Source organism: Amblyraja radiata, chromosome 2 (assembly GCF_010909765.2).
Source record: "Amblyraja radiata isolate CabotCenter1 chromosome 2, sAmbRad1.1.pri, whole genome shotgun sequence".
In the NCBI taxonomy this organism is placed as follows: Eukaryota; Metazoa; Chordata; class Chondrichthyes; order Rajiformes; family Rajidae; genus Amblyraja; species Amblyraja radiata.
In genome coordinates this window covers 20,205,431-21,331,823 of record NC_045957.1, presented here as the reverse complement: position 1 = coordinate 21,331,823, position 1,126,393 = coordinate 20,205,431, and the positions used below count along the sequence as shown (strand labels likewise).

Sequence of the window (1,126,393 nt, the reverse complement as noted above, 5' to 3'; positions counted from 1 at the left end):
TTGTTTGGAATAGAAAATTGGTGGGGTGGAATTTTCAGTCCATGTGCAAAGAGCACTCTGAGTATATTGTGGCTGAAGTATGCAAGTCCTAGGACATGTTATCAAATTCCTGCTTGATCCATTTTGTATCTGGCTATTTGCAAAAAAAAAGCTTATGTGCCAACACTGTTGGACAACTTTTCATTGGCTTTTTTTTTGTTTTGAGGGGGAACAAAGTTGCATAAATAGCAAAAAATTATTTGTAAGTACATGTGCAATCTATTACATGCCTATGACCTGATAACTGATCAACATATTCATGGGTGAATGTGAGGCCAGCCACTTTCAACTTAATTAGGATTGAATGGGATGATTATTGAGCTGCAATAAACATGAGGCAGTGAAAGTTCAGAGACTTGGTGATTTATACTTTGTTTAAGAAAAATGGATGAAGGGGTGCCAGTGGATGTACCTACCTCGGAGTGACCCTTGACAGGACCCTATCCTTCAAGGAACATCTCAAAAAAACAGCAGCTAAGGTGAAGTCCAGAAACAATCTCCTCAGTAAGCTGTTCAAAAGGGAACTGCAGATGCTGGAATATCGAAGGTACACACAATTGCTGGGGAAACTCAGCGGGAGCAGCATCTATGGAGCGAAGGAAATAGGCGACGTTTCGGGCCGAAACCCTTCTTCAGACTGATGGGGGGTGGGGAAAGAAAGAAGGGAAAGGGGAGGAGGAGGAGGAGCCCGAGGGCGGGCGGATGGGAGGGTGGGAGGAGGGTTAAGGAAGGGGAGGAGACAGCACGGGCTAGCCAAATTGGGAGAATTCAATGTTAATGCCATAAGGACGCAAGGACCCCAGACGGAATATGAGGTGCTGTTCCTCCAATTTCCGCTGTTGCTCACTCTGGCAATGGAGGAGACCCAGGACAGAGAGGTCGGATAGGGAATGGGAGGGGGAAATGAAGTGCTGAGCCACCGGGAGGTCAGGTAGGTTATTGCGGACTGAGCGGAGGTGTTCGGCGAAACGATCGCCCAACCTACGCTTGGTCTCACCGATGTAAATGAGCTGACATCTAGAGCAGCGGATGCAGTAGATGAGGTTGGAGGAGATACAGGTGAACCTTTGTCGCACCTGGAACGACTGCTTGGGACCTTGAATGGAGTAGAGGGGGGAGGTGAAGGGACAGGTGTTGCATTTCTTGCGGTTGCAACGGAAAGTGCCCGGGGAGGGGGTGGTGCGGGAGGGAAGGGAAGAATTGACGAGGGAGTTGCGGAGGGAGCGGTCTTTGCGGAAGGCAGACATTGGGGGAGATGGGAAGATGTGGCGAGTGGTGGGGTCACGTTGGAGGTGGCGGAAATGGCAGAGGATTATGTGTTGTATTTGCCGGCTGGTGGGGTGAAAGGTGAGGACCAGAGGGACTCTGCCCTTGTTGCGTGTGCGGGGATGGGGAGAGAGAGCAGTGTTGCGGGTATGGATGAGACCCTGGTGTGAGCCTCATCTATGGTGGCGCAGGGGAATCCCCGTTCCCTGAAGAACGAGGACATTTCCGATGCCCTGGTATGAAATGTCTCGTCCTGGGAACAGATGCGGCGTAGGCGGAGGAATTGGGAGTAGGGGATGGAGTCTTTGCAGGGGGCAGGGTGGGAAGACGTGTAGTCCAGATAGCCATGTGAGTCAGTGGGTTTGTAATGTATGTCGGGGGCAGCAGCCCCCACACTGCGCATTTCAGCACTAGCCCTTGCATTTTCTTCAGCTGAATATTGTGCCCCTGTTTGGTCCAGGTCATCCCACACACACCATGTGGACACCCAATTGAACTCAACAATGAGGATCATCACAGGAACAATCCGCTCAACACCACTCCCCTGGCTCCCTGTCCTATCCAACATAGCCCCTCCACACATCCGGCGAGTAGTCCTCACTCAAAGGATGCTCCAAAAGACCAAAAACTCCCCTCACCTGCCAATTCACATGGACATCTTCAACCCACCCACTGCTCGACTTCCATCTAGACGAACAATTTGGAACAACCCACCACCAGCTGATTTCACCATCCAATCAGCTTGGAAAAAGGAATGGGAGTCCAAGGACGTCCCAAATAAACATCTGGTGTCAGACTCCACCCTACCGGTCCCTGGCACCAATCTCCCAAGGAAGCAGTGGACGACGCTGAATAGATTCAGGACTGGACATGGCCCCTGCTTGGCCAGCCTTCACAAATGGGGCAGCAGCCCAACCCCACGGTGTGCTTGTGGAGAGCAGCAAACAATGCAACGCATCATTGAAGCATGCCCTCAACAAAGACTCAAAGGAGGACTTGTCACCCTTCATACAGCAGATCAAGAGGCAACTGCTTGGCTAAAGGACATCGCATTCGCTAAATAAATAAATAAGTGGATGTAGTGTATCTAGACTTTCAGAAAGCCTTTGATAAGGTCCCGCACGGGAGACTGGTGACTAAAATTAGAGCACATGGTATTGGGGGTAGGGTTTTGACATGGATAGAAAATTGGTTGGCAGACCGGAAGCAAAGAGTAGGAGTGAACGGGTCCTTTTCAGAATGGCAGGCAGTGGCGAGTGGAGTGCCGCAAGGTTCGGTGTTGGGGCTGCAACTGTTTACCATGTATATTAATGATTTGGAAGAGGGAATTAGGAGCAACACTAACAAGTTTGCGGATGACATAAAGCTGGGTGGCAGTGTGAACTGTGAAGAGGAGGTTGCAGGGTGACCTGGACAGGTTGAATGAGTGGACAGATGCAGTATATTATAGATAAATGTGAGGTTATCCATTTTGGCGGCAAAAACAAGGGGGCAGATTATTATCTCAACGGGGTTAGGTTGGGTAAGGGGGAGGTACAGCGAGACCTGGGTGTCCTTGTACACCGGTCACTGAAAGTTGGTGTGCAGGTACTGCAGGCAGTGAAGAAAGCTAATGGAATGTTGGCCTTCATAACAAGAGGATTTCAGTATAGGAGTAGAGAGGTTCTTCTGCAGTTGTATAGGGCTCTGGTGAGACCACATCTGGAGTATTGTGTACAGTTTTGGTCTCCTAATTTGAGGAAGGTCATCCTTGTGATTGAGGCAGTGCAGCGTAGGTTCACGAGATTGATCCCTGGGATGGCGGGACTGTCATATGAGGAAAGATTGAAAAGACTAGTCTTGTATTCACTGGAGTTTTGAAGGATGAGGGGGAGATCTTATAGAAACATATAAAAGGACTGGACAAGCTAGATGCAGGAAAAATGTTCCCAATGTTGGACGAGTCCAGAACCAGGGGCCACAATCTTAGAATAAATGGGAGGTCATTTAAGACTGAGGTGAGAAAAAACTTTTTCTCCCAGAGAGTTGTGAATTTATGGAATTCCCTGCCACAGAGGGCAGTGGAGGCTAAATCACTAGATGGATTTAAGAGAGAGTTAGGTGGAGCTCTAGGGGCTAGTGGAGTCAAGGGATATCGGGAGAAGGCAGGCACGGGTTATTGATAGGGGACGATCAGCCATGATCACAATGAATGGCGGTGCTGGCTCAAAGGGCCGAATGGCCTCCCCCTGCACCTATTTTCTATGTTTCTATGGAAAGAACTGCAGATGCTGGAAAAATTGAAGGTAGACAAAAAAGATGGAGAAACTCAGCGGGTGAGGCAGCATCTATGGAGCGAAGGAATAGGCGACATTTTGGAAGAAAGGGTCACGACCTGAAACGTCGCCTATTCCTTCGCTCCATAGATGCTGCCTCACGCACTGAGTTTCTCCAGCTTTTTTGTCTACCTGGTGATTTATACTTGGAGCATTTTAATATTATTTTATATCAAAATGACTGGGCTGCAAACGAATAGAAGTTTTAACTCAGATATATGAACATCCTGTTAGACAGCACTCATGGTATCGTGAACGGTTCTGGTCATCATATCTTTGGAAAGATACATTGGCCATGAAGAAATTGTAACCCAGATATACCAGAATGGCTCCTGAATTTCAAATGTTAAACTCCAAGAGGAGATGCCAGGAAAGGATTTTAACTTTAAGGTGTCAAGATCACTGACAGATATCTTGGGATAAATTATTTTTGCTGGTTGGTCATCAAAGGGGTCGAAAGGAGGCACTGATAGGTGGCTAGCAATATCAAGGACCCACATACCACTGGCAATTCCATATCAATGATTTGAATGAGGGAGCCTTATGTAGTATTTTTAAGTTGGGCAAAATGACACTGGGTAGGATTGTGAGGAGGAGACAAAACACTTCAAGGAAATTATCTGAGGGGCTTTGCGATTTATTTCATGGCAGTTACATGCTGATCAGCTCCATTCTGATTGTTCCATCGTGCACCAATGTGATAAATTTTTAAAACATCGGGTGACCTAGTACAGAGCAGTGAGGCCTGTGATAAATCAACCATGAACAGCATTTACAAAGGCCATTCAGCCCAACACATCCATGCTGACCAAGCGAGTCCCACTTTCCTGCACCTGGCCCATATCCCTCGAAGTTTGCCATCTACGTACCTAAACCTAACGGCTCAAAACAAAACTGCTGGTCTACAGAGCAGTTGTCCTCTCCACCATGTTGTATGGAGCCGAGTCATGGACCACCTGCAGCAGGCACCTGAGAGCCCTGGAACAATACCATCAAAGATCCTTACAAAAGATTCTGAGGATCAGCTGGGAGGACAAATGCCCCAACATCAGTGTTTTGGAGGAAGCCAACATGACCAGCATCACCACCACAATAATGCAGCACCAACTTCAATGGACTGGCCATGTCATCCGCATGTCTAACACGCATCTCCCTAAACAATTCCTATACTCTCAATTGAAGGAAGGTCGGCGAGCCCCCGGTTGGCCAAAGGACAACATCAAGAACAGTCTGAAGAAATTCCACATCACATCAAGCAATTGGGAGCACATTGCACTGGACAGGCGCTCCTGGAGGAAATCCGTGCAGGAAGGAGCTACACTTTACGAAATGGAACTACGCCGTGTCGCAGAGACTAAGCGACAGCACCGTAAGGAGAGAGTGAGAAAGGGGCTCGATGACTACCAACCACCGCCAGTCTCCAAGGTGTGTGGATCGCGGATCGGCCTCTGCAGACCCACAAGTAGACGACCCTATGGGGAGGAGAGGACAGTAATACTTATTTCGAGTGACCGCCGATGACCTGTCCAATTATCTTTTAAATGTTATAAAGGGCCTGTCCCACTTGCTGCGAGTATGAGTCAAGGGCAAACTCGGCAGAGGTCGTGAAAGTGGGACAGGCCCTTAATTTTGCATGCCTCTACCACTTCCTCTGGCAGCTCGTTTCATATACTCTACCATCTGTGTGAAAAACAGGTCAGGTCCCTTTTAAATCTCCCCCCCCCCCCTTTCACCTTAAACCTTTGCCCTCTCCCCTAGCCTGAGGCAAAGGCTTATCCGTGCCCCTTCTGATTTTATATCATTATTCAGTCACCCTTTGACCTTGTTTGTTCTGGAGAAAACAACCAGGCAAACCAGTTTCTCCTTATAACTCTAACCTTCTAATCCCTGTAACATTGGTGTAAACCCTTTTTGCGCCCTTTCCACCAAAGATCATAGAGCGGATCTTTGATCTTTGCTTTCACACATATTTGAATCGCCTGAGGATCTAGGTGGCTGCACCCTGCATCTTTTTTTTTCTTCATACACTAAAGGTATCTTATAGTAGCTATTTAACATACCAGTACAGCAGGTCTTTCATGCTGGGAGAAAAGCAGAGGGGAATTATGTGTGGTCACATATGCAAACTATGCAGTCAGAATTGAAACAGAGTTGCGGTAGCTGTGAGGCAACAGTTCTACCTGCTGTGGTATTGCTGCCAAGGTCCAAGAAAGCAAATATGCTGGCCTTCATGGCGAAAGGATTGTACAGGGACTCGGTGAGACTATAACTGCAGTATCGTGTGTAGTGCTGCAGTTATCGGTTGAGAACTGCAGCACACCGCCCGCTGCTGAAAGACTCATCCATGCCTCCATCTCCTCCCGACTGGACTATTGCAACTCACTTCTCCTTGGCATCAGCTCCACCTACATCAACCGACTCCAACTGGTCCAGATCGCAGCCGCCCGACTCATCACCCATACCAAATCCTGGCATCACATCACTGCAGTCCTCAAACAACTTCACTGGCTTCCCATCTCCCACCGGATCACCTACAAAATCCTGATCCTCACCTACAAAGCCCTCCACCATCTGGCCCCCCCATATCTCATTGACCTCCTCTCCCCCTACCAACCCTCACGGTCCCTCAGATCCACATCAGCCGGTCTCCTCTCCATCCACAAGTCCAACCTCCGCAGTTTTGGGGACAGAGCCTTCTCCAGGGCAGCCCCCAGGCTCTGGAACTCCCTCCCCCAACTGATCCGCAATTCCGTGTCCCTCACCATCTTCCAGTCCCGCCTCAAGACCCATCTCTTCACCTCTGCCTATCCTTAGCCCCACGTCCCCGTCCCTTTTCATCTGTGCATTAATTGCCTCATACTGTGTTTTGTATTGAATTCTGTCTTTACTTTGTGTACTAGTCATGTCTCTACTATTTATTTCATTCCCCTTACATGTTTTTCCTCTACCTGCTCAATATTTGTAAGGTGTCCTTGAGACTCTTGAAAGGCGCCCATAAATAAAATTTATTATTATTATTATTATCACAGGATATGGGGTAAAGCCCGAGTCCCACTTTCACAACCTAATTGGCGACCTCTGACGAGTTTGCCCGTGACTCGTACTCGCAGCATGGTCGCCACGAGGTTGCAGGAGGACTTTGTAACTCTTCCTCATGCTTGTGAGTGGTCTCCGGGTACTCGTGGCCTCAAGTAGGTTGCGCCGTTTTTTCCAGCCTGATAATAAATGTCCACGAGTAAAAAAAGGTCGGCATTGAAAAAATTGATACTTTTTACTCGTAGGTAGGTCGTAGTAGGCTGTGATGGTAGTCGTAGATCGGTAATTGGCCCGAGGAAAAAAATGCAAACATGACATCATTTTATCATGTGATCATTTCCACTCGTAGATAGTCGTAGTTGGTCTTAGGTGTGGAGGACTGAGGTCGGGGGGGGTCGTAGACATGGTCGTAGGAGGTAGTAGACATAGTCATAGGAGGTCGTAGGAGGTCATTTACTTCCGCGAGTCAATACGACCATAACTACTCGTCTAGGGTCTTCTAAACTCATGGATTAGGTCGTCCAAGTGGGACAGGCCCTTAAGGCTTTTAGACTGAGATTAAGTGAAATTTCTTTACTCAGCGGTTGGTATATCTGGAATTCTGTATCAGGAAATCACAGAGGTCAAGTTGCCAACATTGTGTAAGAAAGGAGAGGATTGATTTCTATGATCATCAAGAGTTTTAAGGAGAGGGCAGGACTGGTATTCAGATGGAGGCTCAACCATGCTCATTTTGGATGGTGAGGCACGTTCAAATGGGCAAATTGTCTATTCCTGCTGCTGAGTATTTCTCAATCTTGAAGGTAACATTATAGTATGTAACTGGAAATACTACTGGATTTGTTTTACTTTGGGTGTAGGAGACGGAGTGGGGAATCTGATAGAAGTGTACAAAGTTATGAGAGGCAAAGTTGGGATAGAAAGTAAAATACTATTCCCTATGGCAGAGATGTCTGAGACCAGAAGGCATGGGTTTAAGGTAATGCATAAAAAGTTTAGAAGGGATGTGAAGAATTTTTGCACACAATGGTTTCAATCTGAAATGCACCACCTGAGAAGGTGGTGGGGACAAGTACTCTTACAATATTAATGAAGTACCTGGATGAGCACTTGAATCGTCAAGGCATAATAGGCTGTGGACCAAGTATATGCGATTATACTTAATGGCAGATGTGCATATGATGGGTTGAAGGGCCAGTTTCTTTGCGGTATAACTCCCCTTCACACACAGTTGGAAATATGTGGGATTAATAGGTGTTGTGGAGGACACCAGCACAACAGCTGCCAGTGTCATTCTATCGTTGCTCCATAGAGAGTGTCCAAGTTCAAGTGAGTTTATTGTCATGTGTCCCTGTATAGGACAATGAAATTCTTGCTTTGCTTCAGCACACAGAACATAGTAGGCATTTACTACAAAACAGATAAGTGTGTCCATATACCATGATATAAATATATACACATGAATAAATAAACTGATAAAGTGCAAATAACAGAAAATGGTTATTAATAATCAGAGTTTTGTCCGAGCCAGGTTTAATAGCCTGATAGCTGTGGGGAAGTAGCTATTCCTGAACCTGGTTGTTGCAGTCTTCAGGCTCCTGTACCTTCTACCTGAAGGTAGCAGGGAGATGAGTGTGTGGCCAGTCCTGACACATGCCACCCTGGTGTGGTATGGCAACAGTTCTGCGGCTGACAAGAAGGCTCTGCAAAGCCCAGAAGATCACCAACACACATCTGCCTGTCCTGGAAGAGATCTAGAGCTCTCGTTGCCTGCGAAAGGCATCACTCATCCTAAAGGACTCATCTCATCCCGCACATCACTTGTTTGCCCTTCTGCCCTCAGGAAAGCGTTACAGGTCCATCAAATCACACACCACAAGATTAACAAACAGTTAACAAGATTATCAAACAAGGCCATCACCACTCTGAACTCTGCACAGAATACACAATATGTATACAATAAAAATATTGTATACATCATACCTGAAACTCGTCAAGAGCAAAACCGTCACATTTAAAAAATATATGACAAATCTCCAAATTTTCAGAGTAGTAATTGTCCAATCAATGCACGTTTGACATTGTGGTCGGGCGCTTTGTTTTATGGTCGCTAGGCAGCGGCGACCCTGGGATCAAGGCTGCCTCCTCATTACATCAATAGCAATAGCAAGGTTTCCAAGGAATAAAGGTAATGCTAACCTTGCTGATAATTTTGTTTTTCAATTATCTTTATATTATCAATTATTATCAATTATATTTATAAAGTTATGATGTGAACTGTTAAATAAAAATGATAAATAACAAATGTAGAGTTGGGATCAGGGTTAGGGTCAGTCAGTCGGTCGGTCGGTCGGTCGGTCGGTCGGTCGGGCTGGCTGGCTGTCGGTCGGGCTGTCGGTAGGCCAAAGGATGCTGTGGAGGATCGGTCGGGCAGTCGGTAGGCCAAAGGATGCTGTGGAGGATCGGTCAGGCTGTCGGTAGGCCGAAGGATGCTGTGGAAGATCTGTCGGGCCGTCAGTGGGTGGTGAGAGTGGCCGGACCGCCGGTGGATGGTGAGAGTGGTCGGTCTGCCGGTGGGTGGGTGGTGCGAGGGGTCGGCTGGGCTGTTGGATGGCCGGTGTTGCAGCGAGCGGGCTGTCTGACGGAGCTGGTGTTATGCTGAAGGCGGCCCAAGCGGCGTACAGGGCAGTGCTGCTCCCCACCATCATCACCACGATGATCAAGGAGGGCAAACTGGTCGAGTTGGACGCGTTGCGGGGCCACACTTATGGAGCCCGTAGCCTGTCCCAAAGCGGCTCCAGCTCCTTCCGTGGGCAGGGGGGTGAGGGGGTGAGGGTTAAGGTCAGGCATTTTCCTGTCAGTGGAAGATGCCTGGCACTTCCCCCAGCCTGGCACTTCCCCAGTCTCACGATGGCCGTGACCCCCATTCTGCACACTGGCAGTCAGTGGGGTTCAGAAAACGGGGGAACCCACAGGAACTGCCCTCACCCATTAATTAGGTTGGTTCAGAAGCCGGACCTCTGCAGCAGTCTCTTTCAAAAAACACTCACAATTATATTATTTTTATATAATATAATTATACATAATTATGTATGATTAGTCATATTCATGTCATATATATATATATATATATATATATATATATATAGCATAATAATATATGGTTTAAATAGACTGCAACAATAGACGGCTCCCCATAGTGTAATATGGGTATTGGACACTAGATGGCGCTTTTCGATCTAATTTTCTAATTAATTTAATTAATTAATGTGCAACTTTTGGCACTGACGAGTTATGACTTCCTTCTCAATTATATTTTATCTAAACCTGCAAAATTTCATGTAGTTCCGAGACATGGGTCACAAAGGTTGATTTCTAGACACATTTTTGATGCTCGGCCCACAGCCGATTACTTACTGAGATTTTAATCATGGATGATTGATAACATTGTCCTACGGAACCACTAATGGTTTAACAATTACAAACTTCTGAATTATTTCGTTCAGGCAAGGGATCAGGACTCAGGGATAAGTTAGAATTCATGACAACTTTTACATTTGAAGGCTTAAGGAAGAAGAACTTGTTTGTTTCATTCAATTTCTTCATCAAACTCTGAACACATTTTAAAGAGAATTACCAACTGCTTGTTTTCTCTCTTTTCATTTGTGTTTAGTACTCACTATTTTTGTATCTTGTGTGGTCTTACTGCTTGTATAAAGCTTACCTGTGATCTCACCATGCAGTTTGGCCTATAAACATTGATCTGCCTGCATCTTATTTCTACCAAAAGAACTGGAGAATTTCATTCCATTTACTTACTGCTGTCCAATATATATTAGTTAGAATGCCATCATGAACACAGCTTGTTTTGGGGGCTAGTCCCCTTCAGTTTTCTCTTCAGCATATAAAAGGCATGCTCAATTGGGTTCAGATCGGACTTGGCCATTCAAGAATTGACCATTTTTGAAAAACTCCGTTATTGCTTTAGCAGCATGTTTGGGATCATTGTCTTGCTGTAGAATGAACCGCCGGCCAATGGGTTTTGAGGCATTTGTTTGAACTAGAGCAGATAGGATGTGTCTATACACTTCAGAATTCATTATCCTACTACCATCAGCAGATGAATCATCAATGAAGTTAAGCGAGCCAGTACCTTCAGCAGCCATACATGCCCAGGCCATAACACCCCCACCACCGTGTTTCACAGATGAGGTGGTAGGCTTTGGATCTTGGGCAGTTCCTTCTCTCCTCCATTATTTGCTCTTGCCATCACTCTGATATAAGTTAATCTTTGTCTCATCTGTCCACAAGACCTTTTTCCAGAACTGTGGGTGCTCTTTTAAGTACTTAAATACCGGAAGTGGCGGCGCTGGGAACGGCTGCGGCTCGCCTGCAGTCTGTTTGTATTTACTTTTTTGTGTTGTTTTTTTTTTCTTTCGTTTTGTCTAGTTGCGTTTTTGGTTTTTAGGTTGTGTTTATGTGGGGGGGGGGTGGGGGGTTGAAACGGGGTTTGCTGTCTCTCCCTTGGGGGGAATACGACTTTTTCGTCGTATCCCCCCTCTCTGCCTCCGTCTGCGCTGAGGCCTAATGGCGGAGCTGGCGACCTCGGGACTCCGGAGGCAGCCTGTCAGGATTCGCCCTGGGTTCGCTCCCGTGAGGGCGGCCCAGCTCGGGGCTGGAACTGCGCTCCCGTGAGGACGGCCTGGCGAGGGGCCGAGACTCTCCCGTGAGGGGCTGTGGCACTCCCGTCGGAGTGGCCCAGCCCGAGGGAGGAACGGCACTCCCGTCGGAGTGGCCCAGCCCGAGGGTGGAACGGCACTCCCGTCGGAGTGGCCCAGCCCGAGGGAGGAACGGCACTCCCGTCGGAGTGGCCCAGCTCGAGGGAGGAACGGCACTCACGTGAGGGCGATCCGGCTCGGGGCTGGAATGGTGCTCCGGTGGCTGGGACGGCGTTCTGGCGGCGGTGACCTGAGTCCTGGGTTCAGCTGCGGGCCAGTGGCTGCGTACGCTGGACTGGAGGGCGGCAGCTTCGACCACCCCGGGCCGCGGTGTTTGAGCCGGCCCGTTGCGGGGTTCGGTGAGCCGCGGGACTGATTTACCATCGCCCGGTGGGGTATCGCCTCAGCGCAGAGGGAGAAGAGGAGGGAAGAGACTGCAGCCCTAAGATTTTTGCCTCCACCACAGTGAGGTGCTTGGAGGACGCACTGTGGTGGTGTTAATTTGTGTTTATTGTTGTTATTATTGTATGATTGTATGTATGACTGCAGGCACGAAATTTCGTTCAGACCATAAGGTCTGAATGACAATAAAGGCATTCAATTCAATTCAATTCAAACTGTAACCTGACCATCCTATTTTTGCGGCTAACCAGTGGTTTGCATCTTGCAATGTAGCCTCTGTATTTCTGTTCATGAAGTCTGCTGCGGACAGTGGTCATTGACAAATTCGCACCTGACTCCTGAAGAGTGTTTTTGATCTGTCGGACAGGTGTTTGGGGTTTTTCTTTATTATAGAGAGAATTATTCTGTCATCTGCTGTGGAGGTCTTCCTTGGACTGCCAGTCCCTTTGGAGTTAGTAAGCTCACTAGTGCTCTCTTTCTACTTAATGATGTTCCAAACAGCTGATTTTAGTAAGCCTAAGGTTTGGCTGATGCCTCTAACAGTTTTATTCTTGTTTCTCACTCATAATGGCTTATTTGACTTTCATTGGCACAACTTTGGTCCTCGTGTGATAATCAGCAATAAAAGTTTCCAAAAGTGATGGAATAACTGGAGCAAAAACTATGTGCTGCAAGCTCTCTTATACCTGCATTAAGGAGGCATTTAAACACCTGTGCAATTACAAACACCTGTGCAGCCATCTGTCCCAAACATTATGGTGCCCTGAAATGGGGGGAACTATGCATACAGCTGTGATTTCTACCTGATTAAATCAAAATGTATAAAAATGGCCTTTAATAAAATCTGACAATGTGCACTTTAACCACATATGATTTTTTTCTATTACAAATCTCAAATTGTGGAGTAAATAAATAAATGATGGGTCATTGTCCCAAATATTATGGAGGGCACTGTACTTCTCTTCATGACAACTGGCACTGTAAATGGTTTCCTCTTCAGAAACTCTTACCCAACTCCTCCCTCACACCTTACAAAAGTGATGTTATTACTCCCTATATCAAAAAAAATGACACAATCTCTAATCATAAAAATATTTTGCTTTGAAGTCATGAGAGTTATGAAGACTTTTGGCACAGTTGGTAGATTTAAAAAAATCACTTGCAGGAAAATCAATATCCAAAGGATACAAATTTTAAATAATTTACAATATATAATAATAATAATAATAATAATAATAATAAACTTTATTACGGACTTGAGGTCCAGACAAGGGGCAACATTACATTAAAAAAAAAAAATGCATTGCATATTAAAAAAATATCATAAAGTACATATATATCACTTATAAAAGCATCATAAATTATATATTTTTTAAAACACAATACCTAAGTTAAAAATCCAGATTAAAAGAATGATCAATGTCCTACAACGAGACGATACCAGTGTCTCCACAACTGGGATTCGTAACGCTAACCCTTATGTTTGACAAGGCCACAATAATTACATTTTTAGAGTAATTTATCCTGCAAATGAATTTATACATGTGATTTCTTAGGATTGCTTCTAAAGTACTGACTCCTGCAGCCACAAACATATTACTGGCACTACACCATCTAGGTTTCCTTAACAGTGTTCTCATGGCATCGTTATATGCCACCTTTAGTCTCTGCAAACTTGTCTTTCCATAGTTCGACCACAGGTGCGCAGTGTAGAGTGGTGTGCAGTATGCTCTAAATAGCGACAGCTTCACCACATCTGCACACGCACCAATATAACCTGATCCAGCACATTAATGTACATGGCATCTGTTGCGACTGTGATTTAGCTACATGGGGGACTGAATCTGGTCTGTATTCTTCATATGAAGCAGGCATTCTCTTCCAAAAGCAGAGAATGCCATGAGTTAAATCCCTGAAAACTCAAAGTACGTGTAGTTTTTATACTCTGAAGAACAAAGATAAGATCAGGTGCTACAGTCTCATTATTACTTACTTTAATATTCTTGGCTGACATGGCATTCACATTGAATTACATATTACTGTGGGAGTACTCTGCAACGAGACATCTCTGAATATTCAAACTTCTTTGCTGGGTCAAAGTAATGTCTGGGTCAAAGTTGCTGCTGGGACGCAAGTCGGGGCTTGATCAACCCCTGGGCGAGGGTGTCTGATGTTGTGAGACCCGAAACACCCGATGACCCCAGGTCACATCACTGAGGATGCGTCCCAGTGCATCTAGAAGATGTATCTTTCACACATGGATGGTCTGAAAGGTTCTGAGTTCAGAGAATCTAGACACCCATAATTAGTCACAAAGTGCTGGAGTAACTCAGCGGGTCAGGCAGCATCTTTGGAGAACATGGATAGGTGACCTTTCAGGTCAGGACTCTTCTTCAGACTGGTTGTGGTGGGGATGTGGGGAAAAAGCTGCAACAGAAGAGGGCCAAAACAAATTTGCAAGTGATGTATGAAAACATAGTGAAAATGAATCTATAAGTAAATATATTAATTGGTTACACAATAATAAACTCAGAAATTGATTACAAATATGTAAAGAGCAAAAGGCCACTCTTCGTAAGTAAAATTAATTTAAATTTTGAAAGTTAATAACAGCCACACAATTTTGCAATCTCACTAAAGATAATCCCCCTTTCCCCCGCCCTCCACCTCTCTCTCCCCATCCCCTCCCTCTCTCTCAACCCCCCCTTTCTCCCTCTCACATTCCCCCCCCCTCTCTCTCCCTCCCGCGCAGCGAGGCTCCAACTCCGCGCCGCAGACACCGCAGCCCCCCCCCCCCCCCACTCCCGCAACGCAATATTCCACTACTTACCCGAAGTAGACACCGAAGATCTTTGGTAGGCACGAGGCATCGAGGTGATTGTGTGGAGTGCAAATGGAGATCTGAACCCGCCCTGGCTCACTGCGCACGCGTGGAGAGACAGCGTCATTTTGCGTCGTTACTGCGTCACCGGCTTCCCCCAACTGCGCAGGCGCGGATGGTTGCAATTTTCTTCCCTAAAACTTCCAGCGGGCCGGAACCAGAATTTCGGGTAATTTCCGTCAAAGTGGAAACGCTGATAGCGGTCCAATTTTTATTTTCTCTGGGAAAAAAACACCTTGGCCGGAGGCCCCCTAGATTTTGAGGCCCTAGGCTTCAGCCTATAGGTAAATCCGGCCCTGCCGAGGCCCCCCTAGATCTTGAGGCCCTAAGCTTAAACTTGTGAAGCTTATACGTAAATCTGGCCCTGATCTGGAAGCGGTTCACCACCTCTACTGTGTATTGGGCCTGTAGATTTGGTCGTGAGGAAAACAGCTTCCAGTCCACTTTTTCCTTGGGGCCTGTAGGCTTAGGCTGCTTCAGGTTAAACCTCACTCGCATTGTCACCACTGTGATCCGAGCTTAAGGTCTCAAAAGTGCTGTGCACTTCAGTGTCCATGACACTGTTGTGCCATTTGTGTCGCACCTGGATGTAATCTGGCTGGCGCTTTTCTTCTGTGCACCGGTCCTGATGTGTCGCTTCTTGAACATGGTGTTGGCAGCTAGGAGACTATACTCCTGGAGAAAGCTGGCTAGGTGTTGACCATTCCGGTTAGTGTTACCAGTGTGATACGTGTAACAGACATCCTCCGGTCCGAGGCGGGCATTGAAGTCCCCAAGCACATCCAGAAAATTGTGCGCAAGTACTCGCTCCATCACAACTTGGAGGACAGAGTAAAATTGTTCCACTTCGGCCACAGGGCTGCTGTTGTGAGGGGAGTAGTATACTATGACAGTGGTGACAGGGTTACCACTAAACTCAAGGACTCGAGGATTGACAGAGTGGACACCCTGTAGCGCGCTCCTTGCTCTCCGACTCAATAGCAGACCCACTCCTCCATGAGCAGAGTTGTTTACAGGACCTCTCCACGCTGACGATGTGATGAGGTCCATGCCACCCGCATTGTCAAACCCGATCTCCACGTCCCGGTGGACACAACGATGCTCTTGAATGCCCAGGACATCAACCCTGCATCTCCAACTGTCACTGAGGAAGATGAGGAGATGGAGACTGTCCTCAGGGATGTACAGATCCACGACGGCCCCTTCACCATGGTGGAGCTGCGAAAAGTGAGGACCTCGCTGAAGCAAGGGAAGAGTCCAGGCCCTGATAACATCCTTCCAGAGGTGTTGAAAAACTGTGAGGTCGAGGACAATATACGCACCACAGCACTAATGACGAATGACAAGCCAGCACAGTGGTCACAATCCAACATCCTCCCCACCCCCAAATCTGGGAGCCTTAACAGGATTGACAACTATCGTGGCATCAGCTTGACATGTGTCTTGGCCAAGGTCTACAACCACTTGATTCTCAACCGGATTAGGGCTGCTATCGACCCGAAGGTACGTTACAATCAGAATGGTTTCAGAGAGAAGAGGAACACGATCACACAGATCCTTGCCCTCCAAAGAATCAATGAGGAGGTGAAGAATAACAACCTTCCGGCCGTCCTAACCTTCATAGACTTCAAGAAGGCGTTTGACTCGATTCATCGATGCAAAATGATGAGGATTTTGAAGGCTTACGGTATCCCTCCTCGTCTCCAGAGAGCCATTGAGGATATGTACTTGGGCACCACGGCCAAGGTTGTCATCCCGGATGGCGAGAGCAAAGTGTTTGAGATCCTCGCGGGGGTCTTACAGGTAGACACACTGGTATCCTTTCTCTTCGTCATTGTCCTTGATTATGCCATGTGGCAGGCGCTCAACGAACATGAGGACCTCGGCTTCACAATCACCCCAAGGCGTTCGAGAAGAATCAGGCCAGTCAACTTGTCAGACCTTGACTTCGCTGATGACATTGCCCTGCTGTCAGTCCAGATTAGGGAGGCACAGGAGCTGCTTGGCAGGGTCGAGACGGAGTGCGAGAAAGTGTGCCTCCACCTCAATGCCAAGAAGACATGGCGTTCAACATTGGTGACCATGAGCCTCTCAAGACCAGTGGCGGTGCATCGCTCAAGAAAGTGTTGGACTTCAAATACCTGGGAGCGAGGATGCAGAGCTCGCATGGAAAGCGCTCGCATGGAAAGTCCTCAATAACATGGGGAAAATCTGGACGTCTCTGATGTCTAAGAGTCTCAAACTGAGATTTTTCCATGCAACTGGAGAGACCATATTATTGTACGGGTGTGAAGCATGGACTCTCACTCGAGCACTGTCCAGGTCTCTCGATGGTACCTACACCCGAATGCTCAGAAAAGTTCAAAATGTCAGTTGGAGGGACCACATCACCAACGCCCAGCTCTATGGGGAGAATCCACCTCTGACCAAGATCAGGTGGAGAAGGATGAGGCTCGCTGGTCACTGCCACCGCCACCCAGAAATGGCAGCAAACAAGGTTGTGTTTTGGGAACCCACCCATGGAAGACGTGACCCGGGACGGCCAATCAAGACGATGCTGAAGACGTTGATGGGAGAGGCTTGTGTAGAGACAAAAGAGGAGCTCGCCAGCTGCATGGAGGACAGAGATGTATGGTGCGTCCGTCACCGTGCCCGTCGGAAACCAGCACCACCCTGTCACCAATTAATCTTTGGAATAGGCTCATAGTAAATACGTCATCTCTTCCCTTGGGCAGTTTCTTGTGTGCTAGGATAATTGCTGCCAGTGTATTCTGTAGTGATTTAATGGTCCTATGTAGGATCAACAAACTCGGCCACAGATGTAATAGATAAAACTTGACGGAGAAGGTGGATGACTTATTGTATGCCATGCTGTGAATGTAACCTCAGTACAAGGACAGTTGAACGAAAGTAAGAAATTCAACAATTTGGAATTTTAAATGGTTGCACAAAAATTAGCAATTGGAATGAGAATGTTAATTGTGTTGGAGCAGTCAGTATGAAAACACAGGCTGCATTATATAAATCCCATCCATTATTATTATTATTATGAAAATCCTGATTTAGGAATTTGATGAAATTTTTCTGATTAATGCGATAGATATATATAGTGAATATAATATCAGCCATTTGGAAGAAATGGACACCCACCATAGTTGCATTTTTATATATTCACGTTTAATATCTGGGCATCAGTGGAAAAGTCAGCATTATTGCCCATCCTGAATAGTTCTTGACAAGATGGTGGTGATCCACCTACATGAGCTTATACTGTACTTGTTTGTTGAGTGGCCTTCCAGGCCACTTTAAATGCCATTTAAAAGTGAACCACACAGGGTAGTCTGGAGTCACATGCAGGCCAGACCAGTGGATCTCGTAGAAAATGTCCTCCTCTGTAGGGCATTAATAAATCAATCTGGTTTTCATAGTCACATTATGAAAGTTTGATAGTTTTTTTTGAAATTCCAGATGTTTAATTGAATTTTTCGTGCAGTTGGTGGTGTTTGAGCTGGGGTCGCGCAAGATTATTAATGATCAAGATTTCTGGTAATTTAGCTAATGTACCTTTTCCAGTATCCGTAGCCATGAATATGGTCAGAGCGTTGATACTGGGGATGTCAGCTTGGGAGCGAACATTGATGTTGGCTGATATGGTGTCAATGGATTTGGAGGCTTTTGCAGAGACAGGATTAGCAGCAATTTCCCAATGCTTCTTGTCATGCCTATTGAAAATAGTCCATGACCCCAGCTCGTCAAGGATTACTGTGAAGGTACACAAAATTGCTGGGGAAACTCAGCGGGTGCAGCAGCATCTATGGAGCGAAGGAAATAGGCGACGTTTCGGGCCGAAACCCTTCTTCAGAAGGATTACTGTGAGTTTGGTGCCAGGGGACATACGAGTGAGAAGAGGTAACAGAAAAGTAATGGGGGGGATGGCAATCCTCTGAGAGCTGGCATAGTCGGAGTGTGCTGAATGGATTCTTTCTGGACCATTGAGAAGTACAAAGTGCCAAACAATAGCTCCAATTCCTTTTGAGGTTTGCTATGGTCGAGGGGCAACGTTGAAGCAACAATGAGCAAACACACAGGGCCCGTCCATTCCCTCCGTAGCTGCTGCCTGACCAGCTGAGTTCCTCCAGCACTTTGTGTCTTTTTTGTTGTTGGGAAACCAGTACCTCCTGCAGTTGCTTGCTTCCTCAAGTCCGTCCCCTCTGCAGCCATTCGGCAGCTGGGCCCCGCCCGCCCGCCCCGTGTCCGGGTGACGTTGATGGCCGCGGGCGGTTGGAAATATATCCGCCCGCCCGCCCGCCCGCTGTGACAAGGGAAACGGTCAGGTCAGCCCAGCCCGCCGCCCCCTCTCCCCGTGACAAGGGAAACGGTCAGGTCAGCCCAGCCCAGCCCGCCGCCCCCTCTCCCCGTGACAAGGGAAACGGTCAGCCCAGCTCAGCCCCCTCCCCGTGACAAGGGAAACGGCCAGCCCGACGCCCCCTCCCCGTGACCGTGACAAGGGCAACCAAAGCCCCGCGACCCCACTCCTACTTCCGCGCCGCCCCCTCCCCGTGACAAGGGCGACGCGCCGCGCCGCGCAACCCCGCTCCCACTCCAGCCCCAGCGGCCTGAAGTCCCAGCCTTTCGCTCCGCAGCCCCGGTGAGTGGAGCCTGTGTCGACTGGCCGGCCCGAGGCCCTTCTACAGAGGACGACGATGCTGGGTCGGCGGCGGTGGCATGTCAGGCCGCTCCTGCTGGTCTGCTGCGGAATGATCGCCGTGGGCTTCGTGATCCTGACCTGGAGCGCACGGGGGGAGGAGGAGTTGGACGGGGAAGGAGTGGGTCATCAAGTCGGGGGTCGCGCCGCCGCCGCCGCAGGTGGAGACGGCCGTGTGGACCCAGACGCCGAGTACGAACAGCTGAAGAGACCCGTTTACGAGAAGCCTCCGCTGGACGTGAACGCGTTGGGAGAGTTGGGCAAAGCCGTGCAACTGAACCTGCAAGGCGAGGAGAAGAAGAAGGAGGAGGAGGCGATCAACAAACATCAGATCAATATATATGTGAGCGACAGGATCTCCCTGCGCCGCCGGCTGCCGGAGAGGTGGAACCCGCTGTGAGTAACGATCGGCCGGGGCTTCATCTACACCGGCTTTCACCTCCTCTTTTCCCAACATCCTCACTTCCCTCACCCCCATCCCCACTCTCCTAACCCATCCTCACCCCCACGTCCCAGTCCCTCCCTCCCTCCAAGGGGTTTGTAGTGGAGAAGTTGGGGAAATACTTTCCTGACTATTCTCCGTCCAGAGTCAAAAATCTTCCTCTGAAACGTGAAGCTTCTTATTACCTGGTCGTTCAATGTTGTTATTTCGAAGGTGTTCGAATAGCTTTTCAGGACTTTAACTAAATTGTTGACCTTTGCAAAGCATGATTTGCAGTAAAATCTTATGAGGGTGCTATGGACTCAATGTGGCGAAATAGGTTCCTATATTGGGCCATTCTTTGGAAAGTGAACCAACATGTCACACACGTGACCAGATGGCATCACATAAAGTAATACATTAAAACATTCTTGTAAGAGATTAATCTTATTCATTACTATTTTCCTATCTACAGAACTATAATGCATCTGCTAAAATATGAACATTCTAGCTTTTTTTAAATTCACTGAGTTTGTCAGATAAAACTGAGTTATGAAAAAAAATGCTTCTGTGTGAGTTCACACACGTGACCACTCACATTTGACCTCTGACCCTAAACCAACTCAGCATAACAACATTTTCACTTGATAAAATTCGGAAAAAAAAGAATCATATTTACAGTACAAAACAATATACCTGTAATTCTTTCAGAATTAGAAGAGATGTATTCCACAATTTTTCATATTTTTGGTCACACACATGACTATGGGCCTATTGCAAATGAATTTGAATATATTTACCACAGATATCAATGCAGGGGCCTTTAACAATTTAACATGTTAAAATGTTAATTTTTAAAACCATTTTGTATCAGATTTGGATAAATATATGGAAGATACATACGCAGATAGGAACGTAAATTGTGAGTGGGAAAGAGGGGTGTGTGTATTTGTAGGTATGTGACCTAAAATTTGAAGAATTGACCTACAAATAACCTTCCCTGCCCCCTCTCCTCAATTTCCATTTATCTTCTTTGTGCCCACCTGGATGCTTCCTATTTCCTTCCATCTATATTCCTTCCTCTGTATTCACAATTTGTACTTTTCCTTTCCTTGTCTTACTTTTTGTCTTTTCATCTATGGCCATTGTCCACCCATCTGCCAATTAAAAACACTCACCAATATTCACCTCTTACTTGTCAGAGGTAGTCTCGCCCCCATCCCTCATCTAGATTTCTCCCCACACCCGTTCTCTCCCATTACCATCAGTCTGAAGGTAGATCCCTACCTGAAATCTTGCCTATCCATGTTCCCCAGCGATGCTGCCTGACCTGCTGAGTTGCTTACACACTTTTTTTTTGTAAGCCAATATTTGCAGTTCCCAGTGTCTTCATTTTACCCATCATCCATTGATTCAAGTTAGAATACATCAAGTAAATTTTATGGGACTGCACAGAGGAAGGCGTATTTGTACTTTGCAGTGTGAACAGCTGCAAGGACAATTTATTTTATCTAACAATTGTCAGTTCCGGCTTGGACGTACGTGGCATTTGTGCACATAATAGCACCTTTCAAGGTCTGCAAAACTGAATGTTGTTGCCTACTAGTAAACATTGTGCATAATTCTGCTCAACAGTAATACCACATATTTAGCATAACAATGTTGTCGCAGATTTGATAATAGAACCAGATGCAAGATGAAGTAAACCTGATGGATGATAATATGGAAAGAATAGTTAGTTTCTGAAGACACAAGCAAGAGTTATGATACAATACAATAGAACTTTATTTATCCCAGGAGGGAAATTGATCTGCCAACAGTCATACAAAATACATGAAATTAAAGTGATGAGTGGAAAGGCTTGGGGATGTGCAAAGATTGGGGGGGGGGGGGGGGGGGGGGGGGGGGAAGAGTCGGCCTCGGTCTACCCCAAGTCAAAAAGGAAGAGGAGTTTTAAAGTTTGATAGCCACAGAGAAGAAGGATCTCCTTTGGTGTTTTGTCCTGCATCTTGGTGGAACCAGCCTATTGCTGAAGGTACTCCTCAGGTTGAGCAGTGTGTCATGGAGGAGGTGAGCTGTATTGTCCAGGGGACAATTCTTCAGACTAGTTATTCGCTGAAGTTGAATTCTCAGCAACTGAAAGGAAGTTTAGTGAATCGGGCCACTTCTGCATGTGAACCACGTCTGCGTGAGGAACTGAGTTCCAGGTGAGCAGTTTACAAGCCAGGAAAGTGGAATATTAAGTTTGTTAGAGTGAAGGACAAGGACGGTAGGCGTAAAAAAAGCTTGGATGATGAGGGAAATTGAGGCTCTGGTCAAGAGTAACAAGGAGGCATGGGGCTGGTATAGGCAGCTGTGATCAAAGGTATCCTTGGAGGCGTTTTGGTAACAACAAGCTAAAAAAGGAAAGGTAATGCAAGCTAAAAAAGGAAATCAGGAGGGCAAAAAAGGGGACAGGAGATAGTTCTGGCAGATTATATTAAGGATAATCACATGAGATTTTATAAGTACATTAAGGGAAAAAGTGGTAACCAGAGAGAGAAAGGGACCCCTCGGGAATCAAAGCGGTCAACTCTGTGGAGCCACAGGATATGGGTAAGGTCTTCAATGAGTATTTCTCCTCTATTTTTACTGGAGCAAGACATGAGAACTGGGCAACGTGGGGCAGTCAATGCAAATGTCTTGAGGGTGGTCAGTATTGCGGTCATGGAGGTGTTGAAGGTCCCAACATGTATGAAGGTAGACAAATCTCCTAGGCCTGCTCAAATATATCCCAGGACACTGTGGGAAGCTAGAGATGAAATTGCAGGTGCCCTGGCTGATTGGAGAGTGGCAAATAGTGTGCCTCTATTTAAGAAGGGCTGCAGGGAAATGTCTGGGAATTACAGGCGGTGAGTCTAATATCTGTGGTCAGAAAGTTACTGAAGCATATTCTATGTGATAAGTTATACATGCATTTAGATGGACAAGAGCTGATTAGGGATAGTCAGCACAGTTTTGTACATGGAAGATCTTGTCTCATAAATCTGATTGAGTTTTTTGAAGATGTGACCAAAAAGGTCGGTGAGGACAGAGCTATAGATGTTGTACATATGGATTTCAGCGAGGCATTTGATAAGCCTCCACGTGGTAGGCTGCTCCAGAAGGTTAGATGGGATCCAAGGAGAGATAGTCAAATGGATAGAAAGAAAATTGCCTTCATGGAAGGAAGCAGAGGGCAATAGTGGAAGATACATTTTTGGACTCAGCATGGAAACAGGCTCTGTGGCCCATGTTGACCAACATGCCACATCTACACATCTGAACTAAGCTGTCATCATCAGTAGAGATCTAATTATTTTTAATGTACCCACACTTTGCCAGAAGGGCAATAAGACAAGGGTTGATCCCTTTACATGAATTGTACTAATCAAGATGATTCGTACAAGATATGATTGCATATTGAAATGCATTAACTTTGCTTAAAATAAATAAGTACAATTATAAAAAATGAAAAAAAAGTAAGTAACCTGACCTGCGGATAAGATTGAAGTTTACCAGAATTGATATATGGCACTGGAGGGCAGTAGTAGTATTTTTGACACAAGTGTAGTCACTTTAATTGCAGATACATAACTGAGCACAGTCTGTCAAAACTCAGTAATAATTATTCCCTGAATAAATACTCCTATGCAGGTCTGGTTTGTTGGATTTGTCTTTGTGGATGCCTGAATTATTTAAAAAATCACCTCAACACAACAACTTTCCATGTCTCCTTAACATTTTGCACTGATACCTGATTAAAAATAGTTTTTTTCCCCAAATGGCTGGATTGTTTATAAAGTATGCATCCACAGTTTATCAAGTGTGCATACAAAGAAGTTGTTTATTGAAGGTCGGTAATGTCGGATTGGGGGAATAAATTTAATTTCACAACTTGAAGACTGCTGATATAAAATGCGATAGAACTCGTGGGTGTATCCACACCTTTCAGTGAGTTCTTTGTTTCTTTTGTCCTTGATATTAAATCTTAGATAATTGCTTCATCCTCTTTACAGTAATCCTTATTACAAGATATTTGGCAGTGCAGGTGCTAATGATAATGCTTCAGTTAGAATGCCTGGGTCTTTTCCCCAGGATATGGAAATCAAGGACTAAAGGGCACATGTTTAAGATGAGAGGGGGACAATTTAAAAGGGATCTGAGGTGCAGCAGTTTCTGCACAAAGGGTGATGGGTATGTGGAATGTGTTCCCGGATAAAGTAGTTGTGGCAGGTACAACAGCAACATGTAAAATACACTTGGACAGGTGCATGGATAGGAAAGGTTTGGAGGGATGTGGGACTTATTGAGGCAACTTGGCATTGATAGGTTGGGCCGAAGGGCATGTTTCCATGCTGAAAAGTTGCAATATGTATATGTATACTATGGCTATCTGACTAAAGAATGTTTGCTGATATGAGGATGGCTATATTTCTAAAGGTTTGTATTAATCTACTTAGTCTCTGTTTAAAAACGTCAAATTTATTTTGAGTTCTGTGATTCTATGAAATGTTCAATTCGGTCATCACAAGGATATGACTGGTTTCATAGCATCATTTGTGACAGGTACTCTTTTGATTCCTACAGAATTTGCAGATTGCAATAGAAGAATGTGGTTTAATTCAGCTTAGAAGAAAAAAATATCATAAATAGTTAAAAGTCAGGAAAAGGTTTTGAAAACAATTCAAACTTTAAAGGAGAAATTGTCAGTTTGCTGGTAATTAAACCTTTTAGTTTGATAGTGATTGGGTCTGGTGTTTTGGTAGGAAACAGACAAAAAATTGGACTGTGTCTAGACATTTCCCTCAGAGATAAAATAGCATTGCTTCTTCAGATTATATCTGAAAACCTAGTAAAAAAACAAGTTTGAAATAATTATTCATTGTCCAAGGGTGAAATACTTTTATTGTTGAATGTAAGGGTGGCTGGAAGAATGGAATGCAAAAGGTGGTAATATTTATGTAGTATTGGAGCTAGGAGTTGGCATGATTTACAGCTTGTGATGGAAGGATGATCTTGAGCCATGCAAATTTTGGGCTGACGAAGAAGTTGTTAATGGACTGTGCATGATGTTAAAATCTGTGCACACAATAAACCGTGTTTGCTGGGTTTTGGCAATCTGCAAGATTTTCAGAGATATTGCTTCAAGTAATTTGCAAGACACATTGATTTATAATTAAGGTGCAATGACATGAAAATGACAGTAACATATGGTGAATAAATAATTGTTTCCCATTACATTATACTTAGTGATTTGTTGGTTGAATCCCACAACTCCATTGTTCCATGAAAACTAAATAATCAGGCTGGGTTTTGTTTCTACATGTATTCCATACACATTTTGATTATACTTTTCCTACCTTAGTCTTGTAACTCATATCAAGCTTCCTCCCTATTTTCTCTGATTATAAGCCATGGAAGCACAATCTAAAAATAAGAACAAAAACATTTCTTTATCGGGCAAATAACAGTAGGAGTTTGTCCCAATCAGTACCCCATATCCCCTGACTCCGCTATCTTTAAGAGCTCTATCTAGCTCTCTCTTGAAAGTATCCAAAGAACCGGCCTCCACTGCTCTCTGAGGCAGAGAATTCAACAGACTCACAACTCTCTGTGAGAAAAATTGTTTCCTCGTCTCCGTTCTAAATGACTTGCCCCTTATTCTTAAACTGTGGCCCTTGGTTCTGAACATCGGGAACATGTTTCCTTTAGTGTGTCCAAACCCTTAATAATCTTATATGTTTCAATAAGATATCCTCTCATCCTTATAAACTCCAGAGTATACAAGCCCAGCCGCTCCATTCTCTCAGCATATGACAGTCCCGCCATCCCGGGAATTAACCTTGTAAACCTACGCTGCACTCCCACAATAGCAAGAATGTCCTTCCTCAAATTAGGGGATCAAAACTGCACACAATACTCCAGGCGTGGTCTCACTCATTGATGTATATTGTAAATAGCTGCGGTCCTAGCACTGAGCGCCAGCACCAGTGACGTTTCGGGTCGAGACCCTTCTGTGCAGTCATTTGGGAATTCCAGTGCAAAACTACTTGGAAGCATCCTGATCCAATTAGCAAGAGTACTTGCATACTTGTCCACCTGGACCATTTGACTTGCAGCAGAGCAATTCGATCGGTGTAATTCCTCCAAGTTTTTTCCAGTAGCACCACAATTTGTTCTGTCCGTTGATTCTTTTGTCTCTTGCCTACAGTAAAAGGTAATTTACTGTGGTCTGTCAACCTGTCAGCATCTGGTTGATGTGGTAGGTAACCAGAGCACGTGCACCATCTCAATGGCCACGAGGAAAATATTCAAACTATTAGACGCAATACCCAAGATTTGAATTTGAGAGGTTTGATAGGGATTAGTGTTATTTAGTTTGGAATTAAACACTATTGGAGGCTGATGTAATTTTAGTTTTCTTTAGTTATTTAAACATGTTTGTGGACCAGAGCATGGAAGTGTAAAATTGGTACCTTTAACAGAACTAGAAATGACCAGAAATCGTGTCCCCATAACTCAAAGATAATGATGTAATTGTTGTTTAATGTGTGATTTGCAGTCATTCAGATTCCAATAGTATAGTTTCACACAGTTCAAAATTAATAAGGTCAAAGTTCACTCTTGACAGAATTTATGTTTTCATTTGAGATGTTGACTTAAATCTTGTATAGGGATTTATTTTATCAAATTTGAATAATTTACTTTAGACAGAACAAGGTTGAAGCTCGAACCACCTTGGTCTCTGTAACTCAGTTATGAACTACATTAATTTGTTGGCAAAAAATTATTTCTAGCTAAAGATGCGATAATTAAATTATTGGTGTTGTATCTGAGATCTGGAGTAATAAACTATTGCACAAGAATATACCAACATAGTAATTTGCAGATCTGAGTTTATTAAAAAAAATATATACTGTTTGTACAAGTTGACCATAGAGTTTTCAGATTGTTTTGGCAAAAGTCATCAAGTTTAGGTTTCCCTTGGAGAAGGAATGCTCCATCTACAACAATTTAGCTTAACTGATTGCAGTTCCAAAGCAATACAGATGACTTTTAACTGTTCGCTGGTGCCATATTCTTGGAGCAATGAGGGTTGTCTATTCATTCGAAGCTGGCAAGGGTGTCATTATTTGGGGGGGAGTGAGCAGGGTGGGAGCAGAATAACCTGTATGCGATTACTTAATGAAGAAGAGCTATTGATTTCAGATTATCAGTAATCTTTTGAAAGGGAAATTTTGCCCTCATGTTATTATGAATCCTGAAACCTTATTACTGCACTTGACCAATAAATTAAAAACTTGAGATAAGGTGTTTGTGAACTCGTGTGGTTTCTGGGAAAGAACTTCATTCACTGAAGTCATTGACTCTTTTGAAGGAAAAATAGGGAATCGTTTTGCTTTCCCTGAAGAATACACCAAACCAAACTAGATTTGTATTGTGCTTGATCTTAAAATAATCTGTATGCGCTGAACATAGTCACACTAGGTAAATGTATGATCTTGTGCACTTGTGAATTCCTTGAGATAATTTATTTTGACATTTGTTGAGTTTATTTTTCAATTATTGTTTCCTTAAGTCACATTTTTAAAATAACTTTTGAATCAATTTTTAAAAAATATTGTTGAACGATTTATCCCTTGGAAATTAAAATTGGCAATAGTTAGCTTTTTTGAGTTTTTTCCCATAATATTGACATATTAAGTAAGAAAAATAATTTACACAAGTGAGTGTATCAAGCTTCAACAATGTTCGCATGTCTATTGCAAATGATTGCACTTAACGTTTGTTATATTGCATCTTCAGATGTAAAGAGAAGAAATATGACTATCGAAACCTTCCAACCACCTCTGTGGTGATAGCATTTTATAACGAGGCCTGGTCAACGCTCCTGCGGACACTTCACAGTGTTCTTGACACTTCACCTGACATCCTATTGAAGGAGATTATCATAGTGGATGATTACAGTGAGCGAGGTAGATATAACTTTCATCAATTACATTGTCTGGATGGTATGTTAAAGTATGTACATGTGGGACATGTTTGGTTTCAGCTTTTCAAGCACTTTAAAAAATAAACTGCTTAACTGCCCAGTTGAAGATGAATGATGACATATCTCAATCGAGTCCATAAATATTCAACTACGTGATTGATATTGCTAAAAGTGATATCCTTCTGTTGGTGTTTTCATCCAGGTGCAGAACATGCCAATAAAGTTCTCCATCTTCCTTAGATTTTATTTCCTATAAGAAGAAATTATGTTGTAGAGATGTGTGTAGCTCCACCTCTTCTCTGCAAGTCTACTTGCAGTCAGTTTTTCTTGTAGCCCTGTTTTCTCAGTAAATTCTGGCTTTTTTTCAAAACTGACTGTATTTGAACCCTATTTGTTGTTACATTGCATGACGTATCTCCCTTACTCCGCCCCGATAAATCTGGCGCTTTTATTTGCAATTGGTTGATTTAAAATGACACTTTTGACATTTTAAAATGCAGCTCTCATTTTCCATTGCTTTTGGATTTATTGTACTTGAAAACAGAATGTAGTACCAAAGCCTTCAACCTCTAGTGTATAACTACTCAGTTTACAATGTTCTCTGTCAATTCTCAATAGCCTTGAATTCTCTCATCTTTTCAAGAGTTATCTTTAAATATCCTGAGTGATAGTCACCACAACGATCCAAGGGAGACAATTAGAGAGGTTCAATTTACATCTCAGTTTTGAATAACTTCCCCATATCCTGCAACTATATATCTTCAGTCTGAAGAATGTTCCTGTCCAAAATGCTGTCTACCTATTCCATCTACAATTGCTGCCTGACCTGCTGAATTTCTCCAGTATTGTGCTTTGTATTTTGCTCAAGCTTCCAGCATTGCAAGATTGCTTGTCTCTATACCTTTGTATGATATATAGACGCAAAATGCTGGAGTAACTCAGCGGGACAGGCAGAACCGTAGAGAAGGAATGGATGGCGTTTTGGGTCGAGACCCTTCAGACTGATGTCGGGAGTGGGCAGTACAATGATAAGGAAGTGTATAGATGAGGAAGTGTAAGGTTTGAAAATGGGACAAAGGGAATGGAGATCAAGATCGAGATCAAGTTAGTTGGGAGAAGCAAACAAAGCAAACAGATAAAATGTAGTCAGAGACAATAAGACTGGTCGGAGAAGGGGGAGGGTACAGAGAGAGAGAGAGAGAGAGAGATGGAAAGCAAGGGGTACTTGAAGTTAGAGAAGTCAATGTTCATTCCGCAGGGGTGTAAGCCCAAGCGAAATATGAGGTGCTGTTCCTCCAATTTGCGCTCTGAAAACGGAGGAGGCCCAGGACAGAAAGGTCAGTGTGGGATGGGAGGGGGAGTAAAAATGTTGAGCAACCGGGAGATCAGATCAGCGAAACAATATTTAAAATGATATTTTATATATTTTCACCTGGAAGAAAATGTCATTGTCTATCCTAAGAAATTTGTATGTTTTAATAAGATCACCCCTCATTCTTCTGATCTCTTTGGAAGTATAGAGATCTAATTCCTTTAGCCATTTGCGATAGGACAATATGCTAATTCCAGATATTAGTATACCCTATTTTGAATAAGGGGAACAAAACTGCTGTAATCTAGGTTTGGCCTCATCAGCACCTGTATGCAGTGCCCTCCATAATGTTTGGGACAAAGACCCTTCATTTATTTATTTGCCTCTGTACTCCACAATTTGAGATTTGTAATTGAAAAAATCACATGTGCACATTGTCAGATTTTATTAAAGGGTAATATTTTTAATTTTGGTTTCACCATGTAGAAATTACAGCTGTATTTATACATAGTCCTGCCCTTTGTTTGGGAGACATGGCTTCACAGGTGTTTATAATTGCTTAGGTGTGTTTAATTGCCTCCTTAATGCAGGTATAAGAGAGCTCTCAGCACCTAGTCTTTCCTCTAGTCTTTCTATCACCTTTGGAAACTTTTATTGCCGTTTATCAACACGAAGACCATTGTTGTGCCAATGAAAGGCAAAGAAGCCATTATGAGACTGAGAAACAAGAATAAAATTGTTAGAGACATCAGCCAAACCTTAGGCTTACCAAAATCAACTGTTTGCAACATCATTAAGAAGAAAGAGAGCACTGCACTGGCGAGCTTACTAATCACAATGGGACTGGCAGGCCAAGGAAGACCTCCACAGCTGATGACAGAAGAATTATCTCTATAATAAAGAAAAATCCCCAAACACCTGTCCGACAGATCAGAAACACTCTTCAGGAGTCAGGTGTGGCTTTGTCAATGACCACTGTCAGCAGAAGTCTTCATGAACAGAAATACAGAGGCTACAATGCAAGATACAAACCACTGGTTAGCTTCATAAATAGGATGGCCAGGTTACAGTTTGCCAAGAAGTACTTAAAAGAGCAACCACAGTTCTGGAAAAAGGTCTTGTGGACAGATGAGACGAAGATTAACTTATATAAGAGTGATGGCAAGAGCAAAGTATGGAGGAGAGAAGGAACTGCCCAAGAGCCAAAGCTAACCACTTCATCTGTGAAACACGGTGGTGGGGGTGTTATGGCCTGGGCATGTATGGCTGCTGAAGGTACTGGCGCACTTATCTACATTGATGATACAACTGCTAATGGTAGTAGCATAATAAATTCTGAAGTGTATAGGCATATCCTATTTGCTCAAGTTCAAACAAATGCCTCAAAACTCATTGGCCGACAGTTCATTCTACAGCAAGACAATGATCCCAAACATACTGCTAAAGCAACAAAGGAGTTTCTCAAAGCTCAAAAATTGTAAATTCTCGAGTGACCAAGCCTTTTATATGCTGGAGAAAACTGAAGGGGACTAGTCCCAAAAACAAGTATAAGCTAAAGATGGCTGCAATACATTCCTGGCAGAGCATCACCAGAGAAGACACCCAGCAACTGGTGATGTCCATGCAGTCATTGCATGCAAAGGATATGCAACAAAATCCTAAACACGACTACTTTCATTTACATTACATTGCTGTGTTCCAAACATTATGGTGCCCTGAAATGGGGGGACTATATATAAACACTGCTGTAATTTCTACATGGTGAATCCCAAATGTATAAAAATTGCCTTTATTAAAATCTGACAATGTGCACTTTAACCACGTGTGATTTTTTTTTTTTCTAAAACACATCTCAAATTGTGGAGGACAGAGGCAAATAAATAAATGATGGGTCTTTGTCCCAAACATTATGGAGGGCACTGTATTCTTAATAATATTTTCCTCATTCAAAACTACAGTTCCCGTACGTAATGACCAATGTTTCATTTGCCTTCCCAACTTGTTTACTGGTGGCAATTGCAAATTGTGCATAAGAACACCTTCATCTCTGGACTCGTATTCCTCCTTTTAGATAATCGTCTGCTTTATGTTCCTCTTACTGAAGTCCACAACCTCACACTTTCCCACATGAAACATCATTTGACAAGTTTTCGCCCACTCATTCAACACTTCTTTATCCAGTTGTAGAGTCCCTATAATCTCCTCGCACCATGTTTTACCACCAATAGGAAACTAATAGTTTCCATGGAACTAACTAAATAAGCACACGTTTGGATCCCAAAGGGCATTATACTTTTGTGCCAAAGACTAGACTATAAGCTAGTATTCATCTTTACTGTTCTTGAAGGTAACTTTTCATTGGTGTTATTTTTCATTCTGTGCCAAACTGAATTGAATTGTAGTGGCTATGACCACAAAACCTTCACATACATCTATCGAAACTGAAATCACAGACTTCTGCACATTTTAGAGAGTACTTCAATGGGATTATTAGGAGCAAGGATTTAGGAAGTAGTGGGGATTCCAAGGTATAATATTATTTTGCTATGTATGGAATCGAACATCCGGAAGTGGCGGCTCGCCTGCAGTCCGTCTGTCTTTACTTTTTTCTGTTTTTTTTGTCTTGTTTTGGTTAAGTTTTAGTTTGTTGGGTTGTGTGGGGGGGGGGTGAAACATGTTCTCTGTCTCTTCCTTCGGGGGAATACGACTTTTTCGTGTCGTATCCCCCTTCTCTGCCTCCGTCTGCGCTGAGGCCTAATGGCGGAGCTGTCGGCCTCCAGCCTGCGACTGACCCCGAGGCTCCGGAGGCAGAGCCAGCCATGACTCACCAACGAGAGGCTGGCCGTCTTCGGGGCTGAGGCAGCGGTGGCCCGACTTGCTGGTGCGGCGTTCTGGCTTTCGGCGACGGCTTGGAGCTGATGCAGCGGGGCTCGGAGCGGAGACTGCGGGACCGGAGCTGGGGCAGCGGCCCGGAGCGGAGACTGCGGGACCCGGAGTTGGGGCGGCGGCCCGGAGCGGAGACTGCGGGACCCGGAGCTGGGGCAGCGGCCTGGAGCGGAGACTGTGGGACCCGGAGCTGGGGCGGTGGCCTGGAGCTGGGGCAGCGGCCCGAAGCGGAGACTGCGGGACCCGGAGCTGGGGGCAGCGGCCCGGAGTGGAGACTGCGGGACCCGGAGCTGGGGCGGCGGCCTGGAGCTGGGGCGGCTGCACGGAGCTGATGTTGTGGCTGGCCGTCTCGGAGCGGAGACGGCGTTCCGGCTTTCGGCGGCGGCGACATCACCACGGAGGTCCGCTGGACTGGAGGGCGGCATCTCCGGCCTGGATCGATCGCCTCAGCGCAGAGGGAGAACAAGGAGGGAAGAGACGGAGACTAAGACTTTGCCTCCATCACAGTGAGGATGTGCTTGGTGAACTCACTGTGGTGGATGTTTAATTTGTGTTTATTGTATGTTTTGTTTTTATTGGTTCTGTGTATGACTGCAGGCAACATAATTTCGTTCAGACCGAAAGGTCTGAATGACAATAAAGGAATCTAATTCTAATTCTAATTAGCAGAATTTTTACCTTCCTGCACAAATTGTGAGAAATATATGAATGTAAATTTGTTTGCCACAAATTGGCGTAATTGTACAATGGAAAAGAAAGAATTAATGGAAGAGTTTTTCAAAAAGAATTATGTATGATTGTGTGAAGCTTGTCATGATCCTTGATTACTTAAATCCTCTTCATAGGTTTTAGGTTTATGCAAAATATTAAACAAAAACATGCTAACGAGTTTAATACTTTTTCTTTTTGCAGAGCACCTAAAGAAGCCTTTGGAGGATTATGTGGCTGATCTTCGCAAAGTCCGATTGATACGTGCTCGAAAGAGAGAAGGCTTGGTTCGTGCACGATTGCTGGGCGCATCAATAGCTACTGGTGATGTTTTGACTTTCTTAGATTGCCACTGTGAGTGCCACATAGGTTGGCTGGAACCATTACTTGAGAGGTAAATTGATGTCTCATGATTGGATATCGCTATGCAAAAGTACTGTCATACTTTTGGATTGATAATGATTTAAAATTGCAAAGCATATACATCAATAAAATTGGCTTTTTGGCAGGATCATCCTAAAATGGCACTCAAGGCACTTCTTGTTTTTTTTGTTTAAAACAATAACCATATAATTTTGCAAAAATAATCCAGATAATGGAAGCAAGAGATGGCCATTCAGCTACTTGTGCCAGCTCCACTCTTCAGTAATGTCACTTCTACCGTATAAATGCAGTGCATATCCTTTCATTCAAGTCCAAAAACCTATCAATGTACTTGTAACTGGAGATTCCAAATCCCTCTCATGCGGAAAATCTCAAGGATTTACTGTTCTCTGGGTGAACTGATTTCAATCTGTCCTGAATGGCCAAGTCACTATTGTGTTGTTGAAACCTTTGATTCGTTACACCCAGCCAAGGGAAACAATATTCTCGCATCAATGGCATCAATCTCCAAGAATTTTGTATATTTCAATGGGACTACTTCTCGTCTCACCAGTGCTCTATCTATTTGCATTAATTGCTCTTCTTGGAAATTAACTTTCAGTATTTACTGTCCAAGATACGCAGCCCCCTTTCCACACTAACACTTTTCAATATCTTGACAATTTAAAGGAAAAATCCATCCTTTTGCATTTACTTTCTCCATGGGATATTTCATCTGGCCTGTTTCTATCCATTAATTTAGTGTGACTGCGTCTCCCTGTAGCCCCTGTATTTCCCTCACAACCCATACTCTCACCCAGTCTTGCCTCGTCCAAACTGATCTAAATTATTGTTATAGCTTGTGATCCCTGTGATACTTATGAAATCTCAGCCTCCCAAGCCAAAAAAAATCCCCCTCTCCGTTTTTGTCTTAAAAATCCTCAGTCTTGCATGAGAATGGGATGGATCAGACTAGGGTGGCACTCAAGCCGCCTCACGTTTTTCATTTAAAACCATAACCATATTCCTTTTTCTTGTGTTCCCTCTGCCGTTTTGGACTTTGAGAACCAATTTTTGGTTGAAGTGAAGTCGTCGAGAAGCCAGGTGCAGATGGAGGCTGCAAAGTCCAGAAGTTTAGGAATTATCTTATTTAGTATTATGGTGTTGAAGGTTGAGTTGTAGTTGATGATCAGTATCCTGAGATAGATGTTCTTATTGTCGAGGTGATCCAGGCTGAATGTAGTGCAAGAGAGATGGGTTCTGCTATAAACCCATTTTTCCTGGATGCGCACTGCTGAGGTTCTAGATTATCTGGAAGACTGGTGCCATTACTAGTCTTTCAAAGCATTTCATTATGCTCATTGTTAGACATACAAGGCAGTAGTCATTGAGGCAGTCACTTTATTTTTCTTGGGGCACTGGAATGATGGAGGCTTCCATTAAACAGATGGAGAAGACGACTGTTGAAGTGAGAGATTGAAGATATTATTGAAGATTGGCACACAATTTTGGATTCTTTGCATTCCAGGAATTCTTATTTCACTTTCCGAGAGAGTTCTTTAGTGAGAACAGATTTGACCTGCCCTTGAGATGAAAGGGAGGAGATGGAGGGTAGGGGGGTTCCTAGGTGGAGCTTTATTTGGCTTTTCAAAATGGGGATAAAAGATAATGAGCTCATCTGCTAGATCTGATGGATATCAACCCCGAACTAGGCTTGCAGCTGATGATAATATTCAGGCCAAGCACCAGTTGAATAGCATCTGCTTGCTTAAGCTGAGCCTCCAGCTTGTTTTGGAAGTCTCTCTTGGTATTCCTGATTGCTTGTGGGGAAAACACTGGATGCCTTGTCTAGTGTGGTATCATCCTTTAAAGCTTGAATCTGGACTTCAGCAGAGAGTGAAGCTTCTTCTTCATCCAAGTTTTCTGGTTAGGATAGACTTTAGTTGTCTTTGTCAATGCAGTCGTCAACACATTCTTCGCAAATTGCTAGCCATCTGTCCTCGGCAAATTTGGCACCTGTGCACTCTGTCCCTTCATCCAAGTATTAATGAAAGTTATAAATAGTTGAGGCCACAATACTGATCCATGTGACACGAGTTACTAGTTGCCAATCCAAAAATGATCTATTTATCGGACTGCTTACTAGTAACCAATCCCTAAACTTTGCTGATAGGTGCATGTGTATACTTGTCTCAGTATACTTGTCCTGTAACTATTTGTGTGGTTTTAACAAATGCCTTCTGGAAAACCAAATTTACAACTACCTGTTCTCCGTTATCCATATTTGCTTGTAACATCAAACTTCAAGCAAATTAGCTAAACGCAATCTCCCCTTGCATAAATAGCACATTGAATTTACCTGATTCTGAAGATTTTTTAATGTCCTGATATCATCTCCTTTATGGATTTGTTTTGTTTTGGCTGAACTAACTGGCCCATAGTTTTCTGCATTTTGTTTTTCTTCTGTCTTGAATTATGGTATTATGTTTCTGCAGAACAAAACTGATTACAGATTTGTTGGGTATTGATTTACACACATTCTACTCCTCCACATCCTCTGTATCTGTAATGAACAGTATACAGGAACATGTATCAAAATTCTATTACTTTAAAATGTCCCGAAGACAACAAAAAATAATGTCAATTATTTCAGATAAACAAGGACAACCTGTTCATTGCATTGTTCTTAACATTGAGAGCCATCTAATTTTGCCTTGGTTGAACTAATGTTTCACAAAAGTTTTATTGTATCCCAAAAAGTTGCATCTTCATTACCTGACACTATTTGAGTTGGCACCAAACAATGCCATTTTTTAAATACATTGACTTATATAGGTAGTGGTCATGGAGTAGTTGTTGGGAAGGTTCATTCTTAACATTAATTTCAGATAGTGATTGGGTGAATATGTTTTTTTTTTGCCCAGCTGCAAAGCTTTCTCTCTCTTGAAGGACCATACAGTAAACCCTTGTTTTAACAGACCGCTTTATTACAAATTTTGGTTTTAGCAGACAGACCTGCCGACCAACCCCCTGCTCATACCCGCCTACCCAGCCTTGCCTTAGATCCCCAGCTTGCAAGGTGCACCAGTAAACTCCTCTTCACCCACTGCACGGTCTGGTTGTTGTGGCTCACATTGTAGCCCCTGAAGACAGGGCTTTCTTTAGGCCTTTGCCACCGTCAGGATGCACTCGTTACTGTGGGGTTCCCTCCTCCTTTAGGGGTAGTTGGTGAGAGGGGCTACAATGTGAGCCGCAACAATAGCCGTTTCAACCGGACCGTGTAACAGCTGGTGAAGATGAGTTTGCTGGTGGAGACCTGTGGAATCGGCTCCTTGTGTTAAGGTGAAACGACACAAGCGCTGGAGTATTCAACAGACTCAGTCAGTCTGAAAAAATGTTCCGAAGTCACCTATTCATGTTCTCCAGAGATGCTGCCTGACCTGTAGATTTCCTCCAGTCCCCAGACCTTCTGTGTATTAACTATCATCTGCAGTTCTTTGTGTCAACTACAGACAATAATGCCGTTCTCGGATATAGTGGACAGTTGGCAATAACGGACACTATCTTCCCCCCCCGCCCCCCCCTCCCATGGTCTGTTATAACAAATGTGTATTGTATATCAAATCTGACGTGGTTCTAATTGTTACATAAGAAATAGTAGCAGAAGTAGATCACTAGCCTGCAGCTATTTGATCAAATTCATGGCTGATCTTCCACATCATTGTAATGTTATTTGGCACTATTGTAACATAAAGAATGCTTGCAACGTTTGAATTATTTTCAAACCAATTTTGGGACACGTAGTTTGTTTTTTCTTTCCTGTCAGAATTAAAGAAGACGAGTCTGCTGTGGTCTGTCCTGTGATTGATGTCATTACATGGAATACCTTTGAATTCCTGGGAAATTCTGGAGAGCCTCAGATTGGAGGGTTTGATTGGAGACTAGTTTTCACCTGGCACACGATTCCTGATCATGAACGAAAACGAAGGCGATCCTCAATTGATGTTATTAGGTGCGTTATTGATTACTGATCAACAAAGTTAAATGTCTGATTAATTCAGTACTTACTGTACAAATCTATATGTAACATTGTGCTCAAACAAATGAATGAGGATTCATTTTGTTCGATCTTTTCTAAAAAAAAAGGTAGTTTTTGTGAAATTCTAAGAAATCTAAAGTTGCCATCCTGATGAGAGCCAGTAAGTTCCAAATGCAAACACATGCACTTCAACACTAATTGTGCTGGGTTGCAAAGATTACAATAGCACTGGAAGTTTTGCTTTATAGATCCAAAGGGTAAGGCTTTATTAAGCCTGCGCCATCCTTAAACAGAAATCTTTATGCACATGACTGAGCTTTTGTAGACTCAAGGCCATTCCAGACTAATTTGGAGAGTTTCATTGACAAACTAAATTTCTGCTGATGGGTGAATAACTTGATGAATGCAATTGTAAAAAAAAAAGTGTTCTTGGCACATTTGTTGATCCTAGCTCAAGCACAATGAAGGTTTATAGTGGGAGTTCATCCATTATTTTCTACAGGATTAATAGCTTGATTCTAACATGGCAAATAGATATGAAATGATTTTAAGCAGATCCTTTTCTGCGATGACGTGCAAAGACTCACCATTCTATGTTTCTATTCTGGTACCATTGTGCATTTATGAAAATTCTCAAAATGTACATATCTGGAGGCTTTCTCCCTACCACCACAACCACAAACTTCTCCAGAGATGTTGCTCGGCCCACAAAATTCTCATCTTGCCACAAGGAGATATGCATTTTTCTTATTTTTTTTACTTTACAGTTCAATGTTGTGGTGGCACTGAATCGATGATGCAGGGTCTAACTAGCCCAGCATAATGCCGTCAGCTCCTTCCACCACCACTCCATGCAGCTGCTGCAGCTTCTCGCACTTTGCTCACTCATCTGGCTGCCGTGGGACTTTTAGTGACCGCTTTCACCAACACCACAACCCATGACCACCACAACCTGGCTCTCCATTACCCCCCCCCCCCCCCCCTACAGCCCCCCTTCTTCCTGAGCTGAGGTCATCAAGATTCCCATTGCCCAAATTGTCGATGGACGTAATGGTACTTTCTGAGTGCATGGAACGTCAGCCTGCAGACCATTCACAGCCACCGTTTTAGCTTTTTGCTGCTACCAGGAGTACAGGAGGTCCTTCACCTCCAGGTTCAAGAACAGCTTCTTCCCATTAACCATCAGTTCTTCATTCACACTACAATCCTAACCACAATCCTACCTCACCACTGAACAACAGACTTTGCACTACTCTGGTTGCTCTACATACTTTGCTTTTTTGCACCATGGTATGATTTGGTTTTACTAGGAATAACTGATAATTGGTTGTGTATTTATTGTTGTGTCTAGTGTGCATGTAAAGTTGCAGCAAGAACATGCTTCATTATTCCAATCCAGTGCATGTGACAAACACACTGGAACATTGTAAGTACTTAAAACAGAAGACACAAGGAACTGCAGATGCTGGCTTGCGAAAAAGGCACAGTGTTGGACTAACTCCGTGGGTCAGGCAGCATCTCTGCAGAGCATGGATAGGTGATATTTCGAGTCTGGACCCTTTTTCAGACTGATGTAGTAGAAGGGAGAAAGCTGGGAGAGGCAAGGATGGGACAAATTTTGCAAGTGATACAAAGTGCTGGAGTAACTCAGCGGGTCAGGCATTGGCCTTGGAGAACATGGATAGATGACGTTTCTGGTCGGGATCCTGGCAACTGATAGCTGGATGCTGTGGGGTGGGTTGGACAAAGGCCAGAGATGAAAAGATTAAAAAGTGTAAAATAAACTAAGGATAGAAGAGGCCTGAAATATGAAACCAGAGGAAGGAATACAGATGGATGGGGATGAGGTTTGGGTCAGGGGAAAGGAAAAAAGGGGACATAGCAAAGAGTGAGATTGGGGGGGGGGGGGGGGGCAGAGGAAGAGGGTGGAGGGGCTTTACATTTCACACCTCTTCTATCCATATCTCACCTTACACTTTTTGCCTTTTCATCTCTGGCCTTTGTCCAACCGTCTGCCAATCCAAAAAACCCTCACCTACAGTGCCCTTCATAATGTTTGGGACAAAGACCCATTTTATTTATTTGCCTCTGTACTCCACAATTTGAGATTTGTAAAATAAAAAAATCACATGTGGTTAAAGTGCACATTGTCAGATTTTATTGGAGGCCATATTTATACATTTTGGTTTCACCATGTTGAAATTACAGCTGTGTTTATACATTTTCCCCTCATTTCAGGGCACCATAATGTTTGGGACACATGGCTTCACAGGTGTTTATAATTGCACAGGTGTGTTTAATTGCCTCCTTAATGCAGGTATAAGTGACCTCTCAGCACCTAGTCTTTCCTCCAGTCTTTCCATCACCTTTGGAAACGTTTATTACTGTTTATCAATATGAGGACCAATGTTGTGCCAATGAAAGGCAAAAAAGCCATTATGAGACTGAGAAACAAGAATAAAATTGTTAAGACACATCAGCCAAACCTTAGGCTTGCCAAAATCAACTGTTTGGAACATCATTAAGAAGAACGAGTACACTGGGGAGTTTACTAATCGCAAAGGGACTGGCAGTCCAAGGAAAACCTCCACAGCTGATGACAGAAGAATTATCTCAATAAATAAAAATCCACAAACACCTGTCTGACAAATGAGAAACTTTCTTCAGGAGTCAGGTGTGGATTTGTCAATGACCACTGTCCACAGAAGACTGCATGAATAGAAAATACAGAGGCTACACTGCAAGATTCAAACCACTGGTTAGCCGCAAAAACAGGATGGCCGGGTTACAATTTGCCAAGAAGTACTTAAAAGAGCAAGGCAATGATCCCAAACATACTGCTAAAGCAACAAACGAGTTTTTCAAAGCTAAAAAATGGTCAATTCTTGCGTGGTCAAGTCAATGAACCCAATTGAGCATGCTTTTTATATGCTGAAGAGAAAACTGAAAGGGACTAGTCACCAAAACAAGCATACGCTAAAGACAGCAGCAATACAGGCATGGCAGAGCATCACCAGAGAAGACACCCAGCAACTGGTGATATCCATGAATTGCAGACTTCAAGCAGTCATTGCATGCAAAGGATATTCAACAAAATACTAAACATGACTACTTTCATTCACATGACATTGCTGTGTCCCAAACATTATGGAGGGCATTGTATATCTACCTATCACTTGCCAGGATTTGTCCTGTTCCTACCTCTCTACCAGCCTTCTCCCCTCAGCTACAATCAACCTGAAAAAGGGTCCTGATCCAAAATGTCACCTATCCATGTTCTGCACAGATGCTGCCTGACTCACTGAGCTAGTCCAGCACTTTGTCTCTCAAATGGAACAAAAGCTAACAACTGGAAAATTCAAGCTTAATCCATAGCAATTTTTAAAAACAAATAATGATGCTGAATATCCTTGTGCAATATTGACTATGTGGGTGAGTAACATTAACTAAGCCATTATTTGTTTTAGGAATGTTTGATTTAGTAATATTTGCTGTAAAGACATTGATGTTTTGGGATACAGGTCCTTGATTTCCAAAGCAATTTCCAGTTTAATGAATAATGTGTCACTCTGCACACATAGGTATACACTGTACTAAAATACCCATCATGCATCTTGTCTAGGTTTCTTAATTTACAAAATTCCACTTAACAAAATATTTTCCTGGAATACTTTTTGGTTAATCAAGGAATTATTGTAGCTGTTGTTTCAATACCCTTTGAAAAGTCTGAAAATGAGTGATTTCGGACTTTTGTCTTCTGTGCAACCTATTTATTTAGTCCATTGTGGCCAAGGATAGCTCATAGAAATTCTTATGCACATCACCTTTTCCTTACTTGTGCCTTGTTGCCATTTTTGGTTACTACAATAGTGGTTCTTCCTGTGAATTCTGTTTAGTTTATTGTAAAGAAAGGCACACAACGAGTCAGGTAACATCCCTGGAGAATATGGATGGGAGGGGGAGAGGGTGGAGGTGAAAGTTGGAAAAGAAGAGGGGCAGGATAGTGCATGGTAGTAATAGGTGAACATGGGTCGAGAGGGATTTTTGATAGGTGGATTGATGGACAAATACAAGAATGAAAAGACTGGTATGAGCCTGAAAAGGATAAAGAGTTGCAAAATGTTCAGCTCAAGGTTAGAATAGTCGTGAATTGTGTAGCCATTATAGAACTATTAACAAATACTCCAAGTAATGATCCAACCAATTTATTAGCATATAGTAAAGTTACACAGCAAGTTGTCACCACTGTGACTACATCCCGACTAACCACCAGCGTGTTGAAGCGTTAGTAATAAATGGTGACGGTATGGTAAAACCCCGACTGGATTATAGATCCGAGTGGTGTATAGCATAGCATGTGTGTTAGTATTAGGTAAGACAGATCTACATCTTTCCTCTTGAGAAAATAATGTAACAATGAATATATATGCGAGTACAACTAATCAAGTTTAACTGGGGTCTATAAGAATAGGCAGTTGCTCCAGCACTGGAGCAGGTTAAGCATAGTCCCCGTATCTAAGGGTGGTTTTGCAAATGCGACCCGCACACTTATGGTACAAGCTCGCATCTCCATCCTTCACCGGCGAGAACTGTGGCACCCGGGGGCTGTTGGAGCACTGGAGATCCGAGAGAAGGGGATTGAGACTGGAGTACCGACCGTGGTGACGAGAAGGCAGGATACATGCTGGGTGCAGACCCGACAAACGGACGGCGGGCTGGGGAGGAGAGAATATCGGTCATGCGGTGATACAGTCCAGGAACATCCGGATACGGGATCGTGGGTTGCGGTTCCTTCACTGGTAGAAGGTGTTTACGGTTTCGCTGGTCAGTCCCTCCGTTTGAATCGACAATGTACGAACGTGGTTCTGGTGCAGCGCTGCGGATTAAACCAAGGAATTCATGACCCTTGTTGGTTTGAAGTCGTACAACTTGACCACTTGCCAGCGGCTTGAGTGGCCTGCTTGTTTTGTCGTACGAGTGTTTCTGGATTTCGCGCTTATGCTGGAGTTATGGTTGAATTACCGTTGGCTTGCGAACCTGTGGCTGTAGTAGTTGCTTGGGTACGGGCAACGTGGTGCGGGTGTGCCTGGACATGAGGCGTTGGACAGGAGACCCTAACGCTGGGTCGTGGGCAATGTTTCTTAAGTTGAGCAAGTTCCGGAAGTGGCGGCGCTGGGAACGGCTGCGGCTCGCCTGCAGTCCGTTTGTCTTTTACTCTTTTGTGTTGTTTTTTTTCGTTTTGTCTAGTTACGTTTTTGGTTTTTAGGTTGTGTTTATGTGGGGGGGGGGGGGGAGGGGGGGGTGAAACGGGGCTTGCTGTCTCTCCCTTCGGGGGAATACGACCTTTTTTGTCGTATACCCCTTCTCTGCCTCCGTCTACGCTGAGGCCTAATGGCGGAGCTGGCGACCTCGGGACTCTGGAGGCAGCTGACAGGACTCGCCCTGAGCTCGCTCCCGTGAGGGTGGCCCAGCCCGGGGCTGGAACTGCGCTCTCGTGAGAGCGGCCTGGCGAGGGGCTGAGAGACTCTCCCGTGAGGGGCTGTGGCCCGTCGGAGTGGCCCAGCCCAAGGGAGAGCGGCACTCCCGTCGGAGTGGCCCAGCCCGAGGGAGAACGGCACTCCCGTCGGAGTGGCCCAGCCCGAGGGAGAACGGCACTCCCGTCGGAGTGGCCCAGCCCGAGGGAGAACGGCACTCCCGTCGGAGTGGCCCAGCCCGAGGGAGGAACGGCACTCCCGTCGGAGTGGCCCAGCCCGAGGGAGAACGGCACTCCCGTCGGAGTGGCCCAGCCCGAGGGAGAACGGCACTCCCGTCGGAGTGGCCCAGCTCGAGGGAGAACGGCACTCCCGTCGGAGTGGCCCAGCCCAAGGGAGAACGGTACTCACGTGAGGGCGATCCGGCTCGGGGCTGGAACGGTGCTCCGGTGGCTGGGACGGCGTTCTGGCGGCGGTGACCTGAGTCCGGGGTTCAGCCGCGGGCCAGCGGCTGCGTGTGCTGGACTGGAGGGCGGCAGCTTCGACCACCCCCGGGCCGCGGTGTTCGGTGAGCAGGGGGACTGTTGTGCCATCGCCCGGTGGGGTATCGCCTCAGCGCAGAGGGAGAAGAGGAGGGAAGAGACAGTAACCCTAAGATTTTTGCCTCCACCACAGTGAGGAGGTGCTTGGAGGACTCACTGTGGTGGTGTTAATTTGTGTTTATTGTTGTTTATTATTGTATGATTGTATGTATGACTGCAGGCACGAAATTTCGTTCAGACCGTAAGGTCTGAATGACAATAAAGGTATTCAATTCAATTCAATTCAATTCAGGTAAACATCAGATTTTGCCAAATGGGATCTTTCCATTACCTGTTTGGCACTCCGGACTGCCCGTTCGGCCAGTCCGTTCGATTGAGGGAATTTGGGACTGCTGGTAATGTGACGAAAATCTGAACAATGGGCGAAATTCTTGAAGCACTAGCTGGTGAGCTGGCTTCCGTTGTCGGACAGTAGTTTCACGGGCGCTCCGTGACTTAAAGTGTTGCACTAGTTTTTGAACCACCACGGCTGAAGTGGTACTGGGAAGCAGATCGATCACAAACCAGCCCGAGTATGTCAACTAGAACCAGGTATTGTTTACCATGTTTGAATCGAACACTCAAAAGTCTGTTGCCAATGTGGACCATGATAGGGCAGGAACTGGGTGAGAGAGAAGCGGCTGCTTGGGTTGATGGGATACCAGGCTATTGCAGATCGCGCAGGCTTCCACCTTCTCCCGTATGAACTCGGTCATTCTGGGCCACAAAAACATGTTCTTGGCTTGAAGAATGGTTGCCTCGATGCCAGGATGTTCCCCGTGGACTGAGTCGAAATATTTATCTTGTAAAGCTGGTGAATGACTGCCGTGTGTCCCTTGATAATCACACCGATCTGGAGCACAAGTTCATCGCGGACCAGGAAGTATGGGCGAATGACAACGGGTACCTTGTACTGTTTATCCGGCCGGCCATGCCGGATGATCGAGGACAGGGACTGTAGGGTGTCATCGGCTGCTGTCCGGGCACTCTGTAGGAAGGTAGGGGACCACCACAGTGTAGGTGTCGTTGTCTGACGGTTGTTGCTCGCAGGTCTTGCGTGGAGCTCTGGATAGTGTTGGCTAGGTGCATGTCTTTTCCTGGTTTGTAAACAAGTTTGAAATGGTACCTTTGAAGCTGCATCATCATCCGCTGCAGCCGGGCAGGAGCAGCATGGATTGGCTTGTTCAAAATGCTGATCAGGGGCTGATGGCCTGTTTCAATAGTCACAGTCTTTCTAAAAGTTAAGTCTTTGAATTTTACACAGGCGAAAACCACTGCCAGTAATTCCTTTTCAATCTGAGCATTGCATTGCTCGGTTTCAGGCATTGTACAAGAGGCATATGCCACGGGTCTGTCACCTTCAATGGTGCTCTGAAGACAGGCAGCACCCAATCCGTACTGGGAGGCATCGCAGGTTAACATTACAGGCCGTTTTATATCAAAGTAACCCAGTCGGGGCACAGGACAAGAGGCTGTGTTAGGGTATCGAATGCTGTCTGGTGCTGCGTGTACCAGGACCACGTTGCGTCCTTGTGTGTTAGCTGCCGCAGTGGTGCTGACAGTTAACTGAAGTTCGGAATGAACTTACCCAGGTAATTCACCATGCCTAGGACTCTTTGTAAGCTGGTTACGTCTATGGGAGCTGGCAGTTTGTTGATGGCAATGGTCTTGGAAGGATCTGGTTTGAGTCCATCACTGGTGAAACCGTGTACCACATACTTCACTTCCTTGATACTAAATCTGCATTTTAGGGGCTTGAGGTTTATGTCTTTGGCACGATCCAATACTTCCTTTAAATTGGCAACGTGCTCTGACATGTCGCGGCCAGTAACGAGGATGTTATCGACAATAATGGCACAAGAGTATCTTGCGAACAGCTGTTCCATCATGCGCTGGAAGGCTTAACTGATGGAGTTGATGCCAAAGGGCATTCGCAGAAACTTGTAGCGGCCAAAGGTGTGCCAAAAGTGGTTAGTTCAGTTTGTGGTCTTAACGGGATTTGCCAGAATGAACTTTTGGCAACAGAGAACACAGTCGCTTTGCTTAAGTGTGCTGCCACCTCTTCTACTGTGCGCATTGGATAATACGGGCGTTTGATTGCAGTATTCAGATCTCTGGGGTTGATACAGATTTGTATTTTGTCTTTGTTTTTCTTGATGGTCACTAGCATGGTTGAGACCAGGTCGGATGAGTCGTTGACTGCAGCGATGACGCCTAGGGATTCCATTCTTTGAAGATCGTTTTCTACCCGGTCCCGCATGGTATGCGGAATTCTATGAGGAGCTCGGACAACGGGCATTGTGTCAGGGTCAGTTACGATAGAGTAAGGAAGGTGGCATTGTTGACGGCAGTCAGAGCAGGTCGAGCATCGGTTCTGGCCGGCTGCGACAGCCATTTTGGCAGTCGACTGTGGCGGATGTGGTAGTAGGTCGCGGTGGCCATTTTGGCAGCTGACCGAGGCGGCCTTTACTGGCAGCGAACCGAGGCGATTCCCGGTTGCGTGCGGGGCGGCCGGCATCGACGGGCCTTGCCCCACCGCTGCAGGTAGGAACTCCACCCACTGTCGCCGGTGTAATCGGAGACCGGCTGTGCTGCCGTGCCCTCGGTGAAGACTGGAAGCGGCCGAGGGATCCGTCGCGGGACCGCCGACTTATGACCGACCGAGGTTCCATCCCGCTGCTGGACCGACCACAGTCCGACCGGACGGGCTGCCAGTTGCCAGGGATATTCGGAAAACGCGCTGGCGAGGAGCAAAATGACGTCTTCGGGCAGCCGCCCCAGGTAGGCCCGCTCTCACCCCGGGGTGGGCGGCGATGCAGGTGATGATGGGGGCAGGGGGCTGACATACTCGCCCCTGCAGCAGCTGGTGTGGGAGCGGCGGCAGCCGCGGCCTCTCAGCTCCGGGCGGGTCATGCGGGAGAGATTGGCGGCCGTCAAACAAGGCCCGGACTGCGCCCATCGACCCGGACATCCTGCGGCTGCTGAGACCCGTCTCAGGAGCGCGTTGAGGCGGTCGTCGGCAGCATACATTACGGTAGGGCCGGGTTGGCGACAGTTAGGAATGACACATAAAACATTGAACATTAATAATAAAACATTAATTAAACGTGAATACCAGAGCAAAATGAGGGTACAGATTTTTGGTTAATGAGTAGAGCTACTACTTATGGGGAAAAAAGCTGTTTTTATGTCTGGTATTTGACAGTCCAGAGTAGTCTTCCAGAGGGAAGTGATTCAAAGAGTTTGTGGCCAGGGTGAGAGGGGTCAGAGATGAGCTTACCCACTTGCTTCCTGGCTCTTGCAGTTCATCAATGGAGGGAAGGTTGTAGCCAATAACCTTCTCAGCTGATCAGACGATTCGCTGCAGCCTCTGGTGGCTGAGCCAAACCAGACCATGATGGAGAAGGTGAGGACAGACTACAACGGCCGTGTAGAATTGGACCATCATTGCTTGTGGCAGATTTTGCTTCCTCAGCTGCCGTGGGAGGTACATCCTCTGTCGTGCCTTTTTGACTGTGGAGTGTATAGTGGCCCCCCATTTAAGGTTCTTGGAGATGATGGTTCCCAGGAACTTAAAGGACTTCACAGATGTGACTGTGGTGTTGTTGATGGTGAGTGGGGTGAGGGGAGATGAAACTCTCCTAAAGTCTGAACAATATGAATTGTTTATATGGAATTATTTTTCATTACACCTACTGTTTTCCTGAATTACATCTACTTAAAAGTGGAGCACAGTTAAGTGTTGTTTGAAGTTTTTAAAGATATAAAAAGCAAAAACATTTTGTTCCTCTCATGAAAAGAAACGTGTTGTTTATTGCCTGAAAGGAAGATGATGGTGTGACTGCAGTCACTTCCAGTTGTGTGTATTGGCAGAACACTCAGCCACTGGAAATGTCACATTGTGTCGGTTCCTGTGCCCAAGTTCAATTTGCACTTGAGTAGTTCTCACAAGATTGCAATCTGCATTGAAAATGTGGCTTGACTTTTTGTCTTCAGCAGCTCTCTTAAAGGGCTTTCTCACTGTGCGACCTGAAGCAAGACTTAACAAGATTTAACATTGTGGGAACCTTCTGCGATAGCAGTACGGCATTCGTGGACCACCGAGGACCTCCGTGGCGCTAACGGCAGGTAGTCGTGTGACTTGGTAAGGTCGGGAGAAAATTCAAACATTTTTGAATTTCTCCAAGAGTGACTTGAGCAGCGTTGCAACATTGTATGAACGCAGTGGCCCGTGCGATATCCGTAATAACTCTTGCGGGTACCGTGGGAACTCCTGCGAACGGTGAGTAACTGAGCAGTTTGATTGTCAGTGCTTGTTTTACCTCATTGTTAAATAAATATGTTTTTTACTATCAGATTGATGTCTGCAATTCTTCATTAACACATCACTACAAGATGAATGTCTATAATGTTATAATCCCTCTCACGCTGAAACACAAAATAGTTGAAGGGAGGTGAAATAATCACATTTTCATTCTTTTTCATTTTTGAGTGTTCAGGTACCTCACTTGCTGAGCTATTTTACTCCAGCAGTTTGTTTCTCTTTTTGTCTAAAGCAGTTTCTAAGACTGGAGGAACTCCGCGGGCCAGGCAGCATCTACGGAGGGAAATGGACATGCGACCCTTTCTTCAGGCTGCCTTATCTCTCTCCCCCCCCCCCCCCCCCCCCCCCCCCAACTCCCACCCCCACACACAAATATGCTGGAGAAACTCAGCGGGTGCAGCAGCATCTATGGAACAAAGGAAATAGGCAACGTTTCGGCCCGAAAAGTTGCCTATTTCTTGTGCATGTGTCGGAAGGAACAGCAGATGCCAGTTTAAAGAGAATGCTGGAGTAACTCGACGGCAGGCAGCATCTCTGGGGAGAAGGAATGGGTGACATTTCGGGTCGAGACCCTTCTGATATGCTGCTTGTCCCGCTGAGCTACATGTTGTGTCTATCTTCGTTTTAATCCAGCATCTGCAGTTCCTTCCTGGCCGAACCCGATTGAAAGATGAGAGGCTGGGCGATAGAGCACTGGGTCTGACAAGGATCAGGCTTCAGTAAGCAAAGTAAAGAGAGGTGGCAACGTTTTGGAAATGAAGCGGGTAATCCGAGTGATGGCGAGACGGTATCCTCTAATCATAATGTGTCGGAAAGAACTGTAGATGTTGGTTTGCGCCGATGATAGACACAGTAATACTGGAGACAGACATAACATCATGGACGGGCAGCATCTGGATAAAAGGAATGGGTGACGTTTCGGGACGAGACTCTGAAGAAGGGTCTCTAACCGAAACGTCACACATTCCTTCTCTCCAGAGATGCTGCCCGTCCCGCTGTGTTTCTTCAGCATTTCGTGTCTATCTTCCGTATGCTCTGTGATGGTCATCTCGGAGTCAAGTGGCAACTCTGGTCTGTAGACACGAGGAACTGCAGATGGAGGAATCACGAGCAAAACACAGAGCGTTGGACGAGCCTGACCCTTTGAGTTCCTCCATCACTTTGTGTTGAAGTCAGGTCTGGACATTGCTTGGCTCAGTCTCCGGCGCCGGCTAACTAGGAAGGTCGAGTCAAAGTCCAGCACTAACACTCAAGAAATAACGTTTGCGGCCTGATGTTACCAATATTTAATTGAAATCATTAATAAAGTAAATAACTAGATACCGGTCTGATCCGTATCTACGGGATTGGACAGGCTAGATGCAGGAAGAATGTTCCCGATGTTGGGGGAGTCCAGAACCAGGGCCCCAGTTTTACAGTCTACCGTGGGAACTCTTTAATTACAGCGGGCAGGCAACTCCCTTCAGTTTCCCAGGGGGTCGGGACGGGACTGGAGTTGGGAGGGAAAGGTGGGGGAGTCGAGGGAGAGGAGGGGGAGACAGATGGGGGTGTCTTCATTTACTGGCGGTGGGTGTCTGTCACTGAAACAGGCAGGTGAGATTTCACATCCACCTTGTGTGTGACTCTCTCTCTCTCTCTCTCTCTCTCTCTCTCTCTCTCTCTCTCTCTCTCTCTCTCTCTCTCTCTCCATCCCTCCCTCTCACACAGGCATGACTGGAGGAACTCCGCGGGCCAGGCAGCATCTACGGAGGGAAATGGACAGGCGACCCTTTCTTTAGGCTGCCTTATCTCTCTTCCCCCCCCCCCCCTCCCTCCCCCCAACTCCCACCCACACACACGAATGCTGGCGAAACTCAGCGGGTGCAGCAGCATCTATGGAACGAAGGAAATAGGCAACGTTTCGGCCCGAAACATTGCCTATTTCCTTCGTTCCATAGATGCTGCTGCACCCGCTGAGTTTCTCCAGCATTATTGTGTACCTTCGATTTTCCAGCATCTGCAGTTCCTTCTTAAACACAAATGCACCGAGTTCCTCCAGCACTTCGTGTTTTGCTCAGTATTCCAGCATCCGCTGTCTCCCGCGTCTCCAATAAAACAAAACTACTGTCAAAAGGGTGAAGAATAGGGGCAGAGATAGATACATTCCAGATTAGTGCGGCTGTCAGGAGGTTATGGGGAGAAGGCAAGAGAATGTGGTTGAGAGGGAGTGCCCATCTGTTACTATTAATTGGACAGTTCGGTCTGTGAAACGCAACACGCCAGCCCCGACATCCAGCCCGGTGGTCAGTCCTTTGAAGATAGACACCAGTTGCTTGGAGCAACTCAGCGGGACAGGCAGCATCTCTGGAGAGAAGGAACAGGTGGCGTTTCGGGTCGAGAGCCTTCTTCAGACTGAAAGTTTCACCTCTCAGTAGATAATAAAATAAGACAATCATCACGGTCAATGTGAGACACAGTCTTTATTCCTATTTGACAAAATAAAAAGACGACTTCTTGCACATATTGAGAGAAGGTGCATCACACCAAACAACATTTGTCTAAAAAAAAACAGATTATTCTTCAGCTCATTAAAGAGCTCGGGTGAAAAAAAACAATATAGTGTGTGAAAAAAAGTAACATCATTTGTGCCACGTGATTAACAACACTACAGTCCACGATGTTAATTCAAGATTAACGGGAAAGATCGGTAGACGGACAAGTCACTCGCACAAATAACAGAAATGCCGAGTACCGTGGGAACTCTTTATCTTATCGTGCGGAACTCGTGCTGGACCACGACCTCTTCACTCGGGTGACATCTTGCTTCAGGTCGCACCGTGAGAACTGGCCATTAAGAGTTGTACTGCTGAGGGCCTACTTGGATAAATTAGTAACTGCTTACTAAAGATTAAGTCATAGCGTCAGAGTCATGCTGTGTGGAAACTGGCCCAACTTGCCCACGCAGACCAACATTCTCCATCTCCATCCTACCTGCGTGCGTTTGGCCCAATTCCCATATCCCTCTAAACATATCCTACCCATGTACCTGCCTTTATGTATCTTCAACGTTGTGATAATACTTGCCTCACAGATACTACCTCTCTGGCAGCTTGTGCCATATACCCACTACCCTTTGTGTAAGAAAAGTTGCCCCTTGGGTTCCTATTAAAGGGCCTGTCCCACTGTACGAGGTAAATCAAGAGTTTTCTTGAGTTTTCCCCAGATTCGAACTCGGAGAATGTCCATAGCAGGTCCATAGGAGTTTGTGAATGTCCCCTAGCGGCTCGTATGAGTAACGGTAGGTACTCGGGAATTCCGGTAAACTCGTGATGTTTTTTCAATACTGTGAAAAATGCCTACGAGTAAAAAAAATACTTGTGATGACATTTTAAAAAACTTTTTACTCATACGAGCCGCTACGAGACATCCACAAACTCCTACGGGCATTCTCCAAGTTCGAATCGGGAAAACTCGGGAGAACTCTTGAATTACCTCGTACAGTAGGACAGGTCTTTTAATCATTCCCTCCTCACTTTAAACCTATCTCCTCTGGTTCTCGATTCCCTTACTCTGGGTAAAAGACCATGCATTTACCCTATCCATTCATCTCATGATCTTGTACACCTCTGTAAGATCACCCCTCATCCTCCTCTGCCCCAAGGAATAAAGTCCTCGTGTGCTCAACCTCTCCCTATAGCTCAGGCCCTCGAGTCCTGACAACATCCTCATAAATCTTTTATGCACCCTTTCCGGCTTAACAACATCTTCCCTATAACAGGGTGACCAAAACTGAACACAATACTCTAAATATGGCCTCACCAGTGCCTGTCTGTAAAACAATCATGGTATATGGACTGTGTATATGTGTAAAACAATCATGGTATATGGACACATTTATCTGTTTTGTAGTAAATGCCTACTATTTTCTGTGTGCTTAAGCAAAGCAAGAATTTCATTGTCCTATACAGGGACACATGACAATAAACTCACTTGAACTTGAACTTGAACATTGTGTGAAAATTTAATATATCACACTAATCTGTGCTGAATTGCTTTTGTCAATTTACCTGCTATTCTAAGATTTCACCTACCCCAACCTAAATTTGTTGCAGTCTTCAAAAGTATCTTAGTATTGATAATAACTGAACAATTAGTAACATCCATGAACTGTGCTAATAAGAAGCTATGTACATTGGTGGTCAGAACATTATAAGACCCACTTCCCAATAACTAATTGAATAAATATTGTTCATCTGCTTCCTGCTTTTGATTTTGCAGCTGTTAATTCTGCTACGTGCCCTGACTTGGCATGCTCCAACCATCATCAGGATATTGTGCTACCATACATATTAACATTGCTTAAAATCTTATTAACCACTCAACCTTTGTCTGCATATATTTGCTCTTATCTGTTAAATATGACCATAAATTAACTAGGATATTAATATTTAACAAAAATATTTAAGTACTGGATAATAATCAGCAAAATCAATTCTTTCAAGGACTGGAATTTTTGAACTTGCTACTCAGAGCTTGTATAAACAAGATCAGCGCAGTTGACACTTGGAGTCATTGTTACCTTGTTTCTCTGTTTTACCATCAAGACCAAAAGTTCAGCCTAAAATTAAAATAATTCTGTCTTAACAGGTCTCCAACTATGGCAGGTGGGCTATTCGCTGTTAGTAAGAGGTACTTTGAATATCTGGGTACTTATGATACTGGAATGGAGGTCTGGGGAGGAGAGAACCTGGAGATTTCTTTCAGGGTGAGACTTTATTCTTAAATTTTGTGTTGAATGTCAAATTAAAGATTTCTCCTTTTGGTACGCTCTATAAATGTTTGGGTTGACAGATTAGTTCCTTGGAATTTAAAAAAAAATCATGAAAAATACTACTTGATAATTCTCATATTATGAATGTTATTGGTCTCTACAGTGCTGTGTCAGGTGATGGGGGAAAATAAATGTGGTGTTTTGATTCATCATAATGGCAGGTTAAACTTGAAGGCTAAAGTTGTGATTATTTTTTAAAACACAAAATTAAACACAACAAGATTTCTGTAAATTCATTGCAGTATAACTTTAATTCATTTAACAGTTGTCCTGCTCAATACCAAAGAACTGAAGTTGATCTATCGAGATTAGGCTTCAGGCTAACTAACCATATTTAATTAAACTGTTTTTATTAAGCAATCTCTTAAAAATAAACTACTGCTTGTATATCAATGCCTATAACATGTTATAAATTACCGACTGTTTTTAGTGTGATGATGTGAAGCATCTCTTTACAAATTGTCCTGCAATCTTTTAATGGTTCGTGTGATAGGCAGTTGTAACTCACCTGCTGGTTAGATGCATTTACCCACTGTTTAATCCTTTGACGCCTTTCACCGCTGCAAGTTTAAGGAGAAGCATGGGGCCCAGCTATGCCTGCTTTTTTGTCAGTTGCATTGAACATTCCTCGTTTCAGGCGTACACTGGCCCAATCCCCCAACTCTCTCCACTGCATTGATGACTGCATGGAGCAGCCTTCTGCACTTGTGCAAAACTCGTGGATTTTGTTAACTCCACACTAACTTTCATCCTGTCCTCAATTTTACCTGAACTATCTTTGATACCTCTCTCCCCTTTCTTTATCTCTCTGTCTCTATCACAGGGGACAGACTATTGGACGACGGCTGCTATAAACCGACAAACACTCACAGATATCTGGACTACACTTTCTCCCACCTTGACACTTGCAAAGACGATATTCCCTCCTTTCGATTCCTCTGTCACCGCCGCTGAATGAGACTTTCCATTCTAGGACATCCGAGATGTAATCTTTCTTTAGTAAACATTTTTTCCCGTTCTGTCTAAGATGAATCCCTCACCTGCATCTCCCATGTGTGTCCCATAGTTCTGCCCTCGCTCCATCCTCACCCCATCTGTCCCACCCCCCTCCCAACACGGAACATGGATAGAGTTCCCCTTGTTCCCTCCTTTCACCCCACCGACCGCTTACATCACATCATTCCTTTTTCTGCTTTCTGCAGAGACTGCTCCCTCCACAAATCCTTGGCTAACTCATCTCTTCCCACTCAAACCACCCCCTCGCCAGGTGCTTTTTCCTGCAACTACAGCAAATGCAACACCTTTCACTATATCTCCTCCCTCGTCTCCAGCCAGGGACCCCAGCAGTCCTTCCAAGTGAGACAGAGATTCACATGCACCTTATCTACTGCATCTAATGTTCCCGATGTAGCCTCCTGTGCTTTGGCGAGACTAAGTGTGGACTCGGCGACTGTTTTGTTGAACACTTGCGCTCGCTCCGCCAAGGCCTACTGGATCTCCAGTTTGCTAATCCTTTTAACTCCCCTTCCCACACTGATCTTTCTGTCCCGGGCAGCTTCTATTGCCACAGTGAGGCCTCATGTAAAGTGGAGGAACAGCACCTCGTATTCCGCTTGGGTAGCCTACAACCCAACGGTATGAATGTTAAATTCTCCAATTTTTGGTTACCGTTAACGACCCACATCCCCTTCCTTTCTCCCCCACACGCCGCCCCACTTTTACCCCACCTTCCCTCCCTGGACTCCCACCTATTTCTCCCCTTTACCAACCCCTCCCTCACCTCCGCAACTTTCCTCCCTCTGGATTCGCAATCTTCAACTCTTCAAACCTACTGTTTTTATCTCTGACCTTTGTTCCAACCATCTGTCTATCTAAAGTCTCCTTTACCTGTGTTGACTTACTACCTGTAGTGCTTTGTCCTGCTTCTCCCCTTTTCCAGCTATATTCTCCCCACCGCTACAATCAGTCTCAAGAAGGCTCTTGACCCGAAATGTCACCATGTTCTCCAAAAATACTGCCTGACCTGTTGAGCTACTCCAGCATTTTGTGTTATTTTGTGTATGACCCAGCATTTGCATTTCTATGTTTCTTAATGGTTTTATTGATCTTGGTCACTGTAGTTAGTTGAAGTTGGTCAGCATCCAGAGTAGAAATTGGGAACATTGGTCAATTTTTAAAATAATGTTTATTATTAGTTCTGTACCTGTCACCTCTCTGTTACCACTTACAATCAGAATTGTTTGTGTTTAAAGGGCCATGTATTAGTTTTAATTAAGTCCCAAAAATCGTGAAATGTACTTGATTTAAGGAATGAAAGATTATAATACTGATCAACTTGTACTGTGAAAACAACTTGTTTCTTCTACTTCCCAGATTTGGCAGTGTGGGGGTTCCTTAGAAATACATCCTTGTTCTCATGTGGGGCATGTTTTCCCTAAACAAGCTCCTTACTCGAGAAGTAAAGCGCTGGCAAACAGTGTACGTGCTGCGGAAGTCTGGATGGATGAGTATAAAACTCTGTACTACCACAGGAATCCACATGCTCGTTTGGTGAGTCATAATCATCAGCAGAATTCCAAAGTGAAGAACGTACATTACGTAATATTTTAAAACCGAAGCATTGTAATATTATTTGTTCAGAGAACTACTTTCTGATTTTGGATGTTAATTTCATCTTTAAAATACAGAAACAAGGATCAACACTGATCAACAAGGGAATATTTTGGTTTACTACACCATACTTTGAAAGGTGTGTTGTCAGCATTAATTAGTGAATCAGTGGTCAAAATTGTATCCAAATAACATTTTAAAAAAGATTAAGAAGCTTAAAACCGAAAAAGCAAGTTTCAACACAAAACTGAGTTTGCTGTGTATGTGCCTTCCCTGGCAGTGTGCTCCAGGCACCTACTATTCTCTGCATAAAAAAACATTTGTAAGCGGAAACCTTTGATGAACTGCGAGGTCCGCTTTATACGTCAAACGCTCCCAAGCGGTACAAGTAGGCCCACGATGATGTACACAATGCTATCAAGGATGCCAAGAGACAATACCGGGTCAAGCTTGAGTCCCAATATAATCACTCATACACACCCACGGAGAATGTGACAAGGTCAAAATTCGATAACTGGCTGTAGAGCGAGGTCAGGGAACATCACCCTACCTGATGAACTGAATGCTTTCTATGCTCGCTTCGAGCAGAAGGCCACCAGGCCGGTGTCACCTGGCCCTTCAGACTCGAGTGTGCCTCTCCCCAGGGTTAGAGGTTAGATCGGCCTTCCTGAGGGTATACCCACAAAAAGCAACTGGACCAGACGGTGTTCCTTGCCCTGTCCTTAATAGCTGCGCGGGCGTATACGTGGACATTTATAATTTATCCCTACTCCGTTCTGAGGTATCCACCTGCTTCAAGAAGACTACCGTCATCCTGGTGCTGAAGAAAAGCTAGATCTCATGCCTAAATGACTACCATCCAGTGGCTTTGACATCCACCATTTTGAGAGACTAGTTATGGAATGCATTAAATCCATTCTACCACGTGGTCTTGACCCAATGTAGTTCGCCCACTGCCACAACTGTTCCAAGGACGATGCCATTGCCCTAGTCCTACACTCATCCCTGGAACATCTGGATAAGAGACACCTACGTCGGATCCCTAGTCACAGACTACATCTCTGCTTTTAACACCATTATACCATCCAAGTTTATTACCAAACTCTACGCTCCTCCCACTTGCCTGTGTATGGCCCATATCCCTTTAAACCTTTAATATCCATGTACCTGCTCAAATGTATTTTTCTGGTAGCTCATTCCCGATACTTACCATCCTCTGTGGGAAAAGGTGCTCCTTGGGTTCCTATTAAATCTTTCTCTGAACTTACACCTATGCAGAGCTGCCAAGTAGTACGGCTTTTCCATATTTTGTATGGAAATGCGATACGAATACGGATGTACGGATTTGCTTTGTAAAATACGGATTTTTAGACTTCCTGTTTCAACTTGCTGCTTAAAAAATGCAAGGATATAAAAAGTCATACTGTAACTTTAAAATTATAGCAGATTAAATCTATTAGTATTTTAAATTTCAAGATCTGGATGATTATTTTTGTAAGCTTTGATCTGCCTGTCCCGCTACAGGTTTAAACAGTGTTATCAGTTTAGCGCGTGGGAATTTGAACCAACAGCGCTATGGGTTCGCTATGGGAGCACTATTGCCTTTACAGATAGTGCTATGGGCTTTACACATTACATTGTACCCTCCTCGTGCCATTCTGCTGTCTGCAGGGACCCCTCACTATGACTCCCTGTTTTGCTCATCCTTCCCTTTCACTTCCCCCTGCAACCGTAAGAATTATAAAACCTGAAGTAGACACAAAATGCTGCAGTAGCTTGCGGGTCGGCAGCATTTCTGGTGAGAAGGGATGGGTGACGTTTCGGGTCGAGACCCTTCTTCTGACTAATGTCAGGGGAGGAGGCGGGACAAAGATAAAATGTAGTCGGAGACAGTAAGACTGGTGGGAGAGCTGGGAAGGGGAAGGCGATAGAGATGGAAAGCAAGAGCTATCTGAAGTTAGAGAAGTCAATGTTCATACCGCTGGTGTGAAAACTACCTAAGCGAAATATGAGGTGCTGTTCCTCCAATTTTCGCTGGGCCTCACTCTGATAATGGAGGAGGCCCAGGACAGAAAGGTCAGATTGGAAATCGGAAGGGGAGTTGAAGTGCTGAGCCACCGCAAGATCACGTAGGTTAAAACGGACTGAGCGGAGGTGTTCAGCAAAATGATCGTCGAGCCTGTGCTTGGTCTCTCTGATGTAGAGAAGTTGAAACCTGTCTGTTCACCACCTCCCTCTCCTATATCCAGAGACTTAAATGCCCCTTCCAGGTTAGACAGAAATTCACCCACACCACCTCTGACCTCATCTACTGCATTTGGTGTCCTCTCCTCTTTGGTGTCCTCTCCTCTTATCAGTGAGTCTAAACACAGATGAGGTAATTGCTTTGCTGATCACCTTTGCTCTATCTGCCAGGCTACCTGGAGTTCCTGGTTGCCAATTCCCCTTCTCATTCCCACACCGACTGGCCTGTCATCGGTCTTCTCGACTGCTAGGGTGAGGCCAAACACATATGAGAGGAACAGCATTTTATATTCTGCCTTGATAGTCTCCATTCCAATGGCATGATTGTTTAATTTTCCCACTTCAGGTAACCTACAGCCCCTTTGTCCCTTTCTTTCTCTGATACCTTACTCTCAATTTTTCCGTCTCCGCGGTAACTGCTCCCAAGATTAGTTTTTCCACTCCAGGAAAAACAAGGTCCTCTTTCTTCAGTAAAAGTGGTTTTCTCCCCGTGGATGGATCCTCACTGTGTTTCCTGTCCTTTAGTTCTGGTCTTGCTTCCTCTCCCCTCCCCTAGATGGAACAAGGATAGAATCCCCTGAACCTCACCTTTCATGTCACCTTTCACGTCACCTGACTGCATCCAACACAACATGCTCTGACTTTTCCGAAATGATTCCACCAGTTACATCTTCCCGTCTCTGCCACTTTCTGCAGAGACCACTCCGTTTGCAGCTCCTTAGTTCAGTCATCCTTTCCCTCCCTTCCTGACGTACTTTCCCCTGCAACTACAGGAAATGTAATACCTGCAATCTGAGTAAACTTGTTAAAAATAAGTTATAGAACAGAGATTTTGCTTTCAGTGAAATTTCTCTTACTTTGAAGTTACTTTGAAATGGTTTTAGTGTTCTTTCAACTTTTTCTTGTTTACAGGAGGCATATGGTGATGTAACAGAGAGAAGAAAACTAAAAGAGAAATTGCAGTGTAAAAACTTCAAATGGTTTTTGGAAAATATTTACCCAGATATACATGTACCTGAAGACCGAGCAGGTTTCTTTGGAATGGTAAATATGTCGTGCTATATTTGAGATAACTCCATCACTAAATACCAGATGGTTTTCACCATCTGCTGGTTATTTTGTGTGATTCCCAAGACCTCACTTTTGTAGTGAAATATTTTCAAGGATGGACTGCATCATACTCTGATGGAGACTGTTGTCAACATTTACACAGCTGGGGCTGCACTGTCCAAGCTAAGATCTTTGTGTACGTCATTTAGTGCTGAGATATGCCAGAAATGCCTCCATTTCAGGCAATCTAAGTTGTGAATTCAGGTGATCACAATTGATTGAATTTTACTGAAATGTGATTATTTGATAATGATGCTACCCTAAAAACCCTATTCCACCTCTGAAATATCCTTGCAGTGCCATTTTTGGATTACTGTTAGTTGATTTGGTGGAATTAAGGATAAAATAAACCGTATGAAACTTGATACACCACACACCAGGACAATAGTGAGTAAGGTGGACCAAAAATTGTAGTGCTATCGTGTACCGTTTTGGCATAATTTCAGGAACCACGCACAGACAGACACACAGACACAATAACAAACAAGATGAGAGTTTTTGTAATATATAGATATTACTAGATTAAGTGGGAACAGTTGGGTCCCATGTTCACACGGGAGGGTAGGTCCCCAACGCAATATTCCACCTCTCCATCAATTCCAATATTGGTGGCCAGTGGGAGTGGGGGGGGGGGCTTTCTGGAGAGCTAGTATGGGTGTTGTGGGTTGAAGGGACTGGTTTTCAGAGGGCTAGTATGGACATGGTGGGCCTAATGGATTCTTGGCCTGGCAGCTCCGTCACTCAGGCCTGGTGTGCTGGCAGCTCGGTCACTCGGGCCTGGTGGGCTGGCAGCTCGGTCACTCGGACCTGGTGGGCTGGCAGCTCAGTCACTCAGGCCTGCTGGGCTGGCAGCTCAGTCACTCAGGGCTGGTGTGCTGGCAGATCCGTCACTCAGGGCTGGTGGGCTGGCAGTTCACTCACGGCTATTCCTTGAAATTCCATTTCAGGCAGAGTGCAGGCCACCAAATTCAATGTCATAGCATTTCAAGTAGAGTGCAGGCCACCAAATTCAATTTCATAGCATTTTAAGCAGAGTGCACTCACTCTCTCACCCTTCCTCCCTTCATAACTCCTCTCCCCTCTTAGAAACATAGAAAATATGTTTTCTTCTCCCTCTATCCCCTCCTTTCCCCCACTCTCCCTACTCGCAGCACAGGAGAATGGTGAGTGAGCTGATGAAAAATCGTAGCGCTATCACGTACCGTTTTTGCGCAAATAGAAAAAGCGCCCAAACTGGAAGAGCACAAGATCAGTTTTAGTTATGTATATATAGGTAGATCCTATAACTACAATTTTCTGTAATTAACCATATACTGTGTGTTTGGTTACAATTGCAGATTTTTTGTAAAAACTAGATTATCTTCAACGTTTGCAGTTATGTTGGAAAAATCTGCAACTATGTATGTCCTGCTCTCTACCACTTTGCCATAGAGCATAGTACACAGAACATTACAGCACAGGAACACTATACTGGGCATGATGCAAATTAAAGTAATCTCTGGCTGCATGTGATCCAAAGCCTCCCATTCCCTGTACATCTAGGTGCCCACATAAAAGCCTCTTAAAACAACACAATCGTATCGGCCTTCACCACGCAGTGTGTTCCAGGCACCCATCATTCTGTGTACAAAAACATCTCATCTTCGCCCCTTTCTGCCTTCCACAGAGTCTGCTCCCTCTACAATTCCTTGGTTCACTCATCCCAAACAACCCCCTCCTCAGCTACTTTTCCCTGTAACGACAGGAGATGTGATATCTGTCCTTGTATCTCCTCTCTCAATGCCATCCAGGGACCCCAGCATTCTTCCAGGTTAGACAGAGGTTCACATGCACCTCCGCTAATCTCATTTACTGCATCCAGTGTTCTCAATGTGGGCATCTGTAATTTGGTAAGACCATGTATAGACTCAAGCTCAACTGGATCTCCTGGTTGCTAACTAGTTTAACTCTCTTTCCCATTCCCAAATGACCTTTTTGTGTTCCGCCTCCTCCATTGCCAGAATTAGGCTACATGTGAATTGGATGTGCAGCACCTTGTATTTCGCTTGGGAAGCATTGAATTCTCCAATTTTAAGTAACTTCTACAAACACCTCCCTTCCCTCCCTCTTCACCCCCATTCACACTCCCTCCTATACTAAAAGTCCATGAACCAACTACATATCCCCAACTACATTGGGGTCTCTATCCAACAATCAGCCGATCATGGAATCTGTTTTCTATCAGAACTCATCTGTTGCTGGCCCTGGTTTGTCCTGTTTATTTTCACTTTCTTTCCCCCCTTTACTACACAGTCTGAAAAAGGGTCCTGACCCAAAACTCCACCTATCCATTTTCTCCAGAGATGCTGCCTGACCGCGTGTCCTTTCTTAATATCTTCAGATTCTAAACATGTTCCCTCCTTTATCCTCATGTGGCCCTTCTCCCTGGTTATCCTCATGTTTTTAATGTATATATATGAAATCTTGTGATTTTCTTTAATCCTTTGCAAATAATGCCATGGCCCCTTTTAATTGCCCACTTGAGTTTTTTTCCTGCATTTTTTTCTCAAAGGCCTTGTCTGATTTCATCTTTCATTGTGGTCTTTGGATAGTGGAAATCACATATTTCTGACTGGAGATGCGATTAAACATCAACTTAACAAAGAACATTGTAATTTTCATTGCAATAGAACAGTTTTCTTTGAAAAGATCTGTTATCAATGTAGGGTGCTTAATTTTAATATCTAGTATCCGCTGCAATATAATATAATAACTATGTTTTGTTTTCTTCAGCTGAAGAACAAGGGGATGTTGAAATATTGCTTTGATTACAATCCACCAAGTGAACACAATGTTGCAGGAGAGAAAATCACCCTGTACCAGTGTCATGGTATGGGACAAAATCAAGTATGTATTCTGCGATGAAGGGTTTCAGCCTGAAATAATTTAATTTTTTTCCCCCCACAGATGTGGCCTGACCTGTGTATTTTCAGTGTGCTTCTCTTTCATATGTAATAGCTGACTTTGTTTATTTACTGGGTAGGTGGATGGATATGATTATTGTCCACCCAATAGTCTAAGGCCATGGCATTGTACCCTTTGGGGAAATGTGCACACAAGCATGTGAATATCCACTGGTTCAGATATGATGTTATTCAGAGTCTTAGGGTCTATATATGTGGATTACGGAATGTTGGACAGTATGCAGGCTTTTACTTTTTATATGAATTTGATGAAGTCTGCTTCATTTATAGATGATTGAATTTTTAAATGAAGGTTTTATTTCCGTTTTTTTGGATGGGAAGTGCTGGGTCAGGAGAGTATTCTGCATATGATGAGGATTTTTAATTCGAAACACTGGGGAAGTGGGAGCGTGATTGGAGATAAGCAAGCCAGTGAGAAGAAGGATGAAGGACAAGCGGACTCTTGTGGTGTACAAAGAGAAATTGGTGCAATGCTTTATGATCTACAGAAAGTCAAAATTAAAATATAGCCAGTAATTAAGTAAGCACATCCTAATTGTACATTGACCTGTAATGCAAAGAGGTTGGGGTAAACAGAGATTGTACAGAGATTTGATGAAACCACATTGGGAATACCATGCATAGTTTTATTTTGTGTTACAAAAGAAGGATATTATGATTTGTAGTCAGGATAGTGTTGATTCCAGGTATGATAGTTGATCCATGGGATGATGTTGGCCAATGATCTACGCTTGAGTTTAGAAGATTAAGAGATGGTGTAATTGAAGCATAAGACTTAGAAAAGGATTGATAGGGGAGATATCAAAAGATAAAGGGGGCTAAAGGGATATGGGGGAAAAAGCAGGAACTGATTTTAGATGATCAGCCATGATCATATTGAATGGCGGTGCTGGCTCGAAGGGCCGAATGGCCTACTCCTGCACCTATTTTTCTATCTTTCTAACACTACACAGAGACCTACCAGTCACGGCGTACGTTCTGCCCTTGCTAGATTGCCCAAAATGCAGCACCTCATATTTCTCTGTATTAAATTTAATCAAGCATTCCTCAGTCCACCTGCCCAACCGATCAAGGTACTGCTGCAATGTCTGACGACCATCTTCACGATCCACAATATCACCCACTTTAGTGTCTTGTGCAAACTTGCTAATCATGTCTTGTACATTCTCATCCACATCATTGATATAGATGACAAACAGCAATGGGCCACGCTGAAGCACACCACTAGTCACAGGCCGCCAGTCTAACAACCTTCAGCAACCTTCCATCATCACCCTCTGCTTCCTTCCATGAAGCCAATATTCTATCAATTCAGCTATATCTCCTTGGATCAAATGCAATCTAACCTTCCAGAGCAGTCTACCTTGTGGAACCTTGTCAAATGCGTGTCGGCCACAATGAAGTACGATTTAGTTCCCTAGACGAAAGCTGCGTAGGACTTTAATGGAAGAAAGTGATACAGGTTTCAGGATGCTGTTGACTTGGGGAAAGTGGAAGATGTGACCATTCAGCTTGTCCATGGAAATACAGCAGTAGACTTGTTGCCTTACAATGTTTGCAGCGCCGGAGACCCAGGTTCGATCCCGACTGCAGGTGCTGTCTGTAAGGAGTTTGTCCAATCGGCACTTTACCGCGTGGGTTTTTTCCGAGATCTTCGGTTACTTCCCAAACTACAAGACATACAGGTATGTAGGTAAATTGGCTTGGTATAATTGTCCCTAGTGTGTAGGATAGTGTTAGTGCGGGTATCGCTGGTCGGTGCGGACTCAGTGGGCTGAAGGGCCTGTCTTTGTGCTTTGTCTCAAAGCTAAACTAAAATGACAATTAAATCCTTTGTGTTTTGGCTACTGACTTCTCTCTTCGATCATTTTTTAATGGAATTATTTGGGACTATTTGACTATTCTAAAGCCTTTAGTGCACAATGAGACAGATTACATTGTATGGGCTTTCTTTACAATAAGGTATGATTTACCTTTACCAGGTTTAGTTTAGAGATACAGCATGGAAACAGGCCGTTCGGCCCACCAAGTCTGCACCGACCAATGATCTACGCACTAACACAAGCCTACACACACTAAGGACAATTTACACATATACCAAGTTTCCAAACCCAATCCAATTAACCTACTAACCTGTACGTCTTTGGAGTGTGGGGGAAAACCGAAGATCTTGGGAAAAACCCAGGCAGTCACGGGGAGAACGTACAAACGCTATACAGACAGCACCCGTATTTGGGATCAAACCCCGGTCTCTGGCGCTGCAAGTGCTGTAGTGCATCAACTCTACCGCTGCGCCACCGTGCTGCCCATAAAAGGTGATAAGAGTTTTATCAGTGAATTTAAGTGTCAGTCAAGGCAATGCGATTCTTATTGGCATTCCAGTGTGGTTTTTTTTTAAATGGTATTTATTTTTATTGGTTGCATATTTGCATTATTTTAAATATTTTTTCCAATCAATTTGATAAAAAATAATAATTTACAGTTTTTCATGTGTTTTGGTTCATTATGACTTGCCATAGTCCTTGAATGAGAAGGTACTAATTAATTGAAGAACCCTTACCTTGAATAATCATTGACAGCAGTTTAAATTTCTGCAGTGTCATCCAAGAATAGCTATGAATTTCCTTGTTATCACAAATTAGCTGAGTCTTTTTCTTATTGTGTTACTAGTTTTTTGAATACTCTTCACACAATGAAATTCGTTATAATACTCGTCAGCCTGAGGCCTGTATTGCAGCAGATGCTGGCAGTGACTTCCTGACAATGTACCTTTGCCGAGAGAATAACCAGCCTGTGCCTGAAAACCAACAATTCATTTTTAAAGAGGTAACGTTCATAAAGTACTATTAGTGCTTTTTTTTTTTTTTGTAAGTATAAAGTTGAAGATGCAGCCATGTAATTATTGGCGCATCTTCAAAATTATAATCATCCATTTATTTTCATTTATAAAACCTGGTATGTAAATTACAGGTGTGTATATAAATACATGTTAAATAAACAGAGTTTATTTATTACATTATTACATTACATAGAATTACATTGCTATGTAATCCAAAGTTTATTATCAAATATTTATTTGAGTTATGGTTTTCTATTTTTATACAGAATATATACAGTACAGAATAATGTGCTGCAGGTCTTTCCCCTGGAATACAACTTAATCTGTTATCAGTCTTTGACTTTTAAGAGTCACATTTTAAGATTTCAGTTACTCTGTTTATTTATGAGTTTTGAGCATTTCTAGTGTAAGACTCTATTTTGTCTGAACTATTTTAATTAGCTTCTGATCTTGATTATTTTTGTTTTTAAATGTTCTTTTGTCAGGATGGTTCGATCTACCATATCCTTTCGCAGAGGTGTATAGAGGCTGTAGCCAATGGATTCAATAATGGTCGGCCGGGACCATTACTGCGGCCATGTTCAGATACCGATCATCAGAAATGGTACTTTCAAGAAAGAAAATGATCTCCACGTTTACATAAATCTTTTAACAGCCAGATGAACGACTCCAATGTCTTCTCGTATTTTCAGAGAGCAACCGTGACCAAAAAATCTAACAGATTTTTCATATGAAAATGGGATCTTAATGTTTTGTACATTGACTATAGAATATTTAGTGTTGGCATGATATCATGGCGTCTTTGTACCATTTTTTTCACTGAAGGCAGTTTAACTTTAATGATAATGCCTCAAATTTATATATAAAAAAAACTCTAATTTTTCAATGGATAATTTTAAGTGTGGGCTTTTCTTAAGTAATTGATAAGGTACCAGATTGTAAATGTTTGTGTTGAATTTATAAGATGAAGATTTATAAGATACTTTGTGAAAGGCTTCAATGAAATAAGGTTTGAAAACTACATTTGGACTTAATACATGCTATTGCTGTTAGTGATTTGTGACGTCACAGCTACACGAAGAGAGCGAATTGACACTGACTCAGTTAGAATATGACCAGAGAACTTTTCTTCCACCAGCGCTGAAGATAAGTAAAGAGTTAGAATTTTAGGTGGGTTATGCAAAAATTTGCAGTTTTGATCCTTTCAACTTTGATTGGTGCACTTTTGGGAATATTATGTTTTGATGTGGGTTTCCATTTCTTCTGTTCCACAACACTGCCTTGTGTTATTAAAACTGATGCAGACTGTAAACAATGTTTAGCCTAAAAGGATGTATATTCTGAAAGTTCATGCAAGATTTATTTAAAAGGATGACCTGAAGCAATAAACATATCATGAAAATATATATGAGGTATACAAGGGAGTGTAAGGTGAAAGAAAAATCTAATTTCTAAATGGTGGGGACATGTTTTTACATCCAAATTTAACTGTGGGTGTGGGTGGGGGTGGGGGGGGGGGGGGGGGTGCAAGATTTGTCTTTTTACATGAATAAAAAAATTGAGACCATGTAATCAGGTATGGGACCAAAGTGAGCCCAGGAAATATTTGATCTGGTTTTGTACGCTGGGTGAAAGTTACATTTATATTTTTATATTGTGCCTCATGATGAGAATTATTCAAGCATTAGAGTTGGATGACCTCTTTGTTTTGCGATTGAGTGGAGGATAAAAATTGGTCGGGGTGTTGGGAAAACTGCCAATCTCTTCCAAACAGCCAAGTGGTTCATTAATCTCCAGCTGAACAGGTGGTTAAGGCTTTGATTTAATGCCCTGTCTGAAAGTAGTGTTCTTTGTTGCACACAAATTTCAGTGTAAATTTCATGTTCCGTTCTTGGCTGAACTTGAAATCTTGACTCAAAGGCAAGAGTCTGGCAATTGAAACAAACCAGCACTCCTGCATGCATGGGACTAAGCATGCTCCCAGGTCTTTCAATGCTAATTTTTAACCTTTTGAAATAGAGGATCCTAAACTAAATTATGGTGGGTTGGTGGCCCAGTTAGTAGAGATGCTACCTCAGTTTTAGCAACCTGGATTCTATTTCCACCTGTGTTTTCTGTGTGCAGCTTATATGTGCTCGCTGTGACTGCGGTTTCACCTGGGTGCTCCAGTTTCCTCCCACATTCCAAAACATTGCCAGTTAGTAGATTCAATGACCACTATAAATTGCTGTTGGAAATGCTGGTGAATGATAGAATTTAGGAGAGTTGATGAAAATATGGGCAGAATAAAATGCATTGGGGTAAGTCTAGTGTCAATGGTTGATTGGTGTGGTATGGTAGGCCAGAGGTCATGTTTCCATGCTGTGTGGCTTTGAGTCATTCAGATGTTAGATGGGGACATGATATGTAATCATTATCTTTGGATTCCCATACATTGCTAAATTTTACTCCACCAATGTGTCCTTGATTTAGAACTGACTATGCAAATGGGCATGGTGCCAACATTTCAGTAGTAGACAAACGAATGAAGAACTTAAATGTTATATTTTTAAATGATTCTATACCCAATTGGGGATATAGAATATGGTTTACCAGATGTGAACACATCTTTTTTAAATGCTTTGAAAAATATTTGGACAATGAGTTAATGTTGTTTTAAAATCGTATTGGGTTAAGTTATTTCTATGCCCTCTCCTTTTGTATTGGCTCATTCCTGCCAATGTAGCTGTGATATCCTATGTTGGAAATGAAAAGCAAATGTACAATGGATCACTTGAATACAGAAGTCTTTTATTTTGATATAAGATTTGAAGGCACTCTATTTTTGCACACCAAACGCATCGTGCAAAATGTGATTATCTTGTAGCATTCTGCTATTGAGGATTGCAATTCAGAAAGTGTGGTCTGCTTTTTTTTCTTCCTATTAAAAAATAACTACAGGATGTGTATAATATTTGCAAATGCTGCATATATGTCTACATTAACCTAACTATAGCAATACAGAAAATAGATGAGCTAGATGGTTTGATGGCTTCCCTCATCTGTAAATTGGACATGAAACCTGAATGTTGGGGAATGTAATGTATAATTTAAAATTATTTTTGTAGATCCAGGCAGCTAATCACTGGAAATGACTAAAGGGCTTTGACTTGTATAAATATAATTATCTCTGGGCTTCCATAATGTGTAATATTTTGATTTAAACTATTTTTGCATTCGTATTGAGGGACCATTTTTAATCGTGCATGGTCATGCACTGACTTGACTTTATAAGCAATTTTAAGCGGTTTCTGATGTTGAGGTGAAAGATTGTAAACAATTTGGTTGTTCCTTCTACTAAGCAGTTATGTCAACATATAATTGCATCTGATCCCAATTGTTGAGATATGACTGCTAAAGAAAAAACAACTTTGGATATCAACTCAAATATGTAATGATTTGTTTTCTAAAATTAAAAAATGGGTATTATTTTTGACTAACAAACTAATTTTATAATTAATCTTTTTGTAAAATATTGCAGCATTGCTGTTCTGCAGCTTCTTTCCTGAGTCTCAACATAGCAAATGAGTAGCCTGTTAGGGGTGAATTGTATATTGCCTAGTTGCCCACAGAAGCTGCAACATCAGTGCAATAAAACAGGATATTTTTTGTTCTCCAATTGCTAGCTCGCTGGCGGGCTAGCCATTGTTAAAAGCTACTCAGAGGAAAAACATTGATTGACATTGATTTCTTAAAACAAGATTTTTTTAGGAACATTGTGAGCAGTCACAACATCATTATCTGCTTCACGTATGTTGGCAAGATTCAAGAGGACACTTGGATTTTTCCTACCTACATTTGTTTTTCAATAATGTGTTGCATGCACTTTACAAAATCCGATACTCCTGAATCTATTCTTTGTGATGCTTTTAGGTATTTCTGTTGGACATTGTTATGGAAATTATTGTAATCAACTTGTGTAAACTCCTTATTGTAATAACCTCCTAGTGTTTTTCATCAGCAATAAAAGTATTGCAGGGAATTGCATCAAAGCTTCAAAGTTGTGAGTTTTTTTATTTACCTGGTTTATTGTGTGATCATGGGGATGCTTTGATGAACTTGTATTAAGACCTTTGGTTAACCATAGCTTAAATACACTGAGTTTGAATTATGGAGCAATTGACCCAGAGTTTGGTATTCTGAAAAACGCAAGGAATCATGGGATTTGTCAAAGGTCACTCCCTATAAAGAAAAAGCAAACGAAGCACTGACTGTATAAACTGTATACATTCTTATCTTTATTAATTATTTTTGTGCAAAAATATATTTAAACTGAGGTCCGGGGGTGCCAGGTAATGGGAGAGCGGGGTGTAACAGTGAGATAGAGGGGGCAGATGCGAGTGTGGGGGGGCGGGGGGGGGGGGGGTAGACTGGCGGAGAGACATCCTCGGCAGCTGTACGCACACAGACCAGCGCCTGATCGGCAGCCAGGATTGAACCCGGGTTCCCGGCATCACAAGTGCTGAGAAACCGCCACTGGACTGTCCCCCCCCCTGTCCCCCGGGTGTCTCATCCCCGTCCGGGGGGTGGCCGGAGTTGTCCGGACCGATGAGACACTGGTCCGGAGCAGCGGCCCTCAGCCAAAGCGGAGAAGGATCGCCAACTCCAGCCCAACCTCGCTCCAGCTCCCGAGGAATCCACCAGCTGCACCTCCCGCCCCACCCAGTGGCCGCCGGCCAACCACCCCCCCTCCCCGCCGGTGCCGGCTGCAAGCCTGGGGCTGCCACCGCTCCAGGCCTGCGCCCCGGCTGCCGAGCTGGAGCCAGCGCCTCCCTCCCTCCCACGCAAGCCCAGGGCCACCTCGCACACCCCCGGACGGGGACGGCCCCCAACACACAACGCAGCACCACAGCTGCCAAGAATGTTTATAGCGAGTGACCTATGGCCTGGGCATGCGCAGTCGGAATACCGAACTCACTTATTACAAACATTGGTTTGGCAAAGAAATTAGGCTTGCATGTTAAAAAGGCTTCAAGCAATTCCCAAAACAAAAGGCTCTGTCACAGGATGATATGACTTGCGGGACAAGGGAAAATATTAAAGGATGTTCTCAAAACCTTGTTGAAAAAGTGCAGCACCCCCACTAATCTGTAAATCCATGAGCATGACTAAGTAAGTGAAGAAGGAACATTCAGAATGGCAGTGACAACCTGGAAAACACAGAAGCCTTGCATAAATAGTGGAAGGTGTGTACACCCTCCTACTCAAACAATTTATCCTGTACTTCCCGGGGCACAGGGGGTGCCTCATCTCTCACTGCTGGAGCATCTTCCGTCCTATCTATGTTTGTGGTTGATGTTGAAATTCCTATATTAGTTGCATAACCCACAGATATGGAGTGGAAGAAGGTCACCATTAATCCTGAGGGATTGCCTTAAGAAGGAACAGAAATAATTGTCAGTATTACTCATTTACAGAAAGTGAAAATTAGATGGAGGTAGAGTGATTCCAACACCAAATGCACCTTAAAGTCTGTCTATTGAAACAAAATACAGTTTTTAGAGATATTTGCACCTTAAGTGTTGGATTGATCATGTTCTTTGAGTGTGATAGAAATTCCAAGGATCACATAGTTCGGTTGACAGAAATGTCATAGATTTAATACTTTAGCACTTCTCTGCCCTAGGAAGTTGAAGTCTTGACTGTGCGGTGCTTGCTCGAAGGGCCGAATGGCCTCCTCCTGCACCTATTTTCTATGTTTGACCAAAACAAAAGTAGTTACTTGATGTTCCCTGAATTTTGCAGACAGCTGCTTTTAACACCCTTTCTAACTATGTCGCCCATTTCAGGGATTCATGTACTTGTCCTCTTTGACACATCTGCTCTACAACACTCTCTGGGCCCTTACCATTCACCATGAAGGTCCTTCACTGGTGTAATATCCCAAAATACAACACGTTTTACTAATCTGAATTAAACTCAATTTGCCATTCCCTGTCACATCTGTTCAGCTGATCAAGAGTCTGCTATAATTCTTGATAACTCTTCTGCTTATGATACCACTACTTTAGTTTCATCTGCAAAAGTACTAATCATATTTTGTACATTCTCAAACAAATCGTTGATACAGATGACAAATAGCAATGGGCCCAGCATTGATCCGTGAGCCACACTGCCAGTCGCAGCCCTCTAGTCCGATAAACAACCTTTCACCATCTCCCTCTGTTTACTACCATAAAGCCAATCTGTATCCAGTTGCCGCTCGCCATGGAGCCCATGTGATTTGACCTTCCAGAACAGCCTAACATGCAGAACCTTATCAAAGGCTTTTCTTGAGCCCATTTGGACTATGTACAGAGACCCTCTTCATCGAACGTCTTGTTTACTTCAAAAAACACATCAAATTTGTGAGACACGATCTCCCACGCAAACTATGCTGACACTCCTCAGATTCCTCTATAGTATCCTACTTACCACAGATGTTAGGCCAGGTTTCTCTTTGCATCCTTAAATAGAGGTACAATGATAGCCACCCTTCAGTCTTCCAACACCTTGCCTGTGGCTAATGATGAGTGTTAAAAGGAGTTGTTCTAGCATTATATATAGAAAATTGCTTTATTTATAGCATTGCTTTATCGGGAACAGTGCAAACTGCTGCCATCCCTGCTGTATGTCCGGGAGACTGCACATTATGAACCTGGATTGGGCCACTGCCCTCTCCACTGGTTCTACAGCAATGAATAAAGTCAGTGTCATCCACAAACTTTGGGATGTTACATTTAATTCCTTTGTCTAAATCGTTAATATATATTGTAAATAACTGGGGTTCTTTGGTTGCATTGTTCCTTTAGGTAACAGGTTTGGAAGATCTTGTTTATGAAGCCCTAATGAGTGGACAGACTGCATCCTGAACTTGATCCAGACTGCAGCTAAGTTGTTTCAGAAATGGAACAAATTAATATTCAAGTAGACGGATGTGGTGCCAACTAATCTGATGTTTAGTGTTGGATTGTATTAAACAGCTTTAGTATTGAAACAATACAAGCAACTGGAGCATATTTCTTCACATGCCTGATTTGTGTCTTGTAGATAATGGGAAGAGTTTGTGGAAATTGCTTGGCAATGGCAAGGCATTTTTTATTGATAGCATTCTCTTCTATTTACATTTGGTCATACATGAAGCTTTCACCCAGATGCACCAAAATCTGTACAACATAAAAGCTGAGATGAATATTATTTTCAGCTGTTTTAAGAGCTTACTTTCAACAATGAAAAGGCTCAGTCATCTAAGACAAAACAGCCTCGTTCTCGTGGCAACCTATTTTAAGTCATTCATTCCCTCCTGGGTAAATAAACGTCTCAGGCCCTGGAAATCTGTAGTAAAAGCAGTTATCTTCCCATAGATGCTGACTGACCTGTTTATTTTTTTTATTCAGCACTTTCTGCAAGTGCTCCCTACTGCTTGACCACAATGTGGCTGCGGTGTGTACCATGTACAAGGTCATAGAACTTCATCAGACCACTGAACCATATCTCTATCACCACATCAAACAAGGGCAGCAGGTGCATGAGTCATCACATTCCCCTTATAGACACACACACCTGCTGACGTGGAACTATATTGCCACTCCTTCATTGCCACGGAGTCATAATGCTGTTGTCTGCTGGGGCAACAGCATTAGTGCAAAAAACAACATGAAGCTGGTCAAACTGGTTAAACGAGCTAGCTCAGTGCTGGAGGGGAGAGTAGAATCTGGGATGGATGTGCTTGAGAGGCGTATGAGGCACAAGGTGCAGGTCATCCTGAAAAACCCTGGGCATCCCCTTGATGTAATTCTGGAGAGTCAAAAGAGCACTCGGAACAACAACCGGCTCCTCTCCCTGCCCTGTAGAACGGAGCGGTTCAGGAGATCCTTCACCCCTGCAGCCATTAGATTTTATAATTCGGACCGCTAGGCTGTAGGGGGATGCATTTTGCAATTTTGAATTTTTAACTGTTAATTATTGGTCTTTTTAAGTATTTATTGCTCTCAGGTAGTGTCCACATTGTATTCTATGTATTTTCTGTCTGCGTTCGTTTTGAATCTGTGGGTTTGTTGGTTGGGGGCTTCTGGACATCTGAATTTCCCTGAGGGGATCAATAAAGTATTTATTATTATTATTATTATTATTATTATAATCCAGCAATTTGCAACCTACAGAAATGATGGGAGGAACTCGACTGCAAGTACGGAAGTGGTTGAAAAAGGTGGCATTGCGTAGTTAATTCTAATTAGGGATGAGCAATTAATGTTGACTTAAACGTGAATGATTAAAAATAAACACCCATATTCTGCTGGATGCAAGGAACTGCTGTTGCTGGTTTACAAAAAAAAGACACAAAGTGCTGGAGTAACCTTGCGGGAGATTCCAGTCTATATATGATTCCAGACCATACCAATGTACTCTTCACCCCCTCCCCAGGTACCTTCCCTTGCAACGGCAGGAGATGCATCACCTGTCCCTATACCTCCCCCTTCGACTCTGTCCAGGGAGTCATTTCAGGTTAGGCAGTGGTTCCCTTGCATCTCTTCCAACCTCATCTACTGTATCCGTTGTTCAAGGTGTGGGCTCATACACATCGGCGAGACTAAACGTAGACTGGGCGATCGTTTTGATGAACACCTATGCTCAGTTTGCCTGGACCTACCTGATCTCCAGGCTGGTTGCCAAACACTTTAATTCTCTTTCCCATACTGACCTTTCTGTCCTTGGCCTCCCCCATTGTCAGAGTGAGGCCAAATGCAAATTCGAGGAGCAGCATCTCATATTTGGCATGGTCAGCTTACAACCCAGTGGTATGACTTTTGATTTCTCTAACTTCAAGTAACCCTTGCGTCCCTCTTCTCTCTTCATCCCTCCCCCACCGAAGTCGTCCTAGCTTCAAAGTCGTATTGTTGAGTCTCATTGTCTGTAACTCGTTCTCACTTAACACACAGCTAACAATGGCCCTTTTCCTTTATCATCGCTACCTGTTTTGCATATCTTTCATTCATTTGTTCTATATCTCTACATCACCATCTATATCTCTCATTTCCCTTTCCCCTGATTTTCAGTCTGAAGAAGGGGCATGACCCGAAACGTCACCTATTCCTTTTCTCCAGAGCTGCTGTCTGACCTGCTGAGTTACACCAGCTTTTTGTGTCTATGTTCGGTGCAAACCAGCATCTGCCGTTTCTTTCAACATTACTCTTCACTGCTCCTTAGTTCAATGGTAAACAGGATAGGGCAATGGCCACATCATGTGAATTAATAACTTCAAATATGCAAAAGGATACAAAGTGCTGGAGTAACTCAGCAGGTTTGAAGAAAGGTCTCGACCTGAAACGTCACCTATCCATGTTTTCCAGAGATGCTGTTTGACCTGCTGAGTTACACGAGCAATTTGTGTATTTTTCTTTATCTTTTTGGCAGTTTTGGATTTATTTAGTGGGCTAGTTTGAAAAGTTAGTTATTTGTTTGAAACAAAGCATTACAATTGAATCTAATCTGCCCCTCATCTAATCAAGTAGGCAGATTGAATGCACACCCACTGCAGGAACTCAAGTCTAATTTATTTTAGTACTAACTGTAGCACTCTTGTCAATCTTTGAGCTCAATGCCGACTAAAGCAACCTGCATCTGAGCTCCTTTGTTTTAAGATGCTTCAAATACATCCAATGAATGGTGGAGCCATGCAGGTTGAATGTGCTTTGGACACAGTTCCTGATCTCCACAAAGTAGTTAACTGATAACAGCTAGCATTGCAGCTCTGCACTTGATCTGCATTGAATTGATACATTTTATTAGCTGAATATGTATACATACAAGGAATTTGCCTTGGTGCTTTGCTCGCATGTTATACAGCAGACAATTAAAAATAAAACATTATGATTTATTCAATCATGTGAAGAATGAAACAAAATATCAGAGCAAACGGAGGCAACAGACTTTTGGCTGTTGAGTAGAGCTACTGCTTGTGGAAAAAGGCTGTTTTTATGTCTGGCTGTGGCCGCTTTGACAGTCCTGAGTCGCCTTCCAGAGGAAAGTGCTTCAAAGAATTTGTGGCTAGGGTGAGAGGGGTCAGAGATGATCTTACCCGCCCGCTTCCTGGCCCTTGCAGTGTACAGTTTGTCGATGGAGGGAAGGTTGCAGCCAATAACCTTCTCGGCTGATCGAACGATGCGCTGCAGCCTCCGGGTGTCGTGCTTGGTGGCTGAGCCAAACCAGACCATGATGGAGAAGGTGAGGACAGACTCTACAATGGCCGTATAGAATTGGACCATCATTGCCTGTGGTAGATTGTGCTTCCTCAGCTGCTGCAGGAAGTACATCCTCTGTTGGGCCTTTTTGACTGTGGAGTCGATGGTGGCCTCTCATTTAAGGTCCCTGGAGATGATGGTTCCAATGAACTTAAATGACTCCACAGTTGTTGTTAATGAGCAGGGGAGGGGAGGGGGAGCTCTCCTAAAATCTACAATCAATTCCATCTTCTTAAGAGCATTGAACTCCAGGTTGTTGCGATGGCACCAGCACGCTAGCTGTGTCACTTCCTGTCTGTAGGCAGATTCCTCCCCATCCTGGATCAGTCCAATCAGGGTTGTGTCGTCCGTAAAACTTGAGAAGCTTGATAAGAGGAGTCTGTGGAGATGCAGTCGTTGGTGCAGAGAGAGTTATGTCCTTGGTTGAGCATAAGAGAAGGAAGAAGCTTCGCTCCTGTTGATTTCAGTGACTATACAGAGACCCCTGCTGGAGATGTATATGTTCATGATAGATAAAGATTGTCTTTGGCATGGTTGTTTATTGTAATAAAACAGTCTAATGATGTTAACTTGGCAAACATAGGTAGGGTGACTGAAATTAAACCCCATTCAACCCACCAAACCCCCAGGGCAAGTAGCAGGGGAAAATAGATGGAAGATTTGACTAGGATTCTGAGAGTAAAGTACATTTTAGCCTCAAGTAAATGTGACAACATCCAATTGCAAAAACTCACTAATTATTGTTATTATTGAAAGATTGCCTTCTGAGTGTCTTAAGTGTGAATATTGCAATTCCATTTAAAATACTTGAATTTTCAGAGGGATTATTTTCTGTGACTGGTACAATGCAGCATTTTTGCACATAGATATAACAAAAAGAACTTTGTCTAGTAAATCATCATGTTTAATCTGCAGACCAGGTGACTTGCATATATGTTAAGATATTAAAAGCATAAAATTTATTGGTGAATTGATACGTCAGTCAATGACGCCGGCAGTTGCCGAAAAAAATCGGCAAGTGGGACAGGCCCTTTAAGAGCTCTTTCACAAAACCAGATCATTTGAAAACAATTAATTCTTCTCGTCATATTTTTTTTCAGTCGTAAATATAATTTCTCATCTTTATTTTTATTCAAAATAATTCATTTTTTTGTGCATGTATGTTTATCACATTTATGGTACCAAGCTAATTGTTCATTCATTATATTTCTCAGAATCCCTTCAATAGATTGCTCCATTCTGTTGCTCAGCCTTTGGTAGTTTAGTTTAGTTTAGAGGTACAGCATGGAAACAGGTCCTTTGGCCCACCGAATCCTCGCACACCAGCGATCCCCACACATTAACACTATCCTACACACACACACACACACACACACACACACACACACACACACACACACACACACACACACGCCAATTTACAATTTTACCAAAGCCAATTAATCTACAAACCTGTACATCTTTGGAGTGCGGGAAGAAACCGGAGCACCTGGAGAAAACCCATGTGGTCACGGGGAGAATGTACAAACTCTGTGTAGACAGCACCTGTGGTCAGGATCAAACCCGGGTCACTGGCGCTGTAAGGCAGCAACTCTATCACTGTGCCACCAGATTCTGATGCTTGGGATCCTGCTGTGCACATTGTATGTGTAGTTTCCCTCTGGCATTTTCTTCATGATGCACATCCAAAGCCTATAATAAAAATAACTTTAGGCGACAGCTGAGCTAAGATCTTAAATATGCTCGTCAAAGTTTTATTAATCTCAATTTATATCAGTCAAAAGTCATGCACTCAAGCAAATGAATCATTTTTTAGTGTAAAATATTGTATTTGCTCAAGGCTAAAATATTAAATCGTTCTTTAATACTAATAGTGAAAAGTTGTTTCGAATAATGTAATTTTCACAAAAGGTACACGCTTTTAATACTGACAACGTAATATAAATAGTTGGCAGTTGAATAATCCAATAACAAATAGGCACAATGATGTTAACAAGAGGGGATTGTGGAGGTAGATCTTATTCATTATACTGGAAGCTTCCTGTCAAAATAAAACTTAAAGGTGACACAGTGGTGCAGCTGGTAGAACTGCTGCCTCACGCTGCCTCACGCTGCCAGAGACCTGGGTTTGATCTTAACCACAGCTACTGCCTGTGTGAAATTTGCATGTTTTCTATGACTGCATGGGATTCCTCTGGGTGCTCTGGTTTCCTTCCACGTCCCAAAGATGTGCGGGTTTGTTGGTTAAATGGTCTCTGCAAATTGCCCTCAGAGTGTAGAGCAAAGATCATAGAAGGCCGATCTTTAGTGTAGAGAGTGAATGCGAAAATCGGATAGCATAGAATTAGTATGAACGGTTGATCAATGGTCGGCCTGGACTCTATGACAAAGCCTTATGATATAGGCCGTAATAATATAAATGACTGAATATTTTATTGTGATATATTTCATGTTCTGACGATCCCAAAGCGCTTCACAGTTTTGAAGAGCTTCGCAAATAAAATCGGAAAATACTGTAAATATTTAGGTCAGCTAGCACCTGTAATGGGAGAATTAATGCTTTAGCTTCAGAATCTTTCACCAGAGTAGGATTTGAAATTCAGTCATTGTTGTTCTGTAAGTAACGGCAACAGTTGATCAGATGGGGAAAAGGGGTCCCACAGGGGCAATGATATAATAACCCAGATAATCACCTTTCATGTTGCTACTTGAAGGGAGTTTGCCAGGAGTCCCCTTTCATTATAATGTTTACAGACTTAAAAAGAAGGATTATGAGGATTGAGCAGAGTATATAGAGATGATGTCCTCTTTTATTACATTATATAAAAGTAAAGCGGATTGAGCGGATACTTTGTACAACATGTCTGTTGCAGGGATGACCCTAAACTTCTAGGCGCTGTTTCTTTAAATCTCCCTCCCCCTCACACTCTGATCTCTCTGCATTTGACCCCCTGAACTCTTCAAATTCTGCTCAACATAAGCCCAAGGAGCAGCTGAGATAGGTGAATGCAGAGCTTTTCCTAAGGTTGGAGAACTAGAAGGTATAAGTCTAGGGTGAAAGAGGAAATATTTAATAGGGATCTGAGGGGTACGTTTTTCCACACAGAAGGTGGTACAAACAGCAAAAGGAAGTGTGTGAAGCAGGTACAATAAAAATAATTTAAAATACATTTGGACAGGCACATGGATAGGAAAGGTTTAGCGGGATATGGGCCAAATGCAGGTAAATGGGACGAATATTTGGGCATATTGGTCTGCATGGCCAAACTGGGATGAAGGGTCCTTTCTGGTGCTGCATACAGCACCTATCCTTCTGACTAGCACAGTGCAGATTGGAATGTAATTTTGAATGCAATAATGTAATTTTGAATGCAATAATCGGTCGGTGGGGGATCTGCAAGCCGGCAGCCCTGTCAGCAGCAGTCTTTTCAACTTTTTTGTGGGTGGTGTGGGGGGGTGAGGGGGAAACCGTTTCAGTCGCCTCTTCCATGGAGAGGCGACTTTTTCCAGGTCGCCTCTCCCGTGGTCTAACAGCAAGGATCCGTGCGGCCTTTCCTGGAGACGCGCCCGGGGCTTCAGCGGCGGGCGCATCATGGTTTCTCGGCGTGGAGCGGGTAAGCCCCCGCCGGGGTCGCTGGAGGGGAGTGCTCTGTTTCGCTGGCACGCGGCAGCCGGCAGCCTGAAGTTGCGGTCTGCAGAGCTCCAGCTGGCGCGGCATCCGCAGCCTGGGATCCCTCGTGGGGACCCGGGAGGAGAAGAAGCTCTGACCGTCAGCCCGCGGTCTTCTTCTACCGCGGGCCCGGCATGGACTTACCATCACCCCTGGAGGGGAGCTTCGACCGCCGGCCCTGCGGTCTGCAGTGCTTCTGGTTGCGGCGCGGTGGGGGCTTTAAATCTTCGACCACCATCCTGTGACCTACACCAACCTGAAGCCGCGGTCTCCGGTGGGGAAGAGCCGATTCTGGACTTACCTGGACTTTTACCTGTCTGTACATCTGGACGCCCGCAGCGATGGCTGCGGAGGGTTGAGGTCCCGACCTCGGGGGGAAATGGAGGAGGACTGGCTAAATTTTGTGATGCTTTGGTGGATGTTTGTGTTAAATTGTTAGTGTGTTTTGGGTGTTCTTTATTATTGTACCGCTGCTGGCAAATTCTTTTCACTTGCAATTTACGTGCAATGTGACAAATAAAACTGACTGTATTGTATTGCATTGTTAGTTGATCATTTGTTTGTCTTGCATTTCACAATTTCAGTATTCTTTATTTTATCTCCTCTTCTAGTATTTATTTGATTTACCTTTTCCCATTTACACAGTGTCCACTCATACCTTGATCACCTTATTTCACCTGATATTTAACCTTTTTCTCATCATTCCAACGGACACCCTTCCTTTTTCTTCACCTTGTCATTTCTGTCTTTAGTGCAACTTAAAACTTGTTTCATTTATCTACTTTCCCAGTAGAGAATAAGGTGATTTTATCTCAATCTGTATTTCAGATTTATGGCTGCTTTTGGGTTGCGGTTGATTTTGCCCAAGGTCATTTGAACACAGTCATATGACTGTGGAGTATTGCCAAAGAGAAGTGAAAGTATGGCATTCATTGTGCTCCATTAGTGTACTTCCCTGGTCAGCAACTGTTGGTGGCAGATACATTCACTTTCCCAGATTGTCGTAGATTACTCCGTAGGTGTGGACTTCATGCTCAAATGTGTGATTCATCCTATGATATTTCCTACGAGCTTTCCAATAAAAGCACTGCAGCAACATTCATATTGATGTCGGCTTGCATGATTAGATTTAGTAATATTATTTATATTCCACAAGCAGGGGTTAAGTAAAATATTCTCAGCAAAAATGGATCAGTTTCTTCCCAAGAAAGATTTGGTTGATTTGGTTTCTATTTGCTGGAGTTTAGAATAATAAAAAGTGATCTCATAGCAAAAAAACCTGCATAAAACTAACAAGACTGGGCAGACCAAATAATGAGATGTCTTGTGTGCAAGAAGGAACAGCAGAAAGGGCAATGACCCAAAACGTCACCCATTCCTTTTCTCCAGAGATGCTGCTGTCTCGTTGATTTAGTCCAGCTTTTTGTTTCTATCTTCAAGGAGGATGTCTTGATGGTTGGGAAAGGAAAAAGGGTTATTGTCTAAAAACTATGTAGGACTGAGATGAGGAGAAATGTCTTCATCCTGAAAGTGGTGAATCTAACTACCATGTAAAGCATTTTTAATAATAATAATAATACATTTTATTTGTGGGCGCCTTTCAAAAGTCTCAAGGACACCTTACAGAATTTAACAAGAGTAAAAAATATATAATCGGAGTAAAATAAATAATAAAGACATCACCAATACACAAATTAATGACAGAATTCGATCCAAAGACAAAAAAAATCAAAAACACAATGTGAAGAGAGAGCAGCGGCAGCTAAACCACGCCAGCGTACACTCTCCCTTCCGACAGCCATCTTGGACACAAACTAAAATAATCACTTACACACAAAAATCATCCCCCCACAACGGTTATCACTGTGGAGGAAGGCACAATGTCCAGTCCCCATCCCCAGTTCTCCCAAAGTCAGGCCTATTGAGGCCTCCGCTATAGCCTCTACAGAGGCCCGATGTTCCTGGCCGTTCTCGCCGGGTGCTGTTGTCCCGGCGTCGGGAGAGTCCTCTCAGCGGCTGGGCCACCTGGAACGGCCGCTTCCTTACCGGAGACCGCGGTTCGGCACGGACTTGTAGGGCCGAGATGGCCTGTTTCCGTGCTGTAATTGTTATATGGTTATATATGGTTATAAGGCCGCGCCGGTTTGGAGCTCCCAGGCTCCCGATGTTGAAGTCGGCGCCGCCCTCTCCGCTCCGCAGACCCGCAGCCCGGAGGTGTTGAACTCGGCGGTCACAGCTCACCGGAGCTCCAGCGCGTCGATCCAGCGCGGCGACCCAGGCAAGGCATCGCCCGCTCCGCTCCACGATAGCGCTCCAGCGCTGTGCCGCCACCGAAGCCGAGGTGCTGTGCGGTCCCCGCCAGGAAACGGCGCTCCACGCCCGCTGGTAGGCCACTAGGACGGGCCGACGGGGCAGCCCGGAGAAAAAGCTGCCTCACCGACCAGGTAGGGACCTAGAAATATTGTTACCCCCTACCCCCCACATTAAAAAGTCTATCTCTCCCACAAACAAAACACAGGACTCACTAGAACTACAAAAAAAAAGTGAATTAAACGGACGGCTGCTGGTTAGCAGCCGTTCCCCAAGCCGTAAGCACCGTATGTCAAAGCACCGATTTTTATGTCAAATCATTAAATATATTCAAGAAGGAGTTAGATATAATAGTTCAAGAAATATGGGAATATGCAGGATATTGAATATGGATAAAAAGCCACAATCACGTGTTGAAAGGCCAACTCTTGATCTTATTTTTTATTCTCTTAATAATGCCATTCCTTCAGTTTTACATGTTCAATGTCCTTGAATTCCAAATATAACACCATTCTATAAATAGTAGGTATGTTGCAAAACCTACCTTCAGCGGGGCTGCAGATCTGTCCCAGCCCGTGCGCGTTATTTTGGCGCCGTTGAGAGGGGGGCGGGTTTAAACATGATTTTCCCTAGGCTATTCAAATCGAGGTTGTTCAGCCTACTTAGTTGCTGACTAAAAATCGCTGCGAGGTTCCTTCGCTGCAGGTACTTTTAAACTAAATTGGTTAATTTAATTGTTATAGTAGGTTAAAAATTATCCTCTAAACCCGCGACCGCCGACAACGGGACGGATCTCATACAGGGGACAACGGAAGGTAGGTTGTTTATTTTTACATTAAAAAGGGCTTCTTAAGATCCCTTTATACAAAATTTTATGTTGCGAGTAGCTAATTTGGGGCCCCATTAAATCCCGTAGTATTTTTCTGGGCATATGGGGTACAAATCTACCGCAATGGGAACGTTCCAAACCAGCGCGTTCCACAGAGTTCCACAGGATCCCACTCGAAAGCTAATTTAAATGGCCATTAATTTACAGCAATTGAACACTAAATTCCTTCCATTTGGCCTATAAATTAATGTAAATGAGATTTAAAAATCATGTTTTATCGTGAATTCTTTGTGAATGTTATTTGGACACTTAGGCTATTTAAAAATGTTAATCTTTTCTTAAGAAATGGATAGATGTTTAGATCTAGTAATTGAAGTTTGGAATTAGCTACAATTAGGTAAATAACTAATTATATGCCTTAATTTCAAGTCATCTAAGTAAGATTGTTTCATATTTGTTTCAGAATGCTTCAATCTATAATAACTGAAAATTTCTTTCAGTTCTCTTAAATTTTAAGAAAGTTATGGGCTTTTAAATGTTCTTGATCACAGCTTTTGTGGTAAGTGAATGAAAAAGCAATAGGGAACAAGATGCCAATTTCCGAGTATGAAAATGGCCATAGCTTTTTTAATACTGAAGATATGAAAGTGAATTATGTGTTAAATTAAACTTCTTTTTATGCTTTATCTGATGGGATAAATTAAAGACTTGATTTTTTAAATCTCAAAATGTTGTAACATTGCTACTATGAATGCAATTGAACAACAACAAGCATCTCCACTCTTAACTCAGTTTCCCTCTTCAATACAATGCCCTGGTTTGGAGCAAAGTTCTAACGTGTTATTTAACTGAGTGGTTAAAAATGTAATTTTAATGATGTTTTCAAGTCTTCCTGCATTTGCATTCCCTGATGTTTGTGCCCTTTCAATTTGATCTGAGGCAACTGCTTGGAGTCCCTGGATCACACAAGTGGATTTAAAGTTCAGATTTTAACCGAACATCAACATTGTTGTTCAATTGTACTTCTTTTGTACTTGTATTCATCTAACAGCTACCTGTTCTTACCACTGCAGTGAAGATTTGAATAGGAAGATAGGACAGATGCATGCATGGCTGAGGAGTTGGTGTAGGGGGCAGCAATTTAGATTATTGGACCATCTGGATTTCTTCTGGGGCAGAGACAACCCTTACAAGATGGATGGGTTGTCCCTAAACTAAAGAGGGAACAAGATCCTGGCAGGCAAGTTTGAAAGTGCTGCTAGGGAGGGTTTAAACCAGGATGGCAGCAGGAAGAGGATCCAGAACAGGTGTGAGGCAGGTGGCAGGCTGGACATTGATATAGAAGTCAATGACAGCAGGTTCAGTAGACAGAACAGGTAGGGGCCGAGCAGGGTGGGAGGAAAGATTGTTGGATTAAATTGCATTTCTTTCAATGCTAGAGATCGGACAGGTAAGGAGGATGAACAGGATCAGAAGGAGACACAAAATGCTGGAGTAACTCAACGGGACAGGCAGGATCCCTGGAGAGAAGGAATGGGTGACGTTTCGGGTCAAGTCTCAACCCGAATTTAAACCTTTGTGCTGAGTTGCTCCAGCATTCTGTGCCTATCTATGAAGAGGACTGGCAGCTTAATGCTCATTAATACTCATGAAAATGGTAGCAGGATCTTGATCGCAAGTGGGCTGAGGAATGGCTGCAAGGAGTTGTAATTTGAGTAGTCAGACCAAAACAAGAGCTTCAGAGTGAATGGTAGGGCGCTGGAGAGTGTTATAGAACAGAGTGAGTACAAGAATATAGTTCCCTGAAAGTGGTGTTGCAGTTTAATAAAGTATGAAGAAGACTTTTGGCTGATCTTCATCAACCAAGGAATTGTGTACAGATGGTATGTTACAGTTGTACAAGATATTGCTAAAGGCCATGGTTGGAATACTGTGTTCAGTTTTGTTCATCCTGCTGTAGGAAAGATACCATAATGCTGGAATTAATGCAAAAAAAGATTTACAAGGATTGAGGACCTGACCTATAGGGAGAAATTAGGCAGGTTAGGATTATATTCCTGGGAGTGAGGGGTGATCTTAAAGAAGTGTATAAAATCACTCTACTTCCTTAGAAGGCTTAGAAAGTTTGGGATATCTCCAACAACTCTCACCAACTTCTACATATGCGCCATAGAAAGCATTTTATCGGTATGCTTCACGGCTTGTTTTGGGAACAGCTCCATCCAAGACCGCAAGAAATTGCAGCGAATTGTGGACGCAGTCCAGACCTCAGCTAGGCCAGCTGCATAATCAAGGACAAATTGTGCCCTGGCCACTCCCTCTTCTATCCTCTCCCATCGGGCAAAAGGTGTAGAAGTGTGAAAATGCATACCTCCAGATTCAGGGACATTTTCTTCCCAGATGTTATCAGGCAACTGAATCATCCTACCACAACCAGAGAGCCGTGCTGAACAACTATCTACCTCATTAGTGACCCTCGAACTATCTTTGATCGGACTTTACTGGGTTTACCTTGCACTAAACATTATTCCCTTTTCATGTATCTATACACTGTAAATGGCTCGATTATAATCATGTATTGCCTTTCAGCAGACTGGTTAGCACGCAATAAAAGCTTTTCACTGTACCTCAATACACATGACAATAAACTCAACTGAAAATCATGACAGGAATTGATAGGGTGAATGCGCAGTCTTTTTCCCTTCAGCCATGACTGAATGGTGGAGTCGACTTGATGAGCCAAATGACCTAATTCTACTCCTATTCCTTATGACTAGAGCCATGACCTGGGTGTCATGGTACACCAGTCATTGAAAGTAGGCATGCAGGTGCAGCAGGCAGTGAAGAAAGCGAATGGTATGTTAGCATTCATAGCAAAAGGATTTGAGTATAGGAGCAGGGAGGTTCTACTGCAGTTGTACAGGGTCTTGGTGAGACCATACCTGGAGTATTGCGTACAGTTTTGGTCTCCAAATCTGAGGAAAGACATTCTTGCCATAGAGGGAGTACAGAGAAAGTTCACCAGACTGATTCCTGGGATGTCAGGACTTTCATATGAAGAAAGACTGGATAGACTCGGCTTGTACTCGCTAGAATTTAGAAGTTTGAGGGGAGATCTTATAGAAACTTACAAAATTCTTAAGGGGTTGGACAGGCTAGATGCAGGAAGATTGTTCCCGATGTTGGGGAAGTCCAGGACAAGGGGTCACAGTTTAAGGATAAAGGGGAAATCCTTTAGGACTGAGATGAGAAAAACATTTTTCACACAGAGAGTGGTGAATCTCTGGAACTCTCTGCCACAGAAGGTAGTTGAGGCCAGTTCATTGGCTATATTTAAGAGAGAGTTAGATGTGGCCCTTGTGGCTAAAGGGATCAGGGGGTATGGAGAGAAAGCAGGTACAGGATACTGAGTTGGATGATCAGCCATGATCATATTGAATGGCGGTGCAGGCTTGAAGGGCCGAATGGCCTACTCCTGCACCTATTTTCTATGTTTCTATGATATTTAGGTGCTAAAAATCTCTGAAATAGGCAGGCAAAATGGCAAAATAAAATTACAAAAAAGGCACGAAAAAGGCATTTATTTACAAAAAAGGCATAAAAAGGCATTTATTTCCTCCACTAAAATATGGTTAAAAATGATAACCTAACCCTTCATCCTACACCCTAACTCCATTCTCCTGCCTTCTCCCAATAACCTCTGACACCTGTGCTATGTGGACACAGTACGCTTGGTTTGGACAAGTTGGGCCAAAGGGCTTGTTTTCATGCTGCATGACTCTATGATTCTAATACAACCTTGAGATCAGTACTGAGCAATTTAATATTGGATATTAATAATTCCTTTCATTACCTGCCCTGATCTTTTTCTCCTGGCTGTGCACTAGATGGTGCTGCACCATGTTATAAAATTGGAACAATTTAGGGAGGCCTGGGGATTAATTTCAGGCATTGATGCTCGTGTGTACGTCCCTGTAAGCAATAGCAATTTCAAGTTTGCAATTCAATACACTTCCTTTTGTAGACGTTGCTGGCAGTATCAGGCATCAAAACATTTTTTTTTCCTGGATGTATTTAGAAGGAGAAATCTACTGCACTTTAGAATGTCATTACAGCTTGACAAATTGTAATATTATAAAGAATGTAGCACTAAAATATTTAAATGGATGTGATCCATCTGCAGTCTCTTTGGGGAATTATACCCGATTCACTTCCAATTGTTCCAGCTGATCTACAGAAGGAAACTCTGAATCAATGAATGAAGTAGATTTTGCTTCATTCTCAGTTTCTCCTCTCTGGTACTCAAGCTGGTTTACTGTTCCAGCATTCTGGTAACTTGCCCAATTGACCATTTAAACTGAAACAAAATCGATAGCAAGTGTCAGCTGGCTGGTCATCAGGTCCTCAAGGTGTTTGTTGCCAAGCTCACCGCTGACCTCAGCAAACATCTAGTCTAATGCATCCTTCAGCATAATTTACTTCAACACAAACTCAAGTTTAACCCTGCCTGCTTTGGCTTCCTATTCCTCTTGGGTTACTGAAATCAGAGTTGAGTTCATTTTAACATTGTCTTTGCATGTTTACTTGTAGTGTAGTTTAGAGATACAGCGCAGAAACAGGCCCTTCCGCCCACCCGAGTCTGCACTGACCAGTCGTTCCCGCACACTGGCACTATCTTGCACGCTAGGGACAATTTACAATTTAACCAAAGCCAAAGCTGCACATCTTTGGATTGTGGGAGTATACTGCTGCACCCGGAGAAAACCCACACGGTCCCAGGGAGAACGTACAAACCCTGTACCGACAGCACCCATAGTCAGGATCGGACCCGGGTCTCTGGCGCTGTAAGGCCGCAACTCCAGCGCTGCAGCCCGGTGCCGCCCCGTTTAAGAGATAAGAAGCTTGAACGCTGAGAAATATCCCACGGATTCTCAGCAACATAATCGCACACTCAGCACACAAATGAATTAATAAGAGGGGGCAACAGAAAGCTTGAGCAAAAGGAAGGGTTTTGACAAGGAGTGTGAAGGTAGAGATGTGCAGGGTTTTAGGAAAGGGATCCATGAGATGTGGTATAGGCAGCCAAAATCATTGATGCCAATGGTGGGGGCAAGAGAGGGATTATTGCATGGGTACAGAGTCAGAGAAGGAAGGTGGAGGAAATTGCAGGCCATTATCTTCCTCACACTTTAACTTGAAGGTGTGGAAGATCCAGGAGGCAAAGCAAGTCAGCAAAGACAAAGATGAGAAGATACGGCTTTGGATAAGGGTCACAAAACTTTGGCTTTGCTCAAGATTGGAATCAATCAGAAATCAACAGGAATAGTCCATTCCGTCAGTAACACAAGTCACAGTAAGTGGACTGAGACCACATGGAAATTGTGATGCCATGTGTAGGAGCCATTAAGCTTAAGTCAGTATATTATAACCATATAATCATATAACAATTACAGCACGGAAACAGGCCATCTCGACCCTTCTAGTCCGTGCCGAACACGTATTCTCCCCTAGTCCCATATACCTGCGCTCAGCCCATAACCCTCCATTCCTTTCCCGTCCATATAACTATCCAATTTATTTTTAAATGATAAAAACGAACCTGCCTCCACCACCTTCACTGGAAGCTCATTCCACACAGCCACCACTCTCTGAGTAAAGAAGTTCCCCCTCATGTTACCCCTAAACTTCTGTCCCTTAATTTTCAAGTCATGTCCCCTTGTTTGAATCTTCCCTACTCTCAGTGGGAAAAGCTTATCCACGTCAACTCTGTCTATCCCTCTCATCATTTTAAAGACCTCTATCAAGTCCCCCCTTAACCTTCTGCGCTCCAAAGAATAAAGCCGTAACTTGTTCAACCTTTCTCTGTAACTTAGTTGCTGAAACCCTGGCAACATTCTAGTAAATCTCCTCTGTACTCTCTCTATTTTGTTGACATCCTTCCTATAATTAGGCGACCAAAATTATACACCATACTCCAGAATTGGCCTCACCAATGCCTTGTACAATTTTAACATTACATCCCAACTTCTGTACTCAATGCTCTGATTTATAAAGGCCAGCACACCAAAAGCTTTCTTTACCACCCTATCTACATGAGATTCCACTTTCAGGGAACTGTGCACAGTTATTCCCAGATCCCTCTGTTCACCTGCATTCTTCAATTCCCTACCATTTACCATGTACGTCCTATTTTGATTTGTCCTGCCAAGATGTAGCACCTCACACTTATCAGCATTAAACTCCATCTGCCATCTTTCAGCCCACTCTTCCAACTGGCATAAATCTCACTGTAGACTTTGAAAATCTACTTCATTATCCACAACCCCACCTATCTTAGTATCATCTGCATACTTACTAATCCAATTTACCACACCATCATCCAGATCATTGATGTACATGACAAACAACAGTGGACCGAACACAGATCCCTGTGGCACCCCACTAGTCACTGGCCTCCAACCTGACAAACAACCATCCACCATTACTCTCTGGCATCTCCCATTCAGCCACTGTTGAATCCATCTTGCTACTCCACCATTAATACCCAACAATTGAACCTTCTTAACCAACCTTCCGTGGGGAACCTTGTCAAAGGCCTTACTGAAGTCCATATATACAACATCCACTGCTTTACCCTCATCAATTTCCCGAGCAACCTCTTCAAAAAATTCAAGAAGATTAGTCAAACATGACCTTCCAGGCACAAATCCATGTTGACTGTTCCTAATCAGACCCTGTTTATCCAGATGCTTATATATATTATCTCCAAGTATCCTTTCCATTAATTTGCCCACCACTGACGTCAAATAACAGGTCTATAATTGCTAGGTTTACTCTTAGACCCCTTTTTAAACAATGGAACAACATGCGCAGTACGCCAATCCTCCGGCACTATTCCCGTTTCTAATGACATTTGAAATATTTCTGTCATAGCCCCTGCTATTTCTACACTAACTTCCCTCAATGTCCTAGGGAATATCCTGTCCGGACCTGGAGACTTATCCACTTTTATATTTCTCAAAAGTGTCAGTACTTCCTCTTCTTTGAATCTCATAGTTTCCATAGCTACTCTACTTGTTTCCCTTACCTCACATAATTCAATATCCTTCTCCTTGGTGAATACCGAAGAAAAGAAATTGTTCAATATCTCCCCCATCTCTTTTGGCTCTGCAGATAGCTGTCCACTCTAACTCTCTAATGGACCAATTTTATCCCTCGTTATCCTTTTGCTATTAATATAGCTGTAGAAACCCTTTGGATTTACTTTCACCTTACTTGCCAAAGCAACCTCATATCTTCTTTTAGCTTTTCTAATTTATTTCTTAAGATTCTTTTTACATTCTTTATACTCCTCAAGCACCTCATTTACTCCATGCTGCCTATAATTATTGTAGATCTCTCTCTTTTTCCGAACCGTGTCCAATTTCCCTTGAAAACCATGGCTCTTTCCAATTTTTACTATTTCCTTTCAACCGAACAGGGACATACAGATTCTGTACTCTTAAAATTTCACCTTTAAATGTCCTCCATTTCTCTTCCACATCTTTCCCATAAAACAAACTGTCCCAATTTCCTCCTTTTAAATCCTTTCGCATCTCCTCAAAGTTAGCCTTTCTCCAATCAAAAATCTCAACCCTAGGTCCAGTTCTGACCCTCTCCATAATTATATTGAAACTAATGGTATTGTGATCACTGGTCCCAAACTGTTCCCCAACGCATACCTCTGCCACCTGACCCGTCTCATTTCCTAACAGGAGGTCCAGCACCGTCTCTTCTCTAGTAGGTACTTCTATGTATTGCTGCAAAAAACTATCCTGCACACATTTTACAAACTCCAACCCATCCAGCCCATTTACCATGTCTAACATTTTTAATATTTTAGTTTTTATCTGCCTGTACTTTTGTGGGTGGGATTTGATACATAGAAGGGGTGTGTCTATTTCTAGAGGAGACTGGTGCAGACTCATAGAATGGAGTCAGTTGGGTCTCGGAAGGATGGTGAGAATACAGTTTTTTGCCATTCACACACACGTTAATGAGATGACATACTTTCATAAGAAGAAACTTTCATGTGATTTATATGACATGAATGGAACAGCGATTAAGAATGGAAAGTGACGGATTATTTCATTGCTATGTACTACTTCAATAAAAGGCCAATTAATCAAGAAACAACGTTTGGAAGATTTGTTTTTACTATCTTAAGTGTGTCGTGAGTGGGTAAAATAAAACTCCTAACCATCCCCTAGGAGTAATGGCTATCGAAAGTTGGACTTTGAGAAAGTCGTAAAGACTGCCATTATATCATGGATATAGAATCTGCAAATACATTGATTTAAATTCATTATTGCTTCAGGTGTTCCAAAGTCTTAGAATGAACATGATAATATGAACATAGTTCTCAGGTGGCCTGCAACCAACTTGTACATGCTTTCAAGATTCCGGTCTCACTTCAATATTGAATATTCTGTTTTTGATGAAAGCTTTCGATCTGAAGCATTAATTTTTTTCTCTTTCCACAAATACTGTCTGACCTGCCGAGTGTATCCAATTTTTTTTTTGCTATTTATTTTAAAATATTCAATATTCAGCTCAGAAACTTAAATTGCTGGAGGATTATAGTGGAGCTGGAAGGAGGCAAAGACAGTTGAGGGAGTCAGAGAATGAAACGCGAGGAGAGGTAGGCAGTAGGATTCTTACTCAAGAGTAGATTTATGGGGATAATGTTAATCATGTCATTACAGAAACGTGTTGCACTGCGGTATTCATTACATGAATCAAATCAAAAGTAGGAACTGATCCGATGCTGAGGCTCAAATATGCAGAGAATTAATCAGAGCTATCATACTGCTATAAGATTAAATAAACAGGATAAATTCAGAAAAGAGAGAGACATTTTTTAATTTTCCTAGCTCATACAGTGATAATGTAAGCAGGGAGAGTGCAGAGCAGATTTACGAGAATGTTGACAGGACATGAGGGGCTGAGCTATAGGGAGAGGTTGGGCAGGCTAGTACTTTATTCCTTGGAGCACAGGAAGGATGAGAGAGAGGTGATCTTATGGGGGTGTATAAGATCATGAGGGGAATAGATAGGGTGAGTACACAGAGTCTTTTGCCCAGCATAAGAGAAACAAAAACCAGAGGATATAGGTTTAAGGTGAGGGGGGAAAGATTTAATGAGAACCTGCAGGGCAACCTTTTCACACACAGGGTGGTGGGCATATGGAATGAGCTGCCAGAGGAGGTAGTTGAGGCAGGTATTATAAAAATATTTAAAAGGCATTTGGACAGGTACATGGATGTGAAAGGTTTTGAGGGATATGGGCCAAATGTGGGTTGGTGGGACCGGTGACGATAGAGCATCTTGGTTCACATGGGCCTGTTTCCATCCTGTATGACTCAATGACTCTAAAATCGCTTATCAAATTGGGCAAAGGGATTGCGGTATTTTTCGTCATCGTTGGACATATTTTTTGGCATTTGAGGCTCATTATCCTGGAGAAGTTTGTGGAAAATAACTGTTTACATTGCACTTTCCGATCATGTACAAGAACACAAACAAAAATGAGGAAATTGTGAAATATCTTTATTAGATAAATATGAGGATATAGAGATAAATACTGCTGCAATTGTTTGGTTGATGGACTTGGCTTGTTCGTAGCTCATGACCATCCATCAATGAATTACACACTGTAGTAGTTTTGGCTATGGAATTAGGCAAGCCAACTACAAACTGGCATCTGACCAGGCTACTTAAATAACAATTATGCTCAATTCTGCTCATTATATTGCTTTTATGCAGCTTAATGACACAATTTAGTGTTAAAAATTTGATACAACAAACTAAAGGGCTGAGTATATGCAATCCTTGGATACATATTTCTGGTTGGACGAATTCCTGAAATCTTGATCCCACGACTTGAACGTGACTGAAGTCAAGATCAATGAAGTTGAGTCTAGCTGATCACGTGTCTTTGACAAACTTAAATAGATTTTCCTGATAATGGTTACATCCAGGGGGGGTGAGAATGTTCTATCCTGGTATTGCAGCAACAGCTGTTGTACAACGTGGAACTTGTGCCATTATGTTTGGGTTCTAAATGCCTATAAAAGTTGTGCATGGTTTATATGTTTAATCAGTGCTAATGGACATCTTTCCCCAAAGGCACGCAATAATGCCCAGTGATTTCAGAAGTCTGCACCTGTTGAAGTTATTCCTGCATCTCTTCCAGAGGAGCAGCTCGCCACATACATCTTATCGAGGTCCTTGCTCAGCCTGAGCATCTCTCAGAGGAACAATATCTGACCACCTGTTCCCCTCTATTGAGAAGATCTTGAAATTCATATGGAGATGGTTGACTTCAGTGCACTGAGGCTCAAGAAATTACTCGGGCAACAATGGGAGAAGGTATCCAGTGAAATCAACGGCAGTGCTCCAAGAAGTGCTCAGAGTTAGTGAAACATAAATGTACCGCTCAATGTACCACATACCTGAGCCGATACAATAAAACTATCAATTACTACTCCTGTAACATATGGACGCAAACAAACACTCAAACACATATGCACATCTGCTGCTTCTCTAATATTGACAAGTCACACAGACACTTTGCAACATGCCTTCTACTCTTTTTCCATCTCTCTTACTGGAGACGATGGCACCAACTCCCCCTCCTGCAGAAACAGACTACTCGGGCACCCTACCTTCTGTACAAGCATGGTTCATCCTGAGGAGAGGGTGCTTTCAACCCATGAGGTTGCTCACCATAAAGACTATGGCCAGTGGAGATTGTGGGCTGTAAGCTCATTTCAAATCTGCCTTCTTCCTCTATCCATATGTCCCAACTTTACTTCTGTTCCTTTCCAATGCTCGACTGTTCCCGACTTGCCTGTGCTGGTTTGACTGATGGCCTTCTTGATCTCTTCCAAAGATGGGTGGAGGTCATGATCGTCAGGTGTTGGCTTTTGTGGGATCTGGTCAAGAGTGACTGGTTCAATGGCAGAGGGTCTATTGAGGAGGTTGGCGAAGTGTTCTTTCCATCTGTCTGAGATGCTGCTTTTATCCTTGAGCAGGGTTTTGTTGTCAGCTGCAAGGAGGGGGAGGAGGTCAGCTTGGGTGGATCATACACAGCCTTGATCAAGCTGAAAAACTGCTTAGAGTTGTTCATGTCTGTGTAATGTTGAACTTTGTTAGCTTTACTCGCCCACCAGCTGTCTTGCATCTATCGTAGCTCCTTCTGTGCCTTGCTCTGCAGGTGTTTGAAGTGATTCTTTTTGGAGATGGAGGATACATCGTTCTGCCACTCAATGAATGCCTTGTGTTTCTCCTCCGGGAGTTTGGTTATTTCATCATTGTTTACATCAAACCAGTCCTGGTGCACTCGCTGTTTGCGTCCAAGCACTTCCTTAGCTGACTGTCATCAACTCCATGAACTGATTCCACTTTTCAGTTGGGTTGCATGTCAATGGTCCATGAACAATCAGCTTGTTGTCCAACTGGGACTGGTACTTCTCAGTGACATCTGGTCGTTTGAGCATCTTTGCAGGCATGGACGGAATCCCTATTGAACTCTACAAGGCAGCAGGTCTTGAGACACTAGACGCCTTCCACAACATCTTGTCCAGCATCTGGGAGACAGAAAGTATGCCCGATAAATTGAGGGATGCCACTGTTGTCTCCTTGTTCAAAAACAAAGGTAGAAAAGCTGACTGTGCCAACTACCGAGGCATCTCATTGTTGTCTGTAACTGGAAAGATACTGACCCGTGTCATCCTCAACCGCCTAATCAATAAGGTCGTGGATCCAAGCTTGCCGGAGTCTCAGTGTGGTTTCACACCTGATCGCAGCACTGCTGATATGATCTGCACGGTGAGACAGATACAGGAAAAACACATCGAGCAGAAGATGGACCTCTACACAGTCATCATCGACTTGACAAAGACCTTTGACATGGTCAACCAGGAGGCTCTGTGGTTGATACTTCACAAGCTCGGCTGCCACAGAAAGTTCATCCAGATCATCCACATCTTCCATGATGGCATGGCAGGGACAGTTCTGGTCAACGGCAAAACTTCAGCACCTTTCGACATCTCCAATGGAGTGAAGCAAGGTTGCGTTCTGGCCCCTGTACTCTTTTTAGAATAGAATACCTTTATTGTCATTCAGACCTTACGGTCTGAACGAAATTTCGTGCCTGCAGTCATACATACAATCATACAATAATAAACAACAATAAACACAAATTAACACCACCACAGTGTATCCTCCAAGCACCTCCTCACTGTGGTGGAGGCAAAAATCTTAGGGTTACTGTCTCTTCCCTCCTCTTCTCCCTCTGCGCTGAGGAGATTCCCCACCGGGCGATGGTACCAACAGTCCCGCGGCCCGGGGGTGGTCGAAGCTGCCGCCCTCCAGTCCAGCACACGCAGCCGCTGACCCGCGGCTCAACCCAGGACTCAGGTCACCGCCTCAGAACGCCGTCCCAGCCACCGGAGCACCGTTCCAGCCCCGAGCCGGATCGCCCTCACGTGAGTACCGTTCTCCCTCGGGCTGGGCCACTCCGACGTGAGTGCCGTTCTCCCTCGGGCTGGGCCACTCCGACATGAGTGCCGTTCTCCCTCGGGCTGGGCCACTCCGACGTGAGTGCCGTTCTCCCTTGGGCTGGGCCACTCCGACGTGAGTGCCGTTCTCCCTCGGGCTGGGCCACTCCGACGTGAGTGCCGTTCTCCCTCGGGCTGGGCCACTCCGACGGGCCACAGCCCCTCACGGGAAAGTCTCTCAGCCCCTCGCCAGGCCGCTCTCACAAGAGCGCAGTTCCAGCCCCAGGCTGGGCCACCCTCACGGGAGCTCAGGGCGAGTCCTGTCAGCTGCCTCCATAGTCCCGAGGTCGCCAGCTCCGCCATTAGGCCTCAGTGTAGACGGAGGCAGAGAAGGGGGATACGACAAAAAGGTCGTATTCCCCCGTAGGGAGAGACAGCAAGCCCCGTTTCACCCCCCCACCCCCACCCCACATAAACACGACCTAAAAACCAAAAACGTAACTAGACAAAACGAAAAAAATACAACACAAAAAAGTAAAAGACAAACGGACTGCAGGCGAGCCGCAGCCGTTCCCGGCGCCGCCACTTCCGGAAGAGAAGGTCATCTTCAATCTCTTCTTCGACTGCGTCCTGAGTCACTCACTCCAGGACCTTGACCGTGGCGTGTACCTGACGTACCGTCTGGACGGATCTCAGTTTGACCTTCGACGACTGAACGCCAAAACCAAGATGCACGAACGGCTCATTCTCAAAACCCTTTTTGCGGATGACTGTGCCCTCAAGGCTCAAGAGGAGTCTGACCTCCAGTTTATTGTGACCACATTTGCGGAAGCAGCAAAGGCTTTTGGTCTCACAATCAGCCTCAGCAAAACGGATGTCATCCAACAGCCGGCTCCAGACTCTGCAACACCGCCCCCAAGTGTGCACATTGACAGCACACAGCTGAAAGCCGTTGACTCCTTCAAACACTTGGGAAGTGTAATATCATCTGATGGCTCCCTGGACAAGGAAATCTCAACGAGAACCAACAAAGCCTGTCAAGCACTTGGACGACTGCGTACACGAGTGTTGAACCACCACAACATCAAGCTGTCAACTAAACTCAAAGTCTACAAAGCTGTTGTGCTTTCCCGCCTGCTCTCTGACTGAGAAACGTGGACCTTGTATAGGAATCACACCCGTCAACTTGAGAAGTTCCATATGCGCTCGTTACAGTCCATCATGGGCATTCGCTGGAAGGACAAAGTGCCCAACCTAGAAGTATTGGACTGATCCAGCTTCACAGGCATCGAGGCAATGATCATCAAAGCACAGCTCCGACGGACTGGGCACGTCATCAGGATGGATGAAACCCACATGCCTCGACAGATCTTCTACGGCGTGCTCTCCCAGGGACAAAGGAACTGTGGGCGTCCCAGGAAGCGGCACAAAGATTGCATCAAGGACCATATCCACTAATGTGGTCTTGTGCCCAAGCAACTGGTAGCCTGCGCCAGCGCCAGAACACGTTGGCACGCAGCAGTGCGAACAGCAGCCAGCAGCTTCGAGGAGCGCCGCCTAGAGCGACTTACCAAAGCCAGGGAGAGGAGGAAGGCTGCCGCCCAGAACCCGCCAGTGATGACCTTCATCTGCCCCACTGCCCTTGACTGTGCGGTTCATGAATTGGACTCGTGAGCCATGTCAGAACTCACCAGAATTGAGACTGAACAACCCCTGCCATCTTCGTTACCGACGAGCCACCACCACGAGCTGATTGATAAACTATGAGAAAGAAAAGAAGGCAACCTAACACCCCATCTGACCGACTCAGCTCAAATACTGACACACCATGGAAGAAGAGATAATGTTCCACCACCTGGGGTGGATGGTAGCCAGGCCAAGGAGGGGCTTGTTCACATGCCACCTCCTCAGAGGGTGAGGTCGCACTCAAATATGCCCCAAGGGATTCAGTTGAAGGCTGCAGTGGCCCAGCCTACAGATAAGAAGTGAAGTGTAATGAGATGCTTGAGGATTTGCCAAGCCTTGCTTAAAATGAAAAGCATGAAGTGTGGCCAGACCTAACCTTGCTGAGTGATGACACCTTTAATTTGACAAGCATATATCCAGCAAGGGAATCATCAGAGAGGTTTGTATCTCCAAAGCATAGAAAGCGATTTAAAATCATTCTCTTTCTTCATCTATAATGGTAATGTGTCACAGCCAGCAAACAAATTGAACCAACCTTTCTCAAATCTGCATTTTAATGTTTAAAGGGTGAATTACTGCCACCTTTTTGAGGGTAATACAAATAAACAATAAATATTGGCTTTTCCAGCAACACCACAACTTGACAGTGAATAAATATAAAATCTGAAACATTTTATTTGGAAGATAGAACTGTACACACAGGAGCAGGCCATTCGCCCATCATGTGTGTGCTGACCATACCAATCAAACTAATTCTACCTGCCTACACGTGTTCATATCTATGTGTTCTTCTGGATCAACGAGAATGGCATTGGAATTTAAGGTGTTTGATGTTGAGGTGTTGTATGTTGGTAGGGACAAACCACACAATAAATGATGGGAGTGATGCAAAGCTGAGTGACTGAGTGGTGTATGGTGGACATAGTTCCATGAAGGTGGCAACACTGGTGGAGAGAATGGTGAAGTAGGCATTTGGCACACTTGCCTTTATTGGAAAGAGATTTGAGTACAAAAGTCAGGACATCTTACTGCAGCTGTACTAGATAGATATTGGTGTGACTACATTTGGAGCATTATTTAGTACTATATAGCATTTTCACCCAGAGACCTACCAATCCTTATCCATAACTATCTTAAAACTTGCAAAATTATTATCACTGGGGGTAGAAGAGGGAATGGCTGGAACAAAAATGGTCCTTGATTATGTTGGTCGCTTACCCAAGGCAGCATGAAATGTAGGTGGAGTCAGTGCACCCTAATACATCCCCAGCTCTGAAGTCTCTTTTGATTATGTTGGACACAACGCAATGTTCACATGTCTGATACCAGCCTCCCCAGTTGGACACTCTATTCTGAGTTTGTTGGGAGAGGAGATTATCAGATAGACAGAGAAAATAGATTCAAGAATGTGCTCAAAGGTTCCTTGAAAAGGTGCAACATCCCCACTAACTTCTGGGAACATCTGGCCTGTGATCGTATAAAATGGAGCATCCAACCCTGTAAAAGCAGCAAAACCTGTCCATGTCCTCACAAACTGCCCCGTCAGGCACTTGTCCCATCTGTGGAAGAGTTTGCAGTTCCCATGTTGGTGGTACGTGCTTTCATCAGTGTCATTAGTAACCGCAACACCCACAGAGCCAGAGTGGAAGCAAGTTACCTTTGATTCTAAGGGTTCTTCTTGTAGCACAGAAATAATGCATTTAGTTTTGAATTTCCTCGTAAATTCACAAACAATTCTCAAGAAGTGCAACCAAAATAGTTAGATGCATGCTTTGGTGATCTAACGTTAACCTTTTTACCTTGGGAGCACCACAGATGTTCAGAGATTCTAAAATCACGTGTCAATTATCATTGACACATGTGCCAAGATATCAGCGGAAATGCTTTGTCTTATGTGCAATCAATGCAAATCACATCACACATGAATGCAGTCGAACCACAGCAAACTACGGCAGGTGCAAAAAGAGAAAGGAAACATGGTGCAGAATTTAGTGTTGCTGCTGCAGAGAAAGTGCAGATTAATAAAATTGCAAGGGCTGCAACAAGGTAGATTGGGAGATCATGAATATATCCTTAGTTTATCGGAGGATCAATAGACTGATGACAGTGGGGAAGTTGTTTTTCAATCTGGTGGCACATGTTGTTAAGCTGTTGTATCTTCCGCCTGATGTTCGAGGGGAGAAGTGGGAATGACTGAGGTGTAAGTGGCCCATGACTATATTGGCAGGGCTATGTGGGGACAGTATATTTAAGAATATGTAGAAATGAAAACACTGGGAAGTAACATTTAAAGATGAAGCAAACAAATGAGAACCAGAAAATGGAGCCCACCATCATTTGATCTCCTGGTGTCTATAATTAAGGTTGACTTCAATGTAGATTAAATTTAGTAGTGAATTACAATGTGAATCCATTACTAGGGTGATAGTAATGCAGCAGTAGAGTTGCTGCCTTACAGCGCCAAGGACCAGGGCTCGTTCTTGACTATGGGTGCTGTGCGTACAGAGTTTAAACGTTCTCCCTGTGACCAGGCGCGTTTTCTCCGAGTGTTCTGGTTTCCTCCCACACTCCAAAGATCTACAGGTTTGTAATTTAATTGGTTTCGTAAAAATTGTAAATTGTCCCAAGTGTGTAGGATAGTGCTAGTGTACTGGTCAGCGTGGACTCGGTGAGTTGAAGGGCCCGGTTCCACGCTGTATCTCTAGAGTAAAGTAAACTAAAGTACTATGTAAAAGTAATAATTACAGAAAATACTGAAAACACAAAACCGATCGGGGGGCAGTATCCATGGAGAGAGTCAATGATCTATCATTGGAATTTGTAAAGTTTGGAAGTTAAACAAGTTTTAAGCTGTGGAAGAGGGTTGGAGTTGGTTGAAAATAGGTGAGAGTAGAAGGAAAATTCTGTGCTGTTGGAAATCGAGCAGAGATGAAATGAAACAAATGGTGGTTGTGATGGTAGCATGGTATACAGGTGCTGAGTTTTGCAACCCATGATGAATTATACCAGCTTATTTTCCTCCTCTTGAAATTAAAAGTGAATTTATTAGGGATAGTTATTTTGATTCTCTAATCATGCTGAAATAATTTCCAGATTAATACATCATGTCTGGAATGTAGTTTGGCTCAATTTGCACTATAACTTAGCTGTATTTGCATTTGGTAACTTGGATGTTATTTGATTAGTCTAGAATTTTTTACTTTTCAGTTACCTTTAGCCGAATACATTTTAAACAAACAGAAGATGTTACTGCAGATTGTGTTATGAATTGTTTTTTTTAAAATTATTTGTTCGATCAGAGAACTGTTCTGCTTTCAAAACAATTACTGGATTGAAAAGCGGACGCAACATTAAACTTTGCCAAAAATATCAGCCATCATATTTCATGCAATGTTGAAGATTCCTCCTCAAGTTAACTAGAGTATTCCTTGTCCTTCTGGCCTCATGTGGCCCGTGGTCTAAAGAAGGATCCTGACCTGAAACGTTGCCTGTCTATTCCCTCTACAGATGCTGTCTGATCTGCTGAGTTTCTCTATGCTTTGTGTTTTGCTCAAGATCCCTGCATCTGTAGTTCCTTATCTCTCTGTTGAATTTGTTACCATGCTGGCTTTGCTTGGAAGCATGGACCAAAGTGCTGCAGGTCCAATTATACATTCATTTCTGACTAAAGTGCAGAATCAATGGAAATGGAGCAAGAAATAACATTGCTTTATTTTACCTTCACCCTGTTCCTTTCATTCAGTGGGAAATGTAACTTATTTGCTGCAGACCTGGTTATACCATCTCATGGTAATCTGTTGGGTAATAATTGATCCACTACTTAGTTTTGTCAGAGGATATGTTTCATAATAACATCAAACAGATGAACAAGTTTTAAAATCAAGTATAATCTTAGTCTGACTACATTTAATTAGCTTTGGGAATGATCCATAAAGCCTCACTTTCATATCATTCTAATCTGTTAATAAATTGAACAATTTGCTTTTGGGAATTTCTCCCCTTACTTCTCTTCCATGAATGCTTTAAGAATGGATGTATTTAATATTAGCCTTTCAATTAATAATACATACAGATTTTATAATAACTCCTTTGGTGTCGAATGAGATCAGGAGGAGCCTTAATTAAATCTCCTCACAATGGCAAGCAGATAGAATACAAGGTTTCACATTAAAGAGGTGGAGACAGTCAGAGTGATAGCCAACGCCTCTATCAACATTGAGAAAGGCATTTCAGCCCATCTCAATTCATCAGTCCAGAACATTACTTTCCTCCACCATATGAATATCAACTATTTGTTCCTCAAATTATTTTGTGGATTTAGATACCACCATTCAATTTAAAACATTGATGTCTAAATTATTCCACACATCATTACAAAGAACTTACAAAAATCAGACTTTTTGTTTTACATTTATGTTGTGGATTTGGGACATACGGTTGAGGATGCATTCATCCATTTGGTAGGGAATGTTGTAAGGGAGCTTGTTCTTAATCCTCAGTGATGCTTCTGCAGAATTTCACTGCAGCATTCAACACATCTCCTTCGATTGATCTTCCAAAACTTGAAGGACACAACAGCGGGCACAATGGAATGTCACTGCAGGTTCCAGTCAATCCCATTCAATCCTGATTTAGAGATGTATCACTATTTCTTTATTGTTGCCGGATCGGACTTTCTCCTCAACGTCACTGTGGGAGGCTTCCACCAGAGAGGCTGCAACCACAGCCCTCATGTGAGTGGTTGTCATGAAATATTGGCATTTCCAGCAATGTCCACATCTTATAAATGAACAAAATGAATAGCATTTTGAAGGGGGGACTTGATGTATTGATGCCACCACAGCACTTCCATCGTAAGCTAAAGTAATGACAAAGGAATAACTCATCTCAGTGAGTAGTTTCAGAGCATCCTGTGACGTGGAGGGGCTAATGAGTTGACTCTTGTAGGATTCACTGAAGTTAACAGCACTGTCAAGGGTAAAGACCAAAGATACTATGCTCTAGTGTCTTTTGTATAGACAAAGCCTGGCAAATGACAGATGAGGGGGGGGGGGAGGTTAATAAATATAGTAAACCCCTTTTTATAATGGACCTCTTTCTAACAGATTTCAGTTTTAGTGGCTAGACCTACCGACGGCTGCCCGCGCCATCCCTGGCTCACATTGCATCCTCTGTCACTTGTTCCTTGTCACTGTCCTTCTCCCACCACCGCCGGCCCATAGAGGTTCCTCGGCCACTTCCATGCTGTGCCTTCCTCCGGCACTGCCAACCCGTACCTGCACTCTGGCCGCTCGTGGGCCGTGGCCATTGACTCCGCTAATCCTCGCCTCTATCCTGGCCGCTAGCACATCAGGGCTGTCAACTCACTTGGATTCCAGGCCCAGTTAGGTCCGAGAATCTGAAGAAGGGTCTTGACCTGAAATGTCACCTAACCATGTTCTTTGTGGATGCTACCTGACCTGTTGGGTCATTCCAGCACTTTGTGTCCTTTTGTGTATTAACCAGTAACTGCATTTCTTTGTTTCTACTACTTATTCGATGATAATACCTTATTTGCTTATAGCTGACAATTGGCAATAACGGACACCATTCGGCAATAATGGACACCACCTTTGGTCGGTTGTAATGAGAGTTTTGTAGATGGTTGAGCAAAGGGCAGAGATTACAAAACAAAAGGTGTGAGGGTGGCGCAGTGGTAGAGTTGCTGACTTACAGCGCCACAGACCCGAGTTTGATCCTGACTACGGGTGCTTGTATGGAGGTAGGTGGAATAGGAATAGGAATAGAAACATAGAAACATAGAAATTAGGTGCAGGAGTAGGCCATTTGGCCCTTCGAGCCTGCACCGCCATTCAATATGATCATGGCTGATCATCCAACTCAGTATCCCGTACCTGCCTTCTCTCCATACCCTCTGATCCCTTTAGCCACAAGAATGTATCCACCCACCTTGGTGATATGGGCCCTCTTCTTTGCAGCTCCTCCAGATCGCTCCACTTCGCAAGATAGTTCAAACCTGGGGGCTTCGATTGATGAGTTACACGCATGGTTTATTCCAGGACTCGTTTTCCAGAATCGTTTTCAATCATCTCCATTCTGTTATTTTGTTAAATTAAAATTAAAATAAGGAAGACAAAAGCTTGCAATTTGAAAGCTGCTTTCAATTGGTTCCACAGCACATTAACAACCCATGAAGTTTTGATTTGTAGGCACTATTGGAATATTTGAGTTGCAGCACACAATTTGCGCAGTTAATTTTCACAGACAACAAGGTGATAGTGACCAGCTAATTTGTTCCTTGAATGATATGCCTGTTAGCTGGAATCATTCTCAATAGCAGGCTCTTACAATTGTAGGCCATGACTGCACTTAAATTGTTTGATGGGTTTCGATGATCCCACATATTTGGGACTAAAAATAATGTAGTACATTTGTGGAATCAAAATTACCCGATGTAAAGCACCTGCAGTCTTAAACCAATCATTCAATAAATTCTAAGACATTCCACAAAGATATTTAGTATTAAATATCATCACATTTTTAATTAGCATTTTGAACTTGCATTCTTCTGGTTTGTGAAACTGAAACCCACATGCTCACAGTGAAATATTTAACCCATCGCAGATGATACAAACCTTTTAATTTATACTTTGGACATGGTGGCGCAGCAGTAGAGTTACAGCCTTACAGCGCTTGCAGCACCGGAGACTCGGGTTCGGTCTGACTACGGGTGCTGTCTGTACTGAGTTTGTACGTTCTCCTTGTGACCACATGCGTTTCCTCCCACACTCCAAAAACGTACAGGTTTGAGGGTTAATTGGCTTGGTATAAGTGTAAATTATCCCCAGTGTGTGTAGGATGGTGTTAATGTGTGGGTATCGCTGGTCGGTGCGGACTTGGTGGGCCGAAGGGCCGGTTTCCACGCTGTATTCCATTGTTCCTTCAATCAACTCTTTTCAAACCTGTTCAACATATGCATTATTTAAGACTTACCTGCCTTTTCAATAATTCTGACCACACGGTGAACAAATTGTTTAACCTGCTCTACACATAGCTATGATAAAAGGTTGGACTTTCTTACACTAGTCCCAGTTGAAATCTGATAGATCCTATTTTAATTTCCATTGCAGGAAACAGCAAGAAATCATTAATGTCGTAGTTGTGACAATGGTTCAACAGTAAAGGCAGGGTTTGAATACTCGGTAAAGCCTTTACACAAGTGAACTAAAAACATCCATTATGCCAGTTACTGTGCGGGAGATCCAATTACATTTAATAATATTGCAATTCCAGAATCTCATCTGGAATTATAAGCGACACTCTGACCAGGCTTTGATTTAATGTTGAATGAGTGAAGTCAGTGCAGTCAAAGTGAATGTTAATTATGAAGCACAATGCGAGAGAGAAAGACCATGCTCAATTACCTATGTGGATAGAACGATGGCAAATGAAATTTGATGCACAGAGATCGGATGAATAGGCACCATCGATGTGAAATGCATTTGAAGACAAAGCTGAAATAGATCTAGGAGACTTAATGGACACAATGCCAAGTATGGCCAAACAGTGCTTCATCACAATGAAACCAGACTAACAGAATGCTGTCCTGTCTGATCAGTCTGCACTTTGAATTGTATGTCTAGCTCAGGCTATCAAGCGACAAGACAGAGATTCAATCTTAGATATTGGTGATGGAAAGCTAATTCCCAAAGTGGTGTAGAAACAAGGAACTGCAGATGCTGGTTTACACAAAAGGCCACAAAGTGCTGGAGTAACTCAGCGGGTCAGGCAGTATCACTGCAGAACATGGATAGGTGATGTTTCGGGTCAGGACCCTTTTTCAGCCTGAAGATAACTCTGCCGTGAGATTGCATGTAAATCCCTGACATCAGGAGTTTCATCACCACGGTCCAAGGTAATCAATCTCAATTCAGAATAGGTAGGCTGTTGTTAGAACATTTAAAAATGGTTAAAAACAGATGATGCTTCTTTGTTTATATAATCTGTTTCTAGATAATGTCAAAAGAAAAGGAAAAAAACAAACCAAAATAATGACAGGCAAAACTCAGTAATTTTCGTACATACAGAAAGAAAGATTGTTTTATCTAAAGTGGTAGAATTTGACATTAAGTCTTCATGGCAGTAACATACCCAGACGAGCAGCTGCTCCTCAAGCTATATGGAGTTTGTACCTTGTAGATTAGTGGCTCATGCTATGAGTCATGCTATGAGTCATGCATTTGTAGTTACGCCCACTAGCTTGTCTCGAACAGGGAAGAAAGGTCGGACTGGCAATGGAACGTTGTAGTGCTTGTCTGGCCAGCCGCGCTTAATGACACAAGTTAGCGACCGTAGGGTCTTGTCGGCGGCAGTGTGGGCAACCAGGTCCTCAATCCATGATGGATAGATGAAGGATACAGTCATCATGATAAAGTCATCATCCTGTGAGGGCAGATCCTCGCAGCTCCTCCTTGGTGTCAGAAATATTAGCCCCATTGGGCCATCTCACACACAAAGACTCTGCTTGGACCTAGCATGAGCATCAACAGACAGCATTTGACACTCTTAAACGGCAGGTGTCGGCCACCCCTACTCTAGCGTACTTTGATCCTAGACTGTCTATTACACTTACATGCGACGCCTCACAACACGGTCTGGGCGCTGCATGCCTTCAGAATGATGGCCATGGCAATAAGCCTGTCGCCTATGCCTCGCGTACCATGTCTGACACAGAACAACGATAGACCCAAATCGAAAAAGAGTTGTTAGCGGTTGTGTTCTCCTGCAAAAAGTTCAACGATTTCAGCTTTGGTCGCACTATTACAATTGAAACTGACCACCAACCTCTTATCAGCATTTTCAATAAACCCATTCATAGATCTCCAGTGCGCCTACAACGGATGTTACTACAACTTCAAAAATATGACATCATCCTGACCCACAAACGTAGAAAGAATATGTGCCTGGCGGACATTCTTTCACGTGCACCACGGAGGAGCTGCGAGGATCTACCCTCGCAGGATGATGACTTTATCGTGATGTTCGTATCCTTCATCCATTCATCTTGGATGGAGGACCTGGTTGCCCACACTGCCACCGACAAGACCCTACGGTCGCTAACTTGTGTCATTAATGCTGGCCAGACAAGCACTACAACGTTCCATTGCCAGTCCGACCTTTCTTCCCTGTTCGAGACAAGCTAGTGGGCATAACTACAAATGCATGACTCATAGCATGAGCCACTAATCTACATACCTCCTCCCTGTGACCGTATGGGCTGTCCCTAGGTGCTCCAGTTTCCTCCCACATTCCAAAGACGTGCAGGTTTGCAGGTTAATTGGCTTTGGTAAATTGTCCTTATGGTATTGGATAGAACTAGTGTATGGGGGGGGGGGGGAGTTGGCAGAACCATTCCCATAGCCGACTTCCAAGGCCGACATTGTGGGCTGGTATCTCGGCACTTTTGCGGCCTAGGTGGCCATACCGTTGGACAATTCTCTGACTCAATTCTCAATTCCCAGCCTCTCTGAGGCTGTGACCTCTGTTGGATAATCCAAATGGATAATCCAGGGAGGTTCTGGAACCAAGGATGCCAGAAAATCTGTGGTGGGCCTGTATGTGTCTGGTGGTAGAATTTTAATAGAATAATTATAAATGATCAACCTTGTATTAAGTAATAAACAAAACCAGCAGATGTTGGTTTACACAGAAGGAAACAAAGTGCTGGAGCAAATCAGCAGGTCAGGCAGCATCTGCAGAACATGGGTGGGTGACATTTCAGGTCGGGACTCTTCTTCCGACTCACGAGTTACTTCAGCACTATGTGGCCGTGATTTGTGTTACTTTGGCCCTTCCATTGCTTACATTCAGGTACCAAACAAGGGAATTGAAATGCAGAAACATGTGGCACTCCATGGCCTATCTTACTGTCGATGGACAACTGAAAGGCCTTGGTGATCAAAGTCTGACCATCAGCCAGATTGATGCGCAGGTCAGGAGATCCCCACAGCCGAATCACCTTAAATAATTCAGGCAGAGGTGAAATTACCACTGACCTGGCCATCCCCTGGCACAGGTCAGGTCAGTGATCAGAAATTGAGCTCAATGTGAAAATAAACAAAGGGAACTTGGTTTTTAAAAATATCTTCTTGGGCCCATGTGCAGGGCAGCCACCTTGCTTTTGGCCTGCAGACTTTCATCTCTAATACCCCATGCCCGCCACATTTTTCCAATCCCTCTGTCCAAAGGTACAGAACAGGATAATCTTTGGAGAAATTCATGACCAGAGTTATTTTGGAACAGCTATTCCCTGGCAGATTTCCTGATACAAAGAATTTTGAAAAATTACAATTAGTACCTGTGCCATCATGAACCAAGAAAACTAATTGCTGTTTACAATGAGCAACATCATACAAATAATGCTTTCCTAATACCTAATGTGTTAAGGTTATTTTTGTTGTTTTGCACTGTTAGAAAAGTTAATTCAGGGCTTGGCAGGAAGATTCGGGATCAGATACAAAGCAATATCTGCCAAATCAAAGTAGATAGGAGGCAATGAGAAGCAGTAAATCAGAACAAGCAGGTTGACAATCTGTACCTCCGTCATTTATAGAACTTTGCCCCTGAGTGATTATTTTCAGTTTCTGATGATGTGATCCATTCAACTTGATTTGAAAGCAGCTGCTGATTTCTCTCTGATGATGTTCAAGAGCCATCACTGATGACACAAATAATTTTCCCCTTTATTGTTTTGCAAGTGTAGATGAAAGAATACTGAACATTCCATTCCATTTAATGTCCGTCTATCCACCTATTAGGGGCGGCATGGTGGCACAGCGGTAAAGCTGCTGCCTTACAGCGCCAGGGACCAAGATTTGATGCTGACTATGGGTGCTGTCTGTATGCAGTTTGTACCTTCTCTCTGTGATTGTGTGGGTTTTTTCCGGGTGCTCTAGTTTACAACCATGAATTGTAGCTTATATGGCAAATTTAGCCTTACAAATTGGGATTGTTGGACATAGATAAGTGTAATTATAAGATCAAAAGATCAGAAGATCAGAAGGGATAGGAGTAGAATTAGGCCAATTGGCCCATCATTCAGGCCACCAGGGCGGCCACGGTGGTGCAGTGCTAGGGTTGCTGCCTTACAGCTCTTGCCGTGCCGGAGACCCGGGTTCAGTCCAGACTAAGGATGCTGTCTATACGGAGTTTGTACGTTCTCCATGTGACTGCATGGGTTTTCTCCAAGATCTTCGATTTCCTCCCACACTCCAAAGTTGTACAAGTATATAGGTTAATTGGCTTGGTGTATGTGTAAAATTGTCCCTAGTGTGTGTAGTATAGTGTTAGTGTGCGGGGATCGCTGGTTGGTGCGTACTTGGTGGGCCGAAGGGCCTGTTTCCGCGCTGTTTTTCTAAACTAAACTGAAACAAAAAAAAGGTCTACTCCGCCATCAGCCAATGATCTTTCCCTCCTAACCCCATTCTCCTGCCTTTTCCTAATAAACTCTGACACCTGTGCTAATCGAGAATCTCTCTATCTCTGCCTTAAATATATCCACAGCCTTCAGTGGCAAAGAATTCGACAGATTCACCACCCTCTGACTAAAGAAATGTCTCCTCATCTCCTACCTAAAAGTCCTTTAATTCTGAGGACCTCTAGTCCTAGACTCTCCCATTAGTGGAAGCATCCACATCCACTCTATTGTATGTGTTGCACCCATTGCATGTACAGTAATGATATGGTCCTGCTTCCCATAAGATAGAACTTTAGGAATAGGAATACTTTATTGTCACATGTGACTCGGCACAGTGAAATTATTTGTTTGCATGCACAACGTAACTTTATTTATCCCAGGAGGGAAAATTATTTGCCAACAGTCATAGCAAACAGAAAATACATGAAACATGAAATTAAAGTGACGAGTGGAAAGGCTTTGGGGATGTGCAAAAATTGAGGGGGTTGGGGGACGGGGGGGTTGAGTGAGGAGCATCCTCCCCTCCCAGACCACCTCCCAAATATCCAACTCCACCCCAGGCTGAGTTGTTCCTTTGTTCCATCTCACTGAATTAATGCTTATATGTGCGTATTCATATGTCGTGATTATGCAAATATATGAGTTAACAGCATATTCTGAGTCAGGTAATGTGCATGTCAAACAAATTCTTATATAAATGAGCATCTTTTGCAGAATGTAGATGATTAGTTGCTTCATCTTAGAGACATACAGACTCACGCATGAAGAATACTCTAAATGTGTTTAACAGGAGTGAGTATTTAGTTGGGGTGAGGGTTATTTGCAATAAAACTGAAGAGTTATTTGCAATAAAATTTTGAAAAAACGAATCATCAAAACTCCAACCACCTCCTCCTCCTCCTCCTCCTCATCCCACAGCTCCTAATCATGGGCCCTGATCACAGCAGTGCTTGTTGGCTGTCTCTGCCCTCTGAAGATTGAGCATGTCTGGATGTCGCTCTCATCTCCAAACAAGAACTGCCTGCAAGCTGCAACCTGGTTTCCAGCTTGCTGTCTACCTGCCATATCAAGATGTGACTTTAACCTTGCTCTGTGTGTAATGACATTCACCTAACTGTACCGAGATTTATAAAAGCAAGTACCTACAGGGGAGACAGTGAGCTCAAGGCTGAATAAACTTTATATAAATGCTTTGGCCTAGATATTGTGGGAAGCAGAATAGCTGAAATAGGTTTCATTTTCCGTTCCCTTGTATTAAATAAAACTTGCTTACGTTATTGCGTAGAAATTGAGCCCAGGCGGGCTATGCTGAACAGGCTATACAGGGTGGCACGGTGGCGCAGCGTAGAGTTGCTTCCTTGCAACGCCAGAGACCCGGGTTTGATCCTGACTACGGGTGCTGTCTGTATGGAGTTTGTGCGTTCTCCCCGCGACCTACATGGACTCTCTCAGAGATATTCGGTTTCCTCCTACACTCCAAAGACATACAGGTATGTAGATTGTTTATCTTGGTATAAAAGTAAAAAAATGTCCCTAGTGTGTGTAGGGTAGTGTTAATGTACGGCCAAAGGGCCTGTTTCTGCGCTATATCTCTAAACTAAACTAAAGAAGAACAAAGCAAGCTGCTGGAGGAATTGGCTGGTCAGGCAGCATCTGTGGGGCAAAGGCCTGGTAGACGTTTTGGGTCATGATCCTGCATCAGCACCGACAGGGTAGAGGGGGGATAGCCAATATAAAGAGATGACAGAAGGGGAGAGGTAGAGGTGGCAGGTGAGACCGGGTGAGTCAGTATGGATAGAACTAAGGAATTGTAAGGGTAAAAAGACCCCAATGGGACTAATCTACAGGCCCCCAAACAGTAGCCTGGACATAGGGTGCAAGTTGAATCAGGAGTTAAAATTGGCAAGTAGTAAAAGTAATGCTGTGGTTGTTATGGGAAATTTCAACATGCAGGTGGACTGGGAAAATCAGGTTGGTACTGGACCCCAAGAAAGGGACTTTGTAGAGTGCCTTTGTGATGGATTCTTAGAACAGCTTGTATTGGAGCCTACCAGGGAGAAGGCAATTCTGGATTTAGTGTTATGTAATGAACCGGATTTGATAAAGGATCTCGAGGTTAATGAGCCATTGGGAGGCCGTGACCATAACATGGTCAGGTTTAATCTACAATTGGAGAGGGAGAAGAGTAGATCGGAGGTGTCAGTGTTACAGTTGAATAAAGGGGCTATGGGGCCATGACGGAGGAGCTGGCCAAAGCTGACTGGAAAGATACACTAGCAGGGATGACAGTGGAACAAAAATGGCAGGTGTTTCTAGGAATAATACAGAAGTTGCAGGATCCGTTCATTCCTAGGAGGAAGAAAGATTCCAAGGGGAGACGGGGACGACCGTGGCTGACAAGGGACGTCAGGGACAGTATAAACATTAAAGCAAAGAAGTACAACGTAGCAAAGATGAGCGGGAAGCAAGAGGATTGGGTAATGTTTAAAGAACAACAGAAGATAACTAAAAAGACAATACGGGGAGAAAAGATGAGGTACGAAGGTAAGCTAGCCAAGAATATAAAGCAGGATAGTAAAAGCTTCTTTAGGTATGTGAAGGGGAAAAAATTAGTTAAGACCAAAGTTGGACCCTTGAAGACCGAAAAAGGGGAATTTATTATGGGGAACAAGGAAATGGCAGATGAGTTGAACAGGTACTTTGGATCTGTCTTCACTAAGGAGGACACAAACAATCTTCCTGATATAGTAGTGGCCAGAGGATCTGGGGTGACGGAGGATCTGAAGGAAATCCACATTAGGCAGGAAATGGTGTTGCGTAGACTGATGGGACTGACGGCTGATAAATCTCCAGGGCTTGATGGTATGTATCCCAGGGTACTTAAGGAAGTGACTCTAGAAATCATGGATGCATTGGTGATAATTTTCCAATGTTCTATAGATTCAGGATCAGTTCCTATGGATTGGAGGGTAGCTAATGTTATCCCACTTTTTAAGAAAGGTGGGAGAGAGAAAACAGGGAATTATAGACCAGTTACCCTAGGTGGGGAAGATGCTGGAGTCAATTATAAAATATGAAATAGCCGCACATTTGGATAGCAGTAACAGGATCGGTTCAAGTCAGCATGGATTTACGAATGGGAAATCATGCTTGACTAATTTTCTGGAATTTTTTGAGATGTAACTAGGAAAATGGACAAGGGAGACAAGGGAGACAAGGGATGTAGTGTACCTGGACTTTCAGAAAGCATTTGATAAGGTCCCACATAGGAAATTAGTGGCAAAATTAAGGCACATGGTATTGGGGGTAGAGTGCTGACATGGATTAAAAGGTCCCTTTCAGAATGGCAGTGTCTAGTGGGGTACCGCAAGGCTCGGTGCTGGGACCGCAGCTATTTACAATATACATCAATGATTTGGATGAAGGGATTCAAAGTAACATTAGAAAATTTGCAGATGACACAAAGCTGGGTGGCAGTGTGAACTGTGAGGAGGATGTTATGAGAATGCAGGGTGACTTGGACAGGTTGGGGGAGTGGACAGATGCATGGCAGATGATGTTTAATGCGGATAAATGTGAGCTTATCCACTTTGGTAGCAAAAACAGGATGGCAGATTACTAACTAAATGGTGTCAAGTTGGGAAAATGGGAAGTACAACGGGATCTGGGGGTCCTTGTTCATCAATCTATGAAAGTAAGCATGGAGGTACAGCAGGCAGTAAAGAAAGCAAATGGCATGTTGGTCTTCATAACAAGAGTAGTCGAATATAGGAGCAAAGAGGTCCTTCTGCAGTTGTACAGAGCCCTAGTGAGACCACACCTGTAGTATTGTGTGCAGTTTTGGTCCCCTAATTTGAGGAAGGGCATTCTTGCTATTGAGGGATTGCAGCGTAGGTTTACAAGGTTAAGTTCCGGGATGGTGGGACTGTCATATGCTGGGAGAATGGAGCAGCTGGGCTTGTACACTCTGGAGTTTAGAAGGATGAGAGGGCATCTAATTGAAACATATAAGATTGTTAAGGGTTTGGACACGCTAGAGGCAGGAAACATGTTCCCGATGTCGGGGGAGTCCAGAACCAGGGGCCACAGTTTAAGAATAAGGAGTAAGCCATTTAGAACGGAGACGAGGAAACACTTTTTCTCACAGAGAGTGGTGAGTGTGGAATTCTCTGCCTCAGGCAGAGGCAGGTTCTCTGGATGCTTTCAAGCGAGAGCTAGATAGGGCTTTTAAAGATAACGGAGTCAGGGGATATGGGGAGAAGGCAGGAACGGGGTACTGATTGGGGATGATCAGCCATGATCACATTAAATGACAGTGCTGGCTCGAAGGGCTGAATGGCCTACTCCTGCACCTATTGTCTATTGTCTATTGTGAGGAGGAGCTGGTGGGTGGTATTTGGAGACTGATGGTGGTGGGAGATAGGTTGAGACAGATAAGGACTAAAAGAGTGCAGGCAAGTCTGCAGAGGTAAGGGTGGAGCAGAGGCAGAGGCTGGAAGGTGAGAAGTGGAAAGGCTCTGCATGCTGGAATCTGGAAAGCAAAGAAGAGAATGCGGAACCAAATAGGAGAGGGAAGATGGACAGATTAAACCAGTATGGGGAGAGGGTAGAAGACTCAGTGGATAAAGTGTGTCAGTGATAGGCTGATGGTAGCAGATGATGGGTGGTGGGGAGCGGGGATCAAAACAGGGTGACTGGGAGGTGGAGGAGCAATGCTGGGGGAGTGAGTGGGAGAACCTGCATGGATCAGAAGGAGGAAGAAATTAGTGCAGGGAGAGTGGGTTTCTTAAGATGGTAAAAGTCAGTGTTTACACCATGGGGAGTGGACGACACAGGGCGAAACATGAAGTTTTCTTCTACAAATTTACGTTTGGCCTCACCCTGGCAGTGGAGAAAGCCAAGGACTGACAGGCCAGTGTAGGAATGGGATGGGGAGTTGGAATGAGAAGGGGAGTTGGAATGGGAAGGGGAGTTGCAATGGGAAGGGGAGTTGCAATGGGAAGGGGAGTTGGAATGGGAAGGGGAATTGCAATGGGAAGGGGAGTTAGAATGGGAAGGGGAGTTGGAATGGGAAGGGGAGTTGGAATGGGAAGGGGAGTTGGAATGGGAAGGGGAGTTGGAATGGGAAGGGGAGTTGGAATGGGAAGGGGAGTTAGAATGGGAAGGGGAGTTGGAATGGGAAGGGGAGTTGGAATGGGAAGGGGAGTTAGAATGGGAAGGGGAGTTAGAATGGGAAGGGAGTTGCAATGGGAAGGGGAGTTAGAATGGGAAGGGGAGTTGGAATGGGAAGGGAGTTGCAATGGGAAGGGAGTTGCAATGGGAAGGGGAGTTAGAATGGGAAGGGGAGTTGGAATGGGAAGGGGAGTTGCAATGGGAAGGGGAGTTGCAATGGCATGCAACCGGGAGGTCGGGGCGGCCACAGCAGAAAAAGTGCAGGTGTTTGACAAATCAGTTTTCTAGTTTATGCTTGGTCTCGCTGATGTATGAATGACCACATCGAGAACACTATATGCACTAGATAAGGTCAGAAGGAAGTGCAGGTGATTACTAAAGGCTACCCCCCTTCCCATTCCCACACTGGCCTGTGCTTGGCGTTCTTCACTGCCAGGGTGAGGCCAAACGTAAACCTTGGTCATCCACAAGCCTATGGTATAAACACTGAATTTTTCCATTTCAGGTAACCTACCCTCCCTGTACTACTTTCTCCCTCCTTCTGATCCAACCAGGTTCTCCCCCAGCAATGAGGAGGGATGAGGACAGCAGGCAAACGAGAACACCATCACTCGTAGCTTCTCCTCCATGTCACATACCAGCCTGACTTGTAACATATGAATATGTTACTGTTCCCCCAATGCTTAAATCCTGTCCAGCAGCTTGGGTGAGAAGTCACCCAGCATGGACTGGCATAGGGCATTGATAAGAAATTCAATACAAATTGGTTAGATCAGCATTGCTAGAAATATGGCTGTACTTGAAGAGATTTAATATATTTTTTCTGCTGCCATCGGTACAGTGGGAGTATCTTCGGTGGAAACTCTGTGGTAACTTGGGAAGGTGGATTATCACACTTTGCAAATGTAAGTAGGGATGGGCACTAAATATGTCAGCAATCTTACCAGCAATGCTCAGATTCTTATATATTCAGTTCATAACAACTTCTTGTGTAAGAAAGTCTTTCTGCAAACAAGGTTATTAAATTAGAGTCAGTTGCACATTGTGTTTAGTTCCAGTCAAGATGTGTCCAGAAGGATGACAAAATGAATTACTGTATGTTTATGTTCTCTGACTCATCTGTTAGTGGAGACAGTCTGCTCTTTTGTTTAAAAAAAAAACATGGTTTTGAGACTATCCTATAACTTTCCGCAGAACTGAAATCCCTAATCCTCACAACAATTCTACTAAGTCTCCAAAAAAATTATTCCAAAACTTGTGCTGCCCAAGACTACATCAGTCTTGGCTGAAGCCTGGTCTACAGGCTATGAAGGACAAGCACAACTTTCTTGTTTTTGTGTAAGAAAGAACTGCAGATGTTGGTTTAATTCGAAGGTAGACGCAAAATGCTGGAGTAACTCAACGGGTGATGCAGCATCTCTGGAGAGAAGGAATGGGCGATGTTTCAGGTCGAGACCCTTCTTCAGACTCTATCCCCCTTCTAATAAGGAAAAAGACCCTATGCCTTCCCAACTTGGTTTTCAAAAGTCTATTCTCCCATGCCCAGATTTCTCTCTTTCTTTTTTAATTTAAGGTTGTACCATTTAATTATATTGTCTCTTTTCAGTCCTTTCTTTTTAACCAAAATGCATCTTTTAAAACGTCTCTGCAGTAAATATAATTAGCCACATTGGACTTTTCGGTAGTGTTTAGTTTAGTTTAGTTGAGAGATACAGTGCGGAAATAGGCCCTTTGGCCCACCGAGCCCGCGCATTAACACTATCTGACACACACTAGGGACAATTTACAATTCTACCAAGCCATTTAGCCTACAAACCGCTATGCTTTTGGAGTGTGTGAGGAAACTGGAGATCCTGGAGAAAACCCACACAGGTCACAGGGAGAACGTACAAACTCTGTACAGATAGCACCTGTAGTCAGGATGGAACATGGGTCTCTGGCGCTGTAAAGCAGCAACTCTGGCGCTGTAAGGCAGCAACTCTACTGCTGCGCCACCATGCCGCCCTCTCTTACAGGTTATTCCTTTTCTAAGTTATACAAAATCTGTAAACTTTGAAGCTAATCTAGATGTCGTGGATTTGTTGTTACTGTACAACAAAAGGACAGTACTACAACTACCCATTGTCTACCTCCCACTATTTGAGAGTTGTCCGTTCAGCATTACTCCCTATTTTCTGTGCTTTTTCCGGTTTTCCTTTAATTACATGGTCTTTAATTTTTGTAATTCATATAATGTGGCCGTTTTAAAAGGCCAGATATTCATCGACTGCTCTACCTTCATTAATCCCTTAATTATTGATACACTGGTAGATCAGATGAAGTTGGAACAAGTGGAGCAGAAACTGCCGGGTTACTGCTTGGCTGCTAGTTTCAGGTAATTAGATCTATCATCCTGAAAAGCACCCATAACAAATTGTGTCATCTCAGTTTCTCAAGCCAAGTCTGCCTCAATGTCCAATACTGTTATGTGAACTTTTAGTTGCAGCCTCATCTTGAAATTGTCTCTAAAGTCAATTACGTTTAACCTGAACTGATTAAAATTATTAATAATAAGCTCAACCTTGCGGAGGAAAGCTTAAGCACGTTTCTTCAGCTGCTTCAGAGCTACTACAATCTTACCCTCTCTGAACGTACGCACACATGCACATGAAGGCACACACATGCACGCATAGATGCACACACACACACACACACACACACACACACACACACACGCACACACGCACACACGCACACACGCACACACGCACACACACACACACACACACACACACACACACACACACACACACACACACACACACACGCACACACACACACACACACACACACACACACACACACACACACGCACACGCACACGCACACGCACACACACACACACACACACACACACACACACACACACACACGCACACGCACACGCACACGCACACACACACACACACACACACACACACACACACACACACACACACACACACACACACACACACACACACACACACACACACACACACACACTGCTCTCTAGTATTTGATAGTTCCATCCTGGGAAAAAGATTGTTACTCTCTACCCTATCTGCGCCTCTCATAATTTTATAAACTTCTATCAGGTCTCCCCTCAACCGCCAGCAGAGAAAATAAGTCTGTCCAAACTCCCCTGATAGCTAACACATTCTAATCCAGGCAGCATCCTGGTAAAGTTTATCTGCTTCTCTCCAAAGCATTCACATCCGTCTTGTCAAGGGTGACAGAATTGTACACAATATTCCAAATGTAGCCTAACCAAATTCATATAAACCTGCAACTTGATTTCATGACTCTTATACCTGATGCCCCAACCAATGAAGAGAGGCATACCATAAGCCTTCTTCACCACTTTATCTTCTTATGTTGCTACTTCTAGGGAGTAACAGACTTGGACCCCAAGACCCGTCTGTACATCAATGCCGTGAAGGATTCTACCATAAACTGTATACTTTCCCCATACATCTTTCCTCTCAAAGTGCACCATTTTCCCACTCATATCTGTAACTGATCTATACCTTGCTGTATCTTTTGGAAATCTTCTTCACTGTTTACAACTCCACCAATTTTTGTGCCATTTGCAAACTTACTAACTTTGACATATCAATATTTTTTCAAGTAATTCAAATGTATCACAGACATCACAGATCCCTATGCAACTCCACTGGTCACAAACCTCCAACCTGAATAATATACTTCCACCAACAATCACTTCTGTGGAGAAGCTAGTTCTGAATCCAAACTACCATCACAATGGATCTCATGCATCTTAACCTTGAAAATCATCCTGTGAATTATTTACATAGACTAATAAAGTCCATGCAGATGATTTCCACAGCCTTACCTCATCAATTACCTTCGTCACCTCATAAAACTCAGTCAAGTTTGTAAGACATGACCTGCCCCACACGAGCCATGCAAACTATAATTAGCCCATTTTTCTCCAAATGCCTGTAAATCCCATCCTTAATAATTCTCTCCAATAGGTTCCTAACCTTGATGTGAGACTCACTGGCCTTTCATTTCCGACATTATCCTTATTTCCCTTCTTAAACCGTGATGAGTTTAATGAACTGCAGGCAGACACATGAAATCAACTGGAAACATATTCCTTTCTTTTTATTATTCAGTGTGAACCGGATTCAGAAAAAAACGTAACAGCAAGACTCAACGCGCAATGGTGCAGCAGTTATTGATTTTGCTTTTCAATTAATTCAGTGCTATCTCCAGGCTTACCTGAAAACAACTGACGATCATTTCGAGTCACTTCAAACCTTTGATTATTTTTGGGTGATTTAATCTCATGTTGTCAAAATGTATCACTTTGTACATTGGATCCATGAAACCCAACTGCTGCAGAACTGCAGTAATTCTGAACAACAATCATCCCAAACAAATTGATTGTTGTTTCAGTGTGGGTCAATCTATCTGAAGGTTTCACATGAGGGAGATTACATCTTTGATTTTTCAGCCAGATAGCAGTAGGAATCTAATCCTTGCACAGTGGGAGTGGAAGGCTGTTTTGATCTTAGATCCCTGTTGGTTGGATGCAATTACTCAATGGTCAGAAATTCGAAGCCCGTGTATTTTTTGCACAGAAATGCATTTTGTCTCTAATCACTTTGTGTCAAAATTGATGAACAAATGTTGGACATGTAGAAGTAAATAACAAACTAAGGAAATTCAAAGGGGGAAAAAAAGGAGTGTTGGCCAAAAGTGGGGTTTTTAGCTTGGTTTTTGAAAGCTCATTTGTTTTGTTGCAAAATGTCCAGTTTTTACAAAGAGGGAAGATGATTATTTATTGGATTTCTAATCATGTGTTGACTCTCCAGATTTCTGGAGATTTCTACCTATGCACACATCCTTGATCAATATATTTTTGTTTGTTTTAATACAACCAAGTTTTCCCCTTCTCATTTCTATGGAAACACATTCATGGCAGCACAGTGGCCTCACAGCTCATGGGACCCGGGTTCGATCCTGATCTCTGATGCGGTCCATGTGGAGTTTACACATTCTCCTTGTGACTCCGAAGGTTTCTTAGGATGCTCCGGTTTCCTCCCACATCTCAAAGACATGCGGGTTTGTAAATTAATTGGCCCATTTAAATTGCCCCTAGTGTGTAAGGAAGTGGATGAGAAAGTGGGATAAAATAGAAATAATGAGAATGGTTAATTGATGGTCGGTGTGGGCTGAAGGGCCTGTTTCCATATCTTTTCTCTATACTAAACATATTGGCTACATCAATACTAAAGAGTAATCATCTACTAACCTGCAAACTTCTTTAGTTCAGATTTTATTCTGCCTGAACTGATACCCATTGGTTAAGTAGCCAATTTTATTTTGTTTGTGTTACTTTTAGGCTACGTAATAGAGTCATAGAGTTATGGGGTTGTATGGAATGGAAGCGGGCTCTTTGGCTCAACTTGTCCATACTGAACATGATGCCTATCTACGCTAATTCTAATTTCCTCCATTCGGCCCATTTTTTCTCTCCTTGCCTATCCAAGTGCCCGTTCAAGTGCCTTTCAATGCTGTAATTGTATCTGCCTCTCCCACTTTCTCTGGCAGCTCGTTCCATTTACTGACTGCCCTCTGTGTAAAAAAATCTTGCTCCTCAGATCTTCTTTAAAGTTTTCCTCTCTCACCTTAACCCTGTGCCCTCTAGTTTCAGACTTCCTCAACCTAGCATAAAAGCCTCTGAGGTCATCCTTCAACCACCGAGTTTCCTGTGAAACCTTGACATGTCAGCCTAGTTATTCTCTCTGTATAGCTACACCCCTCCATTTCAGACAACTCCCTGGTGAATATTTTCTCCACTCTTTCTCATGCTACCGCATCCTTCCTATCATGTGTCGGTCAGAACTGCACACTATACTCCAAGTGCAGCCTGGCCAGCACTTTGAATAGCTGCAATATAACCTTCAACTCTTATACTCAATGCCTCGGCCCATGAAGGCAAGCATGTCAATACCACCTTCACTACCCTATCCACCAGTGTTACCATTTTCAAATAGGTATGAACTTGAACCCAAAGGTCTCTTTGAAAAATCAGATCTACTGAGGTCCCTGCCATTTACCATATAGGTCCTGTTAGTATTTGACGTCCCAAAATGAGAAAGGATTTTGGGTGATCAGTCCATTATAATCTATCTTTGGTACACTGGTGTCGGCACACTCAGTTTGCAGCTGAGGCAGGGAGAATCAAAATTTGGAACAAATAGTTTTGCTAGCCGTATATCAAACCATGGGAATTAGCTGCCATCTCCACAAGCCAAGCTGGTGTCTGGATCAATTAACTCCACTCCTGAGTCTGAAGAAGAGTTTCGGCCCGAAACGATGCCTATTTCCTTTGCTCCATAGATGCTGCTGCACCCGCTGAGTTTCTCCAGCATTTTTGTCTACCTTCGATTTTCCAGCATCTGCAGTTCCTTCTTAAACATTTCCACTTAAAACCTTATGGCTGCTTTTGGCCAGAGTCAGTTAAAACCCCTCACAAGGATATCTGGAGGACCAATTTGTTTAAAAATAACATTTCATTTTAATATGAGTTAGCTTAGACCCAATGAACACCGCTGGGATGTTGCAAAGATTCTGGGAAGTTCTTAAAATGCCGTTTGACCACCTGACATGTAATCCAATTGTGCAAATTCATTGAAATTACTCTCCCACTTGAAACTTAATAGAAGAAAAAAAATTAAATCCCATTGTAACTTTTCAAATTTTGTTTGACCATATGAGGAATGTATTTCAGAATTATGATTCTGTGACATTACAGGTCGTATCAACTGACATGGACACCAGAGAGGTGAGGGAAAAAGAGCTGATGTCTGTTTGATCCTGTCTGGAATGTGAAGTGTGAAACCTGTTCAGATCATGCAGTAAGTTGCAATAAGAGCTGTTAATAGCAAATGCGTTTAACCTTGGAAAAAAACACCTTGCAGTCACTACAGTCAGGAAGGACAGCCCATTCAGTCACCAGAGGTCGTGAATTGAGTAGATTGATCCAAGGTATAGTCACGACAATGTGCAGGTTTCCGCTCATAGAATTGAGGGGTGGTACATTGCCTGGTACTTGAGTAGCGCAAATGTTACATTAGGGTGCAGTAATATCTCATCCTCATGCATTTCACCACAAAATAAAACTTAATTTCTTATCCCCAGTCAGGATTTCTGCACAGTTGGCAATAATTCAATAACTGGCCGGTTGTAAACATTGGTACGCAGGTGTCGACTCTGGTCCTGCACTGACTAGCCTGCCATTGATTGCCCATCAATGTCCTTCTTAATAAAGGACGCCACAAGGTCATTGTGAAATAAATCTGAGATTTAAACGCAATGTCAAAGAAGAGATGGTGGTACATTACAAGTCATGATGGTGTGTAACTTGGAAGGGAGCCTGCGGTTGGTGGTGTTCCCATGCATCTGCAGCCTTGTTCTTCATGGTGGTAGAAGTCATGTGTTTGGGAAGTGCTGGAGGGCGAGCTTTTTTTTTCAATTATTAAAAATAATATTAACAGTACAATATAAAACAAACCAAAACCCACCACCATAATACATGTCAAAGAAATATACAAAATAAACTATACAACTATATTACAATCCCCATCGAGGATGACTTCCACCCCCTGCGGTGCCCAACGGTCCTGGAAATCCCCCAGGATGCCCGTGAACAGCGCATGGTCCCTCTCAAGTACCATTTGGGCGCGGGCATAACCCCGGAAAAGGGGCAGGCAGCCGGCTCAGGCAGAGCCCTCCACCGCCTGGCGCCGTGACGCGCGGATGGCCAGCTTGGCCAGGACTAGGAGCAATCCAACCAGGACATCTTCAGCTCTCCCCTCTCCCCTATGTACAGGTTGCCCAAAGATGAGGATGGCCGGTGAGAAATTCAGCCAGAAGGCAAGGAGCAGCCCCTTTAGATATTGTAACGGTGGCTGCAACCTCACACACTTCACATACACGTGGTAAACGGACTCTTCCAGCCCGCAAAACTGGCAGGCGGCTGGCGAGTCTGTGAACCATGAGAGAAACAGGTTGCAAAGGACTCCTCGGTGCAGTACCCTCCTCCCCAGATCCTCGATGTAGAGGGGGAGAGGACTAGGCTTGTTATGCAGCTGTGCTCAGTTGATGGTGCTCAGTCTAGCCTGACTTTTGACTTGTGGATAACCAAATTAATTTGGAATGTCAGCAGGTGAGTCACTTATTGAAGATACAAAGTGTCTGATCTGCTCTTATAGCTACAGTGTTGAATTGAATTGAATTCAATTGAAAGATACAGCATGGAAACAGGCCCTTTGGTCCACCAAGACCGTGCCGACTACCAATCCCCTGTTCACACTACTTTAGTTTAGAGATAAAGATGTTTATTTTAGTTTAGTTTAGAGACACACCAGGGAAATAGGCCCTTTAGCCCACCTAGTCTGCGCCAACCAGCAATCCCCGCACACTAATGCTATCCGACACATAATAGAGCCAATTTACAATGATACCAAGTCAATTAACCTACAAACCTGTATGTCTTTGGAGTGTGGGAGGAAACCGGATATCCCAGTGGTCACAGAGAGAACATACAAACTTTGTACATAGAGCACCTGTAGTCAGGATCGAACCGGTGTCTCTTGCGTTGTAAGGCTGAAACTCTACTGCTGCGCCATCAAGCCACCTATGCCCATGCCGTTCAATGCGTTCACAGTTTTGCATCCACTCCCAACGCACTAAGGTCAATTTACATGGCCAAATAACCTACAAACCCACATATCGTTGGGATGTGGGAGGAAACCGGAGCACCCGGAGGAAACGCACGTGGTCACAGGGAGAACCTACAAATTCCACACAGACGGCACCTGAGATAAGGATGGAACCTGGGTCTCTGGTGTGAGTCAGCAGTTCTACAGCTGCGCCACCATGTCGCCCCAAAATGTGGATGGTCCAGATAATTTTCAAATATAACCACCTTGGGATATTGATGAGTCAGGGGTTGACGATGAAAGTTGCTGTCAAATGTCGAGACTTGAATTGCTTGGACTTGAGTAGTGCAAATGTTATTTTCCACTTCTCAGCCATTCCCTGAATATTATTTAGATCCCATCGCATACACAGATCTCCCCACTTGCTGAGGTGTAGTGAACAGACTTGAACAGTGTGCAAACATCAGCAAACTTGCGCAGTTCTAGCTTTATGTTGGAGCAGTTGAATGTTATTGTGGCTAATATTGACTTGAGGAGCTCTTAAAGTGGCATTTTGGGTTTGATTGGTTTCCAGCAGCCATGATTCCTATTGACTTCCGATCTCCTTGATGCGATCAAATGTTGCCCTGATACCTCATTTCATGCCTGGAGTTCAGCATGTTTGAACCAAGGTTGTAATGTAAATTGCTGGCAAGTGGTCCTGGTGAAATCCAAAGTCAGCACTGGTGAGCAAGTGCCTCGTGATATCACTACTGACCATACCTCCCTTCACTCTGCTGAGGGACAGGTAATTAGCCGATTGCATTTGTTCTCACCGCTGTGATTTGGACATTCTTAAACTATCCTTCACACTGTGTAGCAAGTAACTACAGATGCTGGTTTACACTGAAGTTAGACACAAAATACTGGAGTAACTCAGCAGGACAGGCAACATCTCTGTGGAAAAGTAATAGGTGACATTTCAGGTCGAGACCCTTCTTCAGACTGAGGCAGGGGAGAGGGAAACTAGAGGTATGAAAACGTGCTAACAACAAATGAATGAAAGGTATGAAATGAACTAATCAAGGCTAGTAATGGTGATCAAGGATAGGTGGAGATCACAGTGTTTGATTGTTGGCTGTGGAAAGGGTGATAATGAGTGGATACAAACAGTGAAACCTTCATACTGTTGCACGGGTTGTAATTTACTGGAACAGTTTGGTTGGAGCAAAGCTAGTTCTTGAGCACAAGTGTTTAGGTAGGATGTTGACTAATGTCTTGTCTCTGGAGCCGGTCTGTCAGCCACAACCTGACCTGCAGACAAGGGACTGACACATGGCTGTAATGGAGGGAAAACAGTGGGTAACTCATTCAGGCTTCCTTCCTGCAGCACCCCATCATACATAACATCACGTGAGAAGGGACAGGCAGCATCTCTGGAGAGAAGGAATGGGTGATGTTTCGGGTCGAGACCCTTCTTTAGACAGAGATGCTGCCTGTCCCACTGAGTTACTCCAGCATTTTGTGTCTATCTTTGGTTTACACCAGCATCTGCAGTTCCTTCCTCCACATCACGTGAGAAGGATTTGATCAGATGGGCAAAGTTAGAGTGAGACTGATAAAATCTCTTTTCTGTCACCTTGAAGCAATATCAAATATTTCTGGCAATTTGAGTAACTGGAATAGATTTGCTTACGGCTGTGGTTACTTTGTGAATTTGAGTTGTGAAAATGGGTATTTTGAGATGTTACCAGGAAACTGAAAGTCCTTCTGCAGTGTAAGGCAATTCATTGTAAACTATCTCAGCACAACTCGTCTCTGATAAAGACTATTTTTGAGTCTGAATGGAGAAAGGAGCACAGTTCTCTGGATACTCATCTTGGTACGAAGAAGCAAAAAGCATGGAGCATGCAGTTAACCAGAAACTCTTTGCTGAACAGGCGTGTGAATTACAGGACACTAATTTGAAATCAATGTACATACGATTATTTCATATTTACTCCCTTTACGATAATCACCTGTGGCTTTAAAATGCAAGGAAATATTTCATACTGATGGGCTAAACATACATAAACAAAACTACTCGGGTCAATCCCACGTCTCAGCTGAATGGGATCTCATATTAACAGCGAGCCTGAAGTTATGTATCAATTAAAGTTTGTAATAAAGGACTGTCATTTAAAATGGTAAGATTAAACGAGAACTTACCAGTTTGAAGTTTGATCTGTATTTTATGAGGAGTTACGATGAGGGATTACGTGAAGAGCCCGCTCAGCACGCATGCGCAGCATACTTCAAAGAAGCGGTGTGGAATCACAGATAGACACAGTTATTGAAGTAAACATAGTAAAGAAAAGGAGACATCAGTTTATCAGTTTGACCCATATTATTGAGGGTGGGAGCGGAGGGCACGTAATCCCTCATCGTAACTCCTCATAAAATACAGATCAAACTTCAAACTGGTAAGTTCTCGTTTAATCTTACTATTTTACTTCGGAGTCACGTGAGTGACTACGTGAAGACTTCAAAGCTCTGTGATTTCAAACCGTGTAACAGGTATTACTTCACGCACTGCCGAAGTCCTTGAGGGAGGAAGTGTGTTATCGTAATCAACCAATGAATCTGTTTGTAGAAAAACACAATGGTATTTTTTAACAATAACAACAAAGAAATTAAATTGCTCCCCTGGGCTTAAATTATATATTTGCAGTCTGTAAAAACTTTTCTGCAAATAAAACAGGTTTTGCCAACGGCTTATTATAACATTTCTGAACGGTCTTTCCCCCGACCATCCTGCTGTAGCCAGGATGTAGTCTATAGGCACGTCCATTCTTTTAGCCGTCGACGTGGATGCTGCCCTGGTGGAATGAGATTTGTACATGTTAGTGTTTATCCCAGCAGGTTTTAGCACCTGCTTGAGCCATCTCGCAATGGTTTGGCTCGTCACCCGACCATAAGGTTTTTTATGACTGACCCACAAGGCTTTTCATCTCCCTCGAATATTTTTGGTTGTGTCTATGTAGGATAGTAGGTGGGTCATGGCACATAACCGTGGTTCTGGCGGGTAAGCCCGGAATTCCACGACTAGATTAGGTGTTCCTGGTCTGCTCTGTTTGATCAGTCCCTGGATAACTACAGAGATCTGGTCTGGAGCTGTGAGCATGCTGTCCAGTCACAATAGGTGTAGTGACTGGACCCTCTGTGCAGATACAAGTGCCATCAACATGAGTGTTTGAGCATAGATTGTTCCAGGTTGAGGGATCTGGCTGGTGGCCATCCCCTGAGGTATGTCAGGACCACACTGACATCCCATATATGGGTGTACCTTGGTCTAGGGGGTTAGAGTTGTAAATACCCTCCATTAGTTTGACCATCAGCGGGTGGGACCCCATGGCCTGTTGTCCTGGAGCTGGTTTTAAATAGACAGGCAGGGCACTTCTAGCTGTGTTGATGGCTCTGTAGCTGAGTCCTTCATCGTGGTGAAGGTTCGCCAGGAATTCCAGTACGTTGGTAACTGTAGCAGTTGAGTAGGTGGTCCCTGTATCCAAGCAGTACTTCTCCCATTTTTTGATGCTGGACAAGTGCTGTTTTTTAGTGGATGGTCGGAGGGATGCTGACATGGTGTCGACGGTTTGTTCTGATAATCCCAGTCTGAGAAGTGGTTTATGCAGAATCTGCAAACCAGGAGTTTGATTTTTTCATGGCACGGGTGGCTTGTGCCCAACACTGGGTGTTAATAACTCTGGGTCACTGGGGAATACCATCGGAGTTTCAACAACCATGTCATGGAGTATTGGGAACCATGGCTGCGTAGGCCAGTCGGGTACTATCAAAATACCTGAAGCAGAGTCCATTTGTATTGTGCGTAGTCCCCGACTGATGAGGCAGAAGGGAGGAAATGCATAGAAGAAGAATTTCCCCAATCCAGCGCGAACGCATCTACCGCTGCTGCCTCAGGGTCTGGTTCCCAAGCGACATACATAGGTACCTGGTGATTTAGCCTTGATGCAAATAAATCGATATCTGGCGTGCCATATTGCTTGATAACTTTTGCAAATTTTTTGGGGTTTAACATCCATTCGATGTTGTCATTAAATTTACGTGACCTGGTGTCTGCCACTGTATTTAGCTTAGCTGGCAGGTAAGTTGCTGATAGCCAAATATGTCTTTCGACACACCATTGCCAAATTGTGTTGACCAACTTGTCGCATGATGCCGATTTTATGCCGCCCATATGGTTATTGTAGGCCACCACCGTAGTATTATCTATTTGTAACCGTACATGCAAGTGATGCATATTTGTGCATATGCTTTTAAACCATAAATGTCACCCAACATCTCTAGATAATTAATGCCCAGTGTAAGTGGTAATGATGACTCTGGGTTAGTCCATCTACTACCTGTGGTGGATATAGAGTTAGTTGCTCCCCAGCCTTGAGCACTGGCATCTTTGGATAACTAACGTAGGGTTAGTGATGATAATAGGGCTGAAAACTATGCCAAACTTTTTTTGCCCATCATTGTAGTTCTGATATTGTTTCAGTGGGTAACTTCATGACACAATCATAATGACCTGTATGTCGTTTTGGTGCCTGTACCTTTGCTCTTTGTAAGTTTTGACAGTGCAAAGGTCCAAATTGTGTAGCCGGAAATGCTGCTACCATTTTCCCAATTACTCTGTTACTTGTCGAATAGTTGGTCGTTCGTTGACCATTAATTTGTTGCATGATTGTGCCAATTCAACTGTTTTGTCTCTTGGCAATGTTACAGTCATGTAGACTGAATTAATTGTGAAGCCCAAGTAGTCCATGATTGTGGATGGCTTCAACTTAGATTTATCTGGATGTAAGACAATCCCAGGGTTTCGAACAACTGTTTGGTAGCTGATACAGCTAACATAGTCAATTCCATGGTCTTGCCTACTATTAAGATATCATCAAGATATGCCATGACAATATGTTTTTGTCTTCTTAATATTGCCAAAGCTGGTTTTAGTATCTTGGTGAATAATCTTGGCCTGATGTGAACCAATTGGGTAACGTTTTAAACTGCCATAGCTGCCCAATCCAGGTAAATTTCAGGTATCTGCGACGATTCTTGTGAACGGTACTTAATAGTAAACATCTTTAAGATCAATGCTTGCCATGAAGTATCCTTTGGAAATTAGTTGTTTGGCAGTAACAACTGTTTCCATTTTGAAATGTATATACTTAACAAACATATTTAGTGAAGTTAAGTCAATGATGATGCGACATCCACCATCTTTTTTGGGTTTAGTGAATATATTTGATACGAATTCCAAGGGTTCATGTTTTCCCATGATACCCTTTGTAATTAGTCTCACCAGTTCAGCTTGTCCCTCTCGTTTCTTTAACTGAGAGGGAAAATACCCTCTGGGGTGAATGTTGAACTGGTGGCAATTTTCCTAGTATGAATTGTATTTTGTATCCACTAATGCCATTGAATAAATACTGATCACTCATGATATACTCCCGTGCTTCTTTAAACAGGTGTAATCTCCCCCTTGTTAGTATTAAGCCCCTATTTTCTATACGCTGGTAGGAACCAGACCCACCTACCTCCATGGTTATGGGTATTCTTCTGTTTCCTGCCGGTCCAACGAGTCTTGCACGTTGTCTGACGTGGCGGTGATGTTGGGGGGTGGCGCATTTTCCATGGGGTCCGCGCTGGGCCCTGGTCTAAAGAAGACGTCCGGGGATAGAATGCGGACCCCGAGCTTTCATCAGTCCCATATGGTAGACGTCGACTGATGGACGCGATGGTGTGCTGCTGCTTAGGGATTATTGTTTTTGGTTTGCTCATCCCGGGGCCTGCCCTCATGAGACCGAAAGCTTGTTAAAGCCTCTCCATATCCTTCATATGCTTTGTGAGGTTTTTGCCAAAGAGCAGTGGGTCTGGCTCAGTGGTTGGGGTTTTGCACAACCCCGCAAATTTAGGATTTTATGGCAGGTCTTATGATTTGTTTACGAAGGTTGTGGTCATCTCCGTATTTGTCCATGGAACAAGCAGACGATGTGATGGCTGACGTCAGGAGCCTGAGGATCCGCTGCAGTTTTAGCTCCTGGTTCCGAATGTTTGCCCCAACGTGCCCCCACTTTTGGCTGTTTACAGCCGGCACTTTGAGGGACTCACAGTTCTCTGGAGCTGTATATGCCTCATTGATCACCTCTCCTGTAGGGCCTTTAACGGCCTCCTGCACGTGGGGTTGACATGTAGCGGTCCACCACACCTAGCAGCTCTTCCTGTTCCTGCACCCCTTGCATACTCCCGACATCTTCAGCCAGCGTCCCCTCTTCTTGACCAGCCCATCCTGGTCACCAAAGCTACCCTCAGGTAAGGAGGAAGCAATGGACAGTGCACTAGACACTGTGGAGGGAGTGCCTGAACTCCCCCTGCGAGAGCGCCCCTCGCAAGCGCGTCTCGCTGGAGCTCCTGCTCCAGGATCCGCTCCATGCGGCTCAGGCGGCTGTCTCCCTTCCCCATGCGGGTGGAGAGACATCCCCGTCCGACAAGTCGGAAGCCACCGACCGGACGCCTCTTCCGTGGCTTTACATCCAGCCCGCTGCTCAGGCGCTAGCGGGCTGGGCTCGGCACGGTGTCCTTCATCGTGGTGAAGGTTCGCCAGGAATTCCAGTACGTTGGTAACTGTAGCAGTTGAGTAGGTGGTCCCTGTATCCAAGCAGTACTTCTCCCATTTTTTGATGCTGGACAAGTGCTGTTTTTTAGTGGATGTTCGGATGTCGGGAAATAGCGGAGCGCCCGGTAAGCGGTCCTACCACCTTGTTGCTGCCCCCCCCCCAGATGGAACGCTCCTCCGTGGAGTCGAGCGGGGGACAGGTCTTTTCTGTTGCTGCCCCCCCCCCCCCCCAGATGGAACGCTCCTCCGTGGAGTCGAGGGGAACAGGTTTGTCCAAGAGCCTTTCTTCTCTGCCTGAAAGCAGAAGGCTCCCTGTGAAAGAAAACCCTACCTCAGAGCTTACCTAACGGTCCGTTCGTTCACCCCGTAGCGGGAGCGCCTGACTCCCGATGCGCCACTGTTGCACTGCTGGCATAATGCCGCGCATGCGTGCTGAGCGGGCTCTTCACGTAGTCACTCACGTGACTCCGAAGTAAAATCACACGTCTTTGGCAAACTTACGAACAAGGTATGGAATATCTTTAAAGCAAATTATCTTTAATACTTGCAAATAATAAAGAAGAATGTTAAAAAAAAACTATTCATATAACATCATTCACGGCTTTTGTGTACACCATAGACAATTAATTATTTTAAAAACATAATCGCTAAGGAAGTTAATACAGCAATTAGCTAGTCCACAAGCAGGTCCCACAAATTACTGAGATATATATCCATTATTTTGTTTTAGCAACTTTGATTGTGGAATTATGTTTGATCAGTGCATCAAGAGAACTCTGCCTAGCGTCAAAGTGAAGCGCTCATATATTTTGCACCCAAATAATCAGGTGTATGATGCTTTGGTTGAACAACTCATTTAAAATGGAGTTAGAACTGGCAATTTTCCAACTGCAAGATGCATGGTAAAGGTTTACCACTGAAAATGTACGCATTGACCAAACGTACGCTGCCTTTAATGAGTTGGACTCCAAGATCCCTCTGCACATTAAAGCTGCTAAGGGTGTTGCCATTAATGGTATACCCGCTCCTTACATTCAGTCTCCCAAAGGACAACACCTCGCACTTACTCGGGTTAAACTCCATCTACCATTTCTCTGGCCATTTCTGCAGCTGATCTTTTTCCTGCTGTATCTTCTGAGAGCATTACTCACTGTCTGCAAGACCTCCAATTTTGGTGTCATCAGCAAACTTACTCACCAACCCATCTACGTTTGCATCTAGGTCATTTAAGTTTGAAGTTTGAATACGTTTATTGGCCAAGTATGCTCCAATCGCAAGTAACAACATGACATACAGTAACAATTAAGAATAACACATTAAACATTAATAATAAAACATTATAGATTAAACATGTGATTGAAATAAAATACCAGAGCAAAAGGAGGCTACAGACTTTTGGTTATTGAGTAGAGGTACTACTTGTGGGAAAAAAGCTGTTTTTATGGCTGGCTGTGGCAGCTTTGACAGTCCGGAGTCGCCTTCCAGAGGGAAGTGCTTTGAAGAGTTTGTGGCCAGGATGAGAGGGGTCAGAGATTATCTTACCCGCTCGCTTTCTGGCCCTTGCAGTGTACAGTTCGTCAATGGGGGGGGGGGAAGGTTGCAGCCAACAACCTTCTCAGCTGATTAGACGATTCACTGCAGCCTCCAGATGTCATTATTGGTGGCTGAGCCAAACCAGACCATGATGGAGAAGGTGAGGACAGACTCTACGACGGTAGTATAGAATTGGACCATCATTGCCTGTGGCATATTGTGTTTCTTCAGCTGCCACAGGAGGTACATCCTCTGTTGGACTTTTCCTTCATCAAGCTCCTTTGTCATCTCCTCAAAATCTCAGTGAGACACACCCTGCCATGTAAAAGCCGTGCTGGCTATGCGTTCTCAGCCTCCATCTTTACTCCTTATACACCCATGATTGTGCAGCAAAATCCAAATCCAACTCAATTTACAAATTTGAAGACCATGCCACCATAGTGGGCCAGATATGAAATAATGATGAGATGGGTACAGGGAAGGAGATTGAGAACCTCATAACCTGGTGCCAAGACAACAACCTTTCCCTCAATGTAAGCAAGACAAAGGAGATTATGATCAACTTCAGGAAGTGATGTGAAACCAACATAGATTAGTTATGATCATGTCCAATGGCGTGGCAGGCTTGATGGGCTGAGTGGCCTTCTCTGAACCTATGTTCCTCTGTTCTTGGGGAGGAACCTGGAACTAAAGACATTTCAGAGTAGGAAGATTAATTTTGATGAGGAGGATTTTTTTTCTCTCAAATAGCTATTAATTTTTGAAAATCTCTCCCCTGGATATCTGTTTAGTCCAACTTATTAACAATTAATGATGAGTTAGATGGATTTTAAGACTTCATGAAGATGAAGAGTTAGGGAAATAACCACAATAGATAGAGCAAGCTCAGGTGGCATAAGGCACATTCTAGCTCTTATTTCTCTTTTCTTATGTTCCTATAATGCTCTTTCCTATCATGTAATACAGGGTTTACAGAAAAATCAACTACCTGACAAATATAGGAATACACATTTATCTTCTTCCAACAAACGCTGGTGCAAGGAAATACAGTATCGGTAAATAAAAATAAGCTACTTAAAATCCAAGTGAACAACATCACTGTTTGTGCAATATTGCTCCTTTGCAGAATATTAAATTCATATCACAAACCTGAAGCCACCCTGAAATATTACACATTCAATCATTTGGAAATGCAGTAGTATTACAAAAAATGTGTAAACTTAAAACAAACAATGTAAAGGATTTTCCCATGAAGTCAGTGGTTGTGTCATTGCAGATGGCAGTTTTTGGTGAGTTTCAACTCGGAACAAATTATCTTTTAATGAGTAAATGTGATAATTGTGACCTATGATGCAATCGTGAGAGTGGAACAGCTTGTGGATGCACACATAAACCATCTAGATAAAACAAGAAAAAATGAATTAGTTGTTTGAGGAGAATTGACACAACTCCACCGAGCAGTATCATCTTAAAGACACTCTGCCTCGTCTGAGATTCAACTCCAATCAGCTTCTTCAAACCATTAAGTCAAGATAAAAATGTTCCTGGTTCTCAATCAAATTTGGACCTTTCATTGCATCTAAATAATTCATGCTGACCATATGTTTTGAGGATCCACACACTGCGTACCTTTGAAGGGAATGTCATTGCTAAGCTTGTAAAAAAGTGCGTGTCTGTTAGAGTCAAAGTCATGCGACAGGGAAACAGTTCCTTTGACCCTCTAAATTTCTCCTATCCATGATTTTTCTTTCCTTCTATGAATGAAGGCAACTTATCCGAATTCCTACGCATCTTTGACCGCAGTTTGTGGTAGACTCACCAAGGCAGAAAGAGGAGCTGGTTCATAAATAATAGAGGAAACACAGTTCGTGGATGATTTATCATTCAAATATTTATTCTAAGTGGTTGTTTAGTCATAGATGAGATTATCTGTAACAGGTGCTGGGGAAAACGCGCTAAAATACCAGGTCAAGTATGAAAGAATGACCTTCTGAAGAGGGGTCTCGACCTAAAACTTCACCTATTCCTTTTCTCCAGAGATGCTGTCTGACCCGCTGTGTTACTCCAGCTTTTTGTGTCGATCTTCTGAAAGGGAAAAAAATAGGTCCTTGAGATTAATGACCTAAACCACCAAAGAATGGCTGTGTTTTTTAGGAGGGGCTTAGAGCATTAGGGTCTGAGCAATGCTGATTTACATCAACTAATGCAAGTGGATTAAGAAGATTTTGTCCAGATCCAGATCAGAATGAAGTTTCTGTATTGGTGTGGAAAACAAACACACTGTATGTTCTCAGATGCTTTGAGAAAGGGGTGGCTTTATTGCGAAAGACAAGCTGATTACAGATAACATCGATGCAAACTTAATCTTCAAAACAAAACTTAGAAAAATGTCATCAGTTAAGTATTCCCTGTATTGGTAATGTAAGTCACTCAGCACAAGGATACAGAAAGTGGTGGATGTTAAAGCAAAACCATTGTGCTGAATGACAGAAAAGCAAAATAAACTGAAGAGAGCAATCTTGTGACGAACACAGAATGGAGTTACTTTCTCTCACATCCTCAGTGTTGAACTTGCAATCAGGTTTATCTTGGAATTGATGTGTCAATTATTTGCAGTAATTCAATTCTGTGCACTGGAGACCATTTTGAAATGTTGAGAAAGATGGATTATTGAATTTAGCCACATGTGTCATAATCAATTTAGCTTTCTGCCTAGTTACCAAGCATCTGTTCTCCTTATAGAAATTAATAATCATTGCAATTTAAAAATAAATTATAGCTGAAATAACAATTAGGAACCTAATTCTTAGTCCCTAAAGTGTTCAGTGACCTGATCCACCAGGAACTTGCACACATTTTGTTAAGAATGCTCAGCGAAACATCAAGAAATGTTTTCAAAGTATCATACATACTGTTTACAATCAAAAGCTGAGCTGAACTTCCTGCTTTGAATCTTGTGAGACCTTGCTAACATGCATAACAGATGCCTGATTTGTTTGCATTCTGGAAGAATTGCATTGCAAAGCAGCAGTGTCAAAAAAAGCAACAGATGGGGTCCTATAAGTCAGGTTGACAAGTTTTTGGAAGATAACAAATGTGATTTTTCATGCTGGTGAGTTAGATGTCCTCAGCATGATTGAATGTTCCACCTGACATTCAACTGAATAAATGTGATCCACTTCTTGCTATTCTTTTGATGGCTCTTTTTTCCTTATTCAAATCCCACTTTTCCAATGCCCTGTTATTGATGAATCCAGATCACAATTCCAGATCGCAATTTTACGATAATTGCCAACACATAGATGAATCAGTGGCCTCTGTAAAGTCAGTGAAGTGCTATATGAAAATCTGAAAAATGCCTCCAATGATGAAAGTCTGATGTATTACATATTAATTACATTAATTGAGAAATGCTCATATCTGTTATTTAAGAAATTGATTTTTAAGTCACTAGTTAATGTCTTTGTACGATAACAGAAAATAATTTAATGCAATCGTATAAATCTGAACGTTGCTATTACACAGATAAGTGCTTTTTAATCTATGTTTCTGATATTCATAGTTCCACTTCCTCTCCAAAATATATTATGTCTTCCTTCTTCTGATGATCATCATCACATATGCTGTGAAATGGTATCAGTAAAATCAATTTATGCTTTTATTGTCATTTTAGGATATTAAATGTCATAAAACAATTAACAGGATTGAATACTCATACCAAATAATTGTAAGAGAAAACTAGGAGAGTACTCCTAAAATATGTATGTTTTTGAAGAGTTTTTTAAAGGTGAATGAAGAAAATATGTAAAGAGATTTTGAGCTAGTTTTCAGACTATAAGATTTCCGGAGGCTCTGCATCAGTGGGAACATAGCCCATGAGTGCCAGAAGCATTAACCCCCCCCCCCCCCCCCCTGCCCCTCCCCCCACCCCCCACCCAGGGCAAAGAGTGTCACAGAAAGGAGGCAGTAATAAAGCAATGTAATTATTCATTTTCTTCCATTCTTGCTCTTTAGCTCTTCAAAGGTTTCATCTTCAAGCCTGATTCAGCCAGCACTTGAAAATTATTTTTATACCCACTTCTAACACAGGAGACACAAAAGACCATAGATGCTGGAATCTAAAATAAGTTGCTGGAGAAAATCAGTGGGTCATAGAATCATGGAGTCATACAGCATGGAAACAACCCTATCGTCTCAACTCATCCCTGTTGACTAAGGTGCCCAAATAAGCTGGTCCTATTTACCTGCATTTGACCCATAGTCCTCTGAACCTTTCTTATTCATGTACAGGTCCAAATGTTTTTCATATGTTCTTATGGTACCTGCTTCAACCACATCCTCTGGCAGCTTCTTCATAAGTTCATGTCATAGAAGCAGAAAGACTCCATTTGACCCATCGAGTCTACTCTGTCATTCAGTTATGGCTGATCCATCTTTCTCTCTCAACCCCTTCACCTGCCTTCTCCCAGTAACATTTGACACACTTACTAATCAAGGACATGTCAATCTCTGCTTTAAAAATTCTCAATGATTTGGCCTCCACTGAATTCCGCAATATATTCCACAGATTCCACGGACTAAAGAGATTCCTCCTCATCTCCTTTATAAAGGTATGTCCTTTTATTCTAACACCGTGCCCTCTGGTCCTAGACTCTCCCACTAGCGGAAACATCTTCTTCACATCTACCCTTACTCCAGTACAGGCCCAAAGCTATGAAATGAACTCAATCATCCCTGGATTCATTCTCGTAAATGCTCCATACATGTACCACTCTCTGTGATGAAAAATTGCCTTTCAGGCAGCATCTGTGGAAGGAAATGTATTGTCCAGAGGAATGGGCTCGGCCTGAAATGTTGACTGCCCATTGCCTGCTACAGAAGCTGCTGACCTGCTGAGCTCCTCCAACAGTTTGTTTTTTACCCTTGTTTACAGTGTATTCTAGATGGTAAAGACAAACTGCCAAAAAGAAAGAAATTATTGAGGAAAGTAGATAGGGAGAATGCACAGTCATTTACTCAGTCAGGGAATCAACAATCAGAGGACATAGGTTGAAGGTGAACGGGGTAAGATTTAATATGAATTTGAGTGGCCACCTTTTCATTCAAAGAGTGGTGGGTGTATGGAATGAACTGCCAGAGGAGGTAGTTGAGGCAGGTACTATAACAGCATTTAAAAGACACTTGGACGTATATGGATAGGAAATGTTTAGAGGAATATGGGCCAAAAGCAGTTATATGGGTCCAGCTTAGATGGGCTATCTTGGTCGGCATGGGCATGTTGGGCAGACGTGCCTGTTTCTGTGTTATATGAGCCTATGACTCTTCTCCTCTTACCTTATATTCTTTTGAGATATATTTTCAATGTCTTCTATTCACTGACTTTCTGCCACAGCAAATAGTTTATCCTTAAATACTCTGACAAATCTTTCATTATTTTGAACATTTTCTTTCAAATCTCCATTTAATCGTCCCAACAACAGGAACTAGTGCCATATTTTCCCATCTCCACATATCTAAATTCCTTTACCACTGTTATCCTTCCAGTAAATCTCCATGGGATTCCTTCCAACATCTTAATTTCCATCCTCTGTATGGTGCCCAGAATTGAAAACATTACACGTTGGAAAGAACCATTGGTGTATAAGGCTTAGCCTGACTTAAGCTTTTCTATTCTTTAAAGATAAGGATTTATAAGGACATGGATCTCATGAGCTATTTTTTACAGCCTTCTCAACTTAGCTTGTCTTCCGCAGAGGACATTGTAAGCAGACCAAGGTCTTTTATAATATGCCTATTAAAAATGAACAAATTGGTTGATGTTACCTGGAATGCATGAACCTGAGCAGAATTTTATATTCCACAAAATTATATAGTTTCTAAATGTTTGGTTGAATTAAATTGGGCAGTAATGCAAAATATATGTCAGTGAATTAGCAGACTGTTTACCATCTCAATGCAAAACAATTATTGAGTGGAGTGTAAAGTGAGTTAGCAATTTGCTATCGGCCTACTTTATATTGGTCTTTATAAGCAGTTTCAAACTCAGTGGTTGCATTTTCAACAATTCTGATCAACATAAGGTCTAGAAGGGAACTATTTTCTTCAGAAATAAGTTTAGGGAAATAGGTCAGATGTTTTATGCCTTTAGTCCCCCATAAACATTCACTGCTTTACAGAGAACAGTTTCTCTAGACTCTCTACATAATTCACATATTCATCACTGATATTATTCGAGTTAATCTCTTTTGAATTCTCATTAATGCTTTGTTGACTTTTCTAAAGTACATGTCCGGAGCTAGCTGTAATATTCCAGATAGGACCTAATCAATGTTAGTGCCGCAGGTAGTAACTTCATAATAAGCTTTATTAATATAAAACCACATCCACAGATTATAGATTGCTTCTGCAACTGGTGCTGTGATTATGCAGAATGTGGAAACCTTGCCTTATTAGCCTTCCCTGGATAGAGATAAGAATTTATGCAGCAGGTGTTAAATAAGTTAAGAATGCGGAGTTACGATAATTGTGCGTAAATAAACGTGTTTTCAATGCTCTGGGAGGAGGTAGGCAGGGTATGAATAGGCGGTTACCCGTGGTATGCTCAAAGTTTAGACGCTCTGAGCGGGCTGCGACCTGTAGAGGGGAAGCCGCTGCGCAGGCCCTTGCCCGAGCCCTGCGGCCGGACGTGGGCCGTGTTTGGTGGGGGGAAGCCACCGAGCAGGCCCTTGCCCGAGCCCTGCGGCCGGACGTGGGCCGTGTTTGGTGGGGGGAAGCCACTGAGCAGGCTCCGCTTGGACCCCGAAGAACAGAGACTGGAAGAATGGAGTCGCCTGTGGTTGAGGTTCAAGGCCTGTAGGAGGGGGTCTGGCCTACCATGTCCTCAAGTTCGGCTGCGGGAGGCACACAGGTGAACGGGCGAGGAGAGGGACATCGGTTCGCTGGTTGATCCACATGTCCAAGGACAGCGATGGCTGGAAGTCCTGCAGCCGCCTGGGGCTTGCCTGGATCGGGCGCCTCTCATAATACTTATAACGCACACTGGACATTGGAAATAGTGCCAAATCCTGTGCCCTCTTCCATGCATGCTCAGCGGGATTTTTCTGTACACTTTATTAATGGGGGATTGCATGGCAATACTTTACTGGACTGTATGTAGGAAAATAATTTCACTGTGCGTTTGCACATGTGACAATAAAGAACCATTGAACCAAGTGTAAAAAGTAACCTTAGGCAGAAGGGGCAGGGAAACAAATGGTAGCAACCTCTACTGATTAGTTTATGCTAGTGCTCAATAAGCTGATTCACCAACTTGCAATATAACTGTCTCCCCGCTAATAGAAAATGCCAGTTGACATCTTTTGGCTGCAAATTTTTGTCACAGATTCATTTGAACAATGCTGTTAAGGACCTGTCCCACTGACGAGACTTTACAGCGACTGTCTTTGACCTTCAAGCTCAAGGGCACTCGACTGGAAAACCTCGAGCTGGATCGACCGTCAGCGATGAAACTGCGAGCTGGATCGACCGACCGACCGCACGCACACACACACACACACACACACACACACACACACACACACACACACACACACACACACACACACACACACACACACACACACACACACACAAACACATTGCAAAGGCGGGGGCCAGGGAAAGAGGGGGAGTGCTGTCTGAAATTCACACCCGCGATGAACAGTTATGTAAAAGACGGCTGCACAGTGTATGGCAAGTCCTTCAGAGAGCGTGGGGGGGGGGGGGAGGGAGGGAGAGAAGAGGGGACAGAGGGAAGGGGGGAGAGAGATGGAAGGGGAGAGAGAAGGGGGGGAGAGAGATGGAAGGGGAGAGAGAGAAGGGAGAGGGAGAAGGGGGGGAGAGAAGGGGGTGGAGAGAAGGAGGGGTAGAGAAGGGGGGCAAGAAGGGGGGGAGAGAGTAGGGGGGAGAGAGAAGGGGAGAGAGAGAGTGTAGGGAGAGAGAGAGAGAGCAGGGGGGAAGAAGGGGAGAGTGGAGGGAGAGAGAGAAGGGGAGAGAGAGAAGGGGGAGAGAGAAGGGGGGGAGAGAGAGAGGGGGGTGAGAGTAGGGGGGGTGAGTAGGAGGAGAAGAGGGGGGAGAGAGAAGGGGGGGGAGAGGGGGGGGAGAGAGAAGGGGGGGAGAGAGAAGGGGGGGAGAGAGAAGGAGGGGGGAGAGAGAAGGGGAGAGAGAGAAGGGGGGGAGATGGGGGGAGACACTTTTAAGAAGCCAGACAACTTATAATAAATTTTAGCGGGCATTTAACTTACGGTTTTCCTTGGTTCTCAAAACTCCAATGAGCCAATTATAATGCCCGGTCAGCGAAAGAGATTGCCTATGGCTGACCTTGACTGCCTATAACTACATAGCGACCCCATTCCACTGCACTACGAGTTCAAACGAACCATGCCGACCAATTTTTACTTGCGAAAAATGTTTCAAGATGCTGAAAAATTTTCCTCGATCCAAAAAGAGGCCGCGAGTATGCGGGAACTTCCCTCGAGCATGAAGGAAAGTTCCAGTGACCTCCTAGGACCGCGTGTCGACCATGCTGCGAGTTTCAGTCAAGGGCCAACTCTTTTAAACTCGCAGATTAGGTCGCCGCAGTGGGACAGCCCTTTTAAAGTTTAACTTTCCAGGCCTAGAAATTATGGTATATTTGTCTTCAGTCCATTGAAAGAGCATTTACCATCCTGAGGCATAATGGTGATATGAATAAAATACCAGACCAGTGCGTAAATTCATTTAACTTGACGAAGCAGTTTTAAATAATTACATGTTTGGCAGTTATATTATTTTACTCATTTTGAATTTAGTTTCAGAATAAAGATTCAAAGTCATATAGCTTTTTAGATATAATGGTGATGGAATGCAAGCCTTGGATTTGTACAGTCCCTTTCACGCCTCAGGATTTCCTGAAGCACATTATAACCTGTGAAATGGTTTTGAAGTGTAGTTCCTGTTGTAACATAGGAAATAAGGCCGCGAGTTTGTACTCAGCAACTTTGTAATATTCTGACCAACAGTCGTGTGATAATGACCAGATTTTCTGTTTTTAGTAACTGAGGGATAATGTTCCCTGAGATACTTCTACTTGTTCTTCTTGCGTATGGCATGCACAGCCTAAAGTTGTAGGACAACTTGTTCTATTTGATCTTATTTGATTGTGCACGCCGGGTTGATTGCATTCGTCGAAACAGGGCGGACCACGTGAAGGTTGCACTCTTCCACCCCCCCTGTGATACTGAGTTCAGCTCACTTGGTGTACCACAGAATAGTGCAAGGGATCTTTTATATTCCACTTCAGAAAGCAAAGTGGTACACACACCATGGTCTACATTAATGACACCGAAGTAGAGATGGTTGAAGGCTTCAGATTCCTGTGAGTAAATATCACAAAATAACATGTCGTGACCAGCCATAGCCAAGAAAGCACACTTCTTCTACACTTCTTTAGAAGGCCTAGGAAGTTTGGGCGGCGCCATCAGTGATGGCAGCCTCGCCAACAGTCTGCCTGTCTTTTCGTCTTTTAGTGTTTTAAAAAAAATATGTGTTAATGTTCTCTGGTTTGTTTTATGTGGGGGGTGCGGCAGGGGGGTTGGGGGAAACTTTTTTCAATCTCTTACCTTGCCGGAGATGCGATTGTTTTCCGGATCGTATCTCCGGTTGCTCTGCAGACTAACATCATGGAGCTGGAGGCCTTGCTCGAGACTGACTTTGAGCCCCACCGTGGGGCCGTGGACTTACCATCAGAGCCTGCAATCCCTTGCCTGGGATCGACGCTCCAACTTGCAGATTTCAACATCGAGGAGCTCGCAGTCTCGGGTAGAGACTGATTTCGGGAAGCTCCAAGCCACACGAGGTTTGACTAGCCCTGACCCGGGGTCTGTTCACCCGGCACGGGGAAACAAAGATCCCCCTGATGCAGGAGCTTGATTACCCCGACGCGGTGGGCTCGACCGCCTGCTACGGGAGCCAAGAACATCCTGTCAACGCAAAGCTCGAGTGCCCCGATCGCAGAACAAAGAAGGGAAGAAGATTGAACTTTTTTTTGCCTTCCATCACAGTGAGGAATGTGGGGGAGTCTCTGTGGTGGATGTTCATGTTAAACATTTATTTAGGTGTCTTGTTGCTCTTTATTGGAATGACTGTATGGCAAATCAAATTCCTCGTTTGTTGCAAAACATACTTGGCTAATAAAGTACTATTATGATTATTATTATAATTATGATTAAGTTCAGCATGTCCCAACCACTCTCACCAACCTCTACAGATATGCCATAGAAAGCATTTTATTGGGATGCATTCCAGCATGGTTTTGGAACAGCTCCATCCAAGACTGCAAGAAATTGCAGAGAATTGTGGACGGAGCACAAACCATCACGCAAACCAACGTCACTTCTATTGACTCCATCTACACTTCACACTGACGTGGCAAGGCCAGCCATGTTCAATGGTTCAAATATTCAATGGTGCTTTATTGTGCACTGCACGGCAAGGACGAGTTTCACCCCGGACCCTCCCTCTTCTCCCCTCTCCCATCAGGCAAGAGGTATAGAAGTGTGAAAACGGATGTCTTCAGATTTAAAGACAGTTTCCTCCCAGCTGTTATCAGGCAACTGAAACATCCTATCACCAACTAGAGAGCGGTCATGATAACAATGATAACTTTGGGTCTGTTTGGTAAGAGTGACTCAACAGTTTTCAGCCAATGGAGTATTATTCAATGCAATGGTTCAAGTACAGTGACATAAAAAACAGCATTTTTTTCAAAATGGGCCGAAGCAGGCAATGAGATAAATATACCATGCTAATAATATTATGCTAATATATTATTAGTAAGCAGGAAGCAGCGTTTTTCTGAGGATGTACTTGTTCCCCTGAATTTCAGTCGCTTGTCATTTTTATTCAAGTACAAATTTATTCCATTCATGGTACACATTAATTTATTCCCTTCTCAAAAGTACTACTCTTTGCTAAAGAAACTGATTCTGGCTGCCATATCCCTTCTTGATTGCCATGCAACATAACTAACTCTTCTCAAGCGGACACAAAATGCTGGAGTAACTCAGCGGGACAGGCAGCATCTCTGGAGAGAAGGAATGGGTGACGTTTCGGGTCGAGACCCTTCTCAAGTGGGCATTTGGTAACAACAGCTAGATTTTTATAGTATAATTCACCCACCCATTACAACAGTGACTGTGCTTCACTTCACTTGCTGCCTATAATACAATTTGGGACATCTGATAATCATGAAAAATCTGACACAAATACAAGTTTGTAGTTTTATAATGTAGAAGGAATTCAGCTGTTGCAACACGGACATGCAAAAAGAAATTGCCAGCACGATAACATATAACCATATAACATAGAATATAACAATTACAGCACGGAAACAGGCCATCTCGGCCCTTCTAGTCTGTGCCAAACACTTACCCTCACCTAGTCCCATCTACCTGCACTCAGACCATAACCCTCCATTCCTTTCCCGTCCATATACCTATCCAATTTACTTTAAATGATAAAATCGAACCTGCCTCCACCACTTCCACTGAAAGCTCATTCCACACAGCTACCACTGTATAACAACAGTGGGGTCTGACAAGCTTGGCTATAGGCTTAGGTCTTATTGTGGATACTGAGTTGAAGAAGAACTTGGGCTAGGGACAGATCTTAGTGAAGACCTCAGACATTGGGATCCAGGTCGCATAGTGATGATTACAATAGTTTAGGAAGGAACTACAGATGCTTGTTTAAATCGAAGATAGATACAAAATGCTGGAGTAACCCCAATCTGAAGAAGGGTCTCGACCCAAAACGACACCCATTCCTCCTCCCCAGAGATGCTGCCTGTCCTGCTGAGTTACTCCAGCATTCTGTGTCTATTACAATAGTTTAGTTTAGTTTAGGAAAAACTAAAGCATGGAAACAGGCCATTCAGCCCACCAGGTCCACATTGATTACCTGTTCACGCTTGTTCTATGTAATTCTACTTCCTCATCCACTCCCTTCCATACTAGGGGAAGTTTAGAGACCAATTAACCTACAGACTTGCATTTCTTTGGAATGTGGGAGGAGACTGGAGCACTTGGAAGAAACCTAGGCGGTCACAGGGAGAACTTGTAAACTCCACACGGTCAGGCTTGAACCTAGGTTTCTGGTGCTGTGAGGCAGCAGCTCTACTTGCTATGCCACTGTGCTGCCCTGAATAGTGGAACACGATGGTGCTTAGACATGAAAGAGGTAGCATTGATGATTTGAAGACTTGAAACAAGATAAAAAGATGGAGAAGGACAATGGTATGAAAGTATTTCAACAAATGGATCAGAATTATACATTGTCAAAAGTGGGTAAATAAACGATGAAAGCGTTAATGGGTGGGCGGACATAGTATGGGATTGAAGATGAGCAGTGGAACTTTAGGTGAATGGAAGCAAAGGAACAAAAACAAACATGTTCCTGACACTCTCCAGGTCTGGTGGCATCGATGTGGGGAGAAATAAAGGAAATGGTTCAGGCCTCAGTCCTTTCATCAACACAGTTCTGATGAAAGGTTGTTGACCCGAAACCTTAACTCTGTTTCTCTTTCCATGGGCGTTGCCTGGCCTGCAGCGTGTTTCCAGCATTTTCAGTTTTTTCATCACATTTTGACAGAGGGTTGGAAGACGTTTCCAAGTGCAGATGTCCTGGGGTAAATTTGGAGGCAGCCGTGTTATGTCAGTGGAAGTATTCAATATTGTAATCAGCGTTCCGCCCGGTATACACCATGATGCAACATCATTGAGCAAATTAAATGGATTGTCCCTTCTTTGTTACATCTGAGATGTAGCTGTGGACAGATTGGCTATTGCATTGGCCTACATAGCAACTGGAACTGCACTTGAAAAACATCCTCGTGAATGCGCAAAGATGTTTCTCAGAGATAAAGTGTGGTACTCCTATAATTAAAGTTCTGATTTATCACATTCTTCATTGAGATACTCAAAAATGTGCAATTCCCGATAAGGGTCACAGTAATTCAGACAGCAGTGGAAACTTGAATAATTATTTCCTTGCTTAGCCAGAGGTCAGTTGTATCTCCACCACCATACTCTGACTGCGATTAATAAACCAAGACACAGTTCAGCATTAAATCCAAGACCATGTAAATCTTATTCTTATTAACCTAAAATACAGAAAAAATCGTAACTTTAAGTCTAGTTCCTCTTTTAAATCTCATTTCCGCTTGTTGTTTGTGCTGTATAGCAAGTTAAATGATAGGCAGTGATCTGACTTGTAAATGACATGTTTCCATTTCTTTTGAATAGAAAAATGATGAAATAATGTTGAGGGAAGTGTGGCTGAAGCTATGGGTGTAACCATTTGAATCGCATTGGCTGCCTAACAGATTTGTTGATAAAATTGAGGCACCTGATGAATGGTTAATTTTCAGGAAGGAATATAAAGTTGTCATCCTTGAGTTTAGCCCTTTGTTCTTTTTGATCGACATGGACCAGGCTATGCAGGGAATAAGTCTGCAGAAGATCCAATACTCAAAAAAGCAGGAGAACAATGGAAACAGATCTCTAGTGGTTCAAACAAATGTTTATGATAAGGTAGGCATGTGACGGATGAAATGATGCAGAGAAGAATGAAATGATACATGTTGGGAAAAAGAATAAACAGATGTAATTTAAATGAAATGTCACAACACTGGTCAGGATGCCCGACCCACAGTCATCAGCTTATGCCACAATGGTCGGTACTGCCCTGCTTTTAGATTGGAGCATGGGTGGCTTGGCAGAGGAAATCACTGAACTGCCAAACTTCCCGTTGCCCACTCAGTGTTGAAATTGGATGCTCACCAGGAGTTGGGAAGTACACAACCTTTGCATTATTGGATGGCCACTTCTGCCAATGATCCATTGGACTTATATTCACTGGAATTTAGAAGGATGAGAGGGTACCTTATAGAAACATATAAAATTCTTAAGGGATTGGACAGGTAGATGCTCCCGGAAAATGTTCCTGATGTTGGGGGAGTCCAGAACCAGGGGTCATAATTTAAGAATAAGGGGTGGGCCATCTGTGGGACGACAGATGGCACAATGGGCTAAGTGTTCGGCTGGCAACCGGAAGGTAGCCGGTTCGAATCCCGCTTGGAGTGCATACTGTTGTTGTGTCCTTGGGCAAGACACTTCACCCACCTTTGCCTGTGTGTGAATGTGTGTGAGTGATTGGTGGTGGTCGGAGGGGCCGTAGGCGCAGAATGGCAGCCACGCTTCCGTCAGTCTGCCCCAGGGCAGCTGTGGCTACAGAAGTAGCTTACCACCCCCGAGTGTGACTGAGGAGTGAATGAATAATGCGATGTAAAGCGCCTTGAGTATTAGAAAGGCGCTATATAAATCCCATCCATTATTATTATTATTATTTAGGATTGAGATGAGGGAAAACATTTTCACCCAGAAAGTTGTGAATCTGTGGAATTCTCTGCCACAGAAGGCAGTGGAGGCCAATTATATAGATATAGGGCTAACGGAATCATGGGATATGGGGAGAAAGCAGGAACTGGGTACTGATTTAGGCTGATCAGCCATGATCACATTGAATGGCGATGCTGGCCTGAATGGCCCGAATGGCCTCCTCCTGCACCTATTTGTCTATGTTTTCTGTTTCTCGAATGAAGGAGGAAGTGGTGAATGTCACTATTGATTCTGCCTTGGGTCCTGAGATTATGGATAGTGATTCACACAAGTTTTTGTCATGGACCTTTATTGACGGGTCACACCGTTGTATAACCGGACTACATTCTCAGCAAATTTTTCTCTTGTGGTTGTTTAAGGCTGTTACTCCTCATAGTTTTCAGTAAATAGGTCAAAATTCGTGGAGCTTGAAAAGTGTGCAAATGTAAGCATTATCTACATGTGGTAGCTTGATGACTGGTGTTTGGGCGATCCTGGTTCTAGAGTGTAGGAACAGGAATTGAACAATTTCCCATTCATCTGTATATTAAGTTCTTTCCATCAGGATGCTTCTCCGATGTAATATTGCAGAGAGAAAATTTAAGAATAATAATAATGATAATAATGGATGGGATTTATATAGCGCCTTTCTAATACTCAAGGCGCTTTACATCGCATTATTCATTCACTCCTCAGTCACACTCGGTGGTGGTAAGCTACTTCTGTAGCCACAGCTGCCCTGGGGCAGACTGACGGAAGCGTGGCTGCCAATCTGCGCCTACGGCCCCTCCGACCACCACCAATCACTCACACACATTCACACACATTCACACACAGGCAAAGGTGGGTGAAGTGTCTTGCCCAAGGACACAACGACAGTATGCACTCCAAGCGGGATTCGAACCGGCTACCTTCCGGTTGCCAGCCGAACATTTAGCCCATTGTGCCATCTGTCGTCCCAGAATGTCTGTAATGAGCCAGCTTTGCTTGGCACCAGTCTATACCAGGATTGGATTTATGCTGGACCTGTTGGGTTGGATTAACAATTTGGATGCCATCATGTAATAGATGTGGAAAGGAGGTAAATTTCTGTGGAGAGCCAAAGTTGCAAAGGATTCTCCACAGTCCATCTCAGTTGATGGAGCAGAAGGCTTTTGTAAGATTGATAAAAGCCATGCATAATAGATGAAGCTGCTCTCTCCTTTTTTTGGAGATGTTGCATTGGAGTGAGCACTGACAATATCCCAGTTTACAAGAACTGGTTATGTGATAAGACTGGGGAACTGTAGGGTTTGCTGGTGGAAAATACCAAATTGCAGCTGGTGTGCTACTGGGTCAGCAAGGGTTTGCGGAGTAGTGTTCATTGCTTAGACGCCAGCGAGCAGTAGCTTTGGTGTCACAACACATTAGGGAGACCCAAACGTTTGAATACTATCATTTGCAGCTAGTGGCACCGTTTGAGATTATTTTTAGCGAACAATGAGGACTTTGTCTTTATTAAGTTGCATAGCAGAGAATGGCTGGGAAATAGAACTAACATTTTGGAAAACTTTGGGGAAGATTCAGCTGGAAAATTGCTTCCTTATTTTGATGCCCCATGCTTTATCAGGGTGTTTTTCATGACAGGCACCAGCATTGAGCAATTGGACTTACATTGAGGAGCTGAACCTATTCTTCTTAAAGCAGTTTTTCAAAACTGGAATTAATATGTTGCTCTTTTGGTGGAGAAAACAAAGGTGAGACAATTTTCAGTAGAGTGAGAAGCTCTGCAACCAGATGAGAGAATATTCTCATTTTAAACTGTCCTGCTTACGTTTCAACATGAAGTTATTACAGTCGTGCAGGAATACTGCAGACCAAAGCTATGTTAATGGCACAGTTGAAGGATCACTTGCTCCCACAATATCTTGTTCAATTTAAATGGCAGTATGCCCAACAAATGTAAAATATGTTTGGCATAACAGACAGTAATGATAGGTTTAATGCCAAGCTATGCACACTTTGCTTGAGATGATTTGCTGCTGATTTTATATGCAAAGTTCATCTTGTTTTTCACTCCAAGTTTAAGTAATAATTAAGATACACAAAAGCTAAATTAAAATATTCCAATACAAGTGGGTGGGTCTGTGGGACTCTCATAGCAGTGAACTGAGCAACTGCTCTTCCGAGCTGATTATGATCCCAATTACAGGTATCTGGCCAAGTTTAGTTTAGTTTAGTTTAGATTAGAGATACAGTGCAGAGTGAGGCCCTTTGATCCACTGAGTCTGCACCAACAATCATGTTCAGGATGTCTTCTCAGGAAGGAGAGCGCTGATAGAATCAGTATCAAATGAGGGAGATGCCTCACCGGCAGTGTGCTGTGCTGTCGACTTGGCCATTGGTGCTCCCACAGCAAGAATCTCACCCCATGGTTCGGTTTGGAGTGGAACCGGTGATGGTTGCCTCAGGGGAATGGTGGCCAGTCAGTGCTGTGCTGTGGGACTTGGGGATTCACCACGGCAGGCACGGTCTGCATGGGCTGTTGCTGAGGACAGATCACGGCTGCTCCATATGTGGACAGACCACACTACAGACCAGTGGAGGGAAGGAAAATAAAATAGTGTTTGTGGGTTTGTTACCTAAAATTGGAGAATTCAATGTTCACAACGTAAGTTGCTCTATTGGAATAGGAGGTGCTGTTCCTCCGGTGAAAGTGTAGCCTCCCTCTGGCAATGGAGGAGGCCCAGGAAGGAAAGGCCAGCATGGGAATGGGAAGGGGAGTTAAAATGGTTGGCAACCAGGAGATCCAGCAAGCCTTGAGGACTGAAACAGTTGGAGAGCCTACGCTCGGACTTGTCGATGTAAAGGAGGCCAGATCAGGAACATCAACTGCAGTAGACGAGGTTAGAGGAGCTGCATGTGGACCACTGTCTCTCCTGGAACCAGTGATCCCTGTATGGATATGAGGGAAGAGGTTCAGGGATAAGTGTTGCATCTCCTGCTTTTGCAGGGGAAAGTACCTGGGAGGAGGAGGAAGGGGGTGGTTTGCACCTGTGCTGAAATTGTGGATTTCATTAACTTTACCACTAAATTCCACCCTACCCACAAATTCACTTAGACTTTCTTTGTCACCTATCTCCCTTTTCTTGATCTTTCCTTTTTCCATTACAGGGGACAGTCTATCAACTGAGGTCTACTACAAACCCACCAACTCTGAAATTAATATGGACTTCACCTCTTGCAAAGTCACTATCCACCACTAATTTTCTGCTGTATCTACTCCCAAGATGAGGCTTTCCATTCTAGTACATCCAAAATGTCCTCTAGCTTTCGTAAATGTGGTTTCCCCCCTACTGTCATAGATGGATACCTCGCCTGTGTCTCCTCTGAGTCCTGGATTTCTGCTCTTGCACTCCCTCCCCCTAGACGGAACAAGGAGAGAGTTCCTTTGGTCCTTATCTTTCACCCACTGGCCTCTGCACCTAACACATAATTCTCTGACATTTCTGCCACCTTCAACGTGATCCCACCACCCACATACAACCTCTCTTTCGCTACCTTACCCTTCCCCTTCCCCTCATCTTCCCTGTTCCCCACCTGGGCTCATGCCCATTTCTCCCCTCCCCTCTCCCATCCATACATATTCCTTCCTCTGGCTTTACAATTCACACATCTTTCATCCTTGTCTCACAACTTGTGTCTTGTCATCTCTTGCCTTTGTCCAATCATTTGCCTATCAAAACCCCCTCACCTGTATCTGCCCATCACTTACCAGGCTTTGCCCTTCCCCTCCTCTCTTCCAGCTTTCTCCTCTCCCCACCACGATCAGTCTGAAGAAGGCTCCCTACCCAAAACTTCACCTATTCGTGTTCTCCTGAGATGCTGCCGGACCCGCTGAGTTACTCCAGCATTTTGTATCTTCTTTTTCCATGTGTCGCCACATTGTTCAGATCCTCTTCCTGGAAGCCGCTGCCCTCCCCTTCTCTTTGTTTGAATGCACGATTCCCTCTAGCCCATGAAGTTTCTCTGAAGAAACTGACTTATAGGTCAGTGGACCCCATGCAGCACTATTAAACCTAGACAGTGTGCTATGGTGACCATTGCCCATACTGTACTCTGACATACTGTACGCCTTCATGAATTGCTTTGAGAGACTGGTGATGCTGCAGATTAACTTCAGCCTCCCAACCAGCCTTGATCCACTGCCGTTTGCTTACCGTAACAGGACACCCTCTCCCTAGTCCTAAACATATCTCTGGAACACTTAAGCGGCCTTTTCACGGGGCGAGTTGACGCAAGATGTCACCAGAGTGAAGAGGTCGTGGTCCAGCACGAGTCTCGCACGATATAACGGGGGGTATATAAAGAGTTCCCACGGTACTCGGCATTTCTGCTATTTGTGCGAGTGCCTTGTCCGTTTCCCGAGCTTTCCCGTTAAATCTTGAATGAACATCGTGAACTACACGTGACACAAATGATGTAACTTTTTTTTTCACACACTATATATATCCTCCCTTGGTTGAATTGGCTCATTTGGAGACATATTTTACTGTGTATGTGGGAGACACAGATGGACTGAGCACAGTACCTCGGTCTTACTGTGTGTGGGAGAGGGGGAGAAAGAGACGTACACTCACAGAGGCAGAGTCTCTCAGCCTGTGTAAGAGGGAGGGAGAGAGAGAGAGAGGCACACACAAGGTGGATGTGAAATCTCACCTGCCTGTTTCAGTGACAGACACCCGCCATCAGTAAATGAAGACACCCCCATCTGTCTCCCCCTCCTCTCCCTCGACTCCCCCACCTTTCTCTCCCAACTCCAGTCCCGTCCCGACCCCCTGGGAAACTGAATAGAGCAACAGTCAACTGCTGCCTGTGCGCTGATATGACAATAAAGGCTACTTTACTTTACTGAGTTAAAGAGTTCCCACGGTAGACTGTAAAACTGGGACCCTGGTTCTGGACTCCCCCAACACCGGAACCCTTCTTCAGACAGCCTAATCGGAATTGAGTCTGAAGATGTGTCTCGTCCCGAAACATCAGCTTTTTTTCTCCAGAGATGCTGCTTGACTCGCTGAGTTACTCCAGCTTTTTGTGTCTGTCTTCGGTTTAAACCAGCATGTGCAGTTCACTCCTTACACGGGTCTCTGTACAACATTGATTGGTAGCGTTCCGGACCCCTGGACCCGAGGACTCCGACCTGTATCTCTCAAAGAAGTACATGTGAAAAATTTCTCACGGACCATAAAAATGCGTAACCTTTCAGTAAAGTCCCTTTTAAACTCCCTTTTAAAGATTATAGTTATTTTCTTGAATCTCATTAACATAACTCATGAATAAGTTGATGTCCATATGCGGATGCAAATCTTTATTTTTATTTATTTTTTAAATTCAATCCCACATAAGATAATTTTCCCTCTGTCCAGCTTCCGGGTTCACCGTTCGCAGGAGTTCCCACGGTACCCGCAAGAGTTATTACGGATATCGCACTGGCCACTACGTTCATATAATGTTGCAATACTCAACCACAAGTGTACAAGTCACTCTTGGAGAAATTCAAACTTTCTTGAATTTTCTCCCGAGTGACCAAGTTACACGATGACCTGCCGTTAGCGCTACGGTGGTCCACGGTGGTCCACGGTGGTCCACGAATGCCGCACTGTTATCGCACGAGGTTCCCACGATGTTAAACTCCGGTTAACTCTTGCGTCAAGTCGCCCCGTGAAAAGGCCGCTTTAGGCACCAAGGATTCCAACACTAGACTCCTATTTATCAATTATAGCTCTGCCTTCAACACCATAATCCCATCCAAACTCTGGGGCCCTAGGAATCAGCTCCTCCCTCTGCCATTGGATCCTCAACTTTCTGTCCCACAGACCTCAAACAGTGAAGGTAGGTGACAGGACAGCTCCACAATAACTCTCAATACTGGTACCATGCGAGGATGTATCCTCAGCCCCCCAACTATTGTCCTTTTACACGAATGACGATATGGCCAAATTCAGCTCTAATTCCATCTACAAGTTTGCAGAAAACACCACTGTGGTGGGCCGAATCACAAACAATGACGAGATGGAGTACAGGAAAGTGATAGAGAAAATAGTGACATTGTGTCAGGACAATATCCTCTCCCTGATGATGAAGGAGCTAGTTGTTGCCTTCAGGAAACATGGTGGTGTACATGCCCCAATCAACATATTTGGTGTGAATGTGAAAATGATTGAGAGCTTCAAGTACCTTGGTGTTAATATTATCAATGATCTTTCGTGATTCAAACACATTGATGCAACAGCCAAGAAGGTGGACCAACACCTTTACTTCCTGAGGAGACTGGAGCAATTCGACATGTCTCCAGTGACTCTTACAAACTTCTACAAATGCACTGTAGAAAATATGCTGCCAGATTGCATCACAGATTGAGTAGGAAGGAACTGCAGATGCTGGCTTAAACTGAAGATAGACACAAATAGCTGGAGTAACACATCGGGACAGGCAGCATCTCTGGAGAGCAGGAATGGGTGACTTTTCTTCAGACTGGAGAAGGGTCTAGACCTGAAACATCACCCATTCCTTCTCTCTTGAGATGCTGCCTGTCCCGCTGAGTTACTTACATAGAAACGTAGAAACATAGAAACATAGAAAATAGGTGCAGGAGTAGCCATTCGGCCCTTCGAGCCTGCACCGCCATTCAATATGATCATGGCTGATCATCCAACTCAGTATCCTGTACCTGCCTTCTCTCCATACCCCCTGATCCCTTTAGCCACAAGGGCCACATCTAACTCCCTCTTAAATATAGCCAATGAACTGGCCTCAACTACCTTCTGTGGCAGAGAATTCCAGAGATTCACCACTCTGTGTGAAAAATGTTTTCCTCATCTCGGTCCTAAATGATTTCCCCCTTATCTTAAACCGTGACCCCTTGTTCTGGACTTCCCCAACATTGGGAACAATCTTCCTGCATCTAAACTGTCCAACCCCTTAAGAATTTTGTACGTTTCTATAAGATCCCCCCTCAATCTTCTAAATTCTAGCGAGTACAAGCCGAGTCTATCCAGTCTTTCTTCATATGAAAGTCCTGACATCCCAGGAATCAGTCTGGTGAACCTTCTCTGTATTCCCTCTATGGCAAGAATGTCTTTCCTCAGAATAGGAGACCAAAACTGTACGCAATACTCCAGGTGTGGTCTCACCAAGATCCTGTACAACTTGAGCTTTTTGTGTCTATTTTCAGATTGCCTCACAGCTGTGCCCAAAACCACAAGAAATTACAGAGAGTTGTGAATGTAGCCGAGTCCATCATATGGACCAGACTTCCCAGCATTGACTCCATCTACACTTCACGCTGCCTTAGAAAAGCAACCAATATTAACCAAAGACTTGTCCCACTCCGGTCATTCCTTCTTCTCCCTGCTCCCATCTGGCTGAACGTGCAGAAGCATGAAAGTGCGCACCACCTGATTCGGGATCAGCTTCTTCCCTTCTGTTATCAGGCTTCTGAACAGTCCTTCCATAAACTCGGGTACTGTCAAATTCGCCTCTACCCCATTGAAGATATTTGACTTTGTCCATGGAACTCTTGCACGACAATGTGCTACATTGCTGAGAACTATATTCTGAACTTTGTCTCTTCCCCTTTGCTCTCTCTATTGTACTTGAGTTTGACTTGATTTAATTTATGTATGGTATGTCTGATCAGTGTGGATAGCATGCAAAACAAAGCTGGGAATGCTCGCTCTCCTTCACTGTCCCCTCTGCAGCATATCTGTCACCAAGACTGAAATTACATAGGAATATTTGGACTGTGTGCATACAGAAGTAAAATAACATTTATCTCAATAATGCACTCACTATTTAATCTGTGATGGAACAACAGATAAACATGAAGCAGCAGAGAATTCAAGAGTAAAATCCAGCATGTGCTCACCTTTGGCCCGACCACTTTCTCTGCCCGGATTCTCCAGAAAAATGAATAACACTGAATGAAGATGACAGAATGTCAAAACTACCAACAGCTTTGAGGCAAAAGAGGATGTCAGGAGGGAACGAGTCTGAACCACAATTTCAGGTTATTTATCTCAATGTCGTGTTGTGCTGGTGCATTCCTTAATTCACTTTTGAAGAAGATTTGATTTTAACGTATTGAAAAGATTCAAAGGGTGGGAAAAGCATTGTTAAACATAGCTACTCTTGCATTTGCATGAACTTATTCTGCATCAAAGTAATTTAAGTATTTGGTTAGCATGAGATTTCAATTTGTTGATGACTGAAAGTCTTATTAGAGTCTTGTATTGCCTGTATGCTTGTCTGAATACTTTATACCCTAATGATTACAAAACACATTTCAGGAATGTTTTGGGCCATTTAAATTACCTCACCACTTAATTAATTCACAGGAATAATGAAGTAATTGTAACAACAAATGCTTCTGGTTTATGACCTTGCAATGTTGCAAATTTTTTATGAGAAGTTAAAGTGTGGATCCAAACTATTTCAAATTTCAAATTTGTATTTCAAATAAACTTATGCACGATCGTGCAAGACTGACAAAAAATAATGTTTCCCTCTATGAAGCAATCTTACTCATTGAAATTCATTGGTGCATTGAACTTATTCATTCTGGCCTATTTACTCCTCCTTTTTGATCTTTTCAGAAATTATCCAGCAAAAACAAAATGCTTTGCACATAAATAACTAGGGAACAGCACGTGCACTCAAGCAGCACTTGTCAGCTATTATTTCCCTTCGATCAAAAGGATATTTTGGAATACATATCTTCATGTTTTTATAATTTGACATCAATGCAACTTCAACAGCCATTTGTTGATGTGGAAGAGAAACTGTGATTAGAACAGTATTAGTAATGAAGGTTTGAAACAAAGTTGAAAAGACTGTGCATGTACTGGCTGGTGTTCACCATGTACAAATACTGTGTTTTTAATGCAGATGTTCTTGATTAGTATGGATGTCAGGGATTACAGGGAGAAGGCAGGAGAATGGGGTTGAGAGGGAAAGATAGACCAGCCATGATTGAATGGTGAAGTAAACTTGATGGACCGAATGGCCTTATCCTGCTCCTACAACATGTTAACTGGTTTATCTTATGGATATATGGATGTATGTACAAGGAGAGATCTAGTGCACTTAAGGCTAGGAATATGGCTCAACTTTATGTATATTACAATGGCAAATTGAAAATCAATGTTAACCTTTTTTGGAGCAGTTTTCTTCGTGCTTGATCACTGGATCAAGAATGCTCATTAGATTGATTAGCCATAGTGTTTTAGTGGATTAAACAAGACCATTGGATTTTCTGGGTTCTCTAGATCAACTGGCTGTGGTGAATATTATAAAGTTGGCTAGGTCAGTTCCCGTCAAAGAGCCAGGGAAATATGTCCTAAGTATGATTTATACTGTTGCCACACCTTTCAAACAAAAGTGTTGGTTTCACATTTAACCTTGAGAGTGAAATATATATAAGTTTCATGTGGATTCACATTTACATTACTTGTAAAATAAGCTTTGGTTAGAGCTATTGTATAACTGACATGAGCTGCATAATCTTTTTATTCATGCACCAGACTGTTTTTGACAGTTTCACAGGGGACAAACAAATCTGGTTGTAAACCGCACTGACAGAGTTCAATCCAAACCTTCTCTGCTGTCTGTGTGTGCATTTTTCCCTGTGACCATGTGGGTTTCCTCCTGCATCCAGGGATGTCCTGCTTAGTCGGCTAATTGACCACTTTGAATTACCCTTTATATGTCAATGAGTGGTAGAATCTGGGCGGAGTTGAGGTGAAGGTGAGGAAATGAATTAGGATTAGTGTAAATATATGGTTCAGGATCAACGCAGAGAAGGTGGGCTGAAGGGTCTGTTTCTGTACTCAATGACTCTCCATAAACAAAATACTGCAGAATACCTGGATATAGAAAACAAGAGAAATATTCAGTTCGACTGAAGAGAAGAAAACAAGATTAGATCTCAGACATTTTCCCACCTGATGAGCAGTCATCGATCTTTATCAAGGAAGAAAATGCTGCTGGAACTGAGTTATTTAAAAGGGTGCTGAATAAATACTTGAAGGAAAATACTTTGCAGGTCAATGGAGTGAAGGCAGAGGATTTGCAGGTCTATGGAGAGGGGTTGGGTTGCTCTTACATGGACCTTACATAGGCCAAAGTGTCACCTCTTCGATATGGACTTGGTGGGCTGCTCTGTGCGTACTGCACTAACTTGGGCAATTATATTTATGTATGGGGATAGTCTTGTGGATGTATGCAAAAAATGTATTTCACTGTACCTGATACACGTGACAATAAGAAACCATGGTAACCAAGTATAAACTGAATGACCCACTTCCATGCTGCAACTCTTCAACATGCGATAAATCTTTCCATTTGGGAAGAGAGGTTTCTTGCAACGTGGAGGGGAAGCTGAGTTACCAAATACCTAATGGTTCCGGGACCAAAGGGCACTGGGCGATCTATTTGTTTATAGTTATGTAGATAAATCATGATGTCAGAGAGTGTGCTGATGGCATCACAATTGATGTAAGAGTTAAAATAGGCTTTTGAATGGATAACATGCGAAACAAAGCTTTTCATTGTACATCGGTACATGTAACAATAATATACCTAAACCTAAACCAAAACATTTCAACATCCATCTTGTAAAAATCCTTTTGGAGATTATATGTTAGGCTAAGGCCACCCCTCATTCTTCTAATCTCTAAGGAATACAGAAGCAAACTATTGGACCCTCATCCCTAGGAATTAGCCAGAGGAATTTATTTTAGATATTCACAACAACTCTTACTATTTGTTTCGATAATTCAATCAAGTTTTGTCGCCAAAGCAAGTTCCTCCCTTCTTATGAGCTTTTTAATTCTTCGCTGTTGGTTCCGAAACACATCTGTGAGGAAAGAGTTAACAGACATGATTGATTTAGACTAGGGATAGAAAAATAACTTAGAAAGAAATAAGGTGTCAGCAGAAGCCAGACTGCTAGTAGAATAGAAAGTAACGATATAAAGAACAGAGAGAAATTCTAGATAAAAAGTAGCAATAGAAAGACTTCAGCAGGGGATAGCAGAGAAATGAGAACAAAGGGGAGAGGGACACGAAGTCACGCTCAACTACGCATGCTTGATGAGATTACATGAATATGTACACACACCCACTATGACAAGATGCCTAATTTAAATGCACATGCGATGCATGATAGGGGAGGTGTCTTTGACGTTGGGTGGGCGTTCCACGACGTTCTCGTGGGAATCTGGGCTTTATGTTATGATTGGAAGAAGCTCAATGGGGAGAGATGAGAATGTGATAATAATGAAAAGAAATGTATAAAGATAGAAGACATCCCGATCCTCGGTGTTCCTCTACGGGACATCAGAGGAGAGGCACCTATTCTGCAGAATATGAAATTAATAAAAACACTTCTTTGCCTGAATTTGTCTCAAGAGCGTTTGTGATTTTGAATCTCACAACTTGGGGGCTCGTCCGGGATCCAATACTCTGGACAGCTGACGGGAGTAGACGGACGAAGGGAAGGTGCACCCTGCTGAGTTCAGCGGTCTCAGACTCCTTGCTTGCCGTCAGCTGTTTAAGCAGTAGTATCCGGACCACACAGAGACTCGACAAAGAAGTGGGAGTAGTTGGAAATTGCGAAAAATCAATCGAGCAATTCCAGTGCATGGAACGCAGGTAGGAAAATGATTATTAAGTACTTCCTGGGCTATTGAGAATGATGAACACGGTACGATGAACACGGTATTAAGAATATAAGACCTTGTGGTTAATGCCCTGAAGGATTCAGGGGGCTGCAAGGCAAACCCAGAAGGGAGGGGAAAAGGCTGTGGGCCAAATCCCCGCATTCTGCCCAATAGTCTGTTGGGGCAAATGCTGGACCCTGGAGGACAGGAAATACCCAGGGGTTGGAGAAGCCAACAATGATAAGTTATAGTCAGTTGGGGAAAATGCAGAGCTGCATATGAGCAGGAAGTACCCACAGAAAATGCAGAGCCGGAGGGGGCCAAAATACCCAAGGGAAAGAGAAGACAGGGGCCGGGGTGGACGAAGATCACCCGGCCACCAGGATGGGGAGTCAAAGGGCAGAAGGGGAAGATAAGAAGTTCGGTAGAAATTAGACCCCTGAGGGAGGTACCTAGGAGAGGACCCTGAGAGGGAAGGGAGTTTGCCTCCTTGAAGATTCATTAGGTCTGACGATAACAGTTAGATCAATTCCTGAGAGACAGGAAAATTCCTGAGACAGGATGATAAGGGATTTACTCCCAAAAGTAGCAGATAAGAAGACGGCAGAGGCCGCGAAAGGGGGATGTGATAGAAGACGGCAAAGGCCGGGGACAATAGTGCAGGCAGGGAGAAAATATAAATTGAATAACCTATTTGAAGTAAGAATGAAACGAAGTGATTTGTTTGAAAACTGGTTTGGAACAAATGGTTGAAATGAGCAAGTTGTAAAATTGAACACAGACGCCCCCGTGGCGGAGGTTGGAATTCCCACTGTGTTTGGGCCGTAGGGGATTGCGAACAAGCTGCAAAAATTAACTCTTTGTATCCTGGTAACCTGAAAAAGAGAAGTTGTAAAAATCGTTTCTTGATGTTCTTTTAGATTTCTTGTCAGTAAAGTTAACTGGAAATAAGTTAATTGATGAAACATGACCAGCTTTTATGTTGTTTTATGGTAGACATACAAATTGAGAAACACAGACAGAGAGAGAGAGAGAGAGAGAGAGAGAGAGACACACTGAGAGAGCCAGATACAGAGAGAGAGAGAGAGAGACAGACACAGAGACACAGAGAGAGCCAGATACAGAGAGAGAGAGAGAGAGAGAGAGACAGACACAGAGACACAGAGAGAGCCAGATACAGAGAGAGAGAGAGAGAGAGAGAGAGAGAGAGACAGACACAGAGACAGAGAGAGAGAGATTTTATTTATTTAGCGAATGCAAAGTCCTTTAGCCAAGCAGTTGCCTCTTGATCTGCTGTATGAAGGGTGACAGGTCCTCCTTTGAGTCTTTGTTGAAGGCATGCTTCAATGATGTGTTATAAGGGAGTGCCACAAGCACACCGTGGGGTTGGGCTGCTGCCCCATTTGTGAAGGCTGGCCAAGCAGGGCCATGTCCAGTCCAGAATCTATTCAGCGTCGAGAAAGAGAGAGAGAGAGAGAGAGAGACAGAGAGAGAGAGAGAGAGAGACACAGACACAGTACGAGTAAGACAGTACCCCATTTCGACCGAGGGACGAAAAGGCTTACAACCAATCATTGAGAATTTATTAGAGGACGGGTTATTGGAACCATGTATGTCCCCCTACAATACTCCGATCCTACCAGTCAGAAAGACCGACGGGACATTTAGACTCGTACAGGACTTGAGGGAACTGAACAAGGTGGTCCAAGCCCGACACCCGGTAGTGCCTAACCCTTACACCATCATGGGACGGATACCCCCAAGCCACAAATGGTTTAGTGTGGTAGATTTAAAGGATGCCTTCTGGAGCTGTCCGCTGGCAACAGAGAGTAGAGACTTATTCGCCTTTGAGTGGGAAAACCTAAAAACCGGGCGAAAGCAACAATTCCGGTGGGCGGTGCTCCCTCAAGGTTTTACAGAATCACCAAATTTATTCGGCCAAATTTTAGAGCAGGTATTGGAGGATTTCCCAGGACACGGGGAAACGCAACTATTACAGTATGTGGATGACCTCCTTTTGTCAGGAGAGAGAGAAGATGAAGTAAGGGACGCCACAATAAGCCTGTTAAACTTCTTGGGAAGGAAGGGGTTAAGAGTGTCTCGTAACAAGCTTCAATTTGTGAAACAAGAGGTAAAATATCTGGGACATTTGATAAGTGGAGGAAAGAGACGAATCAACCCTGAAAGGATAGCTGGGATCACGGGAGTACCACTACCAAAGAATAAGAAAGAGAACCGAAAATTCCTGGGATTGATAGGATACTGTCGACTGTGGATAGATGATTACTCCAGACAAGTAAGATTCCAGTATGACAAATTGGGAGAAGAAAAAGACAAAGTTCAGTGGACCCCAGAACAGGAGTTGGAATTTGGGAAATTAAAGAACAGTTTGATTACTGCTCCCGTGTTGGCTCTGCCCTCAGTAGAACAACCTTTCCACCTGTTTGTAAATTCAAACAAGTGGGTGGCAATAGGGGTACTCACCCAGAAAAGAGGGGGAAATCGACAGCCAGTGGCCTTCCTCTCGAAAATATTAGATCCAGTCTCCAGGGGATGGCCGGGATGCATACAAGCAGTAGCAGCTACCGCAATATTGGTGGAAGAGAGTAGGAAATTAACCTTTGGAGGCACTCTGGTTGTTTCTACACCACACACAGTAAGAACCATACTCACTCAGAAATCCAACAGATGGTTAACAGACTCTAGACTTTTGAAGTATGAGGCCATCCTGATGGAAAAAGACGATTTGATGATAATTACGGATAAGAACCTTAACCCGTCCCAATTCCTGTATCCAGCGGAGAAACAGGGTGACAAGGAAGAGGGCCCAGTACACTGCTGTAGTGAAATAATAGATTTACAGACAAAAAGTAGAGAAGACTTAGAAGAGCAACCTCTGGCTGAGGGCAGCCGGTGGTTTATAGATGGATCCTCCAGGTGCATAGGTGGAAAAGACATAGTGGGTACGGTATAGTGAACGGGGAAACGATGGAGGAAATTGAAAGCGGCAGGCTGCCTGGTAGTTGGTCAGCTCAATCTTGTGAATTATATGCATTAATGAGAGCTTTAGAATTATTGGAGGGGAAGGAAGGAACAGTATATACCGATTCAAAATACGCTTTTGGAGTAGTACACACCTTTGGGAAGATCTGGAAAGAGCGAGGAATGATAACAACTCGAGGTAAAGAATTAGCGCATGAGCAATTGGTAGGACAGACACTGGAAGCCTTGCAAAAAACAGAACGAATAGCCATAGCATATGTGGCAGGGCATCAGAAGGGTAACACCCTGGAGTCCAGAGGAAATAGGGCAGTGGATGAGGTTGCAAAAAGAGCAGCCACATAACAGATGGTAGAAATGAAGTCGCTAATACCTTTAAGGGAACCAGAGGAAAAGATACCTATCTTTAGTGAGAAAGAACAGGAAAACATGAAAGAAATGGGGGCTCAGCGTACTTCAAATGGGAAATGGTGGACACCAAATGGAAAGCAGCTATTGAACAAAGAAATAATGAGGGAGTTATTAGGGAGATTACATGGACAAAGCCATTGGGGAATACAAGCCCTCTGTGACACCCTCCTCAGAACCTACGCTTGCTGTGGGATGTTTACCATGGCCAAACAAGTCATAAGGGGCTGTGTAATATGTCAGCGAATAAATAAGAAAATCATGAGAGCAGTCCCAGGAGGAAGACAACCATTAGCAGTTAGGCCCTTCCAAAGAATACAGATAGATTTTACCGAGCTGCCCCGGGTACGAACATGGAAGTACCTGTTAGTGGTAGTGGACCATTTCACCAGATGGGTAGAGGCATTCCCCACGGTAACTGCCACCTCACAGGCGGTAGCCAAGATATAACTGCTAATGGTTGTCTTCCTCCTGGGACTGCTCTCATGATTTTCTTATTTATTCGCTGACATATTACACAGCCCCTTATGACTTGTTTGGCCATGGTAAACATCCCACAGCAAGCGTAGGTTCCGGTAGGCGGCGCGGCTCTCGCCAGCAGCGGCCTCTGCAGTCCGTCTGCGTTTTTATTATTTTATGTCTATGTTTTAATGTAGTTTTTGTTATTTTTGTTGGGGTATGTGTGTGCGGGGGTGGGGGTGGTGTGGGGGGGAGGGGGAAACCTTTTAAATCTCTCCCTGCACGGGAGACCCGGCCTTTTCTTTGTCGGGTCTCCGTTGTCGTTGGGGCTGCAACGAGGAGCGGCCTCCAACAGGAAAACCGGGGGCTCCAGTGCCGACACTCACCTCACCGTCGCGGAGCTGGCCGAGTCCAGAGCGGGTGGAGCTGTGGTGGACGCTGCTGCGGCCCGACCCCCGGAGATTCGGTGGCTGCAACTGCGGGTTTGGCGGACAGTGACACCGGGAGCCCGCGGGTCCCTGGAGGGAGACCGCTTTTCGGGGCTTCCGCAACGGCGACTTCTCCCGCCCGAGTTGCGGGGTTGAAGAGCTCCTGGAGCGGGGCCTTACAGCACCGCCCCGCGCGGCTTGGAATGGCGGCGGGCTGCGAGCGCGCACCGGGGGCTCTAACACCAAGACCTGGTGCGCGAACTTGCATTACCCGGCGTGGTTTAATGGCCACGGGACAATTCGCCATCGCCCGCCGGGGGCTTTGACTTTGACTCTGACATGGGGGGGGAGAGTGCAGTGGAGAGAGAAGTTTTTTTGGCCTTCCATCACAGCAATGTGATGGATGTTTATGTAAAATATGTTGTGTCTTGGGTCTATTTGTTGTAATGTATGGCTGCAGAAACGGCATTTCGTTTGGACCTCACGGGGTCCAAATGACAATAAATTGAATTGTATTGTATGTATTGTATATTGTATATTATTAGAACAAATTATACCCAGATATGGGATTGTGGAAACAATAGACTCAGATAGAGGGACCCATTTTGCCTCCAAAACACATGAAATGATATGTGAAGCACTGGGAATAGAATGGAAATTGCATACACCATGGCATCCCCAGAGCTCAGGAAAGGTGGAAAGAATGAATGGCACCTTAAAGACCCAAATCACCAAGTTGATAGAGGAAACGAGACTCCCCTGGACTAAGTGCCTTCCGATAGCCCTGTTGAGAATCCGAACGGCACCTCGAAAAGACATAGGGATATCACCATATGAAATGTTATTCGGGCTCCCATACTTAGGGAAGGTAGAAGGAGTCCCAACAATACAAGGGAACGATGTGTTCCTGAGGAACTATTTACTGGCAGTGTCCCAATCTCTTGCAGAACTAAAAATTAAAGGATTGCTGGCCCAGAGCCCACCACTGGACTTCCCGATTCACTCAGTCAAGGCTGGAGGCTGGGTATTAATAAAAATGTGGAAAGAAGAAAAGCTGCAACCTAAGTGGACTGGACTGGACCCTACTTGGTATTACTAAACACGGAGACAGCAGTACGAACAAAAGAGAAAGGGTGGACTCATGCAAGTCGAGTTAAGGGTCCTGTGGAGGCCCCACCAGACGATATCAGCCCGTGGACTGTGCGCAAAGGAGAGGAACCATTGACTTTAATATTTACCAAGAACCCGCAGGAAAAATGAAGATTTTGTGTTGGTGGGTCGTGTGTTGGGTGGTACCCAACTTGTAAGTAATGTAACATGCATAAAAATCACAATACCACAGAATAGGTCCACCACCATCCCATTTAATGTATGTAAAGGAAAATGGTGGTGCGGCTATAGAATGTATGTATGCACCCATCCCTGTAAAGATTGGCACGCGGTGTTTACTTCATCAAAATATGGGTGGCATCAGACCACCTATCAAACTGATAGGTGGAGAGTATATCAAAACCCGAACGAGAAATTGCCAGGACGCGTATATGTGAGCATACAGAGTGTCCAAATACAGGAAAGTGGTAGGTATTGGATATGTGCAGATAAAACAGGGAAGGACGCATGTCTGAAGTTTGAGATAGAAGTAAAGTGAGATGGGAAGATGGGAAGATACGAGGATAGGGGAGAGGTGTTCAAGATAGATGACAGTCAGAATAGGGATCCCGGGGCAACACCAGCACCACCATCAGCAATGTCACCAGGGAAAATGAGTCTAAGGATCTGAAGATAATGATAGTAGCAGGAGAAACAGGATTAAGGCAGTTATATAAGAAAGGAATACCAACAGGGGGAAAAGGAGCCAACACCTGGCTTGCCTGGATGATGTACACAGCCAGAAGTATGCAACGAACCAATTGTTACGCCTGCGCCGGAGCTAGGCCTCAGCTGGTCCTAGTACCATTTCCCCTGAATTGGGATAGAACACCTAGGACTATGACATGTATACTACAGCTATTCACGAATCCCCTCTTACCAAAGAATGTGATATGCCAGAGTTATCATTACCTATTTCCGGCCAGCAACAACAATACGAAGGGCCGAAGGGAAGACCCTCGACCTCCTCCATTTACCATTCCTTTTGGGGAGGAGGGGTTTGAGTGCTATACAAGAAATAACCCAGAGGGACAGGACATGGGGAAGGTGTTCAACTGCAATCAGACGTATAACATAACGGCTGAGGAACAGGGGCCACTGTTCAATAGCTCCTGGCTGAAAAAGCAGATAGTCAGTAGAGCCGATGTCTGGTGGTGGTGCGGGGAGAATACCCTGTGGCCCCGGTTACCAGGGTCATGGACGGGAACCTGTACCCTCATACAACTGATGATGCCCTTCACCATAGCAGTAGAACATGCTGTAGAACTCGATAAAGGAAGCCGACGACAAAAGAGAAAGGTGAGAGGATCATTCGACACACACATCTATATAGATGCGATAGGGGTGCCAAGAGGGGTACCCGATGAATTTAAAGCCAGAAATCAGATAGCTGCGGGCTTTGAGTCCACACTCTTCTGGTGGTCCACAGTTAATAAAAATGTGGACTGGATCAACTACTTATACTACAATCAACAACGCTTTATAAATTACACTCGAGATGCAGTTGAAGGATTAGCGGAACAACTAACAGCTACCAGCCAAATGGCCTGGCAAAATCGCATGGCCTTGGACATGCTACTGGCTGAGAAGGGAGGGGTGTGTGTAATGTTGGGCGAACAATGTTGCACATTCATCCCCAACAACACTGCTGCGGATGGGTCAGTATCAAGAGCCCTAGCAGGTCTCACCTCTCTGTCTATCGAATTGGCTGAGAACTCTGGAGTAGACACCTCCTGGACCGGGTTTCTAGACTCCTGGTTTGGGAAATGGAAGCACATCTTTACATCTGCACTAACATCAGTAATAGTCATGGTAGGGTTATTGTGTTTGTTCGGATGTTGTATCATTCCCTGCGTACGGGGATTGGCTCAGCGATTGATAGAAACAGCCCTGACAAAGAACAGTGCTGCCACCATAATGGCCTTCAGAACACAGTATGACCAACATGAGGAGGATAGGGAGGTGAAGAATCTTCTGCTAGCATTAGAAAAGGAGGAGATAGTGTAAATCAAGGGTGCGTAGCAAAAAATAAAAGGATGGATTGTGAGGAAAGAGTTAACAGACATGATTGATTTAGACTAGGGATAGAAAAATAACTTAGAAAGAAATAAGGTGTCAGCAGAAGCCAGACTGCTAGTAGAATAGAAAGTAACGATATAAAGAACAGAGAGAAATTCTAGATAAAAAGTAGCAATAGAAAGACTTCAGCAGGGGATAGCAGAGAAATTAGAACAAAGGGGAGAGGGACACGAAGTCACGCTCAACTACGCATGCTTGATGAGATTACATGAATATGTACACACACCCACTATGACAAGATGCCTAATTTAAATGCACATGCGATGCATGATAGGGGAGGTGTCTTTGACGTTGGGTGGGCGTTCCACGACGTTCTCGTGGGAATCTGGGCTTTATGTTATGATTGGAAGAAGCTCAATGGGGAGAGATGAGAATGTGATAATAATGAAAAGAAATGTATAAAGATAGAAGACATCCCGATCCTCGGTGTGCCTCTACGGGACATCAGAGGAGAGGCACCTATTCTGCAGAATATGAAATTAATAAAAACACTTCTTTGCCTGAATTTGTCTCAAGAGCGTTTGTGATTTTGAATCTCACACATCCTAGGCCCCTGGCCTACCACCAACAAGTGCCATTTTGTATGCCCTCCTATTCAATTTAATTCAATTTAATTCCAATTTCTATTTCTATTCAATTCAATTCAACTGAATTCAATTTAACAGTATCCGTGACTTCCTTTAATAACCACAGATTTCTCATGAATCCCTCTTTCCAATTGGGATAAATTGCTGCTAAGCACCATCAGCCAGCCTTTTAGAATATCTGCCACAGTTTTCTATTGACCTGTCTCAGAGCTTATTTTCCCAGTCCACCTTAGACAATTCCACTATCATACCATTACAATAGCCCTTTTACATAAGTTGAAGGCAATGGGCCTGAGCAATGAATGTTTGAAGGTCCTGAGTTGTTCACCCTCAAAATAAATCTGGAATTCTATCACATTGGGGTTATTCCTTTCTCAGTGATCTCGTAACCACGAGATATGTGATTAATGTGTGATTAATCCTTTTCCTATGCTGATACAGGTTGCCCTAGAATCATGCAATCATACAATATAGAAACAGGTCTTGTGACCCATCATGTAAATGCTGACTGTCAAATATACTGCACTTGGCTTACAGGTTTATTTTGCTTGTCTGCTTCACATGCTCATTTAGATTGTACTAAGATGCTGTGAAAGTACTTGGATTCATCATCCTCTCAGTTTCAAACCATTCTATGTGTGAAAAGAATTTGTTCTCAGATCCCTTCTGCACCTCTTCCCCTTGTTTTCTAAACCCATGATCAAGTGTCCAGTTTTAGACACCTCTGCTATGGGCAAAGGTTTATTATTATCTACACCATCTATGACCCTTATAATTTTTTAGATCTCTGTCAGGACCCCCCTTACCTTCCTCCACTCCAAGGTAAACAAACCCAGACCATTGGTCCTTCCTCCAGGTGAAATGTTCCATCCCAGGAGTCATCCTGGTGACACTCCTCCACCCTCTCCGATGCAACCATGTCTTTCCTGTAGTACGGTGACTAAACCTGCATTCTGTACTCTAGCTGTGTAAGTTTGCGAAGTAACTTTTAAAATTTAATTATCCAATAGATCACCATAATAACAAAACACAAATGCTAGAAGATTCTGGTGTGAAATGTGCTTAATATATTTCAGAAGTGCAAATCGTACTAATTGTTGAGAATTTTTATTCAGCTGCTATAAAAAGTAACGTGTAAGAAGGAACTGCAAGTGCTGGTTTAAACCGAAGACAGACACAAAACGCTGGAGTAATTTAGCGGGACAGGCAGCATCTCTGGAGAGAAGGAAAGGGTGATGTTTTGGGTCGAGATCCTTCTTCAGACTGGTTAGGGATAAGGGAAACAAAAGATATAGACGGTGATGTAGAGAGATAAAGAACAATAAACGAAAGATATGCAAAAATGTAACGATGATAAAGCAAACAGACCATTGGAAGCTGTTTGTTGGGTGAAAATGAAAAGCGAGTGCGACTTGGGTGGGGGAGGGATAGAGAGGGAGAGAGAGGGAATGCCGGGGCTACCTGAAGTGAGAGAAATCAATATTCATACCACTGGGCTATAAACTTCCCAAGCAAAATATGAGATGCTCTTCCTCCACTCTGACAATGGAGGAGACCTAGGACAGAAAGGTCAGTGTAGGAATGGAAAGGAGAATTAACGTGTTCAGCAACCGGGAGATACAAGGATACAAAGGATACAAAGGACATTTATTATCACATACACCAATTGGTGTAGTGAAATTTGACTTGCTATTGCAGCACACGAATAAAGATAAGACACAACATTAAAGAATTTAACAGAACTTAACAATAAACATAAAAACAATGGTTCCCACTGTGGGGGAAGGCAGCAAAAGTCCAGTCCCGTCCCCTGTTCACCCATGGTCGGGCCTGTTGGGGCCTCCGCAGTTGCCGCTACGGCAGCCCGATGCTTCAGGCCCCCTCACCTGTTGATGGAGTTCTGGCGTCGGGTGAACACTCTCAGCGGCTTGGAGTGTCTGTAGCGGCCGCTTCCTCCCCGGAGACCGCAGCTCCCGAAGTCCACGGGGTTTTTTAAATGTTATTTCCTTAAATGCTCTATGTTGTTGTGAAATGTGAAATTATAACACGTATCTGTGAATTCCGACTTTCGTACTTTGTGAGTTAAATGTTAATTTGCTTGGAGTATTGTAGCAGATGTGAAACATATTTAGTTTCTTACATTAACTTATATCTTCATTTGAGATGATTGTAAACCTGTGGTGACAAGGTTGCAGTTGTCAACTTTAAATTACTTGAATATAAAAGCCTGGAAGCATACAGTATTTCTTAATTTTCTGTTTCAGCAATTATTAATAGGAATCTTCTTTAAATATTTATTCCTTTATATGCTCTTTGGAGGTAATCCATGGATATGTGACACTAGCTGTTCTCACAACTCCACAATGAGCTTTTGTAGCTGCAGACATATGAAATAAAGAGAGTACATTTCCAAAATGTAGGACTTTATCGTTAATTAAAGTTTTACATTTCCCAGCAAAACACTGACACGACCAACATACAGGTGTAAGTCTCCAAGACTCTGCTGATGATGCGTTAAAATGAAAATTATTTTCAGCAAATTGGTATTGTGAGCCACATGTTGGAAAACACAATTTGAAAACTATGTAAAGAATTCAATGTTATTGTTAATGGCTTCCAGCTAAAGGCAGAAACATGGCGTGTCATGGTATTGGAGATAAGATGCAGAGACTATGTGCACATTAATAAGGAAAAAGCAGATGATATACTGTTTTATTGTTGGACCATGACTTTTATTGTAATCACTCCGGCCTGTATCAATGAACAGTGCCATCATGACAACACTTGAAATTGAAGTATTAAATGATCTACTATCATAGTCAGAAAAGGATATTGATAAGCCATTAGATATTTGCCATGGCTGATTGAAATTCCCAGACTATGAACTAAAATAATCCCTCAGTCTGAAGAAGGGTCTCGACCCGAAACGTCACCATTTTCTTCTTTCCAGAGATGCTGCCTTTCCCGCTGAATTGCTCCAGCAATTTATGTCTGTCATTGGTGTAAACCAGCATCTGCAATTCCCTCTGACACAAAATATGTTTTGTTCTATTCAGGCAGATAGGAAAGTAAAAAGCAGTTAAAAGTAAAATGTATTTTTCCAGCAGAAGTGGTACAACAGGACTACACCATCATCTGAATGCAAATTACCGCAAAAGATGGAGATCTGTGATAAAACAGAAAATGATGGAAACTCTCAGCAGGTTAGATAGCACCAGGGGAAGGAGATGAGTCAGTGAGTTTTCATTACAACTCTGGAGTATACAGTAATGAAAGATCATCAACCTGAAACATGGGTGTGCTGGGAATGGGAGGATATGGATCATGAACAGGCAGAAGAGATTAGTTTAACCTGGCATCATGTTTGCAACAACATTCTGTTCCTGTGCTATAATATTCTGTATTGTTTTATGTAATCATGGGGATTTTAAGAACTGGTGACCAGTGCGGCAAGAAGTTTAACAATATGATTCAAGCAGTCCGATTTGTCCCTCAAGTATATGAGTGATGTACCTTGTTATTACAAAGTAATGACTATTAAAACTTCACACTTCACACTTTGTATCTGGTATCCAGGAGCCATGCCAACAGTACCCAACTGTCTTAGTCAACATTCAATGTCTGGCTGTTTGAAACAGACGGGCGATTGTAGCTGTTGTTTCCTTCAGCCTCCCTCAAGGCTTATCAAAATCTCAACCTAATGCAGCCCAGCTAAGGTCTTTTCAGGATGAGCATCAAACCTTCTAAAAACAGAAAACCTGTACGGTCTGCAAGAAGTCGCTACATTTCTGCTCACCACTGAGGATGCAATGTCACTGATCTGAGTAAAGGAGCAAGGCTTCAGCACTCCAATCCCCTCTCCACAACAGTGTGGGCATGTAGATATGCCTGGATGTAGCTTTGCTGTACTCTGACAGGGCACCAGAAGTCACATTGGCCAACATTTGTGGTGGGGCCAAAATTAGAAAGATTGTTTTGATATAATCATTTAATTTTAAATAGGAGATAATCCAGCTATGCTGGACACAAGTGAAAATACTCATGTTCATCTGGAGTTATCAGTCCAAGTTATTTGTACTAATTAAATGCAAGAGGTCCCCAAACACCATTACCCACATCTCACCAATGTGAAAAACTTCCAACAATGTATTCTTCCTGGATTCTGGCCACAACCTTCCTATTATCTACTTAGTACCAACTTCTACCATGAGGCAGATTTTGTGGGGAATATTCTCTAGGAAAAATGCTCGAAGAAGTTGGTACAGGGAATTATTCTCCATTGAAATCAGGAGAGGCCAAGGGCTGCCATGCTTAGTTTAGTTCAGTCTATAGTTGTCAGGTCTCACGTTTGATCTAGTTTCTGTTTCTTATTGTTTTTATTATTATTGTTTGCATTCTTGTTTTATTTTGGTATCTCACATCTCCTCTCATTTCAGGTCCCATTTCCTGTCATGTCGTTTCCCCTCGTGTGATTGTTGGCCCCGCCCTGATGTGTTTCACCTGTGTCTCGTTATCCCCTGTTAGTCTGTGTATTTGCGTTGCATATACGTATTTGCGTATATGAGTGGGGAGCACTTCGGGTCCAGTGATCACAATACCATTAGTTTCAATATAATTATGGAGAAGGTCAGAACTGGACCTAGGGTTGAGATTTTTGATTGGAGAAAGGCTAACTTTGATGAGATGCGAGATGATTTAAAAGGAGTGGACTGGGACATTTTGTTTTATGGGAAAGATGTAGAAGAGAAATGGTGGACATTTAAAGGGGAAATTTTAAGAGTACAGAATCTTTATGTTCCTGTTCGGTTGAAATGAAACAGTAAAAATTGGAAAGAGCCCTGGTTTTCAAGGGAAATTGGACATCTTGTTCGGAAAAAGAGGGAGATCTACAATAATTATAGGCAGCATGAAGTAAATGAGGTGCTTGTGGAGTATAAGGAATGTAAAAAGAATCTTAAGAAAGAAATTAGAAAAGCTAAAAGAAGATATGAGGTTGCTTTGGCAAGTAAGGTGAAAGTAAATCCAAAGGGTTTCTACAGCTATATTAATAGCAAAAGGATAACGAGGGATAAAATTGGTCCATTGGAGAAACAGAGTGGGCAGCTATCTGCAGAGCCAAAAGAGATGGGGGAGATATTGAACAATTTCTTTTCTTCGGTATTCACCAAGGAGAAGGATATTGAATTATGTGAGGTAAGGGAAACGAGTAGAGTAGTTATGGATACTATGAGTTTCAAAGTAAAAGAAGTACTGACACTTTTGAAAAATATAAAAGTGGATAAGTCTCCAGGTCCTGACAGGATATTCCCTAGGACATTGAGGGAAGTTAGTGTAGAAATAGCCGGGGCTATGACAGAAATATTTCAAATGTCATTAGAAACGGGAATAGTCCCCGAGGATTGGCGTACTGCGCATGTTGTTCCATTGTTTAAAAAGGGTTCTAAGAGTAAACCTAGCAATTATAGACCTGTTAGTTTGACTTCAGTGGTGGACAAATTAATGGAAAAGATACTTAGAGATAATATATATAAGCATCTGGATAAACAGGGTCTGATTAGGAACAGTCAACATGGATTTGTGCCTGGGTCATGTTTGACTAATCTTCTTGAATTTTTTGAAGAGGTTACTAGGGAAATTGACGAGGGTAAAGCAGTGGATGTTGTCTATATGGACTTTAGTAAGGCCTTTGACAAGGTTCCTCATGGAAGGTTGGTTAAGAAGGTTAAACTGTTGGGTATAAATGCAGGAATAGCAAGATGGATTCAGCAGTGGCTGAATGGGAGAAGCCAGAGGGTAATAGTGGATGGCTGTTTGTCGGGTTGGAGGCAGGTGACTAGTGGGGTGCCTCAGGGATCTGTGTTGGGTCCTTTGTTGTTTGTCATGTACATCAATGATCTGGATGAAGGGGTGGTAAATTGGATTAGTAAGTATGCAGATGATACCAAGATAGGGGGTGTTGTGGATAATGAAGAGGATTTCCAAAGTCTACAGAGTGATTTAGGCCATTTGGAAAAGTGGGCTGAAAGATGGCAGATGGAGTTTAATGCTGATAAATGTGAGGTGTTACACCTTGGCAGGACAAATCAAAATAGGACGTACAAGATAAATGGTAGGGAATTGAAGAATACAGTTGAACAGAGGGATCTGGGAATAACCGTGCATAGTTCCTTGAAGGTGGAATCTCATATAGATAGGGTGGTAAAGCTTTTGGTATGCTAGCCTTTATAAATCAGAGCATTGAGTATAGAAGCTGGGATGTAATGTTAAAATTGTACAAGGCATTGGTGAGACCAAATCTGGAGTATGGTGTACAATTTTGGTCGCCCAATTATAGGAAGGATGTCAACAAAATAGAGAGAGTACAGAGGAGATTTACTAGAATGTTGCCTGGGTTTCAACAACTAAGTTACAGAGATAGGTTGAATAAGTTAAGTCTTTATTCTCTGGAGCGCAGAAGGTTAAGGGGGGACTTGATAGAGGTCTTTAAAATGATGAGAGGGATAGACAGAGTTGATGTGATCAAGCTTTTCCCTTTGAGAATAGGGAAAATTCAAACAAGAGGACATGACTTCAGAATTAAGGGACAGAAGTTTAGGGGTAACATGAGGGGGAACTTCGTTACTCAGAGAGTGGTAGCGGTGTGGAATGAGCTTCCAGTGGAAGTGGTGGCGGCAGGTTCGTTGGTATCATTTAAAAATAAATTGGATAGGCATATGGATGAGAAGGGAATGGAGGGTTATGGTATGAGTGCAGGCAGGTGGGACTAAGGGAAAAAAGTTGTTCGGCATGGACTTGTAGGGTCGAGATGGCCTGTTTCCGTGCTGTAATTGTTATATGGTTATATGGTTATATGGTATTTAAGCCCTTTGTGTTTTAGTTCTCATTGCCAGTTCGTTGTGTATGTTACTTTGTATCACCTCGTGCCAGCTCTGGAAATCTTTTGACCTTGTTATCTCGACCATTGCCTGTTTTTCGACCACTGTTTTTGCCTGCTCCTTGATTGTACTGTTGCCTCCGTTTTTTGCTTACCTGTGTACCGACTTGGACTGATTAAACTCTGAAAACTGATCTGCCCTGTGTCTGAGCCTGCATTTGTGTCCTCCTCCTCGTTCAGTTCTGACATTACGAACTGGCCAACAATGGACTCAGCGGGCTCTGATCCTTTTCGTGCAGCGCTCCAGAAGCAAGAGGAGCGCATCTCGCATTACGAGGGTCAACTCTCCTCGATCATCGCCGGGTTCCGGGATCTCGGCGAGCGTCAGCAGGGGTTCCAGGTGGACATCGGCTCACAGGTGAACACTTTAAGTTCCCGGTTTGAACACCTGGTTGCTCGGCTGGATTCTTTGTTTCCTGCTGCGGCTCCCGTGCCTGCCGAGTCTGTTTCCTTGTCTGTGTGTCCAGGAGCTCCGATGGCCACGGCTGCTGCAGCATCTCCATTCGTCCACCTGGCAAGAACGGAACACTTCTCGGGGGAATCGGAGAAGTGTAGACCTTTTTTGATTCGGTGTGGACTGCATTTCGAACTTCAAGCGGCTTCCTTTTCATCAGAACGCTCAAGGGTAGCCTTTATCATCACGCACCTGTCGGGTAGGGCGGAGGCTTGGGCCACGGCGGAGTGGTCTCGGAATTCTCCTGTTTGCCAGACATCGGTCCTGTTCATGGAAGCTCTGTCCCGCACGTTTGATCACTCCAATCCTGGCCGAGAGGCTTCACAGAACCTGGTCTCCATGAAACAAGGTAATCGCTCAGTTATGGATTTTGCTATTGACTTTCGAACTGTTGCTGCTAAGAGTGGATGGAATGAGGCTGCTTTGTTGGATGCTTTTCGTAATGGATTGTCTGAAGCTATCAAAGATCAGTTGGCTCCACTAACCCTGCCTTCCGACTTCGAGTCTATGATTTCCCTTGCTGTCCAAATTGACGCTAGGCTCAGAGAAAGAGAGCGAGAGAGGAGATCGGCTGCAGTTCGGTCCTCCTCCCAGCAGTGGCGGCAGCATCGCCCTTCGCCTTCCGGTTGGGACTTCTTCCCTCTCGGCCGGTCCAGTCAGCTTACAGCGCCACCTGTCTCTTCGGAGGAGCCCATGCAGGTGGGACGAGCCAAACTCAGCCCGGAGGAACGGCAGCTGTAGGGAGGGGAGGTGTTTTTACTGTGGTGAACTGGGACATTTGTTGAACAGCTGTTCAGTAAAAGACAAAGCTCACCAATGAAAGAGAGCACATTGGTGAGTTGTACCGCTCCTATGAGCCTTTCCTCTCGTCAACTCACGGCTGTACATGTTGGCGCATTCCCAGCGTCACTCCCTGCAGGCTTTGGTTGATTCTGGGGCAGATGAGAACTTCTTGGACATTCGCTTGGCTGATGAATTCAAGCTGGAACGTGAACAGCCTCAAAATCCTCTGGAGGCTAGTGCACTGGATGGGCGCCTACTGTGCAGGGTAACTCACCGAACTCAACCTGTTCAACTCATCGTGGCAGGTAATCACATTGAGACCATCAGTTTTCACCTCCTCGACTCTTCTCTTCATCCTCTGGTTTTGGGGCTCCCTTGGCTGTCTGACCATAATCCTCACATGAACTGGGGTACTGGGGAAGTAATTTCCTGGGGGAATAACTGTAAGCTCACCTGTCTGGTGCATGATTCTTCTCCTGAGCCTATGAAGGATCCGTCGAGGAGCAGTTTGCCGGGATCTTCCAGGACCACCCTCCGGCAGCCTCCCCGTTCAAGGGAGGGGGACTTTCCAGATCTCACCAATGTTCCCTCGTGTTATCTGGACCTGAAGGAGGTGTTCAACAGGGCCAAGGCCACATCTCTTCCACCGCATAGACCGTACGACTGCTGCATCAACCTTCTGCCAGGTACAGCGCCTCCTAAGGGTCATCTCTACTCCTTGTCTTCACCTGAGCGGCTCGCCATGGAAAGGTACATTGACGACGCCCTTGCTGCTGGGATCATAATAATAATAATAATACATTTTATTTAATGGGCGCCTTTCAGACATCTCAAGGACACCTTACATAGATTAATAGGAATAAAAACATATAATCAGAATAAAATAAATAATAAAGACATCACAGAGACACAAATTAAAAACAGAATTCAGTCCAAAAACAGAAAATCAAAAACACAGTGTGAAGAGAGAGCAGCGGCAGCCAAAGCGCGCCAGCGTCCACTCTCTCTTCACGGCAGCCATCTTGGACGAAGACTAACAGGATTACATTACAGACAAAAAATCATCCCCCCACAGTGGATACCACTGTGGGGGAAGGCACAATGTCCAGTCCCCACCCCAAGTTCACCCCAAAGTCAGGCCTATTGAGGCCACCCAATTGCCTCTACGGAGGCCCGATGTTCCTGGCCGTTCTCACCGGGTGGTGTTGACCCGGCGTCGGGAGAGTCCACTCAGCGGCTGGGCCACCTGGAACGGCCGCTTTCTAGTTGGAGACCGCGGCTTCCGAAGCCGACAAGGCCGCACCGGTTTGGAGCTCCCAGGCTCCCGATGATGAAGTCGGCGCCGCCCGCTCCGCTCCGCAGACCCGCAGCCCGGAGGTGTTGCTCTCGGTGGTCCAGCTCACCGGAGCTCCAGCGCGTCGATCCTGCGTGGCGACCCAGGCAAGGCATCGCCCGCTCCGCTCCGCGATAGCGCTCCAGCGCTGTGCCGCCACCGAGGCCGAGGTGCTGGGCGGTCCCCGCCAGGAAACGGTGCTCCAAGCCCGCTGGTAGGCTACGAGTACGGGTCGACGGGCAGCCCGGAGAAAGAGCTGCCCCACCATCATCAGACCTTCCTCTTCACCGGCAGGAGCTGGATTCTTCTTTGTGGATAAAAAGGATAAAACATTTCGGCCCTGCATTGACTACAATGACATTACTGTTAAAAACAGGTACCCTCTTCCTCTTATCTCCTCTGCATTTGAACTGTTAAAAGACGCTAAAGTATTCACTAAGTTAGATCTTAGAAATGCTTATCATCTGGTGAGGATAAGGGAGGGGGATGAATGGAAAACTGCGTTTAACACACCCAGTGGTCATTATGAATATCTGGTCATGCCGTTTGGTCTTACTAATGCTCCAGCAGTTTTTCAAGGCCTGGTTAATGATGTATTACGTGACATGCTGAACAAATTTGTGTTTGTGTACCTTGATGACATTTTGATCTTTTCTCCAGACGAGACTTCCCATGTGCAGCATGTACACCAGGTGCTGGAACGTTTGCTCCTGAATGATCTGTTTGTGAAAGCTGAGAAATTTGAATTTCATGCTAACTCTGTTCTATTCCTTGGTTATGTTGTATCACCTGCTGGTATACAGATGGACCCTGTAAAGAGGTGTTGTAACACACGATGTCTTCACAACTGGTTTTATTACTAACATTTATATTGATACACATTCGTGCCCTAGCTGTCCGTGGTCTGTCACTGGAGCTAGAGAGAGAGCTGGAGGCGGGGAGGTTACAATTATACTGAAGATAATGGGGAGTGGTTAGTAGTGGTGAGGTCACTATGTTAAAGGAACATGCACTGACCTACATCCTTCCCCTTGGAAAACAAAGCATTACAATAATGACAGTGCGACCACGACTCATACGCTAGGAACAGACAAACGCGTACACCGGCAGGAAACAGTTAAAACGGCTAAGCAAATTCCCCGTAACGTACAGGCGGCTTGACCAACCGCCCGGACCGGGTACGCAGCCCGCCCTCCCCCTCCTCCGCAGGAACAGCAGGGACAGGAGCAGGAGCGGAGGCAGGTGAACGACCCGGAGAATGCGCAGGAGAGGGAGGATGAGGTGACCGGGGAGGGGAAATGGGGACAGCAGCGGGCAAGCGAGCGGGCAAGGCAGGCGAGGGTGGAAGAGCAACAGGAGACCGGGGCACAAAGAGTTGAGAAGGCAGAGTCCTGGGCATGCGAGGAGCGGTGGGCAGTGAGGAAGGAACCGGAGGGGCAAAAGGGGCTGCAGGAGGCGGAGCGGGCTCGCTGACCAGCAGCAAGTGCTGGCGGGATCGGCGGTAGATGGTACCCTCGTAGTCAACGTGGTAAGACCGCGGAGAGCCGGCAGAGCTGACGACAACAACCAGCCGGGAGTGCCCGGAGGGGGACTGCATCCGGACCACCTGGCCAGGGAATAGACGTGGAAGGGGACGGCAGGACTTGTCATGCGAGCGCTTCTGGATATCTTGCTTTTGGGCAATGCGCTCCTGGACGGCAGCAGGGCTGAGGACCACAGGCTTCAGGGAGCGCTGGGATACTGGGATCAGAGGGCGCGTGGTGCGGGACATGAGCCACTGAGCAGGCCCATGATGCAGGGCAGGATCTTTGGCAGTGTGCTGGACCAGGGACTGCATCTGCTGTGAAGGCACAATATTATCGTTTAACACCATCAGGTCAGCCGATTTGTACGGGTGTCGGGCAGTGGACGCCAGCGGTGCGCGGGACAGTGTGTCGGCCACGAACATGTCCTTGCACTTGCGGTACACGATTCGAAACGTGAAGCGCTGGAGCTGCAGCATCATTCGCTGCAAACGGGAAGAGGCAACGTGGATCGGTCTATTCAGGATAGTGACCAGCGGCTGGTGATCGGTTTCGACAGTGAAGGTGTTGCCCAGGATGTCATCTTTAAACTTCGAGCAGGCAAACACCACGGCGAGGAGCTCCTTCTCGATCTGAGCATAACGCTGCTCAGCGGGGGTCATGGTGCGAGAAGCATAGGAGACAGGCAGCTGCAGGCCATCGTAGAGCTGCAGGCAGGCGGCACCAAGACCGAACTTCGAGGCGTCGCAGGTGAGGACGATGGGACGCTTCAAGTCGAAGAACTTGAGGGTGGGGGTGCGAACCAGTCTGGACTTCAGGACATCGAAAGCCGTCTGGTGCTTCGGGAACCAAGCCCAGGCAGTGTCCTTCTTGATCAGTTCCCTCAGGGGCGCACTCAGCTCGCTGAGGTCGGGAATGAACTTTCCCAGATAGTTCACCATGCCCAGAAAGCGCTGCAGGCTGGGCACGTCGGCGGGTGCGGACATCTCAGAGACCGCAGCTGTCTTCTGCAGGTCTGGCTTCAGACCCTCATCCGTGAAGACGTGGCCTACGTACGTGACCTCCGGAACGCGGAAACGGCACTTCTTGGAGTTAAGTTTGAGGTTGATCTCACGAGCCCTGTCCAGGACTTGGCGGAGGTGGAGGTCGTGCTCAGCGATGTCCCTTCCGTACACCAGGATGTCGTCGACAATGATAGCACACGGCAGACCGGCAAACAGCTGCTCCATGGTGCGCTGGAAAACTTCATGGGATCACTCACCTCCTTGAGGATGCCCACGGCCACCATGTGGCGCAGAGTCGACTCCACCTTGTCCTTCATGGCAAAGGAGACACGGTGAGGTGGGCGGATCACCGGATCGACACCCGGGTCCACAGCGATCTTGTAATTGCAGGGCAGCTTGCCCAGCTCGTCATCAAAATGATTAGGGTACTCACTCATGGGGTCCAGGGGGGTCTGCACCAGGTGGATACCGCGGTGGAAGGAAACCAAACCGAGTTCCTGGCACGCACGGGCACCCAACAGTGTGACATTTTCAGATTGCAGCAGGTGAAAAGTGAGGGGCCGAGAGGTCTCCAGGACTGTGCAGATAAGAGTAGCCTTCCCGACTGGTACGAGCACGCCTCCCCCATAGGCATGAAGACGGGAGTCGTTGGGAGTAACCTTCTCCCCAGACCTTATCTGCTTGAAGAGGCTCACTGACATAACATTGGAAGACGCCCCCGTGTCGACCTTTGCCGGAAAGGTCGTCCCATTCACAGTAACACGCACTGAGGGATCAGCTATCAGTGCAGGTGCACCCAACAGTGAAAAAATACTTGATTCGTCATGGGAGGAACTGGTATCAGAATTGGGGAGTTTGTCTGACTGGTACAGGGAACCGGCTGCGCTATCAGCCTCAGCAAGGTTGTTTAGACTTCTCCTGGGAGCAGGAACAGGCTTTCCAAGGGAGCGACATGCAGCAGAAAAATGATTTAGCTTCCTGCAGAAATTGCAAGTCTTTCCCAGCGCAGGGCAAACATTAAATTGATGGGAGGCAAAGTTGCAGTTGGGGCAACGACGCGGGCTGTCCCTCGTGGGGGCGCGTGAGCCACGCTAGCGGGGCGGGCCATCGATCCGCCGGCGGCCAGCAGCACCGGCATAGTTAATGTCCTGAGCCGCAGGTGATGCCACGGAGGCGACAGCAGCAGCCATGCGAGAGGCGTGCAAAGCCTCATTCAAAGTCAGATCGGGCTTCCTCAAAAGCTCAGCCCTTAGTTTCTCGTCCAGGAGACCGTAAACCAGGACATCCCGGGTCATTTGATCGGGGGTCACCGCGTCGAGGCGACAACGCCGTGCTAGGTGATGCAACGAGGCAATGTAGGTGTCAATGTGCTCCCCAGGGTTCTGGCGCCCGGTGAAAAACTTAAACCGTTCTAGGATGCAGTTGGTAGGAATGTCACAAAGTGCAGTGAACTTAGCCATAAGACATACCGGGTCCCGAGCCTCTTCACCAACGCCGTACTCGAACGATTCATAACGTTCCATGGCCTCCGGGCCAGCCAGGTTGAGGAGCAGGTGGGCCTCCACCGCAGGGGTGGCAGCAGGATGAGCAATCGCAATGTAATGCTCGAAGTCGCGCCGGAAGACAGCCCACCGATGGACGATGTCGGAGTCAAACACCAGGACTTCAGGTTTACGACAAGAGTTTGACATTGCAAGGCAAGGGTTAAAAACAACGAAAGGTGTGGAACAGGGAGACAAGCAAATAAAAACCCGATAAACAGGAGGCGCAAAGTTCAACTATGACACCATGTAAAGAGGAGTTGAAACACACGATGTCTTCACAACTGGTTTTATTACTAACATTTATATTGATACACATTCGTGCCCTAGCTGTCCGTGGTCTGTCACTGGAGCTAGAGAGAGAGCTGGAGGTGGGGACGTTACAATTATACTGAAGATAATGGGGAGTGGTTAGTAGTGGTGAGGTCACTATGTTAAAGGAACATGCACTGATCTACAGACCCGAGCAAGGTCAGTGCTGTGGCCAACTGGCCTACACCCTCCAGTCGTAAGCGACTTCAGGGGTTCCTTGGGTTTGCTCATTTTTATAGGAAGTTTATCCGGAACTTTAGTGTCACTGCTGCACCACTTCATGCTCTCACCTCACCCCACGTGCCTTTCTCTTGGTCCCTTCAAGCAGAAACTTCATTTATGAGACTCAAGAGGAGCTTCACCTCAGCCCCCATCCTGGTTCACCCTGACCCGTCACTCCAGTTCGTGGTTGAGGTGGACGCCTCGGGTGTGGGCACCGGGGCCGTACTCTCCCAGAAATCCCCCACAGATGGTCGACTGCATCCCTGCGCTTTCCTCTCAAGAAAGCTTTCTCCTGCTGAGAGAAATTACGATGTGGGTAACCGTGAACTGTTAAAACAGCCTTGGAGGAATGGAGACACTGGTTGGAGGGCACCGAGCAGCCGTTTCTAGTTTGGACAGACCACAAGAACCTGGAATACATCAAGTCAGCCAAACGCCTCAACTCACGCCAAGCAAGGTGGGCTCTCTTCTTTAATCGGTTTGATTTTGTACTGTCTTACCGCCCTGGTGCCAAAAATGGCAAACCTGATGCTCTCTCCAGACAGTTTGATCCTGACCAGGCCCCTAAGGTTTCAACTCCCATTCTGCCTGCTTCCTGGTTTGTTGGGGCGGTTACTTGGGAGATTGAGAAGAGAGTTTCCGAGGCTACTGCTGGTATTCAGACCCCGCTAGGGTGTCCCTCTAATCGTCTGTTTGTTCCCGAGTCTCTTCGCTCACAGGTGATTCACTGGGCTCGTACGTCTCGGATCTCCTGTCATCCCGGTGTCCGCCGAACCCTGTTTGTGGCCAAACAGCGGTTTTGGTGGCCTTCCATGGAGAGGGGGATTAAGGAGTATGTCGCCGCCTGCAGTATTTGTGCTCAGAACAAGACCTCGCGTCGGCCTGTCTTTGGCCTCCTGAGTCCGCTGCCTGTCCCCTCACGCCCCTGGTCAGACATCTCCATGGACTTTGTCACGGGCCTGCCCTCTTCTGAAGGTAACACCACAGTGATGACTGTAGTGGACAGATTTTCTAAGATGGTCCATTTCATTGCGTTGCACAAGCTTCCCTCCGCCAAGAATACGGCAGAGGTCATGCTGTCTCATGTTTTTCGCATTCATGGATTTCCCAGAGACATTGTGTCTGACCGGGGGCCTCAGTTCGTGTCCAGGTTTTGGAAGGAGTTTTGTTCTCTGTTGGACGCCACGGTCAGCCTTACATCTGGTTATCACCCGGAATCCAATGGACAGACTGGACGCCTTAACCAGGAATTGGAGACAGCACTGCGGTGCTTGGTGGCACAGAACCCTTCAACTTGGAGCAAACACCTTATTTGGGTGGAGTATGCACACAACACACTTCCTTGCTCATCCTCTGGTCTCTCTCCATTCCAGTGTGCCTATGGTTATCAACCGCCATTGTTCCCTGCTGTGGAGAAGGAGTCCAGTGTGCCCTCCGCTCAGGCTCTCGTCCGTTGCTGTTGCAAGGTTTGGAATGGGGCTCGTCAGATGCTGTTGCGCAGTTCTGCGCGTTACAAGAGGATGGCTGACCGTGGAAGAACGCCGGCTCCAGTATACTCGCCTGGCCAAAAGGTGTGGCTCTCCACTCGAGACTTACCTCTGAGGGTGGAATCCCGGAAGCTGGCTCCTCGTTTTGTTGGTCCTTTCCCCATATCGAAGGTCATCAATCCTGTGGCGGTTCGTCTCCAATTCCCCCGTGCCATGAGGGTCCACCCTACTTTCCATGTCTCCCGACTGAAGCCATTTAAGGAGAGTCCTCTGGTCCCTGCCTCCAAACCCCCTCCGCCTCCACGGCTCCTTGATGGGGGTCCAGTGTTTACGGTCAGCCGGTTGCTGGGGATGCGCCGGCGTGGTCGTGGTCATCAGTATCTTGTGGATGGGGAGGGGTATGGACCTGAGGAGCGGTCTTGGGTGCCGGCTCGCAACATATGCGACCCTGAACTTATCAGGGAATATTGGCGGCAACATCCTGAAGCCCCTGGGCCGTCAGGAGCCGACCGTGGAGGGGGAGAGGGGGGGTACTGTCAGGTCTCACGTTTGATCTAGTTTCTGTTTCTTATTGTTTTTATTATTATTGTTTGCATTCTTGTTTTATTTTGGTGTCTCACATCTCCTCTCGTTTCAGGTCCCATTTCCTGTCATGTCGTTTCCCCTCGTGTGATTCTTGGCCCCGCCATGATGTGTTTCACCTGTGTCTCGTTATCCCCTGTTAGTCTGTGTATTTAAGCCCTTTGTGTTTTAGTTCTCATTGCCAGTTCGTTGTGTATGTTACTTTGTATCACCTCGTGCCAGCTCTGGAAATCTTTTGACCTTGTTCTCTCGACCATTGCCTGTTTTTCGACCACTGTTTTTGCCTGCTCCTTGATTGTACTCTTGCCTCCGTTTTTTGCTTACCTGTGTACCGACTTGGACCGATTAAACTCTGAAAACTGATCTGCCCTGTGTCTGAGCCTGCATTTGAGTCCTCCTCCTCGTTCAGTTCTGATAATAGTCACGTGTACTGCGGTACAGTGAAAAGCTTATCTGTTCCTCCGTACACGTGACAATAGACTAAATTAAAGTAAACTAAAGTAAACTAAACTCAACTAAAATAAACTAAACTCAACAAGGCAGCCCTTGTCAATTGGAGGTAGACAAAAATGCTGGAGAAACTCAGCGGGTGAGGCAGCATCTATGGAGTGAAGGAAATAGGCAACGTTCTGGGTCGAAACCCTTCTTCAGACTGATGTAAGGGTGCGGGTGGGGGGGCGGAAGGGAGAAAGGAAGAGGTGGAGCCAGAGGGCTGAGGGAGAGCTGAGAAGGAGAGGAGAAAATAAGGACTACCTGAAATTAGAGAAGTCAATGTTCATACCGCTGGGGTGCAAACTGCCCAAGCCCTTGTCAATTGCTGATTTCAGTGGATCTCCTGCACCAACGTCTCCGAGCATATTTCCCAGAGAATTCCCAGGTATTAAGGTGCTGCTATTTTTAGATTTTATACATTGCTTAAGCATAATTAAACAGTCTGAATTTCTAATTTAATTAATCTTAAGCTTTTTAAAATATTTTGATTATGTTGTTAATAGATTTAGAAATAATCTGAAACATTTGCAGCTGCGATTTAGTAGTGTGTCAAAGTTGTGGGCAGAGACTGCCCGGCCCCTGGCATGTAATGGGATTAATGAGCTGATTTATAAGCTGAAAGCCTGATCTCAGCACAGGACATCTCCACAAATGCGGAGCCAGCAATTTGCCACAGCTTTTTAAAGGGCCTGTCCCACTTTGTGATTTTTTTCGGCGACTGCGGAGCGTCATGACTAACGCCCGTAAAATCGTCACGTTGCACGACATACACGCTGCCGTATGCTGTCCTGCAGGTGATGCCCGGTTAGGGGTTTGTTAAGGTTAGGGTTAGGATTAGGGACCACAGATGGGCTGTAAAATATTGTTCCTTCACTGCATGGATTTTAAACATGGATATATAAAAATTAATACAATAAAATCAAATGTGCAAATGAAAAGATGTCTGAGTCGTTCAGTTTTATTTACAGATGTATTGGTTTGCTTCCAGATCCAACCACCACCTCTAACTTTTCACAGGGATGGATTCAGTGAGTGTAGACTCAACTCCCCTCTCCCCTCCACCCCCCTCGTCCCCCTCCCACCCCCATCCGTCCTTCTCCACCCCCTACCCTTCTCCCCTCCCCTCTCCCCACTTCTTCCCTTCCCCCCCCTCTTCCTCCCTTCTCCCCGCTCCACTCTTCTCCCCATTCTCCACTACCCCCCCCCCCCCCTCCCCTCACATGCATTGGTGACCCTTGGATTATCCTTGATCGGACTTTGCTGGCTTTAAGCCCCTGTCCCACTTTCACGACCTAATTGCTGGCCTCTGCCGAGTTTGCCCTCGACTCATACCCACAGCATGGTCGCCACGAGGTCGTAGGAGGTCTTTGTAACTCTTCCTCATGCTCGTGAGTGGTCTCCGCGTACTCGCGGCCTCAAGTAGGTCGCGGCGTTTTTTCCAGCCTGATAAAAAATGTCCACGATGACATAATTTTATCATGTGATGATTTTCCACTCGTAGCTAGACGTGGTTGGTCTTAGGTGTGGAAGACTGAGGTCGAGGGGGGTCGTAGGGGGTTGTAGACATAGTCGTAGGAGGTCTTTTACTTTGGTGAGTCAACACGACCTTGACATTTTTTTCAACTCATCTAGGGTCTTCTAAACTCGTGGATTAGGTCGTCCAAGTGGGACAGCCCTTTTACGTTGCAGTAAATGTTATTCATTTATCACGTATCTATGCACTGTAAATGACTCAATTGTAATCATGTATTGTCTTTCCACTGACTGGATAGCATGCAACAAAAGCTTTTCACTGCACCTCGGTACATGTGACAATAAACTAAATTAAATTGATTCTGGCGAAGCTGTGCAAATTAATAGTCGCCCTTTATTCACAGTTCAGTAGTGGGCAGAAGCAGCCTGCCATTGATGGCAAATTCTGGATCAATATGCCCGTGTCTGACATCACACAGAACAAGAGAGCTTACGTTTTAAGCATGCATTTCACAACCTCAGAAAATTTGAAAGTGCTATGAAGTCAATGAAGTGCTTTTGAAATGTATTCGGTTTTAAATGTGCGGCCAAAAGAGTCAGCGCACTTTTTCACTGCATGAAGCAGATAGGTGGACAGCTTCACACACAACCACCATCTCATCTTTCATCAAGCACAGTTTAGATTCACCACTTTAATGGCTTCCTGAGGAGAAGAATACTATCAATGTTTTCTTGAGCTATTTGTATGCCTTTCAAGAACCCACTGTACATTTAACAGGAAGAGACTCTTATTCCCAAAAAGCATAAATGGTATATGTTCTATGCCAGAAAATAATGTATTTCATTTCATGCTTCCTGGGGAATACGTCTGATGCTATTATTCTGAATGAAACTAACATCACAGAGCACTTTGTCGAGAAGTGAATAGTTCCCCTAGGAGAGATATGACTCGTGCATAACATCCTCACACAACACTGATCTCATGAGAGAAACGGGTAAACCAGAATTCTCATTGAGCAGAGATTTGAGGTGATATTGGGGTTGGAAATGTTCACTTATAACATGCTCCGGGAAAAGTTGTTAAAAATAAGCATATGTCACATCCAATATAGTGATCCTTTTACTTAAGGCAAACATGCTTTTGTGGTATTAGCCTAGCTTTCACCTAATATTTTCAGATTTAGATAACTCGGCCAAGAAAAAAAACCCCATCAAAAACATACGTGTATTGGAATACAATTCCGGAGACAGAATTGAAAAATCTTGCATATGGTTGGATTTCACACTTGTGAATGGTTCTGGTCTCCATCTATGAACATAAGAAATTAGAGCAGGTGTAGGTCGTTCATTCAGCCTCTCAGATGATTAATTACTCAGTACAGTATCTCTCGATTATCTTAATATCTAAAAATGCATCAATCCCTATATTGAATATACTCAGCAACTGCGCCATGATCCCTTTGGGTAGTAAATCTCAAAGATTCATTGCCCTCTGGGGTGAAGACATTTCTTCTTACCTCTAACACCTGATTTTGAATCAGTGACAACTGCTTTTATTACATCCCAGTCCAAGATAACGTAAGCTCTATATTCAATGTGATCACTTCTCATGCTTATACGTATAACAGGAGGATTTGAATGCAAAAATAGAGGTGTTTTTCTCGAAATTATATATTACTTTCGTGAGGCTATCTTTGGAATATCACAGACGGGTCTGATCTCCGCACTGAAGGAAGGGTGTAGTTTTTGATAGATGGAGAATAGCAAAGGATCACCAGATGGATTCTTGATGGAAAATCTACCACAATAAATGGTTTGCCTTTATCTATTCTGCAACATCAGAAAATTCTAAAGGAGTTATGGAACATAATTTCCCTTTCATAAATCCACATTGACTCTGCCCAGTCCTATAAGTATTTCCATGTATATAATAGAAAGGATATAGAAGCACAAAGAAGGTGTAAAGAAAAAAAGTTATGAGAATAATATTGGAAAGCAGTTTGGATTCTTCCTTTCCATTGATGAATACATATCGATGCTTGCAGCTTGGCAGCATCAAGGTCTCTCTCCAGTCTGTGCTTAAGTTTGAGCATCGAGTAGACCAGAAAGTACTGATTTGCTTTTTGATGCAGAGACAGGTCTTAGATTTGGTGGAATATCACCGATGGGTATTAATCTATCCAGTTCAGTAGATAGGAAGCTTATGGCCTTCCAGGTGATCTACCCCACCCCTGGCTGACAGGAAGCTGCTGAGTTGCCCTACTGTTCATCGCCATCCAGTGTCAGCATCCCCAAGTCATGCAAGCCATATTTCCTCACAGGCGGTTTCAGGTCTAGTGTTGACAACCCTTGTCATTAGCAAGTTTAACTTCAGGCTTATCTGGTGTGACTGTGTGGAGGGTGCCTGCTGCTTACCTGCAGCTTGGCCATCCACAAATTCTCCTGTTGGCTGTTTGCACTATTCCAGCTGTTATTGATGTGGCTTAGGAGGCCTTTGGTAATTCTACAGCTTCTTCTTCTTATCGAGTCCACACACAAGATTAGAATTTGTTCAGCCAGAGCTGAACACACTTCTCGGCATCTGCATACAATGGCGTGTGTCTTGCGCTTCTTGTGCTTCTTGTGCTTGGTGGTGGAAAAGTTGGTGAAAACAGGGCCGCGACGTGAATGCTCTTTCCTTGACCCCATTCTACAGCTGTCCACCTAGATGGATGCTTTTTCTTAGGTATGAACAGGCACAGTGGCACAGCTGGTAGAGCTGCTGCCTCACAGCGCCAGAGACTGAGATTTGATTCTGACCTTGGGTGCTGTCTGTGTGGAGTTTGCACATTCTCTCTGTGACTGCGTGTGTTCCTTCCAGTTTATCTGGTTCCCTCCCACAGACATTGGGGTTGCTCTGTTAATTGGCCTCTGTAAATTGTCCCTCGTGTGTCGGGGGTGAATGAGTAAGTGGGATAACATAGAACTAGTGTGAATGGGTGATCGATGGTCAGTGAGCCATAGGGCCTGTTTCCATGCTGTATCTCTAAACTTGACAGAACATTGCCATTGCAGGTGAATGTACACAGGACCAGAATAGTATAGGTTGAGCACAGAAATACTGATTATAACTAGGTGTGCCCCCATTTTGATGTGGAAAATTTGGGAACTAATATTTTTACAGGGAGTTTCACCAGTATTTCTTGGGTGGATTTACATGAGAATGGCTACTGGGTAAGAACCAGAGCAGCAGGTCAGGGCAAGGGACTTGGGGGAAGGTAGAGGTTCTGACCAGTATGTGACAAAGGAAAAACAAACAGGGAAAGGTTAATGAACACGGTGAAACAAATGGGCTGAAGTGTATTTATTTCAATGCAAGTTGTGTTATGGGTAAAGCAGATGAACAGACAAGGGCTGATTAGGGATGGTCAGCATGGTTTTTGATGTGGGAGATCATAACTCACAAATCTGATTGAGTTTTTTGAAGATGTGACCAAAAAGGTTGATGAAGGCAGAGCTGTAGACGTTGTATATATGGATTTCTGCAAGCCATTCGACAAGATTCCATATGATAGGCTGCTCTGTAAAGTTAGATCGCATGGGATTCAAGGAGAGATAGCTGAATGGATAAATTATTGGCTTAATGGAAGGAAACAGATGGGGGAAGGTTGCTTCACAGACTGGAGGCCTGTGACTAGTGGTGTGCCTCAAGGTTCAGTGTTGGGCCCATTGCTGCTTGTCATCTATATCAATGATTTGGAGGAAAACGTACATAGCATGATTAGCAAGTTTGCTGATGACACTAAAGTGGGCGGTATTGTAGGTAGTGAAGATAGTTGTCAGAAATTGCATCAGGATCTGGATTGGTTGGTCAGATAGGTGGAGGAATGGTTGATGGAATTTAATACAGAGAAATGTGAGTTGCAATTTGGGAAGTCTAACATGGGCAGGACCTACACAGTGAATGGTAGAGTGGGGAGTGTTGTGGAGAAGGGGGATCTACGGGAACCTCCGCTGATTTCCTTCCAATCAGCTGTACTGTTTAGGAAAGATATTGCCGTTTTTTCATTCTCATCGGGCCAAAGCAATTTGACTCCCAACCGAAGAGCATCGTGGGTAAGCCATCACCAAAGGGATTGGATCAGTTGAGAAAGGTGGCTCATCACCATTACCATCTTTGCATGGGTATTTACAGATGGGCAATCAGTGTTGCCCACATTCAAAAAATGTAAATGTAACAAGTTGGCATTCTTTCAAAGTGACTAAGAGCTGCTTCAGGATGATAAACTTGTAACGCTGGAGGAGGTGGTAAAGAAATTAAAGTAGAAAGAAGAGTTCTTACCCAGCTTCAAAAATAAACAGCACGTGTTTGTGTCCAGATATTAGGTATTCTGTCTGTCCCATGTAAAATTTCAGGCTCAAATATCAGCCCTGAGCTTCTCTGAATTTCTGTATCGGTTCATTTCAGCTCTTGACCGAGTCTGTGGCTTTGACAGTCTATGTTCTTCAAGACTTTTTCCATTTTAGTTCTTGTACTTTGTTCATCGTAATGGTCCAATCCTTGATGCTGCGGCTGCTGTTGTAGTTTCCTTTTGTCCTTCTGCCAAGTCTGTGCCTTGAATCAGGTTCTATGCCAACGAAGGCGTTGTGCTTCTGAAGCACGTTCCACACCACTTGGTTTTGTTTATTGAAACAGGCCATCTCGACCCCTCTAGTCCGTGCCGAACACATAATCTCCCCTAGTCCCATATACCTGCGCTCAGACCATAACCCTCCATTCCTTTCCCATCCATATAACTATCCAATTTATTTTTAAATGATAAAAACGAACCTGCCTCCACCACCTTCACTGGAAGCTCATTCCACACAGCTACCACTCTCTGAGTAAAGAAGTTCCCCCTCATGTTACCCCTAAACTTCAGTCCCTTAATTCTCAAGTCATGTCCCCTTGTTTGAATCTTCCCTACTCTCAGTGGGAAAAGCTTTTCCACGTCAACTCTGTCTATCCCTCTCATCATTTTAAAAACCTCTATCAAGTCCCCCCTTAACCTTCTGCGCTCCAAAGAATAAAGCCCTAACTTGTTCAACCTTTCTCTGTAACTTAGTTGCTGAAACCCAGGCAACATTCTAGTAAATCTCCTCTGTACTCTCTCTATTTTGTATTCTTTGGAATGGGCAGAGAGTATCTTTTGAATACATATGTTCACTAATCCTTTTGGGCTTTTCAGTATTATTACGTGAAGTAGTGAGCTAAAGTGAATAAATGTAGGCATTTTGAGATAACACACAGGGAACATTAGAGCTTCTTATATGTCTACTATCCATCAGCTGGAAAGTCCAAGATGGTACATAAAACATAGAAGATAGAATAGGTTCTTCAGCCCACAGTGTTGGTGCTGATCAAGATGCCAAATTAAATTACTAATCCATTTTCCCTGCACGTGATGCAGTATATACAGTATCCCCCATTCTCTGCATATTCATGTGCCTATCTAAAGGATCTTAAATGCCCATTCTATCTGCTTCTGCCACTACCCCTGCTAGCGAATTTCAGGTACTTGCACTCTTTAACAAAAAACTTACTCTGCACATCTCATTTAAATTTTCCCCTTCTGTCCATAAAGCCTTTCCCTCCTAGTGTTTCACATTTCCACCCTGGGAAAAAGATTCTGATTGTCAACCCTATCTATGCCTCTCATAATCTTATAAACTTTCATCGCATCAGGGAAAAGCCACTCTTTAAAGTGAATAACCTCTAATTCAGGCAGCATCCTGGTAAAGATCTACTGCACCCTCTCCAAAGCTTCCACATCCTTCCTGTAATGGGCTATCCAGAACTGTGCGCAATACTCCAAATTTGACCGATGAATGCACACCTTCTTTACCGTGTTTTCTCTGTTCCCATGGTTCATGACTTTTCCTGTATCTTCTTTCCTTCAATATCCCACCCAGCCTATCCGAAATCTTCCAAGTATTCATTTTTGAATGTTGTCTAACCAACTCCAACACCCTTTCAGTCCGACTACCCTGATCGCTTTTCCCTTCTTCCTGGACTCTGGATATCCTATCCAGTCTTAACCAAAAAGTGAAAGGTGAAGTATTGGAGACAGATATTGTGCCCATGTTCTAGATCACTGTCTGGCTGTGATCACCTACTGCAAGGAGCTACTGGAAGGACATGCCAGGTGGTTTGGAGTACTGCTGAACAAAGTTAAACAGCATAAGGTCACAAGGTCATAATGAATAGGAGTAGAATTAGGTCATTCGGCCCATCAAGTCTACTCCATCATTCAATATTGGCTGATCTATCTCTCCCTCCTAACCCCATTCTCCTGCCTTCTCCCCATAACCTCTGACTTAATGTGCGGGGATCGCTGGTCGGTGCAGACTCGGTGGGCCAAAGGGCCTGTTTCCGCGCAGTATCTCTCAAACTGAAAAAGAACCTAAAACCTGTACTAATCAAGAATCTATCTCTGCCTTAAAAATTATCCACTGACTTGGCCCTTACAGCCTTCTGTGGCAAAGAATTCCACAGATTCACCACCCTCTGACTAAATTAATTTCTCCTCATCACCTCCCTAAGGAAATGTCCTTTCGTTCTGAGGCTATGCCTCTAGTCCTAGATTCTCCCACTAATGGAAACATCGTTGGGTAGGATTGGGACTGGAATTTTGTTGCGATGTCTACTCCAAGTAAGTTAATATCGATAGTCGTCCTAGTTTGGAACATCTCCTGAAGGTGAGAAATAAATCATTAACAAAGTACCTCTGTTGAATTCTTAGCTAAATGTCAGAATTATTTTCCCAATAAGACTGCTTTATGAAAACGGCTGCACAGATATTCACTGTTTCATCTTGCTGCAATTAGTTATTTTCACAACCATGCCAATCTACCCCACTCCACCTCTGTATACAGTTACATGTTACAGTGGAAACACTTCCTTCATGGATAAACACTCGACACACTTTGGCCTTGCAGTTGTTTCTCCATGGGGACGTCTCTTCATTGCAAAGTTACTTCTCTACCCATCGGTCACCTGGATAGCAACACTGTAAACAGATCAGAGACGGGCTTTTCAATGAAGAACTGAATTGCCAAGGCACTGGCTGGGGAGTGGTGCATTACTGCAGTCAATGTAGACCTTTCAGCACCTTGGAAATGGGACATGCTTAGTGAACTGTTTTTTTTTGCGCTAGGGCTGACTGTCTCTTTTTAACTGTTTAGTCATTTTGCCTCCTGGGTCATTTGCTTTGTACAAAGATCCATCCCCAGGGGACATGCTGTTAATTAGCTTGACCTGGTCAGGAATCATTTGTGTGCAATTTTCACCATAGGCTGCCCTTTCCTAGGAGGTTTCAGTATTTCCATTATTACCTTGAATGTTATTTAATTATCTCTGTTCGGGGGAGCAAAGTAATTCTGAGGCTTCAATCTGCTTTGTGCTGAGACGGTGCCACTGCCTGTGCTTTACTGATGGCTCAGACTTTCACTATGGTGGATCTGTTTCAGCTATGTTGATAGAATGGAGCGGCTGGGCTCGTATACTCTGGAATTTAGAAGGTTGAGAGGGGATCTTATTGAAACATTTAAAATTATTAAGGGTTTTGACACGGTTGAGGCAGGAAACATGTTCCCGATGTTGGGGGAGTCCAGAACCAAGGGCCACAGTTTAAGAATAAGGGGTAACCCATTTAGAAACGGAGATGAGGAAAAACTTTTTCACACAGAGAGTGGTGAGTCTGTGGAATTCTCTGCCTCAGAGGGCAGTGGTTCTCTGGATGCTTTCAAGAGAGAGCTAGACAGTGCTCTTAAAGATAGCGGAGTCAAGGGTGATGGGGAGAAGGCAGGAACAGGGTACTGATTGTGCATGATCAGCCATGATCACATTGAATGATGGTGCTGCTCGAGGGGCCGAATGGCCAACTCGTGCACCTATTATCTATTGTCTATTGTCTAATGTGGTTTCTTAATTCCAAGAATTGTGGAATTGGCTGGAGAGTTTTCCTCTATTCAATGCTTATAAATGGGATTTGAGGTTAATCCTGGGTAGTGAAAGTAAATTACCAGTGTGTAGCTAACCTTCTTTTAATATTAGTGGGATAATCTTTGATATTTCTGTTGGAAGACAATATTATCTTTTACCCACAACATAACTAATGAACTGGAGCTAATTGGTTATGGAACAAATAGAGATTTCATCTATTGTTTCATCTATTTCAAAGACAATAAAAGCAAAACAGAAAGCAGATAATAATGGTAATATTTCTTTCCCTCTTACTTGCACAGAGTATTTTTGGCCCATTTTGATGTGGTGTTTATGTAATTTGATGTGGCTTTGGTTATTGGAAGGTTGGGTAGATAGGCCACTGTCAATCCTTTCAGAATTTGATCAATACATCTCTGGCAGGCTATCACCTACATTTTTACTGCTCATACCTAAAAATTGATCACTTCTTTGTATCTTGGGATCCAATGACCTCTGTTCAATAATCTTCCATGAGGTCAATTATCTTATTGGATTTTGCAATGATCACTGTCAGACTTATTGACGCATCTTTGGTCGTGGAGTGAAAAGCTTAATCGCTAAAGGCAGGGACAGAGGTTTTTGTACAATAGTCTGAGCAAATATCCAAAGTTTGTTTGTGTGTTTTATTGGGAGGGGGTGCAGACTAAGGATATGCGATTAAGTTTTTTTGCAGGAGGAAAATACTGTTTTTCAAAACCCAATGAATGACTAATTAAACTGTTGGACTATAGATACGTATCTGCAGGAAAAAGAGAAAGCTCTGTACACTACAGACTAATAAGCAGGGTGCTGATTTAATCAACAGATAATCTATTTGTAGAACCAGCAAGGTTTAAAAGCAAATGAGGCTGAGTGTAAAGCCTCTGTGAAAATGTTTTGAATGAATGTTAAACATATAGCTACGAGGAATGGACGTTTGTGGAGTCAAAGTGAATACTTTTCAGATGTTTGATTGCCATATTTATTGATGTGGGCTTGACACTTTATGTCATGAGTAATGTTCTGCAATTATGTCTTCCTCGTGAAGAAACAAATTAGACATTGCTGACTTCTGAGAAATGATTGGTATTGGTTCATTATATAGAGATACAGTGAAAACCCTTATTTGTGTGTTAACCAGTCAAATCATATGATACATGAGTACAATCAAGCTATACACAACTGTAGCAGGTAATGCGAAGAGAATAAATACCATAGTGTAGAATATAATTACCGAGCTATAGCATTAGAGTTACATAGAAAGTGTAACAAAAACAAAGACTCAAGGTCAGCATTGAAGTAGGTTGGGAAATTGGGACTATACCCATAACTTACTGGAGGACCCTTCAGTAGTCTGATAACAGCAGGGATGAAGCAGTTCCTCAATCTAGTATCATTAAATGTTTGTGTCTTCTGCCCAATGGGATAGGGGAGAAGAGGGAATGACCGGTCCGTGTTAGCTGCTTTCCTGTAACAAGGTGGAATTGTACACGGAGTCGATGGGGGAGGAGGCTGGTTTTGTGACAGGCCGATTGCAATATACCCCTACAGGCTTAATAAAAAAATCCCAGCTTCTTATTATAGTTTGTGCAGAAAACATTACTGTGAGGAGTGTCAGTTATTGTTGTTGACCAAGTCATCAGCCACAAACAACATCTATACAATACCTCGGCCCATGGGATAGATTTCCAACGGAGAGGATCCAACAGATTAGCATCCTCTGGGGCTGATGCGAAGTTGAGGAGGATCGAAACGGTTTGAAGCAAGTTATTCAATAACATGAAGCTCGCCACCACGAGGCATGTTAAGCCAACTGCATGACTGGGCATTTCGGCAACGTCAGTCTGGAGATGGGTAAATGGGGAGGAGATAAATTTGGAGAATGAGTTTCCTCACACAGTTACCTAATGCCGCTAAAATGTACAGAATGTGTGCACTTGTCACTCATTTTGGCCTCACAATTAAAATCAGATTATTTGCCAAGCTTTGCCCCACCCCACCTCTCTTTACCAGCGTTCTCCCCCCATTACAATCAGTCTGAAGGAGGATCTATTTCTTCCACCAATGCTGCCTGACCTGCAGAGTTACTCCAACACCTGCTTAGGTTTTACAGGTGGCTTCCTACCCCTTTCATCCTCATTCAAATCTTGACAGGATAGTAAGTGAATCAGTGATGCTGAGAGTCTTTTGCTGCTATCTATATGAAAATGTGAAGACGTATCATTGACTTTGACCATTTGTTAAATGTCATTATAGTTATCTTGCATTGATTATACATTGGAATTATACGCTGGGTGTTCAACCTCTTCATCAAAGGAAAAACATATTTGTCTTAGAAAAGATGCACGGAAGGATCATTTGTTTAATTCCCACAATGAAAATGCAGTCCTGTGGGGGAGAGGCTGAGTGGATTGGCAGATATTTTCAGGGCAATTAGACCTGATTCTGGATAATGTAATTGTGGGAAGTGTTTTCCTGGTTGAAGAGTCTAGAACTAGTGGTCAAAGGCTTAGCAGAAAAATTAGGATGGAGACATGGAAAGACTTGTTCATCCAAAGGTTGGGAATCTTATGTACTCCCTTCCTGAGAGGCTGGGATTGCTTAATTGATGAGTATTTTGGATAGTACAACAAAAAGTTTTATTCCAGTATTAAGGGAATGAAAGGAAAGAGAAGGCAGGAAAATGGACTGGGTGAAGTTTGACCACAACCAGATTGAACACCAGGGTACAGTTCGTTCCTGGTTTTATTCCATTCTGCCATGTTTGTCATGTCCTCCAGTCCAGTAATCTGTTATCTTTGTAGGAACAAACTGCAGATGCTGGTTTAAACTTAAGATAGACACAAAATGCTGGAGTAACTCAGCGGGACAGGCAGCATCTCTGGAGAGAAGAAAGGGGGCAGTCTGAAGAGGGTCTCAACCCGAATCATCACCCTTCCTTCTCTCCAGAGATACTGCTTGTCCCGCTGAGTTACTCCAGCATTTTGTGTCTAAAATCTGTTATCTGTGATGGTTTGCTCATCCAGGAATAAAATGCTTTGATTTTCCTTTGCAATATCTGAATACTTGCACTTACTTGGGAAATCCATTCACATACGAAATACAAAATTGTGGATAGAAATTCATTCATGGTTGGATACAACAAAAAGAGAGAAAACAAGTCAAGAGTGTTTAATTGCCAGCTGCACCAGGAATGGGACAATGACATTCTCACTTGCTGCAGCTTTACACACTGCATGGTAAAGACTGTACATTTAACTCCATGTCCTAATTCACTTCCATCCACCTTAATGGAAAAACAATGTTGAATGTGGAGTACAAATACGGCTGTTTTGGATTATAATTTCCTTAAGTATTTTTTTCCAGTGTAATGCGACCAAAAATCACTAAAACATCTAGGTAATTTCATGTCATGTTGGATAGTCAACTAGTTACTAGTTTGAATCAAACCATGTGACTCTGATGTAATATCTGAGACATTCATTGTGTAATATAGAACATAGAACATACAATAGCACAGACACAAAAAGTTGGAGTAAATCAGCAGGACAGGCAGCATCTCTGGAGAGAATGAATGGGTGACATTTTTGCATATCTTTCATTCATTGTTCTTTATCTCTCTACATTATCGTCTATATCTCTTGTTTCCGTTATCCCTAGGCAGTATGAAGAAGGGCCTCGACATGAAAAGTCACCCATTCCTTCTCTCCAGAGCTGCTGCCCGTCCCTTTTAGTTACTCCAGCTTTTTGTGTCTATCTTCGGTTTAAACCAGCATCTGCAGTTCTTTCCTACACATACAACAGTACAGCAGGAGCAGGCCATTTTCCTTCAATGTCCGTGTTGACATGATGCCAGGTTAAACTAATCTCTTCTGCCTATACATAATCCATATCCCTCCATTCCTTACATATCCACGCGTCTATGTAAAAGTTTCTTAAATGCCAGTATTTTATCTACATCCATCACCACCCCAGCTCATTCCAGGTACTCCCCGCATATCTCCTTTAATATGCCCCTCTCACCTTAAAGCCATGCCCTCTATTCTTTGATATTTCCATACGATAGTGGTGTTTAAGAGGCTTAAGATTGCATTACACTGGAATAAAATACATGGAGTTTTTAAACAAACAGCATTTGGACAGGCACATGGAAATGCAGAGAATAGAGGAAATTGGATTATCTACAGGCAGATGAGATCAGTTTAACGGCATCATGTTCGGCACAGACATAGTGGGCCAACGGGCCCGTTCCTGTGCTGTATGTTCCATCCTGGGAAAAAGGATTTGACTGTCTACCCTATCTATGCCTCCAAAATCTATATTACTAAAAGTCTGTTCTTGACCGGTTTTGGCCATCTGTGCTGCGATTTCCGAGAGAACGCCGCCACCTACGGCCGTCATTTTTAGCCACCTTTCTCAGAGCCTCCCTCCGCTGCATGTATGCCGAGGATTTTTCCCGTTGATTAAAAATGACAGAGATATTAATGTGTTTACAAAATTCCCCATTCTCTCTGCTGCCCCCGCTGGCGGCAGGGGGAGGGACTATAAAACCAGGAAGTTGTGTGCCACACAGTCTCTTCAAGATGGAGGAAGGCAGAGGGTCACGTTTCTCTGAGCTGTGAATAACACTGAACACATGTCTGCTCAAATGTAAGTGTCCTTAGTGGTTCTAAAATGCTTGCAGAATGTGTCTATTGGTTCTAAAATGTTTGCAAAAAGTGTCTATTGGTTCTAAAATGTTTGCAAAAAGTGTCTCTTTTGGTTCTACAATGCTTGCACAATGTGTCTATTGGTTCTAAAGCTTGCAAAAAAAGTCTATTGGTTCTAAAGCTTGCAAAAGTCTATTGGTTCTAAAGCTTTTAAAAAATGTCTATTGGTTCTAAAGCTTGCAAAAAGTGTCTATTGGTTCTAAAACTTGCAAAAAATGTCTCTATTGTTTCTAAAGCTTGCAAAAAATGTCTATTGGTTGTAAAGCTTGCAAAAAGGTGTCTATTGGTTCTAAAGCGTGCAAAAAAGTGTATTGGTTCTAAAGCTTGCAAAACAATGACTATTGGTTCTAAAGCTTGCAAAACAATGACAATTGGTTCTAAAGCTTGCAAAAAAATGTCTATTGGTTCTAAAGCTTGCAAAAAGTGTCTCTATATTGGTTCTAAAGCTTGCAAAAAGTGTCTCTATTGGTTCTAAAGCTTGCAAAAGTCTATTGGTTCTAAAGCTTTTAAAAAATGTCTATTGGTTCTAAAGCTTGCAAAAAGTGTCTATTGGTTCTAAAACTTGCAAAAAATGTCTCTATTGTTTCTAAAGCTTGCAAAGAATGTCTATTGGTTGTAAAGCTTGCAAAAAGGTGTCTATTGGTTCTAAAGCGTGCAAAAAAGTGTATTGGTTCTAAAGCTTGCAAAACAATGACTATTGGTTCTAAAGCTTGCAAAACAATGACAATTGGTTCTAAAGCTTGCAAAAAAATGTCTATTGGTTCTAAAGCTTGCAAAAAGTGTCTCTATATTGGTTCTAAAGCTTGCAAAAAGTGTCTCTATTGGTTCTAAAGCTTGCAAAAAATGTCTCTATTGGTTCTAAAGCTTGCAAAAAGTGTCTCTATTGGTTCTAAAGCTTGCAAAAAGTGTCTCTATTGGTTCTAAAGCTTGCAAAAAATGTCTATTGGTTCTAAAGCTTGCAAAAAAATGTCTATTGGTTCTAAGCTTGCAAAAATATGTCTATTGGTTCTAAAGCTTGCAAAAAAGTGTATTGGTTCTAAAGCTTGCAAAACAATGACTATTGGTTCTAAAGCTTGCAAAAAAAGTGTATTGGTTCTAAAGCTTGCAAAAAGTGTCTCTATTGGTTCTAAAGCTTGCAAAAAGTGTCTCTATTGGTTCTAAAGCTTGCAAAACGTGTCTCTATTGGTTCTAAAGCTTGCAAAAGGTGTCTCTATTGGTTCTAAAGCTTGCAAAAAGTGTCTCTATTGGTTCTAAATCTTGCAAAAAATGTCTATTGGTTCTAAAGCTTGCAAATAAATGTCTATTGTTTCCAAGCTTGCAAAAATATGTCTATTGGTTCTAAAGCTTGCAAAAATATGTCTATTGGTTCTAAAGCTGGCAAAAATATGTCTATTGGTTCTAAAGCTGGCAAAAATATGCCTATTGGTTCTAAAGCTGGCAAAAATATGTCCATTGGTTCTAAGCTTGCAAAAATATGTCTATTGGTTCTAAAGCTGGCAAAAATATGTCTATTGGTTCTAAAGCTGGCAAAAATATGTTTATTTGTTCTAAAGCTGGCAAAAATATGTCTATTGGTTCTAAAGCTTGCAAAAAGTGTCTCTATTGGTTCTAAAGCTTGCAAAAAGTGTCTCTATTGGTTCTAAAGCTTGCAAAAAGTGTCTCTATTGGTTCTAAAGCTTGCAAAAAAAAGTCTATTGGTTCTAAAGTTTGCAAAAAATGTCTATTGGTTCTAAAGCTTGCATAAAAAGTCTATTGGTTCTAAAACTTGCAAAAAAAGTGTCTATTGGTTCTAAAGCTTGCAAAAAAATGTCTATTGGTTCTAAAGCTTGCAAAAAATGTCTATTGGTTCTAAAGCTTGCAAAAAGTGTCTCTATTGGTTCTAAAGCTTGCAAAAAAATGTATCTATTGTTTCTAAAGCTTGCAAAAAATGTCTATTGATTGTAAAGCTTGCAAAAAGGTGTCTATGGTTCTAAAGCTTGCAAAAAAGTGTATTGGTTCTAAAGCTTGCAAAACAATGACTATTGGTTCTAAAGCTTGCAAAAAAGTGTCTATTGGTTCTAAAGCTTGCAAAAAGTGTCTCTATTGGTTCTAAAGCTTGCAAAAAGTGTCTCTATTGGTTCTAAAGCTTGAAACAAGTGTCTCTATTGGTTCTAAAGCTTGCAAAAAATGTCTCTATTGGTTCTAAAGCTTGCAAAAAATGTCTATTGGTTCTAAGCTTGCAAAAATATGTCTATTGGTTCTAAAGCTTGCAAAAATATGTCTATTGGTTCTAAAGCTGGCAAAAATATGTCTATTGGTTCTAAAGCTGGCAAAAATATGTCTATTGGTTCTAAACCTGGCAAAAATATGTCCATTGGTTCTAAAGCTGGCAAAAATATGTCTATTGGTTCTAAAGCTGGCAAAAATATGTCTATTGGTTCTAAAGCTGGCAAAAATATGTCTATTGGTTCTAAAGCTGGCAAAAATATGTCTATTGGTTCCAAAGCTGGCAAAAATATGTCTATTTGTCCTAAAGCTGGAAAAAATATGTTTATTGGTTCTAAAGCTGGCAAAAATATGTCTATTGGTTCTAAAGCTTGCAAAAAGTGTCTCTATTGGTTCTAAAGCTTGCAAAAAGAGTCTCTATTGGTTCTAAAGCTTGCAAAAAGTGTATTGGTTCTAAAGCTTGCAAAAAATGTCTCTATTGGTTCTAAGCATGCAAAAATATGTCTATTGGTTCTAAAGCTTGCAAAAAAAGTGTATTGGTTCCAAAGCTTGCAAAACAAGTGTCTATTGGTTGTAAAGCTTGCAAAAATATGTCTATTGGTTCTAAAGCTTGCAAAAATGTCTATTGGTTCTAAAGCTTGCAAAAAGTGTCTCTATTGGTTCTAAAGCTTGCAAAAAAATGTCTCTATTGGTTCTAAAGCTTGCAAAAAAATGTCTCTATTGGTTCTAAGCTTGCAAAAATATGTCTATTGGTTCTAAAGCTGGCAAAAATATGCCTCTATTGGTTCTAAGCTGGCAAAAATATGTCTATTGGTTCTAAAGCTTGCAAAGATATGTCTATTTGTTCTAAAGCTTGCAAAAATATGTCTATAGGATTTAAAGTTGGCAAAAATATGTCTATTGGTTCTAAAGCTGGCAAAAATATGTTTATTGGTTCTAAAGCTTGGGTGTGGCTTGAAGTTGAAAGGCACTACTTACTGCAGATGGTGGCTTGGGTGCAATGGCTTGAAGTTAAAATGCATTACTTACTGCAAATGGGGGCGTGTGTGCATTGGCTTGAAGTTGAAAGGCGCTACTTACTGCAAATTGTGGCTTGAAGTTGAAAGGCACTACTTACTGCAAATGGTGGCATGAAGTTGAAAGGCACTACTTACTGCAAATGGTGGCTTGGGAGCTTTGGCTTGAAGTTGAAAGGCACTATTACTGCAAATGGTGGCTTGGTTGCTTTGGCTTGAAGTTGAAAGGCACTACTTACTGCAAATGGTGGCTTGGTTGCTTTGGCTTGAAGTTGAAAGGCACTACTTACTGCAAATGGTGGCTTGGGTGTGGCTTGATGTTGAAAGACACCACACTGCAAATGGTGGCATGAAGTTGAAAGGCACTACTTACTGCAAATGGTGGCTTGGATGCTATGGCGAAGTTAAAAGGCAATACTTACTGCAAATGGTGGCTTGGGTGCATTGGCGAAGTTGAAAGGCACTATTTACTGCTAATGTTAGCATGAAGTTGAAAGGCACTACTTACTGCAAATGGTGGCTTGGTTGCTTTGACGTGAAGTTGAAAGGCATCTCTTACTGCTAATGGTGGATTGGGTGTGGCTTGGGTGTGGTTTGAAGTTGAAAGCCACTACATACTGCAAATGGTGGCGTGGGTGCATTGGCTTGAAGTTGAAAGGCACTACTTACTGCAAATGGTGGCTTGGGTGCTTTGGCTTGAAGTTAAAAGGCACTATTGTAAATGCACTTACTTCCTGTTTGCACTGTATATTGATTTTAGATAAAATGCTACCACTTACGGCTGTGATTTTTGGCCATCTTACTCAGTCCCCTCCACTGAGCAGGTGCAGAGAATTCTTCCCATCAATGAAAAATAAAAGTGTTATTAGTTTTTTTTTAAATGTTGAGAATCTCTCTCCTGTCAATCACTCCATGAAAGCCACACCTTTTCCAGTGGGGGGGGGGGGGGGGGTGGGGTTATAAAACCCGGAAATGTGGGTGTGGCTCAGTCTCTGCAAGATGGAGGAGGGAGAGATCACGACTCACTGTCTTTAGTGGCTTTGCACCCTACTTCAAATGGTATGAAACTGCACTTGAATTTGGTGGCCTTGCACCCTGCTAGAAGTGGTAAGAAACTGCACTTGAATTTGGTGGCCTTATACCCTGCTTGAAATAGAATTACAAGGATTAGCCGTGAGTCAGCTACCAGCCCACCAGCCGTGAGTGAGTGAGTTGCCAGCACAACAGGCTTGATTGACTGAGACGCCAGCCCAAGAATCCATTTGGCGCACAATTTGCATACTAGCCCTCTGGAAACCAGTCCCTTCAGCCCACAACACCCATACTAGCGCTCCAGAAAGCCCATCCCCCCCCAACTGGCCACCAATATTAGAATTGGTGGAGAGGTGGAATATTGCGTTGGATGACCAGCCCTCCTGTGTGTTGCTGGGACCCAACGGGTCCCACTTAGTCTAGTGTTATATACTTCTTGGATATAAAGTAATGCAATATTTGGATTGGGCCTGTGCCTGCTCATCTCCTAAGATCAGCCTCAGGAAGAGGAGAGCAGAGCGTCGTGTTTTTAGTCTAGTTTAGAGTTACAGTGTGGAAACGGGCCCTTCAGCCTACCGATCCTGCGCCGACCAGTGATCCCTGCATACTAACACTATCCGACACAACTAGGGACAATTTACAATTTTACCCATCCCCCAATTAGCCCACAAACCTGTACGTCTTTGGAGTGTGGGAGGAATCCAGTGCTCCTGGCGAAAACTCACCCAGAGCGCATACAAATTCTGTACGGACAGCACCAATGGTCAGGGTCGAACCCGGGTCTCTGACGCTGTAAGGCAGCAAATCTGCCGCTGCGCCACTGTGCCGTCCCAGCTGTTCCCTCTGGACAGTGACGGCCAGGCATTGCCCTGCTATTCCACTTTAGATGCACGGACATTCTAATCCAAAGCAATTCATGCTGTGCTTGCACCCAGTGTGATTAAAATGAAAAAGAAATGCTTAAAATTGAGAAACCAATCATTGTATTTTCTGGAGTGATCCAGGATTGCTCATTTAAACGTAGAAATGAATTAAAAATAATTGGCACAGTATATATCCTGAGGAAAAACTCTCTTGAATTGCTGTGTTAATTGTACATTTTCCAAGTAGATATTAGACTGAATATGAATTGTTGTTTTAGTAACTCTACTGTTCTATAATTTAAACAATAAAAGCTAATTTAACAAAAGGGCATGCATCAAGCCAGAGTCATGAAGTATGGATTTTGCTGAAAGATCTGCTCCAAGAGTTGAATTCGTCAGCATTGAGATTTGGCACATTGAGGACGAATGTCTCCTATTGCAACATCATCCTGGGAAATGTTCTGTGCAGATGGTGCAGAAGCTTTCTGGTTCTAAAAGCAATTAGGTTCTCTTCTCATATTTCCATTTTAACCAACATTATTGGGATGATTCTGGCCATGAAGTAAGGAGTTTGCTCTACCTTCTGCACTTGTGTTTGGCTGCACTGCATTTGTGTATTGTATCATCTGATTGGACTAGATAGTACGCAAACAAAAGATTTTCACTATAATAATAATCCCAAGCTTATCCGATATGCTGTTCATTGCACCAAAAAGCATCAACCTTCCATAACTTAACGGCTGTAACAAACCGATGGGTAAATAGAACTTAAGAAAGGAGACATATTTAGCTTGTATAAATTAAATTGCATATAATTTTACTCAATCCATCAATTGGATGAGTGCAGGCCCAACGACAGACAGGAAATTCAGTAACATTAAGATATAAGACAACCTGATTTATTGACTCATTCTAAACATTCATCCCCTCCACCAAACACCGGCTGTAATAGCTAAATAGCTAACGAGATGCAGAACTGGCTTCATGGTAAGAAGCAGTGGGAAGTAGACTGGAGGCCTGTGACGAGTGGTGCGCTTCAAGGATTGGTGCTGGGACTATTGCTGTTTGCCATCCCTGTCAATGATTCGGATGACACAAAAATAATATCATAGTCAATGCAGATGGTCATCAAGAATTACAGTGGGAACTTGACCAACTGGGCAAGTAGGCTGAGGAATGGCGAATGGAATTTAATGCAGGCAAGTGTGAAATCTTGAGAAAATATTTAATATGAAACTGAGGGGTGATTTTTTCATACCAAGGGTGGTGAGTTTATGGAACAAGCTACCAGAGTAGGCAGATGAGGCAGGCACAACAACAACATTTAAAAGATATCTAGATGCGTACATGGATAGGAAAGGTTTAGAGAGATATGGGCCAAATGTGGGCCAATGGGACTAGATTGATGGGACATTGGTTGGCATGGACGAGTTGAGCCAAAGATGCTGCTGAGAAAGTATCAAGCAGACGGCAACTTCAGTTTTGTCCAGCCATCTCTAAGCTGCAACAGAAGAAAATTCAATTACACTACAAACATTTAACACCGTGCATTGGTCCAACTAAGCTAGACATGGGTAAGCAGATAGTGGGACAGAAGATGGGAGTGTACGTTAAAGACTCTCTTTAGGTTTAGGTCTGATCATTTGCACTTCAGCTTCGTTAATTATGCACTCTTAAGTTTTCATAGGTTACATTTTGAGATTAATTTAATTAAATATTAGTTTTCATGAAATGAGGGGGTCCATGCTTGTGGATTTATAGGCACACTATTGTACTGTATGATTTCTGCCACACTTGTCGAAAGTTATATTTTCATCTTATTTAAATACAGCTTTGACACACTCCATATAAAGACAATCTGTTCGACAGGAGCCAACATGGTTGGGTGCCACATTACTCAAACGTACAAATGCTGAGGAACTGAGGGAGCACAAAAAAACAGAAGCTTCAGTTATGCTAATTGATGAATGGAAGTGAAAATGCATGATTATTAATTCAAGGTTCTTACATAGTAAGTGCTGTACTTCTTAGATAAGCACTGTCAATGTGTTCTTACTCAATTGTTTCACTTTGCTGCACCTGCTGAATCCTCATGGTTTGCAAAGTAACAAAAATAATAACTTTTCCAGACTATTACCACCAGATACCATTAATCGAATAATGTACATTTTGTCACTCATTTGTGGGTGTAGGCTGTTGAATAATTTCTGCTTTTACAACCATCTGTGCTTTGAATGCTGCCAGTTCTCGAGTTTCTAACAGGATTCCAATGGCCACCTGACTTCAAATTTCAACAACGCATCTACTTTAATCATAATGCAAAGGTAATTAGTGTTGTGTCTCGATTTTTTCAGTAAAGTGGAGCAGATGTGCTCATTAGCATTGTCATCACTGATCATTAATGATTGAAGTCCAATAAATACTGAGCAGAATTTGATAGCCGCAATAAAAGGCAACTCAGCTCTCAGTATGAAGAAGGGTCTCGACCTGAAACGTCGCCTATTCCTTTTCCCCAGAGATGCTGCCTGACCTGCTGAGTTACTCCAGCATTTGTGTCTATCTTCAGTGCAAACCAGCACCTGCAGTTCCTTCCTACACAAGATCTCAATGTGTCATGCAGAATTAAGCTGCTCAACTCCTGCGGGAAGTTGTCAGTACCCCAATTTCATGATGCCTGCTAATTATAATGAATAAGCCGGTGCTGATGGTGCTATTTGTTGGCTGGATTCTTCAAGAGTAGACAATTAAATAAAGAAAAAGTAAGCACTTGTTAAAACCAGCCTGCACCTCTTAAAGGGCAAGTTCCGTGTGACTGGAGCAGGTGCAGGGAAATGTTCCACAAGCGAAGCTGATCTGGGAAATGTGAATACGAAAGGCACAACACTGAAAAGTTTCACACAGATCCTTTTGCTTTGCAGGACCATCTGGGAAGGTGCAGCAAGCCAGTCTGTGCAGAAGACAGTTGAAGTCAATAACATGGGAATTCAAAGTTCAGAATGAAGGGCCAGGGACCTGGTTTTAGTACCGCAGGTGATTGGAGGTCAGTATCCACAAGCTGCAAAAATAAATCCCACAACACGCAGAAATATTTTCTCTCAAACTAATTCAGTTTTAGGTTTTGTTTTATTATTGTCATGTTTACTTACCAACGTACAGTGAAAGGCTTTGCTTTGCATTCTATCCAATCAGATCATATTGGAGAGTAAGAATAATAGGGAGAGCAAAGGGGGAGATACAGAGTGCAGAACATAATTCTCAGCATTGTAGCGTGATCGTTCCATAAACAAAGTCAATGTCCGTAACTGAGTAGAAGTGAATCGCACAGTGCCCTAGCTTATGGAAGGACCATTCAGAAGCCTGATAGTGGAGGGGAAGGCATTGTATGTTCCAAAGTGTGCACTTTCAAGTTTATGTACCTTCTGCTGTCGGGAGTAAGGAGAAGAAGGAATGACCAGGATGGACCAAGTCTTTGATTATGTTGTTCAAGAAGGAACTGCAGATGCTGGAAGATCGAAGGTACACAAAATGCTGGAGAAACTCAGCGGGTGCAGCAGCATCTATGGAGCGAAGGAAATAGGCGACGTTTCGGGCCGAAACGTCGCCTATTTCCTTCGCTCCATAGATGCTGCTGCACCTGCTGAGTTTCTCCAGCATTTTGTGTACCTTTGATTATGTTGGCTGCTTTTCTGAGGCAGCTTAAAGTGTAGATGGAGTCAATGGTAGGAAGACTGATCTGTGTGGAAGATGACATCTACAACTCTCTGTAATTTCTTGTGGTCTTGGGCAAAACTGTTCCCAAACCCAACTGTGATATAACCTGACAATATGGTGTATCTGGTGTATCTGTATCGTTTGTAAGAGTCATTGAAGACATGCCAAATTTGCTCAGTCTTCTTCGGAATTATAGACGTTGATGTGCCTTCTGGGCTGTCACTTTAATGCGGTTGACCCACAATAGATCTCTGGTGTTATCTCACCGAGAAACTTGAAGCTCTCAACCATTTCCACTTCAGCATCATTCATGGTAATTGGGGTATGTACTCCACCACGCTTCCTGCAGTTGATAATTAGCTCCTAGGTCTTGCACTCATTGAGGGAGAGTTATTGCCCTGACACCATGTTACTAAGTTTTCTATCCCCTTGCTGTGCTCCTCTCATCATTGTTCATGATCCAGCCCACCATGATAAATAGACAGTAGACAATAGGTGCAGGAGTAGGCCATTTGGCCCTCCGAGCCAGCACCGCCATTCAATGTGATCATGGCTGATCATCCCCAATCAGTACCCCGTTCCTGCCTTCTCCCCATATCCCCTGACTCTGCTATTTTTAAGAGCCCTATCTAGCTCTCTCTTGAAAGCATCCAGAGAACCTGCCTCCACCGCCCTCTGAGGCAGAGAATTCCACAGACTCACCACTCTCTGTGAGAAAAAGTGTTTCCTCGTCTCCGTTCTAAATGGCTTACTCCTTATTCTTAAACTGTGTCCCCTGGTTCTGGACTCCCCCAACATCGGGAACATGTTTCCTGCCTCTAGCGTGTCCAAGGCCTTAACAATCATATGTTTCAATGAGATCTCCTCTCATCCTTCTAAACTCCAGAGTGTACAAGCCCAGCTGCCCCATTCTCTCAGCATATGACAGTCCCGCCATCCCAGGAATTAACCTTGTAAACCTACGCTGCACTCCCTCAATAACAAGAATGTCCTTCCTCAAATTAGGGACCAAAACTGCACACAATACTCCAGGTGTGGTCTCACTAGGGCTCTGTACAACTGCAGAAGGACCTCTATATTCGATTCCTCTTGTTATAAAGGCCAACATGCCATTCGCTTTCTTCAGTGCTTGCTGTACTTGCATGCTTACTTTCATAGACTGATGTACAAGGACCCCCAGATCCCATTGTATTTCCCCTTTTCCCAACTTGACGCCATTTAGATAGTAATCTGCCTTCCTGTTTTTTATACCAATGTGGATAACCTCACATTTATCCGCATTAAACTTCATCTGCCATGCATCTGCCCACTCCTCCAACCTGTCCAAGTCACCCTGCTTTCTCATAGCATCCTCCTCATAGTTCACACTGCCACCCAGATTTGTGCCATCTGCAAATTTGCTAATGTTACTTTGAATCCCTTCATCCAAATCATTGATGTATATTGTAAATAGCTGCGGTCCCAGCACCGAGCCTTGCGGTACCCCACTAGTCACTGCCTGCCATTCTGAAAGGGACCCGTTAATCCCTACTCTTTGTTTCCTGTCTGCCAACCACTTCTCCATCCATGTCAGCACTCTACCCCCAATACCATGTGCCCTAATTTTGCCCACTAATCTCCTATGTGGGACCTTCGTATTAAATATTCCCCCCCTCACCTTAAACCAATGTCTTCTGTTCTTGTTTCCCATTTACTGGATAAAAGACCATGTGCATTTACCCCCCTATTCCTCTCATGATCCTAGACACCTCTATATGATCACCTTTCATCCTCCCGTGCTCCAGGGAATAAAGTGCTAGCTCCCTATAGCCCAGGGCCTCGAGTTCTGGCAACATCCTTTTAATCTTCTTAACACAATTTTCAGCTTAACAACATTTTTCCTATAACAGGGTGACTAAAACTGAACACAATCCTCTAAATGTGGCCTCACCAATGTCTTGTACAACTGCAACATGATCTCCCAACTTTTATTCTCAATATGAAGGCCAATGTGCCAAAAGCCTTTTTGACCTGTGCCATCACTTTCAATGAACTATGTACATGCACTCCTTGATCCCTCTGTTCTACAACACTCCCCAGAGCCCTTCCATTCACTGTGTAGGTCCTGCCCTGATTGGACTTCCCAAAATACAACACCTCGCTCTTCTCTGCATTGCCTTCCATCAACCATTCCTCAGCCCATCTGCCCAACCAATCAAGATCCTGCTGCAATTTTTGACAACCATCTTCACTATCTACAATTCCACCCACCTTAGTGTCATCTGCAAACTTACTAATTATGCCTTGTACTGTCTCATCCAAATCATTGATATAGATGATGAACAACAATGGGCCCAGCACTGAACTCACTTGGTGTTGAGAATGACTGTAGAGGAGGTGTTGTCACCACCCTCACTGATTGTGATCTGTGTGTCAGAACATTGAGCATGTAGTGCTAGAAGTAGATTGTCATATCATTTTTTGCATTTTAACCCATGGAGTTTAGGTGTATTTTCCATTGGTGCTGTGGAAAGATTGTTCATTGTTCAGGTTTGGTCCAACTAAATGTTGCGATGGATGTAGCATAACTTTTATTCTTTAGTCTAACAGTAGTATGTTAGACAAAAAGATAGCATTTAACTAACCTTTTGATTTTTTTTTTCTTTAACTGTCCATGAAATTTCAATGATCTCTAAACATTATGTCTGTGTAAATTGTGTTGTGTCTTGGGTCTTTTTCTTTTTGTATGTATGACTGCAGAAACAACATTTCATTTGGACCTCAACGAGGTTCAAATGACAAATAAAATTGTATTGTATTGTATTGTATTGTACATTAACTTTTAAACTTCTCTGTATTATCCTTGAGGTTCATGTAGTTTGGCATTACTTTTGAATATGCTTAAATCCATTTGCCACATTTCTATTAATTTGCTTAAACTATTAAATCTTCTTTGTATTTTAACACCACCATCTGCACCTCTTACAACGCCAACCTCTGTTTATGTCATTGGCAATGTTTTGCGTTGAATGTTTTATAGTGGGACTTAATTGGCTTTTGCTTTACAGGCATAGATACGAGGGATTGCTTTTGTACCTCTGCATTAAACTGAACAACAAGTTCAGGAATAAAATATTAGAATGCAGAGGAATAGCCTGGGGATAATTCCTGTATTAACTGGATCATTTTAAGATGATTATATTTTGGGTGCCCTAGTTTTGGTTTGCGAGGTTGTAGGATTAGTTAAAACTAGACGAAGTGGGACCCGTTGTGTCCAAGTCACACAAGAGGCCTGGTCCCCCAACGCAACCCATTCACCAATGCAATATTCCACCATGGTGTGGGAGAGGGGGTGGTGTGGGGGATGGTGTGGGGGAGGGGGGGTGGTGTGGGGGGGGGAGGATGGTGTGGGGGGGGGAGGGGGAGGGGTGGTGTGGGGGGGAGGTGTGGTGGTGTGGGGGGGGAGGGACACCACTCAGCGGCCACCGGCCACGGCACCACACAGCGACTTTCCCGACTCTGCACAGCGGCTTACCCGACTCCAAACAGCAACATTTCCGACTCCACTCTTGTGGACTCAATCAGCACTTGTGGACTCAGCACCAATTTTGTGATAGCAATCTATCATAACTAAATTTCTGATCTCAGACCTGCAACAGTGGGAGTGTTAAACAGGAAAATAGGGTTGCAGACCACTGAAACGAAGAATAGGAAGGATCAAAGAGAGATACAGCATGGAGCCAGGCCCTTCTGCCCAACTAGTCCCTGCCAACCATCAACCCCTCATACTATTACTAAAACTTTCATCTTGACTAATAATAACACTCCCACTGTTGCAGGTCTGAGATCAGAAACTTAGTTATGAAAGATTGCTATCTCAAAATTGGTGCTCCATCACCACTTGGTCGCATATTGTATTAGTGTATTACACACCTTGAGTATTAGAAAGGCGCTATATAAATCCCATCCATTATTATTATTATTATTATTGTACCATTATTTCAATGCACTGTGGCAAAATGCCACCTGCAGCAAATGTCCAGCCTCTCTTGCTCATTAGGGAAGGGACAGTTGCCCTACATTCTTGCAAACCGAAACCATGGCACCCAAAAGATAATCATCTTAAAATCCTCCAATTAATATAGCAATTATCCCCAGGCTATTCCTCAGCATTCTGAACTTCATTCCAGATCTTGTGTCCAGTTTAATGCAGAGGTACAAAATCAATCCCTCCTATCTATGCCTACAAAGCAATTGATAATTAAATTCCACTACAAAACATTCAACGCAAATGATACTTCTGGTTTCATTTCAGGCAGTGTTGATGAACACTGCGCACCTGAGGATATGTTTATCCGTGAATGTGAAGTGTAATATTGAGACAACCCTTCTTGGGAAAAGTTACATGACAAATGACTACTTACCCTAGATACTACAACATGCTGATCACCCATGAAAATGCCCGGCAGCAATGACTTCAAGAGGGGAAGCAAAAGATCAAAGTTGAGAAAAAAGATTTCAAGCAATGCAAAGCTGATAATTTTTGACAAATATTCTGAAAATACATGTCATACTCCTGGCCTAGAAAATATAGTTATCTTGTAATTGCTGTCTTGACAGAATTAACATATTAGTTTCAAAAAGTTGTCCATCAATGAAATTAGATCCAGTCATTATTTTCATGTGAACTTAGTTAAATATTTTTTTGCCACTTTCTGCTTCTGTTTCTCCATCTCTCAAAGATACACAGATCAAGAGGAAATAATAATTGGCCTCATTCCATTTACTGTCGGATTCTTAATATTGTAAAATTATCTTCAGGGTTCTGTGATTTACACATTCCAGTTAATGTAGATAATACATTTTACAGTGTTCTGGACATAGCTGGCTGTAAGTTCATCCTCAGTGATTGGTGCTCTTTGCACTATTCAGTAGCGTCAGCACATTGTACACCAGTGAAGTTCAATTTATTGACTTCAGTTGAATGAATTTCAAAGGCAGGGCTTAACTGTTGCGTTAATATAGAGTGCATTAAATGCTACCAACTTAGGAAGTAGTTCAAGATAAATGCACCTTTTATTTACTGCTCCAGTTATTTGCAAATGTTTCCAATGTTATCAAAATTGATTATCAAATACTTTTGTCAGTGGGATGTGTATTTAAGGAGTGCCTAAAAGGGAAAAATGAAGAGGAAGCAAAATGGAAGGCATTATGTCTATTGATTATAAAAATGTTTTGTTTCTCGATGTTTGCCATTATTATTTTCCATTTAACAAGCATGAAATTAGATTTATGGGGGATACTGATTTAGATTTTAGTTTAGTTTAGAGATACAGTGTGGAAGCAGACCCTTCAGCCCGCCGAGTCCGTGCCGACCAGCGATCACCCCATACACTTGCACTACCCTGCAAATTAGGGACAATTTACAATCTTTACCAAAGCCAATTAACCTACAAAACCCAGAAGTCCTTTGGATTATGGGAGGAAACCGGTGGAAATCCACGCAGTCACGGGGAGTACTTGCAATCCCCGTACAGACAGCACCCGAAGTCAGGATCGAGCCCAGGTCGTTGGTGCTGTAAGGCAGCAACTCTACTGCTGCCCCACCATGCCGCCCTCTATTGTACCATTGTTTAATGGACTGCTTCTGCCATGCTAACCGTGAGCTAAGGCTGGCAAACATCTGTATCCCAGTCTCAGTCTGAAGAAGGGTTTCGGCCCGATACGTCGCCTATTTCCTCCGCTCCATAGATGCTGCTGCACCCGCTGAGTTTCTCCAGCACTTTTGTGTACATTCTGTATCCCAGATCTTGGTCCTGTAATGAGAATGCTATAGATGGCTCATAATGTGGAGCTCCAGTGTGATGAGAAACTGCCCATATTTCTGTATATATTACAATATAGAGCACACGATAAAGATAATTTATTTTTGCTCCCCAGCTTGACGAGCAGAAATGTAAGTGCCCAGCAGATGAAGACACCAGGAACCTTCCTCCTTCAACATTCCTCCTCAGTAATATTTGCATCTCTGCCTCTCTTTTAATCTGTATTATAATCTGAACTCCTTCCTCATTACCCACAGTTTTGTTCTTCTGTCCAAGATCCCCTGTTGTAGCATGATGTCAAATATCTTTGCTAATCGACAGTGTGTTATAGCACGATGCGATATGTACTGCTCATGTATAAACCCACAACTCTCAAACCCCATGGTTGAGGCTCGATCATCGTGGGTATTTAAAGAAGAAGTAGAAATAGTTTTGAAAAATCGGGCAATTGGAGGCCAAGGTCAGATCAGCCATGATCACGTTGAATGGCAGGGCTGATCTACTCCTGCTCCTGTTTTATTATGTTGTAATGCCAAGGTAATACTTGTTGTTTGTTTCTCAAGTTGCCATGGTCATCTGGTTTAAAGTATTGAATTGCATTTTTTTGTTCTGAAGGTGAGGAATCATTTTCAGGAAACTGGAAAATGTACTTCTGATTTATTCCAACCCCACCTCCCTGCCACTGCTGCCCTTAGCCAGAGTGCAGGAGTAGGGACTGTGCAGCGCTTCATTTTAGTGAGCGAGGAATGTAGTGCCCAGGGTTGCCAATGAAGAAAATGACAAGCAGCTTGTATTTACATTGAGTGGGGATGGGTTGTGATCATGAATTTCAACATCTTGTTGGACTGTAATACACTGCTTATGGTCAGTGCTAGTGCCAGAACAAGAACTGTGAAAGGCCTGGATAGAGTGGATGTGGAGAGGATGTTTCCGCTAGTGGGAGAGTCTAGGACCAGAGGTCATAGCCTCAGAATTAAAGGGCGTTCCTTTAGGAAAGAGAGGAGGAGGAATTTCTTTAGTCAGAGGGTGGTGAATCTGTGGAATTCATTGCCACCGAAGGCTGTAGAGGCCATATCAGTGGATAATTTTAAGGCAGAGATAGATAGATTCTTGATTAGTCAGAAGTCACGTGTTATGGGGAGAAGGCAGGTGAATGGGGTTAGGTGGGCGAGATAGATCAGCCATGATTGAATGGCAGAGTAGACTTGATGGGGTGAATGGCCTAATTCTGGCCTAATTCTGCCCCTATCACTAGACCTTATGAACATGAACTTTGAGTTTGCCAGTCATTCAGGCCCAACCAAGCATCTTTCTTCCTTGCTGTATTCCACGGCAGGGTTCTGCAAGTAAGAATTTAATTGTTCTGTTCTGCGATATATGATGATAATACACACTTGACTCTCTTGACTCTTGACTCTTGACATATCTGTGAGAATGTAACTTCTTCTCTGGGGTTCTTTGTTTTGGCTTTGACCTTTTTTTCTGCCGTCACTGTCAGATTATACAGTGGAAGACATTCTTTAAAAGGAGGATGTCCAGCGCATCCACCTGATCGACATCTCAATGAGTCAAGCAATTTAATCAGACTTGGCTGAATGACAGGCAGTAGCAGACTCTGATATCATTCTGTCAAGGTAGGGGAAAAGGTTTTCAAGTTGTGCGTGATTACAATTGGTGGTAGAATGAGATAGCTGCACATCTTATACGGTTAACATTTTCTTTAAGCAGAATACAATGTAAAAAGATAGTTGGGCAGTTCATAATTTCAGAAGATTGTCACAAAATGCTGGAGTAACTGGTGGGACAGACAGCATCTCTGGAGAGAAGGAATGGGTGACGTTTTGGATCGAGACCTTTCTTCAGACTGATGTCAGGGGAGTGGGCTGGACATAGATGGGGAAGTGTATGGATAAGGAAGTGTAAGGTGTGAAAATGGGACAAAGGGAATGCAGGAAAATGTAGAATAGATCATTGTTAATTGGGAGAAGGTAGCAAGAAAGCAAACAGAGATAAAATATTCAGCGAAACGATCGACGAGCCTGCGCTTGGTCTCGCCGATATGCAGGAGTTCACACCTGGAATAGTAGATCCTGTAGATGAGGTTGGAGGAGGTGCAAATGAATATCTGCATCACCTGGAAAGACTGCCGGGGTCCTTGGAGGAGTCGAAGGGGGAGGTATAGGGACGGGTATTGTTTTTTTAAATTCTTAATTTCAGAAGATGTATTCTCATGGGGAAAAGGAGAACTAAATGGGCATTAGATTACCTTGGCTAGACACAAAAAGCTGGAGTAACTCAGTGGGTCAGGCAGCATCTCTGGAGAAAGGGAATAGGTGACGTTTCAGGTCGAGACCCTTCTTCAGACGCGAAACAAACCAGACCCGAAATGTCACCTATTTCTTTTCTCCAGAGATGCTGCCTGACCCGCTGAGTTACACCAGCCTTTTAAACCGGCATCTGCAGTTCCTTCCTACACAGATTAACTTGGCTGCTTGGTTAAACAGTTGAACATCTTGAGTAACCTGTGTGCAGTTGAGTGCACGACAGAGTGAGCTGGCTGTGCTACTTCCCTTTATTTGCCATAAACCTGCATTTCTGCAGCAAATAGTCAGCTTCTCCTGAGCTTTGTCTGCTGAAGAAGGTTTAAACCTGAAATTATCAGCACTTCGCTTGTTGATTGACTGAATCAATTGATTGAATGATGCTGCATGGGAAAAGGCCTTTTGGTCCACCAAGTCCACAGTGTTCATCGATCACCTGTCCTCTTGTTGACTAAGATCTCTTGTTGATCTTGATTATTCCCTTGCATTTTTGGTGTGTGTCAAAATCTCAAATGAAAGATAATGTTGTAAGATGGTACATGATACATCCTGTTTAGTTTAGAGATACAGCGCGGAAACAGGCCCTTTGGCCCACCATGTCCGCGCCGACCAGCAATGACCTCACACACTAACACTATCCTACACACTAGGGACAATTTACAATTTTACCAAAGCCAATGAACCTACAAACCTGTACGTCTTTGGAGTGTGGGAGGAAACCAGAGCACCTGGAGATAACCCACACAGGTCACGGGGAGAACGTACAAACTCCATACAGGCAGCACCCACGGTCAGGATCGAACCCGGGACTCTTCTGCTGTAAGGCAGCAAATCTACTGCTGCGCCACCATGCCACCCATTATATCTGAGAGCGAATGGAATGATCCAATTTTCCCCTTCGTAAGTACTATTGCAGCAGCCGTAGTTACAGTACTACGTTAGGGTAGCTTTGTTAAAGGCAATGCAGACTATCCATCTGTAGCGGTAGGTTACTGTTCTAATTTAGTATTCTGCCAGTATTCTCAAATGTATATTCAAATAGGCAAACAATCTAAGTTCTGCAGATTAAACGTGGTAGAGTTTGGCACAATTCTGCACAACGCGCCATGCAAGGATTCAAGGGCATACTTTCAGAAATGTTGGCACATGTTTCCTATGAAGCTTCCTTGCACAGAACATTTTTCTGAAGTGAAATCACAAGCTTAGCACATCACCACAACAAGTATTATAATATTGATATCAATATCTCCATGAGAATCAAGTCAAGAGTGTGTAGTTGTCATATGTACTGACAATGGAACAATGAATATTTTACTTGCCGCAGCATAACAGGCCTGTAAACACAGTACTCAATGATAACATCAAACAAAAAATCAATATTAAAATCCCAATATTAGTGAAACAAGACCAAAGTTGTTCGTGCAATCAAGACAGTTCACAATTCATTGTGGTGTTTAAAAGCCTGATGGTTGTTGGGAAAAAGCTGTTCTTAAACTGGGAAGTCACGATTTTCAGACTCCTTGTTGATGCAGGAGTGAAATAAGGGTGTGGTATGGGTCCTTGATGATGCTGGCTGTCTTCTTCAGGCAGTATCTCTTGTAGATCCCTTCGATAGTGTGGTGGTCAGTACCTGTGATGGAGTGGGCAGTGTCCACCACTTCTCCTAATCTCATTATTTCCTGGGCGTTTGAGTTGCCAAATCGGGCTGTGGTGCAACCAGTCAATATGCTCTCTGCTGTACAACTGTGGAAGTTCAAGAGAGTAATTGTCAACGTACCGAATATCCTCAACCTTCCAAGAAGTAGAGGTATTGATGGGCTTTTTTTTAACAATTGCATCATGTGCTGGGTCTAGAACAAATCTTCATAGATATGCACACCTAGGAACTTGAAGTTGTGGTCTGTCTCCTCCACCGATGTTGACGGTCAATAGAAACAGATATCTGAAACCGTGACTTCCCTCTTCTAAGGTTAGCCATCAGCTCCTTGGTTTGGCTGATGTTGAGAGCAAGATAGTTGTTCTGGAGCCATTCAATCAAACAATCGATCTCACTCCTACACTCTACTTATCATCATCTGTAATTAATCCAGCAATGGTGGTGTCATCGGCGAATTAAAAAAACCTGTGTCTGACAACGCAGTCATGGGTGTAGAGTGAGTGGCGCATGGGACTGAGCACACAACCCTCAGGTGTTTCAGTCCCTTTAAACAGAAAGGGAATCAGCAGGTGCTGGAAATTAGAAGTAAAAACTGAAAATGCTGGAAAAATGTAGCATGTCTGATGGTTATCGAGGAGGAAATGTTGTTGCCAATTCATAGCAATTGTGGTCTGTTGATGAGGAAGTCAAGGATCTAGTTGCACGGAGATAGGCAGAGATAGGCAGAGACCCAGTTGCTTTTAATGCATGCATAGATCAAATTGAGCTCATCTGGGAGTGATGCCTCAGTGTTACTTCAGCTGCCACTTGGTTTCATCTTGTAGGAAATTATGACGTGCAAGCCCTGTCACAACTGTCAAACAACTGCCTCACCCTCCAATTTTGAGCGAAAGTGTCTATCTTTGCCTATTCATTGCCTTCTCAAAGTCATACCTGCACTTCTGGCATAATCTGCAATAATACAATTGATGACATGTCAGTTTGTGTGGAATTGGACAGGAATAAATGTAGAAAATGTTGGTGATATTCAATGGCCAGGCATTATCTGTGGAGAGAGAAACCAAGCTAACATTTCTAAATCAATAATCGTTCTCTCACTACAGTTGTCGTCTGACTCGCTAAGTTTTCCAGCATTTTGTTTTTATTTCTCATTTCCAGCACCTGCAGATATATTTTCTGTTTAAAGAGACAGGAAACAGCTCTGCTGATCCTTTATAGAATTGTGGATTTTAACACTCAGTTTATGTGGCTGTGAATGTACATTTTATGTTTTTCCCACACTTTGATGCTCTTTTATTCAAACCACTCAAGACAGCTTTAATGACTTCACTTGGTACATTAACACTCAGTATTAATTACTTCATCTGTATTTTACCACTTTATGCATAGACATTAATTCACTCATTAACACCAAGTAAAACTGTAAGGGATTATGTCAATGCCTGTGAGCAGTGTATTTAGCAAACTGTTATAGCACAATGTGAAGAAATGCACTTTACCAGAAAAAATGAAACAAGGTGTTCCTCATGACAAACGGCATGTACAGTTTATAATCTGTGTCATCTAGCAAAACTTGCGATAAAGACATTTACTGCTTTTTCTTTCTTTTGGACATCAGAGAAGTTCTTACTCAAAAAAAATCCCTTGCATTTGACGTTGGGTAGTGCTGATTAATGGCATGTCACAGTCATGCTCAGTCTTGCTCAAATTCATGATCTAAGGCCATCCACACTCCAGCATGAGAGCAAAGGATAAAAGTTGTCTCAATTTCTCCTCATTAACCAAATCCATCTTGTTTGAGGAGACCATAAATTCTTTGATGTATGAAAATGGGCAATTGAAAAACCTGGAAGACAAATAGGTCAGTTCCTACATTAATTTTGTGTGATCATTAGTATAACATTGTTTTTTTGAGGTTTCATTTATTTCATTTACACTATCTATATAAATCTTCATGGCAGTACATCAAGATCAAAGATGAGACACAAAGTAACTCGACGGGTCAGGCAGCATCTGTGGAGTACATGGATACGTTTTGGGCTTGGGACCCTGCTTCAGACTCTGAGTCTGAAAAAGGATCCTGACCTGAAACATCATCTATGTATGTTCTTCAGAGATGCTGCTTGACCTGCTGAGTAACTCCGGCGCTTTGTGTCCCATTTTCCAGGATCAATGATGATTTCTGTTCATTCCAATTTCGTGGATTATGAGGTAGCAATTGTTTGCCTTTGTGGGAAGTAAAAGTCAAGTCTAGCCATGGTGAAGGTGTTGTCTCTGAAACTGATGTGCGACAATGCTGAGAACTATATTCTGCACTCTGCATCTTTCCCTTTGCTCTATTTATTGTTCTTGCGTTTGACTTGATTGTATTGTGTATAATATATCTGATCTATTTGGATAGCATGCAAAATAAAGCTTTTCACTGCACCTTGGTACATGTGACAATAATAAACCAAAACCTAAACCCCCACAAATCACACAGCCTGATTCTACTGTAGATCATAAGTTAGGTCATAGGTCATACCGTAAGAATAAGGAGTAAGCCATTTAGAACGGAGACGAGGAAACAATTTTTCTCACAGAGAGTGGTGAGTCTGTGGAATTCTCTCCCTCAGAGGGCGGTGGAGGCAGGTTCTCTGGATGCTTTCGAGAACTAGATAGGGCTCTTAAAAGTAGCGGAATCAGGGGATATGGGGAGAAGGCAGGAATGGGGTACTAATTGGGGATGATCAGCCATGATCACATTGAATGACTGTGCTGGCTCAAAGGGCTGCATAGCCTACTCCTGCACCTATTGTCTATTGTCTATTATCTATTGTCAGTGAGGAGCTGGAAGACACATGAGCTAAGATCGACCGCTTTGTCTGGATTTGTAAATTTAATTCCTCTAATCAGGTTTTGATTTGGATCTCAATGTCAAAGTCACTGGTAACTTTGGTATGCTATTCGTATTGGTTTATTATTGCCTCGTGTACTGAGATACAGTGAAAATGTTAGTTTTGTGATCTATTCAGACAAATCATACCAGACATGTGTACAATCCAGCATTACACAAGGATAACTGTTAGTGCAAAAACACCAGAGTGTAGAATTCTTGTTAAACTTGCCTACACTATTTGACATGGTGACTGCCACCCTCCTTCAATGCTCTTTAAGTATTTAGTTGGGAGTGACGTCATTCACCTGCTTCCATTCTTAGCTGTGGTGCTGCATCCTGGAATGCCTTCTTGGCTGCCTCAATTTCCTGTTAACCCCTCTTCCTTAAATATGCTCTTTAAAGCTAAATGTTTTATGAAGATTTCAGTTACCTGCATGTCTTCTTCTTTGGCTCTTTGTCAAATCTCTTGTATAACTTTCCAACTAAGTACCTTGAAATGTCTTGGGTTTTGAGGCAGGATAGGGTAATCAGAAGAATGAAACATTCTAGTGATCTTTATCTATCTGTCTATCTGTTAGTCAGTCTGTCTGTCTGTCTGTCTGTCTGTCTGTCTGTCTGTCTGTCTGTCTGTCTGTCTGTCTGTCTGTCTGTCTGTCTGTCTGTCTGTCTGTCTGTCTGTCTGTCCATAGATAGGAGGGGGAAGTGGGGGAGATGAAGAGGGAGAGTGGGGGAGGGGGGGGGGGGGTGAGGAGTGGGAGAGCAGGGGATAGAGGGAGAGGAGGGGGTTAGGGAGAGAGGGGTTATGGAGGGAGGGAGTGTGAGGGTATGGGACAAAGGAGGGAGGGTGAGGGAGGGAGTGAGGAGGTGTGGAGGAGAGGGGAAAGAGGGAGGGTGAAGAGGAGAGGGAGGGAGTGCTGGGGATGAGGGGGAATGGATGAGGATGGGGGTAGGAAGCGGGATGGTGAGGTAATGGTGGAGGAGAGGGGGAAGAGGGAGGAAGGGAGGGAGGGGGTGAGGGTAGGAAGCAGATGAGGGTTGGTGGAGGTTGGGGAGCTGGAGGATAATGGAGGAGAGCAACAGGGGACTGAAGAGGGAGAGTGAGATGTGTTCACATTGATCTTATATTTTACAGATTATCGCCATTTTGAAAATTAAAAACATCGCAGTCGCGCTCCCACTTGCCAGCCGCGCCTGCGCAGTTGGGGAGGGTTGCAGTGACTCGCGTTACAACGGGAACCTGTCAGCCGCACTGTTCAGTTTGGTGCAATATTGCTTTGGGGGATCGGGGCCCAACGAGTCCCACTTGGTCTAGTTATTTATAAAATGTCTACATCATGAGAGTAACGACACAATAACACATCTCCCTCCGACCCTCCGCTCACCTCGTAATGTTAAGTATCCAGCAAATTGCAATATAATTTAAATGTTATTGAACCTCCCTATAAATGGTGTATATACAGGTTGGTTGTTGTTGTTGGAAGCTTTGGTAATTAGTCACATCAAAAAAATACTGAAAGAAAAGCTTAAAATGAAACAGATATGATTCCTGAATGGAAATAAATATTGGAATCACTATTTACAACATATCGTTGCCAAGTAGCATATGAGCTTATTTTGTGTTTGCTCTGGCTAGAAGGAGAAGTTGACATTAACAATAACAGCATTTGACACTTCACCTAGTCTCTGAATATTGTAGCTGCTTCCAAAGTAACTGTGCTTTAGTTTTCTATTGTTCTACTATGTTATGAAATAATAAAACTGCCAGCTCAAATCATGGAAGACCACATGGAACACTGATATCACTTGAAGGAAAGCTGCTATATGCTAATACTAATCTCCACCAGACAGAAGGTCACGTAAAGAGACTTAAAAGTGACCACAGGTTAATAGCAGCAAGAATTTTGCCTGAAAGCTTTGCCTGTACATGTGAAGCTTTATCCAACTTTGATATTGAAAGCATCCATCTGATTATAATTTAATATGTTTGCTAATTAGGGCAACTTTACAGCCACAATTTTGAAATAAATCTTATCCTTAATCAATTATTAAAGTCAGAGTCTGTATACCCAGTGATTAGTTTTAGAAACACAGTGCGGAAACAAGCCCTTCATGGTTTCAAGGTCAAGGCCAGTTTATTGTCACATGTACCAGTTAAGGTACAGTGAAATTTGAGTTACCATACAGCCATACAAAGTGAAAAGCAACAAGACACACAAGCACATAAAAGTTAACATAAACACCCACCACAGTGGATTCCACATTCCTCACTGTGATGGAAGGCAATAAAGTTCAATCTTCTTCCTCTTTGTTCTCCCTTGGTCGGGGCAGTCAAACCATCCACAGTCGGGGGGAACAAAGCCCCCACAGCCGACGATCGAAGCCCCCATCGTGATAATCGAAACTCCCGCGTCGGGGCGGTTGAAACTCTCCGCGGCATGGAGCTCCCGAGTCGGCTTCTTCTTACCAGAGACCGCGATGTTCACGATGTTAACGTCCACAGGCCCTGCAGCTGGAGCTTCGATCCCGGCAAAGGGATCGCAAGCTCCGCGATGTTAAAGTCCAGCAGTCCTCCTCAGCTTGGAGCACCGGGTCGCTCTCCAGGAAAGGCCGCCAACTCCACGATGTGAGGTTGCAATGGGGACGGAGATACCATATGGAAAAAAATCGCATCTCCATCGAGGTAAGTGATTGAAAAAAAGTTTCTCCCAACTCCCCCCTCCACCCCTCACATAAAACAAAGCAAGGAACACTAAAACATACTTTTAACACATACTAAAAATAACAAAAAAGAAGAAAAGACAGACAGACTGTTGGCGAGGCAGCCACCAAGTCCGTGCCAACCAGGAATCTCTGCTTCTTCTTCTTTAATGTCCATCATCCATGTTTCAAATGTTCGGCCAGGCTCTAGCACAGTGGACAGCCTTCTCGTTTGCCACCACTACATCTTCCAGGCTGCATTGTTCACCAAGAAGTGGACATCTTAGTAGGTGTGGCAAGGACTGTACAGATGTTCCACATTCACATTCTGTGTCTGCCGCATCTACATAGCCCCATTTGTTCACATTGGTCTTGCATTGGCCCATCCCTGTACGAAGCCTATTGAGGGACTTCCAGTCACCCCCTGTGACCAGGTGGTTGGTAGCTGTTCCTTGGTTGGGATTTGCATCTTTACGTGGTGGTGGTTTTCACCGTGGTTCTTTTTCCACAAGGCTAGTCTGATTGCTTGAGGAGACTGTGATAGTGGCTGGACTGTGTGAAGGAAGCTCTTCCTCCACTTCAGCCGTTTTGGGGCTGGGTGATGGGAGTGACAGGAACAGCGGGTGTTCCCAACTTGCCTACTACGTTCAATTATACCGGCAACTGATCTGTGGATTCCTGGTGGAGCAATACCGGCCAAGACATGCAAGCTATCCCCATCTGTTGGTTTTAGGCAGCCAATGATACATCTGCGGCTATCATTAATCCCTGCACACTTACACTATCCTACATACACTAGGGACAATTTACACTTATACCAAGCCAATTAACCTACAAACCTACTCGTGGTCACGGGGAGAACATACAAATCTGTACACACAGCATGATCCCTGAATACCAAGGAATAAAGTCCTAGCCTGTCCTATGTTTCCTGATAACTCAGGCCCTCGGGTCCTGACAACATCCTTGTAAATCTTCTTTGCACTCTTCCATACTTGCTTTATTTAAGATTGCTTTGCACATTTCAAAGGGAAAATGTAGCTGCAGCAGTTGATGGGAGGAAATCCAATCCATCCAAATAGACAGCACTAGTAGTCGACATCCAAATAGACAGCACTAGGTTCCGGCACTGTAAGGCAGCAACTCTACCGCTGAGCCCTGGAATCATGATAACCATGATGTGAAACTCATCTTCTTTTTTTAAATTTAAAAATTTATTTTTTATTTTTATTAGAAGTACAGTAAATTACAGTAATACACATCACATATATCTTATTACATTTTGTTGTACCACTTCGTTTTTCGAGCTTTAAAAAAGGTAGAAATAAAAGAAGTAAGGAAAGTGAGCAAGAATCGTGAAGGTGCAGGAAAGTGTTGGGAGAAGAAAGCCCCTTAGGGAAGAAATTAGAGAAGGAAGTAAAGAAAGGAAATAAGACCCTAGAAAGAAAAGAAAAAAAAAGGAAAAACAGTCGCTCTATTGTAACACAAAACTCCGCAAAAAAGGATATACCAACCGTGTTTACAAAAAAAATTATTTTATACCCCCCGTTACCAGATCCTGGTACCATTTATATTTTAAATTACTATTGCACCTTATGCTTGTAATAGTTCTGTAAATGCAGACCACGTCTTTTGGAAGTGGTCTGCTTTGCCTGCAAGGAGGAGTCTCATCTCTTCCAAGTGAAGTGTTTCGAACATGTTTGAAATCCACATTTTTATTGTTGGTATTGGAGCATTTTTCCAAAATTTGAGTATAAGCTTTTCCCCCATTATTAGCCCGTAATTAAGTAAGTTCTTTTGAAACATTTAATTCGGGGTTACCTTCCGATATTCCAAAAATGATCCATTCTGCTTTTGGCACAAGTTTTATTTTAAATAATTTTGTGAAGATTTCAAACATTTCGTTCCAGAATTTTTGAATTTTTATACAGAAAACAAAAGAGTGCGCTATGTTAGCTTCTTGTGACTGACATTTATCACAAATGGGTGAAACATTGGGGAAAAGTTTATTTATTTTATTTTTTGAATAATATAGTCTATGTAATGTTTTATATTGAATTAGAGTATGTCGTACATTGATCGAGCATTTATGCACATATAGTAAGTGTTTATCCCAGCTCTCTTTTGAAATTTTTATAGCTAGCTCTTGTTCCCAGTCTCTTCTAATACCATCGGTTGTAGGTATTTCTATATTTAAAATAATGTTGTATAAGTACGACAGATGGCACAATGGGCTAAGTGTTCGGCTGGCAACCGGAAGGTAGCTGGTTCGAATCCCGCTTGGAGTGCATACTGTCGTTGTGTCCTTGGGCAAGATACTTCACCCACCTTTGCCTGTGTGTGTGGATGTAATTATGTGAAGCACTTTGGGGTCAATGCAAGTTGACTAAAAATGTGCTATATAAATAAAGAAATTAAGTATGATATTAGATTTGCTGATTCAGCCTTTGTCTTCATGGCTTCATCCAATAAGTCTGGGGGCATGTTATGATAGTCTTTTGTGTATTTTTTCAGATAGTCACGGATTTGAAGATATTTAAAATATTGATTATTTTTCAAATTATATTTCAGTTGTAATTTTTGAAATGATAATAATTTTCTTAATTCATACAAGTCTCCGAGCGTTTTGATTCCCATTCTTTCCCATTGTGTAAATGATTTATCTATAATTGAAGGTTTAAACGACGGGTTATTGACTATTGGCATTAAAAGAGATAGATTTCTTAATTTTAGATTCTGTTTTATTTGTTTCCAAGTTCTAATTGTGCTATGTATCATTGGATTTTTATTATAATTTTTGTTATTCAGATTCATTGGTGAGAGGAGAGTCGCTCCTGTATTACACGGAGAGCAGTCCTCTCTCTCCATTACAATCCAGTCCACCTGCTGGGCAGAGTTGTCCAGCAGGTGAATCATATTTTTAATATTTACTGCCCAATTATAGTACATAAAGTTAGGGAGCGCTAGACCACCCATCTCTTTTGGTTTACTAAGGTGTGCTCTTTGTATTCTGTGGGATTTGTAATCCCATATAAAATTTGTAATGTCTGAGTAGTTTTTTGAAAAGCTTTTTTGGAAGATATATTGGAATTGATTGAAATAAATATAGGATTTGTGGTAAAAAGATCATTTTTATAGCATTTATTCGACCTATTAAAGACATCGGGAGCGTTTTCCAGAATTTGATTAGATTATTTAGTTTCTTAAGGGGCTATAATTGGCATTAAACATAGCGTGATAATTTCTAGTGATTTCAATTCCTAAATATTAAAATTTTTCTGTGGCTATTTTAAAGGGGAATTTCAAGAGATGTGTTGAGTCTTTTGGTTTTATCGACATAATTTCACTTTTGTTCCAGTTTATTCTGTATCCTGAGAAAGATCCAAAGTCCTCAATTAGATTTAATATGTTTGGTACACTGATTTGGGGTTTTGTGATATACAGTAATAGATCGTCTGCGTATAAGGATATTTTGTTATTTGAATATTTTGTATTATAACCGTAAATATCCGGGTGTGTTCTAATTTTTTCAGCTAAAGGTTCAATTACCAGAGCGAATAACAGCGGTGATAATGAACATCCTTGTCTATTGCCCCTTGTTATTTGGAATTTCGTAGATAGTATATTATTAGTTAATATTCTAGCCGTGGGTTTGTTATATAATAATTTTATCCATGCAATGAAGTTCTCTCCCATTTGAAATTTTTGCAATACTTTAATCATATAATCCCATTCTACTTGATCAAACGCTTTTTCTGCGTCCAATGAAATGATAGATAACTTGTTCTTGAGGTTTGTGAGAGTGCATTATGTTAAACAGACGTCTCAGGTTATTAAATGAATGTCTCTTAGGTATAAATCCCGTTTGATCCTCATTTATTAATTTACTAACATATTGACTTAGTCTTCTAGCTAGTGTTTTCGCTAATATTTTTTGATCCGTATTTAACAAAGCAATAGCTCTATATGAGCCTGGTTCTTCTATATCTTTATCTTTTTTAAGTATTAATGTGATCGTTGATTCTGCTAGTGTTTCAGGTAAGATTTGTTCTTTAATAGCGTATGTATACATTTTCTGTAGACGTGGTGTAACTATGTCATAAAAACATTTATAAAATTCATTACTGAATCCGTCTGGTCCTGGTGTTTTTCCATTCTTAAGTGTGTTTATTGTGTCTTCTATTTCCTTAGATGTAATTTGTGCTCCCAGTTCCTCTTGTTCCTTCAATTCTAGTTTTGGAAGGTTACAATTGTCTAAAAATTCTGAAACTTTATTATTGTCTATTAGCGTTTTCGATGTGTATAAATTCTTATAAAATTGAGCAAATCTTTTATTGATATCATTAGGTAGTGTTAATAATTCCCCTCTATCTGATTTAATCTGTAAAATTGCATGATCTTTTTCCCGTTTTTTCAGTTGGCGTGCCAAAAGTTTATGGGGTTTATCCCCAAATTCGAAATGTTCTTGTTTTGTAATTTGGAATAATCTTATAATCTTCTCTGATAATTTATTTATTGTATTGTATTGTATTGTATTCAAATTTATTGTCATTGTCACAGTTAGAGACAACGAAATGAATTTCCCTTACAGGCAGTATCATAAAAATAAAAATATATAAATAATAATAAATAATAAAACATATTAAAAATAAAATAGAATTTAAAAAAAAGCACAAACAGTGAAAGTCCACGACACAACATAACACAGTGGCACCAAGGTGAGGAAGGCACCATAGTCCAGCCAGCCTCCACTCCGTTCTTCCCAGATGTTCACTCGTGGTCAAGGCCTTCCTAGCACCCGCAGTCGCCGCCCTGGGTGGCCCGATGTTCAGGCCCTCACGCCGGGCTGGTGGAACGCCGACGCCGAACCCTGACGGTGAACATCCTCCTCCTCAGCGGCCCGGACCTCCTGATCAGCCGCCTCCCGCAGCCGGAGGCGGCTGATTTAGCTTAAATTTCAGTATTAAAATGTTATTATGTTTATTCATAGTTGGGTCTTTAGCATTATCTATATCTAGTTGTCTGATTTGTTCTTCTAATTGTCTTTGTTCATTCTTATTTTTTTTTGTTTTGAAAAGCTTGATACGAGATAATGACTCCTCTAATAAATGCTTTGAAGGATTCCCATAATAAAGTGGGCGATATATCTGGTGTATCGTTTGTCTCAAAAAATAGGTCCATCTGTTTCTTTAGATATATACTCCCTTGTGGGTCTTTCAGAATTTGCGAGTTAAACCTCCAGAACGATTTGTTCGTAGACATTCCTTCTAATTTTAAAACGAAAGTTAGCGGGGAGTGATCTGAAATCGTATTGGTGTGATATTTAGGGTTGATAGTATAAGGGATTAGTTTTGTATCCACTAGGAAGTAGTCTATACGTGAGTATGTTTTATGTACCATTGAATAAAACGAGTATTCCCTTCCAGTCGGATTCGCGATCCTCCAGACGTCTGCTATATTTGTATTTTTTATATATGTATTTAAGAGTTCACTAGTTTTAGATTTCATATTACCTCTTTGTTTTTGCATCGATTTATCTAAGTACGGATCTAAAACACAGTTGAAGTCTCCTCCAATTATAACATTTTGGTAATTAAATTCTGCGATTGTATTCAGGATTTTATTAAAAAATTGAGGATTATCAAAATTGGGCGCATATATGTTTACCAAGGTGATTGGCGTAGCATGGATCTCTCCTGTAACTATAAGATATCTCCCTTCCTTATCTGATATAATGTTCTTTGATTTGAATGGTATTCCTTTGCGAATAATATTTGCGGTGCCTCTGGATTTCGAAGTATATGAGGAGTGAAATGTTTGGCCTATCCAATTCGTCCTCAATCTCATCTGATCTTGATGTTTAAGGTGCGTTTCTTGTAGAAAAGTAATGTCCGTGTTATATGATTTCAACTGAGCTAGTATTTTGCCCCTTTTAATTGGTTCATTAATACCCCTTATATTCCAGCTACACAGTGTGATTCCTCCCATTTTCTTCTGTTTATCATCTTGCATTTTCTCTGATTTTAATACCCTTATTTATTACGGTGCATCCATACCTCAGGACTCTGGATATTTGGGGGGCGTTTATATTACTAACTTCCTTGGTAGATCCCTTTTGCGATTTTCCTTGAAAAAAAAACACATAGTAGTGACATATTGTGATTTAAAAAAAAATTGAACAAGTAAAATTACAGTGTCTGAAGTATTCGACACTGTAGTGCGTGTCCCACGCATCTGTGGGATTCGACATCTATTCGACTTCCGAAGTTGATGTTGTACAATTAGCTCCGCTCCTTTTATTACTCTAAACCTAGGAAGGCGGTGCCATTTCAAAATCATTTATATTTCACCCAATTACACTATATATATAGTATAGTATATGCTAACAGCTTACTATTATCAAAGGTATAACTAATTATAAATAATTAGTAGATGAAAGTGTTAGATAAATACATTTCACAGTAGCTGAACACAGATCTGATAAGTCTGAATGAAATATATATATATATATATATTTCATTCAGACTTATCAGATCTGTGTTCAGCTACTGTGAAATGTATTTATCTAACACTTTCATCTACTAATTATTTATAATTAGTTATACCTTTGATAATAGTAAGCTGTTAGCTGTAAGGGTTAACCAGAAACAGGCTCCTGGAATTATGCCAGGTGCCTGAGTCTCCTCCCTTCTCCACACGAACTACATAACACTTAACCTTTCAGTATTATCTACTTTAATTCTAAAATTTGTTATCTCTATATACGAGCTAGTCAGTCTTATTAGCAGGTTATTACATTTTGCCCATTATATAGTTAAGGTTAGTTTCCATTTATATTTCTATATTAGTATTGTTAATTATTATTAATTCTCTATATTTTGTAAAGCTGTTTTAAGATCTTAAACCGCCATTTGTCCTTGTGGTGTTTTCCACATTCGGCTCTGCTGTTCATCTCTGCGTTGCTTATCAGTCTTTCCTTCATTTTGAACAAAGAATGTCCTTGAGTTGAATTCCAAAACGTCCAAAGGAGATAGGGTGTCTAGACCAGCGCACGTGGAAATGCTCTTCCATTTAAAACTTTTAGAGAATGGTGTTTCTTCCTTTATCTTCAGGTGTTCTCTGTGAAGTAATAAAAGGAAAGAAACTGTCCATATCGTCCCGCTGCCGTGATTAATCTTCTGTTTCTGCCACAATCTCTTGGGCATATTTATAAGATGCGTCCGAATTAGTGAAAGTTTTCTCTTTTCCCTTGAAAGTAATGCGCATCCTGGCCGGATAAAAAACGCCACATCTGACATCTTTAACTCCATGGAGAATCTGTCTTGTCTGTGCGAACTTTCTTCTCTTTTGCACGATCTCATAGGGATAATCCCGGAGGAGTTTGATAGAGTCGTTTCCAAAGGTCATCTTCACTCCATATTTGATTTTTTTCATCAGCTCTTCAAGTGCTGAAATGTCCCGAAGTTTGACTATGATCTGTCGTGGGTGGGCTGGATCTGCTTGTGATCTTGGCTTAAATCTGGGTATTCGATGTGCCACTTCAATTTCCGGTTCCACTGGTAAATTGAGTACATGTTTGATTAAGTTGGCAGTGAACTCACGGGCGTTGTTCCCCTCTGCCCCTTCTGTTACTCCCAGTATTCGTAGATTTTGGCGTCGTGAGCGAGCTTCGAGATCAAGACATTTATCTGAGACTTTCGCCAGTTGACTCTTGAGGCTGTCTAGTTCTAGCTTCATTCCCTGCATATCTTCAGCTATTTGATCAACAATTGTTTCCATGTCTTTTATTTCAGTTACATGTGAAGAAACAATTACATGCACAGCCTCAAGCTTCTTCTTAGTTTCTACTTCCCCTTTATTAATTCTCCCCATTAGCTCTTCATGCACATCCTCAATTCGTTTTAGTATAATGCCAATGCAGTCAATAACTTTTTGATTACCAGCATTAATGTTCGACATATTTTCCATCAATTTAACATTAATATTTTCCATCATTTTTGAGTTTCCAGCCTCAATATCCTTTCTCAGTTCTCTTACCGAGTTCTTTATCTCCTCCATTTCATTTTTCTCCTTAGTAGCCATCTCAGTCTTGGCCCTTGTAGCCATTCCAGAATCCACTTCAGAGGTCTGTTCTTCAGTTTTCTGTGTTTTCAGCAGTTTTGAGATTGTTCTCTGAGGGCTCTGAGCTGAAGACGGTTTTTTCATTTAAAATCCTTTATCCTCCGTTTTAAATCACAGCGCTTACTGATGACGTCATCAGCGCGACGTCCCGGGGCTCCGGTGAGTTTTTGAATTGGTCCCGACCTCCAGACCCGATTTTAACGCGAAAAATCGCGATTTTACAGCAGCGGAGCTAAAAGTTGCGACTGCTAGTCCAGCATGGCACCACCGGAAGTCCTCGTGAAACTCATCTTCAATAGATATGATTTTTTCTTGAAATAAAGACAAAAAAAAAGGTCAGCCAGCAACTATAGAGAGGAAAACAGTCCCAATACCCTTTAGCCCATGATCTTCGTGATATTTAATTGCAACTTTTAACTATTTGTGGAGCAGACTTGAAGGGCTGGGGTTGAATGGTTTAATTCTGCTCCTATGTCTTTTGGTCTTAACAATTTATTCTATCCAATTCACATCTTCTGTTATTTGACTGGTAAGCCCCAATCTCTGCAGAGATATTATTTTGGTCTCCACACGCTTGTTCAGCTAATAAAACAAAAGATATGCACAGTTAATTTATAAAAGCCTCTCAGGGGAGCATTTCCATAGATCATGTGTTATAGTCTGATCTGTATTCATGTAGGGCTTATCAAATTGAAGGGAAAATACATATTTTTCAGGATTAATGAAACAAATGAAATTGAAGGAATGTGTTTGTTAGAAATGCTAGTATACATGAAAAAGCAATTTTCTCAGTAATGATGAGAAAATCTAATCTAATCGCAATGCTTCAATAATAATCATTTGGGGCTTTGTAATCAGCTGATGAATTACATAGCAAATACCAATGACAAAATATATAAATACAGGTTTTGAATGGCAATTGTGGCTGAGAATCTACTTTTAGAATATCATAATGGAATGTGTCTGGGAAAAGATGCACGTAATGCAGAGTGAAAAATAATTCCAGTTAACAGCGCTCAATAAAGAGTTCATCAGACATCCACGGAGAGAGACATGATGAGCTGGGTAGCATCAGATTCAGAATGTCAAATTGAAACAATGTACCTAGTATCAAAGGAATTCAATTCTGAGGAAGTAATATGCATGAGATTTATATAAGTTAAGGTGATGATACAACTCGAGGCTTGAACAGTGTACACTGTCCTCCCAAAAGTGATGATTCAAACAAATAGATCCTGAACGGTCCTTCACAGAGCGGGTGTGGAGAGGATAATTCCTCTTGCAGGAGGATCTTAGAACAAGAATCCACTGTTTAAAAATATGATGTGGCACAGTGGTGCTGCTGGTAGAGGCACTGCCTCACTGCGCCAGACCCGGGTTTGTTCCTGACCTCGGATGCTATCTGTGTGCTTTTCCTTGTGACCATGTGGGTTTCCTCCAGGTGCTCTGGTTTCCTTGCACATCCTAAAGATGGCTTTTAATGGGATTCATAATTTTCTTACAGTATTTCGCATGGGATCTTACCTTGTGGACTTCAAAGTTAAGCTTATGGTCTTCAGTTGGGAAACATTCGTAGTGTCTTCTTTGGCATGCATTCCTTACACATTTCATGATGTAGCCTGTAACTTCATTGGCATTCTCATTTACATTGGCCACAGAGCCCTTGCATATGGATCATTCTACTGACTCAAAACAGATCTCATCCGTTTCCTGGGATCATCTCTGCAGGACCTATAACGGATCCTCCTGCTTCAATTCCTGCTTGTAAGCTGGAAGAAGCACAGCCAGGTGATCAGAATCAGCAGAAATACAATGCATGAATACAATCGTCACATTTACAGTGTATAGATACATGATAAAGTAACGCCAGCAAAGTCCGATCAAGGATAGTCCAAAGGTGTCCAATGAGGTCAATAGTAGTTCAGCACTGCTCTCTGGTTGTGGTAGAATGATTCTGTTGCTTGATAACAGCTGGGAAGAAACTGTCCCTGAATCTAAGGGTGTGCGTTTTCACACTTCTACCTTTTGCCTGTTGGGAGAGGGGAGAAGAGGGAGTGGCCAGGATGCGACGTCCTTGATTATGCGGCTGGCCTTGCCGAAGCACCGTGAGGTATAAATACCTCCCAACCGTTGATGGTTGTGTAAGAGCCCAGTGAGTCAACCAGCATCTGTAGAAGAAAAGGAATGGTTGATATTTTAGGTCATGACCCCGCATCATGACTGAGAGTGTGGAAACGTTGATAATCCCTTTGCCTCATAAGGTCATAAGTGATAGGAGTAGAATTGGGCCATTTGGCCATTTGGCTACAGAACTGTGTCTCGGACATGGTAATAAGCAACACTGGGTCCCCACGGGGGACGGTCCTCTCTCCCTTCCTGTTCAATCTGAGGAGTACCTTCAGCAACAGACTGGTTCCACCAAGATGCAGTACAGACACCACCTAAGATCCTTCTTCTCTGTGGCTGTCAACTGTTGTGGGGTGGACTGACTCCCCTCCTTCCCCCACCCTCCCCAATCTTTGTACATCCCCAATTCTTTCCACTCCTCACTTTAATTTCATATTTATGACTGTTGGCAGTTTATCCCAATTTCTCTCCTGGGGTAAATATCGTTTCGTATCATTATCATATCGTCTACTCTGCCATTCAATCATGGCTGATCTAACTCTCCCTCCTAACCCCTCCACACATGCACTTTGATCTATTGAGTTCTTCCAGCAGCTATCTTTTGGCTCCATGTTCACTCATTATTTGTTCATTCAACGAATTATTTAGATGAGAATACAATATCAATGCAACTTTCATGTGGAAAAGTGCAAAGAGAAAGAGGAACGTCATCATCCACTGAAGAGTCTTTTTACCATCCTCTGTTCTGCACTCCCAGCACATGAGTCAGGCAGCAGCTCAGCTTCTTTCACCTCCAGCAGAGGAAGTGCTGACATTCAAGAGAATTACACAGATAACAAGGTTTGATGGTGGAGGGTATCAATGATATTGAGGAAAGAGCCAGTTGGCAGCAGGCCAAGTCTGACTTGCCAAGTCCTTAAAGATTTTAATATGATTGTTTTGAAACAAAGGTCAGTACAGGCACACTATTGTATTAAGCAGTGGTTGCGTCTGCACATTTGAAGGTGATTGTGGGGGTACTGGGTTTGGATTAGTACTGCCATCCTACAAACGGACACACAGTGCCGTGTAACACAGCAGTACAGGCAGCATCTCTGGAGAACACGGATAGAAACATAGAAACATAGCAAATAGGTGCAGGAGTAGGCCATTCAGCCCTTCGATCCAGCACCGGCATTCAATATGATCATGGCTGATCATCCAAAATCAGTACCCTGTACCTGCTTTCTCCCCATATCCCTTGACTCCGCTATCTTTAAGAGCTCTATCTAACTCTCTCTTGAAAACATCCAATGAATTGGCCTCCACTGCCTTCTGTGGCAGAGAATTCCACAGATTCACAGCTTTCTGAGTGAAAAAGCTTTTTGTCATCTCAGTCCTGAATGGCCTACCCCTTATTCTTAAACTGTGACCCCTGGTTCTGGACTTCCCCAACATGGGCCTGGACTCCCCCAACATGGGGAACAATTTTTCTGCATCTAGCCTGTCCAATCCCTTAAGAATTTTATATGCTTCTGTAAGATCCCTTCTCATCTTTCTAAATTCCAGTGAAGACAAGACCAGTCGATCCATTCTTTCATTATATGTCAGTCCCCCCCATCCCGGATGCTCTATATTTTGAAGCGTTACCCACCTACTTTGGTATTTGAGAAATGTTCTCGAATTCGTTGAGTATGTGAAAAGGAGAATTGTTGGAGGGCAATCTGTAGATGTAATGAGTTTAGATTTTGAAAAAGGCATTTGACAATATGCCACATAAGATGTTGGCACATAAATTAAGAGTATTAATTCGGATTTAGATTCAGATCCAGATTAGTTTGTTGTCATATACACTTGAGTGCAATGGTATGGAATGGAATACTTTATTGTCACATGACAAGTCACTGTGAAATTCTTTAGCCATAGTTGCCAGATACGGTGCTGACAAAGTTGTTCTCTCCCCCCCCCTCCCAGCAGTCCCATCCACGCCAGGGTCCTCCATTGTTCTTCCCACTCCTTCCTTGTCACTTGAATCCCACAGAGTTTATTGTATACATGGCAATATAGATACAACAATAAATATTGGAGGAAGTTGAGTGAAAGATACATCATGCCTGCGTCGACCATTGTTTATTCTGGTTGCATGTTATCCCACTTTTCCGTCCACTCTTTTTACACTGGGGGCAATTTACAGAGTCCAATTAACCTACAAACCTGCACGTCTTTGGGATGTAGGAAGAAACCGAAGCACCTAGAGAAAACCCATGCAGTCACAGTTAGAACATACAAATTCCACACACACAGAACCAGAGGTCAAGGTCGAACCCAGTCTCTGGTGCTGTCAGACAGCAGCTCTATCAACTGTGCTTCTGTGTTGCCCACCTATTAGCATGTCATCAGTGTGTTAGCATGGATTGAAAACTGGCTATTATAGAAATCTAACAGTTGGAATAAATGGGATATTTTTAAGTTGGAAGGATGTGACTGAATTGTTTCTTACTTACAATAGTGATGTAGAGGAGGGAACAAAATGTAAGGTTTTCAAATTTGCTGATGATATCAAGGAAGGAGTGGGAAGAACAATGGACCCCAGTCTGTTAGGGTCAACAACCTCACCTCCTCCACTATAACACTGAACCACAGGCGTGCCACAGGGCTGTGTGCTCAGCCCTCTCCTCTATTCCCTCTTCACCCATGACTGCATCCCTAAGTATGGCTCCAACGCCATCATTAAATTTGCCGACGACACCACGGTGGTAGGGCTGATCAGTAACAACGACGAGTCAGCCTACAGGGAGGAGGTCCAGCACCTGGCAGCCTGGTGTGCCAACAATAACCTCGTCCTCAACTCCAAGAAGATGAAGGAAATTATTGTTGACTTCAGGAAGAACAGAGGGGGCAGACATACCCCCATCCATATAAACGGGACTGAGGTGGAGCACGTCTCCAACTACAAATTCCTCTGGGTACACATCTCAATACCGCCAAACTGATCAAAAAGGCGCAGCAGCGCCTTTACTTCCTGAGGAGGCTCAAGAAAGCTCACCTGTCCCCCCAGATCCTGACCAACTTTTACCGCTGTACCATCGAAAGCATCCTGACCACCTGCTTCACGGTATGGTACAGCAGTTGCACCGCAGCGGATAGGAAGGCACTACAACGGGTGGTGAAAACCTATCAGCACATCATCGGTGCCCCGCTCCCTGCCATGGATGCCCTCCACCGAAAACGGTGTCTGAGACGGGCCAGGAAGATCATCAAGGGTTGACGGTGGATATGCAATGGAAGGCATTTAAAGACTGCATGGATGAACTACAACAATTGTTCATCCCAGTTTGGCAAAAAAATAAATCAGGGAAGGTAGTGCATCCGTGGATAACAAGGAAAATCAGGGATAGTATCAAAACAAAAGATGAAGCGTACAAATTAGCCAGAAAAAGCAGCCTACCAGAGGACTGGGAGAAATTCAGAGACCAGCAGAAGAGGACAAAGGGCTTAATTAGGAAAGGGAAAATAGATTATGAAAGAAAACTGGCAGGGAACATAAAAACTGACTGCAAAAGCTTTTATAGATATGTGAAGAGAAAAAGATTAGTTAAAACAAATGTAGGTCCCTTGCAGTCAGAAACGGGTGAATTGATCATGGGGAACAAGGACATGGCAGACCAATTGAATAATTACTTTGGTTCTGTCATCACTAAGGAAGACATAAATAATCTGCCGGAAATTGCAGGGGACCGGGGGTCAAATGAGATGGAGGAACTGAGTGAAGTCCAGGTTAGCCGGGAAGTGGTGTTAGGTAAATTGAATGGATTAAAGGCCGATAAATCCCCAGGGCCAGATAGGCTGCATCCCAGAGTACTTAAGGAAGTAGCCCCAGAAATAGTGGATGCATTAGTGATAATTTTTCAAAACTCTTTAGATTCTGGAGTAGTTCCTGAGGATTGGAGGGTAGCTAATGTAACACCACTTTTTAAAAAGGGAGGGAGAGAGAAAACGGGGAATTACAGACCAGTTAGTCTAACGTCGGTAGTGGGGAAACTGCTAGAATCAGTTATTAAAGATGGGATAGCAGCACATTTGGAAAGTGGTGAAATCATTGGACAAAGTCAGCATGGATTTATGAAGGGTAAATCATGTCTGGCGAATCTTATAGAATTTTTCGAGGATGTAACTAGTAGAGTGGATAAGGGAGAACCAGTGGATGTGTTATATCTGGACTTTCAGAAGGCTTTCGACAAGGTCCCACATAAGAGATTAGTATACAAACTTAAAGCACACGGTATTGGGGGTTCAGTATTGATGTGGATAGAGAACTGGCTGGCAGACAGGAAGCAAAGAGTAGGAGTAAGCGGGTCCTTTTCAGAATGGCAGGCAGTGACTAGTGGGGTACCGCAAGGCTCAGTTCTGGGACCCCAGCTATTTACGATATATATTAATGATTTGGACGAGGGAATTGAATGCAACATCTCCAAGTTTGTGGATGACACGAAGCTGGGGGGCAGTGATAGCTGTGAGGAGGATGCTAGGAGGCTGCAAGGTGACTTGGATAGGCTGGATGAGTGGGCAAATGCATGGCAGATGCAGTATAATGTGGATAAATGTGAGGTTATCCACTTTGGTGGCAAAAACAGGAAAGTAGATTATTATCTGAATGGTGGCCGATTAGGAAAGGGGGAGATGCAACGAGACCTGGGTGCCATGGTACACCAGTCATTAAAAGTAGGCATGCAGGTGCAGCAGGCAGTGAAGAAGGCGAATGGTATGTTAGCATTCATAGCAAAAGGATTTGAGTATAGGAGCAGGGAGGTTCTACTGCAGTTGTACAGGGTCTTGGTGAGACCACACCTGGAGTATTGCGTACAGTTTTGGTCTCCTAATCTGAGGAAAGACATTCTTGCCATAGAGGGAGTACAGAGAAGGTTTACCAGACTGATTCATGGGATGTCAGGACTTTCATATGAAGAAAGACTGGATAGACTCGGTTTGTACTTGCTAGAATTTAGAAGATTGAGGGGGGATCTTATAGAAACTTACAAAATTCTTAAGGGGTTGGACAGGCTAGATGCAGGAAGATTGTTCCCGATGTTGGGGAAGTCCAGAACAAGGGGTCACAGTTTAAGGATAAGGGGGAAATCTTTTAGGACCGAGATGAGGAAAACTTTTTTCACACAGAGAGTGGTGAATCTCTGGAATTCTCTGCCGCAGAAGGTAGTTGAGGCCAGTTCATTGGCTATATTTAAGAGGGAGTTAGATGTGGCCCTTGTGGCTAAAGGGATCAGGGGGTATGGAGAGAAGGCAGGTACAGGATACTGAGTTGGATGATCAGCCATGATCATATTGAATGGCGGTGCAGGCTCGAAGGGCCGAATGGCCTACTCCTGCACCTATTTTCTATGTTTCTATGTTTCTAAGGACCTCTCTCACCCTAACCATGGACTGTTTGCCCTCCTCCCATCAGGGAGGCGGTACAGGAGCCTCAGGTCTCGAACTAGCAGGATGAGGAACAGCTTTTTCAACAACACACTTACATTGCTGAACTCAGAGTTCCGTCGCTAGATATCTTTGGTCTCTCCATCCACATTGTTAACCAGTACACTTCTTACTCTAATGTATGCTTGTTCTGTATTTTTTTTAAAAATTCCTATCTTGCACTATGACTATGACCAGACGCTGAACTGCATTTCGTTGTACCTATACTTGTACTGTGCAATGACAATAAAGTTGAATTGAATTGAATTGAATTGAATATGAAAATAGATGGACGGGCATGTTGTAGTCAGGATATTGTGATTTTGCAATGGGATTCAGATAGATTGAGTAATTGGTGAAAACTGGCAAATGGAGAAGAGTACGTTTGTACATTTCAGTAAGTGGCATCAAAAGTGGAATTATTATCTCACCGGAGAGATACTGCAATTGAGTGAAGTTCGGAGGGATTGAGGGATTCAAGCACATGAATCACCAAAAGTTATCAGGCAAGTCCAACACGTAGTTAAGAAGGCAAATGGTATTTTGGCCTTGATTGAAATGGAGTTGGAAGTTAAGAATAGGGAAGCTTTATTACAGCTGTTCAGGGTGTTACTAAGGGGGTGTTATCATCCCCCTGTCCCACTCTCACGACCTAAATCACGACCTCTGCCGAGTTTGCCCTTGACTCATACTCGCAGCATGGTCGTCACAAGGTCGTAGAGGTCGTAGGTAGGTCGTGATGCTAGTCGTAGGTACTCGTAGCATCAAGTAGGTCAGGACGTTTTTTCAACATGATGAAAAATGTCCACGAGTAAAAAAGATCGCGAATTAGGTCGTGAAAGTGTTACAGGCCCATTAGGGAAAGTGTTGATTAGCAGGCTCCCTAGCTTCCAATTCTTGTAGGCTGGCCACAGATTAAAGTCTGATTTTGGTAATATTAGGTACACACACTTTTACTTATAGTAGGTAGCTTGTTCATTTAGCGTACCTATTTTCCCTCAAATGTTTGAGGAAGTAATGCTCTTACATACTGTATGTGGTGAGATATATTTTTTAGTGTCTTTCTCCTCACCATCATCTTAATTGTTCGAATTATATTTGGTAAGGAAGAACTTCACACTCCCCTGCTCGGTTTACACAGGTTATCTTCACAATTCCCTCTATCATGACCTGTACTCCCCCTCTTTCTGTTATGGACATGCAGAAGAGGTGAATAAAAGTGGAGAATGAAGAATAGAATCTGTGGAACTGGAACCGTAGCAGAATGTGAACCGTGGCAGTGCACTGACTGCTTAACAGATATATCAGGCAATTGTCTGCCCTGTTGCCTAACCTGCCCCACCTGTCTTCCATGGGACGAACAAATTACATGCACTCTGAGCTAATGCAGCTCTCCCGTCTCCAGTAATCACTTTGCCTCTCACAGCCAACTTCTTCTTCTTCTTATCGAGTCCACACACAAGATTAGAAGTTGTTCAGCCAGAGCTGAACACACTTCTCGGCATCTGCTGCACAATGGTGTCTGTCTTGCGCTTCTTGTGCTTCTTGCGCGTGGTGGTGGAAAGATTGGTTGAAACAGGGCCGCGACGTGAACGCTCTTTCCTTGGCCCCACAGCCAACTAACACAACCTTTTCCATTTTAAGGTTTAGTGAGCTGGCAGGCTGGTATTTGATGAATTGCTTCCAAGTGGCAGCATATAACTGAAGTAATATTTTGAAAGGTGTCACATAGGTAATGAGGGGGGGGGGGGGTTTCAAGATGCAGCATACATGTAATTGACATTAAGGAAGAGGATCATTATATTGTATTTAGATATCTTAACCTCATAACTATTGTGTTGTTTAAAGATCAACAAAGTTTAGATGATGAGCCCGAAATGGCCATATGATATCTAGTGTGCTCGTTTCAGGTTATTTTCTTTGACATTGGTCTATAGATGATATGCTGGGGATGAAATTTGAGGCAGTACACAGCATGTGACACATTTTATGCCGCTTCCTCCACATTACAGCCATCACTCTTGTTTATTGCTGCAGCTCAGTATTAGAGTGGGCTCTTGTTTTCTGCCTCCTTCTCGTCCATTGAAATAGCATTCTTAGCCATTTTATTGTGTTCTTATGATTTGTAGAATAACAGAGCCAATTTAATGATTAATCTGATTTTGTCTAGTCTACAGATTTCACAGCATAATTTGCCAACTTTTACAAATACTGTAAATGGTGTGTAATAAAGTGTTCCGAATATTGAAATGCTAGTCCTGTTAAAATGCTGATGACAGCACTTGTGCCTGAAATATTTCTCTCCTTGTTGTGATAACTAACCTGTTGCATATTTCCATGTAAAATGATCACTGAAATAATTAAAAGCATCAAATTCCACTGCATCTTGTATGCCAAGATATTAGTAAACAAGCTATCATAGAACTCGACTAGACAGAGTCAATGATTCATTTTTCTCCCCCAATTAATCTGCTTTGCACAGTGGGTTTAAAATAAAGAGATCTCAGAAAATAGTGGAACTTTTTCCCACACAAAGGGTTGTGGAACAAGCTACCAGAGGAGGTAGTTGAGGCTGGGACTATCCCAACGTTTTAGAAACAGTTAGATAGGTACATCGATAGGACAGGTTTAGAGGGATATGGGCCAAACACGGGCAGGTTGGTCTAGTAGAGCTGGGACATGTTGGCCGGTGTGGGTAAGTTGGGCCGAATGGCCTGTTTCCACATTGTATCACTCTATGACTCTTAACCACTCATCAGATCAGGCAGCATCTGTAGAGAGAGAGAAACAGAATTAGATTTTGGGCAGCAAATCTTATGGAGCACCATCTAGATGTTTGTATTAATTACTTTGTCTGATTTCAAATAGCATATCATGAAAGAAAATACTTTCAGTGAATGAGAAAACATATTCTACAATATAATCATTGAGATCTTTATATGTCTTTGGTAATGTTCCCAATAGCTATTTTAGCAACTGATACAAATAATTCCACATTTTAACATAGTCTGCCAAATTTACGAGAAATAAAAGTGGTAACGGAAGAGTTACATCTACTTGTTAGCAAGAACAATTGTTTAATTCCTTGTATAGCCCTATTGATTTTGCAAATTATTTAATTAGTTTTTACTTTATAACTTCCTTTGTTTTCCTCCTGCTCTTTTCCTATTATTTCAAGGCTCACTGAAACCTGATTTCATTATATGGAATAACGTCTCTTCCTAATACTCAGATATGAAATGGGATGATATTGGTTTGGATGTGACATCACGTAGGCCAGCAACATCGTTACAGTATCTTCCTAGAGTATCATCCATATGGAATGATTCAAGAATACTTTTATAGTCCTGCATTTCCAGGATTGGAATCATCATAGATTTATGGATATTGAGGTGTTTACGAAACGATACGATAGAACTTTATTCCAGGAGGGAAATTGATCTGCCAACAGTCATAAAAACACAAAATACATGAAACATGAAATTAAAGTGATGAGTTGAAATGATTGGGTATGTGCATAAGATTGGGGAGGGGGTGAGTCAGTCCCAGCCTCAGTCTACCTCACGACAGAAGGGGGAGGAGTTTGATAGCTACATGGAAAACGGAATTCCTGTGGCGTTCTGTCCTGCATCTTGGTGGAATCAGTCTGTTGCTGAAGGTACTCCTCAGGTTGACCAGTGTGTCATGGAGGGGGTGAGCTGTATTGTCCAGGATGCTCCGCAGTTTGAGGAGCATCCTCCCCTCCAAGACCACCTCCCAAATATCCAACTCCACCCCCAGGACGGAGCCAGCCTTCCTGATGAGTTTGTTAATTCTATTGGCATCTGCGGCCTTCGGCCTGCTGCCCCAGCACACGGCAGCGAAGAAGATGGCACTGGCTACCACCGATTGGTAGAACATCTGCAGCATCTTATTGCAGGCATTGAAGGAGCGGAGCCTTCTCAAAACGTACAGCCAGCTCTGTCTCTTCTTGACAAGGGCCTCAGCATTCCTGAACCAGTCCAGTTTACTGTCCAGGTACACTCCATTCTCCTGCCTTCTCCCCATAACCCCTGACACCCATACTAATCAACAATCTATCGATCGCTGCCTTAAAAATATCAATTGACTTGGCCTCCACAGCCTTTCTTGACCTTTGCATGCAGGGAATAGGCATTTTATTCAATGGTCACTGAAGAAAGAAACTTTGGCCTTTCAATTTCCATTCAGCATGGACTATACAAAGACATCTGCAATCAAACAGTCTGGGCCCTCTGTTGCAAACCTTCTCCTCCAGGTGGCTGGATAAGCCATCTGCAGAGCTACTTCATTAGCGGGCTCAAGCATCCACAAATGCCGCAGGAGCTCAGACCAATCAACAAAGTAATATTTACAAATGTCCTTTGCCTAAAATTTTCTACCTGCTATTAACCAGTAACAATTGATCACAGCTACGGGGACTTAGGGGAAAACCTCTGGATTGAAAAAGTGACTAAATGCAGGACAAATGCTTTGTTCAATTTGGAACATGTTTTCTTCTGTTTGAAAGGTCAAGAATAAAAACCAGATAGTGCGCTGCTGAGAAATTGGGTGATTAATGGACGACCTCACAGAATAGCAGCAGGAACTGTGAGAATAGCCCTTTTGTATCAATGGATAGTAAATGGACTTTAAAATAGCTTTGTGAGGTTCAAAAAGAAGGAAAGATAAAGTACTGAACAAATAGGCCATAAAAATCAATTGGTTTGGGGCATCTTAAATGCTGGGATCAGGGAAAAGTTCCATCACTTTATTTTTCTATGTGGTGACATCCATAAAGAAAGTTGTTCTGAATAAAGCAATGATTTATACCTCAAGCTGCTTGAAGGTTGAAGAAATTTTGAACATAATGAATTTTGTTAACAATTGATAGATTACTCAAAATGTTATGAACATTGAATTCTCCAATTCCAGGTAATCCCCTCCATCTTTGTTCCCACACTTTTCCCTGTGTCCCACCCTGCAGCACACCCATTTCTCCCACTAACCCAACCCCTCTTTCCAATCCCCCCCCCCAGTTCCATTCCATTCCTTTGGTTTATTTTTCCCATCTCTTCTCCCCATCATTAGACATCCTTTGTCTCATTTTCATATCCAGCTTTTGTGCACCCATCTGCTATTCAACCCCATCCTCTCCTGCATCCACCTATCACTCGCTAGGCTTTATTCCGCCCTATCTCCTTCCCAGCTTTCTCCTCCCCCCCTTCAGTCTGAAATAGAGTCCCGACCCAAAATGTCGCCTAACAAATGTCTTCCAGATGCTGCCTGACCCACTGAGTTACTCCAGCACTTTGGGTTTCTTTTTCTAAACACATTGGTCAACACAACCCCTATCTGAAGGAGGCTGTGTGGGTAAAAAGTAATTCTACAAACATATTATGCATTATTTAGCCTTTGGGTTCCAGGATGAAAATGAGTCTCTCTGAATGCAGCTCAAAGATTATCTAGCGCATTTCCACTGGGTGGCGCCGTCAGCGATGGCAGCCTCGCCAACAGTCTGTCTGTCTTTTTGTCTTTTTTGTTATTTTTAGTGTGTTTTAAAAGTATGTGTTAACGATCTCTGATTTGTTTTATGTGGGGGGTAGGGGAGGGAGTCGGGGGTTGGGGGAAACTTTTTTCCAATCTCTTACCTTGCCGGAGATGCGATTGTTTTCCGGATCGTATCTCCGGTTGCTCTGCGGCTAAACATCATGGGGCTGGCGGCCTTGCTCGAGACTGACTTTGAGCCATGGGCTTACCATTTGAGCCTGTGATCCCTTGCCTGGGATCGACGCTCCAACTGCGGCCTGCGGATTTCACCATCGAGGAGTTTGCAGTCTCGGGTAGAGGCTGATGTCGGGAAGCTCCAAAGTCTCAAGAGGCTCGACCAGCCCCAACCTGGTGTCCGATCGCCTGGCGCGGGGAGCTGAGATCCTCCCCGATGCGGGAACTTGATCGCCCTGATGTGAAGGGCCCAACTGCCGGCTGTGGGAGCCAAGATCATCCCAACAACGGATGGTTCGATAGCACCGACCGTGGGAGAACAAAGAAGGGAAGAGATTTAACTTTTTCTGCCTTCCATCACAGTGAGGAATGTGGGGGAGTCTCTGTGGTGGATGTTCATGTTAAACATTTATTTGGGTGTCTTATTGCTCTTTATTGGAAAGACTTTTTGACAAATCAAATTCCTCGTATGTTGCAAAACATACTTGGCTAATAAAGTACTATTATGATAAAGTACTATTATGATTTCAAAGTTTCTTTGTGGAAAGACTTCAGAAAATGAGTCACAAGTAAGACGTTTTAATGTGAAGTGAATTCCACATTTTTACAAAGTGCAGGAATTGAGCATTGTTATTTAAAGTTGAAAGGCCTTTTTAGGACCACCAGAAACCGTCGTGGTAGAACTGTTCAAACTGAGCTGCTTAGGAACATTCAGTGTAGGAAGGAACCACAGATGCTGGTTTAAACTGAAGATAGTCACAAAATGCAGGAATAACTCAGTGGGACAGGCAGCATCTCTGGTGAACATGGATAGGTGATGTTTCGGGTCGGGATCTTCCTGCAGACTGAAGATAGACACAAAATGCTGGAGTAACTCAACAGGACTGGCAGCACCTCTGGAGAGAAGGAATCGGTGACGTTTTGGGTCGAGACTCTTCATCAGATTTTGTATTTGTATTCAGTATTTGACCCTCATTTACTGGATTTATTTAAAAGGGACTCTGCAAGGCCACATGTGGAGATTGTTCCCTGCATCCGACTTGCAGGAACAACTTAATTTCAAGGTATAGATTTGCTTAAAAAGGTTGGATAGAGGAACTAAAAACATAGCAACACCAAGTCTAATTTACAGGCAGCATATTAATGAAATATAATAAATTTGCCCTTAATTATCATGTCATTGTCCTTGTGCGTGCATTGATTCCTGCGTATAGATTGTTCTCTGCAAAGGCATGAATGTCTGCAAATGTGTTTATCTATGCATGTATGTGAAGAATGTTGAAAATTCCTCCTATCTTGGGGCTTTATTTTTACATTTTTCTTTAAGTAAAATTAAAATAGATCCTGCCACTTTTGTTAAGCATATCTGATGGTTTCAGGCAACACCCTGTCTGTATACCAGGCTGTCAAGTTTGGTTTCAAATAGTGCTTTGATGTGGTAATTGTTTAAGATGATGGCTCCGATATAAATTTATGGATAACAGAAGAGATAGCTGGTGAGCAACTGCAACCGGGTTGCAGACAAACAAATACTGTAGATGTCTCTGATGAAGGTACATACCAGGGTACTACAGCTGACATTTTTACATGATTGCTTTTTTAAATTATTGATGCTAGTAAGAAATTCATGGTATTGTACATTTAAGAGTCCATATTCCTATAAAAATAGATGTCAAAGTTCTTTGGTTTCTGTTAGTGTTCTGCTTTATTTCAGAGGGTTTCATTTAGTTTCAAATTACAGCATGGAAACAGGCTGTTTGGCCCATTGAGTCCACGTTGACAATCGATCAGCCATTCACACTAGTTCTGTGTTATTTACTCTCTACACACCGGGGGCAATTTACAGAGGGTGCCATTTACAGAGGCTAATTAACCTACAAACCCACAAGTGGAGGAAACTGGAGCACTTGTGTTGTACTTCCGGTGGCGCTGGTGCCAGCAGCCTCCACCTTCAGCCCGGTATCTTTTTGTTTTTTTGTTTTTTTAGTTATGTTAAAGTGTGTTTTTTATGTTTTTTTAAATGTCTTTATGTGGGGGAAGAGGGCACGGTAAGGGGGATACCGTCCTTTGGTCGCTTCCTGGAGAAGACGCGACTATTATTCGAGTCACGTCCTCACCCCCCCCAGCGGCCTAACTACTGGATTGGCGCGGCCTTTCCTGCCGGGATCGACCAGAGCTCCAGCAGCGGCGGGACAGCGCTGTAACATCGCGGGGCTGGCGATGCCTTACCGGGGATCGCCGTCTGGAGCCCGGAGTGCTGGGCCTGCTGCACCGACATCATGGAGCTGCGGTTTGCGGAGCTCCCAACGCGGGCGGCGCTGATCAACAACGCGGGGTCCTGCGACTCCGCCCGGCTCGGCCTGCGGACTCGGGAGCTGCGGACTCCAGCTGCGGGAGGCGGCTGATCAGGAGGTCCGGGCCGCTGAGGAGGATGTTCACCGTCGGGGATCGGCGTCGGCGTTCCACCAGCCCGGCGTGAGGGCCTGAACATCGGGCCGCCCGGTGCGGCGACTGCGGGTGCTCGGAAGGCCCAGACCACGGATGAACATCTGGGAAGATCGGAGAGGAGGCTGGCTGGACTATGGTGCCTTCCTCACCTTGGTACCACTGTGTTATGTTGTGTCGTGGACTTTCTGTGTTTGTGCTTTTCTTTTTTTTAATTCAATTTTATTTTTAATATGTTTTATTATTTATTATTTATTTATTTTTATGATACTGCCTGTAAGGAAAATTCATTTCGTTGTCTCTAATTGAGACAATGACAACAAATTTGAATACAATACAATACAATTACAGGAAACCTATGGAGTCATGGGGAGAAAGTGAAAACTCCTCCCAGACAACACTGGAGATTAGAATTGAACCCGGGTATCTGTACTGTGAGGCAGCAGGTTACCAACTGTGCCAATGAGCTACCCTTAGGGTAGGTCACTAAAACCCAGGGAAAAACAGTAGGCAACTGATTGTTTTGGAGTTTCTGGGAGACAGTGATTTCTCTTGAAATTGTTGGCTGAATATATTTTCTTACATACACTGGTACCTGCTGAGTCCTATCCCTTAGTGCACTGATTTGTTACAATGCTCTTAGTTCCCCAATCCAAAAGTTCTCTATATCACCATCTGTATCTCTGATTTCCCTTTCCTCTGACTCTCAGCCTGAAGAAGGGTCTTGACCTGAAACGTCACTTATTCCTTTTCTCCAGAGATGCTGTCCGACCCACTGAGTTACCAGCTTTTTGTGTCTACTTTCCATTATATTCACTGTATACTCGAGAAAAGACATCTGATCAGGCTGCCTGCTGCTGTGTAGCTTTGCAGGGAACCTGCCATTCTCACAGCGACGAAATGTGAATCTCATTACTGCATGGTTTGGTGTGGAATGAACCATGGAGGCAATGTGCATAGCTTGCATTGGGAGCTGGGTTTGGACGGCTGGGCCTGCAGACCATTGCTTGCATTTCCAGTGGTTGCCCCGAGTGTTTAGCAACCCACATGGACTTGTGTTCTCCATCTGTCAGAGAAAGTTCAGCATTTGCGGGCAATACAGGGAGAACTGGGTCAGTAATGGCCCATGGTCACTGTGCCGACCAGGATGCGGCACCGATCCCCACCTCACAACTCTAGACCCTCGCCTCAGGTGGTGCAGAACTGGCCCTCACAGACAGACATTGCATGTTGGTTTGTAATCTCATTCCTCACCAAGATATGTGGCAACGAGATCATAGATTCATCGAGTCATCAACATGGAAACAGACCCATTGGTCCAATTATTCCACGCCAAACAAAAAGCCCATCTAAGATATTCATACTTGCATGCATATGACCCATATCTCTCTAAATCTTTCTATCCATGTAACTGTCCAAATGTCTTTTAAATGTTGTTATTTTCCCTGCCTCAATGACTTCCTCTCGTGTCCCAAGACGCAAGAAACTACTGGTGCTGGAATCTTGAGCAAAACATAAAGTGCTAGAGTAAATTACTGGATCAGGCAATGTTCAAAAATGTATTTTCACCAGTGACTTGTATGACCCAACTTCTATATTCAATGCCTGACTGATGATTGCCAATGTGCCAAAGCCTTCTTGACCACTCTATCCACCTGTGATGCCACTCACAGGGAATTGTGTGCATATACTCCTTTACAGCACTCCCCACTACCATTCACCGCAAAAGTCATACCCTGGCTTGACTTCCCATAATGAAACACCTCACACGTCTGATTTGAACTCAATTTTCTGTTCCTCCATCCAATTGCTCAGCTGATCAAGATCCGCTGTAATTGTTAATAACCTTCTCGACGGTCTTCCTACTTTGGTGTCATCTGCAAACATACTAATCATGCCTTGTACATTCTCACTCAAATCTTTAGTTTAGTTTAGTTTAGAGATACATCGCGGAAACAGGCCCTTCAGCTCACCGAGTCCGCACTGACCAGCGATCCCCGCACTTTAGGACTATCCTATGCACACCAGGGGCAATGTTATACATTTATACCAAGCCAATTAACCTACAAACCTGTACGTCTATGGAGTGTAGGAGGAATCCTGCATCCCGCACATCACTTGTTTTCCCTTCTGCCCTCAGGAAAGCGTTACAAGTCCATCAAATCACACACCACAAGATTAATGACCAGTTTCTACCCCAAGGCCATCACCACTCTGAACTCTGCACTGAACACACAGCCCCCATAGCCAATATTTTGTACTGCCACAACACTATACTATGAAATATTGCACGTTCTGACTTGACTTGACGTTTTCTTGACATTTTTGTTATTCGTTATTGGTTATTATTTATCTGTTACATTGGAGTTCCACTTGGGCAGTGCGCCTGATATTTTGTTGTATGTATTTACAATGACAATAAGGTTATTATTATTATTATTATTATTATTATTATTATTATTATTATTATTATTATTATTATTATTATTATTATTATTATTGATATTATCATTATTATTATTAAACTGAAGATCTCAGAGAAAACCCATGCAGATCATGGGGAGAACATACAAACTCCATACAGACAGCACCCGTAGTCAGGATCGAACCCGAGTCCCTGGCACTGCAAGGCAGCAACTCTACCCTGCTGTGTCGCTATGTTGATATAAATCACAAACATCAAGGATCCCAGCACTGCCCCTGGGGCATACCACAACTCATAGACATCCAGTCTGAAAAACAGTCTTCTATGATTGCCCTCTGCTTCCTACCATCAAGCCAATTATGTATCCAATTAGTTAGCTCTCCCTGGATCCCATATGATCTAACTTTCCAGAGCAACCCCCGATGCGGAACATTGCCAAAGGTTTTATTTTTGAGGGCGGATTGAGCACTCAACCAGGTTTCTGGACATGTTGGGTATAAATGTACTGGAAAAAAACCAGAAGCAATTTACCCGCACATGCGCCAGATTTTAACCACTGTGCATGTTTCAATGCATCAATGTCTGTTCGTAGCTCCCTGAAGATTAGTTGTATCTTGTGGAAATACAGATCATTAGCAATTAAACTTAATAAAACCAGATGTCATGACCTCTTTCAACCCTTAATATTAATAGCAACAAATAAATCATGTTGCAAAATAAGGGCTTGGGATTATATGGCCACACTTAGGCCATCAGGTGGGATAACGAGCAAATGAAATCCTTTTGAGGTATGTTACTTGTTGTAATTTCATTACCATAATGTAGGAAATATGCATGTCACTCTGTACCTTAGCGGTAACATGCATTGGTCATTAAATATCTGAGGAAGTGTAAAGAAAAATTCAAGCTTACAATTGATTTGTTAGAGTGTTTTTAAAATAAATTTTACATCTCTTATGTTAGGATATAGTATACATTTGGAATATGCAGTTTGATGTGAAATCTGCCCTATAACAACAATCATGTCATCTGCAAAATGACAGTAATTGCACTTCAAAAGCAATTAATTTTGCGGTGTGATTTGGTGCACAAATTCTTGAGATGAATAACAGGAAATAGCACACATCTCAGTCTCTTTTGTAATGGGTACAGCAAAAACCAGTTTGTGCACAAGATCTCTCAAATAGCAGTAAGGTAATTACACCTTTTACACAGCACTGAAGGAGGTTATTTGATCCATCTAATTTGTCATCACCCATTCGGTTTAAGCTGTTGCAGCTTTTGCCCATGTGATTGAGTTAGCTTCTGTTTAAGTCACGAGAATGGGATTTGAATCATACAACGGCACCACGGAGGCGCGAAGTGGGGCGTCAACAGCGGTGAGACCTCGGCGGCAGCAGCGGTAAAGCCTCATGACAACGAGGCCTCAGCGGTGGTTAAGCTTCGCAGCGGTGGTGCCTCGTGGGTCGACGGTCGATGAGAGCGTGGAGGACCACCGCGAAGGGGGAGGAGAAAGACAGTGCAGGCCTCGGAGTGGGGGGACCGCCTTGAGGGAGGGAGGGGAAGAACAATGGAAGACCCAGCATGGGGAAACCATTGTGGTGGGGGGGGGGGGGGGGCAACAAAAGGAGGAGCCAGCGTGCTTTGTGACGTTGTCAGTGGTGTAGGTGGCTGCTATTTATATACATTAGGTATGCAAGCAAAGAATTTCACTGTGTCCAGTCACATGTGATGATAAAGTATTCCGTTCCATTCCATTAATTGTCATGAAAATATTTATTTTTCTCTGAACATGGCAACATGAGTAGAGAGAGTAGTAAAGAGATTGTACGGTGTGTTTGCCTTCATCAGTCAGCCATTGAGTATAAGAGTCAGGAAGTCATGTTGCACTTTTATAAAGCTTTGATAAGGCAGCATTTGAAGAATTGTGCGCTGTTCTGGCTGCCCCAATATAGGAAGGATGTGGGGACTTCAGAGACGAGGTTTATTAGGATATTGCCTGGATTAGAGGGTGTTAGTTGTAAGGAGTGATTGGACAAACTTGCACATATTTACTCTGGAGTGTGGGAGGCTGAGGGGAAACCTGATAAAAGTATTTCAAATTTTAAGAGGCATAAATAGATAGAGTAGGCAGTGAAAATATTTATCCCAGGATGGAAATATCATAGAGTGGGGGGCACAGCTTTAAGGTGAGAGGGGAAACATTTGAAGGAGATGTGCGGGGTGCATTTTTTCACATCTGCTACATTTCTTTGCTCACACAGTCTGTCAATATCCCCTTGAAGCCTCTTTACATCCTCCTCTGTACTCACAATCTATCTAATTTTGAATCAGCATCAAACTTGGAAATATGACCTTTGGTCCCATCAGCCGAACTGTTGATATATTGCTGCATGGCCAAGGCCAAACTCCAAACACTGCACTACAACACCAGTCACTCTGAAGAAAGCTGTGTTTATTGCCTTTTAGCTGAAAACAAAGTCTCAATCCATGTCAGTTTATTACCCCCCCAAACCTATGATGTGCTCCAACCAGCTATGCGGGACATCATTGAGAGCCTGCTCAAATTGAAAATATACTACTCTCAATGGTTCTCTCACATTTATTCCATTCACCACATCCACAAAGAACTCTGGCATTTGTGAGAATGCCTCCAGAATTAAAAGACATTTGGAGATGGAATTCTCTGTCCTGGGCAGCTGTGGGAGCTTAGATTTAGAATTCACTCAAAGCAAAGAGATTAATAGAATTAAGGGAGAACCAAGGAAAATGACGTTGAGATAGAAGATCAACCTTGATTTTGATGAATAGTGGTGCAAGCTTTAAGGCCAATTGGCCTCTCCTATTTCATATGACCTCGACACCCTTTGTAACACTGATTGTAACATGGTGTACCCAGAGCTAGTTGTAATTGTCCAAATGGAACAAGTGTTTTATGAGGTGTCAAGATATCTTCTCTCTTTCTCTACATGCTTCTATTTATAAAGTCAAGGGACTCTTCTTTCCACTTACTTCATTTTCATTGTGACTTGCATGCTTACAAAACTTCTGTATATAGATATTCAGAAATTAACCTTCTTGTATCTCCTTAAGTATTCAGCCACACGTATTGTCACGTGTACTGAAATACTGAATATGAGAAAAGTTTTTATTTGTGTGCTAGCCAGTCAAATAAAATGCAATACATGAGTACAGCAAAGCCATACAGCAAAGAGTACTGCCAGCCAGTACAACGAGAAAAACACCAGAATGCAAAACGTAGTGTTAAAGTATTATAATGTTACAGTTGCAGAGATAAAGGCCAAAGTGCAAAAAGTAGGATAACATAGAACTAATGTGAACAGGTGATCAATGGTCTGCATTAGTTCTGTGGGCCAAATGGCATGTTTCCATGCTGCATTTTTCAACCAATCAATCAATCAATCAAAAGGTCTCCAGTGAGGTAGGATGAACGATTGAGGCTTCATCCTAGTTTACGGGTGGTCTTTCCGTAGTCTGATAACTGCAAGAAAGAACCGGTTCCTGAATCTGGTGGTACACGCTTTCAAGCTTTTGTATCCTCTGTCTGATCGGAGCGGGGAGAAGAGAGAATGACTGGGATGATAAAAGTCTTTGATTTTGTTGGCTTCTTTCGCAAGACGGTGTGAAGTGTAGAAGGAGTCGATAGTGAGGAGACTGGTCTGTGTGATGAACTGGGCTATAGCCATTTTTTACGATCTTGGTTACAAAACCAAGTTGTGTCGCATCCCTTTAGGATGTTTTCTATGGTGCATCTGCAGAAGTTGGTAAGAGTCATGCCAAATTTCCTTACTTTCTTGATCATAACTTCAATGTGGTTGCTCTTGATATTTATGTCTTGGAACTGAATCTGTACTCATCTATTTTAAAGTTTGTCAAATACAAATGCAGTTCAAGTGATGACATTTTGATGCCACATCAACTTCCTTGTATACATTTATAATGGAGGTAAATGCTACAGAGAAACATAAGTAAGTAAAGGACTTTAAAATTAGGAGACAGATTGTCACAAAGTGCTCTCCATCAGGTATATTATATCAAGGGATCATTAAATACTTCCAGGCAAATAATGAATGATTTCTATTGAATTTGCCTTAATTTCAACTTGAATTGGAGCTTCTCAACTGCATTATCATTATTGAGGTCGATAGGGCATGCTGTTGCAATTGTTAAAGACATTAGTCTTTCCATGATTCCCACAATAACCAGTTGTTCTCAGATATCTGAAGAAGGATCTCGACCCGAAACGTCACTCATTCCTTCACTCCAGGGATGCTGCCTATCGCTAGAATTTAGAAGATTGAGGGGGGATCTTATAGAAACTTACAAAATTCTTAAGGGGTTGGACAGGCTAGATGCAGGAAGATTGTTCCCGATGTTGGGGAAGTCCAGAACAAGGGTTCACAGTTTAAGGATAAGGGGGAAGTCTTTTAGGACTGAGATGAGAAAAAACATTTCACACGGAGATTGGTGAATCTGTGGAATTCTCTTCCACAGAAAATAGTCGAGGCCAGTTAATTGACTATATTTAAGAGGGAGTTAGATGTGGCCCTTGTGGCTAAAAGTATCAGGGGGTATGGAGAGAAGGCAGGTACAGGATACTGAGTTGGATGATCAACCATGATCATATTGAATGGCGGTGCAGGCTCGAAGGGCTGAATGGCCTACTCCTGCACCTATTTTCTATGTTTCTATGTTTCTATGTTTCTATCCCACTGAGTTACTCCAGCGTTTTGTGTCTATCTTCGATTTAAACCAGCATCTGCAGTTCCTTCCTACACATGTTCTCAGATATAACTACAGATGCTGGTTTAAACCAAAGATAGACTCAAAAAGCTGGAGTAACTCAAGGGGTCAGACAGCATCTCTGGAAAAAGGTCCCGAGTATACAAGTGACGTGTCGGGTCGAGACCCTTCTTCAGCATAAAAGGGTCTCGAGCCGAAACGTCACCAATTCCTTTTCTCCAGAAATGCTGTCTGAACCGCTGCGTTACTCCAGCTTTTGGTGTGTATCTGTTTAAATATCATTCCTCCAAGTACTAAAAAAAATGACGGGGAGGAGGAGTAGATGGACCCAGAGCAAAACAATTTGCTGGATGCAAAGAGAGGAAGCAATGGTGAAAGAGGCCCCATCCACTGATGGGAATCAAGCCCCTCACCCAATGTGCACAATGTGGACAAATACACAAGGCAACTGTGCTTCAAAAAATCTGTCTTCACTAAAGTACTTTGCATCCAGTTCAGATCTGAGTGAAGTCTGATGTAGCTATGAAACGCCATGGTCGCTCTGAACTTCTTTCTATCTGTAGGGATCCTTGCCGTCTCGAACACCAAATGCCCATTCTTCAGCAATTCCATTTTACATTCCTTTACATCGCCACAGTTTCTGCTGGATTGCCTCAGAAATAAAAGTTAGCACAAAAATCCACCTTCCAGCAAGCTAAATTTACAAGTTAGCCTTAGTCAGCTGCCATAGAAGTGTTAACTAATCCCCTCTGTTTATCCCCTTAGTGTAAAACGCAAACATTTTACGTGCCACTCACAAGAAGCGCTTTTTTCCTTTTGTCTAAGTCATTCAGGAAAGTACTATGTTTTTATTTAAAACCTAGCTTTTCACACCATTCAAGGCAAATACTTCCAACTCACCTGAGTCAAGGAGCTGACCATGTTTCCTTCCTGTACACTTTCAATAGTCATTTTATTTCAAATTTATGTGCCCAACCCTAACCAGAGGGAAAACCAGGAGAGAGACTATGGCAGCAATGGAAATTCAAATTAATGTACATTGTACCTGTACTAATTAATTGAAATTGCAGTTGGCACCTACAAAAGACCCTTGACCATCTTTCTGTACCCTAAGGTGATTGACCTATGCCAACTGACATTGTACCCCTGTGATGCACAGTAACCGATCCATGCCCATCAGTACAGTACATGTGCAACAAGAGTTTGACATGCACCTGCATTTGAATGCTTGGACTAGCTCAGAGCTTGTCAGAAGGTCTGAGGTCCGTGGGACCAGGGCCAGCCTGAATGTGTCTTGTTAGGTTATCAGGCGTAGATGGGGCCTGGCATAGTACAGAGTGGCCCCGGGTATATAGGACAACAGGCTTGAGTGTAAAGAGAAGATCTGAGCCTTACCTCCAATCTCTGGCCTCAAGCATGCTCTCTGGTCTCCATACGGTTGCACTGGATGTTTCACTGAACTGGGACTTTTCTATCATTGGTAACCATTGGAAGCCAGCACCCAAAGCAGCCAGATGCAATCGAAATGGACCTTGTGGGGCTCCTGCAATGAGAAGTCCTCCTGGAGTGAAGAGAAGGTTCACCACGAGGAGCTGGGCTATAGGGAGAGTGTTGGCAGGCTTGGACTTTATTTCTTGGAGCGCATGAGGCTGAGAGGTGTTTAGTTTAGTTGTCTAGTCATTGTGTCATGGAGTCGTACAGCGTGGAAACACTGTGTCCACATCGACCAGCGATCCCCACACATTAACACTATCCGACACACACTAGGGACAATTTACATTTATACCAAGCCAATTACCCAACAAACCTGTACGTCTTTGGAGGACGGGAGAAAACCATAGACCTCGGAGAAAACCCATGGAGGTCACGGGGAGAAGGGACAAACTCCATACAGATAGCACCGGTAGTCAGGATCGAATCTTGTTCTCTTGCGCTGAAAGCGGGAAATCTACCGCTGCACCATCGTGCCGTGATCTTATAAAGGAATATAAAATTTGGGAGAAACATGGTTTTGGTCTCTTGCTTCTGGGGGAAACGACTTTTTCTTGTCGTATCCCCCTTCTCCATCTCCACCTGCGCTGAGGCCTAATGGCGGAGCTGGCGGCCTCCAACTGCGACCGACCTCGAGGCTCCGGAGGCAGAGCCAGCCAGGACTTATCAGTGCGAGGCTGGCCGACTTCGGGGCTGTGGCGGCGTTCCGGCGGCGGCCCAACTTCGGGGCTGTGGCGGCGTTCTGGCGGCGTTCTGTCGGCGGCGACCAGGCTGCGGGGCTGTGGAGGCGTTCTGGCGGCGTTCTGTCGGCGGTGACCGGGCTGTGGCGGCGTTCTGGTGGCGTTCTGTCGGCGGCGACCGGGCTGTGGCGGCGTTCTGGCGGCGGCGACCTGAATTCGGGACCTCGGCCGCGGGCCCAGTGGACGATATCGTCGGGAGCTTGCAGGTCACAGGTTGGTGACCTGTTTTTCCGGAGCTCCCGCAACGACAGCTGCGCACCGCTGGACTGGAGGGCGGCAGCTTCGGCAGCTTCGTCCACCTGGGCCGCGGGACTGACTTACCATCACCCGGTGGGGTCACAACAACGGAAGCCTGGATCGCCACAACGCAGAGGGAGAACAAGGAGGGTAGAGACAGAGACTTTAAGACTTTTGCCTTTCATCACAGTGAGGAGGTGCCTGGTGAATTCACTGTGGTGGATGTTAAATTTGTGTTTATTGTGTGTTTTTGTTATTTTATTATATGTATGACTGCAAGACACGAAATTTCGTTCAGACCGAAAGGTCTGAATGACAATAAAGGATAATTCAATTCAATTCAATTATGAGGAGAATCATTGCTGTGCATGCACAGAGTCTTTATGCAGGGTCGAGGAATCAAAAAACAGAAGAAATAGGTTTAAGGAGAGATGGGCAAGATTTAATATGAACCTGAGGGGCAACTTGTACACTCAGAGGATGGGGTGTATATTCAATGAGTGGCCAGTTGAGGCAGGTAATTTAACAGCATTTAAAAGACACTTGGACGGGTACATTGATCGGAAAGGTTTACAGTGATATGGGTCAAATTCAGGCAAATGGTGCTAGTTTATATGGGGCATTTTGGTCAGCATGGATGCGTTGGTCCGAAAGGCTAATTTCTTTGCTGTACCACTCAATGGCACTATGACTCTTCGACTGCACAGACCCATCCCATTCACCAGATCTGGTTGCTGCCCTACATTGTGCACTGCAGTACTGGTGATATCTTTAGAAGGTAGACAAAAATGCTGGAGAAACTCAGCGGGTGAGGCAGCATCTATGGAGCGAAGGAAATGGGCAACGTTTTGGGCCGAAACCCTTCTTCAGACATATCTAGGATATCTTCATATGTTTTCACTTGTCCACAGTGCTTCCTCAGTGGTTGCTGTTGGAGGAACACTGACATGGAGCGGAACAGGCTGCAGATTACCTCAGAGGGTAATCTGCAGGAGCTGTGGGCTTTGATGGATGACTTTGGGCTTCACCCTTGCATCTTAATAGGAGCACTTTGGTCTAGCTGCACAATGTACAAAAACCAGTGCTGTGCAAAAAGGCAAGTATGGGATCACAGGAAGGATTATGAAACAGATGTGGTATAACTAATTATAAAAGATAGAACAGTAGAGCACAGGACTAGGCCCCTCAGCCCCTATTGCCCGTTCTAAACATGATGCCAAGTTAAACTAATCTTCTCTGGTTGCGTGTGATCCATAAACCTTTATTCCATGTATGTGCATATCTAAAAACTTCTTAAATGTCCCTATCATATCTGCCTCCACCACCACTCCTGGCAGTGCATTCCTGGCACCCACCAGTCTATTTGTAATAAAAAACTTGCCCTAAAAAATTGATTGTCTGTAGGACCAAGGAATATATGGGATGTAAACGATGCCCTAACCTTGAAGGAATCCAAACATTTATAAAAAACATAATTGGTGGCATTTCAGGCAGAAATGAATGAAATTCAGCCAATAAATTATCTATTGGTTTTGTGTCGCAACTGGGCACTGCAGGTTATGGGATTTGACAGACAGCTTCTGCATCAGGTAATATGGATTACTTGAACTTGATACCAATGTGCACTGACGGCAACAACTTTCCCAACATTAGACAATACTGTAATCATCAAATCTTGTCCTTAGAGTATTATTTAATTGAACCAACATGAATAATGTGCAGGTTAAATAAGTACTTTACAGCTCCATGTTCTTAAACTTGTAAATGTTTGCTTTCCATGCTGATGTTGCAAGTTGCCAAGAATTGAATCTCAGAAATGAAATATTCACAATTTGTGGATGAATCTGTAATGGGCCTGTCCCACTTACGTAACTTTTTCGGCGACTGCCAGCACCCGTCATAGGTCGTTACAGGTCGGCGAAAATATTCAACGTTGAAAATCCAGCAGTGACCAGAACAAAGTACAACTCTTTGGGCGGCTACTCACGACCATACAGGCTTCACCCCGCGACATGTGGCCAGGGTGTCGACTGTATGGTCGTGAGCAGTCTCCTCAGTCGCCCAAAGAGTCGTAGCGTCTTTCTGGTTGCCGCTGAATTTTCAACATGTTGAAACTTTTCGCCGACCTGCAACATCCTATGACGGGTGCCGTCTGTCGCCGAAAAAGTCGCGTAAGTGGGACAGGCCCATTAGTATTACTGAATGAAATGTATCTATAAGCAAAGACATGATTCATTTTGTCGCTCTGAACTGGGTCTTATCCCAGAACAATGGAGGACCCGGGGTGGGGGGACCGCTGTGAGGGATGGTGGGAGAACAAAGGGAGACCCGGTGTGGGGGAGGGGGGGGGGGGGCTCTAGTTTAGAATCCTCTGCTGAGGGGATATGCCTGTGTTTGTTTGTTTGTTTGTTCATTCGTTCGTTCACACAGCAGCTTGTCTTTTTCTTTTTTTCACTTAATTTAATTATAATTTCAAGTTTTCATGTACCTTGTTGTGTGTTATGAGTGTTGGCAGACCAATTTACATCCGGGGATGAATAAAGTTCTATCGCATCATATCGCATCCCATTTGCAGAAGCTAAAGACAGTAGAATTATTCTCCTGACTTGACTGATTGCCACAATTTGGTAGCATGACATATTGGAACTTCAGGTCATGGCATCATAGACCACAGACGTGTGTCTGAGTTTACTATATGTGCTCCTGATGGGAAATTCATGTTGGAAAATGATCCTTAATTTGTTAACCTGGGACCTTAATTACCAATATAATTGAATCCACTGTTCCCATCTTTACTTATTAATTCTCTGGAACTTTTGAATATTGTGGATGAAATGAGCTAGACGTCTAATATCACCAGAAAGCTGGGGTCAAGGAAAGAGCGTTCACGTTGCGGTCCTGTTTCCACCAATCTTTCCACCACCACGCACAAGAAGCATAAGAAGCGCAAGACAGACACCATTGTATGCAGATGCCGAGAAGTGTGTTCAGTTCTGCCTGAACAACTTCTAATCTTGTGTGTGGACTCAATAGGAAGAAGACCAGAAAGCTAAATTTCATCCAAATTCTCTCTTCCCCTTTAATATTGAATTGATTGGGATTCTGGCATATAAAAACAATGTGCTCATCTGAAAATTCTCCCTCTGCCGCTGTCAAACTGGCACCTAGTATTTCCCAAGTATTGGTCAGGAGCCATCATTTACTGAGTGAAGAAATGTTCTGTTTATTTTTGTAGTATTGTGGTCCTGGCCGAAGCTGTAAACGGCCTGTCCCATGAGCATGCGACTCCATGCGGCAAGCGCGACCTAACATGGTCACTTGAGCCGTACGGCCTCGCGGGGCCGGTCCCACTTCGATCGCCGGAGCCATATGGAGTTGTGCGGAGCTGGTCCCAACATCGCGCGGGGTTCCGAAAAACTGACCGTGTTCAAAAATTCCGCACGGCAACGGCCTGCCGGCCCGCAGCTGCCTCAACGCCGTACGTACTACCTCGACGCCGTACACACTGCCTCAACGCCATACGCACCGCCTCGACGGGCATGCGCAACGTCTCGACGCCGTACGCAGCGTCTTGATGCCATACGTCATGCACGAACATCCCGCGGACTTCGCTCGAACTTCACGTCACTCACTCGACCTCTGCGCAGCCCCTGCTTCCGGTGTGGTCGCGCTCACCGCATGCAGGCGCATGCTGGTGGGACCGGCCCTGTACGGGGATCACTCGACCTCCGCGCGGCCCCCGCTTCCGGTTTGGTCGCGCTTGCCTCATGCAGGTCGCATGCTCGTGGGACAGGCCCTTTACACATTGCATGCTTCAAATTGTTGTTTTTAATACCTCGGGATCTGTGTGGTATGGTAGAATAATGACGATGAATTGCAAATACAGCACTTTTCTCTGTGCTTTGTGTCAAAAGCATAGCCTGTTGGCACCGTTTAAGACTTTTAATTAATGACATCCTTTTTTGTCATTGAGGTGTTTCTACACCTCAGTGGCATTGATTACCATGGATGCTTCTTTCCCTTGTTCCTCATCCTTCCATCTTGAAGACACATGATCAGTCTAAATCGCCACTCTTGGACAGAATTGGGCTTTCAAATGGGTCACAGAGGAAGCAGAGATGCAAGATTTAGTTGAGCATTGTTGAGCATTGTTGCCAAGGCATTCATAAAACAGCGTTGAAGTGGAAGCTAAAGGAATAATGGGTAAGCTGTGGGGATCAGGCAGTGGAAGGGAAATAAGTTTGAAGAATGGGAATGTGCTCAGGAGAGGATCTAAATCATTAATGCTGAGTGTTTCAAAGGCCAACGATATTAGTAACAGATCATGGAAGTGTAGGGCCTGGTGAGATTGTAGAGGATGTCTTTATAATGGTCAGCCGGGGTTAAAATGGATACTCAAGCTACAAAATAGCCTAATTCAATTACTAACGTGAGAACTTGTAACCAAACCAGACTTCAAGACGGGTACCAAAAAATGGCAACTCTTATCCTTCTATTTGCCGGTAGTTAACGGAATCAAGGGATATGGGGAAAAAGCAGGAACAGGGTACTGATTCTGGATGATCAGCTATGATCATATTAAATGGTGGCGCTGGCTCGAAGGGCCGAATGGCCTCCTCCTGTACCTACTTTCTACGTTCCTATGTTTTTATGATGTCACCAGAGGTCAGAGGGTAGAGCTGGAAACCAGGCTGGAGGCATTCAACCAATGAATTGTGGGATAAATGAGCTGGACACAACAGTCCTGATGGCACGGTGTACTCGCTGAAGAACTGGAAAGGAGGAACTGAAACATTGCTGCTCCATTCTACATAATACCAAAACATTCCAAAGAAACGCTTGGGCCAAAAGCATCTTTACAAATACACATTTTGCCCTGACTATTTAGCATCCAAGGAGAGCAGGAACTGTGGGCATATTCCTGTTGCATGCCGACTATCATAATTGCTCTGCATCCCATTTATCAAGGAGAAAGAAACAACTGCCTGAAGAAACATCTTATGTGCGGGATTGATATTACTCCCTGTGAGACAGCAACCCAGAACAAGGCTACCTGATAAATATTTGTCAAGGAAGGAGCGATGACCTTTTAACATCACACAACACCAGTAGTCTAAGGATCAATCTCTTCATTCACCCTGTGAAAATGATCTGCTGCTGATGGTGAATTGATTTCCACATTACATAATGTAAGTGCTGCTAACACGGTTTGCTTGGCTGACGTACCATCAGTTCCCATCCACAGGATTATGAGTGAACTCCTCTAAGATAGAATTCTCTGATTAGTGCCCACACACAAAAGCGGCATGGTGGCGCAGGGGTAGAGTTGCTACCTTACAGCGCCAGAGACCCGGGTTCCATCCTGACCACGGGTGCTGTCTGTATGGAGTTTGCACGTTCTCATCGTGACCTGCGAGGGTTTTCTGTGGTTTACTCCCACATTCCAAAGATGTACAGGTTAGTAGGCTAATTGGATTGGTGAAATTGTAAATTGTCCCGAGTGTGTAGGATAGTGTGAATGTGCGGGGGGTCGCTGGTTGGTGCAGATTCAGTGGGTAGAAGGGCTTGTTTCCGCGCTGTATCTCTAAACTAAATAAACTAAGATGGTTGGTCTGAGGGTGAGAAATGGTGGGGAAGTCTTGGCTCATCTTTGTTCTTGTCTCTAAATTTTGCCAGCATGTTCTTCCATTGATCCTGAGTCAATCTCACATATATGCTGATGCAGATAAGGATTGGGGGTTATTTACTCATTCGCATCGCTGTACATTTGATGGAGGGGATTACCTGGACAAAGCAAGCAGGAATCATTTAATGACTGAAATGCCCATGTTTTGCTCAACTCTAAATGTACTTCCAGGATATATTCAGTCACAGAACCTGAGAGAAACAAGGCATATGTCCAGATAAAATCATCCTTGTTATTGATCTGGGTTCACAGTCTCTCACCCTGGATATACTTTCAGCAGTCCTTTCTGAACAGGCATGTTCACATGACACAAAATTCTGGAGTAACTCAGTGGGACAGGCAGCATCTCGGGAGAGAAGGACTGGGTGACGTTTCGGGTCGAGACCTGTCTCAACCCGAAACGTCACCCATTCCTTCTCACCAGAGATGCTGCCTGTCCCACTGAGTCACTCCAGATTTTGGTGTCTATCTTCGGTTTAAACCAGCATCTGCAGTTCCCTCCTACACATGTTTACATGGCATCTGCCACAGTTTCTAACAATACCAGCAACTGACTGCTATTGAACGTGGCCAAACATGGTTGTATGTTGTAACCAGGTTGCTTCAGTTGGAAGAGAAGAGCAAGTCAGAAGAGACCCACAGAGGTAACTCGTTTTTAAAAGAGGGCTTGAGGAGGCTTATGCCGATTCAGCAGCAACTTCTTCTGTTTTTAAATATGATTGTTTCATTGAAAGCTAGAGCATGGAAACAGGCCCACTGAATCCAAGCAGCCGATCGATCCCCTGTTCATATAAGTTCTATGTTATTCCACTTTTGCATCCAATGCCTACACACTAGGGGAAATTTACAGCGGCCAATTAATGTACAAACATGCACGTCTTTGGGATTTGGGAAGAAACTGTAGCACCTATAGAAAACCCACGCAGTCACAGGGAAAACGTGCAAACTCCACTCAGGTGAGTATCGCAAACTTGGTCTCTGGCATTGTGAGGCAGCAGCTCTACTAGGTCAAACTATATTTGTTACTTAATACTTCTTTCTTTTTGACAGTCCCTCAAGATCAAGGATGAGGTGCTTTAACTTTGCTCCATAATTTCTGAGATGGTTGATGAGGCCATTGTGGAATTACCAGACTCTGCCATGGATTTGACGGGGGATGATTGAAGAAGTGTGTAGGTGGGTATTTTGGGAGGTGGCACATTCCTTCTGCCATTTCAGATGGGCTTTTGCATGTCTTGAATGAAGAGACTCAAGGTTCTTTATGCTATCCTTAATTTTCCTTCTGCATTTGGAATGGACATGGACCAGGGATTCCCATGAGCATCCCAGGGGATGTGACGTTCTTTTTCAATGAGCTTTGAGAACATCGGTGAATCATTTAGAATGCAATCCTGATAATCTCTTGCCAGGAGAGAGCTCGGAATACAGTGTCCATCTCACGATCCTGGAGTCAGGTAAATGAACAAATGATCCATCAGAACAAAATGAGTATAATTAGGGCACAGTGTTAAGGTGTTGGTCTGGAAGAGAACATTGACATTAGTTCTTCTGTCCAGTCAATATGGAAAAATTGGCAGTGAGTATTAGTTCTCTTCAATGATTTGAGAAGCTTGCTGTAGTTAGCCCATGTCTCAGAAGAGCACTGGAAGGTAACAATTGCCCCTGTCTTGTAGAGCATGAGCCTTGTGGTCTTAAACTTTGAACTCCTTTTTCCTGGAATGATCAAAGGTTGTAGTGATGCTGTGTGAACATTCTGATGAATTTCATCACCACTATCTGCCTTCACTGGGACATGGGCTCTGAGATCACACGATTGATCCATGAATTCCAGTCTCATCATGGACTTCGATGGTTGGCATAGGGTCAGTGCCATTGGTGCGGTTAGGTAGGACTTTTACTTTGCGGATGTTTAGTATCAAGCCCATTCTCTTGTTTGCATCACTGAGTGTGTTGATAGTGGCTGTGAACCAATCTTTACACCAACAATACATATCATTTGGTATTGACATTAAGCCAGTTCTTGGAGCACATATCACAAAGATGTTCTAATTTAATTTAGAGATACGGCGCAGAAAAAGTCCCTTCAGCCCACGAGTCCGCGCCGACCAGCCTAAAGGGCCTGTCCCACTTACGTGTCCTTGCACGCAAATTACGTGACCTAGTGGTCATGTTGAGGCGTATGGGCATCGTATGGCCGTGCGGGGCCGGTCTCACTTAGAAGCGCGGAGGGGTATGTAGTTGTGCGCGACATCGCGCGGAGTTCCGAAATTTTTGTAGTGAATTAAATCTCAGGGCGCCAACGGCCTGTCGTGTAACTGACGGCCAAAGTGGGACAGGCCCAAGACCCTGGCGCGACGCAACGTCTCTCCTCCAACAGCAGCAGAAGCAGGCAAACGATCGCCGAACTCGGCCTGGGGCTCACGGCCGTTGCGGTCCGGATCCGCCCCCACTTCTACTCCCGGAGTCGGGTCAAGAAAATTGAAGAAGGACATAAAATGCAGGAGTAACTCAGCGGGCCTGGCAGCATCTCTGGAGAGAAGCAATGGGTGACGTTTCAGGTCACGACCCTTCTTTTCAGACTGAAGAAGAGTCTCGACACGAAACGTCACCCATTGCTTCTCTCCAGAGATGCTGCCGGTCCCGCTGAGTTACTCTAGCTTTGTGTCCATCTTCAAATGACGTCACACGCTCCAGACGGCTGTGCGCCCGACCTTTGCCGGACCATCGCGGCTCAACACGACCACGAGGTTGCGTAATTTGCGTGCCAAGGACACGTAAGTGGGACAGGCCCTTAACACTATTGGCTTGGTTAAATGTAAATTGGCCCTATTGTGTGTAGGATAGTGTTAATGTGCAGAGATTGCTGGTTGGTGCGGGCTCACTGGGCCAAAGGGCCTGTTTCTGCGCTGTACCTCTAAAACTAAAACTATTCTACACACACTAGGGATAATTTACAATTATACCAAGCTAATTAACCTGCAAACCCGTACGTCTTCGGAGTGTGGGTGGAAACCGGAGTTCTTGGGGAAAACCTACGCAGGTCACGGGGAGAACGTACAAACTCCATACAAGCAACACCCATAGTCAAGATCGAACCCGGATCCCTAGCGCTGTGAGGCAGCAATTCTACCACTGTGCCACCGTGCTGCTCACTGTGCCATCATGCTGCCCACTAGTACTAATTGAATATACTGCCAAAAAGTCCAATCAATGAGATTGCATCTGAAATTCTGAATGATAAGACTTCTGTCTGGTGAATGCAGCATGGGTTTGATCACTTTTTGGTGCAACTTATTGCAGATGTTTAAAATAACGATGACAACTAGTGGCATAATTAAAATAATTTGCATCCATTGATACTTTTCTGTGTGTCATACCTGGAAACATAGTCCCAGAGATCTCCCACCAGGCTATCAAAATCTTGGCATGTCCTTTGGGACAAGATTTGATGATTGACAAAAATGATGTCTGATCCTGTTAAGGTGTCATTTCAATATCAAACTGATGAACATGAAGTAATTAAAAGCAATAGAACGCATCTGGAGAATACAAATAAAAAATAAATGATTTCAGATCAATGAGATTTCACAATTTTTTTCTCAAAGCCATCAGTCAGATCTGCCAAATAGTCAACAAAATCTGTCCTGTTTTCTGTGACTATATAAAAAATTTAATGAGCCAAATATGTATCTATCTATGTCAGAAACATCTAAGTTCCATAACACAGAAACCATATAAAATCAATTTGGAATAAAATGTGGATTTATTTAAAATTCCTAAACAATTTTGCAAATTTCCAAGAAGAGCTTACTCAGCATGGAGAGTCTTGGGCTCAATATGGAGCAGTTGGCCAGGAATTTAACTTTTGGGTTGGGATATGTAGTCTGAATTTTTTGAAGGCCCTTGATTGTCCATTCTCAGTCTAGGTTTTCTCCTTCACTTTAATTTATCTCCTCCATTAGCTTTATTTTTCCTTGTTCTCATGCTGAAGTAGGCAAAGCCTCACTTGTGCAAGCAGACAGACAAAGAAGTGCTAGCAATGATCAGATATGAAGGTCTTCAAGGCAGGTAAACCAGTGAATGGGAAACTGATAATTAAAAAAGTTGGAAATGTTCAGCTGGCCAGCCAGCATCTGTGGATAAAGAAGCAGTTATTTTGTCAGGTCTGTGATCATCGTGGTGTGTGCTTGTGAGTCCAGGCTACCACCTCAGCTGAGGTTCCTTTCATCTGACTTTCTCTTTATGCTTGTTCCTTAGCCTGAGTGATTCATGGATCCCATACCATTCCTTGTCCACCACTTAACTGCCAGTCTTGTCCTTCTCAGCAACTCCCTCACCTCCAATGTCTGCCTATTTTCTGCCTGAACTGTCACCTCCTCCAAGTGCTTCATTAATTCTTCCTGCTTGGCCAGCTAAATATCCGTGACACCACCTGGTTGCTGTCTCAGCTCTGTGCCTTCCTTACCTCATTTGATTCACAAGCATCCATCACCAAGATCAGGGACCCGGAGCATTAACGTTATTTCTTTACCCACAGATGCTGAATGGCCAGCTGGATATTTCCAACTTTTTGTGTTATCATTTTGTTCACTCACTGGTTTGCCTGACTTGAAGGCCTTCAAACCTGATCATTGCCAATACTTCTTTGCCTGCCTGAATGCATGACTGAGGCTTTGCCGACCTCAGCATGAGAACAATAACTAATGGAGTAGATAAAACAAAATGAAGGAGAAAACCTAGAGACTGAGAAGCTATGATCAAGAAATGGAGTAAAAGAGAACAAATGTCTATACAGATGCTGGTTCAATCATGGTCTGGAAGGGAAATGTCAATGCTCAGAAACACGGGAGGCTGCAGAGAGTGATGGACTCAACCTGCCATTTCATCTGCACTGCCCTCCCCACCACTGAAAGCATCTGTATGAGGCACTGCCTCAAGAAGGCAGCATGCATCATCAAGGATCCCCATCCTCTGGGACATACCCTCTTCTCGCTGTTCCCATCGGAGCAGAGGTACAGAAGCCCATAATCCCATAATCCCACACCACCAGGTTCAGAAACAGCTACTTTCCTGCAACCATCAGGTTCTTGAACCAGCTTACACAACCCTAATGCTATCTCAACATGGGAACATAATGAAACACCTCTTCCACCGCTATGAACTTGTTTTCCAATTATATTTCGCAATAATGACCAGGGTTTTTTTGCAATCTTTTCTTTTCGCTGCCTTGCTGAATTTATGTGTCATTTATGTATAATTGATGTCTTTGTGTGTGGTGTATGTGTAGGATCTGTGATGCTGCTGCAAGCAAGATTTTCATTGTAAACGCACCTCACCATAGTTGCACATGTGATGATAAACTTGACTTGATTTGAGATTTAAAAGTTCAGATAATTGATCGTGCAAATTAGGACTGAGGATGTGACTGAGAGTTACCAGGGTGAGGATGCGTTGTCAAGCATGTTTTACAGAGCTATCGCTCCAGAGCCTCTAGGTAATGACGATATCAAACTGACCACAGGATTCAACCTCATTCTGTCAAGTTAATTGTTCCTCTCATTGAGAGGGAACTTGGATATGACTTTATGGCAACTGTAGATCTGGAGCAACACACTGATTAAACAGTGCTCCTTTTATTTCACCTTGAGCATCATAGCCTTTATTGTTTTGACCAGTTAAAGTAACTAGAAGAATGCTGCAAGAAAGCAGTGCAGCCTGGGCTGATTTTCTGGTATTGGCATCTTAATAGTGCCAGAGAAATAATCATTAAACTTAGGGGAATTGGTGCTAATCCTTTATCCCCAGCACAGGCTATCTCCATGTTACAGCCCTTCGGGTAAAGGAAATTCACCCTTATAGAATTCATAAATCACTACCCAAAAAATAGAGATATGGAATAAAATTTACTCCCTCATAATTTAGGATGAAAAGAGTAAATAAATAAACACAATTTTTTAATGAACTTGTGTTTGCGGTTGATGTGATTAGTATTGCAGAAAATAGCATGATTGACTATTTTCTGGGATTACAGAGGCTGCCTGTATTATCATATTCTCTCAATGCCTGCTTCAATCCCATTGTGGAAATATCTCCACCCAACAACTCATCCACCAGCGATAAGTTGATCATGGAGTCTGTGGCCTGTTCAACAGCAGCAAAACTTATCTGTTGTGGTAGAGAAGACATATTTGGAATTTGTGAGCAGTTTGGGCTTCACAACTGAGGAAAATATGCTGCCGTTGGAGAGGGTCCAGAGGTGGCTTACAAGAATGATTCCAGGGATGCTTAGGTTAACATATGAGGAACATTTGCTGGCTCTGAGCCTCTACTCACTGGAGTTTAGAAGGATGAGAGGGAATCTCATTGAAAGCTACCGAATAATGATAGGCCTACTTAGAGCGGACGTGGAAAGGATGTTTCCAGTAACGGGAGGATCTAGAGTCAGAGGCCACAGCCTCAGAATAAAAGGATGTGCCTTTAGAATGGAGATGAGGAGGAATATCTTTAGCCAGAAGGTGGTGAATCTGTGGAATTAATTGCCACAGACAGCTGCGGCGGCCAAGACATTGGGTATTTTAAAACGGAGATTGATTGGTTCTTGATTTGGAAGGGCCACGAAGGTTATAGGGGAAGGCAGAAGAATGGGGTTAAGAGAGGAAAATAGATTAGCCATGATCGAATGGCAGATTAGAATCGATGGGCCAAATGGCCTAAGTCTGCTCCTACGTCTTATGGTCTTATGGTATTAAATCTCTTCTGCACCCTTCTCCAAAGCCTCCACATCCTTCCTTTAAACGGGCAACCAGAACTGCATACACTGTAATACTTCCTTGTAATGCAGCCTAACCAAAGTTCTATAAAGCTGCATCCCGACTTTCTGGCTGTTACAGTAAGTGTCTCTACCTATGAAGGCCAGCCTAACATTTTTCTACTTTACCACTTTATCTACTTGTGCTACCACTTTCAGGGACCTTAGGATTTGGACCCAAAATCCCTTTATCATTATCAATGTAATTAAAATCCCTCATTCCTGGACTGATTGTAATGAATTTATTTTGTGCCCTCTGTTAGGGTGTCCCAGTATTACTAAATTATAGTGTTCAAAATGGGCATCTATACTACTGTTGTGGCTGTAGCAGTGTTTTATGCAAGTTTATCATGACTTCTGTACCTGCTTTAGAATTATGTCTTCTAATTTATAGTGCTTCTCCTCATTCTTCAACTGAAATTTTGTATTTATCTCAGTTAAACTTCAAGTCTGTATCCTCTTGAAACCTATTACTTTGGAATTTACAGTTATTTTGTGACCTCTGCAAAGTTGGAAATTGCGCCCGTATAGGCAGATCTAAGTGATTAACACATAATAGAAATACAGGGACCCTACACCAACCCTTAGGGAACAAAACATAGTTGTTTATCACTGCACTCAGTTTCCTGACAGAGCCAATTTTCTACCCATGCTTTTTTATTCCAGGGGCATCAATTTTGATGACAAGCCTATTATGTGGCACTTCATCAAATGGCTTTTGAATGCCTATATACACTTCATCAAACACAATTTCACCATTATTCCTCCCTGTTACCTTATCAAAATAACTCCACCAAACTAGTTAAACATGATTGGGCTTTAATAAATCCACGGTGTTTTTTTCTTATCAACCCACACTTATCCAAGTTGCTGCTAATTTTATCACTGGCTGCTGTTTCTTGAAGTTCCACCAGCACTGTGGTTAAACTGGCTGGCCAGTAGTTGTTGAGTTCATTTTCACTCCCTTTTTTGAAAAAGGGTGTAACACTTGCAGTTTTACAGACATCACCTCTGTATTTGCATATCAGTGGAAGGTTATGGCCTGAGGATCTGAAATATCTTTCCTTTCCTTTGTGTAACATAAGGTGTATCCCATCTGCATCAGACAATTTCTCCATTTGGAGGAACAGCATCTCATATTTTGCTTAGGCAGCTTACAGCCCAGTGGTATGAAATGGTTTCTCTCACTTCAGGTAGTCCTGGCATTCCCTCTCTCTCTATCCCTCCCCCACCCAAGTTGCACCAGCTTCTAGTTTTCACCCAACAAACAGCTAACAGCCTGTTTCCTTTATCATCATTACTATTTAGCTTACCTTTTATTCATTGTTCTTTATCTCTCTGCATCATCGTCTATCTCTCGTTTCCCGTATCTTGTTCGCGCAAAAATGTTCAAACCTTTCTGGTTCCATCATCTACAGATTTGTTCTTCCCATGGTCAGATCCACACCTGCAGTATCCTTCCTTTGTCATATGTATCTCTAGGCTCAGTAAGGGGACCCCGTGTGCCTTATTCTGGTGACTGCTAGACTGCTTCTTTCAAGCTTTCATTTTTTGAAACTTCCATCAGTGCCATCTTTGCTGAGAAAGGCATCTTATTCAAGACTTACACCTCAAAGTATCAATTCCTGAATTCCTCAGAAAGGAAGCAAATTCATCTCCTGGTGAGGTGTTTTATTTCCAACTTCACAACACTTGTGTTCAATGTGTTGGATGGAGAACACCAACTCTCCCAATGGGATGTGGTCTTTCAGTTCAAGTTCAAATTTATTTGGTCACATACACCTTTGGGTGTAGTGAAATTCTTTTTGCCATGCAACACATAAAAAAAAAGAATACAACATGACAGTAATAGATAGTTTCAACATCAAAACATCCCCCCACAATGGTTCCCATTGTGGGGAAAGGCACAAAGTCCAGTCCCATCCCCCTGTCCACCCATAGTCGGGCCTCCTTACTCGAGACCGTGGCTTCCGGAGCCGACAGGGCCGCGCTGAATGGAGCTCAACTGGCGATCTCATCAAGAGATCCCAGGCTCCCGATGGAAAGTTCAGCGCAGCCGCCCGCAGCCGCTCCACAGACCCGCAGCTCCGCAACGGACCCAGCTCCAGTTACCGGAGTTTCAGCGAAGTCACTGCCAGCCCCGCAATGGCGCTCCAGCGCTGCACCGCCGTCCTCCAACCCGCAGCTCCGCCGCTGCCGATGCCGAGCCGGTACCGCTGCCGCCGGTGCCGTCGCTGCTGAGCCGATGCCGTCGCCGCTGCTGAGCCGGTGCCGCCGCCGCCGCTGCTGAGTCGGTGCCGCCGCCGCTGAGCCTGTGCTGCCGCCGCCGCCGATGCCGAAGCTCCAGGCGGTCCCCTCAGGAGACACCGCTCCAGGCCCGCTGGTAGGCCGCGGGGACGGGTCGAAGCTGCAGCCCGGAGAAAAGCTGCATCTCCGACCAGGTAGGGACCCTGAAAATTAGTTTCCCCCTCCCCCCCCCCTCCCCCACACATAAAAAAGCTAGAACTCCTCTAAACAAAACACTAAACTAACTAAAAATAAGAAAAAGAGATGAAAAAAAACAGACAGCTGCAGGCTAGGCAGCCATACCCCCTACAGGACGGCGCCAGTAATAACAATAACAATTTTGCAGTTGCAGTTTTGCAGTCTATTGCAGTTCTCCTTTTACCATCGGAAAATAACATTGATAAGATACTGAGAATTGACTTTGATGGGGCCATGTCAGAAGTCAGGCTAGTAAGAGTTTTTTCACACATAAGGAGGTTGGTAGTTTGGGCGAATCTGACAGTGGGCATACTCATGCTGCCAGAATGAGAAGGTCAAGAAATTAAGACAGAGAGTGTTCGGGACACCTGCTAAAGCAAATGTGAGGTACAGGAAGAACTGAGGCAGATTCACAAATCACTTGAGGCAGAGGTAACAGAAGACTGGAGGGTGGCTGATGTTATGTCTTCATTTAAGAAAGTCTGCAAGGGCAGCCTGTGAACTACAAACAGTGAGTCTAACATTAGTGGGAAAATTACTGGAGGGGATTTTGATAGATGGGATCTCATAGGGTTTGGAAAGGCAAGGTCTGGCCAGGGAAAGTCAGCTCAGCTTTGTATGCGGGAAAGTGAGTGTCACCAATTTGATTGAGTTTTTTTTAATAGTGATCAAGAGGTTTGATAAGGGCAACATAGTGGATGTTGTCTACATGGACTTAAGCAATGCCTTAGACAATGTACTACATGTTAGGCTAGCCTGGAAGGTTAGATCGTATGACATTCTTGATAATCTAACCAATTGGAAACACATTAGCCTAGTGTTAAGAGTCAGAGGGTGGTGGTGGAAAGTTGTTACTCAGATTGGATGTTGTGTGACCAAGTAGTACAATGCCAAATCAGTTTTTAAGTCTAACAATGATACTGCTGTTGTCAGTCAGATCAATAACAATGATGGAACAAAGTACAGGAAAGAGTTTGGGAATCTTGTGTCATAATATAAGGACAATAACCTAGCCGTGAACATCAGCAAGATGAAAGAGTTGGTTGTGGCCCAAGTAATCAAGGGGGTGAACACAACCCTGACCTTACCAATGGAGCTGCCATAGAGATGGTCGATGTTCCTTCACATCCATATCACTAGCAACCTAATCTAGTCCTTTCCCACTGATGGGTGATCAATAAAGCATATCAGAGTAATTACTTTCTTAGGTGTCTGAGAAGATTTGAAAAGTTGACAAGGGCTCTCTTGAACTTCTGCAGATGTACTACAGAAAGCATCCTGTTAGGATGGCAACTGCCCTGCTCTTGACCGCATGAACCTGTGGAGAATGGTGAACACCAGCCCAGTCCATCACAGGCCCATCACCCACTTCCATCAAGTTCATCGGGAAGGATAGAAGTATTGTCAGGGATGCTTATCATATTGGCTATTTCCTTTTCTCTCTTCTACCATCTGGGAGAAGATACAGGACCATGAAATCCCAGGTATCTGTACAGCGTCTTCTCCATGGCTATTAGATTCCTCAATCAACCACCTCTTAAGGGCCTGTCCCACTGTACGAGGTAATTCAAGAGTTCTCCCGAGTTTTCCCCTGATTCAAACTCGGAGAATGTCCGTAGCGGGTCCGTAGGAGTTTGTGGATGTCTCGTAACGGCTCGTATGAGTAAAAAGTATCAATTTTTTTACTCGTGGACATTTTTCACAGTGTTAAAAAAACGTCATGAGTTTACCGGATTTCCCGAGTACCTACCGTTACTCGTACGAGGACGCTATGAGACATCCACAAACTCCTACGGACCCGTTACGGACATTCTCTGAATTCGAATCAGGGGAAAACTCGGGAGAACTCTTGAATTACCTCGTACAGTGGGACAGGCCCTTTACTCTTAACTCTACCTCATTTGGTTATTCCATTATTGTACTTTAATATTTGCTACATTATTTGGATTTACATGACAATCTTGCACCATTCTGCGATTTTGCACTTGCTGTTGTAAAATTATTATATGTATACTATTTACTCTGCAAACTTGTGTAACTTAGGAATGTCATTGTGCCCTGGTTTATATGACAATAAACTAAACTTAACCTGAATATCAATTGGAATCTGGTTGGCATGGGTAGGTTGGGCTGAAGGGCCTGTTTGCATTCTACATAACACTATCACTCTGTATCATGCATTCAACTTTCCCACTTTGAAAGTATTTGTGAACCTCGGCATTGGAACAAGGTTCAACTCCATTGTTGCTGCTGTCAGGCTCTCTGTCCGAGTACATTGGAAATCAGCAAAGGAAATGTATGTGCTAGGTCAGGTGCTATTTTTTTTTTTTAAAGTGAGCCCTTTAGTTATTGTTAAAATGAACAAGAGCAATCAAAATAACCAGTCACCTTCACCCAGGAGCCCCAGAAATGGTGAAGAATGAATCTGCAAGACTTATGTGTGTTAAAGCCTGGCGCTCATCCAAACTACCTGACATCTGGCCTCTGTCCTCCATTATGTGCTCTGCTTTATGCTTAGCCTGGTTTCTCTGCTCTAATTAGGATGATCAAGAAATCCAAGCGCTCAAAGATAATTCTTAAGGTGCCCTGCACCAACACTCCCTTCATTCCTGATTCCGGTCCTGGTTCATCAATCACTGAAAGTAGGCATGCAGGTACTGCAGGCAGTGAAGAAAGCGAATGGCATGTTGGCCTTCATAACACGAGGATTTGAGTATAGGAGCAAAGAGGTCCTGCTGCAGTTGTACAGGGCTCTAGTATTCTACACCTAGCACCTGGAGTATATTGTGCAGTTTTGGTCTCCAAAATTGAGGAAGGACATTCTTGCTATTGAGGGAGTGCAGCGTAGGGCTCATGAGGTTAATTCCCGGGATGGCGGGACTGTCATATGTTGATGGATTGGAGCGGCTGGGCTTGTATACTCTGGAATTTAGGATGAGAGGAGATTTAAGATTGAAACATATAAGATTATTAAGGGTGTGGACACACTCGAGGCAGGAAATATGTTCCCAATGTTGGGGGAGTCCAGAAACAGGGACCATAGTTTAAGAATAAGTGGTAAGCCATTTAGAATGGAGATGAGGAAAAACTTTTTCACACAGAGAATTGTAAGTGTGTGGAATTCTCTGCCTCAGAGGGCAGTGGAGGCTGGTTCTCTGGATGCTTTCAAGAGAGAGTTAGATAGAGCTCTTAGGGATAGCGGAGTTAAGGGATATGGAGAGAAGGCAGGAACGGGGTACTAATTGTGGATGATCAGCCATGATCACATTGAATGGGGTGCTGGCTCAAAGGGCCGAATGGCCTACTCCTGCACCTATTGTCTATTGTCTATTTGGCACGTATCCAGTAAAACTTGTTCTATTATAGACACAAAAAGCTGGAGTAACTCAGTGGCTCAGGCAGCATCTCTGGAGAAAAGTAATAGGTGACGTTTCGTGTCAAGACCCTTCTTCCATCTGCAATAGACACAACAAGCTAGAGTAACTCAACGGGTCAGGCAGCATCTCTGCAGCATCTCTACCTGACTTGCTGAGTTACTCCAGATTGTGTCTATCTTCAGTTTAAACGAGCATCTGCAGTTCCTTCCTACACAAAGCTTGTTCTATTGTCTTGTTCTTGGTGAATGCAGTTTATGGGGTTTCATAGAACATGTGAAACTGTTCATTGGAAGGAGCAGTTTATCACTGCAGCATGGTTCCAGTCCCCCTCCCCGGTCACTAGCCCTGTCCATGCCGCCCTTTGCTCCATCTTGCGTATCACATCCACCAACTTCCTAGTCCCCCCCGGGAGCTTGAAGCTCCACTCTAAGCTCCAAGCGACCACTGTATTTTAATATATGTATTAAAATACAAGCATTTTCTTCTGTTTTTTTAAACAACAGATGGTTTGTTAAATTGTGTTAGATACAATTATTAGATTGCAGTACAATAGCAGACATATCAGCAGTGTGTGATCACATCACAGCCTGGAATTACTTCTCTCTTGCCAATTGCTGCTATGCAGTTGTGGGGATGGCACTGTTCAGTTGAATCTGAAAGACCAGTGGGGAATTTGGGCTTTTAATTTTATTGTCTGGATATGGAATTAAATATTCATTCTTGTCTCATGAATAATTCACGACAGGAGTAATACCTGAAGCCAAAATGGCCCTGTAAATCTAATATATCATTTCCACTTTGGTGACAGACTGCCACAATGCTGAGATCAATCAGATAGTGACATAATGGAATTTTACTAAATTATTAACAGAGATTTTACATTTTACAATTATCACTACACAGATTAAAATCTTTGTAAGCTTGGATCTCTTGCTTTTATCAATCATTATCAATGCATTTTATTAAGGAAGTCGGAATCCAGTGGCTACTGAAAGTTAACTCAAACACATGAATTTAAAAGTCCAACTTTGCTGCAAGTGGCCATCCAGACTCTGGGTCTCACATTGCATGTACCTGCGGCTGCCTATCCAGGTACAGGCACAGTGTAACATTGGTGCTGGTTTCTATTTGTAATGGTCAAGGGGGCAACCAATAAGCAGCACAACCTATGGCGGGGCAAGAAACGGAGTACTTCTGTCATCAATAAGCACAAAGGAGAGGTGGCCTCCAGCTACAGACAGGAGGGATGGTGTGTGAGTGGAAGGGCTGCACAGTAACACAGTGGTAAAGTTACTACCTTACAGCACCAGAGACCAGGGTTAGATCCTGACTGCGGCTGATGTCTATATGGAGTTTGTATATTCTTCCCGTGACCTGCGTGGGTTTTCGGTGTGGACTCGGGGGGGGGGGGGGGGGGGGGGGGGGGCGAAGGTCTTGGTTCCGCCCTGTATCTCTAAACTAAACAAAGAATGGTTGCAAAACCTGCATCTTGGGGCCTTAAATTATCTGATAGTGAATAGAAGACCCCAGTCCAGTCAGTGAAAAGAAAGAGGACATTCCTGTTTATCCAGAGGCAAAAACCCCTCCAGGCGATACCTCTGCCTCTGAGTAGGGAAGGTGACTTAAGGTCTTGTCCCACTTGGCTGTCATTCGCGCGCCATTTACGCAACCTGCTAGCGTGTGGCTAGCGTGTGGGTAGTGTGTGGGTAGCGTGTGGGTATCGCGTGGGTAGTGCAGGTCGGGCGTGTGGAGTGGTGTGGAGTGGTGTGGAGGAGTATGGACTTCGTCCTGGATAAAATCTACGCGCGCCACAGGCCTGTCGCGTAACTGACGGCCAAAGTGGGACAGGCCGAAGACCCTGGCGCGGCGCAACGTCTCACCTCCAACAGCAGCAGAAGCAGGCAAGCGATCGCCGAACCCGGCCTGGGGCTCACAGCCGTTGCGGATCCGGATCCGCCCCCACTCCTACTCCCAGAAGCAATGGGTGACGTTTCGGGTCGAGACCCTTCTTCAGACTGAAGAAGGGTCTCGACCCGAAACATCATCCATTCCTTCTCTCCAGAGATGCTGCCGGTCCCGCTGAGTTACTCCTGCATTTTGTGTCCATCTTCAAATGACGTCACGCGCTCCAGACGGCTGTGCGGACGCATGATGACGCGCGCGACCGTCGCACGTCAGGCACTACCGGCCTGTCGTGTAAATGACGGCCCAAGTGGGACAGGCCCTTTATGTGCATCTCATGCATGAAGCTGAGATACGGCTAAAGACCTGAAACCAGCTGCCAAAGCAAGGATCTATCCCGCCACCTCAACCTGCACTTCCACCGCTCCCAATGTTCTTCACTCTTCAATTCTCACTGCATTGGACTTTATTCCACTTTCTGCTCACACCTTCAGCACCTTCTGTTGGAATTCCTGCATTCCCAAAACATGCTTCTTGCTGGCAGCAGCCATAACATTCCAACACAGCAGGCATATCCTCAGAATAGTTCTCAAGGGTTTCAGTAGCTGATTCCTGACTTCTTTCTGAGTATCAAACGGTGAGCAAGTTGACAAATGGGCAGTAAAGGCAGTGGTGATCAATTGCTGCTTTTGAGATAATGGTGTTCTCCATCTGGACAGTTTAAGAACCGTTGGTTTTCTCATTAAACTCGAGGATGGACCTTACAAATTAAAATTGGCGCAATACATAAGGTAGTCATTACAATCTCACCCATCTGGCAGAATCGTAATGAGGTAGGGAGTTTAATTTGGCCATGCTATAAAACAGCCAATGTCCTGCCTGCAATTCTTTATCTCTGTACATCAGGTGTTTTTCAGAAAAAATTGTAAAGACACTTGACCTAAGCCCACTTTAACTATGTATACCTCTCTGGTTTTGAAGACTGTGCCTATCCTCGTCACAGAGTCATACAGCATCACAACAGGCACTTCAACCTAACTCGTCCCCATTGACAAAGGTGCCTCGTCTAAGCTTATACCATTTACCTACATTTGCCAAATATAACTCTGAACTTCCTAACAATACACCTGTCCAAATGTCTTTACAATGTTGTTATTGTACCGAAGATCTCAGAGAAAACCCATGCAGGTCAAGGGGAGAATGTATAAGCTCTGTCCAAACAAGCATCCGTAGCCAGGATCAAACCTGGGTCTCTGGCACTGTCAGGCAGTAACGCCACTGTGCTGCCAAGGTATAACATCCTAGCCTGTCCAACTTCTCCCTAAGGCCAATGCCCTCTGAACCTGGCAACATTCTCATAAATCTACTCTGCAGCATCTCTGGAGGACATGAATAGGTGACATTTTCTTCAGACTGGTTATAGTAGGGGGAAGAAAGTTGGGAGAGGGGCAGTGCTGGGACAAAGTCTGGCAAGTGATGAGGTGGGGATGAGGGGGTGGTTGGTTGGCAGATGGTTGGATAATAGCCAGAGGTAAAAAGACAAAAAGTGTGTGATAAGGTGAGTTGTGAAATAGGAAGCCAGAGGAAGGAAAGTGGGTGGCAGGGGAAAGGGAGAAATTAGTGCATATCCAATGGGGCACAGGGAAGATAGAGGGGAAAGGGGGGGGGGGTTGTAGGTTAGTAACCTAACGTTTTTGGAGAATTCAATGTTCTTTCTGTTGGGTTGTCAGTTTTCCTAGTAGAATATGAAACGCTCTCTTACTTGCCCCAAACCCCTTGCATCTGAAAAAATTCAAATTTGGCAACCAGTCAAAACCCACTGCATGCACTGAAATATAGTTAATTATCTGCTTCCAGATGTTAATCTCATCCTGATAATATGTTGGCTAAAAGTAATTTAATTTAAAAAATCTTACTAATTGTAATATTCTCAGATCGTGATTGCTACTGTAATACATACAATCCACATCAACATTAATATAGACTGGCATACTGAATAGACTGGCATACTGAATAGACTGGCATACTGAATAGACTGGCATACTGAAATGCCTGTATTATCTCTATTATTCATTTAGAAACTGTCTATTACATTTTCAAAGTGGAAAGGAAACTTGATTACATTTAGCCTGTGCATATACAGCAAACAATTGACCTTAAATTGTAGATAGACACAAAAATCTGGAGTAACTCAGCGGGTCAGGCAGTATCTCTTGAGAAAAGGTTTTGGGTCTAAACCTTAAATTGCGATTGTTGAAATGAATAAATGATTGCAAGCACATAACTTTGCCTGATTTAATTTTGATGAGATGGGAAAGTAAAGCTAAATAAATTACTTATTAACTTATGTGCATCTTCATTAGGAACTGGATAGAAAGCTTCAAATTTGATCTGAATTGGTTAAGGATTTGAATGCATCAACATTTTTTTCTTTTAATTTCTCTCTCCACAGATGCATCCTAAGCTGCTGAGAGATTTCAGCATTTGTCATTTTATTGTAAACAATCATCACCCACTGAGAAATATACGCTGGGCTAGAGTTTTGTTTGAAGTTTTAAAACTCTGTTCGTGACCTGATTTTACTGAATGCCTCATTTATTTCTGATGTATTGCTTCACGTGTGACCTCAAAATGGCCCGTCGGATTACTTGACAAGCGTTGGATTAGAGATGTCATGTTGTGTGGCCAGTTTCACGCCTGCCAGCAGCCAGGCAACACAGTGCTGATGAAGGTCTGCAGATTTCTCTTCAGAGTAATAATGAAAACATTGAACATTTTTTTTGGTGAGAAGGTGCTGACAAATGATTCGTATTTTAATGAGAAATGTTCCACCATCCATTTAAAAATAGATCAAGTGACATACTTATCTGCAACAAGAGGATAAATGACAAGACTGATTATTCTAAGGCCATGAGATTTGGAGCTAAATATAAGTTTTAAAATTTGATGAATGGTTCTGGCTCTGGTTGATGTTTTTGAAGCAGCTCTTTCAAGATTGTTCTGCTGCAGAAGGTACAGAAGGTCGTCAAGATTGGAATGAATAATTCTAATATCAAAAGATTGATAGAAGTTGAAAGTAATTGTGAAATAACATGACAATATCAGATATTGAAAATATTTGTTGTTATTACAGATTATTATTAGTACTGAACGGCCAACATTTCAACTTTATGCTTGGTAATGGTGTATTTAATTCCATTTTTTTGCATCATTATTAGATTTTTGTTCATTTGCTTCTTAAGTTGAGGTCCTGTTGTGCAGACACCAAGTAACAATCTTAGTTATATGACTTCTTTGTTTATAGATATTCAGGCAAATTTGAACTGCTTTATGCACTTTTTGGCAAAAGTTCTTACAGGTTTTACAGCACCTCTGGAGCAAAGGAATAGGTGACTTTTCGGGTCGAGACCCTTGTTCAGTCATCTATTCCTTTTCTCCAGACATGCTGTCTCATCCGCTGAGTTACTCCAGTTTTTTGTGTCTATCTTCGGTTTAAACCAGCATCTGCAGTTCCTTCCTACACATTCTTACATGTTAACTTCTTACAATTAGATATTAGTTGCTGCATATTTATTTTCTTCTTCTCTTGGTTACAATTCCAAAGGTCTTTGATGCTTTCTGGTTGTACAATTACGTATATAGGGATTAGCGTGCTTGACTTGTTTTGAAAGACTTGTTAACTTCCAGCTGTTACTCAGACCATTTTTCAATATGGATGTAATTCATTCCCTTCACAATATGATCAACTGGGTGAGTGATCAACAGGGCAGCTTATTGGTAGAAGGAGAGGAAGAATTGATCTCAAGAGTAGGTCATATCTGCTCTTGTCTGAATAACTCTATGAATGAGATATCTTTGCATCCAGATGTCAGAAATGTGATGCGTCACTGAAAATGTGACTGGAATATTAGATATGGATAATGATATAATTATTAATGATAGTCAGTGTGACTGTCACTGAACTTCATGTATCTGGCTCCTTCTAGACAGGAGATGGAAATATTTGGAACTGTTCACAGTATGACAAATACCAGTCCAAAAAGGGGGTTCCTGGCATTCTTTATTTAATGTCAAAGATATATAATTCTTGCTGGTGAATGGCAGACAAGAGAGTAAATGTCATTACAATGATTGCAGGCTTCCCTATGGAAGTGGTATTATTACTTATTTATTCAGTTGCCTTGGGATGTGAATATCATAATTGATTTATTGTTCATCCATAATTGCTCTTGATAGGTTGCCCTCATGAACCGTTGCGTTCTTGCTGGTGAAGGAGTTTCCTCAATACTGTTGGGTAGGAGGTGTCCCGATTCAGTACAATGAAAGAATAGCAATATATTTCCATGCTCACACAGAGAGGACATGAATGGAGTGAACCAAGACAGAGCCAATGTGGAAAATGGGTCAATGTGGGAAATCAGTGTCCCGGAGGAAGAGAGGAATAGGAGCAAGTGTAGGTGACCTCGGCCCTTATGCCTTCATTCCATATGATCATGGCTAATCACAGTTCTCTTTTTAGGCCTCCGATATATAGTGCTATGTGAGTCTCAGGCAGTATTATTTAAAATTTTGTCTGGTGCTTAGTACTAGTTTGCAAATATTTTTTAATGCAAGTTTGCATTTATATTTTAAAATAACTTATACTGATTGTAGGATGGATGCATTCTTTTGCATTAAGGTAAGATGCATTATCGTGATAGAAAATAACTGCTTCTTGAGGAACGTTGACGCAGTGATTCTGGGCTGTGTCTGAATAACAGATACTGTGATACATCAGGATAAAGAAGGCCAGTTGACCTAGGTACCCTCTTATGTTGGACAAATGGCAGTGAACAGGGTCCAGAGGATGTGACATCAAGTTCGGCAGCAGCAGGAACCCAGTATGTAGTCATGCAAAGGGCTCAGGCTCTGACCTTGTCCAACAGGTATGAGACACTTGCTACCTGTACAAATACAAACAAAGATTCCAAGGAGGATGGGCCACCTAACTATGGCACGTTGGTACGAAGGACTATTTAAAGCGCATTAGAGAAAATTAACTTGTCAGTAGTTAGGGGGAAAATATAGCCAAGGGAAGTCATGACTGGGAGTTCCAAAGACAATGTTATTAGTTGCTCTATACTAGGGTTAAGAATATGTCCTCAGAACTGAATAAAAACTTGGACTTGAAAGGTGAAGGAGAATCTGACTGTAATGGTCCATGTAATAATGACTGATATAAGAAGGACGAGAACTGAGCTGCTCCTGACAGATATTGTGGAACTAGCCTCCAGATCTATCCATCTGATCCTACAGACTTCTGAATGAGTGTCAAGAGAGGCCTCTGGCCTAATGTAGATTCAAGATTTCTCCCTTCCACCCCAATCCCTCATCAACCCAAACCCTGCTCCCACTACCCCCCACCTGCCTTTGGTACTGGTGCTCCACAATGTTGAGAACTACATTCTGTACTCTGTATCATTCCTTTTTACTCTGCCTATTGTACTTGAGTTTGGCTTGATTGTATTTATGTATAATATTATCTGATTTGATCAGATAGCATGCAAAACAAAGTTTTTTCACTGTACCTCGGTACACATGACAATAATAGACCCATATATAATCCTAAACAGGCTTCCACATCAATCAACACCAACAAAGGCCTCCTATACATCATAAGAAAACATATGAAACATCTCTCCCATGCAGGTCTTAGGTCAGAAAGCTTCAGAAGGCCTTATCCAAGCCACAATGTGTACATTGCACTGTCCCTTTAAGGTATGCAGACAATCATTAAGCAGTCCAGGATAGTTTTAACTAGTACTAGAAAGCAGACTATTATCTAAATGGTGGCCGACTAGGAAAAGGGGAGATGCAGCGAGACCTGGGTGTCATGGTACACCAGTCATTGAAAGTAGGCATGCAGGTGCAGCAGGCAGTGAAGAAAGCGAATGGTATGTTAGCTTTCATAGCAAAAGGATTTGAGTATAGGAGCAGGGAGGTTCTACTGCAGTTGTACAGGGTCTTGGAGAGACCACACCTGGAGTATTGCGTACAGTTTTGGTCTCCAAATCTGAGGAAGGACATTATTGCCCTAGAGGGAGTGCAGAGAAGGTTCACCAGACTGATTCCTGGGATGTCAGGACTGTCTTATGAAGAAAGACTGGATAGACTTGGTTTATACTCTCTAGAATTTAGGAGATTGAGAGGGGATCTTATAGAAACTTATAAAATTCTTAAGGGGTTGGACAGGCTAGATGCAGGAAGATTGCTCCCGATGTTGGGGAAGTCCAGGACAAGGGGTCACAGCTTAAGGATAAGGGGGAAATCCTTTAAAACCGAGATGAGAAGAACTTTTTTCACACAGAGAGTGGTGAATCTCTGGAACTCTCTGCCACAGAGGGTAGTCGAGGCCAGTTCATTGGCTATATTTAAGAGGGAGTTAGATGTGGCCCTTGTGGCTAAGGGGATCAGAGGGTATGGAGAGAAGGCAGGTACGGGATACTGAGTTGGATGATCAGCAATGATCATATTGAATGGCGGTGCAGGCTCGAAGGGCCGAATGGCCTACTCCTGCACCTAATTTCTATGTTTCTATGTTTCTATGTTGAAGCATTCAGCCTGGGAATAACATGGTGGATGGTGCTGGCTGGACACTGCAGCCAATATAATGAGGAAGCAGCATGAAGCCGTCTTGCTTTCAGCATCACATTGAACAAGTATGGGTTAATATTGCTTTATAATCATAGAATCCATTTTTGTGGATATCTCATTTAGCCATCAAGGCTTTGATTTCACCTTAGTTTTACTTTTGGTTTTCATGTTAATTGTATTGCTTACTGTCGTAACGTTTTGTTACTGTCCTTGTTAAAATTACAGGCAGCTGGCAAGCTTTCCAATGCCTATACTATTTTTAAGCTAATGATTCTGAAGTTTGATGAGAAAGGTCCAGGAGGTCTCAGCAGTGATAGTCATTCCTTTCAAGAGAAAAACATTGAGCTTCTGTTTAATTCTACTGTTGATGATTTATACTAGAAATCTTGAATTGCAAAATTATTATTTCAAGTTTTCACAATGTCAGATAGACTACAACACCCAGGAGGCTCGGGTAACATAAGCTACATAGATCTTTTATATCATCAGGACTGGTTAATAAATCATCTGCTGGGAAATGCATTTCTGCAAGAAGCATTGAATTGATTCTGAGGGATAGGTTTTTACAGGCATTTGGATGGGCAAGGACTGATTAGGGACAGTCAGCATGGTTTTGTACGTGGGAGGACATCTCACAATCTGATTAATTTTTTTGAAGAAGTGACCAAAAAGATTGATGAGGGCAGAGCTGTAGATGTTGTATACATGGACTTCAATAAGGCATTCGACAAGGTTCCACATGGTAGGCTGCTCTGGAAGGTAGATTGCATGGGAACCAAGGAGAGATAGCTAAATGGATAGCAAATTGGCTTCATGGAAGGAAGCAGAGGGTGATGGTGGAAGGTTGCTTCTCGAACTGGAGGCCTGTGACTAGTGGCGTGCCTCAGGATTTGGTGCTGGGCCCGTTCCTGTTTGTTGTCTATAACTCTATATCAATGATTTGGATGAGAACATACAGGGCAAGTTTGCTGATGATACAAAAGTTAGTGGTTTTGCAGATAGTGAAGATGGTTGCGAAAGATTGCAGCAGGATCTGGATCGATTGGCCAGGTGGGCGGAAGAATGGTTGATGGAATTTAATACAGAAAAGTGTGAGGTGTTGCATTTTGGGACATCGAACAAGAGCAGGATCTACACAGTAAATGGTAGGCCTCTGGGTAGTGTTGTAGAGCAGAAGGATCTAGGAGTATGGTTCACGGTTCCTTGAAGGTCGACTCGCAGGTAGATAAAGTGGTCAAAAAGGCCTTTGGTACTTTGGCCTTCATCAGTCAGAGTATTGAGTATAAAAGTTGGGAGGTCATGTTGCAGTTGTATAAGACGTTGGAGAGACTGCATTTTGAATATTGTGTTCAATTCTGGGCACCATGTTATAGGAAATATATTGTCAAGCTTGAAAGGGTTCAGAAAAGATTTACGAGGACGTTGCCAGAACTAGAGGCTGTGAGCTATAGGGAGAGGTTGAGTAGGCTGGGCCTCTATTTTAAGGAGCGCAGGAGCATGAGGGGAGGTCTTATAGAGGTATACAAAATCATGAGAGGAATAGATCGGGTAGATGCAGAGTCTTTTGCCCAGAGTAGGAGAATCGAGGAACAGAGGACAAAGGTTCAAGTTGAAGGGGAAAAGATTTAATAGGAATCCAAGGGGTAACTTTTTCACACAAAGGGTGGTGGGTGTAAGGAACAAGCTGCCAGGGGAGGTAGTTGAGGCTGGGACTATCCCATTGTTTGAGAAACAGTTAGACAGGTACATGGATAGAACAGGTTTGGAGGGATATGGATCAAGCTCAGGCAAGTGGGACTAGTGTAGCTGGGACATTGTTGGCTGGTGTGGGCAAGTTGGGCCGAAGGGCCTGTTTCCACACTGTTTCACTCTATGACTCTATGATGCAATCTTTTCTGACCTGAATTTAGTTTCCTAATTAATTTGGCAGCAACTATTGGAAATGAGTTGAAACCCATTGCTGCTGAAGGTACCCTGCAGGGTGGAGATTAGAATTTGTAATTGGCTTTTCGTGCTGTGTGTGCCAATGTTACCCATCTTTATAATTAATGATAATGAGGAGAAAACAGGGAGAAAATTAAAAGGTGTTCCTGTAGTATAAAATAATTACTTGAAAGTTGCTGAAAATTTCAGAATTATTTGTTTTAGGATATAGTGGTTGTTTTAAAAAATAAAATAATATTATGTATCTCTCCAATTTAATAAGGCGAGGTTTGTAATGAGTAGCTAATTTAGAGGGCCCGTTTTGCATCTTAAGCCAAAAATTAAAAAGACCCCATCAGAATTCATCAGTTATACTGAAGTGTCAGTTTCTCCAGGTTCACTCTCCACAGGGTTAAATTCTTCCCTGAATCTGCATAGCATTAAATTATCTCTATTGTGTAATTGCAGCTTGAATGCATTGGCATTTGTTTTTTGAGCAGTTGAGTATCTAATCTATAGTATCACTGAACCTCAATCTCCATCCAACTGCTGTGAACAAGGATTGATCCGCTGTAGAGGCCCTCCTGCTGCTGATAGGATCCTTACTTGGATTGCGATATTGAGGCATTTTGTGAAGGACGTGAGTTAGCTGCTGCTTAATTTTGCAGAGAGATTTTAGGCAATTAGTAGGGATTGGTGGTGCTGCTTCAAGAGGCAAAAGTGAAAGTCACCCAAACTAGCATATCATTACCGCCTAGGCCACAGATAACAATGGCCTGTCTGCTTTATCATCATTATTTTTTGCATATCTTTCATTAATTTGTTCTATATCTCTCTACATCAGTGACTATATCTCTTGTTTCCCTTTCCCCTGACTCTCAGTGTGAAGAAGGGGCTCGACACAAAACATCACCTATTCCTTTTATCCAAAGATGCTGTCTGACCTACTGAGTTACTCCAGCTTTTTGTGTCTATCTTTAGCGTATCATTAAATCTATCTGCTGAACTTTGGAAGGCGGGGTGTGTCACGTATTTTGATCCTTGAACTACATTGATTCCACCATAGATTATAGAATATATATTAAGCGTGTACTCACAGACAGAGGTACAGTAGCATGAATAGGACCAAATGAGAAGTGTGCCTTAACGTTTAGCCTGCTGAAACATTCTAAATAACGGACAAAGATGCAAAAAGCGGTCAGGCTCAAAATGTTTGGGATAGCATCACAGGGGGCCTTAACTTTTTCAGAGATAAAGTATGAGAAAGGAGATTTAGTGTAGTTTAGAAATACAGCGAGCAAACAGGCCATTCGGCCCACCGAGTCCGCGCCGACAGTGATCCCTGCACACCAACACTATCCGACACACACGAGGGACAATTTGAATTTTACCAAACCAATTACCTTACAAACCTGGACAACTTCGGAGTGTGGGAGGAAACCGGAGCACCTGGAGAAAACCCACGCAGGTCACGGGGATTTTCCATACATATACACATACAACACCCGTAGTCAAGATCGAACCCGGGTCTCTGGTGCTGTAAGGCAGCAATTACTGCTGCATCACTGTGCCGCCCTGTTGATGAGCTATTAAAACTTGGGAAACACTTGGTGGAATCCATCACCTAACATAGAACATGGAACAGTACAGAACATGAACAGGCGCTTTGGCCCACAATGCTGAACATAACGCTAAATTATACAAATCTCCTTTGCCCGCACATGATCCAGATCCCTCCATGCCCTGAATATCCATGTGCCTATCCAAAAGCCTCTTAAACATCATTACCAAATCCTGAGACGTCACTTAACTTCCAAATCTCACCTGTGTAAGAACAGAAAGATACTAAAAGGAAACATGAGAACTAAAATAAAGGCACTGGAGACTGCAGTTGCTGGAATCTTAAGTAGGCTTCAAATTCCTGGACGTGCATATTTACGAGATCTTTCCTGGACCCAGCCACTGATGTGTGCTCAGCCTCTACTTCCTGAGAACATTGCGTAGATTCTGTGTATCATATAGAATTCTCTTGCACTTCTACAGGTGTACAGTAGAGAGCATACTGACTGGTTCTGAAACTTGAATGGCCAGGAGCAAAGAAGACTGCAACAAATGGTGAACACTGCCCAGTCCATCACCGGTTCTGACCTCCATCAAAGGGATTTACCAGAGCTCAAAAAGGCAGCCAGCATCATCAGGGACCCACACCACCCTGGCCACACAATCATATGTCCTGCCCGTGGCATCGAGAAGAAGGTACAGGAGTCTGAAAACTGTAACGTCCAGGTTCAGGAACAACTTCTTCACTATGGCCATTCAGCTATTAAACACTACAACCTCAAATAAGCTCCGAACTAATTAGGCAATTATTATTATTGTTATTGTACTTTTGTTTGTTTTTTGTGTGTGCATGTGTGTTTGACCTATATATATGTGTAGTTGTGAGTATGTGTACATATACACACACTGAACGTTTTTTTCTCTCTCGTTTATTATATTCTTTACAGTGTACTATGTTTACATATTCTGTTGTGCTGCTGCAACTAAGAGTTTCATTGTTCTATCTCGGACATATAACAATAAAACACTCTCGACTGTCTTGACAAGAGGAGCTGCTGGAGGAACTCAATGGATCAGGGAGCATCTGTGGAGGGAAATGGAAGTTTTGGGTCAAGACCCTTCATCTGGGCTCATTAAAATTAACATTGGCATTGCATCATATGGAATCATAAAAATGTGGGAGGGAGCTCTGATCTTATGCAGGGTTATTTGCACTGAAGTAGATTTATGTTTAATGTCCGCTTGAATATTGCAATTATGTAGCACATTGCACACTGCTATCACTTTAGGTGCCCTTATTAATGGTGTCACTGCTTTGGAAAGTCTGCGCTGAGCTCTGATTTTATCATTCTAGCTGTACCTGCTTTTGTGTATTTTCTGTCAGCTGTGGTCTGTGAATTTCAGACTAGCATCATGAACCATATGGTACCTTGCTCCCCTGGGAGCTATGCATCTAATCAAGATATTCCAGGGACACATACCAATTAATTTAGAATAAATGCAGTGCAGTAGTTTCAAGGACGTCTGGCATCCAACCAGTGATGTGGCCACAATACTGACTGCAATTACTTACTCTTCATTAACGATGTTGCAGTGATGGAAGTAACCTAATGGACAGATGTTTTCCAGGGATTGCAATGCAACCACTTTCATTCCTGATAGCCAACCTTTACGAAAAAAAACCCAGTGGCTCCAGTAAACAAGGCATCAGTGACCTGATGTGTTCAGAGATCCTCGGTATATGTGCTAGTCTGACTGGTATCACTTCGGGTGACTTGAAAGGAAAAATCTGCAAAAAAAAATCTCAGTGCAATTGTATCTTTCAGCACCGTGTTAATGTTCGTCTAAATCAGGACAAAGTTTGCTAATTGGATTACAGCTGTTCACAAACCTCGATTATTGTTCTCCAGATGAACTGTCTAAAGGGCCTGTCCCACTTACGCAACTTTTTTGCTCTTGCATTTCCCTCTTTAACATCACGCCATCTCTTCCTTTCTCGCCTCTTTTAGTTCAGCTTTAAGAATGTTTTGAATAAACGTTTTGTCACTTGTCTAAATATCCTCTGATGTAACCAGTTGTAATTATCTTTATTTGAGCTACTCCAGGATGTGTTGAAGAGCAAAGTAGTATGGTCTGCAACTTTCCGCAGAGGTTGTCAGCATCCATTTTCTCCTTGAGCTCAGCCATATGCAGACTCACACACAACATCAGTTATATACAGTATGAAGTCCATTGTCAGGATTCTGCTTTTCTAAAATGAATGACTTTGTAAATATGCCTGTTCAAAGAAGCTTTCATTTCAATGAGCACAGATTAGTAACATGCTGGTTAGAGTTTCCCATCCTAATTGACACTCCTAATAAGGTTCACAAACACCAGCAGCATGAGCTTCCAATACAGCCCAGCCAGCAAAGGTCTTGATGTGTGGAAATATGCTCGGTACAAGAAGGTGATTTTTGTGGGCATCAAAAATTGGGCTGGTGGTGTATGTGGACTGAAACATCCTCTTCATGACGTGTACATCCAAGGACACTGCAGAGAAGCCAAAAAAGAAACTGAAGGAGTCCTAGCTGAGACAGATAAATCATCGTTAGACACAGCTGAGTTCTCAGAAGACTGGAGGGTGGCTAATGTTATGTTTCAATTTGAGAAGGGTTGCAAAGAAAAATCTAGGAGCTGTAAAAAACCAACATCCATGGTAAAAAAAATGAGGGATAAGATAGATAAGCATTTGGTAGGACATGGTTGATTCAGGATACTCAACTGGTTTTGTGCGTGGGTGATCGTCACAAATTGAATTAAATGTTTTGAAGAAGTAGCCGAGAAGGTTAATGAATGCAGGGCCATTGACGTAGTCCATAGGGACATTAGCAAGGTCTTTGTTAGTTTAATTTAGAGGTACAGTGCGGAAACAGGCCCTTTAGCCAACCGAGTCCACGCTGACCAGCGATCCCCGTACACTAGCACTATCCTAAACACTTGGGATGATTTACAATTTTTACCAAAACCAATTAACTTCCAAAGCTGTACGTCTTTGGAAGGTGGGAGGAAATCGGAGCATCCGGGGAAAACCGACGTGGTCACGTGAATAACATATAAACTCCGTACAGACAGCACCCACAGTCAGGGTCGAACCCGGGTCTCTGGAGCTGTTAAGCAGCAATTCAACCCCTGCACCACCGTACAGCCTATGCCACTCTGCTGCTCTGGAAGATTTGACTGCCTGGATGCAGAATTTATCAAATTGTAAAAAGCAGAAGATGCTGGTGGAAGTTTGTTTATGGGAAAGGAGGCCTGTGTCTAGTGGTGACCCTCAGTGTTTCGCCCATTGCTGCATGTCATTTTTTATCAACCATTTGGATGGGAATATATAAGGCATGATTAGTAAATTTGCAGTTGACACTAGCATAGGTGGTAGCTTAGATGTCAAGATGATTATCAACAATGACAGTGGGATCTTGATTAGCTCAGCAGGTGGTTGAGGAATGGCAAATGGAGTTTAATTCAGGTAAGTGTCAAGTATTGCATTTTGCGAGTGCACCGCAGAGGAAAATCGGGGGGAGGGTTGTGGAGCAGAGGGATCCAAGATACACATAGTTTCCTGAATATGGTGTGGCATACAAATAGGTTGGTGAAGAAGGCTTTTGGCACGCTGGCCTTCATCTGTCAGGAAGTTCAACTTGCAACGTTATGTTACAGTTGTACGAGATGTTGGTGAGGCTGCATTTGGAGTATTGTGTTCAATGCTGGCCCCCCTGCTATAGGAAATACTTCATTAAGCTGGAAAGATTGCAGAGAAGATTTACGGGGATGTTACCAGAACTCGAGGTTCTGAGCTTTCATGAGAGGTTGGGCAGACTTGGACTTCATTCCATGAGGTGCAGGAGCTGAAGGACGATCTTATAGGGATGCACAACATCATGCGGGTTAGATAGGGTGAATGAACATAGTCTTTTTTCAAGAGCTACAGGGCATAGAATTTAATGTCAGAGAGGAAAGATTTAATAGGAATCTGAGAGGCAACTTTTTCACACAGAGGGTAGCGTGTATATGGAATGAGCTGCCAGTGGAAGTGGTTGAGAAAGGTACAATAAAAATATTTGAAAGACATTTAGACAGGTACAGTACATGGATAGGAATAGTTTCAAGGGAAATGGCCATATATGAACAAATGGAGCAAGCTTTGATGGAGCATGTAGAAACAAGGGACTGCATATGCTGGTTTATACTAAAAGACACAAAGTGCTGGAATACCTCAGCAGATTAGGTACATCGCTGGAGAACATAGACAGGTGACGAATTTCCTTCGCTCCACAGATGCTGCTGCACCCGCTGAGTTTCTCCAGCATTTTTGTGTACCTATAGACAGGTGACGTTTTGGGTTGGATCCTTTTGGACCTTTTTTTAACATTTTGGACCTGATTCTCTTGGCATCTTAGTCAGCGTGGATGAGTTGAGTCAAAAGACCTGTTTCCATGTTCTGTGTATCGGTAATAATAATAATGGATGGTATTTATATAGCGCCTTTCTAATACTCAAGGCGCTTTACATCGCATTGTTCATTCACTCCTCAGTCACACTCGGTGGTGGTAAGCTACTTCTGTAGCCACAGCTGCCCTGGGGCAGACTGACGGAAGCGTGGCTGCCAATCTGCGCCTACGGCCCCTCCGACCACCACCAATCACTCACACACATTCACACACATTCACACACAGGCAAAGGTGGGTGAAGTGTCTTGCCCAAGGACACAACGACAGTATGCACTCCAAGCGGGATTCGAACCGGCTACCTTCCGGTTGCCAGCCGAACACTTAGCCCATTGTGCCATCTGTCGTAATGTTCATTCATCTTGGTGGATGACTTATCCAAACAATCCTAATTATTCTGTTAACTGGCAGCTGGTTATTTTAGGGCTGAACATCCAGCAGAGAAATGGAAGGCAGGTGATTAATCACCAGAATGTCAGGTTCTTCACGAGGACAAAAGGTCTGTCTTTAAAAACAGATGGCAACTTCCACAACACCAAATTATTACAGATCCAGATGTCTGAAATAAAGGCAGGACATGCTAGAGCTACCTTGAAAGAACTAAACAACACTTGACCTGAAATGCTATGTTTCACCAATAGTTTATACTTTTCATTTATCTAATGAAATAAACGCTTTGAAATAAATTCTTTGTTAGATAGAACTGTCACTCGGGAACAGAGAGATGCAGAGTACATTTTCGATTCTTGACATTAATCTTTATTAATCATGTAAAATCGATTAAACATTTGCCTATGCTCTCTCTTTCATCATACAATGTGTATGGCCAATTACTTTCAAAACTTGGTTTGTTCATCTGAACTGTCTTTATTTTCCATACTTGAATTAACGTGTTGGTTTTCCATATCCACAACCCAAACGTTTCTCTTAAATTCCACCAGAAATTTTGGCAGATCTCAGTAAACTTAACTTCCTTGAGTGCTCCATCATCTTTTCCTTTCCGTTCATTTCCACACCTCTGATCAGTTACATTGGGTTTGTCAATATTCTGCCCAGAGTACGTGTCCAGCAGTTCACTAAACAACCATTGATTCTGTCACGCGTTCCACGGTCAAAGTTCCAGTTTGATCCTATTCAGTTTGTTGTTTATTTCAACTGTAGTTCAATTTCTTAATAGCTCGAGTAAGTTCATGGAAAAAAAAACCTTACATTCGACTTTATAAACAATTTGCTGTAAACAGTTCTTGTTTCTTGGCGCTGTACCTCAGTACACGTGACAATAATAATCTAAACTAAACTAAACTAATCCATCAGAACCCTTCCCTCTCATTTGGCTCATATTCAAGTGTAATTTCAATACTTTCTGAGTTAGTAGTCAGTTGAACTGTCACAGTTATCAACAGTGATAACTCTTCATCCATCTCATTATTCTCTGTTGCATACATTTCAAGTATTAGCTCATGGCCTTTATTTTATTCATATGTCAGGTAAAGGGCCTGGCTCACTGACGCGACCTTCGAGTGACTGTCTTCGACCTTCAAGCTCGAGGGCACTCGCCTGAAAAACCTCGAGCTAGATTGACCGTCAGCGATGGAACCGTGAGCTGGATCGACCGATCTCACACACACACGCACACGCACACGCACACGCACACGCACACGCACACGCACACACAAACACATCGCAAAGGCGGGGGCCAGGGAAAATGGGGAAGCGCTGTCTGAAATTCACACCCGCGATAACAGGAAGGTAAATGACGGCTGCACAGTGTACGGTAATTCCTTTAGAGAGCGCGGGGCAGGGGGGGGGGGGGTCCTGAAAACTCCAATGAGCCAAATAAAATGCCCGGTCAGCGAAGGAGATTGTCTACAGCTGCCTCGACTGCCTGTAACTACATAGCGACCCCACTCCACTGCACTACGAGTTCAAAGGAACCATGCTGACCAATTTTTACTCACGGAAAATTTTTCAACATGCTGAAAGATTTTCCTCGACCAAACTGAGGCCGCGAGTATTCGGGAACTTCCCTCGAGCATGAAGGAGAGTTCCAGTGACTTCATAAGACCGTGTCGACCATGCTGCGAATTTGAGTCGAGGGCAAATTCTTCTAAACTCGCAGATTAGGTCGCCGCAGTGGGACAGCCCCTTAAATTTTGAATCTGTTGCTTTGTTAAATATTTTATAACTTTTCTCAGTAAAACAGTTTGAATGCATCCAAATAGTGATTTGCTCCATCAGATTTTGCTGTTCCATTTGTCATTGTTATTTGTATAATAAGTTTGGTTCTTCTCTATATTTCCCGTGTCTATAACATGAACTCTTAGCACAAACTGAGATTTTCTTCAAGCTGAAGATTAGTAATTCATATTTCTTCAGCTGCTTTATGTGGATTTGCAGACATTTACACTTTCTACCAGTATTTTATGTATTGCCCAGGGTCCATCTTTTTTTAGAGATACAGCATGGAAACAGGGTCTTTGACCGATCGAGTCCACTCCGACCATCGATCACCCATTCACACTGGTTCCATGTTATCCCATTTTGTGATCCACTCCCTGCATACTAGAGGCTATTTACAGGGCCCAATCAACCTACAAATCTGCACACCTTTTGGATGTGGGAGGAAACTACAGCACCCGGAGGAACCCCACGTGGTTACAAGGCAAATGCGCAAATTCCACACAAGCAACATCTGAGGTCAGGATTGAGCCTGGGCCACTGGCGCTGTGGGGCAGCAGCTTTACTAGCTGTGCTACAGAATCAGCACTGTTCTACCAGCTGCACTATAGAAGAATCAATCTTCTAATAATTGATTTCGAAGTCAGATTTACAGTAGTTCTGCATTCAGTAAATTTGGTAATTATGCATCATTATTTTGATAGTGGACTTTTAGACTTCAATTTATTTTTTAAAGGGAATTTTTATTTTTCATTTTCACGATGCAAAGCCACAATTTTTTAATTTCATTCCGGACCATTTTGAGTCCATTGTCAGGATTCTGCTTTTCAAAAATTAGACTGTATGCCTCCAAAAGACGACAGAGGTTCTTTAATGTATGGATAGATATTTCCTAACATCCGCTGAAAGATTGTGGTGTTTTTTTAAGAGGTCTCTTTTCTACTCTTCATGACGTATTTGCTTTATCTTTACTCAGCTGCACCACAGATAATGAACCTGAGTCATGTGTCGTGTATTTTCAATACAAAGATTGAGCCACACTCGACTTGTAGCACCAAGGAAAAGCTGTGGTGTCAGGGGTCCCAGTTTTCAAACCAGATGTGCATCCAAAGCCCTCCCACAGGTGAATGTAAAGAACCACAAGGTGGTATATTGAAGAAAGGTAGGTCAGTTATCCATAGTTTTGGATGGAATTTATCTCTCAATCAACATTTTGAAAATTGATTATCTGATGTTGCAGGCATTTGTTACATATATATTGGTTGCCACATTTCCTACATTACCATAGTAATTAATAATATAAAACATGTACTTAATTATCTGTAAAAGTGCTTTGGAATAACCTGAGAAAGTGAAATGGAACACTTGCTCTTTTTCTTTCTCACCCCTTTCTTTTGTTTTTTTTTTCCCACACGCTGGCTCTCATTCCCCCCCTCCCCTCTCCCTCTCGTCCGCCCCCCACCCCCCTAAACCCTGGGGAGTTACTTTCAAATTACAATTAAATGGTCATTCTTTAGGATTGGTTACGGTGCAAAATGAGAGTTGATTGCTCAATTTGTTTTTCTAGAGGATCTACTCACTACTGGCAAGACCAACATTTTTGGCCATCCCTAATTGGCGTTGATGAGCTGCCTTCTTGCACCTCCATAGTCATTCTGGTGAACGTGCTGCCACGGTTTTGCCGGGTAGGAAGTTATGGGATTTAGACCCAGTGACAATTATGGACCAACAACATAGTTCTAGGTCGTGACGGTGTGAAACATGGAAGACAGCCTTGTCTTCCTTCGTGCTGGAGCTTTGGGGTTGGTTCAGCCTAGGTAAATAACTGCAATATGTTTTGTAGATAGTACACACTGCAGTGTGCGGGAAAGTGAGGGAAAGTTTAGGATGGTGGAAGGAGTGCCAATTAAGCTTGAAGTTTTGGCCTGGATGATGTCTGGTTTCTTCAGTGTTGTTTGAGCTGCACTCAACCAGGCAAGTGAAGAATATTCTATTACTTTCTTGACGTGCTGTGTAGATTTCTGGCTGGATATTGTTGCAAATGCTTTAGACTTTAGGCTGACAGGCTGCACTCTGTCATCTTTGCAGCTGGGTAACTTTTTGAAGACTACTCCTGTTAGCTGCTTAATTAACCACCAACAGCTTAATTAGGCTCTTCAAGCCTAAATCTGATCCAAAAAGTGCTGGAGTAACTCAGTGGGCGAGGCAAAATCTCTGGAAACATAGATAGGTGTCTGAATGAGACTGACTTCACTTTGAAGAAGGGTCATGATCTGAAATATCACCTATCCATGTTCTCGAACTCACTGTTCTCTGAGATGCTGCCAGACTCGCTGAGTTACTCCAGCACTTTGTGTCCTTTAGTACAAACCTGCATTTGCCATTCCCTGTCTCTAGATCTGAGCCAATAGTTTTCAGGGTGGTGTGCCTGTTGTATGGCTTTTTTGCTATTTGGACCAGTCGAGGTAAATAACTGCAATATGTTTTATAGATGGTTCACACTGCAGCCACTGTGTGCAGGTAGAGGGGGAAAGTTTACTTTGGCAGGAAGAGGCATATGTACAATTTACAAGCTTATATAAGATGGGGTTCAGTGGAGATTCACCAGACTGGTTTCTGGGATGGCAGGTCAGTCATATGAAGAGAGATACTGTAGAATGAAGACAAGACAAGAATGGAGTAACTCAACAGGTCAGAAAGCATCTGTGGAGGGAAATGGACAGACAATGTTGGGGAAGGGAGCCGACCTGAAACGTTGCCTATTCATTCCCTCCACAGATACTGCTGGACCTGCTGAGTTACTCCAAAATGATGTGTTTTGCTCATGATTCAGTTGGCTAGGCCTCTATTCTCTAGGATTTGGAAGAATGACCTCATTGAAACTTGAGGGAGGTCAACAGGGCAATGCACCATGGATGTTTTCTGATATTTAGAATCCACTACCCAAACTGCTCTGAAACTCAGTCATTCAGCTCATTCCAAACTGAGATCGATAATTTTTTATATATTAAAAAATATTAAAAGAATCATGGGGATAGGGCAGGAAAATGCTGTTGAGGTAGAAGATTCGCCATGATCTTGTTGAATGGAGTATCAAGCTTGAAGGCCACAATGACTTACTGCTAACCAGTGTCTTATGTTCTTGTGCTTTGTTGCAATGTCACTAGCTTTGCACATTCTTTTTAGGTAAGCCTTGGGCTGTTCTCAATAAGCCTTTCCACATGCCACGATAAATCAGAGTTGATTTAAATGACCCTGGCTTGATAGTGATTGGAGAGAGGATGTGATGACATAATTTGCCACCTGTCTGAATTTTTTAATTAATTACCATCTTTTTAACAACTTAAAGAAAATATTCATTTTATTGAAAGTGAGATTGAATCAGAATAAACCAGATTGAAGAAGGGTCTCGATCTGAAAAGTCACCTATCCATGTTTTCCAGGCATGCTGCCTGACCTGCTGAGTTACTCCAGCACTTGGTGCCCCTATGTGAAGATGTTTGTAGTTGAAGGCCGATAGCTTTGAGAGACATTGAATGTTGATAGTCTTGAACAAATCTGGAGAATATGAAAGATTTTCAATTTCAAAGAAAGTGGAGATGGATTTGAGTGAATAGAAGGCAAGTTCTGCGACAGAACAGACACTAGGAAAGATTAAAACAATACAAGTGAATGTGGTGTCATCCAGAACAGGGTGGTAACATCTGGTGGATAACCAATGGTATGACTGGAAGATGTACAAACTGAAGGCAATGAACTTATTCTGAACAGAAGAGAGAATGGGAACAGAATGTTGGGAATGTGTGGCGCGGCCTTAAATGGCCGTGGGACTTACCATCGCCCGCCTGGGGCTTCGACATCGGGAGAGAAATGGTGCAGGGGAGAGAAAAGACTTTGCCTTCCATCACAGTGAGGAGGAGATTCACTGTGATGGATGTTTGTGTAAATTGAATTGTTTGTATGTCTTGTAGGAATTGTCTTTGTTTGTATGGCTGTGGAGTTTCGTTTGAGCCTCACTGAGGTTCAAACGACATGGAATAAATATTGTATTGTATTGTATTGTAACAGACAAGTATGGAATTCTGCGCAGGTGTGAGATGATGAAATTAGAAAGGTCAAATATAAGGGAAAACTATATAGATAATGGCAGAACTCTTCACAGCATTGATGTACAGAGGGATTTTTCAGACTGCAGAAGGGTCTCAACCTGAAACGTCACCCATTCCTTCTCTCCAGTTGAATTACTCCAGCATTTTCTGTCTGTATTTGGTGTAAACCAGCATCTGCAGTTCCTTCCTGCACATAGAAAGCATGATGTCGGGTTGTCAGGTTGCATCGCAGCTTTATTTGGTAACAGCTCTGCACAAGACCGCAAGAAATTGCAGAGAATTGTAGATGTAGCCCAGCCCATTCCACAGACCAGATCTTCCAACCATCGACTCCATCTACTCTTCATACTGCCTCGGTATAGCGGCCAACATAATCAAAGTCTTGTCCTTCCCCGGTCGTTCCCCTTCTCCCTTCTCCCAACCGGCAGAAGATACAGAAGCATGAAAGTGCGCACCACCAGACTCAGGAATAGCTTCTCCTCCTCCGTAAACCGTCTACTGAACAGTCCTTCCATAATTCTGTAGAAGGGTCTCGACCCAGAATCATAATCATACAACGTGGAAACAGGCCCATCAGCCCAACTCGTCCATGATGACCAAGATACCAGCTGCCTATCAAAACCACCATCACTCGCCTAATTCGACCTGTTACCTGGCATGTGGGCCTTGCCTCTCCCCTTTTCCAGCCTTCTCCTCCCCTCCCTCAACTCCCTCTGAAAAACGTATCCATGATTTTCAGGGATGCTGCCTGACCTGCTGAGTTATTCCAACACTTTGTGTCCTTTTTTAGTTAGTTTAGTTTATTGCCACGTGTACTGAGATACAGTGAAACGACAATACATGATTACAATTGAGCCATTGACAGTGAACAGATATATGATGAAAGGAATAACATGAATAACGTTTAGTGCAAGATAAAGTCCAGATAAAGTCTGGTCAAAGATAGTCCAAGGGTCTCCAAATGAGTTAGATAGTAGCTCAGGACTGCTCGCCAGTTGTTGGTGGGATGGTTCAGCTGGGAAGAAACTGTCCCTGAATCTGAAGGTGTGCGTTTTCACACCTCTCTATCTTTTGCCCGAGAAGAGAGGGGAGAAGAGGGAGTGGCCGGGGTGCGATTCATCCTTGATTATGCTGGTGGCCGTACTGAGGCAGCGTGAGGTGTAAATGGAGTCAATGAAAGGGAAGTTGGTTTGTTTGATGGTCTGGGCTGTGAATACATTTCCCATCAATTTCTTGTGGTCTTGCCCCATCTAAGCCAATCCCATTTTCCTGCATCTGGCCTATACACTTCTAAATATTTCCTATTCCATGTACCTGTCCAGGTGTATTTTAAATGCTGTTATACTTTCTGCCTCAACTACCGTCTCTGGCCTCTCATTCCATATACCCACCACCCTCTGAGTTCTGCATTAACAATCACCAATCTATTTCTACTATACTGACTCCCATGGCTATCTGGACTACACTTCTTCCCACCCTGCTTCCTGTAAGGACTCTATCCCCTACTCCCAATTCCTCTGTCTACGCCGCATCTGCATCCAGGATGAGGTGTTCCACACCAGGGCATCAGATGTCCTTATTCTTTAGGGGTTCACCTCTTCGACTAAATATGAGGCTCTCACCAGGGTCTCTTCTATACCCCGTAACTCTGCTCTCATTCCCCACCCCCCCACTCGTAACAAGGACAGAGTCCCCCTTGTCCTCACCTTCCACCCTACTAGCCATCACTAACAACAGATAATCCTCTGACATTTTCACCACCTACAACAGGATCCCACCGCTGGCCGCATCTTCCAATCTCCTCCCCTTTCGGCTTTCCGCAGAGACCACTCCCTCCGTAACTCCCTGGTCAATTTATCCCTTCCCACCCAAACCATCCCCTCCCCTGGTACTTTCCCTTGCAACCGCAGGAAATGCTACATTTGCCGCTTTACCTCCCCCCTTGACTCCATCCAAGGACCTAAGCAGTTTTTCCAGGTGCGGCAAAGGTTCACCTGCACCTCCTCCAACCTCATCTATTGCATCCGCTGCTCTAGGTGTCAGCTGCTCTACATCGGTGAGACCAAGCGCAGGCTTGGTGATTGCTTCGCCCAACACCTTCGCTCAGTTCACAATAACCAACCTGGTCTCCCGGTGGCTCAGCACTTCAACTTCAGCTTTCTCCCTCTTCCCCTCTTCTTCCCAGCTCTCCCACAGCCTACTGTCTCCACCGCTTTCTTTCTTCTTCCCGCCCCCACCACCCCCACATCAGTCTGAAGAAAGGTCGTGACCCGAAACGTCACCGATTCCTTCGCTGCATAGATGCTGCCTCACCCGCTGAGGTTCTCCTGCATTTTTATCTACCTTCAATTTTTCCAGCATCTGCAGTTCCTTCTTAAACATTTTTATCTACCTTCTTAAACATTTTTATCTACCTTCCATTTTTCCAGCACCTGCAGTTCGTTCTTAAACTAATCTACCTCTGGTTTTCCTAATGCAGCGGATTGTACCCCATGAGCCAATAAGTAAGTAAGAGGAAATAAAAGGCTGTTTCAGCTAGAAAAATGGTGGGGCCCAGCCTGGCAGGTGGGGAAGAGTGAAGGGGCAGGCGTTGCATCTCCTGCAGTTCCTTGGAAAGGCGCCATGGGAAGGAAAGTGGGAAGAATTACTGAAAAAAATGTTGAAAATCGGAAATATAAAGCAACATAAATATCAAGGCTGCATTTCCTGTTATTTCAGATTCCCAGCATCTACAATACTTTTATTTTATATGTGTATTGAAGGTGGCTTTAAATGACTTAATTAAGAACTACAAAAAAACAACTTACAAAGAAACGATAATTACATTTTAGTCACTTGGGATGATAGTTAACATAAACATAAAAAAGATCTTGTTAACGAGTCAATATATTCAAGAACAAAATGGAAGAAAATAATTATGACCAGTAGTTACTTAGTCTAAGGTTGACAAGGAAGCTTTCCACAGTAACATTTGTGGGCAAAAACTTCAAGACGGTCATTATTTTCAAGGCAGTTTCAACCACAATTATAAAGGAACATGAAGCTGTGAAACGTGAATGACATTAGAATAGAAATTGGTATGAGTGCTTATGCATTTGTAGCATATTAAAGTAGGTTGATCCCAATTACTGTAAGGTTAGAATAATGGATGTCAGTGGAGAATTCATTAATCTGGCAGCTAAGAGACTACTTCCCCTAGATCCATGAACAAATATTGAATTTTCATTGTTAAAGATTATTTTAAACTGCAACTGTTGATAAACTAATCACAGGACTAAAATTGCTTGCTGATTCTGCTGCCGTTTTAATCAGTGTTTTGATCGTTCTAATGGCAATAGTTGGTGGAGAAGGTGCAGCTGATGGAGGGAAAGTATTGTACTTGATACCATCTAGAAATAACAGTTACAGGAAAACAAATGAACCAGACATTGATTGGTTTATTTTAGTTTACCAAGGCCATCAAGGGATAGAGAACCAGTGCTGAAAGTGACTTTGAGGTGAAAAATTAGTCCTTATCTTATTAAAGAGTGAAGCAAACACAGAAAGCCAGGCCTGCTCCTATTTCATGTTATTACATTGCTATTCAATTTGTGAATTCCTCTAACTGTGCCAAGCTTGTACTAACCATTTGCAAAGTAAAAGACCACTCCATTTTTTCCAGTAAATTCCAATTAGATGAGAAAAGTTTAGTAAGTACATTTCCCAAACCACTGAGTCTGATTACTGATTTGCTGTGAATTCAATGTTACTGGCTGGATTACTGTGGACCAAGCACTCTGCTCAGACCTGCCTCAGTGATTAGCCCCACCCCTCACCACTGCTACACTTACTTGGAAAATGGGAAATAAAAATTGATGGTTGAACTCTAAGACTTACAAATCAGAGCCAGTCAGAGGCATTTAAAAATAATTCAGCTACATATATGCAAGTAAATGTCAAAAAAACCCTCATAATTAAATTCATAAAGAATAAATAAAGCACTTTCATGCAATTACTTTTTTACACAGAGCTGCCAACCCCATTCAAATCGGGTGTATAAAGTGTAATTATGCTCCTAAAGCTTACCCCCCTTAGTCTAGTTCAGTAAAACACTGAGTCAAGCACTGGACAACTAAACTTTATTTTTTTGAATAAACAACGAATCCCCTATATGCTACCTAACCACCGCGGGTTTAATCCTTGTCTCTGCCTGGCCAAGCCCTTCAGCCTCGTGCAAGCAGACACTTCCAAAAGGTCACGCAGTCCCAAGTGCCCTTCCGGAAGATCGACAAAGATCCTAGTGGGGGCTACCTTTTATAGATCACGAACCCTGCGGGGCCGAACTACATAGGGGTGGCACCCCTTACAAGCCAATCACACATATCGATTACACCAAAGTATTATTGACAGTTCCCCAACCCAATTACAAAGAGTGCTAATACAATGTTTCTACAGAAGCTTCTGGAAAGTAGTCAGCTAACTGAATAATGCAACATTTCCCCTGGCAGTATAAACAATCTAGCCAGGGCTTCACACTTCAGCCAATCATTAAACAGCAGTACAACTGTCCTGCAACAATATTAACATTATTTACAATCCCTTTGCAGCAATCCAATCAAGACAATGCACCTCCAACATGTTGGAGTTTCTTTACAGAATCCTCATACATTCTAACAATTGGGAGGACATCTGGACCTCACCTTATCTGATATATCGGTCTGGGACCTAGACTTCCTGGCACCAGCTCGCAGCTTGTGGCTTCTTACAGAAAAGGGCTAACAGGCCTTGTAGATGCATAAATCCTTTACTTTATTTTGACTCTGTTTTGGCCAGGAGTTACATCCCCCCCCCCCTCCCCCTTTATCATATGATAATCTATCATCAATGATAATCAAAGTACAATAGTGACTGTTTCATTCTAACAAATATCTTAACAAAAAGATGCTGATGTATTTTCCCAGAATTTCATCAAGCTTCCCGAGTTTTCGTGGGCGTAGCTTCATCATTTCCGTCTGATGAGTCTTCAACTCTCGAGTTTTCATGGGCACAAATCCCCTCCATCCATATTGATAATTCATCTGTGCTTGATCCATAGTAGAGTATGAAGTTTCTAAAAGAGTTTGGAATAAAGTAAGTTAGCAGTCCATTCTTCCACTGATACTCCTACAGTGGTGGGGATATACCCATGCATTATTTTCCCTTAACAGAAGGCCTCTCTCTGTATACTGCTCCTACTCTACAATATAATTCTTCCAACACTAGAATCAAAGCTAGAATGTGGTTGGTCATTTCTGCAGTCACACAATGGAAGTTGATCATTTCCATTGTACTTTTGATTAGGGTATTCACAGGGGTTTCTCATAAGGATTTCAGCTGGGTTCAGTCCCGATTTCCCTACAGGCATGATTTTCATTCAAAATAACTATGGGGAATAATTTAATCCAGCCAAATTCAGTCTCTGCCTTTAATTTAGTTAATTTATTTTTCAGGGTCTGATCTGGCCTTTCTACAAGTCCAGCAGCTTGTGGTCGATATTCACAATACAATTGCTGCTGGATCCCTAGCTGTTCGCATAATTTCCATTCATTTGTTCTAATTTGATGTGGATCACTATTGTGGATCACTACTGTCAAATAGGGATGCCAAATCCTAGGGATAATTTTCTTTAACTCCTTAATAATAGTAGCTGCTTTATTATCAAAGGTCGGATAAGTTTTGATCCACCAGTCAATTGCATCGACTCTGACAACAAGTACCCACTACCCTGGCACTTCCTCTAATATGATGTATTTCTTCTCATAGTATATTGAACAGATTCACAGACAATAGGGGTTCTCTCTCATCATTGGTCTTCTCCTGCCACTGAGTAACTTTCTGGATGGTTAGCATCGACCTCTCCGAGGGGAACTTGTTATTTAAACTTTTAGTCTACCTCATCATTTTATACCACCACCTTACGTTCCCAGGGCATTTCTTTCACTTTCAAATCAACACCGCAATTCCTGATATTTGCTAGGGTCTGTCCTTGATGATCACTAAACATTCCCGTCCCATTTCCAACTGTTTTCCTAGGGGTGAGACAAGAAAAGATATCAAGTCAATAATCAAAATTTTCACCTACTTCTGAAACAGATCCCATTCTATTCTGATAAGCCGTCCTTAAATTCCAGATTTTAAAGTCATTCCAATAACACTGCCATGGACATGAATCATGACTTACGATTTAAGAGCTCAAATTTACAATTGGTGATAAATTATTATGTATGGTAGTTAGAATTTAGGTGCAAAGTGGGTGTCCCCGAAACACAGAGTAATGTCCATTCCCATGTTTCTGTATTTAATTTGAGATCATCCTTCCAGACAAAGTAGTTTAGTACAATGGTCCCTTCAAGTTGGAGCTTCCCTCAAGGCTTCTTGTACTTTTTTAGTTCCAGGAGACTTAGTTCATCTTCTTCGCTGGTATGAAGTGTTGGGTTCTTAATTGTCCTAAATTCTGATGTTTGAAGGGTTTGGCACTAGTGTATGTGTAAAGCAGCTCTACCACCAAGCTAATTACTGTTGAATTTCGTATTAGTATATAGGTCTTCTTCTTCCTAATTTTGGATCCGCAAGAGTAGGAATACCACTGTGAGGAGCAACCTTTATTGTATCCTGGCATTTCCCAAATCGTTAATGTTGTTGGTGACCTATGAGCTTCTTGGACATTGGAGGAACACTGTTACCCTTCTCTGGGGAGTTACTTGGATGGAATTGATGGTTACACATCCTACCTGAGCTTTGTCCTCTGCCCGTTCTTGAGGGTTCACATGCTCGTATACCTCACTCCCCAGATGATGACGTAGGCAGGCAACACTGTCCTAAAGGCCTAATAAAACTCAACACCACCTTAATTAAATATGTTTGACATTTGTTTGGGTCTGCCGTAATGATTGCTCCTTTCATTATTACTCCTGCATCTCTTGCACTTGCTGATATCTTAGTGTAGTTTATAGCTTCCTCCTCTTCCTTAACTAGTGCCAAATCTGATTCCCATCAAGTTCCTCTTATATTACCACCAGCTACTTTGTCTCCCTCCTTAGTTTCTTTATTGCTCCTTGATTTCTCTTACACTCTGCTATATTTTGTCTTCTGGATGGGCACTCTTTACTCCAATGACCTAATTGTTTACAATTATGACAAGCTCCCGAGATTACAGTGTTCTTTGCTTTAAGGTATTACTCTGCTGGTTAAGAAGGTTCAATTGTTGGGTATTAATGGTGGAGTAGCAAGCTGGCCGAATGGGAGATGCCAGAGAGTAATGGTGGATGGCGGTTTGTCAGGTTGGAGGCCGGTGACTAGTGGGGTGCCTCAGGGATCTGTGTTGGGTCCACTGTTGTTTGTCATATACATCAATGATCTGGATGATGGTGTGGTCAATTGGATTAGTAAGTATGCAGATTATACCAAAATAGGTGGTGTTGTGGATAATGAAGTAGATTTTCAAAGTCTACAGAGAGATTTAGCCATTTGGGAGAGTGGGCTGAAAGATGGCAGATGGAGTTTAATGCTGATAAGTGTGAGGTGCTACATCTTGGCTGGACAAATCAAAATAGGACGTACATGGTAAATGGTAGCGAATTGAGGAATGCAGTTGAACAGAAGGATCTAGGAGTAACTGTGCATTGTTCCCTGAAGGTGGAATCTCATGTAGATAGAGTGGTAAAGAAAGCTTTTGGTGTGCTGGCCTTTATAAATCAGAGCATTGAGTACAGAAGTTGGGATGTAATGTTAAAATTGTACAAGGCATTCTGGAGTATGGTGTACAGTTTTGGTCGCCAAATTATAGGAAAGATGTCAACAAGATAGAGAGAGTACAGAGGAGATTTACTAGAATGTTGCCTGTGTTTCAGCAACTAAGTTACAGAGAAAGGCTGAACAAGTTAGGTATTTATTCTTTGGAGCGCAGAAGGTTAAGGGGGGACTTGATAGAGGTCTTTAAAATGATGAGAGGGATGGACAGAGTTGACGTGGATAAGCTTTTTCCATTGAGAGTAGGGAAGATTCAAACAAGAGGACATGATTTGAGAATTAAGGGACAGAAGTTTAGGGGTAACATGAGGGGGAACTTCTTTACTCAGAGAGTGGTAGCTGTGTGGAATGAGCTCCCAGTGGAAGTGGTGCAGGTTCGATTTTATCATTTAAAAATAAATTGGATAGGTTTATGGACGGGAAAGGAATGGAGGATTATGGTCTGAGTGCAGGTAGATGGGACTAGGTGAGAATAAATGTTTGGCATGGACTGGAAGGGCCGAGATGGCCTGTTTCCGTGCTGTAATTGTTATATGGTTAACTACAGCGAACAAAACTAGGATCCATATTCCTGGCTGTATTAAAGCACAGTTCGAGTAGCAACAATCTGGTGTAGGGTCTATCATGAAAACTTATCCGCTGAAGTTATTTTCAGCATGCACATCATAAGTACTACTTGTTCTTAGTGACACGAGCAAATTAATTCCAGTTTAATTAATAAAAATGTTCTCTTCTTGTCCAAGAAAAATGATCATTAGTTTCAGGTACGTTTATTTATTTAAATGTTTATAGCTGATAATGAAAGGCTCAGATAGAGGGGATGTGGAGAGGATGTTTCCACTAGTGGGAGAGTCTAGGACTAGAGGTCATAGCCTCAGAATTAAAAGACATTCTTTTAGGAAGGAGATGAGGAGAAATGTCTTAAGTCTGTGAATCTGTGGAATTCTGGTGAATCTGTGGAATTCTTTGCCACAGAAGGCTGTGGAGACCAAGTCAGTGGATATTATTTAAGATAAATAGATTCTTGATTAGTACAGGTGTTAGCGGTTATGGGGAGAAGGCAGGTTAATGTGGTTCGGAGGGAGAGATAGATCAGCCATGATTGAATGGCGTAGACTTGATGGGCCGAATGGCCTAATTCCACTCCTATTCCTTATAAACTTATGATCAGTAATTCATCTCTTGATGCCATAGACACTTGGAAAATGAGTTTGTTGGCTAACAAATAGATAATTTCACCTTACAGTAGAGAACATGTTGAATACATATAAAAATTCCTATTCATTTTTAGTTATTTGTTTTTAGTATATTCTAGCTGAATTTCTAATTGCTTAACTCATTTGACTTTTTGACCAATAATCTCCTATTTCTCTTCAACTTTAGGAGGAACTGAGGACCATGGCCAAGCAAGCAAAGAATGGTAAGCTCGTTCAGTCTCCTCCATCTCTGGATGGCTATGGACAATTATTTTTGAACACAAGACCTAGGAGCAGGAGTAGATCATTCACTCTTTCACATTCTTCATCTTGGATTTACACCTTTCGATTCCAGCATAAACCCACAGGTTGCTAGAAATACAGTATTAGGACTGGATGATAAATTAAAAAATAAAGTTAATGAAAATGCATCTGTATTCAATTAATGATGCTTATTCTATAGAGTGTAACTTCATATATGCCATCAAATTGCATTAGTAACTTTAAAGACCCTTAAACGTGCTGATGATTGTTCATTTTACTTGAATTTTAAAAATTGAGATAGAATTCTAGTAGTGAAGCAGGTAGCACAACAAGTTGGAAAACATCATGTGAAGCATAACCATACCATTTTTTTCTGGTTTGTTGTAATAGCAAATTTTCAAAGTGAAACCATATTCAAAACAGTAAACTGATGGTTAACTTCCGTATATGATCTGAATTGATCATGATCTGATATCCAATATAAAACTACATTTACTTGCCAAAATCAGTATTTTAAGTAGTTTTAAGATATTTCTTGGCTGCAGCTTTCTTTACTTTTTGTTGAAACTCTTAATGTTTTCCAAATGAACTGTAACAATTTCTGTAGACAATATATTTTTTAATGACGTTCCGAAAATAAACAATTCTCACAGTTAAAACGAAGATTATTGTGCTCATTTATTGTGATTTGCAAAGTTATATTTAATATTCATTGCAAAAGTGGGATAATAGCTAGTAGTTCTTAAATAAATTAATGGAACCATTTGGTGGATCTGAATGCCAGCTTTGCCTCAATGATTTATGCAACTTGCTTTCAAAGAGACATTTACTTATGTGTCTGTGAACGACTTAGAACTTTATTGAAAAGGATTCACATCTTTCTTTTTGTAAAGCTAGGCTTCCTATTTCAACATCCACCAATTTGTGTGTGCATCAGTGGAGTTTTGAAAAGGTGTAACTTCTCAAAAGTCTTACTTTAAAAACAATATCTATATTACTAAAAGTCTGTTCTTGACCGGTTTTGGCCATCTGTGCTGCGATTTCCGAGAGAACGCCGCCACCTATGGCCATCATTTTTGGCCACCTTGCTCAGAGCCCCCCTCCGCCGCATGTGTGCCGAGAATTTTTCCCGTCGATTAAAAATGACTGAGATATTAATGTTTTCACAAAATTCCCCATTCTCTCTGCTGCCCCCGCTGGTTTAAGGGGGGAGGGACTATAAAACCAGGAAGTGGTGTGCCACACAGTCTCTTCAAGATGGAGGAAGGCAGAGGGTCACGTTTCTCTGAGCTGTGAATAACACTGAACACATGTCTACTCAAATGTAAGTGTCCTTAGTGGTTCTAAAATGCTTGCAGAATGTGTCTATTGGTTCTAAAATGTTTGCAAAAAGTGTCTATTGGTTCTAAAATGTTTGCAAAAAGTGTCTCTTTTGGTTCTACAATGCTTGCAAAAAAAATGTCTATTGGTTCTAAAGCTTGCAAAAATATGTCTATTGGTTCTAAAGCTTTCAAAAAATGTCTATTGGTTCTAAAGCTTGCAAAAAGTGTCTCAATTGCTTCTAAAGCTTGCAAAAAATGTCTCTATTGGTTCTAAAGCTTGCAAAAAAATGTCTATTGGTTCTAAAGCTTGCAAAAAAGTGTATTGGTTCTAAAGCTTGCAAAAAAATGTCTATTGGTTCTAAAGCTTGCAAAAAGTGTCTATTGGTTCTAAAGCTTGCAAAAAGTGTCTATTGGTTCTAAAGCTTGCAAAAAAAGTCTATTGGTTCTAAAGCTTGCAAAAAAATGTCTCTATTGGTTCTAAGCTTGCAAAAATATGTCTTTTGGTTCTAAGCTTGCAAAAATATGTCTTTTGGTTCTAAGCTTGCAAAAATATGTCTATTGGTTCTAAAGCTGGCAAAAAATATGTCTATTGGTTCTAATGCTGGCAAAAAATATGTCTATTGGTTCTAAAGCTTGCAAAACGTGTCTCTATTGGTTCTAAAGCTTGCAAAAAAATGACTATTGGTTCTAAAGCTTGGGTGTGGCTTGACGTTGAAAGGCACTACTTACTGCAGATGGTGGCTTGGGTGCAATGGCTTGAAGTTAAAATGCATTACTTACTGCGAATGGGGGCGTGGGTGCATTGGCTTGAAGTTGAAAGGCACTACTTACTGCAAATTGTGGCTTGAAGTTGAAAGGCACTACTTACTGCAAATGGTGGCATGTAGTTGAAAGGCACTACTTACTGCAAATGGTGGCTTGGTTGCTTTGGCTTGAAGTTGAAAGGCACTACTTACTGCAAATGGTGGCTTGGGTGTGGCTTGAAGTTGAAAGACACCACTTACTGCAAATGGTGGCATGAAGTTGAAGGGCACTACTTACTGCAAATGGTGGATTGGTTGCTTTGGCTTGAAGTTCAAAGGCACTACTTACTGCAAATGGTGGCATGGGTGCTTTGGCTTGAAGTTGAAAGCACTACTTACTGCAAATGGTGGCTTGGGAGCTTTGGTTTGAAGTTGAAAGGCACTACTTACTGCAAATGGTGGCTTGGATGCAATGGCTTGAAGTTAAAAGGCATTACTTACTGCAAATGGTGGCGGGTGCATTGGTTTGAAGTTGAAAGGCACCACTTACTGCAAATGGTGGCATGAAGTTGAAAGGTACTACTTACTGCAAATGGTGGCTTGGGTGCTTTGGCTTGAAGTTAAAAGGCACTACTGTAAATGCACTTACTTCCTGTTTGCACTCTATATTGATTTTAGATAAAACGCTACCACTTACGGCTGTGATTTTTGGCCATCTTACTCAGTCCCCCTCCGCTGAGCAGGTGCAGATAATTCTTCCCATCAATGAAAAATAAAAGTGTTATTAGTTTTTAAAAAAATGTTGAGAATCTCTCTCCTGTCAATCACTCCATGAAAGCCACACCTTTTCCGGTGGGGGGGGGGGGGGGGGGGGGGGTGGTGTTATAAAACCCGGAAATGTGGGTGTGGCTCAGTCTCTGCAAGATGGAGGAGGGAGAGGTCACGACTCACTGTCTTTAGTGGCTTTGCACCCTACTTCAAATGGTATGAAACTGCACTTGAATTTGGTGGCCTTATACCCTGCTTGAAATAGAATTTCAAGGATTAGCCATGAGTCAACTACCAGCCCACCAGCCGTGAGTGAGTGAGTTGCCAGCACAACAGGCTTGATTGACTGAGACGCCAGCCCAAGAATCCATTTGGCGCACAATTTGCATACTAGCCCTCTGGAAACCAGTCCCTTCAGCCCACAACACCCATACTAGCGCTCCAGAAAGCCCCCCTCCCCCAACTGGCCACCAATATTAGAATTGGTGGAGAGGTGGAATATTGCGTTGGATGACCAGCCCTCCTGTGTGATGCTGGGACCCAACGGGTCCCACTTAGTCTAGTATATTTCAAAACTGTGGCAACTTTCTTAATTGATAGAAAGTTGTAACAATTGTGGAAGGCTCTTTTAAACATATTTTCAAAGGAATATCAGTGTGGGCGACATTGATGTTAGTGGCATAATGGCAGTCTTAAGAGAGAAATAATTGGGCATCAGAAAATCCAGTCCAGCGTTGACAATTAAAAAGTGCAATACTTTGTAAGCAGTCAAGGACAAGAAGCTTTTTATCCTGAATGTGAATGGAGCCATCAATCTACGGGAGTTAGATTTTAGAGACCAAGTGAATTTTCACAGCCTTCATGATTCCATTCATGCCCAACAGTAGAAGAGGATAGAAACGTGGGAATTTTAACCCCAAATTTGGTGGGAAGTTAAAATGAAAAAATAATTAAACCCACACTTACTGTATTTTCAACCCAGTTGTTTTCATTTGCAACACAGTTTGGGTTGGGGAGAAGCAGTGAGAGGTGGGGCCTGGGCAGGGTAGCATGGCCAGCAGGGTTGTAAAGGTTGGGAGGGATGTCTACAAAATCCACGCCACATCCCACCAACAGATTTCCAGCCGCACACACATTTTAATGTACTACACCCTCTACACCCAGCTCCCAACAGTTTTTACTGATGAGGACTCGCACCCAACATTGATGTGATCCACCACACCCTCACACACGTCACATTGCCATTACACATGTGTGCTGAATCCTGCACGCATGTCACTTCATTAATCATGCCAGGCAGGTGACACAAACAGTTGCCCGGCATTCCCTGATACACTCCCCTCTCCCCTGCCCTCCTTATTGCTGAGTAAAGTGTGCACCGTCATTGTGACAGCTTTTTATGGCAAGTGGCTTGTCTAAGCCCTGACATGATGGATTACAAACTCCTAACACCAAGTCTGTTTTCACACAGTTCCCTTGTGTGGGTGGGTGGGTTAGTGGGAGTGGAGGAGCGAGGAAGGGATAGAGGAAGGGAGGGAGTTTCTAATATTGGGTTTAATTAGTGCTGGTTAATTGGTGCAAACCACATGCAAACTTACTTCATTAGACGGGTATTGAAATCTGCAGAAGCCTGGTAGCCACTGTAATTAAAAGTCAGAGGATGCCCCACAAAATATGCGTGTGATCTACATATTCCAAGGTGGTGCAGGTTAAGGTGCATTGCAATCCCTATGCTATTTTCCAGCTGTGCAATTTAGCCCTCCATGTTTTATTCAGTCACCCATGGGCTGTAAATATAGAAGATGTGGTCATAATTTGTCACCCATTCTTAAATATCATTAAGAAAATGTTGAAGACCTGCCATTTTGAAATGATGTTCTTGCTGGTGGTGGTGTTCCTTGCTCCTGCTGTCCTGATCTTGCTTGGTAATGATGGAGGTTACAAATGTGGTTGAAATAACCTTGATAGTTTGGGCAGTGACCTTTGAAGCCACAGGGCCTTGGGGAAGGAATTGGTGTATGTTTAGGATGTGGATGTTGAACCCATAAGGTGAATTTCTTCATTTTGCTGGTGTAAAGCTTCTGACTACACTCATCCAAGTAATTGGAGACTAATTCTTTACATTCTGACAGAATATTCAGCCTCTGACTTGCTCTTGCCTTCATAATATATATGTTGCAGCTTTAGAATATGCTTCCCAATATGTTGATGGGGGATTTGATGGTAGACTTGGTGATTGTAATACATTTGAAAATCTAAGGGACGCTAGGAATCTCTCCTTTTGGAGATGGACAGTGTTTGGTATTTGATGAAGCAAATGTCACTTGTCCCTTTCCCGCTTCTGCCTGAATGTTTTCCAGGTCTTACTGCATGAAAATAAGAGCTGTATCATTTTGTCAGGAGTTGCGAATGGAATTGCACAATGTGCGACTGTCAGCAAACATCGCACCTATAAATCTCTCATCTCTCCTCTCAGCATTAGTAGCAAACGTCAAGGCCTGTATTTCTGACAAGTACTGCACAGACCATCAGGGGATCACAGAAAAGCTGTGTGGACTCTGACACTTCATCAGTTGTGGCATTATCAGCTGTGACTCCAAAGCTTGGGCTGTATTTACAACCAAATTCAGAAATTCCTGTCAAAGGCATGTTCCTTATTTTCAGTTCATAATTATTTTGTGGACTAAAGATAAATAACATTCCCGCTGAGTAGGCCTGGCCCATTCTTGCAGAGAAAGTTTGAAGCAAGAGGCCAAGCAGGAGAGAAGAAGAAAGCTGTATTAATTTAGCCCAGGCAAGGTTACTTAATGCAGCCAAGCAACACATCATACTGGAATCAAGCAGAACCGTGTTGCAGACACTAAACACTGTAGGTGCTGGAGTCTTGAACAGAAATGCTGTCTGTTCAAGGTAGCGTCTGTGGGAGAACGGACAGATGACGTTTCAGGTCAGGACCCTTCTTCAGACTGATTGGAGTAGTGGGGAGAAAGCTGGAAAAGCGGTGGGAGTGGTACAAAGCCTAAGTGACTGAGGCTGGTATGGTGAATAGTCATAGAGTATTACAATGTGGAAACAGGCCCTTTGGCCCAACTTGCCCGCACAGACCAATATCCCGTCTACACTAGTCCTACCTGCCTGCATTTGGCCCATATCCCTCTATATCTGCCTTATCCATGTACCTGTCTGAATGTTTCTTAAAATAGCAAATGGGTGGAGAAGGGCTGGAGATGAAAAGAGCAGTCCTTGGCGGACTGAGAACAGTGTTTGCTGAAATGGTCGTCTAGTTTATACTTGGTCTCGCTGATGTAAAGGAAGCACCAAATGAACTACAGTAATTCTTCCAGGTGAGACAGATGTTCACATGCACCTCTTCCAACCTTGTCTATTGCATTTGATGCTTCCAATGTGCCCTCCTTTATAATAGTGAGACTGGGTGAGTATTTTGCAAACACTTGTGCTCCGAACACTTACCCACCGAGACCTGCTGGAGCTCTCGGTTGTAAACCATGGGAAATGTGGGAGCTGGGTAATAGGAGATGGGTGTACAGAGCGGAGAGGAATAGGGTGACTGGGGTGGTGGGAGATGGTGGTCCATCGCCCTCCTCCCTTGTGTGAGGGCTGGGATGGGGCCAGGGGGAAAAGAGGGATAATACTTAAAATTGGAGAATTCAATGTTCACATCGGTGGGTTGTACGTTATCCAAGTGGATTATGAGGTGCTGTCCTTCCAGTTTGAGTGTGTTGTCCTCCACGACTGTTTTTTTTAGGATGGAAGTGTAATCAGATGACTTTCTGCAGACTCCATGTTGGTACAGCTGTACAAAGCCGCCTTGAATTTAGTTTTTAATTTACTCTACTTTCAGGCTACCTGTTACTGAATTTATATTTAACAAAGATCTTTATAGTTCTCATGTAAAACACTTTACATCCGGTTAAACTGTGAAGTGCGGAAGACCTGAAAAGTCTACCGCATCTTTTCTAGACACTGTGAGCTTCATGTCAACAAGTAATTTCATTGCAGCCTGGTAGGTACGACATTAATCTAATGTGAATTGGAATCGGAATATACTTGAGGAACTTGAGGGGTTAAATAAATAAACTTAAGGTGTAAAAGTGTTAAATATATTATCCAACAATGTCAACATTGGATTCCTTGTCCTCAGAGATTAGTTTGTCAGTCCTATAATATTTTACGTGGCCCATTTTTCACAAAATAATAGTTTCTGAAACAATCTTTTTTCTTAAATATCAAACACGTCCAATACTTGTATTCACATAATTCATTGGTAAATGCCCTTCTTCGACTCTTTTGTTAGTTTTAGATCATAGAAGAGTACATCACAGGAACAGGCCCGTTGTCCCACAATGTCCATGCCAAACACGATGCCAAGTTAAACTAATCTCCTCTGCTTGCATGTCCCTCCATTCCCTGCATATCCGTGCTGATGCTGTTCCCTACTAATCTCACGGTTTCCTTCCCTCTTTTGGTTTAGTATTTTGATTCTGCTTATTTCATCCCATTAGTCATTCAGGCAATCTGTTTTATTTTCGGTGCTTTTTGTCCCCCTTCATTGTGTCTTAATTTGCTGCCCTTGTGTGATGTTCTTCAACGTTTCTTTTACCCTGTTGTTCCACGTTCTTGCTGCCCAAACCACAAGGTACGTGGCGGGCATTCATAATCAAAAACGACCACCCAGATTCTGGAAGAAATGCATAACGTTTCCGAAGCTCAGAGAATCTGGCCAACTATTCATAGTTCCCACAGAACCTGCAACTCAATTTCCTACCTGGAACACAATGAAAAATTTGAATCATCACAGAGGTGACAACAGTGTAAATACGAGCTTGCATCGTGTAAGTCTGTTTCAATAGATTCTTGCTGTTCTTAAGAATGATTTACTGAGGGGATTAATTTGGCACAATTCCAAACTGGAATGTGGTTGCTTTTTTTTTTAATGCATTACAGATCCTTTTATGCTCTTTAACCTCCATTCAGTGGCCTCTCAGTTTCACCAGCAAGCTGTACACCAGACGGTAAAATTCAAACTTATTTCCTTATGAGCTTAGAAAAATCATCAGAGCAAAACTGAACAAAAAGGTTTTCATCTCAGATGTTGCAAAGGGTGCAAAGATTATTACAATGATAAATAAGGAGGAGCCCCTTCAGCGACAGACTGGTTCCACCAAGATGCAGGACAGAACGCCACTGGAGATCCTTCTTCCCTGTGGCTATCAAACTGTACAACCTCCCCTTCTGTCATGGGGTCAGCTGAGACTGATTCCTCCGCCCCCCCCCCCTCCACTCCCCCGCCCCCCCCACCCCTCGGCAATCTTTGCGCATACCCAATCTTCCTCTCGTCACTTTAATTTCATATTTCATGTATTTTGTGTTTTTATGACTGTTGGCAGATCAATTTCCCTCCTGGGGTAAATAGTTCTATCGTATTGTAACAGATAAAACCATAACAAACAACTTGGTGAAAACATAGAAACATAGAAAATAGGTGCCATTCGGCCCTTCGAGCCTGCACCGCCATTCAATATGATCATGGCTGATCATCCAACTCAGTATCCTGTACCTGCCTTCTCTCCATACCCACTGATCCCTTTAGCTACAAGGGCCACATCTAACTCCCTCTTAAATACAGCCAATGAACTGGCCTCAACTACCTTCTGTGGCAGAGAATTCCAGAGATTCACCACTGTGTGTGAAAAATGTTTTCCTCATCTCGGTCCTAAAAGATTTCCCCCTTAAACTGTGACCCCTTGTTCTGGACTTCCCCGTGTGGGCGACATTGATGTTAGTGGCATAACACTTTCCCCGTTTCGGCGTCTGGTTTCACACGCACACACACACACACGCACACGCACACGCACACGCACACGCACACGCACACGCACCTGCACCTGCACACGCGCACACACACATACAGTTTTAATAGATATATGATGATTATGGAATCATTGGTCTTGATTCCCATCACCCACCCTCTTCTCATCAGCATTTGCCCACCGCCCATCTCTCTGTCTCCTCTCACAGTCTCCCAGCTATCAGTGGGCATTGCTGGCTACCGAAAGGTGACTGGACATTGTAATGTGTGACCAGTCACTCAGGTGGCAGGAAACCCACAGCTATACATTCAATCAAATTTATTTATTTTTTTGTCAAAGTTGAAGCATTTCCTCAGGTCACAAATTGTCTAATCTTGTCAGAAATGTTTATATTGAAGTTTACAGCTGCTCACTGTACAACCTTGAGGCCATGATGAAAAATTGAAGATATAATGCAAAAAAAACATATCACTGAGAATATCTCAGGAAAAATTGTCGAATTACATAGATTGTAAATATTTATTGTTTTTATACCTGAGTTTCTGAATAAGACTTCTGTTCTTATGAATAAGACTCCAGTGAGTCTTCATACATTTCATACTTCATACATTTTCTGTGAAGCTGGGGAAGATAGTCAACAGTAAATTATTTATGTAATGACAACGTTGTTGGGAATGAACGCAATCAATAAATGCATCTCAAAGGAAACTTGTCTTGCTGCAGCTATTAGATCAATGAATGGCTGGGAAATACATTCAGATCTAAAGGATAATTGGAAGCAAAGTTATTGATATATATTTTGCAAAGGGAGCCCATCACAAAAGGAGCAGCAATTCTGCGTAACCAGAGGTTCACTGGATGCTAAAGCGGAAAGCGTTGGACAATGGATGCAGGCGTCATCATACCCACTTTAGCACATCATAGGATGCACAGCAAATTCATACAAAACTACCCTTTGTATCAGATCAGTAATCATCCAGTTTCAATTGCACCTTTGCAGACATTATTCCAGAAACACGCAGCCAAGATTCACAATGCCTTGCACCAGCTCAAGTTAGCCAGCAATGATTCAAGCCATGCCCCTGGCTCCTACAGGAGAGCTGCTTCATTACTGCAGCTGAAGGTGGAAGAAAACATTCCACAGGTGCTGAAGGCTTACTTGAAGGGAATGATTGAAAACAGGTCAGAGCAGAAATTCAGATATTCCGACCCTGAGAGGAGTCATGGTGAAGAGGCAATGGGAGGAGGCAACGGTTCAAGTAAATATAATGAGTCAAACCCTGTGGATATAGATGCAACACTGCAGGAATTTTAATGCACATTCACACCACTCACACAACTCACACACTGTTATATGCAATACATCAGTATCACTCAGCTATCAACAATCTCTACCAATCTGGCTTAGGACCAAACCCAAAACTCCACTGCATCCTCATACACTCTAGACTTTACCACTAACTTCTCACATGACCTTTCTGTTATTCTACTTTGGAATAATAGCATGTGGTGCTCACCAGCCTAGTCCCCTCTCCCTTTCAGGAGATATAGGACTCAATAAAGGCCAGGAGGACAAGCATAGCTCCAAATGACACATGGATAAGTGACATTTCAGGTCGGGTCCCTTCTCGATGGTCTGAAGAATGTTCCTGACCTGAAACATCACCTATCCATGGTCTCCAGGACGCTGCCTGACCCACTGAGTTATTCCAGCACTTTGTGTCGGTTTTGTAAACCACCATCTGCAGCTACTTGTTTCTACAAGCATGACTCAGCTCTTTCTCACCTCTTCTCTATCGCAAGCCAAACGAGTCATTATTTTTGAATTAGTAGTTGATGGACTCCTTGAAAAAATTTATTTGGTGTGTGAAAAAAAGGGACACAAAGTGATGGCGTAACTCAATGGGTCAGGCAGCTTCTCTGAAGAACATGGCTAGGTGATATTTCGTGTTGGGAGCCTTCTTCAGAGCTATTGTGCTGGGGAAGTGAAATCTGGAGGTGGGGACAATGCCTGGCAGGTAATAGGTTGATATATGTGAGGGGTTTTCTGATAGGCACATGGGACTTGGGCATCACACAACTATGCGAATGGTGTGGGCAGGAAAGGCTGAGACGGAGATAACGAGATTATCTTGGAAACACAAAGGAAGGTACCGAGCCTCAGCAGACGGTGGTAAACAGGCCAGCATCAAGTACAATCACCATCGTGGATGACCCATCCATCGGGACAATGGGAGCCCATCCAGGCGATGGGATAACGATCAGGCTGAGGGATCAGGACATCAGCAAACCCCTTATCATCGGAAGCCTATTGTTCATGCCAGATCGAAACTGGGAATCATCAAAAGAACCCTTTTGTCCAGAGGACCACCTGGGGGGTTTCAAAGGAAACTCAGGTATAAAAGCCGGAGTCAAGCCAGAACTCGCTCTCTTTCTGCTCTGCTGGACGGCTCGTGACCCTGCATCGACCTAGCTGTAAGTACCCCAGTGACCTGGTGAAGTTCCCGAAATAGGATAGAGGTTGAGAGGAGAAAGGGAAAGGGGGAGTATACTTGCAAGTAAAATTGTGTAAAGTAAGTTTTACGACGTGCCCGATAGTTTTCCGTCCATAGTCTTAGTTTAAAGCATAATAAGTTTAGCCACATATTATGTAGTGTTGGTGAGATTCGATTTCTCATTGTTTAATAAAGCCTGTAAATTTTAGACTTGCTTTGAGTCCATCTTGGTTTCTGTTTTCTCTCATCAGCACACTCTGGTCAATTCAACCTTTTATCATATCCCACCATAATTCCGAGGTCTAGAACCTAGGGGAATCCCTTTTGTTGTATTCTCTCTCTTGGAAACCGCTCGAGTGGAGTGGTGGCCGTTTGACCCTCTGACAAGGGAGAGAATAACTCGGGCAGTTGGGCCCGAAGTGGAGTAAAGGGAAACAAAACCCCTACACTAGATAGGCCTCTTAAATATAGCAGAGTCAGGGGATATGGGGAGAAGGCAGGAACGGGGTACTGATTGGGGATGATCAGCCATGATCACATTGAAGGGCCGAATAGCCTACTCCTGCATCTATTGTCTATTGTCTATTTACCTGCTTTTATGCACTTTCTGCAAGTTCTTCTCCATTTCAGATAAATTAGAAATATTTGCAACTCATTCACAGTGTTATTCCACATGCATGTTAACACTAATGTTTAGGGCAAAAGAGTTTAAACATAAATTGGGTAATGAGAAGTTCAGCTTCTGGATGGGTATAAAATAAAATGTTATTGAAGGCAAGAAAGAAAAGTTTAAATTGAGTATGGGCAGAAAACCAGCAATCTGGTCCACTATTCCTCCAAATGACTGCAAATCAAATTGTTGTGTAATAGGGGTCTATGCCTGAGCCAGAGAATTGAATGAACTTAAGGTAGATACATAAACCTGAAGTAACTCAGCGGGTCAGACAGCATCTCTGGAGAAAAGGAATAGGTGACATTTCGGGTTGAGACCCTTCTTCAGACTGAGAGCCAGAAATGAAAGATATAGACGGTGATATACAGAGATATAGAACAAATGAATGAAAGATATGCAAAAAAAGTAATGATGGTAAAGGAAACAGGCCATTGTTAGCTGTGGGCAAGGTGAAAATTAGTTAGGGACAATGTGACTCAACAAGACGACTTTGAAGCTAGAACAACGACATGTGTCTAACCGGTTTAAAGCAATATCTGCAGTCCTTTCGTGCACAGTTGAATAAACTGTGTGTGTATAACAGCAATAAAAAATGGCAGCACAGGTGTGAGTGAGTATCAGGTAGTTGCTGGACACACAATTTGCTGGCAAGAATCATGACCACATGAAAAATCAATTCTATACTCCACAAGATTTCAGTCGCCATATTTGGATGGCCAAATCTATTCTTTCTTTATAAAGGAAGAGCAGTTGGTTTTCTTGCCTGCTGAGTAGTAGTGCATTGATTTGCATGGCTTAACTTCCTGTATCACACCCCTGAAATGGGTTCACACCTTTAGTACAAGAATTGTGAAGACAATTCTTGGACTCAAATAAGTGAAATAAGTCATTTTGAAACTTGTCTTCAATGACAATTACTACTTTGTGGTTTTTAATTTTTTTATCTTAATTCATTCTTAGAATATTGCTCTTAGACCAGCACGACTGCAGTTATCGGCCATTCCTGCTTGCCCTGTGAGAATGAAATTTGATTGCCTTAAGAGCCTGTCCCACTTGGGAATCATTTGCTCGTCATTTACGCGACATCCTAAAAATTGGTTGGCGTGTCGTGACGAGCAAATGGCGCGCGGTGGTGTATACAGTGACGTGCGGTAATGCGCAGCGCCCCAGGATTTTGTGAGGCTCAAAGTCCTCGTGCGCCACCTGCATGACGTATCCCTTGCGCACGCTGACGTACTGATGGCGTACGTGTAGCGCGTGGTGATGCATGGCTATGCCCGGTGACGCACGAACGTTGCCTATGCTGATTTATTATGCGTCACCGTACGTCAACGTCCGTAACCATGCACCGCCCGTATGCCGTTGGCGCGCCATTTGCGTGTCATTTGAGCTCCGCACCACGTGACCACCCGGGTATAAAGCGCGCGTAGTTTTGAAAATTTTTCACCATAGTATCTTTGATTTTCACTGGGAAAATCCTTGCCACGGAGATCGGACTAAGTACAAACGACATTGCAGATGGCTCCCAAAAGAAGCAGGGCCCTCAAGAGCACTTGGCGCGCGACTGTTGTACTGCTAGACGATTTTCGCGCGACAGTCACTACCGGCCTGTCGCATAAATGACGCGCAAATGACGCCCAAGTGGGACAGCCCCTTTACTGAGTGGATTATTGGTACCAATGCAGGACAATCTAATTGCTTGTTGGATCATTTTGGAGGGAAGATAAGAATCAACCTGTTTAATTTAAGATGGGTCTTACAGGAAGAGATATTGAGCTTACCTGGGCAAATACATGCTGGAGTTTAGAAAAATTAGAAATGGGTGGCAGAGCGGTAGAGTTGCTGTCTGTATGGTGTTTGCATGTTCTCCCCGTGAACGAGTGAGCAGGCTTTCTCAGGAATCCTTGGTTTCCTCCCACACACCAAAGATGTACAGGTTTGTAGGATAATCGACTTGGTATAAATATAAAATTGCCCCTAGCGTGTGCAGGATAGTGTTGGTGTGTTAGGATCGCTGGTCAGTTCGGATCCAGTGGGCTGAAGGGCCTGTTTCCGCGCTGTATCTCTAAACTGAACTAAAAACCAAACCTCATTGAGGCTTACAAAAGTCCTAGGGGCTTTACAGGGTAGATGTATGGAGGATTGTTCCCCCTAGCATTGGGATTGGCCCATTCAGTATCGATGAGCAATTCTTTCACACGGATTGTACCCCAGAGGGCTGTCATGTATAACCGAATATATTTAAAACAGCAATTGTTAGGTTTTTGAATATCAAGGGAATGGAGGGACATGGTGTAAGGGCAATGAAGTGATGCTGAACTAATGTATCAGCCAAGGACTTTTGCATGGAGTTAAATGACTTCATCTTGATTCAATGCCTTGTGTTCCGTTGTGCAGGTCAGTGTCTAAATAATCCTGCCTCAACAGTGAATTATTTTATTGTTATCTTTGAACTCCTCAGAAAGTGCATTTGTGGATTTTAGATTGCAACAATTGGTATGGTATCAGAGATGCTTAAGCATCCTTATTGATTTGTCAGCACTAATTGAAAGATAAATCGATACACAGAAGTGGCAGAAATTTCCCTTCTCCTTGGCACCTACCCTCAAAGGGGATATGGAAGCTTGATTTGTTTGTATGATTCACTGAAGGCTACTCTGGAAAAAATCTCAGTTTAAAATATTCACCTGCCACAAAATACCACAAGGGAAACTTGTGATTGAATTATGTGTAATGTGAAGCTGAGCATCTGAAGTACTTGTCTACCATGACGTCCACAATTTTACAACACCTTCATCACTTGTGGACATGAGGAAGTTGCACAAGTTCTTTACTGTTTGTGTTACCACTGGGTGTGTGCAAGGACAACTATCATCTGTGTACTGCAGCTCATTCACAAAGCTTCAGGTTACCTTGGTTCTGGAGTGTAACTGCCAGAGCTTGGACTGGTTTACTCCTGCAGGAAGTTCTTTGGCACTGAAACGTAACATTGGAAAACATTATTGGTGCAGGGATGTTCATAAGTTCTAGGAACAGAATTAGGCCATACGGTCCATCAAGTTCACTCCACCATTCAATCATGACTGATCTATCTTTCCCTCTCAACCCCATTCTCCTGCCTTCTCCCCATAACCTCTGAAACCCTTACTAATCAAGAATCTGCCAATCTCCACCTTAAAAATATCCAATGAATATCCAATAAAAATGTGGATATCAAATATGTTTGAAACATTACATCTGGAAGAGATGAGATTCCTCTTAGCAGGTAAAGCAGACCAATTCCAAAAGACGTGGTCTACGTTTATGGACCTATTACAAGCATGAGGTGCAATAGTAATTTAAAAAATAAATAAATAAATAAATGGTATCAGGACCTGGCAATGGGAGGTAAAACAACAAAAACAGACTTGGTTGGTAGTCCCCTTTCTGCGGAGTTTAATGTTATAATAGAGCGATTGTCCCTACTTTCTTTTTCTTTCTTTTCTAGGGTCTACTTTCTTACTTTACTTCCTTCTCTAACTTCTTTTCTAAGGGGCTTTCTTTTCCCAACACTCTCTTGCACTTCACGACTCTTGCGCACTTTCTTTACTTTCCTTACTTCTATCTTTTTCTTAAAGCTCAAAAAAATGAAGCGGTACAAAAAATGTATTAAGATATATGTGTTGTGTATTATTGTAATTTACCGTACTTCTAATAAAAATAATAAAAAAATAAATTAAAAAAAAAATCCAATGACTTTGCCTTCACAGCAGTCTGTGGCAACGGATTCCACAGATTCCCCACCCTCTGACTAAAGAAATTCCTCCTCCTCTCCTTTCTGAAGGTACATCCTTTTATTCTGAAGCTATGGCCTCCGGTCCTGGAATCTCCCACTTTCCCAACATCCTCTCCACATTCATTCTATCCAGGCCTTTCCCTGTTTGGTAAGTTTCAATGAGGTCCTCCCTCATTCTTCTAAACTCCAGCGAGTACAGGCCCAGTGCCTTCAGACGCTGTCCAAGTTCTTCTTTGACGCGAGGCTTCACTGAGATTGGTTGGGATGGTGGCATGCAAGTTATCGTGCAGCAGATGTCAATTTGATGAAGGTCCTTTCTGATTGATGGATTTTAAGGCTTTGGTGAAAGTTATGTATCATGGGTAGTTCTGCCTCTTGCATTTCTCTTGTAGTCTTTGTGTGCTGAAGGTGCATCCGTTGTGACTCCAGGTGTACAGGATCCACTCTCCAATCTTGGGAGCAGCTCTTTGGACACTGGGATCAGGAGGTCCACAGAAACTACTATTATGGTGATACAGTGGATGGCATGACAAGCCCTTTGTAGTTACCAAAGGCAGACTCGTCTCCTTACTTGAAAATGTTCACAATAATAACGTCTCAGGTCCCCAGGAATATAGTTCCTTGTTGTGGATGATGAGATCTTGTGCTTATGACTGAAGCTCTTCAAGTTCTAGAGGTTCAGGGGATACCGTCTATTCCCCAGCCTTGGAATTTTTGACTTGGGATACAGACGTCTTGACTTATCGGTGAGGAGTGATGCCATAGCTGGCCTGGGTGGACTGCAGTAGGATGGAGTCAACTGCACTGGTGTCAATGACAGAAACAGATCCCGTCACGGTCACTATTCTGTCAGCTGGTAAAATGGCAGGCGGTGATAGTTTTAATAATCCAGAAAATAAACTTTATTAGAAACAAAACACTACTTGTTGGATCAAAAATATATATTTTGTGGTTAAGTACTAAAATACAAGCCAGAGAGACAAGGGACTGGATTGCACTGATATCATCCCACACCTTGTCTTGGCCCATGTGGTTATCTGTAGTTGCTCCAAGCATTAGAGTAAGTACGAGAAAGGATAGATAGGGTGAATCATTTATCCAAGGTAGGGGAATCAAAAACCAAAGGACATGGGTTTAAGGTAAGATTTAACTTACTCCCATCAAATCCCTCAGTTTCACATAATTTTCCCCCCATTGACCTGCCTTGAATATACTCAGTGATGATAGCTCCACAACCCTGTAGAGTAGGGAATTCCAAAGATTCACAACCCCAGTTTAATCCTGAATGGATGACTTATGGCAAGTCCATGACCCCTGTTTGTAGGTATGTTGCAAAGCCTACCTGAAGATCGCTGAAAATCTGTCCCAGCCCGTGTGCGTGATTTTGGCGCCGTTTAGAGGGGGGCGGGTTTAAAACGCAATTTTCCCTAGGCTTTTCAAATCGAGGTTTTTCAGCCTAGTTAATTATTAACGAAAAATCGCTGGAAGATTCCGTAGCTGGAGCTATTTTTAGTTTTAAGGGCTTTCTTTACTTGTTATAGTAGGTTAAAAATTAACCTCTAAACCCGCGACCGCCGACAACGGGTCGGATCTCATACAGGGGAAAACGGAAGGTAGGCTGTTTATTTTTACGTTAAAAAAGGCTTCTTAAGATCCCTTTATACAAAGTTTAATGTTGCGAGTAGTTAATTTGGGCCCCATTATATCCCGCAGTATTTCTCTGGGCATTTGAGGGCACAAATCTACCGCAATGTGAACGTTCTAAACCAGCGCGTTCACAGGATCCCACTAGAAAGCTGATTTAAATGGACTTTAATTTACAGCAATTGAACACTAAATTCCTTCCATTTGGCCTTTAAATTAATGTAAATGAGATGTAATAATCATGTTTTATTGTGAATTATTTGTGAATATTATTTGGACACTTAGGCTATTTAAAAATATTAATCATTTATTAAGAAATGGATAGTTGTTTAGATCTAGTAATTGAAGTTTGAAATTAGCTACAATTGGGTAACTAACTAATTATATGCTTTAATTTCAGGTCATCCAAGTAAGATTATTTTATATTTGTTTCAGAATGCTTCAATCTATGATAACTGAAAATTTCATTCAGTTCTCTTAATTTTTAAGAAAGTTATGTGCTTTTGACTGTCCACGATCACAGCTTTTTTGTTATGTCCATAGAAAATCAATAGGGAACAAGATGCTAATTTCCGAGTATGAAAATGGCCATAACTTTTTAAATACTTGAGATATGAAAGTGAATTAGGTGTCAAATTAAACTTCTTTTTATGCTTTATCTGATGGGATAAATTACAGACTTGATTTTTTAAATCTCAAAATTTTGTAACATTGCTACTGTTTGTGCCGTCCCCAGCCAATGAAACATTAACTGGTGGCACAGTGGCGCAGCAGTAGAATTGCTGCCTTACAGCGCTTGCAGCACCACAGACGCGGGTTCGATCCCAACTACGGGTGCTGTCTGTACGGAGTTTGTACGCTTTCCCCGTGACCACGTGGGTTTTCTCCGAGATCTTCAGTTTCCTCCCACACTCCAAAGACGTACAGGTTTGTAGATAAATTGGCTTGATAAATGTAAAAATTGTCCCTAGTGTGTGTGGGATAGTATTAATGTACGGGGATCGCTGGTCGGAGTGGATTCGGTGGGCCGAAGGGCCAGATTCTGCGCGAGTTTCTGTTGGTAGGGCAGGGCAAGCAGTGAGAGGTGGTGGGCCCCATATGATGTAAACCAAGTCCCTGCTAGTGGACGGAGCCTTCTGTCTGCTCCTGCTGTTCAAAAGTCTCTTCCATTCTCTGTCACTGATCAGAGGACTTTAGACATGGTACAGAGGTCCTGGTACAGAGGTCCAGTGCCCTATACATACTTGGAACAATTTACATTTATACCAAGCTAATTAAACTACAAACCTGTACATCTTCGGAGTGTGGAAGGAAACCGAAGATCTCAGAGAAAACCCACGGGGTCACGGGGAGAACGTACAAACTCTGTACAGACAACACCCGCAGTCGGGATCGAACCCAGGTCTTTGGTGCTGTAAGGCAGCAACTCTACCGCTGTGCTACTGTTAAAAATCATCTCAATACATAAAATAATGAAGTGATATTAATAAATAATTAAAACTGTTTAAAAAAGTAAAATTTAGTTAAAACCAGATTCTAGTTGGGTAAATGAGTGCACAACATTAATATTAATGAGAATAGAGTTTTAGAAGTGTCCTTATTTAAGTGCTGTTAATTTATCATCAACCTTCAGATGATCAGCAGTTCCTTCTCAGGGGCAATGCAGTTCTGAATATGTCAGCCATGGTTTGCATTAAGCCAAGGGGCCACATAGGAAATCTGTTCTGACAAGGCGTCACAGTTTTTATTTTACGTCAGACGTTTACCATTGCTTTGCAGAGCTGCAGCAGATATTGCCCAGAGGCAGAGAGGTAGCAATTATATGCTAATCCATCAGGTGACAGCCGATTTAGAGATACAGCATGGAAACAGGCCCTTCGTCCACACCAACCAGCGATCCCCGCATATTAGCACTGTTCTGCACACACTAGGGACAATATATGCACACACCAAGCCAATTAACCTACATACCTGTACGTCTTTGGAGTGTGGGATCTTGGAGAAAACCTATGCAGGTCACGGGGGAACGTACAAACTTCGTACAGACAGCACCTGTAGTCGGGATTGAACCCAGGTCTCCAGTGCTGCAAGCGCTGTAAGACAGCAACTCTACCACTGCGCCTCCGTGGCCGCCTGTTGTTGTATTTTATTTTGTTTAGGGGGCTCGGCATACTGCTGTAAGTAAACAAATTGTCCTAAATCCCTTGAAGAAGGATCCCGTCCCGAAACGTCACCTATCTATGTTCTCCAGAGATACTATCTGACTTGTTGAGTTGCTCCAGCACTTGGTGTCCCTTTGTGTAAACCAGCATCTGCAGTTCCTTGTTTCTTCCATTCTTTGTTCTAAATTCCCGACAGCCATGGAATGCATTGCAACAGCATAGCGACAATTATCCTGTCTTTGTCATTCGGCCAAAAAAAGAGAAATTATGTGCAGCTGGCTTTGATAGGTACTGAATCTAAAATTTTCACTAGAAATTACTCGTTAAATGTTGAATAGTCATTTGGAGTGAAATTTGGATGCTGTGTGCATGCTGTATAAATGCTGCTGGTGTGTTTCAACTTGCAAGACTTGTCGTCATTCATGAACATGTTGGGGTGGGTGTGGGGGTTGTGGGAGAGCGGGTGAATGGTACCTGATGCTATTCTAAAGTCCCACAGAGTACAGCGTGAGTGGGAGAAGGAACAATGGAGGACAATTAGCTGGAAGAGGGGACAAGGGATGATGTGGCGGGCTTTGTGTAAAGGCTCCCGGTAGGAGGTTGCATCTGCTATGGTGCTTAGGAAGTCTGAAGCTCGGTGAGAATAATGTTAATACACCTTCACTTCACAGAGTCTGGCTCCAGCTCTGGGCTAAACTATAATTAATTTCAGAGCAGGTCAGCGACTCCACTCGCAGTGCTTATTGATGTGACTGTGAGTATTTGTCCATCGTCCACCCAAGCCAAGCTTAGAGTAGGAGATATTTTTAGTGTTATACATTTTGCTATTCATTATTGCATAAGACAAGTCATTTAGGCAAACCACTTTCCATTCCCTTTTGCCAGCGACCAGCAGATGGAGAGAGAGCACATGGCTTCCCCATGGTGCAGAGCAGCAATTAACTGTGCACACATTGCTTAGTGTGCACCACATGTTAACTCTGCCCCATATCAGAAGCAAAAGGAATTTCCCTCCCTCCCTTGCAGTGCAGCTGGTGTGTGATCAAAGACGGTGAATTACACCGGTGATGGCTGCTTATGAAAACTCTCCTGAGTGTGATGCTAATAATCACAGTTCTCCATTTAACAGTCAGATTTTGAACCTTTCCTCTGTCCATTGTAAACCCTGGATTTGTCATAGTTTTAAACCAAAATTGGACAACTCAAATTCTAAACGATATCAGGCCGCGTAATAAATAGAATTCATTTTTGTGTATTACCTTTGTTCCAGTTCTGGGCTCCCACGCAATGCTATCCAGGAAACACCAGCACAACTGCACGCAGGCTGCTGACTTTTGGTGGACACGTCTTCAAATTACCTTGGAGAATGATCTTGAATAGATTTTAGCCCAAAAGACTTGGCTCAAGGTTGCACCAAGATGGCAGCAGTAAGGATTAACTTGGCTGAAAGGTCATCAGGGGAACTATTGGATGGTATGATCAAATGCTGTTAGTCATAGAGTAATAGCCTAGCTTGCCCACACTGACCAACATGTCCCATCTACACTAGTCCCACCTGCCGGCATTTGGCCCATATCCCACCAAGCTATCCTATCCCTGTACCTATTTAGATGTTTCGTAAACCTTGCAATAGTACCTGCCTCAACTACCTCCTCCGGCAGATCATTCCATACAACCACAACCCTTTGTGTAAAAGAGTTACTTTTCAGGTTCCTATTAAATCTTTCCCCCTTCACTTTAAACCTCTGTCCTCTGGTTCTTCATTCGCCTACTCTGGGCACTAGACTCTGTTCATTTACAGGATCTATTCCTCTCACAATTGTGTACACCTCTTTAGGATCACCCCTCATCCTCCTGTGCTCCAAGGAATCCTAGAATCCTAGCCTGCTCAACCTTTCCCCAACCCCAGACCCTCGTCAGTCTTCTATCCATCCTTTCCAGCTTGACAACATCTTTCATATAAAATGGTGCCCAAAACTGAAGACAATACTCTAAATGTGGCCTCACCTACATCTTATATAACTGCAACATAACCTTCCAACTTTTATACTCAACACTCTGCTGATGCAGGCCTATGTGCCAAAAGCCTTTTTGACCACCCTATCTACCTGCGATGCTACTTTCAAGGAACTATGTATCTGCACTCCTGGATTTTTTTGCTGCACAATGCTGCCCAGAAACCTACCATTCACTATACAGGGCATACCCATGTTAGACTTCCCAAAATACAGCACCTTGCATTTCTCTGTATTAAATTCCATCACCGATCAAGATACTGCTGCAATTTTTGACAACCATCTTTACTATCTATAATACCACCCACTTTTGAGTCCTGCAAACTTGCTAATCATGCCATGTACATTTCCATTCAAATTATTGCTATAGATGACAAACAGCGATGGACCCAGCACCGAACCTTGAGACACACCACTATGTTGATAGAATGGAGTGGCTGGGCTAGTATACTCTGGCATTTAGAAGGATAAGAGGGGATCTTATTGAAACATATAAGATTATTAAGGGTTTGGACACGCTAGAGGCAGGAAACATGTTCCCGATATTGGGGGAGTCCAGAACCAGGGGCCACAGTTTAAGAATAAGGGGTAAGCCATTTAGAACGGAGATGAGGAAAAACTTTTTCACACAGAGGGTTGTGAATCTGTGGAATTCTCTGCCTCAGAAGGTAGTGGAGGTCAATTCTCTGGATGCTTTTAAGAGAGAGTTAGATAGTGCTCTTAAAGATAGTGGAGTTGGGGGATATGGGGAGAAGGCAGGAATGGGGTACTGATTGTGGATGATCAGCCATGATCACAGTAGCTGGCGGTGCTGGCTTGAAGGGCCGAATGGTCTACTCCTGCACCTATTGCTATTGTCAATTGTCTTTTGTCACAGATATGCAGTCTAAAAATCCACCATCATCCTCTGCTTCCTTCCATGAAGTCAATTTTTTATCCATTCAGCTATCTCTCCTTTGATCCCATAGGCCCTAACCTTCCAGAGCAGTCTACCATGCGGCACCTTGTCAAATGCCTTGCTGAAATCCATATATACGTCTACAACTCTGTACTCATCAACCTTTTAGGTCACATCTTCAAAAAACTCAATCAGATTCGTGAGACACGACCTCCCGCATACAAAACCATGCTGACTATCCCTAATGCATGTATTGTCCTGAGAGAGGGCACCAGGTTCCTGCACTGCCAATCTTCTGAGACTTCAGTAAACTGCTCAATGACACAGTTCTAGATTCCAAGTTCTTTTACCAGCAGATCTATCCCCATGTGTAGCACTTAAGATGTTGCGTTGGCTGTTTGTGCTCCAGTAGATGCTTTGACGTTGGCCAAATTCAGCGAGAGTTGATCCATGACAGTAGAACTGGGAGGCTGAAAGCTTGGGCTTCAAGCTCCGTGCAAGGTCCTGTGAAAGATCAGTGCCCCTTGACATGGCAAACATGCTTTCTGGTGGGCAACTCAGTACACCGAGCACTTCATCAGCTCATTTCTCTAGGTTGTCTGAACAAAGTTCCCCTTTTGACCTCGCTGGAGCAGAACATTGCTTGGATTGTACTATCCTTACTCTCTCCCTTGGCTGCATTAAGCCAGGCACCTTATTGTGGCCAAATCTCACATCCAAATAGTCCTCTGATTTATGGCAGTGTTTGATCTGCTGGATGTGTCGGTGAATGGCCAACTAAAGCTTGATAATAACCAAGACAAATCGATCTGTTGTGAATATATTTTTGGACCTCTCTGCACAGTACTTAATTGGGCTCCCCCTTCTGGGTTTAATTAGCAAATGATAAAGGTACATGATATAGTTATTAGTTCACACAATACTTTATGGCTGTAGAATCAACACATTATGCAGTAGAAATTGGCTGGGCCATTTCTGGGGGAATTAATGGAAATGTAGTGAAAAGTAGAAAACGGGATTAATGTAGGATAAGTGTAAATGGGTGAGTGATGGTCCATGCAGCCTTCATAAACAACGCGCCAGTTTATTCTGCATCTTTCAATGATAATGGCACCAAAAGAGAAATGTATAGGGTAAGGATATTGGGGATAGATAATAGATTGATAAAGTGAATCACAGACATCGTATCATCCTGTTTATTGGTTTATTGTCATATGCACACGTACAGTGTGGTACTGTTGAAATCAAAATGTTGCCTGCATCGACACTAACTCAGACAACACACAAGTAATGAGCTGCCAGAAAAAGTGGTTGATGCAGGTACAAAGCAACACAAAATACATTTGGACAGATACCTGAATATGGAATTTCTAGAGGGATATGGGCCAAATGGGACTGTCTTTGATGGGGCAGTGGTTGTTGCTCAAGCTGCAACTTCAGGGTCCTGTTCCTCTTGCCTGGTGGTAGCAGTGAACCGAGGGCATATATGGATGATGGGGATCATTAATGAGAGATGCCACTGCCTTGAGGAGATGCTTTCATTGGAGGGAAGGGCTGAATCCATCGATGTCTTCAATCTCTTGCATTGACATTGTTGTACCAGGCCATGATGCAATCAGTCGGGATGCCTGCTACAGTATATCTTTACAAGATATGAGAGTACTGGGTGACATGCTAAATTACTTTTTACTTCTTGGAAAGTAGAGGTGATGATGTACTGCCGACTAGATTACATTTATATGCTGCTAGGCGGTGTATCTAAGAAGTTAATGCCCCAAGATTTGGAATTCTCAACGCACACTTCCAGATTCAGGGACAATTACTTCCAAACTATTATAAGGCAACTGAACCATCCTACCAACAACTAGAGAGCAGTCCTGAACTACTATCTACCTCTTTTGAGACCCTCTGTCTATCTTTGATCGGACTTTACTGGATTTATCTTGCACTAACCATTATTCATACTATTCCCTTTACAAATATCTGTACACTGTGGATGGCTCGATTGTAATTGTCTTTCCGCTGACAGGTTAGCACGCAACAAAAAACTTTTCACTGTACCTCAGTACAATTGACAATAAAACTAAACTCAAAGAAACTCACCAACCCACCAATGAAAACTTGATCTCTCGAGTTCCGTTTCAGGAATATTTTGGAATTGGCGTGGCTACCTGCAGAGGAGCAATGATTAATATAAAGGCATAGCAGAAATGGGGACAGTAAGGAGCAGACAGGTAATGAGTGCAATATTCAGACAAAAAGAGCCGCAGAAAAACAGGAAATGACAGAAATTGCTCATGTAGAGAAAGTATTTACCAGAGCTAAATTAGTAAAAGATGACATGGAGATGTGGGGGCAGAGGAGAAGTGGAGAATAGAGGGAGCAAGGGAAGGACCAGATGATAGCTGGACTCCTGGGGAAATGGGAGTAGCTAAAGTTCCAGCAGATATTGAGCAGAAAATGCTGAAGCTATATCATGGGTGATGTGTTGTCCTAGTTTAGAGATACAGTGTGGAAACAGGCCCTCAGCCCAACAAGTTCATGCCAACCAGCCAGCAATGGTGGTGGCCCATCGGTAACGACGATGGCGGGTTGTGCAGTCTCAATTCTGGCTCACGAGTCTAGAGAAGAGGGCTGCACAAAAACCTGTGTATGAATGAGTTTAAGGTGGAGAAGCTGTTGCACTGTAACAGCCCCACCCTCTCGGCCGCAGAAGTCAGAGTCTAGTGGTATGAAAAATCACCACGACTGGAGACTTCTTGGCTGCAGTAGATGGCCATGTCGTCTTTAGTGCTCTGATTAGCCCTTCGCATTCCACAGTGCGTTGCTGCGTCACCTTTCCAGCCATTGGTTCATAAAGATCTCTTCCGCCTGGTCCGCCAAAGCAGACTTTCCATGAAGGATGAGCATGTCCCACAGGTTGAACTGGACTACATGGTACCAGTTGCAAGGCTACACCTTGACCAGACAGCAATACATTAGTTCTATCCAACACACTAGCGACAATTTATGGAAGTCAATTAACCTACGAATTTGCACGTCTTTGGAATGTGGGAGGAAACCGGAGCACCCGGAGAGAACCAGCACGATCACAGAGAGAATATGCAAACCTCATAGAGAAATCACCTGAGATCAGAATTGAACCCGGGTCTCTGACTCTATAAGGCAGCAATTCTACCGCTGTGTCATCATGTCAGTCCAAATCTATTGCCAATGCATGAGGAAATAAGGTTCAGGCAGCATTTGTGTAGGGAATAGACAGCTAACTTTTCGAGTTGTGACACTTCTTTAGCCTCGCTAACTCAAGTTATGTTTATTGTTTGGCGCAGCGGTAGAAGTGGAAGGGGTGATTGCTGGTTGGCGTGGACACAATAACCAAAGGGTCTGTTTTCATGCTGTATCTCTAGGGTCTAAAGTCTAAAATGTTGTATGCTGCAGCAACACAGTCACACAGACAATATACAAAAACAAGTTATTATGTATAATATTACACATAAAGGAGAAGGAAATAATTGAAATTTTTATTGATATTTAAGCTGAAAGTTACCTGTTCCTGATTAAAAAGAATAAAAGCAGCTGAGGCTTATGGTACTATTTTACAATCCTTTCTAAATATACAATGAGGTCCCAGGGGTTTAGAAATGTTACTTGCTGTTTAAAAAGAAAGATTCATTCGTTTATCACTGGTGTAAGGAAGCTCTTCCAAATAATATTGTGTCAGAAAAATCGATCCTTGCAAATTATAGTCTGATAAATGAAAGTCAGCATGATTTGTCAAAGAAAAATTATGTTTGACTATTTCTATTGAGTTACTTGATGAAGTAGTAGAATGTGTTGATGAGGTGTGGATGATGCTGCATATTTCAGAAGGTAATTGTCAATGTCGCACAATATGGACTAGTAACAAAATTAAACCCAATTAACTTAAAATAGCTGTGTGCATGTGAAATTGTCTCAAGGTTAAAATGCAGGCGGTAGACATTTGTCAAATTGGAAAGATGTGTACGCATTGCAGGACCACTTTCTTATGTATCTGTTAACTTGCACCAGGGTGTAAAAGGGATATTATTTTAAAGTTTGCCGTGAAACATGGAAATGCAGTGGCCAATCTGCAGGAGGGCGGCCCAGCCGATGTGGTTTTGCATTTTCATGGTTCACAGAGCGTAGCATGAAGTGCAGACATGAGAAATAAAACCAGGATTAGGCCAGCCATCCCCTCCAGTCTGCTCTACTTTTCAATCTAATCACGTCTGACCCTTCTTCCATTTTCCAGCTCAAAGTCCCTATATCATTGGACTCCCTGAGGCTGAGAAATTCTACCACATAGAGCAATAATTTTGTGTGCCGCATGATCCAACTGTATCTGAAATTCTGTCTCTTACTCTGTACTTAGTGCACAAGCAGCATGTTTCCTGAAATGGTCATGTGGCCCATCGTGAGGGTGCAGAGACACTCACGGACATTACTGAGGTCGCTTGAACAAAGGTTCGCTGCACAATACCGTTTTGTGAATGGCCTGAGCTTTAACTGCGCAGGTGGGCCTTGCATTGGGCTGCAGGTGATGGGTGCAGTTGTGAAAGATTCTTCCAGGAAACCCCCTGTGCCTCCCATGGCTATCTGGACTACACTTCTTCCCACCCTGGTTCCTGCAAGGACTCCATCTCCTATTCACAATTCCTCCGTCTACGCCGCATCTGCACCCAGGATGAGGTGTTCCACACCAGGGCATCAGAGATGTCCTCATTCTTCAGAGTACTGGTGTTCCCCTCTTCTACTATAGATGAGGCACTCACCAGGATCTCTTCTATACCCCGTGACTCTACTCTCACTCTCCATCCCCCTCCCCACTCGTAACAAGGGCAGAGTCCCCCTTGTCCTCATCTTCCACCCTACCAGCCATCACGTACATAATAATCCTCCATCATTTTCGCCACCTCCAACGTGACCCCACCACTTGCCGCATCTTTCCATCTCCTCCCCTGTCTGCTCTCCGCAGAGACCGCTCCCTGCGTAACTCCCTGGTCAATTCGTCCCTTCCCACCTGTGCCACCCTCTCTCCGGGCACTTTCCCTTGCAACCGCAGGAAATGCTACACTTATCGCTTTACCTTCCCCCTTGACTCCATTCAAGGACCCAAGCAGTCTTTCCGGGTGTGGCAGAGGTTCACCTGCGCCTCCTCCAACCTCATCTATTGCATCCGCTGCTCTAGATGTCAGCTGCTCTACATCAGTGAGACCAAGCGTAGGTTTGGCGATCGCTTCGCCGAACACCTCCGCTCGGTCCGCAATAACCAACCTGATCTCCCGGTGGCTCAGCACTTCAACTCCCCCTCCCACTCCGTATCCGACCTTTCTGTCCTGTGCCTCCTCAATGGCCAGTGAGGCCCATCGTAAATTGGAGGAGCAGCACCTCATCTTTCGCTTGGGCAGTTTACACCCCATCACATTTTATCTTCAGATATTGTTAGCGTTTTACATCCAGGTTTCTAAAATATATTCTCAGATGCCATCATCTGCATCTGGTATTAATGTTTGAACATCATTACCAGCTTTGCAATGCAACTGAGATTCTTGATTTGGACATGAACTCAAATCTTCTGGTTGGAACTGGGTGGTGCAGCTGCCTACAGTCAGAATCTCTGACTCGGCCTTGAATGACAGCTGCAGCATCATCACTGGTTGCTTTAGGCAACGAATGTGACAGTTTGTACATCCTCACGGGAGTAATGTCTGTATAACTATGGTCAGACAAGGAGAAAGGGAACACTAAGTGTGCCAAATACATGCTTATACAATTGCAGAAAAAGAATTACCTGACGTCACGTGGGATTCACAGTAAGAATTTGCAATGCAATGTGGATGTCTCCTGAAATTCGCAGCAATGATGAAATCAAATGGTCCTGCCCTGGTATTCCTTCAAGGTCATTCTAGCATGGGTGAATTGCACATTTCTTCTGAGATTGTTTCAGTGACTCCACATACACAGGCTTGCGTTTTGCAGAAGGCCCTAGCTACAGCTTGGAAAAAGCCAATGGCACTTGACACCCTTTGCAACCCAGGCTGCTTACCTGATCTAGAGATAGACACAACATGCTGGGGTAACTCAATGGGTCAGGCAGCATCTCTGGAGAAAATAATACATTACGTTTCGAGTCGAGACCTTCAGACTGAGAGTCAGTGGAGAGGGAAACTAGAGGTATGAAAAGGTACAAGTATATGACCTTATCTACAGGTCACAACAGCAGGAGGTCCAAAGTGATATTAAATTAGAAGCTGCTGGAAGCACTCAATCAGTCAGGTAGCATCGATGGCAAGAGAAACAGTGTTAATGTTTTCTCACTTTTCCATTCGGATAGAAAAGTGTGAAAATAAATTAGTCTTAAGTTAAAGATAAGGTGGGAGATGAATGGATTGGACATGAATCTGATGAGACAGTGGCAAAACTAAAAGAAGGATGCTGGAAATGGCTAATGCATTGGGTGGTATGAATGGGAAGGAAAAATTTAGTTAAACCGGAGAAAAGGATAACCTCACAGCAAAATTGGTCAGTTCTGATACAGAAAGTGAGTAACCTGAAATTGTTTAATTTGGTCCCATGCCCCTGAATGGAAATTCAAAATTGCTCCTGTCGACTGTGCTCCTGTAGTCCTCTATTCACTCTGAATGACTTATCTATACACTGTAAATGACAATAGACAATAGGTGCAAGAGTAGGCCATTCGGCCCTTCGAGCCAGCACCACCATTCAGTGTGATCATGGTTGATCATCTTCAATCAGTACCCCGTTCCTACCTTCTCCCCATATCCCCTGACTCCGCTATTTTAAGAGCCTTATCTAGCTCTCTCTTGAAAGCATCCAGAGAACCTGCCTCCACCGCCCTCTGAGGCAGAGAATTCCACAGACTCACCACTCTCTGTGAGAAAAAGTGTTTCCTCGTCTCCGTTCTAAAAGGCTTACTCCTTATTCTTAAACTGTGGCCCCTGGTTCTGGATTCCCCCAACATCGGGAACATGTTTCCTGCCTCTAGCGTGTCCAAACCCTTAACAATCTTATATGTTTCAATGAGATGCCCGCTCATCCTTCTAAATTCCAGAATGTACAAGCCCAGCTGCTCCATTCTCTCAACATATGACTTAATCATGGCTTAATCATGTATTGCATGGCGTGAGAATCACTCATTGGAACAAATTCTCACGCTCTCATGCTGATCACAAATTTCTCACGCTCTGTCGAGAGAAATTCTGTGATCAACGAAAATTTCAAAACTCAGATAAACTGCATGGGCCGCGGGTGTTGGAGAGATGGGGCTGGCGAGTGTTTGCCGGGCTGGCGAGTGTTTGCCGGGCTGGCGAGTGTTTGCGGGGCTGGCAAGTCGCTCGCTGCAGCTCCGGCCATGGAGCAGCCTCAGTGCAAGAGTCCCGGGCCGTCGGAGGCGCCGGAAGCGTTGTGCCACTACCGTGAGAGTCTCTGGGCCGAAGGGACAGAGACTCTCAAAGGGAGGCGGGAAGAGAGAGAGGGGAAGGAGACAGGGAGACAGGGGGGTGAGAGGAGAGAGAGGGGGAGAGACAGAGGGGGAGAGAAGGGGGATAGAGAGGTGGGAGCGGGAGAGGGGGAGAGAGAGAGGAGAGAGAGAGGGAGGGAGAGAGAGGTAGGGGAGAGAGATAGGGAGAGAGAGGAGAGAGGGGGAGGAGAGTGAGGTGGGAGAGGGTGGGAAGAGAGAGAGGGGTGAGAAGGAAGGGGAGGGAGAGAGGGGGAGAGAGAGGGGAAAGAGTGGGGGAAAGAGGAAGAGAGAGAAGAGAGGGGGGGGGGCGGAGGGGGTGGAGAGGGAAGATAGCTTCCTGCTTATGCAGGGATGCAAACAGTCCTTTCAGGAGAAGCAATGATGTAATCTAGGGTGCTGCATTTGGTGCAAATGATGTGGTCACCTCTCCGACGGAGAAACCAAATGCTGACTGGGTGATTGTTTTGCAGAACTCTTCCATTCAGTCTGCAAGTTTTCCATTTGCCTGTTATTTTCACTCTCCATCCACATCCTAACTTATGTTTGTGTCCTGTTGCACTGTGAGTTAACCCAAAGCAAGCTTGAGGAACAGCACTTCATCTTCCATCTGTGCATGGTGCAGCCTTTCTAAACCAACAATTACAGGTAATTCACTGTAACTGTCTGTAGCAGAAGCAGCCAGTTCTGCCATAGATTATTCATCTGTGGTCTAACTTTCATTTTCTATAATCTGAATATAGAACTATATTCTGCAGATAGACACAATACGCTGGAATAACTCAGCAGGTCAGAGAGCATCTCTGCAGAAAATGAATAGGTGACGTTTGAGGTCGAGACACTTCTTCTTGCACCCCTTACCATATTCTGCTCACTGTGTCTTTCTTTTCAATCTACCTATTGTACTTAAGTTTGGCTTGATTGTATTCAAGTATTATATTATCTGATTGGTTGGATAGCATGCCTTTCATTGTACCTTGGCACAAGAGACAATAAAAAACCTAAACCGACTTTTGTTCCCACCAAAGACATCTGGCAATTCTATTTCTTTCCATTAGCTCTGCCCTGTATTTCACAGTTTTGACGTCCCTTTCTTTGTTCTTTTTTGCAGTTCCGAATGCTCTCATTAATCGAGCAATCGGAAGGCCTCATAAATTGTATATCACCATGTCAATGCTGGCCTTGCCCTATCAGAGATATCCCCTTAGTCTTATCCATCCTAAAATATTGCTCTGCATTTAAAAACAAATTGTTTTCTCATTCCCAGTTCAGGTGAAGGGTCGTTGACCAGAATTATTAATCCTGTTTCACTTTCTACACATGCTGTCTGATATAATGAGTGTTCCCTACATTTTCTGTTCTTATCTCTGATTTCCAGCATCTGCAGTGTTTTAGATGATTGACATAGTCAGTTGTCACACTGAGCCAAAAGCCAGCAAAGACTGTGTGCTGTCTCTCATGCCTAGGGATATCTTGTAGGGATAATAGCAGGCTTCCTTTCCTCCAGCTGTTCATTTCTCCTTTCTTCATCAGGATTGCAAGGTGGGCTTTTGGCATGATGGGCTCCCTGTGGTTCATCCATTGCTGAAAAGAAAAGTTGAGATTTGCATGTGGGCAGAGGAATTCTTGTTGTGTCAGTGTGAGGTGCAGCTAAGGAACTCCTTCAAGCAAAATGAATGAATGAATGAATGATCTTTATTGTCACATCTACCTCGGGTACCTAGGTACAGTGAAATGCTTTATTTTGCATACAACCTAGGCAGTACACAAGTGTTGACACTGACAAAGTTACAAAAGTACCGAACAGTCCAATCCACTGCCTGCCATGTGGCAGCAGGCCCACACCACAATACAATATTTAGCAAACTATATATTTGTCACAGAGGCAATGTTCATCTTAAATGACAGCTTGCTTACCGGATTTATTTTGGATGCTCAGCATGTTTATTAAAATTCATTGCAAATATGGTTTTGTATAAATGGAAATCAGAAAGAAAATGGTGCAGGAAATTATAAATAAAAATAGAACATATTGGTAGCACTCAGCAGGTCAGGAAGCAACTGTGTAATGAATAAACCTGAGTTAAAATGTCAGGTCAGAGACCCTTCATCAGAGCCACCTTCAATCTGAAACATTGGCCCTGTTTCTCTGTCCACAAGTGCTGCCTAACCTGCTGAGTGTTTCTATTTTTATTTATGCTTTTGTCTGTTTGACAATCTTATTCAATCCTCTTTTATAAGTCTTTGTGATTGTCCTTTAACTTTCTTCCAGCTCAGAGGAAGTAGCTGGGACAGGTAAAATAACAACATTTGGACAGGCATAAGGATGGAAAAGGTTCAGAGTGATACGGCCTTAACACAAGCAAAGGGAGTAGCATGGATGAGGCATTTTGGTCAGCATGGACAACTTAGCTGAAGTGCCCTGTTTCCATGCTTCATGACTCTATGACTGTCCTTGCCATCCTTACCTTGTTTATTTTATAACTTTCTCTGGTCTAAGTTTGCACTCTTGCACAATACGAGCCATTTTCACAGCACTGACACAGGCTCCTGCCTTGTTGAGATACTCCTGCCTTGTGGTTGTTATCCACCTTTTAGTTTTGTTCCCAGGAATCAGTCCCAGTAGCTCAGGAAACTGTACCTTTTTGACTTGCACCATTTTCCAGCGGCATATTTAATACCTCTTCCCACAACTTTACTGACTGCTGCATCACACCAGAACTAATTCTAAGATAGTTGTCAACATCCTTAAGTCATATCCCAATTGCTAGAACTCTTCTTCCAAGAATATAGTTTCCCTGTACACTTATCCTTCATCCAAAGGTTGCATTTAGCTGAAGAAAATCTTTCATGTCTTCCAGATTACATTGGTTCCCATTGGTTGAAGAAATGTTCTCCTTCGGAAATCTTTACTGTGGAGATGTGTTCTCCTTCCCTTCCACAGCCCTTGGCCTCCTAACCCTTGCAACAGCTTAAAAAAAAGTGCAAATTTATTGACAAATGAAGACACCAGAGAAAAGAAAGACTGTAGGTCAAATATAATCAATACTGCCTGGTAATCTCTAAACAGCTGAAGAACAACAGCTGATCCCTGAGACTGTCAGACTCAGTAGTATCTTCTGACACATAACATATTATTCACAATTGTTTCAGCAGACTGCGCATAAATTCTTCTCTACTTCCGTATTCTCTAGTGTTCCTGCTGGCACGGTAACAAACGTGGATGGATCAAATTCCGTGCACAAACCTATGAGCACTTTTCAGATGAGGAAACTAAATGTCCACCAAGAAAGGTTTAATTGAAAGTCTTTTGAAGTTAAAACAGAAAAAACTATTTTGTATTCTCTATTCTTCATCACATTAATGTATGTGCACGAGATGAGAATGAGTTGGTGCGGCGGCGCCTAACGGCAGCGGCTCGACTACAGTCCGTCTGTCTTTTAAAAATTTGTTGTCCTGTTAAATATATGTCTTGACTAGCTTTTATTATTTTTCTTTAGCTGTGTATGGGGGGGGTGGGGGGGGAGGGGGTGGGGAAACAGTTAGTATCTTCCCTGTACGGGGACCCGACTTTATCTCTGTCGGGTGTCTGATGTAGTTGGGCCTAACATCGTGGAGCCGGTGGCGGCCTCCTGCCAGGACCAACCTGAGGGCTCTTATGCGGAACCTGCGGACCTGACATCACGGAGCTGGCCATCTTCAGAGCGGGAAGAGCGGTGGTGGCGCGCGGCTGCGACCCAACTTTGGAGCTTCGGAGGCTCCAGCCACAGGCCCGATGGACAGGAACATTGGGAGCTCGCAGATCCCTGGTGGGAGACCGCTTTTCGGAGCTCCCACAACGGCAACTTCCCCTGCTGGAATCGTGGGGTTTAAAGGACTCGGAGCGGGGCCTAACATCGCCCGGCGCGGCTTAAACGGCCATGGGATTACCATTGCCCACCGTGGGCTTTAACATCGGGAGCCCCAGTTCGCCTCGACGCTGCAGTTGGACTGCCGGACCGCGGGAGAAGAACATAGGGAAGAGATACGACTTTTGCCTTCCATCACAGTGAGGAGGTGATGGAGATTCACTGTGATGGATGTTTGTGTAAACTGTGTTAAGTGTGGGTCTTGGGTTTTTTATAATGTAAGTAGGTATGTTACAAAACTTACCTTCAGCGGCGCTGTAATTCTGCCACTGGCCGTGTGCGCGATTTTGCCATGTTTGAGGGGGGGGGGGGGGGGGGGGGGGGTTAAAACAAGGTTTTTTCCCAACCTGGTCCTGAATTATATTTGTTGGAGTGCAAGATGTTGCTAAAGAATCGTTCCTATGGTTGTTCTGTGTGTGTTTTTTTTTTTAATTCACCCGACAAGTTAATCGCTGGAATGATTTTAAAAGCAGCTTCTGAAACCGTCAATGCCGACAACTGGGACGGATTTTATGGAGGACCAGGTAAAAGAAAGTCGTTTATTTTTATGTATAAAAGTGTTTCTTAAGATGTATTTAATTCACATTTTAAGTTGCGAAACGGTGATGTTTCCCCCCCGAAGAACCGGCAGTGTTTTTGCTGCAGATATAGGGGACTAAAAAATTGGCAACCTCAGCATTCTAAATGGTCCCGTTCCAGAAAATCCCACTCGCAAGCTGATTTAAATGGCCATTAATTTACAGGTATTAAACATTAAATCCCTTCCATTTTGCCTATAAACCCATGACAATGAGATTTAAAAATTATGCTATATTCTGAATTCTTGTGTGAATGTTATTTGGACACTTAGGCTATTTAAAAATGTTAATCTATTCTTAAGAAATGGATAGATGTTTAGATCTAGTAATTGAATTTTGTAATTAGCTACAATTAGGTAACTAACTAATTATATGCTTTAATTTCAAGTCATCTAAGTAAGATTGTTTCATATTTGTTTCAGAATGCTTCAATCTATAATAACTGAAAAAAAATTTCAGTTCTCTTAAATTTTAAGAAAGTTATCGGCTTTTAAATGTTCTCGATCACAGCTTTTGTGTTAAGTCAATGAAAAAGCAATAGGGAACAAGATGCCAATTTCCGAGTATGAAAATGGCCATAACTTTTTTAATACTGAAGATATGAAAGTGAATTAGGTGTCAAATTAAACTTATTTTTATGCTTTATCTGATGGGATAAATTAAAGACTTGATCTTTAAAATCTCAACATTTTGTAACATTGCTAATGTAAGACTGTAGAAAATGCAATTTCGTTCAAACCAAGCTGTTTGAATGACAATAAAAGACATTCTAATTCTAATTCTAATTCTATTATAACTTTGATGTAAGATGTGGAAATGTTTAGCTATGTTTTTATCTGAAGAAGGGTCTCAACCTGAAATGTCACCTATTCCATTTCTCCAGAGATGCTATCTGACCCGCTGTGTTACTCCAGCTTTTTGTGTCTTTTGTTTTTGACTAGATATACTTTCTGAACATTTTCTTTTTCATTTTTCAGGATCTAGGCCTTGTTGACCGATAAAACCGATTTATTTAAAAATAAAACAAATTCTTCTGTCTTCCTTCAAATGTATCTACAGCACAGAACTAACATATCCACATTTTCAACTAAAGCAGAAAATATAATCCTTTTTTTTTTTGCTTCATGACCAAACAGATTTATTAACAAATATCATGCAGAAAATGATTATTAGACGTGGGCTATTCATATGTTTCTCAATGATAGTCGATATTTTTGCATAGATTTCATTAATTTGCTTTTTGTACCTTTTCATATCTCTTAGTTCCCTCTCCCCTGACCCTCAGTCTGAAGAAGTGTCTCGACCCAAGACATCACCAATATTCCTTTTCTCCAAAGACATTGCCCGCCCCACTGAGTTACTCCAGCTTTTTGTGTCTATCTGCCGAGTCAAATTTGTCTGGAAAAGGCCACTATTGCAAAGAAAATTAAATTGGTAAATATTTACAGGGCTGTCATTATTTAAAACACAACATAACAATTTTAAATAATTGAATAAAGAAATAGATTGGGGTTCTGGTCATTAAATTTTTCAGAGAGAGTCCTAGAATTCCTGGAGGAAAAGGAAACAAACAATTTAGGGCACAAAGCTGAAGATTGAAGCTTGCAGGACAATGATTGTTATTACAGTTCGCAGACCAATATTGAAAGATGAATTAAGAAATTATAGACCATTAAATCTGACATTAATTACAGAAAAGTGCTGCAGAGCGTTTGTGGGGCGGAATTGAACTTTATCTGAGCAATACTAGAACAGTTGGTATAAGTTGGGAGGCAATAAGGATTGCATTTTTTTTTTCTGGGTTCAGTGATCACATGGGATTTTGGCACAATATTTTTTCTCTCTGCAGAATGGCTTTTGTAGTTTCTTTTCAGCTGATTGTGTCTCTCCAAACATGAAGGGAACATGTTCACCAACGGTGATGAAACAAAATACAGAGCGGAGGTGCAGAACCTGGCGGACTGGTGTGCACGTAACAACTTTTCACTAAACACCTCCAAGACCAAGGAGCTGATTATTGACTTCAGGAGGTCACATAATGGAGAATACGCCCCAATCTCCATCTACGGGGACAGTGTGGAGAGAGTGTCCAGCTTTAAGTTTCTGGGCACTCACATTTCAGAAGACCTCACATGGTCCACCAACACCGCTGTGCTGGTCAAGAAGACACAGCAACGACTGTTCTTCCTGAGAACATTAAAAAAGACTGGTCTGCCTCAACAGCTGCTGACAACCTTCTACCGCTGCACCACAGAGAGCATATTAACGTATGGCATCTCTGTGTGGTATCTCAGCTGCACGGAGGCGGAGAGGAGAGCTCTTCAGCGCGTCGTCCATAGAGCGCAGAAGATTATTGGGACACAGCTACCAGCCTTGGAGGGCATCGACCACACACGATGCCTCAGGAAGGCCATCAGCACCCATAAAGACCCCTCACACCCTTGAAATGGACTGTTCGAACTACTTCCCTCCGGCAGACGCTACAAGGCCTTCTACGCCCGAACCTCCAGACTCAGGAACAGCTTCATTCCCAGAGCTTGAGCGGCTCTGAACTGGCCCTGCTGAGTGCCCCCCCATCCCCCCTGGACTGTCTCCCTCGGATGGTCACGTCGCACAGACGCATCTGCACTTTAGTCTGTTTGAACTGTTTTGACTATTTTACTGTTATGACATCGGATGGAAGCTGCATACCAAATCTCGTTGCGCTTATGTGCAATGACAATAAAATATATTATTATTATTATTATTATTATTATTATTATTATTATTATTATTATTATTATTATTATTATTATTATTATTATTATCCATGAACACAAGGTAGCTCTGTACACAGACTACCTGTATTATTATAAAGTGAAAATTATGGACAGGTAAATTCCTGAAAAAAAAGCTCCTGTCCTGTTTGCAGTAGTATTACTTAATTGATAATTGTGTAAATAGAGAGGTTGATTTTGTTAGCAAGTAATTCATTCTGATGTTTTGATCTAATAATTGATTTTTACCAGAGTACTTTTATACTTTTATTCTTTTATACAAAGCACTGTTTAATACTGGGACACCCTTTCACCCGTCTGTGATTATAATGTATGTCGATAGAAGTGAATGGAAACAACCACAAGCCTCCCCTACGATTTTATTATTCAACTAACAGGGTGGTGATATGTAACAATTCCGCTCCCACCACATCACAACCTCATTCGTTCCACAATCAGCTACCCCTGCTTTTCCTGCCTGATTATTTCTCCTCCTCAGGTGTGTTTTGTTGTTTCCCACTACTACTGCTTGGACCAGCTGTTGTATTTGATCTCTGTAGTCAAAGTGACTTCAATTGCATTGTCAACATGTGCACATGATTGTTGATCACCTGGGGAAGCACCACTGAAAATGTACAGAAATAGAGTCATACAGCGTGGAAACAGGCCCTTCAGCACAACTTACCCATAGTGACCAGCATGTCCCATCTACACTTGTCCTACCTGCCTGAATTTGGTCCATACCCCTCAAAACCTGTCCTATCCATGTACCTGTCTGATTGCTTCTTAAACGTTGCGATAGTCCCTGCCTCAACTACCTCCTCCGGCAGCTCGTTCCATACATCCACCACCCTTTGCATGAAAAAGTTACTTCTCAGATTCCTATGAAATCTTTCTCCCTTCAACTTAAACCTATGTCCACCGGTTCTCGATTCCCCCACTCTGGGCAAGTGGCTCTGTACGTCCATGCGATCTATTCCTCTCATGATTTTATACACCTCTCTAAGATCACCCCTCATCCTCCTGCGCTCCAGGGAATAGAGTCCCAGCCTGCTCAACCACTCCCTATAGCTCAGATTTTCGAGTCCTGGCAACATCCTTGTAAATCTTCTCAGCACCCTTTCCAACTGTACAACATGATTTCCTATAACATGGTGTCCAGAACTGAACACAATCCTCTAAATGCAGCCTCACCAATGTCTTAAATCACCACAACATGACCTCCCGACTTCTATACTCAAAACTCGGACTGATGAAGGCCAATGTGCTAAAAGCCTTTTTGACTGCTCTATCAACCTGTGATGCCACCTCCAGGGACCTATGTACCTGCACTCCTAGATCCCTCTGCTCTTCCTAGAGCCCTACCATTCACTGTGTACACTTTGAAGAAAGACACAAAATGCTGGAGTAACTCAGCGGGACAGGCAGCATCTCTGGAGAGAAGGACTGTGTGACGTTTCAGGTCGACAACCTTCTTCGGAGGTTATTCCAGCATTTTGTGTCTATTTTTGATTTAAACCAGCATCTGCAGTTCTTTCCTACACACTGTGTATACATTCTTAGACTTGCCAGACCTGCCCATGTTAGACTTTCCAAAATGTGACACCTCGCTTTTCTCTGTATTAAATTCTGCTACAGAAAGATCAATCCTCTCAGTAACGGAGAAATAGAAAGAGACAAATGACAAGCATAAAAATAATGGATGAGGACTATCTAATAGGTTAATTCCGCTGATTTTTTTTCCAATAACACTTGAACTTATGCATGTAAGGCTTTTACAGAAAACCAAAGGTCATTAATTAATTGCAGATTAAATGAATTGAAAGTTTGCTTGGCAATAATAATAGATGATAATTAATGAGAAAGGCTCTGAATGAGAGATTGACAATTGCAGCCACTTCCATGCCTGGTCTAAACACTTTGCTGTTAATAACATTGATAACAATGCAGAAAAAAATAGTGTTTTAATATAAAAATATTGTTCATATGAACATATGTCTGGAACAAAATTGATACTGTTAAATTGATCTGGAGAATCAGATGGGGAAACAAATGGGTATTAATGCAGAGGAATGAAAACAATTGTTGCAGAAATGTGGAACACACATGATGAATGGGAATTTAATTCAGTAACATCAATTGACCAACCATCTATGCAAGGACTAGCTTGCTAATTAAAACAATATAAATGTAACACTCAAGTATGTATATAAAGTAGAGTGAAGGAAGAAAGAAATGGATGATGATGAAGGAATCAGCTTTATTCAGGGTGAATGGTAACTTTTACAAGGTGCTCTATATACCCAAGCACATTGATTCTTAAAACAAATTATAAGAGGCGAGCGAACTGAAACATGTATAATTGGGACAGGGCTGGACAAATTGGTTGCTGAGCGGATGTTTTTCCTGTAATAAATTAGGACTGTGGCAATAACAAATTGCTTCATTCAGAGCTGTGATCATTCACTACCACTGAGGGCTGTCGTGATCAATTAGCCAAGTACATTTTGGAAGACGATAGATAGGTTTCTAGATGCAATTGTGATTTGGGGAGAGAGCATGAATATGACATTCAGATGGATAATCAACCATGATCATGTTGAATGCTGGAGAAGGCTCGAAGGAGCAATGGTCTACTCCTGCTCTTACTTTCTATATTTCCATGTTTCGATTTGCAAATATTTTTAAAGGCTTTGCTTTAATTGTAAAGTTGTTAACCTTGCACTTCTTGCAAGTAGCCACTTTTTGAAGAGCATGAATCGTGGATTCTTGTTATAGCACTATCACAATTGTAGCCCCTTAAAATCTCTTCCACTGAAATTGTTGAATTTACCAAGCAAACTTAATTCTAGCATTTATTTCAAGAGGGCTTGTATGCAAAAACAGGGATGTTTGTTGAGGTTCTATAAGGTGCTGGTAAGGCCGCATTTGGAATAATGTGAGCAATTAGACAGATGGCACAATGGGCTAAGTGTTCGGCTGGCAAACTGAAGGTGGCCGGTTCGAATCCTGCTTGGAGTGTGTACTGTCGTTGTGTCCTTGGGCAAGACACTTCGCCTACCTTTGCCTGGGACTAGAGACGGAAATTAGCTCCTGATTGGCTACAATCTCGCATATTTATATGCAAATGTTCATTAATATGCACTGTCCCTATAAACAAATTATTATTATTATTATTATTATTAATTATGGGCACCATATCTGTAGGATGTGCTGGCTCAAGAGGGTCCAGAGGAGATTTACAAGAATGATCCCAGGAATGAGTAGGTTAACCTATGCTGAGCGTTTGTCGTCATTGGGCCTGTACTCGCTGGAGTTCAGAAGAAAGAGGGAGAACCTAATTGAAACATACAGAATAGTGAAAGGCTTGGATAGAGTGGATGTGGAGTGGATGTGTCCACTAGTGGAAGAGTCTAGGACTAGAGGTCATAGCCTCAGAATTAAAGGACATTCTTTTTGGAAGGAGATGAGAAGAAATTTGTTTTGTCAGAGGGTGGTGAATCTGTGGAATTCTTAGCCACAGAAGGCTGCAGAGGCCAAGTCAGTGGATATTTTCTATTTTCAAGGCGGAGATAGATAGATTCTTGATTAATCCAGGTGTCAGAGGTTATGGGGACAAGGCAGGAGAATGGGGTTCAGAGGGAGAGATAGATCAGGGAGGATTGAATGGCAGAGTAGACTTGATGGGCCGAATGGACCATTATAATATCAAAATAATTTTACAGTGTCAGTCTGATAAATATTTTGTGTCTATTTCTGTCCATGGAAAAAAAAAAGAGAGAGAGAGAGAGAGAGAGAGAGAGAGAGCGGGAGAGGGAGAGGGAGAGAGAGAGAGTATATAATAAGAAACAATATAATAAAAATGTCAGGTTGTTGTGTTAATCCTAGCCAGATTGGAAAGATTAGGACTTTAAAATCGGGTAAAGACTTCAGGGCTGCTGGGATATTTGGTCAATTTGAATGTGCTCTTTGTGGAACTGGAATAAGCTGCAGAGTGGTGCCAGTCTGTCCAGAGCCCAAGCTGCAGGAAGGGAATAGGAACTTCTGAAGACCCTGTCAATTAGGTGTTCGAGTTAGATATTTGTAATTGTTTAGAGTGTAGTACTGTGAGAATCTTAGTTGTGGTTCGATCAGGGACTGTGCTCTTTCGGAATGGAAATGGGAACTGCTGCAGACCCTGTCAATTAGGTGCAAAATGCATAGAATGGATTGGATGACTGCAAACCATACTACATAGCCATTCAATATGATCATGGCTGATCATCCAACACAGTATCCTGTACCTGCCTTCTCTCCATACCCCCTGATCCCTTTAGCCACAAGGGCCACATCTAACTCCCTCTTAAATATAGCCAATGAACTGGCCTCAACTACCTTCTGTGGCCGAGAATTCCACAGATTCACCACTCTCTGAGTGAAAAATGTTTTCCTCATCTCGGTCCTAAAAGATTTCCCCCTTATCCTTAAACTGTGACCCCTTGTTCTGGACTTCCCCAACATCGGGAACAATCTTCCTGCATCTAGCCTGTCCAACCCCTTAAGAATTTTGTAAGTTTCTATAAGATCCCCCCTCAATCTTCTAAATTCTAGTGAGTACAAACCAAGTCTATCCAGTCTTTCTTCATATGAAAGTTCTGACATCCCAGGAATCAGTTTGGTGAATCTTCTCTGTACTCCCTCTATGGCAAGAATGTCTTTCCTCAGATTAGACCAAAACTGTATGCAATACTCCAGGTGTGGTCTCACCAAGACCCGGAACAACTGCAGTAGAACCTCCCTGCTCCTATACTCAAATCCTTTTGCTATGAATGCTAACATGCCATTCGCCTTCTTCACTGCCTGCTGCACCTGCATGCCTACTTTTAATGGCTGGTGTATCACTTTTAATGACTGGTGTACCATGACACCCAGGTCTCGTTGCATCTCCCCTTTTCCTAATCGGCCACCATTCAGATAACAGTCTACTTTCCTGTTTTTGCCACCAAAGTGGATAACCTCACATTTATCCGCATTATACTGCATCTGCCATGCATTTTCCCACTCATTCAGCCTATCCAAGTCACCTTGCAGCCTCCTAGCATCCTCCTCACAGCTATCACTGCCCCCCAGCTTCTTGTCATCCGCAAACTTGGAGATGTTGAATTCAATTCCCTCGTCCAAATCATTAATATATATCGTAAATAGCTGGGGTCCCAGCACTGAGCCTTGCGGTACCCCACTAGTCACTGCCTGCCATTGTGAAAAGGACCCGTTTACTCCTACTCTTTGCTTCCTGTCTGCCAGCCAGTTCTCTATCCACATCAATACTAAACCCCCAATACCGTGTGCTTTAAGTTTGTATACTAATCTCTTATGTGGGACCTTGTCAAAAGCCTTCTGAAAGTCCAGATATAACACATCCACTGGTTCTCCTTTATCCACTCTACTAGTTACATCCCCGAAAAATTCTATAAGATTCGTCAGACATGATTTACCTTTCATAAATCCATGCTGACTTTGTCCAATGATTTCATCACTTTCCAAATGTGCTGCTATCCCATCTTTAATAACTGATTCTAGCAGTTTCCCCACTACCGACGTTAGACTAACTGGTCTGTCATTCCCCGTTTTCTCTCTCCCTCCCTTTTTAAAAAGTGGGGTTACATTAGCTACCCTCCAATCCTCAGGAACTACTCCAGAATCTAAAGAGTTTTGAAAAATTATCACTAATGCATCCACTATTTCTGGGGCTACTTCCTTAAGTACTCTGGGATGCAGTCTATCTGGCCCTGGGGATTTATCGGCCTTTAATCCATTCAATTTACCTAACACCACTTCCTGGCTAACCTGGATTTCACTCAGTTCCTCCATCTCATTTGACCCCCGGTCCCCTGCTATTTCCGGAAGATTATTTATGTCTTCCTTAGTGAAGACAAAACCAAAGTAGTTATTCAATTGGTCTGCCATGTCCTTGTTCCCCATGATCAATTCACCTGTTTCTGAATGCAAGGGACCTACATTTGTTTTAACTAATCTTTTTCTCTTCACATATCTATAAACACTTTTGCAGTCAGTTTTTATGTTCCCTGCCAGTTTTCTTTCATAATCTATTTTCCCTTTCCTAATTAAGCCCTTTGTCCTCCTCTGCTGGTCTCTGAATTTCTCCCAGTCCTCTGGTTGGCTGCTTTTCTGGCTAATTTGTATGCTTCATCTTTTGTTTTGATACTATCCCTGATTTCCCTTGATATCCATGGATGCACTACCTTCCCTGATTTATTTTTTTGCCAAACTGGGATGAACAATTGTTGTAGTTCATCCATGCAGTCATTAAATGCCTTCCATTGCATATCCACCGTCAACCCATTAAGAATCAATTGCCAGTCAATCTTGGCCAATTCACGTCTCATACCCTCAAAGTTACCTTTCTTTAAGTTCAGGACCCTTGTTTCTGAATTAACAATGTCACTCTCCATCCTAATGAAGAACTCAACCATATTATGGTCACCTTGTCCTTGTACATTGCACCTTGTACTACACCTTGTAAATAATGTTGCAAAGCTTTATGTTATTGAATGTTGATTGGATGAGGTATTGAGTCTTGTCTGGTTTTCTTGTAGATCAGGGTAAATGTTGCAAGGTTCGATTCCTCCGAGAAACACTGTTTGAATACAATGTATTAGCCACTGTATTATTGGGTTAGGGAAATGTCTGTTATGTATGGGGTTAATCGATATCAGTAATTGTATTGTAAAGAGACCACCCCCATGTGGTTCGGCCCCTCGAGGTCCAGGAACCTATAAAAGTAAGCTACCACGAGGTCCAGCGTCGATCTTCTGGGAGAGCGCTTAGGACTGCGTGACCTTCTGGAGTGTTTCTGTTTGAGCGAGGCCTAGAGGACTTGATCAGGCAGATACAAGGATCAAACCCGCGGTGGTTAGGTATAGTAATTGAACTGTAATTGTGTTTTGTCAAAATAAAGATTAGTTGCGCAAGTGCTTGGTTCAGTGATTTTTGGCTGAAACTAGACTGGGGGGGAAGCTTAGAACGAGCTATTTACAGTTGGAACATATGCTACAAGGATACCAAAATTAAAGGAATAGATAGTGGTTTGAGGAAGTGCCGAGGTAGTTGTGGAAATTGGTGTATTGATAGCTGAAAGGTCTGGTGTTCTGTTGCATTATACAACTTTACATGCCCACAGCTGACCCAAGGTCACTTTCATGTCTATCTTTTCATCACCAATCATTGCTGCGTTGTCAGCTATTTATATGTACCTGCGCCTCAGTTGCTTTTGCTGGGGTATCCTTTGAAAAGTATTACGCAGTTAATGCCTATTGATCTTATCCATTCTTTGTCCATAATGCACCACTTTACAACATAAAGACATCTAATCTATTCTGAGTGTAGGCAATTCCACGGAGAGTATCGGCGTACTACTAATAACGCAGGGATTAGTGGCATTTGTTCCCTTTTCCATAAGAATCCTGTTTAGAGTTAACCTCTGTGACGTTAATTACACCAAGCCCAGATACACCCAGTAGGGGGGCACGAGCCCCATGCTAGTATTTGTCTGCTTGATTTTTAACCTGAGAAAAACTCACTGCTGATATTTAAAATCATTAACACAAACATCGCTGCATACTTTCAGCTTAATTTAACTGCAGAATGTGCCTTAGGTGGAAAGTCTCGATTGCAATACCATTCCAAATGGGCAGAAACATATAGAATGATATATTTTTCCCTTTTTTGGGTTTCAGAAGGTTTCTGCTAAAATATCACTATGTTGGTGACATTATATTACATGGTACTGCAGGAATGATTTAAATATTCAGATGTATTTGCTCGTTGTTGAAAGAAGAAGAATCAAAGCTTCTGTTACCTAGGAAATAAAGGATCAGCTGATGTCAATTGGGCAAGCTGTTTCTTCCATTGACGTTTGTACATAAGCTTAATTTAGCTCATTAGATCTTTATTAATTAGCACTACCTCACGCACAATGGAGCATCTATCCCCTTCACTTAAGTTGAGCAAATTTCATGCTGGATAAAAGGCTGGTTTTGCGATGATGGAGAGAATCAGTCGCATCAAGCATACCGATTGAAGCAGCATCAAACCATTCATGCAGTCTTTCATCTTTTTATTTTAAACAGGAGTGAAGAGCAATATAAGAGAAAAATGTAGTCAACAAATGCTGGAAGCCTCTTCCACACTTCTGGCATCAATATGTACAAAACAAAGATATGCACATTCGCATAGGAACCCAGCATAGCAAACTGTGGCAGAGCAGGGCACTTTATAAAATATATATAAGAGCAGAATTAGGCCATTCGGCTCATCGAGTCTACTCAACCATTCAATCATGGCTGATCTATTTTTCCCTCTCAACCCCATTCTCCAGCCTTCTTCCCATAATGTTTGACACCCTTACTAATTAAGAACCTATCAATCTCCACTTTAAAAAAACATAATGTCTTGGACTCCACAGCTAACTGTGGCAATGAATTCCACAGATTCACCACCCTCTCATTACAGAAATTCATTATAATCTCCATTCTAAGGGTACATCCTGTTATTCCGAGGCTGTGTCCTCTGGTTCGAGACTCTCCTGTTACTGGAAACATATTTCCATGTCCACTATATCTAGGCCTTTCATGGATATTGTCTTTGTGGTGTATTTTAATTCTCATATTTCCTCCTGACATAGAAAGAGGGTGTTCCATGTTACCTACTCTATCTTGTATACCATCAATACCCCCTTGATTGTCCTACCAGTCACCGACACAAGGGGTCTAATTAACCTAACCAGGAAACCAGTCCTTCTTCAGGATGTGGGAAGAAGCTGGAGCACCTTTAGTCAGAACTGAAACTGGATTACTGGAACTTTGAGACAACAGAACTACCTGAACTATTAAGCTGTCCTAAATGTGAAGTCAACTGTGAAGAGGTTCACCGATGACACCAAAATCGTCAGTGCAGTTAATAGGGAAGAATGTTATAGGCAGCAAGAAGATATTAATAGACTGATCACATGAGCACAAAAGTGCCAAATGGAACTCAAGGATATGTGAAATGATGCATTTGGCCAGTGTATGAAAAACACAGGGATAAATGATATTGATACATGATATACCAAGGTACACATCTTGGATTCCAATTTCCATAGATCCCTGAAGAGAGCAGAACTGTTAGAAAAGTTTGCTACAAAAGCACATGGGATACTTGCCCAATGGACAAAACTAGTACGGTCATGCTGGAACTTTGTAAAACATAAACAATAACAGAAAACAACACTCAGCATGCCATTCAGTGTCTGCCTTCAGATGTGTCAGTTGAAATTGCAGTCATTCATTAGTTTAGCTTAGTTTAGAGATACAGCGCAGAAACAGGCCCCTTTCCGCACCGACCAGCGATCCCTGCACAATAACATTTTCCCACACACACTAGGGACAATTTACATTTATACCAAGCCAATTAACCTTCAAACCTGGACGTCTTTGGAGTGTGGGAGGAAACCAAAGATCTCGGAGAAAACCCATGCAGGTCAAGGGGAGAACGTACAAACTCCGTACAAACAGCACCCATCGTCAGGATCGAACCCGGGTCTCTGGTGCTGTAAGGCAGTAGCTCACTGCTGTTCCACCGTGCCACAGTCTCACCTTTTCAGAAACATTCTCTTTGTTCTATCCATCCCTCCACTGTCTTCTCTGGTATCTGTTGCCTAAAACTAATTTTTTTTTTCTTTAACAGTTTTAATGAAGAGCCTTTGATCTGAAAAGTTATCTTTTTTTTCTCTTTCCATTGACCTCCTGAGTGTTTCCAGCAGTTGTGTAAGAAGGAACTGCAGATGCTGGTTTACACCGAAGATAGACACAAAATGCTGGAGTAACTCAACAGGTCAGGCAGCATCTTTGGAGAAAAGGCATTTTGGGTCGAGATGCTTCACCAGATTGAGAGTCATGGAGGAGGAAACTAGAGGTATGGGAAGGTAGAGAACAAAGCAGAGGCTGCATCGATGGCACAGGAAATGTGGAGCCCACAATGGTCCATTGTTGGCTGGGGACAAGGTGATAATGAAGGAATACAAACGGTGAAATTAACAAGAGGACTATGGTGAGGGAGGAATGGAGAGAGAGAGGGAATGTAAGAGTTACTTTCCTGGATATTCTGTTTTCATTTCAGATTTGCAGCATCTGAGTTTTGATTTTCAGTTACTGTGTTAAACAGTGTTAGGCCACAGCCAGAGAACAGTGTAAAGTTCTGTTTGTCATAATATAGGAATACTGTGATAACTTTTTAGATGGTACAGAGGAGGTTAACACAGAGGTTTCCAGACATGGAGAATTAAGTTATTGGGAGAGATTTAGCAATTAGATTTAGGTCATTTTCTTTGGGATAAAGAGGCCAAAGGAGGAGTGATGTGTAAACAATTATGAAAGACCTCAACAGGGTGAACAGGAATGATCTATTTCTTTCAGCAGAAATATTTATAAATAAGAGACATAGAAAGTATTAATTGGTGGAAGGATTAAAGGTCGAGTTACCTTTTTCCCCACTCAGTGAGTAATGGGACTTTGAATGTAATGTTTGAAAGTGTGGTAAAGGCAGATGCATCAAACAAATGTAAAAGATGGCTGGATTAAACTTGAAAAGACATAACTTAAATTGTCTTTGAGCAAGAGTAGGGTAGTAAGAATAGTCTAAATGTCTTCTGGTATATTGGCACAAAAATGATCGTTTAAATAGCCATCTGTGCTGTAAATGTTTTATGATTCTCGGCATTATATTGACATTATGATAGAGGTAATGTATTCCAGCAACATTAAATGTCCAGCATCATTTGAAGAAATGTCCAGCTTAGTCTGAAAAAGGGTCTCGACCCACAACGTCACCCATTCCTTCTCTCCAGAGATGCTGCTGTCCTGCTAAGTTACTCCAGCATTTTGTATCTACCTTCGGATTAAACCAGCAGCTGCAGTTCCTTCCTATACATAATTTGAGACCTACCTTGGCTTAAAATATATTAGTTAGGGGACATTTCTGTGTCTCCACGAGACGTTTGTCCATGTTAAACAATTTGATAACTACACCTAGCAGGTGACAAATGCTATACTTCACCACATTGAGACTTGTAATACTTCAACCCAAAGCAGAAAAAAAACAGATGGAGTTACAAATGCATTTCTTTGGAAATTACCACTGCCCAGGATACACGATTGTATTAACTGCATCAACAATACTTTTTGAACTGATGTCATAAAGGACCATTTTATGAAATTCATCATGATATATGTGAATCAATAGATCTATAATCACAGTGTGAAGATCACATATCCATGTTTCCCATGGAATGTGCATGATTCTTTAATCCTTCACAATTCAAACTCCAGGGGAAAAAACACTGAAAGGTTGGCTTCCAATTGTTTCATAGCATGAATCATTCATGTTTTTTTTTTTTTACAAAGCAAATCTACAAGGTGTTGCAAATATGTACAGGTCAATTTATGAACAAACTCTTATTTCAACAAAGATCAAATTAAGATATATTATGATTCAATGACCTATGTCATAAATGCTCTGGTGAAATTATCTTAATAGCTACATTAATAACTACATTAATAGCTACCTTTCTCATCTGATCTCATCTTGATGTTAGATATGTATACACACTTTTGATATGGTTAGCAGGCCTAACCCTACACTGAAGCCTCGTCAACTGGGTGGAATATTTCAGAAGAACTGGATTAGTTAAACAACAAACAATAGACCACACGAATAAGCAGATTATTTTTGTGTTTAAAGTCTATAATGAATGTATTATTGCAAGCATCAGTCTTGGGATATAGACCTTTTAAGTAATTGAGTAAGTAAAGGTAAATTAAATGTAATGTGGAGAAATGTGTAGTAATCGTTTGGTAAGGAAAGAGAAAACCTTGTAAAGTCTGGAAATGTTGATGTTCAGGTGTTTTATTTCTGGTACAGGGGTGACAGAATTAACAAGTAGGCATAGAAAATAAAGAATGAGTGAACCTTTCTAATGAAAAGGTTTTCTCCAGAAATGCTGACCCACTGAGTTACTCCAGCTTTTTCTGTCTATTTTCGGTTTAAACCAGCATCTGCAGTTCCTTCCTAAACATGATTACAATCAAGCTGTCCACAGTGTACAGATAACGGATAAAGGGTATAATATTTATCTGATAGTCAGATAGAGTCCGATTAAAGATAGTTCAAAGGTTTCCATTGAGGAAGATGGGAGGTCAGGACTGCCCTCTAGCTGGTGAGAGAGGACCTTTCAGCTGCCTGGTGGCAGTTGGGAAGAAACTGTCCCTGAATCTGAAGTTATGTCTTTTCAAACTTCTGTACCTCTTTCCTGATGGGAGAGGGGAGAAGAGTGAGTGACCAGCGTGAGTCTGGTCCTTCATTATTCTGGTGGCCTTGCCAAAGCAGCATGAAATGTAGATTGAGTCAATGGTAAGGAGGTTGCTTTGGGTGATGGTCTGATCTACGTCATAACTGTCTGCAATTTATTTTGGCCTTGCATGCAGCTGTTTCCAAACCAGGCTGGAACGTATCCCATAAGATGCTTTTTACGACGCATCTGTAGAAGTTGGAGGGGGATGTTGGGGACTACAAGACTAACGCCTGGAACAGAGGATTCTTCCAGGGAAAAAAATGACTTGAACAGCTCTATTTCCCCTGATAAATGGGAGGTAACCCCAATGAAGCATATACATTTGATTGATCAATAGAAAGATACGGCCCTTTGGGCCTTAGAATCCACAATGATCAATGATCATCTGTTCACACTAATTCTATATTATAATACTTTTGTATCCACTCTTTACCCACTAGGGCCAATTTACAGGGGCCAATTAACCTACAAATCCATATGTCTTTTGGGTATGGGAGAAAACCGGAGGAAACTTGCATGATCATAGGGAGAGCGTGCAAAGTCTATGCAGACCGCATCTGAGCTCAAAATTTAACATGGGTCTCTGGTGCCGTGAGACAGCTGCTTTTCCATCTGTACCATTGTGCTGACAATTTTCAAAAAGTAGATGCCATATTTTTTGCAAAATACATTCTTCAAGGATTTTACCCTTATAGGAGAGTCCGGAACACAGAATAAGGGATGGATTAATTCTTTGGATGCTCCGGTTTCCATCCAGGGACGTATAGGTTTGTAGGTTAATAGGTTTGGTATAAATGTAATGAAAGAAAAAATGTAAGTTGGACTGAAATTAGAAGAAGTTTCTTCATCCACTAGGTTGAGAATCTTTGAAATTCTCGATGCTGAGATGTATGGATCTTGACGTTAGGCAAGTGAAGGAAGGAAATAAAGATTTGTGAAGATTCAGTGCGAGAAGATAAACTGAAGTTGGAGATCAGAGATACTTTCATTGATGCAGAGAAAGCCTGATGAATGGAATGGCGCACTCTACCTCCTAATTCAAGTCCTTAGATTCTTGTATCTGCTCTGCATAATTAATGCACATTGATCTTCATTGCTCTTTTTTTTGCCTCACTTTGAGACACAAAGGTACACCAACTACTCAAAGTAAAATTAACTCCATGAAGTCAGTGTTGATATTTATGCAGGGTTCACCAGCGAGTGTGCTTTCTCCCCTTTTTACATTGAAGATATGGCAGTAAAAAAAATCATACAAAATATCTCAAGCCGATTCTGCTGATTTTCCCAAGTTTTTTTTAACCAAATCTTTGATACTCCCAAGCAAAAAGAATGAGCATTATTTCAGACCACCTACTGCAGCTTATTTTACTCTAGATCAAGGGCTCCCAACCTGGGCTAAATTTACCCAGGAGGTAAACTTCACCTACCAGGGGGTAAATGTGTTGATTCTGGATTTGCACATATTTCTTTCTCATTGACTGACTGTGTTTGGTTCTGGTATACCAATATCTGCTCATCATTAGTTGTTCATAAATATGTGAAATAACATTGTTATGTGCTAACAAAAGTTGCCAGGGGTAAACAGGATGAAAAAGGTTGGGAACCCCTGCTCTAGATGCTTTGACTCTTTTCCCTACCCTCTGTTTATCATTTGATTAATTATTTTCCTTTCTCCCAATCGATCACTGCATAGGTTTCCAATATCTTGAAGTATCTGCCAGTAAGAGGTGTTATATATACAGTATATTATACGTCCCTGTATTGTAAGGGTCTAATAGACCATGTTAGCTAAACTTGAGTTGTTAGCTAAATTAGCAGCATAGCATTCCAAACCCTTCGAAAACAAGTAGATGTTTTCGAAGATGTTCCCAAACAAGTCTGGGAATGTCTGGCTTTGCTGAGCAAAACACTGCAATAGTTGGGCGGACCACCTGCCACAAGAAGTGCAGAAATGGTGCGCACAACCAGCTAAGTGTGGCACGGCATGATTAGATGGGCCAATGATTGGCTCACGGAGGGGGGTATGGCATGGTCTGAATAGGTGAGAAACACCATAAAGGACCATGCCTGGTGCCCAACCAGAGCGGGGAGAACCCCATCCCCGGACGATGTGGGCGAACGGTGCCAGGAGATCGACAACAGGTTGACACCTGGGGGCGCGCTTTGCTGTGTACTCGGGGTTTCGAGAGTGCATACGCAGACACGCGAGTCTATGTTCTTTATTAGGTAGTGTAATAAAATATTTAGTGCTACAAACTCTGTTGTCCGAATCCGGTGATTTATTGAACACAACAATCCCCAACACCACCCTCTTGCCAGGACATTTCTATCTTTAATATGGAACAATCTCTATATTATTTGTGGAATTTTATCTAAAACCATATTATTGTCAAGTTTTTTTCTGGCTCTTTTGTACCATTTACCTGTTTTGACTTGGACTCTACGATATACCGACAGCCCTTTGAGAAGAATATCCCCGTTGTGTTTCTGGCTAGTATTCAATGTGATTGATCATTCTCTCAGTAAGGTACTTGAGGTCTTAGAACATAGACCACAGAACAGTACAGGAACTTCAGCCCACAATGGTTGTGCCAAACATGATGCCAAGTTAAACTGAACTCTTCTGCTTGTACTAAAGCTCATATGTTATAGGAGCAGGATTAGGCCATTCAATTATGGCTGATCTATCCTTCTCACTCAACCCCATTCTCCTGCCTTCTCCCAATAATCCTTGACACCCTTACTAATCAGGAATCTGTCAACCTCAGCCTGATGGCCAATAAATGCTGATATTGATGGCCACTTTCACTCACCCGAAATAAGTTCAAAATAACTGTGCGCTTTTGATGCCTTGGTCTCAGCTTAATTGCCACAGCATGCATCCTGTGCCTATTAGAACAGGTGATATTGCAAATAAGCAGAGTTGTCATATTTTCGGTCCGGTTTAAACTTTGCACCGCACACGCTTTGGTCCAGGTGCCTTCATAACAGGCAATTAAAATTCTTCTCGTTTTTCCTCATCCTTCTCCCAATCTAATGTTCACACGTCTCAAGGATTCGCGCAATCGCAATATTGTCTATGGCTTAACCTCGTTTAAAAACAACCGCTGATCACCGGATCCAAGCACTGCGTTACCAGGTCTGGCTACATTTATTTATGGGTCGAAAACCAGCTGGACTCGGAGGCATGATCTGCAATGTATACTCGCGCCGTTGCAACGTGCAGAATTGTCAGATTTACAAATATTCTCTACCAGGCACTGAATCATTGCGCGCATCTTCCGTGTGTTGATTTCCAGTTGGACTACACATTGCAAAATTGTACATGGTATTCAAATAAAATGCACGCAGTTGTGTTTCTGAGATGCACAGTTGACTCCACAGAAATGAACAATTGTCACCTGGTTAAAAGATAGATCGGCGCGATGAATGAAGAATGCATTTGCTCGTGGCAGTAAGCCATCGTTTGATACAAAGCAAAAGCCTCGCCTGGATGCCAGCGGATGTAACTTGGTGGTCCTCTCAAAAGCAAGTAGCTGATGCAGATTGTGGCGCTTGACAGGATTAAAGTGCCGCTAAATTAATCGGGTAAACGCAACAGCCAGTGGAATACTGATTACGAATCCAAGTAGTTCTCCATAGGTAATAGCCGTAACGCTTTTTAATATTCCGCTTGACCAGGCAAACCCAAGTGAGAATGGCTCTACACACGGAGTAAACAGGCCACCAGAACGGAGTTTAATGTTAAACTCGAAAGGAACGAGATACATTAAAATTGGGAGATAAATACGATTGTACAAGTTTAGACTGACTTCCAGCTGGCCCGTGCCTTCAGAACTTTGTTTCTATTATTTTAAAGTGTTAATTTTTTTAACATAAAATGCTCCCGCAAACTTGAATCGCCCCTCCAAATTTCGGTTAAGTTCAAGTGATCAAGTTGGACATTCCATAATACAATACTCACCTAAAAAGCGGGGTGTAATCATTAAAATGTCTTAAAGTGGTTGTTAAGGAAGACTCGAGCAAAAACGAGCCTCGAATGGGGGTTTCAATTTTTTACAGGTTAGATGCCATCTAATCCCGTAATTGAACTCCCGTGCTTTGTTTGTCGGCGGTGCACAAGGAACAGATGCTTTCGTTTATTCAATAGATGGAAGGTGCAAATGAATTCAGTGATTGGCAGTAGAAACCAAGGTGATGTGGTTTAGTTAATGGCCCGTGATCAACTCTCCCTGGTACAACGCGCTCTTGATTTAAAGCGGACTGCGATTTGTTTAAAATAATGCAAAAGTAATTTTTTTTTGGGTGCTCACGGTCTGTCACTCCCTCCCCCCTCCCCCCCCATTGGAGACATACCAACGCGACCGGGATCTACAACTCTAAAGTCTGCCTTTTTGCTTTTTCCTGCACTAGGGAGATGAGCTCAATGCGGCTACAACCGAATGTCCGATTTGCGTTGCGCCCGAGTCTCACTGGTGTAAAGGCGCTAGGATTGTGAACACTAGCCAGCCCATAAAGACGAATCGCCGAGAGAGTTCGCACCTGGAAACCCAGACGAGAGCACGGAAGCTGGCATCTGCAGTCTGCAGCCTGACAGCGGCCGTGGAGATGAGAGGGGGGGATGCCTGCCCCAGTTGCACTTGCTCTCCAGGGATCTGGTTCCTCAGCTCCCTTTCTGCCTCTGTGAGATGGTATTTTGGCGGCGGGGGGATTTCCTGGTATCCATGCTCGTGTTTCCATGGGTTGGATACGATGTGTTAGACGCAGTCGCTGCAAGGACGGGGTAGATGCTGAGATATTTCCCATATTAACTCCCAGAGCAACACACTGTGGATAGACGGCGCTGCTCTGCGAGATCTCTCATACCGTGCCGAACTGGTTCCTTCCTTTGAATTGCTGCCAAAAAAAATCCATCCGAAGGAAACGAGGAAAGCAAATGCATGTGTTTTTCTTAAGTCTTTCTATATGCGTATACATATATTAAGAGAGAGGGGCGCCAATCGCCGTTGACAGACGTTATCGGGACCCCTGAAGGAGAGAAAGGAGCGAGAGGAATGCACTGAACTCGACTCAGTCCCTGGACTACAAGGCAGCAGCACCTCAGAGCGTCCAGCGAGAGCCCATCTCGGGAGAGAGCGGGGTAGAGAGAGAACAAGCGAGCGAGCGGGTGGCTCCAATGCCAGCCTTCTGATCTCGCCCAGTCGCCACCAGTCCTGCTGCGTGTTTGTGTGCGTTTTTACCCTTCCAGGATGGATCCTGCCCTCCGGACTTACCGATCTGGACTGTTCGTCTGGGTGTTTTGGTGTTCTCTAGGCCGGCTTGGGATGCCGCTGCTGTTGCTACTGTGGGGCTGGTGCCCCTTCTCGGCTCCGGCGTTCAAGAATACCGGCATCAGGCTGGAAGCCGACTCCAAGCTGCCTATCATGGGACTGATGCCCATCAACAAGGCGCTGGCGGCGGAGAGTATCTCGGAAGGCATCTTACCTGCCGTTCAGCTCGCCACAGAGCACGTCCACAGCAAATTCTTGCCAAACACCAGCAGACTGGTCTTGGAATGGTACGACTCCGAGGTATTTAACACGGTTATTTTATTTGCGAAGCTGTCGTTTAAAAAAATAAAAAAATCGTTCTCTGATTTCTCCAATCTGTTTACAAATTTCCACGTAGAATATTCCAAATTATCTGGGCTGTGGTTCCTGTTTTGGAAATGTGAATGCCGACGTGTACGCTTATCTTTAACGTATTCACACAGTGCCAAGTATTAATTGTGAATTGAATTGTGGTGTTTTGCACAATGCGCAATGTGTGAATGATTTAACCCTTTAACGGGTGTCGGTGGGGTTTATTGTGGCTGTTCGGTTCGTTTGACAGGTCGTGGCGTGATTGGGGTTTAATGTTCCGTGACCCACTTTGCCAATGTGCCGGGACCTGTGGAGAATCCTTGTGCATTAAGTGCGAGGAATGGGACTAGCTGCGTGTGTTTGTGTGTTCTCTCCCCCCACCTCCCCATGCGCCGAACAGGAGCGGGTCCCTGAAGCCATTGCATGTATCTGGTCGCTCTCTCTCTCTCTCTCTGTGTCTGTCGAACTGCTGGAGACCTGTTCCCGCTGTGAACGGCTCCCTCGGTGAAGCGACATAGCGATGGAGCCGTCACCATTCACTGTCACAAGCCCACGGAGCGGGGTAGCCGCACATGGTTGATCCAAGCCCCCGCTGTAGCTCTCTCTCTGTCGCCGAGATATGGGGCATAGGTGACAACTTACCACGCATCATACATAGAGAGGAAAAAATATCCACGACTACTTTGAGACCTTGTTCAAATAGTACACTTTTTTTTAAATCAATCCTAAAGCGGGTTGACGCTCATTGTCGCTCCGTTCTCTGGAAGTTTTGTTTATCTATTTGTTTGTCATCTCCTTTATTAATCGCACGCAATGCCTATTTGTTTGCCACTGTGGAATGAACGGGGCGGGGACGGATCGGGGACTGACTGAAGAAATACCTGAAGATGGCAGCAGTTTCACATCGAGCGCCGCTCATGTTTCCCGAGGCACTTTGTGTGCGGAGCTGGGGCGGGGGGGGCAGGCAGGCAGTAACCCGTCCCTGCCACAGGCATTGGGCACAGAGCCATCTCTCAGCATCAGCCAGCGGTCTCCCTCCCCGCACTGACGGCCAGCGAGCGGGCCGGGAGGAGGGCTAGACGTTTGGAAAATAAATGTTTACTAAATTAATTCTAGCATTCTTTTCTGAATGGGTTTTTGTGTTTTTGATGTATTCGGGGAGGTTGATGTACAAATTCATCTTGTGTAGTTGGAAGCAAGGGTGTTTGCCAATGATTCCGAATGGCAGCGTTGCCAGTAAACTAACTCTCCTGAATGGGCATCCTGAAGGTCACATGGAAAAGGGTGCAGGTTGTTCCTCTAAATGTTGATAGCGACAGGTAGTTGACAGAAGTCCCGCTCCCACGGGCTATCCAGATAGTTCATTGATGGTGGAAGTGAAAGGCTATTGGGCCCCTCTTAGTTCCTGCATCCAGAGTTTTCCTAATAGCCCCACAAAAGCACCCACTCGCTACATTCATTAGAACTCCGCCATCCGTGATTGAATGGTGGAGTAGACTTGATGGGCCGAATGGCTTAATTTGCTCCTAGAAATTATGAATTTATGAATGGATGTCTCTTAGACATTCATAATGTCAGGTTGTACACTTGCTTGTGCCACTTAACAGCTCATTCTGAGTGGTAATTGCTTAAAAAATAAATAAATAAATAAACCAGTGATCTGGTAATGGCTTAAACCTATGTTACTTGTTCAGCTTTGAGTTTCAAATGTAATGGGTTAACTTTCTTGATACCACCAACTGTTTTCTAAGATCTTTATTGATTAAGATGGAGGTGAAAAATAAACAAGATTTCCTAATATTTCTGCAAAACTCAGCTAAGATTCAAAGGATCATCCTTGTCATTTCTCTCAGCCCTACAAAGCTTGAATGACTCTTGGTGAGCATGAATGGGCCGATTATCATTTTGATGTTTGACCATACAGTTTAATAATTTCTTCTATTTTTGCGCTCTAGTTTAGCATCTTATTAGCTTTGTTCGAAAAGGATTAATGCAGGGTCTCGACCCAAAATTTGGACCATTATTTTGCCTCCAGAGATGCAGCTTGGCCCACTGCTTTCATCCAGCAACTCTATTTGCTCAAGTTTCCAGTACCTGTGGTTTCTTAGGTCTCCATTATGTTAGAGTTGCTGATTGATATTCCTCTTTGATTATCTGTATTTCAAATTCAATTCACAATGGTTCTTTGACCTCTTTCACTTTATCCATGTCAAAGGAAATAAGTAAATGCTGCATTCAAAAATGCAGAGGGATTAAATTCTTCCGGCATTAGCATTACCCATGCAGTAACGTCTTGGACGGTATTCATCATAATGTAGCATATGTCCAGTTTTAACATTTCTTCAATGTTTCCTTATGATAGTTGGTCCAAGGCAGGAAACTAAAGTGGCTAGACAAACCCACACAATGAGAGGGAGAACACTCAAACCTTGCATGTCAGCACCAGGGATCAACTTAGAGACAGCAACTCTACGACTACATGGACCTGACATGGAGCGTGAACACCTCTGCGCTGCTGAAAAAGGTCCAGCAGAGACTGCACTTCCTGAGGGTGCTCAGGAAGAACAACATCAACCAGAGACTGCTGCTGTCCTTTTATCGGTGCTCCATAGAGAGCATCCTAACATACTTTGTATGCGTGTGGTACACCAGCTGCACAGCGGCTAAGAGGAAAGCGCTCCAGAGGGCTATTGACAATGCCCAGAAGATTGTCGGCTGCCCTCTCCTCACCTTGGAGGACCTACACAGTTCCCACTGTCTCAAGAAATCCCAGAACATTATAAAGGACATTTCCCACCCCGGACACTCCCTGTTTGAACTGTTGCCGTCAGGCAGACGGTACAGATCAATGAGGACAAGGACAAACAGACTCAAAAACAGTTTTTATCCCACAGCAATAACTACACTTAATATAGCCACCAAATGAGCGCAGGTGCGCTACATACCAAAGGGATCGTGCAATCGACAGAAGAATGTATGGTTGTGTGTTTATGCTTGGTTTTTTCATGTTATTTCTTTTAGTTGTTTATTTCAGATATTTCTCTTTTACGTATCGTTAGCTTTTAGATAATGTGTGAATGGTGCACTGACTGGTTGGCATTTTTAATTTTGTTGTACATGTTTACATGTTATAATGACAATAACCTATTATTATGCTATTATTATTACACCACTGTGTTACTCTGCCAGTTTTCTAACTATATATTTAATTTTCTGCTTTTTGCATAATTGTTGTCTGCTACCATCTTGAATTTGAAACAAAGAATTTTCAGCCGATCAGGCAGCATATGTGGAGAAAGATAAACACTATTTTTCAAATCTATAATCTTTCATTCAAAGTGAGAAAGGGTAGAAATTGAACCTGTTAATTTGTTGAGAAGGTGTAAACAAACTGATTGTCTGTGCTAGGGTACAGATCGAAAAAGTTTAAATGCTGCAATTTAAGGACAGCACAATGACGCGTTTGATAGAGCTGCTGCCTCACAGGACCAGAACTGGAAGCAATCCTGAACTGGGATGTTGACTGTGTGAAGTTTGCACATTCCCTCTGTGACCAGGTGGGTTTCATCTAGATGCTCCAGTTTCCCCCCCACATCCCAAAACCGGGGTTAGTAGGTTAATTGCCCCCAGTGTGTAGGGAGTGGATGCCAAAGTGGGATAACATAGAAATGTTGTGAATGGGTGGCCAATGTTCAGCATGGACTCAATGGGCTGAAGGGCTTGTTTCCATGTTGTATCTTTCAATCAATGAATTAGTGGTGGTGCTGGCTGAGCGAGGGTGGGGTATGTTCACGTGGAGCTTCCTCCAATACTACTAACTTAATTTGGAAGGCATCGGGTTTTCTGCAGACACATAATCTGGATATGAATTTAATTGTTTTGTTTCAGGACATATGACAGTAAAAGACTATTGGAATGTCATGTCATACTCGTGTAAACCTAGACAACTTATGGGGATTTAATGATGGGACTTAGCATGGGCAAGTAAAATACAGTAGATTGCCATTCTGCTGATTACCATTGCATATTCTTTGCTGACATGGTCAATGTGACCAATTGTTGTAGAACATGTTGGCTGCAGATAATGATGTCAAAAGGCAGCTATGTGATCGCCATCTCCAACTCGATTGATTGGACACCATTGATCTCTATCTGCTATCAGATTGAATGTATATTCCCTCCTCTAATGGTCCCTGCTCACTCTCCCTGTAGGAGAATGGCCAGATCTTAAGTGACTGAAATAAAAGCTACACATTTGAGGAAACTGACAGGGAAGAAGAATCTGATTGTTTGAGGAATAGTGGTATTTGGGGAAATAGTGACGAGGATTTCGTAGCTATATCTAAGCACTGTTGCCATTACGAGGCAAGAGGTTTGTGAGTAATGGAGACCAGAAACTGCAGATGCACGATCAGCAGGTCAGGAACATCTGTGGAGGGAAATGGACAGATGACATTTTGTGTTGGGAACCTTGCTGAGTCTGAATTTTGAGTTGTTGCATGAAAGAATAAGTCTAACACAGCAACATTGGTGTGGTTGAGTTTATTACGACCATGGTCAACTTTTCTGAATTTCACTGGACCACTAAAGCATTTCCCGTACTGAATCTAGAAGGCTCAAAGCTTGAATTGCTGTTCCCATCCACTTCAGACATGCCACCTTTGTCAAATCAGCAGATGTGTTCTCTTTTATTCCACTAGAAGTGTACTTGTATGCCATTTCTCACTGCACTGACAGATTGCTGGTGAATCTTGCTGCAGCAGTGCCCAATCATCAAAGCACTTGATCTTCAGAACAATGTAACTTCTAATGTAATTCTGCATCAACATTAGAGACTGACTGTGTGATACTAGACCGCAGTAGCTCTGATTAGCGGCATTCAAGATCAAACATATTACTATTTCAATGGAGAGGTTCTGTGGTAGTTGTACAATGCAACTTACTATTGTAGAGCCATAGAGTCTTGCAGTGTGGAAACGGACCCTTCGGCCAAACTTGCCCACTCTGGTCAATATGTCCCATCTACACAAGTCGCACCTTCCTGCATTTGGCCCATATCCCTCTAAACCATGTACCTGTCTAATTGTTCTTAAACGCTGCAATAGTCCCTGCCTCAGCTACCTCCTCTGGCGGCTGGTTCCATACACCTACCTCCCTTTGCATGGAGAAAGTTACCCCTTGGGTTCCTATTGAATCTTTCTCCCCTTACCTCAAACTTATGTACATTCATTATTTCCCCTACTCTGCACATCTACCCAACCCATTCCTCTTATTAGTACATTGAGTTTCATCATCAAACTTCCACTTGCCTGGGGGTCATTGTGGAGGAAATTGACTCCAATCTTTCCTGCAAACTAACTACACATAATAAGCAGTGCTTTCACACCATGGCAAATGTGAATATCAAGGCCCAGTCTAACAAAATTGCATTGTAGGAAACATGTTTATGAATAAAAAGATCAACATTATTTGATATAAACCTCGCAGATCAATTATAGTTGTGATTTATGGAGCAAGTACATTGTCCTGCAGAACATGGATGGGGTGTTTAAGCAGGATAATTGAAAAGAACAAAAATGCTTGGAAATATATTGAATGAGCCATCACGTGATTTATTCTAATGCCAATAAATGCACTTTTGATTCATTGTGCTTGGTTAATGCTTAATGCTTTGACAGTTTGGAGCCAACCAGAATTGCAAGATAGCACCAACATTTAGTGCAAATATATGAAACCTTTGTAATTAAAAGTATAATGTTGTTTAGTACTAAGGTTTGGAACCTAGTCATATTATTTCAACCAGAGGAAAAGTATGTATTTTTAAATTATTTTCAAATTATACATGTAAATTTAACATAATAAGATTGTGTACAAGTCCATCATTGAAAGGTATACTTGGGATGGAGAGAGAGTAATGAAGGTTCAGAGGATTCATTGCTGGAATAAAATGTTTGTGATATGAAGAGAAATTAAGCAGACTTGGTATATGCTCAGCTCAATGGAAGAGGCAAGATGTGGGCTGTGGCTATTCAATAAAATCCCTGAGTATATTCAATACAGATTTCTGGATACACAAGAAACTGCAGATGTTGGAATATTAAGCAAAGCGAAAAGTGCTTGAGGAACTCAACACACCAGCCAGCACCTGAAGAAGGGTCCTGAGCCAAAACATTGTTTGTCCATTCCCTCTACAGATTTATGAATATGTATTAAGGAAATCATATAGGATTAGTGCAGGAAACAGCAATGAAGTAGAATATCAGCATTTATCTTATTTAGAATATATATGGGCTCAAATGGCCCTCTCCTGTCCGTGTTACAGTTTAATCAAGATTCAAAAATATGGATATCATTTTAGGAAGCAGTCTCTAGTTTATAATTGGAGCAAGGTTTATCTGTAGAGTTAATCTAATATGCTATTTAATTGTCAGTTTTGCAGAATTTCACAAATGTAGGATCTACAGGGAGGAGAGCTTTCCTTCATTTTAAATTTCAATCAAAAGCATAAATACAATGTAAAGATAACTTTTACAGATTTGCCACAGGTAGTGAGTGGAGGAAATCCATAATGCTCGAGTTATCCGAGTGGAAGGACGTGTACATTACGTGTTATATTCGTGCAGTCCGTTTATTTACTTAATGGTTTGATAAATATAATTCTATGAAAAAATTCCTTCATCATCCAATTAAATAAACATGTAAACCATTTTGTGGAAGCTATGAAAGTAATTTCAATCCTTCACAACGGGTGATTTGGATGAGAGTGAAAGTAAAATTGAAACAAAAATAGAAAGTGTAGATTGGTTATTGCATGTGAACCAATCAGAGTAGAATACATCAACAACCCCACCTTACTGTAGGATTCATACTAACAGCCACTTCCTACACTGGTCAGTCTTGGAAGCGGTAACGATGAACTAACAACTAACTACCTGTTGTACCGCTATAATATGGGTACTGAGTAAAGATGATCTTGAACTCCAGATTGTGCAGTTTGCTTATTTACATGGTGTCTGAAGTGAGATGTGTGTTCGGCTAGACGGCGCGATCGTTCCGTAGGAACAAAGTCAATGCTAAGAACCGTAAATTCGTCCCGTTCATAGGGGTGTCGTTCGTTGGATGCCCGTGGTGTGCGAGAGAGGGCGTCAGCAACGAGCATGTCTTTACCCATTTTGTAAACAATTTTGAAGTCGAATCGCTCGAGCTGCATCATCATACGCTGCAGACGTGCAGGTGCTGCGTGGATATGTTTATTGAGGATTCAGAACAGAAGGATCGAGAATCTTACCAGCTATGTGAAGGAGTAAATGCACAGTTGACTCCTCATATGAGTTAATTGGATCATCCTCGGGGGCAGAGTTGAGCTGGTCTTGAGAAGCAGGAATTGTTTGGTTTTGATGCAACAGGTGCAGATTAGATGCTGAACTGGTCAGAAGAGGGATGTGTGTTCGGTTAGACGGGGCAATCGTTCCGTAGGTACAAAGTCAATGCTGAGAACCGTAAATTTGTCCCGTTCGTAGGGGTGTCGTACGTTGGATGTCTGTGATACACGAGAGAGGGAGTCAGCAGCGAGCATGTCTTTACTGTACGAACAACCTCCACCAGCACTGCCCTGGACATCGCTGGTGGCAGACATTTTCGAGTACCATTATCTAGTCCAGGTCGACTCCTATTCTAACTGGTTCGAACATGATTTACTGCCCTCTATCACATCAGAGATGGTCATTCTAAAGCTACAGAAACACTTCTCCACATTCGGCGCACCTGTCTGCTTGCAGACAGACAACGGAAGACAGTTTACCAGTCGTGCCTTCAAACACTTTGCTAACCGATTTTGCTAGCATTTTGTGTTTATCTTTAGTGAGGGATTTTTATTCTACTGAGATTGGAGTTTGAAATAATTTAGGATTAAAATTAGCCATTAGAATAATTTGTGAGTAAGTAGAACTGTGGCACAGAGGGCAGTTGTTGGGCCCATCCATTTGTATGAGTTGAAACAGAGCTATCCAACTAACCCCACTTTCTTGAAGAAAGGTCTCGACATGAAACATCAATTATTTTCTCCAGGGATGCTGCTTGAACCGCTGGGTTACTCCAGCATTTTGTGTCCCACTTACCAGCTCTGCTCCATTTGCCTTGTTGCTCATGCAACTACAGGTGCATATCTCCGCACATTTTCAATGCAGAGTTTTTGTCTGTACTCTCCTTTTACAGAGGCAGAACCATAGAGGGATGAAAAACCCACCCAAACCTGCAATAATCATTTAATTAAATAGTTAAAATCTTTCTTCCTTGATTATACACCTCTTTGCTTATGGAACAAAGTCCTCCATGTTAGCTCTCTCTCCAGTCTCCTTGTAATTCTATATATTTCCATTAAATGTCTCTGAAATCTTCATATCAAAAGGAAAGCCTCAGTTTGTCTATATTTTCCTTGTGGCTTAATTCACTGAATATCCATTTGTTGAATAATGAATGAAGTGAACACTCTTATGGTCACATATGGAAGAAGTGACATTTGGAGAATGATTCACTGCTTTGTGAATCTTCTGACAGACTCATCAAGGATGGAATTGCACAACAGCTTGGGTTAGATAAAAGGTACTTACTCATTTATCCATACTGCAAGGCATGGGACTTGTTTAAAGATGGTAGAATACCATTGTAATGTGATTTGTCTCCAAATGTCTATGTATGTAAAGGATTACTTTTAAAATAGATTTTTATGTTTCACTCTGCACTGCCTTAAAATAAACCCACCTTTCTGTTCTGTTTTCAGCTGAATATGACATTAATGAGACATTGGTGCTGGCAGCAAATATTAGACAATGCTAGTTCACAATCCACATGTGAATACCAATGAAGTCCCAAAGTAGGGCACAAATAATAGGAAACTGGGACACCAATTTGCCCTTGATGCATGTAACAATGTATCCAAAGGCTGTAACAGAATTAATGTATTTTATTAAAAAGTTGAATATTTCCACCATTCAAAATAATAAATGTAGTATTTTTGTCATTAAAACAGATTTATTCAATTTATTCAAACTGCACTAGCTTTAAAGTCTCACTCAGTTGAGCCAGTTACTAAGCGGAGTGAGGAGCACAGATATGGGACCTTTTAACCCACCATGCCCATCATCGACCGCCTTTCCACACTAATCTCATGCACCAGCACTCAGTCTATAGCTTACTAGGCTTTGGGGAGTTTGCACCATGAATTAAAATTGTTTATCTCCCTGCATTTGTGAAAGTTTCCAATGATTTGATTACATAGCAGTATCAATATTCGATACCACAATTACTTCAAGAGTGCTGGTTTCAGAGTCATTTTGCAGCTCGCCATTCAGGCCTTCACATGATGAATAGCTTGGTCTCGGTATGTTTTGTGTTGAAATGTAAAGCGCAAGCTTTGTTTTCCGCTCGAGAGGACGAGCCACGTTCCATGCCACCTAATGAAGGTTGCTACATCAAAGTTATCATTTCCTCGGCCCTGGATCCAGCCTCGGCGCAAGACCCTCTTTGTTTGTGCACAAAATAAAGCATTCACTTCAAACATCAAGGGCACATAATATGTATGGTTCAAAGTCGAAAATAAACGACAAGTCTTCGGATTTAGTGATATGCAGTACACATTGTAAGGGATAGACACAAAATGAAGTTGCTCCAGCATTTTGTGTCTATCTTTGGTTTAAACCAGCATCTACAGTTCCTCCCTACATACATTGTAAGAGGATTGCTCCACTCGGGCTTCTAGTTGGTCTCAGCTGCCACTACAGTTTGTTGTGCCAGGCCCAAAACCAAAGCAATTGTTCGAGTTTAGCGCTGCAGTACCCAACCTTCTCCAGGTTCTGTACACTTACTTCCATCTCTGGCTTTTGGTCCTTTCAGACATTAAAAAAAAACTTTGTTACATTTTTGAACTTTTGAACAACTGATTACAGAACTCTTTCTATATTGGGAGTAGGAAATAATGCTCTGAACCTTATTTTATTGATGAGCACAAATTTATATCCACCAAGTGCCACGTCATCACCAACAAAGGCTCTGACTTTTCCAATTGGGATTTCAGAGTTCTTGTACAGTTCCTCACCTCTGCCAGTTTTTTTCTTTGCCTTTCTAGCAAAGAGAGATCTAGTTTCCCCAGACACTCCTCAGAATTATGACTCTGCTATGCTCTTTTGCCATTCCGTTAATGACTTTCCGAGAGTAGAATATTCAGAACTCCAGGGCATTCTGAATGCAGATTGACTAAGGATTTTGTACTGATTTAACATGTCTTTAGTTTGGCATTCAATGTGCTTCTTTCTAATGCCCAGGGTCCAGCAGTCAGCTTCCAAATAATAAACATTATCAACTTGCCCTTCTGCTTCTGAAGGTTTCTCTATTCCTATTTAAATTTTCTCCACTGTGCGCATTTTCCCTAACTAAGAAGCTGTTGCTTTTGATTTTCAATTCTGAAAAAGCACCATATGCCACCCACTAATATACAGATTGAACTCCTCATCAGTAGCTGACTGCAATTTTAATTGTGTGCAATTGTGTCAATTTTGAGCTGCTACTTCGTAGTGCCAGAAATCCTGCTACTATAAATTGTCAGTAGTGTGCAGCTATAAAATAGTACCAAATAGTTGATGGGGACATGGAATAAAAAAATGAGGCTTGGTGTAATGGGTGGATGGTGGTCAACATGGACATGGTGGATTCCTTGTTCCATTGCCTTAGTTTAGAGATGCAGCGTGGAAACAGGCGTCCCCGCCGACAAATGATCGCCCGTATACTCGTCTAACCTACATACAAGGGACAATTTACAGAAGTCAATCAACTTACAAACCTGCACGTTTTAGAATGTGGGAAGAAACCGGAGCACCCAGAGAAAATCCACGTAGTCAAAGGGAGAAGGTACAAACTCCGTACAGACAGCACCCATTATCAGGATTGAATCCGGGACTCTGGTGCTGTAAGGCAGCAAAGCTACCGCTGTGTCACTGTTCCATCCTTATTTCTCTGTGACTTGAACAGAGAAAAGTTAGGATCATGCTACTGAAATGGAAATGATAGAAAGAGGATGCAGAACCTGTGAAGGGCCAAATGGACGTGTAATTTATTTCCCTGAAAGGCCAGAAATGGTGTTCTCGTGTCTCGACCATAAGTCCGAGTGAGATACACTCATTGCTACTTGTGCTGTTTGTACTGTGGACGGGAGCGTGCTGTGCGTTCAAATACTGCTCTTTCTGCTGGAACTGGATATTGTCGACATATGATGCTAATGCTGTGTTTTCTGTATGGAGGAAGGGTAATGTCTTTAGCAACAATAACCTTTGGTGCATTGAGATTTGGCAGCGCTTTTTTATTCATGTGTTTTGGTCGTACTCGTACTCTTCACTTTTATTTTCCTTCTGACACTTAAGGACAGCCTTCAGCCCATTGAGTCTAGATGGGTTCTCACCCCATATCCATATGTCCCATCTCTCCCTTTACTTCCTTGCAACTTGTACGGCATATATTAATATCCAGAAGCCCATTGCTTATTCTGTTCTCCCTCAACTTGGGCGGCAGGCAGAGTGGCGCAGCCGTAGAGTTGCTGCCTTCCAGCGCTTGCAACGGCGGAGACCCGAGTTTGATCCAAACTACGGGATGCTGTCTGTATGGAGTTTGTACGTTCTCCCGTGATGGCGTGGGTTTTCTCCTTGATTTTCGGTTTCATCCCACACTCCAAAGATGTATATATATATATATAGGTTAATTGATTTGGTGTACAGTATGTGTAAATTGTCCCTAGTGTGTGTAAGATAGAGTTATTGGAAACATAGAAACATAGAAAATAGGTGCAGGAGGAGGCCATTTGGCCCTTTGAGCCTGCACTGCCATTCATTGTGATCTTGGCTGATTATCCACAATCAATAACCCATGCCTGCCTTCTCCCCATATCCCTTGATTCCTCTAGCCCCTAGAGCTCTATTTAACTCTCTTTTAAATTCATCCAGTGAATTGGCCTCTACTGCCTTATGTGGCAAAGAATTCCACAAATTCACAACTCTCTGGGTGAAAAAGTATTTTCTCACCTCAGTTTTAAATGGCCTCCCCTTTATCCTTAGACTGTGGCCCCTGGTTCTGGACTCCCCCAGCATTGGGAACATTTTTCCTGCATCTAGCTTGTCCAGTCCTTATCTAATTGTATATGTTTCTATCAGATTCCCTCTCATCCTTCTAAATTCCAGTGAATACAAGCCCAGTCTTTCTAATCTTTCCTCATATGACAGTCGTCATCCTAGGGATAAACCTCGAACCTACGCTGCACTGCCTCAATAGCAAGGATGTCCTTCCTCAAATTAGCAGACCAAAACTGCACACAATACTCCAGATGTGGTCTCACCAGGGCCCTGTACAACTCCAGAAGGACCTCGTTACTCCTATACACTATATTGTGCGGGGATCGCTGGTCAGCATGTACTCGGTGGGCCGAAGGGCCTGTTTCCATGCTGTATCTCTAAACTAAACTAAACCAAACCATATCTCATCCCAATTCTCCTGCCACCCACTTATTTCAGTGGCCATCTATAGTTGCCATTAAACCTATCAATAGTTATTTGGAATGTGTGATAAAACACATTCCTGGGGCAAACCACATGGGAACACAGTGAATGTATGAACTCCATACAGCATCCAAGCTGAGGACCAAACCCTGAATGCTGCTGGGGCTATGTGGTAGCAGACTAATTGGTGCATTGTTTTTGCTGAACAATTGCTTTCCTACATGTACATTAACATCTATAAGCTGGTGGCTGACATCTCCAGCAATGAACAAAACTATGTTAAATTGATAACAGCAGTGAAAGGCTGCATAGAGAGTTGTGAAACTGCAGGGAATAGAGAAGGATGCTATCAGTGTGTGCTGGTAACTCTGGAAATATTGCTTTGATGCCAAGTGCTTATCAGATGTGAGAGGTGAATGTAATTTTACACACCAATCATGTCACAGGGGGACTATTAGGGTTTGTCTTCAGGATACTGAGGTTTAGACAAACAGTAGGATCTTGGAGTATATGTCAGCAAATCGTCGAATAAAGCAGGGCAGACGAGAAAGGTGAATCAGAAGGCATATGGGATACTTGCCTTTATTAGAGGGATGATTCGATTGGGTATAAAATTGTGAGAGGCCAAGGTAAAATGAATATACATATTCTCGCACATGTCAGAACTAGACTTGGATGAATTGGTGCAAGAGCTGAGAGAAACAAAAAAATTACCCTATGAGTTGTGTGGATTAGGAACTCAATCTTTAAAGGAGGGGTAGGGTCAGAAACCCTCATTTCATTTTCCTGCAGAACGACAATGCAGAAAGCTGGGAAGTGAGATTAATGTAAGGTTCGTTTTTGGCAACCATCAATGTAATAATCCGAATGACTTTCTTTTGTGTCATGGTTCTATAATTTGTCATGAGGCTGTTCAATTGCAGATCAATTGTGGTGTCTTTCCCAGGTGAGATATCCCACATGTACATGAGGCAGAGGAAGGAGCATGGGTGTAATGTCTATCTACAACTGAAGCAACAGGGGAAAACAATAACCTTTACAGCTAAGGAAAATAAATAATTGCTTGAGGAATTGAATAGGTCAGGCAACATCTGCGGAGAGAAATGGATGGTCGGCGTTTCAGGTTGAGGGACGCTTCATCTATACTGAAGCAGTAGAGGGGAATTTACTAGTGTATGGCGGTGTGGCAAGTGTGGCAAGGTGGCAAGGTGGATGCATATGAGGAGGGGTTGATTGGCAATCTATCGATTGCTCTTGCCCCACTCCTCCCCTCCATTCTTTGAGTTCCTCCAGCAGCTGTCCATTTTGTTGCGACAGATTCCAGTATCTGCTGTCTCTGTAAATCTCTTCCAAGATGTGCAGCTCAACAGTTGGAGTTTTCAGTGCCATGAAACACAAATAATCCAATTCCATGCAGTGTTACATGTTAATTAAGATGCAGCAATGCAAATTCCCGTGAATGATACATTTCATTATTTTGAAAGACCAAAGTTTAATGAATAACCTTATCCACTCTATAACGCAGCATTTTAATTCAGTGAAAATCTCTGATTATTTTACATGGATGTGCTAGTTTGAATCTTGTACTCCCTGGACGAAATTCCTATAAAAAATAAAAAATAAATCTGGAAATCTGATCATCGAACTTAGGTCTTCAAAGTACTTCTCTCCCATAAGCCCTCATTTAATCTTCCCCTATTTTCTCAGTCAGTGTCCCGATTGAAAACTGTCTGACAATGCATTTGAGATGGGGCTACTTGTCTGACTCGTGGCAGTTAATGCAGCAAACAAAGAATGCTGAGTCTGTTTAAAGAGAGCAGCAAATAAAACTTGTGATCTAAGTACAGCACTTTCCACCAATAAATATCTTTGGAAAGCTGCAATGAAGGCTGCATAAAATCAGTTTCAGACACTTACAGCCATAATAGGGGAATTACCCACTTATTCCCATTCTGACTTGGAATAACATTATGACCATTTACAACTTTTATCAATGTAACCATAGCAACTCTGAATATGTTTTGATTTCTCATCCCATCTTCAAATGCACACTTCCTCCTTCATTCGTATGGAATGAGGAATGGGGAATATTATAATCGGGAACAAAATAATGCAGAATAATTAAACACATACGTTTGTCTCCAGAAAGGTCTAAATTCTCCTGGATGTGTTAGTGAACCAATAGTTAGTTGAGAGCGGGAGAGAGTACACAGTTTTATTGGCTTATCTCAGGAAGAGTGTTCTTGCCATAGAGCATGTAAAGTAGATTTCCACAACTCAATCTTGGGATGGCATGACTGACGTATGAATTGGGATTGGGTCCATTGGGCGGGGTCTCATAGAAACCCATTCTAACAGGACTGGACATACTAGGTGCAGAGGAGATATTCCCAGTGTTGGGAATACAGAACCAGGGTCAGATCTTGGGTCATGGGTTATGTCGTTTAGAAATAAGATCAAGGAAAGATTTCCTTACTCAGTGGGTGGTGAGCCGTAATAATCATAATCATAATAATCATAATCATAGTTTATTAGCCAAGTATGTTCTGCAACATATGAGGAATTTGGAATTCAATGGAATTCCCTGTCACGGAAGGCTTCAAATATTTTCAAGAAAGATGTAAATGTATTTCATAATGCAAAAGGGACATGGGCGGTGGGAAGGCATGACTGGAATAATCAGCCATAATCAAGTTGAATAGTGGAGAAGGCTTGAAGGGTCAGATGGATGAATCCTGTTCCTATCTTTCATGCTTCTATATTTAAATTCTCAGGATTTCATTTCATGTGCGAGGGATGTTAATGAACATTATAATAATGCAGTATTGATGCAATCATGAAGAAACTGCAAAAGTAATTTCTTGAAGCATGAAATGTTATAGCCAGAATATAATGTATTTTTTGAAGCCCTCTTTTCAATTGCACTTATAATATCTGTTCCAAGAGACGACATTACCTGGAGAAAATGTCTAATATAATTTACAAAGTAGCAGGGGCATGAATAGAAAGGGCACACGAAACACATGATCAGTGTTCTATCTTAATGTACAAAGGTATGAATGTTACCGTTATCTCATTCTCCTTCAGTTGCGATTGCACCACATCATCCTTGAACCAAGTGTTCTGGCTGGCGGAGCAACCTGTTCCCAGGTTGTTGCCAGCATCACACTTTAACCATCTGCCAAGAGCTCTGTGAGTGTCACTATTGATTTGTCTTCAGGGTTTAATTCTTTTTTCTTTTCCACCCACCTTATTTTCGAATTGTTGGAGCAGATCGTTTCATGTGCGTATTGCAGTCCAGGGACATAAAAGCTTTATTAGAAGGTGAACAGTTGTTGATACAGTGGAAGTGGCATCTTTGTATTCTGGGCTGTTGCACCTTGGAATTATTGGTGCAGATTTGCCTTTGACTGTGCAGTGAGCATCTAACAGCAGTTACACATCTGGTGAATGACATTAAATCTTGGAGCTGGAGTTTATATATGACATGAATGACATTGGAAGGCTATGTTTCTGAAAATAATAAATACTCAACCAAGAGCGATTGGACAGCAGGTGTATAAGCTGTTGGACTGAACAAAATAGGTTGCAAGGAAGCTAAACTGTCTTTCTGATTTCTAATTCAATTTATTGAACACACTTTGTTCATCAGATATCTCCTTTAAAAAGTGCCTTTTTAGCATGAAGAAGGCTCCCGACCCAAAACATCACATTTCCTCCTCAGATGCTGCCTGACTCACTGAGTTATTCCAGTACTCTATTATTTTGTCTTTTGCACAAGATTCCAAAATTTGCAGTTCCTTGTGTGTCCTTATGTGGGTACGATTACATTTGTGCTCTTGTCTAAGAATGAATCTTTGCAATGTGTAACTGGGTCACAAAGGTCTGAGGTTTCATCTAAGGTGATCACTGTAGAGATGCCACAGTTGGTCCAAAATTAGCATTCAGAATGCACCCTGGGTGTGAATAGTTGGTGTGATGCCTTTTGCAAACAAGTAGTTTCCATTTGCTGTTGAGTCATTGAACATATGCAAGGTTGACAATGGTTTTGATCCTTGGGGGAATTAGGGGTTTGGGAAAGGGCAGAAAATTGGAGTTGAGGCCAAGTCAGATCAGGCATAATCTTACTGATTTACTGCTTACGGCAGTACTTGGCTTACTCCTGCCCCCTGTTTTTTTGTGTTCCTATTTTTTTTCAATGAAAATTGCTCGTGGGGCAACTGCCACTTAGTCGGAAATCACTGCAGAAATACCATCGAGAGAGCAGGGGGAGAAGAAAATTGGTAACATACAAATAATTCACTGTATGTCATGATCACTGTGACAAAGGGACTGAGCCATAATGAGAGATTGGACAAAGTTGTGGTGGACGTCCTGAAAATGAATGTGGTTACAGTGCGGTTTGAGTAAATTGTAAAAAAGTTACAAGTTAATTGAGGAATTTATGACCAGCCGGAAAGGAGTCCCTGCACTAGGGGTTGTAAAGCAAGAAGGTGTAATTTAAAATGGACCAGGTAAAAAAGAATATAGAAAGAAAAAGTCACACAAGGGGGCGTGAGAGTGTGAGAGATTCTTTATCCGATTAAAATGCTCAGATGGGACGGATGGGAATTAGGCATTATGGAATAATAATGAGTGGTTTATGTGTTAGTTAGGGACATCAAATTTAAATGTTCTTTTTAAGATCTTTTGGGACTGATTTCTGAAACAATTTTAGAGGACAATTTAAGAAGTTTTATAAAAATTATCTTCAGAAATGTTGATAACCTTAACCATCCTGATCTGTTTCAAACAGCTGCGATAAATTAAAACCATCTTTTTGAGTACCTCTCATCAAGTTTTAAAACCAGAAAGGACTCAAGAGACATAATATATAGACATTTTGGAATATTTGCAAGTATGTGGTAGTTTGGATTTAATTAATTTCCCTTTGAGCAACATAGTGAAACTTGTACTAAGATTGTACTGAATTAAAGGGGCAGTGCAAGTCTAAAAAATGCATGTTTCTTTGGCAAACAGTGTGAGAAAGTTAACTTTGCACTCTTCAGCACTGATGTTGTTGAGATGAGAAATTATATTTTAATTGAAGACCTGCTGTGTCTAATAGTTAATTGCTTTTTGGAGGCAGGGACAACTTTTGTGTTTCTGTTCCCTGACCACTGTTTAGTTTAAGTATATAGTGTGGGAACAGGCCCTTCGGCCCACCAAGTACATACCAACCAACGATCCCCATACACTAGCACTGTCCTACACACTAGGTACAATTTACAATCTTTACCAAAGCCAATTAACCTACAAACCTGTACGCCTTTGGAATGTGGGAGGAAATTGGAGCACCCAGGAAAAACCCACGTGGTCACGGGGAGAAAGTGCAAACTCTGTACAAACAGCACTCGTAATTATGATCAAACTGGTTCTCTAGTGCTGTAAAGGGGCTGTTCCACTTGGGCGACGTAATTGGTGAGTTTAGAAGAGTTTGAAAAAATGACATGTTGAAGACCTCCTGTAGAAGACCAGCTTCGCCTAACTTCGACTAGCTTCAACTAACGGGAAAATTGGACATCGAATAGCGGAGAGTGAAGACGACCTCCTTCGATCTCATTCGACTATGATGAAGACTATCTACGACTACCTTCGACTACCCTCGATTACCTACGAATAACATGCCGACCTACTACGACCTACTTCGACTAAACCTACGAGTAAAAAAAGTATCGATTTTTCCATGGCGACCTTTTTTTACTTGCGGGCATTTTTTTACATATTGAAAAAAACGGCACGACCTAGCTGAGGCCTCGAGTACGCGGAGACCACTCTGGAGCATGAAGGAGAGTTACAAAGACCTCCTACGATCTCGTGCCAACCATGCTGCGAGTATGAGTCAAGGGCAAACTCGCCAGAACTCGCGGATTAGGTCGCCCAAGTGGGACAGACCCTTAAGGCAGAAACTCTACAGCTGTGCCACCATGCCATCCCCTGCACCACCGTTAATGTAGTTTATGTTTTCTTAATGACAGATAATGATAGAGACATAATGCCAGTTTATCACCTTTTAATGTAGATGCATGCTTAGCCAGGTAGCAATTGATCCAGAGAGCTGAGTAAAACTTAGTTAAATTCTCCTAAATGAGAGAATTGAAGCTGTGTGTGAAATCAACATGTCTTAAAATTAGCAGTGAATCAGTGGTGAAGTGTTTGCCACATGAGGTGTCAGGCCACCTGTCAACTGTTTGCAATTGACCTCCATATTTCTGGCAGGAGCAGAGAAAAATCAGCCAAAGTTTCCATTTCTATTTTGTGTCACTTTCCATCCTTCCAAAGGAGTGTCTGTATCCAGAGCTCAGCTGTGAATAAGACTGGGTTCAGTTACTAAGTCCTCAGTAAATAGAAACATAGAAAAATAGGTGCAGGAGTAGGCCATTCGAGCCAGCACCACCATTCAATATGACCATGGCTGATCATCTTAAATCAGAAACCCCGTTCCTGCTTTCCCCCCCATATCGCTTGATTCTGTTTGCCTTAAGAGCTACATCTAACTCTCTCTTGAAAACATCCAGTGAATTAGCCTCCACTGCCTTCTGTGGCAGAGAATTCCACAGATTCATAACTTTGGGTGAAGGCGTTTTTCCTCATCTCAGTCCCAAATGCCCCACCCCTTATTCTTAAACTGTAACCCCTGGTTCTGGACTCCCCCAACATCGGGAACATTTTTCCTGCATCCAGCCTGTCCAATCCTTTAAGAATGGTATATGTTTCTATAAGATCCCCTCTTAAATCCTTCTAAATTCCAGTGAATATAAGCCCAGTTAACCCATTCTTTCATCATATGTCAGTCCTGCCATCCCGGGAATTAACCTTGTGAACCTACGCTGCACTCCCTCAATAGCAATAATGTCCTCCTCAAATGAGGAGACCAAAATTGCACACAATTCTCCAGGTGTGGTCTCACCAGGGCCCTGTACAACTGCAGTAGGACCTATTTGCTCCTATACTCAACTCCTCTTGTTATCAAGGCCAACATGCCATTGGCTTTCTTCACTGCCTGCTGTACCTGCATACTTACTTTCAGTGACTGATGTACAAACACACCCAGGTCACGTTGCACCTCCCCTTTCCCTAATCTGACACCATTCAGATAATAATCCACCTTGCTGTCTTTGCCACCAAAGTGGATAACCTCACATTTATCCACATTATACTGCATCTGCCATGCATCTGCCCACTCACCCGACCTATCCAAGTCACAGTCCAACCTCATAGCATCCTCATCGCAGATCACACAGCCACCAAGGTTTGTGTCATCTGCAAACTTGGAGATGTCGCATTTAATTCCCTTGTTAAATCGTTAATGTATATTGTAAATAACTGGGGTCCCAGCACCAAGCCTTGCGGCACCCCACTAGTCACTGCCTGCCATTCTGAAAAGGACCTGTTAATTCCTACTCTTTGCTTCCTGTCTGCCAACCTGTTCTCTGTCCATGTCAATACCATACTCCCAATTCTATGTGCTCTAATTTTGCACACTAATCTCTTGTGTGGGACCTTGTCAAAGGCATTTTGAAAGTTCAGATACAGTACATCCACTGGCTCTCCCTTATCCATTCTACTTGTTACATCCTCAAAAAATTCCAGAAGATTAGTCAAGCATGATTTCTCCTTCATAAATCCATGCTAACTTTGACCAATCCTGTCACGGCTTTCCAAATGCGCTGCTATTACATCTTTAACAATCAACTCGAGCATCTTCCCCACTACCGATGTAAGACTAACTGGTCTATAATTCCCTGTTTTCTCTCTCCCTCCTTTCTTAAACAGTGGGGTTACATTGGCTACCCGCCAATCCATAGGAACTGATCCAGAGTCAACAGGGCATTGGAAAATGATCACCAATGCACCCACGATTTTTAGGGCCACCTCCTTGATTACTCTGGGATGCAGATCATCAGGCCCTGGGGATTTATCTGCCTACAGTCCCAACAGTTTACCTAACACAATTTCCTGATTAATGTGGATTCCCTACAGTTCCTCCCTCCCACTAAATTCTCTGTTCTCCAAGTATTTCTGGGAAATTGTTTGTATCTCCCTAAGTGAAGACAGAACCAAAGTACTTGTTTAACTGTTCTGCCATTTCTTTGTTTCCCATTATAAATTCACCTCTCTGATTGTAAGGGACCTACTACTTCACTAATCTTTTCCTTTTTACATATCTAAAGAAGCTTTTAGAGTCAGTTTTTATATTCCTGCAAGTTTTTCTTTTTTCAAATGTTCTTTTTTATCCCTCTTAAGTAACCCCTTTGACCTCCTCTGGTGAGTTCTAAATTTCTCACAGTCCTCCGTTTTGCTGCTTCCTCTGGCCAATTTATTTGCCTTTTCCTTGGATTTAACACTATCCTTGATTTCCCTCGTTAGCCACGGTTGAGCTGCCTTCCTCGTTTTATTTTTTCGCCAGACAGGGATAAACAATTTTTGGAGTTCATCCATGCGATCTTTAAATCTTTGTCATTGCATCTCCACCGTCAACCCTTTAAATATAATTTGCCAGTCTATCCTTGCCATTTCCCGTCTCATAGCTTCAAAGTCTCCTTTCTTTAAGTTCAGGACCTTAATCTCTGAATTAACCGTGTCGCTCTCCATCCTAATGCAGAATTCCACCATATTATGGCCACTGTTGCTCAAAGTACGTTGCACAACAAGATCGCTAACTAATCCTTCATCATTACACAATAACCAGTCCAGGATGGTTTGTCCTCCAGTCGTTTCTTCTACATATTGATTTAAAAACGCATCCCGTATACATTCCAGGAAATCCTCCTCAGCACTGCTACCAATTTGGTTGGCCCAATCTATATGTAGGTTAAAGTCACCATGATAACTGCTGTACTTTTGCTACACGCATCCCTAATTTCCTGCTTGATGCTATCCCCAACCTTCTTACTGCTGTTTGGTGTTCTGTATATAACTCCAACAAGTGTTTTCTGTCATTGGCTATTTTGCAGTTCTACCCATACCAATTCTACAGCATCCAAGCTCTCTCCTTGCTATTGCATTAATCTCCTCTTTATCCAGTAATGTCACCCCACCTCCTCTCCCTGTCTGTCTATCCTTCCTGAATATTGAAGCATGTTTAGCTCCCAGCCATGTTTCCTTAATTCCAACTATATCATATTCCTTAACTACTAACTGCTCATTCAATTCATTCACCTTATTACGAAATCAATAACTTGCCGATCCACTCTGCTTTGGCTTGTACGAGGAATAGTTTCTCAAACTGATGGAGGATGTGAGCTACCATGGAACCTTTGCAAGGAGTTGGAGAGAGAACTGCTCAATAAAAGAAAATTGCCCTGTGATACTCTCTGTTATTTAGTCAACTACTTTAGATTAAGTAACTCAACGGGACAGGCAGCATCTCTGGACAGAAGGAATGGGTGACGTTTCGGGTCGAGATCCTTCTTCAGAGCGGTCTCGACCAGAAACTTCACCCATTCCTTCTATCCAGAGATGCTGCCTGTCCCGCTGAGTTACTCCAGCATTTTGTGTCTCTCTTCGGTGTAAACCAGTACCTGCAGTTCCTTCCTACATATACTAAGTAGTATGCCTTTCAAATGATAGCCTGTGCAAGCAGATGATTTTTGCTCACTTCAACATTTTCAGAACTGGAGTGAGTATAATAAGATCAGTTTACTGGAAGGACTAAAATTCAGATTGGAGCCATGTGTACGAAAACAGTGAGGAACTTTCCAGCTTCGGAAATAATATCTTATTTCCAAAGCTTAATTTATAACAAACTGTTATTCAATAAAAATGTCCAAACTTGCATTACTTTTTAAAATTCAAAGCTTAATTTTTGATAATCATGTCAACATCAGGTAGAACTGCTTTGTTGAAATAAAACTGAGCAGGACTGAGATTTAATAATGACATTAATTTAAAACCAAATATTTGCAAGTAATTTAGGAAGTATATAGAGTAATGTAATTACTGGGGATTGGATTGTGAATGATCAGTGCCTGTCTCTGAGCGTGCTATAAGTGGCCCAGTATACTGATCTCTTCAGGAGAGATGGGATTTATTGGGTAGGTTTGATGAGCAGATTGCGATAATCTGCAGAGGACGGTTCTTTATCCCTTATGACATTCTGCTGATTACTTGAGAGATAAAGCAGGTCCCTGGAAAAAGAAACCTGGAAAAAGGCAGGTGGACCAAATTGGTGAACATGGCAGCTTGGGACAGGAGACTTGTGAGGATTCTGTATCTCTTTACTTCACTTGTTCATGGAGCGTTGGGAGAGCTGCCATTCATTCCAATCCTGGGACTTCTGCCTGTGACCTGCACTTCAGAATCCACCAACATCACAGCAGCTATTCTCCCAGCTATTAACTTGGGTCTGGCCTCTGTAAATAAACACTCATTTGTTCTGGAGGAATATAAGCTTCAGATGCTGATGAAAGATACTCAGGTAACATTTCTTTTTGGGATATTTTGCAAAGGATGTGAATGATTTAAAATATTGACTCTGAGAAAATGTGCATAAGCTCCACATGAACAGAATTACGTAACATATGTCAATTATGTGTTTGTTAGTAAGTGCTTACATTTAGGCATTTTTGAAAGGAACCAATATAGGATTGCTACTTTCTTTAATTTAGTTTTGTTGATATGTCATGGATAAGGCTGATGAAAATTGCAGAGCTGTTAATCCATTAAATAATATATCTCTTGCATTTGTTCTTCCAGAAATGTATAGAGGTAGTTATAATAGTAGCAATGTTACTACATTTTGAGATTTTAAAAATCAAGTCTGCAATTTACCCATCAGATAAAGCATAAAAAGAAGTTTAATTTGACACCTAATTCACTTTCATATCTTCAGTATTAATAAAGTTATGGCTATTTTCATACTTGGAAATTAGCATCTTCTTCCCTATTGCTTTTCCATTGACTTAACTCAAAAGCTGTGATCGAGGACAGTCAAAAGCCCATAACTTTCTTAAAAATTTAGAGAACTGAATGAAATTTTCAGTTATTATAGATTGAAGCATTCTGAAACAAATATGAAACAATCTTACTTGGATGACCTGAAATTAAAGCATATAATTAGTTAGTTACCTAATTGTAGCTAATTACAAAATTCAATTACTAGATCTAAACATCTATCCATTTCTTAAGAAAAGGTTATCATTTTTAAATAGCCTGTGCCCAAATAACATTCACACAAGAATTCACAATATAACATGATTTTTAAATCTCTTTGTCATGAATTTATAGGCCAAATGGAAGGAATTTAGTGTTTAATTCCCGTAAATTAATGGCCATTTAAATAATATTGCGAGTGAGATTTTGTGGAACGCGATAGTTTGGAACGTTGTGGTTACGGTGAATTTAAACCGCATATCGGCAGGAAAAACACTGCCGGTTCGTATATTTACATAATCACATTTTCGCCGATGAAATTTTGATTAAAGCAATCCTAAGAAGCAAGTTTATATGTAAAATAGACGACTTACCTTATGTTTTGTCCCATACGTGAGATCCATCCCGTTGTCGGCGTTAACAGCGTTAGAAGTAGATTTTTATTTTACTCCAGCAATTTAATTGTATTTTTAAAAAACTTCAGAGAACGGCAGTCGGAACGATTTTTCAACATCAGGTAGTAGCCCGAGAAAATATATCTCGGACAGGCAGGCGAAAACGACATTTTAATCCCGCCCCCCCCGCTCAAAGGTGCCAAAGTCGTGCACACGGCCAGCGACAGAACTGCAGCGCCGCCGAAGGTAAGTTTTGTAACAAACCTAATAATAGGCGATGCAAACATTTGTTGTATAGTCATTGAAAGTTATCTAAAGGGCCTGTCCCACTTAGGCGATTTTTTGGGTGACTACAGGCGACTGCCACAAAATTTTCAACATGTTGAAAAATTTTCGGCGACAGTGGTGACAATTTTTGCTGTCGTAGGTTGACATAGGTGTTGTCGTAGGTTGTCACCAGATGTCGTAGGTGAATTCCATTAAAACTAGTCCCTGGCAGTCGCCTAAGTGCGACAGGCCCATATTAGGATCCAGATCAACTGGGAAAGTGGGCAAGGAGATGGCAGATGGAATTTAACTTGGACAGGGGTCAAAGATGCATTTGGGGAAATTAAACAAGGCAGGGCATATGCTATTGGAAATACACTATTGGAAAGATGTGATCAAGCTAGAGAGGGTGCAGAAAAGATTCATATGAATTTTGCCTACACTGGAGGTTTTGAGTTATAAGAGATATTGGATAAGCTTTGTTTCTGGAGCTGAGGAATGACCTACCTCATAAAGACTAATAAAATTATGAAGGCATAAATAGTGTAGACAGTCGTAGTCTTTTCCCAGGATAGGGAATTCTAAGCCTAGAGATCATTGGGGCAATTTATTACACAATGACAGCAGATGCACGGAATAAGTTGCCAGAGGGTGGCATGGTGGCATAGTAGTAGAGTTGCTGCCTTACAGCACCAGAGACACGGGTTCAATCCTGACTATGGGTGCTATCTATACGGAGTTTGTTCATTCTCTCTGACCTGCGTGAGTTTTCTCCAGGAGCTCTGGTTTCCTCCCACACTCCAAAGACATTCAGGTTTATAGGTTAATTGGCTTGGTAAAATTGTAAATTGTCCCTAGTGTGTCAGGTAGTGTTAGTGTGCAGGAATCGCAGATCGGCGCAGACTTGGTGGGCTGAAGGGCCTGTTTCCACACTGTATCTCTAAGCTAAACTAAAGGAGGTGGAGGAGGCAAGAGAATAAAATCATTTAAAAGGCTTTTCGGCATGTACATGGATAAGAAAAATTTTGAGGAATATGGACTAGATTAGCATAGATTGGTCTCTTGTTTGAGGCATGGATGAGTTGTTTATAAATCAGAATTCATATATTAGGTTTCTGTATGGGGAAACTCAATGCAAAAAAGAATTCATTCCTGAAGACTTGACTTGTTAAAACTGTCTGTAAAAGTACCGTTTATAAGACTGCGCAGTAACAGGAAAAACTAAAAAGAGAGATTTAAGGAATCGGTTGAGCCCATTGATTCTGAGCTCCTTGGAGATGAACGCTAATGTTCTTTTGAAAACTGAATTATGCCAACATTTTCTCCAACTATTGCAAACTTGTATCAGGGACCAATTAAAAGAATTATCATGGGTAAAGTTGAAATTTATTTTTGAGTTGCACAATGCATAGGCCTCTAGAATTGAAACCAATATTACTGATTTGTCTGTGTTTACTGTGAACTCCTACTACAACAGCAAGAGGTTATGACTAAACATTGGGAAACTAGCATGTGTCGGGCCTTGAGATCCTGTGTTACCAATTAGAAATGGAGAGGAAACTTGTCAGTTTAAATTGGCCTGCAGTGCTCACTCTTATGGGACTCATAATGATGTTATTGACTGTATCACGATGGACATGCCGTGAAAAGAATGATATGAATTCTCTGTTTAATCCAATTAGGTCTTGAGTGGTGTATTTTAACAATGATCAAAATGTTCTTTATGATCTCTCAGGATACTCTAGTTACCAAGAGGGCAGCATGCAAGAGAGTAGTGGATATTTCTGAATGAGGTAGACAGATTTTGTATTTCTTCTTTCACCCAAAGAGCACATTATTGGGATCTGATGGTGCATAATATTGTGCTGCAATTTAAAAAATGATTTGATACATTTTCCTTCTTGGTCAGTACAACTGCGTTGAGAATGGCTAACTTGCACTTCAGTACTTTGAGCTGCCCATGTATGATTCCTTTTATCATTTGGGGGCAGCTTTATAACATCTACAGCAACAGAAAAAAACTTAAAAGAAAGAATGAGACCCAGATAAATGATGAGGAGAATTTTTGTGTAGCATTTTTGTGTACCTTTGATTTTCCAGCATCTGCAGTTCCTTCTTAAAAACTAAATGACGAGGAGATCTAAGAGAATTGGAGAACAAGCTCATACATGTCAATGAACACCAACAGGGACATCAGCATAACTATTCACACACACACACACACACACACACACACACACACACACACACACACACACACACACACACACACACACACACACACACACACACACACACACACACACACACACACTGACCGCACACTCATGGGCACAAACTTACATGCTTGTGACCACATCTTCTTGACTGTTCCTACCCATATCCTCTCTCTCCTTCAGTTTCTTCCTTGGATCCTCCATCACCCTCCTCCTCAGTCACTATTCATGCTATTCCCCAAACTCCTTCCTCCATTCATCCTCCAATTTTCCAATACATCTACCCAACAACCCTACCCCTCCTCCATTAAATGCTTTTTTACTCACTCCATCCACCCCTCTATATTCCCACCTCCTTTGCTCACTTTTCCTCTCCATAAGCTGGATGCATCCACCCTTTCTTCCACGCCTTTCACACTCCTAAGTTTGGATATCTTGCAGTGGTTTAGAATCAATTAACTACTTTTGACAGGTAGTCCCTGTTGTCATGTAGCAAACACAGCAGAAAATATACACTGCAACAAGCTCTCACAAAGAACAATGTAAAGAGCACATTTTATTGACGAGACTGTGACATATTTTATGAAGCAGCACTGGTTTCCTTTACACAGATGAAACGTCTTCTAACCCTGGAATAAACTCCTCTCCCTTGTTACCAATTGCCTCTATCTCCTGGGAACTGTCTGAGGTTGAGCCAGACCATACTGTATAAATATGGTATACAGTATGTTGTATTTGATTCTGAAAATGAACTTTGAGTCAAAAATCAGCAACCCTTGCAGGTTTGTGATTTCTTCAGTTCTGTCCTCATTTAAATTGTTCCACCATTCGCAAGCATGCCTTCAGAAACAAAGGCATCGATTACTGAAGTCCTACTTTAAACTGCTTTGAATCTATTTTTCTCTCTCACTGTTCCTTAAGACACTATTAGGCCAAGGTTTTGGTCAAGAAAGAAGGTTTTAAGCCATAAAATGTCTGCTGGTATCAAATCCTGTTTGATAATGTTCTTGTGAAGAGTCTGGAGATGATATACTACCATAAAGATGCCATAGAAATACCAGGTGGTGATGTTGATGATGTGAGAGGTAGATGTAAGTTTTTTTTATTAGCAGGACTGTTGTATATCAACCAGAACAGTCAGATGCGTTGATTATCTTATAGCTCTGAAGCAACTAATCCTGTTCATTACTATAACCATATAACCATATAACAATTACAGCACGGAAACAGGCCATCTCGGCCCTACAAGTCCGTACCGAACAACTTTTTTCCCTTAGTCCCACCTGCCTGCACTCATACCATAACCCTCCATTCCCTTCTCATCCATATGCCTATCCAATTTATTTCTAAATAATACCAACAAACCTGCCGCCACCACTTCCACTGGAAGCTCATTCCACACCGCTACCACTCTCTGAGTAAAGAAGTTCCCCCTCATGTTACCCCTAAACTTCTGTCCCTTAATTCTGAAGTCATGTCCTCTTGTTTGAATCTTCCCTATTCTCAAAGGGAAAAGCTTGATCACATCAACTCTGTCTATCCCTCTCATCATTTTAAAGACCTCTATCAAGTCCCCCCTTAACCTTCTGCGCTCCAGAGCATAAAGACCTAACTTATTCAACCTATCTCTGTAACTTAGTTGTTGAAACCCAGGCAACATTCTAGTAAATCTCCTCTGTACTCTCTCTATGAAAGTTTCTTGATTTTGTTTTACTGTTTCAGAATTATGTGAAGAACATGTTGATATTGCTATACGAGGTTGAAGCATTTGTGAAAACAGGTTTACAGATGGTAAAATTGCTTTTATCGCAAAGGCATTTTTTGGAGGACAAGTGATATTAATAAAGTGGTTTCGGACATTTTCCCTTCTTTTGCACCTTATGGCAACGTCAGGCATTCTTGGGTTGGGATTAGTATTAACCAGATGGAGATTTAAGCCTCCTCCTCCCCACCCCTCCTCCACACCGAGCCTTAATCCCATCTACAAACAAAAAACAAAATACAATTCTTGGCATACGCCAGCATTTCATATACCATACTATCTATTTTATATCAGTGAATATTGGGTCACATTAGTTGGTGGTTAAGTACTAACTTTCACACGGAATTGCACTGAGAACTAGTGATACCTTTGCTTGGTTTGCCTATAGCCATAGCAATATAGTGACTCCCAACCCATTAAACTGAAGAAACTGCTGCTGTTAAAACAACAATGCCTGAACACAATGTTCTATTTAATTTCTTATTAAAGAGAAATAATCGGTTCCTGTAACAAACATTGTAGTGTAAGGGCATTAATAAGAGCTGTGCAGCCATAATTACACTCCCAAAACATGGAGAACAGAGCCCAGCACATAAGGAACAGGCAGAGTCCTGTTAATTTCTGATGTTAGAATAGATTAGGGCGGCCAAGGTGGCACAGTGGTAGAGTTGCTGCCTCACAGCACTTGCAACGCTGGAGACCTGGGTTCAATCCTGACTACGGGTGCTGTCTGTACGCAGTTTGTACGTTCCCCCCGTGACCTGCATGGGTTTTCTCCGAGATCTTCAGTTTCCACCCACACTCCAAAGATGTACAGGTTAATTGGCTTGGTGATGTGTAAATTGTCCCTAGTGCGTGTAGGATAGTGCTAATATGTTGGTGATCGCTTGCTGGTGAGGACTCTGTGCGCCTGAGGGACAGTTCCCGCGCTGTATCTCTAAACTAAACTAAAATTAGTGGGGGAAAAAAAAATCTTTCCATCTTGTTCTTTATACCGACTTTATTGCAAATCTGATTATAATGTGAATGCTGGATATGATTGTCTTGTAACCAAAGTACAAGATCAGAACAATATAATGATTGCAAGTTCCATTCGCCATTATCAGTTGTAGACTCTACAAAACAGCACTCACACAAGAAAACATAATAACCTAACTTTAGGCACACCTGAACCACACATATTAATTAAAAAAATTCCAATCTCTAAAGTTTTAATTTAAACTTTTTTTTAACATAAATTAAAATATTTTATTATTTTTGTCATCACATTGTTTAATATTTTTATAATTAGAACTTTAATAATTAAAGTTTTTCACCAATAAAACACAATTCACCTGAATAGGAAAATACGGTATTATTGCATGTTAATTGAACACTCCTGGCATAATGAAGCCATGCATTTTCCAATTTACACAACCATTGCCGATGGGAATTCTGCTAATTATTAAATTACATTTCATTGTATCCTGAGGAATATTGTCTTCATTTTCTCTCTTGGTTATGAGTAATTAAGAGGTCAGGAAATATGGTGTGAGGAGACTGCTGGAGGGCAACATGCGAGGGATATTGTGTCAGTGACAGGGAATGATTTGTTCCAGTGAGGCCCAGATTGCTATTTAGTCCCGAACGATGCATTTACCTTTACTGAATGTGTGCCAGGATCAGCTCTAATGTTATCAAGTTGAATATCTGCTGCACACCCACGCAACACCCGCAGGCAGTGGAGCTAAAACAAGAGCATAAACAACTACCACTAGTGCTGGTCTTTCCATGTTTCTTCAGGCTGTAGGTGATCAAAGTGCTGGGGTCATCTGTACAGATGAGCAATGCAATTACTAGACTGTGGTTTGCGTGAGCTTTCTCGGGTATCTCCCAGCATTGTTATTTTTGCCATGATTTCTGGATTCCAACTTCTGATGAAAGTATGGTAAATAGACGTACACTGAAATGTCCAAAGATATTTCTCACCTCTAATGTACAATAATTAAAATTTACAATGTGACAGCACAAGTTGGGCATTCTGTCCAGCGGGATCGGTTTGGAAAATGAGTTGACGTTATTATCCTAAGGCCAAGTATAGAGCCTAATATAGATCTGTATGCCTTTCTGAGTATACATGGAGTAAAAAGCAAGCAGAAAGCTAGATCATATGGATTCATTAAGCATTGGACTCTTGACTTAAACCTTTAAATTGCACAATGAAACTCTTCTGTGGAATTCTCTGCCACAGAAGGTAGTTGAGGCCAGTTCATTGGCTATATTTAAGAGGGAGTTAGATGTGGCCCTTGTGGCTAAAGGGACCAGGGGGTATGGAGAGAAAGCAGGGATGGGATACTGAGTTGGATGATCAGCCATGATCATATTGAATGGCGGTGCAGGCTCGAAGGGCCGAATGGCCTACTCCTGCACCTATTTTCTATGTTTTTATGTTTCCTGCAAAAAGGCAACATTCTTTTCATTTTAATAACTTTGGGCTTAGTATTGTTAAGGAAAGACTTTTTAAGTCATTAATTTACATTGTTGGTCTCCTTTTAATTTTTGCCAATGACCGTCCGTAGCTCAATGATATTAATAAGACAATTTAATTTGGAGAATAAACAAAATGATTAACAGCAATGGTATGGAGAGAATAGGATGGTTCTTCCAAGGATTGAGTTTCAACAAACTGTCGGGATTCAAAATGATCTGTTCAGAGTGAGTTGAGAATGTTTAACACAATGTCAAAACAGGGGATTGTTATCTGTGAGTCTTTTCACTTACTTTGTTTGATATACAAAAAGATACTAGACTTAAAATCATATTGAGCAGTAGTCAATAATAATAGTCAATATTGCTTTATTTGTCACGGATGCAACTTCACAGTGAAATTCTCTTTGTATACATTACACATGCGGGCGCCACCATTTTGGGACCATTAGTCAAAGACGAGTATTGTCTGTTGTGTTGTACTGTTCACTTAGAAAGCAATTAGAAAGACAAATTATATTCTGCATTGGATGTTATTACTCTGGGGTTTCAATACAGGAGGAAGAACGTCAAATATAAATGATATGGCGCCATGTTGGGACCATACCAGTTTTGACTCCTTACCTAGAAAGGATTTCTTTGGTATGGAGGAGTACAATGAAGGTTCATTAGATTTGTTCCTGTGATTGTGTGTTTGCCACATGAAGAGAGATTGGATTAACTAGACTTATGATTTATGGAGTTTAGAAGAATAAAAGATAAATCGGATGCAATTCTAAGACTTTGTAAGGCACTGGTAAGGCCGCATTTGGAATATTGTGGGCAGTTTTGGACCCCATATCTGAGGAAGTATTTGCTGGCATTGGAGAGGATCTACAGGAGATTTATGAGAATTATCCTGGTAATGACATTTGAAACATTTGAAAGCTCTGGCCCAGTACTCACTGGGGTTTAGAAGCATGAGGGGGGAATCTCATTGAAACTGACTGGATAATGAAAGGCCTAGATAGAGTGGACATGGAAAGGGTATTTCCAGTAATGGGGGAATCTAGAATCAGAGGGGACAACCTCAGAGTTAAGGGATGCACCTTTAGAATGGAAAGTAGGAGCAATCTCATTAGCCAGAGGTTGGCGAATCTGTGGAATTCATAGCCACTTTTGACTGTAGTCCAAGACATTAGGTATTTTTAAAGTGGATAAAATAGGTTATTATTTATTGAGGACATCAAAGAATATGTGAAGAAGGTTGGATAATGTGGTTGAGAAGGAAAATGGATCAGCCATGATTGAATGGCATAGTAGACACGATGGGCGAAATGGCCTTATTCTCCTCTTATGTATGGTCTTGTGATGTGATTGAGATCCTCCCCGAGACCAGGAGCTTAAAAATGCTCAATATCTGTTAATGATGGTTAAATAAGTGGACACTTTAATATTCATACTTATGGAAAGAAATGTTTGGTATGCCTTCCTGGAACCCAGATTTTGTTTTTACTGCATTGCAGGGATTTTCTTTCTAGATTTCCTTGTTACTTGACACAGATAGAATTAGCGATTTTTTTAACACCAATGCTTTTACAGTATATGCATGTGGGTGTGAATTTGTTGTAATCTATTAATTTTTCTGTTATTCACTACATTGTCTGTGATGGTCTGGTAGTATATTTCATTTTATCTTTTAAGCTCTCTCCCCCCTCTTTCTCCCCCCCCCCCCTCTTTCTCCCCCCCCTCTATCTCCCCCCCTCTATCTCCCCCCCTCTATCTCCCCCCCTCTATCTCCACCCCCTCTATCTCCCCCCCTCTATCTCCCCCCTCTATCTCCCCCCTCTATCTCCCCCCCTCTATCCCCCCCCTCTTTCTTCCCCCCCTCTTTCTTCCCCCCCTCTTTCTTCCCCCCCTCTTTCTTCCCCCCTCCCTCTTTCTCCCCCCTTTCCCCCCCCTTCCCCCCCTTTTCTTCCCCCTCCCTCTTTCTCCCCCCTTCCCCCCCCTTCCTCCCTCTTCCCCCCCCCCTCTCCCCCCCCTCTCCCCCCCTCTCCCCTGCCCCTCTCCACCCTCTCTCTCTCCCCCTGCTCTTTCCCCCACGCCTGAATATATTTCTATTCAGCATCTAAAATCTCCAGCTTTTCTGGTTTGATTCAGTTCATTTGCTGCTGCTCAGGGTTTCTGTTTACATTAACACCCTAGGGTGTATTCTATTACCAAATGCAGATATTGCAGTATGTCTTGCTGAGCTATTACAAATGGTTGGTGTACATGATGCCCAGTCAATCACAGCAGTAAGTAACAGTAAAAGGAATGATATGTGCCAGAGATAACTAGAGATTATTGTAAGATTTGCCAATGCTAATTTTTGTTTTACATTCAAGATTTAATTTAAACTAAATGAACAGATTTGTTCATCAGCATAACAAACCAGTTAGACACACAAATGATTTAATTAGTTGCATTGTCAAAGAAGCAATATTTAGCAAAGGTGCTGGCAGTTCTCTAACCGAACTCTTCTACCCTGCACAATGTCCTCTTGACGGCAGTTCCTCTCCCTCCTGGTCGTGCTCTTTCTTTAATATATTTCCTCTTTGATCTTAAAGTGGTAACAGTAATCAAAGCTATCTTATACAGTAGCATCATTTACATATATTTTTATTTTCTTACACTTTTTGCTGACCTTGCTTAAAGCAAGGCTTTACCTTGCGCTAAATGTTATTCCCTTATCATATATTTACAGACTGTAAATGGATCGATTGGAATTAAGTATAGTCTTTCTGCTGACTGGTTAGCACCACACCAAAAAATATTTTCAATGTACCTGGGTACACATGACAATAAACGTAACTGAAGTGAGACTGAACTGAGACGCAACCATTCTTTTTCTTCTTCCTTTGATCTTTGAGTTTAGTTTAGAGTTACATCACTATCTGACCCTTTGGCCCACCGAGACCACATCGACCAGCGATTCCTGCACAGTAACACTATCCTACACACACGAGGGATAATTTACACATACCCCAAGCCAATTAGCCTACAAACCTGTATATCTTGAGTTAAATGAGTTAGATTGAGCTCTTGGGGCTAACGGAATCAAGGGATATGGGGAGAAGGCAGGCACGGGTTACTGATTGTGGATGATCAGCCATGATCACAATGAATGACGGTGCTGGCTCTTGGGTTGCCAACAGTCCCGTATTAGCCGGGACATCCCGAATATTGGGCTAAATTAGTTTGTCCCAGACGGGACCACCCTTGTCCCACATTTGACTGCTACTACTTGGGTCGAGGGGACCATCGGGTCGGAGTGCTGCATCCGGCCCCGCCTCACTCATCCCGATGTAGTGCAGCCCATGGAGTGCAGCAGCAGCACCCTGCACGTGGCTCTGTCGGTCGGCAGCCTGGCCAGCTGTTTGACCTTCGAACCTCCGCTTACTTCCGACACCACCACTCCTCCTTCTCATGGCCGACCATAGGTTCATGAGTTGGATGGGATGCTGGACTTTACCTGCAGCAGAACACAAAGCCCAGCTGGTCCACCGGCTGGGCTTTGTGTGTAGTCCAGCACCGGGGCCAACTCATCATTCACCCAGCCAAGGCCGAGTCAGTCAACAAATTGCCCCGGACTTGGTGACATGGTTGACGTCCTGTCACTTTCTGTGCATCAGTTGCACCCTGGTTCGTTGAAAAGATCAAAACTCAAAATTCGAAGTATGGTTTCTACTGAATTTGTATCACTTTTGCACCATCGTAAAGTCGAAATATCGTAAGTCGAAGCATCGTAAGTCGAGGAGCATCTGTAGTCTGTAATCATCAGAGGGCACACTTACAGACAGATCCTAGATCTGATACAACAGCGTGCGTGCGTGCGTGTTGCACATGCTGTTAACGCCACACACGAGTGATTCACCTGCCATCTAATCACAGGCGCTGTCCCACTGCGGCGACCCAATCCGCGAGTTCAGACGTGTTTGCCTTCGACTCATACTCGCAGCATGGTCGACACGAGGTCCTAGGAGGTCTTTGTAACTCTCCTTCATGCTCGAGAGTAGTACCCGCGTACTCGAGGCTTCAGCTAGGTCGCCGCGTACTTTTCAACAAATCGATACTTTTTATACTCGTAGGTTTAGTCGAAGTAGTTCGTGGTAGGTCGGCATGTTATTCATAGGTAATCGAGGGTAATCAAAGATAGTCGAAGGTAGTCATAGATAGTCTTCAACATAGCCGAAGGAGGTTGAAGGAGGTCTTCAACATGACATTTTTTCAAACTCTCCTAAACACTTCTAAACTCTCCAATTATGTCGCTGCAGTGGGACTGCCCCTTTATGCGTATCGTTGTACGCTATATTTTGCCAATTTCTGCCAAAACAAAAGGTTTCAGTAACATCTGGTGTTCGGTCGGTTTGGCATGTGCAAATATGGATAAACCTGGAGAAACGGTTAAGACTGTGCAGCTATAACAAGCTTCTTCTTATCGAGTCCTCACACAAGATTAGAAGTTGTTCAGCTGGAGCTGAACACACTTCTCGGCATATGCACAATGGTGTCTGTCTTGTCACTGCTTAAGCTTCTTGTGCGTGGTGGTGGAAAGATTGATGGAAACAGGGCCGCGACGTGAATGCTCTTTCCTTGACCCCATAACAAGCAAAGGGAAGCAAAAAAGAGACGTGGGTCAGCGGTGACTCGACGAAGGCCTTCTGTACTTTATGACGTTGGGAATTCTCAATTGGCCATGGAGGTGAGAATAACCTAACTCAGCATGCTTCCACAGAAGTGCACAAGAAGGCCACACTTGCTAAAGGTGCAAGCAATATTGGTGCATTCTTCATGAAATCTGCTGCGGGAAATGACAGAATCGCAGCAAATGAAGCCTCGTATGTGTTACATATGGTTAAACACCGACTCAGCTACGAGAGCATCGACTGCCTTGCTGAGCTCAACAGTGCTTTGTTTAATGACTCAAATGTTGTGAAGAAGATGCACTTGGAAAGAACGAAAGCTGAGATGATTACAGTGAATGTTTTAGGACCAAAGACTGTCCCCGACCGAAGAAGATGAGCCCGCGGAGCCCGTGTATTTCTTAGATTCCACCGATGCCTCAAACAAGGGAGATAGATAAATGTTTCCAGTGTGCGTGAGATATTTCTCTATGTCTGATGGAGTGCAGCGTAAGTTACTTGACTTTTATGAAGACAGTGATGAAACTGCAAATGGCATACATCAAGCTCTGATGAGCTGTCTGGAAAAGTATGAACTGGATATTAGACACGTCAGCCTATGCAGCAGATAATGCCAATATAAACTTTGGAAAACACCACTCCGTTTACCAGTTATTGAGCAGTGCCAACAATCGCATTCTGAAAGCTAATTGGCCAGCTCACATAGCTCATAATGCCTGCAAGCATGCCTGTGCTCAGCTGTCAGTGGATATTGAGACTATTGTTCTATAGGTCTAAAGCCACTTCTCAATATCTCGCGTCACCTTGCTGTATTTGCTTCAACAATCTTTAAACAATGTTCCATTGCACCAACAATATTAACACTTCAGAAATAGGTCAAAAAGGCATTGTGCATTAAAGTATCACTGTTTAAACTACTTATTAAAATATGGCCGTTGCCCAGCATTTCTGAATAAAATGTGAATTATTGAAATTTGATGAAGCCACATTTCTCAATCTTTATTTCAGACCTTCAGCATTTTGTATGTCGATTTTTATTTCTTCCACACTATGTTCCATAGTCCAAAACAATCTGTTTGAAAAGCCACATGATAGGATCACAAAATTGATAAAGGACATAAAATCAAATTTATCGCTGATTATACACAGTCATTCCTTTGTTGAGCATACAGAAATGTCAAGACCAGGGTATTTCATAAATGTTCTATGACAAACACCATTTTTCTGCCCTGCATGTTATTTGCAATTGAAAGCATGTTTCTCAAGCATCAGGCTTAAAAATAGATGTAGTCTGTTCAAATGTCCTCGACTATTATGTTCCATTCTTGTAAAGAGACAAACAACGTTGATTTCTGTGGGTGGCGCAGAGCAAAGCTAAAGATAGAGGATGAGTGATTATATTTTGTTGGAGGATCGTAGATCTTTGAAACACTCTTCCTCAAAGAACAGTGGAAGCATTGGTAAGGGCAGTTACAATGGCACAGTGGTAGGGTTGCTGCCTTACAACGAATGTAGCGCCAGAGACCTGGGTTCGATCCTGGCTGCTGTCTGTACGGAGTTTGTATGTTCTCCCCGTGACCTGCATGGGTTTTCTCCGAGATCTTCGATTTCCTTCCACATTCCAAAGACGTACAGGTTTGTAGGTTCAATGGCTTGGTAAATGTAAAAATTGTCCCTAGTGGGTGTAGGATAGTGTTAGTGTGCAGGGAACACTGGTCGGCGCGGACCCGGTGGGCCGAAGGGCTTGTTTCCATGCTGTATCTCTAAACTAAACTAAAATATGTAAGCTTTGAAGGCAGAAATATTGTAGATTTTAATAGAGCTAAAGATAACTGCAGAAAGTGGGAATAGGGAATTGAGGTTACAATCTGATCTTGTAAAATGGCAGAGCAGGCCTGAAGAGGCACCAAGGCTTACGTTTGCTCCTTCCTTGGGTATATATGTGTGTACATGTGTCCCTTGGGATATACCATCAGTAACAACAGGGTGGCAAGCCATATCCTGTTCGATCAATACTGAAAAATCTCTCCTAAGATTTCGCGACCAACTTTCTTTTTTGCTTATCTTATTTTTTGTGGAAGAAGCCAAATAAAATACTCTTGGAACATTTGGAATGTCGCGCAATAATGTTCCCAATATGAAAGGAGTCCCTTGGAACTCATAATTCATCTTTATTCGTCTTTATGAACAAACTTCAATCTCAAAACAAAAAATGCCCTGCGATGCCCTGGTTTCTCTTTTTAACCTTGTTTCCTTCTGAAATCCCACCCTTCTCTACACACCAACCCAGGTCCATGGGAGACATTAGTTTCATCTAGTTCCTTATTGCCATATATACTGAGTTACAGTGAAAAGCTTTTTTTGTTGCATGCTATCCAGTCAGCGAAAATACTACACGTGATTACAATCAAGCTGTCCGCAATGTACAGGTAAAGGTTATAACATTTAGTGCAAGGGAAAGTCTGAATAGAGATAGTTTAAAGTTCTCCAATGAGGTACGTGGGGGTGTTAGGACTGTTCTCTAGTTGGTGAGAGGACTGTTCAGATGCTTGATAAAAGCTGGGAAGAAACTGCCCATGAATATGGAGGTATGCAATTTCAAACCTATATACCTCCTGCTTGATGGGAGAGGGAAGAGGAGGGAATGTCCAAGGTGAGACTGGTCCTTAATTATGCTGGTGGCTTTGCCGAGGCAGCGTGAAGTGTAGATGGAGAAAATGGAAGAGAGATTGGATTTTATGATTGACTGGGCTGCGTCCATAATTCTCTACAATTTCTTGCGGTTTTGGATGGAGCTGTTCCCAAACAATGCTATGATGCCATTGCTTCAACATGGGTGGTCCAGGAAAAATTGCTGTTAATATTTATTCCAAATAACTTGACGTATTCAACCATCTCTACTTTGGTGCCATCAATGTGTGTGTCGCTTCACCCCCTGAAGTATATCCCAATCATCTTTGTCTTGCTGACATTGTGGAAGAGATTATAGAAACATAGAAATTAGGTGCAGGAGTAGGCCATTCGGCCCTTCGAGCCTGCACCGCCATTCAATATGATCATGGCTGATCATCCAACTCAGTATCCCGTACCTGCCTTCTCTCCATACCCTCTGATCCCCTTAGCCACAAGGGCCACATCTAACTCAAATGTGTCGGAAGGAACTGTAGATGCTGGTTTAACCCAAAGATAGACATAAAAAGCTGGAGCAACTCAGCAGGATAGGCAGTGTCTCTGGAGAGAAGAAATGGGTGGCGTTTCGGTTCAAGAGTCTCGACCTGTAAATTGAGTTGGATTGGTATTTGGCTGCAGAGTCATGAGTGTATAAGGAGTATAGAAGAGGGCTGAGAATGCATCTCTGCAGAGGATTATCTTGGAAGGTGATTTGACTACTATCCTCACTGATTGGGGTCTGTTGGTTAGGAAGTCAAGGATCCAATTGCAGAGGGGAGTGCGAACTCCCAGTTCCATGAATTTGGATGGGATAATGGTACTGAAGGCAGAACTGTTATCTTAGAAGTCTGACATAGGTGGCTTTCTTATCCAGGTGATCCAGGGATGAGTGTAGGGCCAGGGAGACGGCATCAGCCATGGACCTGTTGTGGTTATGCCAGCTGGAGATAGCAGACGGAGAAGTTAGGTATTCAAAAGTTAACCTGGATTCTAATGAGAGAGTAGGAAGTCACATTTGCAGTCTGAGTGACTAAGAAGCCTTTTCGCTGATGATTGTTTGCTGTACCGTCCAATTAAGTCAGCTGATGATGAAGATGCTCTCCAAAAGGATCTCGATACTATGGTTGAGTGGTCACAACAATGGGGCATGCAGTTCAACCCTTCCAAATGTGAAACTATACCAGAAAGAGGAATCCAGGCGAAACATCTTACAATATACTTGGTGCCACCCTTGAAGAATCCAAACAAACCAAGTATCTTGGCATCAAATTGCAAAATGATCTGCGTTGGAATGGTCAGACTCATCATGCAATGGTGAAAGCAACAGGTGTCCTTTCTGAGGCGCAACTTTCATCATTGTTCAACTTCTGTCAAGGAGAAGCTATACTTCACCCTCGTTAGACCTCATTTGGACTACGCAGTTGCACCATGGGACCCATACACAAATAAAAACATTTCTTCCATTGAACGTGTCCAAAGAGAGGCAGCTCGATTTGTTACTAACACCTATGATAGAGAAGCGAGTGTCACCAAACTTCTGAATTCTTTGGGGTGGAACCCTCTCCAAGACAGACGTGAAGCTCACCGTTTGACCTGTTTTTACAAAATGTTAAATGGTCAGCTAGACATAGATCACAAGACCTACACCAAACCCAAACCAATTAGGAGCAGACGAGGGCATTCGATCCAATTTGTGATCCCAGCTAAAAAAAGACAGATGTATACAGCAATTCGTTCTTCCCCCGCACAATTAAAGCATGGAATAATCTCCACCCTACTATAGTTACCCAACCAGATGCAACTAAATTTAAAGTAGCTCTTTCTTCCCAATAACCCTTTCTGGCTTAAGCCCTCCCTTCAGGACCAAGAAACCAAGAACCAACTGTGTTCTGGGCCATGAGAATGGAGGCAAATGGGAAACAAACCCATGGACTACATTTGCCATTCAGGTTGACCATTTGAAAACAGTTTTGACCAAGTCCAAAATTTTTTGATTGGGATACTCTGATCTGGCTATGAATGACAAAAGTAACTATCCTCCATTTCTATTCTAACTAGATCCTCGGTCCCCTATTATTTCCGAGAGATTGTTTGTGTCTTCCTTCGTGAAGACAGAACCAAAGTACTCGATTAACTGTTCTGTCATTTCCTTGTTTCCCAATATCAATTCAGCTGTCTCTGACTGTAAGCGACCTACATTCGTCTTCACTAATCTTTACCTTTTTACATACCTAAAGAAACTTTTACACTCAGTTTTTAAATTCTCCGCAAGCTTTCATTCATGCTCTTTCCCCCCGTCTTAATTAACCCCTTTGTCCTCCACTGTTCTAAATTTCTCCCAGTCCTCTGCTTTGACACTTCTTCTGGGCAATTTATATGCCTCTTCCTTGGCTTTAACACTATCCTTGACTTCCCTCATCAGCCACGGTTGAGCTGCCTTCCCAGTTTTATTTTGTCGCCAGACAGGGATGAACAATTTCTGGAGTTCATCCATGCAGTCTTTAAATCATCGCCATTGCATCTCCACTGTCAACCCTTTAAGTATAAATACGAGGAGATCGGTTGCTGTGAGAAATTAATAGGATGAAAAATGGGGGTGACGTGGTGAGAGTGGCGGCGCCTAACGGCAGCGGCTCGACTACAGTCGTCTGTCTTTTTTTATTTTTTTGTCTTGTTAAATGTGTGTCTTGAGTTAGTTTTTATTAAATTTTTTTTTAGCTGTGTATATGTGGGGGTTGGTGGGAGTGCTGTGGGGGAAACCGTTTTAAATCTCTTCCCTGTGCGGGGACCCGACTATTCCCTGTCGGGTCTCGGATGTCGTTGGGCCTAACATCGTGGAGCCGGCGGCGACCTCCGGCCGGGACTAACCTGAGGGCTCCAGTTGCAGAGCCTGCGGAACTGACATCGCGGAGCTGGCCAACTTCGGAGCGGGAAGAGCTGTGGTGGCGGGAGGCTGCGACCCGACTTTGGAGTTCGGAGGCACCGGCCGCAGACCCGGTGGACAGGAACATCGGGAGCTCGCAGGTCCCTGGTGGGAGACCGCTTTTCCGAGCTCCGCAACGGCGACTTCTCCCGCTGGAACCGCGGGTTTAAAGGACATGAAGCCGGGGCCTAACATCGCCCGGCGTGGCTTAAACGGCCTCAGGACTTACCATCGCCCGCCGGGGGCTTTAACATCGGAGCCCCAGTTCGCCTCGACACTGCAGTTGGACTGCTGAACCGCGGGAGAAGGAGCAAAGGGAAGAGATAAAGACTTTGCCTTCCATCACAGTGAGGAGATGTTGGAGACTCACTGTGATGGATGTTTATGTAAACTGTGTTAAGTGTGGGTCTTGGATTGTTTTGTAATGTAAAAAACTGTAGAAATGATATTTCGTTCAAACCTAGGTTTGAATGACAATAAATAGCATTCTATTCTATACTTGACAGCAACAGGTATTGTGGCGAATGAAGAGACAAAGTTTTGATTTGTGGAATTATGAAAGTACAGATATAATTGGAAGAGGAATGATGTCGGAGGAAAGTGAGAAGGTAATATAATGTCTGGAGCTCAGCATGGGGTTAAATAAGATGCCAAGAAATTAACAATCCTTTTAACTTTGAGTCAATTCCCAGAAAAAGAGTAATTGTCTAAACAATACTTATCCGCAACCACTTGCTATACAGTTCAATGTTCTTATTGCTATCTCCTCTGTTTATCGTGACAGAAACTAAAAAAGAAAACGCCAGGAGAAGCCTGGGACCATATATTAAAAGAATTACAAGAGATATTTCTTTTAGGATTGCAAAATTAGGAGACATAACAAATTATGCGGGTTAAATTGAATGACGTGGAAAAGCTTTTCCCACTGAGAGTAGGGAAGATTCAAACAAGGGGACATGACTTGAGAATTAAGGGACTGAAGTTTAGGGGTAACATGAGGGGGAACTTCTTTACTCAGAGAGTGGTAGCTGTGTGGAATGAGCTTCCAGTGAAGGTGGTGGAGGCATGTTCGTTTTTATCATTTAAAAATAAATTGGATAGTTATATGGATGGGAAAGGAATGGAGGGTTATGGTCTGAGCGCAGGTATATGGGACTAGGGGAGATTATGTGTTCGGCACGGACTAGAAGGGTCGAGATGGCCTGTTTCCGTGCTGTAATTGTTATATGGTTATATGGTTATATGTCTCAGCCATTTGCTGCAAGCTCTAGATGCCAAAAGTTAACAAAAATAATTTTTCAAATCAATCAAATAGAAGGATAATGTTTTGGAGCCAACATAAATCTTCATTTTGAAAGATCCATATTATCATAGAGTGCTCCATCTAGTTTAGTTTCTTAGTTTAGTTTAGAGATGCAGCGTGGAAGCAGGCCCTTTGGCCCACCGAGTCCGTACTGACCAGCGATCCACACACATTAATACTACCTTGTTAATGTTGTTAACATTAACAAGGGGCAATCATTTTACATTTATACTTAGTCAATTAACCTACAAACCCGTACGTCTTTGGAGTGAGATGGGAAACCGAAGTTCTCGGAGAAAATCCATGCAGATCATGGGGAGAACATACAGACAAGCACCGCAGTCAGGATCGAACCCGAGTCTCTGGTGCTATAGGGCAGTAGCTCTACGGCTCTGCTACCGTGCTGCCCTCTGTCAAATATGGATAGTTTCTGCTATAATATTGCAGATTATCACTAATGCTGTAGAATAAATTGTATTGACATCGCATTCGAGGAAATGTTAGGAACAAATTTTATTGATGAAAACAATTTTGGATTAAAAAAAAAATCTTAACATTAATATTTTATTCCAAACAAGCTAAGACCATTTATAAATAAATGCTTTTCGGCTGCCTCATGCGATTTTCTCCTGCGCTCTAATATTAATGATCCATTGGTAACCAATAATGATCATAGAGCAAAGGTATTTGAGAAATGAATGACAATAAGGTCTGTAAATCCTTACGAGGAGAAGGTGTGAATTTTATTGTGTGTATTTCTACACGTGGCAACATGAATGATGTTATTGGGTGCAAATGGTTTTAGTTTTGAAACAAATGTTGCCTGACAATCCTGTGCAAGATTCTATATATCTATCTATCTATATTACTAAAACTCTGTTCTTGACCGCTTTTGGCAATCTGTGCTGCGATTTCCGAGAGAACGCCGCTACCTACGGCCGTCATTTTTGGCCACCTCGCTCAAAGCCCCCCTCCGACGCATGTGTGCCGAGGATTTTTCCAGTCGATGAAAAATGACAGAGATATTAATGATTTTACAAAATTCCCCATTCTCTCTGCTGCCCCCGCTGGCGGCAGGGGGGAGGGACTATAAAACCAGGAAGTGGTGTGCCTCACTCACTCTTCAAGATGGAGGAAGGCAGAGGGTCACGTTTCTCTCAGGTGTGAATAACACTGAACACATGTCTACTCAAATGTAAGTGCCCTTAGTGGTTCTAAAATGCTTGCAGAATGTGTCTATTGGTTCTAAAGCTTGCAAAAAAAATGTCTATTGGTTCTAAAGCTTGCAAAAAAAGTCTATTGGTTCTAAAGCTTGCAAAAAAAATGTCTATTGGTTCTAAAGCTTGCAAAAAGTGTCTCTTGGTTCTAAAGCTTGCAAAAAATGTCTATTGGTTCTAAAGCTTGCAAAAAAATGTCTATTGGTTCTAAAACTTGCAAAAAAATGTCTATTGTTTCTAAAGCTTGCAAAAAAATGTCTATTGGTTCTAAAGCTTGCAAAAATGTCTATTGGTTCTAAAGCTTGCAAAATGTGTGTCTATTGGTTCTAAAGCTTGCAAAAAAAATGTCTATTGGTTCTAAAGCTTGCAAAAAAATGTCTATTGGTTCTAAAGCTTGCAAAAAAAAATGTCTATTGGTTCTAAAATGATTCATATTAGTGCTCCAGAAAGCCCCCCCCCCCTCCCGGGTTGGCTTGGGTGTGTCTTGAAATTGAAAGGCACTACTTACTGCAAATGGTGGCATGAAGTTGAAAGGCACTACTTACTGCAAATGGTGGCTTGGGAGCTTTGGCTTGAAGTTGAAAGGCACTATTACTGCAAATGGTGGCTTGGTTGCTTTGGCATGAAGTTGAAAGGCACTACTTACTGCAAATGGTGGCTTGGTTGCTTTGGCTTGAAGTTGAAAGGCACTACTTACTGCAAATGGTGGCTTGGGTGTGGCTTGAAGTTGAAAGACACCACTTACTGCAAATGGTGGCATGAAGTTGAAAGGCACTACTTACTGCAAATGGTGGCTTGGTTGCTTTGGCTTGAAGTTGAAAGGCACTACTTACTGCAAATGGTGGCTTGGGAGCTTTGGTTTGAAGTTGAAAGGCACTATTACTGCAAATGGTGGCTTGGGAGCTTTGAAGTTGAAAGGCACTACTTACTGCAAATGATGGCTTGGGTGTGGCTTGAAGTTGATAGACACCACTTACTGCAAATGATGGCTTGGGTTGGGCTTGGGTGTGGCTTGAGGTTGAAATACACCACTTACTGCAAATGGTGGCATGAAGTTGAAAGGCACTACTTACTGCAAATGGTGGTTTGGGTGTGGCTTGAAGTTGAAAGGCATTACTTACTGCAGATGGTGGCTTGGGTGCAATGGCTTGAAGTTAAAATGCATTACTTACTGCAAATGGTGGCATGAAGTTGAAAGGCACTACTTACTGCAAATGGTGGCTTGGGAGCTTTGGTTTGAAGTTGAAAGGCACTACTTATTGCAAATGGTGGCTTGGGAGCTTCGCTTGAAGTAGAAAAGGCACTACTTACTGCAAGTGGCAGCTTGGGTGCTTTGGCTTGAAGTTGAAAGGCACTACTTACTGCAAATGGTGGCGGGTGCATTGGCTTGAAGTTGAAAGGCACTATTTACTGCTAATGGTGGCTTGGTTGCTTTGACTTGAAGTTGAAAGGCACCTCTTACTGCTAATGGTGGCTTGGGTGTGGCTTGGGTGTGGTTTGAAGTTGAAAGCCACTACTTACTGCAAATGGTGGCATGGGTGCTTTGGCTTGAAGTTAAAAGGCTTCATTGATTGTATATTGATTTTAGATAAAACGCTACCACTTGCCGCTGTGATTTTTGGCCATCTTACTCAGTCCCCCTCCGCTGAGCAGATGCAGAGAATTCTTCCCGTCAATGAAAAATAAAAGTGTTATTAGTTTTTTAAAAAATGTTGAGAATCTCTCTCCTGTCAATCACTCCATGAAAGCCACACCTTTTCCGGTGGGGGGGAGGGGTTATAAAACCCGGAAATGTGGGTGTGGCTCAGTCTCTGCAAGATGGAGGAGGGAGAGGTCACGACTCGCTGTCTTTAGTGGCTTTGCACCCTACTTCAAATGGTATGAAACTGCACTTGAATTTGGTGGCCTTGCACCCTGCTAGAAGTGGTAAGAAACTGCACTTGAATTTGGTGGCCTTATACCCTGCTTGAAATAGAATTTCAAGGATTAGCCGTGAGTCAACTACCAGCCCACCAGCCGTGAGTGAGTGAGTTGCCAGCACAACAGGCTTGATTGACTGAGACGCCAGCCCAAGAATCTATTTGGCGCACAATTTGCATACTAGCCCTCTGGAAACCAGTCCCTTCAGCCCACAACACCTATACTAGCGCTCCAGAAACCCCCCCCCCCCCCCCCAACTGGCCACTAATATTACAATTGGTGGAGAAGTGGAATATTGCGTTGGATGACCAGCCCTCCTGTGTGATGCTGGGACCCAACGGGTCCCACTTAGTCTAGTAAGTATATATAGCTCTCTGCTCCACCTCCCCATGTGCTTTAATATTAGCCTCGGGGGAGTTTATCTTTTTAATGATCTCTTCAGGTTAGTCACCAATTAAATGCCCATTTGTATTCTGGTATATTGTCCTCGGGACCCTGAGCTGCATCAGTTTATATTCTCTTCAATAATCGACACCAACTTCACAGTAGGACACAGTGCTGGAGCAACTCAGCGGGCCAGGCAGCATCTCTGGAGAATATGGATAGGTGACGTTTTGGGCCGTGGCCCTTCTTCAGACACGCAACGTCGCCTATCCGTGTTTTTCCGAGATGCTGCCTGACCTTCTGAATTACTCCAGCACTTTATGTCCTTTTGTGTAAACCAGCATCTGCAGTTCTTTTTTTCTTATTCACAGTATTTTTATTTTGGATCAAGAATTGGCAGCGTGGTGTCTGCCTTTGACAGAGGTATAACCTGCCACAGGTAATTGATTAATTCTTTGAAATTCATGATCACTATCTCCTGATGCCTTATCTAGTGCATGTTTTTTCACCTTTGTAGCTCTCCCAGCATCTCTTTTCTATGAATCAGCTCCTGTTGCTAAAAAAACATTTTATCCATTTATTTATTGTGTTCCATAGTCTCCAAACTCTCCCTGAGAGCATTGTCGAGTGATTAAAAAGTGTCATGGGTGGATTAGCAACCTATGGATGGGACTATTTTATACACATAGCCATAACAGTCATTATCAGTTCTGAGGGGTTACCGAGGAGGATAACAGTATAATGGGAAGGTGTTATGGTGCCACATGAACCGTTAGAGAACGTAGTGGTCTGCGGTCTGGAGTCATCGTCCCATCGGGCTGGAGTAACCCAATCGACAATAATCAAAAACATCTCAGCAGAGTTCGAACAGTGAAATTGCCAATTCAGAGACAACGATATGATACGATACTATACGATATAACTTTATTTACCCCAGGAGGGAAATTAATTTGCCAACAGTCATTAAAAAACACAAAATACATGTAACATGAAACATGAAAATAAAGTGACGAGTGTTAAGGCTTTGGGGATGTGCAAAAATTGAGGAGATGGGGGCTCAGTCTCGGTCTACCCCATGACAGAAGGGGGAGGAATTGTAAAGTTTGATAGCCACAGGAAAGAAGGATCTCTAATTCTACAATTTAGGATTTTACACTAATCCTACAATGTAGCGCTTGGGCTTGTCAAGCACTTGGACGACTGCGTACACGAGCGTTGAACCACCACGGCATCAAGCTGTCAACTAAACTCAATGACTACAAAGCTGTTGTGCTTTCCCGCCTGCTCTATGGCCGTGAAACGTGGACCTTGTATAGGAATCACATCCGTCAACTTGAGAAATTCCATATGCGCTCGTTACGGTCCATCATGGCCATTCGCTGGAAGGACAAAGTGCCCAACCCAACAGGACAGATCCAGCTTCACAAACATCGAGACAATGATCATCAAAGCACAGCTCCGATGGACTGGGCACGTCATCAGGATGGATGAAACCCGCATGCCTCGACAGATCTTCTACGACGTGCTCTCCCAGGGACAAAGGAACTGTGGGCGTCCCAGGAAGCGGCACAAAGATTGTGTCAAGGACCATCTCCACTATTGTGGTCTTGTGCCCAAGCAACTGGTAGCCTGCGCCAGCGCCAGAACACGCTGGCACGCAGCAGTGCGAACAGCAGCCAGCAGCTTCGAGGAGCGCCGCCTAGAGCGATTTACCAAAGCCAGGGAGAGGAGGAAGGCTGCCGCCCAGAACCCGCCAGCGATGACCTTCATCTGCCCCACTGCCCTCGACTGTGCGGTTCACGAATTGGACTTGTGAGCCATGTTAGAACTCACCAGAATTGAGACTGAACAACCCCTGCCATTGTCGTTACCGATGGACCACCACCACAATGTTGCTACAGCTCTACCAAAAGGTACAAAGGTGGTCAATAGTGGTCTGAGCTCAATAATTCACAATTAAACCATAAATAATTCAACCAAGCCAATTTTCCAAAGAGCACTATTTTGACTTCAGGAAAGTGACTTGCTTGTTTCCCCATATAGGACACAAATTGTCATTATTTTGTAACCTTTTTAAGCAACAAGTACAGTTGCTTATTCTGATATGACTTCCATGGGTTGCCATGGGAATTTTTTGTCATGTATTCCAATGCATTCAATTTAAGCACTGAATATGTGGCAAAGAAACTGCTGTAATTTGACTTTTATTGCATAATTTAATAATTATGAGTATAAAGTAATAAATAATGGTTGGTAGTTAGAGAGCTAGGCATATCTGGGGTGAGATTGATTTTTTTTTTTACAGCCTTCTATTAATTGTATGAACTTATTATGTGATAGTACTGTGATTTACAATACGTTTTCCTCTTCTCATTTTATTGCAGTAGAATTAAGAACATTGTTCCATTGATAGTTTTGGACCTGGGGAGATACAGCACAGAAACAGGCCGTTAGGCCCACTGAGACCAGGTTGAACATCAACCACCATTTTGCACTAATCCTACGTTAAACTTAAATCTCTCCACTTTCGTTTCCAATCCATCCCCATTCTTCCACTTTCCTACTCACATTAGGACAAATTACCAAAGTTCTTGCCTTGATATCAATGGTGCTTTATTTGTCACATGTGCAACTGCACAGTAAAATTCTTTTTTGCATATTTACACGTGCGGGCGCCGCCATGTTTTGCCGCCAATTCCAATGTCCAAAGACTGGTCCGCCCGTGTGCTCTGTCTACTGGAGCAGTTCCCAATCCAGGTAGGAGCTAGGCTCCTGCAGGGCCTTATTTCTTCGCCCTCGTTTGGATCGGCCCACGAACCAACATCTCTCTCTTCGCTCGGCCATCTGTGTGTCCCGGGCGCGCCTCCTGCAGCCGAATCTGCAGGCACTGGAGGCATTACCCCTGTTAACCCTCCTACTGGCCCTTGCTCCTCGTGTCTGATGTCTCCAGCGGCTCCCTCTCGGTACCGTGGTCTGCCGAGCCTTCAGGTCCTCTGGCCGGGTTCCAGGGCCGCGGCCTAAACTGGTGGCCCCGTCCGACCACCTGCACTCACGCGGCCTCGTCTGACCTCCTGCACCCACTGCTGGCCCGTCCTCAAACCACCGGCCCCTGTCATCGACTGCCGGCGTCCACACACTATCATCGGCCTGTCCTTCTTCAACCGCTAATGCCCGTCCTTACCTCGACCTCCGCCACCCGTCCTTGACTGACAGCGACCATCCACTGGCCTCCGATCCTCAACAGCTGGACCCTTCCTCAACCGCCACCAGGTACTCTCCTGACGGCTTCACGGTGCCGACCCCAAGTCCAGCTGTGGTGACCTGCTGCCCAGCTTCTCCAGTTCATACCCACCTCCTATAATTCTCTCTCTTCCTGCAAATTTTCAAACTCCATCTTGGAACCAGTTAAACCATTAGCTATCCTGCCTTGACACATTCTTTTAAGAACTTATTTGGAATGAATGAGGGAGTGATTTAGGTTCTTGCAGCATTGGGATCACTTCTAGGGCAGAAGTGACCTGTACAAAAGGGATGGATTATACCAATATCTTGGCAGAGACATTTGCTCAAGCTAGTTTGGCAATAATGGGGGACCAAAAGTAATAGTGAGGCGGTGAGGCAGGTATAGAAGAAGGAGCAAGTCGAATAGACAGAAAAGGAACAAGGTCACGTGTACCAAGGTACAGCGGGAAGCTTTTGTTGTGAGCTAACCAGTCAGCAGAAAGACAACATGTGGTTACAATTGAGCCATCCACAGGGTACAGCTCCATGATAAAGGGAATAACGTTTAGTGCAAGATAAAGCCAGTATAGTCTGATCAGAGATAGTCTGAGGTTCCCCAACGAGGTAGGTAGTAGTTCAGGACTGCCTCCAGTTGTTGGTAGGATAGTTCAATTGCCTAATAACAGCTGGGGAACAGCCTGTCCCTGGATCATATGCAAGCAGATGGGATTAGTTTAACTCGGCATCATGCTTGGCACTGACATTGTGAGCCTAAGGGCCTGGTTTCTGTTGAATTGCTCTTCAATCTGTGTTCTAATATATTGAATCAGCTTACTTTGTTTGAGTGAGGATAAGGAACAGAAGAATTAAAGCTTGAGTCAGTTAAGTTAAATGGCTCCATTCAACATGAGCTCGATGAATGCATCATGACATTTTAAAAGGATAAATTATCTGGTTGCAAAGGTAATTGAAATAATCAATCAAAACCTCACCACGAGTGCCTCTTGGTTTTGGTGTTTCTCTCTGTGGTCTTGGAAACCCTATTTCTCAATGTCGCTCCTTCTCCTGTGGCCTGGCTGCTAGAGACAGCATCCCTTCCTGGCCCTGTCATACCCCTGGACGGCCTTGCATCTGAGAGTAGATAGATATTGAGTCTCATGGGTGATAGGCTTCACCCATCTTTTGTAGCCGCAGTGACCAGTCAGACTTTGAGCATATCAAGAATCAAAGCACAAGAACTGCCTCTGATCGTGGAACTCTTCCAAGCCTTCCTAGTCAGCACCACTGCCTGAACTTGATTCCTCTTCTGATGGATTGCAGCCTGGTCCTGCCAGCTGTATCCCGCCACACTCTTCCCATGCACTGCTGGTCTTCTGCAGTAGCAGATACACATAATCATAATCATAATCAACCTTTATTGTTATCTTGCAAAGCAACAGTTGTACAGTTCAAAATGAGAAGACGTTTCCCAGGGAATACCGGAGCAGCGCACATGAAACTTAAAACATTTCACACATAATAACAATAAAAACAATCCAGTCCCTGATGAAACAGTATAAATAGTTAAAAGCAGGTAAAACAGCAACATTAAAATACAGTAAAACCTATCATTAAAATGTCCAGGGCAGCTGATATGAGTGGCCAGTGCCAGAGTTATTAAAATGTCAGTGCAAAGCCGCAGAATCAGTTGACTGTGAGTACAGAGTGACTGTTTAGCAGCCTCACAGCCTGTGGTAGGAAGCTGTTTAGCAGTCTGGTAGTCCGGGCTTTGATGCTACGGTATCTCTTGCCTGATGGCAGGAGATCCAGGTGTGTGTGGAGGGGGTGCAGTTTGTCCTTAGCTATTCTCAGAGCTTTTTTCAGACAGCGGCTCTGGAACAGTTCTTGTACCGAGGGTAGGGAGACGCCAATGATCCTCTCTGGTGCAACAGGGTGCTCACTGACTGCTGCAGTCTGTCCCAGCATATCCTCCTACTCTCCATGTGGCTCCAGGGACAGCTGGGATAGAAAGCTGCAACCCAAAACTCCATCCCCTGCCTCTTTAGGGAGATGTTGAGGATAAAGGAACCATGTTAGCTGGTCATGGAACAATGATGAGCCTCAAATATTACATTTGATCCCTGAGCATGCCTCATATCTACTGTTAAAGCAGGCAGTCTTTTTCTGAAGGTAGGTTGTGTAGTGTATCAGAGAGGTGAACTGATGCATTGATGAATGACTGCCTGAATAGACATGCTTGCAGGAGACAAAAGATTTGGATGAAACCTTAAATGACTTCTACCTAACAAAGGGTGCCAATGTAATGTTTTGAGGATGATGAGAGACTTTATGGGATAGAGATAGCCTAAGTGAATGAACATGGACATGGAAAATGAAATAGAAAACTATGAGGTCATCTATTTTTAAGAAGAGGAAAAAAAAAATGTTGAATGGTGAGTGTTTAAATGGTATTGGTATTCATTGTAGAAAGCAAAGCATTAAGCAAAGCATTAAGAAAACAAATGGTGTATTAGTTTTTATTGCAAGAGGGTTTTAGTGCAATATGAAAGTTACTGTTATGAATTTATATAGGGCCTGGGTAAGACCTAGCCTAGAATTATTGTTTAAAAGTCTAGGCATTCTCGCTGAAGGAAGGATATATAACATAGAATATGTTATCTATATATTGCTAAATCTCTCATCTTGACTGTGTCCTGTCTGCGTTGTAATTAAATTTGCGCAAAAACGATCCCCCTAAGCGCTACGATTTTTCGCCACCTTACTCACCATTACTCACCGCTGCGTCAAATAAGTTTTGTTCCGATCGGTGAAATAGTATGAAGGTTTTGAAGGTTCCCCCTTCCCCCACTCCCCCACCCATCCCCACACCCCCCCCCCCCCCCCCCCCCCACCCCCACACCCCCTCCCCCACCCCCCCCCCCCCCCTCACTGCAAGAAAGTGCAAAAAATTGTGGACTCAGCCCAAACCATCACACAGACCACCTTCCCTTCTGTTGACTCCATCTACACTTCACGCTGCCTCGGCAAGGCCCTCCACATAAACAAGGATGAGTCTCACAACGGACACTCCCTCTTCTCCCCTCTTCTATGAGGCAAGAGGTACAGAAGTGTGAAAATGCATATCCCCAGATTTAGGGACCGTTTATTCCCGGCTTTTATCAGGCAACTGAACCATCCTATCACCAACTAGAGCGGTCCTGGCCTATCATCTACCTCATTGGAGACTCTCGGATTATCTTTAATTGGACTTTACTGGACTTTATCTTATACTAAACATTATTCCCTTTATTCTGTATCTGAACACTGTGGTAGGCTTGACTGTAATCATCTACCGTTTTTCCACTGACCAGATAGCATGCAACAAAATAGATTTTCACTTTTTATCTTGTTACATACAACGATAAACTATAAACTAAACTTAAAAACTAAAATTAAAGGAACAACGTTTGTTACTTTCAGTCCCCAGAGACTTCACTAGAGAGGACATCTTTGTCAAGGCCCCAGGAATCTCCTCTCTCAATAACCTGGATCGATACCATCAGGTGCAAGGGATTTATCCACTTTAATGGCTTTCATGGATCCCAACACCACCTCGTTCTTGATATCAAACTATCGTAGCATATTGTTATATCTCGCATCTCATTCTCCTTGGTGAATACAGATGCATAATACTCACTTAGTACCTCGCCTACATCTGCTGACTCCAAGCATATGTATGTGCTCAAGGCAGAGTCATGAAGGTTTCCCAGATTGGCTTTTGAGATGGGTGATTTTCCGATGAGGAGTGATCATGCAGACTGTGCTTATATTCTGAAATAAAAATAGAATTTGTTGGAAATTGTCTGCAGGACTGATGAAAGAAAAAGTGTTTCAAATCCTAGATCTTTTGACCTATAAGCTCATTGAGGCATATCCATTTCCTTCAGTGCTTGACAGTCAATGCAGGGATGATGTTTCTCTTGGCTAGGATATGTAGAAACACAATCAGTCTCCAAAATGAAGGCACAACCATTCAAGATTGAGATAAGAATGTTTCTCAGCTAGAAGACAGAAAATCTTTGGAAATCACCACCCAAGAGGAATAGATTCAAGATCAGGTCAAATGATATTTGGATCGTGAAGGATTAAGGGATATGAAACAAGTGCAGGAAAGTGGCCCTGAGGTAAAATAATATTCACAATCTTCAGTGAATGACAGCAGGCATGAGGGTCTGATCTGTCTATTCCGTCTACTATTTCTAGTGGTCTAATATTACATATATGCAATCAATTACAGACATGAATGTTGCTTTAACTCTGTTGGTGTCACCTCTAAGTTACTGAAGGAATGTCTGTGGTGGCTTATACACATACGCAACTAGCAGCCTCTCAACTGAGAGTCAAACTTTCTGGGACCTTCATCCCAAGCATATCTCCCTCATGACATTTGCAGTGGTGATGTCTCTGTTAAACATGTTTACGTCATCTTGTATGATTGTAATGATTCGTGCTGAGGTAAGACCTTCTTCCTCTCTTTTCATCCCAAAGGAGAAGAAAGATTCTAAGGGGAGAATGAGGTGACCGTGGCTGACAAGGGAAGTCAAAGACAGCATACCATTAAAAGAGAAAGCATGTAATATTGCAAAGATTAGAGGGAATCTAGAGGATTAGGAAGCTTTAAAAGATCAACAGAAGGAAACTAAAAGAAGGGTCTCAACTCAAAATGTCACATATTCCTTTTCTCCAGAGATGCTGTCACTGATGCTGTCACTGAGTGACTCTAGCATTTTCTGTTTAACTAAAAAGACAATATGATGAAGGAAAGTTATCCAATAATATAAAAGAGGATATCAAAAGTTTCTTCAGATATTTAAAGAGTAAGAGAGAGGCAAGAGTGGACATTGGACCCCAGGAAAATGATGTTGGAGAAGTAATAATGAGGAATAAAGAAATGGCAGAGGATTTTAAAATATTTTTTGCATCAGCCTTCACAGCAAAAGACACCAGCAACCTGACTATCTGAAATTCAAGAGAGTCGGGTGGCAGAAGTTAGTGGAGTGCCTGTTACTAAGGAGAAGGTGCTTGGGACGTTGAAAATGTCTGAAGGTGGATGGATCCATCACCTGGACCAGATGGACTACACCCCAGGGATCTGAAAGAGGTGGCTTTAGAGATGGTGGAGGCATTAGTGGTGATCTTTCAAGAACCACCAGTTAAGAGTGGTTCTGGAGGACTGAAAAACAGCAAAAGTTGCTCTGCTGTTCAAGAAGGCAGCGAAGCAAAAGAGGGGAAATCATAGTCCAGTTAGCCTGACTTCACTGGTGGGTGTGGATTTTAGAGTCCATTATAAAGGATATTATAAAGGATGATAAAATAGGCCAAAGTCAGCATGGTTTGTGTACGATATTTTCTAAATGGGAAGGATTCAGCAATCAGATGTGCAAAGGGAGTGTTGGTACAGGATTCCCAAAAGGTTAATTTGCAAGTTGAATCAGTAGTAATGAAGGCAAATGCAATGTTAACATTTATTTTGAGAGGACTAGAATATAAAAACAGGAATGTAATGTTGAGGCTCTCTAAGGCATTGGCCATACTGCATTTGGAGTATTGTGAGCAGTTTTGGGTCCCAGATCAGGGGAAGGATGTGCTGGCATTGGAGAGGGTCCAGAGGAGGTTTACGAGAATGATCCCAGGGAATGACTGGGTTTACATGTGATGAACATTTGATGGCACTGGGCTTGTATTCGCTGGAGTTTAGAAGAATGAGGGGGGACCTCATTGAAACTTGGTCTGGTGTAAGGTCTGGATAGACTAGATGTGGAGAGGATGTTTCCACTAGTTGGGGAAGTTCAGAACCAGAGGGCATAGCCTCAAAATACATTTGGGAAGGAGACGAGGAGGAATTTCTTTAGTCAGAGTGTGGTGAATCTGTAGAATGCATAGCCTTAGCTGGCTGTAAAGGCTAACTCATTGGGCATTTTTAAGGCGAAGATTGACTGCTACTTGATTAGTAACAATGTCCACGGTTATGGTGAGAAGGCAGGAGAATAGTGTTAGGAGGGAGTGATAGATCAGTCATGATTGAATGGCAGAGTAGACTTCTGCTCCAATGACTTATGAAGATCAGGAATTTGGTAGTTTTTACTTGATCTAAAATACTGCTTGATGATGGATTTGTTGATAAGTGGACATAATGCTGTATGTGAGCAGCCTGACCTTTTGGTGCCTACTTGCCCAAGGTCACTCCATAAAATCTGTCTCGGTCATTGTTTATACTTGTCCAAAGTATTGATTTACGTATGTGTGAGGATCCATTGAGAAAGGTTGGAAACATAACCTCATGGTTATAGATGTAATCCTTACTCTATACGTTTGTGCTGTGGGCAATGAAATCATACTCTGCAGACTCAGATAAGCAATGGTTCTCCCAGAGCCTGGGAAGGCCACTCTCTTCTCCAAGGCATCATATGCAGAGCTGAGTTGGGACATTTGCAGTCTGGACGGGCATCCTCCAATTCTTGGCTGTGATTGCCTTCGACAGAGGATGAATTTGAAGCTGGTTGAGTCGATGTGACACAGTGACCTTTTGTTGATTGGAATATTCTTGGAACGCGCACTAGATATCAAAGGTTTAATGGTGTGAGAGACTAAGTGAACCAGTGTATTTAATAAATCAGCAGAGATGGAGTTGTGGTGAATGTTGAGTGGTGTAGATTCAGATGGGGACAAGTGTTAGGGCAAGAGTAGCTTGTTGACATGTGCGTGAGAGAAGCAGTGTAAAAGGACCTAAAATGGACAGAGAGAAGGACAAGAGAGAGAGAGGGTGCAGGTGAACAGTGAGAATGCTTGTCAAAGAAAGTTTCAGAATTGTAAAATTGCAGATTTGTTACTTTGATTGCTGCTCCTTGCCTCCACCACTCACCTGTCACCCCAGTTTCAGTTTAGTTTATTGTCACGTGTACCAAAAAGCTTTTGTGTGCTAACCAGTCAGCGGAAAGGCGATACATGATTACTAATGAGCCATTTACAATGTATAGATACATAATAAGAGAATGACATTTAGTGCAAGGTAAAGTCAGTAAAGTCCGATCAAAGATAGTGCGAGGGCCACCAATGATGTAGATAGTAGTCCAGGATTGCTCTCTAGTAGTGGTAGAATTATTCAGTTGCCTGATAACAGTTGGGAAGAAACTGACCATGAATCTGGAGGAGACATAGATGCTGCTGCACCCGCTGAGTTTCTCCAGCATTTTTGTGTACCTATGAATCTGGAGGTGTGTGTTTTCACACTTCTGTACCTTTTGCCCGATAGGAGAGGGGAGAAGACGGAGTGTCAGGGTGCGACTCGTCCTTGATTATGCTATTGTACTTGCCGAGTAGTGTGAGGTATAAACGGAGTCAATGGAAGGGAGGTTGGTTTGTGTGATGGTCTATGCTGTGTCCACAATTCGCTGCAATTTCTTGAGGTCTTGGATGGAGCATTTCCCAAATCAAGCTGTGATATATCCCGATAAAATGCTTTCTATGGTGCATCTGTAGAAGTTGGCGAGAGTTGTTGGGGACATGCCGAACTTCCTAAGGAAGTAAAGGCGTTGGTGTGCTTTATTGGTCGTTGCATCAATATGATCCAGGTGAAGTTGTTGGTGATATTGATCTCTACTTCGGCACCGTCAATGCAAACTGGGGTATGTGTACTGCTTCACTTCCTGAAGTCGATCACTAACTCCTTTGCCTTGCTGACGTTGAGAAAAAGGTTGGTGTCTCAACACCAGGACACGAGGTTCCTAATCTTCTTCCTGTACTCCGTCTCATCATTATTTGATACCCGACCCCCCCCCCCCCCCAGCACTCTCCCCTGCTTCTGCTACATGTTCTGTCCACCCTCTCCCCCCTACCAGGCACAGGCATACAGTCATCTCTGTTACAAATGTGCAGAGTATGAGTTCTGAGCTTTCGCTGTTGGCAAAGTTCCAAGAGGAGAGAAATACAATACAATACAATACAATTCAATTTATTGTCATTTGGACCCCTTGAGGTCCAAACGAAATGCCGTTTCTGCAGCCATACATTACAAACAAATAGACCCAAGACACAACATAATTTACATAAACATCCATCACATTGCTGTGATGGAAGGCCAAAAAAACTTCTCTCTCCACTGCACTCTCCCCCCCCCGATGTCAGAGTCAAAGTCAAAGTCAAAGCCCCCGGCGGGCGATGGCGATTGTCCCGTGGCCATTAAAGCCACGCCGGGTGATGCAAGGTCGCACACCGGGTCTTGGTGTTAGAGCCCCCGGCGGGCGCTCGCAGAGACCCGCCGCCATTCCAAGCCGCGCGGGGCGATGGTGTAAGGCCCCGCTCCAGGAGTTCTTCAACCCCGCAACTCGGGCGGGAGAAGTCGCCGCTGCGGAAGCCCCGAAAAGCGGTCTCCCTCCAGGGACCCGCGGGCTCCCGGTGTTACCGTCCGCCAAACCCGCAGTTGCAGCCACCGAATCTCCGGGGGTCGGGTCGCAGCAGCGTCCACCACAGCTCCACCCGCTCTGGACTCGGCCAGCTCCGCGACGGTGAGGTGAGTGTCGGCACTGGAGCCCCCGGTCTTCCTGTTGGAGGCCGCTCCTCGTTGCAGCCCCAACGACAACGGAGACCCGACAAAGAAAAGGTCGGGTCTCCCGTGCAGGGAGAGATTTAAAGGAGCAAAACTGGGTGTAAGAGAAGGAGAGGGGGAGCAATGAATAGAGTGAGAGTGGTAGAGAATAGAGAGAATGACTACGGGTGGTGTCTTCACAGAGTTTGTACGTTTTTCCCATGACCTGCGTGGGTTTTCTCCGAAATCTTCAGTTTCCTCCCACACTCCAAAGACATATAGGTTAATTAGCTTGGTATATAAATGTAAAATTGTCCCTAGTAGGATAATGTAAGTGTGCGGGGATTGCTGGCCGGCACAGACTAGGTGGGCCGAAGGGCCTGTTTCTTTGCTGTATCTCTAAACTAAACTAAGGGACACAAAGGAAGCAAAAGGAAAATGCTGAAAGAAATGTGAATGTAGAGATCGGGAAATAGAAAGAACCATAACAACAGCAGGCACAAGGGAGGGAGATAGATAGGGAGACAGAGAAACAGAGACAGAGGCAGAAGTTGGCATCAAGGTAAAGAAAGAAAGAACCAAAGCAACTGTGAAAGGGACATATACACACAAAGCAGTGGAGAAATGGAGAAGATAGACAAAAATGCTGGAGAAACTCAGCGGGTGAGCGAAGGAAATAGGCAACGTTTTGGGTCAAACCCTTCTTCAGACTGAAAAGGAGAATACGTGGAGATGGGAGAATGCAGATGACTGCATGTGTAAATAGGAGATTGAGTGTGGTGTAAGGAAAGGTGGTAGCGGAATGTGAATGTTGAAGGCCAGAGTTGTCAATGTGTAATAAAAAAGTGTTATGATGTGAGGACTCGCTTTCATCAACCTTGAGATCATTTTTCTTTCCAGCAGTACAGGAATGTTGGTCCCACTGGAGACCTCCAATGCAATCTCCTGCAAGTGTTGTGGTGTTTAAGAAGCATTTGGATGGGCACACAATCAGGCACAGAATGAAGGAATATATATGCAGGCTGATGTGCAGTTTTAATTGGCATCATGATTGGCATGGGCATTGTGGGTCGAAGGGCCTGTTCTATGGTAAAGTTTCTAGGGCTCTCTTGAACAGAGGGCATTCGCCCTGTGGATATTCTGTTTTAACGGACTCTTGTGTTGCTCCTACATTGTAAATCACTGATGCATTCTCCAAAGGCTAGAAGTCTGTATACATTTGTGTCTTTAGAGGCAGAAGTCACAGTTGCGTGGCTAAGTGCTGGCAGCTGTGAGAAATTGGACTCAAGGTTTTTCTGTCATCCCCAACTGTTTCTGAAACAGCGTGGTTTTCCATGAGGAACCTAGCAATATTACTTTTCTAAATGGCACTGTGCAAGACCGTGATCTTAATACTTAATTAAATCTGTATGTGGGAGACATGCAACACTGTTTTAGTGAAAGAGTAAGTCCATTGGTCTTTCTTTGAATGCCTAGTGTAATGTGTAACCCCATGGGTAGAGAATCTCTGGATGACATGGAGTTTGGATTTTGTTCATGTTGCTGTGGTGATTATTTTGTACGCATTCAACACTGTGGCCATTTGTAGTTTTGTGCACATTGAGTGATAAATTTGTATTTGCCTGCCAGACTAATGATAACCTTCATTCACATCCTGTTGGGTAATTGGTGGTGTTTCTGAAATAACAGAGACTTTACAACTTGCAATGCATACTCATCCTTTGGATCAAAATTAATTGTATAGATAGAAGTATTCTTCAGTGTGGAATTCATTGGCAGACCGAGGTGTTTCTAATTATGATAGAAACATTTCCATAATTATACTTTTCCATATATTTCCATATTTCTTTCTGACATGGAAGGGTCCATCATTCACATTGCACCATTTATTTTCCTGTAACCTTTTCTCTCTCACATAACACATTCACATTGTGTTTTTGATTTTTTGTCTTTGGATCGAATTCTGTCTTTAATTTGTGTATTGGTGATGTCTTTATTATTTATTTTATTCCGATTATATGTTTTTTTTACTCTTGTCAATTTCTGTAAGGTGTCCTTGAGACTTTTGAAAGGCGCCCACAAATAAAATTTATTATCATTATTATAACCTTTTCCTATGTTAAAGTGGCATGTCATTTCTACTTTTAAAGGCACCATTTATTTGTTAATACTTCCTGTTGAATCTGTTTTAAATCAATAGTTCTGAATTGTAAGAATTAATTAAAATAGTTTAATAGTAGCATTTCACTCAGTGGTATTTACACAATGTTTTGTCAGTGGTGTGGTGATCAATACAACATACATAAGTAGCGAGCTGCCACATAGCCCACATTGTTACACACACATCTATATATTTCAGCTGACATTTAAAGAAGAGTGGGAGACTTAGAAGGAGGGTGAGAACAGTGTCTAGTTCTAAATCGGCAATGCAAGGTTCTTCAAAGCATACCCCAAAACCAGTGTGCCTTTTAACAGATGTCAGTGAGGTGCTAATGGATGTAGTGAGATGAATTATAACTGCAGGGAGTAGGCACAGAGATGAATGTGTAATCTACTTAAACAGGGGAGTGACAACTCAGTTATAGATTTAAAAAACAGCATGCACTGAGTCAGAAAATTGTGAACATATTCAGCACCCGATGAGACCGAAACAAAGTTAACATTTCAGGTCAATCACCTTCTACCAAAACCAAACCTGAACTTGCTGAATATTAAAATTGCAAAATGCAACTGATTCATTTTAGTTATAAGAATAAAAAAAGACATTGAGGAGATCTCTGGAAATCAATTGAAATAGTCCATTGTATCGGTGGTACCCATTTCTCAGGGACAACATCTTCTCATTATTATCTTATCCCTTCCTTTTGTAGCAGTTTCACTGGCCAACTGTGATGTCGATTTCTGTCCTGAAAGTACATTTGTAAAGAGAAAATGATTAAACTGTAACAGTGGGCTGTGCATGGCTTCAGTTTGATGAGTTGTTGCCAGGTAGAATATTGTGGGTTCTTCTATAACATCTTGTGAGGTCTGCTTTAACTCACTTAGAAACTGAGCACAAAGGAAGCAACTATTAATTGTGGTCGTCAATTCTTTCTGAAGGTGAAATGTAACATAAATATCTTTGCAAAATGTTACAGTCAGGTGACACATCATAAGATAGATGCAACACAATTTTAAGGCAACAGTTAGATATACAGATGGTAGGCTTCACGTTCATTTTACCCACTCATTGGCTCAAAGGCCATAAGAAATAGAAAAAGAAGTAAGTCATTGAGCCCCTCAAGGCTATTTCATCTGCAATAAGATCAGAGTTAATGTAACTCTTCCAATTTTTTGGTCCTCTTCACCAAAGCCCTTGATCCCCATCTTGATCTCTCCACTGAAAATATTGTATTCAGTCCCCACAGCTTACTAGGGAAAGGAATTTCAAATACCCACGATGTCTTGAGCAAGGACATTTTTCTTAAATGAGTAGACCCTTATTAGAAAAGAAAATAGGTGCAGGAGGAGGCCATTCGGCCCTTCAAGCCAACTGAAACAATGTCCACTATTCTTCGAATCCCCGTGTAGGAAACATCCCAGCATTTACCCTGCTGGCTCTCTTACCCACCCTCACTCCCTCAACCCCTACCCTCTCAACCCCCACCCTTACCCCCCTTACCCCAACTTGTGGTTCAATGAGATTGGCTCTCATTCTTCTAAACCCCGAGTCCAGATCTAACTTGGTGGTAGAGCCAGACTCTATTTTCCTGCAGAGTAGAATTGGTGAGTATTGGATAAAATATAGAGGGATATGGGCAAGTGGGACTAGTGTAGATGGGGCTTCTTGGTCCTCATAGGCAACCATTTTTAACTTAACAGTCCAAAAGTAATTTGGTTGAACAAGATACAATGTATCTAAATGATCGGCAAAGTATAGCTTTACGTCTCAGTCGAAATTAACTGAATGCTGATGAAAACATATTTTTATCTGTTGTATAGTGTGGCCCATTACTTATTCTTCAGCCATCAGCCAACCAACTCCCCAGCATCTGACACTCCCACTTTATGAAACAATGATCGTACCTCAAAATAAACAGTTTGTATTTGAAATGTTCATAAGATAAAGTCAAGGACTACATGTGAGTTCTTCCTGTTTCCAGTACATGATCCATTAACATGATGCTCAATGGTGGTGTGAAACACGATTAAACACGCTTCACATCTAAACTGTGATATAATGGAAATGGTCTTTGCATATGTCATTTGATGTAACACTTGAGTGCATGATACCCCAATAAGTAAATTGCTTAGGAATCCATGAGTATGTTCAATTCGATTAATTCTCAAACCTGAGAACATTCTGGTCAGTCTCATTAACCTCAATGTCTTATCAACTGAATTAAAATGCCTGAAAACATTTTCTTATTTTGATTTGATCAGAAAAGTGATTCTGGCAGTCACCAGAAATTCAGGTAATGATACCTGAAGGTTGAACACTGATCCTACAGCTTATCTAATCTTTGATTAGGGTGTAAAAACTGACAATGTTGAAGTTACTCAGCAGGTTGGGCAGCATCTGTTGAGTGTGAAAGGTCATTAGACATGATTCTCTATTTTGTTCTTCAAGATGCTGCCTGAACTGCAGATTTTTTACAGCACTTTGTCTTTATTTCAGTTCCAACATCTGCAGTTTTTAGGCGTTTTAATTAAGGTATGTTCCTGCAGAGTAAAGTGGGTGAGTATTGGACAACTTGTATAATAAAGTATCAATGTTGCTTTGCGAACTCAAAACATCAAAGCTCAGGATCTGTAAGTAGTAGATGTTCAGATTTAAGAATTGCAGAGGTTTGACACTTAGTGCAGCACTGAGGCGCATCAGTAGTGTTGCTGTCTTGCAGCACCACAGACCCAGGTTCGATCCTGACAATGGGTGTTTTTTGTACGGAGTTTGTATGTTCTCCCTGTGACCTGTGTGGGTTGCCCCCGGGAGCGCCGGTTGTCCCTAGTATGTGTAGGATAGTGTTAGTGTTCGGGGATCGCTGGTCGGCGCGGACTCAGTGGGCCGAAGGGACGGTTTCCGCACTGTATCTCTAAACTAAAACCTAAACCAAAGTGACTACTTTTCAGGGATCAGGTGAGAGGGGGTGAAGGTGATACTCCTACTGTGGTTGATAGTCTTAATAAGGATGTGCGTTGAGTGTGTAGAGAAGTTTTATTTGGAGCCCTTCCTTTCAAGGTATCTTTTTTTGCTTTTGAACCACTTATGGGTCTGTTCCTCCTTGGATGATTTTCTGGACAACCAAAACCAATTGTCATATGGTGTTTAGAATTCACAGCCGAGAAGTTGCAATTAATTAATTTTGGTAGTTACCTTGAAAATTATGATTGTTACCTGGTCCTTCAGGAGATCTTGGCAACATCTCCCTTGATTCACTTATTCCCACAATTTCACAGAGTAGAAGGATTGTGTTTCAACAGGAGGTTTTATAGAAAGTTGACAATGGACAGATGATACCAGTTATTAAGGTGTTTAAGAATATTACATTACTTGCAAAGTTAAGTCAAGTTGAGTTTATTGTCAAATGCAGAAGTGTGGTGAGGTGCAGGGAACATGAAAAATTTGCATGCATCAACATCACAGGCACTGTTACGGCAGAATGTACCAGTTGATAGTCACGGCCTACGCGAGTCGTACCAATGTCCCATAAATTCCAGTTATCCACTAGACTCCGTGTTTAAGTTAAACAAACACTGATTTATTTTGTAAGATGTCCAAAACTTACATGCACGGCCAGGAATGTTTAATCACAGTAAAACACGGTCCAACATCATATGACACGGTAAGAAAACCGTTTGACTCCACTGGTTATTTTGTGTGCTTCTTACTCTGTCTCTGAGGCACCATTTTGTCTCTTCAGCACTAAAGCACTAAAGCCAGGAGAACAGCAGCCCCTTCCAGCACATACTAATAGGTTGATCAAACCTGATAAACCAGTCTGTTCTAGACACAACATGAAACAAACACAGCAATTAAACATTATCTCACTATGCTTATTCTGTTTGTTAAGAATAAAAGGAATTACAATATAATTATTGCCCCTTACAGGCAAATAGACTAAGTCAATATACAAAAACATGAACTACTATATATATGAATGACACATACATTCTGCTAGAGATACAAGAAAAGGGCCACTTGCAAATAGATTTCCACCACACTTTATACCTGTGCAATTATCCACTGCAATTGTTTCAGAATCTGTGCTGAAAACCATTCTTTCAAGTTAGACTGCTGGAGAGATATAGATTAAAAGGGAAGTTTTCAGATAAATAAAACAATATTTGTGCCTGATTGAAGGCAAATAATACTCGGCTCAAGATCCACAGCTAGTAACGCAGGAACATTTAATCAAGGCTGAACACTGATTCAGCAAATAAAATACTGCCACTTATAAAGGAAGACATAAAATTCTTGAAAATGAATACATTTTATGGCATTTGAAATATTTAAGCATTGAGTAATGTGGCTCTGGAGAGCAGCAAGATTTCAGAAGAAAAATGGTCAAATTGAGCTACTAAGTATTAATTTTGTGAGCAATGCACAGCGTTTGCGGTTTAAAACTGGCTTCTAGGTGTGCGTGCTGTTTCCTATGGCAATCATCCACGCTGCTTGCTTGGTAAAGTGGTTTGTATGGAAATGGTTGACTGCTTTTGACATCCAGAGCTGGAGGTACTGATACATGCTGACTATAATGGCAGTGAGGGAGGTATTCACAGGTTAGTTGCTGGATTATTTATTCAAATTGCTGGTGAAAATGTTTTGGAGCTTTCTTCATAGCCACTGTTTCACTGTAGAGAATAGTGTGGTTTGTCTCGCAGTCCCTTTTCCATATTACTGCCACGTTGCCTTTGGCGTGGGTGGTTGGGAAGTCTTCCTCTGGGAAATGGACATGACTGCAAGAATGGAGAGAGACCAGAAACTGCAGGACAAAAGGGGGGGGGGGGGGGGTGTAGGAGATCTTTTCAGAGGGGAAAATTTATTAATTTTAACTTTAGAAAAAGCAATGAACACAGAACAAAGAAAAGTACAGGAACAGGCCCTTCGGCCCACAATGCTGAACAGAATGCCAAGATAAAGTAATCTCATCTGCCTACACATAACCCAGTAGAACATAGAAAATCTAATAAAGCAGGGAAAAATGCTCCAGACAAATGCTTCAGGGGTTATGGGGAAAGGCAGGACAATGGGGTTAAGAGGGAAAATGTATTAGCCATGATTGAATAGCGGAGTAGACTTGATGGGCCGAATTCTGCTGCTATAATTTATGAATGCATGACAACATCAGTTTACAAATAAATTTGTGATTGCTTAATTCAGCAATTCTTAAGAGAATCTCAGGGCAGGAAATAGGTCATCTATACGTAACTAAAATTCTGACCTTGTGCTCTTCAGGTTTGCAGGGTTTTTCTATTTGCGCAAAAACGGTACGCGATAGCGCCACAATGTTTCGCCAGGTTACTCACCGTCCTCCTGTGCTGTGAGTGCAGCAAGCTTTGTTCCGATCGGTGGCATCATGCAAAATTGCAGATGTTGCTTTTTAGGGAGGATAGGGGAGAGGGAGAGGTGGGGGAGGTGAGGACAGTGGGAGAGGAGTGGGGAATAGAGGGAGAGAAGGGCAGTGGGGGAGGTCAGGAAGGATAGTGAGGCAGATAGTGGGAGGTGAGGAGTGGGAGGGTAGAGGGATAGGAGGGGGATAGGGAGGGGTGAGGAGTTATGGAGGGAGGGAGTGACTGAAGGTAGAGCCAAGGAGAGGGAGGGAGAGATGAGGGAGGGATTGGGGGAGGGGAGGAGGAGAGGGGAAAGAAGAAGGTGAAGAGGAGGGGGCGAGAGTGCTGGGGATGAGGGGAAATGAGCTATGCCTGCGCAGTTGGCTATGCGTGAGTGGTGGAATATTGTGTTGGGGGGACGGGTTGCATTGGGGGAACGGGTGAGTGGTGGAATATTGCATTTGGGAAGGGGTTGCATTTTGGGGACTAGGCCTCCCGTGTGACAGGGACCCAACAGGTCTCATTTGTTTAGTTTTTCTTATAGCTGTCAAATGACCAATGCATTCTGTAATAAACCTTTTTTTTTTAAACCCAAGTCTTATACCATTGGTGGGTTGCTGGTTGAGATAAAGGCCCCCCACCTCTGAGCCAAGTTTTCACCTCTTTGGTTTGTTTCTCCTCACAGCAATTTGCTCAGAGTGTAGGTAACAATCAGGAAATTATTACCCACGAGGTTAAGAAAAACTGAAGTAATTTAGCTGGTTAGGCAGCATCTCTGGAGGGAATGGATAGATAACAATACCGATGAAGACCCTTCTTCGGTTTAGTTTAGTTTAGAAACGCGGAAACAGACCCTTCGGCCGAGTCCGCGCCGACCAATAATCCCCTTAGTTTGGTTTAGAGATACAGCACGGAAACAGGCCCTTCGGCCCACCGAGTCCGCACCGACCAGCGATCCCCACACATTAACATCACCGTACACACACTAGGGACAATTTACACTTATACCAAGCCAATTAACCTACAAACCTGTACATCTTTGAAGTGTGGGAGGAAGCCAGAGCTCCTGGAAAGAAACCACATGGTCACGTGAGAACGTACAAATTCCGTACAGACCGCACCCGTAGTCAGGATTGAACCCAAGTTTCTGGTGCTGTTAGGCAGCAACTCTACCACTGCGCCACCGTGCCGTCCAATGCTCTGGGATTCTCTTCAGGTTGAAGAGCAGTGAGGTTCTACTGCAGTTGTACAGGGTCTTGGTGAGACCACACCTGGAGTATTGCGTACAGTTTTGGTCTCCTAATCTGAGGAAAGACATTGTTGCCATAGAGGGAGTACAGAGAAGGCTCACCAGACTGATTCCTGGGATGGCAGGACTTTCATATGAAGAAAGACTGGATAGACTCGGCTTGTACTCGCTAGAATTTAGAAGATTGAGGGGGGATCTTGTAGAAACTTACAAAATTCTTAAGGCTAGATGCAGGAAGATTATTCCCGATGTTGGGGAAGTCCAGAACTAGGGGTCACAGTTTAAGGATAAGAGGGAATTCTTTTAGGACCGAGATGAGAAAATCATTTTTTACACAGAGAGTGGTGAATCTGTGGTATTCTCTGCCACAGAAGGTAGTTGAGGCCAGTTCATTGGCTATATTTAAGAGTTATATTTAAGTTAGATGTGGCCCTTGTGGCTAAAGGGATCAGGGGGTATGGAGAGAGGGCAGGGATGGGCTACTGAGTTGGATGATCAGCCATGATCATATCGAATGGCGGTGCAGGCTCGAAGGGCCGAATGGCCTACTGCACCTATTTTCTATGTTTCTATGAAATTAAAAAGCCATTGTTTTAAGCCGGTGGTTTGAAGAAGGGGTACGACCCGAAATGTTGTCTATCCATGTCCTCCAGAGATCCTGTCTTTCCATGTCCTCCAGAGATGCTGCCTGACCCACTGATTTAGTCCAGCACTTTGTTTTTTTTTGTTTAGCCAATATCTGCAATTTCTTGTCTCCTTTACCAATGAATGTCTGCCTTTACATTTTCAACCTTGTTCCTCAAACTCTTTTGGCAGAATTACATTCTTGGTTCTACTTGTACCATTTGCAGTCTGGATTAGAAGAATTAGATATGCGGATACCTTAACACCTGTGGCTGTGGTGAAATTCATCCCTTAGAAATCCCTCTTAATGATGACAAACATCCTTTCTTCTTTAGGGTTTTAAAACTGTGTTTGAGTGGTGAAGTTTATACTTGTGTCTAATGAACGTGATGGGCAGTGTGATTTGATCAGTGGCTGATCCAGTGATGGAGATGAAGAGATCAAGTAGTTAGACAGACATTGTTATGGACAGCCAAACTTGATTTAAAAACTTTCAAGTGTCCTTGTGAATGCAAAAATCTCTGCAAGAGATGAACGTTGCAATGGTGTGACTTCAGTGCCGAAAATTAGCGGCGTGACGCAGACGTGACGCGGCGTGGTGACATATGAAGCGCTTTTTCAAGCGTCGCAAAATCTTTTGTCGCCGCTGGATTTTGAAACGTTCAAAATCTTTTGCCGACCCTAATATGACGCCGGCAGTTGCCGAAAAAATCGCCTTTACAATGCAATGGGAGGATGAGCTCCTTGTGCTTCATGACTCCACAATTAGCTTTTTGATCATACTGGCTGAGGGGTATGTAACAGCTGAAATTCATAGACACCTTTTGACCAATAATCAACAGTTATGACCCGACCACAAAAGTTTAATGTCACGAATACCGAGGTACAGTAAAAAGCTTTTGTTGCATGCAATCCAGTCCGTGGAAAGACATTATTACAATAGAGCCATTTACAGTATATAGATACATGATAAGGGAACAAAGTTTAGTGTAAGGTAAAGCCAGCAAAGTCCGATAATGGATAGTCCGAGGGTCACCAATGAGGTAGATAGTAGTTTGGCACTTCTGTATGGTTGTGGTAGGATGATTCAGTTGCCTGATAACAGCTGGGAAGAAACTGTTCCTGAATCTGGTGGTATGCGTTTTCACACTTCTCTACCTTTTGCCTGATGGGAGAGGGGAGAAGCGGCCAGGGTGCGATCTTGTGAATGAATTTGCGATGTTCAGTGGGTGGAATGATGCTGCTGTTGGTCATTAAATATCAATCTCCATGGATTTACCGACACTTTCCTTTATCTGCTGGCTCTTCGCTGAAATCAATTATTGATAAGAATAAGAAAAAAGGACAATTGTGACCATGGGATATCAATGGACTATAAGATTTAAAAAAGCACAAGCCTTGAGAAGAACTCGGCGACAGTGGAGTGAATGGTCTGTCAACGTTGAGGGACTTCCACAAGGCTGAAACCCTTCCTCAGTCAGAGGAAGGGTCTTAATCCAAAACATTGACTCTGCAATTCCCTCCACAGATGTTGCTTGGCCCATCAAGTTCCTCCAGCAGTTTGGTATTTTCAGGCCATGCTTTCTTCATAGGTTCATGTGATAGGAGCAGAATTAGGCCTTTCAGCCCATCAAATCTACTCTGTCATTCAATCATGGCTGATCTATCTTTACTTCTTAACTCCTTTTTCCTGCCTCCCCCCCCATAACCCCTGATACTTGTACTAATCAAACATCTATCTATCTCTGCCTTAAAAATATCCATTGACGTGGCATCCACAGCCTCCTGCGGCAATGAATTCCACAGATTCTGCTGGCCTCTAGGGGCGCCGTATGAAGACTGCCTCTGTCCATTTTTTCCATCTTTTATTTATTTTTTAGTTTGTTTAAAAGTATGTTGAGGAGGTTTCTTTTCGTTTTTCTATGTAGGGCAGGGGGTAGGGTAAGGGGGAAACCGTCTCCCAGACCCCTCCTGGCGAGGATGCGACTATTCTCCGAGTCGCGTCCTCGCCCCCCGAGTCGCGGCCTACCAACTGGATTGGTGCGGCATTTCCTGCAGGGGACTGGACCAGAGCTCCAGCAGCGGTGGCACAGCACTGGATACATCGCGGAGCGGGCGATGCCTCATCTGGGATCGCCGTTTGAAGCTCCGGAGTGCTGGGCCTGCTGCAACAACATCGCGGGGCTGTGGTTTGAAGAGATTCCAGCGTGGGCAGGGCTGACTTCAACATCGCAGTGCCCTGGGGCCCTTTGCCGAAGGCCGCCTGCGTGGGTCTCCGCTCGGCGCGGCCTGTGGACTTTGGGAGCCACGGACTCCGGTAGGAAGTGGCCGCTTCGGATGTTCAAGCCGCTGAGGTTGTTTTCCCGTTCCGACGTCGGAGTTCCATCATTCCGGCAAGAGGGCCTGAGCATCGGGCCACCCGTAGCGGCGACTACGGAGGGATGCAGAGCAATGAAATGTTTCTCTTTGTAAATCAAAGAAGCAATCAAAATCATAAAACAATGATGGAATGGTTTATATTAATAGGACTTAATTACATTATTAATTGAATACTTGTGAGTTGCATTAAAGTGGAAGTGACAGAGCCCTGTAGGTGTATGTACACTTTAATGGGTAAGTGTTACAAAGTGATGAACACTGGAGCAAAGCCAATTGAGACTTGCACGCATTTCAGTTTGGAATATAAATGTTGTACTGTGCAGGACAAGATTGTTTCAGTCAGGTGCGGTGTCACACGAATGAAGCTCGTGTAGAAAGCATGCATCACTCATGCTTGGAGTGCGTTCATGTGTTCTCCACAGTATCCTAGTGTTATAGAAGAATATAGCACAGAATGGGGTGGCATTTGATAAGGTCCCACATAGGAAATTAACGGGCAAAATTAGGGAACATGGATTTGGGGGTAGAGTGCTGACATGGATAGAAAATTGGTTGGCAGACAGGAAGCAAAGAGTCAGGATTAACGGGTCCCTTTCAGAATGACATGCAGTGACTAGTGGGGTAGCGCAAGGCTCGGTGCTGGGACTGCAGCTATTTACAATATAATATAAATGATTTAGATGAAGGGATTACAAGTAACATTAGGAAATTTGCAGATGACACAAAGCTGGATGGCAGTGTGAACTGTGAAGTGGATGCTGTGAGAATGCAGGGTGATTTGGACAAGTTGAGTGAGTGGTCAGATGCATGGCAGATGCAGTTTAATGTGGATAAATGTGAGGTTATCTATTTTTGTAGCAAAAACAGGAAGGCAGATTATTATCTAAATGGTGTCGTTGGGTAAAGGGGAAGTACAACGGGATCTAGGGGTCCTTGTTCATCGGTCAATGAAAGTAAGAATGCAGGTACAGCAGGCAGTGAAGAAAGCGAATGGCATGTTGGCCTTCATAACAAGAGGATTTTAGTATAGGAGCAAAAAGGTCCTTCTGCAGTTGTACAGGGCCCTAGTGAGACCACACCTGGAATATTGTGTGCAGTTTTGGTTTCCAAATTTGAGGAAGGACATTCTTGCTATTGAGGGAGTGCAGCATAGGTTCCCAAAGTTAATTCCCGGGGTGGTGGGACTGTCATCTGAGAGAATGGAGCGGTTGGGTTTGTGTACTCTGGAATTTAGAAGGATGAGAGGATATCTTATTGAAACATATAAGATTATTAAGGGTTTGGACATGTTAGAGGCAGGAAACATGTTCCTGATGTTGGGGGAGTCCAGAACCAGGGGCCACAGTTTAAGAATAAGAGGTAAGCCATTTAGAACGGAGATGAGGAAACACGTTTTCACACAGAGTTGTGAGTCTGTGGAATTCTCTGCCTCAGAGGGCGGTGTAGGCCGGTTCTCTGGATACTTTCAAGAGAGAGCTAGATAGGGCTCTTAAAGATAGTGGAGTCAGGGGATATAGGGAGAAGGCAGGAACGGGATACAGACTGTGGATGATCAGCCATGATCACATTGCTGGCTCAAAGGGCCGAATGACCTACTCCTGCACCTATTGTCTATTATCACAGTGGCATAGCGGTAGAGTTGCTGCCTTACAGTGTTTGCAGCACCGGAGACCCGGGTTTGATCACGACTACCGGTGCTGTCTGTATGGAGTTTGTACGTTTTCCCCATGACCACGCAAGTTTTCTCCGAGATCAGTGGTTTCCTTCCACACTCCAAAGACGTACAGGTTTGTAGGCTAATTGTCTTGGTGTATGTGGAAATTGTCCCTAGTGTGTGTAGAATAGTACTAATGTGCGGGAATCGCTGGTCGGGACGGACTTAGTGGGCCAAAGGATCTGTTTCCATGCTGTATCTCTAAACTAAAGAATCAGGCCCTTATGGCCCATCTCATCAATGCCAATCAAGGGATGGGATACCTTGAATTAAATTTCCAGACACAATTTTTTGGAATGACCCCAGATTGTATTTTCGAGTGATGTATGCTGCCTTAATCTTGAGATAATATCAGAAAACTCTGGAAACACTCATCAGGTCAGGCAATACCGGTGGGAACAATAAGCGAGTTAACATTTCAGGTCAAATAAAAACAAAACAGCAGGTGAGACAGAAATAAAGTTAATGGAAACAGCCAGTGATCTATTCTCAAAATGATTCTGTGCATACAGACTTCTATTTTACCTCTGCCTATTCCACAACATGCTAAAAATAACTGAATGCTGATCACTATCATAAAAAAAGCTCACACATGGCATTATTCCTCCTGTAAATGCGGGTTGAGAATTGCCTGGCTCCCTCTATCCCGTTGAGCTCGTTACACACTGCTTAAACAAAAATACTGCTGACTGCAATTTAGGAATTCCATGTCCCCTATTTATACTGACTTTATTCCAGCTAATACTAGGGTAACTGAAATCTCCTACTATTTCTGCCTTGGCTCTTGTCAGAAAGTGTTAGTTAGTAGCAAACAAAGTAGCTCTCGAGGCAACTGCACTGTTAATTATGTAGCTAACTGGAACGAGAGAGCAGATAAGGACCATGAATGTTGACTTCTTCTGAATTTCAATAAGAATAAAGAAGGAGGTTTTCTTGATATGTTCAATAAACAGCGGCCACACCGGCTCAGCAGTAGAGTTGCTGCCTTACAGCGCTTGCAGCGCCAAAGGTTTTCTCTAAGATCTTCGATTTCCTCCCACACTCCAAAGGCGTACAGGTTTGTAGGTCAATTGGCTTGGTGTATGGGTAAATTGTCCCGAGTGTGTTAATGTGCTGGGATCGCTGATCATCGCAGACTCAGTGGGCCGAAGGGCCTGTTCCCGTGCTGTATCTCTAAAATAAACTAATTGGAATGGAGCCCCACTCCTTGAAATACTACTTTGGTGGATTAGGAATTTGGAATTTTGGCGAATGGATGATTTGGTTGCGATGAATGGAAGAGGAATAGCCTATTTTCTCCTTTATTGACATTATGAACATTAGAGTTATAACAGGACATCGGATGTGGGGATTACAGCACCTGTGCCACATGCGAATCCTGACTTGCTGCCTGAGCCAGGAAATCTATAACCTATGCAGCTCTGTAGGACTTTGGTTATGCCGTATTTGAAGTAATTAGTACGGTTTAGGTCATTCCAATGCAGGAAGGAGGCATAGGAGAGCATGCAGAAGCGGGTAATGAGAATGCTGCCTGGAATTGAAGATATTAGCTCTAAGGCGAGTTTGGACAAACATGGATTCTTTTCTTTTAAACGCCAGAGGTTGAGGGAAGATCTGATAGAAGTATACAAAATTATGAATGGTATGGATAGGGTAGAGAGTCAGAAATTTGTTATCCCAAGGTAAAGAAAGTCAAAGTCTAGAGGGCATTGCTATAAGGTGAGAGGGGCAGAGTTTAAAGGAGATGTGTGGGGCAAGATTTCTGCACAGGGTGTTGGGTGTTGGGAACACGCTGCCAACGGTAGTGGTGGTGGAAGCAGATATGTAGAGTTTAAGAGGCCATTAGTTAGGCAGATTGACATGTAGAGAATGGTGAAGAAGGGTCTCGACCCGAAACGTCACCCATTCCTTCTCTCCAGAGATGTTGCCTGTCCCACTGAGTTACTCCAGCATTTTGTATCTATCTTCAGAGGAATATGAATCAGCAGCTGAGATTCGTTTAACATGGCATTATGTTCGACATGGATATTGTGGACCAAAGTAAATTTTCTAAGCCCAGATGGATGGCCAATATAAGGATCTTTGAAATTGTTATTATTCACCAGTATAATTAAAAATTCTTCAAAGTTTGTGGCTCAGAGCTTGGACTGTGTTGTACTCATTGTATGTGTGTTGCAGCTGGTGATTTGATTGGAATTGTAGGTTTGATACACACAGGCACATTTTTAACTACCGTACGACAACCCCCATCCCTGTAATGATAACAGTGATGGTCTTTCACACTGGATGCGAGCGGAGCAAGTCAATTGTGATGTGCACCACCGTGTTGAGATCTGAGCTGCAGGCAATAAAGGAGGACCTTTCTTGTTACTTCCCATGCACCTGACTTGGTGTCTGTCCACATTGGAATTCTTGCCTATGTGAAAGGGGAAGGAAACAAGGTGGTTTTGAGGGGGAAGAAGGTATGGCCAAGGCATAACTCTGCATGTTGACAGTGCCCAAAGTTCGTATGCCAGAAGAGACAATGGGTTGAGAGGATCTGGAGAAGTAAGAAAGTCATGAATTGCATCACCGCTGCTTCCATAAACGTCATTTCTGACTCATTCAGAAGTGATCCATTGGACCCACTCACCCCCTGGCTTGCTGCTGCTGTTGGGGCAAATGCGTGCAAACATCAGTTCAGTTTAGTTTATTGACACCTGTACAGTGAAAAGCTTTTGCTGTTTGCAATTCAGTCAGCAGAAAGACAAAACATGATTACAAGCGAGCCATTTACAGTGTATAGATATATGATGATGGAATAATGTTTAGTGCAAGGTAAAGCCAGCAAAGTCCAATCAAGGATAGTAAATGAGTCACCAATGAGATAGATAGTGCCCTCTGGTTATGGTAGGATGATTCAATTTCCTGATAACAGCTGGGAAGAAACTGTCCCTGAATCAGGAGGTGTGCTTTTTCATACTTCTATACCTTTTGCCTGATGGGAGAGGGGAGAAGAGGGAGTGGCCAGCAGGTGAAATGTGTTAATTAATCTTGTTCAATGACTGGGGTGATATACTCTCCCTAATTGAATAACTGGCAATACATGCAAGCTGTGAGATGTGGATGCAAGACTTGAAGTAGTGTGCAATGCCGAAATGGGCATTTGATATTGTGTTCCAGCCCAGAGAGATGAAGTTATTGGTAGATGAGTGAGTACTGCATGGAGTTGTATGCTGGCCAGGTAGGAGCAGATGGGATTTGGTGGACTTGATTATTATACTTTCAATAGCACTGCATCCAAGGCCTTGGAGTTTAATTCCCCCACAGTCACCTCGTTTACTGTCTGCTCCCATTGCTATGTGTCCATATGCCTGGTCTCCTTTAGCGAGAGGATGTCTCCATTCTATGGCCAATTGTTTGTCCTTGCCCATATTCCATCATGTCTTTCAGCAAGCTGGCAACGCTATGTAAAGACTCCTTGGACCAGCTGGAGACACACACTCTTTAATAAATAGAAGCATGGATGTCTGGCTTAAACCGGTGCTAGCACTGATGAGTCAATGGGTTCATGCCAATGATGCAGCATATATAAACGACAGTGAGTAAAATGGACATGGGCTAATCGCACTGCACAATACAAACACCTGCTTTCTTGTGCTATCTATTTGGGACTTCGAAAAATATCTTGATATAATGAAAGATTCAAATTTAGCCATGGAAGTGATTATTAAGATTGATGTGTACTTGTTGAATCATTGTTGATTCTGGGCTGTGGCAGCTATCCTTGACATGCTCAGACTATTTTTTGAATCTCAGTGACTGACCACGACTGTGGCAGTAATAGGAAATGTTCTGTAATTGAATTCATTTGAATTAACTTGCACCTGTTAAATACTATGGCTGTGGTTTATAAAGAACTCTCTGACTCTGCTTGGCAAGACCCATTGGTTAGATATAACAAGACTGAAAACATCGGAAAAGCAGAAGGGCTAAATAATGTGGCTGCTTGATACCTGAAAGAAAATGATTGCTGGCGATATTCAGATGGTCAAACAGCATGGTGGAGAGAGTGAAGTTGGATTATCTCTACAGGCTGGTAGCCTTTCTTCAGGAATCTCCACTGGTCTACCTGAAAATCCATTCCAAGTATTGAACACCTTAGCAATTTTTTGTGGTGCTCGTTCAGAAGGTTAAATAGTTTTGAATGTAAAGGCTCTTGAGATTTTGAGACTCCCATCAGACGAAAACGCCTGCGGGTCAGACTTGTATGGGAGTGACTTACTAAAGGAACTGAATACTATGGGTATCAGAGCAGCAGCATTCTGATTTATTGTGTTTTATTCTAGCATTTGCATAAAATCGGGAGTCACAGGAAGATCAGTCTGCCTCCTGCAGCTCAGAGTGGCGTCATCAGCAAATGAATAGCCATTATAGACTGATGCATTGCAATTTACAGGATTCCAGTAATTTTTAAATCAACATGCTATGAAAAAACACTTGGCGTTTGAAAATGAAAACCATTCAGATAAATGACAGCATGTATGACAAGAGACATTTGGGTGTAGCAAATCTTTTCATTTAGGTTAATTTTCTCCTAACGTCTACCGTCCTAGAGAATGACGTTCTGTGCAAAGCATTTCTGACTTTGAAGGACATTTAAACACGATACCAATGTGAAATGAAAGCCATTTTAGCATATCCTAATGCACACGCGTTCAACAATTATACACTATATTCAGTACTATGGACAAGTGTTATTTAAACGATTCTAAAAACATGTCGTATAACATGGTTATCAGCCTTTCAGCTCATGAAGACAGTTCCATCAACCGAGTGCCCATTTATACAAATCCCATTTTTATGTTCCTCACGTTCCCATGAAACATGACATGAAACTACATGAGAGACAATTTCCAGTGGTTAGTTTAACCTTCAAACCCACTGTCTTTTGCAGTGGCGGACTTACATTTTTGGGGACCCGAAGCTTGAACTGTTATGGCGGTCCCTTCGCAACCAGCAACGAGGTCTGGGTACCCACTGTTATCTTCTTCAATGGGGTTGTTCCACGACAGATCACCACAAATGTTAATTTCTGTCTTAAATGTTAATATTGTTTTAAATTATAACTATTTTATATTAAATATAGTTAGAATCAAATATCCTTAATTTGTTTTTTCGTTTACGGCTAGCCTACATGATACTTTAATATCCTTTCAATTTTTATTTTAACTATTTTGTATTAAATTACCATTATTATATTATTTTTTTTTAAAAACCCCTTCTCATATAGTAGACCCAAATTTTTTAAGCAATGTGGACTAAGCGTGATACTCACCTCCAGTAAAAAAGTAGGAATTATTGGCCGGGGGTCCAGGAGGCTTGCAAGGCCCCCTGGGGCAGCGCAGTGGGGGTTCTGCATTTTCAATAAATTGAAAGTGATTTTCAAGTTTTCTGCTGGTAGTTAGCATAACAGAAGCTTACAATTATTCTAACATACAAGCAGTAAAATAACCCCCAAAACATATATTTAATGAAATAGACAATAGGTGCAGGAGTAGGCCATTCGGCCCTTCAAGCCAGCACCGCCATTCACTGTGATCATGGCTGATCATCCACAATCAGTACCCCATTCCTGCCTTCTCCCCATATCCCTTGACTCTGCTATCTTTAAGATCTCTATCTCTCTCTTGAAAGCCTCAGTGAATTGGCCTTCACTGCTTCTGAGGCAGAGAATTCCACAGATTCACAACTCTGTGTGGAAAAAGTATTTCCTCATCTCCGTTCTAAATGGCCTACCCCTTATTCTTAAACTGTGGCCCCTGGTTCTGGACTCTCCCAGCATTGGAAACATGCTGCCTCTAGCGTGTCCAAACCCTTAATAATCTTATATGTTTCAATAAATGGCCTCGTACAGCTTTAAAAAATCTTTGCAAAAAATATGTTACCTGAAATGTCTCTTTGCCTAGCACTGAGATGAGAAAAAACTTTTTCACCCAGAGTTGTGAATTTGTGGAATTCTCTGCCACAGAAGGCAGTGGTCTTGTCTCCTTCAGCAGCACCTCGGTCTCCCTTCCTGAGCTCAGGCACCCACTTCTCCTCACCTCACCTACGCTCAGTTCCCCTCACATACACATCTACTCCTCAACTAATCCCCTCGCCACACTAAACACCTCGCCTCGACGATACCTCACTACCAGTGTGGATGCGGTGGGCTGAAAGGCCTGTTTCCACACTGTATCTATAAAGTCTATTTTTAAAGACTACACAAGTAATAAACTTAAGGTTCAAATGTCATGCTGCTGCACATCTGCTTTCTTGATCCGGCATGATATTGGTATGGGACCCTAATGTACCACACTTCAATAAACATGTTGATGTTTAGGACAACGTGGTGGCTTAGCGGATAGAGCTACTGCCTTACGGTTCCAGAGACCCAGGTTCAATCCTGACTACAGGTGCTGTCTGTACGTAGTTTGTACGTTCTCCCTGTAACCTGCGTGGGTTTTCTCCGATATCTTCGGTTTCCTCCCACACTCCAAAGACACTCTAAAGATGTAGGTTAATTGGCTTGCTGTAAATGTAAATTCTCCCTAGTGTATGTAGGATAGTGTTAGTATGCATGGATCGCTGGTTGGTGCAGACTCGGTGGACTGAAGGGCCTGTTCCATGCTGTATCTCTAAACTAAACTAAATGTGAGATACAATTTCAGGCCCATGAATTCCAAGTAAAACATGTGCCTTTTTGATTTAGTAGCTCAAATATTTCTCTTGCAAAGAATAGACATATATGGCAGACGTGGACTATTCTGATCTAATATCTTCTCTTATTTTTTTTTAATCTGGACATTAGTACCTGAGTATGCTATGTTACTGAACATAGTCTTTGTCTTCCGGTGAAGATACGCCACCACTGCTTTTGAATAGGATGTTCCATAACTTAGATGCTGTAATGGTAAATAAGGATATTTTTAAAATCAGGATGGTGTGCAGCTTTGAAAGAAACCTGTAAGCAGTGGATTTAAGACATACTGTTGGAGTAGAATGAATGAGTAACTGCCATACAGTTTTGAGTTGGCTCATACTGCAGCCATTGTGTGCTGGTGGTTGGGGGAATGAAGTTCAAGGTTGCTGGTGGGCTGTGAATCTAGCTGGTTACTTTATCTTCCTAAGAGTTGTGTTCATTGAGGCATGTGGAGGATTTTACATCACCCTCCAGACATGTGCCTCGTTGATGATGGAAAGTCTGTGTGAAGTCAGGAGGTGATTCACTCCTCACTGGAAACCGAGTCCCTGCACTATTGCATTTATGTAACTGATCTGTAAAGGGCTTGTCCCACTTGGGCATAATTTGTGCGTCATGCAGGTGGTGTGCAAAGATTTTGTGAATCCCAAAATCCTGGGGTGCCGCGAGCGACCCTGCCTAAGCCACCACGCCTCACCACTCGCCATGCACGCGTCATATAACCATATAATAACCATATAACAATTACAGCACGGAAACAGGCCATCTCGACCTTTCTAGTCCGTGCCGAACACATAATCTCCCCTAGTCCCATATACCTGCGCTCAGACCATAACCCTCCATTCCTTTCCCATCCATATAACTATCCAATTTATTTTTAAATGATAAAAACGAACCTGCCTCCACCACCTTCACTGGAAGCTCATTCCACACAGCTACCACTCTCTGAGTAAAGAAGTTCCCCCTCATGTTACCCCTAAACTTCAGTCCCTTAATTCTCAAGTCATGTCCCCTTGTTTGAATCTTCCCTACTCTCAGTGGGAAAAGCTTTTCCACGTCAACTCTGTCTATCCCTCTCATCATTTTAAAAGCCTCTATCAAGTCCCCCCTTAACCTTCTGCGCTCCAAAGAATAAAGCCCTAACTTGTTCAACCTTTCTCTGTAACTTAGTTGCTGAAACCCAGGCAACATTCTAGTAAATCTCCTCTGTACTCTCTCTATTTTGTTGACATCCTTCCTATAATTAGGCGACCAAAATTGTACACCATACTCCAGAATTGGCCTCACCAATGCCTTGTACAATTTTAACATTACATCCCAACTTCTATACTCAATGCTCTGATTTATAAAGGCCAGCACACCAAAAGCCTTCTTTACCACCCTATCTACATGAGATTCCAGTTTCAGGGAACTGTGCACAGTTATTCCCAGATCCCTCTGTTCACCTACATTCTTCAATTCCCTACCATTTACCATGTACGTCCTATTTTGATTTGTCCTGCCAAGATGTAGCACCTCACACTTATCAGCATTAAACTCCATCTGCCATCTTTCAGCCCACTCTTCCAACTGGCATAAATCTCTCTGTAGACTTTGAAAATCTACTTCATTACCCGCAACCCCACCTATCTTAGTATCATCTGCATACTTACTAATCCAATTTACCACACCATCGTCCAGATCATTGATGTACATGACAAACAACAGTGGACCCAACACAGATCCCTGTGGCACCCCACTCGTCACTGGCCTCCAACCTGACAAACAACCATCCACCATTACTCTCTGGCATCTCCCATTCAGCCACTGTTGAATCCATCTTGCTACTCCACCATTAATACCCAACCATTGAACCTTCTTAACCAACCTTCCATGAGGAACCTTGTCAAAGGCCTTACTGAAGTCCATATACACAACATCCACTGCTTTACCCTCATCAATTTCCCGAGTAACATCTTCAAAAAATTCAAGAAGATTAGTTAAACATGATCTTCCAGGCACAAATCCATGTTGACTGTTCCTAATCAGACCCTGTTTATCCAGATGCTTATATATATTATCTCTAAGTATTCTTTCCATTAATTTGCCCACCACTGACGTCAAACTAACAGGTCTATAATTGCTAGGTTTACTCTTAGACCCCTTTTTAAACAATGGAACAACATGCGCAGTACGCCAATCCTCCGGCACTATTCCCGTTTCTAATGACATTTGAAATATTTCTGCCATAGCCCCTGCTATTTCTACACTAACTTCCCTCAATGTCCTAGGGAATATCCTGTCCGGACCTGGAGACTTATCCACTTTTATATTTCTCAAAAGTGTCAGTACTTCCTCTTCTTTGATCCTCATAGTTTCCATAGCTACTCTACTTGTTTCCCTTACCTCACATAATTCAATATCCTTCTCCTTGGTGAATACCGAAGAAAAGAAACTGTTCAATATCTCCCCCATCTCTTTTGGCTCTGCAGATAGTTGGCCACTCTGACTCTCTAATGGACCAATTTTATCCCTCGTTATCCTTTTGCTATTAATATAGCGGTAGAAACCCTTCGGATTTATTTTTACCTTACTTGCCAAAGCAACCTCATATCTTCTTTTAGCTTTTCTAATTTCTTTCTTAAGATTCTTTTTACATTCTTTATACTCCTCAAGCACCTCATTTACTCCATGCTGCCTATAACTATTGTAGATCTCCCTCTTTTTCCGAACCAAGTGTCCAATTTCCCTTGAAAACCATGGCTCTTTACAATTTTTACGATTTCCTTTCAACCGAACAGGGACATAAAGATTCTGTACTCTTAAAATTTCACCTTTAAATGTACGCCATTTCTCTTCCACATCTTTCCCATAAAACAAACTGTCCCAATTTACTCCTTTTAAATCCTTTCGCATCTCCTCAAAGTTAGCCTTTCTCCAATAAAAAATCTCAACCCTAGGTCCAGTTTTGTCCCTCTCCATAATTATATTGAAACTAATGGACTATTGTGATCACTGGACCCGAACTGTTCCCCAACGCATACCTCTGCCACCTGACCCATCTCATTTCCTAACAGGAGGTCCAGTACCGCCCCTTCTCTAGTAGGTACTTCTATGTATTGTTGCAAAAAACTATCCTGCACACATTTTACAAACTCCAACCCATCCAGCCCATTTACAGAATGTGTTTCCCAGTCTATGTGTGGAAAATTGAAATCTCCCACAATCGCTACCTTGTGCTTACTACTAATATCTGCAATCTCCTTACATATTTGCTCTTCCAATTCTCGCTCCCCATTTGGCGGTCTATAATACACCCCTATAAGTGTTGCTACCCCTTTCCCATTTCTCAGTTCCACCCAAATAGCCTCCCTAGACGAGCCCTCTAATCTATCCTGCCAAAGCACTGCTGTAATATCTTCCCTGATAAGCAATGCAACACCTCCACCTCTTGCCCCTCCAATTCTATCACACCTGAAGCAACGAAATCCTGGAATATTTAGTTTCCAATCACAGCCCTCCTGCACCATGTTTCACTGATCGCCACAACATCATACTTCCAGGTGTCAATCCAGGCTCTAAGTTCATCCACTTTTCTTACAATGCTCCTAGCATTAAAATATACACATTTAAGAAACCCATCCTCTCTTATTCTCTGATTATTTTCTTTTTCTTCTCTCTCCCCTACATTTTGGGTCAGAGTGCTACCATTCTCTGCCCCCTGCTTCACACACTGTCCGCTAGCTTTCCCAATTTGAGTCCCTCCCCCCAACCATACTAGTTTAAAGTCTCCCCAGTAGCCTTTGCAAATCTCCCCGCCAGGATATTGGTCCCCCTTGAGTTCAAGTGCAACCCGTCCTTTCTGTACAGGTCGCACCTTCCCCAAAATAGGTCCCAATGATCCAGAAACTTGAATCCATACCCACTGCACCAGTCCCTCATCCACGCATTTATCCTCCACCTCGCTCCATTCCTACTCTCACTGTCGCGTGGCACAGGCAGTAATCCTGAGATTGTTACCTTTCCAGTCCTTCTCCTTAACTCTCTACCTAACCCCCTAAATTCTTCTTTCAGGACCTCTTCTCTTTTTTTACCTATGTCGTTGGTACCTATATGTACCACAACCTCAGGCTCCTCTCCCTCCCATTTCAGGATTTCTTGGACACGTTCAGACACATCCCTGACCCTGGCACCAGGGAGGCAAACTACCATCCGGGACTCCTGTCTGCGTCCACAGAATCGCCTATCCGACCCCCTGACTATAGAGTCCCCTATTACAATTGCCCTCCCCTTCTTTTCCTTACCCTTCTGAGCAACAGGACTGGTCTTTGTGCCAGAGGCCCGGCCGCTGTCGCTGCCCCCAGGTAGGCTGTCTCCCCCACCCTTACTCGAGCATGAGTACTTATTTTCAAGGTGTACAGCCACCGGGGCACTCACCAGTCCCTGCCTCTGCCCGTTGCCCTTCCTAACTGTGACCCAGTTTTCTGTCTCCCGTGGTCTTGGAGTGACCACCTTCCTGTAACTCCTTTCTATGACCTCCTCGCACTCCCTGAGCAGACAGAGGTCATCGAGTTGCTGTTCCAGGTTCCTGACACGGTCCCTTAGGAGCCCCATCTCGACGCACCTTGCGCAGATGTGGACGTCTGGAGGGCACTCCGACTCCATGACCGCCCACATCTGACATCCAGAACAGTAAACTGCCCTGGCCCTCATTCTCCCCCTTATCCAAATACAATAAAGCCTTACAATTACAATACAAATACAATACAAGCCAATCAGCAGTCATGATACGTAAATAATGTCACGTAAATGACGCACAAATGTCTCACAAGCGGGACAGGCTCTTAACTTTGCTGCAACCTTGGATTGTTCACTCAACATCTAGAGAACCAGCCCGAGAGGACATTTTCAACCTTTGCACAATATCTACAGAGGTACAACAGATATGCTGCAATAAGTAGAAAAATTGCAGGAAAATACTGATTTGATTTTCATTATTTTCTTTTATCCTGGAGTCCTTGCATAATTTATCCTGGTGTCCCTGCTTGTTCCTGCCTTCCTGCAGCCTATTCCACCAGAGAAACTCAGACCTGCAATTGGCAGTATTTCAGAACTGGTCTGTTTTATAAATTATCTTTCTTATGGAGAAATAAATGTGGCTGACATGTTACGTCCCCTGTGAGGCAAACTTTGCAACTGTTACCCATATGTTTAAATCTAATTTACATCATAAAACATATTATTAATTTTATTTTTTCTTTATCATTTAAATAACAAACTTGTACTTTTGTATTGCAATATTCTGTATAAATTAAGATGAATAAAAATGAAAAATAGATGATAGTTAACTGGTGAATGAATGTACTGGTGGGAAAAACAGCTACATTTGAAGGAATGTAGTCAAAAATGCTGGAGGAACTCAACGGGTGATGCAGCATCTATGGAGAGAAGGAATAGGCGACATTTTAGAAACATAGAAAATAGGTGCAAGAGTAGGCCATTCGGCCCTTCGAGCCTGCACTGCCATTCAATATGATCATGGCTGATCATCCAACTCGGTATCCTGTACCTGCCTTCTCTCCATACCCCCTGATCCCTTTAGCCACAAGGGCCACATCTAACTCCCTCTTAAATATAGCCAATGAACTGGCCTCAACTACCTTCTGCGGGAGACAATTCCAGAGATTCACCACTCTCTGTGTGAAAAAAGTTTTCCTCATCTCAGTCCTAAAAGATTTCCCCCTTATCCTTAAACTGTGACCCCTTGTTCTGGACTTCCCCAACATCGGGAACAATCTTCCTGCATCTAGCCTGTCCAACCGCTTAAGAATTTTGTGAGTTTCTATAAGATCCCCCCTCAATCTTCTAAATTCTAGCGAGTACAAACTGAGTCTATCCAGTCTTTCTTCATATGAAAGTCCTGACATCCCAGGAATCAGTCTGGTGAACCTTCTCTGTAGTCCCTCTATGGCAAGAATGTCTTTCCTCAGATTAGGAGACCAAAACTGCACGCAATACTCCAGGTGTGGTCTCACCAAGACCCTGTACAACTGCAGTAGAACCTCCCTGCTCCTATACTCAAATCAAATTTTGGGTCGAGACCCTTCTTCAGATAGAAGCTGAAGCCCGCATATACTTATTCTGGAGTTCCCATAGAATCAATGATGACAAAGGTAGGCTTGTGTAGCGTGTGTAATCCATTTATTTAATGCATTCAGTTCTTGATAACTTAACTCTTCCTTCTGTTGAATAATTGCCCAGTCAATGAAAGGATGGTAGAGTAGGATGCTTGGAGTGGATTTTTCAATGACTAGCCTCATCATGGATTTATTATTTTTTTTTGCTGAAACAATTATGATAAATGGTAAATTGAACTTGTTAATAAGTATTAACAGTTCAACTTCCCTACAAATAATGCATTAGTACTCCTTGCTTCCCCCCACCCCCCTAATCACATGACTGGTGACTTGCCTTGTATGCACTACAGCACTAAATGTACAGATACAAATGGGCACACATTCCCAGATTTGCCTGCTTCCAACATTTGGTTCCATTGAAATTGAGAGGTTTGTTCAAAGGAGTCAGGCTCCGAAACAAACAGAAGATAGCTATTTATTACAGCTTGAAACTGATATCGAAAAGAGCTTTGACTTAATTAACTTTAGAGTGGTGTCCAAACCGTTCATTAGCAGAAAGTTGTTAATTCGACCAGACATGAAATTTACCATCAGAAGAAACTCGACTCCTTCTGAGTTTAGACTATCCACCAGAAATCTTATCCCGTTGCCACTTTTCCAATCAACATGTTCTGACACTTAAGTTGGGGAAGACGGTGGGAGAAATAAATTAGTTGCAACCAGAAATGGTTTAGAATTGCGATCAATTTTTTTCCTTACAGGATTGAACAGATGAATTTAATGATTTTACCTGTGTAATCATACATTTCTTCTTTGTTTGTTTAAATGATACGTATAAATGTATATTATTAATTCATAATTAGACCAGAATATTTTTGTCTGTGGACTTTGCACCTTCTCCATGTGACCGCGTGGGTTTCCTTCGGGTACTCCGGTTTCCTCTCATCCCAAAGATATGCAGGGTTGTAGGTTAATTAGCCTCTGCAACTTGCCCCTAATGCGTAGGGAGTGGATGATAAAGTGGTATAACATAGAATTTGTGTGAAAGGGTGATCGATAGTTAGTGTGCACTCAGTTAGTCAAAGGGCCTGTTTCTGTGCTGTATCTCTAAACTAAACTAAACTAATAAAACCTGAACTAAACATTATAATCCAGTCTCCAATCTGTCAGAGATTATTTAACATTGCTGACGCATAAATACCACTTGCTGGTTGTGAATAATGGGGCATATTGCACTTGATCAGGTTTATGTCTTGAATATGCTCTGTCCATTTTACCTGCTGCCTCACTAACCTTTGTGGCTGACCTTGAGGTCATGCATGCTGCTGCTCTTACTGCTGCTGCTGCCCACTATCCATCGGCATGAGGGCCAAATCTGATCCAGTTTATAACCTGCTGACAGATTTCGTCTCGGCACTAAAGGAATCAAGGGATATGGGGAAAAAGCAGGAATGGGGTACTGATTTTAGATGATCAGCTGGCTCGAAGGGCTGAATGGCGTACTCCTGCATCTATTTTTCTATGTTCCTATGACACTATGTTATCTAAAAATAATTGAAATATATTTGACATTTAAAATGAAAAATCACATTTTATGGTAATTTAATTTAAAAAAAAATATTGGGATGAAATCATTTAACACATTTAGTTTAATTCAAAAATAGAATTAGACCTTTGGTTCCCTTTCTATGCAGGCCAATTACCCCATTCAAATGCTACTTTGGCCAGAGCGAGCAGACATAAGGCTCAGAATGATGTATTCATTCCTCAGCTCGGTTTGACACCAAACCAACCAAGGGCTCAGTGGGTGAGTCATGGGGTGGAACAGGAGGTTGTTGTGCTGACATCTGACCTCCAGTATGTTCCATGGTGCGATACCGCAATCCTCAGGCACAGAAATCAGGAGAGGACAGATTCATAATAAGTGCCTTGCCGACACCACTTCAATCTGCCGGCAAGGCAGGTGCATACTTCAGGCTAATTTTTCCAATATTGTATTCTTCACCACAACCAGAAAATAAAAATACAAGGCATCACAGATTTGAAAATGATAGAGAAAAGGTGAGCTGAAGGAGTCTGAAGAAGGGGTTTGACTGGAAACTTCACCCATTCCTTCTCTGCAGAGATGCTGCCTGTCCTGCTGAGTTACTCCAGCATTTTGTGTTGGTGTAAACCAGCATAATGGTTATTTATCAATACTGGTGATATATGTATTTCCTAACTGTCACCACCACCTATTTACTAGCCCACTTTGGAGCACACATTGGCTTCGATTACTGATTCATAACACTACTACTTCACCCAACTTTGGAAAAGTCTGAAGCAGACATACAAGTTGGAAACTCCGAGTGGAGCAATTCATGCATCATGCCAGACAGCATGTCAAGCAGCAAAGATGTCCAGTGACAAAACTCTCCCAAAAATACAGTGTGGTCATTCATCCTCTATAAAACCTATTTGTAATTCGCAAAACCAACCTTTGTTTTATTAAGCGTAAACCTAAAAAGTTAAAAACAAGTCCACAAAAGGGAATTGCATAGTGGTGCAGTGGTAGAGTTGCTGTCAGAGACCTGGGTTCGATCCTTACTCTAGTGCTGTCTGTGCGGTGTTTGTACATTCTCCCTGAAGTGCAAATAACCCATGTATATACCTGGAGACAAAAGGAACTGCAGATGCTGAAATCTAATGCAAAGTGACTGTATTTCAGCTTGGAGGTGGACATTTGCCCGTGATACTTATCGGCAGAACTATAGCCCAGCACCAGGGCAGTGGTGGTTCCACACTTTGACACATCAGTAATCTCCACCACTGTACAGTGTAGAAGGCCATTTGGCTTCCCGCTGCACTCTTGGTGAGACATCAACTGTTCTTCAGCCAAGCAAATGTGATTAATGTGCATCGCGATTTACCCTTATCGCTGCAGCCACAGATGCCATACAGCCAATTTCCAGCACAAATTAGATCTCTTTTCCTGCAGGAAGAGCTTGCACTTGCTTAGTGTGGGTGACCTTGGGCAAAAAACGTGTGGAGGACTGTGTCCATTTTACTGACGGCAGGTATTAAACCTTTCTGCTTCCACAATCTTAATACCACTAGCGCACAATCTGGCCCATCAGTGACAAACTGGTTGCTGATAGACCAGGGAAATCCCTTCACTAACATGTTTACAACTCCAGTCAGAAATCCACACAGTTTCAGCATTTTAATATAGGCCGGAGGCTCACCACAAGATAGCAGACCATCCGGGGAAAGAAGTGGAGCAAGATGATGGAGAGAATGATGCAGTGAATGAGCATGGCTGTGAAGTACAATCATGACCAGAGTTGTAAGGTTAGCATATTATAGAGGAGTGATTCTCCTGTACCATCCCTCCCTGAACCAGAGCTCCAGCACACCGTAGTTCGACAGTCACTGGAGCAACTCTCAAACAATTCCTGCATACGGTCTTTCACCACAGCACTGAGAACCTGAAGGCTGACACCACAAGAAAACTGAGTAAACGTTAACTTCTATGTTTTACAGAGAACTTTTAACAAATTGCTGCACAGGCATAAAATATCCACATTGGTGATTATGTTCTGCATCAGGCACCCGTACTTATAGTTAAAACATAGAACAATACAGCACAGGAACAGGCCCCTTGGCTGACAATGTTCAAGCTGAACATGATGCCAATTTAAACTAATGCTGTCTGCCTGCACCTGATCCAGATCCCGCTGGGTCCCGTCCCCTCAACGTGCGGTTGCAGAGGGGGGGGGGCTGCGGCTTCACACGCACACTAACCACCTCCCCCACACACGGGGGGGGAGGGGGAGGGGGATGAGGGGAGGGTAGGGGGAGACGTGGTGGGGAGAGGGGAGGGGAGGAGGGGGGAAGAGAGTAGAGGTGAGGGAGGAGGGGGGAAGAGATCTACATTCCCTGCAAAACCATGTGCCCATCTAAGAGCCTCTTAAATGCCACTAACGTATTTGCCTCCACCACCATTCCTGGCAGCATATTTCAGGTACCTACCATAAAATTCTTATTAGCAGCAGCACATCAGGTCTGTAAATATAGTACTCAGTAGGTATGATAAGAAACCACAAAACAAAGTTCGATTTAAAAAAAATATAACAATAGTGCAAAAACAATAACAAACCCAGTCCCTTGTGCAATCAAGGCCTTTCTGAGTTTAGAAACAAAATACTGCAGATGTTGGTTTATACGAAAGATAGACACAAAGTGCTGGAGTAACTCAGTGGGTCAGGCAGCATCTCTGGAGAAAAAGTATGCGTGACATTTTGGGTCGAGGCCCTTCTTCAGACTGAAAGGGAGGTCGGGAAAGCTGAAGAACTGGAGGTGAGAAAAGAACAGGACCAATTAAGGCCGGCCCCAAATTACCTCGGGCAAAGTGTGCCCAGGAAGGTCCAATTTTGGGAAGGAACATCAGATGATGGTTTACTCCAAAGATAGACCAAAATGTTGGAGTAACTCAGCGGGACAGGTAGCATCTCTGGCTAGAAGGAGTTCCAGAGGTGCTGCCTGTCCCGCAAAGTTACTTCAGCATCTTGCGTCTATCCTGGGAGGTAGATTGTTGGTTAGGGAAGTTGTGATCTCCAGAGGAATAACATGTGGTGAACTATGGAACTGGTTAAATCACTAGGGTGGAGGAAGAGGACAAGAGGAGAGGGGATTGCAGGTAGAAGTTACTTAAATTAGAGAATTCAACATTCATATACTGGGTTGTAAACTACCCAAGCAAAATATGAGGTGCTGTTCCTCCAATTTGCATTGGCCTCACTCTGGCAATGGAGTGGCCCAGGACTGAAAGATCAGTGTGGGAATGGGAAGGAGAGTGAAATGGTTGGCAACCGGGAGACCTGTAGGCCTTGGCGGACTGAGCACAAGTGTCCAGCGAAATGGTTGCCAAGCCTACGTTGTGTCTTTTCGATGTACAGGAGCCCACATTGGGAACACCAGAAGCGGTCGATGACATTTGAGGTGGTATACAGTATGTGAATATTTGTCTACCTCAAAGGACTGTCTGGGCCCTTGGATGGAGTTGAGGGAGGAGGTATAAGGACAGATGTTCATCTCTCTGCAGTTGCAGGGGAAAGTACTTTGGGAGGCGGTGGTTTGGGTAGGACAGGATGAGTGAGCCAAGGAGTTGCCGAGAGATTGGTCTCCGTGGAAGGGGAAAGGGCTGGAGATGGGAAGATGTGCTTAGTGGTGGGATCCCTTTTCCTCCAGAGATGCTGCCTGTCCTGCTGAGTTACTCCAGCATTTTGTGTCTACTATAAGATACCAGCAACCTAATTAATTAATTGGTGAATTTCTAGCTTCTTCCTATCGAGTCCACACACAAGATTAGAAGTTGTTCAGCCAGAGCTGAACACGCTTCTCGGCATCTGCACAATGGTGTGCGTCTTGCGCTTCTTGTGCGTGGTGGTGGAAAGATTGGTGGAAACGGGACCGCCACGTGAACGCTCTTTCCTTGACCCCAATTTCTAGCTGGTTTACATGAATTAATGCTTGATGCTAGCAGAACGTATTTCATGTTCACCGGAGCTGTGGTGAGGAGGAGCTGATGAATCGTTGATGTAGAAGAAGTGGACCAAGTAATTCTCAGATGTTGCCGCTTTAGCCCCTCTCGTGCTGAATCATGAGAGGGAAGATGAAGGAATGGGCCCACAGTATACAACAACTTCCTGGGGGAGGAGGGATTCCAAACTGTTGTTCAAATTATTCTGTCAGCAATACTCCTTCATCCACCTCAGCTGAAATGTGTTCCCCAACTGCTTGGCCCAATACAGTGCTTTGCCAATGGTTTTGATCACTCAGCAAAAGCTTTTCTCTGTACCTCAGTACACGTGACAATAAACTAATCTCAACTCAAGGTGCTCCACTTCTGGACATTGTACCCCTTGCAGGTTGGGACTTAAGAAATCTCTTATTGTTTCCCGAGGACCGAGATGAGAAAATCATTTTTTACACAGAGAGTGGTGAATCTGTGGAATTCTCTGCCACAGAAGGCAGTTGAGGCCAGTTCATTGGCTATATTTAAGAGGGAGTTAGATGTGGCCCTTGTGGCTAAAAGGATCAGGGGGTATGGAGAGAAGGCAGGTACAGGATACTGAGTTGGATGATCAGCCATGATCATATTGAATGGCGGTGCAGGCCCGAAGGGCCAAATGGCCTAATCCTGCACCTATTTTCTATGTTTCCTGTTTCCCATCCACAATTGCACAAAGGAGGTTGGAGATACCCTGTGTTCCAATAGGCTTGAACACATGACATTCCTCATTGCCACTAGAAGCAAATGATTACAACAGCATCACCAAGATTGTGGGCTTCTGGGACCACCTGCCTGGGAGGTAATATTGGTTGAACTTGTATAATATACGACCAATATTTGCACAGCTAATATATGTGCAACCAACACATAATATATTACGTCTTTTTCAGCCTCAAGAAGGGTCTTGACCCGAAACGTCACCCATTCCTTCTCTGCAGAGATGCTGCCTGTCCCGTTGAGTTATTCCAGCATTTTGTGGCTATCTTCGATTTAAACCAGCAGCTGCAGTTCTTTCCTACTCTTAATATATTACACTGGCTGCTCGTAGTGGTATGGTACTTTAATTGTGCTGCAGTTTATTATTGAGTCTGAAGAAGGGTCTCAACCTGAAACGTCACCTATTCCTTTTCTCCAGAGATGCTGTCTGATCCGCTGAATTACTCCAGTTTTTTTGTGTTTATCTTTGGTTTAAACCAGCATCTGCAGTTCCTTCCTACATAATTCATTATGCCATTGATAGTTGAGCTTCCAGATCAAACCAAACAGTAACCACTGGTCGACAAGGGATAGCACTTGACCATATGATTCCACTGTTCAACCCATGCACTCACTCACTGGTGGCATCAATTATTCACCACCTTCCACTACAAGAGTGTGTTACTTAGTGTTGCTTAATGTACTCGGCGATATGTCTGTCATGGTTGAAAAACTGGCAGTGATCCAAAACTGAAAGATGTTGCTGCACTCTTTGTGGCATTGTGTATGAGAGCATGAGGTAGTGTACAGATAGCAAATGTGAGCTATTTTTGAAAGAAGAGTGGTCGGTAAGAATGAGAGTACTGATGTACCGGGTAGTACGTATGAGTCAGTGGTGCAGTTGGTTGGAGATGAGATTTGAAAATTAATTCACTGACCTTGAAACTTTTGCACATTGCATTTTGGGCATTTTGGCATTTGACTCTGGGAGGCTCGACACTTCCTTCCATCCATGGCGGTGCTGGCTCGAAGGGCCAAATGGCCTACTCCTGCACCTATTGTCTATCTAGACCATCTACCGAGGGTGTTGCATCAGGCAGGCTGGAAATGTCATCAAGGATGTCTGCCACCCTTGCCACTCCCTTTTCTCCGTTCAACCTCTGGAAGAAGTTGCAGGAGCCAGAAAGCTTAGACATAACAGCTTGTTTCCCATGGCTCTCCGACTCCTGAACCGATCATCTAATCTCCATCCTCGGAGCTGCTGCCACCTTTTCTTGCTCTTAACTCCACCTCTCCGGTCATTCCATTATGGTACTTGAATATTCTATTGTACCACCCAAATCTGCATGACAATCTTCCACCATTCTGCCGCTTGCACTCATATTTGTTGTTGTATTTATCATTATATATACTGTTCATCCTGTGAGCTTCATGTGAATGATGAGTTTCTCCTGCAACAGAAATTGTATGACGTGCCTGGAGAGACTTCTGGCTCCATATGGATGTGTGACATTTATCCTCCTCCCCACCACCACAAGCCATGTGTCAGAAAGAGCAGGCAACTGTTCCGTGGACTTCAGCTTGTTTGAACAAGCCAGACTCGCTGCTATTGCTAATTCCGACCTATTCTTAAACTGAAATGCATTTATTCTCTCAGAGACGCAGCCTGGCCTTCAACAGCATAAATAACATCCAGCTGGCAGTAGCCATATCCAAAATTGTGCCTCCCTGCTGAGATGCCACTCAAATTAACGCTGCTGTTAGTGCTGGCTGGGTTCTATCGTCATGTTAAAGGGCAGCCGGCACTAAGTTTAAATTCTGTGTGTACCCGAACAAATGGGCAGAGATTACTCGAAACCTCTGATCCATGTGTCCTGAATTCCAACCAGTTTTTAGCTCCTTTTCAATTCAATAACCATCCTCAATCCTGCCACCACAATCTGCCACCCCACTTTTTTTAAATTAAAATTAACATTTGGTAATATATTATCTGTGGTTGCTATAAGAATCATTCCAAAATAGAAAATTGAGTGTGATGAGCAAACGTATGTTATGTTTTAATAGTGCCAAAAGTTTATGAATGTTATCTGGTCATCAAAATTGTCAAACATCTTCATCTCCAGTTTTTCCTTCCCTCACTGAATGTGGTTCCTCATAGCTGGCAGACAGTCCTCAGGGCACCAGTCGCCCCTGGTATCAACCACATAACTTAAATGAGAGGTGGGATAGGATGGGGAACTTTAATAATTTATTTAATCAGATTAGGCTTGACCATTATTTTCTGATATGGATTTGTTTTTTTCACAGTAGGATTGTTTTCTAGTGTGTTCATCGGTGAGTTGCTGAAGGGATATCAAATAAGAGGGGTCAAGGAACAGTTTTAAGGGGAGAAATTCAGTTAACCTTCAATTGCAAGACAAGTATCCCACCAACTTCATGCTGCAAGAAGTCTTGTTTCTTTTTCCAAAAATGCTGCTTTACCAAGCTGAGTGTTTGCAGAATGTTTCTATTTTTAGCTTTCCAGCACCAGAGGTTTGTTGATTTTCATTTATTCCCTACAAGATGATGGTGAGGGATTAGTGGGTAGTGTGGCAGTGGTTCATGGTAATTTAAATGAGGCCAGATTATCCTCCTCCTCACTGTGAACTGGCTGTCACTGCACTTATCACCCAGGATATATCAGGAAGCAGTGGAATTGCAGTCTGAACTTGGCAGGCAACCCAGTAATGATTGTTACCTGCAGTGAGCAGCCTATTCACTTGCTGATTAACTTCCATTCATGGATGATTAGAAAGTAGGTGCAGGAGTAGGCCATTCGGCCTTTTGAGCCATCATGGAACACCTGATGACATCACTTGGCAGACCTATTTTGATCAGAGTGTGGTGGAGCACCTACCCACGGCGGCACAGTTGGGCAGTGGTAGAGTGGCTGCCTTACAGCGTCAAAGAACCGGGTTCGATCCTGACTGTGGGTGCTGTCTGCACGTAGTTTGTAAGTTCTCCCCATGACCTGAGTGGGTTTTCTCCAGGAGCTCTGGTTTCTTTCCACACTCCAAAGATGTCCAGGTTTGTAGATTAAATGGCTTGGTAAAATTGTCCCTAGAGTGTAGGATAGTGCGACTGTGCGGGGGTCACTGGTCGGCATGCGCTCGGTGGGCTGAAGAGCCTGTTTCTCTAAACTAAACTAAACTCTGAAACTCAAAAGACATGGCTGAGGAACATCATTGAGGAATCCATTAGTTAAGGAGGAAGCAAGAGTTAAAGTAAAAAAATATTAATAAATAGGGCCAAATTCAATCTTAATTTTTGGCCCAAATTTTGGCCCTTAATTTTTGGCCCAAAGAAAGCCTTCTTGGCTGTTATTTTGACCAAACAGTTAAATGAACACACAATATTTACAAAACCTACTCCCTCTTCTGACTGCCACTCTCCAAGTGGGAGATTGTAACCGTGAACATTATGGTTAACCCCCTGTCCCACTTAGGAAACCTGAACGGAAACCTCTGGAGACTTTGCGCCCCACCCGAGGTTTCCGTGCGGTTCCCGGAGGTTGCAGGTGGTTGCTGGAGGTTGCAGGTAGTGGAAGCAGGTAGGGAGTCTGACAAAATCCTCCGGGAACCGCACGGAAACCTTGGGTGGGGCGCAAAGTCTCCAGAGGTTTCCGTTCAGGTTTCCTAAGTGGGACGGGGCATAAGGCACCTATCTCATTAGCAAACAGGCAGCCAGCGGTTGGTTGCTTGGGAACCAGCAGGCTCCTCCAACACCTGTTGAGAATGTAGATAAACATGGTCAGGTCCTCCTGTAACGGCTGGCCAAGCAGCAGGCAATTTGTCCCAGGATTTGGCCCTTTGCTTGTAGTCCAGACAGAAAATAACTTGGCGGGTTTGATCCACTCCTCTTTATTCCTCGAGTGACACAGCAGTGCCATCAGTACAGTTGTTGCCTCACCAGCTCCAGCGACCCAAGTTCAATCCTGACTTCAGGTGCTGTCTGGGTGGAATTTGCACTATGCCACTGTGGTTTACTTCAATTCCTCCAGTTTCCTCCCACGTCCCAAAGACTTGCTATTAGCATGTCAATTAGCCACACTGTAAATTGTAGACGCATAATATGTAGACGAGAGGTAGAATCTGAGAATTTGAAAGGAATGTGGAGAAAATAAAATAGCACAAGTGTAAAATGATCAGCGTGGCATGATGCATGATGATAAAAAGGCTGGTAATGAGGGCTGTGTTTTATGATGAGGTTCTGCAGACTGAACCTGGAAACATTGCCAAGGAATGCAGAATCTGTGCAAAGAGCAGAAACATTGTTTCAGTGTTCTGTCATGACACTTCTATATTTTGTGGGAGCATCAGTGACCTTTCCTGTGCAGCAGTGATGAGGAAGCTGGTTTGTTGGTGAAGTCGCGTCTGTAAATTGCCCCAATTGTGTCGGGAGTGGATTTGAAAGTGGGATAACATAGATCTAGTGTACAGGTGATCGATGGTCGGCGTAGACTCATTGGGCCAACGGGCCTGTTCCCACACTGTATCTCCCAATTGTAAATATTGTCAATTACTCTGCTTCAGCTACTGTCTTCAGTCCAGGTACTTGCTTCTCCCTGGGTGAAAAAGGTCCCCCTGAGATCCCCTCTAAATCTCCAACCCCTTACTTTAAATCGATGTATTCTGATTTTATTTAACTCTGTGATAGAGAAAGGGATCCCAAAGTCTACTTTATCTACCAATAATTGTATATACCTCCATCATATTGTTGCTAGCCACTGTCTCCAATTCCTGCCTTGCTCTGTTTTCAAGGGGTAGACATCAATGAGGGTGCCCTATTGAGGAAAGGTCATCCTCCACTCTGCTTTTTATTTTGTTTTAGAGATTGGCTCCTTGAATTGTCTGGGTGGTTACTGACTCCCAGGTAAGCTCCTCTCTCTTCACTGTTACAGCAGTTTTCCTTGCTCTGCCCGTACTTACCTTAGTCTCTTCTCCCCATCATATTCTCCTCCAAAGGGAATGCCTGGAGTCAGCTGCTTTGCAAAGACTTCTTGAAGTAATTGAAACATCCTTCAGTTTCAACGACACTGATCCTTGTAGATCTTTGCAAAGGCAAAAGAGATAATTTCATTAAGAGCCAGAAGATAAATCAAAAACTAATGTGTTTACCAATAATGTTCTCTTTAAACTGCACCAGTGAGTATGTGGGGGAGCAGGGGGTGATGATGGTGGATAGCCTTCCTCGTGATGGCTCAGCATATGAACTTAACAAATGCCACAAACGAGAGCTTGAAACTTGGTAACTAGGGTGCTGTCTTTAAATCTTAAATATATGCTGAAAGGTCATGTTCTGCCATCCGCGTCTTTTACACACAAACCCATTGTGTACAGTTCTGCCAACGTGCTACTCAGAACAAAGCACTCATGGGTCACAAGCAACAGATGCTACCAAGCATAATTCCAATCCTTTTGTGCATGATAACATGGAGCACCACAAAGCATTTATGAATGCAATTTTTGTAAAAGATTTTGAATACATAAGTAAAGATGTATTGACGCAAAATATAGGGCTGTGTAGAAACCACATCTGTAATATTCATCGAGGGCCGTGTCCCCATCTAGTGAACAATATACGGTGACAGAACGCAACAAGGGATCACCAGGCTGAGTCCTTCATTGCGGTGGTTCTCTGGGGGAGAGATTAAAGATGGTTGGCTTGTACTCTCTTGTGTTATCAGAATTGCAGGTATTCCCTTTGAAACACAACATTCCTGGAGGGGTTGACAGGGTTTATGAGTGGACAAATTTTCTCCTGGTTAGGATGTCTGGAACTAGGGGTCTCAGCAACTAAGTAAAGTGCCGGGTCTTCAGAAACGAGATGAGAAGACATTTTCTCACCCAGAGCGTTGTGCCTCTTTGGGCATCTCCACTGAAGGGGGCTGTGAAGGATGTATATTGATGAATATATTCAAGGCACAGATTGAGTAATTGTTGGACTTCAAGGAAATCTAAGGAAATTGAGCATGAAAGGGCATGGAAACAAAAGATTAGCCATGATCTTACTGAAAGATGCATTGGACGTGAGGGCTTGAAGGTTGAACTTTGCCTCTGTTTCTTAAGTCAAGTCAAGTCAAGTTTATTTGTCACATACACATACGAGATGTGCAGTGAAATGTAAGTGGCAATGCTCGTGGACTTTTGTGCAAAAAGACAAACAACCAAATAACCAAACAAACTATAAACACAATCATAACACACATATACCTTTGCATAATAAATAATGGAAGGAAAAACGTTCAGTAGAGTTAGTCCCTGGTGAGATAGGCGTTTACAGTCCGAATGGCCTCTGGGAAGAAACTCCTTCTCAACCTCTCTGTTCTCACCGCATGGCAACGGAGGCGTTTGCCTGACCGTAGCAGCTGGAACAGTCCGTTGCAGGGGTGGAAGGGGTCTCTCATGATATTGTTGGCTCTGGAGTTGCACCTCCTGATGTATAGTTCCTGCAGGGGGGCAAGTGAAGTTCCCATAGTGCGTTCGGCCGAACGCACTACTCTCTGCAGAGCCTTCTTGTCCTTGGCAGAGCAATTCCCAAACCAGATGGTAATGTTCCCGGACAAGATGCTTTCCACCGCCGCTGCGTAGAAGCACTGGAGGTTCCTCGGAGACACTCTGAATTTCCTCAATTGCCTGAGGTGGTAAAGGTGCTGCCTTGCCTTACTCACGAGTGCTGAGGCATGTGATGCCCATGTCATATCCTCGGAGATGTGGACTCCCAGATATTTAAAACAGTTCACCCTATCCACAGGATCCCCATTTATCCTCAATGGAGTGTACGTCCTCGGATGATGTGCCCTCCTAAAGTCCATGATCAGCTCCTTCGTTGTTTTGATGTTCAAGAGGAGGTTGTTATCCTGGCACCAGAGTGCTAGATCAGCCACCTCCTCCCGGTAGGCCTTCTCATCGTTGTCTGAGATCAGGCCCACCACCACAGTGTCATCAGCAAACTTAATTATTGAGTTGGAGCTGAACCTAGCCACACAGTCATGTGTGTACAGGGAGTACAATAGGGGGCTGAGGTCGCAACCCTGGGGCGATCCTGTGCTCAGGGTGAGGGACTTCGATGTATTCCCTCCCATTTTGACTACCTGGGGCCTGGCGGTGAGAAAGTCCAGGACCCAGGCACACAGGGAGGTGTTGAGCCCCAATTCCATTAGCTTCCCGGCCAGTCTGGTGGGGACTATCATGTTGAAGGCTGAACTGTAGTCTATGAACAGCATCCTCACGTAGCCCCCCCCTTCTGGCTGTCAAGATGTGAGAGAGCGGTGGGCAAGACTTGGGAGACCGCATCGTCCGTGGATCTGTTCGGACGGTATGCGAACTGCAACGGGTCCATGTTCCGAGGGAGGAAGGCGCACATGTGTTTCTTCACCAGCTTCTCAAAGCATTTCATGACTACTGAGGTAAGGGCCACCGGACGGTAGTCATTCAGATAGGCTGGGGAGGCATTTTTGGTACCGGTACAATGATGGATTTTTTGAAGCAGGCAGGGACCACGGACTTGTCCAGGGAGAGGTTGAATAATGTAGTGAGCACTGGAGCTAGCTGCGTAGCACAGGACTTGAGTACTCGCCCCGAGATGCCATCGGGGCCTGCAGCTTTTCTCGTGTTCACCCGTGTCACCCGTGTCCACCCGTGTCTTATGCAGTATTCTTATGTTCCTGAAGTATCCTTTGTGATCCTTATACTCCTATGTTTTATGTCACACCCTCAAATATTTGTGTAATTTCTGTGATTAATTTACTATGGTTTCTGCAGTTTGTAGCAATCACTGATTTATTAGCCATGTCATCCACACCGCATTGCACCCAAAATTAGTTTACGTCCAGTGACATTTGGCTCTTTCAGTACCAATTACGATGGTTACAGGTCATTCTAAAGCCACACACAAATTATTACAGTTTTTTGATGATTAATGACTTTGTCCTTTCACTCAAGAGTAAATTCGGCCCAGTACAAATCTCAATAAGTCTATGGTTGTTGGACCGTTGTGGGCTTTGGAAAAGTCTACTTGTTCCCTTAGCCATTTCTCCTTTCCCTGAGTCAGTACATCCCAATCACAACCAGCTCCTATTGAAAGATTAATGACACAAAATCCTGTTCCTCAGCCCATTGCTTACTATTTCCAGCATTTTCTGATTTTTGTGTTTATATTCCATGAGATTGTCATCATTTACTCTGTTTCTAGGCTGGTATTTTGATAGTCATAAGGAATTGCTTCTGTTTATATTGACTATCTCCTTAATCCAGGAAAAATGAGGTTGATTGTGGTAACAATCTATTAAATGATCTTTATTTTCAGTCAAACCAATGCAATTTTCATTCAAAAATAAATGGTAAATCAAGGAATAATCAAGGAACACTGCTTTGATACATTCAAAAAAAGATTTAAGGAAGACATTTTCTTCTTTTGATTCAAAGTTTTTTTGCTGTGTTGAAGGCTTATTTTCATTTTAGCTGTCATACTTTTTCAATTTCCTTTCCACTCCCTTTCTTTTATGTTCGGAAGAAAAGTTTTGAAACAATGAGATTGTTATGCCTCTTTGTTAAATACTAAGGGGACCTGATAGTCTGGTATATCATATTCACTTAGAAATGTCACTTTTACAATGGACCCCATGTGTTGAAAATTGCTGGTTCGATGCTGTTTCATTAAACCTCTGGATGATACATTCTTCCTACGAGTTTTGTTTCATACACTATTGAAAAACCACTGCACATTGTTAATATGATGTTATTTGGACAAAAAGATTTATTCTTCCTTCCTCTTTTCAGATGAACTGTCTTGTTTATTATCCTACCTTTATCTGTACATCAATTTTCCGATTTACAGTAATCCCTGCACGAGACTAATGTTGCAATGGTGTGACTCATGATGTGATGGGAAGTTGAACTCCTTGAGCCTCAAGCATCTACATTTAGCATTTGGAACTTGTTAGCTGAGGGGTCTTTTACGGCTGAAATTAATATACATCATTGGACTAATAATTAATGGTCATGGCCTGACCGCAAAACGTTTCAAGTGAAGTAAATATACAGATGTTCAGTGAGTAGAATGATGATGTTGTTGATCATTCAAAACCAAGGTCCACAGAATTACTAACACCAGGTTACTGAGGGAAAGGATATCTATGCTATCCTATAGACAGGGGCTGATTAGCATTAGGCAGCATGGTTTTATACATGGGAGATTGAGTCTAACGAATCTGTGCTTTTCGAAGACTGACGAGGGCATTACTGTGCACGTTTAAAGTCACACTGCATGATTGTCAGCTCTTGCTTCAGTAGCAGTATACCTGCATCTTAAAGAATGGGATTTACTTTAATCGTTGCTAACATTTTATGATGCAGGGACCTGCTAGTGCAATAGACCATAGGTGCAGGAGTAGGCCATTCAGCCCTTCGAGCCAGCACTACCATTCACTGTGATCATGGCTGATCATCCACAATCGGTACCTCGTTCCTGCCTTCTCCCCATATCCCTTGACTCCGCTATCTTTAAGAGCTCTATTTAACTCTATCTTGAAAGCATCCAGAGAATCGGCCTCCACTGCCTTCTGAGGCAGAGAGTTCCACAGATTCACTACTCTCTGGGTGTAAAGGTTTTTCCTCATCTCCGTTCTAAATGGCCTACCCCTTATTCTTAAATGGTGGCCCCTGGTTCTGCACTCCCCCCAACACCGGGAACATGTTTCCTGCCTCTAGCGTGTCCAATCTCTTAATAATCTTACATGTTTCAATAAGATATCCTCTCATCCTCCTGAATTCCAGTGTATACAAGCCCAGTCGCTCCATTCTTTCAACATATGACAGTCCAGCCATCCTGGGAATTAACCTGGTGAACCTATGCTGCGCTCCCTCATTAGCAAGAATGTCCTTCCTCAAATTTGGAGACTGCACACAATACTCCAGGTGTGGTCTCACCAGGGCCCTGTACAACTGCAGGACCTATTTACTCCTATACTCAACTCCTTGTTATGAAGGCCAACATGCCATTAGCTTTCTCCACTGCCTGCTGTACCTGCATGCTTACTTTCAGTGATTGATGTACAAGGACACCCAGATCTCGTTGTACTTCCCCTTTTCCTAACTTGACACCATTCAGATAATTATCTGCCTTCCTGTTCTTGCCACCTAAGTGGATAACCTCATATTTATCCATCCACATTAAACTGCATCTGCCCACTCACCCAACCTGTCCAAGTCACCCTGCATCCTCATAGCATCCTCCTCACAGTTAAAATTGCCACCCAACTTTGTGTCAACTGCAAATTTGCTAATGTTACTTTTAATCCCTTCATTTAAATCATTAATGTATATAGTAAATAGCTGCGGTCCCAGCACCGAGCCTTGCGGTACCCCACTAGTCACTGCCTGCCATTCTGAAAGGGACTCGTTAATCCCTACTCTTTGTTTCCTGTCTGCCAACCACTTCTCTATCCATGTCAGTACCTTACCCCCAATACCATGTGCTCTAATTTTACCCACTAATCTCCTATGTAGGCCCTTATCAAAGCTTTCTGAAAGTCCAGGTACACTACATCCACTAGCTCTCCCTTGTCCATTTTCCTAGTTACATCCTCAAAAAATTCCAGAAGATTAGTCGAACATGATTTCCCCTTCGTAAATCCATGCTGACTTGGACCTATCCTGTTACTGCCATCCAAATGTGCTGCTATTTCATATTTTATAATTGACTCCAGCATCTTTCCCACCACCGATGTCAGGCTAACTGGTCTATAATTCTCTGTTTTCTTTCTCCCTTCTTTCTTAAAAAGTGGGATAACATTAGTTACCCTCCAATCCACAGGAACTGATCCTGAGTCAATAGAACATTGGAAAATGATCACAACTGTGTCCACGATTTCTAGAGCCACTTCCTTAAGTTCCCTGGGATGCAGACCATCAGGCCGTGGGGATTTATCAGCCTTCAGTCCCATCAGTCTAACCATTTCCTGCCTAATGTGAATTTCCTTCAGTTCCTCTGTCACCCTAGGTCCTCTGGCCACTAGTATATCTGGGAGATTGTTTGTGTCCTCCTTAGTGAAGACTGATTCAAAGTACCTGTTCAACTCATCTGCCATTTCCTTGTTCCCCATAATAAATTCACCTTGGCTAGCTTACTTTCATACCTTATCTTTTCTCCCCATATTGCCTTTTTAGTTATCTTCTGTTACTCTTTAAAAGTTTCCCAATCCTCTGGTTTCCCGCTCATCTTTACTATGTTATACTACTTCTCTTTTATTTTTATATACTGTCCTTGTCTTCCCTTGTCAGCCGTGGTCGCCTCCTACTCTCCTTAGAATTTCTCTTCCTCTTTGGACTGAACTGATCCCGCACCTTATTATTCCCAGAAATACCTGCCATTGTTGTTCCACTGTCATCTCTGCTGGGGTCTCTTTCCAGTCAACTTTGGCCAGCACCTACCTCTTGCCTCCATGGTCCCCTTTGCTCAACTGTAATACTGACACTTCTGATTTTCCCTTCTCCCTCTCAAATTGTAGATTAAAAGTTATCATGTTATGGTCACTACCTCCTAATGGCTCCTTTACCTTGAGTTCCCTTATCAAAACTGGTTCATTACACAACACTAAATCCAGAATTGCCTTCTCCCTGGTAAGTTTCAGTACAAGTTGCTCTAAGAATCCATCTCGGAGGCACTCCACGGACTCCCTTTCTTGGGGTCCAGTACCAACCTGATTTTTCCAGTCTACCTGCATGTTGAAATCTCCCATGTAGAGAGGTAATCAACAATGCAGAGAGGTAATGAACAGCAAGTTGGTGCTGACTGCACAAAACTGTGGGATTTCCATCTGTGAACACCTGCTTTAAAAGCACAAATTATGCAGTGATGTAATTTAACACAAGTTACCTTACACCAGTGATAATATCCATTAAAAATAGTACCCATTGGGAAATTGGCCTGGGAAATGCTCTGTGCAATTTAATTTCGGGCGGCTGACAATTTTTCAGCATTGATCGTACAACTAATGATGGATCACAAAAAGACACAAAGTGCTAGAGTAACTCAGTGGGTCAGGTAGCATCACTGGAGAACAAGGATAGGTTACGTTTTGTGTCGGGACCTCCTGCAGACAAATTGTGATTTGGGGGGGGAGGGGGGGGGGGAGGGAGAAAGGTGGGGTTAGGAGAGAGCCCGGCAAGTGATAGGTGGATACAGGGTTAAGAGGAGAAATTCATGCAAATTCAGGTGAGGCACAGAGAAATGAGGGGTGAGAAAAAGGTGAGGGAGCTTTTTTATAGGTTAGTTATCTAGAATTGGCGAATTGCACATCTACAGATTAGGTTGTAAGCTACCCAAGTGAAATATGAGGTGCTCATAAACCAGTTTACATTTGGCCTCACCCTGTCAATGGAGGAGGCCTCGGACAGAAAGGTCAGTATGGGAATGGGAAGGAGAGTTAACATGGTTAGCAACTGGAAGATCCCCTCACATGTACCCATGTATCTCTTGCCAGGCTTTGTCTTGCTCCCAGCTCCAGAGCCCAGAGCATCACGCAAACCAACCTCCCTTCCATTGACTTCATCTACACATCACGCTGGCTTGGCAAAGCCACCAGCATTATCAAGGACTCGTCTTGCATCGGTCACACCCTCTTACCCCTCTCCCATCGGGCAAGAGGTACAGACGTGTGAAAATGCATACTTCCAGCTTCAGGGACAGTTGCTTCCCAGCTGTTATCAGGCAACTTGAACAGCTCTCTCACCAGTGGTCCTGACATTCCATCTACCTTATTGGAGACATTCAAACTATCTTCAATTGCACTTCACTGGACTTTATATAGCACTAAACATTATAGCCTTTATCCTGTATCTGTACACTTTGGACGGCTTGATTATAATCATGTATAGTCTTTTTTGCTGACTGGATAGCATGCAACAAAGAGCTTCTCACTGTACCACGGTACACGTGACAATAATACACAAAACTCACTGTCCCTCCCACCACAATCAGTCTGAAGAAGGTTCCCAAACCAAAATGTCACTTATCCATCCCAAAGATGTTACTGAGTTACTCCAACGCTTTGTCTTTTTTTGTAAACCAACATCTGCAGTTCCTCTATAATGATGCAACAAGTTGCACACTGAATATTTCCTCCCTTTTTGTCAAATGTTGAGGCTTGTCTGTGCAACATTGAACATTGCAAAAAAATCTAAAGGCTTGTTGTACCGAGATCACCATTGAGGTGACTATAATAAGCTCTTCATTCTGACATTGATATCTTGTCTGCCAGACTCGGATTTCAATGCTAAGGATATATGAAACCCTTCATTGGCTGATTCATCTCTGATTGCAACCTTTTAATGCTTTGCACATCAGAGCTACATGCTGCATTGTCTGCCACATTCATCATCCTGCTTCTTCGAGCGGCATGGGACCAATCTCAGCATGGGACTTGGATCAGGACAGCCAATGACACTGGGGTGCCCACACATCTCCCCTTCTCTTGCATTATCTGTCATCTGGCTTTTCAGCCTTTTAGTACAGCTATTCTGTTGATAGCATGTACAGATTATTTTAATGTCTGATATCCTTCGCTGTGTTCGATATGGCAAAGAAATTGGGACATTTTCAAGTATATTACTGTTTTTAATAAGGTTTTGGTTGAAATCTCAATGCTGCTAAGAGGTAAGGGCATTAGTGCTGTTCAGTGCATCAACAATGGATAACATCCTCTTTCAGTCTTTATAATAGTCTTTATAATAAGCAGTCAGCACCAAGTTATCTAATTTCTATGAATGATTGATTGCCCACAATAATCCTTGTGCCTCTTTTTGAGGGGCTTCAATATACTTCACTTTGGATTTCATATCTTCTCCAAGATTAAATTTTTGTTGAAAATGGTAATACTTTATCAAATCCTTTGTGATTTTTAAGATTCATTTCCTTTTCACTGAATTAAGAAAATAAGACAAAAATGAAAGGCGGCATTGGAATGAGGACAAACGTTAAATAAATCATTGCGTTGAGTTCATTGTGCACTTCACAGCTAATCCACATAGACACCCACATGAATCCACCCACTCAGCTGTAAATGCAGCTCTAACATTTTACTTGCTTTTCCCCTGATAGATTCCTTTTTGAGTTACTTCCTTGCATGTCTTTCATACTGCATTATACATAGGAACGAGTGCCCAGTATTAAATGTGAATTCTACCCCAAAATTGGGTTAGAAAATGCAGCTGCCTCTGCTAAGAGGATGTAATTTTATTAGTAAATGAATTACTGTAATCATAGCACTCTCCAACATTGCAAGTTTACAATATCATCCTACAAATACTTGTTGCTTTAGAGTATTTGCTGTGCATCATTTTTATTGTAGGAATACAGTTTTCTCTTTTGCCAGGATAAATATTTCACATTTTTATTGAAAATATGAAGGCTTTCAGGTAATGTCTGATAAATCTTGGTGATACTGATGTATTTTCTGTTCATAGTGCCATTATGACCAGGAAGTAAACATGTTGCAAACTAAATGTATTATAAGTAAAGAATTTACACAGGAACATTTCAGTACGGCATCTGATGTATCTTATCTTTCATCTGAAACTTGAATGGCATGATTTCACCGATAGTATGTCTATCCTCAGCCAAATCTGAAAAGTAAAAGTGCTATCCTTGCTGAATTTTGTCTTGAAGCAATGAGATAAGCAATGAGAGGTAGGTTGGTCAGGATAGATTGTTGTTGAGGCCCTGTTGATGGGGTCAAACAACCAATAAACAGCCAAGTGAGTGCTGCATAAAACAGTCTTGCAATTGGATTTATTAGTACCTGCTTTTCAATTACAAATTATGAATCAAAGAGATTTAACTTGGGTTGCAGCACAGCAGTTGATAATTTCTGGTTGAAATTGCACCCATGGGGTAACTCCCACAGGAATTTCTGTGTATAATTTACTCTACATTGACCACCATTTTAGCTGTGCATCAAATTATTCTGGAATATGAAGTGTATACAAAAAAAAATGTCATTAATATAAAAGCTGCACAGAATTATTAGCCTGTTGCCCGAGGTGGAAATGTACAATTATCTTTACATTTCTAAATCTAATTTTCCATTACAAATTTGAATTCACCCGGGGCTGTAAATTGATTTTACGTAAAGGAGTAGTCAATTGGTTAAATGATTGCAGGGACCTCAGCAAACCTTTGAAAAGCAATATTTTGTTGAAAGGCAAGAATTATAATAGATTTTTTTGTAGCAGAAGAGTGGTCAATGATAAATTGAAATACTTTGAGCCCATATCAGTTTGGCAGTGTCACCCAGCTCAATGGGGATATAACTCCGTAGATCTGCCGATTGAATCCATGGGACAGTACAGAAGCCAAGGGATTTTGAATTTGAGCCATGAAGGGAGCTTGAATTTCCTTTGGTCTCCTTTGACAGTCTTTTAAATATCGAGGAACTAAGGTGCAGCACCAGTTCTTTGTTTTCAAATTGTGTTTTGCACAAATATCTTATTTTTTCTTCCCACAGTCTTTTCATTGTCTTGTGTAATTTGTGTGCAGTTGATCTTTTTGTGAATCTTCTGAGTCCATGTGCCTATGATGCTGCAGCAAGCAAGATTTTCATTATACCTGTACCTCACCGTAATTGGGGATACAACAGTAAAGTCAACCTGACTAAAAAAGCAATCCTAATCCTGGTGTCTTGAGCACTGTTTCACTGCTCACACAGACCATTGTTGTCTTATTTTCAATGGATTTAAGATACTTCAAGATACTTCAAGATATTTAATATGAGAATGGTGAGAGGACTGAATAGAGAGGATGCTTCAACTAGTGGGAGAGTCTTGGACCAGAGGGAATATCCTCATGATAAAAATAAGTACCTTTAGAAAGGAGAGGTAGAGGAATTTATTTAGTCAGAGGGTGGTGAATCTGTGGAATTGTTTGCCATAAGGGCCTGTCCCACTACACGAGTTTACCCAAGAGCTCTCCCGAGTTTAAAAAAAAAAAAAAAAATCAAACTCATGGTAAATTAAATTTCTTTATTTATATAGCACATTTTTAGTCAACTTGCATTGACCCCAAAGTGCTTCACATAATTACATCCACACACACAGGCAAAGGTGGGTGAAGTGTCTTGCCCAAGGACACACACAGGCAAAGGTGGGTGAAGTGTCTTGCCCAAGGACACAACGACAGTATGCACTCCAAGCGGGATTCGAACCAGCTACCTTCCGGTTGCCAGCCGAACACTTAGCCCATTGTGCCATCTGTCGTCCCACAGATGGCACAATGGTAAGTGCGTAGAATGTACGTAGCGGGTATGTTCGGAGTTCGGGACGTCTCTTAGCGGCTCGTAACGCTAACAACAGGTACTCGTGATATGCGGTAAGCTCGTGAAGTTTTTTCAACAGTGCGGAGAGTGTCCAGGATAGTCCCTGAGTACCTACGAACGGCTATGACCGTAATTCTCCGAGTTCGAATCAGGGGAAACTCGGGAGAACTCTTGAATTACCTCGTAGAGTGGGACAGGCCCTATAGACGGCTGTAGAGGCCATCAACAGATATTTTTAAGGCAGAGATTGACAGATTCTTGATTAGTACAGGTGTCATGGGGTTATGGGGAGAAGGCAGGAGAATAGGGCTGACACTGAAAGATAGATGATTGAATGGCAGTGTAGACGATAGGCTGAATGGTCTAATTCTGCTCTGTGAATTTATGAAGGAATTTATTTGACTGCGATCTGGAAACTCTGTCTGGATCTGTTCTTGCATTCAGCTTGAATTATTTTTCTCAGTCCTTTCTTCATTTTTGCCTCCCGCTTTAATAAGAAAGGTTCAGGCTCTTCGATCCCTCTCCGTATTCATTGTGAATATTACTCCTCCCTTCAGAATTTTATGGATATTCAGACTTTCCCTGCATTCCACTTGGTTTGATTCCTTTCAATGCTTTGTTCAACATGGTTTGGATTCCCAGGTTAACCTCTGTGTTCATAATGCTTCAAATCCTTTGACCTCTTCTGTGAAATGCTTTCTCTCTGTCGGCTTATGCAACTTGTTCATCTTTATTCTTGAAGAGACCATATCACATTCATTGCAGCTGATGTTAGCGTATTAATTCTGACAAAGATTTCTGACCCATGTACAGATATAATTGTTCAGTGGGGAACACATGGAGAAGTTCATCCCAAGCAAGGTTTAGTAGCCGTTGGTAGCACAGCTTTTCAGTCAAAATAGTGGAGAATGGATCGGAAACTGGATTTTCGTTGCAGTACTGTGTGTAACAAAAACTAATTTAATAACAATATTGTGAGAATCAAAAGATGAATTGACTGTGGACATAGCATGTTCAACAGATAAACAAAACTGAACTCCATAAATCTGATTCAAGATGTATAACTATTTATTTCATATCCACTATTATATTGTTGGATTTTGGTTTATGTAATCTGCGACTCCATGCGGCACATTATGGTGATAACCTGTTATATTTTGTCGGGTCGGTAAAAAAATATAACAAAAGACACAAAGTGCTGGAATAACTCAGTGGGTCAGGCAGCATCTCTGAAAACATGAGTAGATGGTGTTTTGGGTCAGGACCCTTTATCTCCAGAGATACTGTCTGACCCACTGAGTTACTCCAGTTTGTGCCTCCAAGGCACTTTGTGTCTTTTTTTGTAAACCAGTATCTGCATTTCATTGTATCTTCTTTGCAAAAAGTGTGTTTGAATTGCCCTGTTTTACAGATCTGTACTCCTAAGCCTTCAGGGTACTCTGTCACCTGGTAAAGGGCGAGGCGTAAATCTTTTATGATTCACCTAGAAGCATTGCTGTAATTTTTTTCTACATGGTGGGACCAGTACAAACAGGACGGTCTGCACCTGGGCTGGAATGGAACCAATGTCCTTGGGGGGGGGGGGGGTGTTTGCTAGTGCTGTCGGGGAGGATTTAAACTAATGTGGCAGGGGGATGGGTGTAAGAGCAGAGAGGCAGAGGGGTGTAAAATGAGGGTAGAAGCAATAGGTAGCAAGGTGAAAAGTAAAAGTGGCAGGCAGACAAATCCAGGGCAAAAATCAAAAAGGGCTACTTTTCAACATAATTGTATAAGGGGTAAGAGTGTTGTAAAAACAAGCCTGAAGGCTTTGTATCTTAATTCAAGGAGCATTCGTAATAAGGTGGATGAGTTGAATGTGCAGATAGTTATTAATGAATATGATATAGTTGGGATCACGGAGACATGGCTCCAGGGTGACCAAGGCTGGGAGCTGAACATCCAGGGATATTCAATATTCAGGAGGGATAGACAGAATTGAAAAGGAGGCGGGGTAGCGCTGCTGGTTAGAGAGGAGATTAACGCAATGGAAAGGAAGGGCATTAGTTTGCAGGATGTGGAATCGGTATGGGTAGAGCTGCGAAACACTAAGGGGCAGAAAACGCTAGTGGGAGTTGTGTACAGGCCACCTAACAGTAGTAGTGGAGTTGGGGATGGCATCAAACAGGAAATTACAAATGCGTGCAACAAAGGTAAAACAATTATAATGGGCGACTTCAATCTACATATAGATTGGGTGTATCAAATTGGCAGGGGTGCTGAGGAAGAGGATTTCTTGGAATGAATGCGGGATAGTTTTCTAAACCAACATGTAGAGGAACCAACGAGAGAGCAGGCTATTCTAGACTGGGTATTGAATAATGAGGAAGGGTTAGTTAGCAGTCTTGTGAGTGGCCCCTTGACCATAATATGGTTGAGTTCTTCATTAGGATGGAGAGTGACATTGTTAATTCAGAAACAAGGGTCCTGAACTTAAAGAAAGGTGACTTTGAGGGTATGAGACGTGAATTGGCCAAGATAGACTGGCAAATGATTCTTAAAGGGTTGACGGTGGATATGCAATGGAAGGCATGTAAAAACTGCATGGATGAACTACAACAATTGTTCATCCCAGTTTGGCAAAATAATAAATCGGGGAAGGTAGTGCATCTGTGGGTAACAAGGGAAATCAGGGATTGTAACAAAACAAAAGATGATGTGTACAAATTAGCCAGAAAAAGCAGCCTACCAGAGGACTGGGAGAAATTCAGAGTCCAGCAGAGGAGTACAAAAGGCTTAATTAGGAAAGGGAAAATAGATTATGAAAGAAAACTGGCAGGGAACATAAAAACTGACTGCAAAAGTTTTTATAGATATGTGAAGAGGAAAAGATTAGTTAAAACAAATGTAGGTCCCTTGCAGTCAGAAACAGGCGAATTGATCATGGGGAACAAGGACATGGCAGACCAATTGAATAACTACTTTGGTTCTGTCTTCACTAAGGAAGACATAAATAATCTGCCGGAAATAGCAAGGGACCGGGGGTTAAATGAGATGGAGGAACTGAGTGAAATCCAGGTTAGCTGGGAAGTGGTGTTAGGTAAATTGAATGGATTAAAGGCCGATAAATCCCCAGGGCCAGATAGGCTGCATCCCAGAGTACTTAAGGAAGTAGCTGCAGAAATAGTGGATGCATTAGTGATAATTTTTCGAAACTCTTTATTCTGGAGTAGTTCCTGAGGATTGGAGGGTAGCTAATGTAACCCCACTTTTTAAAAAGGGAGGGAGAGAGAAAACGGGGAATTACAGACCAGTTAGTCTAACATCGGTAGTGGGGAAACTGCTAGAATCAGTTATTAAAGATGGGATAGCAGCACATTTGGAAAGTGGTGAAATCATTGCACAAAGTCAGCATGGATTTATGTAAGGTAAACCATGTCTGACGAATCTTATAGAATTTTTCGAGGATGTAACTAGTTGAGTGGATAAGGGAGAACCAGTGGATGTGTTATATCTGGACTTTCAGAAGGCTTTCGACAAGGTCCCACATAAGAGATTAGTATACAAACTTAAAGCACACGGTATTGGTGGTTCAGTATTGATGTGGATAGAGAACTGGCTGGCAGACAGGAAGCAAAGAGTAGGAGTAAACGGGTCCTCTTCAGAATGGCAGGCAGTGACTAGTGGGGTACCACAAGGCTCAGTGCTGGGACCCCAGCTATTTATAATATATATTAATGATCTGGATGAGGGAATTGAATGCAACATCTCCAAGTTTGCGGATGACACGAAGCTGGGGGGGCAGTGTTAGCTGTGAGGAGGATGCTAGGAGGCTGCAAGGTGACTTGGATAGGTTGGGTGAGTGGGCAAATGCATGGCAGATGCAGTATAATGTGGATAAATGTGAGGTTATCCACTTAGGTGGCAAAAACAGGAAAGTAGACTATTATCTGAATGGTGGCCGATTAGGAAAAGGGGAGATGCAACGAGACCTGGGTGTCATGGTACACCAGTTATTGAAAGTAGGAATGCAGGTGCAGCAGGCAGTGAAGAAAGCAAATGGTATGTTGGCATTCATAGCAAAATGATTTGAGTATAAGAACAGGGAGGTTCTACTGCAGTTGTACAGGGTCTTGGTGAGACCACACCTGGAGTATTGCGTACAGTTTTGGTCTCCTAATCTGAGGAAAGACATTCTTGCCATAGAGGGAGTACAGAGAAGGTTCACCAGACTTATTCCTGGGATGGCAGGACTTTCATATGAAGAAAGACTGGATAGACTCGGCTTGTACACGCTAGAATTTAGAACATTGAGGGGGGATCTTCTAGAAATGTCCAAAATTCTTAAGGGGTTGGACAGGCTAGATGCAGGAAGAATATTCCCGATGTTGGGGAAGTCCAGAACTAGGGGTCACAGTTTCAGGATAAGAGGGAAGTCCTTTAGGACCGAGATGAGAAAATCATTTTTTACACAGAGAGTGGTGAATCTGTGGAATTCTCTGCCACAGAAGGTAGTTGAGGCCAGTTCATTGGCTATATTTAAGAGGGAGTTAGATGTGGCCCTTGTGGCTAAAGGGATCAGGGGGTATGGAGAGAAGGCAGGGATGGGATACTGAGTTGGATGATCAGCCATGATCATATCGAATGGCGGTGCAGGCTCGAAAGGCCGAATGGCCTACTCCTGCACCTATTTTCTATGTTTCTATATTTCTATTCAGAATTGTTATTAAAATCTAATAATGACCTGAATTATCTTTCCTTACATAGTTTTTTGAAGTTACATAGACTGATTATCACCACATGTAGTCGTATATCACTGTAATTAACATTGTTATCATGTAAATGTTGCCGAACATTCTCAGATTTTATCCTTCCCAAGTTAGTTTAGGTTGTTACACTGATAGTCTATATATCTGACCCCGTGAATTAGTTACACGTAAATAAAGAAAACACAAAATTGCATTGAAATTATTGTGTTTGCACCAAACATGAGAGTATGCAATACATTTGAAATAATGTATTCACAGTCAAATAATTACCATTGGAGCCATAGAAGTGCTCTTCATTATATTGCAATGCATTGCAAATTATATTTACAAATTAGCTCATTGCTGAATTCTATTAGTTGTTAATTATATCTTTTTATAACTGGTCACTGGGGTATCAAATGGTTTGCAATCTGATCATGATAAAATCATTAGGGTCTGACTAAGATTTATTCTTAGTGAATTCATTCTTAATGAAGCTTTCAAAGACTAGTTTATTTCATACGCACTTTGAGACGGTGGATTCTGAGACATTCACCGGTGTCTGCACATGCTTATCTCCTCCTCGTGAAGCAAATGGAATCCCTATACAAGGCATAACCATCTCAAGCAAACATTATTTTCATGTTACATAATGAAGCAATTATAATTCTCTTGGTACCCATGCACGGCTTTAGTTTTAAAATATACATAAATCACACCATTGCCACTGCTGGTATTTTCATATGTTACCCATGCATAAATCCCCAGTGCAATGAATCAATCCCATGTCTACCGTTCTTAAACATGCCACAGCACAATTTGTTTGTCATCAGCTGTGATATATGCACATTTAGTTGAATTGAAAAGTTCAACCTCAAATTGAACAGTATTGATTGAATGATTCTATTTTATATGTCACTTAGATTTATCTGTGGGCACTGATGTTGAAAGAGAAGACTACAGGTCACATTTTACTTTCAGATATCCATATATTCAGCTTTCATGAGGTCCACATTGTCACCCTTTAGTGTAGAAAATTGACCAGGCGTGACTTTCTGTAAAATGCATCCCTCCCCATATCTGATCATCTGACTCCCAATCATAAAAATATAGAAGGAACTGTCACCCAGGCAGCATTTACTCACCAATTCCTTGTACAAGTTCGGTGGAAGACCTCTGCTTTCTTCCTACTCGGGCCTCCTGGCTAAATATGCCAGCTGTTGAAACGTACGTATATAAAATAAAATTCAAATGGAAGAAGAAAACCAATTCACTTATGAATTATGGTTTATATATGGCATCAACCATGCTTGAGAAGTACAGAGTGATTGATAGCATCATTATTTACTCAACAACGTTGTCTGGTTTGGTTAGAAAGTATTATTTTGCCCTTTTCCATCAAGTTTACGGCATAACTTTAAAGTGGAGATCTATTTCTTGTTTGTTGTGTTTGTTCATCAGCCCCAACTTTGCTTCATTTAGCGAGGAGATTTGGTCATCCATGGCATGCAAACGCATTGTATTCTTTATTATCCATACTGACAAAGCATGAAGCTGATTTTACATGATATAACAAATGTCAAATCAAACCTTTCACAAACATGGTTTTATATCTTGTAGGTTATAACAAGATAAAGTGTGACATGTAAGCTTTTTGGTTTATTAGCTGAGCAATTGATTTATGTGCTGCATAAGAATTGGTTGTGAACATGCACAGCTTCACTGGGTTAGACATTAATACATTCAAGATATAATAAAAGAATGAATGGAGCTGCAACTAAATTGTCACAATATTAAAATATTGCTTCTAGAAATTCCTGCATCAAAGTTATTTAATTTTTCCGAGGTCACATTAAATAAAGGAATTTAAATGCAAATGGTGTTGGACTTTGCAAATTCCAATTAGCTTCATATGGTTGGACAAGTCTCTTATGACTTTCTGAATTCAAGTTATAACTTAGTTGAGAAAGTTTTAGTTATTGACAACAAAAAATTAAAGGAAAAAATAAACAAATAAATTGAAAACTAGTAAACAAGTAATTTATTACCCGTCTGAAGAAAGGTCTCAAGTCGAAATGTCACCTATTCCTTTTCTGCAGAGATGCTACCTGACCCATTGAGTTACTCCAGCATTTTGTGTCTATCTTTGGTATAAATGAGCATCTGCAGTTCCTTCCCACACAAGTAATTTTTAATATCCTTCCCATGGAGGTGATCCACAGCATCAGTGACACCCTCGGTACAATCTCTACTCTCATAGTGGCTCTTGGGTCTGCAGCACAAACTACATTTCAGTCGGATGATACCTGCTAGTGTGTGCCAAATAGAAAGCTGCTTTATACATCAGATGGGATGCGTAATGTGTCAATGTCAACCATTATAGATTTTATCTTCCAATTTGGAATTAATATCTTGGATGGAAACATACGGCTAATATCTAAATTCGGTTCCTTGCATTAACTTACAGGGCAAGGATGTATTTACATTTCATGTTATGATTGCTGGCATAAATCATCATTTAGCATCGTTAAATTCCTTTAAAAAATATTTTATATTTTTGCTAGATTGTTCACAGAGAGGTACAGTATGGAAACAAGCCATAACCATATAACCATATAACAATTACAGCACGGAAACAGGCCATCTCGACCCTTCTAGTCCGTGCCGAACACATAATCTCCCCTAGTCCCATATACCTGCACTCAGGCCCCTTCAGCTCACCAATCTGTGCCAATATCAAGCACTTTTTACGCACTTATCCTATCCTAAACCATTTTATTCCCTGCTCATTTCCATTAACATGCCAGTCAAATTGTATGAGCTATCTGCACACCAGGGGAAATTTATAGTGACCAAATAACCTAACAATACACACATTCTTAGGGTGTGGAAGGAAGCTGAAGCACTTCGAAGAAATCCAGGTGGGAGAGTATGCAATATCTACACTGACAACAGCAGAGCGCAGGATTGAACCCAGGTCACTAGAAGAGTGAAAGGGTGGATCTACTAGCTGCACCATTGTACCACAGTTTATAAAGATGATGGATAGTTTTTTTATTCTACTTCTGAAAGCCAGTGACCATGCTCAGTCCTCCGAGCTGATAAAATGCACAATAAAGGTTTCTCCACTTTATCCTGGGAATCTATTACTTTAAACAGTTAAGGAAAGCAATTGACATTGCAACTGTGTGCCATTTTGTACATTAGGCTGAGTTTGAAATTCAAATGAGATTGCTTATTTAGTGTGGGACAGGGACAGTTTTATATCACAGACTTATAACTGGGAGTGGGTGAAATTATGTTGATATAGGCTCCATTTAGCTAGTACAAAATTGCTCTCATCCTATCAGCTTCTGTTAAACATTATCCATGCATTGCAGTTGAAGCAAACATTAGTAGGGGTGTCAGGGACTATGGGGGGGGGGGGGGGGAAGGCAGGAGAATGGGGTTATGAGGCAGAGATAGATAAGCCATGATTGAATGGCGGAGTAGACTTGATGGGCCGAATGTCCTAATTCTGCGCCGATCACTTTTGACCTTATGACCTAATAGCAATTCAAATTGCTCTCAATCCACAAGATAGCTGAGATCCACGTTGCTGATCTGGATGCGAAAATGTCCTTCAAGATAAGCAGTGCAGTTGCCCTGACTTTAGGCTCTTCTCATCACTAGAACACAATCTAGTAGATCAAAGAAACCAGGAAAACATGGTCAGGATGGCAACTTTCAATTAAACAGACAAAAACATAAATGCTAGGAGAACTCAGCCGGTCAGGAATAAGAAATGTTTCTGGTCAAAGAACCTTCATCAGAACTGAGAACAAGAAAGCAGGTTGGTGTAAATAGCAAAGAAAGTAGGGGAAGTCAATGTGTGGAAGAGAGGGAATATCTGCAATAGTGTGAAATGACGTGGCCATTGAATGGTCAGTTATACTCCTTATTTTGTTTGGTAATGGTGTGAAGAGAAATGGCCAGAGTGATACTCAGCACGCCTCAGCACTCGTGAGTAAGGCAAGGCAGCGCCTTTACCACCTCAGGCAATTGAGGAAATTCAGAGTGTCTCCGAGGATCCTCCAGTGCTTCTACGCAGCGGCGGTGGAAAACATCTTGTCCGGGAACATTACCATCTGGTTTGGGAATTGCTCTGCCAAGGACAAGAAGGCTCTGCAGAGAGTAGTGAGTTCGGCCGATCGCACTATGGGAACTTCACTTGCCCCCCTGCAGGAACTATACATCAGGAGGTGCAACTCCAGAGCCAACAATATCATGAGTGACCCCTTCCACCCCTGCAACGGACTGTTCCAGCTGCTACGGTCAGGCAAACACCTCCGTTGCCATGCGGTGAGAACAGAGAGGTTGAGAAGGAGTTTCTTCCCAGAGGCCATTCGGACTGTAAACGCCTATCTCACCAGGGACTAACTTTACTGAACGTTTTTCCTTCCATTATTTATTATGTAAAGGTATATATGTGTTATGATTGTGTTTATAGTTTGTTTGGTTGTTTGTCTTTTTGCACAAAAGTCCGCGTGCATTGCGACTTTCATTTCACTGCACATCTCGTACCTGTATGTGTATGTGACAAATAAACTTAACTTGACTTGACGAACACATTCAGTAGCGAGCCCTGAAAGCTCAAAGGATGCAGACAGAAAATGAGGCTTTGTTCTTCAAGATTACATTGGGTATAATTGTGACAATGCAGGAGGCCACAGGCAGAGGCCAGACTGGGGTGGTGAATTAAAATGGCAGACAACTGGAAATTCAGGGTCACTCCTGCAGACTGAGTTCGGGTGCACTGCAAAGTGATCACCCAATCTTTGTTTGGTTTCTCCAATTTAGAGGGGATACATTGTTTAGAGATACGAAGCAGAAATTGGCCCTTCAGTCGGCTAGTCCGCACCGACCAATAATAACCCTAGGAACAATTTACCTCAGCCAATTAACCAACAGATTTGCACGTCTTTAGAATGTGGCAGGAAACTGGAGCACACGGAGAAAACCCAAGCAATCATAGGGAGAATGTACAAACTCCGTACATACAGCGCCAACAGTCAGCATTGAACATGGGTCTCTGCCACTGTGAGGCAGCAACTCTACTGCTGTGCCACTGTGCTACCCACTGTCACTGTGCCGTCCTGGGAACTGTGAATCACTGCAGGCTTCTTCCCGTGGAGAATGACACAATCATCATCCTCCCAATGCTGCTACACAGCATGGCGCCAGTGTAGCAGCATTGGGAGGATGATGATTGTGTCATTCTCCACGGTGAGGATTTGTGCAAAATTAAATCTGTACTTGTGTACAGTATGATTTGATTGCACACAACCAAAAGTTTTTCCACTGTATCCAAGTGCATACATAGACAAACATAGAAACTAGGTGCAGGAGTAGGCCATTCGGAGGCATGAAGCCACAAGTGGTAAGGTGCTGCAGTTCAAGGCCATGCCTCTGGCACTGAGAACTCCCTGATCTTGACCTCCAAGACCAGCTACTGTCCCCTCCACAGGAAGTCAATCGTCTTCCAGAAGCTGGTCTGTAGCCACAGTGAGAACACTTGATGGAGGGTAGCAGGACAGTTAACGGCACGTGGAAGATGGGCAGTGAGAGAACAGATTTGTAGCATTTGAGCAGTTTTTGACATGGTTGGATGCACGAAGATAATCTGGGATATGGATTTGATGTTGGGTTTTATTTTATCATTGTGGTCAACTGGGCCGTGTGATGGTCAGTATGATAACGGGGGGGGCCATGGTAAATTATGTGAATAGGGATTGTGATTATTAAAATCAGTCTGATTAGTTGGCTTTTGATGATCATGCTTCAGAAGGGGCATTTGATTTTACCTTCCTTCCTCCTCTACCCAGGCGCACAGCTGCTGGCAAAAGTAATGCTGCATGATTTGTGCAACAGGCATCGACAATGGAAGCATGAGGTGCCACCAGAGAGCTCTATGCAGCACGTGTGATTTGAGTATACTAAATCGTCAGGGTTTTCTGAGGAAATCCTCAGAATATCAGGTGGCATGCTGGCGCAGCGGTAGAGTTGCTGCCTTACAGCGCCAGAAACCCGGGTTCGATCCTGACCACGGGCGCTGTCTGTACAGAGTTTGTACATTCTCCCCGTGACCTGCGTGGGTTTTCTCTCGGATCTCCATTTTCCTCTCACACTCCAAATAGGTACAGGTTTGTAGATTAAATGGCTTTGTAAAATTATAAATTGTCCCTAGTGTGTGTAGGACGATGTTAATGTGTGAGGATCGCTGGTCGGGGCAGACTCGGTGGGCCGGAGGGCCTGTTTTCTCGCTGTATCTCTAAACTAAACTAATGGTTTGTGTAGGAAGGAACTGCAGATGCTGGTTTAAACCGAAGATAGATACAAAATGCTGGAGTAACTCAGCGGGACAGGCAGCATCTCTGGGGAGAAGGAATGGGTGACGTTTCGTGTCGAGACCCTTCTTCAGACAGAGTGAGGGGGAGGAGAAGATACCAAGATAAGGAAGTGCAAAGTGTGAGAACAAGACGTCGAAGGGGGTGGAGATCAAGGAAAATATAGAATAGACCATTGTTAGTTGGGAGTCAACTAATGGTCCATAGTTGTGGCTACGTGTAACAGCATTGCTATGGACATCTTCTGCACTTTCGTGTATGCCTTGTACTAGAAATATGAGCCAGCTGGTGAGGGAATAACCGTTGTCATCTCGTACCCATCCTTTATCCTGGCAAGTTGAGTCAATATGGGAGGGCTTGGAAGGCTGGAGAAAGGTGAGCTTTCACATGTGCTACGAGGCTACCATCAATCAGCCACTGTGACATGGTCACAGAGCAATTGCAAGTCTTCATTTTTTTTGCTTTAGAAATACAGCATGGAAGCAGGCCCTTCGGCCCACCGGGTCCACACTGACCATAGATCACCCATCCACACTAGTTATTGGTTTCCCATTTTCTCACCTACTCCCTGCATATTAAGGGGCAGTTTTACAGCGGCCTATTAACCTCCAAATCTGCACGTTTTTGGGATATGAGAGGAAACTAGATAATTTGGAGGAAACCCAATGGGAGAACGTGCAAACTCTATATACACACACACAGCACTCGAGGCCAGGATCGAACCTGGGTCTCTGGCTTTGTGAGGCAGCAGCTCTACCAGCTGCACCACTCTGCCATCAGGTGAGGGGAAGCCTTTGTGGTTAAAGAACAGCTTGGTATTTAAATCCGGTTTAAATTGCAATGGAAAAAGGGTAATATTTCACCAGATACAGGACCTTGGTAGCATTGGCTTATGTTTTCTCATTGATTAATAGAGTCATGAAGCTGTATATTACAAAAGCAGGTCCTCAGATCAACTAGTCCATGCTGACCAAAATGCCTATCCAGGTGCATTCCATTGGTCTGCATTAGGCCCATATCCCTTTACTCCTCTCCTTTTAAATATGTGCTTTTTAAATATTGTAATTGGAAATAGAATAGCAGAACTGTGGCTGCCCTTGCTGATGGTGTCAATTAAAATCTTGGACATTGCTGTACACTTTTTCTAAAAATAATGGTGAGAAAATTGCAGCGTCCCTGAATTTTAGACATCCTGCCTCCTGTGTTTTAAGTATATATTCTAAATATCTCAGCAGCTACCTGTTTGATAATGTTCCAAAAACAGCAGAAAAAACATTTGCAACACTAGCTTGTAACTTCCAGTGCTTGTCAAAATCTGTTAGTTCTTGATGAGGCAGTTTAGCTGATGAAGGATGAGTTCTGCGTAATCGCCTAAATTAAATCAATTGTAGCTTTCAGCTTTTCCACACCATGATTAGGTTTCTGGCCTCCTGACAAACCTCAAAGAAAAGACTTCCTTCCAGGAGTTACAAGCAGGCAGTGTGTTGGTCTGGCTACCTAGAACCTCCAAACTATAAAGGTGTGTTCTCCTTTTCTCCCACAGTCCTGAGAGATTTAAGAAATAGATGTAGCAACTAATCACCACTTCACAAATCAACTGCATTTAGTGCCTAAGATAGACACAAAATGCTGGAGTAACTCAGCAGGTCGGGCAGCATCTCTGGAGAAAAAGATTAGGCGACGTTTTGGGTTGAGACCCTTCTTCAGACTGAGAGTCAGGGGAGTCTAAAAAGGGCCCAAAACACCATCTATTCCTTTCCTACAGATATGCTGCCTGACATGCTGATTTACTCCGGCATTTAGTGTCTATCTTCTGGGGAAACCAGCATCCGCAGTTCCTTCCTATACATTTAGCGTCTGCTCTTTGGATAATGCATAGTGACCATCGTGGTGATCTGAGAAAGACTGAGAGACTGGAAGAATTTGAATTGGGAGCACACCTTGGTATTTTACATATAAGACTGCAACTGGGTTTAATGATCTTAGCTGTCCTTGGGTAACAATTAGGGAAATAGGTCCTCAGTGGCAGAATGGCCACTGACATTGTCTGGAATCATGGACAAGGACTGATCATTTTGTTTTCCCCTAGAGATGATAGGTTAAAGAGATAAAACGTTGATTTGAAGATTAAAGGCTTTGTCTGATCTTGACAATTGTCACATGGATTTACATTGATTTCGCCCTTTTAGCGGCCCCAGTGGCTTTGTCTTTAACCATCAGTTTCTCTGATGTAAGTGGAGACATGGAACATTTATCAATAATGAAAGGTGTTAACTGGAGGGTTATCCAATTAATGCAAAATAACAAGCAGTTCAATGCAAATAACACCCTAAAACATATAAAACTGAAGAAGGGTTTCGGCCCGAAACGTCGCCTATTTCCTTCGCTCCATAGATGCTGCTGCACCCACTGAGTTTCTCCAGCAATTTTGTGTACCTTAGAATAACCTCGTTGCTTTAATGATATTTGTCAAAGTCATAGAATGATACAGTGTGGAAACGGGCCCTTCGGCCCAACTTGCCCACAATGGCCAACATGTCCCAGCTACACTAGTCCCACCTGCCTGCATTTGGTCCATATCCTTCTTGTTCTATCCATGTACCTGTCTAACTGTTTTGTAAATGTTGGGATAGTCCCAGCCTCAACTACCTCCTCTGGCAGCTTGTTCCATACACCCACCACCCTTTGTGTGCAATCGTTACGCCTTAGATTCCTATTAAATCTTTTCCCCTTCTCCTTGAGCCTTTGTCCTCTGATCTGGGATTCCCCTAGTCTGGGCAAGGGACTCTGTGCATCTACCCGATCTATTCCTCTCATGATTTTATACACCCCTATAAGATCACCCCTCATCCTTGAATCCTTGATTTGTATCCTTGAAAAACCTCCAGTACATTGCTTCTTAGGAATATCTTAGCATATAATTTGTTACTGTTATACATAAGAAAGCAACGGACTCCATAAAGCAGTTTTGTTGTGTTCTGTTTTCCATTTGAAGGAGCAAAATAGTTAAATTTGATCTTATCTTTAGGAACACGCTGGTGAAAAGTGCCTAATGTTAGCACATCCCAATCACTCAGCATTAATGTACTGACTGTTGATCGTTATAGTAGCACAATTTAAAAAATAGGTTTTCTCTTCATGGCTCTCTGCTCACTGAGATCAGTGGGCTGCTTGCTCATTTTGCTAAATGTATTTACTCTTGGGACATGATTTTATTTAATATGCAAAGATTTTATTTGGTGCACTCAGAAGGATGCTAGGTTGCTCAGCAGTTGCCAAGTATCTTGGTGCAATTTATTTGATTAGGTGTTTGGGATAGTGATTCGGCTATCATTTGGACCTGAAGTACCTCCACTCTAGTTCTCTCTGTGCTAATTGAGTCACACAGGATGGAACCATTTCCTTTCAGTCACTGAGTCCACACCAACAGTCACCATCTTCTTAAACTAATCCTACATGAATGTCATTTCGTTCTCCCCGCTTTCCCAGCAATTCTCCCGTGATTCTACCACTCGCTTATCTACTCGGTGATTAATTTATAGTGATCAATTAATCTAGCAATCTGCATGTCTTTGGTATGTGGGAGGATATGAGAGCACCCAGTGGAAACCCGACATGCTCATAAGGAGAACATGTAAACTCCCCACAGACAGCGCCAGAGGTCAGGCATTAAATCTGTGTCACTGAGGCTGCAAGGCAGCAGCTCCGTTGCCTGCATTGCTGCACAGCCCAATTCTTGTGACACATGAATAGCACACTGCAGTAATCAGGCAGGGATCCCAGAAGAGATTCTTAGAAACAAACAGCACGAGAACAGTCCCTTTGGGCCCATTTCAACCATGCCGACCGACTGTGATGCCTATTTGCCCATGCCAGGCCCAATCCCACTATGTCTTTCCTTTCTAGGTACCTGTTAAACATATTTTAAATATTGTATTTGTATCTGCCTCCACCACCTTCTCTGGCAGTCGGTTCCAAGTAACAACCACCCTCTGTACAGAAAACGTACCCTTCATATCTCCTTGGAATGCCTTCCCTCTGACCCGAGCACTCTTGCTCTAGGCTCCCCTGCCCTGAGAAAAATATTATGATTATCCAGACAAGCAATGGCCCTCAAAATTTCTAAAAGGTTAATCCTGGGCCTTCTACGTATCAATGAGAATAAATGCAGCCTGTCCGATCTCAACTTTTAACCACAGCCCCCCATTCCAAAGAATATCCCGGAAATCTCTCCTCCATTCTCCCTATTGCTATCACATGCTTCCTACAGTATGGTGGCCAGTATATACTCGAAAGTGTAGTCCACCAATGTTTTGCACAGCATTAACATGATGTTTCATCAATGTCCCTAAGAAAGCAAGTGACTTTTTCACTACTTTTGCGAAACTATGGACTTGCATCTATGCTCCTAAAGTCCCTGCCACTTATTTTATATATCCCACCAGAATCTGACCTCCCAAAGTACATTACCTCACACATTTGGTTTGAATTCCATCTGCTACCACTCTGAGATTTACTCAGATGGTTTGCTGGTCCACTGGGCTGGTGCCGCGACTGCTGCCTCACCAACAGTCTGCCTCCACCTTTTATCTCTTTGTTATTTTTTTAATATGTTTTAAATGTATGTTTTAGTGTTCTTTAGCTTTGTTTTATGGGTGGGGGTTGGGGAAACTTTTTTTAATCTCTTACCTCATCGGAGATGTGATATAAAAAAATTAAAATAAAATAAAAATTCTCCCGTATCGTACCTCCGTCCGCACTGCGGCCTAACATCGAGGAGCTGGCGGCCTCTTGCTGGGGGTCGACTTTGGGAGCTCCAATCACTGGAGCCTGCAGACATAACATCGTGGAGCCCGCGGTTCATTGGTTAGAGACCGACTTTGGGAGCTCCAGACCACAGGAGCTTCAGTCGCCTTGACGAGGGGGCTTCAATTTGCCAGGTGCGGGAGCTTCGATCGCACCGACTGTGGATGGTTCTGCTGCCCCAACTGCAGGAGAATAAAAAGGAAAAAAGATTAGACTTTATTGCCTTCCATCACAGTGAGGAATGTGGGGAATCCACTGTGGTGGATGTTTATGTTAACTTTCATCTAGTTGTGTGTCTTGTTGCTTTATTTAGTATGACTGTATGGTAAATCGAGTTTCACTGTACCTTAATTTGTACACGTGACAATAAAATATCTTTAAACCTTTGGTCTCTGGAAGATTTGGCCCATTAGTTTAATTTAGTTTAGTTTATTGTCACATGTACCGAGATACAGTGAAAAGCATTTAGTTGCGTGCTATCCAGTTGGCAGAAAGACGATACGTAAAACAATTGAGCTGTCCACAGTGTGCAGATACAGGATAAAGGGAATAACATTAAGTGCAAGATAAAGTCTGATTAAGAATGGTCCGAGGGTTTCATTTGAGGTAGATGGTAACTCAGGTCTAGTTGGTTTCAGGGTGGTTCAGTTGCCTGTTAACAGCTGGTAAGAAACTGTCCCTATATAGCCAGTTCATTGGCTATATTTAAGAGGGAGTTAGATATGGCCCTTGTGGCTAAGGGGATCAGGGGGTATGGAGAGAAGGCATGGATGGGATACTGAGTTGGATGATCAGCCAAGATCATATTGAATGGCGGTGCAGGCTCGAAGGGCCGAATGGCCTACTCCTACACCTATTTTCTATGTTTCTATGTTTCAATCTGGAGGTACGCGTTTCGCACTTCTATACCTCTTGTATGATGGGAGAAGAGGAGTGACCAGAGTGAGACTTGATTATGTTGCTGGCCTTGCCAAGGCAGCGTGAAGTGTAGATGGAGTCAATGGAAGGGGATTTGTGTGACTGTCTGGGCTGCGTCCACAATTCTCTGCAAGTTCTTGCTGTCTTGGATGGAGCTGTTCCCAAACCATGCTGTGATGTATCCTGATAAAATGCTTCTACAGTGCATCTGTAGAAATTAGAGAGAGTTATTGGGGACATGCAAAACTTGGTGTGGTTTTAACAACCCTTTCATACTCGGGTGCTTTGCCAGTCTCTGGAAGATTTGTCCAATTACTTTAAGGGACCCTTCCATAAAACAGGCTCCACTGCCTTCCTGTGTAAGGAAGAACTGCAGATGCTGGTTTAAATCAAAGGTAGACGCAAAATGCTGGAGTAACTTAGCGGGTGAGGCAGTATCTCTAAAGAGGAATGGGTGATGTTTTGGGTCGAGACCATTCTTCAGTCTGAAGAAGGGTCTTGACCCGAAACGTCGCCCATTCATTCAGTCTGAAGAAGGGTTTCGACCCGAAACGTCGCCCATTCCTTCTCTCCAGAGATGCTGCTTCACCCGCTGAGTTACTCCAGCAATTTGTGTCTACCTTCCACTGCCTTCCTGATTGCTCCCCACTCCCGTTCCTTTCCCTTCCTCGGTCCTGTCTTCAACATTCACACCATTTCCCAATGTCAGTGGGACAAGGAGGGATGTGGCCTCTGGAATCAGTTAATCTAACCATTACATCAATACGTACACCCCCAATTTCAGGCAAGCTTCAGGCCTACCTGATCTCTGCAATGTGTTTAGTGGAGGTAAAGCTTGGATGGATGAAACATTCTTTTGAACTTGTGCTGCAGCTTTTGTAAATTGTCCGCAGGAAGATTTTGAATCACACTGATGAATGTTGTTGCGGTTTGTTTTTCATTCTTTTACCACCTATAATTTTCCTTGTCAGTAAAATGAAACCTGGGGTTGGTGAGCGCACCAGCCGACATGATAATAGTTTTCAGCAAAGGAGAGGTGATGGAACAGAGAGCTCTAATGAGACCTAATTGTGTTCTAAATTGTTAAATGATAGGCTGCAAAAAGACAAAGGATTTTCCTAATGTCCATTATCGATTGCTTTAGCAAGCCATTTGTTGAAGAAGTTCACCTTCGATTAAATACAAGCCCTTGAGAGGAAGTTACTATAAAGTATCACAGTGGTATTAGCTTTCACATAACATCTGAAACCAAGCTCACTAATTCTGATGGCTTTTTGGCCATTCCATTCAATAATTCCTGAGTTATAACTCTCCATTTACCCAGACATGTATTCTATGTTGAGTGATAAATAAGATTCCCTAACTCCTTTCCTAAATGGCCTAATTATAATGTTCTAGACAGTCTCGCACCAAAAAGTGTTTTCTCCAAAAGTTCCCTATCAAATCCTTTTTAATTACTTTTGGTACCATGCAGAGGCATGTAGTAATTAATGAACAAGCTGGTAATAAGCTGGTTTAAGTATTTTAACTCAGCAAATCAGGCTGCATCAGTGTAAAGATAAATAACAGTTTTCATTTCAGATTTCCAGCAACTGAAGTTATTTTGTATTGCACAACCTTTGTGCTTTCTGGATTCATGGTGGAGAGCTGAGGTCAGCACATATCCTTGGAGAACATGACTTGTCAAACTCAGCCAAGCCTGTTATTCACGCTGTCTATTGTCCAGCTCTCGTCTACTTTCTGCTTTGTCACAATGTAGTCTGCAACTCAAAATGCTGCACGTAACCAACTAATCTATATTTCTCATGAACATATTCCAGGCTCCCACCACTTTCCACTTTGATGAGATTAGACTTGGAATATTTGTCAAGCTTGCATTCGACCTTGTTGTAACACTGCAAGAGGTTGCAGACAAATATGTCAGAGTGGGATGGGGAATTAAAGTGGCAGGTAACAGAGTCAGGCAGACTGAAAGCAGGTGATCTGTAAAGCAATCCCTTGATCCATGCTTGGTTCTCTATCAGAGCCTTCCAGTCTCAATATCAAATCCTATGACTTTCCAGCATCTGCAGATTCTTTACTGTTCAATCAATGTCAGCATGCAGTGAGACCTAGTCAACATGCAGGCAGTCATAATAGTTTCACCACAAAAGTACACAAAAGATAACCAACTCCAATAGCTGAAAACATTAGTGCTCATCCTTGATGTTCAAAGGCATTGCCATCACTGAGCTCCATATATCAACATCCTGGTGTCACGTCTGACTGAAGGGAAATTGGACCAGCCACATTCACAGCATAGTTTGTAAATAACTCCATCCCAGGTCACAAGAAATTGCAGAGAATTGCGGATGCAGCTCAGACCATTACACAAACTAATCTCCCTTCCATTGACTCCATTTACACATGTAGGAAAGAACTGCAGATGCTGGTTTAAATTGAAGATAGACACAAAAAAATGCTGGAGTAACTCAGCGGGACAGGCAGCGTCTCTGGAGAGAAGGAATGGGTGATGTTTCGGGTCGAGACCCTTCTTCAGACTGATGTCAGGAGAGTGTTTGCGGTACAGAGATAAAATTTAGTCGGAGACAGTAAGACTGGTGGGAGAACTGGGAAGATGGTGGGGATGGAGTGAGAGGGAAAGCAAGGGCTACTTGAAGTTTGAGAAGTCAATGTTCATACCGCAGAGGTGCAACACCATTTACACCTTGCGCTGACTCGGCAAGGTCACCAGCATAATCAAGGACGAGTCATACCCTGGCTACTGCCTTGTCTCCTCTCTACTATGGGATGTTCTACAAATGCCTGGATGAGTGCAGTTAGTATATCTCTTCCAGGACAGAACAACCTGCCTGATTGGCACCATCCACCACCCTAAATGTTAATCTCCTCCACTACATGTGCACAAATCTTAGGACATCAGTGGCTGCAGTTTGTACCACCTGCGATCATTTTATCTACCCAGGCTACGCTGACAAAATCTCCTAAATCTGAAACCTCTGTCTCCAAGGAGGTCAAAAATAGTAGGAGTCTGGAAATACCAGCATCTTCAGGCTCCCACTTTGCACTCTTCCTACGCTGCAACAGGTATTTGGTATTTGATGTTGCCATTAAATTCTATAGCTCTCTTCCTTCGCTGTTGGTCTTCTAGAGAAGGCACACATCTCTGCACCTCTGCATTCCTTCCCCAAGAGCCTCAGTGCAGGGTTGGTAAACTATAGGGACCACATTAATTGTGCACAAATTTTAGGACATCCGAATCAGCTTCATAATGATTTCCTCCACCAGCACCTTCCCTTCAGGGCCACATTCTTAGTTTAAAAATGGCACAACGCTCGGGTTGCTGCCTTACAGCACCAGAGACCCGGGTTCGATCCTGACTATCAGTGCTGTCTTTTGTGCGTTTAGAAGTTGGGCGTTCTCCTTGTGACAGTTTGGGTTTTCTCTAAGTGCTCCGGTTTCCTCCCAAGTTCCAAAGGCGTGCAGGATTGCAGGTTCATTGGCTTCTGTAAATTGTCCCCAATGTACAGGATAGAACGGGTGTCTGGATGATCATTGGTCAGCATAGACTCGGGCTGAAGGCCTGTTTCCAGTCTATTTATCTAAAACTAAGATTTATAAAATGAAAAACGTTAACTTTAACTAATTGCTGCCTAGATACAAAATCTGGCTCTCCCTGAGCCGATAAGCCTCTCAACAGTGTAATTTGCAGTAACTGCATATTTCAATCTCTACAAGGAGTGTATGTCCTGACTGGATGTGGGCTAATCCTCGTCTTCCCCGAGCCTGCTTTCAAAGTTGTCTAACGGAGCCACCAGGATCCTTAAATGACCATTATCTTTTTCTGCCCTGATTCTTGCAAATGCTATTCACCCACTTCTGCAGGCACGGCTGGGTCACCTCAACCAATTACATCTTATTCCATGCAGCACTCAGCAGGAATGCATAAAACTGCCAAATTGACTTCTTGCAATTGGTGGCATTTTGTCGTGCAAAGTTTTAAATGCCACAAAATTTGTGCACAGTATTATTAGTGTCTGATTCCTACAGATTGTTCCATGATTGATTTGAACGCAATGTCACCCTTTTGTTATTTTTACCTCCAGCATCACTGCAGTGCAGTTTCTCAGAAATTCTATTTTAGCTGTGTTCCATTACATTGAAAAGAAGTGTATAATTATTTGGAATATCTGAAGGCTATTTATAAGGTGTTCCATCTTCATTCGAATCTGTCATCCGCTAACTTTGAATTAAATTGGGAGAAATGCAGACTCAGAAACAGTTTACCGGGTACATCTGGTCTTGTTAATGCATTGGGCTGATTGTATGAAATTCACTGTCAATGTCTATTTGATCATCTTGGTTCAAAAATAATTAAAAGAATGCACATTGATATGCACCCTTTCCCATCCTTTGTACGTTCCAAAAGATTGCACAGCTTATTAAGTGTTTTTGATGTACAGTCATACACTGGACAAATTCTGTCCTTTTCCATGGCCACTGTCTGCACTGAGCTTTCTCTGTATTGCCTCTGGTTTAAGCACATCCTCCATTAAATATGGAGACCAAAATATGCACAAATGTCAAGCATCAAGTCAAGAGAGTTTTATTCTCATATGTCCTAGCTAGGACAATGAAATTCTTACTTGCTGCAGCACAACAGAATATGTAAACATAGTGCATAACGGGAGAAATAAAGTTCAGTGTGTGTGTATATACACACGCACACATACTCAATAAATAAACAAATGTAGTGCAATAATAATAATAGTCTGTTGTAGTTCAGAGCCTATTTGTTGTCGTGTTTAATAGCCTGATGGCTGTACGGAAGAAGCTGTTCCTGAACCTGGACGTTACAGTTTTCAGGCTCCAATGCTGCCAGGTGTATTGTGATAACAGATACGAAAAATAAAATCAGAATTGTAGGAAATTGTAGGGCGGCACATTGGCACAGCGGTAGATTTGCTGCCTTATAGCGCCAGAGACGGGGGTTCGATCTTGACCACGGGTGCTGACTGTGCGTTCTCCCTGTGACTTGCGTGCGTTTTCTCTGGGTACTCCGGTTTCCTCGCACACTCCAAATCCATACAGGTTTATTGGCTAATTGGCTTGGTATAATTGTAAACGTTGATTCCGCTGTGTGGGGATGTTCATGTTAAATTCTATCGTGTATTGTGTTTTTATTCGTATGGCTGTATGGTAACTCAAATCTCACTGTATCAATTGGTGCATGTGACAATAAATGTAAACTTGAACTTGAACTTGAGGATAGTGTTAGTGTGTGGGTATCGCTGGTTGGTGTGGACTCAACGGGCCGAAGGGCCTGATTCCATGTTGCATCTCTAGTCTAAAAAAAATAAACTAAACTAAAATGCACAGCGATTATGTTGATTGATTAAAAAAGAAGAACTTGGGCAGGACTGCTCTGGCTCCAAATAGTCTGCCTGGAGGAGCAGCATTTGAATGTACTTTCAATTTAGTAACAATAATGAGACAGCTTCCAGTGCAGTGGAAGACCAAACTTAGTTTGGGAAAGTGCTTTGTGAATGCCTCCGAGCAGTTGCAATCATGACCACTACCTTCCAGAACATGTTGCTGAATTCTCCGCATTATGCCCACTTTGTCCTCCAGTTTTTGACCTCCATCACTATTTCAATAAGACTTTTTCGAGGATCATGTATTTTAATTCAGATAACTGTAGGATTTGATCCACAAGACTGACCTCAACAGTTTGAGAAGGCAATCCTGTGAACTCCCATTCATTCTTCCCCTCATAACTAGTCCCATTACTCTTCCCTTGCAGAGCAATTTCTCAGTCATTCCACCTCTCCTGCCCTTTTCATCACCACAGGCTTTTGCTGCCGTGCCTTCTTCCCCTTTCCTTGCCTTTGTATTGTTTAAAATATCTTGGACTTTTCCCAGTTCTGATTCAGTTCATTGACCTGCATCATAGAGGGCTACCTAACCTACTGAACGTTATCAGGATTTTCTGTTTGTTTTTCAATAGTAGGAAGCTTGTATTTGTATAGTTCCTTTTATGACATGAAGACTTCAAAACGCTTCACACGCAATGAACATAGAACATAGAACAGTACAGCACAGGAACAGACCCTTCGGCTCACAATGTCCATGCCAAACATGATGCCAAGTTAAACTCATCTCTTCTGCCCGTAAGTGACCAATGTCCCTGCATTCCCTGCATATTCATGGTGCTATCTAAAAGCCTCTAAAACGCCACGTGTGGGTGCTGCCTCCACCAGCATCCATGACACCTTGTTCCAGCACAAACACGGTGCCTGTGTGTGTAAAAAATATTTGCCCTGCACCTCTCCTTTAAATGTTGCCCTTCTCCCCTTAAAGCTATGCCCTCTAGTCTTTGACATTTCAACCCTGTGAAACAGGTGCTGATTGTCTGCCTATTAAAGCTGAATTTAGGGTTAAGGAAGATCCAAATGTGTGGGTGGATTAGATGACATTCTCCACCAAAATCAGGTCAGTCAGTTGGGGAGAAGGCGGGAGAATGGTGTTAGGAGGGAGAGATAGATCAGCCATGATTGAATGGCGGAGTAGACTTGATGGGCCGAATGGCCTAAATCTGCACCTATTGCTAATGACTTTACAACCTTATGAGAATAATAGCCCATCCTTTATATGCAAATAGAAATGTATTTTATTTCTATTGGAGGGACAGCCAAGAGAAATGTTCCAAATCTTTAACGAAAATGAACAAAGGTACCTTGTTTTCTAACACTGAAGATTTGCTAAATAACACATTAACTTCTACATTGTAATTAGGTTGCCAATATTACAGAAACTTCTTGTTAAGAAAATGCCAGTTATTTATATAAAAAGTCTTATATAAAAAAAACACAAGTATAAGGTTGTTTTGTGGTTTAAAATGTTACTCTGATAAGAACATACTGTATACACACTGGTATATTTTTAGTTCAAAGGTTTCAGTAATTTTTTTAAATTTGCGATTAAAGTACATTTATTTAACTTCTGCTCTATCTTTTCTTCCATCACATTACTGATTTTATATTTCAATATAGAGTAGAAAAGCAAGTAGAATTTGATAATGGAACCTGACATGTGAATTGTATATTTTGCAAAATAATCTATTCCTTTTGTCCTTTCACACAATCATCCTGAAACCATTAGAATAATGTGGCAGAAGATTTGTACTGTAGGATTGTACAAATATAATCTAGGATGCCCATTAACTTCTGCTAAAAGATTTTCCAAATATCCTCATTCCTAAATCTCATTAGAAATACATTAAATTTTTGAACTTCAAATTGTATGCATCTTTGGTTTCAACAGTCAAAATGGAACATTTCAAAATACATCATTGTATTTTGAAGTAAAATGCAAATGTTTTATTTCTTGTCTGTGATATTTGGGTAGCAAGCACCAGAAGAGATAATTTCCTGATAGTGCACTGGTTAATGTATTCAGAAATAAATCCTTTATGTATAACTTTAATATAATCAAAAACCTGCTTAAATAAATTAGACTGGATTGAAATCCATTTCCAGTGTTCTATTAATATAAATTAAAGTTCTTTGTGGAAAACATCAATGACCTTAATAAATTCAGATTGCCAAAACCATAGAATTATTACAATGCAGCAGGAGGCCTTTCTGCCCATCTCGCCTCTCCCAGATACTTAAAACCAGCATTCAGCCTCATTCTTATTTTTATTTTCCTTGTTCCACAATAAATAATATTCCTCAAATAAAACCCTCCAATACCCCTTTATAGTCCCGAACAACTATTTCCTCCATTGTTGCAGGTAATGAGTTCTAGATGATAATCTCTCAGAATGAAAATATTTCACGTCACCACCAATGAAAATAAATCCTTTTTATTAAAAATGTGCTTTATTGCTTGTTTTTGTCAATGTATAGAAGGGTGTAAACCTGTTGCAGGTAAATGGGAATATTGTAGATAGGGTCAATGGGCAGTGTGGACATGTGGGCTGAAGAGGCTGTTTCAGTGCTTTATGACACTATGATTATGTGCTGTATGATTCTGTAACTATGATTCTAAGGAAACTCGAATAACAAACAAAATCTTTCTCTCATAAGCCCACTTTTTAAATATTGAATTGTGTTATGTACTCTAAGAACACTCAGCATGACCTTAGCACTCAGCATGACCTTATGTAACACTAATCTGACACCTACCCTTCTACTGAGCGGCAGATATGTACCTAACCCTCTGTGTGGGTCAATCTCAGGAAATGAAGCAAGGGCAGAGATAGGAGGACTCGCACGCTTAAGGGATCCTTAAGCGTAGGCGGGTTTGTTAAGAAATAAGCACAGAGTGCTGGAGTAACTCAGCAGGTCAGGTTTAGGATAAATAGATTACGTTTTGGGCCAGGACCTTCTTCCAGGACCCAAAATGTTACCTATTCATGTCCTCCAGAGATACTCCAACACTTTGCATCTTTTTTTGTAAACCAGCATCTGCAGTTCCTTTTGTCTATATTGCCAAGGAATGGGTCGGAGGAGAGCCTGTGGCTTACTTCAGAACTACAGGAATTGCCAAACTTATTTCTGCTTGCGATGGAAAGTCTTTGTGATGCTTCTGGTGAAATCTGGATATTGTGCTGATGATCTCATGGGGTCTTGAGCATGACCGGGAGCAACAATTGGGGATTAGACATGTGGAAACTCATGAGTACCCAAATGGAGAATGGCATCTAAGAATGGGCTAGATCTGGAGAGATGGATGTCCATAAGTGTGGGATGCATCTTGAAAGTCAGAAGGTTCTTTGTCAGGGCTGTGGAAGGAGAGATGGGTGAGGGTATTGTCTCCTCTGTCCTACTGAAAACACCACTATTCCTGGCACCAATGCCTCTAACCTTCTGAGCCTGTAGGAAATCTAGTGCCACCGGCCAATCTGGGCTACCGTTCCAGTTAGTGAGTGCATTGCATTACAGCAGCCAAGTTTACATTAGGTCTAAGTGTGTAACTGGGCCTATATGAATAGTTGGTAGGGATGATAATGATAGAATTTGTGGTTTGCTTGGAGTTGGAGCAGTGATTCATGGAGCAGTTTATGTATAGAGGTACCGAGGATTTGACGATGGGATCCTGAAACTTGACCACATGTTTAAGATTGTTAAACCTCTAACTCTGCAAGAACCAGGGCATGTGATTTGTTTCTACTCAACACCTTGTCACAAGTGGACATTACAATTATGTGGTCATTGAGCTCACAGGATCTCTCTCCATGCCTCCAGCTCTTTGGCAGATCTTGCCAAAGTGTAATCAGTGAAGCAAGGTGACTGCTTCTGCATGCTTAGTTCAGTTTAGAGATAAGCCCTTTGGCCCACCGAGTCCACACTAACCAGTGATCCCCGCATACTAACACTATCTCACACACACACACACACACACACACACACACACACACACACACACACACACACACACACACACACACACACACACACACACACACACACACACACACACACACACACACACACACACACACACACACACACACACACACAACAATTTTACATTTTTATACCGAGCCAATTAACCTACAAACCTGCACATCTTTGAAGTGTGGGAGGAAACCGAAGGAACCTCGGAGAACGTACAGACTCCTCACAGACAGCAACCGTAATCTGGATTGAACCCAGGTGCCTGGCGTAGTACCTCTACCGCCTGCTGACCTGCTGTGGTTTGATGTTGTTGCAGTATGAGTTCACAAAGCATTACCAGTCAATTGTGGTAGTAATCAGTGATCGCCTCCTCTTTAAGTGGCCTGTGTTTGTGTGTGTGTGTGTTGGAGAAATGAAATCATGCTGGAGTATGAATCGGTGCCAGTTAGGGCCAATTGGATTTGAGTAGGATTAATATATACAACATCACCACACCCGACAGCCAGATTTGCAAACAGTCACAGGCCAGGATTTCATTTTCTCCAATTGTGCAAAAATCGAATTTAGGAATTAACAAAATGACAATCAACTAGAATTCACGGTGTGTGAGATACATGTCTCTGTTTACCATAATTATAATCTTTATCTGAGGGTTGACCCAACCTCGTCCTCTCTTGCTCACCTACTATCCTATGAGCTGAGCACATGTACTGATGATCTTCTCATGGGTCAATCCACTCTTGTTCCAAGACGGCACAATGATCAAGACTCGATGACTGCAACCTTTGTCTTCGTGAAACACCTGCCAATGTATTCCTGTAAGTGATAAGGTTACCCCTCCCCAACCGTACTCAAATTTTGCAGAGAGCTCATACTTGTAAAGTAATTGCCATTGGTTTTTCATACCTGTAATTTGCAGTTTCCTCTTTGATCTTACATGGTATTCCATTTCCACCTTCCCTGTCCCAAGCAAAAGCTCCGACTTTCTTTTCCTGTGTCTGGATCATTGACTACGCAATCTCAATTGAGCTATATTTCGAGTGAGCATGATTACAATCGGATAACATTTCAGGTGGGAAATAAAAACATCCAAATCATCTTCCCATTGTATTGTTTCTACCTTTGAGTTTATCTATTTTTTATCGTTTGTTGAAATAATTTGACTTAACCACTCCATTGTTATTGATGAAATGTCATTCTGTTAGCAAACCGATCCTTCACACAGTGGGATTTCGATTCAAGTAGTTCTGTTTGTTTGCATTTTGGAGTGCTGCTTAATGGTTTTTAGTTCCAAAACGATTTGACCATTTCGCATTTGCAAAGACTTTGGGGATGGATCCAGACTTTTTGGAGCCGTGGTTGCAACTGTTTTATGGATTTCAGAGTTTTTTTGGACAGGCAAAAACCACGGGAAGGAAAGAGGTGGTTATTATCCTCTCCAACCTTTTCCTCTCACAGCTTATATACTTGTAGACACAAGGAAATGCAGATGCGGGAATCTTGAGGAAAACACAAATAGACAATAGACTTTCGGTGCAGGAATAGGCCATTCGACCCATCGAGCCAGCACTGCCATTCAATGTGATCATGGCTGATCATTTCCAATCAGTACCCCGTTCCTGCCTTCTCCCCATATCCCCTGACTCCGCTATTTTTAAGAGCCCTATCTAGCTCTCTCTTGAAATTATCCAGAGAACCGGCCTCCACCGCCCTCTGAGGCAGAGAATTCCACAGACTCACAACTCTCTGTGAGAAAAAGTGTTTCCTCTTCTCCGTTCCAAATGGCTTACTCCTTATTCTTAAACTGGTTCTGGATTCCCCCAACATTGGGAACATGTTTCCCGCCTCTAGTGTGTCCAAACCCTTAATGATCTTATATGTTTCAATAAGATTGCCTCTCATCTTTCTAAAGTCCAGCGTATACAAGCCCAGCCGCTCCATTCTCTCAGCTTATGACAGTCCCGCCATCCCGGGAATTAACCTTGTAAACCTACGCTGCACTCCCTCAATAGCTAGAATGTCCTTCCTCAAATTAGGGGACCAAAACTGCACACAATACTCCAGGTGTGGTCTCACTAGGGCCCTATACAACTGCAGAAGGACCTTTTTGCTCCTATACTCGATTCCTCTTGCTATAAAGGTCAACATGTCATTCGCTTTCTTCACTGCCTGCTATACCTGCATGCTTATTTTCATTGACTGATGAACAAGGACCCCCAGATCCCGTTGTACTCCCATTTTCCCAACTTGACACCATTTAGATAGTAATCTGCCTTCCTGTTTTTGCTACCAAAGTGGATAACCTCACATTTATCCACATTAAATTATCCACAACAACCTGTCCAAATCACCCTGCATTCTCATAGCATCCTCCTCACAGTTCACAATGCCACCCAGCTTTGTGTCATCTGCAAATTTGCTAATGTTACTTTGAATCCCTTCATCTAAATCATTAATGTATATTGTAAATAGCTGCGGTCCCAGCATCGAGACTTGCAGTACCCCACTAGTCACTGTCTGCCATTTGTAAATGGACCCATTAATCCCTACTCTTTGTTTCCTGTCTGCCAAACAATGTTCTATCCATGTCAGCACTCTACCCCCAATACCATGTGCCCTAATTTTTCCCACTAATCTCCCATGTGGGACCTTATCAAATGTTTTCTGTAAGTGCAGGTACATGACATCCACTGACTCTCCCTTGTCCATTTTCCTAGTTACATGCTCAAAAGATTCCAGAAGATTAGTCAAGCATGATTTCCCCTTCGTAAATCCATGCTGACTCGGACCGATCCTGTTACTGCTATCCAAATGTGCTGCTATTTCATCTTTTATAATTGACTCCAGCAACTTCCCCACCACCGATGTCAGGCTAACTGGTCTATAATTCTCTGTGTTCTCTCTCCCGCCTTTCTTAAAAAGTGGGATAACATTAGCTACCCTCCAATCCACAGGAACTGATCCTGACTCTATAGGACATTGGAAAATTAGCACCAATGCGTCCATGATTTCTAGAGCCACTTCCTTAATTACCGTGGGATGCAGACCATCAGGCCCTGGGGATTTATCAGCCTTCAGTCCCATCAGTCTACCCAGCACCATTTCCTGCCTAATGTGGATATCCTTCAGTTCCTCCGTCACCCCAGATCCTGTGGCCACTAGTACATCAGGAAGATTGTTTGTGTCCTCCTTAGTGAAGACGGATCCAAAGTACCTGTTCAAAGTATTCAAAGTATTCAGCAGACCAGGCAGCATCTTTGGAGGAAATGGACAGGCAGCATTTTGTGTCGGAACGCTTCCTCAGACTGGGCCATGAACAGTTTAGTTTAGTTTAGTTTGTAGTCACATGTACTGAGGTACAGTGAAAAGCTTTTATCACGTGCTAACCAGTCAGCATAAAGACAATACATATTTACAATCGAGCCATTTAGTGTATAGATGCAGGATAAGGGAATTACGTTTAGTTCAAGGTAAAGCCAGTTAGGTCCAATCAAAGAAAGTCTGAGGGTCACCAATGAGGTAGATAGTAGTTCAGGACTGTTCTCCAGTTGCGGTAGAATGAATCAGTTACCTGATAACTGCTGGGAAGAAACTGCATGAATCTAGGGGTTTTCCCAGGTGCGTTTTCACATTTCTATGACTTTTAACCGAGGGGAGAAGAGGGAGTGGCCAGGGTACGAGTCGTCATTGATTATGCTGCTGGCCTTGCCAAGGCAGTGCGGGATATCAATGGTGTCAATGGAAGGGAGGTTGGTCAGTGTGAATGTCTGGGCTGCGTCCACTATTCGCAGCAATTTCTTGCGGTCTTGAATGGAGCTGTTCCCAAACCAAGCTGTGATAACATGCTTTCAATGGTGTACCTGTAGAAGTTGGTGAGATTTGTTGTGGGGACACACCAAACTTCCTAAGCCTTCTAAGGAAGTAGAGGTGTTGGTGTGTGTTCTTGGTCTTTGCTTCAATATGAGTGGTCCAGGAGAAGTTGTTGGTGCTATTCTTGCTATTGAGGGAGTGCAGTGTAGGTTCACAAGGTCAATACCCGGGATGGCGGGACTGTCATATGCTGAGGGAATGGAGCGGCTGGGCTTGTATACTCTAGAATTTAGAAGGATGAGAGGGAATCTTATTGAAACATTTAAGATTATTAAGGGTTTTGACACGCTAAAGGCAAGAAACATGTTCCCTATGTTGGGGGAGTTGAGAACCAGGTGCTGCCGTTTAAGAATAAGGGGTAAGGCATTTAGAACGGAGATGAGGAATCACTTTTTCACACAGAATTGCGAATCTGTGGAATTCTCTGCCTCCGAGGGCGGTGGAGGCTGGTTGTCTGGATACTTTAAAGAGAGAGCTTGATAGGGCTCTTAAAGATAGCAGAATCAGGGGAAATGGGGAGAAGGCAGGAACGGGGTACTGATTGGGGATGATCAGCCATGATCACATTGAATGGCGGTGCTGGCTTGAAGGGCCATATGGCCTATTCCTGTACCTATTGTCTGTTATCTATTGTCTATTGATGTAGACTCCTTGGAATTTGATGTTTTCGACCGTCTCTAATTAGGAGTCGTCAATGCAAAATATTTTTGTTTTCATGTGGCGTCAATTCCTGGACATGCGGGCCACCATTTAGCTGCCAAGCCGCACCAATGGAGGCTATGCTTATCATGCTCTTCCTGGTAAGAAATGGAATTAGGGATTTTTAAAATAATTTTGTTATTTTTTGCTCATGTGGAATACAGCAGGATAAGAAATGCTGAAATATTCAAATCACTGAATGAATTTCAGATGTGGATAGAACCGCATTAGGATAATTTGTACCTGGTTATTTAGCATAAGTTTACCGGCACAATCAAAATTCTGGACCTTAAATTGTTTATTGATAAAGATTTCTCGCAACACAATATATCATGGTCACAGTATACTATTTACATCTTCAATTAATATGTTTAAAACAGAACTGTTCATTCAACACAGAAATTAAGTAGTCTCCGAACCCTCTTATAAACTTTTACATATGTACTGTAGAAAGTATTGTAATTGGTTGCATCATGGTCTGATATGGCAACTCCAATGTATGAGACTGTAGAGAGTGGTGGATTCAGCTCAGTCCATCACAGGTGCAGCCGTCCCCTCCATCAACAGCATCTACATGAGGTGCTGCCTCAGGAAAGTGACGTCAATCTCATCATGGATCCTCACCATTTCAGCCACGCCCCCTTCACAATGCTACCATCGGGGAGGAGGGCCAGTTTAGTTTAGTTTAGTTTAGGGATACAGTGCGGAAACGGGCCCTTCAGCCAACTGAGTCCGCGCCGACCAGTGATCCCCGCAGACTAATACTATCCTATGCACACTGGAGACAATTTACATTTATACCAAGTCAATTAGGCTACAAACCTCTACGTCTTTGGAGTGTAGGAGGAAACCAAAGTTCTCGGAGAAAACCCACACAGGTCACGGGGAGAGCGTACAAACTCCATACAAACAAGCACCCGTAACCAGGCTCGAACCCGGGCCTCTGGTACTGCAAAGCCAGTAGCTCTACCGCTACACCACCATGCCGCCCGAGTAGACTCCAGTTGCCTGAAGTCCCACACCTCAAGGTTCAGGAACAGTTATTTTCCTACAAATATCAGGCTCTTGAACTAACCTACAGAGCCCTAATTCTACTTTGCCAACAGAACACTGCAGCCCACCTCTTGCACTACTATGGACCTGTTTTTTTCTAATTTGTCGTCGTTCCTATACCTCACCGAAGCCGTTCAATACCATTGAATGTGAATGGTTGATATCATAATCGTGCTATTATTAAATATTGTGAAAACAAATGCTGAATTCAACTTTCACATCAATACATGGGATAGTGACGCGATTGTGAACATTAACTGCAAAAATCTGCAAAAATAAAAATAAAATACACACATGCCATTTTTATACCAAAGTAGTTAAATGGCAAAGGCAGACAGCATTGAATGCTGATTGCTGATGTACCCAAAATATAACAGATTTCCTTTATGTATTACTGCATTGGTGAGAAAAGCATGTGTTAATTTTAGTATATATAACAATTACAATTACAGAAGTACAAACTGGCTGCCTTGAGTAGATGGAGGTGTTTACTATCTTCTAGCTCAGTGGTCAGCAATGACATTGTGGTTGAGTGTGTTGCCTCAATAACCTGGGGGCCCACAGATGGTACCACCATGCTCACAATTTGTCATGCAGTCACAGCTGGATGCCTGCTGCAGACACTTTCAACAGAGAACAGGTGCCCAGACGGAGGACGAGTCAGTCAGAGGTCCCTTATCTTTCCTCTGGGCACTGCGTAACTTGAAGCTGAAATTGTGTGGGGAAGGGAGTTTGAAAACATTGTAAAAAACAACTTTTAAAAAAAAGAAGCAGAATTGCAGGAAATGGGGATGGATAAGGTATAATTAAAATTTGCACTTGCACTCATTCCTTATCGAGTCAAAGGTGTATTTATATTACATTATGAATATTAAAGCAGGTCTTCCTTGGAAATGTTGGAATCCACCTTGTAAATGGCAGCAAGCCTGGGATTTTGGGATACCTGCTCTTCATTGGCTATTTCTGTTCTCAGACAAATGACTCATAGAGTCCAATGTTGGAGTGATGAGATCCTTGAGGCAATGCATCAGAATCGCTTCGTAAGTGTGGATGGTCCGCACCTGTTCATAAACTGTGAAACCTCTCATGCCTCATATGTAGAGAGATCCATGGTTTTGTTACATTGGCCTCATCAGCCAGCTTCAAGCCTACAAAACTTGAATGTGAACAAGTCACCGTCAAGCCTGAGGGATACACAAGGAACTGAAAATGTTGGAACTGCTGGAGTAAATTGGTCGGTTAGGCAGCTTCTGTGGAGGGAATGGACAGGCAATGTTTTGGGTTAGGACCCATGTGAGCCTGAGGGACTTCATTAGAAGCACGGCTGCAAACTCCCACGCATTGAGCGTAAGAATCACGCATTTCGCCAAATTCTCACGCTCTCACGCTGTTCACAAATTTCTCACACTCTGTCGTGAGAAATTCTGTGAACAACGAAAATTTCAAATCTCATATCAATTGCATAGGCCGCGGGTGTTGGAGAGCTGGGGCTGAGGGAGGGATGGAAGCAGAAGCAGCGGACGTGGAGACAGGGCTGGCGAGTGATTGCCGGGCTTTCGGGTGTTTTTGGCGGGTGTGGGCAAGTTGCGCCGAAGGGTCTGTTTTCACACTGTATCACTCTATGACTACATTATACATCCACCATGCAAGAATGCTTCAAAATCAAGTTTTATTGCCATATACTCAAGCATAGAAACATAGAAAATGGGTGCAGGAATAGGCCGTTCGACCCTTCGATATGGGGAGCATTGGAACAAAAATGTGCCCTCGGTACATATTAACTGTAATATAATAATGTATGCATGTTGTTAGGTGCAATCAAAACAAAGATCTTTTTATCATTGTTGTGTTATGAATACCACAGAAAATATTATGTACTCTTAAGATCACATTTAGTAGAATAATATTGCTTAAATATATAGTTATTGGACTTTGCATTTCGGAAAAGGTCCCAGCTGAGAGGATACAATACAATACAATACAATACGGTTTTATTCGTCACATTGGCCGCGGGCCGGTGGTGGAAGCTCTTTTTCTCCCGGGTCCCCCACGAGGGATCCCGGGCTGCGGACGCCGCGCCAGCTGGAGCTCTGCAGACCGCGACTTCAGGCTGCCGCGGGCCAGCGAAACGGAGCGCTCCCCTCCGGCGAGCCCCAGCGAGGGCTCGCCCGCTATGCGCCGAGAATCCATGCTGCGCCCGCCGCTGAAGCCCCGGGCGCGTCTCCGGGAAAGGCCGCCCGATCCTTGTTGTTAGGCCACGCGGGAGGCGACCTGGAAAAAGTTGCCTCTCCATGGAGGAGGTGACCGAAACGGTTTCCCCCTCACCCCCCCCCCCCCCACCACCCCCTACACAAGACACACAAATAAACATTAAAAAACATACTTTAAAACATACTAAAAAAACAAAAAAAGTTGGGAAAAAACAGACACGCTGCTGACAGGGCGCCGACTTGCAGCGCCCCCACCAACATGGAAGACAGCAAAATACTGCAAATATTGGGGGTGGAAATGACTTCAGAACAGTTTGTTAGGAAAATGAAGGAAATGGTAACAGAATTTATGGATGAGAAATTGTGTTCAACCAATTGATGATGACTTTGACAAAGTAATTAGCATGTTAGATAACAACGAAGCCAATGGATGTAGCAAATTTTGTTATGCAAATTTTGGTCTGTGAAGTGCCATATAAAAGATTACTGCATTAGATAAGCACCTGTGGACTTGAACGTAATAGGTTAAGTTCAGGGGGTCAGATATGGGGCTTTATGATTGGGCCAGATATATTGTCCGTGCAGAGGGGCTTGGAGCAAGGCCAAGTGTGCATCCAGAGTCAAGGTCTGGAATAGTACTAGGTGTGCAGGCAAAGCTAGGACAATGGGAGTGTTCAGCACTGGGAACCTAAGCAGGCAAGCAGCTATGATCAGGGTAGAATAGGAGGCCAGGTGTAAGGCTGGACTCGGGGGTCAGGAATGAGAGGTGTGCAACTAGGGTCAGGGGTGGTACCAGGTGTGCAGTGAGACCCAGGTTGGTCAACATGGGCCAAGTGATTATAAGTGTTTGATTTCCATACATGAATATACTAAGATCATTCATGTGCTGCACCTGTTGATCAGAGCCTGGCTCTACTGTGGAATGTAATTAGGAATGTAATTTAGCCTAACCTTATTCATAGCTATTCCAATTTAAAGCATAAATATTGCATTCAAGTGTAAATTAAAAGATTTGCTATAGTATGCAACCGATTGCAGAATTTCAAGCTGAAAAATGCAAAAGCTCCATAACAATTTGAGGGAGAACACCCCCTCACCCCCTCACCCCCCTCACCCCCCAACCACACATTCTCTCCCCCCCCCCCCCCCCACATCTCAGTCGTTACGTTCCCTCAGGTTTCATCTCTCACAATTTCTCACAAAAAGTTTATTTTGTTGCAGTAAAACATAGCGTTGAGGGAACAAAAGAAGACACAAGAGTGCTGGAGTAACTCAGTGGTTCAGACTGCATCTCAGGAGGACATGGATAGGTAGCATTTTGGAACCCTGTCCCAGATTGATTCCAGCTCCTTTGAGAGAACAAGTTTGACATAAGACTTTTTAAAATTAACTCAATTTTATTAAGTGTTTTCACTTTCTAAAAGGGCTTTAATTTCTTTAAGTTTTTAAGTTGTAATAATTTAAAATTATTTCATTATTTTTATTGATTTTTGTATACTTGACAACTGGAGTGAGTGTGACTTAACCATCTGTCAAACTTTTCCCCAGTCATTTTGTGGACAGGCCAGGACTGGCACTGCTGCAGCCTGGCATTTATGGCTAGTCAATGGGCAGGAGATGCCATTGAAGCTTGGGCTATCTTGGCAGTGCAGGCTGACAGCAGCGCATCTGCAAAGTGTAAGCTTGTGGTCATGGTGCAATTCAGCAGCTTGTATGAATACCTTGTCACCAGAAGGAATATCCGGCCATTAACTTGAAGATAATACACAGGATATCATTGGAAATGGGCAAGAATGATTAATTAGCGATGGACCAATTTGAATGTGCTGTCCATGCTATATATAGATGGTGGTGTGAGGTTGAATGCCGAGTACCTACTACCTTTGTTGTTGCACATTTCCTGTCCTCTTGCTATTTTTGTAAATGTTTTAGCATTTCATTGCTCATGGATTACAGCTCCACTATGCTATCCGTTAGAAGCACTATGCGGGGAGGACCTAATGTTGCTTTCTGCTTGTGCTGGACTCTGTGTTTAAACCTATAATAAGTTTGACATTCTGGGGGCTGTTTTCTATTACCTCTACTAACCAAAAATGGTTTAATTAGCTGTTTTAGGGATTTGTAAATGCAGATTAGTGCGTGGGTGGAATCCACTAAACTCTGTGGATTTGAATATCAACAAATAGTGGAGAATCCAGTTGCTGTCAATTAGCAATGAGGTACAGAATGCCGCACAGACATGCTGCTAAGTAAATGGCAGAATGATTTGATCTTGGGACAAGTTTAAAAAAAATCAAACACACGATCCTGCGAATATTATTACAACAAGGCAAGGCCAGGTGATCTGCAAGTTCTGGCCTGATAAGCAGGGGGCTTATGGTGGTTTTCAGCTCCTCATAGGTTGGGTCAAGTTCTGGTGAAAGCGACATGGCTTGTAAACTTTTCATTTATTTCATCATGCATAAGATATATAGACAGCGAGTTGTGTTGCATGATTTATGTGATTGTTGTCATTGTGCAAAGAAGACTGTTGGCTATGTTACATAAAATAATGACATAACTCTTGAAAAATATACCGGTTGTAGTAAGTGGTCAGACTATCTAACCAGCTACTGATTATAGAGACATGTGGTTTGATTTAATAATAATGCCAACAGTCTGTCAGGACATTGTAAAGTTAATTATTTGGTACCCAAATTGTACAAACGCATAGGCTTTCTTACCACAACCTTTACACATTCATCTTCCTTCATAAATACCATTCCTTCAAAGATTGTAAAGGCCAATGCTTCACAATGTCAAAATATAGGAACAGTATGGAATTAAAGAGCGAGTCACAAGGAACTGCTGGAATCTTGAGCAAAACACAAAGTGATGAAGTAACTCAACGGGTCAGGCAGCATCCTTAGAGGGAATGGATAGGTGACATTTCGGATTGAGACCTTCCAGAAACTTCCTGACCTAAAATGTTGAGTTTCTCTAGCACATTGGGTATGGAATTTAACACTAATTTACATAATCTTATTGGTCATATTGGGGGAGGGGTGGCCATGGTAGGCACAGCAGCGACCAGAACAAGGTACGACTCTTTGGGCGACTACTCACGACCATACAGGCTTCACCCCGTGACATGTCGCCAGGGTATCGCCTGTATGGTCGTGAGTAGTCTCCTCAGTCGCCCAAAGAGTCGTAGCGTTTTTCTGGTCGCCGCTGAATTTTCAACACGTTGAAAATTTTTGCCGACCTGCAACGACCTATGACGGGTGCCGGCAGTCGCCGAAAAAGTCGTGTAAGTGGGACAGGCCCATAACACTTCTTACACATACTAGGGCCAATTTACAATTTTACCAACCCAATTAGCCTACAAACCTGTACATCTTTGGAGTGTGGGAAAAAAACCAGAGCACCCGGAGAAAACCCACGCAGGTCATGGGGAGAACATATAAACTCCATATGGACATCACCTATAGTCAGAATCAACCCGGAGTCTCTTGCTCTGTAAGGCATCAACTCTATCACTACGCCACCGTGCTGTACAAAGAGGTTTTCTTTGTCATGATCCTTTAGGTGACAAGGCATTGAAGGCCTTCTGAAAGATCAGCTATACTGTATCCATCGGTATACAAGTAAAAGTAATGTATCTTTAAAAGTAATGCATGTATGTTTTTCTCAATATCAGAAGTCACGGTTGGGACTTGGTAAACATTTCAGCACAACTGCATAACAGGAATTTAAAAAAAAATAGGTGGACAATATATTAAAGGTGTTGAAACATAGAAAAATAGGTGCAGGAGTAGGCCATTCTGCCCTTTGAGCCAGCACCACCATTCAATATGATAAAATCAGTACCCCGTTCATGCTTTACCCCCTTGATTGTTTTAGCCCTGAGAGCTAAATCTAACTCTCTCTTGAAAACATCCAGTGAATTGGCCTCTACTGCCTTCTGTGGCAGAGAATTCCACAGATGCACAACTCTCTGGGTGAAAACGTTTTTCCTCATCTTAGTCCTAAACGGCTTGTCCCTTATCCTTATACTGTGACCCCCTTGTTCTGGACTCCCCCAACATCGGGAACATTTTTCTGCATCTAGCCTGCCCAATACTTTAATGCCCAAGAATCTTTAATGTTTCAATAAGATATCCTCTCATCCTTCTAAATGTCAGTGAATACAAGCCCAGTCAACCCATCATTTCATCATATGTCAGTCCTGCTATCCTGGGAATTAACCTGCAATAGGACCTCCTTGCTCCTAAACTCAAATCCTCTCTCAATGAAGGCAAACATGCCATTAGCTTTCTTCACTGCCTGCTGTACCTGCATGCATACTTTCAGTGACTGATGTACAAACACACCCATGTCTCGTTGTACCTCCCCTTTTCCTAATCTGGCACCATTCAGATAATAATCTGCCTTCCTGTTCTAGCCACCAAAGTGGATAACCTCACATTTATCCACATTATACTGCATCTGCCCACTCACCCAACCTATCCAAGTCACCCTGCAGCCTCATAGCATCCTCCTCGCAGCTCACACTGCCACCCTGCTTTGTGTCATTCGCAAAACACGTATTTCTGAAACAAAGCTTATGTTCAACATAAAGACTTCATTGCCTTTGCTGTGCCTTTGCCTTTTCAATGAATGTAATACCATATGCTTAACATCAGCTTTTGTCAAAATCACTGCTTTAATTATTTAATATATTGTCCATCTATTTTTTTACTTTTTTTTGCCTGTTATTGAGTTGTGCTGAAATGTTTCCCATGTCCCATTCATGACTTCTGATATAGACAACAACAGGCATAATATGCCATCTAGAAAGAGGCATTACCTTTACTGGTATTTAAAATAACTAATTACCTCAGTAACAATTACTACTTACTGACTGCTTCTGTAAACCTCACAATGAAACGTAAATTGTTTAAACATGCCCTGAGGTAAAGCTTTCCCTCTTTCCAGCGATGTGATGCCAATTTCACCATGAATTAGTTTTTGAGTTTGTGCATGAGGAATAGCCTTCTGGGTTGAAGATTTAATGCCACTTTAGGATTGCAATGTGCTCAGTCAGAAATAGATGGAAAATGTAATATTCCCTGTGCTTAGCTTAGCAAATGTATATGGCCGTACAGTAAAAAAAAAAGTCAGAAGAAGTGAAAAGAGAAAGTAGGTGGCTGCATTAATGAGAATTTTATTTTAGTAGTAATGTTTTTGTCGTGTGAGTAATAATCTCAGGGATTTTTAAATCGCATGCATCGATCATTTCCATTACTATTCCAGTTAATAAGTGTGGCAATGTGCGAAATCCCAGCAATCAATCTACGGTAATTTAAATATAGTTTGTACATTGTTTGTACAAGTCCCAAGGCAATAATCCCCTTTTTGCAGCATCACCAGTCCTTGGTAACAGGCCAATGAACAGATGAAACTACACCTATTATAAAAGCAAAGGCACCAGGGAGTAAGTCTGAGGCTGCAATCTAATCTCTGGGCTCAAACAAGACAATAACTTACACAATAACACAGGCAAAGTCCATTAATCACCCCAGCTTGAACTCAGCCCAGATTTGCTGAACGTTTGGGTGCAATTCGGGTATTCTTGCTCACATCCCATCCATTGCTGACTGTCCCCTCTTTCTGACATGTTATCTGCAACATTGCCCCCACATTCTTCTGTTGAAATCTGTACTTTTATGAATTCCATTGACTCGTTGAAAAAAATATCCTTACCACCTTCGGAGATATTGTGGATGATTGTGTCAATATCATGGCCTTGATTAAACTTTTTGAAAGATGACACCATTCATACAGTCATAGTCATACAGTGTGGAAAGAAGCCCTTTGCCCCAACTTGCTCACACCGGCCAACATATCCCAGCTACACTAGTCCCACCTGCCAGCATTTGGTCCATATCCCTCCAAACCTGTCCTATCCATCTACCCGTCTAGCTGCTTGTTTAATGTTGGGATAGTCCCTGCCTCAACTACCTCCTCTGGCAGCTTGTTCCATACATCCACCACCCTTTGTGTGAAAAAGTCACCCTTCAGATTCCTATTAAATATTTTCCCCATCATCTTAAACCTATGTCCTCTGATCCTCGATTCACCTACTGTGCGCATGAGACTGCATCTACCCGATCTATTCCTCTTTTGTATTCCCTGGTTTACCATTAACTTCCATGTGTGAAGAGTTCAGTTGGAACATAAATTATTTCATGGATTTCCCCAGACTGATGACCTGATATTAACCTGACAAATGACTGCGTAAAAAAAACAAAATTCAACCTGACAATTAACAACACATCCGCCTGCTCCCAATTGTCTTTCAGGAGGATTCATCAACAATATTTCTAAATGACATTCGTCACTAGGTAATTTGCCCGTTGAAATTCATCCAGCAGATCTGCTCGGTTCCAGGCATCTCGACACCTTGATTGAACAAAGATCGAATAAAAGGTGGAAGGTTCAAAGGTTCAAAGGTTGATTTATTGTCACATACACCTAGATGTAGTGAAATTCCTTTTGCCAATGCAGCACATAAAAAAGAATACAAACATAGCAATAATAAATAGCTTTAACAGAAAAACATCCCCCCACAATGGTTCCCATTATGGGGGAAGGCACAAAGTCCAGTCCCATCCCCAATGTCCACCCATAGTCGGGCCTATTGAGGCCTCCACAGTTGCCTCTACGGAGGCCCGATGTTCCAGGCCGTCCTCGCCGGGTGATGATGTTCCGGCGTCGGGAGAGTCCTCTCAGCGGCATGGGAACCCTGGAACGGCCGCCTCCCCTACTCGAGACCGTGGCTTCACTATAGTGAAGTGATCAGAATGAAGCCAGGCAGGGGAGATTTGGGAGTTCTATAGATAGTTAGTGCTGGACTAAGTAGAGTAATGTGAACAGCGTGTTGAGTTGTTGACCTCGAAGATAACTTTTTGGATGTGTATCAGTCCCGATGTGTTGATATGCTCCTGCCACCTTGTGGACTGGAGATGTTCCTCCTCCTACTGACCTCTGCTGCATCAGGAAGTTGGAGGGCTTTGTGACTTATATGTGACTTATCTACATGAGACTTTGTGACTTATCTTTCTGTCATTTCTCCCAATTCTGTGGCTGCAGTTAGCCGAACAAGAGATCACCTGTGTTGTTGCTGTGAATCGACTCATTTGCTTTTCGTAACATAACCCTGTTTTCTTTAATGGAACATTATTCTACATGAATACGAGCAAAATACAGTTGGAGATGGTTCAATGTGAACTGGACTTATTTTTTTGCATAAAACCATAAAACATATTCAAGACAAACTTGGGAAAAAGAGGACCCAATTTGGGACATTATTTGCAGATGGTAGGAAGTTGCATATTGCTGCAAGTTAAGTAATTAATGTTGGCTCAAAAGAAGGATATTGATAAAAGAAGCTGCTTTGGGCTGTGCGTGCGCATGTGCGTACAAATGGAGTGAGGAGCACTAGCGGTTGAGTTGGGAAACAACAATAATATCTGTGAGATCATCTGGAAAACTAGGTGATCCCAAACATTAATGTAGTTGTCAAATAATTGGTGTCAGGTAGTGCAGTCGGGGATTGAAACAAATAAATTATGGACCATGGGAAGAATCAATATCTTGTAATGGTCAGGTAACTAGCCTTGCCCATACAAATATCCACAGCACACAATTGTTGGTGTCAAAGGGGATATGGTTAGGTGTCAGAAGAAGGGTGAAAAATGATAGGACTGATTCAGATTGCTCTTGCGAGAGCCTGATGGGCTGAATGACTTCTTTTTGTGCTGTAGCGATCAAATTATTCTCTGAAAATGAATTGTATTATGGGTATTTATTTTAGTTTAGAGATACAGCATGAAAATAGACTCTTCGCCCCACTGAGTCTGGGACGACCAAAGACCACCCATACATTAGTTCTATCCTCCACACTAGGGGGCAATTAACCTACAAACCTGCACGTCACATAGACAGAACCCATTGTCAGGGTCGAACCTATGTCCCTGGTGCTGTAAGGCAGCAGCTGTACTGCTGCGCCACCGTGCCACCCTTTACCCAGAGGAGCTTGTGAGTGAATCGGCCTGGAAAGGACCAGGCAGCATAAACATCAAGATTAGGCAAGCACAGCTGGCTGTGCAACTTGAGGTTGTAAACATTGCTGACTAGAAAGTCTAAAGCCTGTGATCCAGGTCTCCTGAGTCTTGTATTATAAAAAAAGTCCATAAGGATGTCATTAAATTGGAAACGTTGCAAAAAGGTTACAAGGATGTTACTGGATCTGAAGGCTTTGAGTTATAAGGCAAGGGCAAATGTGCTGGTACTTTTTTTCCTTGGAGCACAGGAAGCTGAGGGTTGATCTTATAGAGCTACATAAAATCATGCGGGGCTCAAATATGGTGAATAGCTGTTTTTCCCCAGGGTCCAAGAGTCTAAAATTAAGGTGCATAGGTTTAATGTGAGGAGAGAATGATTTAAAAGGGACCCTAGGGGCAACTTTCCCACACACGCATAACCACCTGTGTGGAAAAGGTTGCTTCTCAGGCTTCTTTTGAATCTTTCTTTCACCGTAAACCTATGCCTTCTAATCTTCCTGCAAGAAGTAAACACTGTGGCTATTCATCTCATATTACCTATGATTTTATAAACTTCTATTAGGTCATCCCTCAGCCTCCTATGTACCTGTGCTGCTCCTGGGTCTCTCTGTTCTACAATACAACTCGGGGCTCTACCATTTGTTGTAAGCCCAGCCTTAATTTGTCTTACCAAAATACAATACCTCACTTTATCTGAAATAAAATCCATCTGCCATCCATTTGCCCACTGGCCCCATTGATTAAGATCCTGTTATAATTGCTGATAACCTCCTGCACTATCCACTAAACCAACAAATTTAGAGGAGCTTGCCTGATTAGGCAACTTGGTCTGCATGAACGAGTTGGGCCTAAGGGCCCGTTTCCATGTTATGTAACTCAATGTCTCTCTGAGTCTATGCCCTCTGGCTCTATGCTGAGTAAGAAATGAGTACGAATTTGGGACAGTGTCAGTGCAACAGCTCATGCTTTGAGTAGAGGTCACTTCTCACTTCAAGAATACTTGACAGGAACTATGTACAATGGTACATGAAGTAGGGGCATCCATGACAGACAATTAGGGCAGCACGGTGGCACAGCGATAGAGCTGCTGCCTTATAGTGCCAGAGACCCGGGTTCGATCCTGACTATGGGTGATGTCTGTATGGAGTTTGTATGTTCTCCCTGTGACCTGCATGGCTTTTCTCCGACTGCTCTGGTTTACTCCCAAACTCCAAAGACGTGTAGGTTTGTGGGTTAATTGGGCTGGTAAAATTGTAAATTGTCCCTACTGTTTGTGGGATAGTGTTAGTGTACAAGGATCGCCGGTCGGTGCAGTCTTAGTGGGCTGAAGGGTGGGGGAGGGGTGTGTGTGTGGGGAAGGGGGATGATGTGTGGGGAAGGGGGGGATGTGTAGGGGTGGGGGGGTGGTGGAGGGGAGGGGTGTGTGGTGGAGGGGGGGTGTGTGGTGGAGGGGAGGGGTGTGTGGTGGAGGGGGGGTGTGTGGTGGAGGGGGGGTGTGTGTGGTGGAGGGTGGGGGGTGTGTGGTGGAGGGGGGGGTGTGTGGTGGAGGGGGGGTGTGTGTGGTGGAGGGTGGGGGGTGTGTGGTGGAGGGGGGGGGTGTGTAGTGGAGGGGGGGGGTGTGTGGTGGAGGGGGGGTGTGTGGTGGAGGGGGGGTGTGTGGTGGAGGGGGGGGGGTGTGGGGGTAGGGGAGGGGGGTATGTGGGAGGGTGATGTGTGGGCTCAGCAGGTCCGGCTCCGACCGCACTCACCGGCTGCAGGTCCCGGCTCTGGAGTCGCTCATCGGCTCCAGGACCCGGCGCCTGTCACACTCAGTTGCTCACACTAGGATACTTCCAGATTAAATTACAAATTTAAACTTAGCTTTAAAATGCCAGAGCCAGGAAAGGGCGAATGTGCACGGGTGGATGAGTAGGCACCTTGTGAGCATGTTCAGTGAGGCCCCTGTGAAGGTGCATGATTGGTAACTGCCAATAGGATATCTTACACCGAAGATAGGCACAAAATGCTGGGATAACTCAGCGGGACAGGCAGCATCTCAGGATAAAAGGAAGTTTACTTTTCGGGTCGAGACCCTTCTTCAGACTGAGAATCAGGGCAGAGGGATTTGCAAAGATGAGGATGTGTAAGAGATCAAAAGAGATGAACTGCCATGGGTGTGCACGCTGCCTGGATCACCCAGGAGGCCACTTCAGCATTTATTTTCTTAGTCAAAGTCTGCTGGTGGGTTGGCATGAACAGCAGAAGTGTCCACGCAGCTGCCTAGGAAGCGGCACTCGCTTGCACGTCAGCGCATTCCGGTCACACAGGAATTGCAGATTGAGAGTGGAATACTTTCTTATTGACACAGGTAAAATTATTGAGCACACGGCAGCAAGGGAGCAATTTAAGATTCCTTGCGCCTTGGGGAATCCCACCATCTGTAAAACTGCACAGCCTGGTTTCATAGATTCGGATCAATGATGGGGGAATAACACTCAAATAATATTATATTAAGGAAAAAAACAACATTTATTGAAACAACAATAAAACTCCTTCATCGAGGATCTTTCCCATTCCAGTCATTTCTTCTTCTCCTTGCTCCCGTCGGGCAGAAGGTACAGTACACCACCAGACTCAGGAACAGCTTCATCCCTTTTGTTATCGGATTTCTGAATAGGCTAGGTTTTGGTCCCAATTCTCCAACCTACTATCTTGCAGACTTTGGACTTTATCCTCTGGAACTGTTATGCCACAATACTGAGAACTATGTTTCCCACTCTGCGTCTTTCCCTTCACACTACCTTTTGTGCTAGTGTTTGGCTTGATTGTATTCACAGATAGAATTATCTGTTTCAATTGGATAGCATGAAAAGAAAAACATTTCACACATGAAAATAATAGACCAAAACAGCAACAAAACAGCAAATAAACACTGAGTCTCACATGTCCATCATCTGCAGAAGCTCATGGGAAGTCCTAATGACAACTTGGACTGGAGATTTTTCAAAGTATCTGGAGACCGTCGGTCCTGACACCTGTTCACCCGAGGTGAGGTCCAGTGAACATGCACACATTTATATACTCGATAAGCATGTGCTTTTACCATAATCTACAAACAACAGATAACTATGAATTTTATCAAGCTAAAATCCTTAGCACGGAAAATTAGGGTTATTTATTACATCAGGTGCCGAGCTAGTCTTGGATGTCTTTGAGGAAGAAAAGTTTATTTTATCCTCTTACTAGGTGTCCTTGAGGCTGTGTGATCTGAGGTCTCATGATTTACTGGTTCTTCTATGTGAGACCAAGTATTTTCTCCAGCACTTAACTTTTTCCAAGCAAGCCTGCTGTAAGCAGCAACTCCATTTCAGTTGAAACGTCTGTTTAATCCTTACATTGCATCTACAAACTGGTTCACTGATACTGTCATCTCTTGAGAATGATTCATGCATGACTAGCACAATATAGCTATGTGCTCCTATTTGACAAATGTTAAAGATGACTGGATTACTAAACAGGAATATCCCAAAAGCACAGAAGCTGTAATGGAGGAGGTGAACTGTGCGCCCACCTCTAGCATTTAACATGACCCTGTGAATTCTACCTTTGGCAAATGAAGGCTGTATAAGCCTTTGTTTCGAAACTAAAGGGAGCCTGTCAACTAGCAGTGAGGGATTTTGAAAAGTTTGACATTTAACTGTTTCTTGTACACGTCAAAGAAGCATTCCTAATGCAGTTCTGTCGAATGGAGACAATAGGAACGACAGATGCTGGAATCTTGACAAAACACAGAGTGCTGAAGGAACTCAATGGATCAGGCAGCATCTGTGGAGGTAAGGGACAGGCGACATTTCGGGTCTGGTATGATGATCATCCCTGAGTTGGAACATTGCCTGTCTGTTCATGGATGCTCTCTTGAGTTGAGTTCCTCTTGTTTGTGTTTTGCTCATTGTTCTGTCTGAAGTGGGGTGGTGTAGATAGGTGCAATTGGAAATTTACTACTCTACAATCAATGGCACAAGAGAAGATGACAAGCTAGCAAAGCAGCAAACCAAATTTGTGACAAACCAATTTTAGCAGCATCTGCAAACATTCAGTTGAGGCTATATATTTTTTCCTTTGTCCTTCTCTGACTGCAGGAATACCCATTGTATGCTCTTGCAAATATAATGCAGTCAAAGTGACAGAAAATGAAATGCATGGCATTACTGTTAATACTGCATTATTTGCTTGTAAATGTCAAAGACTGTCGGAGATGCAGAGCGATGATGGCAGAAATATTATCTGCACAGTAGAGAATGTTAAAGCCATAAAGGTTGGTGTTAAATATTGCCTGAGCAATGCAAGATTGATGGATGGACATTGGAGAGGATTCAGTTTACTAGTGTCATTCATTTAATTGTCACAGCATTTTATTATGAATTTTCTTAATACCTGGGTTAAAGCTGAAAATTGCAGAACTTATGAAAAAAAATCTCAATAATTATTATTATCATCTATGATTACTTTGAGTAATGTAGGTCTACATTTTAGCTGCAGTGTGGATTTTAAGATGACTTATGTTGTCAATGGGAGCAATGGCTTTGATCAGAAGGCTAGGTATTCAAGTGCCAGTTTAGGACAGAACCTAATATAAAGTGATACGTCTGTGCTCTACTGTGGGAGCTGAGATCAAACGAACAGACTGTTCAGATGAGTACAATTTAGCTCATGAAAGAAATAAATTAGTAATACTCAGCAGCTCAGGCAGCACCTGTGGAGAGAGAGTTGACAATAAACATTCCATGTTGATGATATTTGTTAAACTGAGGAAAAGTTAGAAATAAAGCACGTTTTAAGTTGCAGGAAAATGTGGGAAGGGCAGAGAGAACAGAAATGAAGGTAGCGCCCCCCCCCCCCACTTGAAACAAACCAAGGAACACTAAAACATACTCTTTAACACATTCTTAAAATAATAAAAACATAAGAAAGGACAGACAGACTGTTGGCGAGGCAGCCAGTTTATGTTTTGGGTTGAGAAATGTCTTTACGAAAAAGTCATGTATAACAGTGGCCCTTAGGAGCCAATGTTGTATCCTTTATTTTATATTGTCATGCTAAACTTTGATATATGGGATATAATTTCAATGGAGGGTATCAGTTATAAGGAGCGGTCGGTTGAATTTGGATGAGTTTTTTTTGAGCGTCAGAGGCTGAGATGCGGCCGGATGGAAGCGTCTAGGATTATGAAAATCATAGATCAGGTAGATGGTCATAGTCTTTTTCAATGGGTGATGTCAAATTCTGGAGGGCGAGGTTTAAAGTGAAAAGGGGAACATTTGTGGGAGTTTTGCAAGACACGTTTTTTTAAGTAGAGCATGGTGGGTGCCTGGAATATGGTGTCAGGGAGGTCATGGAATTAGATATGATAACAAGGTTAAAATCAGTTAGACGGGCACATGAACAAGCAGGGAATAGAGGAATATGGACCAAGTGTGGTCAGATGGGATTAGTTGCATTGGCATCAAGGTTGGAGTAGACATGGTGGGCTGAAGGGCCTGTCCCTGTGCTGTATAGTTTTACATTTTATGATCACAGCTGTCCAATGTTTCTGAGGTTCATTTTCAGTGTACATTGTAAACTAGACAATGATGCACATTTTCAAACACCCAACACACAGGGAAGTTTCTTCAGCATCATGAAACAACACCAAAAATAAAATGATTTGACCATTTATCTCATTTTGCCACGGAACCTTTACCATTTAGGTATGAATGTAGTATTTGCCAGCACTATAACAATGAGTACGTTTCACAAAGAACATTGTTGGTTGTGAAGAGTCTTGGTTTTGAGAGAACTTAACTATTTATCTTATTTTTATTTTGCTTTGTTAGCAAAGTCCTTTTCTGTTGTTCAGAGAGTAAATAATGCCCCTGTCCCACTTAGGAAACCTGAATGGAAACCTCTGGAGACTTTGCGCCCCACCCAAGGTTTCCGTGCAGTTCCCGGAGGTTGCAGGTGGTTGCCGGAGGTTGCAGGTAGTGGAAGCAGGTAGGGAGACTGACAAAAACCTCCGGGAACCGCACGGAAACCTTGGGTGGGACGCAAAGTCTCCAGAGGTTTCCGTTCAGGTTTCCTAAGTGGGATATGGGCATAACTTGATTTCAACCTTTCAAATATTGTTTTTTTTGTTTTTTGTTTTTTGTTTTTTTTGTTTATTTTATTAGAAGTTAATACAATACAAAACAATACTATGTCATACCGTAATCCATTCTATGTACAACCTCTAGTTTTATGTTATGAGAAGGAAGTAAGCAAGACAAGAAAAAGAAAACAATAGAAAGGGGAAAGAGTGGAAAAATAGATGGTAGAGAGTAGAAAAATGTGAAGTGTGTATATAAAAAATAAAATAAAAAAAGAAAATAAAAAAGAAAAGGTGGAAAGTAGAAATAGAAGAGAAGGCCCCTTAAAAGAGAATTTTTCAAATCTATATTCGGAGATGTAGATCTATCCACGTCATGAACTGAAATCAGCAATCCTTTTGGTAATATTGTTAACCACCACTACATATTAGATTAGATTAGATTAGATATAATTTATTGCCACACAGCCAGGCTGGTGGAAATTTGGGTTGTCTGCAGCGATACAATAATAAAGAACACACAACCACAATAAAACTGTAACACAAACATCCACCACAGCATTCATCACTGTGGTGGAAGGCACAAAATTTGGCCAGTCCTCCTCCATTTCCCCCCCGTCAGGACCAGAGTCCAGAGTCAGTCCAGGATCGGCTCTTCCTCACCGGAGACCGTGGCTTTAAGTTGTTGTAGGCCACAGGCCAGCAGTCAAGATTTAAAGTCCCCGCCGCAGCCAGAAGCACCGTAGACTGCAGGGCCGGCGGTCGAAGCTCCCCTCCAGGGGTGATGGTAAGTCCATGCCGGCCCCGCGGTAGAAGTTGGCCGTGGGCCGTCAGTGATGGCTTCTTCTTCCCCCGGGTCCCCAACGTGAGATCCCGGGCTGTAGACGCCGCACCAGCTGGAGATCTGCAGACCGCGGCTTCAGGCTGCGACTTCAAGCTGCCGGCTGCCCCGGGCCAGCGAAACGGAGTGCTCCCCTCCAGCGAGCCCCAGCGAGGTCGCTCGCTCCACGCCGAGAGTCCACGCTGCGCCCGCCGCTGAAGCCCCGGGCGCGTCTCTGGGAAAGGCCGCGTCGATCCTTGATGTTAGGCCACGGGGGAGGCGACCTGGAAAAACTCGCCTCTCCGTGGAGGAGGCGACCGAAGCGGTTTCCCCCTCACCCCCCCACACCATCCCCCACATAAAACACACAAAGAAACATATAGTCTGCAAAGATACTAGGTGCTGTCAGCACCCGGTATCTTTTAAGTCTCATTTCAGTTGCAATTTCTCTGGTTATCCAAGGACCTCTGCCTGCCTTTACAGTTGCAGGGGTTTGTCTTGTCTTGTTTGTACCTTAATCATCTCTTTGACTGAACAAATAGAGATTTTCAATGCCTTGTCTTCGAATGTCTTTCAGATTTTCATGGCCAAGTACCTTTATCTGATTTAATTTAATTTTTTCTTTCAATTTGGCAAGTACTTTTATATTTTACTACTTCTGTTCAGTTTTTATAATGAATCTATTTCTTGTATCTACGATTGTTGTTCTCTAGATGTAGCCTCATCTTTATCTGACCTTTTGTTCGACTTCATTTCCTGGAACAAGATTCAGCACAATCATTTTTTCTTGTTCTGAACACTGATTGTGATCTTAATAGCAGTCTGGGACATATTGTAGAAATCCATCTCCTGCTTTATCACCAACAATGGCATTTCTCTACTCAATTGTCAGACAATTAAAATGCTTCATCTTTACAAGTTTTTCATTCCTGGTTATTTCTCTAATTTGTCATCATCTAGCTTTGATTCATGACTAGCTGCTCCAAGATACAACAAACTTGCAATGTTGTTCCCTTCTTGTAATCGTATTTTATTTTGTGAACACAATTGGAATACTTAGTTTAGATGTGAAGGCTCTGGATTGCTGCTCAAGATTTCATTGGTTCCCTGCCTAATTCCATCAGTAAAACCCAAAGGTACTTTTGTAACAAAACCTTGAAAGAAGTACCTTGTGCTAGGGTTCAGGCAGAACTCTCCAAATAATGTGTGAAGATTGAGAGAATCCTAATGGGATGTTATGGCTGAGATTACAGCAAACATAAATGGTGCTAAGTGACCACAATGATGGCATTTTTTTTTCTTCTGAATTGTTACCAATACTCAACCTTTTCATCGTCTTGCAATTGTCTTCTATCACTGAGGATTATTCAATTAACGTCGGGCCAAAACACTTTTAGGACAAATTGCTGAATTGTACATGTAACATTGATTAGCTCGTGACATTGACCATCGTGTGTCTGTACATTGGTATTTGAAAGGTTGATCCTCTCTTAACCCTGAGAGCTTGTTGTTGTGTTTGATCACATGAGGCACACTACTTCATGCTCACTACCTGTACAGGAAAAAAAATCTTACCAACTGTATAGTACAGTCGACTTCACACTTTAATCTATACTTTGTGTTGATACTGTGGACAGAATTTCCAAAACTGCACCAGCTTGCTGTAAAAGATGCTGCTCATGATGGTATGGATGCATCATTTTTAACGAGTTCTGTTCATTTCTGAAGATGGTGTCTTGCAGATGGTGTCTTGCTGAGTTCTGCAGATGGTGTATTAGTGAAATTAAGAGATATATAAAAGATGGACACAAAATGCTGGAGTAACTCAGTGGGACTGGCAGCATCTCTGGAGAGAAGTAATGGGTCATTTCTTCCCGCTGAGTTACTCCAACATTTTGTGTCTATCTTCGGTGTAAACCAGCATCTGCAGTTCCTTGAAATACAGTGTCGGGGTGGGGGGAGCGGGGGACAAGAATGTTTATTTGTCATATATCCCAGATAGGACAATGAAATTCTTGCTTGCTTGACTGTTGGGAAGTAGCTCTTCCTGAATCTGGACATTACAGTTTTCAGGCTCCTGCACCTTCTACCTGATGGCTATGGTGAAATGAGTGTGTGGCCAGGATGGTGTGGGTCTTTGATGATGTTGGCTGCCTTTTTGAGGCAGCGCGGGGGGGGGGGGGGGGGAAGTGTGCAGAACCTGGGGGGGGGGTTTGCTCCCTTTTTGAGCTGGGGTTGCCAGCGCGGAGAAGAAGCGGCAACCCCAGCTCAACTCCCGCCGTGCGAACTGACAGGCCCGGACCGACGACACCAGTGGCCCCGGGCCCACAGTGCTAACCAACAGGCCCGGACCACCCCACCGTCACAAGGCCTCACCACTGCGGTCTCCTTGTCTCCTTCACCGCCGCGGTCTCGATGCCTCCTTGATGGCCGCTTAAAACCCCAGCCGGGGTGCCGCGGGTAGAAGCCCGGGTCGGAAAAAGCGGAACATTAATTTAAATACGGCTCTCTCCCTGACGTCACTCAAAGCTCGTGGAATATTCTGTGTCTGAAATGGGCGCCGACCCAAGCCATCGTGGCCGCCCACCTCATTGTGACTTCATCAGTCAAAGCTTAAAATGCAGTTTTATCTTTTTTTTTAAACTTTAATCACCAATAAGTCGTGAAATATAGCATCAAATCTTAAGTGAAGCTTGGTTCCACTGTACTGTTTTGTACTGTATTAACTTCTAATAAAATAAACAACAACAAAAAACATTAAAAAAAAAAAATATGTAAACATTTTTCGGAATGAGCATTTGAGATTTCGGCAAATGGATTTACTGGTTGCTTTGAGGCTGCAGATATTTTCTGCCGTATGGGAACTCGGTTTCCGGTAATATCTTTGCAGGTTTTAAAGGGATCTGAATGATTGAGTTAAACATCATGGTTTAACTACATGGTTGCCCTCGGTTCGCCTATATTTATTTTTAATAAATTGCTAGGAAGCCACGTTTCCAACTCGTGAAAGGTTCAGGTTAGGTCATGAACTGTTTTTTCAGAATGGAACTCTGATGCAACTAGAATAGGACTTTGATTTGGATCTGCAGTAAATTAACTTCATGGATCAGCAGTAACAGACGATGTTGTAAATGATAGGAAGGAACTGTAAATGCTGGTTTACACCGAAGATGAACACAAAATGCTGGAGTAACACAGCAGGATCGACAGCATCTCTGGAGAGAAGGAATGGGTGACGTTTCAGTTCAAGACCATTCTTCAGACCTTTTTGGGTCTCAACCCGAAATGTCCCCCATTTCTTCTATCCAGAGATGCTGCCTGTCCCGCTGAGTTACTCCAGCATTTTGTGTCTATCTCCGAAGTGGGCCTGTCTTGTTCACCATAATGGAGGCTATCTGTCATTCTTCTTTATTTGGTCAAACAAGATCCAGGTGTCACCGTGGGAAACAGGGAGGAGTGGTGCACACACTGTAAGTAGGTGACTCCAGTCATACAGTCAGTAAAACTGTTCTTCATGTATGCCTAGTCTGTGCCTTGGAAGCCGGGTCTCTCCTTCTGTGCCCTTACCCTCAGTGACTGCAAATGTCATGAGGCAATAATGTTTGACCTGGCAGCACTGAAAGGATCTCGAACCAGAAACTTGAACTCTTTCTCTCATTCCACAGATGCTGTCTGACATGCTGCATGTTTCCAACATTCTTTGTTTTTATTTCAGATATTTAATAATTGCAGTTTCTTTGATTTCCACACTGACCTGAAAGGGCTGGAAACTTCATGCCTCCTGCCCTACATCGAAAAAGTACATTGAGGCATCTTGTTTGTTTATTTTCCCCATTGTTTTTAGGTTTAATGTTTTTCATTAATCTAATTCAGTTCTTAAAAAGTATTTTGTCAATAAAAATAAGTAAGCAACAAAATTATTTTTTAAATAATTAAGCAATTTAAAAAAAAAGTTATTTTATTGCTTACTTAGTTTTATTTTTTTTTGAAATAAGTAATTTTTAACGGTTTAAATATTTAAATCTGAGCTAAAGGGAGAGGTTAAGTAGGCTGGGACTCTATTCCTTGGAGCGCAGGAGGACGAGGTGTGATCTTATAGAGGTGTATATAATATTGAGAGGAATTGATCAGGTAGATGCACAGAGTCACTTGCCCAGAGTAGGTGAATCAAGGACCAGAGGACATAGGTTTAAGATGAAGGGGAAAAGATTTACTTGGAATCTGAGAGATAACTTTTTCATACAAAGGGTGGTGGGTGTATGGAACTAGTTGCCAGAGGAGGTAGTTGAGGCTTGGACTATCCAACATTTAAGACATAGTTAGACAGGTACACGGATAAGACAGATTTGGAGGGATATGGACCAAACACAAGCATGTGGGACTAGTGTAGCTGGGACATGTTGGCTGGTGTGGGCAAGTAGAGCCGTCGGGCCTGTTTCCACACTGTATCACTCTATGACTCTTTTTTTTCTGCCTTTGATTGTTTAAAAAGTTATTGAAATGATCATTGACAGTATGGTCTGGGATCTGCCTTCTGACTCTTGGTCACATCTATAGACCATTCCACCTTACAGGGCTGGGTCACTTTGTTTCATCAGGCAGCAAAAGGTCAGTGTGGCCATGAGGGTTACAATGGGAGGGTGAGATCTGGCCACATATTTCAAGTACCTAAGTTTCCCTTTTTTAATTGAACAGAATGTATCATTTCTAAAACCCAACTAGTGAGGCAACTTATTCCCAATCCTTTTTTGGAATGTGGTAGCCACTTAGGCACAATATTTTGAAATGAGATTGAATTCGACTAAAAATCAGTTGATAGAGCTAGCTGTATTTTATTATGGTTATTTACGTTGTTATGGAATGCAAGTCGGATTCTTTGGAAATTTAATTAGCAATGAAAATTGAATTTGTTCTTATAAGAAACATGCAGGTTATTTCATTGTGTGAGATTTGAATGTAGCAAGGCTGAAGAAAACTCTACATGCATTGTTTCATTGATTTTATTTAGCATTTTCAATTCCCTCATGCGGTGGAGGATTGGGTTGTAGTTGACTGGGTCTGTTGCCATGTTCAGCTGCACCATCCCAAAACATTTCTGCAGTTACTGTACCTGTCTCTTGAGGCAGGAGCCCTCTGAATAGTAACTAGGCCTCAGGTGGTGGTTTGTGGTGCCCTGCCCACAGAATGCCCTGAATTAATGGTTTATTGACAGCCCATTGCTATCAAAGTCCCTTGAATGTAAGAAAAAATCTGATCATGTCAATTTGGATAATTACGGGAAAAAAAAAAATTCTGCAAAATGATTTCTTTAAACATAGATGGAACTGCTGTAAATTACTTAAAAAACAGAAAATAAAATGAAGAGATATAAACAACCACTTACATGCACTTACCTGTTTAATCAGGGACATGCTAGCAAGGTGACACAAGAGACTGCAGATGTGGAATCTTGAGCAAAACACACAGTGCTGGGGGAACTCAGTGGGTCACGCAGCATCTGTGGAAGGAATGAACAGGCAATGTTCCAGGTCCAGACCCTTCTTCAGTCACATGTCCATTAACCTACCCAGATGCTGCTTGACCTGTTGAGTTCCTCCAGCAATTTTTGGTTTTCTCATGACAACAAGATCAAGGTATCGCCATCCATCCTCTCAGGGCTGTTTGTGAAGTGTAGCTGGCTCCACGGCTGGGTCGGCATAGCTTCAATGGTGAAGCCAGAGTGCTGGTGCAGGTCAGCTGTGCCAGTGTTTGACTTTTAACCTGTCTGTCTGACTTGGTGTATTTCAATGCAGAAGAAGGAATAGATCTATGAGGAGGAAATCATCAACACTTTTCCATTGGACTGCTATACAGAGGTTCTGGTGAACTGCAAAAGGAGGGATGCTGCCATTTATTGATGCACTTTTCTACTCGGGCAAAAGCCTTACATGAAGTGGGCATATGATATATATAAAATGTATTAATCTCCTGCAGTGCATGATTCACGTCCTGGGCTTGCAGACTCCAAAATATATCCTATATCCGCACCTACATTAAATCTATTAGTGCATCATTAACTATACTAAATAAACTATCGGCATATGCGATAATACAATCCATTGCTTATGCTTTGATGACACTGAAACCAGGTAAATTGGAACTTCTATTTATTTAAATATTTTAAATATCTGTAAATTTCCCAAAAAGCTTTGTAATTGTGCTTCAGAACTGGACTTAAAGGAGATATTTCTGTGTTAGAATTCTGTGTTAAAATATTTTTTTCTGATGGTGCTTTGGACATGGTTGGTTAGACCAGCATCTATTACCCATCCTAATTGCCCTTGAGGTTGTGGTGAACTGCTGCCTCGTATTGCTGCAGTCCTTCTGATGAAGGTACTCCCGCATTGATTTTTTTTGGGGGGGAATTACAGTCATTCAGAATGAGAGCAGGCCCCACTATTCAATGAATCCATGTTGGCTTTCAAGTTCCTCTGAAGAAGAATCCCAGACCTAAAAACTGTCTGTCCATTTTCCTTCAAGATGCCACCTGAAACGCTGAGTTCCCCAGCGGTCTGCTTTCTGCTCAACATTCCAACACCTGAAGACTTGTGTGTCATCTACATATACTAACCCCACTCATCCTATTTTATACTCCACACAACTCTAACCACCTCACCCTCCCCCATATTTTAGCACTCACCTAAACACAAGGGGCAATTTACTGTTGCTCTTTAACCATCCAACCCCTACATCTTTGGGGTGTGTGGGAAAGAGCTGAGCAGTCATAGGGAGAACGTACAAGTTCCACACAGTGGGCACCAGAGGTCAGGAATATTCGCTGGCACACTAGAACTGGAGTTTACACGTTGTGCATAGTGTCGCTGAAGGTTTAATCTTTTCAACCCAGTATCAATGAAGGGTTGGTGAGGTATGTTACCAACTCAGGATGGTGTGTGACTTGGGAAGGGGAGCCTATAAGTGAAGGTGTTCTCATGCACCCTTGTTTTTTTGTACCAGAAGTCACAGGTTTAGGAGGTATATTCAGAGTAGTCTAGGCGGATAACTGCAGTGCATCTTATAGCTGGCAAGCACTGCAGCCAAATCCAGCAAAACAAATGTCCCAAAGCCTTTCAGGAAACAGCTTTCACTGTTGATGATCATTATCTCCTGAAAAAAAAAATTGGTGGGGTAATATTAGCACTTCCCCAAGAAAATGATGAAACACACAGATTAATTTGCCACATATGTTGCATTCAAGTGTTCATCAGATACACATTGGACAAAAAACAGGCATGATCTTGAAATCCACCAGATGTTAAATCAATACTGTAATACGATAAACATCAAAGTTAGACATTTTTTTGCATAGCTCAGTATTTCTGGATGCAATAAAATTAACTTAAAATTAGTTCACTTAATAGAAATGTGTTAACTCTGAACATAGAAAAGTAAAGCACAGGAACAGGCCCATCAGCCCACAATGTCTGTGCTGAACATAATCTCATCTACCTGTTATACAATTAAATTTACAAGGAATTGTGCTCTTCGAGAGTTGTATGTCTGGAGAAGTTGACTGAGACAAGAAATGTAAGGCTTTGCAGGGCAGGATCCAATGTAGACCAGTGAGTTTTGGAGTGATATGTTAAACAGAGATAAAAGAAAGTAACAGATGTTGGATGAACAGTAATTTGCAAAGGATGGAAGCTGGTATGCCAACAAGAGCAGCATCGATGTTTTTGTTTGCCTTAAATATCTAACAACCACTGGAAATGTGAATATGCCTTATACAGTGGAGAGGTAGACAATGAATTCAAAAGAAAAACATTTACTGAAAATATAGTATCAAGGAAAGTCCAAACAAGACAGCATCTGGAATACAGGAAATCCATGTTTTGATCAATTATGTAGCATGATTTAACTTTAAGATAAGTTCATTGATTTTCCACCGTGTAAGTTATGTTTTATTGAGGTGATACAATTGGGATGAAAAGGTAACCAAATCTGAATTTCATGCTCTTTAGAAATGTTTGCTTTTTAATTCAAATCACACTGAAGAAAACATGGAACAAAACAGAACGATACAGCACTGGAAACAATGATTCATAGTACAAAGAACAGGACAGGACCAGACCTTTCAGTCAAAGATGATGCCGTTAAATAATCTTCTCTGCATACATTTGACCCATATCCCTATATTTCATGCATACCCATGTGTCTATCTAAAAGTATTTTAAACATCAATACTGTATCTGATTCCACCACTAGCCCTGGCAGCACATTCCAGGCACCAATGACTCTGTATAAAATAAACCTGGTGAGCACATCTCCTGCATTTACCAGACTGATCTTTCTCCTTGATAAATACTGATGCAAATATTTTCTTCATATCCCGCTTACTTCCTCTGACTCCAAACATTAATTCCCTCCTTTACCCTTGAGTGGTTCTACATTCTACCTAGTTACCCTCCTGTTTACAACATATGTATGAGAAAGCCTCTCCAAAGCTTTTACATTCTTCCTGAAATGTTGCATCCAGAGCTGCTCGAAATGATCTAAATATAGCCATGCCAAAGTTTTAGACATAAGTCGCCTACTTTTATACCCAATGCCCCTCTGTTGAAGGCAAGCATGCCATATGCCTTGTTTACTTGCACTGCTACTGTTAGGGAAGTATGGACTTACACCCCAAAATCTTGCAGTACATCGCAGTTCCAAAAGACCCTACCATTTACTGTATAGTTTCCAACTGCACTTGACCTCAAACAATGCATCCCCTTGATTAAACTCCATTTGCAATTTCTCTGCCCAAATGTCCAGATATTCCATGTTTCCTACAGAATGGGAGGAGGTCATTTTGCCCAAAAAGCCAATGTCACCTGCTAGAGTATTCCCCTTCACACCATCTTTTTCCTTGTAACCTATTTTTTCCACAGGTTTGGTGCTGCTACATATCAATACTCAACACACAGCACTGCATTGAGTTATTGTGTAGAACATGGAGTGCTAGAGTAACTCAATGGGTCAGGCAGCATCTCTGAAGAAATCTGAAAAAAGGTTCCGATGTGAAACGTCATCTATCCATGTCCTCCAGAGATGCTGCCTGACCCGCTGAGTTACTCCAGCACTTTTTGCTTTACACAAGATTCCAGCATCTGCAGTTCCTCGTGTCCCCATTATGGTTATTATGCATCTTTGTTGATGGTCATTGCTGAGCGACAGTCAGCTTCACTATCACAAAACTGGTTAATATTGTATGAAGTTCTTGCATTTGAAGGTTCCTGAATGTTTTCTTCACAGTGCCAATACTACGATCTGATTGAGGATTTTTCAAGATTCAAGATTCAATTTAATTGTCACATGTATCAATTAAGGTACAGCTTCAATTAATGGCTATCAGCTTCAATTTTCTTTTCTGCCAGATATGCTCCATGCAACTGAGAGCATCTCTTTGAATAGTGTGTGAGCAATTCTATTTGCATAAATATGTTCCAATTGAAAATTCAACTTTCATATGCAATCTCTACAGTAAAAATCCTTTATCATCAGATTACAGAAGTATGTGATTTTGTTTTGATTTTTTTTTTTGAGTGGTTATATATAATTTTTGCAGTTTTTTGAAATTTAATTCAAAGCATTCATAGCCTTGAGCATTACACTCAATGTTGTTTTCTTGGTATAAATTAATTCTCAATCCCTTGATGGCAGTGATAAGCTTGGTCTATTTCTAAAATAGATCAATTTAATGCGTGACTTTGATCTCTTTTTATTTCCTAATCATCACATTCATATGCCTGATGGCTTTCAGCACTGGACAAGTGAAGGGCACAGGCAGGTTAAGCAATAAGATTAGGAGCTGTTGGTAGGAAGTATTGATTGCAACTTAAAATGTAGACCATTTTAGCAATATAAAATAGGTGCCTCAGGGTGAAATGTGGCAGGCAGCAAATACATAAAAATTGAGCAACGGAAGTGCACTTCGATTAAACTTTGATTAACCCTTTGATTAAAGCCACCTACCTGTGGCTTTTGGTGAAGTTCAGTGATCCTGCCGCGAATCGACTTAACAATTCTTCCCTCTGTCACATCATCACTGGCCCTTGCAACATACGGTGGTGCAGCCAGTTTTGAAGGCACACCAACTGGAAAATTAAATGTTTTCAAAATTTCGCAGCAACATCTGATACCTGAGTTTCCTTTATTATTGGGAATGTGGCAAGAGAATTTTGGCACTGAGTTCTACCATTGAACGCTTATGAACTAAGAAAATTATTTTCTAACCCATACCATGAATCTTAATGCAGTTTAAAGTATCAAACCCAATAAATGATTTTGAACAAATGCTAATGTTTTAAGTGTAACCAAATATTTTGTTACTGAGATTTAAGTGCAGTTTTGTTTCATCAAAGCTTCCATTAGAGGCTCATGTTTTGCTAATCTAATCAGTCTTCCATGGGTAGACATAAATGCTGGAGGAACTCAGCGGGTGAGACAGCATCGATGGAGCGAAGGAAATGGGCAACGTTTCGGGTCGAGACCCTTGGTGTTGATGGTTTTGTTTTTTTTGTCTGCCTCATAGCGCCAGAGACTCAGGTTTGATCCTGACCCCGGGTGCTGTCTTTGTGGCGTTTCCTCTGGGCGCTTTTGTTTCTTCCCATATCCCAAGGACGTGAAGGATTGTAGGTTAATTGGCTTCTGTAAATTCCCCAAAAAATGTGTAGATGAGAAAGTGGAATAACATAGAAATAGTGTAAATGGGTGATCAGTAGTCAGTGTGGACTCAATGGGTCAAAGGGCCTGTTTTCATGCTGTATAAACTAAATTAATCCTACAAACAAAAATAACGCCAATTTAGTGTGATTCGAGGAAAAGAGAGTAAGCAAATCTTTTTGACAAATACATCAGTATCTGCCTGCCCATCCTCTCCTTTTGGGGGGGAATGCTACCAAGGGTTCCCAGCTCGTCTTATTCGCTGTTTTTGACTGAATAGGTGAACAGGTACTGCCAGTTTAAAAATGATCTTTCGCATTCATCAATCGATCGTAAACAAACAATGGGTTTCTTCAAGTAGCTGCTAATTCACTGCCTCTCTTCCCCCAAAGTCCTAGACTGAGTTGGGGTCCCCCTTTACTAACATCCGGCCGTCCGTAGCGGCGAATACGGAGGGTTCATGGCCCTGACCACGGGTGACCAATGGAGGAGGACTGACTGAACTTTGTTGCCTTCCACCACAGTGAAGAATGCTGTGGTAGATGTTTTTTTTAAATTCTATTGTGTATTGTGTGTCCTTTTTTAAGTGTTTCGCGGCATTGCAAATTCATTTCACTGTACTTTCGTTGATGTATCTGATGAATAAATTTGGCGTTGACTTTGCTCAGTGATCCAGCCTAGCCCTGCACACTTCTCCAATCATCTCCTCAATTAACTCTCCTGAAGTCTTCTCCAATAATCCTTCTCATGAACTCTTCCTTCTCTGTGAACACTTCTGTCTATATTTTATGTCTCTTCCCCTCAGAGAGAAACTTTTCTGAACTTTCTTTCACCTCTTTGTAGATTAACCCTTATTAATTCATGCCATTTATAAATTTCACCACACATATGTGCATGCCACCCTTTACATGGTATTACGGTACTACACAAAGCCGCTCTCTCGCTCTCTTGCTCTCTCGCTCTCTCTTCTCCCCCCCCCCCCCCACCATCTCCAAGTTCCAGACTGAGCCAGATACCTCATTCCATCCCAATACCTCAAGCAGCCATGAGCCTACTATTATTCAATGGCCCAGGTAGAATCATAGAATCATAGAAAGTAGGTGCGAGAGTAGACCACCAGGTCCGTCGAACCCGCACCGCCATTCACTCATGGCTGAACACCAAACAGACACACTTACCCACAAACAGTAGACACAAGACACAGAACACAAGACACTACCCTCCCCTTTATACCGCTATCACCCCTCTCCACCCCAAGAACCGCGTGATCTCCTGGGGGAGGCAAAAAAACGGATAAAAACCCAGGTCCAATTCGGGAAAAAAATCCGGGAAATTCCTCTCCGACCCCAATCCAGGCGATCGACATTTGTCCAGGAGATCACTCAGGTCTACTATACTAACCATACCTAGGTCCATATCCCTGCCCTCTCCCCGTAGCCCCTTATCCCCTTGGCAGCTAAAAAACCATCTATTTTCGACTTAAATATAATTAACGTTTCTGCTTCCACTGCTCCCTGGGGCAGTGAATTCCACAAACTAACCACTCTCTGGATGTAGAGTAAGGTCTCAGGGAAGCCTGGATACCTGGCATGCACACTCTATCTACAGGAAAGCTGGAAACTCCTGGTTTCCAGCGGTGCAAGTGGGTGGTCAGAAGGACATTGGCAGGTGCCAAGCAACTCGCATCCCTTGACCCTTGTTATGACTGGAATAGAAGGAAACTGCCAGCAGTAACAACATCACATAGCTGGTGCGCTGCAGGCCAGGTGTTTAGATGCATAATCTAACTCTTTCTGTGGAAACAGACCGCAGTGAGTGCCTGGTTTCACGAGAGTGTGCCTCATTTGATATCCAGACTTTCTGTTAACTGAGGTTAATTTGATGGGATGGGTACTTTGCTGGCCGGGCAAGGTTGGGGTGCATTGCCTAAAGTTGTAGGTCAGCTTGTTCTATTTGATCTTGTTTGTGCACGTCGGGTTGATTGCATTAGTCGAAACAGGGTGGACCACGTGAAGGTTGCAGTCTCCCACCCCATTACCTTCTTGAAACATTGCAATATTTCCACTGAAGGTGCTCCCGCCGTGCTGCAGGAGAAGCGTTCCAGGATTTAAAGCTAGCAAAGCTGAAGAACTGCAGATATATTTTGGCCCACTTCAGCCCATTGAGTCCACACCAAATATTGATCACCTGTTCACACCAGTTCTGTATGTTATCCCACTTCCACATCCACTCCCTTCACAATAGGGGCAATTTATAGAGACCAATTAACCTACAGTTGACAGAGTTGCTGAGGTGGTGGTGTTCTTATGCACCCATTATCTTTCCTAGTTGTACAGCCCATCAGTTTGGGGGATGCTACCAGAGTAGCTTTGCAATATCGATAATGTTTTTTTATTAATGTTTAATTTTATGTGTCTTTCTTAACTGTCGCTGTTTGCCATGTCACTTGCGGGCAGAGCACCAATGCAAATTCCTTGGCCAATAAACTCATTCATTCATTCATTCAAGTTACTACAGCACATTTTGTGGTGGTAGGGGGAATGAATGATCAAAGTGGAAAATGGGGTGTGGGAAGTCAAGTGGGGTCTTTTCTTTTGGGAACTGTCAAGCTTCCAGATGATAGCTGAAACTGCACTCTCCCAGGCAAGTGGATTTTTTTCTGTCACACTCCTAATGTGTGGCTTGTGGAAAGTGGAAAGACCTTGGGGTGAATCCTAAGTGTTGGCTTTGGTTACTTTCTCTCAGTGACTTTTTTTTCCAAGATGGATGGTCATAAGTGTTGAACTTTTCAGCTCTCCTTGCTGCTATTTGTGCGATGAGCAATTCCATTTTGTGTTTAAGCTAGAGATACAGCATGGAAACAGGCCCATTAGCTCACCAGATGCACACCAACCATCGATCACCCATTCACACTAGTTCCCATTTCCACATCCACTCCCAACACACAAGGGGCAATTTACAGAGGCCAAATAACTTACAAATCCCCATGTTTTGGGATGTGGGAGGAAACTGGAGCACCAAGTGGAAACCTACACAGTCACAAGGACAATGTGCAAATTCACACAGACAGCACCCCAGGTCAGGATTGAACCTGGGTCTCTGCCACTGTGAGACAGCAGCTCTATCAGCTAGCCCACAGTGTTCCCAAAATCTCTTTCCTTTTTGCTCATTAATTTGGACCAATGCTGTTATTCCCTCCTCTATCCAACAAGGGCAGACAATTACTTGGGCATGGGGTGTAGGTGGGCGGCGCGACTCACGTCGCAGCGGCCTCTGCAGTCCGTCTGTCTTTTTGTTGTTTTTTGTCTCGTTTGAATGTAGTTTTTTGTTTTTTTTTGGGTATGTGTGTGGGTATGTGTGTGGGGGGCCGGCGGCGGGGGGGTGGGGGAAACTTTTAAAATCTATACCCTGCACGGAGAACCTGACCTTTTCTCTGTCGGGTCTCCATTGTCGTATGGGCCTAGCACCGTGGAGGAACGACCTGGGGCTCCAGTCGCGGAGCCTGCGGACCTACTCACCATCGCAGAGCTGGCCGAGTTCGGAGCGGGAGAGGCGGTGGTGGAGCGCTGCTGCGATCCGACCCCGGGGATTCGGAGGCTTACCGCAGGTCTGGTGGACAGTGACACCGGGAGCCTGCGGGTCCCTGCTGGGAGACCGCTTTTCGGGGCTTCCGCAATGGCGACTTCACCCGCCCGAGTTGCGGGGTTGAAGAGTACCTGGAGCGGGGCCTTACATCATCGCGTGGCTTGGAATGGCTGCGGGACTTTGCTAGCACCTGCCGGGGGCTCCAACAACAAGACCCGGAGCGTTGCCTTGGATCACCCGGCGCGGCGTTAATGTCCGCGGGACAATTGCCATCGCCCGCCGGGGGCTTTGACTTTGACTGACATCGGGAGGGGAATGGGAAGTGCAGGGGAGAGATAAGTCTTTGCCTTCCATCACAGCGAGGAGGAGATGCGCTGTGATGGATGTTTGTGTAAATGGTGTTGTGTCTTGGTTCTTTCTTGTGTGTATGACTGCAGAAACAACATTTCGTTTGAACCTCAATGGGGTTCAAAAGACAAATAAATTGTATTGTATTGTATTGTATTGTATTGTAGGACACATCTGGTGAACCATCTGATTTAACGTAGTTCCCGTCAAAACTTTTCAAAGACAATAAGTATGTTCTCCTCTCTTTTAAATGCTCCCAACTGTTTAACATTGAGGTGACATTCAGATTTTATATATATTTTATAACATTAGGCTCGTGGCTGGTACAATGCAAAACTTTGCTTCAAGGCTAACCATTTAATTGAATCTGTTGTGAACACTGCAGATTGGCTTCAACCTGTCAGGCAGGCATTTCTAGCACAGTTGTGGGCGGGATTATGATATCAGATGCTTTCCATCGGTGATTAGTGCAATGCATTTGGAGGTAGTTCTAAGTGGTTGCAGCAATGAAAAGTGCTATCTTTTCTAGGCAACAATGAAGCTTTAAAACATCTTGTACACTTTATGATAGGCTAGAAATTAAAGTTGTATTTACATTACCCATATGATGATGCCTTTATGTAACTTAATTGAATGGGGGTGCTGTTTACACAATTACCTCCAGGCATATCACATGGTCCAAAGGTGAATGCTTGTATTTCTCCGATGTGCATTACTAAGTGGATCATGTTAAGGAGGGAACGAGCACTGAGCAGGGAAGGAAAAGGGAAAAAAAGGAGAATTAAGATAAGAAATTGAATCCGTCAGTAAGTAAGTAATTGAAGGGATATTTGAACGCTGGATGTACAATGGCAAGATTGAAGAAAAGGTATAGATATTAGAAACATAGAAACATAGAAAATAGGTGCAGGAGTAGGCCATTCGGCCCTTGAAGCCTGCACCGCCATTCAATATGATCATGGCTGATCATCCAACTCAGTATCCTGTACCTGCCTTCTCTCCATACCCCCTGATCCCTATAGCCACAAAGATAGATATTGATATGTGTTTATTTTTGACACATGTGCCAAGATACAGTGAGAAGCTTTTGTTTGTGTGCTATCAAGTCAAATCAAATCATGCATGAAAACAATCCAGCCGTACACAGGTAGAACAAGTAGTCCAAAGAGAAATAGCAATATAGAATGTTACACCATTATAGTGTTACAGTAACAGAGAAAATGTCCAAGGTCTACATAGAGGTAGGTTGAAAGGTCAGGACTACACCCGGGCTTATGGGAGGACCATTCAGTAGCTTGATAACAGTGGGGAAGCAGCTGTTCCTAAATCTGGTGGTACGTGCTTTCAAGTTGTTGTATCTTCTGCCCGACGAGAAATGGGAGGAGAAGATGAAAAGGCTTCTTGATCATAGTCATAGAATGGAAACTGTGGAAACAGGCCCAACTTGCCCACGCCGCCCAACATGTCCCAGCTACACTAATCCCACTTGCCTGCATTTGGCCCATATCCCTCTAAACCTATCCATGTGCCTGTCTAATTGCTTCTGAAGCATCGCGATAATCCCTGCCTCATTTACTACTTCTAGCAGTTCGTACCATACATCCACCACCCATTGTGTGAAAAAGATACCCCTCAGAATCCTATAAAATCTTTCCACCTTAAACCTATGCCCTCTAGTTCTCGATCCTCCCACTGTGGGCAAGAGACTGTGCCTTTACGTGATCTATTCCTCTCATGCTGGCTACATTCCTGAAGTAGCATGAAGGCGATGGAGTCAATGGTGGGGAGGTTGGTCTGTCTGATGGACTGGGCTACGTCCATAACCCTCAGCAATTTTATGCAGATTTGAGCTGAGCTGCTTCCAAACCAAGCTGTGATGCATGCTGATAGCATGCTGAACTTCCTTGGTCTTTTGAAAAAATAGGGAGTTGGTATGGTTTCATGGCTGTAGTTTCAATGTGGTTGGTCCAGGATAAATTGTTGGTGAAACTTTAGCCTATGGTTGGTGAAACGTATGACTATTTGATGCTCTTGACAATCACTACTTCACTATCTTTGATGCCGATTAGGGCTCGACTCCACCTTATTTCCTGAAGTCAATAACTAGCTCTTTCATTTCGCTGACACTGAGGGAGAGGTTGTTGCCTTGACACCATTTTGCACAACTCTTTATCTCCTACATGCAGAAAGAGTTGAAATAGGAAGTCATGGATTAAGTCTCAGTAGCATTCTAGATTTTAAACAATGAGATTGGAAAAGGATTGAGGCATTTTTCCTTAGGATTTCATTTTTAGCATCACTTTGACAAATAATAATGTATCGTCAAGTGTAGAACTATTTGACGCTACTGCTTAATAATGCTTATACCCTTGAAACACTAACCAATGCAGTTCAATAAAAAAAGTAAAGATGTGAGACATGCCAGTTTCTTCTGAAATAAATTTAATGCACTGAAAATAAGCTTTTACTGATTTGTTCATGACTTCTACAAACAGATTACTTTTTAAAAACTGACCCAAATATATTGTTGGGAGCTTTATCGACTGCAAATTAATATTAGTAAATTGAAACTGCAATTTCAAGAATTCCCATGAGATATTTTCAGATATAATGGCTGCACTCAAAGAATGTGTAAATGAAGAGTCAGCCTCCTATGCTACTGGGATTGATAAATGCTGGTGGTGTGGTAGTAGAGGGACCTGTGTTGTTTGAAAGCCATGTGGAGGTCAGTCAATTTGCATATAATTGCAGCATCCTTAGGGCACAGTGGATGAATCCAAATGTAATATTATCTGATGATCCACTCCTCCAATCCCCAACAAATGAAGGACAACTGGCTGCAGTATGACCAACACAGATCTGTTGACTTTCAGGGGAAGACCTGCAGGTGACCTTGGAAGGTGACTCTGAGTAAAGGAGACCTCGATGCATATGGCAACATCCTGAAGCGGGAAGCAAATGTCTAGCAGACTGGTTTGATGGGCAACAGGATGGAAACAGATGAAGCATCTGTTTAGTTTTTAGTTCAGTTTAGAGATATAGTGCAGAAACAGGCGCTTTGGCCCACTGAGTGCATCGACCATCAATCCCTGTACACTGGCATTATCCTACACACTGTTTTGGCTAGACGTAGAGATAATTGTACAGGGGAAGGTGTGTTACAAGAGGATAGTAAAGTGATTTTAAAAATGCTCACTTGCACAGCCACAACTATTTCTGAAAAAGTTATTCCACATGAATTCCAACAGGAATGTCACCCTTCAAAATTATGGATATACTCAAATTACTCAAATTTCTCATAGCACACCTCCCTTCACATTCTGAGTTGCACACTTAGTGATGTGTGCGGGCATATGAATGTACAGGACGTCTCTCCCCAATAGCATCGGCTCAGTCTATGTCAAAGTTTGTCGGTCCACTTCAACCCTCTTCACTACATTTGGTGCCACAACACTTTTTTTCCCCTTGCTTTTTGAAATCAAAGATCATTCTGTTGTGCGAAAAGTAAAAGGTACGCTTCCAAAAAGGGAAGAGAGAGAGATTCAAGTTGGCATAGGATACTTGGAGAATGAGGCAGGGAAGATAGTGATGAGGAACAAGGAAATTGTGGTGCAATTATTCAAATATTTTGCTTCAGTTTTTATGGCAGAAGATGCTGCAAACATTGAATCGTGTTAGGAGGAACTAAATGTAATCAACATTAATGGAAGTGGTAACGGGGGCAGACAACATGAGAATTGGTGCAGACATGTAAAGGGAAGAAGGTTGTCCAAGGATACAGGAGGGCGTGGATGAGCTGGAGAGTTGGCAGATAGAATTTAATCCAGACAAATGTGAGAAATGAGAAATGAACTTGGGAAGTTAATTTTGTTTGGACACATAAGAATGTGGACACTTGCGTAAATGGCAGGGTTCTTCAGAGCGCTTATCAACAGGAAGCTTTGAGGAGCAAGTACATCCCAGGTAGTTAGGGTTGTGATAAAGGCATATGGCATGCTTGCATTCAGAGGCTGAGGCACTGAGTGTCACAGTCAGGACATTATTTTGCAGCTGTACAAAATATTGTTTGGCCTGCACTTGAAATATTCTTGATGCGTGGATGGAAGATATCTTGCAATCTTTGAACGTTTACCAATTAGACGTATTTGCATTTGTACTTTTGCGAGATGTGATGTAAAAAAAATCAAAATGTATGTTCCAATGGAACGTTACTCAGCAGGAACACAAAAGCAACTGTTCTCCTGGTCTTCAAACTACTATATCAATATAAGATATGGATTCATACAGTACAGAAGTAGTATTGAGTATACATATACATCACACAGCTATTTACACCGCTATTTACACTGTCCTACACTGAGATGATTTTATTATTTCTGTATTGCCATCAATATACCCCAGACTTAACCATGCATGTCCCATTTCCATCTGGGTACAAATAACCCAATCAGTGCTCTAAATGATGATCTGAGCAAGTACAGCTACAAAACGTTTGTTAGAATTGCATTGTTTGTTTCCATAATCATGCTCATAATTCATAGGAGCAGAATTAGACCATTTGGCTCATCGAGTCTACTCTGCGATTCAATCATGGCTGATCTATCTTTCTCTCTCAACCCCATTCTCCTGCCTTCTCCCCATAACCTTTAACATCCTTACTAATCAAGAACCTATCAATCATTGCTTTAAAAATACCCAATGACTTGGCCTCCACAACCATCTGTGGCAATGAATTCCATAGGTTCATCATTCTCTGACTGAAGAAAATCCTCCTCATCTCCTTTCAAAAGGTACATTCTTTTAATCTGTGGCTGTGCCCTCCTGGACTCTCCGACACTAGTGGAAACATCCTCTCCACATCCACTCAATCCAAGCTTTTCACTCTTCGGTAATTTCAATGCAGTACCCTCTCATCCTTCTAAACTCCAATGAGTACAGTCCCAGAGCCGTCAAACACTCATCATAAATTAACCCAATCATCCCTGGGATCATTTTTATAAACCTCCTCTTGTCCCTCTCCAATGCCAGCACATACCTCCTCAGATATGCACCCAAAATTGTTCACAATACTCCAAATGCAATTCATTTTCTCTTTCTTGCTTTTTTCTCTCTTTTTCTATTTCATCTTAGCTAAACATTAAAATTGAAGCTGTACAATAAATGTATTATGTCATATGCCGCGGTTTATACTTTTGGACACTGCTTCTAATTTAAAAAAAAATGTTTTAAAATTTTTTTTAAAAGAATAATTCCATCAGTTGCTTCAAGTAGTCACAACAACTTGGCTCAGTTAGCATATGTGGATTAAATCTCCAGAACGATTTTTATTATGCATTTCTCGAGTTTTAAGGAGAAGGTTAATGGACAATGGTCAGAAATTATGTTATTATGGTATTTGGGATTGAATGTAAAAGGGATAAGTTGAATCCACCAGAAAATAATCAATTTGTGTATAAACTTTGTGAACACCTGAATAAAAAGAGTATTCTCTTCCTGATGGGTTGGCAATCCTCCATACATTGGTTATGTTTGTGAAAGGAAGGACATTAGTTTGCAGGATGTGGAATCGGTATGGGTAGAGCTGCGAAACACTAAGGGGCAGAAAACGCTGGTGGGTGTTGTGTACAGACCACCTAACAGTAGTAGTGAAGTTGGAGATGGTATCAAACAGGAAATTAGAAATGCGTGCGACAAAGGCAAAACCGTTATAATGGGTGACTTCAATCTACATATAGATTGGGTGAATCAAATTGGCAGGGGTGCTGAGGAAGAGGATTTTTTGGAATGTATGCGGGATAGTTATCTAAATCAACATGTAGAGGAACCAACGAGAGAGCAGGCTATTTTAGACTGGGTATTGAGTAATGAGGAAGGGTTAGTTAGCAGTCTTGTTGTACGAGCCCCCTTGGGCAAGAGTGACCATAATATGGTTGAGTTCTTAATTAGGATGGAGAGTGACATTGTTAATTCAGAAACAATGGTTCTGAACTTAAAGAAAGGTAACTTTGAGGGTATGAGACGTGAATTGGCCAAGATTGACTGGCAATTAATTCTAAAAGGGTTGACGGTGGATATGCAATGGAAGACATTTAAAGACTGCATGGATGAACTACAAAAATTGTTCATCCCAGTTTGGCAAAAGAATAAATCAGGGAAGGTAGTGCATCCGTGGATAACAAGGGAAATCAGGGATAGTATCAAAGCGAAGGATGATGCGTACAAATTAGCCAGAAAAAGCAGCATACCGGAGGACTGGGAGAAATTCAGAGACCAGCAGAGGAGGACAAAGGGCTTAATTAGGAAAGGAAAAATAGATTATGAAAGAAAACTGGCAGGGAACATAAAAACTGACTGCAAAAGTTTTTATAGATATGTGAAAAGAAAGAGATTAGTTAAAACAAATATAGGTCCCTTGCAGTCAGAAACGGGTGAGTTGATCATGGGGAACAAGGATATGGCGGACCAATTGAATAACTACTTTGGTTCCGTCTTCACTAAGGAAGACATAAATAATCTGCCGGAAATAGCAGGGGACCGCGGGTCAAAGGAGTTGGAGGAATTGAGTGAAATCCAGGTTAGCCGGGAAGTGGTGTTGGGTAAATTAAATGGATTAAAGGCCGATAAATCCCCAGGGCCAGATAGGCTGCATCCCAGAGTACTTAAGGAAGTAGCTCCAGAAATAGTGGATGCATTAGTAATAATCTTTCAAAACTCTTTAGATTCTGGAGTAGTTCCTGAGGATTGGCGGGTAGCAAACGTAACCCCACTTTTTAAGAAGGGAGGGAGAGAGAAAAAGGGGAATTACAGACCAGTTAGTCTAACATCGGTAGTGGGGAAACTGCTAGAGTCAGTTATTAAAGATGGGATAGCAGCACATTTGGAAAGTGGTGAAATCATTGGACAAAGTCAGCATGGATTTACAAAAGGTAAATCATGTCTGACGAATCTTATAGAATTTTTCGAGGATGTAACTAGTAGCGTGGATAGGGGAGAACCAGTGGATGTGGTGTATCTGGACTTCCAGAAGGCTTTCGACAAGGTCCCACATAAGAGATTAGTTTACAAACTTAAAGCACACGGCATTGGGGGTTCAGTATTGATGTGGATAGAGAACTGGCTGGCAAACAGGAAGCAAAGAGTAGGAGTAAACGGGTCCTTTTCACAATGGCAGGCAGTGACTAGTGGGGTACCGCAAGGCTCAGTGCTGGGACCCCAGCTATTTACAATATATATTAATGATCTGGATGAGGGAATTGAAGGCAATATCTCCAAGTTTGCGGATGACACTAAGCTGGGGGCCAGTGTTAGCTGTGAGGAGGATGCTAGGAGACTGCAAGGTGACTTGGATAGGCTGGGTGAGTGGGCAAATGTTTGGCAGATGCAGTATAATGTGGATAAATGTGAGGTTATCCATTTTGGTGGCAAAAACAGGAAAGCAGACTATTATCTAAATGGTGGCCGACTAGGAAAAGGGGAGATGCAGCGAGACCTGGGTGTCATGGTACACCAGTCATTGAAAGTGGGCATGCAGGTGCAGCAGGCAGTGAAGAAAGCGAATGGTATGTTAGCTTTCATAGCAAAAGGATTTGAGTATAGGAGCAGGGAGGTTGTACTGCAGTTGTACAGGGTCTTGGTGAGACCACACCTGGAGTATTGCGTACAGTTTTGGTCTCCAAATCTGAGGAAGGACATTATTGCCATAGAGGGAGTGCAGAGAAGGTTCACCAGACTGATTCCTGGGATGTCAGGACTGTCTTATGAAGAAAGACTGGATAGACTTGGTTTATACTCTCTAGAATTTAGGAGATTGAGAGGGGATCTTATAGAAACTCACAAAATTCTTAAGGGGTTGGACAGGCTAGATGCAGGAAGATTGCTCCCAATGTTGGGGAAGTCCAGGACAAGGGGTCACAGCTTAAGGATAAGGGGGAAATCCTTTAAAACCGAGATGAGAATAACTTTTTTCACACAGAGAGTGGTGAATCTCTGGAACTCCCTGCCACAGAGGGTAGTCGAGGCCAGTTCATTGGCTATATTTAAGAGGGAGTTAGATGTGGCCCTTGTGGCTAAGGGGATCAGAGGGTATGGAGAGAAGGCAGGTACGGGATACTGAGTTGGATGATCAGCCATGATCATATTGAATGGCGGTGCAGGCTCGAAGGGCCGAATGGCCTACTCCTGCACCTAATTTCTATGTTTCTATGTTTCTATGTTTTTATGTAAGTATTTAAAAGTTCACTGGATTTTGATTTTGAAGTGTTTCTCCTTTGCTGTGAAGATTTATCCAAATATGGATCTAATACACAATTTAGGACTCCTCCAATTATCAGATTCTGCTGACAGGAGTCTGAAATTATAATAAATACTAGACTAAGTGGGACCCGTTGGGTCCCAGCATCACACAGGAGGGCTGGTCATCCAACGCAATATTCCACCTCTCCACCAATTCTAATATTGGTGGCCAGTTGGGGGGGGGGGGGGGGCCTTCTGGAGCGCTAGTATGGGTGTTGTGGGCTGAAAGGACTGGTTTCCAGAGGGCTAGTATGCAAATTGTGCGCCAAATGGATTCTTGGGCTGGCGTCTCAGTCAATCAAGCCTGTTGTGCTGGCAACTCACTCACTCACGGCTGGTGGGCTGGTAGTTGACTCACGGCTAATCCTTGAAATTCTATTTCAAGCAGGGTATAAGGCCACCAAATTCAAGTGCAGTTCCTTACCACTTCTAGCAGGGTGCAAGGCCACCAAATTCAAGTGCAGTTTCATACCATTTGAAGTAGGGTGCAAAGCCACTAAAGACAGCGAGTCATGACCTCTCCCTCCTCCATCTTGCAGCGACTGAGCCACACCCACATTTCCGGGTTTTATAACCCCCCCCCCCCCCCCCCCCCCACCGGAAATGGTGTGGCATTCATGGAGTGATTGACAGGAGAGAGATTCTCAACATTTAAAAAAAAACTAATAACACTTTTATTTTTTATTGATGGGAAGAATTCTCTGCTCCTGCTCAGCGGAGGGGGACTGAGTAAGATGGCCAAAAATCACAGCCGTAAGTGGTAGCGTTTTATCTAAAATCAATATACAGTGCAAACAGGAAGTGCATTTACAGTAGTGCCTTTTAACTTCAAGCCAAAGCACCCAAGCCACCATTTGCAGTAAGTAGTGCATTTCAACTTCATGCCACCATTTGCAGTAAGTGGTGCCTTTCAACTTCAAGCCAATGCACCCATCATTTGCAGTAAGTAATGCCTTTTAACTTCGCCATTGCATCCAAGCCACCACTTGCAGTAAGTAGTGCCTTTCAACTTCATGCCACCATTTGCAGTGCCTTTCAAATTAATGCCAAAGCACCCAAGCTACAATTTGCAGTAAGTAGTGCCTTTCAGCTTCAGGCCACACCCAAGCCACACGCAAGCCATCATTTGCAGTAAGTGGTGCCTTTCAACTTCAAGCCAAAGCAACCAAGCCACCATTCGCAGTAAGTAGTGCCTTTCAACTTCATGCCACCATTTGCAGTAAGTGGTGTCTTTCAACCAAGCCACACCCAAGCCATCATTTGCAGGAAGTAGTGCCTTTCAACTTCAAAGCTCCCAAGCCACCATTTGCAGTAAGTAGTGCCTTTCAACGTCATGCCACCATTTGCAGTAAGTGGTGTCTTTCAACTTCAAGCCAAAGCAACCAAGCCACCATTTGCAGTAATAGTGCCTTTCAACTTCAAACCAAAGCTCCCAAGCCACCATTTGTAGTAAGTAGTGCTTTCAACTTCAAGCCAAAGCTCCCAAGCCACCATTTGTAGTAAGTAGTGCCTTTCAACTCATGCCACCATTTGCAGTAAGTAATGCCTTTCAACTTCAAGCCAATGCACCCACGTCCCCCATTTGCAGTAAGTAGTGCCTTTCAACTTCAAGCCACACCCACGCCCCCTATTTGCAGGAAGTAGTGCCTTTCAACTTCAAGTCAAAGCTCCCACGCACCCATTTGCAGTAAGTAGTGCCTTTCAACTTCAAGCCACACCCAAGCCATCATTTGCAGTAAGTAGTGCCTTTCAACTTCAAGCCACACCCAAGCCATCATTTGCAGGAAGTAGTGCCTTTCAACTTCGTCAAAGCAACCAATCCACCATTTGCAGTAAGTAGTGCCTTTCAACTTCAAGCCAAAGCTCCCAAGCCACCATTTGCAATAAGTAGTGCCTTTCAACTTCAAGCCAAAGCACCAATCCACCATTTGCAGTAAGTAGTGCCTTTCAACTTCATGCCACCATTTGCAGTAAGTGTTGTCTTTCAACTTCAAGGTAGGGGGAGGGAGGGGGGGGAAAGGGGGGGGAGGGGGGGGAAAGGGGGGGGAAGGGGGGGGGCGCATTCTGGAGCGCTAGTATGAACCATTTTAGAACCAAGAGACATGTCTTTGCAAGCTTTAGAACCAATAGAGACACTTTTTGCAAGCTTTAGAACCAATAGACATTTTTTGCAAGCTTTAGAACCAATAGACATTTTTTTGCATGATTGAGAACCAATAGACATTTTTTTTGCAAGCTTTAGAACCAATAGACATTTTTTGCAAGCTTTAGAACAATAGATACACTTTTTGCAAGCTTTAGAACCAATAGAGACACTTTTTGCAAGCTTTAGAACCAATAGAGACACTTTTTGCAAGCTTTAGAACCAATAGACATTTTTTTTGCAAGCTTTAGAACCAATAGACATTTTTTTTGCAAGCTTTAGAACCAATAGACATTTTTTTGCAAGCTTTAGCACCAATAGACATATTTTTGCCAGCTTTAGAACCAATAGACATATTTTTGCAAGCTTTAGAACCAATAGACATTTTTTTTGCAAGCTTTAGAACCAATAGAGACATTTTTTGCAAGCATTAGAACCAATAGACACTTTTTTGCAAGCTGTTCAGTGTTATTCACAGCTCAGAAAAATGTGACCCTCTGCCTTCCTCCATCTTGAAGAGACTGTGTGGCACACCACTTCCTGGTTTTATAGTCCCTCCCTCCTGCCGCAGCGGAGGCAGCAGAGAGAATGGGGAATTTTGTAAAAACATTAATATCTCTATCATTTTTAATCGACGGGAAAAACCTCGGCACACATGCGGCAGAGGGGGGCTCTGAGCAAGGTGGCCAAAAATGACGGCCGTAGGTGGCGGCGTTCTCTCGGAAAACGTAGCACAGATGGCCAAAACCGGTCAAGAACAGACTTTTAGTAATATAGAATTTATTTAAAAATTGTGGGTTATCAAAATTAGGAGCATAGATGTTCACCATAGTAAGTGGGGTTGCGTGTAGTTCCCCAGATACTATAATGTACCTACCTTCCTTATCGGCTATAGTGGATTTGTGTTTAAATGGTGTACCTTTGTGAATTAGGATTGCAGTGCCTCTTGCTTTGAAAGGAAAAGTAGAGTGATATAATTGACCAATCCAGCTAGCGTTCAGCCTGTTATGAGCTGCATTTTTATTTTACTAGTAATGTAGGGAGGAAAAAAATGACACAGCTTTAAAGCATTGAATGAGAGCATTTGGATGAGCTTTTTCTCATATACCAGCTGAAGAAAGAATGAATTGTTTTTATATCAGAGAAGAAGCACTTGCCATGTGCAAAGACAATGGAATATTTTTCTAAAGGAAACTGTGATAGTACATCCCCTCATTTAATACCACAAACAGAAACACAAGAACCCATTGCCGCTTGAGGAATAGCTGTCAATTGTTCAGTCTTTACTATCTTTTACCATTTCTGCATCTTAAATGAAAAAAACAACTCGGCAGACTGTGGCTGCAGTGGTTTCTTTTCTGCATTGCAGCACAGTGGAAATGTATGCAAGCACATGTAAGATTAGCAGCAATGACCACACAATACACAGTTCAAACTAAATTGCACTATGAATATTTAAGGTATTTTAATATATATACCTGTGAAAAGCAGGACTTCTCGACAATCCCGCTTTTTCCACCTCTCTCTCAGAGAAGTGGGTTGGATATAGCCTTCCTCTAAAGCTGATTACATCTGACACTCAGTTCTTTGTCCTTTTATGATTATTTCATGCCTCAGTGCTATTCTGCTTTTCCAATATCTTTGCTTTTCAATGAAAAATAACTAAAGGCTTTGAGTAAAGCTGTGCATCCTAAAATCTAGGCTACTAATCTAATCTCGCCTCACACCTATATCTACCTCTAGCTTTCATTTCCACAATTAGAACTGGTGTGCAATTAGATATTGGAAGAATTGGAGTTTACAAAGATACTTTGTGGTGCTTTACCAGAATTATGCCTATATTAAGGGGAATTGGCTACAGGTAGAGGTTGGACATACTTGGATTATTTTCTCTGGAGTTCTGGAGGTTGACGGGTGGCCTGACGGAAGAGGCATAGATAGGGTAGATGCTCTGAATCTTTTAATCTCAAATACTAGAGGGCATATCTTTAAGGTGAGAGGGGGCAAACATTAAAGAAGATGTGCTGGGCAATTTGTTTTCGCACAGAAGGCAGTGGATGCCTGGAATATGCTGCCACGGATGATGGAGAAGGCATATACAATAGAGTAATTACAAATACTTTTGCAGAGGCACATGGATATTCAGAGAATGGAGGGATATGGATTTGGTGCAGGCAGAAAGGAGTTGGTCTTGACATCATCTTCGGCACAGACATTGTGGGCCAAAGGGCCTGTTTTTGTGCTGTACTGTTCCATGTCCTTTGCAGCTCTGCTGTGGTCTTCTTAAAAGTACATCAAGCAGACTTCAAAGAAATAACAACTTTGGGGGTATGATGCACTACCTGAGGAAACAGAACACATAAACGTCAGAATGAGAATACTCCAAAAAAAAATAATTGTCAAATTAATCACTCTTTTTGATAGTGGTTAATTTTAGTTCTCTTCTGCTCTGGCAGGTTATCCCTTTCAGGAGGAATCCTATTGGTGTGACAACCATTACAGTACCAGGTCAAACATTCATTCGCTTTTCTTAATGAATGAAAACACTGACTGTCCGGGATAAGATAATAGAGAAGATTCTCTGAGGAAAAAAACAAGAATATGTGACTGCAACATTTTCAAACGTGCAGAAAATTAGGGAGCAAAATTTGGTTCTGCATGACATAATTTATTGAGTGATCCACATATCATTCCAGTTCCACAATTGTGTCTGATGCCCAGCAGCAAACCTGCTGCACTGGTGACCAGGTTGTAGGTCAGCTGCTGGAAGTATCCAGAGTGGACAAATCAACACGGCTTTCAGGAAACAATGCTGAATTTACATCAGCACCGTTATTTTGGAGCTAAATGCTAAACTTGAAAATGAGAAGGTTGTGCAATCAGTGTTATTTAAGGGGTCGCCAATTACTTTCAGAATAGCAGCTGATTGATTTCTGCTGCCTGTTCTAAAATTGTACATGTATTTGGCACTTTGCTTTATCCTTCATGCTTGATAAGTCTACAGGGAGTACTGTGCCAGTGCTGAAAGACTTGATTCTGATGAAAGGCGACTGTACAAAACCAGTTGCTCCCATTCCTGGCGGATAAGGAGGTATCCCACTTGGGGAATGGCACTGAAAGAATGAGTAGAGATATACAGAGCAGAACGAGCTGATAGATGGAGAGGGGGAGAAAGTTCCCAGTGAGAAGCCAAATCCACCACATACTGTATTTCTGACCCTTGAATTTCAGCCAGATATTAGAGATGGAATAAGGAGGCCCTCACTGAAGTCTGCCACGTGTTGCTTCATGGTTGAATTGTAAAGTGTTCGACACTTTAAGGCTGGAACTATAAGTGGCAGACCACTCTTGCATAAGATAGCCATTGATGTGCTTTCTTCAAAGGGAGCTGACTTATATTTCATTCAGTGCGAATATGTAGTTTTATGACATCTCGACGCCTATCCATGACGCAATGAGACTTTTGAATACAAGTACGTCACATATTAGCTCTGTGCTGCATCAGATGCATGCCACCAGCAGCTGAAAACAGCTGAGGAGGAGCAGGAGCAGCAGGGCAGTACAAATCGTAAGAGGGGGGAAAAAAGGAAAGAGATGCAATGTATGCAGCCCTTTCCAAGACTGGACTTTCCCAGATTTATTCATCTGACTATGATACCAGTAAAAACCATCATCATTTACCATTTGCAAACTTGACCTTTTATTGCTGATCGTCACAGCAGCCACTTGTCTAATGTAACCATGAAAGACAATACAGAATATATAAATAAACATAATTTTATGAAGCAAAATCACGCTTAGAAGCATCAGCAAAACCACTTGTGCAAACCTTTGTGGCCTATACTCTGTGCCATTGCCTATCAAGGCTTACTCCATTGATCAATTTGGAGATAATTGATTACTAGAATGTTGCCTGGATTTCAGCAACTAAGTTACAGAGAAAGGTTGAACAATCTAGGTCTTTATTCTTTGGAGCACAGAAGGTTAAGGGGGGACTTGATAGAGGTCTTTAAAATGATGAGAGAGATAGACAGAGTTGACGTGGATAAGCTTTTCCCATTGAGAGTAGGGAAGATTCAAACAAGAGGACATGACTTGAGATTTAAGGGACAGAAGTTTAGGGGTAACATGAGGGGGAACTTCTTTACTCAGAGAGTGGTAGCTGTGTGGAATGAGCTTCCAGTGGAAGTGGTGGAGGCAGGTTCGATTTTATCATTTAAAAATAAATTGGATAGGTATATGGACGGGAAAGGAATGGAGGGTTATGGTCTGAGTGCAGGTAGATGGGACTAGGGGAGAATAAGTGTTCGGCACGGACTAGAAGGGCCGAGATGGCCTGTTTCCGTACTGTACTTGTTATATGGTTATATGATTATAATTGTGTATTCAGATCATATGCTTGCTCATTGTCTCTTTCCTTGGTCCCTTCTCCACAGAAGCTCCATTCCTCTTTCTTTAAATATTGCTCTTTGAAAGCGGAATCCGAATATTGAAATTAAACCTTTCAATAGCAGGAAATGTTAAAATTAACATTGTGATGCCAACAGCTGTTTTTCTTCTTTGGTGCTGGGAGCACTTCACTCCAGCAGTGTAGTGTTGGGGAACATTAATACAGCACATATTTTAATTATCTTCACCATCTACAGATGACTCCACCAAGTTCCGGAGGGCGGCTTTGAAAATTCAACAAATGGTGCACAGCAAAATAGTTTTCAAACATTTAATTCTCAGAATTTGGTTTCCTGATTAAAACTGAAATATTGTGATCTGCTGCATTTTCCTCAATATGCAACAACATAGAAGCAATTATTAAAAACTTGGATTAATCACAATACGACTTCACAGTTAACTTCATTTAGTGTGAATTTTGCTTGTTTTCTTTAAATGGTCTAAAATAAGGAACAATCATTAAGGCTATTAAATAACTGGATGTCGATTAATTGCCAAATATTTCCATGTTTAAGATAGCTTGATTTCCATTGCCCCTAGCCATCACAGGTAATGTTGAAATCGAGTTTTAATTTGCTGCTTAATTACGTATTTTACTGTCAGATACTTGTTAGATTGGTCGGAAAGCAAGAGAAGGGTTTAGCTTCAATACCAACTGGAAAGGAATGGAATCAAGTGCAGGAATGGAATCATGTACTGTGAATGACAAACATTATAATCCAGTAATTTTGAAGAGGTAATTGTAGCAAGGGCTTTTTCTTGCCTTCAATCTATTAATATAGCTGCTAATTTTCCTCTGTGCTTCACTTAATCAGTACAAAAATTAATTCTGACTCCTGTTGTTGTTCCTGGAAAAGATACTGTAGTTGTACAATGTAATGTGATAACAACTAGAATGGCAAATTACTAATTTTTCCAAGTAGGAAATAGAAAGCTTTTTATTCTATTCTGGATCTTGGGGGAAATATAATGAAATGCCTGTGCATTTCTTGAAGCGAAGGCATTTTGCTAGAATTGGAGAGTTTGACTTACACTGACCCTCCATATGGCATTGAACATTTTTCTTATGCTGATTGCCATGATTGGGGCAAGGGGTTAAGGAATAAAGAGGAGAATATTGTGATTTATTGTGGTACTATGGCACTGAAAACTGACGGGCCTGTTTAAATTATATTTTAACGGCTCTCTTGGCATTGGGCTGTGCAATATTTGACTCTTCTTTGAAATACTGTTAACATATCTATTAAAATCCAATTAAACCACAGGCTGATGCATACACATTGTAATGTGCTTTCAAATGAGTTTTAACTTTCCAGTTGGGCATAAGATACAAGATCATTTGCTGACTGTAAATATCAGGCATTAACAGCAGCATTATTTTTAATATCCAGTACAAGGAGGAAGTGACTTTAGACTCTGCGTTGTATTAGGCAGGTCCATTTCATCTCTGATGTTTCTATGGGATTCCACAAGCTCATTTCAAGCTCATTTTCATCTAAATTTCACCTAATTTAGACTATCTAAATTAGTATTTCGAACTGCTCCTTTGAAACTCTCTGGATAGAATAATTAAATTAGGATCACAAATCTCTGTGAGGCCTGTTATACACACGCCAAAAATGTACCTACCCTGAAGGGATGGAATTTAGACCCATCATGTACCTATTAATTGCGAGAATGAAAAGTGGGAGGAATCACATGGCTTTTCTTAATATAAATATGTATGTCAAGGATGAGCTTCAACATTCATCAATGGATTTTGAAAAGACAAGTGTTGCACAAGGTATAAGGTGCTTCCCACAAAATTGGCTAATAATTGAGTGCATTTAATCATATGCAGGCAAGAAAGCTCATCTCACATCCATTTTGCAGATGTTGAAACATTTGAATCATTGAATGAGGGAAACCATGGAGATGCATCAGAGAGTGAAGGGCCAAATCACGAGTCAAGAGTGTTTTATTGTCATATGTCCGAGATAGAACAATGAAATTCTTACTTGCTGCAGCACAACAGAATATGTAAACATAGTACACTGTAAACGAGAGAGGAAAAAGAAGTTCAGTGTGTATATATGCACACATTCACAACTACATATACATATATATATATATATTTTTGAGGCAGCAACTCTGATAAATCCATTTGATGATGGGGAGGTCAGAGCCGGTGATGGACTGGGCAGTGTTCACAACATTTTGCAGTCTTTTCTGTTCCTGGATGTTCAAATTGCCAAACCAGGCCATGATGCAAAGCAGAGGGTACCTTCTTAACTTCCATCCCAATTATGGTTTGAGAAATCTGTTTTTCTCCAGTTTGATATCCTGTGCAACTGTTTCCCTCATCATACTATTGGAAAACGTGTCCTCAGTCAAATAAGTAATAAACCCTGTCATTCACTCCCCAAATGTACTTTTCTGTTCCTTGAAGGCAAGGCTGGTTATCTCTCTGTGTGGCTGGGTTTAGTAGGTTCACTAATGTTCAAAGGGAGAAACAGGTTTTAGGGGGTGAAAGAACAATTCCTGTTTTGTTTTTTTAAAGGAGAAAAAAGGAACTGCAGATGCTGGTTTACAAAACAAGACACAAAGTGCTGGAGTAACTCAGCGAGCCAGGCATCTCTGGAGAACATGGATAGATGGCATTTTGGGTTCCGAAACATCACACATCAGTGTTCCCCAGAGATGCTGCCTGATTTGCTGAGTTGGTGTGTCCAGCTCTTGATGTGTTCTGTTTTTTTTAATGATTCTGCTAGTTTTGCCTCGGAGCAACAATATCAGACAAAAGATTGATATTCTTCAAATGAATGATAGGGAAATTACTGGGCAGTCATGAGTTTCTATGAGTTCCACAAGTTGAGCTCCCATATTTATTTAGTTAGCTATTCCCGCCATGTTCCCTCCGCTACTTCGGTGAGGTACTCCTTTCTCATAAACATGCAATAATCTGTAAAATATCCTTCAGATGACCTTGGTATTGCTGTAAATCTGGGAACTCTACTTAAGATAATAGTTAGAGGAGACAGAAGCTTTAAATAGCGGTGTTTATTCCAACTTGTAACAGCAGGAAACTCACATTCAGCAGTGCTTAATTTATACATGCACTGATGTCACAAGTCCTCTGACCGTGACTTATTTACAGAAAAAATTATAAATGCAACACATTGATTCTCCTCTTTGAACAAAACAAGAAAATTATTTGCTTGGATATATATGCAATCATTACAAATTCAGTCTGTTCACCAGCTTACTTAATGAGTAGGGTGACACGGAGGCACAGCTGGTAGAGCTGCTACCTCACAGCATCGGAGACCTGGGTTTGATCCCGACATCGGGTGTGGTCTGTGTGGAGAATGTACATTCTCCCTGTGACCTGGTGGGTTTTCTCTGGATACTCTGGTTTTCTCCCACATCCCAAAGATATGCAACTTCGTAGGTTAATTGACCTTTGGTTTTGTTTAGAAATACAGCCCTTCGGCCCAAGGAGTCCGCACCGACCAGCGATCCCCGCAAATGCATACTACCCTACAAACACTTGGGACAATTTCACATTTATACCTAGCCAATTAACATACAAATCTGTCTTTGGAGTGTGGGAGGAATCCGAAGATCTTGGAGACAATCCATGCAGGTCATGGGGAGAATGTACAAACTCCGTACAGACAAGGACCCAGAGTCAGGATGGAACCCAGGTCTCTGGCGCTGTAAGACAGTAGCTCTACAACTGTGCCACATCTGTAAAATGATCCCCAGTGTGTAATAAGTGGATGAGAAAGTGGGATAAAATAGAACTTATGTGAATGGGTGATGATGGTCTGCGTGGGCTCGTTGGGTTGAAGCGTCTGTTTCAATGCTTTACCTGTAAACTAAACTCTTAAAAAGTTGGGCCTCCTCATCTCTGTATTTGTTTCTGATGTTGTACATTATTCTAATGCTGAGGAGCCTGCCACCTCTTGATCTGGCTCACTGCTGTTCTGTGTCTCCCCCATTGAAGTGATGCTCTGTCAACATCAGGATTACCCATCCTCACCCAACTTTCAGCAGAATCCACCACGTATGAACAACTGGAGGTGTTGGTCATAATAGCATACGCATAGCCCCAACACTTCCAGAGTTTTGACAAGTTTATAACTGACCTAGTTATTTTGTATGGGTAGATGACTGAACTGGTTTCCAAATGTGACTTTCACCATTATGGAAGAGTCTACCACTCAGTTAATCTACACCTATAATGGTTTTCCATCAATTGGGTCTATAGCCTATAGTCACGTGCTATGGTTACTTAAAGCATAATTTCTAAATATCTTCTATATTGCTAGCAGCAGCTATAATGTGCTGTTTCCCTTTTCATCATCGCATCACAGGCTGAGGGGAGACACTATAGAAATAGAAAATTATGAGAAGCATAGATAAGGTCGATAGCATCTTTTTCATAGGGAAGAGATGTCAAATATTAAAGGATGCAGCTTTAAGTTGAGAGGGAGAAATGTTAAAGGAGATTTATGAGGCAAGCTTTTTTCTTCAGACAGTGGTAATTGCCTTAAATTTGCATCCATGGGTGATGAAAGCAGATTTGATGACAATATTTCAAAGCGATTTAGCAACACATAGGCAGGAGATTGCAGGATGTAGAATGTATAGATGTGCTGGTTAAATTGGCTATAGGTCCTCTGGGTCCTGTTCCTATGTTGAAATGTTCTACGTATGGAGGAAATATGAAGGCAAAACACGTTGCAAGAAAATATAACTTTTAAAGTAAAGAAATATTCTTCTATATATATATATATAGAGAGAGAGAGAGAGAAGCAGGTAATGTTTAAGGTCTAAGATCCTTTTGTTAGGTCCAGAGATTCATTAACCTCTCCGTGAAGTTCCTACTTCTTTAGTTTTAAATGACTGGGCCCTTATCTTTGAACTAAGTCCCCTCACTTGAGGCTCTCCCACCACTGAAAATATCATTGCAAACTTAGATTTCAATAAGATCACCCCTCATTTTTCTGAACTCTAAAGAATTTAGAATCCAACCTGTTTACATTTTCTAGGTAATTCAGTACTCGTATCCCAAGAATTAGCCTGCTCTATCTTATTTGTATTGCTTCAATGCTACTTTAGCCTTTCTTGGGAAAGGGAAACAAAATCATAAAAGTAAAGCATTTATAAATGTATTGAAAACAATTATTGGCCGATCCACTTATTCTCGATCCCTGCCCACCCCCATGAGCTCAGCCTATTATTTAGAGTCACCTGTAATTGTCTGTATATGAACATGCAACCATAACAATCCATCAAAATAACTCCTTAACATATGTCCAAGATGAATTCACATGTTGCTGTCAATTCAGAAACCATTCTTTTCTCTCAGTAGAAACAAGCTTCTCTGTAGTTGAGTAGATCAGGAACGTATCACTTGTTCATGTTTGGTCTGAGTTTGTTGTAAATCTTCGAAGCATTTTATCATAGTTTGTTGGTGCAGTTTGGCTGGTACAGAGAATGATGGTAGGCAGCTCTGAGAGAATGCCTGCCATGGTTCAGATATGGAGGTTAAAATTAATTTTCGGTATTGTAGGTAGCTTATTCACTTAAAGATTTGATTTATGAAGATTGAAATTCTGTGGCAGTCATTTTATTTTGCGCTGTAAATGCATATCTGGGCAGCACTTCAGTTTGGTTCCATGTTCCTTTTCTCGATAAAGTGCAATGCTGATGGTCACATAAAAACAAAGAAAGAATGTTGATGTTGTTAATAGTGATGTTTGTAGACATTCAGAGCTAAAACCATTTGATTCTCACAAAACCCATAGGGAGGCAATTTAGTGGTGAGATTGCCACATGGACAGTATTAGATTTCGTGCAAGTGGAGTAACCATGCTCTTTGTGAAGAAAATACCTCACAATGTCATCACCTTGTACTGTAATCCCACAGCCTAGGGAAATGTCTGCACGCGATAATATCATCTTAACAAAGGACATGACATTTTTGCATCGAACAGTTTACAGCTGACAACTCCTCAACACCAATTTGAAGGGTGAAGCAACAACACAAGCTGCTAGTACTACCAGAGTCGGAATCATGTTAGACTTGTTGTTTAGTGCTGGAGTATACATCAAGAGCAATCCCGGGGCACGATATGGCAATGTGCCAACATTGCACCAAAGGGAGTAACTAAAGACAGAGTTTCTGCGATTTTGTATGAAACTGCTGAGGAATTGCACTTTGGACTGCAGTCAGTGTTTGTCCTAGGAGGATGGAAGAGACAAAGGCATTAAAGAAAAGTTAAGAGCAAGAGAAAAAAAATGACAGTTATTTTAGTATTTAATTTGTATAATGTGAAAGTGGTTTCAAAACTCATAGTTTTTCTCATCGATTGAATAATTCCACATCAAAGAGAAATCCTAACAATATGAGATATGTATCAGAAGGAACTGCAGATGCTGGTTTAAACCAAAGATAGCACAAAATGCTGGAGTAACTCAGCGGGACAGGCAGCATCTCTGGAGAGAAGGAATGAGTGACGTTTCGGGTCGAGACCCTTCCTCAGAATGAGATACTTGACTAGGGGATGTCCAAAAATCCAGAGAATGATAAACAAATTGCTGCATGCCTGCTTAGCTTCACTGCTGAGGCAGTGTTCAGGGAGTAATGTCCAACTTTGGAGCCCTTGAAGTACAAATAGTTGAGATAGCCTGGAAACATTAATCTACAAAGGCAGAGTATCCATTAGTCTGAAATTCCAACAGACCAATGAATGAAAGGGCATGTCACAGATCTATAATGATTTAGTAAGCAGGAAATATCAAGATAAAGACTCATCAGAGGAAAAGTGTGTTCTATCTTTTGGAAATCCAAAAGAAGCCAGAGGAAAACAGATTACAATAATCTTTGATTACAATGAACCCTGATATTTCAAAGTAGAATTTTGAATTAAGTGAGTATAATTGCCACACATACAGGGGACAGAGCAATGAAATTCTTACTTGCTGTAACTTTATAGGCCCATGAATGCAGTAACACAATAAATAAATACAATAACTGACAATACAATAAATAATAATAATCCAACCTTTCTGTCCTGGGCCTCCTCCATGGCCAGAGTGAGGCCCACTGTAAATTGGAGGAGTAGCACCTCATATTTCGCTTGGGTAGTTTACACCCCAGCTGGATGAACATTGACTTCTCCAATTTCAGGTAGTCCCTGCTTTCTCCTTCCCAGCTCTTCCACAGCCCACTGTCTCCGCCTCTTTCTTTCTTCTTCCCCCCCCCCCCCCCCACTCCCACATCAGTCTGAAGAAGGGTCTCAACCCAAATAGTCACCTATTTCCTTCGCTCCACAGATGCTGCCTCACCCGCTGAGTTTCTCCAGCATTTATGTCTACCATCAATATGACCAGATAACTAGACCACAAGTGAAAACAAGACACCCTTATGATTGGGAAGATATATCTGGGTTAGCTTTGTGTTTCCCAGTCCACAGCCATTCGTGACAATTTCAGCATACCTGACAACTGTTGTATCCGCCATCAATAATATCAGCACAGACCATAGGGCGGCACAAAGGTGCAGCATTAGAGATGCTGCATTACAGCGCCAGAGACCTGGGTTCGATCCTGGGTACTTGTCTGTACAGAGTTTGTACGTCCCCCCCCCCGTGACCTGTGTGGGTTTGCTCCAGTTTCCTCCCACACTCCAAAGACATACAGGTTTGTAGGTTAATTGGCATTGTATAATTGTAAATGTTTCCATGTGTGTAGGATAGTATTAGTGCATGGGAATCGTTGATCGACACGAACTTGGTGGACCGAAGGGCCTGTTTCCACGCTGTATCTCTAAACTAAACCAGAGGATCAAATCTAGTGTCATTGCCTTTACACTGTGCCTCAGTACATGTGACAATAAACTGAACTGGCTCAGTTCATCATAAACTTAATCCACAATGTCAGCAGGGGAGTTTAACACATAATTTCTCACCATGAGACCTTATGAAAATAATTATATCTGGGTGAAATTAAATTGATACTAAAATAATAAAGTCAATATGCTAACTAATTGCTTCCTAATTAATTAAACATAATTTGTAATGGAAGAAAGCACAGTGCGGGTTGAGCATTGCCATTTATTTTTAAAGGAGGAACTCTTTTCAACTCTATATCACGTTAAATTGATATTACAATGTCCATGGGAGAATCCTTCATAGTTAGTTCACAGTTAAAGCCTCAATCTCAACAATGTTTCCACGTTAGCACACAAACAGCCAGGGTAGAGGAGAGGGATAAAGGTGACTTAGCTGCATCAGGAAATAGTCAATGATATATTCAGGCGCATTGATTATGAAAAGTTGAGAAAGCACATAACAGCTGTTACTTTCATCCTTGATTCAAAATTTTTTTTATGCTTCAGTGATAGTGATATTTATCTAATACAAGTGAAATGTGTGCATTCTGTTTTGACATAATGATTTAATCTTCATGACATCTCTTTTTATCCCCACTGCCTTCTCAGGCATAGTTTGATACTTTTAATTTCACAGAGCTTGCAGAGCATCCCCTTAATTTGAAATTATAAAAATGCTAGAAATATCCAGGCGATTAGGCAATATTAATGAAACAAACAGAGTTAACATTTAACATTGATGGCCCGTCGTGAGAACAGATGAAATGCATATTTGTGAAGCTAATGGCTTAAGATATCTCATAAGAAACAAGTAGCTGAGATTCATTTAAAATAATGTACTCGATTTCAGGAACACAGTCGGGAAGTATGACTTTTGAATGGCACCAATTTGCATTAATTGTAAAAAGTGATGCTGACTAAGGTTGCGAGGTTGTCTTCTGCATCAACTGCCTTGGGATTACATTTCACGTCAAAGGTTGTTACTTTTAAATGCTGAAGAATCTGACATCCTGCCATTTTGGCTTAGCTCATCCAGGTGAGAAAAAATATGATGCAGGCTGGCAATGTTTTCTTCCAGAGTGACATATTTTCTGCTCACCTTTTAACCACACTTTATTCCGAACTCACTGCTTTATTTTACATGACTTTGTGCTGACCAGCGGTGAGAAAGCAAGGCTAGCTGCAGAACTAGGCCATTATTCTGCGTTATTTAAAAGGTGGTATGTTCTCCAGACTAAGGCGTAGATTTATGAACCGAGCAACTGTACAATGCCTATAAAATATCTATAAATGTCTATAATGTAGCTATAAAATGTCTTGCTGAGATTAATTTCAAATAATATTCACAATCCCTGGTACATATTTGACAAATATTTTGCATAATTTTCAAAGATTAATAACAAGTCCATTTTGAAATGTTGCAATTAGAGGGTTTGTTGAAAGCTTAATAAGGTCAGAGACTGTCTTAGATCTGAAAACAATGAACTGTTTGGGTAGGAGGGCCAAGCTAGCTAAGATGGACAGCAGAACTAAATTAAATGCATGGAATGGAGAGATATGGATTAAATGCAGTCAGATAAGGGATCCGATAAATGGATCAGATTAAATGCAGTCAGATAAGAGATCAGGACTGGACAGGCTAGATGCAGGAAAAATGTTCCCAATGTTGGGCGAGTCCAGAACCAGGGGCCACAGTCTTAGAATAAAGGAGAGGCCATTTTGGGACTGAGGTGAGAAAAAACGTTTTCACCCAGAGAGTTGTGAATTTATGGAATTCCCTGCCACAGAGGGCAGTGGATGCCAAATCACTGGATGGATTTAAGAGAGAATTAGATAGAGCTCTCGGGGCTGGTGGAATCAAGGGATATGGGGAGAAGGCAGGCACGGGTTATTGATTGGAGACGATCAGCCATGATCACAATGAATGGCGGCGCTGGCTCGAAGGGCCGAATGGCCTCCTCCTGCACCTATTTTCTATGTTTCTATGTTCTTAACATCATGTTCAGCACAGGCATTGTGGGCTGAAGGGCCTGTACTGTACTGTTCTGTGTTCTTATAAAATACTTGACAATGGATGTTATGGTTTTTAAAATGTCATTGATAATTCACAATACTTATTGTGATTGGTTTAAAAATGAAATCACTGTAGGAAAAATTAAACTTAGCACCAAGCTTACCCAGAAGGGAAGGAATTTAGTTGACTTGGTTGGGATCATAGGAAATATGGCCCAGTGAGTTGGAAGGGAGATAGACACAAAAAAAACCCCAAAAAAACTGGAGTAACTTGGCGGGTCAGACGGCATCTTAAAAAGGAATAGGTGACATTTCGGGTTGAGACCCTTCTGACCAAGGCCTCGTGCCTGAAAAAGGAGTGGGACATACATTACCGAGTCATTGGGATTTCCAAAAAGTCAGGCATCTGAATATTGAAATTACTGATAGGCCAGGCAGCATCTGTGAAGAGAGTAACAGAATCAATATTCTCCCCCCCTACAGATGCTGCCTGGCTGACTGAATATATCCAGCATTTCCCATTTTGATTTAAATTCCCTGCCTCAGAAATTGTTGATATTTAGTTATATATATTTCAGCTGGAAATCTTTGGATATCAGGTGAATTCCAGCAGTTAATGCAGTTATCATTGAGATAAATTTGCAAAATGACAAAGCAGGCTCATTTGACTCATGGGCTGGTCTTGTTCCAATTTCTTAAGTTCTTTATTGTTGATTTTTTTTTTTTGTACAAAAGCTAGCAGTTGCACAATGTACCACGGTAAATATAATAGAGGATGGTGCAGATACAAAGTGAGCAAGGAACATTAAGAAAGTGGGAAACAACATTTCACACTCTCTCTTCAATTGCAAACTTGAGTTAGTGTGAAATTCAATTAGCTGCTAATATAATTAAACAGGGTTTTTTAAAAAAACCCAATAATACTTTCAGAAATCATTTCTTTAACATCAAGGAATGAAAAGCAGACGGATTGTTAACTGCCTTGTATTCAGTGTACTTGTTCTCTTAGTGTAAGATTCTATGGTAGAAATTATTTTAATTTTAATTAGTAGCAATTAAAATAAAATTATAATCATTTATTTGCAAGGAGACTTAGTGAAAGACTAATGCAAAACAAAATTTCAGTAACCATATTTGGAATGCATAGACTGCAACATCACAATTTGCTGCTTTGCGCCCATGGAGAAATGCAAATGTAACTGCAAAGTCAGTCCTCTTTTTGCATTGCCATTGTTCATTAAGGCTCTAATGTGCATGGCACAGAGAATGTCTTATATATTTTCTTGGAGTTTGTGCAGATATATCATGCACATATTCAAGGGGCTTTAGGCATAATTCTGCAGTAATGGTGGCATCATAATAACACAGATAATGACTGGTTGCAGAAATTATAAGTTTGAAACCAGTGCATTCGTCTTGAAGGTACATCCAAGACTCTATTTTGAGAGGATACATGTGTTTTTGCACTGCTTTGCAACCATGAGTTCACATATTGGTCACAAAACAGGAACAGCTAGTCAAAATTCATCCCCAGTCTTTAATTTCTTAAGGCTATAAAACTAATCATGGCAGCAGATGATTAAATTGAGTAACTAATAAAGGACAGCGGCAGTGTAGCAGTTAAGCTAGCTGGTCCGAGACTTGATCCCACTCTGTCAGCTGCAGAATTCATGACATTAATATCATTCAAACTCTTTATGAATAGAATCAAACTCCTTGTAGTTCAATAAGATGTCCAACCTGCAAATCTTGCTCCTTTCACCTCCAACCTATGTCCTTTGGTTCTTGATTCCCCCTATCCTAGGTAAAAGACTTTGTACATTCGCCCAATCTATATTAATTCTTGAAGATGTGCTGTGAACACGACCAATCTTAAAATAGACTGCATCTAATCTGGACCGTTGCTCCATAAACACCTGCAGAACAAACTGCATCACAGTTAGCTGTCAGTGATAGGTGAAAGTGACTCTTGTCCTCAACGTTGCAAACCAGAACGAATGCCTTAAGCTAGGATAAGCAAGGGGATGAAAGGTTACCATGCAGATCGAGTGTGCAGGTCAGTCAGATCAGCCTTTATCTTGCATTATCTTGTGTCACGTGGAGCTGCTGCCTCACAGTGCCAGAGCGCTGGAATTGATCCTGACCTTGGATGCTGTGTGTGGAGTTTGCACTGACCCCTGCAACCACATTGGTTTCTCCTGTTTCCTTCCACATCTCAAAGATGTGTGGGTTTGTAAGTTAGTCTCGTTAAAACTTGCCCCTAATGTGCAGGGAAGAAATGAAAACGTGGGATAACATGGAACTGGTGTCAATGGGTGGACTTGGTGGTCTGCAAGTTTCCATGCCTTATCATTACGCTAAACTACATGACAGAGGGATTGAGAGGCCTACCTCTGCTCCTGGTTGGGATGTGGATACTTTCTAGAAAGCGATTTGCAAGGTAAAACTCATAAATAAACTTATTTTAACGTTATGCAACACATCTATTGTCTGCCCTCTCATGCTGGACTCAACCTTGTGAATGGTGTAGGTATGTTGATGAGCCTAAAATGTAATCTTTCTGAAATGGGCATCTTCTCTGGAAACATGACATGTCCTTTTAACTTTAATTACCTACTCAACATTGTTCAGGTACTTGTCACTAGAAGGAGTAATGGTTTCAGAAGGCAGGTCATCACTTTTTCTCAAGGGTGATTGGGGATGGGCAATATATGCCAATCTTGTGTATATTTTCACTTATAATGGAACAAAATAAAAATGCCATTTAAATTAATGTTCACAACAAAGATGAAGGACTTTACTTTCAGGTGCTAGTATAATTTTTTTATAAAGCATAATGCAGTTACACTCAACAGCCAACATTTGTTTCAGTTGCATAAAACACCAAATCAGTTTGAACTTGGCCAAGAAGATTGTTCTTTGTGTGAACAGGTAAGATTAACAATATCAATAATGTTGCTAGACACAAAAAGCTGGAGTAGCTCAGAGGGACAGGCAGCATGTCTGGAGAGAAGGATTCTGTCCAGAGATGCTGCCTTTCCCACTGAGTTACTCTCGTTTTTGACTATCTTCAGTTTAAACCAGCACCTGCAGTTCCTTCCTACTCAATAATGTTGCTAACTGCAGGATTAACACTCAAGGAGTTTCAATTTTTCAAACATGGCTGAAACTGAGTTGGGAATAAACAAACAAAATCAAATATAATTACTCCATTTTGTCTCCATTCTATTGAGATTTTAAATTGGCCGATCCTGTAAATCAGATGAAGCCATAATCACTTATATACCCGAGCACTGTTAAATCAACAAAAAGGAAATCAGGCTCCCTACCTCCATTTGCCCACATTCCAATCAATGCCGCCAATAGGTTGCAGAACGAATGCAGACAGAATCTGCTCCAACATGGACAAAAAATAAAAAGATGTATGCTTATGAGATTTTTCAGTGAGGCCATCCTTGGACTTCTACCACCCAATCCGCTGACTAACGTATGTCCATCTCTGCACTTGTGTTGTTGGAAACTGGAGCAAAATACAAACTGTTGCAAGAATTCAGCAGGTCAAACAGTATTGGTGGAGGCAAAGGGACGGTCAATGTTTGGGGTCAGGTCCAGCGTCACGACTGAGGTTGTCAAGATGGCCATTAGATGCTACTCCCTCTTGGGTTAGAATTTACAAATCTTTCATGGCCGAGAATTTAATGAACCTGAACAGTTAACTGGTTACTTGTGCTTAAGATAAGCATTACAATTTAAAAGTAAACTGAGATTTTTTTTCAATTTCATAACTTGAAAAAAGCTAATTGATTGCAGCAAGACAGACTAATGCTGTCATTCTATACATCACTATGAAGTTAATTTGTAGATTGCTTAATTCTGCATGAAAAATTAGCACATTTAATCACCTCAAAAATGAATTATCCCATTAATAATACTGATCCTGGCAGCCAATCCTTCTCTCAGATGGTCAATACATCTGTATGACATCCAAAACATCAGAGATAATTGAAAATGACAACAAAAAAAATCATTAAGTGGTTGATTTTGTACCAAACCATTTGGGATTAGCATAACTCAATACAGTCATGTTGTAATCCAATAAGATTTTTTGCCCTACCAGCCCCTATTAGCAATACATTGTAGAAACGGGCCCTTTGGTCCTCCAAGTCCGCACTAACCAGCAATCACCCATACACTTGTTTAATCTACATACTAGGGACAATTTACAGAAGCCAACTAACCTAGAAACATGCATGACTTTGGAATGTGGGAGGAAATTGGAGCACCTGGACAAAACCAACACGGTCACAGGGAGAATGTACAAACTCCATACAGACAGCACCTGTAGTCAGGATCAAACCCGAGTCTCTGGCGCTGTCAGGCAGCAACTCTACTGCTCCACTGCACTGCCCCTGCTGATGAGGAAACATGCTGGATAAATATTCTACAAGTGATATAGAAAATCAATACAAGTTCACACATCAATACAATATTATTGATTACAAGTTCACACATCAATACAATATTATTGATTACTGATATTTTAGAGAAAATGCTAAAAATATTGCATATTGTAATGTTCTCCATCAACAATGACTATTTCAGAATAATTAGTTGCAAAATGATTGGAAACATTCTGAGATTATATGACTTTCATTCTATCTCTTTCAGTCAATCAGTCTTTGTATATTTCAAAGATAATTTGTTTTCCCTTCTTGGTAATGGTATCATGGTAGTGAAGCCAATCTTAGAAGTTTGACCCGATGAGCTGATAGATAGCGGAAAGAGTTGATTAAATATAATTAGCCTGATATGCAGATTACACAAAGTGATGTGGGATGGCAAGCTGTGATGAGGATGCAAACAGTTTACTGAGAAAGATATTGATAAGTTAAGTGAGTGGGTAAATGTTGGCAAATGCAGTGTAATGTGGGAAACTGTAAAGTTGTTCACTAAGAAAGGAAGAATAATTTGGAAGAATTTAAATGGAGAATAATTACAGAAAGCAGCAACAGAAAGGGAATGAGGATTATTCGTACCTTAAATGCAAAACCTTGCATGTAGCTGCTGTATATGATAGGGAAGGCTAATGTAATGCTGGCTTTTATTTCAAGTAGGTTGGAGTGTCAAAGTAGGGAAGTCCATTTGCAATGGTATAAAACACCAGTCAGACTACTTCCACAGTAACACGCACTTTAGTGATTCCCTTATTTAAGGCAGGACATATTATCATGAGAGATAGATCAGAAAAGTTCACAAAGATGACACGAAAGACAAGGACAGGTTGAACAGGTTTCAGTTGAATATTGAAATTTGGAAGAATGAAGGGAAAGCCTATGTAAACCAATAACACTCTAAGGGGATTATGGGGTAAATGCAGTGAGGATATTTGCTCTTGTACAAGAGTCTCAGTGGCAGAATGTCAACATAAATGGGTCAATTTAAGAATGAAATGAGGAAGAGTTATTTTCTCAAAGGTTGGCAAGTCTTTGGCATGCCTCATGCTCCAGAAGGTGGTGAAGGTAGAGTTTGTGCATGTATCCAATGCTAATCAGTTTTGGAATTAAGGATGGTGGGGAGATGGCAGAAAACTAAATACGAAAAGTTGATTCAACAATAATCTTACTGAACAACAGAGCTGGCTAGAGGGGTTGAATGTCCATCTTTGGTTCCTATTTCTTATTTGTTCTTTGGATTTTGTTTGCAATATTAGTAAAACAAATGTATTTGTTGCACTTTGTAGGTCTAAATCAGATCTGGCATTGACTGGTCAAACCAGCTGAGCATTCCATCAGTCGAAATCTGATTGAATTAAAGAAAGAACATTTGAGTGTAGTACCATCGGCAGTATGTGGGCCGGGGAGTGGATACAGCAAGACGACTTGTATTGGAGATCAAAATTGCTGCGGTTGAGAAGTTGTGCAGAACGGAGACTGAATGAGCAAATAGCAAAACTTCCTTGGGAGAGCATTTTTAAATTATACTCGAGTGAGCAATACAGAAAGAGACTTAAATGCAATGCAAGTGAGATGGATCTATACTAAGGTAGCAAAGAAGTGAAAATACCCAAGGAGAACAAGGCAGGTAATGTCATCCAATATCCACACCAACCTGGCTGAGCTCTATTTTCGTTGCTAGCATTGGTAAGAACGAACCGTCTCAGAACTGCGGCTTCATCTTCACAATCAGGTTCTTCATCCTGCGCTCCTCTAATCACAACCCTATAGAGGCACTGAACCACTATGGACGCTGCACTATATGATTGCTCTGCGTACTTTGGTTTTTTGCATTATCATAGTCTAGTTTACTGAGAATCTTTGATTTTTAAAAAAATATTTATTTTTATTGTTACATCTGATATGCCTGTAAAGCTGCAGCAAGCAAGAATTTCATTGTTCCTGTTCAATGAGCCAATTTGCCAAGTTACCAAGATGGCGTCTACCTGCGGCGACATTTTGCGAACGGCACAACGAAAAATAGTGAAATACAGTATTTTTGAACTCGCCTGCATCAGAGAATCCACTGAAATCAACGCTGTAAGTAGCGAGCTGCTAACGCATTTAAATGCATTAGTGCTACTGCGAACTACCGATGTTAGCGACGGTAAGGGGATCCCCGATCGGAAGGGAATCCCGATCTCGCGGAGGCGTGCAGGTACAGTAAGAACATTACCTGTAAACACCGGAGAGGCCTTCATGGAGTCCGGAATCTAGGCCATCGGGCAGGATCTCCCAGCAGCAACGATGCTGGAGGTGCCGACTGTAAGGGAATCCCCGATCTCAGGGGATTCCCCGATCTCGCGGATACCCGTAAGTACTCTATCTTTAAACACCGAGGAGTGCTCCATGGAGTACGGAAACGTGGCCGTCGGGCAGGACTACATGTAAGACTGAAGTGGAGGGGACTTCGGCCCCCTCTCCCTACTATCCTACTGGCCAATGTACAGTCACTTGAAAACAAAGTGGAGGACTTAAGGGCAAGACTGCTTTATCAAAGGGAGCTGAGGGAATGCTCTGTGTTCTGTTTCACAGAGACATGGCTCACCCCCAGCTCCCCAGACTCAGCGGTCCAGCCTGAAGGGTTCTCCATCCACCGTATGGATGGTATGCAGGCAACTGGGAAAGGGAGAGGAGGGGGCGTCTGCCTCATGGTCAACTCTGCATGGTGCTCTGACATGGCAGTCCTATCCAACTCCTGCTCTCCACACCTCGAACATCTGGTGGTGAAGTGCTGTCCCTTCTACTTTCCGAGGAAATTCAACTCCATCATCCTGACCGCGGTCTACATCACACCCCAAGCAGACGTCCGTCTGGCACTGGAGTAGCTGCCCACCGTGGTCAACAAACACCAGACGTCTTACCCCGAGGCATTTACCACCATAGCTGGGGACTTCAACAAAGCAAACCTCAAGAAATCACTCCCCAACTTCCACCAACATGTCTCCTGCTGCACCAGAGGACCAAACACCCTCGACCACTGCTCCACCACCATTAAGGATGCCTATCGCTCTATCCACTGCCCTCACTTCAGTAAATCCGACCATACCACGGTGCTGCTTCTTCCTGCCTACAGGCAGCAATTAAAGAGCGCACCCCCAGAGGTGAGGACCATACAGAGCTGGTCGGGGGGAGGGGGGGGGTGGGGGCAGAGGAACAACTCCAGGACTGTTTGGAGTCTGTAGACTGGGCAATGTTCAGGGACTCGGCAACGGACCTGAACGAATACGCCACAGTCGTTACAGACTTCATAAAGAAATGTGTGGAGGACTGCATCCCAACAAAAACCTTCCAAGTGTTTCCCAATCAGAAGCCTTGGATGAACTATGAGATCTGCACTCTTCTGAAGTCCAGACACCGGGCATTCATGTCTGATGATAGTGGTCTACAAGAAGTCCAGATATGACCTTGGTAAGGCCATCAAAAAGGCCAAAAGGAACTTCTGCTCCAAACTGGAGGATGAGACAGATGTTCGACAGCTGTGGCGGGGCCTGAATGCAATCACCTCCTACAAGGCGAAATCAGGAGGCAGCTCAATTGTCAGCGAAGCATCACTCAGTGACGAGCTCAATGCGTTTTACGCACGCTTTGATAGGGAGAACACTGATGTGCCTTCTTGAGCCCCCATTCGCTGTGATAGTATTTCGGTCACAGTCACAGAGGTCGACGTCAGAAAATCATTCAGAGGGGTGAACCCTCGGAAAGTGCCTGGACCTGATGGTATACCCGGTCGTGTTCTAAAAACCTGTGCGGACCAACTGGCTGGAGGTTTTTCGGACATTTTCAACCTCTCACTTCTGAGGTCTGAGATTCCCACCTGCTTTAAAAGGGCATCAATTCTACCAGTGCCCAAGAAGAGCAAGGTGACGTGCCTCAATGACTATCGACCAGTGGCACTAACGTCGGTGGTGATGAAGTGCTTTGAGAGGTTGATCATGGCGCAAATCATACCTCGACAAAAACCTGTACCCACTGCAGTTCGCTTACTGCCACAACAGATCAACGGTGGATGCGATCTCGCTAGCTCTCCACGCTGCTCTGGACCACTTGGACGACAAAAATTTATATGTCAGGCAGTTATTCATTGACTACAGCTGGGCATTTAATACAATCATCCCCTCCAAGCTGGTTACCAAACTCGCAGAACTGGGTCTCTGCGCATCCTCGACTTCCTCATTCACAGACCACAGTCTGTTCGTATTGGTGGAAATGTGTCAGCCTCGATAACAATCAGCACGGGAGCACCTCAAGACTGCGTGTTTAGTCCCCTGCTGTACTCACTCTATACTCATGACTGCGTAGCCGGTCATAGTGCGAACTCCATCATCAAGTTCGCTGACGACACCACTGTTGTGGGACGTATCACTAATAGAGATGAGAGAGTATAGAAGTGAGATTGACCGTCTGACCAAATGGTGCCCGCACAATAACCTGGCTCTCAACACCAGCAAACCCAAGGAACTGATTGTGGACTTTGGAAGGGGTAGGATGGGGACCCATAGTCCCGTTTATATCAAAGGGTGGAAAGGGTCAAGAGCTTCAAATTCCCGGGCGTGCATATCTCTGAAGATCTCTCCTGGTCCGAGAACACTGATGCAATTATAAAGAAAGCACATCAGTGCCTCTACTTCCTGAGAAGAGTACGGAGTCGGTATGTCAAGGAGGACTCTCTCGAACTTCTACAGGTGCACAGTAGAGAGCATGCTGACCGGTTGCATTGTGGCTTGGTTCGGCAACTTGAGCGCCCAGGAGCAGAAAAGTCTGTAAAAAGTTGTAAACACTGCCCAGTCCATCATCGGCTCTGACCTCCCTACCATCGAGGGGATCTATCGCAGTCTCTGCCTCAAAAAGGCTGCCAGCATCACCATCCTGGTATAATGGTATATGGTCACACTGATCTGTTCTGTATTTATTTATGCCTACTATATTCTGTTGTGCTGAAGCAAAGCAAGAATTTCATTGTCCTATCTGGGACACATGACAATAAACTCTCTTGAATCTTGAATTCTGAAGCACACGACAAATAAACTCCCTTGACTCCTGAAGACATTGGGGAGGTTGCATGTAGGGAGAATGTGCCATCACCAACAGGTCTCACACAAGATTAGGGAAATCAGCAGGGAATAAAATCAGCAGGATTATCCATCAAGTGGGTTTTTGGAATGATGAGAGTCAGGGACAGTATATGGAGAAAGGTGATGTGTATTGAAACAGTTTGGAGCAGGTTTGTTGCTGTAGATAAATAAAACTTTAATTAATGTAGCGCTCAGGATAGCAATCACACTCAATTTACAGCTGGTAATTGCTTGACTGGTTAAAATCTATACTTGGCTTGAAGTGTTGTACATTCTACCTCCACTTTAAAAAAGGTACTGATATTCTTAAGGCTGCTTTGCTGATTTATCAGCTTGACCCAAGATACACCAGAACATGATGTTACTTTGTGTACTTGACTCGTTACATGTGTACAGTGATGCCATCTGTCAAGAATTGGAATGGTACATATCGACTCTCAGCATATTGAGGTTTTGTGTCGTTGCTATCCTATAAACACAACTGTTTCAATTCGGGGTCAGCAGTCTTAACAGCAAATGAAAAGAATATTAACTGCATAAAGTCAACCATTGCACCTACAGGAGATCATTTTCTGGCATCAAATTATTCAAAATCAAAATAGTAACCGCTTACTTTCAATATGATGAATACATCATTGCACAAGTAGCAGAAACAAAGAACTGCAAATCCTGATTAATACACAAAAAGATAAACTGTGCTGCAGCAACTCAGGTCAGGCAACATCCCTAATTATTTATTTCAGTGTGACAGTAATTGGAGCTAAAGCACGAAGCACTAAATTCACAGCGAGGACAGGGTGATTGGTGGCAGTGGTACCTGTGTAATACACGAGTCTCTTGTGTTTGCCCACAAAAGAATGATCTGGAAAGAATGCAGAGAAGATTTACAAGAGCTCGAAGGCCTGAACTACAGGGAAAGGTTGGGCAGGGTATGACTTTATTCCATGGAACACAGGAAGCTAAAGGGTGATCATATAGAGGTGTATAAAATCATTAGGGGAATAGGGAATAGGGGTGAACATTCAGTCTGATTCAGAATAGGGGAATCAAGAACCAGAGACCACAAATTTAAGGTGAGAGGGGAAAGATTCAATAGGAACCCAAGGGGTAATGTTTTCCACCCAGAAGGGTGGTAGATATATGGAGTGAGCTGCCAGAGGAGGTAGTTGAGGCAGATACTATCTTCTATATTACTAAAAGTCTGTTCTTGACCGGTTTTGGCCATCTGTGCTGCGATTTCCGAGAGAACGCTGCCACCTACGGCCGTCATTTTTGGCCACCTTGCTCAGAGCCCCCCCCTCCGCCGCATGTGTGCTGAGGATTTTTCCCGTCGATTAAAAATGACAGAGATATTAATGTTTTTACAAAATTCCTCATTCTCTCTGCTGCCCCCGCTGGCGGCAGGGAGAGGGACTATAAAACCAGGAAGTGGTGTGCCACACAGTCTCTTCAAGATGGAGGAAGGCAGAGGGTCACGTTTCTCTGAGCTGTGAATAACACTGAACACATGTCTACTCAAATGTAAGTGTCCTTAGTGGTTCTAAAATGCTTGCAGAATGTGTCTATTGGTTCTAAAATGTTTGCAGAAAGTGTCTATTGGTTCTAAAATGTTTGCAAAAAGTGTCTCTTTTGGTTCTACAATGCTTGCAGAATGTGTCTATTGGTTCTAAAGCTTACAAAAAAAGTGTCTATTGGTTCTAAAGCTTGCAAAAAAGTGTCTCTATTGGCTCTAAAGCTTGCAAAAAGTGTCTCTATTGGTTCTAAAGCTTGCAAAAAGTGTCTCTATTGGTTCTAAAGCTGGCAAAACGTGTCTCTATTGGTTCTAAAGCTTGCAAAAAAAATGACTATTGGTTCTAAAGCTTGGGTGTGGTTTGAAGTTGAAAGGCACTACTTGCTGCAAATGGTGGTTTAGGAGCTTTGGCTTGAAGTTGAAAGGCACTACTTACTGCAAATGGTGGCTTGGTTGCTTTGGCTTGAAGTTGAAAGGCACTACTTACTGCAAATGGTGGCTTGGGTGTGGCTTGAAGTTGAAAGACACCACTTACTGCAAATGGTGGCATGAAGTTGAAGGGCACTACTTACTGCAAATGGTGGCTTGGTTGCTTTGGCTTGAAGATGAAAGGCACTATTTGCTGCAAATGGTGGCTTGGGTGTGACTTGAAGTTGAAAGACACCACTAACTGCAAATGATGGCTTGGGTGAGGCTTGGGTGTGGCGTGAAGTTGAAAGACACCACTTACTGCAAATGGTGGCTTGGGAGCTTTGAAGTTGAAAGGCACTACTTACTGCAAATGATGGCTTGGGTGTGGCTTGGAGTTGAAAGACACCACTTACTGCAAATGGTGGCATGAAGTTAAAAGGCACTACTTTCTGCAAATGGTGGCTTGGGAGCTTTGGCTTGAAGTTGAAAAGCACTATTACTGCAAATGGTGGCTTGGTTGCTTTGGCTTGAAGTTGAAAGGCACTACTTCCTGCAGATGGTGGCTTGGGTGCTTTGGCTTGAAGTTGAAAGGCACCTCTTACTGCAAATGGTGGCTTGGGTGCATTGGCTTGAAGTTGAATGGCACTATTTACTGCTAATGGTAGCATGAAGTTGAAAGGCACCTCTTACTGCTAATGGTGGCTTGGGTGTGGTTTGAAGTTGAAAGCCACTACTTACTGCAAATGGTGGCGTGGGTGCATTGGCTTGAAGTTGAAAGGCACTACTTACTGCAAATGGTGGGTTGGGTGCTTTGGCTTGAAGTTAAAAGGCACGACTGTAAATGCACTTACTTCCTGTTTGCACTGTATATTGATTTTAGATAAAACGCTACCACTTACGGCTGTGATTTTTGGCCATCTTGCTCAGTCCCCCTCCGCTGAGCAGGTGCAGAGAATTCTTCCCATCAATGAAAAATAAAAGTGTTATTAGTTTTTTAAAAAATGTTGAGAATCTCTCTCCTGTCAATCACTCCATGAAAGCCACACCTTTTCCGGGGGGGGGGGGGGGGGGGGGGGGGTTATAAAACCTGGAAATGTGGGTGTGGCTCAGTCTCTGCAAGATGGAGGAGGGAGAGGTCACGACTCGCTGTCTTTAGTGGCTTTGCACCCTACTTCAAATGGTATGAAACTGCACTTGAATTTGGTGGCCTTGCACCCTGCTAGAAGTGGTAAGAAACTGCACTTGAATTTGGTGGCCTTATACCCTGCTTGAAATAGAATTTCAAGGATTAGCCGTGAGTCAACTACCAGCCCACCAGCCGTGAGTGAGTTGCCAGCACAACAGGCTTGATTGACTGACGCCAGCCCAAGAATCCATTTGGCGCACAATTTGCATACTAGCCCTCTGGAAACCAGTCCCTTCAGCCCACAACACCCATACTAGCGCTCTAGAAAGCCCCCCCCCCCCCCACCCCGCAACTGGCCACCAATATTAGAATTGGTGGAGAGGTGGAATATTGCGTTGGATGACCAGCCCTCCTGTGTGATGCTGGGACCCAACGGGTCCCACTTAGTCTAGTAAAAGCATTAAAAATACACTTGGATGCGTACATGGTTTAGAACATTTTAATGGAATATGGGCCAAATGCAGGCAAATGGGACCAGCTTCGATGAGGCATTTTGTACAAGATACATTTATTTGTCACATGTGCCAGATGGCACAGTGAAATGTGATCACCATACAGCCATAAAATAAAATAAAGAACACAACACACGATAGAGTTCAACATAAAACATCCCCACACAGCAGAATCAAAAGTTTCCCACTGTGAGGGAAGACACCAAAGTCAATCATCTTCCTCTGATGTTCACCCGTGGTCGGGGCCTCCAGAGCCCTCCGCAGTCGCTGCTACGGGCGGCCCGCTCGCCGGGATGTTGGAACTCCGACGCCGGAACGGGAGGCCAACCTCAGCGGGTTGGACCTCCAAATCATTCGCTTCCCACCGGAGTCCGCAGCTCCCGATGTCCTCAGGCCGCGCCGGGCGGAGATTCAATGCAAAGGGCCCCAGGGACTCCGCGATGTCAGTCAGCGCTCCGTGAACCACAGCCCCACGACGTTGGAGCAGTGGGCCCAACCCTCCGGAGCTTCAAACGGCGATCCAGGAAGGCATCGCCCGCTCCACGGTGAATCCAGAGCCGCGTCTCCGCTGCCGAAGCTCTGGTCCGGTCCCCGGTCGGAAAGGCCGCGCCAATCCATATGGTAGGCCTTGAGTTGGGGGGGCGAGAACGCGACTCGGAGAAATAGTCGCATCCTCGCCAGGAAGCGACTGGGAAGCGGTTTCCCCCTACCCCTCCCCCACATAGAAAAACTAAAGAATCCCCAAACAAAACTATTTAGACAAACTAAAATAAAAAAAGATAGGAAAAAACGGACAGGTTGTAGGCAGAGGCGCCTTCAATACATCCCCCAACATGGATGAGTTGCGCCGAAGGGGTGTTTCTATACTGTAAAACTTTGTCTCCATTTGCTCCGTAGCTGGCAATCCTACATCTACCTTGTAACCATTTGGAACATTAGTTATCTGAAGTGTGCTGTGTTGTGAGGGGCATCCAAATCCATGTAATTTTTGCTGATCAAATGGTGAAAAATACCTTGTTGATTGAACTACTTGTTTTAACCAACCAAAAAAAAAAACTTTAAACACTATGCAACCAAACGTATCATATTACCATTTACCTTCCTACCAGTTACATCAGTGTAACACTGGTGGTGGGAATCAGGAAGATGTGGGTTGCAGGTTGCAAGAGGAAAAATCTGAGTAAAAACAACACAGCACAAACTTGAATAGTTTTTTTTAAATCTGGCGTGAGCTGTTAGACGTATATAGAAATTATGAGATATAACCAACAGTCAGAATCCTTATTCCAGGGTAGAAATGTCAAAGATGTCAAAGCCTTAAGATAGAAACATAGAAACATAGAAAATAGGTGCAGGAGGAGGCCATTCGGCCCTTTGAGCCAGCACCGCCATTCATTGTGATCATGGCTGATCGTCCCCTATCAATAACCCGTGCCTGCCTTCCCCTAGAGCTCCATCTAACTCTCTCTTCAATCCATCCAGTGACTTGGCCTCCACTGCCCTCTGTGGCAGGGAATTCCATAAATTCACAACTCTCTGGGTGAAAAAGTTTTCTCTCACCTCAGTCTTAAATGACCTCCCCTTTATTCTAAGACTGTGGCCCCTGGTTCTGGACTCGCCCAACATTGGGAACATTTTTCCTGCATCTAGCTTGTCCAGTCCTAGGGACTGGATAAGAGGGAAAAAGTTTAAAGGGGATGTGCAGGGTATGTTTTCTACATAGAGAGTGGTTTAGGTTAGTTTAGAGGTACAGTGTGAATACAGGCCCTTCGACTCAGAGTCCACACCACACCAACCATTGATCACCACACACAAGTTTTATCCTACACGCGAGGAATTATAAAAGCCTATTAACCTATAAACCTGCACGTTTTTGGAATGTGGGAGGAAACCAAAGCAGCCTGAGAAAAGCCATGTGATCACAGGGAGAACATACAAATTCCATACAGACAGCTCCCGTAGTCAGGATCGAACCTGGGCATCTGGTGCTGTAAAGGCAGCAACTCTACCGCTGCACCACTGTTGTAAGTTCCTCGAGTTCACTGCCTCGGGTGGTGGTTGAAACAAATATGATAGTGGTATTTAACAGCCATTGGACATGCAAGGAGTGGATCATGTGCAGGAAGAAGTAATTAGTTTAGTTAGGCACCATGTTCAGCACAGAACATTGTGTGTGTAATGTTTTGTAATATTTGAAGATGATTTCCCAATTTACATTGAAGCAGCTCACCCTACTGCTGCTCCCGGTGTTCGAGCATCAATTCTTCTTAATCTAGCAGGCACAGAAGCTTCCCGATGTGCCAGAGATTTCATTATGAACCGGCTATGTTTGACCCGGCTGGTGTCCAGACCGCTGAGCCTCTCCGTGGCCCTGATTGCCTACTGCGCAAATTCCGACAGTTATGTGAGTTACGCACTAACTTGGTCATGGAGAAGCATTTGTTCTTTTCCCGAAGCCAGAGTCAGGGTGAACCTGTAAAGATGTATGTCAGTGCCTTGAAGCACATTGCCAGTCGATGCGATTTCAGGGATATATATGATAGCTTCATCCGTGACCGTTTGGTCTATGATGTCCGAAATGATAAGTTACGCGATGAGTTACTGCGGGATGCTGAGCTTACTCTAGAGACTGCTGAAAACCGCTGTCACATTGCCGAAATGGCTGACGCTCATCCAAAAGTTTTATGGCACTCTACTGAAATTAATGTTGCCGGCATGTCTTATCAAATCTCTTGCCGTTCTCCTGAAGTACCCGACAACTCTATCGTGAGACTAATAGACAATTGTTTTAACTGTGGGGGTTCGCATGCTGCTGCTCGTGACTGTTGCACAGCGTATGGAAAATGATGTCGATTTTGTACCAAAAGGAATCATTTCTTCAAATGCTGCCGCTCACCTAGCAACAGACGTCAAACAAGGCAATCTGTTAATTCACTTGGCCATGAGAACTTGCTCTCGGAATGCTCTCAAGCAGGTCCCACGGATTTGCAGGCTGCTGGCAAAGGTTTTGACTTGGATGTGCATTCCTTGTCTGACTCAATACACAAACAACTAGACCCCAAGGTCACTTTGCTCGTTAATGGCAAGTTCTTTTATCTGAAAGTTGACACAGGGGCCAGATGTAATGTGATCTGTCCAGCTGTGTTGAAAAAGTTACGAAAAACAGAGACACTCACTCCTACAGCACAGGACTGCCTCCCTTCTCCCATTTGCAGAAGGTCCAGTGCGCCCTATCGGTCAAGTCGAGGTACACAGCTGTCTTAACTCACGTGTCTACAACCTGAGTTTCTATGTTGTTCGTGAGGATATACCATCTCTGCTGGGTGCGAATGCTTGTCACGACCTGAGACTTGTCCCTTTCAGCCCTTCTGTTTGTCATCGGACTTCAACCTGTGACTTTAGCCAACAAATCCTGACACAATACAAAACCTTGTTTGACGACAAGCTGGGCAGGTTACCTATCAGGTATACAATTACCATTAACCCTGAGATAATCCCAGTTGTCCATCCAGCACACAAGATTCCCCATGCCAGGCGGAACCGTGTTCAAAGTGAACTCAACAGAATGATGTCTCTAGGAGTGATTGCTCCCGTCGCTGACCCCTCGGATTGGGTCTCCACCATGGTTGTGGCAATGAAGAATAAAGATGAAATACGGATTTGTATCAACCCTAAAAACTTAAACAAAGCCATTAATCCTTTTGCCATTAATTATTTTGATCCTAAACGACCGGTCACAGTCTCTTGTGACACTTCACAACATGGACGAGGCGCAGCAGGTCTTCAAAATGACGTTAGGGGCAATAAACCTGTTGCCTATGCCTCGTGCACTATGACTGACACAGAACAACGCTATGGCCAAATTGAGAAAGGGCTACTGGCGGTTGTTTTCGCCTGCAAGAAATTCAACGACTATAACGACAAGAAATTCTGACCTACAAAAGTGGTAAGGATACGCACCTGGCTGACCCTCTCTGCGTGCATCCCGGAAGATCTGTGAGGGTCCGTTTACGCCGCATGATAACTTTATCGTAATGACTGTCTTTTATTCCCTCGTCCTGTGTGGAGGATTTGGTTACTGCTGCTGACAGTACGTTATGGTCACTTGCCTCCACCATTAAGCGCGACTGGCCAGACAAACACTACAACGTTCCACTGACAGTCCGGCCTTTCTTTGCCATCCATGATGAGCTAGTGCTGCAGGATGGCATTATTGTAAAAGGCCATAGGCTGTAGTCCCTGCTTCGCTGCACAGCAAGTATTTTAACGCTGTCCATGCAGGTCACCCAGGCGCTGAAGCCATCCTACGGGCAAGAAACATGTTTTACTGGCCTGGCATGGCCGAATACAGTGTCTTGCAAAAGTTTTCATAACCCTTGAACTTTTCCACATTTTGTCAAGTTACAACCACAAACGCAAATGTATTTTATTGGGATTTTATGTGATAGACCAACACAAAGTGGTGCATAATTGTGAAGTGGAAGGAAAATGATACATGGTTTTCAAATTTTTTTACAAATATAAAACTGAAAAGTGTGGTGTGCAAAAGTATTCAGCCCCCCTGAGTCAATACTTTGTAGAACCACCTTTCGCTGCAATTACAGCTGCAAGTCTTTTGGGGTATGTCTCTACCAGCTTTGCACATCCAGAGACTGAAATGTTTGCCCATTCTTCTTTGCAAAATAGCTCAAGCTCAGTCAGATTGGATGGAGAGCGTCTGTGAACAGTAATTTTCAAGTCTTGCCAGAGATTCTCAATTGGATTTAGGTCTGGTCTTTGACTGGGCCATTCTAACACATGAATATGCTTTGATCTAAACCATTCCATTGTAGCTCTGGCTGTATGTTTAGGGTCGTTGTCCTGCTGGAAGGTGAACCTCTGCCCCAGTCTCAAGTCTTTTGCAGACTCTAACAGGTTTTCTTCCAAGATTGCCCTGTATTTGGCTCCATCCATCTACCCATCAACTCTGACCAGCTTCCCTGTCCCTGCTGAAGAAAAGCATCCCCACAGCATGATGCTGCCACCACCATGTTTCACAGTGGGGATGGTGTGTTCAGAGTGATGTGCAATGTTAGTTTTCCGCCACGCATAGCGTTTTGCATTTAGGCCAAAAACTTCAATTTTGGTCTCATCTGACCAGAGCACCTTCCTCCACATGTTTGCTGTCCCCCACATGGCTTGTGGCAAACTGCAATCGGGACTTCTTATGGCTTTTTTTACAACAATGGCTTTCTTCTTGCCACTCTTCCATAAAGGCCCGATTTGTGGAGTGCACGACTAATAGTTGTCCTGTGGACAGATTCTCCCACCTGAGCTGTGGTTCTCAGCAGCTCCTCCAGTTACCATGGGCCTCTTGGCTGCTTCTCTGATCAATGCTCTCCTTGCCCGGCCTGTCAGTTTAGGTGGACGGCCATGTCTTGGTAGGTTTGCAGTTGTGCCATACTCTTTCCATTTTCGGATGATGGATTGAACAGTGCTCCGTGAGATGTTCAAACCTTGGTTTTTTTTTATAACCTAACCCTGCGTTAAACTTCTCCACAGCTTTATCCCTGACCTGTCTGTTGTGTTCCTTGGGCTTCATGATGCTGTTTGTTCACTAATATTCTCTAACAAACCTCTGAGGCCTTCACAGAACAGCTGCATTTATACTGAGATTAGATTACACAAGCGGACTCTATTTACTAATTAGGTGACATCTGAAGGCAATTGGTTGCACTGGATTTTATTTAGGGGTATCAGAGTAAAGAGGGCTGAAAACTTTTGCACGCCACACTTTTCAGTTTTATATTTGTAAAAAAATTTGAAAACCATGTATCATTTTCCTTCCACTTCACAATTATGCGCCACTTTGTGTTGGTCTATCACATAAAATCCCAATAAAATACATTTACGTTTGTGGTTATAACGTGACAAAATGTGGAAAAGTTCAAGGGGTATGAATACTTTTGCAAGCCACTGTACATTACCAAGAATGTGGCATCCTGTGCAGTGTGTAACAGCTTGGCACCTCATCAACAAAAGCAACCACTTCTTACACATCCGGCTCCTGCTCTCCCGTGGTCTACAGTGGCAACTGACATATTTGAATGGCATGGCAAGCAGTGCCTGGTACTTGTCAATTCGTATTCTGGATGGTTTGACATTGATCTTCTTAGCAGCCCCACTTCTCGTGGAGTAGTTTTGAAGCTTGCTCACCATTTTGCAGACCACGGAGCTCCGTGCATACTGTTATCTGATAACGGCAGTCAATTTACCAGCCAACACTTCAAAGAGTTTGCTGCACGCTGGGGTTTTCGCCATATCACCAGCAGCCCTGAATATCCACAGTCAAATGGACTAGCTGAGCGGGCTGTCAAGAATGGCAAACAGCTCATGGAACGATCGTGCAGAGCTAATTCCGGCTTGTACCTGGATCTGCTCAACCTACGCAACATCTCCCGAGACCCCATCTTGGGTTCACCAGCTCAACATTTATAGTCAAGGCAGACCCGAGCCACAGTATCTGTGGCTGATCAGCATTGATCTCAAAGGTGGTTCCACCATCGGCAGTCCAATCCAGGTTAGAACAAAGGTGTGACATTCAAAAACAGTGGTATGACTAAACAAGTAGGCCGCTGCCACCATTAACCAAGGGGCAGGTGGTTTGTTGCAGACTGACAAAGGTCATGACCGTATCGGTGTCATTTCTGGATCTGCTTCTGAGCCACGCTCTTATATGGTCAGTGCCGATGGTGGCACCTACAGGCGTAACAGACAACATATCCTGCCTGTGAATGAGCCGACTCGACCTCTGTATTATCCAGACTGTACAAGTGTACTGCCGTCCGTGCCCAGCGGCATATATCCGCCTACTTCAGCACAACAACCCACTTCGGGAACGGCTGCTTTGCCAGTGGCGACGCCCCCTCCGCCCGCGCTGCAGTCGCCTGTTTCATCACCGGGAATGCTGGTTCAATCTCCAACAGAGCCTGTGAAGCCACTGGCTCTGTCCCCGGTGGGGAAAAACGAAGATGGTTTTTATCGCACATGTGCTGGCCGTGTTTACAAGCCCACCGTGAAGTGCCTGGGCTATGTTTGACTTTCCTCCAGCTTATTATCAATTGCTATACATGCCTTATTTAGTCAATGGTTTTGTACTGATATTTAAACCTTTAAGAGGGAGGATGTAGATCAGTGTCACTCATATTATGTCACACTTTGTAGCTCCGCCCACTAGGTTAACAGAAAGCTTCTCTTCCCTTTCTCCCTCAGCCTTGAGTTACGTATTAAGATGAAGTTACCTATGCTGTAACGCTAATAAAGTCTTTGGATCTTAATCACTAAGATATTCCAACAGCAGAAGCTCGACAGGCTCAGCAGTAGTATCCATCCTCTCTTTTCTGTAGGCGAGCCAAGGATATTTGTCTTGTGGTAATATTTTTTCCAGTGTAACTCTTACCTTTACTCAGCAAGCATCAACGCCCCTCATCTTTTTGAGTACGTAGCTTGCTCCTGGACTGTCTGGAACAGTTATTGTGTTTTACCTTGTTGGTTCAAAGTAAAATGGCAACAAACCTAGAAATTGAAAGCAATTAAGATTGCCACAAAACTACGAACTAGAAATTAATCAGTTTACAAATAAGGATTCAAATCAGAAGCACACATGGAAAGAGAAAACAAAATACAGTAAACCCTGGATTTTACGGGCCTCTTTATAACGGGTTTTGGTGATAGTGGAGCACCATCGACGTGGGCCACTGCCGATACTGACACTGCCTCCACTGCCACCAATGCTGCCAACCCTTACCAGCTCCCTGGCCACTGTGGGCCACGACCAATGACTGCACTGATCCTCACCCCTCCTCTGGCCATCAACCCACCTGGATTCCAGGCCCAGCTCCAGGCCAAGATTTTGAAGAAGGGTCTAGACCCGAGACATCACTTATCCTTGTTCTCCACAGATGCTGCCTGACCTGCTGAGGTACGCCAACACTGTGAATCCTTTTGTGTATTAACCAGCATCTGCAGTCATTTGTTTCTACTATTTATACAATTATAATCCCTTACTTGGTTATAGCGGACAATCGGCAATAACGTACACACCTCCCCTCCTATGGTGAGTTATAATGAGGGTTTACTGTATTTGCACAGGTTTAAAAAATAATCAATTATTTTATTAGTTTAAAACAAAACAGATTGTCAAGCAATTTATTTTAAAGTAGCTTTTATAAACAGATTCTCTTGATAGACTTGGTCTGTTGATTGGGTCTTTATCCTCGGAACACTTGAAGAAAATTGCCCACACCTGCGTTGTTGGAACTGTCATCACGGGTGTCAGGTGACAACTTGAGCTCTTTGTTCTAGAACAATGTTTCTTTCTGCTTGGAAATCACTGGAAATCTGGCTAAAGGGTTCATTTAAGCAGTAGGTTCAGCTTAGTTTCTAAAATGGGCAAGTTAGTTTGTGGAAGAAACTAAAGAAATGGAAGGAAAAGCATGTCGGTGGCACAAGTGCAGGAAGTTTTGTCGGGTAGGTCCATTAAACCTTGAATGCTTTTCATTAATTAGTCGCCTGTGTTTCAACTATTGTTATGAGCAGGTAATTGTGGCACCTGTTCAGTTTGTGAGTGATGATTCTTACAGCAGTGTAAGTAAAACAGATTTTGTTCCAGCCAAGACTGTGCAGTTAAAATGTGTTTAATATTTTAAGTGGCTATCAGACTTTGGGATTTAGTGCAGGGATATTTTCAGTCTCATGGGCCTTCCTTCTGCGTAATTGTTCTCAGCTCAGAACCCCTCTGAGCTACCAGCACTTATAGCATTGAACAGTACAGTGCTGGAGCAGGCCCTTTGGCAATGATGTACTGAACATGATACCAAATGAAACTGACCCCTTCTATATCTTTCCATCTCTGCATATTCATGTGCACATCCAAAAACCTCTTCAACGGCACGCTTCCAGGCTCTCACCAATCTCTGCATAAAAACAAGCTTGCCCCAATGCCTCCTCCAAACTTTTCTCTTCTGACCTAAAAGCTACACCCTCTGGTTTCTGATATTTGTTACTATATTATAATTAACCTTTTCATTGATGTTGGATGGTTGAATGGTTGCAGATTTCAGGGGGTTCTGGATCCTGCTTCACATTTCCCCATGTATCCAGAGTTCCCAGATTCGTGAAATTGTTCAAAGTATTTTGAGAGCCACTTCTCTTTGCCTTTATGCCCCTTGCTTCTTGAACCCAAGAAGTCTAACACTTTTCATAAATAACTTTGGCTAACTTGGAACATGTTCAACAAAACCTATTGTGACGTGTCAATGAACAATTTGCCAAGTACTTTTGTGGAGCTTCTCAGATTCAGATTCAGATTCAACTTTAATTGTCATTATCTGTGTACAGTATAGAGACACCAAAATGCTTCTCTTGCAGTGCTTGTGGTTAATTCGAGTCACCCTGTAAATCCAGTCCAGTCTAAAACCACTGAATGTACTACATATTCATATTTACAAATATTTAAAATTCATTTGATGTAATAGCCATGAAAAACTGAATACTAGAGTTGAGAGTGATTGCGTGGAACACCAAGGCAGCATTTGACCAGGTGTAGCAGCGAGGTTTCTTGGTAAAACTTAAAGGGCCTGTCCCACTTGGGCATCATTTGCTCGTCACGCAGGTGGTGCGTGAAGATTTTGTGAATCCCAAAATCCTGGGGCACCGCGCGCAAATGACGCCCAAGTGCGACAGGCCTTTAAGTCAATTGGTAACAAATGGACAGACTCCTATCTCGCATAAAGTAGAATGGTTGGTATTGTTGAGCTCAAGCATCCCAGCTCCATTATGTCACTGCAGCTTCCCTTCCAACAGAAAGGAGCAAGTGACTGAAGAAAGGTCTCGATCCGAAATGTCGCCCATTCCTTCTCTCCAGAGAAGCTGCCCATCCTGCTGAGTTACTCCAGCTTTTTGTATCCACCTTCAGAAAGTTTGTAGTGGTTCAAAATGCACTTCACCAAGGTTAATTGGGAATGTGCAATGATTCTGACTTTCCCAGGTCTCTGATCCCCAAAAATAATTCAGTGTTTTTTATAGAAGTTTTGCATTTGCAATCAGAATTCCATGAGCGCTGGTGAAATTAAAGTTTAATTTGTTATACTTGCAATTTCAACAATAGTGGCTTAAACATATTTAACTTGAAATTTAAAAATGACGTTCATCTCCCCAGACAAATGTGGTTTCAAGTCTTTACTTGAGAAGTTTAATCAATTGAATAGGTCGAACATGCATCACTGGTTTGAAGGAATGCAATAGTGTTGAACTGGGGTCAGGGTCAGATGCGGGAGTGTTGGGAAGGGGTGATGTAGGATACCTGGCAGCTTGAGGAATGTGTTTCTTTAAGAGGGGGGAAAATATCATTTAGTACATCTCTTTTTGAGGAGTCTAAGCAAAGTAAGTTTCTATAATGTTTAATATTGGTCCTGGGAACTTTTAGCATGGAAAGAAGTAATTTAGCCATAGCTTTTTTGATAAACGTTCACCTAACCAACAGCAATTTGCTGTGCGTAAATAAAAAAAACATAGTTAATTCCACTGCTGCTACATTTCAGTTTAGAGTTAAAGTGTGCAAACAGGCCCTTCGGCCCACCGAGTCTGTGCTAGCTAGCGATCCCCAGTGCACGTTCACTATTCCACACAAAACTAGGGACAATTTTCAATTATACCAAGCCAATTAACCTATAAACATGTACATCTTTGGAGTGTGGGAGGAAACTGGAAATCCAGGAGCAAACCCACGCAAGTCATGGGGAGAACATACAAACTCCATACAGACATGCACCCATAGTCAGGATTGAACCCAGGTCTCTGGCACTGTAAGGCATCAACTTTACTGCTGCACCACCATACCGCCTGTGACTCATGACTTAATTATTATTGTGGAATTATTTTCATGATATTTTACTTTGGGTGATGATTAACTTAATTAAGATTATTGTTGTAATTCATAATTGACGATCGTTTTTTTGTGGTAAAAGTTTTATTTTCCTTTTTTCTTTGCATTTCAAAAATGTTTTTGCATCCTGTCTTCTTGACACCATCTTTTGTCCTGTTTTTATAGTTCCAGTCTTAAAATAGTATGGAAGAATCTTATTCAGGTGCAGCCATTGAAGTCCTGGAAAGATCGAAGTGTTGATAAAACTGATATTGTGCACTTTATATAAAGTCCAGATAATCTTTAGAGGAGTAATGATCTTGCAATTGATCCCTGAAATATATCAGTACTTGTGCGTTTTCATGATCTAAAAGTTGTCCATTAAGCACTACTCTCTGCTTAGTGTTCTTCAACTAAGTCTTTGGAAAATCAATAAATCTGACACCCTTTGCATTTTCTTTCTGTATGCACCCTAATTTCCTGAAATCAATTTTCAATATTAATATTGTTGAACAATGTTAAAAAGCATGACCTTAATCCTTGCCTTGCTAAATGAATATTGATTTCATTTCCAATGTGACCTCCAGAAGTATTCATTACCAGAAATTAACTTTAAATAGATATTTACTTCTATAAGTCTTAAAGATGTGATTGATTACCTATCATTTCTTACAGGTGAAATACAGTTTATCTGCACAAAAGATAGACGCAAATAGCTGAAGTAACTCAGGCAGTATCTCTGGAGAAAAGGAATAGGTGATGTTTCGGGTTGAGACCTTCCTTCAGACTGAGAGTCAGGGGAAAGAGAAACTATCTTTTGTTTTCTCTCAATTTGTTTTGAGAGCATGCTTCAGTTCACTCACAATAACCTTTGTGAAAGGAAAATTTTTAAAAAACTTTTTTAGGACCATGCAATGCAATGTCTTAGGATCATCACAAAGCTTATTTCTCTATCTTTGATGAATTAAATGAACTTTTAAATTGCTTTGTAAATACATTGTGTATTCAATAATAATAGAAAATCAAATGTTTTCTATCTATTTCAGTGTGATAATGCTAAAGGACTCAAAGCCTTCTTTGATGGCATCAAATATGGACCTAAACACTTGATGATCTTTGGTGGGGTGTGTCCTTCTATTACATCCATCATTGCAGAATCACTTAAAGAATGGAATCTGGTCCAGGTAAGAGATGGTGTTATTATTAACTATTGGACCTAAGGCATCTTATGGGTCAATTTGCTTGGCTTTAATTGTGTGTACAATTTGCAGTCATTTCTGTGAGTGAACAAAATATGCTGACCAGGAAAGTGTAAAAAAAGGAATGAAGATTTTGCGGTTGCTCTTTGCTTGCTGTATGTTACTTGATGATAGACACATAAGTTATTCGATTATTAAAAATGTAATGTTGATAATATTTCAAACATGGTGATATGTTCCTCAGCTGAATTTTGTAAAGTTATACATTTACACACCGTGCACTTAATGTACTGCAAATATAATTAATCATTAAATAATTTTGAAATGCAGCTGAGCTGGACAATCATAATTAGGTTGTAATTGTGTAGAATTGAAGCATATTGGGGCTTCATGTTCATTCCAATTTTATGATATTATTATACACTTTGCAAGGATTGATTCATATGTTGATTTATTTTAGTCATGTACTGGAGGCCGCTTAAACCTACATACAACAATTAACTGTGAATAGGTGTCACACTGCTCTATGCAACATGCAAAATCATTAGAATTTATAAGAGCGGTATTATGAAAAAAGATGTACAGTTATCACTGAAAGATGTGTACTGGAGGCAAACAATCTTTTGAAACAGTGCAGATTGTTTGAACTTACAAGAACAAATGGAGGTTGCAATGCTGGGTATTAATGATGTCTCCATCTAGAACTTGAATAGTTTCACAATTGGATTTCTGCAATTGTGAGGAAAAGAAGATGGAAACATATTAGTACAGGTGCACAACCTTTTATCCGATGTTCCGGAAACCGAAAAACTCCGAAAACCGGCCATTTTTTCCAGGATGTCGTCTGCACACCAAAGCTCGCGTTTGGCGCCAAACTTGACCCGAAACGACCCACGGTCAACCCAGGTCTGTACTACTGTAGCGGCTGCCTCCTCCCCGGAGACCGAGGAGACACTTAAACATCTGTAAATCATTGCTTAAATGTTAGTCAGTTAGTTTGGAGGGCTTTTATGTGAAGGGGGGGGAGTGAAGGGGGAAACTTATATTCTTAGTCCCCTACCTGGTCGGAGAGGCGGGGAGCGGTCAATGCCTTACCGGCTCGCCGTGCAGTAAGCTGCGGAGCGCTGTGGCTGCCAACTCCCAGCTGGGGCTGCGGGCGTCCGGCCGCGGGCGGCGCCGGTTGTAGCTCCGACCCCGGCAACTCTACCCCTGGCTGCGCGGCGCTCCAAATCCAGCGCGGCCCGTGGCCGGACGCCCGCAGCCCCAGCAACGCTGTGGCCGCCGACATGTTGTGTGTCGGCAGCCACAGCGCTCCGGAGCTTACCGCACGGCGACCCGGTAAGGCATTGCCCGCTTCCCGCTGGTATCCCAGCGCTGCGACGCCGCCAACTCCCAACATCGCGGCGCTGGGGCTGCGGGCGTCCGGCCGCGGGCCGCGCTGGATTTGGAGCGCCGCGCAGCCAGGGGTAGAGTTGCCGGGGTCGGAGCTCCAACCGGCGCCGCCCGCGGCCGGACAGAGCCCCCAGCTCCGCGATGTTGGGAGTCGGCGGCCACAGCGCTCCGGAGCTTACTGCACGGCGACCCGGTAAGGCATTGCCCGCTCCCCGCCTCTCCGACCAGGTAGAGGACTAATAATTAAAGTTTCCCCCTTAACCCCCCCCCCCCCCCCCAACCCAACCCAACCCAACCCAACCCATCACATAAAATCCCTCCAAACTAACTGACTAACATTTAAGCAATGATTTACAATGATTCCCCGGTCTCCGGGGAGGAGGCAGCCGCTCCAGACTTTTCAAGCCGCCCGCGCTACCTACCTAATCTACGCTAAAAATCTTCCATTCGGAAATCCGAAAAATTCCGAAATCCGACAAGTATCTGGTCCCAAGGCTTTCGGATAAAAGGTTGTGCACCTGTAATAGGTGTCAGTGTATATTGCATAAAAACAGAGGATGTGAAAGCAGATAGGGCAGGATATTGATTCTTGACAGAGAAGAGAGCAGAAGGAAGGACTCTAAAAATAAATAATTTAATCTGCTTTGTAGGTGGCTGCAGACGGAAGTCAATTGATTGTCTGACCCACACATTCTTCATTTAAAACTAAAAGCTTGTATATTGTTTTAAAGTACTGCAATGCTAAACACAAGCATTATGTTGGCAGTGAACATATGATTGCTCCGATACAACACCCTCTGTACTTGTATAATTCCAACATCTCGACACCCAAATGGGGATTTTCTAGTTTTGGACAGTTCGGTTTGATGAAAATTGCACCTGTCACTCTTCGGGCTCGCTTCTGTCAACCTGACGACCAACCGGTTTGGCATTTAAACGCATGGCCTGCTGTTCCTTGAGGCATTTTACATTAAAACTATAATGCACATGTACATAATTGGACAGATGTGGTAGGAACTAAAAGTCAATTTTAGCTGATAATTTTGGAAGTGATGGGAAGCACTGTTGTAGCTTCTAAAGAATTATATCGTACCAGGTTTGTGCTGGGGATCTGGAATATATGATGAGGCAAATTGTCCATCTTGTAATTCACTTGGGTCCCTTAGTTTGATTTTCATCTTCACATGCAACCAATCACTCTTAAACCATATTACCGTTCTACATTGTTTTTAACGTGTTACAACAGCATTTAGTATTGAAAAATACTAACATAAATAATTAGCTTAACTTCAGACCTTTACTCATTGGAATATGGCACAATAGGGTGGTCACAATGGCGCAGCGGTAGAGTTGCTGCCTTACAGCAAATGCAGCTGGAGACCCGAGTTCAATCCCAGCTACATGTGCTGCCTGTACGGAGTTTGTACGTTCTCCTCGTGCCTTCATCATGGGCTTTCTCTGAGATCTTCGGTTTCCTCCGACACTCCAAAGACGTACAGGTTTGTAGGTTAATTGGCTTGGCAAATGTAAAAATTTCCCCCTAGGATAGTGTTAATATGCAGGCATCGCTGGTTGGTACGGACCCAGTGGGCCGAACAACATATTTCTCTAAACTAATTTTTAAAAATCCTAATTTAAGTTGACTGCAGTGACAGTGGATGCTTTCCTGCACAAAAGGGAGCATACATTTTAAATAAACAGTAACACAAAGACATTTTTCTTTGGCTGTTGTAGAGTCCTCCCTAAATATGTGTCTTTCTGTTTAAGAAATTGCCATATTTCCTTGATAAATCATTCCCACTCCCCCACTTGGCTGAAAATTGTGTATTGATGGATATTACTTCATAAAATGAAACTAACAAGAAAGGCTGAAACATTCACAACAATCTTCAGGTACAGCCATGATGCTGGCATCTGCTTAATAGGAGAAAATTGACCATTTGTCCTGATTACCAAGGTCGGACTTTACTGGACTTTATCTTGCGCTAAACATTATTCCCTTTATCATGTATCTGTACACTGTGGATGGATTGTTTGTAATCATGTATAGTCTTTCCACTGACTGGTTAGCATGCAACAAAAAGCTTTTCACTGTACCCCAGTACATGTGATAATAAACTAAATTAAAAAGAGATTTAAAATAAACCATCATCCAGTGCCATGGGTCAAACAATAATTGCTGAAAGCTAGTTATCTCAATTTGTGAAAGCTGCTGCAGGTGATTAATACAGTGGTGCATTGAGGCCAAATTACTTTTATTATAAGGGGAGGGGGAAAATATTTGTTTGATTGTAAATTATTGCATTTCATTATGAAATGAAATGAACCTCATGTAGCAAGACTTGGACTACTTTCAGTCTTGGGCTGATCATTGGAAAGTGTCATTTGTGACTATCACCAACGAGTGAAATGTTGATACCAATTGACACTTGGGTGCATTGCTGTCATTAAATCCCACAGCATCAAGGTGATGCTGTGGGATTTAATGGTTGATATGGTTAGTGGGAATTTTCAGCATTCATCACAAGTGAACCAATCACCTGCAAAGAGCAAGTTAGGTGATTAATTTCCTCATTCCAAGTGCCCATTCACCACATGGCATGTCAAACAATGCAACACTTGGTCTGGTCGAAGTGCAGCTTCAACAATGTTTAAAATTTGACAGCATCCACTTCAAAGGAGTCCACTTGATTGGCATCCTATTCATCATGCCAGGTGTTCTCATAATCCACTGCCACTGCAGAGTGGCTGCAACATGCACATTCCAAATGTTGCATTGCCACAGCACATCAATCTTTCTGCGACACCTTCCAAGGTGAGTACTATTGAAAAAGACAATGGCAGCTTGTGAAAAGGCATCAACTTGTGCAATTCTATCTAAAGTCCTGCACTATCCTGAATGTAACATATCTCTACCCCTCCACTGTTACTGGGTCAAAATCTCATGATTTGAATCATAAATTGAAGTAGTCTCCTCTCATCAATTGACCTGGTTTAAGAGTACGAGTTGTTACACCTTGGGAGTCTGGCTATAAATAAAATATATATACAAATTTAAAATAGTTATGACTTGGCTAGCCAACCCCTGTCCTATACTGTTACTTATCTATTTGTCACCTGATATAATTCTTGGGCTAACATTGCTGTTCCCCACTAAACTTCTAGTAACCTGGTAATGGCATGAGTTTATTCCGCTAAAATGAAATCCATATTGTGCATTATTTAAAAATTGCTAACTGGGCAGTAAGTGTTTGACAGATAGGTTGTCAATGTTAATATATATATTTTTTCAAAATAAATATCTAATTTATGCTTTCAAGTAAGTTTCAGTATTTGTTGGTGTGCTTAACATTACAGCCCTCGATGAGAATATAATTTTAACACTGGTCCCACAATTTAACCACAAAGCTGATGATGTGATTGGTATGGTCCCAAAAATTAATTGAATGTGAACGAGCCTTGGGATTTTAATGTCCTGAAGATATTACCAGACACTGTATAAATCCTATTGTTTCACTATGTAAAAACATGCACAACACAGAAATTGTTAGGTCAATTAACTTGTTCAATTTGTATGCAGATTATCATTGCCTTGTGAGAGCATTAAATCCACAATGGAACTAGTGGTATCTACTCCATTTTTCCAAATCTCTTGCATGGATTCCTGATTAAATTATTATCCACAAATGAATTTGTGATGAATATAATATCTTAATCGTAGGAACTACGTCTTTTTTATTTTAATGTCCTTCAGTATTAATTATCTTTGCACTCATTGTCTTGTGCAACCCAATTATAGAATTCCTTGCAAGTCTGACGTGTGAATGTGTAACTTCTATCTTCGACAGTATATTGATGACACACTGCTTTTAGGCACGATGTGTTAGTAATATTCAATGAATTTGGTTTATTGTCATGTATACCAAGGCACAGTGAAAAGCTTTTGTTGTGTGCTGATCAGTTAGTGGAAAGGCAATACATCAATACAATCGAGCCATCCACAGTGATGCCAAAATTTCACCCTTTGCTTCTGTTTTATCTATGTATTGAAGACATTTTGATATTTGCAACTTCTGGCTGCTCTTCCCGGCCTCTAAATTATGTTTTGGGACCACTTAGTTACTTCTATCCTTTTAAAGGGTTGTTACGAAGAGCTTGTGAGGCAGATGCATGGGACAGCACTTTCCTTCCTACTTGATAAAATGTGAATTTTCTCCCAATTGGAATCCATTGTTTCCCCATCATGTTGTAAATACGGGTGCTGGTTCATTTGATGCTCCTTTAAAATGAGCTTAAATAACAGCTTTAAAAAAAAAAATCAAATCTTGAACAGCTATTTTAAATCATTGATACAATCTGAATGTCAAATTCTCTCTTATTAACATATTCAGTGTTTTATTCATCCATTCAAAATGAACTATTATTTGTGTTGTGCATACAGCATTACATGCAGAAATGATTTCAACTGCTTATCAGTAATAAACCTTAACATAAGCTGTCTGCCAAATATTGTGCTCAAGAAAATGGCAACTGGTAAGATCGATTACACATTGTGGTGGGAGGCAAATGTAATGCTCTCATACGATTTTATACTAAGGACTCGTATACAATAATGCTGTGAAGACCTGTCTTCTGCTCACTCTGCCATTTGCAGTGCAAGCCGAGGAAAATCCCGGTCTAGGACTGTAGGGAAGAGGCTGGAATGGGCTCGGATTGTGGCATTATGAGATGAGGAGGAGGGGTCTACAATTGATGTTTGAGGTTACTTTGCAGAGTGGGTGGAGACACTGGATGTAGCTTCAAGTTATGATAAAGCAAGGCCTCTAATATCTTTTTCAGACCTACTTCAAGATTGGCCGTGCCAGCTACATGCATTAGCAATAATCATTTGGAGTGTTGATGCACATGGTGCGCTGTTAGATGACATTGCATGTGTCCATGGTTTTCAGTGCTGCAAGTAAACCAAAGATGACTCAATCCACGCTGAATTAATTGTATATTACTGATAGTTTTATGACAAATTCAGTTGCATAAGTGCACAAAAATGTGTTGAATAACATAATTTACAGGTCAGTGTTTACAAGGTGTTTTTTAGATTTGTAGAAATCCTTCATATTCTTAGCACAGCTTGTTCCTTCCTGTAAACTGATGAATCCCCCACTCCATTGCTCGCAGGTTTTCTAGACCACTTGTACAGCTTGATTTGTGCTTGACTTTGCTGTTATGGCACTGGATGTAATATTGACTTGCTAGAAATAGAGGAGCTAGGTCATTGAAAGCAATGAGGAAGTTCAGCTTTGTGTCAACTGCCTCACCAGCTCCACCACTGACAAATCTTCTTCTGCACATTTCCCTCATCCAAGCTTGTTCTCTCTAATGCTTCGTACAACTTGATCAGTATTCTGCTTCACTTGAGGTACAAATCCTTGCAACTTGGAACTTGTAATTCACCTGGCGTGTTGACAATGTCCTTGTCACCAACCTCTTTGGTCACCAATCAACACTGACCTTTATATACACATCCCTGGTTATAAATTACCGATGGCGGGACTCCAGCTTGCTCTTATGCCACAAATTGCGACAGTTTTTGTCATTGTTTTGTTGTTAAAAATAATTGAATTAACCTTGTGCATAAATATGCCTCATTGAAAAACTTCATTTCTAAATCACCATTTTAGGAAGATATTTTGTATATGACCAAAGACACCATTTCTTGTATTTGACTTGTATCCGTAAGATGTTGAATACATTTTATTAGCCAAATATGTATACATACAAGGAATTTGCCTTGGTGCTTTGCTTGCAATTACCAACACGATATACAGTAGGCAATTAAAAATAAGACATTATAATTTAAACATGTGAAGAATGAAATAAAATACCAGAGCAAAAGTAGGCTACAGATATTTGGTTATTGAGTAGAGCTACTGCTCGTGGAAAAAAAAGCTGTTTTTATGTCTGGCTGCGGCGGCTTTGACAGTCCAGAGTCGCCTTCCAGGGGGAAGTGATTCAAAGAGTTTGTGGGGAGAGTGGTCAGAGATGATCTTACCCGCTCGCTTCCTGGCCCTTGCAGTGTACATTTTGTTGATGAGGGGGAAGTTTGTAGCCAGCAACCTTCTCGGCTGAACGAATGATGCGCTGCAGCCTCCGGATGTCGTGCTTGGTGGCTGATCCAAACCAGACCATGATGCAGAAGGTGAGGCCAGGCTCTATGATTGCAGTATAAAACTGGCACATTATTGCCTGTGGCAGATTGTGTTTTTTCAGCTGCCGCAGGAAGTACATCCTCTGTTGGGCCTTTTTGACTGTGGAGTCGATGGTAGCCTCCCATTTAAGGTCCCTGGAGATGATGGGTTCCAAGGAACTTAAATGACTCCACAGATGTGACTGTGGTGTTGTTGATGGTGAGTGGGGAGAGGGGAGGGGGAGCTCGCCTAAAGTCTACAATCAATTCCACTGTCTTAAGAGCATTGAGCTCTAGGTTGTTGCGATAGCACCAGGACGCCAGCAGTGACACTTCCTGTCTGTAGGCAGATTCCTCCCCATCCTGGATCAGTCCAATCAGGGTTGTGTCGTCCGCAAACTTGAGAAGCTTGACAGAGGATTCTGTGGCGGTGCAGTCATTGGTGCAGAGAGAGTAAAGGAGAGGGGAGAGTACGCAGCCTTGGGGTGTTCCTGTGCTGAGGGTCTGCATATCCGAAATGTACTTTCCCAGCCTCACATGCTGCTTCATGTCTGTCAGGAAGTTGATGATCGCCTGACAGAGGGGTTCAGGCACAGTCAATTGGGAGAGTTTGGAGTGTGGTAGCTCTGGCACAATGGTATTGAATGCAGATCTAAGATCCACAAACAAAATCCTTGCATAGGTCCCCTGGTGGGCGAGGTGCTGGAGGATGAAGTGCAGGCCTCGGTTGACTGTGTCATCCACTGATCTATTTGCCCGGTATGCAAACTGCAGGGGGTCCAGCAGGGGTTTGTGATATTTTTCAGGTGGGGTAGCACAAGTCTGTCAAGGGTCTTCATGAATACAGAGGTCAGTGCGACAAGCGTGTAGTCATTAAGACCAGTAGTCCTTGGTTTTTTGGGTGCAGGAACAATAGTGGATAGTAGAAGCAGGCAGGGACAGTACAGGCTTGCAGGGACCGATTGAAAATGTCTGTGTAGACTGGTGCCATTGTTCGGCACAGAGCTTGAGGGTAGAGGGGGAAACATTGGCCGGTCCCGTTTGAAGTGAAATCGCACAGAATGCAGTTTATAAATGAGTATCTGATCACTCAAACAGTTTATTGGTCTTTTATAACAGTTTTACTGTGACAAATGTCAACTCTTGTCTACTGTGCTTATCTAAAATATCAATTGAAAAACTCTCAGTCAATTGCCTTACTGTGCATAAAAAGGTAGTAATTTCCTGGAGAAAGCTATGGAACAGTTGTTTGCAGGCTACCCATGCTCCATTGTAGTAGATGACATCCTCGTTGCTGGACGAACTGTCGAATAACACAATGCTAATCTGACAAAGGTCCTGGATCACGCCAAGGCCATCAACCTCAAGCTAAACCTACAGAAATGCAAATTCAGGGTAAGTAAGGTGAAATACATAGGCTCATTAAGGATGGCCTAAAATCTGATCCGGCGAAAACCAGTGCCATCAACGAGCTCCCAGCACCGACAGACGTGCTCAGTCTACAAAGATTCCTTGGCATGGTGAACAACTTGAGCAACTTTATTCCGAACTTCAGTGAAATATCATCCCCGCAGTGTGCTCCTACTCTCGCTTATTATGATCCTAAATGACTGGTCACAGTGACTTGTGACACTTCACAATAGACAATAGGTGCAGGAGTAGGCCATTCGGCCCTTCGATCCAGCACCGCCATTCAATGTGATCATGGCTGATCATCCCCAATCAGTACCTCGTTCCTGCCTTCTCCCCATATCCCCTGACTCTGCTATCTTTAAGAGCCCTATCCAGCTCTCTCTTGAAAGCATCCAGAGTACCTGCCTCCACCGCCCTCTGAGGCAGAGAATTCCACACACTCACAACTCTCTGTGAAAAAAGTGTTTCCTCGTCTCAGTTCTAAATGGCTTACCCCTTATTCTTAAACTGTGGCCCCTGGTTCTGGACTCCCCCAACATCGGGAACATGTTTCCTGCCTCCAGCGTGTCCAAACCCTTAACAATCTTATATGTTTCAATAAGATTCCCTCTCACCCTTCTAAACTCCAAAGTGTACAAGCCCAGCTGCTTCATTTTCTCAGCATATGACAGTCCCGCCATCCCGGGAATTAACCTTGTAAACCTACGCTGCACTCCCTCAATAGCAAGAATTTCCTTCCTCAAATTAGGGGGCCAAAACTGCACACAATACTCCAGGTGTGGTCTCACTGAGGCTCTGTACAACTGCAGAAGGACCTCTTTGCTCCTATACTCAACTCCTCTTGTTATGAAGGCCAACATGCCATTCTTCACTGCCTGCTGTACCTGCATGCTTACTTTCATAGACTGATGAACAAGGACCCCCCAGATCCCACTGTACTTCCCCTTTTCCCAAATTGACGCCATTTAGATAGTAATCTGCCTTCCAGTTTTTGCTACCAAAGTGGATAACCTCACATTTCTCCACATTAAATTGCATCTGCCATGCATTCACCCACTCCCCCAACCTGTCCAAGTCAACCTGCATTCTCATAGCATCCTCCTCACAGTTCACACTGCCACCCAGCTTTGTGTCATCTGCAAATTTGCTAATCTTACTTTGAATCCTTTCATCCAAATCATTGATGTATATTGTAAATAGCTGCGGTCCCAGCGCCGAGCCTTGCGGTACCCCACTAGTCACTGCCTGTTATTCTGAAAGGGACCCGTTAATCCCCACTCACTGTTTCCTGTCTGCCAACCAATTTTCTATCCATGTCATCCACAACACGGACGAGGCGCAACATGTCTTCAAAATGACGCTAGCGGCAATAAGCCTGTTGCCTATGCCTCGTTCACTATGAGTGACACAGAACAATGCTATGGCCAAATTGAGAAAGAGCTACTGGCGGTTGTTTTCGCCTGCAAGAATTTTAACGACTTTATCTTTGGGCATATGGTCACGATTGAAACCGACCACCAACCTCTGATCAGCGTGCTTAAAGAGGATGCTGCTACAATTTCAAAAATATTGTTCTGATTGCTTAATTATTTTGTCCTACAAACGTGGTAAGGATATGCACCTGGCTGACACTCTCTCGCATGCACCCCAGAAGACCTGTGAGGGTCCGTCCTCGCTGGATGATGACTTTATCGTAATGACTGTGTCCTTTATTCCCTCGTCCTGTGTGGAGGACTCGGTTACCGACACTGCTGCTGACAGTACCTTACGGTCGCTCGCCTCCATCATCACTGGCCAGACAAACACTACAATGTACCGCTGCCAGTTTGGCTTTTCCTTGCTGTCCGTGATGAGCTAGTACTGCAGAATGGCATTATTGTAAAAGGACATAAGGCTGTGGTCCCTGCTTCACTGCACAGCAAGTATTTTGACGCTGTCCATGCAGGGCACCCAGGCACTGAAGCCACTGTCCTACGGGCAAGAAACATATTTTACTGGCATGGCCGAATACATTACCGAGAATGTGATGTCCTGTGCAGTGTGTAACAGCTTGGCACCTTATCGCCAAAAGCAACCACTTCTTTCACATCCGGCTCCTGCTCTCCCGTGGTCTACAGTGGCAACTGACATATTTGAATGGCATGGCAAGCAGTACCTGGTACTTGTCAATTCATATTCTGGATGGTTTGACATTGATCTTCTTAGCAGCCCCACTTCTCGTGGGGTAGTTTCGAAGCTTGCTCACCATTTTGCAGACCACGGAGCTCTGTGCGTTCTGCTATCTGATAACGGCAGTCAATTTACCAGCCAACACTTCAAGGAGTTTGCTGCACGCTGGGGTTTTCGTCATATCACCAGCAGCCCTGAATATCCACAGTTGAATGGAACTAGCTGAGCGGGCTGTCAGGAGTGCCAAACAGCTCATGGAACGAACCCACAGAGCTAACTCCGACGTGTACCTGGATCTGCTCAACCTACGCAACATTTTGGGTTCACCTGCTCAACTCTTATTGTCAAGGCAGACCCGAGCCACGGTGCCTGTGGCAACTCAGGCATTGATCCCACAGGTGGTTCCACCATCGGATGTCCAATCCAGGTTACAACAAAGGCGTGACATTCAAAAACAATGGTATGACAAGACAGTGGTATGATATCAACCAAGGGGCAGGTGGTTCGTTTGCAAACTGACAAAGGCCATGACCGTATCGGTGTAATTTCTGGAACTGCTTCTGAGCCACGCTCATATCTGGTCAGTGCCATTGGCGGCACCTACAGGCGTAACAGACAACATATCCTGCCTGTGACACCACCTCCGTAATATGCAGACCGTACAAGTGTACTGCCGTCCGTGCCCAGCGGCATTGATCCGTCTACTCCAGCACAACAACCCACTTCGGGAACGGCTGCTTTGCCAGTGGCGACGCCCCCTCCGCCCGCGCTGCAGTCCCCTGTTTCATCACCGGGAATGCTGGTTCAATCTCCGTCACCTGTGAAGCCACCAGCTCTGTCCCTGGTGGGGAAAAACGGAGATGGTTTTTATCGCACACATGCAGGTTGTGTTTGCAAGCTCACCGTGAAGTACCCGGGCTATGTTTGACTTTCGTCCAGCTTATTATCAATTGCTATGTATGTCTTATTAAGTTAATGGTTTTGTACTGACATTTAACTGACACATCCGGCGAGTAGTCCTCACTCAAAGGATGCTCCAAAAGACCAAAAACTCCCCTCACCTGCCAATTCACATGGACATCTTCAACCCACCCACTGCTCGACTTCCATCTAGACGACCAATTTGGAAGAACCCACCACCAGCTGATTTCACCATCCAATCAGCTTGGAAAAGGGAATGGGAGTCCAAGGACGTCCCAAATAAACATCTGGTGTCAGACCCCACCCTACCGGTCCCTGGCACCAATCTCCCAAGGAAGCAGTGGACGACGCTGAATAGATTCAGGACTGGACATGGCCCCTGCTTGGCCAGCCTTCACAAATGGGGCAGCAGTCCAACCCCATGGTGTGCTTGTGGAGAGCAGCAAACAATGCAACACATCATTGAAGCATGCCCTCAACAAAGACTCAAAGGAGGACTTGTCACCCTTCATACAGCAGATCAAGAGGCAACTGCTTGGCTAAAGGACTTTGCATTCGCTAAATAAAATAAAATAAATTTAATTCTTAAAGAGGGAGGATGTAGATCAGTGTCACATGTTATGAATCACACTTTGTAGCTATGCCCACTCGTTTAAAAGAAAGCTTTGCAGCCCTTTCTCCCTCAGTCTTGAGTTACGTATTAAGATGAAGTTACGTATGCTGTAATGCTAATAAAGTCTTTGGATCTTAATCTCTGTGTCGACAGATCTCTGCTTGTATTTGTAAGTTATTTAGCGAGAAACCTATTTGAACAGGGGGATCATTTCCACGCACTAATTTTGTGTGCAGACTTGCAATGAGTTGTATGTTGTCCAACCATGCCGTCAAGTACTGAACATGTTCATAGCAAGCAATAGAGTAAAAGCACAATTCTCAAATGCACAGAGGGCTGGATAGTGTGTGCTTGTTTGTGTATCCATCTGATTTACTCCATGCAGGCTTGTTAATTGTTTTCTGCGAGTAGCCAACTTATTACAGGTTCATTGGTATTTTCTCCGGTCTGAGGATTTTGAGTTCTTATAAAATCTTTGGCTATTTGTCTAACATGTATTTACTGCATGGGTGGTCTGCCTGTGGGCTGGAATTGGACTGTGAGCAACACTGAATGGTGGAAAACAAAAGCAGAATTGATTGCTCTTAATTCCTGTCACAGCTCTTGGCGTACTGTTATTACAAGACTGGCTCATTTCTGTTTTGTCCCTCAACCAAATTTATAGAATGGAATTTGTTAGTATTATTTGGACTACAGGGCAAATTATTTTCCATTGGGTGCCCCTTTAATTCCTTTAAGAAAATTATTTCCACAGCCCTTGAATGCAGCCAGTTCCTGGTCAAACACTTGAAATGCCAAAGCCTAGAAGGCTACAAACAGAGTGTTTGAAAATTAGTTGAGCATAGATTGAAACTTGATGCTTGGACAAGCTCTTAATATGAGCTGAGCCCGACCTCATCAGCATTTCTGCCGATAAGAATACCTGATGGGAGAAGTAGGTCCTCGAGTGTTGCCAGTCCTGCTCGTTCCATTATTTAGAATTTTTGTTTTGTTTTGCCACAACAAATCCACACACGTTTAGGTATTACTAATTTAAGGAATCGCCCTGGGAAAACCTTCGACTGTCTAGTGTGTCGATTTATGAGCAGGAGGAATTTCGTAATGGTTGCAGCATGTGTGATACAAGGTTGCTATAGATGTGTCCTTCCGAGTCTTGGAGATTCATTGATGGATCGTGATATCTGTCACAAGCTAAGATAACACAGACAGTACAGGCAGGTTGGCTGGCAGAGGAGCAGGCATTCTATCACTGAATGGATAACCAAGGATTGTTTTTTTGATTTATTAGTTGTGCCATCCTCTGAATCTTCACCACAATTGCACCATTGTCTCCTATTTCCTGACCTCGTGCTTAACCCCCCCACTAATGTAATTGTCATTGATCTTACACAAAACACTCTTTGTCCCACCCCCCTCTTTCCCTCGCTGATGGCTGTGTCCCATTGTACAAGTTCATTCAAGAGTTCTCCCGAGTTTGCCCTGATTCGAGCTCGGAGATTTATGGTAATGGCCACTCGTAGGTACTCAGGGCTCTCGTGGACATTTTTCAACATGTTGAAAAATCTTCACACGTCTTCCCGAGCTTACCGCATTTCCCGAGTACCTGCCGTTAGCGTTACGAGCCGCTATGAGACATCCCGAGCTCCGGTGTACCCGCTACGTACATTCTATGTGCTTCCACAAGTTTGATTTGTTTTAAACTCGGGAAAGCTCTTGAATGAGCTCGTACAGTGGGACAGGGCCATGACACTACTTCATATTTCTCACCCCAGATTGCCCAAAGTTTTTTTCACTGTAATCTCAATTAATGTAACAAAAATAAATAAATAGGCTACATTTTCCTAATTTTCTGGCGTTTACTTCATTGGTCTTCACAACAGCTGTCCTGAAGTACTAATGCGGGCATCATAACTTGTCTCAAAAAGAAAATGGTTCTGAAGCTTTCACAACTTGAGGCAGGAAGTAACCTGGCTGAAGAGATGCACAGCTGGAGAGTGCTTGTGTGGCAAAACCCAGTGGATTTGGAGCACTTCAGAATCCTGATGACAATCCAGCAACGATGTACGGGCTCCGATGTACAGACATACATTTTTAGATAATGTATGAGCATCAATAATTGAAGCTGGAAATGCATGTATGCGCAACACACTGGGATTTGAGAACTACAGTCATGCTCTGAGCTCCATGCACATCTCAAATCAAAATTGCTAAGTAGGTGAGACACGAACAACTCCTTGGAATTTGCTGGAAGGAAATGAGCACTTAGCTTCAACTGCAAGTGATGTCCACGCTCCTTTTCTTGACCCGATTCAGGAAGCTCGAAAATGATGAGCATTATGTTTTGACAAAATGGGGTGAAAATTTAAAAAGAAATTGCAGATACTGGAAAGCCGAAATAAAACAGAAAATGTTGTAAATACTCATTTAGTCTGGCCGTATCGGTGGGAAGAGAAATGGAGCTACTGTTTCAGGCCAAATATGCTTTGGTAGAATATTCTAACTGAGTTGAATCTGTTTGACAGAAATAAAGTAGTGGGTGTCATTGCATGAAAGCTGTTGCAACAACTGAGGATTAATTGGAAAAAGATCCAAGTGTTTACAGCAGATCAACCTACATTACTGAAAGTGAAAATCACATGACTGATACAACATAAATAGTTAAAATATTGTGAAAAGTCCAGTCCTTCAAAGCAATTCCCTGTTCCTGTTATCCATATATAAAAATGAGAAATTCAAACTCCACAGGTAGTTAACTGACCCTTGACGTTTACATGTTGGGAGAAAAGGTGCAGCAAATATTTAGAAGGCTCAAAGTCAATGGTAGGGAAGTGATCATTTTGAAAATCTAACAATGAAAGTTGACAGCCGAGCCAAATTACATTTTCAAACTAGGAAATTTACATCTACATTAAAAGCTTGCAGGTTGCATAGCTCTTGTTGTTGGAGTAGGTAGAATGGACTTGAGGCAAGTATTTAAAAGTTATTAAATGCCTTTCAAAAACTGAGGTGATCAGGTGTATAAATTTAGGCAGATCAAAGGCATAATTGTTGAAGGAAAGACAGACTAGAACAGAAGAGCAAACTTGTGAAAATGGCTTTAGGGCTGAATGCTGTGAACTAAGACAAAACTAATGGACTCAAGGGTGGGGATCTTGAAATTCATTCTTTGTGATATGGAACCAATTAATCCTTAAGCAACACATGAAGGACATTGGGGGATCAAGTCAAGTCGAGTCAAGTCAAGTTTATTTGTCACATACACATACGAGATGTGCAGTGAAATGAAAGTGGCAATGCTCGCGGACTTTTGTGCAAAAGACAAACAACCAAACAACCAAACAAACTATAAACACAATCATAACACACATATTCTTTTACATAATAAATAATGGAAGGAAAAACGTTCAGTAGAGTTAGTCCCTGGTGAGATAGGCATTTACAGTCCGAATGGCCTCACCGCATGGCAACGGAGGCGTTTGCCTGACCGTAGCAGCTGGAACAGTCCGTTGCAGGGGTGGAAGGGGTCTCTCATGATATTGTTGGCTCTGGAGTTGCACCTCCTGATGTATAGTTCCTGCAGGGGGGGCAAGTGAAGTTCCCATAGTGCGTTCGGCCGAACGCACTACTCTCTGCAGAGCCTTCTTGTCCTTGGCAGAGCAATTCCCAAACCAGATGGTAATGTTCCCGGACAAGATGCTTTCCACCGCCGCTGCGTAGAAGCACTGGAGGATCCTCAGAGACACTCTGAATTTCCTCAATTGCCTGAGGAGGTAAAGGCGCTGCCTTGCCTTACTCACGAGTGCTGAGGCGTGTGATGCCCATGTCATATCCTCTGAGATGTGGACTCCCAGATATTTAAAACAGTTCACCCTATCCACAGGATCCCCATTTATCCTCAATGGAGTGTACGTCCTCGGATGATGTGCCCTCCTAAAGTCCATGAATGGGATTCCGATGAAGTTTGGGTTTGTACAATTGAAGTTGGGGATCAACTGGAGCAGGAAATTGAAAATGTCTGTCAGATATTCAGATATGAAGAAAAAAGTTGGAGAGCGCAACGTTAAAGAAATAGGCAACCCTTGTGTTGGAGCAATTAGTCATAGATGTAAATTTATACAGCATGGTTTTTGGCCCAACTCATCTATGCGGACAGACAAAGGTGACTACCTGAGCAAGTCCCATTTGCTTGCATTTGGCCCATGTACCTCTCTACACCTTTTTATGTATCTGATTAAATGTCTTTTAAACCTTGTAATTCTATTTGCCTCTATTACTCCCTCTGACGCCTCTAGCCATGTACGCCACTAGTATACATAGGGAAAACCTGCTCCTCAGGTGCACTAAATCTGTCTCCTCTCATCTTAAACCACTGTCTTTTAGTTTTGGATTCCCTTACACGGGGAGAAAGACTGTGACCCAACCAGCTTATCTATATCCCTCTTGATTTTAGAAATCTCCAAGCTCACCCCTCTGCCTCCTTCACTTAAGGCAAAACAATCCCAGTCTATTCAGTGCCTCCTAACTTGGGCCTGTCTATCCCAGCAACACATTAATGAATCTTTTCTGCATCCACTTCACCTTAATCACATCCTTCCTATAATATGGTCATTGGACTGCACACAATATCCCAGGTGCAATCTCACCAATGACCTAAACAGCAGTTACAAGATGTTCCAACGCTTGTACTCAATGCCCTGTCTGATGACGGCAAGCACACCATATGCATCCTTAAATACTTTCTGTTGCTGTATTCTCTGCAGAGCCCTGCCATTCACTGTGTATGTAAGGGCTGTTTTATGCACACAATTTGCATTACTTTGCTCTAGTCTGAATAAAATTCTCAGTTATTCCTGATCCAGTTGACATCCTAGACTCAAAAAGCTGGAGTAACTCAGCAGGACAGGCAGCATCTCTGGAGAGAAGGAATGGGTGACATTTTGGGTCGAGAACCTTCTTCAGACTGGTTAGGAATAAGGGAAACGATAGATATAGACGGTGGTGTTTAGTTTAGTTTTGAGATATAGCATGGAAACAGGCCCTTCATCCCACAGGGTCCATGCCGATTAGCAATCCCCACACATTAACACCATCCTACACCCACTAGGGACAATTTTGACATTTACCAAGCCAATTAATCTACAAACCTGTACGGCTTTGGAGTGTGGGAGGAAACCGAAAATCTTGGAGAAAACCCACGCCAGTCACGGGGAGAACATACAAGCTCCGTACGGACAGCACCCATAGTTGGATTCAAACCCGCGTCTCCGGCGCTGCATTCGCTGTAAGGCAGCAACTCTACCGCTGCGCCACCGTGGAGAGATAAAGAATGAAAGATATGCAAAAAAGTAAAGAAGATAAAGGAAACAGGCCATTGTAAGCTGTCTGTAGGGTGAAAATGAGAAGCTACTGCGACTTGGGTGGGGGAGAGATAGAAAGAGAGTGAATGCCGGGGCTACCTGAAGTGTGAGAAATCGATATTCATACCACTGGGCTCTAAGCCGCTCAAGCGAAATATGAGATGCTGTTCCTCCAATTTGTGTTTAGCCTCACTCTGTCAATGCAGGAGACCGAGGGCAGAAAGGTCTGTGTAGGAATGGAAAGTAGAATTAAAGTGTCCATCAAACGGGAGATCAGGTTGGTTCACGTGGGCTGAGTGAAGGCGTTTGGCCTCGCCGATGTACAAGAGTCCCCATCTTGAACAACGGATACAGTCGATGAAGTTGGAGGAGGTGCAAGCGGTTCCAGACATCTTAGACAACCATCTTAATTTCCTGCCGATATTTGGTATGACCTTCAAACTTACTAATCATGCCACCTACAATCTCCTCAAAATCATTAATATACATGATAGCAGGGGACCTATCATAGATATGCCACACACCGCTGATCACAGGTAACCATCCACTACCACCCACTGACTCCTTCCATCAAGCCAATTTTATGTCCAGCTCATATTGGATCTCATGTGATCTATCAAATGTGGAGAATGAAGCAAAGCTTGGTATGTCACAGTGAGCCTACAATGAACAGTGGTTATTTGACCAGATCTTCCTGGATAATAATCCAAAGAAGAGTTAAAATCTGACCAATATTTGAATTTAGTTTAAAACAAGTTATCAACTGGTAACAAATATAATATGTTGCAGAGACTGAGGTGGGATTTAGCAGATTGAACACTTGGTGTTTTTTGATGAGTGTTCAAAAATATAACAAGCACACAGAAAGTCAGAAAGGTACTTCTTTCCTTTAAGGAAAGAGAATCTGAAATGAAGAAAGTTGTTTGAGTGTGTTGAGTGGACAAAAGTTGAAAGGTAAATTTGGACTTGGTCTGATTTAAATAGATTATTGCTTGTTAGCTTCATGATAGTCAGAGCCTGAGAATAATTGGAGTTGAGGGAAGATCTGTTTGTGTATGAAATATTGACAAAAAATTGTAATGTTAGCTAGATCATGCAAATTAAGCTTAAGAACCCAGCTGTTCGTTAGATTGATTTCAGCAGTAAAAATAATATTCAGCAATGCTAATCCCATTAATCATCATTTTGCTAGCGTTCACACTGCCTTATAATTAGCTGGATTTTGGTTTTCCGTTATTTATTACCACTTTTTGATCTTTAAATGGTTATATTTCCAACTGGAACTTTGTACTTAGTACTTTGGTTTTGTAGTTCCTGTTTTTAAAAGTTGTCTGTCCAATGATTGTTTAGTCCTTCAGTTGTGGGGATGGGAGTGAAGATATTTAAATCATTGGAGAGGGTGCAGGGCAGAGATAAAATTGCCTGCTGGGATGGTTTCTTGCTTGCAGCTTGTAATATCTTCATAATTTGCATTTTCCCACACATAAGCCATGCTGACTATCCCTAATCAGTCCATGCGAACCCAGAAGCTCTTGGATCTTATTACTAAAGATCTCCTCCAATAATTTTCCTATCACTGATGTCAGGCTCACCGGCCTTTAGTTCCATGGCTTATTCTTGCTGGCCTTCTTAAATAACAGTGTAAAATCAGCCACCCTCCACTCTTCTGAAACTTCATCTGTGCCTAAAGATGAGCAAATATCTCTGCAAGGGCCTCCACATTTCCACAAGGTCTAAGGATACCCTCCTTCTCTGTCTTGGCTGTCATTTCTAACTAATAAGTACGACAAAATATATATTTTACACCTACTTTTTTTTTCTCTCGTCTGCTCCAAATAAATTGTAGGAAATTGGGTTGCTGTGAGTCAGAATTGCTTCGGGCCAAATGGCCGCTGGATAGAAACATGCAAATAGCTTCCATGGCTTTTTTACACAGGGGTAGGGGCCTGGAACGTGTTGGTGGTGGAGGAAATTTTAATTGTGCCATTTAAGAGGCTTTTGGATATGCACATAGATATGCAGGGAATGGAGGGATATGGATCACATGCAGGCAGATAAGTTAGTCTTGCCATCATGTTTGACTTTGTGAGCTGAAAGGCCTGTTCCTGTGCTGTACTGTTCTATGTTTGATAGAAGTTTTGTAACACGTGTATCATAGAAGATGTGGGTATAGCTTCAAGAGTGAAAAATAAACTAGGTGCTTATAAATAAGGTAATGTAGATGGTGTACTATTTTGGAAGATGATTTCATACATGATACCTGGAGATACCTAGTTTCTCCAGCATTTTTGTCTATCTTTGATACCCGTTAGAGGTAATGTTCTCAATAATAAAAACACTAAGTGCTGGGAATGCACAGCAGGTCAGGCCACATCTGTAGGAAGAGGAAGGGACTGACACTGAATCTCAGACTTAAAATGTTAATTCTGTTTCACTTCAAATCAATGCAGCCAGATGGGCTGTGTTTTTGATGCAATCTCTGTTTTGTTATAGATTTTCAGTATCTGCAACTTCTATAACCTGTGAGAAAGCCCATGCCCATGTTTACAGTGTGAAGTCAGTAACTGAGGAGTAATAACAGCTCAACTCCATATGCCCAATTAGATCCTCAATATAACAATTACAGTGTGAGGGAATAACTTCTGTTTGTCCTTTTAATCACAGACTTTAATCTTAAAACAATTGATTCAAATTAAGTTAAGCCATTTTATCTTATAATAACATGATTCTGGGTGTGCATTGATGTGCTGTTAACCAGAAAAAGGAGGAACATTTCCAATAACAAGCAGCAAAAAGTTACACACACACACACCCTCTTTTATGATTGTAAACTAATATATTTTTGAGGGAATACGGATGTAAATATGCACTGGACAGGAATGCAAAACAGAAAATGTATAAAAATCAAATCTACCCCTTCTTTGACTGATGCCTATTTCCCCTGACCATTCCCCAGATTTTTTATGTATATATTGAAGTTACCTCTGACATCATACTGTGTCACTTGATTCCAGCATGCAGGTTCACTGTCATGTTGAATGTGTACCCCAGCTTTCAATTCAACTATAGATGCAATCATATAAATCAGTAATGTACGATGCTTGCAGAGAGTCATAGAACAGGTGGTTTGATAACGCTGAGGTTAAGCTATTGGGACAGTGTCAGAGTTATGAACTATTATTTCAGAGGCACACGTTCAAATCTCACCAGATAATTTAATTTTAACTGGTTAAATAAAGCTGGGATTTTAATGAGCTAATCACAATACACTGGTAACCGGCAGAGCACTGAATTGTTGAAGATTTCTGGGTCATGAAGTCCAATATTCTTAAATAAGCATTTCATCTAAAAAAACTCCCATCTATTCATGTGGTGCTCTGCTTTGCCTGGAACGTGACATTCTGGCACTGATTGGATGTAATGGATGTTGCTGCCTCCTATCTATTTGACTGGCTGCACAGGTCTCCCCAGGTGGGAACTTGCTCTATGGTATAACACGCTCATAGTCATTGGCAGCTTCCATCACATTCAACAGGAGGCGCTGAGAGATCCTGTTTGATCCCGGTGGTCTGTCAGCACAAAACAAATGCTGCCAGCTCCCAGCTATGCCAATCAGGAGACAGTTATCCTCAATTTGGACGGTGTAAGGACTGCTTGCTCCAACCCAGCCAACATCATCCTTTGCAGGTATCTGTTGCATGTTGCCTCTGTAGCCACTTGTAGCCAGGCTGGCTCTGTCCTGGGGGCAGAGTTGGATTCATGGGCGGTGGGTCTTGGAGGGGAGGCTGCTCCTCAAACTGCTCCATGACACATTGGTTAACCTGAGGAGTACCTTCAGCAACAGACTGGTTCCACCAAGATGCAATACAGAATGCAACAGGAGATCCTTCTTCACCTGTGGTTATCAAACTGTACACCTTCTCCCCCTTCAGTCATGCGGTATATTGACTCCCCTTCTCCCACCCCCCACCCCCCCCCCCCCCTCACCCGCAATCTTTGCACATCCCCAACCCTTTCCACTCATCGCTTTAATTTCATGTTTCGTGTATCTTGTGTTTTATGACTGTTAGCAGATCAATTTCCCTGGGATAAATAAAGTTGTACCATAGTTTGTTCCACAATGATCCACATGACCTTGAAATCACCTGAACCATTTATTTGTTCCCAGCATGGCAGCGAGCACTAGCATTGAGGTCTGGGGTTCAGCTATGAGCCTTGTGCAGCAAAGCTGGCATAATGTACCTTTCTCTCTCTGGCACTTTTTCAGTAACAAATCCATTTGAACTTCTCTTCCTAGAAATTGTTTTTTGAGCACCAAGGGAGCTACAGGTGGAAAGATGAGCATAATGATCTGTACCATTATAAAACATACTGAGTTTTCCAATTTCCCCACAGGAAAGGAAATCCTTTGCCTGTGTGTGAATGTGTGTGAATGTGTGTGAGTGATTGGTGGTGGTCGGAGGGGCCGTAGGCGCAGATTGGCAGCCACACTTCCGTCAGTCTGCCCCAGGGCAGCTGTGGCTACAGAAGTAGCTTACCACCACCGAGTGTGACTGAGGAGTGAATGAATAATGCGATGTAAAGCGCCTTGAGTATTAGAAAGGCGCTATATAAATCCCATCCATTATTATTATTATTATTAACTATTTTGGACTTTGTGCAACAACAAGCCTACCAATGTTTACAATAAATAGTCTTGTTGCCAATGAAAAAAAGCAAGGAGAGTGCAGAATGTATTTGACATTTAGAGAGGAACACGAACAGACAGGCAATAAAGGGATATGGACCTTCTGCAGGCAATGGGATTAGTTTAAATTAACATCATAGTGGGCCCAAGGGTCTCTTCCTGTGCTGTAATGGTCTATGAAGGAAGAGGTAGTTTAGAAGGGGGAGTGGCAATAACTGGGTTGGTCATGCAGTGAACAGTAAATTATCTTGCAGTGTGCAATAACCATTGTGAAAACAGCATCTTGCAATTTTATTGAAAAATCTAATCAAATAAATAAACAGTAATCAAACAAGTGAGCATATGGAGGCATACAGAGAGTAACAGGAATAAAGATGCACACAGATGTATGGACAACAATTATAATTGACATTTATAGGAAAAGCCATGGGAACAAGATTAAAATGTGAGCAAGATTAAGAATAAGGGGTAGGACATTTAGGCTGAGGTGAGGAAAAACTTCATCCAGAGAGTTGTGAATCTGTGGAATTCTCTGCCACAGAAGGCAGTGGAGGCCAATTCACTGGATGTTTTCAAGAGTTAGATTTAGTTCTTAGGGCTAAAGGAATCATGGGATATGGGGAAAAAGCAGAAATGATCAGCCATGATCATATTTGAATGGTTCGAATGGTCGAATGGCCTACTCCTGCACCTATATTTCTATGTTTCTAATAGTACACAATAGTAATAGATTATATCACTGACCAATGTTGATGAAACATTGGCCCGTTAACTATAGCAAATTTGTCTTTACTTAGAGCTGTGTAGAATATTGATTTGCTGTGAATTTGGTACAACGGTGAGTAACTTTGTTTATTCTGGCCATTAAATCTTTTTTCTGCATTTTGTATACTGGTACTGAAGTTCTACATGCCCAAGAACAGGAGAAACTACAACTGTCATTAATGCAATTAGTATCTGAACTTTGTCTGATTAGGACTTGCCTCATTTCAGATTAGTCTGGTTCATGTTTGTTTCTTTTGTGCCTTATTGGCAGATGATTTTCATGTGATTAGCATGTTGCTAACATAAGAAACATGTTTAATTAATATCTATCTTTTAATAGTTCAATTATTTATAAAATGTACAATTGTAATAGGGCTCTAACAGCTGTATTACTTATGAGGTGGCTGAAGTCGAAACTCCAACATGAACATGGAGATTCCAGTGATCATAGGTTTCCCACAAACTAGTGTGTCTTTTAACAGGCCTGTTACCTCGAGTGATGGGTAACTAGAAATTGTGTGGACAGGTGACAAAATCAATTTATATACTTTTGCAGTAAATACTGGAAACAAGTAGCAAGTCAATAAGCATGTAGGGAGAAAATATAATGGCTGGAATTGTCTGCCAGAGAAAGCCAACAGTTGTGTGCATTATTTATGGGATGTTTTAAAGTATCATGTAAATTTGCACAGACTACGAATCTAGCTGCTGTCCGTTCTACAGTGTTCTGTTGCTGAATTTCTTGGAGACAAGCAGTGGGAGACCAATGTCTTGCATCTTTCCCCATCAATCGTACAAGGTAATCTACCCTCTCTATATCTGCAACAGATGACATTTACTATTGAATGTATGAACATAGAACAGAACGGCACAGGAATAGCCCCTTCAACTCTCAATGTCATCCCATACATGATGCCAAGTTAAAGGTAGACAGAAATGTTGGAGAAACTCAGCGGGTGAGGCAGCATCTATGGAGCGAAGGAATGGGTGATGTTACGGGTCGAGACCCTTCTTCAGACGGATGAGGGGATAGGGGGCGTGGGAAGAAGAAAGGAAGAGGCGGAGACAGTGGGCTGTGGGAGAGCTAGGAAGGGGAGGGGAAAGAGGGAGAAAGCAAGGACTACCTGAAATTGGAGAAGTCAATGTTCATACTGCTGGGGTGTAAACTGCCCAAGTGAAATACGAAATGCTGCTCCTTCAATTTACGGTGAGACTCACTCTGGCCATGGAGGAGGCCCAGAACAGAAAGGTTGGATTCGGAATGGGAGGGGGAGTTGAAGTGCTGAGCCACCGGGAGATCAGGTTAGTTATTGCGAACCGAGCGGAGGTGTTTGGCGAAGTGATCGCCAAGCCTACGCTTGGTCTCACCGATGTAGAGCAGCTGACACCTAGAGCAGCGGATGCAATAGATGAGGTTGAAGGAGCTGCAGGTGAACCTCTGCCGCACCTGGGAAGACTGCTTGGGTCCCTGGATGGAGTCAAGGGGGGAGGTAAAGCGACAAATGTAGCATTTCCTGTGATTGCAAGGGAAAGTACCAGGGAAGGAGGTGGTTTGGGTGGGAAGGGAAGAATTGACCATGGAGTTACAGAGGGAGTGGTCTCTGCGGAGGGCCGACAGGGGAGGAGATGAGAAAATGTGGCCAGTGGTGGGATCCCGTTGGAGGTGGCGAAAATGTCGGATAATTATCTGTTGTATGTGACGGCTGGTGGGGTGGAAGGCGAGGACAAGGGGCACTCTGCCCTTGTTACGAGTGGGGGGATGGGGAGTGAGAGCAGAGTTACGGGGTATGGAAGAGACCCTGATGAGAGCCTCATCTATAGTCAAAGAGGGGAACCCCCATCCCTGAAGAATGAGGACATCTCTGATGCCCTGGTTTGAAACACCTCATCCTGGGAGCAGATGCGGCGTAGATGGAGGAATTGGGAGTAGGGGATAGAGTCCTTACAAGAGGCAGGGTGGGAAGAAGTGTCGTTCAGATAGCCGTGGGAGTCAGTGGGTTTATAGTAGATGTCAGTCAGAAGTCTGTCACCTGCGATGGAGACAGTGAGGTCTAGAAATGGTAGGGAGATGTTGGAAATGGTCCAGGTGAATTTGAGTGCCAGATGGAAGTTCGTGGTGAAATGGATGAAGTCAGTGAGTTCTGCATGGGTGCGGGAGGTAGCACCAATGCAGTCGTCGATGTAGCGGAGGTAGAGTTCAGGGATAGGGCCACTGTACTCCTCGAACAAGGATTGTTCGACGTACAGGGTACCCTACAAAGTGGCGGGCATAGTTTGAGCCCATGCATGTGCCCATAACTACGCTTTGGATTTGGAGGGAATGGGAGGAGTCAAACGAAAAGTTGTTGAGCGTATGGACCAGCTCCGCTAGGCGGAGGAGAGTATCGGAAGACGGGATGACAAGTTAAGGTAATTTTGTTTGTCTGCACATGGTCCATATCCCGCCATTCTCTGCAAATCTATGTGCCTTTCTAAAAGCTGCTTAACTGCCACTATTATATCTGCCTCCACCACCACCACTGGCAGAATGTTCTAGGTGCCCACAGCCAGTGTAAAAACAAAACCTGCCTTCCATATTTCCTATAAGCTTTGCCCCTCTCACCTCAAAGCTATACCCACTAGTCTTTGACATTTCCTCGGGCATAAAAGGTTCTGACTGCATCCTATCTATGCTTCTCATAATTTTATATTTCTATCAGATTTCCTCTCCGCTTCCAGGAAAACAATTTTTTGTCAAATCTCTCTCAATTACTAATACCTCCGAATCCAGGCTGCATTCTGGTAAACAACATCTGCATCCTTTCCGAAACCTCCATCCTTCCTGTAAAGGGGCAACCGGAACCCGACAAAATACTCCAAATGCAGCCAAACAAAATTCCTCATAAAGCTGCAAAAACTGACGAGTGCAATGAGCTTCAAAAACAAAACCCAGCTAATTTTTGCACGAGAAACAAAATTGAGGAAAAGTAACATTGTTTTTTATTAATTACTTCTTTGCATATGTCAGTTTTTGTTTTAAGACTGTGTAAGAAAGAACTGCAGATTCAGGTTTAAATCGAAGGTGGACACAAAATGCTGGAGTAACTCAGCGGGTGAGGCAGCATCTCTGGAGAGAAGGAATGGGCGACGGTTCGGGTCGAGACCCTTCAATCTGAAGAAGGGTCTCTACCCGAAACGTTGCCCATTCCTTCTCTTCAGCGATGCTGCCTCACCCGCTGAATTACTCCAGCATTTTGTGTCCAGTTTTTGTTTTGATGGTAGTAAAATATCTTAACACAATGTTTTTTTCTGTAGACAAAGTTTATGCATTATCATTTAAAAAATAAGGTACATTTATCAACAAATGTTTCCATCAACTTCTAATTTAATAAACTAAAAATTAATAAGTACAAAATAAAATAAAAATTCTAAAAAAGATAAACATTTTAGAGGTGTCGGAATGCTGTACCAATGGATACTCTCACAAAAAATGCTCCGGCTTAAGCTCAAAAAACATCCTTATACACAATCCGTAGGACCTATTTAATCATGCCAGTGTGGTGTTTTACTTTCTCATTTGTTGGTTCATTTAGTTTGCATGTCTACAAGAACACTCCAGCCTTTTCTTCCATTCCGGGAATATGATTAGTATTGCAGATCACTGAAAAAAGACGGATGGGTTTCAGACCTGTGACTGGGTGGACAGATGTCCTAGGAGCAGCTGAGAGTGCTCAAAGACCACAGAGCAGGTGAAATAAAGCCCAGATGCCCTGGCAGCTGACCCAGTGATCCAGCCCATTGCAATAGAAGCCCGTCACAAATTGGCAATTTAGATGCTACTTTATTAATATATATTTTTTTATTTTCATTAAATGTTTAATTTGCTTAAACAATTTTAACATTTAATAGAACTTTATTAAATACTTTTAAAATATATTTGATTGTTTAATTTTGTTTAAAATTTTTTCATGTTTCATAGTTTTTTAAAAAGTTTTTTTGTGGAAGGACAGATTGGCAAATGTTTTGAGCTGTTTGACAGCCACTCTAAGGCATGACGACTAGGTTCCAAAGCATTTCTGTGGGGCGTGTGATAGGAAAGTCGCTTTTGACCTGGAAAGGTTGTGGAAGTTCCCTTTCATACTTCTGCTGGAAATTTCCCACACAAGCCATAGGTGACTGGGCAATCTGAACCGAAGATGGACACAAAAAGCTGGAGTAACTCAGCGGAACAGGCAGCATCTCTGGAGAGAAGGAATGGGTGACGTTTCATGTCGAGACCATTCTTCAGACCTGAAGACTGAGTCTGAAGAGTCTCAACCCGAAACACCACCCATTCCTTCTCTCCAGAGATGCTGCCTGTCCCACTGAGTCACTCCAGCATTTTGTGTCTATCTTTGCTGTCAGTGCCAGTTTTCTCAACTTCCACAGCCGCTCTGCATAAGTGGGGGAGAGAGAGAAAAGGGGAGTGGAGCGTGGGGGTCATTTTCCCACACAACCCATAGGTGACTGGGCAATCTGAACCCAAGGACCAAGTTTTAAGCGGCCGAAGGTGTGCATCCCTCGGGACAGCCCCCACTTTCCCACGGCCACCCTCCGCGGGCTGTGGGTCAGGTGGAGCAGAGGTGTGGGACAATGTTCATCCCCCACATGATGTTGTGGACGCGGGGGTCTGGACCAATCGCTGACAAGTCCCGCCCCCAGCAATGTCATGTCCATTATTTGACTTTTCTGTTGAGCGGCATTCAGTCCGTTGGCTGGTAGGCGACGCCACCTTTCGGGTAGGTGGTGTTTCGGCAGAGCAGCCATTCGGTGAGTTTTCTTTTAGGCGACGCAGCCTTTCGGTTAGTTGGCTTTTAGGGGTCCCGCCCTATCGGTTAGTTTGCATTTCGGTGTCCCACCCTTTCGGTTAGTTGGCGTTTTGGCTTCGTTTCCATTCGGTTATTTGGCCTTTCGGCTTTGTTTCCATTCAGTTATTTGGCTTCCACTTTGCTTCGGCTTTTCGTCCGTCCGCACACGGAGAGTTTGGCATTTACTGACAAATGGAGTGGTAGACACATAAAGGGTTTCCCTCCACCAACCCACTGCTAGTTACTCATTTCATGCTTGTAGATTTGACAACTAGCAATTGAGGTTCAAACAGGTGATCGCAATGCGATCTGGCAGCATCTGAGTGAATTCTGAGATGCTGTTCCTCCAATTTGCGTTTAGCCTCACTCTGACAATGGGGGAGACCGAGAACAGAAAGGTCGGTGTAGGAATAGGAAGGAAAATTAAATTGGCACTTCAGGTAGCCTAGGCATTCCCTCTCTCTCTATCCCTCCCCCACCCATCACACTAGCTTCTCTTTTTCACCCAACAAACAGCCTATGATGGCCTGTTTCCTTTATTGTTACTCTTTTACATATATTTCATTCATTGTTCTTTATCTCTCCACTTCACTGTCCATATCAGGAGGTCACAGAATGGGGAATACGCACCATCTCCATCTATGGGGACAGTGTGGAGAGAGTGTCCAGCTTTAAGTTTCTGTGCACTCAACGACTGTTCTTCCTGAGAACATTGAAAAGGACTGGTCTGCCCCAACAGCTGTTGACAACCTTCTACCGCTGCACGACAGAGAGCATACTAACGTATGGCATCTCTGTGTGGTATCTCAGCTGCACGGAGGCAGAGAGGAGAGCTCTTCAGCGCGTCGTCCACAGAGCGCAGAGGATCATTGGGACACCGCTACCAGCCTTGGAGGACATCTACCACACACGGTGCCTCAGGAAGGCCGTCAGCATCCATAAAGACTCCTCACACCCTTGTAATGGATGGTTCGAATTACTTCCTTCCGGCAGACATTACAAGGTCTTCTACGTCCGCACCTCCAGACTCACGAACAGCATTCCAGAGCTATAGCGGCTCTGAACCGGCCCTGCTGAGTGCCCCCCATCCCCCCTGGACTGTCTTCCTTGGATGGTCACGTCACACAGACACATCTGCACTTTAGTCTGTTTTACTGTTTTAACGTTCTTTTTACAAACCATGTTCTTGGGGTATCTAAATCTAAATTTTATTAGTTATTTAAGTTATGACGTCGGATGGAAGCTGCATACCCAAATCTCGTTGCACTTATGTGCAATGACAATAAAAGATATTATATTTATTATTATTATATCTCTCGTTTCCTTTACTCCTAACCAGTCTGAAGAAGCGTCTCGGCCCCAAACGTCACCCATTCCTTCTCTCCAGAGATGCTGCAGGTCCCGCTGAGTTACTCCAGCTTTTTGAGTCTATTTTTGATTTAAACCAGCATCTGCAGTTCCTTCTTACACATTTCTTAAACAGTAGTGAACTAAGTCTCTAACATTTTGACTAGCTAGGATAGGCCAGAGTTTTATGAATCCTTGAGTTCTGCACTTAATTCCTAAAGCACGATTAATTTTCCAAATTTGATCACTAACAATTGGCTGCAAATTCTCGCCTGCTGCCTCTCCTTTCCATGTTCAGCCAGATAAATTTAAAACAAAAACTCTCTCTCATCCCTGCTCTATTTTCATGCAACTAGATTCCTCTTTATTCTAGAAAATAAGCCTGACCTTTCTAATTGGGTTTTCACTTTTTAGAAACTTTTGAACCCTAAAAGGGCTTTCTCATTGTGCGACCTGAAGCAAGACCTAACAAGATTTAACATCGTGGGAACCTTCTGCGATAGCAGTACGGCATTCGTGGACCACCGAGGACCTCCGTGGCGCTAACGGCAGGTAGTCGTGTGACTTGGTAAGGTCGGGAGAAAATTCAAACATTTTTGAATTTCTCCAAGAGTGTCTTGAGCAGCGTTGCAACATTGTATGGACGCAGATGCCAGTGCGATATCCGTGCGATATCCGTAATGACACTTGCGAATACCGTGGGAACTCCTGCGAACGGTAAACCCGGAAGCTGGACAGAAGGGACATAAGGTGAGTAAAAGAGGTGGTCTCAATATCGCCAATGGACCATGTGTCCATCGAGGACGTCCCACCTAATTGTCATTGTTTGAGAATCTTTTTCACAGTAAGACTTGCAGAGATGCCTCTCAGAAAATCGCAAAGAAAGGGGTCAAAGAAAGTCGGAAAGTTTTTAGCCATGCAGGTAAATGAGGAGGAAACTCAGCAAGAGAGACAGGTGGAGAGGCAAGAGGAGATGCCAGAGATACCACTGCCTGTGGGCTCCTTGGAGCAGGGAGAGGGTGATCAGGGTGTATTTGAGATTGCCTCCCCAGTAGCTGTTGCCCACAATATTCTCAGCAGACGAGAACATAAAGGTTAGATGGCAGAAGGTAAAGCCATATATTTCAACAGGGAACAAGAGGGTGAACTGGTGGAGTGGTACCAATTCAATGAGATTCTCTATGACAAATCCAGAGAGGATTATAGAAATAGGGAGAGAAAGCGCAACCTGCTGGAGACGAAGGCTGCTGAGTATCCCCGGTGCTCATGTGAGTAACTATAACAATATATTAGTTTATGTACAGGAGAACAATTTAATGTTATCCATGATTTTAAAACATACAATGCTACAGATGTAAAAGTGCTGTTTTTGCAGTCACCTTTAATTTATCTTATAAGTCTGTCTGTTCCCTGCAGCTGCAATGTAAAAGTAGTGGCAGACAGCTTTTACACCCTCTTCGTTTGAAGTGGGAATCATGTCTCTTTTAGAGCCATAAAATAAATTATGCATGAGGTCCCAAATTATTCTTTAACTCATTAAAGAGCTCGGGTGAAATTCTGACAACGTTTTTGAATGCACTTTTATCCTCTTCGCACAGCACATTAAGCAGTTGCTCATATTGTCCTAATTGAGGTCTCCGTTGAAACATGGGCTTAACCCAGTGAGACTTCCTCTTAATTATCTTTTTAATTAATCTCACCCTTCTGCCTTCACGCAAGCGTTTTCGATGCACATGTTGCGCTAATGCATACAGCGCGTCAATGAAAATAACAACCAGCCTGTACTCGAACCAACTTTGTATAGGCATGTCTGCAAATGAGACAATTCTACGAACGGAGGATATTTATATAGCGTGTGAAAAAAAAGTGACATCATTTGTGCCACGTGATTAACTACACTACAGTCCACGATGTTCATTCACGATTAACGGGAAAGATCGGGAGACGGACAAGTCAGTCGCACAAATGACAGAATTGCCGAGTACCGTGGGAACTCTTTATCGTGGGAACACTTTATCGTGCGGAACTCGTGCTGGACCACGACCACTTCACTCGGGTGACATCTTGCTTCAGGTCGCACCGTGAGAACTCGCCATTACTATTCATGTTATCTACTCTTTCACATTTCTTTGTACTTTCCCATTTTTTTTCTTAGTATGGATTACAACTATTAAACATTTCATATCTCAGGCTCAATATTTAAATAGTTAAATTTATAGTTGAGGAATTAATTATCCATTGAAGACATATCCACACCATAGAATAATTTTCTGACCCTATGTAGGTATGTTACAAAACTTACCTTCAGCTGCGCTGCAATTCTGCCACTGGCCATGGGGGTTTTTGGCGCGTTTGAGGGGGGGGGTGGGGCGGGGTTAAAACAGGGTTTTATCCCGACCTGGTCCTCAATTATATTTGTTGGAGTGCAAAATGTTGCTAAAGAATCGTTCCTACGGCCGTTCTGTGTGTTTTTAAAAAGAATTCACCCGACAAGTTAATCGCTGGAATGATTTTAAAATCAGCTTCTGAAGCCGACAACGGGGACGGATTTTATGGACCAGGTAAAAGAAAGTAGTTTATTTTTATGTATAAAAGTGTTTCTTAAGATGTATTAATTTCACATTTTAAGATGTATTAATTTCACATTTTAAGTTGCAAAACGGTGATTTTTCCCCCCGAAGAACCGGCAGTGTATTTGCTGCCGATATGGGGACTAAATTCACCGCAACCTGAACGTTCCAAATGGTCCCGTTACAGAAAATCCCACTCACAAGCTGATTTAAATGGCCATTAATTTACAGGTATTAAACATTAAATTCCTTCCATTTGGCCTATAAACACATGACAATGAGATTTAAAAATTATGTTATATACTGAATTCTTGTGTGAATGTTATTTGGACACTTAGGCTATTTAAAAATGTTAATCTATTCTTAAGAAACGGATAGATGTTTATATCTAGTAATTGAATTTTGTAATTAGCTACAATTAGGTAACTAACTAATTATATGCTTTACTTTCAAGTCATCTCAGTAAGATTGTTTCATATTTGTTTCAGAATGCTTTAATCTATAATAACTGAAAATTTCTTTCAGTTCTCTTAAATTTTAAGAAAGTTATCGGCTTTTAAATGTTCTCGATCACAGCTTTTTTGTTAAGTCAATGAAAAAGCAATAGGGAACAAGATGCCAATTTCCGAGTATGAAAATGGCCATAACTTTTTTAATACTGGAGATATGAAAGTGAATTAGGTGTCAAATTAAACTTCTTTTTATGCTTTATCTGATGGGATAAATTAAAGACTTGATTTTTTTAATCTCAAAATGTTGTAACATTGCTACCCTATGGTGTGAGTTGAGTGCCATAAACATTGGATTGTGATCACATATTGTGAACTGCATCACCTAGGCATTTTACTTAAATACACTTTATCACTCCTTTGGGTGGACATTCATCCTTGTTCATGAGTGCTGTGTCTGGAAATCAGTTCCATATGAAACAAATTTGCATCTGCTTGCATGTTTGTGAAGGACAAAATAGCATAAATTAATTTAATTTTATCTATTTAATATTGGTAATGTTTTGTTGGTTTAATTCCTGCATCCACATTTGTGAATTAAGAGTAAAATGTTAATAAAGACAAATAGTAATAATTCTCTGACTTTACATTCCATGAGGCACTGCATGCCTGGAGCATGTGTCAATAATTGGGCTCCCAGCATAACAGTTACTGAGAATTATTGAAATGGGCTAAAATCAGGCACAATAGCTGCACGCAGTATGTTGGGGAAGGAGTTAACAGATATCAGATTTTGCCTTCAAAGGGGCTTGGGTTCCATAAAAGCACTAGAGCAGGGTATGCTGTCCTATAGCTTGTTTTTAATGAAGTGAAAAGCAGGGAAGTGCAAGAGCATACGATGACAAGGATCTTGATTAATTTAGAAAGCATTTAGAATTTAGAAGAAAGTCTCAGTAAGAATTCAACTGATATAAATCAGGCAAAAATACCACACGTCTCATTTTCTATAGTAACGATGGTTTCCTTAAGTTAATTCTCTGTTTTATATTTTCATCAAGTGAATTTTTTTTTATCAAGATGCGGCCATGGGCTTTGTAATGCAATTTAAACTGACATGTCGCGTAGAAAACCACTCTGGTACAACATTTCTAATCTTATAATTTATTGATTCAGGCTACTCCATTAAGCATGTCAAATCATATCTATAAATGGCTTATACTCTACTTCTGTTTGTGCCAGTGCTCCACAGGACTGGCATGAATGATTTATTTGCACTTTTTACACCCTGTGTGGTTCTGTATACAGATGTCCACAATTTATTTCTTATGGCAGTGGGTACACGTCACAGAAATCTCCAGATTATGACTTGAGCTATATTTAAATCTTGGCCTCATTTTTAAGAGAAGTTTCCCAAAAATTGTTTGAAGTGGTAGTTTTCAGTTCTGATGGTATTACCATCAAGTGTGCAACACTGGAGCACAGAAATTCATTTCTTTCAGACAAGGGGCAGAGGTAGAACATGGTCATGGTGAGAAGTGAATTGTGTTTTCACCTGTTAAATTTTCTGTCTTCATGTTGGGAAGTTCTTCAAACCAGGGTGGTTGGGTGATGAAACATGTCATGTGTTTTCGCTAAAGGATACATGGATGTGGGAAATCTAGGAGTTGAATCCACATTCACCCTTTTTATAACAGTACGTAAATACAGTAGCTACATCAATACTTTGTGAATTGATCCAGGCGAAGTTCATAAATGAATATAACGTGAAGTAATCTCACATGCTTAAGTAGAAACGGTTACCGTGTTTATCACAATTCTTCAACCAAACCGTACTTGATGAATTAATTGCTCCATCTATTTTAGCAACTCTTGCATTACAGTAATGCTGATCTTAAAAACCAAAAATGGTACCTGCTTACCCAGCGAGTCAAAGTAAAATTGAAAGAAAGCCACTTTAACAAACCCATCTGAAATCATGGAGCAATAAATAGTCGTCTAGCCTATAAAACATATTCTCTGCTTCAATATCACTTTTTAAAGGCTCTCTCAATCTCTTGATATTCCATTGGTTAGAATAGTTGAGAAGTCCATATTTTATACTCGCGATTAATTTACATTTAAACAAATTGTATGATTTTAATAGAAGTTGCTGCAGATTAGCATGAGCTCAAAGTGAATATAATGATCACCAGTGAGAAATGGAAAAAAAAATATGCTTCTGCATTGGGGATTAAAATAACTTTTGAATTAATATGGTTATGAGTTTGTTTACACTTCTCGTACACAGATTTTATTCCATATTATATAGCTGATGGAAAATCTCGCTTAAAAAGTGGCGGCTTGATCTACTTTACCAAGCAGAATAATTTCACATCCTACCTCCAGAAATGAAATAACTGTTCACACAGCAATTTTACCAATTTCAGTTCCCAAAATACATTAAAACTAAATAATTTCTTGTATACTTTGCTGTAATGTGAGAAACATACTAATTTCACTCCTATAAACTTCAGTTCTCGGGAGCATCAGAGTCTGAGGACAGATTTATACAGAACATACAGATTTACACAGATGTGCAGGAACCGGACCTCAGCCCACAATATCTGTGCCAAATATGATGCCAAGATAAACTAATCTCATCTGCCTGCACATTTGCATTATATTCAGCACCATGGGCTGAATGGGTTGAATTGCCTGCTCCTGTATTATACTGTTCAGTTATCTATTTTAAAAATAAATATTTTTTCCTTTTGGTAATGTTGATGGAAGTATAAGTAGAAATATAATAATAGTCCTCTTATCGTTTCTGAAATGTTGCTATTGAACCTTATGTTTACCCTTTCCTGAGTGGGAGACGTACCTTGGTTTCTACTCTTATTCAAAGGCCAGCAGTGCAAAGTATTCTCCCAATACTGCATCCTGGGCCAGCCAAGTATTTTGCACTCTAGTCAATGAGATGGGACTTGAACCCACAACCAATTGATTCTGTGTCTACCATGTGTGCAATTTTATCCAAGAAAGGATATACTTGTCTTGGGGGTGGGGGGGGTAAAATAAAGTAATTTAAATCAAGTTGTGAATTTAATTCTGGGATTTGACCTACGAGAAGGAGTAGAATGCTTTTTGTTCTCTGAAATTTGGTAGGGGTATTTTGATTGAAACTTCACTTTATGAGATGATTGGGTACCTGCCGAGCGACCGATGGTTGACAGTCTGGCACTGTGGGATGCAATCTCTTGATAAGGAGGTGTTGATTGGCCATTTTATATAAGTGTTTTCTTTCTGTGAGTGTTGTTTGAAATCAGAGGACATTCTAAACTTTTGTTTAATGTGTTTATTTAAGATTGAGATTAGTGTAGATTTTTGGTTGCTTGGGTAGTTGGTTGAAGTGGGGTAGAGCAGCAAAAGTGGAATCCAAATTTCACCATGTTCTTGTTGAATAAGTAAATTCTATTCCGTATATTCTATTCCTGATACTGGTGTTGTTATCTGTGAACTCTATCCAGAGAAACAACTCTATCCATGTACTCCAGGGATGCTGCTTGAACTGCTGAGTTACTGCAGCACCCTGTGCCTTTGGGGAGAAGGCAGGAACAGGGTACTGATTTGGAATGTTCAGCCATGATCACATTGAATGGTGGTGCTGGCTTAAAGGGCCGAATGGCCTACTCCTGCACCTATTGCCTATTGTCTATTGTCTTTGTGTATTAACTGACATCTGTAGTTATTTATTTCCACTTAAATGTATTTGGACTTGTTCGTTAAAGGTTACAAAATAGGTTTTATTATTTTGAAAGCTATACTATTTGAGAATAAAAGCTGAGCAATTAAAAGCCATTATTTCAAATTGGATAGAATATGTAATGTACATTAGCATTTGGTTGCATGAACAAATTATGATGATTTGTTTTGTTTAAACCATTTACTTAACTTCATATGGATTTCCATCATCTATCAGTGGAGTAAGCAAGCATTGATTGAAATTAATTTGAATCTATAATGGTACGTTGCTTAAGTTTTGTGAAAGTGATAATGGGTCACTGACTACAATTCAGGGCAGAAACTTGTGGCACAAATAGGAAATTGCTAAAAACTAGAGGGAGCTGTGATATTACTCTTATTTTTCCGGTAAAAAAATACCCCACAGGCAGGTGAACTGTCGAAATACCTTCAGTTAATGCATACTGGAAATCAAGTCAAGTCAAGTATCAAGTATCCTTTATTGTCATTCTGAACAAAATGTCGTGCCTTGCAGTCATAACATAGAATAAAACAACAAAACACACAATAAACACAGATTTAACATCCACCACAGTGAGTCTACCAGGCACCTCCTCACTCTGATGGAAGGCAAAAGTCTTAAAGTCCTTGTCTCTTCCCTCCTTGTTCTCCCTCTGCGTTGAGGCGATCCAAGCTTCCGATGTTGTGACCCCGCCGGGTGATGGTAAGTAAGTCCCGCGGCTGAATCCGAGCTCCGCGAATGGGCCGGTTCATACTCCGCGGCCCGGGGCGGTTGAAGCTGCTGAAGCTGCCACACTCCAGTCCAGGAGATGAAGCTGTTGTTGCGGGAGCTCCGGTGAACAGGTCACCAACCTGTGACCTGCGAGCTCCTGACGTTGTCGTCCACTGTGCCCGCGACCGAGCTTCCGAGGCTCCGAAATCGGGTCGCTGCCGCCACAGCCCCGAAGTCGGGTCGCCGCCGTCGCAACGCCGCCACAGCCCCGAAGTCGGGTCGCCGCCGCCGCAATGCCACCACAGCCCCGAAGTTGGCCAGCCTCGCGTTGGTAAGTCCTGGATGGCTCTGCCTCCGGAGCCTCGAGGTCGGTCCCAGTTGGAGGCCGCCAGCTCCGCCATTAGGCCTCAGCGCAGACAGAGACAGAGACAGGGGATACGACAAGAAAAGGTCGCATCCCCCAAAGGAAGAGACTAGAACAAGTTTCTCCCACCCCCTCACACATACACAACTAAAATAAACTGAAATAAATTGTAACAACGGGACAAGAAAACAAAAAAAAAGAAAAAGCAAACGGACTGCAGGCGAGCCGCAGCTGCTAGGGCAGCACTGCCACTTCCAGAGTATATAGGCCTGGATGTATATGCAGGGACTGTGAGAGTCTCAACTGCAAATTTAATAATAGCCTCAGCAAAAAATGTGTTTGAAATATCTATTTATGGTAATTGCCCATCTAGGAGAGAGGAGGAAGTTCTTGGTGAAAAGTTCTAATTGGATAGGGGCAACAGTTAAAGGAGAGGGTGATGAGTGCCTGGATCATGCAGCCAGAGGTGGTAGAGACAGATACGATGATAGCTTTAAGAGCCTTGATTAGGCACATAGATATGCATGGAATGAAGGGATATGGATTATGTGCAGGCAGATAAGGGATGGTCTTGGCATCATGTTTGACACAAACATTGTAGGCTGAAGGGCCTATTCCAGTGCTGTCCTGTTCTATGTTCTTACTGCCTTTAGTCCCTCCTCTCTGCTTCTACTAGGCTAACTTTCAAGCAGTGGGAACTTTCCAGTAATTTCTTATAGCTGAGAAAATTGACCTCTTTTAGCTGAGCCACAGGTATAAGTTCTCAATTTAAAAAATATAAGGGTTAAACCTACAATTTGTACATATCTGGGTCAAAATATGTTTCAGCGTTTGATGAACAAATGTAGGAAATTGTAGGAAGGATGGCAAGAACAGGCAAAACACAGTGATTGACTAATCCTTGAGGAAACTTAAAATCTTTGTGGGAGTGTGGCTATGGCTCTTCTACTTTGGGGAATTTTTCTAGGTTTCATATCCTAAAAGATTGATTCTTGATGTGTCTTAATGGGAAAATTAGCAAAGTTCTTGGACAATGGGAAATAGCATGAAATGTTGAATGGCAAACTTTAGAAAGCATAGAAGGGGAAATGTTATCAGAGGAAGAGATTGTTTTGGGATCATTTTAAAAATTAAAGAATGGCTTGGCGTAATCATCCATACTTCAGCTTGCAAGTATGTCCAATTATTGCTAAAAGTAGAACTGGACAGCCCTTCAGCCCACAATATCCATGCTGCACATGATGCCGAGTTAAACTAATTTCCTCCACCTGCGCACGCTCCAGGCACCCCCCACCCTTTGTTTAAAAAAAACACATGCCCAACACATCATCTAAACTTTGCCCCTCTCATCTTCAAGCAATGCTCTCTAGACTTTAACATTTCGACCCTGGGGGAAAATGGTTAAAGAAATGAACAGTAAAATTAATATTTGGAAGATTTTTTTTGGAAATCAAAATGGAATTCAAAACTCGAATAATAATAAGACAGTGCAGGAAGGAGGTGGTGTCCAGGCGACAATGCCAGCAAGACAACTGAGTTGGCTATTGACTTCAGGAACCCAGATGGGGTACACTGCCCCAGTCAGCATCAATGTTTACAAAGTGGAGGTGATTGAGAGCTTGAGCTAGAGACACAAACAATGTCCTGGACCAACCACATCAAAACTATTGCTAAGAAAGCACACCAGCACACCTACTTCCTCAGGGCACCAAGGATGTTCAGCATGTATCCAATGGCTTACTAATTTCTGAGCGCATTGCAGAAAGCATCATATCTGGATGCATCACACCTTGTTTTGGCCACCACTCTGCCCGAAACCGTAAGAAATCGCAGAGCGTTTTGGATGTAGCCTGACTATGGCGCAATCCAACAGCCTCTCCACTCCCCTGCAGCATCAATCAATCAATCAATCAACCTTTATTGTCATCTTGCAAAGCAACAGTTGTACAGTGCAAAATGAGAAGACGTTTCCCAGGGAATACCGGAGCATCGCACATAAAACTTAAATATTTCACACCTAATAACAGTAAAAACAATCCAAGTCCCTGATGAAACAGTATAAATAATTAAAAGCAGGTAAAACAGCAACATTAGAATACAGTAAAAACTGTCATTAAAATGTCCAGGGCAGCTGATTTGAGTGGCCAGTGCCAGAGTTATTAAATTGTCAGTGCAAAGCAGCAGAATCAGGTGGAGTGACTGTTTAGCAGCCTCACAGCCTGTGGCAGGAAGCTGTTTAGCAGTCTGGTAGTCCGGGCTTTGATGCTACGGTATCTCTTGCCTAATGGCAGGAGATCCAGGTGTGTGTGGAGGGGGTGCAGTTTGTCCTTAGCTATTCTCAGAGTTTTGGAACAGTTCTTGTACCGAGGGTAGGGAGACGCCAATGATCCTTTCTGCTCCCCTCACTACCTTCTGCAGAGCCTTCCTGTCTGAGCAGTTACAGTTGGAATACCACGTGTTTATGCAGTACGTGAGTACAGACTCCACCGTGCCCCTGTAAAATGTCCTGAGGTTGTTGGTGGGGAGTGAGGCCTGTTTGAGTTTCCTCAGGTAGTGCAATCGCTGATGGGCCCGTTTGACAATCCCAGTGTTGTTCCTGGACCAGGTGAGACTGTCTGTAATTTGCACTCTGAGGAACTTTATGCTCTCCACTCTCTCCACCGTGGTGCTACTGATGTTGAGGGGTGTGTGTTTTGGCTGCGCCCTCCTGAAGTCGACAATCATCTCCTTTGTTTTGTCGATGTTTAATGCTAAATTGTTGTTGCCGCACCAGTCCACTAGTTGTTTCACTTCCTCCCTGTACATTGATTCAATTCCATCTATACTTCACGCTCCCTCTAGAAAGTTGTCAACATAACCAAGAACCATTTGTACCCCATTTATTCTCTTGACCCTTTTGCCATCAGGCAGAAGATACAAACGCTTTTAAGTGTGTATCAGCAGACTCAGGAACAGTTTCCCTCATTGCGATCAAACTACTGAATATTCCTCTGATAAAATAAGGGTGTATTCCCAATCTTCTAATCTACCTCATTGTGGCCCTAGTACTTTTTAATCTCAATTTTCTCTGCAGCTACAACACTATAATGCTATAACACTCTATTTTCTCTTTGCACTACCTCGCATGTTTGTGTAATGGCTTGATTGTACTTATGTATGGTAGGATTCGATTTGATAGCATGCAAGCAAGTATTTCAATGTTTTTCGGTACGTGACTATAATAAACAAATACAAAGGCCAGATGTGCTAATTTGAAAGATTGCGTGCAAAAGTGGAATATAAATAAAAATAGTGATAATTCACTTAAGGAAATGTGCTTAAATCTGTGGAAGAAGCCAGGCAACAATAATTAGTTGAAAGTCCTAATGAATTTATCAAAGGCTGAACAAATTAATGGCAATTCTGTAAGTGCATAACATAATTGGCATTTGAGGTTAATATTGAGATGTTGGGACTAAACATGAGGACTGTGAGCAAATGTATGTAAAGCAATATGTTTGATAAATAAAAGCATTTGGGATAACAAAGATTGTAAATTGGTAAAAATCAGAAAATGTGTCTACATAGTATAACATTAGCAGCTGTGATTAGTTTAAGAATTAACATTCAGAAATGCTGCTATTCACTGTTCACATGGTTGTTCAACAATATCAAACATTATTATTGAAAATGTAAATCCAAGAGCAACTTAATACAGGAGGATAAAATGTTGGGAGCCAATTTAGAGATCCACAGAGACGTGTGACAGACTGGATGAAATGTAAATGCCATTTAATTTTCAGAAATATAATGTAGTACATATTACTAAAATAGCAAATGTTACAAAATTAATTGTATACTCTGGAGGAAAAAAATGAAAGTCAATCAGATCTATAGAGACTCGCAACAGATGAAATGCAAATGGCATTTTTATTTTAGGTTTCAAACTCGGAAAAGTTGGTGCTAAAATACCAGAAAGGATTGCAAGATTAATTGTACACCCGTGAATAAAATTAGTCAGGAAAATGACCTTTAAACACTTATTGCCCGCCATTTGTCAATTTAAAATAAATAGCGATGTAGAAATATTTCCATTGAATATAGGTCAATGTGATAACAAAGCTGCAAACATCATTAGTGAGACCAGCATGTGCATTGCCCTTGTATGTATTAAACAACCAAAAACCCCAGAAAGCACAGTTGGCATGAGTCTGCACTCACGCACTAATGGGTTTACATAGCCTTCCTCTCCTTGCTATTTTCATCAAGATAATGGCCAATTTTTAAAATGCATGCGTTACACCTATATTAAGTGAATATTGAGATCACAGAAATATGAAGGAATTGTGTTTATAATGTCTGTCGATTAATAAATCAAAGCACTAATGAGCTATATTATTTGTTACAACGGTTGGGAACAATGTAACAAATTAACTCTTATAACATTGAACAGGGAAGAGACTAGGAAGGTAAATATCATTGCCATTTAAAAATGGATATCAAAGAGTGAGGAACCCTTGAAATACAAGTGTCAATCTTTTTTTAGTAGTTTCATAAGATTGAGCATGACTTACTTCCTCTCTAGTCTGGATGATGAAGAAGCTGCAGGGGGTGGGGGGGGGGGCAAGAGATGCTTAATGATGTAAGGAAATGAGAGATCATGAGCTACTTCTACCATTTATGCAAGGCTGCTATGTGCTGCTGATATTCTCAATGCAGACTCCGATGCTTCCTTTCCCCTTGGACTAATTATGAGCTGGGGGTTTCCAGGAATGAGTAAGAATATTATATATTTTCAAGGAGGCTTTGAGAACATCTCATCTATATGTTCTCTTCGGCTGATAATCTCTTGCTGTAATGGAACTCAGAAAGATGGCAAGAGTCTGGTGTTGGGCATATAAAAGACACAGCTGTCCATTTGGGATGAGTGTAACTAATGCTTCAGTGCAGGGGATGTTGACCTGGAAGAGGACACTGGATGGCTGCCTTAGTAGATAAGGATTTGGCATCATTGTTATCAAGCAGACCTCATACCAGGTTTGAGGTTTTGCACATTTTTGCAGATTGCCAAAGGTTATGATGGTGCACTGAGGAAAATTACTACTTTGTATGCCTTCATTGCAAATAGTACAATACCAATTAACTTCTGTAAAACCAAAGGATCAGAGAACAAAAGTGTGATTACATTATGAGGACAGAAAGAGGAATGAAACTTGACTGATCTATTTATGTTTCCAAGTTAAAACCATACCGTGAAATTTTAACTAACAGAACTTTAAAACTCAAACCCATTTAATGACCTTGGTTGCCACATTGGTCAACTACAGTTTAGGTTGGTGTATCACTACCTTTGCTGATGTAATACAGCACAATTTAAAGGTTAGAATAATTGGATTATGGAAATAGTTGTGTTAGTACGAGGTGGGTATTTGATTAGTTGGAAATAACTTCACTGTATTATGAATACATCTAATTTCCATTGAAGAACAAGAGGATATAGTTGTATCTTTTTTTTAGTGTCAGCATGAAAGCTCATCATGGCATGAGCCAAATGATTTTCATTCCCATGGTCCTATGGATTGACGCCAATGAGCGTAGCTTGACTTCTCCTGACGTAGGTGCTGTCGTAGTTAACTTAGGTTGTTGCCCGGTTAACGTAGGTTGTTGGCCGGTTAACGTAGGCTGTCACCAGGTTAACGTATGCTGTTGCCAGGTGACCTAGGTTGGCGCCGGTGCTAACTTCGTTTTTTTTTTGTTGTTAAAGTAATTATCCTATTTTAAATTTTATGTCGAAGGGGGGTCCAGTCGCTGATTTTTCGACGACCTGCTACGACTATGACAGTCGCTGGCAGTCGCCATAAAATAGCCTAAGTGGGACAAGCCCAATAGGCAGAAATTGCTTCAAACAAGTCTACTTATTTCACTTGTGTAAGTAGATGTAATTCCTCTTTACATCAAAAATGTAGTGGATTTTAATATATCTTAAAACATCTGAAGCTTGCAATACTGTATTTACTGATGCTCCCTTCCAAGAACATGGAAAACCTATTCATCATTAGTACAATTATATTCTAATAAACAGTTGCAGAGAAGAGTTAAAGATCCAATGTAGCAATAAACTAAAAGATGAAGTTGGGATGAGTAGGGATGGTTTGGATTTTGCAAGCACATAAGATGGATGCGTTTGGGTATGTTAATAATTAAAACAAGCCAACTTCATTTTGGAAGGAAAAGATCTTGGTCTGAGAGTTGTGGTTATAATGGTGGTCATCAGTACATTGTGAAACTGACAGCATCTGTGGGATTATCACACACAGTTTAACATGGAAATCCCAAAGGTGCGTCAGTGACTCATTGCTCCAGCACAATTTGTGTTGTTCAGTCAGCTTCTCTGCGAAAATTAGGAGGAAGAAGATGAATTGACATGCATTGAAGGTATTTTAATGCTCATCTTGTCCCATAAGGTGTAGGTGAGTTTTGGTTGTTGCTCTTTAATTATCTTGTATTTATTTTTAATGATATTTCATCTTCTGCGCCACATGTAAATTAAAAATGTGTACATCCTATAACATATTTAAAAGTAGCTTTATAGAGTGAGATTTCAAGAGAGAGTTAGATTTAGCTCTTGGGGCTGAGGGAATCAAGGGATTTGGGGAAAAAGCCGGAATTGACTGATTTTGGACGATCAGCCATAATCATATTGAATGGCGGTGCTGGCTCGAAGGGCCGAATGGCCTACTCCTGCACCTATTTTCTATTCTATGTGGATGTATAAGGGCAGTATAAGGGCAGTGGCTCAGGTTAAGCAGGGACAGTGGATGAATTGGGACAGTGTAGAAAAGAGGAGGTTTAGCTGGAGGGACCTGTGGTGCAGGGAGGCAGGTCATGTAAGTCTCATTATAGAGGCTATTTATATGCTACCATCACCGCAGAACCTCAAACAGTTGGTAGGTGGGGACCTTGCATGTCCCCTGTGTTCAGAGGTGGCAACATTGAGGCATATTTTGTCAGGATGTAATACTAGTCTTTCTCGGGTATACTTGGCGTCTTTAAGAGTATAGCTGCAGCAATTAAGAGGAGGAGAGCACTGGTGAATTCAGCATGCAAGGGACTGAGAATGTAGTTATTCATTTTGTCCGTGAGGGAGAGAAAGGTAGAGGAGGAAAGTTTTCAGTCAGTTATGAGTTAGGCCAGCTAAGAGGAGCCAATGATTGGGAGGTGCAGATAGATTTGGGAGGAAAGCTTGTTGTACTGCAGGAAATAATTAGTATTAGTTTGAGACCAGATATTACAGTATTTTAGTCAGCAGATGGTGTATTTTATAGAACTGACGGTGCCTTGGGAGGTTAGTGGATGAGGCTTATGAAAGAAAAAAGCATAGATAAGTAGAGTTGGCAGTACAAGTTGAGCAGTACAGGATGGAAAGCAAGACTACATCAGGTAGATGTGGGCTGTAGGGGTTTTATAGCATGATCGACCACACCGCTATTAGGGGCGCTAGGAATTTACAGACAGAGTTTGCGTCAGGCTCGAAAGGAGGTGTCAGAGGCAGCAGAGCATGACAGTAGATGGATTTGGTGGAGAAGAAACAGTGTCAGTTGGGGGCAGAAGGAAATGTATAATGTGCGGTATGTGTATTTCTTTGTATATTCTGTGTAGGTGTATCTCAGTTTTATGTGAGGTTGATAACTGGTGCTACGTACGACTGTTTAATGATGGGGTAGGATAAGTGTAAGACAGGATGCGGTTGTGTAGCATTTGTTTGTGTGAATTAATCGTCTGTAGTTTCTTTTATTTAGTAGATACTGGTAGCATCAGTGGTGAGAGCAAGTATTGATGAGGGTGGTTCTTGGATACCAGAACTAACTGTTTAGCCTTTGTGAGGTGTTGTGGGCCTAACTCAATGAAACATCAGTGAAGGGAGCAGCCCTCTTGGGAACCGTAATGTTATACTTGCATCTACACAATTAGTTTTTATGTGCTTGTTAATATGTAGATGGCTTATTATTGCATACGGAGTTAAGGGCCTGTCCCACCAGCATGCGATTGCATGCGTCTAGCGCGACCAAACATGGCCGCTTGAGGCATACAGCCGCGCGGGGCTGGTCCCACTTCGAACCACGGAGGCGTATGGAGTTGTGCGGGGCTGGTCCCGACATCATACTCACCAATCAGCTGGGCAGGTGGCGGGCCGACTGAATTTGGACGTCGCACGGCGTAGGGCGGTGACGTCATCACGCAACAGCACGCCGGGCGGTGACGTCATCTCACAACGCCACTCGCTAGGCGTACGACGTCAAGACGCTGCGTATGCCTGTCGAGATGCTGCATACGCCCTCAATGTGCCTGCGGGCCGACAGGCCGTTGGTGCGTGGGATTTTCGGACAGTGCAAGATTTTTAGAGCCCCGCGCGATGTCGGGACCAGCCCCGCACAACTCCATACGCCTCCACCGATCGAAGTGGGACCGGCCCCGCGAGGCCGAACGCCTCATGCTACCATGTTTGGTCATGCTAGATGCATGCAATCGCATGCTGGTGGGACAGGCCCTTTAGTTATTGTCTTCAGTATAAGTGTGTATAAGCAGTTTAGATACTACTTTGACTTTTTTGGGTGAGCACTTATCCTGATGTAATAGCACAAGTACTTTGTGTTTTTAATAGTTTTTCAGAAACCCAGGAAGACATTTTTGGCTGAGAAATTGTTTAATTGTTGGCTTGATTTGGGTGCAACGGTATATTAGTCCAGTTCATAGATTAGCTTTGAGGTTGGGCACATTGATGCAGCAAGATGTTCAAATCCCAATGCTGCAGCTGGGGAATTTGACGCTCAAATAGTTACACTGGGAAAGAAGTAAAAAAGTTTACACAACCACTCATTGCAAAAATATTTGATCACCGAGAAAATGTTGGATTTAGTTACATAGATTGGGTGTTGCTGTTGGGCATAGTGAAGAAAGAAGCTATCTGACTGTCATAAATGTCAACAAGGTTCACTTGTGTCTTTTAGGGATGGATGTCTCCCCTCCTTTCCCTATCTTTGTAGAACCCCTCTATTCTATTCTATTCTATTCTATTCTATTCTATACATCTCCACCCTATGTGATTTACTTTTAACTGCCATCTCTGTTTAGTTTCTAATAGAAATGGATGATAAAAGTCAGCATTTCGCATTCTGTCCATATTCTGTAAATGAGTGAACAAGTAAACAGTTGCTCCTCAACTGGAATCCTATTGAACTATCTGACACGTATTTGCACATTTCCCCAACCTGTCCAAGTTCTTCCGCAGACTCCTTGTTTCTTCAACACTACCTGTCCCTCCACCTATCTTCATGTCATTTGCGAACATGGACACAAAGACATCTATTCCATCATACAGATCATTAACATGTAACATGAAAAGTAGTGGACCCAACACCAACCTCTGCAGAACACCATTAGTCAATGGCAGCCCACCAGAAAAGGCTCCCTTTATTCCCACTCTTTGCCATCTGCCAATCAGACAATCTTTTATCCATGCAAGTACCTTCCCTCTAATACCATGGGGTCCTATCTTGTTCAGCAGCCTCATGTGTGGCATATTGTGAAAGGCATTCTGAAAATACAGGTGAACAACATGCACTGGCTCTCCTTTGTCTAACCTGCTTGTTATTTCTTGAAACAATTCCAGCAGATTTGTCAGGCAGGATCTCTCCTTCATAAAACCACGCTGGCTCCGCTGTAGGCATATAATTTCATTCCTGACCATCAAATTGAAATTAACGAGATAAATAACCAAATTTTCTTTAAATGTGTTATTGGTCATAGATTTTTGAAATTTGGGAAGTTTTATACAAAGTCACTGAAATTTCTGAGGGTCTGCTCCACTTCCCAGTCCAAAATTGTCAGCCAATACCTAAGAGCAATGCCTACTGCAATTCATGTGCACAAAGTTTATTTACCGGGGATGTTAGTGGCTATCTCAAGCTCAGGCACATATTTATGTGCAAAAATATCAGACTTCAATCTGAATATCGGGAGTGATTAAAATCAGGGATGCTATTTAAAGAAAAGAAATTCAAGTCTTGAGGGCCATCTGGTCCTTTTGGAAAATTATTACTCATGCAAATGGAAACTATTTCTGCAGGATATCATTGCTAAAGCATCACTTCAAACATTGTCGTAATTGCTGGAAATCTAGAGTGGTAGGGTGAGGAAAATGATGCAAAAAACAATGCTTGACATTTTGGTCAGAAATTTTCAGAAGCTTTGAGATTGCACTGCTGTTTATGGAATGAGTAGAAATGGAATTTCCCTTGGAAATCTAATAAAGCTCCCACTAGGTCAGGGAAAATTTATCAAAAGGTTACCCCAAATGAAGCTTAAAAAATAGCATTAAAAATTGAGTGGGTTTAGTTTAGTTTATCATTGTCATGTGAACCAAGGTAATGTGAAAATATTTTGTTTGTGTGCAATCCAGTCAAAGAATAGACTATATATGATTACAATCAAGCCATCCACAATGCACAGATAAATGATAAAGGGTGCATTTAGTGCAGGATAAAGTCCGATTGAAGGTAGTTCTCAAAGGACTCCAGTGAGGTAGATGGGAGGTCAGGACCACAATCTGACTGATGAGAGGACCGTTCAGTTGCCTGATAACAGCTGGGGGAAAAACTGTCCCTGAATCTGGAGGTAATGCGTTTAAACAGAGGATCCCAATTTGCCTCCAAGTACTGGCCTCTTTCATGTGTATAGTTTGACCATTGTTTCAAGAATTTCATCCAATAATTCTGTGACTCAATTCTCTGAATTTAAACTTTCTGGGGATTTCCGTGTATGTTTTATGAATCTTATGAAATGTAAATGCTCATCAGATCAATGAGTGGTGCAAACATAAATGCAAGGTACTGACTTGAGATCATCAATACTTCTGAATGAACCAACCTGCATTACTAGTCTAGTTCTACCTTCCATTTTATCACCACATTTCTAGGATTTCACCTTATAATTAGTTATAAATATTAAAAAATATATAAATGTTATGATAGTTTGACTAATTACTGGTGAGCATTTTATGGAAGGTGCAAATCATATTTTAGTCACATTACAGTAAATCAGAGAATAGTGGTTCTCAAGTAATCTTCAATTGCTATCAGTATCACATTGTGGGTTGCTATTGATTTTGTGCCTCTGCTTTACCTAATGTTGACTGAGCAGCAAGGTGGACAATGTCAATCTCGCCATTTCCCTCAAAGATATGTTATTTTGAGACGATATATTTTTTGTCCAGAGCACCACATTGGAGTCATCAAAAGGTCGACAAATACAAGGTATCAATTGTAGATAGATTAGATTAAACTTTATTAATCCCCTTATTCAGGGGAAATTCTGATGTCCTTGCAGCACACTAATAAAAATACAACATAGCATTCAAAAAGAAGTTCAACACAAAAACATCCCCCCACAGTGATTCCCACTGTGGGGGAAGGCACAAAGTCCAGTCCCCATCCTCTTGTCCACCCAATGTCGGGCCTATTGAGGCCTCCACAGTCGCCGCCACGGCGCCCGATGTTCTCGCCGGGTGATGGTGCTCCGGCGTCGGGAGAACCCCCAGCGGCTTGGGGTGCCAGGAACGGCCGCCTTCCCACCGGAGACCGCAGCTTCCAAGCCAACAGACCGCGCCGGACGGAGCTCCGCACACTGGCAATCTCGGCAAGAGATCCCAGGCTCCGGGATGTAACATTCAGCGTCGCAGCTGGCTGCTCCACAGAATCGCGGCTCCACGATGTTCTCATCTGCGGTCCCAGCATACTGGAGTTCCAGCGCGGCGACCCAGGAAAGGCATCGCTCGCTCCATCGCAGAACATCGCTGCGCCGCCGCCAAAGCCGATGTTCTGCGCCGCCGCCAAAGCCGATGTTCTGGCCAGGTCCCCTCAGGGAAACGTCGCTCCAGGACCCGCTGGTAGGCCGCAAGGACAGGTCGAAGTCGCTGCTCGGAGGAACACAACCCCTCCGACCAGGTAGGGACTCGAAAAGCAGTTTCCCCCTTCCCCCCCACCACCCCCCACACATAAAAAGATTAGGCCCCCTGACTGTACACTCAACATACTAAAAATAATAAAAAAGAAGGGGGAAAAAAAGGACAGCTGCAGGACAGGCAGCCGTTCAGGACAGCGCCTCCTCCGATATTAAGAGGTAGTCATGAAAACTGCTCTATCACAGACTTTTAGAGAATTATCAAACAGTGGTATATTTCAGTCTCTGAAGGATAACTTTGCTGGCATGATGTTGATCCTGGCATATTGTGTATCATGCATGTGATATAGTCTTCATGTCAACTTGCCTTGGTACCAAGTTTCTTAAGTTAGTTTAGTTTAGAAATACAAGGCGAAAACAGGTCCTTCGGCCCATCGAGTACGATACCCCTGTACGTTTTTGGAGTGTGCAGAGAAACAGAAGATCTCGGAGAAAACCCATGCAGGTCACGGGGAGAATGTACAAACTCCATACAGACAAGTTCTGTAGTCAGGATTGAACTCCGATCTCTGGAGCTGCACGGCAGTAGTTCTACCGTCACGCCACCATGACGCCCAGTTAATTTTGGTATAATGTATCAAAATGTTTTGTGTTCAATTTACACTATGCTGTCCTGTCATGGTGATCTGATCTCCATGATCCGATTCTCTCTGATCTCCTTTAATTTCTCTCTGACCTCCATTAATAAGATGGCGCCTGCCTGCGGCGACTTTTGTGGAGCACCGGAACATAAAAGGCTCAATTGCAACTTCCAACAATCGTGAAAACGGCAGAAATCGGTGCCGGTTCGGACAAGCTGCTTGAGCACCTCAAGGCTCTTGCAATTTCGCGATCTCCCACAGCTGCGGGAGCCCCGGTCTTTAAACTTTCCCACGCTGGCTGGAAATCACACGACCCGACGGAGGAACACAGGTACTGTACCTGGAAACCCCGGGATGACCTCCAGAGCCGACGGGCTGAATCCTTCAGGAACAACGTTAAAATGTTAAATGGTCAGCTCGACATTGACTACAAGTCCTTCACCAAACCCAAACCAATTAGAAGCAGACGAGGGCATTCGATCCAATTTGTGATCCCAGCTACAAAGACAGATGTATACAGCAATTCGTTCTTCCCCCGCACAATTAAAGCATGGAATAATCTCCACCCAACTATAGTTACTCAACCAGATGCAACTAAATTTAAAGTAGCTCTTTCGTCCCAATAACCCTTTCTGGCTTAAGCCCTCCCTTCACCACCTCCAGTTTAAATTCCATTTGGAATATTTTGGAGAAATATTCAAGAAACTAAGAACCAAGAATGGAGCTGGAACTGCAGCTGTGGACTTTGAGGGAACCCCTGTTCGGTACGGAGCTGGAGCCGCCACCTGTGAAGGAATCCCCGTTCCAGCGCAGGTTCGCAGAAACAGCAGGTACAGCAAGCACAGTACCTGGAAACAAAGGGGAGGCCTCCATTGTGTCCGGAAACGTGGTCGACGGGCAGGACTTCAGGTCAGACTGAAGCGCAGGGGACTTCGACCCCCTCTCCCTACTATCCTACTGGAAAATGTACAGTCCCTTGAAAACAAAGTGGGGGACTTGAGGGCAAGGCTGCTTTATCAAAGGGAGCTGAGGGAATGCCCTGTGTTCTGTTTCACGGAGACATGACTCACCCCCAGCTCCCCAGACTCAGCGGTCCAGCCTGAAGGGCTCTCCATCCACCATATAGACCGTACATAGGCATCTGGGAAAGGGAGAGGAGGGGGCGTCTGCCTCATGGTCAACTCTGCGTGGTGCTCAGGCATGGCAGTCCTGTCCAACTCCTGCTCTCCACACCTCGAACATCTGGTGGTGAAGTGCCGTCCCTTCTACCTTCCGAAGGAATTCACCTCCATCATCCTGACCGCGGTCTACATCCCACCCCAGGCAGACGTCCGTCTGGCACTGGAGGAGCTGCACGCCGTGGTCAACAAACACCAGATGTCTTACCCCGAGGCATTTACTGGGGAGCTGGGGGTGAGCCATGTCTCTGGGGACTTCAATAAAGCAAACCTAAAGAAATCACTCCCTAACTTCCACCTACATGTCTCCTGCTGCACCAGAGGACCAAACACCCTCGACCACTGCTACACCACCATCAAGAATGCCTATTGGTGGTGGTGCGAGGGGGGGGGGGGGCACAGAGGAACAACTCCAGGACTGTTTGGAGTCTGTAGACTGGGCAATGTTCAAGGACTCGGCAACGGACTTGAACGAATACGCCACAGTCGTTAGAGACTTCATAAAGAAATGTGTGGAAGACTGCATCTCCACCAAAACCTTCCACGTGTTTCCCAATCAGAAACCTTGGATGAACTTTGAGATCCGCATTCTTCTGAAGACCAGACATCGGGCATTCATGTCTGATTATGCAATGGTCTACAAGAAGTCCAGATACGACCTTGATAAGGCCATCAAAAAGGCCAAAAGGGACCTGCTCCAAACTGGAGGATGAGACAGATGTTCGGCAGCTGTGGCGGGGCCTGAATGCAATCACCTCCTACAAGGCGAAACCAGGACGCAGCTCGAATGTCGGCGAAACATCACTCCCTGATGAGCTCAATGCGTTTTACGCACGCTTTGATAGGGAGAACACCGATGTGCCTCCCCGAGCCCCCATTCGCTGTGATGGTATTTCAGTCTCAGTTACAGAAGCCGACGTCAGGAAATCCTTCAGAGGGGTGAACCCTCGAAAAGCACCTGGACCTGATGGTATACCTGGTCGTGTTCTAAAAACATGTGTGGACCAACTGGCTGGAATTTTTACGGACATTTTCAACCTCTCACTTCTGTGGTCCGAGGTTCCCACCTGTTTCAAAAGGGCATCAATTATACCGGTGCCCAAGAAGAGTAAGGTGACGTGCCTCAATGACTATCGACCAGTGGCACTAACGCCGGTGGTGATGAAGTGCTTTGAGAAGTTGATCATGGTGCAAATCAACTCCTACCTCGACAAAAACCTGGACCCACTGCAGTTCGCTTACCGCCATAACAGATCAACGGTGGATGCGATCTCGCTGGCCCTCCACTCCGCACTGGACCACTTGGACAGCAAAAACTCATATGTCAGGCTGTTATTCATTGATTACAGCTCGGCATTTAATACAATCATTTCCTTCAAGCTGGTTACCAAACTCGCAGAACTGGGTCTCTGCGCATCCCTCTGCAATTGGATCCTCGACTTCCTCATTCACAGACCACAGTCTGTTCGTATTGGTGGAAATGTGTCAGCCTCGATAACAATCAACACGGGAGCACCTCAAGGCTGCGTATTCAGCCCCCTGCTGTACTCTATACTCATGATTGCGTAGCCGGTCATAGTGCGAACTCCATCATCAAGTTCGCTGACGACACCACTGTTGTGGGATGTATCACTGATGGGGATGAGTTCGAGTATAGAAGTGAGATCAAGCGACTGTCCATATGGTGCCAGCACAATAACCTGGCCCTCAACACCAGCAAAACCAAGGAACTGATTGTGGACTTTGGAAGGAGTAGGATGGGGACCCACAGTCTCGTTTATATCTATGGGTCGATGGTTGAAAGGGCCAAGAACTTCAAATTCCTGGGCGTGCACATCTCTGAAGATCTTTCCTGATCCGAGAACACTGATGCAGTTATTAAGAAAGCACATCAGCGCCTCTACTTCCTGAGAAGTTTACGGAGAGTCAGTTTGTCAAGGAGGACTCTCTCTAACTTCTACAGGTGCACAGTAGAGAGCATGCTGACCGGTTGCATCGTGGCTTGGTTCGGCAACTTGAGCGCCCTAGAGAGGAAAAGACTACAAAAAGTAGTAAACACTGCCCAGTCCATCATCGGCTCTGACCTCCCTTCCATCGAGGGGATCTATCGCAGTCGCTGCCTCAAAAAGGCTGTTAATATCATCAAAGACCCACAGCATCCTGGCCACACATTCATCTCTCTGCTACCTTCAGGTAGAAGGTACAGGAGCCTGAAGACTGCAACGACCAGGTTCAATAATAGCTACTTCCCCACAGCCATCAGGCTATTAAACTTGGCTCGGACAAAACTCTGAACATTAATAGCCCATTATCTATTATTTGCACTTTATCAGTTTATTTATTCATGTGTGTATTTACGTATATAATGGTATATGGACACACTGATCTGTTTTGTAGTCAATGCCTACTATGTTCTGTTGTGCTGAAGCAAAGCAAGAATTTCATTATCCTATCAGGGACACATGACAATAAACTCTCTTGTCTTGGTCTTGACTTGTCATTTGGAATCCATTGACCAATTAGTCACACTATATCAGCAAAAGCAAACATTAATTGATTTGGAGACGTGTGAGATTGCAGATACTGTAATCTGGAACAAATAAACTGCTGGAGGAACTTAATGACAAGCAGCATTTGTGGACGCAAACGAATAATTGATGTTTTGAGTTGAGACCCAATCCTGATGCAAGGTTTCGACCTGAAATGTCTACTGTTCCTTTGCCTCCACAGATGCTCAACTCCTATAAGAACTTCAACAACATTTAAGACATTTGGACAGCTACATGAATAAGAAAGGTTTAGAGGAATATGCGTTCAACACGGGCAGGTGAGACTGGTGGAGATGGGACATCTTGGTAGGCATGGGCAAGTTGGGCCAAACAGCCTGGTTCAGTATTGTTTTCGTCTGGTTTAGTGCATACTGTGCAAACTTTCAGAACCATCTTTAACTATCTGTTTCCATGCATGAAACATTCAGACTGTGTCGCATTTGCTTGTATCATCAATTCTAAAACTGAAAACATTGTTTTATCTTGAACCATGATGCTGGAGTTCAGCTCTTCAGCCAGGATCATGTTCATCTCACTAGTACTACTGGTAGAGTGTGATAAATGGATCTCCTAAATTAAGCGCATTTCCCATTGTAAATGAAGAACATTTTACAAGGTTGAATGAACATAAGAAAAAAGGAATATCCAGCCCTTTGGCTTGCTGGATCATCTTATTGTACAGGATCATTATTTACTAGTGCCATTTCCAATATCTCTCGACTCCCTTGAGGTTAAGGAATCTATGAACACCATCTGAATACCACTGAGACTCCAGATTGCTCCATAATAGAGAATTCCGAAGGTTCACTCCCTTTTGAACGAAGGCCTTTATAACCATATAACCATATAACAATTACAGCACGGAAACAGGCCATCTCGGCCCTACAAGTCCGTGCCGAACACATATTTTCCCCTAGTCCCATCTACCTGCACTCAGACCATAACCCTCCATTCCTTTCCCATCCATATACCCATCCAATTTATTTTTAAATGATAAAATCGAACCTGCCTCCACCACTTCCACTGGAAGCTCATTCCACATAGCTACCACTCTCTGAGTAAAGAAGTTCCCCCTCATGTTACCCCTAAACTTCTGTCCCTTAATTCTCAAGTCATGTCCTCTTGTTTGAATCTTCCCTACTCTCAATGGGAAAAGCTTATCCACGTCAACTCTGTCTATCCCTCTCATCATTTTAAAGACCTATCAAGTCCCCCCTCAACCTTCTGTGCTCCAAAGAATAAAGACCTAACTTATTCAACCTTTCTCTGTAACTTAGTTGCTGAAACCCAGGCAACATTCTAGTAAATCTCCTCTGTACTCTCTCTATTTTGTTGACATCCTTCCTATAATTGGGCGACCAAAATGGTCTCACCAATGCCTTGTACAATTTTAATATTACATCCCAACTTCTATACTCAATGCTCTGATTTATAAAGGCTAGCATACCAAAAGCTTTCTTTACCACCCTATCTACATGAGATTCCACCTTCAGGGAACTATGCACAGTTATTCCTAGATCCCTCTGTTCAACTGCATTCCTCAATTCGCTACCATTTACCATGTACGTCCTATTTTGATTTGTCCTGCCAAGATGTAGCACCTCACACTTATCAGCATTAAACTCCATCTGCCATCTTTCAGCCCATTCTTCCAAATGGCCTAAATCTCTCTGTAGACTTTGGAAATAATAATAATAATAACTTTATTTATAAAGCACTTTAAACAACTGCAGTTGCCACAAAGTGCTGTACATGAGAACTCATGAACAAAAAGCTTTTACAAACAATTAAAAACCATTAAAAACCGTTATAAAAAACACACTAAAAATTAAAAGACATTAAAAGCACTAAAAACAGGAGCAATGCCTCAGCCAGTGTCGAAAGCCAAAGAATAAAAATGTGTTTTTAGGGAGGATTTGAAGATGGACAGTGAGGGGGCCTGTCTGATGTGCAGCGGCAAGGTGTTCCAGAGTGCCGGTGCAGCAACAGAAAAGGCTCTATCCCCTCTGAGCTTCCGCTTAGACCTTGGTACCTCAAGGAGCAGCTGATCAGCTGACCTGAGGCACCGGGCAGGAGCATATAGGTGGAGCAGCTCAGAGAGGTAAGGCGGGGCAAGCCCATTCAACGATTTAAAAACAAATAAAATAATTTTGAAATGAACTCGAAAGTGCACTGGGAGCCAGTGAAGGGAGGCCAAAATTGGCGTAATGTGCTCCCTCTTTCGAGTTCCAGTCAAAAGGCAAGCGGCAGCATTTTGAACAAGCTGGAGACGAGCCAATGAAGCTCGTGCGACTCCAGAGTAGAGTGCGTTACAGTAATCCAGCCTAGATGTAATAAAGGCATGGATTACTGTTTCAAAATGCTCCCGCTCGAGAATGGGCTTCACCTTTGCCAGCTTCCTTAGGTGAAAGAAGCTGGACTTAACTACCGCGCCTATTTGTTTATCTTGTTTAAAATCACCGTCCATCCTAAAACCCAGGTTCAAGACGGTTGGCTTTACAGACAATGCCAGTGGACCCAAGTCAACAAAAGGAGGTTCACGGCAGCCATTGGGGCCAAACAAAATCACCTCTGTCTTCTCTTCTCTGAAATCTACTTCATTATCCACAACACCACCTATCTTAGTATCTGCATACTTACTAATCCAATTTACCACACCATCATCCAGATCATTGATGTACATGACAAACATGTACTCCATGCTGCCTATAATTATTGTAGATCTCTCTCTTTTTCCGAAACAAGTGTCCAATTTCCCTTGAAAACCAGGGCTCTTTCCAATCTTTACTATTTCCTTTCAACCGAACAGGGACATAAAGATTCTGTACTCTTAAAATTTCCCCTTTAAATGTCCTCCATTTCTCTTCTACATCCTTCACGTGAAACAAAATGTCCCAATTCACTCCTTTTAAATCCTTTCGCATCTCATCAAAGTTAGCCTTTCTCTAGCTCTGACCCTCTCCATAATTATATTGAAACTAATGGTATTGTGATCACTGGACCCGAAATGCTCCCCAACGCATACCTCCGCCACCTGACCTGTCTCATTTCCTAACAGGAGTTCCAGCACTACCCCTTCTCTAGTAGGTACCTCTATGTATTGCTGCAAAAAACTATTCTGCACACATTTTACAAATTCCAAACCATCCAGCCCATTTACAGAATGTGTTTCCCAGTCTATGTGTGGAAAATTGAAATCTCCCACTATCTCCCTTTGCCTTGGTAATTGGCCAGACCTATCCATTGTTATTCATAACATCAATACTGAGCTAACTTCCCCACTGTAGTGCTGGAATTTGAACATGTGATCATTATTCAAAGTGATGTGATTAATAGCCTTATTACTGTGCAAAATGCTTTGTCTGTGCTAATATCTCCCATTAACACTGTATGCAGCATCTTATCTACCCAATAATATCTTTGGGACTGACCCCTGTTTGGAATTGCCACCCTGTCTTCCTGCCTGTACACTTCCCCTTTCTGGGTGTCAGAATGGGGATAGATACTCCCATTGGGGAGTCGCAGCGGCTTCTGCAGTCCGTCTGTGTATTTTTTTGTTGTTGTCTCGTTTGAATGTAGTTTACAGTGTTTTTTAACTTAGTATGTGTGTGGAATGCGGGGGGGGGGGGGGAAACTTTTAAAATATTTTCCCTGTACGGAGAACCCGACCTTTTCTCTGTCGGGTCTCTGTTGTCGTTGGGCCTAGCACTGTGGCCGCCTCCAACCGGAACGACCTGGTGCTCCAGTCGCGGAGCCTGCGGATTTACTTACCATCGCGGAGCTGGCCGAGTTCGGAGCGGGAGGAGCTGTGGTGGCGTGCTGCTGCGGCCCGACCCTGGAGATTCGGAGGCTCCATCCGCAGGTCTTGTGGACAGTAACACCGGGAGCCCGCGGGTCCCTGGTGGGAGACCGCTTTTTGAGGCTTCCGCAATGGCGACTTCTCCCGCCCGAGTTGCGGGGTTGAAAAGTACCTTTTGCAGTTATGCAATGGCCACTGAGCAGCAAATTAGATCCTGAGCATGCATTCATTGAACATGATCTTTATTGTTATTATCATTCTTTTAAATGCTTCTAATAGGTTATTAGAGTATTTTAACATATTTTATTATTAACATCCTTTGTCGTGTGATCTGTGGTTATAATTGCAAATATTTCATCTTAAACAAGGGTTTAATATATTGATCTTAATCAGGTTTAGTTGCAGTCCCTTGAGAGGACTGGAAAATTAACATTAAAGTTAGAGTTATAGTCATACAGCACAGAAACAAGCCCTTTCAGCCCAACTTGCCCATGTTGACCATGATGCCCCATCTACACTAATCCTAGCTGCCATGTTTGGCCAACATCTCTCTTATCCATGTAGCTTGTCCATGTATAAATCTTTCTTATCCATGTATCCATCCAAATAACTTTGAAATGTTGTTAAAGTGTCTGGCTCAACTAATACCTCTGCAAGCTTGTTCCACATACCCACCACCCTCTGTGAAAAATTTGCCACTCAGGTAAATCTTTCCCCTCTCACCTTAAACCTATGTCCTCCAGCCCTAATCTGTCTCTCATTACCCTCTTTCCCTTAATGTACTAATAAAATATCTTATGATTTTCCTTTGTGTTATCTGCCAGCTCTCTCCTGCCTCCTATTGGCCCTCTTGATTTTCTTTTTAAGTATGCTCCTCAGTTCCTGAAACTCTTCCAGGAATACACTTGATTCCAGCTGCCTATACCTGTCCTATGCCTCCTTCATGACCAGAGCCTCAATTTCTCTCATCATTTAGCTTCCTTAAGGGCCTGTCCCACTTTGGTGACTTTTTAGGCGAGTGCAGGAGACCCTGCGCTCGCCTCATGATTGCCACATGGTCGCCACACATGCTCGCTGGTGGTCCCTGGTGAGTCTACTTCGTGGTCGAGAGGAGTTCCTACATTCTGGGAACTAGCCTCAGTATGGTCGCAGCAAATTTTTCAACATGTTCAAAAATTGGTTGCCATGGAGAAAATCGATACTTTTGTAGTCGTAGGTGCAGTGGTAGTTGGGTCACCATGTCGTTCTCGATAGTCGAGGTAGCCGTAGGTAGTTTTAGTTAATCTCATTTTGCTGACTAGCCATTTTCATTGGATCATTGGGAAAATACAACGTAAGCACGAGTTTTCAGAACCAAGGAAAACCGACCGGTATTGTTAAATGCCCACCAAACTTCACAGCTGTGTATTTGCTCTGGCTTATTAAAAGTTGTCTGGCTTCATAAAAGTGTCTCCACTCCTTCTCCCCCCCCCTTCTCCCCTCCCCCCCACCCGCTCTTTTAAAGGACTTACCGTACACTGTACTAGCCGTCTTTAACCTTTCTGTTCATCGCGGTGTGTGTCTGTATCACACACCGCGAGGGGGAAGGGGAGGGGGAACCGCTTTTGGTTGCCTCATCGACGGAGGGGCGTCTTTTTCCATGTCGCCTCCCTCATGGCCTAACGGCATGGATTAGAGTGGCCTTTCCCGGAGTCAGAACCAGACCTACAGCAACAGCGGGCGCAGCGTGCACTTTTTCCATCTCAGAGCGGGCCAGAGAGGAGTGTTTTCCGATCGCTGGCCGGGTGACTTTGCCATAATGGGGCTGTGGTCTGCGGAGCTTTTAGCTGCGGGCATGGCGTGGACTTACCATCCGGAGCCTGGGATCCCTTGCCGAGGATTGCCGGAGAAGAGCTACGACCTATAACATCCTGACACCACGGTCTCCTGTAGGAAAGTGCCAATTCGGGCGCTCCAAGCCGCGGAGTGTGTTCCACCATCCCGATATCGGAGTTTAGATCATCCCGACGAGAGAGCCTTTACATCAGGCCGTCTGTAGTGGCGACGACGGAGGGTTTATGGCCTCGACCACGGATGAACAAAGGAGGAGGACTGACTGAACTTTGTTGTTCAAGTGAGTTTATTGTCATGTGTCCCTGATAGGACAATGAAATTCTTGCTTTGCTTCAGCACACAGAACACAGTAGGCATTTACTACAAAACAGATCAATGTGTCCAAATACTGTAATATAAATATATACACATATGAATAAATAAAATTATAAAGTGCAAATAAACAGATAATTGGTTATTAATAATCAAAGTTTTGTCCGAGCCAGGTTTAATAGCCTGATGGCTGTGGGGAAGTAGCTATTCCTGAACCTGGTTGTTGCAGTCTTCAGGCTCCTGTACCTTCTACCTGAAGGTAGCAGGGAGATGAGTGTGTGGCCAGGATGGTGTGGGTCCTTGATGATACTGCCAGCCTTTTTGAGGCAGCGACTGCGATAGATCCCATCGATGGAAGGGAGGTCAGAGCCAATGATGGACTGGGCAGTGTTTACTACTTTTTGTAGTCTTTTCCTCTCCAGGGCGCTCAAGTTGCTGAACCAAGCCACGATGCAACCGGTCAGCATGCTTTCTACTGTGCACCTGTAGAAGTTAGAGAGAGTCCTCCTTGACAAACCGACTCTCCGTAATCTTCTCAGGAAGTAGAGGCGCTGATGAGCTTTCTTGATAATTGTATTCGTGTTCTCGGACCAGGAAAGATCTTCAGAGATTTGCACGCCCAGGAATTTGAAGCAATTGACCCTTTCAACCATCGACCCGTTGATATAAATGGGGTTGTGGGTCCCCATCCTACTCCTTCCAAAGTCCACAATCAGTTCCTTGGTTTTGCTGGTGTTGAGGGCCAGGTTATTGTGCTGGCACCATATGGACAGTTGCTCGATCTCTCTTCTATACTCTGACTCATCCCCATCAGTGATACGTCCCAGTGGTGTCGTCAGCGAACTTGATGATGGAGTTCGCACTGAGACCGGCTATGCAGTCATGAGTATAGAGTGAGTACAGCAGGGGGCTGAGCACGCAGCATTGAGGTGCTCCCGTGCTGATTGTTATCGATCACCACAGTGAAGAATGCTGTGGGGATGTTTGTGTTAAATTCTATTGTGTATTGTGTGTTCTGTATCACTGCTGGCAAATTCATTTCACTGCACCTTCGGGTGCATGTGACAAATAAAATTAACTTTGACTTTGACTTTGCAATGACTCATGAATGCAGCCCAGACCATCACAGCTTCATCACTTCCTTTCCCCCAATACATCTTAGTGGTGCATTGCAATGGGAAGGCTGGAAATATATCAAAGGATTCCTGCCATATAACTTCCCTTTCATTTATTCTACCTCCGGGTAAAGATACATCCAGACTTAACAACAGCTGCTTCCCTGTGATTATCAGACTCCTGACCCAATCGCCTCTTTCAAACCTCCTCCAAAAAGGTGCAGCTACGTATTCTTACTCTTACTCCATTCCTTTATTCCGTTACTTTGCTTTTGTTTTTTTTTTGTACTACTTCAGATTCCCCTGTAATCTTTGTGCCATTCTGCCGCTTTGCATTTGTTCTTTTATTTATTGTTGTATCTATCATTACCGAATAGCGTTTACTCTGAGCTTTTATTGCGCTCTGATGTGTATATATTACATTAAATTCATTTACATCGGAATCTAAAATAAGATGAGTGAAAGACTGGTGTAAATCAGTGTTAGATGGTTAGCTGAACAACCTGTTTCCATGCTGCATGGTTCTTTGACCAGATTCTAGTTTGCAATTAATACATTTACATGAGCACAGCACAGTATCCGGCCCTTCAGCTGCCCATGTCTGCACCGACCATGAAGCTAATCTAATTAATCTTGTCTGCCTGCACGTGGTCTTTATCCATTTATTCCCTGCCTGTTCCTCTCTCTGTTTAATTGACTCTTAGAAGGTTATCGTATTAGCTCTAACTCCCCTGGCAGCATGTCCTAGGTAACTACCACTCTCCGAATATAAAATAAATAAAATGCCTTGCCACTCTTTGAAACTTTTCCCCCTCTCAACTGAAACCAATGCGCTCTAGTATTTGACATTTCCACCCTGGGGTATAAGGACTCTGACGATCTACCCTATGTATGGGTCCCATAATTTTATTGGGTACTGAAGCAGGGTCTTGACCTGACATGCTGACAATTCCCTTTTCCCTTGAGATGCTGCTTGACCCACTGAGTTCCATATTCCAGTGCATGCTCTCTCTCGTGTAACCTTTTCTCTGAGAGACTTTTGAAAAGGCTGCTTGCAGTGCCTAGGAAAGAGTAATTTCAATTTATTTTACTACTTCAGTAGGGATTTGCCGCCTTGCTGCTTTTCCATTTTGTTTCCAATTTAATGACCCCTCAGGATGTCTTTTGCCCGCTATGTAATTAGAGACTCCTCATCACAAAAGTGGGAAGAAAACATTACTTTACTCAATCTTTTGCTAAAAGACAACTTGCAAAATCTCTTCTTGCCAGCAAACATTAAAATCATCTTACTCTCAGGCAGTTTCTTGGGATGCAATATGGCTTGCTTCCACATTTGGGAGATTCTGCGACTGAATTCCAGATGGTTCCATTGATGTGGCTATGAGTTGCCTGGCAGAGGGTGTTTTTTGAGATGGTGTGCTCCTGCAACAGGACTTCTCTGTGTTCCTGATGCAGAGACTTGAGATTGTTAATGGCATCACAAACACTTTTCTCCATTTTAACCTGTGGTGAGCTAGGGATTCCCATGAGTTGATGGGGATGGGACATTACTTCAAGGAGGTTTTGAGCATGTCCATCATTATTATTCTGTTTCAATAAATTCTGCTTCAAAAAAAGTTATTTTTTAAAATTCTTGCTCATTAGTTCAAAAGTTGCATTGTTGGAATTCTGAAAAACTAGGACTGTGTGTCTTTGTGCACATACCAATATGTTTGTCATTTTTCTCCTGTTACCAGGAGGACAAGCACATGTGATGTATTGAGCTTCACGCTTTCAATGGCATTTGACTGAATTAAATAGTATTGTGTGATCATCAACTTTGAGGCTGACTCGATTCCTCCCATATTACTTCTGGACATTACCTAAAGAAAAATGTAGTCTTTCAAGTGTATATCTGGTTATCCCAAAATCCTGAAGGACCTTTTGAAGTCAAGTCAAGTCACATTTATTTATATAGCACATTTAAAAAACAACTCTTGTTGGCCAAAGTGCTTTACATTTGTTATAAGAATAGCACAACAAAACAGACTACATACATATATACATGTAGCCCTCACTCAGAGGACGTCAGGAAAGGCTTGGGAGTATAGATAAGATAAGATAATATTGAAGGGTGGTGCTCTTGGAATGTAGGAAAAACAACAAGCAATCTCCATTGAGCAGGCTTCCACAGCAGTGAGGTGATGATCAAATAATTTGTAATGCATTTAGTAGGGTTATCAGATTGACTTTGAAGTGATATTGTGTGATCTGCTGCATCCAGTGAGAAGATCTGAATCCAATTTGTGCCAAGGGCTTTCTGATTTGGAAGCAAGAATATTGTCAACTGGGTCTCATGAAACTAAACTCTCCTAATCTTTCCTCTTTAATTTGCTTTCTGTACATACTTTTGAAGGAAATAATTATTCTAACCCTTCTTTGTATGGCTCAATGTGGATTATTCAATTTATTTAACCTTTGTTTAGCGAAACTGACCCCTGGTTTTGAATTACTAATTATCACCGATTCCAATAATAAAATTGGTAGAAAGGTGCAGATACTATGTGCCACCTCATATTTGCATTTAATTGTTTTGTCTGACATTAAAACGTGTAAGTGACATTTATTATTAGAATATCAAAGAGGAAGTGAACACATTTTGTAAATGATGCCATGAAGTGTCAATTGTTTTTTTTAATTATGGAAACATTTGCTTTCTTTCTGAGATTTAATGCATCCCCAAGGTACTTAGTCAATTATTTGATAAAGAATTTATAAAGAAACAGCAGGTGATTTGTGTACCTTGCGATCTTAGAAGCAGCAATATGACAAATGGCCAATTAATCTACATTGGTGTTAGTTCCCTGTGAAATTATAATAGACCCAGAGTTATGCGAGGCTTTAATGGTGCTGTAGAATTTTACTTTCTACTTTAGGTCTTCAATCAATAAGGGTCTGGGGGGCTAAAAATCATCCTTTTGGCAGGCAATTTCAACTTTTCCCCTCTAACCTTAAACATTTACCCTATGGTTCTTCATTAATCCCCCTGGGTAAAAGACCCCGTGCTATTCCCCACATTGTACATCTCTATAAGATCACCCCTCGTCCTTGTGTCCTAGACTGTCCATCCTCTCCCTGTAGTTTGAGTCCTGGCGATGTCCTCGTAAATCATCTTTGCCCTATTTTCAGTTTAACAACATCTTTCCTATGGCAGGGTGACCAAAACTGAAATAATACTCCAAATGGGGTATCACCAACATCCTGGTGTTGATGCTCAGTACGCTGCGGAAAGACACCTTGACCACCTTATCTACCTGTGATGCAATTTTTAACGAACTATGTACCTGCGCTATTAGATTCCTCTGCTCTACAACACTCCCCAGGGGCCAGCCATTCACTGTGATGGCCCTGTGCTGGGGTGACATCCCAAAATGCAACACACGTTTTGGTCATCTTGCTCGATGAAGGATGTTGTTAAGCTAGAAAGAGTGCCGAGAAGATTTACGAGTAGGTTGTCAGGACTTGAGAGCTGGAGCTATAGAAAGCGGCCAGGCAGGCTGGGACTGCATTCCCTGAAGTGCAGGAAGCTGAGGTTTGATTTATAGAGATGTACAAGATCATGAGAGGAAGAGATGGGATGAATGCAGAATGTGTTTTACCCAGAGTAGGGGAATCAACAACCAGAGGACGTTACTTTAAACTGAGAGAGGAAAGATGAGAGGAAAAATAGTGGCAATTTTTCACACAAAGGGTGGTGTGAACGACCTGCCAGAGGAGATAGTTGAGGCAGCTACTACCGCAACATTTAAAAGACATTTCAGCAGGTACATGGATAGGAATGTTTTTGAGGGATATGACCAAAATGAGGGCAGGCAGGACTAGTGTAGGTGGGGCATCTTGGTAGCATGGACTGAAAGGCCTGTTTCCATGCTGTATGACTCAGACTCTATGGCTGTGACGTTGTAATCTGTGATCTTGTTGTATTACTGCCTGCCTCCTAGGGTGTTGGAGTTGACAATCTAAAAGGCAGCATACGCAAGAATATATTTGTCCAAGGAAGGGTTGAATTAAAGGAAGCATATTTATATCATCTCCACCTTGCATATTAGTTGAGAGTAGAATGAGTGATTTGGTATGTGTAGTAAATTCTCTTTGGCCCCAATGCAGCTTCTAAGCCTTGACTGGGTAGTGGAGAAATCCATGATGGTGAGGACTATCTTTTCCCAGTAATTGAATAGATAACATTTTGGGTTGAAACACTGCATCAGGACTGAAGGTGGAGAGGGATGATGGCCAGTATAAAGGGGAGAGGGGAATGGTGATATGATAGACAGAGGGAGGGTGAAGGATGACTGGCAGATGAATACACCTTGAGAGAAAGCGGTGGGGGGGAGGGGTTGAGTTTGGAGAGTATAGATGGGAATGGGCAGCTGAATGATAAATGAAACCAGAGGCAGCTTGAGGGAGGGGAGGGTGAATTCTAAAACAGGTCTTCATTTAAAAAAGGAGGTATTTGGTATCTTAGCAGGCTGAACGGTCAATACATCACCAGGGCCTAATGTGACTTTACCTTAATGGGAAGAGATTGTTGGGGCCCTGAGAGAGACTTCACTAGCCACTGGTCAGGTGCAAGAAAATTTTAGGGCAGCAAATAAGGTACCTTAAGAAAGGTGGCAGAGAAAAACCTGGAATTACAGGCCATGTGATCTGATGTCAATGCCAGGGAAGTTATGGAGAAAATTCTGAAAGATGTGGGATAATCAAAGATAGTCTGCATAGATATACTAGTGGGCGATGCTGTCTGAAATTTGATTAATTATTTTGTGAAGAGGTAACAATATGTTAATTGGGATGATGCAGTTCTGCTTTAGTTCGGCCTTGATAAGGTCCCACAATAGAGACTGACCCATAATATTGGAATGTGTGGAATACTCTGAATTCCCTCTAGCTTCAGAATTCGCAACTCTTCAATCCTGTCCCTCACCATATGTTTTTTATCTCTGGCCTTTGTTGTAACCATCTGCCTATTAAAAATGACCTTTGCACGTGTCTACAAGAACTGCCCCTTGTTACTGAAACGGCTGTGGAAGATCCTGAAAGTCATCTGGAGGAGTGGAAAAGTGGAAGGTACACACAATTGCTGGGGAAACTCAGCGGGTGCAGCAGCATCTATGGAGCGAAGGAAATAGGCGACGTTTCGGGCCGAAACCCTTCTTCAGACTGATGGGGGGTGGGGAAAGAAAGAAGGAAAAGGGGAGGAGGAGGAGGAGCCCGAGGGCGGGCGGATGGGAGGGTGGGAGGAGACAGCTAGAGGGTTAAGGAAGGGGAGGAGACAGCACGGGCTAGCCAAATTGGGAGAATTCAATGTTAATGCCATAAGGACGCAAGGACCCCAGACGGAATATGAGGTGCTGTTCCTCCAATTTCCGCTGTGGCTCACTCTGGCAATGGAGGAGACCCAGGACAGAGAGGTCGGATTGGGAATGGGAGGGGGGAAGTGGAAAAGTGGCGCAGCAGTGGCGATTCGCTGAAGGAGTCTGGATCCCAAAGGAGGAAGATTCCAAGACGATCGATCAGTTCAGAATCATCTCCTTGCTAAGTGTTGAAGGCAAGATCTTCATCAGCATCGTGGCGAGGCGGCTGACCAACTTCCTCTCCAGCAATGGTTACATCGACAGCTCAGTGCAAAAGGGAGGCTTATCTGGAGTGCCGGGGTGTCTAGAACACACAGGAGTGGTGACCCAGCTCATCAGAGAAGCCAGGGAGAACAAGGGTGACCTGATAGTGCTCTGGCTTGACCTGGCCAACGCCTATGGCTCCATCCTGCACAAGCTGATCCAGAGTCATGGCCAAGCATCATGTGCCGGGCCAAGTGGCAGATCTCATCCTGGATTATTACAACCAGTTCAGCATGAGAGTCTCATCAGGGTTAGTAACATTAGAGTGGCACAGACTGGAGGTTGGGATCATCACAGGCTGTACCATCTCTGTGATCCTTTTTGCCTTGGCGATGAACATGATCATCAAGTCTGCTGAGCCAGAGTGCCGGGGCCCTCGGACCAAGTCAGGAATGTGCCAACCACCAATCAGAGCCTTCATGGACGACCTGACTGTCACCACTGAGTCAGTGCCAGGAGGCAGGTGGATTCTGCAGGGGTTGGAGAAACTGATTGGATGGGCAAGGATGAGGTTTAAGCCAGGAAAATCAAGGTCACTGGTGCTGAAGAAGGGCAAAGTCATGAACAGGTTCCGCTTCAGCATCGAAGGGTCACCAATCCCAACTGTCTCCGAAAAGCCAGTGAAGAGTCTTGGCAAGGTGTTTAACAGCAGCTGGAAGGATACAGCATCTGTCCAGGCAACCTGTCAGGAGCTGGAGAGCTGGTTGAGAGCGGTGGACCAGTCGGGGCTTCCCGGCAAGTTCAAGGCATGGATTTACCAGCATGGTATCCTGCCAAGGATACTCTGGCCACTGCTTGTCTACGAAGTCGCAATATCCATCGTAGAGAGATTGGAGAGGAAAGTCAGCAGCTTTCTCAGAAGGTGGCTGGGACTGCCCAGGAGCCTTAGCAGCATCGCCCTTTACGGAAATAACACCAAGCTCCAGCTGCCCCTGAAGTCCCTGGAGGAGGAGTTCAAGGTGACTCGGGCCAGAGAGGTGATGATGTACAGGGACTCCAGCGACCCCAAGGTGGCTCAAGCAGGGGTGGAGGTGAAAACTGGGAGGAAGTGGAGAGCCGGCGAAGCCGTGCTGCAAGCAGAGTCCCGGATACGCCACAGAGTCCTGGTGTTAGCAGTGACTCGGGGAAGAGCAGGCCTGGGAATCTTCCCATCTCCCCAGTTTGACAAGGCCAAGGGGAAGGAGAGGCGCAGGCTGGTCCAGGAGGAAGTGAGGGCAGTGGTGGAGGAGGAGAGGTGTACCAGAGCAGTTGGATTGAGGCAGCAGGGGGCCTGGACAAGGTGGGGGCAGGCCATGGACTGAAAAGTCACATGGACTGAGCTCTGGCAGGCTGAACCACAGCGCATCAAGTTCCTGGTCCAGGCAGTGTATGATGTCCTGCCCAGCCCATCGAACCTCTTCATCTGGGGCAAAGCGGAATCTCCGGATTGCCCGCAATGCTCAGGCAAAGGGACGTTGGAACACATCCTGAGCTGTTGCCCAAAGTCTCTTGGGCAGGGCCGGTACACCTGGCGTCACGACCAGGTTCTCAAACCCATTGCAGAAGCCATCAGCATGGGAATCAGCAGCTGCAGACGAGAACGCCCCACCACCCAGATGATCACCTTCGTGAAGGCCGGAGTGCAGCTGCCAAGAACCACAGCAGCCAGGAATCAGTCAGGAATCCTGGCAACTGCGCAGGACTGGCAGCTTTCCGTAGACCTGGTGCAACAGCTGAAGTTTCCACAGCACATTGCCATGACCACCCTGAGGCCAGATATCCTCCTGGTCTCAGAGGCGACCAAAAACATCGTCTTGTTGGAACTGACAGTGCCGTGGGAGGACCGTCTGGAGGAGGCCCACGAGAGGAAGATGGCCAAGTATGAAGAGCTGGTCATAGACTGCCGTAAGCAGGGTTGGAAGGCAAGGTGTATGCCCATCGAGGTTGGCTGCAGAGGTTTTGCAGGGCAATCGCTCTACAAAGCCTTGAATGCACTGGACACCAACGGAGTGGCAAGGAGAAGGGCCATCAAGAACACCACAGAGGCAGCGGAGAAGGCATCAAGATGGCTCTGGATCAGGAGAGGAGGTCCATGGGGAGGAGCGAATGCCACCTGAACACAAGTCGTGGTTTGATCAACCACGGCTGGGTCGCCTGGGTGAGGGTGTCTGACGTTGAAAGACCCGAAACACCCAATGACCCCAGGTTACATCACTGATGATGTGTTCAGGAGCATCAAGAGATGTATTTTTATCAAATGAATTCCCTCTAGCTTCAGAATTCGCAACTCTTCAATCCTGTCCCTCACCATATGTTTTTATCTTTGGCCTTTGTTGTAACCATCTGCCTATTAAAAATGCCCTTTGCACGTGTCCACCTGTTACCCCACACTCTGTCCTGCCTCTACTCTCTCTTCCAGCTTTCTTCACTCCCTCCCATCCATCCCATAATTGGTCTGAAAAAGGGTTTCAACGCGAAGCGTTACCTATCCGTGTTCTCCAGATATGCTGCCTGACCTGAATGACTCTAGCACTGTCCTTTTGTGTATTAACCAGCATCTGCAGTTCCTTAAGGGCCTGTCCCACGATGCGAGTTCACCCAAGAGCTCTCCTGAGTTAAAAAATAAATAAAACTCGTGGTATTCTATGACCTTCCACGAATATATTCACGAGCTCCTACGAGTAAAAAGTAACCATTTTTTTCATCACGAGTATTTTTTTACTCGTGAACATTTTTCAGTGTTGAAAAAACTTCACGAGTAAAAAGATACTCATGATGGAAAAAAATCGTTGCTTTTTACTCGTAGGAGCTCGTGAACATACTCGTGGAATGTCGTAGGAGTTCGTAGAATACCACGAGTTTGATTTTTTTAAACTCGGGAGAGCTCTTGGGTGAACTCGCATCGTGGGACAGGCCCTTCATTTCTGCAGTAGTTTGCATTTTGTTGCCAGAAACTTTGTTTACTGGGTCTTTATATTAGAGCCGAGGTTTGTTGGTCTAGATTACGCTAAGCAAATGCATTGTTCAGAGCTCTAAGCCATGGAGTTTACGTAGTCTCTCATTATTTCCTTCTTTCAAAATCCTTTAAATTGAAACCCAGTGTCACGCAATCAATATTTCCTGATTTACTTTTTGAACTTCAGATCTGCAAGCTGTGGTAGGTTCTCGACCCTAAGCGACACCCATTCCTTCTCTCCAGAGATGCTGCCTGTCCCGCTGAGTTACTCCAGCATTTTGCGTCTAACTACACAATGGGTTGCCTGCTCTACCTTGGTTTCTCAGTGAGAGAGGGGAAGAGGGGAGGAGAGAATGTTTTCACTGATTTATGTAGATGTTTGTTCTTCCGTTTTAATCAATCTTCTTGGCGAATGGCTAATCTGTTTAAATGCCAGCCAATTGAGATCATTTAAATATTTATGAAGAAATTTGGTTCACTTCAGTTCAATCGCTGTAAAGTCATTAAGATAACCTCCTGCTGCATTCATTAAAGTTATTTACTTTGGAAGGTTCAACGCATCCTTTGTGCACCTCAAAGTTTTGGTACATGCCCTTGCTGCCTGAAACTGTCATACAACACCCTTTCTACTGTATGCGATGTAATGGCAGTCATGGATTCCAATGCCATATTAATTAAACTTTCTATATTTAATCATTCTGTCATTAATTATGCAAGACATTAGATGACGATGTTCCACTCAAGCTGCTGGAGGAAGTCAACTGGGTCAAACAGTATCTGTGGAGGGAAATGGACAGGCAATGCATTGGGTTGGGACCCTTCTTCGGACCGGAGCTGCCAGACTCGCTGAGTTCCCCCAGCAGTTTATTTTAAACTCTAAATTCCAGCATCTACAGTCTCTGAACTCGATATTCAATCCAATGGTGAATTAGCTATTCTCTGGACCCTATGATAACTGGCCCCAGTTCCTCTGATTCAAAGAGGAGGACTGTAGGGTTGCTGAATCTTTGATTTCCAGATTTCTATGAACTTGCTCTCTGAACCCTTCATAGAAACATAGACATAGAAACATAGAAATTAGGTGCAGGAGTAGGCCATTCGGCCCTTCGAGCCTGCACCGCCATTCAATATGATCATGGCTGATCATCCAACTCAGTATCCCGTACCTGCCTTCTCTCCATACCCTCTGATCCCCTTAGCCACAAGGGCCACATCTAACTCCCTCTTAAATATAGCCAATGAACTGGCCTCGACTACCCTCTGTGGCAGGGAGTTCCAGAGATTCACCACTCTCTGTGTGAAAAAAGTTCTTCTCATCTCGGTTTTAAAGGATTTCCCCCTTATCCTTAAGCTGTGACCCCTTGTCCTGGACTTCCCCAACATCGGGAGCAATCTTCCTGCATCTAGCCTGTCCAACCCCTTAAGAATTTTGTAAGTTTCTATAAGATCTCCTCTCAATCTCCTAAATTCTAGAGAGTATAAACCAAGTCTATCCAGTCTTTCTTCATAAGACAGTCCTGACATCCCAGGAATCAGTCTGGTGAACCTTCTCTGCACTCTCTCTATGGCAATAATGTCCTTCCTCAGATTTGGAGACCAAAACTGTACGCAATACTCCAGGTGTGGTCTCACCAAGACCCTGTACAACTGCAGTAGAACCTCCCTGCCCCTATACTCAAATCCTTTTGCTATGAAAGCTAACATACCATTCGCTTTCTTCACTGCCTGCTGCACCTGCATGCCCACTTTCAATGACTGGTGTACCATGACACCCAGGTCTCGCTGCATCTCCCTTTTTCCTAGTCGGCCACCATTTAGATAATAGTCTGCTTTCCTGTTTTTGCCACCAAAATGAATAACCTCACATTTATCCACATTATACTGCATCTGCCAAACATTTGCCCACACACCCAGCTTATCCAAGTCACCTTGCAGTCTCCTAGCATCCTCCTCACAGCTAACACTGCCCCCCAGCTTAGTGTCATCGCAAACTTGGAGATATTGCCTTCAATTCCCTCATCCAGATCATTAATATATATTGTAAATAGCTGGGGTCCCAGCACTGAGCCTTGCGGTACCCCACTAGTCACTGCCTGCCATTGTGAAAAGGACCCGTTTACTCCTACTCTTTGCTTCCTGTTTGCCAGCCAGTTCTCTATCCACATCAATACTGAACCCCCAATGCCGTGTGCTTTAAGTTTGTAAACTAATCTCTTATGTGGGACCTTGTCGAAAGCCTTCTGGAAGTCCAGATACACCACATCCACTGGTTCTCCCCTATCCACGCTACTAGTTACATCCTCGAAAAATTCTATAAGATTCGTCAGACATGATTTACCTTTTGTAAATCCATGCTGACTTTGTCCAATGATTGGCCCTGGGGATTTATCGGCCTTTAATCCATTTAATTTACCCAACACCACTTCCCGGCTAACCTGGATTTCACTCAATTCCTCCAACTCCTTTGACCCGCGGTCCCCTGCTATTTCCGGCAGATTATTTATGTCTTCCTTAGTGAAGACGGAACCAAAGTAGTTATTCAATTGGTCCGCCATATCCTTGTTCCCCATGATCAACTCACCTGTTTCTGACTGCAAGGGACCTACATTTGTTTTAACTAATCTCTTTCTTTTCACATATCTATAAAAACTTTTGCAGTCAGTTTTTATGTTCCCTGCCAGTTTTCTTTCATAATCTATTTTTCCTTTCCTAATTAAGCCCTTTGTCCTCCTCTGCTGGTCTCTGAATTTCTCCCAGTCCTCCGGTATGCTGCTTTTTCTGGCTAATTTGTACGCATCATCCTTCGCTTTGATACTATCCCTGATTTCCCTTGTTATCCACGGATGCACTACCTTCCCTGATTTATTCTTTTGCCAAACTGGGATGAACAATTTTTGTAGTTCATCCATGCAGTCTTTAAATGTCTTCCATTGCATATCCACCGTCAACCCTTTTAGAATTAATTGCCAGTCAATCTTGGCCAATTCACGTCTCATACCCTCAAAGTTACCTTTCTTTAAGTTCAGAACCATTGTTTCTGAATTAACAATGTCACTCTCCATCCTAATGAAGAACTCAACCATATTATGGTCACTCTTGCCCAAGGGGGCACGTACAACAAGACTGCTAACTAACCCTTCCTCATTACTCAATACCCAGTCTAAAATAGCCTGCTCTCTCGTTGGTTCCTCTACATGTTGATTTAGATAACTATCCCGCATACATTCCAAAAAATCCTCTTCCTCAGCAACCCCTGCCAAGACTTGCTCTATATACCTTCACTCCTAATGGGGTCCACATTGACCTCGCACACTCTTTGCAACCTTTTATAGCGATGCATATATGATCCTGCACCTGAGGTCAGGATCAAACCAGAGTCTCTGGTGCTGTGAAGCAGTAACTCTACCAGCTGCGTCACTATGCCTTTTGGTCTTGGCTTTTCATTCAGGGGGAACATCCACCCACATCCTGCCCATCAAAAGTTATAAGAATTGTGTATGAGGTGTCCTCTTATTCTACTAAACTCCAGAGAATAGAGCTGAGTCAATCTGCCATACCAGGAACTTTCTGGTGAACTTTCATTAAATTCTCTCATGGTAAATGTTTCTTCAGGTGAGGAGACTAATGCCGCTGCCCCCCTTAGGAAACCTGAACGGAAACCTCTGGAGACTTTGCGCCCCACCCAAGGTTCCCGGAGGTTTTTGTCAGTCTCCCTACCTGCTTCCACTACCTGCAACCACCGGCAACCACCTGCAACCTCCGGAAACCGCACGGAAACCTTGGGTGGGGCGCAAAGTCTCCAGAGGTTTCCGTTCAGGTTTCCTAAGTAGGACAGGGGCATTTAAACTGCAAAAACTTTGGGGTCAGACTTGCTCTATATAATTTCAACAAGACATCTTTATTCCATCATCTGTAGTCCCTTGTGTTTCTGTAGCAGAATGTCTGTTCTGAGCCTTTGCTGCAATCTGGATGTATTTCTCAAAATTATAGCAGTCCTTGGCAATGCTGAGCGCCCTTCGCAGACAACGCTTGCTTTGGACAGACTCAATGGAGGGGAGTGAGGAACCGGTGATGCGTTGGGCAATTTTCACCACCCTCTGCAGTGCTTTCCGGTCGGAGACAGAGCAGTTGCCATACCATACTGTGATACAGTTGGTAAGGATGCTCTCGATGGTGCAGCGGTAGAAGTTCACCAGAATCTGAGGGGACAGATGGACCTTCTTCAGTCTCCTCAGGAAGAAGAGACGCTGATGAACCTTCTTGACCAGAGTTGAGGTATTGTGGGTCCAAGAGAGGTCATCGGAGATGTTGACCCCCCAGGAACCTGAAGCTGGAAACACGTTCCACCTCCGTCCCGTTAATGTGGATGGGGGTGTGCGTGCCGCCCCTAGACTTCGTGAAGTCTACAATGAGCTCCTTGGTCTTCTTGGAGTTAAGGGCCAGGTTGTTGTCAGCGCACCATGCTGCTAGGAGCTGGACCTCCTCCCTATAGGCCGACCCATCATTGTTGCTGATGAGGCCAATCACCGTTGTATCATCTGCATACTTGATGATGGTGTTAGTACCATGTACAGGTGTGCAGTCGTAGATGAAGAGGGAGTAGAGAAGGGGGCTCAACACACAGCCCTGTGGAACGCCGGTGTTCAGGGTGAGGGTTGAAGAGGTGTGCTTGTCTAACCTAACAGACTGGGGTGTGTTGTTTAGAAAGTCTAGTATCCAGTTGCAGAGGGAGGGGTCGATGCCCAGGTCACCGAGTTTGGTGATCAGTTTAGGGGGTATAATGGTGTTGAATGCTGAGCTGTAATCAATGAACAGCATTCTTACATAAGTGTCTCTGTTGTCGAGGTGGGAGAGGGAGGAGTGAAGTGCCGTTGAGATGGCGTCCTCCGTACTCCTGTTCTTGTGGTAGGCAAACTGATAGGGATCCAGTGTGGGGGGTAGGCAGCCTTTGAGGTGTGCCAGGACCAGCCTCTCGAAGCACTTGGTGATGATGGGAGTAAGTGCAACTGGGCGGAAGTTGTTGAGGCTTGCCGCAGTGGAGTGTTTTGGCACCGGCACGATGGAGGTGGTTTTAAGGCACGTGGGGACAACTGCTTGGGCAAGTGACAGATTGAAGATGTCAGTCCAGACGTCTGTCAGCTGCGCAGCACAGGCTCTGAGGACGCGCCCGGGGATGGTGGTAATAAAGAAACTGGTGACGCAGCGGTAGAGATGCTACCTCACAGCCCCAGAGACCCGGGTTTGACCCCGACTGTGGAGCTGTGCTGTCTGTATGTTCTCCCTGTGACTCTACAGGTTTTCTCTAAGTGCTCTTGTTTCCTCCCACATTCCAAAAACGTGCTGGTTTGGAGGTTAATTGGCTTCTGTAAATTGGACTAGCGTATGGGCGATCGCTGGTCAGCGTGGACTTGGTGGGCCAAAGGGCCTGTTTCAACACTATCTCTTCAAAAACTAAAACTAAATATTTATCTTCTGCTCAAAAGCCATGAACATCCCTTTCTACCAAAAACATACAGCAGGACAATTGATGATATTATTTTACACTTGAGAAATCTGCTTGTCTGTTAAGTCGTTACTGGTTCGAGTACTGAGTGCCAGCAGAAATTGATTGAGACTGGTCAAGCACAAGCTCCTTTTTCCACCTTAACATTCATGGAAAAATACAGCACAAGAACAGGCCCTTTGGCCCACAATGACTGTGCTGAACATGATGTCAAGACCAACTCTTATCTGCCTGTACATGATCCATATTCCTCTTCCTTGCATATCAATGTGCCTATCCAAATCTCTCTAAATGCCACTATTATAACTGCCTTAACCACCATTCACAGGAGTATGTTCCAGGCACCTTCTGTCAATTAAAAGAAAAATTACCCCACATATCTCCTATGAAATTTGCCTCATATGACTTAAAAGTATGCCTACTAGTATTTGATGTATCCATCCTGTGAAAATGTTTTTGACTGTCTATTCTATCAACGCCTCTCCTAATTTTATACTCAATGAGATTTCTGAAATATTGCAAGATGCTATTTGCATTTTCTCCAAATTCTTTTTGAAAAACCGAGTATGCCCCTTTAGATGTTAGACTTTAGAGATACAAACAGGCCTTTCAGCCTCTGGAATCCACGCCTTGTTCACTAGCGCTGTCCTATACACGAGGAATAATTTACACAAGTCAATTAACCTACAAACCTGTATGTCTTTGGAGTGTGGGAGGAAATCGGTGCACTCGAAGAAAACCTACATGGTCACAGGAAGAACGCACAAACTTTGTACAGACAGTACCCATATTCACACAGAGGGTTGTGAATCTGTGGAATTATCTGCCTCAGAAGGCAGTGGAGGCCAATTCTCTGGATGCTTTCAAGAGAGAGTTAGATAGAGTTCTTAAAGATAGCGGAGTCAGAGGATATGGTGAGAAGGCAGGAACAGGGTACTGATTGGGGATGATCAGCCATGATCATATTGAATGGCGGTACTGGCTCGAAGGGCCAAATGGCCTATTCCTGCACCCATTGTCTATTGACTGAACACGGGTCTCTGGCGCTGTAAGACAGCAACTCTACCCCACTGTGCCACCCTTATTACTTGCCTCAACATTCCATCAGTAAGCAAATCAGTATAGTCTCTAAAGCAGTTGGAACCTAAAAAAAAAGTATGCTGCTAAGAGTTACTTACCAACGTTTCTGTGCTCATCTCTTTTCCCATGCAAGAACGATGAATAAACAGGACACAGATCTATTGATTGAATATTACAATGTTTCATCAATAGCAAATCTTATCCAGGCAAGTAGAGGATATTCCACCTCATTCTTGACATTCTTGAAATGCATATAAGGGACTGCAGATGCTGGAATAAGGAGGAACAAATAATCTGTTGGAAGAATTTAATGGGTTGGGCAGCATCTGTGGATGCCGACATTTCAGGTCGGGACCTTTCCATCGATTAGTCGACATTTCAGGTCTGGACCTTTCAATCGATTAGTCGACATTTCAGGTCAGGAGCTTTTGGTCTAGATGAAGGGCTGACTTGAAACATTGACTGTCCATTTCAGTCCACAGATGATGCCTGATTTACAGAGTTCCTCCAGCAGATGATTTTGGTGTTATATTCTTGGCGTCTCGTTGATGGTGGAAAGGTTTGTGGGAATTATTCACAAAGGAAAGATCTAGGAGGACATTGGTTTAAGGTGAAGGGGAAACTATTTAATAGGAATCTGAGGGGTTGGTTTTTAACACAAAGGTGGGTGTATGGAACGAACTGCCAGAAGAGGTAGTTTGGGCAGGGACAATTGCAATGTTTAAGAAGCAGTAAGACAGGTACATGGAAAGGACAGGTTTGAAGGGAAATGGGCTAAACACAGGCAGGTGGGACTAGTGTAGCTGGGACATGTTGGTCAGTGCGGGCAAGTTGGGCCGAAGGATCTGGTTCCACGCTGTATGACTATGACTCTGCCCCTTTAGATGTTAGACTTGACTATGAAAGAGATTTGGTAATTTCTTAAATTGACCAAATTTGAAAGAAGAGATCGATGCACTTGGGGATTATTTACCTTGTTACAATAACAAACTAATCATCTCATTTACTCCTCCGGAGGTAAGAGTGTGATCTGTTGGGTAGCATGCAAAACAGGTTTTCACTGTGCCTCAGCAAACACGACAATTTTAAACCTCAACCTAACAAGTTAGACGAGGTACTAAACAAGTACTTTGTATCGGCATTCACCAATGAGAAGGAGTGAGATCAGTGTGGGAAGTACCTGTCCAAATGTTTTTTTTTTAACTTTGTGATTTGCTTCCCTCAACCACCTCTTCTGGAAGCCCATTCCATATACCTACCACCCTTTATGTTGGGAAAAAAAAGGTTGTCCTCCAGATTTCTCTTAAAGCTTTCTCCCTTCATTTTAAACCTATGTCCCCAGGTTCTTGGCTCCCCAATTCTGGGTAAAAGACTCTGTGCATTTTTATCTATTCCTCTCATGATCTTGTACACTTCTATAAGATCATCCCTCATCTTCCAGCGTTCCAAGCAATTAAGTCCAAGCCTGCTCAACCTCTCCCTGTAGCTCAGGCCCTTGAGTTCTGGCACATTTTAGTAAATCCTTTCTGCACCTTTTCCAACATAACAGCATTGTTCCTCTTAGAGGTTGGACAAACCTGGATTGTCTGATGCTGAATGGAGACCAATAAGAAACGCATAAAATTGAGGCATAATGTAGGCTGTTGGAACCTGTTTACCAGGCTGGAAATGTTAAAGACTAGAGCCTATGACTTTCAAGTGGAATGTTTAAATATTACTGGGGCAACTGTTTCATGCAGAGATTGGTGGATATCTGGGATGTGCTGCCAAGGGTGTTGGTGGAGGCACATACGATGGGGGCATGTAAGAGACTTTTACAGAAGCATATGGATATGCAGAGAATGATGGGGCATGGATCACATTGGAAGCAAAGGAGATTATTTAACAAGGCATCATTTTTGGCACAGACGTAAGCTGAAGGGCTTGTTTCTGTGCTGAACTGCTCAATGTTCTATTTGTCAGATTTTCTACTGAAGCTTTTTATCCTGGCTTTTCTTTACCTTGCTTAATTCTACTTGTGAATATCCTGCTGTATACATTTGGTTCCTGTTACTTCACGGGTTCTGATGTAATGTACAGAAGTCCAGACACTTGCATTTAGACAGAGTTTTTGAATATTTAACATTTCTTATTAATCATCAGGTTTTGTGATCCTGTGAATGGTATGTCACTGAGTCAAGTCTCTTTTCATTATATCATAGCAACCTTTCACCACATCCCAGTGATATTGCATAAATGCTGTACCAGCAACCATCATATAAACTTGTTTTCTCATAGTTGGGTATACTAAAGAAGATCCTTACTCAATTTCCCTTAGTGCTCTCAGAACATTATTTGTTTTATTTTAGAAAATTAAAGAGAATTTGCAGCATTGCACATCAAGTGGTTAGACATAGGAAACATAGAAGCACAGAAAATAGGTGCAGGAGTAGGCCATTCGGCCCTTCGAGCCAGCATCGCCATTTAATATGATCGTGACTGATCATCTAAAATCACTACCCCATTCCTGCTTTTTTCCCATATTCCTTGATTCCTTTAGTCCTAAGAGCTAAATCTAATTCTCTCTTGAAAACATCCAGTGAATTGGCCTCCACTGCCTTCCGTGGCAGAGAATTCTACAAATTTACAACTCTCTGGGTGTAAAAGTTTTTCCTCATCTCAGTCCTACCCCTTATTCTTAAACTGTGATCCCTGGTTCTGGACTTCCGCAACATCGGGAAAATTTTTCCTGCATCTAGGCTGTCCAATCCTTTAAAAATGTATGTTTCTATAAGATACCCTCTCATCCTTCTAAATTCCAGTGAATACAAGCCCAGTCGACCCATTCTTTCATCATATGTCAGTCCCGCCATCCCGTGAATTAACCTGGTGAACCTACGCCGCGCTCCCTCAATAGCAATAATGTCCTTCTTTCAAATTAGGAGACCAAAATTGCACATAATACTCCAGGTGCGGTCTCACCAGGGCCCTGTACAACTGCAGTAGGACCACCTTGCTCCTAAACTCAAATACTCTTGTTATGAAGGCCAACATGCCATTAGCTTTCTTCACTGCCTGTTGTAGCTGGATGCTTACTTTCAGTGACTGATGTACAATCACACCCAAGTCTCATTGCATCTCCCCTTTTCCTAATCTGACACCATTCAGATAATAATCTGCCTTCCTGTTCTTGCCACCAAAGTGGATAACCTCACATTTATCCACATAATATTACATTTGTCATGATTCTGCCCACTCACCCAACCTATCCAAGTCACCCTGCAGCATCATAGCATCCTCATCGCAATTCACCCAGCCAACCAGCTTTGTGTCATCCGCAAACTTGGAGATATATTTAATTCTCTCGTCTAAATCGTTAATATATATTGTAAATAACTGAGGTCCCAGCACCGTGCCTTGTGGTACCCCATTAGTCACTGCCTGCCATTCTGAAAATGACCCGTTAATTCATACTCTTTACTTCCTGTCTGCCAACCAGTTCTCTAACCAAGTCAATACCCTACCCCCAATACCATGTGCTCTAATTTTGCACACTATTTATGCACGTTGATGCCTCAATTTAAATTAGCCTGCTCAGTGCAGTGATTTGAACAGACAAAATGAATTTACCCTGAGCCTGTAAAATATCCCCAGCCATAAGAACTTTGACAGGATATTGCCACAGGGGAGGTCAATGATGAAGATTTTTAAGGAGCATCTTAAAAGAGATAAGAATGAATGGCAATTTTCTGATGTTTGGAAAATTGATTCCAGAACTAGGGAACAATGCAATTGAAGCTTTGGCTGCGAATGCTTTGAGAAAAATCAGATACATGTAATTAGCATGTTCTTTCTTGGCTGAGCCTAAAGGTTGAGGATGACCTGCTCTTATTATTTGGGTTCTGATATAACTGAATAAACCAAATGTGGGTGTGAGAGTGGTCAGCAGACAAACATACATGGATAAGTTGTGTGGGATATTGTTCTCTTCTCTATTTATTTGCACATAGACTATCTGTGCTTCTGTGTCATTGAGTTTCAAGGTTTTTTAACACATTTGCAAATATTGCTTCTGCATATTGGGTGATCATTGGATAGGGCTCCCAAGAGTTGGTGCCTGTTGTATCTTATCAGGTAGACCATGGCCTACTCAGCCATGTTTGAATGGTGGAGGAGACTTGATGGGCCAAATGGCCTAATTCTGCTCCCATCACATGAATGCTCATGAGGAGTTTTCCCTGTGCTCTTGAACATTTCTTACTGCAGCAGATCTCAAAGTAGAGTTCTTACTTCTGGAGTCTGGTAAGCAGCATTGAATGAACAACAATGTTGCTTGTGGTGTTTCCAGGTGTTAGTGGAGTGAGGGGCATCATTGGTGTGGGCAGTGCAGAAGCTTGGAGGATAAAAAAAGGTCGTGAGAGGGAAGCATGAGTGAAGAGCTGGAAGGATGGAATGAAGGTGACGAAGTATGAAGGAAATAAGGAGTTGTAAGAAATATAATGAAGCCATAAGGGTTTCAGTCAAATAAGATTGACCACTTTTAAATCAAGCACTCGATTCAGAAGTGATGCTTGATAAATGTAATGTGAAGTTCAATGACTGCAATTCTGTGTTAGATTATATATGTTTTCATGTTCCTATGTGTATATTGATTCTAATTATACGATTGGATCATTTCAATGAAACTATTTTGATGCTTTGAGGATGGGGTCTTAGCTACGGAGATTAATCTGCTTATGTCTGCGTGTGCATTGCCTATAAGCATAAAACAAAGTAATAAGAAATGACTGAGATGCCAGTATTTCTTCAAACATGTATGATATTAGTACCATAAGATAGACACAAAAAGCTGGAATAACTCAGCGGGACAGGCAGCATCTCTGGAGAGAAGCAATGGATCCATTCCTTCTCTCCAGCGATGCTGCCTTTCCCACGGAGTTACTCCAGCTTTTTGTGTCTATCTTCAGTTCAAATCAGCATCTGCAGCTCCTTCCTACACGTAATAGCTCAGACTTCCTCTTTTATAAACAGAAATGTAAAATATGTTTTGTTAAATAGACATTGACAAAGCTCTCCTTCCTCTCTAGCTTAGTAACAAATTATAATACATTAATTTTTATGAATTTGTGGAGACCCAAAGGGGATTCATATGAACATAAGTTATTGATGTGGCTTCCTTAGCTAACATGTAGGTCTGTGCAATCCAATATGTAAGGATATGATTAAGCTAAAAGAAAGTGCTGTTAAATGGCAATTTTAGGAATTAATTTAGATTATAGACGTGCAGTGTGGAAACTGACTCTAAAGCCCAACTTGCCCACGCCGACCAACATGCGGCCCAACTTGCCCTCACCGACCAACCATCTACTCCAGTCTCGCCTGCCTGTATTTGGCCCATATCTCTGTAAATCTATCCTATCCATGTCCAAATGCTTCTTAAACTTTGTAATAGTACCCGACTCAACTACCCCCTCCAGCAGCTTATCCCATACACCTACCACCCTTTATCTAAAAAAAAGTTGGCCCTATTAAAAGGGTTCCTATTAAATCTTTGATCCTTCGCCTTAAACCTGTATCCTCTGGTTCCCAATTCCCTACTCTGGGTAAAAGATTATGCATTTATCCTATCTATTCCTCTCATGGTCTTGTACACTTCTGTAAGATCACCCCTCACCCTCCTGTACTCCAAGGAATAAGTCCTAGTCTTCTCCAGATTAACTCAGGGCCTTAAGTCCTAGCAACATCCTGGTAAATCCTCTCTGCACATCAAGAACCAGGGGGCATAGGTTTAAAGTGAGAGAGTAAAGATTTAATATCTGCCCTGGTTTGACTTCCAAAAATGCAAGTCCTCCCACTTCTGTGTATTAAACTCAAATTTATATTGTATTGAACAGCAAATTAAGAATTTATGTGCATGTATTGTCAAGTCAAGTCAATTATATTTCTATAGCACATTTAAAAACAACTCTCGTTGACCAAAGTGCTTTACATCAGTGCAGGCACTGATGATATTGATGATATTGCTCTAATAATGAATGCTCATTTTACATTTCTGCCCTCCCTAATTATTGTCCATCCTGACAAAATAAATATTTTTTACTTATTTGACTACCCCCCTTTTATTTTGACAACAGACAATATATTTATAACAATTGCAAAATTCCTGGTTCTTTTATCTCTTGTCATAACTGATGTTTTCTATCCAGATCACAAGTGCAGTAAATCCATGCCACAATTTTGTTGCCACTATTTACCAAGCTTAAGATTGTATGCACACTTCAAAGCCTTTTCACTGTGCCCCAATTCAATCATGTGTGTCATGGTCTCCATTCCTAGCAGTTTTAAAATTGTATGCATTCTGAAGCCTTCTACTTGTCCCACTTTCACAGCTTCGTCACACAAAGAAAAACTCTAATTTTGTTGTTATGTTCTTAAGTGGATTTGTCATCAGCTTGAGAAAAGTAACTGAATTCAGCTTTCATCTTTCAGACAGTTTTAGACATTCCATTGGCTTTACTGTTGTACATTCCTTTATCAAATGATTTTTGAAAAATTAATTTTCTACCATATTTAATTTTATCATGGAATTCCGACATGATTTATCTTCAACGTGCCTTCATGTTGACTGTCGTTAATCTCTCACCGAAGTGCTGGATTGTGGTCTCTACTTGTTTCCGTTTTGGTCTAACTGGCTTACTGCGAATGGCTTTGGAGAGAAGGAGAAATGGGATAAGGAATTCTGAATACTGAATCTAAGACTCGAAGGTCATGGAGATGTTTATGACATTTGAGGTGTTACATGAGGTGGAACAGTATTGGGAAGAATTCTGGCTTTAAAACTAAATTTTAGTTTGTTTTGAAATACAACATTTAATAATGGCCATCTCTGGATTGGGAGTTGCATGTTTCATGATGTTGGAGCATGTTCAGTTGGATGATGATGATTTGCTCGGCATGCTAATAAATATGATCTGTCAACAGTGGTGTATTATTCACATGATTAGAGATGGCGGAAATGTGTGCCAATAGATAAGATTAAAAATATTGGTGTTGGTTTATTATTGTCACGTACTGAGATACAGTGGAAGAAAAACTCTATTTTGGGGACTCCCCAGTCAAAACATACCAAACACAAGGAGAACAATTATCACAAAAGAGTAAAGAGAGTAGAATTTAGTGTTATAATAACAGAGAAAATACAGATATGAAAAAGTGCAATGAAGTCGATTGTGGGATCAGGAATTCATCCTTGGTTATGAGTGGTCTGTTTAAGTCTGATAACAGCAAGGATGAGCGGTTATAAATTTAATGATATGTGATTTCAAGCTTTTGTATCTTCTGCCTGATGAGCGAGGGGAGAAGAGGGAATAGCAAAGGTATGAGTGGATATGTTGGCTGTACTCTCAAGTCAACACGAGTGCAGATCAAGTCATTCGGAGGGGGGTGGGGGGAGACTGGTTTGTGTGATGGACTGGACTGCATAACTCCAGGCAATTTCTTGCAGTCTTGGGCTGAACGGTTGCTACAGTAAGCAGTGATGCATCCTGATACAATGCATTCGATGGTGTATTATTGAATTTGGTGAGAGCCATTGGAGACATGTTAAATGTCCTTAGCCTTCTGAGAAGTAGAGACATTGATGGGCTTTCTTGGCTATATGTCATTGTGGTTGGACCAGGATAAATTGGTTATATTTATGCCTAGAAACTTGAAGCTCTCAAACATCTCCATATCAACACCATTGACACTGACTGAGACCCGGCTTCCTGAAGGTGATCACTAGTTCCTTAATTTTCCTGATTTTGAAGGACAATTTGTTGTTTTGCCACCATGCCATGAAGCACTCAATCCCCTTCCTGTATTTTGTCTCATTGTGTGACATCCAGACCACTATGACCATGCCATCAGCAGACTTTTAAATTAAGTTAGATCAGAACTTGGCTGCACAGTTGTAAATGTACAGGGAGTTTGTAAAAGGCTGGGAAATCCTTGCTGGGTTTGATAAATATCATGGCCAATTTTCTGTCACCTATCTTTCGTGATTGTGGTCTATGGATCAGGAAATTAAGGATGCAGTTGCATTGAGGGGTGCTAAGACCTAGATCCAGAACTTTGTAGATGAGTTTGGTTGGAAATGCAGGCAGAGCTATAGTCAATAAATAGGCATTTGACAGGTATCCTTCTGAAGCAGTGTTCCAGCAACAACTGTAGGGAGATGCCATTTGCCATGGACTTGTAGGCAAATTTCAATGGATCCAGGCTGTCGAGGTAACGGGAGTCAATGTGCACCATGCCTACCAGTCTCTCGAAGCGCTACTTGATGGCGGATGTCAGAGCCACCAGAAGGTAGTCATTACAGTTTTCTATTTTGATTTTCGTTGGGACAGTTGCCAACAGCTGCCCTGAAGCCAGTGGGAACCTCTGATTGGAGTTGGGAGAGATTATTGGTGTCTGCACAAGTTCTGACGACATGGCCCGGGTCTCCAAACAGACCAGTTGCTCTCTTTTTGGTTTATTCGCAGGAAGGCTGATCTGATGACTGCAAAAGTCATGGGTGAAGATCCACCTGAGTCTGATGGGCCGGTGAAGTTGTTCCACTAGCCTTCTGTTTGATACAAGCATGGAATGCACTGAACTCAGCAGGGAGGGATGCATTGTTGCTGCAATTATTCTGTGATTTTTGAAAGAATGCAGCAGATTTGATTTTCCCAGTATGTAATTTGCAAGTTGAATGTTCTGGTTTCCTTTCAGTAAGCTTTTTGTCAGAAAGTAGGGGGATAAAATCATCTGAATTCTTCTGACAGCAAGACTCTGTCAATCAATAATAGTCCTAAATCATCTGAAAGGAACAGAATGTCATCTTCGCGAAAATAATATAAATTGGAAATGCACAAAGTATTTTAAAGTAGGAACATTCTTCCAGAGCAGTCGGTGAATACACTCGATTTGATCGAATTTGAAAGTTGAAAATTTCTGCAACATTTGACCGAACAGTTACCAATTATCTTTCTCTTCAAACACTATCTGTCTATTTACTAGGTGATACTTGAAAGGAGAGACAAATATTTGTGAGCTCACATTCCACTGTTTTGTTCACTCGGTCAGGATTGCTTGATCTTTGAAGAAACTGATTTGTGTAGAACTGCAGATGCTGGTACAGGTATATACTGAAGAAAGACACAAAGTACTCGAGTAACTCAGCGGGTCAGGCAGCATCTCTGGAGAAAAAGGATGGGTGCTGTTTCGGTTCGGGTCTGAAGAAGGGACACAACCTGCAACATCACCCATCCTTTTTCTTCAGAGATGCTGCAGGACTCTTTGAGTTAGTCCAGCACTTAGTCTATGTTGCATAACCTGTGGTCTGAAAACTGTTTCATGGCTATCCCAACTAAAGTGCAATAGATTGTCTAAGTAGCAACTAAATGCATTATTCCAGACAACTGAAACCACCTACATTATTTTACTCATCTTTCAATAGCTTTTATGGTTATAAAGGCTAGCTTGCTATTTTTATTGTGCAATAAATCTGAGCAGGATGCTCTGGTAACTGCACTATTTTTAAAATGTTGAAGTTTGGGGACATCTGTGGTCAAACATATGCTTTCATTTTCATCTCTTGTGTAAATAATTATTTAATTTGATATCACGTGACACAAAAATATTTAAATGGGCCAGTTAATTGAGGGGTCAGTATTGTGAACATTTTTAAACAGAACTTATTTTGACAATGTTTAGTTGTAAATATTGTTTTATATAAGATATTCTTTCTACTCTGCCTTGCTATTTGAGGTCAAGATGATGAAAGATTAATCAATTTAAGATATCTCCAGGGCAGTACATGCAGGAGAGATTTGCTACTGCTGCCTTTTAGTCTTCCCTCCTGCATGTGCTTCCCCTGGATTCACAGCCTGTTAGACTGTGGTGGCTTCCTCTAATGACTACTAATAAATTCAAAGTAGCCTAATTACCTTTTTACCTTCTCAAAAATAATTAATTATTTATTGGCTTGCTAAAGTGGAAAAAAAATTGGCTTGTGTTCAAATTTTCCTGTTTGTTTTATTCCTTTAATGTTGATAAGGGCAATATGAAATCTAAAGGGCCTGTCCCACTTTCACGAGCTAATTCACGACCTCTGCCGAGTTTGCCCTTGACTCATACTCGCAGCATGGTCGTCACGAGGGCGTAGGTAGGTCGTGATGCTAGTCGTACGTACTCGTGGCATCAAGTAGGTCGGGGCATTTTTTCAATATGATGAAAAATGTCCACGAGTTAAAAGTCTTGAATTAGGTCGTGAAAGTGGGACAGGCCCTTAAGGGATTTCATAATGTTCTGTTTCTGGAGTTTGCAACTTTACATACTACATAACGCAATGATAGAGGCAGTGTGGCTATTCCTGTATGTTCTTTAGATGGTGAAAATGCTAGGTCCCTTTCAATCTCATAGGTCAAGATGCAAGGCTCACTCCCTGCTCAAACACAAAAACTGCACATACAACCTCAGGCACAGACGAGCGGACAGCATCGCCACAAACAGAACACGCTTTTTTAAGAGCTTCTTCCCTGCCACAGTGAGACTCTTGGCCAAAACAAAATGAACTGATGTCCTGACCTACCTCATAGCATATCATATTATATCATATTATATTGTCTCCTGGGCCTGTGCAATTTACAATGCAATCGACACTTTTATACAGGGTTTGTGCAATTTACAATGCTCTCACTTTCCCCTTTATATAGGGTTTTAGGCACTTTCTTTTCTATTTCTAGAGAAGTATATGTTTTTATAGATTATGTGTCTTTCTGTGTGCCTTTTTAATTTGACTTGACTTGACTCTCTGAACAACCGTACAAGAGTTCCTATGTGTGTAAGCACAAATGGCAAATAAGGTTTTTGACCTTGACCTTTGAAGGGAAACAGTTTATGTTGGAGCCTATAAAACTCTGTTCAGAACATAATCTGAAAAGGCCTGGTCATGACTCTTGGCATGAATGCGTTGGTTTGATGCACAAGAATGATTCCAGGCAAAATAAAGATATATATATTTGCAGAGCTATAACTCGGTTCACAATCTAGAAGGCTTCAATTACATTGCAGCCATTTTGCATTGTAGACATTGTACCATCAGAAGTGTGACAGCCAACTTCTGTGTAGTTATCTATTGCTAAAAACAATGTGAAAAGAAACATATGTTTTGATTTGCAAACATTGCAGAAAATAAAGGCACTAGAGACTGCTAATGTTGGAATCTTGAGGAAATAAATCAGACTGCTGGAGTGAGTCTGACAGCATCTGTGGAGGGAAATCGGCAATGTTTTGGTTCAGGACCCTTGTTCAATCTGTCATTTGTCCATTTCCCTCAACAGAAGCCGCCTGAGTACCTCCGGAAAACTTTTGTTATGCAATCAATGTTGGCCAGGATCCTGAGGAGCTACCAATTTCCTAGAATCTGTTCCATTAAATTGGATGAGCAGGCAGGCTTCTTTCATATCTCTCCCAATATCTGATGCTTCCACCATTCCTTCATACTATTATCAAGTGTCAGCTTATACAGTTGTTCTCAAATGTCTGGATTGCCACTTGAATTGCAAAAAACATTCTGATTCAGACACAAGGAACTGCTGATGCTGCCTTACAAATAAGACAAAGTGCTGGACTAAGTCAGGGTGTCTGGCAAGAACCACCAACGCCAGACTCCTATTTATTGGCTTATAACTCTGTCTTCAACACGATAATCCCGACCAAACTGTCTCCAAATTTCTGGACTGAGGATCTAGCAGTCCCTCTGCAACTAGATCCTAAACTTCATGGCCTACAGAGAGCAATCGGCAGGGATAAGCAAACAACAGCTTCATGCATTTTTCTCAATACCAGTTCCCCACAAGGATGTGTTCACAGCCTCTTACTATATTCCCTATATCCTCATGGCAGTGTAGCTAAATCTGCTCTACCTCTGTTTCCATGTTTGCAAATTACTCTACTGTAGTGGTCTGATCTTAAACAACGAGATGAGACAGAGTACAGGATGGAACGGCCTAGCTTAGTAACATGGCTTCAAGAAGATGACCTCTCCCTCAATGTCAGCAAAGTGAAGAACCTGATCATTGAGGAAGGTGGTAAGAGTACATGCCTCAGTCTGTATAAATGGTGCTGAAGTGGAGGTGGTTGTGAACTTGAAGTTCTAAGGTGTAAATATTACCAACAATCTGTACTGGTCCAACCAAATTGGTGCCACAGCTAAGAAAACACATCAACTGCTTGTAGCGCACTGGCTATTTTTCTTCCTTGTACCATTGGGTGGCACGGTGGTACAGCGGTAGAGTTGCTGCCTTATAGTGCCAGAGTTGGGTTCGATCCTGACCTGGGTTCGATCCTGACCATGGGTGCTTGTCTGCACGGAGTTTGTACGTTTTCGCCGTGACTTGTGTGGGTTTTCTCCGGGATCTCCCACATTGCAAAGGTTTGTAGGTTAATTGGCTTGGTATAAATGTAAATTGTCCCTAGTGTGTGTCGGATTGTGTAAGTGTGCGGGGATCGCTGATTGGTGCGGACTCGGTGGGCCAAAGAACCTGTTTCCACACTGTATCTCTAAACTAAACCGGGCAGAGTTGCATAAGCTTGACAAGGGCATGCCACTAGAATCTTGAAGCTGCTTCCGGCTGTTATCTGTCTAATGGACAAACATTCTGTATGCTAAGGATGAATTATTGATCTTCCAATCTGCAGCCCTATTTTTTGTTCATCTGCACATTTTCAGTAGCTGTATCACAATCTCCACGCTGCTTTTGCTCTCTTGCACTGTCGGTTGTACACATTATGGTATAATTTACTGGATTATACACAATCAAAGCTTTTCACTGTATCTAGGTACATGTAACTATAATAAACCAATACCAAAACCACAGGCAAAGTGGGATATGAGCTGAATGCAGGCAAATAGGATTGGTGTAGATGACCAGGTGGGCCAAGAGGGCTGCTTTTATGTGGCACTATTATCCCTGTAAATAATTAAATAGCCTGAACTAGCTAGTTGTATCTTTTTAAATTTCAACAAAAATGTTAAGTACTGGTAATAATGCTGAGGACCCATCAAATCAATGTAATTTATCACTCCTCACAGATCAGTGTCGGTTAAAGCTTTCTCGTATTGAACCTGAACAAGTTGCCATTCCGATGAAAATATGAATTAAAGCATCAGACTCATTTGTGTTTCAAATTAAGAGTAATCCCCCAAAATCTCATGCTCATAAATCACCATATTCACATTGTTTCTTTCCTTCTACACCCCACCTTGTATGCAGATTATTTTGGAAGTGCTCAATTAATTGAAATACTGGCACCTCATATTTTACACATGTTTGATTTATGCGCTTTTGAAATAGTGCTTTTGTTCATTTAATACCAATGCCTGATTCAGCTGCTCGTATATTTGAGCTCAAACTTACACCTGATTTCGCAGTCCCGAATTTGCGTGTTTTCGATCTACGTGCTGCTTTTCAAGAACGTAACTCCCACGTAAAACGTGTGGCGCCTGTACTATCAATTGATGTCTTGGTAATATTTTTCATATTTGTAGTTGGGCACTTCTGGTTAAAAGAAGTAACATTACTCACAAATGGCAATAATATGATAACATTAAATCATACACAATTTCAAATTAATTCCTAAGGAACCTAAATACCACTAATTTTGAGGGTGTTTTATTTTGCTATAATTGCTCTTATGAAGTTGACTTCATGCTGTAATTACTGTCACCCAATGTAAAATAAAAATGCCTTTTATTTTATCTTTCACATATATAGACAATTCTGAACTAATATATAACATGGTAAATAAAGTATTGTAAACTGGACAGTAAGAAAATATTATTTAGTCCAAGTCTTTCCCTGTATGACCCATATATAAACTAGTTGATTTTTTTCTCACCTACTCTCCTGGTGAGAAATTGCATAGATGCGTCTTGACAGATAAATTACAAGAGCATTGATGATCATTGAACACCTCCATCATTCAGAAATGGCCAATAGCTCTGTAAAGTGATGCCAGCAGCTCGGGTAGCACCATTTCCCATACATCACTGATGATTTCCACCCATACTCATATCTGTAATGTTTGTTGCTCTTCCTAACAGCACATATTTATTTGGTTGTTACCATTACTGTTTGACATGGGGAACCATGGCAGGCCAAAGGGACCATTTCCATGCTGTCTCAAAGTCTGCACTGACCATAAACCACCTGTTTATATTAACCCTCCTCAAATCCATTTTATTCTTCACATATTCCCCATGTCTAGCATCCAAATACAGACTGAGGGTACTGCAAAGTAACTGATCAACCTGTATATTTTCAGAATATGGGACCCCAACCAGTTATGGAGGATGCGCAAACTCCATAGAGACTGCACTGGGGGTCAGGATAGAACCCAGATGATGGGCGCTGAGAGGAATCAGCTAAACTTCCTGTGGCCGCCATGCTACTCCAAACTCTCAGACTATTTGAATGCCATTTGGGGAAAAATTGATTACAATCCTTGCCAGAAGTATTTTTTAACAGAAGTTGAATCAATGGTATTTGGTGTTCCAACAAATGTGTAGAGTTCCAGGTCTAGGTTTCTTCATCCTTTACTATTACTCTTTTTTCAATTAGATCCATGCTGCTAATAAAATGAGAATTTCAGAAATAATAATTTAAATAATTTCACAATTGAACATGTAATGAACAATTAATCCAAGATATTGTAGACTTAATATTCTGAATTTGAATCCCCCCCCCCCCCCCCATCACCACTAATAATCCAAATGATTTATTGGAGGAACCTCTGGCAAAATATTAAAAACAATTCATTTTCTTTGGATTCCACTCTGCCCTGGTATGGTGGCAGGTTTGCTCATAAGGAATAAGAGCAGAATTAGGTCATTCGACCCATCAAGTCTACTCTGCCATTCAATCATGGCTGATCTATCTCTGCCTCCTAACCCCATTCCCCTGCCTTCTACCCATAACCTCTGACACCTGTACTAATCAAGAATCTGAATCTGAATCTAATAATAATATCCACTGACTTGGCCACTATAACCTTGTGTGGCGAAGAATTCCACAGATTCAAAACCCTCTGACTAAAGAAATTTCTCTTTGTCTCCTTCCTAAAAGAACGTCCTTTAATTCTGAGGCTATGACCTCCAGTTTTAGACTCTCCCACTATTGGAAACATCCTCTCCACATCCACTCTATCCAAGCCTTTCACTGTTCATGATCAGCCATGATCATATTGAATGGCGGTGCAGGCTCGAAGGGCCGAATGGCCTACTCCTGCACCTATTTTCTATGTTTCTATGTTCTATATGTTTCAGAGGTCCCCTCTCATTCTTCTAAACTCCAGCGAGTACAGGCCCAATGCTGACAAACTGTCATCATAGGTTAACCTACTCATTCCTGAGATAATTCTTGTAATCTTCCTCTGGACCCTCTCCACAGCCAGCACATTGTTCCTCAGATATGGTGCCCAAAATTCCTCATGATATTCCACATGCGGCTTGAAAGAGCCTCGCCATTACATTCCTGTTTTTGTATACAAGCCCTCTTGAAATAAATGCTAGCATTGAGTTTGCTTTCTTTACTACCGATTCGACTTGCAGATTAACTTCTTGGGAATCCTGCACCAGTCCCTTTGCATCTCCGATTTCCGATCTCTCCCCATTTAGAAAATAGTCTACACCTTCATTCCTACTAACAAAATGCATGACTTCACACTTTGCTACACTATATTCCATTTGCCACTTCTCTGCCCACTCTCCCAACCTGTCCAAGTCCTTCTACAGAGTCCCTGCTTTATCTACACTACCTGTCCCTCTAACTATTTTCGTGTCATCCGCAAACTTTGCCACAAATCCTTCAATCCCCTCGTCCAAATCATTAATATACAACGTGAAACGTAGCGGCCCCAGCACCGACCCTTGTGGACCTCCATTAGGCAGTGACAGCCACACAGAAAAAGCCCCCTTTATTGCCACTCTTTGTCTTCTGCCATCCAGCTAACCTGCTATCCATGCTAATATCTGCCCTTTGATACCGTGGACTCTCATCTTCCTAAGCAGCCTAACGTGTGGCACTTTATCAAAGGCTTTCTGAAAATCTAAGTAAACAACATCTACTGACTCTCCTTTGTCAGTCCTGCTATTTACATCTTCAAAAAATTCCAGCAAATTTATCAAGCAAGACCTCGCCTTCACAAAGCCATGCTGACTTTGGCCTATTTCATCGTGAACTTCTAAGTACTCCGTGACCCCATCCTTTATAATGGACTCTTGTCAGAGGATTCTGATGGTTCAATGCTGTCTATAGTGTTGCATGTCAAACAGTCATGGTTAACAATGTACATTTAGGAAAAACAATGATCAGAAGTGGTTGATGACAGATGTATCCAAATAGATTTGACTCTAGCTTTGACTATACTGAAGAATCCAAAGATGCAAAATCCATCTGTGCCTTTCTTGGAATATTATCCAACCCACTTTACTCTTCAGTAGTATTATCAAAAGTACAATATAATATTCGATATTTTATCTGACGTAATCTAAATAATGATTAAAATATATCTTTAACCAATAATCAGATGTTCTTGTTGTATGCTAAAACCCATTTACGTTTGTCAAAATCATCTTATTTACTGGAAACTGAGCGGTAAACATTTGCACCATGACAACATTCCATTTTTGTGGAAATCAAAAACTCTTAAGGGCCTGTCCCACTTAGGCTATTTTTTAGGCGACTACGCTGTCGCCACATGGTCGCTGGGGTGTCGCCTGTATGGCAGTGAGTAGTCTCCACAGTCGCCCAAAGAGTCATAGCGTCTTTCTGGTCGCCGCTAGATTTTCAACATGTTCAAAAAATGTTGCCGACAGTCGGCGACAGTGGGTTGACGCCAATGAGCGAAGCTTGACTACTCCTGACGTAGGTGCTGTCGTAGGTTGTCGCCAGGTGACGTGGGTTGTTGCCAGTGCTGACCGGTGAATTCCATTGGCGACTACCTACGCTAACCGGCGACAAGTACCAGTGACTAAATTGTCTTCAGTTGTCTTCAGTTGTCACTGACAGGGTCATAGCTTGTCGCGGGTGGACGTAGGTTGACTTCGGTTGTCATAGTTTGTCGCCAGCGTGGTCATAGGTGGATGTCCTAATGGGTCGCCGGTTGTTGGCAGCTTGCCGTCGACTAGGTGGTAGGTTGTTGTAGCTTGTCGTAGACATTGTCGTAGGGGGGTCCAGTTGATGTTTTTTCGGCGACCTGCTACGACTATGACAGTTGCCAGCAGTCGCCTAAAAAATCGTCTCAGTGGGACAGGCCCTTTACTGTTAAATTCATTGCAACTTCATTTCCAAGTCTGCACATTATTGGCATTCCCTTTGATTTTTGTTCCCCCATTCCCACTTCACTGTCTGTTTTCTTATTTATCCCACACTGAAATGTTAACTCCATCTATTCACAGGCCTTGCCTGATGTTTGGCTTCCCTAGCATTTTCTACAGTCACACCATTTTATTCTGTGATTATATTACATTACATTTGCCCATCATGAAATCCATTTGTCATTCTTGGCCAAACAACATATTACAACTCTTGTTCCGTGCGAAAGAGTTCCGTGAGAATATCCTTTCAGCTCCGTCTTTTGTCAAAATAGAGTGAAGAATTGTGGAATGCACTACCAAGATGACCATTGTTACTGGAATAATGCAGCTCCTTTTAACTCAGCAACGTTTCACCAATATTGGACTGAAGTCTTTCCTCAGCCCCGATGAATGGAAACTTTGTTTATTTTTACTGTTGGAATTCACTTGGGAAATTATACCAGTTGTGAGCAGAGGTTGATTACTTGTCCCAGTGAGACATTTTCTGGCCTAGAAACATGTGAAATGACTCCAGCCTTTGATGAAATGCTCAAGCGATTCCAAGCATACTGTTGGCTGTTGAAATCACAGTGGTGCCATGCGTTACTATTTTTGTCTGGGTAATGTTTCCTAAGGTGTAATTTTAAACAGAATAATTTTGACCTGACACACAAAGTTTCATTTTATCCATGCTGTAATATTCCTGTTCACCGGAGGCAACTAAAAGCATATTTTTATTCATCTTTAATTAATTTACTACTGTTCCGTTCTGGGAATGGCATACTAATTAAAAATCATTGTTAGCAAAAGATTTAGGGGAATGCAGGTCAAGGTCACATTCACCTTCAATATTCTCTTCCCACTGAGTTATAACTTCTAAATATATTCCTTGCATATGCTCAAAGCCTGGGCTATTTGATCTGCAAAGGACAGGCTTCCAGTTGAAGCCAGTACAAGACATCCAGTACAAGACAGTTAGCATCAGAGATCAAAGTGAACTGCACGTAGTGGAGTGGAGAGTCAAGATCAGAACTGGGGAAACTCAAATTAATTCTGGTGAAAATCATTACTTGAAAGATAATATATTTCTTCCTCTGCACATATTACCTGACCCTGAGTTTGTCTGGAGATTTTGTTTTTTATATATATATTCAGCATCTCCAGATTGTCTTGCCTTTTTTTTGTGGCACGAGAATTGTTTTGGTTCTCTCGCGGACCTCTTCTCGAGGCAATATGAATCTATGGGGGGAAAAAAGCGAATAAAATCATAGACTTTCCTGCCCATTTTACTGTCACCTGTCCGATTTCATGGCTTTTGAGCATCTAATTTATTTTGTGAAGGATTGGTTATATTGTTTCGTTGGTCACCTCTGGGTGGAAGCATCTCTACAGGTGTGATTAATATCTGAGCAAGTGACAACTGGTCACAACAAAAGACACACAGTGCTGCAGTATCTCAACGGGTTAGACATCATCTCTGGAGGACGATAGACAGCAGTTCAAGACAGGACCCTTCAGTCTGATTATAATAGGATTGGGGTGGAGTGAAGAGGTGGAAGAGAGGCAAGGGTGGGATAAAGTCAGGCAAGTGTTAGATGGAAAGAGATGAGGGGGATTTGATTGGCAAATGGTTAGACAAAGACAAAGTTAGAAAATGAGAAGACAGAAGAGGTGTGAAATGTGAAACCAGGGAGGAATATTGGTGGAAAGGGTTGAACTGGTCACAACCATACAAATGGGTTTGTATGCCCTTTCCCCAAACAGTTAAAGTAACTCCATCTGTCTCTTTCGTCCACCTCTTCCCTCAACACCTGTCCTGATTTCTCACTATATCTTCTTCTTCTTCTTCTTGCATATGGCGGTGCACAGCCTAAAGTTGTAGGATAACTTGTTCTATTTGATCTTATTTGATTGTGCATACCGGGTTGATTGCATTAGTCGAAACAGGGTGGACCACGTGAAGGTTGCAATCTTCCACCCCCTCACTAGATCTCATCTCTAATGAAGTCAGCATCATTCCTCTGACTCCCTCTCAAAGCCCCCATTCCCCGATCCACTGCTCTCCACAAAAACACCCAATGGCAAGAAGGTCCCACTCCGGACTCATCATCCAGTCTGGAACTCTCTGCCACAGAAGGTAGTTGAGGCCAGTTCATTGGCTATATTTAATAGGGAGTTAGATGTGGCCCTTGTGGCTAAAGGGATCAGGGGGTATGGAGAGAAGGCAGGTACAGGATACTGAGTTGGATGATCAGCCATGATCATATTGAATGGCGGTGCAGGCTCGAAGGGCCGAATGGCCTACTCCTGCACCTATTTTCTATGTATCTATGTATCTATGTATACCAAGCTTGTGGTAAATTGCTTCTTTTGAATCCAAAAAAAGCCCAGGCTGTCTGCCGCATGAGGCTTCCCTTCACATAAAGATTTCTGAGGAAGTGAAAAAGCTATAAGATGGGAAAGTAGTACAATTTTCCAACAGCCATTTTAACACTAGCCTACTTTATGTTCTCCTGGCATGGAATGACAGACACTTTGCTGCATTATCTGGAGCACTTTAATGAGGTGTTTTGTGGTCTATTTGAGTAAGGCTCCCAAAACCATCGGGCGAATATTGAGCAAACAAAATTGTGAAGTTTCAGCCACTCCAATAAATTTAAACCCCTGTTCCACGGTGCTAGTCCACCCACGAGTGAGCCCGAGTTAAAAACAAATCAAACTCGTGGTAATCACGTAGAATTAACGGGAACGTCGGAACTCGTGGACTTAACTTAGCGACTCATAACGCTAACGGCAGGTACGTGGGAAACTTGTTCATTCGTGAACATTTTTCATCAGGTTGAAAGATTTCCACGAGTCAAATTTACTCTTGAAGGAAAAATTTGAAACTTTTAATACCGTAGTAGCCCGTGAGTTTACCGTAGTGACTCGTGAGTAACTCGTGGGTTTGGCCTGAGTGCCAGAAGTGAAATGTTGAAGATTAGTCAGATCTTTATGGGAAATGAATGAATGGATGGATGGATATAGGGGTCTGAAATTAACTTGGATACTTTCGATGGGAGAGAGCCGCCGATGAAGCTGAAGGTACAGAGCGAAGATGGGGGCTCAAGCATTGATGGGAAGGGTTAACACCGGGCGGGACGCGTGAAAAGTGAACATACTGAGGGAATTCCCACGTATATGAAGCAGAGAGAAATGTGAGTTCTACAAAGAGTATGTTTGAGCCAGAGAGGAGACATTTCTTCAGATAATGATTTTACAATGTGAGGTGACATTATAAGCCATGGGAGATAGACACAAAATGCTGGAGTAACTCAGCGGGACAGACAGCATCTCTGGAGAAAAGGAATTGGTGACGTTTTGTGTCGAGACCCTTTTTCAGACTGGTTTTGTGCTGTGCTGTTGCCGTATCTCTGGAGAGAAGTAATGTGTCACGACCCGAAACGTCACCCATTCCTTCTCTCCAGAGATGCTACCTGTCCCGCTGAGTTACTCCAGCATGCTGTGTTCATCTTCGCTGGCGAGGAACCGTGCCTGCCCTTTGCAATTTTTCGCTCTCAAACACAGATAGCAGCGGATTATTAGGGGAAGAAACTCGCGTTCATGCCGCACGATGTGTTTGACCACCTGCCCCCGTTACTCAAGGAGCTTGTGCTGAGCGGTAACCAGCTGCGGAGCTTCAACTGGGGCAGGCTTTACCTGCTAGGCTGGTTGGAGCTGCTGGACCTCAGTAGCAACCTGTTGACCACGGTGCCTCGCATGCTGTCCAACTGCACCCAGACCATGCGTCCTCAACCTCACCCAGATCTCCAAGCTGACCAAGGACTTCCTACGGGAAGTGACCTCCCTGCAGTACCTGGATCTCAGCTACAACAACCTGAAGACCATCCAGGCCTCCAGTTTCCCGGACAGCGCCATCAAACACCTTCGGGAGCTGCGGCTAAGTGGCAACCACTTTCTCTGCACCTGCGACGCCAGGTGGTTCGTGTGGTGGATCAATCAGACCACGGTCTCCATCCCTTGCCTGGTCACCGATGTCACCTGCACCTCCCCCAAAGCCCACCGCGGCCATGGCGTCATCATGGTGGACCTGCACTCCTGCGAGTTGGACTACCTGGGCATTGGCCTTTACATTTTCTCCGCCTTGATCACCCTCTTGCTCCTCTATTTGATACTTAAAACAGGCCTTCATTCACGGTGGTGCGACTGCCTGACAGCGAATGCAGCGTCGGAGACCCGGGTTCGATCCCGGCTACGGGTGCTGTCTGTACTGAGTTTGTAAGTTCTCCCCGTGACCTGCGTGAGTTTTCTCCGAGATCCCCCCACACTCCAAAGACGTACCGGTTTGTAGGTTAATTGGCTTGGTGAATGTAAAAATGTCCATAGTGAGTGTAGGATGGTGTTAGTGTGCGGGGATCGCTGGTCGGCGTGGACTCAGTGGTCCGAAGGGCCTGTTTCCGCTCTGTATCTCTAAACTAAACTAACAGGGGAGAACACTGGACCTTCTTGGTCAGTTTATTATTTTACACTTATATACATTACACAGATCACGGAGTGTGAAATAAAGCTGGCAAGCCGAGGTCATGCAAGAAACTGAGGAAAACGGGAGACGATTTTATTCGGCAAATATGATCTGGCAGAACATCTATCCTGTGTTAAGAAACTTAAGTTTCAGGGGATTTAAATCTTAAGTTCAACTTCTACCTGAATTTATTCGATTTACAAAAGCTTTGATGTTCTCCCTGCAGTCCGTTTCTTAAACACCTTTACTTTTTTGCACTTTTTTTGACAGCCAAGTACTTTAAATTCCATCTATTGCATTGTAGCAATGATAGGCAACGATTTGATAAAAGGTTAAACCTGTTTTTTCTGTTTGCAAACACACAGCGGTTAATTACATGACAAGAGAAGCATGCAGCTACATAAGAGACACGGAGAAGCTGATCATCGGAGCAGTTCTGTCCATGGTCATGGGAGGCTTTTTATCGTAAAAAAAACTGCATGACATTTTTATCCATGTGATGATTTTTCCACACGTCGGTAGTCGTCGTTGGCTCAAGAGTAACTCGGGAGAGGAACTTGATACATCGCAGAAATGAGAAGTAAACGGAAAACTTAGACATACACGTGGGAACTCGTTTAAACTCGTGAACATAAACTTGGAATCTTGTAGACAACCACGAGTTTGATTTTTTCTTTCACTCGGGATCACTCGTGGGTGGACTCGCACCGTGAGACAGGGCCATTAAGATTATCCAAACTTATCTTTGCTGTGTCTTTTGCAAAATATTTTAAAGTGTTTCACGCCTAATCCCAGAAGAAGGAGGATATCGCATAATCTAATTCTCATTTGTTATTAATCTTTCAAAATTGCCATTAAGTGATTCGTCCTTTAAGTGATTCACAAGAGGATATTTAAAATATTAATGAACATGGAATGTAAGACTACATTGATCACATATGGGGAAAAAGACATCTCTGATATAGTTTGTGGATGGGAGGTTAAGGTTTGGTGCCTCTTGGTTTATGAAGTTGAATTGTCCAGATGAATTGCTTATACTTGTTGCAGCAGTTCCTGGAATCGTGACATTATAGCTTTGAACCATCATTGTGGTTTGCTTGACCCTAACAGTAATGTTGGTTAGGAGTACTTGTGATATGGATTATAAATTCATTATAAAGGCCACATATTGTCCGTATTCTTTGGGAATTAAAATATTCTTCGCCCTTTGTAAGATGAGAAAGACTAAACCATGCAGAGAGATACAGATGATGATTTGGAGAGATATTCTCTGATTTCCCACACTTGTCTGAAGATGGGTCACGTCCCGAAACGTCACCCATTCCTTCTCTCCAGAGATGCTGCCTTTCCCACTGAGTTACTCCAGCTTTTTGTGTCTATCTTCGGTTTAAACCAGCATTTGCAGTCCCTTCCTACACACGATCCTGCAGTTCCTTCCTACACATGATCCTGCCTTGTCATTGTTCTGGTTCAAATCTGGAGGATGTGATAAGTATCTACCCCTACTTCTGCAGTTTCTTAAAACAGGGCACAGAAGCTTTCCTGGTTTTAACATTCCTAACCAGGTATTGCTGCTTCTGCCTGAATGACTTTAATGTCTGAGCAGGTATACATTTAAAGCCAGGGGCTTACGTTTTCAATTTTCATGTTATCATTAAATAAGATTTTCTTTTTAAAAAGCATATCTAAAGCAAAAAAGGCTAGAATTTGCAGATGTGAAACATTGCTCGAACACTTGAACATTAGGTTACGCCCTCTGCATTAGGGATGGTTTGATGTTAAATTAGATACTGTAAATGTGGAAGCAAACAAAAAGAAATTAACAATGACATTTTACAATGTCACTCTTTAAATCTTAAAATTAATGTCTTGAAGTGAGACACCACACTTTTAATTGTTCACTTTTCAGGTTGAAAGATTGATCAAGGTTCAAAAACTGATTATAATGTTTCAAAAGAGTGGATATGCCATTAATTACTAGATGCATCTTTTGGTAGTGAATTTAACATGGCAATCAATGTACAATTGCAGCACCGTCATATAAATCAGCAAAAGGTCAAACGTGTTGTTTTTGCCCACCCACTTTCTCCTACACCAGGTGTTCCATCATTTCTTCCAGCTTCCAGCTATCTTAGACTTCTCCATAATTCATTACTTTTACAAAAACATCCAAACCATCTTGTGTATACCTGGAACGACCATTTTGAAAAGACAACAGTGTGTAAATACAAATATAATAATATTGAACAAATTATTAATATTGTTAGCAATTACATTCGTGGGGCGGGAGAGGGGTGTGTGGGCGGCCGGGTAGGTTTGGGGTTGTGGGGGGAGAGGGGTGTATGGGCGGGGGGGGGGGGGGCAGTGAGCTCAGAAAAAAACACGGGGGAGAGCCATGGGGAGAGGGGGGCATCACGGGGGAGGGGGGGGACCAGAGGGGTAGTGGCTGGAATTGGCAGTGCGATGAGGACTCATAGCGGGCACTTGTCACTGGTCGTTCTCCTCCGGGATCAGAGTCTCTGCTTTCCCTTTGGTGACATTGGTGCCATCTCCGACTCCGGGCTGGGCTGGGGTGGGTCTCCGACGCTGGGCAGCTGCTTGGGGCTGGGCTGCTGCTTGGGGCTGGGCTGCTGCTTGGGGCTTCTTCTTGCATATGGCATGCACAGCCTAAAGTTGGAGGACAACTTGTTCTAATTGATTGTGCACGCCAGGTTGATTACATTCGTCGAAACAGGACAGACCACGTGAAGGTTGCAATCTCCCACCCTGCTTGGGGTTGGGCTGCTGCTCGGGGCGGGGCTGGGCTGCTCGGGGCGGGGCTGGGCTGCTCGGGCGGGGCTGGGCTGATTGGGGCGGGGCTGGGCTGCTTCGCGTCCCTCCGAAAGTCTGGTTGGAAACCTGCGCCGGCTATCCTCAGCCCCAGTATAGACGCAATGGCGCAGGAAGGGGCAGACCATCCCGGGGAGTTACAGAGGAAGATCCTATTCCGCGTGCCGCTGACTGGCAGGAGAAGAGATCGATCTGCGCACGAGCAGTTTTTAAGGTTTTTAAACCTCGCTAACTTTTACAACATTCAACCGATTGGAATGAAACGGTGCATTCGCCGCATAGGAGAACGGTGAGTGACCTGCCGAAAAGTCGTAGTGCTAACGCAAACCGTTTTTGCGCAAATAGAAAGACTGCCAAACTGGAACATAAACAAGATCAGAGTTTTAGTTATGTATAGATAGATAGATGTATAGAAATATAGATAGAACATAAAAACTGACTGCAAAAGCTTTTATAGATATGTGAAGAGAAAAAGATTAGTTAAAACAAATGTAGGTCCCTTGCAGTCAGAAACGGGTGAATTGATCATGGGGAACAAGGACATGGCAGACCAAATGAATAACTACTTTGGTTCTGTCTTCACTAAGGAAGACATAAATAATCTGCCGGAAATAGCAGGGGACCGGGGGTCAAATGAGATGGAGGAACTGAGTGAAATCCAGGTTAGCCGGGAAGTGGTGTTAGGTAAATTGAATGGATTAAAGGCCGATAAATCCCCAGGGCCAGATAGGCTGCATCCCAGAGTACTTAAGGAAGTAGCCCCAGAAATAGTGGATGCATTAGTGATAATTTTTCAAAACTCTTTAGATTCTGGAGTAGTTCCTGAGGATTGGAGGGTAGCTAATGTAACACCACTTTTTAAAAAGGGAGGGAGAGAGAAAACGGGGAATTACAGACCAGTTAGTCTAACGTCGGTAGTGGGGAAACTGCTAGAATCAGTTATTAAAGATGGGATAGCAGCACATTTGGAAAGAGGTGAAATCATTGGACAAAGTCAGCATGGATTTATGAAGAGTAAATCATGTCTGACAAATCTTATAGAATTTTTCGAGGATGTAACTAGTAGGGTGGATAAGGGAGAACCAGTGGATGTGTTATATCTGGACTTTCAGAAGGCTTTCAACAAGGTCCCACATAAGAGATTAGTATACAAATTTAAAGCACACGGTATTGGGGGTTCAGTATTGATGTGGATAGAGAACTGGCTGGCAGACAGGAAGCAAAGAGTAGGAGTAAACGGGTCCTTTTCAGAATGGCAGGCAGTGACTAGTGGGATACCGCAAGGCTCAGTTCTGGGACCCCAGCTATTTACGATATATATTAATGATTTGGACGAGGGAATTGAATGTAACATCTCCAAGTTTGCGGATGACACGAAGCTGGGGGGCAGTGTTAGCTGTGAGGAGGATGCTAGGCTGCAAGGTGACTTGGATAGGCTGGGTGAGTGGGCAAATGCATGGCAGATGCAGTATAATGTGGATAAATGTGAGGTTATCCACTTTGGTGGCAAAAACAGGAAAGTAGATTATTATCAGAATGGTGGCCGATTAGGAAAGGGGGAGATGCAACGAGACCTGGGTGTCATGGTACACCAGTCATTGAAAGTAGGCATGCAGGTGCAGCAGGCAGTGAAGAAGACGAATGGTATGTTAGCATTCATAGCAAAAGGATTTGAGTATAGGAGCAGGGAGGTTCTACTGCAGTTGTACAGGGTCTTGGTGAGACCACACCTGGAGTATTGCGTACAGTTTTGGTCTCCTAATCTGAGGAAAGACATTCTTGCCATAGAGGGAGTACAGAGAAGGTTTACCAGACTGATTCCTGGGATGTCAGGACTTTCATATGATGAAAGACTGGATAGACTCGGTTTGTACTCGCTAGAATTTAGAAGATTGAGGGGGGATCTTATAGAAACTTACAAAATTCTTAAGGGGTTGGACAGGCTAGATGCAGGAAGATTGTTCCCGATGTTGGGGAAGTCCAGAACAAGGGGTCACAGTTTAAGGATAAGGGGGAAATCTTTTAGTACCGAGATGAGGAAAACCTTTTTCACACAGAGAGTGGTGAATCTCTGGAATTCTCTCCCGCAGAAGGTAGTTGAGGCCAGTTCATTGGCTATATTTAAGAGGGAGTTAGATGTGGCCCTTGTGGCTAAAGGGATCAGGGGGTATGGAGAGAAGGCAGGTACAGGATACTGAGTTGGATGATCAGCCATGATCATATTGAATGGCGGTGCAGGCTCGAAGGGCCGAATGGCCTACTCCTGCACCTATTTTCTATGTTTCTATAGATAGATAGATAGATAGATAGATAGATAGATAGATAGATAGATAGATAGATAGAGGCATTATAGTGATATTTCAGGAATCGCTAGATACTGGAGTGGTTCCAGACTATAGGAAAATTGCCAATATTACCCCGTTGTACAAGAAGGGAGCAGAGCAGAATTGAGGAGACTATAGGCGGGTTCGTGTGAATTCAGTGTTTGGTAAGATTTTAAGAGCCCATTATAAAGGATGAGGCTACGGAGTACTTGGAAATTCATGGTAAAATATAACAAAATCAGCATGGTACTGTGAAGGGGAGCTCTTCTGGAATACTTCGAAGAAGTAAGTATCAGGACAGACAAACTAGATTCAGTTTATCTAGTTTTTCAGAAAACCTTTATGGGCCTGTCCCACTTAGGCGATTTTTCAGGCAACTGCCGCCGACTGTCAAGTCGTAGCAGGTCACTGAAAAACAGGCGATTGAAACGGCGACTGTCAGTGTGGAACACACATACACATCCTTTGCTTCACCAGCCAGTTATGCAGGCGGGGGACAGGGCAAGCGGGGGGAGCGCTGTCTGAGTGAAATTCACATGGTGCAAAGCCAATGTGATACAGACACACACCACGATGAACAGGAAGGTTGGCGCTGTAATTAAGACGGTGAAAGCACAGTGTACTGGAAGGGTCACATAAGTCCTTTAAGAGAGGGGGGAGAAGGAGTGGAGACAACTTTTAAGAAGCCAGAGATACACGGCTGTGGAGGACAGGAACAGTTACAGAATTTGTTGACTTGGGCTTTGTGCTGAATCTGAGGTTTAAATCTTCAGATAAAGGCATGTTGGAGCACTGAAGGTGATGGTAAATTTCACCATTGAAAAATGGTCCCTGAGATGGGGAAGTTGGTTTAATTTTGGGAGGTCTCAAGACAGAAGTAGCAGTAAGGTGTTGTTTCTTGCTTTGTCAATATTGACATGTGAAGCTTGGATTTTGAACATGTTCAAACCCAAACATGGCCAGCATGCTGCAGCTCAATGAAGTAAGGTAGAGCCTGATTCCGGAGTGGAGGTGCTGTTTGTTGAATATTCTCTTATTTATTCTCTTGGTTAGCTCTACTCAAAAGCAACTTGTAGGATATGATATTCCCGACTCTCTGGTGTGAGTTCTTGCCTGGTTGATTCGTGGACAATGATGTAGAATTTGGGCCTCTTGTGATTAGCAGTGAGGTCAGGATCTCCTAGACTGTTTCCCTCCATTATGTGCTCCTTGGGTTCTGTTGGATTTCTATTTGGGAGGTTGAAGTGCTGCTTTTCCCAAATTTTCTGTAGCGTGGCAAGGTTCCTATTAAATAATGTTTTGTTTTTGCATCTAATTAGCTCCTGGTTATTCTCATGAGCCCAATCCAAGTGATTTCTTTGCTGAAGTCACCATAGCTCATTATTGTGAACTTTAGATGTTTGGCTTCTGTTAGGTTAGAATTGTCCTGTTCTCTGAAGCACTACCTGAGGAAAGCTCTCATTGTAGGGTGCTTCAGATTTTCAATGTTGATTGGCTTGCAGGCATGCTCACTATCACATGTGTTTTCCCGGTGCCTACCTCCGCATTTACCTTCTACCTCGGTTCCAGACATCCAAATTCAGATCCAACTTGGATTTCACTTGGGCAGCTTACAACCCAGTGGTATGAGTATTGATTTCTTGAACTTCAAGTAACCCTTGCATCCCCCTCTCTCTCCACCCCTCCCCATCCAAGTCACACCAGTTTCAAAGTCGTCTTATTATGTCTCATTGTCTGTACTAATTGTCATCTAGGTCACAGCTAACAATGGCCTGTTTCCTTTATCATCATTACTTTTTGTTTGCATATCTTTCATTCATTTGTTCTATATCTCTCTACATCACCGTCTATATCGCTCATTTCCCTTTCCCCTGACTCTCAGTCTGAAGAAGGATCTCGACCCGAAACATCACCTATTCCTTTTCTCTAGAGATGCTGCATGACCCACTGAGTTACTCCAGATTTTCTATTACTGCTGTCGATTTGGGGTCAGGCTGTTGAAGATAGCAATAGGAAAGGCACTAGTCAGGCAAATGGCCACTAGTACCTATCATAATGCAAGTGGCAGGGATGTCCTTGGGGTTTCTCAATTAGATAATTATGTAATTTAATGAGTGCCGGGGCTAGGATGGTGGATGTTGTCATTAATATTTTTTAGTTGTCTGATGAAACAGGATGTTGCCTATGAAAGTCTGAAGAAGGGTTTTGACTCGAAACGTTGCCTATTCCTTCGGTCCATAGATGCTGCCTCACTCGCTGAGTTTCTCCAGCATTTTTGTCTACCTGTTGCTTATGAAAGATCATACTTTAAGTATCTTTCTGACATTCTGTGATCTGTGCATATTACACTTAGTTCCAGGTAGGAGATTTAACGTGTTAATTTTTCTTTAATTTCTGTAAAAAAAAGATAATGGAGTACATAATAGTGAAGCAAATATTCTGTACAATTAATTGATATGGACCGTTACGCACTGCAAAACCTTCTTAAAGTGGAATCCTTTTCCCGAACAAACCACTTCCATACTTGAGAAACAGTGCATGTATTTCGTAAATATTTAGTGGATAAAGTGATCACTAAAATATTTATTATGAGAGGTTGTCAATTTTTATAGCGACTCTCTTTTGAATTGTAGCTATGGTGGATGAACAGAAAATCCTGGAAATTCACATAAGATAAGTCATTGCTAATGGAGAAAAAATGATATTGTCCTCCAAGCTAATTAACCAGAATATTTCAACCATTTCACGTATCTTCAATATTTGTCTGCTTTAATAAGGTCCCTGTTAATTGTATAACTTGTATCCCTTAGAAGTTGAATGAAAAACTGGCCAAATTATCTTTTCATGTGGTGTTGTTTTTGCGTGACATTTTGTCATTTTGTGAATACTGCATCTATATTGTCACAACAGTGGCAGCTCCTAAGGGTCGTGCCATCATACTGCCGAACCCCTCGGCACAGGAATGGTGCAGTCCGGAGGCGGCCATCTTCCTCTAGTTTCGTCCTCCCTACAACCGGGAGGAATATAATAAAGGTGCTTCTCGAAACTCTGGACTTCGTGCCTCCTTTCGAGACCCACGCACCACACAACGACATAAATGGACAAATTGGTACATAGATTCCTGAAAAGCAATTATGATATTGAAAAGTGAAGAGAAACTGCTGGTAATAAATTAGCTGTCCATGTTACTTCTCCTCCAAATTTCCTGTGCATTGCCTTCAATGGGAGATGATCCATTATTGATCATTTTCCTTCTCCACTAAATTGAAAATTACCGTCCACTTCCAACATTCCTCACAGCAAGAGTGAGGTTTCAATCGAAATTATTTGGTTGATGTTCAGTTGCTGTCAAATATATTGCCAATTGATCATCCGAATTGTGTAGATGATGGTGTGGCATATTTTTCAAGGAATTTGATGCACTGGTGCAGCCACTGCTATGTAAAAATAAGATGGCTTTCCAAACTAATTACTACATTCCAATAAAAAAAAGATAGCTGCACAAAAGCAAAGTGCTGCAGAGATGCAGGAAATTTAAAATAGTTTAGTTTACAGATACAGTGCAGAAACAGGCCCTTTGCCCACTGAGTCTGCTCCAACCAATGGTCACCTGTACAAGAGCTCTATCCTACACACTAAGGACAAGTTACAGAGCCAATTAACCTATAAACCTGCAAATCTTTGGAATGTGTGAGGAAACTGGAGCTTCCGGATAAAACCCATGCAGTCAAAAGGAGAATGTGCAAACTCCGTATAGACAGCACCCATAGTCATAATTGAACCTGGGTCTCTGGCGCTGTAAGGCAACAATTCTACTGTTGTGCCACTGTGCTACCCCATACAAATATAGAGGCATGAACACGCGTAGAATGGTCAGCATTTTGAGTCTTCTCCACCATTCAGTAGGATTCTGACTGAGCCCATTTTAAACATTGGATTCCCATTTACATCCAACAACATTTCACCCCTTCCTCAACAGGAAAACATCTACCCCGCCGATGATTCAGTCCTATCCTTTGCTACCTGTGCCTGAGGATTGTGGGGTAAGTCGCACTATTGTGTATTAAGGGCATAATTCAGTCTTATGCTTCAATGCAACACTAACAGAGTTCTACTGACAAAGATACTGAAATTTGGATGATGTGTTGAAATAAATAATCTGTCCCCTCAAAAGGACAAGAAAGTTCTCTGGAATTGCATGAAAAAAAATCAAGGTATCTTTTTACTTGAGCTAATAATTATTCTGCATTATTGTTTGCAATGTCTTCCTCTAAGCGGGCTTGACACCATGGTTCCCCAATTGTAAAATATTTACTTCACTGTAAGACACGCTAGACAAAGCTTAGACTACGAAACGAGCCGATGCCTCTCCAAGTTGCCTTAGCCTGGTTCATAAAATTCATGTATCATGCAGCTGCATTATGAGGATTGGTGATACATTTTGTTATTTTGTCATTTTGCTCTACCACTAGGGGCGCTGCATTGGTGGCAGCCTCTGCCTACAGCCTGTTCGTCTTTACAATCTTTTTTTTATTTTCAGTTAGTTTAATGTCTGTTTTGGGGAGAAACTTTAACTTTTCTATGTGGGGGAGGGGGTCAGGGTAAGGGGGAAACTGTTTCCCAGTCACTTCCTGGCGGGGACGCGACTATTTCTCCGAGTCACGTCCTCGCCCCCCTCCTCGCGGCGTACCAGCTGGATTGGAGAGGCCTTTCCTGTCGGGGACCGGGAACCGGACCAGAGCAGCAACAGCGGTGGCGCAGCGCTGGATTCACCACGGAGCGTGCGATGCCTGCCAGGATCGCCGTTTCGAGCTCCGGAGCGTTGGGCTGCGGTTTGGGAGAGCTTCCAACGCGGGCGGCACTGACCGCCATCGCGGAGTCCTGGGGCTCATTGCAGAGGGCCGCCACCATGAGTCTCTGCCCGGCGCGGCCTGCGGACTTTGGGAGCCGCGGGTAGGAGGTGGCCGACTCTGTTGTCCAGGCCGCTGAGGACGTCCCCCAGCCCCGACGTCGGACTTACATCACCCCGGCAGTGCGAGCCTGAACATCGGGCCGCCCGTAGCGGCGACTGCGGAGGGCTCGGGGAGGCCCCGACCACGGGTGAACATTGGGGAACATTGGAGGAAGAGATTGACTTTGGTGCCTTCCCTCACAGTGGGACACTTTGATTCTGCTGTGTGGGGATGTTTTTATGTTGAATTCTATCGTGTGTTGTGTTCTTTATTTTATTGTATGGCTGTATGGTGATCACATTTCACTGTACCATCTGGCACATGTGACAAATAAATATATCTTGTATCTTGTATTTACAACCTGAAATGGTGGTGAGTATTTGTATCAATGAAGAATCTTGATAAATGAAAAAAAAGTGGGTTGTATACAATGCCTTGAAAAATACACTTGTCAATGTCAGCAAAAGTGTATAATATAATTTTGTACAGGTATTTTAACATGGCAGGATGTTTGTCTGCACAAGACTCTTTCTGATGGCGTGAATACCCCTGGTTTATAAGTACAGCACATTGATAAAGCTGCAAGCTGTGTGTCTTGTACCTTATTCTCCAGAGGATATAGAACATGAACATTTGTTTAAAGCAATAGGATATTGAGCACTGAAGTGCCTACATTTGCCCCAGCAATTTAGCTGATGCCACTGGACTACTTCTGTATTTGTAGCACGAATGTTGGATCAGGAGACTGCAGAGTGATAGCAATTCATTCAGCTTTCATCTGGACTTTTGTCTGTCTTCATAAAACAGTGTTTCCTATTTTAAATGCACATCTTGCAACAACTCTAAGGAATTGTCTGTTTCAGCCTGAAACTTTAGTGGTGATCTTGTGTTTATTATAATTGTGGGGGGAATAAAATTAGGATGCTTACATAATTAGTGACGATCAGTTTGTGATGGTCAGTAGATAGTCAATGTGCCATAGGGCTTGTTTTCATGCTCTGTGTCTCAACTGTCCTGAAATTGTCAGCAATTGCCGAAAAGAGTGAAAGCCTCTATCACTGACTGTTTTGTGCAAAACCCATGGATCTAGTTAAAATATCCCATTCATACCAATGACTAACAGCTAAGTTATGATCATAAAATCATATTACGATTTTGTAAATCACCATATAATAAAATGCATAAGACAATCAAATCAGATTCATTCAAAATATACATATCAATTTTGATTTTTCGTTCCTTCATGTCTGAGATGCCGTGAGCAAATTTTTTTACGAGGTGATGCAAAGTTTTGTACTGACATCCCTGCCAGTCAATGATGCAATGGATATTATGGGAAATGGGCAAAGGAAAACTGCTAAATGCATTTTTTAATATTACACTAGACCAAGTGTAGACCCATTGGGTCTGTTCCCCCAAACCAAGATTCCACCACTCACCAACGCAAGCCGTTCCCCCAAAGCTATATTGCACCACTCACACATAGCCCCCAACTGCGCAGGCGCGGCTCATTTCTCCTCATCCCCCATCTTCACTCTCCCCCTTCAATCCCTATAGAGGGAGGGGGTAGAGAGGGAGGTAGAGAGGGAGGAGGAGGGGCAGGAGAGGGAAGGGAGTAGTGGGGGAGGGGGGTAGAGAGGGAGAGGGGGAGGTGGGGGGGGGGGGGGGTAGAGGAGGGGGGTAAATGGAGGGGGGTTGAGTTGGAGGGAGGGCAAGGGAAGGAGAGGGCAAGGGAGGGATAGGGAAGGGGGTAGGGAGGGGGTAGAGAGGGGGGGGGGTAGAGCGGGTGGGAGTGTGGGTAGATAGGGAGGGGGCATCTCCCTCCACCCCTCCTGATCTCCCTCCTCCACACCCCGCCATCCCCCTCCCTCCATAACCACCCCCCCCCATTTCCCTCCCCTACAGCCCCCTCCCACCCCATCTCCCTCCTCCATACCCCCACCATCTACCTCCTCCATACAGCAGCGGCTTTTATTTCGGCCCTGGACTCGGCTCTCACTCCTGCTCGAGCACCAACCTTGGCTCCAGCCAGGGCCCGCGGCTCCACCCTCGCCAGCAGGTGTCGGGCGCGATGGTCACGGCCCCATCCCAAGCCCTGTGCTCGGCTCTCACTCCAGCTCGAGCACCAGGCTCAGCTCCAGCCAGGGCCCACGGCACCACCCTCGCGACTGGGCGTTGGCCGCTGGCAGCCGCCGCACAAGTGCGGGAGTGCCCCTCCCTCCCGGAGTGTGCTCGTCTTGCTTTGCGAGTCCATTGTGACATCACTCGGAAGTGCTGGAGTGGCCCCTCCCTCCCGGAGTGTCCCGTCCTGCCTTGCGAGTCCATTGTGACGTCACTCAGGTTTTTTTTCCGAAATGGGTGAGTTTTCTTGCTTTTTAAAAAAACTTTGAACGATTAGAATGTGCAGAAATATAGGTGGGAATGCGACGGGAAGATGTTTATCACCTCGATGGGAATAATGTGAGTAGAATGCGTGAAAATGGGTAGGCTGTGGCCTAGCATTTAGAAGAAAATAGGAAAATAGAAATTGGCACACAAACACACACGGACAGCCACAAATAAGACGAAGAGTTTTAGTAATAGTATATAGATTGTTAATATTAACTAGATCTGATAAGTTGTTAAATGCTACTCATTATCTTGTCGGCTAACTGATCAAAGTATGAATTAGATGCTTCTGAAGTGTGCCAAGATGATGTTGTATAACTAAAAGTGAAGATCTCACCGACATTAAAATTCAAAGATCCAAAGGCTTTTTATCCCAATAGTTTAATCTTGTCAGTAACCAGAGGTTTGTGTGAATGCCTCTTCTATCTTAGATATGATTGTTCAGCAGCAGTAGGAGCTCTGTTTTTTTCTCAAAGGCAACAATCCTGTGGCAAAGGTAATGTTTACATTCAGGCTTGCCATTCAAAGCAAAGGCCACCTTCACCACGGACTGATTGATCCAAACAGAATAAAAATGGGAATTGATTTTTGGTAAAGTAAAATTCAGCTTTTCATGAATCAGCATCATAGAGTGGTTTCTTGGGAAGTAATGGGCCTGTCCCACTTAGGCGATTTTTGAACAGGAAGGTTGGTGCTGTAATTAAAACAGCTAAAGCACAGTGTACGATAAGTCCTTTAAAAGAGGGGGGGGGGGGGGGAAAGAAGGAATGGAGACAACTTTTAAGAACCCAGAGATGGCTGTGAAGTTCGGCAGACATTTAACATTACCGGTCGGTTCCTTGGTTCTGAAAACTACTGCTTACCTTCTCCTCACGACCATGAAGGCGACTCCCTGGCAACTACCTGCGAACATGTGGCGACCATGTGGCGACTGCAAAGTCTCCTGCAGTCGCCTAAAAAGTCGCCTAAGTGGGACAGGCCGATAAGTCGCAAATGTTTTCACTTAAGGACCGAAAGCAAGTAGCCAGTGATAAACTTGCTGGTGGCTCCCGGTGATAAACTCCCGGTGGCTCAGCACTTCAACTCCCCCTCCCATTCCCAATCCGACCTCTCTGTCCTGGGTCTCCTCCATTGCCAGAGTGAGCAACAGCGGAAATTGGAGGAACAGCACCTCATATTCCGTCTGGGGTCCTTGCGCCATTATGGCATCAACATTGAATTCCCCCAATTTGGCTAGCCTGTGCTGTCCCCTCCCCTTCCTTCACCCTCTAGCTGTCTCCTCCCACCCTCCCATCCGCCCGCCCTCGGGCTCCTCCTCCTCCCTTTTTCCTTCTTTCTTTCCCCACCCCCCATCAGTCTGAAGAAGGGTTTCGGCCCGAAACGTCGCCTATTTCCTTCGCTCCATAGATGCTGCTGCACCCGCTGAGTTCCTCCAGCAATTTTGTGTACCTTAGCCAGTGATAAACATGAGTACGTGGTTGTTTACTGTTTATTCTATCTTGTTGAAGATAATCAACTTCTTCTTACCACACATGGTTCAGAGGTTCAGATATTGATATGATCAACTAATATTCTTGAGGTGAGAATTAGATATGATGTCCCTGTGGGTGAGAACAAAGAACCATCATAACCACAAGTAAAAACTGCTGCCTGGGTTGGTTTAGTAATGCAGGTGTTAAATTATTGAGGCTTTTGATGGGATTAAGCAATGCGCATTGGCAACAATTTTAGGTCAGATCCCTCTCAACTAAAATCCATAAACAGCATGTGCAAGTGGTGCGGTTAGAAGTGGCATGTTTCAGAGGCTTCCAACTGTTGTTAAGTGCCAGAAATGAAGCATAGAAGTTTGTTCAATTATTTACAGCTCTGACTTTATTAGGAAACTCTGCCCCTCATTGCAATGCTGCACCATCAATGAAAGCTGTAACGCTGAAAACTATGCTGTGACATGGCTTCATTTCTCTTGTTAAGGGCATACAGGATGGCAGAAATCCATCTGAGAAATCATCAAGATTTAAAGAAACAAAGTATTTATCGTAAATTGTTTGAGAACAGTTTCTATCGATTCATGAAAAGCATGATGGATGGTGTGATGGTGTAAAATGATCATCGTACAGTTACTAATCTCAATTTGACTTTCCCATGCTAATGGTGACTTTCAAACTATCCCAGTAATATTGCTGAAATTGCATTGGTTTCTATACTAGTTATCATTTGCATACATAAATGTGAGTCTATTCACTAGTAATCCCCAATTATATAAATGTAAATACTACAGTGAGCCACGCGTTGTGAATCAAAAGTGATCTTTATTAAGCAATACAGTGAACAGCACACACGCTTCTGGTGAGGGTTCTCCCAGAGTTCTGACCAACTACCAGGACACCCCCCCCCCAACCCCTTGATGTCTTCTTCTCAGCAAACACAGTCACATGACCCTGCCAGTCCTAGTGTTGAGGGTTTGCTCAGTAAGTGGTCTAACCACCAGGTGGCACCACAGGACCCCCCTCCCCCTCCCCCCGGAATCGGAGGCACAAAAACAAACCGGCAGAAGAACGAGGCGCTGCCCCCTCACATCCACCAACAGGGATTGAGCCCGGAGGAAATCGGCAACTGTAAAAGTCCAGGTAAAATGATGTGCCAAAGATGAGCAGGACCATGCGAACCCCATACGTCCGGATGGAGCTGCAATTTACTGCAGTTAGAGAGGGACCCCACTTGCCGGAATGAGTGTCAACACTAACCTCCCCGTGTCAATGAGGAACCGTCGTCGCTAATGTCGGTCCCAAGCGTAGAGGCGTTGTTTCTGGCCGGCCACTGCAGCGACTACTGGTGGCCGGCCCCAGCGTTTTCTGGATACGAGCAGGGTTGGCGGCACATTCGGGCTGCAGAACCCCAGCGCTGATGATAGTAGTACTACTTCCCCTTACCGGCATCGCCCGGGACCGGCTGCACAGCCGATCCCCCGGTGGATACAGGGCATGGTCGCTGAGCCTTCCAAGGCACTGCCAACACCCAATCGATCGAAGCGTCGCCCTGCTGCTTGGACTGCCACAGCTCGTGCGCACGCTCCGCTAGCTGCAGGGGGTCATCAACATTCTCACCCGTGAGGAGCAGGTGGATGTCATCCAGCATCTGCTCGGGGAAGGCGTGTTCGAATAGGAGGCAGGGCTGATGACTGTCCATTAGGATAAGCATTTAACTCATCAGCACAGATGGCTTGCGATCGCCGAGACCGCCCATGTGCATGAGCCTCGCTACTTGGTCACGGTGGCTGAGCCCAAAGGTACGCAGGAGGAACGCTTTGTGGCCATCATATTTGTCCTCAGCCGGCGGCGCGCGTAGGTAATGGACATTGCGAACGGCCATCTCCTGGTCCAGTGCGCCGACCACCTAATAGTACTTAGTGTTATCAGCCATGATGCGTCTAATGTGGAACTGGGCCTCTGCCTGCTGAAACCACACTTGGGGCTGCGATATCCAGAACAAGGGCAGCTTAAGAGAGACGGCATTCAGCTGGGCTGGATTGATGGTGATTATGTGTTGCTGGGGTAGATTGTTGGCTGCGTCCATTATGTAAATCCAAAATAACCGTTTTGGATCGTCAGGGACACCATTATAGCGAGCCACGCGTTGTGAATCAAAAGTGATCTTTATTAAGCAATACAGTGAACAGCATACACGCGTCTGGTGAAGGTTCTCCCAGAGTTCTGACTAACTACCAGGGCACCCCCCCCCCCAACCCCGTGACGTCTTCTTCCTGCCAAACACAGTCACATGAATCTGCCAGTCCTAGTGCCGATGGTTCGCTCAGTAAGTGACCTAACCACCAGGTGGCGCCACAATACAAATTACAGGATTGGGTAGTCATGGTGGCACAGTGGTAGAGTTGCTGCCTTACAGCGAATGCAGCGCCGGAGACCCAGGTTCGATCCCGATTACGGATGCTGTCTGTACGGAGTTTGTACATTCTCCCCTAGAACCTGCGTGGGTTTTCTCCGAGATCGTCGGTTCCCTCCCACATTCCAAAGACGTACAGGTTTGTCGGTCAATTGGTAAATGTAAAAACTGTCCCTAATGGTTGTAGGATAGTGTGCGGGGATCGCTGGTCGGCGTGGGCCAAAAGTGCCTGTTTCTGTGCTGTATCTCCAAACTGAACAGAAAACAATTTGAAGATTAGAGAATATCTCAATGCTTCACATCAAGTAGGATAATTGTGTTTTAATAATAAATAGGCCCTAAACCTTACCCCTCATGTCTGAGAAAACTGAATGTTGAGGACCTGAATGTTGAGGTTTCTGTGAGCAGAAAATGTGGTAATAACACCTTAATGTGGAATAAGACAAAATAATAAAGTGGATAATATGCTGATGTACTGGCTATACTGTCATCAACTTTTAACAGTGATCATTGCAAACCCACCCCATCAGTAGCAACTCTCAACGGACTGCGGGTCAGCAGAAAGAAAAAAATGCAATTATTTTTTTCATTTTACATGGTCTGATACATCCATTTTGCAATATAAAATAATGCATGCAACTGATGGCCATAAAGGGCTTGTCCCACTTTCACAAATTAATTCACGACCTCTGCCGAGTTTGCCCTTGACTCAGACTCGCAGCATGGTTGTGATGCTAGTCGTAGGTACTCGTGGCATCAAGTAGGTCGGGGCGTTTTTCTAGCCTGATGAAAAATGTCCACGAGTAAAAAAGATTGTGAAAGTGGGACAGGCCCTTTATTCTCTTGCCTTTTCTCTCCTCTGTCCATTTCATGGCAGTATTTCTAATTATCTACTGTGTGGACATCATGTGGGTAGCTTTCAAATTTGGCTGTATGGCTTATAGTTAACTCTTCTCCATGAAGCAAAGTAATGACAGCTGTTCAATTTCTGCAAGCTGGCACACTTTAGCAAGGAAAGAACATTGATTGAGTCTGGTGGTATACCTGTACCATTTCCCCCTAGTTTTATAATATACCCATCCTCTGCTTTGGTACCAGGAGCTATCTTCTCTGGGTTACCAAGTCTTTTTTCCAGGATGTGTGCTTCAAAGTTGAAAAAAGCACAATCTGAAAGACACGTAGAGTACAGTTTAATCTTATCTGTTTTAAAACATTAGCATCCTACCAGAACATGTTTCCAGTTCAATATTGTTAGAATATTTTTCCAAAATATGAAAACTTCAAATATATGAACAGTTGAATTAGCAGGAGTAATCTACCTGCGTACTCAAACTTGCTCTTTCAAATATACATGGCTGATCAGACTGTAAACTCAACCCATGATTACTATCTGACTGCAGTAAATTTTCATTCTGACCTTCAAGAATCTACCCACATCTGCCTTTGAAGACGTTGCAAAATTTTATGAACCTCTGAGGAAATGTTATCACTTTTTATGTTCCTAAATGATGGGAGCAGAATTAGGCCATTCAGCCATCAAGTCTACTCTGCCATTCAATCATGGCTGAACGTCCCTTTCCCTCTTAACCCATTCTCCTGCCATCTCCCCATAACCCCTGACACCCCTACTAATCAAGAATCTATCTATCCCTGCCTTAAATATATACATTAGCTTGTCCTCCATAGCCCCGTGGCAATGAATTCCACCAATTCACCACCCTGGCTAAAATAAGGAGCAACTTATTTTTAATAACGAGCCCTATCCCTGGATGGACATTCGGTCACGAGGAAATGGCCTCTTTTCAACAAATCTGTCAAGACGTGTTTCAATTAAACAAACTTGTATGGTAATCATCCCATGTATGTTTTGATATACTAAAAGTAACATTAACTCTTAGCTTGAAAGAATGTAACCCTTGGTCCTATTCATGTGTACGAGAGCCCAAGATGCCCGCCTGCAAGACAGAGCATGTATCCAATGTTTTAACCTTTGCTGCTACATTGAATGAAGACACGGTTGCATAGCGGTAGAACTATTGCCTTGCAGTGCCAGAGACCCGGTTTCAAACCCGACTATGGGGTGCTTGTTTGTGTGGAGTTTGTACATTCTCCCCATGACCTGCGTGGGTTTGCTCCGAGATCTTCGGCTTCCTCAAACACTCCAAAGACGTACAGGTTTGTAGGTTATTTGGCTTGGTGCAAATGTAAAATTGTCCCTAGTGTGTGTAGGATGGTGTTAATGTGTGTGGGTTGCTGTTCGCTGCGGACTCAGTGGGCCGAAGGGCCTGTTTCCATGCTGTATCTCTAAACTAAACTAAAAAGCATTGCAATTGAAATTACTGTATATTGAGGGAATGCATAACAGTGATGAACATGTGCCTGCTGGTTTTCAGTGAATGACTACCTCATGGAGTATATTCTATTATAATCAATTAGTACCATAATATAACATGCCCACAGACTGCTTTGTAACAACTTGAACAATCACAGGCTTTTACCATCCTTTTCATTTTATTCTGATGGGTATTAAAAAGGCCGTTAGATCTTACAGAAACAGTTTTTGTTTTAAAGGATTTTTTCCAACATCCAATTCTTAAGAATTTATAGCAGTCTTTAACAGCTCCATCACAGTGACATCTCTTGACCGTTCCACCTGTCCAAACAAGATCTGATGCAAAGTGAAGGGCCTGTCCCACTTCGGCTGTCATTTACGCGACAGGCCGGTAGTGACTGACGCTCAATGGTCGCGCACGTCATCATGCATCCACACAGCCGTCTGGAATGCGTGAGACGTCATTTGAAGATAGACTCAAAATGCTGGAGTAACTCAGCGGGACCGGCAGCATCTCTGGAGAGAAGGAATGATGTTTCGGTTCAAGATCCTTCTTCAGGAAGCCCATTGCTTCCCTTCAGAGATGCCGCCTGTCCCGCTGAGTTACCCCAGCATTTTGTGACGATCTCCAAACATCTTGGCCCCGCTCTGGGAGTATTAGTGGGGGCGGATCTGGATCCGCAACGGCCGTGAGCCCCAGGCCGAGCCCGGCGATCGTTTGCCTGCTTCTGCTGTTGTTGGAGGTGAGACGTTGCGCGGCGCCAGGGTCTTGGGCCTGTCCCACTTTGGCCGTCAGTTAAGCGACAGGCCGGTGGCGCGCAAAGATTTCGTGCAGGACGAAGTCCATACTCCTCCACACCACTCCATGCGAGACCTGCGCTACCACACGCTACCCACACACTAGCAGGTCTCGTAAATGACGGCCAAGTGGGACAGGCCCTTAAGAAAGAAGTGATGCAATAAATTCACTACATATTTCAGGAAGGCTTGTTGATTTTCAATTATGTGCAATACATAAATCCGTACTAGCGGGTGGGAAGTAATGGAGGGGGGGGGGGGGAGAGGGGGTTGGGGAGATGAGGTGAAGTGGTTGGTAAGAATCTTCCTTAATTCTCCTTTCCTTCTCATTATATTCACTAGCATATTGTCATGGCACAGACCACCCTAAACACAACTGTGATCCTTGCACTGTCCTTCCACCTCCATGGGTGTGACCAGAAACCTTCGCTGTTCCAAAGCATTTGAGTGGGATCTGGGATCTACTTGTTTTCTAATCACTTTGGAAAGGGCAAGTGAGGGAAGGTCCTGCTATTCATTAACAATGCAGAACTTGTATTGAGCATTGGGCTTCATCAAAGAAACAAAATAGTGGGATCCCAAACAGATGTGTTCTTTGTCCTGCTGCCCACTGAACCTTTAACAAACCTCTTCATCCACCAAAGCATCCCTTGGCAGTCACTCTAGGAATAGAGTTGAAAAACTGGCTTCTGAACAGAATTAACTTGCGTGTGTTTATTCGCTCATTATATCCCACTCTGTACATACAGTATGTAGTACAATTTTAGTTTATTTCCACAGCCATTCATCTTTCTATGTTCTCTGACAATTGCTTTGATTTCTGCATTATTTTTGTTGTGGATATAACAGGGACATAATCAAAAATATATACTCCTTGAAGAAGCGGATCATAGTTATGCTTAATACACAGTGTAATTATGTCCATACGATCATAGGTAATAGGAGTAGAATTAGGCCATTTGGCCCATCAAGTCTTCTCCACCATTCACTCATGGCTGATATATCTCTGCCTCCTAACCCTATTCTCCTGCCTTCTCCCCATAACCTCTGACACCCAGTTGAATTGAAGGTGTTAATTTTAAGAAACATCTTAAAAGGGAAGAGGAAAGAGGCACAATAATTCAGAATGAAAGGAGGAGCTGCATTTTAGATCATGTATTTTTACAATTTTATAATGCTGAACACATCATAACATTTTAAATGGGTTGTTCCCAGAGTTTGGTGTCTTAATCATACTTTAAGACTCAGATTTATGGCTTTTGTCTTGCTAATTTTCAGTCTACATTCCATGTGTTGCCAAGAGATAATGTATTATAAACATAAAATATGGTGCATTGGTAAGTGATGTGTTACAAGAAAAATATGAATAATATACATGCATGCATCTGTAGCAATATGATTTTTTTTCTTTGCGTTATGTGGTGTTTATGATTGTGGTGTTAAAATTACACCAGACATTTGTGAGCAACAAATACATACAAATAGCAGTAGGTACATAATTAGATCATCTGTGTTACAGTGATGTCGATAAATATTGGTTAAGGCACCTTAGAGATAACTGGTATGCTTGTTCCAATGAAAAGTTGGTAGTATCAAAGGACAGGAAATCAGTTTCCTGGAAATGTTGGTTTCTCCATAAGACAGTCAAAATAGTTTCTATGTAAATACAGAATGTGGAACGAAATGTGGATGGAAAGACCACTCAACTTAACATTAGTGATATGGAAGTTGGTGGAATCGTGTTAAGAGATTATCTGGAGATAGGGAATAATACTTAATTGATCTAATAAAATTAAGAGATAACAGAAAAACAGATAAGGGTGGTGGTGTTGGTTATCATTACTTTTGGGGATTGGACATCAATGGCAAGGCAAGCATTATTTGCTCATTTCTAATTTTCTTAATGCATACTTGTATTTTTTTTAAAGCCCATTCTGATAAGGCTCGATACAGTTACTGCAACAAGAGTTGGATTATATTTCGGTGTACTGTGGATAACTTTCCTTAATTGCCGAGGCTTGTATTTATTTTAAGTACCAAATAATTCATTATTGCTCTTAAATCCTGTTCTGGCTAGGGGCAAACATTTGGTTTCAAATTGCAGTCTGAGCACTAATTTGTTAAAGAACAAAAATATACTTTATGCCGTTCTGGACTTTGAGAAAGTTTAAAAGAGATGGCCAAGATTGAATCTTAAGCTGAAATGTTGGTGTAATCCCAGTTTAGTTCAAATATCATTTTGGTGAACAATTAATGTTTGCAGTTGTCAAGAAAATCATTAAAGAGCTGTTTGCCTACTTAAATTGACTTGTGATGAAGAGCATGATTAATCAGATTTGATCTTACGTCTCTTATATCTCTTCTAATAACAGCTCGCGAATGAGAGCAACAAATCATTCCAGGTGATTTTTCCGGCTGTAATTGGGGGAAAAAGGTTGTCCATGTTCATTTATTGCTGGAATTTGAAGAGGGCTTTTGACTGGGACACTTTCTTATGCACTTTGTCAAGACTTCAATGCTTTATCAGTTTTGCCAATTACGTTTGGAAAATGGGGAGATTAGATTTATTGCTCATAAATTCGAGACATTTTCTAAGTGTTTTTACCTTTTTATGAAAAGTAAAGTGAAATGCATCTTGAACATCAACAGGAAATTATGAATAACACCCCTTTATAAGTGAGTTCGGTATTCTGAAAAACACAAGCAATCATGGGATTTGTCAAAGTTCACAAGTGATAAAAACTCTCGGCAGCCGTGCTGCGGCATGGACATAGACCTGCACCTCATCTACAGCCAGGATCGATCCCGGGTCTCTTGGGCGCAATCGCTGCCAAACCACCACTGGACCATCCCTATCTCCTCCCGAGTGTCCTTCCCCCGTCCCCCCATCTCTGGGCGGCCAGAGACAATGGGAGTCAGACGGGAGCGGCACCCACAGGCAACGCAGAGAAGCAGCGCTAACTCCATGTTAACCTTATGGGAACGATGGCCCAGGCCCAGGCCCACAGCCAGTGCAGAGAAGCAGCGCTAAATCCAGTTCAACTCTGCCTGTCTAGCCGGGTTAACCTACAGCCCTGCCTGGACTGACGGGACACCAACCAGGAGATGTGGAGTTAGCCCGCGCTGTCTGTAAACCTGGGCCATTGTTCCCGTAAGTCAAAGTAGGGCTGGTAGGTTAACAGGCAGTTGAGCTGAATTTAGCGCTGCTTCTCTGCCCTGGCTGTAAGCCTGGGCCGTCGATCCCGTAAATCCAGGCAGGGCCGGTAGATTAACCCAGCGAGACAGGCAGAGTTGAGCTGGATTTATCCCTGCTTCTCCGCGTTGCCTGTGGGCCTGGGGGTGCCACTCCTGCCTGACTCCCGATGTCTCTGGCTGCCCCCGGACGGGGGTTGGGGGGGAGACTCAGGAGGGGACGGGGATGGTCAAGTGGGGGATCGGTAGCGATTGCGCCGCCAGAGACCTGGGATCGATCCTGGCTGCAGATGAGGCGCAGGTCTGTATACATGCCTCGGCACGACTGCCGAGAGTGTTTTTCGCTTGTGACCTATAACCTGGGCATGCGCAGTCGGAATACCGAACTCGCTTATTGAAAGTACAATAGCGGCTCCTCAATTTAAAAAAAACCTTCGGAGAATGCAGGGCAGTTCAGTTCACATCAATCAGTGGGAAAATGATAGATTATTTTATTAATGACACTACAGAAGGGAACTTGGGAAAAATCCCGCATGAAAGGGCAATATCGACCTAGTTTTGCAAAAGAAAACTGAAATATTTATTGGACTTCTTTGAAGAAGTAACATGTATTGTGGATAAAAGGAAAATGGAAGATGTACTACACTTAGATTTCCATAAGGTATTTGATATGGTATGACATCAATGTTTATTTTCTGCAATAACTTTGATGTAGAACCTTGTTAAATACCTTCAGGAAAGTTCATGGTGTAGGAGGTAGGGAGGTTATTTATCAGTAATGTAAGTGTTAGTGAGAGCACATCTGGTGCATTTCAACCTCAAACATTCCTTTTCCTTTTTTGACTAAACATAAAATATCTCTTGTCATCTAAAATTCCCAAAACTTGCCATCCTTAACTTTGTACAAACAAGGAACAGCCAATGCTGGTTGACTAAAAAAAAAACCCTACTGGAATAAACTCGGCGGTCAGGCAGCATCTCTGGAGAACATGTAGAAATTATGTTTCTGAAAAATGATTCCAACCCGAGAAGTAATGTATTCAGGTTCTCCTGAGCTGCTGCCGACCCTTTGAGTTACCCCAGCACTTTTGCATCTTTTCCTTTCATTCTCATGGGAACATGCTGGTCCTGAACTCTGACCAACTGATCTTTAGGTTATTTTACTATACTATATTTAAATACCACCCTAATTTATTATAATTCTTTCTCCATAAGTAATGCCTTAATTGACAGGAATTTCCAGGATTTTCTGTTCATATACCATGGCTATGTTTCAAAAGTGAGTCACTGGTGATTGCTGCGAATGATTAAAAAGTGCTATAAAAATTGACACCCTCTTATTAATAAATGTTGATCTTATTCTTCCATGTTTTCAGAAAATCATTTTTCCTGTAATGTTAATTCCCGGTTCCATCCTTTGTGTCATACAATGAATGCATCATAATTCCACATGGATATTGACGTTCATAAATTCTATGAGTCGAATAATGCCATTAGGTCCATCAGGTCTACTCTACCATTTAATCATGGCTGATCTATCTTTCCCTCTCAACCCCATTAACCTGCTTTTGTCCCATAACCCCTGACACCCTTACTAATCAAAACTCTGTCAAGCTCTGCCTTAAAAATATTAATTGACTTGGCCTCCACAGCCTTCTGTGGCAATGAATTGTCCAGATTCACCACCCTCTAACTGAAGAAAGTCCTTCTCCTCTCCTTTCAAAAGGCATCCTTTTATTCTGAGCCTCTGGCCTGTGGTCCTAGACTCTCCCATTAGAGGAAACATTCACCCCACATTCACTATATCCAGGCCTTATAACATTTGCATGTTACAAAGTTATTCACCATGTTCTGTGTGTTTACTTTGGAGATGGCTTCCCAATGCCCTGCCAACTTCAGATTTAATCAATTCCTGGCACCCCTTCAACAAAATTCTACCAAACCCCAGCAGCTCATGGGTATTCTAAATTCTGCCTTTATCTTGCAAATGGAGTGAAAAATAAACAAAATAGTTTGATGCAAAGAGAAAAGGTGAAGGAGAGCTGGTTGGGGTGAGAGGGAAGTCACAAGTGTATAAAGAAGCAGTAGTTAGTAAACTTCTAAAAGTTACAGTTATAAGTGAGTCATGCAGAAACTTTTTTGTGACATTGTAAAAATAAAACGAGGAAACTTTTCTTTTAATGCATATCATAAATAGTTGAGATTACTCCCAAATGCCAAAGAGGTTAAAACGAACTGCGCATAGGCCCTTACAAAATGAAAAATTACATGATATAATTGGAAAAGAGCTTAATTTGACGTAATTTTAAATGTTGTATTTGTTGTTCCGTATCTAGTGACATTTCAGTTTCTGCCAGGATAATGGACTCATCGGACTTTAATGAATCTTTTATGCTTCATGGTGAAGAAAATGCTTCCAGTTATGGCAAGTCAAGCTGAACGTGCTGAGATAATTAACAAACGTACTAAGTAGCTTGTTCTAATAAACTGCTTGCAGTCACTCTGCACCAGTATGTGTCGAACTATACCTGTATCTATGTGGAACCAGTTGGCAGGAAGTGCATGGTATTTTACCAAAAACACAAAGGTGTCCCTATTTAAAATCATACCATTTGTAATGAGATGCTAAACTTTGACTTTCAGTTAATAAATGGATTAACAAATGCATCAGATAGAGGGAAAAATACACTATTTTATAAATATTTTTATTATCTTGCCATTATTGTACCTGATTTTACCATGTACCATGATACATTGTATGGTTGCACTGTTGATGGCTGCCTTCGCCTGCAGTCTGTTTGTCTTTTTATCTTTTTAATTTTTAGTATGTTTAAAGTACGTTTTTGGTTTTCTTTTGCATTTTATGTGGGGGATGGGGGTAGGGTAAGGGGGAAACCATCCTTCAGTCACTTCCTGGCGAGGATGCGACTATTATCCGAGTCGCGCCCTCGCCCCCCCTTCTCACGGCCTACCACTGGATTGGCGCGGCTTTTCCTGCCGGGACCGGACCAGAGCTTCAGCAGCAGTGGCGCAGCGCTAGATACATCCCGGAGCGGGCGATGCCTCACCTGGGATCGCCGTTTGAGGCTCCAGAGTGTTGGGCCTGCTGCATCGACATCGCGGAGCTGTGGTTCGTGGAACTCCCAACGCAGGTGGCGCTGACCAACATCGTGGAGTCCTGGGACCCTTTGCCAGGGGCCGCCAGCATTGAATCTCCGCCCAGCTCGGCCTGTGGACTTCAGGAGCCGCGGACTCCGGTGGGAGGTGGCCGATTCAGGGGTCCAAGCCACTGAGGATGTTCTTCCGCCCGACGTCGGGGTTCCGTCGGGGAAGCACGAATATTCGGTTCAGTATATGTTGAACTGGAGGGCTGTACTTGTGTATAAACTCTGTTGTATATCCCTTGATACTGCTTAATCATGCTTCATGCATTCAGAAAAGAGTGTTATCTCCACCCAATCTCCGTGCCCACTGTATATTGTAGGGAACCAGACCCACCTACCTCTATAGTTACCAGTGGCAGGTTTACTTTTCGTAGGTTCTTCGCTGTTGTTGTAGCGCTGGGGTCTGGATTTTCGGTTTGGTTGGCGTTGGAGGTCCCGCATCTTCCGAGAGGGCCGGTCTGGACCATGGCCTAAAAGACTCATGTTTTTGAGTACCGGTCCTTCGAGCTTTCACCAGTTTTGCTGGTGGGTGCGTGGGGGTGCTAGGTTCCAGTAGGTTCTCTTGTTCCTGCACCCCCTGCACACTTTCTTCTGCGGACCCCTCTTCCAGGTCAGCCCAGAACTGACCCGCAGTGCTTCCCTCTGATGAGGTAGAAGCACTGTGCAGCCCTCAAAGAGGTACTGCTGTGGGTTTATCATAGGGCCCACAGTGACCTGACTCCATGTCCCGGAGTCTGTCACGTTGGAGCAAAGCTCCATACACCGCTTCTTCGCGCTCTCGGGCGCTGGCCGCCGGCGGTGATTCAAAGTCGGACTCCTCTGAGTCCACGACCTTGTTTGTTTTGTGTCTAGCCTTTCCGCCCGGCCGCGTGGATCTGGCCGGTGCGGAAGCGACATCGGGCACAGCTGATCCCACTACGGGTGATCCAAGTGCCGCTGGCTGCTGCTGGCTGCCCGCTGCTCCATGGTCCTCCTTCTCCAGCTTTGTCCTTACTGTCCTTCCGTGGAGTGGATATGGCCGGTGTGGAGGACATCTGGCACAGCTGATACCATCTAGCCCACCAGCTTTGTCGCAGCCCGTTGTTTCTGCACCTGCAATCAGCATGGAAATACAGAATAAAACGCAGCTCTTACCTGCAGGTCCAAGTTAAAATCATTGCTACAGGTGAACGTCGTTCCACCCCGTCTGCTGCCGTTATTGACTGGTCAAAAGTCAACGGCTCCATTTGAATGGTCCCCCGCCCGGCCGTGGTGTTCTGGCCGGCGCTGGAACAAAGTCGGCACTGCTCTTCCCATTACGGGAGATAAACGTGCCTTCAGCTGCTGCCGGCTGCCTGCGACTCCGCTGTCTGCCCCAGCCAGCTTCACTAGCAGCACTTGTGGACACTCCTTAGTCCAGCTTTCCCTCCTGTACAGACCCAGCGCGGGGAAAACATTAGTTTTGCTCCCTCTCCCGCCCGGCCCGGTGCGGGAGCGAGTCGGGAGAGAAAGTCGGGCACAGCTATTCCCATTACGGGAGATAAACGTGCCTTAAGCTGCTGCCGGCTGCCTGCGACTCCGCTGTCTGCCCCAGCCTCTTGCAGCAGCTTTTCTCCTTTTGTCCCCTGATTTTAAACGGGGGACAGAACACAAATACAACCCACTGTCTTTGTGGGTTGTTGGCTCCGATTTCCTCCACCCATTTGGGGTGAAGTTTGGCACTCGCTCCCGTTATGGGAGATAGTGGTGCCGACGTCCGTTGCTGGCTGCCTGCTGCTGTTCAGCGGCAGCTCGGCAGCCTTTCTTCAATCAAGAAAAAAGGTAAGGAAAATTCTCTTACCTGTTGTTGCTGGTTGTCAACCTGCCGTTCGGGAGGAACGTCCTTCCTCCCGCTGTGATTTCCGCAGCCCAACGGACCCATGTAGCGTAGGTCCTTGGGGCTGTTGTCCGAGTTTGTCGGACTGACGGCTCCGGAGTACTCCCTTGTCGGTTTCCCGGAGCTGAAGTCGCACGAACTCCCGCTAAGGGAGACTGTCGTGCCACCGGCCGTTGCTGGCTGCCTGCTGCTTGCAGACTCCTCCCCCGCCAGCTTTCAACAGCCTTCTGTAGAATTAGGTAAGTAAGAAAACGACGTTCCCTTACCTACTGTTGCAGGTTCAAAAATCCTGCCATTTGGGAGGAACGTCCTTCCTCCCGACAATGACGAGTTGCAATGCGTGTAGCGCAATGACACGCATGCGTCCTGGCGGGCTTCTTCACGTAGTCACTCACGTGACTCCGAAGTAAAATCATGGCTGATCTATCTTTCCCTCTCAACCCCATTAACCTGCTTTTGTCCCATAACCCCTGACACCCTTACTAATCAAAACTCTGTCAAGCTCTGCCTTAAAAATATTCATTGACTTGGCCTCCACAGCCTTCTGTGGCAATGAATTGTCCAGATTCACCACCCTCTAACTGAAGAAAGTCCTTCTCCTCTCCTTTCAAAAGGCGTCCTTTTATTCTGAGCCTCTGGCCTGTGGTCCTAGACTCTCCCATTAGAGGAAACATTCACCCCACATTCACTCTATCCAGGCCTTATAACATTTGCATGTTACAAAGTTATTCACCATGTTCTGTGTGTTTACTTTGGAGATGGCTTCCCAATGCCCTGCCAACTTCAGATTTAATCAATTCCTGGCACCCCTTCAACAAAATTCTACCAAACCCCAGCAGCTCATGGGAATTCTAAATTCTGCCTTTATCTTGCAAATGGAGTGAAAAATAAACAAAATAGTTTGATGCAAAGAGAAAAGGTGAAGGAGAGCTGGTTGGGGTGAGAGGGAAGTCACAAGTGTATAAAGAAGCAGTAGTTAGTAAACTTCTAAAAGTTACAGTTATAAGTGAGTCATGCAGAAACTTTTTTGTGACATTGTAAAAATAAAACGAGGAAACTTTTCTTTTAATGCATATCATAAATAGTTGAGATTACTCCCAAATGCCAAAGAGGTTAAAACGAACTGCGCATAGGCCCTTACAAAATGAAAAATTACATGATATAATTGGAAAAGAGCTTAATTTGACGTAATTTTAAATGTTGTATTTGTTGTTCCGTATCAAGTGACATTTCAGTTTCTGCCAGGATAATGGACTCATCGGGCTTTAATGAATCTTTTATGCTTCATGGTGGAGAAAATGCTTCCAGTTATGGCAAGTCAAGCTGAACGTGCTGAGATAATTAACAAACGTCCTAAGTAGCTTGTTCTAATAAACTGCTTGCAGTCACTCTGCACCAGTATGTGGTGAACTATACCTGTATCTATGTGGAACCAGTTGGCTGGAAGTGCATGGTATTTTACCAAAAATACAAAGGTGTCCCTATTTAAAATCATACCATTTGTAATGAGATGCTAAACTTTGACTTTCAGTTAATAAATGGATTAACAAATGCATCAGATAGACGGAAAAATGCACTATTTTATAAATATTTTTGTTATCTTGCCATTATTGTACCTGATTTTACCATGTACCATGATACATTGTATGGTGGCACTGTTGATGGCTGCCTTCGCCTGCAGTCTGTTTGTCTTTTTATCTTTTTAATTTTTAGTATGTTTAAACTACGTTTTTGGTTTTCTTTTGTATTTTATGTGGGGGATGGGGGTAGGGTAAGGGGGAAACCATCCTTCAGTCACTTCCTGGCGAGGATGCGACTATTATCCGAGTCGCGCCATCGCCCCCCCTTCTCACGGCCTACCACTGGATTGGCGCGGCTTTTCCTGACGGGACCGGACCAGAGCTTCAGCAGCAGTGGCGCAGCGCTAGATACATCCCGGAGCGGGCGATGCCTCACCTGGGATCGCCGTTTGAGGCTCCAGAGTGTTGGGCCTGCTGCATCGACATCGCGGAGCTGTGGTTCGTGGAACTCCCAACGCGGGTGGCGCTGACCAACATCGCGGAGTCCTGGGACCCTTTGCCAGGGGCCGCCAGCGTTGAATCTCCGCCCAGCTCGGCCTGTGGACTTCAGGAGCCGCGGACTCCGGTGGGAGGTGGCCGATTCAGGGGTCCAAGCCACTGAGGATGTTCTTCCGCCCGACGTCGGGGTTCCATCGTTCCCGGCGAGAGGACCTGAACTTCGGGCCACCCGTAGCGGCGACTACGGGGTGCTCGGGAGGCCACGACCACGGGTGAACATCGGGGAACATCAGTGAGGAGGTTGACTGGACTTTGGCTCCTTCCCTCACAGTGGAGAACCTTGGTACTGCTGTGGGGATGTTTGTGATGTGGACTGTTGTGTTCTGTGTTTTTTCTAGGTTTTTTTTATTCGTATGAATGTATGGGAAATAGCATTTCGTTGTCCCTTTCTTGAAGACAATGGCAATAAAATTGAATCAAATCAATGATATCCAATAATAATAATAATAAAATATTATCTTTTTCTTTGTATCTATTCTTTAAACAACTTGTAATGAAAGTGCCTCCAAATTCTACCTTGCGTTGAGAACCGACTGAAAACCAGGATGACCAAATTCAGATTAAGATTATAATATCTGTGCAGCACAGTAAAATTGCAGGACTGTCCTGACCTCATCCTTTTTGTTTTAGTGCGGAACAATTGTATTCAATACATTCTGTAGTTCATGCCAGTAAATGCATTAGCTATTATTCCCATAAAGTTCTCCAGTATATTTTTCTTAAATTATCTTGGTTATTACTCATTAGATGTTATTTTTGTTATTGTAATTTTAAATTCTCCCATGAAAACAAAATATTTAACTCCCCAGCTATTTCTCTGTTTTCCTTTACAATTTTCCCTTTCATCCCTAAGGGAGGTGTGTTATCGTTCATTTTCCTTTTGTCAAGGTATAGAAACTCTTATCTCTTCACAAAAAAAATGATGGTTTCTATTTTTATCATCTTTTACTACTCTCCAGGAGTCTCTCAAACTCATGTCATTATAAATGATTAAATCTCATACTATGCTTAATCCCTTCACTTGGCACAATAATGACAGGAGTTTGAGAAACTCCTGGAGAGTAGTAAAAGATGATATAAAAATTGAATATTCTTTGGAATATTCTATGGGTTTTTCATGTTATTAAAAATAATGATTCACTGAGAATTCTGGAATGTTCTTTTGAACTTTTGTCTTAATGTACCTTTAATTTCCTCTTCAAATCTGACTTTGCCAATTCACTCCATGGATTCATGGAACTTTTTTTTTTTTTTTTAAATATTTTATTTTATTAGAAGTAAGTACAGTCATATGGCACCAAAGTGCCTAATATATATTTTCATAATACATTTTATGTACAACTTCTTTTTTTTTTTTTTTATTATACTGAAAAAAGATTAGAATAAGAAAAAGAAGTTAGATAGTAAAGGATAGAAAGATGTGAAATATATAGTGTGTGAAAAAAGAAAACGAGTAAATGAAGAAAGTTGAGAGATAGAATAGAGAAAAGAAAAGAAAAGAAAAAAAGAAAAGGAGATCATTATTTATAGTCTTGACCAACCCTCGTCCAGTCCTGAAACAGTTATTTTTTACAATTGTGTTGCACCATATGATTCCAAAAAAACGACGAATGGAGACCAACTCGTTATGAATTGGTCTGATTTATCCATTAGGAGGAATCGCATTTCCTCAAGATGAGCGGTGTCCAACATACTTGCAATCCACATTTTAAGCGTTGGTATTGATGTACCCTTCCAAAATTTAAGAATTAATTTTTTTGCTATTATTAAATCATAGTTAAGGAATAGATTTTGAGATGTATTCAATTTATTCCCATCTTCCATTACGCCAAATATAATCATTTCAGTATTAGGTTCCAGGATTCATGGAACTTAATGGTCAAGGAGAGATAAATTGAAAATTCAGTGCATGATTGAAAAGGACATGCCCTCTGGAGAGTCGTGATTGGGAGGAGGGCGTGGAGAAAGCTGACTTCAATAGAGTCTCCCTCTCCCCCCCAGAACTTGTTATAACCAGCATCAGAAGATCGCCTCGTGAAACCATTGATCCAGGCACTGGTTTCTGCAGATTGCAACGTCTGAGCAAATAACTGCAAGGATGTCTGTCATAACCGATGCCTCCAAAACAACAACATTGCCATAAGAAATCAATGTTTAACGCTTGAAGGACATCGCAACAAGGGCTCGTCTCAAACATTACATCATAGTGTCCACGCTATCTGGATTGCCCTGAAATCACCATCATTGGCACCCATTGAGGAGACTCTTGGCATCTTGACCAATAACACCAGGACTAGTTTGTTAAGAAAGGTAAAGAGGCCTAAGGAAACACAATATTCTTAAATAGGAAATCCCACCTTGTCTTAAGGAAGCAGTCTTACGGATACCTGGTGACGAAGATCCTACAGGAAGACTGAGGACATCGCCTGAATGGAGCATTTCAGTCCTAAGAGGAGTTATTAGGTCTGCTTTCCCTGGAGAGGAGGAATTTAAGAGGGACCATGATTGAGGTAACAAAAATTGAGGAGTATTGATTGGGTAACCCCTGGAAAATATTTTCCATCTTATCAGAAATAGATCTGCTATGCATGCTGAGAAGAATGCAGTGATGATGTACGGCAATGTTTCCAGGACTTGAGGGCCTGAGCTACTGGGAGAGGACGGGCAGGAACGTCTTTATTCCAAGCACAGGAATATTGTAAAGGTGATTTTGTAGAGGTGTATAAAATCATGAGGCGGATAGGGAAAATGCCCAGTCTCTTATCCAGAGGAGGGGAATCAAAAACCAGAGCACTTTGGTTTAATGTGAAAGGAGAAAGATTTAATAAGATCCTGATTGGCAAGCTTTTCCACACAGCGGGTGGTGGGTATGTAGAATGAGACGCCGGAAGTTATTGAGGCAGATAATATAACAACATTTAAATGATATTTGTCTCGTACCTACTGTAGGAAAGGTTTAGAGTAAACTTGGCCAAATGCAGGTAGATGGGAGTTGTGTAACTTGGGCCTATTGGTTGGCATTGGCAATTTGGGCTGAAGAGCCTGATTCCATGTTGTGTGACTGTGACTCTGACTCTATATGATCAGATATAAATGAAATGAACATAAATTTAGTGTGTGCGGTAAATAATTTGGAAGGGATCTAAAGGTAGCTTTGAATGGTGACCACCTGCTAGAGATAATGTTGAAAGCACAGTTAGTTACTGACAGTTTTAAATGGTATGTGGATGAGCTATTTAAGTTGCCTTGTCATTGAAGGCTATGGGTCGAGTACTGGAAATTGGGATTGATACCGTCCAAGGTATACGGATCTATGAATCTCTTGATCTAAAGCATAGACAATGGGCAGAAGGAGTACAGATGGCCCAATAACTTGCTGATAACGATGACATAGGAAACTGTGATCAAAGCCATCTTCAGCCGAAACATAAAAGGACCATCCAGCTGAGAAACAAGGGATAAGATGAATCTGTGCCAGCTGGAAGGAATATTGTCAGTTCCCTTCTGGAACCACCACCTCACAGTTCTTATCCGGCAGAAGGTGCAGATGCTTGAAAGCTCGCACCATCAGACTCGGGAACAGCTTGTTCCCCTCTGTTATCAGACTTCTGAACGGTCCTTCCATAAACTAGGGTACTGTCTGATTCATCTCTACCCCAATGAGGATATTGGACTTTGTTCATAGGGCTGGTGTATCAATGAGAACTGTATTCTGTATCTTCCCCATTGCACTATTGTTGTTGAGTTTGAGCTGATCGTATCTATGTATGGTATATCTGATCTGTTTGGATAGCATATGAACAAAGTTTGCCAGTGTACAATGGTACAAATTACAGTAATAAACCTAAATCTAGAATGGGAAAGCATGGGGAGAGTCCAGATAAATGCTTGCAGGAATGAAGGACCAGTTAAGATTAGAGAGTCTAGGATTATTTTATTTGGAAATTAGTTTAGTTTACAGGCCCGTTGGCCCACCAGGTCCACGCTGACCAGCAATCCCCGCACATTAACACTTTCCTACACACACTAGGGACATTTTTTTGCCTTTACCAAGCCAATTTACACTTTGGAGTGTGGGAGGAAACCGAAGATCTCGGCAAAAACCCATGCAAGCCATGGGGAGAACATACAAACTCCATACAGACAGCACCCGTAGTCTGGATTGAACCCGGGTCTCTGGCGCTGCAAGCGTTGTAAGGCTGCAACTCTACTGCTGTGCTACCGTGCTGCCCTGAAGGCAGAAGACAGATTTGATGGGAGTACATAAAATGATGAGGGTCTTAATTGAATGAAGAGTAAGAGGATATTTATTTTGGCAGAGGGATTAAGATCAATAAGCCATAGGTATACAGCAATGAACAAAACTATTGAAAGTGACAAAAAGCATTTTGCAAATTGCACCATCAATTTTAACAATTGACCATAAGATGGCTTTGTGTTTGAAATCTGCAATGCCTTGCCTGCAAATGGAGGCTAACTCCACTGTAGCCTGCAAGAGGGAATCAGATACATTTGTGTTGGTAAAGAAATGTGAGACTGCAGAGAAAATGGGGGGTGGAACTTCTGAATTGGTTCAGTGGTGAGCTGGCCAAAAGTTGATGGCCAAATGCCTGCTTCCTTTGCAGCACCATTCTGCGATATTATCAAATCCAATTGCATTGATAACAGGATGGTTTTGCTGCTATTTACCATGGGGGAAATTCATCGCCAGTTCCGTACCCAAGTGGCTTAAAGGACGACTTCCTGCATCACAATCTGGAGCCTGTTCATCTGGAGACCCAATAGACCTCGGTGATGCAAGAACTCCAAGAAAAAATCAGAGAGCACCATCAATTTCTATTGACCATCAAATGTCTTCGGCAAGTGCTGGACTCATTGCTTAACTTAATTCAAAATTCTCTTTTTTATATTATTGCAATATATCTTGGCATTACATAAAACAAGATCTATAACTAGTTGCCCCAGGGCTAGTTTGATGAGAAATTACTCCAGAGAACTACTCTAATGAATTTTATGAACTTGTCCCCCGTTAATTTGGTAATTTGATTAGCACAGTCTATTTGAAGAATGATTATTCATGACCTCTGTTACAAGATCCTCTCTTTTCCTGATAGCTATTCTCTCCCACAGTATAGTTTCTGTTGCACAAATTACTCCAGAATGTTTTTCATTGTCCCTTATTACATCTAATCACCACCCACATTGATCCTACGTTGAGATGACACTTCATCACAGCCCTTTCATCATCATTTATTAGTATACCCAACACTTCTTTCCACTTATTTCCCTGCCATTATAGTTTTTTGTTTATTCTTAGGACGTGTGGATGCCATTAGTGAGCCCTGCCCCAATTGATTTGACAAAGTGTTGGTGAGTCTCCACCTCAATCTACTGCTGTCTTTCTGGTGAAGATTCTCTGATAATACTACTGGTTAAGATATTATTGGAATGAGAAACAGTAAAGTTGGGGGTGGGATTAGCTGAGGTAATATCCAATGATATTGTCAGAGCAACATAATTATGTAACTACAGCTTATATTGTAGCTGCAATCTTTGCAGCAAAACACTATATCGAGGAAATGAACATTTATGATGGGGTGTAAATCGATTGAGTTGCTTCGTCCTGGATTGAATGGAGTTTCTTGATTCTGTTGGACCTACACCCATCCATGCACATGGGGAGTATTCATCATGCTCCTGCCATGTGGAAGGAAAGACCACAGGGTTCCCTGCTTCTAATCTGTTCCTATAGCCAATCATGTTGTATGGGTGGCACAATTGACATTCTGGTCAGTAGTGGTCCAGGATGTTGATGATGGGGGGGGGGTTCATCACTGAGAAAGTGTAGATTGAGGGTACGTGGTTAAACAATCTCATGATTTTATAAACCTCTAAGGTCACCCTTCAGCTTCCTTTGCTCCTGATTAAATGATCCAGCCTATCCAGTCACTCCTCGTCCTGCTAATGTCCTCCAGTCCTGCTAATGTCATTATGAATAATTTCTGAACCCTCTCTAGAGTAAACACCATCCTACTTACGGCATGGCAACCACACAATATTCCAGGTGCGGGTTCACCAATGTTCTGTGCATCTGTGTAAAATGTTGTCCCAACTCTTGTACTCAATTCCCTGACTACAGAAGGCAATCGTTCCATTCTCTCAGTCCTGTCTAACTGCATTGCAATTTTCTTTCCACTGGCCCACTTTGAAGTGCATAATGATACATAAATCTTCTATTTACTCTAAAATCCAATTTACATCTGACTTTTGAAGCCAGAACAGATGGATTAAGAGTCTTCTCTTTGCTACATTTTTTATAAAAGAAAGTAGATGAGGAAATTTCAAAATGAGTTGACCTCGAAATCTTAGAGCTGAACTAACTAATACAAACATAAATTGCTGGAAAGATTCAGCAGGTCATCAGCACCGGGGGAAAGAGAAGTTGTGTTAACCTTTCAGGTTGAGGACTCCTTGATCAGAAGAGGGCAAAAGAGAAAACTGTACCTCTGGTATGCTGAGGCAAAGGTTGCAAGGGGGAAGCTGCAGGTGAAATCATCTGGTTGATACTTTATTGAGGGAATTTAGGGGGAGAGAGAGAATACAAAGAAAGAATGCTGCAATATATTGTTACATGAAATGCCCAGTGGGGAGGAGATTACTTTATACTGAGTACAGGATATTAGATTAAAAGTCCAAATGAATAGCTTTTTGTATCTCAGTTTTTATCTCCCCGCTTACATGACCTGAGGTGCTACCATTCACAAATGTATGTATTTTGTGACTTATATATTTTCTCCATTTATTCTCTTTCTGTATTTGTGTCCTTCACAACTTTTGTAAATTATTTTGGTTGTTTTCTCTTTTTCTTTAACCTTTCAACCAAATGCTTTAACCTGAATGGATATCACTTCCTTTGATAAGCATTTCTTTTTACATTCTACAAAAAGGTCTGGATGAATGCCTGCTCCAACTAAATAATTGGATGGATAATTTTATGCAGTACTCAAAAAATCACATAGCATACTGATGCCCAAGTGGAACTGTAATCCCTTCTGATTGTGTCTTGCCCGGAAAGTCCGAGTACTCTGATTCATCGACCCAAACCTGAAGAATCAGTCTGAAGAAGGGTTTCGGCCCGAAACGTTGCCTATTTCCTTCGCTCCATAGATGCTGCTGCACCCGCTGAGTTTTTCCAGCATTTTTATGTACCTTCGATTTTCCAGCATCTGCAGTTCCTTCTTAAACACAACTGTTTGTGGTATAACTTGGTATGTGCCCTGAGGGCTGGTTATATTGGTAAGAGAATTTTTGCTCTGCTCTGATCTGGCATTCTAGAAAATTATTTCTAATTTAAACTGCTCTTTATTTTGCTACATTCCAAAACAGTCATCTGCATCTTCCAGTTCAAAAATTGGAAATTCAGGCAGTTTTTTCGATATTTTTCTTATTTTTGATGCGGGGAAGCCTATTTATTTACAGCAGTGTTCTTTACCCCTTTTTTTATTAATGGGAGATTTCTTTAAGCAACGAAAAGAACATGAAGGTAGATTTCCAAATATGCTTTTCCACAGCTGAGATTACACGTTCGTACAGATGGTTTATAACTGCAGAACTCGAAAACAATGTGTACACTTGAATACATGCGCCTGTGTTAACAATGATAACTGACAGGTATAGTACATCTTTGTCAGTCTGAAGAAGGGTCTCGACCCAAAACGTTGCCTATTTTCTTCATTCCATAGATGCTGCCTCACCCTCTGCGTTTTTCCAGCAATTTTGTCTACCTTTGATTTTCCAGTATCTGCAGTTCCTTCCTAAACAGGTATAGTACATCTAATTAGATTGCTATGCTTCCATGTGCACAATATAAAAATGTATTATTGTGATAATTTACTCCGCAAATATATATGCCAGCACAAATGAACATTTTTGGACGGGAATTAAATTAATATAATTTGAGAGGAAGTACATTTTAAGTGCTTTGAACTGAGTTTAAGGAAGATAATGTGTGTAGAAGAGTTCCACTATAACCAGACGTCAATTCATTGCAGTTAATTTGTGAGCAGAGTGGTTGGGTTGTGCTGAAGTTGGGGAAGCATTTTGCTGGGCTGGTTTAGGTTTGTGAAGTGGGTGGAAATGTGCTGCTTTTTTACCTCCTTTCAGCTGGACTTGCTCTAGGGTAAAAGCATTGTCAAAGGTTTAAATTTGCGTAAAACAAACCACCTCTCTTGAAGTAGGCACTGGTTGCAGTGTATTATAACATAGGAACAACGACACCCTCTAGTGTTTATCAGCTCTGGTTGTCCTGCATAACATTTCATCAGTCATTTGCACATTTACAGATGCCTCTAGCGGTCGGTCTACATTTTTAGCAATTCCGGTAATATTAGCAAACACAGGATAAAAACAGGGTCAGAGAGATTTCTGATCGAACAAAAAGTGAGGTGAATTATTCCTGGTGGAACTTGGGCAGAAGAGTGAAAACTGAAACAAATTGTCATTTTTCTTGTTTTTCTGTGTCTCTATCTTGTATATGATACCATTTCTGGGAAGGAGAAAATCAATATACCTTGTTTTCCTTCCTTGCCTCCTAATCATATTGACAACTATGACCATGAACTGTACACTGTAAGGGCCAGGAAGCAAGCGGGGCAGATCATCTCTGACCCCTCTCACCCTGGCCACAAACTCTTTGAATCACTTCCCTCTGGAAGGCGACTCCGGACTGTCAAAGCTGCCACAGCCAGATATAAAAACAGCTTTTTTCCACGAGTAGTAGCTTTACTCAATAACCAAAAATCTGTTGCCTCCTTTTGCTCTGGTATTTTACTTAATTCACATGTTTAATCAATAATGTTTTATTATTAATGTTTAATGTTTTATGTTTCTTCCTAACTGTCATTGTATGTCATTGTCACTTGTGGGCCGAGCACCAAGGCAAATTCCTTGTATGTGAATACTTGGCCAATAAACTTATTCATTCATTCATAGCTAACTGAAGTGCAGTTCCTTGAGCATCCTAACCCCTCCCCTCATCCTTTCGTGCGCCTTCTTGATATCTTTCATGTATAAATGTTGTGAATTCTCTCCACTTTAGGTGGACTGAGACCAAAGCGCAGCACACAAACTTAAGAGCCTGAATGACATTTTATGAAATAGTGATTATGTTCTTGTCTTTCCATAGTTGACTACATGAATATAAAAGTGTCCCAATATTTCCAGAGGTAATCTCTCTGCTTCATTGTTACTTGTGGACTTTGATAAATTCAGAGAGCTTTTATTTTCATAAATGCACTGCATTTTAGCTACCTGCTGCAGACCATGACAAGTCCATAGTGATAGCAGATATTTGCATAAAACAGTTCGCTCTAAAACACAGGAAGATTATATGTCAAGATCTTGCTCTGAATGAATAATGAGGCCTGAAATTCACTCAGGCGGTTTGTGCATGACTCACTGACGTGACACCCACATGGAAATGTTTCACACCTCTGCTCGTGTTGAAAGTTCTATCCCTACGATGGTGTCTATGGAAGTATCTGGTGGAAAATTCTTCCTTGCACTTTTGGTGCACTTTACACCTCTCCAGGTGCTAGAGGTATTTCTTCCCTCTTGTGACTTGCCATCTTTGCTGCTGGATCTTTAGGTTTTTAATTGTTGACTGTTTAATTCTGGATGTAGGTTTCTCTTTACAAAAAATAATTCAGAAATATGATGGTCAGATGTAAAAGGTGTAAAATATTGATTAACTCCATCTGCTTCAATGAGCTGTTTGCTCTGCAAACGACATAACAAAAGTCTGAAAAAGGGTCTCGACCTGAAACATCACCTATTCCTTCGTTCCATAGATGCTGCCTCACCCGCTGAGTTTCTCCAGTATTTCTGTCTACCTAGCAAATAACGTGATTGCTTTACTTATTTTCAAATTAAATACCATGACAATTATTGATGATGTTTGTCATTTTCTTCATTTAAAGATGCTATCCAAAGAAAAAGCTTTCAATATAGTATAATATTTAGAAAAAAAGAGTTAGCTTGTAAATAATGCACATAGTTTAGACTCTGAAGCTCAAAAATGTGCAGAAGACTGGCAACCAAGGTGTTGGTAAAACTGCTAACTCATTAAAGGAGTTGGATGTGTATTGAATAGACGTTATAGGCATGGACTGAGATAACACTGCTTCATAACGGGCAATAATGTCAGGGGAAGGAATAAGTCAGCAATCATTACTTGGGAATTATTCCTGCAAAATTCCTCCAAATTCCTGAGAGAATGGAGCGGCTGGGCTTGTATACTCTGGAGTTTGGAAGGATGAGAGGGAATCTTATTGAAACATATAAGATTATTAAGGGTTTGGACACGCTAGAGGCAGGAAACATGTTCCCGTTGTTGGGGGAGTCCAGAACCAGGGGCCACAGTTTAAGAATAAGGGGTAAGCCATTTAGAACGGAGACGAGGAAACACTTTTTCACACAGAGAGTTGTGAGTCTGTGGAATTCTCTGCCTTAGAGGGCGGTTCTCTGGATACTTTCAAGAGAGGGCTAGGTAGGGCTCTTAAAGATAGCAGAGTCAGGGGATATGGGGAGAAGGCAGGAATGCGGTACTGACTGGGGATAATCAGCCATGATCACATTGAATGGTGGTGCTGGCTCGAATGGCCTACTCCTGCACCTATTGTCTAAAAATCACAAATTGTATGCCCATATTGTATGCCCAGCGTCTACTTTGGTGGAAGCACTCAGTTTATTTGATTTAATGATGGACGTTATTTATAGTTTTGCAGAAAACCATTGATTGCAATTTTTCAGACAGTCAAGCAGAATCCAACTGAATTGCTCTTTAAATTCTAAACATTTCAATGAAACAGTGAAATGTAAACCTACAGCATTTCATACTCCTGGTATTGTGGGAACTCTAATCTGAATTTCCTAATTAACACAGCAAAGCCAATGACTCCTCCCGCTTCACCCTCAACAACTTCTCCTTTGATTCCTCCCACTTCCTCCAATTCCAAGGCATAGCTATAGGCACCCGCATGGATCCCAGCTATGCCTGCCTCATTGTAGGGTGCATTGAACAATCCCTGTTCTAGGCGTACACTGGTACTATCCCCGAACTCTATCTCCGTTACACCGATGACTGCATTGGTGCTACCTCCTGCACCCATGCAGAACTCACCGACTTCATCAACTTCACCACCAATTTTCATCCTGCACTCAGGATTAAATTTACTTGGACCATCTCCGACACCTGCCTCCCCTTTCTTGATCTCACAGTCTCCATCACAAGAAATAGACTATTGACTGACGTCTATTACAAACCCACTGTCTCCCACTGTCTCCCACAACTATCTCAACTACACTTCTTCTCACCCTGCTTCTGCAAAGACTCTATCCCCTACTCCCAATTCCTCCGTCTAAGCCGCATATGCGCCCAAGATGACGTGTTGCATACCAGGACATCCAAGATGTCCTAATTCTTGAGGGAATGGGGGTTCCCCATTCCCATCATAGATGAGACCCTCACTCGTGCCTCATTGGTTCCCCACACCTCAGCCCTTGCCCTTGCTCCATCCTCCTCCTAGTCGAAACAGAGACAGTGTCCCCCCCTAGTCCTTACCCTCCACCGCTTCAGCCGTCGCATACAACACATAATCCTCCAAAATTTCCGCCAACTCCAACAGGATCCCACCACTAGCCACGTTTTCCCATCTCCACCCCTTTCCTCCTTTCACAGAGACCGTTCTCTCCCCTACTCTCTGGTTAACTTATCCCTTCCCACCCTAACCACTCCCTCCCCAGTTACCTTCCCCTGCAACCGCAGAAAATGGAACACCTGTCGCTATACCTCCTGCCTTGACTGTCCAGGGACCCCGACAGTCCTTTCAGGTTAGGCAGAGGTTCACTTGCACCTCCTCCAACCTCATCTACTGCATTTGTTGTTCAAGATGTTGACTCTTATACATCGACGAGACCAAACGGAGACTGGGCGATCGTTCCGCGGAACACCTTCACTCAGCCCGTGTGAACCATCCTGATGTCCCGGTTGCTGGATAGTTTAATTCTCCTTCCCATTCCTACACAGACCTTTCTGTCCTCGGCCTCCTCCTCCGATGTCAGAGTTAGGTTAAATGCAAATTGAAGCAACAGCATCTCATATTTTGCTTAGGCAGCTTACAGCCCAATGGTATTAATATTGATTTATCTTCCTTCTGGAATCCCCAGCTTTCTCTCTCTCTCTCTCACTCTCATAGAAAACATAGAAAATAGGTGCAGGAGGAGGCCATTCGGCCCTTCGAGCCAACACCGCCATTCATTTTGATCATGGCTGATCGTCCCCTATCAATAACCCGTGCCTGCCTTCTCCCCATATCCCTAGACTCCACTAGCCCCTAGAGCTCTATCTAACTCGATCCCTCCCTCACCCAAGTTGCACTAGCTTCTCATTTTCACCCTATAAACAGCTTACAGTGGCCTGTTTCGTTTATCATTGTCACTTTTTTGCATATCTTTCATTCATTATTTTTTATCTCTCTATATCACCGTCTATATCTCTCGTTTGCCTTATCCCTAACGAGTCTGAAGAAACGTCTTGACCCGAAACATCACCCATTCCTTCTCTCCAGCAATGCTGCCTGTCCCGCTTTTTGTGTCTATCCAGATTTTTGTGTCTATCCAATGGAAATTAAGTTCATTTCCCTTGAGTGCCACTGGACTCCTGTGGCTCATTGGGAATGCTTGTTATTATATGTTGCAGGTTGTAATTCCCTAATGAGTTCTGGCCCACTGAGAGCAATGATGAGAATCTTTTCCTTTCACAGCAATGCCTCAGAGTGAAGATATTAGATACATTTTAAACATAAAAGGATAGAATGATTGCAGATTGATGTGTTGGCTCCTCAGTTAATCATGTAATTGTCTTCCAGCTGGTTAATTCAGGATGTTTCTCAGCCTGTAAACTAATATGAATGCTAAAGTCAAAGGATCATTAAAATACACGCAATGTTTTTTCTTTTCTCCTTCTCTGATTAATCTTCAGTTTGTCACCAAGGCATGCAGCTAATTTTGTGGATAAGCAGTCTGCAAAATATTTGACAATATTCATTTCCTCCAATCAATAAATCCACAGTGCTGATTTCTTGGTCTAACAGTTGCACAACTATTAAAAAGGTTTTATCTTGTCAGAGACCAAAGAGGTCAGATGTGGACAAAATTCCGTAAAAAGTCCTCTGCATGTAATTCCTTTAATTCTTTTACTTTCATCTTGTCCCTTGTTGATCTGTGAAGGTAGACTTTAACTTTGTGCTGTGAAATGATCATGCAATTTATGGATCAGGAACATTAGAAGGTAAGAAACAGAAGTGAAAAATACCTACAGAGAAGGAATGGGTGGCATTTCGGGTCTGAAGAAGGGTCTCGACCCGAAACATCACCCATTCCTTTTCTCCAGAGAAGCTGCCTGTCCCGCTGAGTTCCTCCAGCTCTTTGTGTCTATCTGGAATTTAAACCAGCATCTGCAGTTCCTTCTTACACAGTGAGAATTACCTGTTTGGCCTTAAATGCCTGGTCTACCACTCAATATGATCATGGCTGATCTCTTCTGCTACTTTCCTGCACTAATCCCATTTACCTTTCTATGGTACATAAGAAAAGTATCAATCTCTGTCTTTAAGTGGGTGACTGAGCCATGACAGATCCTTTGGGAAAAGGAGATTCTTATCTCAGCCCTGTATTGCCAACCCCTTATTTTGAGACAGTGACCCCCCTGGTCCTCCACCCAGAGCAGGGAAAACATCATCTGCATTTCTCCTATGAATCCCCTAAGAAAAATTGACAGTGAGCTTTTCATAAAATGTTCATGAAACTAGATCACTGGGCATTTGGTGGAAAGATGGACAGTGAAGTATTCATACTATACATTTGAAATTGCTTGCTATTCTCTTGACTAGGAACTTGTTTGTGGTGTCATGGATTGGTGGTTTATAAGAAGCAGAATGTCGAGTTTGGAGAAATGGCATTCTCTTTTTTAAATTTTTTTTTAACTTGTATGAGTCAAGGTAATACTTGTGAATTTAAGGTTTGACTGCAGCTTGTATTCAACTGCAGTAAATCATAAAATAGCGTACTTTCATATTGGTTTTAATTTATAAATGTGAGTACCTCTTGCGTAGTCCCCATGTCCAATATGTCATGAACTTCCGACAATTGGATATATCTTCATGAATGTAGATGGTGGTGTGGACATTGTGGAGAGGGAGAAGTCTACATTAACATTGCACGATGTCCTATAACCCAAGTTTTACCGTAATGATGTGGCAATAGCAGGACCCATTCAACATGTAGTTTGTTCAGCAGGAAGGAGAGTCCAGTATACAGCTGACTAGATAAGGGAGTTAGTTAAGTAGATGGGTATGCAGTAGTTGTAAGGTTAGATTTTATTTCAGATTTTCTTGCTCACTTGAACTATCATTGCAGAATTGAACTGGGTGTCTCCAGATCATAAAGCAGAATGTCTGAATTCAAGTCTGGTCATTGAATGGGAATGAATCCTTCCCATTTTGATTCAATCGCATTTATATCAAAGTCAACACTATTGATCAGAAACTGATTTGAATCAGTTGTTTAAATGGTGTAAAGACTTGTGCAGATTGGAGGCATTTTCAGTCATGGTTAACCTACTACGTCCAAGCTTTTATGACCAACTTGTTGCAAGTATGAAGGAAGATTCTCCTCTTGCTAGAGGGGTGCAGTTACAATACTGGGGAACCTCCACACTCTTCAAGGAAAAGCAATTCACTGGATTTGAATTATCCATTGACTGCAATATCCAATCTTCTGTGCACTCAGGCTGCAGCATGTGCTATCTTAAAAAATACAGTACAGCAAATTGTGAAAGTTTCTTTGATTTATTCTAAAATCACCTAAAAACCTAAGACACGGTCACATACGAGCTGCACACACCTGACCCAGATATATTTCAATGATTTCACACAGGAACAAAATGCTGGAAGGTGATGCTCATCATTCTGAGGGCAACTCCAATGTATTGATTACAGTAGTTCAAGATGATGGCCCAGATAGTCTCCTATGGAACAGAGATGGCAATAAATGACAGACCTCAGTAACACCAACAATCTGAGATTAAAGATGTTGATCTTCTTAGATTATTCCATAACAATAGAGAAATGTATTTTAATGTGGGGCATTCATGATATTTGCATAGGCAATATCTCTTTAAGAAATAGTGGACATTCAAGCATTTATGAGAAACTGATGGGTTCCTGTGGAAGTCAATGTATCTGGTATTCTGGCAGTATTGATCAGTTGAATGGATGTCAGATAATATTGTTGCTGTAATAAACTGGATCAATTACCTTGGTTTTCATAGCATTGCTAAATAACATCACAGCCAATATTTAAACTGCTGACAAAACCATGTGCAGCAAAGTCTCTTGATCTCAATCAACTGATGTAAATCTCACAATGTTTTTAAGTGTGGTCAGGAGATGGTCTCTTAAATTAGCTTCATAACCTGCAACCCATTGTTGCCATGCAAGGCAAGGAAAAAGCTTTATTAAACTCTCAAACATATTGGGAAATTAGCTGACGTGTTCATTACTGTTAACATGTCAGTAGCATTGGTCTAGCTGTTATACATTTAATATTGCACGTTATGGTATCGTTATCTGGAACATTTCCTCACAATTCAAACCAATATGGAGAATGTGGATTTTTGCAGAATCTTTAAAAGCCTCAGGCCATCCTGCAGCACATTGAAGCCAATGATACAGTTCTGAGGTATAATTGTTGTAGGAAGTACAGTCACCAATTCTCACAAGCAGAAACGTAATTTTATTTATTTTAGCTTGGCTGATTAACTGTAAATGCTGGCCAGGATATCAAAGCTAGTTCCTTTGCTCATCAGAACAGGGCAAGTGGATATTTTATCTACTCAAAAGGAAATGGGGCCTGAATATAAGAGACATTGTAAACAGGTCAGCACTCCAGTGTTGCTCTTGAGTGATGACCTAGATTGATGATCAAATTCCCGGAATAAGACTTGAATCCACAACCATTTGACTTGGAGGCAGGGTCCTACCAGGTCAGCACTCATTCAGTATTGCTCTTGATTGCTGCCCTAAATTTGTACTTATTTGCCTAAAACAGGATTTGAATCCTAGGATTTTGGATAGGACTATTTATAATTTCTTGAGCAGTTCCAAGATGCAAACACTTTTTGAGAAAATGGATGGCATAATTAATGAGTGAAAATATGAGCCATGAATTGAAAAAAATAAATGGTAATGGTTTCCAATATTATGCCGAATATCACAGAGCACTTAGAACCTACAATTGACATGAAAGGAAAAACAATAACATTGGTGCATAATAAATTAATGATTGGTTGATCTCTGAAAATGCTCTGTTGGTTCTTGCACCCCATTGGCATTATATTAAAGCCAAGGACGCTGCATTTCCATGGAGAAACTGATAAATTATTCAGTCATTCCTCAGCCCACTTGCCCAGCTGATCAATATCCTGCTGGAATTCTTGATAACCACCTTCACAGTCTACAATACCACCTGTGTTAGTGTTATTTGCAAAATTGCTAAGCATGTCATGCACATTTTCATCCAAATTGTTAACATTCTTACTCATTCTATGATTGACTCCTGAAAAAGGGTAGATTGTGGGCTGGGATACCCATTTTACCAGCCACCAAGCTCTTGTGGTTTGAATAGGGGAATGAAACACTTTAAAACCAGTGTATCTTTTGACCTGATTCATAGAGGTTCTGACTTTTGCTTTATTGTTTATTTTGACATGGGACTTAACAATACAAGAAAACGGATGCTGCAACTTAAAGTGTGCTCAATTCATATTTGTAGATACTACTTGTTTTCCAAAGAAGTGTTACCATGACAATGTCTGCTTTTACTTAGAACCGTAGATTTATGACAACTCTTCTCTCAAGGCTTTAAAACATTTTGTTTGCTACTATTCTTTTTCTTACACCATTTGTTTTCTGTCTGATGTGGGAAGATTTTTTATTGTTCATCTCTCTGTGTTGGTGCATCCTACAGGTTATTTGGTAAAAGACAAATATTACAATGGTTTTGATTCATTTTCCTCATAACACAGAGGTTTCAAAGGTTGTCCTGTCACATTTGAAGTTCATGTATGGTGTAAAATGAAGTAGAATTGAACAATTTTTCTGGAGAAGTATTTTCAATGTCTCAGACAAATAGCATGGTGATCTAGCAATCTGAATGAAGACCATGCTATCCAATTTGTAGACATTTTTTGTCATTCACAACTTAAGACTTCCTTTTGTGTAAAACTCATTAAAAACTGTTTCCTTGGAGTACAATTTCATTTTTTTGGTGGTCATTGAAGACTCTCACATGGTAATAAGCATACAGAGTTTTTCCTTACTTGTTTAGTGATTACCTCATTCCTGGTTGATTATAGTCCTACTATTGATGTTAATGAATGAGTTGTCAATTAGTGATTGGTCCTGGGAATAGCTTGGGAAATGCCAAAATGCATTCTGCACCATATTACCTATCCTTGGCCTAGATGATAGTAATGTCAACGCAATGAGACACCACATTCTATAGTTGAGAAGACAAACTAGCGAACAATTCCAGATCACATTCGATAAATGTAATGATATATAGTCCTGGCTGCAGTAACTGGTTCCAAAGTAAAGCAGCAGAGTGATACATCTAATAGTGCTGCTGCATCAGTGTTAGTCCCAGGTTCAATCTCGAGCTTGGTTACTGTCTGTTTGGAGTTTTCACATTCTCCCTGCAACTGCATGGGTTTCTTCCAAGTGTTCCAGTTTCCTCTCACAAGACTTGCACATTGATAGATTAACTGACCACTATAAATTATCCCTTCTATATAGATAAGTGGTAGTTTCATAGAGGATAGTTGGAGAACGTGGGCAGAAACAAAAATGTATTAGATGCAACAAAGAAACATGTTAACAGAGATGGCGGTAGAGGCAGATACAATAATAACATTTTTGAGGTATTTAAAAAGTTGCTTAATTAAGTAAGGTATTGAAAAAGACAGATGTAATGGGATTAGTGTAGATAGGAATATCAAACAATGGTGGGCCGAAGGGCATATTTCTTTGTTCACTTATGACTCTCTCAAAGTCAGTGTAGCCAGTTTAACTACTTGCTGTAATTGTCTGCAAATGTTTTTAGTTTGGTTTAGAGACACAGTGTGGAAATAGGTCCTTTAGCCCATTGAGTTTGCAGCAACCAGCAATCCCTCACAGTAACACTATCCTACACCCGGGCCAACTTTTACATTTCTACCAAGCAATTGAATGTGGGAGGAAACCAAAGTTCTCAGGAAAACCTGCGCAGGTCACGAGGAGAATGCACAAACACCATACAGATAGCACCTGTAGTTAATATCGAACCTGGGTCTCTGGCACTGTAAGTGCTGTAAGGCACCAACTCAATCAGTGCATCATCATGCTGCTCACTTTGTGATTAATGCAGAGGAACATGTTTTTTTTTCCATTTGGATTATCTCTGCCTTTTGATTTCTCCTTCCAAAGTATATGACTGCACGCTGCTCCAATTAAACTCCAATTACCCAGATGAACTAAGTGGTATTTTCCAATATTTGGCTGTATTCCAACTGCAAAAGTTCATTCCAAAAAAAAAAATGCCCGAGTCTAATTCTCCTTAATTTCCGTTCTCTCCTGATGATTTGTTTGCGATCTGGGAAAAAATCCTTTGTATCAGATTTTTTTAGGGCACTGGAAGACCGTTTCCTTTTATGTTGTTGAATGAACGGTTTGTTGAACTGAAAATTGAAATGAACAAATTCACAAGGGAGACTTTGGTAGCTAGTGATTAATATCTGAATTGCAGAGAAATTGGAGATTTTAATGGAAAGGAATAGAAGTTGTTAGAGGAAATTACTGTCATTTATTATATTAGACCAATCAACTTGAACAAATATACAAGACGTCTTGTATATAGGTGTCACTCATGGACACGGGTTGTACATCATGAGCTGATATGTGATTAGAATGAATTTCCCAAGAATTCTTGTCTTCCCATCCCACTCTACCCCAACCAGATAACCCCATCTGAAACTGCAGGGTAGCAGCCAGTGAACAACTTTGTTATTAGGTTGTGAAAGATAAGATACTAAGAACATCTTGATAACAAGGTCAATTGCATTAGGTGTTCTTGATGTGCCCTTCTCTAAATCGGTGAGACAAAGTGTAGACTAGGTGATTAATTCCCTGTTCCCATTGCTTGATCTCTGTGGCCATCTAACGATCCTGGTTGCCAGCCATTTTATTTTTCCTTGCTATTCCAACACCAAGCTCTCTGTCCTTAGCCTCTTCCACTGCCAGCTGTGGCCAAACAGAAAATGGAGTAACGACACCTCACATTCCGCCTGGGTACTCTACAACCATTTTAAGGTAGCACACTCTCTCTCTCTCTCTCCTGAATTATCCATGCCCTCTCACGCACCACCTTCCTTCAAACCCCTTCCTCCATCTCCCATCACCAGCCCAACCCAACCAGCCCATCCCCGGCACACTTCTCCCATAGGGCTCCACAGTTCCCATCTGCCTACCATCATTTATTTGGCTCTATTCTTTATTTCTCAGCATATTTCATATCTGTAGCACCTTATCTCCACTTATCACTTCACAGCCTCCAATGTTTCCATCCTCCCCTCCCCTCCCCTACCTGACCCCATCTGCCAATCAACCCATCTGCATCTGGACACACCTGTCACTTGCCAATTTTTGTCCCGCTTCTCCCCCTCACCTCTTTATACTGGCTATCTGCGCTTTCAGTCCAAGTTTAAAAGCTTGATCTGAAACTTCTATCGTTTTCCCTCCACAGATGCTGCTTGATCCACTGAGTTTTTCCAACAGTTTTTTCAACATCTGCAATTTCCTGCATCTCAAAGGACATCTTGGTCGTTCAACTGCTTCCTCTGACATCAACAGTGATGTGGAGGGGTACTGCATTGTGCAGGTGCCCTTCCCAATCCCAACACAATCTCTCCCTCTCTCTCCACTGTAGAAAAGGCTCCCAGCTAAATTGGGCGTTCCATCAAATACATTAAAAAAGTTTAGTATTGGGATGGAAGCACCATTTCAAAGGCATTCATGGGCCTGTCCCACCGGCACATGCACACACACACGCAGACAGGGCAAGCGGGGGTAGGGCTGTCTGAAATTCACACGGTGCAAAGCCAAGGTGATACAGACACACACCGCGATGAACAGGAAGGTTGGCGCTGTAATTAGGACGGATAAAGCACAGTGTACGGTAAAGGGCCTGTCCCACGAGCATGCGACTCCATGCGGCAAGCGCGACCTAAAGGGCCAGTCCCACCAGCATGCGCCTGCATGCGGCAAGCGCGACCCAATGTGGTCGCTTGAGCCGTACGGCCTCGCGGGGCCGGTCCCACTTTGATCGCCGGAGCCTTATGGAGTTGTGTGGAGCTGGTCCCGACATCGCGCGGGGCTCCGAAAAACTGACCGTGTTTAAAAATTCCGCGCGGCAACGGCCTGCCGGCCAGCAGCCGCCTCAACGTCGTGTCACTCACTCGACCTCAACGCGGCTCCCGCTTCTGGTTTGGTCGCGCTTGCCGCATGCCTTACGGCTCAAGCGACCATGTTAGGTCGCGCTTGCCGCATGCAGGCGCATGCTGGTGAGACCGGCCCTTTAAGTCGCGCTTGCCGCATGCTCGTTGGACAGGCCCTTAAGTCCTTTAAAAGAGAGGGGGAGAAGAAGTGGAGACAATTTTTAAGAAGCCAGAGATACACAGCTGTGAAGCTTGGCGGACATTAACATTGGTTCTGAAAACTACTGCTTACGGGTTTTTTTTTCCCCAATGAGCCAATGAAATTCACCGGTCAGCAGCGGCTACAACCTACGAGGACCTTCAACCTCCTGGCAATCCACTAGGACCTCCTGGCGACCCACCTACGGCACGAGAATCCTCACTACTCTCCAAGGCGGCTTAATTCTAGTCGCCGCTAATTTTTCAACATGTTCGCGGTGACCATAATGAGGCCGCGACTAGTTCCCAGAATGCGGGAACTCCTCATGACCATGAAGGCGACTCCCCGGCAACCACCCGCGAACATGTGGCGATCATGTGGCGACTGCATAGTCTCCTGCAGTCGCCTAAAAAGTCACTTAAGTGGGACAGGCCCATAAGACAGCCGGGAAAACAGATGGAAAATGTGCAGGCTAAGTTTTGATTGATATCATGGTTGACACAGACACTGTGGGCCGATGGGCCCAATCCTGTTCTGTTTTCTCCCTGAAAGTGAAAGTACACCAATGACTGGGATGGCACTAATCCCTTTGCAATGTTACATTTAAAGCATTGAGGATGATCTTTATCATGAGATTGCTTATGGCTTGGTGTTTGCAAAATAATCTGGTTCTCTCCACATACTTCTCCACCTTGATGCAAAGAATGTGGGGGTTGCAAATTTAGGACAAGGGATGCTTGTAGGGATATTGTTAGAGAAGATTCCAAGGGACATAATTTTGTAATTACATAATTTATGGAATGGAAGGGAGCTTATAGGGCTCAGACTGGACCTTTCTGCTCGGATCCCTACTATGATTCCTGTATAATTTAGTAACATATTTTCAATTATGAATCAAGTTCTTTAACTTGCATCCTGTTGTAAGTGATTTCATGTTCCGGCACACTCACCACAAAACGATATAACATTCCAAGATATACACAAAAAGTTGGAGTAACTCAGCGGGACAGGCAGCATCTCTGGAGAGAAGGAACCTTTCTTCAGACGACCCGAAACGTCACCCATTCCTTCTCTCCGGAGATGCTGTCTGTCCCGCTGAGTTATTCCAGCTTTTTGTGTCTATCTTCGGTTTAAACCAGCATCTGCAGTTACTTCTTACACATGACATTCCGATAGGTTGGCTCTTTCAAAAATGTTGCAAAATGAAATGATTGTGAAAGATCTAAATTATTTTGAGCATGTTATCAAATAACTATCTCAACGATAAGGCTCATATTTAATAGAACAAAGTACAGCAGGTTATGTAATGGCATGGATTTGGATGCAAATAGAGTGCATTATAAAATTCTGAGCATTGCTCCTGCATTTACAACTTGCTAACTCAGAGCCAAGTCTGTGAAGAAGTAGCAATCAATTTGTTGGAAGGTTATCAAGGAGGTGATTTACTACTAACTTGCAGGCAATGTCATTTTTATGTGTGTATGATATTCCAACAAGGGCTGTTGTAAATGGCTACCATTCGTAACATTTTTCTGTGTCTTGAATTATTTATCTGCCCATTAGCTGAACTGTAGTAGTTTTGTGTACAGTGAATCACAGGATATGGTGCAGAAAAAATAATGTGTTAAATTATCTGAGCTTCTTGTAAGGCCACGTATAATTGCCATGGGATCTGTCGAGCTGGCTGTGGCTGCTGGTGCTGATTTAGCTGCAAGCTGCCAATTATGTTCTCGACTTGCATGGAACTACCACAAAGTCTGAAGAATCCCCAGTCTGAAGAAGGGGTCTCGACCCAAAACGTCATACTTTCCTTCTTTCCAGAGAAGCTGCCTGTCCCGTTGCGTTACTCCAGCATTTTGTGTTTATCTTCAATTTAAACCTGAATTTGCAGTTCTTTCCCACCACAAATAACTGATGACAGAGGTTAGAAATGCTGCGATCCAGTAAAGTTTTATGGCAGAATCCACCTTGGTTATCCCAACCTAGCCAGTCGTGGATAGGGATCCCGGAGCTGACAAACGGGAGGGAAAAAATGTAATTATAATTGCTTAAAATGGCTTTGATCGGTTTTGAGATAGAAAAGTTTTTTTTAACTCTTTAAATCTCAGATTTTGACAAGAGTCAAAGATCAGTCCTGGCCAGTCTGAGCAACATGCTCTCCGGGGAATGCCAAGCATTAACTTTTAAATAAAGTAAATTTACTGTATTATTTGGGGGGGGGGCACAGGTGAAAGTGAGACAAAGCAGAAAACCAAATAGAACATGACTTCTTCTTCCTGGTGAAATTCCAAATGTCTTGCAGCAGATTCAGAGATCAAATAGAGTTTGATTGTCCTTGTGGAGCCAAATACAAAAACCTGCACATTTAACAATGATGTTTGAGGTATAACATCTCAAAACTTGTGCATAACTTTTCATTTATTTAAATATGTTTACCTTACAACCGAGTCATTTGATAAAATATCCAAAATGAAGTTGGTGTCCATTTTAGATAGTGAGAACTCCAGGTTAGTAGGTTTAGGTTTATTAATATCACATTCTTATCACATTAATATCACATTATTATCTAATCAGATTAGATAATACTAAACATAAATAAAATTAAGTCAAACTCAAGTACAATAGATAGAGCACAGGGGAAGGTATAGAGTGCAAAATATATCACTCAGCCTTTTACTGTATCAGATCCATAGATAAAGTCCAATGTTGTACAGTACAATGGGGTAGGTGCACTGGATGGTACACGAGCCTATGGAAGGGCCATTTAGAAGTCTGATAGCTGATGAAAATAAGCTGTCCCTGTGTCTCGTGGTGTATGCCTTTGTTGGGACGACAGATGGCACAATGGGCTAAGTGTTCTGCTGGCGACCGGAAGGTAGCCGGTTCGAATCCCGCTTGGAGTGCATACTGTCGTTGTGTTCTTGGGCAAGACACTTCACCCACCTTTGCCTGTGTGTGAATGTGTGTGAGTGATTGGTGGTGGTCGGAGGGGCCGTAGGCGCAGATTGGCAGCCACGCTTCCGTCAGTCTGCCCCAGGGCAGCTGTGGCTACAGAAGTAGCTTACCACCACCGAGTGTGACTGAGGAGTGAATGAATAATGCGATGTAAAGCGCCTTGAGTATTAGAAAGGCGCTATATAAATCCCATCCATTATTAAAACTTCCGTGTCTTCTGCCAGACGAGAACAAGATTACCAAGGTGGGATGTCTTTGATAATTTTGGTTGCTTTTCTAAGGCAGCGTGAAGTGTAGATGGAGTCGATGATGCGAAGCCTTGCCTGTATGATAGACTGGGCTACATCTAGAACACTCTGCAATTCAGATTTTTTTTTAATTTTTTTTTTATTCGAAGCAATTGTACAAGGATAAAATGTTCGGCATCTACAATTATACAATTATTGTACAGCTTCGTTTTTAACCTTAGAACCTAAATTAAAAACAAGGAAAAAAGGAAACAAAGGGAAAGCAAGAAAAGAAGAAAGGAAAAACTGAAGAGATAAAATAGAAAAAATGAGAAAAAGACCCCTAAACTACCCAAGCAGTGCAGCAGAGAGAAAGAAGAATAAGAGAAGATGGAGATATACCTTGCCCCCACCCCCCCCCCCCCTTCACCCAACGTAGCATCGGATTTAAATTTAAATTTGTGTTTCACCATACTATTGTTGTAAAAACTCATGTCCATGTCTTAAGAAATTGATCTGGTTTTTCCGCCAAGACAAGCCTAATGTTTTCCAAAGCAATTCAGATTTATTCTGAGGATTTATTTAATTGCAAAGTTCTTTATTTTAACTCTCTCAAATGAGATTCCTATCTCGGAGGGTAAATCGTAAGTAAAAGGGCTGTCCCACTGCGGCGACCTAACCGAGTTTAGAAGAGTTTGCCCTCGACTCATACTCGCAACATGGTCGACACGAGGTCCTAGGAGGTCTTTGTAACTCTCCTTCATGCTCGAGAGTAGTCCCCGCGTGGAAAAAATCGATGTTTATTTACTCGTAGGTTTAGTGGACGTTATCCATTATTTTGGATTGTAACTTGCTGATATTTTACTTTAAAAGTTGCCCCTGGATGCAATTATGCTTTGTAACCTAATGTAATTTGAGTAATTTAGCTGAAAAATACATTTTTTTAAATCCAATGTGTATCTAGACAACTGTCTGTGAATAATAGGTCATAAATTAATTAAATTGATTTAAGGGGATATTTAGAACCATTTATCAGAGATACTGGTGGGCAGTACTCCATTTACTAATACATTAAATGATTTCTACTGAGTTCCCGCTTGACATTCTTACACAATGGTGATTAGTTTGATCTGTGGCTGATTTTATGGACAGCCAGGCAAATGATTTTGAAAGAAACCCAATGTATTCCAGAACCTTGATTTACACCTGAATTAGATTCATCCTGGTTTGGTCAATTGAAGCCTAATCTATAACATTGTTACCCAGCAGAAACACTTGAACTGTGCCTTTTTTTTTTCCTCAATGAAATCTTGTTAATATGTTTTGCTTGCTTTATCATTTTCATCTAACAATCTGCTGCATATGAACTAACAGGCATCATATATTTTAATGCTCCAAGCTTTGGCTATAGCACTGTTTTTTATTTACTCGTTCTCAAGTGTATTGTCTTTATATTTGTTATAAAATGTTTGGCTGTGCACTTGCTCCCAAATGAAAATAGAAAGTGCTGAAAATATTATAGGTCAGATAGTATCAGAAAAAAAATTAACATTTCAGCTTGATAAGCTATCATTGGAAATAGGAAGAGTTTGAGATCATCCTATTTTAGGATACAAGCTTATTTCTTGTTCCCTAAAAATCGATGGAAATGTTTATTTTCCTGTGCAGTGCAAAGGATGCAGGGGAGTCTGAATCCACACTGCCAAATGCAGAGCATCACTGTGCTTTGTAAGATAATTAAATACATTAATCTTGTAAACTTTAGCTTGCAATGTGTTAGTGTTTACTCTTACTTAAAAGGTTAACCCCTCCATAATGTATTGGAGCAGAATGTTGAAAGGGCATATCTCTTCCTCAACCTATGATAAATGCACAGCAGAATCCCTGAAACATTCCATTGCGTTTTGTTCTGGGATGTGAACCAAGTTCCTAGAAGGAATAGGTTGCCATTGTGCTGATTAAAACTAAAAAGCATTTGATAAGATCATGAGATGTTTGGACAAGTAAATGATTTGATATGTAGCATTTTTCTAAATATGTCTTCATCCCATTCTCAAACGATGTGGTTATCTTAATCCCACATTGCTACAAACATCTGATACATCAAATCCTCAAGTATCAAATTTTAATTAATGATCAACAGATCCAATTTTACAATACTATACAAGTAAAATTGCTAAATGTTGGGATTAATATGCGTGAAGCATCAAAACAATTATTGATGACTATGGGGAAATTATCTGACCTAGCAGAATTAATATAAGCACTATTTTAATTGTTTAAATTTAACATTTTTCTCAAATCAGTGAGCTAACTCTATTGCAACTGTTTTCAGGCAGAAGAGCATTGCTGTGAATACAGTCCTGTGACATCAACTAAAATTGTTGGTATAGTGCTCAATGAAGAAAGATATCCCCAAAGTGGCAAGAATCTAGAACACATGGGAAGGTTGGTGGAAATAAACCAAAGGCAAAGTGCAATGGGATGCATTTTGGAGGTTCAAAGCAACCCTGGACATACACAGTGACATACAGACAAAAACAGTTTTCTGAAAGTGGTAAGAAAGTTAGTCAGGGTGGTAAAGAAAGCATGTGATATGCTAGCCTTCATTGGCCAAGGCAGTGAGTACATGATATGCAATGTCATTTAGAATGTAGAACAGTACAGCATAGGAACAGGCCTGACTGCACAATGGAACACACAATGTCTGCAGTGAAGCCCAGTTAAATTAATCACATCTGCCTGCATGTAGCATGTCGTCTTGCCTACTCATTTGTCTGTCTAAATGGTTCTTAAAGCTGCTTCTACGGCTTAAGCTGGCAGCATGTTCCATGCCGCTACCACTCTCTGTACATAAACTCATTAATCTCCCTTAAACTTTCTCCCTCTCCCCTTGAATCTATACTGTCTAGTATTTAGACGGTATATTCTGGCCTCTGAAGGCCAGACAGCAGACACAAAAGCACGGGCCGGCAAGAGTGTGAACTGCCTTCCTTAACTTGATCGGCTACACGTGGCACAAAGGCTAAAGGTGGTCGGGTGAGAGAGGAACAATGGTTCGCTGGATGAGCCGGACGGAGACGACAGCTGGAGGTCCTGCTGCATCCTGGGGCTTGCCTGGATTAGGCTTTGGTTAGGTCGCATTTGGAGTAATGCATGTAGTTCTGGTCACTTCATTACAGGCTTTGGAAAGAGTGTGGAGGAGGTTTACCAGAATTATGGCTGGATTAGGAGGTATTAGCTACAGGGAGAGGTTGGACAGACTTGGTTTGTTTTCTCTGGAAGGCTGGAGTCCGCGGCGAGACCTGAGAGAAGCATATAAAATCGTGAAAGACACAGATAGGGTTGACAGTCAGAACTTTTTTCCCAGGATCGAAAAATCTAATACAAAATCAAAAAAAGCAGATGCGATGGTGGCATTTGAGACTTTTGGATAGGCATATGGATATGTGATGGATATGGATTATGTGCACACAGATATAAGTTGGTCTTAGCATTATGTTTGGCATAGATATTGTGGGCCAAAGGGGTTGTTCTTGTTCTGTATTGGTCTATGATCTATGTTCTGTTCTGTCTCTCCTAAAAGAGCTGCAGGTGTCTCTGGATGGAAGTAAGAAAGGAGGTGCGGTTGCAGGGGAAAGTGCCTGGGGAAGGGGCTGATTGGGTGGGAAGGGATGAGTGAACCAAGGAGTTGTGGATGGTTTGGTATCTATGGAAAGCGGAAAGGGGTTGGGATCAGAATATATGACTGGTGGTGGGATCAGGTTGAACATATATTCTGTGAGTATTTGCTATGGTCCTATTCTGCACAGAAAACATGGTTCAATACCCTTATTTAAGTTGTCACAACTTTTGCTTTATTTAGGATACAATGGAAATTATCTATGTTTTGTGTTTGGACACAAAATACTGGAGTAACTCAGCTGGACAGGCAGCATTTCTGGGTAGAAGGAATGGGTGACGTTTCACGTCGAGAGCCTTCAGTTGTTGTCTTGGTCATGTAAAGATGCTGCAACAATATGTAGATGAAAAATTATGGAAGAATGGGATTTTCATGTTCCATGCACTCTGAGCCTTCTGCAACTGAAGTCCCTTTTTTATGCAAAGAACCATTTATTGGAAACTATGCATAGCTCTCAATTAACTCTTTTAGAAATAACATTATTGATGCAGTGTACAAAATGTACACTACAGGTCTTCCATGGGTTATGAACACCAAATTTATGGACACATCTATACGCGAGTTTCCGTAAATATTAAATTCAAACAAGAACATGTGGTGAAACGTTTCATCACATGTTCCAAGGTGCAGTGAAAAGCTTTGTTTTCCATACTGTCCAATTAAATCAGATAATGTACAATTCAGCTAAACTCAAGTACAACAGGTAGAGCAAAGGAAAAAATGCAAAGAGATGAATATAGTTTGAGGCGCAATACAGAAGCTTGATAAGAGGGGAAGAAGCTGTATAAACAACTGGAAAGACTCAGCAGATCTTTATTTCATCAGTATCCTCTCTCGGTGAAATAATCATTTGGGGAATGGCTAATTACAACAACATTGGGCAGGAACTGAAGAGAGTGGATTGGGAATGGCCATTTGGGGATAAGTCCATCGCAGGGCTGCCAACTCTCACGCTTTGAGCGTGAGACTCGCGCCCTCAAGCAAACTCTCACGCCCTCACGCTCATCAGAAATTTCTCACGCTCAGTGGTGAGAAATTTTGTGATCAACGAAAATTTCAAAACTCGGATAAACTGCATGGTCCGCGGGTGTTGGAGAGCAGGGGCTGCGGGAGGGATGGGAGCAGAACCAGCGGCGGGAACAGATGTGGGGAGCCGGGACTTGCGAGTGTTTGTGGCGCTGTCGAGTGTTTGCGGTGCTGCGAGTTGCTCGCTGCAGCTCTGGCCATGGAGCACTCCGGACAGTGCGAGTGTCCTGGGCCGCGGAGCCGTCGGAAGCGCTGCTGCCGCGAAAGTCTCTGTGCCGAAGGGACATACTCTCAAAGGGAGGTGGAGAGAGAGAGAGAGAGAGAGGGGAAGGAGACAGGGAGACAGTGGGGCGAGAGAGAGGGGAGTGAGAGGGAAGAGAGAGTGGGTGGAGAGGGAGGGGAGGGTAGGAGAGAATGGGAGAGAGAGGGGGAAGAGAGAGGGGAGAGGGGGAAAGAGAAATATAGGGGCAAAGAGAAAGAGGATATGGAGACAGAGGAGAAAGAGAGAGGGGAGAGAGAGCCAGGGGGAGAGTGAGGTGGGAGGGAGAAATGGGGGAGAGAGAGATGAGAGAGAGGGGAGAGTGTGTAGAGAGGTAGAGAGAGGGAGAGATAGGGAGGGAGAAAGAGAGAGAGAGAGGGGGGAGAGAGAGAGAGAGAGAAGAGGGGGAGAGAGAGAAGAAAGAGAGGGGAGAGAGAGAGAGAGAGAGAGAGAGAGGGGGGCGAGAGAGTTAGGGGAAAGAGAGGGGAGAGAGAGTTAGGGGAAAGAGAAGGGAGAGAGGGGAGGGGAGAGAGAGGAGAGAGGGGACGAGAGAGAGGGTGAGAGTGAGGTGGTAGAGAGGGAGAGAGAGAGGGAGAGGAGAGAGAGGGGAAGAGAGGAGAGAGAGGGGGAGAAAGAGTTAGGGGAAAGAGAGGGGAGAGAGAGGGGACGAGAGATGGGGAGAGTGAGGTGGGAGGGAGAGAGAGAAAGGGGGAGAGAGTGGGGATAGAGAGGGGGAGAGAGGGGGAGGGGGGAGAGAGAAAGGGGGAGGGGAGAGAGGGGGAGAGAGAGGGGGGTTGAGAGGAGAGAGAGAGGGGAGAGATAGAGAGGGGAGAGAGAGCGCAATGAGAGTGAGGTGGGAGGGAGAGAGAGAGGGGAGAGAACGAGAGGTGGAGAGAGAGGGGAGAGAGAGGGGGAGAGAGAGAGGGGGAGAGAGAGAGGGGGGGAGGGAGAGGGGGGTTGAGAGGCAGGGCTGCCAATTCCCATGCATTGAGCGTGAGAATCACGCATTTCACCAAATTCTCACGCTGATCACAAATTTCTCTCGCTCTGTTGTGAGAAATTCTGTGATCAACGAAAATTTCAAAACTCATATCAACTGCATGGGCCGCGGGTGTTGGAAGCAGAAGCAGCGTCGGGGACAGATGCGGACGGGGAGCGGGGTTGGCGAGTGTTTGCCGGGCTGGCGAGTCGCTCACTGCAGCTTCGGCCATGGAGCAGCCTCAGTGCAAGAGTCCCGGGCCGTCGGAGGCGTCGATGCGTTGCGCCGCTGCCGTGAGAGTCTCTGTGCCGAATTCGCCCAGGTGACCTGCATGGATCAGGCTGCGGCTCGGTGCATCCTGGAGGACAACCAGTGGCTGCTGGAGGTAGGTACCAAGCACTGGGTAGATACGGTGGAAGATAGTGGACTTCAAATGGGGGTGGTTGGAGAAAGCATCCTGCTTGCCTGCTAGATTTTCACTTACTGTAACTGCAGGAAAAATGTTCCCGATGTTGGGGGCGCTCAGAACCATCGGTCACAGTTTAAGAATAAAGGGGGGGCCAGTTAGGACTGAGATGAGAACAAACTTTCTTCACGCAGAGAGTTGTGAATCTGTGGAATTCTCTGCCACAGAAAGCAGTGCAGGCCAATTCACTGAATGTTTTCAAGAGAGAGTTACATTTAGTTCTTGGGGCTAACGACATCAAGGGATATGGGGAAAAAACAGGAAAGAGGTACTGAATTTAGATGAATAGCCATAATCATATTGAATGTGATTGAGAGTGCTGACTCAAAGGGCCGATGGCCTATTCCTGCGCCTATTTTCTATGTTTCTATGCTTGAGTATATGGCAATAAAACTCGATCACTTGATTTTGAAGCATTCATGCATGGTGGAGGTATAATGTAGTCATAGAGTGATACAGTGTGAAAACAGGCCCTTCGGTGCAACTTGCCCACACCCGCCAACATGTCCCAGCTACGCCACCTGCTTTTGGTCCATACCTCCAAACCTGTCCTATCCATGTATCAGTCTAACTTTTTCTTAAATGTTGGGATGGTCCCTGCCTCAACTACCTCCTCTGGCAGCTTGTTCCATACACCCATCACCCTTTGTGTGGATAAAGTTACCCCTTAAAAAGTTACCTCTTAAAAATACTTCATACAAAAAACATTGAAATCATACTTCTACAGTGCACTAAAACATGATTTTAATACATCAAATTTCAAAAAGTTCCTACCCTGGGAGGGGGGACACCCTTCTTCCACACCCTCTCCCTGCTCGGTTGCTCCACTCCCTCACCGGGTACCCCCAAGGCCAGTGATCAGTGATCGCACAGCCTCCCCCCTTTCAAAAATGCTCCAATCCAATTTAAAGCATATATATTGCATTCAAGTGTAAGTTAAAAGACTCGCTACAGTATGCACCATATTGCACAATTTCAAGCTGAAAAATGCAAATGTTCCATACCAATGGGAGGGGGACACTCTCCTCCCCCCCCCCCCCACCCCCGGTCGCTATACTCCCTCGGGTTTGGTCTCTCGCAATTTCTCACTCCCAACTCTCACCCAATGTTGGCAGCCCTGCCATCGTAACTTATGTGGGAGTGTTGTAAATGCCAGCTGGTTACAATTCAGGACCAGCATGTTCCTGTGAGAATAAAAGTTTAGTCTAAAAGTAAATGGAAGTTTATGTAAAGATGAGGTTGCTAAAATCAAAAAGTCCCTTGAGGAATTTAAAGGCAGCATGGGGGGGAAAAAGGTAACCGAGGAACTAGGAGAGTTAAATGGTGTTAGTAAAAGAGGATTAAGGAGAAACCCAAGCTACTTTAATCATCTATTAGAAGCAACAGGGTAGATATGGAAAGGATGGATTCACTCAATGTTAAAATGTGGAACTGGGTGAGGTCTTTAATGAGTGCTTTGCATTGGTATTCACCAAGGAAAAAGACATGGACGATGATGAGATTAGGGAGGCGTCTATTGCAGTGCTTGGGCATGTCACTATTAAGGAGGAGCAGATTTTGGATGCCTTGAAAAATGTTAAGGTGCATAAGTCCATAGTGCTTGATGAGATCTATCCCAGGATACTGAGAGATGCAGACAAGAGATTACTGGAGCCTTGACGGAGGTCCCTCTATACTCTAGCCACAGGAGAGGCCTCAGAAAACTGGTGAATAGCCAATATTTTCCAATTATTTAAGAAAATTAATGGCATGCCAAAGCCATTAACTTGGTGCATCCATCCTCCCTTCTTGCCTGGCAGTATTCATCTGATATTTCATGTTCGGAAACATTTTCATCAAAAATAATTTGGTTATTGCAATGCAGATATCTCGGCCATGAAGTTCACAAAAGTTAGTAGTGAGATTGCAGCAGTACATAAATTATGGCCAACATTGACTCGTTTTAGATCACTCTGCTGTAGTCAGACTTCCAATTTAAACCTTGTTCTTTTTCAAAAAATGCATGTTGGATTTATTGTGAGATGCAAAACTTGCTCACTTTTCTACTCTGGTAGCGTGGCTTCAGGAGTGAAGTCAAGTAGCATTTTAAAATATTTTAATAGCAGATTCTGACATGGATTAAATCACCCTGCTTAAAAGTTGAACATTGGAACAAGCATTTGGATGTGGGAAAGTAAATTGCAAATTGAGGAAGAGATGCAATGTGATCATAGGAAAAATCTATCAATGATCAGATCTGAAATTAAGAATCGTAGAATTAATGTTGAACTCTAGAATTCCTCAAGAATTGAAACATAATTGGTGTTCATAAATAGCAAATAAGATAAATGAGCTGAGGCATCACAGAAGATTATCCATACTGTGCAGTTTCATGTCTGCTGTAAGCAGGCAGGATAGAGAACTGTTTTGAATCATAAATATTTTAGAAGCATTGACCTAAAGTTCAAAAAGGTTACCAAGGGTGAACTTCAAGGATAACTATCATGACATAAATGCATATTTTATGAGTGTGGCTTTTTAATGTCAAAAAGTACTTCTATTCAACTGACTTGATGCATCGTCTATTCCTCTGCCTGGTGTGCATGTGAGCTGGCTGATGTGATCTCAGGGATTCATCGTAAAGAGGTCTAGGTTCATATTCTTTGTAGGCACTATAGCCTTCGGAGAAATGTTCAGAATAGGTGTGTGGAGAAAAGGAACATGCCACAATTTCTATCCTTATACAAACACATGGAATCTTGACTCTGCACCCTCATTTCTTCCTCCTTCTGAAAGTCATAGTGAAAAATATGTTCTCCGCATTCGTACATTCCTAGTCTAGTTTCAAAGAGCCAATTCTGCTGGCTCAAACATTTCAGGATTGTACTTCAAAGCAAGAGGGAAACCTTAACTGCCAGCAACACCTTTTCTCAGCTGTGTCAACTGCAATAGTATAAGGGATTTTTACTTTCCAAAAGTCTGACATTCAAACGTTTTTGAAAACAATTAAAATTGAAAGAAATAATTATAAATATTTTATGTTAATTCATTCATTAAATTTAAATAAATATTAAAGCAAAATAATAAAAATAGAGATTGGATTGCTTAGTTGGCAGATGAAAGTCAATGATCTTTCATCAGAATCAGGAAAAGTTAAAAATGAAAGTAGGTTAAAGTTGAAGACAATTGTGGTAAGGACAGAAGGAAAACAGAAGGCCAATGATGGAATGGAGACCAGGAACAACCAAATTATACGTGATAGTCCATCTCATGGCACACGACAATAGAACTGGCTATTGACCCCACAATGTGCCGTGTGCCGGACATGATGTCAAGATCAACTCTTAATACTGAATTTTAAATGCAGTATAATAGTGACAAAATAATTATTTCTCATTTAAAGCGGATGTGTATTTTAAACAGTTTAAGGCAGTTTACTGTATTTAGCCTCCAAATCTCATGTGCTGCCTAACTGTTGATTGCAAAAACATCTACTGGGTAATACCCAGTTAATACATCTTATTATTTTTCCAGAACTGGCTATTAAGTGCAATTAGCTATTGAGTAATAGGTGGCCATAACTAATATGATAATTCAGATTACTCTATTTTAGAACATCATTGACATCAAATTTTTAATCCATATAGATTTTCAGGTTACAAATTCTTGTTATTTTTGTGCTTTGTGCATTTCACTTGCTAAACTGGACAAATGTCTACATTGTAATTGAGAGCTGTTGAGCTAGAGAAATCACTTACATTTACAAGTAAATACTGTGTGAATATTATGTTATGGGATTATGGAAAATGGATTCCAAAACTGGTGTAAATTGTTATTTTAGAATATTGGGTATTAATTTTGGTGCACTTGAGGTAAATCAGGGCTCTCGCTTAACTTTTTCCCCCTGTTGCCAGTCGAGCAACCTAGGCAGCTTTTTAGGTTGCCAAATGACAGTTAAGGTGGTCATTTAAGACGGCTTGCATGACACGTGCGATAATGTACTCCGATGAAGTGCGTCAGAATTATGGCCAATGAAACATTCACATATTATTTCTGCTTCAAATAAAGTCACAAACTAAACATATTCACCAATCAAGACATGATATATACCACAATGACATGCAGCAAATTGTCAACACAGTATCTCATCTATTTTTACACATTGTAATTAATGTAATTTCTATTATTTATTTCCACTTCCAAACAAAGTTCTAGTTGGATTATTCAGCGTATGATCAACCTCGGTGAGACCAAGTGCAGGCTTGGCGATCGCTTCACTTCAACTCCCCCTCCCATTCTGAATCCACCTTTCTGTCCTTGGCCTCCTCCATGGCCAGAGTGAGGCCCACAGCAAATTGGAGGTATAGCACCTCATATTTCGCTTGGGTAGTTTATACCCCAGCAGTATGAACATTGGCTTCTCCAATTTCAGGTAGTCCTTGCTTTCTCCATCCTTCCCCTCCCATTCCCAACTCTCCCACAGCCTCCTGTCTCCGCCTCTTCCTTTCTTTTTCCCGATCCCCCCCCCCTCCCCCTCCCGACATAAGTCTGAAGAAGGGTTTCGGCCCGAAACGTCGCCTATTCCTTCGCTCCATAGATGCTGCATAAACCGCTGATTTTCTCCAGCTTTGTCTACCAACGGGATCCCACCACTGGCCGTATCTTCCCATCTCCTCCCCTGTCGGCTTTCCGCAGAGACCGCTCCCTCCGTAACTCCCTGGTCAATTCATCCCTTCACACCCAAGCTACCCCCTCTCCTGGCAATTTCCCTTGCAACCGCAGGAAATGCTACACTTGTTGTTTTACCTCCCCCCTTGACTCCATCCAAGGACCCAGGCTGTCTTTCCAGGTGCGGCAAAGGTTCACCTGCACCTCCGCCAACCTCATCTATTGCATCCGCTGCTCTAGGTGTCAGCTGCTCTACATCGGTGAGACCAAGCGTAGGCTTGGCAATCGCTTTGTCCAACACCTCCGCTCGGTTCGCAATAACCAACCTGATCTCCCGGTGGCTCAACACTTCAACTCCCCCTCCCATTCAGAATCCGACCTTTCTATCCTGGGCCTCCTCCATGGCCAGAGTGAGGCCCACCGTAAATTGGAGGAACAGCACCTCATATTTTGCTTGGGCAGTTTACATCCCAGCGGTATGAAAATTGACTTCTCCAATTTCAGGTAATCTCAGCTTTCTCCTCCGCTTCTCAGCTCTCCGTCAGCCCACTGTCTCTGCCTCTTCCTGTCTTCTTCCCACCCCCCCGCACCCTCACATCAGTCTGTAGAAGGGTCTCGACCCGAAACGTTGGCTATTTCCTTCGCTCCATAGATGCTGCCTCACCCACTGAGTTTCTCCAGCATTTTTGTCTACCCATTCATACAAGTTCTATCCCACTTTCCTCACCCACTCCCTACACATTAGGGGCAATTTTACAGAGACAAGTTAACCTACAAAGCCAATGCGTCTTTGGGATGTGGGAGGTAACCTACACGCTTGCAGGGCGAATGTGCAAATTCAACACAGACAGTGCCCGAGGACAGGATCGAACACAGATCCCTGGCGTGTGAGGCAGCAAGTCCACCAGCTGTGCCACTATATTTTATTTTCCAACACACAAAAAAATTATACGTTGATAACTTTGGTTACTAAAAAAAAGAAACTATCCATTTTCAGTCTTAAATCTCTAAGTGACGCAAAGTCCCCCTTTACAGCTACTGTATGTTTTAATTCAGTTCAAGACTATGGGACAGTACATTGGCCATAAAGTTGCTGCCTAAAATTGCCAGAGACCCGGAATTGATCCTGAATATGGGTGCTGTCTGTATGGAGTTTTGCTCCTTTTCCCTTTGATCACATAGGTTTTCTCCAGGTGCTCTTGTTTCATTTCCCCATTCCAAAGGTGTGCAGGAACCTTTTCAGACCCAACCCAAAATGTAATATATTCCTTTTGTCCAGAGATTCTATCTGACCTGTTGAGTTACTCCAGCTTTTTGTGTCTATCTTCAGTTTAAACCAGCATCTGCAGTTCCTTCCTACACACACAATACTATACGATAGAACTTTATTAATCCCAGGAGGGAAATTGTGTGTGTGTGTCTGTGTATAGTTATATATTCATATATAATACACTGTTTTGTTTTCAGTGTTTACAGAGTACTATGTTTACATATTCTGTTGTGCTGCTGCAAGTAAGGATTTCATTGTTCTGATTGTGACATGAGAGAATAAAACACTCTTGACTCTTGACTTGCGTTGCTAATGTGTGGGATGGAACTAGTGTACGGGTGATCGGTGGTCGTCGTGGACCTGGTGGGCCGAGGGACCTGTTTCCACGCTGTATCTTTAAATTAAACTAAAAACACTAAAACCAGAGCAAATCTAAAGAAGGGTCTCTACCCAAAACGTCACCCAATTTCTTCTATCCAGAGATGCTAGCTGCTCCATGGAATTCCCCCGTACAATTAAAGCATGGAATAGTCTTCACCCTACTATAGGTACCCAATCAGATGCAATTAAATTTAAGGTAGCTCTTTTTTTCCCCAAGAACCCTTTTTTGCTTAAGTCGAAGTCAAGAGACAAGAGAATTTTATTGTCATATGTCCCAGATAGGACAATGAAATCCTTGCTTGCAGCAGCACAACAGAATATGTAAACGTAATACGTAACAGGAGATAAAAGTTCAGTGTGTCTATATACCATAGACCAAATATATATATACACAATAAATAAACACATAAAATGCAAGTTTGGAGTTTGGTGGTGGTGGGTCCACTCCTGTTTAAATTCCATTTGGAATATTTTTGGAGGACCAGGAAACCAAGAAGCACGAGTTACTCCAGCTCCAGCGAGTGATTCTGCGTTGGTTTTCAACGGTCATGGCGAGGCAGCGACTGGACAGCAATGGCGGCCAGATCTCCCACAATGCAAAGGGAGGGAGAAAGTGGCCGACGTCGACCAGTTGCAGTGGCAGTGCGCATGTGCAGGGTGGCACATGTGCACAACCACGGCCGATGATGTGCTGGCCAAAGATCCTCGCTATAGGATCTTTGGTGCTGGCCGTGGTTGTGCACGTGTGGAGGGGGAGGATGTGAAGGCCGGGGCAGTGCGCATTGTAAGGCGGCCTGCCGTGCCGGCGGATGAGGAGAGAGTGGAGTGCAGAGACCCGGTGGCCCGGACATGGATACAGGTGGCGTGCGGAGACCGGCAGTGAGAAAGAGAGAGAGAGATAGAGAGGGAGCCCGCTCAGAATTAAACGCTAGGTGTCCTGGGTGCTTGCCAAGCCAGGCAGAATGGCACATCTTTTAGTTTGCCCGGCGGGACTGTAGGTTGCCATTGGCAACCGGGCAACCGCTAATTTCGAGCCCTGTGAATACAGGTATGTTGGGCAAGCTTGGAAAATATGCAGAGAGAAATTACCAGCGACATAATATTTACTGAGGATATTTACTTTGGAATAACAGAGCACAGAGAACCCAGGTAATGATACTATAGGAATGTTTCATAATGTATTGGACTGACCAAAATGCAATTACCAGCTTCTGCTGCATTCCTTGGTCCTACTTTAAAGATATCTGCACACCTGACCTGGAGCCCATGAATACCTTTGCAATTGACCTTAGAAACATTTGGCCACAGCTTTATTGAACGTGAGTGTACCTTGATTCAGCTATATCCCATGTCTGGACCTAACTGCATTATTTACCATAGCAATATGCCAACCACACCTTATGGATTTGCATCTCAGATTGTACTTGTGCCTCTTTGTGGTGAGGAAGAAACATGTCTCCATTTCCCATATTTTGTTCTTGGTACATGATCTCTGGTGAAGAGTCAGGGTGAGGTGATATCATGAACAGAAACTTTGTTGACACCACATTTCTCATTGTGTTTTAGATTAAATAATCCAGGTAGGCATCGCCCGCTCCGCAGTGAATCCAGCACTGCGCCGCTGCAGCTGAAGCTCTGGTCCGGTCCCCAGCAGGAAAGGCCGCTCCGATCCAGCTGGTAGGCCGCGAGGAGAGGGGTGAGGACGCGACTCGGAGAATAGTTGCATCCTTGCCAGGAAGCAACTGGGAAGCGGTTTCCCCCTTACCCTATCCCCCTCTCCCACATAGAAAAACTAGAGAATCCCCAAAACAAACTGTTTAGACAAACTAAAATTTAAAAAAAGATAGAAAAAAATGGACGGACTGCAGGCAGAGGCTGCCTTCAATGAGGCGCCCCTAGTGGCAAACCCACAAGTGGGAGAGTCTAGGACTTAGAGGTCATAGCCTCAGAATTAAAGGATGTTCTTTTAGGAAGGAGATGAGGAGAAATGTCTTTAGTCAGAAGGTGGTGAATCTGTGGAATTCTTTGCTCAACACCACTCCCCTGGCTCCCTGTCCTATCCAACATAGCCCCTCCACACATCCGGCGAGTAGTCCTCACTCAAAGGATGCTCCAAAAGACCAAAAACTCCCCTCACCTGCCAATTCACATGGGCATCTTCAACCCACCCACTGCTCGACTTCCATCTAGACGACCAATTTGGAAGAACCCACCACCAGCTGATTTCACCAGTTTGGAAAAAGGAATGGGAGTCCAAGGACGTCCCAAATAAACATCTGGTGTCAGACCCCACCCTGGAACCAATCTCCCAAGGAAGCAGTGGACGACGCTGAATAGATTCAGGACTGGACATGGCCCCTGCTTGGCCAGCCTTCACAAATGGGGCAGCAGCCCAACCCCAAACAATGCAACACATCATTGAAGCATGCCCTCAACAAAGACTCAAAGGAGGACTTGTCACCCTTCATACAGCAGATCAAGAGGCAACTGCTTGGCTAAACGACTTTGCATTCGCTAAATAAATAAAAGTCATAGGTGAAATTCTGGAAGACTGGAAAAATCTTAAATAAAAATAAATAAATAAAAGAAAAGGCTAGAAATAATCAGTAGGTTAGGAAACATCTTAGCGAAATAATCTGTTAATTCCAGAAAGGCGATGTTTTATTTTTGTATTCTGTTATCAGCAAAATGTTTTACATATAATCAGTAACTGAAATGGGAAATATATTCCATAGTATAAAGTGTAGATAAATCTGGGAGTCACTACCAAATGATGGATGTGTTTTACAATAATTGCACTGAATTTTAAACAGGAGGTTACGACCTAAACATTGTCCATCTTCACCACAACCTCATTAGTCACAGAAGAGAGTGAGAGCTGATTTTATAGCCTGCAGCTAAATGTTCATGTTTTATGTCTTTAAACCTCATTGTTAGGCATGCTGGACTTCTTGAACTTTAATTTCAATTTTGGGTTAGAAGGGATTAGTACAAAATGGAAATCAAATGGCTGTGGAGCCTGAAGGGGCAAGTCATATCAGCTGTTAACTGAAGAAATTAAGGTTGTGTCGAAGAAATAATGAAAGGAAAGCCTGAGCTAATCCATCACTATTGCAATAACTAACTTAGTTGTGTACCAATAGCAACCTGATGCATACATTGAGAAGTTTTAGTTTACCTGTTTAATTTAAACAGATAAATATTGAACTTATAGACTCATAATTGTACAATTGTAAAAACAGGACATTTGCCCCACTGGCCTATGCCATTCTTCATGCTTGTCTACACTAATTCTGCTTGCTTGCATTAAATCCATATCCGTCTATACGGTGCTCATTCTAGATAAGGCAGCACAGCTGATAGAGCTACTGCCTCGCTGTGTCAGAGACCAGAGTTTGATTCTGACCTCGGGTATGGTTAGTGTGGAGTTTGAACATTCTTCATGTGACCACATTGGTCACCTCAGAGTGCTCCCAATTTCCTCCCACATCATAAGGACGTACAGGTTTATAGGTTAATTAACTGTAAATTGTTTCTAATGTGTCGGAGGTGGATGTGAAACTGAGATAACATAGAATATTTATAAACCCACTGACTCCCATGGCTATCTGGACTACACGTCTTCCCACCCTGCTTCCTGTAAGGACTCCATCCCCTACTCCCAATTCCTCTGTCTACGCTGCATTTGCACCCTGGATGAGGTGTTCCAAATCAGGGCATCTGAGATGTCCTGATTCTTTAAGGAACGAGGGTTCCCCTCTTCTACTACAGATGAGGCTCTCACCAGGGTCTCTTCTATACCCTGTAATTCTGCTCTCACTCCCCATCCCCCCACTCGTAACAAGGGCAGAGTCCCCCTTGCCCTCACCTTCCACCCTATCAGCCTTCACATACAACAAATAATCCTCCAACAATTTTGCCACCTCCAACGGGATCCCACCGCTGGCCACATCTTCCCATTTCCTCCCCTTTCGGCTTTCCACAGAGACTGCTCCATCCGTAACTCCCTGGTCAATTCATTCCTTCCCACCAAAACCACTCCCTCTCCTGGCACTTTCCCTTGCAACAGCAGGAAATGCTACACTTTCCCCCCTTGACTCCATCCAAGGACCCAAGCAGTCTTTCCAGGTGTGGCAGAGGTTCACCTGCACCTCCTCCAACCTCATCTATTGCATCCGCTGCTCTAGGTGACAGCTGCTCTACATCGGTGAGACCAAGCGTAGGCTTGGCGATCGCTTCGCCCAACACCTCCGCTCGGTTCGCAATAACCAACCTGATCTCCCAGTGGCTCAGCACTTCAACTCCCCCCTCCCATTCCGAATCCGACCTTTCTGTCCTGGGCCTCCTCCATGGCCAGAGTGAGGCCCACCGTAAATTGGAGGAGCAGCACCTCATATTTCGCTTGGGTAGTAAACACCCCAGTGGTATGAACATTGGCTTCTCCAATTTCAGGTAATCCTTGCTTTCTCCTTCTTTCCCCTCCCCTTCCCAGCTCTCCCACAGGCCATTGTCTCCACATCTTCCTTTCTTCTTCCCGCCCCCCCACCCCGAAACGTCGCCTTGACCCGAAACGTTGCCTATTTCCTCCGCTCCATAGATGCTACCTCACCCGTTGAGTTTCTCCAGCATTTTTGTCTACCTTCGATTTTCCAGCATCTGCAGTTCCTTCTTTAACATAGAATTAATGTGATTGGATGATCAATGGTCAGTATGGACTCAGTGGGCCGAAGGGCCTGTTTCTATAATGTGTCTTTCAGTTCAATCTCTTAAATGTTATTGTTCCTGCCTGCAACACCTCCTTGACAGCTCATTCCAAATACTGATTACTTTGTATGAAATAGTTACACCCATGATGTCCTTAAAACCATTTCATTCTCTCCTTGAATCTACACACTCTAGCTTACTATGCCCTTGTCTTTGAAAATGGGCACTGGCTAACTACTCTATCTATGGCTCTTATACCTCGATCTTGTCACCTTTCAACCTCCTTTGCTGCAGAGAAAATAGAGTTTTTATGATAGTTCAAACACTCCAATCCCCGCAACATCCTTGTGAATCTTTTAGAAACATAGAAAACATAGAGAATAGGTGCAGGAGGAGGCCATTCGGCCCTTCGAGCCAGCACTGCCATTCATTGTGATAATTTTCTGCACCTTCTCTAGCTTAATCATGTCCTTCCTATCATGTGGCAACTAAAACTGCACACAGTACTCCCAAATACAGCCTTTAGTAACATTTTCTACAATGATGTTGCAATGCTTTACTCAGTGCCTCAGCCGATGAAGTTGTGTATGCTTGACCATGATGTCCTAGTCAATATTAGTGAGTTAAAATCACTTGCTATTAAAAACTATTAAAACAACACTCAAGTGTGATTTCCCTCCATATTTGCTCCTCTAATTCTCACTGAATAGTGTGGGGGAAACCTATCATTCCATAAAAGTAATCACCCCTTTCTTATTTCTGTTCTATTCATATGGTTCCTTGAAAGTGGCGCACAAGTACATAGGCTGGTCAAGAAGGCTTTAGTACATTGGCATTCATCAGTCATGGTATTGAGTATAGAAGTTGGGATGTTATGTTACAATTGTAAAAGATGTTGGTGAGGTTGCATTTGGAGTGTAGAAACAAAAAACTACAGATGCTGGTTAATACACAAAAGGACAAATAGTGCTGGAGTAAGTCAGCAGGTCAGACTGCACCTCTGGAGAACATAGGTCGATGACATTCCGGGTCTGAAGAAGGATCTCAAACCCGAAACATCAGCTATCAATGCTATCCAGAAATGCAGCCTGAACTGCTGAATTACTCCAGTACTTTGTGTCCTTTTCTGCATTTGCAGTATTGTGTTTATTTTCTGTCATCCTGCTATTGGAAGGAGGTTGTTAGCTGGAAAGAGTGCAGAAAAGATTTGCAAGGATGTTGCCAGGAATCAAGGGCCTGACCTATAGAGAGAGGTTGGGCCGGGTCCTTTATTCCTTGGAGTGCAGGAGGCTGAGGGGTGACCTAGAGGGGAGTAGAAACGGTGAACTGCCTTTGTCCCAGAATAGGGGAATCAAGAACCAGAGGATATAGGTTTGTGAGAGGGAAAATATTTAATAAGAACCTGAGGGGTACCTTTGGTGGTGGGTAAATGGAATGAGCTGCCAGAGGAGGTAGCTGAGGCAGGTGTAGTAGATATGACATCTTGGTTGGCATGGGCAAGTTGGGCTGAAGGGCTTGTTTCTGTGCTGCATATGCCTCTATAACTGCTAGAGGAACTTGGCAGGCCAGGCTGAGTCTGCGGGAGAAAATGGACAGACAGCATTTCAGGTCAGGATCTTCTTCAGACTGATCAAGCAGACCAAAAGCTGACCGGAAGAAGGGTCATGACTGGAAATGTTGAGATTCCAGTATTTTCAGACTCTGGTGTCTGCATTATCAACCATGATATCTGGCTGCATTCCCTTACTTTCCAGGATGGGTTGAGTGAGCAGCAATGTCCTACAGTCTTGTGCATGGAAAACAAAACAGTCTTTATATAAAAATAGTTCAAAAAAACTTAAAATGGAAAGTGTTCTAATTTCACTGGAATGTGCGGAGGTGAGTATAACCAATGGCCCATCTTCTTGCACATATTTAATGATAGTTATCACAGTTGAAACCATTCCCATTATTTTGTTGAGTGTGAAGATTCCAATGTGTGACAGTGCTCATCGTGACAAAGTTGTGAGGTCCATAACCTTGGTGGTGAAGAGCGCATAGAAAATAGGTTTCGAATGCTGCTTCAAGTCTCACTGCTAAGGCGACCCAAAATGCTGAAGTAACTTAGCAGGTCAGGCAGCATCTCTGGAGAATGTGGATAGGTGACGTTTTTGGTGTGGCCCTTCAGTCTGAAGAAGAGCCCCAACCCAGAATATCACCTATCCATGTTCTCCAGAAATGCTGTCTGACCACTAAGTTACTCCAGCACCTTGTGTCCTTTTCTGTAAATCCAAATGTACAGTTCCTTGCTTCCACATGAATTCTCAGGATTTGGTCCTAAATTGTTCAAGGTGCTATATAATTGCCAATTATTGTAGTAGCTGGAGCACACAGCCCAATGCAGTTTAGGTCCGTAAAATGCAAAACTTCCCTGCTGTGATGTTGTTTTAACCAAATACAAAAGTCCAGTCCAATGCATGTCAAAATTAAGAGTGCTTGGAGCTGCCCTCAGCAGAAGATCTCAGAGCAAGCTCAAGTGTTTGTCCCTGGTCTTGCACCTGTCCAGAATCTGCATATTTGTTACTGTCTGAGGCATTGTATCACCTTCCTCATCTGTATTTGTCCCATGACCTTCTGAATTGGGATTAGCTGCACCTTAACTCATAGAGGACTATTCTGACATCATCACAGCTTGGAGACATGGAAAGAAAAGATACAGCATGAAAATAGGCCAATCGGCCTAATGAGCATGTGCTGACTATAAACCATTTTTTGGCCCATGCAAGCCCTACCCTACCCATTATATTCTTCCTCACATTCCCATCAATTGCTGCCCCGTTCCCCTTATAATCTACCACTAATCGGCACGCTAGCTGTCAATTAATTTCTCATCCAGCTTCATTTTGTTATGTGGGAGTAATTCGGAGCATCCGGAAACTGATCTATGAGAATGAATTTATATACTTTAGTTCTGCATTTTTCTCCACACGTATGTTAGAGAGATGATGAAGATTAGTATAGGGAATCATAAAGCAAAAAAATACAATTGTTGGAAATCTGAAGTGAAGACAGGAAATGCTGGAGATGCTCAGCAGGTCAGGCAGCAGCTGTGAGAAAAGAATCAAAGTTTACTTGGGATTGGAGGGGTGGGTGCATGGGAAAAGAAAAAAGAATGAAAACCAGAAGAACAAAATCATATGTATGCAGAATTTGCAGGCAATGTACTATTTCAGGTACAGAACAGCTGCAAGGTTGTTTTGGGTTCTCGTTCGTGACTGAGGCCTGTGCCAGATCTGCACATGTACATTTTGGGCACTGATTATTGGTACATAAACAGCAGGAAATTAGTTTTTTCTGAGTGTTCATTTGAATTTGAAACTTCTACTTTTCAAAATGGCCTGAGCTGTTACATAGTTAAGAAGAATATATTGTACTTCATATTACAAAACACTACTTTAAAATTTGGCAGTATGCGTAAATATTTAGCCCTCTCATTGTTGACATTTCCACCGTGGGGGGAAAAAGGTTCTGTTGTCCACCCTTTCTGTGCATCTCATTATTTTATATAATTCTATCAGATCTCCCCTCAACCTCCAAAGTTCTTGAGAAATCAATCCCAGTTTGTCCAATCTCTCCTTACTGCCCTCTAATCCCGATAGCATTCTGCACAAAGAACAATTGATTCTCATCTGGCTTTGAGATCTCCATTTGCAGCATTATCTGCCTTTAGCCACATTTCATTGAGTGAAGCTGTTTATTTTTCAAACTTGAGCATTTCATGTGTGCTTGTTAGAGAAATCCCAAAGCTTTCAGAATGCACTTTTCTATTACTGTTCCTAAACATTTGGGATTACTCTGTGTATTGATTGCCTTCTCCTGAGATGTCTCCTGTACGTGTTGGATCAAGAAAATCTATTCTTAATATTGTCTTCAAGCCAGCGGTGAGATAGTGATATCCACACGAGTGTTCCGCTCGTTTGACTCTGATTAAGTACCAATATAAGTTGCAGCCAAATATCCTAGTAATAGTCAAACGGGCCAAAAATATGATTTGACAAGAATGAATGTAAAGGGGAGAGATGAGAACAGGATATTGAGATGCTGATTTATTGGTGAATCATTGTTAAATGTTATAATGAGTTTTCTTTTTGGTTTAAACAATTGTGATTTGTTTTCTATCCATTAACTCATGAAACTAAGTGGATTTTTCAAGTGTTGTTAGAGAGCAGGGAAGAGGTAAAAAAGCCATGTTGATGTTGTCTGAATTTTTGACAGAATTCATGGAGCAGTGTTAAACAATAACAACTTGTGCATGAGGATCACAATGCCTATATGAACTGGTATGTGAAAAACACAATTTTTAATCTAACAATGTTAGATCGCTTGGCATCCAGAGAAAGCCAGCTACTTGGACATGTATTTGCCTTCATGGAAAGAAACAGTGGTGTTTGTTTCTTGGGTGAGGCCTGTGACTCATGATGTGCCTCGGGAATTGGTGCTGGGCCAATTGCATATGGCACCAAAGGAGGTAGTAGCATAGATAGCAAAGAGGGTTTTCAAGAATTACAGCAAGATTTTGAACATCAAGACAAGTGGGCTGAAGAATGGCTAATGTAGTTCAATGCAGATAAATGTGAGGTGTGGTATTTCTGGGGAGTCAAGGGCAGAACAGATTGATATGGTGGTAAAGAAGTCCTTTTAGTACATTGGTCTTCATCAGTCAGGGCATTGTATAGAAGTTGAGACTAAAAGATAATACAAAGTACTGGAGTAACACTAGGTCAGGCAGTATTTCTGGAGAACATGGATAGGTGATGGAAGGATTCTGACCTGAAATGTCACCTATCCATGTTCTCCAGAGATGCTGCTTGACATGCTGAATTACTCCAGCATTTTGTCTTTTTTTGGTTAACCAGCATCTGTGATTCCTTGTTTCTGTAGAAGTTGGGACATTCTGTTCCAGTTGTACAAGATGTTGGTGAAGTGTGGAGTGTTGTGTTGAGTTTTGGTCACCCTGCCACTGGAAGGATGTCATTAAGCTGGAAAGAGTGTGGAGAGGATTTGCAAGGATGTGGCCAGGACTCGAGGGCATGAGCTGCAGGAAGAGGTTAGTCAAGTTAGGGGTGTATTCCTTGGAATGCAGGGGGCTTAATGACCTTTCAGACATTTATAAAATCAAGAGGCAAATTCATAGTGTGAATACACAGTCTGTTACCCAGGGTACAGGAATCAAGAACCAGAGGACACAGGATGAATTTGAGGGGAGAAAGATTTAATAAGAATCTGTGGGGCAACACACAGTGGTGAGTAAATTGAATGAGCTGCTGGGGAGATAGTTGAGGCAGGTACAACAACATTAAAAAAAATATTTGGACAGGTGCATGGACAGGAAAGGTTTAGAGGGATTTGGACCAAATGTGTGCAAACAAGCCTGTAAACTTATGTCAGAGAGTTCCAGTCATACGACACAGAAACGGGCCCTTTGGCCCAACTCTCCCATTCCAACCAAGATGCCCCATCTAAATGGTCTCATTTGCTGTTTATTGCCTCATCATTTATCCAAATGAACCAGTTTGAGCATCTAGCACCATACAAAACTATGTGCTCACTGCTCATGGAGGCAGTTAATCCATCGGTTTGGTAAGATTGGAGAAGACTTCCAGTGGCGCCATGGAGTGGGAAGCAGGCGCCCGCTTTAGCTCCGCTCCTGAAATGCGCTAAAAAGCCTGAAAGGAAAAACGGGACTGATTTAAAAATACTCACCGGCAGAAGCTGACATCACGTAAGTGACGTCATCAGAAATCGCCGCAGGGCTACTGAATGCTTACTGATCTTGTGGGCAAAACCACGTGTTTAATGTACACCTTTTACATACATTTATAAGGGGTAGATTGAGAGAATATGTTTTTTTTACATAAAAAGATATATAAAAGTTGCAGATAAGATGGCCGACAAACTCGCACGTGCTTATGTCTAGACACTCTTATCATTGATAGGTTGGAATGTAAGCGGATAGAATGTTCAAGGCCCTCGTGTTTACTAAGAAAAGGTTCAAGACGCTTGAATTATGCAGCATAGAAAACAAATTAAACCGATCGGAACGTAATAATCTACGAACAAATTATATAATTAATTATATCATTAACACATAAAAAACGAACAATCGTACTAAACCATTTATTTTAACCTAAAACCTAATGTTATAACCTAATAACAATCTGTTCCTCTTTAAAGTTAATACTGAATAGCTTCTAGATTTATGACCTCTAGTCAATGTTCATTGTATCGGTATATAACCATATAACCATATAACAATTACAGCACGGAAACAGGCCATCTCGACCCTTCTAGTCCGTGCCGAACACATAATCTCCCCTAGTCCCATATACCTGCGCTCAGACCATAACCCTCCATTCCTTTCCCATCCATATAACTATCCAATTTTATATCCAAACATATATCAAAAATATGTTTAATATCTATTTGTGGGGGCAAGCTGGAGCTACCAGAAACTGCCAGGCCAAAACAAGACAGAGCCGCTGGAGATGGGAGGAGCCAGTAAGAGTGAGTGTGAGACTAGTTGGGCGGGCAGGCAAGCCGGTGATTCATTTTTCAGTTAACCCCTTCAAGCCAGATGGTTTTCATTCGAGTATGAAGTTAAGATACGAATACCGATAAGTACGATATTTTGTTAATTAAAATTGGGTATTTAAATAGTAAATACCCACTTAGACCTAGTTAAGAAATGTAATCCACTTTGAGGAAATTACTCAAAATTTCACAGTCTTTGACTGTTTAAAACAGGATTATTAATAAGTAAAAAAACTTTTTCTTTTAGTTTAAATACAGCATTTAAATAGTAAATACTTATTTAGTCCAACCTATTAGATGAACTACTTACAGTACATGTTCTGTTGTTTTTTCTGTGCATATAATATCCGGTTCTGGCCTGTTTTTTCTTTTCTACAATATTAGTTTGTAAGGGGCGGAGCTAAATGAGATTTACATCTACGGAAGATCACACGAATTCTCCCACCAGTGGGTGGTCACACGCAGTATATTTAAATACTGCTTTTTTGTAACATTTATGTCATTTAGCACCTTTTTCGCTTTTTCTCTATAGGGCACCTTTCTTTGGGATATACCATCAGAGTTCTGAAATTGGGAGTACCCACTCAACACCCAGAAGGTTGAGTTATTGTGTTGCACCATCTGAAACAAAGGAACCCATGTAAGCTATAATGCAAGATAACCCTCTGAAGAAAACTGGAGGAATTACATTTTGTAGCTGGAATATTAGGGGCGCTAACGAGCAAATGAAAAGGGGTAAGATTCTTGCCCAATCACTTAATGCCGACATAATATTTTTACAGGAAACGCATCTTTAAACTCAAGCTCAGACCAGGCTGAAGGCCAATTGGATCGGTCAAACAAATCACTCCTCCTATCTCTCTAAATCCAGAGGCACTGCAATTATAATCCGTAAGGGCATACCATTTAAACATAAAAACACCATTGCAGACAAAGATGGGAGGTATGTCATAGTCTCTGGGGAGATATATTCTACCCCACTTACTATGGTAAATATTTATGCTCCTAACTTTGACAACCCACAATTTTTTAATAAAATCTTGAATATAATTTCAGATACCACCCAGCAAAACCTGATAATTGGGGGAGATTTCAATTGCGTTTTGGATCAATACCTCAATAAATCTGCTCAACAAAAGAGATATAATACAAAATCAAAATCCAGTGAACTCTTAAATACATATATAAGAATTACAAATATAACAGACGTATGGAGGATTGCAAACCCATCCGGAAGAGAATACTCCTTCTACTCATCAGTACATAAAACCTATACACGCATTGACTACTTTCTAGTGGACACTAATTTAATACCTTTCACAATTAATCCCAAATACCATAATAGAACTATTTCCAATCATTCCCCGCTAACCTTCTCCTTAAAACTGGAAAGAATGTTTAATAAAAAATCGTTCGGGAGGTTTAATCCTCAAATACTAAATAATCCGGATTGTTGGAAATATTTAAAACAACAGATGGAACTCTTTTTTGAGACCAATGATACCCCAGGTATTTCACCCTCATTATTACGGGAATCTTTTAAGGCTTTTATTAGAGGTTCTATCATTTCATATCAAGCATATCAAAATAAAAATAGGACCGGAACAATTGCAATTAGAAGAGCAGATCAGACAACTTGACTTAGAAAACGCGATAGATCCGACTATAGATAAACACAACAAGATAGCAATATTAAAATTTAAGCTAAATCAAATTCTATCTGCAAGAGTTATCAGATTATTTCAAATTACAAAACAAGAAAATTTCGAATTCGGCGACAAACCACACAAACTTTTATACATGCCAGTTGAGAAAAGTTAAAAAGGACCATACTATTCTAAAAATCAAATCAGATAAAGGTGAATTGATAACGCTTCCAAAAGACATTAATGAAAGATTTGCCCAATTTTATCAAAACTTATATACATCCAAAACATCAACAGAACGGAGAAAAATTACAAACTTTCTTGATAATTGTAAACTTCCAACACTTAATCTGCTGGAACAAGAGGAATTAGGAGCTCAGATTTCAATTAAAGAAATAGAAGAGACAATCAATTCACTGAAGAACGGTAAAACACCAGGACCAGTCGGGTTTAGTAACAAATTTTATAAAAGATTTTACGAGGTAATTTCCCCGCGTTTATACAACCTATATACATACGCATTTAAAGAACAGACATTACCACAAACACTAGCTGAATCAACTATCACACATACCCAAAAAATATAAAGTTCTAGAAGACCCGGGATCATACAGAGCAATCGCCCTGTTAAATACAGATCAGAAAATATTAGCGAAAACTTTGGCAAGAAGATTAAGTAAATACGATAATAAATTAATACACTCAGATCAAACGGGGTTTATACCCAAAAGACATTTGTTTAATAATTTGAGACGCATTTTTAACATAATGTACTCGCACAGAACTAAAGAAGACTTATCAATTATTTAATTAGATGCAGAAAAAGCATTTGACCAAGTAGAATGGAAATATCTTTTTACAGGACTGCAAAATTTTCAGATGGGAGAACATTTTATTTCATGGATAAGATTGTTATATGATAAGCCAACTGCCAGAATACTGACTAACCATATACTCTCTCCTAAATTCCAGTTATCCAGGGGCAAAAGACAGGGATGTGCATTATCACCCCTGTTATTTGCCCTTACGATTGAACCTCTAGCGGAAAGTATAAGAGTACATCCGAACATTCACCGCTATAATTCTAAATACTCCAATAATAAAATATCATTATATGCAGATGATGTATTATCATATATCATCAATTCTCAAGTTAGTATTCCAAATATATTAAATCTTATAGAGGAATTCAGTTCCTTTTCAGGATATAGAATAAACTGGAACAAAAGTGAAATTATGTCAATAAAACCTGAAGAGTTGACACACCTTCTAAAATTCCCTTTCAGAATTGCTACGGAAAAATTCAAATATCTGGGTGTTCAGGTAACCAGAAAATATACCTCTCTATTCAATGCAAACTTCCCGCCTTTAGTTACAATATTAAACGCTCTTATTCAATTTTGGAAAACTCCCATTGTCTCTAATAGGCAGAATAAATGCCATAAAGATGATCTTCCTCCCACAAATTCTGTATTTATTTCAATCAATACCGATATACCTTCCTACATTTTTTTCTAAAAATCTTGATTCTCTGATTACAAACTTTATCTAGGATTATAAAACATATAGAATTCATAAACGCCATATATGTAAACCTAAAGAAATGGGCGGATTGGCTCTTCCCAACTTATACTATTATTGGGCAATTAATATTAAAAATGTAATTTACTGGCTGGATAACTCATGCCAACAGGTAGACTGGTTAATAATGGAGATAGAGGATTGCTCGCCTTTTAATATAGGCGCGATTCTTCTCTCCCCAACAAATTTGAAGAACACACTATATGATAAAAATCAGATTATTCACAGCACTCTACGAATCTGGAGACAAGTAAAATCAACTTTTAAACTAAGAAATTTATCTCTTCTTTCACCAATAGCCAATAACCCTTTGTTCAAGCCATCTATTATAGATAAAACGTTTACTTATTGGGAAAGACTAGAAATAAAAAAACTTGGAGATCTCTACGAGATGGGAACTCTTCTCTCATTTCAGGAATTCAAGTCGAAATATCACCTGAAAGGTAATCAATCATTTCGTTCAGACCGAAAGGTCTGAATGACAAATAAAGGATTCAATTCAATTCAATTCAATTCAATCAATATTTCAGATATCTTCAAATTCGAGACTATCTGAAAACATATACCCAAGACTACCAAACTTTGCTGCCAGATATACTAGACGAATGTATGAATAGAAATTCAGAGTCAAACAACTTAACATCATATTTGTATAACACCCTTCTAAATATAGAAATCCCATCATTAGAAGTAATTAGAAGAGACTGGGAAGAGGAACTAGGCCTAAATATTCTAAAAGACAGATGGGAAGAAAACCTTTTATATATACACAATTGTTCGATTAGTTAGACATACGTTAATTCAATTTAAAATACTGCACAGACTATACTATTCAAAGACTAAACTGAATAAGATCTTTCCAAATGTATCTCCTATTTGTGACAAATGTCTCCTTCAAGAAGCAACTATAACACATTCCTTTGCCTCTTGCATAAAATTACATAACTTTTAGTGAGGAATTTTTGACATTTTCTCAAAAATATTAAAAATAAAATTGGACCTCGACACGGAACTGATTATTCTAGGAACGTCAGAAGCCTGCTCTGAGCTATCAATATTTCAAAATCATTTCCTCAATTATGGTCTGATAACGACAAAAAAATGAATACTCAAATTTTGGAAACATACATCTGCCCCTACTCTCAAAATGTGGATTACAAACATGTCTGAGACGCTACATCTCGAAAATATGAGACTTGTCTTAGAAGAAAAACCAGAGCATTTTTCGAAGACATGGACACCATTCATTGATACATTACAAGGATAGTATGATGCAACACAATTTTGGAGTTAAATCTAATTACGGGTTGGGTGATGGGTGGGGAGGGATACGAGGCAGGTATATCATAACCTTTTGTTTTTCTTTCTGTTTTTGTCTTTTTATTTCTCTACGTCCTTCTTATTTCATTTACTTACTCACTCTTTGGCTACACCAATTTGGTAGTCTAGGGGTTCTATTCTTGCACAACCACTTTTTCTCTCTCTTGCTTTTTCTCTCTTTTCTCTCAACTTTAGCTAAAAATTAAAATTGAAGCTGTACAATAACTGTATTATGTCATAAGCCGCTGGTTATATTTTTGTACCCTGCTTATAATAAATAAAAATAAATTTAAAAAAAAGATTGGAGTTGGGCAGGTTTTCCAGTTCTGGGAGGAGGCACAAACAGACACACTTGGAGCTAAACTCCTGAAGGCACGGAGGCACTGCCAGAAGTAGGTTAATGACCACCTTTCTGTAGCCAAGGGCAAGTCTCTAAAACTGCACTACGATTTTCAGATTGTTCATTGGAAAAAGATGGATTTTGATACAAATCTCACGAGTGGTTTGGGGTGAAACAGGATTTTGGTGTTGCGATTGAGCTCAGCCATGAACATAACATATAATGAAGCTGCCTCTAAAGTACAAATGTTTTACGCTTGCTCCTGCTATCTTCTATTTCTACAAATCTGTAAGTTGTTGAGGACGCCTTTAATAGTGTAAGTGGATTGCCAGAAAGATTCTGTTTTCAGCTTAAACATATAAAATTCTTTAAAAAATTGGACAGGCAAGATGCAGGAAAAATGTTCCCGATGTTGGAGGAACCAGGGGTCAAAGTTTAAGAATAAGGGGTAGGCCATTTAGGACTGAGATGAGGAAAAACATTTTCACCCAGAGAGTTGTGAATCTGTGGAATTCTCTACCACAGAAGACAGTGGAGGCCAATTCACTGGATGTTTTCAAGAGAGAATTAGATTTAGCTCTTTGGGGCTAAAGGAATCAAGGGATATGGGGAGAAAGTAGGAACGGTGTACTGATTTTGGATGATCAGCTATGATCATATTGAATGGTGGCACTGTCTCGAAGGGCCGAATGGCCTATTCCTGCACCTATTTTCTATGTTTCTATGTCCCAAGCATGGTCACCACATGGTAGTAGTTGGATTATTGTGGATTAGTTTGATAGAGCTGGCATCAAATCAGGAATCACATGCATTAACATATCTAACTGGCACTTTTGCAAAAGTTACAACTTATGAGGTACTTTGTGAAGTACCATCACTCATGTACTTTGCTGTCAAGACTCGAAGCAAGTCAGTATCCATGGCATCATGAGTTCAGCAGAGATTTTTTTCACATCAGCGATTGGTTTTTTCTTTTGCCCGAGTAAGAATTTGGAGGACCGCCAAATCACCTGGAGGCAAAGTTAATAGACTTCCTTTCTTCTGGTATACTGTTTGCACATTGAGTGCACATGAACTTAAAATTGACTGCTTTTCAAGGATCGTGTTAAATAGATATCTGTTGGAAGCCTATACACCATTTCTAATTGCAGGAGGAAAATTTAATGGCCTTCTATAAATTTGTCCTGTAGCATCCCCCCCCCCTCCCCCACCCCCTCCCCCTCCCCCACCCCCTCCCCCTCCCCCTCATTCATCCCATGCATACCAGCTATTAATAAAGACATTGTCTTCAGCAATGATTACCTGATAATTTACATGTAATTGTTTGTGTTTATTTCTCTGTGACGTGTTTTTATTGTGTCACATCGGGTCGGGACTCAAAATTTCACTTATCCATGTTTCCCAGTGGTGTTGCCTGACATGCTAAGTTACTCCAGCAGTTTGTGTCTTTTTACTTTATGAGCGCCTTCAGTTAGGTTGTGAAATAGTGATATCTATATGAGTATTCCGACCGCCTTGCTATGATTTAATATCCCACACAGTGCCAGTCTGGAATATAGACAAATAGTCAAAATGCTCAAGCTTAACTTGGCCTCTCAAGAACAGGATGGTGCTGGGAACTGAGGAATGCCAGTTTACCCAGTGCAAAAGTGAAACTATGGACCATAAAGCTTGAAGGCTGAAAATGAAGACTAAATGTGAGTGACAAGTAGGGACTGTTCAGTTCAATTGAAGCCCTGTGGTCAGAGTATGCAACAAACCCTGACCTGATAGTGAGAATCAAACTACCATTGCATGTTTTATTGAGCTTACCACTGACACAATTGAGCAGTCGCTCCATTGTAAGTAGAATTTGAGAACAGCTTTGCCATTCACTATCGGTATGTGAACGGCATGGTGTAGAAGAGAGGTGTAAGGGCTGACAGAACAGTAAACAGAAGATCAAGCAGGACCAGCCTTGATTAGCAATCCCCAGCTACTGGAGCTTGGATATTGCTGAAGCATGAACTTCACCTAAACCATCCTTTCCCCTCCTCCAAATATCCACGCTTCCACCATCCTGATAGCCACGCTTTGCAGTCTCGTGAACCTTCCCCCCACTTTATTAAAAATGTGAATACCAACTCCAAGTTCTAAACAAGAACTTTGTCCATATTTGCATATGTTATTATTTTTATGTTATTTGTGACTCATCTGTTCATTTTTCATTCTTTATGCTCCAACAGGATTGACTAACATTCTCAAATCCTAAGGCTTTTGCTGAGAAGTATGAGCCATCTAGGAAATCAAACCTTTTTTCTGTATTTCCTCTTTTTTGGGTAAACAGTACGAAATCTTGCTATCATTGATTTTTGCCCAGTTCAACATGACAGACTACACTTCTCCACTGCACATAGGATCCACATAATTTTGATTATGACATATCATATTTGTGCTTCAGAATGCTAATTCCTGAAAGAGAATGGTTATAAAATTAAATAAATCTGAAACAAAGTGTTGGAGAGATACACGTATTTTTTAGTACTTCAAGAGCAAAAGCTATCCTGTTGTACCTTTTGGAGTTGCAAAATTGGAGCATTCAACCACCAGTTCCATGATCTGTTAGAGCTGACATAAGTGGTATTGTGAAATATTCCTGTGCTACAACGTGAAAATTATTAAGATAAAGTGATTGGAGAAGGGCAAATTTCTGTAAACTTAATCAGCGCTGAAACAGCTATTAAAATAATGATGGTAGAACTTTGATAATATCAGTCAAGTAAGGTGAATTCAATAATTGATGCCAAGTATCAATTGTAGAAAGTGAAATTGATGAGTTCAAACAGAAACCTACATCAATGTTCGGGCTTGTTTTATGAAAAAAAAACAACTGCATCGAATTCTACTTGTAGCACCATTACAACATAAAAATTCAGCACATGATTTGAAATTTAGAGATTTGTATGTGACATGTTAGAAGTCTAATTAAGAGATTCTGCCAGCCTGCAGTTGGAGATTAAACGTCTCAGCGGTGGAGAGGTTGTGTTGATTTGTGATCGACTTCTAATGGTCCTCCTGAACAATAGGGGAACTAATGGTTGGATCCTGAATAGCCATCAGGAAACCATGTAATTGCCTTCAATCCTGGTAAGCGAAATAGACATCTGGGAGCTGATGTGTCCTCATCCATGCAGGAATTCTCAAAAGGTGAAGGAAATCAATTTTTTGTTGAAAGCATGAATTTAAAATGAAAACTTAGCAAAATATGTTAGTCCATGCAACTTCTAATGATTAAGTGATACTGCTTTCATTTAAGTGAATAACTGAAAATGGTATTTCAGTTTGTCAATGCTCAGGAATCGACTGCGAATAATCAGTAAGTCTTTGATTAATGAAGAAGAACCAGCATCGGAAGCACAGAAGGCAGAGATGGGACCTGTTAGTGCAATACAAAATTATATGGGGCATTGATAGGACAGGTAGTGAAAACTGTCCCCTTGCAGAGGTTAAGACAGGAGATTTAGAGGTGACTTGAAAAATATTATTTTGCAGATTTAGTTGAAATATGGAACATCCAGCTTGAGGGTGTGTTTGGGATTGGTTTATTTTTGTGTACTGAGATAGCATAAATCAGTTTGTGTGCTATTCAATCAAATCATTCTATATACAAGTAGAATCAATCCAGAGAGAAGTACAACAGGTAGAACAAAGAGGAAAAAATACCAATGTGGAGAATATAATGTTGCAGTATGATAGCAATACAGTTGAAGAGAGAGAGATTAAAAAAAAGACTGCTAGTTCACACTGAGGTAGGTTGGAATCAGGACTACGCCCTAGCTGATGGAAGATAGACACAAAATGCTGGAGTAACTCAGCGGGTCAGGCAGCATCTCTGGAGAAAAGGAATAGGTGACGTTTTGGGTCGAGACCCTTCAGACTGAGAGTCAGCGGAAAGGGAAACGAGAGATATAAATGGCAATATAGAGAGATATAGAACAAATGAATGAAACATATGCACAAAAGTAACGATGACCATGGATAAGGTCCATTGACCTTACTCTTGGTATTTTGTAAATCGCTCACAGCTCCAAACTGTAAAAAAAGAAACTTACCTTTTTTGCTTTTATTCTTATTCAAGTTTACAAACTCTGAGAATGGTCAATGCAAGATTGAGGAGCTCTCAGGTTGGGGGAAATTGATGGGAGATTACCAGAAATGATAGGTCTATGATGATTTGGAAGTCAGGAAGTCATTATACAACTGTATAAACCATTGGTTGTGCTGCATTTGGAGTCTTGTGTGCCCTAGAACGGATGTGGAGGCATAAATAGTGCAGAGTCAAAATATTTTTCCCAGGGTGAAAATGCCAAATACTAGAGGCCATGGCTTTAAAGTAAAAGGGGGAAAGATTCAAGGAGAAGAGTTTGGCAAATTTTACAACGAGTGGTAGGTGCTTGGAATGTGCTGTCAGGACTGGTGGCCACAGGAGGTATGGTGGCGATGTCTGAGGCTTTTAGATGGCCATATGAATATGCAAGTAATAGAGGGATATGGTTCAGGTGCAAAAAGGATTAATTTAATTTGAGCATGTTTGACATAGACATAGTGGTCTGTCAAGTCTGATTCTGTGCCTTGTTGTTCTGTTGTATGTGTACTTTAACAGGTGATACAGGCACTGCTGTTGACTATATACAAAAAAAGAACAAAGTACTGGAGTAACTCAACGGGTCAGGCAGCATCATTGGAGAACATGAGCAGGCGATGTTTTGGTTATGAACCTTGAAGAAATAAAACCTATCCATATTCTCCAGAGATGCTGAGTAACCTGCTGATGTTAGATTTGATGTTAGATTTCGATCATTATGCAATCAATGGCATCAAAATGTTAAAGTTGTGAAAGCAGAATTTCACCAATTGCAATAAAGAAATATTCATAACTGAGAATGGAGCATGACTTTGAGGAGGACTTTGGTGGGTATAATTTCCATGTGCCTGATTACCTTTTCTTTACAATGGTAGATGTTCTAGGTTTGGAAGATGCTGTTGAATTAATCATAGCAGGATTTTCCTATGTATCTTGTAAATGGTAGCTAATGTGCTGTGATGATGGAGAGGAAGAATACTTAACTGCCAATCCAGTTGGTTGCTTTACCCTAATTGTTATAGCTTGTCGAAGAAGGAGGTGCATAATCATGCCAAACATCTCGGTTGTTCTCTGCTGTAGATGCCACTTATCACTCGTTCCTTTCAGAAAAGTTTTTCACTGCTAATTCGCAAAAGTGTATATCACTCTGATATGTATAGTTTCCTGGCTCATGTCTCTAAAGTTGGAAATCTGGTCTTGTTTATTCTATTCAGATGTTAGTACAATGTACATCTGAGGTAATATTTTAAACGGGATCAATTAAAAGGTTATGATCATACTGAGAATGTATGAATTGTGAATCATGCTCTGGAATATTATTATAGCCCACCCGCTAATTCTGCTTCATTGGAAATTCTCTGCTGTGTAAAACAAATATTTCCACACAGCTTATCAAATATGCTTAGCATTTGCCAGGATACATAATTTTTCAATCCTTGAGATTTATATGCAAGATTTTCTTTTCATGCTTGCATTTATTAATGATACTAATACGCAAGGAACTGCAGATGCTAGTTTACAAAAAAAAAGACATACAGTGCTACAGTAAGTTAATGGGTCAGGCAGCATCTCTGGAGAACATTGATAGGTGACGTTTTGGCTCGGGACTCTTCTTCAGACTGATTGTGGTGAGGGAGGGGCGGGGAGGAAGAAAGCAAGAAGGGGCAGGGCAAAGCCTGCCGAAACATCAACTATCCATGTTCTCTACAAATGCTCCCTGACCTGTTGAGTTACTCCAGCACTTTGTCAAGTGCTTTTAGATAATGGAATTGGACTGCAACTTTTTGGGAGATCATGCAATTCGTATGGGGTGTTACAAATATACACATTAAATTTGACTCCCACTCGAGACTGATCAAAATTGAGGTAACTTTATTGAATATCAAACTGATTTAAAAGTAATTTGCAACTGAACAAAAGCCATAAAATATTGATCTCATTCACTTCAGGTTCAGTTTCCTGTTGGAAACATCTTTTCACCAGTCCTTCCTCACTCAGTTTAAATCCCAGAATTCTTGAGTAAAGAGTAATCCATTATGATAAGAACATAATAATACACTTTTTTTTAAGGGTGCATGTCAGATTATGTGAGTCTTTCGTGCCAGTCTTGTCTTAACTGATATTAGCCGCAGGTCCGCTATCCTGCCAGATCCCTATGGTATTGAACTCTATATGGTCCATAATCTGCCCATCTCAATGGCTCAGCCACCACACCTCTCAAGAAGAGAAAGTCAAATACGAGAGGCCATAGCTGTAAAGTGAGAAGGGGATAGTTTGAAAGAGAAGTGTGGCGCATGCTTTTTCACACAAGTTGCAAGTTTATCATATGATTCACTGGATAATATTGCAGGATGATCATCAATGTTTTTAAGGCCAAATTAATCAATTCAAGAACCCGCATTTATGAAGCAGCTTTGAAATCAAGTTGCGTTTATTGTCATATGCAGAAGTACGGTGAGGTATAGGTGCAATGAAAATCTTGCTTGCAATAGCATTGCAGGCACATGGACTCACGAGCATGCACATAGCATAAATTATGCACATATGTTATACTAGAACAAGTGGGACCTGTTGGTGTCGGGCGCCGGCAGTGGCTGCTACCCAAGTGTGCTGGAATGGCCCTCCCTCCCAGAGTCCCGTCCTGCCTTGCGAGTTGATTGTGATATTACTCAGGGATTTTTTTTACCGAAATAAGTGAGTTTTCTAGCTTTTTTTGAAGCTTTAAACGATTAAAAAGTGCGGAAATATAGGTGGGAATGCGACGGGAAGATGTTTATGGCCTCGACGGGAAAAATGTGAGTAGAACGTGTGAAAATGGAAAGGCTGTGGCCTAGCGTTTGGAAGAAAATAGGAAAATAGAAATTGGCGCACACACACATACACACAGACAGACACAAATAAGACAAAGAGTTTTAGAAATAGTATAGACATGGATAGATAGATAGATAAGATGGTGCAAAGGAAAAAGATTGGTGCAAAACACATTTAGAAAATAAGTCCATGTAACTGCAAGCACTGAAATGGAGTGAGAAAAGTTGATCAAGAGAAAATAATTTCAGACAACTGTTCTATATTCTCACTTTCACTTCATTTGCAGATATTTAACCAATTAAATTTGCTTCATGGGCACAATTATTAAAGGCTTTTTATTTTGGTGATATTCAATATTCAGTGGTATTAGTGCCTACTTACCTTGCAAATTCACTGTGTACACGTCTTTATTTCTGACAAAGTGACAGTGTATGAAAATTTAATTTTGCAATCATTACACTGCTCCTGTTATGACTGAATACCAGAAAATTAAGACAGGTTAGTACAACACACCAAGATATATTCAAAACCAATGAAAATCAACATTGCTCCAGAAATCAGATATTTAAGTTGTTATTAGAGTACATAAAATTAAATATTTCCAGTTAGATTTGGAGTCATTGCATTGTCGTATAATGTATTTATTGCTTGTCATGCACATGGCTCATTTTTTTCATTGCAACTGGTGGTGCTTTTCATAGAGAAAGTAAAAGGTTCCCCCTTTATCATTTATTCCTGGTGACATTTGGCTCTGAGTGAATGTTCCCACGTGTCAGTGGTCTCTGGTACTTTGCAGAAAGTATTCTTTCCTAATGCGCTTCTTTTGGAAATATTTCATTTTTAGTGTATGAGTTAAAATTAAAGATATAAAATTGGTAATGAAATTTTGGTCATCTAGGATAGTTGATAATTAGAAGGATTTAGAGTTTATGGAGTAATGGAAAGGGGGTAGGCAGAATAATATAATTGTTGCCGAGTCAATTATCCACATTAGATATTTTCTTGAAATTTATTAAATTATTATTTTTTTAAATCTTGCTAATTATATGAAAGAGATGGGAATTTTGATGATCTTTGAACACAAATGGCGCTGTTAGTAAATTGTTGATCTGGCAGTGGCTGGATAACCATCAAAACAAGTTCTAAATGTATCATATGGTTCACGGGATAATGTTGCAGTATTGTTATCCATGATTTTTGAGGCCAAGTGAACTAATTCAATGAATTCATGAACCCATATTTATGACAGCGGGACAGGTAGCATCTCTAGAGAGAAGGAATGGGTGATGCTTCGGGTCAAGACCCTTCTTCAGACCAGAAACGTCACCCATTCCTTCTCTCCAGAGATGCTGCCTGTCCCGCTGAGTCACTCCAGCATTTTGTGTCCACCTTTGATTTAAACCAGCATCTGCAGTTCTTTCTTACCCATATTTATGAAGCAGCTTTGAAGTCGCGTTTATTGTCATATGCAGAAGTACGGACATGGCATGAATTATACATGTATACATAAGTTATACAAAACAATGCAAAGGAAAAAGACTGTTTCAAAAAAAATATTGGGGCAAAACACAATTAGAAAACAAGTCCATGGTAGTGCAAGAGATGGTTCGTAGCGTTCCACTGTCGAGGTCGGGTTAGGGTTGAGTAGGTTGGTTTAAAAACCTGATGGCTGCAGGAAAGTTGCTATTCCTGAACCTGGTAGTGTGGGACATCAACCTCCTGCATCTCCTTCCTGACCTCCATACTGAAATAACTCCGCTAGGGGGAGAGGTTTCTCACTATTCACTTTACCCAAATAGAGCCTGGTATGAATGTTAATGTAAATAATGACTGCAGATGATAGGCAGAAGCAAGTCACGGTGTGGATTGTTACATGATTGGGATGATATCAACATGGCTGGGATATGGAGAAATCTGGCAGTTCATGTTCCAGTGTACAGATGCTGTAGGCATGGCAGAGTTGCAGGTGAGGAGCGGTGTGCATTTTCAATTTAGGAGTGAATCACAGCAGTACTCAAATAGGATATTGTTGGGAGTCATTCAGTGAGGCTCCATGTGTAAAACTTGGAAATAGGAAGGGGATGACCGCTTTGGGATTGTATTTTAGAATCCCAAAGGTTGGCAGGAAATAGAGGAACAAATATGACAAGACCACAGATAGCTATAAAGGGCCTGTCCCATTGCGGCGACCTAATCTGCGAGTTTAGAAGAGATTGCGCTCGACTCAAACTTGCAGCATGGTTGACACGTGGTCCTAGGAGGTCCTAGGAGGTCACTGGAATTCTCCTTCATGCTCGAGGGAAGTTCCCACATACTCGCGGCCTCAGTTTGGACGAGGAACATTTTTCAGCATGTTGAAAAATTTTCCACAAGTAAAAATTGGTCGGCATGGTTCTTTTGAACTCGTAGTGCAGTGGAATGGGGTCGCTAGGCAGTCAAGGCAGCCGTAGACAATCTCCTTTGCTGAACGGGCATTTTAATTGGCTCATTGGAGTTTTCAGAACCAAGGAAAACCGACCGGTAATGTTAAATGCCCGCTAAACTTTATTATGTCTGGCTTCTTAAAAGTGTCTCCACTCCTTCTCCCCCCTTCTCTCCCCTTCTCTCCCCTTCTCTCCCCTTCTCTCCCCCTCTATCCCCCTCTATCCCCCTCTATCCCCCTCTATCCCCCTCTATCTCCCTCTATCCCCCTCTATCCCCCCCCCCTCCTCCGCACTCTCTAAAGGACTTACCGTACACTGTGCAGCCGTCTTTTACCTTCCTGTTCATCACGGGTGTGAATTTCAGACAGCGCTCCCCCGCTTTCCCTGGCCCCCGCCTTTGCGGTGTGTGTGTGTGTGTGTGTGTGTGTGTGTGTGTGTGTTCGCGGTTTCATCGCTGGCGGTCGCAAGTTAAAGTCCTAAATTGGGCCAAGAATATGCAGAGGTTGATTGAGATATGCTGTGTAAAGCAAGTGGGAGACTTTTAAAGGTGAGATTAGGAGAGTGAGGGACAGCATAGTCCTATTAGGGACAAGGGCAAGGTTGACAGAGAATTCTGGATGATGAGGGATATGGAGGTTCTCCAGATAAAAGGAGACGTGTTCGGCATAGGCTTCTTAGATCAGGCAAGACCATTAAATAAAAGAAATGTAGGAGTGCACTTAGAAGGAGAAGGGCAAAATGAGGATATGAGAAAAATTGTGGCAGGCAAGATAACGAACAAATCTAAGAGATTCTATACGTATATTAAGAGCAAAAGGGTAACTGGGAAAATAATAGATTTCCTTATCAATCATTATGTGAAACCATTGTGAGAGGTGTTTAAAAAAAAATCTGTATTTTACTGTAGAGAAGGTCAAGGACGCTAAGGAATTAAGGGAAATTAATAGGGATGTCTCAGAACATATCTGCATTACAAAATAGGTGGTACTGGCAGCCTTAAACTATATTAAGGTGGATAAAAACTTTGGCCTGTTCAATTGTATGCTGGGACACTGTGGGAAGCCAGAGAAGAATTTTCTGGCACCCTGGCAGAGATATTTGTGCCATCTTTAGCCACGGGAAGTTAGTGGAACACTCGAGGGTGGCTAATGTGGGTTTAAGAAGGGCTGCAAAGGCAAACCATGAACTGTAGGCTTGTGAGCCTGAGTGTCAGTGATGGGAAAGTTGGAGGGGATTCTGAGGGACCTTCGTCTACCTGTATTTGGATAGGCAAGGACTGGTTAAGCATAGCTTTGTGGCTTTGCGCATGGCTTTGTGCGTGGGAAATTGTGTCTCACCAATTTAAACTTTTTTAAAGAATTCATCAAGAAGGCAAGGTGATGAATGGTGTCTATATGGAGTATAGCAAGGCCTTTCACAAAGTCACACAGGTTAGGCTGGTCCAGAAGATTAGATCACTGGGGATCCAGAGTGATCAAACCAACTGGATTCAAAATTGTCGGTGTAAGGAGTCCGAGATGGCAATGGAGGGGGGGGGGGGGGGGGGTTCTGATTGGTGACTAGTGGTGTGCCGTAGGATCTGTGCTGGGTCCACTGTTGCTTATCACATATATTAACAATTTGGATGACAGTGCAATTAATGTGGTTGGTAAATTTGCAGATAACATTGGTGGTATAGTGAACTATGAGGAAGGCTATTTAAGTTCACAAAAAGATTGGATCAACAAGGGAAGTGGGCCAAGGAATAGCAAATGGAATTTAATTCTGACAAGTGTGAGGTGATGCAAGCCAAGCCAGAGTAGGATTTAGACAGTAAATGGTAGGACCCTGGAGAGTGTTACAGAGCTGAGAGAATGAGGGGTACAGCTACACAGTTCCATGAAAATAGCGATACAGGTAGATAGTTTTGTGAAGGTAGTGTCTGGCACACTTACCTTCATTAATAAGGGTGCGAGTACAGGAGTTGATGTATTTTACTACAACTGTACAAAACGTTGGTGATATCACATTTGTAGTATTGTGTGCAATTCTGATCGCCTTGCTTCACGAAGTATGTTATTAAGCTGTAAAGAGTGCTGAAAAGCTTCACCAGGATATTAGTAGGACTCAAGGGCTTCAGTTCTAAAGAGAGGGTAGATAGTGTGGGACATTTTTCTTGGAGAGCAAGAGACTGAGTAATGAATTTATGAGAGGTATTCAAAATTATGGGAGGCATAGATAAGGAAAAGGGTAGAGCAGTTCAGAACTCAAGTGCATAGGTTTAAACTGAGGGTGGAAAAAATGAAGAGTCCTGTGAGGTAATTTCTTCTTGCAGAGGGCGATGCAGCTGTGGAACAAGCAGCCAGAGGAAACTGTAGCGATGGATACAATTGGCGTTTAAAATACTTTTAGACAGCTACATTGGTATGAGTGATTTAGAGAGATATAGGTCAAATGCAGGAAAATTAAACTGCCCGGTTATACAATCTCATTGGCAAGGACAAGTTGGGCAGAGGGGGATGTTTCCTTGCTGTGCATACATCTACAACCCTCTGCTTGAAGCATTTCTTGCTGGCTTAGATCATAACAGTAGCTGGCATGCGGGTCTAATCACTGATGTTGGCATTTACTTCATGTGATCAAACAAAGTCTAATGCAAAGCTTCCCATTTTTAAGAAATAGGCATGACATGTTCTGACCTTCAGTTAATCCATTTTACATGAGCAGCTACCAGTATCTAATGATGCAGGCCATTTTTGGAATTTTTCTAACACAATTAGATGGAAAATTAAAAAGAAATACAAATAATTTTGTCCTTGGTTCTCCCCCACATTAAAGCTGTGCCCAACCTCCTTACATGTTTCAGAAGAGGATTCTAAGAATCAATTCAGAACTAATCCACACTTCCTAATTCAAATATTGAATCTTGGAGGCAACCCTATTAGTGATCCAGCTAAGATTACTTAACTCAGGTGAGCCCGAACTTGCTTGCTGAAAAGATATTTAATTATGAATTAAACCATTAGAAAGCGAATTAATATGAATTTTGTTATTTTTTTCTGTAGTTTATTTTTGAAGTGTAATATCCAGCTCTCTACCTTGGGGCAATTTTATATTTGTGCAATAATTGCCATGTTATTTGCCATTGAGAAGGTGTATATTCCAGTGAAGTGACACCCACATCTCTATTAGGTTGGTAGTTCTGGATTTAGACCCACTGATGAACCAATAAGGATGGAGCATTTCTTAGAAGGGAATTTACATTTGATAATGTGTACCTGCTATTCTTCTACTCATTGGTGGTAGAGGTTACATTTTTGAGAGATGTGAACAGGCATGGGCTGCTTCATCTACTTGTTGTGCAATGATCACAAATCTTAAGAAGAAACAACTCCAGCTGATTGGATGTGCCATTAAAATGGAGATCTTTTGCAATGGTGTATTGGGCTGGAAATGTTGATCTCCAATGACCATAATCATTTTGTTTTGTGCATGGAATAACTCTAACCATTGGAATGTTTCCATTTTGATATCCAATGACTTTCTGCTTTACCGTGTCTCCTTGATGGCACACTTGGCTTGGTGTTTCCTTGATGTCCAAAGCATTGACCTGCACCTAACCTTTGTTTAGCTTAGTTGAGAGATACAGAGTGGAAACAGGCCCTTCGGCCCACTGAGTCAGCACCGATCAGCGACCCATGCACCCTGACGCTATCCTACACACACACAAGGGACAATTTACAATTTTACCAAGCCAATAAATCTACAAACCTGTATGTCTTTGGAGCGTGGGAGGAAACTGGAAAAAACCCACGCAAGTCATGGGGAGAATGTACAAACTCAGTATAGACAGCACCCAGAGTCAGGATCAAACCCAGGTGTCTGGCGCTGCAAGGCACCAACTCTATCACTGCACCGCCGTGCCACCCTCAACTGTTATGGTTTTTGGAATCTGCCTCTTTTTGAACAAAGGCTATGAGAGAATCTGTGTGGTCCTGGAAAAATCTAAACTGGGCATTACTAAGCAGGTTATTAGTGAGTAAATGATGCTTAATAGCTCAGTTCATGATGTCTTCCATCATGTTGACATGTTGCTATTGGGCATTAATTAGCTGAACTGGATGTATCCAGCTTTTTGTAAACAGGACATAATTTTGAAATTTTGCATATTGTTGATAGATATTCATGTTGTAACTGTACTGGAACAGCTGTAATGAAGGTGCAGCCAGTTATGGGGGACAGATTCTCAGTGCTGCAGCTGGGATGTTCAATGCTACTTTCTAATCATGTGTATTTAGAATCAGTGATATTCTTTTTTTTACATTTCAGTAAAGACTTATTATCCATAAGCATAATCATAGCCAACTGTGCTGGGATGCTTCCCATAGCTAATCTTGGAACCTATGGAGAGAGGGAGGCAAGCCTCCAGCCCACACACCAGCACCGGTCCTCTCCTCCATCTGCTGCTGTCTTGAAAGTTATTTGGTTATCTGATAGCCTTTTAGTTGTGGGGATCAAGTTGTCTACTGTAGGGTCCTGCTGAGGTTTGCATACGGAATACTCTGTGCAGTTATATCTGCATCCCCAAGGTCACACTTGTGACAGGGATGTTGTCCGATCGAGTGGCCTTTGCTGTATTCTGTATTTGCATTCATTTCTTCATTTCATGTCGAGTGAATCAAATGAGTTGGAGACAAAAGGGCCTGTCCCACTGTGGCGACCTAATTGGCGAGTTTAGAAGAGTTTAGAAGAGTTTGAAAAGTGTCATATTGAAGACCTCCTTCAACTATGTAGAAGACCTCTTTCGACAATGTTGAAGACTAGCTTCGGGAAAATTGGACACCGAATAGTGGAGAGTGAAGACGACCTCCTTCGACCTCCTTCGACCTCCCTTCGACTAGGTTGAAGACTATCTATGGCTACCTTCGACTACCCACGATTACCAATGAATAACATGCCAACCTACTACGACCTACTTCGACTAACCCTACGAGTAAAATGGTAACCTTTTTTTACTCGCGGGCATTTTTCAGTATGTTGAAAAATATGCCGCGACCTAGCTGAGGCCTCGAGTGCGCGGGGACTACTCTCGAGCATGAAGGAGAGTTACAAAGACGTCCTAGGACCTCGTGTCAACCATGCTGCGAGTATGAGTCGAGGGCAAACTCTTCTAAACTCACCAATTAGGTCGCTGCAGTGGGACAGGCCCTTAACTGCAACTACAGAAGGAGGCAGGGAATAGGTCGACACAGGCAAGGTTTTATAAAAAATAGGCAGATGGGTGGAACAAAGGCCCAGAGGTAAGAACAGTAGCTGAGGTGAAGGCTTCCGCCTGATCTTCACCACTGACAAGCTAGAATGTATGATCACTAAGCATCTGAATATTTTTGGAGTTACCTCCATCAATTAGTTGTTAAATTATCCTCCACCATTCATGAAGGGTTGCAGTAGGATTGCAGAGGTTCTATCTGAATCTACCCAATTTACACTGATCATCTACATACACCCTTCTGTCAATCCCATACCCCTATCACCAAGTTCCTTCCCCCTTCCCCAGCCATTGTATCCATCACCTACACTCTCCTTCCTTTGGTCCCTGTCTCCCACTGCACCCTCTGCCCACCACACCTCCCATAAATGGTTCCATGCTTTAACTTCCATTCCTTTCAGATTCCTTCATCTGCAGCCCTTTGTTGCTCCCACCTATCATTTCCCAGCCTCTGCGATTTCTATCCTTCCCTTCTCGATCTGAATCCAACAGACAGATGCTTTTTCCGCAGGGTAGATTCATGAGGCCAAGGTCAAGCAAGGTTATCGCTCACATTGGTTCACTCACTATCTGCCTGACCCAATTTGGCATCTTCATATTCATATATTCACATATTCATTTTTCTCAAGACACAGATGACTAATCAAACCATGAGGTTTATGCCGCTTTTTCCAGCATTTCCATTCACCCACATTTCCAGGTAACCTGTTCTCTCTCACATAGCCTTCAGGTTCAGCCATCTTGGTCAGTCTAATCTTCATACCAAGGACACCAAACAACTGAGCAATCCAGTAGGCCTTGCAGAACTCAGCAAAATGGTCGCCAAGCCTACCCTTGGTCTCGCCAATGTACAGAAGGCCACATTGAGAACACTGAATGCAGTAGATGAGGTTTGAGGAGTTGTATTTGAACCTCTGATTCAAATAGAAGGACTACTTGGATCCCTGGATGGAAGCAAGTGAGTAGGTATAGATACAGGTGTTGTATCTCCTGTGGTTGCAGGAGAAAATACCTGGGGAAGGGATAAGTGAAACAAGGAGTTGCGGAGGAAGTTGGCTCTGCAGAAGCCAAAGGTTGGAGATGGGATGATGTGACTAGTGGTGGGATCATGTTGGAGGTGACAAAAATGTTGGAGTACGATGGGTTGGATGCGGAGACTGGTGGGGTGAAAGGTGAGGACCAGGAGAACTCTATCTATGTTCCATCTGGGTGGAGGGGGAGAAAGAGCAGAACTACTGGACGCAGTGGGGATGTGGGTGAAGGATCCATCTGTGGCAGGAGGGGGACAACTACATTAAAGAAAGAGGCCATCTCATCCTGGAATGGAAAGTTTCATCTTGTGTAGTTGAGGGATGGTGGTGTAGAGGGACTGGGCATCCATGGTGAAGATAAGGTGAAGGGGGCCTAGAAATTAGAGCTGAAAAATGTGTGAGGTGACTCAGACATTGGCAGGAAGGGACTGGACAAAGGGGGATAGGATAGAATCGAGGTATGTAGCAATGGGTTCAATGGGGCAGGGGCAAGCTGAGGCGATGGGTCTGCTGGGGCAGTCCTAATTGTGCATTTTGCAGAGGAGATGGCGGTGGGCAGTCTTTTCAGGTGAGGCAGAGGTTCACTTGCATCTCCTCCAACCTTATCTACTATATCCGCTGTCCAGGTGTGGGCTCCAGTATATCAGCGAGATCAAGCGCAGGCTCCCTCAGTCTGCCAGAAGCTACCTAATCTCACGGTTGCTCAACACTTTAACTCCCCCTCCCATTCCCACACTGACCTTTCTATCCTGGGCCTCCATTGTCAGAGTGAGGCCCAGCGCAAATTGGAGGAAGAACACCTCATATTTCGCTTTGATAGCTTACACCCCAGCAGTATGAACATTGACCTCTAACTTCAAGTAGCTTTCCCTGGCTCTAAAGATGTTATGTAGAAAGCGTTTTGTCGGGATGCATCAAAGCACAGTTTGGATAAAGCTTTATCCTGGAACACGAGAAATTGCAGAGTTGTGGACATAGCCCAGACCATCACACAAACCAACCTCCTTTCCATGGATTCCATTTACACTTCACACTGCCTAGGCAAGACTACCAGCATAATCAACGACCAGTCTCATCCCAGTCACTTCCTTGTCTCCTCTCTCGCATCTGCCAAGAGGCACAGAAGTTTGAAAATGCATACCTCCAGATTCGGGTTCAGTTTCATCCCAGCTGTTAAAAGCCAACTGAAATGTCCTCTCACCAACTAGAGAGCGAACCTGACGTCCCATCGACCTCATTGTAAATCTTTGATCTATCCTTAATCGGACTGGACTTTCATCTTGCACTAAATGTTATACCCTTTATCCTGTTTCTGTACCCTGCAGACAACTTCATTTTAATCAGTGTTTTTGCTGACTGGATAGTAAGCAAACAAAAGCTTTTCACTGTATTTGTACATGTAACAATAATAAACTAACCTTAACTTTAATCTGGCAGCATGGTGGCACAGCAGTAGAGTTGCCGCCTTGCAGCGCCAGAGGACCGGGTTCGATCCTGGCTATGGGTACTGTCTGTATGGAGCTTGTATGTTCTCCCCGTGACCGCGTGGGTTTTCTCCGAGAGCTTCGGTTTCCTCCCACACTCCAAAGACGTACAAGTTTGTAGGTTCATTGGCTTGGTATAAGTGTAAATTGTCCCTGGTGTGTGTAGGATAGTGTTAAAGTGCGGAGATGGCTGGTCGGTGTGGAGTCGGTAGGTCGAAGGGCCTGTTTCCGCGCTGTATCTCTAAACTGAACTAATTAAAAATCGCAATAATATTTCCCCAAATCTACATTTTCCTGCAATTACACCCTTTTAAACAAGGTGTCATGCTAACAGAAATCGTAGTTTTTCTGAAGTTTAGTTTAGAGATATAGTGGAAACAGGCACTTCAGCGCACTAAATCTGTGCCGACCAGCGATCACCTGTACACTAGTCTTATCCTGCACACTAAGAACAATTTAAGGAACCCAAATACCGACAAACCTGCACGTCTTTGAAATGCGAGAAGAATCCGAAGGACTCTGAGGAAACCGACACAGTCACAGGGAAAACATAAACTCCATACAGACAGCACCCATGGATAGAATCGAACCAGGGTCTCTGGCTCTGTAAAGTAGCAAATTTACCTTCTGTGCCACTGTGCCGCACCAATCCCAACAGTATCTCTACAACACATTGGTATTCTACATGCGGCCTAACCAACTAATTGTCATTATTCTCCTTTGTTTCATATTGTATTCTCCAAACAATACATCCATTATTTTAAAGCCTACTTAACATCATAATTACGAACCTGACAGTGACTTATAGATCGTGAGATTTAGATGATTCAATAGTGTTTGATACAATCTTTGTATGTCATACTTATACTTCGCAACATGCGCTCTCAAACCTTTTGTTAATATTATGAGCTGGTTGCCCTTCTTTGAATGTATTAAGATTTATTATGCCTCAGAGCACGGTGGAGGAAGGTTCTCTGGATGCTTTCAAGAGAGAGCTAGATAAGGTGCTTAAAAATAGAGGAGTCATGGGATATGGGGAGAAGGCAGGAATGGGGTACTGATTGGGGATGATCAGCCATGATCACATTGAATGGTGGTGCTGGCTCGAAGGGCCAAATGGCCTACTCCTGCATCTATTGTCTATTGTCTATTGTCTATTATTTTAAAAATATCTGAATTTCATTCAAATCTTTGTCATAGTCATAAAATCATAGTCTTAAAGTGTGGAAACAGGCCCTTCGGCCCAACTTACCCATGCTGACCAACATGTATCTACACTAGTCCCACCTGCCTGAGTTTGGCCCATATACCTCTAAACCTATCCTATCCATGTACCTGTCCAAATGCTTCTTATAAGTTGCAATAGTACCTGCCTCCACTATCTTATCTGGCTGTTTGTTCCACACCCACCGCCCATTGTGTTTTAAAAAAAAAGTTGCCCCTCAAGTTCCTATTAAATCAATCCCCCTCACTTTAAACCTATGTCCTCTGGTTCTTGATTCTCCTTCTCTGGGCATTTACCCGATCTATTCCTCCCATGCTTTTGTACATCTCTATAAGATCACCCCTCATCCTTCTGCGCTCCAAAGGATAAAGTCCTAGCCTGCTCAACTTCTCCCTGTAGCTCATCCTCATAAATCTTCTCTGCACCCTTTCCAGCTTGACAACATATTTCTTATAACGTTGACCAAAACTGAACACAATACTCTAAATGTGGCCTCACCAACATCTTATATAACATCAAGATGATCTCTCAACCCCTATAATCAATACTCTGACTGATGAAAGACAATGTGCTGAACAACTTTTTGACCACCCTATGTAACTGTGACGCTTCTTTCAAAGGGAGCTGATGTTGAGGCTGCTTATCTCAGTCAATTAGCTGAAACTGCTGAATAGAATTTATTTGCATTCTATTCCACAACTATTTTGTATACTTTTATCAACTCATAGCAAGTGGCCAAATGCAAATGTTGGTGCTTTTCCCAACACTACTCTCTGGTCTTGAAACCTGAACTCCACATTCTAGTTTATTACTGGGCAGTTCACCTTCAAACAAGTTTTTCTTTTTGTAAACTGGGGAGGGGAATTCAAAATTTGATGCAGCTTCAGCGAACCTGTTTTGGATTTGTACTAACGTGCACTGAGGTTGTTCACCAATGGTCGCTTTGATGCCTTGCCACCGTCAAGCCCACTGCGAAGTTCTTGTTGTGCTTGAGCCCAGAAGCCATTGCTGTCCCATGAACTAGAGCAGAGCATAGATAGCAGTTAAGCCTCAGGCAACATCTCCTGAGCCCACTCCCAGAATATCCTTGAACATTGAAACATAAGCAATTGGAGCCACAGCACACTATTGGAGTCATAGGGAAATACAATAGGGGGTACTTAGACCCACTGAATCCACGACTTTCAACTACCCCTTTAACTACTACATAATTCTCAGTTTATATTCTCCCCATATTCTCTCAATGTCCCTGCATTTAATCACTCACTTGTATATGAGGAACAATTTACAATGGTGAATTATAATATTAACCCTCATGCCTTTGGGATGCAGGAAGAAACCAAGAAGACATTTGTAGGGATGCAGAGAGTATGCACTTGTCCCACTCTCATTCTTCTAATGCTAGTCAATATAAGTCAAGTCTGGCCTGCTGAGTACCATACTAGCCATAGCCTGCTGTCTTAAGAGGAACTGTTTATTCCTTCTCTTTAGCAGAATTAATATAAATGGCAAAAGAATCAGTACTAACACAAAAAAAATATTTCATGTATAGCTATTGATTAGCATCAGCAATACACAACCAGGGGTAATAGAGGAGGCAGAATTAATTGCTGGATAAGTGAAAAGGAAAATGCAGGATATTGGGAGAGGGTAGAAGAGTGAGATAAATTAGATTGGTCATTGAGCCAGTGCAGACTTGTTGGGCCAAATGACTGTCTCCAGTGCTGGGACAATTCTTTGACTTCCACATTACACTGGAGGGGATCCAGAAATCATGGATAAGCTGACCTGTGAGAAGCTAATCATCAATAACTCAATGTGACCACTTTTAAACTTACAATTTTAAAATGGCAAATTTAAAATGTTTAATTAATCTATTGCATATTCTGGACAGTTGACCAATTTCTCAGCTTATATTTTATGCTCTGTTTTGTTGCAATGCGCAATTAATAATAGACCCTTCACATGCCAATAGAAGGTGGAATATGATTTATTTCCCTTTTTTTCCAATATTGTACAGCTGCAAAAATTGTTTGAATTTAACAATTGTGCAGAACCAAATGTAATGGACAAAGTTATCCTAGTTTTTGTTATTAGGTAAAGCATCATAAGAATCAAAGAGTATTCACCGACAACAGTCAGTACAAGTTCTTAGAAGGTCACTGCCATGTGATAAGATGGAAATGTAGTCTGCTCTGTGCACCATTGATAAGTGCTTCAAGGAATTAGTATAAATTCAAATTGAGTTGATTGTTAACTGCACAACTACAGTGAGGTACAGGTACAATGAAAATTTTGGTTGAAGCAGCATCACTGCCACAAAACATTAAACAAAAATATAGGTTAAAAATAAGAAAATATTAGAGTAACTCGGTGGGTCAGGCAGCATCTCTGGAGAACATGGATGGGTGACATTTTGGGTTGGGACCCTTCAGGCTGATTGTGGTGGGGCCTGGTGGGGGAGAAAGCTGGAAGAAAGGGGGACAAGACAAAGCCTGGATGGTAATAGTTGGATACAGGTGAGGGGTGGTTTGATAGACAGATTGTTGGGCAATGGCCAGAGTTAAAAGACAGGAGGTGTGAAACAAAAGGATTGACTCGTGAATTGTGATGGTAGAGGAAGGAATGTAGGTGGATAGGGAGGGGAGAAATAAGTGCGTGTTCAGGTTGGGCATAGTGGGGGGAAGGGGAGATTGGTTAGTTGCCTAAAATTGTTGAATTCAATGTCCATACCGTGGGGTTGCAAGCTACTCAAGCGGAATACGAAGTACTGCTCCTCCAATTTGCGCGTATCACTCTGGCAATAGAGGCAGCCCAGGGCAGAGAAGTCGGTATGGGAATGGGAGGATGAGTAAAAATGTTTAGCAATTGGGAGATCCCATAGGCCTTGGCTGACCAAATGCAAGTATTTGGCAAAATGGTTGCCAAGTCTACGCCTGGTCTTGCCGATGTACAGGAGGCCAAATAAGGAACACTGGATGTAGTATATGAGGTGAGAAAAGGTGCACATGTCTTATACATGACAGTGAAAAATGAACCAACATAAGCGGCATTGAAGTAACACAACAAGAAAACAAGTCTATGAAAGTGTAATGGCCGGTTCTCACGGTGCGACCTGACCCAAGACCTAACAAGAGTTTGACACCTGGGAACCTCCTGCGATAACAGTACGGCATTTGTGGACCACCGAGGACCTCCGTGGCGCTATCGTGTAACTTTGTAAGGTCGGGAGAAAATTCAGACATTTTTGAATTTCTCCAAGAGTGACTTGAGCACTTTTTGGTGAGCGTTGCAACATTGTATGAAGCAGATGCCAGTGCGATACCAGTGCGATATCCGTAATGACTCTTGCGGGTACCGAGGGAACTCATGCGAACGGTAAACCCGGAAGCTTGACAGAGGGGACATAAGGTGAGTAATAGGTATTAAAGGGGGCTTGGGGTGTGGAGGAATGGAAGGGTGGGGGGGTGGGGGGGGGGGGGGGGGGGTGCTCGGGGTGATTACAATGCTCTCTGGGGTGCGGGAAGAAGGGTCTCGAAAAGCAACTCGCCGCTTTGCTCTTAAGACAAATTGCTTCGATTTGAATCTCCCCGCAGTACAAGGAAGTAGAGGCAAGGTTGCGCCATGTGTTGGAAGGAACTGCAGATGCTGCTTTAACCCGAAGATAGACACAAAAAAACTGGAGCACTTCATCGGGTCAAGCAGCATCTCTGGAGAGAATGAATAGGTGACGTTTCGGGTTGGGAGACCCTTCTTCAGACCAGAAACTCTCGAGCCGAAACGTCACCTATTCATTCTCTCCAGAGATGCTGCTTGACCTCTCCAGAGATGTCGCTGCTTGACTTACGTAAGAATGCTGTTCATCGATTACAGCTCAGCATTCAACACCATTATACCATCAAAACTGATCACCAAACTCGGTAACCTGGGCATCGACCCCTCCCTCTGCAACTGGATACTGGACTTTCTAACCAACAGACCCCAGTCTGTTAGGTTAGACAAGCACACCTCTTCAACCCTCACCCTGAACACCGGCGTTCCACAGGGCTGTGTGCTGAGCCCCCTCCTCTACTCCCTCTTCACCTATGACTGCACACCTGTACATGGTACTAACACCATCATCAAGTATGCAGATGATACAACGGTGATTGGCCTCATCAGCAACAACGATGAGTCGGCCTACAGGGAGGAGGTCCAGCACTTAGCAGCATGGTGCGCTGACAACAACCTGGCCCTTAACTCCAAGAAGACCAAGGAGCTCATTGTAGACTTCAGGAAGTCCAGGGGCGGCACGCACACCCCCATCCACATTAACGGGACGGAGGTGGAACGTGTTTCTAGCTTCAGGTTCCTGGGAGTCAACATCTCCGATGACCTCTCTTGGACCCACAATACCTCAACTCTGATCAAGAAGGCTCACCAGCGTCTCTTCTTCCTGAGGAGACTGAAGAAGGTCCATCTGTCTCCTCAGATCCTGGTGAACTTCTACCGCTGCACCATCGAGAGCATCCTTACCAACTGCATCACAGTATGGTATGGCAACTGCTCTGTCTCCGACCGGAAGGCATTGCAGAGGGTGGTGAAAATTGCCCAACGCATCACCGGTTCCTCGCTCCCCTCCATTGAGTCTGTCCAAAGCAAGCGTTATCTGCGGAGGGCGCTCAGCATCGCCAAGGACTGCTCTCACCCCAACCATGGACTGTTTACCCTCCTACCATCCGGGAGGCGCTACAGGTCTCTCCGTTGCTGAACCAGCAGGTCCAGGAACAGCTTCTTCCCGGCGGCTGTCACTCTACTCAACAACGTACCTCGGTGACTGCCAATCACCCCCCCACCCCCCGGACACTTATTATCACTTATTATTATTTATTTAAATCATTTGCTATGTCGCTCTTCCAGGGAGATGCTAAATGCATTTCGTTGTCTCTGTACTGTACACTGACAATGACAATTAAAATTGAATCTGAATCTGAATCTGAAGTGCTCCAGTTTTTTTGTGTCTATCTTCGGGTTAAAGCAGCATCCTTTGATGAGGAGGGTAGTGACTGTGATGGAGTGGGCGGAGTCCATGACTTTTGCATTCCAGTGCATTCCAGTGCATTGTAATTGCCACACCAGATCATGATGCAGCCATTCTTCGTGCCAGAACAATCTCCTCGCTGTCCCTCCTCCATAAAACCCTCTGGACATACAACAGAATGGAGCGGCCTGTCTCCAGATCTGCTCTTTGTCAAATTTGTCAAGTTATTTTCAATGTCTCCGAACTGCATTAACATTTAGATAAACATCAACATTATTAAAATGAAAGAATAAATTAAAAGCTGATATAAAGTTCATTTTTAAGGATAACACCAACATATTTAATAATTAAAATATTATTTAAAACACAACCAAACTTGTTTTTTTTTTTGCAGCGAGTCATTTAGATTCAGTTGAATAGGCTTAAGGATCCTGCACTAAATCGAACCCAACACAAAATCTCAGATAGACACAAAAAGCTGGAATAACTCAGCGGGACAGGCAGCATCTCTGGAGAGAAGGAATGGGTGACGTTTTGGGTCGAGACCCTTTTTCAGATTGAAAGTCACAGGAAAGAGAAACGAGTTATAGACGATGATGTAGAGAGATATAGAACAATGAATGAAATATATGCAAAAAAGTAACAATGATGAAGGAAACAGGCTATTGTTAGCTCAAAGTAGTTTCTCAGCACAATTGCGAAGGAATTGCAGCAAGCTTCAGTTCTACCAATGGTCTCACTCTGAAATTGAGTGGGTAATTTTGTCTCATTTTGTTCCGCGGTGGTGCCACAGAAAGCAATGAATTTTAATTTCCTACTTTATCTTCTCCCTCTTTATAAAAAAATGTCAGTCTTCTCTGGGAATAAGTGTAGAAATAAATGTACATGTGACTTGGGGAATGATTTCCAAGGCCTCCAGTTGCACATCTGTCTTAAAATCTCAAACACATTCTTATTAAGATTCCTTACAATGATTTATTGAGATTATCTTCATGTAAGGCCACAAGAGTCCTAAGAAACAAAAAATATTTTAAACTGAACAGTTTAAATATAAAAAATGCCATTTAATGTGATCATAATGTGTGATGGCTTAATGATTGAACTTCCATAGTTCTGTTTGCAGTAGCCACAATATATTGAACTAAGATTCAATAAAACTAGGTTAAACAAATTTATTATCCCTTCATTCTATTTTGGAGATTGAAGCAAGATTTAATTACATCTTAAAACTGTAATTAAACAGATTATCATCAGTGACAAGAAATTTATTTTTTTGTGTTCATTTCTTTTAAATATTTGGCATGTTTATTGTTGAACCATCCATTCATTAGACATCGATTAACAATTATAAACTTCGGAAGCCATTACTATTATAATGTTTCTACATAGGCGGTACAGTGGCGCAGCTGTCTCGCAACGCCAGAGACCCTGATTCCTGACCTCAGGTGCTGTCTGTGTTGAGTTTGCACGTTAACCATGTGACCACGTGACCACGTGGGTTTTGTCTGGATGCTCCGGCTTCTTCCCATATCCCAAAGATATGGGTTTGTAGGTTAATTGGCCTCCGTAAATAGGGAGTGGATGAGAATGTGGGATAACATAGAACCAGTGTGAATGGATGATCAATGGTCAGTGTGGACGGTGGGCAGAAGGGCCTGTCTCGTGTGTATCTCTAAACTAAAGCTGAGCATAATCAGCATCTTAAATCAAAGGAAATTCATTGAATGCTACGATGTTCCTGAGAGATTCCAGTAAGGCCAATCATTTCGAGGAGTGCAAGTATATTGTATTGTTTTGAAGTCTTTTGTGAAGTGTTACTAAGTGTTACTCACTCCTTGCAGAAAATAAAAAGATGAGTTTTCACACATTAGGGGAGGGTGTTATTTCCTTTAACTTGAAAGATAAACATCAAAATAATTGTGACTTCGGGGACCTCGATGCAAGCTGCTCCCATTACTTCATAATCACGTCATTTGGATAAATGTCATCTGTTTTGTTAAAACTTTGCCAATCCGAAACAATGTTAAATTCACGTATTTCAGACACATCTACAAGGTGTAGATTGAACCCACTTCTGTGTTCGTGAGCAGATCCTATCATTGTACAGAACGTGCTCTATCTTGAGGCATGGATTGTACCTGCAATGAGGTATGCAGTAAACAGCAATAGCAGGCAGTATTTATGCACGAGTAGATATCTGAGAAATAAAATGGCATACGTTAACTCTTTGGCGATACTAAATGTGAACCTTGCACGTTATCTGCTTGTAATGTGTTTTATGCCCATTTTGAGCAAAATAAATCATTTGGATAGCACCACTAATTTTCTGCTATAAGGTCAATGGACAATGAATGTACAGATAGAAAATAAAATAGTATAGCAGACACAGGCCTTTCGGCCCACAATGTCTGGGCTGCACTTGATACCAAGTTAAACTCCTCGGCCTGCGTGTGATCCATGTTCCTCTATTCCCACATTCCTATCCAGTAACCTCTTAAATGCCTCTATCATATGTGCTTCCACCAACTCCCCAGGCAGTGCATTCAAGTCGCTCACCATTCTCTCTGTCTATGGGGGGGAATAAACCTGCCCTGCACATCTCCTGTAAACTTTACCGCTCTCGTCATAAAGCCGTCCAATCTCTGACATTTCTTACAGTTTGGCTTTCTTCCCAACCAATTGTTCAAGCGCTTTTAATTGCAATATGCGCCTTAATTTAGTTCAACAAAGAAACTGACAAGTTACTAAAGAACCTGGCGGGAAAAGTTCTATCATCTTAAAAATACCAGGGAATATTTTGTGAAATAAAGAGCAGGATGGCATAACTGGACCAACAAATCTTGGACACGTAAATGTTCAGTTTAGTTTATTATAGGCCCGTGTACCCAAGTACAATAAAAAAAAAAAATTTGATTTGATTTTCCAATCAATGAGAAAACTATACATGATTAAAATCGAGCCATCCACAGTGTACAGATAAAGGGTATATTACTTACTTTTGTGGTCTAGGATGGAGCTGCTCCCAAACCATGATGCAATGCATCCCAATAAAATGTGTTATACAATGCACCTGTAGAAGTTAGTGAGAGTTGTTGGGGATATGCCAAACTTCCAATGTCTTCTAAGAAAGTCAAAGCATTGGATGTGGTTTCTTAACCATTGCATCAATGTGACTAGACCACGATAAATTGTTGGTGATATTTACTTCTAAGAACTTGAAGCTCTCGACCATTGTTGAGATCAATGCCATCAATGTATACTGGGGTGTTTGTACCGCTTTGGTTCCTGAAGTCGATCACAATCTCCTCTGTCTTGCTGACAGTGAGGGAGAGGTTGTTGCTTATACGATGTTCTCAATCTCCTTCCTCTACTCTATCTTTGATGTCCAGCCCACTGCAGTGGTGTCATCTGCGAATTTGTAAATCGAGCTGGATTGGTATTTGGCTGTCATGAGTGTATAATGAGTATAGAAGTGCGCTGATAACTCATCCTCGAGGGGCACTTATGTTGAGGATTATCGTAGAGGATGATGATTTATCACCTATCCTCACTGATTGGAGTCTGTTAGTCAGGAAGTTGAAGATCCAGTTGTTGAGATGAGTGCTGACTCCAAGTTCCATGAATTTGGAGATGATCTTGAAAGGGATAATGGTATTGAAAGCAAAGCTGTAGTTTATGAATAGGAGTCTGATGTAGGTGTCTTTCTTATCCAGATGTACCAGGGATAAGTGTAGGGTCAAAGAGATGGCATCAGCTGTGGGCCTGTTGTGGCAGTAGGTGAATTGCATTGGATCAAGTTTGCTTGGGAGACTGGATTTAATGTGTGACATGAAGTCATTAAGGTAGTCATGAAGGAATGAGATCTTCCTTTTCTTTCGCATTGGGATGATAGTGGTCTTAAAGGAGGTGGGTACCTTAAAATGGATTACGGAGAGATTAAAAATGTACGTGAACAGCCATGCGAGTGGAGTGGACATTTGTGGAAGGCCTTGTTACAAATCTTCTCCTGTCCTCAGATATACATCAATCTCTGCCACAAAATGGCAAATAATATTACTATGCTGCATCATTCTTTGTATCTACAACTTTACATGGTGGAATTAAGATAATATTTTTGATGGAGATTTCTTCTCTCATTACGATGATTTTTTCACATTCAGTAAGTTAACATGTAGAGCAAGTTCAATTTTAACTCTGGGACTGATAAACTAAAGAATGTTTCGAGGAGATATTTGACAGCTAAATCAAAATGAGAATCAATTAGCATTTATTGAAAAAAAATGGCCCTGTGAACAACACATGCGCTTCTTCAAAATATTGCATCATAGTTAACAATTGTTATTTTCCTGAAGTTGCGCATTTGTAAATGAATTGCCCATGAAACTCTGCATACAAGGTAATAAGAAGAGAACTGCATGATCACCTTTTTAATCTTTAATTAGTAAAATGATCAACAAACTCTTTGCTCAGAAAATAGACAGTTATAAATATAAATGTAAGAAGGAACTGCAGACACTGGTTTACACCGAAGATCGACACAAACTGCTGGAGTAACTCCATGGGTCAGGCAGCATCTCTGGAGAAAAGGAATAGGTGACGTTTCGGGTCGAGACCCTTCGTCAGACTGTTTTAAAAGATCTAAAGAGGATAGAAGGCCATCCGGATGAGTCCAAGAGGAGGGTGGAGAGGGGAAAAGGGGTCATCACTGGGTGGCAGGGACACTTTCCCATAGAAAAAGGCACGGAGGCGGAAGCGACTGAAGAAAAACTCTATGCCATGGCAGAACCGGTTGAGGAGGGGGAGGAGGGGAACAAAGGTGTTGAGCACAAACCATATCATAAAGAGGAACATCAGGGGGGATGGTGAAGACATGATAATGGTTGGGGTCAGAAGGGGGGCAGGGGAGTGGACTCTGAGATTTAGGTGAGGTCTGGTGGGGTTCGGAGAGGTGGGTACGTAGATTTGAGGGGAAAAGGGAAAGATTTAATAGGAAACTATGGGGTAACTTTTTCATACAAAGAGCCCATTGCATAAGCCTGTCCAAGGTGGTATTTGAGGCAGGGACTATTGCAACATTTAAGTAACAATTAGACAGGTACATGGATAGGACAGGTTTGGAGGGATAAGGGCCAAATGCAGGAAAATTGGACTACTGTAGATGAGACATGTTGGTCAGTGTGACAAAGTTGGACTGAAGGGCCTGTCACCACACTGTATGACTTTATGAGTCGCTGGTGGAGGCCCGCGAAGGATTAGAGTTAAGTAAGGGTTGGCAGAATCTGCATTGGTGGCCCTGGTTAGCGGATGACCAGGGAGGCGGTGAGGGCGGTAATATCAGGCAGCAATGTCGCTAGTCCAGCAGAGGCAGGTCTGATGAAAAGTCTTGATCCAAAACATCACCTATTCCTTTTCCAAAGATGCTGCCTGACCCGCAAAGTTACTCCAGGATTTTGTGTCTTTCTTCAGTTATAAATATAATTGGCCAAATTTGCAAATTGTTGCTAGATTTTAGAATGATATGTTCCCATTTTTCTTTTTTTCTTTCTTGCTTTCAATTTGCCTTATCCTTAATCAAATTTTTATTTTGCTCTAACTGATCTAATATTAAAGTTGTACATTCCATTTCACCCTTTGACCCAATTCCTCCTATGTCCATTTTTCAGATCTTTAATTACATTAGGTAGATGGGCTTTTCATTCTATAGTTATCAATTTGTTGTTTCATCAAATCATTAAACATGTACAATCAAGCCCAACGAGTATGGCAATGCACTTGAGCAAACTCTTAAGAATTGATCCAGAAATTCTCTGGCATAATTTATTTTATAGTGTGTTATATAACAATGTTTTAGCAAAAATCAGAATGGGAACCACGTTAGAGTATTTAATGCACAGCTCGTGTACTTCCGGACTTTTGTGCTAGATTATCCACAGACATGAACTGAATGTGAATCAGGGCTGTTTGGCATGCACAGTAGCATCGAACAGCATGCAAATCCAACTTAATTATTAGATGAGACATCACAAAGAGAAGCTGGCCTTACTTGAATCATTGAGGACTGCATCAAAACTAACTCACCTGAGTAACCTCGTTAATCTTCTTGCAGGAAGCTGGTTCTTCAAGCCTTTTGATTTGTGAGAACTTCCACCAAATACCACTGCCTGTGTTTTTGGTTAGTGCATCACAACTCATTCCCAATCTTCTACCAACATAATTTATTTCCCCCCTTAATGCCCCTGTATCATTTTCTCCCTCCTCAACCCCGTGGTAGCATTCTATTGGAGGCTATTTGTAAAACTAACACGGACTTTCTACAAGGCATCACTTTATCAGATGCCTTTGCAATTTCTCGGTAAATACTTTAATTGTGGTGCCTTACCATAATTCAGTTGAGAAGATTTAGACTTTTTTCAGGTAACCTTGATCTTGCTTCAAACTGTAATTTTAATTGAAGGTTTCCTCTTTCAACTGCAAGCTCCCATTTTCGACCACAATATTTGCATTATGTGCAGGAAAGAACTGCAGATGCTGGTTTACACCTCCATCTGAAGAAGGGTCTCGACCCAAAACATTACCTATTCCTTTTCTCCAGAGATGCTGCCTGACCCGCTGAGTTACTCCAGCATTTTGTGTCTATCTACAATGTTTGCATTGTGTGCTTGGGGGAATTTTTTAAACCAGACCTAATTAAGTTGTGCCTGCCAAATTCTGTAAACCACCAAGTTGGAGCTTGAATAAACTCCACACTGCTCGACATTGTCAGTATCTCCAGCAAAAGCACAGTCTGTAAAATAATGCAATGGCAGGGTGACATGATTCACTTCAGTGCATATCCTCTGCTCAGTGTACATTGACTCAGATAAACTTTAGCTAAGTTGCATTGACTATAATATTAAAAAAAACAATTTAGTTCAGCAGCACGGTGGCATCTCTGATATCGTGTGGAGAACGTGTGCAAACACTTCAGGTCTGCTGATACCAGTAAGTTGGCACATTTACTGCGCTGCCTTTCTGGAGTTTATTTCCACCATCCAGGCATTGGAACAATCTTTAAATGTTAGAGTGAGCAAGTCCCCAACCTGTCGAGTGTTTGAGACCCATCAGCTACCCTCACCTGGTTTTGACAGTTTGTCAAAGCCATTGCCTGTTTAAGGCCGTTGTCACGTGCAGACAGACAGCTTCTTGGAGCTGCAGGTGTGAGCTTGCCGTGGTGGGGAGTAATAGTAGACACGCACCCTAATAGAAGCGCTCAAACCTCTCCCACAAACAAGACTGGTCTACCCAGCCACACTCGGGCTCTCCAACCAATATGGCACAACTGACCTTGTTGAATTCGATGGTCAACCATGGTTTCAGGATTGGTAGCTCAATGGCAGGATTGGTAGCTCAATGGCATTATGCAATCATGATCATATCTCTTTGCAACCTTCTCTGTTCCAAGGGAAACAACTTCAGATTTACCAATCTATCCACATAATTTAATTTCCTCATTGCTGGTTTCATTTTGGTAACTCTCTTTCCTAATGTGAGGCACATAGAACCAGAGACAGTATTCTAGTTGTGGACGGCCTAGTATTTCCTTGCACCTAGAAGCCATGCCTTTAAAAAACCCAGGATCCTGTTTATTTTTTTTGTAAGCAATTTCTCAAACTATGCTGCCAGAGTGAATATCCTGGAGATCTCTGTTTTCATGCCCCCTTTTAAAATTGTGTTTGCTCCATCTCATTCATAATTTAGAACACAGAGCAGCCTAGGAACATGCCCTTCAGCCCACGAAGACCACGCCAAACATGATGCAGTCTCTGCCTGCTTGTGAAGCATCTGCAATGTGTCTCTGTTATATTTATTTTCAAAGTGTATTAGTTTGCATTTCTCAGCATTAAACTTCATCTATGATATACCTACTCATCCTTCCAGTGTGAATATAGGATGAGCATATATATCGTGGATGAAGTTTAATGCTGAGAAAATAAACTTTCAAGCCTATTGCTATCCTTTGCAAAGGTCGCTGCACTTCAAATTTTATGTTTCTGCATATTGGGAAATTGTGCCTTGCACACTCAAACTTAAATTATTTCACCTGTATTAAGAAAAGCTGCAGTCGCTCAATTCCCTCGGAACTCCATTGACAGCTTTGTTGCAGTCTGGTAAAGCAGCTTTAACCACAAGTCCATAATTCCCGTTATTTCCCATGTTACTATAGGCACTTTTTATTTCCTTTATTTTATTTTTTATTTGCTCAATCCAGATGATGTTTATCATGTGGTACCTATATCAAATTCATCTTGGAAGCCATGTGTAGAGCACATTAACCACTGTGCCTTCATTGTCCCTCTGTAACTTAAGAACATGGAACATTACAGCATGACAATTGGCCCTTTAATTCATGATGTTTATGCCCATCACAATGTCAATGTAAAATGTATATCTGCCTGCACATGGTATATATCCCTCCCTGCAGTTGTTATTGGGTAAGTCCACACCTGACATGTGGGAGTCGTTTAAAGGCCACTTGTTCAAAGTTCAAAGTTCAGAGGCAGCATGTTACAGTAAGGAGGAAGGATAAGGATGGCAAAGTAAGAAAACCTTGGATGACCGGAAGTTATAAATTTGGTCAAAAAGTAAAAAGGAAGTGCATACACTATTTTAAGGTGATAGAATCAGTCAGGGCCTTTGAAGAATATAAAGAAAGGAGAAAATAATGCAATTGGGTGATATGACGGGAAGAAGGGGTCCAGGAATTGGCTTTATTGAGTTGGATTAAAGAAAACACAAAGTTTTTTATAATTACATTAAAAACAAGAGGGTAACCACGGAAAAGGTGGGACTGTTCAAGGTTAAAGGAGGGAATTTGTGCTTGTAGCCTGGGAATGAAGGTGAGGTACAAAATGAGTATAATGTTTTCACCAAGGAGAAGAACATGGAGGACAGTGAGATTAGTATGGAGAATACTTGTATGCAAGGGCAGTTTGAGATTAAGAATGAGGAGTTGTTTGAGCTCTTGAAGAGCATTAAAATCCCCAGGAGCAGTTGGGATCTATCGCATGTTATTGAGAAAGGTAAAAGAGGAGTTTGCAGATAAGGTGGTGAAGAAGGCAAATGGATTATCGGTCTTCATTAGCTGGGGCATCTGATTGCCACACTGTGGGAAGGATGCGATTGCATTGGAGAGAGTGCAGAAAATACCCTGGATGCTACCTGGTATGGAGTGCTTCCATTATGAGGAGAGTCTGGATAGGTAGGTTTGTTTCCTTCAAACTGAGGGGCATGATTTTTTTCAACAAGGATAGTTGGATTCTGGAACACACTGCCTGCAGGTCGTGGTGGTAGAGGTAGATATTTTACAGTCTTTTTTATGAATATCTAACCAGGTCCTTTAATTTCCAATGCAGAGGAGGCTATGGGAGAGGTGCTGGATATGACTCTGAGTTGCCACTCGCATTTCCCTTGTTTCTTCATATTCTCTTGTATAATCTGTACCAATATATCCTTGGTACTGTTGTGGATTAATAAGATCTGGAGCAGAGATTCTCTTTCGGAACACGGCATGAAAGCAAGTGGCACTTGATATTACTGCTTAGAATACATGCCATCTTTGATTGAGAAATGACTGATGCAATAGTAAATAGCAGGATGAATCTGTCCTGCTCTTTGTGGATGGCAAACATCTTGACAATTTATGCACAATGTTGGATAAATATACTAGAATAGCTTGACGAGAGCTGTAGCTAATTCTGAAAGGCAGATCTTCAATTCAAAACGCTGTAAGGCTCAGTTGCCATTTACATTCAAATCCTGGAGTCTGTGTTTTCTTGATAACACAGTAGTGCATCAAATGGACTAAAGATTAGCTTCTGTAATAATGAAGATTTAAAAGTCTTTGGTTTAAATGCTAAGAGCTCGCAGCAGACCTTGCTCTACTTTGAGACTGTAGCTGCCACTGGAACAAATGTCAGTGATAACGTATTTGGTGAACCATTGACGACTGATCAGAAAACCACTTGCTGATATGGCTTCCGACTGGGAGCCCTTATGCCAATCCTGCTGTTTCTTTCTCTGGCTGATCACCCTGCTTTTCGAGCATCGGTCTATTCTCAACCCATGCTCGATTCTTCAAGAAAAAAGTTTAAGTCAGCAAAAAGCGGCATTCTCGGGTGAAAGCAAGTTTAATTGCAGCCATAAAGCACAAAGAAGCCATTGAATTGCAGCAACTGTCAAAATAAATAAATCGGCAATTAACCTGCAGATAACTGAAGATTATTTAAAATAATGCTGCTTGCTTTTGGTCTTGTGTTCATGTTCCTTATATGAGGACGAGCTCCACGATGCATGCTGCTGGGTGGAATGGCTTAAATGGCTTAATCCATTTACTCTATTTGCGTCCATTTGTTATTAAATTGACCAGGCAATGACCACCCTCCCTCCCCCCATAAATAATTCCTACACACCCTAATTTAACCCTATTTACACATTGAAGAGGCTTCCGAAGCAGGCAAAATGTATGGGGAAACAACTGCAGATGCTGGTTCTTGACCCGAATCGTCACTCTTTCCTTCTCTCCAGAGATGCACCCTGTCCCACTGAGTTAATGACCTGTCCCACTTAGGCGATTTTTCAGGCGACTGCCGGTGACTGTCAAGTTCCCACAAGCACATCACTTCCTTCACCAGCCCGTTATGCAGGCGGGGGACAGTGCAAGCAGAGGAGTGCTGAGTAAAATTCCCACGGTGCAAAGCCAAGGTGATACAGACACGCACCGCGATGAATACAGTGTATGGTAAGTCCTTTAATAGAGGGGAGAGAAGGAGGGAGAAGGAGTGGAGACAACGTTTAAGAAGCCAGAGATACACGGCTGTGAAGCTCGGCAGACATTTCACATTACTGGTCGATTATCCTTGGTTCTGAAAATTACTGCTTACGTTTTTTTTTCAATGAGTCAATGAAATTCACCGTTCAGCACCGGCTCCGACCTACGAGAACCTACGAGAACCATCAACCTCCTGGCGAACCACTAGGACCTCCAGACGACCCACCTACGGCACGAGAATTCTCCCTACTCTCCATGACGGCTTAATTCTAGTCGCTGTTAATTTTTCAACAAGTTCTCAGAATGCGGGAACTCCTCACGACCATAAAGGCGACTCCCCGGCAACCACCCGTGAACATGTGGTGACTGCATAGTCTCCTGCAGTCGCCTAAAAAGTCACCTAGTTTCATTGAGACATTCAATATCTTTACAGATAGTGACATTTTGATCCTGGAAAATTTAGCATTGCATCATCAATAACAATGAAAGAGGAAAGAAAGATGAAAGGAATATTTTATACATATTGCTCAGATGGACAATCAAGGCTATGTGGTTGGACAGTTATTTGCTGCAAAGCAGCTGAAACATCGTTAAGTCATTATATATTCTGCTTTTGAGCTCAGAGGTTAGTCTTAGAGTCACAGGGCTCGGAAACATGCCCTTCAACCCAACTCATCCAATTCCAAACAGGTTTTATAGCTGAGCTTGTTCCATTTGCCTGCTTTTGACCCATGTCTCGCTGAACTTTTCTTACCCATATACCTATTTAAATAACACCTATGTTCCCACCTCAATACCTTCCTCTGGCTGTTCATTCATACCATCCCCTGTGTGAAGAAGGTGTCCCTCAAGAGTTTCTCCTAAATCTTTCTCCTCTCAACTTCAACCTATGCACTCTAGTTCTAGTCTCCTCTGTCCTGGGGAAAAAGACTGTGACCATTTAACATATAGATGCCTCATGATTTTGTATACCTCTGTCAGGTCACCCTCAGCCTCTGATGCTCCAGAGAAAAAGGACCCAGCTTATCAAGCCTCGCCTGATACCACGAGTCTTGGCAACAGACTGGTGAACCTTTCCTGCTCCATTTCCAGTTTAATAACATCTTACGTATAGCAGAATGACCAGAACTGTACACATATTCCAAATGTGGACGTGCAAACGTATTATACGGCTCTAACAGGACATCCCAATTACGATTCTAAATACCCTGACTCATTAGGTCAAGCATACTAGTCACCCTCTTCACTACCCTGTCTACCTGTGTCAACACTTACCGTGAACTGTGTAGCGAAACACACCTGCACTTGCTGCTCTACAACACTCTCCAGGATAGATGGATTTAAGTTTTTTTTAATTTCATCTATTTTGTGTTGTGTTCTGTGTTGGATAGTACCCATGTGGTTGTACTGAGTAGCACAGAATAAAGAGTGCATATGGCTAATGCTTTGTTGTTAATTTAGGAAGAAGCAGATTGAATGCAGAAAGTTCAGAGAAGTTAAAAGGTAAAAGAGAAAGCTTGAGGAAAGACTGTCAGAAAATGTAAACAGGAAGTGGAGAAATGGGACTGATCAGAGAACAAAATGCAAAATCTAGTCATGGAGGCAGAGGATATAGTTGAAATAAATGACTGCTTTGCATCAGTTTTTGAACATGATATTGGAGTCAAAGCAAAGGACGATTTAGTTGAAATAGAATCGGGGTTGGCAAAAAATAATAGAGGAGATGCCCGCAAAATCAACTGGACTTAAAGTAAAGAGATCATGGGGTTCGGATGGAATAAGTCATCTGCTGCCATGGAAAGCAAGAAACTGCACTGGCCCTGTCAATCATCTCCAAAGCACCAGCAGATTCAGTGGTAGTGCCTAAGTCTTACAGATGTTGCATATTTTCTTCGGACTCTTACAGTTAGTAGTTCTTGAGTTAATTAAAGAAACGAAGGACACGTGTAAAATGAAAGCAATGAGTGTACAGCTTCCTGATCAGTACCTTGCCAATGAGGTAGAAGGAGAGTTTTTTGTATATCTTCATCTTCAATGGCTTCAGCTGACTGGTTATCCTGGTTTCAACAATGGCTATTTGGAGCATTCAGATTTATTTCATTGGAGCTGGAGCACAAATGTGCTTCTCTCATCGTCAGACTGGTCATTGCTACTGATAGACACAAAATGCTGGCGTAACTCAGCAGGCAGGCAGCCTCTCTGGAGAGAAGGAATGGGTGACGTTTCGGGACAAAACCCTTCTTCAGTCATTGCTGCATTTTGTTGTCTTGTATCACCTCCTGCTAAAAGCACAAACTGCACCAGCATGTGGTGTATAACCTTTTCAATTTAGTTTATTGTCCCAGGTACCGAGGTATAGTGAAAAGGTTTTTTGTTCTCTGCTATCCAAGTCAAGTCAAGTCAAGTTTATTCGTCACATACGCATATGAGATGTGCAGTGAAATGAAAAGTGGCAATGCTTGTGGATTGTGTAAATAAACTACAAAACAGAATGGAACAATCAGAATTACATATTTGTGGGAGGAAAAAAAAAAGAAGAAACAGCAATTTAAAAAGACACCACACAACAGTAAATTGGTACAGTAAGTTAGTCCCTGGTGAGATAGGAGTTTACAGTCCTAATGGCCTCTGAGAAGAAACTCTTTCTCATCCTCTCTGTTTTCACAGCATGGCAACGGAGGTGTTTGCCTGACCATAGCAGCTGGAACAGTCTGTTGCTGGGGTGGAAGAGGTCCCCCATGATCTTGTTGGCTCTGGATCTGCACCTTCTGATATACTGTTCCTGCAGGGGGGGGCGAGTGTAGTTCCCATAGTGCGTTCGGCCGAACCCACTACTCTCTGCAGAGCCTTCTTTTCCTGGGCAGAGCAGTTCCCAAACCAAATTGTGATGTTTCCAGATAAGATGCTCAGAGACACTCTGAATTTCCTCAATTGCCTGAGCTGCCTTGCCTTACTCACCAGTGCTGCAGCGTGTGATGTCCATGTCAGATCCTCTGAGATGTGGACTCCCAGGTATTTAAAGAAGCTCACCCTATCCACAGTATCCCCATTTATCTTCAATGGTGTGTACATCCTCGGATGTTGTGCCGTCCTAAAGTCCATGATCAGCTCCTTAATTTTTTTGACATTCAAGAGAAGGTTGTTATCCTGACACCAGAGTGCCAGATCAGCCACCTCCTCCCGGTAGGCCTTCTCATCATTATCAGAGATTAGGCCCACCACTACAGTGTTATCAGCAAACTTGATTATAGAGTTGGAGCTGAACCTAGCCACACAGTCATGTGTGTACAGGGAGTACAATAGGGGGCTGATGACGCAACCCTGGGGGGATCCTGCGCTCAGGGTGAGGGGCTTCGATATATTTCCTCACATCTTGACTACCTGGGGCCTGGCGGTGAGAAAGTCCAGGACCCAGGCACACAGGGGGGTGTTGAGCCCCAATTCCAGCAGCTTCTCAGCAAGTCTGGTGGAGACTATTGTGTTGAAGGCTGAACTGAAGTCTATGAACAGCATCCTCACATAGCCCCCCTTCTAGCTGTCAAGGTGAGAGAGAGCAGTGTGCAGAACCTGGGAGACCGCATCGTCCGTGGATCTGTTCGGACAGTATGCAAATTGCAGCGGGTCCATGTTGCGAGGGAGGAAGGGACAGATGTGTTTCTTGACCAGCCTCTCAAAGCATTTCATGACCACCGAGGTGAGGGCCACTGGACGGTAGTCATTCGGACAAGCTGGATAGACTATACATGATTACAGTCAAGCCAGATGTGGCTAATGTCATTACAAAGCTGCCTCTATGCACAGGCAGTGTGTTATTTCAGATTTGGAACCATGCCTAAAATGAATCTAACTTATTGTGGGTAGCTGTGTGATAGATGTTCAGCAATTTGAACGTTGGCTGAGGTTTGTAATGCAGTTTGTAGGGCATGCGGTTCAATAGCCTTGACCACAAATGAGTAATTGTTCAACTTTATACACAAGATGTGGGTCCTCGGGGGTTGACTTCTGCCATTAACCTTGTGATTATCTGCTTTCAACATCTTCTGATTACTCTCAGTGAAAGCTTTAGCCAGGACCTCCAAGGCACAAATGTTTTCTAACTGGCAGAGGCTAGTGCAGAATCATAATGTTCTTGTGATGCAGGGGAAGGTTTATCAGTCTACTGAGTATTTTTAATCAGTCATCCCATTTATTTGCACTTTCCCCACAATTACACTCTCTCTTGTCTCTATCCAATTTCACTTTGGAGGCAATGATGATGTTCAGTGCCTATCTTGGCAATGTATTTCCGATTCTAACTATTGTGGATTAAAAACAAATCTTTGCATTCTCCTTGTACCTTTTGCTCAAAATTGTAAACCTGTTTCCATTTCTTGAATTGCATCCATTTACAGTTCCCTCTATTTACTCAATTTAAAAGTCTGTCTAAACTTTGTACCTCAATTAGAATCATTCCTCAACCTTCCCTTTAAAGGGGAATATTCCCAGTTACTCCAATCAAATATTTAGAGCCAAAATCCTTCCTATCTAGAAGCCAGTGAGAAAGGTCCTGTCAATAGTGTTTATGTGTCATATGTACTGGCAATGGAACAATAACATTATTTCTTGCTACAGTTTTACAGTCCCATTAATGCAATAAAACACAAATAAATATACAATATTTAGTAATACAAGGTAAGCAGACCTTAATTGTGGAAAACCAAAAAACCTTTCTCACCACACTCTCACAATGGCCTGCCACTCCTGAGGTTTATGACATACCCATCTGACATACCCATATGACATATACCCATATCGTTCAGAGATTCCATTCAATCTAATTTTTACTGATTTTTTAAAAATCTGCCATTCTGATGAACTCTGTGCTCTTGCAATCTATTGCTTTACTTTTCATTGTTTATCACACTTCTGAAATTTGTCGCATCCTGCTGTCTTCAACAAATGTCCAAATGGTTTTTAGTTTTGCAGGTCGTAATATAACATGCTCTGCAAGACTCAATACCAATGTTTCCTAGTCGTTAATCAAAGGATTAACACACAGAAGGGGGAGAAGGAGTGGAGACAGTTTTAAGAAGTTTATTAAAGTTTAGCGGGCATTTTACCTTCCGGTGGATCTTCTAGGTCCTGAAAACTCCAATGAGCCAATCAAAATGGCCGGTCAGCGAAGGAGATTGCATTCGACTGCCTGTAAGTAAATAGCGACCCCACTCCACTGGCTTCGACCAAACGGCAACCTATTTTTAGTCAAGGCCGGTTTTGATTTTGTTGAAATAATCGAAGGAACATAGAAGAAGCCTCGACCATGCGGAAACCACTTTCGACCATTAGGGAGAGTGACCAAAACCTCCGGAAACCTCATGGAAACCTTTGGTGGGGCGCAAGGTCACCAGAGGTTTCCATTCAGGTTTCCATTCAGGTTTCCTAAGTGGGACAGGGGCATAACTACGAGACTCTCAGTCTCCCGAACGATCCGGAGGTCATTTGGCTGCTGCTCCAGTTTCCTCATGCAGCCGTTAGGAGCAGCAAGTAGCAGGTGTAGTCCCACATCCTGTTGGAGGAGTGCACCACTACCCTAAATGCCATCCCCACTGCACCTTGATTATGTGATGTGAAATGTTATCTCTCACCACATATATTGCCCAATTTGCACAACTCTGTGATTGTATGGCTCATTGTATGTATAACCATTGAGGAAGAAACTGAAGAAATCTCACAGATCTGACTTGCTGTGCAGTTTTCAGCATTTTCCTTATTTAATTTAGATTACCAGCCTGCACTGTATTCCATGTTTATATATTTTAACATTAAGCTTCCCACTGATAAGCAACTCATCTGAATCCTCCGTTACTTGCGTTTGCTGTTTAGGCTCTTCCTCTGTGGCTGCTCGAAGGAGAGGAAGGAAACTAAATAAACCAATACAAATAAAAGAGACCTAATAACATGACAAAAAAGAAAAGTAGATTCAAACAAGAATATCAAAGGTAAAATAAAGGATATTGAACCTTGTAAATGAAAGAGTAGAGTGAAGACAGACACAAAATGCTGGAGTAACTCAGCAGGACAGGTAGCATGTCTGGAGAGAAGGACTGGGTGACGTTTAGGGCCGAGACCCTTCTTCAGTCTGAAGAACGTCACCCATTCTTTCTCTCCAGAGATGCTGCCTGTCCCGCTGAGTTATTCCAGCATTTTGTGTCTACCTTCGATTTAAACTAGTATCTGCTGTTCTTTCCTATACAAAGAGCAGAGAGAGTTGATTTTGTAGAATTGCCTTGATTGTATTTTCGATTTGAAATGCCCAAATTGATCAAATTGAAAACAATAAAATGAAAGCTTTTTATTTAAATGTTTGTTCAAATGTGTTCATTTAATTCTCAGAAATGATCAAAGCTTACTCAAGTAAATTATCAATGATGTGAATTTCTAGAGGTTATATGTGTAAACAGGGCATGCTTGAGTGCAACACAGCAAGCCTGCAGGCAGGTTACAAGACTGGGGAGATCTGCTAGATTTCAACTATGTCTTCCTCAATGGTTATACCTGTAATGTGTCATGGACGGTCAGAGAGTTGAACGGAACAGGAACAGATCTGCTGGCCCGCCATGTCTATGCTGACCTTTTTGCTCAACTACACTAATTCCATTTATCTGCATTAGGACCATATCGTACAGTACATTGCTTGCTTAAGTGTCTGTCTAAATGCCTTTTTAATCTACTAATTGTGTGTGATTCCACCATCTCCTCTGGCAACATGTTCCAGATATCAGCACTCAGATCCTCTTTAAATCTTCCTCGTGTCTTAAACTCCTTGTTTTTGATACCATTATCAAAGGGAAAAATATTTTGACTACCTACTTAAGCATGACCCTCAATTTTATTTCCATCCTCCAGGTCACCACTTCTGCTGCAGGATAAACAATCCAATCTCTCCCCAAAGCTAAGGTCCTTTCATCCATGCAACATCCTGGTGAATATCTCTGCAATCTCTCCAGTTTTGTAAATAAAATACTTAGCCAATAACAAAGGTAAAAAGGAGGGAACAGGCAGAAATATCAATGTTATAAATGACTAAATTAAAGATGTTATTTTTTTAAATGGTCAAATCTATATTACAGATATTCTGGACAGTTAAAATAGATAGAGAAAACAATGGAAGAGTAAATGGAAAAGAATCTTAAAACTGTGCAATTGAAATATCATATTTTAAAATGTTAAAAGTGCAAGGAGAAACAGCATACTATGGAAGGATAGATTAGTTTTAATGCCCAGTGAAGACATTTTCTATAAATGCTAATTTTCTATAAATTCTATAATTAATATAACAAATCAAAAATAGGGATTAAAACCACACATATAAATAAAAGGGTCTCTGTGTTGACCATCACTGAAACTTAGCTCTATATTGAGCATGATTAGAGATATATATTTCAAGTTATATTGTCTGAAAAGATGAAGCAATTAGAAAAGGAAGGGGTAGGAATGTTAATGGAGAGTCTGAAAAAGGGTTCCAACCCAAAATGTCACCCCTCCTTTTTCTCCAGAGACATTGCCTGAATCGCTGAGTTGCTCCAGCACTTTGTCTTCTATCGATATCTATCTATCTATACTATTACTAAAACTCTCATCTTGACCACTTCAGGTCTGCGTTGTATTTAAATTTGCGCAAAAACGATCCCCCATAGCGCTACGATTTTTTGCCACCTTACTTACCATTCTCCTTTGCTGCAAGTCAAATAAGTTTTGTTCCGATCGGTGAAATAGTACAAAAGTTATGAAGGTTTATAAATCGTAAATACCGCCCTTTCTGGAACTCACTGTCAATAACGCGGCGAGGAGAATAAAAAGCTGAGTGTGTTGAGCAGCTCGCGGAGAGTGAGCAGCGTGCGGACTGCTTCTGCGGCGACCAGCCGGAAGCTACTGAGTTGAACCGGAAGCCTTTGAGTGAAGCCAGAGTGGGACCAGGATCTGCTGCATGAGGCCGAAAGCTTAAGCTAATGCCCCTGTCCCACTTAGGAAACCTGAACGGAAACCTCTGGAGACTTTGCGCCCCACCGTGCGGTTCCCGGAGGTTCCTGGAGGTTTTTGTCAGTCTCCCTACATGCTTCCACTACCTGCAACCTCCGACAACCACCTGCAACCTCCGGGAACCGCACGGAAACCTTGGATGGGGCGCAAAGTCTCCTGAGGTTTCCGTTCAGGTTTCCTAAGTGGGACAGAGGCATTAGTCTTAGTCCCCACCCCCTTTCCCCACACCCTCCCCTTCTCTACACCCCCCCCCCTTCTCCACACCTCCCTCTTTCCCCACACCCCTGCTTTCCCCACACCCCTGCTTTCCCCACACCCCCCCTTCTCCCAACCCCCCATTCCCCCTTCCCCCTTCCCCACACCCCACCCCCCTCCCCACACCCACCCCCCCTCCCCACACCCACCCTCCCCCATGGGTCTCCCGTGTGACTGGGACCCAACGGGTCCCACTTAGTCTAGTTTTAGACAGGGGGGTGGGGATGATATCATTTCAAGTAACCAGACAATAGAAACACTCTAGATAAATTACATCTTCTGTGGAAATCATTTGTGAATGACCTGGGTAGCAGTGGGAAAGAAAATGAATGCATAAACGCAAGGATTAGAGTGTGGGAGGCAACGGAAGATCTCGGAGAATACCCATGTGGGCACGGGGAGAATGTACATACACCGTACAGACAGCGCCTGGATCTCTGGCGCTGCACACGCTGTAAGGCAGCAACTCTACCGTTGTGCCACCGTGCTGCCAAACGGCCACCATGTTTGTGGACGGTCATTTGAAAAATTCTGATATCATTCCCACTACGGTGGAATCCTATACAAACTTGAAAAATAAGTTAGAGCAGAATTTATCTGTACAGTTGTGGAGGTATTGGGAGTAAGGTAAGGAGCTGAGAACACAGCCTTGCGGGGCACTGAAGTTGAGAATTATCGAGGACTAACGATAATTTTTCAGCCTGCTTAAGAGCACAGGTGCTAATCCAAAATAACAATTTGTAAATGTGCGCCCAGGCAGAAGGAAGGTGCTTTCAGTTTTACTTGATAGCCAAGTAAATCCATATGCCAGCAATTAAATAAACTAATTGGCAGCCATTGATTGGGTGACTGAAGAACTGTGACAGAGCTATTTAATCTTTACGGAATGATCTTATTTTTCCAGTTTCGATTCAATTTTGCAACACTGAGGGACAACTGCCTCTGGGGTTTATGTTAAAATCTTGATAGTGCCTGTGTCTAATTAGATCATTCTACTTAAATCTTTGTATTCCAAGAATATATAATGTTAATAGGCAAATAGCAAACAATGTATCTTCCTGGGTACACAAAATGTATCTTCCTGATTGCATTGGAGTAAGCCTAGTGAAGCACAAGCATAAATTATTCAGATTTAAAGTATTTTTTTTAATAGGTGTTATTCGACACAGGTCTGTTCAAGATCCTTGACACACACATTCGATCAAGTTGAAAAATAAAACTGGTAAAATGATCATGAAAGTTTGCAACCATTTTTCAGAATTTTTTACCATCTTCCACCTTGCTTAGAACTTTGGATGTTAATGGAATCTGTGTGATTATAATATTATTCAGATATAAATCCGCAATTTTGCTTCAATTTCATGCAGCTATGCCAGTAACCTAGTACCTGCTGGCACCTCCACGCCAATGGCTTGTCCCAGTTCCATGTGTACAGGCTGCCTGTGTGGGCTTGAGATGGGGGAGTGTGGGCCTCAGCATTGGGTGGTGGAGCTCACACAGTAGGTGCAGGTCAATGCTCACCACCACGCCATGTGTTGACAGGACACCTTTCTCCTGCAGTGTCCCTCACTGTCACTCCTGATGGAGGTTGCTGGCTTCCGCTCTTTGTTCGTTTGGAAATATCTCCTCAGCTCAGGGTCTTCCGTACTGTACTGTCTGCGACGTCAATTTGTAACAAGGATTTCCACTCACTGAACTAATACCTCAGTGCTGAGCAGCTGCAATCCCCCCCCACCCCACCCCCCCACACACAATCAGTCTGTCCAACACCAGCCTTACAGGTGACCTCTCCACATCAATTCATTGCTGCAGGAGTGCCAGCTGTGGTCACTGAATCCTGCCAGCCTTCTGACACAGCAGCTGGCACCAATGGGCAGAGCTGGGTTTGATGCCAGATTCCTAGCATGCAACACAGCAAGGTACGGTCTGAATAGTCTCTTTAATGCTTGTGGGAGTTCAGACTGAAGGGCCAAGAGTGCTGTGACGAATCAGTATTTTATGGGATGAAAGCTCAGCAGTGCACTAATGTATAATGGACAAATATAACACATTTATTACCAGAGTAGGTTCTGTTAAAAGAACAGACAATTGCAATAGGTGGAATCTATTCAATTCAAGGAGGTTCCTGGATCTCTGTGTTCAAATGAAAGGTCCTATAAAAACATGGGGATATGGAAGGCACCCTTAGTGTATAGGCAATGGCATTTTACTGCATCAACAGTAAGTGACACCCCTACACTAAAACATGATCCATTCGACTTCCTCATTGACAGACCACAATTAGTGCAAATTGACAGCGGCACTTCTTCCTTGATTACCATTCACACAGGAACATCTCAAGGTTGTGCGCTCAGCCCCCTGATCTATTCTCTTTATATCATCTTTAACTTCGCTGATGACACAGTCATGATTGGACAAGTAATGGCAAGTCAGAGTACAGTTGGAAGATTGCAAATCCAATTGAATGTTGCCAGAATAACAACCTTGCTCTGAACACTTGCAAGATCAAGAAGCAGGGAAGAGATAAGACTTTTTGCCTTCCATCACAGTGCGTAGGTGCCTGGAGATTCACTGTGATGGATGTTTGTGTTAAATTGTGTTAATTGTGTGTTTTGTGGCTTTTTACTGTCATTACTACATGGTACAAAATTTTGTTCAAACTTGTTTGAATGACAATAAACAAAATTCAATTCAATTTATCAAGGGGGTAATCACTCCCCTCCCCTATTGACTTCAGGAGGGGAAATCCGAGGATCCACGAACCTGTCTTCATTGATTTGACAGGAGTGTAGACTATCAACAGCTTCAAGTTCCCTGCCACATATCTTTGAAGATCTGTCCTGGGCCCAACGCATTGATGCAATTACAAAGAAAGCTCATTGATGCCTCTACTTCCTCAGAAGATTGACGAGATTTAATATTCGCCAAATACTCTCTTGAACTTCTCTAGATGTACAGTCGGGCGCATATTGACTGTTACCAACACCGTTCTTGCCACACACTCATTTCACCATCGGGAAGAAGATACAGGAGCCTGAAAACTCTGATCAACTTCAACTTCTCCCCAGCAATCATCATGGACTTGAACACTACACAACAGTAACCTCAGCAGGAGTGAAACAGAGTTAGTGAAACTGTTTTTGGTTTCACTATGGACATTAATTTTTACACTATTATGGTTCTTTTTTATCATTAAGTATTATCTCTGCGTTATTGCCCCCAAGGCAATATTCCACCACTGACCCATAGCCCCCAACTGCACAGGTGCAACCGTTGTGATGTCAGAGATCCCTGTTGCAACGCAAGTCACGGCAACCATCCCCCAACTGCACCTCGCCATCCCTCTTCCTACCCCTATCCTTCTCCATTCCCCCTAATATCCCAGCACTCCCTCCTCCTCCTCCTTGCCCTCCCTCTTCTTTCCCCACTCCTCCTCCCCTCCCCATTCCCTCCCTCACCTCTCCCTCCCTCTCCTTTCCCTCCCTCTCCTTTCCCCTACCCTCAGTCACTCTCTCCCTCCACAACCCCTGTCCCCTCTATTTGCCTGTTCCCACACTCCTCACCTCCCCCCTATCCCACTCCCCCACTCTCCCTCCTCACCTCCCCACTGCCCTCCTCTCTCTCTATCCCCCACTTGCTACCTCCCCCACTCCCCCCTCCTCTCCCTCTATCCCCCACCTGCTACCTCCCCCACTCCCCCCTCCTCTCCCTCTATCACTCCCCCCCCCTCCGCCACTCTCTCTCCCACCCACCCACAATGAAAATTGCGATGTTTTTTTTAAAAATGAAACCTCCCCCCTATCCCACTCCCAACAATGAAAATCACGATGTTTTTCTTTAAATAGAATTCTCAATGCAAATCACATTTTTACTTTAAAATAACCTAAACACAATGTTGGCTGTTAATGAAAACGGAAGAATTTGATTAAAACTGTTTTTTTGAAAATCGCGATTTAAAAAAATGTAAATGACATTTGGGATCCCATTGTGACATCGAACGCGGCTGATGGGCAGGGCAAGTGGAAAAGTGGATTGAAAAGTGATTTTTGTAAAGTTTAAAATGTAAATATCTTGTAAAATATAACATCAATCCGAACAAAACCTATTTCATTTACATCCCAGAACAATGGTGAATAAGGTGGACCAAAAATTGTAGCGCTATCATGTACCACTTTGGCGGGGATTCGGGATCTCATGCACATGTATGCAAACAAACAAACAGAGAGTTTGGGTAATATACTAGACTAACCCCCACTCACCTATTCCCCCGAAGCAACGGCGGGAGCATTCTCTAGCTGGGGGACGGGGACGGGGACGGCTTCAGGCGGGAAGCGTCCTGCAGCAGTGGAGGGGGACGGCTTCAGGCGGGGCCTTTCGGGGGCTGGTAGGGGTGTGTGTGGGAGAGGGGTGTGTGTGGGGGGGAGGGGGTGTGTGTGTGGGGGAGGGTGTGTGTGTGGGGTAGGAGGGAGTGTGTGGGGGGTGGAGTTGTAGGGGAGGGGGAGGTGTAGGGAAGGGGGGGTTAGGGGAGGGGGGAGTTGTAGTGGAGGGGGAGGTGTAGGGGAGGGGGGAGGTGTAGGGGAGGGGGGGTGGGTGTGGGCTCACCGGTTCCCGGCCCCGACCGCACTGACAGGCGAGAAGACCAATCTCATGATTTTTTAAACCTTCATAAATGTTGTAATCTTCCATCGATTGGAACAAAACTTGGTGAACTTGGAGCAGAGGAGAAAGGTGAGTAAGGTGGCGAAAAAATCCTAGTGATATAGGGTACCGTTTTAGCACAAATTTAAAAACAACACACACCGGAATTGCTCAAGATCAGAGTTTTAGTAATAGGATAGATATAGAGATAGATAGATAGATAGATAGATAGATAGATAGATAGATAGATAGATAGATAGATAGATAGATAGATAGATAGATAGATAGATAGATAGATAGATAGATAGATAGATAGATAGATAGATAGATAGATAGATAGATAGATAGATAGATAGATAGATAGATAGATAGATAGATAGATAGATAGATAGATAGATAGATAGATAGATAGATAGATAGATAGATAGATAGATAGATAGATAGATAGATAGATAGATAGATAGATAGATAGATAGATAGATAGATAGATAGATAGATAGATAGATAGATAGATAGATAGATAGATAGATAGATAGATAGATACTCACTGAAAAAAGTCTCCCTGCTTAAAGCCATTTTCATATTATTGGCTCTGATTTGCACTTCACAAACATTTGATCAGTTTTTTTTTGAACATCTAACCTGTCCAATATAAACTAAACTAACCTCCCAGTTACACTCGGGCTTCTTGAATCCACTCTAATTTATTAACAATTAGCCATCCATTCCCTTCTGAGAGTTCTCATCAGAATGCAGACGGATGTTCACTGACAGCTGGTTCTTTGGTTTGTAAATTTGAAATAACTGTCCAAATTTCTGATGTGCATGACTAAGCCAGAAAATTGCCTCTAAAGTCGATAACTCAATTTTCCTTAACATTTTTTTTTCTATCATCACTTGATTAGATTTTGACAGAGAGGTGCTGTAAGATCTAATGTAACATTCTAGACAAGTATTTCAGCCTCAGCATTAATGCTGACAGGCTCCCTACTCCTTTGATCACGTGTGATTTAGTTTAGTTTAGAGATACTGTGCAGGAACAGGCCTGTTGGCCCACCGAGTCCGCACCGACCAGCGATCCCCGCACATTAACACTATCCTACATACGCTAGGGACACTTGACATTTATACCAAACCAATTAACTTACAATCCTGTACGTTGTTGAAGTGTGGGAGGAAACTGAAGATCTCAGAGAAAACCCGCGCGGTCACGGGAAGAAGGTACATACTCCGTACAGGCAGCACCCGCTGTCGGGATCGAACCCGGGTCTCCGGTGCTGCAAGCGCTGTAAAGCAGTAATAGTCCTGTCCCATGGTACGAGTTCATTCCAAGAGCTCTCCCGAGTTTGCCCTGATTCGAACTTGGAGATTTACGGTAATGGCCACTCGTCGGTACTCGGGGCTCTCGTGGACATTTTTCATCATGTTGAAAAATCTTCACGAGTCTTCCCGTGCTTACCTGCCGTTAGCGATTCTTCCCGAGTACCTGCCGTTAGCGTTACGAGCCGCTAAGTGACGTCCCCGAGCTCCAACGTACCCGTTATGTTCATTCTCCGTGCTTACCACGAGTTTTTTTTTTTTTTAACTCAGGAGAGCTCTTGGAATGAACTCGTACCGTTGGGCAGGGCTTTAACTCTACCACTGCACCATCGTGTGTTGTTTCTTTATTGTTTATATTGCATATTGCTTCACTTCTCAGCTATTACCTAAACAGCACAGTTCACTTAGTAATCATACTGCAAATACAAATTGATGATCCAATATCAAAATCATGTTTGTTCAAACCTGGAATTTAATTTATTTTTGACATGCTCCTTTGGGCATGATTAGTAAGTTTGCAGGTATAGGTTTAAGGCAATATATTTTAAGTACACACACTTTGAAAATGAAAATGTATTTTTTAAGTTTGATAATTTCAGTGAATTGAGTTTGTCCCTTCAGGATATTTTTACTGGTCAGTACCATTCACAGCTATCAGTTTGAGTTTCTAAAAAATATGGTTCTGAGCTGTAATAAGTATATAATAGGAAGATGGCTTCCTTTGAATTATTGACAATATCTTCTTATTTCTTATAGCTTTCGTTTGCTGCAACCACACCGGTCCTAGCCGATAAGAAGAAGTACCCCTATTTCTTCCGAACTGTTCCATCTGATAATGCAGTCAACCCCGCAGTCGTCAAGTTCCTCAAGCGTTTTCATTGGCGTCGAGTAGGGACCTTGACCCAGGATGTACAACGGTTCTCTGAGGTATGACTTCTTTACTTGTGTATTTAAATATTGAAAGATAAATATATATTGCAAAACTCACCATCGGCATCAAAAGTGTTGAGAGATTTCTTGTTATCACTGGAAGATTTTTTACTCATAACAGTGAGGCAGTCTCAAAGCCTCACATGGACAAAACCTTGTATGTTTACTTGGTTACTTCCTGCAGTGGTCTCTTCCATTCGTTGTTTGCCATTTTGCACCACTGTTGTTACAGCATAACTAGGTTTGAAGGAAAAATATACATAAAGATTGATGAAATTAATAGATCATAGCTAACTATTACGTACCACTAGCCAATCAAGACATACCACAGATTCTTGAACAGATGTTAATCTCCTCAAGGGATACATTTTGATGGTGATGACCATCTGCCTGGTGTTTTATTCATGTGTGACATTTCACAGTGTGTGCCAACAGACCACTGGAACATGAAAGACATTGTATAATTAATAAATGGAAACTATTGTTCAATAACACTCACAAACCAAGAAGACAGCCTAGTTCTGATGGCTCTGATAATGCCTTACAGTAGATCTAGAAAGCAACCACTTGAAGGTATTTAATTAGAATTTACTGATATCCATCTCTAATTAATATTGATAAACCACATGGACATGTGAATCTTAATCTGCTCGGATCATTTTCCTTTAATGTTTGTAAACAGCTGAGACACAACCAATCTCTGCTCCAGATCTTTAACAGCTATTTCTGGTCAATTTACCTTGAATGACGCAAGATAGGATCACCACTGAGAAATCAGAAGGATCCATACAGGGCACACCACAGGAAATCTGTGATTTGATTACATCAGCTTGGCACTAGCAGTGAAACTTATTAGATGCATTATTCTGTGTTCTACAAATAGCTGAATTGTATTTGAATAAATCTTGAACACATCACTGACAGTGCAGAATGACCTCCATGTATCTGGTAAATGCTTATGTCTATTAGTGAACTACATTAACATGAATCAACATTACAAACCATCTTTGTAAAGAATTGGAAGAATTTGACAGAGAAAAACAAACGTGCTTAGTAATTGAGTGTAAATTAAAACAACTTTGATGCGCATTGGGTGGAAAATGTTTATAGTGTAAAGCTGTGTTGTTAGCACCGACAGTCTTTGATCTGATGCTCCACCTGCACTAACACCCCCCCCCCCTCCTAATTCAGCCCTTATGGCATGGACAGGATAGACCAGTGGTTCCCAACGTGGGGCGTACGCCCCGCAGGGGGGCAATTTGATTTTTAAGGGGGGCATCAGGTAAACATATGTAGTTTATGTTTCAGATGTTATTTTGAGTAAATTCCATTTTCTGAGAATGATTTCTTTGTCTGCTCGTGCTAAAATATGGGGGGGGGGGTCAGGATTTTAGAGGTGATTAGGTGGGGCACGGCCAAAAAATGGTTGGGAACCACTGGGATAGACAGTCGGAACCTTTTCGCCAAGGTGCAATTATCAAAAACTCAAGTGCACAGCTTTAAGGTAAGAGGGGCAAAGAGGTAAGAGGAGACTAGACTAAGAGTCACACGGGAGGGCTGGTCCCCTAATGCAACCCGTTCCCCAAATGCAATATTCCACCACTCACCCATAGCCCTCAACTGCGCAGGCATGGCTCATTTCCCTTCATCACCCAGCACTCCCTCCCCCTCCTCTTCACCCTCCACTCTTCCTCCTCACCTCCCCAACTTTCCCCCCCTCTCCCTCCATACCCCCTCCTCCCTCTCAATCCCCCCACTCTCCCTCCTTACCTTCCCAGGATCTCGAGTGTGCCCTACTCGCATGCCCAAAGCAGCAGCGCCGCCGCAGGCTCAGCACCCAGGCCTTGGATCCTCGGCGCGGCCTCCCACCACCCCCCAAGCCCGCCACCTGCAGATGCAGATGCAGCCCCAACTTCAGCGCCCAGGCGCAGGGTCCCCGCGGGCCCGGAGCATCAGTAAAATGGAAGTAATCTTATCCGTGTCGTCGTTATGAAAAAAAGAAGGCGATCTGAATTCTGGAAAGGCCCCAACTGTGCAGATGTGTCTGAGGACCCGTTGGGTGTCCTTTGTGACGCCAATAAAGACGCGCACAGGAACCCTCTCCCAACCGCGCATGCGCGGGTGGGGGCGCTGTTTTGTTAATTTAAATTTAAAACGTTAATAACGTTTAAAATATACCATCAATCTGAACAAAACTTGTTTCATTTACAGCTCAGGACAATGGTGAGTAAGGTGGGCCAAAAATTGTAGCACTATCGTGTACCGTTTTTGCGCAAATAGAAGTACAACACAAAACCTGCAAGCAAACAAACAAACAAGATGTATGTCGGGGGTAATTTTTTTTTTTACACAAGGTGGCAGCCTGGAATGGTGGTGGAGGTAGATATGATAGTGCAATTTTAGATAGGCAAATTAATATGCAGTGAATGTAGGGATATGGATTGTATGCAGGCAGAGGAGATTGGTTTAATCTGTCACTATCATAGGTATTGTGGGCCAAAGGACCTGTTCCATTGTTGTATGTCTCTTATTTTAGGGTCTATGTTCAATGACAGCACCAACTGAGAAAAAATACATTTGGAAACAATTGAAATTGGTATAATTTTTTTTTAAACGAACATATCTTTAAACAGCTTATATTAAAATTGCTAAACAAATTAATTTGTTAATACAAATATATAGTGAACTACTAAAATTTTTTTTTAAATAGCACAACTTGTTTTAATGGATGCGCAATCTCATTCATGAGTTGTGTCGGATCCATCAGGAAAAGCTGCCAGAATGCTGAACGGTCACTTACAAATTGTATCTGGCCTGGGTATGGTACAGAATCAACTCCAGAATGTAATTGGCACCAAGTTTCAGGAAGTGCTGATGTGTGCACTGCAGATAGGCAACAGTTTTATTTCGACCCACTGGCAGGCGATAATGCAACCTGGCCCATGATCTTCCAGCATTTATTAAATGTGATGGAACCAAAGTAAGTTATTGCCTGCAGTCTTAAAGCATCTACTTCCTAAAAATCAAAGGATTTTTGTCATGACTCGCTTTCAAAGCATTCAAATTTCAAATCCAGTAACCACGCATGCTACAGATTAGGGCCTGATGATGTAGTGCGTAATTTGTTTCCTGTGAAGATCCTGATTCAAGTGTGCGTATCATCGACTAGCAATCCAGATACCATATGGTGAAGCTTGTTATTCATGCAAATACGATCGAGTTTTGTTAATTGGATTGAGATATAATTACAAAAGTCAAAATTGTGAAAATAGCTACAAGGATCAAGAGGTCGTTTTGGCTATATGCTAGAACTGGAACTCAAAGGCATGAGGATAAATTAACACCATATTTAGACTCCCAACATATTGCAAGAACCTAAATGAGTGGCTTGCTGGGTTATTTCCATGGTCTACAATTTGCTAATCACATTGTGGCATGTGGCTGAGATCAGACAACTTTCCCTGAATGACAAATATGAATGAGATGTTTTTTTCATGACAGTGCAGTGGTTTTATTTCAGTGTGTGTGTGTGTGTGTGTGTGTGTGTGTGTGTGTGTGTGTGTGTGTGTGTGTGTGTGTGTGTGTGTGTGTGTGTGTGTGTGTGTGTGTGTGTGTGTTTCGTGTCCCCCCCCCCCCCCCCAATACAGAAGGACATGGATGAACTGGAAAGTTGGGAGCAGATGGAATTTCATCCAGAAGTGTGAGATGATGCACTTTGGCAAGTCAAATACTGGTAGGAAATATAGAGTAAATGGCAGGAACCATTTATATATAGTCACACCTTAGGATGCAAGTCCACAGCTCGCTGAATGTGGCAACACAGGTGGGTAGAGTAGTGAAGATGGCATTTGGTATGTTTGCCTTCATAGTCCAAGGCATGGCGAACAATGGAGAGAGTGCAGAAAAAAATCCCCAGGCTGTTGCCTGGATTAAAGGGCAGTAATTCTAAAGAGAGATTGGATAGGTTGAGTTTATTCACATTGGAACATAGGAAGCTGATGGGTTAAATGATATAGGTATATGAAATTATGAGGAACAGATATTGGAAAAATGCTTTTCCCCAGGGCAGGAGAGTTCAGAATTTGAGGGCACAGATTTAAAATGAATGAGAAGATATTTTAAGGAGGTCTGAGGGGCAGGTATTTCACATGGTTATATGTAAAGTATGGTTTCATGGTTAAGTTACCCAAATTGCATTAGTTATTTTTCAGTTTGCTCTCCATTTTAGTTTACTTCTCCATGCCATTGTGAAGTTGCTTAATTTGATGGTGTACCCATTTGATATTCATGACTGTAATAATCTAAATTCAATGTGAACTTTAAACAGGTCCCATTATCTTATCATAATTAATCAGAAGTATGATCCCAAGAATGAAATTTTTGAATGTTTGCAAGTTCAATATGCAAAGTTAAAATTGATGGTAGTTGTATTCCTGGAAGGGGATTGAGGAGCATACTTAAGGTAATCAGGAGGGCACAAAGGGAGCATGAGGTAACACTGGCAGATAAGGTTAAGGAGAATCTAAAGAGGTTTTATAATGTATTAAGGCGAAAAGGGTAATGAGAGAGAGAGAATAAAGCCCCTCAGAAACCAAAGAGTCATCAATGTGTGGAGCTACAGGAGATAGGCAAGTTCCTCAATGAATATTTCTTCTTTGTTTTTACCATTGAAAAAGACATGAAGACTATGGACTTTGGGAAAGTTAATGGTGATGTCTTGTGGATAATCGTATTACAGTTGAGGAGGTGCTGGACATCATAAGATGTATGAAGGCCCATAAACCTGCTGATCAGATATATCCAAAGACATTTTGGGAAACTAGATAATAAATTGCAGGAGTCCTGGCTTATATCAATGAAGGCAAAAAATTAGGTTCCGAAAGACTGGAGGCTGACTGATGTGCCTCCATTTAAGAAAGCTGTTTAAAATAATGAAGATAAAAGATATGGGAATGCAGAGTCTTTTACAAAACTAATTTGACCCTGAATGATCGAAAGCCATCAGTTGACATCCCAACATGAGGATCACCAAATGGTAAAAGCCTCAGCCGAAGGAGGAATTGTGGGGGAAAATGACTCTTATAAGCCTTACCAGCAATATCCCATAGAGAAAAACGATTTCTTAACCCTCTGCATTTTTCTGATTCAATTTGTTGAATTAGTCACGGGAGACCACACTTTTCTCTTCTTCATCACGATCCAGCTTGATGGGATCAATACTATTCTTATCCATCCAATCACCTGCAATGGCTTCTCTTCCTGTGCCCAGGCTACTCCTCTGAAGTCAGCTAAGATTGTATTTGTAGTTCCATTTTGCACTTGATACACATACTGCTGCTTGGCAACTTCACCAGAAAAAAGCAGAGATGCTTTGTGACCTGCTGAGTTACTTCAGCACATTGTGTCATTTTGTATATTCACCAGCATTTGCAGTTCTTTGTTACTACGGGGTAATGACATTGTAAACTTGTACAAAACAAATTTCAAGCCTAGATTTAGGAGAGTAGAAGAACCAAAACTATGTTATTCAATATGCATTGGTGATACACTACACGACAACTTCAATTAAATCTGAGATCAAAGTGTTCCTTTTAATTATGACTTGGGAGTCTGTACGCTATCCTACCGAGTATTTACTATTCCACTTTTGGCATCTATCTGCATCAGTTTGCAGTAAAAGTGTTCAAGTTAAAGGAAGAGTGATAAATCAAACCGCCAAAAATAAACAAGACAGTTCAGCAATTGATTTAGTTGCTGTCCGTCTATTCAAACTCTGGTAAAGGAAGCTGCAACACATCTACGCATACAAAATAACCATCTATGTTTTGAGCTGCAATTGGTATTGTGACATCCCGTCAGTATCTTAAAGATAAATGATTTTACTTTGCATTGTGATTTGCGGCTACCAATCACCGAAACAGCTGGAGGACAGCAATGATTGCTGTCAGAATTGAGCAGATTGACTATTTATTCTAAATGAGTTGGCACCTCTTTTCAAAGACTGTCATGCCAATATGTTACACTTTTACTATTATCCTAAACAGTTAACACGAGCCTCATTTTCCCAACTCTTTAAAACACAAAAATACTCGATTCAACTCCAAATCCAGAAGCAGATCTAAGGCTTTATTTCATATGTATTAATCACTATTACACCTTTGATCAACTTAAAAATGAAAGCTGTTGAAAATGATTAAATTAGCACCTACTCTGTCCAGGTAACTCTTTCCCTGGTCTCACCAGTTTAGAACAGCATCAGATGAAATAGTGCAACAGTTTTGTCATTGGTATATATTTTAAGCTCATGTCAATAAGTTAATTTGCTAATGAAAATGTAATCACTGAAAGAGTGTATTAAAGTCCATACAGCTTATTTTGTTATTTCCACATGGGATAACACAGTGGCACAGCTGATAGACATGCTGCCTTACAGTGCCAGAGATATAGGTTCGATTCTGACCTCGAGTGCCATCTCATGGTGTTTGCACATTATCTCTGTTTCCTCCGGGTGCTCGAGTTTACTCCCACATCCCAAAAATGTGCAGGTTTGTAGGTTAATTGGCCTCTGTAAATTACCCCGCTGTGTGAAAGGAGTGGATGAGAAAGTGGGATATCATGGAACAAGTGTGAATGGGTGATCGATGGTCGGCATGGACCTAGTGAGCGAGGGTCTCCTCGATATCTCACAGGTCCGCTCTTGCTCCCCCTACCCTCCCGTCATAACAGGGACAGAGTCCCTTGGTCCTCACCTTCCAGCCCATCAGCTGTACAGCACAAGATCCTCTGACATTTTCGCCACTTCCAACAGGATCCCACCATTAGCCACATATTCTATCTCCACCCCTTTCCACTTTCCACTGAGACCATTCCCTCTGCAACTCCCTAGTTAATTCGTCCCTTCCCACCCAAACCACCTCCTCCGCAGATACTTTCCCCAGCAACTGCAGGAAATGCAACACCTGTCCCTATATCTCCCCCCTCGATTCTGTCCAAGGACCCTGACAGTCTTTTCAGGTGAGGCAGAGGTTCATTTACACCACCTCCAACCTCATATACTGTATCTGCTGTTCCAAGTATGGACTCCTGTATATCAGCGAGACCAAGCGTAGGTTCAGCGATCGTTTAGGTGAACATCTCCGCTCAGTCTACCTGAACCTATCTGAGCTCCCGGTTGCTGGACACTTTAACTCCCCCTCCCATTCCCACACTGACCTTTCTGGCCTGGACCTCCTCCATTGTCAGAGTGAGGCCCAGTGCAAATCTCATATTTTGCTTACACCCCAGTTGTATGAACATTAACTTCTCTAACTTCAAGTAACTCTTGCTTTCCCTCTCTCTCCATCCCTCCCCATTCCCCGTTCTCCGACCAGTCTGACTGTCTCCGATTATATTATATTTCTGTTTGCTTTGTCGTTACCGTTTCCCAGCTAAAGATTATGTATTCTACACTGTCCTTGATCTCCATTCCCTTTGCCCTGTTTTCACACCTTCACACTTCCTCATCTATCTATCTCCCTCCCCCCTGAAGTCAGTCTGAAGTAGGGTCTCGACCCGAAACATCACATATTCCTTCTCTCCAGAAATGCTGCCTGTCCTGCTGAGTTACTCCAGCATTTTGTGTCTATCTGGTGAGCTGAAGAGTCTGATTCCATGCTATATCTCTAAACTAAACTAGAACATGTCTTGCCAAACAGTCATAGTCATACAGCATGACAATGGGTGCTTCAGCTCACCTTGCCCATGCTGACCCTATCTACACTAATCCCACCTGCCCATGTTTGTCCCATAATCTCTCTAAACCTTTACTATCCATGTACCTGTCAAAATGTCTCTTAAATGTTGTTATAGTGCCTGCCTCAATTACTTCCCGTGGTTCGATATGCCCACCACTCTCTATGGAAAAAATTGCCATCAAGTGTCATACAACATGGAACCAGACTCTTCGGCCCAACTTGCCCACACTGACCAACATGCCATATCTACCCTAGTCCCAGCTGTGTTTGCTCCATATGTCTTAAAACCTATCCTGTCCATGTACCTGCAATGTTTCTTAAACATTGCCCCTCAGGTACCTATTAAATAGTTTCCCTCTCATGTCCCCTGGTTCTTGATTCCCCTACTCTGGGTAAAATACTCTGTGCATCAACACTATCTATTCCCCCCATGAACCTATACACTAATTTAATACAATCATCCCCTCCAAGCTGGTTACCAAGCTCTCAGATCTGGGTCTCTGCACATCCCTCTGCAATTGGATCCTCGACTTCCTCATCCACAGACCACAGTCTGTCCCTATTGGTGGAAGTGTGTCATCCTCGATAACAATCAGCACGGGAGCACCTCAAGGCTGCGTGTTCAGCCCCCTGCTGTACTCACTCTATACTCATGACTGCATAGCTGGACATAGTGCGATCTCCATCATCAAGTTCGCCGATGACACCACTGTTGTGGGATGAATCACTGATGGTGACGAGTCAGAGTATAGAAGTGAGATCGACCGATTGACCAAATGGTGCCAGCGCAATAACCTGGCACTCAACACCAGCAAAACCAAGGAACTGATTGTGGACTTCGGAAGGGATTATATAGGGACCCACAATCCCGTTTATATCAACGGGTCAAGAGCTTCAAATTCCTGGGCGTGCATATTTCCGAAGATCTTTCCTGGTCCCAGCACACTGATGCAATTATAAAGAAAGCACATCAGCGCCTTTACTTCCTGGGAAGATTACGGAGAGTCGGTATGTCAAAGAGGACTCTCTCGAACCTCTACAGGTGCACAGTGGTGAGCATGCTGACTGGTTGCATCGTGGCTTGGTTCAGCAACTTGAGTGTCCAGGAGCGGAAAGGAATGCAGAAAGTTGTGACCACTGCCCAGTTCATCATCGCTGTGACCTCCCCACCATCTAAAGCGGCCTTTTCACGGGGCGAGTTGACGCAAGATGTCACAAGAGTGAAGAGGTCGTGATCCAGCACGAGTCTCGCACGATATAACGGGGATAGATAAAGAGTTCCCACGGTACTCGGCATTTATGTTATTTGTGCGAGTGACTTGGCCGTTTCCCGAGCTTTCGCGTTAAATCTTGAATGAACATCGTGAACTACACGTGACACAAATGATGTAACTTTTTTTTCACACACTATATATATCCTCCCTTGGTTGAATCGGCTCATTTGGAGACATGCCTATACTAAATAATTTCGAGTACAGGATGTTGGTTTTTTTCATTGACGCGCTGCATGCAGCTGCCCACTATGTGCATCGAAAACGCTTGCTTGAAGGCAGAAGGGAGAGATTAATTAAAAAGAAAAGCATAAAAAGCTGGAGTAAGTCAGCGGGTCAGGCATCATCTCTGGAGAAAAAGAATAGGTGACGATTCGAATCGGAGCCCTTCTTCAGACATCCTAATCGGAATTGAGTCTGAAGATGTGTCTCGTCCCGAAACATCAGCTTTTTTTCTCCAGAGATGCTGCTTGACTCGCTGAGTTACTCCAGCTTTTTGTGTCTGTCTTCGGTTTAAACCAGCATGTGCAGTTCACTCCTTACACGGGTCTCTGTACAACATTGATTGGTAGCGTTCCGGACCCCTGGACCCGAGGACTCCGACCTGTATCTCTCAAAGAAGTACATGTGAAAAATTTCTCACGGACCATAAAAATGCGTAACCTTTCAGTAAAGTCCCTTTTAAAGTCCCTTTTAAAGATTATAGTTATTTTCTTGAATCTCATTAACATAACTCATGAATAAGTTGATGTCCATATGCGGATGTAAATCTTTATTTTTATTTATTTTTAAAATTCAATCCCACAGAAGATAATTTTTACTCACCTTCTGTCCCCTCTGTCCAGCTTCCGGGTTCACCGTTCGCAGGAGTTCCCACGGTACCCGCAAGAGTTATTACGGATATCGCACTGGTCACTACGTTCATATAATGTTGCAATGCTCAACCACAAGTGTACAAGTCACTCTTGGAGAAATTCAAACTTTCTTGAATTTTCTCCCGAGTGACCAAGTTACACGATGACCTGCCGTTAGCGCTACGGTAGTCCACGGTGGTCCACAAATGCCGTACTGTTATCGCACGAGGTTCCCACGATGTTAAACTCCGGTTAACTCTTGCGTCAAGTCGCCCCGTGAAAAGGCCGCTTTAGGGATCTATCGCAGTTGCTGCCTCAAAAAGGCTGCTAACATCATCAAGGACCCACACCATCCCGGACACGCACTCATCTCTCCGCTACCATCAGGTAGAAGATACAGGAGCCTGAAATCTGGTACATCTATGTTCAGGAACAATTGCTTCCCCACAGCCATCATGCTATTAAACTCGCCAACAAACCGACTCTGAACTATAACAGCCTATTGCACGTTATCTGTTTATTTATGGGTATATATATGGACTATGCTATATAGACACACTGAACTGTTCTGTATTTCTGTTGTGCTGCAACAAGCAAGAATGGCCTCACCAATGCCTTGTAGAACTGTAGCATAACACCCCAACTTCTTTGTGCAGGAAAGAACTAAAAATGCTGGTTTGCACCGAAGATAGACACAAAGAGCTGCAGTAACTCAACGCGTCATTAGACAATAGGTCCATTCGCCCCTTTGAGCCAGCACCGCCATTCAATGTGATCATGGCTGATCATCCCCAATCAGTACCCCGTTCCTTCCTTCTCCCCATATCCCCTGACTCCGCTATCTTTAAGAGCCCTATGTAGCTCTCTCTTGAAAGTATCCAGAGAACCGGCCTCCACTATCCTCTGAGGCAGAGAATTCCACACTCACAACTGTGTGAAAAAATGTTTCCTTGTCTCCGTTCTAAATGGCTTACCCCTTATTCTTATGGGTCAGATGGGTCAGGCAGCATCTCTGGAGAAAAGGAATAGGTGTGGTTTTGGCTCAAGACCCTTCTTCAGACTTCAATCCCTTGTGTGAAACGACACCTATTCCTTTTCTCCATTGGTTTCTGAGGTGCCTTGTTCTCTCCCCAGTCACCTTCATTCCCTTAATATATTTAACATCTCTTTGGATTTCCCTTAATATTGTTTGCCAGGCTATCTGCTGCCCCCTTTTTGCCCTTCAGATTTCCTTCTTAACTATGCTCCAGAGTCCCCTAATCTCCATGATATGATTGATCCCACCTGCCTATGCCTGGCCCTATGTCCTAATCAGGGCCTCAATTTCTCTTGTTATCCAAGCTTTCTTACGCTCACCTGTCTAGCCCATCACTGTAACAGGAACATGCATGTCCTGAACTCTTTTAAAATTATCCCACTCACCTAGGATGTCCCTTTGCCAGCAAACAACCTTGCCCAATCACCTTGAGCAAGCTCCTGTCAAAGTTGGCTGCTCAGTTCCCAAAACTCCTTCAGGGATGTACTTGTACTGGGATGTACTCGGACAGTCTTGCTGAGCTGTATGCGAAAAATATATATTTCACTGTACCTGGTAGATGTGACAATAAAGAAACCATTGAAAAATTGATCCCAGCTTCCCATACCTGTTCCATGCCTCCTTTTTCATGACCAGAGCCTCAAATTCTCATCATTCATATACGATACGATGGCACTTTATTGTCAGACCAAGGTGTGAAATTTGTTTTTGCATACAGCCATACAATAAAGTAAAGAACACAACCCACAATAGAGTCCAACATAAAACATCCCCACACAGCAGAATCAAAAAGTTTCCCACTGTGAGGGAAGGCACCAAAGTCAGTCATCTTCTTCGATGTTCCCGATGTAGTCGCCGCTACGAGCGGCCTGCCGCTCAGGCCCGCTCGCCGGGATGATGGAACTCCGATGCCGGAACAGGAGGCCAACTTCAGCGGCTTGGACCTCCGAAGCGGCCGCTACCTACCGGAGTCCGTGGCTCCCGAAGTCCCCAGGCCGCGCCGGGCAGAGATTCACGCTGGCGGCCCTCGACAAAGGGCCCCAGGGACTTTGCGATGTTGTTCAGCGCCGCCCGAGCAGGGAGCTCTGCGAATGTAAAGGGATCGTGCACCATACATTACATTTGCTTGTCTGTGTTCCAGAATCAGTACCCTATTCCTACTTTCTCCCCATATCGCTTGATTCCATTAGTCCTAAGAGCTATATCAAATTCTCTCATGAATGCATCCAGTGAATTGGCCTCCATTGCCTTATGTGGTAGAGAATCCCACAGATTCACAACTCTCTCGGTGAAAAAGTTGATCCTCATCTCAGCCCTAAATGGCCTACCCCTTATTCTTAAACTGTGACCCCCAGTTCTGGACTCTCCCAACTTTTCCTGCATCTAGCCTGTCCAATCCCTTAAGAATTTTATATGGTTCTATAAGATTCCCTCTCATCCTTCTAATTCCAGTGAATATAAACATAGTCGATCCATTCTTTCATCGTATGTCAGTCTCGCCATCCTGGGAATTTGCTACAAAGCTCATCCCTCTTCTCTGGATACCGCCCTGCACTCCACAAATAATAACATCAACATCTTACCTCGTCTGACTAATTTGCTGCTTCACATTTGATTTCCTGGGAAAGTTCCTGCCATGATGAAGTCCAGGACAAGGGGTCACAGCTTAAGGATAAGGGGGAAATCCTTTAAAACCGAGATGAGAAGAACTTTTTTCACACAGAGAGTGGTGAATCTCTGGAACTCCCTGCCACAGAGGGTAGTCGAGGCCAGTTCATTGGCTATATTTAAGAGGGAGTTAGATGTGGCCCTTGTGTCTAGGGGGATCAGAGGGTATGGACAGAAGGCAGGTATGGGATACTGAGTTGGATGATCAGCCATGATCATATTGAATGGCGGTGCAGGCTCGAAGGGCCGAATGGCCTACTCCTGCACCTAATTTCTATGTTTCTATGTTTCTATGATGCTAGTCGCATAGTAAATTGTAAAAATGGGCTATACCACTGCAGCGACCTAATTGGCGAGTTTAGAAGAGTTTAGGAGAGTTTGAAAAAATATCATGTTGAAGACATCCTTCGACTATGTAGAAGACCTCCTTCGACTCTGTTGATGACTAGCTTCGGGAAAATTGGACACCGAATAGTGGAGTGAAGCCGACCTCCTTCGACCTCCCTTCGACCTCCCTTCGACTATGATGAAGACTATCTATGACTACATTTGATTATCTTCGACTACCCTCGATTACCTACGAATAACATGCCGACCTACTACGACCTACTTTGACTAAACCTACGAATAAAAAAAGTATCGATTTTATCCCATGGCGACCTTTTTTTACTCGCGGGCATTTTTCAACATGTTGAATAATACGCCGCGACCTAACTGAGGCCTCGAGTACGCGGGGACTACTCTCGAGCATGAAGGAGAGTTACAAAGACCTCCTAGGACCTCGTGTCGACCATGCTGCGAGTATGAGTCGAGGGCAAACTCGCCAGAACTCGCGGATTAGGTCACCGCAGTGGGAGAGCCCCTTAAGGCTGCACTCATTACATCAACAATCCACAACTTTTACATTTTAATTTAGGCAGGAGCAATGGGCTAGAGCAGCAGAAAAGTCAGCAGAGATAGAATTGCAACTGACAGAAGCAGAGTGACTTTGAGCCAACACATCAATGCCCAATTTTAACCCCATCAGCAGCACGCCAATGTGCTTTAAGTAAGCACAAGACCGATGATAGAAGAAATATGTTTTATTCATATGTCGCATTGGTAATCAATCTAACTGTGCCTAGAATCACTTTTCCTGCTCTCTACCTTTTAAGACCTCCAAATAACAGTTGAGAAACAGGCTCTATTATACACCTTGATGACAGACTATACTGGTGATGCAATTGACCAAAAGGAAATCATTTTATTCAGCAATCAAAGAATTGGTATGAACAAACCTAAGTTTACACATAATCAAGACATTTTTTATTCTGTTTTACCCAGCCAAACAGCTGGCAGACATGCTGATTTAAAAAAAAAAAATGTTTTTAACTAACCGGACTGTTAAGCCAAAAATAATATGTTCTCAGTTCTTGTCACAATGATTATACTTTGCCAATCTCTCTGTTTTTTACATTTTCTTTTTGACTATAGATATGTGAAGGTTACAGAGGGCACCCATTCTGTTAATATTATTGGAACAATCTCAAAGGTGCTTGCCTTCTCTACAGCTTAATAAACCTAACAAAAATCTTAAGTCCAATGCATCTTTGCTAAACTAGGTGTTCATTTCTAGACAAGCTTGCTGTTGTTCATGAAGACTTTGCTTTCCAATTGTACGAATAAGATCCAAATAACCCTTAATCATGGTTTCTTGAGAATGTCTAAACAATTTCTTTACATGTTATTTAATGTCTTTTTTTGATCCGTATATAACATTCCAGTTTGGGCTTAAACTGATTTATTTTTAATTGTTTACCATTTGGTTTTCTGTGAGCTATTTTTATCTTCTCACCCTGTCATGTAAGACAAGGGAAGAAATGTGTTCCGAAGAATCATTGATCTGGTTATTAATATGTTTCCCAAGCTTGTGTGTCATTTAAAGATTTCTTGTTAAGAAGTTTAAAAGCAAATCTAAGGTAAAAGTAATTACTCTTAAGGTTTAGGCAAATGTCTTAGCAAGTTTGTACTCAATGGGAATTGAGGCCGAGGCTCTGTTCACCGACAGAGTTCCAGAGCTGAGGTGATAAAGATTGCTTTTGATGCCAAAGCAGAATTTGAAGTAGTATGACATCAAGGCCGTTGAATAAAACAGAAATCAAACAGAAAACAAAAATCAAAGGAGAATACTCCAGTGGTTGAAACTATACTTTGCACAAGAGACAATAATTGTGGTTGTCAGTCAATCATGCTAGCCTGAGGACATCGCTACAGAAGTCCAAGACCCAATCCTTATTATCTGCCTCAGCAATGACCGTCTTACCATCAAAGGGCGAGAGTGGAGGGTTGTTTTTCAAACTGGAGGCCTGCCGCCAGTGATGTTCCCTTTACTTATCATATATATTAACGAGAATGTACTGTAGGTGGCATGATCAGTAAATTTGCAGATGACATCAACATTGGTGGTGTAGTGGAAAGTGAAGATGATTTGGTAAGGTTACAGCACAATCTTGATCAACCGGGAAAGCGAGCAAAGGAATAACAGATGGAACTTAACTCAAGTGCGAAGTGATGCATTTTGGAATATGGAACCAGTGCAGTACGTACAAACTAAGTGACAGGGCCCTGAGAAGTATTGTATAGATAGGGCTACAAACACATAGTTCTCTGAAAGTGACGATAAAGGTAGATAAAGTGGTGAAGAAGGCTTATATTGGATGGGACATTACGTACAAGAGTTGGGATGTCATGTGAAGTTGTATAGGACATTGGTGAGTGCCTCAGACCTTTGTATGCAGTTCTGGTCGCCACATTAGAGGAAGGGTATAATTAAAGGTCAGGATGGCTTTAGTTGAAGAGAAACAAGATAAGCAAGAGCTGATTTTCCTGGAGCGATGGAGGCTAAGCGGTGACTTTATAAAGGTTTATACAACCATGAGTAGCATGGATAAAATGGATAGTCACTGTTTTTTTCCCCAGGGTAGGTGAGTAAAACTAGAGGGCATAGATTAAAGTGAGAGGGTCATGATTTAAAAGGGACCCAAGGGGCATGATTTTTCACACAAAGTTGTGGGCATAGGGAATGCAATATAACGGGTATATTCACAATGTTTAAAAGACATTTGAACAGATCAAGCCACGCAAATTGGAGGAACAACATCACATGTTTTGCTTTGGTTGCTTACAACCCAACGGTATGAATGTTGAATTCTCTAAATTTAAGTAACTTCTACCTACACTTTCCTCCCCTTCCCCCTCCCCCTTGCCCCTTTTCTCCCACCTAGTTGTTTAACTAGTGCCTCAGCTCTCCAAATTGTAGCTGTCTTGTGATCACACCTTCCCTGGCCAACAATGGGCCCACCATGGACACCACACCACCTGAGATTATTTGTAGCTGGCCCTGATTGGTCCTGGTCTTTTCTTGCCTCCAGCTCTCCACCCCCTGCTTTCAGTCTGAGGAATGGTTTCGACCCGAAAAGTCACCCATCCTTTTTCTCAAGAGATGCTGCCTGATCTGCTGAGTTACTCCAGCACTTTGTGTTTATATTTGAACAGGGGAAGCTTGTGAAGAATGTGGGCAAAATGCAGGTGTTGCGACTAGCTTAGGAAATCACCTTGGATGGCATGGACAGGTTGGGCTGAAGCACCTGGTTCAATGCTGTTTCACTCTATGACTCTAATTAATAAAAGACAGAAGGTGTAGTAGTGCTCAGTACAAAAGCTTGGCAGTAGGACAAGTGAAGAAATCAAAGCTCAGTATAGTGATAATGTAAAATGAAATGAACAGAAACAAATGAAATTGTTTAACTATTTGGTGATACGTTGAAAACATTTCTGGTTAAAAGCATAAGACTAATGCGATCACGAGATAATGATAAAATTTGAATCTGGTATGGCCTACTGTAAGTACAGTAAGATATCTGAGGAAATGATCAGCGTTTTGGACCTTAGTGAACAATACTTGTGGGAGGCATAGATATTAAATCTATTAAATAAAGAGAGACAGGAAACCATGGAAACAATAAAAGTTATGCAGATTAAGTTAATTTCTCTCAGAAAGCATCAATTGTTTTTTTTAAATGTGCTCGGAAAGTACAGTGGCAGTATTTCAGCTTGAGATAGAAAACTATTTGAAAGGTTGTAGAATTGAGGCTGGTGGTATAGGATTCAGAAGAGGAGTAAAGGTCAGCTTTAATCAGCCATGATCACTATGAATGTTCCTGGCGGTCCTCTCCTGCTCTTATTTTTCTTGTACAGTAGACTTCCCCAATAACACAACTCAGTTATAAGATAATGTACTTTGCACAAATCAAGAATAATAATTTAAATTTAGATTTTAAATGGCTTGTGATTCGACACAGATGTGATTATTTCTGTTTATGCTGGAAGGTTTGTATAACAAGCTCGACGCATGTAACAGAATTTGATCAATGTTTACGACCTTTATACAAGTAGAGAGAATAAGATAAACAACAGAGGCAGCAGAAATGTCAAGATTAATCATTTTTTCTTTTCAACTATTTGATTTTTGAAAGATGCACTGACTAAGGCCACACATCACCCAGGTGTCACTTTGAGGCTTTCCATGTGATTTTCCATGTAAACTTCCATGTAATTTTCCCTCTATAAAAGCTCCTTTCATTTTTTTTTTTGCCCTGAGGGAATACACTGATCTTGGGTAATAACAACACAAGATTCATCTGGGTTTCATCGCCTGAATCTGATTTATTCATTAATATAAAAAATTATCTCCCTGAAACTGTGAAATGACATTTTCATTTGGCTAAAAATATTTGACCTCCTAAAGCATTTTGTGCCTTATTGATGGTGATCAATCCTCTGAGGCCAGATTTATTCTAGCCATTGGGATAAGGGCCTACAGTGCATTATTTTGGAAAACTATTTTGCTCCATGTAGAATTACTAGTTTGAAATGCCTTAAAAAAACAATTACAACAACTTTAGTTTTTACAGCTACAGTCAACAGTGCATTCAGTAAGTATTCAGACCCTTTCACTTTTTCTACATTTTGTTACATTACAGCCCTATTTTAAAATCAATCTACACACAACACCCCAGAATGAAGAAGGGAAAACATGTGTTTAGAATATTTTGCAAAGTAATTTAAAAGAAATAACTGTAATATCACATTTACATAAGTATTCAGACCCTTTGCTATGACACTCAAAATTGAGCTAAATTGTTCGTAGACCTCCGAGACAGGATTGTGTCGACACACAGATCTGGGGAAGGGTATAAAACAATTTCTGCAGCATTGCAGGTCCCGAAGAGCACAGTGGCCTCCGTCATTCTTAAATGAAAGAACTTTGGAACCACCAGGACTCTTCATAGAGCTGGACACCCAAACTGAGCAATCGGGGGAGAAGGGCCTTGGTCAGGGAGGTGACCAAGAACCCGATGGTCACTCTGACAGAGCTCCAGAGTTCCTCTGTGGAGTTGGGAGAACCTTCCAGAAAGACAACTACAAATGCAGCACTCCACCAATCAGGCCTTTATGGTAGAGTGGCCAGACGGAAGCCACTCCTCAGTAAAAGGCACATGACATCCTGCTTGGAGTTTGCCAAAAGGCACCTAAAGGACTCTCAGACCATGAGAAACAAGATTCTCTGGTCTGATGAAACCAAGAATTGAACTCTTTGGCCTGAATGCCACGCGTCACGTCTGGAGGAAACCAGGCACCGCTCATCCCCTGGCCAATACTATACCTACGGGGAAGCATGGTGGTGGCAGCATCATGTTGTGGGGATGTTTTTCAGCGGCAGGAACTGGGAGACTAGTCAGGATTGAGGGAAAGATGAACGGAGCAAAGTACAGAGAGATCCTTGATGAAAATATGCTCCAGAGCATTCTGGACCTCAGACAGGGGCGGAGGTTCACCTTCCAACAAAACAATGACCCTAAGCACACCAAGACAACGCAAGAATGGCTTCGTGACAAGTCTGTGAATGTCCTTGAGTGGCCCAGTTGGAACTCAGACTTGAACCCGATCGAACATCTCTGGAGGGATCTGAAAACAGCTGTGCATCAACGCTCCCCATCCAACCTGATGGAGCTTGAGAGGATCTGCAGAGAAGAATGGGAGAAATTACCCAAATACAGTTATGCCAAGCTTGTAGCATCATACCCAAGAAGACTTGAGGCTGTAATCACTGCAAAAGGTGCCTCAACAAAGTTCTAAGTAAAGGGTCTGAATACTCATGTAAATGTGATATTTCAATTATTTATTTTTAATTACTTTGTAAAAATTCCTAAACACCTGTTTTTGCTTCTTGTGTGGTATTGTGTGTTGATTGATGATAAAAAAATGAATTTAATCCATTTTAAAATAAGGCTGCAACGTAACAAAGTGTGGAAAAAGTGAAGAGGTCTGAATACTTATGAATGCCCTGTAATTGTATGATGCAACGAGACCTGGGTGTCATGGTACACCAGTCATTAAAAGTAGGCATGCAGGTGCAGCAGGCAGTGAAGAAGGCAAATAGTATGTTTGCATTCATAGCAAAAGGATTTGAGTATAGGAGTAGGGAGGTTCTACTGCAGTTGTACAGGGTCTTGGTGAGACCACACCTGGAGTATTGCGTACAGTTTTGGTCTCCTAATCTGAGGAAAGACATTCTTGTCATAGAGGGAGTACAGAGAAGGTTCACCAGACTGATTTCTGGGATGTCAGGACTTTCATATGAAGAAAGACTGGATAGACTCGGTTTGTACTCGCTAGAATTTAGAAGATTGAGGGGGGATCTTATAGAAACTTACAAGATTCTTAAGGGGTTGGACAGGCTAGATGCAGGAAGATTGTTCCCTATGTTGGGGAAGTCCAGAACAAGGGGTCACAGTTTAAGGATAAGGCGGAAATCTTTTAGGACCGAGATGAGGAAAACCTTTTTCACACAGAGAGTGGTGAATCTCTGGAATTCTCTCCCACAGAAGGTAGTTGAGGCCAGTTCATTGGCTATATTTAATAGATGTGGCCCTTGTGGCTAAAGGGATCAGGGGGTATGGAGAGAAGGCAGGTACAGGATACTGAGTTGGATGATCGGCCATGATCATATTGAATGGCGGTGCAGGCTCGAAGGGCCGAATGGCCCACTCCTGCACCTATTTTCTATGTTTCTATGTTTCTATGTTTCTACAACTGTGTATGAGTGTGAGCAATGACAGGTTAATTGAATTGATAGTGAGGTGCATAAGGGATATTGAGCAATGGATAAGACTATGGGTGAGAAAGAATTGCAGATGCTGGTTTAAACCGAAGATAGACACAAAAAGCTGGAGTAACTCAGCGGGACAAGCAGCATCTCTGGAGAGAAGGAATGGGTGATGTTTCGGGTCGACCTGAAATGTCATTCTTTCCTTCTCTCCAGAGATGCTGCCTGTCCCGCTGAGTTATTCCAGCTTTTTTTGTCTATCTTCGATAAGACTATGGGTATCATTATCAGAATATGCAGTATGGGGATTGAAGTCTTATCTCAACAGGTTATGCCAGCACATTAAAGTTCTTTATGCATTGCATTGCTATTTTTGAAACAAAACATGTGGAATTGATCTTTGCTGCACTTCAGCTTGCTTTCCCATAATCTACTTCCAATCCCCCAATTATTTCAGGATTCCCTTCTCCTCTGCCACTGTGCATATATCTAACAGGTTTTTCTCCCACTTCTCTAGAGTGCTGTAAATCCCGTGCAGTTTTGAAATAACATCCACCTTCTTTTGTCGCCACATTGCATTTTATCTGTACAATGCATTTTTTTTTAAGACTGCAAACACCCTATGACAGGATCTCTCTTGAAGGGTGCAGGTGATGGTGCTGTGGATCTTGCAAGCTGCTTCCATCAATCTCATTAACAAGCAGGCATATCCAGTTCAAATGTATTGCTCACAATGCACAACCACAAACAATCCCCACACCTGGTTTTCAAGTAGCGCCTAATTTGACGTCCTTTCAAGAATCCTTTTTACTTGATGTTTGATGAAAATAACTTGAACATTTCAACAGAGGCCCTTTGATTTATCACAACATAGATCTAGCCAGACAAATGGCGTTGAAGAATAGTGAATGTGGCACCAATTAAATTATTACAAGCTGGTCTTGACACCTGTGGTCAAAACTGTCCGGTCCCCAAGGCAGACTTTCTTGTTAATCAATTTTACCATTCATTGGCTCAATGAAATGCAAACAGCAGACGTTTGGCTGTTCCTTTAATTAACAGTAAGATTTCAGCCGTCCAATTCGTCAAATATTATTTTTTTCCTACCGCTTGAGTGGCTTGTGGCTGTAATTGCCATTTGCCTCATAAGGAGCTTGAAGAAGGTCCACCCCTTGATTGTCAGCCAAAAAACTCTCAGGAACGGCACTGGGAAATACAACTGCTGCTCCATTGTTTCATTGGGGGCTCTGCCAGTTTTTCATCAGTCACAATAAGAGATCAAAATAGTTGCCAAGTAGGAGCATACAACTGCAGGAGCTGTTTGAGAGTAATGCTAATTGAATGTACTTTTGAAGTTTACAAGATTTTGTTCATTTGTAAAAATAATGTTCTTTCGGCATTTCCCCTTTTTGCAATGGTGATTGTTTTAAAATATCTAATTGAAATGAAACACTTCAAGATAAATGAGGATCTTAAAATTGAGAAAAACCATAATTGGTATTTTTAAATATATATTTTTTCTTTATGTCCACGATAGTTTTATTACTACTTCCTGTTTTTGATCTTTGCATGTGTGCCATTTAGCTTTACCGGAGGGAGTCTATTTTGCACATGAACAGTCATGTATCACAGTTGCACCATGGAAGATGCACGCCAGCATATTCAATGCCTTAATTATCAATGTCTATGCTTAGGTACTAAGATAAGTTGGGTTATCCATCTGGGTAAGAAGGATAAATGAAAATATGTTTTAAATGGTGTGAAAAACTTTGCTGCACCTTGGGATCTTGGTGCCAGTATCCTCGGGTCATCCCCTTCACTTTGCAGTGAACTCCTTGAATTCTTCCTCCTAATTCACCCCTTTAACCAGCACCCACCATTGTGACCTTTCCCTTTTCCCCATCCAAACTATTATTTTACTCTATGACCTAATTCCCCTCCCCACATATTCAAACACTTTCCTGCATTCCCACACAAGTTTTGTTGCTCTCTCTGACCACAAACCCCACAACTCAACCTCCTTGACCCAATGCTGCTTTTGTTGGCCGAATTCTCCATGTTGGTGGGAGTTCATGAAGAGATTCTGCTGCACAGATTGATTTGACCTGAGCGATTGTTGTAAAGTCATAATTTTGGTACCTCTGCTCTCAATATATAACATATAAGAGCACTTATATAAATCATTATGAAACGCCAAAGAAGAATAATTACACTTATTTACAACTATCAAAATCATGATGGTTTTGTCCAAAAATAATTTTACAAAAATGTTGTCCTGTGGCTAAAGTAGATATTCAACAGCCTTTAAGAATATAAGGCACATAAATCCTTGTGACCTGGTGGAAGGCAGGGGGCACATATTCAACATTGGACTATTTTGAGATCAGAGCTTTTGCGAATCGCTCATATGCTTATGATCAGTATACACAGTTTATTGCTTTTATATATTCCTACTCTGCATTGCTCTACAGCATCTGGGGCCTTGATATTTTCCACAATGATTTCTCCTGAGTCATGAAGCAGCACACAGCACAAACCTTAAAACTAAAGCCAGCTGTATTCAGAAAGCTATTAGATTTATACAGAATGTTTCAAAGGAGTAAAGTGTTTTCAATGAAATTCCTTCTGTTTCATGCGGATATCAACAGAGCAATGAATCACCAGAATGCAAGTTATGATCCCTCCAAACATTGGGAATCCTGCTATTCAGCAAAATAATTGGCCACATTGTGTTGCGGATTTCTTTTGACTCAAGACAACAAATCTATCTCTTGCATTATACTCCTCTTGATTGCTGGGTGATAATTGAGGTTAATTTTTCCAGTGATGTTAGTTGGGGATGATGTTTATGTTAATGTTGATATCTACATTCATTGTCAGTGATATCCCAAGGATATGTTTAACTAAAATCATAAAATCCAATTTACAGAAGTGGATCGTTCAGATTTATTCTGATAATAATAAGATTTGATTATGTTTTGTACTGCTCATTTTATGTAAAAATGTTTTCGAATCCTTAAAGATACAAGATTATTAATCAGATTAAATAATATTCCATAGACACTAATGATAATACAGAGTGCGTTAGTTTCTGTCAAGTGGCTTCATCAAGAAGATTAGTTGAGACATCAGGAAAATGAGAAGCTTCCTTTCATGCACTGCTGTGTGTTTTTCATGACGCGCACACAGGTAATCCGGATGTTATTTGAGATTTCATCCACGAAGCAATATAAAATGCCACTTTGATGTATCATCCTGTGTTAAGAATTTAACGCTCCAAAATTAGTTCTCAAATCTCAGTTCACCGGGTTATGGTTTAACTGCAGTGGTGACTTTTGCATATGTAAATGAGCAACCAGACACCCACACAAAATCAGTCTGAAGAAGGGTTTCGGCCCGAAACGTTGCCTATTTCATTCGCTCCATAGATGCTGCTGCACCCGCTGAGTTTCTCCAGCATTTTTGTGTACCCACACAAAGATCTCTCTGCAAAATTTGGTCTCCCATGCACACTTGTTGGCATGGGCGGAATCCCCGGGAGGGACAGGGGAGACAGGCCCCCTCCATATTTTGAGGTGTGGGGGACGATCCCCCCCATGTTTTGGAATCCGGATTTTAAAATTTGGTGAAAAAAAAATCGATTAAAAATCTCCGCTTTCTGCGAGACAGTGGAGGTGGGACTGGTGATCGAGGGCGCCGATTGGACGAGAGAGATGTCGGTCAGCAGGCAGTGGGGGGAGGTATGATGATTCAGCGCGATGATTGGAGGAGGGAGGTGTCGGTCAGAGGTGGAAGTAGAGGGGTGGGACTGAGGACTCGGGTCCACATTTCAGATCGACCACTATCACTAATAAGGCACCCAAACCCAGCACCAGGAAGATGGCTGTATCTTATTTAAAACCAAAGTCAAATGGAGAGAAGTGCAGCCTGTCATTCTATTATCAGCATGCAATGGATCATATCCTCCACACTGGTTTCTTCCTTGTGATTTCTCCCTCCTCTCTCAATCTCATGCTTTTCCCCATTAGTCTGTTTTCACCTGTTCAGCCATACCTTACCTATTCTAAGGATAATTTGAGGATAACTGTTGATAAATGCATTGTGGTAAAAAATGTATTACTTGTTTGTAAACGACGATGCCTCGGGGAATCCAACATGTTTCCGCAACTCAGAGACTTATGAAAATATGACTCGGGGTCCAATATCAGGCATTCCTCGCTGTAAAGTATTGTGACAGGAATCATTTCCAGCTGTTTCTAGATCACATCTTCAGCTCACAAGCTTATAACCAGAGGCAACTGAACCACTAACTGAGCCAAATTAGGGCACCAATGAAGATTTATTTTGGTATCCTTTCCCTGTTAGGAGGTCCATATAGAGATATAAGAAGTACTCTTGACTGACATATCTAATGAGTGTTTTTGGATTTCACGATTCTTGTACAAAATTTAATTGATCATTCTTTCAAGAGGTTCTGCAGGAAGTATCACTGTGTGGTGTGGTAAACACAGCCCAGTCCTTCGCAGGCCTGTTATTTCCTTCCATCCAGTCCATCTTCATGGTGTGTTGCTACAGGAAGGCTGGAAGTATCATCAAGGATGCCTGTCATCTTGGCCATTTCCTTTTCTCTGTTTCATCTGCTGGGAGAGACAGGCACTTGAGAGCCCAGCCATCAGGCTTAAGAATAGCTTCTTCCCCGCAATTTTCGAACTCCTGAGTCAATCACCTCTTTCGCACTTTATTCACAGACTTGCTCTTAAATTTATCTCATTTAGTTGTTCCGATATTGGACTTAAGTGGGGGTTTTTTGCACCAATTTTGATCGCACTATAATCTTTGCACAATTCTGCTGTTTTGCACTCATCATAGTGTTTATTGTTGTAAACACTATCATTATCATGTGTATTGTTTACTCAAAGAGCTTCATGCACACCAGGATAAACTAATCCTTGTGTATAACTAATTTGAATTAAGAATTTGGCATATGAATATAGAAGATATAAATCAGGAGCAGGAATTGACCCTCAGACTCTCAAGCATTTCCCACCGTTTAATACAATTGTGGATGTCATTATAATATCAATTCCCCAACCCTCCTGGTAAATGTTAATTCCTGTGCTTATCAAATATCTCCTTTAAAAAAATTCAAGTACTTTCGCTTCCACTGCCCTGTGAAGAAGAGTTCTAGAGACTTGTGATGTTCTGAGAGAAAGGGGCAATCCCTTTTGTAAATGAATGAAAGAAAAGGCATGTCATCTTTAATTTGTCTCTGTAGTGCAAGGAGGAACACAAAGGAACTGGCAGGCTGGAGACAATGTCAGGGTAAAGTTGGAATGCCACACTCTATAATTTGAAGCAACATAATAAATCCCTGGATTTGTCTTTCAGGAAACTTATTCCTGCTGTGATTTACATTGTATTCTGAATGAAACTGAGCCTGCTGTTTCAAAGAAGCTCTTTAAAAAAAATAAAAAAATTCTCCAATCAATCCTGTCACGATGCTCGTGTAACCTATAGGTGTTCTTCTATAAATGCCAGAAATTTCAAAGCATTATAAAATGAAAAGATCCTTTTCATCATGGTATAAAAATATCTGCTGGATATCAATGCCTCTGCAGAGAAGGTTGTTTCTTACGCAGAACTTACAATAGCGTTGCAGCTACTTTCAATCATTCCGTCGCACAATCTGCACAATAATACTGGTTTTCAATTAATTCCTAACGGCAGTAAATCTGAGCCAATGGGGCACAGGTGGGTTAGGAGTAAGGCAGAGATCAACACTGATTTGATCTTTGCCTAATTTTGGCCTATGGACTGTTTTTCAACATATTTTTGCGAAAAGTAATAGAGTTGTATTTTTTTCATAAGAACATTTAAATGGGTCCTCGACTGTTGGAGAAATTCCAAATAATTTGCACAGGGAGTGGATTCTCAACGACCCCCTTTCATATGTGATAGGTGGCAAGTTAGATATCAACAGGATTTGTTATAAATTGGAGAACTTTTTACTTTGATATAACTTGCAAACAAACACAAATATTGTAAGGATGTATCTTTTTGATTTAGTTTTATGTCAGTCCAATGTTTCACTGTTTCTGTTGAGGTTTGTGGCATTCTAACTGTTCTTTTTGGATTTGAAGTGTATTAAAGAGATGCCTGAGGATCAGTTTACCCTTTATTTTGAAGAATGTGTAAAAGCAGCTCTGTGACTGTTTCTTTTGGCCATTGGAACAATGTGATTCTGTGCAATATTTTCGATTGTGTTCTTGTGAATCGCCTTGCAATATTTTATCGAAACAATGAAAATAACTTCAATTTCTCTGGCAGTTTCAACACAATGAAAGCGCGCCAAAGCATTTTACAGGAGATTATCGAACAAAACAAAAATGCTACTGTATCGCTGAAGGAGACACTGATAGACCAATTATGACACAGAAGTGGGTCATTTATCTAATCATTACAGCCAGTTGAAAAAGAGCTATCGGACCAAATCTTGCCTTTCAGCACAAGGTCAATGACCTGCAAGTTAGGGAAATCATTAACTGTGATGGGAGTTTTTGCCTCTGTTATTTAAATAGTGAGTTCCAAACCCCATCATGCTCTTGATTGAAAAAATACTCCCCTCATCTAATCCTTCTGCTGCTTAATTTAAATGATCTGTGTATTCTATTCAGGCTCTTTTCTCGTTGTATTATCTCCATTATGTCTTCCCTTGGCCTTCGCCATTCAAAATAAAGCAACACAAAGTTATTCAATCTTTCCTTATAGCTACAACTTTCACGTCCTAACAACATCCTTGTTATTCTCCTCAGCACCCCCACCGATGAAATCAAATCTTTAATGTGTTAAGTTGAACTATGTATATTACTTAAACTGAGGCCAAAGAATGCTCCCTCCTATCAAGTTCTACGTCTTGTCATTAGAGGAAATAACCAGCATAAATGTTTAACTATTGATTTTCCAGCTACTCTAAAGTAATGGTATCATGCTTCTGAATGGTCCATCCATAAGCTAGGGTACTGTCAGATTCATCTCAACCCTATTGGCTTCTTTCATTCTTCCACATCTCTCAGTATACTTCCAGTTATTGTGTATTGTTGCATCTAGCAATGTTGCTACTCCCAAAAATAATTATTTCCCCCTACACGGAATACACTTCCATTTGTTATTTTACTGGCAAAGGTTTCAGACTGTCTATACTCCTGTCACCCAAAAGCTTTCCTCCTCACCCTGAAGTAGAACGTCTTGATTGTGCCATGAACATTTCGGTCCAAACTATATTAAAATTGCAGAGCTAAGTACCGAGGCTTATGAAACCCCATGCGATGCCAGCCTTCCAGTCACAAATACCTGGCAAATATCACCATTTATTTCATCCTTCAGGTGAGCCAATTTTTGATCATTTTTCCACTCTCTGCTAGATCCCATTGCTTTTTACATTTTTGTTCAGCTGACAAGCGAAAGCTTGTCAAAGCCTTGTTAAAATTTAGTGCAACAAGTACCTCATCATTCCATCGATATATTATTAAAAATTTTACAAGTTCATCAGATACAATTGGGCCTCAACAAATGCATGCTAACCATCCCTGATTAATCCGTGCCTTTCCAAGTGAAGTACATATGAGCAGTAGTTAAGACAGGTGAATCTGACCTTTGAATCAGAGAAACATCATGTTAAGACAAAAATCTTCAATCAATCCCTGGCACAATGCATGGTCCCCAAATGCCTAAAAACATCGGAAATAGTGCCAGTCCCGAAGCAGACAGCCATAACCTGCCTCAACGACCACAGGCCGGTTGCACTAACACCAATAATTATGAAGTGCCTGGAGAGATTGGTCCTTAAGCACATCAAGGCCCCTCTCCCATCAACCCTGTACCCACAACAATATGCGTACAGAGCAAACAGATCAACAGATGACGCCATTGCCTCTGCCCTCCATACTGTACTGCTCCACCTAGAACAACGGGGAGCATACGCACGGCTGCTATTTGTGGATTACAGCTCCGCATTCAACGCAATCGTACCCAGTAGACAGGTATCCAAGCTGCCCAACCTATACTTCGAACACAACATCTAGCTCTGGGTTAAGGACTTCCTTACGGAACGGCCGCAGTCAGTCAGGATGAGACCCCACCACTCCCCCACTATTCCCTCTATACCTATGACTGCATACCGACCCACAGCACAAACACCATCATAAAATTTGCAAATGACACGACAGTGGCGGGGATAATTATTGAGGGCAATAAGTCAGCTTGCAGGGAGGAGGTACATAGGTTAATAGGCTGGTACTCAGAGAACAACTAAGCACTCAATACAAAGAAAAAAAAAAGAGCTCATCATTGACTTCAGGAAGAAGCAGGGTGACCATCCCCCACTGCACATGAACGGAGAAAGAGTGACAGAGTCTCCAGTTTCAGGTTCCTGGGCATCCACATCTCAACAGATCTCAGACGGTCAACTAACACGCACGCCCTGGTAAAGAAGGCACAACAATGGCTTCACTTCCTAAGATCACTCAGGAAAGTCAACTTGCCACAACAGCTGCTAATGTCATTCTACCGTTGCTCCATAGAGAGTGTCCTGACACATGGCATTCTGGGATGACAACAGTTCTGCGGCTGACAAGAAAGCTCTGCAGAGAGTCATCAAGAAGGGTCTCGACCCGAAACGTCACCTATTCCTTCACTCCATAGATGCTCCCTGAGTTTCTCCAGCATTTTTGATTTTTCCAGCATCTGCAGTTTTCTTAAACAATACAGCCCAGAAGATCACCAACACACATCTGCCTGCCCTGGAAGAGATCTATAGCTCTCGTTGCCTGCAGAAGGTATCACTTCTTATTACTAATGAACTCATCTCATCCTGCACATCACTTGTTTGCCCTTCTGCCCTCAGGAAAGCGTTACATGTCCATCGAATCACACACCACAAGATTAACAAACAGTTTCTACCCCAAGGCCATCACCACTCTGAACTCTGCACTGATCACACAGCTCCCATAGCTAATATTTTGTTCTGCCACATCACTATACTGTGAAATTTTGCACATTCTGACGACGTTTTTCTTGCCGTTTTTGTTGTTTCCATTACCGTTAATATTTATCTGTTACATTGGAGCTCTGCTCGGGCAGTGTGCCTGAAGTTTTGTTGTATGTATTTATAATGACAATAAAGTGTATTATTATTATTATTATTAGTTAGGTTGGGACACAAAAGTTTGCAGAGATGAATTGGGCAACCAAACCAAAATGTTTTATTCTCCAAACATAAATCAATCCCTGGTGCAGTAAAACCAAAATTGGTGGCAAACATTGACAAGCTTTTCAGAATTAAAATAAGTGAACTTGTTGAATAGGTTTAGGCTTATTATTGTCACGTGTACTGAGCGACAATGAAAAGGGAAAGATACTGAGTGCAAAATATAGTTCTCTGCATCGCAGTGCACCAGTTCCAGAGGGAAAGTCCAATGTTCGCAATGGGGTAGTGGTGAATCAAATAGTACCCTGGCTTGTGGTGGGACCATTCAGAAGCCTGATACCAAAGAGGAATCAGCTATTTCTGAGTCTGGTGGTGTGCACTTTCAAGCTTCTATATCTTCTGTCCCACCGGAGCAGGAAGAAAAAGGAGTGACCAGGGTTCAACAACTCTTTGATTATATTGACTTCCTTTCCAAGGCAGCATGTGATGTAGATGGAGTGATAAGTCTGTGCGATGGACTGGGCTACATGTAAACTCTGCAATTAATTGCAGTCTGGGCAGAGTTGTTTCCAAACCAAGCTGTGAATCAACCCTTTCTATGATTTCTATAGTGAATCTGTAAACTCGGCTTGGGCAACACCCATTGTATCATTGTTAAAGCCTAATAGATTTATTAGGATATGTGGATGCTTTTTAATAGTCTCATATCTGGAATAGTATCCCATTCCTGGATTTCAAGACTTATCTGTACTTTTGTCTATAGGAGTTTACCTGGTTTGCTCTGAGTCGTGTTTATCAACAGAAGGTATTTGAAGAGCAGTTAAAAGTTTTTGGCTGTCAACATTTCAACAGCTTTGGTAAACCCCCCTGTACATGCTGACTTCCAGAGGTGTTGAGGGATGCTGCAGGCCACTCACAACGACTCTGCATACGGATGATACCCTGAGTCTAAGAATCTCGAGGGATGGACATCTGAAGAATCTGAAAAAAATTATCATGAACTCTAGTCCCTTACCTGGAGGCAAAATGCTTGCTCGTGTTCAGTTTTAGCCCAAATTGAGTTCTCAGTGTGGTTGACAGAACCATTGTTAAATCTGGTCATTCTAAAAAATGGACATGTCATCTGCTGTCATGTGAATCCATATGTTTCACAGGATTACCATAGGTCTCGGCATGGCCAAGTCTTTGAAGTGTTTATGGTGTGCTACTGGGAAGTTGTTCTGAGGGATGGCTGGGTCAGTGGATGTTTACACTGTTGACAAGAGAACAGAGGTACAATTACTCTTCTGTCTCAAGTGGCGGTCAGATGCTCTACCAGATAGGGGAAATCTTATGTGTAGCATTTTATTAGGTGATGTGAGAGCTTTGCTTATATAAAAAAACAACGGTGTGTTGATGTTGAATTAGCTTGCAGTGTATGGTGCCAGGGTGGGCAGATGGTATGTGGAGAGAAGAATGTCTTAATGTCTAATTGACAGTTCTCCAGCAAGCCATCGGGGGTTCTGTTTCATTATATTGTGTTATTGCCTGATCTTTGACAGATTACAATTTTATTCTGTCATAGGCAGGTGCATGCTTGCCCAAGTAAACATAAAAACATAGAAACATAGAAAATAGGTGCAGGAGTAGGCCATTCGGCCCTCCGAGCCTGCACCGCCATTCAATATGATCATGGCTGATCATCCAATTCAGTATCCTGTACCTGCCTTGTGTCCATACCCCCTGAACCCTTTAGCCACAAGGGCCACATCTAACTCCCTCTTAAATATAGCCAATGAACTGGCCTCAACTACCTTCTGTGTCAGAGAATTCCACAGATTCACCACTCTCTGTGTGAAAAATGTTTTTCTCATCTCGGTCCTAAAAGACTTCCCCCTTATCCTTAAACTGTGACCCCTTGTTCTGGACTTCCCCAACATCGGGAACAATCTTCCTGCATCTAGCCTGTCCAACCCCTTAAGAATGTTGTTAGTTTCTATAAGATCCCCCCTCAATCTTCTAAATTCTAGCGAGTACAAGCCGAGTCTATCCAGTCTTTCTTCATATGAAAGTCCTGACATCCCAGGAAACAGTCTGATGAACCTTCTCTGTACTCCCTCTATGGCAAGAATGTCTTTCCTCAGATTAGGAGACCAAAACTGCACACAATACTCCAGGTGTGGTCTCACCAAGACCCTGTACAACTGCAGTAGAACCTCCCTGCTCCTCTACTCAAATCCTTTTGCTATGAATGCTAACATACCATTCGCTTTCTTCACTGCCTGCTGCACCTGCATGCCTACTTTCAATGACTGATGTACCATGATACCCAGGTCTTGTTGCATCTCCCCTTTTCCTAATCGGCCACCATTCAGATTAGTCTACTTTCCTGTTTTTGCCACCAAAGTGGATAACCTCACATTTATCCACATTATACTGCATCTGCCATGCATTTGCCCACTCACCCAACCTATCCAAGTCACCTTGCAGCCTCCTAGCATCCTCCTCACAGCTAACACTGCCCCCCAGCTTCGTGTCATCTGCAAACTTGTAGATGTTGCATTCAATTCCCTCGTCCAGATCATTAATATATATTGCACATAGCTGGGGCCCCAGCACTGAGCCTTGCGGTACCTCACTAGTCACTGCCTGCCATTCTGAAAAGGACCCGTTTACTCCTATCCTTTGCTTCCTGTCTGCCAGCCAGTTCTCTATCCACATCAATACTGAACCCCCAATACCGTGTGCTTTAAGTTTGCATCTTGATCTCTTATGTGGGGCCTTGTTGAAAGACTTCTGAAAGTCCAGATATAACACATCCACTGGTTCTCCCTTATCCACTCTACTAGTTACATCCTCGAAAAATTCTATGAGATTCGTCAGACATGATTTACCTTTCATAAATCCATGCTGACTTTGTCCAATGATTTCACCTCTTTCCAAATGTGCTGCTATCCCATCTTTAATAACTGACTCTCACATTTTCCCCACTACCGATGTTAGACTAACTGGTCTGTAAATCCCCGTTTTCTCTCTCCCTCCCTTTTTAAAAAGTGAGGTTACATTAGCTACCCTCCAATCCTCAGGAACTACTCCAGAATCTAAAGAGTTTTGAAAAATTATCACTAATGCATCCACTATTTCTGATGCTACTTCCTTAAGTACTCTGGGATGCAGCCTATCTGGCCCTGGGGATTTATCGGCCTTTAATCCATTCAATTTACCTAACACCACTTCCCGGCTAACCTGGATTGCACTCAGTTCTTCCATCTCATTTGACCCCCTGTCCCCTGTTATTTCCGGCAGATTATTTATGTCTTCCTTTTTGAAGACGGAACCAAAGTAGTTATTCAATTGGTCTGCCATGTCCTTGTTCCCCATGATCAATTCACCTGTTTCTGACTGCAAGGGACCTACATTTGTTTTAACTAATCTTTTTCTCTTCACATATCTATAAAAACGTTTGCAGTCAGTTTTTATGTTCCCTGCCAGTTTTCTTTCATAATCTATTTTCCCTTTCCTAATTAAGCCCTTTGTTCTCCTCTGCTGGACTCTGAATATCTCCCAGTCCCCTGCTAGGCTGCTTTTTCTGGCTAATTTGTATGCTTCATCTTTTGTTTTGATACTATCCCTGATTTCCCTTGATATCCACGGATGCACTACCTTCCCTGATTTATTCTTTTGCCAAACTGGGATGAACAATTGTTGTAGTTCATCCATGCAGTCTTTAAATGCCTTCCATTGCATATCCACTGTCAACCCTTTAAGAATCAATTGCCAGTCTATCTTGGCCAATTCACGTCTCATACCCTCAAAATTACCTTTCTTTAAGTTCAGGACCCTTGTTTCTGAATTAACAATGTCACTCTCCATCCTAATGAAGAACTCAACCATATTATGGTCACTCTTGCCCAAGGGGGCATGCACAACAAGATTGCTAACTAACCCTTCCTCATTACTCAATACCCAGTCTAGAATAGCATGCTCTCTCGTTGATTCCACTACATGTTGGTTTAGAAAACTATCCCGCATACATTCCAAGAAATCCTCTTCCTCAGCACCCCTGACAATTTGATTCACCCAATCTATATGTAGGTTGAAGTCACCCATTATAACTGTTTTACCTTTGTTGCACGCATTTCTAATTTCCTGTTTGATGCCATCCCCAACTCCACTACTACTGTTAGGTGGCCTGTACACAACTCCCACTAGCGTTTTCTGCCCATTAGTGTTTCGCAGCTCTACCCATATCGATTCCACATCCTCCAAGCTAATGTCCTTCCTTTCTATTGCATTAATCTCCTCTCTAACCAGCAACACTACCCCACTTCCTTTTCCTTTCTGTCTATCCCTCCTGAATATTGAATATCCCTGGATTTTCAGCTCCCAGCCTTGGTTGAAGCAGTAAATAAACCAAGTGAAAGTATAATGCTAAGCCTCCTTGTGGCAAGGTAAACTGAGGTGGCATAGCAAGGTGCTCTAGGAATGACATTTCAATGCTTAAAGCTTGGAAGCTGGCAGCATAGCCACCAGGAGGGAGCACTTAAATTCAAGGATGGTTGAAGAGGTGAGATCAGGAGTAGATCTCTCAGAGGGTTATCAGGATTGAAAGGAATACAGAAGTAGGGAGAAATAATCCCCCAAGTAGGGAGAAATAACACAGTTCCTGTGGATTGGAGGGTAGCTAATGTTATCCCACTTTTTAAGAATGGAGGGAGAGAGAAATCAGGGAATTATAGACCAGTTAGCCTGACATCGGTGGTGGGGAAGATGCTGGAGTCAATTATAAAAGATGCAATAGCGGCACATTTGGATAGCAGTAACAGGATCGATCCGAGTCAGCATGGATTTATGAAGGGAAATCATGCTTGACTAATATTCTGGAATTTTTTGCGAATGTAATTCGGAAAAAGGACAAGGGAGAGCCAGTGGATGTAGTGTACCTGGACTTTCAAAAAGCCTTTGATAAGGTCCCACATAGGAGATTAGTGGGCAAAATTAGAGCACATGGTATTGGGGGTAGGGTACTGACATGGGTAGAAAATTGGTTGGCAGACAGGAAACAAAGAGTAGGGATTAAAGGGTCCCTTTCAGAATGGCATGCAGTGACTAGTGGGGTACTGCAAGGCTCGGTGCTGGGACTGCAGCTATTTACAATATACATTAATGATTTAGATGAAAGGATTTAAAGTAACATTAGCAAATTTGCAAATGACACAAAGCTGGGTGGCAGTGTGAACTGTGAGGAGGATGCTATGAGGATGCAGGGTGACTTGGACAGGTTGGGTGAGTGGGCAGATGCATGGCAGATGCAATTTAATGTGGATAAATGTGAGGTTATCCACATTGCTGGCAAGAACAGGAAGGCAAATTATTATCTGGATGGTGTCAAGTTAGGAAAAGGGGAAGTACAACGATATCTGGGGGTCCTTGTTCATTAGTCACTGAAAGTAAGCATGCAGGTACAGCAGGCTATGAAGAAAGCTAATGGCATGTTGGCCTTCATAACAAGAGTGGTTGAGTATAGGAGCAAAGAGGTCCTTCTGCAGTTTTACAGGGCCCTAGTGAGACCACACCTGTAGTATTGTGTGCAGTTTTGGTCTCCAAATTTGAGGAAGGACATTCTTGATATTGAGGGAGTGCAGCGTAGGTTCATGAGGTTAATTCCTGGTGTAAATATCTTAGTCTCACACAGGTTGAAGCATAAGCAACTTTAATGTTCAGTTCATCATCATTTAAGCAGTACATCATACGATCTGTCTACTGCAGCTACTGAAGACAGTAGGCGAGTTCTTACACTATAAAGCATGCATTAGGCAGAGTTATAATTACTAAGCATTCTGATTGGCTAACATGCAATAGCCAATCTACGTCTCTTCTTGTAGAAATGAAAAATCTACTAAGGCACTTTAAACGATAAGCCGAGGGAATAATAGTGAGGTTAAACAAAATCGCCATATCTAATGGGTGGCATGCTAACCCGACCGGTCCTCGTGCGGAAGGGGGCTGCCTCATCACCCTTTTCCACTGAAAAGATGTGGGCTGGGGTTGGTAATACCGTCAGAGACCTCCCTGCACGGGAGACCCGACCTTTTCTTTGTCGGGTCTCCGTTGTCGTTGGGGCTGCAACGAGGAATAGCCTCCAACAGGAAGACCGGGGGCTCTGGTGCCGACTACTCACCTCACCGTCGCGGAGCTGGCCGAGTCCAGAGTGGGTGGAGCGGTGGTGGAGCGCTGCTGCGGCCCGACCTCCGGAGCTTCGGAGGCTGCAACTGCGGGTCTGGCGGACGGCGGCACCGGGAGCCCGCGGGTCCCTGGAGGGAGGCCGCTTTTCAGGGCTCCCGCAACGGCGACTTCTCCCGCCCGAGTTGCGGGGTTGAAGAGCTCCTGGAGCGGGGCCTTACATCATCGCCCCGCGCGGCTTGGAATGGCCGCGGGACTCTGCGAGCGCACGCCGGGGGCTCTAACATCAAGAACCCGGTGTGCGACCTTGCATCACCCGGCGTGGCTTTAATGGCCGCGGGACAATTCGCCATCGCCAGCCGGGGGCTTTGACTTTGACTCTGACATCTGGGCTGCATGGGGAGGCTTCCACTGGAGTTTATGTGGGTCGTGGAAGTTGAGAATAACCGGGGGCAGAGACCCACGGCCTGTGGGGGGAGACCGCTGCGGGAAACCGGTTACGACGCGGGAGCCCGAGTACAGTTACAACAGGGACGTGGCAGGACGGGTGGAGTGGCAAACTCCGTCACGGCAGGTGATGGAACAGCTGCAACAGGGTTGGTAAAACAACGAGCGGTGGGGCGGGATCAGGACCATGGGACACTGGTACGACTGTTCCTTTCACATGAAGGAGATGTTGACGGTTGCGTCTGTAGAGGACACATCGACTTCGACCAGGTAGGAGCGTGGTTCCTTTGAGGGGCCATGAATATGTCCTAGTTTGGTATGTCCTTTGTCCATTTGTAGGCGCACCACTTGTCCTTGTATAAGTGGTTTGAGTGACTTGCTGGTTTTGTCATAGAAATGCTTCTGTGTGTCTCGTTTAAACTGCACACGCTTTTGTATCACAGCGGGGGAGGGGATTTGCGGCTACAGCTGTTGCCGGGAGACAGGCAGTGGTGGACGCGTCTGGCGAGTCATTAGCCGCTGGGCAGGGGAGTTGAGAACGCTGTCCCTTGAAATGTTTCGCAAGTTTAGCAGGTCCAGGTAGACGTCATATTTAGCTAGGTAGGAGCGCTCCATGAGTTGTTTAACGCTGCGAACAGCACGGTCGGCAAGTCCATTGGACTGTGGGTATTCTGGGCTGCTGGTGATGTGTTGGAAGTTCCACTGTTTAGCAAAGTCCTTAAACCTTTGGCTGGTGAATTGCGTTCCATTGTCAGTCTGTAGGCGGACGGGTACCCCATGCACGGAAAGGTGGATTTTTAGTTTTTGGATCACTGTTTCAGAAGTGATCATTGGCAGTAGGTCAATTTCGAACCAATTCGATAGGAGTCCACTAAAACAAGGTAGTTCTTCCCGCGCCATTCAAATATGTCAGCGGCCAGTGATGACCATGGAAGGGAGGGTGCTAGCTAGGGTAAGAGGGGCTGCTTCTGTTGATGCCGCGACTGGCTGTTGTAGATGGCGCACGATTCCATCTTTTCGCGTATGTACTTTGTCATCCCGGGCCAGTAGATCATATTCTGGGCTCGTTTTAGAGTGGCCTCCGTACCGGGGTGGCCTCCGTGGATGTTGTCATAGTACTTGCTCCGTAAGGTAGGGTGGATGACTGCCTTGTGACCTTTAACGATTATTCCGTCCTGTTGCACCAGTTCGTCGCAAACCAGGAAGTAGGGTCGTATTTCAAATGGGGTGCTTGACTGTTTGTTTGGCCATCCGTTCCTTATGACGCAGGTCAGCAGCTGTGAGGTTTTATCAGCAGCTGTGTGTTCGGCAAGGTGGCGTCGACGGTCGGTGGGCACGAACGGGACCTTCAGGACTAGAATTCATCCTATTCGATTGGGTGGCATTCGCTGGTGGTTTGCGGGGCTCTGGAGAGCGTGTCTGCAATGTGCATGTCTTTACCTTTCTTGTAGACGATGCGGAAGTCAAACCACTGCGGTTGCATCATCTTTCATTGTACACAAAAATCGATCACAAATAAAAACTGATAAACAAAATAAATTGCGGTTAACAGACGAGGGATGGACCCAAATTTCTGACACCATGTAAATACTATAGTCTCACACAGGTTGTAGCATAAGCATCTTTAATGCTCAGTTCATCATCATATAAGCAGTACATCATACGATCTGTCTACTGCAGCTACTGAAGATAGTAGGCGAGTTCTTACACTATAAAGCATGCATTAGGCAGAGTTATAATTACTAAGCATTCTGATTGGCTAACATGCAATAGCCAATCTACACTCGGGATGGCTGGACTGTCATATGTTGAAAGAATGGAGTCACTGGGCTTGTATACACTGGAATTTAGAAGGATGAGAGGGCATCTTATTGAAACATATAAGATTATTAAGGGATTTGACACGCTAGAGGCAGGAAACATGTTCCCGATGTTGGGGGAGTCCAGAACCAGGGGACACAGTTTAAGAATAAGGGGTAGACCATTTAGAACGGAGATGAGGAAAAACTTTTTCACCCATAAAATTGTGAATCTGTCGAATTCTCTGCATCAGAAGGCAGTGGAGGTCAAGAGGGAGTTAGATGGAGCTCGCAGAGTCAAGGGATATGGGGAGAAGGCAGGAACGGGGTACTGATTGTGGATGATCAACCATGATCACATTGAATGGCGGTGCTGGCTCGAAGGGCCGAATGACCTACTCCTGCACATATTGTCTATGTATCTATATAAAAAGCAATGGAGGGATTGCAAGAATCACTGTATCTCGGTACATAATAATCAACTCAAACCATTATCTTTATTTCCCACCTTACCGTTGAGTTGGCACCTTATTCATTGACCCTGGGAATCCAAAGCAGAGTACACCCACTAGTTCCCTTTCATCACTTGTATACCGTATGTTGCTTCTTCAAAGGGCTCTAATGAATTGGTTAAGTATTTAAAAAAGGACACAAAGTGCTGGAGTAACTCAGCCGGTCAGGCAGCATCTCTGGAGAACATGGATAGGTGACATTTCAGGTCGAGACCCTTCTTCAGACCAATCAAATATCGCATTTTACTTTCACATAACACGTTGGCTTAGCCTAATTGCTTTATATTTTTTCAAAGTTCACTGCTTTGGCATCTTTAATTTTAGCTTCTAACCTGCTCCCTGTGACAGAGGTAAACTAATTGGTCTATTATTCTTGCCTTCCATTTGTCTCCCTCCCATTTGGAAGAAACGAGTTACATTTGTTGCAGAACAAAGAATGCTGAAGTAAGTCAGGGGGTCAGTAGAACCTGTGAAGACTGAGGGATGGTCATCATAATGCAGGATCTTGACACAAAATATTAATTCTCTGCCTCCACACTGAATTCCACCAGTCGTTTGTTTTTGCTCCAAATTGCAGCATCTGTAATCTCTTATATTTATGGTTTACACTTACTAAAGGAATCTTCCCCAAATCTAGAGAATTTTGGTACATTAAAATGAACTCAGCAGTCATCCCATGAGCTGCTTCATTTAATACTTTAAAATTAAGCCATCAAAAGCCAAAAATTAATCAACGTGCAGTTCTAGTTATATGTTCATTAATCTTTTCTGGCTTTCCCCAACTCTATCAATTCCTGATTTTTAGCTACTTTTTGGAAATTTCCCAAAGAATGCAACATTCCTGTTGAATTCATCCACTTATTTTTTATTATGAATTCCCCAGACTCTTTCCATAAGGTCAATGCTCAGATGCTCTCTTTTTTAAAGTATTACTAGAAATGTTCACTATCTGTTTTTCTCTTTATGGCTAGCTCTGCCTTTTTTCCCCCCGTATTTTTTGTCTTATTTCCCTCCTTTTATCCTCTGTCCAATCTTATCTGTGGCTGGCTTTGCACAATTCTATGCATTTTCTTGAGGTGATGATTGGCAGATAGTAGGACAAAGGCCAGGGATGAAAAGATAAAAGGTGTGAGGGCAAATGGTAGAAAAGGTGCCATTTGTTAAGGCAGAGGAAGGAATATTGCTGGAAAGGAATGGAGGGAAAAAGGGAGAGGAGAGTGAACTGGGGCAGGTTGTTTGGGGGTTAGTTACCTAAAATTGGACAATTCAATGTTCATACACCCCCCCCCCCCCCCCAAACCCCCCCCCCCCCCTCCCTATGTCAGAGAGAGAGAGAGAGAGAGAGAGAGGGGGGTAGAGAGAGCTATCAAAAATATTGAGCGGCTATTGCGCTTTCAGATACATTATTCCACAGTAAATCATGAGCTTGATATTAATTGTACAATTTACATTCATATGGGCATGTGCTTCTGACGCAGCTGTCAGCCTTGGTGCCGCACCAGCAACCCAGTCTCTGGTTCAGGACCTTGCATGTTCAAGTCCTGTTCTGCAAAACTCATAACTGAAGTGGACATTTCATTGCATTGGTGAAAAACAGTCGTATCTTTGGATGAGAGGTTAAACACAGGTACCATCCATGTTCACAAGGTTTGAATAGATCAAGGACTTACATTTCTTTGGTAAGGCCAAGTTTTATCTTTAAAAGGTTCAGAGATTTGGAGAGATTTTTCGACGGTCTGGTGCAAATTTCAAAATGATGACCTTTGCTTTGGCCCGTATGCCATAACTGATAGCAAGACAGTTGAAATAGATGTTAATGCTGCTTCATCACAAACCATTTCCTCAGAATTTATGGGACACTTTTTCTTGATTAAGCTGTGAGTTGCCACACTTTCATATAGGCAATAGACAATAAGTGCAGGAGTAGGCCATTCGGCCCTTCAAGCCAGCCCCGCCATTCAATGTGATCATGGCTGATCATCCCCAATCAGTACCCGTTCCTGCCTTCTCCCCATATCCCCTGACTCCGCTATTTTTAAGAGCCCTATCTAGCTCTCTCTTGAAAGCATCCAGAGACCTGCCTCCACCACCCTCTGAGGCAGAGAATTCCACAGACTCACCACTCTCTGTGAGAATTCCATAGACTCACCACTCTCTGTGAGAATTCCACAGACTCACCACTATGTGAGAATTCCACAGACTCACCACTCTCTGTGAGAATTCCATAGACTCATCACTCTCTGTGAGATTTCCACACTCACCACTCTCTGTGAGAATTTCACAGACTCACCAGTCTCTGTGAGAAAAAGTGTTTCTTATAAACCCAAGACTTTAAAAAAAAACCTCATCGTACTGTTCAAGATATCCAGACTTCCTAAGATCGGCAGTCATGAAATCATTTGAGCGCATCATACTCAATCACCTGAAAACTGTCACCACCCCACTCATGGACCCATACCAATTTGCATACAGAGCCAACAGGTCAGTTGAGGACACCGTCAACTTAGCAACTCATCACATTCTGAACCACCTGGAGTCCGCAAACACATATGCCCGCATCCTGTTCATGGACTTCAGCTCGGCATTCAATACAATAAACCCGGCCATACTGTTCAATAAATTACTGGACATGAACATTGACCCATGCATCTGTCACTGGATTCACAGCTTTCTCTGGAACAGGAAACAGAGGGTGAGGATCAACAATAATACATCCTCCCCTCTGTTCCTCAGTACAGGCACACCCCAAGGCTGTGTTCTCTCACCCTGGCTATTCTCCCTTTACACAAACCAGCTCATATCCCACCACAGCTCCGTCAACCTGTACAAGTACGCGGACGACTCAACCATCATAGGATTCATCACCAACAACCAAGAAATTGAATACCGTGCACAGGTCAACCAAGCAGTGACCTGGTGCACAGACCATGATCTCTTACTCAACTCATCAAAAACAAAAGAACTCATTATCGACCCAAGACGCCAGCCATCCCCCAAAACTCCTGTGCTCATTAAAGGTGAATCCATCTCCATCACTGACACTTTCAAACTCCTTGGAACCCACATCAGCAACAACTTCAAATGGAGGACAAACGCAGACCACATCTATGGAAAAGCCCAGCAAAGACTTTTCCATCTCCGACAGCTAAGGAAGTTCAGAGTAAGGTCTCATCTCATGCTCCGCTTCTATACAGCCATCATCGAAAGCATCCTCACTTCATCCATCACAGTCTGGTTCGGCAGTCTCGACTCACTCTCCCGGAAGAAATTACAGCGCATCATAAACAGAGCATCCAAAATTATTAGCTTACCCCCCTACCATCCCTTGAATCACTTTACCACAAACGGACACTTCACAAAGCCCGCAAGATCATCTCTGACCCCACTCACCCTGCACACTATGCCTTTCAGCTACTGCCCTCTGGGAGGCGTTACAGGTCAATTGCCTCCAAAACAAACCGCTTCAAAAACAGTTTCATTCCCACTGCAATTAACTTTTTAAACTCTGTACGGTGAGGAAATACGAATAAGCGTGGCCCTTATGTATTATGAAATGTGTCTGTTTGTATGTATATCTATGTTACAAGTTTAATGTTTGATGAAATGTTGGAACCTGTACCGAGCTGTACTGAAAACAAATTCCACCAGCCTGGCTGTGTGGTCATTAAAATACAATACAATACAATACAATACTTTACAGCTAACGAAGTACTTATTAAAGTGTTGATATTATTTTCAATGTAGGAAATATACTGGCAATTTGTGCTGGGATGTTTCCACAAACTGATATGTGATAGTGGTAAAACAGGATGTTCGTAATGCAATCGAAGTTGAAACATTGGCCAGGACACCAAGAATAACACTCGTCTGCAAAATAGTGTCATCAGCCCAACCTTTGTATTCAGCAAAGATAGACACAAAGTGCTGGAATAACTCGGCGGGTCAGGCAGCATCTCTCGAGAAAAGGAATAAGTGACATTTCGGGTCAAGACCCTTCTTCAAACTGAGAGTCAGGGGAAAGGGAAATGAGAGTTATAGAACAAATGAATGAAAGATATTCAGTTAAGTTTCTCAACCCGAATGTCACCTATTTCTTTTCTCCAGAGATGCTGCCTGACCCGCCGAGTCAGATCGATATTGACAAACATTCTTCAAGAACTGGTTTAGTTTTTGACAGAAAATAATAGCAGGATGAAATCTTTTAGTACAATGTCATGATAAAGTTTTATTTAAGTTTATCATTAAGTCATTCCTGGATGTTTCTTACAACAAAATATCCATATCATCTCATTCAGAAAAGTGTGAAATACATAAAAAATGTTAAAAAACCCCTTTTAATAGCCACCACACAAAATCATTATTTAAGGGGAAGATTAGACATGTATTTTTGGAGAATGTTGTTCATTGCTTCTCTGCTCTACCACTGATTACCTTGACTTTTCAGCCCAATTATATCAGCGACAGTCCTTGTGTCCTTCAGATGCTAATGCTTACAAATTTGCAGTCAACGTTTAGTTTACAAGTGTAGCACAAGGCCTGCAGGTTCAAAACAAGCAAAATAGATGTTTAAAGCTGCTGTCAGGAAATACTTCAAATGAATGAAGATGTGACAAGAACAATTTGCAGGTTTGCACACTCAGTCCATATGTGTATTATACCTGATAGGACAAAACACTGAATGACAACATGTTGGGGAATTTGGAGAAATGCATTTGGAGAAATGCAATTTGAGAAATGTGTCTGTACTAGAGAGCAGCTGATATGTATGACTTGATCTGAAATAGTCAGAAAGCTGGAGAAACAAGGTGGTGTTCATCTTGCTGAACTGTGTGCTTCAAGCAGAGGAATGTGAGAGGAGCTGGAGGTTTTAATACAAGTGGTATTGAAGGTTCATAGCTAATGGTAGAAAGAAACTCCTGGAAGCAATGGCTTACCAGCTAGGTTGTATTTGACTTTGAGGGACTGGGTGGGCCTGGACCCTCTGGAAGTGTACAATGCTATGCTTCTGGTAGGAAGGGCATCATCACCCTCATTTACAAGCAGAAGGGGGAAAAGAATGACGTCAAGAATCGGAGACCCATCTCACTGCTAAACGTGAGCACTCAAATTCTGTCCAAGGCCATCAGCAACCAGGTCAATACCTTTGGACAGATGATCCACCTGGACAACAACTGTTCTGTACCATCACCAATGTTCAGGACTGAGGGGTGAACACCTGCTTGGACCAGGAGAAAGCTGTTGACAGGTTATCACACACATGATGGATGAGCTCTCCAAAATGGGTTTTGGGAGGGAATCAGGAAATGAATCCAACTGCTCTTTACAGAGACCGATTTTTGCAATCCAAAACACTGGGTAGTAAACGGATAGCTTACTCACTGGGTCTGGAGTCAGACATGGCTGCCCAGTCTCTCCTGTCTTGTTTGTGTGCAGTATGGGATTCATCATGAGATGAGGGGTGACATTGCCATACAATGTGGGCATTTCAGATTGAAGCATCCTTGTGCATGGACATTGTTGCTGTCTTCTCCTTTCCTTCCTGGTCGGTCTGCAGGTTGATCAACATCTGCAACCTGTTTCAGTTGGCATTGAGAGCAGGAGTAGGCCATTCGGCCCTTCGAGCCAGCACCACCCCATCCAAAGTGAGAGAGTAGCTCAGCAGAGTACCTGTGGAGGTAATGGATGGGTGGCATTTCAGGTCAGGACCCTTCTTCAGACTATTCTGGCTGGAGTGTGTGATTCCATTTCTAACTGAGCTATTAATGGATTTAGCAATTCAATCCATGACAAAGAATACTAATAGCATCTCAACCAGTGCAAAGGAAATAAGCAGTGACTTGGTTGCAGCTGAAGGAGTAAATAGGAACTGTACAATTCGTTTGAGTCTCACTGGGGCTCAAATGACAATAAATTTGTATTGTATTGTATTGTACAAGAGCACACTCAATCCGATCAGCCCTTGAAGCCCCATTACTAATCTTTGGGAGCTGGTGCTAAATTTGGAATTAATCTAACACTTAACCCAAGAAATAGTCTGAAACAGATTAAATTTAAGACCAATGATAGTGTGTGCTTGAGATTAAACATAGTAAGAAAATCCACTTATCATTTATTATGTTTATTAACTATGACCTTCACTTAGTTGATGAATTGGTTTCCCTGCACTTGTTAGTCCAGGTTACTAGTTTACAAATCTAATGACAAAATCCTATCATAACCTTATATCTCAATTCATGCGTACTTTCTCAATACCCAGATCTTTCTCGTTTAGTGCATTGTGACTCCTACTTGTAAACCATTATGCACCATTTTATGTGCAGGTAATGTCATGATGCCCACAGGTTCTAGGCACAACCTGATGCAGCTGCACACAAAGGTAGCCATCAGGATGAGGGAGACATTGGGCATGCTTTTACCCTTCTTTGTGGACTTAGGCAACATGGCCCATCAGACCCTTATCCATCTTTGATCCTCAGATGAACTGGATGATGGCCTAGGGTCATCACCAAGGCAGGGGAGCAGGGGATGGTCCACAACAGCGCTGGGTATAGCAGCCCTGACAGCACCGCACATTGAGCAGTTAAATATATGTTGATCATTTTAATTTTTGAATAAACTAATTTGTTTTATAAAAGTAAATGACTAAATGAAGTAAACAGAAGTCTACTTTAATTCTTTGTGCCTAATCCCCTCCATTTAGTGAATCGAGGCATTGTTTCTGTACTCGGTCTAACCTGCCCTGGATTATTTGGTGGGGGTGTTCCTCAGTCTTGATGAGATACAACATCATACTCTTATGAATGAATAAATGAATGAATAAAGTATCATTCATTCATTCATTCCTGTGTCACATCATACTCTTCCATTGGACTTCATGGGGAGTCCAACATCAGAGTCAGAAAAAGGAAGGCAGTCAAACGCCAGTGTGTTGCGAACTCTCATGTCTGTCTACACTGTGCAGGAAATTTGAAATTTATAAGAAATCAGGAATTAATGTGCAACACTGTCATGTCCATGCCCACGGCCAATGTTTTTAAATTTGTTGAGAGGGAATGGCAAATCTATCCAGCTATCTTCACATCTACAGAATGCACTATGATAGCTGACAGCAGCAGCACTGATAAAGAAAGCAGAAGGATCTTTGGAACTCTGGTAATTATCTGTCACGAAGTAGGCTTGCCCACAATACTCGGCATAGATGAAATTCTGCTGCTGCTAGCAAGACTGGCACAAGAAATATGACTATTGACAGCCCTGGAAGCTGATCACAGCAAGGGAAATAGTGAATACATGCAAAGAAAATAAATTGCCTTTATGGTTTTGAAGGGGCTCCTTACTCAGCCTGAACATCACCCTTCGGATGTAACACTTCTGCCATTTCAGATTACATTAGCTGAAGAGAGAGGGAGAGGGCAGCATTTCTCATAGATTATTGTTTCAAAGCATTGCTGAAAAAGAAAATCGTTTCTCTGGCACTTTGACCTGGGAGAGGATAAAGCAAGATTAATCAAAGAATGTGCACTCGAGTCTTCATAAGATTATTGACAATAATCTCTCTTTCATTTTGATTTTAACAGGTGAGGAATGATTTAACCAGTGAACTGGAGAAAGCTGACATTCAAATCGCTGACACTGAGAGCTTCTCTAATGATCCGTGTTTGAGCGTCAGAAAGCTCAGGGTAAGTAAAGGAAATATTGACATTTTATTTTTATATCCTCTATTAATCTGAGTTAATGGGTAAAAAGCAAAACTATATTTTACCCTTGAAGTGAGATTAAAGTTCCACCCTGATTGTCTTCAGAATTCAAATGACATGAATTTAGAAATCATCATCTGATCAGATTTCTCTAAAATATCATTGATTCCAGCTGGAACTTTTGTGGATATTGATATTGGTGAAAGGAATGATTTTCACACTTCCAGACACTGTCAAAACATTGTCCATTATCACAAGAAGCAAATCACCAAGGCTACTCATTATTCATTTCTCAGCTATTGCTGTCTTTTGGAAATAATGCCTTGGAATATCAGGTAAACTGGTATTCTAAAGTTCAGTAAATGGGGTTCACTCAATTAGGGATCTTAATATTATCATTTCTGAGTGGTGATAGACCAGGGTTCAATGTTGTGGGTGCATGGCCATTATCCACTGTGCTTATAACAACTTGACAACAGGAATTCAGCAAGTTTAGAGAAACAAATGCAATGATCTAATCATTTAAAAAAAAAACTTTTTGAGCTTCACAATGTAAGAACATAAAAATAAGCAAGTTGTATGACAATATGCAAATCAGGAGCTTTAGACAACCAAATGGTTCTTGCACATGTTTTATACTGTAGTAAATCTGTTAGCTGAGCACATTTAAAACATTGGTGCTTTTCTGGACTATTGGATTTATTTTATTGATGCAGTATTTGTGATTTGTACTACAAAGGCATGTGTGGCATATTGAAAAAACAATTCCAAACCTTTGAACAATCATTTTTCAAAAAAACTTTAAGTTAACTTCAGACTATTTTGACAAGTGTTATGTTAATGATGTTGATCTGCAATCTAAACAATAATTTGTTCAGGAGCACTTCATCGCACTGTGGTAGTGAGGCTTTTACTGATATGTAACAAGGATCGTGCATTCATTTATTCACTCTTACAATGTGGCGTTGGAGCTGCTGCAGATGAAAATTCACTTCAAAGGACAAGATATAGGAACACAGCAGGGAAAGCAGTCATGGATTGTACCAGACCCAGTGCTCCAGAAGGCAACTTGGTACATTGAAATGTCATTCAACCCATCCAGACTAATCCAGATCACACTTACTGGATAATGAAAGGTCTGGAGGTGAAGAAGAAGTTTTCACAAATGGGAGCGTCTAGGTTATTGGCACGACTGACATATGATGAAAGAATGGGTTGACTGTGCTTGTTTTCACTGGAATTTAAAAGGATGAGAGGATATCTTATCGAAACATATAAAATTCTTAAGGGATTGGACAGGCTAGATGCAGGAAAAATGTTCCCCATGTTGGGGGACTCCAGAACCTGTGGTCACAGTTTAAGAATAAGGGATAGGCCATTTAGGGCCAAGATGAGGAACAACTTTTTCACCCAGAGAGTTGTGAATCTGTGGAATTCTCTGTCAGTGGAGGCCAATTCACTGGATGTTTTCAAGAGAGCGTTTGATATAGGTCTTAGGGCTAATGGAATCAAGGGATATGGGGAACAAGCAGTAACAGGGTACTGATTTTAGATGATCATCCATGATCATATTGAATGGTGGTGCTGGCTCGAAGGGCCAACTGGCCTACTCCTGCACCTATTTTCTATGTTCTATGGTCCCTTGTCTAAAAACCTGGACTAATGAAAGCCAATGTGCCAAAAGCCTCTTGACCACCTTATCTACTTATAATGCCAATTTTAAGGAACTACTAGACCAAGTGCAGACCCGTTGGGTCTGTTTCCCTAACGGTGTTTGCGGGGGGGGGGGGGGGGGGGGGGGGCCTGCGGCATCACATTCACATTAACCACCCCCCAAACACACAGGGGGGGGGTGGGGAGGTGAGATGAGGGGTGGGTGGGGAGAGGAGGAGGAGGAAGGGTCAGATTTGGGAGGGAAAGGAGAGCGGGGTAGGAGGTGAGAGAGGGGGATGGGGAGAGAGACGTGGGGGAGGAAGGGGTAGGGGGAGTGGTGGAAGAGGGACAGAGCGGTATGGGGGAAGGGGGCGGGGGGAGAGAGGGAAGGGGGTGGGGTAGAGAGGGAAGGAGGGTGGGGGAAAGAGGGATGGGTGGGAGAGGGAGAGGGGTGACGAGAGGGAAACATAGAAATTAAGTGCAGGAGTAGGCCATTCGGCCCTACGAGCCTGCACCACCATTCAATATGATCATGGCTGATCATCCAACTCAGTATCCTGTACCTGCCTTCTCTCCATACCCCCTGATCCCTTTAGCCACAAGGGCCAGATCTAGCTCCCTCTTAAATATAGCCAATGAACTGGCCTCAACTACCTTCTGTGCCAGTGAATTCCAGAGATTCACCACTCTCTGTGTGAAATATGTTTTTCTCATCTCGGTCCTAAAAGATTTACCTCTTACCCTTAAACTGTGACCCCTTGTTCTGGACTTCCCCAACATCTGGAACAATCTTCCTGCATCTGGCCTGTCCAACCCCTTAAGAATTTTGTAAGTCTATAAGATACCCCCTCAATCTTCTAAAATCTAGCGAGTACAAGCCGAGTCTATCCAGTCTTTATTCATATGAAAGTCCTGACATCCCAGGAATCAGTCTGGTGAGCCTTCTCTGTACTCCCACTATGGCAAGAATGTCTTTGAGCATTGGGCATTGTGACATCACACGATGGAACGTTCACCAGGGGCTGGGGCTGCTTCTATGGGTGGGAAGCCAGTATTTTTTTAAATATTGGCGGGGGGGGGGGGGGGGCTGCGGCATCACACTCACATTAACCACCCCCCAAACACACAGGTGGGGGGAGGGGGGTGAGAAGAGGGGAGGGAGGGGAGAGGAGGAGGAGGAAACGGGACAGATTTGGGAGAGAAAGGAGAGCGGGGTAGGAGGTGAGAGAGGGGGATGGGGAGAGAGATGTGGGGGAGGGGGGGATGGGGAGGGAGGGGAAGAGGGAGGGAGGGGGAGAGGGGTTGGGGGGAGAGAGGGGAAAGAGTGGGGAGGGAGAGTGGAGGGGGTGGGGGGAGAGAAGTGGAAGAGTGGGGAGGGAGGAGGAGAGGGGTAGGAGGAGTGATGGAAGACGGACAGGGGGATAGGGGGAAGGGGCGGGGGGAGAGAGGGAAGGGGGTGGGTGGAGAGGGATGGGAGAGGGAGAGGGGTGAGGAGAGGGAGGGGGAGGAGAGAAGGGGGAGAGAAGTGGTAGAGTGGGGAGGGAGGGAGGGAGGGGTAGAGGGGTAGCGGGAGTGGTGGAAGAGGGACGGGGGAGTGATGGAAGAGGAACAGAGGGGTAAGAGGAAGGGGTGGGGGAGAGAGGGAAGGTGGTGGGGTAGAGAGGGAAGGGGGGTGGGGGAGAGAGGGATGGGTGGGAGAGGGAGAGAGGTGAGGATAGGGAAACATAGAAACATAGAAATTAAGTGCAGGAGTAGGCCATTCGCCCTTTGAGCCTGCACCGCCATTCAATATGATTATGGCTGATCATCCAACTCAGTATCCTGTACCTGCCTTCTCTCCATACCCCCTGATCCCTTTAGCCACAAGGGCCACATCTAACTCCCTCTTAAGTTCCGATTGGACATGTGTGAACATTGGGCATTGTGACATCACACAATGGAACGTTCACCAGGGGCTGGGGCTGGTGCTGCTTCTATGGGTGAGAAGCCAGTTTATTTTTGAAATATTGGGGGGGGGGGGGGGGAAGGATTTGATTAAAAACGTGCACTTAAACACGACGAAATGTAATGAGGAGCGGATACTTAGAAAGAAGTGAATACAATTTTACAAACTGACTGTATCTCTAAACTAAACTTAGAATTAGTCAGTTTGTAAAATTGTATTCACTTCTGAATGCTGAGATACAAATGATACTTTTAGGCCCTGAAAATGTTCATGTAACAACATGAAATGTATTTCTCGCAACAGAATTGAAACATTAAAGAACTAGGAGCTGCCTTGAAAGAGGTTGACTATAAAGTAGCCTTATAGTTTAGGAAATGCTATTAGGTAATATGGAAAATGTGAATTCAAAACATTGCTCAAAATAGACTCTTAATAATAGTTTAAGGGATCCAGCTTCAAAACACTGAGTGTTACTCGAATATTTTTAGTTAAGTGATACAGGGTGGAAACGGGCTATTTGGCCCACCGTGTTTGCGCCAACTAATGATCATCTGTACACCAGTTCTATCTTATCCCAGTTTTGCATCCTCCAAACTCGGGTCAATTTTACAGAAGCCAATTAATCTACAAACCTGCATGTCTTTGGAATGTGCGAAGAAACCTGAGCACTCTGTGAAACCCAAGGGGCCAATAGAGACTAGGTGCAGGAATACACCATTCGACCCTTCGAGCCAGCACCGCCATTCAATGTGATCATGGCTGATCATCACCAATCACTACCCCGTTCCTGTCTTCTCCCCATATCCGCTGACTCCACTATCTTTAAGAGCCCTATCAAGCTCTCCCTTGAAAGTATCCAGAAAATCGACCTGTGTGAAAAAGTTTCCTCATCTCAGTTCTAATTGGCTTACCCCTTATTCTTAAACAGTGGTCCCTGGTTCTGGAGTCCCCCAACATCGGGAACATGGTTTCCTGCCTCTAGCGTGTCCAAACCCTTAATAATCTTATATGTTTCAATAAGATTACCTCTCATCCTTCTAAAAGCCCAGCCGCTCCATTCTCCCAGCATATGACAGTCCCGCCATCCTGGGAATTAACCTTGTAAACCTACGCTGCACTCCCTCAATAGCAATAATGTCCTTCCTCAAATTAGGGGACAAAAACTGCACACAATACTCCCGGTGTGGTCTCACTAGGGCCCTATACAACTGCAGAAGAACCTCTTTGCTCACAGGGTCACAGGGAGAATGTATGAACTCCATACGGACAGCACTCGTGGTCAGGATCGAACCCAGGTCTCTGGCGCTGTAAGGCAGCAGCTCTACCGCTGCACATTGTCGCCACATAACTTTGAAAATTTGCAGTTAGAAATTTGTTTCTGAAGATGATACAAAATGATTATGGAATCTGATTAGCCCCATGTTATAAATCATTCACGTTTAATTTTAGTGGCTACAATGAAATTGAGTTGAATATCAGGAGAAGCATACAATGGGCCACTGATTCATTTCCATCTGCTGAGCACCACTACCTGAGGTGGTTTCTTTTTTCTATCCATGCAATTAGTAACCATTAAAAATGAGTACTTGTCTAAATATCCTGTGAGAGTGTCTTGGTATGTAGTATGTAATCCTGTTTCATTCCTGCTTAATCAAAAGCCTCTGACATCAAAAGAAATTAAAACTCAAAGGCAAATATGATGTGTGGCTGACATGATATTACTCAGTCACTCCCTAGATATGCAACATATTTCCTTTTATTCTTGTCTGGGATGTGAGTGTTGCTGGTGAGCCAACCATTTGTTGCCCAATTTTAATTGCCCTTGGACCACTGAAGTTCTTTTGGTGAAAGTACTCCCAAAATATAGTAGGAGAAGAAATTTCAGAGCATAGTTATGTTAAACAGTTTATTTTCACTGATTCAATTTTACGTCCATCACACTTGACCAATCCTTATAACCAAATTCATTAATTTGCACATTTGTTTTCTGAATGCGATTTCCTCTTGTTGCAGGATAATGATGTCCGAATTATTCTCGGCCAGTTTGATGAGAGGATGGCAGCGAAGGTATTTTGCTGTGTGAGTATGAAATGGTGACATTAGCATTCTTATTTCCATACAGCACCTTGTAGTGCTGTGTAGAGAACTGTCAAAATATAGAGCCTGAGTGGTTCTCTAGAAATAAAGCAGAAAATGGGTATACAAGTATGTATATGGAAGAAAGACACAAAAAAGCTGGAGTAATCAGCGGATGAAACAGCATCTCTAGAGAAAAGGAATAGGTGATGTTTCAGATTGAGACCCTTCTTCAGACTGCGAGTTGGGGAAAGGGAAATGAAAGATAGAGATTGATATAGAGAGATATAGAACAAATGAATGAAAGATAATCACAAAAAAAAAGATGATAAAGGAAACAGGCCATTGTTAGCTGTGAGCTTGGGGAAAACAAGTTGCAGACAATGAGACTCAACAAGACGACTTTGAAACTAGTACGACTGTGGGGGGAGGGGGGGGGGATGGAGAGAGGGGGAGATGCAATGGTTACTAGAAGTTAGAGAAATCAATATTCATACCACAGTTGTAAGCTGCCCAAGTACATGGAACATCCTGGTGAACCTTGTCTGCACTCTCTCCACCACAGATTGCTTCTTGTTGAACCTTATTTTGTTTGAACCTCTGGTGAATGTTATTGGGTCGGATTCCACTATTTAGAATAGCAGTTTCCAAGTCTGAATGGTGTGTGAATTTGATAGTCAAAGAGAAATAGGTCAGGTCGGGGGGAGTTCCCCCCGCCACGGGTACCATGTGATCCTGTGCTACCTGCTCCATAGTCGGAAAGTCGGCGCCTAAACCGTTGCGATCACTGTCGTACATAGCATTGTGAGGAATGATGATAAAGCACACACACCAAAATCCTGCTTCCAGCGGCGGTAGACCGCAGGAACTCGAGGACAGAGATGTGTGGTGCGTCCGTCACCATTTCCATTGGAAACCAGCACCACTGCGTCGCTAATGTTTTCAACATTGATGAATGCATGAATAAACAAGCCCTTCAGCTCAACTTATCATGCCAACCAAGAAGGAAACCTATGGGTGGTAATGTTCCCATGGACATTTTGTCCTCATTGTTCTTGGTGGTTGTGGGTACCAGGTACCTGGGCGAGTAACTCCAGTGTATTCTATAGTAGGTACACCCTGCAGCCTCAGTGCACCAGTGATGAAGAAGAGAATGTTTAGTCTGGTGGGGGGAGTGCCACTGAAGCAGGCAGACAGTTCTTTATAGTGTCGAGCTTCATTGGATTGTTCGAGCAGCACTCACGCAAGCAAATTAAAAGTAGTGCAACACGCTCCTGATTTGGAGGTAGGCACAGTCACAGAGGAGAGACGAATAAAAACTTGTATTAAGGCTGATCCAAGAGGTTAAAATTCTTGCCAATTTTAAAATGTTATCGAAAACATTGACATCAACATCCATAAAGACTCCTCACAACCTTGTAATGGACTGTTCGAACTACTTCCCTCTGGCAGACGTGACAAGGCCTTCTACGCCCAAACCTCCAGACTCAGGAACAGCTTCATTCCCAGAGCTATAGCGGCTCTGAACCGGCCCTGCTGAGTGCCCCCCACCCCCAATGGACTGTCTCCCTCGGACGGTCGCGTCACACAGACACATGTGAGGTTGTCCATTTTGGTGGCAAAAACAGGAAAGCAGACTATTATCTAAATGGTGGCCGACTAGGAAAAGGGGAGATGCAGCGAGACCTGGGTGTCATGGTACACCAGTCATTGAAAGTAGGCATGCAGGTGCAGCAGGCAGTGAAGAAAGCGAATGGTATGTTAGCTTTCATAGCAAAAGGATTTGAGTATAGGAGCAGGGAGGTTCTACTGCAGTTGTACAGGGTCTTGGTGAGACCACACCTGGAGTATTGCGTACAGTTTTGGTCTCTAAATCTGAGGAAGGACATTATTGCCATAGAGGGAGTGCAGAGAAGGTTCACCAGACTGATTCCTGGGATGTCAGGACTGTCTTATGAAGAAAGACTGGATAGACTTGGTTTATACTCTCTAGAATTTAGGAGATTGAGAGGGGATCTTATAGAAACTTATAAAATTCTTAAGGGGTTGGACAGGCTAGATGCAGGAAGATTGCTCCCGATGTTGGGGAAGTCCAGGACAAGGGGTCACAGCTTAAGGATAAGGGGGAAATCCTTTAAACCCGAGATGAGAAGAACTTTTTTCACACAGAGAGTGGTGAATCTCTGGAACTCTCTGCCACAGAGGGTAGTCAAGGCCAGTTCATTGGCTATATTTAAGAGGGAGTTAGATGTGGCCCTTGTGGCTAAGGGGATCAGAGGGTATGGAGAGAAGGCAACTACGGGATACTGAGTTGGATGATCAGCCATGATCATATTGAATGGCGGTGCAGGCTCGAAGGGCTGAATGGCCTACTCCTGCACCTAATTTCTATGTTTCTATGTTTCTATCTGCACTTTAGTCTGTTTGAACTGTTTTACTGTTGTAATGTTATTTTTACAAATCATGTTTCTCGGGGTATCTAAATCTAAATGTTATTAGTTATTTAAGTATGACATCGGATGGAAGCTGCATACCCAAATCTCGTTGCACTTATGTGAAATGACAATAAAATATATTATAATAATAATAATAATTATTATTATAAAATGATCATGTCATTTTTGCTGCATCTTATAGCATAAGACATTTCCCTTGATATATTTATCAACAGAGGAAATTTCATTCTGATAAATTTAGATTGCATTTTGGATACAAGATGTATTGAAGAGAGAGTTAGATTTAGCTCTTAGGGCTAACTTAATCAAGGGTTATGGAGAGAAAGCAGGAACAGGGTACTGATTTTGGATGATCAGCCATGATCATATTAAATGGCAGTTGCTGGCTTGAAGGGCCGAAAGGCCTACTCCTGCACCTATTTTCTGTTTCTATGTTTCTAGAATGAGGAGTAAGTTGTGTGATTGTGTTTTCATAATGAGAACACTACAATGATAAAGCGTGTTCTATCTGTTTCCTATATTCGTATTGTAGCAGGGCTGTTCCCATCAGCTGAGTGTTGTCTGAAATCTTTTGTCACCTAGTGCTTTTCATCACCAAATGGAAAGTTAGTTAAAAATCTGGGCTGCGTCCACTATGGTCCACTGATACGTATCAGTGAAAAAGGACCCCAACTGAGTTTGAGAATTAAAAAATATATTGGCCTACTCTAGTGCAAGGACATTTTGGAATATTATTTACCTCATGAATAATGATGAACATTTTAGGTTGATAATGATGAACATCAAGTGACTTCTCAGCAGCACTAATCTGATATATAACTTCAGAGACAGCAGCCGGGTTATCTCTCCAATGCCTTGAGTGATGTGAGTCATGTGAGAGCAGAACTATTGTTTTGGATTGTACTATTGCCGTATATTTCAGCGGATTCTTAAAGTGATGCACATCCCGGCAGTTGTCGTCTTCTCCTCCTACCTTCCCCCCCTCTCCCCAGGATTGAGTATGACTTGTTTGGGCTCCAATTCGGTGGTAGGTGAGGCTAATGCAGGACCTGCAGACACTACCACAAGGGCAGGTGTTTCAGTTTCAGGCTGGCAGATCTGCCCGAAAGAGCAAAATCAAAAGTAATAGGGGCATGAATGTTGGCTAATGTTATCTAAAGTTAGCCTGGGGAAGGATAGTGGCATTGCTTTATTTTTCTGCTGGTGGATGTAAGGGATTGTTTAAGCCAGCGTTTTAAATCATTACTAGACCAAGTGGTACCCGTCGGGCCCTGTTCCCCAATGCAATATTCACCACTCACCCGTTCCCCCAACGCAATATTCCACCACTCACACATAGCCCCCAACGCAATATTCCCCCACTCTCCCTCCTCGACTCCCCAGGATCTTTCCCCTCTCCACCCCACTCCCCACTCCATCTCCCCCCTCCACCCCACTCCCCACCCCCCTCCCTCCTCCACCCCACTCCCCACCCCCCTCCCTCCTCCACCCCACTCCCCACCCCATCTCCCTCCTCCACCCCTCCCCATCTCCCTCTACCTCCCCCCCCCCCCCCCATCTCTCTCTACTCCTATTCCCTGTCCCAGCACCTAGGCAGGTCATAGAGCAGTGCCAGGGCCTGTAACTCGGCCTGGTTCTCGTACCTGGTTCAGCTGCTGCCTGGGCTCCAGTCCAGGCACCGACTTCATCTCCAGCTGGATCCAGGGTCGTCCTTGGTTCCAGCAACGGCTTCTTTCTCAGCCCCGGTCACAGCCCCATCCCAAGCCCCGGGCTCAGCCCTCACTCCAGCTCCAGCACCAGGCTCGGCTCCAGCCCATGCCCAGTCCCCGGGCTTGACTGGTGGCTCCACCCTCCCCACCAGGTACCAGATGGCTGGCGGGCTTTGGGCGGATCATGGGCACAAACATAAACAATAGGAAGACTTTTAGTATTATCGAAATATATAGATGTATCTGAAGTGTACATGAGAGCAGGGGCTGCTGCCTGATAAACCATATGTTTTGCATAAAGCTTGCTCATCAGATCTCTTTTAAAATCCTTCCTGTCATCATAAACCTATTGCCCTCTTTGTTTTTGACACCCCCTGAGTCCTGTTTTAAACTTCAGGTCTTGATCATCATGTTTTTTTGTACAAGAGCTTAATTAATGTGTCCCCGACAACTATAATCTCAATGTAAACTGGTGTCAAGCAAGGCTCTGATATTGTTCCAATACCTTTCCTCAATCCTTCTTGCTGTAATTCTGAATCTCTGTTCCAACAAGGTTTCCACAAGAATGGAACTAATTTACAGGATTAATGGGAAACTGTACTCATGACTCCACCTTCTCCAGAGCGAAGGCACTCCAGCTTCAGTCATTGAACGACAGTTTGTGAACAACTCTTGTGTCTTCACAAGCTTGGAGTGCAGTTCCAACAATACTCAAGAAAGTATATTACGCTTATTCGAAGCAAAACCAAGGAAGCTACATGTCCCCGTAATAAAACACTATTTCCATTTTAACACTCTCATGACAATACTCTGGAAAATGGGATTACTTCAGTAATATCACCAATATTAATGTGGAAGAAAGGAGAAAGCCAAAGGAATGGATTACATTTGGGAGTTCAGAAGGTAGTGGTTTTCTTTGGGCACCAATTATCATTGTTGTTATTGTCTTTCTTGGCTGCAGCCAGTCAAACGCTCATTGGCTAGATAGGTAGGTAGATCAGATGAATTTGGGGTCACCAGTATTATATATTCACAGGAATTATACTATGTGCTTGTAATAGTAAGTATTTGAATCCTCCACCTCAATGGGCTGTGGATGCTCACTTATTGAGTATTCGAAAGGCTGAAATGGCTAGATCTTTGGAGAGTTAGGATATAACTGTTAGATTCTAAACTGGACTGGAGGTACATGAAGACTCTGAAGTTGAATAACGGTGCCAGAATGTGTCTGCGTGCTGTTTCAGACCAGGATCTATTGCATGGTGTGATTTGACTGGATAGAATGCAGAGCAAGCATTTCACTGTAACTCTGTACACATGATAATAAATAAACCAAACCAATTAAAATGATCCACAATGGGTTGCATGAACAGTAGAGCAGTCGTAAGATGCTGTATGGTCTACTTCATTTGGTATTAGAGTTCTAAACTAACCTCCCTTCAATTGACTCCATTTATGCTTTATGCTGCCTCACAAGACCACCAGCATAATCAAGGATGTGTCTCACCCCAGACACTCCCTCTTCTCCCCGCTCCCATCAGGCAAGAGGTGCAGAAGTGTGAAAATGCATACCTCCAGATTCAACAACTAACCATCCTATCACCAACTAGAGAGCAGTCCTGAACTACCATCCACCTCATTCAACTATCTTTAATTGAGTCAGAGTATTAGAACTTTAATTTCCATGTGTGAAAATTCTGAATAGAATGAATAAAGATATCGATCAACCACTTGCATCCACATATGAATAAGTTGGACTTGTTCTATGTCTGTTGCTGTGTCTGTTTTTTTACTGCTAATCTATTCCTTTTAAGCTGTCATTAATGTTGCTTACATATTTTTGCATGGGGCATTCTAAACAACCCTCTCTCAAAAATAATTCCAAACATTTGCTGACAATTGTAATGTTGAAACGTATGGTTACAATTAGGAATTTTAGAATACATTTTGGAAAGTAAAATATGGTTAGGAAGGTTTCTAAGAGCTGTGGACCAAATTAGGCAAATGGAACTCACCCGATATGCCAATTTCATCGGCATGGGCAAGATGGACTGCAGGGGATTTTCCATTCTGTTCATATTCGGGGGCGGTACAGCGGTGCAGTGGTAGAGTTGTTGCCCTAGTGCCAGAAACCAGGGTTCGATCCTGACTACGGGTGCTCTCTGTATGGAGTTTGTATGTTCATGGGTTTTCTCCGGGTGCTCCAGTTTCCTCTCACATTCCAAAGACATGCAGGTTTGTAGGTCAATTGGCTTCTATAAATTGTCCTTAGTGTGTAGGATAGAACTAGTGCACAAGCGATCATTGGTTGGCGTGAACTAGGTGGGCTAATAGGCTGTTTCCATGCTGCAACTTTAAACTAAACTAAACTAATTAGTTTACATGGAAACTGCTTTTCCAAATTTATTTTACCGAAGCATCACATAATTTAAGCATCTAATCAAGTCCCATCATAATTGTCCCTGTTGCAATGAAATATGCACGTAGCCATGTTTATGGAATTATTTATATTGCTGTGTTCTTTATTTTTAGGCTTATAATGAAAATATGCATGGAATTAAATACCAATGGATTATTCCCGGCTGGTACCAGCTAAACTGGTGGAAAATAGCTGCATCCATTAACTGTACTGTGAAAAATCTGCTCACTGCCATGGAAGGATATGTAGCAGTGGATTTTGAGCCATTAAGTACAAAAGCCATCAAGACGATATCTGGACAGGTGAATATTTATGTTTTCAATGCACTGTTCAGAGTTTCATATAAACATGAAGGAGTTATGAGAAATTCATCATGTGCCAAGAATACTAAATCTATTCATGAGGAGCACCTGCCATTCTGAGGAGAAGTGATGTCACTCTGCGAGCTGGGAACACCATGTGAGAACACTGCAGTGGTAGGGGAAGTGAAGGGGATGGAAAAACTGAAGAAAGAAGTAAACTTTTTATTTTCTTCATGATTTACCCTAGATCATGAATTGAAATGTGTTTATCGTATTTATTATTTCCTGCAGACACCTCAACAATATGAGCAAGACTACAACAAAATGAGAGGTAGTGCTGAATATAGCAAATTTCACGGATTTGCGTATGATGGAATTTGGGTAATTGCCACGACTTTACAACGAGCGATGGATAGTTTGAAACGTATGGGTCATGCACAAACCATCCGCGACTTCACTTACATGAACAAAGACCTTGGTCAGATCTTTCTGGATTCCATGAATGAAACCAATTTCTTTGGAGTAACTGTGAGTATTTATTTTATTATTCAACTTTGTACTATTAATGTTTACTTATTCGGGATACATATGAATCTGAAGGTTGATTGGTAGAATGAGTTATTTTTCATTTGAAATTTTGAACCATCATATTTATTGTATGTGGCTATATTACATAGTTTGAGAAAAGAGCAAATCTAATGTTGTATGTATTCACTGCCTTATCCTATGGAAAACCAAAGCACAAGACAGTCAGAGTTTGTTGGTGAAGGTAAATGAAAGCAAAGAGTAGGAGTAAACGGGTCCTTTTCAGAATGGCAGGCAGTGACAAGTGGGGTACCGCAAAGCTCAGTGCTGGGACCCCAGCTATTTACAATATATATTAATGATCTGGATGAGGGAATTGAAGGCAACATCTCCAAGTTTGCGGATGACACTAAACTGGGGGGCAGTGTTAGCTGTGAGGAGACTGCAAGGTGACTTGGAGACTGCAAGGTGACTTGGATAGGCTGGGTGAGTGGGCAAATGTTTGGCAGATGCAGTATAATGTGGATAAATGTGAGGTTATCCATTTTGGTGGCAAAAACAGGAAAGCAGACTATTATCTAAATGGCGGCCGATTAGGAAAAGGGGAGATGCAGCGAGACCTGGGTGTCATGGTACACCAGTCATTGAAAGTAGGCATGCAGGTGCAGCAGGCAGTGAGGAAAGCGAATGGTATGTTAGCTTTCATAGCAAAAGGATTTGAGTATAGGAGCAGGGAGGTTCTACTGCAGTTGTACAGGGTCTTGGTGAGACCACACCTGGAGTATTGCGTACAGTTTTGGTCTCCAAATCTGAGGAAGGACATTATTGCCATAGAGGGAGTGCAGAGAAGGTTCACCAGACTGATTCCTGGGATGTCAGGACTGTCTTATGAAGAAAGACTGGATAGACTTGGTTTATACTCTCTAGAATTTAGGAGATTGAGAGGGGATCTTATAGAAACTTACAAAATTCTTAAGGGGTTGGACAGGCAAGATGCAGGAAGATTGTTCCCGATGTTGGGGAAGTCCAGGACAAGGGGTCACAGCTTAAGGATAAGGGGGAAATCCTTTAAAACAGAGATGAGAAAAACTTTTTCACACAGAGAGTGGTGAATCTCTGGAACTCTCTGCCACAGAGGGTAGTTGAGGCCAGTTCATTGGCTATATTTAAGAGGGAGTTAGATGTGGCCCTTGTGGCTAAGGGGATCAGAGGGTATGGAGAGAAGGCAGGTACGGGATACTGAGTTGGATGATCAGCCATGATCATATTGAATGGCGGTGCAGGCTCAAAGGGCCGAATGGCCTACTCCTGCACCTAATTTCTATGTTTCTATGTCTATGTTTCTATTAGTTCATAACTCATAAGCCAAATTATGCCATTCGGCCCATCGCGTCTACTCCGCCATTCAATCATACTATTTATTGTTCCCTCTCAACCCCATTATTGTGTCTTCTCCCTGTAACCCTTGATACCCTATCAATTTCCACTTTACAAATGTCCAAAGACATGGCCTCCAAAACAAACTGTGGCAATGAATTTCACATATCCACCACCCTCTGACAAAATAAATTCCTTATCTCCTTTTATTCTGAGGTTGTGCCCTCAGTTCCTAGACTCTCCCACTAGTGGAAATATCCTCTTCACATCCACTCTATTCTGGCTTTTCAAATATTGGGATTGGTGAAGGGAGAACACATAACCAGTAAGGAACATATAACCAGTAAGGAACCAGTCAGGTTGTGTTAAACTACTTGCCTTTGGAAGAAGCCTGAAAATATAGTAATCTTATCTTCCACATTCCCATCATTGGATGTAGTGAAACGAGTTGAATGTCTTTGCTCTGCAGAGCAGTGTTGGACTGAGCTTGTGCTGGCCATCAGAGCCCTTTATTCATTGCCATCACGTTGGAGAAATATATAGAGAAACTCGACATCAATCTCAGGAAACAAATGTTATTTCACTATAATTTGTGCTGTTGAATTACATTTGAGCAATTGATAAGGAGGACAGACCATCACTTATAGTCTTCTTCCCCCCACCACCCCCACATCAATCTGAAGAAGGGTCTCGACCCAAAACATCACCTATTCATTCGCTCCATAGATGCTGCCTCACCCGCTGAATTTCTCCAGCACTTTTGACTACCATCACCTATGGTTAGATTCCTCAACTGAAAATCTGGGACTTGAAATCTTTTAATGCTTAAAAGAAGACCTCTGCATTAGTATCGACCTGCACCTGTAACCCACTTTCAGGAAACAGCAGTGTTAGTTGGGTTTCTAGGAAATTAATAAAGTTTAATGCGGTATTATCATGATATAGTGAACTTATTGGGTTGGCTTGATCATTTAAATAATTTACTGTTATTTCAAAATTCTATTAAAATTAGGATATAGTTTTTCTTTAACACTCACAGCAATGTACAAATACATTTTGAATAGTGTTCAGGGTTTTTGAAGAGCTACCCAGTAATTATTAAGCAAATTCAATAAATATCAGAAGCAAAACTTGATCTCTGACCAATTAGAAAATAAATAACTTTCCAACTGGTAAAAGACTTGGGTGTTATAAATGTATTGCAGTGTTGCTTTGTAATTGGTCAGATATGAAATGTTCAGGTTACAGCACAATAGTTACTGTAAATGGCAGGATCTGAAAAGTTTTTTTTTCTGTATCTGTCCCTGGATCAAATATTTTCTCAGCTATCATAGTTGTGTAATTTCATTATGTTGGCTTGATCATTGTCAAGCTTTCTTGTAAGTCTCTTCCAACGTACTTGTATCCTCACATTTTAAATATTGATTCATATTCTATGTCGTATCCATGAAATGACAAATTGCAAAAATCAAATTTAGCTGGATTGCAGCAGGTTGACATGCAATTTAGGTATTTTCTCAGGGGAAAGCACATTGCTGAAGCACAAGATTAAACCAGTGCAATAGGGTACAGATCTGTTGATTTCTTTGTACCAGTCACAAAGAAACAATTACAGCAGGGTCATTTTTACAGAACGCTGTGGTATCACTGCAGCTAGGTCAATAATCTTCAGCATAAAAACTTCCCTACTGTTGGAAAATGCCAGTTAAAATCTGGAAAAATATGGGGGAAAACTGTAGATACTGGAAATCTCAACATGTCAAGTAGAGAAAGAAACTAGGGTTGGTATTTTGGGTCAGTAACCTATTCACCAATCACGAATAATAACTTTGTTTTTCATCTCGCAGGCATTGCCTAAGTATTTCCAGCATTTTCTGTTTTATTTCAGTTAGAAAATGATTTTGATTGAGTAACTTGAAAGTCTCATTGTTGCACTTCAATCAGAAGTAAAAAGGATTTAAAAAAGGAAAGATTTCCACATGGCATGATTGGATCCTCCAACTCATTCAAATTCCAAGCATTGTCTGTCGGTCAGTTTCAAACCTTTTCTACTTTGACCCGAACTCGGTCATCTGCAAACATGTGCACAATAGTCACATTTCCAGCTCGTTTAATAAATGTGAGGTTATCCATTTTGGTGGCAAAAACAGGAAAGCAGACTATTATCTAAATGGTGGCCGACTAGGAAAAGGGGAGATGCAGCGAGACCTGGGTGTCATGGTACACCAGTCATTGAAAGTGGGCATGCAGGTGCAGCAGGCAGTGAAGAAAGCGAATGGTATGTTAGCTTTCATAGCAAAAGGATTTGAGTACAGGAGCAGGGAGGTTCTACTGCAGTTGTACAGGGTCTTGGTGAGACCACACCTGGAGTATTGCGTACAGTTTTGGTCTCCAAATCTGAGGAAGGACATTATTGCCATAGAGGGAGTGCAGAGAAGGTTCACCAGACTGATTCCTGGGATGTCAGGACTGTCTTATGAAGAAAGACTGGATAGACTTGGTTTATACTCTCTAGAATTTAGGAGATTGAGAGGGGATCTTATAGAAACCTATAAAATTCTTAAGGGGTTGGACAGGCTAGATGCAGGAAGATTGCTCCCGATGTTGGGGAAGTCCAGGACAAGGGGTCACAGCTTAAGGATAAGGGGGAAATCCTTTAAAACCGAGATGAGAAGAACTTTTTTCACACAGAGAGTGGTGAATCTCTGGAACTCTCTGCCACAGAGGGTAGTCGAGGCCAGTTCATTGGCTATATTTAAGAGGGAGTTAGATGTGGCCCTTGTGGCTAAGGGGATCAGAGGGTATGGAGAGAAGGCAGGTACGGGATACTGAGTTGGATGATCAGCCATGATCATATTGAATGGCGGTGCAGGCTCGAAGGGCCGAATGGCCTACTCCTGCACCTAATTTCTATGTTTCTATGTTTCTATGTTTAACATAGATTGCAAATATTAATATGTACAATGTGTTGCCACCTGGAACTCCAAAGAAAATACTGCCTTTACTAATGGATGCCCTCCACCCTCTCCCCTCCCCTCCCTCACAGTTTGCTAGAGATTTTCTAATTTATTTCATGACCATTTGCTGCCTAGTAACATCACCTGTAGTGTGACATAATGTCAACAACTTCAGAATAAAATATATAATGACAACTTACTACAGCAATCTTGAATGCCCTCTCAATAAAACCCTTTGGGAAGCATGGCTTTCATTTTAGGTGCATGGCCTTCAATCAGCCCTATAGAGAGGGTATCTCTCATAATCCCGTTCAAACAATTTGATCAAAACTAAAGTTACAGCATCTGGTTCTACAGTATTTAATAATATCACGCATAATTAGTTTGAGCATGACCTTGGTAGTTAATTGGAATTTCCTTTGTATGTTCCAACAAATGTGAGCTGATAAGGACAGAAAGGGGAATAAATCATTTCTCCTGAAGACATCAGCTTATATAATAGTGAAAGGACTGAGAAGGAAGCATAAATTAACCAATTCAATATGGAGTAAAGTGATGGAGGGAAAGATTTGATTAAGATAGAAAGTAAAAAAATGAAGAAAGAAGTATTTACCTTGAAAAGTTATGCATTTTTAAAGTCTGAACAAATAAAACCTGGGGGAATGAGACTGCAATGTTACAAGTTATTTTTAGTACGAGAGGTGAGCTGGCAGTAATTAATCTGTCACTTTTATGAAAAAAAGGACATAGTCTTGTAAATTTATTCTATAATTTCATCTGCAAGCAAAATTTGGCAGTGAAACCAATAGCAAAGTCATATGTTTACAGTATTAATGGTGGGAGGGGTACACCTGGACAACACCCTTTCAAATATTTAATCTTATTGCACCTCTCTTGGTGGCTTGATATTGCTGTTTTATTTACATATAAGTAACACCAAGCATCTTTAATGTTTTGGCAGCAAATGGCCTGTTCTCCTTCCTCCAATTTATGGGGTAGTGCTTATCACCAGTGAGCGATTACATAAAAGTCAGCAGCTCTCTTAACATGCAACTATTTATTGAAGCATGCCGCGGTGAATGACATAGGCCATCAGGTCCTGTTTCAGACCTTCTACTTTTTTCTGCACAAAGTCTGCATTCAATTTACAATTCTCAATTTGACAAAACATGCCTGTTATTTTAATGCTAAATAAAGGTTATCCAGCATACAGACAGAGCGAGGCAAAGTCCTCATTTAAAGATGGAGCATTTTGAGAAAGTGCTCAACACTGTCTTTCAATTTCCTCATGAAATCTTTCAATGCATCTGAGCCCTAGATTAACTCTTGGCTCAAAGGTTCTCTTCTGGAAACTTTAATAGCCTGAACCTGACACCTGTCTTCTCCCTTGTGGGTTGAGCTTTGGTCTGATATCTCATCTAAAGGAGGGCACCTTTGACAACACTATATTACCTATCTGTTGCAATGAACTATTTGTCTCATAAGTGCTCAGAGAATGGATCATCACCTTCACACTGAGAAGCAGCAATGCCACAAGCTGACCCATATTAACACTAGTGCATTTGAAAGGTGTTGGTGAAAGGCTGTTTGCATGGAGCTACTTAATTGTACTTAATTATAATTGCTTTCTACGTGAACATTTGCCTGATATATTCTATTTACTTTATACCTCTTTTTCTCTATACCAGGCGTCATTTTGCTCTTGTATTTATTTGGTTTAGTGATATCAGTGTTTATTTTCCTTCATCATTTCTGGGGTGCAGGTGTGCTTTTTGAAGGGAATTTGAATAATATGATTTTGAACATATTTTTGATAAAAGGCCTAATCTTTGAGTTTTGCAAGGGCTTCTGATTGGAAATGTCAGTGTTAAGCTATTTAAACAGCCTTAATCCAGCATTTATGGATGTATGCCGAGGGCTGAAGGATCAGTTCTCTCTCCCACTCCACCTCCCATGGACTGTAGCAGTGAAAGGTAGACTAGCTGGATCATTGTGATGCATACAGTCTTTTTACAATCCTTCCTTAGATGATGCCAGGGTGGGAAAGAATTTTCATTCTTTGGACATTGTATTTGAACATTTATTCCTGTGGCACGGTGGTGCAGCCAACAGCACAGCTGCCTGACAATGCCAGAAACCTGAGTTTGATTCTGACCCCGGCTGCTGTCTTTGCAGAGTGCGCATGTTCTCCCTGTGACCCCCATGGGTTTCCTCCAGGTGATCGGGTTGCTTCCCACATCCAAATGATGGTGGGCTAATTGATCAGAGAAATTTGCCACTACTGATTGGGTGAATGGTAGAATCTCTGGGGTGAGGATGGGGAGAAGTCTGATGATAATGTGACGAGAATAAAAAATTCATTCATGTCGGATCGATGTAAATGCACAGTTTAAAATTGGCACAGACTCGGTAAACCAAAGGAATTGTTTCCCTGATGTATCTTTCTATCTCTCCATTATCCTTTGGCACATGGAATGTACCAACAGTGCTGGAACCTTATTTTGTCTATACCTAGACACTGCTGATCCGTGGAAGCAGGTAGACAACCACATTGGTATGTGTGTGTTATATAGACCACTCTGGGGAATGCTTGCGGATACCCTCCTTGATAGACAATAGTTAATCAGATGGGTTTTTGCAACAATCCACATTAATTTATTTAAGTACTGTTATTTACATTCCCAACTGTAGTTATAGCATTCATGCTGAGAGTTTAGGATCCAGAACCATACTGCTAGTCCAATAATTTATTCCTGTGCTACCATATAGGATTCTTGATTCCAAGCCAGTTATCATCCATTTCCTCTTAGAAACAAGGAACTGCAGATGTCAGTTTACAAAAAAAAGATACAAAGTGCTGGAGTAACTCAGTGGATCAGGCAGCATCTCTGGTGGACGTGAATAGGGGACATTTCAGGTCAGGACCCCTCTTCAAATTGATTGTAGGGGGCCATCACCTCTATCCAAGGATCCCAGCAGTCCTATCAGGTGAGACAGAGGTTCATGTGCACCTCCTCTAACCTCATCCACTGCATCTGGTGTTTAGGATGTAGCCTGCTGTACATTGGTAAGACCTGGTGATGATTTTGCCGAGCACTTGCACACGGACTGCCAAGACCTACTGGATCTTTGGGTTTCTAAAATGTTTTATTTCCTCTTCCCATTCCCATACTGACCTTTCTGCCTTGGGCCTCTGCCATTGCCAGAGTGAGGCCATACGCAAAGTTGAGCAACAACACTTCATATCCCACTTGGGAAGCTTACAAACCCCATGGTATGAATAGTTGGGTTAACAATAGTTAACTATAAACACCCCCTCTTCTCTTCTTTCTTCACCTCCCTCTCTCACCTGTGCCTCCCCCCCCCCTCCCACCTCCATTCCTTTCTCAAGCCTCACAATGTGCAACTCTTCAGTCCTTTTGTCTCACGCCTTCTGTCCTTTCATCGCAGATCTTTGTCCATCTATCTGCCTATCAAGACGCTCCCTCACCTGTATCAACCTATCATCTGCCAGATTTTGTCCTGTCCCTCCTCTCTTTCAGCTTTCTCCCCTTCACCTTACAATCAGCTGAAGAAAAGTCCCAACCAGAAACATCACCTATCCATGTTCTCCAGAGATGCTACCTGACCCATTGAGTTACACCAGCACTTAATGTCTTTTAAAAAAAATCAATTTTCTCTTTTCAGTTTAGTTCAGAGATAAAGCATGGAAACAGGTCCATCAGCCCACTGTGCCCACGCTAACCAGCGATCCCCATACGCGAACAATATCCTACACACCAGGGACAATTTACAATTTTTATTGAAGTCAACTAACCGACTATGTCTTTGGAGTATGCGGGGAAACCGGAGCACCCGGAGAAAACAAATACAGGGAGAACCACCAAACTCCATAAAGTCAGTACCCGTAGTCAGGATCGAACCCGAGTCCCTGGCGCTGTAAGACGAAAACTGTTAGGCCACCACGCCGCCCTCGAAACTCTGAGTGTTCATCCCCACAGAAATCCTTAGTGAAAGTTTTATATGATCTGAAGAGAAACCAGAGTGTATCTTGTTTGGATACTTTGCATTTTGAATTGATTTTGCTATTGGCGAATTCAACTGAAACGAATCAAGAAATCTGAAATATTGATACTGCCCGAACTGATGCGTACTTTTAGTTTATTTCAGTATTTAGTGTGATAATTATTAAAGGGAAACATGGTTTTATCTATAACACAATAATTTTTAGAAATTGAAAATGGGAAGTTTTACACCATTTGAAGTTGATAATAAGGTCAGGAATGTGTTGGAAGGATGATATCTAGTGGCAAGATGGCATGATGTGGATTTCAACAACAAATCAAATATTTCACAAAAGCTATCAACATTCTGGTTCAATTTACAGACACAGCGTTTGGGAGATGAGTTTGTGGCAAGGATCAAGTACAGTGGCTTTCTGGTTCCCATATTTTAGTGAGCGACCTTCCCACTGAATATTGGGAACCGCATCCTAAGACTGCATAGTGGCATTGTTTTGGCATGTACTAAAAGAGGATTTGTGACCCTTACATTTGTCTTTCAATAAAGAAAAGTGCCATTAAGATTACAATTTTGACTTGAGTTGTTACAAGGAAAACATTGCCATATTCTTGACATCACTCGTTCTGCTTCAGCACATTACATAATTCATGAGTTGTGATAACTCACAGATGCAGACACTGAGCCAGGCAGCTGCAGTGTAAAGACCAAGCCCTGGAGAGACGGATGCAAACCACAAGCAGCACCATTGAAGAATTAACTGGTGGACAAATTACCAAGGGTGATTCTCCTTGCCAGAGCCACAAAAAGCCTTGATGAGTACAACCAGCTGCTCTGGACAGGAGATTCACAGATACCAGTCTTAATACAACATGAATGCCTTCTATGTGCACCTATAGTTCGGAGAAGCCACAATTGTTAGCAAAGGATGGCAGATGGTGTAGAAAAGTGGAGTCACGCATTTTCGTTGTAGGAATAAAGGCATAGACTATTTTCTAAATGAGGTGAGAATCCAGAAATCGGAGGTGCAAAGGGACTTGGGAGGGCTGGTGCAGGATTCCCAAAAAGTTAATCTGCAAATTGAATAGGTAGTGTAAATAGCCAAAGAACACAAACTGAAGTTCAAGATCATCTTTAATCAGTGTCCATATTATAACGGTACAGCAGGTCGTTAATTGTTAGTACATCGTTACTGCTTCCAAGACTGACTAATGTAGGAAGTTGGTGTTAGTATGAATCGTACAGTAGGGTGGGGTTAGTGATGCAATTCTACTATGATTGGCTTTCATGCATAAATCAATTTACAGGTAGTAATGACAGTAAATTAAATTTATTTCAAGAGGGCTTGTATACATAAACAGGGATGTAATGTTGAGGTTCTATAAGATGCTGGTTAGGCCGCATTTGGAATATTGTGAGCAATTTTGGTCACCATATGTGAGGGCGGATGAGCTGCTCTGGCGAGGGTCCAGAGGAGATTTACAAGAATGATCTCAGGAATGAGTAGGTTATCCTATGATGAACATTTGACGACACTAGGCCTGTGTTCGCTGGAGTTTGGAAGAATGAGGGGGAACCTCATTGAAACATACAGAATAGTGAAAGGCTTGGATAGAGTGGATGTGGAGAGGATGTTTCCACTAGTGGGAGAGTCTAAGACTAGAGGTCATAGCCTCAGATTTAAAGGACATTCATTTAGGATGGAGATGAGGAGAAATTTCTTTAGTCAGAGGGTGGTGAATCTGTGGCATTCTTTGCCACAGAAGGCTTTGGAGGCCTGGTCAGTCAATATTTTTAAGGCAGAGATTGATAGATTCTTGATTAGTATAGGGTTCAGAGGTTTTGGGAAGAAGGCAGGAGAATTGGGTTAGGAGGGATAGATAGACCAGCCATGATTGAATCGCAGAGTAGACTTGATGGGTTGAATGGCCTAATTCTACTCCTATTCCTTATGACCTTATGAGGATGAAAAAAAGAAAAATCTAGTGTTTCCTTGAGAAAAGAGCTCAAGTGGCTACCGTGATCCAGCAGTGAGTGACCAGCAAACTGAGAATTGCTGGAGATCAGTGGAACGAACCTGAGGCACTATAGAGATGATGGATAGGTTAAAAGAGTGGTTAGTAAGATAAAGCTGGGCATTATTAATGTATGTTTGTAAGCTAATGCTCTATGTTCGGGTGATACTCCGATGTACAGCATGCGGATCTTGGAAAAGGGCCAATGATTTAAAAGAAGGAAATTTAAGGAACAACAGTGGGGAAAGTAAAGGCATTATTTGTGATAGTGAGACGATGTTTCTTTCCATGAAAAATATTTACATACCATTTTAATTTCATTGTCGAACTACACTCGAAATACATGCCTGAAGTTTTTGCAGAGAATAAAGTATCCTTGGAAAAATGCCAAGAATCTTTTATGCATTCAGAATATAATTTGTAGACAGTGAATTGTTCACACCGGTGATGCTTATGACTTTGTAGGTATCCTTTGTTCTGTTTGAAATGATTAACAATAGAATTTGACCACAATGTACGTCATCACTACCAAGTCACAGAATACTTTAGCATTCGGTAACTGATCATACTACCAGAGTTTGAAATAGACTCAATGAGAGTTTGTGCAGTTCAACTTATAATCAAGCCAATATGTTTTTGAGTTCCATCTGCTTTAAAGTTTGATTTCTGCCAAGTTCCGCAAGATTTTGTTACAAAATGATTTGATTAAATTACGCTGGTTGATTTCCACAACCACTTTGTCTCTGTTGTTGCCCTGGCTCCCGGTCAGTTTCTCATAAAACTGCAACTCTAGTCATTGTAGCGAACCATTATTTATAACGCAAAAGTCGATTACTTTGATGTTGACGGTTGGTTTGTTATTGCAATAATAATTAATAAATGAAAGACATTGAACAATATGAAATGGAAACAGTCTGCAACTTTAAAGTAAAGAACTTCCTTGACTTCCATGAGATTTCTACATTCTTACTTGAACCGAATTGTACTCAATATTGGATCCAATTATTATGAATGCATGCAACTGATGTCTTCTAATTCGTGCTGATTGCAGCCAAGCAACAGTTAAATGATCATGAGCTGGGTGTAGTTTTGAATATATGATTGTAAGTTGAAAGGAAGCTTAATTTTGATCCTAGAAAGGAATATTAGAATATATAATGGTGGGAAGAGGAAGAAAGGATAGTTAGAAAAGCACATTTGTAATTAATTATTAATAACTGTTAAGATGATAGGCAGTGAGCAAAAATACAAAATGCTGGAGGAACTCAACAAGTCAGATGACATCTATAAAAGAAATAGACAGGCCATGTTTCGGGTTAGGACCCTTCTTCAAATGCTGCCTGACCCAGTGAATTCCTCCAGTAGTTTGTTTCTCACTCAGGATTCCAGCTCGTGTCTTGAGTATACAGTGAGCTATCTGTCATGTTTACACATAACCATCAGGCAATGTAAATGGTCCAGCAGTGTTCGGTATGGACCTGAAGGCAACTAGCATCATTTTGGATTCTGTTTTGAATAACCTGCATGTTTCTTTCCTCAACAACACCAAAAGGACTTAATGACTTCATGCTACTTCTAATAGTGCACAGTTTTTCAAAGTTGCAGAATAGTGCAACATTCTGGCAATGTCTTTGTGAATGCACAAGAGTATAGAAAAAAATATACACCTAAAGAAGTGACATGTACAATGCACCCTATTGTAATGAAACAAGCTGCGACTACGTGGCTGCATAGTGATGCAGTAGGTAGTGCTACACCCTACAGCTCCAATAACCCTCATCCTTGGCTTAGTTGCTCTGTGTCGAGTTTGTACGTTCTTCCCTTTACTGCAGGTTTTCTACCCGCTCCTCCACTTTCATCTGAGCCATGTCCATTTCTCATTGCTACTGCCGGGCAGGAGGTACAGAAGTCTGGTCCCACAACACCAGCTCCAGGAAGAGTCACTTTCCTGTGACCATTACGTTCTTGAACATAAACCACAACCCTAAACCTACCTTGACTATGGAACACCATAGACGCTCTTTTGCAATACTATGGACATGCCTCTAATTGTGTATTCTGGCACTAATGTTTGATTTCTTTTCACTGTCTTGTAGAATATCAGTATTATTTCTGTAAAAAACAATTGTATTGTCTGAGTCTGTGTTTGTAATGCTGCTGAAAGCAAGATTTTCATTGTACCTGTACCCTATGGCACTTGTACAAGCGACAATAAACTTGACATGAGATCCCCAAGACGTGCATCTTGTGAAGGGGTAATTTTAAACTCTTGTGGGATCCTGATGATAATGTGGGGAGAATAAAATGGCATTAGTGTGAGATTAGTGTTAATGGATGCCTGATGGTCTGCTCAGACTCAGTGGACCAAAGGACTTGTTTCCATGTTATATGCCTCTGTGACACTAAGAGTCGATACAAACCAAAACGTGAACACAAAGTGTGGCCTCACCAATATCACATTAGACTGTAACATCATGTCCCAATTTTGATACTTAATTCCTTAACTGATGAAGGCCAGTATGCAAAACCTTTCTTCACCACCCTATTTCCTGTGATGCCACTTTTAGGGATCCCTGTACTTGTACTTCAAGGTCCCTCTGCTCGCCAATCCTATTTTAGTGTCATCTGCAGACTTTTACTAATCATGTCTTGTGCGTTCCCATACGTGTCTTGTGATATAACTGAAAGGCAGCGACGAACCTAGCGCTATTCCCTGGGACTCACCACTAGTTACAGGGCTTCAGTCTGAGTTCAACCTTCCACCATCACCCTCTATTAACTACACTGAAGCCAATTCTGTATCTAGCGAGCTAGCTCTTCATGGTTTAACCTTCCATGTGGAACCTTATCAAAGGCCTTGCTGTAATCCCGAGAGAATACAAATACAAATTTGTGAGTACCTATCTTCCATGCACAAAGCTCTGCTGACTATCCTTAATACACCCCTGCTTTTCCAAATGCATATATATCTTATCACTCAGAATCTTCTCCAGCAACTTTCCTACCACAGATATTAGGCCTACTGGTCTTTGGTTCCAGGTATTACTTTCCACCCCTTCTTAAATAGAGGCACATTAGCCACCCTCCAGTTTTCTGGCACCTCGCCTTTGTTTAATAATGATTCATGTATATCAGCCACGGCTCCTCCAATGTCTTCTCTAACTTCCCACCATGTCCGTGGATATACCTGACCAGGCCCAGAAGATTTTTCTATGTTCACACTTTTTGGGACAGCAGCACATCCTATAATATGGACTATCATATGTACTGAGCTCAAGACATCTCCATTAGCTTTTCCATATCCAAGTCTTTATGTCTCTCCATGGTAAAAGCAGAGGATAAATAATCATTGAGGATCTTGGCTATCTCCTGCGATTTGTCAATTAATGGGCCTCTGTAAATTGTCCTTTGTGTGTAGGGAATGGGTGAGTAAGTAGACCTAGGAGCAAAATTAATCCATTCGGCACATCGGGTCTACTCCGCCATTCAATCATGGCTAATCTATTACATAGAACTAGTATGAACGGGTGAACAATGGTCGGTGTGGACTCACTGGACTGAAAGGCTTATTTCCATACTGTCTCTCTGAACTAAACTAAACTTCACCAATATAGCAAACAGTGTTGATTGAAATGGAGGAATGTGCTGATAATTTATTATTATATAACACTGATTAAGACATATTTAATCATCTCAGACATATTACTGTTAAAGTGCTGAGCAACCGAGTGATAAGGTAGGTTAAAGTGGGCTGAGCGGAGGATTTCCACGAAATGATCGCTGAGCCTGCGCTTGGTCTCGCCGATGTACCGGAGTTGTCACCCGGAACAGCGGATACCATAGATGAAGCAGATGAGGTTGGAGGAGATGCATGTGAACCTCTGCATCACCAGAAAAGACTGTTGGGGTCCTTGGATTGAGTCGAGGTGGGAGGTAAAGGGACAGGTGTTGCATCTTCTGCGGTTGCAGGGGAAAGTACCTGAGGTGGTGGGATGGGACGAGTTGACCAGGGAGTTGTGGAGGGAACGGTCTCTGCGGAAAGCAAAACGGGATGGAGATGGTAAGATGTGGCCAGTAGTGGGATCCCGTTGGAGGTGGCAAAAATGTTGGAGGATTATATGATGTATGCGACATCTGATGGGGTGGAAGGTGGACAAGGCAAACTCTGTCCTTGTTACGAATGGGGGGAGGGAGAGCAAGAGCGGAGCTGTGTGATATAGAGGAGACCCTAGTGAGAGCCTCATCTATAATGGAAGAGGGGAACCCCAGTTTCTTAAAGAATGAGGACATCTCCCATGCCCTAGTATGGAACACCTCATCCTAGGCGCAAATGTTGTGTAGACGGTGGAATTGGGAGTAGGGGACAGAGTCTTTACAGGAAGGTGGGTGGGAAGAAGAGTAGTTTAGATAGCTATGGGAGTCAGTGGGTTTGTAGTAGATGTCGGCCAATAGTCTGTTTCCTGTGATGGAGATGGTGAGATCTAGAAATGGTAGGGAGATAGTCCAAGTGAATTTGAGTGCAGGCTGGAGATCGGTCGTGAAGTTGAAGTCAGTGAGTTCTGTTTGTGGATTTTGGGGAGATGATAAAATCGGGCTGTGCAGGGCTGGGGAACAATAAGGTTGGAGGCTTAGAGGGCAGAGAGCCGGAAGTGATGAAATCAGAACTAGTGTATGGGTGATCGCTGGTCCACATGGACTCGGTGAGCTGAAGGGCCGGTTTCCACGCTGAATATCTAAACTAAATTAAAAACTGAACTAAACATCAATTGTTTTCTGATGTAGTGACAGAATATTATCAGTTATCACCATGTTAGTAACAAATATAGCACTAAATAAACAAAGATAATTTAACAAGAAAAATATTATATGTTTCACGCTGACCATTGATCACCTGTTAACACTCATTTTATGTTGTCACACTTTGCATCTGCTCCCTACACACTGGAGGTGATTTATAGATGCCAATTAACTTACAAACCTGCATATTTTTAGGAAATAGGAGGAAACCAGAGCACCCAGAGGAAACCCACACAGTCACAAGGGGAACGTGTAAACTCCACACAGACAGCACCTAAGATTAGGATCAAACTCTGGTCCGTGGCACTGTGAGACCACAGCTGTACCACCCACCACTGTGTTGCAACTGGTAGTGGAGTCTTGGGTAAAGATTTTAAATGGACGTCGTCAGGTTTATTTGTCAATCTAGCAGGTATTTAAGAAAAGTGAAGCTTTTCTTTAATGCTGAGAACTAATTGTTAAAACCTTTTTTTACCAGAGGTTAGTTCTGATTACATTTATAACAACGCAAACAGAACAAAAATAGGCTATTCAGTCTACCTTACCAGGGTAAACCACCCACATATCTTCCCTCACTTCATGAAGTACAATGTTGGGAAATGTGAAATTGGGCAATTAATAGAAATCTAAGTGATGGGAAATTGCAAATCTGAGATACAGATGGGTGTGTAGGAAAGAACTGCAGATACTGGTTTAAATCAAAGGTAGACACAAAATGCTTGAGTAACTCAACGGGACAGGCAGCATCTCTTGAGAGAAGGAATGGGTGACGTTTCAGGTCGAGACCCTTCTTCACAACTAACCTCAGGTAAAAAATGAGAAAAATAATACAGAAGGATATGTGTGTGTCCCTGTGCATAATTTCCCCAAACAAATCTAGACTGTGGGTACACGTAATTGGGAAATCAGTTTGAACAATGTTGTTTATTGTGTGGGGAACTGAATACAAAATTAGGGAAATTATGCCCCAGTTATGTGGTGTATTTGTGAGACCACATCAGAAATATGGTTTTGGTCTTCATATTTAAGGAGGAATTCAGCAACGATATGAATACTTTATTGTCATATGTAACTAGGCACAGTGAGATTCTTTGCTTGCATACACAATGTATACAAATAGCAGCCACCTACAGCGCTGACAAAGTTACAAAGCAAGCTGGCTCCTCCTTTTGTTTTCCCCCCCTCCCCCCACTGTGGTTTCCCCACGTCCCCATTGTCCATAGTCCCCCCCCCCTTTTGTCCATTGTTCTCCCCCCACCTCTCTCATGGCGGTCTCCTCGCGCCGAGTCCTCCATTGTTCTTCCCCCTCCCTTGCGGTGTTGTCTTATGAGGCAAGGTTCAAAAATCTAAGATTGTATGCACTGGACTTTGGGAGTATGAGGGGAAACTTGGATGAAACAAATATGATTATTTGGAGTCTTGACCGAACACATATAGCGAGGCTGTTTCCTCTTATTTGACAATCTAGATCTTGGGGCCACTGTTAAAAAATAAGAAGTCAACCTTGGAAAGAAGACGATGTATTTCTCTCTCCAGTGGTTTTAATAAAGGTAGAGATAGCTATATCCTTGATAGACAAGGACGTGAAAGGTTATTGGGAATATCTGGAAATGAGGAGTTGAGGCTGCAATTTGGCTCAATTTTATGTGACTGGGGAAGGCCAAGAAGCTGAATGATGTACTCATCAACCCCAAAAATATATTCAGGTTTTTTTTTGTTGCCTTATTCACCCCTCTGCTAACAAAATTCCAAATTCTCCTCACTGTCAAGGCAATAAACCTTCTCCTGAGTTTGGATTTATTAGTGAATGTCTCCTATTTTTGTCCATTGCTCTGGTTTCCTCTCAAAGGAGAAATGTACTCTGCATCAACCTAGCCAGCTCTTCGTGATCTTAGAGTTGTGTTGCCTTAAAAGCCACTCTCTATTTTCTCTGTCCTCGTGAAAATCTCAACAAGTCAGCACTTCATAAAATATATAATCTTTCAGCATTTTGCAAAATTTTCCCAGTACTTTGCTACTTTTCTTGCGGCTAGCTTGGATATGGTCATTTTTTGAATTTTTTATGAATACTTTCTGATTTCCAGTTATTTGTGCAGAGTGCACCATCCTGCGCACAATCCTCCTGGATGCCATTTCTTTTTTTTAAGCCTAAGTACTCTAAACTAAACTCATTGTTTTCTCTTTTTTTAGCCACCTTGCAAATTATTATTCTTTCTTGATCCACATGAAGTTAGGAGTCTATAAAGTTGAAACTTCTGAAAAACTCTATGAAGTTTAACAATTTATGCATCTATACCTTTGACAACATATTTTTGTAGCGACCTTAAATAATTCACTTAATTGTTCATGCATAAACAATAGTAATCAACACCGACTATTTTCTTATATTTTTATTTCTGTTATAGCTTTAAGTAGAGATTCCATTAGTTTTCTATCTTCCGAGCAGTCAAAACTGTTTCAATAACCATTTAAATTTGAAAGTAAAGGCAGATGTTGCATCTCCTGAGACTACATGGGAAATCACCATCTAAGGAAGTGATCATGAGTGCAGTTGGAAGAACCAATGGGTCATGGAGGGAATTGCTCCTTTGGAATGCTCAGGGGAAGGGGGTGAGAAAAAGTGTTCCATGGTGGAATCTTGTTGAAAGTGGTGAAAATTATGTGGGTTGAATTGTTGAATATAAAAAATGGTGGGGCAAGGACAAGAGTAACCTTACCTTTGTTTTGAATGAGGGGAGAAGATGAGTGTGGGAAAGGGAGTAGATATTGATGGGAATGCTGTGGAAAGAAAGCAATACTGGATCTAATTCTTATGAAGTAGTGCAAATGAGTGGGAGAATTGATAATTATCATGAAACGTGGGTTAATGTAATTAAATAAGGAAACAAAGAACGTCCACCCAACTAAATATATTTAATTGAAATAAAATCAACTCAAGTTATGTGAGAAGCGGGCTGGAAACAGAGATTGACCTGGGAAATCGTAAACGTGCAATCGTGATAATAGTTTGGTACAGAAGAAATATATTCCCATTAAGTTGGAATAATGAGCCATTGAAAGATAAATCTTCCTGGATAATCAGGTACACAGAGAAACAATGGGGAGAAGAAATGCATGATAGATATCAAGTATAATGAATGAGAGGGAAAATCGAACAAAAGGGTAGAAGAAGTTGTGAGAAGTTATTAGTAGGTAGCATGGAATAGGTGAATTTGTTTTTATATGAAAGAAAATGAAAATGTAATTTAAAAAAAGAAATCATCTTGAAGAGCTGGAAGACATGCCTGAGCTAATAGATGAGTACAGTGCAATTTTCTCTACCAGTAACACTCTGAAGATTTCATACTAGAGAGGATAGGGGTGTTGATGGTGCAAAACTAAATTGAAAGATGGTGTAAATTAAACATCGACAATTACAGAAGTTCTGACCATAGTTATGCTATCCTCTGGATATGTGATTTTTACCAAGACTGGAAGAGTTGCAAATGTTATGCTTAGTTTGAAAATTGCAAAGAAAAATAACCAAGGTAACAGGTCAGTTTATCTAATACAAATGGTAGATTAACAACTGGAGACCACCATGAAGGGAAAAAAAATTCACACTTGGAAAAATAATCAGCCTAAAGAAGGTCCCTGACCTGAAACGTCACCTATCCATTTTCTCTAGAGATGCTGCCTGATCCGCTGAGTTACTTCAGCATTTTGAATTGAATTGAATTGAATTTCCTTTATTGTCATTCAAACAATTAAGTTCAAATGAAATTTCGTACCATGCAGTTATGACAGAAAAAAGCGACAAAACACACAATTAACACAATTTAACACAAACATCCATCACAGCGAATCTCCAGGCACCTCCTCACTGTGATGGAAGGCAAAAAGTCTTACCTCTTCTTGCTTGTTCACCCGCTGCGTTGAGGCGATCGAGGCTCTCGATGTTGATACCCCCGCCGGGTGATGGTAAATCCCGCGGCCGATTTTAAGCTCCGCGAATGGGCCGATTCAAACTCAGCGATTTGGGGCGGACGAAACTGCCATTGCGGGAGCTCCCGAAACTCGGTTACCAACCAGGGACCTGCGAGCTCCCGATGTTACCATCCACAGGGCCCGTGGGTGAAGCCTCCGAAGCTCTGAAGTCGGGTCGCAGCCACAGCGCCACCACAGCCTCCAAAGTCAGCCAGCTCCACGATGGTGAGTCTACAGGCTGCCACCGGAGCCCCCAAGGTCGATTCCAGTTGGAGGCCGCCAGCTCCACGATATTAGGCCTCAGCGCAGACGGAGACGGAGATACGACAAGGAAAAGGTCGCATTCCGTTGAAGGAAGAGATTTTTTTAAAGTTTCCCCCACCCCGGCCACATATACACAACTAAAAATTATACTAAAACATGCATCTAACAAGACAAAAAGAAAACAAAAAAAGGAAAGACAGACGGACTGCGAGCCACAGCTGCTTGGGCAGCTCCACCATTTCCGGAGTGTCTATCTTTGGAAAAACAATTGTGAGGGAGAACCAAAATAAGTTTATTGTAGACAAATAGGGGATGATTAACCTAACTGAGAAGATGGATTTGGTGAAGTCAAATAACAGACTTTTCCTCAAAGTTAAATTGCATGAAATTATGCCAATTTGGATAGAAAACTGTCTTCAAAGAGAGGCTGATTATATTAATGATTATAATAGTGATAGGATCCTTTCCTGAACAGAAAGCAGGCTTCTGAACAGTTATCTTTGGGACTGCTATTTTTCTTGTTTATGGATTCTTGCTTTGCAGTACACGTAACGTTAGACATTAATAGATTATTAATTGGGATTGTTTAGTTTAGTTTGGAAATAGGCCCTTCAGTCCACCGAGTCCGCGCCAAACATGAATCACCCGTTCACACAAATTCTATGTTATCCCACATTCTAATCCACTTCCTACACACTAGTGGCAATTTATAATGGCCAACTAACTCAAAAACCTGCACATCTTTGGAATGTGGGAGGAAACTGGCGCACCCAGAGCAAACCCACGCAGTCACTGCTTCTGCTCTGTTTCCACTATTGCTTACATGTGACATTTGCAAAAATACTTTCTCTGCTGTGATGGAATTTTCAGGGATTATTTTAATTCCAATGAAACTTATTTAAACAAAAATGATTTTTGTAACACATGGGGATAAACTTGGAGATTTATTTTTGTACATTATGTGTTGCAAAGTTATCAACCTATCCTTCATTAAACTTTCAATTTCTCTGCACACAGGATATCCTCCCAAGTGATGATGCAAAGGCATTATTACGTTATCAAAGGCATAATTTAATCATCTACTTATGAGCATTTAGCAAAATTATCTTCTAATTATACCAGCTCAGTAATTTGCTTTGAATGGGAAGTATAGCCCTGGCCCCTATTGGTCCAGAACTTTGTTAATTGGAACAATTCTGTAGTTTCCCTCTGCATGTTTTTCTCATTAACAAAAAACATTAATCCCTTCTGCCTCTTTTGGTCCGTGTTATTTGGACTATTGTGAGCTGGATTAGATTGATTTGTGTATCACCCAGAATATCAATGGAATTTGTTTTCTCTGTGATTCACATGATTTTTGTAATGACATCTAAGAAGGAAACATAAATTACTTTGGTAATTTTCAGCAGTTTCAATTTCAATGAGGCCATATAAAGGTTGGAATCGTGATTTTAACTTGGCCGAGTAGGAATTACCCATTATTGTGCTAACATAATACTTGGACATTTTAACTCGTGGACCTTCTCACAAGGTTGTAGTGCAGGCTCCCTGCCTGATTGCCATGGTGATCAAAAAATGAAGAGGTGAAGGTAGCTGGAGACCCTTTCTAAGAATCTGAGGGATTTGTCTCCCTCACTGATTATGAATAAATGAATGAAAGGATCAATACTTTATTGGCACATGTCAAGTCACTGTGAAATTCTTTGTTTGCATACACAAGGTACGCTAATAGTCGCCACGTACAGGGCGCTTACAAAGTTACATAGTACCCCCCTGCGCCAGGTACTCCTTTGTTCTCGCGCTGGGCTTCAACCTGCGGGTTCCAGCCAGGAGGCATTGTCCACTGCGGCTTGCCGGGAGGCGATTAGAAAGGTTTTCTGCCACATGTGGAATCTAGTGTACCTTTTATGCTTCCTGTTAAACCATCTGTGCTGTTTGTTTGAAAATTTGATATGGGCTTCATATGAGTAGTGCCATATATTTTGCTCCCCTCTGGTTGTACATTATCTCCGGTGCCATGATAATCACAGACACTCAACTTGTAAACTGACCACTCAGCCTCCGGCATCCACAATGACACGTGAGGACCCATCTATGTTGATCCCTTCTTCCAGCACATGGTCTGCAGCCTTCTGTACTCAGGTAACTCATATGTTCATCTGGACACTTAAATGACTCTGCTTCTACCACATTTTCGGGCAATGTATGCCAGGTACACACCAATCTATGAGTGAAAATGATTCTCCTCTGATCCCCTTAAAATCTCTTCCCCTTTAGCCTAAATCTATGTCCTCTCGACTCGTCTACTTCTGATATGGGAAACATTTTCCTGCAGTCTACCCTGTCTATACCCCTCATAACTTTATACCTCCACCATATGGCCCATTTCAATCTCCTTCACTCCATTCCAAGACTCCTTCACTCAAAGTCTTGTTGCACAGACTTTGCCCTTCAAGTTTCTCCTCATATCTGAAACACTCCATCCCAGGCAACATTTTTGTAAATCTCTACTGCACGTTTTCCAGTCCAATCAAAGTACAAGTCTTTATTTTTCAAGTCTTTTACATTCCCAGTTCTAGCAGTTGTTGTAAATTGCATTTGAGCACATATCGTCATGTGTTTGTATAAGACTACCCATCAGTCATAGTGTGATACAGCTTGCCCACACCGGCCAACGTCCCAACTACGCTAGTCCCACCTGCCCCCGTTTGGTCCATATCCCTCCAAACCTGTCCTATTCATGTACCTGTCTAACTGTTTCTTAAACGTTGTGATAGTCCCAGCCTCAACTACTTCCTCTGGCAGCTTGTTCCATACACCCACCACCGTTTGTGTGAAAAAGTTACCCCTCACATTCCTATTATATCTTTTCCCATTCACTTTAAACCTATGTCCTCTGGTCCTCGATTCACTTACTCTGGGCAATAGACTCTGTGTATCTACCCGATCTATTCCTCTCATGATTTTCAAGGTTTCAAGGTCAGTTTATTGTCACATGTATCAATTAAGGAACAAATGAAATTCGATTTACCATACAGCAATACTAAAAGAAAAACAACAAGACACACAACTACATAAAAGTCAACATAAACATCCACCACAGCGGATTCCCACATTCCTCACTGCGATGGAAGGCAATAAAGTCAAACTTTCTACCTTTTTATCCTCGTATCAGTCAAACCATCCTCAGTAGGGGCGATTGAAGCTCCCGCAGCCGGTGATCGAAGCTCCCGCATTGGAGCAATGGATGCTCCCGCGTCGGGGTGATCAAAGCTCCCACATCAGCGTGGTCGAAGCTCCTGTGGCTGGAAGTCCCGAAGTCGGTCTCTAACCAGGGTCTGTGAGCTCCACGATGTTAAAGTCCGCAGGCTCCCGCGGTTGGAGCTCCGAAGTCGATCCCCAACAGGGATTGCGAGCTCCACGATGTTATGTCCCAGGCTCCCGTGGTGGAGCTCCCGAAATCGGTCTCCAGCAAAGGTCGCCAACTCCTCGCTGTTAGGCCGCTGTGCAGACTGAGATACGATCAGGAAAAAAATTGCATCTCCTTTGAAGTAAGAGATTTTAAAAAGTTTTCCCCAACCCTAAAACAAGCTAAAGAACACTAAAACACATTTAACACATACTATCAAACAACAAAGAAAGAAGGGCAGACAGACTGTTGGTGAGGCATCCATTGCTGGTGCCACTCGGTGGTTTATACACCTCTATAAGATCACCCCTCCTCTAGAAGATCACCCTTCATCCTCCTGCATTCCAATCAATAGTCCCAGCCAACGTCTCCCTATAGCTCAGACCCTCTAGTCCTGGCAATATCCTTGTAACCCACCTCGCCCGATTATCCTGCTTCTACCACTCAGCCTGCATGCTCAGGGCAATATATAGCAGCCAATTGACCTATCAACCCACATGTCTTTGGCTCAAAGGAGAAATTTGGAGCATCCAAGCGAAATTCACCAAGTGCCATGCAAGCTCCACTGGCAGTCAGGATCGATCCAAGATCACTGGAGCCGCAAGGCAGCAGCTCCATTAGCTGTGACATCCATTGTGTTGAATGTGCATAAATAGTTTGACTGAAATACTGTTCAGCTAGTTTACACTAAAATTAAAGACATAGATGGGGTTTTAAAAAATAGTCAAGAACATGTGGACAACTGTAAAAACATTTCTGAATTATGAATGGAGAAAAGATGTACTGGCCTGTTCAATAATTTGAGTAACATTCCTGGCATGTTTTATATTGCTTAAATTAACCTGAAAATAGTTCAATCAAAAAAGTTAATAATAATCAATAATAAAAAAAGTACTAAATGATCACTTTTCAAATGTACTTTGAAATAATTTAGTTTAGTTTAAGGATACAACATGGAAATAGATCCTTCAACCATTGATCACCATTTCACAATAGTTCTATATTATCCCACTTTCTCATCCATTCCCTACACATTTGGTCAGAGAGCAATTTTGCAGAGACCAATTAACCTCCAACCCTACATGTCTTTGGGATATGGGAGGAAACCCACAGAGTCACAGGGGAATGTGCAAACTCTACACAGACGCACCCGAACTGGATTGAACATGGGTCCCTGGCACTGTGACATAACAGCTCTAACAACTATGCTATTGTGCTGCTCATTAATTGAATATTGAAACCAGCATTAACATTTTTCTTCTGTTTCTGTCGTTCCAACCAACAAATAGTATTCAAACACATGATCTATGGCTGCTCATTGGATGCATTGCAACTATTTAATTGGATTGAGGATGCTGTCTTAATTGTACCATCAAAAGGCTTGGGAGTAATCATCTTCTCTTAGATAAAATATTCGTTTATTTTCCTCATTATAAAAGTGGCAGTGCAATAATTGAAACTGCGTCAGTTGAAAGTGAAATCTTCCCCTTCAAAAAGTACTGATTAAATATAAATAGTCAAGGGGAAAACGACCTGCTCCCTGATTGTTTGTGTTTGTTGAATCTTTTATCAACAGAAACAGTTATTGGTTTCAGTAAGCCTGAAAATAATTCAAAAGATTTCATTTTTGTCAAGACATTAACTTGTGAATAACAGTGAATTGTCAAATGACAATGTTATTGTTCACTTTATAATGTTAAAGCAAAATATGCGCAGTTTGTGACATTTGATGGATATTTCTTTCAATACAGTACTATATTTCTTTCAATACAGTATTATATCAGAGATTAACTCTCTGTTAACTCAGAGCTTCCGTGGATTTTGAAGAAACAGCAGCAAAGAGAAGCAGGAAAAAGCAGTGATTGGCTCTAGCCCGAGTGGGAGGAGAGTTAGAAGTGAATCAGAGGGGAGAAAACAGTTTAAAAAGTGAGGCAAAGCACAGACAGGCTTAACTCAGAGCTTCTGTGGATTTTGAAGAAACAGCAGCAAAGAGAAGCAGGAAAAAACAGTGATTGGCTCTCGCCTGAGTGGGAGGAGAGTTAGAAGGCAGTCAGAGGGGGAAAAACATTTTAATCCACAGTTAAAAACAGGTAATCCACATTAGGCAGGAAATGGTGTTGGATAGACTGATAAATGTGAGGTTATCCACTTCGGTAGCAAAAACAGGAAGGCAGATTACTATCTGAATGGTGTCAAGTTGGGAAAAGGGGAAGTGCAATGGGATCTGGGGGTCCTTGTACATCAGTCTATGAAGTTAAGCATGCAGGTACAGCAGGCAGTGAAGAAAGCGAATGGCATGTTGACCTTTATAACAAGAGGAATCGAATATAGGAGCAAAGAGGTCCTTCTGCAGTTGTACAGAGCCCTAGTGAGACCACACCTGGAGTATTGTGTGCAGTTTTGGTCCCCTAATTTGAGGAAGGACATTCTTGCTATTGAGGGAGTGCAGCGTAGGTTTACAAGGTTAATTCCCGGGATGGCGGGACTGTCCTATGTTGAGAGAATGGAGCAGCTGGGCTTGTACACTCTGGAGTTTAGAAGGATGAGAGGATATCTCATTGAAACAAATAAGATTGTTAAGGGTTTGGACACACTAGAGGCAGGAAACATGTTCCCAATGTTGGGGGAGTCCAGAACCAGGGGCCACAGTTTAAGAATAAGGAGTAAGCCATTTAGAACGGAGACAAGGAAACACTTTTTCTCATAGAGAGTGGTGAGTCTGTGGAATTCTCTACCTCAGAGGGTGGTGGAGGCAGGTTCTCTGGATGCTTTCAAGAGAGAGCTAGATAGGGCTCTTAAAAATAGCGGAGTCAGGGCATATGGGGAGAAGGCAGGAATGGGGTACTGATTGGGGATGATCAGCCATGATCACATTGAATGGCGGTGCTGGCTCGAAGGGCCGAATGGCCTACTCCTGCACCTATTGTCTATTGTCTATTTGGTAGCTAATCTATTGAAATTTGACACAATAATCTCAAAGTGAATGGTACAGAAGTCTTAAAGCTTCAACCTGCAGCTGCAACTGCAGCAAAAATCTGCAGCTTCCTGCAGAGCCTCTCTCCTTTGAGCCTGTTTCCATTACCATCTTTAGCTCTTTCATCATCTGTCCTTGCACCTTCTGCCACCATTTAAGAACCACTGCTTAAAAGTAGTTGGGGTCAATCTACAGGCTTTAAATAACTCATAGCTAATCTCCACGTTGCGATGTTGTATTTAACCATTTAGCCATTTCAATTGCCGAAATTCTGATTGCATTTGATTTCCTATGCATCCATGCCTTCAGAATTGTGCTGTCCTGTTGAACGTGTATGTATGCATTGCTGTTGTTTGCTTATTCAGACTATTAAGGGTTATAGGCCACAATGATCATTGCTTACCTGCTATTGGTGATTTCCTGTATGATATCAGGACTTGACTCCAATGTACCATTGATTTCTTGGTTTCACTTGCTGCTGTGTTGAGTCCTGGGTTGTGATTCATTTTCTTCTGGACTGTGGTCTATTTGCCTCTTAACTTCAAGATTTTGCTGTCATACAGCACAGAAATAAGTCCTTCCATCCACTTCCCCATGCCGACCAAGATTCCCATATCTAACCTAATCCCATTTGCCTGCATCCCTCTAAACCTTTCATATCCACGTCCCTCAGGTTCCTATTAAATCTTTCCCATCTCACCTTAAACTTATATCATCTGGTTCTTTATTCCCCTATCATGGGTAAAATACTCTTTGCTTTTGTTCTGTCAATTCCTTGATATAAACCACAAACAGCAATGAACCAAGCGTAGATCCCTGAGGCACACCACCAGTCACAGGTCTTTGGTGCTAATATGCACCCACATCATGTTCCTGATCGGCTGAATCATAGCCTCACCTATCAAATCAGATCAGGGTGGCATGGTGGTGTAGCAGTAGATAGAGCTACTAACATACAGTGCCAGAGGCCAGGGTTTGATCCTGACTACGGGTACTGTCTGTCCGGAGTTTGAACGTTCTATCCATGATCTGCGTGGGTTATCTCCAGGATCTTTGGTTTCCTCTCACAATCCAAAGACATACAGGTGTGTAGATGAATTGGCTTGGTGTAAATGTAAAACAATAATTGTCCCTGGTGTGTGTGGGATAGTGTTAATGTGCGTTGACCGCCGGTCAGTGCGGACTCAATGGACCGAAGGGCCTGTTCCCGCACTGTATCTCTAAACTAAACTAAAGAAGAATCAAAATGATCACAAGGAGTTAGACAAGAGAATAAAAAGCAAGACCAGGGTAGCGACCTCTGGATTGTTCACGGCGCCATGTGGTAGTGAGGGTAGAAACAGGGAGATGGGACAGATCAATGCCTGGTGGATGAGTTGCTGCAGTGGGCAGGGGTTCACATTTTTGGAACGTAGAGATGTCTTTAGTGGCAGAGGTGACCTGTATAAGAGGGAAGGGTTGCACTTGGAGTGGAGGGGGACTAATATAACGATGCTGCTGCACCCGCTGAGTTTCTCCAGCAATTTTGTGTACCTTCGATCTTCCAGCATCTGCAGTTCCTTCTTGAACACTTTGTCTACTCCACTGCGATATCTCCTCAAGGTATGCCTACTTTGAAGAAGTTCTCCTCCTCTCTCCGGAGACAGTTTCACAACCTCCTCTCTAACTGCACACCCTCTGTGCCCAATTTTGCTAGCCCTTGCTGTCTCCTCCCCTTCCTTAACCCTCTAGCTGTCTCCTCCCACCCTCCCATCCGCCCGTCCTAATATAACGGCAGTCAGGTTTGCCAACGCTACTCGGGAAGGTTTAAACTAGATCAGCAGGTGGGCAGGAACCAATGCAGCACTGAGGCAAGTGGGAGGCTGGAAGTCGGTGTGGAAGCTGATGAGGGAAAGATTAGTGGACACAATAGGCAGGAGCATGGCAGGGAGCAAGGAAGGACTGTTCGATTGCATTGCATTTATTTTCATGCGAGAGGCCTGACGGGTAAGGCTGATGAACTCGAGGTGTGGATAGGTACGTGTGACTGGGACATTGTAGTCATTGCCAGCCATCAGGCCTGACAGCTTCATGTTCCTGGGTACAGGTGCTACAGATGAGAGAGGGGGGCGGGGGTAAAACAGGAAGGTGTTGCTTTATAGATTGAGAAGAATATCACAACAGTGGTAGTGCAACATATTGTCTCAACTCTGATCTTTGGTGTCGATCTGATGAAGACCAGGATCCAAATGCCTTATTTAAGACCCTATCTAACTGGCATGCCACTTTCAGGGAACCGCTGTATGTCCTTGTACTCCTGCTTCCTGTGTTCAACAACTCTCCCAGGACCCTCCTGTGAAAATCCCACCCTAGTTTGTGTTCCCAAAATGCAACACTTAACTATGATGGATTTGGATGAGAAAGTACAAGGCATGGTTAGTAAGAAAGATGTCTTTAATTCTTGTACACACATTCTCTCACAATAAGGGTAACATAACTATCCCCTGCTGATCATTTGCTGCAGCTGCATGTTGACTTTCAGCGATTGTTATACAGGGAAATCGTTGGTTTCTATGAGCCTTGGGTGATTCAGTTTAGCAAAAAATGAACCGCTGGGGGAACGCAGTGGGTCGGGAGCATCTGTGGAGAGAAATGGTCACAACCTTTGGGGTTGTACCCCTTCTTCTTAAGGTGCCGTTTGTCCATTTTCCTCCACATATGCTGCCTAACCCACAATGTTCCTCCAGCAGTTTGTCTTTGCTCAAGATACAGCATCTTGGTTGTGTGAGCCTGTGATTCGGTTGGGTTTGGAGGATTAGCAAGGTTTCCTTACCCCCCCCCCCCCCCCCCTCCCCAACTTCAGGAAAGAAAAGTGCAGGCAAGCAAGAATCCTGAGCAGCAAATCAAGGCAGCACGATAAGATCCAATTCAATACATTGAAGTTTATTGCAAAAGTAAGTCAATCTTACTGTAATTATACAGGGGTTTGGTGAGACCACAACATTTGCCTTCCAATTGTATGTTCTGTATCCCAGGAAGGACATAAATGCTTTGGAAGCCATGTAGCATAGGTTCAATACATTCATTCCTGAGATTATTTAATCAAGCGAGATTGAATGAGGTTTACTTGAATTCAATATAATGAATGTATAATCTCATTGAAATGTACGAGACTGAGGGTATGACAGAGTAGTTGTTCAGAAACTGATTCCACTCACTGAAAAGTACAACATGAGCTGACGGAGGAAGTAGTTGAAACAGCTAAAACAGCGCAGTTTAAAAAACATTTGAACAGCTGCATGAATAGGAGTGTTTGGAGCCTATAGTGTATCGGAGTGTAAAGTGTATAGTATATATGGATAAATGGGAGTATCTTAGATAGGGCATCGTCATTGGCATGGAAAAGCTGGGCCAATGGGCCTGTTCCCATCCTGTATGAATTTATTACTTTAAAAGTAGAACAAGAGAGCACAGGAAAAGAGACCTCTGAAATTTGCTCCAATCCAATTAAAATTAAAAATGCTTTTCAGATTATTTTTTCTCATGCTACATAAACTTAGGAAAATTCATTGCTAAGATCATTGCCCATGTAGGTCATGTGCCTTCTATTAGTCTCAGGCAATTTACCCTGCATCAATTCAAAATATTAATATACAGTGTTTAAAATTCATAAAACACTGCAATTTCAGTTCAGTGATCCTTGTTGTGGAGTTTAAGTGACAGACTTGGATGTAAATCTGATCCCCCTACAGCTGATGAGAAATATAATTTCCAAAATACATTAAGTTAGCACTGCCAGATATTTTCAATATATATTTTTATTAGAATCCTTTTGGCATATTGAGATTAATTTCCCTTTGTGCTATTTCTGGTGCACTGGCAAATGTCTAATTCCATTCTAGAAAACAAATGCAAATTTTAACTATTTTAATGTAATCTTGAAGCCACATCAGAAAATATCTTGTTTGTCACCTATAATTTACGAGGGTCAGTTTTCTCGTGCTTCCCATGTGGAAACCTGGCCACTATCCATTGATAAAGAAATTATCTTTCTGCGTGAAATGAGGATATGTCCACGATATCCCAATTATAAAGCCATGCAAACCAGGAAAAAGTCAGTTACATAATATTGAAAAATTAAAGCAATAAATAGGATCATCAACATTATTACAATAGCTGCAAAACGAACACAGGAAATAAATTATCTTTTTTTTTGCCTAGTTGTTATTCTATGAACACAAGGAGGAGTTAAATGTTCCTTAATGTCTGCTCTGTTATAAAGCAACATCAGTGCTATATGGATTGTGTACAGGTAGATGAGAGTTGGTCTTGGCATCATGCTCAGCACAAAAATTATTGGCAACTGGGATTTTCCTGTGCTGTAAATAATTAATTAATACTAATTATAATAAGAGTAAATTCTACCTGCCATTCCTCGGCTCACTTTCATAGTTGATTTAAATTCTACTTTAGACAACCTTCTTTCCTAACATCATATCACCAATTTTGGTGTCAACTTACTAATTGTGTCTTACTCACTAGACTGTAAGTTGAATGTTTTTTTTTTGCAACCCTTCTTAAATAAAGCCACCATATTTCCCACCCTCTCGTATTCTCTTATGAAAATACAATGACAACACTGATCCTGAAGGGGACCTATTTTCTTCATAGTTAATCTTTTACTCTTAATCTATTTATATTTGACAATGAATGACAAGTTTTCACTGTATCTCGGTACACATGACAATAATAAGCCAATCCCAATACCAATGGTTCTGGAATAGTACCTCAGTAATGAGTGAAATATTCAAAAGAGTATATATTGAGGGACCATTTTATTTTTTACTACTTTAAAAAGATATGTACGTCTTTTTCCATTCTTCTATCATTCTTTGAGGTCCTTTTGATTTGATTGATGTTGAATGCTGGTCTTGTTCATAAATTGCTCTCCTTTTATCCTCTGGTTGTTTGGTATGATCACAATAATCTTTCATTTACCCTAACCTTTGCCTTTGCTCTGCATCCTCTCCAATCTTTGAACATATAAGATTAAAAAAGAGTAAATAAAAATATGTGATAAAAGCAGTTACCTTGATCTAAAATACAATCACGGGGGGTCAATGGTCTTCTCTTCTTTCCTTTTTATCAGCAGGTTTTTTTCTCTTATTTTGCTGGAATATCTGAAGTCATATAATATTTAATGCATAGATGAATCTGTTTGAAGTAAGCAGTCTTTGCCTTTAACCCCACATCATGATCAATGCCTGACTCATTACTAGCAGAGTATACATGGTATTGCTGATAATACTAGGTTATTGCAAATTATTTGCAGAATACTTTCATTTTTTAAATTTTGTACAAGTTAAAGAAGAAACCCTTAAACATGAATCACCTGAATTGGCAATTCCAAAAATTGACATTTGTTAAGGACACAGTATAGGTAACTTTTACATTTACAGTACATGTAGCGACCAATAGTCTGTTTGATTTTATAACTAAAAGAGAATTGTAGGAATTCAACTATAAGAAGCTAATTAAGCATTTCTACATCCAGGTACGAGTAAAATGTTGATGGTTTATAGGTACTGCAGAATGGTAGCTCTACACCATCTCAGCATTAATGTCCATTTATTAAATATATTGTAGAAATGTATGCATGGAATGCAAATCTATCCCAGATCTAACTATTTCCTTGAAGAATGGTCCTGACCCAAGACATAAAAACAGTCTGAAGGGTCCCGACTTGCAACTTCACCTATCCATGTTCTCCAGAGATGCTGTCAGACCCCCTTAGATGCTCAAACACTTAGTATCTTCTTTTGTAAACCAGCATCTGCATTTCCTTCTTTTAAAGCGAAAATGAAAATGAAAATGGACTCGAATTTTGATTTCAGTCAGAGCCTCCCATCTCCCCCAATGCAGTATAGGTCACTTGACTTGAGGACATGAAGGGCCAATGAGATAGGGCCACCTCATTTGCCCCAGGTAAGTGGGACGGGAGGGTGGAGGGTGGGGATGACATACTGTATGTTCACAATGTAACCCTGTCCAGAATTTCTCATCTTTTGTCTGAATCCATGATTAAAACAGCAACAATTATTGGAAATGGTTTCTCCTTGCTGTGCAGTTGTTCTGTCAATGGATTCTAGGTTATAATATTGTAGGATTTTTTAACTATTAGAATCAGACAAGTCTCATTACCTTTTCTGGGGAGTGTGATGTTTATTGCAGTTCGTCAAAGCATTTGATTTTCTTTATCCACCAGAGCCTGTTTTTATAGGTTGATACTTTGCCTGAGGAAATAAAAGCTTATGTGAAGAGTATAGTGAAAAGAAATGAAAGACTTCCATTTAAGTAGCATCTTTTACATCCAATAGCAACTTATAACTCAAGAAATATGTTTAATGTAGGATAATTGATGTACTGCAGGAAGCATTACTGTTAAATTGCATTCAGTAAGGTCTCAAATACACAGATGACTGTAATTGTGAGATAATCAATGCCTGTGCTGTTGAGTGAGATATTAGTTGGGATACCAGGGATATTCTCCCTGCTCATTTTCAAAGTAGTATGACAACTTTTTCATCCACCTAAAAGGATGTGGGACCTTAGTTTAGCATCTCATCCAAAAAAAATGCCTCTGGTGCTTAGTGATTTACCCAGAATTTGTCCAGATTTCTCGAGAAGGACTTAAATGCACAATTTTCAGAGTTGGAGGGGGGAGTGCAATCATCTGTGTAACACAACCGTGACATACCTTGTGAGTGTAAATCTATCTGAACTCTTTATTTCCTGTTATATATTTACTCTCATGTAAGTTCAGCGGTGCATGCAATGGACACTGATATATCTGATGATCTGAATCGATCTGTTGAATTTTGAATATACAGAAAGAGTTGGCGAGTATTCAAGTGGTGGTGATTGAGGGGGGTATGTTTTGCATGTGGACTTTAGTAAATCTTTCAACAATGTCCCTCATAGTAGGCAGTTCCGTAAGGTTTAGGTATAGGGGATCCATGATGACTTGGTGGATTAGATTCAAAATTGGCTTGATTATAAAAGACAGGGTAGCAGTGGAGGAATATTATTCTGACTGGTGGTCTGTTGTCAGTGATGTCATCAGCTCTTCCAAACCCACTACCTGCTCCCTCGACCCTCTCCCCACTCCCCTGTTGAAGTCCTGCCTCCCCGTACTCTGCCCCTACCTCACTAATCTCTTCAACTCCTCATTGTCCCAAGGAATTGTTCCCTCCGCTTTCAAAACTGCTGCTGTTACACCAATCTTAAAGAAACCTGGTCTTGATCCCTCCTCTCTCATTAACTACCGCCCAATCTCAAACCCCTTTCTTTCAAAAACCCTGGAGCGTATCGTTGCGTCGCAACTTCATTCCCACCTCCTTGCGTATAACCTACTTGAACCCCTCCAATCTGGCTTTCGCCCCCTCCATAGCACAGAAACTTCTCTCCTCAAAGTCCTCAACGACCTCCTCACCTCTGCTGACACTGGTTCCCTCAACATCCTCATCCTCCTCGACCTGAGCGCAGCCTTCGATACAGTGAACCATAACATCCTGCTCACCAGACTCAAAGACCTCGGCATTGAAGGCTCTGCACTCAGCTGGCTCCGTTCCTACCTTTCCAACAGATCCCACTTCATCTCTCTCCACAACCACACCTCTGCTACAGCCACAGTCACTCAAGGCGTTCCCCAAGGCTCCGTACTCGGCCCCCTCCTCTTCATCATCTACATCCTCCCCCTTGGTCAGATACTCTGCCACTTCAACCTGGACTTCCACTGTTACGCCGACGACACCCAGATCTACCTCGGCACCAAATCCCCCCACAACCCCCACCCCCCCCCCCCCCCTCTCCCATATCAACCTGTTTGTCAGCTATAAAAACCTGGATGCAACATAATTTCCTCAAACTCAACAGCGATAAGACAGAATTCCTCCTCATAGGCTCCAAAGCCACACTCAGCAAAATCAATAACCCCACTCTCACCATCGACGGCACCACTGTCTTCCCATCTCCCCAGGCCCGCAACCTTGGCGTGATCTTTGATTCCACCCTCTCCCTTGAGCCTCACATCCGCCATGTCATTAAAACCTCCTTCTTTCATCTCCGCAACATCGCCAAACTCAGACCCTCTCTCACACCGCCCGCTGCTGAAAGACTCATCCATGCCTTCATCTCCTCCCGACTGGACTACTGCAACTCACTTCTCCTTGGCATCAGCTCCACCTACATCAACCGACTCCAACTGGTCCAGAACGCAGCCGCCCGACTCATCACCCACACCAAATCCTGGCATCACATCACTCCAGTCCTCAAACAACTTCACTGGCTTCTCATCTCCCACCGGATCAACTACAAAATCCTGATCCTCACCTACAAAGCCCTCCACCATCTGGCCCCCCCATATCTCACTGACCTCCTCTCCCCCTACCAACCCTCACGGTCCCTCAGATCCACATTAGCCGGTCTCCTCTCCATCCACAAGTCCAACCTCCGCAGTTTTGGGGACAGAGCCTTCTCCAGGGCAGCTCCCAGGCTCTGGAACTCCCTCACCCAACTGATCCGCAATTCCGTGTCCCTCACCATCTTCCAGTCCCGCCTCAAGACCCATCTCTTCACATCTGCCTATCCTTAGCCCCACGTCCCCCTCCCTTTTCATCTGTGCATTAATTGCCTCATATTGTGTTTTGTATTGAATTCTGTCTTTACTTTGTGTACAAGTCATGTCTCTACTATTTATTTCATTCCCATTACATGTTTTTCCTCTACCTGCAAAATTTTTGTAAGGTGTCCTTGAGACTCTTGAAAGGCGCCCATAAATAAAATTTATTATTATTATTATAGTGATGCTCTTCACGGCTCAGTGTTGAAACCTTTGTTTGTGATATATACAAATGATTGATGAAAATGACAAAAATTGTTTGAGCTTTGATGGTGTGGAAGGTTATTAAGGGATATCATAAGAGACAGACCTGTGGGATGTAATGTCCTTTGTAGAATTAACATAGAGAGTAATATTGGGGTGGAATTCAATAGCTCGCTGAAGGTGGAAACACAAGTAGATTACACTGATAAAGAAGGCATAGTTACTTTCATCAGTCGGAGAAATAAATATAAAAATTGGCAAGTCATGTTGCAAGTATATAAAACTTTGACTAAGCCACATTTGGAATATTGTATACTAACCTGGATGTTAACTGAGCTTGCGGGCCTGAGTTACAGGGAGATGCAAGATAGGCTGGGTCATATTCCCAGGGTGGAAATGTCAAATGCTCTAAGGCATAGCTTTAAGGTGAGAGGAGGAAGTTTAAAGGAGATTTCTGCAACATTTTTTACACATGGTGGTAGGTGCCTGGAATTTGCTCTGATGTGTAAGGGGCATTTCGGCAGGCACATGAGGCAGGAAATGGAAGAATATAGACCATGTGAAGGCAAGATGTGCGGTTTCAATTGGCATCATGGTTGGCACAGACATTGTGGGGCAAGATGCTTGTACCTAAACTCTTTTGTATGAAAGTAATGATCAGTCTTTGTACTGCATGTCCAGGCTTCAAAGTTTGCTTTCATGAAGGAAATTTCTTCATTTAAAAATATGTATTTTAATTTGTTGTATTTATTCCTGATCTTAAATGAAGGGGGAGGTACAGCGAGAAGGGGGAGGTACAGCGAGACCTGGGCATCCTATTACACTGAGAGTTGGCGTGCAGGTACAGCAGGCAGTGAAGAAAGCTAATGGAATGTTGGCCTTCATAACAAGAGGATTTCAGTATAGGAGTAAAGAGATTCTTCTGCAGTTGTATAGGGCTCTGGTGAGACCACATCTGGGGTATTGTATACAGTTTTGGTCTCATAATTTGAGGAAGGACATCCTTGTGATTGAGGCAGTGCTGCGTAGGTTCACGAGATTGATCCCTAGGATGGCGGGACTGTCATATGAGGAAAGATTGAAAAGACTAGCCTTGTATTCACAGGAGTTTAGAAGGATGAGGGGGATCTTATAGAAACATATAAAATTATAAAAGTACTGGACAAGCTAGATGCAGGAAAAATGTTCCCAATGTTGGGCGAGTCCAGAACCAGGGGCCACAGTCTTAGAATAAAGAGGAGGCCATTTAGGACTGAGGTGAGAAAAAACCTTTTCACCCAGAGATTTGTGAATTTGTGGAATTCCCTGCCACAGAGGGCAGTGGAGGCCAAATCACTGGATGGATTTAGACAGAGCTCTAGGGGCTAGTGGAGTCAAGGGATATGGGGAGAAGGCAGGCACAGGTCAGGTAACAAAGAAATGTTTTTTTAGAAGATAGGAGTCCAGAGTGGCTAGAAACAGAACATGTAGACTTGACTGGTTTAGGCAAATAAATTAAAAAGAGATGGATGATGTTTAAGCATATCTAGCATTACAATAGTTGTTACACTTCAAATGCACTTCATTAACAATGAAGCAGTTGAGATATCCTAAGGCTATTAAAGGGAAGTTGTTCAATAGAAAGGAAATAAAGGTTGACACAATTGAAATATTTTATATTTTGTCAAATAAAAAAATTCAATTAACCCAAAAGGTAATCAATGTTCTAGACATCTAGGAATGTGACAATTCCTCAGAATGAGAGTTGAGTCACATGACTGGAGGATGTTAGATTAGTTGAAGAAAAGGAAGAGGAACATTCCAGTAATTATGCTAATTGGTCTTGGTGAATTTTCTATTTGTGAATCCATTAACAGTACTTATGATAGACACAAAAAAATGGAATAATTTAGCAGGTCAGGCAACATCTCTGGAGAAGAGGAATAGGTGACGTTTCAGGTCAAGACCCTTCTTCAGAATGAGAATCAGGGGAAAGGGAAACAAGAGATATAGATGGTGATATAGATATAGAACAAATGAATGAAAGAGACACAAAAATGTAATGAAGATCAGGGAAAGGCAGAGCCCACAATCGTCCATTCTTGGTTGCGGGCTAGGTGATAACAAATTATGCAGGCAATGAAACTCAATAGGACTTACGTACTTGTATGTACTATGCTCTTGTGCGGATTTTTGTTCCTGGGTGAAAAAGTCTAGAGAAAATAGCAGATGTCCAGATTGAAGCATTGGCAGAAATAACCTTCTGTTTTACTTCGGAGTCACGTGAGTGACTACGTGAAGAACCCCGCCAGGACGCATGCGTGCCATATCGCTACATGCATTGCAACGTGTCACAGCAGGGGGAACGACGTTCCCCTTAGCGGCAGAATTTGAAAGCCAGGAACAGCAGGTAAGGAGACTCTGCGTTCTTTCCACTCACTTCACAGGTGGAGGCATGGACAGATCCACGAGAAACAAGAAGGCTGCGAAAAAGCTGGCGGGGGAGAGCCGCGGAGTTGCGGGCAGCCAGCAGCAGCAGCAGCAGCCAACGGCACGCCAATCTCCCGTAATGGGAACAGCTGTGCCCGACTTCACTCCCGCACCGGCCACAGCCGGGCGGTAAAGCGAAGTAAAAAACTAACAGAGTCGTTGACTCCGATGAGTCCGACTTTGAACAGCCGCGAGCGGCCAGTGCCCGTGAGCATTGGGGCCGGTTGGAGCGGCTTCAGGAGCAGCCGCAAGCGGCCAGTGCCCGTGAGCATTGGGGCCGGTTGGAGCGGCTTCAGGAGCAGCCGCGAGCGGCCAGTGCCCGAGAGCATTGGAGCCGGTTGGAGCGGCTTGAGGAACAGGAGCAGCCGCGAGTGGCCAGTGCCCGAGAGCATTGGAGCCAGTTGGAGCGGCTGTTGGAGCAAATACTCCAAAGTGGCAGGCTCCGGGAGATGGAGACTAGTCACAGTGGGCAGCTAGTAAGTTCTACAGCAGTACCTCTTGTAGGGCTGCACAGTGTTTCTCCCTCATCAGAGGGGAGTACGGGGGGGTCAATTCTGGGCTGACCCTGAAGAGGGGTGTGCAGAACATACCCCTAGTGTGCATGGGGTGCAAGAAAACCTATTGGATATGGTGTCCCAGTTCATTCAACCCGACCAAACTGGCCAAAACCTGGAGCCTAAAATAGCTGCAAGTATCGACTACATGTCATTCAACCAGCTATAAGGACAGGCATTATTGGACACCACAGCAAGACACTTACCACCAGGGAACTGCAAATCACTGAATGTTCCCAGTGTCAACTAGTGTATTTGGAAACATGTCGGAGCCTCAATCAGAGCCAGGGACTTGAAACTACAGAAAGTTCTGAAAGTCCTAACAGCGGGAATTACGGCTTTCGCCCGCACAATAAACGAAAAAGACATGACACAAGATCACCAGGATGCACTGGCTTTATTTTGCAACTCCCAATACGAGTTAAATAGTATTAGGAAGAGTGCCATCCAACCGGCTTTAGACCCCAAATTTGCAGGCCTGTGCAAACCTGGAACCTCCAAACCACCAATATTACTATTTGGAGGTGACTTATCCAAACAGGTAAAAGAACTTGACGAAGAGGCTAAAACCCTGGGGCTCATTAAAGCAACGTCTCAAAATTACTTCGGCCAGAAACAGCACCCCTACGCACCACCAGTCAGCCAAGACAAACTGGTGAAAGCTCGAAGGCCAGGAACACTCAACATCAGTCTTTTTTAGGCCATGGCCCAGACCGGCCTTCCTGGGAAATGCGCTAATCCCTCAACACCGACCCAACTACAGATCCAGACACCGGCGCCTCAACGTCCACGGAGGATGCCGAAAAAGTAACAAACCTACCACTAGTAACCATGGAGGTAGGTGGGTCTGGTTCCTTATGAATTAAAGGGAGCATGGAGGTTGGTGGGAGATTACAATTCTATCTGGATGCATGGAATAAGTTAACTACCGACACTTATATTTTAAGCAGTATAGGGTTATACCATAGAATTTATACAAAAACATAACCCTCCAGTTCAGCATGTACCGAACCGAATGTTCGTGCTTACAGGCAAAGAAAAATCAAAAGCGCATCCTGAACTACAGCGGCTTTATAAAAAAGGAGTAATTGAGAAAACCCAACACGAATCACAGGAATTCGTGTCCAAAATCTTTATCATAAACAAGAAAGATGGTGGTTGCCGCATCATCATAGATTTGACTAATTTGAATACTTTCGTACAATATATTCATTTCAAGATGGAAACCTTTGTTACTGCTAAGCAATTGATTTCCAAAGGTTACTACATGGCAAGCATCGATTTAAAAGATGCTTACTATACAGTACCCATAAGAGGTGACCACAGATGTTATTTAACACAATGGATTATCTGGGGTTCACCATTAACTCAGTTCACATGTCAGTGACTTTGCCGAAAGAAAAGGTTACAGCCTTAATAGAGGCTTGCAGCAAAATCATTGACATCACTAAACCATCCATCAGACTGGTAGCAAGAATAATTGGCAAAATAGTGGCTGCATTTCCAGACACACAATTCGGACCTTTACATTATCAAAATTTACAGAGGGCTAAAATACGAGCACTCAAAAATTTATGGTGGTCATTTTGACAGACCAATGAAGCTACCAACAGAGGCCATAATGGAACTAAAATGGTGGAAAGATAACATTAGGCATTGTTCCAATCCAATCATTATCAGCAACCCGTCTATGGTACTACAAACTGATGCCAGTGCACTTGGTTGGGGTGCTACCAATTCCATCTCCAGCTGTGGGGGAGATGGAATGCACAGGAGGCATCATTATTACAAACACTGGGCATAAACTACCTGGAAATGTTAAGTGCATTCCATGGCCTTAAGTCATATTGTTCTGGGTTATATCACCAGCATGTTAGACTACAAATTGACAACACCACCGTGGTAGCATATATCAACCATATGGGTGGAAACAAATCGACATCATGTGACAATCTGGCCACCACAATTTGGCAATAGTGTATCCAGAGAGATATTTGGATATCAGCTACCTACTTACCAGGTAAACTAAATTTAGTGGCAGACACCAGGTCACGCAAATTCAATGAAAACACTGAATGGATGTTGGATAAAAATGTATTTGCTGAAATTACAGCACGGTATGGAACACCAGATGTCGACCTATTCGCATCCAGGCTCAATCACCAGTTATCTAATTATGTTTCATGGGAACCAGACCCTGGGGCAGCGGCAACAAATGCATTTTCGCTGCATTGGGGGAAATTGTTTATTTATGCATTCCCTCCTTCCTGCCTCATCAGTCGGGTATTAACGAAAATACAGCAAGACTCTGCGTCTGGTATTTTGATAGTACCCGATTGGCCTACTCAACCATGGTTCCCGGTGATACTCGACATGGTATTAGAACCATGCATCACCATCCATCATAGACCTAATTTACTGGTTCATCCTGCAACAAGGGAAAGTTACCCATGTCATAATTATATAAAACTATTAATTTGTAGAGTTTGAAAGCACCTCTACTACACCTGGGACTGACGGACCGAACAGTGGATATTATTTCAGCAGCCCACAGACAGTCCACCAAAAAACAGTACTTGGTGTACATCAAGAAATGGGAAATGTACTGTCACAACAATAACATCACCCACAGATCTATGAACATCCCGTCTGTTCTGGAATTCCTGGCAAGCCTCCATTACGATGAGGGGCTCAGTTATAGTGCCATCAACTGCGCCAGAAGTGCTCTGTCAACATACCTGTGGCAAGGAACAGAGCGGCATTCTGTTGGGACACACCCCCTGGTAACCAAACTCATGCGGGGCATTTTTAATGTTAATCCCCCAAGAACCAGGTACTCCCAAATATGGGATGTGAGCATTGTACTGACCATGTTAAGAAACTGGTCTCCAGCTACAGCTCTGTCCCTACAGAAACTGACTATGAAAACAGTCATGCTGATGGCCTTGGTCACGGCACAAAGGGTCCAGTCGCTACAGAAACTAAGGCTGGACAACATGACTATTTCATCTGGAAATTTAACTTTTCACATCAATGAATTAGTCAAACAGAACTGACAGGGGTCAGCAGGCCTAAAAACAGAATTCAGGGCCTACCCGACAGATGATCGTCTCTGTATTGTAACACACTTACTATTATATATGGAGTATACTAAGATCATCAGAGGCAAAGAAATGTCACTTTTAATCAGCTACAAACAGCCACTCAAAAAAGTGACAGTCCAGACCATCTCGAGATGGCTAAAACAGGTCCTAATAAAGGCTGGAGTAGACACTAGCATTTTAAATCTCACTCCACCAGGGCTGCAGCTACATCGGCAGCTATGAAGTTGGATGTTCCTATGGACCAAATCCTCAAGACAGCAGGATGGTCAACGGAGAAAACTTTCCAACGATTTTATAACAAACCAGTCATTGAACCTGGAACATTTGCAGAAACAATTTTAAGTTCTGCAATATAATTTTACCCCATAAATAGGGGCTATAATTTGGTGTTAATAAATTTATCGTTGGGTTTTCAATATCGTATTGATGTCTAATGATGTTAACACTATTCTCCCCATAATCAAGGCAGATGTGATGCATGGACTCGTTTCCACGGCATGAAATCACAGAGCTTTAAAATCTTCACGTAGTCACTCATGTGACTCCGAAGTAAAATAGTAAGATTAAACGAGAACTTACCAGTTTGAAGTTTGATCGTTATTTTATGAGGAGTAACGTTGAGGGAATACGTGCCCTCCGCTCCCACCCTTGATCATATACTCAACTGGTATCTCTTCTCTAATCTTACTATGTTTAGTCATTACAGTTATCTGTGATTTCACACCGCTGCTTTGAAGAATGACACGCATGCGTCCTGGCGGGGTTCTTCACGTATTCCCTCAACGTTACTCCTCATAAAATAACGATCAAACTTCAAACTGGTAAGTTCTCGTTTAATCTTACTATTTATGAAACATTTTCAGCTGAACCTTTTCATCTTCACACTAAATTTCTGAGAAAGTCATGTCCTCATTGTCTGCAGATAATATATATGAAGGAAGATAACTTCAATTTTACACATTGCTATTAAAATCAATGTGAACCAAAAATAGAATGATTTTTATTCTTACAGGGACTTTGGTTTGTGTTAATTGACTCTTTTGTAGCTTCCTCATCTAGTAGATCTATCATCATCATAAGGTTTTCACAGCACTAACTGTAAAATGTGTTAATATGGCACACACCAATAGATATAAGGTTCAAAGGTCAGTTTATTGTCACATGTACCAATTAAGATACAGTGAAACTCGAATTACCATACAGCCATATACTAAAGAAAAGCAACAAGACACACAACTGCATTAAAGTTAACATAAACATCCACAACAGCGGATTCCCCACATTCCTCACTGTGATGGAAGGCAATGTCTAATCTTCTTCCTCTTTATTTGCCGACGGTTGGGGTAGTTGAACCATCCGCAGTCAGGGCGATCGAAGCCCCTGCAGCCAGTGATCGAAGCTCCCACGTCAGGGCGCTCGAAGCTCCCACGTCGGGGCGCTCGAAGCTCCCACGTCGGGGCGATCGAAGCTCCCACGTCGGGGTGATCAAAGCTCTCGCATCGGGGCGATCAAAGCTCCCACGACGGGGGCGATCAAAGCTCCCACGTCGGGGTGATCGAAGCTCCCACGTCAGGGCGATCGAAGCTCTTGCATCGGGGTGATCAAAGCTCTCGCGTCGGGGTGATCGAAGCTCCCACGTCGGGGCAATCGAAGCTCTCGCATCGGGGCGATCGAAGCTCCCGCGTCGGGGCAATCGAAGCTCTCGCATCGGGGTGATCAAAGCTCTCGCATCGGGGTGATCAAAGCTCTCGCATCGGGGTGATCAAAGCTCTTGCATCGGGGTGATCGAAGCTCTCGCATCGGGGTGATCAAAGCTCTCGCATCGGGGTGATCAAAGCTCTTGCATCGGGGTGATCGAAGCTCTCGCATCGGGGTGATCGAAGCTCCCACGTCAGGGCGATCGAAGCTCTTGCATCGGGGTGATCAAAGCTCCCACGTCGGGGCGATCGAAGCTCCCACGTCGGGGTGATCGAAGCTCCCACGTCGGGGTGATCGAAGCTCCTGCATCAGGGCAGTTGAAGCTCCTGCGGTTGGAGCTCCCAAAGCTGGTCTCCAAGGTCGATCCCCGAAAGGGATCACCAACTCCACGATGTTAAGTCTGCATGGTACCGTGGTTGGAGCTGCCGAAGTCGTTCTCCAGTTGAGGCCGCCAACTCCCCAATGTTAGGCCGCAGTGCGGACGGAGATACGATAAGGAAAAAAAAAAGCATCTCCATCGAGGTAAGAGATTAAAAAAAGTTTCCCCCAAACCCCCCACCACCCACATAAAACAAGCTAGAGAACACTGACACATACATTTAGCACATACTATAAAACAACAAAAAAGAAAGGGACGTGACAGACTGTTGGTGAGGTCATCCTACCTAAATGGATATGTTTGACAAACGGGCCTAATGTCTCATATTTGTGCCATCCTATTGCAGACTAGTTTTGAAACGGACTAGCTACATTCAAGAGCAGTGGATAGTTAATTTAACGATACTGATATTCTCTTTAACATCATTGCATAATCTTTCACTTCTAATATCTCACAAGCTACGTTTTCGTTGCATCAAAAAAAGGACATTTCTCAAGGGCTAACTTTCATCAGTTGCATGAATTCCTCGGCTGTTAAACTGTAATAAAATTCTGACATTGCAATGATGTTCTTAAATCCCACACTTCCTTGGTCTTATTTAGAACTGGAGATATTTTATTTGGTCTATTGCCTCCCTGTGCAATCGAATTGTGATTCTCACTGACTCACCGAACAGATAATTGCTTTGTAATTTCTGCTTGATCTTGGATTCATGTCAAAATGGCCTTTTTTCGTATGCCTTCAATTGTGCTTTTATTGATTTTGTTTGTATTTCGCAGTTGAATTAGCAAGATTTGGACAATTTAAATTGACAAAATAGCTTTCTCACTGAGAAGTATTGAAGTGTCATCATCAGAGAAAGGTCTTGTAATTGGCTAATATTTTTATCATTATGACAAATGCAATAATATATACTTAATTGCATACTTGATACAGATGAGCATTAATACTTATGCAAAAGCTGATCAATTTAAATAATTCTTAAATATGTAAAAACAATAAAAACGTATAATACAATAAAAATACTTGACCATTTTTAGTGGCCATCTTCAAATGATAGAAGGGTCTGAAGAAGGGTTTCGGCCCGAAACGTCGCCTATTTCCTTCGCTCCATAGATGCTGCTGCACCCGCTGAGTTTCCCCAGCAATTTTGTGTACCTTCAAATTTGATTGCTTCACCATTGGGAGGTGTGCTTTCAGCTGCAGAGGTCCATGGTTCTGACATTTCTGATCAAATTCCATCTCTTTCTCCAAGTCTCCCCACCTACTTTCTCTATCACTGTACTTTTCTCCTTAAAGTATACTCCGTTGACCCAAACCCTTAGTCATTTGCCTTTATGTCTACTTTCATAACCAAGTGTCGTTTTTATTAGCATCGCTCTGAAATGCCCTGAGGCAATAACAGTAAACAGTGTTGCTGACTGAAGTCTTTAAATCAGGGTCCCGACCGGAAACATCACCTCTCCATGTTCTCCAGAGATGTTGCCTGATCTGCTGAGTTACTCCAGAACTTCCTCTGGAAGGCGACTCCGGACTGTCAAAGCTGCCACAGCCAGACATAAAAACAGTTTTTATCCACGAGTAGTTGCTCTACTCAACAGCCAAAAACCTGTAGCCACCCTTTGATCTGGTATTTTGTTGGTTCACATGCTTGATCAATGGTGTTTCATCATTAATGTTTTATTATTATTATTATTATTAATGTTTAGTGTTTTCTGAGTCATTCGTAACTGTCACTGTATGTCATGTTGTTACTTGTGGGCGGAGCACCAAGGCAAATTCCTTGTATGTGAATACTTGGCCAATAAACTTACTTACTTACTTTGTCTTTTTTTGTAAACTAGCATCTGCAGTTCCTTGTTTCTCCCTTAAATCACTTTCTTTCATTGCAAGGTGATCAATTTGCAAAGTTATTTATGATTGTATAATAACAGGCGGGGTAGCCTGCTGATGTTGGTGTGTAAATACATCCATTTTTAAAGTTCTGTGAGCATATTCCAGCTTGCGTTTATGATACTTTGTGTCAAACTGAGGAAAATTAGAACATCCAAGTGATTCAAATAGAAGAATGAAAAGGTACAAATTTCAGTATGTGCAAAAACTTTTCAACATTTTTTTCTTTCAATATTGTTCAGAGTTCTGTTTAGTGTTTAATTACTCTGGAGCTGGAGGAATAATTCACAAACTATACCATTTATTTAGCGTGTCAAGATTATTCAATTATTTAAAAAAACAGTATGGTTTAATCAGAATTTGTCACATTTCAAAATATTTCATGCCGTAAAAAAAGTAATTGCTTTCGGCTCCATCAGAAAACGTACAATGCTCTGCATTGTATTTTCTTTGAAAGTAAAAAAGTAAAAATATTGTCATTGCCTTTGTAACTTCTATCCATTTACAAGAATCACTGTGAAACTGTTGAAGAAGAGAAAACTACTTAATGTTAACAGCTATTGTTCTCCCAGATGAGGCTAAATGGCCTCCTGTTTCGGCATGTTGACATTCTGCCAAGTTAAAGTGTTCAAAGATCAATGCATCCAATGAAGTACAAGTTAACCACACATTCTTAGATTGGCCACAATGCATTTGTAGGGCATTTGTTGAATGACAAAAAGCTATTGAATTAGCTATGTTATTTCAGCCACTCAACATTGATACCCAGTTCTTATTACAGAATGTAAAACAAATGAGCACAACTCTGTTGTATGTCTGAATCTTAGAACTGTAAATCTTTAGTAAGATTTGTAATATGTTATTCCAAATGTGAGCTGCTTGTATCTATTACATTAACATGCATCAGGTTATGTCAGTGTAATCTTCATAGCTGTATTAAATGGCTCCGCATTTATTTAAAAGATAATCTAGGAAACTACTGCATTTGTGTCAGTACCATCTTCCAGATGAGAAGTTAAATTCATCAGCTGAAAGTAGATGTAAAATAATAGTCTTTTAAGGAGGTCCTTCAGGATTAAGTATAATTACCACTCATCCACTATAGTGAGGACTAAGGTAAATGATGAAAGCAATGAGGGGACATGCAGACTCTCCACAGATGGGGCAGGTGCTGACTGTTGGAATACAGGCAGTCGATAGCTTGTGAGGTGGTCTTCTCCTTACACCATTTGTGCAGGGCATTCGAGCTCCAGGTCTCAAGGTTTCAGTACACCGCAACCGTTCCTCCTCTCTTTGAGCAGCTATGTATAGATATTCCCAGAAGATGATGATGCATTTCTTCAGAGAAGCTTTGAGGAAATCTTTGAATATTCTCCAATCTACCTGCTGATCTCTTCCACGATAAAGTGCCCGGTGTTAATTGCATGGTAATGGCAATGTTGTCCCTCAGCTAAAATCATCAGTGATCCAAGACAGGGTTGCCAGATTGAAATTTTAATTTAAAGCCAAGCAATACTAGAAAAACACCAGAAAAAAAGCCAAACAAGTTTTAATATATTGTTCATACATCATCACATGAAAAGCTCCAGATCCAGGTCATTACTATCCTCCCCACTGGAATGAGTGGAACATACGGCATAAACCTAGTGAAGTCTTTGCAACATTTGTTTGTTTGTTTGAAAGCAATAGATTGATTCTCACAATAGCATCACGAAGATTCAGCTACATTCTGTGTCTTGGCTTTGTTTTAATGGAGGATACAAGAGAAAATATCCTCTCAACTACAAGGGTTATTAGGCAACTAAGGGCAAAGGTGGCGAGCTCTTGACACAGCCAAATGAATTACATACACTTTTATACCCCTTAACAGAGGCGAGGACACTTATGTCATGAAAGAACGATGGGGCGGCCACTCCCTATATGCCAATCACTTACAACATTTTCTTACAGATAAGATTCACATTAAGAGCCACAAGAAATTACATTAAGAGGCACTTACTTTGCTTACTTACAAACAAGACATACAAAACCCGTGTGCGGGACGTCGAAGGACGAGAAGTAGAAGCGAAGAAGTGGAAGTTAAGATACCGCCGAAAAGCCGCCAAATGGACATGACGTCTCCGGGGACGGGATTTGTCCGAGACCATGTCAGCGATTGGTCCAGACCCCCGCATCCATCACATCACTGGCCGGGGGGAGACGGGAGGGTGGGGGGGATTTTCCTTCACCGCTTTTGGACTTTTCTGAATATAAAATAAAACCCCATTCTCTTGCTCGCTCTCTCTCTCTTGGCATTCCCGGAATTAGATTAGAGTAGATTATTATCTGAATGGTGGCCGATTAGGAAAGGGGGAGATGCAACGAGACCTGGGTGTCATGGTACACCAGTCATTAAAAGTAGGCATGCAGGTGCAGCAGGCAGTGAAGAAGGCGAATGGTATGTTAGCATTCATAGCAAAAGGATTTGAGTATAGGAGCAGGGAGTTTCTACTGCAGTTGTACAGGGTCTTGGTGAGACCACACCTGGAGTATTGCGTACAGTTTTGGTCTCCTAATCTGAGGAAAGACATTATTGCCATAGAGGGAGTACAGAGAAGGTTCACCAGACTGATTCCTGGGATGTCAGGATTTTCAAATGAAGAAAAACTGGATAGACTCGGTTTGTACTCGCTAGAATTTAGAAGATTGAGGGGGGATCTTATAGAAACTTACAAAATTCTTAAGGGGTTGGACAGGCTAGATGCAGGAAGATTGTTCCCGATGTTGGGGAAGTCCAGAACAAGGGGTCATAGTTTAAGGATAAGGGGGAAATCTTTTAGGACCGAGATGAGGAAAACTTTTTTCACACAGAGAGTGGTGAAGCTCTGGAATTCTCTGCCGCAGAAGGTAGTTGAGGCCAGTTCATTGGCTATATTTAAGAGGGAGTTAGATGTGGCCCTTGTGGCTAAAGGGATCAGGGGGTATGGAGAGAAGGCAGGTACAGGATACTGAGTTGGATGATCAGCCATGATCATATTGAATGGCGGTGCAGGCTCGAAGGGCCGAATGGCCTACTCCTGCACCTATTTTCTATGTTTCTATGTTTCTATTATTTGGCGTTTTGCATAGACAACAGCATCTGCAGTTCCTTCCTATTGAAGAAGAATCCTGGCCCGGGACAACTCCTAATCCATTCCCTCCACAGATGCTGCCTAGCCCGCTGAGTTCCTCCAGCACTCCAGTGTTTTTTATTTAACTCTGAAATTGAAGATAGACACAAAAAGTGGGACAGGCAGCATCTCTGGATAGAAGGAATGGGTGACATTTCGGGTAGAGACCCTTCTTCAGACAATCACAAGTACCCTTACTGACGAGAGTTCAGTTCAGTCTGAAGAAGGGTCTCGACCCGAAAAGTCACCCATTGCTTCTCTCCAGAGTCGCTGCCTGTCCCGTTGAGTTTCAGGAAAGTCCGAAAGCGATGAAGGAAAATTAAAAATCCCCCCCACCCTCCCGTCTCCCCCCGGCCAGTGATGTGATGGACGCGGGGGTCTGGACCAATCGCTGACATGGTCTCGGACAAATCCCGTCCCTGGAGACTTCATGTCCATTCGGCGCCTTTTCAACGTCATGTCCGTTCTGTGTATTGTCCTTTCAGCGTGGAGTCCGTTCGGGTTCATATCCTTTCAGCGTCATTCCCTTTCATTTATTTGGCTTTTAGGGGTCGTGCCTTTTCGGTTATTTGGCTTTTAGGCATGCTGTCCCTTTCGGTTATTTGGCTTTTCAGCGTCGTGTACGTTCGGTTATTTGGCATCCACTTCTTTGCTTTAGCTTCTTGGCCTTCGACGTCCCGTCCGGGTACCTACAAAACCCTTTTAACACCCATATACTAAGTATAAACACAAAATCCTCTATCCAAACACAGGCTTAGGCTCTGCAGCTGTTTAGACGATGTCTTCAGTGAAGCCACAAACATAGAAACACTTGGTGTTTCTTGCAGAAACCCAGTCTCAATGCCACCAAGGTGTCACAAAAAGCAGAAGTTAGCATGTAAATAAAGCCAAAAAAAAGCACAAAAGCCAAATTAATTTCTGACTCCAGCCAAATTGGAAAAAAAGTCAGGAAAAAGCCCAAACACCAAATGAATTTTCTGACGCCAATCAAATTGGGAAAAGCCAGATTTCTGGAATTTACCTGGAGGTTCTGGTCAGTCAGCATTCTGTTCTGTCAGTTCTGGGCATTCAGTTTTGGTCACCCTGCCATATGAAACATGCCATTGCCATGTCTTTCAGTATCAAGTCCAATGGCATGAACTGGTAAAGCATTGCCGTTGGTGAAAGGCATGGGTTCTCTGACAAATACCTTCAGATCTCCACATCGAACTGAACATTGCAATTGCACAATTTGTTGCCTGGATTACCCTATAATAATAAAAACTGCTGACAACTTCACCAATATTGTGAGCACCTAAATATCTTTATGTTACATATCAATTTGTTAGCACCTAGAAATGGCATCATATTTTCAGTGAAGGGAAATTGCATCTTGAAATTAAAAATATATATTTGTCTTGGCAATGTAATGTACTTGTCATAATCGCTTTTTAATTTGGTGTTTCTAAATGTGTCCGAGGTCACTGATATGCTTATAATTTTATTCTACTTATTAACTGTTCAAGAGACATTGCAGCTAATCTATGCAAAAAAATAAATTATGCTTGGTTATAAGAGAAACATTATGCCCACATTGAATTTGGATAACTGATTTCACTTTATCTTGCAGAAAGTTCATGCACTTTGATATATTCCACTAATGTGATGAATCTGTCATTTTTGTTTTAACAGGGCCAAGTTGTGTTCAGAAATGGAGAAAGAATGGGAACTATCAAATTCTCACAGTTTCAAGGTAATGCATTGGGCATAAATGCAGACTATACTTTATTCAAGGTTCTCATTTGTTTCAGGCACTCAACATCTGAATATTTGCTATCACAGCAGAGATCCGTTCCTGCTGTGACTCTACCCTCACCGTGCCCTAGGCCTCCGTGTATGCTGCGTCATTACCCATGCAAAAACTACCATCCATATGAATTAATTTTTTCCCCTCAATTAAATCCATACCTATCAGAATAACTCGGCATCCACTTTGTTCTATAATATTTACATCATGGATAACTGAGGACTAGGCCTGATGATGTCATTTTGACTCTGAAGGCTCGTGGCAGAATGGAACAAAATCAAGAAAATGTATGCCACATACCCCTGCTCCCCCATCTCAGACTTTCCTCCCTACCTCATTGCATGTAAGTGACAGTGGGAGTGAGGGGGAGGGATGGGCTCCAGCAACTTGGCTGAACCTACTATTTCCTGCCATTAGCGCTGATGGCCCCAGGGGCAACCCACTTAGTATATGGTCACCATTCTGATCTGCTTAGGACTCTAATCTAGATTAGCAGGATAAATCACCACCGGTTAGTATTAAATTAATCGTTAAAAAAGATAAAACCACCCATGTTTCAGTTATTCTACTGTGCACCTTGCATTGAAAGGAGGATGAATCTCAGGAAATGACAATCACCAGGGAGGTGATACTAAAGTTAGTGGCTGGGGCGAGACACAAAATGCTAGAGTAACTCAGCAGGACAGGCAGCATCTCTGGATAGAAGGAATGGGTAATGTTTTGGGTCAAGACCCTTCTTCAGACCTGGGGCTGAGCTACATAATGATAAGTCTTCGATTTCTGATGCATTTTACATTAGGCGCTAAAAATAATTGGTTAGTGAGAGATTTGATTGTAATTTTTTGAGATTTGTTGGAGAATCCAGCAGATTGAGGAGGTAGTTGAGGAAGGTAGGAAAGGTTTAGAGGAATATGGGGCAAAGGCGGGCAGGTGGGACGAGTGCAGATGGGACATTTTGGTCAGCGTGGGAAAGTGGGGCCAATGGGCCTGTTTCCATGCTACATAGAAACATAGAAAATAGGTGCAGGAGGAGGCCATTCAGCCCTTCGAGCCAGCACCGCTATTGATTGTGATCATGGCTGATCGTCCCCTCTCAATAACCCATGCCTGCCTTCTCCCCATATCCCTTGACTCCATGAGCCCCTAGAGTTCTATCTAATTCTCTCTTAAATCCATCCAGTGACTTGGCCTCCACTGCCCTCTGTGGCAGGGAATTCCATAAATTCACAACTCTCTGGGTTTTCACAACTCACCTCAGTCTTAAATGACCTCCCCTTTATTCTAAGACTGTGGCCCCCTGGTTCTGGACCTGCCCCACATTGGGATGCTGTCTGATATCTGTCTGATTGTATGATGCTATAAGACATGCTGTCTGATTGTATGGTGCTATAAGAGATTGAAAAATATAGAGTGTGGATTCTTTATTCAGAAAGAGGGGGACAAATACAAAAGACGACAAGCCATTTTTATAGCATCTGCCGCAACAACAACATTAAAAGCACCTCTTAAAGATGTAACAGCAAGACAACTAAAAAAAGATCAAGGCAAAGTAAATATAATTTTGTGAAAGGAAATTCTAATTTGTCCAAGTTATTTTTCGTTCTTTGAAGAAATCCCACATGCTGTCGGTAAAGGTGAAACAATAGTTGTGCTAGCCTCAGATTTTAAAAAGGCATTTAGTAAGGTGCCCCCTCAAAGATTATTGGGGAATATAAAACTCTGTGGCATAAATAGAAGCTTGGTTACCAAATGAGAAACAGGACTGGCGTGGACTTGGTGTGTCAAAGAGCCTGATTTAATCCTGTATCTTTCAAATACATCTTGTTCCAGTTGCTAAGATGTGATGAGTGGTGTATCACATGGTCAGTGCTGGGGATTCAACATTTTATAGTTTATAAAAATGAGTTGATGAAAGCACCAATGCTATGCTTGCCAAATTTGTTGATGACACAAAGGTAGGTAAGAAATAAAGTTGTGAAGACGAATACGGAGGTCATAAAGAAATGTGGGATTGGTTAATAGAGTGGGCAAAGATACGGCAAGTAGAGTGTAATGTTGGAAAATCACAAACTGTCCTTTTTGGTAGGAAAATTTAAAAAGAGACATATTATTCAATTGATGAGTGATGAAAGCTCTGAGAAGGTGAGCGAACTGGATGTATTGGTGCATAATTCACAAATATTTAGTATGCCAATAAAGCAGTTAATATGGATAGCTAACAGAATTATATTGTTTACTGCCAAGGAAATTGCACACAATAGTGGAGCGATCAAGCTTCAGTAGTCGTGAATGGTTGAGACTGCGTCTGCCATGTACTATTGGAGTCCTTTTTTTTAACAAAACATCGAGATGCTTGGAAGCAGTTTAGAGAAGATTGACTGGATCATTGGCTTATGTGGAAATGCTGAACAGACTAGGATTTGTATCAACCGGATTTTCACAGGAGTGAGAGGGGACGGGAGTGAAATATGAACTATCCTGAGAGGTTATGGCAGGGTGGAAGTGGAGATGATGAGTCCTCTTATGGGAGAATTTGGAGCTAGAAGTAGCAAGTATAAAAAAATAGTAAGTCAGTTCAGATAAAGATGAGATGATTTTTCTTCTCTAAATTTCTTCTTCAACGAGCATACGAAAGCAGAATCCTTGAATACTTTTAAAGCAAAAATGGATTATGTGCAAGTAAGGGTTGACCATTTACTATGAATACAATTTAAAATGTGGAGTACAAATCACCATCAAATTCGTCATGTTTGTATTAGATGGAGGAGCAGAGGCGAAGGACTGAGTTGGTTCCGCCCATTCCCATTTTATATTTGTGCATGCTGAAAACACTCAACATCTATGGAGAGAGAAAAATAAAGTTAATACGTATTTCATTTGGTGACCATTGATTAGCTAGGCATTGACCTGAAAAATTCACCATAGTTCCGTAGTCCCACCATTTTCACTTGTATTTAAGATTTCCAGCCTCTGCAGTATGTTGCTTTTGTAACTTTATTGTGAAAACCATTTTTTGCCATATTAGGGGATGATTGCTATAACTGGTAACAATTGTGAATTATTATTAACTATCAGATTCAGCCATGAAAAAAATTGTAATTTAAGGTCCAGCTATCTTAGCTGTCAGTTGAAGTAATTACATTGGGAATGGGTTGTGTTTTGGGATAAGATGACCTGTCAGGAATACTTTGATCAGCAGCTCACTCACAATTAGCAGCAGTGTTGTGAGAATGCTTTGTTGTCTCTTATTGGAAAAGGGTAATTTGCATGTGCATTTGCAAAACGCACCAGGCTTATCACTTTCAGCATCTCTTTTGCATTATTTTCCTTACACATCAAGTTACAGAAATAGTCTGTCCATGGTGTTCCAACACATCCCTTTTAATTAGGATTTCATATTAGTCAGAGAGGTGGCATTATTGCTATGGATGGTCTGACATCCCAGAAAACACTTGTAGATTCCATGATTAAGAATAAATAAGATGCACGGAGAGGGAAAAAAAAGTTGAGCGGGTGTATTAGGTTGTTTGGCCATCCATTTAAACCTTTGTGACAGCTCACTGTATTAGTCACAATTGTGTTGAGACGTATATGGCTATCTTTGGTGTAACAATCAGAACAGAGGAACTTTCATCAATAATTTATCCATTGTTGCAGGCACTGGGAACACTGCAGAATAAACCTCTTGGATGTAAGATAGCCTTCACTCGAAATTCACCACCTGTAATTTATCTGCTTACGATTCATATGAGAAATTCAAATTTGACTTTCTGCAAATTATTTGTGCAGATTCTAAGTAGGAACAAAAATTTGGACAAATCTGGTAACTCTTATCCAAATCGTAGTTTGTTGACAAAGACGTACTGCTTAATTTAAGAAAATATAGCAATTTAAAATGTTTACTTATGTATGACTACCCTCCGAAGGCTACAGAAGCTGGAGATGCTCATTTGAAACCAATGAACAGCAGGGTTGCTGGGTGAATATGACTTAATAATACATGAATAAGACATGTTAGCACTGCCAGTCTGGCAATAACTACACAATAGCAATTCCAATTGGGATCTCAAGTTTATTGACGAAATTTTACTACAAAAATGTAATATCTTATTTTTCATTTACCTAAGAACATAATTGTACTCCAATGAATTTCTCGTTCCTGCTGAAAGATTAGGTCTTATTTTCACCTAATTTTATTTCTTCGGCCATTATTCAAAAACAATGAAGAAGAGAGAGAAATAAATCCATGGGAATGGAGTCCCTTTATTTTGCCAAGGGTCATGCCCCTTGCAGACTTCCTCCAGTCAAGTATGTGGGAGGAGCAGGCTCCAGCAGTGGACCTTCTGTGGTTTATGGATATGGGGTGTGGGTGTGGGTGTGGGGGATATTTTTGGACACCCTCCATTTACCAAGAAGAAGAGTTTAAAAAAAATGTATGCTCTCTCTTTTAAGCCCCCGCCTGCTTCCATAAAATCTTCTCCCTGACCTCCTCATAGTGGTGTTTCTTTTTTCAACCTTCTTACACACCACACTTGTCAATTTGTCTAATCCAACAATATATAACATGTCAAACACCCAACATGCAAAACTCTCGTCATCCTCCACTTCCTTGAAGCCTTCTTCCTCTTCTGCTATTCCTCAACACACTTTCTCCTCATGATGTCAACGCTTATCCTCTTTAACCTCTACTAACCATTACCACCTTCTCCCAACCATGGCAAGTTCGTTCTCAAACCCCTTTTTTCTCCATTATTCATGTGATTACCCTCAATAATCCTTCGCACCTGTACAATTAATTCCCCATTCCCTCCCGCAGCAGTTGCAATAATCTGCCAGGCAATTTGGAGAATAGGCTGATTCTATTGTGCGTTGAACCAACAAAGCCAAAAGATAGCACAAAGAGATCTCTGGAGAGGGGAGGAGGGTCTCGACCCGATAAGTCACCCATTCCTTCTATCCAGAGATGTTGCCTGTCCCGCTGAGTTACTCCAGCATTTTGTGTCTATCCCTGGAGGGAGAGTTCGGTGCCACAAGGCAAATGCGCTGGAAACTCAATAGCATCAATCAAGCTTTGGGGCTGCATGTTTAATTGCCAAAGCTTGTGAATCTTATCTATTTCCTCAGACACTGTTCATTTCACTACAATCCCACCACTTGGGCATCAGCATTTTCCACCTGTCAGGGCATGGCTGACATTCTTGAGGAAGGACACCAAATCTGAGGAAGGACATTATTGCCATAGAGGGAGTGCAGAGAAGGTTCACCAGACTGATTCCTGCGATGTCAGGACTGTCTTATGAAGAAAGACTGGATAGACTTGGTTTATACTCTCTAGAATTTAGGAGATTGAGAGGGGATCTTATAGAAACTTACAAAATTCTTAAGGGGTTGGACAGGCTAGATGCAGGAAGATTGCTCCCGATGTTGGGGAAGTCCAGGACAAGGGGTCACAGCTTAAGGATAAGGGGGAAATCCTTTAAAACCGAGATGAGAAGAACTTTTTTCACACAGAGAGTGGTGAATCTCTGGAACTCCCTGCCACAGAGGGTAGTCGAGGCCAGTTCATTGGCTATATTTAAGAGGGAGTTAGATGTGGCCCTTGTGGCTAAGGGGATCAGAGGGTATGGAGAGAAGGCAGGTACGGGATACTGAGTTGGATGATCAGCCATGATCATATTGAATGGCGGTGCAGGCTCGAAGGGCCGAATGGCCTACTCCTGCACCTAATTTCTATGTTTCTATGTTTCTATTCATTCATTCAATTCTACACACCGTTCACACACTCAATATTCCTGCAAGCTATTTACTCATATAATGTAGCTTATACACAGCCAGCTGTTTGATTATGATAGCTCTGTCACTAACACAATTCCCTCGCTTTTGCAACATGAAGTTGCACACAAAATGCAGCAAGATCTAATTGAAGCAGGACATGCATGTTTTCATGTCTTAATCCCTGTGAATGTATCCATTATTGGAACAGTCAGATAATATAACACTATGGGAGCATGTGGCCTAATGTTTCCCCTCTGCTAACTCATCTTCACCTTGCCCTTGAACATTTTCTCCTTGATCATTCCCAAAAATTGCTCTTTAGTCATGTAATGGACGAATGTCAGGAAAATGATTTTGCTCTCTCGTCGCCAGCTCAAATACTGACTCTGTACACTTGAGAGTTGATCTGCACATTGTGTGACACCAGGTACTACTGCAAAGCAGCCAGGACTAGGGCTGGTCAAAGGTTCGGTGTTAGACCACCTGACTGGTTCTGTGATAGAGGGAATGTGTCGGAATGAACTGCAGATGCTGGTGTACATCGAAGATGGAAACAAAAAGATGAAGTAACTCAGTGAGATAGGCAGCATCTCCGGAGGTGTTTTGGGTCGAGACCCTTCTTCAGTCCCAAGTCTGGGTTCCATCTGATATACCATTGCCTGCAGAACAATAATGTTCACAACAATCAGTCTGAAGAAGGACCCCGATCTAAATCGTCACCTATCCATGTTCTCCAGAGATGTTGAGTTACTCTAGTACTTTTTTGTAAACCAGCATCTGCAGTTCCTTGTTTCTACAAATGATGATGGTGTCGTAACACTAGCCAAATAAAACTGATCTGCACATAACTGGAGAATAGTTCTGATCCTTCCAACATGAATCCTTCCCAGAACCTTGATGTTTGGGGGCCCTTTCTGTTCCTGAACACAGGCAGCATTTGATGAAGAGAGATTTTACTTAGTGCTCTGAGCTTAGAAATGTCACTACAGCTTTCAGATCACAGCTTGTAAGGGAGATTGATGTTGTGATCCAGCATTCCATGTAATGCTGGAAGCCATTACCCATGTGCCCTGAGTCCTTGCTCAAGATGAGCTCTGGAACAACTCAAAGCTGAGTTTTGTAGATATGTTACCGATGCCCTTTTGCTCTCAGTTAGTAATTTCGGCACCAAAACAATGGCTCAACTTTTATGTTATGTTATTACATTGACAATAGCACAGTTACCGATTCTTTGAATGAATTATTCTTACAAGGTGCAAAAACCCCCCAATTCTGTTGTTTCCATTAATTTAAACAGAAACACACAACATGGTTGAATGGAGGTGTAAACAGATGGCTTTCAAAATAATCTACTATGGGCCACAAGCAAATAATAGATGTATCTAAAGCTGGAAGCAGCAACATGCTGCTCATGAGGCATGGAGAAGATGTGTTGTTATTCATTGCAGATTTTCAGCACTTCAATTGGCAACATTGGTGAAAAATGTTCAACAAATTCATTCTCAGCTGCTGGATTTTGCTGGTAAAGGTACTTTGGATGAGGCTATAATAAGTGATACAAAATGGTAAAGATGAGGAAGCCATGAGCAGAAGAGTCCTACAGCACAGTTACTGACACTAGCTTTGTTTATTATTGTCACAAATTCCGAGGTACGGTGAAAAGCTTTTTGTTGCATGCTATCTAGTCAAAGAAAAGACTACATGATTACAATCAAGCCATCCAAAGTGTACAGGTCAAGGATAAAGGGTACAACATATAGTGGAAGAAAATTCTGAATAACGATATCTCAAAAGTCGGGGGGAGGAGGGGGGAGGAGGGGGGGATCAGGATCTCACTCTAGTTGGTGAGACAATGGTTATGTTGCCTAATAACAACTGGGAAGAAACTGTCCCTGAATCTGGAGGCATGTGTTTTCGAACTTCTGAACTTCTTGCCAGATGGGAGAAGGAAGAAGAGGGAGTGACCGGTGTGAGATTGATCTTTGATTCTGCTGGTGGCCTTGCCAAGATAGTGTGAAGTGTAGATGGATTCAATGGAAGGGAGGGAGGGTGGTTTGTGCGATAGTGGTGGTTTGAGAATACTCCACAACTCATTGCATTTTCTTTGCCGGCTTGGCAGGAGTTGTTCCCAAACCATACCATGATGCATCATGACATAATGCTTTGTATTGCACATCTGGAGAAATTGGTGAGGGTTGTTGGAGACCTGCCGAACTCTCCAAGCCTCCTAAAGTGCCTCTCCCACTTACGCGACTTTTCAGCAAACTGTCTGCGACCTTCAAGCTCGGGGGCACTCGCATGAAAAAACGTGAGCTGGAACGACCGTCAGCGCGGAACACACACACACACACACACACACACATACACACGCAAATGCACACGCATGCACACACACACACACACACACACACACACACACACACACACACTCATCGCAAAGGCGGAGGCCAGGGAAAGCGGGGGAGCGCTGTCTGAAATTCACACGGTTCAAAGCCAAGGTGATACCTGCAATGGACAGGAAGGTTAAAGAAGGTTAGCACAGTGTATGGTAAGTCCTTTAAAAGAGTTGGGGGGGGGGGGGGGGGGGGGGGGAGGGGAGAAGGGGAGAGAATGGAGGAGAAGGAGACACCCTTAAGAAGCCAGACAACTTTTAATAAGCCAAAGATACACAGCTGTGAAGTTTAGCGGGCATTTAACATTACCGGACGGTTTTCCTTGGTTCTGAAAACTTGTGCTTACGTTTTTTTTCACCAATTAAAATGTCCAGTCACCGCAGCGCCACCACAGCCCCGAAGTCGGCCAGCCTCGCGTTAGAAAGTACTGGCTCTGCCTCTGGAGCCTCGAGGTCGATCCCAGAGCCAGCTCCGCGATTAGGCCTCAGCGCAGACGGAGACGGAGACGGGGGACAAGAAAAGGTCGCATCCCCCTGAAGGAAGAGACTAAAAACAGTTTCTCCCACCCCCCACACTTACACAACTAAAATAAACGAAATAAACTAAACAACAGGACAAAAGAAAACAAAAAAAAAGAAAAGACAGACGGACGGACTGCAGGTGAGCCGCGGCTGCTTGGGCAGCGCCGCCACTTCCGGGGCCTGGTTTAGGACAAATTGCTGCTGATATTTATTCTGAAGAACTTGAAACTTTCCTTCATCTCTACTTTAGAGCCATCAATGTATGGGTGTGTGTACTACTTCACTTCCTCAAGTCAATCACAATCCCCCCTTGATCCATCCTATAGCCCGTCATATCCCAGATCTCGAATATTCAAAGCAGTTCCAAGAAATATGCCATTCAAAGACCACATGACCTTGAAGAGACACGGAATTATCAGTGAAATTCTCAGATTTAAATTGCAAAGTGGATTTGGACAGGCTGGAATTTGGAAGGTTGAAGATTAATTTGAAGATGTCTTTGAAATGATCAGGCTGATGCAAAGACCCTTTTTCTATTGACAAACTGGCACAGCACTTAGACAGTAAATGCCTCGCCTCCCATTTTCCATTAAATTCCACTTTTACCAATTCATCAGTATTGATCTGTCATTAAAAGTTTATCTTCCTCACCAACAACCACGCCACTAATTAATGTAGTCGGCAAACTTTCGTATCATATTACCTATTTTCACAAGATTTTTATTGTATACAGTATCACCAACAGTGAAGGTCCCAGCACCAATTCCTACAGCACCACACTGGCCATGGGCTCATAATTGCAGTAACAGCCTAAGCACGCCACTGTAGATTGTCCCTGAGACGTGGTGGGATCTGGGGTAGTTATTGGAAATGTGGGGAGAATAAAATGGGATCAAAACAGGATTATTGTAAATGGGTGGTTGGTGGTTGGCATGTTCCGACTTCCCCATTACAATCTGGTAATCAGGACTGCACGGACCCATCGCTACAGATGGCCAAAAGATTTTGATGGGATCTTTAGGGAACTGCTTGCTAGTAACCAGTGCAACCCAGCACATTTATATTTTTCTTCCACATCCTTTAAGATGTTGAACATTTCAGCATGATCATTCTCAGCCACCCTTTATCTGCAATAAATGTTTCTCTTTCATAACTCGGAGGTTTAATTCCAGCTATCAGCATTAAGCCCTTCAATGCTTAGATTACTTTTTCTTAAAAGAAGAACAGAATGTTGCTGCCGCACTCCAACTGAAACAGCCACTGAAGCATCTGTACAGCATCAATCACTTTTAATGGTTTTGCTGTATTTCTCAGTCCGTACTGCCCAATATTCAATTTGCTCTCTCCACTCCTGCCCCACACTCTGCTGATGTCATCAATGACCGATTAAACCCTCCTCACCCCCACCCCAATCCGCTGGCTTTTTTGAGAAAGTATCTATTAGGCCAAATTAACCCCGTAGGTATACAGCATGCTGTATTCTTTAAATTCTTGTTGGCACAAGCAAATTGCAGGAAGGCTGGAAGTTCGAGAATGTGGTTCTCTGTTTGAAAAATGACGGGGCTGAAGAGAGTAACAATGGTCGGACTTCGTAACATCAATGCTGGAGGAAAAATTCCGAAGGGTGGCATTAATCCGCATTTAAAGAGGCACAGGTTAGCGGAACATGGATTTATTAAGGAAAGTAATACCTGGCCACCTTATTGAATTTTTTGAAGAGGTAGCAAGGATGATCATTGAGGATGGTTTTTACATTATAATGTAATCTAGGTGGACTCGGCATAGTGTTTGGCCCAAAGGATTCATGAGAAGATAGCAAATTGGATAACATTTGGATAAGTGGGGAAAATACAAGTGCGATGATTACAGGTGTTCGGGTAACTTGGGAGTCATTTTTCAATGGGCTATGATGAGCAGAGAACTAGGTCCTTTGCAGATCATTATAAATGTTAATGATTTGTACATTCATGTAGAAACCATGATTTGTTGCACCAGTGATATCAAAATTAGTGCCAGTGTTTTTAACAAGGAAGAACATTCTAGACTGTAGAGAGGTATCACATGACTGAATAGGGGAATACCACATGACTGAATAGGGGAATACCACATGACTGAATAGGGGAATACCACATGACTGAATAGGGGAACAGCACAGCATGTCCACGTCCACCAATTTCTATTTTTTGGTCATAAATTCAGTGACCAGCAGTTCCATTGGGGTGTTACCATTGTGAAAGATTTGAGCTGGGGAGAGCTATACAGGCCAACAGAGGGGGATATTGCAGTTACTAACACGTTCAGGAGGTGAAGAGAGAGATCATGAGCAGTCTTTATGCATAGGAAGCAAACGCTGTCAGACCCCAGACCACAGCAGTGGCTGGAACCACCATGCCAACTGAGGGACAACCCCATTGGAATGCTGAGTGACCTGACTGCTTGCACCATGCCACCCAGCACCAGCTCTCCATACGCAGGACCTCTCCCTGAGCCATTATTGCAGCAGCCCTCATAGATCTCTCAAAGTAGGAAGGGTCCACACCTTGTAACAAGTCAGCACTCTGTCTCCGTTATTTTTGGCAGGCATAGAGATGATAGACTGAATGGTTGACTCCCTTATTGTGAACTGCTGTAGTTCCTAGCAGGACCGGTGTTTTAGCTTCATGTTAAAGTGAATGTGTTGTACTCAAGGATGACCAGAGCTTTTATGCAGCCATACAAATGGAGGATGATGACAGACTAACTAAGAGAATGGTGAAATAATTGAGTTTGGGGTTAGCTAAGTCATGGATGTTTGTTTCAGAAGCAGAGGGTTGGAGGTATTGGAAATATTACATTGGTGCAAGGTTGTGCCTTAACTTGGCGACTTTCTCTGCCATATTTGCTTCATGCCAATTACCAGGGCAATGCCAAATCCTGAAATTATGTCTTTCAAATGAAATCCTAATACACGTTTGGCCCTTTTCCTTTGGTCTGAAATATAAATGTCATCATTTGCCATATAGGCAACAAAACCTATATAGGAACATGAGTACATTGTAGATGCTCATTCATAGAAACATAGAAACATAGAAAATAGGTGCAGGAGTAGGCCATTCGGCCCTTCGAACCTGCACCGCCATTCAATATGATCATGGCTGATCATCCAACTCAGTATCCTGTACCTGCCTTCTCTCCATACCCCCTGATCCCTTTAGCCACAAGGGCCACATCTAACTCCCTCTTAAATATAGCCAATGAACTGGCCTCAATTACCTTCTGTGGTAGAGAGTTCCAGAGATCCACCACTCTCTGTGTGAAAAATGCTTTTCTCATCTCGGTCCCAAAGGATTTCCCCTTTCCCCTTTATCATGTTATCACAACTTTAGGCACAATTTATTTACGCTCAGTAATCAAATTGTTTATTCCCAGAGAGGTGCTGGCCTGCCTCTTTAAACTGCTTCAGCTACGTGGTTGCCCCGTTCACATGGCATTTCCTGTTCTTCGGGCATACTTGCAGCCATAGGGACAGAAACATTGGAGCCTCATCCAACTATTTTCTTGTATTTGTTCTTGCAGTGTAAACATCACTGATAGGACAGCTATTTCATTCTCAACCCTACTGCAACTGAGTGATTTGCCAGGTCAGCTCAGCAGCCAAATTTGATAAGAATTATTTTCACATCAAGTGGCATTAGAGATGGTGCAGAATTTTAACAAGAAAGTAAGAGCTTTATGGTATATAAACTGACATCAGGTTTTAGATTTCAAGTTGCATATGAGATTGAATTCAGAATCTAAAACAGCCAGGATTGATTTTAATTCAAATCCATTGAATTTTAAAGCCTTAATTTTAAGGGTTGCACAGTGGCGGAGTATTAGAGTTGCTGCCTTACAGCGCTTACAGGGCCAGTGACCCGCTTTCAATCCCAACTACGGGTGCTGGATGTACGGAGTTTGTACGGCCTCCCCGTGACCCTTTGATTTTTCTCCGAGATCTTTGGTTTCCTACCACACTCCAAAGACGTGTAGGTTTGTAGATTAATTGGCTTGGTATAATTGTAAGTTGACCCTACTGTGTGTAGGATAATGTGCGGGATTCGCTGGTCATTGCAGACTCAGTGGGCCAAAGGGCCTATTTTCGCGCTGTATCTCTAAACTAAACTAAACAGTATTGTGGAAATCCTAGAAGCTGCAGCATTTGAAGCTGAAAGGAAAATGCAGTCGTGGCTATGATTAGGGGAAATCCGTGAATGCAAGATGTCTCAACACTTCTTCATGAAGCAACAAATATTCCCACCTCCCATAAAATCTACATCAATTTATTTTACTCTTGAATTGGACATGTATTTAAACTACTTATCATTTGCAATATCTTATTACCGAGCGGTGAAGTTGATCTCGTTACTTTGTGAGCTGAACATGCAACTCAATTCAAATGTAATTGGAGGCAGACAATAATTACTGGCTTTGGTAGAAATGCCCACATCCTGTGAATGAATAATTTAATAAAAAATCTGACCAAAAGTGCTCATGAATCACGCAGTATGTGATTTTCTTCTACCTTTATTCTATGGTTTTATTTGAGGTAGATGCAAGTTCTGAACAGCACGTTAACTCGGAACCACTTGTGCAAGGCTAGGATTCAAACGGATCTCTAGGCTCTTTAGCCAAGCAGCAGTGAGAATGCAAAGAAGGGCTGTGATTTTGCATCTCCCAGTTTTCTAGTCTGAAATCTAAAATATCATTGCCCCATTTCCATATATGGAAACACATTTTACCAATCACACAGGGACTCTTATTGCCTCATTTCCCAGACAGAAGGGTCTGTTTGAATGTTCTGCATCATAGATCCACCTATGACCAACCTTGTGTTCTGGTGGAGTTCTTGCAACCTTCCCAATTCTAGCTGCTAGTCTCAAAAGGCCAGTATGATGAAATCCTTAAGCATTTAGGATAAATCTAATTCTATAAAATTTGAGATTGAAGGCTATTTCAACAGCTGAGCCAAGCCAGGACACGATTCAGAAGTGCTGCCGTCTGATTGAGAAATGTTCCATTTTTTGGAATACAGTTTACTAGATAGGTAGCTTGCCATTGCAATTGCACCCTGATATTGTTTTTGTGTGAAACAAATCCATCCTTTGTCAAAGCAATAAACAATCAGTTGGAGGAACTCGGTGGATGTGGTAGTATGTGTGGATGATGTTTTAGGTCGAACCCCTGATGCTAATACAGATGCTGCTTGATCCATTGGGTTCCTCCTACAGATGGGTTTGTTGCTCCAGCTTCCAGCATTTGTGGTCTCTTGTGTCCTCCTCCTTGTTCAAAGCTGATTGATACCAGCTGTCTTTAGATATTAAACTTGTACTTGTCACTTCTCTCCTTCAGAAGGCACACAAGTACACCTACACATTGCTTAAGTGCATTGTTCTGCACCTTCTCAAAATGTGTGTGCACAATTAGCTGCTGTGCTACCTCAAGACTTCTAAATATTCTTATGTGTGGCAAGTTGCTATATTTGCAACAGTAAATGTCCTCTACCCAGGAACAGGTTTGACTATTAAAATTATAGTTTGCAAAACCATATATGTATGACACTTTTATTGTCATTTGCACTGGGTTCTAGAGAATTGTGCAACTAATCTAGTACTCTCTGAAGAGCAGTCACTGAACTACCCTAAGAATTATACCAATTAATTTCTACATTGTAAGATCCCACAATAATCACATGATAATGACCAGATAATCTACTTTAAACAATGTCAGTTCAGGAACCAGTCATCACAATCTTAGCGATATTTCATAGAAACATAGAAACATAGAAAATAGGTGCAGGAGTAGGCCATTCAATATGATCATGGCTGATCATCCAACTCAGTATCCCATCCCTGCCTTCTCTCCATACCCCCTGATCCCTTTAGCCACAAGGGCCACATCTAACTCCCTCTTAAATATAGCCAATGAACTGACCTCAACTACCTTCTGTGGCAGAGAATTCCACAGATTCACCACTCTCTGTGTAAAAAATGATTTTCTCATCTCGGTCCTAAAAGACTTCCCTCTTATCCTTAAACTGTGACCCCTAGTTCTGGACTTCCCCAACATCGGGAATAATCTTCCTGCATCTAGCCTGTCCAACCCCTTAAGAATTTCAATGGTACTTTATCAATGGTTCCATGGTACTTTATTGTCACGAATATCCAAGTACAGTAATTTTGTTTTGCATGCAATTCAGTGGCAATCGTACTATACATTAGGCACAATCACTAAGTTCAAGAGTGTAAGATAGTAGACCACGTTGAGTCAGTACACAAGAGTCACCATTTTCTAGGTGCCATCTTGTACCGTTCAAGTCAGAATTTTTCAGAAAAGAAACATCACAGAATGTTTTAATGTCTACCTGAGAGGGTAGACAGCCATAGCATAACAAGCCATCTAAGAGATAGCAGCAACTCTTCAGTACTTTACTGGAGTGCCCATGCCTCTGCAATTTGATTTCAACCCACATTCTTTTGATTCGGACGGATGAGAGCTGCCAAATGACAAAGCTAAACAAAAGGAGCTTTATTGTTTAATCTGATCAAGAACACAAGTAAATAGCAACAGAAGTAGCCACCTTGTTCCTGAAACTGCCCTGCCATCCAACAATGGTTGTGACTGGTCTACCCAGCTCTCCTCTGTGCCTGATTCCCATAGCCCTCAATCTCCTGATTTGTTGATTTGCCTCCAATTTATATACTTCTATTGTCTTGGCCTCCACCATTTTCTGAGGCACTACATCCTATGGAATTAGTGCAATATTTGATTATATCTAAGGCAATTGATTAGCTCGCACTGTAATACATTTGTAAAAACTTACACTGAGCCTCAACAGACTTTAGAGAAACTTGTTCCTACTTATTCTTCCTCCTACCTTTGTTTGGTAAAAATACTTTATAACCAAGATTAATTTTTGCCAGCAAATTACTACTATTGTTTCAAGCTCCTGTGTCGAGCCTTAATTACTTGATTGAGATTAAAGAAATTCTGAAGATGTAGCATCTTTCAAGGTATTCAAAAGCAAAATAATACAGATTAATATAATATCAGATAATACAAAATAAGACCAGCAAATACTCTAAGGCAGCATCTACAGAAAAATAAATAGTTACTATTTGAGGTCAGTTCTGGTGAAAATGTATTGAATGTTAACTCCTTTTCTTTCTCCACAAATCTACCTGATTTGTTGAGTATGCCTAGTGTTTTCTATTTTTGTTTGTTTTATGAAAGATTACTGATATACATCATTCAGTCAGAATATCCCATATACCAAGAATAACCAAATTGTACTAATCTTACCAGGGATACTACCACTCGAATATGAGCTCATATTGATTGGATCATAATATGCAAATTTTATATCAAAAGAGATGATTGAGAATAGGTTCCAAGGGAATAAATTTGGCTCTGCATTGACGGAAGGCAAAGACTTGATGGGCCATTTTGCTTCCCTTGCTTGTAAGTGCTTGTAAGTGAATGGGATACATATCATCATTGATAGGTGCTATTCTAAGTCGCAAAGCAGTCACTTATTGTGCTCTTACCCTTAGCAATGCCATGGTAGTGACATATTTTAGGTTCTTAACCACATTTCCCTGGAACTGGTTTGTTCCTGATGACTACAAATTCCTTCTCATCATTCATACCACAAATAATTATGCAGTTTTTGTATTTTGACAGTACTTGAAAGTTGGTTCCATTAACTCCAAAGTAACTAGATTTCAGGAGAAAATATGGCACATCCACAGAAATATTGTGCAATTAAGATGAATTTCTACCCTAATATATATTTTCAGAGAGTCATGGAATTGTTTAGCACAGAAAAGATAAGTTAGTTCATAAGGTCCAGGTGATCTCTTCACAGAGCAATCCTGTCGATTCCATCCCCCCTCTCCTTTCCCTTAATCCATTAAAGTTATTCTCTCTCAAGTATCTATTAAATTATCTTCGAAATCACTGAATTGCTACAGGAAGTGATTTACAGATAAAAACTACACTCCATTATTTTAAGAAAACTCTACCTCCTCACATCCACTTTGCACCTTTTGCTCACAAATTCACATCCATGCCCATCTGTCCATTAGCCATATCCTAACAGAAACAGTTTCCTTCAAATAGGTGACAGCAGGATACGTGTGAACCAACTTTCTTTTGACCAAACAGTTTCTTCAAAATGTTTACCATCAAGTCATCAGAGCCTCTTCATCCGTTGGGGTTCTGCCTGAACTCTTTGGCTTTAGCCCTTTCCACAACCTTGATGCAGTTAAACACAGAAGAGTTAAGTGTCAGAGAGACAGAGATTGTCATTAGAGCAACATTGAACAGTACATATCACAAAATAACTGTAACAGAATTAAAGTCAGTGGGAAAACCTTCCAGCTATGGTAAGGCAATCATCAAGAAATGTGTGCAGGTGTGATAAGTGTTTGAAATTAGGCAACATTTGTGATTAAGAAATTAACAGTTAAATAGGAGGGGAAATGTTTTTAATCAAGACAGGATGAAATTAGTAAAATGCATATGAAGGTTTGTTAAAGGCAGAATTAGAAGTAAATGAGAAAGCAGTTCAATACCCGTGATAATTTTATGAGGTAACACAAAATGAGAGAGCAAGGAATCTTGCTCTATTTCAGCCTCACGGTGCAGCAGTCCCATATAACAGCATTTCAGATTGTTAGTCTGGTTCAATGCCTTGCAAGGCACCAGAAAACAAATGTTGTAAAAAATATTTCAATAGAAAATTGTGAAAACACTTTGCAGGTCAGACAGCCTCAGACGAGACACAAACAGGCATTTCAGGTCATTGATTTTTCATCAGAAAATGATAACTGGATGTATCACAACTTAAGGAAGCTGCCAGGATAAGAGTTTCATTGTGTCACCTACTAAGTACATGTTGCAAAGGTTTCCAATATATTCATTGCCCATAAAGATAAAATTAGTAAAAATCAGTGTGTTGTTCTGGCATAAAAAGGATGCTTTGATGAATTGTGAGTGACCAGTGGTGCTGTTGTTTGCACACTGCAGTCTATGTTGTTTATTCAGCTTCCATCATTGTTCATCCTCGCTTCACTGACAGATCAGTAATGATCTAATATTTTCCTACCAGTAACAAACCAGAGGTCAATGCATGCTCGACATTTGTACTGCAGAGAATCTGCATGGCGCCTCTCGCCATTGAACCAAAGAATGGATATCTCTGAACTGATTAGAGCTCAGATCCATACTTCTGAAGTAAAACAAGGCAACAAGCTGAAACATGGGCTGACAGCTGCTCCCTGTGAACTAGATGTATCAAGGTCCATGCCTGTATTTTTGCTATGTCTGTTTTATTCATAAAATACATCAGGAATTCAATCATGATCGTCAGTGTACTTGCAGCGGAAACATGTTTTCGTAAAATGTGTGCAAATAACTTAATAAATATGTATCCATAAGACAACTCACTGCACTGAGACATTAAGGAACAATTTCAAAAATAGGTTTCTCCTATGTCACTCAAGGAGACATTTTCAGACCTGGTATTTAATGAGAATTAAATTGGACAAGGAGGAAACTATCTGGAAAATAATACAACATTTCATTTGAGATATAAATGGGAATATTAATGAGATGATAAGTAAATGAATGCTATTCCCGACCACACTTTATTTTGAAAATGTATAAAAATTGAATTACCTCATTTAGTATTTGCCATTTGCATTTTCAATCAAGCAGAACCAAATATTTACTTGTCGGATTGAATATTTTTTCATAGAAGTAATTTCAAACAAGTTTATTGAACTAATACAGAGAATCAGTATTTTTATTATTAATCTTTAACATCTTTCAGGACTTATACTCTCATTTTCTATTGACAGCTCATTGTGGCTCGGAAGAGAATTATAATTCTTGATGTAATGAACTGCAATGCTGGTTTATAAATAAAGATACAAAGTGCTGGAGTAATTTTGCAGGTCAGGTAGCATCTCTGAGTACATAGGTGATTATTTCTTACCTGTAGCCACCTATCACTTGCTAAACTTTTGCCTACCCTCACCTCTCTTCCAGCTCTCCCTCCCCCCCCCCCCCCCCCCTCCCCCCCCCCCTTACTAGAATCAGTCTGTAGAAGGATCCCGACCCAAAACGTTACGTATCCAGCACTTTGTGTCATATAGTTTTTGGGTTATTTGGGTAATGTTGTGAGTGAGGAACAGAACAGATTCAGATCGGAACATCATAACATGACTGTTCAGTCCAAAGAGTTTTCCTGGCTAATAGAACAAGCCACTTACAATGTTTGCTTCAACACAAAACAATCACTAACACAACACCATGCTGAGGTAGCAAAATTATTTACCTTTATTCGCCAAAACAAAAGGCAGTACATTCCTTGTCAATGTTTCTGTGGTCATCTTTGGGAAATGTTTGAATGTACTGTTCCCTTTTTCTTCTCAGATAAAGTGGAAGTTAAAGTTGGAGAATATAATGCTATTGCTGACTCCCTGGAGCTAATTAATGACACTATGAGATTTCAAGGTACATGTTAATATGTAATAAATGCATTGTTTATATCTCTGTTCGCTTATCCTAATTAAAATGCTCTTAATTATACTTGTTTGTCATTTGTCTGCTGATTGTATGCTCCTGCTTTGCCCCAAAAGCATTTATGAGGCTCACTTCTTACAATTTTGATTGAATATGCCCCAAACTTAGTCTAAACCTTATTGTTTCAGGTCCATAACAAACACGTCCCATTTGGACTATATTTTCTCCTACCATATAACACATTTTATTTTAGCACACCTCTGTGATATACTCTCTGGAAATTCTTCTAAAATTTCATCAATGTTGCATTCACTGAATTTCCTTTATCCAATCAGTTTCTTATACTCTGCGGTCATTGCAAGAGAGAAATCTTAATGCCATGATCTTTTTTTTAGTTTAGAGATACAGCGCGGAAACAGGCTCTTTCCACCAGGTTCACGCCGACCAGTGATCCCTGCATATTAACACTGCCCTGCACACACTAGGGACATTTTTTGTATTTATCAAGGTTACCTACATACCTGTATGTCTTTGGAGTGTGGGAGGAAACCAAAGATCTCGGAGAAAACCCACATAGGTCGTGGGGAGAACGTACAAACAATGTACAGATAGCACCCGTAGTCGGGATCGAACCTGGGTCCCCGGCACTGCAAGCGCTGTAAGGCAGCAACTCTACCGCTGTGCCACCGTGTCGCCCTCTTGTTTACTTTAAACTGATCACTTCTGAAGTGGAACTTTGTGCCTGAAGATGCATCAATGGCACAGTTAGCTGCCCTTAATGCCTGCCGAGAGCCCACGGCCACCACTGGGATTCGAGTACCATTTCCACAACCAAGTTAATCGAATAAGTGCATCTCACATTATAAGAAAATTATTGTTCAGTGGAGTGCAGGCAAGAGCAGTGCCTGACAAGTGGAGATAAATGATCTCATCTCCATGTTGTTTGTTTGTTCTTGAAGGGACTAAATTGTAAACCTTTTGAACAGAATTGATTAATTAATTCTTAGCTCACACTTTGTCACTATGGTGTTGAATAGAACAAGTTAACTTGAACTCTTTGATACTGATTTATTACTGTGTGATTTATAAGTCAGGCAGGATAACATATATTTTATTTCTAATACTGCTGATCTTTTTATTTTCTTTGATGATTTAATAAACCATCCTAAGTGTTTTAGTAGATATAACAGTACATCAACTTGAGTGGAAGCTTCTGTTCCTGCTTTCAGGTGTTGAACCTCCAAAGGATAGGACCATTATCCAGCCACAACTGCGCAAGATTTCCCTGCCACTCTACAGCATTCTTTCTGCTTTGACTGTTTTAGGAATGTTCATGTCCAGTGCTTTCCTCTTCTTCAACATCAAAAATCGAAATCAGAAGTAAGTTTTTTTTTTGGCTATTGATTTAGAAACATAGAAACATAGAAACATAGAAAATAGGTGCAGGAGTAGGCCATTCGGCCCTTCGAGCCTGCACCGCCATTCAATATGATCATGGCTGATCATCCAACTCAGTATCCTGTACCTGCCTTCTCTCCATATCCCCTGATCCCTTTAGCCACATGGGCCACATCTAACTCCCTCTTAAATATAGCCAATGAACTGGCCTCAACTACCTACTGTGGCAGAGAGTTCCAGAGACTCACAACTCTCTGTGTGAAAAATGTTTTTCTCAATTTAAAAGCTCAATCCATATGAATCTGAAGCAAAACACAAGTACAGGAGGAACTTGAGTATAGAAGTTGGGAGGTCATGTTGCAGTTGTATAAGACGTTGGTGAGACCTCATTTGGAGTATTGCGTTAAGTTCTGGGCACCATGTTATCGGAAAGATGGTGTCAAGCTGGAACGGGTACGGAGAAGATTTATGAGGATTTTGCCAGGACTAGAGGGTCTGAGCTATAAGGAATGGTTGAGTAGGCTGGGACTCTATTCCCTGGAGTACAGGAGGATGGGTTGATCTTATAGAAGTGTATAAAATCATGAGAGAAATAGATTGCATAGATGCACTGAGTCTCTTGCCCAGAGTAGGTGAATTAAGGACTAGAGGACATAGGTTTAAGGTGAAGGGGAAAAGGTTTAATAGGAATCTGAGGGGTAACCTTTTTGCACAAAGGGTGATGGGTGTATGGAACAAGCTGCCAGAGGAGGTAGTTGAGGCTGGGACTATCCCAACATTTGATTTGATTTGATTTGATTTTTATTAGGGACAGTGCATATTAATAAAACATTTGCATGTAATATGCAAGATTGTAGCCAGTGGCTAATTTCCATCTTTAGTCCCACACAAAAATAAACACATCCCAAACAAGGTAAAAAAAACAAAAGTCAAAAACAAAAACAAAACAAACAATATGGTTTAAGAAACAGTTAGACAGGTACATGGATAGGACAGGTTTGGAGGGATACAGACCAAACGCAGGCAGGTGGGACTAGTGTAGCTGGTACATGTTGACCGGTGTGGACAAGTTGGGCGGTTGGGCCTGTTTCCACACGGTTTCACCGTATGACTCAGTAGATCAAGCAGCAACGGTGGAGGGAATGCATTGATGATGGTTTGGGGTTGAAACCCTTTCTCAGTAAAAAAAATAGAGAGAAATTACCAGATTTTAATCACCCTAAGCGGTTCAGATAACATCATAACACTCTAAACGTGGCTGAGACTATTTGTTCTCATCATAGGAATTGAAGATTTCAGTTTGGATATTCATGTAAGGTTTTACATTTTAATAACAATATCTTATGTTTTGTTCGGCTCCTAATCCACACATTTGCCAATGGAAATAAGTTTGTTATTACCAAGTGCTATGCATGAAAATGGTATTCATGCTGAAGAAATAGCTATCGTATTAGGCGCGGCACGGTGGCGCAGCGATAGAGTAGCTGCCTTACAGCACTTACAGCACTAGAGACCGGGTTTGATCCCTACTACGGGTACTGTCTCTGTAGGGAGTTTGTACATTCTCCCCATGACTGCATAGGTTTTCTCAGAGATCTTCAGTTTCCTGCCACGCTCCAATGACGTACAGGTTTGTAGGTTAATTGGCTTGGTATAAATGTAAATTGTCCCTAGTGTGTCTAGGATAGTGTTAATTTTCTGGGATCGCTGGGCGGTGAGGACACGGTGGTCCAATGACCTGTTTTCATGCTGTATCTCTAAATTAAACCAAACTAAAAAATGCTGTAAATTAATCAAATGATGTCAGAATAAGTGATTCAATGACTATCAAATCTTCCAAATGTTTAAACTACCATCAGCCCGATTGGTATGTTGCCTGTGATGTTTAATGATGTATTCTGGATTCAGAGATAGAGTTGTGTAGCACTGAAATAAATCATGAGACTAATCAGGCTCATGCAGAACCTTTAGCCCATCTTCACTAATGCCATTTATCTGATCGCTCTGTATCCTTCTCTGCCTTGTATACTGCCACTTAAACATATTGGTTATTCCTGACTCCACCATCTCTTTATCCCTTTAAAACTTCTTTCTCACATCTTAAACCCGTGCATTCTTGATTTCAACAACCGACCATGGGAGGTTCATTTGCCATCTACCCATCTACCCTTTCAATGGCCTCTCATAATTGGATACACTTCCATCAGGTCGCCCTCAGCCTCCTTCACTCCAGAGAAAATGTCCAGCCTATCCAATTCTCCCGATAACTAAAGTCATGGAGTCATACAGCACGGAAACAGGCCCTTCAGCCCAACTGCTCCATGCTGACCAAGATGCTCCATCTAAACTAGTCCCATTTGCCTGCATTTGGCCCATATCCTATCCATATGCCTGTCCAAATGTATTTGATTTGCTGTTAAAGTACCTGCCTCAACTAACTTCTCTGACAGCTCATTCCATATACTCACCACCCTTTGTCTGAAAAAATTACTCCTCAGGTTCCTATTAATTCCTTCCCCTCTCATCTTCAACCTACGTCCTTTGGTTCTTGATTTCCCTAGCCTAGGTAAAAGACTGTGCATTCACCCTATTAATTCTCCTGATGATTTTATACACCTTTATAAGATTACCCCTTAGCTTCTTGCGCTCCAAGGAATAAAATCCTAGCTTGCCTGATCTCTCAATATAGCTCAAGACCTCGACTCCTGGAAAAATCTCCTGAAAATCATCTCAGCATCCTTTCCAGCTTAACAACATCTGACTTATAACAACATCTTTCCCAGAGCAATGTGACCAAAACTGTACACAATACTCCAAATGTGGCCTCACCAACATCTTACATAACTGTAACATAATATTCCAACTTCTACACTCAATAGCCTGACTGATGAAGGCTAATGCACCAATAGCTTTCTTTATCACCTCTCACCTTCAACTAGGCAACATCCTTTAAAAAACGTTTGGACAGGTACATGGATAGGAAAGATTTTGAGGGATATGGATCAAACTAGGACGAATGAAACTAGGTTGGATAGGGTATCAGGGCGAGAATGGACAAGTTGGGCTTATTTCTGTGCTGTTTGACTATATAACTCTATCCTCGTGAATCTCCATATACTAGTACAACCACAAGCTGCTTATAGTGTGCTGACCAGAACTGCACACAGTGTGACCTGACTGGACTCATTCTCATAACTGGCCTTTGCAGTTGTTAGTTCCACGATACCCACTTGATGTGCCATCTATATGTACGAGCTTTCATTATTGATTTAGTTTTCTGCATTATAGCACTGCTGTCTTTTGTTAACGATTCATAAGAATACAGTTCCAAATCCCTGATTCGAGTATTTGTCAATATTAACAAGTAAGAGGAGCTGAAATATATGACCAAGGAATAAAGTCCCTTCAAAATAATTAAAAAGACTATTGTTTTCTCTCACAATTATTTCCATACAAACGTAAAACTTAGCAGATGAATTGGGGGTATCTGAGAAAATCATACAGAAATATTGACAGACTGCTGATATTCAAAAGATGCATGTAAAGAATAAACTGCTAAAAGGTCACTTTCAGCGATTGACTTTGCACAAAGGCATTTTCTGAAACAAAATAAAAGCAAACAAAAACAAACTACCAGAGGAACTGAGCAGGTTGAGCAGCATTAGCCAGGGGATATAGGGTGTCAAAGTTACGGGTCGAGGTCTTCCATCAACCCACTAAGTTCCTACAGCAGTTTGTTTTTTTGTTTTTTTATTTTTTATTTTATTTTTTGCATCTGCTTTACCCTGTCCCTCTATTTTCTCAGGCTAATGTGACTGTTGTCTTCCATAAATATTCAATTTATTTAATATTTTATGTGATAAGCAAGATATTTCTTATCTCTTTATTTATACACATTTCTGTGATTTCACTTATTAAGAGTTGTACCGACTAAGATGGCCCATCTAAGGAGTCACGTCTGCGTGCATTTGGCCCATATCCATCAAAACCTTTTCTATCCATTTACCTATCCAAATGTATTTTAAATGCTGACTTAACTGCCTCCCATTACCCTCTAAGTGAAAAAGCTGCTCCTCGGGTTCTTATTAAATCATTCCCCTCTCATCGTAAACTTAAGCCCACTAGTTTGTTATGCTCCTTACCCTAGGTAAAATATTGTGCATTCACTCTACCTATTCCACTCATGATTTTATACATCTCTATAATATCACCACTCAGCCTCCTATGCAGCAAGGAAAACAATCCAAGTTTGGCCAACTTCTCATTATAGGTAATACCCTCTCATGCAGGCAGCATTCTGGTAAACCCCTTCTGCACATTCTCCAAATGGGTTTTCTGGGTTATCTCTGTGGTTAGAGGATACCAAGCAGTTGAATGCGACAGGTTCCGATCTTCAGGAAGTCTTGGACAGCTGCGATCATGTATGCATAGACGTTTGAGATTTCTTGAGGTGCAAATGTCTGCTTGGTGACAGGCCCTTCCGAACTATCAGCTGTCATTCAGTAAGACGCAGTCCAATACAAAATAATATTCTTAAAATACTTGATGCTTGCCTTATTTATTTTTGACTTGGCTATTTCTGCTCATAATCCTGCTCAGGATCTGCCTGCTGAACAGAAGTTCCTGTCCAAATAAGGAGCAGATAATAATTGAAATTATGATGCAATTTCATCATCATTTTCACACTCTGTGCTGAGATACAATTTCCTCCATGGCCACATACTTAAAGGATATCAAACTTTATTGGGCATGCAACACTTTAGAAAACAATGGGTTAGTAAAGAATGTTAAATGTAACAATTTTGGAGTATCGCTACATTAGAGTCATAGAGCGATACAGTGTGGAAACAGGCCCTTCGGCCCAACTTGCCCACACCGGCCAACATGTCCCAGCCGCACTAGTCCCACCTGCCCGCGTTTGGTCCATATCTCTCCAAACCTGTCCTATCCATGTACCTGCCTAACTGTTTCTTAAATGTTGGGATAGTCCCTGCCTCAACTACCTCCTCTGGCAACTTGTTCTAAATACCCACCACCCTTTGTGTGAAAAAGTTATCCTATTACATATTTTGCCCCTTCACCTTAAACCTATGTCACTACATACATTGAAATATAAAACACAGAAATGTTTCATCTTATCCAACAGGTTTGTGTTGAGAGAGTCACCACTATAGTGTTGCTGATATTCTGAGTGTGTTGATATTCTGAATTCCTATTTCATTGAGTCCTTTCAGTATAACCATCTGTGGTTTCTCCCTTGTGGTTGCTCTTCTATTCCGTAAGAGTATTTATCTCAATTTCACCCTGTGGTGACAAATTCCAGATGCTTACCACTCTTCGGTTACAGGGCTTTCCTCAGAATTTCCCATTGGATTTATTAGTAACTTGCTTATGGTTTAACATCTATTTCTGTTCTCCTGCGCAAGCGGCACTCATCTTTATTATGGGTACTCTATCTGTATGTGTGTAAGTTATTCCACCCCTTCTTCTCAGAACAGTATTTGACTTGATTCTGTTTTCCATGTGAATAAATTTCTCAATCTTGTATCTAGACACAAATAAAACTGATGAAAAAAAGTTGAGCCATGCAAAATGTTGTTTGGTTGCTGCAGGAATACTAGTTATGATGTTCCAACCCTCTGTAGTCAGCTAATAGCTTTGCATGCACAGGTGCACCATGCATGTTTGTCTGACAGTATGCAATGGTGGATATGTTGCAGCAGTATTCACTGGGCTATTGGCATTTAATGTTTTAAATAGAGGGATAAGGAGAGAGCATTGTGCCATTGGGGCTGTTTTCAATCAGGGAATGGACAGACAGAGATAATCATAACATAAGTAGATCGACTTCAACTAAGTGAATTATTGTGGCAGTTTAAAATGCACAGAAGCAACTGTGTAGCTTGATTAGCATTGTTAAAATTGAACCCGTTTATTTATGTTCTTGGGGGATGGATAGGACAGGTTTGGAGGGATATGGATCAAATGCTGGCAGGTGGGACAAGTGTAGCTGGGACATGTTGGCTGGTGTGAGCAAGTTGGGCCGAAGGACTTGTTTCCACACTGTATCACTCTATGACTCGAATATGCTGGTCAAACTTATGTTTGTGGACAGGTATGTCAGGTGACGAACTTAGATGCCATTTTGGATGAATCTGGAAATGATTGCAAGTCTGCCTGTCAGATTATTGTAAACCAGTTTATTCATGTTCTTTGGGAAAGGAAACTTGTTGACTTTGCCCACACTGGCTTGTGTGTGTGTGATCGAACCCCAGCACTATAGTGGTGACTCTTAATTTCTCCTCAAATTTCTGCCAGCAAGTCACACTTGAATCAATCTTGTTACTGCAATAGTTCAAGGTGAAAGCAACAATCAGTTTCCCAGGCATGTAAGGATGATCAATAAGTACAGGCATGTCAGTAGTATCCACATTCTGGAAACATAAATAGTTCTTTCAGAGAGTTCTGTGGATACAAAGAACTGAGTGCTCTCCTTCAGGGCTGTACGGTTTTGTAATTTTAATGATGAATATGTAAGAAATTGGCTTCCTTTGTTATCCTACTTTTCATCAGTTTGCTTATTCTGTCTGTCAATGAGATTTCTCAATCACCCTGTATCAATCACTTTGTACATTATCTGGAAATAACTTAGCAATTTAAAATTGTATTATGCAGCATTCCATGGTTAAAGATAAACCATTTGTTACATTTAGTGGTAGTGACATTTCTATTGATGGCGATTGAGCTGAATTATATTTGCAGACCTGGTGGTTGTAAGAAGGAAGTCTGGGGCTTTTTGAATCTTTTCAAACTTTCAAAGCGACAATCAAGTTATTTCCAAACATTACACTGAATGGAATCCTAAAGTCTGACAGCTCTCTCCATAAGTTTAAACTTGCTACTTTAGTAATGTTCTTGTTAAACAGTATTGCACTCTTTCCAAAACCTGCCCAGAACGGCTTAGTATTCCTCATATGGTCTAATCAGTGACTTGTACAATACAATGCCGTTTATTTGTCATTTGAACCTCACATGAAGTTCAAACGAAATTTGGTTTCTGCAGCCATACAACAAGAAAAGAACCAAGACACACACCAACACAATTTACACAAACATCCATCACAGTGAATCTCCTCCTCACTGTGATGGAAGGCAAAGTCTTGTCTCTCCCCTGCTCTCCATTCTTCTCCCGATGTCAAAGTCAAAGCCCCCGGCGGGCGCTAGCAAGTCCCGCGGCCATTTAAAGCCGTGCCGGGCGATGCAAGGCCCTGTTCCAGGTCTTGATGATGGAGCCCCCGGTGGGCGCTAGCAAGTCCTGCGGCTGCTTAAGCCACGCCGGGCGATGTAAGGCCCCGCTCCAGGTAACAATAATTGACACGTTTTATGCCATGTGTGCAAGATGATAGGGTGGTGGGTATGGGTGTATGTGTGTGTGTGGGGGGGTTTGTTGAGTATGGGGGGAAGGTTGGTGGGTAGTTTCCTTAAGGGCCGGTCCCACTTTGCAATCTTTTCGGCGATTGCCGGCGTCATTGACTGACGTACCAGGTCGCCATAAAACCATCAAGTTGTCCGACAAGATGCGACACAGTTGACGACAAGCTGTAACAATTTACGTCACCCGGCGTCGCAATTTTTCGGGACCTGGGACGATCACAACAGCGACAACATTCGACAACCTACGACATCATGCGACCGCACAGACGTCAAACAACGACAACCGAGGTCAACATACTTACACCCGCGACATGTTACGGCAAGATACGACAAGCAGCGACACTGTCTGCGACATCTGAAGGCAACAGAAGACAAGTAACGTCATTTTGATCTGTATCTTGAAGGAGGCACTGTCGCCGGTTGACGTATGATGACGCAGGTTGGCACAAAAGGAATTCGCTGAGGTCATGACCTTGCGACATCGTATGTCATCTGGCGACACCCTGGTGACAACCTACTTCAACCTACGACAGTACATACGATAGGAGACGACAGGCAATGTCAAGCCCACTGTCACTGCAAGGTTTTGAACATTTCAAAATCCAGCGGCGACAACAAAAAAGTGATAACACTTGCGGAGACAGCTCATGACAACACAGGAGTCAGCCCGCGTCACTCCGCGATCATGAGGCAACAGCCTATTTTTCAGTTGTCACCGAAAAAAGGCGCCAAGTGGGACAGGGGCTTTACTTCAACAGTCCAAAAGGGTGTGCCCATACTGACAGCAGCACATCTTAGGTGGTTCTCCACTGGAAGATGCTGCAAAATATCAGATTAGGCTGCCCCCAAGATTTCTGTGCCCATTTCTCCCAGAAAAGTTTTCTTAAAATATAATTTTTAATAAACTCAGGATTAGAAATCCAAAACACTGGCCTAGATCATGAGGTGTCTTTCACACCCGTAGAGTTGAGCAGTGGAGCTATCTGGTGAAAGCACTGTGGAATTTATTTGATGCAGTATGCTATGGGACATCCAAACATATGAAGAGTTTTCAAGATTCATGAGTTTTAGTTATCATTTAGTTGGTTACCTAACAATGATGGTCATATGGTCATATGAGGAAAGACTGGAAAGACTGGAATTTAGAAGGATTATATGGGGATCTGATAGAAATATATATTGTAATGTAAATCTCTGATCTTGGATGTTGAGTTCTGGGTTTGCTTGCTTGCTTGCTTGAAACTTTTCTTTGATTCGCATCTCGTCGAAAACACGAAACGGTAATGGTGAAATTTTACATATTCCGGTAGAGATTTACCTCATGATTTCAAAAATCCCCTCATCTGAAAATTTGATTTATTATTTCCAGAGTTTTTTTACTAAAATTGTTCTCCAATCTGACATCTTTAAAAAATCTAACAAGCTGGATGACATCACCATGGCTCCTCTCGTACACAGTCGACCGGCCGCTCCTCTCGTCCACAGCTGACCGCTCTGCCCGAGGACCAGCCACTCTCTCACCCCCCCCTTCCCCCCTGTGTGTGTGGGGGGTGGTTTGTGTGTGTGCTATACCGCAGCTCCCTCCCCCCTGCAACGGGTCCCCCTTGGTCTAGTAAAATTATAAAAAGACTGGACAAGCTAGATGCAGGCAAAATGTTCCCAATGTTGGGGGAGTCCAGAACCAGGGACCACAGTCTAAGAATAAAGGGGTGGCCATTTAAAATTGAGATGAGAAAAAACAACCCAGAGAGTTGTGAATTTGTGGAATTCTCTGCCACAGAAGGGAGTGGAGGCCGATTCACTGGATGAATTTAAAAGAGAGTTAGATAGAGCCATTGGGGCGAGCGGAATCATGGGATATGGGGAGAAGGCAGGCACAGGTTACTGATTGTGGATGATCAGCCATGATCACAATGAATGGCGGTTCTGTCTTGAAGGGCAGAATGGCTTCCTCCTGCATCTATTTTCTATGTTTCTATATTTCTATGTTAATAATAGGTTGCTTTTTTTCTGTCATTATCTCCAAGATGCAATAATAATATTTGGAAGTGCCATTTTGTTCCCAAGAGTTCCTGCTGGGCAATTAGTTTACAACTAATTTACTTTATCTGTCAAAAAGATTTGTTTTCCAGAATGTTGTGAGATGGTCCATGGATTATATTTGTAGAAACAATGAACTGCAGATGCTGGTGTACACAAAAGGGCACAAAGTGCTGCAGTAACTCAGCAGGTCAGGCAGCATCTCTGGGTCGAGACCCGAAAATCAACATTTTCCAGAGATGCTTCCTGACCCACTGAGATACTCCAGCACTTTGTGTCCTTTTATGGATTATATTTATTGGCTATGTTTCTCAAATTGCAAGCTGGAAGAACATATCTCAAATACCTTTATCCAAACTTGTTGAGGAATATGTTTTAAATAGTTAAATATTGATTATCATTCAGAGATTCTTGTGTAGCAAAGACCAGTCTTTTCTAAAAACTAAGGAATAGCTTTATGAGAACTAAAAATTACAAAATATCTGTTTCTTTCTCAGGTTGATAAAGATGTCCAGCCCTTACATGAACAACCTTATTATCCTTGGGGGAATGCTCTCTTATGCATCCATCTTCCTTTTTGGCCTTGATGGATCGTTTGTGATGCCCAACACATTTGAGACTCTATGCACAGTAAGTCCTGCCGGTGCCCAAATGTGCATTTCTATGGACAACAGTATTTTTTGTTATTTTTGCTTCTCTGTGTACGTAGCAAGACCACATTAATTCCTCTCCTTCAGTTGTACTGGGAAGACGATCATCTTTAAGCTGCTGCATTCTTTGTACTAATACTCTTGGGTAGAGTCTTACGGGACATTTAACAAGCGAATGAAGCTGCAAGCAATTGGGTCCCAAAATGATGGTGTTCTTCTCCTTCTCGAACATTGGTATGGTGGGACGAGATCATAATAAAGTAATCTTGGTGTGTTGCCGCACCCATCAATCCCAATGTGCCAGTAATGAATTATGTAGCCATTGAGTCAAGTGACAGAAGCACCAATGTTATTAGACAGGCTAAGACTGTGATAAAATATCACGCATTCTGGTCAATTGAAAGTGACAGGTTGATTTGTGAGTTTAATGCATCTCAGTATTATGGGATTTAAAGGGCACTTTCTTCCTGATAAAATTCTATGATTAGTTTTGGATTTCTTGAAAGAAACACCAAATCTCATCCTCATCGTGTGATTAAATCACGCACAATAAGGTTTTCATGAGTTTATGAATGGCAAAATATTTGTCAAATTCTTCAGATGTAAATGTAAGCCTGTTTAAAGTCTGCTTGTTAGAAGAGTTTCAATTTATCATGTTGTGAATTTGTAGTAAATCTGCAACATTCTTGTTAAAATCAGTGCACTGTGATTTCTTTCCATCTATTCTGTGAAAAAAGAATTTGTAGCAAATTGAAATTTTGTTTGGACACTGTAAATAGTTTAGGGCAAATTTCTGCTGCATGTGATTTGTTGATATTTTGGTAATGAGTCTGGAGGGGATGATTGTGTGAACACTGAGCTGTAGTAGATGAAGAGCTGCTGTAGTTTTGGGAGCAACAGCAGCAGGAGCTTAGCAAGAGATACGACTGATTGGCTCTAGCCCAAGCGGGAGGAGAGAAGTGAGTCAGAGGGGTGAAAGTTGAAAAGTAGAGGCCAAGGACAGGCAGACTTTACTCAGAACTGCTGTAGCTTTTGGAGCAACAGCAGCAGGAGATTAGCAAGAGATACGACTGATTGGCTCTAGCCCAAGTGGGGCAAGAGATACAACTGATTGGCTCTAGCCCAAGTGGGAGGAGAGAAGTGAGTCAGTGCCAGGAAAACTGTTGAAAACTGAGGAATTTGGTTTGTAAATTGGTAAATCAGGCAATTTATCAGTCAATTTAAGCAAGACTGCTCTTAGGGAGTGCCCTTGTGAGGGAAGTGCCCTGTGAGAAAAGTGTGAGTCTTTGGCTCAAGAGTCTTCGGAGAGGAGACCACGCAATACGCTTGAGAGGTAGAGACGAAAGAAGGAGATGTCAGGCAAGCTGATTCAGTGTGATGCTTGCAGTATGTGGGAGGTCAAGGACACCGCTGGTTCCTCTGGCTGCTACAAATGCGAGAAGTGCATCCAGGTAGAGATCCTGAAGGGCCGTGTTGGGGAACTGGAGAAGCAAGTGGATGACCTCCGATTCGTCCGAGAAACGGAGTCGTTCCTCGACAAGTCCTACAGTACGATTGTTACACCTAAGGTACTGGAAGAGAGAAGGTGGGAGACAGAGAGAAAGGGAGGGAAGCATGGCATGCCAATGTCCCTGGGTGTTGGACCTCTTGTGAACAGGTTCACCCACTTAGAAGCTGTCGGGACAGAAGACGTGTTTACACTGAGCGGCGGACTGGCTTGCGATGCGAATAGGGCTGTTGAGCCAGAACCAAAAAGGCCTAAGGCAGGCAACGCCATTGTAGTGGGAGACTCCATTGTGAGAGGTACGGACAGGGGTTTCTGCGGCAACAGACGGGATGCGAGGATGGTGTGCTGCCTTCCTGGTGCCAGGATCCAGGATGTCACGGACAGAGTGCAGTAAATCCTCAAGGGCGAAGGTGAACATCCGGAAGTGGTAGTGCATGTCGGCACAAACGATGTCGGAAAGAAGGGGATGAATATTCTGCAGCGTGACTTTAGAGAGCTCGGAAAAATGCTGAAAAGCAGGACCTCCAGGGTTGTTATCTCCGGTTTGCTTCCAGTTCCTCGTGCTGGCGAGAGCAGGAACAGGGGGATACGGGACCTGAACGTGTGGCTGAGGAACTGGTGCACGGGGCAGGGATTTAGATTCTTAGATCACTGGGATCTGTTTTGGGGTAAGGGGGAACTGTACAAAAGGGACGGATTGCATCTTAACAGGTGTGGGACCAGCATTCTGGCAGGCAGGTTTGCCACTGCTACACGGGTGGTTTTAAACTGAATAAGGGGAGTGGGGTGTCGAATGGGATAGTGGAGGATGGAGTTAAAGGGAAAGGGTTTCTTAAATGTGTGAGCGTAGAGACAGAGGGGTGTAAAATGAGGGTAGAAGCAATAGGTAGCAAGGTGAAAAGTAAAAGTGGCAGGCAGACAAAACCAGGGCAAAAATCAGAAAGGGCCACTTTTCAACATAATTGTATAAGGGGTAAGAGTGTTGTAAAAACAAGCCTGAAGGCTTTGTGTCACAATGCAAGGAGCATTCGTAATAAGGTGGATGAGTTGAATGTGCAGATAGCTATTAATGCCTATGATATAGTTGGGATCACGGAGACATGGCTCCAGGGTGACCAAGGCTGGGAGCTGAAAATCCAGGGATATTCAATATTCAGGAGGGATAGAGAGAAAGGAAAAGGAGGTGGGGTAGCGTTGCTGATTAGAGAGGAGATTAACGCAATGGAAAGGAAGGACATTAGTTTGGAGGATGTGGAATTGGTATGGGTAGAGCTGCGAAACACTAAGGGGCAGAAAATGCTGGTGGGTGTTGTGTACAGGCCACCTAACAGTAGTAGTGAAGTTGGAGATGGTATCAAACAGGAAATTAGAAATGCGTGCGACAAAGGCAAAACCGTTCTAATGGGTGACTTCAATCTACATATAGATTGGGTGAATCAAATTGTCAGGGGTGCTGAGGAAGAGGATTTCTTGGAATGTATGCGGGATAGTTTTCTAAACCAACATGTAGAGGAACCAACGAGAGAGCAGGCTATTTTAGACTGGGTATTGAGTAATGAGGAAGGGTTAGTTAGCAGTCTTGTTGTACGTGCCCCCTTGGGCAAGAGTGACCATAATATGGTTGAGTTCTTCATTAGGATGGAGAGTGACATTGTTAATTCAGAAACAATGGTTCTGAACTTAAAGAAAGGTAACTTTGAGGGTATGAGACGTGAATTGGCCAAGATTGACTGGCAATTAATTCTAAAAGGGTTGACGGTGGATATGCAATGGAAGACATTTAAAGACTGCATGGATGAACTACAAAAATTGTTCATCACAGTTTGGCAAAAGAATAAATCAGGGAAGGTAGTGCATCCGTGGATAACAAGGGAAATCAGGGATAGTATCAAAGCGAAGGATGATGCGTACAAATTAGCCAGAAAAAGCAGCATACCGGAGGACTGGGAGAAATTCAGAGACCAGTAGAGGAGGACAAAGGGCTTAATTAGGAAAGGAAAAATAGATTATGAAAGAAAACTGGCAGGGAACATAAAAACTGACTGCAAAAGTTTTTATAGATATGTGAAAAGAAAGAGATTAGTTAAAACAAATGTAGGTCCCTTGCAGTCAGAAACAGGTGAGTTGATCATGGGGAACAAGGATATGGCAGACCAATTGAATAACTACTTTGGTTCCGTCTTCACTAAGGAAGACATAAATAATCTGCCGGAAATAGCAGGGGACCGCGGGTCAAAGGAGTTGGAGGAATTGAGTGAAATCCAGGTTAGCCGGGAAGTGGTGTTGGGTAAATTGAATGGATTAAAGGCCGATAAATCCCCAGGGCCAGATAGGCTGCATCCAAGAGTACTTAAGGAAGTAGCTCCAGAAATAGTGGATGCATTAGTAATAATCTTTCAAAACTCTTTAGATTCTGGAGTAGTTCCTGAGGATTGGCGGGTAGCAAACGTAACCCCACTTTTTAAGATGGGAGGGAGAGAGAAAACAGGGAGTTACAGACCAGTTAGTCTAACATCGGTAGTGGGGAAACTGCTAGAGTCAGTTATTAAAGATGGGATAGCAGCACATTTGGAAAGTGGTGAAATCATTGGACAAAGTCAGCATGGATTTATAAAAGGTAAATCATGTCTGACGAATCTTATAGAATTTTTCGAGGATGTAACTAGTAGCGTGGATAGGGGAGAACCAGTGGATGTGGTGTATCTGAACTTCCAGAAGGCTTTCGACAAGGTCCCACATAAGAGATTAGTATACAAACTTAAAGCACACGGCATTGGGGGTTCAGTATTGATGTGGATAGAGAACTGGCTGGCAAACAGGAAGCAAAGAGTAGGAGTAAACAGGTCCTTTTCACAATGGCGGGCAGTGACTAGTGGGGTACCGCAAGGCTCAGTGCTGGGACCCCAGCTATTTACAATATATATTAATGATCTGGATGAGGGAATTGAAGGCAACATCTCCAAGTTTGCGGATGACACTAAGCTGGGGGGGCTGTGTTAGCTGTGAGGAGGATGCTAGGAGACTGCAAGGTGACTTGGATAGGCTGGGTGAGTGGGCAAATGTTTGGCAGATGCAGTATAATGTGGATAAATGTGAGGTTATCCATTTTGGTGGCAAAAACAGGAAAGCAGACTATTATCTAAATGGTGGCCGACTAGGAAAAGGGGAGATGCAGCGAGACCTGGGTGTCATGGTACACCAGTCATTGAAAGTAGGCATGCAGGTGCAGCAGGCAGTGAAGAAAGCGAATGGTATGTTAGCTTTCATAGCAAAACGATTTGAGTATAGGAGCAGGGAGGTTCTACTGCAGTTGTACAGGGTCTTGGTGAGACCACACCTGGAGTATTGCATACAGTTTTGGTCTCCAAATCTGAGGAAGGACATTATTGCCATAGAGGGAGTGCAGAGAAGGTTCACCAGACTGATTCCTGGGATGTCAGGACTGTCTTATGAAGAAAGACTGGATAGACTTGGTTTATACTCTCTAGAATTTAGGAGATTGAGAGGGGATCTTATAGAAACTTATAAAATTCTTAAGGGGTTGGACAGGCTAGATGCAGGAAGATTGCTCCCGATGTTGGGGAAGTCCAGGACAAGGGGTCACAGCTTAAGGATAAGGGGGAAATCCTTTAAAACCGAGATGAGAAGAACTTTTTTCACACAGAGAGTAGTGAATCTCTGGAACTCTCTGCCACAGAGGGTAGTCGAGGCCAGTTCATTGGCTATATTTAAGAGGGAGTTAGATGTGGCCCTAGTGGCTAAAGGGATCAGAGGGTATGGAGAGAAGGCAGGTACGGGATACTGAGTTGGATGATCAGCCATGATCATATTGAATGGCGGTGCAGGCTCGAAGGGCCGAATGGCCTACTCCTGCACCTAATTTCTATGTTTCTATGTTTTTTTAAGAGCGGCCTGACATGTGTGTTTCTGTTGTCCAGATGGACGAGATCAGAGTGGAGAGGTAGTGAAATAGCATCTGTTGTTGACATGTTGTGGCAAGAGCCAAATTGAAGCAGATCCAGGTAATTTCTGAGGCAAGAGTTGGTTGTAGACAGAACAAGTGATGCATCACTGATGGATGGGCTAAATGCTTTTGTGAATGCTTTGAAAAGGTGACCATTGACACACATACTCCACCCTCCCTAGCCCCAGTGACCATGTGACCTCAGTCTCTGAAGCCAACATCAGAGCATCCTTCAAGCGGGTGAATTCACGAAAAGTGTCCAGCCCAGATGGTGTCCCTGGCCGAGTGCTAAAGATTTATGCAGAATCACCTGCGTCCCGACCCTTCCATTCCCTCCACAAATGCTGCCTGACATGTTGAATTCATCCAGCATTTTGTTTACAGCTAGATGATTGGTGGAGACAGACCAAAAAAAAAATAGATGGAGGCATTTGGGAGAAGTGGAGGGTGAAGCTGGTGACAGCAGCTTGAACATGATAAGCAGAAACACAAAACCTAACAATATTAGAATCTGACAAGTTAGGCAGGTGATGATAGGAAGCATTGGGGAAGGGTGGAGGCAAGATGGGAGTAGATGAGGGAGAGGGAACCAGCATTCCAGTATCAGCAGTCTCTAGTGTCTTTTTTTGTACATTACTTCTTCTGTGAGAGAAGAAGCACATTCACACCCCATACCCATCCCTTCTCCCCAACACAATCAGGAAGCAAAGTGCTGGAGTAACTCGGTGGGTTGGGCAGCATCTCTGGAGAATGTGGATAGGTGACATTTCAAGTTGGGACTCTTCTTCAGACTTTGTCACTTTTTTTAGTCAAAGTCAGTTTGTTTTCCACAGTTTAATTATACATCAAACGCCTGGACATTATGATACAGTTGGAGAATGTTACAAAGGCATGATGGCGCAGCGGTGCAGTTGCTGCTTTGCGGCACCAGAGACCCTGGTTTGATCCTGACTATGGGGGCAAGTTTGTATGTAATTTGTACGTTCTCCTGTGACCTGCGTGGGTTTTCTCTAAGATCTTCGGTTTCCTCCCACACTCCAGACGTACAGGTTTGTAGGTTAATAGGCTTGGTATAAATGTAAAAATTGGCCCTTGTGTGTCCAGGATAGTGTTAATGTGCGGGGATCGCTGGTCGGTTATGGACTCAGTGGGCCAAAGGGCCTGTTTCCCTGCTATATCTCTAAACTGAAAACTAAACGAAACTGTAATGTATGATAACAAATAATCTGAATTATTTTATGACAACAATGGAATGAAGCAAAGTTGTGTACTAACTTTGCGATCATTAACAATTACTTCTCATTTCTTTTAAAACAAGCATTCTATGATGTGTGAAATAGTGGCTATCTCAGCACCAGATGTGAAGGAAGCATGTTTAATGCTACAAAGTTCAGCGAAGATAATAGATATCATCATAAGAGATTTATCTATTAGCCTTATGGTGCAAATTGTTATTACCAAGCTTGCTAACTTATGCAGTATCTCTGGGTTAGTAGGAAGCTTGAAGGTGATGTTGATGTATCATGCATGCAAAGCTGATCAGATTCAGTTCCAGCCAGATGTCTGAAGAAGGGTTCTGACTCGGAACATCGCCCATCCTTTCCCTCCACATATGATGCCTGACCTGTTGAGTTCTTCTAGTATTTTTGTTTTACACCAGATAAAGTATGATTTTCCAGATGCTGTTGAGCAATTGTGCCCTACTGTCTTTACAATTAACTGTAATGTAGATTTTATGCTGGACTCTTTGGACTCCTGTAGGACAAAGCTTTAAATTCATTGAAGAATGAACTTGTATTTCATGAGACACTTGCTTTACCCACTTAATTTCTGTCACTCAGATGTATGGATGACCCAATGTCAAACACAAACCAAAGGATTAAACAGCTTTCATCTCAGGAACTGAGCAGGCCAAGCAGCATCTGTGGAGAGAGAAGATGGATTGTCATCTTCCCGTCATAGTTGCTAGCTGGCTGACTGAGTTCCGTCAGGATGTTATTTTTATTACTCAAGATTTCAGCATCTGCAGTCTCTTGAGTCTCCAGCTTTCATTTTAGTTGTCTGTGTAAAATTATTCATGGAAGATGGCAACAGAGAGTGACAAAGGTGCAAATGTTAATGCATGCTGGTATGTCATGGGAATTTAGATTAACAAGAAAAGATTTGGGTAGATAGATGACATTGCAGACAATTTGAGATGTTGCTAAAATTACTTTTTATCCCCAAGGATGATTGGAATGCAGAATGTGCTATGTTGGCTGAGTCAGCCTACATTTGCAGAGGGGAGCTGAGAGGTGCACTGTGATGTCTCTAGTAAAAACCTGCTGGAAGAATTTAAGATGGGTCTGACCCATGCCTGTTCTTTTCCCTCCACAGATAGTACCTGACAGTTGACTACCTCCTGCAATTTATTTTTTAATAAAGATTCCAGCATCTGCAGTTTACATTAGAAAGGTGAAGAGTTTGCTGCTAGTCTTCAGAACTTCACTCAAACATCAGTATGCCTTGGCAATGTACAAAACCATTACTTGCACATCCGACTCCCTAGTTATTGGAGAACTCCGCGATCCATACCCATTGCCCTGCAGGGGGTGATGCCACTATAGTATTACTTTCAAGGAACAGAACAAGGACAGTGTTAGATGAGTGATTGTTCTTTGATGCACAGTTATAATTGACATTTGATTATGGTGTTGTCATTTTCTTAAGTAGAAAAGTAGCTTCAGCTCTCCAGGAAAAGTGAATATTTTTGAAATGGAATAATTGAACTCTCAGGATCACATTGAACCATCGTGAGATTAGGGGAAAGGAAGAGTGGAAAATGAAACCCTGTGAACACTGAGTTTGAGTAATGACTTATTGATCACATCCTGCTCCTGTAACTCCAGAGAAAGCCTGCTTTATTTTTAGCTCAAAAATGAATTCACCATGGAGACCATACAGTGCATTCAGAAAGTATTCAGACCCCTTCATTTTTTCCACATTTTGTTATGTTACAGCCTTAATCTATTTTTTTAAATCATCAATATACACACAATACCTCATAATATAAAAGCGAAAATAGGTGTTTAGAAACTTTTGCAGAAGTAATTAAAAAGAAATAACTGAAATATCAAATTTACATAAGTATTCAGATCCTTTACTATGACACTCAAAATTGAGCTTCGGTGCATCCTGTTTCCATTGATTATCATTGAAATGTTTCTACAACTTGATTGGAGTCCACAAGTGGTAAATTAAATTGAATGGACATAATTTGGAAAGGCACACACCTGTCTATATAGGGTCCCCCAGTTGACAGTGCATGTCAGAGCAAAAACCAAGCCATGAAGACGAAGGAATTGTCCGTAGACCTCCAAGACTGGATTGTGTCGAGAGACAGATCTGGGGAAGGGTATAAAACTATTTCTGCTGCATTGCAGGTCCCGAAGAGCACAGTGGCCTCCGTCATTCACAAATGGAAGAACTTTGAAACCACCAGGACTCTTCATAGAACTGGCTGCCTGGCCAAACTGAGCAATCGGGGGAGAAGGGCCTTGGTCAGGGAGGTGACCAAGAACCCAATGGTCACTCTGACAGAGCTCCAGAGTTCCTCTGTGGAGATGTGAGAACCTTCCAGACGGACAACTATATCTGCAACACTCCACCAATCAGGCCTTTATGGTAGAGTGGCCAGACAGAAGCCACTCCTCAGTAAAAGGCACATGACAGCCCGCTTGGAGTTTGCCAAAAGACACCTAAACAAGATTCTCTGGTCTGATGAAACCAAGATTGAACTCTTTGGCCTGAATGCCAAGTGTCACGTCTCATCCCCTAGCCAATACCATACCTACAGTGAAGCATGGTGGTGGCAGCATCATGCTGTGGTGATGTTTTTCAGCGGCAGGAACTGGAAGACTAGTCAGGATTGAGGGAAAGATGAATGGAGCAAAGTACAGAGCGATCCTTCATGAAAACCTGCTCCAGAGCGTTCAGGACCTCAGACTGGGGCAGAGGTTCACCTTCCAACAGGACAACGACCCTAAGCACACAGCCAAGACAATGTAGGAGTGGCTTCATGACAATCTGTGAATGTCCTTGAATAACCCAGCCAGAGCCCGGACTTAAACCCGATTGAATATCTCTGGAGGGACCTGAAAAGAGCTGTGCATCGACACTCCCCATACAACCTGACAGAGCTTGAGAGAATCTGCAGAGAAGAATGGGAAAAATTACCCAAATAAAAGGTGTGCCAATACAGGTAGCGTCATATCCAAGAAGACTTGATGCTGTATTTGCTGCCAAACGTGCCTCAACAAAGTACTGAGTGAAGGGTCTGATTACTTATGTAAATGTGATATTTCAGTTATTTATTTTGAATTACTTTACAAACATTTCTAAACACCCGTTTTTGTTTTTTTATTATGGGGTATTGTGTACAGATTGATGATTAAAAAAAATGAATTTGATGCATTTTAGAATAAGACTGTAACGTAACAAAATGTGGAAAAAGTGAAGGGGTTTGAATACTTTCTGAATGCACTGTATGTTGCTAGTTTTTTTAGAGTTGCTTCAGAACTGAGGAAACACTTATGGCTTAGGTTTTTGTAACAAAACCCAGAATAGAACTAAACTGAACTGCATTAACTGAGGTTAAACGCAATTGGGAAAGGAGCTGATAACTCGTTTATTGCCTTTAATTGGAAATTGAATTAAATGGATTTTCTTTTTCACCAGACTATATATTTTTTTTTTTTTTAGTTATCTTAAAGTGTGTTTTTAATGTTTTTTTAAATGTCTTTATGTGGGGGAAGAGGGCACGGTAAGGGGGATACCGTCCTTCGGTGGCTTCCTGGAGAGGACGCGTTCGAGTCGCGTCCTCACCCCCCCCAGCGGCCTACCTACTGGATTGGCGCGGCCTTCCCTGCCGGGATCGACCAGAGCTCCAGCAGCGACGGGACAGCGCTGTAACATCGCGGGGCTGGCGATGCCTTACCGGGGATCGCCGTCTGGAGCCCGGAGTGCTGGACCTGCTGCACCGACATCATGGAGCTGTGGTTCGCGGGGCTCCCAACGCGGGCGGTGCTGATCAACAACGCGGGGTCCTGCGACTCCGCCCGGCTCGGCCTGTGGACTCGGGAGCTGCGGACTCCGGCTGCGGGAGGCGGCTGATCAGGAGGTCCGGGCCGCTGAGGAGGAGGATGTTCACCGTCGGGGATCGGCGTCGGCGTTCCACCAGCCCGGCGTGAGGGCCTGAACATCGGGCCGCCCGGTGCGGCGACTGAGGGTGCTAGGAAGGCCCAGACCACGGATGAACATCTGGGAAGATCGGAGGGGAGGCTGGCTGGACTATGGTGCCTTCCTCACCTTGGTGCCACTGTGTTATGTTGTGTCGTGGACTTTCTGTGTTTGTGCTTTTCTTTTTTTAATTCAATTTTTTAAATTCAATTTTATTTTTAATGTTTTATTATTTATTATTTATTTATTTTTATGATACTGCCTGTAAGGAAAATTCATTTCGTTGTCTCTAATTGAGACAATGACAATAAATTTGAATACAATACAATACAATACAATATACTGTATATCACATTTACATGTCAGTGGCTGCATGGTGTGAGATATTTATTTCCCATTAGGAAGTTGCATCTCTTTAATTTTGGCAGCTGTCAGCCTTTGTCAGGGTTTGTATGACTCCCTGCAAAACTTGATCATATTTACATTTGTGACCGCTTATTAACATGGACTTCTTCTAACTAATGTCTTAGAACCAATGAACTGTGTAGGTAGCTTAGAGTTGATAATAACATGCAGATTAATAAATTGGCCATTAATATGCCCCTCTAACCATATTTGTCTTATTCACAGGTATGACATTGGAAATAAAATCTATTATTAAATATAATTATATTACTCAGTGTAAGTGTGTGCTCAGCCTCAGCAACTTCTTTATTGTTTCTATGCAAATGACGCATTAGCTGCAATAAAACTGCTGAAGGCTTATGAAGGGTAAAATGTTGATGGGGTTTGAAAGCAAGTTCAGGATGATCTGAGGTGTATTTAATTCAGACAAAATTTGCTGGTTCCCATTTTTCAGATTCAACAGTGGAAAAAGGTCATAGTATTCATTGCTACTAAATCCTGAGGTAGCTGTATTTTGAGTTCCTCGAAGTCAGAAATCCACCTACTGGTGGATGGACAGGTTTACTAGCGTGTAATTCCTCGTATAAATCAGCACCATTTTCAGCACTTCTAACTAGCAGAGCATTCTGGAGGAGTAATTCGGAGGTCATGAGGTGAAACCCCACATGACAAGCTGTGAATTGAGTGGAATAAATCTGATTATTAATCACGCATACAAAAATAACTGAGAAAGTGTTGTTTGTTTACCGTTAACTGGGGCACCATTGTCCTTCAGGTGCGACTTAAGGGCCTGTCCCACTTACGTGTCCTTGGCACGCAAATTACGCAACCTCCTCGGTGCGTTGAGGCGCACGGGCATCGTATGGCAGCGCGGGGCCGGTCCCACTGAGAAGCGCGGAGGGGTATGTAGTTGTGTGCGACATCGCGCGGGGCTCCGAAATTTTTGTAGCAAACGAAATCTTCGCGCGCCAACGGCCTGTTGCGTAACTGACGGCCAAAGTGGGACAGGCCCAAGACCCTGGCGCGACGCAACGTCTCACCTCCAACAGCAGCAGAAGCAGGCAAACGATCGCCGAACTCGGTCTGGGGCTCACGGCCGTTGCGGTCCGGATCCGCCCCCACTTCTACTCACAAAGCGGGGCCAAGAAAATTGAAGATAGACACAAAATGCTGGAGTAACTCAGCGGGACCGGCAGCATCTCTGGAGAGAAGCAATGGGTGACATTTTGGGTCAAGTCCCTTCTTTCAGACTGAAGAAGAGTCTCGACCCGAAACATCACCCATTCCTTCTCTCCAGAGATGCTGCCGGTCCCGCTGAGTTACTCCTGCATTTTGTGTCCATCTTCAAATGACGTCATGCGCTCCACACGGCTGTGCGGGCGCATGAAATCGCGCACGACCTTCGTGGGACCGTCGCGCCTCAACCCGACCACCAGGTCGCGTAATTAACGTGCCAAGGACATGTAAGTGGGACAGGGGCTTAAGTGCTAGTTTCATTTGGTTTAATTTTGCTTGACTCGAACCCCCAAGAGATGAACTATTAAATATCGATCACATTGGCTCAATTTTGGTAGATTTGTGTACTTGTCAGAGGTTCTTTATTCAAGTTAATGTGTTTACACTGATGGGCACTGATTGAGCTGAATAACAAGACACCTGTATAGCAAGTCATCAGAGAGCATACTCTTGAGGGCTCAACTGCAAAACACCCTGACATCCTTTGACTGAAGGCACTGCTGGGAGCAGAGCTTTCCTTTCTGTCAAAGTGGTCAAATAATAGAACATAGAACAATACTGCACTGGAACAGGCCCTTCAGCTCACAATGTCTTAGCATTATGTCTAGAACAAAATGGCAAGATAACCTCAACTGCCTGCACATAGTCCATATCCTTCCATTCCTTTCATTATAAAGTTTTTGAATCTGATGCTCACACAACTAAGAAATATTCAGAATGCTTTGAATATGTAAACAAAAATTATTCAAAATTAATTTAAATGCATTAAAACACTAAGAAATAATTTAAATAATTTAAATAATAAAAAAAGATTATCAAGAAATTATATTTTCCTCCTAATCTTGAAGGGCCAATGATCACATTCAAAGGAATTGGAATTCCAGTCCTACACCATGCAAGACTAGAGAAGCACGCTTCATGGTGAAATGCTTTTGGGCAGAACAGAATGATGTCTTTCATTCAACCATTCCAGGATTAAAGTGGCTTCTGATAGCTTCAGGGCTTGAGTGTGAATGACTGAATTGTCTTCTCTTCTCTCCTCTTCTCTTTTCTCCCCTTCTCTCCCTTTCTCTCCCCCTCTCTCCTCTTCACTCCTCTCCTCTCCTCCTCTCCTCTCCTCTCCTCCTCTCCTATCCTCCTCTCCTCCTCTCTCCTCCTCTTCTCTCCTCCTCTCGCCTTCTCTCTCTTCTCCTCTCCTCCTCTCGCCTTCTCTCTCTCTCCTCTCCTCTCCTCTCCTCTCCTCTCCTCTCCTCTCCTCTCCCCTCCCCTCCCCTCCCCTCCTCTCCCCTCCCCCCCCTCCCCCCCCCCCCCCTCCCCTCTCCCCTCTCTCTCCCTCCCCCCCCCCTCCCTCCCTCCCCCCCCTCTCTCTCTCCCCTCTCTCCCCTCTCCCCTCTCCCCTCCCTCTCTCCCCTCTCCCCTCTCCCTCTCCCCTCTCCCCTCTCCCCTCTCCCCTCTCCCCTCTCTCCCCTCTCTCCCCTCTCTCTCCCCACTCTCTCCCCTCTCTCCCCTCTCTCCCTCCTCTCTCCCCTCTCTCTCCCCTCTCTCCCCCGTCTCTCGCTCTCTCCCCTCTCTCCCCTCTCTCCCCTCTCTCACTCTCTCTCACCTCTCACCCCTCTCTCCCCTCTCTCCCCTCTCTCCCCTCTTTACCCCTCTCTCCCCCTCTCCCCCTCTCTCCCCTCTCTCCCCTCTCTCCCCTCTCTCCCCTCTCTCCCCCTCTCTCTCTCCCCCCTCCCTCTCCCCTCTCTCCCCTCTCTCCCTCTCTCTCCTCTCTCCCCTCCCTCCCCTCCCTCCCCTCCCTCCCCTCCCTCCTCCTCCCTCCCCTCCTCCCTCTCCTCCTCTCTCTCCTCCTCTCCTCTCCTCTCCTCTCCTCTCCTCTCCTCCTCCTCCCCTCCTCTCCCTCCCTCTCCTCTCCCTCCCCTCCCTCCCTCCCTTCCCTCCCTCCCCTCCCTCCCTCCCCCCCCTCCCTCCCCCCCCCCCCTCCCCCCCCCCCCCCCCCCCCCTCCCCTCCCCTCCCCTCCCCTCCCCTCCCCTCTCCTCTCCGCCACAGCCACGGTCCATTGATAAACTGTCATAAATAAACTGAAGAGCATCAAACTGTTCTACATTGGGGGTTTTTGTTTACCTTCATCGAAGTTTATTTGTACAACTTAACTTCAATGAACTTGTTTAGTGTATAATAAGTTGATATAATTTTAGTGGCATTAAACTTTCTTTTCAACTGATTAAAAATAGCGTGGATGTATTGCATATAAAAATATTTCCCAAAGCTATGCAGCAGACTTCACTTTGAAAATGATTATCCATAATCCACATTAAATTACACCTCTTACCAAACTGACAGATTTAAATTAAAGAACAGATGTGATGCAATTATAAGCACTTGCACCAGTGATGTGACCAAGTAAAGGGCCTGTCCCACCAGCATGCGACTGCATGTGGCGAGCGCGAACTAACGTGGTCGCTTGAGCCGTACGGCCTCGCGGGGCTGGTCTCACTTTGATCGCTGGAGCCATATGGATCATGGATCAGTCACATTTTGGGTCAAAACCCTTCTTCAGACTGATTGTTATGGGGGGTGGGGAGAAAGAAAGAAGAAAGAAAATATTTTTACATAATATAATATTATTTTTCTATGCTATTTGTTTGCCCACGGAACTCTGATATCATACAACGATTAACTGTGAAAAGTGCCTCACATTTCAGAAACATTCTCCCCACTTTTTGAAAAGGGAGGGAGAGAGAAAACGGGGAATTACAGACCAGTTAGTCTAACATCGGTAGTGGGGAAACTGCTAGAGTCAGTTATTAAAGATGGGATAGCAGCACATTTGGAAAGTGGTGAAATCATTGGACAAAGTCAGCATGGATTTATGAAGGGTAAATCATGTCTGACAAATCTTATAGAATTTTTCGAGGATGTAACTAGTAGAGTGGATAAGGGAGAACCAGTGGATGTGTTATATCTGGACTTTCAAAAGGCTTTCGACAAGGTCCCACATAAGAAATTAGTATACAAACTTAAAGCACACGGTATTGGGGGTTCAGTATTGATGTGGATAGAGAACTGGCTGGCAGACAGGAAGCAAAGAGTAGGAGTAAACGGGTCATTTTCAGAATGGCAGGCAGTGACTAGTGGGGTACCGCAAGGCTCAGTGCTGGGACCCCAGCTATTTACAATATATATTAATGATTTGGACGAGGGAATTGAATGCAACATCTCCAAGTTTGCGGATGACACGAAGCTGGGGGGGGGGGGCAGTGTTAGCTGTGAGGAGGATGCTAGGAGGCAGAAAGGTGACTTGGATAGGCTGGGTGAGTGGGCAAATGCATGGTAGATGCAGTATAATGTGGATAAATGTGAGGTTATCCACTTTGGTGGTAAAAACAGGAAAGTAGACTATTATCTGAATGGTAGTCGATTAGGAAAAGGGGAGATGCAACAAGACCTGGGTGTCATGGTACACCAGTCATTGAAAGTAGGCATGCAGGTGCAGCAGGCAGTGAAGAAAGCGAATGGTATGTTAGCATTCATAGCAAAAGGATTTGAGTATAGGAGCAGGGAGGTTCTACTGCAGTTGTACAGGGTCTTGGTGAGACCACACCTGGAGTATTGCGTACAGTTTTGGTCTCCTAATCTGAGGAAAGACATTCTTGCCATAGAGGGAGTACAGAGAAGGTTCACCAGACTTATTCCTGGGATGTCAGGACTTTCATATGAAGAAAGACTGCATAGACTCGGCTTGTACACGCTAGAATTTAGAAGATTGAGGGGGGATCTTATAGAAACGTCCAAAATTCTTAAGGGGTTGGACAGGCTAGATGCAGGAAGATTGTTCCCGATGTTGGGGAAGTCCAGAACAAGGGGTCACAGTTTAAGGATAAAGGGGAAATCTTTTAGGACCGAGATGAGAAAAACATTTTTCACACAGAGAGTTGTGAATCTCTGGAATTCTCTGCCACAGAAGGTAGTTGAGGCCAGTTAATTGGCCATATTTAAGAGGGAGTTAGATGTGGCCCTTGTGGCTAAAGGGATCAGGGGGTATGGAGAGAAGGCAGGTACAGGATACTGAGTTTGATGATCAGCCATGATCATATTGAATGGTGGTGCAGGCTCGAAGGGCCGAATGGCCTACTCCTGCACCTATTTTCTATGTTTCTATGTTTAACAGTTGACGATACTCACTAGAATTTTTTTCATGTTGTCTAATGATGGGGTCAAATATTTGTGAAGAACTTTGTGCAGAACGCGCACAAGAATGTCAAACAGATCGTCTTAGTATGATTGTGATTTCCTGATTATCAGTTTCAATGTTAGATTAGAATTATTTAAACTTTTCTTGATTTTCTGCTCTTTCTCCACATTTCTTGTTGCTGATTTCAATAGTTTAAAACCATTACACTGTGTTATGTAATTGGAGTGTTTGAGCAGAGATTCCAAATGAATATGACAAGGTCATAGCTGAAAAGCAATTCTATTTCCACATTTTAACAAAATGATTCATGCAAATGTGCTGAACACTTTGATTATTGAAAAAGTAATGAGGAAATAATGATTCTGAATTTAAATTATTAGATATTAATGCGCAAACCCAACATCAGCAGAGGCATTTAATCATTTTAATTTTACAGGGCAATATCGCTGTTAAAATATATCTTAAGGTTATATAGACTTGAAACCCCTTGTTGAAATTTTACTATTCTTTAGAAATAAGAATGGATTAAACATGTTTTTGGTGTCACAACCTCAATTGCCAATTCCAGTAGCGTCGTTATAGTATGCCTTGGCACTTGTGAAATTGAGTTGTGTATTTCTATACCCACACTACTCTTAGATTGTGTGTACTGGTGATAATTATTCTCAATTGATGTCTAGTCTGCCTGCCTTTTCTTTGGTCATATACTGATGAGTGCTCTTCCCTGTGGCTGCAGTTTAATTGGCATATGGTTACTCAGCAACAGTCAAGGAGGTTACAGATAGCCCTGAGGACAACTTTGAGCAGCTGTGGGTCTATAGCTAACCCACCTCGCCACGGCAGCTGCACTCTGAGCAAGCTCACTAGGCATCAGCAATGGCATTGTCTGTGTGCCAATGAATCATAGAATCATTTGATGTGAAGAAAGGTGCTTGAGCCCATCATGCTCATGCTCATCATCAAGCACCCTTCTTCACTAATCTAATCCATAACAATGCTGGGACCATGCATGCTGTCAACCAGTGCCAGAACAGTACATTTGATCACCACAAATCTATTACCTCTATTCTGGGGGGGGAAAAGGCACAAAGTGCTGGAGTAACTCAACAGGTGAGGCAGTATCTCTGGAGAATGTGGAGAACCCACTCTAAAGAACCCTATGATCATGATCTGAAACATCACCCATCAATGTTCTCCATGGATGCTGCCCGACCTGCTGAGTTACTCCAGCATCATAAATCAGCATCTGTAGTTCCTTGCTTCTGTTAATCCTGGCTAAATTGGACCAGCTAGGACTTTAAAATGGGGTAAAGCTTCAGGGTTGCTGGGAGATTTGGTCAATTTGGAGTTGCTCTCTGCAGAGCTAGGACAAGCTGTGGAGAGGTGCCAGAGTGTCTGGAGCTTAGATACAATTTGCAAATATCTGCAAACCCTGTCAATTTGGCGCAAAATGCATGGAATGGATTGAGTGGCTGCAAACTTGTAAATAATTGAAAATAATGTTGCAGAGTTTGACTGCCAAGTGTTGATTGGATGAGGTGTTGAGCCTTGTCTGGGTTTTCTGTAAATCAGGGTATATGTTTCAGAGTTGACCTGCTCGAAGTCCGTTTTGAATACAATGTATTGAGCTGTTGTATAATTTGGTTAGGGGAATTCGCCTGTCATGTATGGGGTTAATCGATATCTGTAATTGGGTTATTAAGAGACCACCCCCATATGGTTCGTCCCCTCGAGGTCCCGGGACGTATAAAAGCTCGCTAACACAAGGCTTACCGTCGATCTTCTGGGAGAACGCTTGGGACTGTGTCAACTTCTGCTGTGTCTCTGTCTGAGCGAGGGCTTGAACAGGCAGATACGAGGATCAAACCCGCGGTGGGATAGGTACAATAGTTGATCTGTAACACGCTTTTGGTAAAAGAAAGATTTGTTGATTCAAGTGCTTGATTCAGTGTTTTTACTGAAACTAGACTGGGGGGAAGCTTAGAAACGAGCAATTATCACTTCTGCCTGTATTCTTGGGAAACTGCTGGAGAGCAAGAATGACTGGAAGAAAAGGTGGTAGTCAGTGATCAACTCCTCCAAAACCATAAGAGAAGCAGGCACCAATTAGATTCCACAGCAATATAGCACTCTTGAATTAATTTCCCTTTATTATGTGTGAATGTGTAAAATGACACAATTTTGTGTTTTAATGCTACAATCACTGTTTTGGTTAATTAAAGTTGTTCTTTACCTTTTTTCCTCGTTTTTGTTGTTCAGGTCCGAACTTGGATTCTTACGGTTGGCTACACAACTGCATTTGGAGCTATGTTTGCAAAAACATGGAGAGTTCACGCTATATTCAAAAACGTAAAGATGAAGAAAAAGGTAAGTAGCTTGACTGAAATGTTTAGTGCATTGTAATGATATTTCAGCAGCTGATTTGCTGTTCACTGTAAGTCAGGGAGTGCACTGTTTTATAAAGCAGAGAGTGTAAAATAATGCACAATATGTCTTTTTTTAGTTGTATGCATCATAGTATATCAACTTCAGGGCCACTAGGTGTAATTGTTGATATTATGCACACCCTTTGGTCAGCATAGATCAGACTGGTTCTTTATTTTGGTTGACTGTCATTAACTCAATCGGATGATGCTTATTGCTGCTGGGGTAGTTTTCACAGCACATTGTAAGTGCATGACACCCTTTCTATTTTGTATGGTTTCTTGATGGTTCAGCAGTGATATCTCCTTGTGTCACAACTCCAAGCTGCCCATGAGAGATTCTGTCCTGATACAACTGTAATGACAATAGTATTTCTCTGATGTCTTTCCCAAATTCTCATGCCTATCCCTGAAGGCAACCTGTCCCACCATATGATTTGCATTGCTAATTCCCAACATATCCTTTCCAAACTCTATCTACATTTAATTCAAGCTTTCAATTGTGTCCTCATAATGTTTAATTTTAATAGTGCCTCTGATTTCAAGCTACAAATATACCTTGTATGAAAATGATGAAAAAGTTTAAATTCTCTCTTGAGTTTTAAGCATGTTTGATTATTTCTGGTAAGCAGGATAATAACATTGGGAGTAAAGAATGTGGTGGTAAATGTGCATTGAATGAGAGGGGGTGGCATGAGTAAAGGAACAGAAAACCTTACCAATTACAGCTTTGAACAATGTATCTGTCCTCAATGAGCAGAAATGGAATTAAACCAGCTATTTGAGCACTGCTTAACAGACCTAAGCACATGTTCCTTATTGTGTGGCTGTCTTCTCAAGCTCTCAAAACCTCTCCAGCACGTACAAGGTTCAAGTTATACCTGTGATAGAATAGAATACAAAATGAATCACTGCATGGTTTAACCTAAAGGGCAAGGATGCCAGATGGTGCAAGAAAAAAATACAACTGATATCAGGTCAAAACATTGGAAAAGTCAACCAAATTTACATGGAAGAAGAGTGATGGCCTTTTAAACTAACGTTTTCTGAAGTAGAAAAACAATTGCGTGACACAATAACAAGGTCATAAGGAATAATATAATTAGGCCATTTGACCTATCAGATCCACTCCGCCATTCAATCATGGCTAATCTCTCTCTCCCTCCTAACCCCATTATCCTGCCTCTCCCCATTGCCTCTGTCACCCGTACTAATCAAGAATCTATCTAACTCTACCTTAAAAATATCCACTGACGCCCCCCCCCCCCCCCCCCCCCCCCCGCAAAGAATTCCACAGTTTCACCACCCTCTGACTAAATAAATTTCTCCTCATCTCCTTCCGAAAAGAACGTTCCTTAATTCTGAGGCTATGACCTCTAGTCCTAGGCTCTCCCACTAGTGGAAACATCCTCTCCACATCCACTCCACATCCACTCTATCCAAGCCTTTCACTTTTCTGTATGTTTCAATGAGGTCCCCCCTCATTCTTCTAAACTTATTCAGCAAATCAGAATCTTTCCATAACCGGACAAGTTGTTCTGATAATGGAGCCTCTGAGACAGGGTGCAAGTTTAAGTCCTGCTCCCAAGGCTTATGTGCACGTCCAAGCACATCACTGCATGGTGTGCTACTCTCCACCTTTCAGATGAAATATCTGCCCTCAGACGTGGACTTAAATGATTCCCTGCACTGTCCTGAAGAGGTTAATCCCTGATGTTACAACCAATATTCATTCCTCATTCAGTTTTGCTAAAATGGTCAATCTGATCACTATTACGGTGCGTGGGGTGGGTGGAGAGGGGAGCTAAGAGATGGTTTTGCACAAATTGGCTGCTTCATGTCCTCTTCCACCACAGTGCGTATGTGCTACATACTCATTTTTTTTACTATCTGTAAAAAAAACTGTCTGAAAATGCATAAGATATTTTCATGGTTCTCCCACAATGTTTAAAAATAACTACTGTCACAGAAGGCAAGTTAAGGCCAACATGAATCAGCCATGATCATGTTAAATGGCAGGCAGGCGTAGAAGGCCAGTTGGCCTATTAATGCCCCTAATTTCTTATGTTCTGACATATTGAATGAGCACTTGAAACAACATTACAAAGAGGTGAACAACCAAATGCTGAAAAAAGGGATCAGTACAGATAAGTACTCGAGGGTTAGTATGGACATAGTTTATAAGATCATAAAACACGAGCAGAATTAGGCCATTCGGTCCATCGAGTCAGTTCTGCATTCAATCATGGCTGATCTATATTTCCCCCTCAAACCCGTTCTCTCTCCTTATCCCCATAACCTTTGACAGCCTACTAACCAAACTAAACCTCAACTTTAAAAATATCCAATATCTTGGCCTCTACAACCATCTGTGGCAATGAATTCTTATAGAAACTTACAAAATTCTTAAGGGGTTGAACAGGCTAGATGCAGGAAGATTATTCCCGATGTTGGGGAAGTCCAGAACTAGGGGTCACAGTTTAAGGATAAGAGGGAAGTCTTTTAGGACCGAGATGAGAAAATCATTTTTTACACAGAGAGTGGTGAATCTGTGGAATTCTCTGCCACAGAAGGTAGTTGAGGCCAATTCATTGGCTATATTTAAGAGGGAGTTAGATGTGGCCCTTGTGGCTAAAGGGATCAGGGGGTATGGAGAGAAGGCAGGGATGGGATACTGAGTTGGATGATCAGCCATGATCATATCGAAGGGCCGAATGGCCTACTCCTGCACCTATTTTCTATGTTTCTATGAATTCCACTGATTCGCCATCATTATGCAAAATAAATTCCTCCTCATCTCCATTGTCCTTTTATTCTGAGGCGGTGCCCTCTGGTCCTGGACTTTTTCACTACTGGAATCATCCTCTCCACATCCACTCTACCTTTAGACAATCTTTAGACTTTAGAGATACAGCTTGGAATCAGACCCTTCGGCCCACCGTGTCCTGGCCAACCAGCCATTCCCATTCACTAATGCTCGGGACAATTTGCAATTTTACCAAAGCAAATTAACCTACATACCTGTACGTCTGTGGAATGTGGGAGGAGACCAGAGCACCTGGAGAAAACCCATGGGGTCACAGGGAGAATGTACAGACAGCACCCATATTCAGAATCAAACCCGGGTATCTGACGTTGTAAGGCAGAAACTCTACAACTGCTCCACTGTGCTGTCCAGTGATATATCTCTAATATAAATCAAATATGTCTTGTTGACCGAGGTGCCTGTTTTTGTATTGTGTTTCTCTTTGTCTCTGTGCCTCTTCCCTCCTCCTCATTTCTACCTCAGAAACTGCTGTAACTTTGCAGCAGATCAGTTATATGCAAGAACGGTTAATATTTCGGATACAATATTTTCCAAAACTCAGAGACCAGCATGGTAATAGAACTGGGGGGGAAAAGGAAGGAATTAGACATCCCTGTCAGAGGGACAGTTAATGGCCTGTCTGGCCCACAAGCTGAGAAAGCAAATCTGAAGGAATTTCTACTTTAAATTGCTTTCTCTCTGAAGACATGGTAAAATGTGGTAAACAATGTCGATGATATTAACGTCATTCCAGCGGATAATGTCAAATAGATCAATTCAGTGCTGATGAGATTTAACAAAGGTAAGTATGACTTGATAGACTTTGTAAGGCAAATTCATGACATACAATATAAATGAATTAGCATCTTTTAAAGACCATCTAATAAGAGAGAGATTTTGGACTTATTAACTGATAATTGAGAACAAAAGGAAAGAAGTTCTGTTGAGCCTTTTATTCTCGTGAGTATTGGTTCTGATTCTGGATAATACACATTTGGAAGGACATCAAAGCCTTGCAGAGCGATATAAAAGAGCAGAGTACAACACAGGAATGGTTCCTTTAGCCCACGATGTCTGTACTGAACACAATGCCAAACTAAGCTAATCCCATCAGCCTGGACATAATCTATATCCCGCCATTCCATGCATGTCTATGTGCCTGTCCAAAAGCCTCTTAAACATTGCCATGGTACCTGCTTCCATCATTTACCCTGGCACTATGTTCCAGGCATCTGGCACTCTCTGTGGAATTAAAACATGCCTCTTAAATTTCCTTTCCACTTTCCCCCTCTGACCGTAAAACCATATCTGCTAGTTTGCCATTTCTTCCATGGAGGATAAAAAACTGTCTATCCTATCTATGCCTCTCATAATCTTATATACTTCTATCAGTTCAACCCCTGCAAAACCTGAACAACCCCCCCCCCCCCCCCCCACCACCATTGCCTATCACCTCCTATGTTCCAGGAATAACTACCTACATTTGTCCAACCTTTCCTTATAGCTAATACCGTATTATCCAAGCACAATCCTAATGCACCTCTTCTGTACCCTTACAAAGCCTTCACATCCTTCCTGTAAAGCAGCAATCATAACTGCCCATAATATTCCAAATGAGGCCAGACCAAAATGTTTCTATTCAACACCGCCGCCCATGAAGGCAAGTATGCTGTATACCTTCTTTGTTCCTTGGTCTTTTCAAGGAACTATAAACTTGCAAAGATCCCCCTGTGCGTCTGTAGTCCTAAGTATCCTACCATTTACTGTGTACTTTCCTGTAACATTACAAGTGCAACACATCACTTGTCCAGATCAAACTCCATTTTCCATTTCTCAATATGGTAGTACAAAAGATAAATACTACAGTCAATCTCTATCACTACCATGGACGTGTTTTTTTTTTATAAGTGTGTTTGCTTAAATATTTTTTTCGAAATGCCTTTTTTTGCGCAGTCTTTTTTTTGTAATTTTAAGCGTGATTTTTTTATAATTTGTTTTTGCGTGTTTATGTGTGCTTGCAATGCCACTGAAAGCAAGATTTTCATTGTGCCTGTGCTTACTGTATTTGTGCACACGGCAATAAACTCATCTTGACTTGACACTGACCATATCTCCAACTGTTCTATATCCTACTGTATCCTTTGATTGATTGATATAATTGATATAATTTAATTGCCACACAACCAAGGTCGGTGGTATTTGGGTTGCCAGCAGCGGTACAGTAATAAAGAACACAACCACAATAAAAAATTTACAAAAAACATCCACCACAGCATTCATCACTGTGGTGGAAGGCACAGAGCTTGGCCAGTCCTCCTCCATTTTCCCCCGTGGTCGGGACCTCCACCCTCCACAGCCGTTGCTGCGGGCGTCCAGATGGTAAGGGACAAAGTCAAAGTCAAGGTGAGTCCAGGATCGGCTCTTCCCAACCAGAGACCGCGGCTTCAGGCTGGTGTAGGCCGCAGGCCGGCGGTCAAAGTTTTAAAGTACCTGCCGTGCCGCAGCCGGAAGCACTGCAGTCTGCAGGGCCGGCGGTCGAAGCTCCCCTCCAGGGGTGATGTAAAGTCCATACCGCGCCCGCGGTAGAAGCTTCTTCTTCCACCCGGGTCCCCAACGTGAGATCCCGGGCTGTAGACGCCGCACCAGCTGGAGTTCTGCAGACTGCGGCTTCAGGCTGCCGGCTGCCGCGGGCCAGCGTAACGGAGCGCTCCCCTCCAGCGAGGTCTCACCCGCTCCGCGCCGAGAGTCCACGCTGCGCCCGCCGCTGAAGCTCCGGGCGCGTCTCCGGGAAAGTCCGCGCCGATCCTTGCTGTTAGGCCACGGGGGAGGCGACCTGAAAAAGTCGCCTCTCCATGGAAGAGGCGGCCAAAACGGTTTCCCCCTTACCCCCCACACATAACACACAAAGAAACATTAAAAACAGACTTTTAAACATACTAAAAAGATTTAAAAAGTTGGAAAAATACGGACACGCTGCCGACAGGCTGCTGCCAGTGCAGCGCCAGTGCAGCGCCCCCCTACCGAACATGTAGGTTAGTAGCTTTGATAACATTCCTCACTATCGACAACTCTGCCAATTTTTCTATCTTCTACAAACTTACTAACCTACATTTTCATCCAGGTCACATGTATATAGATGCAAGTCCGCAACAATGATCTTTGCAGAAAGCCACTGACCGCAAACTACCCTTCATCATTTCCTTCTGTCTTCTAATGCTAATTTTGACTCCCATCTACTAAATCACCATGGATCCCACGTTGCTTAATCTTCTGGTTCAAACTCCTCTGAGGGATTTATTCGAATGCCTTTTTGAAGTCCATGTAGACAACATCCATTGCCCTGCACTCATCAATCATCTTCGTCACCTAAAAAAGCTCAATCAAGAGAAACATAGAAGCATAAAACAGAAAATACAATCAGGGTAGGCCATTTGGCCCTTCGAGTCAGCACCGCCATTCAATATGATCATGGCTGATCATCCAAAATCCGTATCCCGTTCCTTCTTTCTCCCCATATCCCTTGATTCTGTTAGCCCTAAGAACTATATTGAACTCTCTCTTGAATAGAAGGGTTACTAAAATGTACAGAAGTGAACTTCAGTGAGAGAGTGGAAAGTTGAAATTGTTTGCTATAAAACAGAATGTTAAAGGGAAAAACTTTGATTGCAGCACAACTGGAACAGTGAAATACATGTTCTAGCTTTACCGGCATGTTAAAAGTTCCTGGTGATGCCAGCATTTTGCATCTATCCCCAATTTGCCTTAAACTAAGGAGACAGTTAATGTCTGGTGAAGCTGGAGTCACTTACTGGCCAAACAATGCAAGGATGGCATACTCCTTTCATGAAGGACATCAGTGAACAGATGTATTTTAACAACAATTTGGCCATATTAATGCTACCATTACAGAAAGTTGTTTTAATTCCTTAACTGTTAAAGACTGATTTGTTGGAATCCAACTCAATAGTGATACTTGATTCTAGATCAATATTCAGCGATTTGGTGATGCTAGACCAATAAATAATTATGATCTATAGAATAGCAGTGGTGATAATTGAAGTGACATTTTTTGGATAGATAAGGTAAGTCTTTTTTTCACTAATATCAGGGTTAATAACTGAAGTTTACAATGCTACAAAATCCAAGAAGAACATGTACAATTCTTTTAAGCAGCATGTCACAGGAACAGAAATTAACATACTGGGAAGATGGTGGGGAAAGAATCAGTGGTAAATATGAATGCAGATCCAAATGAGAATTATATGAATTTTACAAAGATGCTGCCAGAATTAGAAAATGGTGACTCTGAAGAGAGTGGGTAAACTGAGATTGTTTTCTTTGGAACAAAGGAAATTGAGGGAAATCTTTAATTGAGATGAATAAAATTCTAACTAAATTAAAAGGTTTGTATCGCTTGGCGATGAGTCAAAAAACAGGGGCATCGCCTTTAATTTATATCTGTGCCCTTTAGTCCATGATGTCCATTAAAGTGAGGAACATCCCACTGCACCCACACTTTCTAGACCATTCATCGTGATAGATAGAGCAAAACATGAACTGCTGGAGGTACTCAGCGGGACAGGCAGCATCTGTGGATGACCCAAAGCATCGATTATCCCTCTGCCTCTACAGATGCTGCCTGACCCGCTGAGTTCCTCCAGCTGATTAATTTTGCTCCCGATTACAGCATCTGCAAACTCTTGCGCTTGTATCATGTTGTCTACTTCTATCAAACCTCTCCTCAGATTCTCTTCTCCAAGAGCCCCAGTCTCTCCAATCTACCCTCATATAACTGTAGTCCTTCTGCCTCGGGTCTCTAGTCATGAATCTTCTTGAACTCCATCCAATGACTGTTCATCCTTCCTTATAATGTACCAACTGAAATTAAAGTCAGCAGTCCAGTTGAAAGCAGAGTTTTTTCTAAACATTGAACATGACTTTCCTGCTCTTATACATCTCTATTGATAAATTGCAGAATTGAGCATGACATTTAACTCCCTTCAACCTGTCTTGCCACTTTCAATGATGTACACCAACACTCCCAGGCTCTATGCTGCTGCACTCCTTTCAGAACAGTAACTTTTTATTCTAGGGTAGAAACTTAGAACAGTAACTTTTTTTATCTAGGGTAGAATCAAAGAGCTGCAGTTGCTGGTCTGAAGAATCTTATATACTTCTATCAGGTCAACCACTGCAAAACTCCCCCCCCCCCCCAACATTGCTCCTATGTTCCATCAAAACAACCTACATTTGTCCAAACTCTCCTTAGAGCTAGCGACCTCTTATCCAAGCACAATCCTAATGCATCTCTTCTGTACCAACCTGAAACATCACCTACCCATGTTCTCCATACACAGCTGCATGACCCGCAGAGTTACTTCAGCACTTTGTGACATTTTACTCTATATTGCCTCTACACACTTTGCTGACCAAATGACAATAATCTTCATCTGCCAAGCACCTGCCCTTGCACCAGACTTCCGTCCCGAGCCGTCGCCCATCACTACCGCTGTTTGGAATATTGTGGATTGTGGTTTGAACTCCTAAAACAAAGTAATTCACACGGAGTTGTGAAAAGGTAGGAAAATATGTTTTCATCCACAGGATGGGAGTGGTCGGGAACACGATTAAAAGATCAGTGGGCACAGAACTCTACATTACATTTTAACGGTACTTTTACCAAAACCAGCATAGGCATGATGGACTGAATGGCCTTCACTTCTGTTACATCACTCCATGAAATGCTGGCCCACTTGCCTTGGGTTTTCAAAGCTTATACTGTAATTTTCCAAATCGTCTCCGTGTTTGAAGCTTTTATTTTGTCCCCCTATTTATCTTAAATTCTATTTCTATTTCCCTTTGCTGACAGTTTTACATTCATGGTGTTTCTGAACTAATTTTAATTGAGGAATCTTCAACAGATTTTCTTTTATGCTCTCCAAATTAATATGACAGTCCAAATAACAGTTTCAAATAACACACATTATTGGGCAATAATTGTCTTGAAATGCCTCTGTGGGAAATTATAAATAAATGGTAATATTGATTTTTCTCAGTTGTTTCCAAAATTCCAAACTGGCCTCCCCTCTGCACACCCTCGCGCTCATTTCCTTCTTAACCATATATTGTCGACTCTTCCTCTGAGCTTTCTCACATTCCCATCTGTCCAGCCACAGTTGATGTTCCACCTTTGATTCTTCTGAATCTTGAAGCCAATGCCTTCTTCCTCTACCAATAAATGTTCTCCTTCCATCCATCACTAACCATTATTCTAACTCATGCCTGCTCCTCTCATCCATGCAGGAGGAGAGAACACTTAATGCCAGGGTATTATATCATCCTTGGTAATGAGCAGAGAAGCTAGCTATGGTGATGGCAGGTATGCTGGGATGTCTGACCTTGAGAGACAGAATTTTCAATAAATCTCAGCCAAATAATATACAATACTTATTCATGTAGATGTGTGAGCAACAAGCAAAAACCTATCATTCAAAATGTTGTTACTGCAGCATTCTGCCATATGTCATGAATCTCCCAAAGACAAAAAGCAATAAGCATCACTTGCACTGGGACTGCACTGCCAGAAGCCTTGTACTGGTCATATGCTGGCTCAGGTTCTTGTCTTCGACAGGCAGGGACAAGTGGTGGAGATGGCATTAGTCTCTATTGAGAGTCACAGAGTTAGACCAAAACAAAACAATCCCTGCAGTCCAATTTGCCCCAGCTGACCAAAATTCATATCTATTCTAATTCTGCATGCCTGTGTTTGGCCAATATCCTTCTAATGCTTTCATATGCAAATGCCTTTTAAATTCTTCTCACCTCAAGCATTCGGACAGAATCTTAGCATCAACAATTTTTAATTGTTACTTATTTTCTGCCCATGTACATTTTTGTTCAGAATGTGTCAAGCTGTTTTAACAATGAGATGAGAATTAGCCGTGATGTATAATACAGTGTGTATGTACATAAGTACAAATGGTGTGCATAAGTACAAATACCTGGGAGTGTACCTGGACAGAGCCGCCTGTACATTTTGAGAAGGCTCCGCTCCTTCAACTTCTGCTGTAAGATGCTGCAGATGTTCTACCAATCGGTCGTAGCCAGTGTCATCTTCTTCACTGCAATGTGCTGGGGCCGCAGGGCGAAGGCCACAGATGCCAATAGGATCAACAAATTCATCAGGAAGGCTGATGGGATTCATGGGACGTGGTCTTGGATGGGAGGATGCTCCTCAAACTGCGGAGCATCCTGGACAATGCAGCTCACCCCCTCCATGAACACTGGTCAACCTGAGGAGCACCTTCAGCAACAGAATCCTCCCCCTTCTGTCATGGGGTAGACCGAGACTGCCTCCCCTCTCCCCCCCCTCCCCCCCCCCCTCCCACCTCCTCAATCTTTGCACATCCCCAAATCCTTTCCACTCGTCACTTTAATTTCATGTTTCATGTATTTTGTGTATTTTATGACTGGTGGCAAATTAATTTCGCTCCGGGATGAATAAAGTTCTATCGTATCGTATATGTGAGCTACAGAATGCGTGCATGTGAGTGGTTACACTGGATGGGGTTGGGGCCATGATGAGGCAGGTATTGATATCCAACTCCTGGCAGGTGAATTTCCCAAACACAAGGGTGTTCCAGCCAACATTGTGGTCTCTCCACATCTGCATGACTCAATTTCCTCCTCACCATTCAGTCATGCAGTGCACTCTCTGGACTCACTGCCCCCTCTAGATCCAGCACGAACGGCCATGCATTGCTGTGTGAGCACCATGCTGCAGGTGTGGATCATGGATGTTGAAAGGAGTGCAGTGACTCTCTCAGTGACATACCTAGTGGCAAGATTCCTCTGGTTGTTCACTTTACTATTGTCATCAGCCATATTTTATATGTAGTATTCAACCTCTGGTTTTCACCCAGAGAGTTGTGAATCTGTGGAATTTTTCACCCAGCGAGTAGTGAATCTGTGGAATTCTCTGCCACAGAAAGCAGTGGAGTCAACAAAGTTGACGGTACCAGGAACTAGTGGAGGGGTGCTTTTCAAATTGGACACCTGAAACCAGAGGTCTATCACAAGGATTGGTGCTGAGTCCTTTCTTGTTGATGAATATGAATGATCTGGGTGAAAATACAAGTGGCATGATTAGTATGTCTATACATGACACCAAAATTGGTGCAAAGTGGACTGTGAAAAAGGCCGTCCACATTACAACAGGATTTATACCCACTGGGGAAGTGGGAAAATAAATGGCTGATGGAATTGAACTTAGATGAATGCAAAGTGATGCAGTATGGGAAGATAAATTCCAAGCCAAGACATACACAGGTCCCTGGTTTCATTGTTTCCTTAAAGTGGCAACACAGGTAGACAGAAAGGTGAAGAAGGCATATGGAATAATTGCCTTCATTGGCCAAGGGATTGAGTAAAGGAGTTGGGACACCATGTCACAGTTGTATAAATTGTTAGTTAGTTAGTAATTGTAATTCTGGTCGCACATTCCAAGAAGGATGTGATAAAGATAGAGAAGGTGTAGGAAAGGTTTGCAGGAATGTTGCTGGAACTGGACGGCTAGATTTCTAAGGAGAGATTGGATACACTGGGACTATTTATCCTGGAGAGAAGGAGACCCAAATGTGACCTTATTGAGTTTAGAAAATTATGAGGGCCATAGATCAGATAGATAGCCATATTCTTTTCTCCATGGTAGGGGGTACTAAAACTAAAAGGGAAGTATAGGTTTTAATGTGAGGGGGGAAAGATTTAAAGCGACCTGAAGACATGTTTTTTACCTAACGGCTGAGGCGTACAAAGAACAATCTGTCAGTGTAGATGGTAGGGCCAGCTACAATTACAACATTTAAAAGACATTTGGATATGTATGTGGACAGGAAAGGTTCAGAGGAATATGGATCAAATGCTGGGCATCTGGGTTGGCACAGACAAATTGGGCCAAATGTCATGAATCTGCATATCTCTAAATCTATGCTCACTCTGTGCAAATTCAAGCCATTAGTAATTTCTTCTCAACATCTGGAAAATTTCCACCCACATTTCCTGATGATGTTCTTGCACGTAACCGATGCACTAGGGTTAGCTAGATTGGGGCTGTTTTTTTCAGCATAATTAGCTTCAGATTTGCTCCCAAATTCACAGATGTTAAAATCCATCCCAGCGCTGTCCACACTGCCCAGATAACAATGATTGTTGAGAGAGCAGCAACAGAATTGTGGCTACCGCTTGTGCATGTCCAGCAGTTGTGTTTCCCTTTTTCTTTCTTCATGTATTCCTATAATACAGGACTAGAGCCCAGAAACAGCAAAACTGTTTGATTGTCCAGTCTAATCATGTGATATTAAAATACTTGCATTCTAAGCATTAATTATACTGCCAAAATAGAACTGTGAAATTGATTTCCTTGTGAATAATAAGGATGCTAATTAATATTCTGGCCTGCTCTGCTTTTAGTAGGAGGATTTAAATAGTCTCTGCTCTTAAGGAAATTGCTACACCAGATGGTACCATTTTATATTTGTTTTATTTCATATAAACACAACATTCCAAATTTTAAAATCTTATTGATTGTTCATACAGTGCACATTATTACTCTGTAACTCTGGAGATTTACTCAGCAGCAGCTCTCTATATGTATCCAATTTATTTTATCACTATTGTCCAATTATATATCTCATCTGACTAATTTCCCTGGTGATCTAGGTATTATGAGCCTAATCCACCTACCTAATATGGTGGCCTATAAATTGTATCACAGAGGCATTTTTATTGGTTTCAGAAGGCTTTTCCTTCCTTCTGCCTTTGTATTTAGTTTAGGGAGGGCTTTCAGAACTTGATCCTCATTTTGAATGATTGGAGATTGTTACATTAGCAGATTCTCATGGGCGGTTCCGCATTGCATCTGATTATTTTTTATCTTAAGAAGTCCAAAAACTGAAAATAATCCATGTTCAGTGTGATAATAAACATTGATTTGCGGGATTTCCAGACTTTGTACAACAAACCCAAATGGGAGTGTAAGAACCAAAGTTATCCCACCACATTGCCATGCATATTAAACTTGCCATACTCTAGTCCCAACACGTTGCCATGCATAGTAACTTGCCATACTTTAGTCCAGGGGTGGGGAACCTGCGGCCTTAAGTGCCTTCTTGGCCATTAAGTGCGGCCTTTTGAATGAATCCAAATTTTGTAGAACAAATCCTTTTATTTTTATTAATATGTTTTTGTTCGTCTTTTATTATTTTTATTTTAATCTTAAAATGAACGTATTTAAAATACCAAAGAGTAAAAGAAGTTTCAAGGAAATAATCCTCCCTGACTGACGGCCACAATTAAAACATTAGTAAGTCATGAGGGCTATTTTAACAAAATAATGTACATTTTGAAGTATATCTAATCAAAGTTTCTTGGATGCGGCCTTATTAGATTACAGCTAATTTAATGCGGCAATCCAACATGCAAAGGTTCCCCACCCCTGCTCTAGTCCCACCACATTGCCATGCATATTAAACTTGCCATAAACTTGTCAACCATTCTGTTGGATTCCCACATAATGAATTCCTCACTCCCACCTTCCACTGCCTTTGCCCCAATCGACCTTGTGCGAGTTAAAGGCAAGCTTGTACATCCACTGCCCAAGCTCTTGCAACCATAAAGAGAGGGGATGATACCAATGAAACAGATTTGTTTTTTAATCCTTGTGCTACGTTCAGCTCCTGGCCAGTGGTAGGGACCTCAGACTTTCTGAGACATATGATGTCCATTCTGGTTATTATCAATTTTGAGTCTCTAGGAGCTCCTGTACATACAGGTTTTGGAGGAAACATCCAAATGATACCACGTATACCCTATGTGGCAGCACTCTGACAACGGAACTGGAAGGTGGTGGATTCAGGTTTCACCCTCGAGGTCTGTTAAGTAATTATTATATTCCATTTGTGAGATACTGCTCTGCACCAGTTATTATATTGTGTGATTTGCCCTATTGGTTAGCTTCTGGGGTCTTGTGCAATTTCAACAAATAAGAACGGCATTGCATTTAAAAATAGCATCACTTATTAAGGAAGTAATAGCAGTGCATTTGGAAATTTGTAATGTAACCTAGCAGAGTCAGCATATCTTAATGAAGGGGATATTGTGGTTGAGAAATTTATTAAGAGTTCTTTGAGAAAGTTTCAACTGTAGTGCGTAAAGGGAAACCAGCAGAGAGATTATATTTGGAGTTTTAGAAGGCACTTGGCAAAGGTTTAAATCATAATATCAGAGCCCATGATGCTGGAGTTGAAATATTGATGTGGCTAAAAATTGGCTAATGAGAAGGATAAGGGGGTCATTTTCAGATTGGCAACCTGTGAGCAGTTATAATCAGTGCTGAGACACTAACAATTTGCAATATATATTAATGTAAGGAAGGAAGCAAATACAGAATGGCCGGATTTGTAAACAATTTAAAAATAGACGAGAATTCACGTTGTGAGTAGGATGCAAACAATTTGTAGAGAGATATTGATAGGTTAGGTGAGCAGGCAGAACAAATGTCAGAGTATATGGTTGAAAAGTTGCTGTGAAGTTTTTCATTCTGGAAGAACAAACAATAGAAATGCATATTTAAATAGATAAAAATTGCACAAATGGATTGATGGTCCTTTTGCATAAAGCATCAAATGCTAGCTCACAAATGGAGCCTCTAAGAGGGAAGGCTAATTGAATCTTGGCCTTAATTCCAGGAGGACTACAGTATAAATGTAGGGATGTCTTACTTCAACAGGTGAAATCACATTTAGAGAATGCAAATGATTTTGGTCGCCGTATTTGAGGAAAAATAGCACTGCTTTGGAGGCAGTTCAGAGGAGCTACACTATGATTATTCTAAATAGTCAAAGGATGTACAATGAGGAAAAATTAAGCAGGTTGGGAATCTAAAAATTGGAGTTTAGAATTGGTAATCTGATTTGAATGGTGAGAGAAAGAACAATCTTGCTATCAATGTTAGCAAGACCAATGTGCTATTTATTGACTTTCGCAAGGGAAAGCTGAGAATCAATGAATCTGTCTTCATCAACAGAACAACGGTGGAGAGAGTGTACAGCTTCAAGATCATGGGTGGGCATTATTCTGAAAAGCACATTATTGTAATCATAAAGAAAGATTGCCATCAACACCCAAGAAGAATGAGGAAATTTGGTTTGTCACTGAATATTCTATCTAATATCTATAGGGTGTTCAATAGAGAGCGTACTGACTGGTTGCATCAGGGGTTGTTTCGGAAACTCGTATGTCCAGAAGTGCAAAACATAGTAGACATTGCCTGGTCCATCATCGGTAATGACCTCCCCACCATTGATGGTATCTACAGGAGGTGCTGCCTCAAAAAGGCAGCTCCTATCATCAACGAACCATACCACCCTGGTCACACTCTCATTTCACCATTACAATCAGGATGAAGGTACAGAACCCTGACAATCGTGACCTCGCTTGCTACTAGCACCAATCAGGCTCTTCAACATTTCACAACACTAACAACAATCCTACTTCAGCAAATATGATTGGTTGTGGATCTTATGGTTGCACTACATACTTTGGTTTTGCACTATTGTGTTTCTGGTTACATAGTTATTAATTTATTGTATTACTTATTACTTGATATTTGAGTGTTATTGCATTAATATGTCTAATGCACCAGCAAGAAAGAATGATATTGTTCTGTTGCCAGGACATTGGACAATTAAACACTCTTGCTTCTTGATCTAACTTGATCTTATACTCAGGCTGCAGAGGTATGGGGTGGGTTAATACTGGGAGCATGTTTCCTTTCATAGGACAGTCCAGAACCATGGGGCATGTTCTCAGAATTAGGAAGCATTCACTTAAGACTGAGACGATAAATATTTTTAAATTTTGAGTTTAATTTAATTTAATCCTTCAAAGTCCTTGCCCAGTGAGCAGAGTGGATCAGACCTCTTGTGTGTATTTAATCCTGAGATGAATACATTTCTAATCAGTAAAGGAATTAATGGGAACAAATGCAGAAAAGCATACTTGAAGAGTGTCAGAACATTCATAATCCTATTGTGTAACAGAGGGGCTGAATGGTCTATCCTGTTCCTGTTTCTTGCATTACAAATTTATATGTGCAGAGTTGTACTTCTAGGGGTAGTCAGTGCCCATGAGACCTGAACACCCAGTGCAGTTGTGTTAGCGAGCAGGAAAATTGAGGGTTGGTCAGAACAGAAGTGAAATATGTCAGCCTGTATTTTAGTACATCTCTGGTCCATAACTTGTCAGTGCGTCAAAGGTTTTAAATGAAGAATGAATTTTTAAGATGGTAAAAAAAACATCTTAATTGTAAACTCTGTCAGTTTCTCCCTTTGATTTATATTTGCAGTCTTTTCTAATGCTGTCTCCATGGTAACGGCTCAATGTACCGAGCTTAGATTATGATTTTACTGCTTCAGCAACCTCTTCCCAGGATGTTACAGTGGCTTGTCTTTACATTTTTGAATACCGGGTTGTTGTAATGTGCTTCAAGGTTTTGATGTTGCAATACCTGAGAAGGCAGGGATGGATAGGAGACATTCTTTTCATCTTCTAATTTAGTGCCACATAAAATAATTATTCTGATGAATACAATGTGACTGGCCTTGAAAATATTGTACTCATCTGTAGATGTAGCCTTCAAAGGTTTTGCAAAACACCAACACAGAAATGCATCCCAAGTCACAATGCCTCATTTTTCTGGGTACAATGTTTAACAGCTGATGCAGAGTAATAGCAAATAGAACATATAAGTAGGGAATATATAATTCAAAAGATCGAAAATTGGATTTCAATAAAACTGAGTATCAAAAGTCAATTTGCCTGTATAACTACTTTGTACGTTCACTACATGTGACCTAAGATGAATTTCTAACTCATAGAGTTTCTGCAGCTCTCTTGCTTAAATTTGTGCTGGGCAAGTGTCCTGAGGAAAATAGATACTCAGTCACTTAAGCAGTTCTGTTTCTGCAAATCTTTCATTTTTTCCTGAAGCTGGTAAGATGGAAATTAATCTTGTGTAGCTATATCCCAACAATAGCAATGCATTAATAACACATTTGCAACATGAAGATTTTGTGAAGAGCAAGTAAATAGAAGAACACATGGATAAGAGCAAAGAACAAGCCCTTTAGTCCATGAAGGTTCTTGTTCATTTCCTTCCACAGATGCTGCCTGACTTGCTCCAGCAGTTTGTTTCTTACTCAAAATTCAAGCATCTTCAATCTCTTGTGGCTACATATGCATCAGATGCAGGAGTAGGCCATCTGGCCCCTTGTGCCGTTCCATCATTCAATTATTCATGGACAGCATTGTACCTCAGTGAAACTACACTTCATTAACACCTGGCCTTTGATTCCCTCCCCCTAGATCCCCAAAGGAAACAAACTAAGGCAGGATAGGAACATTAGAAAGGGTTGTGTTGGCATTGTGTGCTGAACTGAAAGGAATTCGTTCTAGGCAAGTTTCATAATTAAAATATTAAATGCTGCATTTTTGTTTGTCATAATCAGCAAATGTTGCCACACTGGTCATAACTCAATATTAAGCATTATCAGCATTTAGGGATTATTTTGATGATTTTTCAAATTAAAAAAGAATAAATTGTGTAGAGGATTTATTTCTTCAGGGAGAATGTTTTTAAAATGTTTTTTAAAAGGCTCGGAGAACAAAATATTTATCCGCAATTATTCGTGAAGGGCAGAGATAGCCTTTAAATAAGCAAATTGAGTATTTTCAAGATGCAACAAGATTCAACAAACAAAAATGAAATGATTATATTGTTCAAACTGTTTTTGGTAAAGGAAGGATGTTACCCAGGATACCAAAGAACTATATAATAATAATAACCATATAACAATTACAGCACGGAAACAGGCCATCTCGACCCTTCTAGTCCGTGCCGAACACATATTCTCCCCTAGTCCCATATACCTGCGCTCAGACCATAACCCTCCATTCCTTTCCCATCCATATAACTATCCAATTTATTTTTAAATCATAAAAACGAACCTGCCTCCACCACCTTCACTGGAAGCTCATTCCACACAGCTACCACTCTCTGAGTAAAGAAGTTCCCCCTCATGTTACCCCTAAACTTCAGTCCCTTAATTCTCAAGTCATGTCCCCTTGTTTGAACCTTCCCTACTCTCAGTGGGAAAAGCTTTTCCACGTCAACTCTGTCTATCCCTCTCATCATTTTAAAAACCTCTATCAAGTCCCCCCTTAACCTTCTGCGCTCCAAAGAATAAAGCCCTAACTTGTTCAACCTTTCTCTGTAACTTAGTTGCTGAAACCCAGGCAACATTGCACTTTGGAGAGCATACTAAAGTGTTCATGTCCATATGCCGCACTGGAGTCTTAACTTTACAAGAGCAACATCTTGCAACACAACAATCCAACTGTACTGCACCAAAGAAATAACTGATCTTGGAATGACTTGTAAACCTGCAACCATCTCACTTGACAAAGGGTTTAATAAAGGCATGGTGCAATCTATTGAGCCAAAGGTGATTGTTGCACAATTCGTTGCTAACAAAAAAAAATCCTGAAATATTTTATTTTTTTAGCAACCATGTATCCAACCAACACGTTCTTAAAGCACAGTTCCTCACATGGAGCATACATGGAGCATACAATGAACATTTTTTTGTAAAATAAAAACATGTTTTAGAGGGATCTTTGATGTCACAATCAATGAGTCATATAACATATTAACAGGCCCTTTCCACCAAACCCTTTGTCAATTAGTGAATACCCACCCGTACTCATCCCATTTACCTTGTACGAATTTGCAATTTAAGTACTTGTCCAGATACCTAATAGGTGTGATAGCGTCTCCCTCCACCACCCTGTAGCCATTGTTATCTACACACAGGTCTAAATTAATTGCTTCCTGGTAGCTGAAGGCACCTTTATTTTGGGTAGGCCTGACATTAAACCAATGTGGCTTTCTGAAGACTTCCTCACAAATCTGGAGATTTTCCTCCTCCATTGCTGCAGAGTGAAAATTAGAGAATACAATACATCAATTTGCTTGTAGGTGAGCTTCATCCCCTTCATTGTGCTTGTATCAAATTGTTGCAGCAACCTGCTCAATCCTGTTCATAATATGTTTATATTGAATATATTTTTCAGATACACCCTGAAATATTCTGTAGATGTATTCATTAACTGATGTCAGCGTTCTTTTCTACTGCCAATTACAGATGACTGCATATTCCATTTGTCCCAGTGGTTTCAGGATCTCACCGGCCTATCTCCTTAATTTATAAGGTCTTCTCGACAATTGCGTTCTGATCAAACTTTTGGTTGTGGGTGTCTTTCCTATGCAAACCACAAAATAGGCAACTGATTAAATTTACAGCCCAACTTGCATGTAAAAACCTGTGCACTTTAACAATGGATCTGGAACACCTTTACTGGGTTAACAATATTCTTATCAGTCTCTCAATTATTGTCACCACTAATGGCATATAGAGTCTTCAAACTTATTTCCTTGTATCACTCATGCATGTCAATGGCATGTACTCCTCCTTCCTGTAGCTTTCCACTGTCATTGTTTCCCTTCCATTGGGGACCATTCTGATCAGCCATGTCCTAACCTTGCACCTTGTGAAGGTGATGTGTCCTTGCTTCCAACACTTAAAGCATTTTGCAGCTCTAAACTGATGGGTTTGAGTTGAGTGGTTTCCGTGGCAATGGTAGCAGGACTTTCTGCTAAAGCTATTATTTTTTAATATCATTTGTGCAAGTTTGATTCAGATTTTGTGTGAGATTCTTCCAATTTTCCTGCAATTAGTCCATAAATGGCATCCAACACGTCGGGCTAACTGGAACTCTTTGCATTTTTGGACAATGGTCCATGAATTCCCTAAATCCACAACATCCATTGGTAAAGTGTGCCATCAATGCAAATGAGACGCAAGGAGATTGAAACAAGATGTGACCTTATTTGTAAAAATAATCCTCCCAGGCTAAACTTCTGGAACTTTCCGTAAGCTTTGTTCTGTTGACCCTATTATCTCTATAGGGTATCAACTGACATGTCGAACAAAAGACTCTAAACCAAGTTTAGTACAACTTAATCTTTATTAACACTTGAGGAACTTAAACATGCATGCAAATAATTGACTTCTAATAACCTCATTTACTTTACTATTTCAACATCACTTCTTAAACTAAAACACAAAACTCATGACTCGGAGGTGGATATTACCCTATGAATGAATTGGCCAGATTCACTCTGTTGGTAGGTGGTAGTCTTTTCTGAGTTTCAAACTCACCTTCTTCTTGCGATGGTTGTTGGAGCCGATGTCTCGATCCCTCCTTTTATACTAATTTTCCTTCAATCTTCAAAAGGAAGCCTTTGTTGTAACCCAAGGCTCTCATGACTTTAAAGTCAATCATTTCAAGTTGTCACTCCTCCAAGGGCTGAATAAAGACAACACACCTTTGTTCTTTATCTGGTTGGAGAGTTCTTAATTGCATTGCCTGGTCATATCTCTTTCTCATTATAGAGTTATTTTGCGAAATGTCCATTCCAGGCACCATATCTTCTCAAGGCCGTACTGCCTAGCTGTGAAGTTCCTTCAGCTCTGCTCCTACCAGATGTCAATGACCGTGACCGTTTTCACTGCACTCTTTTGTTCTCATGTCTCCAGAATTTCACTCTGTCGTTTTCTAGCTAATAACATCCTCCAAAAGCCCATCAGGATACTTGTCATCCAGTCCCAGGCTATAGTTCCATTACAGAAAGCTATTGGTCACTTGACACAATCCTTAAAGAACTAATACCTTTGCAGCAGCAATTATTCACAGCATCATCCCATGTAACCGACAAATTACTGCTGCGTTTTCAAGGTTAATGGTAAGATGTATTTTCTCAGAGTCAAGGTGGTGGTCTGTAACAGCTGGTTAGGTTAGATGGGCATGATAGATTTCTGTTCAACTGCAAATGAAGGCTAATGGAAATGGCTTTAAAATGCACATCAGCCATCACAAAACTGAATATAGAGCTGGTTCAAGACATGGAATGGCTAAGTCCAGTCCCTTTTATGGTGAGCAGCATAATCTACAAACCACAAAATAGGCAACTGATTAAATTTACAGCACGACTTGCGTGTAAAAACCTGTGCACTTTAACAATGGATCTGGAACACCTTCAGGGTGATTGAAGAGGATCTGCAGCTGAGATTGGTCTGGAGCAGGGTGTTCTGGTGAACACGGCACGACCAATGAATTAATGTTTCTGACAAATCTCGCCCACCAGACAACACATTTCAGCACTGGATTCTGGCCTGTAAATGTGTTCTAGGCCACAGGAGCTAGCTGAAGTACTCTTAAATCTTAGGATCAATATTGACCATCTTTTATCTTGTCTTATTGACAAGAATCGTCAATGATATGCTTCCCCTTTTTATGTCTTGCCTCATTAAAAGAGTGGATAAGGAAAGTCAAGAATCTGTCATGATTAAATGTTAATCACCAAGCAGTGGCAGAGACAGTAGAGCTCTCACCTCCTCAAAGATAGTCACAATATGCTAGAGTAACTTGGTAGGTCTGAAGAAAAGGAATGGAAATGGATCCAAAAGTCTGAAGTAGGGTCTTGACCCGGAACGTCACCAATTCCTTTTCTCCAGGGATGCTGCCTGATCCATTGAGTTACTCCAGCAATTTACAATACAATACAATACAATACAATATTTATTCATTGTCATTTGAACCTCAGTGAGGCTCAAACGAAACTCTGTTTCTACAGCCATACAAACAAAACAATTCCTACAAGACACACAAACAATTCAATCCACACAAACATCCATCACAGTGAATCTCCTCCGCACTGTGATGGAAGACAAAGTCTTTTCTCTCCCCTGCTCTCCATTTTTCTCCCGATGTTGAAGCCCCCCCGGCGGGCGATGGTAAGTCCTGGTCTTAATGTCTCAACGGGGAGCCACCGGCGGCCGTTGGAATGTCCTGCGACCATTAAAGCTGCGCCGGGCGATGTACGGCCCCGCTCCGGGTTGTTCCAACACCGCGACACGGGCAAGATAAGTTTTAAGATTAGATTTAAGATTAGATTCAACTTTATTGTCATTGCACATAGTACAAGTACAGGTACAACGAAATGCAGTTTAGCATCTAACCAGAGTGCAAAGTAATCAAGTGCTGATGAAGACAATATATACAAATGAGGAGATATTGGTGTTTGTACATAGGCATATACATATATACAGATAGTTGCTAAGGTGCAAAAGATTGACATGTGCTATATTCTGGCGAATAAGAGCTTAACTATAAATTATATAAACTATAAATAATACTGATGAGAAGTGGGGGGGGGGGGCCTGTGAGTTCAGCAGGGTAATGGTGTTGGCGAAGAAGCTGTTCCTCAGCCTGCTGGTGCGAGACCTGAGGCTCCTGTACCGCCTCCCTGATGGGAGGAGGGCAAACAGTCCATGGTTGGGGTGTGAGGGGTCCTTAATGATTTTCCCAGCCCGTTTCAGACATTGTGTGCGGTGGAGGGCATCCATGGCAGGGAGCGGGGCACCGATGATGTGATGGGCGGTTTTCACCAGCCGTTGCAGTGCCTTCCTGTCAGCTGTGGTGCAGCTGCTGTACCATACCGTGAAGCAGGTGGTCAGGATGCTTTCAATGGTACAGCGGTAGAAGTTGGACAGGATCTGGGGGGACAGGTGAACTTTCTTAAGCCTCCTCAGAACGTAGAGGAGCTGCTGCGCCGTTTTAATCAGTTTGGCGGTATTGAGGGACCAGGACAGATCCTCAGAGATGTGTACCCCGAGGAATTTGTAGTTGGAGACGCGCTCCACCTCAGTCCCATTTATGTGGATGGGGGTGTGTCTGCCGCCTCTGGTCTTCCGGTAGTCCACAATGATTTCCTTCGTCTTCTGTGTGTTGAGGACAAGGTTGTTGTTGGTACACCAAGCTGCCAGGTGCTGGACCTCTCCCTGTAGGCTGATTCATTGTTGTCACTGATCAGTCCTACCACCGTGGTGTCATCAGCGAATTTTATGATGGAGTTGGAGCCATGCATAGGGGCGCAGTCGTGGGTGAAGAGGGAGTAGAGGAGAGGGCTGAGCACACAGCCTTGTGGCATGCCTGTGGTTCGGTGTCAGAGTGGAGGAGGTGAGGTTGTTAATCCTAACAGACTGGGGTCTGTTAGTGAGGAAATCCAGTGTCCAGTTGCAGAGGGTTGATGCCAAGGCCGCTGAGTTTGTTAATCAGCCAGGCGGGGATGACAGTATTAAATGGAGAGCTGAAGTTACATTTCGGGAGCTCCATAAAGCGGTCTCCACCAGGCACCCACGAGCTCCCGATGTCCCGTCCACCGGGCCTGCGGCTGGAGCCTCCGAGCTCCGGAGTCGGGCCGCAGCAGCGAGCCACCACCGCTCCCCATGCTCCGAGGCCGGCCAGCCCCGCGATGGTAAGTAGTCCGCAGGCTCCGCGACTGGAGCCCCCAGGTCGTTCCGGTTGGAGTCCACTCCATGGTGCTAGGCCCCAACGACAACGGAGACCCGACAGTTGCTAGGTTAATTAGCCACTATATATTGCCCCATGCATGCAGATGTACAATAGAATATATTAGGGTGTTGATGGGAATGTAATGAGAGTTAAGTATGGTTAGTATAGTGTTAGTGCAAATAGGTGTTTGGTAGTCAACGCTGAGTTAGTGGGCTAAAGGGTTGTTTCCATGCAGTATGAGTCTGACTCCGTGACCCTCACCAAAATGCTGGTGTAAATGCAAGAGATTTAGGATTTGGAGAAGTAAACATTAGGTTTGTCACTTAAAAATATATTTTTCACTGCATTAGTTTGACATTTATGGCAAATATGATAAACAAGTCCCTCGCACTCAACTGCAGTTGTTGCCTGAATGACATGGCTGCACATTGAGAACTGGTATTTCCCTTATAAATGCTGTTATGTCACCTGTAGGGGTTTGACAGGATGGCATATTATAGAATGTGAATGCAGCATGATTCTGAGTGTGGTTGGCACAACATAATTTCTGAACGCTTTGCATTCAGGTTGTCGTCATATCTTGACACAGATCGTGTATCATTTCCATGTCTGAACTGGACCTTCTCGAGCACATTGTTGAAATAGCAATTGTTTAAAGTAGGGTCAGCAGATGCTTTAGTCTTTTTAGTATTGCAAAATATATATTAATGCAATTCTGAATGGATTAAGGGCAAACTGCGTGAAATGTTCTGTTCCTCAATTGTAGTGTTTATCATATAGTGCTCTGTCACTAATGTAACCAGTTTTTGCTGCTGATAAAATTAAAATTAGATTATTAGGACTTGTTTTTTCGCTTTTTGTAGACGTAATTTTTTTACGCATATTATTAAACCAGACAGTATCCTGGTAATCATTAATCAACAACAGATTCTTGTTCTGTGTAGGAAAGAACTGCAGTTGCTTGTTAAAACTGAAGATAGACACAAAAAGTTGGAGTAACTCAGCGGGTCACGCAGCCAGGGCTGGCCTTAGTAGGTGCGAGGCCCAATTGGGAACATTATTTGTTTGATTTTTTGTTGGGTCCGTTATCACACAGGAAGCCTGGTCCCCCAACACAACCCCAATACAATATTTCACCACTCACCCATAGCCCCCATGGGAGGCATATTCCACCACTCACCCGTTCCCCCAACGCAACCCGTCCCCCGATGCAACATTCCATGACTTACCCATAGGTCCCAACTGTGCATGGGCGGCTCATTTCCCCTTATACACCCGCCCTCATTTTAAACTTAAAAAATGCTGCCAGGAAAAAAAAATTGGATTTCACTTGCTGCCAGGGCTCAGTGTCATATAATTGTTTTGGGAAGGGCCAGCAAGGATTTGGATTTTTAACAATGAGAATTTAAGTGAAATTTTTTTTAACGTTTTAAATGTAAAATTTACCATAAATCTGAAAAAATCTTGATACACCACACCACAGGACAATGGTGAGTAAGGTGGTCCGAAAATCGTAGCGTTAATGTGTACGGTTTTGGCATAATTCAGGGCATGAATCATATGCATGCACACACACAGACAAGATGAGAGTTTTAGTAATATAAAATATATATCTATATTACTAAAAATTACAAGAGGATTTTTCCAATCGATGAAATTAGTGTTTAAAAAATGTTGAGATTCTCTCTCTTGAAAACCATGCCCCTTCCGGAAGGACTATAAAATCCGAAAGTGTTGAGTGTCTCAGTCAGTCTCTGCAAGATTTGGGGAGCGAGAGGGTCATGTCTCTCAGTCTGAGCTGTGAATAACACTGAACACATGTCAACTAAACTGTGAGTGGTTTTACTGACCTGTCAGTGCCCTTAATGTGGTTTGAAAATATAGTTTGGAAATGCTAAAGCTGTGTTGCTATTGGTTTGGAAATGCTAAAGCTGTGTTGCCTAATTAAAGTTGCCTTGCCTAATTAAATTTGCGTTGCCTAATTAAAGTTGCCTTGCCTAGTTAAGGTTGCCTTGCCTTCTATATAATTAAAAATCTAATCTTGACCACTTCCTGTTTGCGCATTATATTGATTTTAGAAAAAACACTACCATGTACGGCTATGATTTTTGGCCATCTTACTCAGATTCCCCCTCTGCTCATCAGGTGCCGAGGATTTTTCCCATCGATGAAAAATAAAAGAGTTATTAGTGTTTTAAAAATGTTGAGATTCTCTCTCCTGTCAATCACACCATGAAGGCCATGCCCCTTCTGGTGAGAGGGGGGGAGGGACTATAAAACCCAGAAGTGTGGGCGTGGCTCAGTCTCTGCAAGATGGAGGTGGGAGAGGTCATGAATCGCTGTCTTTAGTGGCCTTGCACCCTGCTTGAAATGGTATGAAACTGTGCTTGAATTTGGTGACCTTGCACCCTGCTTGAAGTGGTAAGAAACTGCACTTGAATTTGGTGGCCTTGCACCCTGCCTGAAATGGAATTTCAAGGAATAGCTGTGAGTCAACTGCCAGCCCAGCAGCACAACAGGGGTGAGTGACTGAGCCGCAAGCCCAAGAATCCATTCAGCCCACAATGTCCATATTAACCCTCTGGAAACCAGTCCCTTCAGCCCACAACACCCATACTAGTGCTCCAGAAAGCCCCCTTCCCTCCACTGGCCACCAATATTGGAATTGGTGGAGAGGTGAAATATTGCGTTGGGGGGCCAGCTCTCCCGTGTGATGCTGGGACACAACGGGTCCCACTTAATCTTGTAATATATAGATAATAAATGCTATTTAATTCTTTTTAATGCTTTGAATATCAGATCTTCAAAAGTATTTTAAATGGTGACATTTTGAAAGCTGGCAAACTGGGGGTTATGTTGAAATTAGCAATTGAAAGTTAATTTCCACTTCATAAGCAGGGCATGTTCTTCACATCATCCCTGTATCCCCACATGAGGACATTTAGTTTTATTTCAAAAATAAACTTTATTCACAATACAAAAATATATCGAAATCAAAAACTGTGCAAAAACTTTTCGTACATTCTCAGTGTCGACACATTCAATAGTGTCAAACTAAAAAGCGTTCCCATTTACACTACTGAGGATGGGGCTGATACATCACAGCAAGTTGCAGTGCGCAAATTACATTTTGGCTTCAAACTGTAGTGAATGCGGGTAGGTCTCTACAGGCAGGCAATTATCAGGAAAGACTCTGTTTATGGCACAAGAATGGCATTGCACCACTCTTTACTGCAAAATTAGCATTGCACGTAATTGATTGTGTCCATTTTACAGTGAAATATTGCTGTATTCTGATTTCCTCGACAGTTTGTGAACAATCTAAAATGATCCTTACACATTCTCTGCCACTTATTTACAAAGCTCTACTCTCCCAGGTAAAAGCCAAGAGCTAATATTTCAATATCTTTCTTTCAGAAACTGCCACTAAAGCACTGACAACCTCAGTAAACTGAACTTATTTGATGTCTGTAGTGCCAGCCACCTGATGAACCAGAATGCCTTTCCATAGAAAATACCATGGAAGTGCAAAATGATGTGATAGGACATGAGGCTTTGGGATGAAGTTGATTTAGGAATAATCAACACATATATGACACGCAGTATGTTGTTATATGAATGTCAGGGATCAGAGATGTTACCGTATCTGGTTTAGTTCAACAATGGTTACCTCCAACAAACATGGCTTCCCTTTTATTGTGGTTGATGGGGTCGTCTCTTGTATTTCCCCTGTTTCTTGGATGTTTGCTCTCACCTCAACTCACTCCATCCAAAACAGCAATTTCAAATCCCCTTCCAATCCCACATCGACCTGTCCATCCTCAGTCTTCGCCAATACCAGAGTGAGGCTGCATGTAAACAAAAGTACCAACAACTTAAATGCTGTTTCGATAATTACCACAAGCGGCAGACGCCTCCCAGGAAACAGAGAGCTGCAGACGCCTTCCAGGAGGCGAAAAAGCCGGGAGGTGGATGCCCACAGCTGGACTCTGGGTTGGTGCCGTGGAGGTGTCAGGAGTGGACCCGGTGGCGGCTGATGAGTAGGTCAGTGCGGTGGTTGATGAGGGTGCTGGCAGTGGAGGTTGGCGCTCGTTGAGGTCTGTGGTCATTGAAGGGGCCAGCGGTCAAGGACGGGCCACGTGGATGCTGGAGGACTGATGCGCGCCGGGAACAAAGGAAAACCTGGCATGTGGGAACCGGGGAGAATAACAAAGGAGGTCACAGCGTGGAATATTTTGTAACTTTGATGGTGCTCTTTATGTGGCGACTTTGTCTGACTTTGTCTGGCGAACACTGTGACGTCACATGTGACAATAAAGTATCTTTCATTCATTCATTCATTCATTCATTCATATATTTTCCAGTTCAGATAATCTTCCCTCCTCCATCATCTGCTTCCATTTGCCTTTTACTTCTCCCCTGATGCTTCCCATTAATATCTTCCTTACTTAACAGATTGCAGCACTGGTAGACATTATGTTTCCTCTTTTCACCCTCCTAGCTTTTCTTCCTCCTTTCTGGAACCACCTGCATTGCTATTTTTTACATTTTTTTGCCTGGTTCTACTCATCACTTTTCGCCCAACACCACTCCTCCTCCTCCTTCCTTTTCCCACCTAGCTCCATCTGTGCCTCATCCTTCACCCCTCATCACAACACCAATCACCTGTTGGCACGTGTGTCTCCCCTCTCCCACCCCTCCATATTGGGTGGGTATCTTCCCCCTCCACACTCAGTACTGATGCAGAGTGTCGACCCGAAACATTGACAGTTTCGTTTTTAGTTTAGTTTAGTTTAGTTTAGAGCTACAGCACGGAAACAGGCACACCGAGTCCACACTGACCAGATCCCCACACATTAACACTATCCTGCACAGACGAGGGACAATTTTCATTTATACCAAGCCAATTAACCTACAAACCTGTACATCTTTGGAGTGTAGGAGGAAAACAAAGATCTCCGAGAAAACCCACGTGGTCACGGGGAGAACGTACAAACTCCGTACAGACAGCACCCACAGTCAGGATCGAACCTTGGTCTCTGCCACTGTAAGTGCCATAAGGCAGCAACTCTACCACTGCGCCACTATTTTCTCATACTGTTTGACCCTCTAAGTTCTTCCGGAAAATTGTTGCTCGATTTTCCAGCATCTGCATGTAGCCATAACGCGGTCTAGTAAAAGTGTCCTACAGCCATGTTATGGCAGGCAACACCTTCCATTAAGGCTTAACATTATTAATGTTATCAGGCATTTCCATTCTAAATGTGAACACCAGTGCATTGCCAAAGAATTTAGTAAGCAGGTGGTACATGCAAAATAAATCTTTTATATTGGCTTTATTATTTTGGATCAAATTGCTTTCAGCTGCCTAATAAATTGTTGTTAATTGGAATATAAGGATCATTTAACCTTCGACTCCTACCAACCATGACTCATAACTATGCAAATAGAATGTGAATTTTCCTTTCCGAAAGATACAATTAATGGCATTGAGAAGTGGATATAATTTTAGAGCCAAGCTTAAACCGAGAAATCAATTCCCAGTAGGTAGCATTAAGCAATCACATCAGTGCATTGTATAGTACTCTGCCTAAGGAATTCATTCCTTTGAAATCAGTCAAATGAATTTTAAAGTGGGTATACAACAAGCTAACATGATCATGCAGCGAGGTTTGGTGCTGCTGATTGTGAATTTATTTCTAGGCGTGAGCCTTCATTGGTCTTTCCATCAACAAGTGAGAACAGGTATTGTTAAATCTGATCACGCGAAGACAAGGCTAATTGCTTAGAATTGTGTGTTTGGGCATCTGTTGAAGCAAGCAATCTCCAGGATTTATATGCTTTGGATGATTGACAGCCACACTTCCAAAAAATTTGCAAACCTTTTTTGAGTTCATCAGATTATTTTATGTAAAATGTAAAATTAAATTATGAAATAAGCCTGGGATATTCTCAACCACATGCAGGTACCCTGTTATAAAGAGAAGGGACAAAAGGTTGTTTCATCTTTAATAATATGTGTTGGTTAGGGGTAAATTCAGAGGATTTACACCTTTGGTTTTTTTCTCATATGATATTTGTTTAATAAAACTGATCATTTGTTGGATACCCTTCTACCCGTTATCCTGTATATATACACTATGGATGGCTTGATTTGATATAATTGATATAATTTAATTGATTGATATAATTTAATTGCCACACAACCAAGGTCGGTGGTATTTGGGTTGCCAGCAGCGGTACAATAATAAAGAACACAACCACAATAAAATGTTTACACAAACATCCACCACAGCATTCATCACTGTGGTGGAAGGCACAGAGCTTGGCCAGTCCTCCTCCATTTCCCCCCGTGGTCGGGACCACCACCCTCCACAGCCGTTGCTGCGGGCGTCCAGATGGTAAGGGACAAAGTCAAAGTCAAGGTGAGTCCAGGATCGGCTCTTCCCAACCAGAGACCGCGGCTTCAGGCTGGTGTAGGCCGCAGGCCGGCAGTCAAAGTTTTAAAGTACCTGCCGTGCCGCAGCCGGAAGCACCGCAGTCTGCAGGGCCGGCGGTCGAAGCTCCCCTCCAGGGGAGATGGTAAGTCCATGCCGCACCCGCGGTAGAAAACGGCCACGGGCCGGCGGTGGAAGCTTCTTCTTCCCCCCGGGTCCTCCACGAGGGATCCCGGGCTGTAGACGCCGCACCAGCTGGAGTTCTGCAGACCGCGGCTTCAGGCTGCCGGCTGCCGCGGGCCAGCGTAACGGAGCGCTCCCCTCCAGCGAGGTCTCACCCGCTCCGCGCCGAGAGTCCACGCTGCACCCGCCGCTGAAGCTCCGGGCGCGTCTCCGGGAAAGTCCGCGCCGATCCTTGCTGTTAGGCCACGGGGGAGGCGACCTGAAAAAATCGCCTCTCCATGGAAGAGGCGGCCGAAACGGTTTCCCCCTTACCCCCCCACACCAACCCCCACACATAACACACAAAGAAACATTAAAAACAGACTTTTAAACATACTAAAAAAATAAAAAAAGTTGGAAAAAAAATGGACACGCTGCCGACAGGCTGCTGCCAGTGCAGCGCCCCCTTATATAGTCTTTTTGGTGACTGGATAGCATGCAACAATAAAGCTTTACCCTGTACCTCTAAACATGACAATAATAAACTAAACTAAACTAATAACGAGGAAAAGGATTATGCGGTGGCACAGTGGTAGAGTTGATGCTTTATAGCGCAAGAGACCCACTTTTTATACTGACTCCGGGTGTTATCTGTATGGACTTTGTATGTTCTCCCTGTGACCTGCATGGCTTTGCTCCGGGATCTCCTGTTTCCTCCTACACTCCAATGACGTACAGGTTTGTAGGCTAATTGGCTTTGGTAAAATTGTAAATTGTCCCTAATGTGTGTTGGATAGTGTAAAGGGCCTGTCTCACTTGGGCCGTCATTTACGTGACAGGCCGGTAGTGACTGGCGCGCGACGGTCGCGCGCGCCATCATGCGTCCGCACAGCCGTCTGGAGTGCGTGACATCATTTGATGATAGACACAAAATGCAGGAGTAACTCAGCGGGACCGGCAGCATCTCTGGAGAGAAGGAATGGATGATGTTTTGGGTCGAGACTCTTCTTCAGTCTGAAGAAGGGTCTCCTGCATTTTGTGTCTATCTCCAATCGTCTTGGCCCCGCTCTGGGAGTAAGAGTGGGGGCGGATCCGGATCCGCAACGGCTGTGAGCCCCAGGCCGAGCTCGGCAATCATTTGCCTGCTTCTGCTGCTGTTGGAGGTGAGACATTGCACCGCCCCAGGGTCTTGCGCCTGTCCCACTTTGACCGTCAGTTGCTCGACAGGCCGGTGGCGCGCGAAGATTTCATTCAGGATGAAGTCCACGCCACTCCACACTCCTCCACGGCACTCCGTGCGCCTGTCCCGTGCTACCCATGCGCTACCCACACGCTAGCAGGTCGCGTAAATGGCGTGCGAATGACGGCCAAGTGGGACAGGCCCTTAAGTGTGTGGGGATCGCTGGTTGGCATGGACTTGATGGACAGAAGGGCCTGTTTCCATGTTGTATCTCCAAACTAAACTAAACTAAACAAAAGATGACCCAGATGTATCACGGCACATGATGCACATTGAAGTGTGGTCACCGAGAATATAAAGGGAGACAAATTGCTCATTGCAAAATTCTGTATCACATAAAATAAGAAAATAAATGACCAGCTAAACTTTTACAGTCCTTTTCTCTGCATTTGGTGGTATGAATCATGAGTAAACATTCAGCACTTTTGATGCTTTCATGTACTGCGCTGGACAATCAGAAGTAATTTTACCATCAAGTTCCAGAATATAGAACACAGAACAGTACAGCACATGAAAGGGCCCTTCAGCTTACAATATCTGTGTTGAACATGATGCCCAGTTAAACTCATCTCTTCAAATTTAAAACTCATTGATCCTGTGTTCGGGTGGAATACCAGATTCAAGGTGGTGAACCATATGCTATTTTACAGGCCATTCTATCCAGAAGATGCAAGATGTTAATATGAAAATTGGGGGTGAAGGAATTACATTTTGTAGTTGGAATGTCAAGGGTATTAATGAACCAATCAAGAGGTAAAGTACTAGCACACTTAAAATCACTTAAAGCTGATATAATGTTCCTTCAAGAAACTCATCTTAAAAACGAAGCAGAACATAGATTGAAAGCAAAATGGATTGCTAAAACATATAATTCCTCATTCTCCCATAAGTCTGGAGGGGTTGCAATCTTAATCCGTAAGGGTATACCTTTTAAACATGTGTAAACTATTGCGGATATTGATGGTAGATATATTATATTGGTGGGAGAATTATACTCAGAAAAAGTGATCTTCCTTAACGTTTATGGTCCAAATTTTGACAGCCCACTGTTTTTTAAGAAAATATTTAATACTATTCTGGAACTTACACAATACAATCTGATAATTGGTGGAGACTTAAATTGCACATTAGACCCTTATTTAGATAGACCATCAAGGCAAAGGAAAATAAAATCCAAGCAAGTGAATTATTAAATTCATATATTAATACTGCCAATATCAAAGATGTCTGGAGAATAAAAAACCCTACTGGACCAGAATATTCATTTTGCTCACAAGTACATAAAACGTATTCAAGAATCGACTATGTTTTAGTGGACTCCAAACTTATCCCATATACATACAACTCAAAATATTATAATATTATAATCTTGGATCATGCACCTTTAACATTCATGGTTAAATTAAAAGGTATAGATGAGAAGCAGGTACACTGGAGACTCAATCCTCAAATTCTAAATGATAAAGCGTGCCGCGAATACTTCACAACACAGATTTATATTTTCTTTCAGACGAACGACCTCCCAGAAACCTCTGTCTCCCTTCTGTGGGAAACATTTAAAGTATTTGTACGAGGAGCGCTTATCTCCTCCCAAGCCTTTCATAATAAAAAGAGCCGAGCTAAACAATATGAACTAGAAATGGAAATAAGGCAATTAGATATTGAAAACGCGACCGCTCCCTCTATGATAAAACACAACAAAATTGCTGCACTTAAGTTAAATCACATATATTCAGACCAAATTATAAGACGTTATCAACATACTAAACAATTACAATTTGAATTTGGTGACAAACCACAAAAATTGCTAGCTCGTCAACTTCGCAAGCTAGATCAGGAAAAAACTATTCATAAAATTAGATCAAATACGGGAGAAACACTATCATTGCCTAAGGACATCAATGACAGATTTTTGCAATATTATCAGACACTTTACTCAGCCAAAAAAAACACTGTACTATGAGAATAGAAACATTCTTAAAGAAATGTAATCTCTCAGGATTAGATCTGAGAGAGAGAGAATTATTAGGTGCTGAAATTTCAATAAAAGATATTGAAGAGTCCATTAGGTCCATGTAAAATGGAAAGGCTGCGGGCCCCTATGGTCTAAATTCTGAATTTTACAAAAGATTTAATGATTTGATCTCCCAACATCTACAGACATTATATAACTATGCTTTCACACAGCAGGTACTGCCAGAAACTTTTAACGAATCAACAATAACACTTATACCAAAAACTGATAAAAATCTTGAGGACCCTGGCTCATATAGAGCAATAGCTCTTTTAAATACCGATCAGAAGATATTAACTAAAATCTTAGCCCACAGATTAAGTTCAGTAATTCATAAATTAATACATCCACATCAAACAGCTTTTATCCCAAAACGTTACTCATTCTATAATTTGAGACGATTGTTTATTATAATATACTCAAAAATAGAATAGCTAATGTAGATTTAGCCGTCATCTCGTTAGATGCTGAAAAAGTATTTGATCAGGTAGAATGGCCCTATCCTTTTACTGTGATGGAAACATTTAAATTGGGTGAGAAGTTTTGTACATGGGTTAAACTCCTATATACTAATCCATCAGCTAGAATATTGATAAATCAAATGTTATCACCCAAATTCAATCTATATAGAGGTTGTAGACAAGGATGCCCACTATCTCCGTTACTATTTGCCCTAGCTATTGAATCACTTGCAAAAAGTATCAGAGCCCATCCAGAAATGTATGTGTACAATACTAAAGATACAATAAATAAAATCTCTTTATATGCAGATGATGTATTATTATACATCACAAATTCAGAAACTATTCCAAATGTATTAAATCTTATAATGCAATTTGGCTCATTCTCGGGATATAGATTTAATTGGAATAAAAGTGAAATTATGCCCAAAACGGAACCAAACCCATATATATTGCAACAATCTCCTTTTAAAATAGTCTACGAAAAGTTTAAATATCTTGGAATTTATGTGACTAAGAAATATGTGTCTTTATTTAAATCAAATTTTCCTCCCCTACTTAATAAACTACATAAGAATATTCAATATTGGAAAACACTCCCCATTTCAATGTTTGATAACTTAATGCCATAAAAATGATTTTTTCTTCCACAACTATTGTACTTATTTCAATCAATCCCGATCTATCTTCCAATTATTTTTAAATAAACTTGACTCTATTGTTACAAGCTATATTTAGGTCTACACGAACCATAGAATAAGTAAAAAACACTTGTGTAAATCTAAGATGGATGGAGGATTAGTCTTACCAAATTTTCTACTTTATTTTTGGGCAGTTAATATTAAAAAATATGACCTTCTGGTTGGAGGATATGGATCAACAACCAGATTGGTTAAAGATGGAAAAAGAAGACTGCCTACCTTTTGAAATTGGCACGATTTTGTTAACACCTACAAAATTGACCAAAAAAACTTATAGTGGAAACCCGATAATACATAGTCGTATGCGAACTTGGAAACAATTAAAAAAGACTTTAAAATTGGATAATTTATCACTTATTCTCCCTATCTTAAATAACCCCTCATTTAAACTTTCCGTGTTAGATAAAGGTTTTGCAAAATGGAAAAACCATGGAATTACAAAAGTGGGACACCTTTATCGAAAGGATATCATTCTTTCATTCCAGGAGCTACAACAGAATTATGGAATACACCAAAATAATTTTTTTAGATATTTGCAACTTAGAGATTATATAAAATCACATACACAAGTATATAGAACTAAGGACCCAGAAATCCTTGGAGAATGTTTGAATAAACACCCCAACACAGATAAATTAATATCCTACATTTATAATATCCTACATTTATAATATCCTGTTAGATACTGAGGTCCCGTCGACAGAATCACACAGACAAACATGGGAAAATTAATTGGCTCAATCCATAACGAAGGATATATGGGATGAAAGTTTACAACATATACATTACTGTTTGTTAAACGCCAGACACCCTTTAATACAATTTAAAATATTACATAGATTATATTACTCCAAAACAAAATTAAACAGAATTTTTCCAAATATCTCACCTATCTGTGATAAATGTCAATACCTGGAAGCCAACTTAACTCATACCTTGGTAAATTGCATAAAAGTTTTAAAATTTTGGATAGATATTTTTATAATTATTTCTGAAGTTGTTAATATTCAATTGGATCCTGATCCAAAATTAATAATATTGGGAATATCAGAACAAAGTATAAAACCTACAACTAATCAAAGAAATTTTCTTGATTACAGAATAATAACTGGGAAAAAATTAATACTAAGATTTTGAAAAAACCCAACAACCCCCACAATTAAAATGTGGATTACAGAAATGTCTGAGACTTGGAAAAAATTAGACTTGACTTAATTGACAAATCAGAACTATTTGCTAGAATATGGTCTCCATTTATTGATTTTTTAAAGAGGTAAATTGGTTCAACACAGAAACTGGACTGAAACCTGAGCTCAGGATTGGATGAATAACTATGCCTTATAATCTACGGACCTATCTCCAAAATTGTTATTGGTAAATTTCTTTGTTTGTATTTTTTTCTTTTTTTTAATCCCTCCCTCTCTATCTAATATATTACTAAATATCTGATCTTGACCGCTTTTGGCCCACTGTGCTGCAATTTCCGACAGAACGCAGCCACCTACGGCCGTCATTTTTGGCCACCTCGCTCAGAGCCCCCCTCCGCCTTATCAGAGAGATATTAATGTTTTTTTTAAATCACCATTCTCTCTGCTGCCCCTGCTGGAGGGAGGGGAGGGACTATAAAACCAGGAAGTGGTGTGCCTCACTCAGTCTCTGCAAGATGGATGAAGCCAAGGGTAACGTCTCTCTGAGCTCTGAATAACACTGAACAAATGTCTACACAACTGTGAGTACCCTGAATGTGGTTTGAAAATGAAAATATTTGAAGTAAATAGGCACTGCCTGAAAATGGTTGTTTGGGTGCTTTGGCTTGAAGTTGAAAGGCACTACACTGCAAATGGTGGCATGAAGTTGAAAGGCACTACTTACTGCAAATGGTGGCATGAAGTTGAAAGGCACTACTTACTGCAAATGGTGGCTTGGGTGCTTTGGCTTGAAGTTGAAAGGCACTACATACGTCAAATGGTGGCTTGGGTGCTTTGGCTCGAAGTTGAAAGGCACTACTTACTGCAAATGGTGGCTTGGGTGCTTTGGCTTGAAGTTGAAAGGCACAACACTGCAAATGGTGGCGTGGGTGCATTGGCTTGAAGTTGAAAGGCACTACTTACTGCAAATGGTGGCATGAAGTTGAATGGCACTACTTACTGCAAATGGTGGCTTGGGTGATATGGCTTGAAGTTGATAGGCACTACTTACTGCAAATGGTGGCTTGGGTGCTTTGGCTTGAAGTTGAAAGGCACTACTTACTGCAAATGGTGACGGGTGCTTTGGCTTGAAGTTGAAAGGCACTACTTACTGCAAATGGTGGCTTGGGTGCTTTGGCATGAAGTTGAAAGGCACTACTTACTGCAAATGGTGGCTGGGTGCTTTGGCTTGAAGTTGAAAGGCACTACTTACCTCAAATGGTGGCTTGGGTGCTTTGGCTTGAAGTTGAAAGGCACTACTTACTGCAAATGGTGGCTTGGGTGCTTTGGCTTGAAGTTGAAATGCTTCTTCCTGCCTACAGGCAGCAATTGAAGAGCGCGCCCCCAGAAGTGAGGACAGCACAGAGCTGGTCGGGGGGGGGGGGGGGGGGGGGCAGAAGAACAACTCCAGGACTGTTTGGAGTCTGTAGACTGGGCAATGTTCAAGGACGCGGCAACGGACTTGAACGAATACGCCACAGTCGTTACAGACTTCATAAAGATATGTGTGGAGGACTGCATCCCTACAAAAACCTTCCGAGTGTTTCCCAATCAGAAACCTTGGATGAACTTTGAGATCCGCTCTCTTCTAAAGTCCAGACACAGGGCATTCATGTCCGATGATACAGTGGCCTACATGAAGTTCAGATACTACCTTGGTAAGGCCATCAAAAAGGCCAAAAGGGACTTCTGCTCCAAACTGGAGGATGAGACAGATGTTCGGCAGCTGTGGCGGGGCCTGAATGCAATCACCTCCTACAAGGCGAAACCAGGAGGCAGATCGAATGTCGGTGAAACATCACTCCCTGACGAGCTCAATGCGTTTTACGCACGCTTTGACAGGGAGAATACTGATGTGCCTTCCCGATCCCCCATTCGCTGTGATGGCATTTCAGTCTCAGTCACAGAGGCCGACGTCAGGAAATCCTTCAGAGGGGTGAACCCCCGAAAAGCACATGGTCCTGATGATATACTCGGTCGTGTTCTAAAAACCTGTGCGGACCAACTGGCGGGACTTCCTCATCCACAGACCACAGTCTGTTCGTATTGGTGGAAATGTGTCGGCCTCGATAACAATCAGCACGGGAGCAACTCAAGGCTGCGTGCTCAGCCCCCTGCTGTACTCACTCTATACCCATGACTGCGTAGCCAACCACAGTGCGAACTCCATCATCAAGTTCGCTGACGACACCACTATTGTGGGGCGTATCACTGATGGGGATGAGTCAGAATATAGAAGGGAGATCGAGCAACTGTCCATATGGTGCCAGCGCAATAACCTGGCCCTCAACACCAGCAAAGCCAAGGAACTGATTGTGGACTTTGGAAGGAGTAGGAGGGGGACCCACAGCCCCATTTATATCAACGAGTCGATTGTTGAAAGGGTCAAGAACTTCAAATTCCCGGGCGTGCACATCTCTGAATGTGTGTATATATTTATATCATGGTATATGGACACATTTATCTGTTTTGTAGTAAATGCCTACTATTTTCTGTGTGCTTAAGCAAAGCAAGAATTTTATTGTCCTATACAGGGACACATGACAATAAACTCACTTGAACTTGAACTTGAAGATCTTTCCTGGTCCGAGAACACTAACGCAATTATCAAAAAAGCTCATAGCGCCTCTACTTCCTGAGAAGATTACGGAGAGTCGGTTTGTCAAGGAAGACTCTCTCTAACTTCTACAGGTGCACAGTAGAGAGCATGCTGACCGGTTGCATCGTGGTTTGGTTCGGCAATTTGAGCGCCCTGGAGAGGAAAAGACTACAAAAAGTAGTAAACACTGCCCAGTCCATCATCGGCTCTGACCTTCCTTCCATCGAAGGGATTTATCACAGTCGCTGCCTCAAAAAGGCTGGCAGTATCATCAAAGACCCACACCATCCTGGCCACACACTCATCTCCCTGCTACCTTCAGGTAGAAGGTACAGGAGCCTGAAGACTGCAACAACCAGGTTCAGGAATAACTACTTCCCCACAGCCATCAGGCTATTAAACCTGGCTCGGACAAAACTCTGATTATTAATAAACACTTTCTGCTATTTGCACTTTATCAGTTTATTTATTTATGTGTGTATATATTTATATCATGGTATATGGACACATTTATCTGTTTTGTAGTAAATGCTTACTATTTTCTGTGTGCTTAAGCAAAGCAAGAATTTCATTGTACTGTACAGGGACACATGACAATAAACTCACTTGAACTTGAAAGGCACTACTTACTGCAAATGGCGGCTTGGGTGCTTTGGCTTGAAGTTAAAAGGCACTACTGCAAATGCACTTACTTCCAGTTTGCACTGTATATTGATTTTAGATAAACGCTACCACTTACGGCTGTGATTTTTGGCCATCTTACTCAGTCCCCCCTCCGCTGAGCAGGTGCAGAGAATTCTTCCCATCAATGAAAAATTAAAGTGTTATTAGTGTTTAAAAAATGTTCCTGGGCATGAGTCAACTGCCAGCCCACCAGCCGTGTGTGAGCTGCCAGCAGATCAGGCTTGAGGGACTGAGCTGCCACTCCAAGAACCCATACCAGCACTCCAGAAAGCCCCCCCACTGGCCACCAATATTGGAATTGGTGGAGATGTGGAATATTGCGTCGGGGGACCAGCCCTCCCGTGTGAACATGGGAACCAACGGGCCCCACTTAGTCTAGTTAGTTTACAAATTTTCTTTTCAGTTCTATCTTTCAAAAAAACAAAAGCTTTGTATGAATGTAATTGATAAACAAACCGTGTTGCTATTATGTGTTTATGCTTCTAATAAAAATATATAAAAAAAATAAAATAAAAATAAACTCATCTCTTCTGTCTGCACATGAACCATATTTCACCATTGTCCACATATCCATGTGCCTGTCTAAAAGCCTCTTAAATGCCACTATCATATCTGCCTCTACCACCAACCCAGGCAGCACGTACAAGACGAACTTTGAGCCATGTGTTTCCGTTATCATGTGACTCATGCGTGGCATAAGGCAAATTCCAGCAATAACGCTGTCTGCTCAACAACATGCAGCACTATATTAATCAGACATTGTATTAATTATATAATGTTCAGTTTGTATGATGGTTTGCAGGAGCTTTCCTTATCATTCCTGCATCTGATACTCACAATCACAACATGATAAACATCATATAATATTTTGTACATCACTGCCTGCAAATTTTATAGGAAGAGAATGTGTAAAATCCAAAATTTCCCAAAAGCTTCTGTTCATTACAGGTTGTGATCAAATCTCATTACATAAGGCTGTCTCATTTGTCAGTGTAAGCATGCACAAAGTACATGACAAATAATTATCTCCAATTATTCAAATATACCATTTGTCACCTACGCTGATCTATACCCCAGTGTTCTTTACACAGAGAAGTGAAAATGATAAGCGGGGAAGATGACAAGATATGCTAAAGAATTGGGACATTTAGGACATCTTTGCCAGGAGGCACTGACTGACTGCAGCAGTGAACTTGGAATTACATTCCAGAGGGTTGATATCAAGTTACACAGTATTACGCTTGGGGATGGAAGAGTGGAAACCTATCCAAAATGTGAACTGTAAACTGCATTTTGTAACCAATGTCAACTTTAAACCTGAAAAAAGGCTGTGTGCAACAACTGTGTGAATGCTGGGAACATCATGGAGTATTTTCTTCTCTCAATAGATCATCAAGGACCAGAAGCTGCTTATTATTGTCGGTGGGATGCTGCTCATCGATCTCTGCATCCTCATTTGCTGGCAGGTTGTAGATCCCCTGAAGAGGACTGTAGAAGACTACCCTTTGGAGGTCAGTTGACAGAGTGTAACGGGAAATGTTGGTGATTGAGCTGACGCCTGGTTCATGTCTGCATGGCTGGAGTGCATAATTTGGAATGCTAGCATCACTACAATATGAGGAGGCTGCACTACCTGTGGAAAATTCTCTTAATAGTTAAACCTTGATCAGGTGGATCAAACTCATAAATGAAAATACAAATGAAAGATGTAAAATGTGGAGAATTAAAGGAACAAATTAGCACTTGAATTATTAAGGCACATGAAGCTGCAGACCAAGTGCGGGTACATGGGATTTGTATGGATGAGTATTGGTTAGCATGGCCATGATGGTTTCTGTGTGGTATGTCTTTACGACTCTTAACTAATGATTTGTTTAAGGACTGCCAATTTCTTTGAATCTGTTTTGGAGCTTTTAAACTATTTGTTGGAACTGATTGTTGGGTATAATGAAAGCTCCAGGAATTTGAATGAAAAGTTGCAAGCTTGTTCTTATGCACTTAAAAATATTCACACATTTCATTTGTTTTTTTAAAAATGGGCAAAAAATGAAGTTATTTTAATGGGCCTATTTTATGAATGGAAATTAAGCCATAAGGCTATCACCAGTATTACATGATCATCTTCGATTATACGGCAGTATTCTCAGTTGACTGGAAGGATTGTTGAAAATTTTTGAATTGTTGTAATAGTAAATAATTCATCTTTTGAAAACATCAATAATTTCCTGCATTTATATTAGATTGTGATGGATGTAGAGGTTAAGAGTGGAACGTTGATAGTGGAGTTAGAGGTAACGTAAATGTTAACTGGTGGCCAAGTAGTTTCTGTTTATTGACTGAACACTGAACTCCTACACAATGAGGTCCCATTGATCTTTCCCTTTTACTGTGGTCAAGGGATACACATTGGACTATATATTGCAGCAGCAGCAACTGCTCTTTCAGTTAGTTCCAAATATCAATCTACCCTTTAAGCTGCGGGCAAACACTAAATAACTACCCCAGGCTTCAAACATGTCCAGGTTTAAAAATGTCAATATATCATGAGCAAATATGAAGGATTTAAAGTAGAAGAGAAGTACTTGCATTTGCATAACACCATTTGTCCCTCTTTTACAAAGTTACAGTCCATGATTTGAGATATGAATGATTTTCTTTCATAGAAACATAGAAACATAGAAAATAGGTGCAGGAGTAGGCCATTCGGCCCTTCGAGCCTGCACCGCAATTCAATATGATCATGGCTGATCATCCAACTCAGTATCCAATCCCTGCCTTCTCTCCATACCCCCTGATCCCTTTAGCCTCAAGGGCCACATCTAACTCCCTCTTAAATATAACCAATGAACTGGCCTCAACTACCTTCTGTGGCAGAGAATTCCACAGATTCGCCACTGTGTAAAAAATGAGTTTCTTATCTCGGTCCTAAAAGACTTCCCTCTTCTCCTTAAACTGTGACCCCTAGTTCTGGACTTCCCCAATATCGGTAGTAATCTTCCTGCATCTAGCCTGTCCAACCCCTTAAGAATTTTGTAAGTTTCTATAAGATCCCCCCTCAATCTTCTAAATTCTAGCGTGTACAAGCCGAGTCTATCCAGTCTTTCTTCATATGAAAGTCCTGCCATCCCAGGAATCAGTCTGGTGAACCTTCTCTGTACTCCCTCTATGGCAAGAATGTCTTTCCTCAGATTTGGAGACCAAAACTGTACACAATACTCCAGGTGTGGTCTCACCAAGACCCTGTACAACTGCAGTAGAACCTCCCTGCTCCTATACACTTATTTCTTGTTATAGTTTCTATGATACAGAAAACATGGTTGTCGATTTGTGTTTTACTCTCTCCCTTAACTGCCATATGATAATGAGCAGACCATCTGATTTTTGTTTTCCACTGTTAAATTAAGAACGTTTGAAAACCTAAATATCACTTTAAGTGCATGAATTTACTTACATTTAAGTAAGATTACACCAGAAAACCCATTGTGTTTAAAAAATAAACGGTGGAATATATGATCACACTTTTGCTACAAGCCATTTGAATATAGAAATCGGTGAACTTTGAATTTATAGCTAGAATTATATCTGCAATGTACAAAAGACTATCCTTGCAGTTAGTTATAATATGGGAAATACTGATAGAGAAAAGAGACCGATTAATCCAACATTTCCCACAAGAGGCCTCTGTTCAGTACAGATTGTAGTCAATCATATTACATGCGGCTACCACTATTGTCAGTGTAAGCATGCACATGCATAATTACATGCATATGATGAATAATTCCTGACAACTGGAGGCATTGACATCCGTTGTGATGAAGTGCTTTGAGTGGTTGTTATGATGAATATTCCTGCCTTAGAAATGACCTGAACACTTTACAATTTACCTACCATCACAATAGATCAACAGCGGATGCAATCTTAATGGCAATCCATCGGAATTTGTGGACAATAAGAACGCATACATCAGGCTGTTGTTCATTGACTATAGCTCTACATTCAACACCATGATCTCATCTAAACATCATCGAACTCAGGGAACTGGGTCTCTGCTCATCCCTATGCAATTGGATCCTCAATTTCCTTATAGGCAGGCTTCAGTCAGTGTGAATTGGTAACAATACTTCCTCCACGATGGTCATCAACACAGAAGCATGTCAAGGCTGTGTGCTCAATTCCCTGTCCCACTCTCTCTATACCCACAACTGTGTACAGCTTCAGTGTCATCTTTAAATTCACCAACAATACAACTGCTGTTAGACGGGTACAATGAGTCAGAGTACAGGAGGGAGGTTCAGAATCTGATAGAATGGTGCCAGAACAACAATCTTGCTGTCAATGATGGCAAGATCAAGGAGTGGATTGTTGACTTTGGGAAGCGAAAGCCAAGGATTCATGAACCTGTCTTTATCGATGGGGCAGCAGCAGAGATCGTCAGCAGCTTCAGGTTCCCTAATGTACACATTACTAAAGATATGACCTGAACCCACTACATTGACTCACTCATAAAGTAAGCCCATCAATATCGCCACTTAAAAGTTTGAGGAGATTTGGTATGTCGTTGAATATTGAAACCCTACTGGTGGAGAGCATAGTGATTTGTTGCATCAGGGCTTGGTTCGGTAACTTGAATGCCCAGGAACAAAGCAGGCTCAGTAAATGGTGGATGTTGCTGGCCCATCATGGATACTGACTTACCCACCATTAAAGCATTCTACTGGAGACACTGCCTCAAATAGGCAGCTATTGTCATCAAAGATCGACACAACTCTGGCCACAATCTCAACCTGCACAACCTGCACAATTACAGGGGCCTGTGAACTGTGACCTCCAAGTTGAAGAACAGATTCTTCCCAGCAACTATCATGCTCTTTCATCAACCCACACAGGTCTAACCACAACCCTACCACAGCAGTGATCTATTGTGGACTTTGGTGTTGGTTGCACTACATACTTCACTTTTGCACTATAATGGTCTGGTTAATTGGTCCTACTGATTATTAATTTATTGTTTTATTGATCATTGTATATTTGTTGTGTTACTGCGTTAATGGGCCTGCGAAACTGCAGCAGGTATGAATTTTGTTTTTCTAATCCTGGCACATATGACAATTAAACACTCTTGACAATTATGCATATATATCATCCTTGTGCGTGCGGTATCAACTACCTATATTCACAAAAGTTGATACATATCTCCGTGTACTTTACAAGGGGAGCAAGAAATGTGATTTAGGGAGAATTTTTAGGTGCTATTTGAATGCGGAGACAGACTGACATTGGCAGTGGACGTGGAATTACATTCCAGAGAGCAGAGATCAAGTTAAACTTTATTACCTTTTGAGGGTGGAGTAGAGTAATGGGGAACAAACAGTCATATATAACCATAGGAATAGATGTGGGCTGGGATTTATGACTGAATACAAATCCCCAGAGGAGGGAGGACGGAGGAGAGAGAAGGTAAATCTTAAAGTAAGTAAATCTTAAAATGATTCATAAGAACTAGTAGAATTTGTTGAAAGCAGGAATAATTGATGTGTGGAAATGTACGAAGGAACAATGCAAAGTTGCAAGAGTTCAGATTAGGTAAAGCTTGTAAATAGTGAAGAAGCAATGTTAGCAAGGAGAGCATTTGAAATATTGATCCTCGATAATGAAATGGTTTTTAACAGGGTTTGAGATGAAGTATAACAAGAAAAGGACAAATCATCAACTAAAAGACTGTTTTTGGAATGGACTGGAGATGGTTGAACCTCAGATCAGAGTAACAGGATAAATTCATACCTAATGATAAATAAAAGCCCTGTGCCTGTGAATAGATATCTTAAGATGGCAAATATCCAGTGATTATACCAATCTCCCAGGGTTTTGTGCCTCATTGAATGAGGTTTAGTTGATGATCATTGTCATGTGGACTAAGATACAGTGAAACAGTTTTGCATTCCATTCAGGCAGATCATCCCAAACTTAAGGTAGTTCAAAGAGAAACCCAAATAGAACGTATTGTATAGTGTAGACACAAAATGATGGAGTAACTCAGTGGGACAGGCAGCATCTCTGAAACATCGCCATTCCTTCTCTCCAGAGATGCTGCCTGTCCCACTGAGTTACACCAGCATTGTGTGTCTACCTTCAATTTAAACCAGCATCTGCTGTACTGTATGGTGTTACAGCTACAGAGAAACTGAAGATGAAACATTGTAAGGGCTGCAACAAGGTTGGTTGGGGGTTCAAGAATTTATCTAAATATCCGTAATAACTCTTGCGGTTACCGTGGGAACTCCTGCGAACGGTGAACCCGGAAGCTGGACAGAGGGGACAGAAGGTGAGTAAAAATTGTCTTCTGTGGGTTGAATTTAAAAAATAAAGATTTGCATCCGCATATGGACATCAACTTATTCATGAGTTATGTTAATGAGATTCAAGAAAATAACTATAATCTTTAAAAGGGACTTTACTGAAAGGTCCCGCATTTTATGGTCCGTGAGAAATTTTTCACATGCACTTCTTTGAGAGATACAGCTCGGAGTCCTCGCCGACTAGCGATCGATGCCTTTCCGAAGCAGGGTCCGGAACGCTACCAATCAATGTTCTCCAGAGACCCGTGTAAGGAGTGAACTGCACATGCTGGTTTAAATCGAAGACAGACACAAAAAGCTGGAGTAACTCAGCGAGTCAAGCAGCATCTCTGGAGAAAAATAGGTGATGTTTCGGGACGAGACGCATCTTCAGACTCAATTCCGATTAGGATGTCTGAAGAAGGGTTCCGATTCGAATCGCCACCTATTCTTTTCTCCAGAGATGCTGCCTGACCTGCTGACTTACTCCAGCTTTTTATGTTTTTCTTCCCAGATCTGACTTACCTGCTGAGTTACACCAACATTTTGTGTCCTTTGTGCGTATTAGCCAGCATCTGCAGTTCCTTAGACATTACCTAACTTCAGATTTTAGAGTATAGCGCGGAAACAGGCCCTTCGGCCCACCGAGTCCGCGCCGACCACCTATTCATATCCGGCTTCAGAACAGTTCTTCCTTCATTCGTTTGGGCACTGACCCGACCTACCAACCTACCTCAATGCGGACATTGGACTTTTTCCCCTGGAACTGTCCTGAAAACATATATTCTGAACTCTGGTATTTTCCTCTTCGCTCTACCTGATGTTCTTGTGCATGTGTCGGAAGGAACAGCAGATGCCGGTTAAAGAGAATGCTGGAGTAACTCGACGGTTCAAAATGCTGGAGTAACTCAACGGACATGCAGCATCTCTAAAGAGAAGGAACGGGTGACGTTTCGGGTCGAGGCCCTTCTTCAGATTGTACGTGGCTTGGTTATATCATGTATAGCATTATCTGATATGATTGTATAGCACGCAAACAAAAGTTTATTCCCTGCATAGAATCATTCAGCGTAGAAACAGGCCCTTCGACCCAACTTGCCCACACCGACCAATATGTCCCATCTACACTAGTCCCACTTGCCCGCGTTTGGCCCATAACCATCTAAACCTATCCTATCCATGCTTCAGTCTAATGCGTCTTAAACATTGCGACAGTACCTGCCTCAACTACCTTAACGGATAGCTCATTCCATACACCACCACCCTTGCGTAAAATAGTTACCCTTAGGCTCTCATTAAATCATTCCCCCGAACTTAAACCTGTATCTGCTGGTTCTTGATATGAGACAATAATAACAAACCAAAGCGAGTTAGGACATCAACGGGGAGATCCTGGATAAACCAAGGTAGCCACAAAATGGAGGAACTCAGCGCAACAGGCAGCATCTCTGGGGAGAAGGAATGGGTGACATTTCGGGTCGAGACCCTTCTGATATGCTGCCTGTCCCACTGAGCTACATGTTGTGTCTATCTTCGTTTTAATCCAGCATCTGCAGTCCTTCCTGGCCGAACCCGATTGAAAGATGAGAGGCTGGGCGATAGAGCACTCGGTGTGACACGGATCAGGCTTCAGTAAGCAAAGTAAAGAGAGGTGACAACGTTATGGAAATGAAGCGGGTAATCCGAGTGATGGTGAGACGGTATCCTCTAATGTGTCGGAAAGAACTGTAGATGTTGGTTTGCGCCGATGATAGACACAGTAATACTGGAGACAGACATAAAATACTGGACGGGCAGCATCTGGATAAAAGGAATGGGTGACGTTTCGGGACGAGACTCTGAAGAAGGGTCTCGAACCGAAACGTCACACATTCCTTCTCTCCAGAGATGTGCCCGTCCCGCTGTGTTCCACCAAGGACGGGATGGGCGCAAAACTGACTTCCTTCATCGATTCTGTATCTGCACCCTTTTGATTTCACTTCTTCTCTAGCTTTTGTTTACTATCTCGACTCCTCTGCTAATAATCACTTCACACTTAAATCCACCAGTCATTTGACAGTTTTGCTTCACCTTTTCACCTTTCCTCTCTTTTCCAGCATTCATCCCTCTATTCCATTCAACTGAAGAAATGTAGCAAACTGCCATCTATTCACTTTCCTCCGTGGATTCGGTCAGATCCTCCAGAACTTTGTATTTTGACCTTGTTGCATCTGTTTGCATGCCATGAAAAGGGAGTAAAATTATAATTTTCCAGATGGAATAACTTGGAAGGTTAATTCTGATTGTATATTAAGTGTGTGTTCAGACCTCAGGTAGATTACTGAAACATAAGCCCTTTGGCTATATATTACCAAGGGTCCTGAAGCCTATTCAGGAATTTTTTTACATACGATTTGTTAATATCGGGCAAATTTGACACTGCCTTTAATGTGGTCAGTTTATTGGACCATATTCCATCGACCTAATATGCTGTTGGCCTGCAAAATGTGTTGGATGGCTCTGCTGCAGTTCTTTCTAACCTGATGTATTGTGGTTTTCAAACCTTGTTTGCATTATCAAATTTGACATACTTAGAAAGTTGTTATTTCTTTAACACTGCAATGCATATCAAGGAATATCCTTCTGAGACAAAATGTATTAATGCTGAGTACCATGTACCTATTTTCCATATTGTGGAGCCTGTTTCCAGTGAACTCTGATGGCATTTTGGATGGAATTGATGATGTGCAGCTTTAACAATGTTGACTTTGAGGACATGAGTGGCCTTACTGAAGAAATTACAATAATGATGGCCACAAACCATTTCCTGTTCTGGAAAGAAGAGTAGCTGGAAAAATGAGTAAATACAGTGTCTTCAAAGTGTCAGCTGCAGTGCAGTTGCTTGTTATCCCAATGTCTGAATCAGAGGATATGGGCTCAAGTGTCACTCCAAGGACTTGAATCCTGAAATCTTGACTAAGTCTCCAGTGGTGCACCATTGCAGATGTCATACATCAAATCAAATTATTCTTTCCAATGATAGATACAAAATATTCTACAATACAGTGAAGGCATTATCCCAAGTCCCCTGCTTGATATATACCCCTCAATTGATACCCCACAAAAACAGATTACATTATCGGATTGCTGTACGTATGAGCTTGCTGCACGGGAATTGAGGGGCGCTGTGTTTTCTACATTACAACAGCGGCTGTGCCCCAAATAATATCAATTTGCAGGGTCATGGTTTGTCACAGATCGAGTTTGTGAAAGGTAATTCAACTGCCAGGAGAGCTTCTTCTCCAGTGTGATTTGGCACTTAACTCCTTATGTTTATTTTCTTTCTTTCACACAAAGAAAATAAACTTAAGGAGTTAAGTGCCAAATCACACTGGAGAAGAAGCTCTCCTGGGCTGTTGGCTGAAACAACAATTGATAAATGTACTACATCAGTGATGGTCTTATCTACAAGCTGTCATGGAAATATTATGATGTGCTTTACTCTGAGGTGTGTTGAACCAAGTGTATCTGCACCTTTACACAATTTAACAGCAGTTCTCCTTTTATCCCCGCCCCCTGACTCAAATACTGTTTAAAGTAGGAGGAATCACTGTGGTGAAAGAGGAACCAGCTAACCAAAGTAATGTATGATTTCACTGAGCTGGAATATTGGCATTTCAGTATGATATTGCTACTAAAATCATATTGATTACAACTACGCCAGCACATTTTATGGTCCTGTGAAATCAGAACTCAGAACAAATAATCAATTTGCAGCATTTTTTGTTATGAAATAATTTGTTTAGCATTAGTTAATTTTACAAGTGGAACATGATTATGGCTTTAATCATTGGGATCTACAGGTCACTGAGCCTGACACAGGACACTGCAGGCCGGTGAGTCTGATATCAGTTACTGGAGGAGATTTTGGGGGACAGGATCTATCAGTATTTGTAAAGACAGGGACTGATTAGGGATAGTCAGCATGGCTTTGTGCAAGATAAATCATGTCTAACAAATCTGATAATGTTTTGAAGAGGGCACCAAGAGGATTAATGAGATATGGCCAGTGGAGTCACAATAGTCACACAACACAGAAATAAGCCCTTCAGCCCAACACGTCTGTGCCCATCGGGATTTGTAACTGAGCTAGTCCCATTTGTTAATGCATGTCTGGCCCGTATCCCTGTAAACCTTTCCTATCCATGTACCAGGTAGGCAGAGTGGTGAAGGAAGTGAAGAGTGGTGAAGAAGCCTTCATTGGGAAGGGTATGAAGTACAAGTGTTGGGAAATAGTGCTGCAACTGTACAAGAAATTGGTGAGACCACATTTTGAGCATCGTGTGCAGTTCTTTTGCCCTGTTGTATAAAGGTGTCATTTAGCTGGAAGGGGTGCAAAAAATATTCACTGACATTACCAGGACATGAGGGCTACACTTAAAAGGAGAGGCTGGATTGGCTTGACTTTTATCCCCTGGAGCGCAGTAAACTGAGGGGCGACTTCAGAGGTATAAGAAATCATGAGAGGCATATATAAGATGAATAGTCACAGTCTTTTCCCCAGGGAAAATGAACTCCAGATCTAAAGAGTGTGGCTTCAACATGGGAGGGGGACGATATAAAATTTGGGTCAATTTCTTCACATAGATAGTGGTGAGTATATTGCTCACTACCAGAGGAAGCTGTAGAGGTGGGTACAATGGTGACTTAAAAAATACATTAGACGGGTACATGGACAGGAAAGGTTTACAGGAATGTGGGCTAACCATACTTTCACAAATGGGACTAGGTCATTCTTGAAACCTGATTGGCACAGATGAGTTGGGCTGAAAGAGAGTTGTGAATCTGTGGAATTCTCTGCCACAGAAGGCAGTGGAGGCCAATTCACTGGATGTTTTCAAGAGAGAGTTCGATTTAGCTCTTGGGGTTAAAGGTATCAAGGGATATGGGGATAAAGCTGACTCAAGGGGCCGAATGGCCTACTCCTGCACCTATTTTTTTATGTTTCCATGTTTCTGTGCCATGTGACTCTATTGTGTCCAAATTGGACATATCCCCAAATTCCACATAACATAAGAAAATATTTTAACTGTATCTAGAACTCCTCCAACAGGTCTGTATATACTGAATTTCTGGTTGAACAGCAGATGTATAAACTATTCAATGAACTATATAATCCATTACAACTTAAAGCTATAAACCTCCATCAACTGTGCAAAATCATTATTATGTAAGACAATGCTGTCCACTGGTTATATTGCCCACAAGTTACAACCATCATGGAACCAGGAATGCTGCTTCAAACTATTACCTCTCTGATGAAGTATTACCTCTAAATGAAGTATTAACAGATTATTCCGTCAATCTCGTGAGCAACAATTCATTTTTACGTGACATAAAATTAATAAACTCAGATTCTGGATAACATTCAAAATACATGCACAAATGGATGCAGATGGATGTCAGATTATTCAAGGTTTCAAGGTCAGTTTATTGTCACATGAACCAGTTAAGGTACAGTGAAATTTGAGTTATGTAAGTATATTAGGGATTGTAAACAAAATTGGAAAAGATAGTTCTGTGCTCATGTCTGAGGCACTGGCTTGAATGAAACTGATTACTGTTATTGCCGTAACAATATCTTAATAATGCCTGAAGAAGAGCCCAGACGCGAAACGTCACATATCCATTTTCTCCAGAGATGTTACCTGACCCGCTGAGTTATTCCAGCACTGTGTCTTTCTTTACAGTTATTGCCTGCTGCAATTCCTCTTCTGATGTTAGTAGAGGGAGAAAAAGTAAACATTTCCCATGAAATTTAAGATTCTGAAATTCTTGGATAGCTAAATGGATTATAATTGTAAATAGGAAGTGTGTTTCATCAGTCAAGTAGGCATTCATTGAGATCTGCCAAATTCAGGACATGCAGTTGTGAGATTTGTCCTCATTTGTATGAGCATGTGTTGTGAATCTCTTTGTCAGAAAGATGCAGAAGGAGAGTATAAAGGGAAAAAAAATTACAAATAAATTATTCAAAACAGTCCTCCCAACATCATATCATGGTGTCCAATGCACATCTGTTTCACCACAAGCAATTTACCACCCTGCATTCATTAAAATCAGTTTATGACTACAGGATGTATAAATATTAAAATCTTGCATTTCTAAAAGATATTAATATTCAAAAATCTAATTAAAAAATAAAATTATCAAACAACATTACATTTTGTCTGTCACAAAAAAATCTCATGTCTATAATCTTCACTGAATTTCCATGCCATGTGTTTACACGTGATAGTGCTTTTCAGGATTAGACGAGGCATAAGCAATTACATTTTTCGCCTGTGCATGTATATAGTGAAGCCTCGTGGATTACTGATTTTGCTAACTGAAACTGAATTAACCCCCACTGTTTCAGCAAGTCTGTTTAAGTGCAATCAGGCTCAAGAGTTGATGACTCAAAGTTATTTGCTTCCCAAAAGATGTCAATGTTTTATTGAAGATTTAATCCCTCAATATTCAGCAGTTGTGTTCCCTTGGCATTATGTTCCTCACAAACTCACAGTTACTTTAGCCAGAAAATCTAATTCTTATCCAGTCGCTCACCCTGGTTATTCAGATCTCATTTTTTTTAACAAGTTCCTTTTCCTGACACCTTAACTTTCCCCCCCACACACAGATATTGTCTGTGATCTATATATGACCTTGTGTATGAGTCTGAAAAAGAGTTCTGACCCAAAATGTCATCTGTCCGTTCCCTCCATAGTTGCAGCCTGACCTGCTGACATCCTCCAGCACTTTGGGCTTTGTTCTTGTCTATCCTTCTTTTCCAGACACTCCAATTACCAACAGGCCACTCTCAAAACTACTACCTTCTGAAAACCCATTTTGATGACATCATGGAATCCTGCAATGTTCCTTTCTGGGACCTTGAATGTGTTTCTGCCTCGGTTTATTGCTCAAGTGCTACAATGTTCAGAGGTTGAATCGTTCTTGACTTCTGCTCTTGATAAATTCCTTATCTTTCTTTCTTTGAGCAGTGGTTTCAAGTTATGTCGCTTCAGCATTAATGACTCCTTGATGTGCACAACATATCTCAAATCCCCTTTGTGATATGGGCTTAATACAGTGGGCTTGTTTCTCAAATCCCCTTTGTGATATGTGCTTAATATAGTGGGCTTGTTTCCAGGATGACACCAAGTGGCCTCCCACTTTTTTTTATGTGGACCTCTTTGAATCAGTCCACAGGAGTTTGAGGCTGAATTCCATGTGCTACTATGCTGCAAGGTAACATTTAGTCCAGTGATAAATCAAATTGAAATACATTGTAATAGCACCTTATAACCATATAACCATATAACAATTACAGCACGGAAACAGGCCATCTCGACCCTTCTAGTCCGTGCCGAACACATAATCTCCCCTAGTCCCATATACCTGCGCTCAGACCATAACCCTCCATTCCTTTCCCATCCATATAACTATCCAATTTATTTTTAAATGATAAAAACGAACCTGCCTCCACCACCTTCACTGGAAGCTCATTCCACACAGCTACCACTCTCTGAGTAAAGAAGTTCCCCCTCATGTTACCCCTAAACTTCAGTCCCTTAATTCTCAAGTCATGTCCCCTTGTTTGAATCTTCCCTACTCTCAGTGGGAAAAGCTTTTCCACGTCAACTCTGTCTATCCCTCTCATCACTTTAAAAACCTCTATCAAGTCCCCCCTTAACCTTCTGCGCTCCAAAGAATAAAGCCCTAACTTGTTCAACCTTTCTCTGTAACTTAGTTGCTGATTCTAATAAATCTCCTCTGTACTCTCTCTATTTTGTTGACATCCTTCCTATAATTAGGCGACCAAAATTGTACACCATACTCCAGAATTGGCCTCACCAATGCCTTGTACAATTTTAACATTACATCCCAACTTCTATACTCATATCTTCTATACACCTGCCCTGGTTTAACTTACAAAAATATAATATCTTGCACATTAAATTGTTTTTCTTGGCCCATTTACCCAGACCATCTAAATGCTTTAGTAATTTAAAATAACCCTCTTCACTGTCCACTACATCACCAATTTTGGTGCCATCGACAAACTTACTAACCATAGTTATATCAATGATTTGGATGAGGATGTACAAAGCATGATTAGAAGGTTCGCAGATTACATTAAAGTGGATGGTATTATAGATAGTGAAGATGGTTATCAAAATCAAAGCAGGATCCTAATCAGTTGGCCAAATGGGCAGAGGAAAGGTTAATGGAGTTCAATGCAGATAAATGTGAGATGGTGCTTTTTCGGAAGTCTAACCAGGGCAGGACCTTCACAGTAAATGGCAGAACTCAGGGGAGTGTTGTAGAGCAGGAGGATCTAAGAGTGCAGGTTATAGTTCCTTGAAAATGGTGTCACATGTAGATAGGTTGGGCATGAAGGCGTTTGACCCATTGGCCTCCATAAGACAGGCTACTGAGTATAGAATTGGGACGTTATGTTACAGTTGTACAAGGCGCTGGTGAGGCCACGCTTGGAGTATTGTGTTTAGTTTTGGTTACCATGCTTCAGGAAGGATGTTGTTAAGCTGGAAAGGGTGCAGAGAAGATTTATGAGGGTGTTGCCAGGATTTGAGGGCCTGAGTTATAGGGAGAGGTTATGCAGGCTAGGACTGTATTCCTTGGAGTGTAGAAGAATGAGAGGTGATCTAATAGAGGTGTATTAGATCATGAGGGAAATAGATAGTGTGAATGCACAGTCTTTTACCCAGAGTAGAATAATCAAGAACCAGGGGACATAGTTTTAAGGTGAGAAGGGAAAGATTTAATAGGAATCTAAGGAGCTACTTTTTCACACAGAGGGTGGTGAGTATATGGAATGAGCTGCCGCATGAGATAGTTGAGGCAGAAACTATAACATTTTAAAAACATTTGGACAGGTACATAAATAGGAAATGTTTGGAAGGATATGGGCCAAACACAAGCAGGTGGGACTATTGTAGAAAGGGCACCATGATCAGCATGGGCAGGCTGGGCCAAAGGGCATGTTTCCATGCTGTATGACTCTTAGACATAATAACTGTACTGACTTACAAACTATTTATAACAATGACAAACAACAGTGGATCCAGCACTAATTCCTATGGCATAGCACTGGCACAAGCCTCCACTCTGAATAGCAACCTTCCACCACCACCACACTCTGACTCCTTCCACTAAACCAGTTTTGCATCCAATTGGCCGTCTCACACTGGATACCATCTGATTCCACCTACCAGGCAGAACCTTGCCTTTCCAGGTGCTGGGAGACCCTGTCCCTCATTATCCCTTCCAGTCACTCTCCCATCCATTGATGTCAGGCTCATTGACCTATAGATCGCTGGCTTGTCCTTGCAGCCCTTCTTAAATAATGGCACAACATTAACCACTTTTGGGTCTGCCGATATCTCAGTGTGGTTGAAAGTGATGGAAATATCTCTGCCAGGGTACATGCAATTTCTTCCTTAGCATTGTCGCAAGCATTGTACAGCCTTTCCCTTTGACCATTTTGTGCATCAATCATAGGCGCTGCCTTTATGCAATTATTTGGAAAAGAGCTCGCAAATGTACAATATTAAGATACTACAGTAAACATACAAACAAGCCAATGGTCCACAGGACATAAAATACATTGAAGTGAATCTTAGTATCACTTTGTTGTAATTTAGGCAAAATATCACCCATGATTTTTAGGCGCAGTCACCGTGATTTTTTTCCTGAAGATTGTGTCCCACCAATTTGATTGAGTATTTTGAGGATGTATTCAAGAAAGTTTATAAGGGCAGGGACATAGTCAACATGGACTTCAGCAAGGCTTTTGTTAAAGTTCCACATGGAAAGCTGCTGTGAAAGTATAAATCGCATGGGATCCAGGGAGAACAATCTAACTGGATATACAATTGGTTTCATGGTGGGAAACAGAGGGTGGTGTTAGAAGGTTGTTTGTCATAGTAGAAGCCTGTGACTAGTGGTGTGCCTGTGGATTGTTGATCCAAATCTATGTTAACAATTTGGATGTGAATGCGCAAGGCATGATTAGTAAATTTGCTGATAACAATAAAATAGGAATATACAGTGAAGATAGTTATCAAGAATTACAAAGGGATCTTGATCAGCTGGGCTAGTGTGCCGAGGAATGGAGTTTAAATCAGATAATTTTGAGATGTTTCATTTTGGGAATTCAAATAAGGGCAGGACCTTCATAATGAATGGCAGTGCCTTGGGGAGTGTTGTGGTGCAGAGGGATCCAGGATACAATTACATAGTTTTCTGAAAGTGGCACCACAGATAGACATGGTGGTGAACAATGCCTTTAGCATACATGCCATGATTGCGAAGGGTGTGAGTACTGGTGTTGGGAAGTTATGCTCCAACTATGCAAGACATCAATGATGCTGCACTTGGAGTATTTTGTTGTCAAAGTTCAAATTTATTTGTCACATGCAGCATAGGGTGCAATGAAATGTAATTTACCATGCAGCGCTACAATTAAAAAAGGACACAATGCACAGCATAATTCAACACAAACATCCACCACAGCATTCTTCACTGTGGTGGAAGGCAATACAGTTCAGACAGTCCTCTTCCTCCCCCTCCCTTGTTCACCCATGGTCGGGGCCCTGACTCTCCGTAGTCGCCACTACGGATGGCCCGATGTTCAAGCCGTCTGGTCGGGATGGTCGGAACGCCGATGTCGGGAATGGCTGAGCACACCCCGCAGCCCGGAGCTCCCAAATCGGCCACCGCAGCTTCAAGATGTTGTAGGCCAGGGGTCGGAGTTCTTCTCCGGCGACCCCCGGCGAGGGATCGCCTGCTCCACGATGGTAAGTAAAGTCCGCTCCACGCCTGTTGTCAGAAGCTCCACAGACCGCGGCTACAGATGTTGTAGGCCGCAGGCCAGCGGTCAGAGTGCTTCTCCGGCGACCCCTGGCAAGGGGGTCCGTGATGTTACAGTCTCAGCTGCGCCACCGCTGAAGCTCTGGGCCCACGATGTTAAGGTCCCCGCTGTGCCGGCGCTAAAACTCTGGGTCCGCGATGTTAAGGTCCCAGCTGCACCGCTGCTGAAGCTCTGGGCCCGACCGGGAAAGGCCGCACCAAACCAGCTGTAAGGCCACGAGGAGGAGGGGGGGGGGGGGGGCGAAGAAACGACAAGGAAGAAAGTTGCCTCTCTGTCGAGGTAGGTGCCTGAAAATGGTTTCCCCCTATTCCCCCCCCACCACCCCCCACACAAGATATACAGAGAAACACTAAAACATACTTTGGACAAATGAAAAAAAACAAATGAAGTCGAAACAACGAACCCGCTGCAGGTGAGGCAGCCGACTCACAGCGCCACCGTCACTCTGCTATTGGAAATATGTCATTAAATTGGAAAAACTGCAGAGAAGAATTACAGAGGATGTTGCCAGGACGCAAGAGACTGAACTATAGCGAGAGATTGGGCAGGCTAGGACTTTATTCCTTGGAGTGCAGGAGTCTGAGGGGTGATCCTATAGAAATGTATAAAATCATGAGGGTCATAGTTACAGTTAATGCACAGTCATTCCCAGTTGCCCCTCAGGTTCCTATTAAATCTTTCCCCTCTCACTTTAACCAGTGCCCTCGAGTTCTTGGTTTCACCAGTGGAACCAACAACTAGAGAGCATAGGTTTAAGATGAGAGGGGAAAGATTTAAAAGAAACCTGAGGGGTAACTTTTTCACACAAGGGCTAGTGGGTATATGGAATGAGCTGCCAGAGGAAGTAGTTGAAGCAAGTGCAATAACAACATTTAAAAGACATTTGGACAGGTACATGGATAGGAAAGGTGAAGAGGGATATGGGTCAAACATAGGTAAATGAGACTATCTGAGAAGGTGCATCATGGTTGGCATGGATGTGTTGGGCAAGGGCCTGTGTCCTTGCTGCATAAATCTATGACTAGAGTCAAGTCCGAGTTTGTTTTTAATAGTGCAAAAGACGAAAACAATGCCTCCAATCTATGTAGTTCAGAGCTTATTTGGAGATGGTAGTATTTAGTAGCCTGTTGGTCGTGGGGAAGAAACTGCTCCTGAACCTGGACATTACAGTTTTCGGACTCCTATACCTTCTTCCCCTACTTAATCTGCCAATAAATAAAGTTGATTAATTTAATCACATAGTAAAACATTACACTTTTCTCCAAAACTAACAGTTACACAAATTTTGATGAATATGAAGATTTGCAAAGCAACAGCTGGCAGTCTAGTTCATTTGGAGAATTAACAGCTGCTTTTTGGCAATGTGTTTGAAACAAATAAATTCAATAGAGACAAACCACATAATGTAGCAATGTTACAACATTTTGAGATTTAAAAAATCAAGTCTGCAATTTATCCCATCAGATAAAGCATAGAAAGAAGTTTAATTTGACACCTAATTCACCTTCATATCTTCAGTATTAAAAAAGTTATGGCCATTTTCATACTTGGAAATTAGCATCTTGTTTCCTATTGCTTTTCCATTGACTTAACACTAATGGCCCTGTCTCACGGTGCGAGTCCACCCACGAGTGATCCCGAGTGAAAGAAAAAAATCAAATTGGTGGTTTTCTACGATGTTCCAAGTTTATGTTCACGAGTTTCAACGCGTTCCCACGTGTATGTCTAAGTTTGCCGTTTACTTCTCATTTCTGCGATGTACCAAGTTCCTCTCCCGAGTTACACTTGAGCCAACATCGACTACCGACGTGTGGAAAAATCATCACATGGATAAAAATGATGTCATGCAGTTTTTTTTTACTATAAAAAGCCTCCCATGACCATGGACAGAACTGCCCCGATGATCAGCTTCTCCACTTCTCTGGGACACCGCTCGATTCTCAGATTCTGCTCAGATGCGTTCCCCACATAAATGAATGAATTGTGACAACCCATTCATTTGTTTGCAAACTCCAGCCACAGGCAACGTACCTCATATTTTTCCCAAGGGCGGTGCTGTGCGTAAGTCACATGGTGATGTCTTGTCATGTAATTAACCGCTGTGTGTTTGCAAACAAAAAAAACAGATTTAACCTTTTATCAAATCGTTGCCCATCATTGCTACAATGCAATAGATGGGATTTAAAGTACTTGGCTGTCAAAAAAAGCGCAAAACCAGATTCAGATTCAGATTCAACTTTAATTGTCATTGTCAGTGTACAGTACAGAGACAACGAAATGCAGTTAAGGTGTTTAAGAAACGGACTGCAGGGAGAACCTCAAAGGTTTTGTAAATCGAATCAATTCAGGTAGAAGTTGAACTCAAGATTTAAATCCCCCGAAAGTTAGGTTTCTTAACACAGGATAGATGTTCTGCCAGAACGGAGTTGCTGAATAGAATCGTCTCCCGTTTTCCTCCGTTTCTTGCATGACCTCAGCTTGCCAGCTTTATTTCACACTCCGTGATCTGTGTAATGTATATAAGTCCAGTGTTCTCCCCTGTTAGTTTAGTTTAGTTTAGAGACACAGAGCGGAAACAGGCCCTTCGGGCCACCAAGTCCGCGCCGACCCACTATGGACATTTTTATATTCACCAAGCCAATTAACCTACAAACCGGTACGTCTTTGGAGTGTGGTAGTATCTCGGAGAAAACCCACGTGGGTAACGGGGAGAACTTACAAACTCAGTACAGACAGCACCCGTAGCCGGGATCGAACCCGGGTCTCCGACGCTGCATTCGCTGTCAGGCAGCAACTCTACTGCTGCACCACCGTGAATGAAGGCCTGTTTTAAGTATCAAATAGAGGAGCTGGGCATCATCTCATACAGTAAGTATATTCTGATTCAGTATTGAAAGTTATTCGATTTCAGAAGTTAAAAAAACTAGGCAGGATCTCAGCCCCGCACTCGCTGCCATTGTGCAGCAAGGAGGCGGTGGCAACGGACCGGGCGCTTGAGGTGGTGTCTTGGGCAATTTGATAAAGCTCAGGGTCGGCCGAGCCACGGGTCATCATCGGCGGGTTGAGATATTCCAGGGCTGCTCTGGTGGTGTGCCAGCGGAGCTTGCTTGTGTGGCTGCCATTAATCTCCATAATCAGGTCCCGAATGCCCTCAGTACTTGGTCGCCGCGGTACCTTTGCAGTTCAACATGTCCATACAACGTGCAGAGCCAATCTACAATGGCCATTCATTGGCCTTGCCTTCGCAGCGCCAATCGCTCCGTAGATTCGCCTTGTACAACATTCAGACTGTTGGAAAGTTCATGCAAACAGGTGGGTTCTACACATCTATCTGCCTGGGGCGTGCCCGCGGCGAAATTCGCCCACCCCATCTCCCTCCCTGGCGTTGCGTTAATTCCCTCCAAAAGCCAGCAGTTTGGGGCGAAGAGGAAGCCTCCCTTCGGCGAGTTGCACCAACATACTGCTGGTGCTGCAAACCTGAGTGAAACAGGGAGGAAGCCTCGCTGCTTAACGCCAAAGTTAGATGTAGAACTCACATTTCTCTCTGCTTCATATATGTGGGAATTCCCTCAGTATGTTCACTTTTCACGCGTCCCGCCGCTTGAGCCCCCATCTTCGCTCTGTACCTTCAGCTTCATCGGCGGCTCTCTCCCATCGAAAGTATCCAAGTTAATTTCAGACCCCTATATCCATCCATCCATTCATTCATTTCCCATAAAATCTAATCTTCAACATTTCACTTCTGGCACTCAGGACAAACCCACGAGTTACTCACGAGCCACTATGGTAAACTCACGGGCTACTACGGTATTACAACGAGTTTAAAAGTTTCAATTTTTTCCTTCAAGAGTAAATTTGACTCGTGGAAATCTTTCAACATGATGAAAAATGTTCACGAGTTAACAAGTTTCCCACGTACCTGCCGTTAGCGTTACGAGTCGCTAAGTTACATCCACAAGTTCCAACGTTCCCGCTACGTTAATTCTACGTGATTACCACGATTTTGATTTGTTTTTAACTCGGGATCACTCGTGGGTGGACCCGCACCATGAGACAGGGGTTTAAAGCTGTGATCGTGGACAGTCAAAATCCCATAACTTTCTTAAAAATTAAGAGAACTGAATGAAATTTTCAGTTTTTATAGATTGAAGCATTCTGAAACAAATATAAAACATCGTACTTGGATAACCTGAAATTAAAGCATATAATTAGTTAGTTACCTAATTGTAGCTAATTACATCAGTACTTGGTCGCCGCGTACCTGTGACGGAAATAGTAATAAACACCCAGACTGCCTTGAAAATTCAAAAATGTTATATTCTCAAGATCAGAACTTTAATATTATTGTATTATATGCTGTAAGTCTGTAACAGATTGGTAAATAAATTACAATTTCTAGCAATAGACCAAGTCTTTATGGAGAAGATCAGTTGCTAGCTGGTACATTGGCATATCATAATCAGTAGCATCATCAGACTCCTCAGATTGTAACCAATAAGCAACTCTGCACACCTTGTTTTTCCTCAACTTTTCAATTTTGGCAATGTAAACTACAAGTCTTTGCTCTTCAAACCATGCATGACATGCCTTTCTGCCCACTGCTTTCCCATTAAGAATATCCTGTAGATTCAATTTCTTAAGAAAAGGATTTTTTTTTTTTAAATAGCCTAAGTATCCTAATAAGAAACTAATCCCATTCACACAAGAATTCACTATATAACATGATTTTTAAATCTCACTGTCATGAAATTATAGGCCAAATGGAAGGAATTTAATGTTTAATTCCCATAAATTAATTCAGAAACATCCACTCAAAATATAATCAAAATTATTGTTTTTTGCATAATACATGTGACTCAAACTGTTGTGAATATTTAGTTTAAAAATAATGACCATGGAGAGAGAATAACACAAAATATAGACAATTTAGACGGCTTATGACAAGATTGTCCAAAAAAAAGGAGCATTTTAATCATCTTGCGAGTTGGTGATTCTGGAACTCGATCGATTGGAACGTTGCATTTGCGGTGAAGTTGAACCCCATATCGGCAGGAAAGACACTGCCAGTTTGTATGGGGCCCAAATAACATTTTTGCAACGTAAAATTAGATTAAAGCCATCCCAAGAAGCAGGATTATAAAATAGACGAATTACCCCCCCCCCCCCCCCCCCTCAAAGGCACCAGAGTCGCTTGCACGGCCAATGGCAGATCTGCAGCGCTGTAGAAGGTAGGTTTTGTAACATCACTACATAATGGCTCCTGTAGCCATAGATCTCAGAAACTATCATCTCATCGTAAAGCATGCCTTCCTCAGGTTTATTTACAACAAATATTGTGAGAACGCAATATCTTTGTGATTGAAAAAGTCTCTGCTGGCAATTTGATATTATGATAAGGTCTAACCTACAATTTGAAAGGGAAAAGGTGAAATCGGAAGTTTCACGATTACAGCTGAGTAAAGGGGACTAACGAGGCATGAGGGAGGAGCTGGCAAAGATTGACTGGAAAGGTGCTTTAGTAGTAACGATGGTAGAACAGCAATGGCAGGAATTTCTGTGGATAATTCTTAGAAACATAGAAAATAGGTCCAGGGGTAGGTCATTCGGCCCCTCTGGTCAGCACTGCCACTCAATATGATCATGGCTGATCATCCAGAATCAGTACCCCATTCCTGCTTTCTCCCCATATCCCTAGATTCCTTTAGCCATAAGAGCTATATCCAACTCTCTCTTGAATACATCCAATGAATTGGCCTGCACTGCCTTCTGTAGCAGAGAATTCCACAGATTCACAACTCTCTGGGTGAAAAAGGTTTTCCTCATCTCAGTCCTAAATGGTCTAGCCCTTAATCTTAAACTGTGGCCCCTGGTTCTGGACTCCCCCAACATTGGGAACATTTTTCCTTCATGTAGCCTGTCCAATCCCTTAAGAATTTTATATCTTTCTATAAAATGCCCTCTCATCCTTCTAAATTCCAGTGAATATAGACCCAGTTGATCCAGTCTTTCATCATATGTCAGTCCCGCCATCCCGGGAATTAACCTGGTGAACCTATGCTACATTCCTCAATAGCAAAAATGTCCTTCCTCAAATTAGGAGACCAAAACTACACACAATACTCCAGGTGTGGTCTCACCTGGGCCCTGTACAACTGTAGTAGGACCTCCTTGCTCCTATACTCAAATCTTCTCGCTATGAAGGCCAACATGCCATTTGCTTTCTTCACTGCCTGCTGTACCTGCATACTTACTTTCAGTGACTGATGTACAAGGACACCCAGGCCTCGTTACACTTCCCCTTTTCCTAATCCATTCAGAAATTAATCTTGCCTTCATGTTCTTGCCACCAAAGTGGATAACAGCACATTTATCCACATTATACTGTATCTGCCCACTCACCCAATATCCAAGTCACCCTGCAGCCACATAGCATCCTCCTCGCAGCTCACACTGCCACATAGCTTTGTGTCACCTGCAAACTTGGAGATGTTACATTTAATTCCTTCATCTAAATTGGCAATACATATTGTAAATAACTGGGGACCCAGCACTGGGCCTTGCAGCACTCCCCAATTGGGAAGGTGCAGGATCATTTCATTCCAAAGAAGAAGAAACTTAACTTATTGACTTTTTATTACAGACTCAAGGTCCAGATAAAAGACAAGACATTACATAGAATAAATTGCATATAAAGGCACAATAAATTATAAACAAAAGAACAACACATGGTTTAAGATCAAAGATAAAAAAATCATTGTCCTACAATGAGACAACTATACCAATGTTTCCACAGCTGGGATTGGTAGCTTGTAGTGCTAAACCTTATGTTTGATAAGGCCAAGATGATTTCATTTTCTGAGTCATTAATCCGGCAAATAAATTTATACATAAGATTTCTTAAGACAGTTTGCAAAGTATTGACTCCTGCAGCCACAAACATTTCACTTGCACCACATCATCTATGTCTCTTAAGTAATAATCTCATGGCATCATTATGCTACTTTAAGCCTCTATAAGCTTGCTTTTCTGGAGTTTGACCACAGGCGTGCAGTATAGAGTGGTGTACAATATGCTCTGAACTGAGACACTTCACTCCATCTGTACACGCACTAAACGTGCGTAAGAGAATGTTTGCTTGTGCATACATCATATGGCATTGCCTATAAATATCCTCATCATCAAGAAAGATTCCAGGGGAGGAATAAGACTATCATGACTGACAAGGGAAATCAAGGACAACATAAAAGCAAAGGAGAAGGCATATAACATTGCAAAGATTAGTGGAAAGTTAGAGGATTGGGATATTTTAATGAACTATTAAAAGTAACTAAAAGGACAATATGGAGAGAAAAGATGAAGTACGAATGTAAGCTAGCCAATAATATAAAAGAGAATAACAAGAGTTTCGATGGATATATAAAGAGTAAAAAAGAGGCAAGAGTGGACTTTGGGTAGCTGGAGAAGAACGCAGCAGAAGTGATAACGGGAAATCAAGAAATGCAGAGGAATTTAATATCATGTTTGCATCAGTCTTCACAGTGGAAGACACTAGCAGTGTATCTGCAATCGTAGAGAGTCAGGGGGTGGAAGTTAGTAAATTGGCGATTACTAAGAAGGTGCTAGGAAAACTGAATGGTGTGAGGGTGTATAAGTCACCAGGACCGGAAGAACTGCAGCTCAGGGTACTGAAGGCCTCAGGGTACTGAAGGCCTCAGGGTACTGAAGGCCTCAGGGTACTGAAGGCCTCAGGGTACTGAAGGCCTCAGGGTACTGAAGGCCTCAGGGTACTGAAGGCCTCAGGGTACTGAAGGCCTCGGTACTGAAGGCCTCAGAGATTGTGGAGGCATTAGTTGTGATATTTCAAGAATCACTAGAGTTAGGAGTGGTTCCCGAAGATTGGAAAACGATGAATATGACCCCGCAGTGCATGAAGACAAAGCAGAATAGTGGAAACTATAGGCCGGTTAGCCTGATTTTGATTTTAGAGTCAATTATCTTCTTCTTGCGTATGACGTGCATAGCCTATTGTTGTAGGACAACTTGTTCTATTTGATCTTATTTGATTGTGCATGCCAGGTTGATTGCATTCATTGAAACAGGGCGGACCATGCGAAGGTTGCAATCTCCCACCTCCAGAGTCAAGTATAAAGGATGAGGTTACGCAGTACTTAGAAGTTCACGATAAAATAGGCCAAAGTCAGCATGGTTTTGTGAAGGGAAGATCTTGCCTGACGAATCTGCTGGAATTCTTTGAGGAAGTTATTCGCAGGACAGATATAGAGGAGGCTGTAGATGTTGTTTACCTCGCTTTTCAGAAGGCCTTCGATATGTGCCACATGTCAGGCTGTTAGGGAAGGTGAGAGCACATATCATGCAAAGGGGAGATACGAGCATGGATAGCGGGTTAGCAGGATGGCACAAGGCAAAGAGTTGCAATAAAAGGTGCTTTTTCAGGTTGGCTGCCAGTGACCAGTGGAGTTCCGCAAGGGTCGATTCAGAGACTGCTTCCACGTTGTATATTATTGATTTGGATAAGGGGATTGAAGGTTCTGTGGCCAAGTTTGCAGATGATCCAAAGTTAGGTGGAGAGGGAGGCAGTGTAGAGGAAACAAGGACTCAGAAAGACTTGGACAGGTTAGGAGAGTGGGCAGAGAAGTGGCAGATGAAATTCAGTGTAGCAAAGTGCAGAGTCATACATTTTGGTAATAAGAATAAAGGCGTAGATTATTTTCTAAATGGAGAGAGAATCCAGATATCGGAGGTGCAAAGGAACTTAGGAGTGTTGGACTCCCAAAAAGTTGATTTGCAAGTCGAATTGGTAGTAAGGAAGGCAAATTCAATGCTAGAATTTATGTAGAGGACTGGAATACAAAAATGGAGACGCAATGCTGAGGCTCTATAAGGCGCTTGTCAGGCCACATTTTGAGTACTGTGTGGAAATTTGGGCCCCATACCTAAGGAAGGATGTGTTGGCTCTGGTGATGGTCCAGAGGAGGTTTTCAAGAACGATTCCAGGAATGAGTGGGTTAGCATATGATGAGCGCTTGACAGCACTGGGCCTCTACTCAATGGAGTTTAGAAGGTTGAGGGGGGACCTGATTGAAACTTACAGAATAATGAAAGCCATAGATAGAGTGGATGTGAAAAGGATGTTTCCACTGGTGGGAGAGTCTTGGACTAGAGGCCATAGCCGCAGAATTAAAGGGTGCTCTTTTAAAAAGGGGGTGAGAAGGAACCTCTTGAGTCAGAGGGTAGTTCATCTGTGGAACTCATTGCCACAGAGGGCTATGGAGGCCAAGTCAGTGGATAGACAAATGTGTGATTAGAACGGGTGTCAAGGGTTATGGGGGTGAAGGCAGGAAATTGGGATTAGCAGGCAGAGATCAGCCATGGTTGAACAGCACAGTGGACTTGATGGGTGGAATGGCCTAATTCTACTCCTATAACATGTAACTTGAACTTGTAATCTTCTAATAACCTGATACAAAAGCAAAGCGCTACAAATTCTGGAAATGAGTCAAAGAACCATGGTAGTCCTCACAACTTTATCTTAATCACCATGTGTCTCGTAGGGACAGGGGTGGATGATTGTTGAAATATTTTGCAGTGGACCTCATCTTTTAACTTCCTTGTAACAATACCCTCCTAGTTTGGCACTTCCTGGCAAAATGCCCACTTGTGTCTCATCATCTTTCTATTAAACTGGTTGTAACTGCATTGACGATGTGGAAAAATGCAGGGGGAATGAATCTACACAGACTTTTCACACAGCATTAATATATGAGCATGCAGCATAACCAGATCACCCAGTCTTCATTATGTTCGTAATAACTGAGCACAGTTGAAATCACAGCTGCATTTTCTCTGTATGCAGACTCTCAGGTCAATGACATTTCATTATGAGAGCTATCAGCAAATGATTCTGCAAGGCACAGTGACTAGTTCTCCTCCTGTCAGCCATCTGCATGGTAATTAACCTTCCTGACACAGGTTAGCTCAGCGCACACGCACTCAGAATAAGAAAATACAATTTCAACACAAGCTTGCAAATCCATCCATTGAATTCCCTATAAATGCTGTTCAGGCCTAAACTGAGCAACCATTTTGACCTTTTGACAAATTTATTTGAAATATTTCCAGGTCTATCAGGACATGAAATATGTTTAGAATTTTCTTTTAGTAAAGGAAATTATATATTTCACGTCTCAAATTGAGAGGAACAGAATTCATATGAAAATGTTTTGGTGCCTTCTTTTGAAAAACATGATTGAGCACATAACTTCTTTTTCTCCATATTTCTCTGTTGAAACCCTCAATCATTTGGTTCAAAGATTATTGTTCAAGTTCACAATTGATTCAGAGAATTATTTTGGTTTAGCTTAATGCCTCTGTTAAACACCTGTTTTTAGTTTGATTTTAGCTACCTTTAGTTGGTAATTAAAACATGTGTTTTAGTGGTAATTTATTTTACAGATAGATATAGATAAGACAGACAAATGATTTAATATTAGCATGTGAAGTAATAGGAACTCAGAAATTGTAACTAAACACAGGTATAGGGGAAAGACAGATGTACTGCGTGCATTGAGCCAGGTGCATGTGGGCATGGAGTGATTTGGGAGACGAAGGCTATTGTCATGTGCAAGTGTTGTGCTGAATTAACAGGAATCTTTGGAAAGAATTTTGAAGAATTTATGTGTATTCTGTGTGGTACGTAAGTTTTATTTTGGCAGAAAGTAAAGATTTCATGAAAATCAGGGACTGCGTGCGGGGATGAGGAAGTCTGCAATTCTTGGCCTCATCCCAAAACAGTGGTAATCCCTTTTGCACCACTAATGCTGCTCAACCCAATGAAATCCTCCAGCACTTTGTTTTTCCACAAATTCCAGCATCTGCAGTCTCTTGCGTCTCCACAAATTTTGTTCAAGGTTCCTCCATCCATCTGAGTTATGACATCTAATGTGCCCCCACACGGCTGGAGTGGCCTCCAACATTGCACAAGCCCCTTCTCAACACGATTTTCTGGAGTTTCATTCACATTGGAATATCCCATCCCACCTCAGATCAGCCATTAGCTTATTGATTGAATTGTGAATGCTAGCACAAGGGACTGTCTGACAAAGCTAATATTTCTTATATTCTGAAGTTCAGGCCATTGTTCAGCTATCAGGGTTCAGTTTGGGAGCTAGGTTAGGGAGCTAGGGGTGTGGTTTGGGGCATGATCAGAGGAAGATACAGAGTGAATGGTTGAAATGCGTGGGGTGAGGCAGTTGTCCAGAGAGTGAACTGGGTAGATGTGTGTCGAAGCAAAGAACTGCCGATGCTAGTTTATCACAAAGATCGAGACAAAGTGCTGGAGTAACTCAGTGGGTCAGACAGCATCTCTGGAGAAAAAGGATAGGTGATGCTTCAGTTTGGGACCCTTTTTCAGACTGAAAGTGGAGGTTGAGGGGTGAGATGAAGAGCTGGAGGCGAGAAAAGACCAGGACAAATGCTGGCCGGCAACAAAAAACTTCAGGCAGGGTGGCCAATTGTTGGCCAGGGAAGGTGTGATCTCTAGAGGGTACAAGATGGTGAACTGTGGAACAGGTTAAACAACTAGGGTGGAGGAAGGTGGCAGGAGCAGAGGTTGGTAGAAGTTACTTAAATTTAGATAATTCAACGTTCATGCCACTGGGTTGTAAGCTACCCAAGCGAAAGTGGGTAGTCAAGTGTTGTTCCTCCAATTTGCATGTGGCCTCATTCTGGGGGGATGCCCAGAACTGAAAGGTCAGTATGGGAATGGGAAATGGAATTTAAATAGTTAGCAACCGGGAGATCCTGTAGGCCTTGGCGGAACGAGCGAAAGTGGTCTGCGAAATAAATGGTTGACAAGACTACATTTGGCCTTACCAATGTACAGCAGCCCACTTCGGGAACACCAGATGCAGTACATGAGGTTAGAGGAGGTACATGTGATCCTCTGTCTCACCTGCAAGGACTGCCAGGATCTCTGGATGTAGTCAAAGGAGGAGGTATAAGGACCGGTGTTGCATCTCCTGCGTTTGCAGGGGAAATACCTGGAGAGGTGGTATTTTGGGTGGGAAGGGGTGAGTGAACCTAGGAGTTGCAGAGGGAGTGATCTCTGTGGAAGGCAGAAAGGAGTGGAAATTGGAAGTTGGGATAAGTGGTGGGATCATGTAGGAGGTGACAGAAATGTCGGAGGATAATGTGTTGGATACAGAGGCTGGTGAAAGATGAGGACCAAATATTGGTGTCCATTTGGCACAGTTTGCTTGTTCGGTTTGAGTAAATTACATGGATCTTCAATTCTGGACAAATTGACTCAAATAAATAGTTGATGGTTTAAATGCTGACAAGAGCTCAGAAGCAGATGGTTTTCATTGGCCATTGTGCAAGTTGATAAATATTATGGGCAACCTTTCTTGAATTTTTGCTCTATAACGAGGACAGTATAATTCGGGCTATTTTTGAATTGCTGCCTTCTGTTTCCACCGAAGTATTCATGTGCTCATTTAGCGAAATCATAATTTAAAGGTCTTCAAAGCCTCGTCATCCCAAACGTGTAAACCTACCAATCATTATCCCTCTGTGCCACATGATCCCACAGCTCCATGAAGAGATCTAAAGAAGTTATGACATTTCCAAAATATTCTGAAACTTATCGAAACTGATTTTATGATTGTCTGAGAACTTAATTTTTTAAATGTCACTTGCAGCATGTTTAAAAAAAATTCCAACTGATTAATTTGCAGAAAAGCATTTAAAGCTGCAGTCAAATCTGAAACATTTCCAGTGAGTCCAAGAATTCCACCAGCACACTCCTTTAAAGCAGGAGTCAAGAGCAAAGGTGGTTCTTTTGTGGGCCACAGACCCAAGCATTGAGAGTCCACAGAGACTAATTGTAGAAGGAATAATTACTTTCCTTCTGCCTCTTGTGAAAGGTGGCATTTCCACAGAATTATATGGTGAATTTGTTTTTCATGGTCTAGACCCAATGTCCTGAGGTGATTAAGTTAATAAATGTCACATTCAGGTGCAGCTGTCTACTGCAGTGTTCAGTGAGCTGACTTAAGAGATGCGAACACTGCAGAATATTTTCAACGTGAAATATTACTGGTAGAAGCGCAACTTCAGAATCACAGTATAATCACAGCTGGGCAGCACGGTGGCACAGCGATGGAGTTGCTGCCTTACAGTGCCAGAGACCCAGAGTCGATCCTGACTACGGGTGCTGTCTGTACGGAGTTTGTATGTTCTCCTGTGTTTTCTCCGGGATCTGTGGTTTCCTCCCACACTCCAACGACATACAGGTTTATAGGTTAATTGGCTTGGTATAATTGTAAATTATCCCTAGTGTGTGTAGGATAGCGTTAGTGTGCGGGGATCGCTGGTCGCCCTGACTCGACGTTCCGAAGGGCCTGTTTACTCGCTGTATCACTAAAGTAAACTAAACTAAAAAGACTAGAACTGGATGTTAAGAATCATTACTTCGAAAGAATCAACTACAGCTTTCATTATGTTCCCACCAGACAATATTTCTCAATTATTTCACGGGGGAAATAGTGCAGCAATATATTTTACCACAATTTTGCTTTGTGTACTTGGCCAAATTGTAGACTTAAAAGCCGATGTTTAAAGAGTTGTGGAGACACAGGGACTGTAGATGCGGGAATCCATGCTCTGGTGATGTTTTGGTTTAGTACATCTGAAGAAGGGTCCTGACCTGAAACACCACCCATAAATCTTCTCCAGGGATGCTGCCTGATCTGATGAGTTACTGCAGCAGTACTTTGTGGTTTTTTTCTCCCATAGTTGCTGAGGTAGTGTTATTATTGGGTAGTGTTCAAAAGCCCGATGGTTGCTGGGGAGAAGCTGTTCTTGAATCTGGGGGGGGGGGGGAGTTACCAGAAAGATAACTGACAGAACTTTATTTGCTTTGAAATCTGGAGAGATTTGCCAGAGAAAAGATAACTGCCAAGCCTGGAAAGATGAATCAAAAACCAGTAACTCTGCACTCCATTTCTCCCTTATGAAATGAAATATCTGAAATTATCAAGCTGACACATGACGTAATTAAACAAAAGAAGTGCAGTGAATGTTGTTCTACTTTATAGCATTACAACTTTATAAATTACATCATGGATCACTTGTAATAAATGGGTAATACATTTGGGAGCTGTTTCAGAAATATGATTACAGCTGCACTGACTGCTAAAATTGCAAGAAAATACACAGCCACTGTTTATTGCAACTTTTGCAAGTGATGAAGGGGAAACTTCGACCCTATTACATTTATGACCAATACAAAATGTTACAGGCACTAAATATTTTTGGAAGGTACGTAATTGAAATGTCACATGAAAGGAAGCATGAAAACAGGATGCTGGTATATTTAAGTATTATTGCTGGGCTTTCTTATATTGGAGAAGAAAAATCTATGAAGGAACTGAAAGTCAATACAAGTTAAACCTGACATCTCATCTGCAATCAACATGCTTGCCTTAAATCCCATTGCAGTGTAGATGGAGTTTATTAAGAATCCATTAGGATTTTACTGTTGCCTTTTACATCACATCTATTGCTATAGTTGGAGAGACTACTTTATGTTTAAAACTTTATCGCGTTCAAGAACTGATTATTGGTTCAAATACTCATTGTGTGGTAGTGATTGGCTGAATTGTACCATTTTAGGACAACTTTTACAGGTATATTCAGCAGACTTTATTCAGATTTGCTTTTTTGCTTAGTCAAGCGGGAATTGTGCATTTACAACATTGCTGTTTATTTTGCAAGGGTTTAAAATATAAATTGCCTCACTTGAAAAACAATTTTTTTAAGATGCACTAAGTAAAATTGCAGAATAGTGAACCCAGGAGGAGGTGGAGGCATCTCGTCTGCTTCAGCTTTTTTCAAAAAATGATCAGATTTCTCCCAATATCTCACTCACTCCCAATAGCCCTGCATTTTTACAAGCTGTTTTACGATTCATATTTGAAGGCTACTCTTCAATCTGTTTTTAATCATAATTTAATATAATGGTCAGCTGCTGTCAAGCTGATGCATTGCTTTTAAGTGAAACTGAAGTAAAATCTCATTTTACCAATAGTCATACCTCATTTGTTGCTGGTTCGTAGTTTACTTAAAATAGAGTAGCGATCCATCTTATTGAAACAATCCAAGGTTATTCTTAAATAACTTCAATTATTTTGAAATTGACTTTGCCTTCTGGGCGTTCGGCATTGCCTGGATTGTATTGTGTTGTATTGTATTGTATTCAAATTTATTGTCATTGTCTCAGTTAGAGACAACAAAATGAATTTCCCTTACAGGCAGTATCATAAAAATAAATAAATAATAATAAATAATAAAACATATTAAAAATAAAATAGAATTTAAAAAAAAAGCACAAACACTGAAAGTCCACGACACAACATAACACAGTGGTACCAAGGTGAGGAAGGCACCATAGTCCAGCCATCCTCCCCTCCGTTCTTCCCAGTTGTTCACTCGTGGTCGAGGCCTTCCTAGCACCCGCAGTCGCCGCCCCGGGTGGCCCGATGTTCAGGCCCTCACGCCGGGCTGGTGGAACGCCGACGCCGATCCCCGACGGTGAACATCCTCCTCAGCAGCCCGGACCTCCAGATCAGCCGCCTCCCGCAGCCGGAGTCCGCAGCTCCCGAGTCCGCAGGCCGAGCCGGGCGGAGTCGCAGGACCCCACGTTGTCTATCAGCGCCGCCCGCGTTGGGAGCCCGCAAACCGCAGCTCCAGGATGTCGGTGCAGCAGGTCCAGCACTCCGGGCTCCAGACGGCGACCCCCGGTAAGGCATCGCCAGCCCCGCGATGTTTCAGCGCTGTCCCGCCGCTGCTGGAGCTCTGGTCGATCCCGGCAGGAAAGGCCGCGCCAATCCAGGTAGGCCGCTTGGGGGGGGGGGGGGGCAAGGACGTGAGTCGAATAATAGTCGCGTCCTCTCCAGGAAGCGACTGAAGGACGGTATCCCCCTTACCGTGCCCGCTTCCCCCACATAAAGACATTTAAAAAAACATCAAAAACACACTTTAACAAAAACAAAAAAACAAAAAACAAAAAGATACCGGGCTGTAGGTGGAGGCTGCTGGCACCAGCGCCACCGGAAGTACAAATGATGTACACAAGAAGTCCTATGTGTGTGTTTGCATATTATTAGGAGAGAGAACAATCCTTAATTTTTCTTCCTTGGAAAGAAAGATAAGCCAATTTGTTCTTTTTGCACTCTGCTTATACAATCCTCTAGTTCAACTGGCAATGGTAAACTAAATTTGATTGGATTTGTTAAATTTGCCACTTATTCCGAAAGCATTGCAAAATTAAGATCTGAGAGATGCATGCCCTCATTTATCCCATCAGTAATGGAAGCAGAGTCTTTGAATATTTTAAGTTCAGATGTAAATCGGTATTTGATAATCAAGGGGGTGAAATGCTATTGCGCATTGATAGGAATGCAGCGTTGAGCTTATAATCAGATCAATTATGATTAAATAATGGTGGATTTTTGAGCAATGTATAGTCGAATCCTGCTCCTTGAACAAAACACAAGCTGCTGGAGTAACGTAGTGGGTCAGGCAGCATCTGTGCATGGAATAGACAATAGACAATAGGTGCAGGAGTAGGCCATTCAGCCCCTCGAGCCAGCATCGCCATTTAATGTGATCATTGCTGATCCTCCACAATCAGTACTCCGTTCCTGCCTTCTCACCATATCCCCTGACTCCGCTATCTTTAAGAGCTCTATCTAACTCTCTCTTGAAAGCATCCAGAGAATTGGCCTTCACTGCCTTCTGAGGCAGAGAATTCCACAGATTCACAAGTCTCTGGGTAAAAAAGGTTTTCCACATCTCCGTTCTAAATGGCCTGCCCCTTATTCTTAAACTGTGGCCCCTGGTTCTGGACTTTCCCCAACATCGGGAACATGTTTCCTGTCTCTAGCGAGTCCAAGCCCTTAACAATCTTATATGTTTCAATAAGATCCCCTCTCATTCTTCAAAACTCCACAGTATACAAGCCCAGCCACTCCATTCTCCCAACATATGACAGTCCTGCCATCCTGGGAATAAGACAGTTCGGTATTCAGGCTGCGCATGCACAGTTCATAGGTCGCTCGGGCTAAACACTCGCGGTGGCCGTGCCGCGGCATTGCTGCAGACATGCGTCTTGTCACTATCCAGTCGCCGTTGGGCCGTCACCGTCCCCTCTCGAGCGTCCCATCCACCGGCAGCCGGGAACATCCAGGTCGGCCCTGAGCTTGCGGAGACAGGCAGAGTCGAGCTGGGGCCAGCGCCTCCCCTCCGCGCTGCCTACGGACACTCCAGTCCGCGGACCTCTGGATGGAAGACCCACCTTCAGACTTCCTGCACATTAAACTTTTGCGCCGTGGTTGGGATGGATGAAAACGGGGATTTCCACGGGCGCAAGGAACAAATGACCTAAAGTTTGCATTGAGTGAACTAAGTGTTCTTAATGTCCGCGTTGTACACCGGCGTTTTGTAAGAGTGGTTGGATCCCAGCTTCAGCTCAACCAACGTCGGTCACATTATCCAGACAGGCGGCGGGGGATCAGGAGATGATGTGAAGCATTGGCTATGCTCTGGAATCTTAGTCGGCCACCGCCGAGCAGCAGGATCAAGGAGGCAGCGCCCGATCCGGGGTGTAGAGGTGCCAGTTCTTCCAGAGGCGAGAGGAGAGTATTGATGTGGATAGAGAACTGGCTGGCAGACAGGAAGCAAAGAGTAGGAGTAAACAGGTCTTTTTCAGAATGGCAGGCAGTGACTAGTGGGGTACCGCAAGGCTCAGTGCTGGGACCCCAGCTATTTACAATATATATTAATGATTTGGACGAGGGAATTGAATGCAACATCTCCACGTTTGCGGATGACACAACCTCCCTGCTCCTATACTCAAATCCTTTTGCTGTGAATGCTAACATACCATTTGCTTTCTTCACTGCCTGCTGCACCTGCATGCCTAGTTTCAATGACTGGTGTACCATGACACCCAGGTCTTGTTGCATTTCTTCTTTCCCCAATCGGCCACCATTCAGATAATAGTCTACTTTCCTGTTTTTGCCACCAAAGTGGATAATCAAATGCTTTCTAAAAGTCCAGGTACACTACAAACACTGGCTCTCCCTTGTCCATTTTCCTAGTTACACTCTCAAAAATTCCAGAAGATTAGTCAAGCATGATTTCCCCTTCGTAAATCCATGCTTATTTGGATCGATCCTGTTACTGCTATCCAAATGTGCCGCTATTTAATCTTTTATAATTGACTCCAGCATCTTCCCCACCACTGATGTCAGGCTAACTGGTTTATAATTTCCTGTTTTCACTTTCCCGCCTTTCTTCAAAAGTGGGATAACATTAGCTACCCTCCAATCCGCAGGAACTGATCCTGAATCTTTAGAACATTGTAAAATGATCACCAATGCATCCACGGTTTATAGAGCCACTTCCTTAAGAACCCAGGGATGCAGACCATCAGGCCCTGGGAATTTATCAGCCTTCAGTCCCATCAGTCTATCCAACACCATTTCCTGCCTAATGTGGATTTCTTTCAGTTCCTCCGTCACCCCAGATCCTCTGGCCACTACTATATCAGGAAGATTGTTTGTGTCCTCCTTTGTGAAGACGGATCCAAAGTACCTGTTAACTCATCTGCCGTTTCCTTGTTCCCCATAATAAATTCACCTTTTTCGGTCTTCAAGGGTCCAACTTTGGTTGTAACTAATTTTTTCCCCTTCACATATCTAAAGAAGCTTTTACTATCCTGCTTTATATTCTTGTCTAGCTTACCTTCGTACCTCATCTTTTCTCCCCGTATTGCCTTTTTAGTTATCTTCTGTTGCTCTTTAAAAGTTTCTCGATCCTTTGGCTTCCCACTCATCTTTGCTATGTTATACTTCTCTATTATTTTTATACTGTCCTTGACTTCCCTTGTCAGCCACGGTCCCCCTTTACTCCCCTTCGAATCTTTCTTCCTCTTTGGAATGAACTGATCCTGCACCTTCTATATTATTCCCAGAAATACCTGCCATTGTTGTTCCATTGTCATCCCTGCTAAGGTATCTTTCCAGTCAACTTTTGCCAGCTCCTCCCTCATGGCTCTACAGTCCCCTTTGTTCAACTAACACTTCTGATTTTCCCTTCTCCCTCTCAAATTGTAGATTAAAATTTATCATATTATGATCACAACCTCCTTCCTAATGGCTCCTTTACCTCGTGTTCCCTTCTTAAATCCGGTTCATTACACAACACTAATCCAGATTTGCTTTCTCCCTGGTAGGCTTCAGTACAAGTTGCTCTAAGAATCCATCTCGGATGCTCTCCACAAACTCCCTTTCTTGGGGTCCAGTACCAACCTGATTTTCCCAGTGTACCTGCATGTTGAAATCTCCCATAACAACCGTAGCATTACCTTTGCGACATGTCAATTTTAACTCTTGTTTCAACTTGCACCCTATATCCAGGCTACTGTTTGGGAGCCTGTAGATAACTCCCTTTAGGGTCTTTTTACCCTTGCAATTCCTCAGTTCTATCCATACTGACTTTACATCTCCTGATTCTGTGTCACCCCTCGCAAGGGACTGAATTTCATTCCTCACCATCAAATATTCAGTTCCCAGCCCTGGTCATCTTGCAGCCATGTCTCTGTAATTCCCACAACATCATACTTGCCAAATTCAAAGCCAAGCCTCAAGCTCATTCATTTTGTTTCTTATACTTCGTGCATTCATATATAATACTTTTAATCTATTACTCCCCTCACCTTGAACAAGTGCTGTTTCTGGTCCGGACCTTCTTCCAGTCTGAAGAATGGAAACCTCACCCATCAAATCCCTCCACTACATTCCTCTAGCAATTTGTGTTTTGCTCAAGATTCTAGCATCTGCAGTTCCTTGTGTTTCCAACCCCTGCTTCTCGTTAATTAAGTCAATTTCCTTCCTATGAGGACTTAGGACTCGGAGAGAGTGAAGTGATGTCTCAGATATTTCTTAGCTACAGGGATCCTGTCCGAAGTGGCCCTCATGACATCACTTGGGGCCATACGTCTGTTGATAATATAGATCTTGCCCTTGTAGCTAGAAAGAAGCTTGTGCAGAAAAATTAAATGGTAATTAACTCCATTGATTGAATGTGCGCCTCCTTCAGCAGTCCTGCTTCTTGATGATAGGTTTCTGGTTTGTAACTTCATCTCTGATTCAATAGTATTGGCCTTTTCACATCAAATGCTATTTGTCTATGGCTTTTTGATGGAGTTAGTCCAAGAAAGATACTGGATCCCACTCCATATTGCCAGTAGAGACTGTTTCACTAATCCTATTATTTGCTCTACCATAGACTCTGATACTCTAAGATCTTCTGCTTGTCATTTGAAATATCATGTAATATATATTTTTGGAAAAACAAGTCAGGAAGCAGAGAGAGAATCAGGTCAACATTTCAGGTCACTGAAGCTTCCAAGGTTAGACAAAAAGCATGATTTAAGTTGGAGAGAGGGAACAGGTTGAAGAGACTGTTATAAGATGCAAAACAACGTTGTCCAGTTAACATTACATCCAGTAAAGTAAATGGAAAAAAGAGCATGCTGGAATTGTGAAATGCAGAACACAACAGATACTAGCAATCTAAAACAAAAGGGATTAAGTACTGCTTCGAATTATCTGTGAAATTGTAGCCTCCAAGACCCTTAGTGAAACATTGTGGTATTTTTAATGCAAGTTATACAGCATAATGTAAATGCAGGAGTTAGTAAAATTTTATACATTCAAAATCTTAGCATTTGTATCTGGTTAGTTAATTAACAGCCATAAAGTCATAAAGCACGGAAATAGGCCCTTTGGCCGAACTTGACCAAGATGTCCTCTCTAAACAAGTCTCATTTTCCTGCATCTGCCCCAAATCAATCTAAACCGTTCCTATCCCTGTACTTGTTCAAATGACTTAAATATTGTTATTGTACCTGCCTCTGCTACTACTTTTTTTGCCAGCTAATTTCATATACTCAACACCTTCTGTTAGGTGACTGTGAAATCATTCCCTTCTGTCAGAATGGCAGCAAAAAATGGGGCAATTTGGAACTGGATTACACATGGAGATCATGTGGATTTTTTTTTAAACTGCAGAATAGTTGCCTATATCTACCTATATACTGTGAATATTGTGCTACAACTGAGATGTATGACGAGTAATGTTTTACACCATCAAAGTAGTTAGTTAACTGAAAAATGAGCCTCAATAATATATGTGTAAATAGATCTGCACATTTACTCTAACACCATTAAAATTAATGGAACCAGATTTCAAAAGTGCAGTCAACTTGCAGAGACAGCATATCGCACATTTAGCACCACCCAATCTGAGGATGTTTCTTCTTATGCAATGTTTTTAAATGGCATCCAATAATTAGCTATCGCATACTATGATTGCAGAACATCTACAAGAACAAAGTGCAATGTAAATGTTAGTGGATGATTAAGCTCTGTTATCTCCTGCCACCTTAGCACCTCCTGTATTAATTGCAGCACATTCATTTTGAGCAGGTTTCTGTTAAAGTGATTAGTGCATGTGAGGGCAACAGGTATTGGCAGTGCCATCACTTTAGCACAGCATAGGAAAACATTTTACATAATATTCACAGCACTGTGATTTTTTATTTCACCATGAAATCCAAAATCTAACGGCCTTGACACTTAACCTTTTTCAACAGTTGTTCATTTAGTTGATTTATATTTGTACAGTCTGTGACACTTGGAGTAAAACTGTTGCATCTGCTAGTCTGACATACATCAAAGCAATACATTCAGCAGAAAATAACCACATTTTAATGTTGATGAGGATGCAGAGGTGGAAAGTCCCTTAATAATCCCAGAGGACATAGGTTCAAGATGAGGGGGGAAAGATTTAATAGGGATCTGAGGGGTAACCTTTTCACACAAAGGGTGGTGGGTATATGGAACAAGCTGCCAGAGGAGGTAGTTGAGGCTGGGATGATCCCAATGTTTAAGAAACAGTCAGACAGGCACATGGATAGGACAAGGTTGGAGGGATATGATCCAGGCACAGGCAGGTGGGACTAGTGTAGCTGGAATATGTTGGCCAGTGTGGGCAAGTTAGGCCGAAGGGCTTGTTTCCACACTGTATCACGCTATGATTCTATTACTCTAATTGTCATCCCTTTTGCTAGATGGCTACCAGAATAACATTTGTATAATACTTTTATTTTGCCACTGAATTATTTTGCATAATACTGTCATCCAATGTAAAAAAATATTCCGCTAAATACAGATCGTTCTTTCCATTTGTAGCATGTTAATATGCTGCTGGATAACTTTAAATAATTTTATCCTTCTGGATGGAACAAAATTGTCTAACACGTTCTAGTTTCACTGAATATTTATTTCCACATTGTGTGATTATCAAGATGGATATTTGCATCAATGGCCTAGCTCAGACAGTGCAGGAAGGAAATATTGGCCTTTCTGGTACCTCAATTGTCAGCTTCATTTTCCACCCTCTTTATCTGAATAGTGGGAATATATGTTACAGTTGTACAAGACGTTGGTGAAGCCACATTTGGAGTACTGTGTTCAGTGTTTGTCACCCTGCTCTAGGAAGGAAGTCATTAAACTGGGAAGAGTGAGGAGAGGATATATGAGGATGTTGCCAGGGCCAGAGAGACTGATCTATAGGGAGAGGTTGAGTGAGGTAGACTTGGAATGCAAGAAGGTGAGGGGTGATCTTATGGTGTATAAAATCATGAGAGGGATAGGGTGAATGAGTCATTTACCCAGGGTAGGGAATCAAACACTAAAAAACATTGGTTTAAGGTAAGAGGGGCAAGATTTAATAGGAACCTGAAGGGCAGCCTTTTCCTTCAGAGGGTGGAGGGTATATGGACCAAGCTGCCAAAGGAGGTGTTTGAGGCAGGTACTATAACAGCATTTCAAAGACACTTGAAATGGACAGGAACATGGATAGAAATGTTTAGAGATTTGGGCCAAATTTGGGCAAAGTTGGGGCACTTTAGTCAGCTAGGATGAGTTGGGCCAAAGGGCTTGTTTCTGTGCTGTGTGAAGAATTGAAAACATTGCACAAATTTGTTTAAAAGTGCATGCTTCCATGGCATCATCACGAAAGTATAACATTAAATAATAAAAAATAATTGGACAAAGATATGAACTGAAAAAGTGAATAGTTTAATAGCATTACTAATGAATAACAACAACTGCCCACTCATCTACTTGTTCACTTCTACTGAGATCTTGAATAATGCTCTACTCAACTTGGAGAATGGTTGCCAAAGGAAATTTTAGGTTATTTCTTTTTCTGTTGTTGTTTGCTGCCCGCAGGCTAAATGAAATATCATGGAATGCCTCCGGTGCAAAATTCCAAACCAAGAAATGTAACTTTTCCTTGTTTATTGAAAAATTATAACATTTGGTTTTGCAGAGCTCTCGTCTTGGAGGTGAACAGGTTATTTGCCTTCTAGTGGTAATGTGCCCTTCAAGGTAAAGCAAAAATAAGTTTACACTTTCTCCCTGTGACTGTGGATTTTCTCCGCGTGCTCCGGTTTTCTCTCATATTCCAAAGGTGTGAAGATTGTAGGTTAATAGGGCTCTATAAATTGTCTCTCGGATGCAAAAGTGAGATAACATAGAACTAGTGTACAGGTGATCGATGGTTGACGTAGACATGGTGGGCCGAAGACGTTGACATACTGTATCCTGAAATTCTAGAATCTAGCTTAGGTCAAATAAAAAATAAAATGCTGATTGAAATCAAATGGCTCCTTTTAGATTGGCTAATTAACTTATTTGTCACCTTTTGATGAACCAAATGGGTTGATGGACGTATGGATGATGTGAGTAAAAACATACTTTTATAGGCAAGGAGAGACCTATGCCTGGGGTGCTGGTATTTTATTAAAATGCTTGATTAAGGGATAATTTGTTTCAGATTAAAGAACTTTCAGTTCTGGTCATAGATAGACACAAAATGCTGGAGTAACTCAGCGAGATAGGCAGCATCTCTGGATAGAAGGAATGGGTCAAGACCCCTCTTCAGTCTGAGAATCAGGGGAGAGGGATACGAGAGATATGAAAGGGTAAGGTATGAAAATTATAAATCAAAGAAGACAAAGTTCAAGGAAAATGTAGAATAGATCAGTTAGCTAGGGGAAGATTACAACAAGGCATCCAATGTAACATTTAAGATGCTGCCTAAACCACTGAGTTGCTCCAGCATTGTGTGCCTATCTTTGGCATAAACCAGCATCTGCAGTTCCTACCTACACATTTCAGCTCTGGATACCCAATTACAGGAAGCATGTGGAGGATTTGGAAAGACACCAGAGGAAGTTTACCAGAATGATGCCTGGAGCTACAGGAGAAGTTGGACAGACTTGGATTTTTTTCTTTGGAATGCCAGCGAATGCGGGGAGACTTGATAGAGGTATATAAAATCATGAGAGGCATAGATAGGGTAGACGGGTAGAACCTGTATCCCAGGGTGGAAACATCAAAAGAGGGCATAGCTTCAAGATGGGAGGGGCAAAATTTGAAGGAGATGTGTGGGATGAGTTTTTTTACACAGAGGGTGGTGAGTGCCTGGAATACACTGCTGGTTGAAGAAGATATGTTAGTGCCATTTAAAAGGCTTTTGGATAGGCAGATGGATATGCAGGGAATGGAGAGATATGGATTATGAGCAGGTAGATCTGATAATCTTGGCATTATGTTTACCACATACATTGTGCGCTGAAAGGCCTGTTCTAGTGCTGTACTGTCCTATGCTCTAAGGTCTACAGATGAAAAACATGGTAGGCCTTAGGAACCTGAGTCTCTGGTCAAAAATACGCAGGTGGTCTGGATGATGCCCTGCTTTCTAGAGACTGTCCTTTGTAAGGGGGACATACAGTGCCCTCCATAATATTTGGGACAAAGACCCATCATTTATTTATTTACCTCTGTACTCCACAATTTGAGATTTGTAATATGAAATTTACATGTGGTTAAAGAGCACATTGTCAGATTTTTAATAAAGGCCATTTTTATACATTTTGGTTTCACCATGTGGAAATTACAGCAGTGTTTATTCATTGTCCTTTTATTTCAGGGCACCATAATGTTTGGGACACAGCAATGTCTTGTAAATGAAAGTAGTCATGTTTAGTATTTGGTTGCATATCTTTTGCATGCAATGACTGCTTGAAGTCTGCAATTCATGGATATCACCAGTTGCTGAGTGTCTTCTCTGGTGATGCTCTGCCAGGCCTGTATTGCAGTCATCTTTAGCTTATGCTTGTTTTGGGGGCTAGTCCCCTTCAATTTTCGCTTCAGCATATAAAAGGCATGCTCAATTGGGTTCAGATCGGGTGATTGACTTGGCCACTCTTGAATTTACCATTTTTTAGCTTTGAAAAACTCCTTTGTTGCGTTAGCTGTATGTTTGGGATTATTATCTTGCTGTAGAATGAACCGCCGGCCAATGGGTTTTCAGGCATTTGGTTGAACTTGAGCAGATAGGATGTGTCTATACACTTCAGAACTCACTATGCTACTACCATCAGCAGTTGTATCATCAATTAAGATAAATGACCCAGTACCTTCAGCAGCCATACATGCCCAGGCCATAACACCCCACCACTGAGTTTCACAGATGAGGTGGTATGTTTTGGATCTTGGGCAGTTCCATCTCTCCTCCATACTTTGCTCTTGCCATTACTCTGATATAAGTTAATCTTCATCTCATCTGTCCACAAGACCCTTTTCCAGAACTGTGGTTGCTCTTTTAAGTACTTGTTTGCAAACTGTAACCCGGCCATTCTACGTTTGCGGCTAACCAGTGGTTTGCATCTTGCAGTGTGGTCTCTGTATTTCTGTTCATTAAGTCTGCTGCGGACAGTGGTCATTGACAAATCCACACCTGACTCCTGAAGAGTGTTTCTGATCTGTCGGACAGGTGTTTGGGGATTTTTCTTTATTATAGATGGAATTCTTGTGTCATCAGCTGTGAAGGTCTTCCTTGGCCTGCCAGTCCCTTTGCGATTAGTGAGCTCACTAGTGCTCGCTTTCTTCTTAATGATGTTCCAAACAGTTGATTTTGGTAAGCCTAAGGTTGGCTGATGTCTCTGGCAGTTTTATTCTTGTTTCTCAGTCTCATAATGACTTCTTTGACTTTCATTGGCACAACTTTGGTCCTCATGTTGATAAACAGCAATAAAGTTTCCAAAGGTGATGGAAATACTAGGTGCTGAGAGCTCTTTTATATCTGCTTTGAGGAGGCATTTAAACACACCTGAGCAATCACAAATGCCTGTGAAGCCATGTGTCCCAAACATGATGGTGCCCTGAAATGGGGGGACCTTTATTAAAATCTGGCAATGTGCACTTTAACCAAATATAATTTGTTCTATTACAAATCGCACATTGTGTTGTACAAAGGCAAATACATAAATGATGGGCCTTTGTCCCAAACATTATGGAGGGAACTGTAATTAGGGCCAGAGAGTGCTAAAGCGCATCAGATAGAATCAAGGATGAAATGGATATTGCTGAAGTAGAAGTCATAGAGTCAAGATTAGAGGAAATTACTTGGGTGCTGGAGATGTAGGATGAGACAAACTATTATGTTTTAGACAATAGACAATAGACTGTGCAGGAGTAGGCCATTCGGCCCTTTGAACCAGCACCGCCATTCACTGTGATCATGACTGATCATCCATAATCTGTACCCCGTTCCTGCCTTCTCTCCATATCCCTTGTCCCCGCTATCTTTAAGAGCTCTAACTCTCTCTGGAAAGCATACAGAGAATTGGCCTCCACTGCCTTCTGAGGCAGAGAATTCCACAGATTCACAACTATCTGGGTGAAAAAGTGTTTCCTCATCTCCATTCTAAATGGCCTATCCCTTATTCTTAAACTGTGGCCCTTGGTTTTGGACTCCCCCAACATCGGGAACATGTTTCCTGCCTCTAGCATGTCCAATCCCTTAATCATGTTATATGTTTCGATATGATGCCCTCTCATCCTTCTAAACTCCAGAGTATACAAGCCCAGTCGCTCCATTCTTTCAACATATGACAGTCCCGCCATCCCGGGAATTAACCTCGTGAACCTACGCTGCACTCCCTCAATAGCAAGAATGTCCTCAAATTTGGAGACCAAAACTGCACACAATACTCCAGGTGTGGTCTCACTAGGGTCCTGTTCAACCACAGAAGGACCTCTATACTCCTATACTCAATTCCTCTTGTTATGAAGGCCATGCCATTAGATTTCTTCAATGCCTGCTGTATCTGCATGCTTACTTTCAGTGACTGATGAACAAGGAAACACAGATCTTGTTGTACTTCCCCTTTCCCTAACTTGACACCATTCGGATAATAATTTGCCTTCCTGTTCTTTCCACAAAAGTGGATATCCTCACATGTATCCACATTAAACTGCATCTGTCATGCATCTGCTCACTCACCCAACCTGTCTTCCAGTACATCTGGGAGATTGTTTGTATCATCCTTATTGAAGACAGATCCAAAGTACCTGTTCAACTTGTTTGCCATTTCCTTGTTCCCCATAATAAATTCACCTGTTTCTGTCTTCAAGGGACCCACATTTGTCTTAACTAATTTTTTCCTCTTCAATACCTAAAGAAGCTTTTACTATCCTCCTTTATATTCTTGACTAGCTTACCTTCGTACCTCATCTTTCCTCCCCGTATTGCCTTTATAGTTATCTTCTGTTGCTCTTTAAAAGTTTCCCAATCCTCTGGCTTCCTGCTCATCTTTGCTATGTTATACTTCTCTTTTATTTTTATATACTGTCCCTGACTTCGCTTGTCAGCCATGGTCGCCTCCTACTCTCCTTAGAACCTTTCTTCCTCTTCAGAATGAACTGATCCTGCACCTTCTGTATTATTCCCAGAAATACCTGCCATTGTTGTTCCACTGTCATCCATGCTAGGGTATCTTTTCAGTCAACTTTGGCCAGCTCGACCCTCATGCCTCCATAGTCCCCTTTGCTCAACTGTAATACTGACACTTCTTACGATTTTCCAATCTCCCTCTCAAATTGGAGAATAAAACTTATCATGTTATGGTCACTACATCGTAATGGCTCCTTTACCTTGAGTTCCCTTATCTAATCTGGTTCATTACACAACACTAAATCCAGAATTGCCTTCTCCCTGGTAGGCTCCAGTACAAGCTACTCTAAGAATCCATCTTGGAGGCACTCCACGAACTCCCTTTCTTGGGGTCCAGTACCAACCTGATTTTCTCAGTCTACCTGCATGTTGAAATCTCCCATAACCACCGTATCATTACCTTTGCAACATGCCAATTTTGATTCAACGTACCCTGCTGTTTGGGCACCTGTAGATAAGTCCCATCCTAATGGTATTTTTACTCTTACAATTCATCAGTTCTATCCATACTGACTCTACATCTCCTGATTCTATGTCACCCCTCGAAATTGACTGAATTTCATTCCTTATGAACAAGCTACCCCACCCCTTCTGCCCACCTATCTGTCTTTTCGATAGGACGTATACCCCTGAATATTCAGTTCCCAGCCCTGGACCTCTTGCAGCCATGTCTCTGTAATTTCCACGACATCAAACTTGCCAATCTCTAACGGAGCCTTAGACTCATCCACTTTATTTCTTACACTTCACTAGCAAACCTGCCTGCAAGAATGTTGGTCCCCCTCCAGTTAAGGTGTGACCCGTCCCTTTTGTACAGGTCACACCTACCCCAGAAGAGATCCCAGTGATCTATAAATCTAAATCCCTGCTCCCTGCACCAGCCCCCTAGCCACACATTCAGATTCCTATCTCTCTGTTCCTGCCCTCACCAGCACAAGGGCAGGAACAGAGGGGAGACGCGTCCCCCATGCTTTGAGAGGTGGGGGACAATCTCCCCCATATTTTGTAATCCGGACTTTATCAGATGCTTTCTAAGGGCTGAATCGGCCCATTCACGGGGTCTTTCGGCGCCTGGCGCGGCTTAAAATCAAACTGCTGCATCGAAGCGATCGAGGCTCCCAATGTTGAAGCCCCCGCCGGCAGATTTAAAGCTTCCGCCAGCCAATTCAAGCCCCACGATTCAGGGCGGACAAAGCTACTGTTGTAGGAGTTCGGAGTTGGTCACCAACCAGGTCAATTTCCGATGTTACCTTCCACAGGGCCCACGGCCGAAGCCTCGCATGTGTGAGCATGCGCACTCTTGCGTGTGTGTGCATGCGCGCGGCTACCGAGAAATTGTGTCCCCCCCATGTTTTGATTGCGATTTCCGTACCTGGCACGAGGTACTGGAAGCAATCCCGAGATAACCACCATGGAAGTTCTGCCTTTCAGTCTTCTTCCGAATTCTCTGAACTCGCGTTGCAGAACTTCCTTCATCGTCTTCCTGACGTTGTTTGTGCCCACGTGCACAACTACTTCCGTCTGTTCACCTTCCCTCTCAAGGCTGTTCTGAAGTCAGTTTGTGATATCCTGAACCCTGGCACCAGGGAGGCAACAGAACATCCTCGAGTCTCTCCTGCCGCCACAGAATCTCCTGTCGGCACCTCGGACAATGGAGTCACCCACTACTATGGCTCTGCCCGAAGTCGGTCTCGCCGGTCGAGTCTCATCGCTAGGATTGGAGCCTGTCTGCCGCTCGGACTGGAAGCATCATCTGCCCCAACAGCTCCAAAGAATGTGTACCTGTTTTCATTAGGCACAGCCACCGGGGTCTCCTGCACTCCACATTTAATCCTCTTTCTCACAGTCACCCACCTTCGCTCTTCCAGTATCCTTGGTATGATAACCTCACTGTAGGACCTGTCCAGGAAACTCTCATTTTCCCGGATGGCCCTGAGGTCATCCAGCTGCTTCTCCAGTTCCCCAACATGTTCATTCAGGAGCTGCACCTGGATACAATTTCTGCAGGTGTAGTTTCCAGAAGCACCAGCGGTGTCCCTGACTTCCCACATCCTGCAGGAAACACACTGCACCAACTTGCCTGCCATTTCTTCAGTGGGCAAAAATCACAAATTTCGATCAAGTGTAGCCTCCTTGCCCCAGCCTCCTCGCCGAAGACCCTCGAGCCAAAGACTCACACTTTACTCGCCAAATCACCAAATCACTTCACCTCAACAAGGCTGCTCCCAACAAGGCCGCTCCTCTACAGCTGCACTTCTTTATCTGTTACCTAATAAACTACTTTAGGGCTAATATGTAAATTACTTGAACCTGGGCCTTTGCCGCTCTTTTTAAATGTTCTTTCCCTCTGACTCACCTACTTCCAGCCAATACTCGCTCTCGCTGCATCTGACTGCTGCTTCTCTCAGACCTTCACGGATCTTATGGGGGGAGATATAAGCTGACTTCAAGTGTGTGGCATTATCAGGATGTTTATGAATGTGTTGTATTTATTTTAACATGGTGAAATAGGTTTCCTTTCAGTTCTTCATTGCTTCCCTCACTAACAAAACGATCTGCTTGCCACTTTCTTGCAATGTGGTATTATGAAGGTGCTCCTTTACAAACCACTTTCCTCCAAAACCTGACATGTACTTCAACAAGACAGTGTTTAGCCTCAATATGTTTTATAAAAATGAATCATGTACATTCCCAATTTCTGCATCAAACTTGTTAACAAATAAAATGTAATAAAAATATGATTAGTTGCATCGTTAAGGAAGAAAATGGCAAGATAAAATTTAACTATACAGGATGTAGTAAAACAACCATTCGCTAAAAAATAATGCCCTCATCCCTGGTGTAACAGAATTAGATTTTCCATCTCCAGATAATTCTGACTTCAAATGCTGAACTCAGTTGAGATCAATGGCAGATTCTGGCAGTGAAGGGGGCCTTTGGATCGATACCGAGAGTGCCACCTCCATTTGGAAGCTCACTGCCTGCTGCCATCAGTGGTGATATGCTATTGATGTCGGGCATCATTCCTGCTGGCAGGGGAGGAGAATCTGATTGAGAACAGTGAGAGGCAGACACTAAGATAGATGAAGCCTGAACAGATGGCTGTGTTTTATAGCTACTTTAAATGTGAGATGAAGGTTAAAAATAAAAGGATAATATCAGTTTCGGGTATTTGAGAGAACCAAGTTGGAAGAAGAAGAGAGAAAAACAACCTAGCAGAACATTTGGATCCAATCTTGTTTCCAAGTTCTGCTGATGATTGCTGCGTTTGTTTCTAATCAACACATGAACTGACCAATAGCTAATATATTACCCAGCAAACTCTGACTGGGTTTAAGCTCCAACTGACAGTGATTGGATAAAAGTTTCATTTCTCCAAGCTGTGCAATTGGCGAACAATTCCCCGTGGAAATATGGCCTCAGTTAATACTGCCTGTATTTTGGTAAAGAATAGCATTCTCAGTCAAAATGATTTTTAGGGCAGCTAAAGTAGGCATTGGAAGAATCCGTGTGCATCAGTATTAATAAATTATCCTCCAGTTACAAATAAATATTTTAATTCAAGGTTTGCAATTATGTTACACTCCATATATTTCTAAAGACAAATATTTTTTCTCCAAATTTAAAATGAATTAACATATGAATTCATTGTATCCACACGGCAGCATGATTTCAGCAACTTAGAGCATAGAGCAATACAGCACAGGAGCAGGCTCTTCAGCTCACAATGTCTGTGCCAACTGTGATGCCAATGTCAACTACTGCCATCTGCCTGTACATATGCCTGCTGAATGGTCATGCCAGGGACTTGGCCAATAAAGTCTGTTCCTTTGATTGTGCCTCAGATCAGTGATAGATGTACCCCAATATATGAAATAGGCTGAAGAACATGTGAGATTAAATGTAAGAAATTCTGAACTCACATAGAAACATATTTTTTCACAGCCTTTATGAATAGATAACAAAAGTGTTATGTGATTGATGTGATTGAGATGGCATTAGCAGCGTTTTTGACAAAATGCCAAATGGCATATTGATGAAAAAACTAAAAACCCGGAGGATCCAATGGAGACTAATTTGAGTTGGTTCAGTAGTAAGAAGTTAAAAGATAATGGTTGATGAATGTTTGGCTTTGATCTTCCAATTTTAACATATAATTTATGGTTGTGGAATGTGGCTGGTAGTGGGGAAGCTAGATTTAGACTGCAGGAAGATATGAATAGCTCGGTAAGTTTGGCAGAGAATTGACAAATGGAAGAAGTGGAAGATAATGCACTTTGGGAAAGTGCAACAGGGGACCAAAGTGAAGGGAAGAATTCTGAAAAAAGTGAAGTGATCGAGTTGATTCGATTGGATAGCTTACAAAAAGAGTTTCAACGTACTTTGGTACACGTGGCCATATAAACCTAAACTTAAATCTAAAGATAAACGCTATTGAACAAATCTACATAATGGCAGCAGTCATGTCAACAAGGTGGTTAAAAAGGAATCTGGGATAAGTTTCCTGCTAAAACTGTGAACACACACACATTAGATCACAGCTAGAGTACTGCACCCTATTCTGGTCACCACATTACAGAGAGATGGGATTATGTTAGAAAAGGTAAAGAGAAAATTTGCAAAGCTGTCATCAAGGCGACAAAACATCAACTGAGGAAAAAAACAAATAACATGGAGGGATTTTTGGAATAAGGAGACCTGAATGTCCCTCTCAGCAAAAGGACCAAGAACTAAAACAGGAGAAATACTAGAAACGGATCAGAGTAGTGATGTGGTAAAAACATTTCATTCAGGGAGTAGTTTGGGTCTGCAAGGTGGGATTGCATTGGATATCACTTTCTCTTAGCACAGAATGAATGGCTTTCAGTGTATTCAATTTGCATTGGTTCTATTGAAATTTTCAGCTGATTTGCATCGTTGAACTTAAATGTGGAAAATTACTATTTAGTTTTATTAACTGCAGCAATTTTCAAAAGCCAAAGAACACATTCACCTTGGGTTAAAATATAAATACACTTAATACCCTTTCAAAACCTTTTAAAAATGTCATAAACTACATGCATTTAGATATGGCTGATTAGGGAAGGGCAACAGGGTTTTGTATGTTGGAGATCGTGTCTCACAAATCTTATTGAGCTTTTTGAAGATGTGACCAAAAAGGATGATGAGGGCAGAGTTGTAGATGCTGTATATATGGATTTCAGCAAGGCATTTGAAAAGATTCCACATAGCAGGCTGCTCTGGGAAGATTAGATCGCATGAGATCCAAGGAAAGATAACTGAATGGATAGAAATTGACATTGTGGAAGGAAGCAGTGGGTGATGGTGGAAGGGTGTTTTTCAGACTGGAGGCCTGTGACTAGTAATGTGCCTCGCGGTTCAATACTGGACCTGTTACTGTTTGTCATCTACATCAATAATTTGGATGAGAACATAAAAGGCATGATTAGTAAGTTTACAGATGACACAAATGTGGGTGGCATTGTAGATAGAGAAAATGGGTGTCAAAATGTTGTGGACCAGAGGGATCTAGGAGTGCAGGTACATAGTTCCTTGAAAGCGGCATCACAATTAGATAGGGTGATCAATTGACCTTCATCAGTCAGAGTAATGAGTATAGAAGTTGGGAGGTCATGTTACACTTGTACAAGACATTGGCCAGGTCACATTTAGAGTATTGTGTTCAGTTTTGGTTACCCTGTTGTAGGAAAGACGTTGTTAAGCTGGAAAGGGTACAGAAAAGATTTACAAGGAAGATGCCAGGACTCGAGAGAGAGAGAGAGACTGCGCTATAGGGATAGGTTGATCAGGCTAGGAATCGAGAACTAGAGGACATAGGCTTAAGGTGAGAGGAGAAAGATTTAATTGGAACCAGAGGGCCAACGTTTTACACAAAGGGTGGTAAGAGTATGGTACGAGGTGCCAGAGGAGGTAGTTAAGGCAGGCACACAATGTTTAAGAAACATTAGACAGGTACGTGGATAAGATAGGTTTAGAGGGATATCGGCAAAACAAAGGCAGGTAGAACTAGTATAGATGGGGCATGTTGGTCGGCATGGGCAAGTTGTGTCGAAAAGCCTGTTTGCACACATTATGACTATGAGCTGCAGCCTGTTTTAACCAGAGTAAATATCACTTACTTTCAAAGCATATATTGTTCTGATTCAGTATTGCCTTTGTTTACTGGGAATTGCTGCAAATTGTGGTCTAGGATTGACTGGGATAATGGAAACCAAAATCACAGAAAAGGGACATTAAGTATAAAAGTCAGGAAGACATGTTACAGCTGTATAAAGGATTGGCCAGGCGGCATTTGGAGTATTGTGTGCAGTTCTGTTCACTGCATTACAGAAAGTATGTAAAAGCCTGGGAGAGGGTGCAGAAGGTTCACCAAGATTTTGTCTGTATTGGATTGTATTAGCTATAAGCAGAGGTTGGACAAACTAGCATAGTTTTCCCTGGATCGTCGAAGGCTGAAGGGAGACCTGATAGAAGTATATACAATTATGTGAAGCATTGACAGGGTACATAGTTGGTTTTTATCCCAGGGTGAAAATGGCAAATACTAGAGTCCATAGTTTTAGAATGTGAGGAGAATATTTAAAGGATATTGACAAGGCAAGCTTTTTTAAAAAGAGAATAGTATGTGTCTAGTCATTGGAGCTGTGCTACTGCACCGCTCTGTGCCTGTGAAGGAAAGTCAATATTGTCACTTTGCATCTGGTCAAATGTACAATCTTGTGAGTCGCTGTGTAATTTATTACAACAGTTGCATAGTTGGATTAACACAACTCTTAATGATCTTAATTGCTTTGCCAACTAATTGAAAAACATTTAAGTCATTTTTACAGCTCTGCTTCAATGACCAGATTTTTTTTGATGCAACTGCCTTTGAGATCACATTGTCCTGGGTCATGTATTTTAAGATAAGGTAACAAATTAGAATTAAAAATTGGTTTCTCCTACTTTTTTAATTAAATACAGGAAAATGTCCTTTCCATGATTCTATTGGAAACACAGAGGTGTGAACATTTGGAGAAGGTACAGTTGGACCAATATGGACCTACTCTCAGATGAATAGCCTTCAAATGCATTTTGCCGAAGTTCAAAAGTGAACAAACGTGGATACGACAGGTTTAAAGGGATATGGGCCAAACGCAGGCAGGTGGGACTTGTGTAGATGGGACATGTTGGCCGGTGTGGGCAATTTGGGCTAAAGGGCCTGTTTCCACACTCTAAGACTCTGTGACTCTATGGCTTTAAATGGCCAGAAGCTGGAGGATTTTGTACCAGTACAACTAGATAGAAACTCACGAGAATCAAAAGATCTTTCAAATGTTGGAAATCTGAATAAAAATAGGAAATAATGAAACACTCAGCAGGCCAGAATGCATCTGTGGAAGGAGAAATAGTCATAATCTGACAAAGGGTATCTGACCTGCAACATTAACCCTGCTTCTCTTCCCACAGATAGCAACTTAAATTCACTGCTTCTAGGAAAGGATGGGTACTTTAGATCCAGGAGAAAATTTATAAATTAGGTTGATTAGTTCTTCTTCTGAATGTTGAGACAGGCAGATGTGCATGAATTCGTTTGGTAGGCAGGGAGAAGGCAGAGTATCAGTATGGCTATGAGCATTGGGAACGCTGCAATGTCTTGGGTGTTATTTTACATTTTCAATCTGAGAAGGTACGCAGTCCCAGAATGTGGAATTCCGACAGTTATCATCTAGCCTGTTCAGATCAGAATCAGAATCAGAATCACACTTTATTCGCCAAGTATGTTTTGCAACATACGAGGAATTTCATTGGCCAGGTCAGTCATACAATTAAAAGTAACAGATCATTTCAAAAACACATTTAACATGAACATCCACCACAGTGACTCCGACACATTCCTCACTGTGATGGAAGGTGAAATAAAGTTCCTTCCCTTAGTTCTTCCTCGGTCGTGGGCCTCGAGCCCCCGTTGACGGAATGATCTTAACTCCCATAGCCGGCGGCGTTCGGGCCCTTCGCTTCGAGGAGATCAAGCTCCCGCATCGGGGGGATGTCAGCTCCCCCGCGCTGGACGATCGAACCTCGCGTCGGGGCTGGTGAACCTTCCTCGACGTTGGAGCTCCCCACTCGGCCTCACCCGGGACTGCGAGCCCTTGATGTTGATGCCGCGGTGGCCGCGGTGGGAGCGATCCCAGGCAAGGGATCAGCTCCGATGTTAAGTCCCCCCCCCCGTCCCCCCGCGGTGGGGCTCACGACGGTCCGAGGAGGCTTCCAGCTCCATCAATGGTAGGCCCCAGAGCCCGGAGAATGTGATCCCAAAATTGATCACATCTCCGGGAAGGTAAGAACCTGAAAAAAAGGTTTCTCCCAATCCCCTCCCCCCTCCCCCCACATAAAAGAAACCAAAGAACATTAAAACAAAACTTTTAACAAACTAAAAAATAACAAAAAGAGTGAAAAGCCGAACAGACTGCTGGCAAGGCGGCCTAGTAAAGACACTCAATGTCCTCGTCCTGCCACTAAGGGGCTATGGTTCAGTCACTTTCAGTTCCGTATTCCTGATGAGACCAGGAACCCACACTGAATGTACACAGGATGGTGGCAAATGCCTAAATAATTAGACACCACATTTCTGCTCATCTACAATCTATTTTCTGTGAGAAAACAAGTGCAATTAAAAAGGTGATAGTTTGTTTCAGTGGCACAGAGTCTCTACTTTGCACTGTGGGTTTTCCATCCATATGCTGTACAAACACATGGAAACCATGGATGTGTGGACTGCTGTTTGAATCCCACTTCTGTCGTTCTCATCAGCAGAATGTGACCCCTGCTGTTCACATGCTGCTCATGCAGAAACAGCTATACATGGCATCTGCATATCCTGCTTTAGAGTATTCCTGGAATATGGTGAGAGGGGGGTAATTGTCCTATGTGGAGAAATTAAGCAGTTTGGGCCTAAACCTTCAAGAGTTTAGATGAGTGGGAGATTATCTAATTGAAATTAAATAATCGCAATCATTTTTATAAGTAGGCCATTTTAGCACTGCGCATCTCTGACCATTGAAGAAGTGCTGGCAGTGCTGGCTTGAAGGGCTGAATGGCCTACTGCACCTATTGTCTATAGGAATCTGTGCTTATGTCACAATCTATACAAATCTACAATCAAGGATCAATGTATTAGTCCAAGTTTGTTGATGTTACAAAGCTGGGCTGTGGTGTGTCTTTTGCAGAAGGTGAAGAGTATCAGTAGGAGATGTAGGCATGTTAACTGATTCATCAAGGAAATGGCAGGCAGAAGATGACCCAGAGAAATGCAAGGTTATCCACTTCAATAGAAAAGGTTAATTTTTATATGATGAGAGATTAAGAGTGGTTGGTATTTAGAAGGTTTGGGTAAACACAGATAAATGCAGGTGAGTCATGGTCATACATCACAGAAATGTGCCCTTCATCCCAACTAGTCCATGTCAACCATGATGCCGATTCTACACTAATCCCTTTTGCCCACATTATGCTCATATCCCCCTGCTCCTATCCCATCCATGTCCCTATCCAATTGTCTTTTCAATGTTCTCATTAAATCTGCCTCTCCACTTCTTCTGGCAGCTCATTCTATATACCCACCACACTCTGTGTGGAAAACTATCCCCTCAGATCTACCATGAATTTCTCCCCTCTCAGCTTACACCGTACTTGCTATCTTTAAACTCTATGATCATAGGAAAGAGACTGACCATCAACCTTTAAACCATTAAAAGTACAAACCTCCATTAGATCACCCCTTGGTCTCCTGTGTTTAAGTAAGCAATTAGGAAGGCAAATAATATGCTGACATTTATTGCCAGAGGATCTGAGTTAAGAAATAGAGATATCTCGTTTCAATTATATATAGAGCCACACGTGATATTGTGTGAAGGTCTGGTCTCCCTACTATGGAGGGAGTGAAAACATAAATTAATCAGAATCATTCACTGCAGGGCAGAGCATTGCATGAAAAGTGATGATGCAGACTAGGTTCAGAAGGACAAGAAGCAAACTCACACAATACATGAGGGATTTGATTGGGTTAGAGTTAATTCTTTCCCAAGCTGGAGTGTTCTAGAACTAAGGATCATGGTCTCAAATTTAAGGGTTGTCAATTCAAGACAGAGATGAGGAAAAGGTCTGAAGAAGGGTTCCAACCTGAAACATCACCTATCCATTTTATCCAGGAATTCTGCTTGATCTGTTGAGTAACTAGCATTTGTGTCTTTCTTTGGTATCAACCAGCATTTGCAATTCCCTGTCATTACATGAGGAAACCGTTCTTCACTGAGATGGTGTGAGTCTTCGTCGTTCCTGAGTCAAGATGGCTGTGCAGACTTGTTCGCTAAAAATGTTCCGGATAGATTGCTACAGTTTTGGATATGAAGGGAATCGAGGGAATGTGTAAGAAAGTGGTGCAGAGGGAAAATATTAGCCATGATCTTGTATGATAAAGCATACATGATGGGCCAATCAGGCTTCTATTTCTTATGTAAGTTGTTATGAAACACAAAATGCTTATGGGGCAGGATGATATTTCCCATGGCAGGAGTGTCTAGATCCAAGGGTCACAGTCTTAGAATAAAGTCATTCTGGGCTCAGATGAGAAGAAATGTCTTCACCCACATAATACAGAAGCTTTTCTAGAATAAGTGGGGGGGGCTTTCTAGACCGCTAGTATGTGTGTTGTGGGCTGAAGGGACTGGTTTCCAGATGGCTAGTATGAACATTGGGCTAAATTGATTCTTGGGGTGGCAACTCAGTCACTCAAGCCTGATGTGCTGGCAGCTCACTCACGGCTGGTGGGCTGGCAGTTGACTCACTGCTATTCCTTGAAATTCCATTTGAAGCAGGGTGCAAGGCCACCAAACTCAAATGCTGTTTCCTACCACTTCAAGCAGGGTGCAAGGCCAACAAATTCAAGTGCAGTTTCATGCCACTTCAAGCAGGGTGCAAGTCCACCAAACTCAAGTGCAGTTTCATACCACTTCAAGCAGGATCCAAGTCCACCAAACTCAAGTACAGTTTCCTACCACTTCAAACAGGGTGCAAGGCCACCAAACTCAAGTGCATTTTCCTACCACTTCAAGCAGGGTGCAGGGCCACCAAACTCAAGTGCTGCTTCATACCACTTCAAGCACGGTGCAAGGCCACCAAATTCAAGTGCAGTTTCATACCATTTCATGCAGGGTGCAAGACCACCACATTCAAATGCAGTTTCATACCATTTCAAGCAGGGTGAAACCAGCATAAAACCACCATTAAACCACACAAAACACCACATAAACACCACACTCACAGTTCAGTAGACATTCAGTGTGTTCAGTTGATTCACAGCTCAGACAGAGTCATGACCTCTCCCTCCCCCATCTTGCAGAGACTGAGCCACACCCACACTTCCGGGTTTTATAATCCCTCCCTACACCCACCGGAAGGGGCATGGCCTTCATGGTGTGATTGACAGGAGAGAGTTCTCAACATTTTTTAAACACTAATAACACTTTTATTTTTCATTGATGGGAAGAATCCTCTGCACCCAATGAGTGGAGAGGGACTGAGTAAGTGGTAGCGTTTTATCTAAAATCAATATACAATACAAACAGGAAGTTGCCAAGTTTATATTTTTAATCTGTGCTTTAGTTTCATTTCAAACCAACCACCACCAACCATTTGCTGTGCTTTATTTCAAACCAATCACATTTTCATTTTCAAACCACATTAAGGGCACTCAAGGTTAGTAAAACCACACTCACAGTTTAGTAAACATGTGTTCAGTGTTATTCACAGCTCAAACTGAGAGCCGTGACCCTCTCACTCCCCCATCTTGCAGAGACTGACTGAGGCACTCAACACTTCTGGGTTTTATAGTCCCTCGGGAAGGGGCATGGCTAAGTATATAACTAATTTTCTTCTGGAAGTTCAGAAATTATTTCCGTAGGGCATGGTTCACCAAGCTAATCAAACTGAAATCTCACGGGAAGCAAATTAAGCTGAAAAGGACATGAGACCGATAAAATCTTAGAGAGTCACGGATCAGAAAGAAAGCAATAAAGTAAATATTAGTCTTCAAATCGTTACCCATATTTTGCTGACATGGCTCCCTTGATATTTAGTGAGCTGCCGAACTGTGCAGACAAGGATGCAACTATTTACAGATCTTCCTCTGTAATTAGCTGCCTCAACCAGGGCATATTTACATCCTTCATTGCACTCTAAGCTCGAGAGAAGTCGATCAATGATCTTTCTCATCAGTGTCTCGACCCGAAACGTCACCCATTCCTTCTATCCAGAGATGCTGCCTCTCCCCCTGTGTTACTCCAGCATTTTTGTCTATCTTCGGTGTAAACCAGCATCTGCAGTTCTTTCCTACACATGTCTCATCAGGCGATCAGTCTAATGAAGTGTCCCAACCCGAAACACCACATATCCATATTCTCCAGGGAAGCTGCTTGATCCACTGAGATACTACAGAATTGTGTATCTTTCCTTTGTAAACCAGCATCTGCACTTCCTTGTTTCTACAATGATCTTTCTCACATTGGCATGTATCAGAGTTCAGTAGATTTGAATTAGTGGTGATGCTTCTGCAGTTGAATAGCCTGACTGTACTTGGGAAACAATATACTGTCTAGATCTTCCCTATAATTTTTTAAACTACTTTGATTTAAGATTAGGTCTTGTAAATTTTGCATATAGTGCATCCATTGCTGATGCCTTGTTTGGTGATAGCGAGTAAATTAAAAGGCTATGATTGGTAAATTTCTATTCCTTTTGTGGAAAAGAATTAGATGACAAGTCTTCCATGACATTTGATAGATACAAATGTCCTAATTGTACATGTGGCTATCAGATTGCCTATGAAATTGGCTCCAATCAGTCAGTATTCTGTGCCACAGGTAGCACTTTATCATAATACACCAACGTTACAATGTTCATTGCAGTTAGTCATTTTTGGACATCGTGTGGAGCAAAACAAATTGTATATTAGGATTTTGGGAGTAGTTGAAAAATTAATGATTTTCTTTTGGTCGGAAACTCTTTTAAATAATTCTGGTCTGGTTCTAGATTCTTTCATCTTTTAGCAGAAGTTTCCTAACCATCCATTCATCCACCAGTTAAGTTTGCCATGTGCAAAAGAAGAACTGGAAACTAGGTGTTATAGAAATTATTTGTGACTCTTTTTCATATCAGAGAACATTCCGACAGAATAATGGATATTAAATCAATCTCATGTTTGTGACTCACTTGATAAATGTGACATGACAAATATTCTCTGGGTGCCTGGGAGAGCATTACAACTCTCCTCGTTCAGAAAGAGTAGTTCACCTTCCAGATATAACCTATAAGTTACATGGCAGCCTGCCCTATGACATAGAAGCAATGTTTAGATTTTTCTAATAGTCCAGAGACAATATGAAAAATCTATCAGGAAAAAATGACAACTAATGACAAAATGTGCATCTCAATGGAAAAACCATAAATATAGGAGCATATATAGGATTGATCTCATCATGGCTTCAGCTACAATTTCTTGCCTGTAACCCACAGAAGGCTGTGGAGGCCAAGTCAATGGATATTTTTGAGGTGGAGATTGATAGGTTCTTGATTAGTAAAGGTGTCTACAGTTATGGAGAAAATGCAGGAGAATGGGGTTGAGAGTGAAAAATAGCCATGATTGAATGTCAAAGTAGACTTGTTGAGCCAAATGGTCTAATCCTGCTCCTACAACTTATGAACATGAACTTATCATTAACTCCTGCAGTCCAACTATTTGTCCATCACAGCCTTCAGTGACTCTGATACCACAGATGGAGACATTAAAGACTACAGATGCTGGAATTTGGACCAAAAATAAACTGCCTGAGCAACACAGTCTGGAGGTCAGGCAGCATCTGTGGAGAGATATGGACAGGCAATGTTTCAGGTCGACTGGTGATCAGGTAACAGTCAAAAATTTTAACCCACCAACAAAAGGATGAGAGCATTAACAGGCCCGTTGTTTGGCGGGAAGCTGTAAGAATGCATTTACTTGGATTATGTAACATTCATTATTTTCTTAACAATATCTTCAATAATGACTTGCACAGGAATGTTTGTAACTATAATTGTTACAAACTTATTGTGGACCATGTTTTGGACAAACTTGGATGGTTTTCTTTGAAACATCAGAGGTTGACGGGGGACCTGATAGTAGTAAATAAAATTACACGAGGCAAAACGTATTTCCCGGGATGGAAATGTCAAAGACATGAGAGTTTAGCTTTAAGATGAGATGAGCAAAGTTTAAAGGAGATGTGCAGGACAAGTATTTTCACACAGAGAATGGAGGGTGCCTGGAACATAGTGCCAGGGTGGTGGTAAAGCAGATATGATAATGGCATTCAAAAATGCATTTAGGGAGGCACTTGGATATGTCGGGAATGGGGGTATATGGATCACATGCAGGCAGAGGAGATTAGTTTACCTTGGCATTATGTTCAACACTGATGTTATGGGCCAAAAGGCCTGTTTCTGTGGTGTACTGCTTTATGTTCTATATGCAGGTTAACATTTAATTTGTTTAGTAATAAGTGCTCTCATACTAAAATTGGCTATCTGCAAAATCTCAAAATACACAGAACTTGAACTGATGGAATGAACCCTCTGCAATTTTTTACAGGTAAATTAATAATGACTAGATATCGAGTATTCATTATTTATAATCTAAAGTATTGTGATATAAATTATTTATCTTATAATGAATGCGTCAACATTGCTACCTGATAGCCTGAAAGAAAAAAATCATCCTCATTCAAACAGGTAATAGGGTGGAATCTCACCGACATACAATACTGGTCCAAAGTTTTGGCCTGAAATGTTGACCATTCCTTTACCTCCTCAATTTGTTGGACAATATTCTAGTCTCTGGGTGAGCCTGGGAGATTATGATATAAACAGAGCAAAAAAAAAAAGAAAATCTTGAAAACGCTGAGGTCAAATTGTGTCTTTAATGAGAAGAAGATGAATTGAAGTTTAGATGCTTCAGTTAGTAGGTGATAGCGACCTGAGGTTTTAAAATTGGCTAAACCACGCGTGATGACAACATTAGGATCTACAGAATTCATACTAAATCACAAAAGGGCATAGGATTCTGCTCGCTCCAGGCACACTTATTCATGGCAGATGTAGGACATGTACACCAATCATCCAGTTTCCAGGTCTAAATCTGTTCTTTAACCAGCAAGCTTTTTGTTCCCAGTGTCTTTTCAATACATTGTCTGTCCCGAACTGTTTGTGTTGTGTGTTCCCTCTATTTCTGCTGCTGTGAATCAATTGAATTAATCTGGTCAGTAATTTGGTTGTGGTAAAAGATCTAATGATTTTCCGCCTCTGGATTGACTGCCGATTTAATGAGCATCCTCTTTAATTGTTTTACAAGAATACATTAAGCTAATAAAGCAGAGAAAAGTACATGTGGTGAATCTTTGGAAACAAGATCAGCCTGAAGAAACTGTTGCCATGAGTTGAAAAAGATTGAGTCTTATCATTCTGTTGCTGATTTATTACACATAATTTCATTTTCTTGTGTGATTTAAACTCAAGGTGTGATATTTAGTCATTCCATTTGTCAAAATAAGACATTGATAATTAAATAAGATATTAATTGAATGATTTGAACCATATATAAGTTCGAACAAGAGCAATTTGGCCTATATATTGAAAAGCAAGCAACTGGGTATGCAGATAATTTGAGGGAGGTGGATAATAAGCAAGTAGAGGACATTAATTTAATTTGGCATGATGTTTCACATGGACATTGTGGGCCAAAGAGCCTGTCCCTGTGCTGCATTGTTTTATATTTTAACTGCATATGCTGGAAATCTGAATGAAATTTTTTTTTTAATTTAAATTTAAAAGATATTTGGATAGGATAGGTTTAGATAGGTATGGGCCAAATGCAAGCAAGTGGGGCTAGTGTTGATGTGGGCATATTGGTTGACACGGGTAAGTTGGGCTGAAGGGCCTGTTTCCACACTGTATGACTCTATGACTCTAAAATCCTGGTCACACTAACGGTTGGAGGGAAGTTCAGAGTTAATGTATCAATAGCTTTCATCAGAACCAGAAACAAGCCCAGAAATTGTCCTGTACTAGAAAGCGTGAATTGAATTGCATCGGGTCAATGCATGTTTTGCATCCTTGACATGCTACAAAAATGTAATTGCACATGAAACTCAAGGTAATGCTCACAATAGAGCAGGTATGTTATATGTACACAGAGAAGCTTTTCCGCCACCCACTTCACAATGTCAGAGATCAGGGGAGATGGTTTTACAGTGCAATTTTGAGCGGAGTGGAGGAAGAAAGACGAGGAGCTCAGGATGAATGAAAGATGGAAGTTGTAGTCATGATCACGTGAGTAGGTGGGATTTCAGGGTCATGATTGAAAGAGCTAATAGTCAAATCTAATTAAGTTTACAAAATGGAGTTGTTCTTCTACGAAAGCATGGTCTAGTTGAACAAAAGAATTGCTCGGTGCCAAGTCTGAATGACTTTGCACATTATATGGAACACTATATGGAGGACAGGTTGTCTTTTTAATAAAGACATTAAAATGGAAACCTGAATAATAGCATATGCTCTTTCAAGGACATAAAGAAGCCGAGATTGAAAAAAATAGCTGACGCTCCAGAGATAAGTAATAGCTTATTATTGGATGAGATGATTTGGACCCAGCTTTTTCTATATTCTGAAAGGCTATAGAATCTTTCAGTCATGCCATATTCAGATTTGGTAGGAGTGTTTTACTGATAAGAAAAATGTATAATTGCGCTAACTTTCCTTTGTTCTGTGAGTGGAGCCCATTTGTGCACATTGTAGATCTTGCCACTCCCGTCTGACAAATCAATTAAAGATTGCCATGGTTTACATTTAACAATTTTGTTGCTATCTGCTTTTTAAGAGACAAACTTTGACAATATTGAGGATGGTTGATTGTAGATTGAGGGCCTAAAGGAGCTTATCTGACAGGCAGTCTAAACGCCAGACTCTGTAGTTTAAACTGGTCGGGTCGGACCCTTGTAATTATGCCCAGCAACAGGCCTTTAATTCATTTTAAAGCCCTATTTTGGCATTAGATCACGCTAATGACAATCTATAAATTGGTTTCACAGAAGTGGCATCTAAACATGTTTTACACTGTCAAATGCCATTTATGTGTTTAAGTATCATTTGGGTATAATGGGCATCAGAAGTAATTTGCTGCCTTTTAAAATATGTAGGAAGCTTTTTTTCATTTCAAAAATATGTTATTCATTATATCATAGGAAATGCACTAGATACTCATCTTTCTCTACATTGATTATTTCATCAAATCAATATATTCTCTTAGAATGCATCATGTTTTCCCATATGCAATAAGTACTTGTTTATAATAACATTCTGTCAGAGACACATCCAATTATTGTGCTGCGCATTGGAAGTTCTTTACTTCATTCCTTGCTATATTAATATCTAGAATGCTAGATATAGTTCTTGATACTAATCTCCTAGGTTGCTCTTTATCATATTCCATAAATTCATACAAGAGGATACTTTGGTGTAATTCCTCATAATTTTATGATATTACAGCATTATAAATGGTCCATGCGCAATCTAATCAAATAATCTTCTATCCAAATGCTGCTTAATTCAAGTTTGTTACATAATTTTATTCATGCCTAAGGCTGCCTACTATCAGAAATGTTAACATGGATAACATCTGCTCTAATTTCATGATTGGCACAACTTTACCTGCCTTCATTGACGGGATGGCAATGGTGAGAGTCAACGGCTTCAAGTTCCTGGGCGGGCATATCTCCAAAGATCTGTCCTGGGTCCAGCACTTTGAGGCAAGCACAAAAAAAACTCATCAATGCATCTCAACTTCTTCAGAAGATTGAGGAGATTCGGCATGTTACCAAATACTCTATCGAACTTCAACAGGTGTTCGGTAGAGAGCACACTGACTGGATGCAACATCGCCTGGTTTGTTAATTCGAACATCCAGGAACAAAGGAGGCTGCAAAAAGTCTATCATGCATACTGACCTCCCTACCATCAAAGGGATCTACAGGAGATGCTGCCTCAAAAAGGAAGCTAATATCATCAATGAACCACGCCATTATGGCCACCCTCTCATCTTGCTGCACCATCGGGAATGAGGTAGAGGAATCTGATCTCCAGATTCAAGAACAGCTTCTTCTCAGCAACCATTAGGCTCTTGAACCCCACTGCACAACATAAATTGCAACCCTACCTCAGCAGTAAGCTATTTTGGACTTTAAATTTGTCTGCACCATGTACTTCGGCTTTGTGCTATCGTGGTCTGGTTACTGAGTATTACTGCTTGTAAATTTATTGGTATTATTGATAATCGTATATTTATTTGTTGTGTTACTACGTTAAGGGCCTATAAAGCTCCAGCAAGTAACAGTGTCATTGTTCTGTTCCTGCTGCATATTACAATTAAACACTCTTGACTCTGACTCTTTGCTCTGACTACAATAAATTTCAGATTTGCAATGGTGAAAAAGTGGCAGGTCATTTTATTTCTCAGCTAATGTCTTTTAAGTAATCATGAAATTATTTTATTTTTGTCACTAATTGGAAGGTGATAACTATTTCTTAATTTCGTAAGGGGACTTAGACAAAATCAGATCCTCTTTAACTCTTGTGGAAGGCGATAATCATTTGCTTAACTTTTTAAACACCCACTCATTAATTCCAGGCATATTATGAAATCTAATGAGACCAACTTGTTATAATGTCTTCTTATTTGTTATTTCTTGATGATGTCAAAGAAAATGTAAATTAATATTAACAGTGTTAACAATGACCCGAGGGATGGAGCTGACTTCCGCTGTAGTTTGAAGACAGTTTATTGTCATATTTCCTCCTTAAAAGCTCAGTAAAGCTAACTATTCAACTGTTGAAACATAACACATGAAGAGCCAACATTTATCCTTTTCGTCATCAGCAAATTCGTCATCTTTAATTGTAATTAATGAAAACATAATGGTCTAGCAAGCATAAACATTTAATAATTTTCAAAATGGCGGCGCCTCATGGCAGCGGCCTCTACAGTCCGTCTGTTTTTTTTAAAAAAATGTTGTCCTGTTGAGTGTATAGTTTGGTTGTAGTTTATATATTGTTTTTAGCTGTGTATATGTAGGGGGGAGGGGGGGGAGGAACTTTTAAATCTCTTCCCTGTACGGGGGACCTGACCTTTTCCCTGTCGGGTCTCCGTTGTCGTTGGGGCCTAGCACCGTGGAGCGGCCTCCAACCGGAACGACCTGGGGGCTCCAGTCGCGGAGCCTGCGGACTCACCATCGTGGAGCTGGCCGGCTTCGGAGCGAGGAGAACTGTGGTGGCGCGCAGCTGCGACTCGACTTCGGAGCTTTGGAGGCTCCATCCGCAGGCCTGGTGGACGGTGATATCGGGAGCTCGTGGATCCCTGGTGGGAGACCGCTTTTCGGAGCTCCCGCAATGGCAATTTTCCCGTCCGAATTGCAGGGTTGAAAACGACCTGGAGCGGGGCCTTACATCGCCCGGCGCGGCTTTAACGGCCGCGGGACTTGCCATCGCCCGCCGGGGGCTCCAACATCAAGACCCGGAGCAGGGCCTTACATCGCCCGGCGCGGCCTTAACGGCAGCGGGACTTGCCATCGCCCGCCGAGGGCTTTAACATCGGGACAAGAATGGAAAACAGGGGGAGACAATGAGTTTGCCTTCCATCACAGTGAGGAGGAGATTCACTGTGATGGATGTTTGTGTAAATTGTGTTAATTGTGTATCTTGTTAATTGTTTCTTGTTGTTGTATGACTGCAGAAACCAAATTTCGTTTGAACTTCATTTGAGGTTCAAATGACAATAAACAGCATTGTATTGTATAAAGATACTGTCAAAACAAAGTTATTTGTTACCAATTTACAGTAGAAGTCAGCTCCATCCCTCTTATCATTGACATTGTTATAATAAAATAGCAAATCTGCAGCATCGAAACAGGTCCTCCGAGCCGCAATGTCTATACCGAACATAAGACATAGCAGCTGAAGTAGGTCATTTTGCACATTGATGCTGCTCTGCCATTCGATCATGGCTGATCTATTTTTCCCTTGCAACCCATTCCCCTGCCTTTTCCCTGTAACCTTTGACATCTTTACTAATCAAGAACCAACCAGTCTCCATTTTAAAATCACTCAATGATTTGGCCTCCACCATTGTATGTGACAATGAATTCCACTGCTTTACCAGCCTCTGGCCAAATAATTTCCTCCTCATCTACACTCTAAAGGTACATGCTTTTATTCTGAGGCTGTGTCCTCTAGTCCTATACTCTCCCACTACTGAAAACATCCTCCACACATCCACTCTATCTGGGCCTTTCATGATTTGTAAAGTTAAATTATATTGCATACATTGATCCATATCTTTGCATTCCATGCCTATCCTTGTGCCTAAAAGCATCTTAAAAGCCACTATCGTATCTGCCTCCATCACCACCCCAGGCATGCACTATCCTCAGTGTAAAATAAAAACTCGCCCAATACAGCTCCTTTAAATTAGTCCTTTAATTAGATAGACTTTTCTTTCACAACACTAGTGAATACAAATAAGAAGAAATCATTGACACCACTGAGAATACGGTGGGGGTGCTGCAATGGCGGCAGCTCTGTCAGCAGCTCGTTAGCTTTTTCAACTATTTTTTTTTTTTTAGTATGTTTTAAAGTATGTTTTTACTGTTTCTTTGTGTGTTATGTGTGGGGGGTGGTGTGGGGCGGTGAGGGGGAAACCGTTTCGGCCGCCTCCTCCATGGAGAGGTGACTTTTTCCAGGTCGCCTCCCCGTGGCCTAACAGCAAGGATCGGCGCGGCCTTTCCCGGAGACGCGCCCGGGGCTTCAGCAGCGGGCGCTGCGTGGACTCTCGGCGTGGAGCGGGCGAGCCCTCGCTGGGGCTCGCTGGAGGGGAGCGCTCCGTTTCGCTGGCCCGGGGCAGCCGGCAGCCGGCAGCCTGAAGCAGCGGTCTGCACAGCTCCAGCTGGCGCGACGTCCGCAGCCCGGATCCCTCGTGGGGGACCCGGGGGAAGAAGAATCCATCACTGCCGGCCTGTGGCCAACTTCTACCGCGGGCCCGGCCTGAACTTACCATGACCCCTGGAGAGGAGCTTCGACCGCCGACCCTGCAGTCTGCGGTACTTCTGTCTGCGGCGCTGCAGGGACTTTAAATCTTCGACCGCCGGCCTGCGGCCTACACCAACTTAAAGTACACCAACTTCTCCGGTGGGGAAGAGCCGACTCTGGACTTACCTGGACTTGTACTTTGTCCTTTTACCATCTGGACGCCCGCAGCAACGGCTGCGGAGGGTTGAGGTCCCGACCACGGGGGGAAATGGAGGAGGACTGGCCAAATTGTGGGGAGGTCAGATTCTGTTATAGCGAGAAAGATGGAGATATTGGAGCAAGCAGCTTGTGCAATTTGATCAGGGGTTTATTTATTGGGGTGGAGGTAGCACAACAGAATGCAACAGAATGCTATGCATCATGTGGCCTCTTCTCTCTGACACAATTGTATTATTGTATCGCTGCAGACAACCCAAATTTCCACCAGCCTGGCTGTGTGGCAATAAATTATATCTAATCTAATATCTAAATATTCATACAACGGGTAGAAATGAGAAATCCTCCATGTAACTCCGGGTGAGGTTCATTGTGTACACAAGGCATGTTACTAGGCAATCATATCTCATACATTAGGTGATCATATCTTAGGTGACAAAGGTGATTATTTCAAGGTACCCAATGGGAATGGATGGATGGAGGCACTGAATTCACAACAACCGGCTGTGACCAGAGTCTCTGAGATGGTATCGATACATTGTAAATGGCTCGATTGTAAACATGTAAGCACGCAACAAAAGCTTTTCACTGTACCTCGGTACACGTGACAATAAACTGTACTGTACTGAACTGGTTTTTTTTGACATTGGGTGCAATGAGGCACAGTGCTAATCATCAACAATGTGTCTCACAACCCCGAGTATTACATCTCCAAATCCTCTGCTGCCTCCAGTCTTACCTCCCAGCTCTACACCTTCTTATTCCCCTCCTGCTCTGGTTCCTGGTGAGGGGTGACCTCTTCTCCTATCCAGTCCCCAAATTGCCCCCATGAAAATGCAGCAGCACCCATGGGATATCTCCACTCAGGATGGTAACACTTTAAAATTCTCAGCACCATAAGTCTGCGGAGCCTCTGTCATTGATTCCATTCTAAACAAATCAATGAATTTCTGAATGCTATGCGATTAAAGGGCTTGGAGATAATGCACGAACACAGAACTCAGGTTGCAGATCAGCCATGACCTTGATAAACAGTGGAACAAATCTTAAAGGCAAAGATGGTCTCCTGTTGCTTCTTATGTTTACAGTAAAATTGTGTTTTATATTTTCATGTGACGAGAGTGTGTGCAGTAGATGAAATCAGACACATTGCATTAAACAGTGGAGCAATACTAAAGGTAATTTGTTGTTATAATTGGAGGACTTTAGGGACATGATGAAAATATTGGGTGGCCTGTACTTGATTTCCTGGAGCATATGAGACTTGAGGGTTTACCTGATCGAAGTGTATGGATTATGAGAGGCAAAAATAGGATAGATGGTCAACATCGGTTTTTCTCAAGGTGGGGTATCAAAAACAGGAGGGCATATATTTAAGGTGAGAGATAGAGGATTGAAAGGGGATCTTATGTAGAAATGTTAATATTTGCAGAGTGGTTGTTTTCTGGTTCGGCAACTAGAATGTTCAGGAGCGTAAAAGACTGCAATAAGTTGTGACCACCGCCCAGTCCATCACCGGCTCTGACCTCCCACGATCGAAGGGATCTATCGAAGTCGCTGCCTCAAAAAGGCTGCCAACATCATCAAAGACCCACACCATCCTGGCCACACACTCATTTAACCATTGCCATCGGGAAGAAGGTACAGGAGCCTGAGAACTGTAATGTCCAGATTCAGGAAGAGCTTCTTCCCTACAGCCATCAGGCATCAGGACATCGGGAGGGGAATGGGGAGTGCAGGGGAGAGATAAGTTTTTTTTGCCTTCCATCACAGCGAGGAGGAGATGCGCTGTGATGGATGTCTGTGTAAATTGTGCTGTGTCTTGGGTCTTTTTTTCTTGTGTGTATGACTGCAGAAACAACATTTCATTTGAGCCTCTATGAGGTTCAAGTGACAAATAAATTGTATTGTGTATTGTGTGTATTGTGTATGAAACACGACAACAAATAATCTCTGAACTGCTACAGACTATCATTATTATTGCACTATATTTGTATTTTATTGAGATTGAGTATGTGTGCATGCGTATACACACACTTAACTTTTTTACTTCTCCCGTTATGTACTATGTTTACATATTCTGTTGTGTTGCAGCAAGCAAGAATGTCATTGTCCTATCTGGGACATATGATAATAAAACACTCTTGGCTCATGACTCTTGTTTCAATGCCCCATAACGCACTTTAAATCACTAGCCCTGATGTTGACAGCTTATTGCATTCCTCTTTCAATTCACTCAGCATTCAAATATCCTGATAAACAAAACTGACATTCAGAACTGAAGTGCTGAAACTGTTGAATTTGTATGTCAGTACTTTGTTCCTAAATATTTAATTGAATGCACAGTGACATTGCAGTGCAAAAACCAACTGTTACTATGAAGATACCATCTGGTTACAGATATTTGCATAGATTTACATTTAATTTAAAGCTGAGGAACAAGCCACTAGATTCAAAAGATGGTCCCAACGTTTCATTATCAACATGAACTTTCCCCCACTTTCCTTCATCTCAACTTTTCATTATATTTATTTATTTTCCTTCCTGATACAATGAAGCCAACTTCTTCCCACCCAAGGCAATGTTTCTCACCTCTACTATTCCACACTGCTGTAAATCCCACATAGTAATGACACTCTGTGTGACAAACATTCTCTCATAGACCATAAGCGTTAAGGCTCCTAGTTTTGGAATACTTTTTTTTTTGCTGCAATCCAGCTTTTGAGCAGTATCAGCTCCCTACACAATTATTCAAAGCATTCTCTCTCCTGACAGGAACACAAGTAGAAAGGAGCACACTGAGTTCTTCTTGAGCATAAATATGATCTTATTCAGAGACCAATGGGAAAAAAGTACGAATAAACACATTAATCTTCTATTATCGCAGATGTATTCATAACTTTTTGAATGGGTGGGAGATAACATGCTGTGGATTTTATTGTACAAGGCCATAGGTATGTGGAATGGCATGAAATATGCCAGCAAACAATATTGAAAAAGATTAATTCCAAGAGCCAAAGTCAAAGTAGCAATTCACTGAAACTGCAATATATGACACTGTCTTTGACACCAAGTTATCCCATGAATAATCTCTAAGTATTTATTCATAATGGACTGCCAGAACATTGACTATCCCCATGAATTCAATCCCCACTCATCATCATTCCATTTACTAGTGAGGAAGTCAGAGATAAATCTTTTTGTTAGATAATTAATTAAATTGTCCTTGCTAAATGTTCTCTCTTTTGCAATTGTCTCCTGAAGAAATAACATGTCTAATGAGTTCCAGTTCCACAAGTGTGCAAACTAAATGTCCACATTTCTCTTGTGCCAAGAAAAGTAAGCTCTTGCACAAAGCCGCCAAACATTAACTGCCTTTGCAGAAGATAATCAAGAAATATTGATCAGGCAGGCTCATTATGACGTTCCTGCCCAAATGGTTTTCCTTTCAATTCATCCTGGGAAACACAACAGTCCAAGCTTCAATTATTACTGACTCATTCAAGTGTTTTCCACTATGGCAGTGACCAATTGCCTTACTGATGAGAAGAGGCAGCAGAAATGTTGGGACACAATTAACAGGAGCACTGCTAATTCTGCGTGCAAACCCAGGAACCTGCTCAGAATATTAATACTCAAGAGCTTTAAAAATAGCAATAATCCTTTAAATGAGCTTCCTCCCCTCTGGTTCTGCAACTGATGTCCACCTGTAACTTTTCCCTCTCATACTCGTTGTGGGCTCAGTAATAAAGGTGGTGGTCTTGTTGAGAGTTTCCACTCCCCCCCAACTCTCTCCACCCCACCAGTTCCTCCTTCGACCTTCCCTATCAACTGTGCTACCCTCTCCCTCACTCCACTCCTTCCTCTCTAACAGCCCCATTTCCCCCCCTTCCCCCCCCCCCCCCCCCCCCCCCCCCCTCCCTTCCCCCACAAACTCTCACTCTTCTCCATCCTTACCACCCCTGACTTTCCAGCCACTGCCATTACGGGGATAAGGCTACTCTCTGACCATCAATAGTTCTCCATCTGCTCCCAACATCTGTACAACAAAGGTCCACCAGCTTGGTAAGAATGGCTGTGAGACCCAATCCCTTGCCCCCTTCCAATTGCAGGAATTCATTAAACAATTCCTAATGTTGCCAAGCCACAGCCAACCAGTCCTCTGTGAGGTGATAACATGCTCATCCCTGTGTTTTGATAGGGATGGCTTCAATCTGTAGAGTTGGGAGCATGGCACTACTGTTCTCGCTCAGCCACCTCCATCTTCATTCTCTGTGTATATGTACTCCTGCACTTAAAGTTGTGTTATAGCATAGCAATGAGCTCTACAATCCTGAAGCATAACACAAAGTAATGGAGGAACTCAGTGGATTAGGCAGCATCTGTGAAGGGAATGGACAGACAACGTTTTGGGTCGGGATTCTTCTTCAGGTACTGCCAGACCCGCTGCGTTCCTCCAGCATCTTATGTCTTGCTCAACATTCCAGCATCTGCAGTCTGTTGTGTTTACAATCCTTAACTATGTTTGTTTTATGCTCCCAAAACAGAGAAAAATAAGGCCTTTTCAAGATTTGGATGCAATCTAGATGTGAAAATGATCTTGAGCTAGAAGAGGCAGCAAGCAATATAAATTGAAACAGTGATGGTTTAATATAGACAAATGTAAACTAAGCACAGGTAAAATTCAAATTATTAGTGTTTGCGATCCTTGAGATGTGTCAAGATTGCAAAAGAGGAAACTAAAAAAGATCTAAGGTTCTTTGTGAACTTGACACTCAAATGTGCAAGTACTTCAGAGCAGCAATCAACAAAACAAATAAAACAAAAGCTGGAAATACTCTGCATTTCCTGATCTTGATTCAGATTTCCAGCAGTATGTATAAAATTAAATGGCAAATGGTGCCGGTGCTGCAACTCTGACATAAACACAAATGCTGGAGAGGTTCAGCAGGTCAGGCGGCATCTGTAGAGATTTAACATTTCAGCTCAATGACCATCAATCAGGAATGTTGTAATGTTTGAAACAAATGTAGTACCTGTAGCAAGTCTGGGGTGAAACTGTATATCATACCAGTTAGAGCATGTTTTCAGCACAGTAAAATAGTGGGAAATTTCCAGCAATCAGCTGCAGCCTAATCTCCAATGTCTGAGTCCTGGAGAAAAGGGAAAGCTCTGGGATCTATGGTAATAAATCCAGGAAACTAAGACTGGGCCATGGAGCGTATGGTTAAACCCAGACAAATTACTTTGAAGAAAAATTACAGAGCCCTGACCTAAAATTTCTAGGGCTCTTCTTTGACTTGTATCCAACATCAGTGTCCCAGGGATTAGTCTTTTTGTGTCCATAAAATTACTGCTTTTCTTGTTTCTTGGAGGCAAAAGACGGTTAAATATGTGACCTGATGATACACTTTAATGGAGCCATGCCACACAGAAACAGGTCTGCTGCATCTACACAAGCCATCATAAGTTCCTATCTGCATTCATTTCAATTTATCCTCTCTCATTCCATTAAACATCTTCCACCTCACCGATTCTCTTGCCATGCACCTGCATTCAGGCCAAATTACAGTTACAATCAACTTACCAGTTGGCACATCCTTGGTATGTTGGTAGAAGCCAGGGCAAAGTGCGGGATACCCTCATGGTAATGTGTGAGTACATCTCCAACCAGCCATTTAGTTTGTTTGCCACTCTCCATTGGCAACACAACATTTTCTTACAATAACTGAACCTCATTTATCTCCTTTTGTGCCATTATTTAAAAAAACATTCAGCATGAGTTTGAGGGGGACGAAAGTGGGAACAATCAATGATTTAAGAAATAAATTGAAGAGCCAATTAAGGGAAGTAAACTCCTAGGGTTACATGGAAAGAACCGGAAATGGAATTGACTTTTTGGTTTTCCATAGAGTTAAAACTTGGTTAGCTGAATGTTGATTTTGTGTGATGTCAGGATTTTATGGAATCTGCTTACATTAAGTTTCATTTGTAATTGTTTATTTAATTTAAAACCCTAAAATTCAAATTTATTGTTTGTGAGCACAATTCTTGTTAATTTGACAATCTTATTGGCTCGTAAATCATGGACTTTCATGGAAATTCTTTTACTTATCACAGTACCCATGCACCATGCTGAGAAATACATTTAAAGCTTCTAGGCTGAATATGATAGGGCATCTACAGCATTGTACTGTGTTAAATTGATTCCGCTCTCTCTCTGTTCATTCAGTTATTCCTGAGCTGCCTTGTATTCATTCCACTGGCCTACCTAGTTTGCTGTAATCTGCAAATGAGTTTATGCAATGGTTTTTCTCTTTAATTACATCTAAAATGGGGAACATTGGAAATGTCTTAACTTGCATCCCAATTTTGATCAATGAGCCATCCGTCATTCTCAACATAGCCTTTGTATGGAAAGTGTTAGCTCTCAAGAGGGTCTCTCACTGATTTGATTCCTGACATCTGCAGTCTCTTTAAATCGCAGGTTCTCACTGTCATCCAAGTTTCAAGGAGAGAGAAATAGTGTCCTTGCATTCACCCAAGGTTTTTTTTGCTTTTCCCAAGCAAAATTTCAACAAAATCCTTCACCACATTGTATGGGGTTCCTGAAATATAAATGCTATTGTGCTCCATGGACCCCACTTTACATCTTCATTCACTATGAAGTTGTTGTTTGCCATGTCTTTATTCATTCCCAGAATTTACTCTGAATTTTTAGTTTTGAATCTTAAGTTTTACAAGGAACTTTCCCATTGTCCTCTTTGAGGTCAAATCAGGCTTACGCCAATGTACTAAGAATGGGATTTTCTCAAACCGTAAAGAAAATCATATTAAGAGGTCTCTCCTCTCCTGAATTCTTGTTGATATCAGATATGTATCTGATGGGTAATATCTGCAACAACACTTCAGAGCTGTGCTTTGTGCAAAAGTTGATATTTTATATAAATAAGTATTTTGTGCAAGAATTCGGTTAATTCCGAAAAATGATCTACCTTATCAAACTGTGGTTGAAATTCCTGAATAAATTTGGAAAATAATAAATATTGGATTAGTTGCATGAGATGACAACCCATTTGGCCAGATTTGGTATTGGCATGAATTTGAAAATTGTATTGTCCTGATTAAATATTTAAAAACACTGTGTCCTTGGGCCATCTGTATTATTTATAGTTCATTTGAAAGTTTGGAATTTTTAATTTTATAAAAATCCTTTAATATTCAGATGTTTACTCAGATTTTCTACATTAGGTATTCCTCAGAAATGGAGAGCAAAATCAAAAATCATACTCTGGTATCATTTTTAATGTTGAAATCTTCCTTGCCTAATTCTGTTTCAATATTTAGAGTAACAGAGCATTACGAGTACACAAGTGAGAATTTTAGTTACCCAAGCCCAATCTGTCATTTAATATTTGATCTATGACATGAGTTTTCAGGCTGTTTTACATATTATTTAATATGTTGTGTTTAAATATTTAAAACTGCCAGAGCAGCAAGCGGCGTCCAAATTTCCACCATCCCCAAGGTGTAGAATTATAGACTATTTTTCCTGGATCATAACTTCTAAGTTTCAGTCTGCATAATTCCTCATTGTAATTTAACTGTGGGACACCAGATATAATTCTGATAAATTGATGCCCCATTTAAGGCCAATGATTCATTCGATTGATGTACTGCTCAGAGTAGTTTAGTTTAGTTTAGAGATACAGCACGGAAACAGGCCCTTTGGCCCACCGAGTCCGTGTCGACCAGCGATCCCCGCACATTAACACTATCCTACACACACTTGGGACAATTTACATTTATACCAAGCCAATTAACCTACAATCCTTTGGAATGTGGGAGGAAACCGAAGATCTCTGAGAAAACCCACTCAGTCACGGGGAGAACGTACAAACTCTGTAAAGACAGTCCCCGTAGTCAGGATCGTACCCAGATCTCTGGTGCTGTAAGCATCGTGAAGCAGCAACTGTACCTCTGCCGCCACTGTGCCGCCCTTATAATGCAGGTGGTGACTCAGCCAGAGTGCTGTATGTCTCTTTCAAAATTTATAACAATTTTCTGCTGTGAAGAAATGAAGTGTGATCGCCTTGAACCTGTGCCTGCCCATGAACTTATATGGATATTTGCACTTAGCTTGCAGTAATTCATGCTTTGGCATGTTGAAGTGGAGGCTCCAATATTGACCCTCAGGTGAGACCCAAAGCACTTCCTGGATTTCTTCCAGGAGCTCTTGCCTCTATTCAGATCATGGTGTAAGCACATTGGGGGTGAACATGTCCCATGCAATTGATTTGGAGACATTAGGATACTTGCTTTTCTTAGCTAGGACACAGAGTAGTGTGTTCAGTGTTGGTCACACTGCAATAAGAAAGATGTCATTACAGCTTAGAGTACACAGATTTACAAGAATGTCGACAGGACTCAACATAGAAAATAGGTGCAGGAGTAGGCCATTCGGCCCTTCGAGCCTGCACCGCCATTCAATATGATCATGGCTGATCTTCCAACTCAGTATCCTGTACCTGCCTTCTCTCCATACCCTCTGATCCCTTTAGCCACATGGGCCACATCTAACTCCCTCTTAAATATAGCCAATGAACTGGCCTCAACTACCTTCTGCAGCAGAGAATTCCACAGATACACCACTCTCTGTGTGAAAAATGTTTTTCTCATCTCGGTCCTCAAGGGCCTGAGCTGTCCGTGAAACCACCTATTTGTGTGTAATCTCTGAATGTATTAATCATGTCTTGCACATTCTCATCCACATCATTGATATAACCCACAAACAGCAATGGGCTCGGCACCAATCCCTGAGGCACACCACTCATCACTGTCTTCCTGTATAAAATGATCCTTCTACCACCACCCTCTGTTTCCTACCGTGAAGCCAATTCTGTATCCAGTTAGCTATCCCTGGATACCTTGCGATTTAACCTTCCAGAATAGCCTACCATGCGGAACATTTCAAGTCTTCCTGAAGCTCACATAGACTACGTCTATGGTCTTGGCCTCATCAATCTTCATGATTACTTCATAAAATCAATCAAATTCGCAGACTCGACCTCCTGTGTAGAAAAGCATGCTGATTATCCCTAATCAATCTCTGTCTTTCCAAATGCATGTATATATAATGCCTCTGAATCCTCTCCAGTAACTTGCCTACCACAGATGTTAGGCTTACTGGCCTTTAGTTTCTAGGTTTTTCTTTGCAGCCCTTCTTAAGCAGAAGCATAACATTATCTACCTTCCAGTCTTTTGGCACCTCACCATAGCCAGGATGTCGACAATTTATTTTCCAGTTTATCAATATGTCCACTGATCGAGCCCAAGAGATTTATCTACCTTCCTCCATTTTAGGGCAACCAAGGCCTCCTTGCTTGCAGTATATACTGTCCTCAAGACATCACCATTAACATTCCCAGGTCTTAGTGTACTTTGTGTATCTTTGTGTATTTCTCAAAAATTGTCCTGCCTGAGGTCATTTGCGCTGGCCCTGATTAGTCCTGGTCTTTTCTCGGCTCCAGCTCTTCAATTTGCCAGTTGTATTGGTAGTAAGGAAGGCAAATGCAATGCTAGCATTTATTTCAAGAGGAGTAGAATACAAAAGCAGGGCTGTAATGCTGAGGCTCAGGCCGCATTTGGAGTATCGTGAGCAATTTTGAGCCCCATATCTGAGGAAGGATGTGCTGGTTCTGGAGGAGGTTTACAAGAATTACCCCAGGAATGAGTGGGTTTACATATGATGAGCGTTTGACGACACTGGGACTCTACTCACGGGAGTTTAGAAAGATGATTGGGGACCTCATTGAAACTTACCGAATAGTGAAAGGCCTGGATAGAACGCATGTGGAGAGGATGTTTCCACTGGTGGGAGAGTCTAAGACCAGGGGTCATAGCCTCAGAATTAAAAGACATTCCTTTTGGAAGGAGATGAGGAAGAATTTATTTTGTCAGAGGGTAGTGAATCTGGAATTAATTGCCACAGAAAGCTGTGGAAACGAAGTCAATGGATTAGTAAATTGGTGTCAAGGTTTATGGGGAGAAGGCAGGAGAATGGGGTTGAGGGAGAGATAGATCAGCCATGATTGAATGGCACAGTAGACTTGATGGCCAGAATGGTCTAATTCTGCTCCTATCACTTATGACCTTATGAGCTTATGACCTGCAACCTGGAACATTAAGATGCCAGTGCTGTCCCACACTTAGCCATGTTTCTGTTATGGCTGTAGTGCCTTGGTCGCATGCACTTATCAACGTCATGAGTTCATCCGCCTTACCTTTCAGACCTTTTGAGCTAATAGGTCAACGGAAGATGCCATCAACACAGCTCTACATTCTGCACTGGCACATCTGGAGCGCCCTGGCTCATATGTGCGGATGTTATTTGTAGATTTTAGTTCTGCATTTAATTCTATCATCCCCAGCAGAATGGTGGACAAACTGTCTGATCTAGGTGTTAATGCAAACACATGTGGATGGATTAAGGACTTTTTAACAGACCGCCCACAGACTGTCAGGATGGGGTCCAATTACTCCCCAGTCCTGACGCTTAGCACAGGAGCGCCACAAGGATGTGTGCTGAGTCCAATCTTGTATACAATATACACTTACGACTGTATACCAACACACAGTACAAACAGGATCATCAAGTTTGCGGACGACACGACTGTGGTGGGACTGATAAACAACGATGACGTTGCCTACAGGGATGAAGTCCAATAACTGACCGTCTGGTGTACCAAAAACAACCTGGTACTCAACCCATCAAAGACAAAAGAACTTGTCGTTGACTTCAGGAAGAAGAGGAGAGGAACCTGCTCCCTTATACATCAAAGGAGACATGGTGGAGAGAGTCAACGACTTTAGGTTCCTGGGAATAAACATCTCCCAGGACCTCAAATGGCAAATGAACACCGTCACTCTCTTGAAGAAGTCTCATCAGCGGCTGTATTTCCTGAGGTCTCTACGGAGAGCTAACGTCTCACAGCCGCTGCTGCTGTCCTTCTATCGATGTGCCGTGGAAAGTATCCTCACCTACGGAATCCTGGTGTGGTTTGCTAGCTGTACTGTGGCTGAGAGGAGGGCGCTGCAGGGAATTATAAAAACTGCGCAGCGCATTACAAACGCTAACCTGCCCTCCTTGGATGACATATACAAGGCCCGATGCTTGCGAAGGGCCATAAATATCAAGAAGGACACATCCCACCCTGCCAACCACCTGCTGGTTTACTCTGCTACCCTTGGGGAGGCGACTCAGGTCTCTGCAGGCTCGCACCGGTAGACTAAACAATAGTTTCTACCCATGTGCGGTAAAAGAGCTTAACTCCAATAGTGAACACTGGGAAGCAAGAAGTAACTTCGAGGAATACCGCTAAATTCTTTTAAACTTTAAAAAAAATGTATCTATTATTTTACTATTAACTGTACATATGTGTATTGGTTGTTGTGTTGTATTTCTTTTAACGGAGGAGAAGCAAATGGAATTTCGTTGCTCAGTTTTGCGCAATGACAATAAACATATTCTATTCTATTCTTCTATTCTATTCTATTAAGTAATGTAATCCCTTTTCCTCTTTTCTCATCGCAGTTAGACTTTGTAAACTCAAGTCACAGCAAACCATTAATAAATCATGATTCCCTTAAAAATCTGATGTCTTCACAGTAGCACTGAATAATTTATTATTTTCTCTTCCATTCATTATTCTAAGGCGTGGTTGTAAGAGGGAAAAGAAACACTGTGCAATGTTTGCTTTGTTCATCAGCAAGAAAGTCATGGAAGAAGAACAAATTTACAACCAACACGATAGAAGGCTCACGGAATTTTGTTGGCAAGAGATTCCCTACAAATATTGGGAAATCCTCGAGAGAAAACCAAGGAAGGCAGAAAGCAGGGAATCATGACATAGCAGAGTAAAGTGCAGATGCATATTTAGCATCACGAACATAGACCCAAAAATCTGGAGTAACTCAGCAGGTCAGGCAGCATCTCTGGAGAAAAGGAATAGGTGACATTTTCGGTTGAGACCCTTCTTCAGATTGTGAGTCACGGGAGATGGAAACAAAAGATATAGATGGTGATTATAGAGAGATATAGAACAAATTAATGAAAGCGAGGCTTTTGACAAGGTCCCACATGGTAGACCAGTCAGGATGATTTGGTCACATGTAATCCAAGGTGGGCTGGCCAATTGGATTCAAAATCAGCTTGAGAAAGGGGCCAATGGTACTGTGGAGGGTTGTTTTACTGATTGGTGGCCAGTGGAGTTCCACAGGGGTTAGTTTTAGATCCGCTGCTGTTTGTTATCAACATTAACAATTTGAATGGCAATGTTGTTAACCTTGTTAGTAAGTTTACAGATGACAACAAAATAGGTGCTATACTGCAAAAACTTTGCAATATGAAGTATATTGTAATCCGTGTACATCATTATATAAAAACAAACACACCAGTGAGGTAGAGACGAGGTAACTGCATCACATAGTGAGGAAGATATCTAAGTTTACAACAACATCATACTTATTTGGGAAGGTTGCCAAGGAATGAAAGATGGAATTTAACTCTGACAAGGTGTTGCACTTTGATATATCCAACCAAGGCTGGACTTGTCCAGTACATTATAGAGCCTTAGAGAGTGTTGTAGAACAGAAATATCTGGGAGTACAGGTATGGTTCCTAATGCCCCTGTCCCACTTAGGAAACCCGAACGGAAACCTCTGGAGACTTTGCGCCCCACCCAAGGTTTCTGTGCGGTTCCCAGAGGTTTTTGTCAGTCTCCCTACCTGCTACCACTACCTGCAACCTCAGGCAACCACCTGCAACCTCCGGCAACCACCTGCAACCTCCGGGAACCGCACGGAAAACTTGGGTGGGGCGCAAAGTCTCCAGAGGTTTCCGTTCAGGTTTCCTAAGTGGGACAGGGGCATAAAGGTGTTGAGCCAGGTGGACAATGTGGTAAAGAAGGGGATTGGCACACTGGCCTTCACAGGGAAGAATAGTGAGGGCAAAAACAGGACATCATGATGAAACCAGGACGTCATTGGTGAAACCACACTTAGAGTGTGGTCCAAAGGTCTACTTCTGTGCTGCGCATCTCTATCACACTTCAAATTAAAACTCTCTCTCTTTCCCATTGCCGATGAACAGCCTCTGTTGTTTTTACACAGAGTGGTGTGTGTCTGGAATGTGTTGCTGGGGTTGGTGGTAAGGCAGATACAATTGTGTTTAACATAGGCACATGGAAATGCAAGGGATGGTGGGATAGGAATCATGTACAGGCTGAGGAGTTTAACTTGCCATTATGTTCAGCATAGACATTGTGGTCCGAAGGGTCTATTTCTGTGCCGGACAGCACAGTGGCACGCTGATAGACTTATCGCCTTACAGCGCAAGAGACCCAGGTTTGATCCTGACTAAGGGTACTGTTTGTATGGAATTTATATGCTCTCCCTGTCACTGCATGTATTTTCTTCATGTGTTCCGATTTACTCCAAAGATGTACAGATTTGTAGGTCAATTAGGCTTCGGTAACAAATGTACATTGTCCCTAGTGTGCAGGATAGTGCTTAAGTATGGGTGATTGCTGGTCGGCGTGGACTCGGTGGGCTGAAGGGCCTGTTTCTGCACTGTATCTCTAAAATCTAAAGTAAAGGCTTAATAAATGCTTATATATATGTATTGTTGGTAAAGCTCAATAGACACCACATACCACCTCACATCTTCTGATAACCTTACATTTAAAGGTTGTGGCTGAAACAATGAGAGGTAAATGTCATCATTTTGTAATGGGCAATATTGTTTTCAAAGTTAACTTCCATCTTTAGAATTTAATTGGAATAATTAAAATTGTGATTATGCTTATTTCTACGATTAATTTAATGCCTATCCCGAACACAACACCTACCTGCCTAACATTACCAGGTAGTTTGGCATTATTACATGTTAGTGAATGTGGTACCAACTTTGTTTTTGTTTTCTTCTTGCAGCCGGACCCTGCTGGAAGAGATTTTGCAATTCGCCCATTGCTGGAACACTGTGAAAATACTAACATGAGTATCTGGCTGGGCATTGTGTATGCATATAAAGGGCTGCTTATGGTATGAATTACATTGCTTATAATTTCAAGTTCAAATTCACATTTATTGTCACATGCACCAATTGGTACAGTGATATTTGAGTTACCATACAGCCATGCGAATAAAAACACAACACACAATAGAATTTAACATGAACGTCCACCACAGTGGAATCAACATTTCTCACTGTGATGGAAGGCAATAAAGTTCAGTTATCTTCTTCCTTTTGTTCACCCGTGGTCAGGGCCTGGAACCCTCCGCAGTTGCTGCTACGGACGGCCCGATGTACAGGCCCTTTCGCCGGGATGATCGAAACTCCGGCGTCGGAACGGATCAGAACACACTTAGCACGGTTTTGAGGGATTCACGTTTATTGTATTGTCCTATCAAAATACTACTTCCTATTTTCTTTGATGTTCCTCACTGTATTTGTTCAGTTTATGTCAGAGCCATTGATCCTGCAGCTTTTCTTGGCACATGTACTTGGGTTAACCAAACTGCGTGTAACTGCAGTATGCACTCATGCACTCTGCACTCTGAGCTATGATACTGCCGATACTATTCGATATCCCCACTGCCAGAAGTATATCACTGGTGTGTCCCTGACAACTGCTTTCAGAATACCCAACAACTCCCCACCTTTGAAATTGGAGATGAATAACCAAAAGTGTTCTTCCTGTTGGAATCCCGCTCCAACAAAATTCACAATTTGGTCACCCACAGTCAGCCATAAAGGAGTTCAATTGAGAATTTGCTTTAATTGTCCAGAAGAACATCCTCTCATGTTCTGTCTATGTACTCCATAACACTGAATTTTCCCATTTCAGGTATCCCTTATTACCTCCATTACCCCCCCCCCCCCCCTCCTCAACCTCCTTTCGCACTTTCCAATCCAGTCCTTTCATTTGTGTTCCCTTTCCTGTTCCTCCCCTTCAACCTCCTTTACCATCATATCCCAGTTTCATTTATACCCCACACTCATTTCACCTACTGGATCCCCTCCCCCTCCAGGGTCCATCTGCCCTTTCTTATTCATTTCATTGCTTGCATGTCTGTGTCCTCATTGATGTGTTCTCCATTAACTGTCTCCACCTTCACTCACCCCGCCTGGCTCCCTCTACCTTTTTTCTGACAAGGTAGACTTTCTAGCAGTATGATGAGAATAAGCACCAGGGTAGTCTGTTTCCACTCCCCTCTCCCTCCTTCCCCTCTCTCCCCATCTCCCTCCCCTCTCTCCCTGTCCCTCCCCTCCCCCTGTCCCCTCCCCTCTCTCTGTTACTCTCCTCTCCCTCCATCCCCTCTCTCTCCCTCCCCCCTCCCCTCTCCAGATGTGTTGGGTGAGTAGGCAAGAAGTTAGCAGGTGGGGTTTAATGTGGGGCAATGTGGCATAACCCAGTTTGGAAGGAAGGATGAAAAGGTAAATTAATGAGACTGCAATATGTAGTTTATAGAAAGGAATCTGGGGGATCCAGTATATTTAAATTAGCTTGTAGGTTTAAAGTGAATAGAGAAGGTCGTGGAATATTGGCTCTTATTGCAACGGAAATGGAGTATAAAATGTGGAATACTATTTGAGGAAGTTTGTGCTTGCATTTTAGTCAGTGCAGAGTAGGTACAAACAACTGGAGATTGACAGACAATTTGAGCAACAAAGGAGTCAAGGGATATGAGGAGAGAGCAGACAAGTGGTGTTGAGGCCAAGATTATATCATCCATGACCTCACTGAATGGCATGAAAGCCTTGAGGGGCCAACTGGCCTATTCCTAATTTTTAATGTTATTTGCTATTAAATCTTCTCTCATTCAAAATTATTTCTTTGTGTGCATGGTTATTATAGGGCGGCACTAAAACCTATCAAATTAATGCATTTTCTGTTACTCTGTAGAGCTTCTATCCACTTAATTTAAATGAATTCACTCACTGTGTTAATTCAACAAATTGAGCTAATAGTTTAATCTGCAATTTCTAAAGTTTATTTTAACATTGAATTAACTTTCCTTTTTCTCAGTTGTTTGGATGTTTTCTTGCGTGGGAAACTCGGAATGTGAGCATCCCCGCCCTGAACGACAGCAAGTACATTGGCATGAGTGTGTATAACGTGGGAATCATGTGCATCATAGGAGCTGCTGTTTCCTTCCTAACTCGAGACCAGCCCAATGTCCAGTTCTGCATTGTGGCACTGGTTATCATCTTCTGCAGCACCATCACCCTCTGCCTGGTGTTTGTGCCAAAGGTAGGTAGAATAGGATGCTTAAGCAAGTTAATATTGTATTTCAGGGTTAACAGGATATTGAGGTTAACCAGTTACAAACTCCAGTATGCCCATATACAATCTTGAGGGGATACTTTGATGGCAGAGTCTTACTTATTAGGGCACATTTAAATATGAATGTTGGAGAGGTGAAAATAGGCACACCGGCAATTTATTCTTGCATGAAGATATAGAAGGAAACTAGACCAAGTGCAGACCCGTTGGGTCTGTTCCCCCAACATGTGGTTGTGGGGTGGGAGGGGGGGGGGGGAGGTGGCATGCAGCGTCACACACACTAACTATCCTCCCCCCCCCCCACTCACGCTAATTACCCCCCTTGATATTATATTAATATTATTAATTTGCTCATTTTACCCCATAACCACCCTATCTACTGACGCATAGCCCCCAACTTGCAGTCACATCTGGGGAGGGGGGGGGGGGGGGGTAGAGAGTGAGGGCAGAGAGAGAAGGGGCAGAGACACAGAGAGAGGGCCAAGAGGGAGAGGGGGTGGCGAAGGAGGAGAAGAGGGAGGGTGGGTGAGAGGGGAAAGGTGGGGGTGGAGGGGAGGAGAGAGAGAGGGTGAGAGTGAAGGGGAGAGAGAGGGGGTACTGAGAGGGGGGTGAGGGGAAGAGGTGGGGAGAAGGGAGATGGAGGGAGGGGGGTGTGTGGAGGGGAGAGGGTAGGGGGTGTGGAGGGGAGGGGGTTTTAGGGGAGGAAGGGAGGGTGGGGGAGGGGCTGGAGGGGAGAGAGAGAGGGAGGGGAGGAGAGAGGGGAGAGGGGGAGAGAGAGGGTGTGCTGAGAGGGGGGTGAGGTGTGGGGAGGGGGAGCAGGGAGGGGGAGGGAGGGGAGGAGGGTTTAGGGGAGGGATGGTGGGGGAGGGGATGGAGGGTAGAAAAAGAGGGGGAGAGGGGAGAGGGAGGGGGAGAGGGGAGGGGGAGAGGGGAGGGGGGGAGAGAGGAGGGGGAGAGGGGAGGGGGGGAGAGAGGAGGGGGGGAGAGAGGAGGAGGGGGGGAGAGAGGAGGGGGGGATAGAGGAGAGGGGGGAGAGTAGAGGGGGGAGAGTAGAGGGGGGAGAGGAGAGGAGGGGTAAGAGAGGAGGGGGGGAGAGAGAGAGGAGGAGAGAGGAGGGGGAGAGAGGAGAGGGGAGAGAGAGGAGAGGGGGAGAGAGAGGAGATGGGGAGAGAGAGGAGGGGGAGGAGAGAGGAGGGGGGGGAGAGGAGAGGGAGGGAGAGGAGGGGGGGGAGAGGAGGGGGGGAGAGAGAGGAGGGGAGAGTGAGAGAGAAAGGGAGAGAGACAGGGGGAGAGAGAGAGAAAGAGAGAGGGATAGGGAGAGAGGTGGGGGGAGAGAGAGGTGGGGGGGGGGGGGGGGGGAGAGAGGGGGGGGGAGAGAGAAGGGGGGGAGAGAGAGAGAGAGAGTGCCTTTTTACTTCAACCCAAACACAAACAACCATTTACAGGCAGTGCTTTTTTACTTCCAACTAACCATATATTCATTTTCAAACCACATTATGGGTACTCACAGCTGTGGAGACATTTGTTCAGTGTTATTCAGAGCTCTGATTGAGGCACACCACTTCCTGGTTTTATAGTCCCTCCCCTTCCCTCCAGCGGGGGCAGCAGAGAGAATGGGGAATTTTGGAAAAGCATTAATATCTCTGTCATATTTCATCGATGGGAAAAATCCTCGGCACACATGCGGCGGTGGGGGGCTCTGAGCGAGGTGGCCAAAAATGACGGCCGTAGGTGGCGGCGTTCTCTCGGAAATCGCAGCACAGATCGCCAAAACCGGTCAAGAACAAAGTTTTAGTAATATAGAAATGTGTTGATGAATGCAGAGTTCACCAATAACATAGAACATAATGCTTTCTAATTGTTGGTCTTGCTTTAGGAGGATATTTATTTTTGCAACCCTTCGCACTATTTTCAAGTTGAAGTTGCAGTGAGATCAAGTTAGCTTCATGAATATTTCTGAATTTCTCTCCTCCTGTACTCTGGGCATAGCTGAATCAATCATAAAAAAGTTTTTCCCTCTACCAATACTCTCCTCCACCAAGCAGAGCTGGTCCTTACTCAACAACTTCTCCTTCGAATCCTCACACTTCCTCCAGATTCAAGGCATAGCTATGGGCACTCGTACGGGCCCCAGCTATGCCTGCCTCTTTACAGGGTACGTCGAGCAGTCCATGTTCCAGGGGTACCCTGGCCCTATCCCTGAACTCTATCTCTGCTACATTGACGCCTGCATCTCCTGCATCTCCAGCACGCCATGCAGAATTCACTGACTTCATTAACTTCACCACTAATTTCCATCCTGCACTCAAATTCACTTCGACCATCTCTGAAATTCTTTCTGATTCTTTTCCTACAGCTGATTACATTAAGAACAAACCCAGATGCAGCCACACAAAACAGGCGATTACAATTCACCCAGAATCAGAAGAAAGAAGATTCAAAAACATCCACGTCTGTAACAAGTGTAAACCAGGCAAATACTTCTCGACTTGAGGGATTTCAGACAGATAATCATCGTCTGCGGATGAAAATCACAGAGGTGCTAACTTTGCTCTCAAACATTTCTGCTTTATATCCTCTTTTTTTCCCAACAAACTCTCCAAGCAGTTTCAAATCCAAGCTGTTGTGACATTTTAGAGCATATCTTTAATGTTTCGAAACTGACAGGAAAATTATTATGAAGATTCATGTAATAGAAAAGGCGGATTACCAGGTAAATTGAAGAAAAGAGTGAATATATAGGTGCCAAACATTAAATTTCTTACACATTTTACTGTGCAAGTGTACAGTCCCTCATAAAGGAACAAAACAGGAATTCCCTTAAATATTTAAGAAGGAACTGCAGACGCTGGAAAATCAAAGATAGACAAAAATGCTGGAGAAACTCAGCGGGTGAGGCAGCATCTATGGAGCGAAGGAAAAGGCAATGTTTTGGGTCGAGATTCTTCTTCAGACTGATGTAAGGGTGGGGGGAAGCAGGAAGAAGAAAGGAAGAGGAGGAGCCAGTGGGCTGAGGGAGAGCTGAGAAGGGGAGGAGAAAGTAGGGACTATCTGAAATTAGAGAAGTCCATGTTCATACAGCTGGGGTGCAGACTGCACAAGCGAAATATGAGGTGCTGCTCCTCCAATTTATGGTGGTCCTCACTCTGGCCATGGAGGGGGCCCAGGACAGAAAGGTCGGATTCGGAATGGGAGGGGGAGTTGAAGTGCTGAGCCACTGGGAGGTCAGGTTGGTTATTGCGAACCGAGCGGAAGTGTTCGGCGAAGCGATCGCCAATCCTACGCTTGGTCTCACTGATGTAGAGCAACTGACATCTAGTGCAGCGGATGCAATAGATGAGGTTGGAGGAGGTGCAGGTGAACCTCTGTCGCACCTGGAAAGACTGCTTGGGTCCTTGAATGGAGTCAAGGGGGGAGGTAAAGCGAGGTTCGTCCCTTCCCACCCGAACCACCCCCTCTCCGGGTACTTTCCCTTACAACCGCAAGAAATGCTACACGTGTCGCTTTACCTCCCCCCTTGACTCCATTCAAGGACCCAAGCAGCCTTTCCAGGTGCGGCACTCCACCCTTTTGTAATACCCATGAATCTTAATCTGATGGATCAGCTGACAATGGGGAACTTTATCAAATGCGTTAGTAAAATTCATGTAGCCACCATGTACTACCTTTTATATATATTTGTGGAACATGGATATTCTTTCAGAATAAATTATTTTCAGGCATTAGTTTTTTGTCAGTTTATTTAAAGTAGTTCTGCTGCAATTTGTGTTCATTAGAATCGGTTCAATGAACGTGGCAACTTAATATCTACTTAATTGACTTAAGCCATAATACAGACCAAAATAAGAATCTATGTGTGGAATTCATGAATTTACGATGGGCTCTGAAGAATGGAAAATGTCAATAAGGTGGACACAGCAGAAGCTGTAATTACATTTCTTGAAACATCCATTGCATGGCAGCCCTTCTATGTTCCCAGTGGAGGAAAGGTCACTGGATTTCACACAGGCATAATTGAGTTTAAAGAATATTCACTGAAGATGCACCACTTCCCTTTACAGCTTGACAAAGAGCTTGAGGAGGTTACCATGCAACTACAAGACACGCCTGAAAAAGCACAGTACGTTAAGCAAAATCATATTCAGGAGCTCAATAATATCCTGAGCATACGGAACTTCACAGATGGAAAAGGTAAGCCCATCTGTCTTTAATACCCTTAGAAAAATTAGTGACTCATCAAAGATGGAGCCAGTGGGCTTTTAAGATTGTTTACTAGCTTCTCATGTACTATGGAAAACAATGGGTGTTGGCTTATATTTGCCACAATTGATGATATTTAATCCAATTTGCCTGAAAGACTCTTTACTGAAGTTAACGTTAGAAATTTCAAATCCAAAATGTAGGACATTGGATATATTATCTGAAGCATTTGATTCCAGTATAGATTAATTGCATTCTGAGTCTGGTTGATCTCAAGTATTTTACAGGATAGCAAATGAAGCATGAAACCATCATAAAATAATTGAAGACATCAACATCTTTTCCTAATGTTTGTCTTCTGTACTGTTGCATTACTGAGGAATTGTAATAGTATTGAGATACAAGGAGTTATGAATCAGAATTCACCAAATAGGAATATATTCAGTTGGTATAAGAAGAATAAAAGAGGATCTGTAGTTACCTTCCCTTATTCTGTTTTCTTAGTATGATCACCAAGATATTTCCACTCAGGAAATTAAATACATTTTCTAACACTTTAACTAGTGTACATCTTGATTTAGTTGGCATTCCTCTGCTTTCGTTGTCATTAAGATTTGGGATTAACACACTGTTTAAGAAATAATCTCCAACATTATCCAAAGATTCCTCATTGGAATCTTTCTTATCACCAAAATGGTGGTTAGAAAGCTTCCAAAGAGGAAGTAGGGTGAGAGCAAACCTACTTGATTAAAATTCTTTTTTTTAAAGGCACAGAGTACTCTTGGCAGGTATTCCATTTCACCATAGCAAAGACTGAAAAAGATTGGGTAGTATCTTGTTAGATTTGAGTTTCAACAAGGTTTATTTCACTTATTCCCTTTTTACTGCCTAACTGTTGTTAGGTTTAATTGCCAAAGGCAAAACTCCACTGTTGCGTGAGACAATAGTTTTCAAATTACTCTTGTGCTTGGAGAGGGGGAGCAGAATGAAATTTCCAGAGTGGTCCTCAAAGCTGTTTGCCTGTACTTGAAGGTGGGTAAGACATGTAGGTGGATCGCATGCCTTGCTGGATCTCCTGTCAACAGAAGTGTACCTGCAGTTAATCTGCAAAAATTATTCTGCCATTTGCAACTGTACCATCAAAGCAGCATCGTTTATTCCAGTGACCGTAAGTTAAAACAATGTGTCCAGAATCTGACTGTCTGTGACTGGGGAAGCTGCAGTCAGCTTATTCTTAATGCAGTTATGGTTTAAAGGGTGCACTTGTGGCATGACTATCACATCTACATTTCATCTTGCAGGGGCGTGGGGTGGCAGGAGGGGGTGAATGCACAATAAGGATGTGTGATGGCTTGCCATGGTTGAGTAGGCAGAGTGGGCTGCATGGTTGAGGAGCACACAGGAATATTTATAGTGAGCGGTTCTGTTGGTCGGTGACTCTCAAATTGCAGCAGGCATAGTTCCTTCACAAGGTTCCTATAGGAGCCACTTTCTTTTCTGTCTGTTTCCTGGTATTACAAAAGGGAGGAGTGGGCAGGGAGCATACCCTAAATGCCAGTTAGGTTATTCTTTACAACTGTTTTCATTTTGCTAATGGGAATGGGAAATGGCATGGAGCACATGAAATTGCCTGGTAAGATCTATCTTGATCTATCTCACAGTACTTACTACTATATTACAACAAATTACCGTTGAACCATTGTAAGAGAACTGGCAAAGGTATTGTGTTTTAGGAGCAGGTGGTGGATAGATGATCCTTAAGGAGAAGATCTTGAAGCCTAGAAGGTAACAAGTGATTTAGAAATAATTTAAAATAATATATCTGCTTGAAAATACAATGGAATTAGGTAGGGTAAATGGGAGTAGGGATCTTTAGTGAAACTATACAAAATGTTTCTGCGTAAATGACAGGAAGCAGAACACATTCAGAAAACTGCTACAAATTGAAATGTTAAAAAAGTACGTAGGGGCACAGACTGAAACTGCAAAGTACATATTTAGCAAAGATATCAACACAGGAATAGATTGCAGAACATAGGATTTAAAAAGGAAGAACATTAGCAGCATAACGTGCCCAGGCCTATATTCAGATAGCTCAAATCAATTTATTTCTGTCATTTTCTGCTAAGTTGCACCCACTAAAAGGAGACTAAGTGGCAATGACAATTTCCAGTGGCAGGAACCCAGCTGATTCCATTGCAAATCTAGCCAATCTGGTGGTGATAAGTGGGAATGCTGTTGCTGTGAACCTGGGTGCAGAAGGTTGTAAAGTTTTCCATTGCCTTTGTCTTGTCCCAATCGGCCTACGCTTGCAATAGCCAGCATTGATTATTACCTGAATTTAGACTTGGCAGTAATTGAACTCTTTACCAGGAAGCAGTAACTCGATGATGTAGATATTTTTAGTTAGGACTGGAATATTGGCTTCCTACTGATATTAATTAATACTTTGTGATTGTGAACGTAGGTTTATTAATGCAATCAATTCTAAGGCTGTAATTTAGTCACAGAGGTCACATGTGTGACACCTATTGTGTCCTTTGCTAACATCTATGATTTTTAATGATCTCCATGAACTTTAAAACTGTTAGAAAAAATATCTAAAATTATAAATCAATTTGCTAGAGGAACTCAGTATGTCAGGCAGCATTCATAGAGGGAAGGGAACAGTCAATAATTTGGCATAGAAAACACAGAAAAATAGGTGCAGGAGTAGGCCATTTGGCCCTTCGAGCCAGCACCGCCATTCAATATGATCATGGCTGATCATCTAAAATCAGTACCCGTTCCTGCCTTTTCCCCAAATCCCTTAATTCCGTTAGCCCTAACAGCTAAATCTAACTCTCTCTTGAAAACATCCAGTGAATTGGCCTCCACTGCTTTCTGTGGCACCAAAGGGAATAACCTCACATTTATCCACATTATGCTAGATTTGCCATGCATCTGCCCACTCACCCAATCTATCCAAGTCACCCTGCAGCCTCATAGCATCCTCATCACAGCTCACACTGCCACCCAGCTTTGTGTCATCTGCAAACATGAAGATGTCACATTTAATTCCTTCACATAAATCGTTAAAATATATTGTAAATAATTGGGGTCCCAGCACCGAGCCTTGCGGTACCCCACTAGTCACTGCCTGCCATTGTGAAAAGGACCCGTTACTCCTACTCTTTGCTTCCTGTTTGCCAATCAGTTCTCTATCCATGTCAATACCCTACCCCCAATACCATGTGCTCTAATTTTGCACAATAATCTCTTGTGTGGGACCTTGTCAAAGGCTTTTTGAAAGTCCAGGTACACCACATCCACTGGTTCTCCCTTATCCATTCTACTTGTTACATTCTCAAAAAAATCCATGCTGACTTTTATCGATCCTGTCAATGCTTTCCAAATGTGTTGCTTTAACATCCTTCACAATCAACTCAAGCACCTTCCCCACTACCGATGTACTGGTCTATAATTCCCCGCTTTCTCTCTCCCTCCTTTCTTAAAAAGTGGAGTTACATTGGCTACCCTCCATCCACAGAAACTAATCCAGATTCGAGAGAACATTGGAAAATGATCACCGATGCATTCACGATTTCTCGGGCCACCTCCTTGAGCACTCTGGGATGCAGACCATCAGGCCCTGGGGATTTATCTGCCTTCAGTCCCAACAGTTTACCTAACCCCATTTCCTGACTAATGTAGATTTCCTTCAGTTCCTCCCTCCTACTGGATCCTTGATCCCCCAGTATTTTTGGGAGATTGTTTGTGTTTCCCTTAGTGAACTTAGTACTCCCTAAATACTCGTTTAACTGTTCTGCCATTTCTTTGTTTCCCACTATAAATTCACCTGTTTCTGATTGTAAGGGACCTGCATTTGTCTTCATTAATCTTTTCCTTTTTACATATCTAAAGGAGCTTTGAGTGAGCCGCCTTCCCCATTTTATTTTTTCACCTGGCAGAGGTGAACAATTTCTGGAGTTCATCCATGCAGTCTTTAAATCTTTGCCATTGCATCTCCACCGTCAACCCTTTAAGTATCATTTGCCAGTCAATCCTAGCCAATTCCCATCTCATACCTTCAAAGTCTCCTTCCTTTAAGGTCAGGTCCCTAGTCTCTGAATTAACCGTGTCACTTTTCATCCTGATGCAGAATTCCACCATATTATGGTCACGGTTGCCCAAGGGGCTTTGTACAACAAGATTGTTAACTAATCCTTCCCTATTACACAATACCCAGTCTAGGATGGCCTGTCCTCTAATCGGTTCTTCTACATATTGATTTTTTTTAAGCTCTCCTGTATCCAGAAAATTATCTTCCTCAGCACAATTACCAATTTGGTTGGCACAATCTACATGTAGAATAAAGTCACCCATGATAACCACTGTATCTTTGCTACACGCATCCCTAATTTCCTGCTTGATGCTATCCCCAACCCTTTTCCCAATAAAACTCACTTTATTAACCATTATTTCTCCTCTGCCATCTAATTGTTTAGCTATTTTGTCTCACTCTGAAAGTTGTAATACTGTGATTTTGAGTTTACAATCTCTCTGGATCACCTGCCCCTCCACTCATCCAACTCTCCCCACCGCCCCCTCCCCCCCAATAAGTCTGAAGAAGGGTCCAGACACAAAACGTCAACTATCCATGTTCTCCAGAGAAACTGCCTGACTCGTTGACTAACTCCAGCACTTTCTGTACTTTTTGGACAAACAGTACACAAGGCAAGTGCCATCCAACCTTGCCCAGTCTGCTTAGGGGCTTCTGCTCTTGGTCTGACGGTCCTAGAAGGAACAACTTAATTGTGAGATGTTGTAAACATCAGTGCATTAGATTCAAACGGTCATATTCTGGAGAATACAAGGTTTAATACAAAGAACAGGCAGACTTTACTCAGAGCTGCTGTGGATTTGGAAGCAACAGCAACAAAGATAAGCAGGAGAAAACACTGATTGGCTCTAGCCCAAGTGGGAGGAGAGAAGTGAGTCAGAGGGGGGAAAACAGTTGAAAACTGAGGAATTTGGTTTGTAAATTGGTAAATTAGGCAATTTATCAGTCAATATAAGCAAGACGGCTCTTAGGGAGCGGCAGTGAGTGAGTGGCCTTGTGAGGGAAGTGCCCTGTGAGTAAAGTGTGAGTCTTTGGTGAGGAGGCTGAGGAGAGGAGACCACGCAAAATGCTGGAGAGGCAAGAACGGAAGAAGGAGATGTCAGGCAAGCTGATTCAGTGTGATGCTTGCAGTATGTGGGAGGTCAAGGACACTGCTGGTACTTCTGGCTTCTACAAATGTGAGAAGTGCATCCAGGTACAGCTCCTGAAGGACCGTGTTGGGGAACTGGAGAAGCAAGTGGATGACCTCGGGTTCGTCCGAGAAACGGAGTCGTTCCTCGACAAGTCCTACAGTAAGATTGTTACACCTAAGGTACTGGCAGAGAGAAGGTGGGTGACGGTGAACAAGGGAGGGAAGCATGGAATGCAAATGTCCCCGGGTGTTGTACCTCTTGTGAACAGGTTCACCCACTTAGAAGCTGTCGGGACAGAAGTCGGACGGACTGAGCGGCGGACTGGCTTGCGAAGCAAAAAGGGCTGTTGAGCCAAACCCAAAGAGGCCAACGTCAGGCAATGCCATTGTAGCGGGAGACTCCATTGTGAGAGGTAGGGACAGGGGTTTCTGCGGCAACAGACGGAATTCGAGGGTGTTGTCTGCCTTCCTGGTGCCAGGATCCAGGATGTCATGGACAGAGTGCAGAAAATCCTCAAGGGCGAAGGTGAACATCCGGAAGTGATAGTGCATGTCGGCACAAACGATGTCGGAAAGAAGGGGATGAATATTCTGCAGCGTGACTTTAGAGAGCTCGGAAAAATGCTGAAAAGCAGGACCTCCAGGGTTGTTATCTCCGGTTTGCTTCCAGTTCCTTGTGCTGGCGAGAGCAGGAACAGGGAGATACGGGACCTGAACGTGTGGCTGAGGAACTGGTGCTCGGGGCAGGGATTTAGATTCTTAGATCACTGGGATCTGTTTTGGAGTAAGGGGGAACTGTACAAAAGGGACGGATTGCATCTTAACAGGAGGGGGACCAGCAGGAGGGGGACCAGCATTCTGGTGTGGATTTGGAAGCAAATGGTGGTGCTACACGGGTGGTTTTAAACTGAATAAGGGGGGTGGGGTGTCAAATGGGATAGTGGAGGATGGAGTTAAAGGGAAAGGGTTTCTTAAATGTGTGAGCGTATAGACAGAGGGGTGTAAAATGAGGGTAGAAGCAATAGGTAGCAAGGTGAAAAGTAAAAGTGGCAGGTAGACAAATCCAGGACAAAAATCAAAAAGGGCCACTTTTCACCATAATTGTATAAGGGGTAAGAGTGTTGTAAAAACAAGCCTGAAGGCTTTGTGTCTCAATTCAAGGAGCATTCGTAATAAGGTGGATGAGTTGAATGTGCAGATAGCTATTAATGATTATGATATAGTTGGGATCACGGAGACATGGCTCCAGGGTGACCAAGGCTGGGAGCTGAACATCCAGGGATATTCAATATTCAGGAGGGATAGACAGAAAGGAAAAGGAGGTGGGGTAGCGTTGCTGGTTAGAGAGGAGATTAACGCAATAGAAAGGAAGGACATTAGCTTGGAGGATGTGGAATCGATATGGGTAGAGCTGCGAAACACTAAGGGGCAGAAAACGCTAGTGAGAGTTGTGTACAGGCCACCTAACAGTAGTAGTGGAGTTGGGGATGACATCAAACAGGAAATTAGAAATGCGTGCAACAAAGGTAAAACAGTCATAATGGGTGACTTCAATCTACATATAGATTGGGTGAATCAAATTAGCAAGGGTGCTGAGGAAGAGGATTTCTTGGAATGTATGTGGGATAGTTTTCTAAACCAACATGTAGAGGAACCAACGAGAGAGCAGGCTATTCTAGACTGGGTATTGAGTAATGAGGAAGGGTTAGTTAGCAGTCTTGTTGTGCGTGGCCCCTTGGGCAAGAGTGACCATAATATGGTTGAGTTCTTCATTAGGATGGAGAGTGATATTGTTAATTCAGAAACAAGGGTCCTGAACTTAAAGAAAGGTAACTTTGAAGGTATGAGACGTGAATTGGCCAATTGATTCTTAAAGGGTTGACGGTGGATATGCAATGGAAGGCATTTAAAGACTGCATGGATGAGTTACGGCAATTGTTCATCCCAGTTTGGTAAAAGAATAAATCAGGGAAGGTAGTGCATCCGTGGATAACAAGGGAAATCAGGGATAGTATCAAAACAAAAGATGAAGCATACAAATTAGCCAGAAAAAGCAGCCTACCAGAGGACTGGGAGAAATTCAGAGTCCAGCAGAGGAGGACAAATGGCTTAATTAGGAAAGGGTAAATAGATTATGAAAGAAAACTGGCAGGGAACATAAAAACTGACTGCAAAACTTTTTATAGATATGTGAAAAGAAAAAGATTAGTCAAAACAAATGTAGGTCCCTTGCAGTCAGAAACAGGTGAATTGATCATGGGGAACAAGGACATGGGAGACCAATTGAATCATTACTTTGGTTCTGTCTTCTCTAAGGAAGACATAAATAATCTGCCGGAAATAGCAGGGGACCGGGGGTCAAATGAGATGGAGGAACTAAGTGAAATCCAGGTTAGCCGGGAAGTGGTGTTAGGTAAATTGAATGGATTAAAGGCCGATAAATCCCCAGGGCCAGATAGGCTGCATCCCAGAGTTCTTAAGGAAGTAGCCCCAAAAATAGTGGATGCATTAGTGATAATTTTTCAAAACTCTAGATTCTGGAGTAGTTCCTGAGGATTGGAGGATAGCTAATGTAACCCCACTTTTTACAAAGGGAGGGAGAGAGAAAACGGGGAATTACAGACCAGTTAGTCTAACCAGGTAGTGGGGAAACTGCTAGAATCAGTTATTAAAGATGGGATAGCAGCACATTTGGAAAGTGGTGAAATCATTGGACAAAGTCAGCATGGATTTGTGAAAGGTAAATCATGTCTGACGAATCTTATAGAATTTTTCGAGGATGTAACTAGTAGAGTGGATAAGGGAGAACCAGTGGATGTGTTATATCTGGACTTTCAGAAGGCTTTCGACAAGGTCCCACATAAGAGATTAGTATACAAACTTAAAGCACACGGTATTGGGGGTTCAGTATTGATGTGGATAGAGAACTGGCTGGCAGACAGGAAGCAAAGAGTAGGAGTAAACGGGTCCTTTTCACAATGGCAGGCAGTGACTAGTGGGGTACCGCAAGGCTCAGTGCTGGGGCCCCAGCTATTTACAATATATATTAATGATTTGGACGAGGGAATTGAATGCAACATCTCCAAGTTTGCGGATGACACGGAGCTGGGGGGCAGTGTTAGCTGTGAGGAGGATGCTAGGAGGCTGCAAGGTGACTTGGATAGGCTGGGTGAGTGGGCAAATGCATGGCAGATGCAGTATAATGTGGATAAATGTGAGGTTATCCACTTTGGTGGCAAAAACAGGAAAGTAGAATATAATCTGAATGGTGGCCGATTAGGAAAGGGGGAGATGCAACGAGACCGGGGTGTCATGGTACACCAGTCATTGAAAGTAGGCATGCAGGTGCAGCAGGCAGTGAAGAAAGCGAATGGTATGTTAGCATTCATAGCAAAAGGATTTGAGTATAGGAGCAGGGAGGTTCTACTGCAGTTGTACAGGGTCTTGGTGAGACCACACCTGGAGTATTGCGTACAGTTTTGGTCTCCTAATCTGAGGAAAGACATTCTTGCCATAGAGGGAGTACAGAGAAGGTTCACCAGACTGATTCCTGGGATGTCAGGACTTTCATATGAAGAAAGACTGGATAGACTCGGCTTGTACTCGCTAGAATTTAGAAGATTGAGGGGGGCTCTTATAGAAACTTACAAAATTCTTAAGGGGTTGGACAGGCTAGATGCAGGAAGATTGTTCCCGATGTTGGGGAAGTCCAGAACAAGGGGTCACAGTTTAAGGATAAGGGGGAAATCTTTTAGGACCGAGATGAGGAAAACATTTTTCACACAGAGAGTGGTGAATCTCTGGAATTCTCTGCCACAGAAGGTAGTTGAGGCCAGTTCATTGGCTATATTTAAGAGGGAGTTAGATGTGGCCCTTGTGGCAAAAGGGATCTTTGGCTACGGCTTCTTGTCTGTCGGCGCCACGTCCGCACACGTATGGAGAGAAGGCAGGTACAGGTTACTAGCCATGATCATATTGAATTGCGGTGCAGGCTCGAAGGGCCGAATGGCCTACTCCTGCACCTATTTTCTATGTTTCTATTTAACCTTTGGCCTTCATCAACTTACTCCCTGATTTTCTATACTCCTCCCTGTGATTTAAAAAATCCCTAAGGCAGTGTTATTATTCTGTTTCAGGAACTAGGTGGCGCTGGCAAGGCCAGATTTTATTGCCTGTTCCTATTTGCCCATCATAAGTGATGGCAATCCACAACCTTGAGTCGTGGCAATCCTTCTATTCCTTGAATTCTGTCGGGCTAGGACTTCCCAGTTAGATTTGGCAATGACAATAGACAATAGGTACAGGAGTAGGCCATTCGGCCCTTCGAACCAGCACCGCCATTCAATGTGATCATGGCTGATCATCCCCAATCAGTACCCCGTTCCTGCCTTCTCCCCATATCCCATGACTCCGCTATCTTTAAGCGTGGCGCCAACAGACAAGAAGCCGTAGCCAAAGAACCGAATAGAAAAGAGGCCACAACGCCAATGAACCGAAAGAGTCCGAAGACGAAACACCTACTAACCTAAAGGGTGGGACGTCTAAATGCAAACTAACCGAAAGGGCGAGACGCCTAAACGCCAACGAACCGAAAGGCTACGTCGCCTAAAAGCAAACTTACCGAATGGCCGCTCAGTCGAAACGCCACCTACCCGAAAGGCAGCGGCGCCTACCGGCCAAAGGACCGACTGCCGCTCAACAGAAAAGTCCAATAACGGACTTGACGTTGCTGGGAGGCGGGTCTTAGGACTCTTTCGGTTCATTGGCGTTTCGGCCTCGTTTCTATTCGGTTCTTTGGCTTCGGCTTCTTTGCTTCGACCTCTTGTCTGTCGGCGCCGCGTCCGGGTACCATCTTTAAGAGCCCTATCTAGCTCTCTCTTGAAAGTATCCAGAGAACCGGCCTCCATCGCCGTCTGAGGCAGAGAATTCCACAGACTCACAACTCTCTGTGTGAAAAAGTGTTTGCTCATCTCCGTTCTAAATGGCTGAGCCCTTATTCTTAAACTGTGGCCCCTGGTTCTGGACTCCCCCAACATCGGGAACATGTTCGCTGCCTCTGGCGTGTCCAAACCCTTAATCATTTTATATGTTTCAATAAGAACCCCTCTCATTCTTCTAAACTCCAGAGTATAAAAGCCCAGCCGCTCCATTCTCTCAGCATATGACAGACCTGCCAACCCAGGAATTAACCTTGTAAACCTACGCTGCACTCCCTCAATTGCATAGACAATAGAACAGTTCACTGCAGAAACAGCTTATTTGGCAATGTCCACGCCAAACATGATGGCAAGTTAAAATAATCTCCTCTGCCTGCACAATATCCATATCCCGCCATTCCCCATGGAGTAACTAACAGATCAGGCAGCATGTGCCTATCTAAAGCCTCTTAATTCCGTGTGTCATATCTGCCCACCACCACACCTGGAAGTGCATTCCAGGCACTCACCACTTTCTATGTGATAAAAAAAAACCTCTTCTGCACATCCGCTTTCAACATTGCCACTCTCACCTTAAAGGTGTGCCGCCTAGTCTGTGACATTTACATCCTTGGAAAACGGTTCTGACTGTTCACACTATCTGTGCTTCTCATAATTGTATCTACTGTGATCCGGGCTCCCCGCAGCCTCAACCTGAAGCAGAACGGCAATGTAATTCTGCAGTTGGTAGTGTTCCTACATGATTGTTGCCCTTACCCTCTCGGTAGCAAAGGTTACGTGTACCTCCAATTAATGCAGTGCGTTTGATGAGAGTAACGATGGACATGCACCACTAGTGGAACAGACCTGCACTAATGTACTGATGATGTAATTCCCAGGTGTATACTGAGAATCAGGGAAAATGAATGCACTAGTTTCAAATTGTGATTATCATGGTCATGGGAATTTAATTAGCCATTCTTGAAGAGAAACAGTTAAAAGAGCAGAAAAACACCAAGTGATGGAGTAACTCAACAGATCTGGCAGCATCTCTGGAGAATATGGATCGGCGACCATTTGGATCGGGATTCTTCAGCCTTTGATCCAAAACGTCAACTATCCAAGTTTTCCAGAGATGCTGTCTGACCCGCTGAGTTACTCCAGGACTTGTACCTTTTGTGTAGACCAGCATCTGCAGTTCCTTGTTGCTACAGTAAAAACAGCAGCATGGTTCACATACCCGCCAATTGCTGTGATCTCCATGTTACCATTTTCACTGTGATTTTGTTGTCAATTTCCTTGGCAGACATTCCCTTTGCTGTCAACAAAAGGTCAGAGAAACATGATGAATTTCATAAACTAGAAATTACAAGCATCTAGTTTTCGGAATGATCCCAAACCATTTTCATCTCATTGAGTTTTCTGAGAGTCAAAATCCTCAACCCTATTCAATGTAAATTGTTTAAGAACTTGCTAATGGTTCACTCTCATCCTCATTGATTGATCCATTCAGTTCCACTACATAAGCGTTTCAATCTTCTTCCTGCTGTGATGAGCTTGTCTTTAAAACCTTCAGCATTGATTTGACAATCTTCTGTTAAACCTTTTGAAACTGAGCTAATTTGAGGTTATTTAATGCTACAAATGAGTTCCCTGAGCACGGTTTATCTTGTTCATGGCGACTGATGGTGTCCTAATGCAGTAACAGAACATCAAACAGCTTTTATACAAAACATTAGGATGATGTAGTGTGCCGTGAATGCTTATTTTTCAAAATCACAAATTTAGTTGCAGAAGTAAGCCATCAATAATAAATGAAGATGAGGATATTAAAGTATCAGAATATGTATTTCAATAAATAACTGTTGCAAAAATAGGTTTTGCATGAGTATTTATCATAGAATTGCAGTGTGGTTGCATCGCAGGAGGAGCCTATTTGGCTCATTACATTCACAACAGCTCTTCACTGGGACAATGCTCAAGTTCCACTAGACAGGTTTTTCTCTGGCCTTCTGTATCATATGGTAGCCAATTCACTCTTGAAGGCGACAATAAACTATGCTACTCCTGAAGGCAATGTGTTCCAGATTCAATCTTACACCTCTTAAAAACAATAAACACTTCTTATGGATCAATTTTTTTTTAAAGCATTCCCATTGCCAAGGTTATACTTACAGGTCCGTAGTTACTGGCTCCTTGCTCCCTTTTTTTAAAGCAAGAAAGTAACATTAGCCCTATGAAGCTCATCGGATGATTATGGTCAGCTCCCCCATGATTTCCTCCCTCCTGTACTTCCTCAAAATCCCGTTTTGTTTAATTTACTTTAGAGACACAGTGTGGAAACAACTCCTTCAGCCCACCGAGTCCATGACAACCAAAGATCCCCCATACACTAGTTCTATCCTACACACTACGACAATTTACAGAAGCCAATTAATCGCCAAACCTGCACGTCTATACTGCCCTACTTTGACAAAAGGAAGCAACTGACAATTTTGTCAAAATTGAGTTATTGCTTGTTTTAGGGTATTTGAGATATGCTCTACACAATGGTGAACAAAATAACTCCTTCTCTGAGTACAATTTGAAAATATTGATACCAGAGAAGTAAGAAATTCCATCACAGAGAGCTGAAAGAAAAACACATTTTCCTAATTTACAAGAAAACTCCTTTCTGTCAGTTGCTTCCTTTTGTCAAAGTACGGCAGTATAGAATGTGGCCCTGATGAGCACCTGAAGAAAGCCCACGCGGTCACAGGGAGAATGTACAAAGTCCGTACAGACAGCTCCCATCGTTAGGATCGTACCTGGGTCTCTGGCACTGTAAGGCAGCAACTCTACTATTGTGGGACTCTTCCATCCAGTCCTGGCGACATACTAGGACTCATTTCTCTCATTTGTTCTCATACATCCTTGCTATCACTTTTAACACATCTAGTGTATCAATTATCAAGTGACCTCAGTATCCCCGTAGAACATCTGATTTATGTCCCTCTGATGCACCTCTTCTCCATTTACCTCAACCATTTCCACAGAACGCTCTAGGATATCCGTTTATGTTGTTAGCTGATACTTTTATCATCCACTCTTTGCCCCTCATTTTAATTTTCACTTCCCCTCTGATTCTTTTGTTTCTTGCTAGTACATACATTTGTCACTCACAGATTATTTAAAGCTTTATCTTCATCCGACTGCATCTTATTATTCAGTATGCTATGGATTTGTTTATTCTTCCTTCGCCGCTCATGAGGATGTGCTTTAACTAAATCTGAACTTTCGTTTCCTGAAAGCCCATTGTTACAGTTACAGTTACAGTTTTGTTTGTCAGCATTTGGCTCCAATTCACCTGGGTCTGTATTCCCTAGAGTTAGAAGAATGAGAAGTAAAATATACAAAAAATCTACGGGGCTTGGCAATATAGGCAAAGAGTTGATGCTTTACCCAGTCTATAACCATATAACCATATAACAATTACAGCACGGAAACAGGCCATCTCGGCCCTACAAGTCCGTGCCGAACAACTTTTTTCCCTTAGTCCTATAGAGGTTGGGATATTATGATACAGTTGTATAAGACGGCGAAGCCACATTTAGAGTATAATGTTGTTTTGATCACCCTGCTATAGGAAATATGTTGTTAAGCTGGAGAGAGTACAGATATTAACGAGAATGTTGCCAGGACTTGAGGGCCTTACCTATAGGGAGAGGTTGAGCAGGCTAGGACTTTATTCCTTGGAGGGCAGGAAGATGAGGGATTCAGTTTAGTTTATTGTCACGTGTACCGAGGTATAATGAAAAGCTTTTTGTTGCGTGCTAACCAGTCAGCAAAAAGACAATACATGATTACAATCAATCCATTTACAGTGTATAGATACATCTAAGGGAATAACGTTCAGTGCAAGGTAAAGCCAGCAAAGTCCAGTCAAGGACAGTCCGAGGGGCATCAGAGGTAGATAGTAGCTCAGCACTGCTCTCTGGTTGTGGTTGGATGATTCAGTTGCCTGATAACAGCTGGGAAGAAACTGTCCCTGAATCTGGTGCTGTGTGTTTTCACACTTCTATACCTTTTGTCTGATGGGAGAAGAGGTCAGTGATGAGAGGAAGTGGTCAGGGTGCGACTCATCCTTGTTTATACTGTTGGCCTTGCCGAGGCAGCTTGAAGTATAAATGGAGTCAATAGAAGGAAGGTTGGTTTGTGTGATGGCCTGGGCTGCGTCCACAATTCGCTGTAATTTCTTAGTCCTGGATGGAGCTGTTCCCAAACCAAGCTGTGATGTATCCCCATACAATGGTTTCTATGTTGCATCTGTAGAAGTCGGTGAGAGTTGTTGCGATCTTATAGAGGTGTGTAAGATCATGAATGAAATAGATAGGGTTGATTCGTGGTCTTTTACCCATAGTAGCGGAATCAAGAACCAGAGGGCATAGGCTTAAGGAGAGAGGGGAAATATTTAATAGGGACTTGGGGGCAACATTTTCCGTACAGAGGATGGTGGATATATGGAATGACCGCCAGAGGGGGCACTATAACAACATTTAAACAATATTTGGACAAGTACATAGAAAGGAAAGGTTTGTTGGGATATGAGCCAAACACAAGCAGGTGGAACTAGTGTGGATGACGCATCTTGATTGGCATGGGCAGGTTGGGCCAATGGGCCTGTTTCCATGCTGTATGACTCTAACCGAGTTACTATATCAAGATAAAACAAATATACATTTATTTATCTAGAGGGTAATGCATCTTTGGAATTCATCATTCAGAAAGGGAGTGAGTAGGCAGTGAGTAGGCAGTGAGTAGGCAGTGAGTAGGCAGTGAGTAGGGAGTGAGTAGGCAGTGAGTAGGCAGTGAGTAGGCAGTGAGTAGGGAGTGAGTAGGCAGTGAGTAGGCAGTGAGTAGGCAGTGAGTAGGCAGTGAGTAGGCAGTGAGTAGGCAGTGAGTAGGGAGTGAGTAGGGAGTGAGTAGGGAGTGAGTAGGCAGTGAGTAGGCAGTGAGTAGGCAGTGAGTAGGCAGTGAGTAGGCAGTGAGTAGGCAGTGAGTAGGCAGTGAGTAGGCAGTGAGTAGGGAGTGAGTAGGGAGTGAGTAGGCAGTGAGTAGGCAGTGAGTAGGCAGTGAGTAGGCAGTGAGTAGGCCACCTTGCCCCTCAAGGGCCTGTCCCACTTGGACGACCTAATCCACGAATTTAGAAGACCCTAGACGAGTTGAAAAAAATGTCAAGGTTGTGTTGACTCGCCGAAGTAAAAGACCTCCCAGACCATGTCTACGACCTCCTACGACCCCCCTCGACCTCAGTCTTCCACACCTAAGACCAACTACGACTTGCTACGAGTGGAAAATGAGCACATGATAAAATTACGCCATGTTTTTTTTGTTTTTCGGGCCAGTTACCGACCTACGATTGCCTACGACTATCTACAACCTACCTACGACCTACCTATGAGTAAAATGTGTTGATTTTTCCATGCCGACCTTTTTTCTACTCGTGGACATTTTTTATCAGGCTGGATAAAACGCCACGACCTACATGAGGCCACGAGTGCGCGGAGACCACTCATGAGCACGAGGAAGAGTAAAGGGCCTGTTCAACTTTCACGACCTAATTCACGACCTTTTTTACTCGGGGACATTTTTCATCAGGCTAGAAAAACGTCCTACTTGATGCCACAAGTACCTACGACTAGCATCACAACCTACCTACGACCTCGTGACGACCTCGTGACGACCATGCTGCGAGTATGAGTCATGGGCAAACTCGGCAGAGGTCGCCAATTAGGTCGTGAAAGTGGGACAGGGGCTTCAGTCATGTCCCACCATTCAATTACATTGTCCTGATCTGTCTCTGGTTTTAACTCTTCTCCTGTGCAAGTTCCACACAGATCTTAATTCCCTGATCTTTCAAAAATGAATCTCAAGTCTCTTTAAATACTTCTGATAATCTAACCCCCACAACTCCTCGCAAGTTTCCAGAGAATTCCATAGATTCTGTGAAAAGTTCCAATGCACTTCAGTTCTAAATAACTGCCCCTTTATCTGATAATTATGCTGTTATTCAAGACTCTCCCACCAGCGGAAACAACTCAATGTCTGTCCTGTCACATCCTCTTAGGATCTTATGTTTCTGTAAGATCAACCCTCATTTTTCCAAACCTCAAAGAATATTGATCATTTGTAATAGGACCATCCTCTCATCCCAGGAATTAGCCAAGTAAAACACTTTTTGACTGCTTCCAATTGTAGTATATCCTTGATAAATAAGTGGACCAAGATTACACATAAAATACCAGGTGCAGCCCCATAACAATTGTAATTATATTTAGTTATTTTTAAACTCCATTCCCCCAGCAATGGTGGCCAAAATGTAATGTCATCTTAATTAATGTTCAAGAAGGAACTGCAGATGCTGGAAAATCGAAGGTAGACAAAATTGCTGGAGAAACTCTGCGGGTGAGGCAGCATCTATGGAGCGAAGGAAATAGGCAACGTTTCGGGCCAAAACCCTTCCTCAGACTGATGCATGGTGAGGGGCGCGGGAAGAGGAAAGGAAGAGGAGGAGCCTGAGGGCTGAGGGAGAGCTGAGAACTGCCCAAGCGGAATATGTTGCCTATGGTTGCACAACCTAACTGCCCAGACTGCCCAAGCGGAATATGAGGTGCTGCTCCTCCAATTTCCGGTGGTGCTCACTCTGGCCATGGAGGAGGCCCAGGACAGAAAGGTCAAATTCGGAATGGGAGGGGGAGTTGAAGTGCTGAGCCACCGGGAGATCAGGTTGGTTGATGCGGACCGAGCGGAGGTGTTCGGCGAAACCATCACCAAGCCTGCGCTTGGTCTCACCGATGTAGACCAGCTGACATCTAGAGCAGCGGATGCAACAGATGAGGTTGGAGGAGATGCAAGTGAACCTCTGTCGCACCTGGGACGACTGCTTGGGTCCTTGAATGGAGTCGAGGGGGGAGGTGAAGCGGCACGTGTAGCATCTCCTGCGGTTGCAAGGGAAAGTGCCCGGGGAGGGGGTGGTGCGGTTAGGAAGGGAAGAATTGACCAAGGAGTTACGGAGGGAACGGTCTTTGCGGAAAGCAGACAGGGGAGATGGGAAGATGTGGCGAGTGGTGGGGTCACGTTGGAGGTGGCGAAAATGACGGAGGACTATTTGTTGTATGACGGCTGGTGGGGTGGAAGGTGAGGACTAGGGGGACTCTGCCCTTGTTGCGAGTGGGGGGATGGGGAGTGAGAGCAGTGTTGCGGGGTATTGAAGAGACCCTGGTGAGAGTCCGTAGGGGAGGTGAACCCCCGTTCCCTGAAGAATGAGGGCATTTCCGATGCCCTGGTGTGGAACGCTTCATCCTGGGAGCAGATGCGGCGTAGACGGAGGAATTGGGAGTAGGGGATGGAGTCCTTACAGGAAGCAGGGTGGGAAGAAGTGTAGTCTAGATAGCCATGGGAGTCAGTGGGTTTATAGTAGATGTCAGTCAAAAGACCATCACCTGTGATAGAGATAGTGAGGTTAAGAAATGGTAGGGAAGTGTCGGAAATGGTCCAGGTGTATTTAAGTGCCGGATGGAAGTTAGTGGCGAAGTTGATGAAGTTAGTGAGATGTGTGTGGGTGCAGGAGATAGCATCAATACAATTGTCGATGCAGCGGAGGTAGAGGTCATCTTAATTACTTGTTGGACATGCATGCTCTTTATTTCAGGCTGCAAGGACATTAGTCCATATCTGTAATTTCAGTCATCTGTTTGAAGGAATGATGGACACAAATTTGGTTTTATTTTTCAAAAGGGTAATTATTAAATGAGAAAATTGGAAAGATTTACAAAAGGGCAGCGGAATGCAACTGGTTGGATAGCTTTTTCCACAAACAGATATTGTTGAAAGGCCTCCTGTATCGCCGCATTATTCTCTGATGTACTCTGAGGCATTTCAATGCACATGCATTTCCAATCTTTTTTCTATTACGTGTTCAGCAAGAAAATAGTAAGAGATCCTTTAAGGCACAAAATTCATATTATCATTTATCTTTGTAGACAGCGATAAGCCTCCAATGAAAAACCACCACGATTCACGATCACAGGCACCTTGGGGCACCACACTGGACCCTTCCAGACCAAACAAGGATGGCATAGAAGATATCAACTCTCCAGAACAGTAAGTAATGACACAAGAATATTCACAAAATTCAGATCCAACCTCAACCAATATTTCTGGAATTCTGGAGGCTAATATCAACACCGTCTCCTTGATAAAAAATTCCAACAATGTAAACTATTATTAAGTCAAGATTTTTAAAAGTTTCCTCAACTGCAAACACATTGTAATGTTGCAGTATGTAATTCACCAGTAAATCCATCTTTTATGGTATTGTGCTTTGACAGAAGCTGGAATACCTTGCCAAAGGATCCCTTTGATAATCAATTTTGCTATTGGTCTCTCCAAACCAGGATAAAATCAGAGGTTTATGTTAGGGTGCTGTGATATCATTATCATGGGAACTAACAGTCTCAAACTCAGAAATTGTTCCTTTTCTGCACCTTCTGAGAGACGGCGTTCTGCAGGGTGATAATGTTCAAATCTCCCAGTCAACTTTATATTCTGTTGCAATGCAAAGGGATGATGACCAGTCTGAAGAAGGGTCTTGACCTGAACCATCGCCCATTCCTTTTCTCCAGAGATGCTGTGACACCCGCTGAGTTACTCCATCATTTTGTGTCTACCTTCGATTTAAACCAGCATCTGCAGTTCTTTCTTACACATGACTATATGCTTGTTCTCAGCTTGAGATTGTCCAGTATATGCTGGTTCTGATGTTGCAGCTGCATCCGTTTGAGGGATGACAGACCCTTTTGCTGGACGACATAATGGTTTCCTTAATGAGAGTAGCATTCTGTCTGTTAGTAAAATGAGGAACACGATGTTCACCGTAACATTTTACAATTCTACCCATGGCCAAATGTTAGAAGACATAACATAGAGAAATTCACTTTTTTTCACTGCACACATTGAGAATCAAATGCACCCTGATATTTTATTTTCCTATTTGCCCTTTATTCTTCTTGGGAAATTAAATTTCAGAGAATATTTTGACAGAATTGTTGCCAATGTATTCAGGCTCTTTACACCACCCATTGCTACTTAAGTGGTTTGGCCTTAGACAAGTTAAAATAATCCAAAATAGACACAAAATGCTGGAATCAAATAAAATGCTGGGACAGGCAGCATTTCTGGAGAGGATTGGGTGATGTTTTGGATCAAGACCCTTCTTCAGTCTAGTTGGTGTAAACCCGCATCTGCAGTTCCTTCCTACACTTAAGATAATCCAATTTAGTTTCATAGAAATCTGCAGTTCTCTTACCACCAGCTCGATGGCAAGTTTAAAGGACTCACCTCCCACATGGCAAAGGCGCCTGAACTTGGCTTTAGTTGAGAAGTATTTTTGTGGAGTTGTGTTGTCTCTGTTGAACCATGGTGCTCTGCTGCCCTGGTGGATCATTGTTCCTCAGTGGCAGTACAGTGGGCTCAAAGCAAGCTCAGGCAACATTCTACCTTCTCAGCTACCAGGGGGCACAGTGCAGGACAAGACATATTCCCATCCTCTCAGCTCATGAGGGCTTGGTCTGGGTCTGGGCAAACTCCCACCCTCCCAACTCAGGTTAAACCCTAAAAGTGAGTGTGTGGTCAACCTGGTAAAGAAATTAGACACTCCAACACCCATTTGTTCAAAAAATGAAATAAAGTGCTGGAATAACTCCGCAGGTCAGGCAGCATCTCTGGATAACATGGATAGGTAACATTTTGGGTTGGAGCCCAGTCTGAAGAAGGGTCACAACCTGAAATGTCATGTGTCCATGTTCTCATTGCATGCTGCCTGACCTGCTGAGTTACTCCAGCACTTTGTGTCTTTTTTTATATGTAAACCAGCATCTGCAATTTCTTGTTTTCCACATTTGGTCAAAATGCTCTCCTGAAATATCAGTTACTGAGATCGATGGTGAACGGGGAAAAAATATCAAGGTACCCTTGTGAAAAAGTGGTGCCCATCAGTAGAAGGAGGCCACAATGTTGTCAGCAGCAAGCTATGGCACGGGGCGGGGGTTGGTGCCTAATATCCTCTTACTGCCAGTGAACAATACTGCCAGCATCATTGTGTTGCGTATGTAACTAGTTCATCATTTGTCGTCAGGCACAGGCACTATTACAGATTTGTGCCTCTAATGCCAGTGTTTCAGATTCCCTGTTCATTCCTTCCCTCTCCCTCTTTCTACATTTATTTCTCTTCCCCTCCCCCACAAAACATAGATAGCGAGCATCGGATTATCTGAACTTGCCTTAACCACACTGCACTGGCACTCTGTGTTCGAGTTTTAAAGTGCTTCAAAAGGGGCAAAAGTGGAAAAATAGGATAAACAATAAAAACGACAAAAGGATAAACAAATGGAACGAAGCAAACAGATCTCACCCTTAGTACGTGTGTTATGGGGAGAAGGCAGGAGAATGGGGTCAGGAGGAGGAGATAGATCAGCCATGATTGAATGGCGAAGTAGACTTGATGAGTTGAATGGCCTAATTCTGCTCCAATCACTTATGATCTTATATATAGAGCAGGTTTTATTTTTGTGAAATTTTGGCAAATGTCACTTATTAACGAGCTTTTGTACTTTTTTTGCAGTATACAACGCAGACTGTCTTTGCAGCTACCCATCCTTCATCACGCCTACTTGCCATCGATAGGTGGAGTTGATGCTAGTTGTGCCAGTCCATGTGTTAGTCCCAGTGCCAGTCCGCGGCACAGACATGTGCAGCCATCATTTCGAGTCATGGTTTCCGGCCTGTAGAGAGGCTTTGTAGCCTGAACTGATGAGTACACAGCATTTGGATTGCGTACTCCACCTAGTTCTCTGCTACGTACACGACGCACGCTCTCCTTACCACAGAGGAATAGGCATTTGAAACAGACGCTACTGGGTTCCTGATCAAGTTTGTGTGGTCATGGAGAGATGTCCAGAATCTGACCTGTAGCCTTATCTGTGAAGTTTTTGTTTCTGCATAAACTGGATGTGCGTTTCCTTCCCAGAAAGAGTGACATGTTTTCTTAAGGATGCAGGGAGTGAAGTTTTATCAAAACGGAACTGTTTTTTAATGCCACAATCGTGAAGGGAGAATTATGAGCTGCTATGCAAAATTTGATATATACGAATGGTTCACACTTCAAACAAAATCTAACCATTAAATTGAAATTTTAATTGTTACATAAAATAATTGCCACTACTTCTGCACATGAATGCACAAACATCCTGTACAAGACCCCTTAATGAATTTTGATATGGAGAATGAAGCTTTATAATAATTATGTCTGATGTAGGAATGTGTTTCTAGCGTAAAAAAACATATATCTGATTCCGGAAGACTCATTCAGAGGGCTTTTGAACATGGTAAGTCAACAGTGTCGAAATTATCTTTTTACTAATTTAATAAAGTGAGATATATGAGCTAAAATATTATGTCCCCAATAGTTAAACATGATCCGGTTATCTCTTGCTTGCTGATTACTGATTTCTGGTTTTGGTGCTCATTTTTTAGTACTACTGACTGAAACCGGTGCATGATCACCACATTGGAATCTCAATGGCACCAATAGATATGAATGCAGTCATTTTCTGGTTGAACAAAAGTAAATAGTCAGCAAGTGATTAGTTTTCTTATTCTGTGTACTGAAAGCAAGAGATAAACAGGTTTGATTGTATATATACTTATTATATCCATGGACAAAATTGTACACATGACTGGTTGAAGCACTGTCACGTGAATAAATTGCCTTCATTATTTCCCCTTAACTTATATCAGCAGCAAATCTATTGCAGTAAATACTGTAACATGACAAAAGAGAGTTTATTGTGCAGTTGTCACAAAGTGCACGTTTCAGCAGTACAAAAAAAAAAGAATCTGCTTTAAAAGTGAACTTGAGGCCAAGGGTATAATAAGACAAAAATGCTGAGCGCAAATTGAGCTGGAGCATAACTCTGGACTTTTCTTTATGGTCAGCTGGCTGTCTGGTGTATGTGAAAACCTATCAGCATGCTTAAAACTTCCCAATTCAAACCACACAAGTCCACATAACTAGCTGTGTGCCTGAAACACAGAGCACATTCTCTCACCAGAGTGGAGGCACTGCATTTACCTACAGAGTTTAAGCGCAATGGCCACAGTTTTGTGGCTTCCAAACCTGTGTCGGAGCAGTGCTGGCCTTTGACTGGGTAAGACTACGCAGCTTACCATCAGAGTATTGGCGAGCGTCTTGCTGCTCATCAAATTTGAACTATCTACCTGGTTGTAGTATTATCCCCAGGATCATCCAGCGACAGGTGTGAAGCATCCTAATGCCTGTGGCAGCTCTACCCCTCTGAGTTCCATTAGAGAGCCAAGAGCAATGATGAATCATTTACAGCATTTTATGGTACTATAGGCAACTGGCTCAGGAGTTGCGCACTGAATCTGTCCCAAAGGATTGACACTAAGTTATACATTAACTTGGAGTCAAAATGGATCCCATTAAGATGCTTCCCAGGCCCAGGAGAGTTCCTGGTTGGTCATTATGACAGCTGATGAGTGCGGATTTGAGTCACTGCTCACAGACCACTTCCAACAGGATTCATATTGACTGGCACAGTGAAGTGTCCAAATAGGAGATCTGTGTTTCTCACAGCTACCATTTGCAGTTAATAGGTGTGTGTCATAACTTAGATTCTGATCGTGTCCAAAGGCCCCACTGATGCTTAGATATGCACTGTCCCAAGCCAGATTTGTATTCTGTCAAGGTTGCACAATCTCATGTTCATCAATGTCAAAGGAGCATGCTTAGTGCACTGATAAACCAGTCCTAATAAGCTTTTAGTTAACATTGTGAAGAAATGCTGTTTTCTGGTATTCTGAATGGTAACACTGGCTGTTAATGTATTTCCCTGCCTCCTTAATTCAACTTATAACCAGGTTTATTTTTGAAGACAGTTCATCATATGGAAGGAGGACTGAATACTGTATATACTGTATACACAAGTTCTCTGTAGAAATATTATTCTTAATCTAGCAGGAAACAAATTAAAGTATTGGGCTGTTGGAGGTGAGCGTGTATATCTGTGACTGTCTGTGAATACTGACTGTGTGCAGTTTATTAGGTTTAAACCATGCAGTACATTTTTGTCTTAATGATAAAGTAGTTCTTTCCTGTAAGGAAACATTTTTATTTCCTGCTAATATCAAAGACCCACAAAGTAATATAGTTATTTAATGTTTCTGTTCTTTTATACAGCAGCAAAAAGGGTAAATTTATGGAAAGGTTGTGCCTCTAAAGGCATTCTCCAAATCATATTAGTGCACAAATGCTTTAAGTAAGACTTGAACTGCCAGGACAACCTGTAAATGGACAGAAGGTTTCTTGTACCCTTATACTGCATGAATCAATTTTTAATAAAATGTTGCAAATCTGTTTTTATGAATAAAACACAAAGTACTGAATATTCCTTGTATTCTTCATTCCTGTGCATTAACATTACTCTGACAGATTTGAGACAGGTATGTGGTATTTTGCAAGGCATCCCCTGTTGTATACCTGCCACCAACAGTTACAACAGAGGTTATTTTGACACTTAATGAAAAATTCACCGACAAAAACAGTTTAATTATTTCTATTAACTGATTAGTTTCAAATATATGAATACCTGTCTTTAACATGTGCAATATATCACTTTATCATCTTACCCAAGTTAAAATGTTTACTCGACTTAATAAAATCATTTTCGGTGTAGAGATTACCTGTGCCTGAAGGTCGGATAAGCTCCTGCTCTGTCAGAATCGGCTGTGTCTTATTTCCATCCAGCAGGTGAGGCTCATAGAGCCTGCTGACAAAGACTAATGCAAGCTGTGGCCAAGTAATTTGCGACTGATTGGTGTGATATAAAGTTGGAGTGACATGAGAGGATTTGAATGGGGAATGAGTGGAAAGAAGCACATGTGCCTCCGGCTGACTAAGTCAGGGGCTTGGTAAGTTACTTATCAACCCAAAGTTGTGTGCCATGGTTTTGTTTCCACTACTATGCTGGCACATCAGTGTAAATGTAAGGCTTTTACCATTATTATTGGACTTACCATGGTCTGGCTGTCCAAAACCACAAGATGGTAAGCTTATGAGTGGTGTATCTTGCTTTGAGAAGGGGTTGATGTCAGAGGGTTGGTGGAGGCAGCTGAATAGGTAGTATTAACCTCCTAGCAAACAAGTTCGTGAGCTTCTTGCCCCTGCTCATGGGGCTGAAAATTAATAGACAGTGAAGAGGACAATCTTTGTTGATGAAGAAAATGTGCAAGTAAATGAATTCACTTCAATTGACAAAACTAGAAAATGAAGTCTTCATCTGTGACTAGTTGGATGCATTGCTGGTTTTTACTATATCGTTCCTAATAGTCTTTTTTTAACTGAGTAGGAGTTGCTTCCTCCTCTTTTTACCTTTTCCTTCCAGTATTAATTCTTGGCTTGGTACTAGTTGACCTGTGCTCACCTAAGAAAGAACACCACCGTGTTGGGGATGAACCCTTCCTCCACTACCATTTCTCCACTCAACGTAGTGCTGCTCATACGTTCCAGCAGTTCAAGGCATTCATAGCAAGCATGTGGCTGCAAGCGGCCATTGGCTTGTAATTTCCCACCTTCACTTGGTCACTGAGCCAGACAGCTGAGGGCAAAGTGAGGCAATTCCCCAGCAGTCTTACTGGGGATTTAACTGATTTAAATGGAAGAGGACAGCTGAGGTAAGTGCGGGTATTTTAATATATTTCATTGCTTGGCTTTACTTATCTGTTTTGATTTTTTTGGCATTTTGCACGTATCTTGATAATTGAACTTTCATAGTTTTGGAATGTTTTTCATTGCTTTTGAGAACCGAACAGGCTTGTTCTGAAAATTGTATTTCACGCCCTCACCCCGCTGCCTTCTTGACTTGACTTACTCGGGAATTGGTGCATCGCAGCAAGTTTTCAATAGGTGGTCAGAGGACAATAAACAATAGGTGCAGCCCTTCGAGCCAGCACCGCTATTCAATGTGATCATCCCCAATCAGTACCCCGTTCCTGCCTTCTCCCCATATCCCCTGACTCCGCTATTTTTAAGAGCCCTATCTAGCTCTCTCTTGAAAGCATCCAGAGAACCTGCCTCCACCGCCCTCTGAGGCAGAGAATTCCACAGACTCACCACTCTCTGTGAGAAAAAGTGTTTCCTTGTCTCCGTTCTAAATGGCTTACTCCTTATTCTTAAACTGTGGTCCCTGGTTCTGGACTCCCCCAACATCGGGAACATGTTTCCTGCCTCTAGTGTGTCCAAGCCCTTAACAATCTTATATGTTTCAATGAGATAGCCTCTCATCCCTCTAAACTCCAGAGTGTACAAGCCCAGCTGCTCCATTCTCTCCGTATACGACAGTCCCGCCAACCCGGGAATTAACCTTGTAAACCTACGCTGCACTCCCTCAATAGCAAGAATGTCCTTCCTCAAATTAGGGGACCAAAACTGCACACAATACTCCAGGTGTGGTCTCACTAGGGCTCTGTACAACTGCAGAAGGACCTATTTGCTCCTATATTCGATTCCTCTTGTTATAAAGGCCAACATGTCATTCGCTTTCTTCACTGCCTGCTGTACCTGAATGCTTAGTTTCATAGACTGATGTACAAGGACCCCCAGATCTCATTGTACGCCCCGCCACCTTTTCCCAACTTGACGCCATTTAGATAGTAATCTGCCTTCCTGTTTTTGCTACCAAAGTGGATAACCTCACATTTATCCATATTACACTCCATCTGCCATGCATCTGCCCACTCCCCCAACCTGTCCAAGTCACCCTGCATTCTCATAGCATCCTCACAGTTCACACTGCCACCCAGCTTTGTGTCATCTGCAAATTTGCTAATGTTACTTTGAATCCCTTCATCCAAATCATTGATGTATATTGTAAACAGCTGCGGTCCCAGCACCGAGCCTTGCGATACCCCACTAGTCACTGCCTGCCATTCTGAAAGGGACCTGTTAATCCCTACTCTTTGTTTCCTGTCTGCCAATCAATTTTCTATCCATGTCAGCACTCTACCCCCAATACCATGTGCCCTAATTTTGACCACTAATCTCCTATGTGGGACCTTATCAAATGCTTTCTGAAAGTCCAGGTACACTACATCCACTGGCTCTCCCTTGTCCATTTTCCTAGTTACATCTTAAAAAATTTCCAGAAGAGTAGTCAAGCATGGTTTCCCCTTCGTAAATCCATGCTGACTCGGACCGATCCTGTTACTGCTATCCAAATGTGCGGCTATCTCATCTTTTATAATTGACTACAGCATCTTCTCCACCACCGATGTCAGGCTAACTGGTCTATAATTCCCCGTTTTCTCCCTCACGTCTTTCTTAAAAAGTGGAATAACATTAGCTACCCTCCAATCCACAGGAACTGATCCTGAGTGGAAAATTATCACCAATGCATCCACGATTTCTAGAGCCACTTCCTTAAGTACCCTGGGATGAAGACCATCAGGCCCTGGGGATTTATCAGCCTTCAGTCCCATCAGCATTTCCTGCCTAATGTGGATTTCCTTCAGTTCCTCCATCACCTCAGATCCTCTGGCGACTAATAAATCAGGAAGATTGTCTCCTTAGTGAAGACAGATCCAAAGTACCTATTCAACGCATCTGCCATTTCCTTGTTCCCCATAATAAATTCACCCTTTTCAGTCTTCAAGGGTCCAACTTTGGTCTTAACTAATTTTTTCCCCTTCACATACCTAAAGAAGCTTTTACTATCCTGCTTTATATTCTTGGCTAGCTTACCTTCTCACCTCATCTTTTCTCCCCGTATTGTCTTTTTGGTTATCTTCTGTTGTTCTTTAAATCTGACAAAGATATTTGTGACATTTTCTCATAAACCAGTGGGAAATGTGGACTACAATTTCTGAGCCCTGATCTCTACCAAACCTTGATCACACTAGGAGTTAGACAAAAGTGCTGGAGAAACTCAGCGGGTGCGGTAGCATCTATGGAGCGAAGGAAATAGGCAAAGTTTCGGGCCAAAACCCTTCTTCAGACTGATGTAGGGTGGAGGGGAGGGGCAGGAGCAGGAAGAAAGGAAGAGGAGGAGCCAGAGGGCTGAGAAGGGAAGGAGACAGTGAGGGCTACCTAAAATTGGAGGTCAATGTTCATGCCGCTGGGGTATAAACTGCCCAAGCGAAATATGAGGTGCTGCTCCTCCAATTTCCGGTGGTCCTCAATCTGGCCATGGAGGAGGCCCAGGACAGAAAGGTCGGATTCGGAATGGGAGGGGAAGTGTTGAGCCACCGGGAAATCAAAGGATACCACACTAGTTGGTATTTTTGGATGTAGCAGCTGGTGCAGAGCCAGGTCAATGCCCAAAGTCCATGACTAGCTCTGTTCAGAGCATTGTAACAGAAGCTGAGACAGGGTCTTTGACCCTCTTTAATATCTAAAATTATCTTGGGCTGCCTTGGATGTATTCAAGTTCCTGAAGCCCTGTTGGGATTTAGCCTTTGATTGAAGAAATTGTTTCTCATCTCTGACTTAAATGGTGAACCCTTTTTCCATTGAGCCCAGTTTTGAAGACACTCCAGCCATTCTGTACCAAGCCTGTCAGGTTGCATAACAATTTTGCATGTTTCAATTAAGTCACTACTTGTTTGTGCAGGGAATATGGCCCAGATTATTTATATAACATCACCCCATTCCCAGAATTGGTGTGGTGATCTATTGCTGCACTCCTATTGCAAATTTATCTTTCTTTTGGGAGACCAGACCAATACAGAATATTCCTGGTGTGGTCTCCACAGCCCTATATAAATGAAGCAAATTATCTTTACTCTTGCACTAAAAATCAACATAACTTTTTGTCTTGCGAATTAATTGTTCCCCCTACGCATGAACTTTGAGCAACTCGTGTACACCAAGGTCTCTCTGACCACCATTTAAAAAATACTTCTATATTTTTCTACCAAAGTAGATGGACTGATATTTTTGTATTTTCTATGCAGCCTGCCATATTCTTGTACATTCCCTGAACATGAGTTCATCTCCTCTCCCACTGCCCTGACCACCCCACACCAACTCCCCAAGCCCTCTCCGCATCCTTCACTGCCACCTGGTTTTTGTATGGGTAGTTGGAAATGGAGATCCTTTGCAATTTTAAAGACCCCAACAAAAAATTGGTGCTCTTAGTCCCTCGCTCTATGGTTTTGCACCAAACGGTAGCATAATTCAAGGGGCAGAGTGCACATCTGCCAGAAAAGACTAGAGTGTTACTATTTCTGAGGATGAATGGGGTGGGGATGTCTGAGATGTTTGCAAGGGAGTTGCAAAACATATTAAATACAAATTTGAAGGATCTTGATGGAGAGGCAAGATATGTTAGGTAATAACAAGGAGCTGCAGATGCTGATTTACCAAAGACACAAAATGCTGCATTAACTCAGCAGGTCAGGCAGCATCTCTGGAGAACATGGATGGGTGATATTTTGGTTTGGGACCCTTCTTCAGACATGTGAATAGGTATTTGGATCAGAGGCTGATTGGGTGAAGGAATATTGTCAGGGGATTAGGCTTCAGCTGAGTATGTGGTGGGTAGAAGAGAATTGAATGGAGAATTGTACTGGACTGGGTGAGAATTGTACTGGACCTCCACCCAAGCTGTAAATTCTTTACTTTTTTACAAAAATACTCCTTTATTAGGTGTGTAGAATGATTTAGACAAGTTTACACTGAGCTGAGCTCAGAACAATGTGTTGCCCTTTCCCATGATCTCTTGGGGTGGTTCAATTCAGAATGTGTGCTTAGTTCTGATGTGAAATCCAAGTACAGATCACCATTGACTCGTGCTTGCTGTTGAGAGTTGCTACTTTCTCACAGAATTGAAATCTAAGGGAGATAGGGAGTGAAGTATAATAAGGCTTGAAGATGTCATGTGCCAGAAAATCATGTGATCAACCATTCAGGATTACTGCCAACTCGAGTTGGCATTCCTCTGCAGTATTCTGGCTGATTGGCATTTAATACCGTAAATGCCAACTCAACAAAGTCTGTTGTTTATCTAGAGAAATTACAATCATGCCCTTAATCGCATTTGCCCCTCAAACTTTACCCTGTACTCCTATTTTGCTTGGACGTTTGGTGTAAAGGAAAATGTATCAATAGAGGTTTACTTGTGGTCTATTCTGTGCAGGCAGGAGAAATCATCAAATTGACGTGTTTGATTCATTGCCGCTTTTATTCCCCAATGTGTAAGGTGTGATTTGCTCCAGTATATCTGGCAGCACATACAATACAACCGGTATCCATGGTGATATGAAAGAGCTATTAATATATGCTTTCAGTTAGCTTTTTTCCATTATAAAGTGCCAATAATTCCAAAATCTCGTTTAATGCCAATCTTCCTCTACAATGCCATATTAGCCTTTATTCACAGGAACAAATTCAAAATTAAGAAACATCTAGGATAATCGTTAAAACAATCTGTTATTTAGCTGGGAGTTTAATATTTGGTATTTGTTTATGCAGATCATTACCATCTGTTTTCATTTGGTTGTTCAGCCTGGCTACCCATCAGAGAGACATGGGTACTGACGTCACTCCTCTGCAGGGTGTGCTGAGGCTGGGATACAGCAACCCTCAGTATTTATGGTAGACACAAACTCAATGGAATGTTCACACATTGTTACAGAACTGATTGACTCCCATCCTAAACAAACACATAATTTTGTATTTTCATCTTTGATTTTAATCTTTGAAATGTAGATAGTGATGGCACTTTTTATGTGGAGAATATGAAATCAGCCTCTGAGAAGGTCTATTACAAAACAATTATTTAAAATTTGTTTAAAAACGGTGGGAGTGTGAGGATAAACGAAAATCAGCCCTCTATTCATGCACTTGTTAAACAGTAAATATTGTGCCATTAAGAAACGCAAGTCACTATCAGGTAACGTTATACTTTAATTTATTTAATGTTTTGATAGGGTTCCTTGAAGAAGCAGTTTCTTGGCGGTCACAAAAATGCATAATGTCATTTAGTTTCCTGCTACCCACCATTTGTAATTTAAAGATTAAAATATTGTGTTTTTTGCCACAGGCAACTAATGTGTCAGACTTTGTAAAATTGATATATGACAGTAGGTGGAGATGGACATGTTGAATTTCTTTGAGTGTGAATTTCTTGAATTTGACTTACCTGGGCAATCATTAGCTTTCCCAGGATGTACAGCATATTGACAGCCTGAGCGATCAGAACATTGATTCAATGCTGCTCAGCTTTTTAGTGAAGACTATCAAATATCTGGTACATGGGAGGCAGGTCTGGAAGGCTGGAGGCAGCAAACTGTGGCCTGTAGAGGGAAGCTGCTGAACCCTACCCCTACTCAACGCTCGAGGGCCAGAGACCGGAATGGAGGACGGTGGAAGCCCAGGGATGCAATAGAAAGGGCCGATAAAGGGCCTGTCCCACTCTCACGACCTAATTCACAACCTTTTTTACTCGTGGACATTTTTCATCAGGCTAGAAAAAACGCCCCGACCTACTTGATGCCATGAGTACCTACGAATAGCATCACGGCCTGTCTACCTACGACCTCCTACTCCCTCATTACGACCATGCTGTGAGTATGAGTCAAGGGCAAACTCGGCAAAGGTCGTGAAAGTGGGACAGGCCCTTAAGAGAGTGGACCAAGGTCAGGGCACAAAGGCTGAAGGTGACCATGCGAGGAGAGGGACAACGGTTCACTGGACGATGCAGATGGGGGCGATGGCTGAAAGCCCTGCAGCAGACTGGGCCTCGCCTGGAATGGGCGCTGTTCCAGAAGACCAAGCACGCATACTAGACTGGACTTTAATAATGGTGCCAAAACCTGGTGACTCTTGCATACAGTCTCAGTGGACTATTTCTATGCTCTTTATACTATGGGGGATTGTGTTTAGGTATGGCAATAGTTTACTGAACGGTACACACAGTTAGCTCCAGGGCTCGCCATGTAGAAGACATCAGCCTTGCAAATAAGCACTTTATTCTGAGCTCTGTCGTGGAACTTCCCTGAAGAAATGTAATACCCACATTGGTTCCTGAAACCTTTGGCCCATGACCATTTGAAGTTGAATAGATTAATTCAGGATGTTATTGAGAACTGCGGCCACACATCGCAAGCATACAGCACCCTGTAGAAGGAGCAGACCACTTGCTAAAGACTCATCAAACTGTTCCCTTGGACACCACCTCCCCCAATCTGTGGAAGAGTCTGTTGTTCTCAAAATGGCCTCATAGAGAAGTCATAGAAATAAAACATATTTCTGACATCTGTTCCTTATGTGTTTCAGGATTGTCTCATTCAGTAGTGCATTCGATCAGTTCAAAGCTAACAACCTTCTCAACAAAAAAGGCTGTTCTCATGCAGAGCAGATGCCAAATCCCATATTATTTTAGATTTTGGATCGTGAAGTAGGGTTATCCATGACTAAAGGTATTGACAATTCCTAGTTATCCTCCAAAAATTCCATAAGATTAGTCAAGCATGATTTACCCTTCGTAAATCCATGCTGACTTGGAACGATTCTTATTTTAATTCGATTAGCGCCATTCATGTTGATCTGTTTGATCTGAATCCATACTGACTGCCAGTCAGCAATTTGTGCTTCTCAATGAATTTGTCAAGTGTTTCAGTAGTTTTTCCAGTATCTTGGAGGATTGGGAAAGTAAGGAAACAGGTCTATAATTTGTGAAGTGGTGTCTATCCCCAGTTTTATATAAAGGTATAACTTTTACAATTTTCGTTTTGCTTGGGAATATACCAGTTAGAAACGGCAAGTTACAGACGTGCGTTAGTGGTTTTGCAGTACCATCAATGATTTTCTTGACTATTGTCATGTCAATTTCATTCCAATCAGTAGAAGTTTTGTTCTTACATTTATTTACAATATTCATGATTTTGTATTCCTCTACAGCTCTAAAAAAAAGTGAGCTTAGATTTCTTTCTCCATAATCATCAATAGTCCCCTCTTTGGCTGTCTCTGGATCATTGATTTTTTCTGTCAATTTTGGTCCCACACTTACAAAGAAATTGTTAAAACCACTAAAGACATCAGCGATATTATTTATGGTCTTATCGTTATCGATGAAATACTGAGGGTAACTTGAGTTTCTAGATCCATTTTAATCATGCTGTTTAACACACTCCATATACCTTTAATGTTGTTTTTATTTTTATCTAATATTTCATTATAGTTAGTATTCTTCTTTAAATAGCCTCATAATATTAGTTAACTTATTTTTATATTTCATTTCCGCCTTTTTAGTTCTATACTTTATGAATTCTCTATATAAAGTACTTTTCTTTTTGCAGGCACTTTGCAATCCCTTTGTAATCCATGGAATATTTATATATTTTTGTTTTCTACTGTATTGTTTTATTGGACAGTTTTTGTCATACAATGTTGTGAATATTTTTAAGAATGTTTCATATGCTTTGTCAATGTCTTCCTCCTCGTATATTCTCCAATCTTGTGATAGTAATTCATTTCTAAATGCATTCATAGATTTTTCCAACCTGACTCGTTTGTATTACAGATTATCAACATTCTTATCCTTCTTATAGCATTGTCATAGATTGCAAATAGTTACTGATGTCATTTATTAATAACCCGCTCACTGTATTATCTTCCATAACATTTATCAATATATTATTTATTAGCGTGGCACAGTGAGTTGTAATTCTGCTAGGTCTAGTGATTTTCGAATATATGCTCAATATTAATAAATTATAGATTAATCAATATTAAAGATGAATAAACTTGTCTGTCATGTTGTGCTTGTTTGGATTTAACAGATCTATGCTGAAATCCCCACAGATGAACCTAACCTTTTGGAATATTTTACCAAATATTTCTTCCATCCAATCCTTAAATATTTCAAAGGTAGACAAAAAATGCTGGAGAAACTCAGCAGGTAAGGCAGCATCTATGGAGAGAAGGAATTGGCGACGTTTCAGGTCAAGACCCTTCTTCAGACTGATGTCGGGGGGGTGGGGGCGTGAAAAATAAAGGAAGTAGGTGGAGGCAGTAGGACTTGTGGGAGAACTGGGATGGAGAAAGCAATGGCTATCTAAAATTAGAGAAGTCAATGTTCATACTGCTGGGGTGTAAATATTTCAATATTAGATCCCGGTGCTCTATATATACATCTCACAATTACATTTTTCTTCTTTTCCATTCAGGTTTCTATTGTGATACATTCTAGCTCGTTATCAACCGTTGTTGTCATGCTTTCCACCACCTTATATATGAAGTTTTTATCCATGTACAAAGCCATGCCCCCTCCATTCTTGTTCTTCCTATTTATATAATTCAATTCATATCCAATCAACTCAAAGTCCACATACTTCTCAGGGCTGATCCATCTCTGATATAGCTATTATATTGAATGGTTTCTTGAATTGACATATATTCTTTGATGATTTGATAAGTTGGCATATAGGCTTCTGCTGTTAAAGTGGATAATTGATATTTTATGATCTGACTTAACCTCCATGTTAAACTGTTCATCTGTGTAGAAGCAGCAATTGTTGTATAAAGTATTTTCTGGATCATAATAATTTTCCATATCTTGTGATTTATGCTCGGTATATTCAAAAGTAACTAACACCCACTGACATCATCATAAAGAGTCTGCTGGCATGTCCTTCCTGTACTCTGGTTTCCTGCTCTTCACTGATCTCTAGTCATGGCCCAAGTTTACATAGTTCAAGCATGACTTCCCTGTTCTTGTATTACATGTCTTGGCCAAAAGTTTCACAAAATTAACAATCATCAGTGCATGGTATTAATGCCCTTCTGAACTATCCATGCTAATTCATTGGCAGACCGAGTCGTAATCAAGGTCACTTGTCATGTGAGCCTCGACTGACTGCCATCTAGTTAATTAAATCTAAGAGTGAAGGGTTTTGATGCAGATTTTAAAATAATCTTCTCTTCCATCTCGTTACTTCGAGCACAAGCATCCCATTGATGTTAAAATAATCAAGCAGCACTCTTGGTTAGGAATGATTGCTGTCGAGTTCCAATTCGTGCAGTTTCTGTGAATGCCACTTAAAAAGAGATTTTAACAAAAAAGCTCTAATTGAAAACAAAATATTGCTTTGTGAATGTATATATTTTCCACCATAAAGTATGAATTGTACATCAGCAATAAAGTCAGCATCTGTTAATAAATGAAATATGACAAATGTGTGATATAGCACACGAGTGCATGAATGAGCTTTCCCAAATAATTAATTTACCTTTGCAATATAGATGGGTGAGACAAATGAAAGCACGCAAGGTCAGTTTGATTGGAGCTGAACTGATAGAAAAAATGTTGAAGCAAACTGTAAACTAAGGTAAATGCAGAAGTTTCCAAAGGATGCTGAAAAGGAAAAAAAAAACAAGACAAAATATTGGAGTAACTCAGCAGGCCAGGCAACACTTCAGGACTGGAGCTTTCTTCCCCCTAATACAATCAGTCTGAAGACGTGCCCAGACTCAAAACATGCACTTTGGTGATGTTGCCTGACCAACTGAGTTACCCCAACATTTTATCTCTATTTTTGTAAACCTGCATCTGCAGTTCCTTAAAGAAAAGGAATACAGAAAATATTGTACACAGATCAAGCTGTGTACCTATAGAGAATGAAGAATAAATATTGTTCCAAGTCTAATCTTTCTTACTATACTTAATAACAAGGTAACTATTTAATTATTTTACTTGCACTGTAATTTTATACAGAACCCAGTAATTTTATTTTATTCTGAGCAGAAAAAAAATGTTGTTACTTTTACCCTGGAGAACCTTCCTATTGCTGTGTAATGTGGTGGTTGGTTGACTGCAAATGGGAAGCAATATAAAGCACAGAGAACCT

The 1,126,393-nt window shown here is 42.7% G+C and overlaps 2 protein-coding genes, 2 long non-coding RNA genes and 1 pseudogene across 4 annotated transcripts; 2 read left to right on the top strand and 3 right to left on the bottom strand.

Moving 5' to 3' along the window:
• Positions 1–9,170: 9,170 nt before the first annotated feature.
• On the bottom strand, positions 9,171–16,451 carry LOC116984866 (annotated as a pseudogene).
• A 2,647-nt stretch (positions 16,452–19,098) lies between these two features.
• On the top strand, positions 19,099–68,088 carry galnt12 (polypeptide N-acetylgalactosaminyltransferase 12). The gene is made up of 10 exons (XM_033042825.1): positions 19,099–19,758; positions 27,611–27,780; positions 32,908–33,097; positions 36,893–37,078; positions 52,108–52,225; positions 54,665–54,841; positions 58,058–58,189; positions 61,028–61,141; positions 63,889–64,044; positions 64,543–68,088. Exons 1-10 carry the CDS (start codon positions 19,361–19,363, stop codon positions 64,681–64,683), a joined length of 1,782 nt encoding a protein of 593 aa, XP_032898716.1. The 5' UTR covers positions 19,099–19,360; the 3' UTR covers positions 64,684–68,088.
• Positions 68,089–323,533: 255,445 nt separating this feature from the next.
• Positions 323,534–353,819, bottom strand: LOC116986965. The gene is made up of 3 exons (XR_004415606.1): positions 353,808–353,819; positions 340,448–340,482; positions 323,534–323,606 (listed from the first exon to the last, which is right to left on the bottom strand). It is a non-coding gene; the product is annotated as an uncharacterized LOC116986965 (long non-coding RNA).
• Positions 353,820–355,900: 2,081 nt separating this feature from the next.
• Positions 355,901–1,114,933, top strand: gabbr2 (gamma-aminobutyric acid type B receptor subunit 2). The gene is made up of 19 exons (XM_033042801.1): positions 355,901–357,087; positions 577,268–577,405; positions 807,162–807,332; positions 852,747–852,848; positions 858,478–858,543; positions 865,238–865,426; positions 865,718–865,954; positions 915,511–915,571; positions 934,770–934,850; positions 936,089–936,239; positions 946,229–946,361; positions 965,163–965,270; positions 1,005,538–1,005,660; positions 1,084,724–1,084,834; positions 1,086,823–1,087,047; positions 1,089,437–1,089,619; positions 1,091,142–1,091,271; positions 1,109,452–1,109,572; positions 1,112,091–1,114,933. Exons 1-19 carry the CDS (start codon positions 356,767–356,769, stop codon positions 1,112,254–1,112,256), a joined length of 2,817 nt encoding a protein of 938 aa, XP_032898692.1. The 5' UTR covers positions 355,901–356,766; the 3' UTR covers positions 1,112,257–1,114,933.
• On the bottom strand, positions 792,320–806,520 carry LOC116986959. Its single transcript, XR_004415602.1, has 3 exons — positions 806,499–806,520; positions 795,002–795,007; positions 792,320–792,449 (listed from the first exon to the last, which is right to left on the bottom strand). It is a non-coding gene; the product is annotated as an uncharacterized LOC116986959 (long non-coding RNA).
• Positions 1,114,934–1,126,393: the final 11,460 nt, after the last annotated feature.

What these genes read in the sequence shown, in the direction of transcription:
- galnt12 (XM_033042825.1), top strand. Translation starts at nt 19,361, where the DNA reads ATGCTGGGTCGGCGGCGGTGGCATGTCAGGCCGCTCCTGCTGGTCTGC. An exon ending in CTGGAACCATTACTTGAGAG is followed by an intron (nt 33,098 to 36,892) that starts GTAAATTGATGT and finishes CTTTCCTGTCAG; the next exon opens with AATTAAAGAAGACGAGTCTG. An exon ending in ATGGTATGGGACAAAATCAA is followed by an intron (nt 61,142 to 63,888) that starts GTATGTATTCTG and finishes TTGTGTTACTAG; the next exon opens with TTTTTTGAATACTCTTCACA.
- gabbr2 (XM_033042801.1), top strand. Translation starts at nt 356,767, where the DNA reads ATGGATCCTGCCCTCCGGACTTACCGATCTGGACTGTTCGTCTGGGTG. An exon ending in TGACACTATGAGATTTCAAG is followed by an intron (nt 934,851 to 936,088) that starts GTACATGTTAAT and finishes TCCTGCTTTCAG; the next exon opens with GTGTTGAACCTCCAAAGGAT. An exon ending in CATATAAAGGGCTGCTTATG is followed by an intron (nt 1,084,835 to 1,086,822) that starts GTATGAATTACA and finishes CCTTTTTCTCAG; the next exon opens with TTGTTTGGATGTTTTCTTGC.